This window comes from Megalopta genalis, chromosome 8 (assembly GCF_051020955.1).
Source record: "Megalopta genalis isolate 19385.01 chromosome 8, iyMegGena1_principal, whole genome shotgun sequence".
Lineage (NCBI taxonomy): Eukaryota > Metazoa > Arthropoda > Insecta > Hymenoptera > Halictidae > Megalopta > Megalopta genalis.
In genome coordinates this window covers 16,840,642-17,678,710 of record NC_135020.1, presented here as the reverse complement: position 1 = coordinate 17,678,710, position 838,069 = coordinate 16,840,642, and the positions used below count along the sequence as shown (strand labels likewise).

Below are 838,069 nucleotides of genomic sequence, written 5' to 3'. Positions count from 1 at the left end.
ACTCAATTTTTAGATAGACGATGACTGAAATGCCTTTTTTTTTAATTTTGCTATTACTTGGGATGACGAAAAGAAATAAAAGATTCTTGTTTTTCACCTTTTTTGTCTGAGCCTATAACAAAAATTAAAAAAATTCCTTCCGCAGATCTCGGTACCTTGTATGTGTGCTGAAGATTTGATCGAAATCGATTAACCCAGAGTCGAGCTACATACGTTGAAAGATTTAAAAAATTGTAGATTTCTTCCAGTTTTTGGTCAAAATCGTGATAAAACTGCGAGTTTTACCATCTTAAATTTGTTGTAACTCATAACAACGTGAACCGATTTTAATAAAATTTGCAACATGCATATAAGTTACCGGGATCTACGAGAAGCGTTTTTTAAATTTCCGTTGTAGGCTCAGATAAAAAAATTAAAGAAGAGAGTTTTCTTGTCATCCCAAGTGATAGCAAAATTTTAAAAAAGTATTTTGGACATCGTCTGATAGATTCATAACCTCTATCATCTAAAAAAAATTCAAGTCGCTTAGTCCGCTTTTAAAGAAGTTACTGTGTTTTAGAAGGTGTACGAACACTTTTCTGAAATTTCATATTCTTTTTGCTTGAAGAACAGCTTGAAGCACTTCCAATAGTGGAACAATACGTTGACAATGTTCAAGGTACCAATGTCATACATTTTAATTCACATATTTCACGCTCGTTTGATTGAATATGTTTTAACGAATAGCCTTACTGATAAGTCCTCTAGCGGGACCCAGTCGAAAATCCTCCCTTTCTCTTCCTCCATATTCCACGATCACTTTCATTTCACATGTAGCAATGCTACGACGACAACGTAACTCCCACAGACTAAAAACGGTTAACAAGTGAGGCCTTATAATTGAATGTGTTTTAACGAATAACCTTAATGATGAATTCTCTAGCGGGACCCAGTCGAAACGCCTTCCTTTCTCTTCCTCCATATTCCACGATCACTTTTATTCCACATATAACAATGCTACGACGTCAATGTAACTCCCACAGACTAAAAGCGGTTAACAAGTGATGCCTTATAATTGAATGTGTTTTAACGAATAACCTTAATGATGAGTCCTCTAGCGGGACCCGGTCGAAACGCCTCCCTTTCTTTTCTTTCATATTCCACGATCACTTTCATTCCACATATAGCAATGCTACGACAACATAACTCCCACAGACGAAAAGCGGTTAACAAGTGTTGCCTTATAAGAATTACAAGATAGAATTTATTTAAATTTTTCCCAATTTTTATAACAGTGTGTGCCCGAACAAAGAAATATAATCAACGCTTCCTGTAATGGATGCAGCATCATGGTCACATCACCGATCATATCACCAGCGAAGGTAGGTTTAGTATTAAACGTACCAAATATTTTTCGAAAAGTCTGAAGACAACACCGACATTACACCGCGTATAGATTAGGTTCCCCTCGTCCCATTGATCCGTGACATAACCTAAATAGCGAATCGACGCAGGCGTAATTTTCAAGGAGCCGTCATCATGAATTCCCGGTAGAAAAATATCGGTAAACCGGTTTCGAATCACGAAACGCCGCACGATATAAAATCGTCGGAACCGTTATATCTGCAGAAAGAACGTAGTCAGCCGACGAACTGAAGGAATTCCCGGCGGCACTTGAAATCATCGCGTTAATTCCGATGTGTCTGGAAGTGGCTGAGCCAGGCTCCCGATATGCGTGTTGCGTACGAGCCAACGAAAAAGATGTTCCGCCGTATGTATGGAACACGTATACATATACATATACATATACATATACATAGAGAAGGAAGCCGCGGCGCGAACAGTGTTGATGGTTCGGTATTGTTGGTGAATGGCGTCGGTAAGCGTGCAAGTGGTAGGAAGCGGCGAGACAGAGGGTCCTTCTCGTTTGAGCACTGTGGTGCTTGTGTCAGCGTTGCACCCCACCCACACCTGTCTCACTACCCCGCCTCCCTCTAGCCGAATAACCACTACAATTCATTGTTTAAGCGGAGACAATAAAGTGAACGCCAGTCGACATATGCCGGTGCTCCCAATACGTGCTCCACTGACTTTTATTGGGTTTTATTATCTTCAAGTTGTACTTATTAGCTGGAGGAACATGCTCGGTGGCTTACCTTTCGATCGATCGCAAAAATCGATTCGTACAATCGGAATAAACACGCGGTTCTGGATAGAAATCTAGCTTTCCACTTTAGCTGGGAACTTTTGAATTACTCTAGCGGGATTCGGAGTTGGATTCACTATTGGGGAAAGAATAAATGTGCAAGTCCATTGCGAAGTATCAAAATGTAAAATCGCTTTATGAAATCTCGAATAATCTAAGAAAAGCATTTAGTCGTAAATATATATATATATATATATATTTTTGTCATAAATATGACAAAAGTGTATAATAGGTCGAAGGCAAAACATGGTAAGTATTCAAAGAGTTTAAAAATTCTATTGCATCATGCTTAACCCATCAAAATTATTAAAAAAGAAATAGATTATCTAGCCCCTGTGTCTTGCAATTATCTTAGACAATTTTTATTTCGTATAAACATTCGTAGTCTAATTGTAAACATCGGAAGATCGTAGAAGCTTATGCAATTGTCTATAAGTGGAATAAAATAGAATGTTACTTTATGGATAGAAAATGAATAGGGAAATAACAAAGGGAATAGAGAATAGGAAAGAACAAACCATAAATAAAAGCATCAATACAGAGTGCCCCAAAAATGTCTCACAATTCAGCGAGACATTTTTCCTCAGGTCATTTGAAGTAACTTTTCCCTTAGCGAAAATGCAAACCGCGGGTTTGTTTACGAATTATTAACGAAAAACAGTGACCAATGAGAGTCGAGACGGCCGAGCCAATAAGCGGAACTGTGCTTCGTGCGCTCGTTGGTTCAGCCGTCTCGCGCCAGCTGAGCTCGCCTCTTATTGGTCAGTGTTTTTCGTTGATAACTCGTAAACGAAACTGCGGATTGCATTTTCGCTAAGGAAAAAGTTGCTTCAAATGACCTCAAGAACCCCCCTTTTCCGAATTACGAGGCATTTTTTGAGACACCCTGTATATAGCACGAAATTGGGATTTGTTAAAAATGACGTATATCTTACAAACTTTAACTCTTCAATCTACCCTGTGTTCGTTAACGACCAATAGAAAGAAGTTTGTACTTGTGAAAGAACAATTCATTATTGCTTATACTAAATCACGAATTTTTCGAAGAAAAGAATTTAGAAAATATTGTTCCTCTCCTAGGTTCGACCTATTTTGAAATAGCACGAAGTCCCTCGGATGATAAATGTTATCAGAGACCAAGAGAAGGGTTTTGTTTGCCGGGTAGCAAGTTTTAGAGGTTCAAGAAACTCCATTTCTACTGTGGCTAACTTTCCAATCGATGTTTGCTTTGATAGGTGACCGATGCTCTCTTTCCACCGAACTTGCTTTATCGACGACTTTCGAAAAACGGGTGAAATGTTTCCGACATGAAACAAATTCATGGAAACAGTAAATAACAATAACAATTAATCTATAGAATACATCAGAATTACATCATTAATTTATAGAATACATCATTTCTTTTTTTCATCTTTCATATCTATATTTGTGCGGATCGTAAAACGATTAGAATCGTTCGCATAAATTGACGAATTTAAATAAAGTAATCAGTCGACTACAGATTTTACATAATTGAAAAAATTGAAGGGTATGCATTACCTTCGACGTTCCAAAATTATTAATACTAAACCCACCTTGCCGATCGAAATTATTTTAATATCAATTCCTATCCAATTCAAATGCACGCTGTAATAGTTTTATTTATTATTAATTTTCTATTTTTGGCAAAAGGTCTGACTATGTTCAGTCTTATTACTCTTACAAAAAGTTATAAGTTAAAGTAATAAGTCTTATATAACTCTTATACAGTTGTTACTCTTATAATATTTGTATTTATTATTAATTTTCTATATTTTTGGCAAAAGAGGTCTGAATAAGTTCAGTCTTACTACTCTTATAAAGTTATAAGTTAAACTTATAAGTCTTACATAACTCTTACAAAGTTGTTACTCTTATAATATTTGTATTTATTATTAATTTTCTATTTTTGGCAAAAGGTCTGAATAAGTTCAGTCTTATTACTCTTATAAAGTTATAAGTTAAAGTTATAAGTCTTACATAACTCTTACAAAGTTGTTACTCTTATAAACACACGTTGGTCACTTTTAAAGCTCGACAGATTTAGCGTTGAAGAGAGAAATACCGAAATTACGAAAAATTGTTATCTCGCGTAACGATCAGCAGTCTGATGACCGTCAACCGACAAACAATCGTCGCATTACAGGGTGACCCAACAAGAAACGAGGAATTATCTGGTAGCCACGTCCTGCTCCCTAAAGGTACGGTCCGCAGAGTTTCTTCTAGGTCGTCTGTTATCACGACTCCTCCTCAAAGTCTATGGGAGGTATATATCCGTAGCCGAGGGTCATAGTGCATGGAAACAGCCGGTGTCAGGCGAACGCGATTTAAACCCCTGAAAATACTGCTTAGAGCTCGGGGCAGTTCCAATTAATCCGGCACGTTGTACGCGATATTAGTTGGATGTTGACAGTGGGCTCGATAAAATCTCTCGACAGCTTCAAGCTAGTCCACTTATTATTCATTACACTTTCAGGTACGGCCAGTTTCACCGGCTAGAACCTGGTCCATCCATACAGCGAGCGCTGTTTGAGCTAGAAAACCCAGTCGCTCAATGTGCGTGCGTAATTCGTACGCGTATGCAGATGCAGATTTTCTTCACCTCTTCCGACAAATGAATCCTACGGAGTCAGAAACTTCTCTTAACCTTTTAGGCACGACGCGCCACTATAGTGGCTTGCTCTAGTAGCTCACTCGCTCATCGTTCGAATCAAATAATCGTCTTCATATGCATTGTTTCACACTTCTTTTGTCTTCACATCGATTTACAACAGTCTACAGAGTGTCCCAAAAATGTCTCGCAATCCGGAAATGGCGGGTTCCTCAGGCCGTTTGAAGCAACTTTTTCCTTTACAAAAATGTTCTCCGAGGCACCGTTAACGAGTTATTAACGAAAAACAGTGACCAATAAGAATCGTGTACGGCTGACGCGAGGCGGCCCAGCCAACCAGCGCACGAAGCCCAGTTCCGCTCATTGGCTCGATCGCCTCGCGCCAGCCGAGCACGCCTCTCATTGGTCACTGTTTTTCGTTAATAACTCGTTTTAACGGTGCCTCGGAGAAAATTTTTGTAAAGGAAAAAGTTGCTTCAAATGGCCTGAGGAACCCGCCACTTTCGGATTGCGAGACATTTTTGGGACACCCTGTATATACAGACAGAATATACAGTATCAAACTCTGCCGTCCAGAGAAATAGCTTCGCGCAGAATTCGGCCGTACCTAAAAGGTTAACACATTGACAGCCGGCCCCGCGAAAACGCGGGTTTTTGAGTCTGTCGCTTGAGCGCCGGCCCCGCAAAAACGCGGATTTCTGAGTCTGTAATAAATATATGTAATAATCCACCATGAAATGAGAAACTGTATTTTTTTTTATAATTATAAATAAAAAGTTTCGATTTCGTTTAAATATTTAATTACCGTTAATTTGTATATGAAGAATATGCAAATAAAATGTACTATTTTACGAAAATATATTCAGTGATCAGAAACAAGCGAATAAGAGACCGGCGTTCGGGGTTTAAGTGGCCGATACGTTGCCGGCGCTCAAGGCTTTAAATGTCTCTTAGGTCGCCGGCTGTCAATGTGTTAAAAGACACAGCTACGTAATGATTTTGCAAACGCTGCAAAAACAATTTTGCAAAAACGGTTTTGCAAACAGTCCAAATTCTCTATGCGAACGATTCTAATGTTTTAACATCGGATTGCGATTAATGCAGAGATAACAGGTTTTGGGAACTATTCTATTTATTACTAAATAGTGACGCACACGAAATACAATTAGAAAGAACAGTAAAGCAGTATACAATAATTCTCGTAACTGTACGCCGAAGTCGTAAACCGTATTCGTAAGCCATCTTCATTATAATATAATTCCGTATCGTGTTATCCGTATCGTAAACCGTAATCGTGATCGTAGCCGCGTTCGTAAATCGTAATCGTAATCGTGTTCGTGGACGTGATCGTAAATAGCGTGCCCTGCGAGCGCATCCTTTTACTGGTGCGCTGGTCAACCTTTACGAGTCCTCCTTCGAATTTGGCCGTTTCGTTCGACCAGCGCCTAACGCCCGCTGATCGTCCTAGCAACGTCGCAATGTTTAGATCGCGACGCTCACGTATGCGCGCACACGTATGCGCGTGAGGTTAACGCACGGGTGTCGGCGAGCGCCGTTCGGTGTTGTCTTTCGGACGTCGCTTCGAAATCGTAACGTGTTCGCGGATGCTTCGGCGTTAACACGTTCGGTGTCGAGCTTTTTTCAGTCTACTTTTCACATTGGCCATTTATTATTTTACTAAAACTTGATATATTATATGTAATTATTAACCCCTTAATGCACAGTTTTTTTGAAAAAGGCCGGCCAAAAAAGATCGATTTCTTTTCATGTAAAAAGACACAATTTAGAACGTTGTCTTGGCAAGAAAATTACAAAAATACAAAAAGAATCAAAATTTTTATTGCAATTTTGGATTTTACTATTATTATTATTATTGTTATTATTATTGTTATTATTATTATTGTTATTATTATTATTGTTATTATTATTATTATTATTATATTTTATTTTACATTATATTTTAGTAAAATATATATTGAAAAATGAGCGAATCAGAATCTGAACATGAATACGCTGTCGGAAAGCGGCTCACAAGGAAGAGATAAGTCGTAAGTGATAAGTAGAAAAAGGATATATTTTATACTTGAATAAGTAAGTGTTATAGCTTACAATCCCATGTAAATGATAAATATCGATAAAACGATTGTTTTTTTTTGCTTTCACATTGTTATTTTCAATTCTCGATTGCATTCGAGTGTGAAAAATTATAGCAACATAAAGTACAATGCCGCTCGAATTATCTCGAGTGTGCACAGTTTGGCCAGTTTAGCGCGCTCGAGTTAACTCGAGCGTGCACGTTAAGGGGTTAATTGGCGTATACATGACAATGAAAGAAACCTATTATGATCCATTCTTGTAGCGGAAATTAATTCTTCTCTGACATAACCTTAAATTTGTTACAAACTATTTTTTCAGCGCATTAAATAAACATGTAAGTATGTACCATCGATGGTACACGTGGCACGGAACGTGTTAACCTTCGTCTCCTACAATGATATTTACTTTTATCGTACAATTTTATTGTCTTTTCCTCCAGTTTCGTATGTAAGAATCCGCGAATCTTAGGATTTTTGTCATTATACAGGGTAGCTGCCTACGTGTGTGTCTTTCAGTATAATTTTGTAAGTAATATTTTCAGAGAATACATTTTTTTCTTTAGAACGTGAACGTCGAATCAAAGGAATTTTGGAAAATCGACTCTTCCAGCTCTTCAACAGGTAATTTACCATTTACGACATGACTGTCACGTATGATTTAACGATCATAGTTATCGTTCACGTTTCACGGATCGCTAGCAAAGACCCGATTGAAGTTGATCGACTCGGGTGCGACAAAAAATTTTATCGCAGACGATCAATCGATGGAATTGCGACTTTTGATTGAGCACGAACTTCGTTGACACTAACTAAAATCATCGTATTATCTCTGTGAATACTTTAAAAAGCGAATTGTCACGAAACCGGACGACGATGCTTGCAAGTTTCTTCGTCGTAGAAAAGCTTTAGGACCTTCAAGAATTTTTTTGCATCACATAAACGTAGGAGAGTTACCCGAATATTTCCACATCCTCAAAATGTTATCTTTGCCCTTAACCCCTTAATGCACAATTTAAAAAAAAAACCGACCAGAAAAAATCAATTTTTTTTATCTAAGAAAATACATATTTGGACCTTAATTTCAATAAATATGTAAAAAAATGCAAAAATTACTAAAAATTCAATAAAAATAGTGGATAAATAATTATAGTGAATATTGAATCACATTGCAGATCGCATTTTGTACCCATCGTACTGTTTTTCAATTAATATAGGTAACATAACATAAGTTGCGACGCCGACCGTATATATACGGGTCTGCACATTTTGGCCGGTTTTGCACGCCCGTGTTAATACGTTTCTGCGCGTTAAGGGGTTAAGTCATGTTATTTGCCAGAGGTATATTTTCTTTATGATTAAAATCACTTATGCAAAATAGAATATGAGATTGAATATTTTGAAAGAATGTTCAATTTCAAGTAATAGTTAGAGTAATTTTAGGCTATGCATGTTATAAGAATATATTTTTACACGGTTCTTAATTCTTGATTTTCTAATCTTAGAAAATCCAGCATAGAAAATCAATACAGTTAAAGAACTGATAATCTTGCGAACAAATGGCTACAGATAACTGTATTTCTAATTTTACACTTTGAATAACTGCGTCTACCGGCAGTGCAACGCGGAAAGATCGAACGTTTCGTGATATGGAAGTCGATGGATGTTTACCAAAGAAACTGAATTGAATTTATTTCAAGTGCAGATGCCAGGATAAGAGAAAGAAATGCTCGATAACTAGGCGCGACAGAGAGAAAGATAAAACGTTACGAGGATTCTACGACCGAAGTAGTCGTATAATTGTACTCATCTCTTATAAAATGCACTGGCACATGGTCTCGTTTCCATTTGGCGTCATGGACCAAATGGCTCTCCAACGACGAATCGATTTCGCCAGAGTCAAAATTTATGTTCACCACAGAAGTATCGGAATCACGTCCACTCTCGTGTGCTTTACAACCTCTGTCGTTCGTTGGAATGAAATTCTCGATCGTTAGTCGTACATTAAAGAACCCCGAAGTAATCTACTTGCCACGATTCGAGAAAAATCGTCGCTTTAAATGCGATTTTTTTTTATAAAATCCGTTTTTATTTCAAATGATGCAAGAAACGTTGTTTACAACGTTTATTCGATGTGACAGAGTCGAAGATATTTTTTATCGAAATTGTCCTAACCTTAAAACTGTATTATAAAGTCCCTGGGCTTAGAGTAGCTGTATACCGTTGAAGAAAATACACTAAATCAGAGTATGTACCCTTAAAAGGATCCTGAAATCACGTATAAAATAGCTGAAATAGTAATAGGCACTGAAAACAATCATGTGAAACAATTTTATATGGATGAATTTGCTCTCAATCATAGAACATTTTTATAATTTGTATATATATAATATATATAATAATAATAATAAAAAAATATAATAATAATATAATAATATCCCTAATAATAAATAATATTTATTATTTAGGGATATTAGATATATATGTATATCCTTTATATCACGATGCATACGAAATGTATAAAAAGTCATTCCCTTAAATTAAATCTGTACGGATGTTTTCTACTTGTATCCTTTGTCTTAGCTCGCAGCGGCTGGTGACAATGCAAGTTTCCAGCTTGTAAAATCGCAAAAAGTGAATCGATATTTTTACGCTTCCCCTACTGTACTTAATATTTATTTATTCAAATATCCGACACGCTTCACGTCGACATCGATGTCGAATGTCCGTGTTACCATTTCAACCGTGCCGACGGATTTTTTAGTATTTTTCCCCGAAATTTTCGCCTATAGACTCGTCACCGTTTTTTCGTTGGTCAACGATTGACTCGTCGAAGCGGATGAATAAATTTACATTAATCTACATTAATGCAATACACTCGAGTTCGAGACAGCTCAGTGGATGTGATGTGACGACATATTGCTTGATTGCTTGCAGAACTAAAATGCATGTTCGCGCACCCTGTCTTTTAAGAACATTTTATTTATCGATCGAAGAACTATTTACGTATTGAAATAGTACTGTAGGAAAAAAGAAATCAAATTCCTACAACTCTTTCGTGTCCACGTATTCTTATAACATGCATAGTCTAAAATTATCCTAACTATTACTTGAAGTTGAACATTCTTTCAAAATTTTGCATAAGTGATTTTAACCATAAAGAAAATATACCTCCGGCAAATAACATGACTTAAGGGCAAAGATAACATTTTGAGGATGTAGAAATATTCGGGTAACTCTCCTACGTTTATGTGATGCAAAAAAATGTATTTCTTACTGCGAATATACAGAACAAAATGATTCTTACCGCTTTCCCTCAATGATAATTCTAGCAAAGATCATCTGCTCCTGAAAATATAAAAATTAAACCTAGTGGCAAAATGCTCAAACCGATAAACAAATTACCAACAGCTGATACTTGTTAGAACCACCAGATGGCACTACATGCCATGCTTTTTTTGTCTCAGAGTCTGCATTGCCGACTCTGTAAAAAATACTGTGGTGCAATAGAATTGTAAACGAAATTATAGATTGAGAAGATAACAGTGTAAAAAGAGCAGAAAAAGCTCTTGGCACTTTAAATGAAGCAATCCTGAAACCTGAACCTGATACAATAGGAGACTCTACCTCCATGGAACGGTCAACTAGTGAACTACCCTAACTGCAGCAGAGAAAAATGTGTATCTGAGGTGACTAAATTTATAGCGTTGTCAGCTTTTAACAGTACATTGTTGCCGCGTTATATCCCTACGAAAACTATCGATGCCGGTAAAATACCGATATTTTTCGGTAGTTATTCTACTACCTTTAACAGATCGTCGGGCGAACGCCGATTATAGTCAGCACCCGTACACACAGGTCGTCTCGCGACCGCCGACTATAGTCGGTACCCGTAACGAAAGGGTTAAAGGAACCGAGTGCTGCGAATACCTGTATGAAGTCACCGCATTGGCGTTATACCGGTATAATATCGATATAATAAAGTGGAAAAAAGAATCACAAATTAAAAGGTACGGAAAACATGGTTCTAGAAATATACATAGACGAATTCAATTACGTTTCAATTTTAATACTGATTCTGATTCAATCTCTGGAGTTTATATTCTTCTCAACAACACTGGTATTATACCAGTAAAATATATATATATTATATATATTTTATATTATATATATATATTATTATATAATATAAAAATAATATTATGTAAGTTATATAATAATGTATGTTATATATATTATATATATTATATAATATATATAACATACAACAATACATATTCTCGTTTTTTGTAGCCGTGCCCGTAATCATAGTCGTAATTGTAGGCGTAAACATAATCGTATGAATGCTCGTCGCGATCAGCTTCGCGCCCTGCGCCATGGAATCGTATCGATGCGCTAGCCGAACGTTACGAGTCTCCTTTCGAATTTGGCCGCTTCGCTCGACCAGCATCAAAACACGCGCCGATCGCCCTAGCAACGTCACGATGTTTACATCGCGGCGCTCACGTACGCGCGCACGCGTACGTCACAGTCCGCAGGCATCGATGTTCTGCTAGCCGCGGAGCACGTGTAAAATTCTAGGTTCAGCAGATGAATCACCGAAGAAAAGAAGAGAGGTTATGCATGCCGATGAGATCAACCTGTTGTCGTTACCACTTTGTCACTGTACTCGTTTGTAGAGAAATATTAGTTACAGCAATAATGGAAGGATACACCCACTTGGCTAAAAATATGGTTTTGACATGTCATAAATCTCATTTATAATTCATTTATGTTATCGTGTTGCTGTGCAATTGGGATGCGGTGTACATTGCACGACGGTACGGCCTTAGCTTTTGTATCGAGCATGTTAGAAAGATACAGCATTCGTTATCCGTATTCGTGATGAGCAATGGTATACCGCAGGAGAATCATAATCGCTGGGGGTTTGGAAGGTTTTTAGATTTTCATCGGGGGGGGGGGGGTACCATCGTACGAAGCTCGGAAAAAGATATTAACGTGCACGCTCGAGTTAACTCGAGCGCGCTAAACTGGCCAAACTGTGCACACTCGAGATAATTCGAGCGGCATTGTACTTTATGTTGCTATAATTTTTCACACTCGAATGCAGTCGAGAATTGAAAATAACAATGTGAAAGCAAAAAAGAAACAATCGTTTTATCGATATTTATCATTTACATGGGATTGTAAGCTATAACACTTACTTATTCAAGTATAAAATATATCCTTTTTCTACTTATCACTTACGACTTATCTCTTCCTTGTGAGCCGCTTTCCGACAGCGTATTCATATTCAGATTCTGATTCGCTCATTTTTCAATATATATTTTACTAAAATATAATGTAAAATAAAATAAAATATAATAATAATAATAATAATAATAATAACAACAACAATAATAATAATAATAATAATAACAATAATAATAATAATAGTAAAATCCAAAATTGCAATAAAAATTTTGATTCTTTTTGTATTTTTTTAATTTTCTTGCCAAGACAACGTTCTAAATTGTGTTTTTTTACATGAAAAGAAATCGATCTTTTTTGGCCGGCCTTTTTCAAAAAAACTGTGCATTAAGGGGTTAATAATGTAGCCGTTGCCTTTTTTTTACCGACTGCCCCAAGTTTCTATAAAAACGAGCCGCGAGGCTCGAAGAATCGCGACTTAGTATTCTCAGATCTGCGAGTTTCAGTTCCGACTTCCGAACATTTCTAGGAAAAATTACTGTATGTACTTAAATATACGCGCCGTACACGCTTATTGCCTGGAAATAATATTCAGTACTCGTAGCAGAAATGAAATATACAAGATATTTGCTTTATTTATAAGGCATACAGAATTATAGCAGAACTTAAAAATAACTATAAAAATAAACGAAAAGTTCTTATAAAATATCGCAATACTAATGTATAGATGAACATTAGGTTTACAAATTATTATTTATTAGCTGGAGGAGTATCGGAAGATTACCCCTCGTTAAACTAATTATTGCATTGCACAAAAATGTCGCAAATATATCTGTTTCAGTCTTGCTCCCCAAAAGCCTTTAACAAAATCGGAGAGCTCGCATCGTAATTTAAAAATTTTTAAGCTTAATTCTAAATCTTAGACGTGGGGGTGTCGACAGGAATGACGAAGCCTGTATATATAGGAATCGAGGCGGGTCGGTTGCTAGCGGGAAGAGGAGCCATCTGCTGGCGGGTCTGGAGGTAGCCGCCACAATTGGTAATGCAGATCGCTGACTCGTCTGTAGGAGTCCGGCATATTTCTAACGTGTGCTGTTTGTGTTTATAAGGACATGGGAGAGAATGTGTTGTCGGTCAATTGGCACAGCTTAATTGGTTAAAGCAATTGCCCGACAAGCGAAAGATCCAGGTTCGAATCCTGGTCTTCGTAATTGTCATGACTGTGTCACCACACCTCTACACACCCTTTGATCGGTGGTCCCGCAGGGGCTCGCTCTCAATTATGAGCCCATTGAGAAGTGAGTTCGGGATGTAGCGTCCCCGAGGTACCCGAATCGCTGTATACAATCAATCGAGTATTATTGCGTTAGCTTCTACTTGTTCACATCTCGTTCTTGACTCCAACACAGTCCTGTTGCTGTGGCAGTCCTGCATTGAACAACAACGTGGCGACACTAACGTATATATGGGCCCCCTCCTTCTTGTGGGAAGATCTCTTCTCCTTAGCTGTTTTCAACATGTAAGACGGTCTAGCGGGATGATAAGGAAGGAAGTGACCACCAAAAATCCAAAAGTGGGAGGAGGAGGTGTGTAACTTTGAATCAAGATTTCTCATGGGAAAGCGTTAAACATCGAGAACGAGCGAGACCATCCTGGTTCAATGGCAATGTCGCTTTGAAAGAATCAGAGCCCCCTTCTGCACTTGAAAGCCGAAAGTCGAGGATGATGCCGAGCTAAATAGAAGAAGAGTATTATAAGATTGTAACAAATGCATTTGTATGATTTGTAAATAAAGTGTAAGGATTTACATATTTTGTTTGTTTCACTTTTTTCCCGATCATAAATTATGTCATTATGCTGCATTCATTGATAATTAATTTATAGGAATGTAATTGTGTTTTTTATACTTTTTCTACATTAGTTCACGACTTCGTTGCTTCGTCGTTGAAAAAGTAAAGCAATGATGGATGATGTGGAAATATATTGATACGAGCACATCGCCCTAATTAGCTATAAATAATTACTACAGTACGCGCCTGTGGTCCGCCGAGCCGAAGATGTTCATATTAATGTAGCCGCTGCCTTTAATTTACCGACTGCCCCAAGTTTCTGTAAAAACGAGCCGCGAGGCTCGAAGAATCGCGACTTAGTATTCTCAGATGTGCGAGTTTCAGTTCCGACTTTCGAACATTTCTGGGAAAAATTACTATATGTACTTAAATATACGCGCCGTACACGCTTATTGCCTGGAAATAATATTCAGTACTCGTAGTAGAAATGAAATATACAAGATATTTGCTTCTTGCTAACGTGCCTATTTTTCGTGAACTATCGGTAATGCAGATCGCTACGGGAAATGGTACGGTGGCTCTAGAGACCTCCAAAGCTGAGACAGAAAATCCCAGAAGATGCAATGTCTGTACGAATCCCAGGTCTGTGTTAGAACTACCAGATGGCACTACTGCGTATTTCCAGATCGATTCTGTCAAGTTGAAATTGAAACTGTTTTGCCAGTCAGACATTTCCATTGAATCAGAATCAGAATGGCAGAAATCGAGTGGCCGTGGCAATACAGTTTCCCTCCGTTTTTTACGTAAGTATTAAGTGTATTAAGTGTACATATTTTCAACAAAAACCTTAACTCAAATTATTATATTTGATATTAAAGTGAATGAAACATATTTACGTAAAAACTCAGAACACAAACGTGTTTATGACAGTTTGAGGTTAAGCATTATTACACTCATTGATATATTTCTCGTTTAAGTTAATTTTTAAGAAAATATATCACGTGTAAAATATTTTCCTCGTCGAATTTTTCACTCCTTACATAAGAAAATGTAAAAATTATTTCATTCTAACTCGTTTATCTAATATCATATTCAAAAGTATCTAGTAATTGTTTATAATCGGCTATTATCTATTGTTATATATTGTACCACATTTTAACTTTTTAGTCTCCAACCACATTCAGATACTAGAGCTAAACAAATAGCAGCATGGAAGGGATTAATATTAGAATATTACCGTGTGACAAAGCAGTCCACTATAGATATTCGAGAAATACATTCGAGTCCATTGTTCAATAATGCTGCAATTAATCGTATCCTTCGTATAAAAGCAGTTCATACATAAAATTGTAAGGTTTTCATATTTTGTGTGCGAAAACAACTCGTAAATAAGATTGTAAATTATTTTTCCTCAAAACGTGTGTCAGGAAAATTACCTTCCGAAGTTATATCATTAGTGTTAGAAGAATTAGCAAAGTCTGGAAATGCCAGTCCATTAGATAAAAATAAACAAAGATGGCTGGTTTATTGGCATACTTTAGAAGAATGGGGCGAGATGATTTATAATTGGGCACAAGATAAAGGATTCTCCGGATCTGTGTGTACTTTGTTTGAATTAACACAAGGAGAAGATACAGCGGATCAAGGTAAGCGTTTCTTTAAAAAATTGTTTTCTTGTCAGAAAAACCAGAACTACATCATCGATTATATATTTTCAGAATTTCATGGGCTGGATACGGAAGTATTAATTAGAGCACTCAAGACTTTAGAAACAAACAAAAAAGCCGAATTAATTTTATTTGATGATAATCAAGGTGTAAAATTCTTCTGAATAGATAACCGCATAGAAATAATTGTTTATAAAATCTAAATATAAATCTGAAGAAATTAATAAGTGATAACCTCATAATGAATTCATAAATTTGAGTATATCCAAAGTTTAATCACAAAATTAATTTAAAAAAGTACATATTTAAGTATGTTTACAAGCTATTATTTCGTAGGACTTATTATTAATAAAATCTGTATAATAAATACTATATATGTACATAAATGAAGTATGTAGAAACAGTGTTGAAAATAATTTTTTATACTTGCTGTACTCAATAAATATGTGGAATGTTTTAACATTACAAGTTATATTGTATTCTGATCTCACATATGAGAACATAAGAATAACTGTCATAAATATCATAACAATAGCAAACAAAAACAATGTATTTAATACATTCATGAGAAGTCGAATTTATGCTTTATCATATTTCTTTAAAATTCTAAGTAAGTATCCTGCTAATAACATCTGGCAATTATATAAGTGTATATATAGATTACTTTGTAAAATAAGATTTGCACCCAGGATGAGTATACATTAGTACAAATAATTGACTATAAAGTATACAAAAAAGATATAAACACAGTAAAATTGTGTTTACGTAATATCATGGCAAAATTTTAATAAAAGGAAAGGTTGAGACAATTTATGCCTCAACTTTCCTTACTCTCGCTAATTCAATTGTTTCTTCTGGTAGAGTGACATTCGCTTCAAGTTCTTTTTTGCTCATATGTTCGACAACATAAGCTCCGAGCGCGTCGCATACAACGTTTATTGTTGTCCGGAAACGGTCCCTGTAAACGAATATTTACAATTGTTATAAAAATTTAACTGAACATTTTCCAGCATAGAAAATGAAAAGAGGAAAGCAATGTACTAACAAGAGCCAATCGACCGCAATAATGAGTGTTACATCTTCTGCAGGCAGACCTACAGTGTCCAAAACCATAACCATCGTAACAAGACCAGCTTGTGGAATACCAGCAGCTCCTATACTCGCCGCGGTAGCAGTTATACTGAAAAAATATATTACGATCTTATAATGACCACGTCTATGTTATCTTGTTCAATTCAGTTTTTAGTTTCTTGATTTACCTGATACCAATTACATTTCCCATAGACAATGAAACATTTCTAACTTGAGCTATAAATATGGCAGCCACAGCTTCGTATAATGCAGTTCCGTCCATATTAATAGTAGCACCAATCGGTACAACGAATCTTGTGATTCTAGGGTCTACACCAATGTTATCTAAACACTGTATTGTTACTGGGAGGGTAGCAGTGCTGTAATCGCAAATGTGCTTTCATCATTTCAAGTGTAGATGAATATAACACTACATAGTTTACATATATGTTATAAACAGTTCACCTAGACGAAGTACCAAACGCAGTAGCCAAAACTTGGCCCATTTTCGCGAGCAGCCTGAATGGCAATTCTCTGGTACAAATGAAGAATATGATGGAAAGAGTACCGCAACCATGAATAATCAAGCCTAATAATACTGTGACGAAGTATAAACCTAATTGTCCGACAATGGCACCGATATCTTCAATTTCTAAGAGTTTTGAGGTAACAAGGAAGAGAACACCGATCGGGGAGATCCTACAAACAAAGACAGTGTTAGAACATACTTTACATAGACATGAAATGATGGACATACATATTGTAGAACTTTATACCATATAACCCATTTAGTAATCAGCATAGATGCTTCGGCTAGAGTATCAAAGAAAGTTAACAGAGGCTTGCCGGCCTCTCCCATTTTGCTAATGGCTATACCGAACACAATTCCAAAAACTACCAAGCCCAGAGTATTTGTACCATCCCCATAGCTGGAGGATATTTCCCAATCTTGTAAAGTGGTAGCTGCGCAAAAAATCATGACGTCACGGAATCGTGTTGTGCAGGTACCGGAATCAGGTGTTTTCAATCTCTACTTACTATTTGTTTCATTCTCTGGCCTGATTAAGATTGTTCGGTACTGTAACGAAACAATAGTGAATTGAAATACAGGGAAACTGTCGCTCGAGTTAGATCAATACGAAATAGTCATAATTGGCAAATATCCGAGAGGTAAATCATTGAAAGGTGTTGAATACGTACTTGGGCAATGCAGGCCTGTACAAGATTGGGGGGAAACACATTTCTGTAAAACGAAAGGACAATCACGAAATCGTACTAATGATATTCATTATATATAAGTTTCTATTAGACTATACCTGACTAGATCTAGCAGAGTATCAACGGTAGTAACATTCCTAGGTGGTTTTACAGATTCATTTGTAGTTAAAGTGTGCGAGCTGAGCTCGCCAGGTTTAATAATTAACACGAGTATTATTCCAAGGACTACGGCGGATATGGTTGTCGATGCATAATAATAAATCGATCGCACACCTATCCTCCCTGCAAAATGAAACAAGATCATAATCTCGAGCCATTTTCCTCTCTAATAGAAATCCATTTAGAAACGGGACGCTTCGTTGTACATAACGTAACAACTTCGTGTACACGCAGAGTGATCAAGATTTATAGGTAATTAACAGATTCCTTATCACAAGAGAAAATGTCGTGATTCTTCAGCTCTCGGACGAGAGGTGGTGAAGAAGAACTTGGTCAATATTCGCTCTAAATGTAGAACATGATTGATTCGAAATAATCATCGAGTTATTGGTAACAACTAAAGTTAATATTTATCTGTATAAGACACTTTAAAGTTTCTATTAGCGAATTCTTTCACGGGAAGCTATCGAATCACGCTGGAAAATTTGAATAATCCACGTTCTTCGTGATTTTCGCGTAAACAAGTTTCCAGGCTCCCACAATCTGCAGTAATCAAATATTATGAACCACCGACTTCTGATAAACATTATTTAAAAATAAAATTCTAATGCAATCGAGACAAATGATGTAATCTCGTGCTCATCGAGCAATAATCTCGACCGTTATATTGGGACTGCAGGTGTGAAAAATGTATCTTTAGTCTCGCACATATTTAGAGTTATCAAACGATCCGGATTAGTCCGAAGCTATCTCGAAAATCTTTGCATGAATTGAAAGCAGTCATTCGATGAAAATGAGAAGTAAAAAATTGGCTTCCTCAACAGTCCGAAACGGTTTAGAAATCTGATGTTGCAATTACCCGATAGACCGAGATCTAATCCTCCAATAGCGCTGACAATGCTAGCGACAATCAACGGTAGTATGAGAGCCTTCAGCATTCTAAGAAAAATGTCTCCCGGAAACTGGATGTACATAATCTCGCGTTTTGTCCACGGCTCGTCCCTGGAGTTTCTCAAAATGAAGCCGAGAACAACACCGCCCAAAACGCCGGCCACCGTCAGCATCGTTAGCATGTTCTCTGACATACACTTCTTGAATTTTTTTGGGTGCGCCATGTCGTCACCGTCTTTTATCCTAGAACCAGAATCGTAACTACTGTTAATCGCAAAAATAAATATCCCACTACGCGATGCTTATAATTAACGACGCACCTAAGCGTCCGAAACGAACGTGTTTCCGTTCGTTGTTTCCCAAATTGATTGCCATATTTGATAAAAGCAATAATCAATCTACAACTTTTTAAATATTTATGAAGGCGCCTATTTTTCGCCGTTATTACGAAAGAACCGACAATAATTACGTTTACCTTTGTATAGCGATACTTGTTACTGTTATTTTACCTGCAACAATTTACAATTAATTCCGACTTCCTCCAACGCTCGCGTAAAAGTGTTCCGGACCCGAATATAAGAACACGATTGGGAAATATATAATATAAAACAAGTTAGAAGTAGGTCAACAGGGTCTGCCATTTTCGATAGTGGGGAGAAGAAGACTTTTGTGGCCAACTGTACATCGCTGTTGTCTCTGTGGACGAGGAACCGACGAATATTGTAATTCGCAGAAATGCATTGCGTAAATTTTTCTACCGATATGATAACGAAATATGGCCTCGGGCCAGATTCTGTAGCTGCGAACCGTCCAACGGAGCATGCCACGATTACTTGTTTATCTTTTTATGTCGAGCTTTTTATGGGACACGCGACATTCGTATGATCGCCGACGATTAAAACATTTCTGTATACACGTTGTACTAAAAGGTCGTGATAAGACAGACAAGTAAGTGTACGGATAAGGCGAACAGACATTAACCCCTTAACGTGCACGCTCGAGTTAACTCGAGCGCGCTAAACAGGCCAAACTGTGCACACTCGAGATAATTCGAGCGGCGTTGTATTTTATGCTGCTATAATTTTTCACACTCGAATATAATCGAGAATTGAAAATAAGAATGTGAAAGCAAAGAAAAAAAATCGTTTTATTGATATTTATCATTAACATGGGCTATAACACTTATTTATTCAAGAATAAAATATAGCCTTTTTCCATGGAACAAGAGCGCAGTATATCAAAATTCCACCACATCGATGTTTCACCAACACCAAAAAAAGAATCGCCCACAAGATGTTGCGCTGTGTGTCGTGCTAAAAGAGATAGCAAAGGAAAAAATGAGAAGAAAAGAGAGTCGTTACATGTGTAATAGTTGCAATGTTGGGCTATGTGCTGCACCTTTTTTTCGAAATATATCACACAAAAGAAAATTTTGATCAACTTTATAAATACTAGTATTGTTATTATTTATGTTTTAAAAGTATAAATAAATATTTTTACTGATAATAATGTTTATTTTTTCTGAAATGGGAATTCGAAAAGAAAGATAAAAGAAGTCGATGTGCGTGTAATATTACAATATTCGACTATTTTCTGCAATGTTATCAAAATCCAAAATTGCAATAAAAATTTTGATTATTTTTGTATTTTTGTAATTTTCTTGCCCAGACAACGTTCTAAATTGTGTTTTTTTTACATTAAAAAAAATTGATTTCTTTTTGGCCGGCCTTTTTAAAAAAAACTGCATTAAGGAGGTAAAAGCCGAGGCGAGCACAACATTGCCGCCGGTCGAGATTCGCGGACAATCGGCGTAGGTAAAGACTAATTGCACCGACCATAGCGGTCAGCGGCCTGGGCACCCGATTATGCTAATTGTCTTTCTGTATGGACCGTCGACTGTTGCACGGGACGCGCAATCGATGCGTCTGTCCCGCTTGTATCCCTCAATGAAAAAGTCTGTTCGACTCCTCAAACACTGTTTCCAAGCATACCACGCGTGATGGAATCCAATTACGCGTCGATTTTTTTCGCCGTTCTTGGAATATCTTCGCCGACAATTGAAAATATTATTTCCACGTAGTTTTAAGCCACGTCCTTGGCCGTAAGCCATGCAAAGTGCATATTCTCTCGTTAGAATGTGCGAGTCCGTGCAGTTATCCAACATAATTGCAAAAGCGCAAAGGAAAAACAATTCTGCAGGCCCCGTTGCGGTGCAGGTTCTATTGGTCCCGCATACTAATTGTCAGTGTCAGCATGTAGAATATAATTTAGTAGGTCTGCCGGGAAGGTTCTGTCCGTTTAAGAAACGAAAGGAAATATAATAGATTTTTCATAAATTTAGTAATATTTATTGTACAATATAACTTCCGTCGTTACTAATGACCTCTTGCCAGCGTGATGGCAATTTGTGAGCAACATTTTTCAAAAATATATGTCTCACACGAATACGTGCATATCTATTGAAATTTGCAATGACATTATCGGACGGAAATTTCAGGTATATATACAAATATAAATAATATATAAATAAAATATATAAAATAAATATATATAAATAATATATAAAATATATAATATAATAATATATATATAATATATAAAATAAATAACATATAAAATAATATAACATAAATATAAATATAATATTAGGTATAAATGTATAAGGAACAATCACGGTGAAATAAGTGTGCGGCACGATTCTTTGTTCGAAATTATCTATCTGGATTCTACGGTTTAGTTTATCTATATATGTGTTATATTTCGTTGTTCTGAGAATGGAAAAATTTGAACAGCCTCTAGCGAAGCGGCAAGCTACAGATCGTAAGGTGACACGCTGTTGCTTTTCGCGAAGGTAAACAAAACGCCGGCGAACTGTTTGATCGGAATTATACGCTGCAAGCCTGGCCCGGTTTCCTAAATCGAGCAGCGTCCGTTATTAGAAACACCGTGTAACAATGGGTCACTGTGATACTCGATCCTTACAGATCTCGAGAAAATTCTAACATTGTTCGATCGCACAACAAACGTTTTATACATATAATTACACAATCCGTGTATCGAGTGTATAGATTACACTCGAGCTGAAGACAGAGCTTAAATTCTGGACGTTTTGACCGACAAAATGACGTAAAGATGGGAGAGCGGCCGTATAATCTTATGTACAATAAAGGTCAAAAGTTGTCGGGGAATAAAAATACGGATCATAAAGAGATCTCTATTTTCCGTATCATTGACGATACAAGCGCACGGACATTAGTAATAACTGCACCGCGGAACGCTAAGCTGACTCATTGGTTTACATAGATTAGTATTCATCAAGGATAAAAATGTGTGCATCTCCGATCTTTTCTGAATTAAAAGCGAAACAATGACTGAACGGCTACCAGTAATCGCTGCGTGTACCTCGAGGACTGATAATCGTGTCCTTTAAACGGAAACTACCGAAGAAGGGTACACGTGAAGAGGATCGGATGTACCGATGATTAATTACCGGAACAAATTGGTTAATAAAAAATAGTGAATGAACAGAGGTTTTTCTTCTATGTGCCACAGACATACGCACTCACACGCGTGTGTATATCTAGAAGCAACTGGTATCAACCGGTTCGAACTGTTCTGGAAATCTGCCTTTAGCGTTCCATCAGTCAACCAAATCGTGTGCCGCAGAAAAATCCGTCATTGTATTTTGCGTTTAGGTGCCCGTCGATATCCTTGCTCTTCCAACGGTATCCAAAAGACCAATAGCCCGCGCGGGAACGTGGGTAACGTCCGTGGAAACGACAACAACAACAATACGATTCACGAAATGGCTAACGGGAAACACGATACTTACGGACGAGATCGAAATCGACCTTCGCTTTAGCGGGTTATTAGAGCGCGATTGGTTGATTCACCTACATATACCGTACGCCTCACCGGGAGGGTAAACGAAAGTGGGGCCAAATGGCAACGAAACACACGTGCCATTCTTGTTTGAATCGTCGAGATCGAGAGCAAAAGGCAAAAGTAGCTCTCCGGCGCGCGCGCGCGCTCCTCTTACTAGACGCGCGATCATCCTAAACTTATGCGAAAATTCGAGGAGCTTGACAGAACAAACTTAAAAAAATGTCTATAGTGGTATTTACTGGCATAAATGCGTGCAATTTCGTCGCTACTTTCTTTCTCCAATACTAAAGTTTAACTTTATCATATTCACAATCGCAAATATTCGCTTAACGTTTCATAGTATGCTCGTTACATAATAAATAATAACGATCGATTGTTATCGAGCAATAAATCGTTGTTTATCTGGTCAGTACATTCGGTTTCGAAGAATCGTGAGATCACTAAGTTTTATTGAAATGTTTCCACGAAGTATTTTGAATATCAATTGTAGTGCCATTATATACTAACGTTTCCGAACTTGTAAACATTTTGAATTAGAATTTTAACGTCACCGGTCGGAAGGAACGTTGGATTACGTCACAGTGTACCATTTCAGTATGGTAGCGAGAGTGTGTCCGATAGTATTTCACATTTGAAAAAAAGGAAACCGGAAGTTATAATTGCTTCTAACGAACTGCGTAACTATTTTTATTACATCAATGAAGAAACGACACGAGTTGTCTCTTTTTTTACGTTTAGGGACGTTGTAAGCCTCGGGGTAAATCATGCTGTCAGACAATTTCGGAGAAAAAAGGCCGGCTAGACATACATAGTTGGTGCGCGAATGGTTTGAATAGCTGTAGTGCACGTGTACCATCGTACAGAAACACAATATAGACGCGATTCATTAAACCGTTTATTCCTTCGCGACAGTAACAGATACACCCCACAATACACAATAAGAAAACTTAATGACCGTTCCCACTTAAAACTCTCAATTATCGCGAACCACGAGCGTGCAACAGACGATATCTTGTTTCTGGATTTCCCTTACTATTGTCTCGGCACGATGATAAACTTCTTCTTGAAAAGTCTAACATTGTACTAAACGGCTATTACTAGATGATTCTTGACAAATAAATAACAAATGATATGTTCATTATATAAATCATCGAATCTCTCCCTCAGATTATTTTCGCTCGACTCGGTCGGTAAAATCGCAGGCTTGCTATGTATATGTTTAAAGAAAAGAGAAGAAAAGAAAGGAAGAGTTTGTGTTAGCTTACCCACTGCGGTTCGAATATTATCACGATCCCGTGGCGATGGCAGAATCAACAAGTTTCGATCGTGTTGCACTGTCTGCGCGTTGAATTGTCCTCTCTAACCAGGAGTACAAGGCACCTTTCGTTCGCGTTTTAGAGAGCGCGAAAAGTCGTTCTTCCCGCGGACGCAGTCGTGGTACTGTCGGCGCGCTCCGCTCTCGTGGAGTGCCGGCTTGCCCATGAGAACGGAGCCCTTCGTCGCGTGGATGCAGCATGTGTGCGTCAGAGATCATGTATCTGCTCCTCCCCACCTCCCAACCTCGAACATTCGCCACTATTCCAACTTATCTGTTCACGCGTTCTCCATTCCTTTGCCCCCTTTCACCGAACTCCCGGGTACACGTCTTCCCCCATTTATCGTCTTTCTCGACATGTATTTACCTTTGCACATATACATACATGTACCCGGGGCACAGCCACGACGTGTACGCGTGCCCCTGCTACTGGCGGTCGCGCCAACATGTTATAAACCGAGACTTGAATGAACGGCTAACACCGTGTACGGCAGCGCCAATCAATTCCGAACATTATGAAACGCCAGAAGAAACTGTTCACAATAAGAAAACTGCTGCGATAAACAGTTCGTTAAACTTCAATTAAATCAGTATCATTTCAACAGGAGCAGGTAATACTATTTGAAATGGTCAACCACCACTGGACAATACGTATTAATATAATATAAAGCGTTATAGAATTTAATGAACAGTAGGGCTTGAACTAGTTAAAATGTGTCTCAATGGACGAATGTTTCTGTGACGGTACCCTTGGATGTTTGATATTATACTTAATATGGAAATTAATTTTTTTGCGGTTTCGAAAGAATTTCGCTGATTACTTATTTCCTTATTAAAAGACGCTGCTAACGAAATTATGTAATACAAGTGAAACGAACTGTGTGTACGCAATACACGTCGGTCCATCAACGAGGATTTAATTAATGTATAGTTTACAAAAATTGGTGTGAGAAATACTTGACCGCTAGGGACAATGTTTGTATAATTGGATTGAGGTCAGTCACGTGGCTATTTTAATTATTCTGTTTCCCCCGGTCCTGCCCCTTCTCCCTCGCATATTTGGCTAAATTTGTTTCACTCTTTTTGCTGTGCGTGAATGGATTGAAGGAGCTGACGAATGCCTGACGGTGTCATACCGTTACGCGTATATGCTACGCTATTATGCTTCAAAACACAGAACGGTACTTTTTTAAAATAAAAGCCAAACCTAATACGTCTCTGAAATGATAAAGGATAAAAGTAAGAACTGTTACTTACAAACGTTTATTGAAAAATTGACAATACTTATAGTTTAGTTTTATAAAAGTAAATCGAAGTCAAGTAATACTAAACTATAGCAGTTGAAAAAAAAACATAGAGAGCTAGGTCTGAATGTAATTACGCTCAAAGAAAATTCGATGGACGATGTAATCCTGATTAAAGTAACACATTATATGGCAAGGTACACAAAATAAATGCTCAATTTCATTCTTAACTAGTAGTAATGGAATCTCAAATCAATGTCCACATTGTTCACGAATTTAAAACTTAAAAGTCTTACAAATGTTTCAATACATCATTCTTATTCAACATAAAGAATGATTATTCATGTGGAAAACCTTAAAGTATAACTTAACAGTAAATAAAAAAATTAGCACATACGTGCAAGGCACTGCAATCACAAGATCAGGATGTCCCTGACTCAATAAATTCTGAACAGAACTGTTAATTCTGCTGCAGAATTATGATTCTCTGAGAAAGAATGAACTAGAATGTTTCCAACTTCTGTTACACTGAATGAAAATACCAAGTTGTTGTGGTAATTCCAAAATTAAGAACTATGTAACCTGCGATTAATAACTAAAACACCCTATAGACATATTTACAGAATACTTTGTTTTTAAGAATGACTTAGGAGTAATGAAAATAGAAGGCTATATCAATGTTGTACCGAAGAATTTTAAAAAAACCATACTTGTTATTGTATCTTTTAAATTTAGAAGATTCACCAAATTCAAATGGATGTAGTAGCTGTTTTAGTAATTCGATACCAATTAAATTTTCAAAGTTGATGCAATAGTTTGCCATGATAGTTAAGCTTTTCTATGAATATTAACAATGATCTGAAATATTATTTACAAATTGGTATAGGTATGGCAAACTTAATTCTCTGGTGTCGGTACCGGTGTCGTTATTTTTCTCTTAAAGAGCAAAATGTGTGGCTCTGGAACAAACAAGAAACTCAATTAAGATTTGTTATTACTAAGGAATTGCTTAGATTAGTCAACTTGGTTTGGTAAATAATTTTTACCTGGTTTATGAATCATATAATGTACCCATCCTTGGCTCTGTTGGACACCGATGGCTCTCCATTCTTGTTCTGAGAGTAGATGGGTACTTGGCACAAACTTCACCAACTCTTTTGGCAAAACTACATGCCTGTGGAAATATTTTTTTATTAATAAATGAATATATTTCGAAATTCTATATTATTACTATGTATATTTCCAGATTGTAATAATATAGAAACAATTCACATCAATAAACATAATTAAAGGAACTATTTATGCATGTAAAAAAGATATCTAAAATTTGATTTGAATCTAATAAGTATCCTATGTTAATTTTATTTTTAAAAAAACACTACGTAGAGCTGAAATAAATTGAAACCACTTAATATTATCCCCTCTTTGTAGTAAATTCTTTGTTGCGTAGCTATTATCAGGATGCTGGACGTACGTCACGTACCACTAATTTATTCTCAGAAAACGTACCCGAAAAACGAACAAAGGAATGATTGTCAAACCAGGCGAAATAATGCCGCGATTACATTTCCGTTCAACGAAAACTCTTTACAGAAGTTGTAAAACACGACATTACAGCAATCATAGATGACATACATATATATCTGCAGGAACCATAGAAAATGGCACTGACCAAATGGCAATTGACCAAAATCACAACCTAAATCCAATCACACACGCTACCGTTATTTCAACTAACCTATACTCGTATTTATCGTCGTAATATTTATCCGAATAATGGATCTTGTTTGACATTGTTGCTCAGTGACGGTATTCTTCTAGATTTTGAACACTGATTATATATTCACCGAACACGACGAAAAATCGTCTGCGAATTTTCGAAAACCTTCGCCTCGACTTCGTATACCACACGATTTGAAAGTTTAACGGATGTAGTGTCAAGGAGAGTGGTGGGAGAGCACATACTCCGTATTCGTTGACAGTCTATACAATGCAATGCATTGGTCTAAAAAAATTGAAAAAAAATACTGAAATAAATAAAAATACAAATTAGAATAGCAAAAAAATTTTTATGTATTTATTATTCCTTTGTATAAGTATTAAAATAGTGTACATATATTTAATGGATTGCACATTGTATACAGTAATGCTTCACCATAGTATAGTATGTATCACGGTAAGACATGACTGTAGTGCCTCAGCAAAGTAAGCCAAGGTGGGGGCAACCGCCTTAGAATTATGAAGGTAGGCAGAGGAACTGCTTCTTTTCTGATTGGTTGACGCTCCACAGCTAAACAGTGCTGCCCTCAGTTCTAGGAAAAGAGAGGAAGTGGTGAGTAAACAAAAGAGCACGATATCAGCACAACCACAAGCGAAACAAGCCACACTGACGCCCGATGTAGCTTGTCTCACTTTAGCTGTTTATGGTCTCACTCTTTTCGCGCATTCGTATGCCTGGTGCTCCAGCTGAAACACGTGGCGCAATATTCGACTTGTACTTTTCACCCCATAGGATTCTCGACAACATAGTCCAGCGTATTTGCGAACATCTTAAAAAAACGATCATTTCTTTAATTATTAAAATTTTCGAAAACCCGTAAACTACACGATTTTGTTAATTCAACTATTCCAGTATTTGTCAACTGCAACTGATAGCACTCAATGCTTTAGTCTACGAGAAGGAGTTATGAAAGCAACGATTAATTTCACAATTTTATGCGTTTTTTACTTTTAAAAATTTGAAAAACAAAACTGAAACTTGCATTTATATTTTCTTAGAAATTATTCGTTGCTTTCGAAAATCCTATCCGTTGAGTAGAGCATTGATTGCTGCCCGTCACACTTGACAATACCCAACATACTGGGATAGCTGAATTAACAAAATTTTATAGATTCATATACTAGAAAGTATTATTTAAAATGTAGCTTGCGGGTTTTCGAAAATTTTAATAATTGTAGAAACGGTCACCGTTTCAAGACGTTTGCAAATATATTGGACTGTGTGGTCAAGAATCCTACGGGACGAAAACTATAAGTCGAATATCACGCCAAGTGTTTCGGATAAAGCACCGAGCAAACAGATGCACGAATAGAGTGACATCGCAAGCATGGTGAAGTAAGACAAACTATAGTGATCATCGGTGTGACTTGTTTCGCTTGGATTGTCTGATGTCGCGTTCTCTTGTTTTCTCGTCACTTCCTCTCTTTATTTGAAACTGTGGGGGCAGCCCTACTTACTTGTGAAGCATCAACCAATCAGAGACAAGCAGTACCTCCACCCTTCAGTTCAATAGTCCGAGCGCTACTCCACAGTTTAGTCGTCGCTGGCCACTGATCGCTTCTTAAGAGGTTAAACGTCACAATAACAAAGAGAGTGTAGAATATTTTGCAAAAATAAATAGTGTTGTGTTTCTGCAAAAGAAAGAATGGTGAAGTACTTTCACAAGAGAGATTACGAGAGATTCAGAAAAGAAGACAGAAATTCGCCAGAGATACTACCATGCTCTTAGAGAAACATCAAAAGCAAAATCAGAAGTAAGTTGAAGACAGAAAGCGTCAGAAAGAACTAATGAAGGCTACAGAAACACCGGAGGAAAAAAGGTTGAGGCGTTTAAAGAAGGAAGAGGCCAAGGAACGCAAGCGTAAAGAAAGGATGGGTTGGGATAATGACTATTTACATTACACAAATACAGATAATCCCTTTGGCGATGAGAACTTGCTCTCCACATTCGTGTGGTCGAAGAAGCTTGAGAAAGAAGGTCTGCTAGGTGTTAGCAGAGAAGAATTAGAGATTAGGGATAGACGTAAACAAGAAGAGAATAAGAGGGAGTTGGAGAAAGTTAAGAAAAGATGAAAAGAAAGAGAATTAGAAAGACAACAAAGAGAAGAAGAGATGACTATGTTTCAGAGAGCAAAGCAGACTGCTCAAGTAGAACAATGGGCAAGGTAAGAGGACCAGTTTCATTTAGAGCAAGCTAGATTGAGATCTCGAGTTCATATATAGGATGTTTGTACTAAACCAACTGACCTTCTCGCAAAATATATTAATGAGAACCTTACACTTACTTGCGTGATTTGCATGTAAAAGATTTAGAAGATTTAATCGAAGATATCAAAGTTTATAAGGAATTGGAACTTGATAAGAGTATAAATTACTGGAATGATACTATAGTAATTGTTGAAAATGAGTTACACAAGTTGAGGAGGCTAGAAAGATCAGAATATGAAGTTGGTAAGTATTTATATTATGTCTACATAGAGAATGTTTGGTTAGATATTTCTATAATGATGTTAATTTTCTTTCATTTTTAACTGTTGGTAGGAGAGAAGGAATACATGAATTCGTAGCTAAAGATGTAGCTGCCATTTCCAAAGGAAAGACTGCATTACAGTTGAAAGCATTGTAATTACAAATAGAAGCAAATATCATAGAGAAGTCTGAAGGTGTAGACATTGGATATTGGGAGAGTCTACCATTCCAACTGAAAGGTAATTTACAAATCGATTATTAACATTTAATTTAAGCTGCATTTAAGCTGCTTTTCTCTGATTAGTTGATGCTTCACAGGTAAGCAGTGCTGCAGTTTTAAACAAAGAGAGGTAGTGGCGAGTAAACAAGAAAACACGACATCGGCACAAGCGCAAGCGAAACAATTCACACCGAAGACCACTGTAGTTTGTCTCACTTTACCATGCTTGTGATCTCACTTTATTCGTGCATCCGTTTGCTCGGTGCTTCATCCGAAACACTTCGACTTATAGTTTTTGTCCCGTAGGATTCTTGACCACACAGTCTAGCATATTTGCAAACGTCTTGAAACGGTGACCATTTCTAGAATTATTAAAATTTTCGAAAATCCGCAAGCTACATTTTAAATAATACTTTCTAGTTTATGAATCTATAAAATTTTGTTAATTCAGCATCCCAGTATGTTCTTGTCAACTGTGGCGGGCAGCAATCAATGCTCTACTTAACCAGAAGAATTTTCGAAAGCAACGAATAATTTCATAACTTTATACGATTTTTGCTTTTAAAAATTTGAAAAACAAGGCTGATACTTGCATTCATATTCTCTTAGAAAGACCACATATTTAATTTAGTAATTACCTACAAAAATTCTCAAACTCAGAAATTTAGAGAAATAGAGTTAAGAATTATTGAAGATTGGAACAATTTACCGGTAAAAAAGATTAAAAAACTAAATGAAACAATTTCAAAACATTTAGTAGAAACTAGGAATATAAGGAAATGGCTGTGTTGTTTATGACAACTTCCGCCAGGAAGAGGCCTAGCATCGGGCTCTGATAAAAAGAGTTTCCACAGATATCGTTAATACTTTTATTGCTGGTCTAGATACTGTCTTCCCTGGAACAGTTATTTCATAGAATACAAATTAAAAAACTGCACATTAGACGTATGTTTATTCTATGAAAAAAATTATTTCGATCACTATATGCCAATTGAACTGGTCTTCAATGTCTTCGTATAAATAAAACTATGTATTTCGAACTAGTTCGAGATAATGAAGAATCATTATTCGAATAAAATATTCGACGGAAAAGAGTTCATTCGGACAATTATATTAGTGAAATATTTATTTGAAACAATTTATATAATTTCGATCTAATTTCGAAATCATGAACTGAATTCTTCAAACCAAACCACTGTGCGCCAGGAGTACGGATGCGCGAGTAGAGATCGCAAGCATGGCAAGCTGTAACATTTCTTGCTAGTGGATTTGTCCAAAAAGATGGATCCCCAGTAATTAAACAGAGAGTAATTAAATGTGTCGAAGTTGTATTTTTCGGAAATATTAATACTTTCAAATTATATTTCTGAAGATAATTTAACTCGAGTATGTGCGTGTATGTATAATAAAAGGTGACGTCTACTGGTATGAAGCAAGTATTTTAGATTCATTACGAGCGTTTCATTTCCTTCGTTCCTACACTCTAATTGTTACATTAAGTCCAAGGTAATTTATTTTTCACATTGTAGTGTGAAACGTATTATCATACTGAAGAGCAACATTGTAAATAATCTCTAATTAAACCTATTTAATTAAGTTAAGAAATGTATTGCAAAACTCGAAAACACAACAGTAGTTGTGTACATGTAACAAACATGTAGTAAGTTAGAATTTTGGTTTAGAAATGTTGACAATGGTATTTTCTAATATAATTTTAAATGCAGAAGTTAATAATACAAAACCTGTGATATATTATCACTTATACATATCGGCATCGAGAAAATATGCGCAAGAAGTTAGAAATTTTAATTGCTGAGCAAGGAGTTTCGAGAACAGAGAACGAACCTGTGGAAGAAACTTATAGATCATCTGAAGACGAGGGTGTGATCTCGGCAACAGTAACAAATGAAGAAGATCAATCAGAGTGTGTACTCCTTTGTATAGATTTTTGCTAGAAATTATTTTGAAACCTTCGACTTATATTTCTGTTTTATGTGTTTTCAGCGAGGAGCAACAAACTGTTAATGCAGCTGACGATCTTCTGTCAGAATTATGCTGCGAATATGAATCTAGAGGATATTTACCAAAGTATGTGCCATATTCTCAACTTGATCCCGGAACACTAGTCTCGTTGGAAGAAGATGAGAATCAGCGATTGGAATATGCGGGAAATCAAGTGCTCAGCACTGGACGAAAGGTTCAGAATGTAATGACTACTGAGGAACATGCGATGCACAGAGAGGCATGGAGGAATATGGGATCCGCAAGGCTTAGTTCAGTGTCGAATCGTCTTTGGAAGCACAGATTTATTTGTGATCCGATAAATATCCACTCGAAAAGCCGAGATACTTCAATCGAGTATATACCAGCTTCGAATGGAACAAATACAGTCAAATGCATTACAATATGGACAATCCACCCTCAAAGATTGTTCAAGGTTACAAATTCAATATATTTTACCCTGATCTGATATACAAAAACACAGCTCATGAATATTTCCTGGTAAGATCATCTGTCTGATTAATTTCAAAATTTCTTTTTTAAATTCTAATTTTAATTTTATGCCGTCACTTGTAGACACTCTGTGCTGATAACAAGGACTTTGCAATCTTGAAGTTCCATGCTGGATCGTCGTACGAAGACGTAGCGTTCAAAATCGTGAACCGCGAATGGGAGTATTCGTATAAACGAGGATTCAGGTGTCAGTTTCACGACAATATTTTTCAGTTATGGTTTCAGTTTAAACGATACCGATACCGCCAATAATACTTCGGTATCATGTACAGTATACATATATTTTTGCGAATATGTTTTCTAGATATAGAATAGATTTAATTTTGATAACGATCGTTTCAAGCTGGATCTTCGCTATTTTCGAGGAGGCCTTTGAATAAAATTGTCCAATCGCATATACGCGAATTTACAATAATTTACTTTCCATGTAAAACGTACCCCATGTGTTGCAACAATTGAAATTATGCAACAGTAGCAATCGTTGTTCCACTTTACCGCCTGCATCGTGTAGAAATAAACTTGATAAGTTTAAAACAGTGCATGTAGAATGTAGAATGTCTGATGAAACATTTATCTTCTAGTGAAAGAAGCAATGAATCAAATCGCTAAAATACGATAAAATTGTATATATGATGATGTTTTAAAATGTAATTAAGACTTGTCGCATTATGTGTGACATAGTTTTTATAAATGCTTTCACTAACATTTCTTATTTCAAACAATTCTGCGTGTAGATTGAAAAGAAGTATTCGAAGGAACGCGTTCATGAAAATTAACCAGATCCTGGATTCTAAAAAGAAAATCTTATTTCTTTTATAAATTATGAATAATTTAACGCCTGTATTTTCTACTCGGCTACCAATGAATTATGCATTCTTGTCGCGTTCGATGGAAGTAAAATTATGTCAAATTCGAAATAATTAAATATTTTGTATTATCTATAAATTCTGAAATAACTCTTCAATTGAAACAAAATTGTTCAAATATTGGCCCGGAATGCCGCAGCGATTCGCGATAATACCCTCATTCAAAATATCAAACGGCTGTGGCACAAGAGCGTGCACGATTTCCGCGTGATGACGGGAGCATACACAAACGTTACTCGATACAGCTGTTTAATAGTGGTCGTTGGATCGATTTTCGTGGCCACCTGTATTCTTCACACAGTCGACCACAATGAGAAAGGTAAAAGCTATATGTAGCCAATGGCAAGGTAAACCGAAGCTCAGTGCACCGGGTGTTTCGCTGACAAAGGCCGTACGCGTTCAAAATCGCGTTTCTTCCTCGAGCATCGCGCACAATTTAAATCATCACGATGATGTTCACCGATTGAAAACGCCGGTACGGACTTTATTCGAAATAACTCGTGCGAACTGGTCGGAAGAGAAGCGTATTCCTCACTTTTGTGACAAATGTATGCAATATTTCAATCGTATAGTGTACTTTAAAGACAAACACGTCTTATTGTTCTGCCGAAGATTCGCAGTTTCATCTGCGGACAGTTTCCCTTTCGGTATCTGTTCAGAACTGTGCGAAACGCTTCGATGTCCTGACCGTACATTAAAAACGATTAATTTCTTTTTGAACTCTTCGCGTAAAAAAAAATGATGCGAGTTAACGATTGAAAATGAATTAGAAAATAGTTTGATCGACACGATGAACAATTCAAGGGGCGCTAAATTCAGTGGGCTGTCAGCGAGGATGAACGGTTCGAGTGCAAATGTAAAATCCGGTTGTTTATCGCGGTAATCACAAATATTCGAGAATCCGAGAGGATCGCCAACACAAAGATCGATCGAAAAAAACGATGTAATCTAAGTGCGCCTGGTTAAAATCCAATCCTTCACTTTTCGTATCGTTCGTTGTACCATAGATCCGGCATTCGCGGCGATCTATTATGAAATCGTAAGTAAAGCGAAGCCTCGTTTGAAACGTGGAGCGAGCAACGTGAAATCTGCGGTCGGAAATTATTCTGCAAATTCGAAGTGACAAAATTTTCCGATCACGGCGGCTATCATGAAGTGGAAGAAAGGTTCGACAGAGTTCTTGCCGGAGAAGACGTTTTTAGTGATCAAAGACGATCTGCAAATCGTAGAGAGTAAGTAAAACAACCGATCGTTTCACTAAATCCATCGAGAGATTAGGAGCAACTGATAGGGAAAGAGAATTAATTTCATTAACCTTCGGAGATCTCGTTCAAACTTATAATTATCGTATCCGCTTTTGCATTCCTTAAGTTGGGTGTTTGAGATACTCTTCTTGGCAATAAAAGAAGGTAGGGAGGGAAACGCTACTGCTTTTTTTATTTAAAATTTTCATCATCATCCGAGATATGTTTTGCTTTTGCTACGTGTTCTCGAACCAATTTATGCCGAGCGCTGATCAATACCGTGATCGAAGCTAAGTTAGCCAGGTCGAAAGTCCAATCGTACCTTTTTCGGAGGGCAAATGAAAACTGGCGGACACGGTTTAGAAAAAGAGAAGCAACGGGGAAAATCGCAAACACCGGACACGGGCACCTGGCCGCCGAAAGTCAAGCGCGGTGCGCCTCTCTACGGGGATGTGGAGCGTCCGAAGACCGCGAACCTGGAGAAACCGAGTATCCTGGATCCGAAACTGGTCAACAAGCTCGACATGTCATTGCTGAGCAAGGAACTGCTCAGCGATTCCATGACGCGGTTCCGGCACACGAAAGCAATTAGTGGGGGAGTGTCGTCAAGGTGTCGGGGAGACGTCACCTTCGGCGGACTGCAGCAACAACAACATAGGCCACCGTCGAACGGTGTAGCGGCGACGTGGAGCAACGGTCTCGCAATCGACTCGACGCGTCTCAAGCGGCGGAGCTTCGAGCAGATCCTTGACTTGAGACTAGGCTTGGCGGAAGTGTCCGTGGAGTCACCGAGGATGCAGAAACAGGCAAGGATCACCGGCCAGGATGTCGCTACCATCAAGAAGGGCATCGACAACAGGAAACTGGACGACAACAACAACAGGTTCGTGGTGTCCTAAGCACTCTTACCCTTTAACGGGTAACTCTGAAACATCCTTGTTGACTTTTTCTTCCTGATCTTTAACCCGAGAAAGATAACCTACGTCGCAGAGGCGCCTGCGAAATAAACATATTGCTATCTAATTTTTCATAGAGGTCTAGTGATTTAAGTTTAAAATTACTTAAAATATAAAAAAATATAATATAAATGCATTTTATTTTTACAATAATGCCAAACCTTTAAAATGACTAGATTACCTTAAATAAATATCCATTGTTAGTATAAAATTGACGCCTTAGAAAAGCATGCGCCTCTGAAGCGTATGGTTATCTTTTACGTACGTTGTCATATGGTTATCTTTCTAGGGTTAACAAGGCAAATACTTTTACGATCCTTAAATCCTTTTGTACTAATCTTCCTAGAAAATATTTTCGAACCTTTTTCTTCGCGATCGATGTCGATGATCCCCTCATCAGACATGCCTAAAAGAAGCCTCGTTTTTTAATTCACTTGTTGATCAGAAACGGGATGAGCAGCCAGAAGATCTCCTCCCTCTCCATGTTGAAGAAGAGAAGTTCAAGGCCGACGATACAAAACGATTTGGAAGTGTTCATGTCCACCTCGATGAAGGGCGCGCCGGAACCGTGCAGGAGCTGCGGGAAACCGGACCAACCGGAACGTTTCCACAGCCATCCTAAGGGCACGACGTTGAAGCTGAAGGACAGCCCTACGAACTCGAAGACGAAGACGACGCTGCCGAAGACCGTTCAGAAACCGGTCGCCTTGAATTTTCGCAGCGACAGAAACAAGAACAAAGTCGAGGAAGTTGTTCAGCAGACGAAGCAGAAATCGGAGAGTCCTCGGGAACAACCCGCCCTCGGCAGACCATATTCTGCGCCCACGAAGAAAGGTCCCAGGACGATCACTTGTTACATCTGCGGACGCGAGTTTGGCACCGCCAGCTTCCCTATTCACGAACCCAGGTGTATGCAGGCAAGTCGAGCGACTGTTTAATTATCCCGAAGCTATAAAAATGCTAATTTTCTCACTTCGAGAATTTACGACGATTTAATACGAGGCACGATTACCATGTCGGGATTGATTTCTCGCGGAAACGTTTGACCAGCCACGTACGCCGGGTTACGAGAATTCACTGTTTCGATTAAATGAATAACGAGGATACCGAATAATTTAATGGCTACTATCTTCTTCGTGCTGTAAATCAAACACGAAAAGAAAAAGGGTCAGCGGGACGAAAACAATGGTTCGCGCACGGCAAATCTAATTTTACGCTGAACTTGAACGTCATTATTCATACGACTGATAATATCGGTCATGATGCATGAATATTATTGAATTCTCTTGTCTGGAAGCATGTAACGCATCAAGGTTCTTTGTGGAATCGATGCGAGTGTATACGCCTCGTGTACGTAGTTCCGTATCAGAAATGTTTCTGTGTGTGTACATGTATACGCGCATACACGTGAGTCGACACTTCGCAGCTGCTATCTATAGTTGAGCATTATCATAGGTGATCAATGCTATGTAATTTTACAGATGAGGCGTAGTTCGTATACGCTTGGTTCGATATACGACCTCACCTCCCGCATTTGTATGACATTGGTGGTACGTTTCGATCGTGATTATTATGTTATTTCATCTAGCATTCGCTCCCTACGTACCCTTCCTGTATCGACGAGGGCGTACAGCAGAAAGAATTACTGTTCCAGCGAAAACATTTCGATTACCTGAAGTGAATTTTTTGGAAACATCTTGCATTCTGACCACGGCATACGATATCATGATTCTTCTAAATTATTGAAAAATTGCAAACACAGATGTTATCGACGATTATAAAATATTAGGTTGGGAACTATGAAACGGACGTTTTTGTTTAGTCTGTGTTCATTGTAACGTGCGCTCGATATTTTTATTTATAAATGTTAAAGGTATTCTTCTTACTCATTTCGTAAAATTCTTTTCGTGTTTGTATCCCATTTTTATTTTATTTTTCTCCGAAACCAGATGGAAAGAAAACGCGATTTACATCATTCTCTCTCTCTCTCTCTCTCTCTCTCTCTCTCTCTCTCTCTCAACGCCCGCGTTTCATAATTCCCAACCTAATAGGTTTCGATGTTACCTGTCCGAGCATCGATGTCTCCAAGCGAGGTCCTCGACAAGCGACCCTTCGTATTCTTTCTGGTCTCTTTTTCTTCCAATTTATGATCGATGGCTCTCTCGTTCCCGCAGAAATGGGAACGCGAAAATAATTCCTTACCTGCGAGCCAAAAACGACCGACACCTAGAAGGCCCGATGTCGCGATCGATGATTCGGAGTGGAACACAGCAGCATGGGAAAAGAGCCAGGTACATACATTGCACTCTCAATGTCTCCGAAATCAATGAGACCAAAAAAGCCGAGCATGCTTTACGATTTTTCTTGAATATTTTAATCGAATAATTGGATTCGCGTCCGCGTCCTATTTCCATAATCGTCTGTACAGTCGAATGTGTTTCGATCGCGATGGAGTGAGTCACTCCAATAAGTCCATCGGAGACGACGAGGAACTGTTCATGATTGGCGATGATGTAACTTAATTGCTGAACGTCACGGGTGAATTCGATTACGAACAATGCATAATGGCCCGGAGCGTATGCATATTTATAAAGACCTTAGCAAACTGGTCCTATTAAAATAGCGATAAACTCTTGTCATTTACTAATTATTGCTACCTTTTTTATCGGATTATCGATTCGACGTTGTTCGTTTCCCAGCAGGCTACGAAATCGGAGAATTATACGGCGGTTTTACTACGAGATCAGGATTGCTCGAGCATAAACTTCGTTTTAATTAGAAAAGAAATGTGCGCGAACGCGGCGCGAGTCGTTAAAGCTCACCCTTACGCCGTTTGCATAAGCGGGAATACAAATTGGAATAATAAGTAGAAGCTTATGAGGTTTCTAGTTCCGCGGGGCGCGAGAGGGGGAGAGTGTGTCACGCACTATAATCCTCCAGCCCTATCGTGTTCAAGGTGCTGCCCCACATTTATCGCATACACATGCCTTCATAAGAGTGACGCTATGTTTGATCTAAAAACTGAGAGCCGCATTGCGACTCATTAAGTTCGACTTTAAAGACGAACTTGCTATCCGACTTGCAGGTTTCATTCAGCAGGTTATTCATCTTCTCCTGCCGGGGTGGAGCCAGAATATAGACGCTATTGATTTAACACCAGAACTGCCGAGCAATCGAAATGACTGGCCCGTAAATCCTTATAAAATCCATCGTGGTTGTTCGCGTTCGCGAGAGTTTCGCGCGAATAAATCACCTTATTCCGCCATTTTCGACACGGGAGATTAAGAATTTTACGATCTGTTATTCTTTTCTTCGATGTTTGAACATCGTTTGAAAGGACGCGTAAAAACGATGTACAACTTAAAGATAAGTAGAGTGAAATCTCCCTAATTGACGCTCAGATTGTGCACAAAAATGAACAATTTGGAAAGAGGTGATACGATTGTTCGTGTATAGTTACTGCTTTCGACAACTATAAAAACGAGCCACAAGACTCTTCCCAAATTGTTCATTTTTCTGTACAAGCTGAGGGCAATTAGGGAGAATTTATCTTTCAATACAAATTTCAGAGATTATATCCTGACTTTCTCTGTGCAACTAAATGAATAGAACGTTCTCATTGTATTCTAAAATTCATTACACACAAAAGAATCATAACTGACATTATTAGATACAAAAAAATTTTAGACCAAAAGAAAATCGTGCAACAAATCAGACATGCTCGTTATTTTCTGTGCACACAGTAAACAATCTTGTAAACACATTTTCTTCAGAAGATAAAATAAAACATCTGTCTGATTACACTGTCCGACACGATTTTCGATTTCTTATAGCCACTATGAAATTCTTGTAGAGCTTCACTCCCCGATCAAGGATCCGAAAACCGAATTGCTCCTCAACCGAATCATCCTCAGTGTTCGAAAAAAACGTGCTTTTGTAAAAACTCAAAATTTTCGACAAAAATGAGGTATTGCATGAAAAGTACAAACGTTATAAAGTTCTAATCACATTGAAGTACTAAAAAAAATTCAAAGTGGCGAGCCAATTCAAAACGAGCCACAAGACTCGAATAACCGTATCTCCTCTTTCCAAATTCTCCATTTTTGTGTAGAATCTGAGCGTCTATCAGGGAGAATTTTTAGTGTAAGTTCGTAGCGCGGTAAACTCTCCCTAATTGACCCTCAGCTTGTACATGCAAATGGACAATTTGGGGAGAGATGTTAACAATTATAAAAACGAACCGCAAGGCTCGAACAATCATCCCCTCTTTACCCAAATTGTCCATTTTTGTTTCCAAACTAAGGATCAATTAGGACTTAGAATTTACTGCGCTTAGTTCCAACGACAATTATTATAACCTTCCAGGCACAATTGCTGCCATGCCCGAAATGCGCAAGAACGTTCCTTCCGGAACGGCTACCAGTGCACACGAAAAGCTGCAAAGCGTCGCCCAAGGTATAGTTAAAACGGGAAAGAAACCGACAGAAAAACGATGAAAACTAATTTTGAATCTGCAGAATCCGGACACCGAGAAATCGGAAATTTCGCTGTTGGAGAAACCTGTTAACACGTTGCGTCCGGGACCGCCGACGGTCGCTTGCCAGAATTGCGGCCGAAACTTTGGCACGAAGAGTATAAAGATCCACGAGCCTCAATGCATCGAACGATCCCGTCTGGAGAACGTGAAACAATTAACCCAACCGCGAAGAAAGGATTCGCAGGCCAATACGAAGTTAGAGACCGTCAGCATGCAAGAGCTGTCGATCAGCCCTGTGGGGGTGAGTCGTCTTAGAAAAAACGCTTATATTCTCCAGTTTGCCTGAGAAATTGTCCCGATCGAATGTCCACTAAATAAATCTTTGTAGACCGAACTGTTTGTGCCAATCGAAGGATGAATTTTGTGCGACCATTTGATACTGTCAATAAAAATTTGCTGTTTGCGTCTTTCCGTGTTTTTGTCATTGCGGGGGGGTAAACAGCGGAAGACGATTGGTTCTAGGAACAACAGAAGAGGACGGTCACCTGCTACATATGTGGCAGAGACTTTGGATCGAGCAGCTTGGTTATCCATGAGCCGCAATGCTTGAGAAAGTGGCACGCGGAGAACGAAAAACTACCGCCTGATCGAAGGAGGAAAGAGCCGCAGAGACCGGAAGTGATCTATGCTCGTAAGTTTCGATGACCTTTGTCAGTTGGAGAACCTTTACCATATATTTACAGTCTACATTCTGTTCGATAGCTCATCTAAAATTTGGATAATTCTGAAAAATAAAATAAAAAATAAAATAATAAACTTATCTCAGCGGCGTACGTAAAAAGAAAAGCGTTCATTGTGCACTTAAGAATGGAGTAGATGAAGATAGTTAATCTCAGCGGAACGATTTAATTGACGTTAGAGTTGAACAACCCCGATGATCGATTCCCCGGAATAACTTTTGTTTGACACAGTTTTGGCTTGGAAACGCTAAATGCGATGCTCAGTTTTACGTTTCCTGCCTTTTCACATCTGAGCCGTAACAAATGAGTTAAACATTGGTCGCGTGGCACCGCGGTCAACCAGTGAACTTAAGGTCACCGTGATTATATCGACCAGGGGGTGGCGGTGCTGCAAACCGGAAGCGGCGGAGCCGTGCTTTATCAAGTACCTAAAACAGCCTTTAATGCATTTTATGGCAGGCTAGGGAACCCAAATGGCGATAAATGTGTACGATAACTCGATAGGGGATGTTTATTCAAATTTAGATTTCTTGAGACTGATTTATAAAAATTGGTATAAAAATGGATCTTTCTCATTTTTAAGCTTGTACTTGGGCAACGTAGACAAAGTTTTGTCAATGTTCATATGTGTGTTATACATTGTAGAAAAATGAATTTAGGCAAAAGTATACTATATTAAACGTTTGGTATGTGCGCAGGTGATCCGGAAACCGGAAATACGGTGGTGGACGTGACGGCAATGGCCGAGGCTAGTTGGAAATCACACTTAAACCAATTGATCCCCTGCAAGCATTGCGCAAGGACATTTAATCCTGATCGCGTAAGCGTCCACGAACGCAGCTGCAAAGGAAATCGCTAAAGTTACACTGCTTCAGAAATAATTCTAGCCGATTTGAAGAAAGAATTAATTTGAGACTCTGTTGATCCATGGATTGGGAATTCTTGAATTACTTTACATTGTAAGACGATTTTTTCTTCAAATCGATGGTAGGAGAATCACGTTTTAATTTTTTAACGTTACTTATATGTCGCGGGAAGAAAGAAAATATTGTATACTTCTCGTGTCGAGTATCTCGATACTCTGTTGAATACATTAATGACAGGCGCGATCTTCTACTTATAGTAAGCAATGTAAATAAATCTCTCATTATATGATTTTTTTTGTATCTTACTATAAAAACGCATTGCACAGGCGCATGTATATTGAAAAGTTACAGTCGTAATCGGTAACACTTTCTGCTTTTAAGAAAGCGAATAATTTCGTCTATTTTCTTTTTTACCAACTTTTTGATAATATTTGTATTATGTAGTTATGTAATCGTTTCATAGTCTAGTGCCTAGTTTGTAATAAATAGCTGCAACGTCCATTGCACGGGCAGAAGTGTCCTGAATATTGAGTGTTATGCAAGAAAACGCACTATTTTCATAGTGAGATGTAATTATTGCGATGAAACATAAATGATTCCTACTCTAGTTCTATGAATGAAAAATCGAAGTGAGTCTCTAATTCGTGAGTTCTAACTATAAAGTGTGTTTTTAATTGATATAGGTTTAAGAAAGAGGATGTCGTTTATTACTCAACGCAATATGCATAACGTATCGTTTGTACACGCGTTTGCCTATAACAGTAGATATAAACATGCGATTACTAAGCGTAATATTTTGTATGAGTTCATTGTTTACTATCAGAAAATAAGACATTAATATGTAGCGATAAATGTATCAGTGTCCGAAGCGATTCTTTCGTAACCATTTCCATTTTATCTTCTTCTCTTCCACCACCACCACCCTGATCTCCTTTCGAGTTAGTACATATATTCGATTGCTTTCGTTATGTTGTATCTATGAACTCGTCGATCACAATTGATGACAGGTTATAATAATAAGAGATAAGTCCTTTTCAATTTCAGTATTTTTCATCGATATCATTTGGATTGCAGAATCGAATGCAACAGTTGCCGCGATCTATGCAACTTTAAGTACATTCCTGATCGTACATCCCCGTGCATAAGAAATTTAACGGATTGCGTTTAAAATCGCAATGTCGCGTGTAAAATGCGTGCGCATATTCAGCCACGTGGTAGGGATCATGAAATTCCAATTGGTCCTGTGCACGTCACGACATACGCACGACAAGCGGCTCCCTCTGCCGTGCACGAAACGTTCGTTCGTCCCTTTCACGAAACTCGTGTTCTTTCCCAGGGAGTCCGCCATTGTTGGTGCACGTATATTTCTGACCAGGCCAACGGAAATCGGACAACATCCAAAATGGTACGTATGATCGTCGAAAAGCATTACGAACGCGTTGATCTGTACGGTATCTGGAGTGCAGAGCTGCGAATATTTTTGAAGTACCAGTGTCACCCGGGTTCGGGAAAATTGAAAACTGGCGGATTACTTGGGATTGCGCAACTCTTTTCGAGGACGAATTTCGAGGCTCGCGACGGATTTGCCGGAGCAAAGATCTCTGACCGCTCTGTGGATATTCCGCCGGGACAATCCTGAGAATTTTCCGTACGGATGGCTCAGAATTGTCGATACTCGATGTACAAATATGTTTCGTCCCCCGTTCAGGAGGCAACGTGTCATGGAGCTTTGTCGAGCTCTTGATGCGAGTCAGCATGCTTGTGAATCTTTGTGAAAAACTTTCTCGCCGATTCTTCGTGCATTGGAAACTTCACGGAGATCATCCAGCGATTTATTGTCGTATGGAAAAACACGTCGAAATTCTCTCGCACGATGTATATAGAAACCGAAGAAATCATAAAGCTTGTAGGCTTTAAGGAATTGGTCTAAGACGGACGCTGTGGGGAGAAATATGTCCACATGGGAAGCTGTTATTTCCTTTCGTTCTAAATTCTAATGTATACGCGTCCATAATATATATCAAGATTTGCGAAGCTTTATTTTCAATATGGTCAGTATCAAAATTATAAAATCTTTTTTTTTCAATTTAAACATTTTAAACTTCAGAACAATTTCGAAAGAAACAACTATTTTAATATTAAAGTTTAGACTTCGTGAATATCTTGATAGTATTGTGTGTATGATCAACTATATCTTCCATAATATTTACTGTACGATTTTATGAATATATTGTATATATTTAACAAAATGCTTTCTATTTTAGGTGAACTTCACGGTGGACGAGATACGTGCCATGATGGACAAAAAGAAGAACATCCGAAATATGTCTGTCATAGCGCACGTTGATCATGGAAAGTCAACTTTGACTGACTCCCTTGTGTCTAAGGCTGGTATTATCGCCGGTGCCAAAGCTGGAGAGACTCGATTCACAGATACGCGCAAGGATGAACAGGAACGTTGTATCACAATTAAATCCACGTAAGTTTCTTATAGGTATTTGCAAGCAGTCATTTTTCTATAACTAATAGTTAACCTATTTTTACAGCGCCATTTCTATGTATTTCGCCCTTGAGGAGAAAGATTTAGTTTTTATTGAAAACCCTGACCAAAGAGACAAGGAAGAGAAGGGTTTCTTGATCAACTTGATCGATTCCCCTGGACACGTAGATTTCTCCAGTGAAGTAACGGCTGCTCTCCGAGTAACTGATGGAGCCCTCGTGGTTGTCGATTGTGTATCTGGTAAGCATTTTATAGCTAATCTTTTTGCATTCCATGAAATTCCTTCCAGCACAAAAAGTGTTACTCTGTAGTGCATTAGCTGGTTTATCTGACTAATACACATGGACAGTGTTGATCGTGTATCAATGGAAGAAGATTAAAAGCAAATGTGTTTAAACGCTGTTGGTGGACCTCTATCTTTATGTCTTTTACCAACATGCTACAACACAATTACTACAACAAAACATTTTTCATATATCTGTATCGTTATACTTAATTTAATATTGATGTTAATGTTAATGTTGATGTTTTTAAGGTGTCTGTGTACAAACTGAGACTGTACTTCGCCAAGCCATAGCCGAGCGTATTAAGCCTGTACTGTTCATGAACAAGATGGACAGAGCTTTGTTGGAACTTCAGCTTGACAGTGAAGATCTTTATCAAACTTTCCAACGTATTGTTGAAAACGTTAACGTAATTATTGCCACATACTCTGACGATGATGGTCCCATGGGTGAAGTTCGAGTAAGTGAAGCATTTTTTTTCACTTTATGTTAAAACTTTTATTATAATATTGCTGTTTGTTGTAAATAGGTAGATCCTAGCAGAGGATCTGTTGGCTTCGGTTCTGGTCTTCACGGGTGGGCGTTCACGTTGAAACAATTCTCTGAAATGTACGCCGAGAAATTCAAAATTGACGTAGTGAAACTCATGAGAAGATTGTGGGGAGAATCGTTCTTTAACCCCAAAGCAAAGAAGTGGAGTAAACAAAGAGAATCTGATAACAAGAGATCATTTTGCATGTATGTTTTAGATCCAATTTACAAGGTAAGTACATGGTAAAAGTAGTTATTAACTTGTCTGTCAATCTTATACTATGTTTAAATTAATACTATTCTAATTTTAATGAACAGGTATTTGATAGCATTATGAACTACAAAAAGGAAGAAGCAGATACTCTGTTACAAAAATTAGGAATTGTTTTGAAACCCGAAGACAAAGACAAGGACGGTAAAGCTCTTTTGAAGGTAAGAGTTGTTAATCCGGTAATTACTATATCACTCGAATAGAAAAATATATAATGATGATTGTTCTAAATTTTCTGACACCTCTTCAGAATCTTATTGTTGAGTATATGAACAAGTACTGATAATGCATAGAAAAGAGATAATTATGTTATTTGTAATATAACGCATATATATTAATTTTTATTTAAATTTTAGGTTGTCATGAGAACATGGTTGCCAGCTGGAGAAGCTTTACTTCAGATGATTGCTATCCATTTGCCATCTCCTGTCACTGCTCAAAAGTACCGTATGGAAATGTTATATGAAGGTCCACTTGATGATGACGCTGCCATCGGTATCAAGGTATATTTCTTTTTTATCATTTTTTTTATTTCATCCACTATCAACCTTCTCACATATGATGATCTTACCACAGACCTGTACTGATATAATTGAGAGACACCAATATCTATCTGATTGCCATTTTTAACTAGATTAATTACTTACCATTGTTTATGAAATTTGTATTATATTATTTTTTTTTTTTTAGAACTGTGATCCAAATGGTCCACTCATGATGTACGTCTCAAAAATGGTACCGACTTCCGATAAGGGTCGTTTCTATGCCTTTGGTCGTGTATTCTCTGGAAAAGTTTGCACTGGTATGAAAGCACGTATCATGGGGCCCAACTTCCAACCAGGCAAAAAAGAAGATTTGTATGAAAAGGCTATTCAGCGTACAATTTTGATGATGGGTCGTTATGTGGAAGCGATTGAAGATGTGCCTTCTGGTAAGTAAAATTGTAAAGCAACATAGTACCAAATCACAAAATTTTGTAGTAGTTAACATGATGATTGTTCTCACAGACCTGTACTGAAACTTCTTGAGAGACAATAGAACGGCCAACTGACTTTGAAAATTAAGAACACAAAGGTGTTTACATTTTCTATACATAATGCTAACAATCTCTTACTTTCTCTAGGTAATATATGTGGTCTTGTTGGTGTTGATCAGTTCTTGGTAAAGACTGGTACCATTACCACGTTCAAAGAAGCACACAACATGAAAGTCATGAAGTTCTCGGTCTCACCTGTCGTGCGTGTTGCTGTTGAACCTAAGAATCCGGCTGATTTACCCAAGTTGGCTGAAGGTACGTCTACAAGATGTTTTCTTCAAAATGTGGATATCAAAATTTTGTGACAAAATGATGAAACTACACATCGAGCATTGGGTTATGAGAATTCGTGATTTTATGTAAAATCTGAAAATATAAATTTGTAGTTTTACTTACTGAATTATCTGAATATCGTTGAATAGTAAGGCATTTGTTTGTTCAGGTCTTAAACGTTTGGCGAAATCTGATCCTATGGTACAATGTATCATCGAGGAATCTGGGGAGTACATCATTGCCGGTGCTGGTGAACTTCATCTTGAAATCTGTTTGAAAGATTTGGAGGAGGATCACGCTTGCATACCCATCAAGAAATCGGACCCCGTTGTCTCTTACAGAGAAACCATTTCGGAACAATCAAATCAGATGTGTCTTTCAAAATCGCCCAACAAGCATAATCGTCTGTTCATGATGGCATGTCCCATGCCTGACGGACTTGCTGAAGATATCGATAATGTACGTTCCATTTACGTGAGGATCTAACATTAATGTATTTCTTCATTTACTTATTGTTTATAATTATTATAGGGTGAAGTGAACCCAAGAGACGATTTCAAAGTACGTGCCCGTTACTTGAGCGAGAAGTATGATTACGACGTAACTGAAGCTAGGAAGATCTGGTGCTTTGGACCTGATGGAACCGGACCCAATATCATCATTGATTGTTCGAAGGGAGTGCAGTACCTTAATGAAATTAAGGATTCCGTTGTTGCTGGATTCCAATGGGCCACGAAAGAAGTATATATTGTATTAAAGTAAATAAACCTTATGTCTTTTAAAATATTATGCTAATTAAAAATATTTGTTGTATTACAGGGTGTTCTTTCGGAAGAGAATTTGAGAGGTGTACGCTTCAATATTCACGATGTAACATTACACGCTGATGCTATTCACAGAGGTGGTGGTCAAATTATACCTACCACAAGACGTTGCCTTTACGCTTGTCTCCTCACTGCCTCTCCTCGTCTTATGGAGCCTGTTTACTTGTGTGAAATTCAGGTAAATTCTACTTTCTCATTAGACAATTTCATATAGAATAGTCTAATAATCTTGCTTATTATTTAATTGAAATGATCATTTTAGTGTCCAGAGGTTGCTGTTGGTGGTATTTACGGTGTGCTCAATCGCAGAAGAGGACACGTATTCGAAGAACAACAGGTTGCTGGTACACCCATGTTTGTAGTTAAGGCATATCTTCCAGTAAACGAGTCCTTTGGCTTTACTGCCGATTTGCGTTCTAATACCGGAGGACAAGCTTTCCCACAGTGTGTATTTGATCATTGGCAAATCTTACCTGGAAACCCAATGGAACTTAGCACCAGACCGTATCAAGTCGTGCAGGTAAATATTATTTTGAATAAATACTTTACAACCACGTTCATAACTGGTGGTAATAGTTGACATAAATACATTACCATTTTTAAACTCGTGGAAAAGAAATTGTTTTTTAGTTTCGGTAGACCAGTAGTACGTCCTGGCTTGCCTGAATAGGGAAACATACAAAAACACTTTTCTTCTCAATATTTATTTTTGATCACTAATTCAAAACAATTTTTTTCTCGCAGGAAACACGTAAGAGGAAGGGATTGAAAGAAGGTCTCCCAGACTTGAACGCATACCTTGACAAATTGTAACCATAGATTCGCGCACCATATTTAAATATCTATTTAAATATTGTAATTCAATTAATATCGCTCGAGCCGTATACAACTGCATCGGTTTATTATGAACTTTGTTTTGCGCAAAGAACCGTGAAGAAAACACACGATTATAAATATGGAAAAGGAAGATAATAAATTGTAATTATAATGAAAACTACGTATGCTAGCGCAGGGAGGAATATTTTGTACATTTATTTAACTAAGCATTGCCACGCTATTAACATCTAAGTGGCTTTATGTTTTTAGCATATCAGCATCAGATGAAGACTTAATTGTTACTTTTATTATGGCAATATTTTTTGCCAATTTCTTACATGAACGCAAAAAATAATGAGAAATTGCGATTTTTACATTGCTTTTTAACTGAAAGTAGTCTTATATTTTTATTAATGTTCTCACTCCATGGACGAATTTCAAAGTTACTGATAACAGTAAAGAAAATCACAGCAATGTACTCATATTGGAAAAAACATCAAGAAATTAAAGATGAATTTGAGAAACAGAACATCTTTATTGAATTATTTTCTTAGAAACACCCAGTAATTACTAGAATAATTTATAGTAAAAGATTGAAGTTTCATTCAAATCATAGAATTACATAATGTGTATAAATATGCATACAAGTTTGCGTATATAACATCATAATTAAATAATTAAGCACGTTCTATGTACCAAATTTATTTGCGAATATATTTCGTTTTCTTAATTTCATGGAGCTTTTGTACACATTACAAGACATAATTAAAATACACTTTGATTTATGATTAGTCATTTAGTAAATACGTCGTTGAAACAGTTAGGTTCTTGATTTAAACAATACATATCAAAATTGTTAGAATTATAGATCTAAGAAATTAGTCTTGGTATATTTATTTAAAGATCTTATAAATTAAAGAAGTTTTATTTACAAAAAACGCACGACAATGATAAATTGCGTCTAAAATTTACACAGGATCGATTGCATTCTTGTATATTCCAGCCAGTGATTGAGCTGCTAAAAGTATAATGTCCCGTTTAGCAACACCGCTAATGACATGATGCCATTCGTTCTGAGAAACCTTAAAATATATGTTTGTTACGAAAAAGGAGCCAGGTTAACTTTATATCTTCTTGCAAGACTATAAAACAAACCTGTAGATCATTTGCTATCAAACTATCAATAGTAACTGCTAATCCAGACCATTCCGGAGGATAATCTGCGGGTGTGGCTTCTTGTGCCATTGTTACCATTTCAGTTGGCACTGGCGTCATTTGCGTGAACGTATGAAATTTGAGTTTACGCTTAGGATCATCGAGCAATACCACTCCTAAATCGAACCATTTATCTTCACCAACTTCTAGTAAAAAGTTTTCCACGGCAACTATCGGTATGTCATTTGGAATGGACGGAATATTTCGCGCGGAATTAATCTTTGTTTCCGCTCCTTTTACACCGGCTACAAAACCAACTGGTTGTGCGGCAATGTTTGAACTTTCAACTGCAACACCTCTACAACATGACCAATCATTTTATCAACGACATCATGATTTGAACTTGTAATCAATATTTTTTGTTTACTACTCACGTAACTGTTGCTTTTCCAAACACTGTCTGAAAAGCTTGACGTACAGGACTTATCTTCACGTCTTTCTCAGAAGCAACTATGATCTCTACATCACCACCAGAATCTGAAATGTATATTTTTAACAGGGCCTGCATATATGAATGTACATTGACTAACATATTGCACAATCACTAAAAAATTGTTTGCATTCATACGCAGATAGTGCAGAATGTATGATCACTTCCTCGAACTTTTCTCTTCAAAGCAATAATGATATTTCTAATGGCACACTTCGATCCAGAAATATTTCACATATACTGTCATTTGTGTCACAAGATTATATCATTATTGCTACATTTCATAGCAAATTACAAAATTGATTTGCTTCCACTTCTGCACACAAACTTATTTTTTATACATGAAACTGTATCGTACACAAGACACATACTTCGAGTCAGTTTATAAATTAAACACAGATACAATATTTATTATATAAAAATCTTCAACTTTCTGTATCTTAATTGACAGGTCAGATATAGTGCAGTACAGTTCACTGAATTAAGTTTGGCTAGTAGTTTGTCCAAAAATAACTCTGCGCATATATACATCCCATCAGTTATGATGCAATAACATAATTATGTAGACACTGACACACATTCAAAGTAGGATCTCGCATGCAAAGTGTTAGTATTATCAACAAATTTATGCACAGTGTAAATTTGAAAGTTTTTTTACTTGCATGACAGGATTAGTTGCATTCTTACTTACAAATGAACTCACGCATCTGAGGGTCCAATGTTGTGATCATAGTGTTGACGCTGTTTTTTGCTTTCTCTGCAACTTTGCTTAAAACATTGCTATTCACTACAGTTTCCTTAACCCAGGAGAATAGACCACCACCAATCATTCCTAAATCTTGTATCGGGCTCTCTGCTTGCGGTGCATTTTGCACATTTTGCTGAGGCTGAGTTACAATAGGAATTGTAGTTACTTGTTGAGTTTCCTGCTGTAAAGTCTTAGTCGGAGCATTTAAAATTGATTTAGAAGATTCTTGTTTATTCTGCGCAAGAGGATTTTCTGATAATGCTGTTGCAGAATTTGAAACGAAGCTTGGCAAAGCACTAGGTGGTGGTACAGTTGATAATAAATTTCCTGCAGACGTTGATAAGCTTATTGGCATCAGCAAAGATGTAGATGATGATAAGCTGCTAAAGGAATCTGAAAATAATGGTACTTGTCATCTATAAGAATTAAGTAAGCAAATGTTCATAATGACAAATTTTTATACTTTCAACGAATTAATATTTTTCTACTCTCACAGAATAGTCGATAGTGAGCAATGAATTATTTATTGTATTACATTGCATTTCCTGATCTATGTAATCTAATGCAAATTAATTGCGACATCTTGTATATATCACGAAATATGTTTCCGAATTCTTTTTTTGTTACTTTCTTTACATCCTGTATATTTTCCAACATTATACTTTTTCTGTTATATTCGTCAATTTTTTGATATCATACATAAAATTACAAGAAATTATTTAAGTAAACGCAAGCATTTTATATGAGGAAGTAATATTTGACAGATACGCAAGTGTTTATGTTTTGCCTTCTGCCTTACCTGTCTTCACGGTTTCTCCAGATGTAGAAGAATCATCCGTCTTCCTCTCAACAAATTCGAATGTGGATTCCCCATTGGAATCGTCGGTCATTGCTGGCTAACTTATCGAAATTTTGCACGCAAGAAATCCAAAATCTATATGGTAAATTTTCTATATGCAAGTGTGTGAATGCAAACGACTCTAAGTACTTTTGACATATAGTATTACGTGCTACAGTGAGCTAACTTCGTGACGTATAGCATTGTCTGAAGATAGGAAATAATGACACGTAAAACTGTTACATATTTTATGTTATTTATGTACACTGTTATCTTTTAAGTTCTTTCCCTGTTGGTAAAGAGTAAATAATATTATGTAAAATAAAATTGTACAATAGCAATATCAAAACCATTGTATATTTTTATACTAATGTCTAGTTTGCAATCTACTTTATATGTAACAATCGAGCCTTGTAATTTAGTAATACAGTATGTATGTACATAAAAGGGGGAAATAAAGAAATAAGGTTGCTTTTATTTAATGCGTAATGTATTTATAAAATGAAGATCCATTTATGTGATTCACATCGTTCGTTCGACTTCAAATATAGCATATAGATACGCAACTCCATTTGTACGTGTGAAAACATCTGATGACGTGGGTTAGGCTTACATTAAAAATATGTAATGCGTTTTTCTTCATTTTGAGTAATTCGCATTGATGTAGTGGAAGAGAAACACCAAACAAAATAATGTTGCGCCGAGGAGATTGCAGAAAACAGCCAGTTGCACGTCTGTGATCATCTAAAACGTTATAGGAATAACCTAACGGTTTATATCATTCACGATAAAACAGAAAACTTATGAATAAATATACAGTTAAAAGTACCTTCGAAATAAACAAATAAATAATATCAAATTATTACCTTTACAGACAATTGCACAATACACTATGTAGTTGAAATTCTCAAAAGAATTACGTGTCTGACACGTTCAACAAGGTAGCCGGGAAACAATCTGTCACGAATCCCTTCACTATTTGAAGAAACTTCTAGAAACTTTATTTATTCCTGTTAAATAAAATTCATTAAATAATCAATATTTTAAAGCTATAGTAGATTGAAAATGTTCTTGAAATATATTATTTATAAAGAATATTGTATATTAAGTCTAAGAATATTAAGTCGTGATTACACATTTTAGTAAAAATGAAATGTAACTAAAATTGTAGAAATTCATGATTTAAGGAATGAAGAAATGATTAATTATATTTTATTTCGAAATAAATATTTTATGTACTTTCAAAAACAAAGAATGCTTTTGAGAATTATTTGCGAAAAAAATGTAGGCCTACATAATGTGTAATACATATAAATTACACATGTATATATGTATATATATTATGTAGTGTATACGCAATTTTATTATTCATCAAAATTATAATATTAACCAATCATATTGTACAACAGACAGAAGCCTCTTTACCCCTATGAGTACATATCGAAATCGACAACAGTTCACTTTTCAAATCTACGCATATGTACGGTAATGGGTCCTATTCCTGCACATCTTCAGGCCGCAGCTTGTTCCGTTAGCGAGGGTCAATATTGAAATTTTCTTTGTTTTGATTGGCTGACGATTCATTACTGAGACAGGATCCACTGTGGATTCGATGCGCAGTAAAATAGTGGCGATATGCGCGTCAGCTTAGGGAGTAAAAAAAGCGTATAGGAGTAGTTCCCATTACTGTACAATGATATACAAGTTCTTATGTGTGTGTGAGTTCTTACTGGTTCTTACAAGGTTTTCCCTCCATTTCTAAATGTATACAAATTCTGTGCAAGTAGTACATAAAGTAAGTGTTTCTAACCGGTGATATTTGTACGTTGCATTATATAAACAGATTTTTTCAACACCCTAACCTCCGTAAATATACATAATGTGTAAAAATTTTTCAGCGTCATCAACAAATTAACCTCTGTTCTGGTATAACCGATCGACTTCTGTTGTTAACCTCTGCAGAGATCTGAAAGTGCTAGTGCTAGTGACGGACGTCTTTCTTTTGTATAGTACAATTTAAATAAACTAAGAATGTTCGAAGCACATAGCATTAACGCGGAGCACAAGGACTTGATTCATGATATTGCTTACGATTTTTATGGGCAACGAATGGCAACGTGCTCCAGTGATCAATTCGTGAAAGTAAGTAGTTTATAGTTAATGCATGTACGTTTTTATGTAGATTCGTACTAAATTTGTATGTATCATATTATGTAGATTCGTTGTTGTAGTCATGTGTGAAGATTGTCGAATTTACGTAGGTATGGGATGAAGATGAACATGGAAATTGGCACCTGACTGCGTCCTGGAAAGCGCACAGTGGATCTGTGTGGAAAATTACTTGGGCACATCCAGAGTTTGGTCAAGTACTTGCAACATGTTCTTTCGACAGGACTGCTGCTGTGTGGGAAGAAATAGGTATAGTCTTATTGGATCGTAAACACTTTATGGAGTATTAATAAAATGGCAACAAAGACATTATAATTTATTTTATTGATCTTTATGTTTCAACAGTTATTTTCGATGTTGTTGGACAGTTGTGTTTTCAGCGCATTGATTTATTATGTTGTAATTATTTATTTTCAAACTATGTGGGTTTTTAACAGTTGGGGAAGGATCAGGCCCAGGAGAACGTGGCATGAGACATTGGGTCAGGAGGACAAATTTAGTGGATTCCAGAAAGTCAGTTACAGATGTGAAATTTGCACCTAAAACCCTCGGCCTTTTATTAGCTACTTGCAGCGAAGATGGAGTAATTAGAATATACGAAGCTCCTGACGTAATGAACCTGAGTCAGTGGACACTCCAGCATGATATTAGCTGCAAGCTTCAATGTAGTTGTCTCTCATGGAATCCATCTTTATCAAGGTAAAAAATTGGTGAAGTCTCATTGAAATTATATTCTGTGATTATCTGGACCCTTATTAATTGATATGCATATTAGGTTACACCCTCCAATGATAGCAGTTGGAAGTGATGATTCGAATCCATCGTCTGGAGGGAAAGTGTTTATATATGAATATTCTGAGAGTAGTAGAAGATGGGCAAAAACAGAAACATTAACCATAGTTGATCCTGTTCACGATATCGCGTTTGCTCCGAATTTAGGTAGAAGTTTTCATACGTTAGCTATTGCTACGAAAGATGTACGAATAATTACGTTGAAGCCGTTAATGTAAGTACGAATAAATACCGAACAACAAGTATTAAACGTATGGGAGTCTATAAGAAATCTATTATTTATATAGGGAGAGTGTACAAAGTGGAGCACCACGCTTTGAAATCACTACAGCAGCACAATTTTTTGATCACGATTTTACTGTATGGCGTGTATGTTGGAATATTATGGGAACTATTTTGGCAAGTTCAGGGGACGATGGTTGCGTCCGATTATGGAAGGATAATTATATTAATAACTGGAAATGTGTAGCTGTTTTGAAAGGTGATGGCACTTCTGCTCAAAGTGCTGAGACTCCTACAGCAGCAACGCCACCAAATCACTCGGCTGGAACGCAACAAACACCTTCAACAACAAGGTACTACAAATTGGGTTCCATCAGTCATCCAAACCAAGTGCCTTGGCATTAAAGATAATGATTTGTTTTTTTACGACAACTAATGGCTTCATGCTCTTTATTATTTCATACAACTGTACATTCTTTGTATGAAAACTATTGAATTTATATTTATGTAATAAATATAGTGATTGTTCTTATTTTATAACAAATTTATGTTTCTATTTCTAATAGCACTAAGCCGATTTATATTTATTATCAGTTTGTAGCAATGCACTCTTCCATTGACTTATATTTTTTCGTTAAGTAATATAGGTATCAATTGTATATATCACTTTGTAATTCATTTTTTTAATAATTTGGATGAAGCAACATACGCACCGTTAATTCATTTTTATCTTGAGAAGCATTAGATACTTTCAAAAAGGAATGTTTTCAAATGATTAATTAAAAGTGCATAATATTTTGTATGATTGAGTGAAAAATATATTTTTGCATAACATTCATTTGTAATATATTTTTAATTAATAAATACAGTATTTATATTGTATTTCACCCTTCTATTTTTCCTATCTCTAAATACATATATTAGTTGACAAGTAGATCGTTTGTGATTAGATGTAATTGCTTATTTAATTAATTGTCATTTAACTTTCAGAGCAGTAACTGTAGCGACAGTCACTGCAGAAAAGCCTACAGTTACAGTAATGTGCATCAATAAATGGCAAGCGCCTATCACAAAGGGTCGATTCAGTAAATCCGTTTGGTTAGGAAATCCCAGTGAAGCAACTCCACCACCACCCCCAATATTAGAGTGCCCAAAGACGAAAAAATAACTATAATTCATTAATTGAGTTTTTAACCTTGATAATTATGCTTGGTAAATCTACAAATGTAAAATACCTTTTTATGCATTTATTAGTATTATTTCTTTTAATGTACTTACCATGTGTACGTAATGTATAGTAATAGTTGGAACATCAGTCATTATAATTATACATTTAAGGAACTATAAGCACAGTATTATTATCTTGTATATATTTATATTAAGTTTAAGTTAATATTAATTTGCTGGTCACATTTTATACATTTTGTTTTAACCTGTATTGTATTTCAAATAAAATACAATTGCAATCCAAGTTTAAGCGACGAATATTTTCATTTTCAAATTATATTCCGGAAATGAGTCACATCAAACGTTTGGTGCACTACAAGTTGAAAATTTAAAAATTATACGATGAACTTACATAACATTTAGTATATATGCACCGAGTCCTTTTTTTCTTGAATAATATCAGGATATTGTTATAATAAAATATTTTTATATTTAAAAATAGTAGTCTGTAACTATCTATATGAGTAACGTAGTACATGTATGGACTTCCGGGTGCTCCTACGAAACTACAGACGATTCTAATGTGCGGGTATTTTACAATAGTTAAAAAATTAAATGTTAATGATATACTGTGCGCGCTTGAATAAAATTTGTGTTTTCGAATAGTTTGTTAGTCATGAAACGAGTATTCGAGCCAACGAGGAAGACTTTGCTTGATGTAGTAAGAACAAATCTCCGTGCGGCTAACAAGGTCAGAATAATTCTTATATAAAAAATATATAATATAATTCAGAATTTTAATTTATTTCTATAGAATGAGCGATTGGATATTTTGCGATTAATTAAATTCGATTATGTACTCTTTCCTATCAAAGTAACCGCAAGGGTTCTTGTCTCGTGCGCATCATTCTCTGCGCATTCTGTTCAGTTACACTAAAGCGCGTTGATTTCAAAATGCTTAGTTTCGTACTCCTTAATATTAGTTCATAAAATAAGGTATACTTTGGACAATTAGGTTATCAGGAAATTTTGTACCTTTTAGAGTTCATACATAACCCGTGTTCTTTATATTGGCAAATATAATGGCGCGTATGAAAATTTGATAACGGTAACTATGAAACGAATTAACAAGTGAATCATTAAAAAATTCAGAGAATCTAAATTTTTGCAGAAAATGGATTCTGTTATAAAGTATTTGAAGGATGATGTTCGGGATGTTCTTATAAGTGGAATGTTTCTTGTATATCCTAAGCATTACATTCATTTGCTTGAGGTATTATTCTAAAATTAGGATATTTATAATAGTATTGTTCACGACATAAAACATAACTAATAAATTCTATAGGCACCGGAAGACATTATATATAAACATTTGAAAGCTTTCTATGAAAAATACACGGAGGATTGTAATCTGGGGAGATCAGTTTTCCTTCCATTCTATCATCACATACATCAAGTAAACTTTTCGATAAGAATTACTATAAAAAGGTATATATAAATCATAAGATGTTTAGAGATTCTTCACAGATTGGTTTTACATATATACGACCCCGCCTACATTACTAGAAAGCCTGGGATCATATGAATTATCAGAAATTAAAACACATGTGACCAATTGTTTAACAAAAATCTACGTATTGAGTTATAAAATATCGAATAAGATGCGTGATCAAGTAAGTTGTGCTACAATTGCGACATATATCATATTAAACATTTATATTACCTAACAATGGCAATAGCAATTTATACATATAAAGGGGGGATGGAAATAGGTGTAAGGTTTGATCAAATGGTGGGGGTAACTGTACAGCTACCTTGAGTGATTTAAATTAGCAAAAAAGCATTATTAATAAAAATTCTTTCTTCAAAAGTCAATTTCAATGGCGGATGTCGCTCGAAATGTGTGCAACAAAGATGCAAGAGACCTTCCAGAGAATACAGTGGTCGAATATTTGATAAACACAATTAGTCCAGTACTTCTGAGCGTCGAAGAATATTTGAAGACATACTCGTCAGTGCCATTTATTAATCTGTATCAAGGTAACAGTCGTTGAAAAGAGAATAATAGGGCCAGGAATGGTTAGCAGTTCGTTGAATAAAAACGATTATTTATTTTAGAGTATTTACAATATCAAAAAAACGTCTCCTTTTATGGGGTACATGAAATTTGTGTCAGATATTGCTAAACTAATTACATATACAAATTTCATTCAAACGGTTCTTGTTTCTGTTTCATGTCTTTTCCCTTTTCATTCGTAAAAGCAGCTGGTCAGACTCGTTTGTTAAGATGTACAGGCTATACATGTACACAGTAAGATGTACGGCAGTAAGATGCACGGCAGTAAGATGTACGGTGCTTCCATGTCTTAATCTAAAAGAGTTTTCTTCTTTTCTTATCCTTGGCTACTCTAAGATACATTAGTAACGAAGCGAATGGTGTGCAAATGTTGATCGGTAGAGAAAACGTTGTGGTCGTCCTAGTGATTGATAGAATTGGTCAATTACAATCGGATTAAAGGAGAGGCATCGCTTTATCTAACGCATCTGCACATATTTTGGGATGTCTCAAGTGCACGTGCACTTACGTTCTCTAAATGTGCATTCAACGCAAAATTTGTCAGCCACACGTGCACTTAACTTTCATACTTTTCCGGTGCACGTGCGCTCAACCTTCATGCTTCTCTAGTACAATTTTACAAATCTTAAATATACTTATTACAAATACACATACATTCAAGTACATGTGTACTTAAGTAGATTTGTACCGAACTTTCATACATTTCAAGTACAAATGTACTAAATCGAATTGTAAGTACAAATGCACTCAAATTTGTTTTTTTTTTCAAGTGCACGTGTATTCAAGTTTACCACCTAGGTGCATATGTACTCAACTTTGATACTTCCTCAGTACGTGTATACTTTTGATGTTTCTATTTGAACTGATTGTGAGATATTATATAAGTGCATGTGTAGTCAAGCTTCTCTACGCGGTATAAATTAAAGGATGTAAATCGGATAACTGATCTATCCCACAAAACCTGTTATCAATCGGAAAAGCAGCACCGATAGAAGTGGCTATCCGTTCATGAAGACCACAACACGTTTCCTCGTGCCGACCAAATGATTCCGCACTAAGAAGAGTAGCTTCACACAAGATCAAGGAACGCCTTTACAGTCACAGTGAACGGGTTCTTAAACGATGACGACTACGTTTCAGATAGCATCTGGCCGCCACCCCACGATTTCATGTTCAGTGGCGCGTCCGCGAGACACGATCGTCCAAGTATCGAAGTCACTTCGAGCAAGCAGCACATTCTCCCCGATCCGCACCACTAGAAGAAACAAAGAGCCGTCGCTAGCTGCTCGCTTGGGAGACAGAATTTCCGGATCGTTATTCCTCAAAAACATCAATTTACCGATCAAGCAACGGTTGCGAATGTAGACTGCGTTTAGATATTTCACATGCACCAGATCTGTCTGGAATAAATGAAAAGTGATTTGTTGGCAGTACGCATTTGAAACTTATTATTAGTCTTCGCTCAACTCATATTCATGGCGATGCGTGACGGACAAGATGCAAGGAACTCGTAAAATCTTGCTTAGCGACGATAAAGAAGCTTTGGAAATTCACAATGTTGAGGCTGGATCTACGTTTTTGCTTGGAGACTTCAATCTTAACACTTTACCTAGAACTTGTTAGTTCATGAAACTGTGAACTATCCATTGGTACTCTTCGTATGGCTTCTTCTATGAGTTCTTCTATGGCTACAACCTTCCTGCATACTTATTTCTATTACTGTGTTGCAAGATAAATGCAAATATGAAGTTCTTCGAACACATTCTTTCGAACATATTCAAGTTGTAGCATTGAACTATATTGTAAATACAGTAAATTCTCCTTAATTAACGTCCAGCTTGGAAACAAAATGGACAATTTGGGAAGAGGAGGTACAACTATTTCAGCCTTGCGGTTTATTTTTATAGTTGTTGACTAATGACTAGTACTCGTTGAATAATCGTATCTCCTCTTCCCAAACTGTCTATTGTTGTGTACAAGCTGAGCGTCAATTAGGGAGAATTTACTGTATTGTAGTAAATTTTTATGAAATCTTCAGAAAGATCCTAGTGTGATATTTCGTAGTCTGAGGAAATGGGGTATTATCTCCAATCTTCAATTTTTGAAAGACTATATAATGTGGATAAAGTGTTAACAACGAAGCTCAGAGAATCTTGATACGAGTTAACAAGTAGTACCCCATATCAAACACGTATTCCAGTACAAATACTTCTTCCACGGTCACCAGCAAGCAAAACTAGTTCGCCTCGTCTCGTCCATCAACTGTCTCCCCTGTACAATGTATTTCCCTCTTAACGATTCGTCTATTTCTATTCTGTCCTCGCATGATGCAACCAACAGTTCTTGAAAGAACGAAAAAGCGATAAGCGAGGGAGAAAGAACCCTCCTTTGTCTCCATCCGTGAAGGAACAACGAGGGCAAAGACGAACCATAGTACTCTTACGTTAACGTCGTACGATTCAGGGAATACAGCGAGACGTTATCAAGTAATAGGACCCTATTTTGCATCGGTTGCCAGTTCGTTTGTCCTTTGCCAGAAGACAAAAGAGACACCGTTGGATGCGGTCGTAGGATCGTTCAGATGAAAATAGAACGCTAACAACAGCGAAAACCCGAGTCGTTAACAAATGAATAGCTGCTTCCGAGCGTCTCGCTGTGTCTGTCGAGCCGGGAGACAGAGGAAACACTGTACTCCCAAGATTCTCAGCTTTCCGTCGGCCATCCGCGAACGCTAATACAAGAGGAAATACAGGCGTTTCTTGAACAATTACTCGGAAGTTCTCAGCACACCTGGCTACGTACCGACATCAATTCCATCAATGGCAATTAATAGATAACGATCCAGGCAGCTCCGGCGCTGGATCGTCACGCGTGTACACGGTTCCACCCGTCGCCGTGGATAGAAACTTAACGACTAGCGATCGCGATAGAACACATTGATCTAGAGGACTCGAAAGAACGATTAACTTTTTCGGTTATATTACAGGAAGCGGCTCGCGAGAAAACCGACACTTTTTTTTTCTGCTACGATCCACACGTGTTACACACCGAAGTTATCTATCTAAGTAGCCAGATCCTTGTCCGCGCTTTTCTTTCTTCTTCTTCTTCTTCTTCTTCTTCTCCTTCTCCTTCCTCTTTTTTTTTTTGGTTGTTTTCGTTTAAGACCTTTTCCCCCGTTAAATACACAAGATCCGATCGCGCACGGGATATCGGAGACGTTCGCAGAAAACGCAGAAGCTCTGAGAAAGTTTGATTAGGAGAGCTGTACACGCGCTGTTTCCGTCGCTTCGCGCGAGTCTTCTCCGCGAGCTTTCAGTCGCGAGCAGACTGCGGATATTTATGCAAATTCACATTCCCGCACCGAAACCATGCGGTTCCCTGAAATCGAACGAAAATTTGTTTCGCCTGCCTGCTGGAGGTTTCCCTGAATTGAGAGTAAATAGAACGCATTCGGGTTGTTCTTTTTTTTTTATCATGACGTTTATTTTATCCTGTTCAACAAAGTCGAGTTTATTATAAATGCATAAAATCCGCATTCTAGTACGATTCTGTCGTGAGATCAGAGGATACGACGACCGTTTGTGTGCTGGACGACATTGAGCCGGAAAAGTCCGGAACGAAACATAGTCACACTCGTACGATCCTCGGAGATAGTTGCACAAATCAGGATGATGATCCACCCGCTTTTTGCTTCACACTTTAAATCAACGAGAAATACATCTTACAACACCCATAAAAAGAAATCAAGCTTCTCAGTATTTAGGAAAAGAAAATAGGCGAATTGTCACCTTGAGGAACGTACGAGGGTTAAAGAATTGTTCAAGAATATGCAAGAACAAATTTTGATTCGAGATTGTAGTTGCAGAGCATCGAGCTCGTTTCAATTCGACAGAAAATTCTGCTTCCGTTCTATGCTCTCGGTAACAGCGTCCGGTTTTGTTCGGGAATCAGAGTGCAAACTTGCCGAAGTATTTGATCGAAAAATGCGATTTGGAGTATAATCAACAGCATTTCTAATTGCTACTGAAGTTTCGAAGTTTTCCGGCTCGCGTCGTCCTGGAAAGGCGGTCTAATTCGTCGGTCTCCGAGCGAAGTTTACGCCGGCGACGCTCTCCAAGCTTCCGACAAAGGGATATCGCAATGATCGGACCACGAGAAAGCTCTAAATCATTTCTGAGAGCAGGACGACTATTTTTCCGTCCTCCCACTTCCTTCGTGCCCGGTTACTTGGAAGGAGAATCGTTACTTTATACATTATACAGATACTTAATCTTACAATAAAATCCAGAATACTGCATACTGACGAAAGTAATGGGGATCTCTCTCTCTCTCTCTCTCGCATTCTCTTCTTCTTCCTTTTACTTTGAAATTCTGTTCAGCACATCGAGTTCTTTCGTTTCGCGTCTCTTCACCTCGCTTTATTTTGTCTTATCCGTTGATTTTTTAATGTTCAACGATGGGGAAAGCTGTACGATATGTCTCTGTGTCTCTTCCCACCCCCACCCTGTGATTCACATATATGTACGTGTTCCGGCATGCACACACTCGCAAACGAAATTCTTGTTCCCATTTGACTCTATATACTCTTTTTGTTTCTTTGTTTAAACTTTTATCTCTCTGGTAAATATTTCTCTTTTTGATTTTCGTTTCGCAGAGGGCCGTCCACCTCCTCCTTCTCAGTGTACGTTATTCTGGCTGCTCGATCGATCGATCTCGTCCGTATCTCTCGCGCATATACACATACATTTGGGCCTTAGCTCGCCTCTTTCGTTATTTATACTTACATCGACTAGACGAATTGTACAGTGTACCGATAGTAAAAGTTGGAATTTAAACCGTCTCTCTCTCTCTCTCTCTCTCTCTCTCTCTCTCTCTCTCTCTCTCTCTCTCTCTCTTAACCCGCCCCCGTCGGCCTCGTCGTCCTCGTTTAAACGCTACCGATTTTTTTGTATAAAATATCATCCGTATTCAAGAGTAGTATGTACAGCAGCACGCGCGTACACCCGTGCACATGTATGTATAAGTTGTTCATTATATTGTAATTACTCGCTTCTCTTTCCTCTATTAGCACACACACATACGCAGGTTCGCGACGCACGGGATCTACAACGGTTCTCCTTTGTTCTCTATATCGCGTTCCGGTATGTTCTTTTACTCGTCTCCTTTTGCTCTTCGGTTCGGTATTGTTGTTCTTTTCGTTCGTCTTGTTATCTTACATTTGCAAACTCGAGGGTCGTCCGTTCAATATAAAAAGGGCACTTGATTGAACAAAGAAACGGAAACGCGAACACTGTCGCCGAGTAAGTAAATCAGCTCGTCCGTGAACGATGATTCCTCCTCGGGCTCGCTGGATACGCTTCGGAGGCTTTCGAGTTTCAATTATATACCGGGTGGCTAAGGAAATCGTGGTACGGAACAACAATTTCTCCCCGAAATACACGAGCGTTCGATTACATTGTTTACATTCAATGTGATCGCCCTGGCAACCATCGGTAATCGCGGCTTAATCATTTGCATCCGAACGAATCATTTGCTTCGAACGGCGAACGAACTTCGATATTCCCGCAAGAATATTGAGTAATCATTTATACGATGAACGTACTAATTTGTTCAAAGGAACTTTCGTTGCTCGGAGCCTGCAAAGAAGTGTCTAAAATTCCCGAGAAGAACGGAATTGTCTCCGACACATAAATTCGACCAGAATGTTTGGAAACAAAGGATTGAGATAGCCCCGAGTGCGAAAGGATGGCCGATCCGAAGCAGTCGTCCTAAATCCGAGAAATCAATGCAATCTACATCGTGTGCGCTTTTGTTTGTCAGCTGCCCGTACCAGGATTCCCCAGCCAGCAGGACAGGATCGCGATCAAGACCATCCCAACCAAGTCTGCAAGCAACGAAGGGGCAACAAGAACTTCTCTCCAGAGCGCTTCGACGTTCGCGAAGAACTTGATTCTTCGCGTCGGGCGATGCTTGTTTCGATCGGCACCGGGACCGGTGCTCGAAGCAGAAGGGAGCATGATCTCCAGCAGCATCGCGGGACAATTGGAGCGAAAGTTACCGATGGATTACACCTCACTGGTTTGCAGCCGGGAAAATCGTCACACGGAGCTCTCTCGCTTCGCCATCACGATCGGCGTGCTGATCTTCCCGTCCTTCTGCGACTGAATGCAACACTGGCCCGGGATCCTCGCCTCGACGTCCTTGGCGAGTATGCTGCCGCTCGGACAGGTCCTGCCAACGACACCCAGCCCGCTGTACAGCATCGGCGGGCTCATTGTCATCGACATCGATTGAACACTTTGGCTCGGCCAGTGTTGCCTCGGCAGAGTGCAAACACCGGTCTCGTAGACGTCCCCCACTATTGGCTGGAACTAAAGTTCACGTACCGATAACGATTAAGGATTCGCCGGGCTTCGATTGGGCTCGAGGATCGATTCATCTGCTCGGGACTGATTGGAAGCGAAGGTTGAACCCTTTAGAGCGAGGCTCTACGGGTTTTCTGGACGAGATATTTAGGAGCTGTTTGGGATGCCGCCAGACGATCTCTATTATCGATCGGGATTGAATTCTCCGTACGAATGACGATTGCGAATTTAGAGGGTTTAGATCAGCTCCGAGGACCCGCTGGTTTGTTCAGGAACGATTCAACGTTTTAGGGGCCTGCTTTACGAGCTTTCTAGGCAAGATATGCAGTGTTAACCCTTTGCACTCGCGAGTGGCGACTTCGAGGCGTCCTTAAAAATTGTTACGTCGCGTCTCAAAATAATTTTCTTAGTTAAATTTGTTTACATTTAAAGAGCCGTTGGAAGCGTAACTGTTGCACGGGTCACAATGTTCAATTTCATATGCATGAAATGCACTAGGTCGTACAAAATGGAAAAATCGTGGGTCGGAAAAGCTATTTTAAATTTTTTGTTAATTCGACTTCGAGTGCAAAGGGTTAATTGAGATTTTACTGGAGTTAGATAAGGCATGGGTCACTGAATTTTTGAGAAACATTTTATAGATCATCTAGAATGCGGATAATTCGTAGAAAGTTGATGGTAGGCGACTATCGGATGTTCTATGGGTTAGTTTGAAAGTTCTTCTACTTGGCAAATAGTTAATTTACCGATGGTTATCTAATAATTATGAAATATACAGGATGTTCCTGAGGTCATTTGAAGTATCTTTTTCCTTAGCGAAAATGTAATCCGCGGCTTCGTTTACGAGTTATTAACGAAAAACATTGACCAATGAGAGGCGAGCTCGGCTGAGACGGCCGCGTGACGGCCGAGCCAACGAGCGCACGAAGCCCAGTTCCGCTCATTGGCTCGGCCGTCTCGCCTCTCATTGGTAAATGTTTTTCGTCAGTAACTCGTAAACAACGCCTTGGATTGCATTTTCGCTAAGGAAAAAGTTACTTCAAATGACCTCAGGAACCCTCCATTTCTGGATTATGAGACATTTTTGGGACACCCTATTTAAGCTAAAGGTTTGCTAGTGACATTTTCAAATGCAATGAATAAGCTTCCGGTGGATGAAGCGTTATATTATATATTATATAATATAGCACATAAGGAGTAATGTACTTTGTAAAATAATTTTTAGGGACTCCGAGGCCAATAAATAACACGATGATCCACCACGTGTCAACTGGCGGGTATCGGAGGGATTTAGGATTAGTGAAACGATCCATAAATTAAATAGGGACGAAACTTTGAATATAACCTTTTGGAGCAATGTCCTGGCCGGTAGCTTGGATACGGGCATAGGAAGGGATAGATAGCAATTAGCGCAAATTGCACTCACGCTTTTATGTTTCGTCGCCAGATTCGAGAACTCGTGGAGCGGCATGCCGTTGCGAATGGTGCAATAGCCGGCGTAACTGCCGTGACCGCTGACGGAAGTGACCGTCGAGTGTTCCAACAAACTTCTCGATGGCGATGTCTCGATCGTTGAGATCAGGCGCCGCTTCCTCAAGTACTCGGACGGCTCGTCGCCTACGCGAAAACATTGGGAATTAGCGTCGGTCATTTAATTATTCGTTTTTAGCACAGCAAAAGTTTTGTACTCCTGAGAATTATTTCAACTCGCGATGTCGCGATCACAAACATCTCCATAAATGTGGTCTTTTCAAAGATATTCGTGAATTTCTTCTTAAAAAAAGTTGATGCCTCGATTTCATCTACTAAGGACTCTCGAGAAGTCTACAAGTCGCGTTAATTTCTAATTGATCTGGTGGTTTACGCAGTTTAGTATTTTTCAAGGGGAAACTCGAGTATCGACGCTACATAAACATTTCTGAAAATTTAGAATTTGTTGTTATACAATTGGAAAGAATTTTGTTTCCCGCGCTGTTGTCCATATTTTCGTATCAATCTTTTGTTATAATTAGTTTATTAATATAATTAATTAGGTTGTGGCAAAATTGGGGAAACACAATTGAAAATGGTATAAAGTATTTGTAATCTATTAACCCTTTACACTCGAGTGGCGACTCCGAGGCACCATTGAATAACTATTACGTCACGTTTCAAAATAATTTGATAAATCAACTTTGTTGATATTTAAAGAACTGTCTCGAAAGCATAACTCTTGCATGAGTCGCAAAATTCAATTTCGTATGTTCAAAATGCACCGTGGGAATACCGTGTATTAGAAAAACTATTTTAAATTTTGCGTTAATTTGACTTCCAGTGCAAACGGTTAAAATGATTAGAGAAATAATAAACTTGTAATATAGTCACTATTTCTTGCAATCGATGCAGACAATTTTTAATTTTCATAAAACTCCGCCCTCTAGTTATAATCGATATCTGTCGAAAGCGTAGAAATAATATTCGACAAAATGCGCGGTTTAAACGATAACTATTTCCATTCGAGAAGCACCTGGGAATCGCTCGAATCGCATGGAAAGCTTTAATTATTCCGCATAATAGAGGTTCTCGGTTTGGCAAGCACAAAAGGCTGCTTCCAAGCCGGGCAAGATTCAATGAATTAGGAATCAACGAACCGGTGATTTGCTGAGGTATGATGTCAGGGTTTTTCTCGTCGTTTTCGCTTATGTCGCCGCTGCTCTCGAACTTCCTGAAGGGACTGCTCGGATGTTTTTCGTCGGAAAGTAGACTGCTTGCCTCGCGGAACCTCAGCTCCCGCTGGATCGGCATCGTTTTCGTTTGTTTACCGTGGTCCTCCATCTGCGACTTGCTCTGCTCGTCGACCTGGGTGTGCTGAATTCTGAGCACGACCATCACGATCACGGCGACGATGATCAGCGCGGTCACCACGCCGATCGTCACGCTCAGCATCGGCATCAACCTGAAATTCTGTCTCGGTCTCTCTGGAATCAGAAAGACAGGCGTTTCACCCTCGGAAATGCAATCGCAGTCTTCGAGAATCCATGATAAGCGGATTACATTTATTTTGTGATTTATAACTTTCTTCAATACCAAACCTATCGAGCCCGTCAAAATGATCGACTTTACATTTTTACATGGTAACATAAATATATTGATAATAAATAAATTTCGTAATCCAAGCATATACAGGGTGTCCCATAATTATGGTACTTCCGGGAAAGTAGAGATTTTTGAGATTATTCGAAGCAACTTTTTCCTTTACAAAAATTTTCTCCGCGGCATTGTTCACGAGTTATTAACGAAAAACACTGACCAATGAGAGGCGAGCTCGGCTGGCGCGAGACGGCCCAGCCAACGAGCGCACGAAGCCCAGTTCCGCTCATTGGTCACCTAACGCCAGGCGAACTCGCCTCTCATTAGTCATTGTCTTTTTTTATTAATAACTCGTAAACAAAGCTGCGAATTGCATTTTCGCTAAGGAAAAAGTTACTTCAAATCACCTTAGGAACCCCTTATTTCTCGGAAATACCATAATTTTGGGACACCCTGTACGTTATAATGAAAATGACGAAAGCTCTAAACGAATACATCCTTGTCACTTTTATAAAGTAACACGCGTTAGTTACATTTAGAGTTCGCTAGGTTTGGCGTTACTCGAATTTAGGGTTTAATTGAATTAAAATTACGAATTAAACAATAATACATAGTAGGTAATAAGAGGTTGAAAACAAAACATGTGAAATTTTCAAACAGAATGATATTATTGTTGGATTTCCTATGTACAGTTACTCTCATAAGTAACAAAGTACAGATCAACTTAATATGTGTCATTTGCAAATAATAATTTTCACTTCTTCAAAGTTCTGGGCTGTAACTCGAAGAAATGTATTTCAATTATATTGTATTTCAATTGAATTCTATTCGAATTACATTGTATTTTAATCTCTCTCTCACTGTAATTCAATTATACTCGAGATAAAAATGATTGCTAATTTAATTAGGTTTATATCACGTAACTGAATTACAATGTAATTAAATTACGTAAATGAATTGCAATGTAATTAAATTACGTAAGTGAATTGCAATGTAATTGAACGATAATGTAATTAAATTATGTAAATGAATTACAATGTAATTCAATTAGCACGACTCTGAGGCGAGTCTACCGACGTTATGCATAGAAAGGTGCATGCGGTAGCAGCAGTGTTTACGGAACTCAAGTAATGGGAGAAAAAGAGGGACTGACGGCGCGCGGGAGCATGTGGCAAAAGTTGGCCAGTTCTGATATAGACGATGAAATGTTTGCGTAGTTACCGTCACTCGCAATTAACGCAGAAAATGAAAATTTCGCCCGAAGATCCTTCGGCGATTAGTCCAGCAATTAGCGCGGGGGATTCGCAGTTCCAACTCACCCGACTCGGACGTTAATTGTTTTTCGGGCAGCCTGAGGGTGCCTGCTTGCACGACCATCGCCTCGCTGCGCCCTTTAACATTGTAGGAGTAGATGCAGGCCTGGTAGAGCGCACCTGGATCGAGGTTGCTCACGCTGAAGCTCGGAACGCGGTTCGTCAGGTTCGCCTTCAAGTCCTGGCTGTTGCTCTCCCTCACCTCCATGAGGAAGGACTGCGGCAGACCGCCGTTGAACCCCGGCGCGCACCTCACCGAGAACGAGTTCGTCGATGTGTTCGAGGTGGTGCAATTGTGCACCATATCCGGTCGACCTGGTAATGCAGCCGTTTAAAATGCAGCTCGCGTGCGCGCCGTTATCGTTGCGCTTGTATGCGCGACGTATCGCGACGACAATAAGCGGGAACGATCGCGACGAGGACTTATCTCCGGCTTCGAGCCGCTTCGTTAACCTCCGTGCGCAATTTATTCGAGAGCCATTCGGGAATTCGGTGGAACAGGCCGAGACGGCCAGGAAATTCGGTTGAACCGGGCGATTCGATTGTTCGTACGGTACACACAGCTTCTTTAGGGCCGTTCCGTGCCAAATCGATCGTCTCTAGCCGATTCAGGCACGGGAATTTAGATCGAAGTGAATCACGATTTTAAACCGACTTTATCGCGGCCGCATTTCCCAGAAATGGGAGACGGGAGTCATTTCTCTCGCGTTCGAAAATCATTTTCACGCAAGAATACCTGGAAGCTTGGACAGAAACGAATAAAATCGAAATTAACAGAAACGAACGTTCATATATAACATTTATAATTAACAAAAAACCATTTCCCGAAAATTAGAATGGAAAATCTGGAAATACAAGCAGATACCGTTGAATATCTTAGATTTCATTTTGATAGCAAACTGAGCCGGATGGAACGTATGCAGAAAAAAAGAAAACAAATAAAAATCATTATATATATACAGGGTGTACCAAAATTATGGTATTTCCGGGAAATGAGGGGTTCCTGGGGTCATTTGTAGCAACTGGCGTAAGACAGCCGAGCCAATCAGCGGATCTGGGCTTCGACCGCTCGTTGGCTCGGCCGCCTTGCGACAATCGAGCTCGCCTCTCATTGGTCACTGTTTTTCGTTAATAACTCGTGAACGAAGCCTCATAGAATATTGTCGCTAAGGGAAAAGTTGCTACAAATGATCTCAGGAACCCCTTATTTCCCGGAAGTACCATAATTTTGGGACATCCTGTATATATATTAGATAGTAAATACAGTAATTCCTCCCTAATTCGCTCTCAAATTACGCACAAAAGCGGGAAATTTGGAGATACGATTATTCGAGCTTTGCGTCTCGTTTTTATAGTCGTCGACAATCGGTAATTATGAAAACGTATAGTACGTATCGAAAACGAGATCGTATCTCCTCTTCCAAAATTGTCCATTTTTGTGCGCAATCTGAGCGCGAATTACGGAGGAATCACTGTAGATCGAATTTCAAAAGAGTTATGGTTAGAACGAAACGGTGGCGTTAAGAAAACTATGGAAATTCTTTCAGTCGAAGAAGAAACGGCAAGGTAAACTAAATCACACCAGGATAGAATAAACAACCACGTAAACCCCGCAGACCAACAATTCCAACGAATTTTCTATCAATTTTCGTGCTATCGTATTTAACGTACCGAATTTGGAACAGCCATGCATAAAGCAAGCAGCTTGTAAAAAGTACTCGGTACCAAACATCTTGACTATTTAATTGTTTTTTCGTTCGAACTGGATCGCCGTTGAGCACGACGATTTACGTTCCGAGTAAAAAATTGAACGCCGCTGTTAAGCCCATTTAATTCTCAAAAGAGGAACGTCCGAATTTTCAGAATCCAGCGCAGGAGAACGCTTCGCAAACGGTAGAAGCCGCGGAGCGTTGTTAATGGTACGATCAAGTTGAATAAGTTATTCATGGTTGTCGATAGACCAGAAATAGGAAGTTCGAATTGTCGGACTCGCGATGAAAATTGTGGGTTCGACAGAGTCGGTGAAACGGGAGAGCGTGCACGGTCGAGTATTTCGAATATTTACGAGGGCAGACCGGATCGGTTTAGACTTTAATGGGACGCATGCTCAAAGCTTTCGAAACGGTGTCGAAGTGGAAGAGGTCAGAAAGAATTTATAACGGTTTCGCGAAATTTATGGGCGGCACGGGGGCTATCAATAAGGCAGTGACAAATTCGAGGAAACTTGGACGCGGTCCGACAGCCGATATCGATCGCATTCCGGCCGCGTCCCCGTCGCCTTCGAATCCATTAAAAATCTTCGATGCCTCGCGCGGAAAATTCCCGGCGACCGTGAATATCTACTTTACTCTAATGATTCACTCGCGATAATCTTGGTGAAGCTACCGTACATGAACGCGCGGAACACCATTTAAAAGTTAAGAGAAGAGGAAATATATAAAGGGTCGACCCATTTTAGCTGGCCCGTTAACTTAATAAAATGCTTCATATCACTAAATGGAGCGAAGTTACGAATACGTATAACGCGCTGCAGCCGAGGGTAATTGAAAATAAAAGAGGATAGTTCGCGCGCCGACCTCGTGGCGAAATATAATTACATGTAATATATTGGATTAAAGACTCGAAGCAATTTAAGTTCTTCGGCTCGATGGAGTCGCGTTTTTCTTTCGTAAACACTTCTGTGTGTCGCATTCAGATCACGGGACATTCGTTTAACAAAGTCACGGCGTAGCAAGATTAATTTGATGTTTTTATCCAAATTATTTTATAATAATTATTATTTTTATTCTAAATACTGGAATTTCAGTTATTCAGTTTGTAATTGTTCAGCTGCGAGGATTAACACATTTACACTTTAATGGCATATGTGTGCAAACATATGTGTGATGCACTCGAGTGGCGACTCTAAGGCGCCATTAAAAATTGTTACATCTCGTTTCAAAATAATGTCAACATTATCAAAACTGTTTATATTTGAAAATACTGTGCAAAGTGTAAACAAAACATTCAATTTCAAATGTATAAAATACACTAGGTTATATAAAATGGAAATACTATATGTGAGAAAAACTATTTTGGATTCCGAGTTAAAGTGGCGTCGAGCGCAAAGGGTTAATAATTATGTAGGCGATTGCTTTAATAATTGTCACATAAAGGGAAAATATTAAATTTGTTGTATTAAACGTGTGGTTATTGTTGTTTTTTTGTTTTACGTGTATGTTCGCACATGTTGAATTATTTCATGAATTTACATAAATATTGCTGGCCCCTGGCGACCCTTGACAGCGTAGATATGCGGCTATTAACACGTTCCGTGCCGAGCTTTTTTTACTCGAATCTTCACACTTTGATATTTTACTAAAACTTGATGTATTACGTGCAATTATTAATTCTCGTACACACAACAACGTAACAAAAACTTATCAACGCCCATTCTTGCGGTGGAAATTGATTCTTCGGTTCTAAATTTCTTGTAAACAATTTGTTCAGTTCACTAAGTAAACATGCAAGCGTGTACCATCGATGGTACACGTGGCACGGAACGTGTTAAAGTGTTAAGCGCGGAGCCGATTTTGCTAGGGGTTTTCCTTCGAGGCGACAGACCGGCATTATTTTTTAATCTTGATACTGCCGGTCCCATGCGCCGATGCCGTCCAAACGATAGGTTCGCTGTCAGTCCCTAGGAACTGATGCTGCCCTAAAAAAGTACACTGTCAGTCCAAGAGGACTGACACTGCCAAACGGAAAGTCCACTATCAGCCCGAGGGGGCTGACGTGTTAAGGGATCACGAAAGTCGAGAAAATTGATAAATTGTGCAAACATTTTATCAAAGAATTTAGACTAAACGTACCAAGCGGGTTAAAATGATCGATTTCACATTTTCTGTTTAACAGTTGCTGTAAAGACTTTTTCATAGAAAGTGATTGGATACAGTTTTCAATTCAAGCATACGTTTCAATAAAAATGGTGGAACATCTAAATAAATACTGTCTTTGAATTCTTACAAAAGAGCATCCACTTTTGGCACTACCAGCCGATCAAAATGACCGGTCTTACATTGTTCACTTTTCAAATTGTTGACGTTACGAAGACCCTCCAGAAACGATTGAATCAATTCCGTTATTCAAGCTTACATTAATTGTAATGAGAAATTTCTATTGAGAAATAGCGAACGGTTTAAATAAATTCAGTCTTGTCATTTTTTACAAAGCAACGCACTTTGGTCATTTTTAGTGTTCGGCAGGTTTGGCGTAGAATCAATAATTACGAAAGTAATTGATGACAAGATGATCGGACAAGTATCATCGACAAGTCAGTAGAAAAGTGTGCGAACGATCCGGCAACGGTGATCGAATATCTCTCGAAAATTCAAAGATACCAGTTTTCGGTTGGACGTATTGAAAGTTCTAGGCTTCAAGCGAGAGTAAAATCGAATCAATTCCAATAGTCTTTTTCGTCAAAGTCCTTGCTTCCGCATCGACGGCGATATGCAACCCTTTCAAATCGACTGATTTATGCGAGCAATCGTCGAGCACTTAAGTGCAAACGATGACTCTTCGGATTTCGCGACGGTATTCCCTGCGGCCGGGTTCTGCCGGCGATCGTAGCGATTCGATCGTTCCGATAGATCATCGAGGACGGCCGTCAGAAAAAAAGGGCCGTCCTCGCGCCGTGCCAGCGGCGCGGCGCACACGAGCACACCACGCGTCGTAACGAACTTCCATTTTAATCTCCGAACTCCTCGATTCCGCGCGGCGGGATTGTCGCTTTTGAGAAGTCAGCGTAGCGCGAACAACTCTGGATTAACGTGCCGCGGGAATTTTTTTGTAATTACGCCGAAACGCGGAGCTTTCATTTTTGCGTGTCCCCCCCTAACGTTTCCCATCCGTCTGATCCGGACCAGCAATTTTTTTACTCGGCTATCGTGCCCCTTGCGTGAGAGACACCGCGCCCGAGGAAAAAAAAAAAGAGAACTCCGCGTGTTTTCGCGACCATCGCGTATCGCGCGAACTTTCCCCGTAATAAATGGCGAAAGCTTTTTCGCGGTTCAATGGAAAATTGCCGGGAGAGAGTCGCGGCGCAAGCTAGAAGCCACCGGGGTTATTTATTATCTCGGCAGAATGGGACGGTGACTGGCCGGACAGGTAGAACAAAGACGTGACAGGTTAGAAAGTAGAACAGGACAGCATCTGACCGGACAAGTAGCTCGGGACGACGGCCAGCCGGACGAGGAGGATTGAGAAGTCCACCGGCCAGACAAGTGGAACGGAACCGTTACTGGTCAGGCGTACGGCGCGAGACTTATGGGTCTTGACAAGTAGAATGGTCGTGTCGCTGTTCAGACGAGAGAGTAACAAGTTAATACCACTAAACTCTACCGGCGGAAAAATCTTGACCCTTTCCCCTCGCCTCTTTCCCCGTGTTCTTCGAACTGCGAAGACTGCTGAACGAATTAGCAACACTTTCGTCCACGTTTTTTCGAAAACACGCTTACCATTCGTTTGCATCCAATTGCAATTGTTCGATTGAGCGATTCAGGTACTATTGAACCTTTCTGTTCGATGTTACGTGCAATGTCATTGGAAGATTACACTGTCCGACACGATTTTTGGGTTCTTATAGCCACTATGAAATTCTTGTAGAGCTTCACTCCCTGAACAAGAATTCGAAAACCGAATTGCTCCATCACCCTCAGTTTTTTAAATAAACGAACTTTTGTATAAACCCAAAATTTTCGACAAAAATGAGGCATCGCATGCGACTATATTCGGGAAACTCTCCTCTATCTTTTGACACCAATTAGAACTTTCTAACGTTTGTACTTTTCGTGCAATACCTCATTTTTGTCGAAAATTTAGGGTTTTTACAAAAGTTCGTTTATTTAAAAAATTGAAGGTGATGGAGCCGTTCGGTTTTCGGATTCTTGTTCAGGGAGTGAAGCTCTCCAAGAATTTCATAGTGGCTATAGGAACCCAGAAAAAAAGTTTGATTTTGTCGGACAGTGTTATCGATACAGTAATGTCTCCCTAATTGACGCTCAGATCGTCCACAAAAATGGACAATTTGGGAAGAGGAGCCTTGCGAATTCGAGCCTTGCGACTTGTTCTTATAGTTACCGATTGTCAACGATTATAAAAACATGGTGCAAAGCCGGAATAATCGTATCTCCTGTTCCCAAATTGTCCATTTTTCTGCACAATCTAAGCGTCAATTAGGGAGACATTACTGTATCCTGTTATGCGATTGTAAAATTATTCAAAAAATAATGCGAACAACTGTTCACTGTTTTTACGAAATTTTACAAGAACATATTTCTACGAATACATACTCTCGACAACTTTATGGAAACGCGGTTCTAGTGTCAAAGAAACAGGTGGGAAAATAGCTGTGCTAAATCATTAATATAGTGTTCTTATTAATCCCTTGACATACCATTTTCTTCGCAGTTACTGCGATTAGAAATTTTTCAATCGCAAGAATTTCTTAGAAGGGAAAGAAAATTGATGTTTGTTGTGCGGCTAAATTTACTTGAGTGTTTAAATAATTGTTGACAAGAGATTAGAATTTTATTTCAATTTTATTCCAAGGACAGAAAAGCATCCTATATTAAATAAGTTATTACTAGAAATTTTCACGACGAGTATGACGCGTGATGAAGATTTCTAGTAATATATTTATTATGAATGTTATTCAGACATGAAATATTAGTTTAACTCTTTTGTAATGTAAAATTCCTACTGACATTCAGTTCGTCCAATATATAATGGTACAGTGAAATGGGATTTTAAAACTTAAAAATTAGTGTCATCCATGGGTGACCAACGGGACACAACGTGTTAAGACGGTATAAAATTCTACTTTCATGTCGGCGATATTTAAATCATTCAACTGAACGTAGGCACGCAATAAATACAATTTTCTGGTTCTTTTAAGAAATTGTTACGATCGAAAAATTTCTAATCGTTGTAACTGTGAAGACAATTTTACGATAAGGGGTTAAGCACCATCGTGCACTTTTAATTTCATGATGCTGTAGTTGATGTTCACCTAAACTTAGCTGGAATTACTTAAAAAAACATTGATTCTTTTACACCCAAATTGAACGAACATAAAAGGATATGTAGCGGTCATTGGTACATAGCACAGCCGTCGATGGCCGTACAGATTTTTTATGACACGAGCAACAGTAAAGCTATTTTTTTTTAGAAAACCGATCCAACGTGTACTAATAGTATTAAAGAGAAAGCATGTTTCCCGTTCTTTAGAATCTTTCGTTTTCGGTCTCAATAGCAACTCCTAGTATCATAAATCCAGGATTTCCAAAGGACCCGCGGACAGGGGCCCAACGGCCCATAGCTGGCTCGCAGCCGATCCGCGACCGGCCGCATCGCGCGTGGAGCAGGCCTGGAGGAAATTGCGTCACCGCGGTAATAAATTCGCAGTCGCGGCCGAAAAGTCGTAGAAAAGGACGCGACCCGATTGGTCAGCACGCTGCTTAGTGCTGGCCAATTAGAGGAAATTGTGACGTAGGAAGAACGCCCCCGGTTTACCAGCGAGCAGAGGCAAAAAGATGTAAACACACTCTTGCTGTCGATCTGATCGGGCGAAGACCGTCCGCTGAGTAAATAAAGTTCCGTGTACAGATCAAAAGCTCGAATTCATTTCGCGAACTCTCGCGTACTCTAAGCCCTCAACAAATGTATCTCCCTTTTGATAAGATAAAAAGGAGAAAATTTGACGATGGTATTAAAAACGAATTGCATTGTTCCCAAGCGTCGTGGAATTTTGTCGACGATCTAAACTGTCGTTTGCATTCGCCTCGAGTGTTACGTTATTAAATTCTTTCTGATAAAAGTTGTTGTATCTTCAGCTTGCGATGCAAGACAGGCGTCTAAACCGAAACAGGGATTTGTTGTTGTAACGAAACAATAACTAACCACGTTACAAAGCGCGACCGTACATTCGCGACTAAACAGATTCCGTTCGGAAAGAGCGTTATCCGCCAACTGGGGCACAATTTGTTAAACAATTTCGGTTCCTCTGTTATGCTTTGTTGTCTTTTTTTTATCTGCTGGTACGTCAGCAAATCGCTCGGTTATTGATCGAGGGCCGATGGTGTATCGAGCTCGAACACAGGCGGGGTTTCACGGTCGACGGGAATTTGCATGATCGAATTACCACATAAAGATACCTCACCGGCCGGTATGATGTGATAGACGCAGGGCACTTGTTGATGTCCAATTCGATTGGTCGCCCAGCAGAGCAACGTGCCGTAATCCAATTCGGTCATGGGTGTGTATGAGACGATCGAGGATGTGCCAGCCCGGGCGATATGGTCGGCGCCCACGTTGATACTCTCCGCGGAATTGTTGAAGGTCCAACGGAATTGAACCTCCGGCGGGTTCGCGTCCACTTGGCAGGATATGTTTGCCTTTTCTTGTTTCGCCACGCCGAGGACTTCCGTTTGATTCCGTTTGCACGTGGGTGCGACTGGAATTATCATTTAAATCGGCCGCCGGGTTATTTTGATCGTTCGTGCCCCCTCCTCTCACCCCTCCCGTCCTTCAAGTTCTGCTTGAATCGCGCTGTTCATCGAATTATAACTTTCTAGACGGCTTCTAACTCTTCGCAAATCATTTCCACGGATAATAAATCATTATTAATCGATTTGTGTCTTGTAACAGTCACGAATGACGAAGATTCCGATCACTAAATACGGATGGTACAGTAATGTCTCTCTAATTGACTCTCCGATTGTCCACAGAAATAGACAATTTGGGAAGAGGAGATACGATTATTCGAGCGTTGCGGTTTTTGTTTTTATAGTTACGAATTGTTAACAATTATAAAAACGAGCCGCAAGGCTCAAATAATCGTATCTCCTCTTCCCAAATTGTCCATTTTTGTGCACAATCTGAGCGTCAGTAAGGGAGACATTACTGTACTTGTTTCTTTCGAATAATAATGAGAATTTTGTTGTTGTTGATATTTGGCTATTCGAGCAAGTATACGCGTACAACGAGTATACACTTTCTTTATCTGATAGGAAATTATTAATGACAGATTAATATGATGATTAGACTACGGATTTTATACATTTTTGTGAAACATTGCAGAGTCGTAAACGAAACTGCGGAGACATTGGACGAATTTGAAGATATTTTTAACACGTTGAGCGCCGCGTCGGTCACATATGGGTGACACAAAATTTTTGACCAATTTTGAACATTCATTTTCATTGTAATATATTCAGAACAAACTGAATTTGACTAGGATATTTCGGATACGAAAGAGTTCCAATGTCATCCATCGTGATATATTTTAACTTTCTAGTTCTCGTTTAATTAACTAAATTGCTTTGACTTTGAGAGAATTTTAGCGGTAGATTGTTGGCGCTGGACGTGTTAAAATTATTAAAAGCGCGAAGACATTTTCATCTGGCTTACATTATTCCTTACGACCAACCTAGACGATTTATATTTTGCATAAACATCCGCGGTCTTATGATGATTCATAAATGTTTTCTCCTTCAATACTAGTACGTATTTAAGAATTCTTTATACAGGGTGGGCCCGAGTTCGTAGTACAACCGAGCAGAGGTTAAATTGGAGATTCTAGATTCTGCGTGAAAAAATAAGAACAAAAATTTGGTACAACATTTGGTGTAACACATATGGTGTATAACATTTCGGTATAACAAATCGACTTTAAAGTTTGTTCATTTTTGTCAAGGATTTAGATGTCCTCTATTCTTCTACCGCAGTTATACTGTATTCCGCTCGCGCTGCTTAGTCTACACGCCCGTAATCCCCACTTTTCCATGACCTCACGAAACCCACTTCGATTGGTAAATGAGAAGATCCACGAGCTAATCGACGTGAGGAACAAGGGGGATCGGTCGCTTGCTCTGTCTAATCACGTCTCTTGTTCAGCGCGTAGCCAATAATAAATAAAAGTCTGTAATCAAAACAAATTGGAAAAGGCTAGGTGGAGCTGGCGACCGATTCCCCTTGCTCTTTGCCCCTTGTGTCATTTAGTTTATGCGTAGTGTTTCATTTTCTCGTTTCCCGATACAGTAATGTCTCTCTAATTGACGCTCATACTGTCCACAAAAATGGACAATTTAGGAAGAGGAGATACGATTATTCGATCCTTGCGGTTCATTTTTATAGTTACGAATTGTCAACAACTACACAAAAAAAACGAACTACAAGGCTCGAATAATCATATTTCCTCTTCCCAAATTGTCCATTTTTCTGGACAATCTGAGCGTCGATTAGGGAGACATTACTGTATTGCCTTCAGGTTCTTAACGTTTTATGTTCACGACTATGTTAGATATCCATAAAATTCCGATATTCGAATGATACATTGCAAGCCTGCGAACATGAGAGTACATAATACTGCACGAGCAGAACATGGTGCAGCACGTTTGCTGCATAATGCAACGAAAAGTTAATTAGGATGCTAATTGCTAATTAGCAATTACAAATAATCGTGTGTCCATCAGAAGACTCTGAAGTTAACGCTTTAGGGAATTAGTCAATGCTCTTGCATCTTGTATTTATTGCGTCTGTTTTATTTTCTCTCGATTGTTTTACGCCTCCTGACTCTCGTCGCGGGTCTCGCTCGCCCTGTGGTCGCGTAAATAATACGGTAATGTCTCCAGAAATGATGCTCAGATTCTGCACAAAAATGGGCAATTTGGGAAGAGAAGGTACGATTATTCTTCGAGCCTTGTAGCTCGTTTTTTATAGTTGTTGAGAGTTCGTAACAATAAAAACGAACCGCAAGCCTCGAATAATCGTAGCTCCTCTTCCCAAATTGCCCATTTTTTGTGGACAATTTGAGCGTCAATTAGAGAGACATTATTGTACGCACGCACACATCCACAGAAAGCACAGGACACGCGTCTGACGTACTTCTAGTCGAAAATGGTGACCACGGTTTGGGGTTAATAGGAAGGGAACATTTCTGTCAATAAAAAGAAAACGCGTTTATCATACTTCTGCGAAGCCGTTAATAATTGAGAGCGTTAATATTGTATGGCGGGTTGATGGGAATCGGTTCTACGCTTTTCTCAGCGGACTTCTTCAGAGCAACGGACAGTACATAGTACGCAACAATTAATGTTTGTAAACACTATCTTGATCGGAGGCAACTGCGGTAGAAGAATAGACGACAACTAAATCCTTTACAAAGACGAACAAACTTCAAAGTCGACTTTCTCGAAAACGGAGGCCGGATAAAAAAGTGTTATACCAAATTTGTTTCTTATTTTTTCACGTGAAATCATCCCCTGCTCGGTTGTACTATGCATTCCGACCCACCCTGTATATAAGTCATTTTTTAGACTTATTACGGCAAAACGCTACATTGTGAGCACATAAAACATACTTAACCCTTTGCATTCAAGCAGCGACTCGGAGGCGACGCTAAAAATTGTTACACTATTTCCAAAAGAATTTGCACGTTATTAAAATTTTGATACATTGTCAAATAATAGAAGTAATAACTTACAGTATAAGTAAATATATATAACTTATACAATAGTATAACTAATATAATAACAGTTAATAGTATAACTTATACTATTTTTATTGAAATTCTTTTTCATATTTATCAAATAAAAACAATCATACCAAATGGAAATACTGTAAGCTGAAAGAAACGTTTTCATTCTCGCGTTAAAATAGTCTTGAGTGCAAAGTCAATCGATTCGAAGTTTCTTTTTGTTGACGATATAGAAACTTCGGCATTTTTCGTACTGTTTTCATAATATAACAGATATATTATAGGAGGAAAGCGCGTATCGCGATTAACAATCTCATCTTGCATGTTAAATTATTAATATGAAAATTGAGTAGGTACAATGCACAAATGTAGTGCATACATGATTTAATGCTGATTAAACCGAGAGGGATGAAGGGAAGCTAACAATATAGGAGAAATAATCTAATTGTTCGCATACGTGCCGAACAGCGTATGTTTCGTGTGCTCGGGCAAACAAACAGTCTGGCTTCGCCAGAGAACGAACGCTTTCATCTAGTAATTCCGGGGAACCGATTAGCCCTTGTTACCACGTGTGCTTTATGTAATCATGGAATTAGGCGGCGCGAGCATTTAATTATTTCAATGAAGTCACTCACACATCACGTTCAAGTAGAACGGCGAACTTTCGCCGTTTCCTTCGGTGTTGTGCCCGATGCAGGTGTAGTTGCCGGCGCTTTTGCGGTCGACAACCTGCAGCGCCAGGCTCTGATTGCTAATAATGATACCCTGCGCGATGTTGTGATGAAGAGGCTCGCCCTGGAACAGAGCGCAACGAACGTCAGCTTCCAACTTTCGGCGATTTCAACCTGACAACCAGACAGCGGATTTTATGCATTTATGACGAATATGCGTGGGCGAAACACAAAGGCCCGTGGAAAGATTACAAGACTTTACGGATGCTGTTGCACCATTATTTTCCACCCATTAAACTATTAAGGAAGAAAGCGAACTTTTATTTTATTATTTTCCGTCTATTACACCTATTAAGAAGGAGAACAAACTCTTACCTTACTTTAGTTCGTTGCAAAAACTTTTACTTTACTTTAGTTCGTTGCAATCGAGGTAGCAACATTTTTATTTTGCATCAAATGTTCTATGACGATCATGATAATTCGATAATCCTGATTTACTTAAATCTTACATCACAGAATGAAGCACAGGCGCTTCCAACACAACTTTATATATTAATATATTTTATAAAATATATAACTATATTTTATAACCTTGACATATCAAGGTCATATCAAGGTTTTGTCAAGGTCATGTCAAGGTTACGTCAAGGTCAACATATAAAATTTTTAAGCAAGGCGTGCAGTGAAGATTAACGAAGTACGTAAATGATATTTTAATTTAAATGATTCCGTGTCCGAACACAGTTCAACGAATGATTCGCAAAGCTAATTTAATGAATAATAACCGTGCTAAAGGACATAAGGGATATGTTTGTTAAAAATATCACTGTTACGTAGTAAAAAAGATCTGGAAAGTTCTCGCTTCGTGATTTGTTTAATACTTCGAACGCGGCTCGAGTCCGTCCCGACCATCTATCAAAGCTTCGTACTGCGGGCTCTCGAACTTCGCGCCGTCACCTCTCATTGGTCAGTGGTTTCCGTTAATAACTCGTAAACAAAGCCGCAGATCGCATTTTCGCAAAGGAAAAAGTTACTTCAAATGACCTCAGCTACCCCTCATTTTCGGCTGTTAAAATAATTGTGGAACACCCTGTATATTATCAGTACATTCTACACTTTCTTTCTTTTGCTGTGTTAACACTAAATTCACCTTGTCGGTCATTTTGACCGACTTCACATTTTTGATTTCGAAATTGTCGACATTATAAAGACTCTTTTACAGGAAACGATCAAATAAATTTCTCGATTCGAACATACGTTGTAATAAAAGTTGCGAAATGTCTAAATTGATCCAGTCATGTCATTCTCATAGAACAGCACACGCCAATCATTTGTAGTGCTCGGTAGGTTTAGTATTAACGAACAGAAAAATTGCTCGAGATCTTCACTTTCTGCGTCTACCATAAGTTGATTTGCATTAGAGGCATAAAGGAACGCGCCGAAACCACGTCGTCTCTTATATTATAGAACATGGTAGAAAATTTCGGGTATTGGCACAAGAGTTAAACGAATGTTGGCGATATGTTAAGCTTCCTCTATCTATCTGGCGCGGAAGGCAGTCGAGTTTCCGTGTTCCGGCGGCCCACGGCAGATACGTGTGGCCCGCGTGTACACGTGTACGTAACACTTCCGTTCGTGGTCGGATGGTACAGCAAGATAAAAGAGACTCTGGCCACGCGATCGAACTTATTACGAAACTTTGAATACCTTGTTCGCCCGAACTTTGTTTCCCTTTTTATACTAATAGACTGCCGGTTCACGGCGCGGACTCTTTCGAGCCGCGCGCGAACGCGCCTGTCTGCCTCGTAACCGGCGAACTTTCTCGGTACCTAGCGCGGCTCGGGAATGGGCCATTTTCGAAACTTTCTGATCCTCGGAAAATAGGCTTTTCTTAAATTGCGGCCGATATGCGAGGACACGGTTGCCCGTAAAGCCTCGACGGCCCGTCGGACACCACCGACCAAATAGAGCAGCAATGAACGACACACTGTCTGAATGATATGCGTTTTCTCTGAATGTTGCACTCAGACCTGGTCAAATTTTATTTGATATGAAAGTAAGAGATAACTATTTCAATTCATTTCGTTTGGTTGTTTTCGATACCGTTACTTGAATATAAAAATAACATCGATCCATTTGAAACGATAATAATTTCATGCAATGAATTGTTTCGTTATTTTTCTTTTATTTCAAATACGACAAAAGAAATGATGTTCGAAATAATATGCGAGAAAATGATTTTTTATTTTAAGGAACCTTTATATCGATTTACTCTCTCTTCGTAATGATATAGTCCTTGAAATAACATGCATTATTTAACCCTTAGCGCTCCGAAGGCTCCGTTACGGAGCCAAATGTTTTTAGCATACGTTATCGTAGGCGTTAGCAATTGTTATTTGTAGTTAAAACGTGCTAAGTCTGTACCATTACGATTAAACCATTTTTTGACCTTTTCTATGGTCAGCAACATGGAGAAAAATAAATATTATGATGAGAATTTAGAGCTGAGTGATACCGAAGACGTATTTGATTTTGAAGAGTTAAAAGACATTGTGGACGACAATGTTGGTTATGATTCTGACACTTCAAGTAGTAGTAGCGAAATTATACTACCAAAGAGACGAAGAATCAGAATTATTGAAAGTGAAAGCAAAGATTCGTTACAAGACTTAGATGAATGGCGTGATGTTACGGAAGAATTACATATTCCAGATAGAATACCTTTCAGCGTATTGCCACAGGTCATTGGACCACTAGTTCCTACAAACGTTGAACAGCCGATGCAATATTTTAAATTATTTTTCACGGACGAACTGGTAAATGAAATTATAAAGGAAACCAACAATTACGCAGAAAATGTTCTAACCTTGAAAGAAATATCTAGTAACTCTATTTGGCAATGTGAATATTGTGACACTTGTCCAAGTAAACCCAGAATGCACATGGGAGATTGTTACCAAAGATATCACACCATGGTGAATTACAAAATTTAAAATTTATCTTTTATTTACAATAGGAAAATGTGTATTTATAAAATAAATAAAATATCAAATGCATTCACAAGGACGTGTAATCTTTTCCGCTCAAAATAAGACAAGGGCCATAAAAAGGTCCCACCATTGGGGAAACCCTCTCAGGCCCCAACAAGGGTCAAGGCAGACACCCCCCTCCAAGGGGTGATTCGTGCCTTGACCAATAATAAACAATCTACCTCCATCCACGGGTGCTCTTCCACGACTTTCCAGCGTTGGAAGAGCATTCTTCCACCAGCGCTCGCAGAGAGTACAACACAAAAAATAAAGTTCTCTAAGACTACTAGAGACCCTTCCACGTCATTAATTTGCCGTAGAAAGCGCGAATCGAGCGTACAATAGTTCGGTCGCGCTTGTACGTTAGGCGACTAACCGAACGTACGGACAAAACAAAGGGTTAATATGCATTTAAAGAAAGTTCATTTTTGAGAGATCTTAGCCGGATTCGTCTAATTTTGTCGCAGGAGAAAATAGATGGAAGTGTGAAATAAGGATGTTAGTACAGTCTAGGTTCAGAGCTAATTATTAGATCACCGTATAATTTCCGAGAAGAATTTCACAATTATCTCAAATAACTATTTCAAATAATTATATGATAATATTTCAAATACTGTGATCTCAAAATTCTGCTCAAAATTCTCTTCGTCGGAATCAAAATTCTGCGAATTATGTTAGATCGAACGGTCTCAGGACGAGTAGAATCGTGATACAGGATTGTTGTAGGTCAGATGATAATGGTCGTGAACCGTTCAAAGCGGATTACGATTGTTATTGGCAAGTCGGGGTCTACTGGGATCATTTGTCACCGGTGAAAGTAGAATCCGCTTAAATGTTGGGATAACAATGTAGTATAGATATCATGTTTACAGACGAATGGCTGCGTTTATGGATTGCTCTAGAGTGTCACTGTTTCTGGTTCAGTTATGTGTGCAAAAGATAACATCTCATTGTCGTCTTCCTGACAATTATTTCACACTTTGAATGTACACCGTTCGCAGTTGAGGATTTGGCTTCAAGGAAATCTTTCAATAGCAATAACAATTCTAACTGTGAACCGAGATGCTTCTTTCGAGGGCATTGTTTAACTCTTTCGCCACTATCGGGGCTCATTTAGTCCATAAGTGAACGTATTCGGTGATAAAAAAGTTAAAAAAGAATTACCAAGCTTCTTTCTGATATATTAGCTGTCTGATTAGTCAGGGTTTTTCGTTAATAACTCGTTAACACTCTAACGGTTCTTTTTAACAAAAATATAACTTAGTATGCTTCGGTTCATTTATCATCTTACTTATCAATTTTTTTCAACGTAATTTTTGGTGCACCTTCTGGACATGTTAGTTTGTCTAGAAACTAAATATATGATAATTTAGTTTAACTGTGAGCAACCAGATACTCAAATAATAACATTTATAATAATAGTAACAATAATAATAATAATAATAATAATAATGTTTATTCATTTAACGGGATGATTAGTCTACAAACTAAATATATGAAAATTTAGCTTAACTGTGAGAAACCAGATTGTCAAATAATAATATTCAGAATAATAGTAACAATAATAATAATAATAATAATAATAATAATAATAATAATAATAATAATAATAATAATAATAATAATAATAATAATGTTTATTCGTTTAACGGGATGGTCCCTTCGTTATACAATACAAAAATACAGTAACAATCGGAGTACGAACGAAGAAAAAAAGATAGAAGAAGAGAAATGAATCCGAATCCCGGCGTTCGAGTATTAACGAAATCGTAACCAACAATTTCATTGCGGCAAAATTCGTGCGTAACGGGAGTTCTGAGACACCCTGTATGAAAATAAAGTGTAAAACCGGTTGTTTACCAAGTGCCGCCATTCCACCTTGTACACGGGCGGCTCAGCCTGGATCAGACAGTCGAAGTAGACGTCGGCGCCCTCTTGTATCGCGTTCGGGTTCAGATTCGCTCCCAGCTGTATCCTTGTCTCGGGCGTGTCTGCGAATTGAACACGTCAATAAGTCGCAGCCTAGCGTAATAATCGTGACGGACCGCACGGCCAGCCGGCACCACCGGGGTCTCGAGTGTGTCTTTAATACGCTTACAGTGTATCTCGAGGTCCCAGCCGTCATCTATCGGCTCGGTTCCCATGATTGAGTTTTCAGCCCGGCACGACAAGTGTCTGCCAGCATCTGCCCTGGTCGCCTTGAAAGACAGGGTGCTGGTGGTCGTGTTCCCGTCGCTCGAAGTCTGTAACAATATTATGATAACTTCCTTCCGCTGTTCTTTATCAACCGACCTTTCTCTCCCGTCATTTTTTACCTCGCAAACTCCCCTCGACGTTTATGAATCAACGAGGGATTTACCGATCAGTCTGAGAAATTCCAGTACAGTAATGCCTCCCTAACTGACGCTCGGATTGTGCAGAAAAATGGACAATTTGGGATGTGGAGATACGATTGTTCGAGCCTCGCAGCTCGTTTTTTTTTATAGTTGTCGACAATTCGTAACTATAAAAATGAACCGCAAGGCTCGAACAATCGTATCTCCTCCTCCTAAATTAGCCATTTTTGTGAACAATCTATGCGTCAATTAGAGAGACATTACTGTAATCAGACGCCGAGCAGCCGTATTTCTCTGGAAAATGTTCGCACAAACGCGTACGCGTCCTTTTTAACTGTTTGGGGCACGGTAAAAATGTTTCATCTTTTTGACGGAATTTTTCCACGGTAATGCATGATGGGACATTTTTAGATCCACCTCGAAATATTGTAATAACTGTAAGCGCATTCATGAACCCATGTGGCACAGTGAGATTATTTGAGTTGCACCCTATAACAACAAATTGATTTGCATTATTATTATTATTTATGTTTTTATATTATGTGATTTCTTTGTTAATAAAAATCTGTTCTGAAATCCTGTGCCTCTAAGAGAGCTAAACTGCGGATTTCGATGCAAAATAAAAACTGTCTGCGTTAATTGCAAGATACAAGAGCTACGTAAACATATGTTTCTCTTTTCGTCAGTATTAGGTCTACCGGAAAGTTCTGTCCGATAGTGTCACTTCAAGTTTCAATCCATATGCACATGTTGATTTCAGACATATATGACTATCTCTCTTTATCATTGCATTTACACACATATACTCTCCTAAATAAACTGAAACATAGATGTCTCGTGTCATTATTAAGTGAGAAGCGATCGTGAAAACATGGATACCGATGATAATGCCAGACCACATGCTGCTTTGGCGACTCGTCAGAAAATCGCAGAGCTAGGCTGGGAAATTCTGTCGCATCCACCATACTCCCCAGACCTAGCACCCTCCGATTATCACTTGTTTCTCTCTTTGCAAAACTTTTTACAGGAAAAAAGATTCCAAACTGAAGCTGATGTCAATCAAGCACTAGTTGAGTTCTTCGCCTCTAAAAATAAATCATTTTTAAAAATGGCATTTACAAGTTGCCATCACGCTGGCAAGAAGTCATAAGTAACGATGGAAAGTATATTCTACAATAAATATTATTAAATGTATGAAAATTGTGTTATATTTCAATTCGAAAACGGACAGAACTTACCGGTAGACCTAATATTATTATAATTCTTCAAATGCTACTACTGTTTTGTATTTGATCTACTAATTCTGGTCTTGAATGGATAAAATCCGCAATCTAGTGATGAAAAACTCACTTCGAAGTTCTAACTTTTGCATTCGATTGGCGACTCTGCGGCACCGCTAAAAATTCTTATATCATATCCCAAAATAATATTCTTACATTTTTAAATATTTTTATATTTAGAAAACTGTCGAAAGTGTAACTGTTGTATGAATCACATCTCAATTTCATATGCATAAAATGCGCTAAGTCATATAAAATGGAAACGCCGTAGATCGGAACAACCATTTTCGGTTTTCAATTAAAATGGCTTCGAGTGCAAAGAATTAACATAAGTACGTTATCAACAGATTATGCTAAGAATCTCGTGTTTCACAATAATATGAAACAGTACTTTCCAATCATTCATACCAGCTACTCGTTTTTGTCATAAATGCGCAAAGTCCGCAATTTAGTTACGATTTTGCTATCGTCTTGATATTTTAATGAAGCTGAGGAAGAAAGTCTAGTCACCGGCCTTGCGTTATTATCTCGAGTCGATGTGCAAGCTTGATAGAAATATCTCTACTAAATTTTTTCTAGCGAGAAACATGAGGCGTTCTCCGCAAATTACCTTAGGCCAGGCCTGATCATTATTGATCAGGTCCGCAGGATGACCGTGATGGATACCGGTTCTTCGGGGATTCTATGATTTAATTATTTTCGCGCCTTCTCGGCGAGACAAAGGCCGAAGAGGAGGAAGAGTATCTCGTGATTTATCGGCCGGGGAGCCAACGAAACTTCCTCACCACTGTTTCCCATTATCCCGACGATAATATAGCAATATGTTATCGTTAACCCGCGTGTATCGAAGCTACCCGCGCGCTTCCACGGGTCTCCGGCTGGAATTACCGGGGGCTTCGTTAAAGTCTTCGCCCTTTTTCCTCGGCCGGCGGCCGTCTGAATTACGCGTTATCCACGGCGAACAAAATGGTAATTCCATCGTCTGACACTCACCTTCCGCACGGCACATCTTGTGAATTAGAAATTTTAATTCCCTCGTTGAAATTCCTTTCGCGTTACCGTGTTACTTAATCAAGATATAAATATTTGAGCCGCGGAGAGATTGAGCGGCAGCGTACGCCGCGGCGAACACGCGGGCAGTTAAACCGGCCAGAAAGGAAACATAGAAAATATTGTTCCGAAGTCGATGCTTCTCATTCCGTAAGACTTTGCTGTGCCGCTTATATAAGAAAGTTAAACAAAAGAGGATGAGGCGTAAGAAGAAATACGGCGGGGAACTCCTATAATCTATAGGAGAACGTCGGAGGAAACGAGATCGTTCTTCTTCCTTCTCTTCCCTCTTCTTCTTCTCCTTCTTCTTCTTCTTCTTCTTCTCATCCTTTCTTGTAATCTTCCTCCCAGTTTGGAAAGTTTCGTTTCGCCCATCCCGTCCGCCTAACACGCTCGCAACAAGCATCCTTCTCGGTGAATACTTCCTGTTTGAATTGATAGACGTTTCCGGCCGATCTTTTGGGGACGATATTGCTGATGAAAGTTTTTCAAAGGAACTGCGATATACGTGCAGAACGAGACCGACATGCGCGTTCCCGGAAATGTCTGCGTAGCGTGACGCAACAATTTTTCGGCTGTTGGGATGTTAGACAGGGGGAAATTATACACCTTGCGATTTATGCGCTAATCTGTAATTAACCTCGTAGGTACGATGCGTCACTGTAAAAGGTGTTCCATAATTATGTTAACAGCCGGAAAGGGGTGATTCCCGAAGTCATTTGAAGTAATTTTTTCCTTAGCGAAAATGCAATCCGCGGCTTCGTTTACGAGTTATTAATGAAAAACAGTGGCCAATGAGAGGCGTGCTCGCCTAGCGCTAGGCAGCCGAGCCAATCAGCGGAACTGGGCTCCGCGCTCGTTGGCTGGTCAGCCTCGCGCCAGTCGAGCCAAGCGACCAATACGAGGCGAGCTCGCCTAGCGCTAGGTGGCCGAGTCAATCTGCAGAACTGGGCTCCGTGCGCTCGTTGGCTGAGCTGCCTCGCGCTAGGCGTGCTCGCCTTTCATTGGTCGGTGTTTTTCGTTAATAACTCGTAAACAAAACCGCGGATTGCATTTTTGCTCTAAGGAAAAAGTTGCTTCAAATAACTTCCCTCATTTCTCGGAAGAACCATAATTGTGGGAGATCCTGTATAGTTTTTGTTTTTGATACGCCAGTGTCACACATTGCAATGCTGTATTGTTTACGCGTAATTCGCGTCAAACTCTGCCGTACAGAGTAACAGTCCACGCAAAATTCAGCCGTGCCTAAGAGTTTAATATCAGTCCAGCGCTTATGTAAGGACGTTTTCTTGCGACTGGTTTGTCGTTTGAGGTTGAACAACTTCTCATTCCGGAGCAATTTGAACAAAAGTCTCGTTTTTAAATATTTTATGTAAGGGAATTTAACCATGAATGGGGCACTTTTATTTGGGACAAGATAACAAGAAGGCTAAACGACCTATCTAAGTTTAGTTTAAAACATTCGAAAGATCAGTTATTTTACTACAAAAATGCATAGTGTCAATGTGGTTCCTTCTACGTTTAATTGTTGTACTAATAATGGTAAAAGTGATATTGGTGTTAATCTGATAAGCATTGTTTTTTTATTCATTGTAAGCACATATAAAAGTGAATGCTAATCTTATATTACATAAATCTTGATATCTTTGGGTCAACATCAGACTTTATTACTTTATGACAAAAAATATTCCTTCCGATAAACAGAAACTGAACAAAATTAACAAAAGTTCCTTAAATCCTTAATTTAAATATTAACGACACAATAAGCAAAGAAATGTTTAAGGCACCCTTTCGCCGCATGTTTTATTTACCCATTTCGTACCTATAATATTCTGCGTGTCCCGTTCGCAAACTTGGCAACAAGATTGCAAATTTAACTTGTTTGATCACTATGATAAAAAATTCTATCCGATGCTATATGTCGATGCTATTCTTGAAGAAATATCTGATCGAATACAATAAACGAAAACTCAATAAAAAATACTAGTACTTCATACAACTTAACGGGAAAAAAAGGAAAAATATTATTTTCAAGCATACAAAAATGAATTGTCTAATATAGTTAGATATTAATTGGTAGCGGTTTCAAATTTCGTGTGATTGGATATGTGTAGGAGCCGAGGGTTAACGACACGAGAATCCGCGAGCACGTTAGGATTTGTAGACGATCTGCGAAATCATTACATCTGTTCGGTGCTCGTGGACTCTCGTGCGTTAATCCCACGCGATGAACGTGTGCGTGCGTGCATGAACGCCGCGATGTTTAGGTCGCGACAGCAGCACGGTCGGCGAGCGTCAGGCGCTGCTTTCGACAGAAGGTTCGTAACGTTCGACCAGCGCACCGATAAAAGGAAGCGCCCGCGGAGAACGCGGCATAACGCGACGAACGCGGCAAACGTCGACGCACAAATTAGGGTCACGCTCACGAATACGATTACGATCACGATTACGGTTTACGATACGTTTTACGATACGGTTGACGATGCGGAATTAGAATTAGTCGCAGAACGAACGACTTACTAATAAGGTTTACGATTTCGATTTACGACTACGGAACTAATTGTGTACGAATTTACTGTCTCTTTGTATTGTATATTGTGTTCCTCACTCTTTGGCAAATTAATAGAATAATTCTAATAATATAAAAAAATATAATATAAATATAAATTCTAATAATATATATATATATATATATATATATATATATATATATATATATATAAATAACTCTAATTGCATAATATAATTACAAAATTAGTATAATTTTATTATAGTTAGATTCACAATTTTTGATATAACGTTAGTGTGTGTGTCCCACTCACGGTAATTCTTCTCTACTTGAATTGCGAGAAATATTTGAAAAATGTTGAAACTCTTTGGCCTCAGTTCGTTAACACTTACATTTCCTAAAAATAGTCTCTACGAAGGGTGCGTGTATTTAACCGCTTGCGTACCACGCGAGCCACTTTTGCGCTCTTCAGATTTTGTGTCGAGAAAAGCCGGGGCATTTGGCCGAAACAGACGACTTACGGCCCACCCGAAATTTATCGAAACGTGCTCAGTCGTTCAGACGCGTGTATACGTCGCGCGTCGCATCGCTGTCAGTAATCCAATTTGTATTTTGTTGTTACCTATTCTAAATGAATAGTATATATATTTTCATTCGTAACGTTTTATTTTATGTTTTACGGCTTTTTTCGACACATAATCGAAGGAGCGCTATTGCGCTCTTCGGCTGTTTTCGACACATAATCGAAGGAGCGCTATTGCGCTCTTCGGCTGTTTTCGACACATAATCGAAGGAGCGCTATTGCGCTCTTCGGCGCTTTTCGATCCTGTTTTTTCAGAACCATCTGGTACGCAAACGGTTAATGAAGTACCGTAACCATGGAAGCTGATACGGAAACAATGTCTTGATCAAAATCAGTGTTTTTGTAAAGGTTTTTTCGTCAGCAACCAGTCGAACGTATGAAAAATCTTTGAGAATTTCGGTCTTGGAATCTTTCTCTGATAAAATATTTGGTTCCATAGAGTATTTCTTCGCATAATTCTATTAACTATGTCGTCGAAAAAGTATACTAAATGTAGAAGTCGTACAGTGACCCACAGAAGTGTTCGTACACCTTTCAAAACGCAATGACTATTTTAAAACTGAACTAAATGACTTGAATTATTTTTTAGAGGATAGAGGGATTAGTCTTCTAGACGATGACTGAAATGCTTCTTTTATCAAATTTTGCTATTATTTGGAATGAAGAAAAAAAAATTAAGATCTCTCGTTTTTTAACTTTTTTATCCGAGCCCACAACGAAAATTTAAAAAACCGTCTTTCGTAGATCTCGGTAACTCATCTGCATGTTGAAAATTTTATCGAAATCGCATTATTAAAGGTCGCAAAAATCGCAGTTTTTCGCGATTTCATCAAAAAACCGTAAGAAATGTTTTTTAAATCCTTCAACGCCTGTAGCTCGAGTCTGGATTAAGCGATTTCGATGAAATGTTCAGCACGCATATAAGTTACCGAGATCTACAAAAAGCATTTTTTAAATTTTCATTACAGGCTCAGATAAAGAAGTTGAGATACCAAGGTTATTAATTTTTTCACTTCATTCCAAATAATAGCAAAATTAAACGAAACCATTTCGGTCATCGTCTAGTAGACTAATCTCTCTATCCCCTAAAAAGGAATTCAAATCATTTAGTTCAGTTTTAAAATAGTCATTGCGTTTTAAAATGTGTACGAACACTTTCGTGAACCATTCTAGTCCATTGTTACGACCAAAGCAATTGAACTTCCGAAGTTTCAGGTCAGCACATTAGACTATCTGGACGAGATTATTATAATTTTCCAGGCACAAAGATGTTCCGGTACCTTAGCGCCACCGTGTACACGAGAATGACCGCGCCGAGGCACGAAAGTTCGACCGGCGAAGGGCACTTAGTTCCTTTACGGAGAACGCTTAATCACTCTCGAATTGGCCGCGAAATGCCTTCGATACGTTTTTCCGTTCCGCGGGACGTCCGTCCGTGGCTAATTAATTGGCGACGCGTCGTCCCCGAAGCCGCGGGCCAATTTAGCTTAATTACGCGGCCGTAACGAGAGCATACACTCGACCGCGGAGTATAGGCGCGGCGTTATCACGTTACTGGCTTACTGCGATTTAAATTATTCGCCGTCTAATGGCGCTTTCAGCGCGGCTTAAGCCCGCGGCGCGACGGCCCGGGCCCAGATAACGATATCCCGGCACGGTATCGCGCACGCAGGGGAGAGAATGCGACACGGGATCCCACGCGTAAGCATCTATCCCAGGGCACCTTCGAGGGACTGCGCCGAGATTACAAATTGCGCTGAATGCACGCGCCGACGATGCTAAATCGAATCTCATTGGTGCGCTCTCACGGCCATTCCTCTACCGTGTTCCACCTGGCCAAACCGGGCCAGCGATACCTGTGCACCACCGCAATACACCTTCCGTTCTTGTTTTCTTAACACGTCGAATGCCACGCCGGTTTTACAGAAATTGCCCGTGACGCCACGATGAATTTTATTTTATACATATAATGATACATATAATGTTGAAATATTATCTGCAATAGATAAGTTACAGTGTATAACCATGTTTGACATGTTGATTGCGACGAGGGCCACTGTTTGAATTGACAATGGTAATAATACAAAATTTTAGATATTGACATTTGTTTTAAATTATATATATTTCTACCAATTTGGGCGTGCCGGTCACCGGTGTATCCCATAGCCATGCTTGCCATATAACCATGTTTGATATGTTAATTGCGACGAGGGTCACTATTTGAATTGACAATGGTAATACTAAAAAATTTTAGATATTGACATTTGTTTTAAATTATATATATATATATATATATATATATATATATATATATATATATATATATATATATATATATATATAATATTTCTACCAATTTGGGCGCGCCGGTCACCGATGGATCCCATAACGTCACCGCCAAGTTAAGTGCCGGTCACCGGTGACCCTCGTGGCATTCAACGTGTTAACCGTTTGAGTCCCAGCGATTATTCAGAAAACACGGTCGAAAAATGTCGAACAGCGTGATAGCGCTTGTCTTAACCTTTTAGGTACGGCTGAATTCTGCGCGAGGCTATCTCTCTGGACGGCAGAGTCTGATGTGTACTGTACAGAGTCTGATACTGTATATACAGGATGTCCCAAAAATGTCTCGCAATCCGGAAATGGCGGGTTCTTCGGATCATTTGAAGCAACTTCTTCTTTTACAAAAATGTTCTCCGAGGCACCGTTAACGAGTTATTAACGAAAAACAATGACCAATAAGAATCGAGAACAGCTGACGCGAGGCGGCCCAGCTAACCAGCGCATGAAGCCCAGTTCCGCTCATTGGCTCGATCGCCTAAAAGGTTAATTGATTGCGAAGAGAACCAAGCGGCGCGATAGCGCTCGCCGAGATTGACAAACAAAACAAAAAGAAAAAAGATGAAGAAAAGCAGCTATGGGATGTACGTGCGTCAGTAAAGTTTGATCGCGATTCAAGATCTAAACAGCGCGATCGCGCTGCTTGGGAATCAAACGGTTAAGGGTTGCAGCGGCTTCTTGGAAATTGCTCGCCCGATTGACCGTTTCCTATTATCAGATTGCATATCTTTATGTGCTCGACCGACCATCGAATTTGCAAAATGAAAACAAAGCGGTCGCAATACCTGTTCAAATAACCGATGTATCAAACTGCTTATGTTGCAATCATTGAAATTATACTCGGCAGCAAAATTAAAACATTACTAATTATTGACTTTTGTAATTGTATTGAAAAAGTGTTGACCTTTATAAAGTATTGACCTTTGTACTAATTATTGATCTAATTGTCAACCTTTGTACAGCTGTAACTTCGTTAAAAGCTATCATAAAATCGTGACTGTTTTTAAAAATTAAGATGAATTTAACCGTGGTTCCATATTCTAATTTTTATTATCATGCATTCTTGCGACTATTGTATCCTAAATCCGAGGACATGTTCGCGATATAAAAAAAATGGTTAAAAAACAGTTTAACGTTCTTGTTCATCATTAGGTAGATGTGTACAGGGCAAATGAAGGTCAACTTTGTATGTTTATTTATCGATTCAGTTCATCGTTCTGAACAAAAAAAAATATTTATTTTATAATAGTCAGAAAGTTATCAGTTTACGAGATATTTGAGTTTAAATATTGCAAAGTGGTAGTCGTATGGATATTGATTGCTACAGGATGACACTGGCTCTCACGAATGTTCTTTTATACGGTATTGCAATATTCACACTTAACTGTCTCGTAAACTAATAATTTTTTGCCATATGTGGTTTGATATTTTTTTTGTGATAAAAGTGTATTCAAAATTATATGATTTCATTTAAAAAAACAAACTTGACCTGTATTTGCTCTATACGCGTCCACTTGCGGACAAATTAATGGTGTCATCGTGTTGCTCTCTCGGAACCGTTTCATTTTTGTGGGAAACATTTTTTATACAGTGGACGATTAATGAGTTATCTTCATATATAGATTAAAATCGAACAGCTTGTGTAAAAATAGATTTCGACGGACTTCTCGGATAAACTACGAACAGTGTTCACATTTCGAAGAAGTGTTCACCGTGGAATATTCTACATAGAAAAATTCCAGTCTACTCGCGACTTCTGATCAGAGTGCGATCTCTCAAACGCATAAGTTAACCAGTTAGCTGTGTTTGACGAGTATACTCGTTATGGAGAAATGGCAATATTTTGTGACATGACGAGTATACTCGTCGTGCGTAAGAAGTAGTGACCATTGGCCATTTAAATTGTAATTTTAAGGAAAACAAAAACATATTCTCAAATTTCAAGATGTTCAGAATATTTTCAGGCCAATCCTGCACGAAGTTGTTTACATTGTTATAAAAATAAAATTAGAAAAGAATCACGGTATTGGTGTTCGACGTGCAAAGTGCCATTATATATTGTTCTTTGCTTTGCTAAATACCACTCTTTCTACAGCAGCAATTTGAATTTTTAACTTTTATAAGTATTTGATTATCCCTGGGTTTTTCGTTTATTATGTATATGGTATATGTTAACGTCAAGCGAATAAGTAAATATTAGTAATAAAATTGTTAATTTTATCAAATAAAACCGTCTTTTTGATCCAATATTTTAACAGCGACACTTACATTGTGTTCGACGAGTATACTCGTCGTCGCTCGATTCTCGCGACACATATAGGTGCGCGCTCTGAAATGGAGGCGACACAGCTAACTGGTTAATTAATGAAACTGAAATTGAAGAATTAAAGTTTCATCGTAGATGATGGTGTTTTAACTCTTCCGCAGTCTAAACATCCTAGTAAGATTCAGCTTGTTGGAATATATCATAATAAAAATGAATTTGGACGTGCCAACTTCTGTTTCCACAATTGTCTATTTACGGTGCAAGTGATGTTTCATTTCTTCAAATGATTTTATTTATTATTTGTATACTGGCGCGGAGAATTGAAAAAGTTGTAATTTTACGTAGTTTCTCGCGTGATTCGTATTTAATTTACTGCGCATCCCGAAAGGTATTCGAGGACGTGAGATTTTATGCACATACTCGTCATAAACTTGTAGCGATACTAAAATTTTTATACGCATAAGTCCAAAAGCACGACTTGCGTGAAAATATAATGATCGCGTACATTCACACTAGGAAATGTATAGACCACTATTTGGCTTTTCACATTGCTCACATTACTCCAAAACGCTCTGAAATGGAGGCGCCACAGCTAACTGGTTAACGCACCGCGGGAATTATTCTACGGAGGGGAGTCCGGCCGGATAGCATTTAGTAAAAATATGAGTTCGTTTTATTGCGGGACTCGATCATAGGACATTTCGCAGATTCGAGGGGAGAGTTTGCGACTTTGATTTACACTCGGTAGTTTTACTTACGGTCTCCTTGGAGCCGACCAAACGCTGTTTGTCCCTCCACCAGGTCACATTGGCCGGCGGCATGGAACCGGAAGTCGTGCACACCAGCTCGTACTTCATGCCCGCTGACAGCGGTTGGTTCGCTCCGATTATCTTGACGTCGAGCGGGCTGACTGCAAGAACGTTCGTTCACGTGGTATCAGTGTCACGTCGAAACGAAAATGTATGAACGGAAATTGCCGCTTCGAATGACCGACTAAAACGATGACGAAGGAGTTATGATAATTAATGCGCGACTAGAAATGATGACGGAGCTTTCACGTTGTGAACAACGTGGTGAAACGACTACGCAACTATGACCGATGGCCAGGTTAAGATCGAACACAAGAAAACGGTCGTGCTAACCGAAATACAGAGAGGATTGTGATGAAACTTTGATGAAGACTGTGTGTTCGATAGATTTTCAAATCGCAAATAACGAAAGCTAGTCAACAATAGTTCAAATAAAAGTTGCATCGTATTTTTAGTATTATTAAGTATTTATTATTGATTATTTATTAATTATTATTAGTTATTTTAAAAAAATAACTTTTAAAAAAGAATTGTTATCACAGTTTTATTTATACGGGCTGTTCCAAAATTATGGTATTTCCAGGAAATAAGAGATTCCTGAGGTCATTCGAAGTAACTTTTTCCTTAGCGAAAATGCAATCCGTGGCTTTGTTCACGAGTTATTACCAGAAAACACTGACTAATGGGAGGTGAGCACGGCTGGCGCTAGGCGGCTAAGCCAATGAGCGGAACTGGACTTCGACCGCTCGCACGCCTCGCGCCAGCTGATCTCGCTTCCCATTGGTCACTGTTTTTCGTTAATAACACGGTAACGATACCTCGGAGAAAATTTTTCTAAAGGAAAAAGTTAGTTTTGGGACATCCTGTGCAACTTTTACTTGAACTATTTCTGGATGTCACGTAGCGTTTGAAATTTATCAGCACTTTTTAAGCAATGTCTAACACTTTGACTGTCACGCGACAACCTCAAAAAATGTCATAATTCCAAAGTATTTTATTTGCTGAAGTGAAAATTGTAAAGTAAAGTTGTATGATATTCAATTCCTTCTTCAACATTCTTATAATTTACGAATCTGAGTAAAATTAAGAAATTATAATGGATCAGCGTAAAAATTAATTTTCAAATCTGAGTAAAATTAGGAAATTGTAATGGATCAGCGTAAAAATTAATTTTCAAATCTGAGTAAATAATGCCGTCGCGCCCACATATTGGTGACGCGACGGTCAAAGTTTTAAACACTTGTGCAGTTTCATGAAAATCGGTGTTCACCGGGGTTCTCTCGTAATTTATGCGAATAGATCGAGAGAGCTGGATATTTTCATCGCAATTCCATTAATATTCTATTCAACGATTAGTTGAATATTATATAATTATTATAATTATTCATTTGAACGATTCAACTTGGATTATGGAAAGCATATGTCAGATATTTCTTTATACCGGATTTCGCAAACAGATTTAGTCAAAGGAGAATTTGCATAAAGGTTCTCCGTAAACAATCAAACCGTAGGTAAGAGCGTAGGGACCATAGATAGAAACGCGGACACGAACAGCTTGCAGTCGGATCGGTAGAATAGGTCGATGTGTTATCGGACGGTAAAGGGACGCTGGATAAGTAGATTAGGATGGCTCGCAGACAGACGAGTGGAAGCAGGAGACTGTAGTCGGACAAGTAGAATAGATAGGTGGATAGCCAAACAAGTGGAATAGGCCAGATAAGTAGAATTGGACGATCGTGGTCAGATAAGAGATAGTTTTGTTCCTGAGAATAGAAGCGCATTCGTGCCAGATATTGGACAGTTTATTATCGAAATAAAAAACTGCAAATAACATAAGAGAAATAAAGAACGTATTGTGCGCCGATGTAAGGATCTTAATTGTATCGTCGAGTGAATGCATTCTTAAACAATGGACGAGACGAATTCGTCATACATTGTTGGAACTGTCATTATTCACCGTGCCCTCTCTTCTTCGTTATTTTCTTTAACTGCAGCAGTATTTCTTCTTGCATCAGATGTGCAATTAGAATTAATTAACAATCTCCAAAAATTCATTTTTGTCACCATTACTTGCGGAAGAAACAAAATAAGGTTTCTATTTTATCGATCACGTACATGTTAGACTTCTTACTTCACCGATTATGTTCGTATTGTGTTTATTACGTTGGCTTGTTTTACGTTAAACATTCTATCTTGTCGTGGAAAATTTGACTAACAATTTAAAAATGGTCAATGTAACCCAACAGACTCGTTTGATTCGATTGATTCAAGTATTATTAATATCATTAATATTATAAAAAATATTATAATACTATAATATTATAATATTAATATAAGATATATTATTAAGAGATGTATTATAATATTAAGATAATAGATTATATTTATTATATGTAGATATAATATTATAGATTATAATATTAATATAATAGATTATATTTATTATATGTAGATATAATATTATAGATTATAATATTAATATTATTAAATATTATAATATTAATATTATTAAATGTTATAATACTATAATATTATAATATTATAATATTGATAATATTAATATAGTATTATAATATTATAATATTGATAATATTAATCTAGTATTATAATATTATTAATATTATAATATTAATATTATTAAATATTTACTACGAAATCATAAATAATCACCAACAATGTTATGTCGTCTGCTACTTGTTCGCAGATCGTCCTGTTCTTCAAGCACGTAGCTCGTCTCACGAGATATCATCTCGGACGAAATTACTTAGAAAGTGTGCGAAAAATTCGTGCGATCAGTCAACCGGTTTCCCCCGCAACGAAACAGAAAACACGCGGCGTTTTCATGCCAATATTTGTCTCGCGCTGCCGACCGAGCCGGCAGCACCTCGGCGAGTCGTTGAAAGGGTCTTAGACGAGGCGCGCTTTTGCATTTCACAGGGTGGGTTCCGGGGAAATTTCGTTTCTGCGAGGTGCTCGATCATAGACGGACGTCGAGGCGACTGGATCAAAGAGCCTCCGATTTGCGAGCATAAATCGCGAGGGTGGCGGGCGCTGTCTCAAAATAAATGTGGTCGAGAAGAGGGGCGTGTTCTTCCGTCGTTGCACGCGGCGTGAAATTCTCGACGTTTGTCCTCCGTTGTTTAAACAACGAACTTCTTCGTAACGCAAGTTGCGTCTATAAGATCACATGGAACACGATATTTCAAATGGGTTAACAAAAATTGCTATTTCTCTTAATTGATGCGTCTTTTAATCGATGCGTCTTTTAATTGTTACTTCTTTGTATTGTTACTGTTCTTTAGAACTTGCAATTGCGCTCTTTTCTGGACATCCTAAGAAGACAAACACAGTGACTCGTATTATTTTTTGGCGATGTTACCGGGACTAGTTTACTATTTGTTTTAATCGATGCGTCTTTTAATTGTTACTTCTTTGAATTGTTATTGTTCGTTAAAACTTCCAACTGCGCTCTTTTCTGGACATTCTAAGAAGACAAATACAGTTACTCGTACAATTTACGGCGATGTTAGGGGGACTAGTTTACTGTACAATGATTAAAATATCTTCCTTCTTTTAAATTTTACTATTACTTGAAATGACGAAAACGTAAAAATATAGTTCCGCAACTTTTTTATTCGAGGCTATAACAAAAATTTAAAAATGCGTTTTGTAGATCTTTAATTGTTTGTAGCTCATAACAGCGTTAACTGATTTCGAGAAAATTCTCTGTGTGCATATAAGACACCGAGATCTACAAAATGCATTGTTTAAGTTTTCATTAAAAAAAGTTAAAAACGCGAGATTCTTATTTTTGTTAATTCCTACCAACTACAATATTTAAACAAAATTCTTTGGACTACTTAGTAAACTAGTCTAACATCTTAAAAAGATGCAAATCATTTAGTCCATTAAAAAAGATTATTGCGATTTAAAAGGCGTTTGATTAATTAAAAAAGTAATTTGTTTAATGGTTAACGATTACAACTCGTTACTTATTATAACTATAATCTATAATAATTTCTAATAACTAACGAGTTATAAGTCTATGAAAATATCAAACATTTCTGAGTCAGTCGTTTTTTTCCGAAGGGATTTGTAAGGAGTTTGACAGGGATCGCGGGACTCTAAAAGCGGCTACATTTGTAGCAACAAGACGGTTAAACGTGGAGTTTTCGAGACGTTTCTGCGGCGAAGGGTCGAGCGCCGCCGACGCGACGCAGCAACAGCGGACGAGCAATTTTCTGAATAATTCGATTCGGTGGGGCGAGCTCTGAGGGCCTGGCGTGGGGATGATGTATCGCTTTATAACAAAGAGAATTTATCAATGTCAATTTGTCTCGCGCGCGCGCGCGCGCCGGCGACTACACGGGCCACCGACGTCGCAGCTATCGCTCGGCCGAGCGTCGCTCGAGAAAAGAAGTACTAGGAAAGGAAACGGCCTGGACGAGGCCGAGACGCTTAATTTTCGTCCGGCGACGTTATCGTTCAGTTACACGGAGACGTAACGGGGCGAGGATTAATTATGAAAATTCTTTCATTTGCCTCGGTAGGGCCACGGCCCGTTTATTGTTCGCCGGCCGCGAGCCGGAACGCGTGGCAGAAGGAATTAAATCGTCTCGGTCTGCACGTGACTCGGACGGTTTTTCACCGGCCCTCGCCCTTTGTAATGCAACGCAATTACAGCGGATAAGAAGTTAGGGGAGGCACCGCGCGCATTGTTGCTTTGCGATCGCGTTGTTACGGCGAGACGACTCGGCAGGCGGCAGGGATTTATGAGTGACACGGTGCAATAAAATCCCTTATTTTCTTGTAAAACGATCGCCGTGGAACGAGCGCCGCGATTCGAGACAAATTGCAGAAAGAGGAATGGCCATTCCTCGTGCAATAAACGCGACGAATTAAATCGGAGAAATAAGAACTGGTCAAGTAGAATGAGCAAACGTGGTGGAGATCGTAGCAGGATTAGGCGGACAGTACGAGCTATAGGTTCGCCGAGCATGGAGCATAAATCACCGTCCGACGCGACAAGTAGCACAGATTAGATTCGGCCAGGCAACCAGCCTGCCTCGACGTCGGTTCGAACAAGTGGTACGAGCGTGTACGATCCGAAAAGTGTTAAACGTACGCATAAGTTCAACGAATTGTATAAATCGGTGCTTGGTCAAGCAGGCTGAACAAGTTCGCGTGCGCGATTATGTTATTTTATATATTTGTAGTATCGTAATTTAGTGGGCACGTTTAGGACGAGGAGGAGTGTTAGGCTTAGGAGACCGTAGTTTTAAGACTTTGTATTAAAAGAGAAACGTTCGCGAAGGCCGGGTCAGATGAAAAAAACCCTTGGCGACGGAGAGCCGGCGGATGCGATTGTCACGTTTTTAGGAAAGGCAGGCATTGTGTCGAAGGAGCGTGTTTGGAGTGGACAGAGAGTGTTCGAGAGTGTCGTCGAGTGAGGAGCGTTGCAAGTTGTAGAATTAAGTGAAGTAGTTGTAATCCTAGTTGTAGGTACGGTACTCGATATTTCCTGTCTTCTAATCGTCTAATCGTCCTTTCCTAATCGATACAGATTCAATATTGTTTAAATATTGGACAATTTCTACATATTATTATTTGTTTATATATTTTTGTTTGTTTATATATTATTATTGTTATTATATATTATTATTTGTTTAGTTATGGACGTAGTGTATGTTGGTTTTTGTCAAAGTACAATAAGTACAGTGGCTCGCAAGAGTGTTCGTACACCTTTTAAAACGCAATAACTTTTACAAGACTGAACTAAATGACTTGAATTTTTTTTTTAAATGATAGAGGGGTTAGTCTACTAGACAATGGCTAAAAAGCTTTTCTTTTAATTTTGTTACTGTTTGGAATAAAAAGAAAAAATTAAAAACCCTTGTTTTCTAACTTTTTTATCCGAGCCTACAACAAAAATTTCAAAAATGTCTTTCGTAGATCTCGGTAACTTATATCGATTAACCCCGAGTCGAGCTACAGGCTTCGAAGGATTTCAAAAACTGCAGACTTCTTACAGTTTTTGGTTGAAATCATGATGAAACTGCGATTTTTGCCATCTTTAATTTGTTGTAACTTACAACAACGTCAATAAGTTACCGAGAGGCATTTTTTAAATTTCCATTATTGGCTCGGATAAAAGAAGTTAAAAAATAAGAGATTTTTAGTTGTTTGTTATTCTAACTAATAGCAAAATTTAAAAAAGAATCATTTCAGCCATCATCTAGTAGACTAGTCTCTCTATCATTTAAAAAAATTCAAGTTATTTTTAGTTCAGTTTTAAAATAGTTATTGCGTTTTAAAATTGCGTTTCCTTTATTATTGTTTTCTTTATTAAAAAGTACCATTTTTAATAAATAACGAGTTCATGTTTCTCACAGTTATGCATGTTTGTATTAAATGACATGTAAATACTTATTTATGTTAGAACTTAACAGAATGAAGCAACATACTATCAAACAAATTTGTGTAGCCGACACGTGGTCAGACAAAAACTGTAGTCAGAACTAGTATGAACCAACGGTATACGTTGTAGTATAGTCGGAGAAGTAACAGAGAACGATGGAAATAGATAAGAGAAACAAGCGTGGACATGACTGAATAAATGACATAAATTGACGATCAATCGGTCAAGTAGCGTAAGTTGACGCGTAATCGGACAAATGACAGGGAATGTGACAAAACAATCCAAACTCCAAACAAGTTTACGAAAGATCAAGATAGTAAAATAGATAAATGACCAATTGAATGAGCGATGCATGCCAACGTGTAATCAGACAAATGACACAGCATACGGCAAGGCAATCGAAACAGGTTCACGAACGATCAAGATAGTGAAATAGATCAACGACCAATAGAAAGAGTAAATATGACAAGACGATAGAGACAAGTTCACGAATTATGAAGGCATTAGCATTGATCAACGACCAATTGATCAAGAAGTCGCATATTAACGCATATTGTATCAACGCACGGCAGAAAACGCAGCCCGACAAATGGCAGAAAACATGACAATCGTAACGATTTATTTATTTCGTTTAAGTTGCTTACCAGCGTCTATTAGTTCGCAAATATATTTTATTATCGTAAATTATTAAAATTAGTTCGTAAATACGTTTTCGACCACTGTACCTTTTATGGCAAACAGAACCGTATATCATCATGTCTTCATTTGTTCCGGCCGAATCGCGGACCGCGGGTCAACGCACGTTCGACTTTCGATGTACGCCGTCTCGCCGAATTCGTTTTTGTCGAATAAACGGCGAGGCGGCAAGACAATAACACGATCGACGCGCGTTGCCCCGACCGTCAAACGCTCGCCTCGGCCGAAATGTATACGCGGTGTTTTTGCCTTAGGAGGCAATGACTGGCCTTCGACGCCTGACGATGCTTCTCCTTGAACATCGGCCAGGTGTCTATATACTACTGTGATCAAAAAGTAAGGTGAATTTGTTTATAAAATGTAAATTCTTTATTTATTCTTCCAAATCAATTTCATCCCCTTCAAAGTAATCCCCGTCCGATAAAACGCACTGTTTCCGACGCTTTTTCCAGTCCTCGAAACAGTCGGAATAGTCTTTTTCCGGTATAGCCTTCAAGACCTTCTTCGATTCGGTTTTTATCTCCTCAATCGTGTCAAAACGGCGTCCCCGCATTGGCTTTTTGAGTTTGCTGAATAACCAGAAGTCGCACGGAGCCAAATCAGGCGAATACGGTGGTTGCGGAACGATATGAGTCGAGTTTTTGGCAAAAAAGTCGCGAAGAACCAATGCAGTATGACATGGCACCAATCGAGACTTGACGCGTTTGAGACACAAAACATCCTTCAAAATGGTTTGGGCTGAACCAAATGATATTCCAACACTATCAGCGAGGTCTCTTATTGTCAATCGACGATTTTCAAGCACCAAATCTTCGATTTTTTGGACGTGGCCCTCGTCGGTAGACGTTGATGGTCGTCCAGAGCGCGGTTCGTCTTCAACGCGTTCTCGGCCCGCTTTGAACTCGTTGTACCACTTATAAACGTTTTTTTGTGCCACAGTTTGATCACCAAAGGCCTTCTGCAACATTTTCAACGTGTCCGCACAAGAATATTCGTTCCGCAAACAAAATTTGATGCAAGTTCTTTGCTCAACAAAATCACCCATTGTAAAAATCGAAAAATTCACTTTTGGTCGTTTACTAAAACACGTGTAACTCGGAGATAATTAAACCTTTTAACAAACAGACGCTTGGAAATTGTTATAGACAGTCCTACCAACCCAGGAAAAAAACAATTGCCTGCCTTCCTAATGTCCGGGAGTTTTAAATGACAATTTCACCTTACTTTTTGATCACAGTAGTATACTGCCGCAAATTTGATAACGGCCGATTTTGGTAGACAACGTTATTGCATATAGACTAGTATTATTCTGCGCCCTTGCGCCCATACGAAGCCGTGCTTCACTTTGCAACAAATTCGTAGCCGTGCTACACTTGATACGTCGAACGGAGCCGTGCTCCAAGAATTGTAAACCGAGGACTGTGGAGTCCAAACCAATAAATCGTGTCGTCTCCTCACGACTTCCGGCGGTTAGTTTGTGCCGTGCGCAACATCATTGATATGAATACTTATTACCAAGCATTTGATATTTTCTCCCTGCTTAACTGTTTAATTTAATTTAATTTAATTTAACTTTAATTTTTCGTTGTGCTGTAACTACTTGCAAACGACTCTGTAACGCTCGCTCCAAAGCGTTCTCTCGTATATTAACACGTTCCGTGCCGAGCTTTTTTTACTCGAATCTTCACACTTTGATATTTTACTAAAACTTGATGTATTACGTGCAATTATTAATTCTCGTACACATAACAACGTAACAAAAACTTATCAACGCCCATTCTTGCGGTGGAAATTGATTCTTCGGTTCTAAATTTCTTGTAAACAATTTGTTCAGTTCACTAAGTAAACATGCAAGCGTGTACCATCGATGGTACACGTGGCACGGAACGTGTTAAATAAATAAATAGAAATAAATTAAAGATCACGAACGATCAAGATATGATAATAAAGCCGGCCAAACGGGCAAGTAGTACACGCGAAGACGCGGCCGGACCACAAAAATGCACATTCGGTAAAGCCATCGATAGAAGTGAACGACGAGCGAGACCACTCTGGTCAACAATTTCTTTGGAAGCCCGGGGAACGCGGCGCTGATTCTTTGCAACGAGGAATCGAGAAAGTCGATTTCGTTGATTCTGGTCGCGGTGACAGGGGCCCCAGCGAGCAACATTGAAAAACCATTTTCCCGGCCGCTTCGACGACCGTCCCGGTGTAACCTCGTTGCAGAAGTTACAGTAACTCGGTTGCCGGAAACTTCTTGCTGCAATCTCGCGGTCGCGGCGGCAAGAAAGCCCGAAATCGCGGTGCGAATTCAGCGGGAAAGTTAACGCGGTGAGTTACCGGGCCGACAGGCTGCGACGGGAACCGACTCCGAAAGCGGACAAAGGGGAACGGACGACGCGAACGCGCGGTTTTCTGCGTGCACGCGCCGCGTAACTCGCCGACGAACCGCGTTCACAAAAGGAAAAGTTACAGGCGGAACGTCGCGAGCCGACCGCGATACTGTCCAGCAGAGACGGAGCAAATTTTCGCGACCACGTCGGCGATACCGGCCTTTATGGTCGAACAATGCGCGCGTCTCGATTTTGCCCCGCTGACGGACGTCTCCGAAAATGGAGCGTCTCCGAGCGGACGGACATTATCGTGTACACGATTTAAACAGCTCGAGCGGACCGCGGATTTTTGTGCAGCGTCGGCGTTTTCTGACGCTATCGCGGAAAACAAGGGACGAATGGAGATTCGTTTCTTCTTTCTGAATTTTCACGTGGCGAATGCGTAACAGTGCACCGAAGATCGAAGCTTTCACCTTTTATCTGATTTTTTGGTAATTATTGTCACGAGAGAATGGAACACGATTTATTAATGTTTAGGTTAAACAAAAAAGAACTTTTTTGTATTTCTTTTTGTAGCTTTGAAATCCGATGCTCGTGGAAGTCTTATGTTTTATTGGCAAAATACCGAATCGAGAGTGCTCTTTTAATACTCTTTCCATATGAAATTTGTTTGAAAAATAAAACAACTCTTCCAACGACCGAATACATTCGAAGTGCGTGACGATTAATGGGTCGCTGTTAACAATCTGGTAGGGTGGTCAGTCCAATGAATGAACATTTCTCGTATTGTATGAGAGAGAGAGAGAGAGAGAGAGAACTGAACGGTTTTCATGCTTTTTTTACATTAGCAGTTCTATTATTTACCTATAGGTGTCTTGTAAATGCCATTTCGTCTTTGTTTATAATTAGTTTCACATTTTATTTGTTTCATTTGTACAATATCATTCGCTGGTTTGTTTATTACAAGTTCTTGTTCATTCATTGATCGTTTCACGTATTTTTGCATAAAATCTTACGGTACACTTGTAAAAAAAGCTGTAATTATCAAACAATGTTCACGAGTGTATGAACTTGTTAGGAAAACAATTCGCTTACGAGAATATCGTTCAGAGGATTAAATAACGATCTGTGGATGATCATTTTAGTAATAATGCAGCTTAAGTCTTCATTCATTTTACATTAACCCATTAACTGCCAAATTTTTTTCTTAATTTTTGACGGGAAAAATTATGTACGCGCACAACAAGTTGAGCAATAATATAAGTATATTCGAATTATATTTTGTTGTTAAAATATTTTATATTTTTTAAAAAGTCCCAAATGGAGAAAGAAAGAAAGAATAAAATATGAGAGAGAGAGAGAGAGAGAGAGAGAGAGAGAGAGAGAGAGAGAGAGAGAGAGAGAGAGAGAGAGAGAGAGATAAAGGAAAGAAAAAGCTTTCTTTTATTGTGTATGAAAAACAAAAGACTGAATAATTAATACATGGTTACTATAACCTCTAAATTACATATTTATATATGGTATTTGATTATATTGTAAAAACCAAACCAAAAATATCACGCTCCAAGTATGATAATTTCGTTGTGTTCGACTTGCAGATAATTTCCAAATTTGTTCACTTGTTGAAAAGAAACGAAACGTAAAACACACATCGTCTGTTACAATATAATATTGCAGATATTGCTGTAATATTGACCGTTATGTATAAAGTGTCATTAAACTGTCAAACGCAGACAGTTTAAACTGACATATTCCTCGCGCGTACGTAAAATTCCAAAATCCCCAAAACGGGGATCGCGGAAGTTAATGGGTTAAAGGAAAACGGTTGTTTGTACGGTTTCCGTCGCCGTTCCGAAAACGTTTTCGTGAACGCGCACGCGGTTCGATAATGAAATTCTGTAAGGCGGCCGTGTAAAATAACTCGGGACGCGATCGCTTTTAAAAGAGTCGTAGAGGCGGCTCCGAACCACCTAGCATCTCCGGCTCCGTCAATATTGGCTTTCCCCGTGATTACGTAATAAAGTAAACATCGTTTCACCCCCTTTGGGTTATCGACCGACCGAATTAGCTCGATGCAAGTCATGTAAATTAATCCTGGCCACAACTCAGCGGGGACGTTGGCCAGAGTGGGCCACCGGTGGCGACGGAATGGAATATCTGAAATAGTGGGTCCGCCGGAAACTTCCGTCCGTCTCCTGATTACCACGGTGTACTCGGAAAAAAACTGATACATATTGTTACGAATTACTACACTTCTCCCGCGTCGCGGCATTTTATTTACAATAGAGAACACGAACTATAATACAACTAAATTAAATTATGTTAGAGATCTTTGAATTAGATGGTGTTGATCGCTCGACGGTCCGATCCCGACTCCTCGATTGTCCGTTGATCAAACACCTCCGTGGCAACCCCTCTCTTCTATTTGTCTTTATGGAGTTGCTCACAACAGGGCAGTTTCACATTACAGCGACTTGATTTGGACAAGTCGCCGTAACAATATTTATCGGCCGTATGATTTTATCTCGCTGCAAGCTGCGCCGTATGAACCAGCGAACTCTGACGTTTCTGCCGAGTTGCTGCGTATTATCCTCTCGATGAAGGATTTGACTGAAGACAACGTTCAGGCGAGTAGCACCGATTTGTATGGTTGGGCATGCCAGAAATTTTGGTGGATGAGACATGTAACTTTTCTCAATTACGGTTCTGGGGTAAGTGCTGAGGGCAAGTCTAGCATAGTTCTCTTATCAGAAGGCGCTGCTGTCTTCCTCACTTCGTAGCCGGATCCTTCTGGAAAACTATCCTTATTCTTTAACCCTTAGCGCTCCGAAGGCTCCGCTGCGGAGCCAAATGTTGTTAGCATACGTTATCGTCGACGTTAGCAATTGTTATTGTTTCGTTATTTTTCTTTTATTTCAAATACGACAAAAGAAATGATGTTCGAAATAATATGCAAGAAAATGATTTTTTATTTGTGAAGAAATCTTTATATCGATTTACTCTCTCTTCGTAATGATATAGTCCTTGAAATAATATGCATTATTTAACCCTTAGCGCTCCGAAGGCTCCGCTGCGGAGCCAAATGTTGTTAGCATACGTTATCGTCGACGTTAGCAATTGTTATCTGTGGTTGAAACGTGCTAAGTCTATGTACCATTATGATTAAACCAGTTTTTGACCTTTTCTATGGTTAGCAACATGGAGAAAAATAAATATTATGATGAGAATTTAGAGCCGAGTGATACCGAAGACGTATTTGATTTTGAAGAGTTAAAAGACATTGTGGACGACAATGTTGGTTATGATTCTGACACTTCAAGTACTAGTAGCGAAATTATACTACCAAAGAGACGAAGAATGAGAATTATTGAAAGTGAAAGCGAAGATTCGTTACAAGACTTAGACGAATGGCGTGATGTTACGGAAGAATTACATATTCCAGATAGAATACCTTTCAGCGTATTGCCACAGGTCATTGGACCACAAGTTCCTACAAACGTTGAACAGCCGATGCAATATTTTAAATTATTTTTCACGGACGAACTGGTAAATGAAATTATAAAGGAAGCCAACAATTACGCAGAAAATGTTCTAACCTTGAAAGAAATATCTAGTAACTCTATTTGGCAATGTGAATATTGTGACACTTGTCCAAGTAAACCCAGAATGCACATGGCAGATTGTTACCAAAGATATCGCACCATGGTGAATTACAAAATTAAAAATTTATCTTTTATTTACAATAAGAAAATGTATATTTGTGAAATAAGTAAAATCAAATGCATTCACAAGGACGTGTAATCTTTTCCGCTCAAAATAAAACTTCCTTTATCTCAGTCGCTCCGCTCCAAAAATGTGCCGGAGTTGCTGGTAGGCAGTACTCGAGAAACGCGCGGAGCGCTAAGGGTTAAGATAGAGGATAAAGATCTCATAATTTTTTAAACATGTGCCAACGAATGCGCTCCATCGGATATCGGCACAACTTCGAGTCGAAAGTCATCGTCCGAGCTTTGTCCGTCGACGGAATCACGCATCAAAGAGGTCACGCTGAACCGCTATGAATCAACCGAAAGCAGAGTAGCCTGATCAGGCTATCTGTCTTCAATATCTCCCAAAAACAAACTGACGCCAACGGACAAGTAGAAAAAGTTCATATAATCTCGAGGATCTGCAATTGCATTGATCAATGGCGATGAAAAGGGTAACACGCCAATCTACCTTTCATCGAATAATGATAACAGCGGGGCATTCGGCGCGCAATTGGACCATAATCGAACTCCCATTCGGTGCGACCATTTTACGAGTCAGTCGTGAAGCTAGTCGTTAACTATGTAGTCGGTTTGACTGACAATACCGATGCACGCGACTCCAATCCAATCCCGACGATGAGTAATTGAGCAGCTACTTTAATAGCCGCGCATCGATTTCCCCTAAGGAAAGTATTCTTAGAACGGGGCTTCGTACGTTCCGGGATTCATTGTTATCGAGGCTTCTATTTCCTGCCGGTGACGGTAAACTAATTTGATTTCATCGACTCGAGGAAGTTTATTTGAACTTGGACCACCTTCTATGAGCTGACTCGATCCGCAAACACGGGGCCGGAAGGAAAAAGAGGAAGATTCACCAGCTGCATTCGCGGGAATGGGGGAGCCCCGAACTCGGTGGATACGCCATTACCCTTAATAGCCTTCAGAGCCGCATGGAGATCGATATATCCCGTTCCAAACGGAAAATGACTGAGACACTCCCGAAGCTCTCGGCCATCGAGAGGCCACGGAACTTTTGGATCGCGATCGTTCGAGCAAGACCATCGCCGGCCAGGATATCGCTCGTGATTCCTGACGCGATAAACGTCCAACTCCGGCCTTTAATCCTGCGCATTATGGCTTTTTTCGATGCCCATCTAATCTACTTTATTAATGAGATCCCGGACGTGGAAGGCGGTGCGCAGTTGCTATCGAATTTATACCTTTGTGTGGGACGCGTTTGCAAAATAATTTTAAAGGCGGTTGAGATTTGTATCAGGGGGATCGATTTCATTCGTTGCGGATTTTGATACGAAACTCTGTGCAAAGATTCATCTTTTTTCTCAATGATTTTAATACAAAGATTTTGATACAAAACTCTGTGAATCGATTGCAAGCTACAAGAGAAGACGTTGAGAAAAGATTCATCTCTTTTCTCAACGATTTTAATACATCAGGTTTCTGTCACTAATGTATTAACAGAAGTGAAATCATCTTTCTTAACAATTGGTAATCTAAGGATATTAAAACGTGCACACAATTCGCAAGATTTTCAGCGAATTTTGTGATCGAAACACTAATCCGGTACACTGAAAACAATTGAAATAATGTTCACTATGACTGCATCTTGTGACTACAACGTATTAATCGAAGGATATAAACTCCTTGCTGTATCATTTTCTTCATAGTTACAGTGGTTAGAAGTTTTTCGATTTTAATGATTTCTAAGAAGAGAAATGATAATTTATATTTATCGACTGTCTATATTTACTTAAATGTTTAAACACCGATGACAAGAAATCAGAGATTTATTCAGACTAAAAAGAACGGAATAGCGCTTATACTTAACAGGTTATTATTAGAAATCTTCATCACGTGTCAAGCTCGTCAAAGTATGGCAAGGGGTTAACAGTCACACAATTCCCAAGGTCCCAATAAAGTTTGTGACCGAAACACCATTTCTACGTACTAAAAACAATTTGAAACGTAGCCGTACCCGAATTCCATGGGGTACAACGGCGTCATTGCTCCTTGACGTCACCGTTCTTGGCGTCGCCGTTTCTGGCGTTATTCCTGGCGTCAAACTGTCCAGCTACCTCTATCTTTTCATTTAAATTGGTTGGTGTCGCTAGATCGTCGAAAATGCTCTGATAATTTTATCCGTAGGGCCAAGTGTCCCAGTGTTTTATACATTTTAGTGGAGTGGTTTTTTATCTGCACTGGCATTTATCGTCACCCATCACAATAGTAACATATAATATAGAATCTCGTCGTTCGTCACAGTAATAGTACCATTTACAGGGGATATCCCAAAATTATGGTACCTTCGGTAAATGAGGGGTTATGTATATTCCTGACGTCATTCGTAGCAACTTTTTCCTTTACAAAAATTTTCTCCGAGCCATCGTTAACGAGCTATTAACGAAAAACAGTGACCAATGAGAGGCAAGCTCGACTAGCGCGGCTAGTCAACGAGCGCACGAAGCTCAGTTCCGCTGATTGGCTCGGCTGCCTCGCGCCAACTGATGTCGCCTCCCATTGGTCACTGTTTTTCGTTAATAACTCGTAAACAAAGCCGCGAATTGCATTTTCGCTAAGGAAAAAGTTGCTTCAAATAACCTCAGGAACCCCTCATTTCCCGGAAGTACCATCATTTTGGGACACCTTCTAGAATCACGTCAACCGCTCCAATAGTAACACAGTTCCGTCTTACATAGTAAAGATAGATATTTATTTAAAATCACTGGTTCAATCATTTTTGGTACATTCGACGCCTGCTCTGAATGTTAGGTACAGCCGAAGTTGCAGATCCTCGTGCGAATGTTTACCAGCGGAATTATGCGTACACGTTACGGAAACGTTCTCCACGAATGTGGCTTGTAATTACAAGCGTGGGTCCTAACGAACCGTGAGATTCGGAGGTCCGCCTTAAGGGACGAGGCTGCTGACATTTACGAAAGGCTAGACAGAAAGGATCGGTCGCGACGGACGGGCCGGGATCATGGTTTCCGAGGCCTACAATGGATCCTATGGGACACACCGTGCAAGCACTTCGACTTAAGTGGTAGCCGCGAGTCGTGTCGTGGACGGGCAACTCTCTTTCGGAGACACGGGGAAATTGGATGAAAGCCGTCGCGGGGCTACGATGGCTACCGGAGTGGCCGAGGGAGGAGAGGAGGAATGGAAACGACGTTTTTCCAAGGACGTATTCGGCCCCTTCGCGCGTTACGCGAGATTGCGCTGTAACGGGGCCACTTATTCTGTGCTTCTGGAGAAATCGACCTGGTCGGAGAGCCTCGGATGCGCTCGAAGGCGTCTCTACCAGCCAGAAATCGTGCGAGACCAGTCTGAGAGGCAGCAGATTAGATCCGGTGACGTATTAGACCGTTTAGCGCGGCCTCGTTTATGGATTTGTCGAGCCGAGGAGTTCCAAATTTTTTAATTTCTGCTGGAGTTGGGTAACATTTTGCTCGGATGACGGATGGGAGATAAGAATCAACGGATACAATTTTATTCGACATGGTCGAATAAATATCCAATCGAAACAAATTTATCTGGGTCACAATTTATCGGAATAAGATTTTAGACGAATAAAAACTCATCTCTGAATAAGAAGTTGTTTGTTATTCGAACAAAGATTCATCTGAATAAGAAGTTGTTTGTTATTCGAACAAAAATTCATCTGAATAAGAAGTTGTTTGTTATTCGAACAAAAATTCATCTGAATAAGAAGTTATTTGTTATTCGAATAAGAATTCATTTGTACAGAAATTAATTCGGAATATAATCAACTCGAATAAAAATAGAATATAGAATATAGAATATAGAATATAGAATATAGAATATAGAATATAGAATATAGAATGTAGAATGTAGAATGTAGAATATAAAATATAAAATATAAAATATAAAATATAGAATATAGAATATAGAATATAGAATACAGAATATAGAATATAGAATATAGAATTGTTACAATGAACTCTTTTTCCAATTATCGCATCGAAAAGTTTGATACTCTTTAGTAGATTGATCATTGATGCATAACTGAATAATCTTTCTTCGGGAATAATCTTTCTTCTATGCTTGAAAAATAATAACTTTACGATCTCTATTCGAATAAAAGATAAAGAATCATTCGAACGAATAGATAGAATAATTTATAATAATTGTCACGAATAATGGATAATTGTTATTCGAATAAAAGATTCAACCGAAACGAATTCATTCGAATAATGATTTTAGACAAATATTTATTAAGCGAACAATAAGTACAAATTTCCTTTTTCTTCCAAGAGACGATTGTGACTGCGAAGTCAATGGTATCGCACGGGTTTAAAGAAGAGATATCAATGAAAATTTGTTTGCTATCGCTTATTAACACAAGATGAAAAGCAGATGTTCCGAGATAAATTTGGAGACGAGCGGTTCGTCGGAAAGTATGCAATCAAGTGCGGGAATTACTGTAATGTATGGACAAATACCGACGGGAAACTGGAGCAACGGGACGTGTGCTGATTCAACAGTTCAACGTCCTAATTAATTGGTGAAAGTTTGATCTCGCAGACGGAAACGGTTCGCCCGCGACTCCCGTCGATTTCATGGCGTCGATCCCGAGCTTTTATAAAACGTCCGCGGTGATTTTCGATCTTCGGAGCCGACGCACCGGTTTCTGATAAACAAGCGCCGGAATTTCCATCGCGCATCCGGGTCACCGGTTAATCCGTGATCCTGGAAACAGGATTTATCACGTACATTATGCAAACATTAGCAGAGAGGATCCGTGGGGAAAAAATTCGCCACTCTTCGGGGGATCTGTTGTTGCCGGGAAACTGGATTTGCTCCATCGTCGGCGAAGTCTGTATTGCGTTGTCGGGGATCAACCGATGTTCCACTTTTTCGTGAAGTTTCCTTACGAGAATCCTTTGATCTCGCCGGGGATACGTTCGATAATATATCGGTACACATGTGCAAGCTTAGACGCCGAAGAAGGAGCCGAACGAAATTGATGTAACCTTTCCGTAATCCTCGGCTCTTCAATTTTTATCTTCTTCGTTGACTGGATACATTCGTCGCAAACTACTTTAGTCCTCACTCTGATTCTCCTCTCTTTTATCTTCTTTTTCGTTCTATGATTATTTTACTGCTTTACACTGTTTTATTGCTCGTTCTCTCTCTCTCTCTTTCTCTCTCTCTTTCTCTTGACATGTTCACTTTCACAATAACGTGACAATCGAAGACACAAGTTTCGATGTTGCTAGCAGAGTAAATTCTGCCTAATTGACGCTCAGATTGTACACAAAAATGGACAATTTGGGAAGAGGAGATACGATTATTCGAGCCTTGCGGCTCGTTTTTTCAATTAGGGAGAATTTACAGATGACGATATAAATTATCAGCAACTTAAAGATGTTCGAAAGCATTATTCGCAATAAAGACTGAATTATGAAAATATCGTCACCTCGAATGTTCAGGTTCCAATCAGCAAACCAAGGCAAAACAATCTTCAACAAATATTTCTTCAAGGAATGAACATTAACCCTTTGACATACAAATAAAGCTGAATTTGATGCGTCCGAAAAACGCTATTTGACTTGGCTCAACTGAACAGTTATGTGCAAGCTGAGAAAGAGAGCGTTTCGTTTCGATATTTGGATTACTGATTTGTGGATGCGACGTTGTTATCGATACTGTCGAGAAGGTGGGAGAGCGGAGCATCTTGAACATTATAAACAAATCAGAATCGAGGCACGAGTGTCCGTCGAAAACAGCTCTCGACGTGTTAGACTCGTCAACAGACCAGTCCAAAGTGACGCATGAAATGACTGTAGAGCCAAACTCGTCATTGTATGCCAAGGGTTTAAAGGGTTATCTTTTGTTCTTCGAACTTCAAATCTTTCATTCTTAACCGTTTGAGTCCCAAGCAGCGCGATCGCGCTGTTTAGATCTTGCGTCGCGATCAAACTTTAGCGATGCACGTACATCGCATAGCTGCTTTTTTTCATTTTTTTCTTTTTGTTTTGTTTGTCAATGTTGACGAGCGCTATCGCGCCGCTTGGTTCTATTCGCAATCAATTAAGACAAGCGCTATTACGCTGTTCGCCACTTTTCGACCGTGTTTTCTGAATAATCTCTGGGACTCAAACGATTAAGCAAATCGATATGACCGTAACAGAAATCATTGAAGAAAAAGTTCTTTCTTTTTCGCAGTGAGAAATTTCTCATCTCTCTCTCATTTCTCTCCCTCAAATTAACAAATGAAACTGTCGGGAGGCTCCTTAAAATAAAAGGATCGTTTTTGTACTGTGACTGATATTACAAGTGAAATAAATTTTAACAATGATAGAGAAATCAATGCTGGAACATTTAGAAGACACAGTTGCGATATTTTCAATTGAGAGCACAGGGACACGCAAGAAGTCAACATCAATTATCAGAAATCGAAAAATGAGACTCGCGTTTGCGAAGGCTCGTATAAACATTGGACAAGTCAGGACTAGCAAAAAATATTATTCTAGGGCGAATCGAAGTTCAATCGTATTTCTTCTGGCGTGTTGCGATACGTGCAACGCCGTTCTGGGAAAGATTCTCACCCACGGCGCATTCGATCAATCCCTTTCTTCCTTTCTCTTCGTTTTAATCCTTCTCCCTCGCGTGGCGAATCTGAGACGCTACTAAAAATCGCTATATCACGTTTCCAAATAATTTTTACATTGTAAAACTTGTTTCTACTTCGAAAGCTATTAAAACTACAAGTGGTTTATGATCCGGAAGTATGCTCCACAAAAATGTTCGTACACCTTTTAAAGCGCGATAACTTTTTTAAAACTGGACTAAGTGACTTGAATTTTTTTTAGGTGATAGAGGGGCTAGTCTACTAGTCGATAGCTACAAAGTTTTTTTTAAATTTTGCTATTAGTTAGAATAATAAAAAAAATAAAAATCTCTCGTTTTTTTTCATTTTTTTTATCCGAGCCAATAATGGAAATTAAAAATATGCCTCTCGGTAACTTATTGACGTTGTCGTGAGTTACGACAAATTAAAGATGGCAAAAATCGCAGTTTTATCACGATTTCGACCAAAAACTGTGAGAAATCTGCAGTTTTTAAAATCCTTCAAAGCTTATAGCTCGACACGGGGTTAACCGATTTCGATCAAATTTTCAACACGCATATAAATTACCGAGATCTACGAAAGGCATTTTTAAAATTTTTGTTATAGGCTCGGATAAAAAAGTTAAAGAACGAGGGTTTTTAATTTTTTCTCTTCATTCCGAGTAGTAACGAAATCAAAAGAAAAGCTTCTTAGCCATCGATAAAAAAAAATTCAAGTCATTTAGTTGAGTTTTAGAAGGTGTAATACGTTTTAGAAGGCATACGAACACTCTTGTGGGCCACTATACGTATTTGGAAACTGAGCAAAATGAAATTAAAAGTTTTACTTTTTTATTTTATAATATTTTAAACTTTATTTTATAATATTGTACAATTCAATGCAGCGGGTCAAACATGAATAAAAAGCAGCTGAGAAGCACTTGTAGCGAACAAACATAAGCGTCACCGTAAAATCAATTTTACATCGATTTCAGTTAATATTAAATATTTCTTGGTGATTGTAGTTATTATATGACCGTATAAGATGAAATTTTGAATCAAATTTGCACTAGAGGATTGTACTAACAACATAACTCACGCTTTTACAACATTGTGCAAGTGTCCAAATGCTTGTGCACGATAGTGTACGTAATACTCAATACATGATATAAAATAGGGATATCGTAGGTCAGGAAGAGCGTCTTAGATTTAAAGTTGATCGCTATCATCCCGAGAATTTTATAAAACTCTGATTTAAGCTTAGCAATATTATATATTATATATAATATATATATATATATATATATTATATATATTAAATTATTATGTTATATATATATAAAGTTATTATTGTTATATATATTAAGCTTTTGTAATATTGTGCAAGTGTCCAATTACTTGTGCACGATAGTGTACGTAATACTCAATACATGATATAAAATAGGGATATCGTAGGTCAAGAAGAGCGTCTTAGATTTAAAGTTGATCGCTATCATTCCGAGAATTTTATAAAACTCTGATTTAAGCTTAGCAATATTATATATTATATATATTAAGTTATTATGTTATATATATTAAGCTTTCGCAATATTGTGCAAGTGTCCAATTACTTGTGCACGATAGTGTACGTACTACTCAATACACGATATAAAACAGGGATATCGCAGGTCAGGAAGAGCGTCTTAGATTTAAAGTTAATCGCTATCATCCCGAGAATTTTATAAAATGCCGACATAAACTTTGGAGCATTACTGCCGGTTCGAGTGATAAGTTTTCAAATATCTACGAGCGCAATGGCCCAATCTTTTGGATCTGCGCGAAGATCCACTAATAAGGTTGTCAGAGAACTAATATAAAACGTTTCACCAGCGCGAGAAGCATGACTCGGCCATTAAGTATTCTTTTACTGTCGAGACTCGCATAGAAAGCGTTTCAGCGTAGCGGCGGGTTTTTATTCACGACGTTTATGTTATCCACGGTATTTCACCGGGAACAGACATTTGACGGCCGCGAAATCGATTCCTGTTTATACGCGAGCGAGTCCCGGACGCGAAGTAATGTTTCCTTTATTCGCGGACGGGGAGGATGATTCACGGCGTCCTTTGGAACGTGACGCGCCGCGGCGGCTGAATAGACGCGTCGCGTAGTGTCGCGTCGCACCGGCACGCTGCCCTAAATTTTCCTGCGGGAGCGGAAAAGCGAGAGCGAAGCAAACCTGTGGACGCGGTGCGCCGCCCCGAAAAGAAACTCCGCCGCCGCCGGCGACAGGGAGTCTAGGATCGCCGCTAAAGTCTGCGCGTCCATGCAGGGATTTTCGCGAGAAACCGGACGAAAATACCCTGAGCCGCCTCCGGCTACGTGGCACACCTATCGACGAACCTTTTCACCCTCGCGCGCCTCCATCGAAGGTGCTCGAGTGTTTAAGAAACGAAGGGTCCGGAGATCTTGCCGCTTTTTTCGTGAATAGGATCCCGAGCGGGCGTGAAAGCGCGGGTTCAAGCGTTCGTGCGGGGATGTTTATTTATTTATAGTATTTGGCTAGGTTCACGAGTGCCTCGGACTAGCCCGGGCTCGTTCACGCGACGGAGAAACGAAGGCCGAAGAATTTCTATCGGGTTTTCTCCTCGAGGTGGAAATATTTTTCTCGTGCTTCTATATGCAAATGAAGATGTTTCTTTGTTTACGACACGTGAAGATGTTTGTTCGGTTAGCGCCAATGATCTCGAACAGTCTTTACGTTCAATCTTTTGGTTGGAAATTTTTTAGTTTACGATTACCGAGATTTTAAAGATACATTCGCGAGGAAGTTATTCAATGAATGTGTTAAATGGGTTCAAATATTGCAACAAAAATCGTTTGTCGTCTATCGAGCATTCGTTAAAGCTATTCAGACTTGGTATCATCGATGCAGTAATTTCTGATAAAGCCGGGAAAAAGAAGATCGCAGAGAGGAGATTCTTGTAGGTGGCATCGTTAGAGACGTCGGAAAAGTTTCTAATGGAACAGTTCTATTAATTTTGTATTAGAACTAGCGAAGGTACTTTGAAGCTAAACCAATATCACAAAAATGAAGGAGTATCTTTACTTTGGTACGATTTAAAACCTCGAAATACAAATATCTTCGTTTTAATCGTTCAGTTGTCGATCAACCAGTTAGCAATTTGTTTGAAAAGTATGCAAGTGTTTAGGGCTGTATTAAACGATATTAAAAGAAACGATTGTGGTAAAAAGACAGAAGAGATAACTGGTCGAATTTTATGGACAAAAGATAGACACTGTGGATCCGAAATGGATTTCCAACGCGGACAAGATCCCCGAAAAATCGTTTGTCGTCTATCGAGCATTCGTTAAAGCTATTCAGACTTGGTATCATCGATGCAGTAATTTCTGATAAAGCCGGGAAAAAGAAGATCGCAGAGAGGAGATTCTTGTAGGTGGCATCGTTAGAGACGTCGGAAAAGTTTCTAATGGAACAGTTCTATTAATTTTGTATTAGAAATAGCGAAGGGGTACTTTGAAGCTAAACCAATATCACAAAAATGAAGGAGTATCTTTACTTTGGTACGATTTAAAACCTCGAAATACAAATATCTTCGTTTTAATCGTTCAGTTGTCGATCAACCAGTTAGCAATCTGTTTGAAAAGTATGAAAGTGTTTATAGGACTGTATTAAATGATATTAAAAGAAATGATCGTGGTAAAAAGGCAGAAGAGATAACTGGTCGAATTTTATGGACAAAAGATAGACACCGTGGATCCGAAATGGATTTCCAACGCGGTCAAGATCCCCGAAAAATCGTTTGTCGTCTATCAAGCATTCGTTAAAGCTATTCAGACTTGATGGCATCGTTAGAGACGTTATACAAAGATTGTTATACATCCGAATAAATATATCATTGTTGCTAGTATAAAATAATATAAAATAGTGGCTTTCAGTATTCCGTCAACTTAGCGTCAAGAACTATAGGTTAATCATTTGACCCTTCTTTGGTGCGTATGTAGAATCTTTAATCAGTTAACTCCGTTTGATGAGCATGCTTGTTATAATATAAAGGGTGTCATATAATTATGTTAAGAGCCGGAAAGAGGTGATTCTTGAGGTCAATTGAAGCAACTTTCTCCTTAGCGAAAATGCAATCCACGGCTTTGTTTACGAGTTATTAACGAAAAACAGTGGCCAATGAGAAGCGAGATCAGCTCACGCGAGACGGCCGAGCCAATAAGCGGTACTGAGCTTCGTGCGCTCGTTGGCTCAGCCACAGTGACGTCAGCCGAGTTCTCCTCTCATTGGTCGCTGTTTTTCGTTAATAACTCGTAAACGAAGCCGCGGATTGCATTTTCACTAAGGAAGAAGTTACTTGAAATTACCTCAGGAATCTCCTCTTTCCGGGTGTTAACATAATTATGAGACACCCTGTATAACATTGCCATTTCTTCATGTCATTCTTCAATATATACTTCGATATTTTTTATTAAATTAATTATAAAATTATAAAAGTGTTCTACTTAAACATAATATGAAGAATATCAACCACATACACAGTATAATAATATTAACTTGCTGTTCAATATTCGATAGAGAATAGCGGTGATTTCAAATCGACACGAACGAAATAAGGTGATTACGTGACCAGCCGCGAGCACGCAAAAACTTTGCGCGACACACAGTTTTTGTGTACGTCGTCGAGCTCGGCTGTCGAGTTCGACGCGGTAATTCGGGTCAACGCGTAAGCGGGCTAGCGTCGGTTGTTTACAATCCGCGACGCTGCGAACGCAGGGATCATCGGTTCTTTATGTCATAATTTAACACGTTAAGCGCCACGCCGGTCCCTAGGGACCGGCGCTAGACTTTCCGTTCAGGCCACGCCGGTCCCTGCGGACCGGCGACAGATTTTTCGTTCTTCTATCGCGGCGCGTGTGTCGGTCCTTGCGTATTTGTGAGACTGAACATTTAAATTATGCGATATCGGTTTTTGTTTGGCCAATGCTTCAAGGAATAGAATAGAATACTTAAAAACATTAATGTAATTTATTAAAATTTAATTTAATTTATTTTAATTTATTATTCTCTGATGAACTTTCATCGCTCGACGAGCGCAATACACGACGATGACGAATTGTAGGCACTAAAATTTGTTCACTTGACGTATCACTTGATGACATCCTGATTTTTGGGTCAACAAAATTTTGAATTTCTAGTCAAGAAGAAGTACGAGAAAACTTGGAAACTGAACGAAACTGGGCTACGATATGTATGCAACTGAGGATTTCTTACGCGTTCGAGCGTCATTAGGCCTCGCTTTTCAGTTTTTTATCTTCTACCAAGGAGAAGGGACTATAAGGATATAAACAAAGTATATACATAGTATTTATTACGATCAGAAAATTACAGGCTCTCGAGTATAGTTTATCTGCAAGTGGAAAGATAAACATACGAAGACAAGCTCCGGTCCTCAACCCGGGTTACGTTACCCGTTATCTGTTTATACTCTGGCTCGCCTAGCGGCGCGCTGCCCGGCAGGGCCCGCCTGACGGCTTACTGTGGCTTGAACGGAAAGGCGCAAAAATTCGGCGTGGCGCTTAACGTGTTAAAGCTGTTACCCAATTTTCTTGTATCCTCAGCAGTGACGGACGTCCGGGCATTGCCCTGACGGACGCACCGTATCTCCCTGGCCTTTGTCTTGTCAAAAATCTCCAGCGATTGTCGTCCACAGGCGCAGGCACCGATTCTGTATTCCGATTCGCGCTTTGAGATATCGAATAGATTCATCTTTTGTCCATAAAATTCAACAAGTTATTTCTTCTGCCTTTTTACCACAATCGTTTCCTTTAATATCGTTTAATACAGCCCTAAACACTTGCATACTTTTCAAACAGATTGCTAACTGGTTGGTCGACAACTGAACGATTAAAACGAAGATATTTGTATTTCGAGTTTTTAAATCGTACCAATGTAAAGATACTCCTACATTTTTGTGTGATATTGGTTCAGCTTCAAAGTACCTTCGCTAGTTCTGACACAAAATTAATAGAACTGTTCCATTAGAAACTTTTCCGACGTCTCTAACGATGCCACCTGCAAGAATCTCCTCTCTGCGATCTTCTTTTTTCCCGGCTTTATCAGAAATTACTGGATCGATGTTACCTAGCTGAATAGCTTTAACGAATGCTCGATAGACGACAAACGATTTTTCGGGGATCTTGTCCGCGTTGGAAATCCATTTCGGATCCACGGTGTGCCGCCATCGACGCTGCATGGGTGGAGCGATTCGGGGACTGCATCCGAAAGGATCGAGTCCGGGATGGATACCCGGCGAGATCGGAGGAAATGAGGATCCAGTCTGTTTCCGAAGATCCTTCGTGGTCTCGTTACTTTTGCATCAGCGGATCCACCGCTGACACGTGGCTCCGGCAAAATTCTACTCAACTTAAATGAAAGTTATATGAACCTGGACTGCTCCCGCGGAAGCTGTCTCGTTCCTCCTCCTCCCAGGAGGAGGATGAAGCCTGCTTCTCGTTACACGGTGCCACTGATTTCTGAGAATCCTTTGGTTCCCTCGCGCTCGGTTATCGATTCGGCGAAAGTGTCGTTTGACCGACTGCGCTCTGATTTTTGCTTGGGAAACGGGCTTCGTTTGCTCCGGAAAATAATCTTCGAAAAATTACTACATATATCTTCGACCCTCTCGGCGTTGATTAAAATGAAACAGTATAGTAGAAGAAATATCTACTTTTTATATTATTTTTATGATTTTATATCATATTCGTAATATACATGCATGTAAATGCAATTCAGATTATATCAGTTGTTCATACATATTCATATTATAATATTATATAATATTATATAATATATTATTTATATTATTATATTATATATTATATTATATATTTTATATAATATAATTTATATTATTATATTATATATTATATTATATATTATATTATATATTATATTATATATTATATTATATATTATATATTATTATTATATATTATATAATATAATATAATATTATATTTATATTATATTAATTTCATATTATATTATTGTAGATCAAATTTGTAAATACTAGAAATCGAACAATGCGGCTCTCGCCTGTATCACGTATGATCTACACTTTAAAAGTGAATAGAAGAAGAAAATCTTCTCATAGGAAATTTCAGGAAGGTTTCAGGAAATCTTCTCATAGAATTCGGAATTAGAGTAATAAGACACAAATCTTTTATGAAAAGATTATCGTGAAAAGATCATCCTAGCAGAATTATTAATTCTGCTCGTTCGTTCAGTGAACACCTTTAGTGAACGAACATTTCCTGTATTATACAGGGTGTCTCAAAATTATGGTACTACCGGGAAATGAGGGATTCCTGAGGTTAGTTGAAGCAACTTTTTCCTTAGCGAAAATGCAATTCGTGGGTTTGTTCACGAGTTATTAAAGGAAAACAGTGACCAATCACAGGTGAGATCAATTGGCGCGAGGTGGAACTGGGTTTCGGCCGCTGGATGGCTCGCTGGTTTGCTTATAATTTGCTTCACGTTTCATTTGTTAATTATCGTTGATCGTAACGACGTCCAAATTGTAAGAAAAATAGTGAAATTCTAAAAATAGCAACGTTTTTAATAAACCTGCTTCAACTCACTCGAACATGAACCCTTTGAATATCGATGAGAAAAGCGAGAACAATTTACAATTTTGATGTTTTATCTGACACTTTTATGCGAATAATAACGCAATAAACATTTTCGATTTGTGAAGTGGTGGTTATGTAAGTTTTAACCCATTGCACTCGAGATGACTTTAATTCCAAAACGAAGACATTTCTTTAGAATTGTTTTTATTTGACACGTATGAAATTGAACGCACATGCTTACAGAACACTTCTCTATTATTTGACAATTTATCGAATACAGACGAATTTAATAATGTGAAAATTCTTTTGAAAATAGCGTAGCAGTTTTTAGCGTCGCCTCAGAGTCGCCACTCGAGTGCATAGTAAATAATATTAGATGTATGTATTATTAACCCTTTGCACTCGAGTGGCGACTCTGAGGCGCCACTAAAAATTGGTATACTATTTTTCAAAATCATTCTAAGAGTATCAGAGTCGTTTATATTTTAAAAAAGGTATTAAAATTCCATTGTACTTGCCAATAGACTCAATTTCATACGCATAAATCGCAGTAAATTATATAAAATAGAAATACTATAGATCAGAAATCATGTTTTGGATTTAGAATTTAAACAGCTTCGACTGCAAAGGGTTAATAGATGTATGTAGTAGTTAAGGATTAAGGCCACGGTGCGTAGCATAATAATCACACCGTCCATAACATTCTTTTGCTAAATTGCTAGAAAATTTTGCACGGAGCTTTATCAGTTCACTGGCAGAAAAACATCCTGCGCGAACGCAAGGATAGAATTTTCATCAGCGAACACGATAGCGCGACGCCAGCAAATTTGTATCGTGTCGATCGTATCGTATCAGCGGCGCTAAGAAGCTAGTTTCGAAAAAAATTAGATCAACGTGCACGCGGCACGCAGACAAAGAATCCTCCCGGCTCGCGGAGGCTGGCGACGAGTCGGATCGCGAAGCAATTGTCTCGTCGTCGCTTCGAGGCCGGGCACGACGGTTGGGAGACAGCGAATCCAGCGAAATTAGCATACTCCGGGGCTCCCGGGAAGCCTGGAATCATTAATTCGTCGCCTCGAGGCGCGAGGATAACCCGGACGGTGCCGGTGTCGCGATCCCGAACACAAGGCTGCAACGTTGTCGCCGAGGAACGGCGACGATCGGGAACGTTGAAAGGAACCGGGAATATCCCGCGAGATTCGACGGATTGAATTGCAAAGCGAATGAAAACCAAACTCTGTGGATAAGGAGCCGCCGATGGCTGGGATACGCGGCGCGGCAACCCTACTTCGATCGTGTTCAAGCCGCCATTCTTTACGATTTCTTCTGCTTTTTCTAGTCCTATCTGCTTCCTGCCTCGCAACTTGCATCCTCGCGAATTTTCTCGCGAACCCCGCGTCCGCTAATTAGTCCTCTACCGCGTCACGAAATTTATTTATTCAAGACACGGTGAGCCACGAAAGTATATTATTAATAATTATAATTGATATAGTAATATATATATATATATATATATATATATATATATATATATATTACTATATCAATTATAATTATTAATAATATATATATATTATAATAGATAGTTTTTTAATAGAAGTTTAAATCGTAATAGATTTTAGTATATAGAAATTTGAACAGAAATTTTAAATTATAATAGATTTTTAATAGAGGTTCAAGTAGAAAATTTTAATTATAATAGATTATTTATAGAAGATTTTATAGAAATTTTTAATTATAATCTAGATTGCAGCGGACTTTGAATAGAAACTTTAAATTGTGATAGATGTTTAATAGAAATTTAGATTATAATGATCTTTTAGTAGAAACTTTAAATTACAATGGATTTTTAGTAGAAAAAGTTGTACTTATTATTTGATGTAGGTAATTTGAAATTGATTATAATAGATTTTTGTATCATCACAATCAATTGCAAGTTTTGAAAATAATTTCGTAGCCATTGTCTAGTAAACTGAATCCTTTAACATCTCAAAAATTTTAGATTGCTTGGCCCACAATTGTAAAGAATTTATTCTGTCTTAAAAGACGTTCGAACACTTACGTGGCTCACTTTACATGGAAACATGCATTACCTGTTCCTCCTGCATTCTTTATTATGTTTCACATGTAAATATTTCAATCTCAAGTGGTTCGCATACAACAGTATTTTCTCTACGAGTCAATAAATATTTGACCGAGCACCATGAACTCCGTCATGACGTAAAATATACAATGCAACGAGATATTCTTGTTTTTTCTAGCTAGTTCCATTATTTATTTATTTTCTTGTTCCTAACTAAATTTGGTGTTTGCAGTAATTCGATCGAGCGCAAGAGATTAATATCACTAATAACATGCTATTATTATTATTATTATTATCATTATTATTAGTATTTCTATTATTATTATTATTATATTATTAGTATTATTATTATTATTATTATTTCTATTATTAGTATTATTATCTACGAATTAATTGAACAAATATTCTTGAAATGTGTATAAATGCGAATAAGTAAATCGGAGATCATAATATTTGATTGTGCGATGATCAAAACGAATCTATCGCGAATTCATGCGACAAAAAGGAAAGTAGCTAGCAAAAGACTTTGAAATGCATTCCCGTCGTTCCTTCTCGAAGAATTAAACTTGGAGATTCAGAAGTGGTTGCGAATCGACTTCGTTCTATGCGGAAAGACAGAGGACTTCTGGAATCTTATGTAATGTTTCTTCAAAGAGATTGTCATTTTTTCTCCGGAGTCGCAATCAAACGGGAACTGTAACTACTGTCAACTATATCCTCTTACGCGCGACAGAAAGAAATTTCGCGAAAAGGAGAAACTCAAAAAATTCACTGATATTGACCGTCTAGAAAATGAATTCAACCCCGGCGGCACAGTAGCGATCTTAAATGGACTGGTCCTTTCGCACAGCTGAGGAAGTTTCATTTCGCAGTTCTTTCTCCCTGCTTCGATACAATGAGCATTCTCTGCGAAACCGTTTCTCAGAAAAGAATGATCACGCGAAAGTTGGATCTGAGGGCTCAGAGGAGTTTCCAAGTCAACTTAATAGTCACAGTTTCAACTTCGGAGGCAGCTAGATGATCCCGCTTACGAGTTCTTATTCCGTATGCCCGGTGAAAGGAACGTTCTGCGATAAAGAAGGAACGTTCATCATTTTTGATCACCGAAAGATTCAATCTGGAATCTCGCAAGAACACCCATACCGAGATAATGGACACCGTTAGCAATGGGACGAAATGCTTTTGTTCCATTACGGGAAGAAGCTGGCAGCGTTACGGCTGAAACATATTATCCTGTCGTTCTCGGTCCGGTCTCGGTTCGATGAAATATTCTTTCACTGACATGGATCACTGTGTTCACATTGGCCCGGCTCCGCTTCGAATCTGAAGAATATTCTACTTATTTTATCTTATTATATATTTCCGCGTAATTAAAATATTAATTCTATTGCACGATTCATTTACGCATAAACTAAAATTAAAAAGCAGAAGCGTACAATAAACTCTTCGGCGTGTAGACTGTGGAGCCAGTTTATGATGCGAGTGACAGTTGCATACGCTGCTTTTAGGAAAACCATTTTTAGCAAATACAGTTTCGTATCGAAGATAAGGCGGGTTTCTTTTCTTCAGAATCTTTCGTTTCCGATTTGTTGTGCCTGCTTTATCTTCGTTTAAAATAGCTGCGATAACTAATTTTTCAATCGAAGTATTGAACGATTATACAGGCTTGCCAGTGACTGGTGATATAACCGGAAGAGGGGAAAAAAGAAGAAGAAGAAAAAGAAGAAGAACAACGTTTTTTCATTTAGGATTGCGTTTTCGAGAAAACTAAGTTGGAAGATGCGTCCAGTTCGCGTGACTTGTAGCATGGACGAGAATAAGAATTGTTATGTTAGAGTCAAACACGTCACCTGATTCTTATTCAATACAGTAGAGGGTCCCTTATTCGAACATTTATTTTTACAATATTTTGGTATCCAAACGTTCTATTATCTAATTATTAGGTACATTATTACCTAGTAGAGAACTTGAATGAAATTTTTAGATAATAGAATGTATTGGTATTAGGATATTACAAAAATAAATTTCCCGATCAGAGGGGCACTACTTAGTATTACAGTAATTTCTCTCTAATTCGCGCTCAGATTGCGCACAAAAATGGACAATTCGCGAAGAGGGAATACGATTATTCAAACTTCGTGGCTCGTTTTTATGTTTACCAATTGTCAACAATTATAAAAACGAGAGTCTCGTATCTCCTCTTCCCAAATTGTCCATTTTTGTGCGCAATCCGAGCGCGAATTAGGGAGAAATCACTTGTCAGCTTAATCTTGTCAGCCTAAATTTTCTTGAATTTTATTTAATTCATAGTATAGAGTTTGTAATAATGAATTGAATAAGCTAAAAGAAAGTTCGGTGAATCAATTTTATAATGTTGTTCTCGGGAAAGCCTAAAATATAGCAAATCTCGCACCACGATCCGTTTTAAACCGAGTCTTGCAACGATAAACGAGTCCTGAAAACCTCCAAATTTTCGAGAAATTATGCATTATACATATTATTACATAATACTGTGGCGGACCAGACATAAAAAGACACGTCCTTCAAAAGCGGGGTGTACATATGCCTTTTTCGGGTTTTCCCGACGCAAGGCGTACACACCGCAATAAAACAATAAAAACGTTGGGACACAGCTTCGGACCATAGGTCCCGGATCACCCCGGTCGGAAAATCTTCGGGAAAGGCCTTCGCCCTTCCCAAGGACTTTCCCTTACCAATAAATACGAGGACCTCTCGACCGAGAGAAGTCAGTTAGCAAGTTTTCCTCCGACTCTCAACGTGTCCATATTTCTGTATCATCCGTCACTCGTTTACCTTTACCTTCTACACACTGTACCTCATCGCCTTTTGTTACAAGTTATATTAAAGTTCTCGTTATATAAAAACCAAAAAACTCTCTCGGATTATTTTATATAAACCGTCGCAGTAACCCCTGCGACAAAATACTTTTGAGGATCCTGGAATTTTCGGCAATCCATCCCGGCAAAAATTCCCGTTCCGACTCGATCGGTATTTTCAGGATCTCGAGAAACCTTACTGAACGCACACGCAGCGACATCGTTGCACTTCGAGGCCCGCGAAAGAGGCCGGAGATAGACCGAAACATTCGCGGATCGTCTAAAAATGGAAGCCGCCGGAAGGGAGGCTGGTTTAAATCAACTCAATATTCGCCGTGTTGAGCCTCGGCGGCGAATAAGTTCGAGCTTCCAGTTATTTCGTCGCGTTTCATCAAAGAGAACGGCGCCGTCGGATGAACCGCTCTAAAAGACGTACCAAAATGGAATAAGAGCGATCATACGACGGGGAGGGCCGCCCCGTTTCCCCGACTGAATTTCATTATGCGAGCGAAATTGGATCCCACCGATCAATTACCCGGCTGAGGAGAGCCGAGACGTTCGCGTTCGTTCTTCTCTCTTGCGTGCGATTCGAGCATTCCGCTTCGGAATGGCACTCACGGCCGATTAGAGTTCCCCGTCGTTCCCCGTTCTCCCCCTATCCGCGAAAATCTTGCTGCCGATTCGTCGTCGCCGATCGCGAGCTGAAAAGCAGCAGCGCGTTTTTCCTGGGTCCGCGCGCGCGAGCCGGACCGACGCGGCGCGACGGTGTTTCAAGGCACGTTTCTAGCCGGGCAACGGACCGAGAGGAAAATGAAACGCTCTCGTGCGCGAAAAATTTGTAGAGCCACTTCGAGCTGTAGCGGGGCCCCGGCCCGGAGTCACGCGCGAATTTCGCAGCCTCCATTTCGCTCGCTTTCCTCGCCGTTTCGCCCCGGTCACTGTTTATTTACCTTGATTCGTCGCCGTGTAATTGGATCCCTGAAACGATCCTGAGACCTCGGAGAATTTCCTTCGGTAAATTGTGCTACAGTTTATCTTTAGGGAAGTTTGTGGGATTTCTTGGTGTACATCGAAACTATTCCTCCGCATTTCTGGGCATTATTATCATTAACCTATGTTGTAGCCGGAGCTGGGCATTATTCGAATTATTTCGAATAAATGTTTATCCAAGGCAATTGCCCGAACGAATTCTTTTTAATCGAATATTTTATTCGTACAAGAATTATTCTGTTATTCGTCGTAAATTGTTCTTTTTATATAATATTATTTATATAATATTATTATATTTAAATTAAATATTATTTATATTTAAATTTAATATTATTATATTATTTATATATATTAAAATATATATGTATATATATATATATATATATATTATATATTAATTTATATAATATTATAATTGTTCTAATTATTCGGATAATTCTTTATTCGAATAAATTATGCGAACAGTGATTGCAAGATTAATCGAAAACCAATGCGAATAACTGTTGACTGTTTTTCTGTAATTTTACAAGAATATGTTTATACGAATACGTACACTTGACTCCTGACAACTTCGTAGAAATGCGGTTCTAATGTCAAAGAAATCGGTGAGAAAATAGCTGTGCTAAATCATTATAGAATGCTCTTATTAACCCCTTGACATACCATTTTCTTCGCAGTTACTGCGATTAGAGAATTTTCGATTGTAATAATTTCTTAGAAGGGAACGAAATGAGACAAGAGATTAGGATTTTCTTCCAATTTTAAAAGACAGAATATAATATCTATACTCAATAAGTTATTACTAGAAATTTTTATGACGAATCGGACTCTTCAAACTATGGCAAGGGTCGTTTATAATTTTATTCGTTAATCTTCCTGAACATATTTCTTAAGAATATACTTATCTTCCTAGACACGTTCATTCTTTTGCAAAGTTTAATATAACTTGAGACAGTTCTTCTTAAATGTCAGCAACCAGATAATAAAAGATACTTATATACTGGGTCGAAATGGACCCGAGCCCCGCCTTACGAGTATTAAGATTGTAGTAATTATTCATCAAGGCTGCATCAGGCTGCATGGGAATAAAAACCCTATTCAATGAGTGGCTCTGGAATAAAGTTTTTAGGAATGATCAACACGCGCGTAGTTTGAACGACAAATAGCTTTGTACGATTTTAACGAAAGTTCGTTGATGAACATTTTAATAAAAGCTCCAGGTTTCCCTTCGGATCAGTATCGCTTGCATACAAACGATCCGTTTCATTTTCCATCGCGCAAAAATTAATCGCAGTCCCACTACGTTAACATTGTGCCAAGTTCTTGATTTTAGATGACCTCTCCGATGGTTATCATGCGAGCCATCGGATAGGAAGTTCTTTAACTAGTCTGCTTCCTCAGTGAATAATTACTAGAGGCTTGATGACGATAACGCATAAAAATTCATGAATTTAGTTCAACCGCGTATACATAAATCTGCGAAGTTTCATGAAGATACCTTATCCGGTTAAACCAAAGGTAATCATAGAATAAGCGTACCTCGTTAACTTTGAATTAAACGAAAAAAAAATTTGCTGTCATCAACTAAATGGACCTATATGCACAGCCAATACATTCAACCTTGTCATTTTTATAAAGCCACACAGATAGTCACTTTTAGAGCACGGTAGGTTTTGCGTTAATACTGGATTCACGAAGCACTAAAAGCAGCTGTTTTATATTAGTTTATAAAGCTAACAATTACAGGTTTATTCTGATCTTTAACGAGTGTTATTGTAGTATTTTCCGCAAGTAACACATATATTGACTCAACAATTTCTGTTTTTACCGCGTTTTCGCGATACTTTGTTCGCGTGTATGCGTGTTGAGAATGAAACGCACTGAAGCCTCGTGTAGAAATCCGTGTGGAGAGAAAGACTGACTCGATTATTTTGTATAATTTGTAATTATCTGATAATTTAACGCTAGATTTACGGAGCAATAAAAGCAGCGGTTTTATATTAGTATTATAAAACGAATAAATTTATAAAACAAACACACGTTCATTTCGATTCTTAACGAGTGTTATTGCAATATTTGCTGCGAGTAATAGATACATTGACTTAACGTAAATGTATCTTTACGATATGAATAATCGTAAATTAAGAAATTAGCGACCCGCCATTTTGACGGGTTCCGTAAATCTAGTATTAAACCTGGTGTTTTTAGTAAAGCGGACGTTATTTGTCAAATACGATAACTTATATCCAATTTCGAGTTTTATATAGAACAGACTTACATGAAATGAAAAAAGTAAGATTAAATAACGTAATTCAGTTTTTCGAAGAATTTTTACAGTTGTTCATTCTGTGGTCACATTCATTAAAAAATAAACCAATGAAATAGCCAACGTTCGTGGCTCTTGTTAAGTGTATATTTTAACAGCGACTATATTTGAACTGAATGACTCTTGTACGAATACTGAGCTTCGTATATTCATAATAAGGTCATAAATCAGAACACAGCGTTTCTATGCAGATTTGCATTCATTCTAACAGCAAATGAGCTGTCCATTGTGAGTAAAATATGAAAGTACGAAAATATACTGACAGAACTAGATCGCGGACCTTCGCGGGACGTAAAACTGATCTACGTCAATTTCACGGAACAGGAGTGAAACAGAAATTGTCTTCTTCGTTCGATATTAACAATATATTAACGCTAGCAATTTTTAACAAAATTTTAAGAATTTTACCAAACTAGCCAAATCGGCTGATTTTTTCTTTTTCAGTGACTGAGATCATAAATGTATCTTTACAGTCCGAATAATTGTAAATTAAAAAATTAGTGATCCGCCATTTTGACGGTTTCCGTAAACCTTACGTTGAACCAACTATCGGTCGGAAATCTTATTGACGCGTCGCACTACGATTTCTTTCACAGCTGCGTTGATCAGCGCTTTTTTGTCACTAATAAATCACGCGAGAAATCGAATGATAATCAGAAGAAATACAAATTCTATACATCGCATGTCAACATTTGCTTTAACACTAAACCTACCGGAACGTTAAATGTAACAAACGCGTATTGCTTTTTAAGAATGACAAGACCGAATTTATTTAGATCTTCCCCCATTTTGATTATAATATAATGAATATAATTATATTATATTATATTATATTATATTATATTATATTATATTATATTATATTATATTATATTATATTATATTATATTATATTATATTATATTATATTATATTATATTATATTATATATATAAGAATCTATACAGCTATTTTCTACGAAAGAGTCTTTGCAATCGCAGCGATTTTGAAATGAAAAACGCGAAATCGGTCATTTTGACCTCCAACGGCGGGCTTAGCGTTAACGTTTGAACGTCGACGACAGAAGAGCAGCATTGCACAAGATTTATTTTTAGTACACGATGTCCGAAATCTTCGTACTCTGAGCCTGACACGTTGTTATATAGCCCGGGGGATTAATTAGTAAATTCTAGTGACCGCTAGCGCCGGTGCACAGCGCGACGATAAACCGTTTCAAGGTCAAATTCAGAGGAACACCCTTAAACGTCACCCTCGGCAGACCTAATCCACGGGATTGTTAATTAAGGAGTCGCCGGGCTCGCGGCGGTGGCTATTAGAGTCTCTCGTAACTCTAATGAAAATAATTCGTTTGAAAATTGCGGCGGAAGCGGAGGCCGGCGGGAAAATTTCCGGCAGGTTTCGCGCGTCTGCGAGGACTGCACGGAACAAATGGCCGGCGTGCAGCGACAGGGGCGCGTGTAGACGCGCGTGGGCGGGCACGGGGGCTCCTGTAAACCGCGATAAATGGCCGTACTTATGTATAGTTTAAGCGCGAATCTATTACGAGTAACCGGACCGGTATAACTGAAAACAAAGGGTCGCATAATTTCTCGGCTGCTGGATATCCAGTCGCGGCCCGGCCGTACACTCCATTTACTGTATCGCGCGCGGCTTCGGATACCGTGATACACGTCGCGGATTAAATGCAGTTTTAATCCCGCGCCTTTCGCCGCCACCGCTATTGTCTTCGAATAACGAACGCGGCCGGCGATATTGCTTTCGTTTCTCATCGGAACGAATGCTACGAAACTATGCTACGAAACTGTGCAGCAAGAAAGAACACCGGGCACGTTGCATTGTGTCGCGGCGAGGCGTCGAAACCGTGGCAATTCATTCGCTCCCATAAATTTCGACGGACTACTTTCTGGATTATTGGTTTCGACGTATAAATTGGACTTTGAATTGTCCGAACAGGAAGTTATTATTAGACCATGGACTTTTAATTGAAGAGAGCCTGCGCGGTTCGAAAGGTTTAACAGAATTTCACGCGGCTTCATTTTAGTTTTTAATTTCACCGAAGTTATCGGAAGGGATATCCTTCTTTTCATTCGAACTGTTTCAAAATTTCGCCCCGTTAACGTGTCGTTTTCCAAACATTCCTTCGCAGTTATTACACGTCCGGGAGTATTTAGAATTTCGGGCTTCGATTCGCGGAAAGCCGATTCAGGTTTTTCATGCATTAAACACATCTGTGTCACAAAGAGAAATTTTTAGCGACGATTTGAAGGTAATGCGGGTGCGTGGAATATCGGTTCGAAGAGATGAATGTTGAATTAATCTCCAATCACGGATTGGAAGGAATATCCTCTTTTTTTTCAACAGAAATTTTAATACCGGTTCACCTGGATGCGTGGTGACGATTTTTTGTTTCTATCATCGCTGAATCGGTTAAATATTTTATGGCATAAATAATGGCTCTGATTGCGATAAGCAGGAAGGCGTTTATACGAATTTATATACAAAGAACGTTCGATTTTACGCGTTAGTTGCTTTTACGCTAGATTTACGAAACACAGAGAACAGCTGTTTTATTTTAATTTATAAAAGTATTATAATAATAAGATATTTATTCTGATTCTATATTATTATTATTATTCTATTGCAACATTTGCCGTAAGTAACATATATATTGAATAAATAAATCATATATGTATCTTCACGATATGAACAACCGTAAATTAAAAAATTAGCGACCCGTCATTTCGACGAGTTCCGTAAATCTTCCGTGAAGTAAATAACCAAGAGATAATCAAAGCCGATGAGATTCTACGAAATTTGTAATTTTATTCCTTACCGTTTAGCACGCGTCCAGATTATCGCTTCTCGTAGAACTAGATAATTAGGTCTGCTTTATGAAGTTTATGCACAAACTATGCATGGCTAACTCTCATCAACTACACCTCGAATGAGCTACTAACTACATCGATTTTCTGCTACGTAATTGTAAATTACGAAGCGTTTTAATGACCAAAGATAGTACGAAGTGGTTCCTTCGCGAAATTCGTACGCGATGAAGACCGTATGCTACATTAGTTACACACGTTACAAGGTAACTTTAAACTCAATTTGCTCTGTACTTCGTATTTGTAATGCAATAGTCCCACACGCGAGGCCCATTCAATTTCATGTTAACTCTGCAGCGAAATCGGACCAATAGCGACCGCGAAGAATAGCAAGGAGAATAGAATTTCGATGTTACACAATAGAACAATAGGAACGCGATAGCTCAACAAACCGTTGCCCTTGCATACGAGCATATCATTCTTTCAGACATATACTACGGTACGAACTACATTTAAAGATAATTAACACTAGATTTACGGAACCCGTGAAAATGACACCAATTTTTTAATTTACGATCATTCATATCGTAAAGATACATTTATGAGTTATTTATTCAATTTATATGTTACTCACGGCAAATGATACAATAATACTTGTTAAAAATCAGACTAAACGTCTTACTGTTACTTTTATAAATTAATATAAAACAGCTGTTTTTTGTGCTCCGTAAATCTAGCGTTCAAGATGTTGGATCTCGCACCAAGAAAAACAGCATTCTCGGGATACATTACTTTTCTACTTCCAGTTCGAGAAGTCTGCCGCTGAGAATAGTCGTCTACTACTGGAGACTTGCGGATTAAGCATTAAAAACACGTTAAAAACACTTCGATGGGACGTTTTGCCCCATCGACCGTATTTATCGTGCATTGTTCGCTCAGATTATCATTCGTTTCGATCGATGCGGCACGGTCTTTCTTGAGCAGCTCTTCAATTCTTACGAGGGTGCCCAAAAGTGGGTCGATACCTAAATCACCTCGAAGGAAGCCAAATTTTTCTATCGTGGAATCTATTTATTATCTGAATAGTGGGAAAGGGTTGTAGTCTCAGTAGTACAATATTTTGAACAAAATATGCTGTGCCGTTCTTTTGAAATAACTGAGTTTTCAACGAACATGATCGTTGTTGATTCGGTTTCGTCGCGATTGGTCGTCGATGAAATAATTAACACTAGATTTACAGAACCCGTGAAAATGACGGGTGACAAATTTTTTAATTTACGATTATTCGTATCGTAAAGGTACATTTATGAGTTATTTATTCAATTTATATGTTACTTACGGCAAATGTTACAATAACACTTGTTCAAAATCAGAATAAACGTCTTATTGTTACTTTTATAAACTAATATAAAACAGCTGTTTTTCGTGCTCCGTAAATCTAATGTTAATATCCGCGAATGATTTCACAACTTGTTTTTAGATAACTACAGTAAATTCTCCTTAATTGACGCTCAGCTTGTACATACAGATGGACAATTTGGGAAGAGGAAATACGATTGGTCGAATCTTGCGGCTCGTTTTTATAGTTACCGATTGTCGACAACTGCAAAAACGAGCCAAAAGACTCGAACAGTCGTGCTTCCTCTTTCCAAATTTCCCATTTTTGTTTCCGATCTGAGCGTTAATTAGCGAGAATTTACTGTATCTTAATTAAGAGTACCATCTTAATTAAATAACCAAAACCGAACAAATAGCCCCCAAAAACGCGCCCAACTCTGCGCAATAGCCCGCCCAAAAACCGAGATCGACCCAACTAAATTACACGACAGTCGACAGAACGCCTCTCAACCACCAAACAAAATGTTCATTTAAATCAACTCGCCTCCGTAGCAATTCACCCCATCGCTCCACATCCTCTGACGCCGACTACGCGCATAGACCATCAGAATGCCTGTCGCATTACCCGGAATTGCGCTTTTAGGTGGCTCGAAACCCTCGGGCAGCCGCGATCTCTCGACGCGAGGCCGGTCGCGTTTCTAAATAAAGAATTGCTCACCTCAAGGGGTTGCGGCGTCGGCGTCGGCGACGGCGGCGAGACGAGGCGAGGGGCGGGTGAAATTAATTCAGCGCCGGTGTGTCTTTAGAGGCTGTAGCGAAGAATTTCCGAGGACCGTTGAAACGTTCAAAGGGATCTGTTTCGTGCGGCGCCGTTCGTTCGGAGGGAAAGGGACGGCGAGGGAAGAAAAAAGGAAAAAGGGTCTCGTGCGCGAGTCTGTCTCATCGGACCGCGCAGCACGCGTGGCTCGTTACGCTGTGTAAAAAAAAGTGTAGGAGGAAAAAAGGGAGAGAGCGAGAGAGGAAGAGAGAGAAAGAGAGAGCGCAAGGTGGGTGCATCGAAGTGGGGGTAGGGAGAGAACAAAATAAGCCATCGCGTCTCTTTATGCGCGTTTCTATGGTCGTGAACACAAAAGCTGCAGCCGTTGGAAGCGGGGTTTTTCGCGATCCGTATTCAGGCCAACCTTGCCACTCTCTGAGTTAATAATACGTTTCCGGTGTTCCTCGCCGGGGTGAAAGTATCGTTGCACGTCGTTGCTCCCGCGCGGAATATACTCTTCTCCGTAAAAGAGCCCCGGCGCGGCGTTCTCTCAATGCCGCTCGATGCCTTCTTATTTCGGCCCGGCCATTCGGTCAGATGGATTTCCTGTTGATACGCCGCCTCCCCATGGAAATACGCGATACACGCCCGCCCACGTCGATCTACGCGCGGGAACTTTGAGCTTGCGCTCCATTCTTCGGAACGAGCGACGATTCCCGAAACGGCGCGGTGTCGTACGGAAGATGCTCGCGTTTGCGGGGTTTTCGTCTTTCATTGTTGGATTCCTTCGCTGGTAGGTATTTGCAATCGCGGTTTGAACCGTTAACCAGCGGAATCGGCAGGAATTGAAGCGAATATTAGAATGATTCGTTCTCGACGAATTGTGATAATTTTCTTTCGATCCGTCTTAGACGGTGGCTGTTATAACGGTGGCGGATTTTCACTTGTTTCACGATGCTTTTGGCGAGTAGAAGTGTTTAATGTTGCATAAGTTTCTTTTTAAAATTGAAGATTTTAAATAATACTGAAAATTTGACCGGTTTCACAATTTTTATTTTGAGATAAAACGTGAAGACCCTTTTGAAAGGGCTTAACCCCTTCGGCATACAAATGAAACGGAATTTGATGCGTCCGAAAAATACTGTTTAACCGTTTGAGTCCCAAGCAGCGCGATCCTTAAAATTAAAAAAAAAGCGCGAAACTTTAGTGACGCACGTACATCGCATTGCTGCTCTTTCTTCATTTTTTTTTCTTTTTGTTTTGTTTGTCAATCTTGACGAGTCAAAGTCTACAGTGGCACGTGAAATGAATGACGACCCCAACTGGTTATAGCGTGTCAAGGGGTTAATGAAAACGACGTAAATTCAGTCTTGTTATTATTATAGAACAATGGATGTCAGTCACTTTTAGAACTCGGTAAATATAGTGTTAATTAGCTGAGCTTGTAGCAACCGAGAAAGCTGACTGGGTCACGGTGATTTTGTGGTATTTTTGTCGACGATTGCCTGCAAAACGATTGTCTCTTTTTAATTAATGTATAATAGCTTTGATCGGTTCAATGACCGTACTCAATTGTTTGAATAATAGTCGTGTTCGGTATTATGCGAACTTGATACAACGGTAATTATAGAAGCGTTTGTCAAGCATGTAAATCTGCCATGATTAATATTCAATATTTGCACAACACATTATAATATCAATTGATTTTAATTAAACCGTAAAAGGTACGCTTTCGCGCAATCAAACGGTTATTTCGCTTTGTTGCAAATGCCACGCGACGTGAATTATGAATTCACGGTCCCAGCGAAAAATTCGAAGCCTGTTATGGCTTTAAATCAAACAAACAATCGCTGAAAATACTTGATGGACCATCGAAAATGTTATTTCGTTGGCACAACGCGACGATACTTTGTTCAAATTGAAAGTATAAATTTACGATCGCGGCCCATTTATTTTATAGAATAATAATATAAGGGAGCAATGAAAAGCCAAATAGTGGTCTATACATTTCCTAGTGTGAATGTACGCGATCATTATATTTTCACGCAAGTCGTGCTTTTGGACTTATGCGTATAAAAATTTTAGTATCGCTACAAGTTTATGACGAGTATGTGCATAAAATCTCACGTCCTCGAATACCTTTCGGGATGCGCAGTAAATTAAATACGAATCACGCGAGAAACTACGTAAAATTACAACTTTTTCAATTCTCCGCGACAGTATACAAATAATAAATAAAATCATTTGAAGAAATGAAACATCACTTGCACCGAAAATAGACAATTGTGGAAACAGAAGTTGGCACGTCCAAATTCATTTTTATTATGATATATTCCAACAAGCTGAATCTTACTAGGATGTTTAGACTGTGGAAGAGTTAAAACACCATCATCTACGATGAAACTTTAATTGTTCAATTTCAGTTTCATTAATTAACCAGTTAGCTGTGTCGCCTCCATTTCAGAGCGCGCACCTATATGTGTCGCGAGAATCGAGCGACGACGAGTATACTCGTCGAACGCAATGTAAGTGTCGCTGTTAAAATATTGGATCAAAAAGACGGTTTTATTTGATAAAATTAACAATTTTATTACTAATATTTACTTATTCGCTTAACGTTAACATATACCATACACATAATAAACGAAAAACCCAGGGATAATCAAATACTTATAAAAGTTAAAAATTCAAATTGCTGCTGTAGAGAGAGTGGTATTTAGCAAAGCAAGGAACAATATATAATGGCACTTTGCACGTCGAACACCAATACCGTGATTCTTTTCTAATTTTATTTTTATAACAATGTAAACAACTTCGTGCAGGATTGGCCTCGAAATATTCTGAACATCTTGAAATTTGAGAATATGTTTTTGTTTTCCTTAAAATTACAATTTAAATGGCCAATGGCCAATCGCTACTTCTTACGCACGACGAGTATACTCGCCATGTCACAAAATATTGCTATTTCTCCATGACTCGCCAAACAAGGCTAACTGGTTAAATTACTTTGATCACGTGGCAATTTTTGTGACCGATTCTCGGCACTTAACGCGTTGTTATAAATAAGAATGACAATTTGAATAGAATTTACATTTCGCGAAGTATGAGGTAAGCAATTTCTCAATTACCCGGCAGCACGACCACGTTTTCCAATTAATTCGAACGGGAAAACTTGCATCGTGTGTCAAAGAAACCGTGGTTTCCGCCGCAGCCAGCGCGCTAATTCAAAGAAAACGTACCCGCTAACGTATTCAAAAGTTTGCGCAGCAAGGTTTGCCGTCGCAGCGGCACGCGACGTGTTTTCTCATTTTTTGCCGAAGCCAGCAGCAGCGGCAGCATGTTCGCCACAAAAGCAGCGCGGTAGAAAATTCGCGGAATTGTTCTCCTTCGAGTATCACCGCGGCGAGCCCGATTGTTCCATCGGCTGGCCGCGACCTGATCCGTGAAAAATACCAATTACCAGATGGTGAACGAAATTTACGATTCTCGTGTCACTGCCGGTTCTTTCCTTTCGCGGCGAACGGGGGGTCTGCCGATAGGAATCGTTGTAATTGAGAACGGCCGACCGTATTCCGATCCCTCCCCACTTTCCCCCCGCGATACGCATAATTACTCGATAATTCAGCGTTATCAGGAATAATTAGCTATTAACTCGCGTCGCGTGTTGCTGCGGTATTTACCCTGCAATTCCAGGGTCGCTTGTTCGAGCGGCTCCGCGCGCGCGCGCTTATGAATTATAAAAGTGTTCTCGGTTTCGTGCGAGAGCCATCTAAGGCGATCAACGATTACTCTATCGTTGCAGACTGTCGATTTCATCGTTGTGCACACAATCGCGCGGAAGACCTGGATCACTTATTCATGAAGCTGTTTCACTTCCTCATAGAAAACGGTCGCGATGCTCGTTCACAGAACGCAACGCGTTTTACGTGTCTGACGTTATGAAATTCCAGTGTTTTAGTTGTGTTTGCCGAATTACAGTAATGTCTCCCTAATTGACGCTCAGATTCTGAGCGTGGAAATGGACAATGGAATCGACAATTTGGGAAGAGGTGGTACGATTATTCCAGCCTTGCAACTCGTTTTTATAATTCTTGACAATCGATAACCATGTAAAACGAGCCACAAGGCTCGAACAATCGTATCTTCTCTTCCAAAATTGTCCATTTTCGTGGACAATCTGCAGGGAATTTTTATTTATGCAGGGAAAATATTTAACAATGCTGTTCGATTGTTTTCAACTGTTTGAAAATGTAAAGAGTGGAAACAAATTTTTATTTAACTCCTGTTTGCTGCAATCGAGCCAAAACACTTTTATTTTCCCTAAAGATCCGCAGTCTACGGTAATGTCTCCTTAATTGACGCTCAGATCGTACAAAAAAATGGATAATTTGGGAAGAGGAGATACGATTATTCGAGTTTTGCAACTCGTTTTTATAATTTTTGATAATCGATAATCCTGAAAAACGCGCCACAAGGCTCGAACAATCGTATCTTCTCTTCCAAAATTGTCCACTTTTGTGGACAATCTGAGCGTCAATTAGAGAGACATTCGTACTGTCTTTAGGTAGCTTCTGCGAAACTGGTTTCGGTGTCGAGGAACAATTGAGAAGGTTGTTGCAGAAACTAATTGGTGTGGCTTTTTGTATTAACTTGGTTTGCAGTTTCCGTGTTAAAAAGTAAACACAAAATTTGCACGGCCTATTATCGAACCCCGTCGCTAATGACAAGATGTCGATGCGACGTTAAACTGTCAATTAAGGAGAATTTACTGTAATAAGTTAATACAAGTAAATTATGCCTCGAACAAGCCAAAGGCCTACTTATTGGTCACCTCGCAGTAACCGGTTCTACTACTCTATTTTGTTGACGTTCTTTCAGATTTTATTCATTGCTGAATGTTTCGTGGAAGAATTAAACAATTTTTATAATCTAGACTTACATAAAATAGTACGCTATGTAGTGTAAAATGTGGGTAAACTTTATTCGATAACTAATGTCGCGATATGAGATTATGTCGATTGCATCATAGAACGAGATTTGATAGCGAATCTACCAAGCTAGTCAAAATGACCGGTTTTCAATGATTTATTTTTAAATTATTGGATTATATGGAGCTCTCTTTCGTAGGAAACGATTGAACAAATTTCTTAACGCAAGCACACACTACAATAAAAATGGCAAAAGATATAAATAAATTCAATCTTGTTGTTCTTGTAAAACGCTACATGTCAGTCACTTTTAGAGCTCGGTAGGGTTAATGTTAACGTATCACCTACTCCACAAGATTAAAGCAACAATTTTATATATTAAATATTCAGTGGAAGAAAAGGTGTGTTAAGTGATAAAGAATCTTTATTAGATGCTATGTTCTCGATGCACGCTTACAGACTGAAAGCGAGTTATGGACCGAGAGTATCATTTGTTTTAGACAAAACGCGCGAGCAATGTGGTCACCGCTTCTCCTACCATAATCTTTACGATGGTAATATCCGCTTAATTTTGTGGATATTGATATGACTGTGTCTCAATCCTCGCCGCATCACGTCCGGGTTTTTTTTCGGTCAGTCATTTGTTGAAAAAAACACAGGGTTTACGTGTAGGTAAAGTAATGTAGTTTTTTCCGGATATGAAAGGGAAAAGGATCAAAGCGTGCCAGTAAAATACTAAACAAATGAGGCAGATGTCGGCAGAGTGTTTGGGCTGCTTCGAGTGACCTGAGCTTATTGCTTAGGTTGCCGTAGTCCTGCGTAGCTGAAAAATAGGTTGTGAGCGTGTGTATGCGTGTGTGTGTGTGTGTGTGTGTGTGTGTGTGTGTGTGTGTGTGTGTGTGTGTGTGTGTGTGAGAATTCTAAGAGATAATGAAAGAAAGATAAAAAGGAAGCAACGAAGGAAAAGATTGTTGTGTTGCGTTGTGAAGTCATTGTCGTTATTGTTGTCGTTATCGAAGTCGTAGTCGTGTCGTAGTCGTTGTTGTTGTTGTTATTCGTTAGAAGTTATTGCGTTATGTGGACTGGTTGTTATTTTTGTTAATAAACTGTTATTGTCACTGTTATTATTATTTAAGTTGAGTATTTCATTTTATCACGGGCCTTATAGGATTTCTTCAAATAGTCCTTACAGTGATAATGATAGTAATAACAACAGAGCGATGATAACAGCAAGAAAATTTTAGTTCAGAATGTTTGCATACGTAAGGACCCAATCACGGGGCTTCGCGTGACCGCGTCCGACCGTCGTTACTGCGAGGATTAAGCACGGCTCGAATTGGATTACGCGAGATTTGAATATTAGTGTACGATGAAGAATCGTTCGTGCCTCAACATTAGGGACTAATGATAACAAAGGCTGATCACAGCGTGTACCTCCTCGCGAGAGAAATGTCTCCGTAACGACGTTCGCGGTCCAATAATTGGCCAATAATTGGATAAAAAACTATCAAGAGTTACTATTAGTTTTACGGTGTAAAAAATAATCGAAGAGGCATAGATGATAAACATTCGAGCATAGACACAATTCGTCCCGTAATTGTCCGGAGCGTTCGCAAACGAACCGTTTTAATTAGTTCTACGAAAATAGATGGCGAAACTATAGAAATAATTTCAGCCGCGAGCCAATTGGCGAACGAAGTGAAGCAGCAAAAGCGCGAGCGCAATTAATTATTTTTCCGTGGGCGGGCACGTGTTTCGCGAACACGATGACGTAAATGCACGAAACGAGCTGACAATAACGCGCGGTACCAGCGACGTTATGATAATCCAACGACCTAACGAACGTCGGCACGTTCCTACGAGGGTTGGCTTCCTCCTCCTCCTCCTCCTTCTCCGCGTCGTCTTCTTATCAGCGCCCGAAGAATTTGATTTTTTTGCCCGTTAGGCGGGATAAATTTTGGCTTATCTCGAACGGGGCACGTGGCCGGGGTCGATCTAACGGCGGGGCTCGGTTCTCACGAGGACACACGGTCAAGATTAAGCCCCCACCGGTAAAAGTTTTTATGAGTGAATGCGATAAACTAGCCCACGCGAAGACGCTTAAGCGGCTCGTTCAAATGAATGGTCAGCTTTTTTACTATGGAATTTTAGTGTGGCTCACGGCCGTTATCCGCGCCGTAAGATAATTCCAGGATGGATAGCCCTTTTGGATAGTAAAAGGAACCGGTATATGTACGCCGTTCGCTTTATTAACCCGGTCGAGAGGACTCCTCCTTCTCTCCTCCTCATCCTTCTCTTTCTCTTCCGCCTGCCTAGAAGTTGCTCGTTCAGTTCCCGATCCTACGGCGTAAGCCATCTTTACGATGCGTGGGAATTATCACTCGCAGGAAATTCTCGGATCTGAAGGGAGCTGATTCCCGTGTCGAAGCTGTTGCTGCTTCCACATTTTTACCTTCCGACGACAGTAGAACTTCTTACACACTCTAAGGTCCCACCTTTCTTCAGTTCTGTACTCTGGGCAATGATCGTAAAATAGTCTTTTCGATATCTCGATACTTTAGGGGGCTGTGATTATGTTCAATGCGAACGCTAGTACCGGTCGAACTTTGATTTTGTATCTAAAGAAGCCTTCTAGAATAATTATTGCACAAGGGGACGCGTTAGTAATGTTTCTGAATTTATATTATCTTACTTTTCTGTCGTAGATCGAGAACGTCTTAAATCGTGTCTTAAAAATTCTCGAGTCCAAAGTTTTTATACAGAAACAATTGGACTGCGGATTTCTGTACAATGTCCCAGCTTCTTGGCGCAATTTAAGGAAACAAGAGCTACACGGAAGAGATCACGTTTCTTCTTGAAAATGTTACCAACTTAAAAATGAAACGACACACATTCGAGCTGTCTGACAAATGTATCAAGGTCTACGATACTGAACGTTTGAATACATACATTGAACACGTCGTGGGACATCCGACAATAAAGATTCACTAGTTATCTCTCCCACCGTGTTTCCAGTAACGCGAGAAAACAGATACAGTTACCAGTTAGACGTCTTACAGTTGGACGTCCGTTATCTATACAACGATCAAAGTATGAAACGATTTTCATAATTTTTAATATTATTATCGAGAATGAATTATTTTATTCGTCGTTCTTAAAAATTATTGTTTTAAGTTTTTTTAAAAATATTAATTATTCGACATACGATCTTCGACACAACTAACTTCTGTTCTTTATACACAAAGATTCCTCAAATGACTTTATTCCTTGCTAATTCAATAAACACTACCAGCTGTATACAAAAGTCGCTCGATGATCCGAACGAGCAAGCAGGGAAACAGCCAACAGCAGACTCGGTCATTGATAAGCCTCCGAGTGACGTAGTAACGTAAACAATCCAGCTTGGTCGGCCTACGGTTAAGATCGCCATGTTCAATTTTGCACTCTAATTCTACAATTCCAACCAAATATCGGAAAAACATTAACTTTCGCAAAACATGAGGTCAAAAGTTAGCATCTTATCATTGAACGTCTGTTATCTAACATCAATCGAAGTGTGAAACAATTTTCATAATTTCTTAATATTATTATCAAGAATGAATTATTTCGTTCGTTCTTCTTAAAAATTATTGTTTTACGTTTTCTAAGAATATTAATTATTCGACATACGATCTTCGACACAACAAACTTCTCTTCTTTGTACACAAAGCTGCCTCTTACATTAATTTAGAGAGTTTATATAATATATTTTATTTTATTTTAATATATCATATTTTATTTTATTTTAATATTTTAAGAATACTAATTATTCGACATATGATCTTCGACACAACAAACTTCTTTTCTTTGTACACAAAGCTTCCTCTTACATTAATTTAGAGAGTTTATATAATATATTTTATTTTAATATCTTAAGAATATTAATTATTCGACATATGCTCTTCGACACAACAAACTTCTCTTCTTTATACATTGACTCCTTTTATTACATTGATTTAGACATGGAACCAATGCAAGTACAAAAAAGAAATGGAACACGCTCCAATGAGCTTCACTTATGTCCACGAAAAAAGAATCAAGAGCTTCTGCTAAACACCAAGCGTCACAATGTAATTAACAAGGGTTTCCATTCGTCGGCACAAAGACAATAAATCTCGGCATCGAGTCCTCTCTAGGAAACGAAGAATCCGACGAGCGTTTCGCGCTCGTCGAGGACTCGTTAGATCAGTCGAGCACCAAGAGGACACACCGCGACCGACGTTAGCTGTTCAGGGATAACGCGTGCGTCAGCGACGCGTCCCGAAACTGGTCTACCGTTGCTGACGCGGCAGCGAAATTCCACGGCACAGAATCGAAAGCCCGAAGCCTGAAAATATTACCGGGGAACTTTGTTCAACCGATACTGCACGGCTCATCGAATTTTCGATGGGCTCGGCCGACTTCCGAACAAAATGGCTCTCGGCTCCTCGCAGCAGCCTCTTTGGCCCCCGCGAAGAGGAGTGAAGCATCGCCGATCAAGTTTCCTCGTAAACCGGCCACTATGTTGCGCCGTCGCCCATCCGTAACAGGATATCGCTTTTTTCTCATTAGCAATTCCAGGAAAATATTCTCGTTAAATTTGATCGGCCCGGTTTTATGCGTCCACGGGCCGAGCGAGGCCCGCGCCGCGATCGCAGACCTTTAATGCGTATTACGATGTCGTAATCGGATGATATCGATCCTCGCGCGATGGACCCTCTTCGAATTATTCGTCCTCGTTTCCGAATCCTCTGTGGGCTCGAGCATGCCTCATCTTTCCATTAATATATCAACGAATCTCTCAGCCTTTGAGAAATTGCTGAAATACTTTCTAGAATTTCAGTTCTTCGTGTCGTATCACTGTGCCTTTCGTCTCGATTCAATTTGGTTCATCTGAACCCTTCGCATCTAATTTCTCTATTACTATAAATACTATTACTATTAAATTCTCTATTAATTTAACCCTTTGCACTCTCGAGGCCAAATTAACGCAAAATTTTATATAGTTCTTCCGACCCACTGCATTTCCATTTTATATAACCGAACGCGTTTTATACGTATGAAACTGAATTTTGTGAAAGTTGCGACAGTTATCCTTTCAACGGTTCTTCAAATATGAACGAATTTGATTAATAAAATTATTTCGAAACGTGACATTACAATTTTTAATGGCGCTCTGAGGTCGCCATTCGAGTGGAAAGAGTTATACAGCAGGATTTATTGTAAAAATCGATGACGGGTTAGTCTAGCCTCTGCCGTTACAGCACCGTTCTGAAATTTATTATTCGTTCGAATAACCGTGATTCGTCTGTATTAGGTACTAATCATAATTGCATTGACGGCCATTGTGCAAAATAAAAATCCTCTACCTCAATCGTAATAAACAAGCGCCCAATAGAAATTTATTTTAACTCTTAACATTTCGAATAAGCTGAAAATACTGTGACAATATTTTGTTAAATTTTTTCCATGCATTTACTGTTTTTTTATCCCACCTAGTCTTTTTTACTATAAACAGTGAGCATTTAATTTCATATTGCAGCATTTAATGACATATTACTGTTTGCAAAACGTAGGGTAGTGGAGCCGGTTACTGTGGGATGACCGATTGCCGTGCCTTTGATTTGTTCTCGGGCATAGTTAATTTCATATCGATGCAAAAATAACCAAAATAAAAGGATGAAACAATATAATATGCCTTAATATATGTATAGTATAATATAATATAAAAGTATATATATATATATATACAGGGTGTCCCGAAATTATGGTACTTCCGGGAAATTAGAGATTACTGAGATAATTCGGAGCAACTCTTTCCTTTACAAAAATTTTCTTCGAGACATCATTAACGAGTTATTAACGAAAAACAGTGACCAATAAGGAGCGAGCTCGGCTGGCGCGAAGCCGCCTAGTCAACGAGCGCGTGAAGCCCGGTTCTGTTCATTGGCTCGGTTGCCTAGGCGAGATCGTCCCTCATTGGTCATTGTTTTTCGTGAATAACTCGTGAACAATGCCTCGGGGAAAATTTTTGTGAAGGAAAAAGTTACTTCAAATCACCTCAGGAACTCCTCATTTCCTGGAATTACCATAATTTTGGGGCATTATTCTTTTACATTATATTATATAATATTATATTATATTATATTATATAATATTATATTATATTATATTATATTATATTATATTATATTATATTATATTATATTATATTATATTATATTATATTATATTATATTATATTATATAATATTATATTATATTATATATAATATAATAATATATGTATGATATATGTATATAATATAATATAATAATATAAAGTTAATTATGCCTGAAAACAAACCAAAGACACAGCGGTCGGTCACCCCACAGTAACCGGCTCTACCACTCCGTTAATCTATGACAAGAGACGTTTAAAAGGAAGGGAATGGGAAACTAAATATCTCCTTAATCTTTTTCGGTCTGAAGCGACTAATGGCCGATGGTTCGACCTGGCTAAACAGCCGCTCGATGAAGAAAAATTGCCTCCGAGATATTCGAGCTTGTGGTTTCCCTCGCTTTTTGCATGGTATTTGATTCGCTCCGGAAGCGAAATCCGGGAACAGCCGGCTGGGGCGTACGTTTTTCAGTTCGCAGCGGCCAGCGTAAATCTCGACAGCGCCGTAAATGCCAGCTCGCAGCCGTCCCGGAAGTTGGCCGTGACTCGAAAGATGTCAAGCACTCTCTCCGCGCGCAATGTCCACTGGTGACACCTGTCCCTACTCGACGCACTGGGGCCTGGTCAGCTCATCTCGAGTGGCTTCCTGACGGAATTCTAAATAATTTACCTGCGCGTAATTCCCAGAAGTGGCGGGAGGGAGGACAACCAGGACAGAGGGCGGCTGTATTGTCACGAAGCGACTTAATACGACCGGATGTCCCTGTACCCCGTTGGGAGATCGTTCGCGGCGTTTCCAGCAGCGTCGCGACGCCCGGCCAGCCGGCCGTTCCTTGCCGTTCCTTTTTCTTATTTTTTTTACGAATCTTCCGTTCGTATCCATCAGCCCTCCTCGGGGAGGGCATGTTGGCAGAATAATAACCTTGCCCGGAATTGGTCTCCGCTCCCCAATTTCTGTTTGCTACAGTGACGAACGCGCGCGGCCGCCCCTACTCCTACGCAGACTTCTGCCGCCGACTTTATTCGCTTTGGGAAATGTATGTTTGCTCCTCCTTTATGGACAATAGATGTATACATCAATTTCGGTTTGATACGGTGATAGATCGGCTGCTGTATTCGATAACTTTCTCTGCTCCGTTTCCCTCCCGCCCCGGCACGCAACCAGGGGTCGAAGGTTGCTTTTACGAGCGGAAGTGGATTGGTTGACTGATAACGCGGTTATGCTTCTAGGATGGAGCAGACGCATGGGTTACTCCGAGGTGCCATTAAAAATTGTGGCGTCATGCCACGAAATAATTTTATCAGTCAAATTTGTTTATATTCGAAGAGCTGTTGAAAGTGCAAGCTGTTGCACGGGTCGCAATATTCCATTGAAAAAATGGCGAAACCGTGGGTCGGAAGAATCGTTTTGAATTTTTCGTTAATTCGGCTTCGAGCGCGAAGGGTTAATTTACGATTGTTCAGATCGTAAAGATATATTTGTGAGTTGTTGAGTCGATGTATGCGTTACTCGCGGATAATATTACGATGACAGTTGTTAAAAATCAGAACGAACGTGTGATTGTTAGTTTTATAAACTAATATAAAACGGCTGATTTTAGTGCTCCGTAAATCTAGTGTTAAACAAACTTATCAACGGACAGGAAAACATTTGCTCGAAGACGATTTTTAGACACGCCTGCGAACCAATTGTAGAATGCGACAACCGTCACCCGGATTCATCGACGACCAACCGCGACGAAACCGAATCGACAACGATCGTGTTCGTTGAAAACTCAGTTATTTCAAAAGAACGGCACAGCATATTTTGTTCAAAATATTGTACTGTTGAGACTACAACCCTTTCCCACTATTCAGATAATAAATAGATTCCACGGTAGAAAAATTTGGGTTTCTTCGAGGCGATTTAGGCATCGACACATTTTTGGAAACCCTCGTAAGAATTGAAAGGCTGTTCAAGAAAGACCGCGCCGCATCGATCGAAACGAATGATAATCTGAGCGAACAATGCACGATAAATACGGTCGATGGGGCAAAACGTCCCATCGAAGTGTTTTTAACGTGTTTTTAATGCTTAATCCGCAAGTCTCCAGTAGTAGACGACAATTCTCAGCGGCAGACTTCTCGAATTGGAAGTAGAAAAGTAATGTATCCCGAGAATGCTGTTTTTCTTGGTGCGAGATCCAACATCTTGAACGCTAGATTTACGGAGCACAAAAAACAGCTGTTTTATATTAATTTATAAAAGTAACAATAAGACGTTTAGTCTGATTTTTAACAAGTATTATTGTATCATTTGCTGTGAGTAACATATAAATTGAATAAATAACTCATAAATGTATCTTTACGATATGAATGATCGTAAATGAAAAAATTAGTGTCATTTTCATGGGTTCCGTAAATCTAGTGTTAATTATCTTTAAATGTAGTTCGTACCGTAGTGTATGTCTGAAAGAATGATATGCTCGTATGCAAGGGCTATTGCGTTCCTATTGTTGTATTGTGTAACATCGAAATTCTATTCTCCTTGCTATTCTTCGCGGTCGCTATTGGTCCGATTTCGCTGCAGAGTTAACATGAAATTGAATGGGCCTCGCGTGTGGGACTATTGCATTACAAATACGACGTACAGAGCAAGTTGAGTTTAAAGTTACCTACCCTTTTTTTGCGCCAGGATCAAACGTCATAGGGCAGTGGAACCGGTTACAGTGGGTTGACCAATTGTTGTACCTTTGGTTTGCTGTTGGGCATAATTAACTTTATATTTATCGGATAAGATTATATTTATCGAATATTGAACCTTGTTACTCTTTTATTTTGTTCATTTTTAATAAAAACATTAATGTGTCTTAGTCGATAAATATAAAGTTAATTAGGCTTGGAAATAAACTAAGCTCACAGTAATTGGCTATCCTGAAGTAACTGGCTTCATTACCCTATACGCAAATTATTAGATCGTTAAAGTTTCAACTATATTCTTACTTGGTACAGAGTTAAAGCTTGTTTCAGCATCGGAGACTCTGGCGATTCTAGGAGATCGAACATTTTTCTAACGAGACTTCTCAAAGTATCTCATAAGTTGCTTATTGTCTTTGATCAGTATCTTCTTTGTCCTCTCGAGCATCAAGCCTCGAAGACATTTCATCCCGGACCTCGAAGACCATTTTCCTCCTTGAACGACCCAATCCAACAGACGTACGAATACAAAGCAGTTACGAAAATCTGACGAGGATCAAAGATTGCCACTTCAACGTTCCCAATTTGCCAGCATTGTTCTCAAGCTCCCCGGTAGTTCAGGGTGGAAGATTCTGCGAGAGCGTTTACGATCTCCCAGGAGAAACAGCGTCGCCCTGGGACCGGGCTGGATTCGCGTTTCCAGGCCGGCACGGCCTAAAAGATTACCTGTCCCGTTTCCATCATCCGAAAACTCGGGAATTGCGCGCGATACGTTGAAATTTCGGTCGTACATTCTCTTATCGGCGATACGAAAGCTGCCGGGACGATCGGAGACAACGTTCCTCGCGTCGCGTCATCCGAGAGACGCCGAAACAGTCCGTTGGAAACGGCGACGCGCGGCGCGGTTGCCAATCGGCGAACTTTGCTTAAGAAATTCGCGAAGCGAAACGGGGCTATCGGTCGGAAACTCCGTTGTTCCGGCAAGTTGTGCAACAATCTCGCGCGAAAGGCAAGAACAACAGGGACCAATATCTCGCAGTCGGCCGGCGTCGGGGATTGACCATGTCCCCGCGGACGACGTTCGACTATCGGCGGAACTACCGAGACCCAGGCCATTCCGACTAAGTACAATAATTGCTACTATTGTTGTGACCATTACGGTGCCGACGAATGGTTCTTGCTATTAGTTAACGGTCGCTCGGAAAGTTCGTCCTCCGGCAAATTTGCTGACTAGTCGACGACGATCCGCTTTGAGATACGCGGGCTCCGGCAAAGATTAATCTGGGAATATTGAAAAGGCTCCCGCCATTGTTGCAGGACGCCGTTCCGCCGAACTTTCGGCTGTGTACAAAGATGCTGCTTAGCCTGCCGGCTCGAATGGAGAACCGAATGTGGACCGAGTGGAAAACTAGGTTCCACGACTGATTCTGCTTGGCGAAGTTATCTTGTTATTGTTACGACAATACCAGCTTCAGCTGACTTAAATAGTCTTATGAAAAGGGTCGAACTTCGACTCCCGACGAGCTGTAAGACCCTCGGGTATATCTCCTTTTGTTCCCATAAAGTGGATGATATCTGGATTTAAGTTATTGCTATATTGGAGCCTTTTTAAGATTTCATTGAAGAACAGCCAGTTGTGAAGAATTTGATAAGGTTACATCTATGTAGTATATTTTGTATTATACAGAGTGTCCTATAATTATGTTGATACTCGGAAAGAGGTGATTCCTGAGGTCATTTGAAGTAACTTTTTCCTTAGCGAAAATGCAATCCGCGGCTTTGTTCACGAGTTATTAACGAAAAACAGTGTCCAATGAGAAGCGAGATCAGCTCGCGCGAGACGGCCGAGTCAATTAACAGAACTGGTCTTCGTGCGCTCATTGGCTCCGCTGCAATGCGCCGAGCTCGTCTCTCATTGGTCACTGTTTTTCGTTAATAACTCGTGTAGAAAGCCGCGGATTGCATTTTTGCTAAGGAAAAAGTTACTTCAAATGACTCGAGGAATCGCGCTATAAACATAATAAACACAATTCTGGGACACCCTGTAGATTTGAAGCTTCCCCTTTCCAATAAACCTTCGATGCTAGACCGGCAATTTCTTTTCACCGTTTTATTCACTTTCGATTGAAGTTTGTGCTACCAGCGGTACTGAACTTCGTGCGCTCGTTGGTTCAGCCGCCTCGGGACAGCCGAGCTTGCCTCTCATTGGTTAGTGTTTTTCGTTAATAACTCGTAAACGAAGCCGCGAATTGCATTTTCGCTAAGGAAAAAGTTACTTCAAATGACCTCAGGAATTCCCCATTTCCGAATTGCGAGACATTTTTGGGACAACCTGTGGATTAATTCTTTTTTATTATAAAAATATAAAGCATTAGATAGTATCGGGTCCATAATTATAGGTTTATTTGACACTAAACCTGCCAAGCAACAGCAGTAACTAGTGTGCATTCCCTTATAAAAGCGAGAAGATCGAATTTATCTGGGTTTTGTAAAGTTTTTATTATTATAAAACTTGCTCTACTAAAGTAATTTATTCGAGCAATTTCCAAAAGTTTCTAAAGTTTGTAAAATTGTAAAATCAGAAATCGGTTATTTTGATCGTGATAAGTTAACGCTCGCACGCGGCGGGGCTTGGGTTCATTTGGACCCAACGTATAAATATTGTTATTTCACTATCTAGTCTCTGACATTTAATAAAAATTTTCTCATGTTTTATTAAAATCTCTTGAAACATGGACGTGTCTAGAAAAAGTACATGAAAGAATATGTGAGAAAGTATACTCGGTTATATTTTTGTCAAAAAGGTCCGCTGTCGAGAGTTAATAACGACATCTCTAAGAGAGAACGAAAATTTTACTAAACGTTTCTGCTGACGAACTAAAGCGTGAAAAGATTGATTTCCGCGCAACGAGCTACAACTAAATTAGTCAATCAAATATATCCCAGGTGTCGTCCACTGGACATCTAACTTCGATATACAGTAAATTCGCCCTAAATTGACTCTCGGATAGTGCATAAAAATGGACCGTATCCTCAAAAAAAAAACTGTATCTCATTTTAGAAATTCGCAGTTATTCTCAAGAATACTGTATTCCAACGAACTTACAAGCTATCGATGTGACAAAAATAATTCATGCTCGAGTTCTAAAAATGCAAATCGTTATCGGTAGAAACGGAACGTTTCCCGTGGCACATTTCCTTAAATAATTCGATGAATCGATCACCATCTCCTGGAATTAGCCGCCATAAACGTGTGCTCGAGGTTGAAATTCCCGAAGGTAATTTCCAATCGTGAACGACCTGCCCATAATTCCCGGACAGAGGGACATCGGCAGCGCAGCGGCTGGGCCGAGCATAAAGATTTCGATCACGATCATATTTCTAATCCCTATCATCGGCCCAGCCACCGTGAAACCACCATAACAAGAAATAATAAGTGTACACGTCAAACCGGAATCGAGATGAACGATAAGATCTCGTGAATAGAGGATCCCGAGGATTCCCCCAGGAGTTTACCTTTGTCCGCCCACGAGAGCGACGCTATTTTCCAGTCGCGATGCGAGAAAGTCATGTGGGTACAAGCCGGTCACGTGGTTAGCTATTAAATGGCAAGTAACGACATGTCGATGCACTCTTTCCGTTTCACCCTTTTTCTCTTCCTCTTTCTTTTCTCTTCCTCTCTATTTCTCTGTCTTTCCTGTCTCTCAATCTCTTTATTTTCTCTCTCTCTCTTTTTCTGTCATTCCTCTTTCTCTTTCTTGTCTTCCTCTTTCTTTTATCCCTTTCTATTTCTTTTCTCTCTCTCTGTTTTTTTCTTTTTTTTTCTCTTTCTCTTTCTTTTCTCTCTCTCTTTTTCTTTCTTTTCTTTTTCCCTTTCTCTTTGTGGTCTTCCTCTCTTTTTTTCTCTCTCTCTCTCTCTCTCTCTGTTTTTCTTTCTTTTCTCTTTCTCTCTCTCTTTCTTCTCTCTCTTTTTCTTTCTTTTCTCTTTCTTTCTCTTTCTTGTCTTTCTCTCTCTCTCTTCTCTCTCTTTCTTTTCTCTCTCTCTCTGTTTCTTTCTTTTCTTTTTCTCTTTCTCTTTCCTGTCTCTCTTTCTCTTTCTTCTCTCTCTCTTTTTCTTTCTTTTCTTTTTCTCTTTCTCTTTCTTGTCTTTCTCTCTCTCTTTTTCTTTCTTTTCTCTTTCTTTTCTCTCTCTCTTTTCCTCTTTCTTTTTTTCTCTTCCTCTCTTTCTCTTTTTTTCTCTCTCTTTTTCTTTTTTCTCTACTCTCTCTTTTCTCTCTTTCTCTTTCACTCTCTGTCTATCTCTCTCTCTGTTTTTGTCACACTCTCACTCTTTCGTTCGCTCGTAGAAAGAAATACGATAATGATTTAAAATATTGCCGGGCAACGTTTTTGTACCTGGAAATGGCCATTTTTTCCACTCGGCTTGGAAACAATGCGCGAACTTATATACCGTTTATAACTCCATATACTTGGAGCTGATGGTTTAGGGTCGCGATATTGCCTGATGGGGGATATCATGCTCGATGATGAGATTCGAGGGGTTGATACTGTTACATGCGTATTTTTGGACCGGTTAGGGGACGATCCTGGCGACTCGTGGAGAGGGTACTATCATGATGCTCCCTCATTTTTAGATTTAAGTTCCTGGTGATATAATAGTGGGGGATGTTTGACCCTGCAGCTTTTATTAGAATACTTCCGGCGACTTTTCCTGGCGGAATTAATTATAGCTCGGTTTTATTTACGCCTGTTTTCTTCGCCCTCGCGTATGTCAATTTCGACAAATTTCAATATTTGTACCAAATATGTAATAAATGTAATTTTACTTTGCAGTACCGTGATACTTAATACAAGATAATCAATAGACTGCGCATCTTTGTGCAAAGTAAATACTGTCTGCATTGTTTGCAAGATTTATCGGAACTTTATCGAAAGCCTATTAATAGGCTTTTTTCATGGCTGAACCGTGTCCATAAGAATCTCGATAATTTTCTTTGAAATAGTAATTGCAAAAGAATTTGTTCCATGATATTAATCTAAATAATTTCATGGGTTATGGATGGGATTATTATAATTTTTGAAGAATGTTTAAAAAAATTTTTGACTGTTGGCCGTCGATTTTAAAAGCATTGTTATGCAACTGCCGGTACATGAAGTGTTAACAATATATTTCACATAATAAAATATGGAGTCCACGGATGATTATTATTAATAGCACAATAAATTCTGTCCAATTATCCCTCAGCTTTTAAACTATTGGGTTGGCAACTAATTGCCGATTTCAGTTATAGATGTCTCTCACTCCCATTTTTATGATATCCGTAAGTGTTATATTATAAAATTATTATTATTATTATTATTATTATTATTATTATGTTATTTTTTATTATCCGTGAATGTTAGCAACTGGACAAATTGAATGCAGCGGTCAAGGAAAAGTGAGCAGAATTGGTCGATCGTAAAGGTGTCATTTTCCAGCAGGACAATGCCAGGCCGCACACGTCTTTGTCCACTCGGCAAAAATTGATGGATATTGGTTGGGAATTGATGTTACACCCACCACATAGCTCTGATCTCGCGCCATCAGATTACCACTTATTTCGATCCCTGGACAACTCCCTTCGTGGTAAAACTTTTAACGATGATGACGCTGTAAAATCTCACTTAACTCAGTTTTCGGCCGAAAAGGATCAGACTTTCTACGAGCGTGGAATTTTCAAGTTGTCAGAGAGATGGCAAAAGGTCATCGAACAAAATGGAAAATACATTACAGATTAAACTTCGTTCCAAGTAAAAAAAAATTTTTTATTTCATTGAACAAATCGGCAATTACTTAGTTGCCAACCCAATAAAATGGACAATTTAGGAAGAGGAGATAAAGTAACCTTGCACCTCGCTTTTATAGTTGTGGCGCGTTTCATCGAAGCGAATTGAACATTTACGCCAAGAATAGATTCGCCGATAATCTAACGCGACGAACTAAGTTGTATGAAAAGAAACAAACATTTGCCGGGTTGAGTGCGACTGGTATACAGATCGAATCGAGATACGGGCATCGATACGATAAATTCTCCGGCCAGCATTCGAACTGCGGCTCGCATCTACGTCTTCTCGGCAGCATTCCGCTATTGACAAGCCATCACCGCTAGATGTTTATCGGGATAATAGAAAAGCCAATGGTCATTTCTCTAGCCGGCGTTCCGAGGTCGGAACAAAATATCCTGCGGACGGACAGAGATGAAGTTTCCACTCGCTAGGCAACGAAGTTTACCTACATCGACTTTGATTCCAATCCCGGCCGTTAAACAATGGAAAAATCCGATTGATATTCGAAACAAACAGCTTCCGCGTGTCTGCTCGAATTTTATTTAACTTTACTCTCCCGATTTACGTTCGATCCGGTGTCTTTCAATTCTCGTGGGAATCTGCAGAGTGCATCACGAAGTTAACGATTTTTTTGCTTAAATACAGTAAACTTTGGGCAGCTTCGTACTTTCGCAATTATTTTCACATATTCTTTGAAAGTAAAGCTTTCCACAATAGCGTGAGTACTTCATTTACACGAAAGTATTCGAACGCTTACGTTTCTAACGTTCAATTAATAAAATATATGTGTTGAACTGAAGCATTTGATATAATACGACACATATAACAAGGGATGGGTCTTAAGACTGCGTAGGCAAAGTTAGAAAATAATTCGACAATATATAGCGCTTTTACGGTACATTTATTGTAAACACGTACCAGAAATGGCTCATAAAAGTATTCGAACTCTGACAATTAAGAATTCCCGAAGATCGCAGAATGTAAACAAACATTGCTCAGTTCACTAGCGGTTAGTCCAAGGGAATCAGTGTTCAAAATTTCTGTCGCAATTTTCATTATTAACACGTTCCGTGCCGAGCTTTTTTTACTCGAATCTTCACACTTTGATATTTTACTAAAACTTGATGTATTACGTGCAATTATTAATTCTCGTACACATAACAACGTAACAAAAACTTATCAACGCCCATTCTTGCGGTGGAAATTGATTCTTCGGTTCTAAATTTCTTGTAAACAATTTGTTCAGTTCACTAAGTAAACATGCAAGCGTGTACCATCGATGGTACACGTGGCACGGAATGTGTTAATTAGTATGAGTGCAGCGTACCGCGCGAAGACCGCTGTAGACCGCAACTACGGACGGAGAAATGGAGGGCACGGTGGTGTTGTGACAGAACGAAAAGTCGCGGGCAACAGTTTTCCGTGTACTTACCATGCATGTCGACGCGAACGTCCGCGGCGAGCGGGTCCTGCATGTTGTTGTTGATTGCTTTGCAGGTGAGCACGGCGCGGACGTCGTCCCGACCTAAATTTTTGATAACGAGCTCGCTGCGCCTGACGCCGTCCCGCAAGGTCACGGTTTTGTCGGTGACCAGCGTGTCGTTGCGGTGCCAGGACACCATCGGGGCCGGCTTACCTGTGAAAACGCATCAATCGCGCCGCTGATTCGAGAGCACCGTGAGACCGCCGCGTTCGTTCGCGGGAAAACAAGAACACTCCGTACCGTCGAACGGGAACAAATACAGTAATGTCTCTCTAATTGACGCGCAGATTGTCCCCAAAACTGGACAATTTGGCAAGAGGAGATACGATTATTCGAGCCTTGCGGTTTATTTTTATAGTTATAAATTGTCCACAATTATAAAAACGAGCCTCAAGGCTATATTAGGCTCTAATAATCGTATCTCCTGTTCCCAAATTGTCCATTTTTGTGGACAATCTGAGCGTCAGTAAGGGAGACATTACTGTAAAACGACAGTGGAGAGAAAGAAAGTCGGAAACTCTTCTTTCTGGTCGACGCTCGAAACCCGAGCGGATACTCCGCGCGCCCTTTTTTCCCTCTTTCTTCGGCTTTTTGTTTTATCAAAATTCTTTTTTTCCATTTCCGTTTTTTCCGTCCGCCGACCGCGCGCGCTCCGCTCGCGGGAAAACAAGAACACTCCGGGCCGTAGAACGGGAACAAATACAGTAATGTCTCTCTAATTGACGCGCAGATTGTCCCCAAAACTGGACAATTTGGCAAGAGGAGATACGATTATTCGAGCCTTGCGGTTTATTTTTATAGTTATAAATTGTCCACAATTATAAAAACGAGCCTCAAGGCTATATTAGGCTCTAATAATCGTATCTCCTGTTCCCAAATTGTCCATTTTTATGGACAATCTGAGCGTCAGTAAGGGAGACATTACTGTAAAACGACAGTGGAGAGAAAGAAAGTCGGAAATTCTTCTTTCTGGTCGACGCTCGAAACCCGAGCGGATAGTCCGCGAGTCCTTTTTTCCCTCTTTCTTCGGCTTTTTGTTTTATCAAAATTCTTTTTTTCCATTTCCGTTTTTTTCCGTCCGCCGACCGCGCGCGCTCCGCTCGCGGGAAAACAAGAACACTCCGGGCCGTAGAACGGGAACAAATACAGTAATGTCTCTCTAATTGACGAGCAGATTGTCCCCAAAACTGGACAATTTGGCAAGAGGAGATACGATTATTCGAGCCTTTTGGCTCGTTTTTATAGTTATAGATTGTCAACAATTATAAAAACGAGCCGCAAGGCACGGATAGTCGTATCTCCTGTTCCCAAATTGTCCATTTTTGTGGACAATCTGAGCATCAGTAAGGGAGACATTACTGTAAAACGACAGTGGAAAGAAAGAAAGTCGGAAACTCTTCTTTCTAGTCGACGCTCGAAACCCGAGCGGATAGTCCGCGCGTCCTTTTTTCCCTCTTACTTCGGCTTTTTGTTTTATCAAAATTCTTTTTTTCCATTTCCGTTTTTTTCCGTCCGCCGACCGCGCGCGCTCCGCTCGCGGGAAAACAAGAACACTCCGTACCGTCGAACGGGTACAAATACAGTAATGTCTCTCTAATTGACGCGCAGATCGTCCCCAAAACTGAACAATTTGGCAAGAGGAGATACGATTATTCGAGCCTTGCGGTTTATTTTTATAGTTATAGATTGTCAACAATTATAAAAACGAGCCGCAAGGCTATATTAGGCTCTAATAATCGTATCTCCTGTTCCCAAATTGTCCATTTTTGTGGACAATCTGAGCATCAGTAAGGGAGACATTACTGTAAAACGACAGTGGAAAGAAAGGAAGTCGGAAACTCTTCTTTCTGGTCGACGCTCGAAACCCGAGCGGATACTCCGCGCGCCCTTTTTTCCCTCTTTCTTCGGCTTTTTGTTTTATCAAAATTCTTTTCTTTTCCACTTCCGTTTTTTCCCGTCCGCCGACCGCGCGCGCCGCTCACTCATTAAATTCTCTTTTAGCGCGCGAACGTGGAACATTAATTCTTTCGATTTTTCAGCGATCCCCTGACCCGCTTTCCGCCACGCGAATTCATCCGCCCGGATGAATAATATTGCCGGGATTGATGGAATATGTAAGTATTCCCGTGACAGGGAAATTTCGAACGGACCGGGAGGCTCGCTTACAATGGGGGGATTTTACGCGCGCCCCGTGGGCTCTGATGAAATAGAAACCGGATATGTGGCGACGTGATGGCCGGATAAAGTAATACTTAATCACTCTATTGCTCGGCGAAGGAGCACCGATATTTCACGGGTTTTTTTCGGGGCGATCGTTAACGAACCGTATCCCACCGGTCGGTTAACGATGTTTCTCGTGTTATCAGTGAATTTGGCCAGTGAGTTTCCATCCGTTAGATTATACTTCATCGAATTTCGCGGTGCTCGTACCTTTTTTGCGAATTTCTGTTTTTACCGCGTTTTCGTGCGTACTTTGTTCGCGTGTATGCGTTTTGAGTATGAAGCGCACTGAAGCTTCGTGTAGAAATCCGTGTGGAGAGAAAGACTGACTCGATTATTTTGTATAATTTGTAATTATCTGATAATTTAACGCTAGATTTACGGAGCAATAAAAGCAGCGGTTTTATATTAGTACTATAAAGCTAATAAATTTATAAAACGAATAAATTTATAAAACAAACACACGTTTATTTCGATTCTTAACGAGTGTTACTGCAATATTTGCTGCGAGTAATGGATACATTGACTCAACGTAAATGTATCTTTACAATCTGAATAATCGTTAATTTAAGAAATTAGCGACCCGCCATTTTGACGGGTTCCGTAAACCTAGTGTTTAGTAAAGCGGACGTGTTATTTGTCCAATACAACAACTTATATTTCATTTCGAGTCTTATGTAGAACAGTCTTCTATGAAATGAAAGAAGCAAGATTAAATAAAGTACTTCAGTTTCGAAGAATTTTGATGGTTGTGCATCCTGTGTGTGGCCGAAATTATTCATTAAAAAATAAACCAATGAAATAGCCAACATTCCTGGCTCTTGTTAAGTGTATATTTTAACACAGTAACGATGCATTACTGAATGACTCTTGTACGAATACCGAGCTTCGTACATACATAATAACGTCATAAATCAGAACACAGCGTTCCTATGCAGCTTCGCTTTCATTCCTAACAGCAAATGAGCTATCCATTGCGAGTGAAGTATGAGAGCATGAAAATACACTGACAGAACCAGATCGCGGGCCTTCACGGAAGTAAAAATGATCTGCGTAAATTTCACGAGACAGGAGTGAAATAGAAATTTAAATAAAAATTAATTATCAAGCTAGCCAAATGGACTGATCTTTTCTTTTTCAGTTACTGAAATCATAAAAATGTTTCGCCGAGGAACTTTTCGTTGAACTTCTTTAACTCGATTAGCGCCGATCAAAAGAGCTGTGCATATTGGAGCGAGAAATGCCAAAACCCTGGCTGATTTAGTTCGGCAAAGTTCTAAAAGAGATTATGAAAATTTTATGAAACCTGATAATTAGAGAATTTAAATGGAAATATAAATTAAGAAGTAAAACTTAAATTTATTAAAAACATTAAGAGGATAATATTTCTTCAGGCGTAGCCAACAACGATATATGGTTGTTCGGCATATAGTAAAAATCGCATGAAGTTTTGAATAAATCATATCTTGTATTTTTTACGAAACAATGCAGATTAGTTGTGTTTACGGTTCTTTCGAAGTGAATGCTTCCAACGTTTAAATAAATAAATTAGTAAAATATAAATAAGTAATAATAAATAATAAATAAATAAATTAGTAAATTAATAAATACATTTTAATAATAAATCCTATCTTGTATTTTTTACGAAACAATGCAGATTAGTTGTGTTTACGGCTCTTTCGAAGTAAATGCTCTTCCAACGTTTTAATAAATGAATTAGTAAAATATAAATAAATAATAATAAATAATAAATAAATAAATTAGTAAATAAATTTTAATAATAAATCCTATCTTGTATTTTTTACGAAACAATGCAGATTAGTTGTGTTTACGGCTCTTTCGAAGTAAATGCTCTTCCAACGTTTTAATAAATGAATTAGTAAAATATAAATAAATAATAATAAATAATAAATAAATAAATTAGTAAGTAAATTTTAATAAATAAATTTTAATAATAAATCCTATCTTGTGTTTACGGTTCTTTCGAGTTCAATGCTTCCAACGTTTTATTTGTGCCACAACTGCACCAAATCCGTAACCAACGACAATAAGAAGAATATTATCCGCGACGCGAGTGCCGATCGAAATCGAAAAGTGGTCGAGCAGCGAGGCTAGCAATTAGAGCGATGGCTTCCACTGTAAGCGAGTCATCGACGGTCCAGGGAAGCTCGACTGGTTTTTGGAATTGCTTCGGGGCAACGGGTGTTGCCGGAAGTGCTCCGGAACAGACCACGGAAACGCGAGCAATTGTAACGTCGCATGGATACTCACCGCCGTACACGTCGCAGTATAGCCGCAGAGTGTCGCCCTCCTTGTACGGGCCGACCACCTTGTCCCGTACGATCCCGGAGTCATCGACGATCACGTCATCGACGATCACGATTTTGTGCGGCGGAACTGGAACAAGGAAGAAACGACGTGATTACCGGCCCAAGAATCACTCGTAAACTGGCCCGGCGTGCCTGTTCCCGTCGCGTTTACGAGCTCTCGCGCGTCCACCGATTTTCTTTCAACAATATCTGTTAGGCCACGCCGTACGGCCCTCGAATCATCCTGCACGTTTTACGCGCTGCTTAAGCGCCTGTTAAACCTCCCGCCGCGTTGCTACTTGTTTCGACGACGGTTTTCATGGCCGTGCTATTTTGTTCCGCTAAATGTAACACATCACTCGATAAGTCTCCGGTCTAGCTAAGAACAACAAATTTTTGTTTAGAAATTCGACTTTATTCGTCAACATACTCTTCTTCAAGAGCGATACACTCGTTCCAACGCTCCTCTAACTTTTCGACGCCTTTTTTGTAGAACGATTTGTCTTTGTTCTCAAAATAGGCCTCCGTTTCGGCGATCGCTTCAGCATTCGAGCCAAATTTCTTTCCCTGGAGCATCTTTTTAATGTCTGCAAAAAGCCAGTAGCCGCTGGGGACTAGATCTGGAGAGTACGGTGGGTGGGGAAGCAATTCGAAGCGCAATTCGTTCAATTTAACCATCGCTTAACCGCGCTCCGAAGCGTCGACACGTTGTTGTTTTTGATCCGGCGTAAGCGAACGCGGCACCCACTTCGAAAGCAATTTACGCATGCTCAAATTGTTGTGTAAAATTGTAAACACGCTATCTTCTGATATCTTTAACCCTTTCGATTCTACGAGCCACTATAGTGGCCCTCCATAAGATGCCATCGAGGTACTAAGGGCCACTATAGTGGCCTTCCATAAGATGCCATCGAGGTACTAAGGGCCACTATAGTGGCCTTCCATAAGATGCCACCCAGGTACTACAGGCCACTATCGTTTGTAGCGAATAAAGTCAGTGCTTACTGCAGAAAGCTAATTCACCTTATTTTTCTCTCAACAACGGATAAATAGATATGCCTTATTTTTTTCAATTTTGTTTAACTTCATTTGGATTAACCCTTTTGCTACGGGCGGGTTCTCCGCTGCGGTACCCCCGCAACGATCGGCGTCTTGTAGCGTGCAGCGATGTCGCAGCGCGCCGTCCAGCAGAAGTACCGCGGCGGAAAATCCGCCCGTAGCGAAAGGGTTAAGGAGTCAGCTATCTCACGCAATTTCACTATACGGTCTTTCGAAACTATTTTGTGTACTTTTTTTATGTTTTTCGGAACAACTGCCGATTTTGGGCGATCAGAGTGTTCAGCATCATCGGTGTTTGTACGACCGCGTTTAATTTTAGCATGCCAGTCGATAATAGTTGATTTCCCTGGTGCAGAGTCTTCGTAACGCTTATTAAGCCACTGTTCGGCTTCAACGGTATTTTTCCCCATCAAAAAACAATGTTTAATCGATACACGAAATTCTTTTCTAACCATCGTTTTGAAAATTACAAAACTGGGGTCACTAAAACCACTGCAACCTGTAAACTAATCATCAAAATGTCATGAAATTTTGACATGTGTCGTTTGAAGAATGCTACTATCTAGAAATCATATAGGTTTGTCAACAGTGTTGCCATATATGTGTCAGACCGGAGACTTATCGAGTGACGTGTTACTCGTAAAAAGTCTGCTCCAATTTTTATATAGTTGTTAAGATCATTCATGTCGCGGCGCTTTCGAGCATCGAAGATTCGATTACGAAGGGCAACGTAATAAATATATAGAGAATATGAGAATTTATCAGATTCTGAAAAATGTCGTGGTTTTTATATTGCTGAGCGAAACTATGTAAATCGAGCAAATATTTGAAAATCGCAGAATGAAAATCATAATGACAAAGCGTGCTTGGCTGCGTACAAAAGTTTACGATTTTTGTTCCACGTCCAATGTCGAAATCGATCTTTTAATCAATCTGCAAAACTAGTGCACAATGTAGGCACTTTTTCTCGAATATCGGAGAACTCGGAACACATTCGAATTCTAAATTGAAGTTTGGAATTTCGAATACTTTTAGCTACATTCACAAGCAAATGGAAGTTCTGCAACGAGAATTAACATAACAGTAAAGTTCAATTAGAAACTCGTTTGCTAACTCCGAATGTCCTCGCTGTCATCCAATCCTCATTAACATTCTCTGTAACATGAACGCGTACGCTAATCACTCTAACAACGTATAAAACGCAGATTCTACTGTACATATAACACTGGTCACAAGTTTTTACAATTGAAAACATGAATTTATTTATTTATTTATTTATTAACGGGCGCGAGTGCTTGGGACAAGAAGAATCATAAGGGCACATGTGAGAGACCTCGTAATGACGCAAGATACATAATAAGGTTAATTCGAAAATGTGCAAATAAAATAGAAAAATTACATAAATCCTTGAAATTATTAGAGGTGTTTAAGAGCTACCGATGATACATTTGAAACAAACTGGGCAAGAGATTATTAAAAACTTTACAACATTGAAATATTATTAAATATGCCGAGCGTAAAATAAGTTTCTTAAAAAATCTCCGGTTTCCGAGCCTTAATTTCAGCGACGCAGTCTTCGCAACTGGCTTCTTTAAACCAAATCGAACTCGGTGCTCGTTTCATGAACCTTCGAGGCACCGTACCAATTATCAATATTACAGTCCGCGCAATCGATATGATATCGACAAGCATTTAGCAGCAGTCGAGTCCCTGGCAGATGGGTTTCAAGCCGCTATCGGCGATCCATCATTCGAAGTTCTCGGCTGATTAAGCGGCTGGTTGCCACATGTGGCCACGGCTCGATCCCCGCGATCGTCTCCCGGCTAATTACTTCGAGTGGTATTCTTATCGGAGGAGAGAAAAAAAATAGAAGGGAGAAGAAGAGGCGAGGAAGGAATCTGGAATACGGCTGTCTGAATACCTTTTCAGGGGCTCCATTGAAAACGGCGCGATTGCGAGTGAGAGAGAGAGAGAGAGAGAGAGAGAGAGAGAGAGAGAGAGAGAGCACAGTGGTCCTAAGAGTCCGGGCCCGTGTGTCCCCGTCAAGACGGAAGCCGTCGACGATAACGCGAAATTGGTATTGGAAGATCGTGGCTCGGATACCGCGACAGCATTAAATTGGAATCTGAAATCGATACGCTCGGCTCGTCGGCTCGGGCCGCGAGCCGAGCTTCTGCATAGGAAACGATCGGACGACGGTGTCTGCGGGACTGTAATTGAAGAATTACCGACGCCGGCCGACGCTTTCCTTCGACCGGCGTCGCGACGCTTCCGCCGCGGAGACGTCGCGGACACACACGGCCCGGCGCGCCGAGAGCCGGACAAATGGCGCCCGGACAGCCGCCATTTGTCGGTATTAGCCGTCCCAGTATTTCCGGTATCACGGTCCCTCGTGTAATACATTGTGACAGCTGTGACTGCCATTATACCCTTGCTACTTGTTACCCGGTCGGATTTCTTTAAGCACTTATCTCGCGGCTTTCGCTTCGTTTCTCTTTTCCGCTCTTCCATTTCTTTTTTCTCCCAACGTCGTCGTGGTTTCTTTCGGGATCAGCCAGAGAAAAGAGAATTTTATTTCTATTCTTTGCGGTTCGAGAGCCCCGGATGTTCCGGAGGAACTTTTCCCGTTGTATTGCTCGCGCTGGAGAGTATTAATGCGTTCGCTGTCGCGCCACCACTCTGAGGAATGTCGCGAAATCTGGTCTTTCTTTAATCCCTTGTTCTACGACTTCTTTCGCGATTACGATTGTTAGGAGTTCCTTGGGGAAAGTAAAATTTGATTTCCATTCGGAAGGAATAAGTTGATCTTTCTCGTATCTGATCGATTCTGGCAGACTTTGATCTTCGTTGGAGGTTTTAAAATTGTTTCCGGTAATATTTGGAAATGTTTTAAGATTGTTCGATGTAATATTTGAGATTGTTTTGAAATTGTTCGAAGTAATGTTTCGAAATTTTTTGAAATTTTCGAAATGTTTTGAAATGTTCGAAATGTTCGAAGTTATAATATATTTGAAATTGTGTTGAAATTGTTTGAAGCAATATGACAATTTTTAGTGCTTTAGCGAAGCATTATGGTAATTTTTAAGTGCTTTAGTGAAGCATTATGGCAATTTTTAGTGCTTTAGCGAAGCATTATGGCAATTTTTAGTGCTTTAGTGAAGCATTATGGCAAAGGATCGATTAAGTTTAGGGGATTTCGAACAATAATTATTAGAGTATTTCAAAGTAGTTATCATGGGAACGTTGTATGCTCAGCGTAGCGAAATGTTTCCCTCATAATATTCGTAGATTAAACGTTACTTCAATGCTGTGTTTAATAAACACATCCCGTTGCTTTGATACCGGACGCGAATTGAATCCTTAATATCTATATCTAAGTTTCGACTTTAGAGCGCGCGATGTTACGCCCTCGGGGAGAATGTTTAGGGGCTACTGGAAATAGTAATATAAGCGATCCGGCGAGTTTTCCCCCTAAATTACACGGACGTTTCTACAGAAATTATTAGAACACTTCTGAAATTCGAAATATGTACATCTCGCGAAAGCTGTACTTTCTTCGAACCAACATTTCCTTACATCCGAATCAAGACTAAATTGTGTCCGCGTCGACTTTGAATCGAATCAATCTTTGGATCAAATCGATTGTGAAAAATACCAAGATTAGGCGTTTAAGTTTGAATTAGACTGCGATGGATCCAATTGAGATGAGATTTCAATTATGTCAATATATGATATTTCTAAGAAAGAGAATGAAACCAGAATTAACGAACGAAGTACTCACTGTCTCTTTTGTAGTTTATCATGAAAGTGGCCGAAGGCAGACAAATTTACGCGTACGAATCCTGTGCATTTGTTGTTCGACGGACATGCATCATCATTAAATGTATGGAACTAATTCATTTTGCTGATACTAATTACGGTACTATTATCGCTTGACGTTTATTACCGTTTTATACCACCGGCCTGAACAACCTGCCGCTTAACACGTTCCGTGCCGAGCTTTTTTTACTCGAATCTTCACACTTTGATATTTTACTAAAACTTGATGTATTACGTGCAATTATTAATTCTCGTACACATAACAACGTAACAAAAACTTATCAACGCTCATTCTTGCGGTGGAAATTGATTCTTCGATTCTAAATTTCTTGTAAACAATTTGTTCAGTTCACTAAGTAAACATGCAAGCGTGTACCATCGATGGTACACGTGGCACGGAACGTGTTAAATGGCAAAAGTGTATAGACAATATGGATGCATACTTTGACGATAATTCCTTATATTTGTAAGTTATCGACCAACTTTTCTTTCTTTTCTGCGAATTTCATCCTTGACAACCCGATATAAACATGATAGATAAAATAGCTGCTTCAAAGATCTTCTATTTAGCTGTAACATTCTATTAATCAGAATATGTTGTCTCGTTAGAAAAAAAACGTCGTCTTGAAACATTGAAATATATGATCTCGAGATAAAACTCTTATGTATTACAATAATTATATCATTTTAATTATTATACCATTAACCCTTTCGCTACGGGTGGATTTTCCGCCGCGGTACTTCTGCTGGACGGCGCGCTGCGACATCGCTGCACGCTACAAGACGCCGATCGTTGCGGGGGTACCGCAGCGGAGAACCCGCCCGTAGCAAAAGGGTTAATCCAAATAAAGTTGAACAAAATTGAAAAAAATAAGGCATATCTATTTATCCGTTGTTGAGAGAAAAATAAGGTGAATTAGCTTTCTGCAGTAAGCACTGACTTTATTCGCTACAAACGATCGAACTTATGGAGGGCCACTATAGTGGCCCTTAGTACCTCGATGGCATCTTATGGAGGGCCACTATAGTGGCTCGTAGTATCGAAAGGGTTAAAAACAATAGAAATATGTCTGGCTATAATGTTAAGTGATTCACATAGCATCAGCGCAGCGTTTTCAACAACAATAACAACAACAACAACAACAAAACAGAACGGCGAAATATTAAGCCAATGTCAAATAATAAGCTGTTAATGTTGACAATATTATTAACTACAAATTTCATCCTTGCCAAACTTAATACATAGCCAAAATTCGATGTCGACGTCCTTAAATCCACATTAGCCGCAAATTAAATCTGAATTAAACCTCGATCAGGCTTGACTTGCATCTATATTACATCAAATTTAGCCTTGGATCGAATCGATCGAAAACAAAATCAGACTGTGTCCAAGTTTGTTTAGAACAATGCGAAGCTTGAATTAGACCGAGAAGTGGATCAAGCTTAGATGAGATTTGAATTCGAACTAACCAGAATTCGATGTTGCCGTGTTTATGTTCAGATTAGCTGCAAATTGCGTCTGAATTAAGTGTACATTACGCTCGATTTAAGTCCTGATCGAAACTCGATAGTTGAAGCCCGGCGTGCAGAAACACGTTGCTAATTTAATGCTCCCTTTATTTACAGAGTAGATGTTCCAATTTGCACGGCGAGATGGGAAGCAGCGATTACAACGCTGCAGAACTGTCGAAGAAATAGGTAAGTTTCTTTCGCCAACCGATTGCTTATGCTTCGCGATGCCGCGCAAGCATTAGGAGGATCGATTAGCCGTCCCGTGTAGCTTAGACTATTTGAACTGTATCAGCGGTGTTCCACCTGCAATCCTGTGTTACCCAGCAAGTCAATATTTGATTGTTTGAGTTTGGCCGAAGAGTAGATGGCCTTAGATGCCATCGATATCCCCGTGTTCGATGCACGCTCCGAATTTACATAATACCGCGGCGATGATCCCGCTACCTTGTCTTTCGCGTTTGCGTTTCATTCGACTAACTTCATTAGGAAATCGTAATACTAATTGGAGATCCGTCGATGCCTTCCCTCCCCTCCCCTCCCCTCCCAAGCGATCAACAAAATTGGCCGATCGACGCCGAGGATTCCACTCGACCTACTTCAGAGTCGAAGACAAGATAGAAGATCTCCTAATTAGGATCTCTCTTGAAACGAGGATAAAAAGAGCGATCAGTGAACATTGATATTGAGAAATAATCGTTGTAATTGGAGTCGTCGAGGATCTCGTTACATCCGTTTCTTTCGCGCAATATCAATTAGCAGTCGTTCGGCGGGCAGATGATTGTTCTCGTTTACCATCGCCGAGTTTCCCATACTGAGTGTACACTCGGTATTTCACACCCTAGTAATTTATTTCTGTTCCCAATTAATTCACGTCCGCTGCTCGGGCTACAAGCTGAACTTCCGGCCGAATTTAAATACTATTAGGTCCGTATTAGCAGCGGCTCCGCCCGAAATTAATCAGCTACGTAACTTATTTAACCGGCCCGGGCAAGTTTGCACGAAATTAGAGCGTTCGTTTGAACCAGACACACGCCGAATTACTTTCCAAGATGCTAGACCACCAGTTTTATCGACGGATCGCCGTGCCCGTTGCTCTTCGACTTTCGTCGCCGATTAATCCATTAAATTCGTCGAACAAACCCGATCTATCTCGAACGACGGAAATCGTTCTCGTCTTATTCCTATCGGAAACAATTGGGGCAAACGGCGGGAAAGTGGGCAAAAAGCTTATTAGTATTCGTATTTCGTATATATTTGATGCGATTTTTATGACACTCGATCATAAAATGATCTCGGGAGGGCATAACACTCGAGGATCGCTCGGAAGGGGTGACAGGACATCGACGGATCTCCAATTAGTATTACGATTTCCTAATGAAGTTAGTCGAATGAAGCGCAAACGCGAAAGGCAAGGTAGCGAGATCACACGATTTTTTATGCCACTCTTAGGTTTTCGAGATTGCTCAATTTGAATATGTTATCATAGACGCAACATTCGAAGTGGACAATCAGAATTTTGACCTCATATTTTGCGATGGTACGAAATTTGGCGAACCACTTTGATACTGATTGCTGCGTATGATCTCCAATTAGTATTACGATTTCCTAATGAAGTTAATCGAATGAAGCGCAAACGCGAAAGGCAAGGTAGCGAGATCACACGATTTTTTGTGGCACTTTTAGGTTCTCGAGATTGCTCAATTTGAATATGTTATCATAGACGCAACATTCGCGAAGTGGACAATCAGATACCACAGCGTAAGCATTAATTTTGACCTCATATTTTGCGATGGTACGAAATTTGGCGAACCACTTTGATACTGATTGCTGCGTATGATCTCCAATTAGTATTACGATTTCCTAATGAAGTTAATCGAATGAAGCGCAGACGCGAAAGGCAAGGTAGCGAGATCACACGATTTTTTGTGGCACTTTTAGGTTTTTGAGATTGCTCAATTTGAATATGTTATCATAAACGCAACATATTCAAAATGGAAAATCAGATACCACAGCGTAAGCATTAATTTTACGCTCATGTTTTGCGATGGTTAATGTTTTCCCGATATTTGGTTGGAATTGTATGATTAGAGTGTCAAATTTAACACGGCGATCTTAACCGTAGGCCGACCAAGCTGGATTGTTTACGTTACTACGTCACTCGGAGGCTTATCAATGACCGAGTCTGCTGTTGGCTGTTCACCTGCTTGCTCGTTCGGATAATCGAGTAACTTCTGTACACAGCGGATAGCGTTTACTGAATGAACAAGGAATAAAGTCATTTGAGGAAGCTTTGTGCATAACGAACTTTTTGGGAAAAGGTGTCTCTGTGCGGCGATCCTAAATAATTCCACGACGGGCGCTGATTGGTCATCGTTGCCTCTCGATCTGAGAATCGTGTCGAATTTGCCCCGCGTGAATCACGAACCACACCGATGTCCGTTTCATAAGTGTTAGGTGTACACGTTGCGGTAACAATACCGCGCGAAAAATCCTCTCGCCGCGGGCAGGACGTTTATAACTGCCAACTCGAATTTCTTACACCTTCGGCATCAGTTGCGCCGGAAATCGATATTCGTTTACGGTTTCCGCTCGTGCGCTCCCATTCAACTGACGCGCATTCTCTCTCTCTCTCTCTCTCTCTCCTACTTTCTCTTTGTGTGCGTGTGTGTACGAATTTTCAAAGAGCCGCGGCTCGTTCTGGATTTTTGCCGATGCCGCATCGATGAATACCGCGATCCAATTCGCTTCTGGCTTCGATGTTTCGAGTTTCGATCCCGAACGCGTCCCACTTTTCCCTCGCCTTTGCAGCATATTTCCCGTCGCTTTCTTGCGAACACCGCCCACGCCGCACACGGCCGTCCATTCGTTTATTTAACTCCGCGGAAACGCGTTCGTTAATTCCGCTCGAGGAAGATCCATTGCCGCGAGAGATGTAACCGCGTTCACGTAACGGACCCTGTTAACCGTGTCTCCCGGCTGACTCTGTATATATATATACCTGTATATATATAACCGTAGATCGTGTAGATCACGATATATATATATATATATATATATATATATATATATATATATATATCGTGATCTACACGATCTACGGTTCACTGCATGATTCACTTCGTTCGCTCTTACTTCGAATCCTCCGTTTCGGTCTCCGTGAAACGGGAAATGAATTTCTGTCGCCGTCGCCGTCGCAATCCGTTAGACGAATCTGATGCGAATCCTGCAGTCGATCGTGCGCTATCGTAGTATGTATTAGGTGTGGAAACTTATTCGTGATCTTTGCCTCGTGAATTTTGAAGAAACTGCAGCGTTTCCTATGCACTTGCTTCCAGATCTCACTCCATGAATTTCAGTTTGCTTCTATCTTATTCAATCTTCGCATTTTTTTTTGTACTATATGTTGCTTTGTGACACGTGCTTAAACGTGTTGGATTATTCCCTAATTTCGGTGTTGTTATTAACAGAGTGCGGGTCTTTGTGCTGTCGCGACTCATGCAAAATTTTGAAGCACGAGCAACTGCGGTCACTCACTTTAATATCTCGACGGTACATTACTTTTGAAATTTATTATATATATTTATTATAATTATTATTATTATATATTATAATAATTATTATTATTATTATTATATAATTATTATTATAATTTATTATATATTTTCCTGAATTATTCAAATATTCATGCACCCGCTTTTTGTTAACAGAAACATATATATCTATATTGTTGTTATACAATTGCATTATTTTATTGTGTAACAAATATTGAACGAAACGATGTCTAGTTTTCATCACATGGAATATCCAAGAAAATATTGAATTCAAACATGTAGAAAATGTATCGTTTTGCTTAATATTTATTACGAAATAAAACAATGCGATTACGTAACGACTATTTACGTTTCTATTGTCGAATTAATATCTTAATAATTCAGAAAAATATGAGCCATTAAACTCAGAAGCATTGTAGTGTACGAATTTTAATTAAAGTGGTGTTAATTGTATGTGTCGAAGAAAGTCAGTAATATTTTTTTTTAAATTCATTTTCGCCACAAGGAACCTTTGGGTCAATAAAAGACAGTTTTGTTTGAAAGAAGACTTCTTCGAAGTTTCTCAGTCATTTTCTAGCCTTTATATACTGTTCCACGCAATCACCAAATCTTGTTTGTATCGATACATATTGCTTTTGACATCGATTTGTAGATACAGTAAAGAAAGGTAGCGGCCAGCATGCCGGTGTACATTTATATGAATATATAAAATAAAACGATAACTTAACTTTTTCACTTCTAATTTTTTGCCACGATTCTAAGGCAATTCGAAGGCCACATGACACGATTCGGAGGCAATTCGGAGGCCACATGCCACGATTAGAAGGCAATTCAAAGGCCACTAAAAGTTTCTTTATTTTTCGTAGCCAAGGTCACATGAAGGTCATGGTATTATAGGTTATTAGATTCGTCTTGATCTTAGCTATCATGATATAATGATAGAAACATGTAATCCCATTTAAAAAAACATCGATGACCTTGAAATCTCAAAAAATACGACCTTTACAAAAAAATGATTTCCACCACAACATGTGACCCTTCGAACCAAACAGTTTGTTCCTCAAGCATTTCCGCGTATCATTAACGGTAATGGAGATATCGCTTTGTAACAGAGTTACTGAGACACCTTGTATAAAAACGAGCCGCAAGGTTCGAATAATCGTATCTCCTCTTCCCAAATTGTTCATTTTTGTGCGCAGTCTGAGTGCGAATTAGGGAGAAATTACTGTACCTACCACGTACCTTGTAGCTCGCGGTTTTTCTTATCTGACTCACACTCAAACAGACCACTTTGTGTCGTCTTCCGGGAATTCGCGTCGCGTGCCGCATCACACGCTTGACCGACTCCGTCGACCCTTAGCATCGACGTAGCAATAAATTACGTAGGCGTAGGACTAGCACAGGGAAATTCACGGCAACGCGAATTTTGGCATTTCCGGGAGAAATTACTGTATTGCGCTGGATACATTGTAACGTGTAGCTATATATCGATGCGTAGCAACACGTTCCGGTGTATCGATAGTCTTTGTCGCATAAGTAGCTAATTCCCTCTAAAGAGGCTAATTGTACACCGAAATATTAATCGTCGTTCAATTACAACGCGCACCGGCTAGCTATCGAAGAAAACGGAGTCGTTTGCTCGACGCGGAACTTCGTGCAACAGCCGATTCAATTTCACGTTTTACACGCACTGTAAACGGTTTATTATGCTCATGTGCTCCATGCCCTTAGTATAGTTCGAACGTACAAACGTGACTTGTTTCCCGCGATCAAATATGTGAATCTCTGTGTTTATCGGAGCACGCGAAAATCCCGAGGATTCTGAATCTCTATTCGATCTCATGGAACAGTCGGTTTACCTGCTGCTTCCGGCGGAAATTAATGAACTGTGCATTCCTTTGGATTTGTTGTTTTCGAGACTGACCGCAGGCTCGAATCGTTTAACGAAGCGTGAGATTTCATAGAATTTGCAGGACGGTGTTCTTCGAAAGGTAGAGAATTGAATAACGTTCGTAGAATGAAATTTTATTCGTAGAATAAGTAAAGTGCAGGGGTTTCATAGAATTTGTGGGATGAAAGAGCGCCCTCGGCTATATTTCGCGTTCCCTATTGTTTTCTTAATACTCTCGTTCTCGTTACGGGAGAACACGCATTGTGTGGTTGCACGAAAATTTAATAAGAGAAGTGTGTTGAGCGTGCATCGTGATACTACCCGACGGGATTCTTATTAAAAAATGTAATGACTATACCACTATATCACCGAAGAAACGAAATTTAACCAGAATTTCATTTTATCTCTGATTTGCTAATAAGCATCGACGGAGGCACATTTCCTTTGTTTTCCTCTCTCTCTCTCTCTCTCTCTCTCTCACTCTAGAAAGGTATAGGTCGGCACGAATTTACGCAATCTGGTTATTAGATTTACTCTTCGGCGAGTAGACCTCATATAGGATCTCTCTGTTGGTTATCAGCGTGGAAGATGGTGTATCGTGCAGCAGCACTCCGGGTTCCATTTTATCCGGAACAGGTATGAATGTAATCTACAAAGTGACCCAGATATTCGTGAATCTAATTCGGACCTGGATGTTCCGGCAGATCCATCGTCCTGGCTAATTCCTGCTGACATAGAGCTAACCGAGCACGTGGTACGCTCAAATTGGCATGTTTACTGCCATCAATCTAGTCGTTGCCATCAACCGCTGTTCTAACAATTATTCTAAAAACTCCGTCTTCGCGCTACTCGAATCGTATACCGAACAGTTCTCGTGGATATTCTTCCTTCGTTCGTGCTCGACGTGTCCTCGATTTTACTTAATAGTCGAAACAATGAATATTGATCCTTTAACGCAGACTTAATATCGAATTTTGCAGCTATACAACTTACTCTTTGCTGATTTACATTAAATTCGTGAATAATGTCACACTTATATGATATCTACAAACAATCGTAGTATTTCTGAGTTGTTCTAAATAGTTTGTAAACCACATTATGGGAACATTATCGAAGTATTTAACCCATAGACTACCATCGGCGCCTATAGACGCCCTGAATATTCGCTTCCAATGTACCGATGGCGCTTATAGGCGTCCAGCAAATTTGAGCAAATTTTTGTCGCCTATGAGCGACTGGCAAATTTTATCAGAAATTATTATTATTTGTGTCGGATCAACCATTCGTTACGGCTGATCGTTTTAGCGACTCTATTGATACATTCTGTCGCTCTTTTTGTACATTTAAAAGCTCGGTCTTACTTGCTTTGTGTCGTCTATAAAATTAATTTATCGAATTCCGATAACAGCGATTTATTTCGTAACTTTAGGCATTGCATTTCTATATTCTGACTCATTCTAGCGCAGTGAGTTTTATTTATTACCATTTGTAACTTTGCTCTTCCTTGCTGTGCGACAATTATTGCTTACTATTCTTACCTTGTAACGCAAAGGAGTCGTCCCGCGTTCGGTCATTGAAAATAAAAATAAATAAAATTATTAACGAACGTATGTGACACGGTTCAGTGTCTCGACCACATCAACGAGCTATCGTGTGCTGCGTGCACAGAACATATGTGTCAAAATCTGTCGTAGCCAAAGGGTTAATGTCGTAGCTCGACTGCGGATTTTATGCATTCATAGCAAAATTGGATAGTTGCGATTGAAAATGGTTGAAAGATTCAAAGAATTTAAAAATGTCAATGTGTTATTTTTAATCTACTAAAGTGATGATAGAATGACTAAACTCGCTATTTAGTTTCTATATTTAGCAATTATGATGCAGACAATTCTTATTTTGCATAAAAATTCCCAGATGAATCACCAGAATACAGAATCCTAGAACGACTCTAACGGATACAGGCAAGAGATTCCTCTGCAGCAAACAAACGAATCGAGTTGTGCAATGCAATCGCATCGGAACAAAGAATTCCCGCTATCTAAATCGAAAAGCGTATGATTTTTCTATATTTAGCAATTATGATGCAGACAATTCTTATTTTGCATAAAAATTCGCAGCGCGGTGCTAAAAGACACAATTAGGTATTGATGTTCGTAAAATATCTTGATCGTGGTCACTGAACTAAAACGAATGAAGACAGCAAACACGCCTTCAAACGTTCCCAGATGAATCACCAGAATACAGAGAATCCTAAAGTGACTCTAACGGATACAGACAAGAGATTCCCCTGTAGCAAACAAACGAATCGAGTTGTGCAATGCAATCGCATCGAAACAAAGAATTGCCGCTAGCTAAATCGAAAAGCGTATGATTTCTCACGCGGACGTTCCGAGAGTAGTCTCGTATTCGATCGATATCAGAAAACACTTAACGTCGACAGGTGTAAAGCTGAAAGCGGAGAATCTGAACGCGAATTCTCTCCGCGATACACGTGGAAACCGCGGCAAACGAACATCGACAGGGAATTTTCTCGGTAAAACGGCTCTAAGACAGCACAGCTGACTCAGACGAGCTCCGAGGGCTGTCTCGTTCCCCGTTAGCCGTCGTTTCCCCATCACCTCGGCGATATCTCATTAGAATAATTGCTTCGGCAGCTCGCGGTTCCTCCGTTTCCCGGTCGAGCGGGATCACGTATCGCTTTCCACCGCAACCTTCCGACCGAGTTCGCCGTTTAGCTCGCGGCGCTCGTTCGCGGAGGAAAAATCGCATAGCGGGAATACCTTGGCGGATGCGGCACAGCAATATTTGCCCGTGTACAGCGTATACACGTCCGGTACACAGGGGGCTTTGGCCGAATACGTGCCGGCGCCGCGATGCATGCGCATACTGTCGGAAACACACCGGATATAATCCGAGAACCGGTTACCGGCGAACAAAACGACCGACGCAATCGCGAGCTAGCTCGGCTTCTTCATCGATTGTCCATCCTCTCCGGCATCTCGATCTCGACTCGATTGCACCGGTTTCCACGTTATTTTCGTCTCGGTCTCGTCGGCGCAGACTTTTATTTACGCAGATTTGTAACGGCGATTTTCTGGAAATGCGTGGAGCGCAATTTGTTGACAGGGTTTTTTCGTACAGCGGCTCACAAATGTGTTTATACAACTTTTGAAACGCGATAACTTTCTCAAAATTGAACTGAATGACTTTAATTTTTTTTGTAAATGATAGAGGGACTGGTCTATTAGACGATGATTGAAAAGCTTTTCTTCTTGAATTTTGCCGTTACTTGAAATGAAAGGAAAGGATTAATAACCCTCGTTTTTTAAGTTTTTTATCTGAGACTGTAACGAAAATTTTAAAAATGCTTTTAGAAGCTGTAGATTTCTTACGCTTTTTGGTCAAAATCCTGATAGAACTGTGATTTTTGCGATCTTTAATTTGTTGTAACTCGTAACAACGTGAACGTTGAAAATTTTTTAAAAATTTTTTAAAAATTTAAAAAATGTCTTTCGTACTAAATTTTATCAAAATTTTCAACCTGCATATAAATTACCGAGATCTACGAAAGACATTTTTTAAATTTTCACTTGGCTTGGATAAAAAAATGAAAAACAAGAGATTTTTATTTTTTTGTCATTCCAAGTAATAGCAAAATTAGAAAGAAAAACATTTCAATCATCGTCCAGTAGACTAATCCTTCTGTTATCTAAAAAAGTTCAAATCATTTAGTTCAGTTTTAAAATAGTCATTGCGTTTTAAAACGTGTACAAACACTTTTCTGGTCCACTGTATATTGCCTATGGTATTAACACTGTACCTATAATGTCGAGTAGAATGAACATTTTTTGATTTTATTTTATTTATAATTTAGCATTGCAATATAAACGCTGAACAGTCTAAGCAAATTTAATCCCGTCATTTTCATAAAGCAACACATGTTAGTCGCTTTTAGAGCTCGCTAGGTTTACTGTTAAGATGTGTCCATTCGTCAGTGTAATGCTTTGGATTATTTAGACCGATGCATTTTATTTATAACATGTGTCGATCTTTTAAATGTAAGAAAAATTAACTTGGATCAATAGCATTTCTATTTTCTTTTTGCGATGAAAATGAGAGTTTCCATAAAGTTTCGCAGTCTTCTCGTAATGATCAGAACGATTTGCTAACGAATTGTATAATCAAAGATGGTTAGCTTTTATGGAAATAAAAATCAATATATAAATCCAAGAAAACGAAGTGATGCGGTTAATAAGCTATTGCTCGATGATATTCCACTCAAAATCAGAAGACAACTATTTATATAAGAAACGCTGTCGGGAGTATAAGAATAAAATAGTATCTATACCATAGATTTCGTGTCAAAGAGCTTGAGATTTATTGAGAAGTATTACAATGACGCAGAGCAGTAGCATAAGTAGAATTGGTCTCCTATCCTCAAGAAGACGGAATCTCAGAATGGAACAAACAATACGGACGACAATTATTTCTCGCACGTTACCATAGTGCTCCCTCGCTAAACGCGTGCACGGTTGCAAATAAAAAGTGCATTAGTCGAAGAGCAAAGTATCCACAAATCACGTCGCCACCGGTGTAGCTCGTGTTCCGCATTTGCATAGCTTTTATCGGACCGATAAACCAATAAAGATAAAATATTATCCAATCCGTAGCGACGCATAGTACTCGTAAAAGCGAAAGGAAGCTGTTTAATAAATGCGGGTCCATCAATTACCATAAATGCCGGTAATATTTCGAGTATCCGGAGATCGGCCGGTTGACGCGCTCTTTCATCCCAAATCCGAGCGATCGATAGTTTTTCGTACGTTTTACCAAATACACGAACGTGCTCGGAATTCTTCCGTGCTCCGAGCAAAAAAGCACACGCGCCTGGATTGCGAGATCAATGGCGATATCGATGCGCCGCGCGTTTTATGAATAAATTAATCTCGGCCGCGGTGCGTCGTTCGTCGTGTTGCGGATTATTGATAAAATACAAATTCACTCATTCTCCCTCTCTCTTTTACCCGAGCTCTCTCTCTCTCTCTCTCTCTCTCTCTCTCTCTCTCTCCCGAGTCCAGAAAATCTGCGGCATAAAATCTGCGCCGGGGTTTGCGTTGCGGCATTACTCGCTCGTAAATACTGTCAATAAATTGGCGCAGATCGAGCACTTTATCGGCCTAATTGAGCCGCTTTAATGCACGTCAGAACTGAGAACACGGAGATGTTAACGGGCCGGCTAATCCTCCGCGAAATAATGGGTATTCGACGGAGAAGGCGAACAGCTAATCAACGAGCAACTGTAAGTAATTAAACCGCGCGAGTCTCGGGACTAATTCATTTCGCGGTTCGCGCCGACCTGGGCCGGGAATCTTTGGAAATTGTTCGTCGGATAACGCACATAATCGAAATTCGTTACGTCAAAGGATGCATCCGGGTAGCTTTTCATACTTTGAAGATACACTCGGTCTATTCGCATCCGCGAATTTTGGGTCAGCGAAAAATAAAAGCTTTTCGCCCATTCAGGGACGAGGTATCGCGCGAACAGAATTTTGGCGAATTTCGTTCAACTCGATATCTTTTCGTTTTATTAATTCATTGTAGTCGGAAGTATGTATTAGCATTTATTCTGGCATCTTTATTTTTAATTTTCTTGAAATGTTGTTTAGATAGAGATGCGTCGAATTTCAATATTTACTTTCACGATGCGCACCGGCACGATGAAATACTATACAGCTTTCAAAACGGAATAACTTTTTTGAAATTGGACCAAACTATTTCTAAATTTCTTCAAACATTGCAACAGCGTGGAATGATAGAAGGGAGATTGTTCAACTTTTTAAACAATTGCATTGTTCGAATTTTCGTTGCACTGAATTTTTGTTAAAGACGATTATCTTTATAATATTTCTCTGTCATTTCATCCAATAGCTATTTTCGCAGAAAATTTTTATACGCCAAAAAATCCGTTTTGCACAATTTGAAAAAAGTTATTCCGTTCTGAATGGTGGCCACACCAGGGAATATTTGTCGACGACTGTACGCGTATGCGTGCAGCGATATTTCTAATTGACCCGAATGATGCTAAAAGGGAAAACATTTTATGTATAAATATTGTACTCTAAAATATCCGCACTGCATGGTTTTACATTTTTCGGAGTTTCCACGTTTGTCGGATCGAATCCGAAGCTTTGGTAACACGTTCGACTCGATATCGGCGGTTTAATCGGTTTCGGAAAACGAAGAGAAGGTATTCGAAGAATTCCGTAGGTAAGCGAAGATTCTTCCGGGATCTGCTTCGTCGTTATTTTCAGTTAACCCGACCGATTGTCAATTAAAACCGTGCCTGTCTTCGGCGCAGCCACGATTCCCTTCCGTTGGAGTACATTCTCTCCAACCGGCGGTAAGGAGAGGGAGGAAGCACTCGACGGAATTTACACCATCGCGTTGAATTAACTTCACCCCGCCGCGAAGCCCAAAGAGCGCCGAGTTCCCGCACCGACGTCCCATTTCACTGAGAATTCGTTCACACCCTATTTCCCTTTCACGGCAGAAGAATCCACGACGTCTCGTCCGACGTCTCGTCCGACGTCTGAGCCAACAAGAACGACAAACCCCGCGACGAGGTCTTGCCCCCTCTATCAAGACCCTTCCGGATCGCTCCTATTTTTAAAGCCAAGATAAGAGTCGCCCCGGAGAAGTGTCTCAAACATCTCGAATCTCTCCCTCATGCTTCATCGCAGCTCGAAAATTCCCGACATTCTCCCTTCTTCAAACGTATCAAACCTATTCTCCCTGTATGCACTTATTCTACAGAAAATACCGCATACATTCCTCGGATCGAAGATTCATCCATCTTCCGTTCTCTGATACTCTAAAGCAATTGATTTCTTTCTGTTCGATCGAATACTGTTCCGCCCTTCTACGGAATTTTCGTGCTGCGTTCGCCCAACTTTCTCCGGGACGAATTACCTTTTTCTTCAACTCCTGAAAAACAATTTTATTTACGGGGAATTTCCTTCGGTTCGGCGACACAAATTATAGTCCTTCAACGAACGACGTGCGATCGACAAAAAGTCACGTTCGTTAGGCTATCAGTTCGTAGAGCCATAGCCGTCTCTGTCAGAATTTTCTAAGTTTATGATTCTTTCGAGCCGTTTTTCTTTCCGGCAATAAAGTCATTTCTGCACTTTCGAGTACTGCACTTTCCTCGTTTATAACAGAGTCGCCAGCACCGCTTCTGTCACCCGTCAGGGGTTTCTTGCTACCTTCACTAGACTAGTCTACTAGTCAGTCAGTCTTCTCTCCTGTTATTCGGTGTCATTCAGTCTTCTCTCCTGTCATTCGGATCAGTTGACTCCAATCCTCTCAGACAATCTCGTCTTCAGTAGACTCCAGCTCACGCTAGTCTGCTACTCACTCAACTCTTCAACCTAAGTAGACTCCAGCTCACGCTAGTCTGCTACTCACTCAACTCTTCAACTTAAGTAGACTCCAGCTCACGCTAGTCTACTATTCAGTTAGTCAGTCAACTCAGTTTCAATCAACTTCAGTCGACTCAAGCTCACGCTACTCTACTACTCACTCAACTCTCCAGTCCTCAGTAGACTCCAGCTCACGCTAGTCTACTATTCAATTAGTCAGCCAACTCAGCTTCAGTCAACTTTCAGTAGACTTCAGCTCACGCTACTCTACTATTCAGTTAGTCAGTCAACTCAGCTTCAATCAATTTCAGTAGACTTCAGCTCACGCTAGTTTACTACTCATTCACTCATTCAGTCAACTTCAGTAGACTCCAGCTCACGCTATTCTACTACTCAGATAGTCTTTCAACCTTAGACCATCGAATTGAATGCTTTATAGTGCTTCAATTCATTCTTCAAAGTTAAGACTCGCTAAAACAGTTGTTTATCTTTAATTTATTTCTTGCATTTGGATAGCAGATGATCGGTTGATATGACTTCATTACAGTAAATGCATATTAGTGGACCGGTTTTTTTTAAAAGGTATTCGTGTGTGAGTCTACAGTGTTCTGTCCTAAGTCTTGACTTGTGTTGTGTTATACTCTATATTAATTGTAAATAAAATGCCACGCTGCGAGAAAAACAGAGAGGTTCGCAACAATATTTTTTTTTTTTAATTCGTAGAAGTCGGTAACTTGTATACGCACTGAAAAAATAGTATCAATGGCACTTATTTACATACACAAAATTGTTTTGACAGATGCTCCGCGGGACTTTAGGACGTTAAATAATAATAAATAGTAATATAATAATATAATAATAATTAAATAGTATTAATTAAATAGTAATATTTGATAATTAAATAATAATAATTAAATAGTAATATTTTTACGGAACGTTCTGCAAGATCTGTGACGGATCCCCGTTAAACATTTCTGCTTTACGATTTCAAACTTAATGTTCATTACTGTCGTACTAAATACTGACTTGTTCTACTTAATGGCCCGAGCACGATCCTATTCTACTTATCTAACACGCCCGAGTTCCTGCTTGGTTAGAGTCCGTTCTATTTCGCTTGCTCTCAGCTTGGCACTGCCGCACTTAATTAGCTAGACACTCTACGATTATATTTGTTTCACCGGTCTCGACGCGGTTGCCATGTTTAATTACTGTGCCATTCTACTTGCCCAAACAGCGATCTCTAGATTGAATCGCGACGAAGACAATTTGATCAAGTAATGCCGTGGAACGGTTTGACGTTCAACGACTTTGCCGCCACAAATTGTGGGCGGGAATTTGCGGGGAATTTTCTTCGGCTTGGCGACACAAATTATAGTTCTTCAACGAACGTGAAATTGACAAAAGTTCACGTTCGTTAGGCTTTCAATTTCGTAGAGCCACGGCCTTCTTCATTGCAGTTTCTAAGTTTAAGATTTTTTCGAGCCGTCTCCTTTCCGGCAATGAAGTCATTTCTGCACTTTCGAGTACGGCACGCCTCATCGGCAGCATTTTCTTCATTTATAACAAGGTTGTCAGCACGCACCGCTTCGGTCACCCGTCCGGGGTTTTTTGCTACCTTCACTAGACTAGTCTACTAGTCATTCAGTCTTCTCTCCTGTCATTCGGGTCAGTTGTCTCCAATCCTCTCAGACAATCTCGTCTTCAGTAGACTCCAGCTCACGCTAGTCTGCTACTCACTCAACTCTTCAACTTAAGTAGACTCCAGCTCACGCTAGTATCCTACTCACACAACTCTTCAGTTCTCAGTAGACTCCAGCTCACGCTAGTCTACTATTCAGTTAGTCAGTCAACTCAGTTTCAATCAACTTCAGTCGACTCAAGCTCACGCTACTCTACTACTCACTCAACTCTCCAGTCCTCAGTAGACTCCAGCTCACGCTAGTCTACTATTCAATTAGTCAGTCAACTCAGCTTCAATCGACTTCAGTAGACTCCAGCTCACGCTAGTCTATTATTCAATTAGTCAGTCAACTCAGCTTCAATCGACTTCAGTAGACTCCAGCTCACGCTAGTCTGCTACTCACTCAACTCTTCAACTTAAGTAGATTCCAGCTCACGCTAGTATCCTACTCACACAACTCTTCAGTTCTCAGTAGACTCCAGCTCACGCTAGTCTACTATTCAATTAGTCAGTCAACTCAGCTTCAATCGACTTCAGTAGATTCCAGCTCACGCTACTCTACTACTCACTGAACTCTCCAGTCCTCAGTAGACTCCAGCTCACGCTAGTCTTATACTCACTAAACTCTCCAGTCTTCAGTAGACTCCAGCTCACGCTAGTCTACTATTCAGTTAGTCAGTCAACTTAGGTTCAGTCAACTTCAGTAGACTCCAGCTCACGCGAGTCTACTACACACTCACTCATTCAGTCAACTTCAGTAGACTTCAGCTCACGCTACTCTACTACTCAGATAGTCTTTCAACCTTAGACCGTCGAATTGAGTGCTTTGTAGTGCTTCACTTCATTCTTCGAAGTTTAGACTCGCCAGAACAGCTGTCTATCTTTAATTAGACGAACAGCGATACTTATCAATTCCGTCGCTCAGCGTAATCGGCCTTACAATCCGAGAGATTTTGTAATCGCGGAATTTTAGCATCGAGTGTACACGCTGTGCACCCTATCGCATGCGAATTAAAAAGTCAAATTCCTGCGCTAACATGTTGAACGAATGAAATTTTATAATATTTGCGAAGGATACGGATAACGGATGTGGTAAACAAACGGATGTTTCTCTTGAAGCACTAATTAACGATTTAGTCAACAGTTCGTTAGGCCGCCACGCGGAATTTCAGGATCAACTCGGGAAACAAGTTCAGCCAATATTTGCGGGTGCAGAGACGAACATCGGCCGTTCTCCGGTCAATGAGCTCGAACAATTATTTGGAGACAATTTTCTGCCTCTTCGGGCGAAAAGGAAGCTTCGATTTCAAACAATTCACGATCAGGCTGGAGCGGATCCCGCTGGTTGTTTCCGGCATTGTTTATAGAACCGATGCGATCCAATGCGGTCCAATCCATTTTCCGGAGATGAAAGACTCGAGGTCGGATGATTCGGTTCATTTTTCTTTCCCAGATGATTCTTCTGAATTCTTTTATTCTTCTGTTGCCCTTCTGTGTTTTTCCGTCGGTAAATTCGCTCGGACAGCAAAAAATATACCCGGCAGTCGCGAGCGTTCCTTCTTCAGCGCCACGATAAGATTGTCCTGGCGTGTCGGGAGACCCACTTTTCGATGCCTGGCTCGGTCGGGATAAGGGAACGGGACGCAGGATTATCATCCGTGAAAGGAATACGGGCCGGATTCGCGTGTAATAGAATTCCCGTGGCAAAAGGGAAATGGTCGCGTTCGCCCGAAGGCCGGGCAAAGCTCGCCGCCCTGCTGCTTCTTTTTCAGAGGCCGCATTCGATATACTTTTATTGAGATTAAATGGGAAAATGTTGATGCGCCGGATCGTCTGCGAATTAACTCTCTTTCTGTCCGGTGTCCCGCAGCACCCCGTTGCTTCGCTTCCCGGAAAACCGTTCGAGCCACACGATTCCTGCAACCAGCGGTCTGGAAATCTGTGTTTCGTGGCCGAAGTCGAAACTGTTTTACGTCCGCCTTTTTTTCACCCGCGATTTACGCTCCGCGATGAAATTCGGTTACTTCCGCGACTCGCTCCGACGAGGTGCAATCATTCCGCGAAGAAAAGAAAGCTCGAACACTGAAGTCGAGAAGTATACTATACTTGGGCTAACTATTCTCTGTCCTATTTTACGTTTAATCGAACTGAACTGTGAAATAGAAATTTTATGGTTCAAGGCCGTTTGAACGTCATGCTATTGTATATGTATGGATGAATGCACAGCAAAGACAACTATGATGTGACGACAAGAAAGTTATGGGCTTATGGCAACTTTTAAGATCGAAAAGTAAGTGTCAGGTCGGCTTACAAATTTTACAGTTCAAAGCTGTTTGAAGATCGTGCTATTTTATATATGCATAAATGAGTGCACAGCGAGGATAACTATGACATGACAACAAGAAAGTAACTAATATAGGAAAACTTTTAAGGTCGGAAAGTAAGTTCCGGGTTAACTCACGAGTTTTATACAGGGTGTTCAAATATTATTGTACAAGCAGGAAATGAGAGGTTGCTGAGGTAATTTGAAGTAACTTTTTCCTTAGCGAAAATGTAATCCGCGGCTTCGTTTACGAGTTATTAACGAAAAACTGTGACCAATGAGAGATCTTGTACGGCTGACGCTCCGCCCTCGTAACCACTGCCGCTGCGTCAGACGGCCGGCGCGACGCGGCATTGGCCGAACGAGCAGAGCGCTGGCTGCGCTCGCTCTCCGATTGGTCAACAAAGTCAGAGCGAGTTTCCGTGCAGTGACGGTACTTCGGCGGATGGAGCTGCCGTAGCGAAAGGGTTAAGTACTTAAATACTGATGACAAGAAATCAGAATTTTATTCAGACTGAAGAGAACGGAATAGCAATCGTATTTAACAGGTTATTATTAGAAATCTCTAGTCACGTGTCAGACTCGTCAAAGTATGGCAAGGGGTTAAAAGAACGGAATAACATTCATGTTTAACAGTTTATTAGTATAAATCTCCGTGACGAGTCAGACTCGTGAAAGTACGACAACGGGTTAAAATTATTCATCTAAGAATCGTTGATGCTTCTATCTATGTAGCTCCGGACGTAATATTTGCCAGGAGCATCCAGAGATTTCACCGGTTTTTCATAAAATCCGTGGCGTTTCCGCGGTGTTTCTCATTTTCCTTCCGTGTCGGGAATCACGTTTTCGACTTAGCGGAAGCACACGATCGCGTTTACAAGTCCGTAGAACGAAATGGCGTGCGAGTGTTTCCCGGGGAATTTTCTTCCGGCAACCAAGATGTCGGCCCCGCCCCGTTCTCTCCTCCGAGGCAGAGCATAAATGCTTGTTGCTGATGCTTATTTATTATCGTCAATGTTGCCCGTCGCGATTACTTCCGAGAGAGATTACAAAGCGCCGCTCCGCAGCGTTCTTTCACCTCCCGGCGCTTCTATTATTATACTACGCGACGTCGCCGCCTGCCAAGAAAAGCAGACGGATAATAAATGTTATATTTTCTCCGCGCTTTCCTCGCCGTCTCTCGATTGTTCCCGTTGACCGAGTCAACGATTGATCGGACAATAAAACGCCAAATTTTGCTCGAACGATTTTATACGGAATTCTGCGCAACAGATTTCGAAAATTTTCGTTCAAGAGCACGGATATTTTTGACAAACTTCCGTTAGAGAGATTTCACCCTTAGGCGCAGTTATCCGAATTTTTAACAACTACTCAATAAAATATATTGTTTATAAAATGAATATGATATTCATTTCAATGAATATAAAATGAATATAATATGTATTTTCATGAATATAAAATGAATATAATATTGATTTTTACGCAGAAATTAAATATAATATTTATTTCTACGCAGAAATTAAATAAAATATTTATTTATACGCAGAAATTAAATATAATATTGGTTTGTACGCAGAAATTAAATACAATATTCATTTTTACGCAGAAATTAAATATAATATTCATTTCTACGCAGAAATAAAATAAAATATTCATTTATACGCAGAAATTAAATATAATATTGGTTTTTACGCAGAAATTAAATACAATATTCATTTTTACGCAGAAATTAAATATAATATTCATTTCTACGCAGAAATTAAATAAAATATTAATTTATACGCAGAAATTAAATATAATATTGGTTTTTACGCAGAAATTAAATACAATATTCATTTTTACGCAGAAATTAAATATAATGTTCATTTTTACGCAGAAATGAAATATAACATGTATTATATGTATGTAGTTAAATATAACATGTATTATGTGTATGTGGTTAAATATGATATGTATTATACGCATGTAACTATATGTAACACGTATAATACGTATGTAATAAAATGTAACAAGTATTACATGCATGTAATTAAATATAAATATAACTCGAAGTAATTGCTTCTACATAGGTCCACTTATGGCAAAAACAATGAACAATAATAGCTACAGTGGAATCCGTCGGACTCTTTGTCCGCAGTTAAGGGATAAATTAATATAAACAAGAGGAACAATGCTAACTTTTCTTTCTCTCGGTAGATTTCATATAGAATTTCGTGTACATTTTAATTGATTTAGTTCGAGGGAATATTTGTTTGAAAGAATGGACCGCGCACGGGCTTTGTTATCGCATGAAACTGACGCCCTCCGAAGATTGCATTAAAACCGAGGATAATATAAAAACTAAGGAAACGGTGTCGTCAGATATGCGCGATCTTCGAATGATAATCATGACAATCGGGCTCCGATTGTTTCATGAATAATTGACACAGTGGGACAATTGAATGTGAAGGCACGTCGCACGAACGTGGGCCGGACGTAATGCACGACCATTCATATTTCATTCGTATTAATCACGATGTTACTTCTAGTATCATTGTGCTGTCGCCATTGTGCTCGCTCTTCCGTTTCGTTTTTATTGTATACTCGATGCACAAAGGCCGCGTAATTTTTAAGTTTTCTTTTTCCCCTCGAAAGTTTCGCACAAAAACCTTTGGTCCGTGTTTCGGTTTAAATTATCCGGAGGAACATCATTATCGCTCGTTTGCAATAGAACTATGCACGTTCGCAGCCAAAAAAGCGTGGCCGCTGTATTTCAATTTTTCACCGTGGATATTGGCCACGGAACGGAAAACTATATTCAGTGAAGTTACAAGTACGATCGTTACGAAAACTTTGTACGTGTAATCCGGTGGTCAGGAAATCGAAAAATTAAATCAGTCGACCATCAACTAAGGAAGCAAATCTGAAATCCGTTTTAGTACAATTCGCATTTTACCTTATGACTTTATTATCCTTCGAAAGTCTGTTAATGCTATATTTACACTATGCCGTCCGGTGGCACCACGCTGGTGCCATGCAAAAACTATCTGTTGTATGCCGTTGGCACCACTTTGGTGCCATTTCAAAAAACTGAAATAACATTTGAACTATATTTCTTGGGTGTTAAAAGGCAGCAAACCAACTATAGCATTGTGCTTATTTAACTAACAATTAAGTACGAAAATTCTTGGAGGACATATCTTAATTTTAGGAATTTATATTACCGGCATCTTCGAAATTTTTTTTTAAATCTAAAATTTCCGAGCTATTATGCCGGCGTCGAACAAAAGAATCATATCTAAGATCCGCGGACGGCATAGTGTTGAAAGGAATTTACATAATCTTATTCCGTGCGATAACTCGAACAAAATCATTAGATCATGTTACAATAGAACGAACGTTTCCTGTATTATTATGCAGGGTGTCCCAAAATTACGGCACGACCGGGAAATGAGGGATTCCTGAGGTTATTTGAAGTAATTTTTTCCTTGGCGGAAATTCAATCCGCGGCTTCGTTTACGAGTTATTAGCGAAAAGCAGTGACCGATCAGAGGTGAGATCAGTTAACGCGAGGTGGCCGAACCAATCAGCGGAACTGGACGTCCACCGCTCGTTGACTCGGCCGCCTCGCGCCAGCCGAGCTCGTCTCTCATTGGTCACTGTTTTTCGTTAATAACTCGTAAACAAAGCCGCAGATTGCATTTTCGCAGAGGAAAAAGTTACTTATTGGGTTGGCAACTAAGTAATTGCCGATTTCTGTTATAGATGTCTCTCACTCCCATTTTTATGATATCCGTAAATGTTATATTATAAAATTATTATTATTATTATTGTTGTAGAATGAAGGGATACTCAAAAGCACTTTATTTAGAGTTACAAATTCTACTCCAGAACATTCGCGTATCCAGTAAAATAAGTGATGGTGATATATTGCAAAACTACAGAGATACAGAAATCTGGTGTTGGTGAAATCCCGAGGTGACAACCTCACGGTTCGGTGTCTACTTTTGAACTGTCGTCTGGGCCCACCTGGGCCTCTGTAGGCAACGGCTCACCCTCGCAAGGGGCCATAAAACTGTTAGGTGGGTCATCGTTGAAATTCCAACAATTATTATTATTATTATGTTATTTTTTATTATCCGTGAATGTTAGCAACTGGACAAATTGAATGCAGCGGTCAAGGAAAAGCGACCAGAATTGGTCGATCGTAAAGGTGTCATTTTCCAGCAGGACAATGCTAGGCCGCACACGTCTTTGTCCACTCGGCAAAAATTGATGGATATTGATTGGGAATCGATGTTACACCCACTATATAGCCCTGATCTCGCGCCATCGGATTACCACTTATTTCGATCCCTGGACAACTCCCATCGTGGTAAAACTTTTAACGACGATGACGCTGTAAAATCTCACTTAACTCAGTTTTCGGCCGAAAAGGATCAGACTTTCTACGAGCGTGGAATTTTCAAGTTGTCAGAGAGATGGCAAAAGGTCATATCGAACAAAACGGAAAATACATTACAGATTAAACTTCGTTCCAAGTAAAAAAAATTTTTTATTTCATTGAACAAATCGGCAATTACTTAGTTGCCAGCCCTGTAGTCGGCACCCGTACACACAGGTCGTCTCGCGGCCGCCGACTACAGTCTATAGGTGCCGACTATAACCGTATCGAAAGGGCTAACAGTAGATTTCCATTTGAATTTTACACGACGACTGTTCGAGTCACCGTCAAGGAATATAGGTTCGCGTTCGAAGCCCGCCGCAGATAACGCCGCGAGTGTCTCACTTATCCGGGACTAGGTGTGGAGGGGGCGGCTGGTAGAAGCTAACAAAGCAACCCGGCTTAATATTTGACGGGGAACACGGCGGGCGTCGTGTGCACGTCGTATCGCGGGCTGCGGATATGCAAATCGGGCACGGTGTTGCGTAATAGAACGCCGAGTTTGAGCGATAAGTCTCATAACCAATCAGCCGGATTAGATTAATCCCTCCTTCCGTGTCGTTTAAGTAAATCCAACAGCGCCGACGAATTGGATTTCGCAGCGTGGCCCCCGATTGGCCATCCCCCCCCCCCCCACGGATCAGCCGCGAGAAGTTGATTCTCGCAGCCTGGAGCGAAATCGTTCGAGCGTCGGCTCTCCCTGTGTTTGTATAATTCGATCCGCCTTCGAATGAATCCTAATCGATTCGATGACTCCGGCCGTTTTCGAGGATCCGTCGAACGGTTTCCGGGACTTTTAATTTCCCTCGTCTCTATGTGCCCGCTTCTATGCGAGCCCCGGGTATTCGGGGACAGCGGATCCTATCGGAAAGATTCATTGGCAGCTCTTTGAAAGCGCGCCGGTTTTGATGTTCTACCGACGCGACGTCCGGATAGAAGTCGCTTCTCGGAATCGGGTTGAAAAATTGCCGGCTTTAATCGCGAGTTGTCCTCGCTTTTAAGAGAGCTCCTCCGGTTTATAGGATCCGGGGCATAGTTGATTTTAACGGGAAAACTAAGATTTTCGGTTTTTACAATCCCATAAAATCGCGCAGAGACAGGTCACGTTCAAGAATTTATTGCGGCGGGGGTCGGATAGATTTAGAGCTAGGAAAGTTTCGCAGTGTGCCGGGGCACGGTTCGATGTCATAGATAAATGTGGGTTAGGATCATAGTGGCGTAAATCACATTTTCGAATATTTTGACTTATGTCGTAACCATTGCAGGAGTAAAGATTAGTATGTAACCGTTTATTGTAGTTTGTTTAGACGTAAAATAAATAAAAATCATAAGAAAAATACATAACAATGTGTAGTTTTTCTTGGATTTTATGGAAAATATTACTCTAAATAATTACTCTAAAAAGGTAACACTCTATAATAGTTTATAATAAATAATAATATATAATAATAATACTAATATATAAGACTCTATAAAGGTAACATAAATTATGGTTAGATTTATTATACAATGTCTTTTATTTATTGGTTTATTTTATGGAACATATTTTTCTCAATGGTTAAATTAAAAAATTACTCTAAAAAGGTAACACCCTGTAATAGTTTATAATAAATAATAATATATAATAATAATACTAATATATAAGACTCTATAAAGGTAACATAAATTATGGTTAGATTTATTATACAATGTCTTTTATTTATTGGTTTATTTTATGGAACATATTTTTCTCAATGGTTAAATTAAAAAATTACTCTAAAAAGGTAACACCCTGTAATAGTTTATAATAAATAATAATATATAATAATAATACTAATATATAAGACTCTATAAAGGTAACATAAATTATGGTTAGGCTTATTATGCAATGCCTTTTATTTATTGGTTTATTATAACAAAATGTTAATTAAAGTAATACAAAATTATGAAATAAAATTACTATACATTACTTTGGTTTTAAAGCAAAGAGTATAGTACATATATTATACGTCCTATTTTCTGTGCGACGTTCAACAGAATTTCCACATCTTTTTATTTTTTCCGCTTTTTGCATGTCGTGTGCTGGCAAATTGCGTTTTAGACCAAAAATAACCAATAATTAAGTACGACAATCGATACGACAATTTTAAAACGGGGGAAAAATGATTCCCTTAGTCGTAAAGGGGTTAAAATGTAATCCATACGCGACAAAAAAAAAATGTTGAGAAGGCACTTGAAATAAACTATAAAGTTACTATAAATGGTAATAATAAATGATTAATTATGATTACAAATGATATAATAAATGTTCCTCACAACGAGAAAAATATGACTTACGTCACTACGATGGTATCTCGCAAAAATGTTGATAATGCTGTTGGTAATGATGTTCTATAGCGTTTGCTATAGACACCGTTGATCGAGATATCGGCGAAACGAAACTACGAAATGTTTGCTTCGAAGCGCGCGAGAGGAGCAGTATTTGAGAGATGTCTAATTTGTTAATGAGTTCGTTGGGAGTTTCATTCGCAGTCGTCGCCCCGAATTTATCGCCAACTCCTAAGCGAGGACATTACGCGCAGCTAATGTCGCAAGTGTTGATTACGTTCCATTAGTTTCGCTCCAAAATGGAAACGCCCGGCGATCTCAAATTTCGCTTCGACATCCCGATAATAATCCGCGCCGACAATCTAAATTGAATCAAATATCGATAAAATATGTAATACTAAAATAGCCGGGACGTTCGGGTCGCGCGGGGTGCCGTGATATTTAATCTGTCCGAGTGCAATCCGATTTCCAAATGGAACGCATTAAACGGGAACATGACGACCGCGGTTCAAAAATCACTATATCGGGCTTCTTCACTAAATATTCAACCGTCCGCGAGTGCTGGCGGATAAATGATCGCGATGTATCATTAGCCGCGCGAGTTTAACGCGACTGTTTCGAATATTTAAAATTTCACGGATCTACGTAATTGATTATATTTGGCTAATTTATCGAGACTTACGAAAGCGAGACAATATAGCAGCATGATCGAATCGAAGGAAACTGTTTGCTGTAACTGAAACGATTTGTACGAAGAACGAATTTATACCAAAATACGTTTAAAATGAAACGGAAACGATTGACAAATGTAAGACAAGTTAAATGAGATATATCAAAATTTTAATTTCATATTTTGAATTGCGTTTCCTCAGAATAAATAGTAATTTTCATTTACAGTCTTATACTTTTGTCCAAGCAATATTAGTTCATTTTTACATTTCTTTCTCATAGTATGATATACGATGGTCCACAAAAGTTGTCGAGTCTTGTTCATACGAAAGCGAGACAATATAGCAGCATGATCGAGTCGAAGGAAACTGTTTGCTGTAACTGAAACGATTTGTACGAAGAACGAATTTATACCAAAATACGTTTAAAATGAAACGGAAACGATTGACAAATGTAAGACAAGTTAAATGAGATATATCAAAATTTTAATTTCAGATTTTAAATTGCGTTTCCGCAGAATAAATAGTAATTTTCATTTACAGTCTTATACTTTTGTCCAAGCAATGTTAGTTTATTTTTTAATTTTTTTTCTCATAGTATGATATATAATACAATGGTCCACAAAAGGGTTCGTACATCTTTTAACCCTTTGCACTCGAGTGGTGACACCGAGGCGCCATTAAAAATTGTTACGTCACGATTCAAAATCATTTTACTAATCAAGTTTGTTTATATTTGAAGAAATGTTGAAAGCGCAACTGTTTCGCACGAGCCACAAAATTCAATTTCGTATGTTCAAAATGCATTATATTACATAAAATGGGAATACCGTGGGTCAGAAGAACTATTTAAAATTTTACGTTAATTTGGTCACAAGTGCAATAGGTTAAGACGCAATAACTATCTTAAAACTAAACTGAATGACTTGAATTCTTTTCAGATGATAGTGGGACTGGTCTACTAGACGATGACTGAAATACTATTTTCTTTAATTTTGCTGTTACTTGGAATGACAAAAAAAAAATAAAAATACCCTTGTTTTTTTAATTTGTTTATCTGAGCCCATAACGAAAATTTAAAAAATGTCTTTCGTAGATCTCGGTAACTTATATGCATGTTGAAAATTTTATCGAAATCCATTCACGTTGTTACGAGTTACAACAAAGTAAAGATCGTAAAAATCGCAGTTTTTTATCATGATTTTCACCAAAAACTAATAAATCTGCAGTATTTAAAATCCTTCAGTGCCTGTTGCTCGAGTCTGGGTTAACCGATTTCGATACGTGATATGACAATTTTTTAATGTCGGCTTAGAGTCGCCACTCGGCTGCAAAGGGTTAAATATAAACGATTACGAAAAATGTATGTCGAGTGTCTTATTCTTTCGTCCAGCACCGTAGTCATGGAATTCGCAAACGTGTTCGATGTAGGATCAATTTCTGCGATATTGTTGACTCGACGAGCGACCGACTCGGTTGTTTTAACCGAGAATCGTCGTCGAAGAAATCTGAACGAGTTGCGCGAGCCACCCACCGCTGAAATTAGGACGATGAAGGAATCTTATTTGTCGAGGCTCCTTTAAAAATTGTTTGCCCGAAGTTAGGGAAGTTTCGAGTAGTTTCCATATATAGCTCGGGCCAGCATCGAGACGACTCTGTACCCGGCGAAAACGCTTCGAACTTTAAGGAAAATTGCTTTTTCTTCGTCCGAAGGGCCCCGCTCTGCGGAGATTGACTGAAAGTTGTTTACAGTTTATCGCTTGCCCAAGAGGCCGGGACGAGGATGAACGTATCAGATGGGTCGAAGCAGGAAGTGCGACTTCCTTAATATCCCTCGATAATAGACCGACGCACTGCCACGGCAAAATGTTTATTATAAATTGCAGACTCTGCCCGTCCAGTTTTATCAATTAATCATCGAACTTGTCGGGAGAATTTCATACAAATCCCGCCCGAAGCTGAGACTATATTGTGGTTAGAATTATATATATAATATAATATAATATAATATTATAATATATAATTATATTAAATTAATAATTATAATATAATATAATTATATTTTAATTATATATGGTTATACTAAACTTATGGTTAGAATTTTGATTCGCATTATAAAATATCGATTTTTCGGAAACCAAATAATAAATTTATAATTTTACTGTACTCGTAGACAATGTTTTAACTAGAGTAAACTTTTCCAAATTGTTCCTCAGCTTGTAAACAAAAATGGACAATTTGGGAAGAGGAGATACGATTATAGCTTTTCTATAGTCGCCAATTGTCAACAATTATAAAAATACGCGAGGCTCGAATAATCGTATCTTCTCTCACCAAATTGTCCATTATTGTGTACAAACTGAGGGAGACAGTTTGGGAGAATATACTGTATATGTGTATTGTCTTTAGAAATATTAAATTAGGTATTCACGGTATTCGTGAGGAACTTGGTTAAAAAATAGGTGAAAATAATCGTGAAAGTACAAAGCTGCCCAAAATGTTTTCTACTATAATCATTCTTCGATTATTTATTATAATATAATCCATAGAAATTCTGAAAATAAATAATCGAAGAATAATATACTCTATAGAAATTCTAATAATAAATAATCAAAGAATAATATAGTCTATAGAAATTCTAATAATGAATAATCAAAGAATAATTATAGTAGGAAACATTTTTGGCAGTCTCGTACTTTCACAATTATTTTCGCAGATCTTTTTAAATAGCCAAGTTTCTTATGGATTTAATAGTAGAACAGAATATATAACCTTATTTAATAGTAGAATACTTTATTAATGTATTTATTGTATAGGATATATAATTATTATACTCCACTTGTAGATTCTTAAAGGATCGTGGTGTTTTCGGGAGTCAAGTTGTCCGAACATTTTTCATAAACAATTTCTAAAATAATTAAGAGATTAATCTGCGAATATTTGCGCGAGATACAAATTGTCGGTATTAACACTATGCCGTCCGCAGATCTTAGATACGATTCTTTTGTTCGACGCCGGCATAATAGCTTGGAAATTTTAGATTTAAAAAAACATTTCGGAGATGGCTGTAATATAAATTTTTAAAATTAAGATATGTCATCCAAGAATTTTCGTACTTAATTCTTAGTTAAATAAGCACAATGCTATAGTTGGTTTGCTGCCTTTTAACACCCAAGAAATATAGTTCAAATGTTATTTCAGTTTTTTAAAATGGCACCAAAGTGGTATCACCAGCGTGGTGCCACCGGACGACATAGTGTTAATTGTAATAAACACAGATTGAATAAAATTTCCTTCGAATAAAATTTTCCTTTCAATAGTTTTAATGTGTTAACGACAACGTAACAATTAACATAACGCATTTAGTCCAATCAGTCTAATAAGAATGCGCTTATGATGCCAAGTAATTCCGTCATCAACTATCGAGATAAACTCGACAAATTTAACCCGAGAAAGATAACCTACGTCGCAGAGGCGCCTGCGAAATAAACAACTGACTGCACCGTGGATGACGCAAAGACTGGAAGCACCCACTTTGCCAAGGCATGTGCGAAGCAACATTGAAAATATTCTTCCAAAATCTGCTGTACAGGCTTCCACAGATGATGAAGAAGAACCCTCAGCCAAAAAAAGGCGTTATTGCAGTCTTTGCACGTCTAAAAAGAAAAGAATGTCAAAGATGACCTGTGCCAAATGCAAAAAGACAGTTTGCGGTGAACACAAGAAAGACGTTTGTCATGACTGTCTCTAAAGAAATTTTTTATAATATTATAGTTTTTTTTACACTGATTATATTATAGTCTACTAGTTTGTAAGGATAAAACACTATTTTTTGTGATATTTTACGGGATTTGTTCCCATAAACCGAAGACTGTTGATTTTTGTTAATTTTTCATAGAGGTCTAGTGATTTAAGTTTAAAATTACTTAAAATATAAAAAAATATAATATAAATGCATTTTATTTTTACAATAATGCCAAACCTTTAAAATGACTAGATTAACTTAAATGAATATCCATTGTTAGTATAAAATTGACGCCTTAGAAAAGCATGCGCCTCTGAAGCGTATGGTTATCTTTTACGTACGTTGTCATATGGTTATCTTTCTAGGGTTAAAGGTTCGAGCGAAGTAACCGCGGTTCAATATTCGCCGTCGCCACAGGGCCGGCACATAGTTCGAATTTTCGACGATAATGCCGTTGTCAGAGCGTTCAGAATGTCCGGGAATGCGTACAGATCCTATTCGAAGTTCACGTAAGACCAGTCAATAAGAGTAAAGTCCTGTGACAAAGGGGGCACGATAGGATTGGAGGTTAAAGGTGTCTTTGCACGAACCGCGCACAAAGGCGTTTACCTATTTCTGCGGTGTACGTGTGTTTCTGACGGGGTCTTAATACTCATGGCCTTATTGCAACAAAGCAGCATTGTTGTCTGCACGACAGGTTTCTCCGAGGCATCTTTTATATATTCCCACGGAGGAGATGCTTCTCGCGTTCGAACTTACCTACTCATTTTTGCGTATCTCGCGTTCCGTGCATGCATCGCGACGCCGACCGAAGCAGGCATTCAAATTTTAGAGATATTTTTCCAAAAAAACTCTGTGCACAGAAAAATGGAATCCGATGTCCGTCGGCCGGCATTTCCGTAGACCCTGGGAATTTTGATATTCAATCTACTTGTGCAGCCATTTCACGGCTTGTTTCGTACACGAGGAAGAAAATAGCAGCGCTGCTGGCTTGTCTGTGCACGGTCCGCGTAGGAAATGTTCGTACATATTTTAAAACGAAATAACTCTTTCACGATTGGGCCGAGCGATCTCAATTTTTAGTAGGATACTGGAGGAATTAATATACGCTGAACAATGGCTAAAAAAACTGTTTCCACGAATTGCTATCTGTTGGGAGAATCAAGAAATTAAAAAATTATGTTTTTTTCCTTTTTTTATACGAACGAAATTTTTATAAGAACGAAAATTTAAAAAATGCATTTTGTAGATCCCATTGAAAATTTCATTGAATTCGTTTGACGCCAGAGTTGGATATATTTTATTCGAATAACGAGTATAATTTTGTTCGAAATATTATTCGGACATCGATTAGTCAACGATAACTCACGATTATAAATTTCAACAATTTTTTGATAATATCACAGTACGTTGAAATGAGAATTACATTCCTTTCCACATCGCTTTTTAACACTAAATTCACCGAGCCGGTCAAAATGGCCGGCATTCATACGTTTTGTTTCATTGTTCTTGTAATTGTAAAGACTCTTTGATCAAAAATCGAATGAATTTTTTAATCCGGACGCCATTTATAAAAGCGGCACGAGATCGAAATGAATATTTTCGCCATAAAGCAATTCGCGTTTGTTATAGGATTTCACGGGTTCATTGTTAAGAATTCAAAGAAAATTCGTAATTTCGAAAACATTAATTGGTTCGCAATGATTCCGAAATATTCGAATTTTCATAGCTCCGAAACTCGATCTAGTTTCTAAAAATTATTTTACCGGCAAGTCTTTGAAGTAAACATTGAAATAAGTTGAAGAAAGAGAATTCATTTCTTTCACCTTTAAATGAGAAGTCCCTTCTGAAATGCTTCGATAACTCTTTTTCTTTCCATAATGAACTCAAACGGTCCTAAAGTTTCTGCGAGTGTAGCACTTTTTTGCAGACGATGTCAAAGCTTCCTATCGCAGAAGACGGCGGCCCTGCGAGGGCCGATCGATCGAGGCCCGCGATATTAGAAGCGGAATTCACTGCACAACTGTTTGTTTTACTGCGTGTTCCCAGCGCGCAATAACCGTGAAGTGCGAATTTGATGCCGTATCGGCGCTGTAAAATGTTATCTGTTTACAATGCGGTCGTTCCTTCCCTGCACGGGCGCTTCGACGAGAGACGTTCCCGCACGACAATCTGCGCGGTCCCGTAAAAATCCTGGGAAATGTCTGAATCCAGGTTTTTCTTTGTTTTCCTTCGTAGGGTAGCGGAGCCACAGTTACCGAGGGCAGCCAATTCCGTATCCTTCGTTTATTTTAAAGCACAACTAGTTTTATATTTATCAAATGAGACACGTCAAATCCTTTTCTTGAAATTCAATCATTTATTTATGTATTTGTTGAAATTAATAATATATATATTATTATATGTTAATATATATTAATAATATATTATATTGTGAAATATAAAAGACGAAGTTTCTTAAAATACTGCAAAAATGATTTCACCTTTTCGTACTGAATTTTTTTTACTGAAATTTTTTTAAAATACTCAACGAATGAAGTACAATATTCAATGAAATATATAATTCTAGGTTAAATATCACGATGTTAACTGTATTGGTATTAATATTACGGGAAAACGAAACAGTGATTAATTATTCGAATTTCTGTTTTCAGTTTCAATTTCAGTAGTTTATTTACCTGCACAGTAAATGAACCTATTTTTCGCACGTTGCGTTAGTTACTGTGCCGTTTACCACGAAATAGGCCTACATAACCTCAAATTTCGAATCATCTCTGTCATAGCTTTAAAGAGAAAACGTGTATATATGAAATTTTATTACATCAATCATTTCTAATTGATCGTTTAAATGACTTGTTATTATTTTATTACATTTTTAAATAGAAAATAAAATTGGCTGAAGTCAGTTAAATATTAAATTTCTATCGTGCACAGTTACATTAGTACTCAGGGACGAAGCACAGTAATCGAAGCACAGTAACTGATATTTGCAGATTATAGGCACACAGTAACTGGCTCCAGAACTTTATTCTCGTTTCCCTAATATTTAAGCATTTGATATTTATTTCATGGGAAAACCGATAAAGGAAACTTCGGAATTTACCTTCAAGTTCTTAGGAAATGTCAATAAAATTGCTAAAGTTGTTTTTGCTAGCGAAAACTTCGGAAGTCTGCCAATAGGGCACAGTAACCGGCTCTCCTATTTACCTGTATACAGTAAATCACCGAATACAGTAAATTCTTCCTAATTGCCTTTCAGCTTGTAATCAAAAATGGACAATTAGGGAAGAGGAGATAATAACTTTGTACCCCGGTTTTATAGTTGTTGACAATCGGCAACTATAAAAAACGAGCCTCGTGGCTCGAATAATCGCATCTCCTTTTCCCAAACTGTCCATTTTCGTTTACGAACTGAAGGACAATTGGGAAGAATTTACTGTATTCGGTGATTTACTGTACGCAGCTAAATAGGAGAGCCCAGTCACTGTGCCATGTTGGCGGAGTTTTCGCTACCAAAAACAACTTTAGCAATTTCATTGACATTTCCTAAGAACTTGAAGGTTAAATTTCGAAGTTTCCTTTATCGGTTTTTCTCATGAAATAGATATCAAATCTTGAAGTATCAGGGAAATAAGAATAAAATTCTGGAGCCAGTTACCGTGTGCCTATAATCTGCAAATATCAGTTACTGTGCTTCGATTACTGTGGTAGCACCATTTTCGAGCGAGATCTTCGAAACGCGCGTCGAAGTTTCAGAAATTTTGTATCGTTCCTTTGGGAATTTGTCGCAGGGGTTACTGCGACGGTTTATATAAAATAATCCGAGAGAGTTCTTTTTGGTTTTTATATAACGAGAACTTTAATATAACTTGTAACAAAAGGCGATGAGGTACAGTGTGTAGAAGGTAAAGGTAAACGAGTGACGGATGAGACAGAAATATGAACACGTTGAGAGTCGGAGGAAAACTTGCTAACTGACTTCTCCCGGTCGAGAGGTCCTCGTATTTATTGGTAAGGGAAAGTCCTTGGGAAGGGCGAAGGCCTTTCCCGAAGATTTTCCGACCGGGGTGATCCGGGACCTATGGTCCGAAGCTGTGCCCCAACGTTTTTATTGTTTTATTGCGGTGTGTACGCCTTGCGTCGGGAAAACCCGAAAAAGGCATATGCACACCCCGCTTTTGAAGGACGTGTCTTTTTATGTCCGGTCCGCCACAGGAACATTAAAAATTTGCAGTTCGGAATCGGGTGGACGTGCGTGGAAGACGCGTGGGGAGTGGGGGGAAGCGGTAACCAGTTTTCCCACTCCGCAAACATTTCATCAGTGCCACCATGTTCGAAATATTAAACGAACGGTGCTTACGTTCCGCGCCGGCTGAAAAGCGTGGCGTTTCTATTTTGTTCCGTTTTGCTTACGTTTGTTGTTTTCTAGAAAAAACGAACGATAAATACGCGGCGCGTGATAGCTCGTTGGCAGGAGGAACAGATCGATACGCGGTTAGGTAAGGGAAATGGGTCACGCTTTGGTCAGACAAGGGTGTATAATCCCGGTACATGGTCAGACAAGTGGAATAACTTGCTGTATGGTCAGATAAGTGGAATAACCTCCGTACACGGTCAAAATAAGTAGTATGAACCTGGTATATAGCCAGGCATGTAACGTGACCTCGGTACATGGCCGGGAAAAGTAGCGGGATTCTGAAATATGTTCACGGCAGCGAAATAACGCTGGCGCATAGTCAGACAGTAGTAGCTGGCACACCGATATTATAAGCGTTTACGTTGCACGAGGAAGTGGTATAGACCGATATGCAATCTAACGATCGATGCATCCTTGTACTTTGATCGCACGTTACCGGTGGAACCTGTAGATTGACTCGTCATTATCGCGCACGAGGAACGTTTCGCATGATTCTGCGGTATCGCAGTGTAGACCGCGCGTTTTCGAAACACTGGTTTCGAGAGAGTTATGCTTCCGGATGATAGCACGTATTTTGCACTTCGAATTACAATGATACGCGTATAAATTATGTTTTCGAAGTGTTGTATAAAGATGTATAAAATAAATTGGGTATTATTCTTTTCTTTTTTAATTCGAAGCATCTTAAATTATGTCGAATGGACTTGGGCTCCTTCAAATTTTATAACGAATCTGGTTGTTAATTTTGAAAGTGGCCTAACTCCATTCTTTGTAAGGAAACGCATATTATTCGCTTAATAATTGACATTATTATTTTAATAGGAACTATAAATTTCACTCCTTTAGATACACTGAAGCAGTATGACTCATTAGTATCCTGTACGTATATTTTTAATCGCATTGAAACGCAAACCCTTAAATATCTCAATTTAAGTATAAATGGATTTAGGCCACCTTCAAAATAAACGGCTCATTTCACTTGTGAGATTGTACGGACTCGTAAAATAATAAGGCGTTTACAAAAAGATATTTACTAATTCTTCTTCACTATGTGAACTAAAAGGTCTTGTCGTTTTGTTCTTCCCCATGGGTGAAATACATAATATATTATTAATATAATTAATATATTTAATATATTTAATATTAAATTAATTAAAATTAAAATTAATATAATTAATATATTTAATATATTTAATATTAAATTAATTAAAATTAAAATTAATATAATTAATATATTTAATATTAAATTTTAAGTTTTATATTTAACTGTAAGTATGTATATTGCGTAAATTTTTTTTAACTGCGTTAATTAAACGTACTGATTATTCAACTAAAGCAAAATTACCTTCATCACTGCCTTCGGACATTATCAATAATAAATATCTCAATTTAAGTATAAATGGACTTAGGCCACTTTCAAAATAAACGACTCGTATAAACATTCGACCGAAGCGCTGAATATTAATCGTACAATTGCGTTGTTCCGTTATTATTGGATGTGCGGATTTTTATGCACAATAAGAGCTGAGCAATTTATTTATATACAGCGAATTATTCACGAGTTGAATAGAATAGAAGAGTACTTTTCAAATTTCTAAATGATTTCACTGTTTCGAAACTCTGATCTACTCGATGCATTAGATCCGTGGTCTAATTATTATACATAACTGCGGACTGTTTACTGTTTCCCGAATTACTGGCTTGTTAGTCTGATCCATTTCGTCGTTATCATCTATGAAACCATATTATGGGCCCACAATAGTGCATTGATGTTTATGCTCGCGTAACTTTGAGGGCATTCATAACATGTGAAGGACAACATACATTCGATTGTTTGATAATTCGATGATTCAATCTGTATTATGCTATATTCAGCAGTGCCTAGAGTGCTGCTGCACAATTGATCTCTAAACAGCATCGTTTCGAAGGTAATTCTGCTGTTAGTCACTTCATGATCGGATTTTATGCTTTTATGACAGAAATCAGTAAGTGTGATTCGAAACGGCAAACAGATTAGGAGAATTCGAGAGTATCGATACATTATTGCAAGCTTTTATTAAAATCGTATTTTGTATTTTATATTTTGCAGAAAAATTCACGGTCTAGACAACGGTGATCTTGACATTTTTTTCGAAAATCAATTTGTTTTTAACTTTAAACAATTGCAATTTCTTGTCGGTTAAATACTAATTAACTTTGATATGAAACATTTTTTTGTCAGACCATTGGAAGGGGCTGAAAAATCGTGGGAACTAATTTGTGACTCACACACACACACACACACACACACACACACACACACACACACTGTATATTACAATCATTTAGATTATACAATATTTACGTCCATATGTAGACATCCACACAGATACCCCCCCCCATATCTACCTGAGCGTATAAACGTGCGCACACATACTTAATTCTACAATATATCAAAATTTGCCATCGCGTTACAATTTGTTGAAACTACCAATAATTTTGAAGAACTTGTATGAATATGGTAGATCTTCGTACACACTCTTTTTACTAGAAGTGCAGATAAAATTATAACTATATTATATAAAATTATATTTATTTTTTATATTTAAGCAATTATATTTAAAAATTATATAAAATTATAACTGTCAAAATACAATCTGTATAAATGAATAGAAAATATATAAATATAAAAAGATATATAAATGTAATATGAAAATATATAAAATAAAAGAAAAGGAGTCTCGTATAAATTAATTCTGTCCTTTAACCGTTTCTGTAAGTTGTAAATTATACGACAGTATCCTCAATTTCTTCTAATTCTACGATCTTTAACAGTAGACTTACAGAACCCGTTAAAATGACGGGTCACGAACTTTTTAATTTACGTCTATTCAGATTGTAAAGATACATTTACGAGTTATTTATTGAATATATGCGTTACCTACGGCAAATATGCCCTGTAAATCTAGTGTAAATTGCTTTGTTTACAAATAAAATCGATCGATCGATTTTAGACCGCCGGTCGATCACCTCGTCGTGCAGCTTTCGCGGCCTTAAAACCTTGATTAATAGCAAAAAGAGGGAGATGTCGAGAATGCTCATTTTTCTGAACTTGATATTCCATTTTAGTGATTTGAAGATTAACACAAATTAACTCTAACAAAAAGAAAAAACAGATTCCGGTAGAACAAAAACATCCTCTTTCGAATGATTTCAAACATTATGCCAAAAACATTTAATGACATGCGGAATGTTAAAATTTAAAAAAAACGGCGTCAATTTAATTGCCAACCCAATAGATAAACTAATAGTACAATAAAGTCTCTCTAACTGACGCTCAGATTGTGCACAGAAATGGACAATTTGGGAAAAGAAGATACGATTATTCGAGCCTTGCAGCTCATTTTTATAGTTGTTGACAATTCGTAACTATAAAAATGAACTGCAAGGATCGAACAATCGTATCTCCTTTTCCCAAATCGTCCATTTTTTTGGATAATCCGAGCGTCAATTAGAGAGACATTACTATAGAAGCTCGAAAATTGGTTTTTAATATAAACGAATTCGAAATCGAGTTCCAGCGAACTCTACCTTAGGTCTTCTTGTTCTCCGTTCTTTCTGCTAAATAAATCGCACGAGTTAGATGGCCGCGGCATTCTTAATTTCAGTTCACGAAATACAGTAATGTCTCTCCAATTGACGCTCAGATTGTCCACAGAAATGGTCTATTTGGGAAGAGGAGATTCGATCATTCGAGCCATGCGGCTCGTTTTGTTATAGTTGTTGACAATTCGTAACTATAAAAATGAACCGCAAGGCTCGAATAATCGTGTCTCCTCTTCCCAAATTGCCCAGTTTTGTGGACAATCTGAGCGTCGATTAGAGAGACATTACTGTACCGTTACCTTTTTTTCTACGATATTTAATCCCTTTCCTTAGAGTATGCCGGTGTCGATTGCACATAAACCGACAGTTTACTATTACCTTTTCTCTATCGCAGCTACCGCGTATCTTGTCTACTACTGTGATCAAAAAGTAAGGTGAATTTGTTTATAAAATGTAAATTCTTTATTTATTCTTCCAAATCAATTTCATCCCCTTCAAAGTAATCCCCGTCCGATAAAACGCACTGTTTCCGACGCTTTTTCCAGTCCTCGAAACAGTCGGAATAGTCTTTTTCCGGTATAGCCTTCAAGACCTTCTTCGATTCGGTTTTGATCTCCTCAATCGTGTCAAAACGGCGTCCCCGCATCGGTTTTTTGAGTTTGCTGAATAACCAGAAGTCGCATGGAGCCAAATCAGGCGAATACGGTGGTTGCGGAACGATATGAGTCGAGTTTTTGGCAAAAAAGTCGCGAAGAACCAATGCAGTATGACATGGCACCAATCGAGACTTGACGCGTTTGAGACACAAAACATCCTTCAAAATGGTTTGGGCTGAACCAAATGATATTCCAACACTATCAGCGAGGTCTCTTATTGTCAATCGACGATTTTCAAGCACCAAATCTTCGATTTTTTGGACGTGGCCCTCGTCGGTAGACGTTGATGGTCGTCCAGAGCGCGGTTCGTCTTCAACGCGTTCTCGGCCCGCTTTGAACTCGTTGTACCACTTATAAACGTTTTTTTGTGCCATAGTTTGATCACCAAAGGCCTTCCGCAACATTTTCAACGTGTCCGCACAAGAATATTCGTTCCGCAAACAAAATTTGATGCAAGTTCTTTGCTCAACAAAATCACCCATTGTAAAAATCGAAAAATTCACTTTTGGTCGTTTACTAAAACACGTGTAACTCGGAGATAATTAAACCTTTTAACAAACAGACGCTTGGCAATTGTTATAGACAGTCCTACCAACCTAGGAAAAAAACAATTGCCTGCCTTCCTAATGTCCGGGAGTTTTAAATGACAATTTCACCTTACTTTTTAATCACAGTAGTATATCTTTGGGATCCGATCCGACTCGGATATCGAGTTCCCAACATTTTCGGGTCCTCGCGTAGCATTAACTGGCATTGTCGCAAAAGTACCAACAGCAGCGATACCTCCATGATTCGCTGTACGTCTCGAATGCATTCCCGGGATAGTTCGTGACTCTGCGCGTTTCGCAGCACCGAGCCTCGAGGAGCCTCGAGGAGATCCGCGAAGGCGTGAAACGAGTGGCACCGTCCAATTTGCGAGCGGCAACGCGGCAAGAGTTCCCTGTTTGCGGTCGGCCGTGGCGGACGGCCCGTGTCGGGTCTTTGCCGGTTCCGCGACCGGCCAATAGGACGCCGGCCTGGATTCTTGTGTCTCTCGGTGGCTTTGTAGCCGGTCGCTAGAAGTCGGCCACGGTAGGAACTCATCAAGAGACAGGCCGCGCGCCGAGTTTTCCGCCGCGAGTTTTGATAGATTCTACGGCCCCGTGCGAGCTCGTAAGCAACCGGAAACTGGGAATCCCGCGGCAGCCCGGAAATAGTCCGTCCCGCCGGCAGCGAATCGATGCCCTTAACCGCCAACGGGCTTTGACCTGCTCCAATTCCGTGACAGTTACACCGCGTTCCCGAACTTCGGAACGCTTCGAGATCCTCTTGTTAATCCGGCGAAGGCACGTCGTTAAATCTTCTGCCGGAGCTGGAGTTTCTTAACCCTTCGCCACGATGCCACGATGGGAAACGATATTTTCCTTAACCCTTTGCACCCGAGAGGTGACTCCGAGGCAGCGTTGAACGTTGTTGTATCACGTTCCAAAATCATTTTTACATTGTATTGTTTATATTTCAAAAGCTGTTAACCCTTTGCGGTCGATGCCGCAACAGTGGCGGCGTTCGCAAGTCGTCGTAAAAGTCGGTGCCGCCGGTCTGGCGGCAAGATGTATGTAATTAAAAAGGACTCTATGTATCGTAAAATTTCTGTTCAAAATTTACATTTATTTTCATCGATGCATACATGATGCATAAAATAACAAGCCAATGGAAGAACGAAAGGCCACTAATACACTTAAATTTTGTGAAATGTTTAGTCGATGAGTTAGTAGGAAATTTTCTGCACCAAACATCATCTACGGCGCAACCTTCGACATCGTTCGTAGACGTTAGATTAAGTAATCAGCTTCGTGTAATTCGTTCTGGAACCAAAAAAGACTGTGCAGTATGTTCCGACAGGAAAACTCCAGGAAAAAGACGAGGAACACAGTACGTACTGTGATACTTGTACTCGGAAGCCAGGACTTTGTATCGGTGATCGTATTGCAAAATACCACACTTTCGAAAATTACAGAAATTAAGAATTTATGTTTTTATGTATTATAAGTACTATTAAAGACAACGAATCAGTTTCAACGGACTCTGTGCTTTTTAATAGCCATATATTTGTTTTAAATCATTAAGAGAGAAATAACGCCGAAAAGCGTTACTCCCATCAAAATGTTATTACAAAAATGTTCTACGAGGCATCGTTAACGCGAATTATTAACGAAAAACGCTAACCAATGAGAGGCGAGCTCGCTTGGCGCTAGACGGCCGAGCCAATAAGCGGAATTGGGCTTCTCGCGCTCGTTGGCTTGGCCGCCGCGCGGCTGTCGAGCTCGCCTCTCATTGGCCAGTGTTTTTCGTTAATAACTCGTTAACGATGCCTCGGGGAAAATCTTCGTAAAGGAGAAAGTTGCTTCGAATCACCTCAGGAATATCTAATTTCCCGGGAATACCATAATTTTGGGACACCCTGTATATTGCAATTAATGCAGACAATATCCATTCTCGCGATCAGACGAGACAAATACTGAGATTATAAAATGAAATAAAAATAAGATACATATATCCTAAAAATAAAGTAAAAGATGAATATTTTAAAAATAAAATAACAATTTTCTTAATCAATTATTGGAAGCGAAAGTTAAATGAAAATGTATTTCTGTTTGTTAAAACAATTTCAATAAAAATCAAGAAGAAATTACGAATATCCTTAAATTCTTCTAATCTAAGAACATTCTTAAATTCTCGTAATGTCTTCATTTTATGATATCTTACTTGTAGTCAATTTTAGATCACAATCGAAACTGTTCATTTCTATGTACTAAAATCTTCATTCCAATTCGATGTTTCTAAAATGGGGAAGGATGGCAACATTTCGGATAGTGCAATCATTTTGGGAAGATCTGTATCGGTGACGACAAGCCCAGGGGAACGCACGGCAGTCCTCCGGTGGCAAATATAAGAGGTATCACCACTCTAACAGCAACAGACGAGTCCCGGCGCGTGAAAGTTTCCTGGAACTCTGACGATGGGCTCACGTTAGCGACGCTGTTGCACTCGGCGAACTTGTTTGTGCAAGTCTCTCGGCCACGGAGCCGTCTACGCTTTCGATTCCTGCTTCTCCCTCCCTCTCTCTCTCTCTCTCTCTCTCTCGCCCCCGCCCTCTCCCTTTCTACCGATATCTGTATTAAAGCATGGAGCTGTTACGGCCGTAGGATAACTTCGGAACAATCTTAAAAGTGGCGTTCGACCGGCGTCGCGGTCCCGCTGCGACCGAAAATCAGCTGGGAAGTTGCCGCGACAGAATCCAAATGAACTTCCGCGACGGAACAAACTCTCTTACCAGAGCCGGCTTAAGTCTTTCACGATCCATTGAAATCGGGAAAAGCGACTGGAACGATTGCCTATTTTCGTCTTAACGATCCAGTGTACTTTCCCCCGTGGATTACGAACACAGTCGCACATTCTGATCGAGCAGCTTTGTATTTTAATGCTGGTTACCGTCTCACTGCTAACTTTGTCTTCAGTACTCGCTTCAAGACGCTTTAATTCTCCTTTCTCTGGTCCGAACAATATCTGTTATCCGCTGGCAAAAGGTATTCGAACACCTTTTAAATCGCTATAGCTTTTTCTAAAACTGGACTAAACGAATTGAATATTTTTTTTCAAATGTTAGAGGGTTCGTACAATGATTGAAATACTTTTTCGAAATTTTGCTTTCGCTTGGAATAACAAAAAGCAGGATAAAAGGTACTCACGTTTTTGAACTTTTTTATCTGAATCCGGAACGGAAATTTTAAAAATGCGTTTTGTAGATATGCGTATCGAATGATTTATACGCGTATTGAAAATTTCATCGAAATCGGTTAACGTTGTTGGTAATTACAAAGGATTAAAAATCGTGAAAGTGACAATTTTTTATGGATTTCATCTACAAGCTGGTAATTTTTGCATCTTTCAGTGGCTGTAGGTTCACTATGCGTGAATCCATTTCAATGAAATTTTCAGTACGCATAGCAATTGCCGAGATCTATGAAATGAATTCTTAAAATTTTCGTTCCAGTTTCTGATAGAAAAGTTAAAAAATGTATTTTTTTATTTCTGTCGTCACTCCAAGTAGTAGCAAAATTAAAAATAAATTATTTTAGTCATTGTACAGTCCCTGTAAAATTTGAAAAATATTCGTGTCATTTAGTCGAGGTATAAAAAGGTTTTATTTCGTTTTAAAAGTTTGCAAAAATTGTTATTCCGAAAGTACGTTTCGTACTCTACTGATGCGAACATTGGGAATGTAAAGAATTTAAATTGGTTTTCAATTCAAATATGGTTTCGTTCTAAATTGTCTTTTGGGGAATCATTATAATGAATCATCAATCGAAAATCATATCGAACCAATAGCTGCAAAATTCGAATTAGTTTTGATGTTTCAAAATTGATTATAAGACTTGTAAATGATTTCTTTCGAATATCTATAATAATTCATTATTATAGATATTATATAGATATTAATTAAAAATAAGGATTGTCTTCGTTAATTGCAAGAAATATAAACTAACTAGCGAGTTCATTCATTCTTCAATAACATCAATAAGTTGAAAATAACACATCGACATTTTTCAATTTTCTAAATGTGTTTACTCGATGAAATGGCAGTTATTTAATTTTGCCATAAGTGTAATACGATAAGTGGAACTGATTCAATTAAATTTCTTTTAAACCCGTTTTTATATCGTGCCCCAATTTTAAAGCAAACAAAATCTCGCCGACAATACCGCTTTTAATAATAAAATAGCCTTCGCATTTTCGATCGGAAGCTAAAATCGTGCTGGGAAGCTAGTTTCTGTCGGAATATTTTGTAGCGGCATCATAGAACGGAGGCAGTAAATAATATACATTTCAGTAGCTTACGAGCAAATCCGCGGTAACATTTTTCCTTTGTCGAAATTTTTCCATTTCAAACCGTTCCGTACCTGTCGGATTGTCCGAGAGACTTTGCTGTACCAAACTGTGAAAGGATTTCCGGAAACCTTTGTCCGGAAGCTACCTTCGTTTCACTGTTACGAACTTTCTTTCGGGTTCTTCTTCGAGGGACCCGCCTGTGAGGGACACTCGTTACACGGCATTAGCAGGCATTAAAAACGAAAAACACAGCACGCGGACGAACTAACGTAAAGGCTCGGCCCGTCCGACAATAGTTCGCAATTACGCTGACTGGATTTCTATCGTGACCGACGGTAACTCGTTAACGAAGAAGATTTGACACGCGCCACCATAACGACTTCAACTTCTTATTTCGCTAATTGCGACTTCAAGAAGAACTCTCTCTCTCTCTCTCTCTCTCTCTCTCTCACTCGCTCTCTCTGCCTGTCTCTTGCCCATTTCAATTATTCCAGACATTTCATCCATCGATTAAATTCTACTTTATCAATCAACCAACACGCTTTTATCATTCACGAACAATTCTGCAGAATTACTTGAGACTCAAAGAGCAGAGTCAGAAGTTTTAGTCGGATGACGGATAAGTAGTGAATGAGGATTAACGAATTCAATTATTTTCGACATTGTCGAATAAATATCCGATCGAATAAAAATGTGTCTAGATATAATAATTCATCCGAATAAGATTTTATTCGAATAAAGATTCATCATCTATTTGTTATTTGAATAAGAATTCATTTGGACAGGAATCAATTCGGGCAATAATCGATTTGAATGAAAATTATGGAATGTAGTACTAGAAATCTCCATCATGAGTCATACGATAAGGGGTTAATGAGCGACAATAGATCGTTATTGTTGGTCGCGGCAGCACAGAATTCAATATCTGAAATGATCATAGGATGAAGGATATTGTAAGATCTTTTTATTCAGAACTGCACGAGTTTCGAGATCCAGAATCTTTTAATTATAATGTAACCCCTTCACAACGCGAAGGGAAACATTTTTCCCTATTTAAAAATTGGTGATTGTCGTATTTATTGGATTCGTTATTTTTGGTACAAAACGCAATTTACCAGCGCACAACATGTAAAAAAACGAAAGAAATGAAAAGATGTGCAAATTGTGCTAAACGCCGCATAGAAAATAGGATGCATAATGCATGTACTATGTGCAATGTTTATCTGTGCTTCACAACCAAAAGAAATTGCTTCGTAGAATATCATAATCAGCACACCATTTTGTATGGTAATTTTATTTCATAATTTTGTATTACTTTACTCAACATTTTGTTATCATAAACCAATAAATAAAAGACATTGCATAATAAGCCGAACCATAATTTGTGTTACCTTCATAGTCCATTGGAAAAAATATTTTCCATAAAATCCAAAAAAAAACTACTCATTGTTATGATTTTTTTTATTTTTATTTATTTTACGTCTGAACGAACTAAAATAAACAGTTACATACCAATATTTACTCTTAGCAACCTTATGGTCCTGTAAGGGTTAATGTTCCTCCGACATTAGTGCATGACAGTGACTACAGTAATGTCTCCATAATTGACGCCCGGATTGTCCACAAAAATGGAGAATTTGGGAAGAGGAGGTGCGATTATTCGAGCCCTGCGGTTTGTTTTTATAGTTACGAATTGTCGACAACTATAAAAACGAGTTGCAAGGCTCGAATAATCGTATCACCTCTCCCCAAATTGCCCAATTTCTTTGGACAATCTGAGCGTCAATTAGAGAGACATTACTGTAGATGGGCGTCCTATCCGAGTTCAGTAATGTCTCTCTAATTGACGCTCGGGTTGTCCACAAAAATGGAGAATTTGGGAAGAGGAGGTACGATTATTCGAGCCCTGCGGTTTGTTTTTATAGTTACGAATTGTCGACAACTACAAAAACGAGTTGCAAGGCTCGAATAATCGTATCACCTCTCCTCAAATTGCCCAATTTTTTTGGACAATCTGAGCGTCAATTAGAGAGACATTACTGTAGATGGGCGTCCTATCCGAGTTCAGTAATGTCTCTCTAATTGACGCTCGGGTTGTCCACAAAAATGGAGAATTTGGGAAGAAGAGGTACGATTATTCGAGCCCTGCGGTTTGTTTTTATAGTTACGAATTGTCGACAACTATAAAAACGAGTTGCAAGGCTCGAATAATCGTATCACCTCTCCCCAAATTGCCCAATTTCTTTGGACAATCTAATTGACGCTCAGGTTGTCCACAAAAATGGACAATTCGGGAAGAGGAGATACGATTATTTCGAGCCTCGCGGCTCGTTTCTACAGTTGTTGACAATTCGTAACTATAAAAATGAACGTCAATTAGAGAGACATTACTGTATTTCGAAGCCAACGATAGAAGTCAGCCCATAAAACGTGCTCAAGTTACATAACGTACGGTTTGAATTACGAACGCTCAGGAGGGGCTGAGCAGGAGACCAGTTACGAGTAAAATGAAGAGCGATAGCGAACACGGGTAACAATAAATAATAAACTTCGTACTAAATACTGGCAAACTCGGCCACATTGTTGACCACTTACAGTAGGGGGGCGAAGCGACAATTATTTGTCATTGCTTTATCGCGTCGTTCCGCGGTAGTTTTCCTCGGGTCCAAGCGTTTCTCCGAGCGCTCCGGCGGAACAGGTGTTTAATTGTACACCGTTCTCGTCTCGCGAAACGACGTCCCTCCATTCTCTTTCGCTCGCTCTCGTCCCGGTAACCTCAGACACCATTCTCCCACCGCGTTTTTATCGTTTGAATGCCCGGCCCGGAACAAAGCGGCGAACACGCGGCTGAATAAGCATCTTCTTTCCGCGTTACGAGGCTTTTGTCCCCTTCGTTGCTCGCAGCCGTCGTCGTCGACGACGACGACGACGACGACGACGACGGGCCCGGCAAAAAGCGCGTGTAATTGCGACGGGCGCGCACGCAAGAACCGTTCCCGCGATCGAAATTCCGGCTGTCCCGGCGATAAGTCGGCCGGAAACGTTTCAGTTATTGCATTCCGGCCAACGAAATAAATCGTCGACGAGGCGAAACCCCTGGGTAATTAACTGTGTCCGTCCTACGCGACCCACATCCTCGCGATTGTTTACCGACTAACACCTGCCCGGCAAAAACTCGATTACGCTCGCGGCCGTGCTCGTTTCTGCCTTCACGCTCGCCGTACGAAAAACCCGATATACAATGTATATTAATGATCCCGGTGAAATGTTTATTCCCGATTCGGTATAATCTTCGTGGAATTAATGTTAAAATCGACAACATCGCGGAACACGGAGGGAGAGGACGATACCGTCCATGATTTCCGTTTGCAATGCATGGTTTTCTGGCACGTTTATTGGAAACGCGATATCACGAATTTTCGCGCGGTTTTACGATTGTCTCTGTTCTTTTGACCCCTTGCCGTGTCATTTTCTTCTTCATAGTTACAATGATTAGAAGTCTTCTAATTTCTAAGAGGGAGAAAGATAATTTATATTTATTGTGTGTGACTACGTTTACTTAAATGTTTTTAAATACTGATGGCGAGAAATCAGAATTTTATTCAGACTCGGAAGAGAATGGAATAGCATTCATATTTAACGGATTGTTATTAGAAATCTCTATCAAATGTCAAAGTATGGCAAGGGGTTAATATGAATAGTAACTGATCTGTGTTGTTGGATCTTTCGTTATATTTATTATAGCGATGTTTGCCGGCAGTTTTTGACACTATCTGTAGAAATCATACGGTGTATATAAAAGAATTAAAAGAATTATTATTAATATTTCAGTGAAATTTTGGAAAATGATATAAAACAAATTTGTTTTTTTATGTATAAATTTTTAATTTTTCTTTTGCTCTCTGAAGTTGAAGAAATATTAAATCCACAAAAAAGTTGAAGCGAATTACTGAATACACGAAGTTATTATCCTCTTTTTTATTAGATGAAGTAAATTATTTTCGAATCTTTAATTTTATAAATAATTAATATTTCTTCAGCGAACGATACTGTTCGAAACATGTTCCAGTATGAAGGGGAATGTTGCGTTTAATTTATTTGGAATTAAAGGAACAAGAATCAATTATTTTCTGTAACATACAAATGACGAATTTTCGTCAAAATTATAATTTTTGATGACACGCGAACGAGTTACGAAATTGTATTATAAACCAGCTAACTTAATGTCGCAAATCCGCGTGCCGCATCTAGCGAAAGATATTCCGTGAAATCGTGCTGTACACGCGAAAATTGAAGAAAACACGCGGAATTACTTTAGTAAGTTTCTCTGCACGTTCTAAAGTCCCGCAAGGCACTTGCGAATGACGCTGTGTAATTAAATTTATAATACTTGTTACTCTTGCGCAAACACGCATTCGTACAACATGAATTCGCCGCGGTACGATGAAAGAATTAGGGAAACCGCTGGTACAACGGCGCTCTTTCGCCGCAAATGGTAGAAACTTCAAGCATCTCGGAAAAATGAGAAAGTGAACAGATATAGCTGGCCCTTCCAAGAAAAGCCGGGAGGAGGAACAAAGATGCTCAGAGAAGATCAGAGAGGCTCGGAGAAGTTCAGAAGTTGGGTATTTTATGTCGAAAGAGACAGAACAGAACGAATGATTTTTACGTTAACACTTTAATGGCAGCACGTTTACGCAGTGAAGCGTTGCCAAGGGCCGACAATATTTTTGAAGGATCAATTCAAAAAATCATTATGTAAATTCATGAATTCATTCAACATGCGCGAATATGCATATAAAACAAAAACAACAACGACGACAACAATAACAACACATTTAACACAATAAATTTAATGTTTTTCCTTCGCGTGATAATTATTAAAGCAATCGCCTACATGCGAATTTTATTCGCATTGCGAATACGACAATCCTTTCGTACACCCTTTTCTATTATTGATATATTAACTAATCGATGTTTTATTCCTCCGGCTAATCTTTCAACTGGATCGGAACGAACGACGCGAGATGTAGCAGGATCACCATCATTCGTTTTAATCCACGCACTCGCTAATTTAAGTAAAAAATCGTGGTAATATTTAATTTCCGAATGGGATCGGTATTCAAACGTTTATCTTTACGAAACGAGTTAAATATGGCACAATTTATTAAACAGAAAGGAAGTTTCTTTGTCCATTTTTTTGTTTTTCCAACAATCTTCGGCGGTAGCATCACACACATGTTGTGTGAGCGACCATTAAAGTGTTAATATAAATCCTTTATCGGGTGCTGAGGTACGGATCTTTCTGACAATTATGAAGATACGGTGCAGATTTTTTTTAAATATGATAAGATAATTTTCTTCGACTCTATTTAATTAATTTTTACAATTTCCTGCTGCAATTGATGGGATTTACAGATTTCTTGCAACACCGTGTTGCAACACTAACTTATTCACGTTGTTCGGAACAAATAAAATGATCTGTGGGACAGATTATTTCTTTAGTATCCGTGAAAATTGTTACAAAATGACACAAAAGATGAAAATGCGGTTTGAATCACGCTGTTGGAACAAGTTTTCAAAATTACATTTAACACTAGATTTATGGTACCCGTCAAAATGACGGGTCACTAATCAATTCACTAATTAATTTACGATTATTCATATCGCAAAGATACATTTTTGAGTTACTTATTCAATTTATATGTTACGTACGATAAATAACATCAGCATTTGTTAAAAATCAGAATAAATGTCTTATCGTTACTTTTATAAACTAATATAAAACAGCTGTCTTTGGGCTCCGTAAATCTAGTATTAAAGAAGCTAGTAGCTCTACTTTATAACTTGTTCCATATAATTGATTAACCGAGACATTTTCTACAAATTCCACACAATTTCTAAGCGAATACGTTAGACTAAGGAACTATGCTCTTTTCAAAATTACATTTATCACGAGATTTACGAAACCCGTCAAAATGACGGGTCACTAATCTTTTAATTTACGATTATTTATGTCGCAAAGATGCATTTATGAGTTACTTATTCAATTTATATGTTACTCACGGCAAATGTTATAATAGCACTTGTTAAAACTCAGAATAAACGTCTTATCGTTACTTTTATAAACTAATATAAAACAGCTGTTTTTTTGTGCTCCGTAAATCTAGTATTAAAAAAGCCAGTAACTCTATAACTTGTTCCATAAAATTGATTAGCCGAGACATTTTCTACAAAAGTCACACACAATTTCTAAGCGAACATACTGGATTAAGGAACTTAGAACAACCGAACCATACGAAAGACGACGAAACCGAATCCGCGCGGCGGATCAAACACGCTGAAACAAACAGAGTAACATCGGTCGGGATCCTTTCTAAATTCGCGTAAACGGCGCGCCGAATCGACAAAAATCATTCGGTCTCGTCTTCCGTTTACCTCGGAAATGGTTTACGATCGGGAGAATTCGGGGCATAAGCGAGCCGGAAAGTTCGGAACGGCGCCGTATCAAGCATCAGATCTCACTGAGGGCGTCGTCTCCGACGTGACACTTTTATTGGAGGTTCTTTTACGAGACAGCGGAGCTACGATCCGAAATTTCACCGAACCAATCCGATCGGCTCGCCATCGTTCGGGATTGATTTCTTCTGGCTGGAGACAGACGCTCCTCTCGTCTTCGACGCCGCACCTCTCGGCTCCGCTCCTCTCGGCGCAGTTCCGCGCCGGAAGCGTACGTGCACGCAGCCAGTAATCGAAATCCCGGGTTTCCCGCGGCAATCTCGGCGAGTTCTCGCTTTCCGGGAGAGCGACGAGCGGAGAGGATGGGATCGAAAGGGCCAGCCTTCGTTCATCGTTGTCGATCCCGAAATCCCGGAGTCGATCGACAGAACGCCGTGCGGCGGTGCGGCTCGAGCTCGCGATTGCGAGATACGGGACTCGTGCCGGGGTAAAATAGAAAATACTATTAAAAGTTCGTGGAAAACGTTGTGCGCGCGCGATCGAACGCCAAGGAAAATCCAGATCAATTACCTTTCCAAAGAACAATTCGGTTTTAAGGGAGCCTGTCGGGAAGTTCGGCGAGAACCGAGCAGAGATACCGGTTCGAATCGAGGGGGCCACGAGAGAACTTTCCGTCGAGCAAATGGAACCTGTACGCTCGCTGGCGGCTGCGAGCTGATATTTTATCTGCCCGATTATAATACGTATAATGCGCCGGCCGATCGACCCGCCATGGGGAATTGCTAATCGAACGGAAAACGGCAACGGAAAGATGCACTGAGCCACCACGAAATCGTTCCTCGAAGGATTCAGAGACTTTTATCGAAATGTAAAATAATAATAAGTAGAATAATAATATTTATTTACGGGCGAAAGACTGTAAGCTTGGTACGATTGCGAGGGTTTTGTGACGAGGAGATGAGTGTTCTCGTCGATGACCGGCTTGTTTAGGTTAAGACGAAACGCGTTCGGGAGTCGCCGGATTTTTTGTTTATGTTATTGGTTGAGATGCGTTCGACCGAATTGGCAAGGAGTCACTATCGAACTCGCGTTGAGATCGCCGGTTTATGTTTCTCTTTGATCGTTGCTCGTTATATACAGGGGGTCCCGAAAACGTCTTGTAATCTGGAAATGAGGGGTAGCTGAGGTCATTTCAAGTAACTTTTTCCTTAGCGAAAATGCAACCCAAGGCTTCGTTTACGAGTTATTGAGGAAAAACGCTGACCAATTGGAGAGCAAGCGCGGCCAGCGCTCCGCCCCTGCGGCCAATGCCGCGTCGCGTCGGCTATCTAACCATGCAGCGGCAGTGGTTACGAGGGCGGGGCGTCAGCCGTACACGATCTCTCATTGGTCACACTTTTTCGTTAATAACTCGTTAACGATGCCTCGGAGACAAATTTTGTAAAGGATAAAGGTACTTCAAATAACCTCAGGAACCCCTAATTTCCCGGAACCTGTCCCATAATTTTGGGACACCCTGGATATTAAAGTTAAATGTGTCTGAAACTTGTGACCTTCAATTTACAGTAAATAAAAGAAGTATACAAAAATAGAAAAAGTATGCAAAATAACATAGTGCTACGAGATATTTACATCGTAATACTTAAATGATTCTAAATATGTTTTATCTCAAGGTGCAATATGGGTAATCAAAATTGAATCTGTTACAGTATTGGTTTACATTACAAATGATTTTATTTATGCAGTTATTATGTTCGTATAAAGTCCGGTATACTATACCAACACACTATGTTGGTATTTTTCTATTAAAATATAGTATTATGTCGGTGTATGTTTCTATATTATAAAATATAATTTTAATAGAAATTATTTTTTTATATTTGAAGTTAGTAAGGCTTTTAAACATATCACTTCAAATCTATCATCTGATTAATGTCTGTCACGTCGCCAGAAGCAAAACCAGAAAAATAACGATATTTATTTCGGTCCCGGTGTTGCAACGATTTCGGCGCAGATACATTTAGTTATTGCGATGATATTTCGGAATTCATCCATTTCGGTGTTGTATCGGTTTCGGTACAACCTTATTAGTATAATGCTGGTATCAAAATCATACCGGATTTAAATCCCTGGAAGGATCGATTGACCGCTCGGGCGGGTGGAGATAACCGACAATGTAATTTTTCCTCTAATTGTCATATTTATTGAGTGGTCCGTTCGCCGATTCTGGACGTATTTGATGTTCGAATTATTTGATTTGCGAGGGAAATATCCATAAACGTTTCGTTGCTGCGTTTAAATCATTTATCCGACCACGGGCTATATTATTCTACTGCGAACGTGTGCGCAGTGTGCAAGGATTCTAGCTGCGAAGTTAGCAATTATTTTGTTCGCGAAGTTAACAGCTAGAAGTTTAAAGTACTCCGCAACTTATCTGATCAGTGGCTGCCTCATTCCACTTGCTGTTTACAAGTAAATGGAAGCTCGCCAGCTGTTTGTTTGGCCAATAATAATTTTATTATTTTCTGATCGTTTGTGATACACAGATGTTTCATTTCACTGTTTCACCACTTACGCTATAATATCGCGTCAGACCCGTCACGAAAATTTGGAATACGATGTACTAAATATGGATTTTCACTTCTTTCACGTGGAAATAATATGCGAACCTTCGATATCAATATTTAAACATCGAAACAAAGGTTCGCGTACTATAAGTATAAATTATCTATCTCGGGTAGGAATTTGTTAGCGCCAAAAGGTATTAACACGTTCCGTGCCACGTGTACCATCGATGGTACACGCTTGCATGTTTACTTAGTGAACTGAACAAATTGTTTACAAGAAATTTAGAACCGAAGAATCAATTTCCACCGCAAGAATGGGCGTTGATAAGTTTTTGTTACGTTGTTATGTGTACGAGAATTAATAATTGCACGTAATACATCAAGTTTTAGTAAAATATCAAAGTGTGAAGATTCGAGTAAAAAAAGCTCGGCACGGAACGTGTTAAATAAACGTAGTTGTCAAAGAAATCGTAGATAAAGGGTCAAAGAAGCAGCGAGTAAGTTAACATGTCCCGTGTCAAGCCGTTTTTGCTCGACTTGTCGTTCAGGTTTTTTGATGTTTTGTCTAAAGATTGATATATTATCACATAATATTTCATTACATCATGGATCCATAAGTAGTTAGCTTGTTTAGAGCATCGTGTACCATTTATGGTACACGTGGCGTTGCGATCAGTTCGATTGTAAAAGTAAGTCAGTTCGAAACTTTCCGATTAGTAAAAAGAACCTGCCATAATCGAGTTTGTTAAAGGGAAATAAAATATTTAACAAAAGAGAGAGGGAGTAGATAGATATCAGGCGATAACATCTTTTATTTTTCATTTGTTTCTGTTGGAAAACTAAGACAGTTAGAAAACGTTGCACCTCTTGCTATACAAAAAGATTGTAAAAAATTGTAAAAATTGTAAAATGTAAGTGTAATTGTAAAAAAAATGTAAAAAAATTCGGAACTGAAGTAGCAAGGAAAGAAGCCACAACAGTAACGACGTTTTGCAGCGATTGCCCGAAAAAGCCATTTTTTTGCATCTCTTGTTTTAACAAAGTCAACTATTACATGTAATAATTAATATATATTATTATTATAATATATATATATATATATATATATATATATATATATATATATATATATAATTAATAATTACATGTTGACTTATGTGTTTTGTTTTATACCGCATTCTTCACAATGCCGCATTATTTCGGTGGAAATATATTTTACAGAATTAAATTTGTCATAAAATACATGTTTCCAGCGCATTAAATAAGTATGTCTGCGTGTACCATCGATGGTACACGTGGCCCGAAGATCAAGTTTAACGTGTACCACCGGTGGTACACGTGGCACGGAACGTGTTAACCGCGCGTCTAATCTTTCACCGCTGCTTTCCGCTCGATGCAACAAAGTTCTGGCACACGAAAGTTAAAAAATGGCTTCTCAGAATCGAAATTAATCGTGGCACGCAGCGAAATGAATTTTCAAGGTGTTAAGCTGCGCGTCGCGGTTAATAGCTATTACATTCTACGGTCTAGATCCTTTATTACCGCCACGTGTCAAAATAAATCGTTATCTACTTGCGGTCAGCGTTAAAGGTCTCAATTACTCACTGTCCGTGGTATTACCGGACGAGTTACAAAGCAATGGCAGTCATTATTGTAATTTAAACTTGGTGTAATTAAATTCTGGCCGGCGTGAACGTTCAAGCGTTCACGAGATACGAGAAGCAGTCTCTCTGCCCAATGAAACCCACGGCTGGAATTAATGAAATACCTATCGGAACAGAACAGTATTTTCATACATAATTTCCACGATTCTACGCATTGTTCTTCGAGAGGCGGAAAAACCGTCGGAGAACGGACGGGGGCAGCGATGCGGAGTTGCGCCGCTGAAGCTGAGATCCGAGGAAGCGCATTTATTCTACTAATTATCGCGGTGGGAAAGCAGATTACTCTGCTTTGTACCTTTTGTCCCGTTTTAATATTATTATCACTCTTCTCCGCGCATCGATCCTCGCAACGCTCTACACACGCCCTCGATTCCAGCTTGATAAGCTGGAAATTAATTTACAGCAATTTGTATAATAACAAGTAATAATTGAGCGCGTCGACTTACTTCTGTACGGGTTTCCATTAAATTCTCGATGCGAGAGAAAATAAAGGATTTCCGGATCATTTTGTGTGTACCGTCGGATCTTTTCGACGATTCGTGTAATAGAATCTTTGATTCAGTAATTCCCTTTGCTTTTAACTTAACCATTGTTACTATTTTCTTCTATTCAACCATTCCGTTTTAATATTGACTTCGTTCGCAATATCCTTCCCGTCTCCGCAACATTTCCAGTAGAGCGTAGACGTTCTCGAGATCATATCGTGGACAGTTTTCGATCGATCAGACGATCAAGACTTGTTACGATATCAGGGCAGGGTCTTAGCTGACAGGAGAAACGTATCTGTGTCGTTTGAGGCTCTTATCGTCTTCAACGCTAACGCCCCGTCTTTATCTTCGTTCTAAAACAATTGAGCCGGGAGTTTACTGCGTTCGAGCAGGCTGCCGGGATTAAGCGAGATTAGCATCTCCGACGGTGCTTGTTTTTCGCAAAACAATAACTACGGTGTCCACTGTCTTCCGCTCGAAACGCTGGCCCTTTGCGAATGCAAACGAAGTATCAACGGAAGCGTGCACTGTCGCGAAAGTCTGCGCGATCGTTCGTAACAACGATACTTAATCCTTTGCATTCGAGTGGTGATTCTGAGGCATCGCTAAAATTTGTTATATCACGTTCTGAGATAATTTTTACATTAACAAAGTTTAGATTTGAAAAAATTGTTAGAAGTGTAACCGTTATGTAAGTCGCAAGACTCAATTTCGCATGCACAAAATGCACTCTGTCATGTAAAATGGAAATACTATATGTCAGAAAAGTTATTTTAGAGAGAGAGAGAGAGAGAGAGATTTACAGTTACATTCAGAAAACAAAATTCGCATGAGTCAAAATCGTTCTACTTTTTACAGTAATTTTTTCTCTAACTCGCGCTCAGATTGCGCAGAAAAATGGACAATTTGGGAAGAGCAGATGCGATTACTCGAGCCTCGCGGCTCGTTCATGTTGCCGATTATTAACAACTATAAAAATAAATAAAAATAAATAATGATATAAATGATAAAATAATATAATATATATAATATATATTTAGTATATTTAATTTATATTGATATTAATACATTTTATTCCATAATAATATATAATAATATATCATATATTATAATATATATAATATAATAATAATAAAAATAATAATAATAATATATATTTAAGTAGAATAATATAATAAAATAAAATATAAAGAAGAGACGCAAGGCTCGAACAATCGTGTCTCGTCTTCTTCTTTAATTTGTTAATAAATTTCTTTGTTTCAAATTTTTTAAATTTAAAATAAGATTTCAATGCAATATGGATCTACTTTATTTTCTGAAATGCTCTTTTCTGTGCCCCAAAGAGTTAAGCTATCCCGGCCGACCGACGACGCATTCTCTTCTAGCCCTCATAAAATCAAAGGCGTCAGAATTGAATAAAATAACTTCGAATCGTGAATTAAGAGCGACTACGAAGTGAAACAATAATTCCGAAATCAGACGCAGTTGAAATGAAGGTAATTCGACTTCCAACAAATTCTGATTAATTGTGAGAATTGCGATTAATTCTGTCTCCCGAAGGAATTAGAAAAATCCATACACGATTTTAGTGCGAGAGAACGGTAAAATGGGAATCCAATTTCCGCGCCGTCGAGATCAGTGAATCGGTTCGCGAGAGACTGTATTAATATAATTTCGCATAAATCCGCACCGGGTTCGCGTAACCCGGGACCATCGACGAACGCACACTCAGCAGAGAATTCTCAAGCGCCTCTTCTATCGCGAACAGAGAGCCAATCGGAGCGTGCAAAACGTAGTCCAAGGCTCGAGTCGCGTTCCGTTCGAGGAGCAACTGAGAGAAAGAGGAAAGACCGTCGAGCCGAAGATCGTAACGGACACTTTGGCAAATTTCCTTAGCTCTCGGAGCGAGCGTTCGGTCCGGCAGTTTCTTTGAGGTTCCTCGATTCGACATTTCGACCGCCGTTACCACCGTAATGGCACAATTTATTCCGAGTTCCGGCGTGGAGGAGGCGGACGGACGACGACGACGACGACGACGGTCGCGTTCGAGAAGAAGGAAAGGGCCGGCGAGAAAGGTGTGGGAGAGAGACTGGGAAATAAAAGGAAAACACCGGAGTGTTGTCTGGGATGCGGCGAAAGGGCTCCCCGGCCAGGAAAAGTTGCGGGTCTCGCGACGATTGCGACCCTTTGGCCCCGAAGTAGAATTCAATATCGCCCCGGCGCGGCCGGCCGACTTGAAAGACCAAACCAGCCATCGCGGCTAACGACAGCGTCCAGGCCTGGAAAAACCGCGAAAGTGGAACGGAGGGACCCGGAGGGGCGCAGAGGAAGCAGGGCGAGGAAGAAGTTTGGCCCCTTGTGTAAGGCGGCGTTCGTCTTGAATTCAATAAAAGCTTGAAACGTATTTAGCCCGACTCGAGCTAAATACATCGCCGCCTCCGAGTTCCGCTTCGCTTTTCACTCGACGAATAAATTTCGGGGTCGACGGCTCTACGAGTCCCAGCGGGCTGAATTCGTCGTCGCGGCGGCGGCGACGACGATGAAATTCGTGCGAACAGAAAGAACGGGTCAGGATGTCGTTCGTCGGGTACGTGCTACCGTGATGAATAACGAGAAATTACGGAATCGTTAACACAGCAGGGGAAGAAATATACGCGGACACCTTTTAAAACGGTATATAACATTCGGAAGATTTTATTTTGCTATTAATTGAAATGTCACGAAAGATAAAAAATCTCAAGTTTCTTAACTTTCTTTATCTGAGCCTATTGTTGCGTTTGGTAAAAACAGAGCGGGGAACAAATATACGCGGACACCTTTTAAAACGGCATATAACATTCGGAACATTTTATTTTGCTATTACTTGAAATGTCACGAAAGATAAAAAATCTCAAGTTTCTTAACTTTCTTTATCTGAGCCTATTGTTGCGTTTGGTAAAAACAGAGCGGGGAACAAATATATGCAGACACCTTTTAAAACGGCATATAACATTCGGAACATTTTATTTTGCTATTACTTGAAATGTCACGAAAGATAAAAAATCTCAAGTTTCTTAACTTTTTTTATCTGAGCCTATTGTTGCGTTTGGTAAAAACAGAGCGGGGAACAAATATATGCGGACACCTTTTAAAACGGTATAACATTTGGGACATTTTATTTTGGTATTAATTGAAATGTCACGAAAGATAAAAAATCTCAAGTTTCTTAACTTTTTTTATCTGAGCCTATTGTTGCGTTTGGTAAAAACAGAGCGGGGAACAAATATATGCGGAGACCTTTTAAAACGGTATAACATTTGGAACATTTTATTTTGGTATTAATTGAAATGTCACGAAAGATAAAAAAAATGTCAAGTTTCTTAACTTTTTTATCTGAGTCTATAATTGCGTTTGGTGAATTTCGGTAACTTATGTATATCTATTAAATTATGTCGGTATTAACACTAGATTTACGGAGCACAAAAAACAGCTGGTTTATATTAGTTTATAAAAGTAAGGATAAGACGTTTATTCTGATTTTTAACAAGTGTTATCGTAACATTTGTTGTGAGTAACATATAAATTGAATAAATAATTCATAAATGTATCTTTACGATACGAATAATCGTAAATTAAAAAATTAGCGATTCGTCATTTTGACGGGTTCCGTAAATCTAGTGTTGACAAATGTATCTTGACCGATGTGATATCTTTTGAAACAGACAAAGGAACACAGAATAAACTGGGACGATTAACAAAAACGGGCAGAATTATTTTGATCGTAGAAAAGAGCGGACATTTCAAAAGTTAAAACTAAAGATTATTGTATGTTCAGCATAAATAATAAGTAACTTATTTATTATTCGAAATATACGGGCCGTCTCGGAAATATATGTCAATACTTGAAAAACTGAATCTACACACCAACATAAGTAAAAAATATTCTATGGACAAATGTCCTACGTATCTCACTTCTAGAGTTATAAATTACTAAAGTTGGCAAGGCCATACAGTAATTTTCCCCTAATTCGCACATCTCAGATTGCGCACAAAAATGGACAATTTGAGAAGAGGAGGTACATCGGTTCACGTTGTTATGATGTATAAATTACAATAAATTAAAGATCGCAAAAATCGCAGCTTCGACACGGTTTTTTCACAATTTTTTTCTTTTCATTCCAAGTAATAGCAAAATTAAGAAAAAGCTTTTCTGCCATCGTCTAGTAGACTAGTCCCTTTAGGGTCGATTCACATCTACATGCCAGGCTCGGGCCGTGCTCCAAGGCCGACCAAGGCCGAATCATTCTTACATTTGATTCACATTTGGAGTGTTCACACTATGCTAGTTCACACTAGCACATAGACGTGTATCGACCCTTATCATTTAAAAAAATTCAAGTCATTTAGTTCAGTTTAGAAAAAGTTATTGCGTTGTGAAAGGTGTACGAACACTTTTCTGGTCTACTGTATATTGCCTATGGTATTAACACTGTGCCTACAATGCCAATTAGAATGAACATTTTTTGATTTTATTTTATTTACAATTTTGCATTGCCATATAAATGCTAAACAGTCCGAGCAAATTTAGTCTCGTCATTTTCATAAAGCAACACAAGTTAGTCGCTGTTAGAACTCGGTAGGTTTAGTGTTAAGATGTGTCTATTCGTCAGTGTAATGCTTTGGATTATTTAGACCGATGCATTTCATTTATGATATGTGCAGATCTTTTAAATGTAAGAGAAATTAACTTGGACCAATAACATCTTTATTTAAATAACACTTTTGCAGGCCACTGTATTATTCTAGTATAGGAATTTTACGGATATCTGACGCCTACGTAAACGTACAACGATAAAAACCATAAGATAATATCGGGAAACGAAGAAATGAAACACTACGCATAAATTAAATGACTCAAGGGGCAAGGGATAGGGGGAATCTCGGTCGCCCACTCCATATAGCCTCTTCCAATTTGTTTTGATTCCAAACTTTTATTTATTACTGGCTAATATCTATTACGCGCTTACGAGCAAGAGATGAATGGAAGAGCGTACGAACGAAGTGAATCAGTGCATGGTTCGGGCATCATCGGCCGGAGGCGAACTGTTTCCAGTAACGCGAGCGAAAAGGCACCACACGAGCAGAATACGAGAAATATTAGGGAGTGGGGAGTGGTGGGAGGTTCGATCCGTGCTACGTGTCGCGACGCGCGGGACACCCCCCACTACCTGCCGCGCGGTGTCTCGCTGCGTAATCCAGTGCGTCTTTCTGGCTTTGTATTAGCAACTTTAACATTTAACTTTAACATTAATTATCTCAAGAACTATAAGCCGTCTGCCCCTAAAACCGGGTATCATTAGATTCAGAATTACAAGCTCTACACTTTTAGTTTGTCTTCACTGTGGCTATTAGGGGGACCGGAAAGTTATGTCGTTTGTTTACATTAAATTCAAACAGATAAATATGCGCAGAAACGACATTACTTCCCGGTCCCCCTAATACGTGATCGCGACGTGCGGGACACCCCCCACTACCTACCGCGCGGTGCCTCGCTGCGTAATCCAGTGCATTTTTCTGACCTTGTATTAGCAACTTTAACATGAATTATCTCAAGAACTATAAGCCGTCTGCCTCCAAAACCGGGTATTATTGGATTCAGCTTTACAAGCTCTATCATTGTACCAAATTTCATCAAAAAGTGAACGTGAACCCTTGGGACCTTCCCTTTTATAAATTACTTGCTGAACAAGTGGGCGATCGATCCCCCTTGCTCCTCGTGTCGATTAGTGTGTGGGTCTTCTCGTTTGCTGATAGAAGTGGGGACTACGGGCGCGCAGATCAGGCGGCGCGAACGAAATACCCCCCTTGCCTCTCTCCGCCGAAATGACTCACTTCTTCCGAGTACCGGATAGTAAAGCTTATAGTTGCGTGCTTTGAAATATATGACGGACGCTTCTAAACATTTTCTTATTTCATTTAAAACTTGAAAAGTAAGGTAAATAAGACACTTGTCCGTAGGACATTTTTTACTTATTTTAGCGTGCGGATTCAGCTTCTCAAATATTGATATGTATGTCTGTGACATCCCGTGTACTGTAAAATAGAATGCAATCGGTAATTACTATCGATTATATATCTATAGTGTGTCTGCATTGAATTATAGTTCTGTCATACAGGTAAAGGATTACATCACAATTTAATGTGAACATATTTTATTTCTGTTTTTTGTATTCACTCTTAATAGATAATGCCTATGCGGATAATGGTGGTCACCTTGAAGAATTTTTAACCCTTTGCACTCGAAGCTATTTTAATTATATTTTAAACATATTTTCTGATCTACAGTGTTCCTATTTTTATATGATTTATTGCGATTTATGCATATGAAAGCCTATTGGCACGTGCAAAACTTGCAATTTTAAGAGTCTTTTAGATACAAACGAGTCTGATACTATTACAATTATTTTGAGAAATAGTATAGCAATTTTTAGTGGCGCCTCAGAGTCGTCACTCGAGTGCAAAGGGTTAATAAGAGAGAACAGAAAGCAAATATAGAAGAACCGGGAGAAAGACGAGAAAAGAAAATTAAAAACCAGTGTTTAAAAAGAAGATAAAACTAGGTTAAACGACCAAAAGATCTATTCATAATATCGACGATGATGTCCACCTGCGATCAACTTCGACGAGACAATGAAATGTGTTATAGATGCATCTCGTGCGGTTTATGGAATCATGTGTAAATAATTTTGTGTATAGTTTATTGCCTAAAGTTAATGAAACTATTATAATTAATTAAATAATTACATTAAAATAAAATTAAAACAAAAATAAATTAAATTTGAATAAATTTAAATATTAGTAAAATAATTAATTAAATAATTAATGAACTAAATATATTATATTATCTCATATTTTGATTGTATTGCAATTCTTGCAAAGGTCCAGGCTGTTCGTGCAAAAACTTGCGTGTAGGGTTTCTAAGAAGAAGGAATTCTTAATCAAACAAAAAATTAAAGTTTCAGCTCTATTAAGCTTCTTTCACTAAATTTTGACTATTCTTAGTTCTCCAGCATTTCACGAGCAATCAAGAAAATGACTATACTTAGTAATCCGGACGGATACGTCTAAATTCTTTCGCGTCCTCCCTAACTCATTCGTGCCGCAAACGCAAAAACTCCGCGGTCCAGTCCCGATCAACTTCAGAACTTTAAAAAGAGTCCAGTCCGTCCAGTTAAACCGTATCTATTCTCGAGTCCGGTACCGTTGAACTCAACAGGCGTGTATCTTCTTTCGCGTCGAAATTTAGGGGACGGCGATAAATCGTGATCTCGAGGAAAACAGGTCCGGAGGTTTTCGCCGTGAGTCGTGCCGGTGGTTGATTGAACAGCGTCGCCGAGCACAGTAATCAAGCACACCCTCGACCGTACACACACGTTCGGTCGTCCCCCTCTTCCGATCAATTGTACGGGTTTACCCAGAGCATCCAATAAACCGGCGGGGTCCGTCCGGGCCTGCGAGGAGGGGGAATCGTGTGGCTGGGCGATCTTCGGCCGGATTTACACAGTCGCGCGAGCATACGGTGTCGTGTCCTGTTGTTTCCCCGCGCCCATCGAACTGCCACGGAAGAAGACGAAGAAGGATACGCGCTGTTGCGTCAATATTGGCCGTTGCGAACGGGCCCGGGTATTCCCGGCAGAAATCCCGCCGGCGGGAAAGCTGAACGCGGAAAATTTTCCGCGCTACGTTCGGCTCCGGTAGACTTTAATATACCGAGGGAAATTTACATTTCCAGTGGAAATCAACAGCTCGAAAGGATGTCCCTCTGGGTATTTTCAGTAGGTAGCGTACGCTGCGCTACACATGCGCATGCTACGTAACGTAAAAGCCGGCTATTTTTGTTGGCCGCCGGCTCCGTTTTGCCTCGAGGATATTTCTCGAACGGCGGACGTACCAATGGCGCGTGAAACCCGCCGTTTAATCGAATGCACGCTACCGTGGAAATCCGGGGTTCGTAAGGATGTCCTGCGGTCACTCGAATCCTTCCCAGATTTCTCGCCGGCTCGTTTCGAGGAGTTGCTTCGTCGCGTGACGAGCTAATGAGAATGCCCGGTCTGTTGATTATTGTCGGCTACCTGTACTGCGATTCCAATTCCACACTCGCTCCGCAGACCTTTTTCGAAGCTTTTTTTTCTTCTGTTCAGCATTCTTTCCTCGCGAGATCTTCGCATTCCAGAAATCATTTGATCAAATTCATAACCCGAGACATCGCTGAAAATTGTTGCGTCGCGTTCCAAAATAATGTTTGCATCGTCAAATTTGTTTATATTTGGAAAACTGTCGAAATGTATAACTGCATATAAAATGCGCTAAGTCATATTAAATTATGAATATTGTAGGGAAAGCTATTTTGGAGTTGAATTTAGCCGATTAGCTGTTGCAATTTCTTTGAAGTGTTTAATATACTGCAATCTTACTGTGTGTGTATGTTCGAGTTTCTTCGTGTTCTTTTTTGTAATTTATTTATTTAATGCAGCATCTGCTTAATAGCAATTAGCGACCATTAAGTGGAATAACACCACACAAGACCACAAGACCACAATCTTGTGGTTTTGCATTACATTTTATATTATTTTCTTAATCTAGACTTTTTGTGTTACTATATAATTTCGTTAAATAACTTGGTTTCTCCTAAGTGTGACTTAACTTTTGCTGTTTGTTTGTAGTTGTCCAAACATTCTTTGATGGTATTGGACATTTTTACCTTTTCTTTCTGATATTGTTGTACACTGGATATTCAATTAAGATTCGTGTCTTTTTTATATACAATACTTTCATGAAATATATAATTTAATAAAGAATATCAAAGGAGGATATATACTTTGATATTCTTTATTAAATTATATATTTCATGAAAGTATTGTACATAAAAAAAACACGAATCCTAATTGAATCTCCAGTGTACAACAATATTAGAAAAAAAGGAGGGGATATATACTTTGATATTCTTTATTATACTTTGGCGAGTATACTCGTCATGAATAAGTGGCAACATTTCATGTTATGACAAGTGTTCTAGTTAAAAACAGCTGACCTATTATAAGATGACTTCGAGTATAACGTGTTAATACCTTGACTCTCGCGTCACTTGTACGCAGGTGACGAAATTGTTGGCTCAGATTTGTCGATTCATTTTCACAATAATTAATTACATCGCTGCAATTTTAATAGGATCCGCAAAAGGTGGAAATATTGGAAATGTAATTGATGCAATGCAACTTAACTTTTCAATTTTAGTTTCATCGCGAATAAAATAGGCGCTTCAATTTACTGAACCTTTGAGGATTAAATTTGATGAAAGGTTGTTGATTTTTTCCCGCTGATATAATTTCTGGAGCAAATTTGAGATCTGCGAAATGCCAGAAAAAAAGCACTCGGTTACATTTTATGCGGTTCATGCTCTTTGGTAGTGTGGGAATGTCCGATTCTGTTGCAACATGTAACGGCATCTTTTTCATGGCACAGAGAAGTGATTAAAAAAGATCCTGATCCTACGGTAGCATGCCCAAGAGATGAAGGTACTACAGAAAGAAATTTTCAAATGCAGGAGCTCAATTACGAATACATGGGGAATCTAGAACGTATGGGAAAGCACAAAAGAAGGTTATAGACATTGTACACCGTGAAACAAAAAAAATACAGGATAGACAGAGGGAAAATGTAAATACGGAGATGTGCAAAAGAATAGAACAAACATTGCATAGGATTAAGTGGAGAATAAAGGAAAGCAAACAAGAGAGAAAGACAGAAATATAGATACACAGCCGGCGCATAAATAAAACAGAGCACCAAAAACTACAATATAAAATTGCAACAATATCTAGATATTGTTTCGTTTTTCTTTTCTAGAAACGAAAGAACGATACGATGGAAATATCGACGATATTGAATATCATGCTTCGGCGCCAGTTCTAATAGAAAAGAGATAAAAAGAAATCACTTATACAAAATTCATACGCGATCAGTAAATTGTATCAAAAATTATTATTATTATTATTATTACTATTAACGAACGTATGTATTATGGTTCAGTGTTTCGACCACTTCAATGTAAATCTGCAAAATGCACGCGCGTCGTTCAGAGAATAAGTCGTCGAAGTCGATGACATTGTTATTGTGGGAAATGTTCGAGTCGATATTCGACGCTTAACGTGTTAACAACAGTTGTCACGCGACTTATGATATGCCGGGTGCCTAATAGAGTGTGATATTCCCAAAGAGCGCTGATTCAATTTCCCTGAAGGAGAAAAAAGACGCGGAAGCTCTAACTCGGTCTGATGAAATTCTTCAACGCAATAGAAGTCGACGCATGAGCTCTACATATATATACATACACACACACACGCATATACCTATTTATATATCACGTCACACCTACATGGGCACAACAATGCTTGACGGAAGTGCCGTCACGGAACGTCGCCGAATTTCACCGGGTCATGTCTCATTCCCCCTCCGGTTAAAAAAGGAAGAAGAGAAGAAAAAAAAGGAGTATCCTTTTCCCAGTGTTCATTTCGGCGTGTGGATCCACAGCGAAAGATAAATGGCGTCTCCATCGGACAGCGGCCTGACCCGCCTTTCTTCTCCAACGAATTTCACCGTCACGCCGGCAAATAAAGACTTTCGCTCACTTGAGACGTTGTCCATTTTTCTCGGCACCGAAATGTTCGCTCTCTCCTTTCTCTCTTTTACGTGGCGATTCTAGAATTAGAAACATGCACTACGAAACATCCTAGCAATTATAGAACTCTGACTCGTGGAGAGAAGTAAACGTGGATATGAACAATGATTTTTAGAAAACGGGACGTTATTTCATGAACTGCAGTGTTATAAAGACTTTATAACAGACTTTATAGAAGAATTTATAAAACATATCTATTATTATAGAATACTTTTGTAACAATCGAGCGTAAAGTTATATAAGGTGTCCCAATATTATTGTGGAAGCGAGAAATGAGGGGTTCCTGAAGTCATTTGAAGCAACTTTTTCCTTAGCGAAAATGCAATCTGCGGCACCGTTTACGAGTTATTAATGAAGAACGATGACCAATGAGAAGCGAGAAGCAACCGGCGCGAGGCGGCCGAGCCAACCAGCGGAACTGTGCTTCGGCCGCTCGTTGACTCGGCCGCTCTGACTGATCAGCCAACGAGCGCGAAGCCCAGTTCCGCTTATTGGCTCGGCCGCCTCGCGCCAGCCGAGCTTGCCTCTCATTGGTCACTGTTTTTCGTTAATAACTCGTAAACGAAGCCGCGGATTGCATTTTCGCTAAGGAAAAAGTTACTTCAAATAACCTCAGGAACCCCTCATTCCCTGCTTGAACAATAATTTCGGGCACCCTGTATTTAATCGTCCGCTAGTTCAGCCCGCGACAGTCACGTGTTTATACATAAACATACAACTTAAGTATTGCATGTATCTACGAATAATTTTGTCATTTTTATATATAAGAAAGCTCATTTACTATTTTAATCTACTTCTTTTACATCAGAATAACGTAACTAAAATGAAAAAAATCTGGCAAGCATTTTTTGACAAATTGTCGGGGCTGACAAGGGATCAAAATGTCGGACCACGATGGAAGATCCATGGAAAGAATCGTCGCAGGTTATGGAAACAGTTGTCAAAACTGGAACAGCATAATTTCCACTGACATTCATCGATTTGTCAGTGGTGAACTACATCGTCGTTACACTGCAGATATTTACAGAAAACTCAAGTTTGTTGTCAATATCAATGAGAAGTACAGAGTGGAACCTCGATTATCCGCGTTAACTAAACTGACACGAATGTACGGATAATAGAGTACTTATATAGTTATAATGTCAGATTTCATTGTTGTTAATTTGTCCAGTAAATCGATTTGCATACGAGTTACTTTAGCTGATCACATGCGAAACGTATTTGGATCATAGAAAGTTCCGTTATCGGAGAAAAGGATAATCGATGCTCCGCTGCAGTTTGGAAGTTGCAAGCAGATTTCGGAGAAGACACCGAGCGGAAACGTCGTGGTCACTTTTGTTGGGACTGGAGAAACAACGATTGCGTCGAAACATTGATCTCGCGAATGATCGCAAGTTTCGCAGCAGAAAAGCTGCGGGAGCAATTAATCGAACGAACCCAAGCAATATTCGAACGAGTCCGATCTGAACTATCGCAGGCAACAAGACAGTTTATTAATGCAAGTGACATGTTTCGAAACAACAGGGTCAGGCGGGAAACTGTAGGAACGCATCGGAAAGTAGTCCAATCTGGGGAGGACAGCCGAACCCGCGGGATCATCGATGTTTGTAGCACAAGTGGAAACAGCGAGTCATGCTCAGACACAGCTGTTCCTCTCCTTGACATCTGGAGTCAGGGCTCGGTTCGGCTACACGATAAACTCCGTCGGAGACAATAGCAGCGGCGGATAACGATCGGGAAACCAAAAAAGAGGAGGTCTCTGCTAAACGATTGCAATCGCTTCCCCTCCCGATCGAATAAAACTGACAATTCACAGCGACAAATGGCGTCTTGTAGCGAAGTTCCGAGCTCCCGCGGACGGCGAGTTCCACGGGAATCTTAACTTGGAGTTTTTACGGGCGGCGCTCGAGAGAGAAACTGCGAAGAAATAACTTCGGTTCGACCGGCGGAACCGAGCGGAACTGAGAAATCTATTAAAGCGAAATCTGATCGTCTTCTCGAGGAGCATCGGTCCTCGCAGAAGCACGTTCTTCTCTACCTCCTCCTCTCGTTTTTCCCTCGCGCGCTCTCTCACTCTCTCTCTCTCTCTCTCTCTCGCTCTTTCCCCCCTCCCTCTCTCTCTCTTCCTTTTTATGCTCCTGATTTTACGTTTGCTCGTGACTCGGTGTTTTACGCTGATCACTTAGCGAAAATAGATTTCGTTAAACGGAAGCGCGAGACTCGGAGGCAGGAAGAACTCCGGCGTCGTCCTGTTCGTCGTCGAGAGGTTACATCGAAACGACTATTGGAGCGATTCCGATATCCACCGTATTCCCAACAGAAATCAGAGCCTGAACGTTCCGCGATATTCGGTCCCGGCGCGAGTTATGAAAAATTCGTGGAACGCATTCTCGCCGCCGTTCGCTCTCGCCGGGGTGTAATACGCTCTCGAAAATGAGTCTCGAGACAACATTCCCTCTCCCGCGGCGGAATTTTTTTTTCCGGCTGGCTCTGATTGAGAAACTGCTTCTTCCCGGAGAATCCGGGAAAATTTTGTTCCGATATTTTACGAGCTGCGAACGTGGTCTGCTTCCGTGATGATTCTAGATATTCCTTGATATTCTATCGTATTCCTGGACGTTTTACCTGCCGCGATGCCGACTTCTTCGCTTCTGGACCCCGTGATTGCTGCAACATTTTCTCCGGTTGCCGGTTAATCGCTCGTGACCCATGAACCGTTTTAAAATAACAATTACAGTAATGTCTCTCTAACTGACGCTCAGATTATCCACAAGAATAAACAATTTTGGAAGAGGAGATACGATTGTTTGTGCCTTCTGGCTCGTTTGTTATGGTTATCGATTGTCAACAACTATAACAACGAGCTGCGAGACTCGAATAATCGTGTCTCCTCTTCCCAAATTGTCCACTTTTGTGCATAATCTGAGCGTCAATTAGGGAGACTCGACAGAAACTAATTCCGTATTAAAACGGAACAGCTTGTTCAACCCTCCGCTATCGTACTAGGTTAAAATGTACCACATATTATGTCTTTTTAGGAAAGTGAAATTAACTATTAATTCAATATACGGTAATTTCTTCCAGAAATGTTCGGAGGTCGGAATCGAAACCGGCAGATCTGAGAATACTAAGTCGCGATTCTTCGAGTCTCGCGGCTCGTTTTTATAGAAACACGGGGCAGTCGGCAAAAAACGGCAGCGGCCAGCATGCCGGTGTACATTTATGTGAATATATAAAATAAAACGATGATTTAACTTTTTTATTTCTAATTTTTTGACGCTATTCGAAGGCAATTCGGAGGCCACGTGGCACGATTCGAAGGCAATTTGAAGGCCACGCGACACGATTCTAAGACAATTCGGAGGTCGCGTGACACGATTCGAGGACAATTTGAAGGCCACATGACACAATTCGAAGGCAATTCGGAGGTCACATGCCACAATTCGAAGGCAATTCGGAGACCACGTGCCACGGTTCGAAGTCATTTCGGAGGCCACGTGCCACGATTCGAAGGCAATTTCAAGGCCACATGACACGATTCTAAGGCAATTCGGAGGTCGCGTGACACGATTCGAGAGCAATTTGAAAGCCACATGACACAATTCGGAGGCCACATGCCACGATTCGAAGGCAAATCGGAGTCCACGTGCCATAATTCGAAGGCAATTCGGAGGCCACGTGCCACGGTTCGAAGGCAATTCAGAGGCCACGTGCCAGGATTTGACAGTCACGTACCTAGTACAGTAATCTCTCCCTAATTCGCGCTCAGATTACTTATAAAAACGGACAATTTTGGAAGAGGAGATACAATTATTCGAGCCTTGGGCTCGTTTTTATAGTTCTTGACAATCGGTAACTACAAAAAAATGAGCCGGAAGGCTCGAAGTATCGTATCTCCTCTTCCCAAATTATCCACTTTTGTCCATAATCTGAGCGTCAATTAGGGAGACATTACTGTACCGCTTAAATTGATTCGAACGCAATTACCTTTTCTCCGATTTGTTTTTCTCTTTATAAACTTTAAAGAGTTGCGCCTTGCTCGAAGACTTGCTCCTTTAGTTGTTCTACTATTTCGATCTACTTATTTTTATGTTTGAAGAGTAAAATAAATAACGAGCATAAGTCAGCGGATCAACAAAGGCAACAATACCAACGAGGATTGATTTAAACGCAATTACTCGTTTCTGTCCGACGATGAAAACAGTTGGACCGAGGGGTGCCCGAGCCTATCTACATTCTTTTGATGTTCCCGTATATCCATCACCGTATTTGACTTTCATCCGCCATTCTGCTCTCTTCTGGCCCTAACCCATGCATACGATTCATACAAAATTTTTGCCTGGGTTAATCAAAATTCATGCCGAGCCCGCAGATTCGCATTTCATACGTCATCGTGCTCGTAAAGAACGCCTTTGACACGCGCTGCGCGCAATATTTCAATTTTCTTAGCTTAATGAGACACCTTGTGTACGCAAGCCCTACGCGTCGTTAGAGTTTTATAATTTGTTAAACGTCCGTGTTCCAGAGTATAGTAACATATTTAAATTGTGGCATCACCGCAGAAAATATTCTAGCATCTTGATCCGCAAGAATTGTATTTACTTTTTTATTTTATTTATAGAATTTGTATTTACTTGTATTTATTTACTTTTACCACACGAGGCATATTTTTTTAGATATCTCGAGAACTAGGGAACGTAAAACAGTGAATTTTTTCAAACAAACGTGTCTCTCGACAAATTTCGTAGCTTCAAAATATTTCCGAATTCTTATCGATTGTTTATCCATTTTTATGTAAACTCGTATGCGCAATCTACGGACCAAAATATGGGATACGTGTTTTTGGGAATTTTTGTTGTTGTAACTCTTTGCACTCGAGTGGCGACTTCGAAGCGCCATTAAAAATTGTTATGTCGCGTCTCGAAATAATTTTATTAATCAAATTTGTTTACGCTTAAAGAGTTGTCGAAAACGTGACTGTTGCACGGATCGCAGTATTCAATTTCATATGCAGAAAATGCACTGGATCGTATAAAATGGGAAAACTATTTTAAATTTTGCGTTAATTCGGCTTCGAGTGCAAAGGGTTAACGATATCATTTACGGTCACAATATTATTTCGCCGATTAACACGTTCCGTGCCACGTGTACCATCGATGGTACACGCTTGCATGTTTACTTAGTGAACTGAACAAATTGTTTACAAGAAATTTAGAACCGAAGAATCAATTTCCACCGCAAGAATGGGCGTTGATAAGTTTTTGTTACGTTGTTATGTGTACGAGAATTAATAATTGCACGTAATACATCAAGTTTTAGTAAAATATCAAAGTGTGAAGATTCGAGTAAAAGAAACTCGGCACGGAACGTGTTAACGTAATCACACGTTATTAACGGAGAGAACTATGTATTCGAACTATGTTTTATAACCGATACCGCAACTAACGTATTATACTCAAATCTCGTTAAAACCGGCGTGTTACACTTGGAAACGGTGTCAAAGTCGGCAAAGTTAATTCAGCATCTCAGCTACCATTGTTGGACAACGTGCACGTACATAGTCGGTCTTGAAGACGGTTGTTGGAACCACGAAGACAAAGCTTTGACTTGCACAATGAAGAAGGATGTTTCGATTAGTACAGTAAATTCTCCCTCGAATATACCAAATTTCGGGTTGCTGTGAACTTCTCTGTGCTTGCCCTAAGCCTATGTGATTTATTGCCACGTCGCGATGCTAAGGTTCGACGGAGTCGGTCATGCGTGTCATGCGGCACGCGACGCAGCTGCTCGAATTCCCGGAAGACGACAAAAATGATCTGTTTGGGTATGAGTTCGGTAAGAAAAACTGCGAAGCCACAAGGTACGTGATAAGTGGTAGGTACGTGACCGTCGAATCGTGACAAGTGGCCATCGAATTGCCTTCGAATCGTGGCAAAAAATTAGGAATAAGAAAGTTAAATCGTCGTTTTTATTCTAGCCCTTAGCAGATGAGAGGCGACTCTCGGTCGTCACGGCGTTTCGCGCGGCAGTACGAGTGGCGAGTGAGAGGCGACAATCGGTGTTTATGTTAGATTTCGTTATCTCCAACCAAGGGGTACGCACTCTAGATTCTTCAAAAGGTGCCTTAGCTGTTGTTATTCTTTCATACGAAGTGTGAAAAGACACATTAGGTCAGAGATAAGATAAATATTAATTAATAAAAGGTTTTTCTAAGAGAGGAGAGTTATAAGATTTTCAGCCTTACGACAGAAACATTGAGAAGACCGGACCTCCTAGTATTGACAAGAATCCGTAATAGTAAATTGACCCATTTCGATGAGGATGCATCTGCTGCTTGGAAATTTCGGTCACGATTCACGATGTCGATGCGCTGACCTCGCACGATGTTAAGTAGATAGCATTACGATTAAAACATTTTTTACCCGTTTTTATACTTAGCAACATAAAATGAATAAAATCAAACGCTTTCACAAGGACGCGTAATCTTTTCCGCTCGAAATAAGACTTTCTTTATCTCAGGCGCTTTGCTCCAAAAATGTGCCGGAGCGTGGAGCGCTGAGGGTTAACACGTTCCGTGCCGAGCTTTTTTTACTCGAATCTTCACACTTTGATATTTTACTAAAACTTGATGTATTACGTGCAATTATTAATTCTCGTACACATAACAACGTAACAAAAACTTATCAACGCCCATTCTTGCGGTGGAAATTGATTCTTCGGTTCTAAATTTCTTGTAAACAATTTGTTCAGTTCACTAAGTAAACATGCAAGCGTGTACCATCGATGGTACACGTGGCACGGAACGTGTTAACGTATATCAGCAGGCTGGCTGCTGCCATTTTTTTGCCGACTACCTCAAGTTTTTTCGTCTCCGTCTCTCACGGATTTGTAGTTTTTGTCCCGTGTTTTGGAATGTCCTGTACAGGGATCAGCAGAGTCTAGTCACGAACGCATTTGGTGTACGTACGAACGTGATCGTTGCAGGCAGAGGCATCCGCATATCCAGCGAGAACGGCGACGATCCTGTCCGCGGCGTTTGAACTTGGACAAACGGCCGATCACAAAGGGACGCGCGGAACACAGAGCCGGCCGCATAGGAGCCGAGTTTCAGAAGTGTTTCGCGGAACTTCGATCCCAGGGGTGTACAAAGCGGCCGGCCGGCTTAAGCTCGCGACAAAGGTCAGGAACAACGAACGGAATCTTGCAGGAAATTAATTTAGCATCATCGCGTAATTAGTTCACCGGCTGCGGCGGGTATATAGCCGCGTTTACGACGCGGCAAATCGACCAACTTCCAGCGCCTCACACTTCCGCGTTCCCCTGCTGGATGCGAGATTTTATCAGGCAGGTTATACGCATATTTCATAATCAGATTCCACGGAATGTGATCTCATCTCGCCCCGATTTTTAATTACAATGTGCGGGGCTAGAAAAATTTTCTTTTCGTTAAAGTTAGAATATTATTTATATCGAATAGTTTCTGTTCGCCGATGGTTAAAAATGTTTGTTCTCCTTCCGTCTTTGCATAATTATTTACGAGTAGACCGTGAATTTTTATGCAATATTAAACTTGTCTACATTCATTGCAAAACACAGGGGAGGCATTTGTTTCTTTTCGTAATTATTTTGAGGAGTTCAAAGTAGTACAATAATATTTTGAAATTGTATAAATATTTTTGCTGGTTGGCGTTCGTTGTACTCATTTTTGTTATAAATGCATAATATCCGCGGTTCATTTATGACAATACATAAAGAAAACATTGTTTAGGTTTTGTCGAACTTTCCCGGATTGTTGCGTTGTGCGACGCTTTTGTTGTATATAAAAGTGTGCAGTTCTAGTTTATTACTTTTATTTCAAACAGTATTTATAACTGATCATGCCGATTGTTATTACATTGTTTATGATCGTATTCAACATAACTGATAATATGTTTTTATCATTATTTTATCCAACGTGACTTACTAAACATTTGAAAAAAGCCGGAAGAATAAAGAATTTAACCATAATTAATTGCAACACTTGAAATTCAGACAGTCATATTAAATTTTGCATTTTCTAATTATATAAATCTAATTATTATTAAATCTAATTATACAAATATCGGAAAATTATTGACTTTACCAAAAATAAAGTTGAAAGTAACGCTTATGTCAGTCGGTGTCTGATTTTGCATTTCGATAACATACTCATACTCGTCAACCTCAAAAACATGAGTCCCGATTTTCATAAGAATTGTATCATGTTACGAATTGTGGCTAACTGTTCCGAACAAGGTACACTGTGATTAACAAGCAAATCATTTGTAAAAATTCAATCATAGTGTTCACGATAACGACTAACAAATACAATATTATTCGGATGACGGATAAGAGATAAAGACTAACGAATAAATTTGTATTCGGCACACTATCGAATAAATATTCAATCAACTAAAAATTTATTCGACACGATCAAATAAATATTCAATCGCACATAAATGTATCTAAACAAAAATTTATCCGAATAAAATGTTGTTCGAATGAATTCGTTCGAATCAAAAATTATTCTAATAAACGTAGATAGACTAATTTCGATAGAATAATTTCAATCGAACGATCTATTCGATTAATCATATAATAATCGTACCGAAAGGAATTCATTCGGTTAATCGTATCACATAAATATTTATTCGGAACAAACCGAATAACGTTAACACTGTCGCCAACATCAAAGCCGCGTGAAACGAAAGGAACTGCTGACACAAGCTCGCATTTTATTCCCTAAGTACACAGCCTAGCTTAGAAGCAAGCCTCTGGTTGAACATCTGGGACCTCGGAACCAATTTATTTAGCAAAAAACCGGATGACGAGCTCGCAAAGAGAAGCTTCCGGCGTTCGAGCCTTTTATCTCAGGATTGGAGGAATGTTCGCTGTAAAAGAGACAGCGGCGTAGGATCAGCGGCCCTCTTGTCCGCTGGAGGAACGAAGAAGGTACCAAGGGTAGGTGCAAAGCGCTAGTAAAAGTTTCACGGCCGGTTCCCGAGCGCAGCACCGATATCCTGCCGGGTTTCTGACGAGGCTCTGGCTCGGGCTTCGCTTCGATGTCGCTCTACTCCGCTTAACGTTTCCCGCGCGACGCCGCGCCGCGCCGCGCCGAGGACATTACGAGAAAGACGAGGAGGAAACGGAAGTAACGACGCCGCCTCCTGAAGAACCGGCGCGTTTGCCGTTCGGGACAGGAGAAATAAAAGCCGGTGCGCCCGCGTCGGAGAAAGGAACGAACTCGGTGGGCGGTCGGGTCGAACGAATAAATAAAACCGGGGGACGGGAAGGAGCAGCTGTTAAAAGAAAATGGCTGCGGAAAACCGCTATCAAGCGGTGCACGGGACCGAAGCCGAGGGAGGAAAAAAAAACTGCGCCAGACAAACAGGGAGCGAAGAGGCACTGGGGCAAGAGGTGGGCGCGGGAGGGAGAGAAATATTAGTAACACCGGGTGCGTCGGGTATTAAACGGACCCGACTCGCGACGTCGTCTTGCAGGTTAAACATGGTTCGCCGGAGTATTTGCGAGGATGTTAGCTTGTTTAACTCGTTCACTGGCCCGTCATCCATGCGCGAGTGACCGAATTAGTATATTAGTATAATAGTATGTGTGTGTGTGTTAGCATATTAGCATATTAGCATATTAGCATATTAGCATATTAGCATGTTAGCATATTAGCATGTTAGCATATTAGCATATTAGCATATTAGTACATTAGTATATTAGTATATATTAGTATATTAGTATATTAGTATATATTAGTATATATATTAGTATATTACTATATATTAGTATATTAGTATATTAGTATATTATTATATTAGTATATATATATTAGTATATATATATATATTAGTATATTAGTATATTATTATATTAGTATATTACTATATATTAGTATATTAGTATATTATTATATTAGTATATTAGTATATATTCATATCAGTAATATTGTTCAGAAAGCAAATACGTTAGCGAGGTATGAAAATAGCACCAGCCATTAAAATGTGAAAAAGCCGCTGTCTCAAGCAAAAGGCCAGAAAAACCACCATTAAGCGATGCACGAAAAAGCAGGGAGGAAAAAGAGAAACTGCTGGACGCATACATCACGGAAGAAGAAGGCAGAAACAAAAACAAACACAGTAGAAGAACTTAGCAATATAAAATGTCTCGTACCCTCTCTAAACATTGTTTCAAATACTAACATTAAGTCTGATAATCGACTATAGGAGCAACGACGTTCCCGATGGAGAAACGTAGGTAACTGAAACAATCGTTTTTGCAGGTTTAATCATCGGGGTACGATCACTGGCTAACCGGGTCTTTCGCGACCCCGCCGATATTTCGCTAACACAGGCCCGCGCGAAGTACGCGATATGGTACAGTATTAACCCTTTGCGCTCGAAGCTATTTCATCTGTAAATGTAAAATAATATTTCTGATTCATAGCATTTTCATTTTATACGACAAAATGTATTTTACGCATACAAAGTTGAGTTTCGTAACTCGCGCAACAGTTACACTTTCAACAATTTTTTAAAATCTGAACTTTGTTAATATAAAAATTACCTCAGAACGTGACGTAACAAATTTTAGCGGTGCCTCGCGAGTCACCACCGCGCGAGCGCAAAGGGTTAAGTCGCTGATACGAAGATCTCTAGAGACCCCGTTACGCGGGGGTAAATTATGGAAGCTGAGAAATCAAACAGACCTTTCCGGCAGACCAAACAGAATTGAAACTCAGCAAGCGCTTCTGCGCCGGGAAAACTCTTAAAAGCCCGAAATGGGCAGCAGTCGCGGCGAAATGGCCAGAAAAAACCGCTGGCAGGTGGCGCACACGGGAACAACCTGGAAAAGGACGGCGGCGAATGGACGAGTCAAGGAAAACGAAGAAGAACGCGGTGAACTGTGGGGGGACAGAGGCGAAGGCGGACCAGTGAAAAATGAGGGAAAAAGGCAGGGGGGGGGGAAAGGATAGACAGAGAAAGGTTTGAGCAAACAGGTCAAAACAATTCCAAAGAGGAGCCGACGCGGAGGGAAAGGTTAAACGAGGGAAGACCGAGAACGGAGGGCGGCCTGAGCGCGTTATAATGAAACGGCGAGCGGGCGCGAGCTCGAGGAAAAAAAAATCTAATTAACAATCCCGTTCAAGAGTTATGGAGATGATGCCGGCGGAGGCAGCGTGCAGGCTCCGGCAGCACGTCGCCGCTTTTCCCTTGTTCGTGCCCGGAGGAATTTTTCCCGCGGGATAATTAGCCGACCTTCCCCCCTCTCTCACCTCCGCACCTGCACCCCTTTCTTCTTCCGCAGCCTTGGCCGAACATTTGCCGCGATCATCCTCCGCCCTGGCCTCCCCTCGCCTCGTAGTCACTCGTGTTGGTAAACCTTTTCCAGATGAACGCCAATTAACGTGCCTCTCCCGGTTCCACCGCCTCGGCCCGGCCCGGCCCGGCTCGGCCCGGCTTGGCCCGTCCTGGCCCGCGCGTCGGAAATTGCCAGTTACGCGTCCGCACCTGCTCTCTCTCTCTCTCTCTCTCTCTCTCTCTCTCTCTCTCTCACTTTCCGGTTTCCACGAGGCTCGCAGGCGGTCTCCTTTCCGCCGTCGCGGCGACGACGACGTCGACGACGTGTCGCTTCCAACGCACGTACGCCGACCGACCGGAAGCCGCAATACCGGCGTTTCCGGTGCACGCCGACGCCCGGATTTTTCGACGACCGACGACCGACGGTCAATGAGGCGTGGCCGCCGCAATTTCCGGGCCACCCTGCGCCGGAAAACGGGCACGTAAGTGGTAATAATTAGATTTCCAGACGGCACATACCGCATCGGCCGTCACGGACCATGAAGGGCGCACACGCTCGCGAAGTGCTACATTCAGCTACGAAAGTGTTCGCACATCTTTTAACGATTTCGCTGCCATGCATAGAGAATTCACACAATTAGAGTGTTTCATTTAATTGGATCGATATCGAAGACTAAAGGTGTATGACATCGATTACTTTTTCAACGTTCTTATGTTTCGCGAGTCTTGTTAGGTTTGAAAATCGGAATAGATCAGCGTCGAAATTAAGTTTCAAATCTGTTGTGTCCTGGACGGATCAACACCGGGCAATCTGTCAGGTCATTCGAAGGTCTGCGGGGCCTAATCTACGGTCCCAGGAAAAGGTGCCTGACTGACCAATAAAATAAACCCACCCGCTATAACTACCTTTTTATACCGTTTACTTTACCGGTTAATACCGGTAAGGTGGTCTCCAACTGCCTTCCGTCGGCTTGCCCTTGTGGCGGCTACCTCCAGACCTGCCAGCAGAGGGCTCCTCTTCCCGCTAGTAGCCGATCCGTTCCGATCCCTATATATACACCGAGACTTCGTCTTACCCTTACGTCTAAGGCAAGGGCCCGCTAGAATAGCCTTACTGATGAGTTCTCTAGCGGGCCCCGGACGAAACGTCTCCCCTTTCCTTTTCCACGACATTAGAACAGCCGCCAAACCCTTTTCTCAAGGCTCTAGAGCAACGTCTTCGGAAGTGAGGGCAGGTTGGGGGTGAAACCAATCAGGCTTAAAAAATGGGCCGAACAAAACTGACTCCACCCCGAGCAGGTCAATCTGCGGAACGAAACTTAACGATACATCGCAGTCTTTTGGTAACTCTAACGAGAGACGTGTCAAGTAATCTCACACAATTGTAAACCTGGACGTTCTGTAAATAAACTGCGATGTTTTACATTACGACACAGTTTGAGCTTTTTTTTACAAATCAACTCCACCGCCATTAAGTTGTCGTTGGAGGCGCAGCATCTGGAAGAGCAACTTTCAATCTGCGCACCGTGCGATATATTCGTACGGCCCTAACAAAATCCGAGTTAATAATTCCGTAATAAAACGGAACAACTTGTTCAACCCTCCGCTATCATACTAAGTCAAAATGTACCATATCTTGTCTTTTCTCGAGAAAGTGAAATTAACTATTAGTTCAATATACGGTCATTTCTCCCAGTAATGTTCGGAGATCGGAATCGAAACCGGCAGATCTGAGAATACTAAGTCGCGATTCTTCGTGTCTCGCGGCTCGTTTTTATAGAAACTCGGGGCAGTCGGCAGGAAAAGGCAGCGGCCAGCATGCTGGTGTACATTTATATGAATATATAAAATAAAACGATGATTTAACTTTTTTATTTCTAATTTTTTGACACTATTCGAAGGCAATTCGGAGGCCACGTGGCACGATTCGAAGGCAATTTGAAGGCCACGTGACACGATTCTAAGGCAATTCGGAGGTCGCGTGACACGATTCGAGAGCAATTTGAAAGCCACATGACACAATTCGGAGGCCACATGCCACGATTCGAAGGCAAATCGGAGTCCACGTGCCATAATTCGAAGGCAATTCGGAGGCCACGTGGCACGATTCGAAGGCAATTTGAAGGCCACGCGACACGATTCTAAGACAATTCGGAGGTCGCGTGACACGATTCGAGGACAATTTGAAGGCCACATGACACAATTCGAAGGCAATTCGGAGGTCACATGCCACAATTCGAAGGCAATTCGGAGACCACGTGCCACGGTTCGAAGGCATTTCGGAGGCCACGTGCCACGATTCGAAGGCAATTCAGAGGCCACGTGCCAGGATTCGACTGTCACGTACCTAGTACAGTAATCTCTCCCTAATTCGCGCTCAGATTGCTTACAAAAATGGACAATTTTGGAAGAGTAGATACAATTATTCGAGCCTTGCGGCTCGTTTTTATAATCCTTGACAATCCTTGACAAACTATAAAAAAATGAGCCAGAAGGCTCGAATAATCGTATTTCCTCTTCCCAAATTGTCCACTTTTGTCCATAATCTGAGCGTCAATTAGGGATACATTACTGTATAGCGAAAGTAGCTCATAAGCTTCCGTGTGTGCAAATAAACTCTTCGATACAGCCAAGAACGGTGAAATGATTCGATCCTGTGCGAGAATAGTTACCTTTAGAAGCGAGAGACTTTAAGGGGTTGTTGACGTTCGGCGTAGCTCGAGAAGGTATTTTGACGAGGGTACCTAAAGGATTATACGCTTGCCGTGTTTTATTTCACGCGCGAAAGCGGATTCGAAAGTTTGACGAAGTTTCGGCCAATTTTTCATTCTACTTCCGACCTAGCGAAACTTTTAATGAAAGAACCGAGTCGCCGTTTAATTTCCTTCCTTTTTCGATCGGATCTCTATTATAATTGCGCTCAGCGGTTTGTAATTGTCCGGACGTTAACGAAGTATACAAGTAAACGGAATGGCAAATCGCTTGAGTGGTGAAGATTTTAAGAAGGATGCTTTCAGAATAATAATATGACATATTTTGCATGTATACTTTTTATACTTTTCACGTGCACATTTGACTGGAAAAAATTAACAGCGACGTGCTTGCTGCTTTTAAGTTGAAATTCCGGCAGTGAAAGATATTTTTGTACGAACAATTTTCATCATAAATGGAATATTTTTAGCTATCTCTGACTAGAAACTGTTTCATACACACAGCTGAAGTAATGAATCACTTGCATAGTTTAACACTAAATCTATCTAGCATTAAAACCGATCAACATGTATTGCTTTATATTGTAGAAACACGCAAGGTTTAATTTATTGAAATATTTTGCCACTTCATTATAACGTATATTTGAATGAAGACGTTCATTCAATCATTTTCTATGCTAAGTCCTTTATAGTTTTAATAATTTCTGACAAGAAACTGTGGAAAAGATCATTTTGTAGGTAGGTTTAATACCATCAATTTTTCTTCAAGACTTCAATGATCAGAACGTTTTCAATTATAGTTATTAGACTGCGGATTCTATGTATTTATGGCAAAATTGAATAGCTTGGAAAATTGGAAAATCTTAGAAAAGTTTAGTGAAGAAACTAAAAACGTTAATGTATTCATTTCGTCTTACTACAATTATTTTACGAATGAATTATGTTGCATAAAGATCCACAATTTAGTTCGTTTTAATCCTTACAGGACCATAAGCATGCTAAGAGTAAATATTAGTATGTAACTGTTTATTTTAGTGTGTTTAGACGTAAAATAAATAAAAATCGTGAGAAAAATATATAACAACGTGTAGCTTTTTTGGAATTTTATGGAGAATATCTTCCTCAATGGACTATAAAGGTAATTCAAATTATGGTTAGGATTATTACGCAATGTATTTTATTTATTAGTTTATTATAGCAAAATGTTAACTAAACTACAACAAAATTATGAAATAAAATTACTACACAAAATTATGTGCTAATTACGATATTTTGCGAAGCAATTTCTTTTGGTTGTGAAGCAAAGATGAACATTACACATAGTACATATATATTATGCGTCCTATTTTCTACGCGGTGTTTAGCACAATTTGCGCATCTTTTCATTTTTTCCGCTTTTTGCATATCGCGTGCTGGCAAATAGCGTTTTGAACCAAAAATAACCAATAATTAAATACGACAATCACCAATTTTAAAATGGGCAAAAATCAAAAATCTCCCTTAGTCGTGAAGGGACAAAGCAAAGAAAATATTTATCGTGTGTGCCAACGTTTACTTCATAGCTTAAATATCGATAAAAAGTGATCAAAATTCTATTCCGATCTAAAATAACTGCGAGACATTCGCTTGGAATCTCCGTGACGAGTCGGGCTCGTCGTTAGACGCCGCGGTGTTAATGAATAGAGTCTGTGAAGCTTTGGCCCGAGAGGATTCGCAGAACGTCGCAGAACGTCGCAGAACGTCGCAGAACGTCGCAGAACGTCGCAGAACAGATCAGGAGATAAGAAATTTTTAATTTCGACGCTCGCATTGAGGCGCATCCGTAATTCACCGTGATCCGGGAGTGTCTCTGCAGAGACGATCCAATATTAAGATTCCCATTTGTAGAATAAGTTCGATAAGCGAGTCACGTAAATAATAAATGCATCCGGGAACATAGTAGCGTCGGGGAACCTCGCAGCTTCTCCACGTGGGCCGGGATTCCCGTATCAAAGGCCGGGAAACCGGTTCGTTTCCAGGAATTTTCATCTCGTAGCCGCGTCTCGCGTCTCCTTTAGCTGGTTTCCCGATTTGTGCTTTGACTTCCGCTCGCCGTGTCGCAAACGGTTCGAGTCGAAGAGCATTACAAGTCAATACGTAGGATCGTGTGTGACGTAATTTACGATCGGCGTCCCCTGAACCATATTTCAAGGGGAATCCGAGCATGAGGAATGCACCGGATGATGCCGGCGCGGCGCGGCGCGGCGTTGGAAGGAGGACGATCGCTGGAACGTTTCGCTCGTTGCGCAACACCAGCGACAACTATATCTTCCGGGCCCTGCGTATATTTAGTTCGTTCCGCCGAATTGTCCATAAAAGTTTCGAGCGGCATAACCGGCACAATAAAAGAACTTTTATCCGGAATTTGCCGGGCCTCGAAAGTGCTGCTCGCATATTGGTCGCGCGTTCCCTAAGCCGGGAATAATGCTGTCGCTCAAATATAAAATATGGCTTCAGTCGGAAAAACTCGTTGCAGAACTTTCCTCTCGCTGACTGACTACGCTGAATGAAAAGATTACCGTGCGCACGCTATTCGGCGTCGGGAAATTCGGTACGGGGAGCGTTTGCTTTTTGCGGAATCGGAAAATCCTTCTCATCTCTCGTAAATTCTCCACGATCCGCAGCAAATTCTCCCTAATTCGCGCTCAGATTGCGCACGAAAATGGACAATTTGGGGAAAGTGGATACGATTATTCGAGCTTTTCGGCTCCATTTTTTTTTAGTTGTCAACAGCTATAAAAACGAGCCCGAATAATCGTATCTCCTCTTCCCAAGTTGTGCAGTTTCGTTTCCAAGCTGAGAGACAATTGGGGAGAATTTACTGCACTTGGGAAGCATTTTTCAGACGATATTTTTCTGACCAATGCTCGACTTATTATACTAGATAATCGACAGATCAGGTTCTATTGTAAGAAGTGTCTTCATTCATGGCCTCGCGGCTAACAAAATAGATTTCATTTATAATCGCTTACATAAATAGAATCTTTATGCATAGTAAAAATGATTTGTATTTATTGCTAGCAGCAGCAGCAGCAGCAGCAACAACGAAATAGATATTTCATTCGCCTTTTAACAATTTGAACAAACTGACACTTTTAGTTTGTCTACCGATTTTAACTGCTTTCATAATTACTGTCATGAATGCATAAAATCCGTAGTATAATTCTGAATCCATGTTATCCCTTTGCCCTATAATATCGTGTCAGACACGTTATGAATATTCAGAACATGATCCACTAAACATGAATGTTGTTCACGTCTTTCAAATCGGAATAAAATTCCACCTTCTGTTGTCAATATTTCAACACATCGAAGTAAAGGTTGGCATATAAATATGTTACTTATAACTTATTAGAATAATGTAAGTTACTTATAATTTATTAGAATAATATAAGTTACTTATAATTTATTAAAGTGATATGAGAGCTATTTATAATTTATTAGAATAATATAAGTTACTTATAATTTATTTAAGTATAGTGTATTATTATATATTATATTATATTATATTATTATTATTTATATAAGTATAGTGTAATATGAGTTATTTATAATTTATTAGAATAATATAAGTTACTTATAATTTATTTAAGTATAGTATATTATTATATATTATATTATATTATATTATTATTATTTATATAAGTATAGTAATATGAGTTATTTATAATTTATTAGAATAATATCAGTTAATTATAATTGATTAGGATATAATATAAGCTAATTATAAGTTATTAGAATGATGTGAAAATATCATAATTTATTAGAACGATAGAACCGTAGTGCAAGAACTAATGTATTAATTTAACCAATCATTCGTTACAACAAACTAGAACTTCGTATTGTTTCTTCCTTACGCAAAAAAGCAGAAGATAAACCATGTTTTGTCACCCGTTTTACAATCTTTGCTAACAATATTCCCCGAGCTTCTACAGCGTACCTTTTTTCGTTTGCACAAGGGACGATACACTTTCGGCGTGATATTCGATAATTCATGATTCTGCCGGACAAATACCTTTCCGTAGTCGTCGCTCGGATCGATGCGATTAAGTTAACGTTCACGGTTATTTATCGCGCGAGCTGTCGCGATCATTAAAGCACAAACACGCATTACCGCGTCGACGCATTAACCTGCGAATATCGTTAATACCCGGGGATCGTTTCAACTAATAATTTCGGGGGAGGGGGGGGGGGTGATTTAAAGCGTCGCCACCGTTAAAAATTGTAGCGGCCGATCCCCGCTGCTTATCGCGTATCACGTTTGCTTACTCGCGCGCGCACCCCCCCCCCCTCAACCTCCGCGCGGTCAGATTAAAAACTTTTCGCATCAAAAATGTTCCCGGCGCGAGCGCGCGCGCGAGCTGGCCCAACGAGAGCCCGTTTTAATGATCGCCGAAAAAACGGAAGCACCGTTTGCCATTCATCGCTGTAAGCGTGAACTGGTTCCATTGAAATCGTTCGTTTTCATACACACGATTTTCGAACAAAAAAGTTTCCTTTTCCGCTCGGAATATTCCCGCGTCACATTGTAAGCAATCATGTAGCGCGCTGGTTTTCAATTGAAGCACCGTTAAAAAGAATAGCGTATTCGTTACATGCAGTCGGACACGCCCGTCGCTCGTGGTAAACGGCGAGTCACGTGACTGTCAATAAATACCATTGTTTCGACGCCTGAACGACGATCGTTGTTGCGATCGTGTTTCCCGGAATTTTGGGAATGCTCGAAAAAAAAGCGAAAGCTTGCGGGTGAAAATTATTGCAAGACCAATAGTCGCCGGCCAATTCTGCGAAATCGATACAAGTGGAAATAGAAGTGTGCACGGGGCGCGAAAATATCGACGGAAATTCGGTTCCAGTTTTTATTATGAATCCGACACTGCGCTGTGTGTCTTCGTCTATTCGAACGTGTATCCAGCTTTTAAGAATCTTCTTAAAATGATACAGGAGCTAGATGCGTTCAGATATGATAATTATGGTCGTTGTGATACAAACCTAACTTGGCCAGACTGTAATGGCTCGTTATTAGACCGCGGATTTTATGCATTTGTGACAGAAGAGGGTTAGAAATGCGAAATTATGAAGACATTAGAAGACTTTAAAGATATCGTTACATTATTGTTAATGCACTGAAATCGTTTAAAGGAGAAATACATTTTTATTCAATCCCTGTTTCTTACGATCAATGCAGAAAGATTTGATTTTTATTACAAATCCGCGGTCTCCCGTTACTATCTAAACGATATTACATTGTAGACGAAGCCTTGAATAAATTACAATTATGCTAGTCAGATTGTGGAATAGAACGAACTATTGGAATATTTCAATAGTACTATAGCAGAAATACCATAGCAGTACTGTAGCAGAAGTATTATAGCACCATGTTTAGTCCAGAGTTGGGCAAAATTTCATTTGGATGACGGATACGATATGAGGATTATATAATAATATAATATAAGATAATATAATAATATAAGATAATATAATAATATTAATAATAATATAATAATAATATAATAATATAATTGTATATAATATATAAGAATAAAATTTTATTCGACATTATCGAATAAATATCTATCTAAACGATATTACATTGTAGACGAAGCCTTGGATAAATTACAATTATGCTAGTCAGATTGTAGAATAGATCGAACATTGGAATATTCCAATAGTACTATAGCAGAAGTATTATAGCACCATGTTTAGTCCAGAGTTGGGCAAAATTTCATTTCGATGACGGATACGATATGAGGATTATATAATAATATAATATAAGATAATATAATAATATTAATAATAATATAATAATAATATCATAATATAATTGTATATAATATATAAGAATAAAATTTTATTCGACATTATCGAATAAATATCTATCTAAACGATATTACATTGTAGACGAAGCCTTGGATAAATTACAATTATGCTAGCCAGATTGTAGAATAGATCGAACATTGGAATATTCCAATAGTACTATAGCAGAAGTATTATAGCACCATGTTTAGTCCAGAGTTGGGCAAAATTTCATTTCGATGAAGGATTCGATATGAAGATTAACGAATAAAATTTTATTCGACACTATCGAATCGAATAAAAAATTTCACTAGATACCAATTCATCTGAATGAGATTTGATTCGAACAAAAATTCATTTGAATAAGGAGGCACTTGTTATTCGAATAAGAATTTATTTCTACATGCATTAATTCGGAAAATAATCGACTAGAATAAAAAATAAATGGTCAACAATTATTGGCATTATTATTTGAATGATTCATGCGAATAATTTTACAATATGTATACGAATAATTTATTCGAATAATTGTGCAATCTCTATTCGAATAATTTATTCGAATAATATTATACAATCCCTATTAGAATAATATTATAATCCCTATTAGAATAATCTATTCGAATAATGTTATAATACCTATCAGAATAATCTATTCGAATAATATTATAATTTCTATTAGAATATTCTATTCGAATGACATTGCAATCCCTATTCGATTAAATTACTCGAATAAAAAATGAAGAATTATTCGGACAAATAGATAGAACAATTTGTTAACGATAACGAATCATTGTAAATCGAATAAAATAATCGACTAGAAATACTTCGTTCGAATAACATTTTCAGAGAAACATTTATCCGAAAGAATTCGAATGAATACCCGACTCTGGTTTAGTGAAAAGTAAATCGTTTCCAGATACAGATTTTAGTAAAAATCATAGATTATCCAAAGCCTTTCATTCCGTTTTACCTTAACCTCGGTATTTTAACCAATCCTGTGCACGTTAGACGAGAAGTCACCCGAGAAATATGCACGAAAGTTGCACAGACATAAAACCGTTTTTATGATCCAGCTCTCGCGTATGCAATAAACGTCCGCGGCACTACGACACAGCCGGGGTTACAGGCTCCGCAATAATACCGGCCCATTGAAAAGCCAATTTTTTAAAGGAGTCCGCAATTTGATCGTTGACCGCAGCGTATCCCTAATAGTGACAAATCTGCGCCCAGGCAGTGGCACATATTGCCCGGCGCGTTTCACCCATTTCGGATGGACAGCGGAGGGCGCGCCCGGCTCGTCCAGCACGTAAACACGTAATTTATTTCGACAACGGGACGGCTTCCCGGCCGACGGTATCAAAGGTAGCGCAGCTTATTCCCCAACATAATTTCCGCGACATGCCGTTTTTCACCGTCGCGATATTACAGGCGGCGCGGCGCGGCTGGGCTCGCCGGCTCCGGGAATTCGTGGAGTAATTTCCCGAGGAGCCGAGCGTCGAAAAATCGCGCACGTCGCACGCAACTATTGCCGGGGCCCGGCCTTTGTGAATTCCGGTCGGATAAATTGTGCCGGCGAGTAGGATAGCCGTTAAAAACTTGAACCGCGCGGCGATCCGGCGGCCAGATAAAGCGCATGCAGCCCCGCGAGACCGAGCGGGTACGCGCGGCTACGTCGGCATTGTCCGCCGCTTTCCAGCTGGCATAGTTCTCATCTTGATATATTTTCTCATTCTGTGGCATCGCGCGGCGCTCGGAAACTGGCCGAACACGCCGAGGGCGGCTAGGGAACCGGCCCGATAGCGGTCCCCGTCTGTTCCTGCACGAATATTTCACCTGGCTCGCGTAAACATTCCTGGCTCCGAGGCGGAGCTCTTCAAAGACGAAAAAAAACAAACAAACAAACAAAGGAAAACCGAGCGTTTTTTCGAGCCGGGCTTCCGCGGGTCCGTTCCGCGCCGTTGCACGATAAACGCTTTATCGACTCGCTCGCCGGATCGGGCGGCAGAAGGCGCGCCGAACCTCGCGATTTCCAGGGGACCGCTGACTGTTTCGTGCTCTGCTACGCAGTTTCCGTGCTCCTTCTATCTGAGTTTCTTCGAAACGATTGCGAATTACGTAAAAAGAGTACCTGGAATTGACGAATGAAACGGAAACTAGGGTAGTGGAGCCGGTCACTGTGCGATCACCAATTGCTGCGCCTTTGGTCTGTTTTTCGGAATAATTAATTTCATATTTATCGAATAAGACGTGTTAATGTTTTTTATTCTTTTATTTTGTTTATTTTTGAACGAAACATTTAATACGGTTTATTCGATGAATACAGGGTGTTCCAAGCATCGGTGGTATAATCGAGATTCTACAGGAAAAAACGTTGTACGTTTTACTAGTAACGTATGTTACTTGCGGCAAATGTTACGATAACGCTTATTAAAAATCAGAATAAATGTCTTACTGTTACTTTAACACTTTATCGACCGCTAGCCTATTTATCGGCTTTTCGATTGCCAATGTTTATCGATCGCTAGCCTATTAATCGGCTTTTCGATTGCCAATGCTTATCGACCGATAGCCTATTAATCGACTTTTAGCTATCGACGGTTTTCGCTTCTTTACTGTTTTGTTAGTAGCTGACCTCCCCATATCCTTATGAATTATAATTATAATAATTATATTATTATTTATTATTATTTTTAAAGGAATAAGCACAACACAATGAATAGCGAAAATTTAGCCGGTACTGGGAGCAAATGCGCGCGCGACTAAGCCAGTCCTTACTGAGTGGCAGCCTCAACCACGACCGGACGATAAAGTGTTAATAAACTAACATAAAACAGCTGTCTTTTTTTGTGCTCCGTAAATCAAGTGTTAAATCTCAGAAGGTTTGGTGTTAATTAATGTTAATGGACTGTATTTAAGATTTATCAACTGGTTGTGTGAAAGTCATTGTTTAGTACAGCACGATTACCTATAACGCAAATTCATATAGCGGGTAACATATTAACCGCGTTATACGAGAATTTACTGTTTTTAATATCGCGTGCTTATGCGGATCATCTACACCGACGGGATCCGTTTATTGTCTAGGCAACTCTGTCGTATGTCTCTCTCTCTCTCTCTCTCTCTCTCTCTCTCTCTCTCTCTCTCCCGGCAACGTTACTTTCGGAGGAACGTTTGAATGCATGCCGCGAAAACGGCAGACGCGTTTGACGGCGACTGACAGTCCCGAGCGAGCCGTGCAGCGAACGGGCGGATTTTGCCGAACTTCTCTCTAGAGGTTTCTTGGCCGAGTACGGAAATCAGGACGCGACCGACGGATTCGGTTCAATTTGTTTTCGAACACAATATTTGGCTCGGGAAATATTCTGCTTGTCTGGCTGCGGACTGACTTATTCTACTCGGGCTTCGTTTCTTCTGTTTGCCAGCCCCCCCTCCCCCGCCCCGAATTCTCCCATGGCTCTGTTTGCGACGGAACACTTCCCGGGAGTGCAGTTCGTTTTATACGGTGACCTTTGTTTGACCAATAAATGATTCGTTCTGCTGATTCTCGAATTGATACAAATTTTCGAACGAAAATATTTGTGCGCTCGGTACCTTTATTCGCGGCGATGGTTATTTCTGCTCTTAGAGTACCGTCCGCGCAGGCTATAAGTAGTTGTCCGATCAAAAATCGTCCATTTACTGGGACAGTATTATTTTTATGGTAAGCAAGTACCGAGTTCTCGTACACATGGATTTGTTTCTGGAGCATCTCTTTTATGATATTACGGTGCAGTTTATTTCGTGAGAAAGCATCGTTTCTCTGACTAAAGGTTGATCTATTCTATTTATTTCTTACTCGAGGTAATAAAGTAAATTCTCCCTAATTGACGCTTAGCTTGGAAACATAAATGGACAATTTGGGAAGAGGAGATACGATTAATCGAGCCATGCGCTTCGTTTTCATAATTATTTATAATCGGCGCCTATAAAAATAAGCGATGTCCATTTCTGTTTACAAGCTGTTTATAATTAGGGAGACTTTATTGTAACTAGACTGCGGATTTTATTCGTTTATGACAGAAGCGAACGGGTGGAATGCAAAACAGTAAATGCAGAGGATAAATATAACAATGCAGTTTGATTATTTTCAAATGTTTATACGTAATATGTAATTAATAATGTTTATGATAACGTGTTTATATTAACTATATATTAATTATGTTTATATTAACGTTTATATGTAATTAAAAATGTTATACGTGAATATAAATTTTTATATATATTTATATTCCATCTATATATTTATATTCTGCACGAAGATCCGCAGTATAATAATAATTTAAATTCTTTTTACAAAATACGAGGATTTCTGTGTTTGGTACTTTTATATATAACAAATACTTTCTCTGCCTGTCAAGCAGGTACGGTTTATGTGTCATTAAATCATTATTCTGTCCAAAGACGAATAATTTAATTTTCAGCGGAACATCTTCTCGACAATACAGCGCAGTTTTTGTCGATCAAGAAACCATTCGTCCAATCCTAGTTTGTCTTATTATATTTACAATATTTTTATCTGTACATACTACTGTGATCAAAAAGTAAGGTGAAATTGTCATTTAAAACTTCCGGGCATTAGGAAGGCAGGTAATTTCTTTTTCCTAGGTTGGTAGGACTGTCTGTAACATTTGCCAAGTGTCTGTTTGTCAAAAGGTTTAATTATCTCCGAGTTACACGTGTTTTTGTAAACAACCAAAAGTGAATTTTTCGATTTTTACAATGGGTGATTTTGTTGAGCAAAGAACTTGCATCAAATTTTGTTTGCGGAACGAATATTCTTGTGCGGACACGTTGAAAATGTTACGGAAGGCTTTTGGTGGTCAAACTATGGCACAAAAAAACGTTTATAAGTGGTACAACAAGTTCAAAGCGGGCCGAGAACGCGTTGAAGACGAACCGCGCTCTGGACGACCATCAACGTCTACCGACGAGGGCCACGTCCAAAAAAATCGAAGATTTGGTGCTTGAAAATCGTCGACTGACAATGAGAGACCTCGCTGATAGTGTTGGAATATCATTTGGCTCAGTCCAAACCATTTTGAAGGATGATTTGTGTCTCAAACGCGTCAAGTCTCGATTGGTGCCATGTCATACTGCATTGGTTCTTCGCGACTTTTTTGCCAAAAACTCGACTCATATCGTTCCGCAACCACCGTATTCGCCTGATTTGGCTCCGTGCGACTTCTGGTTATTCAGCAAACTCAAAAGGCCGATGCGGGGACGCCGTTTTGACACGATTGAGGAGATAAAAACCGAATCGAAGAAGGTCTTGAAGGCTATACCGGAAAAAGACTATTCCGACTGTTTCGAGGACTGGAAAAAGCGTCGGAAACAGTGCGTTTTATCGGACGGGGATTACTTTGAAGGGGATGAAATTGATTTGGAAGAATAAATAAAGAATTTACATTTTATAAACAAATTCACCTTACTTTTTGATCACAGTAGTATCTAAACGTTTAACAGTCTGATCAGAAAGTTTCATTTATTTTGTCGAGTTATTCAATCTCGCAAAGGAAGATTTACAAAAAGAAAAGAACGCGTCAAATATCTCTAGAATATTTTATTACAATACTTTCATCGTATAGGAGAGACTCTTGTTGCAGAGTAAATTGCACACCAGTTTCGGGTTCCCGTTTCAATTAAAATTCTATTACGGCGCTCGCGAAACGTATGAATCTGATTGTCGGTTTGACTCACCTATCACCGTTAAATTGACTTTGGAGTTGCGTGTCTGCCCGATCTGGAAATCGACACGACACCTGTAGATGCCGGCGTCCTCCTCCCTTATGTCGTCGACGCCGAGCTCCGCCGGCGTTCTGTCCGGCATGAAATACGCTCGGTTCGAGAACACCGACTCGTTCGACCATTTTACTGGCTTGCCGGAGTCCTGATTCCTTGCGTCAACACTGGAAGAAATGCCAACGGAACAGTCGAGCAACATAGAAAATAAGCGACTAGCAATTTCGTATTAAAATTCGCACACTAATCCCTCGATTTGTTTCACAGCTGCGTCGATTAGCTTCGTTCTTAATAATTCGCCTAATTGTACGAGACACTTTTTGTTCCTTGTACGTCTTTGTTTGCTCTTATTTCGAGATTTTGATCAGAAAAGAATCAAATTCTGTTTCGATTTAGAAGAAATATGAATTATGTACGAGTCTCGAATTATGTTTAGCTCGTTACAGTGCAAGGGATTAATGTGAGAGGAATTGAGAATCGTGTACAGTAGCTCACAAAACTGTTTGCACACCTTTTAAAACTGAATTTTAATATAATATTTATATATTTATATTTATAATATTTATATAATATTTTAAAACTGAATTAAATGACTTGAATTTTTTTTTAGTTGATAGAGGGAATAGTTTAATAGATGATGACCGAAATGCTTTTTTTTTACTTTTTCCGTTGCTAATAACAATCTATCGTTTTTTAACTTTTTTATCTTAGCCTATAATGAAAATTTAAAAAATGTCTTTCGTAGATCCCGGTAACTTATATACACGTTGAAAATTTTATCGGAATCGGTTCACGTTGTTACGAGTTACAATAAATTAAAGATCGCAAAAATCGCAGCTTTAACACGGTTCCGATCAAAAACTGTAAAAAATCTGTAATTTTTAAAATCCTTCGGCGCTTGTAAAAATCTACAAAAAGACTTTTTATAAAAAGGCCTCGAAACATACAAAAGACATTTATTAAATTTTCGTTGTAGGCTCAAATAAAAAAAGTTAAAAACGAGGGCTTTCAATTTTTTCTTTTCATTTCAAGTAATTATTTCGCAAAATTAAAAAGAGAGCTTTTAGCCATCGTCTAAAAGACTGTCATCTAAAAAACACTTGAGTCATTTGGTTCAGTTCTGAAAAAATTACGTTTTAAAATAAGTACGAACACTTTTGTGGGACACGCTGTACTTCGAAAATCTATAGAAATAATCGCTTCTCTGAAAAATGCAATAATTTTCTTTCTCTTTTTAATAATATTATGTTTACTTCCAATAGGTCGTATCAGTTTTTAATTAAATAACGATGTTACAAGCAGCCGTGCGTCGCGGAACGAAGAATTTCATAACAGCGGCAGGGCGCGTAATTCGCAGTCTCCGCGGCGGACAGTTCGAGCGAGCTGAAATTAAAAAGAGCCGGGGACGAGTCAGTGAATCATCGGAGAATGCCGGCCGTTGAACCGCGCCGAGCGGAATAAATTCTTGCGGGGTTGGAAGTCAAGCTGACCGACGCGACGGAACCGGCCACCAATCTTGCGTCCCCGTCGACGCCCTGTTTGCGGCCCTGTCCTGGACCGATGGAGAAACGAGCGGATACAGGGCTCGGCCGCGGGCTACCTGTGTACGCGCCCACCGTCCGCAAATTGATTTGTATCTCACCTGTAAACCGACGTGGCGAGATCCTCGCGATACCACAGCACAAGAAGCACCGAGTCCCCTTTATGGGTGGTTGATATGTTGCAGGGAAGATTCGTGGGATGACCGACCAGCGCCACGATGTGCGATATAGGGACTGGAACAGAGTAACACATGGAGACGTGAGATTACATCGGCTGGATCGTGTCACGCCATTACAGCCGGCTACAGTTTAATCTCTTATTGATGCTCACGCGACGCCGAGCTCGAGCCGCGTTCTCGGCCAGCATCGCGCATACTTTCTCCGTCCCGTTTCTGTACACCGAATTGCCCGGATTTATGGTGTTACCTTCGTAATCCTAATGGATCGAACAATTTCTCCCGTATTTTCACCGACGCGTTTGCTCAGAGAGATAAGTCAAAGTCGGCTTTTAACGTTTCCGGAGAAATAAACGATCTTGTGTACACAGATTTACTTCAATCCCTTGCGAATGAACTCTGGTGTTCGGGTATTTTTCTTTTGGCAATGATTAACAACTTTCGCTATTTAGGCATCGCGCAAATTTGGCCGATTTTGCTCATTTTTTCAGATCGCTTTGGAATTTTGTTCAGTGGTGACAGATAAAGAGATCAGTTTAGAAAAATACAGCAACGTTCTGGAACTTTTATTTGAATCGAGCGAAATATTTTTTTATCCAAGCTAGAGGAATGAGATAGGTACATAAATTTTTTAATTTGCGTTTCATATCAGCGACGAGTATAACAGAACGTTATGCAGTGTCTTTAGTTCGACAACGAATAAACTATTGCATATACTATTCTGAAACGTAACACGTTTATCTGCTCATGTATATTCAGAATATGTAATAATTTTTATGATCAAATAGATTTCGTCAGAGTAAAGTCACAGCACTGTGAGAAGTAAAATATCGTGCTAAAATACTATTATATATGATTAATATTGATGCTAATCATGTAAAATGAAGCTGATCTGTTACGTGTTTATGGACCACGGTATAAAAAAGAGAGATGGGTCGATTACGGTTATCCTATCGAGAAATTTCTATGACACTAAGAGTTTATTCCACGAGTTCCCGCGGGAGGTGTTAGTAAAACACCGGTATTCGCCGATACAATATTATTTTATATTATATTTGTGTAAGTGTAGTGCTACGACTACTACATGGTGTCTCAAAATTATTGTACGAGCGGGAAATGAGGGGTTCCTGAGGACATTTGAAGCAACTTTCTCCTTAACGAAAATGCAATCCGCGGCTCCGTTTACGAGTTATTAACGAAAAATAGTGACCAATAGGAGGCGAGTTCAGCTGGCGCGAGGCGGACGACCCAATGAGCGGAACTGTGCTTCGGCCGCCCATTAGCTCGGCCGCTCGTTGGCTCGACCGCCTCGCGGTTTTTCGTTAATAACTCGTAAACGAAGCCGCGGATTGCATTTTCGCTAAGGAAAAAGTTACTTCAAATGACCTCAGGAACCCCACGTTTCTCACTTGTACAATAATTTTGAGACAACAATTTTGTATATCAGTGTTACTGTAATGGACACCGCACGCACAATAGAATTCTCATCGATAATACGAAAGTTTTACTAGAACGCCTAGCGGTCTCTATCAGAAGTTTACCTTTACACTCTTAATTAATTAATTAATTAATTCCAGAAAATGGAATACAGAAAATTGATCTAGAGTTGAAAAGTCTTTTCCGGTTTCCTGAGAAAATCACCGAAAACCGAAATAGCCATCGACTTACAGCTCCAGTAAGCCTCGTCCAAAGTCAAGGTTATCTCAAGGTTAAATGTAAGCCTGACAATAAAATTTAACCTTATTTTTGGGAATCGTACGAACTTTCACAAGCGGTTCAAATAATTCTGTGCGTCGCTCGACGAAGATCCGAGATCTAAGAAGCCACTTAGTCGGATCCAGCGTTTCCGGAAAAGGGAATCTCGGACGAAGCGTTTCGTCGTTCCCGGTCTGATTTATTCCGATAACCGGGCTGGAAATGAGGACGACGCGTATACTAGATGCCGCGAGAGATGTAACGATCTTACCGGGGACGGTCGGCACTTAATCAGAAAATTGGTTCGAGGCGAGCGACGACGCTCGGAGTCTGAGCGCGTTCGGAAGCATTCACGTAACGAACAACACGCGAACGTCCATTCGGCCTAGCGACGGCCAACAATAAGCTTTTGTTCCCGGCCGGCCCCCGTCCTTACGTCGCTCGGGCGCACAATATCCATTTATTCCGAAGATAATAACGGCGAACAGAAGAAGGATGTTTTCGGCGTTGCGGATGCAACGAGCATTGTCCGCAACGATTCCCCCTTCCTTCGGCTCGTTCGACTTTAACCCTGGAACGGTCGCATCTAGGTCACCCGAGGACAACTCGAAGCCCGTTTTCTGGCGGCGAAACAAAACCCGGAACGAACCTTCCCGACTCTTTTACCTGAAATATTGCGCTACTACGCCGATTATCTGAACTAATAAGCTGGGAACTATTTCCCGATCTATTGGATTGGTCAAGAAGTTCGTTCGATTTTTTTTATACTCGTTTCTTATATTACTTGATATTCCACCTAATTGATAAATCTAATTCTAACATCTCAATTTTGGAAAAGTTATTCTGTTTTAAAATGTGTCACATATACAGGGTGTCGTGTAATCGGTGGTACAATCGGGGGATATGGGCTGATTCTACGTGAAAAAATAAGTCGAGGAGAAAGAATAACATTTTCTCGTTGAAGGCTTTGTTAGTATGACGTGGAGTAGCATCGGTCTGTTATGGTCAGACGCGCCACTTGATTCCTATTCCATAGTATTATTTTTCTCAACCTACTTTTTTCTCGAAAACGGAACCTCGAATGCGAACAAATTTATTCTATATTTTCGACTTATTTTTCCACATAGAATCAGCGTGTATCCGAGTGGACCACGTGGCACCCTGTATTTGTCCACACGACTGTGTTCAAATAAAAATGAATTTCAAACCTTACGCGACACTCGACGTGTCAAATGTTGTTCCGAAACGAGTTCCAAAGATTCATCTACTTTGGTGTTATCACGTCATAAATGTAAATGTAACGTAACCATATATTCGTCGCATTTGTTCACAATCCTGATTCACTGTCAGATAATCAAATTTTCGAGTACGAAGTTCCTTATTGCAATAGGGACCAATTTAATCAGTAGACTGTTATGCATTTTTGACAAAAATGAGTAGATTAGAAACAAAATTGTAAAGATATAAGACGAATTTGAGGATATTCGTAAATATAAAAAATATTATAATATAATCGGTTAAAAGTTAATATAATATAGTCATATTATAACATATAATCTATATATGAGCCGTTTATTTGGAAAATGGCATAAGTCACTTTGTTTTTAAGTCGATATATTTAAGGGTTTGCGTTTTAACACGTTTCAAAATATGGATGCTAACTTTCGAGAAGATTTACTTGTATTTGTTATCTCAGCATACTGATATTTTTCTCAGTATAAATAATTTCGTATAAACATTAAAAACTCACCACTTTTCATTACGGTAAAGTGACTTATGCCACTTTCAAAATAAACGGCTCATATTATCCAATCCGATAATCTCACAATCAACGTAGACAATTTTCATTTTGCACGAAAATCCGCAGTTTATTAATTAGTATTTCAGTTATGAGTAAACGATGTAGAAAAACAGTTGACGTACACAGGTTTCGATAATGCGTAGGTCTACTGTAAGCTGTACAACGATATTTCTGTTGAACGGATTCGCTCTTTTTAGATCTCCCGTGGAACGTAATCTCTCTATGATAGATCCGCTATTGATCCGTCGATGGGCGCAGTTCTATGAATTTTTGATACGACGGCTGTCACACGCGTGACGCTCTATAAATACCCGTCGTCGTTTAAGAACGACGTGGGAACGAAAAATTCAGCGCGGATGATGGAAGGGATTAGCAATCGATTTTTATAAAAGCGTGATATATGCAGTCACTTCGCGAGAGTGTCGCCTATCTCAGAAAACTTTCCCCGACGTGTTATCAGTTTCAGTAGCCGATGAAAAATTCAGTACTCTCTCGAAAGCTTCGAACGGAGTTTCCTATAAAACTGGCATTTTTTAAAAAGGAATCTTGGAATTAGGTGCCCACTGTGACAACAAAAATGCATTATTACATTCTAATACGTTAATTATGCGCATTAAATTCTCAATACGAAACTGATATAGAGTGAATTAATATTCGCGGAGCGATTCGCTGTCTAAATGTCACATCAATCATGTAAGTTTACACTTATGGTTACCTTCGATAACGTACTCTCTCCACACCATCTGTCCGGCCAACAATTGTTCCACGTTATCATCCCTATTTCATTTACCTCTCTATTCCTGTCTACTCACAGGTCCATGTCGAATTAATTTGAGGTTTATTCGCAACCATCCGGCTAATTCTCCGGGTATTTGACTTAATTTTAGTTAACGAAATAGTAGCTTGAAAATTGGTTTTTAATATATACAAATTCGAAATCGAGTTCCAGCGAACTCTACCTTAGGTCTGCTTGTTCTCTATTCTTTCTGCTAAATAAATCGCACGAGTTGGATGGCCGTGGAATTCTTAATTTCAGTTCACGAAATACAGTAATGTCTCTCTAATTGACGCTCAGATTGTCCACAGAAATGGTCTATTTGGGAAGAGAGGATACGATTATTCGCTCCTTGCGGCTCCTTTTGTTATAGTTTGTGGCGGACCAGACATAAAAAGACACGTCCTTCAAAGGCGGGGTGTACATATGCCTTTTTCGGGGTTTCCCGACGCAAGGCGTACACCCCGCAATAAAACAATAAAAACGTTGGGACACAGCTTCGGACCATAGGTCCCGGATCACCCCGGTCGGAAAATCTTCGGGAAAGGCCTTCGCCCTTCCCAAGGACTTTCCCTTACCAATAAATACGAGGACTTCTCGACCGAGAGAAGTCAGTTAGCAAGTTTTCCTCCGACTCTCAACGTGTTCATATTTCTGTCTCATCCGTCACTCGTTTACCTTTACCTTCTACACACTGTACCTCATCGCCTTTTGTTACAAGTTATATTAAAGTTCTCGTTATATAAAAACCAAAAAAACTCTCGGATTATTTTATATAAACCGTCGCAGTAACCCCTGCGACAAAAGTTGTTGACAATTCGTAACTATAATAACGAACCGCAAGGCTCGAATAATCGAATCTCCTCTTCTCAAATTGTCCATTTTTACGGACAATCTGAGCGTCAATTAGAGAGACATTACTGTAGAGCTTGAAAATTGGTTTAATATAAACGAATTCGAAATCGAGGTCCAGCGAACTCTTCCTTAGGTCTGCCTGCTCCCCATTCTTTCTGCTAAATAAATCGCACGAGTTGGATGGCCGTGGAATTCTTAATTTCAGTTCACGAAATACAGTAATGTCTCTCTAATTGACGCTCAGATTGTCCACAGAAATGGTCTATTTGGGAAGAGAGGATACGATTATTCGCTCCTTGCGGCTCCTTTTGTTATAGTTGTTGACAATTCGTAACTATGATAACGAACCGCAAGGCTCGAATAATCGAATCTCCTCTTCTCACATTGTCCATTTTTACGGACAATCTGAGCGTCAATTAGAGAGACATTACTGTAGAGCTCGAAAATTGGTTTAATATAAACGAATTCGAAATCGAGGTCCAGCGAACTCTTCCTTAGGTCTGCCTGCTCCCCATTCTTTCTGCTAAATAAATCGCACGAGTTAGATGGCCGTGGAATTGGGTCAGTGTCAGTACCCTCTGTACGGGCCAAATGCTTTTCTATCCCCGCTCCAACATCTCGAAAGGAACCAATCTACCTCGACAAACAGCGGTGCGGTTCTGCACGGTTTCCTCGCGGCGCGTTAATCACCGTTCCCGACCGTTTCGACCCGATAAAATCGGACAAACGGGTCCGGCGGCCCAGCAGCCACTCTCTTCCTGCTGATATTATCGATTCGAGGCCGGCAGGGTTCACGGTGCCGCGCGACAGCCGTTTATGTACACGTTTCCCGCGATGTGACAAACAGCGTGACACCGGCCACGGTGTAGCTCCGTACACGGGCATAATTCATGGACGTCGTTGATACGTCGCGGGGACGTCAAGTCGGATTTTCGTGCCGTCCCGACGCGGCCGGGCAAACCGGAGGGTCGAAAGGAGTTGGGAACTTGGAATCGCGGAGGCGTCGCGCCCTTCCAGGCGTGGAACAGGACCCTGGAGAATAAGACTCTTAGCCCTTTTTAACTTTCTTCGGGAACTTGAGCGGAGATAAAGGTGTAAGCGATCGTAACTTCAACCCTTTGCGCTGGAACGACCAGTCTGATCCGCGATGATGATTTCATACATGGTCTGCTAAATGGGAATGTTATTCATTCGTTTTTAAATTGAAACTGAATTTGATTTTTCTGTTAGCAAAATCCAGCGATGAATGTCAATTCAAATATGCGACAAACAAAAGTTGTCTCGATTTATCAGAGACAGAGAGCGAGAGAGAGAGAGAGAGAGAGAGAGAGAGAGAGAGAGATAGATAGATAGAGAGAGAGAGAGAGAGAGAGAGAGAGAGAGAGAGAAGGCATGACTAAAAGATGTTCGTATCACATTCCAAAATAATTCTTACATGAAAAAAATTTAGATTTGAAAAATTGTTAAAAGTATAACTGTTGTATAAGTCACAAGACTCAATTTCACGCGCATAAAATACGCTCTGTCATGTAAAATAGAGACAGCGTAGGTCAGAAAAATGATGTTAGATTTACAGTTAAAATGGCTTCAAGTGCAAAGGGTTCATTTCCGAAAAATGACCACACACGCGCGCACAGTCGTACAACTATCCAGCTAAAATTTCGCATGCATATTTACACCTATTCGAAACAATAGCACAAGTTTCTCTAAAACGTTACGTTAAAAATCGTCGGAGTTATTAACAACTGGACAGACACACTGATTTCATCGGTCCTAGTTATTCGTGTTGCCGCGACGAATTTATCTTATTTCTGAACCAAAGAATAGAAGATATGTTCGAGGCAGTCGTATTAGATTGGCCACGGTGTGCATTTCGCTGATACGAAATGGAGTATAATGTGCACGGTACCCGCAGCACCGACAATGCATTGCAGACCGTCCAGCGCAGCGGCAAGACACGGCAATTTGATTTCCTTTCGGCGGTTTCTTTTTTAATTAATTTAACCGGGACCGACGGGAAAGCCGAGTGTCCATCGGAGCGCGAAGAGTGGTTCCACGAAATGGCAACACGCGAGTACAAGTTCCAACAGCTCTTGGGGGATTGTGCGCGCCGGTTGCAATCCGATCGTTTGCACGGGCCGGCCGCGGGTGGAATTATTTTGCAACACACACCGGCCCGGGGAGTTTCATGGTCGCGGTTTCCAGGGGTTGCGATTCATTCGATGCGCCGGGAATTATTTGACGAATACCGAAAGGGCATTTGATATTCCGCAGCTACTTTAATGAAGTTGTTACCCACGTGGAAGCTGGCGATGCCGGTACTCGTAAACTCCGTGATTCGATAACGTCCCGGATATTATTAATTATCGCGTCGGGGTCCATTCCGACCGGCAACAAATTAGGGCCCGTTTATTAATTCGACGTTTAGATCGGCGCTGCCTGCGAATAGCAAAATTTAGTTATATGGGTAATTAGTTGCTTGGTATTAGTGTCTACTGTTCTAATTTGGCTGTTTTTCGTTTAATTTTGTTGTCTGTAGTACTCGGTCTGATTTTATAGCTTGTACCACTTTGCCCGATTGCGAAAGCATATACCTTTTCTTGCTTGATTTTGTTGCCAATACTTACTCGGTCTGACTTTATAGTCTATGCTACATTGTCGGATTTTTAATGAATTTGCTTTCTTCGTCGTTCCTGTATTCTACAATATTTTGTCCGATTTTTAGGACTAATACAATTTTGTCAGATTTTTAAACCATATACGTCCTTGTCTAGTTTACAAAATGTACACCTTTTTCTCCGATTTTGAAATCATATACTTCTGTGTTTGATTTTTAAAGTATATACTTTTGTGTTCGATTTTTAAAACATATACTTTGTTTTTGATTTTTAAATCATATACTTTTGTGTTCGATTTTTAAAACATATATTTTGTGTTCGATTTTTAAAACATATACTCTCTTCTTTGATTTTTAAATTATATACTTTTGTGCTTGATTTTTAAAGCATATACTTTTGTGCTTGATTTTTAAAGCATATACTTTTGTGCTTGATTTTTGAAGCATATACTTTTGAGTTTGATTTTTAAAGTATATATCTTTTTCTTTGACATTTCAGCCTATACTACTCTCTCTGATTTTTATAACCTATACTATTTTCTCTCCTTTTTTTTATCCATACTTTTTCACTTAACTATAGTACACTATAGTACTTATCTGATCACAATTTTCTTCTTAAAAGACCACAAGTCTTACAATTGGTCATTCTGCTTGTCTCGCCACTCTAACCATCCTATTCTACTTTCTTACATGCTCGTAGATGTATTACATTTATGGAAACAACGCCGCAGATTTCCTCCATTAATGATAAAAATAATAACGCAAACAGACGTAACGCGCTAAAATACAAATGTTAAGAAAGGTATTATTTTCGATGTATTTAAACTATGGATTAAGAAGTAAAATATTATGAATACATTTACATCGACTTTCGTGGCCGAAAGAATCGTCGACCGTTGAATATGCATGAGGCTCATCGAACCGTGTTAAACTCGCACCATGGAGCCGTCGCGTCCGCGTCGGCGAGATTCGAAAGGAGACTTCCGGCACCCAACTTTAATTTAAGAAGCGATTAATTCGCATTCCGGACCCTTCAGCTAAAGTGCATTCCGTCGAAGCGAATTAACGTTTACCTTGAATTAAAGTCCGCTGCTGCGAAGTTTATTTAACGACAAGGGAAAAAAGGGAATGGGACCTGGAGGCGGATGGGCGGGGAGGGGGGGAAGGGCTGGTGAAAAGAGGTGGAAACGATGCGGACGAAACAGGAGACGGCGTTTAACCGGAAAAGTGAAATCGCGGCGGGAACGGCGCACTTGGAATTAATTGAAGCACGTAATTTCGTAATTGCGCACGCCTCTTACAGTCGCCCAGCGAAATTATTGTGCTCCAAGGGTTTTTCGATGAGGCCAGGCCATTCGATGAGCTTCATTGGTGCCTGTTAAATAATTATTACTCTGCCACCGAACCTATATTTTGTCAGCTTTCGTTCCGAGAAAATAAGACAATTGAAACATCCGTTTATTCATTTCTTTTCGAACCTGTTCTTCAAAACTGACTAATCAAATTCTCTGTACGTCAAAATTCAGCTTGATATAAACAAACAGTAGCGAACTCTTGCGTTCACGATTTAAAGTGGGACCAAGTCCAATGCGGAAGTCGGAATATAAATGAAATATTCCGCTACTACGCCAATTATCTGAACTAATAAGCTGGGAACTATTTCCCGATCTATTGGATTGGTCAAGAAGTTCGTCCGATTTTTTTTATATTCGTTTCTTATATTCCTTGATATTCCACCTAATTGCTAAATCTAATTCTAACATCTCAATTTTGGAGAAGTTATTCTGTTCGAAAAAGTGTCACATATACAAGGTGTCGTGTAATCGGTGGTACAATCGGGGGATATGGGCTGATTCTACGTGAAAAAATAAGTCGAGGAGAAAGAATAACATTTTCTCGTTGAAGGCTTTGTTAGTATGACGTGGAGTAGAATCGGTCTGTTATGGTCAGACGCGCCACTTGATTCCTATTCCATAGTATTATTTTTCTCAACCTACTTTTTTCTCGAAAACGGAACCTCGAATGCGAACAAATTTATTCTATATTTTCGACTTATTTTTCCACATAGAATCAGCGTGTATCCGAGTGGACCACGTGACACCCTGTATTTGTCCACACGATTGTGTTCAAAGAAAAATGAATTTCAAACCTTAAATATGTTGTTATTCGTCGTATTAGTTCACATTCCTGATTCACTGTCAGAGAATCAAATTTTCGAGTACGAAGTTCCTTATTGCAATAGGGACCAATTTAATCAGTAGACTGTTTTGTTTTTTTGAGAAAAATGAGTAGGTTAGAAACAAAATTGTAAAGATATATATATAAGAAGAATTTGAGAATATTCGTAAATATAAAAAATATTATAATATAGTCGGTTAAAAGTTAATATAATATAGTCATATTATATCATATAATCTATATATCATCTAATCCGATAATCTCATAATCAACGTCATTGTTATCTGTTAAATAATTATTACTCTGCCACGGAACCTATATTCAGTTAGCTTTCATTTCGAGAAAATAAAGCAATTGAAACATCCGTTTATTCATTTCTTTCGAACCAGTTCTTCAGACGTTGCTTTCGAAGCTTTAATCCTTAGCGCTCCACGCGTTTCTCGAGTACTACCTACCAGCTTACTCCGGCACATTTTTGGAGCAAAGCGCCCGAGATAAAGGAAGTCTTATTTTGAGCGGGAAAGATTACGCGTCCTTGTGAAAGCGTTTGATGTTATTCATTTTATATTGCTAAGTATAAAAATGGGCAAAAAATGTTTTAATCGTAATGGTACACACGCTAAGCACGTTTTCACTACAAATAACAATTGCCAACGTCGACAAAAACATAGCACTTTCAATGTCAATAAAGACATTGGGCTTCGTAGCGGAGCCTTCGGATTTACGGAACAAATGACGGATGTCTGCATAGCGGAGCCAACGGAGCGCTAAGGGTTAAATAATTCTCTGTACGTCCAAATTTAACCTTGATATAAACAAACAGTAGCGAACTCTTGCGTCCACGATTTAACCCTTAAATGCATAGAGTCCCAAAAATGAATCAATAACTTTTTGCGCGGATACCCAACAACAGTTTTGATATCGATACATTTGGCTGAATGGCAGTGATTCCTTTGTCCATTGACTTATCAAAAATTAACTAAAATAATGACATTTGACTTCAATATTTGTATCTTTCTGACGTTATACCAATTGGCGCGCATTTTTGATAGCGGGTTCATTTACGTACTTTTGGAAGTGGATTATTTAGAAATATTTTAGTGTATTCGTTAAACAAACAATATTTTCTAAAGGTAAGGCTCTTATTTATTAATTTGCTAGTACTTTTGTCTATATTCCGTAACTATCATGTGTATGGAGGGCTTATTTCGTGTTGATGCAAAAATGGGACAACATGCACTAATGGTAATAATTACGACATGTATTTAGTACTATGCTTCCTTTATTGGTTTGTTGGTTTTGTTTTGGTGTGGTATGCATGTGGTTTATAATTTTGTTATAGATATGTCATACTAACTAAAGAATTTTTATGTCTATTTTGCATAGTGTACCAAAAATGAATCATTAATATTTTTCAATAAAAACCCTATAAGATATGACTTATAATTTTTTTAAATATTTTTCCCGATTTCCACTCATTTGAAAAATTATAACCCTATTTTTTAAATAAAATTCATTAATTCATGCATTTAAGGGTTAAAATGGGACCAAGTCCAACGCGGCAGTCGGAATATATATAAATGGAACAAAGGTTAACAATAATACGAAACGCCAACATCTCCGGAATTCCCGGGAGAATCGCTCACGCGAGGAGGACGCGATACGAAGAAGGACAATGGACCACGCGAGCACAGTATCTAAAATGTTCATAACCGTTGTTGAACGTCACCGTGAATACCTCGGAACAAGTTCGAATATCAATAAAGCAACGACGCGACGGTCCGCGATCATATTTCATCCGTGACAGGAAGAACGAATTCGAATGGCGGAGGGGGAGGGGGGGCGGTTGGCCCGCCCGTTTTCACCTTTTACACCCTTGTACATCCCCATTCATTTTTCTACTTTGAAATCCGGCAAAAATCGCGCTGGTGATAGACGTCGTTTCGATAATGCCGTCTGCCGGCGTTCGGAGAGGATTCGCGGGCGCGAGAGCGGGGCGCGGGCAGAGCCTCTTTCCCGATATTCTCGATATGACACATCGCTGTGAAACGGGCCCCTCTGAATACGCGAGAATGCCGAGGCAGCGGTGCACCATCATCTGAAAATCGAAGGTGGAGAGGTCGGCGGGGCCGCGCCAATTTCCGTGGCGAATGTTTCGAATTTCCTTCTGCCGGCAGAATTGCGCCGGAACACCTGTATTCACGGGAAACAGGTAAGACCCGACGCGATCGACGCCGGGATCGTTTAGCTTCGCGAGGAGAAATTCCTCCCCGGAGCATCCCGGTGAACGGAAATATGTGTTCTTCTATACCTGATTGGATTTCATGGCCGAGCTGTTCCGTACGGATTCTTCTGAGATTTTATTGTGCTCGAAAATTAGCGCTGGAAGCTGATGCGCGGTGAATTAAACCCTCGAAAGCAACGTCAATTATTGGTTCGTGCTGCTTGGAGATTTTCTCGTCTAACGAGCTGGTTTCAGTGTTTTCGTTGCTTCAGAGACTGTATATTTATATAATTGGAATAGTAATTGTACTCCTCTTTTGCTCTACTCCTTGTTGGTTTACATTTTCATGCATACCCTTTTGGCGTTCTTTTTTCTAACTTTCTCGGTGTTTGTTTTCTACTCATGCTCCTATCCGGTCCAGAAAATGAAACTTTCCAACGTATTCGGAAAACTCTGCATCATTATTTCATAGTCCTGCTACGTTCCAAAATAGAATATTATAAAAATGAACGGTCTTTATATTCCTGATTGCAGATGTAGCTCGCGTTTCCGAGGATTGTCGACGTGTACTAGTTAATGATATTAAATTCACGTTGATCTGTTGGAAATTGATAGAATGGTAACCGATTGGCGTACACTATTAATGATAATTTTGAAAGTGGCCTAACTCCATTCTTCGTAAGAAAACGCATATTATTTACTTAATAATTGCCATTATTTTAATAGGAACTGTAAATTTAATTTCTTTAAATACACTTAAGCAGTACGACTCATTAGTATACTGTACGTATATTTTTAATCGCATCGAAACGCAAACCCTTAAATATCTCAATTTAAGTATAAACGGACTTAGGCCACTTGCAAAATAAACGGCTCATTTAATCCTTTACGAAGCGTAGCTCCTATTGTCGTGTATTATTGATTTACACTACTACGGTGCAAATTCAGTTGCATACATTCAGATATTTGTAATAAAATTTTAATATGGGTGTACACTATTCTCTCCGCAGCTGTATTCTGGCACCAATGCAAGCAAAACAAAAGATCACGACTTTTCTAATTTTTGATTTGTTTTTGTGAAACTTGTACCATCGTATCCGTCTCGTTTTATAGTTATACGGCGCGCAGGGTATTCGTACATTTTTTGATAATTAGACCAGGATAACTTTTTTACAATTAGATCACGCAATCTAAATTTTTGGGCGGGATTATACCGGGATTAGTTCATTAGACAATGGTTAGAAAATTGTTTTCAAAAATTGCAATTGGTCAGCCCGATGGTGGAATTAAAAAATGATGTTTTTTTCAACTTTTTCATGTAAGCCCATAATGGAAAATTAAAAAAATGCATTTTATAGATCTCGGTAATTGCATCTCGGTAGTTTGTATACAGGGTGTCCCAAAATTATGGTATTTCCGGGAAATGAAGAGTTTCTGAGGTGATTTGAAGTAGCTTTTTCCTTTAGACAAATTTTTTCCGAGGCATCGTTTACGAGTTATCGACGAAAAACAGTGACCAATACTTCCGAGAAATTAGAGATTACTGAGGTCATTCGAAGCAACCTTTTCCTTTACAAAAATTTTCTCCGCGGCATCGTTAACGAGTTATTAACGAAAAACACTGACCAATGAGAAGCGAGCTCGGCTGGCGCTAGGCGGCCAAGCCAATGACCGACACCGGGCTTCGTGCGCTTTGTGCGTCAATTAGGGAGACTTTACTGTATCGACGTTGGCACTTTTCGCAAGTGTTGCGAACGACGAATAGCATAATAATAAAAACAATCTTGACGACTATAAAAACGAGCCGCAAGACTCGAATAATCGTATCTGTTCTTCTCAAATTGTCAATTTCTGTGCACAATCTGTGCGTCAATTAGGGAGACTTTACTGTATTGATATATATCGTTTAATTTAGAAGACTCAGCTCGCGCTATTCCTCTTTCTTTTACAATCGCACTTCCGTACGTCTGAAATACCGGAAAACGTGATATCTCTACCATAACTGTCACACAGCCGACCCGAAATTGGGACACTTGCGGAATGAGCACCGCATTCGGTGATAAAATGGCCACTCGCAGCAGCAGAGTTGTCGCGATCATGCAACACCGAGCTACCATTACTTGTTAAAACCGCGAGTCAGAACTGCAGGGCTTATGCAGGCAGTGTATGCAATTTTCATAATTACCTGGTTTTATAATTGGTGGCTTAAATGTAGACTCGCAGCGTTGAATTAATTATCGAGGGGCATTTAGGCTGACTATGTGTGCTCTGGCATCCCTCGGTGTCCTCGCGCCACAATTTCGATATCGTAAATGTTGTGTGTCCCGCAGTGATCCGCTCTATTTGATGTAGCAGTGTACGCGCAGTCAAGAGATAAACATTGAACTAATTAATTTAGCTGTTGCGAGGATAGATTTGGTTGACACGTTATGGATTCGTGCCTGCCGCGCAGCAATATTGCAACAAACACCTAATTAATGGTCACGGATGCGAAATGATCTATTCGGCCGGCGCGGTTCAGCGACAGAGTCGCCGCTCAAATCTTTGCTCAGCACGAAATCGTGGGCGCGCGACTCGCAAACATCGATCTGTGCTACTTAATTTTACTATTAGCTAGTCGAAACCTGGCCGCGTCGGCGATTATTGTCTCGCGCGCTTCAATTTTCATAACGCAAACGGCCCGCCATCTAATTAACCTTCAACCACTTAATCTCGGTCATACACACCTGCAGGTGCCACGCCATTAATTATTGAGTCGTGCTACTTACCCGTTCGGGGGTTCGATCGCTAATTGCATACCGAAGCGAGTTGCCGATCATCGCGTCGCCAGCCTTAAAATCGTCTCTGTAATTACCAGGCTCGATTCGGCCGGTCCCGTCACCGCGATACTATCGCCGGGCTGAACGTGGATTCGAACTGCTTAATTCGCGGATTGCTGGACGTCTCGGCTGACTAGAGCCAGTCTACGTCGCTTAACTCTTTGGGGCACGATGGGATTAAAAGTGTCGCATCTTTTTGGTGCACGGTTTTTAACCCTTAGCGCTCCGAATGCTCCGATACGGAGACATTTGTCATTTGTTCCGTAATTCCGAAGGCTCCGCTGTGGAGCCAAATGTTTTTAGCATCCGTTATCGTCGACGTTAGCAATTGTTATCTGTAGTTAAAACGTGCTAAGTCTGTACCATTATGATTAACACGTTAAGCGCCACGCCGGTCCCTAGGGACCGGCGCTAGACTTTCCATTCAGGCCACGCCGGTCCCTGCGGACCGGCGACAGATTTTTCGTTCTTCTATCGCGGCGCGTGTGTCGGTCCTTGCGTATTTGTGAGACTGAACATTTAAATTATGCGATATCGGTTTTTGTTTGGTCAATGCTTCAAGGAATAGAATAGAATACTTAAAAACATTAATGTAATTTATTAAAATTTAATTTAATTTATTTTAATTTATTATTCTCTGATGAACTTTCATCGCTCGACGAGCGCAATACACGACGATGACGAATTGTAGGCACTAAAATTTGTTCACTTGACGTATCACTTGATGACATCCTGATTTTTGGGTCAACAAAATTTTGAATTTCTAGTCAAGAAGAAGTACGAGAAAACTTGGAAACTGAACGAAACTGGGCTACGATATGTATGCAACTGAGGATTTCTTACGCGTCCGAGCGTCATTAGGCCTCGCTTTTCAGTTTTTTATCTTCTACCAAGGAGAAGGGACTATAAGGATATAAACAAAGTATATACATAGTATTTATTACGATCAGAAAATAACAGGCTCTCGAGTACAGTTTATCTGCAAGTGGAAAGATAAACATACGAAGACAAGCTCCGGTACTCAACCCGGGTTACGTTACCCGTTATCTGTTTATACTCTGGCTCGCCTATCGGCGTGCTGCCCGATAGGGCCCGCCTGACGGCTAACTGTGGCTTCAACGGAAAGGCGCAAAAATTCGGCGTGGCGCTTAACGTGTTAAACCATTTTTTGACCTTTTCTATGGTTAGCAACATGGAGAAAAATAAATATTATGACGAGAATTTAGAGCCGAGAGTGATAACGAAGACGTATTTGATTTTGAAGAGTTAAAAGACATTGTGGAAGACGATGTTGGTTATGATTCTAAGACTTCGAGTAGTAGTAGCGAAATTATACTACCAAAGAGACGAAGAATGAGAATTATTGAAAGCGAAAGCGAGGATTCGTTACAAGACTTAGATGAATGGCGTGATGTTACGGAAGAATTACATATTCCAGATAGAATACTGTTCCGGCCGAATCGTGGACCGCGGGTCAACGCATGTTCGACTTTCGATGTACGCCGTCTCGCCGTTTTTGTCGAATAAACGGCGAGGCGGCAAGACAATAACACGATCGACGCGCGTTGGCCCGACCGTCAAACGCTCGCCTCGGCCTAATTGTATACGTGCGGTGTTTTTGCCTTAGGAGGCAATGACCGGCCTTCGACACCTGACGATGCGTCTTCTTGAGCATCGGCCAGGTGTCTATATATACTGCCGCAAATGTGATAACGGGGATTCTCCGAGATATCGTGAACAGTCAAGTTTAATTTAGCGCCCCTTGCGCCTATACGAAGCCGTGCTTCAATTTCATAGTTCTTTCGAAGCCGTGCTTCAAATCATACGTCGAACGGAGCCGTGCTCCAAAGATTGTAAACCAAAGGACTGTGGAGTCCGAATCAATAAATCGCGTGTCGTCTGCTCACGAATTCCGGCGCTTTAATTTTGTGCCGTGCGCAACAAATACCTTTTTGCGTATTGCCACAGGTCATTGGACCACAAGTTCCTACAAACGTTGAACAGCCGATACAATATTTTAAATTATTTTTCACGGACGAATTGTTAAATGAAATTATAAAGGAAACCAACAGTTACACAGAAAATGTTCTAAACTTGGAAGAAATATCTAGTAACTCTATTTGGCAAAGTGAATACTGTGACACTTGTCTAACTAAACCCAGAATGCACATGGCAGATTGTTACCAAAGATATCACACCATGGTGAATTATAAAATTTAAAATTTATCTTTTATTTACAATAAGAAAATGTATATTTATAAAATAAATCAAATCAAATGCATTCACAAGGACGTGTAATCTTTTCCGCTCAAAATAGAACTTCCTTTATCTCAGGCGCTCCGCTCCAAAAATGTGCCGGAATTGCTGGTAGGCAGTACTCGAGAAACGCGCGGAGCGCTAAGGGTTAAAGCATATACCTTTTTCTTTAACATTTCAGCCTATACTACTTCCTCTGATTTTTATAACCTATATTATTTTCTCTTCTTTTTTCCATCCATACTTTTTCGCTTAACGTTTACAGTACACTACAGTACTTGTCTGATCACAATTTTCTTCTTAAAAGACCACAAGTCTTACAATTGGTCATTCTGCTTGTCTCACCACTAACCATCCTATTCTACTTTCTTATATGCTCGTAAATGTATTGCATTTATGGAAATAATGCTGCAGATCTTGTCCATTAATAATAAAAATAATAACGCAAACAGACGTATCTTTCAGACGTCGCATCTCTTTGGTGCACAGTAATACATGGTGGGACATTTTTAGATCCATCTCGAAATATTGCAACTGCTGCATGCGCATTTATGAAGCAATGTCACACGGTAGGGCTATTTGAATCCTATCCTATAACTAGAAATTGAATTGAATTATTATTTTTTTTAATGTTTTTATATTATGTGATTCCTTTGTTAATAAAAATATGCCAAGTTTATCTAATTTAAAATGCGGCAATTATAAAAACGAGCCGCGAGGCTCGAATAATCGTATCTCGTAATTCCCAAATTTTGTTTCCAAGCTGAAGGACATTTGGCGAGAATTTACTTTTTATTTCTGGTAAACCACATATCGTACATCATAGACGAAAGATTTTCAGCTGTATCGAGTCATCATTTACGCCACAGAAACGCAAGCGGTTGAAAACGAAAGATTATTCTTTGGCTGTAGGATGCAGGTATAAATCTAAAGAAAGTTTCCTCGTAAAAATCACTTCTGCTGAAAGGGGTTCTCCAAGACCGTTCCCGCTAAAGAGTTTCCTCTGCTTAATCCTTTTCCACCGAATAAACACGCGGATATATCGCCGGCCGAGGAAGATCCGAGAAATAATTCCGCGATGAATAACCGCCCGAAGAAAAGCAATTTATCTTTATCATTATTAATGCTCGCGGAAAGAATCACGGCAGCGCGTCTAATTGTTGTCACGCCGAGTCGGTCGACGTTCCGCGATTTAATTGGTCGGCTGGAAATTAATGCCGCAACTCAAAGTCCCGCGGATACGTGTCGCCTCAAAGCGCAAATATTATAATTAAATTACTTCGCGCGAGCATGTATCGATACCTGATCCGATGTGCACGCGTGCCATGTAAGCACGATCGCGTGCACGGTCCGCACAATATCAAGCCGGCATATTATTATTCGACTAGCATTTCACAATACCTGGCCCGGCCCCGTTGAATTTCGGGACCTCCGATGGCGAATGATTTAATTACATGATCGTCTCGCTGGCGGCGAGGTCTCATCCTCTCTCTCTCTTTCTCTCTCTCTTGCTCGCACCGATAAACGATCGTCCAACAATTGCCTCGTTAATATCTCGTATTCTGCTTGCTCCGCGTGTTTCCGCGTGATTTAGATCGCTGTTGCCGCGCGGAGACGATTAATTCGGGAAACGACAGCGGACGGAATCGCGCGCGAAGTAATTTCAGGGCGTATTTTTTCCACGCGGCTGCTACTAATTCGCGGCAGCGCCGACAACTTGATACGATCGGGACTAAACGAGAGGGAGAAAAAGAGAGAGAGAGAGAAGGAGAAAGCGTTGAAGAGAAAACAGTTCTCACGTATCTCGGATAGACACCGAGATTGCGATCTTGAATTTCGTTCAGCAGGCTAGCAGGCACTTAGGACTTTAAAAACTTGTTGATCTCGGCTCGAGTCGTACAACTTTCCGTGGATTTTGTACTTCCGCGTGCCGGGCTAACTCTCGAGAGCTTATGGAACCGGTTTGTCGTGAACGTTGTTGCGTTCCACCGTGTGCACGTCGTTTAATGCATTCCACGAGGATTTTTCGAGCTACCGAATCGAGGCTTTTAATAACTCCGTGCCCCTTTGTTCGTCGAGAATGTTTGCACCGGGGGACTATATGGAACGTGTCACTCGCAAAGTTCGCGAATTTATTTCCGACTAGTTCAAGAATTTGTCGGGCGTTTCCAAGCGGAAATGTTAATTTAATGCAGAGTTTAGAGAATGATGGAAATGCTGTTCTCCGCAGCTGAAAAATATAATGGGAACATAAAGGCTTCGAAAATGTGAAATAATGTTGTTCACGGAACCGAACAACGAAATTCCTGAGTAAATTAGCTCGCTAGTTTGTAACTGGTTTAGCTTCAAATTAAAAACGGTCAAAGGGTTATCCCTCTGTCCGTCGCCCCGACGTCGTACTGAGTAATCAGATTTTGGCTTTGCTTGACGAAGATCGATTGCAGTCATGTCCGAAAACAAAATTGCTCTGTGTCACTTCGAAGTCGCATACTGGCATATCAATATTTTTCTAATTTCCTTCTTATTACGATAATTTAATAAGTAACAGTACTAATAATAATGATTATTTGTTATTTAGAATATTTAACCTTGATATGTTAGCTCGATTTCGTTTTTTTAAAAATACAGCATTGATCTCTATAAAAAATTGAACGAGATGGTAAACGTAGCTTGGACAAGTAAACACAGATAAGAGAAATATCACTAACACATTTCTACCATGTACGGTAATCGGTCCGTCGTTATCTCGTATTTCTCTTATAAATGTTTAACAAAGCATTTTCGAGCCTATGTTTACGTGACACTTTCTCCATATTTTCGCTGATATAGTTTATATATAATATATATGTACACATTACTCAATAAGTCTCCGGTCCAGCTAAGAAAAACAAATTATTTTTTAGAAATTATTGGTCAACATGCTTTTCTTTAAGAGTGATACATTCATTCCAATGCTCCTCTGACTTTTCGATGCCTTTCTTGTAGAACGATTTGTCTTTGTTCTCAAAATAGGCATCCGTTTCGGCAATCTTTTCAGCATTTGTGCCAAATTTCTTTCCCTGGGGCATCTTTTTAACGTCTGCAAAAATCCAGTATTCGCTGGGGGCTGATTTGGAGAGTACGGTGGGTGGGGAAGCAATTCGAAGCGTAATTCGTTCAATTTAACCATCGCTTAACCGCGCTCCGAATCGTCGACACGTTGTTGTTTTTGATCCGGTGCGAGCGAACGCGGCACCTACTTCGAAAGCAATTTACACATGCTCGAATTGTTGTGTAAAATTGTAAACACGCTATCTTCTGATATCTTCAAGGGGTCAGCTATCTCACGCAATTTCACTATACGGTCTTTCAAAACTATTTTGTGGACTTTTTTTGTGTTTTTCGGAACAACTGCCGATTTTGGGCGACCAGAGCGTTCAGCAACATCGGTGTTTGTACCATCGCGTTTAATTTTAGCATACCAGTCGATAATAGTTGATTTCCCTGGTGCAGAGTCTTCGTAACGCTTATTAAGCCACTGTTCGGCTTCAACGGTATTTTTCCCCATCAAAAAACAATGTATAATCGATACACGAAATTCTTTTCTAACCATTGTTTTGAAAATTACAAAACTGGTGTCACTAAAACCACTGCAACCTGTAAACTAATCATCAAAATGTCATGAAATTTTGGCATGTATCGTTTGAAGAATGTTACTATCCAGAAATCATATAGGTTTGTCAACAGTATTGCCATATGTGTGTCAGACCGGAGACATATTGAGTGACGTGTTAAATTATATTTTCGATGTCGTTCGACCAAAAAACCTAGGGACCCCTGCATATTTCATTCGGAAAAGTGTTTTACGTCCACGCGGTACGGTCAACGTTAATTCTCGTCGCCGCGCTCTTACGTCGCGCACGGAAGTGAAATCCTGGACAAAATTCTGAAGCGCATTCGCGTCTACAGATTACCATTTGCACGTTTCCGGTACAACAAATATTTTGCACAGGACCACGTAGAGCGGGCTGTCCGCAGAAAATCGCGCGACAGAAAGGAGTCCTGAAATCGCGTGACAAATAAAATCGCCCGAATATCCGCAGTCCATTTGCCAGATTGCCTTCGAAGTTCCAGTTTCGGTTCTATGACGCGCGAAGATTCTATGCATCGAGCGTTAAACGTTCCGAATGGGCCTTTTATTTCGAGTTCCAGAGGAACGGGACAGTCGCCCGCGCCTTCTGTTTTCCGATGAAGCTCCGATCGCGGGCAAATTGCCGCGGCGAATCGGATTCGCGAGTCTCTGAACTGCATCGGCGAACGGGACACTGTGCGGAGCAGAGCCGAGCGGAGCCGAGCGAAGCGGAGCCGCGTCGCGGAAAACCAGCGGATATGAGCAATAACCGTGCATTTCCATGTGCTGGAAGGCTTTACCAGCATTTTAAATCCGATTGCCCGTATCGTGGCCATGTCAGGAAGGAAATACCCGGAAGCGCAAATATCATTCGAAGAGGATCAGATTCCGCGTACCGCGCGCCTGAGTCGACGTCCGATACACAGCAGCTTATTCTGCTACACTGTTTTTTTTTTATCCGTACTCGCGCGGATACGCCGGGCTCAGCCAGGGGATAAGCCGAGATGATAAGCTTTCCATTCCCGTTGAACCACGATAATTTTACACAATTTTATTGGCTTCTCGCGCTGCGATGGAAAAATGGGTCGGGATGCAGCGGTAAATTTCGGTCCCCTGGACCGACCACCGTTTCGATACCCTGCGAGTGCCGATCCGTTTGTTACGTCGCCTTTAATCCGCGAAAACAGTCGCATCGGAGATCCTACGACAATGTTTTATCCTTCTATACTTTGCACTGCGAACAGACAAAATTTCTTTCGTTTATGTCACGATTTGGAAAGTCGCGAAACGCTTTTTAATATTCCAGAAGAAGAATATTGAGGCTTTTTAACACTTGGACTGCGGGGATCGGATTCATTTAAACTCTGAGTGTAAGTATAGTTGTTCCACCGTCTAGTTTCCGGTTAATTAACTTAGACTTTTACATACTTCATTCACCGTTTGGCTGGTTGATTTAACAGATTTTTACACATAATATGCATGGAGCTTATGGTTGTCCAACCGCAACCTATACCATGGTCGGTGCTCCTGTATTTTTCAGATTAACGTTAAAATAGTCGAAACTATGAATCGTGTTATGCACGTACGTTAATAATAATAATAATAATAATAATAATAATAATAATAATAATAATAATAATAATAATAATGGTAATAGTAATAATAATTTCTAATAAAGTTTGCTTAAATTTTCTGAGCACCGATATGCAGCAACAGTGATCGAGGGGTTTAACCCTTTGGAGTCTGATTTATTTTTCGTTAAATTGCGACTGCAGATATAGGTCTGCAGTCAAGTTTTACGTACATGTGTAGGTGTTAATAACATATTATTATTAGTGTAGATTATCCCATTTAGACGCTAAGGGCTGGGACATGTACGTTCCATTGGTTGCATGTAAACAAATGTGTGCGTGTATTGTGGAAAAACGGGGTTCATTTCAGCCAAATAGGCGTACAAAATACAGTAATGTCTCTCTAATTGACGCCCAGATTGTCCACAAAAATGGACAATTTTGGAAGAGGAGATACGATTGTTCGAGCCTTGTGGCTCGTTTTTTATGGTTATCGATTGTCAACAACTATAAAAACGAGCTGCAAGGCTCGAACAATCGTATCTTCTGTTCCCAAATTTTCCATTTTTCTGCACAATTTGAACGTCAATTAAGGAAACACGAGTGCGACACTTATGTCCTGATAAACTCCAAAGGGTTAAGATCTATAGAGAACTTAACGTATTTAGCAGAAGCGCCAAGAAAATATGTTGAAAAAGTTCGCAAATCAAATTAGAAATGTTCCGAAATTTGCTCAGTTACACCGTTACGAAAAATGTCAAATATTCAGTGGAAGAAACGGTGTGTTAGGTGCTAAAGAATCTTTACTATGTGCTATGTTCTCGATGCACGCTTACAGATTAAGAGAGAGCGACGGGCAGAGAGTATCATTTATTTTTTGACAATACACGCGAGCAACGGTCCCCCCTTCTCCCACCATAATCTTCGCGATGGTAATGATCGATAGATTGCGACGTCGCTATACATCGGATTCTTAACAAAAAAGCGCCCGCCGTACGAACGTTAAAGGAAATACGACTCGCGATGCGAGCGGAAAGACGCGAAACGTTCTGCAGTATCAAAAAAGAACGAAAGACAAAGAATATTCTTGAAACAATGCCGGACTCTCGAATAATTCCCGTAAAAGAGGAGTTATCAATTTATGAACTCGCTACAAGTAACAGTAGCCGTTGGCAAAATTACGCCAGTTCTAAGAGAAGAAAATTCGTTAAAATGTGATATCCATCAAAGTTTCCGCGCTCTTTATCTCTATAATGACCGCTGGAATTGCACTCGAATTCACCGCGACACGACCCAGTAATTGAATATAATCTACAATGCCTGGAAGCTCGTTTCGTTCCTTTCCAGGAGGCAAGCAGTTCAATTAAGAATATAATTATTTTTCCTCTTTCACAAATGAAGGCTTCTCCGGAGGACACGCAATTATCGCGAAGAATGGCCCCGGCATTGCGGCCGGGCACGTCGAACGTGATGCGCCTCGTTTAATTCGACGTCGAGCCGCTGTTTAGCTCAATAATTGAAACGTCGAATATGATCGCGGCGGCCGGCTCCGCCGGGTTATTATTTCGGTAATTGACCGAGCGGAAGTTCGAATTGTCCGGCGAATCTCCGGCCTGCTCGTCGACCAGCACTTTCGTCTTCCTTCCTAGCCGCTACGGAGGAATGGCACTCCCGCGCGCGGCTCATTTTTCTCGAATGAAACTAATTTTGCGGGATAGCCGATGCTCTCGAACGCGTTCACGCCGAACGATTTTTCCGAGTCCGGAAACTTCTCCCGTTTCTTCGGCATTTTTCCTGGCGCCTCTTCTTTTCGTCCCCGCTCTCCCTCCTTTCTATTCCCGGCATCCAGATAGATCACGGAAGATTCTATACCCGCCGGTGATATCTTTCGCGTTCCTTCTCTCTTATATTCCTTCGATCAACGAAAGGATTTCGGTGCGGGCGTAAATCCCTTTTCCGCACGCACGCCGCGATATTCAGTGGTATAGGTCGGTGTTTACACGGCCAACATCCGGATCCCTGGTGAAATTTTTGCGATGAAACGCGTAAACGTTGATCTGCGCCACTTGATCTCGCATCCGCGGTCGAAGCTTTGCGATCGTCCGGTAAATATTAGTTTGTACTACTCGAGCTCGATCTTTGCATACAGCGACGAATCTCTACGCATACAGTATAAATGGACGGTTCATTGAAAATGAGTTGCACAGTGCGAACACATCTTTATGACAAAATATTTCGATAAATCAATATGGTCGATTTCTTCTTAAATAAACAATGGATGACCGCACTCGTATTGACCACGAATTGACTAAGCGAAGTGAAAAGAATTATAAACGAAATGAAAATTCAGAAATTATATAAAATAGTTGAATATTAACCCTTAGCACTCGAAAGACTTTTTTTTATATATAAGTACTAACCAGCAACTCGAAGCAAATTTTGCCAAAATTGTGATTCTGCTGTACAAAGTTGAATTAAAATAAAAATCATTGCGCTGCTATGAACATTTTGTAGGAATTGATTAATCAAAGATGTTGTGGGTTTATTTATAGCATTTTACATGATTACCTTAAAAGATATAATTTAGTGTCGCCGTATCGGCGACATCCGATTGCAAAGGGTTAATATTCATTTGTTCTCTATGATGCTTCGCATTATTAGTGACATCGTTATTTTTTCTTTTTTACGGATAATTTGCAAAAGCTGTATTTAGTAGCTTAATTTTAAAGCGAACGGATTTACGCTGGGCTGACAAACAGTGGTTTGTACTGGTCGATCTCAAAGTTTTATGTCGACTCGTTACGGTGGTCGTATAAATAATGGTTCGTACTACTTAATCTTAGAGTTTTATGTCGAATCGTTACGGCGGTCGTACCAAGTATCGGTTTGTACTACTTAATCCTAAATGTTTACGATGCATCCTTACAGTGATTGCATTAATACTAATTTTTATTGTTAAATTCACACAAATACGCATGAAATCCTTACGATGATTGTACAGATATTGGTCTGCTTCACTTAAACACAAAATTTCGTATCAAATATCGCTGTTTGTACTACTCAATCTTAGAGTTTTATGTCGAATCGTTACAGTGGTCGTATCAAGTATCAGTTTGTACTACTTAATCTTAAACGTTTACGATGCATCCTTACAGTGATTGCCTTAATACTAATTGTTATTGTTAAATTCACACGGACACGTATGAAATCCTTAACGATGATTGTGCAGATATTGGTCTGCTCCACTTAAACACAAAATTTCGTATCAAATATCGATTTGTACTACTCAATCTTCAGATTCGAGATGAATTTTTGTTCCTGCCATTAAAGAGAATGTACGACGAAGGAAACACGGATTTTTCACGAATCAAATCTGATGCATTGTACGTAAAAACTTGAATTTTCTTCGTGCAAAACTTCTGAGAAGGAATAGTACTTTAAGGAATGGTATTAATGCCTGGGAGGAGACAATGGAATTATTATTCCCTCGCATGACTACGTCTCTCTGATGCACGATTATTCACCAAGCGAACTAGAATTCGCACAACTTAATTGCGTTTTTATACGCACAGTTCTACCGCGTACGACTAATTACAAACACTGCGCTATCGTGCCTTCTTTATGCGACCGCAAACGCAGCCATTAATTGCATATCAACGCTCGTTGCTTAATCTTCCCATTGTAGACATTAAATCGTTCCCGTAATAGTTGGCTTGTACTACTTGGCCCACGACACTCGAGCCGGCGATCGTATCGGCCGACTAAATATAGACCTGTACTACTTAATCCGCGTATCGAGGAGCGCTAGGGTTGGTTGCAACTTCTCCAATGCCGCTTAACTTTCACTGCTCCCCCTTTATCCGCTAAAAATATCAATACTTGACAACCTATCACTTTTCCACGTCCGCACGAATCAATATGATTAATAGGTTACGTGGACTGGCATCTAGTGCCAGATTTTATCACACGTTCGTCATTAAGCTGTTGCAGTAATCGAGGACTTAAAATGACCCGGTTGAAATCAAAATAAAAGATCTACGATTGCTAAAATGGCGAAGAAAACTTTTCAGCAAATTCACGTGTTCGTATTATAATAAAAATCGACTAGAGCTCGAATATTCGCGAGCTCGCGTGTTTTGCAAAACATTTTCAGAACTTTGCGCGAACTCCTTTTTCGGGAACGCCGACGAGACGCCGATTGAACGCGATCCTGCAGATATTTTTCACGAGCTTCCTGGAACGGTACACACGGCTTCAAATCACCTACTTTTCATTTCGTCCGTCGATCTAGTTTCGCAGCGCGAGCCCGCGCAGCGTAACACCGGCAACAGTGATCCGAAGTAGAAAATATTTTACATTTGCTCGCGGAAGACTGGCGTGACCATTAAAAAAACTCGGCAATTTCGTATTCCCTTTGATCGGGGTGTCCAGTTACGAGACGAAAATCGGTGTCGCCCATTTTTTGATAACACCGAGGCCCGAACGCGTTCAATCTCGGCGCACAAAAGCCGGTCTCGTCAAAACAATATTTCAACGGGACGCGCGCGCGTCCGCCGAGCTCTTATTTCACGCGTTCTGAACTTTTCTATCTGCGAGCCGACATTTTTTTGCGTTTTGTTTTGGTTTTTTTCCCCTTTTTCCGTATTCTCCGCCGCGCGCGCGCGCGCCCATTTCCTCCCCGGCATTGCAGCATACCTATATCCGTTCCCGAATTTATTCGTAGCAGCAGAGCGACGCGCTGCTTTTAAAATATGCGCCGCGGGAACATGCTCTTAGCGAACATTTGATAGCCGAGCCGGGACGAGTCCGTTCTTCGCCAATTGTTTCGCGCGAATCGTCGAGAGCTCTCGCCTTGTGTCGCGAAACACGCGATCGGGTATTTCGCCGGGGACTCTCGCGAACTTGTTAAGCGATTGTTAACGACCGCGCGTATACCGAACACGTTTGCCATGGTTTTAATCCCGACTCTCCTCTCGAGCAAACTATTTTATCCTGCGAATAAGTGATACCTCTTTGTTAGGTCGTTTAAGGGACGAAACGAAACGTACGTACTCGTCGGTGCATCGATAATTTACGTTCGTTGCTGCACGATATCTTCTTCTTTTCGGTGGATTTTTATTGGAAAGGTTTACTCTTCGCTTGGACGCTTTATTGTAAAAGAATTTCAGATCAAGCGAGAAGTAATTCTTATATTTAGACTTCGGATGTTTGTGCAAATGCGTGTTCTTTTATAGAAAATAAGTAGACCGAAATGGGACCTGGACAGAAATTTATGTCACGATCACGCGATTCCAAAAATATATTTTATATTTTGCATATTTTGCATGTTCCGTATATTTTGCATATTTATGTTTAAAAACATGCATATCTTGTTCGCCGTGCACGTGCATATATCATGCTGGTTTGAATCATCTATCTTGTTGAATTGATTTAGGGCATTAGTCAGATCGCAGCGTGGTCGGATTCAGTTAATAATAGTTCAGTTTTATTATTGAAGCGACAAGGTTAAATTTATGCGTGCACGTTTCGGTATTATTATTTATGAAAAGCCAGATCGAAGACGATCCCGATTTCGTCGTCAAGGAAAATAATGAAGAAAGTATTTATTGTCGAACACGCAATGAAAGTGTAAAGACCAATCAAACGTCACAATCGCGACTAATTGTGATTTTCGATTGGTCTTTATACTTTCATTGCATGTTTAGCAATAAATACTTCCCTCATTATTGGCGCATGTGCCGCAGCACTGCTCGAGTAAGTATATAGTAAATATGAATCGATAAGATCGTGTGATGTAAACAAACGCCACCGAATAACGCCATCAAATTTAGAAAAAATGCTTGTGATATACTGTAATTCGATGCAATAACACATTAGAATTTAATATTTACTGACTGAATATTATACCAGAATAAAATATTTCACATCAGAATAACTGTAAAACATTTCTTGAGTGGAATAACTTAACGCCATCAAATTTAGAAAAAAATGCTTGTGATATACCGTAATTCGATGGATAACACATCAGAATATAATATTTACTTACCGAATGTTATGTCAGAATAAAATATTTTACATCAGAATAACTGTAAAACATTTCTTGAGCGGAATAACTTAACTTAATATTAAGCTTAACACTTAATATTGTATATATTTAATATCACGCATATTTTCGTATTTTCGTGCATATTTCGCATAGTTTCATGCATATTTTACATATTTTCATGCATATTTTTCATATTTTCGTACATATTTAGCATATTTTGCGAGCATACATGTCACACGCATTTTGCATATTCATCCTGCTTACGTATCCGCAGTACGCACATAATTATTGTTACGAAATAATAGCTCCTGATGTCATTGGTCAGGTTCATAGTCTCATCGTACAATTTTTATTGCACCGTCGTCTATCCGATAGTGCATTTTCTTTTTCCTTTGGAAGTGACTTTATTAGAAACGGAGATGAAATGTAAAAGAATTGAAATGGAAGTAAAAAAAAGTGGTCGGAAAAAGGTAGAAATTTAACGTGTACAAAGGCGAGGTTCAGTCCAAAAGGATTGCTTTAACCTTTCACGTCCCAGAGGCGTTTCGACGGACCACTTTTATACCAAAATTGTTACTGAAAAGTTCGCGCGTTTCGAAAATAGTAGAAACTGCGGGCTGAAATATAGTGAACCTATTCGTTATTTGAACAGTTTATACGGCTGAAACAGACTCGAGGCACAAGAGATTCCATCGAACGGAACGATAATGCCCAATTAGAATATAGACGGTAAATTTTCAGTAAAATTGCATTATTTGACGGACATAATTATTTTCCGAATCCGGTGCCGAGACTCTTAATCTCCATTACGGATTATTGAAATTATAATTATTATTTAATCCCGTTGACACGGCAATCGTATCTCCGTTTCCATGCCGTGCCCCATCAACGCTAGATGCACAATGCAACATTCGGTTATAATATAATATTGGCGGAGTCGCTGAAAGGGCCGCGAAACACAAAGCACACAATTATCTCGCTACGAAACGCGTGATATTATTCTTCTATGTGTCGTAGGGAGGGAAATCCTGTCACAGTCTGCATTATAGTCGAGTCGAACGCGATGATAAAGCGCGCGTCATCGCACGAACCCCGACCAGCCCGCGTATCAAACAATCAAAATTGTAAAGCATGCTCGGGCACGGCGAGAAACGAAACAATTTTCCTAACAGATTTCCTGTTTTTCGAATTACAGTAAATTCTCCCCGATTGTCCTTCGACTTGTAAACAAAAGTGGACAATTCGCGAAGAGGAGGCACGATTGTTCGAGGCTTGCGCCTCGTTTTCATAGTTGTTGACGATCGGCAACTTTAAAAACGAGCCGTAAGGCTTGGATAACCGCATCTCCTCTTTACAAATTGTTCATTTTTGTTTACAAGCTGAAGGACAATTGCGGAGAATTTAATGTATTTCGCCAGGGATTTTTTCATTACGATCTTTAATTTTTATCAGTTCGTAAAAGTTCCAGAACATTTTTATAAGCTACATTGGAATCTATGATATTATGTGGCAAATTGCAACAAATTTCTCATATATTACAAGTTGCAATCACAGAACGGATACAAAGGAATTCTTGACGTTGAAACATTTGGTTTGACAGAAATTAATAGAATATAAATATAAAAGTTTTCCCATAACAGGAGCAGATATTTCACTAATTGAAGTTCTCAAACATTATAACAAGTGCCATTATTCAGTGAATAGCATTGTAACAATATTTTATCTTCTACAAATTAGTAGATAAAATAGAAAACTGTAAAGAATTAGAAAAAACGTTAAAAGAAATATATTTTCAATTGTGTCTTCTTTTCCTTAAAATTGCTTTAGCATGTTCTTGTTCTGCGGAAAATTCATAATTATTATCGTTTATTCTAATAATTATTAGGATTATTATTAAAATAGAAAACTGTGAAGAATTAGAATTGATTTAGCATATTCCTGTTATGCAGAAAATTCATAATTGTTGTTGTTAATTCTAACAATTATTATCATATATTATTATTGTTATTATTATTATTATTATTATTATTATTCATTATTGTATTCATCGAATAGTATCCAGTATCTTCGACGACGATGCAAAACTTTTCTAATAGTCAACGAAATATCGATTACAGAGAAATATGTATTTTTACGTTAAGCACCATTCGAACTACAACTTCCCTTCGTCTGTTCGCACAATGCACATTTTTGGATAAAGTTCTATGGTCGATGTTTCGAACAGAACCTATCGATACTTCCGTAACTTTTTCAATGCGCGCGCGCCCTCGATTGGGAAATTAATGGGAACATAGCGTCGGAATACCGCGGACAAGTCTAGCATGAAATATAAATTCCGTATCGCCGAAACGCCAGGTTCCCGTCGGATGAATCGGAGCGTCTTCACACCGGAATTATTCCGGTCACAATGAATCGCATGGCGAATTGCGAGAATCCCCCTTTTGAACTTCGTTGCATCGTACGAGCCCCGGGAACAAAGGGACATTTCTGCACAAAGGAGCCAGCAGAGAGCCCGGACCGTCTCCCCTCCTCTCTCTCTCTCTCTCTCTCTCTCTCCCTCTCCCTCTCTCCCTCCCTCTCTCTCTTTGTTTCTGTCTCTCCACCTCTCTTTCCATCTGCCCCCCTCTATATCCCTTTTCTTTGGGGCTCGGTGACTTTGGGGTGGAAAAACATTTACCCCCGAGCCGCTGAATCGACGAGAACATCCGACCGGTCGAAGAACCGATTAACGCGCCCTCAGACGATTTCGTGATCAACGTGGAGAAACAACGATACGGTTAAATCACGATTATTACACCTAAACTAACACAGTGAAATGAAACTCTATTATATTATATTATCCGAACCATTTCAGAGCTCGTTAGACTAACGTTTAAAATTGTTAACGGGCGCAAAGCATACCCGAGCTTTCCATAAACTCGTAGAAACGATGCAATTTAAAAAAATATATGCGGCGCGAGTATTTAGAATTGTCCTATGTTTCTCCTTTACGGCTAGGAAATTCTTGCTCTTAATTGGTAATTTAACCCCTTGCAATAATTTGACGAGTCTGACACGTGATCGAGATTTCTAGTAATAACCTGTTAAATATTCCGTTTTTTATAGCTATTCCATTATCTTTAGTCTGGATAAAATTCTGATTTCTTGTCATCAGTATTTAAGCACTTAAGTAAACGTGGACACACAATAAACATAAATTTTTCTTTTCTTCTAAGAAATTGTTGAATTCGGAAAAATCTTGTATGAAATCGGAAATCTTCTAATGATTGTAACTAAGAAGAAAATAGTACGGCAAGGAGTTAATACTTGGAATATACAGGGTGTTCAAAAAATGTCTCGCAATTCGGAAATGGGAGATTCCTGAGGTAATTCGAAGTAACTTTTTCCTTAGCGAAAATGCAATCCGCGGCTTTGTTTATGAGTTATTAATGAAAAACACTGACCAATAAGAGGCGAGCTCCGCTGCCACGAGACGGCTGTGAAGACGAGCGCGCGGAACTTATTCGCTGGGCCATCTTGCGCGAGCTGATCTCGTTTCTCATTAATCACCGTTTTTTCGTTAATAACTCGTAAACGAAGCCGCGGATTTCATTCTCGCTGAGTTACTTCAAAAAGTTAAAAAGTTGCTTCAAATGACCTCAGGAATCCTTCATTTCCCGGAAAACACCCTGTATACGTATAAGGATCAGTAATTTTGCTGAATGTAATAAAAATTTCTGTCGATTGCTGTAATAGATTCGAGATTATTTACCATGTTATTTACTATCGCTCTCTGCTACTTTCGACATTTTTGGGACACCCTGTAGAATGTCTTATATTTGCAGTTCACGACATTAGGAATAAATTCCAGCGAATTTACAATTATCGGAATAATGCTCTGCAGTCCTCAATTATCAACGCGATAATGAAATAAGAATTCTCTACTCAAAATATAACACTACAGGTCGAATTGAATATAAAGGGTATCAAAAAATTATTGTATTTCCGGGAGCTGAAGGGTTCATGAGATCATTTGACGTAACTTTTTCCTTAGCGAAAACGCGATCCGCGGCTTCGTTTAGGAATTATTAACGAAAATTAGTGACCAATGAGAGGCGGGAGCAGCTGGCGCATGGCGGCCGAGCCAATGAACGGAACTGGGCTTCGTGCGCTCGGCCGCTTCGTGCTGGCCGAGCTCGCTTCTCATTGGTCATTGTTTTTCGTTAATAACTCGTTAACGATGCCTCGGAGAATGTTTTTGCAAAGGAGAAAATTACTTCAAATAATCTTAGGAATCCCACATTTCCCGGAAATACCATAATTTTGGGACACTCTGCGTATTTTCCGATAAAAAAATAAACAAGAGGTAAATAAATATTGGAAAATACATAGGACGTAAATTATAATAAAAGTCGCCAAGTCGTCGCGAAGTTGAGAAACCCATCAGCAGTACAAAGTGAACGTTTCCTACACTCAATTATAAACAATTACGAATTACGTCGAGTGGCTTATTCGTTAGCCCAACACTGTTTCGCAAGAAATCGTTACGACGAGCCCGACTTGGTGTTATAACGCAAGAGGTTTAAATATATCGGATCATCGACGCGGCATTAGTTCAGCAAAAATGCACGCGCGTTTAATTGTTTACGGCGCGCGTTGGCAGTTTAATTAAGATCCGTCCAATTTATTCGCTCGGCGCCGCGCCGGGAACGGCGGCGTCAATTTATCCCGGGTTTTTGTTAATATCTAAGGCGTCGCGATCCCCATGCATCATTGCAGCCGGTGTTTTGCTCCCGATATCTCATTTCGAGGCGGGCAGACACGGACGCGAGCGACGCGTTTTACGAGGCGCGACGAGGGTTCCGCGCGACCGGATATAAAATCTAATTTACGCCTGCGTGTTTTGCGCGGGGCGGCGACGGCGGCGGCGCTGGAAACGATACCGTCGTAATCCGGGATTACGACGGCGATTCTCGGGCAAAGGGTTAAGGAGCCATCGAGGACGAAGGGATCGGAGCGCCTCTTGGTCCGAGGGCCAAGGATCGCGTTCCGAAAACGAGCGTCGGGATAAATTGAGCCGGCGATGATTGGAAGACGAGCAGTTACATCGGCGTCGGATAAAACGGCCCCGGGCCGAATCCAATTTTCCAGTTTGCCGTGCTTCGACAACCGGTTCGCGGAATTTCACGCGGAAGCGTCCCCCGTTCACGGCGGAGAGAAACAAACACCGAGGAAAATAAAAATCGTTTACGGCGTATCACGGCGCTCGTCGCCGCGGCGCGGCGTTTAGATTCCTCATCGGCGGCAACGAACTCCTTGGAGCCGGTGGCTCGTGCGTTCGCGACGGAATCTCTCGTGAAAGAGATTCGAGTGGCCGAACTGCGGACTTTTCCCGTTTTTGTTGCGAGTTTACCCGAATGTTTCACCGTTATACGGGATATAAAATTCTATTTTACCTCTGTTTTTTCTCGGCTTCGACGATGACGATGTCGACTCCCTGAGTTTATAGCGTGATTCCGTTGCGAGAGTGCAGAGGAGATGCATAACGAAAATATATTAGTGCAAATACATCTGTCGAATAGGTTGAAAGTGTCTGAAATTTTATGCAGGTATTTTGAGATTTTCAATTTTCTCGAAATTCACGCGATCATCAAAATTGCTGGTACAAGTTGACAGAAGGAGCGACGTACTGCAAAGATCAAAAATTTCATGGCAACTTTTCAATTATTTTGGAGAAATATTGTTAATAGAATTTTCGAACGGATCAGTTGCAGAGGCCGGTAAAACGCTTTGTCAAACATTTTTGTTTCAGAATCAAATAAAATAGTTGGAAAAGTACCATATTTTCCTTTTTCTTCGTCATTAGAATCAGTTGAAATTTCTGCAATCGTTTTTTTTTATGCATTGTCTAGTAGACTGGTACTTCTGATGTCTAAAAATAGAATTCAAGTCATTTTTGCTTCAATTTGAACAAATTTATTGAGTTTTAGAAGCGTACGAATACATTCTTCTCGGAGCCACTGCACATTGTACGTAGTTAGGTCAATTAGCACTTAACCCTTTAGTCCTTCACCCTTTGCAGTCGAAGCTGTTTTAATTCGAAATGCAAAACATGTTTTCTGATCTACAGTAATTCGATTTTATATGATTTAGTACGATTTATTCGTATGAAATTGAACATATTGACAACTGCAATACTTGCAATTTTAATAGTTTTTAAAAATATAAACGAATCTGATACTCTTACAATTATTTAGAAAAGTAGTACAGCAATTTTTAGTGGCGCCTCAGAGTCGCCATTCGAGTGAAAAGGGTTAATAATTTAACCTATATAACAGAACGAGACAATTTTTGTTTCTTTTATTCTTCTTCGGTGTTTAATATCACATCGACCGCTTGGTAATTAACGACTCTTTAGACTAAAATTAAGAAACGAGGGCTTCTCATTCTTTTGTCATTCCGAGTAATAGCAAAATTTCAAACAAATAAGTATTTCAGCCATTGTCCGGTAGACTAGCCATTTTGCCATCTAAATAAAAATTCAAGTCCTTCAGCCCAGTTTTAACGCTAACTTTTAACGCTTTTTAGCTACCTTTACAGAGAACTAAGAGCAGCTGTTTTACGTCATTTGATAAAAGTACAGTAATCTCTCCCTAATTCGCGCTCACGTTTCGTGCCACGATTCGAAGGCAATTAGGAGGCCACATTTCACGATTCGAAGGCAATTCGGAGGCCAAATGACACGATTCGAAGGCAAGTCGGAGACCAAATGACACGATTCGAAGGCAATTTGGAGGCCACATTTCACGATTCGAAGGCAATTCGGAGGGCACATGCCAGGATTTGACAGTCACGTATCTAGTACAGTAATTTCTCCCTAATTCACGCTCAGATTCACGAGCCACTCGAATAATCGTATCTCCTCTTCCCAATCTGTCCATTTCTGTGCGCAATCAGAGCGCGAATTAGGGAGAAATTACTGTAACGAGAAGACATTTACTCCGACTCTCGACGAGCATAATTATAATATTTGCCGCAAGTAATACACACATCGAAGAAATAACTCATAAATATATCTGTACGATCTGAACAATCAAATATCAAAAGATCGGCGACCCGTCTTTTTGACAAGTTCCATGAACCGAGCGACAAGAAATGTTATTCGCGCACCGACACTGCGACCGTTGTTCGGTCTACGGGGGTTGTAAATTCCCGATTCTAATTTGACAATGTGGTTCGCGATGCTCTGTGCCCACTTAAAGTAACAGAGCTGGTAATGAAAGGTATTGACTGTTGCACTTTTTAACAGAAATAACGATTTTAATTTAGAAGACTAGATATAGTACATGGAGTGTTTTCGGTCTGTGTGGTGTCGAATGATTGTTGAAGACTATCTGCGCCTCGCGATGTACCGGCCTTTTTATTGAGGAAGCTTCTTTGTGAAGCTCCCCCTTCCCGGATAGAGACGTGCACTGATTGGTTTTTGCCGAAAGTTATGTTTGTCCAATCAGTGCCCTTTTAAATTTTAGCAACTCCCCGAGAGCGACTGGTCTCGGAGAGGACGTGATTGTTTTATGACACGGTCGAAGGGTTTCCGCCGCCTTCGACGACACAACCGAAATTCCTCCAGGTCAACTCACGGTAGCCTCGAGTACCGTGTTACGCACTCGGCTCGAGATGACCCTTCGGAAATCCTAGGTTTACGACACGTTATAGTTGGTGGAATAGCCGAAAATTAGTTTTGGAGGCCGGATGGTCGCCAGACGTAAAAAAGGTCTTTATTCTATTGTCGAATCCGTGTCGCAAACCTGGTCGACGAAAACTCGACGGAATTTGTTCTTCCGTGCCGGAGCAAATGTGCGGCGCAGATGTGCTGTGGAGTGTCTGATTGCTTGTTTTATGGGTTGAAAAATGCGGATAGTTGTATTGGCATGAAACGTTCTACGAGAACGGAACAAGAAAGTTATCGAATTTTAAAAGCTCCCCGAATACGCATTTGTCCGATACTGTTTACGTACGAAATCTTCGTCGCGAGTCTGCAGCAGTGCAAGAGCGGTCGAGCCGTTTCCAAGTCGCGCGAGCAGAATATAATTTGTGGCCGGGCAGCAACGTCGCGGAGCGGCGTTGTTCGCGTTCGATCCATCGCGGACCGGGGAACAATATCCTGGGAAATCCGTGGCCGTAGGATCCTCGCGGCCCCCATCCCCCCGCGGGATAAAAACACGGCGCGCGCGACAACGAGAAAGTCGCCGAGGCTCGCATATTTACACGAGGAACTTGTTAATGCGACAGCGGCGATGGCCGGCCGGCGCGAACGGGGCTTAACGGGAACAACGGAACTCGAATGGAACAGGAAGCAGCCGTTTCCATGGACACGGCCGTATTGGCTTAGGATCGGCTTTTCTCAGGCTGCATTTTCATAGCACGCCGTATGCTTTGTCACGGCCGGATGCGATTCGCCGCGCCGCGCGAGAGCACGGCCGCGTTTCGAACGCGGCCGCGGCCCGATACGCTGTGAACTTCTGACTAATTACGAAACGGATCCCGCGTTCATCCGAGCTCGTCACGCTCGCCGCGCCCGTCTCGCGTAATGATTCCGTTTCGCGGACTTGTTATCGTTTACTTTCCGGATGCGAGGGGAACGCGAGTCGCTGCGAGGATTTCGGGGGATCGTTCGCTTTCGGAATCTGTTGCCGGAATGTTTCGCGAGCTGCGGCTCGGTTAGAATTGTTTCGCCGCTGTTAACACGTTAAGCGCCACGCCGGTCCCTAGGGACCGGCGCTAGACTTTCCATTCAGGCCACGCCGGTCCCTGCGGACCGGCGACAGATTTTTCGTTCTTCTATCGAGGCGCGTGTGTCAGTCCTTGCGTATTTGTAAGACTGAACATTTAAATTATGCGATATCGGTTTTTGTTTGGTCAATGCTTCAAGGAATAGAATAGAATACTTAAAAACATTAATGTAATTTATTAAAATTTAATTTAATTTATTTTAATTTATTATTCTCTGATGAACTTTCATCGCTCGACGAGCGCAATACACGACGATGACGAATTGTAGGCACTAAAATTTGTTCACTTGACGTATCACTTGATGACATCCTGATTTTTGGGTCAACAAAATTTTGAATTTCTAGTCAAGAAGAAGTACGAGAAAACTTGGAAACTGAACGAAACTGGGCTACGATATGTATGCAACTGAGGATTTCTTACGCGTTCGAGCGTCATTAGGCCTCGCTTTTCAGTTTTTTATCTTCTACCAAGGAGAAGGGACTATAAGGATATAAACAAAGTATATACATAGTATTTATTACGATCAGAAAATGACAGGCTCTCGAGTATAGTTTATCTGCAAGTGGAAAGATAAACATACGAAGACAAGCTCCGGTCCTCAACCCGGGTTACGTTACCCGTTATCTGTTTATACTCTGGCTCGCCTAGCGGCGCGCTGCCCGGCAGGGCCCGCCTGACGGCTTACTGTGGCTTGAACGGAAAGCGCAAAAATTCGGCGTGGCGCTTAACGTGTTAATCGCGCACCGACACTGCGACCGTTGTTCGGTCTACGGGGGTTGTAAATTCCCGATTCTAATTTGACAATGTGGTTCGCGATGCTCTGTGCCCACTTAAAGTAACAGAGCTGGTAATGAAGGGTATTGACTGTTGCACTTTTTAACAGAAATAACGATTTTAATTTAGAAGACTAGATATAGTACATGGAGTGTTTTCGGTCTGTGTAGTGTCGAATGATTGTTGAAGACTATATTTTTCTGCGTTTTACTGTACGCGCCCCGACTGGTCGCGTTATTTTATATCGGTCACCCCCGTTTGAGATCCCTGAAGGAACCTCCACCTCCACGCCGGGACGCACTGATTGGTTTTTCTCGAAGATTGCGATTTTCCAATCAGTGTCCTCTAAGCTTTTCGTCACCACCCTCTCGTATCGTCCTACACGAGCCTTGTCTAGGAGAGGGGGGTGTTGCGTAGTTGCGTGGTCGGGAGGTCCCCTGGGGCCTGAGATATCGTCCCCGCGACGGTTGGGACTAAACTTTCTCAAGACCAGTTAAATTCTCAAATTTACGACGGGGTTGTTTTTTCGGGCCTTTCGTGCCTACGACGCGTCGCGGTCATTAACACGTTAAGCGCCACGCCGAATTTTTGCGCGGTCCACGATTCGGCCGGAACAGTATTCTATCTGGAATATGTAATTCTTCCGTAACATCACGCCATTCATCTAAGTCTTGTAACGAATCCTCGCTTTCGCTTTCAATAATTCTCATTCTTCGTCTCTTTGGTAGTATAATTTCGCTACTACTACTCGAAGTCTTAGAATCATAACCAACATTGTCGTCCACAATGTCTTTTAACTCTTCAAAATCAAATACGTCTTCGGTATTACTCTCAGCTCTAAATTCTCGTCATAATATTTATTTTTCTCCATGTTACTAACCATAGAAAAGGTCAAAAAATGGTTTAACACGTTAAGCGCCACGCCGAATTTTTGCGCCTTTCCGTTCAAGCCACAGTAAGCCGTCAGGCGGGCCCTACCGGGCAGCGCGCCGATAGGCGAGCCAGAGTATAAACAGATAACGGGTAACGTAACCCGGGTTGAGGACCGGAGCTTGTCTTCGTATGTTTATCTTTCCACTTGCAGATAAACTGTACTCGAGAGCCTGTCATTTTCTGATCGTAATAAATACTATGTATATACTTTGTTTATATCCTTATAGTCCCTTCTCCTTGGTAGAAGATAAAAAAGCAATCAATGAATGCTACGAGGCGTATAAATAAGTATTCTATTCTATTCCTTGAAGCATTGACCAAACAAAAACCGATATCGCATAATTTAAATGTTCAGTCTCACAAATACGCAAAGACCGACACACGCGCCGCGATAGAAGAACGAAAAATCTGTCGCCGGTCCGCAGGGACCGGCGTGGCCTGAATGGAGAGTCTAGCGCCGGTCCCTAGGGACCGGCGTGGCGCTTAACGTGTTAAAGAGACGGAAGACCCTGCACCGATGTTCTGCAGATGGAAAAAAGGTTTCCGTCTCTTTATGATCCTCGCTGGTCCACGCCATAAACTTTCGCGAAAGCGGCCTACGGGAGGTCCTACAGAACGGAACAGCCGCGATGATCCATTGTGCCGGTTATTCCGGCGAACGCGCAGTCGACTGGATATTTGAAAATCATCGAGCCGTATTGTCTGGTGTTCGAACAATGACTTGCTCGAACATGCTCGATTTAATTGGGCGGAATCTCATTTCTTGGCCTTGGAACCGTGGATCTCTTAGCGCCTTCCCAGAGAAAACAAGGGGGATTGTGTTTCACTTTTGGATCGCAGGGCGATAGGGTCCGTTTTCACGCGAAGTATAAATATTGTTATTTGATTATCCGCTTTCTTTTCGTCCGATCCCTTCGCGTACGAATAAAACGGAATTTGATGCGTCCGAGAAATGTTCCGAATATAAAATAGAGACTTGTTGCACGGATGTTTTGTTGCATTTTAAATTAAACAAAATCGGTATATTTTTATCGACAATGGAATCGCATAATATAAAGACATGAAAAAATTATAATGTAATGATAATTCAATTTGTTGTTATAGTTATAAATAAAGTCGCACCGCGCCACGTGGGTTTACGAACGCGCACGCAGCTATTACAATAATTCGACATTTTTAATCCCATCATGCCCCAAAGAGTTAACTGAAACTTTCGAGACTATCTGTCATCTGTCTACCTCGATTAGGGATAACAAGATGAATGAAATAAATATTTGCTACAATTTCATAAACAAAAGTGCGCCGGATAAAGGAATTTACAAATAAATTTATAAATGCTCACAAATATTACATTACATTTTCTAATATATTCTCTAATTTACGTATTATATTTATATGTTTGTTTATCTTATTTTACTTGAATCTTGCAAATCATTTCTGTAATTATGGAGCAAAATGGTTTGATCTCTTTCTTCATCGAACTTGTCCATTTCCGTGTCTCAGTTTGTCTCTTTGATCTAATTAAAACTGTTTCGAAATTTGTATAGTTAAGAATTGACAGCTAATTCTGTTTCTATCGTGAACAGAAAACTATACTGAGAACTGACCACGTATTGTTGCAACGCCCGTTATTTGAAAGTCAGAGAACCAGCCTCGTACGGCTTTGCGGACGTTTTTAATCTCACCATGTTCCAAAGAGTTAATTTGACTCGACTGAACAATTATATGCAAGCTGAGAAAGAGAATGTTTTATTTTGAGATTTGGATTACTGATTTGTGGATGCAACTTTGTTATTTATTGGTACTGTCGAGAAGGTGGGAGGGTGGGGCAGCTTGAGCATTGTAAACAAACCGGAATCGACGCACGAGTGAAGCAACCGAGTACAATAAATTCTCCCTAATTGTGACGCACAGCTTGGAAACAAAAATGGACAATTTATGAAGAGAAGATACGATTGTTCGAATCTTGCTGCGCGTTTTTATAGTTACCGATTGTCAACAATTATAACAGCGAACAGCAATACTCAACAAATCCTCTTTCCAATTTGTCCATTTTTGTTCCTAAACTGAGCGTCAATTAGGGAGAATTTACTGTCATCTAATAATACAATAATGTCTCTCTAATTGACGCTGGGATTTCCACAAAATTGGACAATTTGGGAAGAGGAGATACGATTGTTCGAGCCTTCCGACTCATTTTTATAGTTACCGATTTTGAACAATTATAAAAGCTAGATGCAGCGCTCGGACAATCGTATTTCCTCTTCCCAAATTGTCCATTTTTGTGCACAATCTGAGAGTCAGTTAGGGAGAATTTACTGTAATCTAATAATACAATAATGTCTCTCTAATTGACGCTGGGATTTCCACAAAATTGGACAATTTGGGAAGAGAACACACGATTATTCGAGCCTTCCGACTCATTTTTATAGTTACCGATTGTGAACAATTATAAAAGCTAGATGCAGCGCTCGGACAATCGTATCTCCTCTTCCCAAATTGTCCATTTTTGTTCCTAAACTGAGCGTCAATTAGGGAGAATTTACTGTAATCTAATAATATAATAATGTCTCTCTAATTGACGCTGGGATTGTCCACAAAATTGGACAATTTGGGAAGAGAACACACGATTATTCGAGCCTTCCGACTCATTTTTATAGTTACCGATTTTGAACAATTATAAAAGCTAGATGCAGCGCTCGGACAATCGTATCTCCTCTTCCCAAATTGTCCATTTTTGTGCACAATCTGAGCGTCAGTTAGGGAGACATTATTGTACACTGCACGGCGTACGCCGAAAACAGCTCTTGACGAGTTAGACTCATCACTGTACGTCAACGGGTTAAATTAAATTTTCGTTGATAGCGTAATAATAACAAGTGTGCAACGCTGATAGCTAGATTTGAGAAAATGTTGTTTCCTTAATGTTTTTCATAGGCAACAAATTCGATTCTTAATTTATGTTCCCGTTTGAATTTTCTAGTTATCAGATATTTTTCGCTCGGGTCCGCACTGAAAAGATTAGGGCCTGTAGAAAAACCATAACGCGTCTAGGAGGAGCACCTTGAAAAATATGTCGAAAGAAGTTGATAAATACAATCATAAACGATTCAAACCATAATCTTTTACACTTTCATTAAAAATATTCGCTGTTCGGGTATTAATCGAAAACTCTGCACAGCATCATGATACGCACAAATTTTTCTAGAAATCATTCTTAGAGGAATTGTCACTGTTCAAACCGAAATGATCGACTTCATCGGAAAGGAAAGAAATTTTCCAAAATCGAAAGCACTTGACCCTAAGGCAAGACAAAGTTCTTAATCGTTTATTTCGCGCGTTTCCGAAACGCGTTTTTTAAGTCGAACGGCGGAGGCAGAATTTCTCGCGGGTTTATTAAAAAAGAAAAATCTGCATGACAAACGGGGGACCAGCTCCACGAGGGATTTATCTCTTCACAGTCTGTGGGGCGGCATTTTAAAAATCAGTGTACAAAACATCCTCAATTTTCCCGGCCGTTTGTATCGAATCGCCCTCGGCTTCCACGGCGTCGATCGCCATCGCCGCGTATCGGTTTCCAAGGCACGTTGAAAAAGAACGATGGTAAATTTAAATAACAATGTAACGAAATATCGATGAGACGTGCCGTCCAAGGGGCTCAATGCTCGATTATCCGCCGGAATTTCAATGTCGCCTTCGGGGCTTCGAATGGAACACAGGGCCGGCTCGTTTGGAAAGTGGCGGGCGCCGTTACCGCCATTAATTCGAATCTGGCGAACAGCGGGGGGAAAAGGATGAACGGGGTGAACGGGGTGAACGGGGGTGGACCAGGTCGACCGGCGAAATAACCATTTAATCCGTGAGAAACGAGCGCTTTGAATATCGCGAGCGTAACAAGCGCGGCCGTCTCGAACGCGGAAAAAACCTCGAGATCCGGGCGGGCTCGCTTTAATTATGAAAATTACATGCTCGAATAAAATAACGCCGGGGAATAGGCGAAACAAAAAGCAAGCCCGTTGTCTCGCTGCCTTCCCATGAGAGAGAGGGAGAGAGGGAGAGGGAGAGGGAGAGAGAGAGAGAGAGAGAGAGAGAGAGACTCGTGCGGCCGCATATGTTCCGCCGGTTTTATCAACCGGAACACGCGCGATTCGCATGCTTAATTGTGTACACGGGCTGCACGCCGCTTTATAAATATTCCGGTGACCGAATTCTACTCGCGCGAAACTACAATTTTCCTCCGCCGGCAACGGTTTGGCGGAAGATAAATTAGCGGATTTCAAGATGCCCGATTTTATCGCGATGCCATGACTGAAATTGTTTTCTCCGTTCACTCGATGTTTCGTGACCACTTAACCCCTTGCCGTACTTTGACGAGTTCAACTCGTCGTCGAAATTTCTAGTAATTACTTATTGAGTGCAGATGTTATTCTGTCCTTTAAAATTGGAATAAAATATTAATCCCATGTCATCAGTTATGTAAGCGTTCATGTAAATTTAATCACACAATTAGCATCGATTATCTTTCTCTTCTAAGAAATTGTTGCATTCGAAAAATTTCTAATCGCGGTGATAGTTAGAATGCAATTTTGTAATATTTAGATCGGTCTTGTAAATTGTGAACGTGCAATTCACCTTGAACTGTTTAACTTTTGCCTGGACGTGTTTCTTAACTAGTTAACAATATATTCCCTTCGCGATACGAACAAAATCGGAATCGTTTTTTAACCTTTTTGGGGCCGAGAAAAAGTATTGTGCTTATGCGAGAAATAACCGGACTAATTTGACGAATTTTCTAAGGTTTGAAAATAAGCTCATAAAAACCAAAGTAAGAATGACATTTACGAAATTCAAAACGAAGCATATTACGAAATAAAGGGAAAATAAAGTAATGCTAATTGTATCTAAATATATGTCGAAAATTATACGAATAACATAAATATAGAACAGTATGAAAACGAGAAAAATTAACTCTCTTTTTACATATAAACAGTATTTGCACGTAAGAAAAATCATGGTTTGACCATAACTTTATGTAGCTCGCCTAGTATGAAGTATAGATATTGCATTTTCAATCACTTGTAACAAAATAACCGATATCGGATCACAAAAGTAAAGGATAATGCCATGATGCACGGCAAGCGTAAGAAGGAACTGTTACAAAACAAATAAATTGGTGTAGCTAATATAACGTTAGTGAAAAAAATGTTAGTTCTATTAGAAATATTTATATTTCGTGTTATCTAGCTATTGAAAATATGCAATATTTATTTATTATTACTCGTACAAATGATTTATTTAGCATTGATTCTTACTAATGCATACACTAATGCCATCGTTGGCACTTTTTGCAAGTCTTGCGAGCGACGATATGTCGTTGTTTGACATTAAAAGGGTTAATAATGTAATCGGATGTACTACGAGACTACTTTTTATGGGAAAATTTTTCGTAAAATGTGGACAAACGTGTATTTCTTGCAAGCACGAAGGAGATATTTTTCAGCTAGTAAACAACATATTCTTTTGACAATACGAACGAAATTGAAATTAGTGTTTAATGATAAAATTGTAGGTAATATGAGTAATATTGTACGTATGTGTACGTAATCTTTATGGGAAGATTTTTGTAAAATCCAGGCAAAGGTGCAAACTCGCAGGAAATATTTCACAGCTGATAAACAACATGTTTTCCGCGCGATGGGAATCGATTGAAACAGCGTGAGCATATTTGCTTACGCGTACTATAATAAACATCGTGAAGGTTTATAACGATGATGCGACACATTTCTCGTTTCTCGCGCAAAGCAAACTTCCGTTTTTCTATTGAAAAATCTCCGAACTACGTTTCTATTCACAAAGGAAATAATCGATTTAAACAGCGTGAGCATAATTGCTTACGCGCACTATAATAAACATCATGAAGGATTATATCGATGATGCGACACATTTCTCGTTTCGAAGATTCTATATCATAGCAATTTTTCTCGCATAGCAAACTTCCTTTCTCTTATTTTAAAATCTCCAAACTGCATTTCTATTCGCAAAAAAAGGAATGATTGAAACAGCGTGAGCATAATTGCTTACGCGTACTATAATAAACATCGAGAAGGATTATATTGTTGATGCGACACATTTCTCGTTTCGAAGGTTCTGTATCATAGCAATCTTTCTCGCATAGCAAACTTACTTTTTTCTATTTAAAAATCTCCAAACTGCATTTCTATTCGCAAAAAAAGGAATGATTGAAACAGCGTGAGCATATTTGCTTACGCGCACTATAATAAACATCATGAAGGATTATATCGATGATGCGACACATTTCTTGTTTCGAAGATTCTATATCATAGCAATTTTTCTCGTATAGCAAACTTCCTTTTTCTTATTTTAAAATCTCCAAACTACGTTTCTATTCGCAAAAAAAATAATGATTGAAACAGCGTGAGCATAATTGCTTACGCGTACTATAATAAACATCATGAAGGATTATATCGATGATGCGATACATTTCTTGTTTCGAAGATTCTATATCATAGCAATCTTTCTCGCATAGCAAACTTCCTTTTTTCTATTTAAAAATCTCCAAACTACGTTTCTATTCGCCAAAAAGAGAATGATTGAAACAGCGTGAGGATATTTGCTTACGCGTACTATAATAAACATCATGAAGGATTATATCGTTGAAGCGACACATTTCTCGTTTCGAAGGTTCTGTATCATAGCAATTTTTCTCGCATAGCAAACTTCCTTTTCCTTATTTAAAAATCTCCAAACTGCATTTCTATGCACAAAAGAAAAAAGAGCACCATCGTAACGAAAGTCGCGGCAGTTTAGGAATCCGTGTCTGCTGATATCTCCGGTGGTCCCGGTTCCCGATGGTAATGACCACATTCTACGACCGTGGCTCGCGAAAAGACGAACGATTGATTGCTCGTAATAGGCACTTTGTGCCTCCTAGACAGCGTATTTATGGCTCCGCTCGGCCATAAAAGTGCTCGCGATTCGAGTCACCGTGAAATTATGAACTCTGTAAATTTTACAAGTGGCCCGTTCTTATTCTTCGAAGACTAAAAAATGGTCGTTCGTTTCTGGTTCGCGAGGATGTTACACGGAAGCGTCACAGAACTTTCTCCTCCGGTCGTTTCGGTTTAGAAAAGTAAATTCAAATACGTCGTTATCTGAGAGACCATGGGTGTGCGTGCGTGTGTGGGGGGGGGGGGAGGGGGGGTCCAGAAAATAAGTCGAAATCAATGGAAACTCGCACAAAAGAGGCTGATTTACCGAGAATATAAAATCATCGAGCTTTACTTTAACTTCACGCAATATTGGCTCAGACTAAATTCAAACTTGAAATGTTCATACAGAGCGTTATCTTGGTTCTATAGACTTTCACACTTGCTGTACATCTTCCACTAGCCTCTGCACAACCTTCGGACTTTCTCGTTCGCGTTAATAAAACGTTGGAGAACTTCCGTCTACTACGAGATTCAGATATCGTTCACACTGTCTGGTGAACTATAATTTTCTTGAATACGCTGAAATTCTCTGCCACTGTCGACGATACATGAGAACCGTGAACATTAACACTTTACAGGACCAGACAAAATAACGGGATTCAATTTTTTTAAATTACTATTACTAACCTAGTAACTGCTAAATATATTTCTTTTAATTTTTGACGTGTAATGTGTAACAATATAATTACATTCAAGTTATTAATTAATTTTGTAATAATAATTATACTAATTATATTAGTAATTATCAATCATTATTAACAATTTTCAAAATATTTTATATTTTTTAAAAAGTCCCAAATGGGGATTTTGGCAGGTTCCATGAACAAAAAGAAGAAAATTTATTTTTTTTTACTGCATGAAAAACAAAGGACTGAGTAAGTAACACATAGTTACTATAGCCTCTAAATTACATATTTATGTATGGTATTTAATTATAAAATATGTTTCAAATATGATAATTTTGTTGTGTTCAACTCACAGATAATTTCCAAATTTGTTCACTTGTTGAAAAGAAACGAAACACAAAATGCACACTGTCTGCTATAAACAATATTGACTGATATGTATAAAATTACATTAAACTGTCAAATGCACCTGATATATTCTTCGCGCCAAATGGTGTGCGTGAAATTCCAAAATCGCAAAATCGTGGCAGTTAATGAGTTAAAATCGTAAAGCTACATTTATAAGGAACTTATTCAGTAAATTTATTGGTTTTACAATGAAAAATAGAACAGCTGATTTCAGCGTTCCGTAAATCTTAAGAACTTATAATGAGAACATAATAACTCATAATAACTCATTCATGAGAACTTGAAGATCATTTTAGAACATCGTTATTAAAAACAAAATAGGACGCGAGGTAGTAAATCTAATTTCTGGAAAATCAGCAATTTGGAAATTCAGCTTCCTTGCTATCATGTACAGTGACACTGTAATAATTACAAAACAAAATACGGTAATTTCTCCCCTCAGATTTGAGAAGAGAACGGGTTTTTATAGTCACCTATTGTCAACAACTATGAAAACGAGACGCGAGGCTCGAATAATCGTATCCCTTCTTCCCAAATTGTCCATTTTTATGCTCAATTTCAACGCGAATTAGGGAGAAATTACAGTAACTCGAGAAGTCCTGCATCTTAAAATACACTATTACTGTCGCATCGATCACTTCTAATCTAAAAATTCTAGAAATCGGCGATCTGTAATTTGTAAATCTCCCTTTCGAACAATTCAGAAGCTACCGTACATCCTCCACGTCGTTAGACGAATACACAAGAACAAAAGAGAATCTCATCACCGCGAATTCTGCAGTTTGAATGCTGTTCCAGGTGTCAATGATGTGATCTCGGTTTCAAAAGTTCGAGAAACCACGAACCGACACTCGCAAGCTCCGCAAGTTCCGAGACCCGCGAGGGACAGGCGATCACGACAGTGTGCGATCGATTAGTCGAATCCGTGCAAGGCAGCGGCGCGAGATCGTCGCTGAACCCGCAACAGCAACGGCGCCGTTGATTAACTCGTTCCGGGATCCGTGATGTCAAAGGGTTAATGAACGTCAGCGACGAAGACCCACTGCATGACACTCGAGCCGGTGGTGACGTTCCCGCGTCAGGAGTCTAGCATCGAGCCTCTTACTCGAGCATGACTTATCGCCGTCGAATGGTTCATTGTCAACGAACGCATTCGCTACGGCTGAACGAGCCGATACGACGTGTTGGTTCATGCCAGCCGGCGATCCGGAGATACTGTTATTGAGATCGATATCGACGACATCGCCGAGATATCGGTAAGTACAATTTAGCTCGTGGATCGTTCGTGGGAAGCGTAACACGCGTGCCTTCGATTTATGTCTGTTTCATAGCGAACGGGAGATATCGTTTGTGTCGAACGGAACGAGTCCGATGACAATGAAATTGTGGGGAAAAAACGTGAACAACGTACCTTTCTTATCTTTTCTCCTTGTTGTTCTTACCGATTGTAATTTTCACAAATATATTTTGACTGGCCGCGCGCGGCTAATGAACTAATTAGCCTGAAGTAAAAAATAGTTTAATCATTTAATTTTAAAGAAGTTGTATTTAAACCGTGTGATCTCACTTTTGCACGTCATTGTATCTACAATATACACATATGTAACGTATCAGATGGTTAAATTATATATAGATTATATAAATATAATTGTATAAATAAAAAGTTATATTATATAAATTATAAATAAATAAATAAATAAATATATATATATATATATTTATATAAATTTTTCTTTTGTTTTATGTATTAGGGTCTGAAATTGAATAAATGAGCGTTTGTTATGTTTACGTTCATCTGTTTATGTTTACATGCGAGGTCTTGGTGTTACGTATCGCCGAATTATTTCAAATATTGTGGCCATGGTAATTTTTTGTCCTCCAATATCATTTGACGATCATCATGTAACAGATCGTTGGTTTTATCTCGACGTATAAATTATTAATTAATAAATTGATACATAGTAATTTTAACTATGAATTAAAAATTACCTAGTTACATTTAAAAATATAACGACGACCTTGTTTTCTTTTATAGAAAATCAATTTCTTTTTAAATTTAAATAATTGCAATTTCTTGTCGGTTAAATACTGATTAACTTTGATAGGAAACATTTTTTTGTGAGACTATCGATAGAGGCTAAAAAATTGTGGGGACTGATTTGTGACCCACCCTGTATTTATCTCCAGCATATCTCTGTATACATAGATCTAGAGTCTGCATAATTTCGAGTGATGGAGTAATTCGCTATGAGACATTTAAAATCCTAATTTTTCGTTAAAAATTTGTGCTACATGTATGCACAAATTTTCGGGTTACCTTCAAATCGCCAACAATTATTTCACCGGCAATGTTTTCATCGACGCGATTTCAGAGCGACACCGCATTTCACCGACATTGTTTACATACCGACACGTTGAAATCGCCGATAAATATTGACTTGGGCTCTCGTTTCACCGACGAATGTTATCGTCGACACACATTTCGTGTATAAGAAATGCAGAAATAACAGAGACAATCTGTTAGGTGTGCGAAAAATGTGGTAAAAGTGGAAACAGTTGTGTATGCAGTGGAAGAGGAAGTACAGTATTTGTAAATGGAAAACGCATTATTCGTTCTCATGTGACCCTACAAAACATAATCATGTACCAGAAGCAGCACGTTCTCAAATTATTACAATTTGTAATAAAATAAATAAGCTGGTTGTAGCTACCGACGAGAGACCACGGATGATTGCCAGAAATGCGATTGTAGAGGCAGAGAAAATTATTCGACCACGAATTCCGAGTAATTAGGAATCTACATTTGCATATGTAATTTATAGCATGTAGAGTTTATGTTGAAATTCACTGTACTTATATAATGTAGTGATTCATAATATTGTGATAATATTAAATATTATCATTAATACTTAATGTTTATTTCAATTATTACAAACTATATTACTATATTATTATTATATATTTATTAATTTATATAATATTAATATTAATATTAATTTGTGACAATATTTTAATATTATTATTATTAATATTATATAAGTTAATAAATATATAATAATAATATAGTAATATAGTTTATAATAATTAAAATAAACATTAAGTATTAATGATAATATTCAATATTATCACAATATTATATAATAATATTATTATTAATATTAAATAATTGATATTAATATTATAATATTAATAATAATAATATTATAATATCATCACAAATTAATATCAATATTAATATTATATAAATTTTATATAATATAATGATGTGATAATATTTACAGGTAATATAATTACCTTGCGATTTCAAGGTAACGCCAAACTTTCACGACCGATTATCCAATACAATGTTCACAGTATTTGAATTCAATCATTTCCTGATTATCATATTCACTCGCGAAGCCTTTAACGTCTTCGTTATCAAGAATCTCCAGAGTCTCCGTCTTCTCCTCTCCCTTCTAATCATTGTAGTCATCTCCATTACCAATTTTCTAACCGATCTATGAAATTGCTTCCCCCGAAACAATTCCGGAAAATGAGTACCGCATAAAGATCCGCAGTCTAGTTACCGGTCTCCTATCAGCAGCAACATCTCTAATTGGCCGATCACACGCGACGCTGCCCCGCGTCTCTGATCGGGTAAAAATATCTTGGCAAACTATCGGGCCCGGTCGATTCAATATTGACGCAGGCCCCCTCCCACTCCCCCTGTAATTCCCTTTTGACTGGCTGCCCCAGCGACTCGTGAGAGTCGCGAACGGCGAGAAGGGGGAACGGGAGGAACACAAGACGAGTCGCAGGGACGCGATCGGCCCCGCAATTCCATTTGCGGAATTTGCCAAGCCGGTCTTAGCCAGATTCGCAGCCGGCCGAGCGCCGGCGCTCCGGATAAAGGACCAAGACGTTCTGGCATTCCCATGGCAACCCGTCGCTCATCCAGAAACACCGCGGCCAACTTTGATCCCGCCGGCACCGGGCGTGTTCCACTACAATGGCCATCGTACCATTCCCGACGCAAAGACCGTCCACTCGATTACATTATCCGGGAAACGCGGACTCGCGACTACCACGACAAAGACGGTCCACGGTGTCCGCGGTGTTACGCAGTCTTTTCACTCCCGGACGACTTCCACCGAGACAATGCCGCGCGGTTCATCGGCGGTTTAGCGATGGCTTACCTCGGTCTGGAACCCCTCGCGCCGGATGTTAAGAGCAAGAGATCCGGGATTCGCTGAACAGTAACCGGCGTCGAATTACAATCTCGAAGAGGTTGTTGCGTCCGCATGGCTGGGGAGATTGTCTCCGTTCTCGTGAACGCGGTGTAACAATTCTGTGGCACGGCCAGCTCTCCTTCTTATCCTCTTTTTGAATGCTTAATTTTCGTCGGAGAGAACGAGGCGGAATCGTGAAACTTTGGTTAGCTTCGGTGACACGGCGAGACCGTCGGTAGTAATAGAGAGCGACAATAGCATGGTAAATAATCTTGAATCTAATACTGCGATAGAAATTTTTCGTATATTCGGAGAAATTACTGATACGTATATGCGTATATAGGGTGTCCCGAAATGATGTTATTTCCAGGAAACGAGAGGTTTGTGAGGACGTATGGAGCAACTTTTTCCTTAGCAAAAATGCAATCCGTGGCTTCGTTTACGAGATATTAACGGAAAACGGTGACCAATGAAAGACGAGTTCAGCTGGCCGCTCATTGACTCGGCCGCTCGTTGGCTCGGCCGCTCGTTGGCTCGGCCACTCGTTGGCTCCGCGACTCATTGGCTCGGCCGCTTCGCGCCAGCTGAACTCGTCTCTCATTGGTCACCGTATTTCGTTAATAACTCGTAAACGAAGCCGCGGATTGTATTTCCGCTAAGGAAAAAGTTACTTCAAACATCCTCAGGAATCCCTAATTTCCCTGAAGTACCATCATTTTGGGACACCTTGTACTAACCAAAATGGCTTCTCGATATCTAAAAGTAACATTTTCCTCGAGGTTTAACGTCGTGATTACTAGGCTGCGGATCTTCATAGCAAATAAAAATTCTATTCAGCAATTGCACGAAACGAGAGTTAAAAAAAAATGTATTCGATCCCCTGTAATAGTTTTAATCGATCGAAAATAACGTGACAATATTCTCAAATTCTTCCAATATTTTTGCATTTCTCTTGTCAATTTTTGCAATGAAGATTTTGAGCAGAATCTACCATATGTGAACATTGTTCATCAATTCGAGATCGAAATTAGATTTAATTTGTTTGTTGTAATTTAACCTGCTATGCCGGACAGAGTAACCGGTCGCCCGAATATTATTTTCAAACTGTAAAAATTATGGAATCTCTCTAATGAAAATGGCGACAAGTCTAAATAAATTCATGATCTACATTTTCTAATGGATTACGTTTGCAGTAACAATTTTCTAAAGAAGCGATCTTATATTACAGCGAATGAGCAAAAAGAAAGCAACGGATACGTCAATTCAACTACAAAAATTTACCTATAGAGTCGGAAGCGATTCGGGTCGAGATAGACCCAGCCTCATTGGCCGACGCTTGGCAAAGCATTTCAGAAACGAATCTATGCAATGGCAAATTGATTCCTAGATTCAAAGAAATCCCCTGACGGATAAGAAGACGTTACGTAAAGCGTGAGAAATTTAATGCCCCCATAGTTTTCGAAGACAGATTTCATAAACAAAGGAAGCGTGTGGTATATGGAAAGTCGATCATATCCGCAGCTTTAGCGACAGTATGCGCTAAAATATTTCGCCCCGGGTTTTCCGGCGTCGTTATTCACCCTTACGACAGGCGCTCAGTTGCGCCAAGCCAAGCTTGCGCTGCTGCTCGCATTCCTCATATTTTGAGTAATATGTATGGGCAGCGACGTCGCGCAGCTACGCATTCCAAGGTGTCGCCCGGAGCTGGCTGGAGCGACTGCGCTAAACGTCGATGCTTGGACTGCGAACGACAGCCTGCTGCTTTTAGAGGGCCCTGTCGACCGAGCTGCCGTGATTTCTGCCGTGTGATCGATGAACTCTTTCACTCGACGTGTTTTAGAACGGATGAAATGTAGACACGAATTACTCGGCAATTCCAGCGACTTTTGGGTTTTCGAATATATTTTATTCTTTTCTTCGGATATTGTGGCTATTGATCGAGACAGAACCGTTCTGTAGTCGATTCTGACAGATTGTGACAGAACTGTAGTGTAGTCGTATCTGATCCACTGCGTAAAAATTGCAATAATTATTTTAAAAATAAACTAAATGATTCGAATTTCTTTTAGATGATAGGGGAACAAGGATGACCGAAATGATTTTTTTGTAAATTTTGCTATTACTTGGAATGACGAAAAACTGACAAAATTTTCGTTTTCTAACTTTTTTTGTCTGAGCCTGTAACGATAATTTAAGAAATGTCATTCGTAGATCTTGGTAACTTATATGTATATTGAAAATTTTATCGAAATCGTTTCACGTTGTTACGAATTACAACAAATTGAATATCGCAAAAATCGCAGTTTTATCACGATTTTGACCAAAAACACTGTAAGAAATCTGCAGTTTTTAAAATCCTTCAATGCCTGTAGCTCGACTTTGGGTTAACCGATGTCGATGAAATTTTCAACGCGCGTACCGAAATCTACGAGAGCCATTTTTCGAAATTTTCGTTATAGGCTCGGGTGAAAAAGTTTGAAAACGAGGATTTTTAATTTTTTCTTTTCATTCCAGGTAATAGCAAAATTAAAAAGAAGAGCTTCTTAGCCATCGTCTAGTGAACTAGTTCATCCATAGTTCATTTCATCCACTAGTTCATTCATCCACTGAGAAAAATTCAAGTCGTTTAGTTCAGTTTTGAAAAATTTATCGTATTTTAAAAGGTGTACGAACAAACGACAAAAATCTGAAGGTAATATCGGAAAACGAGAAAATGAAACACTATGCATAAACTAAATGACGCAAGGGACGATAGACAAGGGGAATCGATCGCCCGCTCCACCTGGTCTCTGCCAACTTTTTCGGATTCCAGACTTTTGATTATTATTGCCTAAGTTACACGCTGATTACACGTGATTAGGTGGAGCGGGTGATCCATCCCCTTATTCCTCGCGTCGATTAGCTCGTTGGTCTTCTCGTTTACCAATAGAAGTGGGTTTCGAGAGGTCATAGAACCCCTCTTGCCCCTCTGCCGAAACGACGGACTTCTTCTGAGCAAGGGACAATAGTTCGTTCGGATACTTATCTTAGATAAATATTTATTCATTTTTTTCAACAATCGTAATAATGCCCAACTCTCCTTTCAGTTATCAAAATTAGTAAAGCGTCACGCACACCATTTCACATTTACTTCGAAGTTTTCGCAATCGTTATCGAACGCAGCAAAGTTCAGAAGAACGTGCAAGTTCAACCTAAATGACACGAACGATCTACACAGCCAGCAAACGCTTAAAACATTCGATGCATTGAACAATTTAGTCAGCGATAAATGGAACCAGCTGCGCAATATACACTAAATTCTCCCTAATTAAGAGTCGGATTGTACGCAAAAATGGACCACCTGGAAAGAGGTGATACGATTATTCGAGCCTTATGGCTCGTTTTTTGTAGTTACCGACTGTCAACAGTAATTTAACATTTAAAACATTCAATGGATTGAACAATTTAGTCAGCGATAAATGGAACCAGCTGCGCAATATACACTAAATTCTCCCTAATTAAGACTCGGATTGTACGTAAAAATGGACAACCTGGGAAGAGGTGGTACGATTATTCGAGCCTTATGGCTCGTTTTTTGTAGTTACCGACTGTCAACAGTAATTTAACATTTAAAACATTCAATGGATTGAACAATTTAGTCAGCGATAAATGGAACCAGCTGCGCAATATACACTAAATTCTCCCTAATTAAGACTCGGATTGTACGTAAAAATGGACAACCTGGGAAGAGGTGGTACGATTATTCGAGCCTTGCGGCTCGTTTTTGTAGATGCCGACTGTCAACAGCTATAAAAAAAGAGTCGAATAATCGTACTTTTTCTTCCCAAATTGTCAATTTTTGTACGCGATCTTAGTAGCGTCGGTCAGGGAGAATTTGCTGTGTATTGTATAAAATTTCATACGGTTTCAACGAAATGTCAAGGAGCCGTCGCAAACTCGAGCGTGTCGATTAATTAACATTTTTCAAGACGGTTCGAACTTCTCTCGAAACTCATTCATCCCGGGGCCGATAGACGACGACTCGGATTATCCGGTAATCGAGCTCGGCCGCGTATTTTCAAGCGGAAAAAGATGCCGGCAATAATCCCCACGTTTCCGTTCCGGTCCCGGTCGAGGCAGACGACGAAACTTCGCCCGAAACGAGCATCAAGAACGGGCGCGGCCATTGTATTGAAATTGGAACCATCCAGATAATCCGAACTAACGCCGACTCGCCCGACTCGTCGAAAGTTTTTCGCTCGTTACAATGATCGCCTTTCTGTTCATATCCCGCCGAGGACGAAATTCTCCAAGCAAGATCGCAAATCCGCTTCGGATCCGAGGATCCTCTGTCAGTGAAGTTGAGAACGATTTGACGAAGAAACTCCTCCGAACTTCCACGGCCGCGGGAAACTGTATAATTCCCTTCGAATGGTCTCGGGTTCCCCGTTTAATCCCCGCTATAAATAAATATTTCTTTCTCCGGTTCGGTTAAAATACTACAGCCTCGATTCGTCCCTGGTGTTAATTTGACACTATTTTCAAGTTTCAGTGTATATTATTCTGCTGTTTCTCGGAAGATTGATCTCGGATTTTATCATCTTTACCTTTTTGTTATTATCAATGAAAAAGAAAAACATATCGTCGAGATGTGACAATGTTTGTTTTACGAAAAGGGTTTTAATTTGTGAGTTTGATTCGCACGGATTTCACGAGCAGGAGAAGACGCTTCGTTTCATCTTTGATCGAGAAAATATCCTGGAATAAAAGTGAATGAAAACTTGTACGATGAGCAACAGTAGTAAAGGACGAATTGCTATACATCTTAGTTTGTCAACAACGGTAAAGGACAGAGCGAAATAACTGAAAAAGCAGTTCGCCCGGTATATCGCTTCATTTTATGTACAAATGTGAATAGAATATTGTTTATATATGGATTTTTTATTTTCAATAAAATATTTAGTGAAATAAATTGTTCGCCTCTTATACTGATTTTTTCACGTTAGTGTCAATTGGACACATGAGAGACGCATTAAGGTGGAGAAATGAGGCCCTAATTAGGGTCAATATACTTCGAGTCGCGACCTCAAAAATCAACGTAATTTATTTAATTAGAATTTAATTTAAAAAACGAGCATTCTTTGGAACTTCTTGCACTTTCGTATACTTCAAGCAAATGTGTTGCATCCAAGATATTAACGCAAAAATTAATTATAAATACATATGAATAGAAATTACGTTTATCACTTCATAGTTAGATCTTAGTTTTTTTCGTAGTTTGCAGTCCATTGTTTCCTTTTTGTTTGTGGCTTTTTAATACGATATTCCTTGAAATTTTTGGTTTCCTAATGAACAGTAAAGACTCTCTTGTTTGAAAGTTAATGTTTATAATAATGTCGTGATACCAGAACATTATATTATCTAAAAATTTCATTCAAGTTCTGTAATAGGCAATAATGTACCTAAATAATACAATTACATAATAATAATAATAATAATAATAATAGTATACTAATATACTATACTAGTGCACTATACTATAGTACAGTATTATTTTACATATAGTATAGATATTAATAATAAAATTAGGTAATAGATCGTTCGAATGCCAAAATATTGTATAAATAAATCTTCGGACAAGAAAGTCTCTACTCTACATACATTTTCCAGTTCGAATCTATTAGTCACATTAGGAACCGAATTTCTCGTGAATTTTCATGAAGTTTTATCGCGAATATCCTATCATCAAGAATGGTTTTGTGTATAGATCGTAACTGGGTATAGCTCATCTTCCATCACTTCAAAAGCATTTGAAGTTCGAACTCCTTCAATGGACGTACAAGTAAAACTCCCCTTCAAATTCTCTCCCGCAAATTGACAATCGGCGATGATTTGTGTGTAAAATAGGGGTAAACTCTCGTAAAAGGGGAGAACATTCTTCAATGAAATTAATTGAAATCTGAATTCCACTGAATTTGGGGTGCAGAATTTCTCTCATTAATTCTCTCTCATAAATTTGCTCACCAGTGTGCGGAGAAGAGAGCAATCTTCACTGAAGAGCGTCTCAAACACAAACTTGAAACGGGGAAAGAACGCTCAAAAATGTCCATAATGTAATTATGAAAAATCGACTACTTCTCTCGTACTATTTAACAATTATTCAAGCGGACTTTATACATTTGTGAGAAAATTTAGTGTGTGAAATGCGAAACAGTGTATCAGAGGAATAATAAAAACACTAGAACCATCGAGTCCTAACCATACTAATATACAGGGTGTTCCAAAATTATGATACTTCCGAGAAATGGAAGGTTCCTGAGATCATTTGAAGCAACTTTTTCCTTAACGAAAATGCAATCCGCGGCTTTGTTTACGAGTTATTAACGAAAAACGCTAACCAGTGACAGGCGAGCTCGGGTGACAGGCGAGCTCCGCTAATGAGCGGAACTGTGCTTCGGCCGCCCGTTGGCTCGGCCGCTCATTGATTCGGCCGCCTCGCGCCAGCTGAATTCACCTCCCATTGGTCACTGTTTTTCATTAATAACTCGTAAACGAAGCCGCGGATTGCATTTTCGCTAAGGAAAAAGTTGCTTCAAATGACCTCAGGAACCGCTCTTTTCCCGGAAGTACGATAATTTTGGGACACTTTGTATGTTGTACTGATATATATTAATGCATATTGTCTTATAACAATGACAAGATTTTATTTCTTTCAACTTCCTACGATTTTTATCATAACATATGCTTGGATGAAGAAGTCCGTATACAAATTTCTGACAAAAACATTTCTATAGTGTTAGAAATTGTAAAAGTATGAAGAATGAAGAAGTTGTTCTAGCGCGAAGAATTAAATAGGACCTCGATCATCGAAACGTCTTCTATTTGAATTCACTGCTATCCAAACACAGTCCACGTGTGAATATAATAGTATTTATTATGCATATCAAAATTTAATCTAGCACCGTAACCGACTGTTGTAATTTTCTGTTAAGAGGAACAATTTTGCACACAGCTTCTGCTCTTTGCAATTGATGTACACAAATCGTATTTTGGTATTCACAATTTAACCTGCATTCCTAATAAAACGAATGTGTATTATAATATGTATAAATATATGTAGCATGCTAATCGTAGAATAAAGCATTTTAAATTCATTTCAACGAAACGTTAATAATATCCAACTTTGACAGCAATCCTTTAAAACTGAAGGTACCGTGCCGGTAGCAAAATAACCGGTCTCCCGTTTATTATATTCAAATTGTTGCAATTGCTATCCTAAGATACAGAACTCTTATCTTAAAGAACGATGAAATTAATTCCTATGTTCAAGCAATGAGAAAAGCTTATATAAGTAATATAAGTAATGAAAACGACGAACAAGTCTAAATAAACTCAGTCTTGCTGTTCTGATAAAGTACCACGTGTTAGCCACTTTTCAAGCTTCGTAGATTTAGTATCAACATTGTCTGAAGCAAACGTAGCTGGACTTACTACTCCGTTAAATTCGGCGTACGAATTCGCGAAATATGAGGGGGGGGGGCAACAACATCAGAAAATTTGTACTCCACGGTTCAGTTCCAAGGAACTTCGACACAACTGAACCTTGAAGCGCCTCTTTCTCGCGAACGTCATCCGACACACCGTAGCAGAAGAAGAGTCGGTCGTGCCATCGTGCATCGTACAACAAATCAAAAGTGTCTCGATCACGACCGCCGGCATGATAGAAGCAGTAGTAGTCCATTCGTCGAGCAATCGAACATTTTCGATCAAGCAGAACGTAGCCCCGAGGGGTAAAGAAACTAAGTGGAGCAGATCAAAGTTCCCGGAACCCGGTCCGATCTCGAAACGGTCCCAATCTCCTTTGGCGTCGTGATCGGGTGTTCGCCGGCGCGTTTTCCATCGTTCGAGTCCGGTTCAAAGTTGAAGACAGTGTTGGCTCTCCGGCCGAACAAGCGACGAATCGATCCCGAAATCCGACGAGAGTGGGGCTCGGGGGATGAACCGGAAATAAATTAAACGCGGTGGCCGGTCCGGTGGACCAGCTGGCTCGTCCTCTGACAAAACGAAGCGGACTGGCCAGTGCATCCGGGGCTTTCGGCTCGTCCCGATCGATCAACGCGACGACGTGCAGCTGGCCACCAGAGAGCCTACACACTCTCCTCTCTTTCCCTCTCTCTCTCTCTCTCTTTCTCTCTTTCTCTCTTGTTCTGGTATTTCTCTTCGTACCTGTGCGTACGCTACCAATATGTCCGCTTTTCGCGCGTTGTCTGCGACTCGTAATCTACGCTAACTGCCGGCGAGAGCAGCTCGTTTCGAAGCTTCGAAGAGCCCAGCGCGAACGGAAGTTGAACAATTCGCGAGTACCACGAGCCGCGCGCAAGTCCTCCAACAAAAGATTTCGAGTTGCAACGCTACCCAAGTCCGGTTACCCTTCACCTTTTCAGCCCGCCGCTGTAACTAGAACGACGCGGAGGAAGTTTGCGCGCTTATGGCGCCTACGAACTTGGAAAGCGTGTAGCGGAACGGTGCTTTTAACTCTTGCTGTGGGTTTGACGATCTTATGGCAACCTTAGCGAGAGACTTTGTAAAGCATAGACCTTTCTGGTAATTTTACGGGAAAGGAGTCATCGTTCTGGACAACTCTCTGTCCCGTACACGTGTCCGTCCCTGATGAGAAGACTCGAATATCTCAGAGTATTACCGACTGATCTTTACGGAATAATCGACCATTGCAGTTCAGCACAGATCAAACGCAGTACCTAATTAGAGATATAATCTAGGTTTATCCGAAGTTTTTGCAAATATCTAGGAGACTAAAGCCAAGAGACGGTAACACGAGTAGAGGAAAGCTTTTAGAACGATCATCTTGACGAGGTGTTCCAAGGTCGTCACCATCGGCGAAGTATCCACTTTTTCTGTATAACTACAGTAATGTCTCTCTAATTGACACTCAGATTGTCCACAAAAATGGACAATTTAGGAAGAGGAGATACGATTATTCAATCTTTGCGGTTCATTTTTATAGTTACGAATTATCAACAAAACCAACTACAAGGCGCTAATAATCGTATCTCCTTTTCCCAAATTGTCCATTTTTGTGTAGAATTTGAGCGTCGGTTTGGCAGACATTATTGTATACCTAGTATACCTCAGTTGGGGTACATTGGTTCGGTCATTTTTCTCGTTCCATGACGAGTTTGAAGTAGCGGAGCCAATTACTGTGCCCTGTTAGTAGCTTTTAGCAGTTTTCGCTGCTAAACACGATTTCAGCAATTTAAATGACGATTCTTAAGAACAGTATGCGTTTTTGATAGACAGCAATAGTTACGTCTGGTATTATGGTTCGTGTAACTCGGATAGTTTGACTAGGTTCGATCAAAATTGTACGATTGTTCGAGCCTTGTGGCTCGTTTTTTATAGTTATCGATTGTCAACAGCTATAAAAACGAGTTGCAAGGCGCCAATAATCGTATCTCCTCTTTCTAAATTGTCCATTTTTGTGGACAATCGGAGCGTCAATTAGAGAGACATTACTCTGTACCACGTTTCTTAATTCAGCTATCCTTAACTAAATTTTCTCGCTGTGTATTGAAGTTCTCATGCTTTATCGCGAGTATTCAGTTATTCGATGGGACTTTTAATCGCGTGTCCCGTTTGCTTTAATGCGTTTTTAATGCATTTGAAACGTTCCAGCGATAACGCATTTTTCCGGTCGCACAATGGACAAAAGCACAAAAGCAGCTGAAATTCAAAATGTCACGACAAAGGAATGTGGACTTTAATACCGTAGGGTATGCTTGAAGTACCTTCTATGGAATTAACGTCGATCCTCTTAGCGGCCCTAATCGCTTCAACTGGGGAAATTAGGATATAGATGGAGAGTTCGCGGCTCTGGATAAAAATGGACGCGATATGTTGATGCGCGCATAGACGCGGGATCGTGATCGCGTGAGTTGGATTTCAAATATTCGAAACGGGAAAATAAGAGTTTGAACTTTTCGCGGACGCTTGTTCATTTTCCGGCTGAAATTGGACTGGTACTGCGAAAACGTTGTTAGAGGAGAGCGAAGTTGAACGAATGCGCGAGCACAGTCGCTGCAAATATTTGAAATTGATGGGGTCTCTAGCGGCGTTGAATGGAAAAATAGTGAACTAGCATGGTTATAAACTCTGATATATAATAAACTAAAGATATTTTAATATATCAGATATAGACAGAGAAAGGAAAAATGTACAATAAAATGATGAAATGTGATGATGCATCGTGAAGCTCGAGAAAAAGACGATCAAGCGATCGATGTTTGACTATAAAGCTGTAGCGATGATTGCAAGCGCAATAGAAAACAGCGGAATCAGACTGCAAGTGCAGAAAGGTTATAAGAGTAACTAAAAAGAACTCGCTACAGTAAATTCTCTCCAATAGTCATTCAACGTGTAAACAGAAATGCACAATTTGCGAAGAGGAGACACGAATATTCGAGCCTCGCGACTCGTTTTTATAGTCGCCGATTGCCAACAACTATGAGAACGAGCCTCGATCGCGTTATACGGGCCTATTTATATTGTCATGGCCCATCGGTAGGAGAGGTAAAGGGGTGTGGAATTTGAAAATTGGAAGGACCAAGCAGCGCTGAACGTTTGTTACAGTGCATAAGGTCAATGCCCCAACGAGCAGCGCTGCATAGAAAACAATGGAAAAAAGGTAACGGATTTGATATTGGAAGGTTATTATACTTCGTAGGATGGGCCAGTCGACAAATACACAACGACGATACAAACAGAAGACCGTTAAATGTATAAGTCGCGCGACGTCGCGTTGGAGTTTTTATACACAGACCCAGGTGATACCCGTAAAAACGGAACGATCGATTGGCGATCTAAAATTGCCCCATTTGATTAGGTCATTAGGTATGAAATGTCCGATTTTGAGACTGAAAGTTTCGTTTATTATACTACTGTGATCAAAAAGTAAGGTGAAATTGTCATTTAAAACTCCCGGACATTAGGAAGGCAGGCAATTGTTTTTTTCCTAGGTTGGTAGGACTGTCTATAACAATTGCCAAGCGTCTGTTTGTTAAAAGGTTTAATTATCTCCGAGTTACACGTGTTTTTGTAAACAACCAAAAGTGAATTTTTCGATTTTTACAATGGGTGATTTTGTTGAGCAAAGAACTTGCATCAAATTTTGTTTGCGGAACGAATATTCTTGTGCGACACGTTGAAAATGTTGCGGAAGGCCTTTGGTGATCAAACTATGGCACAAAAAAACGTTTATAAGTGGTACAACGAGTTCAAAGCGGGCCGAGAACGCGTTGAAGACGAACCGCGCTCTGGACAACCATCAACGTCTACCAACGAGAGCCACGTCCAAAAAATCGAAGATTTGGTGCTTGAAAATCGTCGATTGACAATAAGAGACCTCGCTGATAGTGTTGGAATATCATTTGGTTCAGCCCAAACCATTTTGAAGGATGTTTTGTGTCTCAAACGCGTCAAGTCTCGATTGGTGCCATGTCATACTGCATTGGTTCTTCGCGACTTTTTTGCCAAAAACTCGACTCATATCGTTCCGCAACCACCGTATTCGCCTGATTTGGCTCCGTGCGACTTCTGGTTATTCAGCAAACTCAAAAAGCCAATGCGGGGACGTCGTTTTGACACGATTGAGGAGATAAAAACCGAATCGAAAAAGGTCTTGAAGGCTATACCGGAAAAAGACTATTCCGACTGTTTCGAGGACTGGAAAAAGCGTCGGAAACAGTGCGTTTTATCGGACGGGGATTACTTTGAAGGGGATGAAATTGATTTGGAAGAATAAATAAAGAATTTACATTTTATAAACAAATTCACCTTACTTTTTGATCACAGTAGTATCTCGGGCCTTGCTCCCAGGTCGCCCGCTTGGTTCATTTTGGATATCAAGATCTTCAGATCGGAATTTTTCAAACCATCGACGTACTGCACGTTCATTAGCCGCATCTGTTAACATTTCGACTTGTCTGCGCTGCATTAGTTCCACGACAGAACCCATATTCGAAAATAACGCGAATTTTTGACTTATCCATGGCTTACAATATTTAACCCTTAGCGGTCGACGACTTTTTCGATCGAGTCAGGTAGCAGGACGAGGCGATCTTTGCAAATATGTCGAGTGTCTTATATGGTACAATAAAATGATCTTACATATAAATATTATCTTACAAAAACGTTATATTTCGTTAGTTTATCTATATTCACACTTTTATGAATATAACTTCACAAAAATTATAATTTGTAGTTTCGTTCGGTGTGATAGTTTATAAAACATTGACCAAGATGCATTCTTGGTTTATCTGGACGTGTATCACAGAAATAGATCGTCTCATGTCTTCCCCCTGGTTTGTTTCGACTGGAACAAACTTTGCAATCTTTCTTTGTGCCAGTGCACATGACACGCGGTTTCCCATTTAGACGAATTTCGTGCAGAGTTGGACGTCGAACTTGAAGATCTATCTCGTGGTTGACGAAAATCTCCTCGCAATTTGTTGATCAAAATTTTGCGAAACTTCAAATGTCGTTTCTCTGCCTTTTTACATGTTTGTGGAGAATGTACGAATTCATTAAACAAATTTCCAGTCCCCGGAAAAATAATTTGCGCCACCGCTTCAGGGACTTTCTCATGAAACAGTACGTTGAACAATGTTGGCGATAACGAAATCTAACATAAATACCGACTGTCGCCTCTCACTCGCCTCTCGTCTGCTAAGGGTTAATCCTCAGATGACAATACGATAGACTATTGAAAACAAAAGAACGCGTCTGAAAGCCAGATGGCGTGTCCCTTCTCATTGCAAAAAAAAAACACAACAAAGGACGGTCGAAGTGAAATATCGGAAACATCGGATATCAAACTCGATGCTTTAGGTAATCGGACATTTCATACTTAACATTGATAGAAATATATGTAATTTAAAACAAATGTCAATATCTAAAATTTGGTATTATTACCATCGTCAATTCAAACAGTGACCCCTGTCGCAATTAACATGTCAAACATGCTAACTTATCTATTGCAGATAATATTTCAACATTATATGTATCACATAAAAGAAAATTCATCGTGGCGCCACGGAGAATTTCTGTAAAACCGGCGTGGCATTCAACGCGTTAATGGCCTAATTTTAGACAGAAAGAAATAGTATTTCTAAATAATAATCCGATTTCCTGGGAAACCGCTACAAGAGACGTTGTTACAGTTTCTTTTCTCTGACATGTGTACGTTAAGTTTTGCGTTTTGTTTCGTACACTCGACGGCGTTACTCGCTGCTTGCTTTCACGTATTCGATGTCTGCCGCAAAAGAGATTCGATCTTTCCGCCGTGAAAGTAGCAAGCCCAAGGTAACAGTCATCCAATGCCACGAAAACAATTCGAACATGAACTCCTCTACTTCTGGCATGCCAAGTAGCTCCGACAACTGGCTGACAAGCCATCGGAATTCTACTTGCACATTACTCGGGCATCCGTGCCGTGGCAGTTGATCTTTTGACGTTAAAAGCACCGGAAAGAATAAAACTGCGCCGATGATCGCAAAGGAATCCGGCTACGTTGAAATTTTCCCGTGAAATTACTCGCTGCCCGAACCAGCCGAGCTCGTAGAATCAACGAGGTATTACGCTAAAGGCGCGGTACTTCGCCGTAATGAAATAATCGCACGTTCCATTATGGAGAAAGGAGCCGATCCGATCGACAAATAACGGCGCTTTTCCAAAATCCGCCGGGAGATCCTCCGTGAAATAACAACACTCGACGCGGGACGATATGTTCGGTCTGTCCAAGAAATACAATTCGACCCTTAATCTTCGCAATAATATTTTCCAAGTTCGATTTTCCGGTGACTCGTCTCTCATTTAAATCGTTGAAAATATTAACTCTATCCTCATGATTATGCTACCTTCACAATGAAGAATTCTTGTATTATAACATATCTGTATCAATAGAACGATTTATCGAATTTCTTTCTGTTTTAAATGCTATATTTTCTTTAAAGCGTTACTTATTTGGCGTGCAACTTATTGCACTAGCTTATTGCATTAACGTATTAAGATGCAACTTTATGGGCATTCAAAGAGTTTGCTATTGGGCGGCGGAGCCGGTTACTGTGGTGTGTGCCCAATTGCCACGTCTTCGATTCGTTTTCAAGAACAATTAACGTTATATTCGCCGAATAAGACATATTAAATTTCTTTTTTTATTTCGTTTATTTCTTAATTGAAAAATTCAATATCTTTTCTTCGATAAATATAAAGTTAATCGTATCCGAAAACGGACCAAAAGCCCATCAATTGGTATCTAGCGCTATCCTAGAACTTGTCAGGAATTTTAAAGGCTTTTCTATCGGGTTTTGGAGCCGGTTACTGTGGCGTGTCCAATTCCCGCGCCTTCTATTCGTTTTCAAGAACAATTAACGTTACATTTGTTGAGTATGACATATTAAATTTCTTCTTTTATTTCGTTTATTTTTTAATTAAAAAATTCAATATCTTTTCTTCGATAAATATAAAGTTAATCGTATCCGAAAACGGACCAAAAGCGCATCAATTGCTATCTAGCGCTACCCTAGAACTTGTCAGGAATTTTAAAGGCTTTTCTATCGGGTTTTGGAGCCGGTTACTGTGGCGTGTCCAATTCCCGCGCCTTCTATTCGTTTTCAAGAACAATTAACGTTACATTTGTCGAGTATGACATATTAAATTTCTTCTTTTATTTCGTTTACTTTTTAATTAAAAAATTCAACATCTCTTATTCGATAAATATAAAGTTAATCGTATCCGAAAACGGACCAAAAGCCCATCAATTGGTATCTAGCGCTACCCTAGAACTTGCTGGGCATTTTAAAGAGTTTGCTATGGAATTTGTTGGCCATTTAAATTACGAGCAGAAAGTTTTAGCCGGCTCCGTCCAACAGGAAGCATCTCGCAGAACGCGCAAACGTAGAAAAATTCGCTCCCCGAATCCATTAGCCAAATTACCTTTATGCCGGCCTTTCTTCCGCGTCTCCAACAATTTACGAAATATTTCATTCGGAGATATTTCCCCGGTTTAATTCACGTTCCGCGATAACCGTTCGTGTTCCATGCATTATTCAAAAACGAAAAAGGGCGCTACAAGGGTGCCGATACGACGGGGGCCGCCCACACGCGTGCCCGAAATTCTTGAATTCCACGTTTGGTACATTGAACCTGGTACACGACTACAGGCTATCGGTACCATCAATTTCCGAAACGGATCACTTTTTCGAGCAATACTGTCGGCAATTGGTCCGTTATCTGCACGTAACAACCTAACCCGCCGCCGATTAGACAAACGAGCGCAATATAGCCCGGTACATCGACAAATCGCAGCTTTTCCGGGACGGGAACCCGTAGCCGGGCTCGGTGCCGTTCCGTGCGCCATTTCTGCGCTCCGTTATCGCGCGCGGATCTCCGTGGCAAAATTCAGCCGTTCTCGAGGGAATTGCCCGTGCGAATTTTAGACCCACAAATTCCCGCCGTTGCGTGCGAAACGGCCCATCGTCCACGCGGCCGGTCTCGCGAGCGCCATTTTTGTGCGCAAATATTACCCCGCAGTGCTGCGGTGAGACGAACTTGATCTTTATTAGTGCACGTAGACTTTCGTTGATGTCGTAGCGCAATGAGTTCGAAGTTACGGCTCTGGTAGCCTCGTGGTGACAACAAATTTTGACTAAAATTTTCATCTTCGAACGATTTCGTTTTGAACGAATCTTAACGCATATTCGTCCGGTAAAATTTCTGCAATCACTATTTTAACGCATTTAGGGTTACGTGAATCATAATTTAGTCTGCCAGGTGGATCGAATTTTGGTGTACGCTTTGTTGGTTTTAATGAGAATTAAAGGAACAAGAATCAATTATTTTCTGTGATATACAAATGACGAATTTTTTGACGATTTTGGCTACTGGCGATTGTTTGCGAAATGACGAATTTTCGTCACGCGGACGAATATGTGTTAAGAAGCGAATATGTGCTTTACAAAAATGTATTATTAACACTAGGCTTGCGAGGCCGGTCAAAATGACGAGTCATTATAATAATGACTTATTTTTTTAATTTACAATTATTCGGATTGTGATAAATTATGTATCCAATATATGTGTTACTTGCGGCAGATATTACCATAACACTCGTTAAAAATCAGAATGTGTTATTGTTACTTTTATCAACAATGTTATTCTGTATTGAGCAGCGTGTGCAGTGCAATTATGTATGTATGCAGAAATTATGTATTTTCGTGTATCATAATATTTTAAAGCTAGTGAAAGAGCAGAACATTTGGAGGTCAATCATTAAACACGATAGAAACTGTCCTTTTTTCCTGCCTCACCGAAGCTATGTGTTCCGAAACAGCACAAGTTCACCAATCATTATTGTGAGAAAAACGACCTTCTTTTGGTTTTGTTTATTTACAAATCTTTTTCTATATTTTAAATTATTCTATATTTGTATTATTATTGTTCTTATCATTCTATCTTATTTCTATTGTATTCGATAAATTCGAATAAGCAGAAAACAATTCTGTTAATGACTCATACAGCATTAAAAAGTGCGCGTGTGCAGTTTTTGAATTCGTCGTTTCAATTGGTCAATTATGAATAGAAGTCAGTCCATTAGGACTTAAATTTCACTACAAGGACCAATAGTCCTGATTTAAGGTACAGTAAAAAAACAGCAGAAATATTATTCTAGAATATTGCAACTATATCCAAGAAACCAGTCACGAAAATATTCGGACACTTTTTAAACACGAAATCAATTTTAAAATATTGTATCGAATGACATGAATTTTCTTGAAATGTTACAGAGGGTCCAGTTTACTAAACAATCGCCAACAAAATTTTTGCGAAGACTAAAGTTGGTTCAAATGGAAAAAAAATATAAAAGAACTCATATGTTTCAATTTTTCCATTCAAATGTTGCTGTTTGTAGATATCGGTAGCTCGTATGCATGCTGGAAATTTCATCGAAACCGTTGTTACGTTGCTATAAACAATTCAGGATTGCGAAAACAGCAGCTTTTCATTATTTCGGTAGACTTGTTCCAATATTTCCGCGACCGACTGTAGATGTCATTCGTTATTTAGAACTTCTTCTCTGAACTCATAGTTCTTTAATTTGCACACCACGGAAACGCCACACGCTTCTCGTCCCGTTGAAATATGTTTCGGAAAGTTTGCTGGTTCTAGATGCACATTGCACGATCTGAATTTGCCGCCGGTATGTTTCGAATCCGCAACAAAGCCGGCGAGAAAGTTCGCGTGGCGAATCTTTTAACGAGTTCGCGGGGCTCCGCATTCTTCCGGGGATTCTAATTAAAATCTACGCCGGTTTTTAATTTGTCCTCGCAACGTCGCCGCGCTGCCTGCGTCTCTCTCCTCTCTCTCTCTCTCTCTCCCTCTCTCACACTCTTTCTCCCTCCCTCCTTCCCTCTCTCTCCCTCTCTCTCACTCTCTCTCACTCTCTCCCTCTCTCACACTCTTTCTCCCTCCCTCCTTCCCTCTCTCCCCCTCTCTCTCACTCTCTCTCACTCTCTCTCCCTCTCTCACACTCTTTCTCCCTCCCTCCTTCCCTCTCTCTCCCTCTCTCTCACTCTCTCTCCCTCCCTCCCTCTCTCTCTCCCTCTCTCTCACTCTCTCTCCCTCCCTCTCTCTCTCTCCCTCTCTCTCTCTCCCTCTCTCTCATTCTCTCTCCCTCTCTCTCCCTGTCTCTCCCTCCCCCCTCTCTCTCTCTCTCTCTCACTTCCTCTCTCGCTGCGATTCGTCTGGGGAACAAACTTCCGAGCAATTAAAGAAATTCCCAAATATATTCGAGAAGTTCGCCGGGAACGTAACGGATGCGAAACGACTCGTAAAAGAAATATCCGGCGTTATGAAGAGGATCGGAGCGAGCGAACGCCAGTTCTGCGCCAGTTTCGGGACGGAAATTGGGAATTAGCGACGGCGGGGGCCGAATCCGCGACCGAGCTCGTCCTCGTCGGCTTGTGTCCTCGACACGTCTGTTCCGCTATTAGTGGAGCAGGACCTAATTGTTTCCGTGTGGCTATTACGAGCAAACCAATTAAGAAACGTCCCCATAAACGTCCGTAGCGCCGCGGACACCTAATAACGCTGATCCCCGGGCGCCATCGAAACGAGCTTTTGGTTGAACACTATATACAAATCAAAGTTTTATTTTTTATCTGTTATCTTACTTTAACTGAAGCTTGAGTATACTCGTCGTGAAACAAAATGTTGCCATTTCTTCATTACGAGCATGCTCGTGAAAAACAGCTGATTGGTTAAGAAGATACACTTTGATATTTTTGATTAAATTATATATTTGATGAAAGCGTTGCGTTTAAACGAAATATATGAAGGAAACCAAATATACAGGGTGTTTCCTTAACTTTTGCCCACATTGTTCTGCGCACTTCTGTTATCCTGACAAAAACATGTTTCCAAGGAATGTTTATCTGTTCCCTGTTTACTATACGACGAAACATTTAATTTTTAAAAATTGTTATCTTTTCAATAAAAAAATCGGGGTCACCTTAAATTTTTCAAACGGCATTGCATATTTTTTACTTCACATTACTGTAGCACGTGTTAAGGCGAATCCAACGACATGCTATAGCATGATCTTTGGACGATGAAAATTTGATTTGAATGATCTTTGGATAATGAAAATTTCATTATTTCTGTTTCGTAATAACAATAGTGCCGCTCTGACTTCAATAGTAATATTCCATTGATTATCCCAAATAAGATGAAAAATTTGCACGGAAAATTAATCGACAAATACAGTGTTAAATCGTGGCGACATTTTAACCATATATTGCAAATAGGAATCACACAAAAAAAGACCAGAAAAATATTCATGTTATTCGTACGTGAATGTTTGCGGACCTACTTCAATAGCTATGAAATTCGGCAGAAAACCGAATTTTCGAACGTGTCGTTATTCAATATCTGTTAATTGCTCGTGCGCGCAATTGCTTTGTACATTTGTTGTCAACGATCTATTTCCACGTATTTTGCCGCGTTATGTTCGAATATCGAAACCACGTTTGATCGAATCGTTGTTCCAACGAAGTTGTTTACAGCTCGCCGAATTCGTTCCTACGAAAATACTTCGAGAATACTATAAATTCTAACTGTGAAAATTCAAGAGAGATCTTCGAAGGAGCTAGCTTACAAAGAGAAAGAAATTTCCGCCATGTAAACTGTAGATTCAGGCCGTTGATTCTACTTTATTCGACCAGCTCCATTCATGTGGAACGCCTATGTATTTTGCCGAAAACACGTTATCGTTTCTCTGTAATAGCAACGAGTCCCATTGAAACCGATGTTACCGCATGAACGGAGCATATTAAGTAGTAACAAGTTTCCACGCCGAACAAAAGTTGCATTCCCGAATCTGAAATTCACGGATTCGCAGTTTGCATCGCCGTCGCGCGAATTTCTACGGTTTCGAGCGGGAAGAAGTTTACGGCCGGCTCCCCGAGGCATGTTTTCCCGTTAAAATGGCGTCGCCGCCCACGCGCCGTGGGCACAGATCGTTAACCTTTTAGGCACGACGCGCTACTATAGTGGCCTTCGCGGATGTCATCTCTCTGGACGACGCGCCACTATAGTGGCTTGCTCTAGTAGTTCACTCGCTCATCGTTTGAACCAAATAATCGTCTTCATATGCATTGTTTCACACTTCTTTTGTCTTCACATCGATTTACAACAGTCTACAGGGTGCCACAAAAATGTCTCGCAATCCGGAAATGGCGGGTTCCTCGGATCATTTGAAGCAACTTCTTCCTTTACAAAAATGTTCTCCGAGGCACCGTTAACGAGTTATTAACGAAAAACAGTGACCAATAAGAATCGAGTACGGCTGACGCGAAGCGGCCCAGCCAACCAGCGCACGGAGCCCAGTTCCACTCATTGGCTCGATCGCCTCGCGCCAGTGATTGGTCACTGTTTTTCGTTAATAACTCGTTAACGGTGCCTCGGAGAAAATTTTTCTAAAGGAAAAAGTTGCTTCAAATGGCCTGAGGAATCCGTCACTTTCGGATTGCGAGACATTTTTGGGACACCCTGTATATACAGTATCAGAGTCTGTACAGTACACATCAGAATCTGCCGTCCAGAGAAATAGCCTAGCGCAGAATTTAGCCGTACCTAAAAGGTTAATATACGTAAAATGTCGAGTGAAGTCTGCCTGAGCCGGACGGGATTAGCGAATCAACGCAAAGCGTGGAAATGACGGTTCGATCGCGGCTTTTTGGAGGCATCGACTCCGATGTCTTCGATTTCCCACCCCCCGCGCAGCATATACGGGCTGTCTCGACCAACTGGAACACCTTACGGTTTTTCTACTAGTAGAATTCGCAGAAATCAGTTCATTCAGCATCAATCAGCAAATTTTCCAACACTAAATACAGTAGATTCTCTTCAATTGCAGCTCAGCTTGTAAACAAAAAGTGACAATTTGGAAAGAGGAGATGCCACTATTCGAGCCTCGCGGCTCGTTTTCAGTGTTGTTGACAATCGGCGGCTACAAAAACGAGCCGCGAGGCTCGAATGGTCGTATCTCCTCTTCTCAAATTGTCTGTTTTTGTTTACTAGCTCTTTACTTGTTTACTAGCTGTGCTATAAATTCGAGAGAATTTACTGTACTCGGCAAAAATACACTATATACGAAATTTCTGTAATAAAAATTTTGGATCTATCAATTATATGCAACTCATAGATTGCAGATCTTCGTACAAAATACAAATTTTCTGCATGTGTTGAAAGTATACAAAATCACTGAAAGCACTGTATATATCGATGATGTAGAATTCTGTTTTAGTCTTACTGCTTCAAACTGTTTCAGAAGACTACAGTTGCCAATTTGCACCCAAGACATATAACCTCGAGTAATGAAATTTACGAATTTCTTCTGAGATTATTTTTTAAAACAAAAGTTCCCATTTAAACATAGTCGTGACAGGGCCTGTTATCGACTAGTTTTCAAAATTCCATTTTATTCCAACGTATTCAAATAAACCGAATTTTACTAGGACGTTAAAAAAGCAACAGAGGTAAAATTCCATATACGATAATAAATTTTAACTTCCTAGTTTCATTAACCGTTCGATAGCTGACCAAAATGTGCAAAATTCCAACCCTCTAACTTGTCTGTGAGGGTAGTTACAGAGTAAAATAGATTGCGCGCTTTTCCGCCCATTACCCCGCTTCGATGACTTTCTAAAATTTTGAAAAAAATACGACTTATTTTGACCATCAAGCCGCATATTATAGAATTTTCTCAGATTTTTCGGTTGCAAGCTGTAGTTATGAGAAAATGGAAAACAAACAAAAAATCGGAAAATTGAAGATTTCTCGAAAACAAAAATATGAGTTTTTTTATATATTAATTCCCTGATAAGGTACTATCATAAGCAGGGCGCTCAATTTTTCTCAGATTTTTCATGCTGCATCATCGTCAAAAAAGAGTGAAAACCGAATTTGTCGTCGGTTTTGCTGTGAAGAAGAAAGAAATTTCAAACGTTATTTCATTGAAACAAGCAATTTTTTAAGCCATTTGTTTTCTAATCGAGGTTTCTTCATTTATTAGCGAAATGTTAGGTTGTGTCAGTGAGCTGTCGATAACTGTATTAATTTTTAATTATGAGTCACAGTAGCGTGAATTTACTTTCGGTATTATTTTTACAGGTCGCTCGGGGTGTCGCGCACCCCACGTGACTTTTATGTAATTTTAACTAGCGCGCCCGGTCCAGGGTTAATTAGTTTAATTTTGTAGAATTTTTGAGGGACGATGTTTCTGCACTGAACGTGTAAACAAGCTTTCTGAAGTGCTCGGAACGTTTATCGATGTTTGGAGATCGTTCACAGCGTGTAGAATGAAGTCGTTGTCTACTCTGGAGAGTTGAGAATTAGCGCGCGAATGTTTTTAGTTGTCTCTCTGTTTACCAAATTTTGCGAGAACACCCAGCTCGGTGTTTACCGGTGTAAATGTCTGGTGATTCATGGACGGCAGTGTATATACAGTTGACCCTGCCGATAAATCCGTTCTTCTTGTCGTGTTTGTTCAGGAGGAAACACCGGCGTAGCTGGGCTGTGAACTCCTTTCTCTGCGGGCCTCGAGCATCCGATGGACACGAATCCTCGAATATTTCGAATCGTCGTCCCTCTATATTCTATCCGGTCTGAAATGTTTGTGCACACCATTCTGGGGTCTCATCGATTCGACACTGCACGTTGCCACACGGATGTTTAGACTGCTGTCCGATGCTAATCAAATGCGACACGGCGACAATTGCACCGCGAATCTTGCTTGAAAATGTTATGCAAGTACTCTGTTTGGCCTCGTTAAAATCGAGCTTTGAATAAAATAGAGTGTTCTCGAATTTCATTTTTAAATTAATATAATGCAGCGATGATTCCATTAACGCTTAACTGGCACAATCTATTTGGCCTGGTCAAAATCGAGCTCTGCATAAAATAGAGTGTTTCTGAACTTCATTTTTAAATTAATGTAACGCAGCGATGATTCGAGTAACACTTAACTGGTACAATGATTCTCACAAAAATAACGTCAAATAAAATGATGAAGAAAATGGTTTAATCTAGTTCTAGATAAATGTACATTTTTTAGTTCTAAATATAAAATAGTTCCATAAATAGTTCTATAAATCTAAAATATGGTTCTAGATAAAATCCATTGTATTTGATTTGTAACTGTACTATGAAATAATAGAAGCATGGAAAATTAAACTTTTGCTACAAAATAAAGTAGAAATTGAATGTTGAGATCACTCATGAACCATACATGGTGCATAATAATTTAGGGTTACACTTTAAATGAGATGAGAAATTTTTCTAAACTGAATCAAATCTTCTTTTGCTTCCGTGTACATAGTACATTATTATTATAATATATATTATATAATATTAGTATATTATATTAGTATATTACATAATATACTATTAATATACTATTATATATATTATAATAATAATGTACTGTATAGTATAATAATATTAGTATAATAGTATATTATATAATATTATTATACTAATATTATATAATATATACTATAATATACTATACTATTATGTAGTATAGTATATAAATATATTATAATATAGTTCACAGTAAAAATAAATATAAATGTATATATAAATAAATTGTTGATTCGAATGTCTGAAAAATCCAGACGCTTGTTTAATATCTCATTGCGAATCTTAACATAAACGTCCGCGAAAAGGTCGATAAAATCGAAGCAGCCCAGGCTTCAGACTTTGCCACGTCGTTACAGCCCCAGCCATTTAACGTCAGCGTTCATTTGTCGGCGACGAGTGGCAGCGTCGACTTAACGATCGATCAAAGTTACATCAGGGTTGCTTGACTGGAATCTTGACCGAGAAATTTCACTTTGTTGAGCGGCCCTGTGTACGTGTTACCCCGCTGACAGGGTCGAATCAAAGGGTCTTAATTCGGACGTCGCGTCGATCCGAATCCTGAGAACAATTCGGTCTATCCTTTTGTCGAATTGATTGGCATTAGCGTCGCAACATGATCAATTACGTGCTGATATCTCGACGCATGAAATTATAAACTCCTCTCCTCCGCAATTTACCGGTATACAAATAATAGCACGCGAGGGAGCGTGCTTCGAACGAGATTTTTCCAATTCCAATTCCCAATATGTATACATGCCATAATTGCATAAAGATCCGCAATCCAGTTGCATAATATGTTTTCAATATTATCGATTCTACACTAAATTGTTATTGTTATTGCAGCGTTCTCGATGCAAATTCTGGCAATGAATGCATTAATCCACCAGTGCAAACAACAATACCATTAACTCAGCAATGTAATTAGCTATTGCTATGACAAATTCGTCATTAGTAAACACAAACATCGGGGCACGCGATCGCTGGAAGCAATTATCAAACAGCTTCGTAAAGCGAAGTATGATATAAGTTTAACATTTTATCCATAAGAAGACTATTAATAAGATTTTCAATTATTGTGCGATACTAAGTGCCCCACCTTAAAATTATTTTTTATACGATAATCACAAACGAAATTATTAGATTATATTACTGGCTGTGACTTGTCGGTACACGACGAAAATTGCTATTCCGATCTAATAATTCAATCTAAAGCTTTTATCTGTGACTTATAGATTTATACAAATTATAACGTCGTTCACAATTAATAAAACGATCCATAGAGCATACAATGTGTTCAATACTTACGAAAAGTGTTGCAAATTGATGAAATGGAAACAGATGATTGTTATTTTATAAGAATGACGATTCTGAATCTGCTTGGACGTTCCGTCAGTTTTACTATAATGTATGATCGAATTAGAAAACCCATTCGATAATCTCCGTACAATTTCAACAATTTTAAAAGGAAAATACACGAAGCCGATTTTTTCAACCGGTACGGTAGATTCAAAGTTAAATATGTCATGTGTTCCGTGCCGACGATGCAGAGAACTCCAATGTTGCACAAAGCAAACTTCAAAAGTTGTTGTCAAAACAACAACTTTCCGGACACAGAATGGACACCCATTTTTACCAGGAATTCCTATAACGCAACAAACATTCTTCGATCCCGTTCTCGTAAAATATGATTTTCCATACAACGCGCTCTATAATAAAATGGAACGAAGACATTAGAATGTGTTACAGCGTGGTTAGCTCTTCGTTTTCACACCTTTTATTTGATTATAAATCGCGTTGTACGGGAGATCGTGTTTTATGAAAACGGAGATCGCAGAATTTTTGACGCGTTATAGAAATTCGTGGTAAAAATGGGAGCAAATTGTATGCTCCGAAATTCTTATTATTACTGTACAACAACCTTCGAAGTTTGTTTTACGATTTGTGGACGATTCGAACAGTAATTTACGATCAACACTGCAAGGGTGTTTCTCGGTTTCGTTTAACTAACTATGACCACGAAACGAATCTGTTATATTACTCCTTCATATACGTTTTACTTATTACGCTTTCAATAAGTTTTGCAATTTGTCCAGCGATGACGTTTGGCAAATTTAATCGTCACTATAGCCGTTTACAGCAACGTTATATCATAGGTGATCGAGTTAGGAACGTTGCATTTACAGTAATATCTCCCTAATTGACGTTCAGATTCTGCACAAAAATGGACAATTTGGAAAAAGGAGATACGATTATTCGAGCCTTGCAGCTCTTTTCATAGCTGTTGACAATCGATAACCATAAAAAACGAGCCACAAGGCTCGAACAATCGTATCTCCTCTTCCAAAATTATCCATTTTTGCGAACAATCTGAGCGTCAATTACATTGACAGAGACATTATTGTACAGTAAATTCTCTCTAATTGACGCTCAGCTTGGAAACAAAAATGGACAATTTGAGAAGAGAAGATACGATCATTCGAGTCTTGCGACACGTTTTTATAATGGTCGACAATCGGTAACTATAAAAATGAGCCGCGAGGATCGAATAATCGTATCTCCCCTTCCCAAATTGTCCATTTTTATTTCCAAACTGAGAGTCAATTAAGGAGATTTACTATATATGGAACAATAAGTTTCGTTCCTACACAATAGAAATATTATTTGGCTTTCCACGCGATAAAACATTATTTGAATTAACGTTATCGTGTCACAAGATATGGTCTACCGTATTGCGTTCGTCCAGAAACTCGTCAACAAATCGCGAGAAAGATCTTAACCCTAGAAAGATAACCATATGACAACGTACGTAAAAGATAACCATACGCTTCAGAGGCGCATGCTTTTCTAAGGCGTCAATTTTATACTGACAATGGATATTTATTTAAGTTAATCTAGTCATTTTAAAGGTTTGGCATTATTGTAAAAATAAAATGCATTTATATTATATTTTTTTATATTTTAAGTAATTTTAAACTTAAATCACTAGACCTCTATGAAAAATTAACAAAAATCAACAGTCTTCGCAGGCGCCTCTGCGACGTAGGTTATCTTTCTCGGGTTAAAAGATCTTGACCAAGATCACGTCACACATCAAACGAAGATCGCAAACATTCGAAAGAACTATGCACCGATCCGTGAAATCACCTTCGTCGGAGACCGTCCGGCGATCTATAGGTGTTCGAAAAGTTCCTTTGTCCCAACAATGGCAACTGGTCACAAGTCGCGTGACTTACAATGCGTCCGACGCACACTCGGACCGTCGCAACGCGTCGTCGATACGACGACGTCGTCGCCGACAGCGCGACGTTACGTTGAACGCGCGTGGAACTGCGACTGCGAATGCGACTGCGACTGCGACTGCAACTGCAACTGCGATCTACGGAGCCTCGCGTAATTCACGTGGACGTTAAACTCTCTCGGTTTGGCCCGGGTTGCGTCGGCGGCGTGTAACGTTTGAACAACAGCGAGCGAAACGGTCGTGATGCAAAATGATTCGCTAGTTAGGGTAACGCGGGCCAAAGCCAAGGATATCCGTAATATTTGAACGGGTCGACGGCGATGGCGGCGATCTCGTTACCGCGAGATTACTGCCAATATTACGAATGTCCACATTACCGTAACGCTCTCATGGCTCGCTCTCTCTGATTCGGTCTTACTAATTGTTACGCGTGACGCAATTCTACGCGCTCTGCTCTGCATGCAGTTGCCAGCTTGCGGTAGAATCCTGGGAGATTACCGTAAACCCTGGACAGTTATCTCCCCCCCTTTCTCCGACCCCTCCGCTGGCACACCTTGTTTCAACACCGATCATTCGATGCAATTATACACGGCCATTTTCAATTCGTCCGTTCCCCATTTACCTCCCCCCCTCACCCCCGTCTCCCGCTATCGTCTAATCATTCTTCGTTTTACTCGGTCTCTCTCCGCCGGTATTAGAATACTTTTTTCTTTCCTCGATTGCCAATCTCCTCTTTTTGCTCGACACCGAACTTTATTTTCAGTTGCTTCGCTTTTTTCCGCCGCGATCCCCTACTTGTTCTCAAACCTCTCTTTTCTGCCAGAGTTGGTACACATAATTTTCTCGGTTATTCACATATTTTCCTCCGTTTTTCTCTTCATTTTCCTCGCCCAGTCGTGCTTTCTTTTTGCTTAATTTTTCCCGTCTCGCTGTTATAATAGCGAGCTCCACGAGACGAGGATGGAAATACGGAACAATAATAACAACGAGATGACAGTGATCGGATGTAGAATGAAACAATCGGTGCTAATATAAGAATTGGATGGTAAATAATGCGATAATATTAACGATAATAATAACAATACCAAGGATACGATCAAGAGATAAGGATGATTGCGAACAATAGTGATGGTAGAGCATTTAAATGAAGTAAAAGAATTACAAAAGTTAAATTATGGCATAAGATTTCCATAAGTGACTCATCTAAGTAAAATAAGATGCAAGTATTAGAAAAAAAATCTGTGTTGAACACTCTCCAAAAAAAAAGAACAATAAATGATATTTTGTGTAGGGGGCCCATATTACTGATCCGTATTGAAGACTGGAACGAATTAAAGAGATTTAGAGAAGTCGAAGTGTATTTATATCCGAAAAAAGCTTGGAATTGCGGTGAACAAGACCGAGAAAAGTTTCTAATGGGTCCTTATTTTGTCGGTTGCACTGTTTCAATTTTTTCCTAGAGGTTTTCACGGCACGCTGCAATTATGCATTAATTTATTATTTTCTTTGTGTTCCCGTTTTTCTTCATACTTTCACTTCACTCGAGTTTTGTTCCCATTTGTATTTTTCCCTCCGAGCTTTCTCTTTTCTGAATCGACATTTTCCTTTTGGCTGCAGCGACACTTTTTCTACCTGTATTACGCAACTTTTTTTCTTCCTTTAGATGCGATGATCTCCTCCTGCTTCTTCCTTATTTTCCCAGTTTTCTTCCATCTTCGTTAAAACAACGCTACCTTCTTTTTGATCTTCCTAAGAGATCTTATCTTGTTTCCAGTTCTCCGGGAAATTCGTTGCTTTCTTTTTCTTCCATTTCTGCGAAGACCATATGAAATCTGGGACGAACCGTTGCCTGCTACAGAAGGATTGTCCTGAATAAATCATCCACCGTTTCTCCGGCGACCAATGTCCTAATACAATTTCTCAACACGAGAAGGGGCGTTTGATATTTTCAGGGAATTGCACCAAATATTTTTTACAAACCGCATATACATTCGGGAACGTCTTTCCTGGAAGATATATCAGCTTGGCAACTCTTGTAAATATAGAGATATTCTTAGAAGAACCTGAGCGAAACCAACGAAACCACCAGGATTCGAACAACCCTGGTTTTCTCGACGGTCGGCACAACCCCTCTATCCTCTGCTCTACAAACTTCCTCTTTTCATCTCTGCTTCCGTCAAAGGTTATCGGGAGGTTAACTATAATGTACCGTTTTTCTTGTTTCAAGGTTGCAATCGATGCAACAATTTGGCTATCGTTCTTTACAATTGATGCGTATTGGATTATTTTCTCTCTTTTGAATACTCAGAAGTTTTTCCTTCTAGCATATAAGTTACAAAAACGAATCGACGACGAGAGTCTCGCCAGAGTACCATTAGATAAACAATGATTTCATATGTATATAGAACAGAGTGCTCTTTGTCTTTAGGTGACGTTTTTGGTTTCGTCTTTGTGAATAGTCTTCAGTCTCCTGGAGCAATCAGGAGAGTAAAGACGGTCCTTCCTCGTACATCAAATTAATAAACTAAAAGGGATAAGTTTAATTCACTGCGTTTTACTTTTATTTATCTACCCATTTCCAATAATGCGCATAACTTTTCATCTAATTACGAACCAATCTCGATTAATGTACAGATATGTAACATATAATTGAAAATGTAAATTGTACACCACCCTGTATACAATTCCAAAATATCTCAATTAGCAGAAACAATTAATAACGTTCTTCCTGGATGTGTTGTCCCTTGCTCAGAAGAAGTTCGTCTTTTTGCCACAGGGGCAAGGGGAATGTTCCACTCGTTCAGTCTGACTTGCACGCCCGTAGTCCCCACTCTTTTATGACTTGCCGAAACTCACTTTTATTGGTAAACAAGAAGACCAACAAGCTAATCGACGTGAAGAACAAGGGGGTTCGGTCGCCCATTTGTTTAGCGTGTTTATATTTATAAGGGAATATCCCAAGGGTTCACGTTCACTTTTCCAACGGACAATACATAGTTCGCAAGAAAATGGAGCCTCGGATAAAAAAATGTTATACCAAATTTTCTCCTTATTTTTTCACGTTGAATCAACCCCTGTTAGTACTACGAATTCCGACCCACTCTGTATAGGTTCCATAGTTTTCTAGGTATAGCTTCTAGGTATTTTTTCAACAACAAAAAAAAAGAAAGAAGTGACATGCCATGTCCTGCTCGTGAGATTCAAGTGTGTCATCTTTACGTTATACGTTTTTTCTTTGACAATTGTAGATACACACGCGTCATGTTAACGAAATAAAAATTAACAAAGTCTGAGATGAACTTTCCTAAAAATATCATGATAATTTTGAAACGCGAATATTGCGAAACTCGGAAACAGTGTCAAATTAACGCCAGGGATACGACATGCCATAACGATGCACCTAATTCGAGGATTTCCCTGTAGGTGACGCGGTTCTATCGCAAAAGTCTGCCACCTCTAAACCCAAGATTAGGCTAATGAGACTGAAAGCGCCACGGCTGCGGTCGATCGCGACTTTCAGCGGTTCGAGCACTATAGTCCACGGTATTTGCCACCGGTTCTCCGCAGAACGACACCTACAAACTGTCGGTCACTGCGCCCGTTCACGTGGGAAATTCAATCGTTTCGTTCTTACCGGGACGAGAGAAAGCTCGTTTCGGCTCATTCGCCGGCTCGGCGGTGGGGATCTGGAAACAGAGCTGCCTCGAAGTATCACGTCAATCGACTACCTGTGGCTACCTAGTTCTTCAAGGTTGCCCTTCGCTACGTGCGGAGGTTGTCGAACCTTCGATGCTTCGTTGCGGTTTCTGTATGCGGGACCCCGTGGCCTTTTCGCCTTTGAACGCCCTGTTTTTCGATTTAGACGGCTGTTTTTGTTTTTGATTCGCTTAGAGGAGAAACACTCTTGTTTCCTATTGACGTGGTTAGTTTCATTCGCTCTTAGTTGTTCCATGAAACGAGTTAGAGTAATCTGTCCAATGAATGAACACTCGATGAACACCTGTTGTTCCGTCACGTAGAACCTCCCGCAGACCTCTCTCGTGAAGGGTTTATGGCACGGACAAGCGTGGGTCATCTGAGGAGACGGAGACCTTTTTTGGCAGCTGCCGAACATCCGGGCAGTGTCTCCGTCTTTTCTAATGATCGCGACGTGTCGTAAATCCAAAAGACCCGAAAAAACCTCCCTCAATAACACTTGAGATTTTTGAACGCGTCTTGGGAAAGTTAGTCCCAACCGTCGCGGGGATGACATCTCAAGGCCCAGAGGACCTCCCCAACCACGCAATTACATGTCGCACCCCTTTTCAAGACAAGGCCCGTGCAGGACGGTACGAGAGGGTGGTGACGAAACGTTCGGAGGACGCTGATTGGGAAATCGTAATTTTCGGGAAAACCAATCAGTGCATCCAGGCATGGAGGTGGAGGTTCCTTCAAGAATCTCAAGTGGGGAAAAGGGTATAAAAAACGCGAGCAGTCGAGTGGTTCAGTGGTTCAGTAGTTTTTTAGCAGTATTATTATTCTTACAGTCGCCTTCAAAAACATATATTCTCGATCCGGAGTCTCACTCGTGCGTCAAACAGTCTCAATCGTTCGGAGACTCACTCGTCGCAACCGGAGACTCATTCGACTCGGGAACTTAATCGCTCATTCATTCGAAATCGGTCAATCGGACCGATAACCATACAAAACCGACGCGTCTTCAAACAAGTGAAGCCCGGGCCTTACAACCCCGGTAGGGTTGACGTTCGACCCCCGCGCGTCAAAAAGGCGTCGTAAAAGCACGGCGCTACACCTGTGACTGATCATTTCCCGTTTTATACGAAAGCATTCGATTGTATTGGGTTGTTCGGAAAGTAATTTCGTTTTTCAAAAAACTTTTGTTGTGTACAGGTGTTAAAAAAAAAACACTTCATTCAGTATTTTGTCAATGAGCATAAGATTTCAAAGCTACTAGAATGATCGTCGAAACATTGTAGAATAATACATTATTAAATGATATTTACTCTAAACATTAAAAAGTCGTCTTTCACTTCCTCGTGAAAGAACGAAATTACTTTCCGAACAACCCAATAGTTTGTTTCATTAACTCTTTGCACTCGAATGGCGACTCGAAGGCACCACTAAAAATTGTTGTACTATTTTTCTAATTAATTGTAATAGCATCAGATTCGTTTATGTGCAAAAAAAACTGTTAAATCGTATAAAAACTGTTAAATCATATAAATGGAAATACTGTACATCAGAAAATATGTTTTGGATTTCGAATTGAAATAGCTTCGACTGCAAAGGGTTAACAACGTCCCGTGCGTTCAAGCTAAGTATTATTACGTGAAATCTATAATTTGTATTTTAACCGTACCATTTTCTTCCTCGTTGCAATGACTAGAAGTTTTTCGATTGTAATAATTTTTAAGGAGATAAAAGACAATGTTTATTTATTGTGTATGCCTGCATTTAGTTGAATGCTTAAATATCGATGACAAGAGGACAGAATTTTACTTCGATTTAAAAGAACGGAATAATATTCATACTGAACAGATTGTTAAACAAAGCCGCGGATGAAATTTTCGCTAAGGAACAACTTACTTCAAATGATCTCAGGAATCCCCTATTTTCGGATTAACATTTTCGGGACACCCTGTATACATATACGGGACGAGAACGTTGAAGCGCGAGACACAATTTAACGTATTATTATACGTCACAGCGATTTGTACAAACATAAAGCGTTTGTCATTTTTAATTATACATTTAATTTAACTTTTACCCTTTTATTCGTACATATCTATTACAAAAATACCTATGAACCTGGATATTCAATTCAATTTTCCACATACGATTTCGTCAAAAGCACGCGAATCTACGAATCTTCATACACAGCAAGATAACGCGTTGCAACCATAAATCGTGTACTGTTTTATGGGACACCCGTAAGATCTTCGTCAGCCATTACAACAACTGACGAAACTACAGTAATGTCTCTCTAATTGACGCTCAAATTGTCCACAAAACTGGACGATTTGGGAAGAGGAGATACGATTGTTCGAGCCTTGTGGCTCGTTTTTTATGGTTATCGATTGTCAACAACTATAAAAACGAGCTGCAAGGCTCGAGTAATCGTATCTCCTCTTCCCAAATTGTTCATTTTTGTGGACAATCTGAGCGTCAATTAACCCTAGAAAGATAACCATATGACAACGTACGTAAAAGATAACCATACGCTTCAGAGGCGCATGCTTTTCTAAGGCGTCAATTTTATACTAACAATGGATATTTATTTAAGTTAATCTAGTCATTTTAAAGGTTTGGCATTATTGTAAAAATAAAATGCATTTATATTATATTTTTTTATATTTTAAGTAATTTTAAACTTAAATCACTAGACCTCTATGAAAAATTAACAAAAATCAACAGTCTTCGCAGGCGCCTCTGCGACGTAGGTTATCTTTCTCGGGTTAAGGAGACATTACTGTACTATTAGTTGTTTTGCACACGTCTGTTAATTGTTTGCGAACGAATGCAATGCACTTCGATAAGTGACGCATGTTTTCGAAAACACTGAACGAAACTGGCATCCGGCACAGAGGACTGCTCACGTTTAGTTTATTTTCTCGTAGCACCGCCACGGAATTTCGTCAATCAACTCAACGAAGCCCAACGATCCGAATAATACTACAATTTGCATTCCCGATGGTGCCTTATTTCATTATTCAAAGTATCCGCTGACGTTCGATTCCCCTTAGCGCATTTGTACATGTGTCCCGCAGATGTTTCGCCCATCGAGACTACCCAATGACAGACGCGGAGAGCTGTCGATGTGTTCTCTCCTGAATCATCGACGGAACGAGACGTAGAAAGTTAGCACTGACTGAGAAACGCGAGGCAGCAATATCTATTATTAAATTCCTTCGGTCCATCCATTCTCTAGATTATAGAGAGTGCGCCAAAGGATTCTGACGGTTTTTAATATAAGATTACTATGTGTCGAGATATTTACTTTCAAACACAAGTAATCGGCAATACATTACATACTATTCTATTTATGAAAGATATTTTGCTTAAACGGTATCTATCGCTGCGAACACACTGTTCCAAGCGGTTTCGGAGGAAAATTAATTAACATCATCCTTTCTTAGTTCGAATGTGTTTGTTACACTTCGATTAACTGGACGTGATAATATCTTTCTTGTGCGATCTGATGAATAAATTCTTGGCTACATGATTTGTTAGAATTGTTGATTAAATCGTTACTATTATCTTGACCATCTGATCTTATTTTGAGTATTATTTTCGCATCGTTGCACCATTTGCTAATCCAATCCGCATTTGCACCAATCCGCGAGCCACGCTAAAATAAAATTTTTAAGAAAAGGGCTCTCTGAAACTTTCAGTGAATACGTTAAGTGGCGAAAATCAATTCTAAGAAAAAGTTCCACAAAATCTAATCAATGAAATTGGCACGAGAACGTTAAAATTGATCGTAGTGGATGGTATTTGTGCTCTTTTGCATTCTAAATATCTTAGTGAAATTCAATTTGTTCGGTTATTATATTACAATAATAGTAACGTTTGAAAACTAGTTAACAATTAGTGTCACCTGTATATAGACCGTCGCGACACTAAACGCGATAAAGAAAGAAGATCGTATTAAAGAAACGACGCTTCGCTTCTGTAAGTTAATTTGTTCGAAAGTAGAATAATATGACGATTCACAGTCTAATGTTAATGCAAAATTACTAGTTTGGACAATTTGGGAAGAGGAGATACGATTATTCGAGCCTTGCGGTTTAATACGTTTTATTCGATGAATACAGGGTATCCAAAGCATCAGTGGTATAATCGAGATTCTACGCGAAAAACAAATCGAAAATAAGGAATAACAGTTTTTCATTTAAGATCTCGTTGTCGAGAAAATCGATTTTGAATATTTAACGAGTACGCGTACAAGTATCTATGGCTTAGAATTGTTGGATGGATGGATCTCGATAGAAGCCTCTAGATCTCTAGAGATCTCTAGATTTCCCTAATTTACCCCCAGCTTGGAAATAAAAATTAACAGTTTGGTAGGTAATAATTAATCAACAAATTTAATACGGTAAATACTTATATATTGCGGTTCGTTTTTATAGTTGTTGACAATCGGTAACTATGAAAACGAGCCGCAAGACTCGACTAATCGTATCTCCTTTTCCCAAATTGTCCATTTTCGTGCGCAATCTGAGCGCGAATTAGGGGGAAATTACTGTACATGCAGTAACGCAAAAATCCACGGTGTAGTATCGTTTGCGCAGAACGATCTTCGATCACGTTCTTCTTATTTCCATCGCAATTCTGTCGGTCCTCCGAGCGTGAAACTGAAAAGTTCGACTATACGAGGGTGTCGTTCGATTCGATTTCAATACATTCGGATCTGTCAGGGGTTAGGGAAGAGAACCGGAGGTCAACCGCCGTGACGCGACGCCGAGCGTCACTTTGACGCGACCAACAGGTGCCGCGACAACAGGATTTTTTCCTTCGCTCGATTTTTATCGCGTAATTTTGAGAATGTTCACGACATCGGATGTTTCTTTACGCCACCATTTACTTTTCACCAACAGGATCTCTCGAAGACGTAAAAACAATGCGTTTTCTTAAGATCCCATTTTTTGGGGAAACACGCAACAAGCCCTTTCACTGTAAAGTTTTTTAGCTTCGACATTATGCACACTTTCCTTTTGTTATGCAATTTTTATTGTCCATGAATTTTCTATTATACACAGTGATACTGTAAATTAACTGATCGAAACTAATTTGTAGAGTAAAATCGAAAAATAGCAAGGTCGCTAATTACCTAGCCGCGAGATGCTATACTAAATCAGGAAACAAATGAAAGACAAATTTTTGTAGAATATTAACCCTTTCTGCTCGAAGCCAAATTAACGTAAAATTTAAAATAGCTTTTCTGATCCACGGTATTTCCATTTTATATAATCTAGTGCATTTTATACATGTTAAATTAAATTTTATGACTCGTACGACAGTTACGCTTTGAACAGTTCTTTAAATATAGACAAATTTGATTAATAAAATTCTTTTGAAATGTGACATAACAATTTTTAATGGGGTCGCCACTCGAGTGCAAAGGGTTAAAAGGGATGACGATCGTAATATTAGGAATTAATGGTTACGTGCGCACATTAGAATTAAATAATATTTCAAATAATAAATATTATAAATAATATTTAGTAAGTGTGTTATTTGAAATAATATTTCAAATAACAAATATTATAATAAATAGTAAGTGATAAATAAAATAGTAAGTAAATAATATTTCAAATAATAAATATTATAACAGATAGTAATTGTTATTTGAAATAATATTTCAAATAATAAATATTATAAATAATATTTAGTAAGTGTGTTATTTGAAATAACATTTGAAATAACATTTCAAATAACAAATATTATAATAAATAGTAAGTGAAAAATAAAATAGTAAGTAAACAATATTTCAAATAATAAATATTATTTATAATATCTATTATAAATAAATAACGCATTATTTCATTTTATAATTGTTTCTTACCTTACAAGTAGTAAGATTATTGTTTTTCCTAGGATGAGTTTCTAAACAGAAAGAAAAAACAACGGAACGCCCTTAATAGATTAAAGCTATGATCGATTTCCCCCGATGAAATAGCCCCAACCCTTCCGGAAGGGTAGTGTTCAGCCGTGAAAGCCTCTTAAAATTTCATTGCGCACACTTTTCCGCGTGCCGCGGTATTCACGCTCGTTCGTTCGCCTTCCAGTGGTCTCTTTTGTTCCATTTTCCCATCCGGCGGGGAACGGCTCGCATTCGCCGGGATTACGTACCGCGAAACTGCCCCTTATACGACTCCGCCGGCGGGGATGGCGTTCATGGTGTGTTACGGCCGCCTCCTTAGCGATGGTGGAACTGTTCGGTAATCCGGTTACAAAACCGTAGCTCGATCTTCGCGGATAAATGGATTTGCAAGGAAATTAAGTGCGCGTCGGTTTTGCTTGGACTGTTCCGCGTTGTTCCGAAGTTCCGCCGATTTTGAGACCGGCGGGAACGGCTGATAAAACGCGTTGTTAGTAATCTTCAAGGATGGACGGGGTTCTTTGCCGGTCGCGAAACGATGGCACGGGACAGAGAACTTCGAAAAGTTTCTTGCTAATTTCTCGCTGAAGAGTTATCGAATCATTCTAGATTTGTGACACCGTTTGGTCATTCGAATATGTCGAATAGTTGAAATAAGTATTTTTATGTTTATCCATTTGGCAGGAAAGTGTCTGTTTAGTGATACTCAAATATAGGATGCCCCATTAATTATGTTAACACCCGAAAAGAGATAATTGATTGAATTCGAAATTGAATTCGACGTACTTTGACTTGATTTTTGGTCATATTTTCTAAAATACTTAATCGACAACAAAACTTTTTACCAATATAGTACTTAAAGATATCAAATTATGTCCCTAGATCTGTGTACAGGGTATCCCATAATTATGTCAACACCCGGAAAAGGATGATTCCTGAGGTCATTTGAAGTAACTTTTTTCTTAGCGAAAATGCAATCCGCGGCTTCGTTTACGAGTTATTAACGAAAAACGCTGACCAATGAGAGGCAAGCTCAGCTGGCGCGAAGCGGCCGAGCCGACGAGCGGCTGAAGCACAGTTCCGGCCGCCACGAGCCAGCTGATCTCGCCTATCATTGGTCACGCGTACAGAAAACGACGCGGATATACACATTTGGAGCAGAATACAATGGAAATATGTAGCCAAGACAAATTAAGAAAACAAGGCGGCGTCTATTATCTTTATTTGATTTATTGATATCATCTTTATATCGTTCAGAAATGCTCGAAAATGTTCCTTGCTTTATTATACGTAATTACGTAAACATAAATCTTCCATTCGTCACTTTCAGGTCATAGTCTTCCTATTCGTCAGTTTTTAATAACATTCATGAACCGTTTCCTCTCAAATAAAACCATACGTTTTATATAAATATAGAAAAACGATCGAATCTGAAACTTCGTGATCCAAAATACATGGAATACAATTTTCTTCGACTGCAAGGAACAAGATCTGCTTGCGAAAGTATATCCGGATTTCGAGAATATAAAATATTTCACCTGAAAAACGTCGCGTCGGTGAAACGTGTAACGTTCTTATAAGAAAAAATTTCAAAGGGGGCATAAATCCCTTATAATCGCGGGCGTCGGGTTAAAATTCAGTTCCTATGCAAGCAAGTCCCACCTGTAACAGTATCGGCCCTCTAATTTGCATGTTCTCGTTCTTTCATGTTCCCGGCGAGCGTCCGTGGTTTTACACGTGATCGAAAATCGATACCGTGCCGCGATTGTCCCGCAATTTGGTATCGCAGCACGGAAAGTATGCATAATTGCTACTTCCGATCGCGGTGCACGCGAACCTCTTTCGCCGCATTATATTTCAATTAATGCCGTTTCTTCGGAGTGTCTCTTTTCCATCGCTAATCGATCGTTCTTGCGCCACTCGGACTGCAATTAATACAATTTGTCGGTAGAGACGAGACGTAAATCGGTAACGACCACTTTAAAAAGCTGACTTTTCAATTACCAACTGTCCGGAGCATTGCAATTATGTCGCGAGAAATCTCCGATTGAGATGCGGTCAATGAATCGTATCCTCGTTTGAAAAAACCGGCGAATGTTCTTCGGTGTTAACGAGCTTCGACCGTCTGGCCGCGTCGGCTGATTAACGCTAAACGCGCGAAACATTAAAAATGACTGGTTTTTATCATCTTGCAAAAGTTGTAAGATTGCAATTATTTAGACTTTGTGCAAACTTCGTTATATAGATTTATTATTAAAATAGTCAAAGAATGGGTATTGTATAATGTTCCACACGTGGTGCCACATCCACCGCAAAGTCCTGATTTAAACCCCATTGAATATTTATGGGATGAAGTAGAAAGACGATTAAGAAATGACGAACGAAATTAAGATTATTACTTCGAAAGAAGTGTTAAATATAAAATAAAATATATATAATATATTATTATAATATATTATATATATTATTATAATATATTATTATAATATATTATATATATTATTATAATATATTATTATAATATATTATATATATTTTTATATTTTATATTATATTTATTATTTTATTTATTATATTATTTTAATATATTATATTAAATATAAAATAAAATATGGCAATCAATAGATGCAAATGTTATTTCTAAGTTGGCCCACTCAATGGAAAACAGACTTAGGGCATTAATCGTTCAATTTAAATAACTATTAATCGTTTCGTTCAAATACTTTTGTGAGTCATTCCTGGTACGTGTTTACAATAAATGTACTGTAAAAACGCTATGTATTGTTGAACTATTTTCTAATTTTGCTTACGCAGTCTTAAGACCCATCCCTTGTTATATGTGTCATATTACATCAAATGCTTCAGTTTAACACATATATTTTATCAATTGAATGTTAGGAACGCGTAAGCGTTCGAATACTTTCGCGTATGAGTGTATGCTTGAATAAAGAAATTTAGGCAATCGTTATCCATAAAAGTGTCATTGTGATTTCAGTAAAGCTAAAATAGAAAATTGGAAATCGGTCGCTTTATCGATGATGATTCAATGATAAAAGGAGTCGATGGCTCGGAGATATGAACAGAGGCACGCATGCGAATCATTTAGCATTTCTGTGATATATTCGGTGTACTTGATTCCTTTCATAAGACAACTTCCATGCATATTGAACTAGAAACTAATATGCTCGTCTAATCCCGATGCATTATTGACTCAACTATTCCCCAACTATCCCCTAAACTATCATAAACTGGGCCGAGGCTGAGATTGCCTGAAGGAAATTACAAGAAATTACATTAATGTTTACCAATAAGTAGATTATCGTGTCAAAGAAAAGCGTCGCTGCCTTTCGAATAAAACTACGAAGCAAGAAACCTCCATTAAAGAAACCTCCATTAAAGGAACCTCCCTCGAGTGAAGTAAAAAGGGATTGTCTTATGCCTCGCATACTCATCCCGAATAATACTTGCCGACGAACTTTTACTTGAGCATTATGAAAAAGATAAGAGACACTTTTACACTGAATTAAGTTTCTACTTCTACTAAAAAAGTTGGTGCAAGATGTGCTGTCGTTCGATTTCTCGACAGACGCATACATTTTGATAATGAATCTGTTAATCGTACGTTTTATAATTGATGCAATAATAACCTGTTACGTATGTACGTTATGTTCCTTTAAGTCGAATTAGAATTCTGTTCTATCGCCATCAATATTTAATCCTTGAGCACGCGTAATATTTGTATTCATAACACCGACGTTATTGCTGCTTTGTCAATCCGGGAAATAAATAAAGTATACAATCGGGTATATAATAAATATTATATTATATTTTACTGTGTGCGAATAATTATTTCTAGAAATCTACCGTACGAAGCCACTTACATAAGTGTAAACAGCAGAAGTATTTTAGGGTTAAGCGTTCAAAAAAATTTAGGCACGCGGTGAATAGAAATTTCGTTTCTCTTTTAAAAAATTATTACAATCGACAACATTCTGATCATTATAATCGCGAAGAAAATGGTACGGCAAGGAGTATTGTTATTGAATATTCGCAACGTTTGGAAGTGTTTTTCTTTCTACAATTATTATAGCAGATATAGAAAGAGAAATGTATAATTCTTTGATTCATTTCTCCTCTGTCAAATTACACCCAATTCTGTCTTAACACGACATTCTTGTACACAGTTTTGATTCAACACGTTCTAGAAAAATAAATTCCATTTCATCTTTACACGATTTCATTCGATTTCAGCACGGTTGAAAACGTTATTCGATTTAAATTTTTTCGTACGAATCCTTTCATTCTACCTCTTGTTTTTGTAGAGATTCAAAGGTTATTTTTCTACACGATTTTTTCTGCAACGTGTCCGGCGTGTAAAAAGAGAATTGCGTGTACAACCGGTCATCTTTTGTCAGGAATGCACAAAATCCGCAGCTTAGTTACGAACGGCAGACGTTTCCGCTAGTTCACCGAAATTCTATTTGCCGACTGTAGAACGAAAATCAACAAAAACCGGGGCAGCAGAAAATTCGAAAAATGATTCCGTTTGCCGAAAAATCCTAACGACGGACGATCGGTCTGCATGATCAAATACTTTGGAGCAGAGGCAGCCCGTTGAACAAGCCCCGCGGGCGGAGCGAAGCGCGGAAAACTAACATTGACACGAATTGCCGGCGACGCGAATAGCCAGAAATGATTCATAGCTGGGACAGCATGTCGAACCTAATCCGGAGCATTCGAAAACTGCACGCAGAGCCTGTAGAATCTCCGATTGTCGGGGGCGACGCGGCGCTCTCAATTTCGCGGAAAATTCTTGCCGCGACGAGAGGAGGCGAGGGTGGCTGGAAGCCCCGGTGCATACGCGGGGGCGTATTTTCTCGTGGTCGACGGGATCCCTCGAATTGTCTCGTCGTGGGACAACATACCAGCTACGTAGAGCACGGATGCCGTCGAATGCTCTGTAATAGAACAGTATGTATTCGACACGTGATCGTAAGTGTACAGCCGCTGCAGCGGCCACGAAATATCAGGGCGGGGGTGGTCGGTTGATCGATATTCCCGGGTACAGTCAGCTCGGCAAGCATACCGCGTCCATCGTCGTTCTCGAGAGCTCGCTACACAGCCTCTCTCTTTCTCTCATTTTCTCTCTCCCTCTCTCTCCTCTTATTCTCTCTCTCTTTCTATTCTTCTCACCCTTTTTCTCTCATTCTCTCTCTCTTTCTCTCATTCTCTCTCTTTCTCTTATTCTCTCCTTCTTTCTCTCACTATCTCTCTCTTTCTTTCATTTTCTCTCTTTCTCTCTCTTATTCTTCCTCTCTTCCTCTCATTTTCTTTATCTTATTATTTCTCTCTTTCTCTCACTATCTCTCTCTTTCTCTCATTTTCTCTCTTTCTTTCCCTTATCCTTTCTCTCTTTCTCTCACTATCTCTCTCTCTTTCTCTCATTCTCTCTTTCTCTCTCACTCTCTCTCTCTTTCTCTTATTTTCTTTGTTTGTCTCATTCTCTCTCTCTTTCTTGCTCTAACGCTGTCTCTCTTTCTCTTATTCTCTCTCTCTTTCTGTTATTCCCTCTCTCTTTCCCTTATTCTCTTTCTATTTCTCTTATTTTCTCTTATTTCCTCTATTTTTCTCTTATTCTCTCTTTTTTTTCTCTTTCTCTCATTTTCTCTCTCTTTCTGTTTCTCTTTCTTTTTCTTCTTCTCTTTCTCTCTCTCTCTCTCTCTCTCTCTCTCTCTCTCTCTCGTCGATCCCGTTCGTCCTCAGTCAATTCCCGAATAATCCGTTCCGAACGACGTGTCGAACCTGACAAAAACTGTTGGCCGAATCTACATCGACCCGAATTACCTTCGTCGGATCATCGGGAATTACGATCCGGAGACGTGTTTTAACGTAATGGAATCATCCGCGGGATAATGGCTTCTCTCCAGCCGTGAATCCTTTCGGTGCTTAACTACCGAGAGATCAACTGAGTGCGGACGATTATACTTCCGACGATCTCTGATTGGACCATTCGATCGCGTAACGGGGACGCTTGGCTTTTGAGGTCTTGATAGTTTCCCGATGAGCACACCGTGTCTTCGGGTATCCTTTCTTTTGCTATCTCGATGTCGCTGGCGAAAACACTGCGAATGTTTCTGCGACGGGGCCTCGTCTTTCAAATAGAAATATCGATATGCTCTATGACGATTGTGCGCGACGAGTGTGATCTTTCCTAGCGCACGGATATCAAAATCTTTTTTTGTTATTCTGTTTATTAAGTATTTTTGGTTTGTATTAGTCTCTGTGCGAGTAGTGTAGAATCGATGAGAGCGGTGATGTAGAATTTTTATAGACAAACAAGTTACAGTAAACCTTTGCTTGTTTTAACACAGTTTATTGAAACAAAATTTTACGCAGTGCCCGATATAGTCGACGTTCGCTGAACTTCTATTATGTCGTCGAGAGTTACTCCGATTATGCGAACGCTTAGATATTGCGATCCGAGAAATAAATTAGATAATTGCTTAAACCTATTTATCTGAACGCGAATCTCGGTTATTTGAACCTTTCTCAGTTGTATGAATTGGTTGTCTTCCGCCGAGTTTATATAAATGGAGTTCCATAGTAATTCAATAATTTTATTCAATATTATAATTCAAGTCTGTGATAACATAATTCCAGCTGAAAAAGAAATACAGACAAAATAAACTTACACGAAGGAACAAGATGATTTAACAATGAATAAATTTTGTTTAGTTAGGGAATAAATTTCTCTATTGTTACACCTGCGTTACTAATAAAATTATGAACACAATTCTGTGTGTGTAATTCTTTTTATTTCGATATCGAAATCATTGTCTCGAGCTTTTTAGTTTCGTAAATATTCTTTAAAAGCTGCCATTGCGGTTTTTCGAAGATCATCTACGAAACTAAGAATTTATTTGATGTTCTGTGGTTCCGTTACGCGTATCAATTTTTACGTCATGAAGAACTTCGGTTATAAAAACAGTAAATATAATAAACAGTTATAATGTAAATGTAACAAGCAGTTGTCCAGAGTGATTGCTAGATTTAAATATTATTAGCTCGCACAATAATTTCTGTTGGAATCTGTTGATCGATCTAAATGGAACAATTCAACTGTGAAACCTGTCCACCAAACATTTGCATTATCGAAGATTCGTAAATGAAAATCTCGTAATCACTGGACCAATTTGCAGCTCAAAAGCCGAATATTGGAATTCCTTTTAACCGTGTACAAAACTGAAGCGCATCATCCAAAATTACTGTGCACTTCTCGTTGACGGAAAACAATAGTAGTACCGTAAATAAAAATCTCGTAATCACCGTCCAATTTACAGCTACACAAGCCGAATATTGAAATTCCTTTTTGCATAAAGATAAGAATCGCCTTGTCCCCTCTGAATAATGCATACGTGCATTCTCGTAATGCACGAGAAATGCATTACCGTGCATTTCTCGTGTCTAAAAGCACGCTGAAAGAACACGTCGATTGGCAACTGCAGCGCGGTGGCAATTAGCGTGCGAGAGGACGTCAAAATGTAGCAGACGGACGCGAATCGAACGGTTCGTTACGTTTCTTTGTAAGATGGCGTCGAGGATCGGCGGATCCGCTATAAAACTCACGAGCACACGCTACAAAATTTTGTTACCGGCCCCGACACTCCCGGTATTCCCGCTCGTGCCGTTTCGTTAAACGCCGGGGAAAGGTCGAGTGGCCCGCGAAGGGCCGTGGTGTGCATCCCCTGTTTCCGCACATGCAGAAAAAACCGGTCGATCGCGTGTGGGCGGCCGTTGTTCCTGTGTGGGCCACGAGTGCCACCGGGTTTGAGAGGCAGTCACGAAGAGGAACGAGCCAGCCAGCAGTCCTGCCGTTGCTGCTGACTAGCGGATGCATACTCCCTCCTACATATGCTCGATTCCGAGGTCAAGATGCCACCCTCGACACGATACGGTGGCTGAAGCCCGTCGAGTCACTCCATTCCCCTAACCGGCGAACATCGAGGGTGTAATAACTGGCGCGCGCTTCCGGTCGCGGAAGTGGCCAATTTTCGTACGCCGCTGTCGTCCTCGTCATCGTCCTCGTCATCGTCATCGTCTAGATACCCAATTTTTTTTTGCGCGCAACGCCGTGCTTATGCGGACGAGTATGAAGTGGCGGTGTCCTTAGGAATCGAGGACTTGGCCGGAATCCGTGGCACTTTTTTATTTAGACGACTCGGAACAAGGAAATCTCCCTCGGTGTATCTAGTATACCTCAGTTTGGGTACAATTGGTTCAGTAATTTTTCTCGTTTTGCGACGACTGTAAGGTAGAGGAGCCAATTACATGTCTCCCTTACTGACGATTCAGACTTTCCACAGAAATGGACATTTTGGGAAGAAGAGCCTTACGAATTCGAACCTTGTGACTCGTTTTCATAGTTACCGATTGTCAAAGATTATAAAAACATGGTGCAAAGCCGGAATAATCGTATCTCCTGTTCTCAAATTGTCCATTTTTCTGCACAATATAAGCTTCAGTTAGGGAGACATTACTATACAGTACATCATTACTGTAATGATGTACTCTATAGTAATGTCTCCCTTACTGACGCTCAGATTGTCCACAGAAACGGACAATTTGGGAAGAAGAGACACGATTATTCGAGCCTTGCAGCTCGTTTTTATAATCGTTGACAATTCGTGACTATATAAACAAACCGCAAAGCATAATCGAATAATCGAATAATCGCATCTCCTCTCCCCAAATTGTCCATTTTTGTGTAAAATCTGAGCGTCGATTAGAAAGACATTACTGTACTGTGCCCTGTTAGCAGCCTTTAGAAGTTTTCACTGCTAAACACGATTTTAGCAATTTAAATGACGATTCTTAAGGACAGTAACTGGGTCCACTACTCTATGGTTGTGCATTTTTGATAGACAACGATAGTTACGTCTGGTCTTGAGGTTCGTGTAACTCGGATAGCTTGACTAGGTTCGACCTAAATTGAACTCTTAGCCAATTATTTAAGGAACGTAGCTGAATCAGACTGAAATCATAGTTGACGACGAAATGATACAGTTGATTGCATTGAAAGTATATTTCATCGTCAAGGTACATCGAAATTGGACTAACATGATATTTAGACAGTGGGGTCTCGATCTATTTCACCTGATCTACAACAATCGTTATTTAAGTATCTAGTTTCTAACGATTGAGCGTTGACTAAAATAAAAGAGTATAATAGAAGAAATATCTACTATTTCCATATTATTTTTGCAACTTTATATTTAATTCGTGTTATGCAAATAGCACTCAGATTGCATTAATTGTACCTATATTATGTCCATGTTCTATATATTATTAGATGATTATATGTACATTCTGTGTAAAATTATAAATACCACAAATTAAATAATGTATGCTCTAAACCAGAGCTGTTTAACAGCGTGCGCGTACTGGGTAGCGATTTTCGGCTCAGGGCAAACACCGATCGGCAGGCTTTAGGCTACCTAAAAACAGTGACAGAGATCGACTATAATCGGGATACAAGATGTCCCAAAATTATTGTACAAGCGAGAACAGAGGGGTTCCTGAGGTGATTTAGAGATTTAACGAAAAACAGTGACCAATGAGAGGAGAGATCAGCTGACGCGAGGCGGCCGAGCCAATGAGCGGAACTAGGCTTCGACCGCTCGTTGGCTCTGCCGCATCGTGTCAGCTGATCTCGCCTCTCATTGGTCACTGTTTTTCGTTAATTACTCGTTAACGATGCTTCGGAGAAAATTTTTGTAAAGGAAAAAGTTACTTCAAATGACCTCAGGAACCCCTCATTTCCCGCTTCTACAATAATTTTGGGACCCTGTATAACGGCAATGCGTGCGAGTGAGAGAGAAAGGATGGCATGAAAACACATAAACGTGACATTGCATTTGCCTAAACATTGGAAGGATTAATGTGCATATTTGCATGCTTCACAGTAAAGTTTGTACAAATTTCTTTTTATCGTGGCCAGAAAGAACCAGCTCGGGAACTACGTCAACAAAAATTACCGAATAAATGAATGAGCTCGCCGAGCTATTGAATGATGCAACTGAAACCGCAGAAGATAAATAGGCAGTTGTGTAGGCAGATAAGTCGGCAAGTTTTGCGGCGAAGACTTTCGAGGGTTGAACAGTGACAAATGAGTTTCCCCGCGGTTTATTTACTCCAACAATGTTCGGAACGACCGGCGAAGTTATTCTTCGCAGCCAGTCAATAGTTCCATCGGCATCGGTGGCAGGAGGATCGAGCGACGCGTATATCGAAGTGTCGGGACCGCGTGGGTGCTATCAGGGCCGTCTTTAACGGAAAAACCTTATCGGGTTCTTGCGGGGTTCTGCCGGTGCTCTCCGGTTTTCGCCGCCGCGAGCGATTGCCCTGAAAAGTTCCTGTATGGGCGTCGAGAGTTGCCGCAACTTCATTTCTCCGTCTTCGGTTTCTTGCCATCGCGCGGTTCTGTCCCCGGCTGCTGCGCAAAAGTTGCCCGCCACGGGTCCGCGGCGACATTTTGTCCCCCGCGAAACCGAGTTAGGGCGGTGTACTTTTAATGAAATAAAAGAGAACTTTCGAGCCGTCCCGCGGAATCAACTTTTAATGCCCGCGAGATGTTTGCCATCGTATCCGATTTTTCATATCGGTGCCTGGGAGGAGGCCTGCTGGATATACTCGCCGGAAGTGATCTAATAATGCGCTGTTGATGTTTACCAAGTCTTCAGCGTCTCGACTGAATCTATCATCTCAACTAAATCTAAATTCTATAGGTTCTTCTCGTACTATAATCTAATTGAAGTATTTTAACTCAAAATCTAATTTATTTTTTTGAACATTGGACAGTTTATATTTCATGAACCCCTTCGTTCCAGCCTTTAATTAAGAGACAAATGATTATGCTACCTTTGTACAGTCAAAATACTGCAGCTATTTAATTATTATTGAGCACAGGGCCGACTTAAAATTTTATTCAAAAAGATATGTTTTTGTTTAAACAGGTAAATATAATTAATTTGCCGAATTCCTTAATATTACTTTTAAATTTTACTATAATATAAAAATTAAATTTACTAATTTAACCGTTATAATAATAAATTAATTATTAAAATATCTTCTTTTATAAAAAAATATATTCAATTTAAAATTATTAATTTATAATTATAAATTATTAAATTTTTCTGAAAGTTAATCAAATTCTAAGACAAACTATGTAATAATACATTAAATTAAATTATGTATATATATTAAATTTAAAGTTTATTCCTTACATTTTTTATATTAAATTTTTATTAAATAATTAATTATATAAAATAATTTAATATATGAATTAAATTAATTTCTAAAAAAACTAGATATAAATAAAATCGAATTGCATTTCACATGCAATTTAATATTTATACTGTTTGGAATTCGTTGCTTCGAATTTGATGCTACGTTACTACGCGGATTAATGGATCGAATATTGTTGAAATCAAAATATATTTAAAAATCGCTCTGAGATTTTGGGTAAAAAAGTGTAAAAAAATAAACTTTCTGCTTTCGCATCTCTGGATTAAATTTTTCCGATGTCACCTGTTTTTTTGTTACTAAAACAGTGAAATATAATCAAAAGAGTGGGAGAAACTATAGCTGCTCTTTCTTTTCCAGATTTCACGAATTCAAACGACCCTACGGAGGTTAACAAACTTTTTATAAAGATGCGTTTCAATGTGATCTTATAGAGGCAAGTTCGCCCTTCGCAGTGACCTCTCAAACACGCATCTGCGATCTTCTTTCAGAATTCTATCGTATTTTAAATAGTAAGTGTGTCATTGCTATTGGAGTCGTTTGAAAGTCTTTGAAGCAAATATGCGATTTCTGTTTCTCATTCTGATTTGTAAAAAGTGGGCATTAAAAACATTAATTAAACAGTTTTTACCTTTGGAAATGAACACGTTGGGTTAGCGGTCTAACTAACTATGTGAGACTAAAATAGATTCGAAAGAGTAATCGTCACTGAAGACACTTGTTTAATAACTGCACTGTTTCCAGAGGGTAAGCTTGCTGGAGGCTTCCGCTGTGTTTGGAGAGAACGCACGACAGTGGAAAAATTGTACAACAGCAACGGTTGCGAGATAATAGATACTGGCATTTTGTTTTCTCTTCCCCTTTGAGTGTTACAAAGGGCCGAAAAGTTCTTTTTTTACATGTGCTTTATTTTTGGCGTCGGAATGGAACACCAGGTTCACAACAAAGTTGATGCATTCTTTCTCATTCGGCGAACCGTTCAACTTCCTGCTCGACTGTGAATCAAGGCTTGATTTTCAACTTTACTTTATGCCGTAGTCAGATTATCGTTAACGAAGACTGCGAAACCTACATAATTAAATTCCAACTTCGAATGAAACTTTACGGTGACGCTCTGATTTTCATACGCGATCTCCATTCGGCGTAAATATTTACAATATTTCTCCCATGAAAAAGCTTTCTGCCAATCAATGGCAAAGCAGAAAGACGAAAACGTGTTTATCAAATATTAAATGTAGGTTTCGAGTGCCCCTTTTCATGAAAGAGCTGCAGCATTTTCGAATATTAAATGCAGTTTTCGAGTTTCTTTATCGAAATAGCCGTAGCACTTTCTAATATTAAATGCAGTTTTCGAGTCTCTTTTAATAGAAGAGCTGTAACATTTTCGAATATTAAATGCAGTTTACGAGTCTCTTTTGACAAAAAAGCCGTAGCATTTTCCAATATTAAATGGAGCTTTCGAGTCTCTTTTAATGAAAAGGCTGTAGCATTTCCAAATGTTAAGCGCCGTTTTCGAGTCCCTTTCAAACAGTGAGCCTCCCTTCGAATGTTAATCATTCTCATTCGAGTGACGACTCTAAAACGCCATTAAAAATTGTTGTATCACATTCCGAGATAATTTTAACCTTATCAAATTTGTTTACATTTAAGAAACTGTTGAAGTGTAACTGTTGCACGAGTCGCGAAATTCAATTTCGTTAGGTTATATAAAATGGAAATACCGTGGATCCGAGAAACAAACTACAGTAATGAAAATGAAAATGAAAATTAATATGATTACAATATACAAAACAGACGCGAACTAAATATCCTAGTTTAGCATAACATTATATAGTTGATGTGTAGATTGATTAAAGTCATCAATGAAGAAGTCAATGTCGTTAGTAGAAGTGTTAGCCAAATTAAGAATCCTATTCAAAAGATTAGCATAAAGTGTGGAGGAAGCGAGAGACATATTCCTTGATTTCAACACTTTGCCCGCAAAACTGTTTGCAGAACGAGCGTAGTATGTTGTAAAAACTAAACTTGATTATAGACAAGAGAATATGTTCTTGCTCATAAAGTAGTATGCGAATTAATTGAGTATTATATTACGACTACTAAATATTACTTATATTATTATTACTAAAATTATTATAATTGAAATTAATAATAGTAAGAGTAATAGTAATATAATTTTAGTAATAATAATAATTTTATAATAATTTAGTTTTAATAATTTAATTTTAATAATTTTTATAATTATAATAATCAAGATATCAAGATAATCAAGATATACAGGGTGTCCCAAAAATGTCTCGCAATTCGAAAGTAGGGGATTCCTGAGGTCATTTGAAGCAACTTTTTCCTTGGCGAAAATGCAATCCGCGGCTTCGTTTACGAGTTATTAACGAAAAACATTGACCAATCAGAGGCGAAATCATTTGGCTCGAGACGGCCGAGCCAATGAGCGGAACTGGGCTCCGTGCACTCGTTGGTTGGGCCGCCTCGCGTCAGCCGTGCTCGATTCTTATTGGTCACTGTTTTTCGTTAATAACTCGTTAACAGTGCCTCGAAGAAAATTTTTGTAAAGGAAGTAGTTGCTTCAAGTAACCTGAGGAACTCGTCCTGCATCAATCAAGATACATGGATACTAATATAGTAATTTCTCCCTAATTCGCGCTCAGATTGCGCACGAAAATGGACAATCTGGGATCCCTGCGTCTCATTTTTATAGTTACAGTAATGTCTCTCTAATTGTCCACAAAAATGAACAATTTAGGAAGAGGAGATACGATTATTCGATCCTTGCGGTTCATTTTTCTAGTCACGAATTGTCAACAACTATGAAAACAAACTGCAAGGCTCGAATAATCGTATCTCCTCTTCCCAAATTGTCCATTTTTGTGAACAATCTGAGCGCCAGTTAGGGAGACATTACTGTATTGACAATAATAATCGTATCTCCTCTTCCCAAACTGTCCATTTTTGTGCGCAATCTGAGCGCAAATTAGAGGGAAATCACTGTATTTTGGATAAAACCGCTCCGACCGCAAAGGATGAAGCTCTTTTCGCGACAGAGCTGTAGTATTTTCGAATATCGTTTTCGGGTCTTTTTCATCGAAAAAAGCCGCAAATTCGATGGAATAAAATGTCCGCAGAAATTAGCAGCGGATTATGTCGTGGAAGGTGCAGTAACGATCGGTAGCTGGAACATTATGCAAAGACGCGCAGAAAACAGCTGCGGTTAATCCGCAGCTCGCGAAGCTCCGTGATGCATGGCACGTAAGATGGCTGCGCGTCGCTACCGGAAGATATTTCTGTACAAGGATGAGCACGGTGCATGCTGGGAGACCTCTGCAGCTATATCTAATCCGCTTTCGTACGAAAACAGGGATTTTATCATAGGTAAACGCTCGCGTATCCCTCGGTTATACTAACTGCGTCGCATGTTGCGCGTTTCGAGTCAATTAGGTCAGCCCCGTAGGTTTCGTACAAAGTTTGAGATTCGATTCGCAACGCCCCTATGAAAAAAGTACGAGCTCGTTCCCCGGCGAATCATCGATCACAGGCCGCTGCGCCCGACAGAATTCGAAATTCCAAACGGTGTTTTCGATCCTTCTTTCCTCCCCGGACAACGCGATTCGAAAAGAGTGTTAAGATCCGCGTATACCTCGGTGTCGGCGGGATCATAATTTTTCCTACGACGACATCGCCAGAGATCGGTAATGCCGCGGGCTTGATAAACCGAGCCTTTAAAAAAGCCACAAAAACGAACGGCTCCCGGGTGAAACTAGCTCTACGCCGTGGGGCACGACAATAAACTCGCTCCCGGGGAGAATAAAGTTCCCGAAACTTTCATATATCTTTCCAAAGCGTCAGCAGCATCTGCGCTGTCGGTCAAATAGTTTTTACCGAAAATATTCCGACGAATGTCGCCCTGAAACGAGGCACTTCCGCGGCCCGATCCTCCCGCGCCGGAAGCTGTCAGGATCGGGGCCGGAGCAGGTGATCCAGATCGGCCGAAAAATTCCGTACCCTCTAATTGAAAACGCTGCCTGCACGGCTCTGCCTCCGCATTGTTTGCCAAAGAGGAATTTCCGTCTCCGTTGAATCCGTTTCTCTTCGACATCCAATCTTTCCAAATGGAACCGAATTCTGACGACACTGCGAAAGTATTCTTATTGTTCGTCCATTAACTAGACAGCGGATTTTATACATTTCTGTGAGAAGATTTTTAAAATACCGTCACGTTATTTTCGACTTGATGAATTTTATTGACATAGAAAATATTATATTATTACGTATTCGTTGTATTCAAATACATAAATATTTTATAAAAATAAAATAAAATTGTTTTGTCGTTCCAAGTAATAGCAAAATTTTTAAAAAAAATCATTTTAGTCTAGTCGTCTAGTAGACTAGTCCCACTATCATCTAAAAAAAAATTCGAGTCATTTAATGTAATTTTAGAAAAGTTATACCGTTTTATACGGTGTCCGCATATATTTGTTCCCGACTGTAGACGGAGTATAAAATTGACCGAAGAACACTGGTGCCGAAAATATGAGCTCGAAGATAAGCTCGCGTCGAATACAGTCGAGACGAGCAAATAGCGTCTGTTGAAAGACGATGTTCGCGGAGACATTCAGCCTGAAATGTCGTGGAAAAGATGAAAATCTGCGGAAAGTATCGATCACGAGGCATCAGCCGTCCTTGCGGACTAAGATAACGAGCCTGGCCGTCGAACCGCGCCGTGTATTGGGCGCACGAGAGGGTTTAACCTTTTAGGCACGACGCGCTACTATAGTGGCTTCCGCGGATGTCATTTCTCTGAACGACGCGCCACTATAGTGGCTTCCGCGGATGTCATCTCTCTGAACGACGCGCCACTATAGTGGCTTCCGCGGATGCCATATCTCTGAACGACGCGCCACTATAGTGGCTTCCGCGGATGCCATCTCTCTGAACGACGCGCCACTATAGTGGCTTCCGCGGATGCCATCTCTCTGAACGACGCGCCACTATAGTGGCTTCCGCGGATGCCATCTCTCTGAACGACGCGCCACTATAGTGGCTTCCGCGGATGCCATCTCCCTGAACGACGCGCCACTATAATGGCTTCCGCGGATGTCATCTCTCTGAACGACGCGCCACTATAGTGGCTTGCTCTAGTAGCTCACTCGCTCATCGTTTGAACCAAATAATCGTTTTCATATGCATTGTTTCACACTTCTTTTGTCTTCACATCGATTCACAATATACAAACTTATCTTAACAATATAACTGTTAACAATATAACTGTATCTTAACAATATACAGACGGAATATACAGACACTCTGTACAGTACATATCAGACTCTGCCGTCCAGAGAAATAGCCTCGCGCAGAATTCAGCCGTACCTAAAAGGTTAATTGCATAAATTCGCGGCGGTGATAATTGCGCGGCTGTAATATCGAAGCGGCCGCTCGGCGATTCGCCGCGCGGAAAGTATGGCAACCGTGTGATCTAAATCGCGTCATTAGCAGCTACAAATGGCTCGTTCGTCCTGGTTCGAGGACGCCGGCCCTGATCCAAGGGCGCTGATCCCTCGCGCGTAATTGGCCGCGGCTAGGTTGGGACACGTGCCGCCTTCTGAATCGAATATTTCCGGGCCGGAGGAACTGTGGCGGACGGAAGAATAAGCGAATTACACGGTCGGAATGTGTCGGTTTGGGAAAGGGTTTGTGCTCCTCGATCGCGACGGCTGCCGGCAAAAGTTATAGGGAAAGTTTCCCCATCGACCACCGGATTTATACCAGGCCATAAATCCCGAAATATATCCGCACCAATATGGAGACCACGTCCGGGGGAGTATCGTCGCCCCACGGACAAGAATCCGGCGACTTAATGTCGTGTTCGAGTTCCCTGAAACCGTTCGTGATTCAACGCGGAATTAACGCTGACCGAGTCTGATGCGCTCGGTTCGCAGCCATCGAGAAGTCTAGAAATCCATTGTCCTCGGCGGAATTGACATCATCGGAGAAACGGAATATTGTCGGACGTGCTGGCTGAAATTTGACTTTTTATTAGGTATCAGGGATCGCCGTGTCTGGTGTCTGCGTTCGGGATATCTAATTCAATATAATTTATTTAACATCGACGCACGCACCGGCCAAATGCATTTTCAATTTTTCGACAAGAAATTCAACTTAACAGTAATAGTAATTATATTGATAATAATAATAATAATAATAATAATAATAATAATAATAGGATAATAATAGAAATGAGAATGAAAATTAATATCATTACAATATACGAAACAAATATGAATTAAACATCCTAGCTTATTATAACTTTATATATATATATATATATATATATATATATATATATATATATATAGTTATATTTTAGATTGATTAAAATCATCAATGAAGAATTTTGAAATATATCAGTATATATATCATCAATGAAGAATTTTGAAATATATCAATATCAATATATATAGATTAATATTGATATGTTTAAAAATTTATATATATATATATATATATATATATATATATATATATATATACTATATATATGTTACATTATAATAATTATAAATATATATTATTAATTATAATAATAAAATATTATATTATAATTATATATATACAAAATTCACATACTCAAAATATATATTGATATTGATATATTTCAAAATTCAGTAGGTGTAACAAAATGTGGAGGAGAAGCGAATGAAATTTGAGAGAACCACTTGAGAATGTGCCAGTATGTAAAGAACCCGCAATAGCAATTTTATTGTTTCGTCGCCCTTCGCTAGCAGTTTTACGGTCTCGCCGTTGTGCAGAGAACGTTGCAGTAATAGAAGGGTTAAAAGTAGGACGACCAGTCACGCCAAGAGCCGAGGACGCGTATAGTTAGAGAGCTGTGCACGTGAAGACAGTGAAAGGGGTCTGCTCGAGTAGGCTAGCAGAAGTACTGTACGGAAATGACAAGTAGGCTAGGCAGTCCCGATCTAATTGGTATTTAACAGCGTCTTCAACCCTTTACGGTTGAATAATCCAGCGAGGGAATCTGTTTGTATCAAAGAACGTGGTAGCGAGCGAGGGAAATTGATTAATACCGACGGATTGTCTCGTCTAAAATTCATCTGTTCGCAGTTCTCGGTTTTCTCCCTTTTACTGTCCCGCTGAAAAAGTTCTCGCAGTAGCAACAGCTGGGAAGAGCCGGTGCCATGAACGGTTTATTGATTTTCTAAAAATCGCGCAAGTATTTCCAAGGATTTTCCGAGGCAGTAGAAGGACGCTCGGCTCTTTTCGGTTTTATTTCGAAGTTAAACGGAACGCGAGAGATGTAATTTTTTTGCGGCTCTTAACATCCAGACTTCGCCAAGTTTGCGATAACATCTCGCCCGGGATGGCCACTCTCGGTGGAACTCGAATTTCCAGCAGAATTTCGCCACGAGGCTCGCGCGATAAGCCGGCGCGCACGCGAGCAGGCGAGCGAGCACTCGCGTGAGCAACGCGTCCCGCAGGATTCTATAGAAAGCTCGACAACCGCTCAAAAATTCTCGGCACTCCGCGATATCCTTCGAAAGGATTTTCAATTCGACACCGCTATTCAATCGAACCGTCCGCCCCGGGTTACATAAACACCGCTTCCTACGTTTTTCCAATCGAAAAAATTCGGGCCGCGCGACCGAAGCGACTGTATTTCTAAAGGAGGAGGACGACGCGCGCTTTGAAACGTCTCCCCTTTGCTTCCCGCGACCTCCATTCGCTGAGTGCATTGCTCCTCAGTGGGCTCTGCGGGGAATTTTGTAAATTTGCCGCGGCGAGGTTTCGTCAACTGTTACCCGAGCGACCGTTTCCGAATCTTGGAGCGGACGGTGCCGCGGCGGATCGTTTCGAGGACGGCAAACACCCTCCGAGAACGAACCGAAAAACCCATCGAGAGCCCCGGCGAATCCTTTTCAAGATTAATAGCAGGCTTCGGGGACTGTCCGGGACTCCTCGAGGATCAAAAGGGATCTCGTTGGATCACTCAGGATCCCCGAGTTTTAACGAGCAATCTGTTTAGAACCACTTGCGATATTTCTGACAGCTATGCCGAGGACGCCTCGACTCTTTGAAGCTTGGGAATATCTGTGCCGGGGTTAAACAGAGTATTCGGGATTCAGCAATCGCCTCTTTGGACCGGTTAGATTTCAGAGGGCATGATCGCTTCAAGACGAAATCAGTTCTAAAGAATTTACAATATCTCCGACAGTTGCCGCGAGGGCATTTTGAATCTTCGAAACATGATACTAGGACAATGCAGGATGTATCAGCTACCTCTTAAGATGATTGTATGGAATATGAAAGTTTCAATCAGTAATTTGTTAAAGAAACATTCGCACAAAATTTCTAGCGCGCATTTCTAAGGCAATTGGCAACTTCGAAGTTTGAGAATCGTCTACTGAGGCAAACGCATCAGTAATCTCAGCAGCCACTTTTCAGGACTAGAAGTGGACTTCTCTGTGCCGGGGTTAACCACGATATTCGAGATTCAGCAATCGCCTCTTTGGACCGGTTAGATTTCAGAGGGCATGATCGCTTCAAGACGAAATCATAAAGAATTTACAATATCTCCGACAGTTGCCGCGACGGCACTTTGAATCTTCGAAACATGAAACTACTAGGACAATTCAGGATGTATCAGCTACCTCTCAAAATTATTGCATGGAATATGAAAGTTTCAATCGGTAATTTGTTAAAGAAACATTCGCACAAAATTTCTCGCGCGCATTTCTAAGGCAATTGGCAACTTCGAAGTTTGAGAATCGTCTGCTGATACAAATGCTTCAGTAATCTCAGCAGCCACTTCTCAGGACTAGTCTAAAAAACGTCATTCCGAAGACACTGATCTTCGAAGCTGGAGATTTATTTGTCGAGACTAAGAGGACGATTATATTAGGGTGTCCCATAAGTTCTTTCCTTTTCTCTGATGCGAAATGATTACACGATATTTTGTCGTTTAAGACTGATTTATTGAGTTATATATGAACCGTTCTGCTCTATTACCTTCTTCCATCTTTCAGGAGGCCTCATTATGCTGTCTTTGAGGCTTATTTGCAAAATATTGATCAGGGTGCGTTTTTATTTCGCTTACGAATTTCAATCGTTTTTCACGGCGAGAATTTTGTAACGAGAAGAACAAGTAATAATCGGACGGAACAATGTCCGGGGAGTACGGAGGATGAGGTAGAACGTCCCAATCAAACTGCAATAATTTTTGTCTTACGACCAACGCAACATGCGGTTTTCCGTTGTCTTGATGAAAAACGACGCCGCGCCGGTTCGCCAATTCCGGCGAGCGGCGCAGAAACAATTTTATAAGGAACTTTGTCACCAACGAAACGTACTCTGAAAGAGCTCTGGGACGACTGAAACCGATACCCTAAACAGCCAAGAGATAAGCCTGCGTGTTTGTATAAACACAGCCAGTTAGAGTCATTCATAGCGCGGCGCGGAAAGAACTTATGGGACACCCTAACAGGTACATCAGTTAGCCCCTTAGGACTATTTAGACGCCCCGGGACTTGACCAAAGTTTTCCAGGCCCTTTGGAATCCTCTAGACCAGCTAATCACGCGTTGGATCTATCCGAAACCATCGACGATTTGAAGCTGTGTTCCCAGTTTGGCAGAAGTGAGTATTTTGTTTCTGGGCCGGGTCGGTGAATCGGAGTTGGTTTCCGGAACCATTGAGAACTTCCGAAGATCAAAGGGCCAAAGTATCAAAGAGCACTGACCAAAAATGGTCGAAGGAGTTAGGATGGCGAAAGGTAGAGCAAGAGCTCGAAGTAGCTAAACGCGACCAGTCGCTAAAGGTGGCTGAACGTAGTCGAGGAAATCTCTCGAGAAGTGCTAGCTACAGTCCAAGGACTCCCTGGGGGAGACTGCAGATAGTCTGTGCAGCACTTTTGCTACGCGAAAGCGTGCATACGCAAGGAGACATGAATTAGTAACCGGGAAAAATATTCAACGACCTCGGGGCACAGCGGCTGGTGGGTGTTTGGGGGTGGATTATTCTTCCGGAGACCGGTTCTGCTGAAGAAGAACCGAGTGGATGGGGCTAAGCAAGTTAAAACGGAGTATTTTTGCCATATCGAGCGATTATTGCCTAGTTCTTGGAGAACGCTATTGAGAGTATGGGGATGAGCTTTTTCGGTTACATTGCAAGTATGTGTATGCATACAGAGTGTCCCAAAATTATGGTATTTCCGGGAAATGATGGATTCCCGAGGTGATTCGAAGCAACTTTTTCCTTTAGAAAAATTTTCTCCGAGGCATTGTTAACGAATTATTGACGAAAAACACTGACCAATGAGGGGCGAACTCGCTTGGCGCTAGGAGGCCGAGGCAATAAAGTGGAACTAGACTTCGCGCGCTCGTTGGCTTGGCCGCCGCGCGCCTGCCGAGCTCGCCTCTCATTGGTCAGTGTTTTTCGTTAATAATTCGTTAACGATGCCTCGGAGAACATTTTTGCAAAGGAAAAAGTTGCTTCGAATGACTTCAGGACTCTCTAATTTCCCGAGAGTATCATAATTTTGGGACACCATATATTGGGTTGGCAAGAAGGTAATTTCGGTTTGCACTAATAGATAGCGTTATGTTTGCATTGTCATTCTTTTGTTAAGGTTATAATTTTGTTGTCTTCTGCTTTGTGGTAGTTGATACGTTTGGGTTACTATAGAATCAAATTCCATGCAGTTTTGTTTACAACTGATAGTTTGCTGTCATTTTTAACACGGAGTGCGAAAATTAAAATTTTCGATACATTTCACTTTTTTATTTTCATAAAGACAAGAAAGCGGCCGAGGCTCATAAAGTGATAAGGCGTCGATTGCTTAACAGGGCGCACGTGTCAGAATTGGTTCAAAAAATTTCGTTCTGAAGATTTTTCACTTAAAGATGGCCAACGTTCTGGTCGTCAATTTAATCTAAAAGTGACTTTTTTCTCGTCTGTAAAATCGACTTTACCTAGTCAGATAAATATCATAAATAAAATAATAAAACAAATACTGTTATACAGCACTTGTTCAAGCCCTTAACGAATCGAATGAGTTCCATTTCTCATATAAATCAGTCAATCAATTTTCGAGTTAACTATCAATGCAGATGCAAAAAACGATGTTTCAAGAAAAATGCGTTTTGAGATAACAACTTTTGCAGCATCGTACCGCACTGATATATAACTCCGTTATTTTAATAGATACGACCTTAAAAATTTGTGAATACATTCCTGAAAGGTTGTAGTTTTGATCTATGAGGAAAAGAAAAATCGATATTTCTCACCCTTGGTATATAGAATCTGTCTAAAACTCGGATGCAGGTTATCGTGGAGGGTGTTCGTTGCTATCCCATCAATTTTCTCCCGGGAGAGAGCCCACCTTTTTACGCTTCCTAAAACTTTCAACCCGGCAAGTTGTCTCGGCCCTCCCCGCATACAATATTCATGTCCCCCGGTCGACGCGAATCAATTAACTCGCGCGAACGAGACAGTGTGGAAGCCGAGGAGAAAGTTCTTAGCGCCTTTAATCAACCGAGAGAAGACGGGGAAGAGAGAGAGAGAAAGAGAGAGAGAGAGAGAAGGAGACCAGACCACGGAAGCGAGAGAGAGAGAGAGAGAGGGAGAGGGAAAGAGAGGGAGAGGAGAGCACAGGAAGGAAGAGAGAGAGAGGGGGAGAGAAGGAGAAGGAGAGCAGAGCACAGGAAGGAAGAGGAGAGGAGGAGAGGGAGAACAGAGCACAGGAAGGAAGAGAGAGAGAGAAGGAGAGGGAGAGCAGAGCACAGGATGGAAGAGAGAGAGAGAGAGAGAGAAGGAGAGGGAGGGTGTGAGATCTCCTTCGAAAACTTGGACTCGCAGCGCCGGCATCCGAGGCCCGTTTCGGCTAGCTTTACGCCGAGCGTTTTCGATTGCGTAACTTTATATACCAGGCAGAATGCCGGGGTATTACTTGCGAAGTTGAATCGGTCTTCCTCGGTCTCGTCTTTGCGTAATCCCCGTCTTTGAATCGCTATCTGCGTCGGTCTTCCGGGGAGTTCCGGGGTTGCGGAACTTCAACGGACCCCCCCGGAAACCAGAATCGATTCCCACCGAGTATCGATTCGCGATAAATACCGGTCCGGCTGAGCAACGCGGCGAGACAGGTTTATAAAGCGAACCAGTCCTCCATTGATCACGCCGGAATGGAATTGTTTCATTATGAGCTCCGTTTTGGGAATTGTCCAACGTTGTCCGCGGATGATACTGAAAGTAGGAAATCGATGCTTGCGCGGACATTTTTTGTAATGCATAGCGTAATAAACTACTTAACGGCAGTCTCGTGAAATTAGATCGATTGTTGCTGATGTTTAGAAATAATTGCGACGGTTTTAGACTCTTACAGAGACCGTTAATATGTAGGTTACGTAATTAATAAGCATTGCGTTGATTTGACTAATAAGCATTGATTAATAAGCATTGCACCAGTGCCTGGTGCGTGCATTTTCTTCATACATTTCTGTTTTATTCGTTCATATTTTAGTTTGAAATTTGTATTTCTGAATTGTGCACACTAATGACGCGTACCAATTAGCCTGAGAAATTTGATGCATTTATGACAAAAATGGGTAGCTGCAATTTGAAACAGAAGAAAGATTACAAGAATTTAGGAGTATCGAAACAATTACTTTCGACATACTAAGTTTACTAAAGGAGTTTGTTGCAGCAGACGCAGATGATTTTTATTTTGCATAAAGTTCCGCGATCTGCAAATAATACATTAATGGGTTAGAATCATAATGGTGTAAGTCTATTTTCGAAGATAAGTCTATTTTCAAGTCAAAACGTTGAAAAGACAAGTGAAATCAATTATAAAGTTACTATTAAATTACTATTAACAATAAAATTGGTAAACGATACACATATTATTAAAAAAATAACGTTCACTAACATATGACACTGTAGTCGCGTTATTTTCACTTTCCATCCTGCAAAGCACATTCATTGTTCATTAACATGTTTCCTGTTTTAATGAAACGACAGTAATTTCTCCCAGAAATGCCAAATTTCGGGTTACTGTGAATTTTCCTGTGCTAGTCTTACGCCCATATAATTTATTGCTACGTCGATGCTACTGGTTGACGAGTCGGTCAAGCGTGTGATGTGGTACGCGACGCGAATTCTCGAAAGACAACACAAAATGGTTCTGAGCCAGGTAAGAAAAACCAGGGTACTACAAAGTACGTCGTAGGTACTAGATACTTGACCGTCGAATCATAACATGTGTCTTCGAATTTGCCTTCGAATCGTGGCAAAGAATTAGAAATAAAAAAAGTTAAGTCATAGTTGTTGCGTCCAGAGACAAGGGCCATAAAAAGGTCCCACCATTGGGGAAACCCTCTCAGGCCCCAACAAGGGTCAAGGCAGACACCCCCCTCACCCCAAGGGGTGATTCGTGCCTTGACCAATAATAAACAATCTACCTCCATCCACGGGTGCTCTTCCACGCCTTTCCAGCGTTGGAAGAGCATTCTTCCACCAGCGCTCGCAGAGAGTACAACACAAAAAATAAAGTTCTCTAAGACTACTAGAGACCCTTCCACGTCATTAATTTGCCGTAGGAAGCGCGAATCGAGCGTACAATAGTTCGGTCGCGCATGTACGTTAGGCGACTAACCGAACGTACGGACAAAACAATAGTTTTTATTTTATGTATTCATATAAATGTACACCGGCGTGCTGGCAGCTGCCTTTTTTGTCGACTGCCTCGAGTTTCTATAAAAACGAGCCGCGAGACCCGAAGAATTGCGACTTAGTATTCTCAGACCTGCCAATTTCCATCCATCAAATCTGTCTGTGCGTTTTCGTTTATGTGTTTCACTTGATTACCTTAAAAAAATAATAATTCAGTGTTGTCGTATCGTCGATGCCGAGCGCAAAGCATTAACACGTTCCGTGCCACGTGTACCATCGATGGTACACGCTTGCATGTTTACTTAGTGAACTGAACAAATTGTTTACAAGAAATTTAGAACCGAAGAATCAATTTCCACCGCAAGAATGGGCGTTGATAAGTTTTTGTTACGTTGTTATGTGTACGAGAATTAATAATTGCACGTAATACATCAAGTTTTAGTAAAATATCAAAGTGTGAAGATTCGAGTAAAAAAAGCTCGGCACGGAACGTGTTAAATGAAGACGACATTAAAATCTCGTACGTAACCCGTTTCTTCGAAAATAAACTCACCGAATGCGTTGTTATTGACCTAAAAACTGCCAATTCTCAGTATTCGCGACGCGTACGAGCACCTCGCGGTAGATTCTGTAAATCCTACGTCTTGCGAGTACGATTTGAACCGATGGTTCGATCGAATCCCCGCAGCTAAAAACGCGGCTGGGAAAATTGTGGCGTGCCTGCAAAACCTCTTACGTCTCCAATACGCAAACCCGTTCATTCGCGTCGAAATTAACGCGTAGCGACCCAAGAGTCTAGCAGAATACAACTTTTCCATCGAGAAGTTTATAGCGAGGCCACAGCGAGTTCTACGGCGTTCCGCTTCCACGCGAGATTTAATGGTTTCCTTCTAATTCTCCCGTCCGCGCTTTTCCCGCGTGCGAAAACGTGGACGGAAAAAAGAGAGAAGGGAGAGGAAAAAGAAAAATACTCTATCGTTCGCGGCACGCAACTCCGCGATTCCGGCGCGATGCGTGGAATTGCCGGGATCCCCTTCGAAAATGAATAGCGCGCAGCGCGTTCTGTTTAGGGGCGCGTTTGTGCTCGGCAAAAGTGCCGCAAGATTTTAATGGGGTAGGGCCATTAAATAGGGGCATTACCGAGCTGTCTTTGTCGTGGCGGAATAAATGAAAACGTTCGCGGGCCGCGCGCGGGGTCTTACCTCTGGAAAATAATCGTTTGTTTATGCGACGGACGGGAACGCCGCGCCGCTGGAAGCCGAGCGAATTTTAACTGGTTTAGAAGAGACGACCCCTTGCGCGGAATATTTTTGCAAAAGATTGGACACGGGAACACTGTAAATTAAATTGCGCCCACATTTCTCGGGGTCCCACATTATTCTCCGCGCGCCACGGACTTTATGCCGAGCCACGCGAAACGGGTCAGTCGAATAAAATATTCTGCTGGAAGCTTTCTACGATATTTGACAGTCTGTCCGAGGGGAGTGACAGCGGCTTTTCAAACTGTTCGCCGTTAATATAACGTCCTGAGAGATTTATATTCCGACGTCTTCGTTCTTCTATCTCGGTCGCGACGCTACTTGTCTAAATACTCTAGAGATGGAAGGTTTTGGAAACTGTTCTATTTATTGCTAAACAATGTCAAGATGTTTTTTTAGATCGCGCCGCTCAAGTATGCACGCACACGTGTGTCGTGTGACGTTCACGCGCGGGAGTCCGCGAGCACCGATCGGTGTTGTGATTTCGGAGGTCGCTCCGAAATCGTAACATGTTCGCGGATGCTCCGGTCGTTAATCTTCGGTCATTTTTACAACAACAAGAGAGTAACTTATGATGAATGGCGGAGGATCAGTGAATCAAGTAAACAGTTTACAAAATTTATAATCCAGTGTCGCGTTTGAAATCTAGCGACACTGGATGTAAATATGCCAATCTTATCACTGTGTGGTTTATAAATGTACGCGTGCCCTGTGAAATAACAATGTGCGAAAATATTGGAGAAAATTGCCAAAGGCACAGTAAAGTTTTATGCAATATTTTCATTTGGAGAGCCCTCGAATTTTTGGACAATTATGTCCATTGGATTCGTCCAGAAAAGTGTGAAATCGGTGTAAGATTCTGATGGCTTGTAAGACAAAGAAGGCAATATTTTCTGATTTCGAGTAACATAAACATTTTCTATACCGATATAGAACATTTGGATTATATGTATATAGGGAGTTAAATCAGGTGAAGCAACTTTCATCGGAGTCTGACAAAAAGTAAACTCGAGTGGAAGATCGCAGATTGTCAACACGCTCTCGGAAGAATCATCGTCGCGCCGTTCCAGCCGAGCAAAGAGATTGCGACGCGATTGTCAGTAGCGATCGAGACTAGTCATCCCGTAAGAACAATCGAATGAACCGCCGCGCCGGACTTTATAATACTCTATTAACTGTTCGCGGCGACACTCGATCTTCGTCGATAAAGTCGACAGAGTTCGTGATTAAATGGGCCGGCAGAGTAAAAAGGGAACAATAAACGTTCCCGACGCTGCGGTGAACTGCTGCTCTCTTTCTTTCTCTCTCTCTCTTTCTCTCTTTCGCTCTCTCTCAATTTCACTCTTTCTTTCTCACTCTTTCCCTTTCTCGCTCTCTCCTTCTCTCTCTCCCTTTCTCTCTCTTTTTTTCTCTCTCTTTCACTTTCACTCTCTCTCTCTTTCTCTTTCTCTCTTCCTCTCTCTCTTTCTGTCTCTCACTATCTCTATCTATCTTTCTCTCTCTCTTTCTGCCTCTCTCTCTCTCTCTATCTTTCTCTTTTTTCTCCTCTTTCTCTCTTTTTTCTCTTTCTTTCTCTCGCTCTTTCTCTCTCTCTTTTTCTCTCCCGTTCTCTCTCTCGTTCTCTCTCTCCCGTTCTCTCTCTCGTTCTCTCTCTCTTTCTCTCTCTCGTTCTCTCTCTCCTGTTCTCTCTCCCGTTCTCTCTCTCGTTCTCTCTCTCCCGTTCTCTCTCTCGTTCTCTCTCTCCTGTTCTCTCTCCCGTTCTCTCTCTCGTTCTCTCTCTCCCGTTCTCTCTCTCGTTCTCTCTCTCTTTCTCTCTCTCGTTCTCTCTCTCCCGTTCTCTCTCTCGTTCTCTCTCTCTTTCTCTCTCTCGTTCTCTCTCTCGTTCTCTCTCTTTCTCTCTCTCTCTCTCTCGTTCTCTCTCTCGTTCTCTCTCTTTCTCTCTCTCTCTCTCTCTCTCTCTCTCGTTCTTTCTATCTCTCTTTCTCTCTCTTTCTTTCTGTCACTATTTCTTGCTGTCCCATAAAAGAAGAAGGGAGCCCAACGTTTGAATATAACTCGATGTTAAAGCAATTATCATTCCCCTGAACTAGACAGTTTCCATTAGAAACGTTGAAGCTGCTTTCCGCCAGCGAAAAATCGCTCGATCGCTGCCGATCGTGGTAAAAAGCGGCACGAAAGTGGACGCGAGAGTAAATTCTTCTCGAGTTTCATTTTAGCGTTTCTTCAATCTCGAGGGTACATGGATCAGTTCAAACTGCATCCTCGGGTCTTCCATACCCTTTTTTTTTATAAGTCGAGTCTAATTATTTTATACTGTACTCGACAGATTAAATATTGTAAGTGCACGAAGACCTCTAAGCACCACAATTTCTTCATAAGACGTAGCACGCGCCTGCTTGCTTTATACTACGCTAACAAGTTTAGATGTTCCAAATGCACGAATATCTTTCAAATAGATTAGAATGATAGCCTGGCTTCAGACTCGTTAATTTTCTACGATAATAATATAATCGTACAACGATAATGCACTAAATTGTGACTTCGTAATTCATAGGATAAATAATCATGAATAGCGAGCAGCTAATGGGATGAAAAGAGAAGAGTGACAAGAAGTAAACGCAAACACAGATTTAGAACTAGAAAACGGCGAAACAATAGTGCCTGTTCCGAAAGCAAAAATCGTGAAGATCGCGTCGGACAGTTATAAAGAAATGCAAAACAGGCTATAGATACCAGAAAGAGATGAAACAACGGAGTAATAAAATGACAAGAACCGTTAGAAGCTTCTCCGAAAAATCCAGAACCCGATAAAGCAATTATGAATTGAGCACGTTCGAAACGAGAGGTAATTTGGTTCGGCCGAGGAGCGATAAGTGCCGTCGAGATCGTTCGTAGAATAGCTCGTTGGCGGAGGAGAAAAAAGCGAACGTAAAGGAACAGAAAGAAAACGTCGAATCCGTTCAAGACGACCCGCCGAAGGGTATACGGCAGGTCGGTAATTTCCTCGCGAGTTCGGAGCCTAATAACTGGAACAACGTCGAGAGTACTGGCCGGTCGGGATCGATTTTGCGCCGGCCGAAGTTTTCGACCTTGTCTGGCCCGCGGTTGCACCCGAAGCCAGGGCGAAACCTCCGAGCAAGAATTATTTTTGTTTGCACGATGAATCTCGGCTTACCCGGCCGAAGCGAAAAGCTCCGACGGGTTGCCCCACCGGCGGCGGGTCTCTCGCTCCGGGCCGCGTCGAGTAGCATCGACGAGCACTCCCTGCGAATTGGAGAACGTTCCACGGGAAAAGCGTTAAGGAGCTTTCTTTGTGGCCGGATTATTCTTGCGAAAATTGCCCGGCGGCGAGGAGCACCCCCGGGGAAACAATTTATCGTCCCTCCTTTAACGAGTCTTCTAATATTTGCTCGTCTACAAAGTGCCATCGAGACCCGACCGTGTAACGGGACGTCGTGATTCCGTCTAATCGTTGAAGGACGCTGCTCTCGTTAGAACCATTCCGACGATTATCGGAATGATCGGCGCACCCGTTTACTTTTTGCTTCGCGATCTTCGAACAAATTTCTGCTGTCAAAAGCTCTGCTAACTTTTGCCCCGTTCTGCAACTGGCTACAGTTTATTTTAGAATCATTCGTCAGTTGCACTGTGGACACGCTCCAAGGCGCTCGGGATTTTAACCCTTTCAGTGCCAACGACGATATATCGTTGCGTATTCGATGGCGCCTAATTATTCGGGATACATTAGTGTATGCGTTAGTAAGCATCAATGCTAAATAAACTGTTTGTGCAAGTAATAATAAATAAATATTACACATTTTCAATAACCAGATAACACGAAATATAAATATTTATAATAATAATAAAATAATTATTCAGTAATGTTATATCAGCTACTCCAATTCCTTATGACGCTTGCCGTGCATCATGGCATTATCCTTTAGTTTTGTGATCCGATGTCAGTTATTTCGTTGCAAGTGATTGAAAGTGCAATATCTATACTTTATAATAGGTGATCTACATAAACCTATGATCAAACGATGATTATTCATACGTGCAAAAAGAAAAAGTTTCTAAAAAAGCAATTGATTTTTCCCTTTTTCATATTGTTTCATATTTATGTTATTCGCACGATTTTCAACAAATATTTAAATAAAATTGGCATTTCTTTATTCTCTCTTTATTTCGTAATATGCTTCTTGTTGAATTTTGCGAATATCATTCTTGCTTTCTTATGAGCTTATTCCCAAATCTTAGCAAATTCGTCAAATTGGTCCGGTATTATTCGCATAGGTACGATACTTTTGTTCGGCACCAAAAGGGTTAAACCTTTGCACTCGAGTGGTGAGTCTGAGACTACACTGAAATTATTGTATTACGTTCTCATATCATTTTTATATCATCGAAGTTTAGAATATAAATATTATTAAAGCATAACTGTTCTATAAATCAGGAGACTCAATTTCGTATGCATAAAATGCACTTTGTCATATAAAATGGAATTACTGTAAGCCGAAAGAATTATTTTCGATTTACCGTTGAAATAGCTTCGAGAGCAAAGGATTCAATGTCTGCTACCTGTCTGAACGCTCCAAAATGCTCTTGCTTCATTCGAATCGACGTGCAGTGCGTCCCACGAACTCTGTCCAGTTAAATATCTTGGTTATTTCAAACAGTGCGAGGAAATGTTACTCACAGAAGTTATAGGATTTAAGAAAGTACATAACATAACATGAGGTCAACCTTGTTTTTTTTTTAATGGATGTCCAACTTTTATGTTCGTTTTAGATAGGGGCGTATTCTGGGTATAAAAGTACAAAGGTGCATTCGTTCTGAAACTTACGATTTCTGAGATATGTGACTTTTTCCATGAAGCTATTCACTTTCGAAATGTCGGCCGTCTGCAGCGATGCGACGTTATAGTCTTTGAACTGTTGCGTCCCTTACACGTTTTATTGTTGGAATATCTCGGAAATGGTAAGTTTCAGGACAGATGCGGGGCACTGTATTTGAATTCGTATAGCGTTCTCTGGTTGAAATACTAGGTGAAACAATTAGGTGGGTCAATTATTTATTAAGAATCGGCAAAAATTTATTAAGAATCGGATAAAAAACATCATTTTAACGACAATTCTTATAGTTTATTTTTTTGTAATTTTCTTCCTTTGGCTAGAACACACAAATCTCGTTCTATTAAAGAAATTGTTAACGACGAAAAAGTGCTAATCAACCATAATACAGGGTACCACAAAAATGTCTCGCAATCCGGAAATGGCGGGTTCCTCGGATCATTTGAAGCAGCTTCTTCGTTTACAAAATTTTTCTCCGAGGCACCGTTAACGAGTTATTAACGAATAACAGTGACCAATAAGAATCGAGTACGGCTGACGCGAGACGGCCCAGCCAACCAGCGCACGAAGCCCAGTTCCGCTGATTGGCTCGGTCGCCTCGCGCCAGCTGAGCACGCCTCTCATTGGTCACTGTTTTTCGTTAATAACTCGTCAATGGTGCCTCGGAGAATATTTTTGTAATGAAAAAAGTTGCTTCGAATGACCTGAGGAACCCACCACTTTCGGATTGAGAGACACTTTTGGGACACCCTGTATATAGGCCTAATATATAGCCATATAACATAGGCCTCTCGTACTGAAAAGGCAAATACATGCATTGTACAGAATGAACTTACTGAAAAATTTTCTGTACAACGAAAAATCATGAACAATAAAAAAGATTGCTAACGAATCACTTGGCACTCGAGTAAGCCGCGACTGCGTTATACGTTAGAACAGATTTCAGAGGCGAGTCCTGGCGCAGTTTGTTACTCGCATAAACAGGGAGTGAAGTTCTGGCCGAATTTCTGGCTAGGCCGAACGCGAAAGTAAACCTGGCTGCCGTCCATTGTCTCTGGTGACAACGTGTACGCGGCGCACAACTGCGGGCGATAATGGCCGTGCGGGGGCCAAAGCGCGACGCGTGCCTCATGGGATCAAGTAGAAAATTACGGGTACACCTGAGCCGTCGCGTACCGACCACGAATCCGGGAATTAAGGGGGAACGATAGCACAGGAAAATGAGGGACGTTAAAACAATTGTCGATTGTTCTTGATCGAGAATGAAACCGCGTTTTCGTGAAAAAATTGATCGTTTGCTCGATCCATTGAAAAATCATTCACAAATTAATAATTTCAATTAATTTGGAAATAATACATAGAGAGAGAGAGAGAGAGAGAGAGAGAGAGAGATGTCCTTGCATTCTTCTAATATATTCATTGTTTTGAATTTCACTTATAAAAACATTTTTTTTTTGGATCTGTATGATTCGAAGCAACAGGAACTAAATTATTTCGGTAAGTAATAAAGCCGTTTACAAGCTTTTCCGCGTTCTCGTTATACTATTTATTGTTTGCAGTGATTAGTGCGTGCATGATTTTATCGTTTATTTATACTCAATTTTCAGGTTTTATTTACCCCTATTGTTTGCGCGACGTATATTCCTGTACTCTTGGTTCGTTCAATTTCGTTTCGTTTAGACTGTCATGAATAAATAACATTGTTTGCCTCGTCGTTGTTCGATATAGAAAAATAATAAACCCAGTCGGTATCGAAGAAATGCGAGACAATGGTGCTGGATATTGTATCATAATATCAACAAGGATGTAAATTGGTTTATAATTGCGTTCGCTGTGGGATAGTTCGTTTCTGATTACTATTATTGTCTAATTATTGTTTAATTACTCTTTACCGTAGTTTATACGCATATTTTTCGTTGGCAAATCAAATTCATAGATTGCAACGGAACATTTAACAAAATTGACTCGACAATGTCGAAATTCCGCAATTGAAGCCAGATCCGATCCAAAAATAAGAAATAGGTTCAATTAGAGACGTTGTTACTTTTATCTTTCAAAAAGTTACCATTTGCACCCTAAAACTTGAACACAGAGGCAGGATTTGTTCGCGTTCGCAATTTTCACAAAAACAGAAATCCGTTTGAATGTCGCAATTATTATTATTATTTTTTTTCATATTGCACAGCTAACACGCGCGCAAAGCCGGCCGCCTCTTTCAGGCTTAATGAACAGAATCAACTCGTGAAATTACCGCGCCGTGGATAATTATTTTTAAAAAACGAGTGTCCGTTTCGCGGCGTCGCGCTTATTCTGAGACAGCACGCGAGTTGCGAAACTCTGTCGCGGGAAACAAAAGAACCGCAAATTGTTCACCGAACTCGATAAAAGGCGGCCTCAAACAAGATCACAAGATCCGTCGCACGAGTAATTGAGAAAGGGTAAACTTTCGCGCTCGTTGAAAGACACATGTTTGCCGGTCTGCAGAGGCCGATGCCACGGCCCGGGAGTGGCAGAGGGGCAGGGAGGATGAGCTCTTTCAAAAATTAGATTCAGCGCAACTGGAAAATACGTGCACGTAATTAGATTAGAGTTCATCGGTGTGTCCGGCTAGAAAAAGTCACCCCTCAGGGCTCCTCTCGTTTCCAACCGGCAGTTAATTGATTTTTTATCCCGAAGCGGGTTTTCCACTGGCGGTCTACGCTATCTTTCTACTCTTTTTCTCATTTCCCCCTCCCTCCCTCTCTCTCTCTCTCCCACTCTCTCCCTCCCTCTGTCTCTCTGTTTCTCTTTCACTGCAGATCTCGTGCTGCTAGTTCAGATTCTGGTCATCGTGTTACCACTTGCAAGCGAACCGCGTAGACGACCTTCCAGGTTCGTGAGGAGCTTCGGAAGGAACCGTTAAGTCGCTAATGATCGTGATCGCAACGAATCGGAAGATTGAGCTCGCAGCCGGGAACGGAAAATTAAAATTATTTGAATTTTGTTCTTCGACGACCATTGTGATTTAGACTTCACTTTCGCATTTAGTTAAATCTTTGGGACAATGATGTTCACCATGATTCCTACGATTTTAAACAAATATTTCTTGCAAAAAAGGATATTGATGAAGAGGAAGAAATGTTCCAGTCACTTTGATTTTCTACTCACTTCTACGCGCTGAAGAGCAAATATACTCAACAATTTGAAGCAAGGAGGAAATAATTTTATTAATCATTCTATTAGATTATATTTATTAATAATGATTAATAATCATTAATTATTAATATTAATAAAAATGATTAATAATTATATTATTTAATAATTTTTATTAGAGAATATTGTAAATCGGAAACAGGTAACATTTCTTTCTCAAGCTACGTTTCTTAATTTTCGTTTCAGGTGTAGATAAAAAAGGTAAAAAATGTGAGTGTCGTACTTTATTTGTCATTTCAAACCAATTGTAAATGCAAAGGAATTTTTTAGGCATTGTCGAGTAAGCTAGTCCTTTCAACAACTCTAAAAAAATTACAGTGACTTCGTTGCATCTGTAAAAAAAGTATTCAGGTTTCACTTCGAACACTTTCTTAAATCACTGTACGTCAGTACAATTTTCATGATAATAGAATGAGTAGATTTTACATGACTGTAAATACTCTAAATACATTTAGAGAGAATCGTTTGTACCAATTTCATACTTTATCTGCCGAATTAAAATTGAAAAATAAAGTTACACGACATCATTCACTTCTTTAAAATTCTTACGTTTTGCAGATTCAAATTAAAAAGATAGTAGATAGTAGATAGTAGATAGTAGATTAACATGAGAATCGACATTATGATTATTAACACTAGTATTACGGAACCCGTCAAATGTTTTACGGTCACTAATTATATAATTTATGATTATTCAGATTGTAAAGCTACACTTATGAGTTGTTTATTCGATATATGTATGTGGCAAACATTGAATAAATCGATCAATATATATGGCCAATATTGCGACAAATATTACAACACTCGTTCAAAATCGGAATAAATGTCTTCCTGTTACTTTTACAAACTATCATGAATCGGCTGCTCTTAGCGCTCCGTAAAAATCCATTGTCAAAGAATCGATAAAAAAAAAACATGTAAAAATCGTATTCATCGGTACCAGCACCGCGTTTTCCATTTTTTGATCGCGCGTCGAATCGCGGATATCCAAAAAACATAGGTGCACCATTATTCGGTGGAAAATGTAGCAACATTAAAACCGCTCCGTGCTCTGCAGCATCCGTTTTCGTTTAAAAGAGTCCGCGCGCAAACAAGCAAATAAAATGTGTAAATAGAAGAGACAGCAGATTGCATTGAACGCGGAAATGATTTCACTGCTGGAAACAGCGGCGCGAAGCGACAGATCGCGAGATTCCTGATGAGATTCCCTGTTTGACTTGGACCCGGCGACCCGCCGACGTAAGAAAGAATAGGAAAGTGGTTCTTCTCGGAGGACGGGAAACGGATCAGCAGCCGACATCGAGCGTTTTATTTAGTCGCGCGCGCGCTCGCGCCGTTTGATGAAATATTGAGCCCCACTGCTATTTCGCTCTTTGAATATTCCTCATCTTTCACTCGACCGATGTTCATGCATTTTCAATTAGTTCATTCACTCACCGTGCCGCTTCGGCTGCTCTTTGAACCCGCCGCGCCGCGCCGCGATGCTATACGTTATTCCGATTCCGTGCAATTTCCCATTGAAAAATGATAGGGAACGCCGGACTGCTGGCACGTACGAATTCATTATAAATTACTTTACTCGGTATTACGGAATGTTCGGGACGGTGGCCGTTGAGCCCGCGAAAATCTAGACGACCTGCATATTTTATAATGCACAGATACCGGGATTAATGGGGAAAATAAAACTGATCCGACGAAAATTGTCAGTTAATTAAGGAAACGGATTACATCGTGCCGAGGATCGGCGAAGGGAGCAGAAACTCTCGTTCCCGCTCGAACATGACTCCGTTATGGACAGTTTTCGGTTGAAATTTAACGGTGAAGCTGGTTACCGCGCAGTTGAATTAATTACAAATTAATGCCGCGGTGTTACGGAATGACAAGAACGATGATTGCGAAGCCTGTAAAAATTGCCGAAATTTCAATAATACTTCGTAAACTAATCGCGTTTCAAAGGTAGACCAATTAGGAAGTAAAAGTGACATGACGGACATTGTCAGATACTCTGAACGGAGTGGATTAAACTGTACAGTAGAGAGGTGAAACGTGGTAGAAGCAAGTAGAATAGAAAGCGATGGTTCTACATGCTAATTTGATCCTGTGGATCTTTAAATTAAAAATAATCCGAAAGCTGTCGCTGCACAATTGCATTAATTATAAATGATTTGCTACTTGCTGGGATTGTAAAAACCAAAGCGATTTCGATTATATTTTATAATACAAGAGTGCGTGATTTGAAGTAATTTTTTCCTTAGCGAAAATGCAATCCGCGTCTTTGTTCAGGAGTTAGTAACGAAAAACAGTGACCAATGAGAAACGAGCTCGCCTAGCGCTAGGCGGTCGAGCCAATCAGCGGAATTGGGCTTCGATCATTCGTTGGCTCGGCCGCCTTGCGCCAGCTGAGCTCGCTTCTCATTGGTCACCGTTTTTCGTTAATAACTCATAAACAAAGCTACAGATTGCATTTTCGCTAAGAAAGAAGTTACTTGAAATCATCTCAGGAATTACCGCTTTCCGGATGTTAACGTAATTATGAAATACCCTGTATATTTAGAAATACAATAATTTCTCCCTAATTCGCGCTCAGATTGCGCACAATTCGGAGGCCACATGCCACGATTCGAAGGCAATTCAGAGGCCACATGCCGCGATTTGAAGGCAATTGAGAGGCCACATGCTACGATTCGAAGACAATTCGGAGGCTACATACCACGATTCGAAGGCAATTCGGAGGCTACATGCTACGATTCGATGGCAATTCGGAGGTCGCGTGACACGATTCGAAGGCAATTCAGAGGCCACGTGCCTAGGAGTCGACAGTCACGTATCTAGCACAGTAATTTCTCCCTAATCCGCATTCAGATTACACATAAAAATGGACAATTAAGGAAGAGAAGATACGATTATTCGAGCCTTGCGTTTTTATAGTTACCGATTGTCAACAACTATAAAAACAAGGCTCAAGGCTCGAATAATTCTATTTCCCTTCCCAAATTGCTCATTTTTAATCTGAGCGCGAATTAGGGAGAAATTACTGTAACTGTTTTAAGGAAAAGAAAAGATTCGCGCGTCTTCTAAAACGCAATAGAATATAATAGAATATTTATTATATGCTCGATTACATATTTTATTTATTTATCCAAATGACGAAGCAGCAGTATAAAGCAAATATTACGGGTTGGATGAAAATCTATGCCGCGGAAGTCCTCGAGAATTAATTAAAGACGCAGAGGGACTAATAAGGAAATCGAAATGATGTGACAGAAATTATCAGATACTGAATGTGCCGATTCGCAAATTGTGCAGCAGGTTGGATAAAAAAGAAGGAAGCAAAGTTACTTCTGCAATATTGCGAAATTTCAAGAATGTTATTTAGTAAGGCTGTACAGATAAAAAAGCGATTTTAATAATATTTAATAATAAAGAAATACTTTAAAAATACGCGCACCAATAAGGAAATAGGAATGACGTGACGAAAATTGTCACGTAGCCACCGGGGCAGATTAAATCGAGCAGCAGATCGGCAAAGGGGGCAGAAACGGCGACGTCTACACCGATTCCGGCGGAGCAGAGAATCGCCGTTAAATTTTAGACGGTAGCCGATAGTCTACGCGCATTGGTTACGGAGAAAGCGAACGGGAATTGAAAAAAAAAGAGGACACCGATGGTATTGGCGCAGGGGTTAGCGGTGCTCGTACGCTTCGGTATCGAAGTTCGAGCTTTTATGTGTCTCGCAGGCACAGTTGGACAATGACGCTCTGATATTGCTTGTACCTAGAAAGCACACTTACGTTGTAAAAGGTTAAGGGAATAAAAGGAAACGCCGTTTGAGTGGAAGTTTTGAGTGTTCCGAGGGTCCCGGAGACAAAGTGTTTTCTTTCGGAAGAGTTTCTTCGGTATTGCGGCTGCCTCCACTTGGTCACTGGTCCGCTCAAGTTGTTGTCTACTTAGATTATCGCTGGACCGCGGGTACTCGTGCGTTTATTGCTCGTAAACACGTTTCGAAAACGGGGAGGTATCGAATTCAGCGAGACCTTGGACATTGATACGGTAAGCGTCCTATTTCTACTTAGCGTTAAACCTACACATTTTTCGTTTTCAAGTTGCTGAAGTTGCAGATACACTCTTTCATACCACATATATTGATCGTTTTATTCAATATTTGCCACACACATATATCGAATGAACAACTTATAAATGTAGCTTTACAATCTGAATAATCATAAATTATATAATTAGTGACGGTGAAACATTTGACGGGTTCCGTAATCCTATTGTTAATACTCACAATTTCGATTCTCACGCTAATCTGTTATATCTTTTGAATTTGAATCTGCAAAACGTAAGAATTTTAAAGAAGTAAATGATGTCGTGCAACTGTATTTTTCAATTTTAATTCGGCAGGTTCAGTATGAAATTGGCACAAACGATTCTCTAAATGTATTTAGAGTATTTATATTCATCTAAAATCTACTCGTTCAATTACCATCACGGAAATTGTACTGACGTACAATGATTTAAGAAAGTGTTCGAAGTGAAACCTGAATACTTTTTTTACAGATGCAACGAAGTCACTGTAATTTTTTTAGAGTTGTTGAAAGGACTAGCTTACTGGACAATGCCTAAAAAATTCCTTTTCAATTACAATTGGTTTGAAATGATAAATGAGGTACGACACACACATTTCTTACCTTTTTTATCTGCACCAGAAGTTGCAGATACTCTTTCATAGAGAATGAGTGACTAAATCTCTTAATTCTTAAAGCGTATATTATAACAGAAAAAGCGAAAGGTCTAAGTAAATACAGTCGTTTTGTCTTTGTAAAGCAGCACGGGTTAGAGATACTCTTAGGACCCGGTAAATTTAGTGTTAAAATTGCCAATGATTTCTCGAAATGACCATATTTTGTCGCGGATATGAACTTCGAAGTTAAACGAAATGTCCGTCATGCTTTAATCTTCCGTTTACTTTGTGAGGTCATTGTTCACATGTGAAACCTGTTTGAGTTACAGTGGTGATGAGTTATAGTGGTTCCACTGTATTCCTCGTTTATATGTACATATACACATAAAGTTTCTTCACGCAATTTAACAGCATAAATGACTTTCATTCGAATGAAATGACAAACTGCAACGGATTAAAGCAATAGAAGTGATATGGCGTCGGTTGAAGAACACCTAAATGATCGTGGAACGTCGAAACTATAATCTGAACAAGCCTTTTCCTTCATGCACGACATTTGTCCGTTCCTAAGTAACATTTTCCCATAAGTTCGGCCAGTACGCAGAGAGAAGGTGATCGCGGTCTACAAGCAACAGACAAAACACTCGATTTCCACGTTAATTAAGAAAGTTTAATTTAGCAGAAAGGTTCGGTCAGGTGCTCGGTATTCGACGTTCCATCGAGAGGCAAAATGTCCAAAAACATATGGCCAGGTCCGTGCCGATTCTACAATCAATACACTCTAAACCCACCCTTTCAATTTCACCAAACGAGTCCATAAACTCTCACCCATTCACTCGCCCACTCTCCATCGCCACCCCCGCCGCATACGCCCTCGCAAAATCATTCAGTCACACCTCTAACCACACTGCCTGCCCCCGCCTCCCCACGCCATTCAAACAAACAGCACCCCGCGTTCGTTCCCTCGGATCACCTTCGCGCAAACACTCGCTCCCATCCCGCGCAACCGGGACCCTGCAACCACCCCCTCCTCCTACTCGTTTCAACCCCTCGAAATCGTTCATCCCCTCGCGTGCTCGTCATTACACGGCCGTCGGTTTCGTGTCCAGCATGAAACGAGCAGCGGTTCGTACCGCGGATCTCCATCATCCCGTGAAAAAGTTTCTGGGGTGAGAAAACGCGGAGGTGTGCAGGGGGTGAGGACGGAGGTGGAGCGACCCAGAAGCGGACACGTGATCAGAGAACGCGCTCGGGGCGGGAGGGGGTGTTCAATCATCGTTGGTACGCGACGCTAGTAATTTCGAGGAGGGTCTCCTCTCTCTTCCTCTTTCTCTCTTTCTCTCTCATTCGCTGGACGAACGATTTTTCACCCCATGGACCCCATGGTATTGAAATCCAAAGGGTGGATCTTTTGGATCTCTTTACTACGGTTGATTCGAGACACGTGCGTACGTTCGACATTTTTTTAATCCGTCGAACGATTGTTTTGAAAGTATCGAAGTTTAATGTTCACGATTTCAGAAAGCGAATTCTCCTGATACAATTTTTAAAATTAACAATAAAGGATAGGGTAAAATGAGGTATTTTTTGTTAAAATATTTACTAATAGACTTCTTGTAACTTATTGTAACTTATTATTTGCAAAAATCACAAATATCCAGTATTGGTCCAAATTGAACCACACTGTTCAATCCACCCACACTGTTGCTCTGTACTGTGTTCTGATCTATTGTTTCCGTTAACAGAAGTGCATTGTTACAGTTCGCACACAAGCGAAACGGAAAATGGTAGCCTTTCTTTGTGTTTGTTCATGTTGAAAGAATTTGCCTCGTATCTTCGTTGTACTTCTTTTTTAAATCAAAGTTGTAGGGATCCCCTGTTAATAATTATCTTTTTCGGATTCGGTTCATTAATAATTATCTTTTACGGATCATCAACGCTTTGGAAATTATTGTTATTTTTGTCTGCCAAAGTGCGCATGAAATATCTATTTTGTCGAATCTGTAACTGTTTTCAATCTGACACGTTAAGCATCGAAAATCAAACCGAAAAATTCGCACGATATCAAAGTCATTTAATTAATGAAATCGAAACTAAATAGTTAAAATTTACCATAGCAACAATTAGTTTAACCAAAAACTTTCGCATCCTAAAAATTCTACTAACATTCAGCCTACTTGATTGTATCGCGATAAAAACGAATTTCAGAACCTAGTAAAAAGTCTGAAACAATCCTCTGCTACCTAATTATATTTTCAATACCAGAGCGAACAAGATTGCTCTCACCGATCAGTCTATTAATCGGTGTCGGACGCAGCCCACGTGACATCATAATTTAGGTCCGACCATCGGACGTCCCGTGGAAGTTAATTACTATTAAATAAATGATTCGAGCGTAAAGTGGAGATTCCACTTAAGGGTTAATTCCGACGGTTCTCGGGACCGCGCGAGGCCAGCAATTCCGAGGAGAGTCTCTCCTCTGCCGGACGAGCGATTTTTCATCCCCTGACCCCCCCAAGCCCCGGGCTGCGGACGTGATTCGAGGGGTTCCGAGCGGTCCCACGCTCGTCCACGAAACAAAATATCTCGACGGCTCCAGCTCGTACGGCTATCGCTGGAAACAGAGGCCAAGGGTGACCGTGGCTTGCCGAGGGGGTGGTCGATCGATAGGTGGGGCGCATGGCCGCAGAGAACCACCCCCGCGCCACACGGATCCGAAAACTTTTGCACCGTGAACATCGCAGCTCGTGTTTTCACTAGGACTGTCTTAAAGTGCAGTCCGGAGACAGGACCCCTCAGTTTTCCTACTTCATCCCCCTCGCTGTCTGCGACCTAGGTCTACGGGTTGGTTCCCAGGAATCCAGTCGCCCTTGCCTGAACGATGATCTTTCCGGATACTCGGTTTTAATTGAACATTGATTGCAGCCTGGCCTTCCGAGACCAGGTCTTCGACCCCCTTAGTGACCATTATTGATCATTAGCTATGGTTAGCAGTCTTAGGGGCGAGTCTGTGATGCACCGAGGCTATTCAGTCCCTGGACTATGGTCAGTCGCTCTGGTAGGATCTAACTGGAGAATATTTTGAACGTGCACTCGCGTGTTGATTAGCCTTCCGTCTCGATTAGCCTTTCGTGGATAGCGGGTGATTTTAAACTGTTCAGGCAAATTTTTTTTATTATTTTTCCTGCTGTACATTCAGATTCTCGTTAGCGTGATTAATATACTTTTAGACTGAGGAATTTCGTGCAATTTGTACTGTATCAGAGCCTTTCGGAATTATTTAAATATTATTCAATGGAGTTTAACGATATAATGGAATTTAAACTTCCACGATCTACATGGTATTGCATAAATTTGCATGATCATTAATATTTCCATATTGAATTCCATTCTGAAAATTTGTATCGAGGAGATATGTGTCTGATCATGACTGGCATTTTCTACCGTATTGCTAATTAGGGTGCACGTATGTGCCGTATTATACTTCGTTCAGCGTTACAGGTTATTTACCGGATGATTTAAAAATTGCCGATGTTGAATAACATTTTAAAATCTTGTGTCTATAGAAAGAACCGTAACTGACCACGATAAACACTTATTGTGCCGCTGTTTAGAGTGCACGAAACTGCTGCATTAAAATTCGTTCGGGATTATTGCCAGTTTATTATAAGAATTTAACATTATTTCCAACATCAAAACGATTTTAAAAACTTGCGTTTATGAAATGATCAGTGCCTGACCTCGGCAGACTCTTTCTACAGTACTTTCCACATTATTATAAAATACTTTACTATAGCTATTTCATTATAAGATATTATTATTGTACGTGCACATTAAATTCCTTGTTAAAGATTTGTTTCCAGGAGAAGATCCGTGTCTGACTACAACTTGCAGTTTCTACTGCGTTTATATGCTGTATTAAAATTCGTCCGGAATTATAGCTAGTTTATTACAAGATTTTAATATTTCCACATGAAATTCCATTTAACCCCTTCGCGACCAAAGGAAACATTTTTCCCGATTTTAAAATTGGTGATTGTTGTATTTAATTATTGGTTATTTTTGGCACAAAACGCAATTTGCCAGCACACAACACGCAAAAAGCGGGAAAAATGAAAAGATGTGCAAATTGTGTTAAACGACAAAAAATAGAACGCATAATATATATGTTTCATCTGCAATGTTCATGTTTGCTTCACAACCAAAAAAAATTGTTTCGTAGAATATCATAATTAGCATATAATTTTATATAGTAATTTTATGTCGTAATTTTGTATTATTTTAGTTAACACATTTTGTTATAATAAACCAATAAATAGAAGACATTGCACAATAAACCTAACCATAATTTTAACTTTACACTTTATAGTCCATTGGGAAAAATATTTTCCATAAAATTCCAAAAAATCTGTACATTGTTATGTATTTTCCTTATGATTATTATTTATTTTGCATCTGTACAAACTGAAATAAATAAATACTAATATCTACTCTTAGCAAACTTATGGTCCTGTAAGGGTTAAAAACTATGTGTCTATAAAAGCATCCATGTCTCTGATCACAACGTGAACTTTCTACAGCAACAAGCGAATATTAAATCTTCTCATTCACTTTACAACACGAACCAAGGAAAAAGTTCGATTTAATTTCGTCGGCAAGCGCAATTTGTAAGCGACAATGCGTCGAACTTTTTCAAAGGTGAACGCCCATAACCGCGCGCTCGAACTTAACCAGAAGTCATGAATAGTGCTTGTTAGACGTCACCGGGAACACACGGATTTAAGCCGGTTGCTAAAATTTCGGGCCGCTGCTGCGCAGGTATCTTGGAAACTATCCCGACTTCCGGGAAAGTTTAAATAGGGTGCGACCGCCCATTCTGCCCTCGGCTCCCGAACATATTAACCGGCGAATGGTAAGCCCGAATGTTTGGCTCGGTCCGAAGAAACTGTTACCGCGTTCGCGGTCGCAAAGTGTTTTCATTGTCGACTACCCTTAAGTAGCGCAGGTCAATAATTGCGACGAGGATTTAATCGAACATTCTTGCCTCGCCGAAACCGGGACCGAAACTTTGGTTTCACGGACTTAGCGAACAGAGTCGAGCAGCTTACGCTACACTCCGCTATTAATTACAATCAGCTTAGTTGCCACTTACGATCGCGTTACAACAGGGCTCCTCGATCTTTATCGTTCCGGGAAAATGATTGCGCATACTCGAAGACGATCCTCGTGCGGAGATAAATTTTTGGACGCGATAAGCATTGCATATCATCCCCGAAAATTCTCATCAAATTCATTTAATTAACGAAATCCTAGTTACATTCGGCTTGTCCAAATATATCACGATAAAAATGAATTTGAAAACTTCAATCCTTACTTCGTACGCTGAAGTCATAACATTGTCTTTCTGTTTCATTCTGCAATCAAATTTTATTACAGAATGTTATACACTAGTTATTATGCTAATTATTATGTTATACACTAACAGAAAATAAAGTACAATGGATTGATGGTATATAATTAGATTGACGCATAATTAGCACTTTCTATTTCGGTCTATCACGATCCATTGCACCAGATAAGGCTTAAATCACTTTCTTTGTTGTTCGAGATCTGATTGCAAATTAAACTTTCCTTTATTTATTAATCAGTCTGTGCGAATTAATTTGATTGTTTTACTAAGCGGTCTGCTTTAACATTTCGATACAGAATGTTCACGAGTGAATGAGTGATTTATATTTCTATAGGTGGTAACGTAAATAAGTTCAATTATCTGTTGATTTATTTGTTAACAAGGTACAGAAGCGAATCCAATTATTCATACGATCACCATTATTATTCGTAATTGGTCTACGAACATTCTGCATTTGCGATAAGATGAAACGGTGAAATTTAAAACAGTAGAAATATGAAATTATGAGAATAATTAAAATGATTATAGAAAGAAAAATCTATTCAGCTCGTTCTCTCGTTGCGAATCGCGCAAAAAATTTGCACTAACAACCGAGCGAATTTAGTTACGTCGCCTAATCGATTTGCGAGGTGTTTTCAGCGGACCAGCCGCGCGCCGGTATAGAATTCGGAAAGCAAAATCAGCGGTTTTATTTTAATTAAACGTTCGAAGTTTTCGCACGACTCGGCCGGGCAGCGCCGCGACGGTGTCATCATCTGCTTCATTAAATTTTTACAGCATTCCTGGTTCATTAATGGAGAAGCTTGTTTCGCGCGTTCGCCCGGCAGCCGGTGCCGCGGACGTTAGCTTTAATGTGTTAAAAATGTTAATTAAAAGCCCGGCACGCCTTGAAAACTGTGGGTAAGCAGCACGTAGCCGGAAAGTATTTCCCCGTCGTAAGCTGGATCGCCGAACAGCGAACATTACCGGTCGTGAAATATCTTCTCCCGGTACATCGAAGAATCCGAGCGTCGATAAATCACCGGTTTCTTTGGTTATTGGAACGTCCCCCGAAACCCTTTATGGATCTTTTCCCCGGGGAATGTTCGGGGAGCAACGTTGCCTCCTTAACGTCCCGTGTGCCGCGACTTTCGCGTGACCCACGATCGAATAATGGCCTGGGAGGATCCTATTAAACGATAAATTAAAAGTCGCTCGGAAGATGACACGGTGCTCTACAAATTCGACCGTGAATTATGAATCGGGATAACCGGGAAAAACAACCAAGTTCTTCCCAAAATATTTACACCTACCTTCCACGATCTTCTGCTATTTTCTCTTCCATTATTCTTGCGATACTTGTCAGATAGATATACACGAGTCCCGAAAGTGCCATACTTTCGGGAAATAAGGGATTCCTGAGGTCATTCGATGTAACTTTTTCCTTTACAAAAATTTTCTCCGAGGCATCGTTCACGAGTTATTAACGATAAGACACTGTCCAATGAGACACGAGCTCGGCTGGCGCAAGGCGGCCAAGCCAATTAGCGGAACTGAGCTTCGTTCGTTCGTTGGCTCGGCCGCCTAGCGCTCCAGCCGAGCTCGCCTCTCATTGGTCACAGTTTTTCGTTAATAACTCGTTAACCAAGCCGCAAATTGCAATTACGCTGAGGAGAAAGTTACTTCGAATGATCTCGGAAACCCCTCATTTCCTGGATGTACCATAATTTTGAGACACCCTGTAGAATACGATTTTTGGTTCCTTAAATTTTTTCTATGCTTCGATTTTTATGCTTTGCCATTTTTATAGTTAGTCAAATTAATATAATCTCCGTTCTTTCTACAATTTGTTAAATTACTTTTCTTCCGGGTATGTTGTTTTTACAGTTTGTTAAATTATCTGATCTCCAGATACGTTCTCTGCTACACTTAGTCAATTTATTTCATCTTCAAATAAGTTGTTTTTACAGTTTGTCAAATTATTGACTCTCCGCGTGCGTTCTTTCTACAGTTCGTGGAAACCATATACGTTCTCTCTACAGTTTGTTAAATTATTTAACTTACGAATAAGTTGTTTTTACAGTTTGTTAAGTTATCTAACCTCCAGATACCTTCTTTCTACGGGTTGTCTGATTAAATAACCTTCGGATAGGTTGTTTTTACAGTTTGTTAAATTGTCTGAATTTCAAATACGTTCGTTCGACATTTAAACAAATTCTTTTGTCTCTTCAGCTGGAATATTTCGTCATGTTAATGATAAGGCTATAGAATCATTAACAATGGTGGTTGTGACAGCAAACTTTGGTAGAAATAATTTTTTAACTGGACAAAAATAAATTTGTTCTAAAATTGTTCATTATACGTATGAAGTAAATTGTCAGAAGCGTGAGCGAAATAAAAATGTCTTTTTTCTTTGTATCAAATCTGACACTTGGAAAATGTGCTCTGCGCTGGAAAATCAAGAGTTGAATAGTGTCCGATGGATAGTTCGAGTATGAGCAGTAATGGGGTTTAGCAGATATATTTTTGTCGAAAATGGAACAGCTTCGATGACTGCCATAGTGTGTTTAGAATGAAACATCAGCTCGCGAAAATCGCGACACTTCTCCGTAAAAACCGGACGTTGCTCACCGACCCGGGAAAAATCGTAACGCGTGGGAGAGTCCTGCTGGTCCGGAACGTTGCCCCAAAATCCCTGACAAATTCATTCGCCCTTCGCCATTCGGCTTTTGTCTGTTCGATCGGATAATTTTTACAAGCCGTGACCAACAATGAAAAGTAAGTTCGCTGGTAAATCTTCGCCTCCACTTATTCCAAAATATCGAAGTTCTATGGCAAAAATAAACGTGGTTTAGGATTCTTAATCGAGCATAAGTTATTAACAGACACGAAAAGAGGATACAAGCAATACAATAAATTCTCCCAAATTTTCCTTCAGCTTGTAAACAAAAGTTGACAATTTCAGAAGAGAAGATACGATTATTCGAGCCTCGCGACTCATTTTTTTAGTTGTCGATTGTCAATAATTGTAAAAACGAGGTGCAAAGATCGAACAATGGTATCTTCTCTTCCCAAATTGTCCATTTTCGTTTGCTGAATTTACTGTAAAATTTCAATTTATTCTGGTAATTTCAGTAATTATGAAATTCACTAAAATTTTCCATTGGTTAAATCTAACAAATACCTGTTGTACAAATATTGGAAATCATATGAATATTTATGTGTGCATAAATTATAATAGATCAAAAGCGACCGGTTTTATTAGCCATTCGATTTGCTAACTTTAGTCGTATCCGTTGGTAATCGAAAAGATTTCGTCGAAAATGCCGTTTAAATTGACATTGCTAAAATCCACAAATTTCGTGCTTTTATTGAACGCTTTAAATATAAAATGTGCCTCGAAACACGATATGCACATAATGCGCGTAAATTTATTGTGTCTACCTCGATGAGATTATTGAAATAGTATTTTCTCTAAATACGGTTTCCCTTTTTGTGAATTTATACTAGATTAACACAGTGAAAAGAAAATCTTGCGAAGCGTTCAGGATCTTTAATAAATAGTTCAAATCCTCCGCTGTCACACTAGGTCAAACTGTCCCATTATTTTCGATAGACATTGTTATGAGAAAAATGAAATTAACACGTTCGCGCGCGTCAGTGCTATAACATTCATTTTCATTGTGATGCAAAATTCCATGGACGCTGTAACATTCAAATTTATTAGCTACATTATTTTATGAAATCGTTATGTATTTTAATGTAAATTAGTATTTTCCTTTTATCTTGTCTCGTTTCCCTGTTTCATAAAAAGATATAACTATTAAAATGTGATATTCCAAGCACTCGGACAAAATTGACAAATTGACTAATCGTAATTTGTTAATTGCGATTAATTTAAGAATAAATCAGCTATTTTCATTGTGATGCAAAATTCCATGGACGCTGTAACATTCAAATTTATTAGCTACATTATTTTATGAAATCGTTATGTATTTTAATGTAAATTAGTATTTTCCTTTTATCTTGTCTCGTTTCCGTGTTTCATAAAAAGATATAACTATTAAAATGTGATATTCTAAGCACTCGGACAAAATTGACAAATTGACTAATCGTAATTTGTTTATTGCGATTAATTGAAGAATAAATCAGCTATTTTCATTGTGATGCAAAATTCCATGGACGCTGTAACATTCAAATTTATAAGCTACATTATTTGATGAAATCGTTATGTATTTTAACGTAAATTAGTATTTTCCTTTTATCTTGTTTCGCGTTTCCCTGTTTCATAAAAATATATAACTATTAATATGTGATATTCTAAGCACTCGGACAAAATTGACAAATTGACTAATCGTAATTTGTTTATTGCGATTCATTTAAGAATAAATCAGCTATTTTCATTGTGATGCAAAATTCCATGGACGCTGTAACATTCAAATTTATAAGCTACATTATTTGATGAAATCGTTATGTATTTTAACGTAAATTAGTATTTTCCTTTTATCTTGTCTCGTTTCCCTGTTTCATAAAAAGATGTAACTATTAAAATGTGATATTCCAAGCACTCGGACAAAATTGACAAATCGACTAATCCAAATTTCTTTATTACGACTAATTTAAGAATAAATCAGCTATCCATGTTTGCAGCTCGTTCAAACTTTTACCGTCCGCGAGCGTTGTTATCAACTAATTCAATGTACATCGAAGTGAGATATCGAGTTCTGATAAAGGGCATGAACGACCAGAAACAACGGCAACGGGACATCGTCGCACCGATTTTTCAACCTCTCCCTTCGTTGCGCATGAAAAATTCGCCATTTGCTCGGCATTCGGGGAGCATCGCGCCGAGACTACAATATTAAAAAGCCCCTGCAACGGATTCGCCGATATCAAATACAGAGCAGCGGCCATAAATTCTTCAAACGGTCGCACCCGTGAAGCGGCGCGCATATAAGAAAAATTACACAAAAGGCTCGGCTATCCCACGGCCAGAGCGTCGTGTATCCCGAACATATCGCCGTCTGCGAGAAGAAAATTCCATTATTTTTCTTTCCGATGCTCTTTGCGACAACGTCGCCATCCTGGATATCTGTCTTTCTTCGGCCGTGCGCGATCGCATTTACCGACGACCTCCAGCTCCCCTATCGCCCTCCCTCCCCCCTCCAGCAGTTCTTTGTTTGCATATACATGTACGAAATAGCTGCGCATCCGAACGTCAGTTTTTGCCAGGGGAATCCGGCTCCTTTGAGCGCTCGGTGAACGCTTCCTCTGTCCTTCGTAGCACCGGTCTCTTTGATTTCACCGGGACAGGGATTGATTGCCCTACCTCCCACCTCTGACTCGCGAGCCTTGACTCTTCCTGTTCTTTGTTTTCCTGTTTTCCGCCAGTTCGCGTTTCCTCTCTCCACGGCGATCTGTCTCGTCTACCGGTGCCTCCCTCCGGTGCCGATTCGATTCCAGCCTACGAATTCGCGGATTTACCGATGTTTTCGGCAAGAATCGACTGATTTTAAATAACGAAAGAGTGAACGTAAAAAATATGTATTGATCAGCCCTTTAAGTGCTCAAGAGGTTTCTTGTATACTGGCCCACAAATTTGTTTTTTCGTACACCTTTTAAGATAATAACTTTTTCAAAGCTGAACTAAATGGCTTGATTTTATTTTAGATGATAGAAGGACTAGTCTGCTAGACGGTCGCTGAAAAGCTTTCTTTTTCATTTTGCCACGACTTGGAATGAAAAGAAAGGAAGATTGAACAACCCTCGTTTTTTAACTTTTTCATCTGAAATGTCACATGAAATGAATGACGAGCACAACTCGTCATTGTATGCGAACGGGTTGAATTGTTTTATTCAGTGTGATTGAGATTGAAGGATAAGTTGTACGATATCGATTACTTCATCAACATTCTCACCAAAATAGGAAGCTGTAATAAATTAGCGTGAACATTAATTTACAAATCTGAACAAATAATTCTGTTACAATCGATTCCAATTAGCGGATGAATTGAGACCCGAGTGGGCGAGTAGAAACTTAATTACGTATGTAGATTAATTAAACATCTGAGTGGACACCCCTAGTAATTAAAATTGTTGATTGAATACATATGTGCCGAAGTTCGACAAATGCGAGAGAAATTACTGTATCTGGTGAAACGAGTCACGATCTGAGTGGCTGAACAGAAATGTAAGGAGACGAGTAAGGTCCTGAATAAACGAGTACGGTCCTGAATCAGTAAGGGCAGAATTCACTGGATGAATCGAGATATGATTAATTGATTAGGTATTACAGTAGTGAAATAAAGACAGAAGTAAACGAGTAGAGATATGAAAGACTGATAGTAGCGTAGGATTTGATGGGCAAATGAGTGCGCGTATGCGTGTGAATGCGTGAATGCTAGAAAATTCTACGAGCGAGAGAACATGAGCGAGAGAATACGAGCGAAAGAACATGAGCAAGAGAATGTGAGTGAGAGAGCGTCAATGAGAGAGCATGAGCGAGAGAATGTGAGTGAGAGAGCGTCAGTGAGAGAGCATGAGCGAGAGAGCGTGAATGAGAGAGCGTGAGTGAGAGAGAGTGTGAGTGAGAGAGCGTGAGTGAGAGAGAGCGTGTATGAAAAAGCATGGGTAAGAGAAAGCGTGAATGAAAAAGCATGGGTGAGAGAGCGTGAGTGAGAAAGCATGAGCGAGAGAGCGCAAATGAGAGAGCGCAAATGAGAGAGCGTGAGTGAGAGAGCGCGAATGAGAAAGCGCGAATGAGAGAGCATAAGCAAGAGAGTACGAACGAGAGAAAGACAGATAGAGCGTGCAAGACACAAGTGAGGCGAACGATCGCAGTATGGATGCCTGCGAGAATGAGAGTGCAGTCGAATTGTGGAAGTATAACAGAACATACGAACTTCCTTTTCTGAATAAACATCTTCTTTCAGTTTCTTCTGTTATATCGAAGAATCTGTTATTTTGTCCGATCTTCATCCCACAGTAGACTGTATATTTATACGCTTGAGACAAAAATAGATGTGTGTCAAGTAGACAATAGTGAACACTTCGGAAGAAGAAATCAATCTCTTGTGCAACGCCAGTTTCTTACAATTCATGCAGGCAATTTTTATTTCGCATAAAAATCCGCAGTCAGCAATTAGCAATTATCAGCAATTTTAGTAGATAAATCAAGCGATGAGTAAACTTGAGTAGAAACTTGACTGAACGAGTACATTACTCCTGTAGATGTGTGATTATACATTGAAGTAGAAGCACGGAGAATTGAGTTAAAAAATGAACACATTCGTTCTAACATTTTAAGTTGAGTTTTCAAGGTTGTTGTCAATTTTTTTAACGCGACTTATAGAATTCAAGGTCATCGAAAAGTTGTGATATATAATACATGGATGACTTCGTCTTTTTTTGTGAGCTACAATATTGTATTAACAAGAATGAACCGCCCCATTTAAGCAATCGTCGATGACCTTCGAAACTCGACTTAAAATAACCTTGGGAAAAGAATGATATGCTATCTTGGGTCAGGCAGATTCTATGGCTGGAAATAAGACGAAAATTAAGAACAACGAATCTGAAAAAATTGAATACAAATATCAATCGAGTTCAAGCGTACTTAATTAATAACCGATCATTATAGACCGCTAATACGATCGTTCGCAAGCAGGATACGATCGAAGAATACATTAAACGCGCAGAATACTAAAATAATCAGTGTATTTTTCACTGAATTTAGACTGTAGTTTTCGTTTGAATTCGACTGATATTTAAATTTGATTTCCTCGAAAACCTCTCACGTAATTTCGTTATTCTTGATTCTCGTCTTATTTCCAGCCATAGAATTTAACCTGACTCAATTTGCACCATGAATTATGAAACACCCTGTGTCAGAGGAGATGCATAACGTTCTACATAAACGAGCAAAGATTCGAGTGAATAAATATGAATTTGAATGAGCAAATGGATGCCAGAATTCTACTCTCGAGTAGAGATTCGATCGCAGAAGCCCGAGTAGACGATGAAAGACCCAGAAAGATGATTTCTCGATTAATCGTTCCCATAAACGTTCTACATAAACGAGCAAAGATTCGAGTAAATAAATATGAATTTGAATGAGCAAATGGATGCCAGAATTCTACTCTCGAGTAGAGATTCGATCGCAGAAGCTCGAGTAGACGATGAAAGACCCAGAAAGATGATTTCTCGATTAATCGTTCCCATAAACGTTCTACATAAACGAGCAAAGATTCGAGTAAATAAATATGAATCTGAATGTGCAAATGGATGCCAGAATTCTACTCTCGAGTAGAGATTCGATCGCAGAAGCCCGAGTAGACGATGAAAGACCCAGAAAGATGATTTCTCGATTAATCGTTCTCGAACGTCGCCGTCGCCGCGACCGTAATACTCGACGGTCTTCCTCCGGCAGGAACCGAACGCGAAAGATAAAAGTTGGGAGCGGAAGGAAGGTGGGCTCCCGTCCGGCGATTCCGAGAGATAAAAGTCGCGGGGGGCCGAAGATGGCGGAACCGTTCTCTGGCACAGTGTTCGCAAACCGGTTCCTTCTGTTCGAGAGTTCGAAACAATCTTTCCGGGACCGGTGGCTCTCCGAGCCAGCTTCTTCTCCGAGCCCGCGAGAAGAGGGATGGATATACGTGACCGCCATCCCTTTTCCTGCCATCTGACGCTTCAATTTCAGGGCAATTCACGGCAGCCGAGTGGCAATTCGCAGGCAGCGCATCGACCGCCGACACGAAACGAGATTTCTATCTGTCGGAATGAGCTAATGCACCGGCGAGTCTGCTGCTCCTGTGCTACCGGCATCCTCGTCACCCCTGACCCCCGCACCCGTCCCCGTCCCGGAATCGTCTTCGTTTCGGCCTTCGGTTCTTCAACGTTCCCGAAATATTCCTTATCCTGCCAATATAAACCGCGGATCCTCATACAAATCACGGCTTTCATTGGTGATTCGGTGAACTCGTTGATTGAAAGATTCTTCAACGCGGGAATAAAATGAAATTGAAACTCCTTGTTTCCAGTCGATGGAACCCGTCAGCTTTCTCTCGCAATTGCTGAAATCGTGAAGTTACTTCGTTCGAAAGTTATTGGATAAATCCAGCACGATCTTCGCGAACGACTGTAGGCGGGCTCTAGGTTCTCGTATCTTCATCAGCTATTTGACAGACGCGAAAGTAGGAAATGAAGTACGTTCGCCATTTTCACTGTTTTTCGGTGTTTCAAAAATTTGTAAATTCTGTAAACGCGCGGAGGAGTTTAATAGAGAGGAAATCTATTAAACGATGCTGTTTGAATATCATTCTGATCATGATTCGACTGGATCCACTGCAAAATGGAAAGCAAGAATCGAGAGTAGCAATTCGACTCTGGCCTACAATTACGCAAAAACGATTAAATTTACTATTATTAACTATCCGACATTATTTTAACCAGAATTGGGCATCATTCGGAATTTTCTGAGTAATAGTAAAAATATTCATCTAAGATAGTTATCTGAATAAATTTTTTTAGTCGGACGTTTTGTTTGAAAATTTATAATCCGTCAGAAATTATTCTATGTATTTATTCGATTAATTATTTATTCGAGTAATTCTTTATTTGAGTAATTCTTTATTCGAATGAGATTCATTATTCGAATAATACGAAAATATTTTTATTCCAATAATTCTTTATTCTAATAATTAGAAAAATTGTTTATTCGAATAATTCAAAAAATTCTCTATCATTTTTATTCAAATCAATTATTTTCCGTATGAATTCCTGCACGAATAAATTCTCATTCGAATGATAGTATCGCATAAAATTTTATTCGTTAGTCCTTATCGTTTATCCGTGATCCGAATAAAATTTTTCCTAATTCTGATTTGAACACGGTATTTTCGATTTTCAACTAGTAATACTAACATTAGTAAGAAAAAATAGAGATCGGGGAAAGTGTTACAACCCTTCTGTGCATTTGGTCGAATGTAACACAATATTCCTTTTAAAATTAAACTATTTATTAAACTGAATTACAAGAAAAAATGATACAAGTTGCATACAATGAAAACAAATATAGATCTTCGTAATTACAATTTATTCTTACTATTCTTCTATTTCTTCCCAATTTTCCTTCGTATCCTGTTCCTGCTGTATGCTTCTCTTTCCTGTTTCTCATTTAAATTTAAAAATATCAACTCAAAGATTACTAGAATGTAAAAAGGCTTTACTTGCACGTGAAATAAGTGATTACAATTGTAGGCCTTCAAAACAAAGTTACTATAATACTATAATACAGGAAAAACGTTTTGAATAATGCATGTATTAATTGCATATCTATATGATTGAAATAACAATGTATATATTGGAACAGCAGCTATGCATTATTTATCCAATATTTGCAATATTGGATTCGAAATTATTTACAGCGTGATTTTCTGTTGGCCGATGTAATAATATCACGTAATTGAATAATCAATTTGCGTTACTGTATAAACGATGCAGAATACCGTTTCTTTTAAATTATTATTTCGTTATTGTTTAATGAAACGAACATGATGACGTTCGTTATTTACTTAACAATTTCATTGTTCTATTGTGTCAAATACATTCAATTGTACTGCACCGTCGACCCCTTTATTTTCATCATCAATTACTGCGATAAATTAGTTCCAGTATCGAGAAGTTGGTTCGTTAGAATATTCGGTCGAAAAATGTTCAGAAAACAAAGTTCAAATAACCGGAGATAATAATATTAATTTACGAAAGATACGAATAAAGAGTAGCAAATTGCGAAAATGTTCCAGTTCGCAATTGCATCGGAAACGAGCGAACGGTTCCAAACTTTCGGTCAACATGTTTCAGGACACAAGACAACACGTTGTTGTTCCGACGGCGCGTTAATGCGCACACAATTAACATCGGCGAATCGTTATCAGAATTTCAGCTAGATTCAATGGGTATCAGTGCGCAGCTATCAGAATTCAAAACATCGGGAGAGAGAGAGAGAGAGAGAGAGAAATAGAGAGAGAGAGAGAGAGGCACGGGCGAAACAATTCACCGAGAGCGCTCCCGCGCGCTTCCCACACTTGTCTCCGAATTTTGTTTCCCGTCGGTTGATTTTAATTGCGTAAGCCGCGAACGCAAATAGAAACGAAGTTCCACCGAGCGAGCGGTTCGAACTTCCTCTAAACAACGCGGGGACCGTAACAAGTAAGCACACGTCACGCTCGTGTCAGGTGTTGAAGCGAATAAGTTTCCGCGGCTGAATGTTCCAGCTACTCGAAGCGAACATTTTCGACGATGATCGCGGAGCGTAACTTCGCCCAACTTCTCCACACCGTTATTTATTCTTCCGGCAAACAAACGACCCCGCATTTACAGAACTCTCGAATTTCGGTACGTGTTCCACGATTTAGTCTGGCGAGAAAACTTCGGAAATGCTGTGCCCGTCCTCCTTCGAATACTCGAAACAAGAGGACAAAGGCACCGATGTTTCGATTATACAACGACGTAAAGAAGAACAGCGCGATATAATAATAGAATTAAGATGTAGATTTTAGGATGGGATTAAACATTATATTTGAGCCGTTTATTTTGAAAGAGCCTAAGTCCATTTATGTCAACTGTTTCCGGTTATCCGTGGTTACATGTACAACTTAAAGTTACTTAAGCAGTATGGACTCATTAGTATTCTCTACGTATATTTTTAATTGCATTGAAACACAAACCCTTAGATATCTCAATTTAAGTATAAATGGAATAAATAAATGGAATTTCAAAGTAAACGGCTCATTTCACTTGTGAGATTGTACGGACTCGTAAAGTAACTGTTTCGCAGGCGTTTACAAAAAGATATTAGGCGATATTATTATATAATATTATTATTATATTATTATATTATTAATTATATAATATTATTATTATATTATTATATTATTAATTATATAATATTATTATTATATTATTATATTATATAATATTATTATTATATTATTATATTATATAATATTATCGCCTAATATAATAAATAATATGATATATAAAAAGATAGTATTTCGTGGCATAAACCAAGACCAACTTAAAAGTTTCGTTCCTTCTTTAATAATTTTAATAGGTCGAAAGCAGCGTATCAACGTTATTAATTGTTTTTAATCTTCTTACCCTTTCAAATTAGAAATAATCACGTTTGCGATGAATGCATAAAATTTGTAGTCTAACAAACAAACAAATTTTCCGTAGTTTGAGAAAACGATCCACTCGAAATATTAATTTACCGGAACCTGTGTTCTACCGTGTAGGCATTTGTGCGCATCTTTATACGCGGATTTATGCCTCCATTGACGTATTTACCCGGGTCATATTTCTCTTTCAGAACGCCCTCGCATACAGGATCGAGTTTTAATGAATCCGCGTGAAGAACCTTTTCCGTGAAATAGCGGGCCACGTCTTTTATCTCCGTCTTTCATGTCTTCCACTTCACCCCTTTTCCATCTTGTACTTTCACATGAAAGAACACATGCACTCGTTAATCAAATGAATAAACAAATAAATAAATAAACGTAAAAGCAGCGGGAGAACGCCGCCGCCGCCGCCGCCGTCGCGGCGCTGCGCTGCAGCTCCGTTTCGAATTCCGGACCTACATTTTCCTCAGTTTCTCTTAATTCCGTGCCGCAGATGGTAACAGGTAGAGAAAAATCAATATTTCCCCGGTCCAGCCGACTCGAAGGGGATCCGATGGTATACCTTGATTGCACTAAGATGACGTCGAGTAAAACTTATTATTTGCTGGAGAAGCATCGTGCACCGATAACTGCGCCAGTTTCGCTTTGAAGGATGAAACTGAACGACAAGTGAAAAAGATGCCTCTTGTAAGTCTCTTAGACCATTCGATCGGCTCGATATGATGAAGCAATTATTAAATTGCATCATGGTTTCCAGCTGGAAATCGGATTCATGTGATACGCTCGTTTATCGTTCGCTTTCCCTTTGAACGAATTTCGAACTGCGTTTCGACAATAATGTCTCATTTACATTATGTAAATAAAGTATCCGAAATTTCTCACTCTAAAGACCCGCGGTGCATGCGTCGGAACAATGTTTCGCGTATCACAGGAATTAAAGTGGACCGCGCCGTATAAACATATATGAAACATTATTTATTGAAACTGGTATAAACAGAGCTGCATAATTAAAACACAGAAAAGTAATTAACACGAGGTACGCGCGCCAATGTATTGTAACGAACGTAGCAGCAATTTACTGAATAATTAATAAATCCGTAATTGCATCAAGTGTGGAGGTGGACTTCACTGATTCGGTTCTAACGTTTTACAAGGAGAACCGCGGGAGTTTGTAATCGCGTTTTGAAAGAGAATATTAAAATTTAAGGCTAGAGCTCCTTCGGTACAGTAATTTCTTCCAAGAAATGTTCGGAGGTCGGAATTGAAACCGGCAATTCTGAGAATAATAAGTCGCGAATCTTCGAATCTCGCGGCTTGTTTTTATAGAAACTCGAGGCAGGTCGGCAAGAAAAGGCAGCGGCTAGCATGTCTGTGTAAATTAATATAAGTACATAGTAATGCTAAAATATAATCGAACATTCAAATTTAATCGGAGGCCACATGCCACGATTTAAAGGCAATTCGGAGGCCACATGCCGCGATTTAAAGGCAATTGAGAGGCCACACGCCGCGATTCGAAGGCAATTGAGAGGCCACGTGCCACGATTCGAAGACAATTCGGAGGTCACATGCCACGATTTAAAGGCAATTTGGAGGCCACATGCCGCGATTCGAAGGCAATTGAGAGGCCACTTGCCACGATTCGAAGACAATTGAAAGGCCACGATTCGAAGGCAATTGAAAGGCCACGATTCGACGGTCACGTACCTAGTGCAGTAATTTCTCCCTAATTTGTGCTCAGATTGCGCACAAAAATGAACAATTTGGGAATAGGAGACACGATTACTCGAGTCTCGCAGCTCGTTTTTATAGTTACCGATTGTCAACAACTATAAAAGGGGACACACACCCTTTTACCTGACTCACACCCAAACAGACCATTTCGTGTTGTTTTCCGGGAATTTCTTAGCATCGACGTAGCAATAAATTATATAAGCGTACTAGCTCAGGGGAAATTCACAGCACCGAAAAATTCGGTATTTCCGGGAGAAATTATTATATTTGAAAAATGTTTCGAAGTCTCGGTGAAAGCGTTGGCCTACGTGCATCGCCTCGGTCGGGATGTATTTTGAACGTGATGAAATCAATTTCGGCGCGTAAATAAGTGGTTCGTATTTTATTTACAAATTCCGGACAGCTTTTTACATAATGTAGAATTTCTTCCGCGCGAACTCAGGGTTCGATGAGTCGCAAAAAACAACGGATCGATCTCTGCACCCTTCCAGCCGTGATGATTTAAGGAAGACGAGGGGTTTTCGCGCCTTCTGCCCCCTCAGGCCTGCTTGGATCGTTGCCAGAGTCGAAAAAACCTTAGCTCCGGGCCCGTGCACGTTTTTCATCGATGTATACGCTACCGTTCCGCGATATATCAGCCGTGGAAAAAAGGAAGTCGCTGATCAAACGTGCGCGAAGGCCGCCGAATCGAACACTGCCGATGATGTTCTCGGATTTTCGCGACGGTTCCGAATAACTCAAGCATTTTCTAAAATACTCTGGTTTGGAGAGAATATCAGAATATCTTCGTTCTTTCCAACAATTCAATTGCTGCAAAAAAAATGCAAAAGAAAATTGTTTCTGGAAAAAGCACCTAAGTGAAAATACGTTTCTTGCGTTATGAAGTTTTGGAAGTTACTGATGTCATGACGTAATTCTTAACACTCTATACGATAGAGTGTTGATATCTCGATAGAGATATTTATACGATAAATGCAATAAATATCTGAGTAGGGGAAATAATAATCAGAAGAAGAGAAAAAGAGAGGAAAAGGCATATGTGTTATTCAATTACTGTCTATATATATATAAAATTTACAAAGACAGTAATTGAATAACACATATGCCTTTTCCTCTCCTTATATATATATATATATAACTATAAAATTAACACGCTCTTAAAAATTATATATTTATATATAAAGTCACACACACACACATATAATTAACAAGACGAATGCTTTGCAAATCTATTCACTTCGGAGGGAATTAATTACTCGGTCAGACTCTGTTGTCTGACCACAAGATGACCTATATCACTGGGCTGATCGGTTCTCGAGTTGTACTACTTATCGCACACAGTGCAGGGGCTACTGAAGCAGCTAATCATTGACCTGCGTAATCAGGCTGACTAAATAGAGAGTTATTCCACTGGTAGAGCCAATAATTGACCTGAGCTACCTTACCTCGTTGAAGGGGTGCGGGAGCACATTGTTGCTAGAGTGGGAAGCCAATAGAATTGTCTACAATGCTCTGCGTCCTTTGTCCATGTAAAGTACTGTAACAATTTCCTGTCCACTGAAATTCTTGGCAACTTCGCGGAAATGAACGTATAATTGCATTGTCTGAGTACAGAGCGACCAATATCCAATGTCTGACTAGTTAAAAAGTATGATAAAATAATAGGAAAATAGATGACTCGTTGGGAAGTTCGATCGTATTTAAATCGATGAATAATTTTGTTATCTGATCATTGAATATCGACTACATCACTTTTCTGTCTAGTTAAAGTATTGATAACACAATCTGAAAACAGGCGAATCGTTTGCACAAAGAGAATTCACATTTAAATAGACTAATCATTTCGTTCCCTGACTATCGAACGATCCATTTCACTTATATAACTAATTTAAACCTTCGCGACGCAATAAAAAAGCGTGAAAATCATTTGCTGCATGTTTTACTTTCGAACTCGCGAGTGCAGTAATTTCTCTATGATTCGCGTTCACGTTTCGTGCCACGATTCTAAGGCAATTCGGAGGTCGCGTGACACGATTCGAAGGCAATTGAGAGGTCATATGCTACGATTCGAAGGCAATTCGGAGGCCACATGCTACGATTCGAAGGCAATTTGAAGGCCATGTGCCACGATTAGAAGTCAATTCGGAGGTCGCGTGACACGATTCGAAAGCAATTGAGAGGTCATATGCTACAATTCGAAGGCAATTCGGAGGCCACACGACACGATTCGAAGGCAATTATGAGACCACATGACACGATTCGAAGACAATTTTGAGGCCGCATGCTACGATTCGAGGACAATTCGGAGGCCACATGCTACGATTCTAAGGCAATTCGGAGGTCGCGTGACACGATTCGAAGGTAATTCGGAGGCCACATGCCACGATTTGAAGTCAATTCGGAATCCACGTGCCACGATTCGAAGGCAATTGAGAGGCCACATGCCACGATTAGAAGTCAATTCGGAATCCACGTGCCACGATTCGAAGGCAATTGAGAGGTCACATGCCACGATTAGAACGCAATTCGGAGGCCACGTGCAACGATTCGAAGACAATTCGGAGGCCACATGCCACGATTCGAAGGCAAATCGGAGTCCACGTGCCATAATTCGAAGACAATTCGGAGTCCACTTGCTACGATACGAAGGCAATTGAGAGGCCACTTGCCAGGATTCGACAGTCGCGTACTTAGCACAGTAATTTCTCCCTAACCCGCATTCAGATTGTACATAAAAATGGACAATTAGGGAAGAGGAGCTACGATTATTCGAGCCTCGCAGCTCGTTTTTATAATTACCGATTGTCAACAACTATAAAAAGTAGACGCATGACTCGAACAATCGTATCTCCTCTCCCCAAACTGCTCATTTTCGTGCTCAATCTGAGCGCGAATTAGGTAGAAATTACTATAATTGTCTGAATCACGATCTAAGTCACTGGTTCCTCCGATCGAAAGATTACTAAAACAATAGGGAAATGGTAGAATTCTTTCCGAGGTCGTTTACCTTGAAGCGCATGATGAACTTTACTTGTCCCAGCTTCGAAAGACGTATATCACTGGCCAGCCCTGTACCACTTGTCACCCACAGCGCAGTTATACACCGTCGAAGCAGTTAATGACTGAGCGGCGCTACCGGTCTGACTGAATGGAGATTCATTCTACTGGGCCGAATAGTAATCGACCCGAACTACTTGTCCAACCAAATGGAAACATACCGCCGCTGTAACGACAGATCCGCTTAGGGTCGTACGTCACGAAACTGCAGGTGCAAAATCGTATCGCGGGATAATACAATTTTCGGTATCATTCGGAAGCCGAGAGTTATCTGAACGACACGGATTAATTCCGGCCGGGAACGTCGTAGCTTCTGGTTCTGGTAACTTTACTGTATTTGATGGCGGACGATTTTTCACGTACCCGTGTATTTGTTCTCTCCGTTCCCTCTTTCTCTCTCTCTCTCTCTCTCTCTCTCTCTCTCTCTCTTTCTCTATTTCTCTTTTTTTTCTGTTAGGCGAACCAGGAACCGGGGCGATCACGCTCGCGGCGCATGTAAAAATTACTCTTGTTTTTATAAATCAGTCGAGCGTGTCGCGTTCGGTGGATAGCCCGGCAACAAAAAAGAACACCGAAACCGGGGAAAAAATAGGAAGGGAAACGAGCGCACGCACCGGCGCGGCGCGGCCGCTCGGATCGCCGAGCATCGGTATTACCACGCTTTCGAGAGGATTTCAGCGGGAATGTGGGCCAGAGGAAACCGGCTCGCGATTTATACAGCCATCGAAACCACCCTTCCGCCGTCTTGGAGAACCGAGCCGAGGAAGGGCTTGTTGCGATCTGGTTAATAAAAACGGAGGAGCGAGCTCTCGCGACGCTGAATCCTCCGGAGCGACGGCGATCATATCGATGAAAACGCTGCGAGCCGAGAAGTATCGAGGCGTATACGTTTTTCGATAACCGCAGGAAGTCCGAAGACGAAGACGCTGCTCCGTCCAGCAGATTTTATTATTGCGTCAACGAGCGTTCGAACAATTACTTTCCGAGCACTTGTTTACGGTTATCGAGGAGCAAAAGAAAGCTTCATTAAAGCATCATAGTGTTACAATGGATCTCTAGTTCAGTTTGAGCCAGTCTCGAAAGCGAAAAAACAATATTCCTGTTGTAAACAATCTGTCTTGTACGAACGAAATTAAACCGATAATTCTTCCGATGTTCATTAGAAGAATTAATTAAAACATCGTCTCGTCGTAAATGTTCGTTTTTCAAAAGATGTCGCTAAACTTTAATATTGCCGCTTGCATTTCCATCTTCCCGCGATAATACTGCAATCATAAATTAATTATTAACATAAAATTTCTCCACCGGATGCCTATTTATAGTAAATATTCATAACAAAACAAGCTCGCTTACTTTTGTCAATTAATAAGTTCGAAAGAACTTGTTGCATAAGATGAATCTGAAATAACTCGATGATTTATGGATCGGTTTAATCTAGTTTTTGGAATATTTTTTTTAAGCTATTCGTAATTGAAACACTTAATTGAAATCTTCGAGTTTGAAGAAAACTATTGGGAAACTTCTTCTAGACAAAGCATTCAATATTCCTCTGTTGTGGCTTAAATTGCTTCAGTTGCATTTTGCATTCTTATTGATCCAACAACAAAGAAAATAATTGTTATTAATTTAGATAGAAGCCTTATTATTTCTGACAGCCTATCGTGGAATACAATGAGTTAATTACACGAGTTACGGTGATATTTTCAAAAACGAAACACGCTTATATCAGTCACAGAACCAACACATTTACAATCAATAATGTTGATTAATTTTCGCATCTAACAGTTCGAGTGTCGCGCTAAACATATCCGATCGTTTGTTCAATTATTATTAACATTATTGGTATTGTTAGGGTCGTACAATGGGCGCCGCCAGCCTCGAATCAATGAAACAAAGCTCGCGCGCGCGTTACCGATACGATAAACGTACAACTGCCTCGAGATCGGCCGACGATCAATATTTATAGTTTCTCTGTGGAATGGAAGGCGAACAGGAGCGTAACTGAATCAGTCGGTTTTATTTGCGAGCGCGCAGAACCTACGACCGAAACAAACTCCGTGGAGTTTTTCGACCTGGAAACGGAATTCCGTGTGCGATCGCGATTCGCGAAACCGCCGCCGCGCCGTTTCCACACGCAATTCCCGTTTATCGAGTGGCACGGCACACCGGGAACCGGGGCTTCGTGTGTCGGCTGCTGGCCGGCTTAAACAGGCCGACGTCCATGACAGTGCGCGATCCGTCATCCGCGACGAGTGATTAATTGCCCCGGCCCGAGGCCCCAAGTGGCCCGCGGCGAACACTTTTACTCGCGGGAACTGCTCTTTCGAACCGTAATGCAATTAAAGGAGTACCGACCTCTCGGCGGAGTACAAATTTTCTGGATTTCTTCCGGTGAACGTCGGCCACAATTGTTTTCGTCTCTCCTTTTTCTGTTAATCCTTCGCAATCGGAGCTATTTTAACTTCTGAATACTAATTAATACTACTTATATATAATATACTAGTATATTATATATACTATTTATATATATATATATATATATATATATATATATATATATATAAATATATATATATGATTTGTTTTAAAAAATTATAAAAATTAACTATTGTTTTAAAAAAACTATATATATATATATATATAAATAATATATTTACCAACAATAGTTCAAATAGTTCATATATATATAGTATATATAATATACTAGTATACTACTAATATACTGATAGTATATATAATATACTAGTATATTATATATAAGTAGTATTAATTAGTATTCAGAAGTTAAAATAGCTCCGATTGCGATATATATATATATATATATATGAACTATTTGAACTATTGTTTTAAAAAAACCATTAGATATTCATATGGTATATAGGATACATTGTACTGAGTAAAAAAGCTTTAGTAAACATAGGTCGAGAGGACAACCGTTTCTGAGATATAAACATTTTTTTGAGACATTTTTTAACACCCTGTATATATATTAAAAGTGTGTATACGTGTTAAAAACTGTTAAAAATGTAATAGATATTTATTATTAATAATATATCTACTATTTCAAATTTATGACCGACAGTGAAACACGGCGGTAGGAGTGTAATAGTGTGGGGTTATACTTATAGTGGGATCTCGTCTGTAAGTGTAGATGAACTAGTTTTTATCGATGGTATTATGGAGAAAATGAAGTATTTGGACATTTTTAAAAAAAGATTTAATTACAAATGCTGTAAATATGGTGTTGCGCACGGCACAAAATTAAACCGCCGGAAGTCGTGAGGAGACGACACGATTTATTGATTCGGACTCCACAGTCCTTTGGTTTACAATCTTTGGAGCACGGCTCCGTTCGACGTATGATTTGAAGCACGGCTTCGAAAGAACTATAAAATTGAAGCACGGCTTCGTATGGGCGCAAGGGGCGCTAAATTAAACTTGACTGTTCACGATATCTCGGAGAATCCCCGTTATCACATTTGTGGCAGTATATATAGACACCTGGCCGATGCTCAAGGAGACGCATCGTCAGGTGTCGAAGGCCGGTCATTGCCTCCTAAGGCAAAAAAAACGCACGTATACAATTAGGCCGAGGCGAGCGTTTGACGGTCGGGCCAACGCACGTCGATCGTGTTATTGTCTTGCCGCCTCGCCGTTTATTCGACAAAAACGGCGAGACGGCGTACATCGAAAGTCGAACGTGCGTTGACCCGCGGTCCGCGATTCGGCCGGAACATATGGGTATAGGTACAGTTTTAAGTTTTATCAGGACAGTGATCCTAGACACAAGGCCAGAATTGTACAGGAATATTTATTAAACAATTGTCCAAAACTGCTGCATTCTCCTCCTCAATCGTCTGATTGAAATCCGATTGAAAATTTATGGGATCAATTGGACCGCAAAATTCGTACAACACCTACAAAGACAACAACAAAGATAAAACAACGTTTGTTAGACGAATGAAAACGGATTTCGCCGGATTATTTAAATAAAGTCATCTGTAACATGCGCCTAAGCGATTACCTGAGGTAATAAAACAAAAGGGTCAACCGACAAAATATTAATATTATGATAACATGATTAAAAAGATTATCATTTTATATAAAATTAATGTAATTCAATAATACTATCGTAAACAATAAAAAGGAGCAATAATTCTTGTAACAATGTCCGAATATTAATGCGAGTCACTGTATACTGCGTTAAAGGAAAGCCTTTAGAATATTATACCACATTAAACTTAAAAGAAACTAGTGTCTTTTCCAGTAGCAGCCGGCTGAAACAAATGAATTTGCGAAATCGTATCGACTAAGAAAATTTGGTTGCGCATAAAGGTTGGACCAGTTCCAAGGAATACCGAGGAACTTTGCTAAAGGGTGACACTAAATGAGCCCAGAGGGATGACTTCGGCAATTTCGAGATGGTCGCCGTAAACGATCGCAATTAACCAATTGGAATCGCCAGAAATGCATCTGGCGCGATGGCAACGCGTGTGTCCCATAAACAAACCAGGCGTCCGGAACGCAGCCAGCTATTTAGTCAAGTGGCACTCAACGGCGTTGCACCCCTTGCAGCAGAAGACATTGTTGCACCCTTGTCTCCCACGCGTCTTGACTCCCGCCTTCTATCATCTCCCTCTCTCTCTCTCTCTCTCTCTCTCTCTCTCGCTCGCTTACTCGCTCACGCTCTCTCCCTCTATCTGTCCTTCGCTCCTCGGCTTCTCTAATTGCAAGGCCTCGAACGCCGAGGCGTCCCGGTGACAAAGCTGTCGCGGCAATTATCTCGGAAACGCGTAGCAATTACTTCGACCGACAAACTCGTCGAGTTTCGGGACCGGAATCGAACGCGGCCGTTCGGCTTCTGGAAATCCGAGATCCCGGGCTCGCTTAATCACCGCTCGCCAGAAAACCAACGAAATTGTCCAGCCAGCAAGTTCGTAAATAATAGCCGGGACTTGACGCTTCGCCCTGCTTCCCGTTCCGGAAGTTGTTTCAGCGGGCCGCGCCGCGACTTGTCGCGGTCGATGATCGAACGATAATTCGTCGCTCGGAAGTGCGGCACGCGATGCGGGAATTATTCGTGTTTTAACGTTTGCATTCTGGTCGTGCAGCTGCGCACACGTCCACTGTGTGATTCATATAAGCTGTAGCGTTGGTATTAATATATACTGATTCATTCACATTAGAATGAAGCGCGAACACATTGACAGATGCCGTAAATTCTCCCTAATTGACGCTCAGATTGCGCACAAAAATGGATATATACTGATTCATTCACATTAGAATGAAGCGCGAACACATTGACAAATACCGTAAATTCTCCCTAATTGACGCTCGGATTGTGCCCGAAAATGGACAATTTCGGAAGAGAAGATACGATTATTATAATTGTTATACATGCAGGGTATTCACCGTAACGGTCGCCACGATTTTCGAGGCATTTAGGCCAATCTGACGGAAAAATGTTTCGAATAAAAGTTATTCGGTACTTTGATGGGAATAAAGTGCATTAACAAAAATTGCGAAACAATTTTTCATTCAATAAAAAATTAAGGTCACCTTGACTTTTTTAAATAGCACTATGTATTTTTAACTCTATATTGTTATAGCTGATGAAAAAATGAATTCATTGATCTACCATACAGTGACATTTAGATGACCTTGAGCTCAGAAATTAGCAATAACTAAGAAACTAAGTTCCCTGCGCGTTAACGAGACGTAAACGTAACTCATAGTGAATGATACTTTCGAACTGAATGTAAACAGTTGCAACGTAAACACTCTTAACTTTGATTTGATCTTTTGCTGACATAGTATTATTTTGAACATTTATCGAAGTCCGGATTAATTTGACCGTTTCCTGTTAAAATATTGTAGCATTGTTATATTGGATAGAATTTTTATTTTTATTTTCTGTTTATAACAATATTATTATATTGTATATACAGGCTGTCCCAAAATTATGGTATTTCCGGGAAATGAGGGGTTGCTGGGATTATTTGTAGCAACTTTTTCCTTAGGGAAAATGTTCTACGAGGCTTTGTTTACGAGTTATTGACGTGAAACACTGACCAATCAAAGACGAGCTCAATCGGCGCAAGACAGCCGAGCCAATCAGCGGATCTAGGCTTCGACCGCTCGTTGGCTCGGCCAATCGAGCTCGCCTCTCATTGGTCACTGTTTTTCGTTAATAACTCGTGAACGAAGCCTCGTAGAACATTTTCGCTAAGGAAAAAGTTGCTTCAAATGATCTCAGCAATCCCTCATTTCCCGGGAATACCATAATCTTGGGACACCCTGTATATTATTGTAAACAATATAATAATATTGTATATATATATATATATATATATATATATATATATATATATATATTGTGTACATATATTGTAGTTGTTGGCAATCACCGACTATAAAAACATATCTCCACATATTTGACTAATGATATACATCGGCCGCATGTTTATCTGACGATTAATTTCGTCATATAAAGTCAAATCTCCTCCTCCCAAATTGTCCATTTTTGTGTACAATATGAGTGTCAGTTAGGAAGAATTTACTGTATTTCGTAAAAATTTCGAGACCTAATAATTCGGGAGGAATTTGCGCGGTGATAATTTCAGAAGTGAAAAAGAGTAACTGTGGCCGAACAAGTAGAAGGGCTGCATCTTTATTCAAACAAGCGAAGCAAGTTCGTTTTTAGTTGACCTAGCAGAATGGGTACATCTGTAGCCATTTAAGTAGAGAAGATCGTTTTTTACGGTACTACTGAAAGGAATGCATTTTGATCAGACAAGTGGAGCAAGAGATCGTTTTTAGTTGGCCTGGTAGAATAGATACGTTTTCAGCCCGACGAGTGGAGAAGATCGTTCTTAATGATACCAGTGGAAGAGGTGCATCCTTAGTCAGGCCACTGGAACATGTTCGTTTTTAGTTGGGCAAGTAGATTGAGCATGCATTTGATCGGACAAGAAGAGGAGAGCGTTTTCCCATCGCGCTAGTAGAACGAATTAATCTTACTCGGACAAGTAGAACAAGTTTGTTTTCCTGATGCTATTTTTCATGCTATTTATAGTCAGAATAATGAAACAAGCGTCTCTAATCAGACTAGTGAACCAGGTGTGTTTCTGGTCGTGCTAGTAAAACCGTTGAATTTCTAGCGGTGGGAATGGAAGCAAGAAATGTTTAATGAGCTGAGCAGAAGATTACCTTTAGTACACCGATATTGAAAGATTCATTCTCAGTCAGTTAAGTAAAATAGTCTTCACGCGATAAAAAGCAGGGAAGTAATTTTTACTTAATCTAGTAGAAGAGGTTAATGGTTAAGGGGGGGAGGCAGGTAGAATGTTCATTTTTAATCGGCCAAGTGGAAGACGATTATCTTTAATCTGACTAATATAGGGTGCTCATAGTCAAATAAGTAGAAGAGGTTCATTTTTGGGCTGTCGAGTGGAAGAAATTAATCGTCAGATAAACAAGTGGCCGATGTATATCATTAGTCAAATATGTGGAAGGAGCAAATGGACTAGAATGATTCGCAGTCGAGTAAGTAGAAGAGCCACAGATTATCTGTGAGAAAAGGAAAAAAATATATTCTAAAATACAGAAGAAGACGGAAAGCGATAAGTGTTTGCTCGAGGAAATTAGGGTAGTGGGGCCGATTACTGTGGGGTGACCAGTTTTTGCGTCTTCGGTTTGTTTTCGAGCGTAATTGACTTTATGTTTATCAAATGCGACGTAATTAATATTACCATTGATCATTTATATTCTTTTATTTTAATTAGTTTTTAATGTAATTAACTTTATATTCATCGAATAAGTCATAGTAAATATTTGTATTCTTTTATTTTAATTAGTTTTTAATATAACTATAACTTTATGTTTATCGAATGAGACATAGTAAATATTTGAATTCTTTTATTTTAATTAGTTTTTAATATAACTATAACTTTATGTTTATCGAATGAGACATATTCAATTTTTGTATTCTTTTATTTTAATTAGCTTTCAATATAATTAACTTCATATTTATCGAATAAGACATATTGAACTTTTTTTATTCAAAACTAAACAAAGTAAAAGAAAGAAATCTTATTATATAAATATAGAGATCATTACACTCGGAAACAAATGGAAAGCACAGCTATTGTTTAGTAACCGAATCCACTGACATAGTGCTATTTTGCTAAAAACAAGTGGTATAAACGTGGCTTTGACTTCATAACTAGATTAGGACTCCACCGGGGGCGTCGGTAGGACCAATCAGTAATTGACCGCAGAAGTGCACTACGATTCCTTTGACAATCAGGTAGAATTGGTTGGTCATTGGTCGAACTATCAATGCCCCTGTACATGTAAGTAGAACAGATCAACCGATGGTCAGACAAGCAAATCCGTGGTTACCTGGGTCCAATCAAATGAAATGGCTTTCGATCTTTCGATCAATCTAGTACTGCATACATGCGAACGATGACCTGAACAAACTGCAGACGATTATATACGGGATGTCCAGAAAGGTTGGGACCAAACTTATAGCAGGAATTACAAAGGTCAGATAGATGGAAAAAGATCATTTAAGCTCATCTCTAAAAATGCTTTATCGGAAAGATATAATCATTCAAAGATATTTATGATTTATCGTGGGAGTTGCAAGAAATTTTCGAAAATTTCTCCCATTGCAAAAATACAGACTTCACTACAGTAATGTCTCTCTAATTGACGCTCAGATTGTCCACAAAAATGGACAATTCTAGAAAAGGAGATACGATTGTTCGAGCCTTGTGGCTCGTTTTTTATAGTTATCGATTATCAACAACTATAAAAACGAGTTGCAAGGCTCGAATAATCGTATCTTCTCTTCCCCAATTGTCCATTTTTGTGCACAATCTGAGCGTCAGTAAGGGAGACATTACTGTAATTTGTAGAATTGATAGTTATCGAACTCTTTAAATTATTGCACCTGTATTGGAAACGATAATAATCGTAATTATAACAACAATAATAATAATAGTAATAATAATAATAATAGTAATAATAATAATAATAATAATAGTAGTAGTAATAATAATAATAATAGTAGTAGTAGTAGTAGTAATAATAATAATAGTAGTAATAATAATAATAGTAGTAGTAATAATAATAATAGTAATAATAATAATAATAATAATATTGGAAACAATATAAATTAAAAATAATTGCGTTTTGTGTACATTCCTAAAATCGACCTTCTGCTTCTATCGTATATTTATAAACCGACGATTATGTAAACTTTGAACGCTTATATCTTTTCGATAAAGCATTTTCGAACACAAGTTTATACCAACATGTTTCATCTATTTGACCTCGGCAACGCACGGTATAAGTTTGATCCCAGCCATTCCGGAGACCCGGTGTAGCTTCGGACATTCTGGAAACAATTGTAAATCACATTGTACATGCGCAAGAGAACGCTAGATGATGCGTCAGATATTGCGGTAGATGTAAACTAGCGGAAACGCGGCGCACCATCGACCGCTAAAAATACTTTATCGGGTATCGGTGAACAAGGGTAAGACGAAAAGATTTAGGAACGATTCGATAACTCGCTGTTTACAAGGTATCCGAGTCCCGTACAGGATTGAAACGCCACGATAGGATTTAAAACATCCACGGTCTCTGCACCGCGGGCCGAGACCTTTCTCTCAAAATTCGATACTATCGTCGTTCGGGTTCACTCGTAAGTCGTCCCTCTTGTTACGTCGAAGCGATAGATGGAGGTCGCACCGTAGCCACCTTAGTGCACCCATAAATATAAACCTCCAGTCGAATGGCAGGATTTACGCTGAAGCTGCTGTATCGGGTCCGGGGACGCCGAGGACGGACTTAGAAAGCACACGTGTAGAATCTTCGTAAAACTTGCACGCTTTCTTCCTGTCGACGGTGCAAAAGCTTCTACCAAAAATCCGACGTTACTGCTGCCATTGAGACCTCTAAAATTAATGGGACGTACGCCTCCTGCGTCAAATCGTGGAGACTTCGGTTCCAAGCATCGTTTAAAGATCTAAAGTGTAAACTTAACCGTTTGCCCTATGATTTACGTTTCAATAGCATGTGACGGAAACGACTACTGGGTCGGTCACGCGTCCAGCGTTTTCATGATTGCAAGAAACGTCTGAACTTGTGCCAATCGCACACTCTTATGTAAATACATGTCTAAGGTACAACTGGTTCAATTTTGTAAGGTGTTTGATTAACACGTTCCGTGCCACGTGTACCATCCATGGTACACGCTTGCATGTTTACTTAGTGAACTGAACAAATTGTTTACAAGAAATTTAGAACCGAAGAATCAATTTCCACCGCAAGAATGGGCGTTGATAAGTTTTTGTTACGTTGTTGTGTGTACGAGAATTAATAATTGCACGTAATACATCAAGTTTTAGTAAAATATCAAAGTGTGAAGATTCGAGTAAAAAAAGCTCGGCACGGAATGTGTTAATAATAAGAACGAGTCATTAGTGAACAGGAGAGGCTTATTGTATATAAGTTCTGATAGTTTTATAATTTTATTAGTAATTTTATTAGTAATAAGTCTTAATTCCAATTTACAATAGTTTACAGTAAATTTATAGTCTCCAGTCGTATGGTATCTTTCGAAGCATTTTGGTATAACAAGGTTATATAAATTACTTACTATTTCGGGTCCGAAAAATTAGTAAATGTTCTTCAGACGATCTAAAATAAAGGTGAACAGCGTTTTTCTTAAAAATATCACTGTTACGTAGTAAACAAAAATCCGGAAAGTTCTCGCTTCGTGATTTGTTCAATACTTCGTACGCGGCTCGAGTCCGTCCCGACCATCTGTCAAAGCCTCGTGCTGCGGGCTCTCGAACTTCGCGTCGTCACCTCTCATTGGTCAGTATTTTCCGTTAATAACTCGTAAACAAAGCCGCAGATCGCATTTTCGCAAAGGAAAAAGTTACTTCAAATGACCTCAGCTACCCCTCATTTTCGGCTGTTAAAATAATTGTGGAACATCCTGTATAATGGACTTCACATCTTTTGCATTCCCACGTTGTTTTGCTACGTTTTTTATGTCTCGTACAAACTTTACAGAGACTTGATGACTCTGGTTTCGATAGTGTTGGGTCAATATACTTGGGAGAATGACTCCAATGTTTCGCGTGCAGTCTCTGTGGTAAATCACCGGTCGCTAATCGTCCTCGTCTTTTATAGTCTGATAATAATAGATTTTTTGGTAATGATTATTCTTCAATAGCGAGAAAACAAAAAAATGCAAAACACATATTCCCTATTCTAACACAAGCCTAACTCGTATTGTTTACTCACACATGGTAATCATTTTTAGCCCAATTATCGAACCACGTGTATCACACGTATTAATCAATTCTGCCCCGAATATCTGACCACGTGTCAATCATTTCTGCCCCGAATATCTGACCACGTGTCTCACACGTAATAACCATCTCCAGTCTGATTATTTAACCACGTGTCTCACACGTGATAACCATTTCTAGCCCGATTATCCGACCACGTGTCTCACACGTGGTAATCATTTCTGCCCCGAATATCTGAACACGTGTTGTATTAATCATTTCTGGCCCAATTATCTGATCACGCGTCTCGCACGTGGTAATCATTTTTACCCCAATTATCTGACCACGTGTCTCGCACGTGGTTGTAGGGCAAAGGATTTATAGTTGTAGACTCTCAGAAGCAGAATTTTGAAAATTAAAAATTAAAAATATTTATTCCATACAGCATTAACATATTGATCGTCGTGGAGTCTTTTTATCTAGACTTCTAGAATAGTTACATCAAAAGTAAAATTTCAAAACATTCAAACTAATTATATAGAATTGTGATCAAAATTCACACATTACTGTTACAATACAAATAGCCTTTATGCTCCCACTAATTAGAGCTTCCAGAATCGCGACTCCAAAGGACCGAAAGCTGGGATTAAAACTACGAAGACGAAAAAAAAAAATCAACACGTTACCAACGAAAACCAAACAAATTAGAGTCTTTTTTCGGGAGAAGTCAGATTCCAGGATTCAAATCAGCACAGACGTCCTTAAGCTAAACTCCGGTACTTGGGCTAACTTTGAAGCCAGAGCCAGGTCGACCACCGGCTAGCGGGAGGCAAAGGGATGAAACTGGCAACTGGCGCGGCGAATTCCTGCAACATCGGCTTGAAATAACAGCGCAAGGACCCGGCGAGCCGTTCCAGCGAAATAACAGGTGAAAGTAAGCGAGGCGCGTTACGATTACAGGGAGGGAAGTTGCTTGGAGAGGACGGGCCTGTCCCGGGGGTTGGAAGAAACGGAAACGAACGGGTGGACGGGTAAAAAATAGAAGTCGACGTGTTCTCCACGGGGCCAGTTGAAACAAAGACGGAGTTCGGCAAGTTCGCAACGGGTCCCTGGAACTCGCCGGAAGCTACCATCGTGATAATCGTTGTTGCTGCATGAAAGGTCTCGCCGTTCGTAGACGCTGGCCACGCACGTAAGCGAAACTTGTTCTTTCGTTTCTGGAAGGAATCGAGAGTCGGGAAGTATGGTTGTTTAGCATTCGCATTGGATTTCTACAGAATTTCTTGCTTTCTTAAGCCAGCGTTTTACGATTTATTTTGCAAATACAGTGGTTAGAAATTTTAGGAAGTATCTATCGCGTGTCTTTTCTTCGACGGTTAACCCTTTGCACTCGAGTGGTGACCCCGAGACACCGCTAAAAATCTGATATCACGTTCTAAAATAATTTGAATATCATCAAAGCTTAAATTGACAAAGTTGTTAATAGTGTAACCGTTGCACGAATCACAGGATTCGATTTCATGTGCGTACAATGCACTTTGTCATATAAAATGAAAATACTGTAAGTCAGACAAATTATTTTAGTTTTTCAATTAAAATGGCTTCGAGTGCAAAGAGTTAATACATTCGGTAATACTATTGTTCGTTTAGTTTTCAAAATTTATTTTTATTGAAATATATTCGAGCAAACTGAATTTTACTAGGATGTTCAAAATGCGCAAGTGAATGATAATATGCACTACGATCAATTTTAACTTTCTAGGTCCAGTTTAATCAGTTAAATTACATTAATTTTGTGGGAATTATAGGGACATTTTACAATAAAAGAAATTAATCACATGCATATTCAAAATCTTGGTCACTCGATTTTACAAGACGAGTGGTTAGGTGATTTATTTTACAGCTGCAGTGATTAGAATTTCTAAGCAAATACATCGTGTGTAATTTGTTTATGATTAAACATCGAGAATAAAAGAATATAATTTAATATTAAAAGATATTCAATGAAATTACTGGCATACACGTTCAAAATGTCACTCGAAATTAAGGCGAGCGGTCAAGTAATGCTAGTTAATTAAAAAATGTGCGTAGAGCTGCACTGAAAAATTTCAACATACGTTCCAGTCGTAAAGAATGTAACCTTTTTTTTATTAAGCTTCGGCTACGAATGGGAGGCTTTATTAACATTTTAAATAAGAGATGGTTTAGCATAAATGCGACGGTATTTTAAAGCGCAGAACCGTGGTATCTTCATAATATGAGAAGTTGGAAAACGTTTTCGATAAACAATGTTAACAGGGATCGTAGTAATCGAGGCTCTCTCGCGACGAGTACAATCTACATCGAGGCATTATTCGGATCAGGAAAGGAACTTGCTTTGCTTTATTCGAGCTCGCTGAACTCGTTTCAGTTTTTCCCCCTCGTTCGCTATGTAATTTCAGAACCTCGAAGAGAAGTTTTCTCGTGACTGTGTAGTGCCGGAACTTCGCTAAATAGATGGATAAAGTTTGTCATTAAACCTGCAGCTAATTTTATACAATTTTATAATTTATACAAATTATTGGGTACTTTGTCGCGAGCTGCTTTTGTACAAACTTATAGTTATAATATAATATAGTATATATAGTTATAATACAATATAATATAATATAATAATATATATAATATAATATAATAATATAATATATATATAATATAATATATATAATATAATATAATAATATAATATAATATATATAATATAATATAATAATATAATATAATATATATAATATAATATAATAATATAATATATATGATATAATATAATAATATAATATATATGATATAATATAATAATATAATATAATAGAATAAAAAAAATGGTAATTAAATCGGTCGACGATTTTGTGCGCACACAATGGGAACGTGATTGAAAGAGTACGCGACTTTTTGACTCGATTTCTGTTTTTCCTTTTTCTTCTTTTCTTTTAAATAACGCAGAACATTTTTATATCGCTCAAAGATCCAGCGATATTCGACCCTTTGTCACGCCGTGGTTAACGAGCTGCTCTTTACAGATTCTACGATCACTCGACGCCGAAGCACGCCATCGAAAATTATGGCAGCACGGGAACTATGGAAACGGGCCCCATTGTTCTACGATTTTCGAATAAAGATGAATTATTGACGTCGGGCTGGTACAAGACCCTTAGGTTCCCCAGCTGCGAGAATATTCCACGAACGGTTAAATTAATTACTCCCGGTTCGTTCGAGCTTGTTGAAAAACGCATTAATATTACGCGATCGCCGCGCGACTGTATCTCAGATACGCATGCATATGCAACGCGGTGAACTGTGATTCTTCAAGCGCGGTATTTCGCGTCGAGTGGCCGGCAACGGTGGAGACTGTGTTACCGGCTCATTGTGAACGCCCATAAGGTATTCGACTACGCCGAATCAAAAGCAGAATATTAGCTTGCCGGGAAATAAATGGCCGTTTTAACAGCGCCAGGCTTCCACGTGTTCCCGTCACGACGGTTGTTGTCTTCGAAATTTTGCTATTCAAACAGGGTCGTTTCTCACTTCTTGAAATATATTTTAGACGGGACAGTAAATGCGTCGACTATAAATCTTTTGGCTTCTTTGGATTTGGGAGCTGCGATGTTTAATTTCGATGATGTTTGCGGACATTTTAATAAATATTCTTTTGCATAGACTTCTAGGATTAGTCGACGAGAAAATGTATTCAAGTATAAATTAATATAAGTATAGGTTAACCGTGGGACGACCATTATATTATAATAAATAATATAATAACAATAATATATAATAATATTGTTAATATTATTATATATACTAATATATAAAAATAATAAATATAATATATATATATATATATATATATATATATATATATATATATATATATATATATATTAAATAATAGTATATTAAAATATATATGTATTTATTATATTTATTATTTTAATATATTAATATATATAATAATATTAACAATATCATTATATATTATTGTTATTATATTATTTATTATTATATATATTATTATTTATATAATATTACATATATTAAAATAATATATAATATAATAATAATAATATTATTAATAATAATATATATATATACAGGGTGGACAACGCAACTTGTACACCTCTTATAACTTCCAAAATAAACGTCGCACAACAAAATTTTGTATACAAAAGATGCATGGTTTAAAGGGGCACATTATGTAGTGCATTTATTTTTTCCATAGATGGAGGCGTTTCGGAGATCTGAACGTCAACTTTGTTTTTTTAAATAGATTACTACATCTTTTACATCAGAATATGAAAGAACATCGAATTCTGAGTAAAAAAGTATGGACCTTTATTAGCCCTAAATCTAATATCTAACGAGTAATTCTACTTTATTTCTTAAAAATTGTCTTCACATATTATCAAGTTGAAGATTCAACCTCATCACAGATTTCCGCAGGTCAGCGAAAAGTGAATAAAACGTTCGAAAAATAAAGTTCAATACTTTTTTCACTCAGACTTCGATATTCTTCCATATTTTGATGTAGAAAGACGCCGACAATCCCGTCGATGTTATTTATGCCGAAAAATAGAAATTACGCTTAACTAAACTACGTAGTCGTTACAGGGTTAATGCGAGTGTTAATGTTGATCCGAGAATGGGATAAACAGTTTCGTGACAGGCAGGAAAAGATGTGCAAACATTAAATGCGACGTTGATCGATACATGAAAATTCTGTGTTCATAATGGCATGTCAAAAACAAGATCGCTGATCGGCCATTTATTTGCCAGCGAGCCGATATTGGATCATTGGTAATTGAAACCCGGGAAGAAGCGATCGATCGATGACAACTGATCCGCGAATGCGAATTAATCGAGTTGCCCGTGTTCTGGGGCACAGTTTAATCTTCGGCGGCCGTTCGGCAGGGAAATTGCCTCGTTAAAATTGCAACTTTCCACTCTCGTTCCGGCCAAATGGATTCCCCACTCCTGCGACGCAGCTCCCCAAGAAGCTCGCAGAGGGCCCGCATGTTGGCACTGCGATTTCTTCTTCCATTGGCCATCGTTCCGCTCTTCAGGAACTCCGGAACCTTTCGAAACTTCCGAGCATTGTGCGCGTGGCCCAGGACGAATCCTAACTGTAATCGCGCCGCGGTAATAGTTTCCCATCCCTCGGACGCGGAGACCCTCTTGGAAAATTAATTCGAGGCTTGATCGTTCGCCTCGCGCTACACCGCGATGATTAATCTCCGGGATTTACGAGTTCAAGACCGGCGACTTAGTGCACTGCGAGTATGTTAACCGCTACGTTAATTTGCCGATTTTTACGACCAGCTGAACCGAGATCTTGGAAAATGAAATTAGCTTTCGGAGTCTTACGACTTTTCTTCGTACCCTGTGCATATTTTCAGAATAGATTTTAAAACTGTCCGACTCCAGGGAAACCGTCGTGATAGTTCTGGTTAAACGTTAGAATTGCTACTAACGGACTTCTGACGAGTGAAGTGTCAAAATCGTAGATGTAACTAGAAAAATACGCTCGTGGTAATTAGTAATTAATTTATTAAGAAAACTATATATACTATATGTTCGTACATCTTTTAAAACGCACACACACACACACACACACACACACACACACACACACAATAGCTATTTCAAAACTGAACCAAATAACTTGGATTTTGTTTTAGAAGGTAGAGGGACTAGTCTACTAGACAATGGCTAAGAAGCTTTTTCTTTAATTTTGCTAGCAGTTGCAATGAAAAGAAATAATTAAAATTCCATGTTTTTTAACTTTTTTATCTGAGCCTATGACGAAAATTCAAAAAGCGCCTCTCGTAGGTCAGGATAGCTTATATGCGTGCTGAAAATTTTAAGAACAGATTTTGAAAACTGCAGATTCCTTACAGTGGTTAGTGAAAATCGTGATAAAACTGCGATTTTTGCGATCTTTAATTTGTTGTAACTCGTGATAACGTGAACCGATTTCGATACAATTTTCAACATGCATACAAGTCGTCAAGATCTACGAAAGACATTTTTTAAATTTTCGTTACGGGCTCAGATAAGCAAGTTAAAAGACGAGGATTGTTTTATTTTCATTTTTTTGTCATTTCAAATAATAGCAAAATTAAAGGAAATATTATAGTATTTCAGTCATCGTCTAGTAGATTAGTCCCTCCACCGTCTAAAAAATATTCAAGTCATTTAGATCACATTTAAAATAGTTATTGCGTTTTTAAAGGTCTACGAACACTTCTGTGGGTAAGTATACTCTATTAGTATACTTCTATACTACTACACAGGGAGAATAATCTATCGTTTGAACCTCAAACATGTTATTTTTAATGAAACATCAAATGACTTAAGAGCAAATGTAGAAACTAAACGAACGTGACAATAGCAACTGATAATTAATTGATTGAGAAAACTATATACTACTGTGATCAAAAAGTAAGGTGAATTTGTTTATAAAATGTAAATTCTTTGTTTATTCTTCCAAATCAATTTCATCCCCTTCAAAGTAATCCCCGTCCGATAAAACGCACTGTTTCCGACGCTTTTTCCAATCCTCGAAACAGTCGGAATAGTCTTTTTCCAGTATAGCCTTCAAGACCTTCTTCGATTCGGTTTTTATCTCCTCAATCGTGTCAAAACGGCGTCCCCGCATTGGCTTTTTGAGTTTGCTGAATAACCAGAAGTCGCACGGAGCCAAATCAGGCGAATACGGTGGTTGCGGAACGATATGAGTCGAGTTTTTGGCAAAAAAGTCGCGAAGAACCAATGCAGTGTGACATGGCACCAATCGAGACTTGACGCGTTTGAGACACAAATCATCCTTCAAAATGGTTTGGACTGAGCCAAATGATATTCCAACACTATCAGCGAGGTCTCTCATTGTCAGTCGACGATTTTCAAGCACCAAATCTTCGATTTTTTTGGACGTGGCCCTCGTCGGTAGACGTTGATGGTCGTCCAGAGCGCGGTTCGTCTTCAACGCGTTCTCAGCCCGCTTTGAACTTGTTGTACCACTTATAAACGTTTTTTTGTGCCATAGTTTGATCACCAAAGGCCTTCCGTAACATTTTCAACGTGTCCGCACAAGAATATTCGTTCTGCAAACAAAATTTGATGCAAGTTCTTTGCTCAACAAAATCACCCATTGTAAAAATCGAAAAATTCACTTTTGGTTGTTTACAAAAACACGTGTAACTCGGAGATAATTAAACCTTTTGACAAACAGACACTTGGCAAATGTTACAGACAGTCCTACCAACCTAGGAAAAAAAATTACCTGCCTTCCTAATGCCCGGAAGTTTTAAATGACAATTTCACCTTACTTTTTGATCACAGTAGTACGGAAGCAGATAAATATTTAACGATTACTATCTTACGATTAGCTATCTATCTGTACGAGTTGAAAAATGTATCACTGTTAATTGACCGGATGCAACATAGAAACAATTAGGCGGGAAAAATTAATTCTCTATACGATATTCAGATCACACTGATCCGATTATTTATAACAATCCACAGCCGAGCGATTCGAGCTTCTTTCGCAGTCCATGAATTTTAAACAGTCTTCATATTCTCGCGGGAAATATAATTATAATATAATGAATACTGATAGAACGAGCGCACTGTGTGTGGGTACTAAGTCTCATTAAAGCCGAAAGTTCCATCAAAACTCCCTCTTACGGGTCCTCTCTCCGGAGTATTCGACCACGTTTTTCAGATTTGAATCAAAGTTCGCTCGCGGCGCACGGGAGACCGCCAAACTTTCATCGCGGTTTCTTTCACCCGTTCCCGAGCACATTACTCGCGCGAATCCAGTTATCTCCCCGGAAGACACTTTTGATTCAGCGATATGAACGCGGGAATATCACGGGGAAAGGAAGAGAATTCGAGGATTCCACCGGGGACTCGAATCTGGTTCCGTTTCATCAGCGTCGAGAGCGCTCGCTGCGACAGCTTGCGCCGCCATTTTTCCGATTCTCTGTACAGAACGAAGCACGAGATGTGGACCATCGTGCCTCCGCCGAGTTTCTGGCTTCGTCAAATCGTGGAACAGTGTTTACCGTTTGATAATTAACTGTTCAAATGCCGCAGTCTCCTATAGAGCTCGACAAGATTCCCGATACGCGTAAAATTCATCAATACGCGAGCAGACGTTGAAAACAGAAATGGCGTAAGTCAAACAAATTCATTTGTGGATCGTGGTGGATGAATTTGAAATTCTGCGAAATGCAATAACATATATGAAATTGTTACAGCACTTTCGTGTAAGCCACTTTTACATAAGCTTCAATTTAAAATAATAACAAAAAAATCAAATACAATATTATGTTAAATACGCGATGTAATGATATTAAATCAAGCTAGCAAAAAATTGACTAACGCCTCTTTTGTTTTACGATTGTAGCAAATGTTTTACAACTTCAAGACGTAACATTTGTTTAACACAATTATATTAGAAGGATTTGAACAATAGTTTTGATTTTTGTATTTTTTGTATTATTCTAATAGGCATCAAAATCATTTTCTAACATTTTCTAATCTCCTGGAAAAAATTATTTAAGCGAATCAAAGTACAGGTTCTATCCAGCAAAACGAGTCTAGAGACAGAGTTGGACAGAAAGTAATCCGATCAATAATTAACGAAAGCAAATGTAACAGTTGGTCATGATTAATGCAGTCATCATTAATCATGCAATGATTTTTTTTAAATTATGATTGACTGAACAATTTGGTATTATGGTAGTTAATAATTGTTCTGAATAGTTTTTGGGAAATCTGCATGTATTTCATGTAATTTTTTTCATGTAATTCTGCATGTAATTCATGAATTAATGAGCCGACCGCGATTGTAAATTGCTGATTAACACTAGATTTACGGAGCACAAAAAAACAGCTGTTTTATATCAGTTTATAAAAGTAATGAGTAAATAAGTAAGTCTGATTTTTAACAAGTGTTATCGTAACATTCGTCGTAAGTAACATATAAATTGAAGAAATAACTCATAAATGTATCTTGACGATACGAATAATCGTAAATGAAATCATTAGTGACCCGCCATTTTGACGGGCTCCTTAAATCTAGCGTTAATGATCACAAATTACCGAATGTAATCATAATTACTGGTTTATTCAAGTAACGATTAATTGATAAATGATTATAATAACCATGAACATTAATCGTAATTAATTCTGAAAGTAATCACAGAATAATCGATTTCTGTCCAATTCTGCCTAGAGATAGATCATCGCTCGCCTCTTTCTCCGTAACGTTCCAAGACAAACCGCATCGTCTCGCGGCGTCAGGTTCACTATTTCCCCCATTTCAATTTACAATTACTCGCTCGCTCCTCGATTATGCGTTAAAAACGGTCCGACATGTCGCGATAAATATTATCGCAGTTATATCCTTCCCTGTCACGGTCCATTTTCCAGGCAGAATGAACTCGCGCGACGCAGAATGTGCGCGAACTTCGAAAAATCTGAAGTGGAAAGCCATTCCGTCGGGCAATTCGGCATCGCGGGGCGGAAATTTTTGGCGGGCTGAAGTGGCTCGATGGACCGTGGCAGCGATTTTTATAGTTTCCAGAACGCGTCTTCGTCGCCGTCGTTGCCGTCGGGGCCGTTTTATAACGGCGCAGTTCCGAAAGTTGACGTTCCCCCTCGGCGAACTTCGGGGACCGGCATAGTTCGCGAAGTATTTCAGAAGTGTGTCTGCCGACTCGGCCCTGGGTCCGCGAAATATCCGGATTAAAGTGTCCGCGATGCATTAAGCTGCCGGGACGTAGACTGTTTGCGCCCGCCGCGATAGATTTACCGACCCGCGCGCGGAAAACTTCCGCTCCGCTGCAAACAGATTTAAATAATACGGATACCGTCCGTTGTCCGAATTTCGTTTGAGCCCGGCGCGGGACCGCGAAAATATGGGAGCACGTCGGAAACCGTGGCGCGAGGAGGTATCGTTCCGCTAATTTAATCCCGGCGAACAGTTTCCCGAACGTATCGCAACGGCGCGCGATGAATTACGTTTACCTAGCGCCGTCGGAAAATTTAACAATCCTCCTCGGCGACTTCGCCGCTCGCCGTGAGTAATTAGAGTTCGCGAGCTCGCGAGAACGTCCGAGCACGCGTTTTAAGGTTTCTTCCCGGAAAAGGTGGAACGAGAACGAAACATCAGGAAGTTAAGAAAGGGAAACTTCGCGGAAGATGACGCGAACGCCGTGGAAAATACAGAAAGTGGAAAAGAAAGCCAAAGGAACTCATTCTCAGGCAGCTGCGGAACTTCTGTAACTGTGGCCCGCTGCACATCAGGAATAGTTTCTGTGCGGCAATCGGCCAGTTGGAAACTTCGGTTTGCGTCTGTTAGCGAAATTATTAGCGTTCTTTCAAACGGAATTTCGAATGAAACCGGATCGAAAGTGAATTATGAATTTAACGGTAATGGCCTGGTTAGTCCGCTGTGTAATTAGAGTGGAGGACGTTCACGAGGATTAACTTCGAACCAATTTAAACATTTAATAATGTGCGCGTCCATTTCTTTCAAGCCTCCGCTCTCTGATCTTCGATTCTGCGGCATTGCGCTTCTGAAGGATCAGACAGCCATAAATTCGTTCTTCGTTCTCCCCTTCGAAATGTTTTCCCATCCATTTACGGAAGCTGGGTCGTGAGTCAAGATTTGACACCGAGAAACTGAAGTTTCTTATAAACTGCGGCCGACTTTCCTTGGAACCGTCAGTCACAAGAATTTTTCAACGGCCACTATAAATTAGTTCACAGGAAAACTCTGCAGACGACACTATTATGCAGTCTATTGCACCTGGTAGAAAAGCTGATATGGTCAATGTAGCATGATCCAAACGGAAGTTTGCAGGAAGAGCTACAGTAAATTCTCTCCTATTGTTCCTCAGTTTGTAAACAAAAGTGAACGATTTGGGAAGGGGAGATGCAATTATCCGAGCCTCGCGGCACAGTTGCACGCGAATTATCGAAATGAAAGTGAAGTAACAATAATTGTACCGTGAAATCTATTTGTCTCTACACTTTTTTTACATTTATAATTCTTCTACGATTCGCCTCAACTCCAATACAAAATCTGGAACTTCGTTTTTTCGAAATATAATGTAATTAAGGTAAATGTTTCCATAACATTGTTATTAATCTGCTATACATGTGAAGTTTACCTAATATGTTAATTTACTTGTATTATTCAGCCAATTGCACGATTTAAAAGTGCTTCTAAAAGGTCTTGTTTAAGACACTTTAAGAAAGTGTTTAAAATATTATACAGTAAATTCTCTCCAATTGTCCCTCGGCTTATAAACAAAAGTGGACAATTTGGGAAGAGGAGACACGATTATTCGAGCCTCGCGGCTTGTTTTTATGGTTGCCGATTGTCACAACTATAATATACAGGGTGTCTCAAAATCATGGTTTTTCCGGGAAATGAGGGATTCCTCAGATCATTTGAAGTAACTTTTTCCTTAGCGAAAATGCAATCCGCGGCTTCGTTTACGAGTTATTAATGAAAAACAGTGACCAATGAGAGGCGAGATCGGCTGGCGCGTGGAGGCCCAGTCAACGAGGCTCGACCGTCTCGCGCCAATCGAGCTCGCCTCTCATTGGTCACCGTTTTTCGTTAATAACTCGTGAACGAAGCCTCGTAGAGTATTTTCGCTAAGGAAAAAGTTGCTTCAAATTACCTCAGGAATTCCTCATTTCGCGGAAATACCATAATTTTGGGTCATTCGGCATATTCATATATATTAATCTTTTTAATGAAATTAAAACATAAATGCATCTAATGATTGTTCTTAGTACATTTTTTAACGTACATTGCGCGACAAGTCAATGTTAAAAAGTAACGTCAAGATAGATGTCTGGAGAAGAAGTCACTTTTGCGAATTTTTTCTGAATTACCCCAATATCTGTCTTTAAATTGAACACCATATGTAACCCCTTGCACTCGGGTAGTGACTCTGAGGCACCCAAAAAATTTATTATGTCTCGTCCTAAGGTGACTTTTATATCAACAAAGCTTAGATTTAAAACATTCTTGAAATCGTAACCGTCGTGCAAGTCGCAAAACTCAACATGGTATGCATAAAATACGTTCAGTCATATAAAATGAAAATATTGTGACTCAGAAAGATGATTTTAGATTTACAGTTAAGACAGAGCTTCGAGTGCAAAGGGTTAAAAGTACATGTATTGTATTCTAATCATTGTTTCGCTGCAAAATCTTTATAAAAATACCTGCGACACAGTTTTCCCTTTACACAAATTAACTTTCTAAAATAATCTACAAGAAAATTTTATCAGTATATAATTTTATCTACGACACGAATTGGATGAAGGAAACGATCGAACTTTCCGAAGGTGAATGAAAATAGGATTTTTCATTGCACAGAATTCTCCCTTCTGTTTTAAGCTTCTGCGGCAAAACAATTAGTAGAAACTGAGCAATATATGCACGTTCAAGTAAAATACACGATGCTAGAAAGGTTCGAGTAATATTCTCAGAAAAAAAACTCGTGAAAGTCGCTGTCAGGTGGTTGTTAAACCTGGCACAATCTTTGAACATCTGTCAGTCACGAGAATCAGCGCGGCCGTAAATTAGCGTAACGCGGTCACAGCAACGATTGCGTTTCAACTTCCGGTCACGGTTTCTTGCGACCCACCGGGAGCGCACGCTTTCATGTCCTTTTTTCGCGAGTTCTTTCGCGTTCCCGGCCACCAGCGAGTCCTCATTTTTCATCCCGCCTTTCTTCGTCCTCGCGCTTTTCCGCCCGGAAACGAATTCCTCGCTGACGGGAAACCACGGCCAGATGAGATTTCAGCGGGCTCCGGGGCTGAGCATTAAGGGCCAAGTAATGCGGCGGCGTTTTATTGCGACCATGGGTTTCGAACTTTCGCGCCGTCTTCGCGAAATTGCGGCGGTGGAACGCGCGGAACTTCAGCGTTCCTGCGAGCGTCCTTTTGATTTGCGCCTCTGAATTGCTTTCGGCCGTGAGTGTATGACGAAAAGGTCATGCTGGGATCAAACTTCGCATGTGTTTCTATCGGAGAGTTTGCCGAACAGTAATCTGAATAGTGATCAATGATTATCGCTCGTTAATTATTACGAATCATTATAAATTCGCTGTTGCCCAATTGCTTTTCGTGCAATTATTATAAATTATTTATAATAACCGACGAGTTATAATCATTAAACGGATTGCTTTTTGCCCAACTTTGATTTCAACGTCTTATTCAACAATTTCTGTTGATAAACCTTAAATTTCAGATGAAAAATTCAGTTTTATGAAATGCGAAATGTTTGATTTTCCGACAATTTTGATTCGATGATGGTCTTGATTTTGTAGCAATCTTGGCTTGTTGACAATCTTTTTGCTTGTATTTTTAGAAGATGCACTTTTGTAAACAAGTCACGATTTTGTCGGCTCAACGTGTAAACCAAACACAGGTAAGTATTTTCTTAGAGATTCTCGCGCAACTGTTTTCGGAAGACAAACAATGAATGATACATTTATTTATATGCTTCATAGATTCGAAAGAAATGGACCAGTTTAATTTTCTTCTAAAGCATTTTCTTCTAAAATACTTCTGCAATATTCTCCTTTGTCCTGCAGTAAAATTTCTATTGCACGTGTGTTTGAAACAAATAAATGAAACAGCTTGATTTTCGTTATTAGTATTACCATTCTGTCACTTTTAACCATATAAACAATATAATCGTTTAACGAAGAAAGCGTTTAATTGTCTTCACCATTCTCTGGACATCTCTCTGATTTAATCCCGCGAACAATATACTCATTTTTTAATAAAAAAACCCGTAAAAGCCTCAGTTAGTATCGATCCGATGTGGAAGTTCTTGTTACGTCCTGCGACCGGACACCCAATATTAACGGAAGTGCCAAACGCGCGGGAATCCATTTGATTCATCGCAATCATTGTTGATTCAAGTTGAAACGAACAGTATATGAACAACGTTAAACGCGAAATAGTAGTTTATTCAAATGTAAAAATTTGTTTAAATCAACATTTAAATGAATGAATTAAGACACATCAACATTTAAGTTATTCAACATTTCAATACGGTGGAATAATTATTTAGAACTCGTTGTTAATAACTAAGACGTCAATGTTTAAATTCAAGACTATTGAACAAATTGTATAGTATTGAAATGTGTTTGAACCCATTACTACGGCCAGGGACAGGTTAACACGTTCCGTGCCGAGCTTTTTTTACTCGAATCTTCACACTTTGATATTTGACTAAAACTTGATGTATTACGTGCAATTATTAATTCTCGTACACATAACAACGTAACAAAAACTTATCAACGCCCATTCTTGCGGTGGAAATTGATTCTTCGGTTCTAAATTTCTTGTAAACAATTTGTTCAGTTCACTAAGTAAACATGCAAGCGTGTACCATCGATGGTACACGTGGCACGGAACGTGTTAATTAAACATTTGGACCGATTAAAATTTCAATGCGATGAAAAACAGACAAGGGAACAAATAATGTTCGCAAGGTGACGAGACTTGTTGATATACCCGCCGTGCACATTCAGTGCGTCAGACAGAAAAGGCGATACTCGAAGGAAACACGAAGATTTACACTTCAATGTGTCTGACAAAGACACACGTACATCGAGGAGACAGCATATCTATCGGCCAACGCGTCCAAGTGAAGTAGATATGTACATTAAAACGAAAATTACTTTATTTAACAAAACCGGACGCAAATTATCAATACCGTTGTTAGTAAGAGTAAAGTAAAATTTACTTCATCTTATTCAAAAGAGACATTGCTTAATTATTACTTACTTTCATTGTATTACTTACTTTCAGAATTGCGCACTTGCATGTGCACTCGTTATTATTAACCCTTTCGATACTACGAGCCACTATAGTGGCCCTCCATAAGATGCCACCGAGCTACTACGAGCCACTATAGTGGCCCTCCATAAGATGCCATCGAGGTACTAAGGGCCACTATAGTGGCCCTCCATAAGTTCGATCGTTTGTAGCGAATAAAGTCAGTGCTTACTGCAGAAAGCTAATTCACCTTATTTTTCTCTCAACAACGGATAAATAGATATGCCTTATTTTTTTCAATTTTGTTCAACTTTATTTGGATTAACCCTTTTGCTACGGGCGGGTTCTCCGCTGCGGTACCCCCGCAACGATCGGCGTCTTGTAGCGTGCAGCGATGTCGCAGCGCGCCGTCCAGCAGAAGTACCGCGGCGGAAAATCCGCCCGTAGCGAAAGGGTTAAAACAGTTACAGTAATTTCTCCCTAATTCGCGCTCAGATTAAAAATGAGCAATTTGGGAAGGGAAATAGAATTATTCGAGCCTTGAGCCTCGTTTTTATAGTTGTTGACAATCGGTAACTATAAAAACGCAAGGCTCGAATAATCGTATCTTCTCTTCCTTAATTGTCCATTTTTATGTGTAATCTGAATGCGGATTAGGGAGAAATTACTGTACTAGATACGTGACTGTCGACTCCTAGGCACGTGGCCTCTGAATTGCCTTCGAATCGTGTCACGTGGACTCCGAATTGTCGCAGCGCGCCGTCCAGCAGAAGTACCGCGGCTGAAAATCCGCCCGTAGCGAAAGAGTTAATATTGGTTTAATTAAGAAAATGTCATAATCAATAATTAATATTGTATTAAATAAGCTTGAAAATGGGACGGCGTCGTATAATGATAAGTCGAATTAGTTATAGCCAATTCAGAGGTCGCGAGAGCGTCGGATTTTGCACTCTGTTCGTCGAAACGGATAAACTAACGTTCCATTTGGAACAAAGATCCAGAGCGAAGGATCCGAAAGATTGAGAGCACATAATTCCCACGGAGCCAACGCGCGAAATTCTTCCGACTCGTGGCCCCCGGAATGTTTAAATACGCATTAATTTGGCGAATAAAAGAGGAGGGCGAGCGTTTAACCCAATTGAGACTACATTTATGGACGCTAAACTGGTCCCGGGCAGCTCCGAATGCAGGCAGCAAATGCTCGTAACAGGAAGTTCCAAATTGTCACGGTCGGAAATGACCAAAAAGTTCCGGTTAACGCGTGTACCCCGAAAATCCCGAGAATCGGGAACATCTGATCCAGCCTGCGGCCACGGCCAAAACCGCCGGGAATCCCCGGGTGCAACGGTTTTTCGGTTCGCGAGGGATTCGATGTAGGCCAATGGCGTGTCGTCGTAAAAATCACTGCTCGTGAGAGCTAACAGCCGGAGGTCCGAACGGAAAGAAGGTCATCAGGAGTTTCCAGGTTTTCGAGAGAGAGATTCCCTACGGTTTGTTCCGCGGGAATCTCTCCCCACGATCAACACGGCACCGCACCCCTATCTCCGAGTTCTCCCAACTCCGCGACTCGATTATTAGTAAATGATGAGGCAGGAAGAAATATGCGCGGCTCGCGACCCTACGCTCGTTTCTGTTCCAATGTTTAATTGTGATTATGCAGCGTGAATTCTGGTGGCTCGTAAATCTTACCGCGACACTACAGGGTGTCCAAAAAATGTCTCGCAATACGGAAATGTGTATACGAGTTATTAACGAAAAACACTGACCAATGAGAGGCGAGGGCGCGAAGAAGAAGTCACGAAGCGTGAACTTTCCGGACCTTTTTACTACGTGAAAGTGACATTTTTCAGAAAAACGCTGTTCATCTTTACTATTTTTACTCTGAAGAATGTTTACTAATTTTTCGGACCCGAAATAATATGTAGTTTAATCGAGATGTTCAACTTATAAAGTAGCAAGATGTAGAAATCGTGGCAAACAAGAACGTTCAACTAAACGTAACGATACTGTGCGCACGACTGTTGCTGTTTGTACGCTCAGGAACCGATGGTGTAGCGGCTTTGGGTATCCGTACACAGAATGCACCGAAGCAACACAGATTGACGCGTCTTTGGAAGAAAATTTCTTTGACAAAAATATATAGAGGAAATTTCTTTCGTCGGCTATCCGCTTTGATACTTCGCGGCCGAGGCTGTTTTAATTGCAGAATTTGTGCATTTCGTTTGGCCGAGAACAGTTTCATCACATCCGACTAAGCTCTGTATGCAAAATCAGAATTTCCCGCCTTGGTTTCCAGTAAACTGGAATTAACCCTTTGATCTATAATACTTTGATATGCCCGACTCGTGATGGAACAGTGTTGTGTACGAATGTTACTGCACTCTTTCAAGAATCGGAATGAAATTCTGTTCCCTTGTCATCGATATCGAAGCATTTAAGTAACCGTTGTAACACAGTAAATATTATAAATTTTCATTTTCTTGTATGAAATTGTTACGATCGAATGGCAAGGAATAAAGCAGGAATTGATTTGATCGACCCAGTTTTGTTACAAATGCATATAATCCACGATCTACGATGCACCGTTCCCATTTAACCAGTTAGCTGTGTTTGACGAGTATACTCGTCATGGAGAAATGGCAATATTTTGTGACATGACGAGTATACTCGTCCTGCGTAAGAAGTAGTGACCATTGGCTATTTAAATTGTAATTTTAAGGAAAACAAAAACATTTTCTCAAATTTCAAGATGTTCAAAATATTTTGAGGCCAATCCTGCACGAAGTTGTTTACATTGTTATAAAAATAAAATTAGAAAAGAATCACGGTATTGGTGTTCCACGTGCAAAGTGCCATTATATATTGTTTCTTGCTTTGCTAAATACAGTAATGTCTCCCTTACTGACGCTCAGATTGTCCACTGAATTGGATAATTTGGGAAGAGGAGATACGATTATTCGAGCCTTACGGCTCGTTTTTATAATTGTGGACAATTTATAACTATACAAATAAACCGCAACGCTCGAATAATCGTATCTCCTCTTCCCAAATTATCCATTTTTGTGCGCAATCTGGGCGTCAATTAGAGAGACATTACTGTACCACTCTCTCTACAGCAGCAATTTGAATTTTTAACTTTTATAAGTATTTGATTATCCCTGGGTTTTTTGTTTATTATGTATATGGTACATGTTAACGTCAAGCGAATAAGTAAATATTAGTAATAAAATTGTTAATTTTTTTTTGACCCAATATTTTAACAGCGACACTTACATTGTGTTCGACGAGTATACTCGTCGTCGCTTGATTCTCGCGACACATATAGGTGCGCGCACTGAAATGGAGGCGCCACGGCTAACCGGTTAATGCGCACTGAAATCTGTAATCATTTAATGAAATACAAATTTAACAATGTACAAATCCAGAGTCGCGATTCGAATGCGTTCAAGCGCGAAACTAATTCCGACCGAACGAATGTTCTTTCCCGTAAAGTTATAATAACATGAAATTCGCTAGGTCATTTATCTGCAACGCTGTTCGGTTAGTTTCCATTGTGAAATGTCTCCATCCACGACACTGAGGACTACGTCCGGCTGTTTTGTCGATATGAATGATGGCCGATGAGGAAAAGAAAAGAGAAAAGAAATCGTGTGAAATATTTTTCTAGAGATCGCTTTCTGTCGGAGCTGCATCATTATCGGCGAACGTCGGTCGGGCACGTTGCATTGTTCGATGCACTAAAGAACAATGTCCACTAGAGCCCAGATGGTTCGGCGGCCGACTGCACAATCGATACTCGTCGGGGCGACTGTTGACAAATTTCGATGACTGAGACGAGATAATTGTTGTCATACGTTACTCTGACACGTCGTAAATCGATCCGCGGGTCTCTCGAATCCAGCGTCGCAAAGTTTCCGTGATCGACTCGACCAGGCCGATATCGTGATCAGGGTTATAAATTTGTATCGGGCGGCAGGATCGTGCGATTAATCTCGTAATAATTAGACCGTAAGGATGGGATCGAGCTCGATACGTACGCATTAAGGGCAGCCTGAAAATAATTGCGATTTGAAGTGGCACCTACTCGCTCTCGTAATAAAATCGGCATTATAATCACCGCGGACTTTTATGCAACAAAACAATCTGTCGGCATCGATCGCAAGAAATCGAGGCGAAATAACGAGTTAGTTCTTTCCTTAGGCATTTGAATAGATTAAAAATAATACGTTGCAATTCTTGTAATTTTTTTCTAACGCCGGGTGCGTTTTAACGAACCGAATGCCGTGTCGCGTCAATCACATATGTGCGACACTAATTTCGCTAGGATACTTAGGATGCGAAAGAGTTAAAATATCATTCACTATGATGAAGTTTCACTTTCTAGTTTCAGTTTCGTCAATTAAATTACTTTTCTCTGCGACATTTTATGGCTCACGTTTGCGGCACTTAGCGTGCTAAATTGCTCGATTTCGCCATAAATGCATAAAATCGGCGGTCTAACGAGAACTCGTACGCTTGATGTCGAATATTTTCTTATTTACGATGCAGGAAAATGTATCAACGGAACTCTGCATATATCAGGAAAATATCAATGGAAATATGAATGCGCAGCGGCCATTGATACTGTAATGTCTCCCTAACTGACGCTTAGATTGTGCAGAAAAATGGACAATGTGGGAACAGGAGATACGATTATTCCGACTTTGCACCATGTTTTTGTAATCGTTGACAATCGGTAACTATAAAAACAAGTCGCAAGGCTCCTCTTCCCAAATTGTCCATTTTTGTGCGTCAATTAGGGAGACATTACTGTACATGGCACCGTATACATGATGTTACATTGATGACCGTATGCAGTAATGTCTCTCTTAACCCGAGAAAGATAACCTACGTCGCAGAGGCGTCTGCGAAGACTGTTGATTTTTGTTAATTTTTCATAGAGGTCTAGTGATTTAAGTTTAAAATTACTTAAAATATAAAAAAATATAATATAAATGCATTTTATTTTTACAATAATGCCAAACCTTTAAAATGACTAGATTAACTTCAATAAATATCCATTGTTAGTATAAAATTGACGCCTTAGAAAAGCATGCGCCTCTGAAGCGTATGGTTATCTTTTACGTACGTTGTCATATGGTTATCTTTCTAGGGTTAATTGACGCTCAGATTGTCCACGGAAATGGATAATTTGGGAAAAGGAGATACGATTATTCAAGCCTTGAGATTTGTTTTTATATTTACGAATTGTCAACAATTATAAATAAAGAATTAAAAAGAATCTCCTCTTCCCAAATAGTCCATTTTCGTGCACAATCTGAGCGTCAGTTAGGGAGACATTACTGTAGATCCTCAACGAACAGTTTATGACACGAGCAACAGTAAAGCTATTTCTGAGAAAACCGTTCCAACGCGTACTAATAGTATTAGGGGGGCCGGAAAGTAATGTCGTTTCTGCGCATATTTATCTGTTTGAATTTAATGTAAACAAACGACATAACTTTCCGGTCTCCCTAATATTAAAGAGAAAGCGTCTTTCCAGTTCTTTAGAATCTTTCGTTTTCGGTCTCAATAGCAAATGCTGGTATCGTAAACCCGGGATTTCTAAAGGGCCCGCGGACAGAGGCCCAACGGCCAACAGCTGGATCGCAGCCGATCCGCGACCGGTCGCATCGCGCGTCGAGCAGGCCTGAAGGAAATTGCGTCACCGCGGTAATAAATTCGCAGTCGCGGCCGAAAAGTCGTAGAAAAGGACGCGACCCGATTGGTCAGCACGCTGCTCAGTGCTGGCCAATTAGAGAAAATTGTGACGTAGGAAGAACGCCCCCGGTTTACCAGCGAGCAGAGGCAAAAAGATGTAAACACACTCTTGCTGTCGACCTGATCGGGCGAAGACCGTCCGCTGAGTAAATAAAGTTCCGTGTACAGATCAAAAGCTCGAATTCATTTCGCGAACTCGCGTACTCTAAGCCCGCAACAAATGTATCTCCCTTTTGATAAGATAAAAAGGAGAAAATTTGACGATGGTATTAACAACGAATTGCATCGTTCCCAAGCGTCGTGGAATTTTGTCGACGATCTAAACTGTCGTTTGCATTCGCCTCGAGTGTTACGTTATTAAATTCTTTCTAATAAAAGTTGTTGTATCTTCAGCTTGCGATGCAAGACAGGCGTCTAAACCGAAACAGGGATTAGATGCACCGTTTCGCCCCCTTGGGAAAGTTTAATTGGCCGAGCCTGGCCGTTGTCCTGACTCCCGGATAAAGCATAAGTTTCTCTTCGTGGCGGCGGCCGCGGCTCGAAAATTCAGGGAAGTTCGATTATAAATCTCGGAACGACGCGCCGGATAAATCATACGGCCTGTTCGACTTTAGGGTGGCGCGTGGGCGTCGTCGCTACGGAAATCCAGAAGATTGGGGGAGAACTTCGGTCGACTGAACCGAGTTGGATTGCTTCTGGATTGGGTCGTGGTTTGGCCAGGTCATGGTTACGCGAAATTTGATCCTAGGACAGTCGTACAGCGTCTGGATTCACTGGGCTTGATCTTGAGGTCGGCGCTGTTGTTTGCGCGCCGAGGTCGAAAGTAACATTGTAAATAATTGAAAATTTGCTACGAGTGTGGTTTGCAAACTTTTTAATACATCATGTGAAACTGCCGCTTCAACGTATACATGGTTATTTTTAAATTGCCTATCGTTTTATTTCAGAGAAATAAAAAAAAAGTAGGCAAAACGAAATGGCGTACAAAATATTTGATGCGGTCATGGTTCAATTTTTAACCCGTTGGCTATTTCAACTACAAAATGAAAGCACTTGTTTCAAGCTACAGTATTTCCATTCGGCATTGTTGTATTCATTGAATGTACTGGAAATTTAACCTGTTTGCTTACAGAAGACATCTATTTTTTAACAATTTATTGAGTGCAAACTTTAATAATGTGTAAATTCTTTTAAAAATTGCTGCACCGTTTTCAAAAGAATTTTCATATTATTGAATTTGTCTGCATTCGATAAATTGTCGGATAATAAAAGCAAACGCGTTCAGTTTCATATGTACCAAATGAAAACAATCATATCGAATGGAAATCCTGCAGGTTGAAACAATTTAGAATTAATCATTTCAGAATTAAAATAGCCTCGAGTGCAAAGGGTTAATAAATGTTATTCAGCAATATTAAATTAAATATAGAGATATGCATGTGTGGTTGCAATTATTCCATCTTTTGTTGCCACTTGGTTTAATAAATAGCTTAATTTAAATAAATAAATGTAGTAACACTTTGCCCGATCTCTATCTTTTGTTAATAACTTAAACATTACTTGTTGCAAATCGAAAACACCATGGTCGAGTAACGTCTGACAACTAGATAACATTTTGTTGTACAACTTTTCGCTGTAAATCAAATAGTTTTTGTGTAATCGTAGACCAAATTCAAATTGTTACCTTCGATATCAGTCTCCCCTATTTTGCAGTAGGTTCCCACGAACCATAATCACCATAATCATTTAAAAAACCATTTTCGCAGGGAAAAACATGATCCGCTTACCACTAATATGTAGATCCTTATGAAATAAAAATTCCAAGTTTTTGGAATACCAGAGAACGGTCCAAATGACGAACAAACTTTCTTCCTTAATTTCGTTTCTGTGAAACGATTCTCTGAAGATCAGAATCAGCATAAAGACCCGCAAGCCGCAGATGATAAATCAAGCTACACGTCTTATCAATTTAGCAAACATGTCTGGCTATAGACTGACCTGTTCTAATTGTCTTGGTGAAGATCTAACCACGCGGCTGTTTGTAAACGGGTTAATTCCACTTGTCTGACCACAGGCTGTTTCATACTACTTGCTTGTCGATAAATTGATCCCTACTAGTTATCTGGCCACATACAGTCATGCACAAAGTGGTTCCCTATTTGTCTCACAGTATATGTTATCCTATATCATTGGCCTCACCTCGAACTGTCTTAGGCTACTTGACCGGTCACGTGGTTACTCATACTACGTCTAATTGTAGGACCGTCTAATACCACTGGCTTTGATTAGATATTGCTATATGCTATTTCATTGGCTGGTTATTGGCCGGATAATAGCATGCGGCACTTAAATGACTAGATTAGGTGTTAACTACTGGACTTATATTAATTTACATTAATTTATATTAACTTATATTAACTTCTGAAGTTATATTACTGATTACTTATATTACACTACCGACTGTCTTTATTTATTTACATGGAAGACTGTCAAGCTGCAAATGTTGGCTAAACTACTGAACACACACATTTCTGCTAAACAACAATTTCCCGCGTCTCTTACAAAATAATAATAATAATAAGAATAGGAATAAGAATATATAAAATAAATATGCAGAATAAATAAATAATAAAGATAATAAATAAGAAGAAGAAGAATATATAAAATAAATATATAGAATAAATAAATAATAATAAGAAGAAGAATATATAAAATAAATATATAGAATAAATAAATAATAAGAAGAAGAAGAATATATAAAATAAATATATAGAATAAATAAATAAGAAGAAGAAGAAGAATATATAAAATAAATATACAGAATAAATAAATAATAATAAGAAGAAGAATATATAAAATAAATATATAGAATAAATAAAATTTCGTCCATCGTTTCAAATTGAAGCTACTCATTTTTGTTAACGATTATTGTTACACTGCACTATTTATATAAATTTCTCTTTTGCATTATAACGAAGTATCGTGTATAAATATTTATTTTCCGTACACATCAAACCTGTCTAATTCGTACAAATTTTGTAAAAATAGAAGATGGTGTACCATAGACGTGGGCGTCGTGGAAATCAGCCTAAACAGCCGCGCGACTAACGGGCGGCAGGAAATTTCTGGAACGAAAACAGCAGGGTAACGCGACGGCCGACAATGGGTACGTTTGATTCAGTTAATGAATGCTCGTCGAACTGGCCGGATTATCGTGTGCCCATCGGCGTGAAATATGATCGCGTAACTCGGCGCGATCGCGACACTGACAACGCGCGCGCCACGTGCATACACGCGCACAGATTGCGCCGGGCCGTACAAACACCCGCGTACGGTTAACGTTTCAAGAGTTGGACAATCGTTCGAAATGAACAATGGACAACCGGTGTGGCGAGCGAACGATTGCCGGTGAACGCTTCCTCTATTTTAAATATCGCGTCGCGACCGGAGAACATTTCCTGATTGTCCGCCGGACAATCGAGGGCCGGCTGATTGGGATCGATGTTATCGGAAATACCACTCGGACCGAACTTCCGACAGGAATTGCTTACAACAATTTAGCTCCGTGCCGCGTGCAGATAATAATCCAAAGGTAAATTGTAATCGCATGCGCCGGGAACGCTTCCTTTTAATCCTCGTTCGAGGCCGGCGTACGTGTAATTCCACTTTTGATAATTGGTCCGACTATCGGCGACGATGAATGTCGTGATTTGTGTCGTTTGAGAGAATTTAGTAATTTGAAGGGTAAAGAATAAAGAACAGAAATCGCAGTGGATAATTTCTTCGTTCGGAGTCGTTTCAAATTTTTGATAGTGATCATAGTTTCATCAGCGTTGATTTCTGTGCAGCATTTACAGATGCAAGAGGTCTCTTACAACGCAAACAAATTGTCCAGGTTAATTAGAAGAAACAAAATTACGAAACTAAGAAGAAATTAAGAAAAAAGGTGACTCGCTGTTTTTAATAATTTTAGTAAGTCGAAAACAGTGTCATGGCATAAATTCTTCGAATGTCTCCAGAATGTTGCATTTCATCGATCAATTTTTGGTGTAAATGGCATAAAATGCATGAAACACTGAAATAATGTTTGAAATATGATGAAGTTATTCTAACTTCTGTATACTTAAGAGCATCTTGTTTTTACATAGATAGTAGCATAACGGTTTATAGTTATTATTATTAAACGGCGTATCATTTTATATTAGGTCATTAAGTATGAAATGTCCGATTACCTAAAGCATCAAGTTTTATTATATTTTATTTATTTATTAAATGTATATTATTTTATTTATTATTTATCAAGTTATTTAGATTAATTATATTAGTTCTTGCCCGAGATATAATAAACCAAACTTTCAGTCTCGAATCGGACATTTCATAATTAATGGCCTAATTGGTGGTACAAGCAAAACTAATTCACAAATTTTCCAGCTTGAACAGGTACGCGCGTCAGCAGTTTCCGTTTGCTGTCCGAAGCGTAACGCAACCGCCCACGCTCGGAAACGCCCGAGGAAAAAATTTGCATCGATCTAATCTCGATAATAATCAACTGTGGAAGGCGCGGACGTAATCTCTCGTTAAAGTTACCCGGCAATTTACCGCTAATGAATGGTAATTTATGGAACGGAGACGATGCGCGATATTTCAGTCCTCTCGATGAGCTGCAACGAGGAATGATGCATCGCGACCTCGATCATTCTACCAAATTTCTTGCTAACGACACGATCGCCGACAATCTCAGACCTTCTTCCTCTTGTGTCAATCAACCCTTCTCTTAGCAATACAGCGTAATATATTTTTATTGCTAGTGTATCCCAAATAGATTACGATTTTATTAAAACAATATTTGAATCTGAATGTGCAGTATAACTTTATTGAAACAATATTCAAATTTGTACTACTAATATACTACTAATATACACAGTACTACTTCGCTAAAACAATATTTGATTCTATATACAGAGTGTTCGGCGTAACGATCGCACCGATTTTTTAGACATTTACGCTAATCGAAAGAAATAATCTTCGGAATAAAAGTTGATTTGGAGGCGAACAAATTGCAATGATAAACATTTCGAAAAATCTTTTATTCGATGAAAAACAAAGGTCACACACTTGAACTTCCTTAAATGGCACTGTATACTTTCGATGGTATAGCGTTATAGCTGTCAGCTGTATAGAAGTCAACGACTTACTATTCGATTATTATATATTACATTCCTATTCGAAATATCATTGACTCTTGAGTTACGTACACGTTTCAATATAACGCGTGAGAAAATTATTTTCTCATTTACTACGAATTTCTAGGCTAAAGGTCATTCGAAGGTCATTGTGTAGTAAATCGTTGAATTCGTTTCTTCGTCAGCTATAACACTATACCATCGAAAATACACAGTGACATTTAAGAAAGTCAAGTTGACCTTCGTTTTTCATCTAATAAAAAATTTTTCGAAATTGTTATTATTGAAGTTTATCATTCTCAAAGAACAAATTGACTTTTATTCCAAACATTTCTTTGTCGGATTAGCGTAAATGCCTAAAAAATCGGTGCGAACATTATGCTGAACACCCTGCATACAGTATCGCCTTATTAAAACAATGTTCGAATTTGTATGTAGAGTATCGTTTTATATAAATAATATTCCAATTCGTATAAACAGTTCGTATAAACAATTTCATCAACACAATATATTTATCTAACTACATTATTGTTCCGTCTAACTAAAATTATAATAAAATTGCATTATAAAAGATATTAAAAATAAATATATTGTGTTGATATATATATTACATATTCTTAGTTATTTATTTTTAATATCTTTTATAATGCAATTTTATTATAATTTTAATTAGAGGGAACAATAATGTATCAATAATATATAACAATAATATATTGTGTTGATATATATATATTAAATTTATTATTATATAACTTATTATTGTTATATATATATATATATATATATATATATATATATATATATATATATATATATTAAAAGATATTATTATGTAATATATATAATATAATATATGTAATATATGTAATATATATATTCTGAAATAAAATGAATACTTGCACATTCTAAATGTATCAGATATTCTGTAAGATTTATTCAAATTTGTATTACGGTCAAATTGAAATCAAGTAAAAAGTCTATAAAACCATCAGGAATCAATTTCTCGCAGCCCGATGCAATTTTTACTGTATCATACGATCGAAGCGACGAATCGATTCCTTCTTTCTCTCTTCGTTCGTGATTTTGAAATAAAAGTAGTGAAATAAAAATAGTAGTGAAATAAAAAGAACCGGATCTCGCCCGACCGTTCCAGTATTCTTGACAAGCACTGCCGCAGATCATAATAGTTTCTGGTAACGATCCGTTGAACACCGGTCGGTTCCGGTTCAGTAAAGAACGGTGCCCCCTAATCAACCCGAACAGCCTACAATTTTTCACTCGTCGCCGAAAGGCGGCAGCGTTGCCAGTCTTCCCGGACACGCGATGCGACCACTCTAAGCTCGTTAGCTTTCCGCGCGGCACGGCGCCGTAAGAAGCGTTCCATTTGCTCCCAGCCGCGTTAAAGGGTCGTCGGAAGCCGACGAAACCCTCGACAGCCGTCGAAATCCGACGATCCTACATCCGTGCTTCGAACTGTTAACGAGATTCCCTGGCTCCCGACTCTCCGGGATACAGCCGTTGTCTACTTTCTTCTTACCGTGAAAATCGCGAGGCTTCCTTCACCGCAAAAGTACGTGTTAACACATATTTTAAGCGAGCCTCGAAACTATCGCCGACCGGTAGAGGTTAAGCTGGCTTAACCTTCGCCAAGTTTCCTCATATTTGACCTCTTATTTCAACAAATCGCAATTTTTTTTCTTTAGACTATGCAGTCATATCCTAGCAAATTATTGTCTCTGTCATATCTAAAAAGAAAACGAAAAAAGAAAATACAAGTCATAACGTCCAGTTTGGAAAAGAGTTATTGTTTTAGACGGTGTCCGAATATTAATGCGACTCACTGTATAATTTCCTGCGACATAATTCGTTGGATTGTGTCGAGTCGTTTCTTGCATTAACAATGGAGGCAAGTGGGAGAATTGTAAATTTTCATCTTTCCGTATCACTGCATTCTAAAGTGTAGAATCTAAAGGGACATAATTTTGTCTGTTATATTATATTATTATATAAAGATAGTCTTGTGTAATGGCATAATTGTTAAATATGTCATGATTATTTCTACAAAAATGGTGACTTCTATATAACAATTTATACGAATACTGGAACACTTCAAAAATTAATTTTGTTTGTTAATCGAATATGGTTCGAAATTTCTGTCAAAAAATGTACACGGGGTGTTTCAAAATTATGGTATTACCGAGAAATGAGGGGTTCCTGAGATCATTTGAAGTAACTTTTTCCTTAGCGAAAATGCAATCCGCGGCTTCGTTTGCGAGTTATCAACGAAAAACAGTGACCAATGAGAGGCGAGATCAGCTGGCTGGCGCGAGGCGGCCCAGCCAACGAGGCCGCGAATCCCAGTTCCGCTGATTGGCTCGGCCGCCTACTGCTAGGCGAGCTCGCCTCTCATTGGTCACAGTATTTCGTTAATAACTCGTAAACAAAGCCGCGGATTGCAATTCCGCTGAGGAAAAAATTACTTCAAATGACCTCAGGAACCCCTCGGTTCTCGTAATAATTTTGAGACACCCTGTATAACACGAAAGCAGTGAATATTAAACTCTAAATATAATTGAACGGTAAGTTCACAATTTTTAAAAGAATTGATATGAATGAAGAGCTGAAAATCATGATCTATACTTCAATTGAATTTAAAAACATAATTTAGTCTGCGACTTCAAATTACACCGATTTATATTAGGCTTCTGTTATCATAAGCGAAGAAAGTAAAGCGTGGGAGATAAAAGCGTCGAACTGTGCGAAAATACAATTTTGTTTCGGATGGATATTTGAGAGGATTGATGAAAGAAAGATAAATGGAAGGGTTCTCAGGCATTCATTCTGCTACATATAGCAATCCCCTGTGAAATTGCCGCGCTGATCGATTTTATCGAGCCTTAGAAATTTGTCGCCCGGTTCGCGAAACCTCCGTCCGACCCAGAATTTCGAATACCGTTGAAACTTTCACAATAGGATTCCGCGAATTGTATCTTCTGTTTTCGCGAGGATGGTGGTGCGTTTCGGGTTGTTCGCGTGGCTCGTAGTTGGTCTGAATCAACCGCTCCTGCGAATTCTACTGCGAATCTGATCGATTCTGCTTCAATACAATCCATTCTCTGCCGTCTACAACCACGCGAACAAGTTAAAAACAGTTTACTATCACTTCAGAGCAAATCACGCGTGTTTCTGGCCTCGGTCGTGTAACTATTCGGGACTAGTTGAATACTTAAAATTCAGCGTTTGCGTATAACATTGGCACAAATCGGAGAACAACTGCCGATTCATACTAAATTTCTGATAAATATACGGGCGAGAAGTTTATTTAGTTTATTTTAGTTTATTTTAGTTTATTAGTATATAAGTTTATTTTATTATTCAGTTGTTTTAATTACGTTTTTGTATAAAATAATTGTGCTCAATTAAAGCAAAGTCTACCTTGATTGTTTAAAGAACTGTGAAATAATTGTTGTTGGAGTAATAACAGTTGATGTAATAATAATAATTGTAATTGCTGTAATAATAATTTTTTAGGACATACCAGCTATAGTCGCAACTGTAATTAAAAAGGAATATTAATTATTCATTCTGTAGGGTGATAATGATAATGAGGCAATTGTTAAATAAATATATGCTAGTACACGCAGGAAATAATAATGACCTACAAAGGGCTGCGATATACATACAACACCATATTCGCTTTGCTTTGCGAAATGCCATATTCCATTTGTTTTGCGAAATTATTCACTGCGGGGAATTATCTTATATGCGCCACTTGTTTGTTGAAACAATATATCAAAAATAAAATTTCTTTGTCCATTTTTCCATTAACACTAGAATTACCGATCTGAAAACACAATTAATGTATATTATTTGATAACAATGATAAAACTGGAATTATTTCAACTTCCTACCATTTATATTGTAACTTATTGATTTATATATATATATATATATTCATTGATTTACTCGTATACAGGGTGCGGTATGTAACTGTCGTCACGATTTTTCAAGCACTTTCGACAGTCTAAAAGAAAAATGTTTCAAACAAAAGTCAATCAGTATTTAGTCGGCTATGTAGGAAAATACAATAAATTTCAAAAGTTATTGTTTTTCGACTAAAAGTCAAGGTCACCTTGATTTTTTTAAATTGTACCCTGCATTTTTGACTTCGTAGTTCCATTGCTGATGAAATAACGAATTCAACGACCTGCTATAATATGACCTTTAGATGACCTTGACTTAATCAATTTAGGGTGGAATAACAAACGTGTTGTAATGTCGAAAGCTATTTTATTTCAATCAATTTACAATTTATTGTTCCACACAAACTTGGTGAAGTCGAGGTTATCTGGAAGTTACAGTTTAGTAAGTTGTTGAATTCATTATTTCATCAGCAATAACACTAGGTAGTCAAATATACAGGGCGCCATTTAAAAAAGTCACAGTGATCCTGACTTTTTTAATCGAGAAACAATAGTTTCTGAAATTTGTTGTAGTTCAATATCTAGCCGACTAAATACTGATTAACTCTTATTCGAAACATTTTTCCGTGAGATTGTCGAAAGTGCTTGGAAAATCGTGTAGATGTGCCACACCCTGTATACGAGCACGCATCCATTTTAACAACAACAAAAACAAAAGCATAACTTGTCGAAGTTAGAGAGAGATAATCGAAAACATACGCTGAATAAGAGAATCATTGTATCAAGTAAACAATTTACAAAGTCTTGTTTTAAATCTGGAAACATTGAATGCAACTGTGTCAATCTGGTCCTTTAAAGAAATTTTTCTAAAAATTTCTCCCAGAAACATTATCATTGTTGCGTCCAGAGACAAGGGCCATAAAAAGGTCCCACCATTGGGGAAACCCTCTCAGGCCCCAACAAGGGTCAAGGCAGACACCCCCTTCCAAGGGGTGATTCGTGCCTTGACCAATAATAAACAATCTACCTCCATCCACGGGTGCTCTTCCACGCCTTTCCAGCGTTGGAAGAGCATTCTTCCACCAGCGCTCGCAGAGAGTACAACACAAAAAATAAAGTTCTCTAAAACTACTAGAGACCCTTCCACGTCATTAATTTGCCGTAGGAAGCGCGAATCGAGCGTACAATAGTTCGGTCGCGCATGTACGTTAGGCGACTAACCGAACGTACGGACAAAACAATCATAATGTGAGTAATTGCGAACGAAAAAATCGGAAAAATCAGAAATTAGTTTTTCCGACTGTGGTCTTGTAGTTCTAGTGTTATAATTAAAATACACTTGCACGTGTTCCGTTGAAAGTGCAATAGGCTAAAGATCCGGTTCCGATTATTTGTGCGTTCCATGAACACTGGGTGCGTCGGTTAGTGCGCGACACACGGAGAATGGTTGACGTTCGCGATCCGTGACGTCGATTTACTAGGCCGGTTCCGTCGGGTCGTCGTGCCGGTTCGCTGCTCCATTTTTCGTCCGGCCCGACGGGAAGAGATTAAATGGACTTCCTGTTTGCTGGCCGCGAGTAATCCGTGTCTTGTTTCTGATCTTCCGCGCGCCACCGCCGCCGGCTACGCCGCGGTTTTTTTGACCCAGTTTTTCATACTAATTGCTTTCGAGGATTAGTTTCGTTGCACCGCCGCGCCGGCAAAAAGACTGTTGCACGGCGGAGGGTCGCGGCAAGATCGAGTGCCCGCTGCTTGTTCATTCGAGAGTTTTCGCGAGCTTTTTGCACGCCGGCTCGAAACTTTTTCCGCGGGGAATTTGAATTTTCCCCGTAGCAAGGGCGCGTCCCCTCGACGAACTTCGACCAGACGGTTTTTCGACGGGGAAGAAAGCTTTCTCCGGCGTAACTTCCATGGATATATTATCGCGTGCTACTCGCTGCGGCGAACCAGATGGTTCGTCTGAATTTTCGAGCTTGATATGCGAGGGACAGTCGCGTGTGTTCAGGCATCAATCATGTGTAACGGGATTTTAATGATTATTCGCGCGTGGCAGACTTTTTTGCGAGGTATCTGACGCTCCGGTTTTTTTTCGTGACGCAGTATTCATTCTTGACAGTTACGGAAACAAAGCTGCCACTTAAAAATATTTCTCTGTCTTGAATATTTTTTTCCTAATATTCATGCTCAGACCAGGCTAAATATTTGAAAAATTTTTAATGGAAATAGTTAACGAAATACTCTTGTTTGTATGCAATAATATTTCAAGATTTATTTGACGTCATAGAGGTAAGTACATGTCGTGTGAAGAGAACTATTAATTGAAATAGTATTTTCTTAAGATCTCTACTGAAAATATTTTTATTTGAAATAATATCTCGTGTGCCTAAATTTCTATGAATTAATTTTACATTCCATTTTCTACAATTAATACGTATGAGAGAGAACGAAATCTATAGAACAAGTGCATATTCTTTTGAAACCTAATATTTCTAAGCAACGAATGTAATTGGAACATTCGGCATCTATTTGCTTTTAACCCTTTGCAGTCGAGTGGTGACGCCGAGGCGCCACTAAAATTATCATATCACATTCTACGATAATTTTTGTATTATCGAAGTGCAGATTTTAAACGTAACTGAAAGTGTAACTGTTGCGTGAATCACGAGATTCAATTTTGTAAGCGTAATACGCACTTTGTCGTGTAAAATGGAAGTACTATAATTCAAGAAAATTATTTTAGATTTACAGTTAAAATGGCTTCGAGTGCAAAGGGATAACAATATACATATATCTGAAATGCAAATACGAATGTCAAGACTTACTCGCAGTTGTTTGGTCTGTAAAATTTCATAATGAAAGGAATTTCAAATAAAGGAAACAATTATTTCAACGAAGTATTTCAGACTCACGTTGTAAAATATATATTTTCAATACTTATTGTATATTTGTAAAATCGATTAAGTGTTTCAACTAGCATTTCATTTAATACAGAAATAAATTGTTATATATCAAACGAAGCATATGCAACACAGTTGAGAGAAATAGTATTTGAAAATATTTGCATTTCTTAATTGAAACATTATCATTGAAACATTTTTGCCAGGTCTGTTTATTTAACTATTCTAATTTCAAATCCCCTGCTATTAGTCAAAACCAGAACGAATTTTCGTGGCGAGCTGTACAAAAGCTTGTATGCGCTTGTAACAACAGTTGCAAAGGGATAACAATATACATATATCTCGAATGCAAATACGAATGTCAAAACTTACTAGCAGTTGTTTGGTCTGTAAAATTTCATAATGAAAGGAATTTCAAATAAAGGAAACAATTATTTCAACGAAGTATTTCAGACTCACGTTGTAAAATATATATTTTCAATACTTATTGTATATTTGTAAAATCGATTAAGTGTTTCAACTAGCATTTCATTTAATACAGAAATAAATTGTTATATCGAACGAAGCATATGCAACACAGTTGAGAGAAATAGTATTTGAAAATATTTGCATTTCTTAATTGAAGCATTATCATTAAAACATTTTTCCCAGGTCTGTTTATTTAACTATTCTAATTTCAAATCCCCTGCTATTAGCCAAAACCAAAACTTGTACGTGCTTATAACAATATTTGCACAAAAGATACCCGAACCATTTTTACCGCACACTCCAATTTCATCGAGCGTGCTTTATTCATAGCCTCATATCTTAAACAACAGCGCCATACTGGAGCGCATCAATACAAAAACAGCGAATTCGAAAGTCCCTGAGACAGTAAACGGACGGACGTTATTCGTGATATTTTGTATGCTTCCGGAATCTAAAATTCGGGATTTTATTTCCAACCAGATGAGATCAGAATCCAGCTCTAACTCAATATTGTTCGCAACATTCTATTTAATTCCATTCGCTCTAAATTGGCCCATAAAAATAAATAAATACTCACGCAGGAGGCGCAGCTCTAGGGGCGACACTTAATTTTTCCAGTTTTTGTTGTTGCGGAAACGAATGCTAAAAACGAGCGCACGTCGTTGGAATTTTAATTAAAATTTTCGTGACCTGGTACGCAGCGATCGTTCGACGACCGGTACCGAGCACGAAATAAACCACGGGAACGCTTTATAATATATAGAAATGATGCGCGGCAGAATAGAGCGTCGAAAAAGCTTGATTTCCATTGTTTCTGCTTGGACGAGAAAAATAAAAGATGACAATAGAACAATGAGACGAATCGAGTTTCACACAGAAGTATATTTGCAGCGAAATCACCGTACACATTCGTCGCGTTAATTTAATTTCATTGAATTCTCTCGCGACGAACGAGAAGTCAAGATCGTCGAGGAATCCGTGACGGGACGTGATTTTATGAATAAATAGTTCCCTTTGAAATTGAAAGAAACTAGGCCGCCCACCGAAAAATCGTATTAATCGAATTCACTGAGACAAACAAGCCGGGCACAGCGCGCCACTCATTTCACCGGAGGTTTATTGCGACAGAAAGCCAATTCATAAGCTCGCGGGGGGAGTTGTGTACTGTAAATTGCGCGAACAAACGAAAAACTCGCAAAACAAACTGACTCCTGCCACCCATCGCCTCTTCCTCGTTCTCTCCGTTTCTCCCCCTCCTCTCCCACTCTTTCTCTCTCTCTCTTTCGCTAGCGCTATACGACCGGTCTTTGAACTCGCGACGAACGAGTTAATTGTGCAAACAAGCGCGAACTAAATACTGACAAATATAACCGAGTTATTCGGCGAACAGTGGCAGAGAACTCGCAGAGGCGAATAATCGTGACGGTACGGCCCGCTGCCGGTTCCGCGAAATTCGAGGCAACGTGACTAGAGAAATCGACGTTACAGTGTTCCAGTACTGCGTTCGTGATGCATCGGAAGCTGCTATTTTAACGAAGATGATCTGACCCTAACGACAACGCTAAATAACTTTCCTTACAATTATTTTATTTACTTATTTATTAATTAATTTATTTATTTATTCGTTACGCGGACGAAAAACGGGGTTGTATCAAATCATCGACAATGTATTAATTTACACCATTTGACCGACATCGATTTCGCCGACAACATTAATCGACATGGTGAAATCATCGACAATATTTTCATCGACATTAACTTAATGTTTACCTGTCAATCGTGCCGAATGGCTATGATTGACAGGTATAGTAATTTCTCCCTAATTTACACTCAGACTTGCGGTTCGTCTTTATAGTTACCGATTTGTTGACAACTGTAAAAACGAAACGCAAGGCTCGAATAATCGTATCTCCTCTTCCCAAATCCTTCATTTTTGCGCGCGATCTGAATGCGAATTGCGGAGAAATTATTGCAAACATATGTGAAATCAATGTCGATAAAACGAGAGTCGATGTAAACATTTCCGGCGAAATCACTGTCGGTCAAATGGTGAGGATTAAGGTATTATCGGTGAAATGATTGTGGGCGATTTGATACAATACCCACAAAAATCCATTAGGATACAATATACAGGGTGTCCCATAATTATGTTAATATCCGGAAAGGAGTGATTCCTGAGGCGATTTGAAGTAACTTTTTCCTTAGCGAAAATGCAATCCGCAGCTTTGTTTACGAGTTATTTACGAAAAACAGTGACCAATGAGAAGCGAGATCAGCTGGTGCGGCTGAGCCAACGAGCCAGCAAAGCTCAGGTCCGCCGATTGGCTCGGCCGCCTCGCGCTAGCCGTGCTCGCCTCTCATTGGTCACTGTTTTTAGTTAGTAACTCGTAAACGAAGCCGCGGATTGCATTTTCGCTTGGATAAAAGTTACTTCAAATAACCTCAGGAATCACCTCTATTGTGTTAACATAGTTATGGGACACCCTGTAGAACGATATCTGTTCAGTTGCGATAGAGAACAAAATTTCCAGAGAAAGAAAAACACGTAATAGAACTACGAAATACGCATCGAACCGGATAAAATACAAAGTTTTAGCGATATAGATTGTAGACTCAGTTTCTAAAGGAAGATATTTCAGTTCCGGAAAGTTCCAGTTTTTGTGAGTAGCTATCGGCAGGGCTGCAAATTCTGCTTACTGGGTCAGCATAGAAAAGTCGGGAAGTAGTATGTCGAATTGGAAACTTGGAAAATTTCACAAATGTCTCGATGGAGCAAGGAAGTTGATACAAGACAGCACTTGCTGACTGTGTGTGTGAGTATTAATAATTTCACAGGGAAAAAACTATACAGTCGCACGGACGAACAGACAGCTGTAAAACCGGATTAGCGTTCGAAAAATGTACGCTGTGTTCGATTCTTTTAATTTTGCGAAAGAGTTGGTATATTTTCATTCAGCTTCACGTTCTTATACCTAAGAAACTTTTCATTTTGTGTATAGAATCGTAGTCTGGTTACAACAAAATGAAATTGCAAGAATATTTTGAATGTAGACTTTCTTATACAAGTTTTCAAGACCAGCTAATTCTGTACATTTATTTCATGTTTTAATGTGGCTGAGTCGGTTTGTGGTACATCGTGATTTCACAGTTTCAGGTAAAGTAAACAATAAAATGGTTTCAGTTCCTAGCAGAATATATAACGTCCTTGAAAAGTGTTGATTTGTGTGGAAACTGTACAGTTCTGAATATTTAGTTCCATTTTCCACGGAAAAATAGATCGTAAAAATGTCTTCAGTATTTCTGATGGAAGTGAATAGATAAAACTCAAACAGTGCAAACATTTGAGAAATTTCACAACATTTCTGCATTATTTTCATCCATTTAAACTATTCAACAGAGAAATAAAATTCCTATTTTGCATAAGAATCTGAAGTACAGTCAAACATCAGAGATCCAAAAAATAGAACTTGAACACAGTGTTCATAGCATTTAACAGTGATACAACGGGGCTTGGGTCCATTCGGACCCGGAGTATAACTATTTTTAATTGATTGACTAATTTCTATTGTTATTTACGTTATGTATTATTGTTAGATAATTTTCGCTAACGTTGACAGAGAAACGAACGTGTTTAGAAGAAGTACCTTAACAATATCTTGTAAAAAATATTCATAAATAATATTTAATTTAATTTTTAAAAAGTTTTAAAAATCAAATTTAATTGAATTAAATTTAACAAAAATTTTTAAATCAAATTAAATTAAATTAAGTTAAATTAAATATTAAATATGATCGCAAGCCTACTCAGATATATTTGTGATAAAGAGATCCGCAGTTCGAGTGTTAATAGTAAAGTCAACCTAAAACCATTAATCAACGTACCCGACAAATTAGTCAATTATCACGAGGCAGATCTATCGATTAGACCAAAGGAAATTCCTCAATGGAACAGAAGAAAAATGAATCTCAACCGCTTGTGTCAACCTCAAGAGACGAAACAAGCAAGCTTTTCCAATCGGCGCGCAACTCGTCCTGTGCTTGCAAGCACAGTGCATAAAATTCACGGTCGAGCTGCAACGATTTCATTATACAATAACGATGCGAAACTGGAGAAGAACATTCTAATGGTCGCCGACAAAGTGAGTGGTTCGTCTGGTTATAATCGAGAGCGCGAAATCGCGAGAGGCGAAAAAAGGAAGGAGAGAAAAAGAGAGAGAGAGAGAGAGAACGCGCGCCGGGCCGCGCGCATTAAAGTCCTCTGTCCTGTTGCTCCGCGGGCGAACGATTTTGTTAAATTACTGGAGCGGGCTTTTACATAATGGAGGAGCTTCAAATGAATTACCGCCATCTTTCAGGGTGCTCGCGGGTCCCGCGGCGAACGAGGACGACTGACGAAATCGTTTCCATCCCCTCGTAAACGCAGCGCGTTGAAATTTCCCGCGGTGAACGCGTGGCTGGATGCTCCACTTCCGTCGGATCGATTTGCGTAATAAAAGATACTCCGCCGGCGATTTATTATCCGTCCACCCTCGCTTCTTGCCGCGGCGCGCACTCATATCGCTCGCTCCCTCGTGCCTCGCCATTAGGCTTCTTTTTTCATTCGCTGCCGCGGCGACTAAGAGTGTTCCGTGTTCGACGGAAATTCCAATTTATTGTGCCTCATCCGCTCGTTAGTCCTGTTTACTCAGGATCCAGATGTAAACACGGGCACAAATGAGATGTCTCCAGTTTTATTCGACGGTTTACGGAATGTTTCTCAGCGCAACGCACAGTGATGCCAGCAATGGAAACAAAATAAAGAAGTCAATTTTTTTTTTCTTTTTACGACATAATCGTAATCCAGAGCCTTTATTCGTACGTAAACAATTAAAAAAAAAGAGACAGACGAAAATATAACCCTCGCACACAGGAAACACAAATATTTTTTTTCTTTTTATGACATAATCGTAATCTAGAGTCTTTATTCGCACGCGAACAATTAACAAAAAAACAGGCAAAAATGTTATCCTCACATCCATGAAATATAAATATTTTTTGGCTTTCTATGATATAATCGTAATGCAGAGTTTTTATTTATTCGTAAACAATTAAAAAAACAAACAAACAAACAAGTAACACCAGGTCAACACCCAGTATAGACAACGATCTACTTTGTTTCCTCAAGCATTTGCCTGTTGTGTCGCAGTGTTCAATCGACGGTACTAAAAACACTTGTTATTTTTATTGCGAAATGTTTTAATTACTTATCGCATATTCAGTTTTATTGTCTCGAAGTTACACACCCATCGAGGACGTACTATATACTTTTGATTATCTTCAACCTAACTTTTCCCGGAAATGGTAAAACATCTCATAAGATCTCAACTTTACATTAAAATCAATTTTATTTGCTCGGATTTGATGGAAATAAACATATTAATCAAAATCGCCGTTAAGTTCAGTGTTCGCTCCAATAGAGCACTTAGGAACAAAATTAATAACTCCTAAACTAATTCAATGTCGATCGAGGACCGCGAATACTTTCTCAAAGAAAATAACGAAGATCTATTATAATAATATATTATATAATATATAATATATAATATAATAAATTATAATAATAATAATAATAATAATAATAATAATATATAATAGATCTTCGTTATTTTCTTTGAGAAAGTATTCGCAGTATTATATTTAATATAAGTCTATATTATATATATATATATCTGTCCTGTTACACATCGATGGATGTGTAACTTCGAGACAATAAAACTGTGAATATACGATAAGTAATTAAACCATTTCACAATAAATATATATATATATATATATATATATATATATATATATATATAATATTATTATCGAAGAGAACCGGAATAATCTTAACCTTTTATTAGATAAAAAGGAATATCAGTGAGCCGTTCGAACGAATGCTAATTTTTCAGCGAACAATCAATTGTGTCGTTCGTTCGAGTGACATGAACAGACATCGACGAATCGAGGTCGCGGATGCAGGAAACTCTATCGATCATGAGCAACGATAAACGAAACTTCAATTAGTAGAAATTGGACGGGTTAATCGTCGGTTCATAGGATTTATTTTTCCGACGGTTGATAAATGAATTCCGCCAGCGATGCTGCAAATTGCGACCACGTTTTACCTGCTCTGCGGCGATTCGAGGTGACAGCGACAGGGGAAGAGACCATGACGACCGACGGCGGAGGTGGGGGGGGGGAGGAGGGCTGAAATTATTGAATCCGCGAACGAAATATGAGACGCCAAAATTCTGCAGACTGCACCGTAAACCAAGTAATTAGTTCTGATTGAATCGTAGCGGATACGTACGCGGCCCGGTCAGAACCGGATTTTCGTTATGCATTTACGATGCGCTGGAACGCGGTGACTAATTGCCATTTACGCGGAACTGTAAAATTCGATTGCGCGGTCTGTTTGTTAAGTCGCGCTAAATTGGGGCTGAACGTTAACGGTCCCGTTATTATTCCCGCCGCGGTGCCGATTACGCTGAACAGCACGGTATTCAGGGACCGACCCCTACAGAAGACGGCGACAGCCGATTCGAGATCGTCTCGCGTAATTTCCAGTGATTTCGTCGAATATCGCTGCAGGAAACTTCTGGACAAAATTTTGTAGATTCCGATCCGAATGGATCTAGGCGTAGCGAAACGATCGTATCCCGAGAATGGATCTTCGTGAAAGCCAATTTAGCACAAAATCGGACCATTGTTTCTAATTACAGCAAATTCTCCGTAATTGGCGCTCGGCTTGGAAACAAACATGGACAATTTGGGAAATAATGATCGTAATAATCGTACCTAATACGCAATACGTAATAATCGTATCTTTTCCCAAATTGTCCATTTTTATTGCCAAACTGAGCATCAATTAGGGAGAATTTAATGTAGACAAAAATTGAGAACGGGAGACAGGATTATTCGAGCTCTTAACTGTTGTTGACAATCGGTAACTATAAAAACGGGCCGAATAATCGTAAATTTTACTTTCCACGTTTTATGGTTCTTAAGAAGTGAAAGTTTTGATTCACGATAATTACTTATTAATTTAAAAATACTTAGGCGATTCTACTAGTACTGGAAAACAAACAGTTTAAGCAACTTACATACAGGGTGGTCTAGTAAGAATCACCGTTTGAATACCTCTGTTATTTTTGGAGGCGCGAAAAAACTTTATTAACAGAAGTATTTCGGTAGATAAAATTTTAAAAAATCTCATAAATTTATCATTTCTCTACACGCATGAGTCAATAACTTTCTATAGCAAATGTCGGACTGCTTCAAGTAACATATAAAAGAATATATGATTCTATTTAAGAAAGCGAATATGACTCTCAAATGTACCAAACTTCTCTATCTGCAAAAGAATTATTATCATTATATTATGGACCTCTCCATACTGAGACACTCAAGTGTTAATTCAAAATGGCAATATTAGACAAGTCTGGTAAAAAAGATAAGAATATTTACAAGAATGTTAACATAAGAATTATGAGTATTATTAATTAACATATGAATTCAGAACATTTATAAGAAAAATTTATATTTAGCATAAAGATCCGCATCCTATTAATGTAAATTTTTGTCTAACAACGATGAGATGAGATTTACTTATAATTATAACTTATACTTATTATTATTATAATTATTATTATATATTATATTATATTATATTATATTATATTATATTATATTATATTATATTATATTATATTATATTATATTATATTATATTATATTATATTATATTATATTATATTATATTATATTATATTATTATTATTATAACTTATACTTATAATATAAGAATATTCTTATAATTTCGTTGAGCAAAAATTGAAAATTCGTGAAAGCAAAAATCAGGAACCGGCCTTTTCGTTTCGGTGATCCTAGTGTTAACGAACGCAACAAATGCACTCGACCTTCTACAAAACGAGGTTCCAGGGTTTACAATTTCTGCCACGCCAACGTGCGCGCTTTGATACGTATGGAAAGCTTCCGGCTGCCAACGAATCAGGACCTGACGAGGATATTTTTCTCGGGGACGCCGTTGTTGTTTTCGCGGAGCCGGTTACACAGGCGTGCTCTAATTTCCCCGGCGAAAGAAGCAAGTAAACGAGCCACGGATTGCTTGCGGTTTGTTTTCTTGGAGCTCGAGTGACGCAATTTCTCGGCTTCCGCGAAGCTGTGCTTTTATTCCCGTTTTCTCCCTCTTCTCTCTCTCTCTCTCTCTCACTTTTTCTCCGTCAGCATTGAATTTGAAAAAATGTGCGTGCGCGATGAAAGCGTCATCATTCAGGCAATCTCATGTTAAATTCGCCGTCGGATTATACTATCCTTCTAATGAATCGTGCAGTCGACAGGTGTTATTAATCTGAAAAACTATAGGTCGATGGAAAAAAGGTGGTCCTCTGAAAACAAAGATTGATAAAAAATTTTTTAGCGTAGGGAATTTGAGAGTCAAGTATTTGGTATGTTGCGAATTTCCGTTACGGTTGAATGTCGTTTGATCTGTTAATTTACAGTGCAAACGTGTGCGATGGAAATCATTGCAGAGAATCGAAGGTGAAAAATTAAAGTGTCACAAATCCTCAGAGTTGTCAGAAAAATATCAGGTCAGATGAACTATTTATTACAGTTAACGATACAAAGCAATGTTCTATCTTCGAATCTGCGTATTTTCCATCACCTTGTATCCACAATTTGTCCCAACTTAAACGAATTCGAGTTTCCGCATGATTTTTGAAGAAACAAAATATGTTAACCCTTTGCACTCGAAGCAAAAATTAACGCAAAATTTAATACAGTTTTTCTGACCCACTGTATTTCCATTTTATTTCACCTAATGCATTGTACGTATGAAATTGAATTTTGTGATTGATGAAACAGTTATCCTTTCAACAGTTCTTCAAATATGAACAAATTTGATGAATAAAGTTATTTTGAAAAGTGACGTAACAATTTTTAATGGCGCCTTGAAGTTGCCATTAGAGTGAAAAGGGTTAACATGCTTTCCATGGTTTTTATTAATAATTTTTGTTAAATATTCAGTGGAGTGAAAGATATGTTAAGTGACAAAGAATCTGTACAGTAATATCTCTCTAATTGACGCCCAGATCGACCACAAAAATGGACAATTTGGGAAGAGGAGATACGATTATTCGAGCCTTACGGTTTATTTTACGTTTTATTTTTTATAAATTGTCCACAATTATAAAATAAGAGCCGCAAGGCTCCAATAATCGTATCTCCTCTTCCCAAATTATTCATTTTAGTGGACAATCTGGACGTCAGTAACGGAGACATTATGTGTTATGTTCTCAATGTACGCTTATAGACTGAGAGCGAGTCACAGACGGAGAGCTACCATAATCTTTACGATGGTAATAATCGATAGATTGCGACGTTGCTATACATTGGATTCTTAACAATTTCTATTTGTTGATTTTGAAGCAGCCTGTAGTTGTTCAAACGGATATCCCCAGTTGCAGTTCCATTAGCAAATTGCCTAGATGAATTTAATCCAAAGAATTACGATGGTACAAATTTGTGGACCACGTTTGAACGAGCCTGTAGCGCAGCGTAGAGATACTCCGGACAAATATTATTTTCCCCGAGGAGATTAGTGTATTTTATCGAGGACGACGTCGTTGTTCTGGAACCGCAAACAGCATAGTAAATTTCCTTTAATTCCATGTGAATTCGGAGTAACACTTGAGCTTGCAGCCCGACACAAAGCTGCGGAACAGTGGCGGCAAGCTTTACGCGATCCCGTAAACTTCTATTGACCCGTGTCTCTAGTCATCACGTGAAAATCGTCGGGTTTTACGGCGGCAAGGTCTGCGACAACGCGTTGATTAGACGAGACTGCGGCGTACACAAATGTTTTCATTCGTCGAGCAGCTATTTTTCGAACGGGCGGCGTGCGGCGAAACTTTCCCAGGACAAAAGAAACAAGCGAACGTGTTTCGATCGCGAAACGATCCATCAAAATCGCACGATTGTGCGAAACAATGAAAACGAAAAGCGCCGGCGAGCAAGCGCGATGAGAAAATAAGCGGGATCGCGAAAATCAGCGAAATAAAATTAATCCGGAAAATAGAGCCGGTGGAAATGTTTTCCCGCGGGATCGGCGTTCTATGCGCGATCGTGAAACCACAATTAGCAACGATTGTCGAAACGCGATTCCCGACAAAACGCTCATCGGGCCGAATTCGTCACCGTCGACTGTTTGCCGGTTCGTTTCGACGATGAAAATTCGACGGACGCGTTTTTCCAGCGATTCCAGGTCGTTACCGCCGCGTTTTCCACCGGTGCCGAGCGTCGCCGTCGATAAAAATTAACGGCGTACGACGCTTAATCAGCGAACGAAATCAGCTGAATGTAAAACGAAGTAATCAGCGGCGATTGAAGTGGGCCGGCCCGGCCGTGCCCGAGTCGGCCCGGTCCGGCCCGGCCCGGACCGTTCACGCGAAATCCAATAACCGACGTGTATCCGGTATCATAAATTTCCATTAGACTGTTTGCCCGGTTATTTTCTGCGCGAGGCGCCGCGCGTTACGCTTCCGGACAACGCCGAAATTATTTATACGCCGGAGGAGCGCAAGATTGCGCCATTGCTATCGACGAATTTCCGATTTAGGAGCGGTCGGATGGATTTACAGAGAGAATCAGGTTATCAAAATGTTGGCTCGAGTATGAGAACTCGTCGCATTCTTGCGGAGAATTGACGAGACGCTTTGTTCGATTTATCGTTTGCACCCGAAGATATTTTACCTGGAAAGCCAGAATAATTTTTCTGACTTACGGTACGTCTACATTTTGTATGATTTACAAGGGAACCTAAATGATAATAACAACGTGAGCTGTCTGAAAATAGTTTAAATAAAAGCGGTATCCTAATTCTGAGTCCATAAAAGAGTGCGAAAATATTTGTACAAAGTGTACTGTTCATTTGATTGTAAATTTAACACGCTGGTCATTTCGACGGGTTTCACATTTTTCATTTTAAGATTATTGTCATTGTAAAGGACATCATTCGTCATTCATTGGAAGTGATCGAATGAGTTTCTTAATACAAGCATATATTAGAAAATCAATGGGGAAAACGCTAAATAAATTCAGCATTGTAATTCTTATACAGGGTGTTCCGAAAATGTCTCGCAATCCGGAAATGGGAGGTTCCCGAGGCCATTTGAAGCAACTTTTTCCTTTGCGAAAATTTTCTCCGAGGCTTCGTTTACGAATTATTAACGAAAAACGCTGACCAATAAGTGGCGAGCTCGGCTGGCGCGCGGCGGCCCAGCCAACGAGTGCGCGGAGCCCAGTTCCGCTCATTGGCTCGGCCGCCTCGCGCCAAATGATCTCGCCTCTGATTGGTCACTGTTTTTCGTTAATAACTCGTAAACGAAGCCGCGGATTGCATTTTCGTTAAGGAAAAAGTTGCTTCAAATGACCTCAGGAATCCCATACTTTCAGATTGCGAGACACTTTTGGGACACCCTGTAGAACAACCCACGTCGGTCACTTTTATTTCTCAGTATATTTTTGTTAAGCTCAGCCATCTTTTACTTATTTACTAGATTATTATGATATGTAAAATTTGATCAACCGTAAAATCCACAAATCAAATTGCACAGATAATACACATTCGTGCATACGTCACAACTAAACAGGATACTTTCATACGAATTTCTATTTCTCAACGATCAGTTCACAGAAACCAAAGGAGCAATTAAATTTGCGAACTAAAAGATTCCTAAAGATACAAGGAAAACGCTAACTTCTATATTCTAAAACGTAGGATTTCTGATTTTCGTAAAAGATTCGCACAACAAGAGTAACTTCTGTGATTGCACGAATCGTAATCACGGTCTTGCGAGAAATAACCTAATAAGTTCATTCAGGTATGCGCATATTTAATATTAGCGTTCCACGCCTGTCCGGAGCATGTGCACACACTTAACCCAGACCCAATTATAAATTCTTCTTTCGCAGTCACGAAAATCGTAAACGAGAGTATTACGGAAAGTTATTAATCACGTTAATTTATTAATGCGTGTACGCACTCCAGTCCAATCATGATTTCTTGTTCCAGAAATATGAAAATGGTACACATGGTTTCATGGAAAATTATTGGATGTATTCGCATATTCATGCGCGCATTAAACAAAACCTGCGGAAAATACCAGCAACACCGTTATTGTAATTTCGCGAAAAATGTTTAGCCAAAATTGCAACTCGATTCGGTATTGTTGTGAAAATTGATTTTACAGGTTTTTTTCCCAACAAATCCTGTTTTCCTATCCAATTTTATATCGTGCATTTTCGAAGATTCTTAAGCGCGCAAATTTACTTTCGAAAGAACCGAAATTCTTCTCGTTGCACCGATCAAAGGAAATGTTTCGCGATTAATGAGAATTTCGAAACCAACGGGCGAATAGAAAATGATCGCGAGATCTGCGAAATAGATTGTCAGATGCTTAAAAACCTTGCCGGGTGCTCGTAGCTTCAAAACGGTAGCGTGTTCTATATTTTTCCGTTTCGCGAGAAACATCTTCGTTAATGATACTAGGACGCCTTTTCCCGCGGCTCATCTCCAAGTCTCTCATCCCGTGTTCTGAATTTTTTTAACCACTTTCGCCAGCCACGTTCCCCTGTACAATCAGTTTGGTACACCGTAGAAGTCTTCTGGATCAGCACGCCGGCCCTTTCACCATTTTCCGGGGAGTTTTTAATACAAATTCTCTGTCGGGAACGAAGTCCATGTACCGACTGATTAATTCCGAGTTCTTCTAATCACCCTCGACGCATGTAACCAATAAAAACCCGATGAAACGTAGCGGTCGTCACGAGTTAAAAGTGGAGACCGCAAAAACTTTTCAGAATACCTACAATGTCAAAAGTTTTCGGTCGTATATACTTTTCACTTCACACCGCGGCGACAACGTCTATGTAATTTTTTACCAAACTCGCGGAAAGTTTTACTCGGACACACTGCTGTCTTTTGCTGAACGTGAATTCTACATTAACATTAGAATATAATCAAAAGTATGAAATTTTTGGCCTTCCTCGTCCCTAATGACGAAAAGAAAATTTTAGAACATTGCAAGGTACAATTTGATTTCTTTGAAACTTCGCCACGTATAATTTCATTTACAGTTTGTTCGCCACGCTTGTAAATAAATATTGGAAATGTTCACGTGTGGACGAGGAAACAATTTATTTATCAAAGCTCGTTTGCGCGACGACAGTTTAGAGAGGCGAGTTCTGTCGATGTAGCACGGTTTATATTTTTATTTGAAATCAAATTTACACAGAGCAGTCGCAGTTCGTTCGGCTGTGCAAATTATGGTTGAACGCTAGCTACCGTCATTTATTTGCCGGTTAAACAAACGAAGCGGGAACGGGGAGGCGGCAGAAGGGGGCGGAACATTGCAACGTTTCGGCGGTTGGGCAGGATTCGTCGTTACTGGTCGACGAAGCTTCTTCCGCTTCTTCCGAGGAGTCCACGTCGCTCAAGGAGACTTCGGTATATATTTTATGTAGGATCTTATAAAGACGACCGTGCGTCGCGACGTCGGCGACTTTTAACCCCGGGATTCATAAATATTCGTTTACGAGCCGTTCCTTCGTCGCCGCTTCCGCGGCCGAGTTACATTTTACGCATTTATAACACCGCAAAGAGGTCCGCAAAAATTCTATTTGCAGTGCGACCGGATAGGCCAATAGAAATTTTCGGTTTACGGCCAGGCATTACCGAAAACTGGAAACTCTACTCAGCTCCGGACGATGCTCTTGAGTATAGAGTCGCTGCGAATGCAGCCAGTTACTTCTTCACCCTTGCGGACCGTTCGGGAAATCGAAAGCTTTCCCCACGATCTCATTGTAATCTGAAAAATATGTCAGAAAGTTTTCCTGCTTCTAGTATTAAATTAATTTATATATTTCTAGGCAGTCGGTTTTATGCAGTTCTGGTAAACACGAGCAGGCAACGTGTGAAACAGCAACATGATTATCGGAATTTAAAAGTGATTATAGATTATTCTGGACTGGCTGAAAAATTATTAAAGGAGAGAAGAATTTTTGGGCAAACTAGTCAATTCGTAGATTTCTTTAAACCGAGCGGGCACAAACAGTGAAACGATTATATCAATTTCAAAATCATTTTCAATAATATAGTATATAACAATATATAGTATAATAGTATAACATACATATAATAGTAAACTAATATCATAATATATAATCGTATATTATAATTATAATATATATAATTATAATTATATTTATATTTTATATTATATTATTATATATATAATTATAATATATAATCGTATAATATATACTGTAATAATACAATAATAATAATATAGTATATAATAAAGATCATTTTCAACTTTCTAAAACTATTAAAAAAAGAAAGCACTTTTATCCGACTATAATATAGTATAATATATAATAGTAAAATAATATCATAATATATAATCGTATAATAGTATATAATAATATATAGTATAATAATACAATAATAGTAATATAGTATATAATAGAGATCATTTTCAACTTTCTAAAGCTATTAAAAAAAGAAAGCTCTTTTATCCGACTATAATGTAGTATAATATATAATAGTATAATAATATCATAATATATAATCGTATAATAGTATATAATAATATATAGTATAATAATACAATAATAATAATATAGTATATAATAAAGATCATTTTCAACTTTTTCTAAAAGTACTAAAAAAAGAAAGCACTTTTATCCGACTCCTGTCGGCTGCAATTGATGCAATGTTTATCTTACTAAATCTAAGAAATGATAACTGAACTAGATTTTCTACGTGCATAGTAATTTAATTGACAAATTTTTCACCGTCAACCATACTAGCGTTCAAGACAAATGAAGAAATGGCATCGTCGAATTTCCAGCGAGGCAAGAAAGACGGGCGAATTAAAACACTATACGACGGTGGCAGGCATGGTTGAAGATGCTGAAGTTATGAAAGTGAACAGAATAAGGTCCGACCGCAGCAAATGGAGCAGAACAGAAACTGGTCGGTCAGGTAAGAACGTACGATGCGCCGTACAAGTAGAGATAGGATCATGTTCAGACAATTCAGTAGAGTAGGTCAGTACGTCCACAGACACTGCCGAGCACAATTCTGACTAAGTTACAGGAAAAGAGAATCGCGCTGTGCTAAAGACAGGCAACAACGGACCGCGCTCCAGTAAGTGGAATACATCTGTCTCTGGTTAGACAGGATACATTTTCCTTAAAACTTGTCTAACTGATACAGCCTCGAGGCACAAACTCATAGTTTTCCTATATAGCACAGAGAATCTGATATATGTACTCGATTTAAACCTTCGCCGTAGAAACTTCAACGAACCGCAAAATAAACATACTAAAAATCAAATATAGACATTATTATAATACGTTCCCCGATAATGAAGCCGCGCGAGAACATTTTTAATCGACTAATGAAATCCGAACTACCTCTGCTATCATGAAGTTGCGCATTATGAATGTACTACTGTGATCAAAAAGTAAGGTGAATTTGTTTATAAAATGTAAATTCTTTATTTATTCTTCCAAATCAATTTCATCCCCTTCAAAGTAATCCCCGTCCGATAAAACGCACTGTTTCCGACGCTTTTTCCAGTTCTCGAAACAGTCGGAATAGTCTTTTTCCGGTATAGCCTTCAAGACCTTCTTCGATTCGGTTTTTATCTCCTCAATCGTGTCAAAACGGCGTCCCCGCATCGGCCTTTTGAGTTTGCTGAATAACCAGAAGTCGCACGGAGCCAAATCAGGCGAATACGGTGGTTGCGGAACGATATGAGTCGAGTTTTTGGCAAAAAAGTCGCGAAGAACCAATGCAGTATGACATGGCACCAATCGAGACTTGACGCGTTTGAGACACAAATCATCCTTCAAAATGGTTTGGACTGAGCCAAATGATATTCCAACACTATCAGCGAGGTCTCTCATTGTCAGTCGACGATTTTCAAGCACCAAATCTTCGATTTTTTTGGACGTGGCCCTCGTCGGTAGACGTTGATGGTCGTCCAGAGCGCGGTTCGTCTTCAACGCGTTCTCGGCCCGCTTTGAACTCGTTGTACCACTTATAAACGTTTTTTTGTGCCATAGTTTGATCACCAAAGGCCTTCCGTAACATTTTCAACGTGTCCGCACAAGAATATTCGTTCCGCAAACAAAATTTGATGCAAGTTCTTTGCTCAACAAAATCACCCATTGTAAAAATCGAAAAATTCACTTTTGGTCGTTTACTAAAACACGTGTAACTCGGAGATAATTAAACCTTTTAACAAACAGACGCTTGGCAATTGTTATAGACAGTCCTACCAACCTAGGAAAAAAACAATTGCCTGCCTTCCTAATGTCCGGGAGTTTTAAATGACAATTTCACCTTACTTTTTGATCACAGTAGTATACCGGTGAATATTACTCGTGCGGATGAAAGCGAAATGAATTCGAAACCGGCATGATATCTACATGGAAACTTTATCGAAACCATTACTCTGCCGTGAATTTATAATGATTCGTTGTCGACAACAACGAAATAAATACAATCGCTTTTGGGTTCGTTCGCGGGTGAAATTGGTTCGTTTCGCAGGGCCGTAATAAACGAGCTCGCGCGGAAAATCATAACTGTTAACTTCCACGGGCGAAAGGAAAAAGGTTTACAGGAGCAGCGTGGCAGCCGCGCGTAATTTCCGCGGGCGTTTCGAGAATCGGCTGGCCGGCTTTATGGAACCGATCGTTACGTCGGAGTCGGCCGCGCGACCGCGATTAGGGCAACGATACTGTCGTTCTTGCGCGCGGCCGACATGCATGCTCGAAGTCGAAAGTTGCCGGGAACACGGTCGCCGCCTTCGGATACCGGCGATGTTTCCAACTTCGATTATGCCCCGCCATTCGTTACCCTATACTGATTTAGCTAATCAGGAATTCCACTAGGAAAGTTGCCGTGGCTGCGTCGTGTAACACGCCTCGATATTTCCGTTACGGAACCGCCGCGCTCGCAATGTTCATTACGCCCACGGGCCGCTAGTTCGCTCATAAATTACGCTTCTCGAAAACTCTACTTTCGATTTAATACGTCCCGAACGATACCGGGAATTTCAATTTCCAGCACGGAGCTCGGGGCACGGCCTGTTGTTTTTCCGGCCGTCTGCTCTAGAAAGGATTTATTGCGTGAGAAATCATCCTCGCCAGTTTCAAGGTCGATCGAACTCTTCCTGTACACGAGTCGCGAGGCGAATTCTTCCACGTGGATTTGTTTTCGCGTAAAACGCGTAAACAGAGTCTGCGTGTGGAAAAGAAATTACAAAATATTGGAAGTGAAAAGGCTAGAGTAGGCTTTGTAAATATTAACCCTTTGCACTCGAACCAATTTTATCTGTGACAAACAAGTGAATGAATGAAAAACAAGCATAATTTTTCTGACTTGTATTATTTTCATTTTACACGGCAAAGTGTATTTTATGCGTACGAAATTGAGTCTTGCGATTCGTGCAACAGCTACACTTTCAGTAATGTTTAAAATCTAGGCTTTGATAATATAAGAATTGTCTTAGGACGTGATATAACAATTTTAGTGGTGCCTCAGAGTCAACACTCGAGCGCAAAGGATTAATTTCATATAGTTTCCGAAAATGGCATTATGACATTTCGGAAAACAAAAGTGAATTTCATTCACCAGCGATGCTGTAATTTAAAACGATCAGCCCATTCATTTTAATTGGCGGAAACTTGTCATGTTGGTTCAGCGTTAATTGCTGTGCCTGAACGCAGCTCTTATCTCTGTTTTTCATTATCATATCGAAACAATTAAAGGACGGAACAGCTGCGACTTAGCCTGAGCATTTCTACTTTTTAGTCTTAACCCCTTGACATATCATTTTCTTCGCAGTTACTGCGATTCGAAATTGTTTGATCGCAATAATTTCTTAGAAGGAAGAGAAAATCGTGCGCCTTATTGTGCGCCAAAATTTACTCGAATGCTTAAATATTGATGACGGGAGATTAGAAATTTATTGCACCTTTAAAAGACAGAATAACATTTTATACTCAATAAGTTATTACTAGAAATGCTCGTGACGAGTCGGACTCGTCGGCAAAGGGTTATGCTCGAACGTGCTGCGGTAAACATTGGCAAATTTTACCACGCTTGTTACGACAATGCGAATTGTGCCGGAACGCAGCAGGATCATTTTTATGGAAATAAGTGACGGAAGCCGGCAGAGGATAATGAGTTTAACCTCGATAAACCTTCGATCGTTTAGAGCTCGCTAGATCCTTCGTCAGGACATCTCGATCGTACCAGATTCTAATCCTTGTCCGACGAAACGTGCAGACCTCGTCGACGAAGTTTACGTCGTTGGTGCTCGAATCGAGAAAAGTCGACGAGGCCATTAAAATTTTATGCGATGCCTTCACGACGCTTTGGACCACGATTCAACGAATTTTACTGGCTTCTTCGGGGTGAGACTGATTGTGGATCATAATAACGGCTCGGTGAACTCGTTCGGAGATGATCTTTACGATCCGCGTCGCGGAAAAACAAACAAAAACGGTGAAGCAGCAATACGGGAAGGATATAGTCGCTTGCTTTTTTTTCGTAATTATTACCTGTTGCGTATTTTATCGAATACGGTATATAGCTTCCGTTATTCAGAATTCATCCATCGGCGTAGGATGTGTCATTTTCTTCGGCTTCGGTTCCTCCAAAGTGATCGATAAATGCGGGCACCGAGGTATCCGCAATCTATTCGAACGTCGATGGATACGGGCGAACGTCATTTTTGTTATGGATGCCGGGTATAGTGTATCTTAAAACAATCATAAAATTTCATATTCTCGAGTTTAACGGTCGTGATAAAATTGAAAGCACTCCCGGCGCGTTCGAGTGCTATAAAACGGTTTGAGGTAGGACGGTGAAGAATTCTGGCCGGCGAAAAGCGCCGGACGAGTCCCCGACGCAGCGTTGACCAATGATTTCCTCCGAAACCGCAACACATCTGCCGCCTTCGTTTAATTTGATTAAACGGAACGGGTCGTTCGAGACCTAACGAATTTGATTCGGTTGAATCGAGTCATTGTCTCGTGTCCAGAACGTTTCATTTGGTTAAATAGAACGCCGTTCGGTCTGCTACGAATTTTATTTAGTTGAGTAGAGCACGTCGTTCAATGTCGCAACGAATTTTATTTAGTTAAGCAGAACTCATCGTTCGATGTGCTAATAAATTTTATTTAATTAAGTGCAACTCGTTGAACACATCGATTCGGTATGCAACCAATTTGAGTTACTTAAGAAGATCGTTCGGTGTGTAACAAACTTTATTTAGTTGCTTCCGACACGTCGTTTATAATGTACAACAAATCTTTCTAATTTGAGATTCTAAGACTTGAAATACTCGAACAGTAGAACCTGCCACGCCTAAATCAATTAACTGTTTCATTATCCGAAGTTTTTCTGCGATAAATTACCATTTGGTATTCTTCTACGTTATTAAGTGTACATATTTCAGCAAGCTTCCTCATACAGCTGGCTGGGAATGCGACTTAACGTAAGTTCTTAATGAAATAAAGCTTCTTAAATAAAGCTATTAATGAAGCAAGCAATATTGTCCATCCATTCTAGCAGCGATGCTTCGCAATGCAGTAAATTCTCCCTAATTGATGCTCAGATTTTACACAAAACTGGACAATTTGGCTCGTTTTTATAGTTATCAATTAGAGACCGTTGATCCCTTCGACCAGTAAATCATATCGCCGGAACAAGAAGATTGAACAATAATTTTTCATTAAAACTGTTCAAACATTCATTCGACGCTTTATCCACCGGCAGTTTACTATAATTGTTCTCTTAACATCGGAGATCAACAAAATGTAGTTCCTTCATTCATTTCAATTATATCCATTTTTGTGTACAATCTGAGCATCGGTTAGAGAGAATTTACTGTAATGCTACATTTGTAGTGCATGACTCTTGCGACCATCGATCTCCTCGTCCAGTAAATCATATCGCCGGAACACGAACGTTGAACAATAATTTTTCATTAAAACTGTTCAAATATTCACTCGTTGCTTTATCCACCGGCAGTTTACTATAATTGTTCTCTTAACATCGGAGATCAACAAAATGTAGTTCCTTCGTTCGTTTCAATCATAATTCAGCACATTGTTTGAAACAATGTCATGTAGCAACTTCTTCTAAAATTTAATAAAAAGTTTTATCGAGCTTCTTTTACATAGAGCACAGTCATTGCATAGCTTGTCGGATAGAATTCCGGTAAGTAAAGTGTTAAAATGTCGTGGAGTATCACCGTTAGAATAGATAGAGAAGATCACTTCCGCGGCGCTATGTAGGTCGGAGACATTCGGAATTTCAAATAACAGAAGACGGAACTGTATGAAACGTTACACCGCAATTCCGGGGTGCGTGGATCGATAATGGCGAATGTTAAAAATGGACGATCCAGCGGAACTGGAGCCCGTATTTCCGCAGTCCAATCTTTCCCGTTACTCGGGCGAGAGCGATGGTTCGACGTTTACCGATTTAATCAAAATACCGAGCAATAATTCTCGTCCCCTCTTCTGCGGCAGGACCCCGAGAAAACGAAGACGCGTTTTCACAGGCGCGAGCGAAAATGCACGAATGGATCTCGTAAAGTCCCGCGAGCGACTGGTTCATCTGTCCCGCGGCACAAATACGGCGAAACGCTGTACGCGGATAAGATACGCTTAATGAATTAATAAAACTCCGATGAGTGTCGTCGGACGAATTGCAGCCGACTGGTTGGTTCCTTATGGTGTCGGCCGATATCACCGCGGCCATTACGTCGAATGTTATCGGCAGCCATTTGAAATTCAGATTAAATTAAACCAACCAGTGAGAAAGAGAGAAAGAGAGAGAGGGAAAGAGAGAGAGAGAGAGAGAAAGATGAAATGAAATTTCGACGACGGAAAACTTATAAAACCAATACGGCCCAACGAGCGAACGGCAAAATTACTCGCTCGAAACGTCCGCGTCTGTTAAACCTGACGTATTAAAAAAGGTCCATTTACACCGAGTCGATGATTGCAGAGCAATTTGAATTGGAGCGGACGGAACTTTGGTCCGATCACATACGGTATTATTCTACTTATTTCATCGAGAGCCCCGTTTATTCGCCGCGTTCCTACATGTCGATGGCTTTCTAACTAATTTCAAAGGTTTCTTGTCTGTTGCAGCTTCCGAAGCTTTGTTTACAACTCGTTCGGCTGTGTGTAAAATTGTTTATTGTTTTCTACTTTAGCATTCAGCGTTTACTGGTAAATGTCTTGAGATTAACCCTTTGCACTCGATTGGTGACTCTGAGGTGACACTAAAATTGTTACATCGCGTTCCAAGATAATTTTTATATTAACGAAGTTTAGGTTTAAAAAATTGTTAAAAGTTGTACGAGCCACCGCAAGACTCAATTTCACATGCATAAAATGCACTTTGTCATATCAGATAGTAACACTATAAGTCAGAAGAATTAGTTTTTATTTATAGTTAAAACGGCTTCGAGTGCAAAGGGTTGAAAATTCAACGTTAAATGATAGCTGGGGTCTTCAGAGATTCTTTATCAATCGAATCGTCTTGGTGAATTTTCTGACACGTTTCGATGCAACTAGTTTCTGCTCCGGGCGATCTGGAATTGTCCTAATTAGTTGTATTCAAGCTCAGATTGCTCTAGATTGCTCTTATTGCATCAACAAGCTTCTCTTTAGCATTTCTTCTGCTTCTTAACCACTCGCAGTGCGACTTCTATCAAAGCCAAATTGATCGTTTGTCATTATTGATTCTCCAGCTGCGGGTTATAATATAAAAAGAAACTAAATTAATTGAAGTATTTTAAATTTTATAAATTTGTGGCGTCGCATCCCTCTACCTGAGCGCGGCCGCTAGCAATAAAACAAGTACCGTTCCTAATCCTCAAAATTCCCTAAAAATCACGCACCCCTAATAAAACAATTCTCCTCACATCTGGACACCTCGACCCGCACGGGACTTTCCCAAATTTCTCCTTTCCTACGAAAGTCCATCTATTCCTTTCTTCTCTTCCAGTATAAAAGAGACAAACGCGCAACTCAAAAAGCTCAGTCTGCCCTAAGTTGCTAGTCCTACGACACCACGCTAGTCGCGCCCGCGCTCATCGATAGCAATTCAATAAACTGTATTAACAGTAACCTTAAACACGCTCTCCGATTCGCTTACCTTCCCTTCAGTGCTAAAAATTTCCAAAATTTTGTTATTTCTTTCCTTCTTTCTATTTTTACCTTCTTTTTAATCTAATCCTCGGGACGCATCTCCATAACAAATCAAACCAGCCTGCGATTTCATTCCGGAAAAACAAATATTTGCGCGCGGTTAGATTTTTTATATTCATATTCATATTTGTTGGATAAACTGACTTCGAAGTTTAAATATTGATCATAGAATGGAAGAATTTTATTTCGATTTGAAAGACGAGAATAACATGCGTATTTGGTAGATCATGTTCCAAATCTCCATAACGGAACTGACACGGTACGGTAGTGCAACAGGTTAATTGCCTTCAAGAAGGAAAAAGAAGCATACATTGCTACATAAATTTAAGTCTTATCACTCGAAGAATTTTATAGAACGCTGGAACGCTGGCTTAAAGCTTGGCAGCATTACTGCCGGTTGCGGCGATAAGGGTTAAGTACTTATTTTACCGCAACGTGTGTATGCTGACAAGTATCTTGAAATCTACAATTCAACGTTAAAAGACAGTTGTTGTCTTCAACAACCAAATTTTCTATAGGGTGTATTGTACAGGGTGTAAAAAAAATTATCTCGCGGCTGTCATAGACGTGTTCTACAGCTTTAGACCGATAGAGGTCTGTTAAAAAAGCTTATCGCACAAGTGACCTTGACCATATTTTTCAAGGCCGAGAGGAACAAACTTGTAAAAGGAACCATATATGCCAAAGCAATCGTTTCGGTATAATTTAATGTGTGATATGTATGATTTATAGTAATTTATACAGGGTGAGGCACATAAATGTCTCTAGGATTCTTTCCATTTTTTTTGCAATTTCGACAATATAACAAAAAAATGTTTCGAACGAAAGTTGATCAGTATTTAGTCGACTACATATTAAAAAATATGAAATTTCAAAAACTATTTTCTTTCTATTATAAAAGTCGAGGTTTAACCTCGACTGCTTTAAATGGCACACTGTATTTTTGACTTTGTAGGGTTATTGCTGATGAAAAAATGAATTCAACGACCTGCTACACTATAACCTTCAGATGACTTTAACTTTTAGTGGATAAACAATATATTTTGAAATTATTATTATTTATATTTTTCAATATGGAGCCGACTAAATACTAATTAACTTTCGTTTGAAACAAAATGTTACAAATGGAATTCAATCGGCAAATGTTCAACATTAAATTATAACGAAACAGTTGCTTTGGCGTATATGATTCTTTTTACAAGTGTGCTCCTCTCGGCGAGTAGAATAGGATGCAATCGTAACAAAAATTGACCAAGAATTATATGATCAAGGTCACTCTTACGGAAAGCTTTTTTAACAGATCTCCGTCGATCTAAAGGTGTAGAATACGTATACGATAGCCGTGACAATACCTTTTTTAACACCCTGTACGAAGTACAAAGCTCGCGTTACATTGTTTCTGTATACCGTTCTAAATCACGTCTGACCGAGACTGTGCACATTTCACTTCGCCGAGGTTGAACAGATTTCGGAAAACATCAAATTAAGTACCAAACAACCGTGATCATTACATCTCGAATCATCGAAGCCAATATTCTACGAAACATTATCAATCCATGTCCGACTAATTACACATCCCCCACCCTTAGCCTCGGCAAAACTGATTTCTCCTGAATGCGCTGTTCTAATCACCATCTCGGTAATACGCCACTTCATTATCTTTTTACGCCATCCGGATAGGCGTCTATTCTTCTCGTCAGACCGGTCGTATTTCACTTGTCCGATTAAGAACACTCATATTTCCCTTGTCCGCCTAATGACCGAGCGGATCGCGTTTTCTATATGAACAACACGCGCAGACACATAACCGAAACCCGGCCCACCCTATTTCCAGCACTCTCCGCCGTAAGAGAGGGTCCGGAACCTCGTGTGAAGCTCATTAGCGAACAGCTATCCGGTTCCTTCGCGGTCAAATTAGCAAAGAAGCAGCTCTTTTGTTGGGGTGGTAGGGGGGGGGGGAGGCGTGTAACCGGCCCGCATCTCTCGCTCGTTCCTCGGCGAAAATGTTTGATGTAGTCGGCTCGGTGAGATGAAAGTTTGATCTTGAAAGCGGCTCGGCTCCGCTCTGCTCTGCTCTGCTCTGCTCTGCTCCGCTCGGCTCGGCGCCGCTCGACGCGTCACGCAATCCCGAGCAGACAAAGTCCCGTGGTGGTTAATGCGCCGCGTCATCGTGTGCATGCGCCGCGACGCGTCCCGTCTCGCTGCGCTCCGGGCTCCCGAGGGTGCATCGGCTGCTCCCGCCACGGTTCCCAGAGACACCCGGACCCAGAGCACTGGGAAACTTGGACTGGAATCGACGCCGCGGCAACCACTTTGCCGTTTGTTCGGGCTGGCACCTCCGCGACCCGGCCAAACGAACCGAAACTTAGGACTCCGCGGCGCGCCGTGCCGCCTACCGTGCTAAAGAATCGAGAAAATGGTGCTCTGTATTGAAGTAGGGGTCACCGGGGCATAGCGAGCCTTCCGACAAAGAGACCTTCGTTGAACATTTCTTTGTAAAAGTAAAATATATGTGATACGAAATACTAAATTAACTTATCGGCGCAATAATAATAATTTAATAAATAAATATTTGTGTATATGTTATTTAATAAATAAGTATTATTATTATAATTTTTTTGTTGGCGAAAAACATTCATTTATTAAAGAAATCCTACATTTTAATCAACAAAATAATTTTCATCATTTTTTAACACCTTCTGCCAGCGTATAGGCAGTTATTCGATTTCTTTTTTAAAAAAGTCCTTCGATTTTGCATTGAAAAACTTTTCCAAGTGCGTTTTCATTTCTTCAACTTTGTTTGAAGTTTTTACCTCTTAATGTACGCTCTAACGATCTGAAAAAGTGGTAATCCGACGGCGCGAGATCTGGTGAATAAGGTTTTATTTAATAAATAGAAAAATGTTACGAAATATCAGCACCACCGATCGATTATTTTCTAGAAATTGGAATTTGGATAAATAAGTTGTGCGAAATTTGATTAGAAACCTCAAAAAATATTAGGTTGGTGCGTATGAAATGTCGGATTCTCTTTACATGCGGACGTTTGTCTCCCTGTTTTCGTTATACTTTTGTCTTTGACATAACCTCATTCATAGTCGTATTGTCCATTGCCAGAGACTCATTTCAGCAAAATAGGTTTTCTCGAAGGTCTTCCCTTTTGTTATTTCTTTTAAGTTTATTGCCGATATGAATTCTGCCGACATTCGCGTCATTTTCTTATATGAGTACAAACTTGGTAATAGTGCTGCAAAAGCTGCACGCAACATAAACCAAGCGTTTGGGGAGAATACGGTTAACGATCGGAAAGTGCAGCGTTGGTTCGAAAAATTTCGGACTGGCGATTTTTCACTGCAAAATGAGCCGCGCGGAAGACCCAAAACGTCTGTGAAGAATGATGACCTGAAGGCTCTAGTGGAAGCGGATCCAGCCCTATCCACGAGGGAACTTGCTATCAGGATGAAAGTTGACCATACAACGATATTGAGACACCTTTCTGAGATTGGCAAGGTTAAGAAGATGGACAAGTGGGTACCACACGCACTGACAGAGCGAAATAAGCTGGATCGGTTAAACGTATGCTCATCATTGCTAACCCGATTTCACCGAGAGCCATTTTTCGATCGGATCATTACGTGTGACGAAAAATGGGTTCTTTATGACAATAGAAAGAGGTGTGCTCGGTGGCTTGACAAGGATGAGGTTTGTGCCCATACTCCAAGGCTATCGCTTCATCCACGGAAGATTTTGTTCACAGTTTGGTGGAACGCGGCTGGGGTAATCCATTATTCGTTCCTTCGACCTGGGGAGACAATTACGGCCGAAAAGTACTGCCAGTACATTGATGAGATGCACGATAAGTTAAAAATTGTACGCCCATCGCTTGTGAATCGGCATGGCCCGCTACTGCTCCATGACAACGCTCGGCCGCATACATCGCACAAAACAATTGCGAAACTGAACGAACTGGAATATGAAGTTTTGCAGCATCCACCATATTCACCGGATCTCTCGCCGACCGATTTTCATTTTTTCAAGCATTTAGAGCTGTTTTTAAGGGGCAAACACTATGAAAATGAAGACAGTCTAAAAAACTCGATATCAGAGTTTATTAATTCTAAAGACCAAAATTTTTTTAAGACAGGCATCTACGCTTTAAAATCTCGTTGGGAGAAGTGTATTGAAGCGAATGGAGCATACTTTGATTGAATAAACAGCTTTTGAAGAAAGATATGCAGTTTTATACAATCACTTAAGAATCCGACATTTCATACGCACCAACCTAATATAATTAAATATATCTACCTAAGTGTTTCGAAGTGTTCTCCTACTAACTGATTAGCGTGTTAAACAGTTCAATATAATTAATTGAGATGCTTAATTCTAAATTTAGTATTCTGTTATTGTTCCAGGCTCTCGTTGGCACATAGTGAGATCGTTTTACCTCGTGTGTGGCACAAAGAGAGCTAATTATTTCGCTTGTTCGTATGCTGTTTTAAAACTAGTTTTCGGTTATTTTCAAATGTGATGCTTTGGAATTATATAAAGAAGATGTTCAAATATAATCTAAATTCTTTAAAATTCTTTCATTGTGAATGTAGCACACAAAACACATTATTGTATTAAATGTAACTCTAAACATAATTCCCTGCTATACATATCAAAATTATTTTGACTAAACATTCTGTCCACAAAATATTCTTTATTTTGGACAATATCTATAACTACTTATACTCGATCATATTCTTAATTACCATTTTGAACAACATACTTCTACTACATAATCAATTCAACTTTATTAAGTAATCGAGAAAATAACCATTTATGTCATAATTATAATACTTACAAACATGGTTGAGAATTACGATCGTCGTATTAAATCTTATATCCTAATTATATAGTTACAGCTAAATACCAGAAAATCATTAATATTCACAAAAACTATGTTAAAAGCAACGTTTATGTCGGTAAGGTCTGATTTTCCATTTTGAAATTTGCATTTTTGACAACACATTTAAATTCGGCAACCTCGAAAGCATAAAAATGCTGCGTTTCATGAACACCGTATGAAGTTACGAAAATTGTGGCCAACTTTTTTGGGGGAAGGTACCACTGTGCGACGTAACCCCTCGCCGCGGCCTGTCTCCCTTTGACCCGGTCTGACTCATTCCGACGAAGGCGAGCAGGCTCGTCGAACCCCGCTTGAAAGATAGCCCCAGCCACCCCCGCGCGGTCTGCAACTTTGATGAACTTCTCCGCGCCACCCGCCGAGCCGGCACTTTTGATCGCAAGCACCCACGAGACCCGCGGGACCTTTTTGTGGACGGTCCAGAAAGCCCGGGAACCCTCCCTGCCGAACAGGGGAACTGTATTAAGCTGCTCAAGCCGAGTGGCGTTTGCGAGCGACGCCTTGTCTCCCTTCGCCAACTTATTGTCCTCGGCCATCATTCTCCGCGCTGCTGTAATTAAATCTGAGAACGGGGAAGCGTGCTTGCCGGTTGTTTTTTTTCTCGGGACTTTTGAATGATACGAGGCTGCGCAAAAACATTCCAGCACAAACAAATATTGGCCGACTTTGATCGATGATGACACCGCGAAAAATCATCGTAGGATGATCACTTTTTTTCTAATTAAAGCTTGGAACCTGTACTATAAAATAATGTTTCTAGATTTTAAGGCTGATGCACCCTTAAGATGATAATAATGGTTTTAATAATTTGAAAAATTAATCATTTTTAAAATCATCCTAGGGTGATTATTTTTTTTCAAATTAAAGCTTGGAACCTGTACTATAAAATAATGTTTCTAGATTTTAAGGCTGATGCACCCTTAAGATGACAATAATGGTTTTAATAATTTGAAAAATTAATCATTTTTAAAATCATCCTAGGGTGATTATTTTTTTTCAAATTAAAGTTTGGAACCTGTACTATAAAATAATGTTTCTAGATTTTAAGGCTGATGCACCCTTAAGATGATAATAATGGTTTTAATAATTTGAAAAATTAATCATTTTTAAAATCATCGTAGGCTAATCATTTTTTTTCAAATTAAGGCTTGGAACCTGTACTATAAGATAATGTTTCTAGATTGTAAGACTGATGCACCCTTAAGATGTTAATAATAGTTTGAATAATTCGAAAAATCAATAATTTTTAAAATCATCGTAGGATGATCATTTCTTTTTTTCAAATTACAGCATGGAACCTGTACTATAATATAATGTTTCTAGATTTTAAGACTGATACAACCTTAAGATGTTAATAATGGTTTTAATAATTTGAAAAATTAATCATTTTTAAAATCATCGTAGGATGATCATTTTTTTTTCAAATTAAAGCTTGGAACCTGTACTATAAAATAATGTTTCTAGATTGTAAGGCTGATGCACCCTTAAGATGTTAATAATGGTTTTAGTAATTTGAACGTAGTAGAATAAAGGGAGATTAAATATTTGAAAACGTTTGGAGTTGTTCTAGTGCTGGTGACACCTGTGCATTCAAAACGAAAGCGCTTGTGAAAGCTGCGAAACAGTTGTAAAAGCAATCACGGAAAAAATGTTGGAGTCGTTGGAATTTCTGAATTATTTTTAATAAAAACCCACTTCAGAGTTTCCCACTCCATTTTTAAATATAAAGTAATCGTTGAAAATATTAATTGACAGTTTTGATAGTAGAGGCATTGTTCTTTGAAACGAGAACAGCTGTACCAGCATATCATCCTTTCTTCACGAAATTACAACAGCTCGAAAATCACTGATTTCTCATTGATCATTGATTTCTCTTAACAATAAATAATATCTTCGATTTGGTTTACTATTGAATCAGATAATCGCAAGAGTGGCCATCCAATCTTTTTTCAGAACGAAAAATAGAAAATCGTAAGCACGGAAACATAATTTGTTACTCTATCTCTATATTTCGTGTTCCATAAATGTAAATGTAAACTGATCGCTTATCGAATAACATTTTCTCCACAAAAGATCAAAGAAACTTTTCAATTTATTTACTCCGTGCTGCAAGACGATGTAACAGCCGAACAAGCATGATCATTTATAACTCGTGTGTATGTGTGTGTAGTTCTTTGAGACGCTGCGTTCCCGGAATTATGGAAATGGTGGATTAAAGGCAAACAAATTTTCCAGCGGAGAAGTACGCCCGTACAGCTAATAAAAGGATTAATAATAATTTACATATTGACATGGAACGAATGCAATTTGCCGCGTTACCGGCGACAAATAAAGTGGCCAGGTCCTCGCGCTCGGAAAACAGGAATACAGAAATACGATTAACATGGCAGAATGAAATAATTGAGAAGTTTATCGGTGAACGTGTGGCTCGTTAATTAATTATGGTTCGTTGCATCGAATGCAATCGGTTGTGGCGGCTTGTGAAGTATCCGTAAGTTGCCTTTGCTTTAATGTTAATTACACGTGGCGCGCAACGAATAATGCTTTAAACTTTAAAAACGATGCATTAACCAGCACCGGCGACGCAAGAGCAGCCGGTTGGAAATACGGTCGAAAAAGTAATGCTAAATTGAGCGCTATACGTCTAGTCCAGGTATAGTAATGTCTCTCTAATCGACGCTCGGATTGTCCACAAAAGTGGAGACTTTTGAAAAAGGAAATATGATTATTCGATCCTTGCGGTTCATTTTTATAGTCACGAATTGTCAACAACTACAAAAACGTGCTACAAGGCTCGAATAATCGTATCCTCTCTTCCCAAATTGTCCATTTTTGTGCGCAATCTGAGCGTCAGTTAGGGAGACATTACTCTGTATACTGTTCAATGGTATACCGTTCAACGATGAATTACGCTGGATTGACCGCTGAAAGGTGTTCATTCTACTTGTCTGACTAATGGACGTCGTATTCTACTTCGGGAGTCGTTCATTAATCTGTAGCACACAATTGGACATTTAATTTGCCCGACAATGGGTGAATCGCGCATCCGACTTGTCTGATCACTGAAGTCATTACCAATGCTACTCGCACGGATGGATACTGACCCCGTTCTACTTATCTGATGCCGATGGTAATTTTATTCTGCTGCTCCGACTGATCGGAGATCTTATTTCCCTTTCTCGTTTGATTAAAAATCCTATTCCCCTCTCCTATCCGGCTAAATATCTTATTCCGTTTTTGGCGTACGCGAGACGTACTGGGTGTCCTATAAATATGGAAGCAGGAAGAGCTTGCATAATAACGCGAGCGGATGAGCGGACAAATAAACCCATCGTTATCAATTCCAGACGGGGCTTGCATTAAATTGTAATTTAACTGGAAACTTTTAGAAATAAAGGTTATTTAATCCTTCGCACTCGAGTGGTGAGTCTGAGGCATCACGAAAATTGTTATACCACGTTCTAAGATTATTTTTATATCATCGAAGCTTAGATTTTAAACGCTATTAAAAGCGTAACTGTTGTGTGAATCGCGAGACTCCATTTCGTATGCATAAAATGCATTTTGTCGTATAAAATGGAAATACTGCAAGTCAGAAAAATTATATTAAATTTACAGTTAAAAAATTTGCTTCGAGCGCAAAGGGCTTTAATAATCATTTAATTTCTGAATTATCTCTTTCTTTTTGTTTTAAATTAACTTTCACGTTAACACTTTGATTCAGTTACAAAAGTTGAATTTCGACAGTTATTTTGTGTTCGATTGATAAAAATTCTGAAAATTTTCTGACTATTTAATCCTGTATATTTTTTATTTAAAGTGTTTTATTTCTTTTGTTCGGAGAAAAGTAAATGTTTTCTGTTTACGCATACGAATACATGGAATCGAAGTTTCAGTGGATTTATCATAAATGTTTCTTTGAAACAGAAATAGAAAGTTAGGAATTAAACTGTTACATCGGGACCGATTGTAAATTTTAGCAGCTTTATTCAACCTCGGATTCTAGATTAAAAACATTTCAAATGCGAATAGATGAAGATAAATTCACGTCACTCTGAAATGTGCAACAAGACATTTCTGTCCAAAAACCGACTGATAGTTTAATCTGTTATCTTACAGAAACAAATTCAATAAATTCCTTACGGTAAACCACAGCGAGGGTATATCATTTATTTCCGTGAATTTGCATGTTTTCTTCATTTCAAGAATATGCAAATGCCATAAATCCACCGTGGTTCCGAGTGCCGGTAGCAGGCCGTATTCGCGGCACGATCTTCTTGGCCAGCAGAAAGTCCATATTCGATTGTGTCGCAGCGAGGCACAGTCACTCCAGGATTCGTGTCATCATCAGCGACACTCATTACCCTCATTGTCCGACTAAGAATACAATCTTGTCCCAGTTGTCTGACCAAGGGCAGTCCATATTCCGCTTGTCTTTTCAGACACCTACTCTCGTTTCACTTGTCCGGCCAGGGACCGTGGCTGTTCCACTTGCCCGGCGCAGCGAGCCTCGTTCCACTTACTTAATTAAACAAATTCTTTCTCCTCTAACTTTTCGCAACATATTGTTGCCGTTCGAGGCGTATATACGACTATCTCTTGCTCTCGTGGCTCGAGTAGCAGCTCGCAAAGTTCTCGTTTTCACGAGCCATATCTCGGCTAACAGAAACAGAGAGGGAGGGAGAGAGAGAGGGAGAGAGAGAGAGGTAGTGAGCGGGAGAGAGAGAGAGAGAGAGAGAGAGAGAGAGAGAGTGGTAGTGAGCGGGAGGGAGGGAGAGAGAGAGAGAAGCAATGAAAGAGTGAGAGGCGAGAGAGTTCTCGAGTTGTACGCCCGTTAAATCGAAGCCAATTTCGTGATTCCTCCGACACGGAACGAGCCAATCAACATTACTTGCTGGCAAGTTAAGCTCGTAGAGGGATCGCATCAGATTCACAGACATATTTGGAGAGGGTCCGCGCGCGCGTTAACGCGAACGTATCCGAAAGACGTAACAGAGAAAGTGCGGTGCACAAGGTGTGCTAAGTAAATCCACCGACTGGAATATCTTCGTTGCTTCCGATGCTACGGTGATATTCCTGGAAAGAAACACGTTTGTTCGCTTCTTATTCACTCTTACGGGGAAGGAGGTACGCTTTCAGTAGCCCAATTGCGTTTTACCAAAAATTGCATTGCTTAGAAAAACACATCGAACCACAAGCTTGAAGGAACTAAAGATTTTGTTCCAGTTAGAAGCACTGACGTCTTCTTCAGCGATGTTCTTCATGGTGAAACTGAATCATTTTTTCCAGCAATATTATATACATTTAAATATTTATTACAGTTTATTATTATTATTTACATATTATTACATTTCAATATATACCATTTGCTACTGTTTTTCGGTGTCTAAAAAGTGATCATTGAAAAACAGTTATTAACCCTTTGCACTCGAATGGCGACCCCAAGGGGTCATTAGAAATTCGTACGTCGCGTTTTATAATAATTTTATTAATCAAATTTACTTATATTTAAAGAACTGTTAGAGGCGTAACTATTGCACGAGTCGAAAAATTCAATTTAATATGTATAAAATGCACAAGGTTATATAAAATGGAAATACCATGGGTCAGAGAAGCTATTTTAAATGTTTCGTTAATTTTGCTTCGAGTGCAAAGGGTTAATATAGGAAGCGATTCAGAACTCTTTCGATTCTAAGAATTTGTTAGAAGAAAACGAGAATTTATATTAATCGTGGACCTAGACTCATTTGAATATTTGCATATCGATGACAAGAGAACAGAATTATATTCCCACTTAAAAGAACGGAATAACATTCGTACTCGGCAGGTTATTGCTATGAATCTTCATCATGTGTCAGACGCGTCAAAGTGTCGCGACGGATTAAGGTCTCATAAATTAACAATTTTATAACAAGTTTTAGCTGGACGAAGTAAATTTTGGAAAAGAGTTCTCGTATGACTCTTTAAAGCTAGCATATTTTGCTTAGGTCTTTCCGCGTCGTTAAAAACAAGAGAAACATTTTGTATTCCGATTTAAGATAACCCACCCAGTACGTCTCGGTTCAGAGGAACTCCGCGCTGAAATTGCCTTAGCACGCGCATTTAGCTTCGTCTAGAAGTTCCAGTTCCCAGATATGTATTACCAACTAAGACGAGTTAACCAAGATGAACTACCTGGCAGCATTCATGCTGCTTTCGTCCGCGAAAAAGTGAAAGTAACGACGATTAATATACTGCGAAAACATTATTACGTTAACGTCAACTTATTATAATAATCAAGGAATAACTTTCTATTTAACTTCTATTTCTCGCGACTCTGGTGCAGAGATTATTATTTTAAACGAAGATTTACTGTCGCAGCTTCATTTATGTACCGCAAATACTGCAAATGAAAAGGACACTATTATGCACTAGGGTACTATTAATATAGGGCACTATTGAAGACGATAAAGTACTATTGAAGAAGATAATGTGCTACCGGACAAGATAAGGTACTATAAAGCATGACGAGGCAATTAAGTTAATTAATATTTCAAATGCATATTTTATATTTTTATATTTAACGTCTATCAAAATTTCTACTTCTATTAGCAATCTATTAAGATTTAAATTACTAATAAAAAAATCTACTAAAATTAAAACTTCTATAAAACTCTGTAATAATTTAGAATTTCTAATTCAATGAAATAAATCTACCCGACGTTAAAGAAACAGTTAACGTCGCTTTAAAAAGAAGCTGCTTCGACGATTAATTTGACCGCTCGACGTACAAATATTTCCAACCACGTCAAAATAAATCAATGCTTAAACTTCGTTTCACTTGCTTGTCAAAAGAAAATTGACGTCATTCGATTCCCTCGTGGAGAAAGCTCTTGCGCGTGCATCGAAAATGAAAAATGGATTCAGCTTTTATAAAGTATAATCTTTATATAGCATATAAATACTTTCCGTTTTTAATATAGCAGTGCTTATTTTTTATTAAGTATTAGTTTTAGAATACTAAGTATTCTAAATAATACTTAGTATAATACTAAGTATTAAGTATCAAAATAATAGTAAGTGTTCTAAATAGTACTTAGTATTCTGAAAGTATTCTTAATATTTTAAAAGTATTCTAAAAGTATTCTTAGTATTCTAAGTATATATTCTAAATAATACTTAGTATTCTTAGTATTCTAAGTATTCTAAATAATACTTAGTATTCTTAGTATTCTTAGTATTCTAAAAGTATTCTTAGTATTCTAGATAATACTTAGTATTCTAAAAGTATTCTTAGTACATTCTAAGTATTCTAAATAATACTTAGTATTCTAAGTAATCTAAAACTAATATTAAATAAAAAATAAGCCCTTATAAAGTTTATATATATATAAAATATATTAATAAATATCTATAAAATATATAATATATTATATATTTTTTATTTACAATAAATAAATAAATATTTAAAATATTTAAATTGCAGTAAATAAATTTCCTGACCTGAAAAGCGTCTGCATGCTTTAACATAATTAAAGTGCACCACGAAATGACGAAATGACATGTCGAACCTGTAATTTTGGTTGCTCGCGGATAACCACCGAACGGATGGAGAAAGGGCCACGAACTAATTTTTTTCCAGGTAATGGCGCAAGGGTATTGGTCACGGTGCACGGCAGAAATTCGAGGATTTTTTCGAACACGATGCCCGTCCAGTGTTTTCACCGGGGAGCCGGCTTTCGTGCTACGTAATTCACAATATAACGCGGAGTTGTTTCGCCCGGCTTTTCCGCCGCGAATGGAACGCAACCGAGCGAGTACAAGATGCAGCAAAATCCCGTGCAAAAAGCCAAAGCGCGGAGTCCTACCGGTGCGGCGTGGCAATAATTTCTCCCTGTTTTCTATCCCGCTTCCACTTTTTTCACCCGGTGTTTCCTTTTTCTACACGCGGCGCCGCCGCCGCCGCTGCCGCCGCTGGCCAACAACGTTAGGCAAACATAATTCACGCGGCCCCCGGCGAACGATGAATCAATGGATCAACGAAGTTCCGCGTTTCCCGAGTTTTTTCTGCTGCCCGCGCAAAACAACCGCGCTGATTTCAATTAACATCGCGCATCCGCCGTTGCTATTATCATTTATGATTCTCCGGGGCTTCTCCGCATTCCTATGGCCTCGCGCCGCGAAATTGTTCGTTGCCGGAATCTCGGGGTCTCGCGGACTATAGACGCTACCGCTAATTAGGCTAATTGGTTATTAGCGGCAAGAAAATATTCGGCTTCGACGAACTATCGACGAATTATCCGTTCGCGTGATAAAAGAGAAAATTGCTCCGATTGTTCCGCCGCGTTTCGAATGCGATTGGTTTTTACTCGCGGAAACACGTTTGCGAAATGGAGATTCTGAAATCGTCCGAATCGATTTTATTCGGGCTTTGAGTGCTCCGGATTACTCGTGTTTTATCTAGGATCTCCTTCTCTGTGGTATCGCTTCATGTTCTTAACCGTTTGAGTCCCAAGCAGCGCGATCGCGCTGTTCAGATCTTGCGCCGCGATCAAACTTTAGCGACGCACGTACATCGCGTAGCTGCTTTCTTGCATCTTTTTTTCTGTTTGTTTTGTTTGTCAATCTTGACGAGCGCTATCGCACCGCTTGGTTCTCTTCGCAATCAATTAAGACAAGCGCTATCACGCTGTTCGGCACTTTTCGACCGTGTTTTCTGAATTACCCTCTGGGTCTCAAACGGTTAATTGTAATATTTATTTTACCGGCATTCTAGTGGCAACTGCTTCGAGATTTCCTTATTCAACGTTAAACGGCAAGTGTAGCTTGGCTTTTTAGAGATTCTTTGTCAGCTGAAACGGTTTCGCTGGAAACGTTTGCGAAATGAATGTCTGCAATTGTCCGTATCGATTTTATTCGAACTCGGTCTGGATTACTCTTAGTTTATCTAAGAGCTTCTCGTTAGCATTTCTTTATTTACTGAATCGTGTTCGAGGAGAAAAAGAAGCATACACTGCTTCCTACATTTACATATTCGTTTTAACCTTTTAGGTACGGCTGAATTCTGCGCGAGGCTATTCCTCTGGACGGCAGAGTCTGATGTGTACTGTACAGAGTCTGATACTGTATATACAGGGTGTACCAAAAATGTCTCGCAATCCGAAAGTGGCGGGTTCCTCAGGTCATTTGAAGCAACTTCTTCCTTTACAAAAATTTTCTCCGAGGCACCGTTAACGAGTTATTGACGAAAAACAGTGACCAATGAGAGGCGAGCTCAGCTGGCGCGAGCCGGCCGAGCCAACGGCGCCAGCGGTCGAGGCGATCGAATCCCAGCTCCGCTGGCGCGAGGCGGGCCGAACCAACGGCGCCAGCGGTCGAGACGGTCGAATCCCAGCTCCGCTGGCGCGAGGCGACCGAGCCTATGAGCGGAACTGGGCTTCGCGCGCTGGTTGGCTGGGCCGCCTCGCGTCAGCCGTTTTTCGTTAATAACTCGTTAACGGTGCCTCGGAGAAAATTTTTGTAAAGGAAGAAATTGCTTCAAATGATCCGAGGAACCCGCCATTACCGGATTGCGAGACATTTTTAGGACACCCTGTAGACTGTTGTAAATCGACGTGAAGACAAAAGAAGTGTGAAACAATACATATGAAGACGATTATTTGATTCAAACGATGAGCGAGTGAGCTACTAGAGTAAGTCACTATAGTGGCGTGTCGTTCTAAAAGATGATATCCGCGGAAGCCACTATAGTGGCGCTTCGTGCCTAAAAGATTAATACTTCGTGGTTATACTTTCTGCCGCGTTGCTGTTTCATAATCGTTCCAAGTAGAAGCTCTCTAGAAATAGAAAACTCTCTGTTGGAGTTCGCGCATTTTAGAAAAACAATTCTCGACGATAGTCTGAGAGAGCAGTCAAAGGATCATTAGGATCCTTCAGGCGCCAGCGAAAAAACGCTAATTAGAATTTGACGAGCATCCCGCGGCGGCGTTAATTCGATTCGCAGTACGTTCTCAGATTGCGAGAAATCTTTTCTTCCTCTGTTTATCAACTCCCAACTAGTGCCATTTACAAATAAACATTGTGGCGATTTCAATTAGTATTAAAGAATGCGAGAAACAGCACGAAATTGCAATAGATCTTTTTTCTTTCCCGGAAAACAATTTATCTATCGAATTACAGTAATGTCTCCCTAACTGACGCTCAGATTGTGCACAAAAATGGACAATTTGGGAAGAGGAGACACGATTTTTCGTGTCTCGAGGCGCATTTATATAGTTACCGATTGTCAACAATTATAAAAGCGAAGTGCAGGGCTCAAATAATCGCATCTCCTCTTCCCAAATTGTCCGTTTCGATGGACAATCTGAGCGTCAATTAGAGAGACATTACTGTATTGTAGAATTTCTGTAATGCTTCCTAATTACGTTTCACGCAAATACTCGATCGTATGGCAAAATTTCAGTGTCCACGGAACCCGTAGATTAATGGCAAAGTGAAAGTGAACCGACGATTGTGGAGCACGCGTGCCATTAATTTCGTTAAGTTGGTCATTGTAAATTTATAAATTCTCTGCAGTCCATCGATAACGATTAAAGTGTTGTATTTAGTTAATTCCGGTCAGCAATCACTTTCCACAGACGTTAATTGTTGCTGACCTACAAAATCGTAATTGGGATAATTACAATGGATCGAAATCAACAATTATACAGAGTACCATATCAAATTAACAGCTGCATTTCAAGCGTCATTATTAACACATCATCAGCCTATCAAACCGTGATACGCGTTAACGCCAGCTGAAAGACCGTTTTGACAACTGATTAACTACAAAATGCCGCAGTTTTGATTCGAAAAAATTTAACATGACAAGATATTCAAGCGTATAATTAAACCCGATCGTATCTCTATGAATAATCCATATTCCGTACTACTTGTTACCGATGAATTTGTTTAGTAATTCGCATTCATTTCGTTTTACACCATTCGATGTCAATTTCATTACCGAGATATTTCCGATGCCGTTTAAGTGAACAATTGATAATTATGCATTTAGTATTTGTATAATTAATAATTACGCACCTTTGATTAAGATACTCGTTACAAAATACAATACTCGTTACAGAAAGACAAATTTCTAAGGAAGTTCCATTTCTCTCACAAACCAGGCATGATTTTTTAATCCCTTGACATACAAATAAAACGGTGTTTGATGCGTTAGAAAAATACTATTTAATATTTGGCTCAACTGAACAGTTATGTGCAAGCTGAGAAAGAGAATGTTTTATTTTAAGATTTGGATTGCTGACTTGTGGATGCAACTTTGTTGTTGCTACTGTCGAGAAGGTAGGAGAGTGGGGCATTTTCAACATTGTAAACAAACCAGAATCGACGCACGAGTGACGCAACTGAGTAATCTAATAACATACTGCACGGCGTCCGCCGAAAACAGCTCTTGACGAGTTAGACTCGTCAAAGTTTATAGTGTCACATGAAATTAATTACGACCCCAACTCGTCATTGTATGTCAAGGGGTTAATTAAATTCGTTTAAAGAAGCCACAAAAACTGATAGGTTTTCATTGATTATATTTTCTCTGTACTACACATACTTATTATATTTATTATGTATCATATTTATTATATTTATTATGTATTATATTTATTATATTTATTATGTACTATACTTATTATATTTATTATGTATTATACTTATTAAATTTATTATGTACTATACTTATTATATTTATTATTTTATTATGTTTACTATGTTATTTATTACGTGTACTACACTATTTCTTTCAGGATACCTTATTATACATATATATTCTCATTTTTATTTTTATTCTACTCCTGTGACGGCTACACAAAATTTCTTTTCCTTTTTTCACCTCTTTTCTATAATAGAGGGTTTCTTGCCCGTATACATGAAACTGTAAGAAGTCTTCGAGTCAACAGAAGCAATGATAGAAAACGAAATTGTTCTTATAAAATAATTTATAAAGATACAAATCTGCATGAATATCCATAGCGTACATTATGCATACCCTTTATTCTATGTCAAAGGGTTAATATCCTTTCCAGTAGCTAGATCATTAACCTGAATTATCGATATTGTAATTATCCAACGCAGGCCACTAGCTTCTAATAATTAGCTTTATTCTCATGGTTTCCGTCTGCTACAAAGACTTCGGTATAATGTTTTCGAAGAAATCTGCAATAATCCTGGAATAATGTGATGAATAGCGTAAACAAAACTCTCGCGGAAACTGTCGCCTCGACCGATCGATGGACGCCAGGAACACAAGGTTGCATTAAAAAATGCGCCTTCCATTCGACGGCTGCATAGAGAGATGCGTCCGCCGATTTCCAAACTTACTGACCCGGGAATCGCGTCCTAAGCGACCGACTCGGTTTAAGACGTGCCGTAAAGCGTGCAATGAGAACGGGAACAAGGGTCGGGGGTAGAGGCAGCTTTATCACGCGATAAGGGCAAGCGACGAGGGTTCACGAAAAGGGCCAAAGCGTGGCCCCAGTTTACGAGAATCGGTTTACTGGCCGTTCGATCCGCGGGTCGATGGAAAGCGTGAAAACATCGGAATGCTTCGTCGGAATACTTCGCTACTGGGTACACGTGGCACTTCCGTAATCATTGGAGAACTTCGAGAACCGATTCCGACGGGATTTTAGATCGACGGCGACCGGAATCGGTCGGAGAGTTTGCTGCCGTTTTAATGGCTCATACCGGCGCTCAGTGGTCGTAATTGGAAAATCGGGTACCATTCGCACACCGGGACAAAGAGATAACGCACATTAACACTTTAATGGCCGCGTGTCTACGCGGTGAAACGTCGCCGGAGGCCGGCAATATTTTTGAAGAATTAATTGAAAAAAACTTTATGCGAATTCACGAAATAATTCAATATATGCGAACGTACACGTAAAACAACAACAACAACAATAACAAAGATAACAACACATTTAATGCAGCAAATTTAATATTTTTCCTTTGTAAAATAATTATTAAAGCAATCGCCTACACACGTAACGGTATATAGCAAGTTTTACATATATAAAATATGAAGGTTTTTTAATTTTATTCGCATAGCAAACACGACAATCCCTTCGTGCGCCCTTTTTTATTACTGATATTTTAACTAATCGATGTTTTATTCCTCCGGCTAATATTTCAACCGGGTCGGAACGAACGACGCGAGATGTAGCAGGATCATCGTCATTAGTTTTAATCCACGCATCTGTAAGTAAAAAATCGTGATAATTTCATTTACGAATTAATTTAATGTTTCCTTAACTTTTTCTTTTGTCCGAGCCTATAACGAAAATTGAAAGCATGCGTTTTGTAAGTCTCGTTAACTTGGGTACGTGCTGAAAATTTCATTATCACAAGCATGATCATAAGAAAAATCAAATTTAACTTTATGAACATATTTGATTGAAAGGAAATTACATTTTTGCCAAGATCTATTGAGAGAATATTATTAGTTAGTTACAAACGGTATGTTCTATTTAATATTGCGTTATACATACCGGCGATCGTTCTTCCGAGTAAAGATTTATATAACTTTTTAATAGCACAATCTGCGAATCCTTGGAGCTTGAAAAATACCCTTTAACATTTACAAAAAATCTTACGAATTTTCTATATTTCGGTTAGCACTACGTTCCTAATCTATTCAATGCGGTAATTATTAATGAATCTACAGCAACGATTCCTCGTCAGGAAATTTCCGTGTCAGGAAATAAAAACCGAATGAAAATATTGAATGAAATCATAACAATTTTTCGATGAAGGAAAGCAGTTTCGTTTTGAGAAAAACGATCATTCTTACAATGGCCGAATTTAATATTCGTTCTCTGTCAAACTTTTTATTAAATTTCATTAATATAATATTTTATGACCGAGGATCCGTTTAATAGATATTTTGGCCAAACCGTGGCGGCTGAATTTACGCAGTAAATCTGCGAACAGCAAGTTCTATTTTATCGGTAAGCTTCTTCCAGCTGTTCCGCTATCACGAGAGCGCGGACTTTTCGCGGGCGTGATAGCTGCGGAAACACAATAGAATGGTGCATTAATAGGACTCAGCGCAAACTTGACTGCGCTCTATGGACGATTAAGTTATTCACGGCGACGTTGAGCTCGGTCACGTTTTACGGAATTGTTGTGTTCAGAAAACGGAACAATGCAGCCGGTAGAGGGGCTTACGAGTAAATGACGCGGTAATGGAGGCGTATTATAAACCGCGGGGAAATGTTATTTTATTAGGTTCGAACGAATATAGGTTATTACTTGTTCTGGAGGTAAACGCGTGTTAACAAAGAAACATCGTTTTCTAACAATAAACCTGCTGCCGCCGGTGATTCTAATCCGACGCTTCACCTTAACCGAAACCAGGTTAGCCAAGGAAGATTACTGTAACCCCTCAACCCCGTACTAACCGCGAGAAAACGGTTTTAAATCCTAGAAAGGACGGGTCAACCCACGTGTTAACGCAAGTCGCGCACGATCCGTGTCTTGCGCGTCAGCGTGTTTCGACCCTAACCGGTGCATAACAAAAGCAAATCGAAAAATAATTCAACGATATTTTGTCTCTTTCGCTCTCTACGTCTCGCGATCATTATAATTTCAATAATATAATATACAATATATTTTCAATATATTATTAATCAATATATAATATATTTCAATATATTATTATATATCATTATTATATCATTATATATATATAATGATTATATATATAATTATATATATATATATATAATGATATAATAATGATATATAATAATATATTGACTGCGAAATATATATATATATATATATATATAATGATATAATAATGATATATAATAATATATTGACTGCGAAATATATATATATATATATATTTATATATAAATATTATATATCAGTATATAATATATTTCAATAATATAATATATTTTCAACACAAGTAACGCGAGTTCGGTGATTTTGACTGGCTCCGCTGGTTTAGCGTTGACGTTTTGACGGCCGCGGCAAATATCTCGAAAGTTTCGTAAAATTAAAGTATTTTGTTCGGTGAAATATGAAAATTGTACAGCTAATTTATGTAGCATACGTTACTTTTCCAACATTCTTAGACCTTGCGAACCTTAATAAAATTAAGAAATTATAATTGTCTGGCGAAGAAATTAATTTTCGAAAATTAAATTTTATATAACTCTGTTACCCACATGTGGGTGTCGCGGCGGTCAAAGTATTAACCCTTTCCACTCGAATGACGACTCCAAGGCGCCATTAAAAATTGTTATGTCACGGTTTAGAATAATTTTATTAATTCGATTTGTTCATATTTGGAAGAACTGCTGAAAGAATGACTGTTGCATTTGTCACAAAACTCAATTTCATACGTATAAAATGCATTAGGTTATATAAAATGGAAATGCAGTGGGTAAAAAAAAACTACATTAAATTTTTCGTTGATTTGGCTTCGGGTGCAAGGAGTTAATAGTGTAATTATAATACACTCTTTTAATAGCGCAATTATGATACACCTCGTTAATAATATAAATAGAAATCACATGTACGTGACTCCGGCCGCCAAAGTGTTAAGAAAGATCGTCTGCTATCTGGTTCCGTTTTTGGTGGAAACAGATTTCGCAATCAATTACAGCTGTTCTTTACACATTTTTTGAAAAATATATCTGGATGAAATCTGATGACTCGAACATCTTAGCGGACATTTTACATCGTGTTCTAACTCTCAATCGATCGTGTACCGTCCACAAAATTGTTTAACTTTACAAATTCGTCCCTCGCTGTTGCTAAATAAACTTTACGATCCTTCTACACAAAGCTACAAAATATCAATTATTGCATAAAAATACAAGACCCTCGATCACGAAGGAGAAACGACAGAACAAGATATTTTCGAACGATTGCGATTAAAAATGAAACTACCTTAACCCTAGAAAGATAACCATATGACAACGTACGTAAAAGATAACCATACGCTTCAGAGGCGCATGCTTTTCTAAGGCGTCAATTTTATACTAACAATGGATATTTATTTAAGTTAATCTAGTCATTTTAAAGGTTTGGCATTATTGTAAAAATAAAATGCATTTATATTATATTTTTTTATATTTTATCACTTAACACACCTTCTCTTCCACTGAATATTTAATAATATGTTCTGTATTATCAATTATATTCAAACATTCGTAGCTGTATATCATACAGGGTGTTAAAACAAACATTCAATATTTCTATGGTATATAGGACACATTTCACCGAATAAAAAAGTCTTGGTAACCATACGTCGTTAAGTCAACCGTTTCTGAGATGTGAACGGTTTTGTAAACATTTTTATAAACATGATCGTTACTAACTAATTACTTACTAAGTAATGTTGATGTAACTGGGTAACGCTATTAACCCCTTGACATACAATGACGAGTTGGGATCGTCATTCATTTCATGTGCCTTGAAATGTCACTTTGACGAGCCTAACTCGTCAAGAGCTATTTTCGACGGACATCGTGCAGTGTATTATTAGATTACTCGGTTGCTTCACTCGTGCGTCGATTCCGGTTTGTTTACAATGTTCAAGATGCCCCACCCTACCACCTTCTCGACAGTACCGACAACAAAGTTGCGTCCACAAATCAGTAATCCAAATTTCAAAATAAAACATTCTCTTTCTCAGCTTGCACATAACTGTTCAGTCGTGTCAAATTGACAACGTACGTAAAAGATAACCATACGCTTCAGAGGCGCATGCTTTTCTAAGGCGTCAATTTTATACTAACAATAGATATTTATTTAAGTTAATCTAGTCATTTTAAAGGTTTGGCATTATTGTAAAAATAAAATGCATTTATATTATATTTTTTTATATTTTAAGTAATTTTAAACTTAAATCACTAGACCTCTATGAAAAATTAACAAAAATCAACAGTCTTCGCAGGCGCCTCTGCGACGTAGGTTACCTTTCTCGGGTTAAGAAACGTCGCAAATCGGTATGCATAATAAATTAGTGATTAGACCGAGCCGCGGAGGGTGAGAATATCGGATCAAGTGTCCCTTTACAGCAAAGGAAGATAAAGTAATTTCCATACGAAAGGTTCGAGACACCCTCGCAGACATCCGAAAAAGCATTCGAAAACTGTCGACACAGGTGCAGGCGGTGTATCCTCGCGACACGACGCCCAAACACAAGCCACCCACGCCTCGTCGAAGTGCAAAGGAGCCTGGAGAGGGTGTAAGGTATTGTATCGCCTTGAATTCTGTCGCTTTTGCGCGTTCACCCTCGAGCGGTGACACATAGGGCGCGGAACACGGGGGTCGAAGGGACGAAAAGCAAAAGGCGGAGCCGAAAAATGCCCGGCAGCCGGACGGGTACAAAGAAGGCGACGGATGGGAAACGAAAAGAGAGGAGGAGAGCGTGCGACTCGCGTAGAGGAGAGATCTATTCAGGGGGAGCGAGGGCGCGCGCGCGCTCACGCCCGCGTGCGGCATCAAGCCACGCGATGCACGAAACGGAAACCGAGTTGGCATCCGGAGATTAATTACCGAGTTTCAAGGGGATGGATCCGGAGCGCAGCCGGGAACGCTGTAACACCTCGTTAAGGCTCGCCGCGGCTTTGCGTCCCGCACGATACTCGTCCGGGAGTGGCCTCAAAGTGCGCCCAGGAACGAACGAATCCGGCAAACTCGTCGGATTAGGGGTCTGAACGTGTCATGCACTCGGCGCGGGACACTCGACAACCCGGGACCACTGACGGCGGCGACGGCGACTGCGAAGAGACGCTCGCGAACCTGTCTGGCCTAACGACGCGCCATAGGCTCGCAACTTCGACGATGAATTTTCCGAATCTACATTCCCAGTCTATGAAAATTTCACGACCGTGTTGCTGCAGACGCGATTTGCTGCAATGCATTTGCAAGGCAAAAATGTTCACCGGCGATCACGAGACGCAAGATTTAAGTGGAAAGTGATCTCTTCATCTTTTTCATAGGTCGAAGACGCGATTATATTATTTCGCGTTTATCGCATGCTGGTTTCTGTCGCGACTATATTTTCACACATTCTTTTATCGCGGATTTCCGATCAGACCGCATTTCCACATTCTTCTTGTATTCGCGTGCTCTTCGCTACAATCTCCAGTCCGGTCACCGCTGGATTTTCATTTGTCGAGCTATGTGCGGTCTACCGTGTACACCGACGAAATATCGAGCATCGAACATCGAACAGTTGCAAGAAAGAATTATCATAGCGCTTGAGACACTAAAATTGCAAAACAACCCTTTAAACCCTTCGCGACCAAAGGAAACATTTTTCCCGATTTTAAAATTGGTGATTGTTGTATTTAATTATCGGTTATTTTTGGTACGAAACGCAAAATTTGCTAGCACACAACATGCAAAAAGCGGGAAAAATGAGAAGATGGGCAAATTGCGCTAAACGCCGCATAGAATATAGGCTATGCTTCACAACGAAAAGAAATTGCTTCGCAGAATATCATAATTAGCACATCATTTTGTATAGTAATTTTATTTCATAATTTTGTATTAATTCAGTTAACATTTTGTCATTATAAACCAATAAATAGAAGCCTAATAATAATTTTTTTTTCTTTATTCATTTATTATTTTCTTATTTATTTTTTATTATTTAAAACCAATAATAATAGCCTAATCATAATTTGTGTTACCTTTACAGTCCATTGGGAAAAATATTTTCATACAAATTCCAAAAAAAACTACACATTGTTCTATATTTTTCTTATAATTTTAATTTATTTTACGTCCAAACAAACTAAAATAAACAGTTACATGCTAATATTTACCCTTAGCAACATTATGGTCCTGTAAGGGTTAAGAAACATAAGTAGCAATTTAATTAGAAGAGCATAATCATGTAAGAGACATCGTGGACATGATTCTCATCAGTATTTCCGTTAAGCAAATGTATCAAAAATTAGATAAAATTTATACCGACCTCTTTAAAAACGAAGTCCTGAATGAACAAAATTCATTCGACATTTTCGACTCATCTTTTGACGTAGAATCCGTTTATACCAGCAGTTACACGACACACGCTATAACGTGATTACGATCTTCTTGCAACGACCAACGTTCCAAGAATAAAACAGGACACGCCGCGATTAAAATCACTCCCTCAAATCGAATGCAACCAGTCTCTCGGATTGAACTCATTAAGCATCTCTTGGAGCCCACGATTAGGAAGATCCCGGCGATCGGTTTACCGTGAGGAGCATCTGCTCGCGCTTCTTGTCGAATCCATGACCGAAAAAAATCTGCGCTAGAAAAGGAGTGAAAGACCGGCAGCGGGTGAACGAGGCCACGGGGACGTGGGCGAGAAAGAAGGTCGTCGACGGCGGGGCAGCAGGATGCGCGAGGGAAGCGCTTCGTTGCAATTTCGGGCAGCGTGAGGAAGCAGCGTCGCATCGAGTCGACTCGAGTCGCGTTGAGCCGCGTTGAGCCGCGTTGAGCGGCGTCGAGTCGAGTCGAGTCGAGCCGAGTCGAGCCGAGTCGCGACGAGTCGCGACGAGTCGCAACGAGTCGCGTCGCGTCGGAATTCGAATATCTCGACGCTTCAGCGGGAAGCTATTCCCTCGAGCGACTAAAGCGGGACCCGGCCTGTACGTGCCGCGCAGGAGCCTATACAGAAGGGGCTGAAACTTTTGTTTTCGCGGCGGCAGTGCAGCTGGGGTCGTGCACACAATGCACGGACATGCTCTTCGCTCTTCTGCCCCACCCCATCGCTCGTTCCCTCTGCTTTTCTTTTACGCCCGCCATTTTTACGCCGCGTATACCGAGCGATCGAACTTTATACTCTTCTGCTCGGCAACCATCGGCTGATCATTCCTGTTCCCTTTTCCTCGCCCTCTGTCCTACTCCTCCTCCTCCTCCTTCTCCTCCTCCTGCTCCTCCTCCTCCTCCCTCGATCTCTCGGTTTCGCGATTGAAGGAGGTTCTAGCTCGCCCTCCCTCATCTCCATTTCTTTATTGGAGAGCCGGCGCTCACCTTGGATTTGGAAGCTCGGTTACAAGGTTGCCTCGAAGAAATCGACCCGGGTTCGCATAATGTTTAGGCTTGGATATACGGTCGTCTCGAAAAACAACGATCGGAATTTCTCGAGGACACGAATGCAATTACGGTGGCCCACAAAAGTGTTAAAACCTATTAAACCTATTAAAACGCAGTAATTTGTTCAAAATCGGACTAAATGACTTGAATATTTGTAGACGATTCTAGGCAACGTTTAAAATGCTTTGTATTAATTTTGCTATTACTTGCAATGACGGAAAGAAGAAATAACCACTATCGTTTTTTAGCTTTTTATTTGCATTTTTAAAGATGTACGAACACTTTTGTGAATCACTGTATATCGCAGGATGGATAAATGAATCTGTGAAGTTTCGGCACGTGATGTGGATCGATGAGCTGTCTGGAATAACTACACTGCGGATCTTTATGCTATTAGAGCTTATGCAACTTTCTGAAGCACGAGGCAATTTCAATGATAGTATAAATGAAGAATATTTTTATCCTGGTTTTATTACGGGAAATCTTACGCTCCATGAAACAAGTAAAGTCTTCTTCATTTTTATTAATATATAAATTTACTCGTGCTTTAAAACTTGAAAGATATGGAAGGGATATTAGTATGCTTACTATTCAGGGTATTCCAAAATTATGGTATATCCGGGAAATGAGGGATTCCTGAGGTAATTTGAAGTAACATTTTCCGTAGCGAAAATGCAATCCGCAGCTTCGTTCGCGAGTTATTAACGAAAAACAGTGACCAATGAGAGACCAGCTCGGCAGGCGCAAGGCGGCCGAGCCAACGAGTGGACGAAGCCGGGTTCCGCTCATTGGCTCGGCCGGCTCGCGTTAGCTGATTCGCCACTCCATTGGTCACTGTTTTTCGTTAATAACTCGTAAACAAAACGACAGATTGCATTTGCGCTAAGGAAAAAGTTGCTTCAAATCACCTCAGGAATCCCTCATTTCCTGCAAGTACCATAATTTTTGGACACCCTGTATAAGTCTCACTCGTGATGAATGTATTCCGAATCATTATAATGGTTCGAATTCCGAATGAAAGGAACTGTCACCCTACGTATTTAAAAAAGGGTGGTCCCATTTAAAAGGAATGAAGATGACCTTGACATCGCTAAAGAAGCTAACATAGAAATAAATATTTTTATGGTATCGTACAAGACCCATTGAACCATTCAACTTTGTCCTCGAGACAACGAACATATAATATAATAACATATAATTTAAAAGCAACGAACATATTTCAGATGCAAACATTAAATAACTTACTTTTATACCAAAATTAAACGTCAATTTCAATTTGAAACTCTTATGTAAACTATGTACGAGGTGTGAGAAGGTATCTGACCTTGTATTCTGTGTGAAATAAGTTGTTCCGATTCTGTTTGACTTTTACGACCGGCGTGGCTTTACGACTTTGACTAGTGGCGGCAGTCAACTCGTGCATAAAAATAGTAATTCGCCCAAAGATCCGCAGTCTATCCACTTCGCTCTAAAAAGGCACAAAAACAAGCGCACGGAACAATGCAAACACTGAACAATTTCCTGTTCCAGAAGATCAAAAGCGAGTTCAGCCACGGCTTGTAGCTGAAACGAAAGCTTTCGTTGGGGCTTCAAAAATTCATGGAATCCTCTGGAGCTTAGAGAAACTCGATCCAATCGCAGCAGCGACGTTTATCTTGTCCGAAGCAGCGGATTCAGAGCGAAGCCGTGACCGGTCAATTTCGCGTCTTCCCGAAGCAATTAAATCTGGAGGCGGACGTGCGGAGTGCCGAAGAAATAAGATCCGGTTGCGTGCGAGTTTCCCTCATAGGAAATTAATTTTCCCGCGTCGGAGGAATTCTTTCGTCCGCCGGGGAAACGGAGTCGGCGGTAGCGCAAGCCGGAGCTCATAACACGCCGCAAACGTGACATAATGGAACTGGTATCTGGCTCTCCGGACGGGCCGAGACCCGGGACCACCCCTCGCGAAGCTTATTTCCTGACGCTTATGATCTATCTGGCATCGTACACGCGTTCCCCGCGCCTCGAAACGTCCAGACGTCGCCGGGCAAGTAAACGTCACGTCGGAACTTTATATCGACATTTTATTTTCCGCTGAACGGCCGACGACCCGGCCTGGAAACCGATCTCCAAAGGAAACCGATAGTGCGGTCGAGTCGATGGGTTTCGAGGGCTTTGGTCTCGACGCTCGACGAATTTTCGGGACGCGATCCCGCGGCATACGTGAGCGGACAGCTGTTGAAAAATTCCTGGCCGCATTTATCCCGCGGATCGACGCCTGCACGTTCCGAAACGATTTCTGTGTCCGATCCGCAGACCGATCTCCTATCGCGATGCCACGTCGTGTTCTCCATCGACATTCGTTCAACGACGAAACACTCTCCATTAGATTACGGGAATTCGTGCGCACCCTAATAATAATTAGTTAGTAATTACCACCTTGATTTCTATCACGCATTGGTAGTCATTTCGAGAAATCTTTGCTTGGAACTTGAATGATTTTGAGAGCTGCGTGATTTGATCTTGTCGTATTTTCTGTCGTTGGAGAAGGTACGAAGGATAACCTTGATTTTCTCAAGGGAACGCTGCATTCTTTAAGATCAGATTTGGCAAACCAATCGGAACAATTGGGATCACGAATTCTTCTTTCACGATTGTAGAACATTTTTTAAATTACAATTAAAATTTGTCAAATTCGATTTAGAACATTTTTCTAGAGAAACCTTTTCTTTTATTATAGTTGAACTCGTACGAAGTACAATTCTAGAACATTTTTTAAATCCAAATTCAATCTGGAACATTTTGCTAGATAAGCTTTTTTTATTTTGATAGAACTCGTACGAAGTACAATTCCAGAACATTTTTTTAGATGAACTTTCTTTTTTATTATAATAGAATTCGTAGGAAATACAATACTAGAGCATTTCTTGAATTTAAATTCAAATTTTTCAAATTCAACCTAGAACATTTTTCTAGATAAACTTTTTTTTTATTATAATAAAACTCGTACGAGGTACAATTCTAGAACATTTTTTAAATTCAAATTCAACCTGGAACATTTTGCTAGGTAAACTTTTTTTTATTATGGTAGAATTCGACCTGGAACATTTTTGAAGTACAATTCTAGAACATTTCTTAAATTGGAAAACAAATTACTCAAATTCAACCTAGAACATTTTTCTAGATAAATTTTCTTTTTTATTATAATAAAACTCGTACGAAGTTTGTACTCCAATCCAATCTTGCCATTGTTATAAAATAATATACATTACTCGCGTTTATATAGATTAGTTGCGCTAATATACGTCAATGCCATGATCGATGCAGTTCGTCATTTTCTACAAAAATGCTACCAAGACACTACCACGAAAAATCGTTAGTTACAGAGGTGCTTTAATCTGAATATTGATATGCAATCACAACACTTCTGGATAATATTGATACACGAAGCAATAATTAGTCAAAGAGTAATGGTTTTTTTATCAATATTTAAATTAATTTACCTCTTATTGTATAACTTATTGCCTCGAACATCTGCAATGCTAACGTGTATTGCATTAATCGATGATGTTCAACAGACTTGAGTCGCGCAAAGATTAAATTATTTAGCGGTTCATAATACGATTGTCGAAAATCGAAACAAAATTAGATTCTTCTGTCATCAAAATCTCGGAATGAAAGCGAGAGTGACACACGAGAAACAAAAATTGCACAAACGAATGCAATTCAACCTTAGCTGTGAAGAAAGATCGTATTACATTTCCCCCCGCTTCCATTGCAAAATACAATTTCTCGAAACCTATTGTGATAAATGAAACAAACAACAGTAAATTCTCCTTTATCGACGCTCAGATTGCGCACAAAAACGAACAATTTGAGAACAATCGTATTTCCTCTTCCCAAATCGTCCATTCTTGTGTACAATCTGAGCGTCAAATTAACCCGAGAAAGATAACCTACGTCGCAGAGGCGCCTGCGAAGACTGTTGATTTTTGTTAATTTTTCATAGAGGTCTAGTGATTTAAGTTTAAAATTACTTAAAATATAAAAAAATATAATATAATTGCATTTTATTTTTACAATAATGCCAAACCTTTAAAATGACTAGATTAACTTAAATAAATATCCATTGTTAATATAAAATTGACGCCTTAGAAAAGCATGCGCCTCTGAAGCGTATGGTTATCTTTTACGTACGTTGTCATATGGTTATCTTTCTAGGGTTAAGGAGCATTTACTGTACACCTAATTAATGCGACCATCGCATCGCAAGTGCATAAATCGTTGCCTGAAAATCTTACGTGCAACTAATTCGCGCGAAGAACGCGCCGATCATAGTCGAGCGTTTTGTCACGAAGCGACGGCGCATTCATTTAGCCAACTGGGTGATTATTTCGCGCTGTAGCGGAGATATATTTTACGACAGGAGGCCAGTACATAAATCGTCGCGAGTACATAGTTCTCCGAACAGCAGCAGATTTCACGGCCGGATTCACGGGGGCGCATCGTTCGAACTTTTGACGGAACCATGGCGCGGCGTGACCCTCCGCCCGGCAAAACAACAACTCACGGAGGAAGCGTATAGATCAAGCCGGCGAACGGCCGAGTTTTTCGGAGACACGCCGCATAAATCTCTCGGAGGCCACGACGTGACGAGCGAGCCTTTTTTGTCCTCGCAGAGTCCGGAGCAGCGGCCCGCGCGCGAGAGCGCCGAGCGAAACGGAGCGCGACCGAACGAACGGTGTGACCCGGACCGGCAGAAGTCGTTCGCCAGGTGTCGATCCGTGAATTACGAGGCGAGCTCTGTGTCCTGTGAATCTGGAGGGACCGGTCTCCGAACCGTGGAAAAGTCGGGAACCACTGGTTTTTAAGCGTAATCGAATTCCTGTGTACAAACTTTGGCCACGGAGATTTAACGACCGAGACTGTTTAGTTCCTTTTCTTCTTTCAATTGTGCATTCGCTTGTGTGCGATGAAACAATTCGTCGGTGGGAGCTAAAATATTTGTACAATACTACAAATATTTTTATATATGAACTGCTCGTAAGGCGATCAGTGTAGATCATTAATAGACCGCGGTGTTTGATGCAAAATAAAAATTGTCTTAATCAATTGCAAGGAATTGGTAGAGAAAGTAACAATTTTTATTTTTCCTTTAATCATTTTAATAGGCTAAAAATAATACTTCGGTGTTTTAAACGGCTTTTAATTTTTACGCTATTTGTAACTTAATTTTACGCTAATTGTAACTACCCAATTTTCCCATAAATGCATAAAATCTGCAGTCTAGTCATTAACCTTAATATTTAGATAAATGAGAATTTTGTAAATTACCTGTAAAAAATAACAATGCAATTAATAATGCAAAGTTTATTATAAGGTAACGTACAAACAAACTTAATCGAAAGGGGCACAAAAGAAAAATGTTGTGGTTTTTTTTTTAGAAAAATCCATTTCTTCTAAACCATTTTGTTTTTTTGGTGGTCGATATATATTGATATACAGGGTGTTCCAAAATTATGGTATTTCCGGGATATGAGGGATTCCTGAGTTAATTTCAAGTAATTTTTTCCTCAGCAAAAATGCAATCCGCGGCTTTAGAACTGAATCATTAATTTCCATCACAAGAATGGGTCATAAGAAGTTTGTTGCATTGTTATATATACGATAATTAATAATTACAAATAATATATCAAGTTTTAGTGAAATATCAAATGGCCAGTGTGAAGAATCGAAATTGTTATCTCACGTCTCAAAATAATTTTATTAACCAAATTTATTTATATTTAAGGAGCTGTTGAAAGCGTAACTGTTGCACGGATCGCAATATTCAATTTCGTATGCGTGAAATGCACTAAGTCATGTAAAATGGAAAAACCGTGGATCGGAAAAACTATTTTCAATTTTGCGTTAATTCAGCTTCGAGTGCAAAGGGTTAAAAATGACTAAGAATGTATCTGGTATCGACGTTGTGCGCCGAATTTCGTGTAAACAAAGAAGAGAAACGTTTGAACTTGATCCGTGGGACAGCGCTTCGAAAGTAGTTGTCAATACGGAAACGGTATCGGAGATCAACGCGACCCATGAATCAGTAGCGTCGTTAATCCACGTGTCGATCTGTCATTGGTCGGCGCATTATCACGTTTGGACGCCGGTAACTACCCTTCCGGTATAACGAATGATTCGGGCACGGGCCAATAATCGTCCCTGACAATGGAAACCGGTTGAAAGATAGAAGAACTAGAGCAGTCGATCTACCAAACTACATTTGCCACGTTCCTTTTCAAAACCTATCACCATTGCGGCAAGGTAAACATTCCGTTGAAGATGCATAAAATATTGCAATCTATCTTGTGCTCGCAAGTCGAAACGAACTAATAATTTTCGTTAAATAAATACTCATCGTTTCACCGACGCACATATCGTATTTTTAAATTGTAAGCTGTTTCATCGCTGCATAGAACTGCGATGTCCGAGCTGTATCATGTTATTAAAATATTTTTCCAACATTTCACCGCCGGCGATCATCCGTGTCTGCCGGTTGGTATCTGATACATTCTTTATTTATTTGCTGGGAACCGGAATATCAGAGACGTCCAAATAAAAATTAATCATAGTCGGAAAAATGCTGCAGATAAACTTTATTGGTATTGTATGGCATTGTATCGTGGTATCTGTCCACGTTTACTTTATTCCCAAACAATAATATTCACGCCGGGATTGCTGGCCAGACGATCTGTATTTGTGTTTGATCAACTTTTACACTCCGCTGTAAAACGTAAGTGGATTGATTTAGTAGAGGGTGGTAGACAGTTGCGCGCGAATTATCGAAATGAAAGCGAAATGAAAACAATCGTACTGTGAAATCTATTTATCTCTCTACTTTAGTTACATTTATAATTATTCTACGAGTCGTTTTTCAATTCCAATACAAAATCTGAAACTTCATTTTTTCGAAATGTAATGTAATTAAGGTAAATGTTTCAATAATTGACGGTAAACGTAAATATTGTTATTAATCCGCTATACACGTGAAATTTACCTAATATGTTAATTTACTTGTATTATTCAGCGCTTCAGTGTTTCCAAAAAGTCTTATTTAAGACACTTTAAGAAAATGTTTAAAATATTATACAGTAAATTCTCTCCAATTGTCCTTCAGCTTGTAAACAGAAGTGGACAATTTGGGAAGAGGAGACACGATTATTCGAGCCTCGCGACTCGTTTTTATAGTCGCCGATTATTAACAACTGTGCATCTCTATTTACATGTTGAGTGTCGATTGGAGAAAATTTACTATACTTGCGTGTTCCGCACAAGAAATCACAGAAAAAAGGTTTTCAACCCCGTACACGTAGCTAATAATTGGACAGAGGAGGATATTACATACCAATAATATACATATAAGCATGCACATTTTTATGTAAAACGTAATCTGAATGTTAATTTTCAGTTATTCAGCCTGTTACAAGCACTATCAAGATTTCATAACTTATCGGTGCGTATAAAAAAACTCGGTATTATAATAATTATTTGCCTAACAAGTGTACGATCTCTCCACAAAATGTACTTATATTTTAGTATTTTATTCTATGTACTTATATTTTCCACAATTCGAAGTTTTCGCAGCACATTTGCTTCAAACAAATGCAACAGCTTCCTCGACCAAATATGTAAATCGCAATAGCCTGCCACAGAACGAGGGTGTGCCGAAAGCACCGAGAATAGAATTTTAAGAGGGGAAAAAGCCCGCAGAGCATTCACGATTTCGCCAGATCGCGAAAACACCGTTCACGATGGCGGCGCGCATCGCGCGAATTTCCTCGAAAAGCAGCCGGAAGCTTGCGCGAAACGGGGAGCAGACATTCGATTAAGTATTATTGCACTAATCGCTTGATATTCGAGTAAAATGTCGGGCCCAGAAGCGGCAATTACTTTTGCATACGGCCATTAATTGGCCAGGTAGCCGGTATCTTGGACCGACACACACCAGCGTCCACCATTTGCATGCATTTCGGTTACCGCGTAATTCGAATCGGCCCGAACGCGTTGCCCTGATGAGACAATAAAAATGCGTTTCATTAAGGGAAACCGCTTAATTGCCGCGCCGCCCGGACTTAAGTGTATCGGCTCGCTCTGATTTCGGGCTATTTATGCGCCGGGATTACCCGAATACTTAAGCGACTCTCTTTTCGGCGATGCTGGAAGACGGTGTTCGAGTTTTTTTTTTCTCGGAACGATCGCCGATCGGAGGATCGTTCGACGAGACGAAAAAACGAAAAACGGCTCGCGAGGGATTATGGGGGTGAGGTATTAAGGGCTGCGCGTATTTTCTGCGCTTCATTTCGGTGAACGCTTTAAGCCCGCTTAAATTGTAAAATAATATTTTTTATCGGGGCCATCTGGGTGCTTAGAAGGGGTGCTTAACTTGTAAAGTCGCAGGTGTTGCACGGTTTTATTTGAAATTCTCGGACAAACTGCAGGGATGATCGTGATTACGTTAACAAGCTCGTGGAAAACGCGATCTTGCGGTGAAATTTCATACCGCAAGGAGCGGTATTTAAGCTTCTTTTCCTTATCCGGTATTTATTTGTACCTATTATTTACACAATATTAACAAATGGGAAAGAGATTTCTGGAAAGAGATTTTATTGCAAATCTATGGCGCAGTTGAAGACTTACAATACTTTTCGAAATATTTGAATTCTCTGTAAATGATTCGTTCAATTAAACGACTTTCCATTTTCAATTTAGCCGACTTCTCGAAGCTTCGGTCTGATAATTTTCTTCGCTGGTTTAATCATTTCCTCATTAAAACTGAAATTAGAATAGAACAGAAATCAGTGTGAAAACATTTTAGTGTTGCGAAGGGCACGATTGTGGAAAATTACCCTGGAAATCAATCGATTATATATGGTTTAAGAGTTAAGAGTTAAATTAGGTCAAGAGTGAATTTTAGTTCCAGTCTTCTTACTATATCGTTTCTGTTTAAATAGCGATGGAATCGCGCGGATTTGTCGAGATTGAAGGGACAAGTCGCACGAGTCGTGAAAAATGTAAATACAAGATGCTATCGACAGGCTGGCCCGACCTGGCGAGATCAACAAAGCCAGGAAGATTGAGAGAAGAAAATAAGGTAAAGGTGTTTCTTGCTACTGACATTTATCAACGAATGTGCATTTCATTCAACGAAACGTATTCTTCGAGATTTAAATCTTGCGGAGAAAGAATATTAATGTTGCAGTAATAATAATAATAACCTTGACATGTTTTTCTTTTTATTTAAACAGAGTGTAAGCAGCGGTTCGGGTTTTCTGCGCGGAGAGGATTTTTTCAGGCAGAAAATTAGAGCTTCGGGCGCTGTTGAATATTCATACATATAAACCGGCCGTAAGTTAATAAATTCCCTTTGTTTTCTATAAACAATATTCAGTTCGCGGACAATGAATTAAGATGCGCGTGGGGGGGGGGGCGTGGTTGATTAAGGCTTGCCAATCTTATTATCCCAATAATTACGTCGCGCAAGGTAGAAGCATTTTAAAATGGCGACTTTATGACGGCCTCGTTTGCAAACATATTTTAATTGCAAGGTTGCCGGCATGCAGGCCCGGCAGCTGCACGACGAAGCAATGGATCCCGGATCAAAGTGCGGTGCACAAACGGAACATAATTAAACGAGGAGATTTCATTTTCGAGAAAAACGTCGGTCCTCAAAGGGTTGCTAAGTGGCGTTGCAAGCTTAATGCCGGAAAACTGTTGGAAAATTGATCGAGGTAAGATACGCAACCGTGTCGGCCTTTGTACCGAACCCCCTTCATTTTGCATTAAGGATGCGAAGGCTTTGTGACTGCTGTTTTCAAGCATGCCGCGTGCTGACTGTTCGCGAAATATTGTCACACAGAATCTTGCTCGGTTAATTACTTCGTTCATTAGCAGTCGCGCCGTCCTTTTTATTTATGTCCCGAACTTCGTTACCTTAATTTTTCGAACAAGCGTTCCCGCTGTTATCCTATAGAATTCGTTAGCGCAGGAATATACTTTCGGGACAGTATCACGGATAAACATCGCTCTCTCCTATTTTATTGTGAAAGCTTTTCGACAACTGTCTGGAAATGCAATCTCTTTGTCGTTCTGCTCGCTCGTATAACCTTTGTCTTTGATATTCCTTTAAATTCCTAAACTCAAACGATTCGACCGTATTATGCGTTAAATCTTTTAACCAAGCCACTTACTTCGGCACACGGGAAATTAATTAATTCGAGGAAATAACTCTGCATTAAATCGCAGAACTCCGTGCAAACTTAAATATTAGATTAAATGGAGAATTTTTGTTCTGAAATTTAATTTTCGTTGTTAGCAGATTTCATTCACGAAAGATAAAGCAAACGATTCGTTGGATTTCGATCGATACAGTTGCATACATTGTTCAGTTACAAATGTGTAACAAAATAAAATCGATAGAAAATTTTACTTTCTTTAACAATGCAATAAATGAAACTCTTTCAATTTCAATGAACATGATTGTCCGTCACGTTTGCACTTTGAATGTTCAAAGATTCTCAATATAATGATCAAACATTAACAGATTGTAGATCTTGGTGTAAAATAAAAATTGTACAAGTGTATAATAAATCGTATAATTGTATAAGAAACAGAAGTTAAACTGAAATGTATGTCATCTTTCAATCGTTTCTGTAGATCGACGACAACATAATAATACCTGAAATTCATCTAGTTCGTTTTCGCTATAATGATCAAAAACATTAACAGATTGTAGATCTTCGTGTAAAATACAAATTATATAAGTGTATAATAAATCGTATAATTGTATAAGAAACAGAAGTTAAACTGAAACGTATGTCATCTTTCAATAATTTCAGTAGATCGACGACAACATAATAATACCTGAAATTCATCTAGTTCGTTTTCATTGAAAATCCGCGGTCCAATAATCGCTATCACGTTAGCCAAACCAGCAGCGAGGATTCAGTTGGATAACTCTGCCGGCTCTTCGGGAAGTTCTTGGATGTCTCCCCGAAGACGAAGAAAACGTCGCGAACATCCGCGGCTATGCGTTGACCCTAGCTGTTAGTTAGCACGTATTTCACTGCACGTATTAGGGGTTAATACGGGATTATGGTTATGGCATGAAAACGATAGAGTCGGAGAGAGAGAGAGAGAGAGAGAGAGAGAGAGAGAGCAGGGTGTACGAGGAAGGACGAGGTAAAATGAGGAAGAACGAGCACGTAACAACTTCATTAAAAGACATAGCACCGGCGCGAAACGGTAGCTCTATCCTGGCCCGGGGGCAACAACCCAAATAGCGTCGAAAGTAACGTGGACCGGTCGAACGATCTATCGAATCCCGGCCATATTTACGCTCACGCGAGCCGGTGTTGCGTGTACATTACCGGTCGTATAACTAATGTCAGCATTGCGGTGATAATTAATTCATCGATCGGCAGGGCGCGCGATTATTTGCACGACCAATTGACACCGGCGTTCGAATAATTTAAATATGCCGGGACAGGCAACGCCAGACGATTAATTAAGTTAGAATAATAGAGGGACGCTTGCTCTCGTTGTCTAATTATCAGCCGACCGATCTCGGCGGCGATACCGAACTTTCGGTCGCCGCTTTTTCGGGATCAGATAGAACAACGTTTCTCTGATTCTAGCGCACGGTGCAACAAATTTGGGGCATTCGAAATGGAAAAAACTTGTCGCTCGTTTCACATTCTGCACAATTAATTTGAATTTTGTTTTTAGAAACGTGGCAACTTTTTCGCGATAATTACGAAATAATGGGAACAATGGAAGAATTGCTTCTTACGTCGTTGTTATGCCTACGTTTAAAGTAAAAAGCGATGCAAGTTGTGTTGAACAAATGATTGTACTTCTTGATCGTGTTCTTAACACTAGATATACTGCGTGACTGACATGGACTACTTCGTAACGATGACAAAACTGAATTTATTTGGACTTCTCACAATTTTGATTTTGATGTATGCTTGCATGAAAAGAAATTTCTTCGAGCATTCTCTATGAAAGAGACTATTCAATTGCTGCACATAAAACGTCGAGTTTTTATTATGTATAAATGATTCCCTGATTACGTCTAACACTGACGTAATCATTTTTAGAGTTTTACCGCGTGTTGTCAGTGTTATATTTTTTCATGAATATTTATTCATTTTCCTTTCTTCCAAAACGATTTTTTCAAAATTCTGTATCCTTGCCATTTATTTTCAGTTTCGTATGAGTACGAATTTTGCGAATTTTCGCGCAATTTGTTTATAAGCCGATTTTATTCATTCAAAAGATCAGAACAACATATTATATATATATATATATATATATATTTACGTATTATATATTATATATATTTACGTATTATAAACTTGCCGGAAAAAGTGTATCGAAGCGAATAGGCCTTGCTTTGTAATTAAATGAACATCTTTCAAAAAGAAGATACGAAATTTGTACTATTCTTTTAAAAATTCGACGGTTTATATACACAGGCCAATATTAACCGTTTGCACTCGTGTAGCGACTCTGAGGCGCCGCTAAAAATTGGTATACTATTTTTCAAAATCATTTTAAAAGCATCAGACTCGTTTATATTTTTAAAAAACTATTAAAATTGCATTGTACTTGTCAATAGGCTCAATTTCATATGCATAAATCGCAATAAATTATATAAAATAGAAATACTGTAGATCAGAAATCATGTTTTGGATTTCGAATTCAAATAACTTCGACTGCAAAGAGTTAATAGCAGAATAAAATAGCAGAATAAAATAGCAGAGGAAAATTTTGAGATCATATTTCCTCGGACTCTTCTAATTAGGATTGTATACTTGTAATGTGACAATTTAATCATTAAAAAAATGTACCAATGCGCTAAACTAATTTATTGTCTCTGTTCCCGATGGACACACCAACGGAGACACGTCAGTTTATTTGCACGAGTATTTTTTCCTAGCCGAAATGCCTGTTTGTTCCATTTTGCGGCGGACCAATTAGGAGAGTTTCCAGATTTCCCAGGGTTTCGCCGGTCAATGCGACGCCATTTCGCGGAGAATAATTAGCCAGGTCAAATAATTGCGAGCGACTGTTTGCAACGACTACGTACAGCATGTCGTTTGCGTTTCAGGATTAGTGTTAAGCCCCTTTGAATTCATAGATTATTTATTAATATGCGTCTGCCCAATGAATGAACCGGCAACCAGACGGATCTTAGTTAATGAACGAGCGTACTTTGCGCACGCGATAATTGATAGCCATAAATACTGGAAAAGACCTTCTCCGGTTTGCAGGGCCGATGAGACGAGCGAATACGATTGACATTCTGGGAGCCAGTGTGATTTTAGTTGAATAAACTGACGGAGAATTTCAAAGGTAATTTCTTGATCGCGATGCTACATTGGTACCATTATTGGATAATTATTCTTGAAAGGAGAATTAATAATGCGTTTGATTGTCCGGAATGTTCGCTTCGTTCTTGATTAATTAACGCTAAACGTACCGAGCTCTAAAAGTAAACTATGTTGCTTTATGACAATGAGTGCCTTTCGCCATTTTCATTATAATGCATGTTTCGATTAAGAAATTTCTTCAAGCAACTTCAATATAATTAATTAATTTAAAATCGATTCAGCAACTTTAAAATTTTAAAAACGTGAATCCTATTATTTTAGCAAGCGTCTCGGTAGATGTAGTATTAAAACTGCTACAGTTTTAATTTATCTCTGAGCAGATAGATAATAGTGGTTATACTAGTTATACTGATAATAACAGTTAATACCGTGACGTATAGTGGAAAGAAACATTTTTGTTAAATTACAATTTAATCTTTATAATGGAATCTTAGATTGCTGACGAAACATTAAAACTGCTCGATAAAACTGCTAGTTTGTGGGCCACTAGAGAAACCGCGAACACTTTAATTTACTTAATAATTTCTGATGATGAGAACAAGAGATATAAAATCAGTGATTTAAAGAGCTGGGCAGTTCCACTGTTAATACAAAATTTCTTCCTCGTGGAGAATCGAGATTGGAAGCCTGCCAACCTCGCGTGCACTCGACTCACTTAAATTTCAATGTTGTACCGTAAGTCTTGATTACTATTTTATTACTCTGCCTTTAATGAAACTGGAAAGCTCACTATAGAACGTGTTTTTGTATACCTTCGTGGAAAAGTTTCGTCAAAAACGAACCGTAAACTAAATTGATTAAAACTTTGCGTCGGTGTCCCACGTTCCTCTAAATAATAGACTATTATCTATTATGAGCATTTTGTTAATTAGAAATCGGAATATTCACAAATTAACAGTCTCGGCGAGAGAGAGAGAAATTTCTAATTAGCTCCAATATTTAAATGATATTTCTGTTGTTAGAGATCAGGGGTGCTACTCTCAAACAAAATAAATGAATATTTCCTTAAATAAAGAGCAAAAACTGGTTACATTGATTCATTATCACGGACTTCTACTGTTACCGTAATTGTTTAATTTATTTGATCACTTCGCACTCGAAGCCATTTTACCTTCATGTTCAGAATATTTTTTTTGACCTACAGTATTTCAACTTTATATGACATATAGCTCATACTATAGTTACGCTTTTAACCGTGTTTGAAACGTAAACAATGTAAAAATCAAGTCTCTTTCAAGTCTCTCAACTCTTTAACACTTTGATCACCATGTCAGCAACCACAAAAACTATCATACAATTAAAGTACATTATCTCACCAAATTAAAATTGTAAGGTTAAAATCCACAGGGTGTAGATCAGACGAAAAAGTTAAAAAACAAGAGTTTTTATTTTCTTTTTCGTCATTCCAAGTAATAGCAAAATTCAAGAAAATCATTTTGGTCATCGTCTAGTAGACTAGTCCCGCTACCATCTAGAAGAAATTAAAATCACTTGGACCAGTTTTAAAAAAGTTATTGCGTTCTCTAAAAGGTGTATGAACACTTTTGTGGGCCACTGTACATATATAGATCCCTCAAACTCTACGGTCTTCGCGAAGACCTCGTCTTCCCATACACGTAGAAGAAACGCATCGGAAATCACGAGCAAAACAACATCGCACCCGGTGCAGATTGCTCGCGGCTGCTCCCTAAACAAGCACGCATCCTCGTCGACACGGTGCTGGCCCGTCAAAGTGTACCGAGGCCACGTGTCAGCGAACAAAACGTTCCGCGTCCGGAAAGGTCTCTTGGTCACTCGGCGTCGCGGTGTCAGTCCCTGGTGAACACTAATTAGCTAAGCTAAATAACTGGCGTGGCCCCTGCGCGCGGAATCTTCGGCGCAGCCGGGTCCCGCGTTATTTGCATACAGTCTCATTAGGCGGCGGCAGTCAGAGGGATAATTTGAATATTGCGCGTTACTCGTGCTGATGAGACGTAATTCGAGCGGCGGCGGCTTTCCTAGCGGAACAATTCCTGCTGTTTCGGGGGTTGCTGGGGGTAGAAGGTGGCTGGAGGGGGGTTACAGAAGGATGTAGGGGTGCAGCGGCCCGGGAACGGCTCCGAGAATCTTGATGAGGTGTTTCCACTGACAGACGGATATCGCCAGGACCCTGCTTCCTCTCTCTCCCACTCTCTCTCTCTCTCTTTCTCTCTCTTTCTCTATCTCTCTCTCTCTCTCTCTCTTTCTCTCTCTTTCTCTATCTCTCTCCCCCGCTCTTTCTCTCTCTTTCTCCCCCCCTCTGTGCGAATATCACCGTCAAAACTTCCGATCTCGCACGCATCATTTACTCGTCTCATTAAACCCTTCGCACTGATGGGCTTCCTGCATCGTTTCCGCGCCCTGCGCAGACGAAGCCGACTCCAGGAAGATGCTGAGGCATGTAGGATGCGTTTGCCGCATTCCTCGCAAGTGATACTCTCGGCGAATCTAGTCGCCGTTTTAGGCAGAGTCGATGACTTGGTAATTAATCCGGGATGATAAGGGCTCGGGATGCTGGGAATTTCAGGTGTCTGTCTCTGTCCTAGCGAATGCTACTTCGGCGGCTGATTGAAGATGTCGGCGGGAGGGCTTGTTGGTTCGAGCAAATTGAGAATCTCGAGCTGTTTGAGCAATTTGTTTCCGATGGTGACTCGTGTTTAGGAAATGTTTAATCAAACTATCTATCTGTCGTTGCTGGAGAAATTTAATTTGTTATTTGTTCTTCTCCACTTGCACTGCGATTTCTTTCTTTTACAGCTACGTTAATCTGCACTTTTTCGTCCGAAAAATCATTTCATTGACAGAACGACTTTGGCAACGGATGAATCAAATTTTGTTCCTAGTTAGAAGAAACTAATGATATTCATATTCAGCACATTTCGTATCAAGTCTTCATCTCGCGTCTGACACGTTATAGCACAAAGGGTTAATCATTTTCCTGTTAGAACGAGACAATTTTTCTATCTTGTATGTCACAACTTGCTTTCATTTCTAGACTTTCATAACAGAAGCTTCAGCTTTTGTTTCAGTTTAGAAGAATGGAATTACATTTAACCCCTTACCGTACCATTTTCTTCATAATTTCGATAATTAGAAGTTTTTCGTAATGTAATAATTCCTAAGAAGAAAAAAGACAATTCATATTTATCGTGTATCTATATTTACTGAAATGTTGAAATATCGATGACAAGAAATCAGAATTTTATTCAGACTAAAAAGAACGGAATAGCATTCATACTTAGATTATTACTTGATTACAGATTACTACTTGAAATCTGCAGCACGTGTCAGACTCGTCAAAGTATGGCAACGGGTCTCTGACACGTTGTTACAATGCAAATGATAGAAAGTACTGGAAAAGTCAACTGGTTTTGACCTGTGTTTTAGGGAACATTCATTATCTTCCATGTATAATTCACGATCAAAATTATAGCTTATACAGAACAATTAGTAGATAGTACAATTTTATGGATATTTTACGCCTACGTTAATATCCAATGTTAAGAACTTGAAGGTAAAAATTGGGAAACGAGAATATTAAACACTACGCATAAACTAAATGACGCAAGGGGCAAGAGGAATCGATCGCCCCTGGCCTCTTCCAGTTTTCAGACTTTTGATTATTATTGGCTGAGTTACACGCTCGGCAAGAGACGTGATTGGATGGAGCGGGCACCCGATCTCCCAATAGAAGTGGATTTCAGGAGGTCACAGAAAAAAGTGGTGGCTATGAACGTGCAGATGGAGGCGGAGCGAGCGGAATATCTCCCTTGTCCGTCTGAGCATCGGACAGTAATTAGACAGTTCGTAGAAATTGATGTTTGTAAACATTATCGCGGGCGGAGACAAACGCGGTAGAAAATTAGACAACTAAATCCTTTGCAAAGATGAATAAACTTTAAAGTCGATTTTCTCGAAAACGGAGCCCCGGATAAAAAAATGTTATGTCAAATTTGTTTCTTATTTTTTCCATGTAGAATCACCATCTGCTCGGTTGTACAGTAATGTCTCCCTAATTGGCGCTCAGATTGTCCACAAAAATGGACAATTTGGGAAGAGGAGTCTTGCGAATTCGAGCGTTGCAACTCGTTTTTATAGTTACCGAATTTCAACAGTTATAAAAACGAGCTGCAAGGCTCGAACAATCGTATCACCTCTTCCCAAATTGCCCATTTTTGTGGACGATCTGAGCGTCAGTTAGGGAGACATTACTGTATATTCTACAGAGACCTCTACAGTAATGTCTCTCTAATTGATGCTCAGATTGTCCACAAAAATGGACAATTTGGGAAGAGGAGTCTTGCGAATTCGAGCGTTGCAACTCGTTTTTATAGTTACCGATTTTCAACAGTTATAAAAACGAGCTGCAAGGCTCGAACAATCGTATCACCTCTTCCCAAATTTCCCATTTTTGTGGACGATCTGAGCGTCAGTTAGGGAGACATTACTGTACTGCGAATTCCGGCCTACTCTGTATAGACACTTTTCAACGTTAAAATTATAGCTAACTTATGCACTAAAATTGTGTGAGGCAACTATGCAAAGCATCCCAGACTACTACAGACAAAGACAGTATCCGTGAACACAATACAATCAAAACCGAACGAAAACAAATTTATACTACTTAATGGGAGTACAACAAAATCCTATGCGGACTTTCGAATTCGTTAGGCACGTACATACGTCCATTGCTGAAAGATATTCTTCCCCAAAAAAGGTAGTTGAATTAAGGTCGCACGGCCTCTCGGATTTATTCTGATTATTTCAGGCGTTTAATTAGCTTTTGGGCAACCGGAAGCGCTTAATTTAAATGTTCCGAGCAGTTTGAGCGGTTTTGTTCGAAAGTCGCCCGAAAATATGCGGGGTTCCAGGCGAAAATCTGAACCGCGCCCGTTTGTTTCGCTGCCGTCCGATTCAAGGGAGCAAGTTAAAAGGGAATTATTCTCGGCGGAGCGTTTCGAGAATCCATTTAGAATATTATACACGCCTAGAACTCGGCAACTTTGTTTACACTTCAGACACTGCCTCTGGCAGACAGACCCGGGGCAATTATTCTCCTCCCGGCAGCCGAGGCCTGGGGCGAAACCGGCTCCGCGAATCAAAGTCCTCGTTTTTCAAATCGTTTCGAGACAGCTGCATCCTTCGCCTCCAACTTTCTTTTCAGACAGCTCATTATACCGCTGTACATTTATCATGGGTTCACGGTGTCGAGTCTATTTGCGACCGACTCGTCGCGGGGGCGCTTCAACTTCAATTAAACCGCGTATTCGAAGACTCTTCCCTTTGGAGTACCATTCAAACGCTTCTTGACAGTCATTGTTGACGCTGCTGCTTCTGCTGCTGCTGCTACTGGTGCGCCCTTATTTTTGGTCTCTTCGTTTCCGCGAAATTGAAACCATCGACAATGGTTCGTTCTTCGCGAAGCCACCGAAGAATAAGTATTCGTGCTCTACGTATAATTAGACCGTGGATTTTATGCATTTACGACGAACATCATAACGTCAAATACGAATACTTGTGAAGGCAGAAGAATTTAACGTCGACGATTCTTATTTTGCATAAAAATCCACAGTCTACTTACAAAGATTCTACAAACCATATGTTGAAAATCGTTATTTCCATGACGAAGTTCGAAATAAAGTGCGAGTCAACAGCCAACAATAATTGAATGAAAATTCGTATTTTACACGACAGAGGACAATAGAATGGACATAAAATAGTATTCTTAAATTTGTATGAAGCTTTTACTGTTTCACATTTTACAGACTCGATTCTGTTACAAATATATAAAATCCAGCATCCATTTATGACATACAATATAAAAATTGCATCTCGCAAGACAAGGCTATTTTATTGGAATATCCATTCTATAAAATATTATAAAATATTATATATAATATTTTATATTAATATAAAATTATAATAAATAAAATTCTAAATATTCTAAATATATTTGGAATATTTAGAATATTATAATATAATATAATATAATATAATATAATATAATATAATATAATATAATATAATATAATATAATATAATATAATATAATATAATATATATAATATATTATAAAATTCTAAAATTCTAGTTCCATTATATTATATTATAAAATTCTAAATAATATTCCCTATAGTAAGCCGTCATTATTATCAATTCGACAAGAAAAGATATTTTGCATAAAATTATCGCAGACTCGAGCTGCCTTGCCGAAGATGTCAATGTTTTTTTCTTCGGTTCGCTGCTTTCATCTTTTCATCACCGACTACGGAATAATATTATATAAATATGCATCTTATTTTATTGAACAAAATTGCATCGCATCCTACACTATAGTGTTTAATATATTCTTACGCATCGTTACACCATTACCGTTGGTCCAGATAAAAGACAACATGCCCGTTAATGAATAAATAATAATAAGATCAAGGTCGAATCCACAATAATTAATATATAATTAATTATAATAGTACAATAATTAATATTAATTAATGTATAATTTCGCAGGCTGCTCGCGCGCGTCTCGCCTTCTCCAGATTTTCTAGTAGTTCGAGGCGCGACATTGTTTCTGCGGGAAGCGGATATTAGCAACAGCTTTTCCCGAAGTTCTGCTCCCGACTCTTGATTCTTCGGTTCCGGTCTTCGTGGATCGTTTGCGAAACCGGGCGCCAGTTCCCGCCGAGTTTTGTTCGAATGAATTGCGGTCGTTCGGACATCCTAACTATTGCATGGAATGGAGGGGCTGACGAGTTCGAGAGTAAACCGCGATACTGCGGCGATATCTCGGTTACTGCGTCAGCGGATCGGTGTTCATATTACAGGTACGACTGGGAAAATCCCGGCACACTCTGCATACGTAATAATATACGTTTATTATTGGCGTCCGCGTTATTTGTTCCAGGCTGCGAAATTGTTGTTCACGAAGCGATAACGCGAGCCACTGCTTTAGAACGGACAGTATGGCCGCGACCGAACACCATGCCCGTGGAATTTCACTTTTATATAAAGCCACGGAGTGCTCGAACCTCGTAAACTCGATCACCACTCGATACTGCTGTTTATATGGATGCACCGACGCTGCATCGCAATGGCGCCCGGTACTGCATTTGTGCACGGCTAGTTAATCCTGAGATCGTGACTCTCAAAAGGCAGAATTTCCTGCACGCGTCCGACGTATGCTTCGGACGCATTTACATTCATGTAACAAATGCAAATAATGCTTTTGTTTTCCTGTAAGCGATTTCCAAATGTCGCGGCCTCTGCGATCCACGTAGCTCGGAAATCGAGGATCGTGTCTCGACGCATTGCGATCAGTTTCAACGTTTACGTATAAAAATGTCTAAAAAATTACCGTAAATTCTGCCTAATTTTCCTTCAGCTTGTAAACAAATACGGACGATTTGGGAAGAGGAGATTATTCGAGCCTCGCGGCTCATTTTATAGTTTCCGATTGTCAACAATTATAAACTTATTGTGAACTAAATTATACAGTTTTGATTACAAGCTCAAGGAAAATTAGGGAGAATTTACTGCATCGCCAATAAGAATTGATATAAAATTTATCTGCTCTTTACTAAATCTAACAACTGCCAGTATGTCATCTCACTATTCGGTCAATGTTTTCTTATTAATATTATTTTTACCGATATTTTGTATCGTACAATTTACCGAATTAATGTCGCGATGACTATAGCAAACGTCGAGAAGGGAGTAGACAGGAAACATAAGACATAGGAAATAATTTTTATTACAAATTATTAAAAGATGTTCTTTAACCTCTCTGATAAAAATAGTGTTAAATAGAAGTGATTAAAAGGTGTCTTTTGTGTGACACGTTCGATAAAAAAATAGTGTTAAAATGTGATAAAAATACTGTTGAATTTCAACAAATAGGTTGAATACAAGAATCAATTTAGCAAATAGTTTTTTATTTACCAGCCGATATGATTTAACCGTGAAGGAATGTGATTTTGTATTTTGTCTTTTCTAATCGTTATTGTTTTTATCGAGTCGAATCGTGTCAGTTAACGCAGACATCACATAAAGGGAGAACATATTTTATACTTTCTTCAATTAAATAAAAGTTCTAGCTGAAAGTTCAAACAGTGGAAAACATTAAAGTTATTTCCATAACTAAATACAATTCAATAGCTATAATAACCCTCTTCATCCAGCTTTTTGTATACACCTTTAATATTCTTTCTTCTTTCATTCGACAAAATGCCGAATACAACTTCTTCATCGCGTTCTTCTTTTAACAATAGCGAAAGAGCAAGTAAATATCGATCCGTGACTTGCTTCACAGAGCACGCTAGCGAACGGGTTAATTCAGACAGCATTTTTCATAAGCATTTCGAACGCGTTCGATAAAGTCCCTGAAACTCGCAGTTCCACATTTTCGCTTCACCGGCGCCATGCATCGCGAAATAATGAAAGCAGCAGCCATGTGTATCCTAACATTTGCATGAACCTCGCGAACGCGCTACAGAATTGCACAAATTGAAACATTAAAACTGCAGCATATCGTTACATCCGAATTTGCACATTTAATTCCAGATTTGGACCTCCCGAACACGGTTTCACGGTTTTTGTCTCGTGAAATGCTTAGCAGCCGAACCCCGGCCGGATAATAAAAATATAATTTACACACGGGAGGAGCTTAAACGAAACGCGCGCAGAGTTTACCGACCAAACAAGCTTTGTACGCGACGCGGCGGTTCGGACGAAAAATTGAACAATTTTAACCGAAAGTCCCGGATGGATTTTAATCGGGAGCTGATTAAAATTTTATCGCCGCTTTCGCGACCGGCTGAATATTTAAACTTTCATTGCCGCGGGCAAATGCGATCGGCAGCCGGATAACGAGTGGCGTGAATCAACAGGGGGTAATTTATAGAGCGCCGGCAGAGGACCGCAACCTTCCTCGCGATTTCGATACAAAGAACAGAAATAAATTCCACCACCCTTTCGTAATACCCGTACGAGTTATTTCGTTTGATGGTGCTTCGCCGCGAATTACCGCGCGCGATATTGCCTCGATTGGTAACGAACATCCGCGAACTCCCGCGAATTAATACAGGCGCGTGAATCCGCGGTCCGGTTACTGAAACTTGTCGAATTAATTGTAACTATCCCGACAGAAACGTTAAAGGATTCTACTGTTCCGGAAAACTGGAAGTTTCTTCATTTTATCGGACTTTCGGGAACTTGAACCGTTACCGTTCCCTTTTTAAGAAGTCCGGATAAAGAAGGGCGCCTTAAATTACCGTTACAACATTGTTACACGGTTTTACAATCTTTCGAACAAATAGAACTGCTGATAACTGTGGTACTTACTGAATTCACAGTTCTTGTTTCATTTTATTGAAAATTTCGTCTCGAAACTGATTATGTGTTTCCCATGTTCTAGCATTTCATGCTTTCTTCGAAGCGTTGCTTACCACGTACTTCACGAATGCGTTCGTTATTATATTATAGTTACATTATTATTAGTATATTATTATTATAGTTATGTATTTACTATTATAGTATTATAGTTATATTATAGTATATTATAGTTTCGTTACTATAATAATATATTAAATTATAGTTAGTAAATTATAGTTGAGAGGTCCTTGTATTCTGTCTCGTAATACGGAAATGGGGAGTTCCTGGGGTCATTCGACGCAACTTTCTCCTTAGCGAAAATGCCATCCGCGGCTTTGTTTACGTGTTATTAACGAAAAACAGTGACCAATGAGAAGCGAGCTCGGCGGGCGCAAGGCGGCCGAGCCAACGAGCGATCGAAGCCCATTTCCGCTCATTGGATCGGCCGCCTAGCGCCAGCCGATCTCGACTCTGTTTTTCGTCACTGTTTTTCGTCAATAACTCGTAAACAAAGCCGTGGATTGCGTTCGCGCCTTGCGGGCGCATTCTTTTGTTTGTGCGCTGGACAAACGTTACGAATCTGTTTTCGAATTTGGCCGTCTCGCTCGACCAGTGTCAAACGCCCGCCGATCGTCCTAGCAACGTCGAAATCGTAACGTGTTCGCGGATGCTCCGATCGTTAACCTTCGGCTCCTACGCAACCATTTTTTCAAAAGTTACAAGAGAGTTACTTACGATGAATGGTGGAGGATCAGTGAATCAAATAAACAGTTTATAATGTCTCGTTTCAAATCTAGCGAGACTGGATCTAAATATGCCAATCTTATCACTATTGTCGCTTATAAGTGTACGCGCGTGCCCTGTAACATAATAATCCGCAAAAATATTGGAGAAGATTTTTGAAGGCACAATAAAATTCTGTGCAATATTATTTTGACAGCCGTCGAATTTTTCAACAATCGTGTCCGTTGAATTCGTACAGAGAAATCGATGTAAAATTCTAACGGCTTATGAGACAAAGAAGGTAACTGTTTTATCCACCGTGCAAAAGAGTTTTATGATAACAGCGGATTTAATCCATTTACGGAAGCAATCGTTCGATCCGTATTTTCGAATTGAATTCCTGACAAAATAATATGTATTATCAGTTTCTGGTATAATAACAAATTAAACACCGTCGAGCTTTCTGTTTTTGGAACAGAAATTAATTTGCGCGAACAGCTGGAGTGAGAGTTTGATTAATCTACGGCGAAGGTTTATGCTGCATTCGCCTCTCTGAATGCGCGGAACGAACGCATCACTCGCTGCTTGCAGGTAAATAACGCGACACGAGAACACCGCTGAACGAGATCGTTCAGAAATGATTAAAATATACAGCGCGACCATCGTAATTCATCGAACAACGTTCAAAGAGCTCCTTAATATGTTTCATTTGCAACCGGATCGAAAGCAGCGCATTCGATTCAACGACTCTCGCGGAATCGACTCCGCGAAAGAAGAACAAGCCCGGTGAAAAACGTGTTTAAAATTCCGCTGGTCGACCCGGAACCGCGAGAAAATGTTCAAAGAAACCCGGCTTTCTTATTATTCGGGCGAAATTCAAGAAACACAGAGAAATCTTCTGAAACATCGTTCCTGGAGGGATGTTAAATTAATGGAAACGTTAATGCAGCATGGGGCCCATTGAACCGATCCTTTATTAAAATATTTCCATACCGCGGTCGGCCGGGAGTCCTTCCGAGAGTCTGCGTAATAAAGTTAGCCGAACAATGGCAACGCTGGCCAACCGTCCACAAACGAATCCCGAGCTCGGAGAGAAAGAGAGAGAGAGAGAGAGAGAGAGAGAGAGAGAGAGAGGAAGAGAGAAAGAGAAAGAGAGAAAGAGAGAAAGAGAGAGAGAGAGAGAGAGAGGAAGAGAGAAAGAGAGAAAGAGAGAGAGAGAGAGGAAGAGAGAAAGAGAGAAAGAGAGAGAGAGAGAGCCCTTTGCTGCGCAAAGGGGCGGAAGGACAGCCGCTTCTTTCGCAGCTCGAAAATTACTGCATTAGTTCCTATCGTTCGAGACAATGCCTGGTGGTAGGTTTACGAGCACGGCCCGGGTGCGGGGTCTTTCCACGGTTCGCTATTTAAAATCCTACTCGTTCGACCGTCGATGTGAGCCGCAAAATTTATTTCGCGGAACCACCGCCCGAAGGTTAACAGGGGCCGCAAATGGAAGACAAAGGACCGAACGAAAATTGGAAAAAAAGGGAGCGTCGAAGAGGAAATCTCGTCGGCCGTTTGAAATCTGGATGCGCCAATGAAATTCGAGACATCTCGGAGCATTTTAATTACCATTCCGCATAGGAACGATCGTTTATGTTTCTGTAAAAATTCTGCCTTAGAAATGTAATTACGCGCGCTGCAGATTTTTCTACATTTGTGTCGCATATCTTAAGAAATGCGAGGAAATGCCGAATAAAATTGATTAATACTACAGTCAAATGTAAATCAATTTGTGACGTGTCCATTGCCATCTTTCCCATAAATTCAAAATGACGAGACGAAGATGTTGTCTTACTTCGATTTTTATGAAACGAGGATTCATAAAAAGTCGCGAAGATGAAATGCAAAATCGTGACAAGGGTTAAATGAGACACTCTGTACATAGGAATGACGCGAATCCGATTCCAAGTCTCGGATGATTAATAAAAGAATCAAGCTACCGTGAAGTCGGGACGACAGAAAAGAGAGATTGCATGCAAGAGGAAACAGCCAGAGATGAGATGAGAAATAGAGTTTGAGAAAGGGATGAAAGTGGAAAGAATCAAGAGGAAGACTTGTTGATAGAGGAAAATTAAAGGCAAGTCGAAGAGAAAACCATTGGACATTGTAAAGGGGTGGTCTTGAGGGGTAAGAAAATTTTTCCAATTCAAGTAAGGCGCCGAGTACGCAAATTACGAACCTACCGTGATTCTGAGATTAATTAAAAGACAATTGAAACCTTGGGAATAAGCAGAATTGCTTTAGATTTAATTTCAGCACGTTGGTTAACTTTCTTACCCCTTTTTCCTGAAAGAAAAGGTAGATTTAAGCAAACACCGCGGACAATTGATTTGTCACGAAAATCACTATAAAGACATTTTCGAAATCCTCTTCCACCATATTCTTTTTCTTTCATCATTATCTTCCACCATTCTCTTTTTCTTTTATTATTATATTTACTATTACAATCAATTCTGAAGTAGAATTTTCAGTAATTCTGGAAGCGTGAGATTATGACACGGGGTACATTTTATGGCGAAGATGCGCTCAGATAAAGATACGAGATACATACTTCTATTATTCGAATATATTGTTTAAGTCTATTGTATCATCACATCATCGTCATATCGTCGATCACTGCATCGCGAATAGCAGAATTGAATAATCTGAAATCGCCCAAAATATTATAAATGAAAAGCAATATTTTAACGAAGTATTCGATACTATTTGAAAACAATATCTTGCGCAGCTTCAGCGATTTCCCGGATAGCACACAACGTCTTCGAGACGTCCATTTTAGTTCCGAACGTCTCGCGATTTACCCTCAGCGTCTCTTCGACATCTAAAGGCGTCTTTTATATTAACAAATCATTGAAAAACCACAAAGCTCTTCCCGTTGGAAATTATTGAATATATTTCTTTACTCGCGCACGCACTATTATAAAAATTGCGAAGAATTTCGATAAATTTACTCTGATAATTTTTACAAGGCGACACGTGCCAGTCCCCGGTTTTTTAGACCCCGGTACGATTAGCGTTGAACGATGAACTCCCAACGAAAAGACGGACGAGTGCAGCTCGCGCGTTCTCCTGCTGGCAAAGCAGGAAGTAGCTAAACAAAGGGGCGGATCGGAAGATCACGGAATAATTGGAAGCTTCCCGGTTCTGCAAACACGTGTCGGTTTCGCGGCGAGCGAGCTGTCAGGCGGCTCGCGGGTCCTCGTGGCTGGAAAATTTTGGTGTAGGTGGAGCTTAACAATTACACGATCTGTTACGCAATTTCTCTCCGGGGATCGAGTATTCGCCGGACCGGGAAATCCATTGGCAAGCCGCTCGTTAATCAATTCTACGCGCCGATTGCGAGGCATTCGCGGCTTCGGTATAAAACGCGGAGTGTTCGGAGGAGCGCAGAGAGGCGGCCGGTTTTCACCGGAACAATTACGCGCCGGCGTTTGCGCGTGCTCGCGGTATATGAAACGCGGATTACTGCGAACTTGGCGGGAGCAGCGGCCGCGCCGCGGGATTTTTCTGCACCTCCGATTTTTAACGGCGATTCCATCGTCCGAGAGGATTCGCGGAAAAGGCCATCGCCCTTTGAGTGCTCGTTAAAATCATCGAAATACATATACATCCGTCATAGCATTTATCATAGCTTTCGAAGCGGTGAACCGAACGCGGATTTCTGCAAATTCGACGGCCACACAATTTTCTGCGCCTCGAATTTTTATTCACGATTTCTTCGTCTGAGTCGATGAGAGTGAAGAGGCTCGTCGAGATGAGCTGAGAGTAAAATCGTCGCTGTGAATCGTTGCGTTACGTCGATGGTTGTGATTTTTTTTGTTTTTGTTTAGCTCTATCGTAACCACAGATCAATGGCCTACTTCGTTTTATGTTGATTATTATTATTATTATTATTATTACTATTATTGTTATTATTAATCGCTCGAACGTTCTAAACAGAATTTGTAAAAATTCCATCGCCTTTTGCGTGATTATTTACTCTCTTGGCTCACAAGCAGTTTAACTTTGAAATCACATACAGTTACTCACAAAATTGAGCGTACACCTTTTAAAACTCAATAATTTCCTAAAACAGGAATAAATGACTCGAATTCTTTTTTAAATGATAGAGGATCTAGTCTAAAATGCCTTTTCTTCAATTTGCTATCACTTGGGATGACAAAAGGAAATACAAATCTGTCGTTCTTTAACTTTTTTATCTGAGCCTAGAACGGAAATTCAAAAAAATGCCTCTCGTCGATCTCGGTAACTGTTGTCGTTGTTATGAGTTACCACAAATTAAAGATGGCAAACGTCGCAGTTTTGTCACGATTTTGACCAAAAACTGGAAGAAAATCTAAAAGAAATTCAAGTCACTTAGTCCAGTTTTAAAAACGTTATTGCATTTTAAAAGATAGGCATTTTAAAATTTTGAGAGTACCTGTACATGCCTATTTATCCAATTTATATATGTATATATAGCTAATTTCAGTGTTAGTCAAATCTTCAGTCTATAATTCTAAAATAAGAAAACGATCGTTTTGACCGCGGTAGATTTAGTATTAAATGTTTCCTTCGCAGAAAAGATTCAATCGCTTCAAATGCGTTAATTCGTTGCTAATTTATATATTCAAAAGTGGATATTTCCTGATTTCGAGTTACTCGTATAAAGAATTGTACGAGAAGTCATAATGTGCAAAGCGGTGGATACAACGGAAATGTTTCCTCGCCGAAATCAATTTAAGCCAACCGCAATAATGCACGCAGTGTTCAGCGATAGGTTGTCGTCGTTCCAGCAAATGAGTATCGTTAAGAAACCGCCGTATCCGACACTACCAACGATTCGCATCTTCATTTAAAACGTTTCAGCGAAAACAACGCTCGCAGTTTCCGTCGAAATATAAACTCGACACTCCCTCGCGCACAGACTCGCAGTGTTGTGCTCATGCAAATCCGTTGTTTCCGGCATCAGATTCTCTGCGGGCAACGATCGCGGATCATCCACATCAAAATCTCCGGTGTTTGACGTCTACATTAAAAACTGTTTTCCGTAACAAATACAATGGAAATTACATGAAATTGTGGAAAATTTGGACGTTGATTTCGTCATTGAGGCCATTCGAAGTAACTTCTTCCTTAGCGAAAATATTGGGTTGGCAACTAAGTAATTGCCGATTTGTTCAATGAAATAAAAATTTCTTTTTACTTGGAACGAAGTTTAATCTGTAATGCATTTTCCATTTTGTTCGATGACCTTTTGCCATCTCTCTGACAACTTGAAAATTCCACGCTCGTAGAAAGTCTGATCCTTTTCGGCCGAAAACTGAGTTAAGTGAGATTTTACAGCGTCATCGTCGTTAAAAGTTTTACCACGAAGGGAGTTGTCCAGGGATCGAAATAAGTGGTAATGCGATGGCGCGAGATCAGAGCTATATGGTGGGTGTAACATCAATTCCCAACCAATATCCATCAATTTTTGCCGAGTGGACAAAGACGTGTGCGGCCTAGCATTGTCCTGCTGGAAAATGACGCCTTTACGATTGACCAATTCTGGTCGCTTTTCCTTGACCGCTGCATTCAATTTGTCCAGTTGCTAATATTCGCGGATAATAAAAAATAACATAATAATAATAATAATAATAATAATAATAATTTTATAGTATAACATTTACGGATATCATACAAATGGGAGTGAGAGACATCTATAACTGAAATCGGCAATTACTTAGTTGCCAACCCAATACAATCCGCGGCTTTGTTTATATATACGAGTTAATAAAGAAAAACAGTGACCAATGAGAGACGAGACTAACTGGTGCGAGACGGCCCAGCCAACGAACGGACGAAGCCCGGTTCTGCTCATTGGTTTGGCCGCCTAGCGCCAGCTGAGTGCTCACCCCTCATTGGTCAGTGTTTTCCGTTAATAACTCGTTAACGATGCCTCGGAGAAAATTTTTGTAAAGGAAAAAGTTGCTTCGAATGACCTCAGTAATCTCTAACTTCCCGGAAGTACCATAATTAAGCTCGTTGGTCCAGCCGCCTCGCGCCAGCCAAGATCGCCTCCCATTGGTCAGTGTTTTCCGTTAATACCTCGTAAACAAAGCAACGAATTGCATTTTCGTTAAGGAAAAAGTTACTTCAAATGATCCCAGGAACCTCCCACTTCCAGATTGCGAGACATTTTTGGGTCACCCTGTAATTCACTGAACCTCGACGTAACCTACAATCGACCTACAGTTGGTCTTCAATACAAAAATACAAATATAATCAAATACAATCTTATCAAAAATATAATAAAAAAATAAAATATAAATACCAAATACAATCTTCATTGGTCAATTGGCTGAATTGCTCTTCAACTAATTACCAATTAAGGAAAGGGCACAGATGACCTCGGAAATGGGTCCTAGAACCCACCGATCGGTGTTTTTCCCTGTGCTGAAAATCGCTGCTCGCACAGGCAAGCTGTTGAACAGCTTTGCTCTAACGTCTGAAAAAGTTCAAGTCACTATGTCGAATTTTTAAAAAATTGTTCCGTTTCGAATGATATTGGAATACTTCCGAAGCGACTGCGGATAGCAAATTCTCAGTATGATCGGTCGAAAGAAAGAGAGAACGAGTTAGGGAACTGCTTAGCAGATGAATTATAAGAGTCGTAAACGGTTGGCGCGATCCGATAAATCATCCGAGCTGGAGCCCGTTGTTCGAGGTTTTACCACATCGATTAACCGGATCGTTTCAATATTCAAGCCGGCCCGGGCGACGACGGCCCGGTAAAAATCTCCTTAGAATTCGCGCAAGCTTTGGCCGAGCGATAAAAGCGGGTCCTGTCATTATAAATTTTCACGCGACAGCTTCTCGCCGGCTATTAACTGGCTGCTTTTAGGGCGACAGCTTCTACCCGGCCGCTATTAACCGCCACGTCCTTTTACTTCATTCCAAGCTACCCTCTAATTTCGCTGGGTCACGTAGTTACAATTCCGAGGCCCGTCCTCGGAGCTAACGACAGCGGCCGTTCTCCCCGCCTCGCCCTCCGCCGTCCCCCGCCACCCTCGAAGGTCATCGTCTCTAAGGGCTATCGCCGTTGTAAACCACCCCACTCCAGCCACCACCCGCGCCAAGAATCAACTTTCACTCCGTTTATTTCCGTTTCATCCCCCCCCCCCCTTCGCATCCGCCCCTGTTTGCGGCGTCCTCGTCTCGAGTCTCGAGTTTTTATTTGTATTTCTGGAACTCCGTAGACGTCGCTGATGACGTTTTCATCCCCAGTTTCTACTCACGCTCTGTAGCACGTCTACTTTTGATCGATCCTCTTCACAGTTCTATCTTTCTGTTGCCTATTTTTAGCACAGTACTCGCACACTTCTCACTTCTCATCGGGCTACAATTCTCATTTGCTTCGTTTATTTGGTCCATCTTGTATACTACGTTCCGATCAATTCTGCTGACCTAATTTTTCTCTGCGCCACAGTCTTCATCTCTTTCTTAAATACATCTGCGAACGTACATTCACTTTCGTTTCTTTATTATTATACCATTTATTCTTAATAAAATTATCATACTTTCTTTTTAGGAAGCTCACTTTTCTCATTTATTTATTTCAGCTTTTATACTTGGTTCTGATGAATTTTGCTGATCCAGTTTCTCGCTGCACCAAAGTTGTGCACCGTACGTTTTCATCCCTTTTTTCAATACGTTTGTTAGCGTACGTCCAGTCTTTTTATCCTCTTATTTTCCTTTTATTTGTTCTTAATAATATCATCTTACTTTTTTCTCCTTCCCTTTTCTCTTGCAATGCTTACTTGTTTTGTTCACTTTTTTTTTCTTGTAGATCTATTTTTGATTTATTTTGTTGTACTAATTTTTCTTTGCATCACATGTTTCACTCTCCTCTTCAATAAATCCGACCATGTACACTTATTTTTGTTTCATCCAGTCTTAATCCCTTGACATACCACTTTCTTCGCAGTTACTGCGATTAGAAATTTTTCGATTGCAATCACAGTAATGTCTCCCTAACTGGCGCTCAGATTGTGCACAAAAATGGACAATTTGGGAGGAGGGGATACGATTGTCCGAGCGCTGCACCTAGTTTTATAATTGTTGACAAACGGTAACTACAGAAATAAGTCTCAAGGCTCGAATAATCGCATCTCCTCTTCCCAAATTGTCCAATTTTGTGGACAATCCGAGCGTCAATTAGAGAGAAAGTACCGTATTTCTTAGAAGAGAAAGACAATATTATTGTGTAAGCTTATCGTGTGCCTAAATTTAATAAATAAAAATTAATAATCGCATCTCCTCTTCCCAAATTGTCCAATTTTGTGGACAATCCGAGCGTCAATTAGAGAGAAAGTACCGTATTTCTTAGAAGAGAAAGACAATATTATTGTGTAAGCTTATCGTGTGCCTAAATTTACTTGACTGCTTAAATAGTGATGACAAGGGATTAGAATTTTATTTCAATTTTAAAGGAGAAAATAACAGCTATGGTCAAGAAGTTATTGCAAGAAATGTTCACGTCGGGTCGGACTCGTAAAAAAACGGCAAGGTGTTAATAAAATTTCAGCGCACCCTTCTTATTTTCCTCTTTCCTCCATTGTTCACGTTTCTTGTTCATTTGTTCCGTCTTTTATACCCATGTGTTTATAAATTCTCCTTTATTCTGCTTTCTCCGTGCCACAAATTTCCATCCCGTCTTCATCCCTCGACATAAATCCCCTTTAGTTCTCGTTTAGCTTTTTCTTTTCCGTTTGCCACGGTTTCCCTTCTTCAAATATCCTTAAGTTGCGCAATTCTTGATTGTACATACTACATTCCGTTTCGTATGCTTCGCGTACAAAGGGTGCTGCCACTCTCCATTTGTTCGTAAACTCTTCCTGCATTCCATTTACGTTTAGCAGTCTAGAATTATCAAAAGAAAAACAGTGTAAACAGAATAAGCAAGGTTGCGAAGAGAAATTCTTGTCCTCGACCGCCTCTTAATACTATTTCATTCTGTATTCTCTGAAGGGGAATTATCATTCCCGGTCTGACTCTGAATTCTTGATAAATCCTGCTTACGTCAATCCCCGTTTCGCAGTATCCTTGATATTTGGTCAGTTTATGAAAGTGGGTCTTTATCCGCTTATCAAAACGTCTGCAATTTATGCGACTGCACGCACGTGCCTCGCAGCAATTATATCTGCATTTCTTGCACGAGTGCACTTGCTCTTACCTTTCCTTTCTTTCTTCGACAGTTGGCAAATATTAAAGATAATACGAGGAAAAACAGAAGAAGATATAAGAGGGTTTCCAGCTCTGATTTGTACACCAATTCCTGATACGTTTCCGTTTCTTACCGGCCCGGCACTTCATCTTTGCTGTCTGTACGTTGCTTTGTCTCACTCCGACGGCGATTCTACTTCGTCTGGCTCGTGCTCTACCTTTTTCTATCATCTCCTCATATTTTCTTTCTACTCTACTTCCCGTTTCACCCGGCAAGGAGCCCGCGCACGTTTCCGCCTCCCTCTATTGTTTCCTTTCCCTCCTATCTTGTCTCGCCTCTAACCTAGTCCGCCATCTTTCTTGACAACCATTTTTCGTCCTTTATTGCCGCGGCCACTTTTTACCCTTACTCCCCCCATCCCCCTCTTCGGGCCTTTTCGTAAACTTTCTTGCGCCGCCCTCCTTCGGCACAAGTCGGCATCCATTTTCATTTCCCTTCTACTCCAAACCTTCCACTTTTTCCCCTCTGTCTTATTCAGAGTGCCGCCGCTAACTTCGCTGAGTGAAATATACAGGATGTACCGGAGGTCCGGGCCACGGGAAAATAAAATTCACGAGTACATCTATCTGGACGCCGAGGCTGACATGCGATCGCTGACGAAAGCCGACGCGCGGCTGCCTTTTGAACGCTATTAGGAGCGTTTCGAATATTCCGGCAGTATTCCTCTCCGTTGAAAATACCGGCGCCACGTTATACAATAGTAATGTTTATTTTGTAATCACGCTTCCAACGCTGTACCCGTTCATCATATCACACGGTAAGTTTTTGGATCACAAAATTGCACGTGTTCGTCAATACGTTTGAAGCATGAAAACAGGGAGCAGATGACAGAATCAGAGATTTTTTTGTCAGATGACAAAAACTATTGGATTGACACTAAGTTCCGACAAATATTAGTATTTTAGCGGGATTTGTAATACCGTTTCAGTCTTTATCAATTTGAATTTCAATTCCAGTCCCAGTTTCAATTTCAATCCTAGTTCCAATTTCAATTCCAGCTCCAATTTCAATTTCAATTTCAGTCCCAGTTTCAATTTCAATCCTAGTTCCAATTTTAATTTCAATTGCAATTTCAATTTACAATTTACAATTTACAATTTACAATTTTCGATTTTCGATTCTCAATTCTCAATTTTCAATTTTCAATTTTCAATTCTCAATTTTCAATTTTCAATTCTCAATGTTCAATTTTCAATTTTCAATGCTCAATATTCAATTTTCAATGTTCAATGTTCAACGTTCAATTTTCAATTTAAAAATTTCAATTTTCAATTTTCAATTTCAATTTCATTTTCAATTTCAATCCTAGTTCCAATTCCAATTTCAATTTCAATTTCAAATTCAACTTCAATTTCAATTTCAATTGCAATTTCAATTTACAATTTTCGATTTTCGATTTTCGATTCTCAATTCCCAATTTTCAATTCTCAATTTTCAATTTTCAATTCTCAATGTTCAATTTTCAATTTTCAATGCTCAATATTCAATTTTCAATATTCATTGTTCAATGTTCAATTTTCAATTTAAAAATTTCAATTTTCAATTTTCAATTTCAATTTCATTTTCAATTTCAATCCTAGTTCCAATTCCAATTTCAATTTCAATTTCAAATTCAACTTCAATTTCAATTTCAAATTCAATTTCAATTGTAATATCAATTTAAATTTTAAATTGAATTTCAATTTCAATTTCAGTTTTAACTTCAATTTCCAGGATTCAATTCCAATTCCAATATCAATCTAAATTTTAAATTGAATTTCAATCTCAATTTCAGTTTTAACTTCAATTTCCAGGATTCAATTCCAATTCCAATATCAATTTAAATTTTAAATTGAATTTCAATTTCAATTACAGTTTTAACTTCAATTTCCAGGGATTCAATACCGTTTATTTTGTGGTATCGACATCATACTGATATTAGCTAAACCGTTATTAGTATTGGAGCCGAAGGTTAACGATTCCAGAGCGATCTGCGCAATAACAACACCGAACGGTGCTTGCAGCCTCTCACGAGTAACCCCACACGACGTACGTGTGCATGCGTACGTGAGCGTCGCGACATAAACATCACGACGTTGCTAGGGCGATCGGTGGGCGTTAGACGCTGGTCGAGCGAGACAGCCAAATTCGAAGGAAGACTCGTAACATTTGACCAGCGCACAAATAAAAGAATGCGCTCGCAGGGCGCGAGACAGAACGCGATAAACGTCAACGCGTAATTTACGAATACACTCACGAATACGGAATGTTGAAAAGTTGCCAACCCAATAGAAGCAAACAAAAGAAACAATATAGAAACAGAAAGAGATAGGTAGACGTCGCAAATGTTATACATTTAATAGAACTTACAGCGTGTACCGGTTTAGGTACACATGCTGTTGCAATGACACTTCATCAAATGCAGCTTGGCGGCGAACGTGTTAACCCCTTAATGCTCCGTAGCTCTGCTACGGAGACATCCATTATTTGTCGAACAAATGAGCGGAGCGTTAAGTGCTAATTATTCTAACAAACTAAATTCAAATTTCATCCATCTTGTGTGCTCTTTCTTTTAACAAGAAATACTCCATGAATCCTTTTCGAACGTCTTCTGAGCTTATTCTTCTAATTGACTGTACTATTCATAGAAAAATGCTTTTTGCATTTGTAAAGTGCACTGTAACTATAATAATTCAATATTGTATTTCTCGAAGTGCGCCGTCTTGGGTAAAGCTTATTATACAGGGTGTCCCGAAAATGTCTCACGATCCGAAAATGGTGGGTTCCTTAGGTCATTTGACCAATGAGAGGCGAGATCAGCTGGCACGCGCGAGACGGCCGAGCCAATGAACGGAACTGAGCTTTGTGCGCTCGCCGTCTCGCGTCAGCCGAGCTTCCCTCTTATTGGTCATCGTTTTTCGTTAATAACGCCTAAACAAAGCCGCGATTTGCATTTTCGCTAAGGAAAAAGTTACTTCAAATGACCTCAGGAATCCCCCATTTCCGGATAGCGAGACATTTTTGGGACAGCCCGTAGAACACAAAGACCCCTCAATTATAATTTACGTACCAGGAAAAGAAGTGTCACAGAAATAAAAAGGAAAAATATGTGACAAATAGGATAGTGAAAGCGATTACCGCGCTCAAAAATAGAATAAAAAGATTTAATGTCTTATTCTATAAATATACAGTTAATTATGCCCGAGAAGAAACGAAAGGCACAGTAACTGGTCACCCGACAGCAATCAACTCCACTATATCTTATATTCTGAAAAAAAGAACACTACTAGGATATTAACCCTTTGGGCACTCGAGTGGTGACTCTGAGGCACCACTAAAATTGTTATATCACGTTCCAAGATAATTTCTATATGAACAAAGTTCACATTTAAAACATTGTTAGAAGTGTAATTGTTGTACGAGTCACCACAAGACACAATTTCATATGCATAAAACGCACTTTGTCATATAAAATGGAAATACTGTAAGTCAGAAAAATTATTTTAGGTTTACGATTAAAATAGCTTCGAGTGCAAAGGGTTGAAGCTTCTATTGCAACGGAAAAATTTTGACAACGAAGACTTAGAGAATCGAGGTTGCGTCTTCAAACCGTTTCGAGGATCGTCAGAAAAAATTTATATCATCGAGAAGATGTCGAAAACGTGATTCATCCCTCGGTCGGACTATTTCTGGAAGCGTACGAGCCGCAACGGGGTCGAAACTCGGCCGAACAATTCTATTGGTATTGCGAACCAACAATCCCATCGAGCGTTCACCCTCGAAGCGATATATTCCATTGAAAATGCAGGGTCGAACGAGCGGAGTCGGCGTACGATTCTGGTTGATACAAAAGTGCGAACGAGCAGCCACGCTCGCGCAGCGACAGCAAACAGCGCAGCGAGCTTTTTGCGCGGCCGCGCCATTAATTCGTTCATTTGGCTCTGGGACGAGAGCGCGCGCGCGCGCTGTCGGCGCTTCCATCGGCGAAACGCCCGGGCAAAACGTGACCGACCGATGTTTTCGCGAAAATACGTTAAACGCTTGTTATCCGTCCCCCCTCGTTGACGATCGGGTGACACTGGATTCCGTCCGCAGCCAGTATTCAGAGGATATTGACGCGTTTCCGGCGAGCGGTTTACTTCGCCCGACCACGCCGCGCTGTCCGGCATGGAACCCGCCTCGGTTTCGATGCACCGGACATAATTCTTAACGAGCGGATTTTTCCACGAACCGATCCAACGCCCTGTCAACGACAGCTTTCGGTTAGGCTACACTTGCACGCACGAACGTGCCCGCGCGCTGCCAATTTATGAATTTATTTTTTGGCTGAACCGATCTCTCCGCCGCAGTTTCGGGAGGACTCTCGATGCTGGTTGGAGCGGACACTTTTTTTAACTGGTCGAATGACACGGCAGTCACCGGTGATCAGCGAAATCGAGATCATTGGTTCGGGTAAGTTTCTATTGGAAATGGGTAGATAAATAAAAGTAAAACGCAGTGAATTAAACTTATCCCTTTTAGTTTATTAATTTGATGTACGAGGAAGGACCGTCTTTACTCTCCTGATTGCTCCAGGAGACTGAAGACTATTCACAAAGACGAAACCAAAAACGTCACCTAAAGACAAAGAGCACTCTGTTCTATATACATATGAAATCATTGTTTATCTAATGGTACTCTGGCGAGACTCTCGGCGTCGATTCGTTTTTGTAACTTATATGCTAGAAGGAAAAACTTCTGAGTATTCAAAAGAGAGAAAATAATCCAATAGTTTCGATACTTTTAAACGTTTCAATATCGTCATTGTTGCCGAAATGCGGCGATGACTAGACTGCAGATTCTAATACAATGTAAACTGTATCTGCGTTAACACGTTCCGTGCCACGTGTACCATCGATGGTACACGCTTGCATGTTTACTTAGTGAACTGAACAAATTGTTTACAAGAAATTTAGAACCGAAGAATCAATTTCCACCGCAAGAATGGGCGTTGATAAGTTTTTGTTACGTTGTTACGTGTACGAGAATTAATAATTGCACGTAATACATCAAGTTTTAGTAAAATATCAAAGTGTGAAGATTCGAGTAAAAAAAGCTCGGCACGGAACGTGTTAATTGCAGAATGTCGGAGCTACGTGGACGTGTTTTTCTTTCTTCAATTATTCGGTTGAATTGAAGATAACGGAGCAGCATTCTGAAATCGGTAAGATAAACGCACGTGATCGCTAGATTGCAGATTCGATGTATTTATGAGAAAAATGAACAGAAGAGTAACGTTTTCGATTAGCGGATGTTTCTTACGAAACATCAAAATACATTAAATACATTAAAGATAGAAACCGATCTGGCTCACACCGATCTGAACTCAAATCATGTAAGATATTAAAAGTCGAACAGACTTAATAATTACACTTCTGCATTTAATTTTATTCTTAATTCAACATCGAGGTCACAAACATTTTTATTGATAAGATCTCTGCAAAAATATTATGCTGTTATCCCTAAGGTAATTTATCGATTTATTTTTAATAAACAATCATTTTATATACATTAAATTATGATTTTATCTTTTTAAAGTTATTTTAATTTACAATACAATTTTCATTTTGAATAATGGTCCGCGGTCTACTGATTACACACCTTAAATCGTCTGTGAATTAAATAATGGTCCGAATACTTTACTTGCGTCTACAAATAATAACAAAAAATATTCAAGTCGTTTGGTTGAATTTTCAAAAAAGTTATTCCGTTTTAGAATGGGCGCGTAGACTTTTTCCGCTGAGTGTATATTGCTTGCTTTAATTTGAAAAACATTCCGGAAGAATATGATACAGAAATTGTAAATGGAATTTTGACTAAAATCGCACGGTCTAGTTACGAATATACTTTAAATCTCGATATAATTTACGAGAATATATAAGGAAGAACGCAAGCTTGCAAAGAAAGCGATTGAAGCTACAATTAAATATACAAAATTCCCAACGTTTGGAACATTATTAAGTCAATGCACAGAAGAACATCGTGAAAAATAGCGAATGAAAGGGAGCGAAACTGAGCATTAATGAGAGTGACTGTCCAAGGATTATTTAAGGTCTCTTTCAGGGCGGGTCAAGTCGCAAAGACGCAATTTCCTTAAAAACAGCGAGCCATAAAGAATGGAAAGGAAGCAGCGGGTCGGTTCGCTAATATCAGATGACAGGCTGAGGTAAAGGTGAAGGGCCGATACCGACCGACTCAGCGATAAAAGCAGCCCGAAACATTTTACGAGCACTAAAAAGTTGATTTACGAGCCAACAAAAAGTAAATGGTCCAGGAATGGTCAGTTTCCGGGTACGCGTCTGCGAAATAATGTTTTTCAATTTGCGCTGCCGATCGCTGGACATGTCCCTCGGTTCAATCGACCAGACAGAGATCAATTGTGCTATAAAGCTTATATTTATGTCTTTGTTTATACCTCTATTCATTGGCCTTTACGATTTTTCGTCCTTTCGATTTCTGTTTCAATTGTAACATTTTAATTACAATTTCGAATCTGCTTCTTCGATTCTTACGACTGGATCGCGGATCTTCGTGCAAATTCTCGTTTTCAAAAACGAAGAAAAGCGTTTCCTTTGGAAGCTGAAAGATTATTCGTCTTCAAAGTAAACCAAAAAATACCGATAGTCCTTGTTATCCCGTTTGCATCAGCGCGCGATCATTGTCAACTATCATCAATACATATCTTTGCTTGTACAGTAATGTCTCCCTAACTGACGCTAAGATTGTCCACAAAAATGGACAACTTGGGAAGAGGAGATCCGATTATTCGAGCCTTGCAGCTCGTTTTTTATAGTTGTCGACAATTCGTAACTATAAAAAGGAACCGCAAGGCTCGAATAATCGTATCTCCTCTCCCGGAATTGTCCATTTTTGTGGACAAACTGAGCGTCAATTAGAGAGACATTACTCTATTTTGAAGATCTGCGCTTGTCCTAGAAACTTAAAATCCGCAGCCCTTTTACGACCAGCCTCGACTTGTAAACTGTTCGAAAGATTCGCAAACAGTTCGAAAGAGATTTTCGCGAAATACGCGGGAAAATCTGCGATTCGGCGATGGGTTAACGTTGATTAGATCCGGCGAAGCGGGACGCTTCGCTTTGAATTTCGCGCAGGTTTTCGAATCGACCGGCTTTAAAAAATAGCCGGCCGTCGGAATAATGGCGTTAACCATGTATTTGCAGTATTTTAGCCGGCATTCATGCGTTTCAATGGGGATCGAAGTTGAAGCACGAAAGTTCTGGCGAACCCGTGACAAACCGCAGGCCGGTCCATGATCGACATTTCGGCGAACCATCAAAAGGCATCGCACGTCCGTGTTACACAGCGTGTAAAGGGTTCCAACGGGGGCCCGGGTGTGTATGTAGAGTGGCTCCAGGCAAATAATGGCGAGGCTCGGAGTAGATTGAATGCAAAACAGTGGAAGCCCGAAGTGATCTCTCCCGTCCGCAATTCGAATTCGACAGTTCGCGGCGATGTTCGATTTGACGAACAGTTCGACGTTCCCCGATAAAGAACAAACTATGGATTCGATACCCGATACGCGTCATCGCTATCGTATTACTCTTGTTTATCGAATCTTATTGGGCCGTCCGAGTTACGGCGGCGAGACCGTTAATTGTCTTTGGCGCTATTCAACGCCCGCAGAGATCCACGATACGTGCATTCGTTGCATTCTTATTCGCGCAAATTTCCCGCAATATTAAGCGTATTTGAATTTATGAACCTTCGCGTAGAAAGATCTTGCGGTATTCTGGCTGGGCTCGTTTCAAAGAATGATGTCGCTGCTATTCGTTCGAAACGTCACGGAATATCTACCGGCGGCGATATTATTATTTTCGAAAGTCTACAACTAGCAGTTCAAAAATGCTTAACACGTTCCGTGCCGAGCTTTTTTTACTCGAATCTTCACACTTTGATATTTTACTAAAACTTGATGTATTACGTGCAATTATTAATTCTCGTACACATAACAACGTAACAAAAACTTATCAACGCCCATTCTTGCGGTGGAAATTGATTCTTCGGTTCTAAATTTCTTGTAAACAATTTGTTCAGTTCACTAAGTAAACATGCAAGCGTGTACCATGGATGGTACACGTGGCACGGAACGTGTTAATAAATGGTTCGGTGGCGCTAGCTTTTTCAATCGCGTATCAACAAGTCGTATCCAGTAACATAATCTAGTAATTTCGTTTATGGTAATAATATTTCGTTTCTAATAATTTTGTTATCATGTCAAAAATGATTATGTATAGCACAATAATTGAAAATTCTGTTAACACTTCGACTGCCGCGTAACCCGTACGCGGTACAGTAATGTCTCCCTAACTGACGCACAGATTCTGCACAAAGATGGACAATTTCGGAAGGGGAGATACGATTATTCGAGCCTCGCGGTTTGTTTTTATAGTTACGAATTGTCAACAACTATAAAAAAAAACGAGCTGCAAGGTTCGAACAATTGTATCTTCTCTTCCCAAATTGTCCATTTTCGTGGACAATCTGAGCGTCGATTAGAGAAACATTACTGTACGTAACGAAATTATTGACAATTTCATTTCTACGATAATCCATTAAAATTTCTTAATTTTATTAAGATTCGCAACAAGTAAGAATGTTGAAACAGTAATCGATATCATATAACTTAGCTTTGCAAGTTTGATATGAAATTTTGAGATATTTACGGCGCGGCCGTCAATGTATTAATATGCTTCATATAGGATCCATATTTTCAAAGATTATTTTTTCTGTATTGAAACGTAGCTGTAGCAAGAAACCAAAACTGCTTCCTTTCAATATTTTGCAAGTTCAAACGAGACTCTGTAGGATTTTAACATTTTATTTCATTTTACCTTCAAGCTTTCAAGCATTCCCGCGAAGGGAATGGCCTCCAATTTGCAATGACCTATCGACATTTCATCCGCGACTTTTTTCATGCTACATATTCAATTAAGTTATGGTAAAGCATGTTTCGCTTACCAAAAGCGCGGCGAACCGGACGAAGGAAACTAGAATAAAGAGACGCCGACCCGCGAGAAATCGAGTTCGTATTCGGCAGTTCGTTAGCGAGTCTCCGCAGGATTAGATACATACGTCGCGTCGTGCTATAGCAACTAATTTAACAGGGAACGCGGTGCTGCTAGAGGCAGCAGAACGAATGCAGTTCCGAAAACCACGCTTTAATTCTTTCGTGTTTTCATTGGCCCTGCGAGTTTATTCGTCCCGTGCACGACCGCACACGGTACTCGTGGCTTCGAAATTCAGACATTACTTATTCTTCTCTAAAATTAATTCAACTTTCGTTTCAGCAGTCTTTCTACACACTGATAAATAATATAGATATCAATTGTTCCGTTTAAAGTTGCCATCTCCACTTCTCTTTCAATTTTAACGATATTTTCTAATTGAAATCATGTATTTAAGCCCAACATCTGAGTTTTTACAATTAGGCTCCATATACAGAAAATTAAGAATGGAACTAATATAATAAATGATATAATAAAATTGATAAATATATATATAATAATATAACAAATAATATAATAATATATATATATATATATATAAAATTATTTAAGTTCTTAATTTGGTTAATTGCTGGTGGAAATTTAGATATGCATCCAAACTGCGTAATATATATAATTATATATATAATTGGCAGTTTGGATGCATATCTAGTATACCAATTTTCACCAGCAATTAACCAAATTAAGAACTCAACGACACCGTAAATAATAATTTTATATCCACTTATTTCGAGTAACCTTGTCAGCCAACTGTTCAATCAACTATCCGTGTAGCTTTCATTTTGAATTTTGTGGGCACTTCTGAACCGTGACTTTCTCTGCGAAAAATATTCCTTGTCCACGAAATAGCTATTCGCGCGCGCGAACAGTATTCGCCCGGTATCCGTAGTAAAAAGCTGAGAATCGGCCGCGAAATTGAACATCAGCCGACCAGGTTTCACGACCTCTGGCACGGTGCATAGCGCATTTCGCATTTCCATTATCGAAAAATTACTATCCGTGTTTGTCGGGGTAAAAATAGGTCCGCGGATCGATTTTATTCGCAATTAATCGACCGGACGCTCCATTATTCCATCGAATGTTAATTAGCGTTCGCCGAGGCGTAGTTTTCTCGCGCGTTCCACCGCGCTCACGCGGGATAAATCGTAATTCCGGCCATCCCGGCGCGCACGAAGAATGATTGCGAATTATCGAAAACACGACGCTCGCGAGCCCTCCAAACGAAATTAGTTTCCAGTTTTAATTTCGCAGGTAGCCGTATAGGGGAGGGTCTCTCTGGCCGTGTTTCGGTATAGGATTTGTTCGGAATGCCGGCCGTCACCTTTCATCGATTAATTCCCAACCATCGGCAACCGGCGCGCCGGCGATCACTGTCGGTTAATATTCCATCGGAATACAGTCAATCTGGTCTTTATGGCCGCGCGATTCCCGTTTAGCGTTCTCCATGAATAAACCACCCTCCCGCCGACTGTCCCCTGTTCACTCCGCCGATAGCGTTAATCGTGTAAAATAGGAAACCGTTTCCACGCGTGTACCACATTTCCGGTAGATCGATCCTGTCAGCTAGAAATAATGAAGGAAGTTCCCGCATGAATGCATACATTGTCGCTCAGAAGTTTCGAGCACCCTTCATTTTACGTAAACAAACGCGGAACCTAGCGCTCGCGTGGCCCAGCTTCGTCGCGTAAGCCGCGTATTAACGCTTTGGCCGATCGTACATTTTGTTGCAAAATTTAACAGCCACCCTCATTTTCTCAATACATATTCGTTCGCGGTCAGGCCACCGCTGTAACATTTACTCGTCGTTACAGCTTTAATCAATGCTCCGTTGGTTCGTCTAGAACGCGCATTCGTTTATGTACTTGGTTTTGATGTTCCGTGTTTAGAGGGGTTTTTAAAGCCGGTGCTAATTAATCTCTGAACGGGGACGATGTTCTCTCGAAACGTTCTTCTATGCAAATAGCGATAATACGCTTTGCTTGGGCAATTTTCATTTTCGGGCATAAACTACAAGAAAAACAGAAACGCTGCGGTCGTAAAACACGTCCATTTGGCTCAGCTACGCATAGCACTCATTTTACATGGATTACCTGGCATGTTCGGATAAAACAGTTCTCCGTGATAAAATAATAACTACGAGATCGTAATGATCAAATAAAATGGAATAGAGCACGAAATAACATTCTGAAATTGTAGCTCGGTTTCTAACTTAAAAGCATTGCATTTCGTTCGTACCTATGAATATCTAATGGACTTAACTCAGTGTTTTCCGATCTGCCGTTAACTCGTGTTTACATTTGCATTTGCCGTTTACTAGCGAAATATAATTATTCCTGGGGAAAATAGCCGGCCAACAATGTGGTAAAAGATCCGCAAATACTTTGACTTTACGGTTACACGATATTAACGATATTAACTATTACATTGTTATGTAATATATTAACATGTTGACTAGCAATTTGACTGAAACAATTTTAGGAAATCGTTCCAATTATTAATTTGCTATGAATTTTCATTTGACTTTATCTAGTCGTGAAGTCTAGTCATGTAGTGTTCTTTCAATATTTGCTCATGGAAAATAATCTCAAGAAAGATTAAAATTTCTTGAAATAAGAAAAATATCTTCCCATCAAAAATTACTATTTCATCAAGTACTGGTGACAGACAATATACGAGAAATATGCTAATACGTGACCCGCATGCAATACATTAACAGCAAACGTACCACCACAGATCAAACAAACGGTTTCACGTTTTCTTTGTTCCATAATTATTGAAACTATAAAACTAGATTCACTGGAAATTGTTGTATACATTTCTTTATTCGGGTACATACTATTATATTGGTGAACCATTTGCCAGTCACTGTTAAACCTTGTTTAGTATTAATTACATATTTACACGATTAAACTAACAATGTATGTGTTGAATTAGTAGTCTTGCACCATATATACCAAATTTACAATAATAGCTGTACTAGGTTTTAAATTATGTACAATTTCTATCGGCTTGTACAGTCTTCAATAAAAAAAAAAAAAATACAGGGTGTCCCAAAATGTCTCGTAATCCAAAAGTGAGGGCATCCTGAAGTCATTTGAAGCAATTTTTTCCTTAGCGAAAATGCAATCCACGGCTTTGTTTACGAGTTATTAACGAAAAACAGTGACCAACGAGAAGCGAGCTCGACTGGCGCGAGGCGGCTCGGACAACGAGCGTACGAAACCCAGTTCCGCTCATTGGCTCGGCCGCTTCGCGCTGCTCGCTACCGAACTCGCCAAGCTCGCCACTTGTTGGTCAGTATTTTTCGTTAATAACTCGTAAACAAAGCCGCGGATTGCATTTTCGCTAAGAAAAAAGATGATCTCAAGAATCCCCCATTTTTGGATTGCGAGACATTTTTGGGACACCTTGTATATAGTCACGTTGTGACTATAAATCTAAATGTCACGTTAAATCTTGCTGACAATCCACAAAGATCCATAGATCATTGATATTAAAGATGAAACATTAGGATCGTCGTGCAAATTCACAATTTGTTGTTTTCCATTCCGGTCTTCCTATTTGACACAAAAAGAACAAGGAAACAGTACAACAGAGAACCTCTCATCTGGAGGTTGATTATTGTAATATCCGAATATCCAAATATTATTTTCATGATACCGAAACATTCTATTACCTAAAAAATTTCATTCCAGTTATCTACTAGGCGGCAGTGTATCTAAATAATACAATGATTCGATAACAGAACGTTTAGATACCAGAATATTGTAAAAATAAATGTTCTGACAAGGGTACAGTAAATTTTTTCTAATTGACGCTCAAATTGTACACAAAGATGGACAATTTGGAAAGAGAGGGATGCGATTATTCGAACTTTGCGAATCGTTTTTGTGATTGTTGACAGTCGGTAACTATAAAAATGAGCCGGAAGGCTCGAATAATCGTATCTACTCTTCCCAAATTGTCCATTTTTGTGTAGAATCTGAGCGTCGCTTAGGGAGAATTTACTGTATCTCTACTATACATTGTCCTCTTCCGACAAAAGTGAACTTTCGAGTAGAGAAAATTCGGTAAAAATGTATCATAAAAAATTAAAATGTATCATTAAAAATGATCATATCTACTCTTCCCAAATTGTCCATTTTTGTGTAAAATCTGAGCGTCACTTAGGGAGAATTTACTGTATCTCTACTATACATTGTCCTCTTCCGACAAAAGTAAACTTTCGAGTAGAGAAAATTCGGTAAAAATGTATCATAAAAAATTAAAATGTATCATTAAAAATGATCATATCTACTCTTCCCAAATTGTCCATTTTTGTGTAGAATCTGAGCGTCGCTTAGGGAGAATTTACTGTATCTCTACTGTGCATTAGTCTCTTCCGACAAAAGTGAACTTTCGAGTAGAGAAAATTCGGTAAAAATGTATCATAAAAAATTAAAATGTATCATTAAAAATGATCATATCTACTCTTCCCAAATTGTCCATTTTTGTGTAGAATCTGACCGTCGCTTAGGGAGAATTTACTGTATCTCTACTGTGCATTAGTCTCTTCCGACAAAAGTGAACTTTCGAGTAGAGAAAATTCAGTAATAATGTATCGTTCCCGCAGAATCTAATTCATCGAGTGCACACAGAATGCACATGGTCCGCATGAAACAGAGCGACGCGCTCCCGTTATTAGTCTCCCGCTGACAATCGAAACTCTGCCGGCCGCTACCGCGTCGCGATTAATTACCGAAGTAAGAGCATCGCGCCAAGTTCTTCCTAAGTTCGACAATTTACGGCGTCGGGCTGGTTGGAAGCGTGCACTCGGTTGGTTCACCGCATCCTTAGGCTCGATTCACGAGGCACCGGGCCCTCGGCGAGACACAATCAGGCCGTTTTCCGAATGTTATTCAATTTGGTTCCCGGGCGTGAACCAAACGCATGCAACGGCGGAACAGCGACGGCGCATGCATTTGTACAACGGTGAATAATATTCGAGCATACCGACGACGAGCCAGTGGAAATCGAGATTCGCGCGCAAACGATCGAGCTTCCGGTTGCTGTGCGGCAAACGTAAACGCAAACAGCCCCGACGATGCGCCAAGTTTCGGCTCCGTTTCCCTACGCCCTCCGAATCAACGGTTATGCTCGACTTTAATCTCGACCGACGGTCCAATCGACCGGTTCCAGCCGCGAAACGAAACATCCACCGCGGCTGATCAAGCCGAGCACTTAGGAACAGTACCTCTTTCGTTGTTTGCTTGTTCGAAGTTGCGAAGTTTCTTAGCACCTTGACCAGTACCATGCCACCCATTGAAAATTAGCTCGTGCGTTAGTATATTACACCTTCCTAATTTTGAAGATGCAATTGATGCCATTCTTGATTCTAATTTGATTAAAAGAAATATTCTAATTCTCTAATTAATCTAATAATGTAATAATGTAATAATGTAATAATATAATAATATAATAATATAATAATATAATAATATGATAATATGATAATATGATAATATGATAATATAATAATATAATAATATAATAATGTAATAATATAATAATGTAATAATGTAATAATATAATAATATAATAATATAATAATATAATAATATAATAATATAATAATAATAATTAATCTAATAATCTAATTCTCTAATTCACCAAGTGGTTGGCGTGGCAGTCAAAGTGTTCAGCAAAGGTTAATTCTGAAGTAGAATCGAGAACGACAGAGTTGGAAATATTTGAGTGCAAGCAAGTGCTATGATAATGTGTGAATTATTTTCACATCACCCAAATCAGCTGGCAAACAATCTAATCAATACTGGAAGCAATACAAGAAGACTGAAGAGAACCAAGCCCCATGAATTAATGACAGACTAAAAATATCGAAAGGAAAAGGTGTCTCCCTTCCACCTGCTTTAACACATGGATCAAAATTACTGATAGACCCATAAGAGACTGGTAGTTATAAAAAATAAATAAAAAATAATTATTTTCACTTGTAGTAGACTAAGGGTGTCAAGATACAAATTGACTCAGTAACGACTATCAGGATACGGTAAATTCTCTCCAATTGTCATTCAGCTTAGATATGAAAATGGACAACATGGGAAGAGGGGATAACATTATTCGAGTCCTGCGGCTCGTTTTTATAGTTCTTGATAATCGGCAGCCGTAAAGCTCGAATAATCGTATCCCCTCTTCCCAAGTTGTCTATTTTTGTTTCGAAGCTGAGGGACAACTGGGGAGAATTTAGTGCATATAATTAACAAAGATTTAACCGAGGGACATAAGTGTACTTTCCGTCTCGTGGCAGTAGTTGTGTAAGTTTCGATGTGCGATTTAGTGATTTTATTGTGAGATAATGCGAAGAGTATACATGTTTCGACAACAAACGATGAGCAACTTCAGGCTAGACGGAATATAGAAAAGATAAGTAGATTGAACTTAAACTGCATCGTAAGTTCATTAAGATCGTTATGAACTACTTAGAGCAGCCCCTTGTATTATAATATCGAGTCAGACGCCTGCCGGAGATTTTAAACTGAACTTAATGAATATGAATGGTGCTCGTTTCACGGGGTTTACAGTGAAGTGTTATTTTACAATGAACGTATAATGAACACCTAATTCTTTACAGTTCCGAGGAATTCATGAATATAAAGGGCGCTGTGTCAGCGAAGACGTTAACATTGTCCTCGATAATCTTTTACGGAAATACGAAGTTGGGCAAACAAGACAAAATCACCGAATGCATAATTTTTTAACAAATACTTTTATAATGGACGATAACGTAATAGTAAGATCGCTATGCGAACAATGTTTAGTAATGTGTACAAGTGGCCCTTAAAAATTCGAAGATGCTGTCAACGCATGAAGATCTACAGTTCGTTAAATTAAAATAATATTAAAATGATATAGTATGACATACGTATGAATCCTCAATTTCTTTCTACGACTAAACGTTATATAAAAGAAAAATATTATTCGAGACCGCGGATTTTACGCATTTCTAACAAGAATGAGTAGGCGAAATTGAAAACAATAACAATATTAAAAGAAATTAAGAACGTCGATATTATAGAGATACTTACTTACTTGTAGAGATATAACTTTGCTTCGCATGTTTAATTTAATTGATTCAAATACTTTAATTCTATGCAATTTTGAGATGCTCCGGCGCGGCCGTCGATGTGTTAATATTAAAATTAAACGTGATATCGAATAGAACGATGCGTTTTTCGACGCCGTCGACATCTCGAGATGAACACTTTATTCGTCGACGCGACCCCTCTCACGTATAAATCACACGTCGCATCCGGAGGGTCGCGACCCCGGTCGAAAAGGGTTGCAGACCCTCCGACGCGACGTATTCGCACGGAAACGAACGAGCTCCATTAACGCAGCCGCAAATATCCGTAATCGAATGAACGCTGATCGAGTACACGACGAGACTCGCGCGCGCGCGAACACGCCGCGCCGCACCGGGACGACGCGACGATCTTATCCGACGGTGCATAAAAATCGCAATTGCCGTCGCACTCGTTCCAGCGGACACCGAGTTATCTTTCACCGGACGCTGGGGAAAAGGATTCTCGGGCGTTGATATTTCCCGCGCGGAATAAAATTACGCGATCGCGGTGTCGCGGAGGACGCTTGTCTCGCGTTGCATCCGCTTTCCAAGCCCGCGCTGATGGATTCGTTAATCTCCCGCCCGTTTTCGTCGTTTCACCTTCGAATCTTCGCGGTGTCAATCGATGCGGGGATTTCGACGAATTGATCGTCGATAGAAGCTTCCTTTGGACGATCGAACTCGAATTTCTTTAAGCTTCTCGTCGCATATTTCACTTGCGAGGTCCTTAGAACGCTGCATGATTACAATGAGCGAAAGATGCAAGACTCCTCTGGCTTTGTGTAAGAAAATCTGCCTGTGTTCGTCTCAAAGGAGAAAGACTTTATTTTCATGCAACTTGATTCGCGAAACCCTTTGTGCGCAAATATTTTCATCTATGTCATTCCGGAATTGTAAATCAATTTTTAAGACCGATCCTAATCGGCTCTGAAAGTGGCTAACGCGTGTTGTTTTATATGAATGACAAGATTGAGTTTGTTTAGATGTTTTGTCAATTGTATTATAATATTGGCTTGAACGAAGGAATTTATTTAGACCATTTGCCATTTGCATTGGAATTGGACGTCGGATTTTGTGCATTTATGATGAACTCGAATGAGTCCAATACGAAACTGTAAGAAAATTAAAACATTTAAAGATGTTCTTTAGCATTATTTTTAGCTTGCTACATTTAAGAGAGAAGAAATATTTAAATTTTCATGTTTCTTGCAATTAACGTAGGCAATTTTTATTTTGGACGAAGATCCGCAGTCCGATTATAACGTAGGCTTGAATGAACGAATTTATTTAAATCTCTCGTCATTTTTATCCTAGCGTAAGCTTGAACAAAAGAATTTTTTCAATCGTTTCTTAAGAAAACCCTTCATAATTTCGACAAACTGAACATGAAAGCTAGAAGACCGAGCATTTTGGTTCAGTCATGGTAAATTTAGTATGAAACGTGTTTTCATTCGATCGTCGAAAGAAAGTTGACGTCATTCGACTCCCTCGTTGCAGAAGCTCTTGCGCATGCACGGAAAATGAAGCATAATTTCGCGTGCAATGATTTTACAAATTTGACAACTTCGATATCCTTTATTATTGCAAAATATAGTACGAAACTAGAAAAAGACGTCGCTGCCTTTCTGTCGCAATTGTAAACATTCGAACGATTCTACGGAGTCGGAGCAACTTTTGTACATGTTCACATCGAGATGATCGGGTAAAGGGAAGCATCCCCTTTACGATGACCCGTCGCAAGTTCTACCACGACTTTATGTAGGACCAGGAAAACCATAGCCAGGAATTCGGGAGGTCGAATAACGGTTCGATCGGTAGCGCGAGCCTGAACACTCGAGAATCTTGTCGTCGTCTGCGGCGAGACCGTATCTAGTGCCAATTAACACTTTAACACGGTTTATAAACCATCCGGCATCGGTCAGATAAAGTTTCGCGGCGCGCTTAAGGGTGGAACTTCCGCGGAACGAGAACCCCCGGCGTTAATTACTTTCGTCACCCTTCGTTACTGGCTGCCTCTCGTCGTCTCGCAATAAAACGACCAAGCGAACGAACATCGACGTAACAACTCGTTAGTCGTTCGCTAGCAAACGGAGATTCAATTTTAAAATTCCCTCGCTTTTTTTCCTTGCTCCTCGAACTTCTGTTATCACCGAGGACCGCCAAGATCGGAGAGAGAAAGAGTTAGAGAGTGAGAGAGAGAAGGTGAGAGGGAGGACGGGAGGGTGAGAGGGAAGGAGTGAAGCGAGAGGGAGAGAGAGTGAGAGAGAAGGAGAGGGAGAGAGTGAGAGGGAAGGAGTGAAGCGAGTGGGAGAGAGAGAGGGAGGAAGAGTGGGAGAGAGAGAGAGAGAGAGAGAGAGAGAGAGAGAGTGCGAGTGAGTGGGAGAGTGGTGAGAGGGGGAGTTGTCGATGCGAAACCGATGCGTAACAACCGATAGATACATTTCGTTATCGTTCCGCGTCGGCGTGTATTAGCGATCGTAAAACAAAGTCGCGGTAGAAATTTAATTAGCTTGTAATAGCTGCGCGCATCGTAACACTTCACTGCGCATTTTTATCGCCGGGACAAGCGGGTTAATTTAATAAACGAACGTCCCGTTCCCGCGGGGAATTAATAATCCGGAAAATGCGGAACGCAGCGCTCGAGTAGGGATTATATTAATTAGCCGCAATTAAAATACGGCCCGCGGACCTAGACGTTTGCCCGACGACGACCAGCTCCCCGTGAAATCGAGTTTTATACGCTCCACGGACGGATTCCGATTCGATCCCCTGTCTATCTCGACTGTTCCGGTGATTCGACACAGTTGTTCGGATGTTGCAAATCGTCTGCCCGCGTTGTTTCGAATCGTTCGCCTGGAATTTATGAGCCGCGTTTATAAGCAGCACGTCCCAGCGGCGAATTCGGCAAATTTTCATCGAATCGTTTGAGGGAACGGCGAAATTCTAACGGAAAGTCAGAGTTTTCGCACCCGATATTTCTAGTTTCTCGATTTCAAGCTAGTAACGCGATGCAACCGTATGTAGATCTTTATACGAAACACAAATTTTTAGTGTCAATGTAGGAGCTATGCCAAGATTTATTTATTTCTTCTGCTATCTTTAACCGTTGCAAGACGGTAGTTGCGTCATTTTTGACCCGGAGCGTTTAAATCGTTCATTCGATTACTCACTTTTCGACAATTAAATAAAATAAATCGCTGTTGCATTAGGATCGACAAAAAGGCTGATAAGTCTACAAAAAATATCTTAAAAGATATATTATGAAAAATTACTGATTAATGTTCAGAATTATTATAGACATCCTAGGGTTAATCGATTGCAGATAACACGATATATTGTTTAACACATTTATAACCGAATTTCAACCTCAACGATGTCCACAAAGTCGTTTAATTTATGAAATCGAAACTAGACAGTTAAAATTTACCATAGAAAATTTTAGTTCAATTCTTATGTACTCTAAAAATTTGCATCTACATTTATAATCGAATTTCAACCCCAACTATGCCCACAAAGTCATTTAATGTATGAAATCGAAACTAGACAGTTAAAATTTACCAGAGAAAATTTTAGTTCGATTCTTACGTATTCTAAAAATTCGCATATTGCAATGAAAACAGCATATTACAATAAATATCCTTCCGTGTTTACTGTTTCGTATTTCGCCTATTCATTCCTGTCTTAAATGGATTCAATATTTTCGAGTGCAACGAATTATGCATCTTCTCCGTCGATCGCTAAAGGTAGCCACGAAGTTTAACCCTTAGGGGACCAAAAGTGTTTATTTCCAGTTTTCACACTGCCAAGTCCAGACTGTTTAACAGATGAAGAGAAATATTGTACTGAAAATTTTTGTATCAAATATAGAGAAGAGATATTCATTTTTTAAATAAAACTTCGTTGATATATTTTCATCGAAACAGTCGTGCCTATTCTTCCAATGTTTCCTGCCAGATTTTACGGTTTTATTGATTTCTGTCGCATGTATGGCGGCATTGGATCGTTAAGGGTTAACACACACACACACACACATCCATACAATCAGTAGTACAGTAATGTCTCTCCAATTGACGCCCAGACTGACCACAAAAATGGACAATTTGGGAAGAGGAGATACGATTATTCGAGCCTTGCGGTTTATTGTTATAGTTATAAATTGCTCACAATTATAAAAACGAACCGCATGGCTCGAATAATCGTATCTCCTCTTCCCAAATTATCCATTTTAGTGGAGAATCTGAGCGTCAGTATGGGAGACATTACACTAATTCTGCTCAGAAAAATCCATGAGCATCGCGTTATATTTTCGATCTAGGATCAATGAAACTATTCCAACCAATTTCCCATAGTCTTTACAAGTATATACAATAACGATCACAATAAACACTTGATACCATTTACACCGCAAACACGTCATCGACGCGGTCCGTTCATTAAAATCGACGAGAAGGTCTACAACGATCCTCCCATCAGCGTTAACGTAATGAACAGACTGCTGAAAAAAAGATCCCGAAGAAACGCGTGCTTGAAACAGCAACGCCCCCGCTTATTCAACGTTTAACACGTTGAATGAGACAAAAACCTGGCGAAACTTGGCAACGTTTGTCGCGGCTGCCGCATTGAAAATTATAATACAATCGCGCGCACAGACCGGCCGGCGAAAGTAATGAGGGGCCCCCGTTTGAATGGGAACACTTTAAGATCCGCGCGCGCGGCAAGGAAGTCGCGGCATTCAGCGCCGAGCCGAGTGCACCGGCGACACAATTTCGATTAAAAAATTAGAAATTGTGCTGTGTAGTTTTAACGAGGTCCGGCCGTAAAGCGATAAAATATACAGAGGGTGTCTCGCGAGCGTGCGCGAGACTCTTCTGTGATTTATTCGCGCGGTAACTCGCCGGGCGGTCGCTCGCCGAGTCCATCAGATTGTTATAGTGTGCAGACGGAGCCCAGCTTTGTCCATCGTGCAAGTGAACAGTTGCGGTTCACTGTTCACACGTGCACGGTAAAGCAATGACGGTCTCTGGTGCAGGCCACGTCCGCGGCAACTACCGAAACGAGACGGTCGAGAGAGGTTAACGTCGTGCCGCATGCATATTCATACGTCATCTGGATAATCATTAGTTCATATTATTGGTCAGGATTTTATAGCGGCTCCCGGAGAATGGCTGCCGCGTGACTGTCGCGTCGATAATTGACTTACAATCTCGCCGACAATCCGTTCCCGCAAACCGTTGGTTAACGGTCGATGGATGATTTATGTTATGTTCACTTTCGCGCGGCTGCTAGTCGACTGGGAAAACCGTCGAAGTACAAATGGAAAATCGTAATTATTTACGAAACGGTAATGGCTCCCAGTTTCGACGATCTTTAGTAGTTGCGTGCACGTTGGGATTTGTTTCTCTGCAGGGTCTACCAAAATTATGATTCTTTCGGGAAGTGGGGGGTCCCTGAGGTTATTTGAAGTAACTTTTTTCCTTAGCGCAAATGCAATCCGCGGCTTTGTTTACGAGTTATTAACGAAAAACAGTGACCAATGAGGCGCGAGCACTCAGCTAGCGCTAGGCGGCCGAGCCAACGAGCGGACGAAGTCCGGTTCAGCTCATTGGCTCGGCCGCCTTGCGCCAGACGAGCTCGCCTCTCATTGGTCACTGTTTTTCGTTAATAACTCGTGAACGATACCTCGGAGAACATTTTTGTAAAGGAAAAAGTTGCTTCGAATGAGCTCAGGTATCTCTAATTTCTCGGAAGTACCATAATTGTGGGGCACCCTGAATATATTAGTAGGTAGTAGAGGAGCCGGTTATTGTGATATGATCAATAGCTGTTCCTTTGGTTTGTTCTCGGTCACGGTTAACTATATATTTATCGAGTAAGATGTATTAAATTTCTTTAATTAAAAAATAAACAAATTTAAAAAATAAAAAATATTAATATGTTTTATTCGATAAATATAAAGTTAATTATCCAACGAAAATAAATCAAAGGTAAACCAGAGTAACCAGCTCCACTACCCTCTTATAGCGTTATTTTTCGATTGTACCCACAAAACCCTTACAGAAACCAAAATACGAAACTGTCGGTATGACGTCATGCCGTTTTACAATAAGAGTGCCAATATATTTATCAGCAATTTTTCTGGTTTCACTATTTCGTTATAATTGCTAAAGTATTTTTAAGCCAATAGGATTTAGAGCCAGGATTATTTTATTATCGATGCTATGTTAACAAGTGTCAAAACTGATGTGCAGTACCGCAATTGCTATGATATCGAAATCAAAATAAATTACCAGAATGTTTGTGGACTACGTTCGCGAGTGGAAAAGAATACAATTATCTTATACGTACGATGTTGCTGATTGGTACCTTCGTGGCCTAATATACTAAAATATATTTTTATATTAGGGTATTATATTCTGCCAGTATTTCTATAGTCAAGATTAACCCCTTGACATACAGATGACACGGAATTCGATGCGTCCGAAAAATACTATTTAATTTGGCTCAACAGTTATTTACAAGCTGAGAAAGAGAATGTTTTATTTTGAAATTTTGGTTACTGATTTATGAATGCAACTTTGTACTATCGAGAAGGTGGGAGGATGGGGCCTCTTGGACATTGTAAACAAATTAGAATCGACGCACAAGTGACGCAACTGAGTAATCTAATAATACACTGCATGGCGTCCGCCGAAAACAGCTCTCAACCAGTTAGACTTGTCAAAGTCTATAGTGGCACATAAAATGAATGGCGACCCCAACTCGTCATTGTGTGTCAAGGGGTTAATAAAAGGCTCATAAACGTATTACTTTAAATTTGTTATCTGATTAATATCTATTATATCACTAAAAGGAAGACCGAAGAAAGTACCGATATTTATTTCGGTTTCGGCCATACCATCGGCCATACCATCGGCCATATCATCGGTTTCAGCACAGCCTTATTATTCCAAATAATAATAGCAATATTATTGCAATAGCGGTATTAAAATCTCCAAAAGTTTGAAGCCCTGGTTTACGTCCTAGTTTACGCCGTTGCAGTCGCATTTTTGTTGCAAGCGCGTCGAAAGCGCAGTTTAGTCGTCGCCGTGACCATGAAACGATTGACCTTGATAAGTAAAGTACCTTAAACGAGAAGCAAGAAAAGCAAAGGCCTCTGTTACATTCATTTTGTCGCGAGTACTATTAACACTTCCGACGGTAAAGAATCCGTTTGAAAGTCGAAGCAACAAAGCCAAAGGGTGCTTTTTGCTGTATTCGTTTCGTCGTGAATATTATTAGCTCCACCGACGACAAAAAAATGGCCTCAAAGCGGGCATGAAAAAGCGAGTTCCATTATAGCCACTTTGCAGGGCGCGTTATTAATTCTCTCGACGATGAAAAATCAGCGGAGGAGAATCGTCTAGTGCGAGTAAAAAAGTCAAGATAATATCCGTTTCAACCGATCTGAATTCATCGCATTCTCGTGGCGTTATTTCGATGAAACAATTACTTCACGCTTTTTTTCACGAAACGAACATCTCGATATCTTTATGCTCAACCGTCTGAAAATAGTAATTTATCTCCAAAATTTGCGAGCAAATAAGATTACCGCTGCGAAAAGAACTTTCGGCACAACTTGACAGAATTTTCCGCAAACACTGTAAGCGATTCCGCTTTGATTGCATGAACTTCTCGCATTAAAACGCGATCTCGTTTCTCTATCAAAAGAACCTACACTGTAATTCTCCGTCGTAAAGTCTCAACATTCGACTCAACGAACGCTGTTTTCTCGCGCCGTAAAACGAAGATCTGTCCGATAGCTGAACGAAGCAGTCCGGCTCGAGTTCAATTAAGCAGTCGGCCGGAGGCTTGAAAGATTTATTCAGGTTTTCACGGGTCAGGGAAATACGGGCGATAGTGAGGGACCCGGCGACTATGAAAGTTGCGTTTGCAGGACGCTGTGAAAAGCATCGGAACAGCCCGGAGAAGGCTTTCGCGCGTTTTCTAACGAGCTGGAAGCAGCGGGGCTGGGTTTTCGCGACCCTCGACGTGCGTGTTGATGCTTTCCACGGGGCTCGAAGATGCCTTTGCGAGAAAACTGTCCACGGGAAGAAACGAGCGCGCCAGGACCGCAGCAGTAATTAATTTTAATTAGAAATAACACGTGGCAGCACGGCCGCGTTTCCGTACCCGGCTGGTTTCATTTTTCGAGGCATCGAGGAACGGTCTGCAGAACGCTACCACTTTTTCGGATCCGGCTGTCCATTAAATCAAACTCGACAATGAAAATATGTTATAAAAATCCAGCTGGTAACAATAACTTCTAGATGTTCCGTTATAAGTAACGTTAAATTGTAAGTGTAAGAATGCGGATTCTCCGCATTTATGCTAAAAGTGATTAACCGAAGAACCAATAAATGAAGACATTGGAAGAATTTAAGTATGTTCACACATTCTTCTTAATTTATTCACATTATTGTAAAAGGACGTATTTATTTAATTAACTTCTGCTTCTTGTAATCGAGTAAGAAAATTTTTATTTTGCATTAGGATTCGCAGTCTAGTTGTAAGGTTGAAAACAGTTATGATATCGGTTTCGGTTCTTATAATTGTTACAACACGGTTTGAATAACTTCTTTAAAATTTGGACAGAATGGCATAGAAAATAAGAAATTTACGTCTTTTAACTTTACTTTTACATATTGGGCTTTTTTACTTAGCGAGCAGCATTTATCATAGTTAAATTGATTAGTTCTTTGTATATTAATGGATTAGTCGCGTAGAAGTAAATAAGTAAACGAGTAAACGAGTAGAAACGAGTAGAAACGAGTAGAAACGAGTAGAAACGAGTAGAAACGAGTAAATAACTGTCTTAGTCCTAACCGATATAAATTATAACAATTTAAAACGGTTATTTTTAGAACCCATTCAATCCCTTATAACTTATAATTCTTACTAGATTACCGAAAGCTGACAGAACTGCCGAAGTCGTAAGTCGTTTTAGGCTCTGAGACTTTTTTCGGAGTACATTCAAGTCTTTCGAAACTGTTACGAGGTTTCTGGGCTTCTTAACGCACCATTCGCGACTCTTGAACTCCCCGAAGTGTCCTCACCTCTACGACTCTAGAAGTATTCAGATTCCCTGGTACGCTTTAACGTCTTTAAGCGATCCCGTCGATCCCAGAAGTCGTAGAGTTTGACTATACAGATTATGCCAATCAGTCCTCGGAGCTCTTAATTTCAACCAGAAGTTCTCGAGAAGTCTTACACCGAGAAAAACTGTGTCCAAACTCTCCGAAATGCGAGCAACTCGACGTTTTCATCGCGTTTAGCGCCGCTTGATCGAGAGCAATGCCCTATCACAATCACGAGATGCTAACAATTGCCAACGCATGCACCCGTTGCACGTACCTTCCTCGATCAAGTCCGTGGATTTATTGGCGTTTTATGACAGCCGTGCGGCTGCATCGGATACAAGAAACTTCTCCGTTTACGACGTCACGTTCGAGAACCATTTATGCCGGAGCCGAACAGGTCGCCGATCCTTTTAATGGAAAACGTTGCGGCTACGATGGCGAGCCTCGTTTTTCACAACGAGACAGGGAGACGACCGAGCAATCTACGTCCCCCGCGGGACAAACTACATCTTCAAGTATCTAGCACCTGGATGCGTTTCGAGGAGGGAGGACCAGATGGAAGACAACGTCGCGTGTGTCTCTTCCCGCGACGCGGATGATTATGTCGTTTGAGACGGAGCTAGTTTCCGTTTCCAGAATGTGAAACGAATCACCAGCGACGGGAAACCGCTATATATTTCCTCGACGCACCGATGCTAGGATGAAACACTCCGCGTATTAGCAGCGAGAGCTCCGAATGAGTCCTTTCAATGTCACGGCATGTTTCATCGGTAATGTCGATTGCTGGCAAATTGAAATCAAATTATGCCAATTCGGCGCGTCGTTCTGAGATTATTGCGAGAAAATCATTATATCAAAAATATCTTTTTGTTCTTTTGTTTAGTATGATATACAGTGGCCTACAAAAGTGTTCGTACACATTTCAAAACGCAATAACTTTTTCAAAACTGGATTAAGTGACTTAAATTTTTTTTAAATGATAGAGGGACTGGTATTCCAGACATTGACCAAAATGTATTTTTTTAAATTTGCTGTTACTTGGAATATCAAAAAAAAATAAATAAAAAGGCTGTCGTTTTTTAACTTTTTTATCTAAGCTTATAACAAAAATTTGGAAAATGCCTCTCGTAGATCTCGGTAACGTATGCGGTAACGTATTACTGAAAACTGCAGATTTCTTCTAGTTTTTGGCCAAAATCGTGATAAAACTGCGATTCTTTCCATTTTTAATTTGTTATAACTCATAACAACGTCAACCGATTTCGATAAAATTTTCAACATGCATATAAATTACCCAGATCTACGAGAGGCATTTTCTAAATTTTCGATATAGGCTCGGATAAAAAAGTTAAAAAACGCGAGTTTTTGATCTTTTTGTCATTCCAAGTAATAGCAAGATTTAAAGAAAAGCATTTTGGTCATCGTCTAGTGGATCAGTCCTGCTATCATCTAAAAAAAAAATCAAATCACTTAGTTATGTTTTAAAAAAATTATCGCGTTTTAAAAGGTGTACAAATACTTTTGTGGGCCACTGTAGGTAGTGCTTACCATAATGTTTCTTTGTGGTGCAGTGTGTTCACAAGTACAGTAATGTCCCTCTAACTGACGCTCAGATCGTGCAGAAAAATAGACAATTCGAGAAGAGGAGATACGATTGTTCGAGCCTTGCAGCTCGTGTTTATAATTGTTAACAATTCGTAACTATAAAAACGAACTACAAGGCTCGAATAATCGTATCTCCTTTCCCAAAAATTGTCCATTTTTGTGAACAATCTGAGCGTCAATTAGAGAGACATTACTGTACCGCCTTGCGCCAGCCGAGCTCGCCTCTCATTGGCCGCTGTTTTTCGTTAAGAACTCGTAAACGAAGCCGAGGATTGCATTTTCGCTAAGGAAATTGTTGCTTCAAATGATCTTAGGAACCCCGAATTTCCCGGAAATACTATAATTTTGGAACACCCTGCATATGAAATCTTCCGCACGAGTCTAATATAGTCCAAGAGGTTAACATCAATATTTCAGACGCCCCTGAATATAGAGTCTCCCGTAGACTCAATGAAATACTTTCCGTGGCAACGACCTCGCATCCGTGAAAAAAGTATGTATTTTGTAGATCTGCGTATGCAGAATCGGCGCGCCCTTATATGCAGGCAGCCCGCATCGAAAGGATAATTTCGTGGCACACGTGTCCACCGAAATCGCAATTTCCAGCATGAAGCTCGACGAAGCCCGATCGCATTTTCGTGTCCACTCAACGCCCGAGGATTTAAACGCGATACGCGGCGTCGCGTTGTTCGCGTGCTCGTATGAATACGAATTACTCGCCGTGAAAGTGGCGAATCGTGAGGCGAAGCGGGCGGCAAAAAGCCTGAAAAAGAAGGCACCCCGGCGACCGGCTAAATGCGGGACCGCGAAATAAAAACCGAAACGAAGGATAGACAAAGCGCGGCAGAATAGTGGAATCGTGCTCGCAACAGAGGAATTTCGCGGACGGAAAGAATCAGCGTATCGAATCTTCCACGCATCCGTCGTTTCGAACGCGGTTAGGTAAAACGTTTCCCACCAGTTGAGGCTTGATAACGGTGAATAAATTTCACACTGAATGTGTATAACAATAACTAGCGAGTCCGAAACGTAACTGGCGCTTATTACTTCATAACGATGACAAGGTTGAATTTATTTGGACCTCCAAAAAATTTGAAACCGTTCGAGTCGATATCGTCTCGATAAGTTTAGTGTTATAACTTAGGCGACTGTGGGTGATATTTATGGTCCAAGTTTGATACAATATTAATACACCTTTGCACTCGAGTGGTGACTCTAAGGCACCACTAAAATTTGTTACATCACGTTTTAAGATAATTTTTATATCAACAGAGTTTAGATTTAAAAAATTGTTAGGAGTGTAATTGTTGCGTGACTCCCGAGAGTCAATTTCATATGCATAAAATGCATTTTGCCATATCAAATAAGTAACATAAGTTAGAAAAATGTTTTTATATTTACAGTTAAAATAGCTTCGAGTGCAAAGGGTTAACTATTAAGATGATGCTAGATGAATGATACGTACTAATTGAATGATGATGAAAGAATGACATGTATCTACTGATAAAATGATGAGAAAAAATGAGTCTAGCTGGCTGAGTAAAATGCTACGATGCATATTTTAAAATCTGGAAGTGCGGGTTCGATGGTGGAGGTGGAGAGAAAGAAAGAGAAATTTTAGGAGGAAATTTTGGGTAGGCGCGATGGATAGTGATTTGAGACGATGAACAATGTAGAGAAGTGGACAACATAAAAACTGTTGTAAAAACTACGACGACTGCGAGAATGCGAGGAACGAATGTTTGTTTTGATTACGTTTAGACTTTAGACCAGAGCTGTTCAACAGCTTGCCCGCACCGGGCGGCGATTTTCAGCACAAGGCAAACACCGATCGACGGGCTCTAGCGCGAGTGCTATGGTGCCCCTTCCTTAGCTCCTCGTGGGACTCCCCACCAGTAACACGTTATTTCATTGAAGACGGTGACAGAGATCGACTGTAGGTTACGTCGAGATTGAGTGAAATAGAACAAGCACCGTACGAACGTTATATGTATAACGGCAATGCGTGCGAGTGGGAGAGGAAGAATAACATGAAAACGTAAACACTTCGCTCTTTCTTTTCTCATGTCCCCACTCCACTAATACGCTTGCCCGTAGCTCTACCTTTAGCCCGTGGCTTTGCCCATGCCCGCCGCGAGGCCTGTTGAACGGCTCTCTCTCTCTCTCTCTCTCTCTCTCTCTCTCTCTCTCTCTGCTGTAAATATTCGATGCTTCAATGAATTTATCACTAAAATTTAAACTTTTATCTTTTCCACACATATTTCGCCATACAGGTGACATTATACGTTTTACCGTTGCGCTTGTGTCGTCATATACATAGTCACCATCCTACATTTTATTATTGCACATGTATTTACAGTAGTATTTCATTCCAGGCACCCTTGTTACAATGTTTTCTTTTAGAGAGAGGGAGAGGGGGAGAGAGAGAGAGAGAGAGAGAGCTTCTGCTTAAATATGCGTGTATATATAAAATAAAATAAGTAAATAAAAGATAAAAGATTTTTCCTAATAACGAATGCAAAGGGCTAACAAGAAGAGGTCTCGAGAGTTGACGCACATATTTTCATGACGTTTGGTACAGTGATAGAGCTTGTAAAGTCGAATCCAATGATACCCGGTTTTAGGGATAGATGGCTTATAGTTTTTGAGATAATTAATGTTAAAGTTGTTAATGAAAGGCTAGATAGATGGGCTGGATTACAGCGCGAGGGTTCGGGCAAGCCGGATCATACTCCCCACTCCCTAATATTTCTAGTATTGCGCTAGTGTGGTACTCTTCCGCTCGCGTTACTAGAAACGATTCGGCTCCTACCGATGATGCCCGAACCGTGCACCGATTCACACAGCGCGTACGCTTCCTCATTCGATCGGAGGCGAACCGTTCTGCGTAAGGATGTCGGTTTTGAACGGGAGTTGTATACACACGTGTGTGTACATGTATGTAATATATCCGTGTATTAACTCGAGTACTTGTTAATACCCGGGTGCATAAGTGCATGTGGAATTAATATATCTATGTTTTAATTTGTTCAAAAAGTATGGCAATAAGAGTATCTTAATTTCGCTCAGACAGATAAAAAAATGAATGCTGTTATTTGCAAAGACAGAAAAGCAAATATGAATGAAGAAATAAATGAAAAAAGAGATTATAAGTTATTTTCAGTTCTTTTTAGAAATACACATATATAAATATTTAAATATATATATATATATATATATAACAGATACAGAGAACAGATATATAACAGATATAGAGAACAGATATATAACAGATATATATAAACAGATTATTAATTGATTAAAAATATTTCTAACTATATATATAATATCTTTAATCAATTAATAATCTGTTTTTATATAAAAATCTGAAGTGTTCGCTTTCTGAACGAATTAAAACACAGATACATTAATTAGACGTGTACCGATATACGTATAATATTAATAAGTACATGGGTTAATACACGAATACATTAATTACACCTGTACACGTGTGTATGCAATATCCGTTCAAAAACGGCATGCCTACGCGGAACGGTCCGCCTCCGATCGAATGAGGAAGCGTACGCACGGTGCGAATCGGTGCACGGTTCGGGCAACATCGGCGCCGACCGAATGAGGAAGCGTACGCACGGTGCGAATTGGTGTACGGTTCCGGCATCATCGGCGCCGACCGAATGAGGAAGCGTACGCACGGCGGGAATCGGTGCACGGTTCGGGCATCATCGGTCGGAGCCGAATCGTTCCCAGTAGCGCGATCGAAAGAGTACCACACCACCACGCTACTACAAATATTACGGAGTGGGGAGAGAGGTGGGAGGTTCGATCCGGCCTACCCGAGCCCTCGCGCCGTAATGCAACGCGTCATTCTGGCCTTTTATTAACAACTTTGGCATTCATTATCTCAAAAACTATAAGTTGCGTGCCCCTAAAATCGGATATCATTGGATTCAGTTTTTCAAGCTCTATCGCTGTACTAAAGGACCTCTCCTTGACTGTATTATCGTATTCTATGAAGAACGTTATAGCAACTGTTTTCGATACACTGCGTTCAAAGAAGTAAAAGCGAAAACGTGGAAGGGTGGCACTGTGATTTGAGAAGGAGAAAATGTGATTTAACCTTTTAGGCACTGCGCGCCACTATAGTGGCTTCCGCGGACGTCATCTCTCTGAACGACGCACCACTATAGTGGCTTTCGCGGATGTCATCTCTCTGAACGACGCGCCACTATAGTGGCTTGCTCTAGTAGCTCACTCGCTCATCGTTTGAACCAAATAATCGTCTTCATATGCATTGTTTCACACTTCTTTTGTCTTCACATCGATTTACAATATACAGACTTATCTTAACAATATAACTGTTAACAATATAACTGTTAACAATATAACTGTTAACAATATAACTGTTAACAATATAACTGTTAACAATATAACTGTTAACAATATAACTGTTAACAATATAACTGTATCTTAGCAATATACAGACAGAATATACAGACACTCCGTCCAGAGAAATAGCCTCGCGCAGAATTCAGCCGGACCTAAAAGGTTAAGAAGGAGAAAATGGCGTGGAGTAATTGTCGCGACCCAGTTACCGTCGTCCCGAAGAAATCAATCAACCCGGCTTCCGGTGTTACGCAATTATTACGCGATAGCTCGTTGACCACCTTATAACGCAACGATATTGCTGCTGCCGCGTTTGTTCGTGCAAACTGGCACAAAGCGGCGTTTATGAAAGACGTACCGGCGAACGAGATTGCGTATTCCGTGCTCACGTGGCGACGAACCCTGTCGCCCGTGTTATTAACAACCGGGCAACGCGATGATAGGGTCGGCCCGGCCGTAGTTAAGGGCTGCGACGACCTTAACGGAGCATACTCATCTTTAGGGGCAGCCATTCGGCGAACCCCGCGCTAATGTGCATATCGTAACCTCGGCGAAACAATTGAGTTGCTGGGAATCATGCGACACCCGGATATATTACCAGCAATTCATTTTACACCGAGCCCTGGTGCTATTTACTCGTCTGGGAAATTTGCTTTGTTCGGCAACGTTTGTCAAGACAACGCAGTCGTCTTTTGGGGTTAAAGTCTGCCCACTGTGATTGACGCTTCGACCGCCGGATCTAAACTGCCTCACAAAAGTCTACAATTTCAAAATATTACAGTTATTTGGACGCGACGAATCTTAGACATCGAGGACACTGAACTCGGATTTGGACACCCTTGGAGACCAGGCCGGTACGTACATTCGTCGAAGAATAGAGCACATTGATGCCTGGACGTTAACCAAAACATTCTGCTGTCACGATTTCTCGCGGTGTCATATAGTTTTTATAACAATTTCTATGTATTTCACCGCGCTTCCAAACGACACTCGCCATCTACACAAATTCTCTCCGTTTTTCCTTTCGCCATAATCTAAATCCGCCCTCTAAATCACACCCCTGGAATTTAGGATAGACTTCGCGACATCTTACACAGCAATTCTTCTTTCTCATTCTTCATTCGACTTTGAAACAGTATACTACATTCTTCTTTCATCTCGCAAGCAGTGGAGGTCAATTCTTCTACCATCCTCCGAACAATGCACACCACATTCATTCTTCTTTCTTCTTCATTTTCACAATAGTACATATATTTACAGTCGCCTAGGTTCAAATATACAATTTTTTATTGTTAATATTACACTCAGGGTTAAGTCATCTATTCACCAACATCGAAACTCAATCACCAGGTGACATTTTAATTAATCGCACCCGAAGTGCACCCATCATCGATCCTTTCTGTACACGGAAAGGTAAAATTGATCGAAGTAATTATTTCTTTAATCCTGTTGCATGCTCGATTATTTTACAAAATAATTTAATAATTTAATATTAACGAAGTGTATAACAAAATGATTTAATAATTATTTTAGTTTCGAAACCTGGACAAGGAATAGTGGCAATCAGAGGAAGAGACGCGAACAGAATTAAAAATGGACTTGCGAGGTCGAAAGATTTCTAGATCACATGTTCCTTGATCAATAAGGCACTGGAACATTTAGATCTTGTTGTTCAAAAGTTGCTGGATCTACCGACATTGAAAGCATAGGATCGTGAAAGTAGACGCAGAAACGAAGATGTATTCTACCTTGCTTCTAATTAACTGAAAAGCACATACCAAACTCGCAGTTTCTGTCTCTAATTGTTGCGTTACTCTCTCCGCAAGCTGGTAGGAGCGCCACGAGTGCAGTATAGTCTCTCATTCCCGTTCTTTGTAAAAGTAGTATCAACAAACGTATAAACGTATAATAATAACAACGGGTAATATCTTTTCCAATAGGGATGTTACAACAAATTTTCTCACACGGAATTTGACTGTTATTAAGAGACGAATGCAATGCAGAAAGTAGATTTTTCTTCAAGATCATTTTTCCTGAGTTTTCAAGGTTGTCGATGTTGATCTATGTATAAGTTCATGTATTTTCTATTACACCCTGTGTAATTACCAGGCTGCACATTTTATGCATCCGTGAAAAAATTGATAGTCAATTTTTCAAGGTCAAATATAAAATTGTAAGGTCCTTAGAAAAATTTGAGGATATCGTTGCATTATTTTGGACTTATTAAAATTATTAAAAGAAAAAAGACATTTTCATCTAACTTGTGTTTCTTGGAATGAACTTGAACAATTTTTGTTTGTACAGAGATCACTGTACTGACATTACCTTCTCGATTTTCTAACTCGATATTGTCCCCAGCCGCGGAAGCGACGGATTACAGCGACGTATTACATCCTCTGCTCTTAATTTCGTTGGTCGCTTCAAGCGGCCGGAACGTTACGAACTGGCCCCTCATAACTAAGTATTACAGGGCGCAACGTCGCTAATGGACACGATACTCTATATAAGAAGGAACGTCGACGAAACGGCACGAAGATACTTCAGTCACCCCGTTCTAATCCCGTTCTCCGGTCCTGCAGTGTTTCGCGAACGACCTCATTAACGTTAGAGGTTCATTAACGTAAATCATAGAATAAACAGTCGTTACGGAAGCTTTGGACCAATTGTATCCGAGTCGTTCATTGTCACTAGCCTCCGCGACGTTTGCATTAATTTTACGGCCCTTCTTGTGCTGTTCCGTTCCTTCTCCCCCGCACTGGGAACCGAAGCTCGCACCCTCTATCGCCCGCTACTACCACTGACCTGTATCACTCGCGCTGCTGGTCTCTCCCACCCTCGGAATTCATTAGGGAAAGAACGGCCGACTGAATTTGTTCACGCGAGATACACCTGTTCCTTTCTCCAGCTACTACGTCATGTGTATATTAGAATTTTTCAGTTCTAATTTTCGGTTCTTTGTGTGCTTTTATGCCGAACATTAACCCTTTGCACTCGAGTGGTGACTCTGAGACACCATTGAAAATTGTTGAATCATGTTATAAAATAATTTTTACGTTATCATGTTTGTTTATATTTAACACGTTCCGTGCCACGTGTACCATCGATGGTACACGCTTGCATGTTTACTTAGTGAACTGAACAAGTTGTTTACAAGAAATTTAGAACCGAAGAATCAATTTCCACCGCAAGAATGGGCGTTGATAAGTTTTTGTTACGTTGTTATGTGTACGAGAATTAATAATTGCACGCAATACATCAAGTTTTAGTAAAATATCAAAGTGTGAAGATTCGAGTAAAAAAAGCTCGGCACGGAACGTGTTAAGGGTTACCCTGAAACAGTAACCTGAAAGTAACTGTTACCGTTCTGTAAGTTACAAATCTCGACGTATAAACTGCACTAAGTCATATAAAATAGAGACAGTGTAGGTCTGAAAAAGCCATCTTGGATTTAGAGTTAAAATGACCTCGAGTGCAAAGGGTTAATCATCACAATTCGTATCTCACACCGTACATATTTGTGCGAATATAAGACTGGATTCAACGGCTTCGTACAGTCACAAAAGAAGATAAAATTTTCACTTATATTTAAGATTCTATTGGATTTTAAATGAAACGAGAAGAATCGTAAAACGTATCATACTTTCAAATAAATAGCTTTTTTTTAAGTAGCTGTTTTAAAAAATCGTAAGTACCCTGGAGGTACAAAAACTGCATTGTGATAATCATTTCTGTTACAGAATTTATCGTTCTCCATTTTTGGTCGATATAAAGGGTGTCCCATAAATGTCTTACAATCTGGAAATGGGAAGTTACCGAGGTGATTTGAAGTAACTTTTTCTTTAGCGAACATACAATCCGCAGCTTCGTTTGCGAGTTATCAACGAAAAACACTGACCAATAGGAGGCGAGCTCGACTGGCGCGAGGCAACTGGACCAGTGAGCGCACACAGTCCAGTTCCGCTCATTGGCTCGGCCGCCTCGCGCAAGCTGATCTCGCTTCTCATTGGTCACCGTTTTTCGTTAATAACTCGTAAACGAAGCCGTGGATTGCATTCTCGCTAAGAAAACAAGTTACTTGAAATAACCTCAAGAATCCCTATTTCCTGATTGCGAGACATTTTTTAGACATCCAGTACTGTAGCTCTTCGGGCAAGCGCAACTTTTATGCAACAATTTCGTGTCACCGGAATAACAGAGAAACTTTTGTCAATGGCTCCAGTAAACTCCAATTAAAAAGCTCTTAAAAATGTAACACACTTTGATAAAATCGCACGTGTTGCAAAGTTTCAGAAACGACGCAGCGCACGACTGATAAGCAGCCCGCGTATATTTATTGTCTAAACGGGAACAATCGGGCGTTCTGTTTTCTCAAGAATTCCGCGGAGTCACGAAAGAAAAGTCTAATTTATTAAATCACGCGCCCGTGCGTGCTATAAACGCCGACGAAATCAGGCCTGGAGCACGAATAGCAGGTTTTTCAACAGCGTGTAATCCCGTTGATTGTGTGCCTAAACAAACTGTGGATGCCGACATTACCGGGCATCTCGCGTCCCAATCTGTCATCCGTGTTGTTCCATCAACGGCGCCGAGTCGAACGGCTCGCGATAGGATTCCGGAAACCGATAAGCCGAGTCTGAACGAATGAATCCCCGGATCGATTCGGGGCCTTTCAATCTTGGCAACGATAAGCGGCGACCGAGCGCGAGCGGGTCGTTAGAAATGTCGCGTGAAAATTATTTCAGTCGTGGAATTAAAGGTTCGCTCGTAAAGGTTGGCGCGTGCGTGGCTTCTGGCCGCTTCGTAATCGAACCAGAGGTAATTTAAGTTGTTACGATGTTTCTAAGTCCCGGGCGGCCCGGAACTTTATTACCGATGACAAGTTTCTGATAGACGGATCAAGCTTCGTGCGCGCGTCGTGAATCGAAATTATTCCACCCTCGCGGAAACGCTGCGAGCTTTTCACGCGACACGATCGCTTGGCAAGATCGAACATTGGAAGTACAGGCGAACGAAATTTCTGGGACGAACACCTCGCTTTTGCTTCTCTCGTTTCAGCGAGGAACACTTTCCGCGCGCACAACGGAAATCAATCTTTCGTTTCCCTTCCAATTTTATTGAAATATTTCTGTGGATTAAACGTTTACGGATATTTCGAATTGGATCGGTTTTAATCCAACTTCTGATGTGTGCATTTATATCTCGAGGATTGTATGCTGGGTGAGTCATTTAACTCTTTCACCTCGATCCTCCTTGCAAACTACATGTTGAACGGAAAAATGTTTCGAACAAAAGTTGTTTTGCATAAAAAGTAGGCAACGCGACAATAATTGATTTTTCGAAAGTCTATTAAATACGGAACAGAAAATGATGAGGTTGCACGGACTCAGAAATTAATGTCTACGGAGATATTCTGTAGTTGATTTTAATTCCAACAGTTTCATATTATATTTTGTAAGGTGACCATCATATTTTGCTTCCCTTTATATCGAACAACTTTTGTTGATAACATTTTTTTATGCAACAAAGTGTTGAAGAGTTTACAAAAAAGATTCAAATAACCGAGCCTGTATACTCAGCAAATGCACTGGTTTACAGAAGGGATTTTAGTTCCTGAATGGTGGCATTGCAGCTGAAATGTTTTAATACAAAGTTCGTTCACGCTTCTAGCATTATTCGATAATGACAACTTCTTTTTTTGAACTGCAATGTACGATTTGATGAAAAATCCATTTAAACGGCAAATGAACAGACACTCGATAAAATCGATAAATACGAAACGGCGTACGAAACAGCATCCGTCCGACACCTATATGTGTATAATACAATGTAATCCGGAAAATGTTCGTCCATTAGTTCTCGGGGGCAGCCGAGAAAAATGAGAAAAATTATAAAAATACATATACTTACTGCGGAGTGCGGCGCAGCTGCGGATCGCGGTCGCCGACAACGCCGGTTTTATCGTATTGTGTCGCATGTTCCGCCCGTCTTTCGGTTCGGCCCGGCAAGCGGATGAAAAGGTGAAGCTTGTAATATTCGCTGAAAGCCTGATGAGCGGCTAGATGGATGATATTCGAGAGGAACGGCTGGCATAACCGGCTCGGCGGCGAGAAAGCCGGGGGAGAGACACGTACCGCGGGGAGATAGATAGCCGGATAGATGAGGGAAGAAAGAAAACCGCTCGTTTTGTGTCTATTCATTCGTCTGCTCGGTCATTCGCCATTTTTGCCCGGTTTCGCGACGAGCGGCGGCGTCGACGCGACGTTGTCTGCCGTTGCGTCCCTTTTCTCCGCACACGAGGCCCCGAGAGCCGCGATATTGGTCGACTATAATTGCGAAATAGGCGGCGGCGACGTCAATAATAATCGGGGACATCCTAGCAGCGGCGCGCCGCTCGGGATAAAAATACCAGCGAGCCCCGGTGTCTGTGCGGAGGCATTATCCGCCTCGTGAATAACCCCGAATGGCACTTTATCTTATTGGTGCCGCTCGCAACCCGTATTTCTTCCGATTTTTATTGCACCGCGGCGGGGGAGGGGAGGGTGCGGTGTCGTTCCGTAGAACGGTCGGACGTTAAACGGTCGATCCGAATTAATGGCGATGCTCTTCGGGGCTAAAACGTGGCCCGGATAAGTCAAACTGGAACAAACCGTAGAACAATGAGATCTGTTCGCGAGCGCGCGCGCGCGCATCTGCACGGCCTCCGGAATTTCCTGGAGGGAGTACAAACGTAAAATACCACCGACAAGTTCGTTTGCGATACGAACACGGCATAGTAGCCGCGGACTCGCGCGATTCTGTCCAATTTTCGACCTTGAATAATTCAGATCGATTTGAACCATAATTCGCAAGAATTAAAACTGTTAGCCCAATTGAAAGCAAACCACGGTACGTCATACGAGAAACTATTAGAAATAATAGTACTGCACTTATATCGACCGCAGAATGGCTGAATAAAATTTTAAAAATTGTTAAAAAGAGCAAATAAAAATAAAAACAATTAACCAGTTAGAGCTGTGTCGAACGAGTATACTCGTCATGGAGAAGTGCCAGTATTTTGCGTCATGACGAGTATACTCGTCGTGCGTAAAAAGTAGTGACCATTGGCTATTTAAATTGTAATTTTAGTGGAAACAAAAACATATTCTCAAATTTCAAGATGTTTAGAATATTTTGAGGCCAGGCCAGAATAAAACAATCAAATAAAAAATATGAATAATTATATGAATAATTCACGATATTGCACGATAGTGCAAAGTGCCATTACGTATCGTAATTTTTATCTTTTATAAGTATTTGATTTTTCCTGTGTTTTTCGTATATTACGTATGTAGTATATGTTAACGTTAAGTGAATAAGTAAACGTTAGTAATAAAATTGTTAATTTTATAAAATAAAACCGTCTTTTTGATCCAATATTTTAACAGCGACCCTTACTCTGTGTTCGACGAGTATACTCGTCGTCGCTTGATTCTCGCGACACGTATAGGCGCGCGCTCTGAAAAGGGGGTGCCACAGCTAACCGGTTAAATAAAATAATTAAATATTAACCCTTTCGCTCCGAACGACGGATATATCCGTCATCCATATGAACACTCGCGGAGACGAACGCCGGATATATCCGATATGCTGGTAAAATCGCGACCTAATTTTTGGACTGCACCGCCTCTTGTTACTATTGCGTAAATCTTTTGACGAAACAAACAAACGACAGTCCGAAATAAACGACACACCATTCAAGTTATATTTGTTCTACCTGCATTTCCCATTATTATTGTGTTACATGTCATAAAGGGATAGAAAATCGAAAGTACTAACTTTAGGACTAATTATTATGTATTATGTTTTGTGTATTATGAATATTATGTTTTATTTTATTACTGTATATTATATATTATTTCTTCACTTTTTCCATTGTTAATGAAACTTTTTTTACCTATTAAATAACTTTATACCTTATGCAGAAATTATAACTATACTGTTTTAAAGAAAAATCCCTTTTCTTCCCAAGTACACTATCCACGCGCAATGTGCACAATTTCGGCGGGTGGTTCCGTTCAGGAGGGGCGCTACGGCGGACTGAACCGCCGTAGCGAAAGGGTTAACATCAATTTGTTTTACTTAATCGGAATAAAAACTGTGCTCCGCGTTATTAGAGACATTGTTGTTATCTCGCGTGTAATTCGCAAAATCCTTGTTTACGTCGATCTTAATGTTAATGGACTTAGAGTGCATTACTGCTTACTGCTTACAAGTGCTACGCTTTTGTGAGCCGCCCATAAAAGTGTACGAAGTCTCAAGAAAATCGGTGACTCCATGGCGTCGCACTATCCTTGCCAGCGTAAAAATGACCTAAATACAGAACCGAAGCAGGAAACAGCAGCCCGAAAGCACTTTGATACCGCGCGCGCGCGCGCGCGCCTCGGTATAAGCATTTTATTGGATCAGAGGGGCGAATGGAAGGTAAATATTTGTCGGGATAACGGCGTGTAAAATTGTTTTTTTCGGGCGACGGTCGGTGCGCGGTCGGCGATGAAAGGCGGGAAGATGGGCTGGGCGGCCGAAGCGCGGGTCGCGGAAACCAAAAGGGATAATCGAAACGGGTATAGTCGGGTACAATTATCCCGCAATTGCCGGTTTCGCTGGTGGCCCGTTGAAAAAACCACAAATTCTCTTTGTCTCGTCGGCGCAATCTCGTCGCGCGTCACGTGGAAAGCCGGATGGGATTCCTGGCGAGTGACGAAACGCGCGCGTCCCGCGTCAACGCGGATTAATGCAAATAGCGAGAGAGTAAGAGGGAGAGAGAGAGAGAGAGAGAGAGAGAGAGAGAGAGCTTGCTTCCCGCTTCCAGCTCCCGTTCGATTAAGATCTCGCCGACACCGCCGGCATAGAGATGCGCCGGATTTCGGGGAAACTTCGGACCCCGTGCAACTTGTATGATTGATCATTCCAGTTAAATCTAGAGTACTACCGCACGCTAATTACCCCCGAGCATGTCCCGGCCGGAATTATTCGATCGTTTAAGCGTTCGACGGTGATTACCTATCGCCAGCGTGGATTCCCTCTTGCCCGGGCTCATCTAACGCCGGGTCTTGTCGTCGAAAATTACCGATCAACCTCGAAACCTATGTGCGAGATTCTCGAGATTTTCGGATCAAACGTCGGCGAGATTGTCTCTGCTTTATTCGACAACCGAGAAACGCTAGCCCTCGGTTATTGATCGCGAAAACGAGGATCTGTTTGCAGATTCTCATTTCCGGAGATTATTTCGCGAACGTGAGATTGGAAGAGAAATTTCTGTGTTTTCCCACTTTTACAACAGTGAAATAATGTTTATTAATATACAGATAGTATTATATTCTATTATTCTATTATATTATATTCTAGTTTTACAGAAAGTTGTAGTATCGAATCATATTAATGTTTAACCATCAACTACTACACCTATTAAAGCTTACGTAACCACTATTAGCGGTCTCACAGATTACTCGGCTATTAATGGAATGGAAGAGAAATTTCTGTATTCCCACTTTTACAACAGTGAAATAATGTTTATTAATATACAGATAGTATTATATTCTATTATTCTATTCTATTATATTCTAGTTTTATAGAAAGTTGTAGTATATCGAATCATTAATATTTAACCATCAACTACTACACCTATTAAAGCTTACGTGACCACTGTTAGCGGTCTCACAGATTATTCGGCTATCAATGGAATGGAAGAGAAATTTCTGTATTCCCACTTTTACAACAGTGAAATAATGTTTATTAATATACAGATAGTATTATATTCTATTATTCTATTCTATTATATTCTAGTTTTATAGAAAGTTGTAGTATATCGAATCATTAATATTTAACCATCAACTACTACACCTATTAAAGCTTACGTGACCACTATTAGCGGTCTCACAGATTATTCGGCTATCAATGGAATGGAAGAGAAATTTCTGTATTCCCACTTTTACAACAGTGAAATAATTTTTATTAATATACAGATAGTATTATATTCTATTATTCTATTATATTATATTCTAGTTTTATAGAAAGTTGTAGTATATCGAATCATTAATATTTAACCATCAACTACTACACCTATTAAAGCTTACGTGACCACTATTAGCGGTCTCACAGATTACTCGGCTATCAAGCTATTTAAGCACCGATGCGTTAAAGCGTCAAGCATCGACCGATATTATATACGTGTAATGTCGTCTAGATTACTGCGATTTTGATGGCAGTGTTATTTTATTCATCGAACTCTCCTGTAGACGAATATCCCTGCACTAAAATTTGATAAAACGACCAGTCCAGCATGATTATTATTTTATGTGTATTTTATGAATCGTAAAATCTGACGAGTTAATTCACAGGTAAATTGTAGATTATTGCAGACGGCATTAAAATCAAATATACACAGGTAAGCGGTCTCAGGCCTTAAAACCTTGATCAAAAGTAAACAGAAGGAGATGCCGAAAATGCTCATTTCTACGCAACTCGACATTCCATTTCGATGATCTGAAAATTAACATAAATTAACTGGAACAAAAAAACAAAACATAAATTCCGGTAGAAAAAGAAGTCCTCTTTAAAAACATTTAATCACGCGCGGAATGTTAAAATTGTAAAAAACGACGAGAGCTTAGTTGCCAACCCAATAATAATGTATTGACAGTCCAATATAGGTAAACAGAAAAATGGTGGCCAATGCTCTATGTTTTTCTAAAATAGTAAAATATACTTATATTTAATGAAATGCTAGTGAAAAAAGTCCGTGAGCACAATGACAAATTCGAGAACTCAGAAATGCGAAAGAACGCCGTCGACCAAATTATTTCTAACGAAGCCACCGCGCACAGCCCAAACGGAACAAACGCGGTAATAGAAAATCGTCGATTAAGGCGATCGTCTCGCCGTGGAAATGCTAAAGTAAATGATAAGGTCTCGTGACGTAGGGCAGGTTCGCGGCGGCCTTATTATCGCGAGTTTCAGAAACGCGATAATGGAACACCATGGGCAACCAAGAAGAGCTATTTTATCTGGAAACTTTTGCGGCTGAATTTCACGAAGTCGTAACGTGGTGGCACGGAACAACCCCGCCACCGATAAGGACGAATCAATTTTATCAAAACTTCGGTATCAAGTTCTCAGACTGTCTGATAATTCGCGACTAATTACATTCCACGGTGCTGGGAACGGGGACCGAGAGCCTGGCCGCCGCCCTCCGGCTGCGAAACGTTTTTCCCGCCATCGTGTCCTTAATCCCGCGACTGTTTATCTCTGTCAGCGTTGCCCCCGTTTAATTGGGGGCCGCCGGATATTCCTGGAAAACAGTCTGCAACGTTGCGTCTTTTCTCCCCTAATACAACGACCCCGAAACTCTCCGGATTGTCGCGAATTTTTAGCGATAAGAACCGGCCACCATTTTTTCCCCGGTTACGCCGGGATTTTGTCTGGGCTTCCGGTTGTGTTCATAATCCTCGAGCCTGGATCTCGCGCGTTAATTATTAACACTCTGAGCTACGAACATTCGTCATCGTTCTATTACTGCACAGTTTTATTTTCGTTGCTGTCTGCTATATTTATCGTTACCTTTTTCTGTACATTTTTAATCCAGTGTCCATGAAATTCTTCATCATTTTATTACTGCACAGTTTTATCTTCTTTGGTGTCTTCTATTTATTGTTCACTTCCTTCTAGGTTTTACTCTTTGCAGATTATTATTTGTATACTACTATATATATAGTATATAGGATTTTATGCATTTACAACCAAAATAAGCCGATCAAATGCAAAATTATTTGTAAAATTAAAAAATACTGCTGCATTATCTTCAAGTGGTTAATATGATTATGACACGAAATAAATACCTACGCAGCTCCGACATCTCGAAGCTCGTGCACACAATCGTTATTTCGCAAAGGATCCGCTGTCTAATTATTGCAGATTTTTATACAAGATAAGAATGAGCAGACCATATTCGAAACAGTACAAGCAATTGAGGAATTTGAAGGTATTAATGTATCGTCTTTAACTCACTGAAATGATTAAAAACGAGTTTTTATTCTGCACAAAAATCCACAGTCCACGAATGATTTATGCGGACATCTATTAATTTTATATTTATATTTTTCAATGTTTAATAGTTGTTAACTGTTGGAGATCGTAGAAAATATTTTGGAAATCTATTTTGCAAGATATATACGTATTTACACTTTTTTGCATTGACTAAAATTATTAAATAAAGAAGAACACTTCTTATTTTGCTCCAGTTTGTTGAAATTGATGAAAAATATGTTTATGCTCATTGCATACCTTCAGTGACTGCCATTAATATTCTATTAATATTCTGCTATTAATATTCTCCATAACTTTTTTAACTGGAATAAACGATTTGAATTTTTGTAGATGATAGACGGACTAATATACTGAATAATGACTACTTTTTGTTGCAATTTTGCTATTACTTGAAATGACAAAACAAAATAAAAGACTCGTTTTTTAACTTTTTTATATGAGCCTATAACGAAAATTTAAAAAATGCGTTTTGGGGATCTCGGCAGGTTATATGCATGTTGAAAATTTCATCGAAATCGGTTAATGCAAAGTCGAGTTACAAGCGTTACAAAATTATCAAAATTGCAAATCTCTGACACTTATCAGTCAAAAGTGTGAAAAATCGAGAGAAAACAGCGATTTCTGCGATCCTTAATTGTTTACAGCTCATACTAAGATCAACCGATTTCAGTGCAATTTTTTAACATGCACACAACGTACCGAGATCTACAAAATAAATTTTTTAAATTTTCGTTACAGGCTCAGGTAAAAAAGTTAAGAAAACGAGAGTTATTTATTTTCTTTTATCATTTTAAGCAACAGCCAAACTGTAAAAGCAGTATTCTAGTTACGGTCTAGTAGACTAAATTCTCTATCATTTAAAAAAGAAAAGTTCAAGTCGTTTAGACCAGTTCTGAAGAAGTAATTGCGTTTCGAAAAGTGTCGAAATATTAACAAGAGTCACTGAACATCGTAGCAGCGCTCGTGTTTACATTTCGATTGTTTCGTAGGTCCTTCTTCCATTTCCATTTCATTCACCGAGAGGCAGAAGTTGACAACAGCATAAGACCGCAAAAGAACTTGAAAATGGCACGTCAAGGTCCCCCGATTCGCTATCCCGAACTTCAAAGGCTTCGACAAAAGTTTCGCCAGCGTAAGAATACTCTGCGCTACCATGGTTCCGAACTCCGACTCGGTCAACAGCCGAGGGATCGACCAGGTTTCTCACGCCGCTGTACTTCCTCGCGTGTTCCCAGCTCCGCCAGGGTGGGTGGACATTGTTTCCCGAAGTGGCGTGTTTCACGGCGCAAAGGGTTTCTTTCTTGAATTTCAACTGCTGGCCTCTGTTCGTCAAAATTCTCCGCGCACTAGAACCGTCAAAAATCTCCGAACTATTTAAAGTAATATAGTTGAACTATTTAACTATTCTCCAAACGAAACACTGGAACCGCTAGAAATTTGCAGAGAAAATTCTTGACGATTTTTAGAACCGTCAAGGATCTTCAAACTATTTAAAGTAATAAATAAACTATTTAACGATTCTCCAAACGAAACACTGGAACCGCTAGAAATTTGCAGAGAGAATTTTTAGACGTGTTCATCGTTGACCATGACCAGTAACAGTTTTTCAAAAATTAGGATCATTAGAAAATTTCGAAGAATTTTTTAAAATGTGTTCACTGTTCACCATGACTAGCAATAGTTTCTCAAAAACTAATAGAATCATGAAAGATCTTCAAATTTTCTTTTTTCAACAAATTCTCGTCTATGACCTTGATCAGTCACGATTCTTTAAAAACTGCGTAAGCCCAGAAATCTTCGAAGAACTTTCCTACGTGTTGTCATCGTAGACCGTGGCCAGTAACAGTTCTTCAAAAACTGTTCAGATCCCGAAACTGCCGAAGAACTTTTCTACGTGTTATCATGTTTTGACCATAACCAGTAACAGTTCTTTAGAAAATAAGTCCGAGTCGAGTGAACTTTAAAGTTGCTTTCAAACACATCGTCCTGAATCGGAGTTTACTTCGTGGGAAATACTTCGAGGAATGTGAACACGCTTTTTAACAATTTCTAGAACACGATATTCCAAGGTGAATCGCAAAACGACAATTCGGTATAATTTTTTAGTGCTGTTAGACCAATTTCTCGATGACGAGAAATATACAATGTAACTAAGCTTCTTCATTGACATAAAAGAAGAATCAACACAATTTGACAACTACAGTAATGTTTCCCTAACTGATGCTCAAGTTGTGCACGAAAATTGACAATTTGGGAAGAGGAGATACGATTATTCGAGCCTTGCAGCTCATTTTTATAGTTGTTGACAATTCGTAACTATAAAAATGAACCGCAAGGATCGAATAATCGTATCTCCTCTTCCGAAATTGCCCATTGTGGACAATCTGAGCGTCAATTAAAGAGACATATTACTGTAATTCGCAGATAAATATTGATAAAAGTTTTTGTGAAAATGAATACAGATCGCAGAGCTCAAAGATCCGCACTTTATAAACGAATTCGAAAACGGCAAAATATTGAGTTAACTGCAGATGTTTCTGCGAAATCAAAGTGTTCTGCACGGATCGCGTACAACAGGAGTTATCCAAAGTTAGATAAAAATTTCCTTCTTCTACTAACTGCTCTAAAATATAAAAACTCCCATAACCAAGATATCAGATTCTTCTGACGTCGTAGGTACTTTGTGTTTCGCTTTCGCATTTTCACCATAAATGCATAAAATCCACAGTCAATTAACAACCGTAAGAGAGTGATCGATTAGATGTAAAACATTCTCTTCGATAATTCTCTAACTTATTAAGCAGCCAATCGACTACTGAAATTCCCACAAAGTCAGAGCAATTAAATTAATTAAACCGAAACCAAAAAGTTAAAATTTATCATAGTGGACGACACTGGAACTCTTTCACATCCAAAACACCCTAGTCAAATTCACTTTGTTCGAATATATTACAAGGAAAATGGCTTTTCAAAATTGGCAAAAAATTAGTGTCACCCATAAGTGACCGACGAGGCGTGTTAAAGAGACTTAACCGTGTGAGTCTCAAACAGCGCGATCGCGCTGTTGAGATTTTATGTCGCGAAAACCCAGCACATTTCGAACATTGTGGACAACTGACGGTGCGTTACCGATTGTCGAAGCGCGGTCAGATTTACTGAAGCAAGTACATCATGCAGCTCCTTTTAATGTAAATAGTACATTTTACAATAGGTAGAATAATACTATAATAATGCAATAATACATTACAAAATAAACATTTTTAATTCATTATTATTGCGCCGCTTGGTATTTCTCGACATAAAATAAAACAAGCGCTATCGCGTTGCTTGGGTCTTTTCGTACTCATTTAACCCGAGAAAGATAACCTACGTCGCAGAGGCGCCTGCGAAGACTGTTGATTTTTGTTAATTTTTCATAGAGGTCTAGTGATTTAAGTTTAAAATTACTTAAAATATAAAAAAATATAATATAAATGCATTTTATTTTTACAATAATGCCAAACCTTTAAAATGACTAGATTAACTTAAATAAATATCCATTGTTAGTATAAAATTGACGCCTTAGAAAAGCATGCGCCTCTGAAGCGTATGGTTATCTTTTACGTACGTTGTCATATGGTTATCTTTCTAGGGTTAATATATGAGCCGTTTATTTTGAAAGTGACATAAGTCACTTTTTCAAAAAAATCGAGTCAATGGTAACACTGATTACAATTGAACGGTATCTTTTCATTTAAAAAAAAAAAAAGAAAGTGACTTATGCCACTTTCAAAATAAACGGCTCATATATACGTTCCGGGCTGTTCGTGCGAAAATTTTCGCGTGTAGCCGTCATATTTTCAGGTTGTCGCATCACTTTACAAAAATGGATATAACTTATAAAATATCGGACAATTAAATTAAATTATAAGATACGTTGTTTCACTCGAAATACATTTTATTTAGATTCAATGACGCGAGTAAATTTTATGAGCGGATTTTTTGAATTTCAATTTGCATTTTACGAGCAATCAAGGTAATGACTATTATCAGTCATCCGAACATCGGTAATGTGTTAAGATTTGGCGACGTTTCTGACCGCAGAACAAAATCAGATCGTTATGTTCCTTTAACGCTACGTTTACGGAAATGACTGGTCACTAAATTTTTAATTTACCATTGTTTATATCGTAAAGATACATTTGTCAGTTATGTATTTATTGTACGTGTTACATTTGCGACAAATGTTACAATAACACTCGTTAAAAATCAGAACGGAGAACGAAGTACAGTAATGTCTCCCTAACTGACGCTCAGATTGTCCACAAAAGTGGACAATTTGGGAAGAGAAGATACGATTATTCGAACCTTGCGTCCCGTTTTTCATAGTTGTTAAGAATTCGTTACTATAAAAACGAGCCGGAAGGCTCGAATAATAATCCTCTTCCAAAATTGTCCATTTATGTGGACAATCTGAGAGACATTACTGTAATCGATACATTTTTCATTGGTACATCATATCCTGAAGTAACACTTACCGAGGATCGAAGAAATATAATAAATGAACGAACCTTCATATTTGAGGAACCATAGAACGTTCCAACACTAAGAGACGTCAGTATTACAATATAATGTGATGTAACAAAAGATGTCATAAAATATCACGAAATAATAATATCACATGTATAATATCGCAAAATTCGTGTAAACAAATTAAATGAAAAAAGAAAAAAGTGAAACGTTAAAATAGAAATTGAGGATTAGGAAAATATAAAAAAATAAAATTGATGTTTTCGTTGACATGCTACAAAACTTTATCCTATGTTCTGAAGGTACCCATGAGTATGCATCTATGTATACAGGGTGTCCCAAAATTATGGTACTTCCGGGAAATGAAGGCTTCCCGAGATCATTTGAAATAACTTTTTCCTCAGCGAAAATGCAATCCGCGGCGTCGTTTACGCGCAGGAAGCCCAGCTCCGCTCATTGGATCGGCCGCCTCGCACCAACTAATCTCGCCGTTCATTGGTCACTGTTTTTCGTTAATAACTCGTAAACAAAGCGGCAGATTGTGCATTTTCGCTTAGGATAAAGTTACTTCAAATCTCCTCAGGAACCCCTCGTTTCTCAGAAATACCATAATTTTGGGACACCCTGTATACTACGTTTCTTAACTGTTGTTCGTAAGTTACTTTTTCTATAAACATCTTTTGTTTATCAAGCAAATTGGAAATTGTTCCAACAAATTGGAACGTTTACGAAGGAAAGTAGACGATTCGATTAAACGAAACGATTAAATATGTTTAACCAGCATCATGTTCGGTAGAATAATACGCTGACCGAGTTACCGTAAAGTGCCGAAGGGTTGATAATCAAGGCAGGACACGGTCAGATGGCCTAAAGAGTAGCCATGCAAAATTCAACGCAGACCGGTCAAAGGCTTTCGGAGTTAATACAGAATGTACAGGCAGACATTCTATTTCGCGTGTACCTACACACGTGCGTCCCCGGTTTCAGATTCTATCTCTTTGAGTAACTAATAACGCCCAAATGCTTGATACACTTGAATCTGGAACCGCTAAACAGCGCCGGCGACCGTACAAACGCCCTAAATAAGCTCTAGGCAAACTCGCACAATTCTAAGTCAGTTTCATCAGTCTTAATATCTCCTCCGCAACTCGTCCAACTAGTCTCACGTCCGTTTATTTTGCTGCAAGGGCGTACAATCAACTCCATACACCGTAGAGCACGAACGTTAGAATATCTGCTCGTAGCACCGCGGCTTGGTGAATCGCCATCATCAATTGTAATACTGTCGTCTGTATTATGATTTGTAGCATGTCAACGAAAATATCAATTTTATTTTTTTATATTTTCCTAATCCTCAATTTCTATTTTAACGTTTCACTTTTTTCTTTTTTCATTTAATTTGTTTACACGAATTTTGCGATATTATACATGTGATATTATTATTTCGTGATATTTTATGACATCTTTTGTTACATCACATTATATTGTAATACTGACGTCTCTTAGTGTTGGAACGTTCTATGGTTCCTCAAATATGAAGGTTCGTTCATTTATTATATTTCTTCGATCCTCGGTAAGTGTTACTTCAGGATATGATGTACCAATGAAAAATGTATCGATTACAGTAATGTCTCTCAGATTGTCCACATAAATGGACAATTTTGGAAGAGGATTATTATTCGAGCCTTCCGGCTCGTTTTTATAGTAACGAATTCTTAACAACTATGAAAAACGGGACGCAAGGTTCGAATAATCGTATCTTCTCTTCCCAAATTGTCCACTTTTGTGGACAATCTGAGCGTCAGTTAGGGAGACATTACTGTACTTCGTTCTCCGTTCTGATTTTTAACGAGTGTTATTGTAACATTTGTCGCAAATGTAACACGTACAATAAATACATAACTGACAAATGTATCTTTACGATATAAACAATGGTAAATTAAAAATTTAGTGACCAGTCATTTCCGTAAACGTAGCGTTAAAGGAACATAACGATCTGATTTTGTTCTGCGGTCAGAAACGTCGCCAAATCTTAACACATTACCGATGTTCGGATGACTGATAATAGTCATTACCTTGATTGCTCGTAAAATGCAAATTGAAATTCAAAAAATCCGCTCATAAAATTTACTCGCGTCATTGAATCTAAATAAAATGTATTTCGAGTGAAACAACGTATCTTATAATTTAATTTAATTGTCCGATATTTTATAAGTTATATCCATTTTTGTAAAGTGATGCGACAACCTGAAAATATGACGGCTACACGCGAAAATTTTCGCACGAACAGCCCGGAACGTATATATGAGCCGTTTATTTTGAAAGTGGCATAAGTCACTTTCTTTTTTTTTTTTTAAATGAAAAGATACCGTTCAATTGTAATCAGTGTTACCATTGACTCGATTTTTTTGAAAAAGTGACTTATGTCACTTTCAAAATAAACGGCTCATATATTAACCCTAGAAAGATAACCATATGACAACGTACGTAAAAGATAACCATACGCTTCAGAGGCGCATGCTTTTCTAAGGCGTCAATTTTATACTAACAATGGATATTTATTTAAGTTAATCTAGTCATTTTAAAGGTTTGGCATTATCGTAAAAATAAAATGCATTTATATTATATTTTTTTATATTTTAAGTAATTTTAAACTTAAATCACTAGACCTCTATGAAAAATTAACAAAAATCAACAGTCTTCGCAGGCGCCTCTGCGACGTAGGTTATCTTTCTCGGGTTAAAGACATTGAATATGGAACACGGGGACGTGCTACAAAAACGAGGTCCCATAATAGACACACGCTCGCACTTTACTATTTTACTAGTATTATTTTTTCTATTCGTATTAAACAAATATTTCAAAGTACGTTACGTTATCTGGACACGTCGATCTATCGAACATAATATACATATATGTATAAGTATTCGACAACAACAACGCTTTTCAGTCGCAACGGTGATAACCTCATAACCCCTGGAAAGCGTTCCATAATAGGTACATTTACCTTGCACATCGCGTCGGGCGCACGCTGAGATCAACGTTTAACGCGCTCCGAGCCGCGACAGAAAAATAGTAAACTGCCATCGAATCGAATCTCCGCAAAAGCGTTCCATCGGAGCGAAAGCGGAAATAGAGCGGAACCGTTGCGAACGCGGCTCGATTTTCAGACCGCGATCGCGTCAGCCGGTTTCCATTGGCATGGGCGACGAAACAAGTCCATCGAAGCCGTGGGTCGCGATTACTTCCAGCCGGTTTGCCGATGGTTCAACGGGACGCTTCGCGTCCACTCGCGGGACAGGGCGAATTAATTCGACGCGACGCAGTTCGGCTCGGCTCGGCTCGGCTCGGCTCGGCTCGGCTCGACTCGGCTCGTCTAGGCGCGACGACAAAGCCTCGCGGGCAGGGCGAATTAATTCGACGCGACGCAGCTCGGCTCGGCTCGACTCGACTCGGCTCGGCTAGGCTCGGCTCGTCTAGGCGCGACGGCAAAGCCTCGCGGGAAACCGGCAACCTGTAGATATGCGGCTTCTCTGTCGCGGAAAACCGCGGCGCGAGCCTTTGTAATCCCGGCACGTTCGCGAGACGCAGCTGCGCATCCGCGGCACCTGGACAAAGACGAGCTGCTTCAGTTCTCGTAGGAGGCTGAGAAGAGACGACCCGCGGAGAGCGGCCGAGGAGAGGACCAGAAGACCGCGAGGTCGCCAGGCACGTGTTGCTACACCGCGGTAAATCGTGTCCCGCATTCCCGCAGGTCGTCCAGGTCGTTCCCGGTTCCGGTAGAACGGCTCGGTTAGGGAAACGATCGAGATCCGGCCAGGGGGCAGCTAATCGAATCCTAGCGACGCGGGGTTTCACGGCCAGTTCCAAAAGTTATCGAGGACGCCGCGCCGCATGTCCACGCCGAACTAATCCTAACTGTCTATGGTAAATACTCCCGAATTGGGATATTCTTCCGAAAGGCCCCTCTGGCCGATCGGTACCAGCTTTTGAAGGAAGGGAGGGTGGAGTGTATGGACGCTAAATATGAAATTTTAACTTCGGGTTTTTACTAGTTTTTGAGATATTAACGAAAAATTATTTATTAAACGTATCCTAACCCAAATTTTATCTAGACATAACCTAACTATTATAAATGTAATCGTTAAAGTAATTTAATGCACTAACTATTCGGGTAATATACTAATATATAATAATTATATAATATAATTAATAAAAAAATAAAGATAAATATGTAATAAATTACATAATAAATTATATAGTAATAATAATTATACAATAATATATAATATACTAACTATTCAGGTAATAAAAAGTTATAATAAAAGAAGGCAAAACATGTAGAACCAAATAAAACTGGTATAACTTAAAAAACATTGTTAATCAAACTAGTCTCACGCAGTAATTAAACAGTTTTTACTTTTTTTATTTCTAATTTTTATGAATTGTAAGGGGCGAAACGGAGCAAGGAGGGGCGCTTGAGAGTGGGAGTGGGAGTCACTCCCACTGCGCCTATAACTATCTCTCCGTGCTCTGCTATTACCGCACCAACACTTGCATATCATAGCTGGAGAGAACGGAGAACCTACGTTCATAATGTCATATCGGCGGCGCGACCAGCTGGCTCTAGTAAATTCTCTATCTTCCGAACGCATCGATTGCCGAAGTTAAAATTCATATATATAGAGTCTACTCTCAATCCTCCCTTAGACCCCCGAATTGACGCTCAGATTGTACACAAAACTGGACAATTTTGGGAAGAGGAGATACGATTATTCGAACCTTGCGGCTCGTGTTTATAGTTACCGATTACCAACGACTATAGAAACGAACCGCAAGGCTCGAATAATTGTATCTCCTCTTCTCAAATTGTCCATTTTTGCGTACAATCTGAAATTTCGGGAAAAATCTGGTCTAAAACTGAATAACTTTTTCAGCCCTTAACCTTTTAGGCACGACGCGACACTATAGTGGCTTCCGCGGATATCATCTTTTAGAACGACACGCCACTATAGTGGCTTTCGCGGATGTCATCTTTCAGAACGACACGCCACTATAGTGGCTTTCGCGGATGTCATCTCTCTGGACGACGCGCCACTATAGTGGCATGCTCTAGTAGCTCACTCGCTCATCGTTTGAACCAAATAATCGTCTTCATGTGCATTGTTTCACACTTCTTTTGTCTTCACATCGATTTACAACAGTCTACAGGGTGCCACAAAAATGTCCCGCAATCCGGAAATGGCGAGTTCCTCGGATCATTTGAAGCAACTTCTACCTTTACAAAAATTTTCTCCGAGGCACCGTTGACGAGTTATTAACGAAAAACAGTGACCAATAAGAATCGATTACGGCTGACGCGAGGCGGCCCAGCCAACCAGCGCGCGAAGCCCAGTTCCGCTTATTGGCTCGGCCGCCTCGCGCCAGCTGAGCTGGGATTCGACCGCTCGACCGCTGGCGCCGTTGACTCGGCCGACTTACATCAGCTGAGCTGAGATTCGACCGCTCGACCGCTGGCGCCGTTGGCTCGGCCACCTCGCGGCAGCTGATCTCGCCTCTCATTTGTCACTGTTTTTCGTGAATAACTCGTTAACGGTGCCTATCTTTAACAATACTTTAAATTGATAATAAAACCACAATTTAGTGGGCGAAATTATTGAACACATCACTGAACATATTCGCGCTACGATTCCACGGCGGTGATTTTTTGTTACAATAAACTTGTACGAGTATGATGAAGTAGTCGTGATAGTTAGCCTAACGACTTCAAGAGAGTTTTCCAATATGAACAGCTGCTCGTTAATTGAACGTAAAAATTAATATGGACAATTGGTTACATTCGCTTTTAGGTTTAAAACATACTGTTCTTGTTAATTGCTGGAATCGTTGGAATTGTCAAAGTTTCCATTCCCAGTATTCCGACCATTGTGTCAATACGAAACGTATCCAGTGCACGCAGAGAAATCAGAGGAAGTGTCGAGACGATGGGGATTCTCGAACAGAACGAGTCCGTGTCACCGAAGAATTCAGCGTTTCCCATCGGTGATAAAAATTTAACACGAGCTCTTCCGTGACTGGAGGCGGGAGAACTTGCGAAAACTTAGAATCGATTCCGCGAAACAAGCGTAAAAACGGCACTCCCCGAGTCCTCCGTGATCGTCGATATTTTTCATAAACAACGCCGTTATGAATATTTCCCTGGTTTATTCGTCGCGGTCGGTTTTCCGCGTCACGTACAGTCGGCAAAAGGCGTCTTAATAAATTTTCATGCGACGAGGTAACCGACCGTTCCCCGTGACATCTGTTAATTAATATCGCGATGAATATTCAGTATAATTGAGACCCGCCATCGTCGGGCGGCCGTGTTTGTCTCTCTCGCGCGGCTTCTTTTCATCTTCGCGGCCCGTTTGCACGTATCGCGGACAGCGACAAAGAATATTCGTCGGTGATTATGCGAAGCGCGGGAGGCGAGCTCTCTCGCGAGGCTTTGTTCCTCGCTACATTTTAATTAAAGGGCGGCGAACACGTCTCCGGCAACGAATCGATGAATACCGAACGCTTTGATAAAACCTGTGGCGTTCGATCGAAATGTTTGCCGCGGACAAAAGTGTTTCTGCGCGCGGCGCATTCACGCGAGGAGACGCGTTATGAGGAAGCCATCGGGAACAAGCTCCGGGCCGGATAATAAGCGGTTACGTTCCATAGACGATTTTCATCACAGTAATTAACTGGGCAAAGGTTTCATCAATGCGGGCCACGGGTACGTGATATTAATGAGCTTTCAATTCGCGGATCTCGATATCGAGGTACAGCACACCGCAAAACTCTTTGGCTGTCCGCGTTGTCTTTTTCTCACTTTCGACACTTTCCTGCGAAGCGGATTATATTCAGTTTCAAGAGTGAGTAACGAATGAAAATAAAAATTTGCAGAAATATCTGCAGCCTGCGTACAACATTCCGTAGTACAATGATGTTAATAGATGTGAGAAGTTGTGCATAATCTGCGGACATTTATGCAAACTTTTATTCTCTAAATACCTAAGAAAGGCATTTCTTGCATCTAATAGAACAGTTTTCGTCTTAATTGTAAAACAATAATACGAATACTATTTATTAATATAAACGTTTCCTTGCATTTTATAAATTTACATATTTCATAAATGCATAATGATCTGCAGTCTATATCTAGTCTAGTTGTAGGTATAAGTTGAACAAAAGATTCTATTTCTTTCCACATAACTTTATAACTTCTAAATACCTAAGAAAGGCATTTCTTGCATCTAATAGAACAGTTTTCGTCTTAATTGTAAAACAATAATACGAATACTATTTATTAATATAAACGTTTCCTTGCATTTTATAAATTTACATATTCCATAAATGCATAGTGATCTACAATCTATATTCAGTCTAGTTGTAGGTATAAATTGAACAAAAGATTCTATTTCTTTCCACATAACTTTATAACTTCTAAATACCTAAGAAAGGCATTTCTTGCATCTAATAGAACAGTTTTCGTCTTAATTGTAAAACAATAATACGAATAGTATTTATTAATATAAACGTTTCCTTGCATTTTATAAATTTATATATTCCATAAATGCATAGTGATCTACAATCTATATTCAGTCTAGTTGTAGGTATAAGTTGAACAAAAGATTCTATTTCTTTCCACATAACTTTATAACTTCTAAATACCTAAGAAAGGCATTTCTTGCATCTAATAGAACAGTTTTCGTCTTAATTGTAAAACAACAATACGAATACTATTTATTAATATAAACGTTTCCTTGCATTTTATAAATTTACATATTTCATAAATGCATAATGATCTGCAGTCTATATTCAGTCTAGTTGTAGGTATAAATTGAACAAAAGATTCTATTTCTTTCCACATAACTTTATAACTTCTAAATACCTAAGAAAGGCATTTCTTGCATCTAATAGAACACTTTTCGTCTTAATTGTAAAACAATAATACGAATACTATTTGTTAATATAAACGTTTCCATGCATTTTATAAATTTACATATTTCATAAATGCATAATGATCTGCAGTCTATATTCAGTCTAGTTGTAGGTATAAATTGAACAAAAGATTCTATTTCTTTCCACATAACTTTATAACTTCCAAATACCTAAGAAAGGCATTTCTTGCATCTAATAGAACACTTTTCGTCTTAATTATAAAACAATAATACGAATAGTATTTATTAATATAAACGTTTCCTTGCATTTTTTAAATTTACATATTTCATAAATGCATAATGATCTGCAGTCTATATTCAGTCTAGTTGTAGGTATAAGTTGAACAAAAGATTCTATTTGTTTCCACATAATTTTATAACGATTTCGTTCGTGATATCGAAAACAGTTTGTCTGCATTCCTTGGACCACGATTTGCTTCTAACATACGTGTGTTCTCTTTACTGCACTTTTCAATAAGCATCGAAGAACGCGTGTTTTTCACGTATACATTATTGGAACTGTGATATAGTATATAATTACAGTATATTGCAATAAGTATGCATTATTTCTGTGCCGCTGATTTAGTTGGATTGCAAGTTACACATAGCGAACTAAGACTTTTGCGTATTACTGTATTTGGAACTCCGAAACGTAACACTCGGCGTGGAATATCCGTGAGAATATAACGTCGATAAACTTTTAATTGGTGTCACTTGGATTCGTGTATTCTGATGCGGTACACGAGATGAGACTAAGCATTCGTGCCGACTCTCAGTTCTCGTCTCATATTTTGCGTATCTTGAGTCTTTAATCTCAAGTTTTACTTGTTTCGAACAACTATTACGAAGTTTCACAAATGTTGATATCAGTTTCCATCTGTTTTGAGTTTGCGTTACGAGAAACTATTACATTCCATGGAACCCGATTTATAATTGCATTTTACCATAATACACGACGTCGCACCAAATCGTCACATAAGATTGCACTTTCCGGAAATATATATTCATATGCGAACGAAATGGCGGAGAATAATATTTACGGACGAAACGAAGTTTTACTTAGACGGTCTGAGCTATTATTTTCACAATGTGCGGAAAGAGGGACAGTTTTTGAGTCGTCGGCAAATAAGAGCTGATGGTGTGATGATTTAGTGCCGTATCGGGCACTACGATAAGTGAACATCGAATTTATAACAAGAAAAACGTATAGAAGAATGTAATTTGAAATGATTAAGGTACGAATCGAAACACTGATTGTAATGTCGAATAAATCAAAATCACGTTAATTTCAATGGGTTGCCTTTTTGGCGCGGAGTGTGTCGAACTTTGCTCATCGTGAGTTATCGGTATCGCTTTGTACTTAATTTGAGCTCCGAGTGTCAAGACTCAGTTATCAGATTCACACTTGAGTTATTAGTGTCATGATTCATACTTGAGCTATCAGTGCCAAGGTTCATACTTGAGTTATCAGTGACAAGATTCATATTTGAGTTAGCAGTGACAAGATTCATACTTGAGTTATTAGTGTCAAGGTTCATACTTGAGTTATCAATGTCCAGATTCATATTTGAGTTATCAGTATCCAGGTTCATATTTGAGTTATCAGTGTCAAAGTTCATACTTGAGTTATCAGTGTTAAGATTCATACTTGAGTTATCAGTGTTAATATTCATATTTGAGTTATCAGTGTCAAGATTCGTACTTGAGTTATCAGTGTCAAGGTTCATACTTGAGTTATCAGTGTCAAGATTCGTACTTGAGCTATCAGTGTCAAGGTTCATACTTGAGTTATCAGTGTCAAGATTCGTACTTGAGTTATCAGAGTCAAGGTTCATACTTGAGTTATCAGTTTTAAGATTCATACTTGAGTTATCAGTGTTAATATTCATATTTGAGTTATCAGTGTCAAGATTCGTACTTGAGTTACCAGTGTCAAGGTTCATACTTGAGTTATCAGTGTCAAGATTCGTACTTGAGTTATCAGTGTCAAAGTTCATACTTGAGTTATCAGTGTTAAGATTCATACTTGAGTTATCAGTGTTAATATTCATATTTGAGTTATCAGTGTCAAGATTCGTACTTGAGTTACCAGTGTCAAGGTTCATACTTGAGTTATCAGTGTCAAGGTTCATACTTGAATTATCAGTGTCAAGGTGTATACTTCAGTAATCAATGTCAACTTACAGAATGCGACAAAGATGAAGTTTCGTCACGAGAGCTCAGTATTAAATTACAAACATCGTAAGAATATCGCGTTTCGCGAACTTCAAACAGTAGAAAGTTTCGCGTGTCACACGTCGCCGGTATCAGATATCATAGATTCTGACAGGTGTCTGATGACACTCGCCAAACTTGAGTCATCGATATCAGATGTCAAGCTGTTCAATTAGTCGATTTTTACCAACGGTGTCGCCTTTCTTGAATCTTGAGCCTCGAGGATTGAATCTCAAGTGTCACGAAGCCCAGGGGCAGTTTTCCCAGTTCAGGGAAACCGGCATTGGATTTCTCAAATTAAACTGGCAGCCGCAACGAAAAACTGTTCATGTTCCAATGGAATTTCTTTCCAACACCCGCAGACTATATAATCCGTAATCTAGTTACGGGCACATGACAAACGATCGCTCGGCTAAAAGTGATTCTAACGACGCGATTAAATGGAAAAAGAGTAGGTTGTAAAAAATTTATTAGCGATGTCGCGTGTTCAAACTGTATGAACCTCTTAGGCGCCTAGACCATGACATTTATGAGCTGCTGCTCGCCTGTGTCACCTTCACGAAACGACTCGGGCTATCGAAAATGCAATAAACTTACTTTTAAACTTTCTTTATTGCGTCGTTGTACCTCGTGTGTTCGTTGGTGGAGAATTTATTAATTTGATGTCTTAGATCTGTGCGTCCTCGTCATTTTGAATCCCCTCCCACTAAAACTCCTCAATGATCTCGACGACCTGCGCCTTTCCAGAATAATACTAAACTAAAGTTTCGATATAGTTTAATATTGTATTATGTTGCATAAACTTTTTTATATTGCTTCGTTGTTCCTCGTGTTTTCGTTGGTGGAGAATTTATTAATTTGATGTCTTAGATCTGTGTGTCCTCATCATTTTGGATCCCCTCCCCCTACAATTCTTCAATGATCTCGATGACCTCCTCCTTTCCAAAAAATAATACTAAACTGAAATAATAACTTAGAATAATATTAATACTTAATACTGTTGTATTATGTTGCATAGTATTTAAATAGACTTATCATTTTGCACAGTATACATGCACTAATTTGCATTTATTGTCTCGTCTCGTTGGCTAAAGTTACAATGTTACCAACTTTTGTTCACGTAACGAGTGAATTACATCAATCATTTATTCGTGACGATCATTTTATAATTTCCTCTCAAAATATGCAAAATCACACGTAAGGGAAACATAGGTTTCTATACCGCGAGATTATTTGATCTCTTTACGATTGCGTCATAATTTCGCGTTACTTGTTTCAAGCGCAAAGTTATGAAACAATCCGTCAATTTTTGCAACTTCGTAGCATTATTTTTTAAGAATTTTGAATTGACGAATTTAACCGATCGCGATAAAAAGAGATCCGAAACCAGTAATTTGTCATTTGGCCAGCGAAGGTAAATTGTTGATGTCCCGCAATTCCGATTGCCGGCGTGTTGTTTTTAACGATTCCTGCGAAACAGTCGGTTGGTAAATATTTGAAGGATCCGCGATGTTTCTCGTTTCCGGTCGAAGAAAACCCGGCAGGAATTTCCACGTGGAAAACCACGGCTTGGTGAAAAACCGGGACGAGGCTGAAGGATCCCCGCGCAGAAAATAAACAAGCCAGCCGCGGGAATTATAGAATAAAACGACAAGTGCCGCGGTTATTTTCAAAGCGACCCACTTTCGCCCTTATAATTTCATTACATCATCGTGAGCGACGCGTATTAAATTTATAAAACAACCGCGCGAGGGTGAAAAAAAAAGAAGAGGAAGAAGGGCACGGCGTTGTTCCTAAACGGTGATTTAATAACGCACTATTTTACAAGCGAGCCCCGGAGCTCCGCTGTCAGATTAATTGCTTCTGCTTGCCACCGGCTGATATTTGCGTGCGAAACTAATTGCTCGAATAATTGAATGGTTAATGAAATTAAATGTAACGAATACGTCGGGCGGACATTCGATAATGAGACACTTGTTGAGGGCACCCGACTGTTTTTGGGGGAAAGAACTTAAGAATGTGCTTTTCAGTCGTCTTTTTCAGCGACTGGATGGACCACTATTACATGAAAAATCAATTTGTCCGAAAACTCTTCGTTCTATTAACAGATTCTTCATGAATAGTTTATTTTTGGGGCAGCTTTTGGAGAATCTATTGCCAGCTAGGGATTTTTTAAGAGTTCGCTGGAAAAAGTTACTGCAAGTTCAATAATATACAGAGTATGGAGAAAATTCTGTCCTTTTATTAAACGCTCTTTTTTCTACTGCAAATGTTCAAATTTATTTTATTTCTCGAATTCTTTATGATTTATCACATCTCTGATAATACTATTCGTGTACGTTTCTATCTTCTTTCAGCTTAAAAATGGAAAAGCATAAAGAGCATAAAGAGCGGGTTGCAATTATTGAATTGCACAAGGAAGCCATGAAGAACACCGACATTGTTTTCACTGCCGGATACGGAAAACGGGAGGTAGAAAGGACGGTAGAAGAGGAAGGATTAAAATGATTATTATTGTAGGTAGAGGATCTCCCATGAATCATGCAAGTCGACGAATCAATTAAAACTAGCTTTACAAAATGCAACGAACGAAATTATAATAACCGAGCGTGCGGCAATCATGAATAATTTTCGAAAAGGACTTCGAAAATGTATGGAACCAAAAGGGGCAAATTTTGAACACAATGTTAAATTTATTGTTCGGTATTGTGAATAATACGTTCGTTAAATTGGTAAAGTATGTATAATATTAAATCGAAGTGCCCTCATTTCCAAAGCAGCTAAATATAAATACAGGATGTCCCATAATTATGTTAGCACCCGGAAGGGGGTGATTGATTGAATTCACAAAATTGAATTCGAAATACTTTGACTTGATTTTTGGTCATATTTTCTAAAAAACTTAATCGACCTTTTTCCCAATATAGTACTTTACTTAAAGATATCAAATTCTGTCCCTATACAGGGTGTCCCAAAAATGTCTCGCATTACGGAAATGTGGGGTAGCTGAGGCCATTCTAAGTAACTTTTTCTTTAGCGAGAATGAAATCCGTGGCTTTGTTTACAAGTTATTAACGAAAAACAGTGACCAATGAGAGGCGAGCTCAGTTGGCGCGAGGCGGCCGAGTCAACGAGTGGTCGAAGCTCGGGTCCGCTGATTGGCTCAGCCGCCTAACGCTAGGCGAGCTCGCCTCTCATTGGTCACTGTTTCTCGTTAATAACTTGTAAACAAAGCCGCGGATTTCATTTTCGCTAAGGAAAAAGTTGCTTCAAATCATTTGAGGAATCCCCCATTTCCAGGTGTTAACATAATTATGGGACATCCTGTAATACAGATATAGGGACAGAATTTTCTCTGTACCCTGTAAATATCTTTCAGTAAAGTACTATTTTGAGAAAAAGGTTCATTAAGTTTTTTTCAGAAAAAATAGCCGAAAATCATCTGTCGTCAAAGTATTTCGAGTTTAATTTCGAGGGATTACACGACGAACGTACAAAGACCGACTGAAACGTCCGACAAAATCAGTGTTGAAATAAATTCTGCAAGAGTGTATGCTGCGTGGAAAGTGGCCCGTAGCAACTAAATTTCCTAGCAACAATTCCGTCACATTTCCAAGGGATTGCGAGGCGTCCCGCATTTTCAGTTAAATAGAACGCTCCACACGTGACGAAGATTATTCTGTTTCGCGGAAACTAATTTCAGTGGCCATCCCGGCCGCCCATGAATCAGGAGAATAATATTCTCGCTTCTCCGGTTGAGAACGTAGAATTCAAAGCGAACCGTGACGTAACACGTCCAGAAGGCATCGCGGTGTAGAACGCGGAAATCATTTCTGCGGCGGGAAACGCAGCCAGCAATTAAAACTTTCCCCGATGTCAGATTTACTGGCAACAACGGATCGCATCTTTTGGGTCGGTTCGAGCAGCACAGTGTGCTCGCTGCAGCTTCGATACATTTAGCATGATTGGACCGAATAACAGCACCTGGAGCACCTCGAGTCCCTCGTATCTCGGTTTCGCGAAATAAAAAGGGAAGCCACCCTATGATTTACACCATATTGCCAGGATCGTTTCGCCTCATAAATACCTCAGCCGCCCATTCGAAACATATAAATGTACGTATGTAAATTTTCCACTTCGTTTCATGCAGACAGTTTTTCCTTCTACATTTCCATGCTTGTAATAATATTTGACTCGTAGCAAGGCGTGCTTTCGGAGGAATTGAGGAAGTATTCTAGTGTAAGCCTTTGGAAAAATCGATTCTTTTCTACATTTTCTTGTAGAATATAGTCTCGAAAATACATCGACGAAATAGTTCACCCGAATACATGAAATTAACAAAGTTAATTCATAATATGAATATCCGTAATATGAACGATCAGTGCTCGTATAGAAAACTTTAAATGTGTTTTAGTATTTAATTATACAAATATTTAAGTATTTAAATAGTATTATTTAGTATTTAAGTATTTAAATAGTATTATTTAGTATTTAAGTATTTAAATAGTATTATTTAGTATTATTAAATAATTAGCGTCGAATATCATTGGAAAATGGATGGAAACGTTTCTTAAATCCCTATTGCTACGAAATGACGTATGAAAGTGAGAATTTGTATAAAGATGAGCCGTCTCTCTCTCTCTCTCTCTCTCTCTCCACTCGTCGTATTTAAAGTCTTTAATCTTCATATTGAGGAATGACGAATATATTGCATACACATTGTAAACAATTTTTTAAAAACAACTGTTCGTCCAGGAATAGAATAGTCCGAACAAATGCATCTGTTTCATAACAAATCAAAAGACAAGAGATTAAAAAGATGAAGTTCAAGAATATATGGTCTAACTAGGAATTGTCCCCGATTTCTGTGCTATTAAATCGTTTGCCAGGTAACATAGACGTTTTATGAGAAAACAGATGAAAATAAATGGCGCACAAAATATTCGATTTGGATAGAATTACATTTTTAACAGTAAATGTTTTTAGTAAATTTAACATTAAGTTAGAAGGGGTAGAAAAGAGTTAACACGTTCCGTGCCACGTGTACCACCGATGGTACATGCATACATGTTTAGTTAACGCGCTAAAAAAATAGTTTATAGCAAATTTAGAACTAAAGAAATAATTTCCACCGCACGAATGGATCATAATAAGTTCGTTTCATTGTTATAAATTCAATAATCAATAATTACGTACAACATATCGAGTTTTGGTAAAATATCAAATCAAACAGCTCGGCACGAATCGTGTTAATTGTAACGTCGTTTCGCCGAGAGAATAACGAGATAAAGATAAAAATCGGCAGGTTTCGGGTACCGGCAGCAGATCGGAAACAGTCTGCGGAAAGTTTCGCGGCAAACCGTGCATACGGATCGCGGAAACGGGCACGCGGCTCGAGACGGTCGCGAAACTTGGAAAGTTCGCGAAACGTTGCGGCTCGACGTGACCGGTCCCGATTCCCGATATTCAAATCGCGGCCAGGTGGGATCGATAAGCGTGCGCCCGCGGCCGAAAGGGGGCTAAGGGGTGCAGCACCGGTTTCACCGGAAATAACGAGTCTGCGTCGCGATTGTTAGTGGCACTTACGAGGGGCCGAGATGGCCGCGCGTAATTGCTCGAGATGCTCGGCCATGCGAGCCGAGCGATGGCGCCGGTCGAATGGGGCTACCGACGCCGGCTGGCGGAAAAAATACCGGGGACAACGCGTGCCAGCAAGCTTTTGTCCGATCCGTGCAAAACTGGCATCGACATCGAGGAAACATTTGCTCGGCGGCGGCCCTTTCGACTGCGTCGACCGTCCCGACGACCGTTCCGTTCCGTTCCGTTCCGTTCCGTTCCGTTCCGTCCCGTCCCGTCGCGTCGATCGTCGCGCCGACCGCAACTCCGACGGTGTTTGCGCGTGAATACGCGACCGTTCCGCTGCGTGAAAAACGAGCCTGCTCGTATTGATGTTTCGTCTGGCCAGACACGCGTGAAAACCGGAGGGGCCGTGCGAAACAAGCTGCCAGGCCATCATCGGCACGATCGATCCCGCAAGACGCAATAAGGTTGAAGTACCTATTATGGAACGCTTTTCAGGGCTTATAAGATTGTCATCGATTCAATTACAACTGAAAAGTGAATATTTCTGCTGTTGTTCTAGACGGATCGACGAACGTTTCTGGGTGACGTAAATGTTGATTTAATACGAATAAAAAATAATACGAGTAAAATAGTAAAGCACGAGTCGAGGGTCGAGAAGTACAGTAATGTCTCCCTTACTGACGTTCAGATTGTCCATTAAAATGGATAATTTGGGAAGAGGAGATACGATTATTCGAGCCATTGCGGCTCGTTTTTATAATTGTGGACTATTTATAACTATACAAATAAACCGCAAGGCTCGAATAATCGTATCTGCTCTTCCCACATTGTCCATTTTTGTGGTCAATCTGAGCGTTAATTAGAGAGATATTACTGTACCACCGTTGGAGATTATGGGAGAAGCAACGCTTGATGATATACATGTTTGCTCAAAAGGCTGTTTGGAGTGCGTCTTGTTTGCATTTTAGTATTGCGATAAGCTGAACAATATTGATACGCTGTAAATCTTTCTCCAAATTTGATTCTGCATTTTTATTGCATTTATCTCTTCAGTCGAGCACCAATCTTCGGCAACAAAGTTTAAGCAAAAGATTCTAGTATGATACTCAAACTATTGCTGCATTCTTGACCGTTTGCACTCGAGTAGCGACTTCGAGGCGAGGTGAAAAATTACTATAATATTTTCAAAAGAATTTTCGCATTATTAAATTTGTCTGTATGCAATGAATTGTCGAATAATAGTATCAAATAAAAACAATCGTACCAAATGGAAATACCGAAGGTTGAAACAAATGTCTTCATTTTGGAGTTAAGATAGTCTCGACTGCAAAGGATTAATATGTATCCATGACACAATCGTTCAATTAAGTAAGTACACTCATTCAAGTAAGATTCGACGATCTCCGTATGAGAGAGAGAGAGAGAGAGAGAGAGAGAAGAGTTATCAGGTAACGATCATTGAAAACAGGATGTATCATTGGAGAAGCTTTCTGTTTTAACAACCTATTAAACTCGGAGCCATTTGAACTCGAAATCCAAAATAGTCTTTCGACCGATAGTACTTCCATTTTGTATGAATTTAGTGCGTTTTATTTGAATTTAGGGCCGAAATTGAATTTAGGACCGCGTGCAAAACAGTTACGACTTAAATAGTTTCTTAGACAGAAAGAAATTCGATGATGTAAATATTATTTCGAATAGCGATACAACAATTTTTAATATTTATTAAACAGAATGTTTATAATAAAATATTTATTATGAAGAGTTTTTAGGTAACGATTATCGAAAACAGGACGTATCGTTAGAGAAGCTTTATGTTTTAACAACCTATCACTATTTACTTACTATTTTCAAAAGAATTTTCACAGTATTTAATATTCGATAACTTGTCAGATAATTGAAGTCTTCTATAAGCATACACGCACCGAATAAAAACAAGCATACCAAACGGAAAAATACTGTGTGTCGAAACGAAGCTCTTCGTATTGGAATTAAAATAGTCTCAAAGGGTTAATAATTTCAATAAATTGAAAAAAAAACGCGTCGACACTCTTGCAATTAGATTTATGAAAATTCTTCGACCGTTTCACGTATAAGCCGCTAGTAAACGCATAGAATCCGCAGTCCAGTAACCCAACGGAGAAGACTTTCCCAAGTCGGAATCTTGCTCGAATCGGAACACGGAATACTAAATAAATAGTGACAACGGGAACTTGCCGGCGAATGTAGCACGCGCGCGAAACCAGGCCGAATGGTACCGTGGAGAAGCTAGCCGGAGAGTTACGATGAAAACTTCTATATCCAAAGTTTCTGTTTAATTAAGTCCACGAAAATCGTGTTTAGAGCACGCGGGTCCCCGGTATTCCCATAATTCATCGCGTGAAAGCCGCGCGTACGTGTTCCCTTTAATTCGCGCGTCCCCGCGAGAAACAATGCCGGGGAACTTCCGACTTCGCGGAATTGTAAGAAACACCGAGCGAGACAGCCGCCGAGGGGTCGCTAAAAATTAATTGCTCGCGTTGATTCGATGCAACGCCGTCCTGCCTCATTCGCGGTGCGAGATACTTTCGTGTTGTTCACCGGCAACGCGCTGATGTCAGGTCCGTTGTTCTGTCTTCGTCGGCCTTCCAGTTTTATTTTTTTGTTACTGCAGATTCTCGTTCACGGACATGTTCTGGCCACTCTTTATTAACCCTTGGACGATCCTCCAGGGTTGCCGCGACTCCGCAAAATTTTTTAATTTTGCTGCCAACGCGTGGAACTAAATACTAAAATACCGAGGATTTCCTTACGCTCCTAACTCTCATGCCGCACCGTATAAGGAAATAAAAAAATGTTGCGTTGGGTTTTCGTTTGTTTTTTTATATTTAGAAAATAATCTAATCTATTATATTAATAATCTTATCTATTATATATAATTAATAATCTTATCTATTATTATTATCGATTACTAATAATCTTAATAATCTTATTATAATAAAATATCTTAACGATTAAGATTTTATTTTGGATCGCCGCAACCTCACACAATGGAGTTTATGCTGAAAGATAGAATAAGGTTGTTCTAGAGGGTTGTTTCTAATTATGAAATGAAAGAAATATTTTTAATATCTTCGATATGTTCTGTTTCAATTTAATGTTTAGCTTATGCAAGCTCTTATTGTACATATACTCTTCTGTTTTCTCTTTCTCTCTCACGCACACATACGTACTTCGTAAACACCGCATTCGACATGCATTAATTTATTTTGAAATTCTACATCGGTCGCGATGCATATTGCACTGGCTGGTAAGCAGTATAACCTGAAGAATAACGTGCAGAATTTTTTGTGCATTGTTTCGTCATTCATTTCGTGGTATTTAATCAATCTACTAGTACAAGATATGCTAGTTAATATTGAAATGGAAGAAAAAAGACAGATTCAACCAACGAGGTCTTTTCGAAAATAAATAACGAGAGAAGAGCCAAAAATTAATTTGCTCATCGAATAATAATAATAATAGTAATAATAATAATAATAATAATAATAATAATAATATCGCAGATTTCGAAATATTCGAAATGTAGATTGTAAATTATGATTGCGAACGACGAATTGTTTGCGTGTTTATTTATTTCGGAATAACAATAAAATCAATTAAGTCATTTCTGAAACACGTGTCAGAAATAATTTGAATTTCTCGCGGCAATGACGGTCCGAACACAGAGCATCAATAACGATACGATCCGCGCGGGTTGTCGGACCCCAAAATATTTCATTGAAATAATTTTGTGGTCGATCGTCGCCAGAATTTCTCCATCCGCGAATTATATCGCCTGCTTGTGTTTAAACAAATACAGTAGTCGAGAACGGTTGTTTGCCGGCGAGTTTTCGGGATATTGAAATTCCACGCGTAATTGTTCGAGAGGTACTTTCGTTGCGTATGAAGCGGAACACCCATTTTTCCAACCAGTATTTCGAAATATTTCCGACGCGGGATCGGCTCGTTGCCATTCGCGGAATAAGTGTCTCTCTGTTCCGGGATTTTTGTCTCGTTCGTCCATGAAATGGTTGTCCCGATCAAATAAACCCCGAAATCGTGGTTCGTATTCGATTCCCGAGTCACGCGGCAAATTCGTGCGCAAAGTATATAGCAAACAATCCGTGGTTCCATCAGCCACGTAAAAACGGCCACGGTTGCGGCGCTGCAACGCGATACGATGCAGCGCGATACAATGTGAGGCGATGTGATGCGATGCGATGCGATACGATGCGATGCGATGCGATGCGATGCGATGCGATACGATGCGATGCGATGCGATGCGATCCGATGCGATGCGATTCGATGTGATGCAATCCAATGCGATGCTATGGGATGCGATGTGATCCGATGCGATGCGATGCGATGCAATGCGATCTGATGCCATGCGATGCGATGCGATGCGATGCGATGCGATGCGATGCGATGCGATCCGATGCGATGCGATTCGATGTGATGCAATCCAATGCGATGCTATGGGATGGGATGTGATCCGATGCGATGCGATGCGATGCAATGCGATCTGATGCCATGCGATCCGATGCGATGCGATGCGATGCGATGCAATGCGATGCGATCCAATGTGATGCAATCCGATGCAATGCGATGCGATTCGATGAGATATGATCCGTTGTGATGCAATGCGAACCGTTGTGATACAATGCGATTCGTGGCGATCGGATGCAATGCGACGCGATGCGATGCGACGCGACGCGATCCAATGTGTGTTTTCGCGCGAGCGTGATCGCGCCCACGTCGATACCTGGACGCAATTTAAAAAATGTGTAATTGGAAAACCGAACGGGATGCATGCAAACGACGCGTAATACCGTTTTAATTAATACCCGGCCGACCGGTATTACAATCCTCGCGTGTGCCTGCGTGTGCGTGCGCGCGAAGAGCTTTCCATGGATCCGTATAAATGTGCTTTTTATTCATCTCTAGCAACTAGTGGATCCGGTTTATGAATATTCATCATTTTTCTAAAAACAATTACAGCCGATGTCTGCGCGCTCGTAAATTTTCATTAAACGGTTTCTGGATCAGAGACGACGGCAGAGGGGATGATGGCGTGCGCGCGCGCGCACACACGCTCGACGAATCCGGTTACATTCGTTTCTATCCGGTTTTCGGTCACGTGATTTCACTCGCTCTCATTCCGAGTTGTAAACCGAGCACGTCCAATTGCTTAGGCGGCAACCACCCGCCGCCGCTTCAAAATACCATCCGCTGCGCCGTCGCGCCGCTCCCGTTTCGACCCGCCGCGCCGCCACTGACAACAACTTCCGCGAAACACTTGCCAGCGAGATTCACTCAACGCTGGACATCGAGTTTCACCGTGTAAAAGAGATCTTGCCGGCCGCGAGAGTCCGCCGAGATTTTGACCTCGTTCCCCGGAGCTTCCCCATCGTCGGTTTTTGCTTCGTGTAATGTATGCTAATGTCGCGTCCCTCCGTATAAATTAACTAATTTTTTTACCGGCCGACACATTCTGTCCGCGGAAAATTAAGGAAATTTTTACCGTACTTCGAATTACGCTGCTGCTGCTGCTGCCTCGGGTTTAATTAATAACCTGTTTAACAGCGCAACATTCCGTGTGGCAAGCAGTTTGGCCAATTTTATCGAGGCTCTCAGTTTTCTACAGTTTCTCCGGGGTTTTCCGGTTGCGTGCAGTTTCTAACATACCGTTTGAGGAACTTTCGGAAAGAGTTTCAGGGAGTGCGAAGTTGCTACTGCATCTTTTAACGCGTTAAATGCCGAAAATTAACCCTGAATGTTCTCAAGAGATCGAAGTAATTGAATGAATGGAATTCGAATTAGAATGTTAATATTTGTCATCGAGATTTAAACGTTTGTAGGGTGCAACTACAAGATTTCACATCTTTATGCAGATTTCCCGAATATTTACGATGGTTATTGTTTAGAATGAACGGGCTTCGCGAGCTTCCGGCAAAGCGGAACTGGGCTTCGTGCGTCCATTGGCTCGCTGCCTCGCTTTAACTGATCTCTCCGCTCATTGGTCACTGTTTTTCGTCAATAACACGTAAACAAAGACGCGGATTGCATTTTAGCTAAGGAAAAAGTTACTTCGAATGACCTCAGGAACCCTATATTTTTGGATTGCGAGACATTTTTGGGTTATCCTGTATATTGGTAGGGTAGTGGAGCCGGTTATTGTGGGGTGATCAATTGCTGTTTCTTTGGTTTATTTTCGGTCACTTAATTACTAAACTTATATATATATATATATTAATAAAACTAAGTTATATTTATTAAATTAATATATTAATAAAAATAAAGTTATATATAAATATAAAGTTTAGTAATGAAGTATTATTCGTTAAGTTAGTATTATTCGATAATTATAAAGTTATATATATATATATATATATATATATATATATATATATATATATATATATATATATATATATATAACTTTATAATTATCGAATAAGACGTACTAAATTTTTGTATTCAAAGATACACAAAATAAAAGAATAAAAAATATGAACGTCTTATTCGATAAATATAACGTTAATTATCCAACGAAAATAAACCAGAGTAACCAGAGCTCCGCTAGCCTATTATAGCGTCATTTTTCGATTGTGCCTACGAAACCCTTATATGTATGTATATACAGAAATACGAAACTACCGGTATGACGTCATACCCTTTTACGATAAAAATACCGGTATACTTATCGGCAATTTTTCTGGTTTCACTATTTCGTTATAATTTCGAAAGTATTTTCAAGCCAGTAGGATTTAGAGCCAGTATAATTTTATTATCGATGTTATGTTAACAAGTATCAAAACTGATGTGTAGTACCGCAATTGCTATGATTTCGAAGTCAGAGTGAATTACCAGAATGTTTGAGGACTACGTTTGCGAGTGGAAAAGAATACAATTATCTCATACGTACAATGTCGCTGATTGGCATCTTCGTGGCCTAATATACTAAAATATATTTTTATATTAAGGTATAATATTCTGTCAGTATGTCTATATTCAAGATTAACCCTTTGACATACAAATAAAACGGAATTTGATGCGTCCGAAAAATACTATTTAATTTGGCTCAACCGAACAGTTATTTGCAAGCTGAGGAAGAGAATGTTTTATTTTGAAATTTTTTGTTTACTGATTTGTGGATGCAGCTTTGTACTGTCGAGAAGGTGGGAGGGTGGGGCATCTTGAACATTGTAAACAAACCAGAATCGACGCACGAGTAAAGCAACTGAGTAATCTAGTAATATACTGCATGGTGTGCAGTATAGTAGTACTAGTAATATATAATACTACAGCTCTTGTCAAGGGGTAATCTCAGTTTATGCCATACCTATCTCAATGAGGCTGACTCGTGATAGAGATTTCTAATAATAATCTATTAAGTATCAATATTATTTCGCTCTTTTAAGTCAGAATAAAATGTTGATCCCTCGTCATCAATATATTCTAATAAATGTGGACACGCGACAATTATACAGAGCGTCAACCTAACGTTTGCACCCTAAATATCGTTGTTGTTTTTATCGTTTCGTTGTCCCCAAAAATATGTACTCTTATCGCAACATAAACGTATCCTCGGTAAGCCTTTCAATCGAACGATAAGCGACTTCGGAGCGGAGTTTCGTATTTTTCATTTAGCGACATAACCGCGGAAAGTGGGCGCGCTAATTACTGCGAATCAGAAGGGATTTCCCTTCCGACACGAGAAGTTACGCGGCGCTTTTCGTAACGATAATAATATACGATTATTTAAATTTGCTTCGCAACGAACATAATCGCCACTTTATCAGCTTACAAAGTTCGAGCCGTTCCGAACTTTCGGATGGGTGTTGTAATTATTCATAGCGGGCAATTAGAAATTCTAAGCCATTAAAGATTAACTGTTCCGCAATCGCGTTTCATTATGTTCGCCGATACGATCAGTTTCCGCCTGCGAATCGCGCGGCGGAACCTGATCTTCGACCGTTGTTTTCGGGATCCCAGCCTAACCCAGACCTTTGCAGTTCGGTATTATGTAGCGTCACCGCGATAATCATGCCGTGATGCAAGTTAGCGCGCGCTGCACGCTACGTCCAGCATAATGCGATCGATTAGGCGGGTCCTGACGACGCGACGCGGCCTGCGACGTCCGGGTTCGCAGACGCGTAATACATTATGTTAAAAAAGTGCCCAGAACTTGTAATCATATTTATTCATTAAAACTTATTTTGCCGTTGTCAAAACAGCATCCGAAAAATATCCTAAGCAATCTTAAATATTAGTATGTAACTGTTTATAAAATATATAATATAATATATAATATAATAACAAATAATATAATAATAAATATATAATATAATATAAAATAAATAAAAATCATAAGAAAAAATGCGTACCAATGTGTGGTTCTTTTGGAATTTTATGGAAAATATTTTTCCCAATAGACTATAAAATGTAAAATTAAAATTATGGTTAGGTTTTTATTGTGCAATGTCTTCTATTTATTGCTTTATTACAACAAAATGTTAACTAAAATAATAGAAAATTATGAGATAAAATTACTATACAAAATTATGTGCTAATTACGATATTCTGCGAAGCAGTTTCTTTTGGTTGTGAAGCAAAGATAAACATTATACATAGTACATCAATTATGCGTTCTACTTTCTATGCGGCGTTTAGCACAATTTGCACATCTTCAATAATTAAATACGGCAATCACCAATTCTGAAATGGGGAAAAATGTTTCCCTTAGTCGTGAAGGGGTTAATTTGTTAACGACCTTGATACAGTTTTTGCGGGTTTCTCCGTTTTTCAAGCGATATTCCGTTTTTCAAGCTACTTGTTAGTACTCGTAAATCCTATAAATTCTTATTCATTGTAACCTATGATGCGTTTCGCTAACATAGAGCTGATCCATTGAATCCATCGCAGAACATGCTCGAGGTCGGCCGAACATAAACAGCTGCTGTAAACACAATGGTCGACGAATCGCGATCGAACTCCCAGCTGAGTACAATGATACATGCAGCAAAAATTGTTTCGATACAAGCACCGCGGTACTTCGGAATAAGAAATTCCGGGTACATTTTATTACACGATGTAAACTCGAAACGAGAAGATGAAATGATCGCGAGCAGGTTCGGCAAACGCGTCGCACTCTGTTAAATATGAAAAATAACGAGGCTGGATCGTCGTCGCTTCGCCCGATCTTCCCCCATGATCAAAGTTCGTTAATTAATGCCGGCGACACACTTCGGAACTTTCTTTTCCCTTCGAAAATCCAGATTAACGGAGATTCCGGCGGCAATCACTTCGTTAACTTCGGTAATTAATTAACAACTGTTTCGTTGATCGGCGATCCGCCGACACGAAGCTTCCACGTCGGTCCGCCATCTCGCGTTGACCTCGATTTTTCCGCGCGCTGCGGAATATCGAATCGCACCGGAAGTTCGGGCCAATTTTTATGCAAAGGGGGCATTATATTTTGACTTAGGCGGGTCATGCAATCTCCTACTTTTAGAGGCGAACTTCCAAGATTCGGATCGAACAAGACCTTATATTTTCTGGATAGGAAAGGTGGTGCAGAAATTGCTGGAAGTGTTATTAATATTTTCGGACATCGGTTTATTCGTAGCATTTATGAAAAATTTGATCCACCGTGATTTTTGTGCGATCGTTAATACGAGTACTGAGTGCAGTTTGTCGAATTTGAACAGTAATTCGTATGATAGAAATATGATATAAAGTCAAAGAGTCTTTAGAGAAGTAGAAAAAGCATATAAAGTTAAAATATAATACGAAAATATTGAAAAGGTTTAAAATTGTCATTTTATTATACAGTTTCGCTCGACAAAATTCGCTATTGACACTAGATTTACGGAACCCGTCAAAATGACGGGTCACCGATTCTTTAATTTACAATTATTCATATCGAAAAGATACATTTATGAGAGTTGTTTATTCAATTTATACATGTTACTTACGGCAAACGTTACAATAACACTTGTTAAAAATCAGAATAAATGTCTTATTGTTACTTTTACAAACTAATATAAAACTTATAAAAATTATACTTATAAACTCATATAAAACAGCTGTTTTTTGTGCTCCGTGAATCTAGTGTTAAGCGTAAGATGATCCGCAATCAAACATGTTCAGCAAACATGAACTTGTTCTCAATTCTTATTCACGGAATATTAACGTAGCAGTACAAATATAGAATTATCCTTTGTAATTTACTTACAAAAATAGTACTCAATGGACTAAAAAGAATTACTTCTGTGAAACGACCGACAATGTATCATCCTGCATGTATTTTTAAAATACTGCACCTGAGAGAACAATGTAAATACAGAAAATGCATGTTTTAAAATTCATGCCTACCTTTTTCCACCTTCAACGTTGAATTTATTCCATAAAGAGCGTTATATTCTGCAGAATTGTTAGGTCCACAAAAAATTTCGTGACCCGTTTCATATCGTTAAATTAAGCTATGCAAGACTCAACCGGTCATCCTATATAAAACATTATCCGACTGCTCGCAACTAAATTGCAAATTTCATGCATTTATGACAAAATGAAGCACGTGCAATTTGAAATGACAAGGAGATTGAATAATATTCCGAATGCCATCGTATTACTTCCAGTCACCGAAAATCATTAAAGTAGGTAATCGCTTTCCATTTCTTGCCATTGGCGCGGGCAATTTTTACTGTACACGAAGATCCGCAGTCTAATCGTACTGGATTGCGAATTTGATGCATTTATGACAAATATGGATGATACAAATAGATGACAAATATAGATGAATCTCAAGACAGTGACATTATCAGAAGAATTTCACAGTACAATTATACGCATTAAAATTATTGAAGGCTGGAATAAATGTTTATGCAGTTCCTCTGTTTCCTACAACTGATACAAAAAATGTTTATTTTCCATAAAAATTCGCCCTCTACATATCGGTTGTTATCGCATATAATACCGTACCGAAAAAGGCGATAAGATTCGCCCAACGATCCGCGTACTCTGCGGATTCAAAAACCGTGAACTTGCAGTGTAAACTGTTTTATTCTGTTGGTTCAGTTGATCGACGCTAGTTAACGGGCGAACGGCTGCAGCGGGTCGCATCGGCGCGTCGGGACGCGCCGCCTGCGAGGAGGCACCGTGCCGAATTTTCGCCAGAAAAACCAGCAAAAACACGACGAAAAGTGGAAAAAGGGTGGCCGATAGTTTCTTGCACGGCCGGCCGAATTTTTGCGTCGCCGGCCGAATGGAGAACGAAAATCCTGCGGCTTTCCGGCTTTTCATTCAATATTCCGTTCCGGCCGCGCGTTCGAACGCTAATCTACCTCGGTTACCGGGTCCCCAATTTTCGTCAGGCCGGGCGTTACTCGCGAGCCTTGTACACGATCGATCTATTCCGCTTTATAATTTTCATGAAATAAACGCGCCGGCACTCCGAAAGTGTATTTCGTGTTTGTTCTCGCGCGAACGGAAATAGAAATGGGGAGCGACAGAGGCCGCGGCAGAGACAAAGGGAAGGATAGAGCGAGACAGGGTTTGACAGAGGGTGGATAGCAAGGGTGCGAAAGAGACAGAGCGGAGGGCAAAGAGCGAGATAGATGGAGTAACGCGCATCGAAACTCGTTCCGGCGTATCGGAGCGCGGCTCGTAAACTCGCCTCGCAATTTGCAGATTAAAAGCGACGATGTACACCGGTGTCGCGATACACGGGGCCGCGTTAAACTCGAAAAATTGACGACACCGTTCTCGAAGCGTGGCCCCGTACCCCTCGTAAAATCGTGTTTTATAAGGGGAACGGGGCGGCCCTCTGTTTATTACCGCTCCTCCGCGGGTCCTCCGCGCGCGCCGATCGATTCCGCGCGCCGCTACGAGGAACCGACAACACGCGCGACTGCTCTCACTGCCGACGATAAACACGCTGTTTTACGAGCGAAACTGTCAATTTGTCCGCAGACGCACCGTTAACTAATTCTATGCCGTCTGCACGATAAGCTGCCGACGCTCCAGCGCGTACTTTAACGTCCTTCTCCGTTCATTTACAAGCGAACTCGATATTGGGCACCTTATTTTGATCGGGAAACCACGGGGTACTTTCACGGTAATTTACATCGCGCCAGAGCAATGCGTGCTTATTTTGCCGACCAAAAATGTAGGATAGAAGGGAATGTACGTAAACATTTATTTTTATAAATCTTCACTATCAAAGGTGCGAATCAGCGACGGACTTGTGATTTTCTTCTTACGAAAGTGAAAAGTCGCATTCGCGGAATATGTGCTAATATTTTCGTCGACAAATATCGGAGAGATCTATAGATATGTAGATATATGTATAGATAAATAGATACATAGATATAAAGGGTGCCCTAAAATTATGGTATTTCTGGGAAATATGGGATTCCTGAGATCATTTCAAGTAACTTTTTTCTTTACAAAAGTGTTCTCCGAGGCATCGTTAACGAGTTATTAACGAAAAACGTTGACCAATGAGAAGCGAGCTCGGCTAGCGCGAGGCGGCGCAGCCAACGAGAGCGCGAAGCCCAGTTCCGTTCATTGGCTCGGCCGCCACGCGCCAGCTGATCTTGCCTTTGATTGGTCACTGTTTTTCGTTAATAACTCGCAAACGAAGCCGCGGATCGCATTTTCGCTAAGAAAAAAGTTGCTTCAAATGACCTCATGAATCCCTCAGTTTCCGGAAATATAATAATTTTGAGACACCCTATATAGATATACAGACATTTATATTTATGAGGCTTTACTATCGAAGGTATAAATCGGTGATCGACTTGGGATTATTTCCTTATAAAAATGTAAAGCGTTTCTGCTTAAGATTCTTAGGGTAATTTAAGTCGTATTCAAAGAATATGTGCTAATTTTTCCATTGAAAAATACCTAGCGGCAATAGATTTATATATAAACATTCGCCCTTCCATGACTCTACACTGTACAAAGTCCGCTTACAATTTTCCCATATAAAAGGAGCGAATATAGGGGCCGTAATTAAACTTTCCACAATTTCAATACTTTATGGAAACGTCTGTCAAAGAAAATAAGTTCGAGATCGACATCGGCAATTTAAAAAGCCGGAAACCGCGGCACAAACATCTACAATCACCTTGCGCAAACTGGCCAGAGCCAGGGAGAAATGTTCAGCGACAAACAACCGCGGCAACATTATTCCTATCGAGTTTAAACGCTGTGGTTACGTAACGAAAAATCTTGTAAACGGTATTTTAAAGGACGCCCATCTTAGACCACGGGCTGAGATCCGTTCAAAGAGTTCACAAGGGTTGCGAAACTGCTAAATTTGCTTCCTTTGAAGCCTCGGGCCTCTAAACCCAAGTGGCCAAGCGCTGAAAAGTCTCGAGTGCCTTAAGGAAGAATGAACTTTCTTTCCCGAGGACTGGCTAAATTCCTCGTCGACTTTATCGGACTTCGCGATTTCTCGCTGGAAAATGGACGATCGGGAGGCTCCGTGTACGCCTTCTATCGTGCGATCAGGCTGCTCACGCGCGTTCGCCGGCCGCGATTAAAAACCGGGCCTATGCTAGAACCGTGCGTTCGTGATTGTCTCGAACGAGTGCCACTCGCTGTAACCGTTGAACGTGACTTTTACTTAAGCAACGACGGCAGCCTCTCGTTCCGATGCCGAGGCAAGCTGACGAGCAAGCGCATCCGAGAGTGTCTTAGACACTGTCTTCCAGCCCACTTACCCCTTCCGTCGATCCAGGGCTCGTCATTTGCCTCGTAATCCACCGGACCCGAGAACGTGATTGTTCTTTTACGAAGAAATTCTTCGGCTGGCAGTAGCCTTTAGAAAAGGCTACCGGTCTCTGGCTCCTCTGCGGCGGACTTTGATCACTCGGAACGACGGATGGACTTTTACATGAGTGGTTTCAATAATTAACGATGCAGCAATGCGAGTGCAAAGAACGTCTGGCTTTCAAGGATTAATAGCGTCGAACGACTAGTGTGATTTTACAAAGATAATTACACGCCGCGTTTTGGCGAGATTACTGCGATTTTCAACTTGATCGATGCAATTTTTTTCTAGAGGGTGTTTCAAAATTATGGCACCTCCAGGAAATGAGAGATTGCTGAGATAATTTGAAGTAACTTTTTCCTTAGCGCTAATGCAATCCGCCTTTTTGTTTACGAGTTATTAACGAAAAACAGTGATCAATGAGAAGCGAGATTCGCTGCGCGACCGAGCCAATGAACGGAACTGGGCCTCTCATTGGCCAGTGTTTTTCGTTAATAACTCGTTAACGATACCTCGGAGAAAATTTTTGCAAAGGAAAAACTTGCTTCGAATAAGCTCAGGAATCCCTCATTTCCCGGAAGTATCATAATTTTAGGGCATCCTGTATAGTACTTTTCAGTGTCATCTGATGCAGCTTGCTGCTAATACAGTAAATTTCCCTAATTGACCCTCAGGTTGTACAGAAAAATGGACAATTTGGGAAGAGTTATCGATTGCCAACTATAAAAACAAGCCGCAAGGCTCGAATAATCGTACCTCCTCTCTCCAAATTGTCCATTTCCAAGCTGGGGGTCAATTAGGAAGAATTTACTGTACTATTCTTCCACGAAAAGACGACGCGGCATGTTTACGTCACCACTTCTGCTGCAGTTCGTCGGCACTAAAGAGTGACGAAGGTTAACGATAGGTAGTAGCGAGACCGACTAAGACGGAATAATGGTAGCAGAAGTGGGGATGTAAACACGCTATTCCTTCTCTTGATGGAAGAAGCAGTTTAACCTTTATTGTACACACTGTTTAAAGAGTATACAGGGAGCGTATACAAGGGGTGTACCTCGAGATGTGTACACAAGGAGTGTTTCAAATGGATGCGATGTCTCAACTATTTATTATTTTGTGACCAAAAAATGACTAAATATTCCTTACATATTCTAAAGTAATGGTGAATATCGTTTTTCTTAAAATTATAATTATAAACGATTCCATTACAAAATTTCGTTGGAGTGTTGTGCACCCCAAATGCAACAATTTAAGGAAAACTTTCACGAGTGCCATGAAGCGGTGAAAGTCGATAATTGAGCCGTTTATTTTGAAAGTGGCTTAAGTCACTTTGTTTTTAAGTCGATATATTTAAGGGTTTGCGTTTTAACACGTTTAAAAATATGGATGCTAACTTTCGAGAAGATTTACTTGTATTTGTTATCTCAAGATACTGATATTTTTCTCAGTATAAATAATTTCGTATAAACATTAAAAAATCACCACTTTTCATTACGGTAAAGTGACTTGTGCCACTTTCAAAATAAACGGCTCAATTATTTCATTACACAGGGTGTTCCAAAATTATGGTACTTCCGGGAAATGAGGGGTTCTTAACCCCTTGCCATACTTTGACGAGTTCGATTCGTCATGAAAATTTCTAGTAATAATTTATCGAGTATAGCTGTTATTCTGTCCTTTAAAATTGCAATAAATTTCTAATCTCTTGTTATCAATGTTTAAGCATTCAAGTGAATTTAGGCATACAATAAGCAGCAATTTTCTTTCGCTTCTAAGAAATTATTGCAATCGAAAAATTTCTAATCGCAGTAACTGCGAAGAAAATGGTATGTCAAGGGGTTAAGGTCATTTGAAGTAACTTTTTCCTTAGCGAAAATGCAATTCACGACTTTGTTTACGAGTTATTAACGGAAAACAGTGACCAATGAGAGGCGAGCTCGGCTGACGTCACTCCGGCCAAGCCAACGAGCGGTCGAAGCCCAGTTCTGCTGATTGGCTTGGCCGCTCCGCGCTAGCTGATCTCACCTCTCATTGGTCACTGTTTTTCGTTAATAACTCGTAAACAAAGCAGCAGATTGCATTCTCGCTTAAAAAATGTTACTTCGAATAACCTCAGGAACCTCTCATTTCCTGGAGGTACCATAATTTTGGGACACCCTGTATAAATCGTTCGCCTTCCTAAGGTAGGACCACAATATCAGACAGATTGTAATATTTCAACCTCTAATTACCTGCCATCCTTCGCAACTATAGTCGACAATGTGTATTACCAAGGCAGTTTATCCAAAAGAGATGTTTTAAAGCAACGTTCGAAAAATTTCTTCGAGTCAAGAGTACGAATCATAAAAATAAATGAATCGCTGTCTCTGGTATTTCCGCAACATTATGGTACCCGCATGAAATCCAATGGTTGGATTTATCTCGTGCAATTTTCTCAGGCAGGTCAAAAGGGTGGCATCCCTTTAATCTCTTGTAAATGAAACAGAATTGTTTGGTAGCTGTTGAGGGCCAAATTAATTCGCCGAACACAAGCGAGAACCTCCTCTCGATTCATCGGGGCAGTCTACCGTGTTCCCAGACACGCATTAAAATTAACCAGACAACCGAAGAATTAATCGCGGGTCGGCGTCGGCGCTGGGCGCTGGCGTTGGCGTTGGCGTTGGCGTCGGCGTCGGTGTCGGCGTCGGCCTCGCGGAAGCACGTCCGCGCGAGTAATTATTTCGCGGGGGTGGATGGGTTGCAGACAACGGAAGCGGGCACGCGAGAACGGAATTCCAAAAGGGATGAAAAATTAATTATATAGGCAACGGCGTCGACGCGAAGGCGGCGAACCGGCTTAAATTCTGCATGGGTCCTCGGCGGGACAGCTCGCTTTAGCCCGGCCGGAAACGCGGCCCGAGCCGGACCACGGTTTAAAACTGATGATGGATTTCCAGAACGTTCGAAACAGCGCCCCTAAAAATTTGCCGATTTTTGTAGGGTAGACGCAAGGCGAAAGAGAATAAAATTTGACTTTGACTTTGGTAGCCCTTGTTGACCTTTAATTTATGATGTCAAGGATATCCTCAAGTGGTTCTACATTTTTCTTGTTGTTTGTTTGAACGTTATTGCCAAGCGAAAGATACTGATACTTTCGTTTAAAAATTGACTTTTATTAAAAAGATAATATAGCTGACAAAGAGGAGGGTTAACGCTGACTTTATGACGAGATTTGGTACAGTGATAGAGCTTGTAAAGCTGAATCCAATGATACCCGGTTTTAGGGGCAGACGGCTTATAGTTTTTGAGATAATTAGTGTTGAAGTTGTTAACTTTGACAGTAATTATCTTTACAAGCTCTATCACTGTACCAAATCTCGTCAAAAAGTGAGCGTCAACCCTGGGGACCTCTCCTTGTGAGTATGTATGTATATGTATATGTAGATGCCCTTTTGGCAAAACTATAAATGAGTATACATAGAATCGTTCATAATTTCATTTATCAATCTTGTTCAACAGATTTTTTAAGGTACTTTTTCTAGACACGTTATTTTTTCTATAGAATGAAGCATGTGAAAGTAAATTAATCGTCAGTAATTAGATAGTCAAATAACAACAACTATACTCTGGATCACAAGATTAAAACAAGAGGTGCAATTAACACGTTCCGTGCCACGTGTACCATCGATGGTACACGCTTGCATGTTTACTTAGTGAACTGAACAAATTGTTTACAAGAAATTTAGAGACGAAGAATCAATTTCCACCGCAAGAATGGGCGTTGATAAGTTTTTGTTACGTTGTTATGTGTACGAGAATTAATAAGTGCACGTAATACATCAAGTTTTAGTAAAATATCAAAGTGTGAAGATTCGAGTAAAAAAAGCTCGGCACGGAACGTGTTAATAATTATTATTTTCTTTCGTTATACCGTTTTCGAGATCCATACTACTTCGACGGAAGCAATTTCAAGGTTACATTGTTCTGAAATTCTTCATCAAACAATTCTTCGATAGAATACTTAGTACTTCAGTATTTCGATAGAAAAGTACTTACTCAGTACTTACAGTACTTCGATAGAACTTCACAGATCTCAATTTCGGAAACGCTCGTACTTTATCAGTTGGAAAGATCAAATCGCATCCCTTAAACGCTTCTACTTTAAACAACGTACATCCACAGAAGTGTTTAAGGATCACAAAAATATTTGATTTCTGGTATTTATGCTTTATCAGTTGCAAAAATCAAAATCTTTCCCCGCGTCCCTTAAATACTTCTAATTTAAACAATGTTACGTCGATAAAAGGGATTAATAGAGGCACGAAAGAAATGTGATCTTTGTAACTGATAAAGTATGAACGTTGCATACAAGTGGCGGTTTTCGGTCGTTCGATGCGGAAGGGATAGGACAACGAGTTTCACGAGCCACATCCTGGAGACGGCGCGATAGATGGTCGTTTAATGCACGCGCCTAATTATCTTCCGGCTATCGAATAGGGTTGCGTGTCTATGATGCCTGTACTTACCCGGCCCCGGCCGTTGTGTTTCATGAGTTTCGCCAAATTGACGGCCATCGAGCCGTATGTATTTGGATAACGAAGCAGCGTTGCTGTTGTTGGATACCTTGTGCGTCACCGAGCACTTGGGTCGCTGATTACGGTTAGATAATGTGACTTATTTAGCCAGCTGGCAACGGGAACGATGATCTGTATTCTGCACGCAACACGTGTAATATTAATGTATTTGCCGCGATCAGGAAAACCTTATGCATACGGTTATTATAGTAACGTATTTTTATGCATGTTTAGCATTCGCGAATCGCCAAACCGCAAGAAATCTCGTCATTACCTATTTACAGTCGCCGCGGAGAATATGTTGACACTATGACATCGCAAAAATTCCCTCGTCAGGAATTTCCCTGCAGAGTTTCGCGCCAGTTTTCTGGCGTTTTCTGCCGTTTGCATAAAATTCCGCGATTTCCATGCGACACCGAGGACCAAGTGACTTGAATCTTTTTGAAATGCTGGACTGACTAATTAATTCACTCGAGAGTGCACCAAAAAGATGTTGCAAAAATTGCAATTGTGGTTGCGCGCCTCCCGTAAAACAGACGGCGACAACGAGCTGAAAGTAGTATAAAGTATATTTCTTCGCGAAGATCAAATGCGTTTAAACGTTGATAAACAAAGTTGGAACTCTCGGCACTATAAATAAAACGTTAAGACGCGTGGCATATTTTGTTTCAGAATTTCTTCTCTTAGGAAATATTTTCTTGGGAACCGTTTTCTCGTGATCTTCGTTTTCGGCGCGGCGCGGGCGGACTTTCGGGGAGAACCGATTGTTTTTCCTCTCTATTGGGCGCGCCAGCGAGATACGGATTCCTGACGCGAAATATCGAGGAGCCTGGAGCTTGCGAGTTATTCAAGTAAACACGGCACGAAGTTCGTACCTGGTTGCTGTAAGCTTACGATCATTAACTCTAGTTTGTATTTGGAAAGTGGTGACCCTCTTTCGTAAAATAACAGGCCGCAGTTTCGAACAAGCCAGGTGGCTAAGTAAATAAAATTTCTTCATTACTTGTAGCAGAATTCAACGTCTAACAAGCAATAATTTCGACTCGTTATTGCAAATATGTAGGATAATTATTATATTACCCCGGTGTAAAAGCTTTTCAGCATGATAGCGCGAGCATCGCTTATAAACTCTAACGAGCCATTACCAAGTTAGTTCTAAAACACAATTACTCAAGAGCAGAATTTCGCGAACGACGAAACGTGTATCCTGTCTCTCTGGGTGTGCAAAAAATCGCAGGCGTATATCGCGTATATCGTAGTCGGAACGATTTCCACGAAACCGTTCGGATTTATGGACATTTAAATGTGGACGTCAATCATGATATACGAGGCAATGTTTGGAAACTTCTATCGTTAATCCACGATCAATTCTCGAGCAGCAGATAGACCGAGCTATTTCGATGTTCAATGATATGGACGTGAAAGACAAGACGAATTCGACATCCCTGTAACATTTCGTTTCGAACGAATGGATTCATTTGTGTCACTCCTGTAGAAACGTCGCGAAATTTTGTTCATCCCTCTCAATCTACCATAGATATAAAATAATGTATACAGTAAATATATAAATTGCAAAAATGAAGAGAAAAATGTTGCAATAGCTCAATATTCCGCCACAATTTTTTAGCCTACACTTTTATCTTGCAGCGTTTGCAAACGCTTTCTACGGATATTTGTATTATTATAATGTATTCGCGCGTTAGTTTTTTCCTCATCATGTTTCTTCCGAATAATTTTTTACATTGTTCAAAATGTGACATGCGTCCGTCACATTGGATTCGTCATTTAATTTTTTTTTTTAAATTATAAACACAGTAACATTTACAATAGTAAACATCCCGATACCAATTTGTATAGAAATCAAACAACTTTTTCAAGTATTTGATTAAAAAAAAAAATTTTCAATAGAATACAACTCGTCTTTTGGCATCGCTAAGGGCCCTCGCGATAAAATGAAATAACCACGAAACGCACAGTAGATCGAGCCACGAGAAAGATAGCCCAATGTTTCTACAGCAATGAATTCCGAATCCGGAATTTCGTCCGCGGATTCGGGAACTTTCGCCGAGTAAATTTGTCCGTTATTGGCGCGTTAAAACAATCTTTGAGATCTCCCGGAGGTGCTTTCTCCGGTGGGTTATCGGAATCCGGGAACTCGGGGAAACTCGCTTAAAAGAAATTTCAACCGCGACAGGGTTAATCGGTCGATGTGACTCGACTAACGGCGTTAGGGGATTCGGAAGCGGGAGAGGTGTCTCGGAGCAACGGCGGCAGACACAAAGAAGCCTTCGGGTAATAGCCGGGCCGAAAGTGAGAATTTCGTGATCGCCTGGCCCCCGATCCGTACCCCCCTCGGGCATAGCCGCTCGGCCGAAATAACTGGATCAAAGCGGAGAAGTTCGACCTTTCGACGGGAAGACCGAGAAGCTTCGGGAGGAAAAGCTATCCGAGGCGTTCGCTCTTTGTTCGATAGACCTCCACCCCCCCCCCTCCCGACCCCTGGATCCACGATAATCCGAGAACTTTCGCAAATATATTGTTCCAAACAATCGCCGTGCCACTTGTTCGAGTCCTTTTCGTTACCATTCAAGTGTACAATGCTGAGTTTAGAACTGTGCGCCCGGCCACGGCTATAGTTGGCGCCTCCATTTTACACTGACGCCAAGCCGCACCGCGCCGCGCCGGGAGAATGAAGTTAACGAGTCCGATCAAGTACTTGCTGATTTAGGAATTTCGTCGCTGCACAATAGCCGGGGGAAATGCTTCTTCGATTGCGTGATCGAAAATGTTGGATAATTTTGCAGCCCTCAATTTTTCAATGAAATCGTTTTTAACTGTATTTAATCTTTGAATTATGATTTCTTTCAAAGGTTGACGCCGATTAACACGTCTCTGTTGCTAACAATCTGTTAGTCGAGAAAGAAAACGTATGTATATCGTATGCCAATGTTTACTTTAATGTTTAAATATTGATAATTGCATTTCGTTTTGTAACGTCCAGATTTAGCAGATAAAGTAGTAGAAGCTACTGATTTATATTGGAGTGGGCCGAAAGTTGTTAACCCTAGAAAGATAACCATATGACAACGTACGTAAAAGATAACCATACGCTTCAGAGGCGCATGCTTTTCTAAGGCGTCAATTTTATACTAACAATGGATATTTATTTAAGTTAATCTAGTCATTTTAAAGGTTTGGCATTATTGTAAAAATAAAATGCATTTATATTATATTTTTTTATATTTTAAGTAATTTTAAACTTAAATCACTAGACCTCTATGAAAAATTAACAAAAATCAACAGTCTTCGCAGGCGCCTCTGCGACGTAGGTTATCTTTCTCGGGTTAAGGAAGATTTAGAGAGCTCCAGTATATGTTAACTGTAGGTACTGTGTAAAAATGTACAATGCTGAATTTCGGCAAAATTTATCCGCTTCTCGATTTTATACCGACGTCGTAAAGATTAATTTATCAAGTCGGATTGTCTACTCGCTGATTAAGAAATTTGTTTATTGCAAAATAGATGGGAGACATTTTGCAAGATTCTATTCATGGAAATGAGATAGGGTTTTCTCCTTTATATAATATTTTAAAGGGTGGAAAATGAAGAAAAATTGAAGATTATTTAGAAATCGGTGCAACTGCTACAAATAAAGATATATATATATCTTTTGCAGTGGAAGCCACATTTTAACTAGAGATTCGAATTAGTTTCTCTAACCTATAGCATTTCCATTTTATATAACCTAGTGCATTTTATACATATGAAATTGAATTTTGTGACGAATGCGACTACACATTTTACAGCTTTTCTAATACAAACAAATTTGATAATGTTAGAATAACTTTGAAACATAATAATAACAATTTTTAATGGCGCCTTAGGGTCGCCATTTGAGTGCAAAGGGTTAATAATAAATAAATATGTATATAGTTATTATAGTAAATAGTTATATAGTTACAGTTTACTATAATAACTATAATAACTTTTATATAAAATATATACTTTTTAATAATCATGGATACATTGTACAGAAGAAAGACAATTGAGACAATTCACGAAACTCGAAGGACACAGATGACGGTGTTTTATGCTCGCCGTAATGATCTTACGAAGGAAGTTACACATTTGACTGAAACTTCCGAAACCGATGTTCCACTTTCGAGCAAGAGTTGGCCAAGAAATTTTAATCAAGCGTTCTTCGTTAAGGAAATTTACGATGATACAAATAACCTTAATTAGGAAAGTGGTTCGATAACTAGACTCGGATGGTAGCCAGCGGTGTTATGGAGCGTAGCTTTAAAAATTAGGTGAATCGGAAAACATTGTTCCGCTGTGCGCCGTAGTAGCATTAATAGACAAACACTTTCATGGAAGTAAAGCCACGTTTGGAAACAGGTGCATATTTAACAATGTTAGCATGGCAACATTGGAAATTGCATGAAACATGAATGATCCGGAATCGTGGTCGAAAAAGTTTCCTCCTGCTTCGAAAGGTTCTAAGCCGGGCGAATAAACAATTTTGATTTATGTATTAGACTTTGGTATATTACCAAAAAACGTCACTCAAATGATTCGTGAATATACAATTTCTTCATCTTTTTTTCGATAACATATGAAAATCGTGCTACGTCTCCATTCTATCAACACTGTTTTCGGCTGACCATCGTTTTCAAAATAAAGATTCCAAATATTAGAACTTCGAACTTGTTTATAATTAAACTGCAGATCTTTGTGTAAAATTGAAATGTCCTGTGTTCATTGCAAGATATGAAAATTACATAGAATCTTCTCCCTTCCTTCGATAATTTAAATAAACTGAATTCCTGTAATTCTTTCAACCTTCACATTATTTTGCGAAGAAACAGATTCTAGTTTCACAGTTTCAGTGAATTATACTTTCATCGCATTTTTGACATTTTTTTTATTGAAATCATTATTTTCTCAAGAATAAACTACGGCTGTCGACGCGTCACAGATCTTTCTCCCAAAAAATCAGATAACAAGCAGCCCCTTTGAACAAAAACTACGGTCAAGTATCAAGGTCTCCCGTTAAAGAATCGACGATGTGAACGCAGCTTAAGGCTCTCACGGTATAATATATGCCAAGCCTAACGCACGGCGGCGCAGCAACAAACAGAATCCCTGAACTCGCGTGTCGTATTCTCTTTCTGCATATAAAATGACGTTTGGCATCGAATGGCGATTGTCCGCCAGAGTCCAGAGACCTAGGTTCCAGATTGAACTTCCTCAATGCCGCGTCGATAGTCGATTAATAATTGAGCGAACGTCTGAGACCGATGCAGTCCAGCTGCGCTTACCGTTATAGTCTTTTTTTCACGGAATACGGTGGGCTGTCGTTAGGCTGAACTGAAATCAAACGAAATAAACGAGGCTACGTACGCAGAGACGACCGCCTTAAACGCATCCCCCTGTACGGTTCTCCAAAACTGATCCCTGTACGGTTCTCTAAACGTATCTCTATGTGGCACTGTAAACTGATCCCTGCACGATTCCCTAATCGGTTCCCTAAACAGTCCTCTAAACGGTTCCCTCGGGATCCGATGTCGGAAACCGAGGAAACACCGAGAACTCACGGCTGGTAAATAACGCGGTCGATCGGCAATATCGCGTACAAATGCTTGTTACTCGATAAATTAAAATCCCCAACGGGCAGACGTTATGCTCGTTGATTTTACCATCAGCGTGGTGAACAAGTCTTTCGAATCATGCTCCACGGTAACCGAATAATCGATACGAGCCTCCGCTAACGAACGCATCGGGGCACGCATTAAAAGAGTTTCTTCGAGGCGTGCATTTTTCATAGAGCCCAGATGGGTTTATGAGTTTTTATGACGGGAATGCGAAATGGGAAGCTGGTGGCTGTAACAGATGTGTTCGCCGAATATACTACGTTCACGGTCGTACGTTTTTCGGTAAAATTCAAGCTTAGCAGCATCAGAGTTTTAGCACATTTTACACTTTTAAGTTGTATACGTTTGTAATCCTGAATACACTCGGCGATGTCTCTTGCATATTTCATAAAAACCGGTGCATTTGTTTTCTATCGTATTTGTTCCCGCTGCTAGAATTCGTTAAAATCTCGAACATTCGCTAGTTACTTGTATTCGCACAAGAGAATTCTAGCGTGTCTTAAAACGTCAGTATTCTTCTTTGTTTAATAAATATTAAAAATTGTTGTCTCGCTATTCGAAATAATATTTACATCATCGAATTTCTTTCTGTCTAAGAAGCTATTTAAGTCGTAACTGTTTTGCACGCGGTCCTAAATTCAATTTCGGCCTTAAATTCAAATAAAACGCACTAAATTCATACAAAATGGAAGTACTATCGGTCGAAAGACTATTTTGGATTTCGAGTTCAAATGGCTCCGAGTTTAATAGGTTGTTAAAACAGAAAGCTTCTCCAATGATACGTCCTGTTTTCGATGATCGTTACCTGAAAACTCTTCTCTCATACGGAGATCGTTGAATCTTACTTGAATGAGTGTACTTACTTAATTGAACGAGTGTGTCATGGATACATATTAATCCTTTGCAGTCGAGACTATCTTAACTCCAAAATGAAGACATTTGTTTCAACCTACGGTATTTCCATTTGGTACGATTGTTTTTATTTGATACTATTATTCGACAATTCGTCGAATACAGACAAATTTAATAATACGAAAATTCTTTTGAAAATAATGTAGCAATTTTTCGCGTCGCCTCGGAGTCGGCATACGAGAGCAAACGGTCAAGAATGCAGCAATAGTTTGAGTATCATACTAGGATCTTTTGCTTAAACTTGGTTGCCGAAGATTGGTGCTCGACTGAAGAGATAAATGCAATAAAAATGCAGAATCAAATTTAGAGAAAGATTTACAGCGTATCAATTTTGTTCAGCTTATCGCAATACTGAAATGCAAATAAGACGCATTCCGAACAGCCTTTTAAGCAAACATGTATACCACGAAGCGTTGCTTTTTCCACAATCTCGAGCGGGTAGTACTGCTCGACGATTCTGCAGCTGCAGCAACGCGAAACAAAATTCCGAATGCGGTATGTTCGCCGGAAATGTCAGGAATGCCGATTTTCTTGTGTCGCGGGATACTTTCGGGATGCCGGCCCGATATTCTCGGGTTCTCGCACAGGGTTGGCGGTTACGCTTCCATGCCACATCTGTAGGCGCACTATGGTGGCACGTGTTCAAAGACGAATCCGGCGGTTAGAGCGCGCGACTGCTTTGCGGTGTCTCGTGTCTACAATGCCTGAAGACGATCCTGTCGACGACGATCTGTCCGCCGCCGGTTACAAACTAACTATCAGAAGCTCACGGGAACTGCGGTTTATAATACAGTTTACGATACCGATCGGTGTGGGTGTAGACGCTTTGCCACACGGCCTGTAGCCGTTCACAGGCTCTGCCGCTCGAGCTAGCGACGCTGTCATTAATTCGTGATCGATGCTAATTGATTCCGAGTTTCGATCTTATTCCTCGATGCAAGCACGAACTATTAAGGACCGCGAACGAGGGCTCTAGGCGCGCTCTGGGCCGCTGTATAGTCGGCCCCTGTAATGAAAGCCCTCTCTTCCAGGTCGCTACGTATTATGTACTTCTGCTGGTTTTACATTGAGTCAGAATGTAGGTCGTGGATTGTAATTAAGGCGTACATTTTTATGCGGAATTTCATTCCTCCAACAATTTCGTATCCCGGCTTTCATTAATGTGGAAAGACAGCAGTTTAGTTGAAACGTAACACTCGATTCGAACGTGCAATAAAATTTAACTAAATGTTATTAAACGATAGCGAGTGTTTTCAAATCTTGAGAATGTGAGAAATCGACCGTTGGACAAATGTTTGATGTATTTTATTTAGTAACATCTAAAAACAGCTAGAAATGCTGACAATCGACTGGACCATTGGCAGTGTAATTAACAACTGTCTTTTTAGACGAATTAAAGATTGTTTGCATCAATTGTACGAAACAAAGGCTGTATAAAGATCTAGCTTTTCTATTAAAACAGTTTCTTAGAATTATTATAAACAATTAGAAATTATTATGAACAATTAAAACAATTAGAAAAGTGATTGATCAAGATTCTGAAATCCTTTGGTGTCTTCATAGTTCTATATACCACTGACTTACTACACGTAAAATTAATAGACTTGTAAAAAATAGAAATTGTTTGCATCAATTATACGAAACAAGAGGTAAAAAATGATGGAAGAGTTTCAATAAATTTCGGGTAAGAGTTTCAATAAATTGAGAATAGCGTAACAAGATTCACAAACACTTTTGATGTGTTCAATGCTCCGTTATTCGCTTACCCAATTTTATCATAAACGCACAAAATCAGCCGTTTAGTAATAAACCTTTTTATCCTTCTATCTATATAAATTCTTCATATTACATTTGACTAAATTTGTACGGTCGCTCTTTAGCGTTCTATTAATGCTAAACGCAGCGAGATCTAAAAGCGACTAGTGGTGTCGCCCTCAACCCCTGATAAAGAAGTACAGGATGTCCCAAAAATGTATCGCAATACGGAAATGTGGTGTAGCTGAGGTAATTCCGAGTAACTTTTTCCTCAGCGAAAGTGCAATCTGCGGCTTCGTTTACGAGTTATTAACGAAAAACACTGACCAATGCGAGGCAAAGGCGCTGCCGTGTGACTCAAATAATAATTATGAAACAAGAAATCTGAGGCCAGCAGTGATAGGCTTAGCGTTAAAGTCTCGACGCCTTATACCTTTCTAAAACATTTTACGAGCCGGTTGCTGGACCAAATCAAGCCAGCGTTATCACGAGTTTCCCCGCAACGTCTTTCCCGCAGCAAATATTTTCCGCAGTGGCTGTAACCAGCAGCAGGTGCGACGCGGTTTTCGGCCGCGTTAAAAGGAAGATTAACGCCGGCGACGGGGCGCCAGTAAAGTCGAAGTTTTAGCACGGAATGGCTGGGAACGTGACTGCGGGACCCAGCGAGGCGTACACGCCGCAGGGATATTAAGATGTGATCAACAAGCTGCGCTGGGACACGCAGACGACCCCCGGACCACCCCTCTCACTCTTTCTCTCTCTCTCTCTCGTTCCGCATCCCCAACGTTCTCCCCTTTTTTCCGGCAGCCCGGGCTGTCCAGTGCATTACTTTCAACTTATTAGCTGCCGGATGAAATTGCATACAACGGAATCTTCTACCGACCCGACGGCTTTCTATATTATCCCCGCAGAGACTCTCGGCCGCTCGTTTGCCTTGCTATATTGCACCAATCTCTAGCCGTATTCTGCTCGGACTACGATTCGAGAGCTTGTCGTACACTATTGCCAGAGGACTGGTTATGTTCACGCAAATTCGAGACGTTTGTTCACGTTCGTGCACGGTTCAATAAGCCAACGGACATCGGTCAATTGGACAAATGGACAATTTGGGAATAGGAGATACGATTGTTCGAGCCTTGCGGATTGTTTTTATAGTTATCGATCGTCGTATTTATTATTATATTATTCGTCGTTCGCAACACTTGCGAAAAGTGCCAACATCGATACGGTAAAGTCTCCCTAATTGACGCTCAGATCGTGCACAGAAGTGGACAATTTGGGAAGAGGAGATACGATTAATTCGAGCCTTGCGTTTCGTTTCGATAGTTGTTAGCAATCGGTAACTATAAAAACTATCCTCAATGCTCGAATAATAGTATCTCCTCTTCCCAAATATTTATAATTATTTATAATTACTGTATCGTGCACCGTTTTTGCTTCAGTTCGGTGCAATTTAGGCAGAACTTTTTTATTTTGTCCAGAGTTTAGTTCCTTTGTAATCTGAAATGCATTATCACTCTTCAGTGTCTGTGAAATTCTTGATCTCGTCTAGAATCAACTTTTACGAGCATTCTTTCATCTTCTGGGTTCAAATGATCGCTTATAGAGATAAGGCAAAAATAAAATTAATTTTCGAAACGACCAGTACCCTTCGTTATTTTGAGAATATTTTATATCATTTTTTATGCGATAATTTTTCTCCGGTAATTCGTTTGATTTTATTTCTCTTGACTCTATACGATCGCAAATTATTTAGACATGTCGCAAGCAATATTTTATACCACTGTTTTGGCTGATGATTTTTCTCGGTTAATTCGATCGATTCAATTCTTCTCGGCTCTATTCAATTGCAAATCATTTAGAAACGTTACAAGTAATGCAGATGATTGTGGCTCGTGAGTCGCTTGAACGCTAACAAGAAATTGTTACCAGCAATATCATTCTCTGAACGGATTTAATAAAATTAGAAGTAAAGTTAGCGACATCTATGTAAAAGCGTGTAAAATTCGCAGCGTTACAAATGCCAGAGAAATTATGCTAAATTTCGCCCAAGTTTTCTACTTCGGACTGTTTAAATGGCACTCACAGCTGGGTGATCAAATATTTAAAGAACAAAGACAGTTTCTAGACACCATTTGTATAATAAACATTTCCAGGGGAATTTAATGAACGTTGTCCAAATTGCTAAAGCGTCCCGGTCTCAGGGACTCCGCCCGGCTCGTGGAAATTCGCGCTTTAATGATTCCACGGTGACTTAGGAAGTTAAGCTTAATACACCGCTAATGAAACATTTAAAATGCTAATTTTCAATGCCGCGACGCGCCTGTTTAAGCCTTACACGCGCAGCTCAGTCGCCGCTCTTCGCTCCAATTTGAATAAATAACTACCGACACTTTCCATTCGATTATGCCGTTTATGTCTGTCATTTATCCTGTTTAATAGAGAACTCGGAATCGCTACGATCGATCGACTTTTAGCCTTTTATTCTTTGCCGCGCAACGTCTGCCTGTTTTAAAGACAGGATCGCATGACGAATTATCGAACTAGCTATTATATTAACTCTGTGCACTCGAAACCATTTTAACTGTAAATCTAAAATAATTTTTCTGACCTACGCTGTCTCTATTTTATATGACAGAGCGCATTTTACGCGTGTGAAATTGAGTCTTGTGATTCACAGTTATGCTTTTAACAATTTTTCAAATTTTAATTTTCTTGATGGAAGAATTATTTTGGAATGTGATATAAACATTTTTTAGTGGTACCTCGGAGTCACCACTCGAGCGCAAAGGGTTAATAATTATGTAGGTGATTGCTTTAATAATTATCACATAAAGGAAAAATATTAAATTTGTTATATTAAAACCCTTTGTAGTCGAAGCTATTTTACTTCGAAATCCAAAAGATGCTTTCCGGTCTGCAATATTTTTATTTTACATGATTCAGTGCAGTTTATGCATCTGAAATTGTGCCTATTGGCAAGTACAATAATCGCAATTTTAACAGTTCTTTTTAAATACAACAAATCTGATACTGTTACAATTATTGAATGAAAGATGGTATAACAATTTTTAGTGGCACCTCAGGCTCGCCGCTCGAGTGCAAAGGGTTAACGTTCTCAACTTAATTTCGTTCAAAGTTGATCATTCGATTAAAACACATTTACTGCAAACAGTTGTTGGATACATACTGCGAACAAATATATGTGGACACCATTTAAAACGGAATAACTTTTTTAAAATTTCGACCAGACGGGGTGAATTTTTTTGAAGTATTTTTATGTTACAAGGACTAGCTTGCTGGACAACTTGTACATAAACATTTGCAGAAATAGCAGAAAATGCAAACAGTGCAAACGATCGCAATTTTTTCAAAAATTTTTGTATCTATTGTCTGGCAAACTAGCCCTTCTACCATTAAAAAAAAAAATTGGTTTGATCCAGTTTTCGAGAAGTTATTCCGTTTTGCAAGGTATCCGTGTCTGTTCACATTCGCGACTATACATATTTCTAGAAAACGTAAGTTCTACGAAGAAACTACCGGTATTATAAATCATTTACATGCATTCTACTAGCATGACATAATAGCACGACAAATGTGTTCCATTTGGACTGGTAAAAATGCTTTCCCGTTACACGCGTCACTCGAGGCAACAGAAGCAATTAGACTCGTATCATACTTAATTAGCCGTGGCCCAATTTATAGGACGGAATTATTCTCATCGCAGCGAGGGTTAATTTCTGCGAACACGCACGTGTCGCGACGTGTCAGAAATTTTGCAGGTATCATGAATGCGTAAAGATCCCTCGGTCCGCTTATTAGCGACCGTAAATTTCTGCGTTGGCTAACGATTCGCGAAACGAGAGCGGCACGGGAATCGCGATAGTTCGCGTGCTCCTCGTCAGAAACTTGACCACGCCGGGCTCCTGATTGCGACTGCATTCGACGCTGACCTTAGCCTCTGGCCGCGAGCCACCCCCGTATGCAAATTGGCCGGCTACGCTTACCAATAAAACTGTCCGGCTTGCTCGAACTTAATTATCACCGGAAGTTATGTAACGGATTGCGCCGAGGCCAGCCGGGTCGGAGACAAACGGCCGCGCTCGCGGAACGGGAATTAGCAAGGGTAAATAACGATACCGGCAAAAGGGAAGGACTGGGAATTAGGTGGAGACCCCATCCCCTAGACCGGGAAGGTTTAATTGATCGAGGTGCCGTCGGATTAACGATGTTTACTTATTGATTCGTTCGCGACGCACCGTCTGCTGCTACGGAACGACGGAGATAATCGCGCGAATTCTCTCCCTTAACCCTAGAAAGATAACCATATGACAACGTACGTAAAAGATAACCATACGCTTCAGAGGCGCATGCTTTTCTAAGGCGTCAATTTTATACTGACAATGGATATTTATTTAAGTTAATCTAGTCATTTTAAAGGTTTGGCATTATTGTAAAAATAAAATGCATTTATATTATATATTTTTATATTTTAAGTAATTTTAAACTTAAATCACTAGACCTCTATGAAAAATTAACAAAAATCAACAGTCTTCGCAGGCGCCTCTGCGACGTAGGTTATCTTTCTCGGGTTAAGGAGGAAGTTTCTTCTTCTCGACAAAAAATATCCGCTTTCTTTTTACGGAATCTCTTGTAATGCAACTCTTTAGAAAAAGCCTCTGCGATTTCTTAAGCGATATCGGATAACAGATTTATACTTTTAATCTTGGTAGGTATTAAAATTCCTGAATATATTTGGAAATGTTTCCGACAGATGTTTGTTTTCAAATTACTTTCAAAATTTCTGCTGGAAAATTCGTTATAAAATCTGGAATATTTATTCATTATCTCGAGAGACGTTAAACAATTTTTCAATCTACTTGCACGATGTATGTTGGATAAAATTCTGCTTTGGAAGATCGGTTGCCAACCGAAGGGTCAAATGCAACACAAATGCAAGATCAAATTTCGAAATGGGTGATCTATTCGCATCGATTCTGTCAGGTTGTCAAGAAAACCAAAATGCATGCCGTTTTCGTTTTATGGCATGGCTGTTCGAAATCTTGAAGTAGATTTCGTAGTACAGTAATTTCTCTCTAATTCGCGCTGAGATTGCGCACAAAAATTGACAATTTGGGAAGAGAAGACACGATTATTCGAATCTCGCGTCTCGTTTTTATAGTTTTTGATAATCGATAACTATAAAAACGAGCCGCGATAATCGTATCTCCTTTTCCTTAGTAACATAAAAAAGTATGAGAAAGAGATAAGGCTTCCTAATAACGGAGATCCACTGAATGCCCACGTGTTTCCTGCCAGGTTAAGTTCGTATATATCATATATCATCATCTCTCTCTCTATATATGTCACTCTTTACTGCACATCCATAAGAATCCCACGTGGGTACTTTTGTTCAGCGATGTCAGGCAACGAGATAGCTCCGTGACGTCAAAGGTGTTCATATCACGTGATCAGCAGTATGGAGCGCTGATTTGGCATCAACGATGGTAGACCTACTTCAGTGACGTCACGGATCTATCCCTGTACCTGGCATCACTGCTTTTGTTTCAGAAGTTCGCGCGCGCACTTCCGGTAGCGCGCGTCTACCGTTATAAGCGGCGTCGCGACGATCCGATTGGACCGTACTTCCAAGAACGTCGAGGAACCAACGAGTCCTCCGCAGCAAGGGCAAAAGTAACGGAAGCATCGTTCCGAAATCCAAGCCGTTATCGCGAGCTCCGCATTATTCCATGAGACGCGTCGCGAGTTCTCCCGCGAGCGATGTTTAGCAGCGAGCTAAAAGACAGCGGAAAGGGACGCCGGGCTCTCGCAGCACAATTTTCGCGTGCACCGTGAGAGAGTCTGGCAATTACGGCTTTTGCTGCCGGTTCCTGAAAGTAGTTCTCGACGCGAGTCGCGGCTCCCTGTGCAGGAAGGTCGCGCGCCGTCGAAAACGTCGAGGCAACCGAGCTAGTTGTCCTGCCGTTTGCATTGCACTCGTCTCCCCACTTACCCGAAACGTTTACAGGTTAAAGGCGATGTCGTTAGGCCGTTAAACGTCAGCCGGGCCTCGGATCCTTGAGAAAAGCGCGGTGCACGTGGCCGTATGGGGGAAGGCGGAGGTCGGGGGGTGGGGGTAACGAGAGGGTAGACAAGTCGCGGGAATTACGATCGCGTCTGGCTTTTAACCCAGCGCTCTCTTGCCGGCTGGTTCCCTTTGCAACGACCGAACGAAATACGACGCTGTAAATTCGAGCTTTACGGTCGTCCCGGGCCAATCGCGCCCGTCCGTGGAATATAATTTCGCGTATCGGAGGCAGACAGAATTTCGGGAGAGCCGGGACCCCGGCTTTACGAGGGCACGGAACCTCCGAAGCTGTTCCACGACGAAATATCGATCCGGGCTTCCTCCTGAACTGCTTTGAGCCGCTACGCCTCTTGCCTAACTGATCGATTTCACTTTTCGCGTTTTACGGCCTCGCGTCGCCTCGCGTCGCGCCGCGTCGCATGAACGCTCCTATTCGCGACCACTTTTCCGTTATCGACCAATCCGCTGTGTTCGTGACACGGAAAAGCATGAACGCTCGCGGCGGGCGTGCTTCTGCTTTTCGTTTAACTATCGCCCGGTGTGTTTAGCAACCTGGTAATTAATGCAATAACGTCTGCTGTTCGGGTCTTGTATACAAGGTTATGTCAAGTAGCTGGGCCAAATTGTAGCTCTGCGCTTCGGGTGAATTTAGGTTATAGGTTGTACAGGATAATTTTACACTATTTAACAAGCTCTGTTTCCGCGGCCGTGACGGTCGAATTGATTCAACGATTTTCCAGTAATTATTTTATCGAGATTATGGCTTGGATTATTTCTTAAATGAATATGATATTAATCCTTTTTCTTAAAAGTTTTATTTTTACGTTTATTTGAGAGAAGGTATATGAACGAAATGACTGAGCGACCAAATTCAACTAAGAGACCGGCGATTTTTTTTTACATATATATTATATGTGTATTGAGGTGGGGAGGCCCGTGCCTGCCAGAAGTTACCGGCTTACCGGGCAATCAAGGTGAATGTTGTTAACAACTTGAAGTGGGTATCTGTAAATGATGACATAGCAAAGAAAATTTGCAAAAAACTTTGATAATAAATATTGATAATTAGGAAGGGTAGAGAAGGAAGGAGTAAGGATTCAAGGAAGAAAGGGTGGGAAATCAACTAAGAGACCGGCGACTGAAAATCGCCTCCTTATATACCCTTTTTGGTGTGGTCTTCTCCACCAATCAAAGACGGCCATTCGTCGCGTTTTACATTGTATACGCGATACTGGGATCGCTAACAGTCAGATCACGATGTGCTCCAACGACACCGGCGATGATGTATCCCGGTATCTATAATATTCAGTTTATATCATCATCGGAAACGGGGCGGAAATGTAAACTGATATTTTCGAATCTCAGTCCTAAGTAAACTATAGATTTATTTTTGTGTCGGAGGCTAAAGTTTCTTTTCCAACATATTTCGACCATCTATCGCTATAGTACGATTTTATCCACAAGTGCGTTGGTGCACTTGTAAAATGCAATATGCACTTTTTCTCAAATAGAAATGCATATTCCTTTGCGAGTAGATCGACTCTCTAAAACCATTCTCGGTAAAAAAAAGTATTAGGGTGCAATACCGAAAAAATGTATATTCCCCGAGATATTTCATACATAATTTTTCCTATGTCGAATCTTCACGAGACGCGACGTGACGATACATTTTTATTTGTCATTGTTATTACTGTTCACCAAGTAAAATGTTTCATGAAATGTTAATGTTTGTAGCATTGTACCATTAATATATTTTTACTGAGAATGTTCTAGGGAATTGCGATCTAATTGCAGTTCTATTGACAAAAATATGAGAAATATGAAATATATGAAAAATTATACGGTTCTATCGAGAAAATGAAAAGTACAGTTGCACTTTGCAAGTACACCGATGCACTCGTGAATAATATCGTTCTATAGAATAACAGAGCTTGTTAAAGAATGTTCAATTTTCCTCTTCAACTTTTTTCGGAATTCATTCTGGAACGAAATTCAGCTCGACCCAGTTACTAGACTCGCTCTGTGTAGGACACGTTTTTTTTTTCGAAAAATACTAACCGATACTACTTCGTCGACTAGTCCTCTTCAAAGGACAAGTTGTTCGCCTTTTAACAGACTCCTCTCACTTTCGAATTCAACGAATAATTGTTCCACTTTATGAAGTATGTGCCACACTTCGTACACTATTATTATGCTTCGTCTGTACACTACTGCCATCAGTCTGCAATATTGGAATTATAACTTCTTCCTAACTAGCGGCATGTGTATGTGGATGTTTGAGCTACATCGGTGATACATTAAAAATTAACTACGCCAATTAAGGCTCACGACGCCGACTATGTACAACTTTTCTACGTCAGGATTTGTTTTCGTCGCTATAAGCCGTTCAACATGCCTCGCAAGGACGAAGCCACGAACTACGGTGCAAAGCTACGGGCAAGCGTCTTAGCGGAGTGGGGACGCGAGAAAAAAAAGCGAAGTGTTTACATTTTCGTGCAATCCCTTCTCTCTCATCCGCAGGCATTGCCGTTATATGCCGATCGCCCGATGCTCATTCTACAGGGAGTCCCAAAAATGTCTCGCAATCCGGAAATGGCGGGTTTCTCGGATCATTTGAAGTAACTTCTTCCTTTACAAAAATGTTCTCCGAGGCACCGTTAACGAGTTATTAACGAAAAACAGTGACCAATAAGAATCGAGTACGGCTGACGCGAGGCGGCCCAGCCAACCAGCGCACGAAGTCCAGTTCCGCTCATTGGCTCGGTCGCCTCGCGCCAGCTCGCTTCTCATTGGTCACTGTTTTTCGTTAATAACTCGTTAACGGTGCCTCGGAGAACATTTTTGTAAAAGAAGAAGTTGCTTCAAATGACCTGAGGAACCCGCCACTTTCTCTGTCACTGTCTTCAGCCAATAGCGTATAGTTAACTGGTGGGGAGTCCCACGAGGAACTAAGGAAGGGACACTGTTGCTATCGAGAGCTGGAACTAGAGCCTGTCCATCAGTGTGTGTGTTTGCCCACGAAAACATGTGGGCAAAATTGAAAAACTAAAGAGGAACTTCGACGTGTGATAAAATTGTCGTGGAAAGAAATTTCGTCTAGAGATTGTGAAAACTTAGCAAGGTCAATGCCTCAACGTATTAAAACTGTTATATGAGCATGTGGTAATGTGACAAAATATTAATAACTTCTTTCCAACATTTGTACTGACTGGAAAATTTTTTTTCCACGTAACATCGTGTTTTCTCTGCGGTGTTTTTTTTATAATACATTCAATATTGTGTTATGTTGTACTTATTTACTTTATGTATATCCTACGTTCCTACGTTCTCCGTTCGTCTTACCTGGATATAAGAATATTTTATAACGCCAAAATGCGAATATTCTTTGCAAATTGTGTATTAGTGTATATGATCGGAAACTCTTTTTGCCAGGCGTTGTAGTTGATCAGCTCTGCTATAAGAGAAAATGTTTCATTCAATAGACGAAGCAAATGCCGGTAACAAGAATATTGATTAATAAGATCGTGTCCGAACGTTTGTACGAAATTACGACCATGTCATTTACAACTCTTGAATTTGTTTTTATCTAGCAAAATGAATTTGTAAGAGTTAGAAATGACTCCTTCTCTCATTTGTAAGAATTAAAAGCGACTCACTCTCATTAATCAATCAATCTACATATCTCTGTATCACCCATACAATAATTTTTTGTTTAAATCAGTTGTTTTTAATAATTGGGTAATTAATTATTATGCTAGTCTATTATAATTGTTATCATGCAACGTAACTTTTCAATTTATATTGATTAAAGATGTGTTTTTGTTTCATGAGGTTGTTGAGGTTAAATAATGATTTCTTTTTCAAATCAGTTGTTTTTAATAATTGGGAAATTAATTGTTACGCTAGTCTATTATAATTGTTATATATATATATATATATGTTAATAATTTCTTTTTCAAATCAGTTGTTTTTAATAATTGGGAAATTAATTGTTACGCTAGTCTATTATAATTGTTATATATATATGTTAATAATTTCTTTTTCAAATCAGTTGTTTTTAATAATTGGGAAATTAATTGTTACGCTAGTCTATTATAATTGTTATCGTGCAACGTAACTTTTCAATTCATATTGATTAAAGATGTGTTTTAGTTTCATGAGGTTGTTGAAGTTATTGTTGCGCCGGTCAAAGTGTCGAGCTGTTCTGACAGGAGTAAAAAACATAATGTTTCGAATGTGAGCGTGTTTACCCTGATATCTGCTACGTTCACGTCGGTGCGCCGGTTTGAAGAACGCGTTCAAGGTCACCGAGGTAGTTCAAGATCGACGATTGGCTGGAGTCTCGACGACTCCTTTGCCGGACGCAGAGTGGTCGAATATCGTGTCGGGACGGTGATTCTGAAACGCGCGGCAGGGGGATGGAGAAGACGCGAAACGAAATAAAAAGCGGTTGAACGATCGCGCCTTTGAGTCAAAGCGACTCGCGAGGAGTGAACGTGTATATAGGCGGAGCTCACACCGGCGCGCACACACCGTTCTCGTTTACATTTCGCTCGACAACACTTAACAGGTGGTGTCGGCGCAGCTGGAAGCTGATTCCCTCCTCTGTAGTTCAAACACCGAAGACAAACTCGAAGAAGACACTTTATCGCGAGCGGCGAGTTTTAAACGGCCGTTACGGCCGGACGTGCCATATTCGATGCAAATTTATTCGCACGCGTGTCACCGTTCGTCGGGCGCGTTTATTAACCCTTCCTCGGCGGCCTCGTTTCGACCCTACGGGCTATCGAAATTTCCTACGAGCCGGTTTAAGCCTCGTTAAATGTTTGTTTTAGGTTCAATAGATGCAGCAGACTTAATCATGTCTACCATAAAATCGGGATATTCTTCCAAAAGGCCCCCTCTGGCCGATCAGTACCAGCTTTTGAGGGAAGGATGGGGGATGGGGTGTATGGACGCCAAATATGAAATTTAAACTTCGGCTTTTTATTAGTTTTTGAGATATTAACCAAAAATTATTTATTAAAGGTATCCTAATCCAAATTTAACCTAGACATAACCTAACTGTTATAAATGTTATCGTTAAAGTAATTTAATACAAAATACTAGAAACTATTTAGGTAATAAAAAGTTATAATAAAAGAAGGTAAAACATGTAGAACGAAATAAAACTGGTAGAACTTAAAAAACATTGTTAATCAAACTAGTCTCACGTAGTAATTAAACAGTTTTTACTGTTTTTATTTCTAATTTTTATGAATTGTAAGGGGCGAAACGGGGCAAGGAGGGGTGCTTGAGAGTGGGAGTGGGAGTCACTCCCTCTGCGCCTATAACTACCTCTCAGTGCTCTGCTGCTGCCTCACCAACACTTGCATACCGTAGCTGGAGAGAACGGAGAACCTACGTTCATATCGTTATATCGACGGTGTTTTGTCCGTACGTTCGGTTAGTCGCCTAACGTACATGCGCGACCGAACTATTGTACGCTCGATTCGCGCTTCCTACGGCAAATTAATGACGTGGAAGGGTCTCTAGTAGTCTTAGAGAACTTTATTTTTTGTGTTGTACTCTCTGCGAGCGCTGGTGGAAGAATGCTCTTCCAACGCTGGAAAGTCGTGGAAGAGCACCCGTGGATGGAGGTAGATTGTTTATTATTGGTCAAGGCACGAATCACCCCTTGGAGGGGGGTGTCTGCCTTGACCCTTGTTGGGGCCTGAGAGGGTTTCCCCAATGGTGGGACCTTTTTATGGCCCTTGTCTCTGGACGCAACAGACGGCGCGACCCGCTGGCCCTAGTAAATTCTCTATCTTCCGAACGCATCGATTGCCGAAGTTAAAACTTCATATATAGAGTCTGCTCCCAATCCTCCCTTAGACCTCCAAATTTCATGTCGATCGGCAACAAGGACTATTCGGAAAGTAAATTCTCTCTAATTGACGCACAGATTGTGCACGAAAATGGACAATTTGGGAACAGGATACACGATTTTTCGAGTCTCGAGGCACATTTTTATAGTTGCCGATTGCGAACAATTATAAAAACGAGGTGCAAGGCTCGAATAATCGTGTCTCCTGTTCCCAAATTGTCCTTTTCTGTGCACAATCTGAGCGTCAATTAGAGAGACATTAGCATATACATTATAGGGAGACATTACTTGTACCTTAAAATCGTCCGAAGAATTCATCCTGCGAGAATTAACGTCGACATTGCTCGTGTCCAATAAAAAATGGGAACGAGATCGTGAACCCAAGTTGGTTCGAGCTCGAAATCGGTCGAGCAATTCCACGCGATTATTTCAAAATGTAACCGGAAGTTCGTGACAGGGCGAATTAAGCTTACTGTTCTCGCAAACACGTCCGGCTAATTCCGAGGTTTGCAACCCCGGTCTTTCTTTCTCTGGTAAATCAAACGACTTTTTAATGACGCTTTCGTCGCGAATTAGCGTTTTTTGGGACTTTTAACAAACCACTCGTGGAATTGCGAAGCTTTGTTTGTCGGCTTAAATTACGAAACATTTATGCGGACCTTCCTTCCTCGTTTTTATCGCGCCGGGCCTCCGCTGGAGGTCCTCTTCAGGATCTACTTTCGATAACTTTTTTGAATGCGTTGATTACAGAACTTGGTGCTAGGCATTTAACGACTAGTTCGAAAGTAGGTGCAATTTTGTTTTGTAAACACAGACTCGTATTTTCTTAGGCAGATTGCGGAAGTGTCCTTATAGAAACTTCGATTGACTTTACTACCGTGCGCATTCAAGTAAACTTCTCAGTTCAACTCCCCGCACTTGAAGCCATTTAACAAATTTCGTAGGTTTTATTAAGCGTTCAATCATCGATCGTGTGACGTATTTAAATCTTGCCTACAGTGGCTCGCAAGAGTGTGTTCGTACATCTTTTAAAACGTAATAACTTTTTTGAAACTTGAATTTTCTACTAAACGATGACAAAATACTTTTCTTAAATTTTGTTATTACTTGAAAGTTTTTAACTTTTTTACCTGAGCATATAACGAAAATTTAAAAAATGCCTCTCGTAACAAATTAAATATGACAAACATTGCGGTTTTATCACGATTTTGACCAAAAACTGGAAGAAATTTGCAGTTGTTTTAAATCTTTCAACGCCTGTAGCTCGACTCTGGGTCAACCGATTTCGATCAAATTTTCGGCACGCATTTTAAAAATTTTTGTTGTTGGCTCAGATGAGAAAGTTAAAAAACGAGAGTTTCTTATTTTTCCCAAATATTATTTTTCCCTTAGTAACAGCATAATTTAAAAAAGGCATTTTAGACGTCGTCTAGTAGACCAGTCCCTCTATCATAAAAAAAAGAAATTCAAGTCGTTTAGTTGAGTTTTAAGAAAGTTATTACGTTTTAGAAGGTGTACGAACGCTTTTATGGGCCAAAAATGTTAGAATTGTGTTCAAGGATGAGTATAATAGAGAGAAAGCTCAATTACGATAATATTCCAATTTGATTTGTGTACATAACAAAAGATTATGATACGTTGTTTATATCTCTCATTTATTACATCTTTGATATATAATCTCGTTTTTTCCAGAGAAATATTTCTAGAACTTCAAAAAATCGTCCGCAAAGGGTTATCTTTTTGCACTCGAATGGCGCCTCTGAGGCGCCACTAAAATCGTTACATCGCGTTCCAAGATAACTTTTGTATTAACAATGTCTAGATTTAGAAAATTGTTAAAAACGCATCTGTTACACGAGTCACCACAAGATTCAATTTCATACGCATAAAATGCACTTTGTCGTATAAAATAAAAATACTATAAGTCAGCAAAATTATTTTAGATTTGCAGTTAAAATGGCTTCGAGCGCAAAGGGTTAAACTCTGAATCCAAAATAGTATTTCTGTTATACGGTGTGTGCGTTACAATTTACAATACTGCGATTTGGCGCACTTTATACATATCTGTCTTGCGACTCGTACGACAATGTTGTGCACATAAACAAATTTGAGAATGCGAAAATGCTTTTAGAACGCGATATAACAATTTTTATTGGTGCCTCGGAGTCGTCGCTCGAGTGAAAAATGGTCGAATGTCGTAGTACGTATTGCAGTGTATCGCCGTGGAACAAGGAAATTTAGGGTACATGCAGCGAAGCGGCGGAGCACAACTGTTTTTCCTAGGCTCGCACGGTAATGATGATTACACGGACGACAAATATTCCGAATCTCGCCGGAAAGGCGACACATTGTCCTTAATGATGTTTCCGGGTAGCAACTTCCGACCACGGCGCTGCTCGCGTAACTTTGCAATTGCATGAATTCAGTTACAGAACTCGTGGCGCTCGAACGAAACAATTTTGCAGTGAATACAGGAGCTACACTAATTCCTGTTGGCCGCAGACAAGCGTGTTTGTCAATCATGCCCTCTGCTGGCTTCCCGGTTCCCTTTTTCGGTGTGAATAGCGCAGCGCGCGCCACGCCGCCCATATTTCTAGCCGGTTATATTAATTTCGTTCGCTTCTGCACGGTCTCCGTAATTCTATTTCACTTTTGCAGCAGGTATCGACAGCGAGTCGTGTGCAGACGCACTGCCAGCGCGGATAGCTGTCGCGAAACTCTTGGGCTGGTTAGACACTCTCTCTCTCTCTGTTGCGATCCGTAATATGAGCGATGTCTCTCTAATTGACGCCCAGATTGTCCACAAAAATGGAAAATTTGGGAACAGGAGATACGATTATTCGAGCCTTGCGGTTCATTTTTATAGCCGCGAATTGTCAACGACTATGAAAAAGAGCCGCAAGGCTTCAACAATCGCATTTCTTCTTCCCAAATTGTCTATTTTTGTTTCCAAGTTGAGCGACAATTGGAGAGAATTTACTGTAATGACAAGGGCCTATTTGAATATCGTTGTGGGCCATCGGATAGGAAAGGAAAAGGAGTGGAATTCTTGAATATTGGGAGGACTAAGCAGCACTGAACTTTCGTTACAGTGCACGAGGACAGTGCTCTAACGTACAGCGCTGCATGGGAAACAACGGAAGATAGGTAACGGATTCGATATTGGGATTATTGAAAGGATGGCCCAGGCGACGTATACATCGCGACGATACAAACAGAAGATTGTTTATTGCGTTCAGTACGGGTCATTCACCTCGGCCGGCATCAAGGCTCGAAGTTCGGCTTTGCGTATAAAAACTAACGTCGCGTTAGAGTTCTTATACACCGGCCCAGGTGATACAGTAATGTCACCCTAATTGACGCCCAGATTGTCCACAAAAATGGAAAATTTAGGATGAGGAGATACGATTGTTCGAGCCTTGCGGTTCATTTTTATAGCCGCGAATTGTCAACGACTATAAAAACGAGCTGCAAGGCTCGAACAATCGTATCTCCTCTTCCCAAATTGTCCACTTTTGTGCGCAATCTGAGCGTCAATTAAAGAGACATTACTATATAGCAATGATAGCGATCGATCACTTTTGACCGGTACCATTTGTTTCCTGCATTCTACGTCGGTGTTACGTGTCACGGATGCGTGACCGAAATCTGATTTAGTTGACATTACGGACGGTTCTATATGCGTTACATTTACCGGGACATCGTATGTCGGAATATTGTTGCGCCATTCTGCAGTCACAATATGTTATAGTTACGCGAAAATTAATTTGTACTTTGTGCTTTGAAATCGGGATGCAGTCTATTACGATTGGAACGCGAGATGGGTTCGACGCGACTTATTTCACAAACATTTACGGACGCACTGCATTTATATAATTTACGGAATTTTTAGTAGGTATAAACAGCTCGTCTGAGCCAATATGTTATGCGGCCTGATGTATAAAAATACACGTTATCAATAGCATGCTTATTCTTGGGTCAGGTTGTATCTAAATAAGGCGAGATATTGTATATAAATAAAACAACGTTCGTCTGTTATACACAGTACGTTTTTTACTTTAATTTTTCTGTCAGATAACTTCAACATTTCCACACGATTTAAAAATATTTCGAAACTTACAATCTAACATGCCACACTTAAATTCCGTACAAATTCGAGGTGATTAGTAGCAGCCGCACGCTAAAGTGCGTTAAAATCCCGAGATGAGAATCTCTAGAGAAAGAAATTCAAGCACTCCTCGCTAATTGATGCTGCATCACGGCCGAGGGAAAAGAAAGAACGAAGAATGGGTCTCGAGAATTTCTTTAAACCTGTGTCGCACGGACAGGAGAACACCGCAGCAAATGAGCATTCATGGTGGAGAAGCCTCGTGGATCATTTCATATTGTTCCTAACAAATATTGCTTTCGATCATAAATCATAAATCATGAATCTCTGAGAAAATTGTGAGCAATATTGTTCTGCTTGCAAAATAATTTAAAAATTGTTTAAAAAAGGATCGATAGCTATAGATTGCCAATTTGGATTATTGAGCAGCGACCAATATTTTCCAAACAGAAAAATAATTCCTAAATGAGATAAAAATCTGCACGATCGCAAAATTCCACTGTAAGTGTTGACCCCTTGCTCTGTGTAATATTGTATCAGATTCGTTGTAGCGTTATGAGAATTTGGACCACGATTTACTAAATATGTAGTATGTTATTCATATCTTTTACATCGAAATCCTACCTCCCTATCATCAGCGTTTAAACATTTATGTAAATGTTACCATACAATAAACATAAATTATCCGTCTTGCGTAAGACTTTATTAGCACAAAACAAATGTTAATCAACGTAGCTGTGAAATAATGAAACCGTATTCTAAGGATGGTCGAATTGTGGATTTATAGAGTGTAAGAAGCGTATTAACATTAAGAAATTTGAGAAGAAAAGTGATGCACTGAACCATGAGTGGTTAAATTATATCCGAAAGGTCTTCAAATCGTCTACAAATAGATGATATATTTGTAGAATATATAAAAAAATAATAATAATAAAAATATACAAATAAATATATTTGTAGAATCATCTACAAATATAATTTCAATATACAGGATGTCCCGTAATTATGTTAACACCTGGAAAAGGGTAATTCCTGAGGCCATTTGAAGTAATTATTTCCTTAGCGAAAATGCAATCCGCGGCTTTGTTTACGAGTTATTAACGAAAAGCACTGATCAGTGAGAGGCGGTCGAAGCCTAGATCTGCTGATTGGCTCGGCCGCCTAGTGCTAGACGAGCCTCGCCTCTCATTGGTCACTGTTTTTCGTTAATAACGCGTAAATAAAGCCGCGGATTGCAGTTTCGCTAAGGAAAAAGTTACTTCAAATGACCTCAGAAATCACCCGTTTCCGGATGTTGACCTAATTATGGGACACTCTGTATATATACTATAATTTCAATAAGAATACAAAAGAAAACGAAACGATTTATATTATTAACACATTGACGGCCGGAGTCACGTGTACGTGATTGCGCGAAAATTTGAACGATAAAAATCGATGCAGTGCAGGTTTTCAAAAAATGTATCATAATTTATATGATTAACAAAGTGTATCACAATTGCACTATTAACACATCGACTGCCGCGTCACCCATACGTGGGTGTCAAAATTATTCTAAATCAAACATTTTGCAGTAAATTATTCAATCAATGTCATATGTGCAATTGTAATTTCATTCAATGAAATACTTCGATTTTATGAAAGTTTCAAGATTTCCGTTGTTAATAACACGAACATACAAATTTGTTCACTTCTGACTAACCCAGTACCGAAATTCGCAGACAGTTAATTTCATCAGGATTGGTAAAATGTTGAAATGTTAATGAACTAATCGATGTCGTACAGCTTAACTCCCGTAGTTCTCAGCTTGATTAAATAAATGACTCGAACTCCGTGATATTTCCAGGTTGTCGGCGCGGCAGTCGAAATTAATATGAAAATTGCGCAAGAGTCTGAGTTAAATTGAATTTCATTATTTTCACAAGACGGACTAGCGTACTGGTCGTTTCCAGCGCTCGCGATACGGTTGGCGTTAGAGGAGTTTTTCCCAGGTAAAATGCGTGTCCGTCGCGGAGCGTGCAAAGCCGTGCAAATCACGCGGCAACTTGGCGATTGCGCGGAAATCCAGTTAGAGGAGCTCGCCGTGAGGCGGAAGTGCTGTCGTCTGTTCCGGGCTAATTCGGTTTCCATCGAAAATAGGCGGTCCGGCCGGGTTGCTCGTTAGCTAAACGCGTCGAAACGACGACGCGACGCCTCGGCCGGCCGCGCGGCCGGCTGCTAACTTCGGCAACGGCTCGAGAATACTCGAGCGGCATTAAAGGCTCCGACGAGAGGAGAGGGACTCGTCGCGGGGAAACCGTACGGCGACGTGTTTTTCTAATTACGCCGGGAATTGCGCGAGCGTCGAGTGTCCCGCGCCCTTTGTCGAGGATACCGTATTAGACCGGCGCTGCTCGGCCCCGGACGAAGTTCATTGTTAATGTGACGAGTGTTTTGGTGCTCGTGCCGCCGCCGAGCCGGTTGGATCATTTTCTACCGGGCTCGAGTGCGGCGTGAAACGCCGGTTGCGGCGACAGAATTCTCGTTTTGTGAGGTACAACGGCGTATATGTATAGTCCTGCTCTAACAAGTGAGCGACCCTCTAGCGGGTCGCTGCACGGATGATAGGCGGTTCTGTGCGGAATTAGTTGAATCGCTTGAATCAATTATTATTGTTATGTATCGACGAATATGTACAGTGGAAGAAGTCAGAGAACGCCATTTATAAAAGCGTTGGATCATTTAAATTCGACCAAACTTCACCCGTCCCTTGATTTTTACGCGACTTTCTTTCTTTACACGGTAAATTGTAACACTATTTACGCGCGGTATTTTCGAACGTGCCAGTATAGACATTGATCCAAACATTTAGCGAGCCTTCGAGTTTCAACAAAATTTAATGAAATGTTGCAGCAGATATCAGCAAGTCTACGAAAACTTAGTGAAAGAAAATATAATTGATATTAACGATGAAAATGACAAGATTACAGTAGCGATAGTGACTCTGAATAAACTTTTGTTTTCTGGAATGGAATAATTACTTTTTTGTTATGCATATACATGCATACATATATATATATATATATATATATATATATATATATATATATATACATAAGATAAAAAAAATATACAAAATATATATATATACATAAGATAAAAAATAATAAAATAAAAATAAAATAAATAATATATATATATCATAAAATTAGATTATATTTATGGATTTACTTATATCTTCTTATATTACGCAAATTTCATAGCTAGAATTTAATAAAAGATTTTGTTTCGGTAGAAAAGAAATTAATTCATAACGTTCATATTTGACAAATTATCTACGACATTTTCATCTCGAGTTCGATTCGCTATTATACGTGAAAACGGTTACGTTTGTAGTGGCACACTGCCGATTCCTTTCGAATATTAAATATCATTATTTATCGAAATAGTAATTTTATAAAACGCATTTTCTATCTGAAGCAATTTTCTGAAGCCATAATGTTGAATTTCGTTCGACCCACATTTTCCGTGTGTAAGGAATTTTTTGGGGAAAGATATCGAAGTATTTTTTATTGCGGACATATTTTTTTACGAGAAGGATGCTTTTACAACGAAAAATGTTTCTTTTTCATTTCACAACACGTAGTTTCGTATTCGGGCTACAAGCTTGCGGAATCCGCGAAGCGTTTCGATGACTAGTTGGTCAGGCATCGATTGAACCGTCTTTGTTACGGTCAAAAGGATACCGCGGATCGTTGAAACGATATGCAAACTGGTCATCGGGGTTGCGCTTATTTTCATCGGACCGTTCAGGGATGGTTCGTCAATTTTACGTTGACCGGTTTTCCAGAACGAAGAGAACGGTTCGAGAGCGATCGGGTATCGATTCATCGACCTTTTTCCCCGGCGCGTACGATAGTTTTAACCTGCCGCGAAAGAACTATGCGAGGTATGGTATCTCTCTGGTCTCTGTGTTGTCTAAACGTTGCTGAAATAATGTCAATTGTCCAGTCCTGGATCAACGACGAGTACGTACTATTTTAAACTTATAGAATTTTAGAGATTAAATTGTAGAACCTGAGCTTAAATAACTTTAACCCTTAGCGCTCCGAAGGCTCCACTACGGAGCCAAATGTTTTTGCATACGTTATCGTCGGCGTTAGCAATTGTTATCTGTAGTTGAAACGTGCTAAGTCTGTACCATTACGATTATACCATTTGTTGACCTTTTCTATGGTTAGCAACATGGAGAAAAATAAATATTACGATGAGAATTTAGAGCCGAGCGATACCGAAGACGTATTCGATTTTGAAGAGTTAAAAGACATTGTGGAAGACGATGTTGGTTATGATTCTGACACTTCGAGTAGTAGTAGCGAAATTATACTACCAAAGAGACGAAGAATGAGAATTATTTTGAAAGTGAAAGCGAAGATTCGTTACAAGACTTAGACGAATGGCGCGATGTTACGGAAGAATTACATATTCCAGATAGAATACCTTTCAGCGTATTGCCACAGGTCATTGGACCACAAGTTACTACAAACATTGAACAGCCGATACAATATTCTAAATTATTTTTCACGGACGAATGGGTAAATGAAATTATAAAGGAAACCAACAATTACGCAGAAAATGTTCTAACCTTGAAAGAAATATCTAGCAACTCTATTTGGCAAAGTGAATACTATGACACTTGTCCAAGTAAACCCAGAATGCACGTGGGAGATTGTTACCAAAAATATCACACCACGGTGAGTTACAGAATTTAAAATTTATCTTTTATTTACAATAGGAAAATGTATATTTATAAAATAAATCAAATCAAATGCATTCGCAAGGACGTGTAATCTTTTCCGCTCAAAATAAGACTTTCTTTATCTCAGGCGCTCCGCTCCAAAAATGTGCCGGAGTTGCTGGTAGGCAGTACTCGAGAAACGCGCGGAGCACTAAGGGTTAAATTACTTTAAAGATATGAACGGATCGAATACAAATAAATCCGACTTCCTTTTCCGCAAATTAATGTGTAAGAACGGGGTTCGTCAATTGTTAAACGGAACTATCGCGAGATCGCGTTTCATGCAAGCATCGCTTTGCTTAACTAGTCGATTGAAACTTCTGAAACGCGTCTTTCATCGAGGTTTCTCGTGTACCGTTGACTAGAACCATTGAATGTCGTCTTCCACCGCAATGTCATCACGAATACTTGACTAAAACTCCCGAAACCAGACACTCGGCGCACACTCTCGCGATAATGGCTGACCGAAACTCTGGAAAATCTTTCCCGGCTACAATCGCTTCCAATATTATTGATTAAATGTACTCTGAATTGTTATACGTCGCTGTGTCTTCCGAATAGCTCGACTAAAACTCCCCGGGAACATTTCCGCGCATCACGAATCGTTGCAACTTCAAATTGTAATCGCCGATCCCCGAACACAGACACCATAAAATTGTAGTTTCAGACTGAAGCCCGCGAAATTCACGAACTTCCGGTATGTCGGTGCTGCGATACGTTTAATCGAGTTCGACAAGCGTCGATATTGATGCTGTAATGTATCCCGTCTTCTTCGTTTATTCACTCGCATGTATAACTTTTTTTTTATTCGTCTGTGTTTTATTTCAACTTTCCGTGAAGTTAATCTCAATACGAAATCGATCTCTGAGGATACTGTGAAGTGTAATATCTTAGTGAAATTTGCTGCGCTTAGTGAAATCAGAGCTGAGCATTATACTCTAATCGTTTCGAATAAATAATTATCCAAGATAATTGTACGAATAAACTCCTTTTACTCGAATATTTTATTCGAATAATTCATTATTTTTCATAAGTTATTCTGTCTATTTATTTGAATAATTCTTTATTCAAATGATCCTCTATTCGAATAATTTTGTATTCAAATAATTCGAAACATCCTTTATTCGTATAATTCGAAAAAAATAGAAGAAATAAATCGATAAACTATGTAAAAATAGTTTAATTCCAACATTTTTATTTCAATCAATTATTTTCCATACGAATTATCCTGCACGAATAAATTCTTATTCGAATAAAATTTTATTCGGATAAACTTTTATTCTATTGAATATTTTTTCGACGGTGTCGAATAAAATTTTATTCGAATACATTTTTATCTGGATAGTATAGAATAAAATTTTATTCGCTAGTCCTTATCTTTTATCCGTCGTTCGAATAAAATTTTGCCCAACTCTGGCTGAAATTAGTAAAACTGTACCAGTATATCGTATATTATTCAAATAATTTCAGTAGATTCGTAAGATTTATTCGCGCTCCAATAATTTGTCAAGATACATCTTTTAAAGGCCCTTTTTCATAGCACCATACATCTTTTAAAGATACCTGAAATATCTGGAACAAAGATAACAGTGAAAAATAAGAGTAACATAGTTCTGGACGCATGGAATTAATGCGCGTACCTTTATATTCGTGTAAAAGTATGCACAACGACCATTCATTATAAAGAAGCTCGCGTGACCGCAGTCTAATTGCCGACAAGGATAAAAATTAATTCGTATAATTAATTTACTTAATGCGCGCCAAAAAAGGCGCATGCTGAGAAAAGTATGCGACCAACGCATCGGCGAAAGAATGAATTTTTGAGTATGCACTTCCAACTACTTATTTGATTCATTAAAATGTTACGAAGTCTGTGAATACATAACTGTGTAACTGTGATGCAGATTCGCATAATAATATGTGATATTATTAATTATAGATGTTATACATTACATAATAATATAATAGTCGCATTGTTTCTATTTTTTTAATAAAGACAACGATAATAAAGTTTGTCGATGAAGCAAGAGAGGATACAAATTAATTTTATTTACTGGAATGGAAAAAAGATATAATAATATATAATATAATAAAAATATCTAACTATAAGCTAATAATATAATAAAAATATCCAATCAGAATTGAACAATTAGTAATTGTCTCTTTCAACTGACGATCGACGATTAATCTCATCAGTCGATTAATTCGATCCTCGAGTTTCTGACAATTAATGCTTTTAATCGTTTTCATCGATCATTTAATCAGACTAAAAATTTAAATCGATTAACGGCCAACACTGCTACAAGCTGCGAATCAGTTTTACCGACAGATTAAAGAACACTGAAAATTTCAATGTAAAGTAAATTCGCCCTAATTGACGTTCAGCTTGGAAGCAAAAATGGACAATTTGAGAAAAGGAGATACGATTATTCGAGCCTTGCGGCTCGTTTTTATAGTTACCGAATAATCGTACCTCGTCTTCCCAAATTGTCCATTAAATTTCTGTACAAGTTAAGCGTCGATTAGAGAGGATTTACTGTATTCAACTTATTTTAAAATTCTACAAACGTAACGCAGTCTCTCTCTCTCTCTCTCTCTCTCTCTCTCGCATCGTTCATTAAATTCACCAAACACCCTAAAGAAAAAAAAAATACCACGAGCCACCAATTAAATGCAATCGTTGAAGAGTCAAGAAAATTTCAGCTCGCAGAAGGATCCGCGATCCAGCAATCGCTACAGGAAATCTCGGGCTGCCGCGTTATCAAACAAATTACACGAATTGCAGGGAAAGTTGGTCGGTCGGACGCGTCAAAGCAACACGAGACGTCGTCGTCGGATAAAAAGGACACCGGCGACGTCCCGAGGTCCGGGTCCCTCGTAAATTTCCGCTCGTCTAAGGTTCCCGAACGTCGCGCCGAGAGGACACTCGAGGATAACGCGACTCCTGCGTCGCGGTTTCCTTCGGGGCAGACGTAACTGGATAGCGGCGTCGACCGAGCAAGGACCCTCCTCTTCGTCCTCGCAGCGGGTTCAAGTGCGCTCGTAGGGTATGAAGATCGCCGAGATTAGCGGCGATGGCGTGCCATTACGTTTTCGTACGCGGCGTCGTCGTCGTCGTCGTCGTCGTCGTCGTCGTCGTCGGCGTGCCAACGGTAATACCGGGATTACCGAGCGGCCATGTTGCCGCCGGAAACGTCGGATACGCCGGATAACGGCACCGGGTAATCGAGATCTAATGAAAAAACTTGGGCGAACGACGTGTCGCCGCGAATCGTATCGCATAGTTCGGCAGCGGCCGCGAGTTATGACTCTAATATCGGAAGAATCCGATCTCGTTTAAGGCCGCCGCCGAGACAAAGAATCGATTCCCCGGGAAACTTTCGAACCGGGACAATCGACACGGTGCTTGGAAACGGCCGTTCGACCGCGGGACAGTCGAAACTTCGGCCATTTTTGTCGTATAAAGTGCTCCAGTTGGATCTGGACAGCTAAATATCTTCATCGTTTGTCTTCGGCTGTACGATCTATTCGCGGGACAATTTTAATGGCTTCACGGAAAAACAAGATCGTTTAGTTTTTGGATTTTCAAGATCGACGATATTTTTGTTATAAGAAGGGTATCGAAAATTGGGCCATTAACCCCTTGACGTACCATTTTCTTCGCGGTTGCTGCGACCAGAAATTTTTCGATCGCAATAATTTCTTAGAAGGGAGAGAAAATCGATGCTTATCGTGTGCCTAAATTTACTCGATAAATTAAGTTCCAATTTTAAAGGACAGAATAACATCTGTACTCGATAAGTTGTTACTAGAAATTTTCATGACGGGTCGGACTCGTCAATGTACGGCAAAGAGTTAAATAAAACACCGTGGAATACTTTTCAGTATACAGTAATGTCTCTCTAATCGACGCTCAGATTATCCACAAAAATGGACAATTTGGGAAGAGGAGATACGATTATTCGAGCCTTATAGTTACGAATTGTCAATGGTTATGAAAACGAGGTACAAGGTTCGAATAATCGTATCTCATCTTCCCAAATTGTCCATTTTTGTAAGCAATCTAAGCGTCAGTTAGGGAGACATTACTGTAATTCTATGGCTGCGAGGAACAATGCCGGAAGTCACGTGTTTTCGCTTCCGAAATATAGTTAGTTCCGAGTTATAGTATTGTAGTTCTGATCACTAATGCTTCGTATTAGTAGTATTTTAAATTGCATAATTTCGTTGCTTCTGTGAAATTTGTTTTCACGATGTTTTCATTTCTGATAAATACGTAAATCCTATATGCTTCAGTTCAGTTAATGCATTGACTTATATTTTGTTGAAACTGTGACTTGCTGCGTTTTCCTTGTATCCACAACAGAATTATGACCTTACTTTAAAGAACGAATAAGATACGGCTTTAGTGTATCACTGAAAGATACACCAAAGTGACGAGGCAAAGTGTGCCTCGTCATGTATCGACAGACCCTAATCGATCTTATTATAAACAGCTGAGATAAAGATCCAATCGACAAGATTGAACTCACGTTTTTTGTCTCTTTCTAACTCGAATTGATTGCAATCTTTGAAAAAATCTTCCTGCATTATTAACTAAACTAGTTCCTTTAACAGTACAAAAACATTCAAATCATTCAGTGGAATTTGAAAAAGAAATTATTCCGTATTCGAACATCTTCGTGTGCGACGGTATTTAGAAAATGTAAATTTTTGTTCATGTATTTTTTTTTACGTATTTGTTTACGTATTTCAAGATCTTCACCTTTAAATGATGACAATTCGATGACCCCTCAGATGACAATTTGAAAATGAACGATGTTATTAGAACGTCAGAATAATACGCGAATTTACTACTTATGTTATTATATCTATGAAAATATTGGCCTAGGCTTCTTTTACAAAGTCATCTAAATGCATTTGAACATTTGCTAGAAGATGCAGTATAAAACAATATACTATCATTTCTCCCTAATTCGCACTCAGATTGCGCACAGAAATGAACAATTTGGGGAGAAGAGTACGATTATTCGAGCCTTGCGGCTCGTTTTTATAATTGTTGACAATTTGGAACTATGAAAACAAACCGCAAGGCTTGAATAATCGTATCTCCTCTTTCCAAATTGTCCATTTTTGTGCGCAACCTGAGCGCGAATTAGGGAGAATTTACTGTACAGTAATGTCTCCCTAACTGACGCTGAAATTATTTAGAAAAATGGACAATTTGGGAAGAGGAGATACGATTATTTGAGCCTTGCGGCTCGTTTTCACAATTGTTGACAATTCGGAACTATAAAAACAAACCGCAAGGCTCGAATAATCGTCTCTCCTCTTCCCAAATTGTCCACTTTTGTGCGCAATCTGAGCGCGAATTAGGGAGAAATTACTGATACACCCTTCCCATGTTAAGAATACCAATGACATTAGAACCGAAGGAACATGTGGTGACGCAAAATTAATTTTCTTATTTTGATACATGTTATCAAGTTCTGATCCGATTAATCCAGCTTTTCTTTTAGTCATTAAATCTACTTTTAACGATCCGTAAAGTTTTCAAATAAGGTAGAAACTTTCGCAAGCAGATCACCGTTTTAAAAGCTGCTTTCAATCGCAAATACTCGATAACGCCAACTACCGTCGACGATGCTGGAAACAACGGGAATTAAATCGTCGGGAGACAGTAACGGTCGCCATGCTGGCGGTGTTGTGGTACCTTTATTTTTATCCTTCCTCCGCCCCGAGTTCTCGTTGCTTTGCTCTGTGTTTTCCACGCACTCTTTAATCCGCGGCAAATTATACTTTCGTTAGATTTAATAACGGCGCTTAGTCGCTAATCCCCGCTCTTGCACGCAACATTATCTTGATTATTTTCATTCCACTTCGTTCACTAACAAGTTGCGTTTCCCTTTTCCACTGACTTTCCATCCGTTTCGCTGTGCTGAAGCTCTTTGAGGAATTCAAACACGATGTTGGCCTTTATGTACTTTATTTATTTCGGCTCGCTATCTGTGCAAATCGGTACACTCGTAATTACAACGTGTCGCTCGTTAATCGCCTGTTAAATATTAACGGTTGGTACAATCGCTGACGAATATTAATGGGTGGAATGCACGATTTATCGATAATTAATTCGATTTTTATTTTTATGTCTGTTTCACACGCGCATTCCACTTATCGCGTTTTAATGAACTTGTTGCGTTGGCGTTTAGAGATATTCTCCATTTTCAAATCCACCGCAATAAAATCCTATAAATTAACCTGTTATCGCACTTCGACCCGAAGTGCGACACGAAGTCTGGCTCGTTAAGGGAACAACTTGTAATAATCTGTTAAGTGTGAATGTTAATCCGATCTTTTAAAAGTCGGAATAAAATTCTGTTCTCTTGTCATCAATATTTAAAAGTGCGGAATCGTTGAATTTACAATAAGGGAGACTAAATATCACCCCCTTTTAAGATTATAAATGTTTAATGAACGAACTACCATTCGTAAAACACACAAATAGCAATATAACAAAGCAATAATACACGTGAAACTACAGTCAGACCTGTTTTTACGCGGGCTTTTTATGCGATTTTTTGTGCGATTTTTTATGCGGTATATGAATACAGTCAAACTTGTCTTTGTGCGGAAAAACCGTAGAAAAAACTGTTGAAAAACCGTCGAAAAAACCGCACAAAAGAAGTCGTGTCTAGAAGACCGCATAAAAAATATCTTCTTCGTCTATGTATTTTTCACACATTTTCTCAATGCATTCTTTCACATCTATTGAATAATATTTAATCTAAATCTACAATAAAGCTATATCTCTCTCTCTCTCACACACTGTTTTATTCCCATTTACAGTAGCCCCCGATATTTTCCCAAATAATCTTACATAACAATCAATTTTCTTTTTCTTCCAAAAAATTATCGCTTGGAAAAACACTAATTAGCGCAACTGTGAAGAAAAGTCGACAGATACTAATCGCATGTAATTTATTTTTTCAAGCCAGACAAAGTGAAAAGAGTTGAAACTAGACTAATCCTCTATGGCTGGGCATAACTTCGAAGCTATCTATTTATCACGTTTTTATCATAATTTAATTTCTATAGCCTCGATGTTGTAAAAATATCTTTTTATGCTGTTTTCTCTTCAAAATCGAGGAGTTTATGCATCACGATTTCCAACTTTTACTTCATGTCAAATCGGAGAAAATGCAATCCCATTCTTGTTAACTCGATATTAATTTGTAGACTAATTAACATCGACGATTTCGAGTAAGAAGATTAATTAAATTAATTTAAATTGTTTAAAAATAAATTAAAAATTAATTAAAAGACAATGACGAGGATTAACGAGGGTGAACATGTGACACGAAGCATCGTCGTACAAGAAAATTACGATCGTCGCCAGGAAGTCGAAGGCTCCGGCAAGAACGTATTAATTATGGAGACGCGAAGTTAAGATTCGATGAATGCCAAATCGAGTGAACGTAGGCGCGCGCGAAACCAGCAAATTAGCGTTAATGGAGTGTCGCCGTGATCGAGGCGTCGCGACGCGTCGCGCCGGTCAAAGCACGGCTGAATAATTAAAATGACCATCGAGCTGATCGGGGTCGGAGGAATTTTGCGGGCCGCGGAGCGCACGAATCCCGGTCTCGCGCAACGAACTTCTTGACTCGGGTCCGTAATCATTTTTAATTAAGCCGTCGTCGAAAGATTTCGAGACCGCGGCGTCGGCGTTAACGACGCGCGGCCGGTTCAACTGCGCCAGATCAATTATGTCGGGGCTCCGCCGTAGATTATATTGTTTCGCGGCAACATTAATTAACCCCGAAACGATGAGAAACATTTACGGTTGAACAGTTATTGATGACGGTCAGAGTTGCGCTTTGAGACCCGGTTTTTAGAGGCGCTGTTTGCAATGAACGTCTCGGGAATAATGGTCTTGGGAACTACGGCTGACTTGTGACGGCCGATGCTACTTACGGCTTCCTTGATGCGGCTTTTTACTACTGGCTTAATGCGGCTAGTAGTATAGCGCCGCGGGAGCCGGGCATTATTGGCGATGCTCGAAACGATATTTCGTGGGCTACGGCGGGCTAAGTTAGTTTAACCGAGTCGGCGGTACGTGCTCGCTATTCGGCAACTGATATCAACTTTTCTTCACTTATGGAACTTATACTCGCCTACTCCTAATCTCCCTGCTAAGTATTATAAATTCCGTCGGATACGGTGCTTCGCTGTTCCTGCCGGTACTTTAATAATTACTGTTTATTCGATCCTGTTCAAGATCCCTCGGCACAGTCTCATTTTCATAAATTATTCCACGCGAACAAGGGAAAAATGTTGTTCGTCTTAGTAATAAAGAACGAACACTATTCACTTTCAATTTATGAAAACAACAGGTATAATTAATCGTTTAAATTGCATCAAAATGTTTCTAGCTACGATTAATAACAATGGTAAAAATCGAGATGGTAATTTCAACAGAGACGTCTAAAAGTACCGTGCTCTGTTTCAAATTATAGTTAAATTTTTTTTCTCAGAACAATTTGTTTATTCTAAGAATAGAAAAGAAATATTATTTATTTGTATCGGCGTATCAATGTTTTTGATGCGGATCAATGAAACGACAGATATAATTAACCATTTAAGTTCCCATCCAAATGTTCCTCGCTGCGACTAATGATAATGATGTAAAATGATAAAATGATAAAATGATATAAATATCAAGGCGGCAATTACAGGTCGGACATGTAAAATTTATATCGTGCTCTGCTCTAAATTACAGTTTAATCAGGGATCTTTAAGTATTCGTACGTTCAAAAGCTCTCCATTAATGTGTAAAATATACATGTAACAACGGTTAATGTAAATCTCGCGTATAACCGCTTTATTTTTCATTTATTTTCTATTCCTTCCTTTATTACTTTTCATTAGAGGATAAAACTGGGAAATAATATCAGCTTTCAAAACCTTTTGCAACATTTCTATCAAATTTCCGGCGGTATTGTGCGCGTTAACTCGGTCGAATTCTACCGAATATTTATGAATATTTAACACATGCACCGTTCCGTGACCCATGCAGCGAAATAAAACGTATTCCCACGCTCATGTATTTTGCAACAAACAAATTGCGTGGAACAAAAATGGTCAGGTTTCGAAGCAGCTCATTCATCCCCATTTTCGTACTACATACTTCGCTTAAACGGTACATTTCCAGTTACAAAGAAAACCTTTATACTTTTAATTGCTTTTTAATACTACGTTCGCACTTGAATCTAATTATCACCAGGCTTCGCAAACTATAATATCAACGAACTGTGATAACAACGAAAAAATTCTCTGCGGCGCACTGAACTTCGAAGTATCGTTTCCACGCGTGTGAACGCGTTCCTCATGCAGCGTGCGAGAAAATTTATGCGACGAGAAAACTCGCATGTACCGTGTGGCGATAAAAACCGCACGACCGTCTAACCGAGCAAATATGAAAAAACTGGTGATCTGTCGAATGATTGAACATCTCGCAGTGAATAAACTTTTCCCGTATTATACAAAAAAGAGTAATAAGTTTATTATACGATTTTCATATTAAAATTTATACACCAGTTCTATTCAACACTTACAAATGTATTGGAGACGCTTGTCGTTTCATTAATAATTTGTTCGAAATTTCATTTGTTTAATTAGTTGTCTCAACGATATCCCGTACGTTCAAGCTAAGTATTTCAAGTAGAAGAAATCTATAATTTGTTTTTAAAGGTGCGATCAATGAAACTGTGACAAATATTTAAATATTAATGTTCGTTCGTTGCTAATATTTGCTTATTTCACTAAATTCCTTATTCGAACATTTATTTAATTATTGTATTAACATAGCTTGATAATTATAGCTTATAGTAACGTAATAATTATAGCTTAATATAATGTAATAATTACTGCCGTAAATGCTATTCGCCGTTCGTCTCCATCTCCGGATACGTAATCAAATTATATTTCATGCGTACTTCTTTCCCCCTCGAGTTTTTATATTTATTTTATTCTTTTTAGTCTGAAGATTTTCTATTTTATTCGTCCTTGTGTGACTGCTACAGTCTTGGACAAAAAGATGGCACATATGTGCTATCTTTAATTTCTCGAAAACTGCTTGAAATTTCTCAAATGTAAATTATAGTACTTAACCCTTTGCACTCGAAGCCATATTAACTGTAAATTTAAATTAACCTTTCCGATTTATGGTATTTCCATTTCAATGACAAAGTGCATTTTATGCATATGAAATTGAGTCTTGTGACTCGTACAACAGTTAGACTTTTAACAATTCTTTGTTATTATAAAAATTATCTTTGAACGTGGTGTAACAATTTTCGCGGTGCCTCGAAGTCACCCCTCGAGTGTGCAAAGGGTTAATAATTACTACTTTCTCTCACTGTAACAAAGGGTTTATATTCCGTGGATAAATAAGCTACGTAACTTTTGAAAGAAATGTGTCGTTTATCGGTCGCCGAGAGCTGGCCGAATCTTAAACGATCGAGCAGTGAGAGTGTGTTAAGGTTCGGGCTTGAGCGGGCTTGATATTCGGTAAGGCGACGATTCCGTCGTTACATGCTAAATATTTATCGGCGGCGCGTCGGCGCAGTTAAAGAGTGAACCGGTCGTCGTCGCCGAGCGTGGAAAATAAAATTCTCGAGCGAGCGACGCGGCACGGCTCGTCCCGTCCCGTCTCGACGTCGCGAGCAGTAAAAGATCTCGAAGCTTCCACTCGCGCAGACGATATTGTTATTCAGCAAGACGAAATATTCGCGAGACGAGCCCCCGATACTATCGAGAACAACATAAACTGCATCCACTGCGCCCGAAACCGGGGGCCAGCACGTACGCTGACGCGACGTAAAACTCGCCGGGTAATACGAGAATCATATTGGGTCGCGGAAATATGCCCGATCCGTAATAAAAAGGGACCAGCACACATCCAAGCGTTCCTTAACCGTCGTAAATATCGATTCGGAGCGCGGCCGGAGATACAGTTTCGCGTCGAATCGACGTCTCCCGCGGAATTCCTTTCGAAAGCCCTCGTTCCAGCGGAATTATTTATTTATTGCTAGTGCGTGGGGAATTGATTCTGCGATCGGATCAGAGGCTCGAAAGTTTCGTATCGAAATTTCCTTCTAACAAGGAAACCTTCGAATAAGCGTTCGTTGGACCTACATAAAAATATAAATTCAAATAAATTCAATATTCGTTCAATATTTTAAGTCGAATATAAATTCACATATAAATTCTCCCTAATTGTCGCTCAGATTGTACGCGAAAAAGGACAATTCGGGAAGAGGAGATACGAACCTTGCGACTCGTTTTTATAATTGTTAAGAATCGGTGACTATAAAAACGAGTTGCAGAGCTATAAAAAAGAGCCGCAAGGTTCTAATAATCGTATCACCTGTTCCCAAATTGTCCACTTTTGGGCACAATCTGAGCATCAATTGGGAAGAATTTACTGTATTGTGCACTGGTCTGCTTCAGTTTGATGCAATTTAGGCAGAACATTTTTATTTTGTCTACCTTTGTCTATCTTTGTTACTCTCTTCAGTGTTTGTGAAATTCTAGGTCTTATCTAGAATCAATTTTTACGAGCATTTTTTCATCCTTCGAGTTCAAATGGTCGCTTATAGATTTAATTTCTCTTCCACGCAACTTTAAACAATTCATTAATAATATACGTTAAGGTAATTATTAAAAAATTCATGCAATCCTCCGCCAACTCATCAAGTTTGCAATGTTTCAACGTAAATTTACTTGTATTCGCTAATTTAGAAATATACAATATTCACTGAAAGAACTGGCGCTAATTAGCAGTAATTGGCAGTCCGATTTAGGGTTAAACTGTTGAACGGTATTCTGAATTGGCCTATTTCAACTGAGCCGATTAACCTTAATCTCTGCTCGCGATCTCTGCGCAGGTCCAACACATTCAGATTTGACTTCTTCGGAAGTAACATAAAGGCAAACAATACGAATTGTAGAATCCTTCTCCGACACACACCCACGTCATCTCAAGTTGTGTTAACTTAATTTCTGTTAGCAGAGCCTTAACATGTGAAGACTCCATATTATCATAGGACTCCATATTATTATAAGACTCCATATTATTATAGGCTCGTCCGTTAGTTTTGATCTAAGTTTTAGTTTTAGTTCTAGCTTTAGTCGCTAGTCGTAACATATTTTTTTTTTAGCCACCAGTATATGATTTAGTTCTAAGTTTAAGCTTTAGGCTAGTTTTAGTCCTACTCTTAACGTTTATGGCCATTACATAAATTCTTGTGTATAAATGAGTTAGCATGCAGCCTGTATAATAATAACGACTTCTAAGAAAAAATTTCGCTATATCGAAATACTGATTCCCTTATAAGAAGGAGAAGAATTCGTTCTCCAATTATTTTGAACGGGAAAGTAATTTGTAAAAAATAGAAAACTAAGTTCTAAGTTTAAGCTTTAGGCTAGTTTCAACGTTCTACTCTTAACGTTTATAGTCATTGCATAAATTCTTACGTATAAATGGGTTTGCATGCAGCCCGTATAATAATAACGACTTCTAAGAAAAGATTTCGCTATATCAAAATACTGATTCCCTTATAAGAAGGAAAAGAATTGGTTCTCCAATTTTGTCGAACGAGGAAGTAATTTGTAAAAAATATAAAACTAGAAAGAAAAATTTGTATAAAACCTCTTCCAGAATTTTAAACAATATCTTTACTTCAATCGACAATGCTGAAATTCAACCGGATGGTAAGCCGTCGTATTTTATAGCGCATTCTTTTTTAGTCTCAACCAGTTTCCAAGGCAATTGCCCAGTAATGTTCAGCATCCTCGGTTGTGTAACATTTTTGCGCGAACCCTTTACGATCAGAGTTTCATCAAAATTGGTAGACATCACCGAGGCATCCCCAACGAGCTTCCACCGTGAAGTTAAGAGGTAGCTGGATGAGCGGTTTCCTGGTAAATAGAACTCGCAGGATCAATTGCCTCTGTAATCTCTCAGCTGGATGATTTACTCGATTATTCGTTGCGGGATCGTGTACTATATGCGCGTCGTTTGCCGGGGCTACTGACGACGTCGAAGAGAGGTGGGTTAGTCGGCGAAAGTGTCAGAATTAAAGCGAATTTCATACATTCAGCGATGGAACTCGATCTTCTCCATGATATTGTTGCGAATCACTCCGTCCTTCTCGCGTCGCCGCATTTTATTTATAATAAAGAATATAAGCTATAATACAACTCGATTCAATTATGTTACAGATCTTTGAATTTGAAATGTTGATCGCTCGAAGGGGTCCGGTCTCGACTCTTCGATTGTCCGTTGATACCACTCTTCCGTGACAACCCCTATCTTCCATTATTTTTTAAGGAGTTGCTCACAACAGGGCAGTTTCACATTACAGCGACTTGATTTGGCCAAGTCGCCGTAACAATATAAATGATTTCCCCGCTTGCGTCACAGAACGATTGAAATTCTACGTTTCTTTGAAAGTATCTTAACCCTTTGCGATCGGCAAATTTCTCCGATGTATCAGCTAGTCGGAGCAAATTTAGCTTTTCGGTGTTATTTCTCCCTTTGCGATTTAAAGCAAATATATGGATGTTAAAAAACACAGAATTCGTTGAAACTGATTCGTTGTCTTTAATAGTACTTATAATACATAAAAACATAACTTTTTAATTTCTGTAATTTTCCAAAGTGTGGTATTTTGCAAAACAATCACCGATACGGAGTCCTGGCTTCCGAGTACAGGTATCAGAGTACGTACGTGTTTCTCGTCTTTTTCCTGGAGTTTTCCTGTCGGAACATACCGCACGGTCTTTTTTGGTTCCTGAACGAACTACACGAAGCTGATTATTTAATCTAACGTCTACGAACGATGTCGAAGGTTGCGCCGTAGATGATGTTTGATGCTGGAAATTTCCTACTAACTCATCGACTAAACATTTCACAAAATTTAAGTGTGTTTAGTGGCCTTTCGTTCTTCCGTTGGCTTGTTATTTTATGCATTATGTATGCATCGATGAAAATGAATTTAAATTTTGAACAGAAATTTTACGATATATAGAGTCCTTTTTAATTACATACATCTTGCCGCCAAAATGGCGGCATCGACTTTTACGACGACTTGCGAATACCGTCACTGTGGCGGTATCGACCGCAAAGGGTTGTTAAAGAGCTGAATTTTTATTTCTCTGGCATCTAAAACTTCACGGACACATCAAGATCATAGACAAAGGTTTACATCAAAGTTTAATGTCGAGATATTTTTCTTTCTTGTATTGATTTTACGTCGCATCGACATCGAGGTCATTAGCGACGATTTAGTGTTGGGACTTCAGATTTGTTGGTACATTTTTCTTTAGAATTTATTAAGAAAGTTTATCGTGGCTTTTATGTATTCTTCTGACGTTAGGGCTGTGTCGGGCCTAATACCGTGTCTTCGTCCGATTGATTCGGTTTCTTTACAGTCGTATAAGATGTGCTCAGTTGTTAGTGGCATAGGTTGCAGTTTGGAGGGTCGGATTTCTTGACTCGAGGTATTCGTGTGTAATTTTGGTGTATCCAGATCTTAGTCGAGCTAATATTGTCTTTTCTTTTCTGTTAATATAGCGATGCGACATTTGTTGGTGAAATTGTTGCATTATATTATGTATTTTTGTTCTTTTTGTAGTTGTCCATACGTTGTTCCATTCTTCTTTTATGGTTTTCCTTAAGTGGTTCATGTGGTCTAGGTATGGTATTGGGGTAACTGGTTCAGTTAGTGGAAGCGAGGAGGCTTCTTTTGCTGCAGCGTCTGCTCTTTCGATGGCTGCGATGGCTTGATGCGAAGGGGTAATGGCGAGATATTCTTCAGTTTCGTAGCAAACAATTTGCTCAAATAGAATAGTTAACCTTACATAGAAGTCTGAACGCTTAATTCGCCTTAGAACAGCTGCACATAAATAATTATAATTGCATTCGTTCTACATTCACTGTGCCGGTACGTCGTTACGCAATGTTACATTGTTTCCCTTAGCCTAAAGAAAATCTCATCGATAACCTTGGTATCAGAAAATACTGCGTTCGTTTCAATTTAATTCCGACCAGTAACAACGTTCAGTACATCTCACACTGCTTGCACCGATGAATATCGGTGCATCAGACATCGTTAAGTCTGAACACTTAATTCCTTAATTCGCCTTAGAACGGCTGCACATAAATAATTAGAACTGCATTCGTTCTACTTTCACTGTGCTGGTACATCGTTACGCAGCGTTACATTGTTTTCCTTAGCCTAAAGAAAATCTCATCGATAACCTTGGTATCAGAAAAGACTGCATTCGTTTCAATTCAGTTCCGACCAGTAACATCGTTCAGTACATTTCACGCTGCTTGCACCGATGAATATCGGTGCATCAGACATCGTTAAGTCTGAACACTTAATTCCTTAATTCGCCTTAGAACGGCTGCACATAAATAATTAGAACTGCATTCGTTCCACTTTCACTGTGCTGGTACATCGTTACGCAGCGTTACATTATTTCCCTTAGCCTAAAGAAAATCTCATCGATAACCTTGGTATCAGAAAAGACTGCATTCGTTTCAATTCAGTTCCGACCAGTAACATCGTTCAGTACATTTCACGCTGCTTGCACCGATGAATATCGGTGCATCAGACATCGTTAAGTCTGAACACTTAATTCCTTAATTCGCCTTAGAACGGCTGCACATAAATAATTAGAACTGCATTCGTTCCACTTTCACTGTGCTGGTACATCGTTACGCAGCGTTACATTATTTCCCTTAGCCTAAAGAAAATCTCATCGATAACCTTGGTATCAGAAAAGACTGCATTTGTTTCAATTCAATTCCGACCAGTAACGTCGTTCAGTACATCTCACACTGCTTGCACCGATGAATATCGGTGCATCAGACATCGTTAAGTCTGAACACTTAATTCCTTAATTCGCCTTAGAACGGCTGCACATAAATAATTAGAACTGCATTCGTTCTACTTTCACTGTGCTGGTACATCGTTACGCAGCGTTACATTGTTTTCCTTAGCCTAAAGAAAATCTCATCGATAACCTTGGTATCAGAAAAGACTGCATTCGTTTCAATTCAGTTCCGACCAGTAACATCGTTCAGTACATTTCACACTGCTTGCACCGAAGAATATCTCGGCGATATTATTTATTCGTTGTTTAACTGGAAACACGTTGACGAGAACACGGTCTTCAGAGTGGACCAAAGTGACCCATCGTGCTTCCGAGGAAGTTAACGACGGAACCGGTTTCCTGCCGCGTTGGAAGGAGTTCGCGGTGCGTAGATATGGGTCGAGTGACTGTTCGTGGGTGGAAGAGTGGCTTCCACCCGGTCTCGGTGACGCCAAAACACAATACCCGATAGAGGGTTTCCCGAAGTACGACGCCGCGTTGTCAGCGGAAGGTGCATTAAACGCGACGATCCTCGACGTCGATGAGCTGCTCGTCGAGCGTTTCTCGTGACGATACTCCATACTCTGTCTCCCCATTTCGTGCACAAACGTTGCGAAATACGGAACAGTTGGTGGTACACGAAGTTTGTGGGATAAAGGAGCGTAGAATAAGACGGTACGCGACAAGCTCGCGCATTTTTCCAGCAACGTGGACAAAAGGTTCAGCGATCTCTTTGACGAGCGAACATTCGCGACCACGGGACGAAAATTTCGTTCCGACGATTAATAATCCGTTTACTCTGGTAATTGTCGAGTCCGTGCCGGAACCGGTGTATAACTTCGTTGTTTCGCGTCCCGACCGGCCGGCTTTTAAGCCGCGCTCTAGGAGGTCCCGTGTCTAGATGATGGCATTTTCTCGAGCAGTGCTCCTAGGAAACGGCTAGGCCCGGCCGAACGAAGTTACCCCGCCGTCCGACGTTTCTTTCCATTCCTTTTATCGGCGGAACCGAATCGGGGTTAAATTATCGGGCAATCTGCTCGCGCCGCCGTGAGAGAAACCGATTGGTTTCTCCTCTGGAAACATCTAAATCGATGGATTTTGACTCCCGGATTCCCGCTCTCTCGTCGCGATCTTAATCTCGCCGGGATATCGACGTTGCAACTGCGACGGGAACGACTTCCCTTGAAAATTAAATTTCTGTTCCTGTTTTTCAAATACCCTTATCCTTGCTCGGATCGGTGGGATCTTTTCTCCTTTCGCCGAAACTGGCACAATAGCACTGCATTCGAAATTTTTGGCAATGCCCGATGCAGTGAACTTCTGCTGAACTCCTGTTGTCTGAGCCGCTGTCGAGGGAGGCTCCAATTATGTGAACACCTATTGTTATCATCCGAGACACGATAATGATAATTTTTGGGTAAATTCGTTTATTCGAACGCGAACTCCGATTTTTCATTTCCTTTAGCCGCTATGAAATTCTTGTAATGTTTCCGAAACAAGAATCCGAAATCCGAATTGCTCCATCACCTTCAGTTTAAAAAAAACGAGCTTTTTTAGAAGCAAATTTTTCAAAATTTTCGACAAAAATGAGGTATGAAAAGTAGAAAGTAGGAGAAAGTAGAAAGTTAAAAAGTTCTAATCGGTCTCAAAAAATAGAGGAGAGTTTTCCGAATATAACGGCAGACAATTTATTAATTGTTTTGGTACTAGATAACTATAAATTAATGTCGAAGTTTAGAGAAGTGTCGATGTGCGTAGTTGCGTCGCAATATTTTTGTATTTTTACGAAAAATTCGTTGTCCAGCATGGAAACTCTATCCGGGATCGGTTAACCCTTTGCAGTCGGAATTTTAACCCTTTAACTCGGAAATCCAAAATATATAACCATGTGCATTTTATACACATGAAACTGAATTTTGTGACTCGTGCAGCAATTACACGTTTAACTAGTTTCTCCAAATATAAACAAATTTGATAACATTGAAATTATTTTGAAACTCGATACAGCAATTTTTAATGACGCTTTAGAGTCGCCATTCGAGCGCAAAGGGTTAAAATAGCGTTAAAGTAGTAGAAGAATTGAACGAATTCTAAAATTTCGATGCATTATTTTCAATCTACAAGATTAGTTTAGACGGAAAGAATTCTCTATTTAGTTTCTCTTTCTTGCAAATGATGCAAACAATTTTTACTTTGCATCAAGATGCGCAGTCCAGTTGTTATTTATGTACGCAACCATACGAATGCAGTGTAAGCATGCAATCTCTACCGAGATTATAGATAGTCAATAAAAGAAACGACCGAGTTGAAACGTTTCACTGCGTCCAAGCTGCATTGTAAGTGATTAAAAACAGAACAGCCGAAGGAAGCTATTGTAGAATTTAACGTAACGTTTTTCTCCTAACGTGAGTTAAAAAGATGTAAACACAAAATGAATTGTGCAACACAAAACGAACTACCCAACGCAACATTAATTACGCGGCACAAAATTAATTACGTAACGAAACATTAATAACGTAACACGGCATTAATTACCTAGCAGAAAATTAATTATGTAATACGAATGAACAAAAAGACACGTCGAATAATTTGAAAACGAAAGATACGACAATTTGGCACGGCTGACAGTATCGCGAACTTCAGCAATTAAAACCATACGAAGACCATAATTTATTCCTCCCTCTTTTTCACCGTCTCGCTCTTTCGGCCCTGTTACACACCGCGCCACGCTCTGCGAAGTCTCTAGAAATTCTAATCCTCGCTACAGATTGAAACATCCACTCCAAACGCAAGCCCGAAACGCGGGAATGAATCTTCGGGGTATTAGCTGCACAATGAATCCCTAACGAGCACCATAAAATTGCTGGATCGAAGAGTTGCGCGAAGACCGGAGGGGTTCGAGACATCGGCGAGGCTAATTCCGCGCATCCCTCGGCTTGGACTTCCGCCAGGCCCTCGGCGTGGCAGGGCGTTAAATTAAGAATGGTAATAATGTTGCCGCGCTAATAATTTAGGGGCCGAGCTTTTACATCCGCCGGTGGTTAACGGCGCTTTTAGTTGCCGGCGCGCGTCCCTTACGTGTGCTCGGCCGCGCCGGGGAAAAAAGCCCGGGGTTTTATGAAAATTGCCGGCGAAGTACGAATGCTTAAATATTGAAGCGTGCATTCAAGGAGCGGCACGGGCTCGTGCGGCTCGCCCAATGGAACGTACGGTTCGCGATCTATCGCCCGGCCTGAAACTCTCCGGAGCATCGACTGGCTCGGATGTACTTTATCGGCGCAACGGGGAAACTCGAAACGAACGCGGCGGCAATTTAAGTGGCTCTGCGTCGAGGAGGATCCGGCGAATCGGTGCTATCGCGAGAACTTAACCCTTTCGGTGCCGGGCAAAAGTATCGAGTAATACCGGACCAATTTCACGAGTTTGCTAAGGTTGCGGAATAAGCTCGTAAAAGCCCATAGAAAGCTCATAAAAGCCGAAGTAAGAATGATAATTACAAAATTCGAGAAAAAGCATATTACGAAATAAAGGGGGAGTAAATTAATGCCATAATGTATTCAAATATTTGTCGAAAATCATACGAATAACGTAACTATGAGACAATATGAAAAAGAGAAAAATCAATTCTCATCTTAGAAACAGTATTTGCACGTAAGAAAAATCATCGTTTGATCATAGAATTTATGCGGATCACCTAGTATGAAGTATAGATATTGCACTTTCAATCGCTTGTAACAAAATAACTAACGTCGGATCACAAAACTAAAGGATAATGCCATGATGCACGGCAAGCGTCAGAAGGATCTCCTATAAAACAAACGAATTAGAGTAGCTAATATAATGTTACTGAAAAACAATTTTAGTGTTATTCTGAATATTTTTATTTCGTGCTATCTGGCTACTGAAAAAATGTGTAATATTTACTTATTATTATCCGCACGAATAATTTATTTGGCATTGATGCTTACTAACGCATACGCTAATGCATTCTGAATACAGTAATGTCTCCCTAATTGACGCTGAGATTGCGCATAAAAATGGACAATTTGAGAAGAGAAAATACGATCATTCGAGTGTTGCGATTCGTTTTTATAGTTATTGACTATAAATCTTAGCTATAAAAACGAGGTGTATGGACCGAATAATCGTATCTCCTCTTCTCAAACTGTCTACTTTTTTGTACAATCTGAGCACGAATTAAGGAGAATTTACTGTACAGTAATGTCTCCCTAACTGACGCTCAGATTGCTTCCAAAAATGGACAATTTGGGAACAGGAGATACGATTATTCGAGTGTTGCGATTCGTTTTTATACTTGTTGACAATCGGTAACTATAAAAACGAGATGCAAGGCTCGAATAATCGTACAATCTGAGCGCGAATTAAGGAGAAATTACTGTAAAGTAATGTCTCCCTAACTGACGCTCAGATTGCTTAAAAAATTGGAGAATTTGGGAATAGCAGAAACGATTATTCGAGCCTTGCGGCTCGTTTTTATAATTCTCGACAATTCGTAACTATAAAAACAAACCGCAAGGCTCGAATAATCGTTTCTCATCTTCGGCAAATTGTCCATTTTTGTGGACAATCTGAGCGTCAATTAGCGAGACATTAACTATAGTTAGGCGGCATCGAATACGCAACGATATATCGTCGCTGGCGCTTTTCGCAGGTGTTGCGAACAACTATGTATCATCGTTCGGCACTAAAAGGGTTAATATCGTAAGGGCCGCGTAGTATTGTGGATCACGGCGAATGCCACTCGAGGCCAGTGTAACCAACCCCCGACCGTGTGCGCACAGAGTCCGATGAGCGACGACGTTTGCTCGCGCAACCAAATTTCTTCCCTCACTCCGCGGTTTCCGGCTATAAAGTCGTCCGTGACGAAAAATGCGGCTGCTGCGAGGATTCTGGCCCGCCGGTAATCATTTACGCGAGCGGAAAGCTTTTACGACGCTCATCATTTTGCAGGATAATATTCCGTTCCCTGGAATTGACTTTACCGGGAGGCGCGACGCGTGATAGCACTTTCAGCTTGGGGAATTAGCGAGTCGAAAAGCGGCCGATGCTTTCGGACAGATTCTCGGCTTTTCTTTAAATCCTTGTCGTACCATTATATTTATTGTTGCAATGGTACAAACTTTCTGGACTGTAACAATTGTTTGGAAGAAGAAGAAAGTTTATATTCGCCGTGTGCTTACATTTATTTTCGTTTAAACGATCGGCTCCTTATTTTACAGTTCTACGAACTTCGGAGACTATTTTATGGAACGCGCATGAATCAATTCGATTATTGGAGCAATTATTGTAACGGAAACTGTACGAGGTCTGAATAAATTCGATTTTTTTCACTTTCATGCGGCGAAGCGCACCGGTCGTTATTATTTGTTGATAAACCAATCAAATTCATATAATGATATAATTATATGATATAATGATAATAATATATGATACAATTGATAAACCAAAATAATTCACTGTTAAATATTATATTAACACGTTGAATGCCCAGCGTGAATCGGTAGAGTTTCTCCCGGTGCCACGAAGAAAAAAAAAATTTACAAAACACTATAACGTATTGTCCCGAGTGTCCAGAGTCACCCCAATTAGTTTACAACTAATTCCATCGTAACTAGTAAAACGTTATGATATTTTAAATACAAATTTAAATATAAGTATAATTTGTTAATATAAAACTGTGAAAACATAGCCTTCACCCAGATATGGGTGACGTGATGTTCGACGTGTTAATGACGAAGAAATACAATTGTATTCCTACTTAAAGGAACGGAATAACGTCGATACTTAATCCATTTGCATCGCTACTGTATATAGACGCTTAATTTGTCTGGTGTGGAACAATTTGACTGATACAAACTTTGTTTGTCACGAAAGAAAAGAAGTGACACAATTTATCGGCATGATAATTATAACGTAGCTTTAGAAGCTTAAAACTTTTGATAACGTAGTCCCAATTACTTTTACCCCTAACTAAATAAATAAATAAATATGTATATATATATATATATATATATATATATATATATATTAAATATTTATATTTATATTATCTTTATTAATTCTTCCTTGAGGTGTAAATCGGTTAACCGGTTATTACTAGAAATGTCCATCACGAGTCAGACTCATTAAGGTACGGCAATGGATTGGACTTTGTCTGGTAGAATTCGTAGACGTTCGATGAAAACGAGAAAGTTTGATGAAGTTTGATCCACGAGGCCTGTTTCGATAAATTCGTGAAAGTCTGATGCACTCGAATTACTGTGTGAGGAATAATTCATTATCCAATTGGAAATGTATGACTTGGAATCGCCTCAAGTACCAGCGTATTGTAGCGAAGCTAATCTTCGCGAATGAGGTTACTGTTTGGCATGCAAATCTAGAAACTCTGTTGTGTTATATTATAGCCATACAATGTACAATGTAGGAGTACATAGACCGGCTGTTGATTCGATGACCGTCGTATTCTTTGAAATTGGATTTCCTTAAGGAAAGCACTAAATGAAGGATATATTAAATAATGGGCGATTATCACGGTATAGTAACATTTTATATATTGGGGACCTACCAGTTGAATTTTCAATTACTGCTGTACTAAGAGAAATCGACGTCTATGCTAAGAGGAATCTACATTTATACTAAGAAAAAGCAGCATCTATACTAAAAAAAAGAATCATTTCCTACAGAGAGGACGATCACAAATTAAATTATTAGATAATTAAGGAGAATTTACTGTAAAGTAATGTCTCCCTAACTGACGCTCAGATTGCTTACAAAAATGGACAATTTAGGAAGAGGAGAAACGATTAATCGAGCCTTGCGGCTCGTTTTTATAGTTGTCGACAATTCGTAACTATAAAAATAAACCGCAAGGCTCGAATTCGCAAGGCTCCTCTTCCCAAATTGTCCATTTTTGTGGACAATCTAAGCGATATTACAGGACGATTATAAGTGAAATTATTAGATAATATTACCGAGAACAACTTGTTGGCACAAGCCAGAAATAGTTAGTGCCACTAAACAATCTAATAACAAGATTATAGACTTTCGAAAATTATAGAATCATCGTCGATAGATAATGTAGAGATAGTATGTTTTGGAAATTATTCTATTTATTACTAGATAGTGACGCACACAAAATACAATACAAGAAAACGATAAAGCAGTATACAATAATTCTTGTAATCGTACGCCAAAGTCGTAAACCGTATTCGTAAGCCATGTTTATTATAATACAGGATGTCCCAAAATTATGGTATTTCTGGGAAATACTGAGATCATTTGAAGTAATCTTTTTCGCCAGCGAAATTGCAATCCGCGGCTTTGTTTACGAGTTATTAACGAAATACAGTGACCAATGAGAAAGACCGAGCTTCTGATCGATCAGTTTTTATTCATAACTCGTGAACGATGCCTCAGAGAAAATTTTAGTACAGGAAAAAGTTAGTTCGAATGATCTCAGGATTCCCTCATTTCCCGGAACTACCATAATCTTGGGATACTCTGTATAATGCCGTATTGTTATCCGTATCGTAAACCGTAATCGTGATTGTGACCGTAGCCGTGTTCATAAATCGTAATTTTATTCGTGAGCGTGATCGTAAATTGCATGTCGACGTTCGTCGCGTTCTGTCTCGTTTCCTGCGAGCGCTTTCTTTTATTGGTGCGCTGGACGAACGTTACGAGTCTCCTTTCGAATTTGGCCGTCTCGCTCGACCAGCGTCTAACGCCCGCTGATCGCGATGTTTATGCGCGACGCTCACGTACGCACGCACACGTACGTCGCGTGGGATTAACGTACTGGAGTCTGTGAGCAGCGTTCGGTGTTGTGATTTCGGAGATCGCTTCGAAATCGTTAACCTTCGGCACCAACACTAATGACGGTTTAGCTAATATCAGTATGATATCGATACCTCAAGATATGAACCTTCGGAAATTGAAATCGAAATTTAAGTTGAAATTGAAATTGAAATTTGAAACTTGAAATTCGAAGTGGGAAGTGGGAAGTGGGAAGTGGGAAGTGGGAAGTTGTAAGTTGTAAGTTGTAAGTTGTAAGCTGTAAGTTGTAAGTTGTAAGTTGTAAGTTGCAAATTGTAAGTTGTAAGTTGTAAGTTGTAAGTTGTACGTTGTACGTTGCAAGTTGCAAGTTGCAAATTGCAAATTGTAAGTTGTAAGTTGTAAGTTGTAAGTTGTAAGTTGTAAGTTGTACGTTGCAAGTTGTAAGTTGCAAGTTGTAAGTTGTAAGTTGTAAGTTGTAAGTTGCAAGTTGCAAGTTGCAAATTGTAAGTTGTAAGTTGTAAGTTGGGAATGAAATTGAAATTTACTGGAACGTTATTACAAATACCGGTAAAATACTGATACTTTTCGTTAGTTATTCTACTATCTATAAAGAAAACGAATGCTGCAAATACCGATATGAAGTCACCGCATTGACGTTATACCGTTATAGTCCTATTTCGGAATAATACCGGTATAATTCCGGTAAAATACCCATATATTAGAATGGAAAAGAGAATCACAAATCAAAAGGTACGGAAGACATGGTTCTAGGAATATAGAAGAATCCAATTACGTTTCAATTTTAATACTGATTCTGATTCAATCTCAGGAGTTTACATTCTTTTCAGCAAAACTGGTATTATACCGGTATCTATTTCGGTATTTTTACCGGTATAGATGTCAAATACCGGTAAAATATGTATGAAAAAACCGGTATTAAAACCGCTTTCGTTAATGTAGAGATAGCAAGTTTTGGAAACTATTCTATTCATTACTAAACAGTGACGTAATCTTGTGAATGCTCCTCGCGTTCTGTCTCGTGCCCTGCGAGCGCATCCTTCTATCGGTGCACTGAACGAACGTTACGAGTCTCCTTTCGAATTTGGCCGTCTCGCTCGTCCAGCGTCTAATGTCCACCCTCGCAACGTCGCGATGTTTACGTCGCGATGTTTATGTCGCGATGCTCACGTACGCACGCACACGTACGTCGCGCGGGATTAACTCACTTGAGTCCGCGAGCCCCGATCGGTGTTGTGATTTCGGAAGTTGCTCCGAAATCGAAACGTGTTCGCGGATGCTCGGGTCGTTAACCTTTGGCTCCTACAATAACGTACTAACGTAAGAAAGATTCTTCAGTTAAACAGTTTGCCCGTATATATATATATATATATATATATATATATATATATAAGAGTTGAATTATAGACTCTTATATATACTTATATATAGAGTTATATATACTTATATATACTTATATAAGAGTCTTATATATACTTATATATATATAAGAGTTGAATTAAATGAACGGCGGAGTTATTTGATATATATATATATCAAATAACTCCGCCGTTCATTTAATTCAACTCTTTGGAGAGTAATCGAAGAAACGCGAAAGGAAGTTATAATTAGATCCATAATGTGTTCCCAAAGAATGGTACGCCGGCTCCGCGAAATCGCGTGACGAGTCACGTGTGTGGAAGTTCAAAGCTAATTAATCGACGTCGCTGATCAAACTACCACCAAGCGTAACATCGTTCGTTTCCTGGCTGGCGAAACGCCTGAAAGAACTGAAATTACCGTGGTCAGCGACGCGCGCGATCGAACATGTTCATCGCGGTCTTGTTCGTGTTTCAATTCATTATCGTCTGTAGTCGGGCGCGTTCTCTCGTTCTTGCAAACAATTCGTGACATTATGTAAATAGGTAATTTCGTTAAAGATATACACTTGGTCTTGACACTGAAAGGAAAGTGATCTTTCGGAATTTCTTTCTCAGAAACTGTAAGATTTATTCAATAAATCTTTTCGTGCTGCTACAAATGTTAATTTATATAGAGTATCCCGTAATTTTTTATCCAAAAATGTTCACTAATTACAAAAGTAATGGAGATTCTGTTATAATTCGTCGCAACTTTGTAATCGATAAATATTTTTAAATAAAAAATGATGAATCACTCTTTGAAAGATTCCATTTCGAATATGAAAACAATTTTTGAACAAGGTCTTACAGTTTTTGTGACAAATACCCAAGAATTATGTTTTTCAGTGTCTTGATTGAGCATGATTAATTAAGGTTTCTGGAGGAAGATTTAATACGCGAGAATTTATGTATTTTTTTAGGAATAGTTGGCGAGACCAGGGAAAATTTCGAAGCTCGGTAGGCCAGAGATTGAGAAATCGAACCGAACGCGATCATTATTTGGGGCGGTCGCGAAATTCCTTCGCGCAACGATGGAAAATCTTCCAGCCCGTAAGTTTCACGGTCTACCGGGGTTTACACAATCCCCCGAGCGACGTTAATTGCGGAAGATTTTGCAAATGGAGCACGGGGAATTACCCCAGTAATGCGTTCGAAAATGTACCGCTCCTCCTTCGCGAATTTCACCCGGCATTAACGTCATTTATGCTGAAATTCTCCTAAGAACGTTGACTTAGCGCGCGCACATTACGACGTTCCAGAAGAAACCCGGCAAAAAATTGCTGCCTTCGAAACATATTATCGCGTTCGCCTGTTTCAAGGCTGAACGCTTCTTATAAAACCAGTTTACACCTTGCTGGTAAACGGAGCCATTACGCCGCAAAATATTGTGGCTATGAAACAAAGGTTTCGACGAAAATTATCTTGTACGAAAGAAATTTTCTTCCAGCTACCTTACTGAATGTTCTCGTTTCGCTGATAAATAACTGGTCGATACTACTGCAGGTCTTTAATGGCTGAATATTGCTATAGACCAGAAGCGTGCCTTCTAATGATTCGGAATAGTTGAAAGAAGCCTGAAAATTAACATTTATTTAACCATTTCAGTTGACTAAAATGAGAAAGTAGAATGTAAGAAATATCTTTTCGTATTATATGAATGCCATTGAAATCATATTATATTATAAATATATTATAATTATATTATATATTATATTATAATATATCATAATTCATAACCCATAATTATGGTACTTCCGGGAAATGAGAGGTTCCCGAGATTATTTGAAATAACTTTTTCCTTAGCGAAAATGCAATCCGCGGCTTTGTTTACGAGTTATTAACGAAAAATACCGACCAATGAGCGGCGAGCTCGGTTGGCGCGAGGCGGCCGAGTCAATGAGCGCAACCTGGCTTCGTGCAAGCCGAGCTCGGCTGTCATTGGTCAATATTTTTCTTTAATAACTCGTTAACGATGCCTCGGAGAAAATTTTTGTAAAGGAAAAAGTTGCTCCGAATAACCTCAGGAATCTCTAATTTCCCGGAAGTACCATGATTTTGGGACAACCTGTATAAAAATTTTCATAAATGTCACACAAATTAAACATTGAAAGAATAATCTTAGAACTGGTCGTTAGATCATATTACCCAAGATAACTTCTGGATTTACAAAATTCTACAGAATCAGGTGAACTGTTAACAGTGAAAAACTGCTTCGGTAAAGGTGCCGATACCCATTCAATTATAATAAGCATTCGAAGAATGTTGCCACCTCTATTCGAGGCGAGCCCGGCAACCGAAATTCTGCAACACCGTTCGCGTAACGAGATTAACCGGGTAGCCATCCTACGATTTGGCACATGCAGTTCACTCGGGAATTTTACGACGATGTAAATCGGTCGGTAATGGGCGCGCGAGTCGTGAAACGCGCTTCGTCGGTCCGCCCGCATCCTCGAACCGCCGCGGACGCGAGATAAAATCAGTCGATGTGTTTTTTCCGGCGGAAAATCGCCTTTCGAAATTATGCAAACGTTGTCAGTCATCGCGGAACGCGAACGATTTGCGGTGGAATCCCTACTTTCTGCGCGGGATGCGCGCGAACGGCTCGAGGATCCAACCGCTCGGCGAATTACCCCGCAATATGGCGTTCAGTTGGGGACTCGGTTCGTTGTAAAATCCTGTCGACGCAATGCAAATCGGATTTCGCCGTTCAGCCGGGCGACAGGTTTCGACGCTTTCGAGCCGCGAAAGTGAATAAACGTCGCGGCGGATCCGGCGATTTCAATGCGGGGAATCCGGCGATCATTGGCGAATGCGATTCATTAAAGTATAAACAGAAATTCTTCGGCGACGTCTACACCGCCGCGACTGCTGAATTCTGCCTTTCAATTTATGTAGAACAGAAATCTTTGCTGGCGACGCTGTATCGCGGTGTCTACAGAGAGCCGCAAGTAGAAATGGTGCGCAATGATCAGCCAAGCTGGATAAACCTGCCCTATTTAACTACATGATTCAGTAATCTTGTCAAATATTTTACAGAGTACTAAAAACGTACAAGGCGATAGTTAGTAATGTTTGATTCTATTTTGGAAAAGGTGTAAATACTTTCTCTCAGAGCTATTTTGATATTTCTAAAAATATATACAAGCACAAATGCTTTTTCTTCATTTCAAATTTAGTCTACCCCTTATTCTTGAACATCTGACGCAGCGTGAGAAGATTATTGCATTAACCTTTAAGTGCAGTAATTATTACAAATTTACATACCGCCAAGTCCAAACTATTTTTCGTGCGAAGAGAAATTATGTGCTAAAGATTTTTATGTCGAATATAGAAAAATAATATTTATTTTTTAACAAAAACTCATTGATATGTTGTCATCGAAATCATCGTGCTGTATCCAGCCAGGTATTACGATTTTATTGATTTTTGCTGCGTATATGGTGGCATTGGACCGTTAAGGGTTAAATATGATACAGGAATATCGAATGTCTGAGTATGACATGCTGTTTCTACTTACTGCATATATATATCATTCGGTGATACTATACCGTTCATACCTGTGTAGGAAATACTTGTGCGTGAAAATAGAATGACTCTTACTTGAGCAACAGAAATCAAAAGCCCTCTAATACAAAAATAATTGTCCAATAAATTATTCTCAATGTCTCGTGTCTCATTAATGTTCCATTTAAACTAATCAGAATAAAAGTGTCGAACACATGGCCGATCTTCATCATTTGGAACAATTGGTAGACATAATGAGTCTAAAAAGTTCAAATTTTTCTGCAAACGTGTAAATAAATACTAAAATATTGAGATTATCCATTATTACATAATCTACGTATAATATATAGGTAATAATTAGACTGCGGATTTTACGCATTTGTGATAAATATGAGTATGTGAAATTCCAAGCAGCGAAGATGCTAAAAGGAGTTAAGGACATTCTTAGATTCTCCATTATTTGCATAAATCATCTAAAGAAAAAGTAGATTTCTATTCGAGAATCCTGTTTCTTACACTTGGCTTAGACAATTTTTATTTTGCATAAATATACGCAGTTTACTATAATAATAACAGTAATAATATATACATAGTTAATCTCTTAGATGTGATCGACATGTATACACGTAATAAAAAAATAGCAATTTTACATCTCACAACAAAAATACCTCTCCTACGATTAAGGCTGAAATGCTTGTGAAACATAATCATAAAGTTCGCACATTTTAGAATAATTTTAAAACAACTTGCCGAAAGAGACTGGTAGTATGATCGATAAAAACATGTACAAAATTGATCTTAAAAACAGATTGACGCAGCTAAGTAGTTAATATATTTCACTATTTATTTCCACGTTTATGTATAAATTACATCGCAATTCCACAATGTTATTTGCGGCGAAATATAGAAGGGGATCGAGCTAGGATTAAATTACAACCAATTGTTATTATTATATTATATTATATTATTATATTGTTATTATTATATTATTATTCCAATTCCACCAATTATTATTCCAGAAAATTCGCAATCTAGTAATGAATTAGTCTATCTTATTTTATTATATTGTTATTATTATATTATTCTTCCAGAAAATCCGCAATCTAATAATGAATTAGTCTCTCTTATTTTATTATATTGTTATTATTATATTATTATCCCAATTCCACCAATTATTATTCCAGAAAATCCGCAATCTAGTAATGAATTAGTCTCTTTTATTTTATTATATTGTTATTATTATATTATTCTTCCAGAAAATCCGTAATCTAGTAATGAATTAGTCTCTCTTATTTTATTATATTGTTATTATTATATTATTATTCCAGAAAATCCGCAATCGAATAATGAATTAGTCTCTCTTATTTTATTATATTGTTATTATTATATTATTATCCCAATTCCACCAATTATTATTCCAGAAAATCCGCAATCTAGTAATGAATTAGTCTATCTTATTTTATTATATTGTTATTATTATATTATTCTTCCAGAAAATCCGCAATCTAGTAATTAATTAGTCTCTCTTATTCTATTATATTGTTATTATTATATTATTATTCCAATTCCACCAATTATTATTCCAGAAAATTCGCAATCTAGTAATGAACTCGTCTCTCTTATTCTATTATATTGTTATTATTATATTATTATCCCAATTCCACCAATTATTATTCCAGAAAATCCGCAATCTAGTAATGAATTAGTCTCGCATCGTAGATATTTGAGGACAGAACAATTTCATAGAAAATCCGTGGACCAGCGCACCAATTAAATTCTTCGAGTGTGGCTCGCCGTTCCGCAAAATTTTCCGGTAACAGTTTAATCGATCGATCACCGTAGGAAAACCCCGAAAACTGTTCCGAAGACGTGCGGGTACCTACGCCACAGATTAATCCGACCACATTTTCGACCCGACATTCGGCTTCAACGTCCCAGATAGCGGACTCAGCATGCAGGGCTTGGGAGGGAGGGGGACGAGCGATCACGGAACCGCATACGGAATTGGCCCAATTAGTCGTGCCGCAGAACCGAAGAAGGGACAATGAGGTCCGTTTAAGTCGAGAAAACCATTCGCTCGTTTCTGTGGAAGAACGGGCGGGTGAGGGCGACAGGGGGTGAAACGGCGAGGGGAGAGGAAGCGGCTCGACGACGAACGCGTCGATACGTGAGATATTTAATAACGAGCCGGCCGAATGGCCATCTCGAACATCCGATGGCGACGGTTGCCCGTTGGATACACGTAATCGGGTTATCAGAAGCATGGCCAAAGGAATTTCCAAAACGATGGACATCTGTGTTACGCGAATCGCCGGAATAATACTCCGCGGTCCACGTATTATAGCGATCGGCTAGGAAACGCGTAACGCGGTTGCTCGCCCCGGAATCCTTGTTACTCTAATGATGCGATAATAAGATTATCAGGGACGATTATGCACGCCACGGATCCGCGTGCCCAAGCGAAACGGAAACGGCGGACCCTCCGACGCGGAGCACCGAAGTCTTCGATGTCTGCGATATGAAAGTTCCACGACGCTGATGGGGAATTTATGGAGTCGCCGTCGGAATCTTCGCGCACGAAAGCGACCGGTAATGCTCGAGATCTCCTCGCTCGGACTCACCCTTCGCGAGACATCGAATTTCGAAACTGCGCGTCTTCGTATCACTTTCACAGCGTCGTTTGAAACGGGGATCTTTGAGTTTGCTCTGCATTTTTTGGGCTCAGCTGACTTCCGCGCGGATCACGTTGATTATGCATTTGTGCATTTATGATAAAATCGAGTGGCTGTAATACAGACTTGTAAAGAGTTCGGAAGAATTTAATTACATCGTTACACTGCTTGCAACTTATTAAAGTAATTAAGAGAGACTGTTCATTTCTATTTAATTTCTGTTCTTTACAATCGCCTTGGAAAATTTGTGGATTTTATGAATTTGTGGCAGAAGCGAGTAGCAGGTACATTTAACAATTTATAAGTATTATTGTATCAGTTAGTAATTATAGTAATTAATTCTTTAAAATTCTTGTGAAAAGAAATAAACGCGTACGTAGTTTCTGTATCTTGCAATTAATGAAGATAACTTTTATTTCGCATCAAGATCTGCAGTTTAGCGATGATAAGAAAACGACATTGCTGCAATTTTCTGTATCGGTCTTAAAATTGTTTGAAGTTTTTTGTGTTTTGCATTTTATTCGCTGTCGTCCCAAGTGCGTTAAATCTGCACTCTAGCTGTATCTAGGTCGAGCAAGTCTCAGAAATCTGAGCATTTTGAAATCTTCTTACGTCGAACTGCTCGACGATAGATCTTAATAAACAGTGCAATTCTTTTCTGTCTACGATGGGGACAGAGTTACAGCCCGACCTAGTTACTGTGTATTCTGTATATATTTTAAACTTCTTTGATAACGTGCATATAACGTGTATGTAACGATATATACAATGTGATAGTTGATGTTGAAGTCCGTCAAATATAAAACGTAAAGATTATTAAATATGCAATATGAAACTGATAAAATTGACAAAATGTAGCATAAAATTGATGACATGAACGAAAGACACAAGCTTGATAAAATATAAAATGCGTATAAAACGTAGAAAATCGCGCTTCATTTTGAATAGTTTCGAAGAAGAAACTAATCAAATAATGTGTGGAAAAAGTGCAAGAAATGCAATCTGCAATTTGTAACAAATACCAGGAATCAACAAATCCGTCGAAACAAGAAGAATTTCATTCGTCTCCGTTCGACAGCCGTTAAAAATCAAATTTATTGTTTCGCAGCTGTTTGAATCCGTGTTTCAACAGGCTATCAACTAATCTCGAAAAATTCACATACATCCAAACTGATTAAGGAAACACGAGTGTATATGAGCGAGTTAGAATCGTGATTGTGTGAGTAACATTTTCAAAAATTTTAACGTATGTCTTAAAATGTGATTCACACATGTTAAAAAGCCAAATTATGTTAACAATAAAGTTGTTAATTTGATAGAGGGACCAGTCTAGTAGACGATGACTGAAATGCTTTTTTTTAAAATTTTGCTATTACTTGGAATGACAAAAAAATAAAAATCTCTCGTTTTATTTAACATTTTCATCTGAGCCTATAACGAAAATTAAAAAAATGCTTTTTGTTGAAATGTTGAAAATTTTATCGGTTCACGTTGTTACAAGTTACAACAAATTAAAGCTCGCAAAAATCGCAGTTTCATCGCGATTTTGACCGAAAGCTGGAAGAAATCTGCAGTTTCTAAAATCCTTCAATGTCTGTAGCTCTACTCTGGGTTAACCGATTTCGAACAAATTTTCAGCACGCCTATAAGTTACCGAGATCTACAAAAGGCTACAAATTCTTTAAATTTTCGTTATAGGGCCAGATAAAAAAGTTAAAAAACGAGGGTTTTCAACTTTTTCTTTTCATTCCAAGTAACAGTAAAATGAAAAAAAAGCTTCATAGCCATCGTCTACTGGACTAATCCCTCCATCGTCTAAAAAAAAAATGCAAGTCATTTAATTCTGAAAAAGTTATTGCGTTTTAAAGGTGCACGAACACTGTACGGTCACTGTACGTCCATAGATATACAGTATGTTACATCTGTTTACACGAGAATGCGTTCGTATAACGAGGAATTCGGACATCGGACGATCGAGGCTCGACTGTAATTCCATTAGCAAAACGGAGAGACAGTGGTGCATGCGCCAGTGTAAGAATAAAAGGGGATGAAAGCGGAAAGGGCGAGCGAGTCGAGCAACTGGTCGGACTCGCGACCCTGACCGACTGACTGAGAAGGGTGCAACCCTCTCGACGCCGCGCGGAGAGGCCCGAATCCGAAGTCAAACAACGAACGGGGCAATCTTCGGCAGACGAATTTGCAGTGCGATTAGCAGAAGGACGCGGGTTCGAGCGTAATCTCGGCTTAAAACACCGCCGGGTAACGGCAGATAGGGGCGCGGGGGCGAGCGGCAGCACGCGACAGATTGGAATCTGTTTGTCGACAGGATGAACCGTCCGGCAGTTGTGCAGACTGACGTGATCTGTCTGTGCGATGAGTTGCGAGAACCCCGGCCCGATGATGAACGTGTAAACGCCGCGGCAACAGCGGCGGCGAGACCCGTCACAACTTTTTGACTTATGGTAGCCGGGGCCCGGGCTCGAGGGCTGTTGTCCCTGCCTGATGAAAGGGGTAACCGCCCCTGAATAAACACTGGCCGCGCTATTATACTCGCGTCACGTATTTAGACGTGTAAGGGGCGCGTTGACGCTGGAAGAATTTGGAGAAGAGATTGACGACAGGGGATGTTTACTCGGAGGGTGGCCGAGTGAATCAATTTCGTGATAAATTTCACCGGTCCGAGGAATCTCCCCTCTGACAATTCTGGTGTCAACGATCTTAACCAGTTAGCTGTGGCGCCTCTATTTCAGAGCGCGCACCTGTACGTGTCGCGAGAATCGAGCGACGACGAGTATACTCGTCGAACGCAATGTAAGTGTCGCTGTTAAAATATTGGATCAAAAAGACGGTTTTATTTGGTAAAATTAACAATTTTATTACTAATATTTACTTATTCGCTTGACGTTAGCATATACCATGTACATAATAAACGAAAAACCCAGGGATAATCAAATACTTATAAAAGTTAAAAATTCAAATTGCTGCTGTAGAGAGAGTGGTATTTAGCAAAGCAAGGAACAATATATAATGGCACTTCGCACGTCGAACACCAATACCGTGATTCTTTTCTAATATTATTTTTGTTTTATTATAAATATTCTGAACATCTTGAAATTTGAGAATATGTTTTTGTTTTCCTTAAAATTACAATTTGAATAGCCAATGGTCACTACTTCTTACGCACGACGAGTATACTCGTCATGTCACAAGATATTGTCATTTCTCCATGACGAGTGTACTCGTCGAACACAGCTAACTGGTTAAGGGAGTGTTAAGGACGTGTTCGACGTCGGAACTGCGAAACTTGTAATAATTATTCTACATCTAATTATTCTCTTATTCTACGTCTAGTTAAGTTTGACGTTTCTTGACGTGTTTGTAGTGTTAGTCGCGACTAGACCGCGGATCTTTATGTTAAATTACGATTGTCTGCATCAAGTGCAAGACGTTTAAGACTAGGGCAATCTTATTTCTCTCTTAAATAGTTTTAGTAAGTTGTAATTAACATGCAGCGAGAAGAGATTAGTAGAGGGAAGGGATTTTCGGGACTCAAGGACCCAACTCAAGGACTCAAGCGACGAAGTCCCGATGCTGGGCCTTGTCACAGGCGACGACATTTTCCGAGATTCTTATATGAGAGGCAATTCTCCCTTCGTTTTCAAGGGTAACGAATTTCCCTCTCCTTCTTTTTAGCAATTCGGAAACTCGTCAACTGGGATAACCGTACATCCTTAAGCGAGTCGAATCGGGTTCTTTAGAAAGCGTTGGACAGTCGAACGACACATAGCAAACGTATCGCCGCGATATTTTCTTTCGATAGGAATTATTATCGTTGTTGTTTCGTTATTGCTATTTTCCTACGTTGCCGTTGCTATCGTTTTCTCGTTGTTGTTATATCGTTGATTAGTTCATTGTTCTTGTAGTTTTGCAAACATATCTATTATTTGTTATACCATACACGAGTGCTGTTTATTATTTATTGCACACGTTAACATCTCTACAAGCACATCAACATTTTTAGCTTCTCTTGTCTTTTTTCACTGTTGCTATTGTTTTCTCATTGTTGTTATATCGTTTATTAGTTCATTGTTCTTGTAGTTTTGCAAACATATCTATTATTTGTTATACCATACACGAGTGCTGTTTATTATTTATTGCACACGTTAACATCTCTACAAGCACATCAACATTTTTAGCTTCTCTTGTCTTTTTTCACTGTTGCTATTGTTTTCTCATTGTTGTTATATCGTTTATTAGTTCATTGTTCTTGTAGTTTTGCAAACATATCTATTATTTGTTATACCATACACGCGCGCTGTTTATTATTTATTACACACGCTAGCATCTCTACAAGCACTTGTCTCTTGTCTTTTTTCACTATTCCATGTTTCACCTATACATTTTTCCCATAAATGTATAAACTTCGTGGTCTAGTCATGGCACAATATTTAGAAGATTCAATGTATTGTTGGCTCTTTCTAGAACAAAGGACACACCAGTAAATCTAAAGTGAATCCACTATTAACTCCTTGGCCTGTAACATCCCGTCGAATTCGTTATGAATATTTGGAACACGATTCATTAAATATGGATGTTACTCGTATCTTTTTAATCGAAAGTTCTACCCTTTTATCATCAATATTTAACACTTCGAGTGCCATGTCAAGATAATTGCTCATATTTGAAAATTAATTTGCACGCTGCTCTATTGCATCTCCCAAATTTTATTAGAATCCGCGCGAAACATAAGAATATTGAGTTAAAATTTGAATTTGAATAATTTTCATTTAAATAAATTCTTCATACTTCAATTTTTTGCGAAATTGTCGAGGTAGTTGACGCAGCAGTGAAGGTGTTAAACATTGAAGCCGAGGCTGGTATATAATAAATATAAATTATCTATCTATGCCATCTGAAATGTACTGCAACATACTCGACACATTTAGATTAACCGCGTCAAAGTCAATTCTTAAAGAACTCTAACAGGCCACAAATTTAAATTAAAAGATTAATAGAAGCAACGAAAGCGACGAAAATTAAAAATGCAATAACTACGTTACGACAAATGTCGATTATTTATTTTCAGTGTCACGGTCTCCGTCTCGTGCAGATTTGACGCCGGTTGTAAATTCTGAAACTATTTCGAAACGAATGTCGACGCTGAGTGAAATGTGTAAATAAATTGTTGCGAAATAATTGAGCGATGTGGATGGAGAGGTAATTCGAGAGGCGATAGGAACGGATATTTCCCGGCTATTTTCTGTACTCGAGTTTGATGCGAACTGTAAACGTTGTAAGTGTCGCACGGATTCTACATAAAGAGTAGCAATTTCTCGGTCTAATTGAAGCGCCGCTGGCAACTGCACGTGCAGCGCAGTTGATTTCACACGAGCTGCACCGCGAGAAAAATGCGGATCCGTACATATTCAGCGACGCCTGCAGCTCTCTTGTGTCTCTTGTTTCGAATGTAGAAGTCACATGCAGTTTTAACACGGTCGCTGGCCAGAGAACATTGTTCGAGGAGCTCGAAACAAAGCCGTCGAACTGTAAGCGGGTTATATCGGGAAACGTATGTATTCATATGCATGTACTCATTCATACCGTACCAAACATTTCATTTAACCGTACTAAACATTTTCGTTTCAAACATTCGAACGTCCCGATTTTAAGCGTCACCCGAGGAATATTTAAATAGCGACGAGAATCATATTCACGTTAGAAATCGGTGAAACCTGCGCTTCTGAAAATATGGTTTAGGAATTATTGATGTTGATATTTTATATAATTCACAGTTAATAATAATTTAATTAATAATCTTATATAATTTAATTGTAATCAACGAAGCTCGTAAACTGAGGATCCAATATTCTCTTCACTTGCGCCTGATATATGGTTGACTCGCACTACTGAAAATATCTCTTGCGAATCGTCAGGCTTGCTATTGGCTTAAACTACTGAAAATTGTTCGGTAAAAATATACACTATTTAAATAGCGACGAGAATCATTTTCAGGTTAGAAATCGGTGAAACCTGTGCTTCTGAAAATATGATTCAGGAATTATTGATATTGTTGATATTTTATATAATTCAATTAATAATAATAACTTAATTAATCATTTTATATAATTTAACTGTAATTAACGAAGCTCCTAAAATGAGAATCCAATATTCTGTTCACATGCGCCTGATATACGGTTGGCTCGCACTACTAAAAATATCCCTTGTGAATCGTCAAGCTTGTTATTGACTTGAACTACTGAAAATTGTTCGGTAAATTTGCAGTTTAGTGACTTTGCCCTAACTGCGGTTATTTTTCATCGGACTTTCTTTAAAACATTTTATTTCATCGTTAAAAAGAAATATAAAAATTATTATTAAATATTAGGGAATATTAAAATATTAAAATTAAATTTTGAAAGTCGTCCGGTGAAATATAAGCGCCTTTTTGGGGCAAAGTCATTAAACTGCACATTTACCAACTGTTCTGCACAAAAATGTTTTATGAATTCAGAACATACGAATTTTATGGGACAGTGTGAAAGAGAATTATTATGTAGGATGCGAAAAGTTTGTACGTCAGTTAGGGAGCGAGAAAGAGAGAGGGAGAGAGAGAGAGAGAGAGAGAGGGAGAGAGAGAGATGCGGTGCTATTGAGACGCGACATGTGTATGAAGCCAAGTATGAAGCAGCGGCGAGCGGCCGGTCCGAGTAACCAAGTGGCGTTTTTTAAGGCACGTGTGCGACTGGGCTGTTTGCAGATTTGGCGAGGCGGGAAGTCAAAACGGGGTCACTTGCGATCGAATCTGCGTCGTGATATCATCGAGAGTTTGAAGATAAAGCACGCAGTAACTTCTCCCTAATTGACGCTCGGATTGTACACAAAAATGGACAATTTGGGAAGAGGAGATACGATTATTCGAGCCTTGCGGCTCGTTTTTATAGTTGTTGACAATCGATAACTATAAAACAATCGTATCTCCTCTTTTCAAATTGTCTATTTTTGTGTGCAATCTCAGCACCAATCAGCGAGAATTTTTTTTTTTTTACTGTGTTGCATTTCATCGAAGTATCTTTCTATTTTCTCGACGTGAACCAAAAATTCAAATTCCACAATTATAAGTAACTTTAATAAATACCATCGAGATAAAACAGTATAAAACATCAAAATCGGTATCTCTATTGTTGCTTTTACGCGCTAACAGTCGATTATAAATAGGAACACATATTTTCTGATAAGTAATACAAAATGAATATGTTTCGCTTCAGATATAATCAAATCTTTATCATGTTCGTAGTTGCAGAAAATTGCTAGATTATTCTACCACCGAGGAAAAATTCTGCCAACTTTTAACAAATGAGATAACTAGATAAATTTATATGTTAAATCTCTTACTCGACACCTATATACGGACAACATTTCGCAATGGTAATTAAGAATACCGAAAACTTCGTCGCCTCGTACAATTATCTTCTACCGACCGAGGCTGATCTTGAGATCAGAATCCTTATAATTGTGTGACTAGTTCCACTAATGTTCAAAGTGGGAAGAAACATTCTCTCATCGTGTTCGCTGTAAGTCACTCCAAACAGATCCTCGATCTAATCCCACGGAGTCCCTACCTGTTTCGAACGCAAAGCACGCATGTTTGTTCGAAAAGAGACCAACATCGAGAAACTGCCGCCCCATTCCTTCAGCTTTATCACTGAAGTACACAAGAAAAATGTAATTCGCAGCCGAGGAACGTTCCCAGCTGGCAATTTCACGCGTCGCTATTTTTTGTCCCCGGGTGTGGACCATTAAATCTTCAACAGAAACAACCGTTCTTCCTGTTTCCATCGTCTCGTTCGAATCCGTGGGAGACGTGCTCCGCGCGACGAATCGAAGCGTTCTATCGGCAACAGCGCTTTTTATATAAAACGATGATCGCGTCCTGTACAGGAGCATTTTTCTCGAAGCACGCGAGACATCGTTCGATTCTGCTCACATCGGATGAGACCACGAGGACGCAACATTTTCCTAATACAGTAATTTCTCCCGAATTCGCGCCGAGATTGCGCACAAAAATGGACAATTTGGGAAGAGAAGATACGATTATTCGAATCTCGCGTCTCGTTTTTATAGTTTTTGACAACCGATAACTATAAAAACGAGCCGCGATAATCGTATCTCCTCGAACAATTGTATCTCCTTTTCCCAAATTGTCCATTTTTTTGTGCGCAATCTCGGCGCGAATTAGAGAAAAATTATCGTATTACTTTCGTTTCAATTTCTCTGATCGTATTTCAATAATCGCACTGTGCATTTCCATAACTTCGTGTACTGAACAGCATCAATATTTTCTATTAATTATGAAAACTATCGAATCTCCTAATCGTATCTCCTCTTCTCAAATTGGCCATCTTTGTGCGCAATCTGAGCGCGAATTAGAGAAAAATTATTATATTACTTTCGTTTCAATTGCTCTGATCGTATTTCAATAATCGCACCGTGCATTTCCATAACTTGGTGTATTGAATAGCGCCAATATTTTCTTTTCATTACGAAAACTAGCAGCCTGTAAAACGATCGAGATCTATTAAGAGATCCCCAAGAATAATAAGTTAGTAGGTGCAAACATTAATTTAACATAAGATCTTTGTTACTTTAGAATCATTAACACGTCTAATTAAAAATTACCAGTCTAATAAATATTTTCATCTGTATGTGCCATTGACGAACTCCAAATCAATGTTTAAACTTATTTTCTTTTCATTGTCGGGAGAAAATTAATGCCATATGCACGCATAGAAAATGAAACATAGTTTCAAATTTAGTCAAGTTTATATCTTTGTTAATTTAATATGCCGTTAATACTTTGCGCATCAGCAGTTTTATAATTTTATTATTTTCTACCATTGAAGATTCCTTAAAAAATTCTTTTAAAGCGACAGCAATTCTATCCACAATAAAACAAATTATTTGTATCCACATAATGTGTAACAACTTCTTCTGAAATTGTTATTTAAAAGAAAATTGTCGAGCTTCGTTCACGCGTAGCTCAACGATTGAGAAATCCTGTGAATAAGCTTCCGGTAAGAAAGGATTATCGGGTTAATGTACTCCTGCTTTTATGGTTTTTATACAAGATTCCTAGCGAAGTATAAACGCATCCCTTCAAGGTCATCCTTTTTACGATAACACACATCCAATGAGAGCAGAAATTATTCGTTCGTGAAATAACGTCATGCGAATATCTTCGCTTCACTGCACCTCCCCTAAATGGCTTATTCAATTCAAGTCTGTCGATAGCCATCAAGTCTATACGTTGAAAGTCCTAGCGTCGTTCTTTGTTCCCGAACGAACGAATACAGCGTATTTTCAGGCGGCGTGCGCAGCCCCGTAACGCAAACTAATTGAATCGGTATCCGCGGCAATTTTGGGGAAACTAGCAACAGCCAGCGGGACTTTATTCGCGCCACCCTGTATACTCGAAGGAACAAGCTGAATACCAACTAGGCGAAGCCAATCGTCCGGCTCCTGACCTGTTCCGGGATAAAAGCTCGCGAGGAACGGGTTGCACGGCTTAACATGGACCCGGTGGCGCCGAGCGCCCCGTGTCAAAGGCGGAAACTTACCTTTGAGCGGAAACGTAAACCGCGCGTGCAACTGCGTCCGCATGAATATGTAACAAGCGACGGGAAGTCCCGCTCGGGACGACCGATGATTTCGGGCCAATTAAAGTAGCGGCCGCTGATCGATTCGCGGGATCTTAATTAACCGTCATCGGGACCCGCTCGAGCCTCCAACGATAACCCGAGCGACGAGCGATAATAGCATGTTTGTCATGGTGAAACATATATAAGTGAACGAAAGATTAACACCTTGGGCGCCTCGTCGGTCACATATGGGTGACACTAATTTTTGACCAATTTTGAAAATTCATTTTCACTGTAATGTATTCGAACAAACTGAATTTGACTAGGGTGTTTTGGATGCGAAAGAGTTCCAACGTCATTCATTGTGATAAATATGGGCGACATATGAGTGACAAATATAGGTTATAAATGGGTGACACTAATTTTTGACCAATTTTGAACATTCATTTTCGCTATAATGTATTCAAACAAATCTAATTTGATTAGGATGTTTCGGATGTGAAAGAGTTCCAACGTCATCCATTGTGATAAATTTCAACTTTCTAGTCTCGGTTTAATTCATTAAATTGCGTTGACTTTGAGGGAATTTTAGTGGTTAATTGTCGGCGCTGAACGTGTTAAATTTTGCGAAAGAGCTCGTCCCAGAGTATTAAGAATATTTCTTTGGAGCATTAGGTTGTAGGTTTTAATTACTTGTTTACTATTAATGGAGTTTGATGACGTTTGTCTTTAAGAGGCCGAAGCAATTGAACCATGAACTGGTAGAGTAAATTCTCCCCAATTGACACTCAGATTGTACACAAAAATGGACAATTTGGGAAGAGGAGGTACGATTATTTTTATAGTTACCGATCGTCAACAAATAATAAAAATGGGCTGTAGGGCTCAAACAATCGTATCTCCTGTTCCCAGATTGTTCATTTTTTGTGTACAATCTGAGCGTCAATTAAGGAGAATTTAGTGTACTTCGTTCGATTCAAAGTACTTTTCACTAGGATGTTTTTAAAGATTTTGTAAATGTCTACGAAGACGCTACTATTGTTTAGGACTACATAATTAAAATTATAGGAAACAAATAAAAACCATCTCGTTTGCAATACTCTTCTAAAGTAGTTGCATTTCTTAATAGACAAGAAATGTTTCTATAACACAGGGTCTCGTAAAATATAATCAATGATCTTTATTTGAGAAAATGATGTTCGTAGAAATATTTCTTAGATCCTTAATGAAGATCGTAAACAATATTAGTCTATATTTCATAAACGCATTCGACCAATTATGTTTTCTTTGCTCCAACAATATTTTTTGATTCTGTCATTTTCTTTGATTCAGTCTTGCTTGCTTCAGTCTTGAATGAATTTCAACTACTCTAACACAGACTACAACGAGTCACATGCAAGATGACTTGAAAAATAAAACACCGTGTATCATTTCGATGCACTCATTTAAAATGAGAAAACATCACACGGCAATGCCAAGTGGCCAGTAATTAACGTATACACGCCCCACGTAAGTACGCTTCGTTGATCTAAGGTAATCTCGATAATATTTCACCTGATAAGCTTCATAGCTTCGGTGCTAATTTCACTAAAACCATAAACTAGGAGCAATATTCTCTTAGGATATTCGTCTAAAACCCGCGCGTTAAGCGTTCACCCTGCGGAACATATCCTGTCCTCACTTCCAAAAATTTGCGTACACGTAACTTGATTCAGCTGTATTTGCATACATCATTTTACAATTTATATTTATGTTTTATGGAGTACCGGCAGTGTAGTAATTGGAACATTGTAAATACAACGTGATTCAGTACGAAGTTCCATTTGTAATTCACAAACTAAAGCAAAAATGAATTTCGTTCTTGAACAATTTTAACATTGCAACCTGTACAATGTTGACTTTAATTGTATTTCATATTCCGTCTCATTTCATGCGTTCACGTTCGACATCGGATACGATGCATAAACATCCGCAATCTGAATATCAAATTTTCCGTCGACGCATCCGGCATTGCGCCACGCAGATGTACAAAGAATTTTTCTTGGATCTGCGATGAGGATCTTTGTCTCTTGGAGCATGGGACTAAGGATCGATTCGATTCGATTCGAAGGACCATGATGCTGTCAAGAACTTTTTCTAGGATCTGTGACAAGGATCTTCGCTTCGAGCAAAATGGTAAGGATCCATGTGATTCGGCTAACGTGTCTCCCTAATTGATGCTGAGATTCTGCACAAAAGTGGACAATTTCGGAAGAGGAGATACGATTATTCGAGTGTTGCGATTCGTTTTCATAGTTGTTGACAATCGGTATCTCGTCTTCTCGAACTGTCTACTTTTTTGTACAATCTGAGCGTCAATTAGGGCGAAATTACTGTACAGTAAATTCCCTCTAATTGACGCTCAGAAAAATGGACAATTTGGGAAGAGGGGATACGATTATTCGAGTGTTGCGATTCGTTTTTATAGTTGTTGACAATCGGTATCTCGTCTTCTCGAACTGTCTACTTTTTTGTACAATCTGAGCGTCAATTAGGGCGAAATTACTGTACAGTAAATTCCCTCTAATTGACGCTCAGAAAAATGGACAATTTTGGAAGAGGGGATACGATTATTCGAGTGTTGCGATTCGTTTTTATAGTTGTTGACAATCGGTATCTCGTCTTCTCGAACTGTCTACTTTTTTGTACAATCTGAGCGTCAATTAGGGCGAAATTACTGTACAGTAAATTCCCTCTAATTGACGCTCAGAAAAATGGACAATTTGGGAAGAGGGGATACGATTATTCGAGCCTTGCGGCCCATACGATTATTCGTTTTTATAGCTGTTGACAATCGATAACTATAATAACGAGCCGCAAGGCTCGAATAATCGTGTCTCCTCTTCCGAAATTCTCCATAAGCCTCGATCAGCGAGACTTTATTATATTTCCCATCTTCAATTTCCAGTTCACGGTGGCAGGACATTTCGAAATCTTCTGTACAACGATGCCACGGTAATATTAAACAAGGGCTCGTTCTTAATGTTGTTTCTGGTACTTCATAATTTGCTACAATAAATCAAATCTGTGTTGATCAAATAAGTACTTTTTCAATCGTTCCTCCAAAGCATTAGTAACTTTTAAATTCGTCAAACTAGATTCTGCAACCTTCAAAATTTTCCCAATTTTAGTCTCCGATATTCTGCGATGATCTGCTGCCAACATGGCGTCTGACAGCTACGAGGGTTTCCCGCCTATTGTAATACTTGTTATATCAGCGTTTAAGCACATTCAGTGCGAGACTGTTGATTCGCGAGATCCTACACGTTATCTCGCCCAGATCCAAAAATATGCAAACTCCAAGCGTCTAGATTCGGACAGACGCTTATAGTCGCCGATTGTTAACAACTATTAAAACGAACTGCGATGCTCGAATACAGTAATGTGTCCCTAACTGACGCTCAGATTGCTTCCAAAAATGGACAATTTGGGGAGAGAAGATACGATTATTCGAGCTTTGCAGCTCGTTTTTATAGTAGTTGACAATTCGTAACTATGAAAATGAACCGCAAGGCTCGAATAATCGTATCTTCTCATCCTAAATTGTCCATTTTTATGGACAAGATAATAATGCCCTGGACCAAGATAATAAGAATGTACATATTAAGAGCGAAGTATCAACGAAGTACGCGGGTCCGAATTCTTCAGGGCAGTCGTATAAAGCTTCCAAGACGTATCGTAACGAACGATCATTATACAGTAACGCGATTCAGGTTGCATCTGACGGACGACCTATCGCAGGTTCGACCGCGGAAGTCGCGTCGACTTCGTCGCGAGAGTTAACGCGGGATTGTTAGAAATTCAGTTGCCAATTTGCCTCGTGGACCGAGGAGTAGCCCGATCGTGTGTCAAAGCGTCGCGAGCAAAAGTTTGTTGCGCGGAGGAGCGCGTGGCCGAACGAGTGTCAAAGTTCGTGGTCGCGTTTCGGGATCGCAGCAATCGCAACCTACGGCCAACCGGGGAAACTATTCCTACGGGGGCGCGTTCTCTCTTTTCGCGGAGCAAGTCTCGGGCGAGACGACCAGGCAAATGAGATGCCACGCGAAAAACGAATAGATTATCGGGGGGTAGCCGGCGGAATATCAACTATGAAGCAACAATCGAGATGTCGTCGACGCCGGGACGCCGTCGACGGAAACGGACTATCGAGCGTCAGGACTTCGAAAAGCGGCGAGATCGCTGCCAGATAGCGACGACACTTTTCGCCGGCTCGCCTTCCGGTGACCCTGAGCTGATCCGCTCCCGGAAAAGCTGTCCGGGAGATAGATGCTTCTCGACTAATGATTGGGAAAGTTCCATGACGACGTGATTCGCCATGGGAATGGTTGCGCGGAGTTTCCGATGGCTAGACTGCAAATACATCTGCGAATTCGATTTCAAAACAAGCACCGTATTAAATTTAATTCGGTCACGAAGTTGGGCTAGTGTTTTAATGGTTTTGTGAGCTGAGGATGCACGAGGAGGAATCTGCATCGCAGTGACAGACAGGAGGCTGATTAACTCCGAACCTACCGTGCCAGTTTTATGAAAGGACGTTACGAAGACTCGTTCGGGAAAAACGATTGATTAGATAATAAAAATGGTGAAACGTCTAAATATATTTAACGCTAGACTTGCGGAGCATAAAAAACAGCTGTTTTATATTAGCTTTTAAAAGTAACAATAAGACACTTATTCTGACACTTGTTCTGTTAACAAGTGTTGTTGTAACATTAGCCATAAGTAACATATACATTGAATAAATAACTCTAATATAAATACTAATAAATGTTTAGATACTGATAGATGTATCTTTGCGATATGGATAATCGTGAATTAAAAAATTAGTGACCCGCCATTTTGACAGGTTTCGTAAATCTAGTGTCAATGTCGTCATTCTCATAGAGCAACACGCGTTAGTCATTTCAGAGCTCGGTAGGTTTAGTGTCTCAGTCCTTTTGAAACGATTTTATGAAAAACAGTAACACTTTATCCGAAAAGTTCTTTGGTTTATAAAATGATTTCATGCTTCAGTTATCGGGAAAATATTTTCAGAAGTCACTTTTATCGGCTGGTTGACAGAACCTAACGCTTTATTTTAGGAGTTGTTGATTCGTGTTTCTAGACTTCTAAATTGTTTACTGCGTTAGTATTTAACAGTCCTTTGATTACGTTATTTTGTAGGGCAAATGTCTATAATTGAAAGGAAAAGTAAAGTAGAAGCGCAGTCGATTATCGCCAATGCCATCTCAAAACGTTTTATAGTTAACTAGAGAGTAATCGATCTCTAAGGAGGTCAACATCACCTCAGCATAAGAAACCTAAATTCCTATTCGATAGAAAACGATTTTGCTATACACACATTCATAGGTAAAGAAACCTACGATCGAATCACAATTTTAAAAAAATGTCTGTTTACAGAAAGAATAGAGAACTATGAAACACTGATTTCGTTCTCATAATCGCATCGGTGTATAATGTACGCAAACCTAAATTCTTGTTCAATAGAGAAAAATGTTGCGTATACTCGTTTCGAGATGAAACAAAGCTAAGAAAGCGAGCGTCGTATAACACTCGAATTCATTGTTAAACTTCTAATTAAACATGTTTCTTAATATCTCAGCTAGATACCATTACCTCTAAAAGAGGTGACAGACATACATGGAACGTTGTCAAATCACAATTAAGCCTACCCTGTAATTAATACTAGAACTGCCGAGCAATCAAAGCGACTCGACATTAATGTCCTGTACAAATTGCAAAAATCTATGGATATGCAAATAAACGGGAATCGAAATTATTTTCTTCGATTATTAGAAATGAAAAATTAATTTCTGCACTAATATATTCAGTGTATCAAATTTGTTTAGGCTCTGCTAAATACAAGAAGATTCAGTTAATTTCAATTTTGATTTCATTTTGCTCTAATGAACTCCTGCAATTTATCATATGCCCTCATTTATTTGTTTATTCCATAAAGTAGCGACATCCATCTCTGGCAAGATTCTTTAAAAAAAACTTTCGCAACTAGTCTGAGAGGACATTCGAAATCATTGAATAAAATGAATCACCATGCCAGGATAATCAAGGTAATAAAGAATGCACCGAAAGCAGTGAAAACAAACCGAGGCACTGTAAAATCGAGTCCTCTCTTTCATTTTGAACGCGGCAGTTCTAGATTCCGGAAAAGAATCCGAACAATCCCCGTGAGATCAGGTTCGTGTTCCGACATCCGAGAACCTGACGTCGAACGAGGACCGATCGAAAATGAAAAAAATCGTACTCACTGTCTTTCACGCAGAATGCGCCGATAATCCAGAGTGGGAAGAGTGGCACGATGAACACGTTCCAGTGCCTAGCGTTCGCATTGCACCGTAGACTCCTCCCGACGTGCAGCCTAAGGTAAATCATGATCGTTCCACGTGAACCCTCCGCGGCTCGATCATAGCAACCGATCGCCAAGCATCATCAGCATCGTGATCCCGCCGGATCTCGCTGTCGACCAGCGACCTGTACACCGTGTTTCTCGTTCACGGGCACCTGGTTCCGCAAGCCTCGTCCCGCGTGCCCGTAGCACACGTCTCGCGCATCATCGCTTCGCGACGCGTCGCGAGCCTCGACGATCGAGCAACTTCTCGCGGGATCCTCGCGATCGTGCTGACGGAGCAGAGATCCACGTTCGAACGGGAGCCAGCCGGCGACTCGATGGATCACCACGGAAACGGAACCGACGACGATCCGGGACGCAGTCGGATTACCACGGTGTACACGCACTATCAATCACTGCGGAATCATTCGATGACTCGCACGGATCCCGATCACTTCAACAGCAACAACGAGGACGCGAGCAACAGCATCCCTCGGCCGGATCGCACGCGACCGCACGCTCTCCTCGTTTCATCCTGCGAACCCGAGAACAACCGAACCGTACCGATATCATCCAAATATCTAGCATCTACAAGAATCCTGCGGCCTGCTAATTCAGGAGGACCGAGGACACCGATCCCACAGGATACGGCACACTTTCCCTGGTACCATTCCCTCTCGCTCGACCCTCGCCGAGCGAGTTTTCTCGCTCTGCCGAACTTTCGAAAACTTTCCCACTGGAACTATCGTTCGTTCCTGGTTACGCGTTCGACGCGGTGTTCCTCCTTGGATCGCTCTTGGTTATCCAGTGGACGCCGATTTCACCGAACAGAAAACCGCGGAAGCCGACGTATCGCGCGCGCCACTCGCACTCGAGCGAGATTTCGCTCGCCCCCGTACACTGTAGCACCGAGCCGCGCGGTGCACACACGGTGAGCTATCGCGGACGACGTTAGTGTCGCCACTGTCGAGCCTGCTGCCACCACCACTCCGTTTGCCACCACCAGGGTTGGAACCCCCCACCGATCCTCCGTTTGCATCCCCCACCGAGTGGCGCGCGGCGACGGACACCGGTGTGTGACACCGTCGCGACGCAGACCGACACGCGCCGGCCCCTGCAGCCGGCAGGAAGGTCGACGCCGACGTCGACGGCCACGTCGTGGTGGCTCGTCGTCGTCGTCGTCGTCGTCGTCGTCGGCGGCGTCGTCCTCGTCCTCATCGTCGTCGTTGTCGTTGTCCTCGAGTCGTGGTGCTTCGTCGATCGAAAAGAGGCCCTGTTGTACGCGCCCGCGCACACGCTTTACCTCGCATGCGTATCGAACTATTCACATCACGCTCTCTCACCCTCGCGAGCTTTTTCCCTCTAGCCAATACACTCCACTGGCCGATTTTTCCTGGCCGATTTTTTAACAATTAACTCTCTGCCGAGACGACTCCGAGCGAGTCGTCTCGCGAAGGTAAACCGGGTCTGTGTCGAGTTCCGCTAGAATTTTCTTAGATAAGTTGCAAGCTTCGATGACGTACTTGGCTGCTCTATTTAACGCTACTGATTTCAGATGGTGTATTCGAAAGTTGTTTAAATTGCAAGGACTATTTCATTGGTCGCGATCGAATAGATTTCTTGAACCGAGCATACGCTGTCGTAAGAATTGTATTCTTTTTATTCTTCTGCAACATTTGTATGACTGATAATCTTTCATTTTCTCTATTTCCTGTACTATATATGTTTTTTATGTCTATATATATATAGCCATAGAGAGAGAGAGAGAGAGAGAGAGAGAGAGAGAGAGAGAGAGAGGGAGAGAGCAGACATAAAAAACATATATAGTACAGGAAATAGAGTAAGAGAGAGAGAGAGAGAGAAAGAGCTTGAGAGATATATTGTATATATATATATATATATGCAATAATGTCTCCCTAATTGACGCTCAGATTGAGAACGGAAATGAATAATTTGGGAACATTTATTTTTACAATATTTTGATATGCAAACGTTTTATTATCTAATATCATTAGGTATTATATAGTAGAGAACTTGAATGAAATTTTTAGATAATAGAATGTTTTGGTATTAGGACGTTACAAAAATAAATCTTCTGATCAGAGGAGCCCTACTCAGTATTATAGTAATTTCTTCCTAATTCGCGCTCAGATTGAGCACGAAAATGGACAATTTGGGAAGAGGAAATACGATTATTCGAGATTTGCAGCTCGTTTTTTATGGTTATCGATCGTCAACAACTATAAAAAACGAGCCACAAGGCTCGAACAATCGTGTCTCCTCTTCCAAAATTGTCCATTTTTGTGGACAATCTGAACGTCAATTAAGGAGATATTACTGTATTACGCTATACCTTACTTTTTCTTCATACCTTCTACGTTGTTTCATTGCATACATTTTTTATTTATTGTACTCGTGTGATGGCAATACAAAATCTCTTTTTATACTTCTTTTCGTTTTCACCCGTCCATTATTATTATTATTATTATTATTATTATTCCTATTATTATCATTATCATCATTATTCAAATTGTAAGAACTTCTAATAATTTCGATCTTGTCGCGAAGTTACAAGCGTCGGTCATGTTTGGGTGACGATAGTTTCGTGGCAACTGTCACGTGTCGGTGACACCTGGGTGACAGAAACTTTTTATCACACCAGAAGCTCAGAATTTGATCCATTAACCTTGCATTATGACAACGCGTCAGACGCGTGACACAAATTTCAGACATAATCTACAAGATATGTTATAAATATATTAATCTACTAAAATATTATTCGTGTGTATTAATTTCGATTATTCCGTTATCAAAGTCTCGTTCGAAAAACTGATTCTGTATTGTGTCCATTGAGCTGGAACAGAATTCTGCGGCTATGAAGAACATCGCCGCGAGACACAATTTATGAAAATTTAATTTAATGCATTAATTGTACTGTAGCATGCAGGATTCGTGTATTTATCTGACAAAAAGACATCGTAAAAGTAAATCTTATAGACTCGAAAAAATTATGCAATTGAGCGGCGATATCTTGGAAGTTAAAACGTGCGACTTGCGACGTTCTTCCTTGCAACGGCAGAATTAACCGTGCGATATCAAGGAGGACCAAAAGCGCAGGCTAAACAAGAAGGAATTACGTGGTATCTCGACGCTATTAATTCGTATACCTTCCAGCACATAAGCGAATCGGCTGGCGAGCAGCAAAACCAATTTGTCCCGGCTCAGAACCGGAAGCGGTCGCTCTGCCTACCACCGTTTCCGCCCGGTTCCTCCGCAATGATCCAGCGGCGCGGCTACGGGTCGCATTCGGATCGGTCCGCGTCGCAATGTCGGGAATTAACATAAATTCCCACTCTCGTCCGTCTCCATTCGCCTTCTTTCGCCTGATAGAGAGTCCTGAGACCTCACGGGTGCACCGAGAAAACGGGAAGAGGATCGTTGCCTGCGAAGCGACCTTTTCTAGTAAAAATTTTAAATTTTATTGGACGTTTCTGAAACTCGCCGATCAATGGTTTCTTTCAAATAATTGGAAAAGTTCGTGTAAAATTAATACTTTCCTCGATTTACGATCGATAGAAGTTGTGCGTTTTGTTTGCACGAAAGGGCGTATTCTACGCATAGAATTGTTCGTCTCCGAAATGGCGCCGTCTCAAGGATCACCGAACGGGTTCAGAAGCTAGCGAGCAACGTTAACATTTACTTCGAATGGACGGAGAATGGCAACAGTCCTTGGACTTTTACCCTCCACAGACGGCTTTGCCAGAAGCTCTCGTACACAAAGCATGCTTGCGCTCGGGAAAAGGAAAAATTCCAGGGGCCCGCGTTTATGCGAACTTTCTTCTTCAAGGTGAGTCGACCGCCATCCCCTAAGGATCATCTCATTTATTTCTGGTGCGTTGCGTGGGCTAGAGACGGGCAAACGCTATCTTCAAATATAGCGGAACGAATAAAGAATTCAAAGTGTACCAGTCAGCGGAAGCAAATGAAATAGACAATCCCCCTTTACAATTTTATATCAATTCGAAAGAACGGTGCGTTGCGCGTTAACACGTTCCGTGCCGAGCTTTTTTTACTCGAATCTTCACACTTTGATATTTTACTAAAACTTGATGTATTACGTGCAATTATTAATTCTGGTACACATAACAACGTAACAAAAACTTATCAACGCCCATTCTTGCGGTGGAAATTGATTCTTCGGTTCTAAATTTCTTGTAAACAATTTGTTCAGTTCACTAAGTAAACATGCAAGCGTGTACCATCGATGGTACACGTGGCACGGAACGTGTTAAATAGTCACTTTATACAGTGAAGAATGTACATTGTTGATTTACATTGTTAAAGTTGATCCATCGTCGCAAATCAGGACAGAAAGAACAGCATGTTCTGCGATACATGGCCTTTCGAAATAGTGTGAAATGTACAGTGGCCCACAAAAGTGTTCGTACACCTTCTGAAACGTAATAACTTTTTTAAAACTTGACTAAACGATTTGAATTTTTTTTAGGTGATAGAGGGGCCAGTCTATTAGACGATGACTGAAATGCCTTTTGTAAATTTTGTTATTACTTGGGATGACAAAAAAAGATAAGAAGCTCTCGTTTCTTTTAACTTTTTTATCGGAGCCTGTAACAAAAATTGAAAGAACGCTTTTCATAGATCTTGGTCACTTTTAGATTTGTGCTGAGAATTTGTTCGAAAAGATTTCAAAAACTGCTGATTTCTTCTAGTTTTCGTTAAAAAAACATTCATAAAAAAACATTCAAAACATTAAAAAAATAAAACATAAAAAAAGTTTTTGCCATCATTGATTTGTTGTAACTCGTAACAACGTCAGCCGATTCCGATAAAATTTTACCGAGATCCACGAGAGGGGCATTCTTTAAATTTCCGTTATAAGCTCGGATAAAAAAGTTAAAAAAGTTTTTTATTTCTTTTTATCATTCCAAGTAATATCAAAATTTAAAAAAAAACATTTTTGTCATCGTTCGCTATCGTCTAAAAAGAATTCAAATCTCGTAATTCTGTTTTTAAAAAGTTATTGCGAAGTTATTACGAACACCTTTGTGGTCCACTGTACCCTGTAGATTGACTTTGTTGGAATTGAAGCTGTGTCGCAAATCGATACAAAAAATCGGTACGAATTTGCAGTACGATCGAGTACATAATAAAATAACTAAATAGAAAATCATAAAAATATAGAATCCATCTTTTACTTTGCAACGCAGCTTCGCTAACAGCTTCGCAAATGAAATTCTTCGCTTAAAAAATCCTCATCGTCTGCGCTTTAAAGATAATTTATTAAATGATTATCGCTCCGTTTCACAAACGACGTTGTCCGAATTTCCAAAAATCAAGGAGCGAGGAGCTTGACATTCGATCCAGGGTGGCGTTTCCAAAAAGAATATCGCATCCTCGTGTCTCAGCCTGTCGGCAGGGTTAATCTTGTTTGTTCCGTTGTTTGACAGGGCAGGAGCATTCGAACGTTGTCAATCTTCGAAGAGTGTACATACTCAAGAGGAAGATTTTTTCGTATATAAATTGCCACACCCCTATTCGTCTCCGTGCTTCCTGATCCCCGCCTCCGCGTCCGTCCCATTTTTCTGTTTTCTCTGACCGTTTTCTGTTCTTTCACCCCCCGTAACGAAACTCATTCGGACTCGTGTCTGCCCGAGTCTCTCGGTGAAACGGGTTCGTCCCGTGTAAGAATGCGAGCCACTAGAGAGACAAAGATATCGACAAAGGGAGAAAAAGAACTCGCGAGAGAAAGCAGAAGCAGTCAGAAGGGAAGACGGAATTCCTATTAATTCCAAATAAAGCGACATTTTCCCCGGTGACGTTTGAATAGGGACGTGAATCGAACCGGTCAATTATACCGGAGAATCGAATGCAAATTCTCCGTCGTGTTCCTCCTTGGCCTTCGTCCCGTCGCCTTCCGCCTCTCTTTTTCCTCGACCTTTCCTAATCCTTGGGGTGTCGGTTTCCACCCGCACTTGTTTCCATTTCCTCGTGCCGTCCATTTCTCCGCTACCTCTGCCACCCTTCTCCCACGATGACAGGAGGGAAGCCGAGTCTTTGCGCAACGGCGTCGATCGCGGAAAACTCACGTAGCCGATGAAGACGTCGAGCAGATGTGGAAACGACGAAGCTCCAACATTTCTATTAACGTCGAACAACCGGCGACCGTCGTTGTAGAACAGGTCGCGCTGTTCAATTAAAAAAGAGAAACAAATTCGCTCTGTTCTCCCTCTGATCTTGCGGCTCTTTAAGACCGTTCTTTTCATCCCGCCAGCCAGCCCGCACACTATGTCCGCCCATCTGCCCGATTTCTCTAACGCTCCTCCTCGGCACGTTAATCTTGTTTCCCCCACACCCTCCCTCGCTCCCGGGTTCCTCTATTCCTCCCCTCTTTTTTTTCTATAAATTAGTTTGCTTAATCCATTCGCTTTGCTTCGGCTCGTTTCCGTGGCTGCGTGTTCCCAACCCCGCGCAACAAACTTTTCCTCGACGGCAACCCGTCTTTTTATCTACCCTTCTTCCATCCGTTTTTATCGTCGCGAAAGTTTGCCGGCGAAAAAAAGTACCAGCCAAGACAAAGAATGCCGCGGGAAGTTTGATGAACCACAAAGTTTCGATTCTAAATAGACTTAATTAGCGCAGAATCCTGGCCGAGTCTGCCGCTCCTTTCCTTCGCTTATGCTGTTTATCGTTTGCAACGAAGTTCCGGTTTCTTTGAACAATTTGATTTCGTGTAGCTACGTCGCGAAGCGTCGAATTCGATGTAACATTTGGATCGTTTTCGAAGGAAGTATGCAAGCTTTTATTGTTCTTTTTTTTCCTTTTTTCTATTGGCGAAGGAGTAGGCCGAAATTCAAGGTGGTCGTTAGTAGGAACGATATCGATGGCAGGGAAAGCAAAGGTGCAATTACGGAGGCGGAAGCGGAACATTGGAGGACGGGGAAGTAAAAATAGGAAAAAATTGGTACGTTTCATTCACGGTAATTGGACGCCATTGCTTGTAACTGCGCGCGGGCACCGATGCAAATGCGGCCATTGTCAAAATTAAAGCAGATCCTTTTCCTTCCGGCCGCCGCCACGTCGTTGAATCTCGGAACGAGTGCAATCTTGCGAATTTCTCAAAGTTCCGCTTAAAATAAACATCGATTGGTTCGCTTACTGTTAGGGCTTAACGAAGCTTACCGTGCCACGGCTCTCTCTCTCTCGAATGTTCCGCCGGAATACGAAGTTTTATTAAGCAAACAGAAAATTCGCAACAGTAAAAACGGGGACGGTCGTTTATTTAACGACTGCCGGATTCCTCGGAACTCTCTATCCGTGTGATTAAACGATACTTTCGAATCCGTGGTCCAAGGAAACTCAAAACGTTTCGTAAATATTTGCTTCGTGCCGCGAACATATTTATACTTTTCTTGCTCCGAAAACACACAAAGCGGCCGAAAGAAAATAGTTCAAATAATCGAGATCAAAGCCTAGAAAAAGCATTCGAGTGGAAAAATTAGTGATCAGCAGTCGTTCCGTGTTTTACACAATGATAAAACGTGAATCGGACGGCGTACCAATTTTTGACATCTCTGCTGTACGAGTTTCGCAATGGAAGTACAGCATCAATTGCCGCAAACAATATTTATGCCGCTTACCGAGGACATGTTTCATCGCTCGTACGTGCACAAAATGGCTGGCTTGATTTCATAAAGGAAATTTCGATTGCGAAGATCAACCACGTTTTCGACGTTCAATTGATTTAGACGAGGACACAATTCGTAATCTAGTGGGGATGGTGCTACGTGAAATTTATCGGTTCGAGAGATATCAGAAACTTTGAACGCCCCAAAATGATCAGCCCATAGTTATTTAACAATAGGTTCAGCATTGGCTTCGAAGCAACTGTTTTATATTGTTACGTAAAAATAACACGCAAATATTTGTACAGACTTTTTACAATTTTTATTCAGCGTCCAAATCTTTAATACGATTAAATCGATGAAAGGCAATAATCGACGAGTTTTCATCGATCGAATTGATCGTTTGATGAAATTAATCGTCAATTGTCGATTAAAAGAAACAATTAATAATTGTTGGTTTTTTAATGGAATTCGTAAGATGTTTCGATGTAATTAATTACGATTGACGAGTGACAGTAATATTTCGTTCATTGGGATCAACGATTAAAGCGAATGTAATCGCTAATTGCGATTAACGATTAACAGTAATAATTAAATCGTTAGTCGTCGATTGATTTTCTGCCTAATTATGCTTTTCTTACGATATATGTTCAATGAAACAAAATTGAATAAAATCCTATCCCCATACAAATGTATCCTTGCAATTTTAACCCTTTGCACTCGAGGGACGACACCGAGACGCCATTAAAAATTGTTATGTCACGTCTCGAAATAATGTTATTAATCAAATTTCTTTATATTTAAAGAGCTGTTGAAAGCGTAACTGTTGCATGGGTCGCAATATTCAATTTCATATGCATAAAATGCATTAGGTCATATAAAAAGGGAAAACCGTGGGTCGAGAAAACTATTTTAAATTTTGCATTAATTCGGCTTCGAGGACAAATGGTTAATAATTGCTAATTAAATTTGGAACGTTTCAAAACAATGCGATCCGTAAACGTAGCGTCAAAGGAAACGGGAACGGTAAACGGCACGAACTCCTGGGACGACATAATCTGTAAAAGCAAATTGTCAGGATTTCAATCCACAAAAGTTACAAAGAAGAAAGAGGCTACATAATTTCTCTCAGAACCAACCGATTCTACGCGAACAGTTCTCGCGCGGTGTTCGACGACAACTTCTCCGGAAGGAATGCTCGAGCAGAGAATTTCGAGAGTACAGAATCATCTGAAAAAAAACCTCGGGAACAGGGTCAGACAACTCACACGTGGGTACGAACTTTTTTCATTACGTTTGTTCGTTCACGCTATGAAACGTCCTGTAGACGCGGAAGAATTTCATTCGATGTTATCGATCCGCGTTTTTTTCAACCAAGAATCGTCTGCATCTAGCACCGCGGTCGTTACACAGAGTCCTGTGTATAGAAAATTACCCCTGGCATTCCATAAATACCGCGTGGGTGTATTTGACTAAGAGGAAGTTCGCTGGAAAGGGAGACGGGGGGAGAGAGAAGCAAGCCTACGGAGCCGCGGAATTCATGTTCAAATGCAACGTCCTCATTAACGCATTCATCCGTTGATACCGGCATCGTCATCGGGACTATGATTACCATCGCGTTTCGTTTTCATCGATGACTTTTCGATGCGCGCCCTCCTTCAGTCCCCAACGGGAACGCTCGTCTCGTCGCGCAGTGGTCCAGACGCACCAAATATTCGAGCATCGTTCAGAAATCCATCTGCTACCTGCTCTTCGATTACCTGTACAGTCATATGGGCCGATACGCTTCCTATCTGGTCCCACAAAAATTTCTCATTTCGAGAACGAGGCGGAGATTGCAAGTCTCTGTATGAAAAATCTGTTTAGAACGGATAATGTGGCGAAGTTTATCAATCAATCCAATTGGGGTGTTTATGCCCGTGGCTCGGATGCTTCTGTCTGTCTCGATGAACGTACGGTAACGATATTCATCTGGTATACAGATGTCGCTTTGGACTAACGCTTATTTGCGAGTGCTGCAATGAACTTTTATTTTCTCCCAAGTTTTGCTGGTTGGTTCAAACAATACGTGGTTACGAAGCAATACGTGTTAGTTACTTTTACGCTCGGTAGGTTTAGTGTTAAAGTCGCTTAGCCGTTATATTTTTGTTTGTATTTGATGAAGTTGTTGACTTTGATTCTACTTCTAAGATAACATACAAATAAACGTAATCGAAAGGGACACAACTGAAAAACGTCAATGGTTTCTTTTTTCTTTTAGAAAAATCCATTCTCTCTAAACAATTTTGTTTAGTCACTCGTTGGCCGATATAAGTGCTGATATCTATTTCTTATTTACAAAGAAATCGTCTGTACTGATTTATCGACAGAATGATCTATGATAAAGATGTGGTTTGCACCGCGTAACTCATTTTCAAAGGAAAGTGGAGTTACACTGATTGACATCTGAACCGTTCACATATTGTATAAAATACTGCATAGTTTTTTAAGAAATACTATTTCATTCTGTACTTGTGTACATAATCGATGGGATTTGAATTCGACTGCATTGTCTTATCTAGAAACATGCAATTAACCCCTTGACATACAAATAAAGCGGAATTTTGTGCATCCGTAAAATACTATTTAACACGTTCCGTGCCACGTGTACCATCGATGGTACACGCTTGCATGTTTACTTAGTGAACTGAACAAATTGTTTACAAGAAATTTAGAACCGAAGAATCAATTTCCACCGCAGGAATGGGCGTTGATAAGTTTTTGTTACGTTGTTATGTGTACGAGAATTAATAATTGCACGTAATACATCAAGTTTTAGTAAAATATCAAAGTGTGAAGATTCGAGTAAAAAAAGCTCGGCACGGAACGTGTTAATTTGGTTCGACTGAACAGTTATGTGCAAGCTGATAAAGAGAATGTTTTATTTTGAAATTTGGAATATTGATCTGTGGATGCAACTTCGCCGTTGGTACTGTCGAGAAGATGAGGAGGGGGAGGAGGCATCTTGAACATTGTAAACAAACCGGAATCGACGCACGAGCGAAGCAACCGAGTAATCTAATAACATACTGCACGGCGTCCGCCGAAAACAGATCTTGACGAGTTAGACTCGTCGAAGTCTAACTATGTCTACTAAGTCTACTATGAAATGAATGACGACCACAACTCGCCATTGTACGTCAAGAGGTTATATATATATATATATTTTGCATCGTGGTACGTTTTTAGAATTTATTCGCATAAGAATGGAATTACGTACGTTTGAAAAGTTGAAATCACCGTGTTGCAGAAGTGATATTAACCTTTTAGGTACGGCTGAATTCTGCACGAGGCTATTTCTCTGGATGGCAGAGTCTGATATGTACTGTACAGAGTCTGATACTGTATATTCTGTCTGTATATACAGGATGTCCCAAAAATGTCTCGCAATCCGAAAGTGGCGGGTTACTCAGGCCATTTGAAACAACTTTTTCCTTTACAAAAATTTTCTCCGAGGCACCGTTAACGAGTTATTAACGAAAAACAGTGAGAACAGAGATCAGCTGCCACGAGGTGGCCGAGCCAACGGCGCCAGCGGTCGAGCGGTCGAATCCCAGCTCAGCTGGCGCGAGGCGGCCGAGCCAATGAGCGGAATTGGGCTTCGCGCGCTGGTTGGCTGGGCCGCCTCGCGTCAGCCGTACTCGATTCTTATTGGTCACTGTTTTTCGTTAATAACTCGTTAACGGTGCCTCGGAGAACATTTTTGTAAAGGAAGAAGTTGCTTCAAATGATCCGAGGAACCCGCCATTTCCGGATTGCGAGACATTTTTGGGACACCCTGTAGACTGTTGTAAATCGATGTGAAGACAAAAGAAATGTGAAACAATACATATGAAGACGATTATTTGATTCAAACGATGAGCGAGTGAGCTACTAGAGCAAGCCACTATAGTGGCGCATCGTCCAGAGAGATGACATCCGCGAAAGCCACTATAGTGGCGTGTCGTTCTGAAAGATGACATCCGCGAAAGCCACTATAGTGGCGCGTCGTGCCTAAAAGATTAACCCTTTGCACTCGACTGGTAACTCTGAGGCACCGTTAACAAAGTTTAGATTTGAAAAAATGTTAAATTTTGCGTGCACAAAATGCACTTTGTCATGTAAAATGGAAATGCTGAAAGTCAGAAAAATTATCTTAGATTTACAGTTAAAGTAGCTTCGAGTGCAAAGGGTTAATGCAACAACCATTGCGTCTATATGTTGATTTATTACGAATACTCTTAATTTTCTCTGATCTTGTCACTGTTTCTCGTAAGAGTGGATCTATGACTGATTAGAAGATATATCCAGGAAAATAAGTCGTCGAAAGTGAAATTACTGCTACGGTTATCGTTGTTTGAACAATGATCACAAATGCATCGTTCAATATATTCATATTTAAAAGATAAGGACAACTACAAAAAAGTACGCTCAGTTTCGGAATGAGCTGTTCATTTTCTTCCGATTTCGCGTTTTTCCGGTTCGCGTTTATTCGCGAAGCGAGAGAAGACGCGACGGCGCGACGCTTCACCGACTAAGGCGGAACGTGCGCCAGCATAATGGGAATACGGGACGGTCGGGTTTTTTCGAAAATTGAAGAAGGATGCGAGTATCGAGAAACGATGAAGCGAAGCCCCGGAGCAACAAAAATACGGAGAAGAATCGGGGAAGACGGAACACAGTGAATCAGCGCGACGATAAACGCCGCGGGACGTGACCGGAAACGCGAAGGGCCGGCCGCCGACGCCCCGGAAAGCGAGCGATAATCGACATTAACACAAATTTCGAAGCTCTTCTGCTAGCTCGGAATGATGTATCGTTATCCTTAGAGTTCCGCTTTTAAGCTTCTACCCTTACTCAAATAGCCGAACACCTATTTCTTCTTGGAGAATATTCAATGCATGGCTGATCGATATTTGAACTTTTATAACTTTCGTAATACAGGAACGTATACCAATAAATCTCGACTTATTTTAAAGCTTGAAGCATCCACTTTCGAAATTTATCATTCATTTTTTTATTTTCTAACACGATTCCACATGATACAGCAGCTGGAAATCTGCAGACAGGTTTGCTCTAAATAGAAAAGTCTTCTTATACAAATAGAAAAGTCTTCGAAAACATTGAACAATTCTTTTCAACAATGATTCCGCCATAGATTTGGAGGACGAAGCTTCCTCTTTGCAACGACCTGTCAAAGCTTGATGTGCGATATTTTTAAATCGATTTACAGAACAGAGACGAAGAACAAGCTCGATGGTAGAAAGCCCTCCTCTGCCTTGATTACTGTAGGCACCATTCATTCTAAACTCCAGGAAGTAGTTTAAAAAAAAATTGTAGAGCAAAGTTCAAGCGATCGTTGTAGTATGGAAGTTTCAATCTCCAAATCTCTGTTAGGATCAGTCATGATAAAAATTGTCCACTCTATTTCGAAAACGTTTCAAACTGCAAGATTTTTAAGGAAACCTGTCTCCAGTTTCTCGCCCGCTAAATTGTGAAGAAACGCGTGACAAGGAAATGAACGATTAGCAAACATTTAAAGCTTCAAGTTTAAAATTATGCTGAAATTTTCCACGAAATGCTAACTGTTTAATCAAGAACAATTTGTGTACGGCGATTTCCTGGAGCCGTTGTTATATCGAGCCACCTTAAATTGAAATCCTCCGTTCGAATCGGAGAACTGTCCCGGCGTCGCCGTTCGGAATTAAATCATCTCGAAACAGACGGAGTTCCAGCCGTGCGAGGCAAATCATTTTCCCGTACGGAATTGGTATTCAATCTCGATTAGCCAGAACCGGACAGAGAAAAGCCTCGCGTTTTCCACAATTTTCCAAGGGATAACCAGAAATAGTTCCGGTTCGCTGTCCTGGCCCAGAAAACTGCGGACGGAACACCGACCGCGTCCTTACCTCTGCACACGTACAGAGACATACACACACACACGTTACGACACGAACACACACAGACGAAGCTTTCCTGTGTACGCGACAACTAAGACCAATTTCGTTCTTTGGATCATCCTGAGCCATCCACAGAGCGCGCCAGAGCGGTGAAATCGTCATTTTTCCGCGACGACAGATAGAGCCCGAGAAAGAGAGACAAAGCGAGAGAGAGAGAGAGAGAGAGAGAGTTAAGTATTTCACTCACGTTCCACCGGAATCGTTTTTTTCTCGAACGATTATGCGCGTTCACTAGCGCACACTTGGAATGTAATTCCTATTTTGGAGACCCGGGCTTGTCGGAGTTTCGGACACCAGAGCTTTTGCATTCTATTTCAGCTTGCGTAATCTCCGGTTTTTCCGTGCAATTTTTTTCGCTAATTTGTCGTTGGGTCTTCGGATTTTAACTTATGATTCGTACGAATAAAAAGACTTCCTTTGAAAAGGCTAGCTTTTTTGTTGAATTTTTCTCTGGTTTTATATATTTGGTGCTGTACTTCAAATTTTGTTCAAATTTAGATTCAGATGAAAAATCTTGTGATAGAAAAAATATTTTAATTCACGATTCTAATGATATTATTATAAAGAATAATAACATTTTTTGTTAGCTTTTTTTAACGAAATCTAGCTTTCTTTTACATTTTTATTTGGTTTCATATGTGTGTACTTGATGCGATGTGTCAATTTTCTTAAATAGTTAGATCAATTTTTATAAAAAGTGTTCGCGGTACACTTTCGATGGTATCGAAGAAAGAGTAACATGTCTATTAGGAACAAACGACGCGAAGAAACTGAAAGAATAATATCCGAGTTAACTTGTGTTATTATCCACAAATATTTCACACGATGGGTTAATTAAGTAATCTGCATCAACCAGAACATTTCGTATATCTTGAGAGTATAAATAACTGTAAATTGTTCTCCGAAAAGAAATATTCAGCATGATCGTCACTAAACTGCAAATTTTATGCATTTATGCGAAAAATGAATACAGTATAAATTCCCCCTAATTAACGCTCAGATTCTACACAAAAATGGAGGTACAATTATTCCAGCTTACGGCTCGTTTTTATAGTTGATAACAATGGGTAACAATAAAAACGAGCCGCAAGGCTCGAATAATCGTATCTCCTCTTCCTAAATTGTCCATTTTTGTGCTCAATCTGAGCATCAATTAGGGAGGATTTACTATACTACCTAAATCAATAGATAGATCAAAAGAACACAGAAACCTGAACGTATTAGTTTCAGTTCTTTAACATTCTACAGTTAAACAACACTACAGTTTTTTAACATTCTAACATAATATTTCTATTTGACTTCTATTCGTGCAATTGATGCAACCAATTTTAATTTTGCATAAAGATCCGCAGTGTGGTCGTCATTAGATTACGAACGAATTATAAATCATTTTAACCAGAGTTAAACAACTCGAAAGTTTGAATAGTGGTACCCGTTCGAATAAAAGAGATCCCAGTATAGTTTTATTTACCCGGGTCTAGCAGACAGCCATTAATCCCGTCGACGTTGAAATAATAGCGAAATGTAAATGCGGGAATACCGGAAATGAAGCGGGTCCCCCCTTCTTTATTTTCCTTTTTTTGACCCGACCCGACCCGCTTTTTCCCACCCCCGCAAAGCACTGTTTGTATGCATGAGTTACGGCTTAAGTTTCGCGGGGGAATGCATGTTAGTGGAATGGAAGCGAGGGGAACAAAGATGCCGGCGAGACAAATGTTTAAAACATAACACGGCCGGCCGGATATCACTGACGGAAAAGTAAATTTTCGTGTTTCGCGATGCCACTCGCGGAACAGAATTACCGGATCGTCTGAAATTACGATCGCCAATCTTCTCGAATATTAAGCAGCCTTTACTATTTATCTTAACAAGTTACTTATTCGACGTCTCGTTTTCTCACGAATCACAGCATCAGTATCGCGCTTTATCCGGGTTTTAATATCTTCCATTTAAAACGTCTTCTTGTACAAGAAATAGTTGACAAGTTAATTCTTCTTGACACGAGCTTCACTAATGTGAAATAAAAAGTATGCAATGCCGTTTAAAAGAATTAAGGTGGCCCCGATTCTTTATTGAGAAAAATAACAATTGTTTAAAAATTAAATGCTTTGTCGTATAGTAAACAGGAAACCGATAAACATTTGTTCGAAACATTATTTTGTCGGACTAACAGAAGTGCACGAGAAAATGTGGGCGAAAGTTTAAGGAAACACCCTGTATATAATACGAATATAATATAAAGTCATAAAAATAGTATGAGAAGTAGTCTCTATTTGTTCTGTCATACTTTATTACTTTAGTTAACATTGAAAAGTTAAAAAACTGTATACCAAGTTAGTTCAGATTATTAAACACCGTGCGATATTACAAGCAAAATATGCGAAATTCTTTGTATTTATCGATCACTTGCTATATCGAATTCCTTCGTCACCAAGTCCTTTTACCTTTCCGCGTGATCGCGTTTGTTGGCATGAGGAATTTTTTTCATCATAAAATTTCTAGTTACGATGAAACGCGAGATGAAAGGGCTACGAAACGCGGAGTTCGGTAGCAACGGACGCGCACAAAACGATTCGTATAAAAATTCGAAAAAGGATCGTCGAGAATGATCGAACAAAAACACATGTCATGTTTAACCATCTCTACTGCCCCGCCCCCCCCCCGACCGGAGGGGGGAAGGTATTGTCTCTTTTTTTATTTTTCGTAACGCTTTTACGCGTGCCGACATTCGACCGATCGCAAATTCAAAACTCACGCGAGCCACCGCTCTCTTCTCTCTCCCGCCGACGTCGAACCGTATCCGGTGTATTTCCTTTTTCCGAGTGGACTTTTTCCGTTCGATGCTACGGCTTGCCGTGCGGAATTTATGGCGGCCGTTATCAAGGTCAGACCGATGGGTCGAGAATCAAGAATCGGTGATTCACGAGCAGTGATAGAAATTGAATGGATAAGAGTATCGAGTTATTAACCGGACCAAACGGTTTCCACCGATCTCTGCAGGGAAGAGCGACGACGTTGTTTAACCCTTCGCAGTCGGATGTCGCCGATACGGCGACACAATATGTGGCATCGACCTTTAATTATTATTTTTCTTCGTAACTTAACGACATTTAAAATGAATAGTAACGAATATTTTTACGAATCAACGGATATTGTAAGATGCATAAAGACGAACACAAAATCTTTTACTCATCGCTTTCCAAAAAATTTCCCAGCAGCGTAATCATTTTTCTTTCAATTCGACTCTGCATAACGAAATCGCAATTTTTGCAAATTCTGTTCCGAGTGCGAAGGGTTAAACTTCACGCTTATGCGTTCGATCAAAATGGCGGAAGGTGCATGAGAATAATGGTGAGCTTTGCTAATGGATCGTGTCCTGGCCAAATATTCAAATTGGAGTATAATAATGAATTAATAATTTGTATGTTGGTGTATATTTGAACATAAGAACGTTTCAATAGTATTTATTATGAATGAAATGGCCCAAACCATGCCCAACTGACGACAGGGTGTCCCAAAATTATCTCGCAATACGGAAACGGGGGGATTCCTGAGGCTATTTGAAATAACTTTTTCCTTGGCGAAAATGCAATCCGCGGTACTGTTTACGAGTTATTAACAAAAAATACTGACTAATGAGAGATCGCGTGCGGCTGGCGCGAGACGAAGGAGCGGAACTGGGCTTCGTGCGCTCGTTGACTGGGCCTCCGCGCGCCAGCCGCGCTCGCCTCTCATTGGTCAGTGTCTTTCGTTAATAACTCGTAAACGAAGCCGCGGATTGCATTTTCGCTAAGGAAAAGGTTACTTCGAATGACCTTAGGAACCCTTCATTTCCGGATTGCGAGACATTTTTGGGACACCCTGTATTTTATATCGATATTTAATATGACGATATAATGAATTTCCCTGTGCCAATGCTACGCCTACGTAATTTATAGCTACGTCGATGCTAAGGTTCGACGGAGTCGGTCAAGCGTGTGATCTGGCACGTGTCGCGAATTCCCGGAAGACAACAAAAAATGATCTGTTTACATGTGAGTCAGGTAAGAAAAACCGCGGAGCTACAAGGTACGTGACCAATCTCCGTCGCATCGTGGCACGTGATCTCTGAATTGCCTTCGAATCGTTGCAAAAAATTAGAAATAAAAAAGTTAAGTCATCGTTTTTATTCTAGCATTATTATGTATTCATACTAACACTTTGACTGCCGCGTCAGTCGGCAATGAATGAATGCGGGTGACGAAATTATTTAAAATTTAATTTCTATGCTAATTCATAAAAATGTCTTAACACGTTCCGTGCCGAGCTTTTTTTAGTCGAATCTTCACACTTTGATATTTTACTAAAACTTGATGTATTACGTGCAATTATTAATTCTCGTACACATAACAACGTAACAAAAACTTATCAACGCCCATTCTTGCGGTGGAAATTGATTCTTCGGTTCTAAATTTCTTGTAAACAATTTGTTCAGTTCACTAAGTAAACATGCAAGCGTGTACCATCGATGGTACACGTGGCACGGAACGTGTTAATTTCATTAAAATTCGCGAAAGGTAATAATGTTGAAATAGTAATCGATGTCACATAACATTGCTTGAGATGTTTCCGGCGCGGCCGTCGATGTGTCAACGTACGCCGACATGTTGACCGTTGCTTTTTTTGCCGACTGTCCCGAGTTTCTATAAAAACGTGCCGCGAGGCTCGAAAAATCGTATTTGAGTGTCTGGCGATTACGGTTTTGAATTCCGTGCTCCGGGCGTTCTAGCGAGAGTTTACTGTATATACAATATAATATGATGTAATATGAAATTCCGCGAACGTTTCGCGTAATATTTCCAGCGTAATTACGTGTCTGTCTCGTCGTTATTGTGTGTACTAGCGTGAACTATTCACACGTTTGACGCGACGTTAAATTCTAATGAATCGCGCACGGACCGTTCGTAATGCGAGTTTAGTGCGCTCGCTAGCCACAGTGTAAAACGTGTCGAGCTCGTGATTATTCATGCTAACATTAATCGAAGCTAATTTGCAAGAAGATTATTAGCTATGAAACTTTGGCACAACGTAACCCTGATACTACGTCTGCGAAATCTGGTGGGTTCATCTTAATTGGAAAATTGTTCTCATCGAAGCTAATATTGTATTGTTTCGGTGGAGGTTCGGTTAAGTGCGTGCCGTGTAGGGTATATAAACACTGGATGAATCGAATTTTAGTAAGTTTATTTAATGAAAGAGATACGCGCGCGCGTTGACAGATTTTTACAAACTGCTTCCATAATTTTTAGGAATAAAGTTTTAATACAGTTTAACAGTTTTAATGAAGTGGGAATGATATATTGACACTTTTCTGTTTTTTAATCGTTCTTGTGTTTCGAACTGCAACTATTTCTTTTTTTTTTGTCATAAATACATAACGTTTATTTATGTAGCTATCTTCAATTATTTGTTGGTTATTATATAAATGTTGCTGTTCTACTGAAATTTAAACTGGAATATCAAGGTCCACATCTTCTCTGATGGCTGAATATTGGCAACAAAGAGATATAGAATCTGATTTCAATTTAAAAGCGGCAAATAATGTACATTATTATCCCTTTAATGACTAAGGACATTTATGGATTAACTATTTAATATTAATTTCTCTTTTCATTTGTCACTTTTAAAATCGTCACCCGTGTCTCGTGAAAGAATTAACAGATCGTATTCGAAATTGTCATCACAATTTTGACTGAATATCATTCCTGGGATTATAGATGGTATTAAAAGTGTGACGCAATGCGGCATGCTAAAGCCGCATTTTTGATCCAATATATAAATGTTTGCTATCATTTCTTTATTTTAAGCACGTTAGTAAAAAATATGTTATTATTGCACAATATTTACTGTATACAAATATTTATAAAAATTATTTGATATAAATGTAGGAAAATAAAGGAACGTAAAAAATATAAAGTAATTATACACATATTCCGGGAAAGTGTCACCTCAGATTTTCACCTAAAATTATCTCGGCTTATTTATAATAATACGAGAAAATGGGAAAGGAAAAAAATGTTTACTCAGAGTGGCAATAATCTCGAGAAAAAGGTCTCTTGTCTCATAATATTTACTCCTCTGAATCGAAAAAAAAAACATACTATCGATGAAACTATTTCAGATGAAAATCTGAAATAACTCGTCTTGTGCATAACAAATATACATCACTTATTATTCTTCATTACGGACACGTCATTACGGTCAAAATTACCCCCCGCCCCCCCAGCAACGATAGACCAAATTACCAATAAATAAAGAACTAACTAACTAGAGTCCAGCTCGCACGTGAAAGCAGAAAATACCTAAAGAATTAATTTCCCGATGGGTTTGTGCGGATGATAAATATGGATCGCCTACACGATCCACAAATCGCGGGGATAAATTTGCCGGTCGAACGAAAATAGTGGGTCTAATTTAATAATGCGCCTGCCGGGGTTACACGTGGAAAATGGCGACGGGGATGACCGAGTGCTCGGTTATATATAATTTCGATACAAAACGACCGCTCGGATTACGGGCTCGGCCCCCGGTGCAAAGTGATTTTATGTTGAATCCTGGAACGGCGAAATGGAACACGAGCCGGGATGTTTACATTCTGTTATAAAACAAGGGGACAAAGTTTGGGGCGTTTCGGACATCGTCGGCTCGTTGGAATAATACCGTTCAGGATCGAGTTTCATGAATTTGCGAAACGGAACAATTTAATGTTTAGACGGCATCAATAAATTTATTCAAATTTGTCCGAAGTTAATCCTCGATGCCGTTCAGCAAACACTTTAATCAACATTCATCCATAATCCTACGAAAGTCCAATTATTTAACGATGTGCTTCAAATTTCAAAGATTCTTCAAATTTCTATACCAGATTCATTAAAAATCATTCCAATATTATTTTACATTTCCAATTTAGATTCTACACAAATTTTCAAAAGATTTTGCATTTAATACTTGGACAGCGAGGTCCATTTTACCAGGTCACCCAGTGTTTAAAAATTACTATTTAAATATTAAGTTTCTGACAATTAATTTACGTTTCCACATGTTTTATCGAGGTCTACATACATACATACATACATACAGAAAACCGAACGTATCTAGAACAAGTACCTTAAAAAATATGTTGCAAACATTAAATAAATAAAATTATAAATGGTCCCCGATTGTACATTCCGTTATGTTTTTGTCAGAAACGTCCACCGTTCCAGTTTTAATATACTGGAAATTCGCGAACAAATAAACTGAAAATTTCAACAGAGAATACAGTGTTTAATAATTTTTTTTCCATATTGTTCTGTCGTAATTGTTGCTGCAAGAAACTGCAGCTGGAAAAAAGCATGCACGCCGAGTGCATGAATGTATCAAAAGATTTTATGGAACATTTCCAGGTTATCGAAAGCATTGTTTCGCATGTAGTACGATCCTTACAGCGCGGAATCATACAAATTGAAACGTACGATCCGCTCTTTGATAGAAACACCAAACAAATCTTTCCGAAAATAATGTCCGCCGTTAAAATACAACATCGGCGATATTTCGGTGAACGTTTTAACTCTGCTGTTTTGTACATTATTATTGTACGCATGTAATATTCGGATTTATTTGTGCTGATATACAGAGTATTTCAAAAATGTCTCGTAATCCGGAAATGGGGGGTTCTTGAGGTGATTTCAAGTAACTTTTGCCTTAGCGAAAATGCAATCCGTGGCTTTGTTTACGAGTTATTAACGAAAAATACTGACCAATGAGAGGAGAGCTCGGCTGGCGCGGGGCGACCTGGCCAACGAGCGCACGAAGCCCAGTTCCGCTGATTGGTTCGACCGTCTAGCGCTAGGCGAGCTCGTTTCTCATTGGTCACTGTTTTTCGCTAATAACTCGTAAACAAAGCCGCGGATTGTATTTTCGCTAAGGAAAATGTTACTTCAAATAACCTCAGGAGCCCTTCACTTCTGGATTGCGAGACATTTTTGGGACACTCTGTATATATAATATCTTATGCTACAGGCGATCAAATGATACACAGGGTGGACCGGAATTCGTAGTATAACCGAGTAGAGGGTGACCCTACGTGAAAAAATAAGGGAAAAAATTTGGTCGACTTTCATGGAAATAGAGTCCCGGATAAAAAAATGTTATTCACTCGGTTATACTATGAATTCAGGCCTACCATTTATAAACAGTTTTTAATTACTTCATTTTAATATGCAAAATCAATATGAAGCTCATTTGATTCCTTTATTTGATACTATCAGTAAATTATTATTAGTAAATTTCGAGTTCCTTCCGATCGTGCCGTATGTTGCCTTGATAGTATGTATGCTGTAATAATTGTTCCAAAATAATTAATAATAATAATTAATAATAATAAAAATAATTATTCCGTAATTATTCCAAAAAATAACCGTCTTTTTATTAATTCATTAGTATTCCACTGATGATCTATCGATGTCCAAAGAACAAGCGCATTATACGCAAAAATAGATCAAGCATATTATAGAAAATAATAACTTGTTTGTTTTACACTTGCAAATATCTCGGTTCACAATGACCCGAACAGTAAATTAGTAGCAACTGTAAAAAATGAAAGAAATTAGAATTTAGAAAAGTTTTACTTTTAATGTGATTATTAAGTGATGCAGAACGAAGTCATTCATACATAAAATAAATCATTCTGCAAATGACAAAATTGTGAGCGAATCGAATTTATTTCCGGTCAAATAGACCCGAACAGAACAGCAGGGTTAACATAGAGTAGTTGGAAATACGGTCGATCGGATAGCACGGGATCGGGAATGATTCGAACGCGAAAGTGAAACAGGGGAATTGGACCGCGAATATTTTTGTTAATAACGCTGGGGCCGTATCGCGAATATGAAAACCGACGTTAATGCATTCCAATTTACGGTCTGAATACGTCGTGGAAGCCGGTAATTCCGCCTTGCGGGGGAGTTAATCGCGGGGAAGCACGTGTCCCTGCGGAAACCGCCTCGGATCTGTCAAGAATTCCGCGGCGGAGGCGAGAATCTCCTCGAGGAATGCCGTGAATACAACAGCGACCTAGCCTAATGACCGCCATTCACCACAGCAGCCTCTCCTCCAACTTTTTCATCGAATCAGCCGGTCCGAAAGCGCATAGCGCGCGGCCCGAATGTTATTCGAGTCTCGGAATCATTGGAAGTCTCGATGGTTTTCGAGTGCTTCTCCGAGGACCCTCGAGCTCCAGCCGGCTCCTCGGACACGAAACACGCGAATTTTATATCTACTTTCACCACCCCCGTTCCCCGCGAACTGAATCATCCGTCTCGAAATTCGACGCGCTGATTTACTTCGCTCGCTGACGAACCAAGGGGCGCGTATGAACCGCGACTCCGCTTTGTGCAATTTATCAAAGGTCGCGTGTCTCGCGAATTTCGGAGGCTGTGCACAATTGCTACCTTTTCCCAAAAAGTTAGCCAGAATTCAGAATTTCGTACGATTTTTATGAAATTGTACACTCCTACGTCTTTGACATTGCTGAATTTAAATATGTTATGACAAAAATACGAAATTCTTCTATTCTTCTTAACTTACTTTTCGGTGAATATATTGATATTCATGAATCAGTGCATTTTTCGATATTTCATTATAATTATATACATAAAATATTAAACTGAATATGACGATCTTTATTTCAACATCTTTAACATTGTTTATCTAGATTGTTGGAGATTGACTTTATATCACGAATCTTGTTAGAGCGGATCTTGCGATGATCATCATAAAACTTTTCCGTTATCATTACAACTAAATTTACGTTAAAATATTGCAAATTTGATGAGTTAATAAAGGACTGCATGAATTTTTGGATATTATAATATTATATAATAATAATATTATATAATAATAATATTATTATATTATAATATTACCTTTTTAAAGTAGTGCGATAATCAAGAGTTAAGAGGGGAGGCTCACGATTTTATTCGAAAGTATTTCGCGCCGCTTACATGAAAGTTCACCTTTATAACATATTTTAACGGTAACATATTTTACAAGTGGTTTTTTGAAGTATAAACTATAGCTTCACACATTAAACATGTTACCATCGTGAATGCTCTGACATATGTAGGTACAGTGTGGCAGCTTTTATTACTATAAATCAACTTTTCAGGGAAAGGTGCCACTGTGCGACGAGGCTGCTTTTATCGAGAATTTGCATGGTTTTTGTTATAATTTAGACTCGTGAGCCGAATGAAAGGAGCGCGTTTCGTCAGAAAAATGGTTGGACTATGAACCACGTTGGAGAAAAGAATCGCACAAAAGTCTGCCTTCTTTTATTTTCAAATGCGAAGTAAGTCTGCTTTTGCAGCCCTGAAAATGTACTCCTGTTAAAGATTGCTCTTTGCTCTAGAATACAGTTGAAAACCAAAAATACTACTCTTCTTTTCAAATGTCACGAATTCAAACGACCGTGCAGAGTGGAACAGTTTTATGAGGAATTTCCTTCGCAAAGACCTCCAAAACGTTCAGTCAATTCTTAATCAGTTTGGCGAATGCATTTGCAGTTTTAACTTTCATAAATTCGCGCAGTTTTACGAAGGAGAATTGCAACAACAGATACATTATCGTAACAAAGAAAACGTAATTATAAGCAGTCTACAGTGAATTCTTGTGAAACACGTCCATCAGCGGGCGATTAATTTGCACCAGAGGGCAACTCGAGATTATGCTTTGCCCGCGGTGCGTTTATGTTCTTGTATCGCGAAGAAAGGAAATTACTCAGTGTTTAGTTGATACAATGCCATCAGAAACGTGTGTAGCCGAGCAGCTCATTACCCCCTGAAACGTGACAAACAGCCGGGCGAGAGGTAATTGCCCCCGGTTATGAATCATTGCTCTAATCGCGTTCGCTGGCAACGATTTCGATTAGCGCACGCGACCCCGGCTTAATAACGAATTCTTAAATGCGTGAAAAAATATGGCGCGGCGCCGCCGGTCTAGCTACAAGATTCTTTCTGAAACGTAATAATTAATTCGCCGAAATAGTTTCGCTGACGAGGCGTTAATCGCGCCCCCGGCCCGCTGCCCAGAAAACTTAACGCGGTGCTCCTGTGAATTATTGTACTATAAATCTCGGCAATAAGTTGTTACTCGGGAAAGCGCTTTATCCTTTTCCGCGACCGTTTAAAAACGCTGCCGCATGAACATAGAGATAATGGCGAGAAGAGTTATTAGAGACGAGCGTTCCGGGCAATTGATGGATAGACGAATCACTTATTTATTTGATCTATTTCGCTTGGTTCGTTTGAGTATTCTAATTAATTTTGGTCAGAAACATCTTTGAATAATTCAATTCTTTTATTTATTTTATTCGTTTCATTTGATATATGCATTTGGACAGTTTCATTTCAATTCTACTTGATTCATTCTATTAAAGATATAAGGGATTGCTTTAAAGTTGATGCTTCAAATTTGTAACCGTTAATAATTTACTTACAAGGGAAGGTCCCCAAGGTTGCCGCTCACTTTCTGATGAGATTTGGTACAGTGATAGAGCTCATAAAGCTGAATCCAATGATATTCGGTTTCGAGGGCAGACAGCTTATAGTTTCTGAGATAATTACTGTTAAAGTTGTTAATAAAATGCCATAAAGATGCACTGGATTACGCAGCGAGGTACCGCACCGCAGAAAATGACTGGAAGGGGGGAGAGGGTCCGCCGCACGTCGCGATCAGGTAGCCCGGTATCCTTTCGCTCGCGTTACTGGGAACGGTTCGGCTCCGACCGATGACGCCCGAACGTCACCGATTCGCAACATGCGTACACTTCCTCATTCGGTCGGAGCCGAACTGTTCCGCGTAGGCATGTCGTTTTTGAACGGCATGTCGTTTGCGTACTCACATGTACACGTGTAGTTAATATATCCGTGTCCTAACCCGTATACTTATTAATGCATAGGTACACATCTAATTAATGTTTTAATTCATTCAGAAAGTGAACACTTTCGTGTTTTTTTGTATAATTAAAAATATTTCCAAATACATAATTCGCACAATCGTTTCATTTGATTTATTTCCTCATCCATATTTACTCTTTTGTCTCAGCAAACAATAGCATTCATTTTTGTCACGTGTCTGCCCGAAATGAAGAAACTCTTATTGCCATACTTTCTGAACGAATTAAAACATGGGTTCATTAATTACACGTATATCTGTGTACCCGTGTATTAATAAGTACACGGGTTAATACACGGTTACATTAACTTCACGTCTACACGTGTCTATGCAGTAACCGTTCAAATACGACATGCCTACGCGGTAAGGTTCGGCTCCGACCGAATGAGGGAGCATACGCACGATGTGAATCGGTGCACGGCTCGGGCGTCATCGGTCGGAGCCGAACCGTTCCCAGTACCACGAGCGAAAGAGTACCGCAGCAGCACAATACTCGAAATATTAGGGAGTAAGGAAAGCTGGGAAATTCGCGACGTGCGGAGCACCCCCCACTCCCTGCCACGCTGTGTCGCGCTGCGTAATCCAGTGCGTCTTTCTAGCCTTGTATTTTCAACTTTGACATTAATTATCTTCAAAACTATAAACCGTTTGCCCTCAAAATCGGGTATTAATGGATTCAGCATTACAAACTCTATCATTATGCCAAATCTCATTAAAAAGTGAATGTCAACCCTGGACACCTTCCCTTGTTAGAGTATTTCTTTCACGATTTATGTCTTCTTATGAAGACCAAGACCACCATTGTGACAAACATTAATTTTGTTCTGATATCTATTAGTTAAAATGTCTCAGTTTCTATTTCTCATAGAAATAATAATGGAACATGTTAAACACGAAAAGACACGATAAACACGTTAAATATGAAATTCAAGATAAATAGTTGAACATGAACAGCTAAACGTGAACAATTAAATACGAACAATTAAGTATGAACAGTTAAACACGGCCAACACAGACAAATGTGTACAGTTGAACATCTATAGTTAAACGCGAACATAACAGCACCTAAAATAAAAATTTTTCAATTGGTCTTTTTGATGCAACAAAAGAAGATTTCGTTGTCGCCAATAGAGAATGCGATTCTGAAGATTCTACGGACATAATATTGGAGGTAAACGTTCTTCGCAATTTTCGGAAAGCTTCGGGCATGAAATTGTTATTCGCACGGGTACCCGAGAATTACTTATAAGCAACTGAATGCTACGTTAACCGTAGAATCGAGAGTTATATAGAGCACGGCAGCGTGTGCGAGCGAGCGATGTTCCCCGCCTAAACGATAATAACACGGGCTACAATGTGCAGCCGTCAATGAGACTCACGGAATCTCGTTAGTCTGTGTTTTCAGGCAGCCGGTCTGCAACCGCGCCGCGCCTGGCATCATGCATAACAATCTAGTCGCCATTTCGCAAACTTACTCCGACTGGCATTCATGAAAACTTTCGAAGGAACGCTGCTTTAACAAAAACATCTCGCACAGTGAATACTCAGGTGAATATTCCCTGTCAATTCATGAGTCGAATATTCGGCGCTGTGTATTCTACCGTTATTATTATTATTATGCGGCCCAGAATTGTGCACTCGGCGTAACCAATACAAATTTTTCTTGCTTGAGCTAATGGTAATCAAACATTTATAGGAAAAGGCTAAAATCATTCGTTTATGTTCTATAATCTATATCAATCTACCGAATTTAATGCACGAGATTATTACGCACACAGATGCAATTTTGATTTATGCATTTTTGCATTTATCAAAGCTTCCATTTATTTTCGTTTATATTTTGTACTGCGGATTACGTGCATTTACATTGCATTATTTTCAACTCGGTAAAATGATTAAAAAATGAAGTAAATTTTCACGTAGCTCCTGTAGCTTGCAATTAGTCCAAACAGTCTTCATTTCACATTTTTATGCGCATTTTTATACGCACTTTACTAATGACTATACCGTGGACATTCACGTAACATACAAATTCACTTCATTTAGTTACAAGAAACAGTAATCAGGTACCAATTTTTTTTCGTCATTAATTGAAGTTACTTGAAAGTATAATAATGTCGACATTCCAAACCGATCTTAATTCTCTTCACGGTCATGGTATTTAATATTTTGACGACCGGAGTCACGTACACGTGACTTCGCGATAACAGTTGTTCAAAAAATATACACGGTGTCCCAAAAATGTCTCGCAATCCGTAAATGGGAGATTCCTGAGGTCATTTGAAGCAACTTTTTCGTTTGCGAAAATTTTCTCCGAGGCTTCGTTTACGAGTTATTAACAAAAAAACACTGACCAATAAGAGGCGAGCTCGGCTGGCGCACGGCGGCCCAGCCAACGAGTGCACGGAGCCCTGTTCCGCTCATTGGCTCGGCCGTCTCGCGCCAAATGATCTCGTCTCTGATTGGTCACTGTTTTTCGTTAATAACTCGTAAACGAAGCCGCGGATTGCATTTTCGCTAAGGAAAAAGTTGCTTCAAATGACCTCCGGAATCCCCTACTTTCGGATTGCGAGAAGTTTTTGGGACACCCTGTATAATTGAGCCGTTTATTTTGAAAGTGGCATAAGTTACTTTACACCGTAATGAAAAGTGGTGATTTTTTAATGTTTATACGAAATTATTTATACTGAGAAAAATATCAGTATCCTGAGATAACAAATACAAGTAAATCTTCTCGAAAGTTAGCATCCATATTTTGAAACGTGTTAAAACGCAAACCCTTAAATATATCGACTTAAAAACAAACTGACTTATGCCACTTTCAAAATAAACGGCTCAATTCTTGTTAGATACAGCACTCCTTAATCGTGCGTGTGTGTGTGCGCCTGTGTCGCGTGCGTGCCGCGTGGTGCGTGCCGTGTATGTACGTGCCATATGTCTGCGCGCCGTGTGTGAGATTCGGGTGTCGTCGCGACCTCGATCGCGTCGATTCGGATGAGTGGATTGGCCCCGCAGGGCCGGGCGGTGTAAAACCCCCCACCGTGGGCGCCGTAACGAGCGAAACGCGAGCAGCGAGCAACAGCAATTAGGCAAATCAGTCGATTTCAAGAGAGTCTCCAGTTTAGATGTGATTTTTCGGTCAGTAAGTTCAGCGCGTCACGCTTCAGTACTTCAACATTCCGCCCTCGGTTTTCGCTACTTTGTCTCAAGGCCTTCGTCTCATATCTAGAACTGCTAGCTCTCGAACTAGCAGCTTTATCCTACCGAGTAGAGATGAGAAACGTATTCTTCGATTGACAAATACGTTTCGTAACCAATGCAGTTCTATCGCTCGGCGTTTATCGTCACGAGAAAAACTTCATAAACGGTATTGTGCTCGCGCGAGTAATTCTTTTGAGGGTATTTTCGAGTCTAGGCCAGTGCCCTAATATCGAGAATTACTTGACTTTCGACTTCTTGGATACGATCTGTAAAAAAGGTTTTTCCGGCAGATTAATCGCACGAAGTCACTGTCAGTCGCATTCTCGCCTTGAGCCAACGAAATCCCGAGCGGATTTTATCCTAATTCGCGGTTAATCTCCACGGCAGGATTAGCCGATTTCCATTTCTCTTGATTTCGCTCCGCTCGCTCGAGTGCGTAGCGTTGCGTGCGATTCTCGTGTATCTACGCACACTGAATCTCGGTTCTCGCTCTGACGCGTATTTCCGTGAGTTCTCTGTCTCGTTCTAACGAACGCCCGGACGCGTGGTTTCTCCCTCTCTCTCGGTCCGGCATTCACGCGCCGTACGTTTATCTTTGTCGCGCTCCGTTCGCGTTCGAATACTACGTGACGGCTAGCTTGGTTCGGCAAACGCGTACGTCACGTACGCCTGTCCTTGTCGCGCTCCGTCTACTTCTCGCACTCTCTACGCGTCTGATTTTGTGCGTCCTCGCGTCGTAGAAGCGTTCTAAGCGGTTTCTCCATCCGCGTCCGGTTTCTACACAAATCTATTGTATATAACCTTCCATGCGATAATTTTAACCCTCTATGGGCCGAATTTTTTTCTTAAATATAAAAAAATTTATGCAACGGAAAATCTATTATTATAAACCTATGTATGCTAATTAAAAATATATGTAACAGTTTAAACAACTTTATTATAATTAATTCGATTTGTAACTTTGAAGTAACAACGGCTTATAATGTTTCCACTTCTGTGCATAAATGCTTAAGCGTGAAATTCCGTAAAACAGTTTGAATTTGGCGTTAAACATAGATGTACGTTGCATTTGGAACTGGTTGCCAAATAGTTTTTTGTGGCCTTGAATTTTCCTCATCCGATGATAATTCGGTACTAAATTCATCGTCACTCTGTCAATAATATTTATGCATCGTCTGGTAAATGCTACTGGACGATCTTCATCGGACTCAGAATCTAATAAAGAATCTTCGGATCTATTACCGCTGATGTGTCTAATTCTAATTCCTCTTTTATTTTTATACGATTTTGTATCCATATTTTGGGTATTTGATATAAATATAAATTTGAAAATAGGAGAAAGCACAACTATTATCCTAAATACACTCGAATCTACCACAATATCCCAATGTAACCTGAAAGTTACAAAACTGTATCATATACAAATAGTAACAAAATGATTATTGAAAAGCAAATAAATAAATTGTTATTGATATACGAACTCAGAGCTATTATATACGCTTTTTTTTATTCAGTAAACACCGACAAGAGCACAAATAATCCCAATTGCACAAGATGGTCCCTTTGGTTTCTATCTACAGACAACTTGCAAGGTATTAATTTTGACATTTCAGGTTGATGGTGAAGCCAACCGTCATCAATATTGTTATCGGTTTTTTCAGAAGCATTATATAATTAAGACGTATACATCATCTTGTGAAAAAAACTAAAACTATTTGGTAAAATGTGGATATATTAGCTTGTGACTTGAAAGTTACATGGGCCCATAGAGGGTTAAGTAGTTGCCGTACGCGTTCTACCTGCGCTAATTGTCTTAACCATTGTATACTTCACATCGTTGTACATATCATATTCTCTATCCAAGTCCAGCGACTACTTGACGTATTGTTTGTTTTACAAATAAACTCTCGGACAACTTGTTCAATTTGTTCAACAGAATATCTTCGCGGCTTAATTAGTAGCGTTGATACACCCTGTTGTTTGGGCAACAACACTTGCTCCCTAACAATTATATTATCAACAAAATTTATCCTATTTATGACATTAATAAATTATATCATAATTGCACTATTAACACGTTGAATGCTACGGGGGCCACCGGCGACCGACGCGCCCAAATTGATAGAAATATATATATATATATAATTTAAAACAAATGTCAATATCTAAAATTCTGTATTATTGCCATCGTCAATTCAAACAGTGACCCCTGTCGCAATTAACATGTCAAATATGGTTATACACTGTAACTTATCTATTGCAGATAATATTTCAACATTATATGTATCACATAACAGAAAATTCATCGTGGCGCCACGGACAATTTCTGTAAAACCGGCGTGGCATTTAACGTGTTAAAGAAGTGTATCACAATTACGCTATTAACGATTTGACCGCAGCGTCGACCATATATGGTTAACATAGTTATCCAAAAATTAAGTTTCAAGAATTAATTTTTACGCTAATCCGTTGGAATTTCTTAATGTTATTCAGACTAGCAAAGGAGATAAGAATGTCGATAAAGTATTCGACGCCATATAACTTCGCTCTGCAATTTTAATTTAATTGATTAAAATGCTTTAATTTAACGAAACTTTTGATGTTTCCGGCGGGGCCGTCAAAATGTTAAGACGATGAAATTAGACGAGATATAGCCCATAGAGAAATATCTTTTAAAGCGTATTAGCCTTGAATGCTCGCGACAAGGTTAGGATTCTTTTGTTCATTTTTCATGCCGCCAAGATGAATTCGTCTCGGCGCGGCGGCGACCCAGTAGCGAGGCAATACTGTACCCCAGCGAACTCGGTCGGGGCCTCCCGCTTTCAATTCCGGCAAGGCCACGGCAGCGATGGAGAACGAGAACGATTTCTCCCCCCCCCCCCGGTCGCGAAACTATTTAATATCTCTCGGCGGGCAATCGCTTCGCGAGATTTCAAGGATAGGCGACATTTTCGAAATAACTGGCGCCCCTCCCACTGCTTCGTCTCAGCCGTCCGAACGGCCGAGATGGGTGTCCGGCTATTTATGCGTATGTATTATGCAGACTTCCATCATGTTGCCACGACGCGACGCACCGGCTAATCTTTACTACCTACGCACCCAGCCCCGCGATAAACAACGATTTTAACGGCTTAAATATTCATCGCGGGTCAACGCGTCTCTCTACGTGTAATATGTAATTCATGAAACTTGAAAAATTCATACCGTGCCAACGGAGGTGGGATCAGGTTATGTCTAGGCGACGATACCACAATTCGCGCGTTGCAATTGCGCACGATGCAGCCCGGAATGTTGCACCAGCACCGGAACGAGATTCCGAAAATCCGCTTTTCCCGCTTGTTCGCGGAATTGCTGATGCGACGAAAAATTGCGGATTCTTCTAAATATAACCTTTATGCGATCTTCGGATGTACATAGTTGCACGAACTGCTGAGAATAACTAACGGCACCTGGAACAGTTATGGTTAACTAATTAGGCGTGGCCGCGTCGCGAAGTTCAATCGTTTTGGGACATTACGACGTCGACAAAAACGTAAAGTAAAACATTCTGTTCTCCTCTATTTCATGGTTGATACGTTTGCTGCCAGCATCACTAAGGTATATAGTTATATTTATATTAATCGTATTAAATACATCGTATCCTTTTATAGAATATGATAAAAATGTCGTCGAAGGGAACCTATAAATTCTTTAAATATCATGTTACGTGTTGCAGTTTTAAATAATTATATTTACAAAATGAATTTGATGTGCTTTACGTGAAATACAAAATCGTGATCGTGACACATGTGTGACGCTGGGTAGCGAACGTGTTAAAAATAACCGTGATACAAAATATACCGAGTATACATAACCTCGTCACAAACGATCTTGCCGTGACAGTTTATCCATTTTTATTTCACGCTTTCATCGAGGGGGCCAAACTAATAGTGGCGTCAGTTACCTTTTCGTTATTGTGAGATGAAAGGAGATTATTGTTTACTAACACGTGTATTGTTTACTGACCAAATTTATTGTATAAAAAGGAAAAGAAAAAGAAGAAAGATTTGTAAAAAGAAAAAGTAAAATAAATTATAAAGGTACTATAAATGATCTAAACCCAAAATTATTTTAACAATAAATTTGATCAGTAAGCAATATTAGACTAAATTGTCGAAAATGTGTCGCTATTATTCTAACTCACTCGATTATAAATAATTGTTCACTAATCATGCTGCATTCGAAAGAAACACATTCGGACGACATAACGTTTTGCAATTTCTAAAAATGACCAAATTTCCATTCTGTTGAACGTTTCAAAGTTTAAAGAATTCGTACAAGATTTCTCACTGGAACGAATTCAATAAAATTTGTATTCTCTGTCCGCAACACTGAACTTTCTCTTAAGCTTCTCCAATTACCATTTCTTTCATGACAGAAACGGTCGCTAATGATTCAATTGTTAATGCTATCCCTTGGAAATAAATTGAATATTTAATACCATTTCTTTGAATAACGTTATCGCCGACGTTATAGATAAATTGCTCGAGAAATCGTTCGATTAAATTTACGTTTCCGCTGGATCTGAAATTCTTGGATTCTGTCGGAATCTTCTCGGCAATTTTTCACGATCGTCCTATCCGTCCTGGATCAGCGTGATCGGGGCGTTACAGGTGCTCACAATACGCCCCATAATTCCCCTGGTAACGGGACCCCGAGACGTTTCTTTGATTCCATGATCGATCGCGCGTGGTCGCGCGTAACACGCCTCACCTTTGAATTTCAAACGCGCATTACGCCTTGATCCCGATGTCACGTTCCTTTCCCTGTGTTCCGACGCCCCGGAAATCGGCGTCGGGACGCACCACGCGCGAGACAGAATCCATTCTCTCCGTACGCCGAAATGGTCTCACGAGCCACGCGCGAACAGAGACTTTAACGAGTCCTTTGACTTTCAAATCGACCCGAGAAGTAAAAAGATGGTGTGAACGCCGAGGCGTTCTCGCGACGCTCGTTCCTGGAATATCGAAGATATTTGCACCAATGAGTGTGAACGGGTGCATAGACCACTGTGGGAAGCCCTGGAATGTCCGACTGGGTATCGTCTTCTCGATAAAGGAGGTGATCGCAGTTTTAGTTTAGTTGATCCATTGTCATCCTGTCTGTTACAATCTACAGCGGCGGACGAAAGATTGAGACGGAAAGAAAGAAGGAAATAAATTGGTAAAGTTTACTGTAATTGCTAATCTTCTTCTGAACGTTGCGTTCAGGGCTCGGATGAAATTCATTCAGAGCTTGATACTCGAGGAAACACAGGAGACACTAATCAAAGACAATAAGCAATTTATAGAATACTTTTGGAAGCCTGGAAGATACAGTAATGTCTCTCTAACTGACGCTCAGATTGTCCACAAAAATGGACAATTTGGGAAGAGGAGATACGATTATTCGAGCCTTGCAGCAAAGTTTTTAAAGTTGTTGACAATTCGTAACTATAAAAGTGAACCGCAAGAGTCGAATAATCGTATCTCCTCTTCCCGAATTGTCCACTTTTGTGGACAATCTGAGCGTCAATTAGAGAGACGTTACTGTGCTGACAAGCATCAATTGTAGCCACTCAAAAGTTGCAGTAACAGACGAAATGTTTTAGATTTAGTCAGCGAGACATGCATCTGTGGATTTCAAGAAGAAACAAACTAAATAAATAAGTAACAATTATACAATATACGCAGAACTGAAATTAAAATCCCTGGTCCTGAAAAGAACGCTGTTGAATAGTTATTAAAAACTTCTGACAATAGCACAACTTCGATCGTACATAAAATAAGTCATTCCAGTAACGTAGTATTGTATAGTCTTTTGGTATAAGGCGATAATTGGAAATTATTTATTTATCGGTAGATAAAGTATAGTGAGTCGCGAAAGTATTCGAACGCCTTTTAAAATGGGATAATTTTATAATTGGGCTGAGCGATTTAAATGTTTGTATGTTGTTAGAGCGATTAGTTTACTAGGCAAAAAATGATTGAAACATTGTTAAAAAAAATCGCGACTGATTGGGATGATAAAAAAAAATTAAAAAATAATATTTTCTGAATATTTTTATCCGAGTCTATAACGAAAGTATAATAAACGCGTTTTGTAGATCTCGGTGATCTTCATAGACCTACGTTACTGAGTTCTGCTGTCAACAATCGGTCTTCCATCGTAACATAAAACGTTGATTGTTTTCTTCCGTCGCGCGGTTCTATTTTTAAAAAAAAGTTCTATTAGACGAGGCTGCACACATTCAATGTTTATTTCACACGCAGTGACTCGAGAAACCAATTTATGCTTGATTAAACGTCAAAGAAACTGGTTCAATATTTATACAATCGTTTAGTTACGTAACTAAATATCGAGCAGATCCTCCGATACACGGGGTGGGGGGAGGGAGCAACATTTCCAATTGATATTATCTTACTTTCGAAACGGTTCTTTGAAACGCTAATTGCTAACGAACGTGCCCGCTGTTCACTTATTTCTCTTGCACCATTTAATTCCAGAAAAACCCCGACAAAATAGGGTTAACATTTCAATTTGCTTTGCTCGTACCACCATTCGCGTTCGGTTAAAATGTTTTCTCTTTTTTTTTTAAAATAAAAAGATAGGCAGTTACAGACAGTTAAAAATCGAATTTATGCCGTTTCAGTCAGCGGCGCTCGCTTATTTATTCGGTTATAAAATTCTCTTTGGGCTGAAGCCTGTTACGGGGGCTTAAAGTTTCAATTTATGTTACTTCACCGAGTAGTCGGTGGGTGTTTCCAGTTGCTTGCACTCGGAAGGGAAAAGATATTCGCGCTTGTAAGGTCGTCAGGAATTCTTAACTCGCGTCAGGGACGCGTGCCGGACCCGAGTTCCGAAACTTTTACGCCGGTGAGAAACGACACCGGCGAAGGACAATGGTTTTTGCGAGCTCGCGTGCCACGGTGATTGTAATTTTTTTCTGGTTCAGCTTGAATTAGTGGGTGGGTCCGCATTGTCGGCCGACCTGGCGTGCCAGCCCGCGAGCGAAAGTAACTCGGGCTGTTTTATTAAATAGAATGAGCACTCCAGTTTGCATTTTATACGAACCCGGCCGGACCGCTTCCAGACTATTGCTGAACTAACTGCCCATTGTCCCGCTGGAGGCACGTAACTGCGCGCGTCGCACCGATCAGATTAAATCGCGCTGCCGTGCTCGCCTAACTTTTTGGGGCGCCGTCAACTCGCCTGTCTCCGCGTTTTCTGCGGTATCGTTTCTACGTTCGCTGTAACGCCCGATCAAAGCGGCATTGGGCGATCAGAAAATCATTATATCTCTATCGTTTGTACATTTTTTTCAACGTTTCAGCTCATGAATCTGCGGCTGTAAGAAAAAACGCCGCGTGTCACAATTTTATCAAATTCAAGTTCATTCATTAACAGCTTTATAATGATGCATTTACAGATTTATACCATAAAAACGTGGACCAACTGGGCGAACTAGAAAATAAAGAAACAATGAACTTTAAGCGTGACTTTACAACCACGGGAAAAAGTGAAACTGTAGAAATTATGTCTTTTGAATTTATTTCTGCTTTTCAATTATTAAACTCCTAGAAAAATGTAATTCTATTTAATTACCTTAAATGTTTGACGAACGGAATCTCTTAGAACTATATCGAACACGACTAATATATTTTGCTTTATAGAAATGATAGAATTGATCGAGGAACTTTTTATTATTGTATGTACTATGATAGATAAGTTGACTCAAACATTTCTCATTAAAAAACATTCCGACGGTTTCAATAGTTGTTGAAGGAAATATTATAAGCAAGAAATGTTATCTCTATTGTTAAGTAATTACAGTGTTAATTCGGTAGAATGCGATTTATTCTTGGTAACGAGTAAACCACATATTTCACGCCTTTATGAAAAAAAATGATTGAAAGTGGAAACATTTGATTCGAATTGAAAAAATGTCGCCTATTCTTGTTGATTTTCCAGTTATTAGTAAGTAAAGCGTTGCAACTCTGTAAAGAAAGGAGCGCAAAGTTCGACTCAACAAATTAATGGACCGAAACGAATGAAAAATTGTTACAGACGTGTTCGCATTGCATGCATACTGCAACGGTGCACTCAAGCGTTCACGGAGTGGTGTTCAGCATTTATGCGATCATTGCGCCGTCGTTTCGTTTGATCGCGAAATGTTCTTGGAGGGAAACATTTATGCGGCAAACGGGTTCGTTTCTTAGTAACGTCCTTCTAACGGAATGTCGCAGTCGCTTTGTGCAGCTAAATCAATTAGGCAGACGTTGTTAAACAATTAACTACCGCGACGGAATAGAGAGAGACTCTGCGCTGGCAATTATTTCCCGGACACTGTCTCCTAAACAAGCATTCTTACATCGCTGTTTTAAAAGAGTCGTGGGAAAATTGTCTATCATGCTGTGCAACCGTGAAAACTGCAACTTTATTTCTCTACAATGAAAACACTGCTAATTTTTGTCTAACATTCGATAATAAAGATCGTCGTAAAATTGTTGTCTTTATTTGGCCGAAGTAGCGTAGAAAACTTACAATATTTCTTTGTATGCCTTATACAATGTAGAATTTAAGTAGAATAGGATGATAAACAATACACGCTAATACTCACAAATCTTATTGGAACATAAGATATCATTTATCATTCATATTTATATTTAAATAAACAGTTATATATATATATATATATATATATATATATATAACTGTTTATTTAAATATAAATATGAATGATAAATGATATAGATACTTCGATACACCGCAAGGCTCATTTATTCTCTCTGACACGATTACCCTAAACAACCGACAACTCCGAACACACTTTATAATTTATAATATAGATAATATATATCGTTTAGTAAATAGGGCACTCACATAATATTCACCTTCATACCATACATTACGCAGCGACATCCTATAGACAAAAGACTCCTTCTCGTTAAATTCATCTCGCTCACCCACCAACACACTCACATTGAAAACGTATATACAATATTTTATTGTATATCTCATACACCGTAGAAGAAGTACAATATTTCATTGAATGTCTTATATATTACAAAATAAATACAATATTTCATTGTACGTCTTATATATTGCAGAAGAAGAAGAAGCACAATATTTCATTGTATGTTTTATACAGCGTAGAAAACGGACAATATTTCATTGCATGCCGTATATTCGCGTGTGCCATACATGCATAGAGCCTCTAGAGAACATCTCTGCCGAGAAATTTCGTTTCACCGTATCGTTTCAAATAAAAATAAGCCACGTGGCTGCAGCGAGAAACGAGGATTATACACAATCGCAACGAACATGTAAAAACCGGGCTTCCGCGGGCATATTAAAACAGGGAACGGTTAAGGACGACACCGTGGTCCGCGCGAACCTTTTAAAATCTCCAAGCGAAAGATAAAACGTCTGCGGACCAGATATAATTGCGAGACCCGATAGTGTACACCCGAGCTCGCCCGTCCCGTCATCGATTCGCTCCGAGAGAATAAGCACGGCCGTAGAATCGAGTTTTAAGGGCCGGCATTAATTACCTTTTGTCCGGGCGGAATGATTAAATGCGAATTGTATGGAATTCATCGGTGGAACTGGGTCAGCGGAGCGCGACGATACCGCTCGGAGACAACAAAACGTGTAACAGTTGTTGTATCGTAGCCCGTACTTATTCACCGTCTCCACGGGCATGAAAGAGCGTCCTCCGGGCCGCTCTGTCCTAAACCAGTCGAAAGTTCGCTCCATTTCAACGGCGGAATGTTATTGGCCCTCTGCCCAATTACAAGGGATCGTGCCGCTGGACACGGCAGCCCAGAAACTTTTCCGAGTTAAACACGCTCCGGACCTCTCTCCCCCCCACCCCTACCAAACCGCCGCGATACCGACCGGCTTTATCGAGTGCGGACGCCATCTTCCAGTGCGCTAATCGTATTATCCCGTCGATCGCCGAGCCGCGGATCTGCCGCGAAACGCATCGATTGCATACTGCATGTTAACCCTTTCGATACTACGGGCCACTATAGCGGCCTTCCATAAGATGCCACCGAGGTACTACGGGCCACTAAAGTGGCCCTCCATAAAATGCGACTGAGGTACTACGGGTCACTATAGTGGCCCTCCATAAGTTCGATCGTTTGTAGCGAATAAAGTCAGTGCTTACTGCAGAAAGATAATTCACCTTATTTTTCTCTCAACAAGGGATAAATAGATATGCCTTTATTTTTTCTTTCAATTTTGTTTAACTTTATTTGGATTAACCCTTTTGCTACGGGCGGTTTCTCCGCTGCGGTACCCCCGCAACGATCGACGTCTTGTAGCGTGCAGCGATGTCGCAGCGCGCCGTTCAGCAGAAGTATCGCGGCGGAAAATCCGCCCGTAGCGAAAGGGTTAAATTGCAAGGGGCAGGCGAAACGTGAATTTTTTAGATTTTTCTACTCGGTTCGATCTTCGCACCGTGATATCGTGCGACGTTCGTTGCGAACATGGACATTAGCAATTCCTTTGAAAACGAAATGAAATTCTATTCCTTTGCAACTAATAAAAAAAAATTCTTCCTGGAAAGCTCGTAGCTCGGAATTGAGAACGGTAAATGACAGACACTCGGACACGATTCTTCGAGTCCCGCGGCTGGTTTTTATAGAAACTCAGGGCAGTTGGCAGAACAATGCAGCGGTTAGCATATCAGCTTACATTAATACGAAGACATAGGAATGCTGGAATAAAAACGATAACTTAACCTTTTTATTTCTAGTTTTCTTTTGCCACGAAGATTAGTCACGTACCTCGTAGCTCCGTGGTTTTTCTTACCCGACTCACGCCCAAAACAGACCATTTTTTGTTGGCTTCTGGGAATCGCGTCGCGTGCCGCATCACACGCTCGACCGATTCGTCGAACCTTAGCATCGACGTAGCAATAAATCACATAGTCGTAGGACCAGCACAGGGAAATTCGCAGCAACCCAAAATTTGGCATTTGGCATAGGAACTACTGTATATAGCTTGGAAACCGATTAGTGTCATTCCATTAACCTTACGATTGAGATAAATAAGGATTTTGCAAATTAACTGTAAAAAAATAACAATAATAATAAAATAACAATAAGAGATCCTACGATAAGTTTGCATGAAAAATCTCGTTTTCAAAGAAAAGTGGTTTCACACTGATTTCTGAACCGTACATATGATCTTTCTATTAAACGTTTGCGTACAACTAATTGTAGGTACAAATTTTCGTTTCCTCTCGGAATCAACGCAGAGTTTTAAAGTCAAGTGAGAAGTTCGAACCAACATCCGTTATCTCAGTAAGTTAGAAATAATATATCGATCGATGTCGTATTGACATTTATGACTCGTTCCAATCATAAGGTCTTCTTTTCATAAGTAATATGATAAAAATACGAATCACGTTACCTGTGCAAACTACAACATTTATTTGACTGAAAATAACATGAATCGCCATAACAATAATAACATTTCGTTAGTATGTTTCGACATCTGTCGGCATTAACTGATACGTATTATTAACATTAACATATTATTACATATTATTAATATGGTCTATGCGATACCATTTCAAATGGACAAAGGAACATAGAGTAACAAAGGATGATTAGCAAAAGGTACAGCAGAATTGATTCTGTTGTAGAGAAGAGCAGGCGTTTCGTGATTTAAAAATAATCGATATTGTATGCCGAGTTTAAAGAATAAATAATGAATTATTTAATCGGAATTATCAATCCGAAATATACACACAATCTTGCATTAAAACTGAACTAAATAACGTAATCGAATAATGAAGATTCGCAGTTCGCCACGCAAATGTTCATGTACAGAGATGAATTCATTCAGGTCAAATGCATTGATTTTATAACAACGATGTTGTTATACCCCTGATTAAAACAACCTCCGTATTAAATTGAATTGTTTCCGATCATTGCGTCCAAAGTAAAAACATCGGTTTGAGAAACAAGATATCTGATACATAAAAAGCATTATTTATGAACAACAGGGCTGAAATAATGTGTTATTTCCACGATGAAATCTATAGATTCAACGTTGGAAAGACCATTGAATTTTCGTTCGAACGTGAATAGAGATGTTCGTCAGTGTAAACGTTGCTCGATATTGGAAGTTAAGGAACGAAGCACTCAGCCGGCACTAATTCAATGTTTTCGAAATTGTTTGCGCGCGAGCATCAAAGAACACCTTTCGGTACGTGCCAGAGGCCGGTCACTGTTCGCCGGCTCCTCTGTTTCCACGGGGACAAAGCGCGATTAATAACAATGATTGGCCGTAGTCGAATTACGGAGTTCACCTGGCGCGGGCATTCCCATGGTAAATAGCGAATCGCGACCGTGTGTTTGTCAATCGTGGTGAAAATTGACCCACTTCCTGCCCGCGCAATTATCCGTGTCTCCGTTACTTTGTGCGAGGCCCCGCTGATCGTAATAAAACGCTTCATTATAGCCGGAAGTAATGAACGGAGTCAACTGTTGTATAACATTAATAATTCATACACGAATATGCAGCTTTACAATAGTCGTAATAATAATCGTCGCGTCGCGTCGCGCTGTAGGTGGCACAATTTACACCGAACGGCTATTATTTCGTAACGATATCAACGAGACTGTGACGTATTAAAAATTCCTATGGCTCCTCGTTACGGCACCAAATTTGCGATTCAAATCTGTTTGGTGGGAAACACTTTCGCAATTATTTAGAAACGTCGGTTAAATGCATAACAGAGTTGGTTAATTGCGCGAGTTTTTAACCCGGCAGTACACGCGTGGGGGTTCAGTGGATTTCCACCATTGGGAAGCCTTATCTGCTTCTCTCTTATTTATATACATATTATATTAATTATATTATACTAATTTTGATAAAGAGACAATATATATATACTTACTATATTACATATATATATGTAACATAGTAAGTGTAGCGCTTGCGCGTCAAGCGCGCGCGTGTGTGTGTGTGTTGCGAGTGCGTGTGCTGTATGCTGTGCGAAGCACGCGATTAAGAATAAACAAATGAGTGCAACGTCTCGGGCGCTGAATAAAGAAGGAAGAAGGGTGGGAGTAGTCAGCGTCCAGCCTCGAAGCATTATATATACAACATCGAACTTTGTACTAGAATATACAGTAATTTCTGTCTATATAATTGACGCTCAGCTTGGAAACAAAAATGGACAATTTGGGAACAGGAGATACGATTATTTGAGTCTTATAGCTCGTTTCTATAGTTGTTCAGAGAATCGGTGACTTCTCCATCTCTATTTACACTTTGAGTGACAATTGGAGAGAATTTACTGTATTTCTGTATGTAAAGAAATACTATAAATTCTCTCCAATTGTCACTATTGTTATATTATATATTTATTATATATAATTATATAATAATTAATTATTATATATATTATATATATGTATATTACATACATTATAAATATTATATACATTATCAATGAATATCACATCTCACTGGAGGCCCATGAGTGTCCCAAGTGGGCACTTTTGTTTCGAAAGATCACGCGTATACTGCCAGGTTAATTAGGTTACATGCATATAGGCATCGCAAGATCCCATTGTAATATTTCGTAATCTGAGGGAACAGAGACGAACATTTAAGGATCGAATATTCAATGATCTTGCTCCATTGGCATCAAAGTTGATTGCCTTATTTTGACGTTTGAGTATGTACATGTCCGAGTGTCAGAAACGTCACACGCCAACCCAGATATTGTTCGAGACCAGTGAAAATAAGCACAGATCGCGTACAATCGGCGTGGCTCTTACTCTGACAAGATTCCCGCGAACAGAATCGTCGAAGCAGCTTCGACCGCAAGAACCCTAATTCCCTAAGCGACGCGAAAGCATTCTCGGAGGGTTGGCAAATTTCTCGGCGGTTCGGTCGGGCGACTCGCAAAGCGGGGCGGTACACGCTGATAAATAGGAGAAGAAGCTGGAAGAAGATGGACGGGGTGCGGACGAGATATCCGCGAGACGATGCCCGGCGCGACGTTCCTGAAATGAGCTTTTTACCACGGCCGGATAGCGAGTCTGGAAAGGGTCAGAGAGGAGGGGGCAGTGCGAACGGGACGGGTCGGGCTGGCTCGGGCCGGGTCCGACGAGGAAACGAGCGCGAGAAACTTCTCGATGGAGGACGGAAGCTCGAAGGAGAAGCGGACGAAGGAAAATATTAGTAGTCGCGACGTTGGCTGCGAACCCGGCATCCGCCGTCCACCCTCTTCCATCCCCGCGCCGTTTTTCCCGCAGCCGGGTAGCCTACTCATATTTCCTTCGTTTTCACCTACATCTTGACCTCCCTCGCGTTGCCTTCTCCAATGGCCAACCGTTGTCCCTGACTTTTTCTTATTTCCCTCCTCCATTCTCCACGCTCTCATTTCTCCCCCCCCCTCCGCGCGCCGCCCCTCGTTCACCTCCTCACCCCATCAGGCGCGTTATTCCATTCTTCCTAGCTGTGTTTTGTCTACCCGGTCATTTGCGCCTGTTCTGTTCTTTTCTTCTCCTGCTTCTTCTTCTCCTTCGTTTTTTTCTTCAGCCTCCCGACGACGTCCTTTTTCTTTTTCCCCTCCATCCGACGCCATTCCTTTCTGCGCTCGACTTCTCGTTCCGCGCTCCCACACTTCTAACCCTCTCGTTCCAATCCACGCCTCGACGACCCCCGTATCCAGGATCCCGCAAGCTCACCTTCGACCCCTCGCAACCCCGCGATCACGATCCAGCGACTCGCGGAACGGTTATTAACACTAGACGGCCGTTCAACGTTTCCACGGCAATTCCGCGAATAAAGCGCCGCACCAAACCCGTTCCCGACGTTTCCGACCCCTCTCCTCTTCTTCATCGGGCTTTATTATTCATTGCCGAGGGGAACGGTAAATGTTTTATTGCTGGCACCACCAGCCGCGTTTTTTGACGGCACCTCGCGACTGGTAGCTTTGATTTCGGCCCGCGGGTGCTCGCTGCACCGGTGGTTCGATTTTGCGATCGTTGTCGTCCGACTACTTTGTTCGATTCGACCAGCGTTTCAATCGCCAGAAACTGTTTCTGGCGGGAGCACTTCGCGAAGAAAGTTTGCGTAATTACGGGGGACCTCCTGCTTTAACTTCTAGCGCAGATTTATCAATCTACAGTTACGTTCGGAAACGTATGAAAAGGTTCCACGAAGTTTGTTGAAAAATGTATTTCTTAGAAAATTATAAAGTTTATTCCATCCTTGAAACAGCTAAAGCAATTGCACAGAGTAACATTATTAATGAATTCAGTGTTGACATCGCCAAGCATTAATTACTCGATTGCTCGTTTCCGTACTTTTGGATGCTTCAAAGTCGTATCTTAACACTTTATCGTCCGGTCGTGGTTGAGGCTGCCACTCAGTAAGGACTGGCTTAGTCGCGCGCGCATTTGCTCCCAGTACCGGCTAAATTTTCGCTATTCATTGTGTTGTGCTTATTCCTTTAAAAATAATAATAAATAATTATTATTATTATTATTATAATTCATAAGGATATGGGGAGGTCAGCATACAGGAGGTCAGCTACTAACAAAACAGTAAAGAAGCGAAAACCGTCGATAGCTAAAAGTCGATTAATAGGCTATCGGTCGATAAGCATTGGCAATCGAAAAGCCGATTAATAGGCTAGCGATCGATAAACATTGGCAATCGAAAAGCCGATAAATAGGCTAGCGGTCGATAAAGTGTTAAATCTGATTACTGAAAATATAGTCACAGTTAAAGAAGCGTACATATTTAAGTACGTTTGACATGTTTCATACGACCTTCAAGTAGCATAAGCTTATCGCGTGAAGGCGCACGTTCAAGCTACTCGTACAAATCATTTTTACAATTTACACGTTCTGCAAATTTTCCGGCCAGTTTCCGCCGAAGACGTTAAACTACCTTTTTTAAAAGTGTAACTGCGCGAGCCTACGTTCCGACTGGGTATCAATAGTAACATCGTTTTTTGTCGCTGTAGCGAACAGTCCATCGATCGGCAAGCAATTAATTAAATCCTCTCGCAGTGTCGCGCGTCTCGGCGTGCTTCGGAACAAAACGAACGGTTTCATTTACAAAATGGGTGCCTCCGGGAAATGTTTTTCCCGCGGGAGAAGGTGCTGCGACAGTGGGAGTCGCGAGCGATCGCGGGCCCCGGTTTCAATAAGCAATCTGGGCGGGAAAAACCAGCGAAAGACGGGGCTGGACAACCCGGTAATTAGATGTTACGCTCGACGTCGCCGCGATAATTAGCGCGAATTGTTTTCCTCCTCGCGGCAATTATCGGAGTTCGTCTGTCGTTTCTTCGTCAGGACGTCGTTGGACGGTGTCTCGCCGGGCAAGAAATAAGGGTTGCTCTGTAGAGAAGGAGGAGGAGGATTGCAGGCCGTGTATAACGCGGACGAAGATAATTGTGGCGGTGGTGGAAGCGTTGGAAAAGTTTGCCTCGTTTTGTGGAAGTAATTACACTTCTGCGACGCCGGTAAGCTGGCCTCGCTTTGACGAAGTCGCCAGCCGAGTCTGAATTACTGGCTCTTCGCTCCCTTTGTCGCATACTTTTTTCGGAAGTCGGAGAACATGGCGCACGCGCGCGCGCGCGCTGAAAATATGTCTGGTCGGGTATTAGTAATGACGGCGCGGCTTGTTTGTGCAGATTCATGTTTTCGTACTCCGCCCTGTGGAAATGAGCATCGAAACGAATCTCGCTCTTTGCCGCGCGAGTTAACGTAACAGTTGAATTCTGTGATATCTCCCTTCGTATACTAAACTTTTGGTTCTAGGACTTCGTAGTTTCGGCGCGTATTTTTATGCTTTGGAGGCGCGGAGTTGGGCAAAAATTAATCTGATTAATGATTAACGATTATAGCCTCTTAGTTATTATAACTAGTTTATAATAATTCAGCTCGCTACTTATCATAAACTATTTATAATATAAAATTATTTATAATGACTACTGAGTTCAATTATTATAAATTATTTGTAATATAAAATTATTTATCATATCCAACGAGTGAAATTATTATAAATTAGTTGTAATAACTAACGGGTTATAATTAGTTTATGAATTAATTTACAAGTGTATATATCCAGGAAAGTAGAAAAGAAATTTTGAAAAAGGAACTGAAACTGATTGTTCTGATATTAACATAAGAGATATTCCTTTTTTAAAGCGATTATAGGTCGAAATTACTCGTTTCTGATATTTTTTAATAGTTGTTGAGATCATAAATATGTTTTTAGGAGAAATTTTCTGCCAAACCTTCTTATTCGAGTGTATATTGTAATAGTAATTGTACAAAGTTTGAATAAATCCAATTTTCACATCGTTATAGAACAAGGTTATTTTAGCACAAATACTTTCGTGCTTTTTCTTTATGCAAATTTTTTATACGATATATGAACAAAATTTCCATCAAAATCCTGACATGTATAAAAAAGGTGTGTAATAAAAAGTAAAAACCCTGAAGATTATTTTGTCGTATGGTTATTTAGATGTCCAAATATATTTCATCATCTCATTACACACTGCATCAGTCAATTACATTACACATCTACATTAGCCACTTTTATTGCATACACATACAAACTCAAAACGATTGCGAGGTAATTTCTTTAAGTGACGAAACCAGTTCGATCCAGTTGAACCAGTTCGTCGTAAGAAAATACAAGTTCTTGTCTACGAGGACTAATGACTACAAGCAATGCTACATAAACAATTAAAAAAAAATCAATAAAATAGTTCACATTATAAAACATTCAAATACATATATGTACAATTTGTATATTCTTAGAAAAAGTTTGTGCTTATAAATAAAATATTTAACAATGTGAATTAATTTTGTATATTGTTTGGGAAAGCAATTTCTAGCCGCATCGTGAGGTTTTCAGTTATTTCGCATGTGAGACTATTTTTATGCTATCTCTATGTACGGCATGAACCAATATTTTTTAGTTGGGACAACTATTTTTTACAATTTCTCCTGACGCTTTAAACTGTTTTTTATGCGTTTTTCTATACGATCCGTATACACCGCACAAAAACAGGTTTGAGTGTACAATGTAAAATATTATACAAGTAATACAATTTTTTAAAACTATACAAGTAATAAATTTTTAGAACCGTTGAGTGGCCTCAAAAATGTGCTTCAGAATATTTCAGATGAATTATTTAGCCAATTAAAAGGTGCTGTTAGACAAATGAAAGTTTAGCAAATAATAAATTCTTGACAGAGAAATGATCATATTTTTTGTTTACATTTACTCTTGTTTTCGAATTTCATTTAAAGAATATTCAGAACAGTCTTAATGCACCATAAAACAGCTGCATATTAAGTAAAACCAGCTGAAATTAAACCATTTTTACCGAATATTAATCAAAGGTTAATTAAATCGATCACCAGCTGGATTTCCAGCGGATTTCAAGAGGGCGAAAAAATATTGAGAGAGAGAGAGAGAGAGATAGAGATTTCCGAACGTTTTACAATAGCGTGACGTTCACCGTCATTTCTGATCATTTTCTAAAACAGTGGAGTACACTCGCGTCGCTGATTTGCATGTAAATTACGATTCGCGCGAGCGTCCTCCGACGTCACCGGGCTGCTGCGGAAGGATCGCATAATTTCCCTGGGAACGAAAGCTGCCATGCCGGCGTGCATCGGTCGATCGACTTCTGCCATTTTCCATTTATTTTTTTTTTGTGTCGGCACAGTACGTCCGGGGGTAGCTTCGAAAGTCGCCGATGCTGTTATTTAAGTTTCAAATTGCCTGGCCGTACTCTCGTGCAACTTACACGTTTAATTCCACCGGGTTACCAATCGACGCGACGCATTATACTCCCTGGGGACTTGAGGGTGAAAGAGTAGGGTAGCTGCATAAGCCGTACTCGAGTATCCTGAAGCGACGATAAAAGCGGGGAGAGCTTTCTTCCTGTTCTGACGAAATAATATTGGTCCGAAGTCTTGCTTGTCCTCTATTTTTCCTTCCTTTTGACGATCCGTGTGTGTGTGTGTGATTCTTCGTCCCATCCATTTTTCCACTTATGTATCCATTTTTCTAATACATCTGGCGAGAGATTTTTATATTTAGTAGTACATGTTTGATCAATTCGTTTCTTCTCGTCTGTTTAAAATGACATTTTAATTAGACGCGTTCCGGTAGACTGATTCGAAACACGGAGACTTGAAAATTAATATTTTTACTTCGACTCAATTCTTAATATCGTACAAAGTAAGGTGTTTCATTGAAATAAAATAAAATAAATAAATGAAAATTATTCGTATCGTTTACAGGATACGGGATCTACACAGACATTTATTTTCGTCGCACAAACATAGCACAACAGTATCATTAAATTCTTTAAATGTTTTCAATTTGATTTAGTCATTTTTTCATTCTGTATGACAATTTCTATTACACGTTTTATAGAAACTAGTTTAACCATTCGATAACATTTCGCAGGAGGGATCATTTTTTCTTTTCTCCTGTTAGTACCTATTTGCTCATCAGATTTGTATTCTACCTTTTAGTATTGCAGTTTTTTTAAACTACTGCCACCGGCTACGAGCGGCACCCATCGTCCACAAGTCTCGGGTTTTAATTATTCAGTCGTGCTATCGTACTTTCTATCCAGATCCCGTTCGTAATGCGACTGATAAGAGCGATCTTGACAGTGATCGGGTACACTCTTTGCCTTCTCGGAAGCAATAAAAGCGAGTGACGTAAGCCTGACAGTGGCTCGTCAGTCGACACGGTTCATCAGCTTCCGTTCCTTTCGTTGTCCGCCCGGTCGAAGCCAATAAAAGCAAACGACTGGTAATCCAACGAAGGGACAGCGTATAGTGATTGCATATCCGATCGCGGTAGTTCGATTGGATCAAGAACTTAATTCGCCAGATGAGCCAATGCGGCAATCGATATTGTTATGTCGGAAATGCGATACCTTGGCGGGTCAGGTTCGGAAATATGATCCTTTTCCCGTGCAACAATAACGGGGGGACGAAAGGGAGGGCGGGATCAATAATTAATCACGGCGAAAGGTTGACACAAACGAAGTGATTATCCGGCGGGTTCGTGTTTCTTCCAATCTTCGGCCGGTCTAAGCTTTACAATTCCGAGTCTTAATTACCGAACGAATCATTTTTCCACTGAACGAGGCAATTAGCCAATCGTCTCCAAGGTTCATCCAGCGGCCCGATCCGCGCCACCGTTCCCGCGATTGCAATGAAAACGATGCAAATCGAGTTATGAGACTCGTTAGGAGAACCCGGGATCGTTTTCGCTAATTTCCGCGTTCCTTACGAGATGCAAAACTTCACTCTTTGCACTCGAGTGGCGATTCCGAGTTTGCACTCGGAATGTTTAACGGTGCATAATACAACTGGTACATCCGTTAACAATGCTCACGATGACATCCAACAACTATAGAGTTAACGTGAAACTGGCGGTTTTTAATTTTTTTCGACCATGTTCGCCCTCATCGAGAAATCTGTATAAATACGCATTAATAGTCATGATATGACACTGCTACCATACAGACATAAATGTGGTAACTTGATAACTTCGATAAAAAATAAGAGTTTGCACTTTCGTATTTTTTAGTGGCCTATAGAATGGTATAAAGAAAAATCAATTTGGTTAGGCAGCACATTCGACCTTCTTATCCGACTATGTACATATATCCTTTGTAGGGAATTCCGCTGAAAATAGATGGGGATTTTCGAAAAGAGTCTCTCTCCCAGCATGAAACTGTGCTCGCGAACAGATTCTGGGGTGCTACCGCCTGCACTCTCCGCCAGATGGATTCGCCTTTCCCGCAAATAGCCGATTCGTCTCAGTTTGCATATACAGGGTATTCCATAATTATGTTAACACCTGTAACGGGGCGATTCCTGATGTAATTTGAAGTAACCTTTTCCTTAGCGAAAATGCAATCCGCGACTTTGTTTTCGAGTTATTAACAAAAAACACTGGCCAATTAATGGCGAGCTCGTCTATCGCTAGGCGGCCGAGCCAATCAGCGAGCCAATCAGCGGAACTGGGCGTCGACCGCTCGTTGGTTCGGCCGCCTTGCGCCGACCAAGCTCGCCTCTGATTGGCCAGTGTTTTTCACTTTACACATAGCTATAAAATAACGTCAACATAATCCCTACAAGATAATCTAATACAATTAAATTTAATATACACATAATATAATTCGCCAGGAAAATTGTGACAGACACCGTGCAACACTATTTTTGTATCAGAAATTTTGTCCGCAACTATGTTTACACGCTGCAAACGCTGTGGAAGTGCGATCGAATTCTATGAAAGGATGCAGTCAGTCAAATGGGTCAAAAATACTCTTCGATTCAATTAAAACCATCGATCGAGCACATGATATCTTGCAAACAGAAAAATCGAATTAGCAGGTTTTGCTCTATTTCTCCCATTCATTCGCCAAAGTGCTGAAAGAAAACGTGCGGCATATTGCAGCTATCGGTACACGCATTACAGAATTTTCGCGAATTTTCCGCAACCGGGATTTCCAATCAGAAAATCAAAAAGAACTGCCCGACAAGTGTCTTGCTATCTGTAGTGTGCTAAAACTATTTCAGAATGTTTGCGTGCCATTACAACTTTCATTGCCAACACTCTGCCGGTAAAATATTTGTACTCTCTGCCATCGAACTATCGATACCGTTCCTCTTATTCAGCCGTATTTACAACATTCTTTACCTTCACACTCGAACGATGGATCTTTTTGCAAAAACAAAGCCGAGTGCGGTTAAGATGATTTATAATTCTATTTACCAATTTTTGACAACATATTTTTTCAGGTACTCCTTCTAAGCACCTTTTTATAGACCTTAATGGAATACGTGAGAATCTAAATTAATTCATCGAAACTAGATAGTCAAATGACCATATTTATGCTCGGGATCCAAACGGACCCCGTCATCAGACTATTAACAAGATTCGATCGTTGCAAACAGAATCTGTGTTGTTCTTTGATTTATTTCTGCTTGTAAAAATCACGTGACTGTTCGTTAATCTACGACGAAGTTCGCAGCGAAGCACCGTGGTTCAAAAATACGCAAAAATTCGCGAAATTTGAAAAGTGAAAATGCATAGAAAAATGTCATTTTGGCAATGTTTTTTTGGAGTTTTACAACATTCTGCGACGGCCTCGATTTGCGAATGCTTCTGGCACTCGCAGGTTCACCATCGCCGGCGTGACTATAAAGAAATAAACTCCGCGGGCTACCGGGAAGAGAAATTTCGTCTCGGCGGGTTTCCGCGTTCATTCAATTAAGCCGTTCCGCAAATGAATTACGCTTTCGTCCCAGCAATTTATGGCGTGCGGCCGAGTCGTGAGCCTGACGGAAATGATTATAAGGCGTCCACGAGAGAACGGGAGAGAGAAAGAACTTTGAGGAAGCACGTGCCCGGCCACTTTCTCCTTTTTTTTCGCGATCCACGGTGGGCCAAGCAGCGAATCTAAGTGGAAAATATGCAAAACTGATGGTTTTCCATTATTCAATTTTCTCCTCGTTTGTGTTTTGAACACAAACCACCGCCATACGTCGACTGTCTATAAAAATCGCACGTAATTTTTTTAATCTAGGTTGGATTAGGATTCAATTTAGGATTAGGATTAGGATCCAATTTAGGATTTCTTCAATGTAGGAATAAAAAAAACAAAATTTGTTGTAATTTCTTTTATAATTTTCTTGCACCTCACAGATCCTAATATTGTTTTGTTTGCTCAAAAGATTCTAATAAAAATTCATGTTTAATTCTTATAGAAAAACTATATCAAGTGTGTTAAAATATTGGCGGTTGCTTGGTGCAGGCTATGCCAAATTGTTACATAAAATATCATTTATATACAAAAATGGTTTAAGTACAACGTTATGTAAACAATAATCTGCAGAATTTTCCCGGATTGGGCAAAATTTTATTCGGATTACGGATAAGAGATTTAGACTAAAGAATAAGATTTTATTCGACACTGACGAATGATGATTTATCTAGATAAAGATTTATACTAATACGATTTTATTCGAGTGAGAATTCATTCGAACTAGATTTTATTAGAATAAGAATTCATTCTAATAAAAATTCATTCGATTAAGATTTTATAAATAAAGGACTGTTTCAATAAATGGATAGAATAATTCATGGCGAATAAGGAATAATCGTTATTCGAACAAAACATTCTTTTGAAAAGAATTCATTCAAATAATGATCCTACTGTTAGATAAATATTTATTCGAAGCAATTCGAATAATGCTCAACTCTGGAGCGTTCCTGCTTGTGGAAAAGTGACAATTCTTGTATCTTTTTGAGAAGTTTGTGGAGAAATGCTTCCCGAGGAAAGAAATCGTTTTCTGAGCAATGAATTCAATCACATTTTGCAACAAACGTGCGATGTATAAAAATCGTGGAGCATCGTGGCGGGACCAGCGGCATTGTTTAGCAATTGTACAATCGTGACGCAACGTCTCCGCGTGATCGGATCAAGAGAGCTGAACTTTTAAATCCCTCGCACTCTCCGCGATAAAAGGGTCGCGCGTGTGCCGCTTTTCCCTTTTGTTTCGAAGCGAATCAACCAAAACTTTCACGTGCTTCCTTTTCTTTTTGGGAGACGCGAGTTCGAAGATTTCGACTGCTTTTAGCATCACCTGTTGGTGTACCGTAAATATACCATGGAACTTTTCACTTTGACGTGCTGCCGTGGTGGAGAAATATGTTTTAGCAATCGAGGTATGCGTTTAGATACAAATTTGCGCTTTTCAATTTTCGAAATGGTCGTGAGCAGAGTTGGGCATCATCCGAATTGTTGCGAATATAAATATTTATCTAAGATAATTATCCAAATGAATTCCTTTCAGTCGAATATTTTATTCCAATAATTCATTCGTCATTAATTATTCTATATATTTATTCCAATATAATTCCTTATTCGAATGATTCTTTGCTCGAATAATTCGAAAAGGTAATATGGAAGAAATAAATCGATAAATTAAATGGTAAGAGACACTTTATATTCTATTATTTGTATTTCCATATGAATTCCTGTACAAGTAAATCCTTATTGGAATACAATTTTATTCGGATAAATTTTTATTCGATCGAATACTTGTTCGATAGTGTCGAATAAAACTTCATTCGGTAATCTTTACCGCCATTATCCGCCATCTGAACAAAATTTTGCCTAATTTTGTCCACGTTACAAAATAGTCTTGACATCATGAAATTTGTTTATACATTTAGAAAACTGTTAACCCTTTGCACTCGTGTGGTGACTCTGAGGCACCACTAAAATTTGTTATATCACCTTTTAAGATAATTTTGTTATATTAACAAAGTTTAGATTTCAAAAGTTATTAAGAGTGTAACTGTTGCGCGAGTCCCAAGAGCCAATTTCATATGCATGAAATGCATTTTGTCATATAAAATATAAATATTATAAGTTAGAAGAATGATTTTATATTTATAGTTAAAATAGCTTCGAGTGCAAAGGGTTAAAAGTGCAAGTATTATTGTACGCGCCAATAGGTTTAATTTCATATGTATAATTTACAATAAATCATAAACATATTTGATGATTTCATTGTGCAGTTTCGTTTGATCAGTTTTCTATCTTCTAATCACATTTTTATTAAAGAATAGTCATGAATAGAATAGTCACATTATTTTATGAACTACTGTCAATACCGACAACATCGAATTTTTTCAGAATTTTATTACAAAGTTTAATTACGGATCGGAATTCGTATCATGTGATATCTTACGTCTACGTTAACGTATAACGTTAAGAATCTGAAGGTAACATCGGGAAACGAGAAAATGAAACGCTACGCATAAACTAAATGATGCAAGGAGCAAGGGGCAAGGGGAATCGGCCACCCGATCCACCTAGTTTATTTCAATTTTCAGAGTTTTGATTATTAGTGGCCAAGTTACGCGCCGAGCAAGGGGCGTGATTGGATGGAGCGGGCGACCGATCCCTCTCGCGTCGATTAGTTTGTGGGTCTTCTTGTTTACCAGTAGAAGTCCATCACTGTCAATGTTTGCAAACACTATCTCGGATGAAGAGAACTGCGGCACAAGAGTAGGCGACAAAAACGAACAAACGTTAAAGACGATTTTCTCGAGAACTGAGCCCGGACAAAAGAATGTCATACCAAGTTAGCTTTTTATTTTTCACGTAGCATCGCCTCTGCTCGATTGTACTACGAATTCTGGCCCACCCTGTATATCGAGTTCACTTCCTTTAGAAGCATCGTTATGATCGAAATAATTATATAATGAAAAAAATCTGTAACATCGAAAATAAATAGAAATAAAGAATATCGTTGGGAAAAATTCGTTCACTAACCACCAATGTAAAGTAGATTTTTAGATCTAGAACTATTAAAGCGTCGCTGGGATATTAAACGTTTATGCTATCGCCAAGAGGTGCTCGTTTCTCGGGAAATGTTTCTGCAAAGTGTGCTCCACAGTACTCCCATTTCTTCGATTTAATTTGTACATTAAAAACGACTTCAGACATCCTCGGAAAGAGGAGTCTCCTTGGACAGGATAACTTGTAATAGTTCGTTTAATTCAGAATTAGCGTGAAGGATGGAGGTTATAAAAGGAAAAGTATTAAAAACACTTCTGCTGAACCGTCAATCGCGATGCTGTCTTTTTAAAATATATCCTATGGCAATTACAGTAATTTCTCCAGGAAATGCCGAATTTCGGCTTGCTGTGAATTTCAAAATTATGATATTTGCAGGAAATGAGGGGTCCCTGTGGTCATTTGAAGTGACTTTTTCCTAAAAAAAAAAATTACAATCCGCGGTTTTGTATACGAGTTATTAACGAAAAACAGTGACCAATGGGAAGCGAGATCAGTTGGCACGAGACGACCGAGCCAATGAGCGGAACTGGGCTTCGACGGCTCCTTGGCCGCCTCGCGCTAGTCGAGCTCGTCCCTCATTGGTCAGTGTTTTTCGTGAATAACACGTGAGCGATGTCTCGGAGAAAACTTTTTAAAAGAAGAAAGTTGTTTCGAATGAGCTCAGGAATCTCTCTCATTTCCTGGAAGTGCCATAATTGTAGGACACCCTGTATATAATTTATTGCTACGTCGATACTAAGCTTGATCGACGGAAAGCGACGCGAATTCCCGGAAAACAATACAAAATGGTCTATTTGGTTGTTAATTAGGTAAGAAAAACCGCGGAATTGCAAGGTACGTGACCGTCGAATCGTTGCACGTGATCTCCGAATAGCCTTTGAATAGTGACAAAAAATTAGAAATAAAACAGTTGAGTCATCGTTTTTATTCTAGCATTACTATGTATTCATATTAATGTATACCAGCACGCTGGCCGCTGGCTTTTTTTGCCGACTGCCTCGAGTTTCTATAAAAACGAGCCGCGAAGCTCGACGAATCGTGACTTAGTATTTTCAGATCTGCCGGTTTCAATTCCGATCTCCGAACATTTCTGGGAGAAATTACTATAGTTTATTTATTATTTATTATTATTTACTGTACGCGACACATTTATTAGTCTAGTACATTATCAGTCAATGTATTAGAAAAAAAATTAATTTTGAAATCTGAACAAGTGATTCTGGATCTAGGATCTTTTTAAGGTACTACGTTTTTTCCGCAGAGAAGGTTCCTTATCTTCACCATAAGGATCTTTCTGTCAATGGAAAAAGTTTTGTTCTAATTTAACCTTTGTAAAATTGAGAATGAAGATGAAAATTTACAGAAAGATCCGCAATCTGTTCATCACTAGACACTGGATTGCGTGCATTCATGACAAAAATTCTTAATTGTACTTTTTAAGACAAGAAAGAATAAAATATAATTGATCAGTATCGATACATTGCCTGCAACCTACTATAATTATTAACCGTTCAACCGCGGGCAACGTGGAATTCGCGTTCCAAGTATTTTGTAAGCGGGCTAAATATATATTTGTTTCGTTTTACGTTTCTTTCACTACTTCTTGTTAAATACAATAATCACATTTTCTAAAAATGTGACACGACTTTGATCGGAATCCTTACTTCTTAAAATTGTTTGTTTCCCTTTTATCCTTTTTAATTCAATTCTTAGGCCGCATTTGCGTAACAAATAAAGCTCGCTCGTGATTAGAGAGTTAAATAAGAAAGAATGTTTCTAAGTACAGTAAATTCTCCCTAATTGATGCTCAGATTGTACACAAGAATGGACAATTTGAGAAGAGGAGATACGATTATTCGAGTCTTGCAGCTCGTATTTATAGTCACCGATTGTCAACAATTCTAAAAACGAGCCACAAGGCTCGAATAATCATGTCTCCTCTTCCTTTAGAGAAACTTGACTGTAACTCTTGATTCTCGCAACAAATGTAGGCAATTTTTATTTCTCATTGCCATCCGCAGTCTAATAAGCATCACTGTGCCGACATTCGTCCCGAAGCGGTTAAGAAAGTCAAAATATTTCTGTAGACTACGCGTAATATCAATTTTGACATGCACTTTGTCGTGCGCAGCAGACTGGGAGCCTGTTTACACGTACTGGCGAGGTCACCGTGATTTCAGCAAGCCGCGTAGAGTCACGACAGCGTGTCGGAGCGGGACAGAGGGTTTTGGGTAGAATGGTTGAAAAAGGATCGGCCCGACGGGCGGCAAATGCGAAATCGATGGCCGTCGTTATCAGGCGACACGATCCGCGAATATTCGATTGAAAGCCCGGCACAAAAGGGCGAGCGTGCTTGCTCGCGAGTCTCGGAATACCGGCGGGGACACGCGTGCACTCGCGCGCCCACGGAAAATCTGTGTTATCACGCTCCGTTGCCTGCCTCCCGCCTCGATCGAGAAGTCGAGTCCCGAGTCTCGAAGGGAATCGATACTCCCTCGCGACGATAAGACTTATCCAGTGACATATTCGTTAACGGTTACCGGGTGTCCGAAAGCGAACGCGATACGTCACGGTTGCACAGTGGTACCTTTTCTCAAAACGTTGACCGCGATTCATGAGTTCATTCGATTTTTAGAGAAATCGGTTTTCTTATGGTTTTGGAGTTGCTGAGTTTGAACATGTCGATTATATAATCATGTAATAATTATGGAACGTCATGTAAATTCGGCAACTTCGAAGCCATGAGAATACTGTTCTTAGAATTGTACTTAGAATATAATTGGAATTAGAACTAATTCTAATATAATAATAAGAACTATTCTAAAATATAAAATTTAATATGACGATTGTAATTTCAGCATCTTTAACCCTTAGCGGACGACGACTTTTCCGGCCGAGTCAGGTAGCAGGACGAAGATAACGAAATCTAACATAAACACCGATTGTCGCCTTTCACTCGCCATTCGTCCTGCCGCGCGAAACGCCGTGGCGACCGAGAGTCGCCTCTCGTCCGCTAAGGGTGGATTTTTCTCTTCTGTTATATCATAATGTGATTACGATTTAGTATATTTAAGAGGAGGGTTATTTTATATTTTCATTTAAAAACGTTACATGCGAATTCTTGATAACAAAATATGAGCTTCTTCGAGCTCTCAGAATAACTTTTATTCGTTAGACTATGAATGAAATGGTTATCGCTTTCGAATAATTTTTGTTAGAAATTCCCAGCTGTTGAACTTCGATTTGAAAACTAAACCTACTGTGCCGATCAAAATAACCATTTTCATATTTACTATTTTTCGATTTGTTGAACTATAAAGATTCTTTCTTTAGAAACGATTTAATATATCCCTTCACTCCAGGTTATATTATAAGAAAAATGCCAGGAAATCTCTAGATATATATACATTTAATTTTGTCGTTCGTACAAAGCAACACAAATTCGCCACTTTTAGAATTGGGTATGGTTGGTGTTAAACAGACTATTAGCGATCTGCTGGTAAATACAGAATGTCCAAAAAATGTTTCGCAATCCAGAAATGGGAGTTCCTGAGGAGATTTGAAATAACTTTTTCCTTAGCGAAAATATAATCCGTGGCTCTGTTTACGTGTTATTAATGAAAAACAGTGACCAATGAGAGGCGCGAGACAGCTGAACCAATGAGAGCGGAACTGGGCTTCGCGCGCTCGCTGGCTGGGCCGCCTCGCGCCAGCCGAGCTCGCCTCTCATTGGTCAGCGTTTTTCGTTAATAACTCGTAAACGAAGCCGCGGATTGCATTTTCGCTGAGGAACAAATTATTTCAAATCACTTCCGGAACCCTCCATTTCCGGATTACGAGACATTTTTTTGGACACTCTCTCTCTTCTTCTCGCTCTGATTCATTCTTTAAATTAAAATAGCGGATATATAGAAAAATATTAAAAACTACCTAATTTAACCCTTTAACGCTGGTACCCGTATATGTCACAGGCACACTAACTTGATTAAACTCAGAACTACAGTGGCTCGCGAAAGTGTTCCCGTACACCTTTTAAAACGAAAATTAAGAAAATTAAGAAAAAGCATTTCAGTCATTGTCTAGTGGATTAGTCCCACTAGAATTTAAAAAAATTCCAGCTATGTATTCAGTTCGGTTATTAAAGAGAACACTTTAACGCGCGTGAACTTGTGTATATTTGCCAGCACGAGAAAATTGAATGACACGAATTTTCTTGTCCCTAATCGTGAGAAAATAAGTCGAAGAATTGTTCACAATTCCGGGACAACGTTGATAGATGAAAATTATTGCGCGCGAAGAAAGTTAATAAGCTAATATTTCCCATAAGAACAGCGTAAAAAGGCGAAGGCAAAAATTCGTGTAACAGTTTTTCCCAACGGAAGCTACACCACGGTAATATATTACGAAAGAGCTTTAATAAGAACGTCGCTTAGCTCCCTGTCAGGGAACCGACGACAGAAAATAACCGACCAGAAAATGAACGAAAAAAAAGTCGACGATCGTATAAAATTGACAGGGCGTACCTGTTGATCCTTCCGAAGGATGCGCCGCGGCAAATATTCAGTCCTCGGCTGCATCGCGTCAGGACGGGATCGGATCTCGTCATTAAAGAGGCATTCCGGGGAACATTTTGGGTGGATCGGCCGCATGAATTCTTCACCGATATGACCGCCCTCGTCGCGGCATACTTGTTGCATTTTGTATCGGTGCGCGCGGATAGAGAATCTGGGCGCGGGTTAACATCCATAACTTATGAGGCCGGAATGTAATATGCATATCGCGGGGAATGGTCGGTCTTGTACCCTTCGTTCCGGTACACGCGTTCCCTTTTTACCATTTTGGTCCTCCGACAGCACCGCACCGAATGCCGCGTTTGCGCTGCAAATTCTACAGCATGCGGTCGAAGCAATGCGGAATCGTGACACATGGTTCTTTGGTTACTGGTAAATTATTCGCGTCATAGGATTTGCTGATGATTGCATTTTGTTTGAGGAACGATCTTTCGCTGTAAATACGAGTTTCAATTTAATCTTGCTTACATGTAGCTTGTGCTCGCGGGGAAGTGTTTCAATTTCTATCAAGCAGCTTGCGAGATTTCCTTGCTTGATTCGACTCGTTTCATAATTGCTGTTGTGCATTTTTTTGTGCATATTTAAGAAACTGCATCAAGACTCTGAACGATTTCTAGATATCTAATAGATAACATAACAATGAAGCAAACAGAAATGGAAAAAGTTTCGTATGAACGCGATAGAGCTTACAAAAGTCAAGAATTACACACAGAAATAACAAAAAGCGGATATGAATCTTTTTCTTAATCAGCATATATTGTAATTGTTTTCATCAACTTTCCTAACGTATAGCATAATTAAAAGTACAAATATATGTATAATCAACAAATATAGATCCTATTAAATTCAAAGTATATGTTACAGCGAAGCATATAATACGTTGTTTATATTGCAATATTGTATTATTTAATGCAGAATACAAATGTAAAAGATAATAGTAAACGAAAATAAAATAAAAAGGATAACAAAAATAATGATTAAAAGATTAAAAGATTATAAAAAACAAAAATAATACTTTCGTTGACATAAAATAAATCTTCATCCTATGTTAAGATGGTTTTCTAGAAGCAAGAATATGCATCTGTGTAACATGTATCGTAACTATTGTCGGCGAGGCTGCATATCGATGTCACACAAATTATCGTTTATTACAAGATCTAGAAAGATGCCTTAATCGCCTGACAACGATCATGGCGACGATTATCGTCCGAAATAAATTTGTAAAACTTCTGTTAGCACCTTGCACCAGAGCCAGGTTGATCAGCACTTCTTCGTTCTCAATCATTTCTCTGATAACTCCAGTCACTTTTTCTATCGTCGTTCGTCCGCGCTATCCTTTCAATCCTAAATTTTGGTAACAGAGTAATCCGATTTTCTTTCGGTTCGATAGGAACGCGTCGTTACAGCGCAAGAGATTAATACACGATTCGGCCTAAAAATTTGTGGAACTAAAGCGAGGTCCGTAAAGTACCGTAGTTAAACCGAGCCGTGAATCAAAAGTATCCTCTAAAAAATTGGAACGGTAAATCCTCGATCGCCGGGGAGTATCTCAGAATTCTTAGCACCATTCCTGACAAATTGTTCATCAAGCTGAACGATCCCTTTCAGTATCCAGCCGTCGTTATCGCTTGAAAGCCGACGATTAAGCGGGCAAGCCTTTCTTCTCGGCTCCCCACTGTTCCCGGGACGTTAAATTAATTAATCAGCGAATTATACCATTAACGAGTTTATCTAATCGGTGGACCGCGCCAGCCTGCTGAACTCATTTCCATCTGTTCGAGTTGAAACTGCGCGCTGGATAATCTCTCGGCCGAGCGAGGGGCGCGAGAAGGGCGCGAGAAGGGCGGCTCGATGTGGCGGCGGGGCGAGCGGAGGTCCGCGAACAATTTTGCCATCGAAGATTCTTCGAAAAAGAATTCCCTCGTTTTCCTTTCGCGTCTCGCTGGGAAATTGTTATGAGGTAATTTTACGAGCCTTTACGCTTTATCCCCACCTCGGAAACCTTTCGCACGGTCCGCGTGCATGCGACGGCAGTTAACTTCGCCTTTAAATTACACCGGGAACCGTGCTTTGATGCATCGTCTTCGGTATTTCTTTGATGGTCGGAGTCGGAGCCGAGGAAACCGATCGATTTTTCTTCTCGGAGACGAGAGCGAGGAACGGTTATACTGAAATGGTAATTGTTATGCAAATGCAGACGTCTCTGCATCGAGATTCGTGCGTTGTTTCATTCTTTAGTTGCGGCACAGTCGCTTGATTCCGTCGACGTTACTCTCTTCCGTATTTTGTACGAATCATTCGATTCCCGGTTTATTTATCCCGCGCCTGTATGGCGAATTATACCGTGCTTTCTGCTCTGTTTTAGTTACTCCATAAAATTCCAATTTGCCCGCTGAAACAAGGAAAGCTTTTAATCAACATTTAAAAATCGAAGATTATATAAATGGGAACGGCGAGACCGTAAAATGACATGAAACGCGCAAGTAACGAGCATGTATTTTCAACGCAGAAATTCGAGACTGACGCTGTAATTCAATGCCGTTTATTTTTACGGGGAATCGACGAAGGTTAATTAGAAGCTTAAATGAAACAGATACTGTTCCACGTTGCACAATGGGGTATTTGACCTTAAAAAGTTGGCCGGGAAGTCTTGTGCAAAATATCAAGTTTCTGCTTTTATTTGATGCACTCATGCGACGTTAATGCTTCGTTAAAAGTAAAGAGTTCTCGCGATATTGTTCATTCATGATTTGTATACATCGCGAAAAAATCATGCCAACTCTTTTCTTTACAAAGTATTTCTAGTTGAGCACTTTAGTTTCCGTTAAATATTATGTTCTACATTATCTTTTCAATGATTTTACGGGTTTAAGTTTATTATACAAAATGAATTAGCCGTCAATTCGTGTGCCAACGAGAAACTGTTGACGTTTTTAATTAGATTATATTTGCATGAGACAAATAGAGACATTGCAGTCAATTCAGAACGAGATCATTTAAATCAGATAAAACAACACAAACAAACATATAAAACATATATCAATATTTATTCATTTATATATAAATATTTTATCCCGTGTATTTTTTTGTGCAAATTTAGTAAATAATGGCATTGTTAGGACTTTCGTTCTAATACAAACTAATACAAACTAATTTCGATCAAATTTTGAGTCCAACTACTCAACTAGTACGTCGTACAAAATTATCCGAATCACATATAATCAGAATTTGGCCGTTCACCCTTTACACTCGAAGCCATTTAACTCTTTGTCGTACTCTGACGAATCCGACTGGCGACGGGGACTTCCAGTAATAACCTGCTGAATATGATTGTTTACCGTTCTTTGAATTCGGAAAAAAATTCTGTTCTTTTGCCATCAATATTTGAGCGTTCAAGCAACAGTAGACACACAGTAAATATAAAATTTGCTTCATTTCCAAGAAATGATTAGAATCGAAGAAGTTGTAATCAATGCATCCGTGATGAAAATGGTACGGCAAGGGGTTAAACTCCAAATTCAAAATAGTTTTCTTGACCTAGAATATTTCCATTATATGCATGACATAATTAACGTATTTAATGAAAGTAAGTCTTTCGACTCGTGCAGCAGTTTTCCCAAGTTTTTTCAGCAGTTTTCTCAAATATGAAGAAATTTGATAATGCGAATATTATTACGAAACCGTAATGCGATCATTTTAAATGGTGCCTCAGAGCCACTACTTCGGTCCAAAGGGTTAACAGAGAACTTCCATCAAACAATGTTCACCTTTGCTGTCCGCCGCGGTTTTTTCTCGGTTCGTGGAATTTTCTGGAGTCGGAAGCGATCACGGGGCGGGGGTAGGGGGGCAGGGAGCCGGTTTATGGATAAAAGAGTCGGGACGCGAGCGCGTATCCGCTGCGCCGAAACAAAGCCTCGTTTCCACGACTATCCTTTCCGCTCGTCCCCCGACCGTGTGCACATCCTCCCCCGCGCAAATTGAGTTTCCCGGTTGACGATGCGATCGATTAACGTTGCAAATCGGCGGAGGAAAAGCGAGCGCCGCGCGCGGCGACCGATTGTTCGCGCGTGCTAACTTCGTTTGCGGCGCAGATTCACACAGGAGAATAATTTCGTGGAACAGTTACGGCGGTGTGTAATCATGTTACACCGCGTAATCGCGTTACAATTCCGCGGCCTCCGATCAAGTTTCCCCGTGGCCCGCGACAGTTCCGCGATAGCCAAACTCCGAATCACTTTCTCGGGGGAACTCTTCGATATCAGAGGCAAGATAACGGGTTCTCGAGTGCTGCTTATTCGTGGGTCCGAGAGCTTGTTATCTTCTGTGCTTGAGGCTGGACTTCACACGTGCAGCTTCTTCTTTCTTCGCATCTTTTTCTTAGAACACAGCTGGAATGCGTGCCACCTTCTGCATTCTTAGGTGAGCTTTAGAGGTTCTATATCTTATACACTTTATAGATCATGTACTTTATACACACACACATTATAAACTATATATTTTATATACTTTGTAAATTTTAAACTATATAGATTATGTACTTTGTACAAGGTGTCCCAAAAATGTCTCGCAATCCGGAAATGGGGAATTCCTAAGATGATTTGAAGTATCTTTTTCCTTAGCGAAAATGCAACCCGCGGCATTGTTTACGAGTTATTAACCGAAAACACTGATCAATGAGAGATCACTGCCGCTGCGTCAGACGGCCGACGCGACGCGGTATTGGTCCCATGGGCGGAGCGCCGGCAGCACTCGCTCTCCGATTAGTTCACGTTTTTCCTTAATAACTCGTAAACAAAGCCGCGGATTACATTTCCGCTAAGGAAAAAGTTACTTCAAATGACCTGAGGAACCTGCCATTTCCGGATTTTTGGGACGCCCTGTTGATATTAAACTATATAGATTTTATATTTTATACATTATTAACTATATAGATTATATACTGTGTAGATTATAAACTAGATTATATTAAATTTATTAGCATCCTTGATACGAACACTTAAGGATTTATATCTTATACTCGTATAAATTTCAAACGTATAAATAGAATTATTGCACCATGTTAGTTGATTCTACCATCTAGTTATCTCTAAAACTCTGTTTCGGTCGTTCGATATTTTTGTCCTTAGATTTGCGGAGCACAAGAAATAACTGTTTTATATTAATTTATAAAAGTAACGACAAGAAATTTATTCTGATTTTCAACAAGTGTTATTGTAACATTTGCCATAAGCAACGTATGAATTGAATAAATAACTCATAAATGTATCTATATGATATGAATATTCGTAAATTAAAAAATTAGCGACCCATCATTCTGTCGGGTTCCGTAAATCTAGTGTTAATTATCTTCCTCGCTTAAAGAGTGTAGAATTGAGTACACTTGATATCAATTGTATAATGAATATTGAATAAACTTTTAATTCATTTTCTTTTTACTAAATTTTACAAAATATTTAGAACACTAATTCCGCGTTGTCCGCGGCTGGCGGGTTACATTTATAATGTATCAATATTCATCAATTCTATTGATCCTTCTACTGTTTCAACAACAGCAGGCAATATTGGCAAAGCTTCACAGCAGTTAGAGGACAGCCTTTATTAAACCTTTAAGCGACTCTTATTACAAGAACAAGTTGTAATATTTCTGAATAAGTTATCTAAGTAATCTTTCACACAAACACATCCGAATAAGTCGAATAACCAGACCGCGGATATTCATGCATACACGGCATATGCAAATTTATACAATACTAGTAACCCTTTAATTCACCAAACATGAAAAATATCCCTAGCTCAGGTTTGTTACAACGAATCTTCTAATCAGAGAGACCCTAAAATCGTGGAAATACGAAACTGCTCAAAAATCCGCGGTCTACGAATAATAACGAAATAGGAAAGCTGAAACAAGAGTCGCATGAATTCTCATGGCGTGAAAATTTCTAGATAGCTGGTCGCAGCGAAACGGCCCGCAATTCTCTTCAATATCTCCGCTCGAATTGGAATCTACGTATAGATCCCACTTTCCTTAAGTCTAGATCATCTTCAGATCTAGTGGCGCTCCTTGGAAATCACGCGATACAATCGACCATTTGTTTTCTATAGCTGTATCGGGCTCCCCGGCGAGTCGTTCGGAGCGTGTCGTTATGAGGGAAAATTGTAAGAGCAGCTCCCTGTTCCGATAGTCGATTCGCTTGACACCGTTATCCCGCGCTTTATTCCCACGGAAATGGCATTTGAATAAGGCGAGAGCTCCCTGGTTGGGAAACATCAAAGTTAACTGCCAGCATTCTAGCGAGTATGTACGACGTGCAGCGCCGCCGCGTTCCACGAACGCGAGCAAATCACCGTCGCCCGGTACTCGTATAAAATCATTCTTCCGGCTTGCACCGGCGCGTTTTAATTGCTGCTGACGCGGTTAACCGGCAAATCGGGCGCGCCGGTTAATCGGTGTTCACTCAGCCGTCGATTTATCCGAGTAACACGTTTTTGACCATCGAATTAATGGCTGAAAGTGCTTCGGTTCCGCGCCGCTGTCCATTAAAACCGGACAATATATATCGCAGTTACAATCATTCGCGGAATCCCCGACTGGAAAACACAAACTACTTGGCCAAATGGATACGGGAGCGTCCTGTCGAATGCGGTCGCGATCATTTGCGATGGAGGGATCACCTTGTTGGCTCTTTGTTCGGCATCCCGTACTCCAACGACTGTCGATGTTCGACGCGCTTTTATTTTCAATCCGCGTTTCAAGGTTCCGCCAAGCTTATTTACAGAAACTAGATTTTTCGTCATTCGTACAAATTTTGAAGGTACAAGAAAACATGCACAGCGACTAACATCCGGACATCTTTTAGAACAGATTAACTTTTTACAAATTGATATAAATGATTTGAATTTTTTGCTGCTGTTGGAGGGGCTATTTTACTGTACAATGATTAAAATATTTTGTTTATTAAGTGGCTATTATTAGGAGTGTTAAAAAATAAAAAGCTCAGGGTTTTATCTTTTTTATCTGAGCCTATGGCGAACATTTAAGAAATGTTTTACTATTTTCTTTTCATTAGAACCAACTGAAATTTAAAAAAAATTGTAGGCGTTGCCTATTAAACTATTCTCTGACATGTGAAACAAGTACAAGTGATTTCATTCACTTTTTTCAAATTGATATAAATGATTTGAATTTTTTGCTGCTGTTGGAGGGGCTATTTTACTGTACAATAATTAAAATATTTTTTTATTAAGTGGCTATTATTAGGAGTGATAAAAAATAAAAAGCTCAGGTTTTTATCTTTTTTATCTGAGCCTATGACGAACATTTAAAAAATGTTTTATTATTTTCTTTTCATTAGAACCAACTGGAATTAAAAAAAGAATTGTAGGCGTTGCCTACTAAACTATTCTCTGACATGTCAAACAAATACAAGTGATTTTCATTCACTTTTAAAAAAGTTATTCTGTTTTAAATGTGTACATTTATGTAGCATTATGTAGCATTGCTTTTGTTTTATTTCGATTCCAAGGATTCTATTAGTCAATGAACGAAAGTCTCGCTAAAATCTGCTGTCTGGTGAATTAATCCAATCGAAGCATGTTCGATCGTACGCGAGTTCGTCTATGCAATTATTGAAACCACTCAGCTCCTGGGTATTAATATAAATACACGTTTATTTTAGATATTTAACATTTGTAAGTATACATGAATAAGGTTCGGATTCGTTTGACCTAAAACAGGAACAATAGCAACGATAAGACTGAGTATAGAACGGAATGCGCACTCATAGACGCAAGTGCTTCTACGAAGTTTGCATGATAAGAGATAGTAGAATAAAGGAGGATGTAATTTTTAGACTGTGCACGTTCATGCAAACTCACATTTCGCAAGTGAACCTTAAAGAAGTTGAGTGAGGAAGAATTTTATTCCCCGTAATAATAACTTCTGCAGATATAACATATAAAGAAGAACCTAAAACTGCATTTAATACCATTGAACTTTACATTTTATCACCATTTAAAAACTTTTCGGGCTGGCGAATTACCAGAAATGTCATTCCAGTAATCTTGGTGTCACTTATCTTTAGCTTTCCAGCTAACCGATTGAACGTCCCATCTTTTTCTCTCCTATTGTTGTCAACTCTCACTCATGAACCATTTGATAAATTCTCCGGATCGTAATTAATTGTAATTTTAAAAGGAGGAATCGATCATTTAACAGTTCCTTATAGGAGGAATGGATCATTTAACAGTTTGATTGCCTGACTGGAAGATGAATTTTGATTGCAAGGCAATCTAAGTTGAGGGTGACATTAATTTGTTCATAATTTCCAAAATACATTTGCACCCTGATATATCCCAACAAATTGAATTTTACTAGGATGTCTAGAATGCAAAATAGTTATAATACCATCCACTATTAATCAAATTCCGTAGATTCTGCGGAAATTTTTGGGGTTGATTTTCGGCACTTAAAGTGTTTTGATCAACAACGTGCAAGAGAATTGTAAAAACAATCGCGACGATAAATCGTGTTGATAATACGTCTTGACAATACGTCTCGATTCTATGCGACTTTTAGAGGCGCTGGTGTGGCAGTCAACTTATTAATTGAACTATAGGTTACACGTATCGAAACGGTGATTCTATTGTTGTAGTCACTTGTGTCTCCGGTCCGTGATGCGTCGAAGGGCAAAACCGAGAAACACTCGGCGCGAACTCGCACGCGGACGAAAATCCGTCCGGACTTATTCTTTATGGAGCGAATCCTCTTGAGCAGCTCGTTGAAGTTCGCTGCTTGAAAGTTCGGTTCGAGAACTGGACTCTGTGTAGGGCACTCAATTCAATGGCCCGCATCCTTCACGGCCGCGTGTTCGGCTGCTTGTCACGTCCGCGCTCTTGTCCACTATTTTCCCCATCCTTCTCCTTTTCTTGCACAACTGCCTACGAATAACCATACTATTATTAGGTTGCATATAGGTAGTCCGATCCAAATTAAATTTTTCCTACGAGACGATGTAACATCACTTTTTCGTATCAACTATACAAATGATAGGATATTTGGCGTGACCCACTTGCTAATTAATGTAATTGAAAATGATTTCAATGATAAGACGAACGTAATTATTGTCATTGAAAATTATTTCAATTACAATAATTACGTTCGTTTTCTAACAAAACGATCCTAATTGTCCAAGAACTGAAAATGTGGTTTTGAAGTACTATAACAATACAAGAATTAGTTAGATAACAGATGAAATTCGCGATATGGCCTTCTTTGGATCTGCTAGAATGAATTATTTTATGCAGTACATATACTATGTAGAAGTATACACATATAGTATAGTATGCACACTATACTATGTAGAAATAAGTATGATACTTCATATTTATCGATTACTTATATGAACTATCATACTTATTTCTACAACAGTCAGAAAGTTATATAAATTGGTCGTCCATGGTTTACCGATAAAAACGAAGTGTAAATCAATAATGACGTTATGTCCTTACTTGACAGAAATGACACGTGCATTTACGTTGATGCACAAGGAAAGTTTCATTTCGTTACCTATCGATAAAGCAAGTTTCCAAGTGATAAAGACTTTTGTCCCATTTTTAGAAGGGATCGACCACTTACGCACTGTATCAAGGCTGTTACGAATTTTTCCGTGTTGACGGTGAGAAAACTAGAGCAAAAGAGAGAGAGAGAGAGAGAGAGAGAGAGAGAGAAAGAGAGAGAGAGAGAGAGAGACAGAGAGAGGAAGAGAGAGAGAAAGAGAGAGACAGAGAGAGAGAGAGAGAGAGAGAGGAAGAGAGAGAGAAAGAGAGAGAGAAAGAAAGAGAAAAAAGAGAGAAAAAGAGAGAAAGAGGAGAAAAAAGAGAAAGATAGAGATAGATAGAGAGAGAGAGAGAGGCAGAAAGAGAGAGAGGAAGAGAGAGAGAGAGAGAGAGAGAAAGAAAGAGAAAAAGAGAGAAAGAGGAGAAAAAAGAGAAAGATAGAGAGAGAGAGAGAGAGAGAGAGAGAGAGGCAGAAAGAGAGAGAGGAAGAGAGAGAGAGAGAAAGAGAGAGAAAGAGAGAGAGAGAGAGAGAGAGAGAGGAAGAGAGAGAGAGAGAGAGAGAGAGAGAGTGGCTTTTAAACAAAGAGAAACGTCAATCGTGACGCGGCCAGCTCAATTCGATCAAAAAAGAAATTCCGTGGCGCTGGTAAAATCGATTTGATACGGTCGAGGGTTGTCCGTCCGGCTCGAAAGGGAAACAAAAGGGAAGCCCTGTTTCTTTGTACACACTCGGCGCGGTTCATTCGGCGGGGCCGCGATAAATTCTTATTCCCACGCAGCCGCGGAAGTAAATTTTCGTCGGGATTCCGTGGAAGAAGTGAATCTCGGACAACGGCTTTAAAACGCAGCTTTCCTACGTGATACGACTTCCCGCGACTTTTCTTCGCCTCGTGCTCCCCCTCCGCCGCCACGTCGTCGCCCCTCGGCGAAAGGGGGGACAGAATTATTCGCGCGGCATGCATCCGCAAGTCCCTCCGCCGGCTGCGCTATATTTAAAACGGGATTTAAGTGTTGCGCGCGGCAATTTCTCCCCCGGTTAATACTGTCATTTGCGTGAAATTATTAAGAAAGGAAAATGTAGTCCTTTTATCGCCCGGCTCCGTGTCCCGAATGCGGAATGCGCGCGCTGAAAGACCCGTTGATCGCGTGTTTTTTCAACAATCCACGATCCCCTTCCCCTTCGAGCTTTCGCGGCGATCGCGTCGCTGGAATAATAATTACGCTGTCCGACACCGATTTCGCGTTTCGATGGGAGGCGATTCGGAATTTTGCGCGTTGGTAGTCGTGAATGCCGTTCGAACGGGATTCTTGTATTTAACTATTCTACGTACTCTCGCGAATAAAACGATACAAATTTGTCTGTATATAACACTGCGAACATTCGTGCAACTGTTTGGAAACGTCCCACCGTTCATTCGAAAACTTCCAATCGAAGTATCTCGAAAACTATGCATTTGCGGAAAAAGTCGTTGAACATAAAAATTACTCGATTTCAAGGGAGAGATGTAATTGTTTTATTTATTTTATCGTTGTTGTTACTGTGATCATTCTGTAAAGCAGAATGTTACTCGTCCGAAGACAATAGAAGGCATAGAACAGACATAGATTCGTAACAATAAACCGTAAGAGACAAGTGAAATAAATCATACAGTTACTATGGAGTAGTTTAACTCTGAATTATCTTAACCAGCTAGCTGTGGCGCCTCCTTTCCAAGCGACGACGAGTATACTCGTCGAACACAGAGTAAGAGTCGCTAAAATATTGGATCGAACAGACGGTTTTAATCTTATTACTAATATTTATTTATTACTAATATTTACTTATTCATTTAACACTAACATGTACTACATACATAATAAACGGAAAACGCAGGAAAAATCAAATACTTATGAAAGTTAAAAATTCAAATTGCTGCTGTAGGATGGTATTCAGCAAAGCAAAGAACGATACATAATGGCACTTCGCACGTCGAACAGCAATCTCGTGAATTATTCATATAATTATTCATATTTTTTATTTGTTTGCTTATTCTGGCCTGGCCTCAAAATATTCTAAACATCTTGAAATCGGTGAATATGTTTCTATTTTCTCTAAAATTACAATTTATATAGCCAATGACCACTACTTTTTACGCGCGACGAGTGTACTCGTCGCGACACGAAATACTGACACTTCTCAATGACGAGTATATACTCGTCAAACACAGCTAACTGGTTAATAACAAATTTGGTCCGTGAACAATGCACGCGTTTGCAAACGAAACAATGATTATTGCACATAAATATTAGTAGTCTAATTATGTTACAGAAGATCGTCGTCCCGATGCGACAATTACGTAATAACGTATAATAATTGGCGGAATTACGTATGGGAATGCATCTGGAACGATATAAACAGAGACATTTCAGTTGAAAACGTCGAGTGACACGCGCGATATTTCGACGATCGTTGGGTTCAAGAATTTCCACGTGGTCTCCAGTCGAGGGTTAATCCCCGTCTGCCGTGCTGTGAAGCTCGCGGCTGCTCTCGTTGAGTTTTTTGATTGTTGTATTTCCCTTTATTTTCCCGTTTCAGGTAACGCGAATGCTTTACTCTCCCCCCAGCCATACGTGGAATTATGTGTGCACGTAGCCGGCGGCATTTTGCGCGGTGCACACTCGCGAGGGCCGCGTTTTGCGAACGAGCACTCTTCTCGCCTTCAGACGCACCCTCGAACGCTTTGCTCCGCTCCGCTCCGCTCTGCTCGGCTCGGCTCTGCTCGGCTTGGTCCCGCCCTCCCGTTTCTCGGCCGCGTACGGTTTGCTTGTCGAAACGTCCTTAAGCGTCGGTGTCGGCCATTAAGATCTAACGACATCGTTGCACCAACGAGTGGCTACGCGGCCCTCGCCGCGCGAGACTTCGACCTTTCTACAACCCTCCGCTGGCGCGCCATCCCTCCGTTTTCCACGGTTTCGTGTTTCCAGCAGGACCGCGAGTTGGGGTGGCATTCGTAACCCGTGTGTGCCGCCGCATTGTTTCGTTAACGAGATTATGATCGACGATATTGTAACCCCGATGAGTTCGACTCGCGATGCCGAAGGATCGGCGTCGGCTTGTAGGGCTGTCATCGACCCGATCTCCGTTCGCGCTAACTAATTTCATGGTAATTCGAAGGAAAAATTGAATTTCGCTGTACGGAGGTTCTTCTATTGTTGCTGGAGGACCGTGCGGGTGCGATCGCGTGGAGAAATTAGGTCAACGATTGATGGGGTTTGATCTTTGCCGATGAATGTTATTAATGCTCTCATTATTTTGAAGGCGAAAGCGATGGGTTTTGCATGGATTTGAATGATTCCAAGGGCGTCCGATGATTGATCCGGGAAAGCTGCTAAATCCGGGAAACCAACTAAATCCGTGAAAACAGCTAAATCCGTAAAAACAGCTAAATCCAGGAAAACAGCTGTCAGATCAGCTGTCAGAGTAATGTTTGTTTCAGAAATTGTGGTCTGATCATTGTGAACGTATATTGCTAAGTAAATTCTCCCTAATTGACGCTCAGATTGTACACAAAAATGGATAATTTAGGGAAGAGGAGATACGATTATTCGAGCTCTGCGGCCCGTTTTTATAGTTGTTGGCAATCGGTAACTATAAAAACGAATCGCGAGGTGCGAATAATTCGTATTTCCTCTTTCCAAATTGTCCATTTTTGTTTCCAAACTGAGCATCGATTAGGGAGAATTTACTATATTGTGGGGACTTTTACGATGCAGTTGATATTCATTCTTCTGCCAGTTTATTTTTTTGAATGACAACAAATAGGTTGAATATAAAAATCAATCTACCAAATAGTTTCTTTTATTTACCACCTGATATGATTTAATCGCGAAGGCTTGTGATTTTATATTTTTTCTTTTCTAATTGTTATTGTTTTTAGTTGAATCGTGTCAGTTAACGCGGACATTTGATAGAGAGAGAGAGAGAGAGAGAGAGAGAGAGAGAGAGAGAGAGAGAGAGAGAGAACATATTTTATACCTTCTTTAATTAAATAAAGGTTCTAATTGAAAGTTTAAATAGTGAAAAGTATTAAAGTTATTTCTATATCTAAATATAATTCAATAATTTTATTGCAAGAATGAGAAATTATTAATTAGCTGATTGAATTGGATTTGTTTTTATTGGTTCGCTGTTTTTTACAGGCATAAACGTCATAACAAAATATTACCGTTTCTTCATGACGAGTACACTAGTTCAAAACAGTTATTTAGCTAAAAAGGATATCGGACGTTCCGATATTCTTTATTAAATTATACTGAAATTATATTTTATAAGAATGTTGTACCTAAACGAAATATGAAGAGAATGAAACATATACAATATAATGACAGTAAGTTGCACACTTTTTAAAGAGATTGCAACTGTTAACTGGTTAAGGATCCTTCGTAGTCCGATGTATTTCTCGAGTTGTACTACTTTTAATGTTTTAATGGTACGGTTACTTTGGCGATGCAACCGATATTGATTTTTGCTCAAACTTCTTCAACAACGATTACGGACAAATGAAATTACGAAAACTGATTTTCTGGGTTGCCTGCAGAGAAATTGCTATCAGCAACTTTCTAGTGGCTGCAAAAATTCTTGTAAAATTTTTCTACCGCGAGTGCGCGACATGAACTTTACTAGTTTTGCTTCATACTAACAGCTTCTGCCCGTCTGAGCTTTGTTGCAAACTATAAAACGGAAATAAACCGTGAAAGAGAGAACCAAAGAGTCTTGTGTTTACATAAGATCATTGAGAATGGATCTACAGCTACTTTGAAGTCGTGGAATCCAGGGAAACCGGAAACTAATGAAGTTTCTTGAGGTGGTTACGTAGAATTTGATTCGAAAAGGGACCGCAGCGAGTCGGACGGCGTGAGACAAACGTGGAAGTTTAGAATTACAGGTTGTATTCAGAACGTAGGGAGAGGTGTAATGGGCGGATTGACGTTCCAGGTCCATTACAGTGGCCCGTAATGTCGTTAGCAGGCGTTTATGGGAACAATTGTGGAATTCCAGTCGATCATTGTTGCGTGATGTCCAACGCAGCTAACTGCATTACAAATATTAAACGGTTAAATCACAGCCCCCTTTCAAGTAACTACGTCGAATCACATATTTGAAAAATTTCACTTTCCTGACAACGGAGACGACAAAAAATGAATAGTAGAATAAATTCTCCCTAATAGACCCTCAGCTTGTGGAAATAAAAATGGTGACTCGAATAATCGTGTCTCCTCTTCCCAAATGGTCCATTTTCTTGTACAAGCCGAGAGTCAATTAGGGAGAATTTACTGTACTATCAAAATTATGATCGAAGATTTTTAACCATCATCTAATTATTTGGACCGGTTTCGATTTTTTGTTTTAAAGTTACTGAAATTACAAAGACTCTTAGATACAAGATTATCGAATAAATATGTTAATACCGGCTCGCATTATAATAAAGATGGCAAAAGATTTCAATAAATACAGTTTTGTCAATTCTATGGAGCAATACGCGTGTGGGGGGGTTAAAGTTACTGAAACTACAAAGGACTCTTAGATACAAGATTATTGAATAAATATGTTAATACCGGCTCGCATTATAATAAAGATGGCAAAAGATTTCAATAAATACAGTTTTGTCAATTCTATGGAGCAATACACGTGTGGGGGGGTAAAGTTACTGAAATTACAAAAGACTCTTAGACACAAGATAATTGAGTCAAATATTTTAATACCAGCCCGCACATTATAATAAAGATGGCAAAAGATTTAAATAAATACAGTTTCGTTAATTCTATGGAGCAATACACGTATGTGGTTCGGTGGGTTTAGTGTTAACAAGAGAACTACCTATATGGTAGACAAATGTGCTATATTATTTTCAATTTTTCCATTCGCAATATTTGAAATTGAGAACACACCTGCTGAATAAAAATCGAACATTTTGTTGAAATTGCTATTTTTGCTGAAAGTTCGAGGGCGCTGAACGAAGTTGCTCGGTACTAGCAGCGCTAAATAAGAAACTAGGTTGTCGAGGGTACCCCTATTACACACCGGGCCGCCGTTTTGGCGACCGTTCGTTGCAATTTCGGGATTCCATTCTTCGACGATGTGCAGGCAGCGCTCAACAAACATAGACGTGCACTGTTGCGGCAATTTGTTTAAGCTCCGAGCAGCCGGCCTGCGCTACGTTACATGGTAAACGCCGCGAAACGATATCGTAAAGTTGCTGTTTAAAGAGGATGCATATTGCACGCGGGGGAACGCGGCAGTTCGTTTCCTTCCGCATCGTTCGGGAGCGACGATAACTGCCGATGCAAATTTTTAACTGGCGTGTCGCTCGCTCAGCGCCGACACCCGACATTTTTAGGAGTTTTCGATGTTCTTCACTCAACGATCGCGTGTTCTTTAAAACGCTTTTCGCTCCGCGCTACAGTTATTTTTACCCGCCGCGGTACATACAGGGTGTTCGACTACGTGCGACAAATATTTTACCACGCTGTACGCTGTTCCGTGCATCACGTATGACTCGCAGCTACGATCGGTATCGAACAGAGTTCCGCGGTGTTCAGGAAATTGGAACATTTATATTTTCAGGATGAAATCGAACTACGGTGGACGTTCAATTCCGAAGAAAGCCCTGTGGCACAATGTGTGCGGACCGTACACGTTAAATTTCTGTATTTAAGCAAGAAAAATTTCGATCGTCACCAGGTTTACCGAGCACTAACATCGGCTGTGTTTTATCGCCTCATAAAAATAGCAAGCCAATATTCGTTCAGATTTTTAGTCATTTTTTTATCAGACGTCGAATGAAACAAATTTGTATTCAATAAATTCTATATAAATGTATCTCTAAAATTTCAATAATCGTATCATTGCGGGCACCCCGATTATATCCCGCTGTGGCCTTGAACCTAACAAACTTTGGCTCGACGGCTTTTCAAGAAAATACAACTTTTTATTTATGTATTATGTCTGATAACGATTGATGTGCGCTCATAAAATGTGTAAAACGGTGTTTGAAATTCGTGATACACATATATGATACAACGTAATTTTACTGTAACGTTCGTCATAAACCTTAAGAAACACTGGATAGATGAACCTCAAAGTAAAAAAAAGTAAGGCACTTCGTGATACGATTTCATGATTTATTTGGAAAAAAAGTGTTTAATCACTGGAAAACCCTTGAAGTACAATTTAAGTGTTTAGAGAAATATAAAACGAATCAAAGAAACTTCTTTATTTATTTAGCAAACCTTCCAAGAGGCTAGATTAAGGGCTGAGTAACCGGCACATCTTTCCTAGCGTTAAAAGCAAAGCTCTGCTTTCGGCTGAACGATTCAAAAATTTCAGGATCTTTCGGTTCGCTCGCTTCTCGACGAGATCTACAGATCTCGTAGACAATAGCACCCGGAAGTATACAATGTTCCATGAACGAATTAAAAGCTCCTATTCATTACTTACAGACTAATTATCTCTTTCGAAACAGTTAGCCGCCGATTGCTCCGCGTTCCCCATTTCTTCGAGATCCGCTCCCCGCTGTCCATTGTTTAACCATTATTCCGCTCGATTCTGCGGCGGAGCTCTTATAAACGACTACTTCATCGTCCTGGGTTTGTTAAACACTATTGTTTCATCCCTGCGCAATCCTCCAATTAGTCCTTTGAGACTGATCATTCAATGCTCGTTCGCCTATTCTACTCGCGGCGACTCATTGTGCGCGGGTTCCACGGCTAGGCCCGGATCTAATTTACATTCCCCAAAGATCGGGAAGGTATAAACAAAGTAAGAAAAAAGACACGGGTGTGGCGAAAGGGAGAGAAGAATGACGCGAGACATCCCACTTGGCCCGCCTCTTTCATCCGCTTCGGTTCCGGCTATCCCTCGATTGTCCCCTCCTTTCGGCGTCTCTTCACCGCATCGCGAACTACCCTCGGCCTTTCCTCGTACACCCCGCGCCTGTCCCTCCGCCGCTAACGGTGCGTTTGTCCACCGGGTCTGTCTCTCTTCATCTGAAGCCGCTATTTCGTCGGAGCGGTGAACGAGGACGCTCGAAACCGCTTTGGGAAACGATTCAAAGAAGCGGACGCGTTTGACGCGATGAAAAGTTTCGCACCAACTACCCCGCGACCCCTGGTGGTGCCATCTCATTCTCCTCTCTCTCTCACTCTCTCTCTCTCTCTCTTTGTTTCGCTCTCTGTCTCTGTAGACCACGGTGTACAGTGGCGATCGGAGCTGGCGGAGAACAGCGAAATCAAAGGGCCGAGAGCTGCGCGGCAGCAATTTCAATTCTTCGGGGTAATTTCTCTCCATTCAGGCGTCGACGCCTACGACGCCCCTCTGCGGATGCTCGTTCTGTCTCCGTTTATGCCCGATCCCAGCCCGACCGACGAGCAACCCCGGTTCCATGTCCCCGCCCTCCCACGCCCGCCCGTAATCCCACTAAATTGGAATTTTATTAAGCTCTGCCTTTTCCTTCCTCCGTCGCGCGTCGCTTCGCGTCGTCCCGTCCGCGTGAACCGCCTCCCTCCCACCCCTCTCTCTCTCTCTCTTTCTGTCATCCTCTCTCTCTTTTCCTCTCTCTTTCCCTCTCTCTTTCCCTCTCCGTATCTCTCTTTCTCTCTCTTTCCTTCTATTGCTCTCTCCCTCTCTCTCTTTCCCCCTCTCCTCCTCTCACTATTTCTCTCGCTCTATTTTTCTCTTGATTTCGGTTAGAGGCAGCGCCAGAGGATTTTTTCACGATCCCCGGTTTTCGACGAGCCACAGTTGTCGGTGACCTCGATCTACGGGCCAAAGGATCACTGCCGAGAGCGGCCCGGCGAAATCGGATTGGTAACTTGCAGGGAAACTCGGATAGTCCGGGAAGAAAATCGACCGAGCCAGACCACCGAGTATTGGCTTTGACGCGATTTTTCGGCTTTTGGAAATAATGAGGTTGGATTTGTCCTCGGAGAATGAAGGCTTGCGAGAATTAAACGTGATACAAGTAAATTCTCCCTAATTTTTCTTCAACTTGTAAACGAACGTGGACAATTTGGGAAGGGTATGCCTTTTCGAGCCTTGCGGCTCGATTTTTATGGTTGCCGATTGTCAACAGTTGTAAAACTCAGGTGAAAGGTACGCGAACAATCGTATCTTCTCTTCCGAAATTGTACATTTTCGTTTATAAGCTGAGAGACAATCGGGGAGAATTTACTGTATTTAGAAACGGAAGCCGTGAAATGTGACTTACGACCTGTATAATCACGAGACAAACATACGAACAGCACGGGAGACCTAAACGAGAGCCTTTCACGAATAAATGATGACATATTGGCGACACGAGACGATACGACACTATTTCCACCAGCAGTTTCACACTCCTACAATTAATACGTTCGTTACGAGCGTCACTAGCGTGCGTAGATATATTTATTGTATTTGCCGCATTAAATACGTCGTATCCTCTCATAAAATATTGTTACGGCGACTTGTCCAAATCAAGTCGCTGTAATGTGAAACTGTCCTGTTGTGAGCAACTCCTTAAAAAATAATAGAAGATAGGGGTTGCCACGGAAGAGTGTTACCAACAGACAATCGAAGAGTCGAGATCGGACCTTCGAACGATCAACGTTTCAAATTGTAATATAATTGAATTGGGTTGTATTATAGTTTCTATTCTTTATTGTAAATATATATAAAATGCCGCGACGCGAGAGAAACGGAGTGATTCGCAACAATATGATAAAAATGTCGTAAAGAGAAGCTACGAATTCGCTAAATATCATGCTACGTGTTACAGTTTTAAATAATTATATTGGTAAAATTAATTTCACGTTGTTAATGTAAAATACAAAATCGTGGTCGTCGCGTAGCGAACTTGTTGAATAACACGATTTCGGATACGCCCACAAACCAATATGAAAATTCTGTAACTATCACTTAACTTCATACAGAACCAAACACGAGACATCCGAACTAAGGATGGACACAACGCAACAAAAATCGACAAAACACGAAGAATAACGAAACCGCAAACATCGCAATCGAACGCAAAACTGAACTACATTTGTTAAGTTTATGAAGTTGTAGTGCTGTCGAATGTTCTAATTAATTGGTAGGCGTGTTTGAAATCGCTTTAGCTGAAGGCGTGGATAACTGTCAGTGGAAGGGAAGGGTCTTCCTTTATGCATATTTGAATCGTGATTGTGGCGGTGATAAAAGGTTTCAGAGCCTCAACAGTGAATTTTTCGTATAAGATAAAGTTATATGCACGAAAGTCAAATGTAAGATGCTCCATGAAATATGTATGTAGTGAGTGAAGTGTGTGCGCGTGAAGAATGTGTGAGCGGAGAGCGAGGTATGTGTGTGTGTTGCGAGTGCGTGTGCTGTGTGCTGAGCGAAACGGGGCAGCGGCTCGAAAGTATGTACATATCGATTAAGAAGAAACAAATGAGTGCAGAGCCTCGGGGGAGAGAATAAAGAAGGAAGAAGGGCGAGTGTAGTGTCAGCGTCCAGTCTCGAAACATATTATTTTCATTTCATATTTCTCTAATAAACAAATCTTTTACGTCCCTTAACGCGATTATTTATTATTAAATCAGCTTTGCGAATCATTCGTTGAATTCTGTTCGGACGTGGAATTATTTGAATTAAAATATCATTTACGAACTTTGTTAATCTTCACTGTACACCTTGCATAAAAATTTCATATGGTACACACGAGGTGTCGTGCACACCAGAAAATTAAAACGGCTGTCACGGTTAAACTACATATTATTTCGGGTCCGAAAAATTAGTTAATATTCTTCAGACGTTCTAAAGTAAAGGTGAACAGCGTTTTTCTTAAAAATATCACTGTTACGTAGTGAAAAAAAAATCCGGAAAGTTCACGCTTCGTGACTTGTTCAATACTTCGAACGCGGCTCGAGTCCGATCCGACCTTCTGTCAAAGTCTCGTGCTGCGGGCTCTCGAACTTCGTGCCCTCGCCTCTCATTGGTCAGTGTTTTTCGTTAATAACTCGTAAACAAAGCCGCGGATTGCATTTTCGCCAAGGAAAAAGTTACTTAGAATGATCTCAGCTACCCCACATTTCCGTAATGCGAGACATTTTTGGGGCACCCTGTACATACATCGAACTTTGTACTACAGGGTGTCCTAAAATTATGGTACTTCCGGGAAATGAGGGTTTGCCGAGGTTATTTGAAGTAAGATTTTCCTTAGCGCAAATGCAATCCGCTGCTTCGTTTTCGAGTTATTAACGAAAAACGGTGATCAATGAGAGCCGACTCGACTGGCACAAGGCGGCCCAGCCAATGAGCGCACGAAGCCCAGTTTCGCTCATTGGCTCGACCGTCTCGCGCTAGCCGATCTCGCCGCGTATTGGTCACTTTTGTTTTGCTAATAACTTATAAATAAAGTCATGGATTGCATTTGCGCTAAGGAAAAAGTTACTTCAAATAATCTCAGGAACCCCTCATTTCCCGGAAGTATAATTTTGAGACACTCTGCAGAATACATTTCTTTCTTGAAAATATTAAATCGTGTGATTCTTTAATCGAAATATCTGTTCGAAAGACTCGCGATAGGGAGAATCCCCGATTTATCTAAAGCAGATATTTTTGTCTAATTGCGACCGTCGGTACACGCGTCGCAAAAATTACTATTTTCGTTACGACATCGCCCATAGACTTCCATAGAGTCGTAATACTTGGTGCGCAGAAATTGCAGCGTGTTACCGCGGGGTCTCGCAGGAAAGCATTTCTTTGTAGCAACATTGGTCCAATAACTGCAACAAAGCCAGTCCCATTCCGCCGTTAATCCGGTTCCTCGAGTAATCCAGCTGTATCATTGCGCAACCGACCGAACGTTCCCGCGTGCAGTAACCTTCCGCGGATGACGATAAATCGGAGTTTGAAATTAGAGCACGCGAATGTACTGCCACTGAAAGATTAAACGGTACTCCGGCCGATGAATATTTGAATATTTCAAGCGGCCGAGTGGCGAGGTGTGACTTTATTTAACGGGGAAGTTCCTGTCGACTTTGCTAAGAGCACGAAAAAAGGAAGTGAATGGGCGCGATTGAAAGATTCATAAGGCGCGCCGCGACCGACCGTCGGGGACAAGAAAAATCCGGGGACAATTTTCTTCGGGTTTTCTCCGGTTGTAATTTTCAGAACCAACTGTCCCGATTCTACCGAACTAACCGCACCGCGCGCTTTGTCGCCGACGATCCATATTCTACTTGTCCGCCCACCGGCCATACATACTTTACCGTCCAACACTCTCTGCCACTTCATTCTACTTGCCTGGTAATTGCTTCAGCCCGGTCTGCTGCTCGGACAGGCCCGATGGCTCAATTAACTCGTCCACTCGATTCTATTTTACTTGTCCGACCACCCAGGCTTTTTACACGGACTGTTCGTCGACTTATGATGTTCATTTTGCTTGTCTGACCATCGACAGATTCACTTACGCATTTCACGAGAACCACGGTGCAGTTCTTTAAACGATGATGGATCCGATTCCATTCGTTCGACGACGAAGAGATTTCGGAACGTTTGTATGATGTCTATTAACCCCGTGACATGCAAATAAAACGGAATTTAATGAGACAAATAAAAATACTATTTAATTTGGATCGACTGAACAGTTATGTGCAAGCTGGGAAGAGATTGTTTTATTTTGAAATTTGCATTTCTGATTATATATATAATAAAATAATAATATATTGTATATAAAATTTGTATATAAAATAATAATATAAAAAATATATATATATATAATAAAAAAATAATATAAAAAAAATAAATCTACTGATTTATGGATGCTATAATAATATACTGTATATATATATATATATATATATATATATATATTATTATAGCATCCATAAATCAGTAGATACATAGGGTGTCTATATAAAGGGTGTCCCAAAATTATGGCACTTCCGGGAAGTGTGGGATTTCTGAGGTTATTTGAAGTAACTTTTTCCTCAGCGAAAGTGCAATGCGCGGCTTCGGTTACGAGCTATTAACGAAAAACAGCGGCCAATGAGAGGCGAATTTGGCTGACACGAGGCGACCGAGCTAATGAGCGGAACTGGGCTCAGCCATCTTGCGCCAGCCGCGCTCGCCTCTCATTGGTCAATGTTTTTCATCAATAACTCGTTAACGATGCCTCGGAGAAAATTTTTGCAAAGGAAAAAGTTATTTCAAATGACTTCAGGAATCCCTCATTTCCCGGAAGTACCATAATTTTGGGACACCCTATATACTGTATATAATATAATATACATATATTACGGCGTCCGCCGAAAACAGTTCTTGACGAGTTAGTCTCGTCAGAGTTTACAATGGCAAATGAAATGAATGAACGAACTCGTCATTGTATGTCTGGGGTTAAGCTGTATTTTAACTCTTTGAAGGCGTTCAATATTCCGCTTGTCTAACGATTAGTAATCTCTGTTTTACTTGTTAGGTTACTTGCAAGCTCTAATCTACTTCTCTGAAAACCAAAGATTGCTATCCCACTTGTTTCATGAGGGGCAGTTTCCGTTCTGTTGGATTTAGTATAGCTGCAATTAATAAGACCTTCCTTTACGTCACCGAACATTCTCTCATTTTGAGGGAAATGTTTATTAAAACACAGATGCAGTTTTCTAGATTAATTTCATTTCTGAATATTTGCGTCTGCTTAAAATCCGAAAAAAAACGTTTGAAGACAAATTGCATAATACATACTTTATGTTATGTAAAATAAGTAAATGCGCAGTGACTCATGAACGGGAGCGTAACTCGAACAACAACAAATCGATAATTAACAATCACCTATTCTCTTCTTCTCGCGCCGCATTCTTGCATAAAGAATCTCACACACTCTGCTTGTCTGATAATTAATCCTTCGCGCTCGAAGCCATTTTAACCGTAAATCTAAATTAACTTCGCTGACTTATAGTATCTCCGTTTTATATGACAAAATCCATTTCATGCATGTGAAATCGAGTCTTGTGACTCGTACGACAGTTAGACTTTTAACAATTTTTTTTATATCTAAGCTTTAATAATGTAGAAATTATCTTGGAGCGTGACGTAACAGTTTTAGCGGTGCGCCAGAGTCACCACCCGAGTGCAAAGGGTTAAACCTGTCTCGCGTCCGAACATAGCCGGACCACAGCTACTTTACCTTGACGATCACCAATCCTTGTTCAACTAGTCGCAGGATGAACAATATCTGTTCTACTTGTCTATACCACTGCTCCACGTGTTTGCCCGCAGAAAACTGTAACCCAATTTTCCCGATCATTAAACAGGATCTTTATGCAAAATAGAAATTTTCTGCATGAATTTGCAAGAATCACGGGAGAAAGGAAAATTTATTCTGACTCCTCAATAAATTCAGAATAATAATGTTTGACCGAGAACTGTGCCAACTAATCTGTAAATTCACGGATTCGCGAGAGCGAAGCTACGAGATGGCAGGTGAGTTTCTTGGAAATTTCTTGGACAGATAATTTTCCGAAATATTTTCCGTGGTTTCTTCGTTGCCGACGCCGTTACCGCAGTATTGGAAAGTAACATTCCGGCTCGGCCGCGAAGCTCAATTAATAATTCCCGGGCTGTTCGATAATTAAATCCGGCGATCGGCACGGCCCGGAATTGTTCATAATTCACCGTACTCCGTTAACCGAGTTTTACCGGGACAACATTCATCAAGTGCATTCTCTATTTTCGCACGGCGCGGCGTAGCTCAGTGGCCGCCCCGGATCGGCCCCGTCGGTGGCCCGGCGGTGGCCCGGGGACACACAGGACTCCCAGACCGAAAATCCATTATTCGTTGCGCCGAGACAAAAGGCCTCGAAACGTACGGATAGAAACGGCTCGCTGCTCGGCTCTCTCTCCCCATTACGGTCGTCGAGACTCCGTACTTTCAGCCGGGGTTATTTAATGAAGAGGATAATCGTCCCTTTGCGCGACGTAATGTAGTCGCCAGGAAGTCTTAATCGTATTAAAGGTCAGACGGGTAATGTAATTACTACTGGCTCCACGAAGTTCTGCAAGTTCAAGGCCAGAAATCGAATAACTCGGATTATTTCAACTCGAGGTAAATCCAATTAAAGCCTCCGTCTTCGGTGCTGTTTGTAAACAATCATGGAGGAGACTCTCGACTCTCGCATGTCCGTCCAAAAGTAGTGTAGAAATTGTCCAATATTTAAACAATATAGAATCTGTATCGACTAGGAAAGGACAGGACTAAACGTGATGAAGACGGGAAATATCGCGTACCGTACCTATATATATATATAATTAAGTGAAGTAGTTGTAATCCTAGTTGTATATATATATGAAGTAGTTGTAATCCTAGATATATATATATATATATATATATATATAGGATTACAACTACTTCACTTAATTCTACAACTTGCAACGCGCCTCACTCGACGACTCTCGAACGCTCTCTGTCTACTCCAAACACGCTCCTTCGACACCATGCCTGCCTTTTCTAAAAACGTGACAATCGCATCCGCCGGCTCTCCGTCGCCAAGGGTTGTTTTCACCTGACCCGGCCTTCGCCAACGTTTCTCTTTTAATACAAAGTCTTAAAACTACGGTCTCCTAAGCCTAACACTCCTCCTCGTCCTAAACGTACCCACTAAATTACGATACTACAGTAGTATAAAAAAAGAAGCTCAGGATCGTAACTCACACCTATTCTCGCTTCACGCTCGACACCAACGAATTACGTCCGATTTATAACGTCGAGTTTTGAACAATCGCGATTTTGCGACAATGAATGGACGAATTTCCACCCTGAGGGTTGATTGGAGTTAATTGTGTAACTTCGTGTATGCAGCGTGTTACAGAGTATGATCGATAGCAAAAAACAAAAGTCAAGTAAGCCCTTAATCGTGTTTCAACCATTTTAACGAATTGAATATGATATATCGATTATCCTCGATTCGAGGAACTGATTTTTGTCATAAAAGCGTAAAATCCGCAGAATTTAGTGATAGAATTTCATGAAATGCTAGAATGTACAGTCGGTGAGAAAAGTATTCGTACGCCTTTCGAAACGGAATAACTTTTTTATAATTGGAACGAGCGATCTAAATTTTGTCGGTACGATGGAAGAGTTAGTTCACTGGACAATGGCTGAAAAATTGTTTTCAAAAATTGCAATTAATTCGGACGATAAAAATATTAAAAAATTATGTTTTCTCTACTCTTTTGTCCGAACCTATAGCGGAAACGTGAAAATATGTACCGAAAATTTCATTGAAATCTGTCGATATTGTTATGATCTGTTAACATTTAATGTTCGCGAAAACATCAGTTTCCCACAAATTTCAATCGAAAACAGGCAATTTTCACATTTTTCAGTAGTTGCAGTTCGACTACGCGTCGACCGATTTCAATGAAATTTTCAGCACGTATATAATTCGATGTTTTCGTTCCAGGCTCGAATAGAAATGTCGAACGAAAACGTTTTTAAAATTTTTCATCGTCCGCGAACCAATTGCAAGTCCTACAAACAATGTTTAACCTATCGTTTAATATACACATGTCGCTCTAACGTTCCGAAATAATTCAGATCGCTTGGCCGAATTATACAAAAATTATTCCGTTTTAAAAGCTGTACGAACACCTTTCACGCCGGCCGTACGCGCAATTAAATTATTCCAATTAAGAAAACACTGTCGCGCGTTTCGTGAAAGGGCAACGTTAAACAGCGGCGCATCGCAGACTTTTAATTGGGATTGAAATTGAATCATTCCGGGCTAACCAGAAAAACTGTTCGGTTCCTACCCTCGTTCGGCGGCGCGAGGGTTGGAACACAATCTCGAAAGTACCGAAGGGATAATGTTCATCCCTCGGTCATGTATACCCGTGTAATCCACCCTCGGCTCGAACAACTACCCGGTTCCCTTTCACGCGTCGAGCTCCTCGACAGCACAGCATCTTCCCAGAGCTGACACGGGGGTACGGTGACAGCGCAGGGTATGGGGAAAGGATGGTTCCCTAAACACGTCGTTTGTATGCGCCACGGCTGCATAAGAAATTCGAGCGAGTGTTTGTCTTCGATGTTAGCGGGCGAGGGCGGTTGGGGAGAGCGGGAGCGGGGCTGGATGCAACTGAACGCAACGGCGCAGAAAAGATCGATCCCATCGACGAGGAAAAGGATGACCCGTAGACAGCACCGACTCGTTTGTATGGGGCCGGAGGTCGAAGATTAATGAACCTTCGATCTTCGACGGGAATCGCGATTGGACCGGCGATGCGCGTTTCGATGCATAGATTGCTGGCTATCTAATTAAGGGAATTATGCCAATTGTGCGGGATGGGCGTGCATTTTGGTGTTACGATAATAACCGGTAATGGATAGACTCTGCAAATCTTCGGTTATAGTAAATCATCAATTATGATTCGATTATAATGATTTTATCATTTTTGAAAGTCTACAATTTACAGTTGAAAACTTTTTGATGAATTGTTGGATTGCAATTGCAATAATCATTTCATTTGGGATTGTCGCATGAAGAAAGAATTTTACGATTTCACTTGGTATAACATAATAATTGAGAATCCTATTGATAGGCTTCCGTAGGATGGAGTGTAAAATATAAATTTATTTTGCCCGCGAAGAATTTATTTCAGCAAATAAGGAAAATAATGCGAGATCCTTCGTTTCTTTTATTAATTATTATTAATTATACTGTCCGAATTATTTGCAATAATTAAAGACCTTACGGTTTTGGAAATTATTTTTGATTAATCCTTGAACACCTCATTGTTTAATGTGTGATATTTATGATATATTCGATTTGCCACGATCTCTATACAATTTATAATATGAATATTATGCAAGTACAAGTAATATGATTTGAATGGCATTCTTATGACACGAATATAAAATATCATACTTATATAATATTTAATGTAGTATTTATATAATATAATATATTTACTATAATATAATATTCTCATTTTATTCAGCACTGAGAAAGTTACAATTATTCGGTACTAACCGGGATTGTCAAAGGTTAGTATTAGGTCTGTCAAAAGTAGAATTCTAGTGTTAATAAAAAGTACTTCCTAACGATGAAATTTCATCTATTACTCATATTCGAATCGCGTGTACCTGATCACGGATAAATAGCACGCTGTGAAAGGAATATTATTGTCGTGGGTCGAGTTATAATACAATTTAAATGGCACTCTTATGACACGAAATAATATAATACTTATATAATATTTATAATGTAATATTTATATAATATAATAATTATTATTATATAATATTTACTATATTATAATATTCTCATTTTATTCAGCACTGAAAAAGTTACAATTATTCATTACTAACCAAGATTGTCAAAGGTTAGTATTAGGTTTATCAAAAGTAGAATTCTGATGTTAATAAAAAGTACTTCCTAACGATGAAATTACATCTATTACTCATATCCGAATCGCGTGTACCTGACCACGGATAAATAGCACGCTGTGAAAGGAATATTATTGTCGTGGATCGAGTTATAATACAATTTAAATGGTACTCTTATGACACGAAATAATATAATACTTATATAATATTTATATAATATAATAATTATTATTATATAATATTTACTATATTATAATATTCTCATTTTATTCAGCACTGAAAAAGTTACAATTATTCATTACTAACCAAGATTGTCAAAGGTTAGTATTAGGTTTATCAAAAGTAGAATTCTGATGTTAATAAAAAGTACTTCCTAACGATGAAATTACATGTATTACTCATATCCGAATCGCGTGTACCTGACCACGGATAAATAGCACGCTGTGAAAGGAATATTATTGTCGTGGGTCGAGTTGTACGGGGACGAAAATTTGTCCTAGCGTTCGTTGCGCGTAGATAGTAAAGCATTAATATACAAGCGGTTATATGTATAAATGGTTCGGTTTCAGCTTGCGGCGGTGGTCGCAGTCCACAAGGGCTAATATCTAACAAGAGCAATAATTCTATCGTGATATACCATCTTGGAATAATCCAAAATTCGAAATAGCTATTATGAAACGGATTCGTGGACTTTCGACGATTAATACGTTGACTGCCATTCTGGATATGTGTGAGCGGCGCTATTTCTTGATCAGGTTTTAAAATTAAACGTAACTGCGATATTCAGTAATGTCTTCCTAACTGACGCTCAAATTGTACACAGAAATGAACAATTTAGGAAGAGGAGATGTGATTGTTCGAGCCTTGTGGCTCGTTTTTGATGTTAAACGAGATGTATGGCTCGAGTAATCGTATCTCCTCTTCTCAAACTGTCTACTTTTTTGTACAATCTGAGCGTCAATTAGGGAGAATTTATTGTAAAGTAAGTAGTCTCCCTAACTGACGCTCAGATTGCTTACAAAAATGGGCAATTTGGAAAGAGGAGAAACGATTATTCGAGCCTTCCAGCTCATTTTCATAATTGTTGACAATTCGTAACTACAAAAATGAACCGGATCGATCCGAAGGATCGAATAATCGTATTTCCTCTTTCTAAATTGTCCATTTTTGTGGACAATCTAAGCGTCAATTAGAGAGACGCTACTGTATTCGAATTCTATCCACGTGTGTACGCGATACAACAGTTTCTTTCTACAGAGCTCGGATAGAATTGACAAGACATGAATGTTGCAAGGATTTTTATAGCTCCGGGCACGGTCAGATACTCTGCCGGTAAGAATTCCCTTTGACGGTGGCGCGATATAAAACAAACATTTCCGAACGCGATTTGTCCGAATGAAAAACGAGGGGCGAAAGAGAAATGAAATTCGGTGGAACCGAGATCGCGGAAGAGATCTATCGCGATTAAAAATAAATTGATCAATCCCGGGCATAAATATCGCATGTATTTATAACCCGAAAGGGTTTCATTTTTCATATGCTGACAAACGCGCGCTTGTTATCAGAATTCCGGATTTACGATCGGCTTCTAGCTACGCGACAAACAACGCGGCTCTTTGCAAACGGTACGGGAAAGGATCGGAGCTAGTTCGAAATTGTTCCGGTCTTCGCTGTACGGCGTGGTCATTATAACAATTTGCTCCGTAAGCCGGGATTTCGTTAAAAATTTAATTGGCCTGTGTTTTCACGCGAGTCCCAATCCGTTTTTTTCCTCCGACGTTGCGCGGCGACGAGGCTGGTAACGAACGGGAGATTGCGACTCGCGTCATTGGTGGATTTTTATTTAAAACAAAAAAAACAAAAAAGAACGCCCGTGTACGATATATGCGGAGTACGCACGTGGTCGGACAACGCGCGCCTATTCACCGTGAAATCGGTCTTTATTTGGCCAGGCCAGTCTTAAAGCTCTATCGCGCTAAAGCCTTCGTATTAGGCGTTCAATGGCCGCGCGTTTTCCGGCCGGAAATTCCGCCATTGAAATCCGGCGGGAGCGAAATATGGCTCCGCTCCGCTGTACCAATTAAATGCTCTATCGGCCGGATCGACGCCGCTTTTTTTACTCGGCTCGGCTCGTGTGAGTAGCGATGGGTATTTGATTCCTTCCCCGGTAAACTCTGAAGAAGTTATATTCCTGGCCGAACGCTCGAAACTCTTGCTAAATTCTCGAGGATCATTTACGTTCGAATGTCTGCTTCGTCAATCTTCTTATTAACCCAATTCCTGATTTTTCGTGGCTACATCGATTAACCCGCGACAATCGTATTCGTATTTCTTTAACACGGTCATGAACACATTTTCTAAAATATACTCCTACCTTTGAAAAACATAATTTCATATTTTTTATTTACTCATATTCTATTTATTCCATATATTTTATACATTTTTACGTTTTATGTGTTCTTATATGTTTCAAATATTTTTATATATGTCACTGTTTTATGCAGCTACTATCATCAGACCTCCTCAATTCTTCAAAGGAGGTTCCGTTGTTGAGAAAAGTATATATAATATAAGTTTGATACACTTTTGCAACATTTTCAAATGAAATAAAATTTTGTATTATCGTCCTGAACTTCTAGAATTATTACAAATGTAAAATTCAACGAAACACTACAGCAGGGTTAACATAATAAATAATGGAAATATAAATAAATATCTAATGAAGCTAATTGTTGATACTGAATTAAAAAAAATTGATCATTTAATTTAACATCACTAATTATTAATAGTAACTTAATTAATATTAACAACACTTTTTAAAACGAAGTCGATTCTAATGTCATCTTTATGAAAACAACTTTAAACAATTCTTTAAAATAAATCCGGCAATGATTAAAATATCGTGAAAAGTATCACTGCTCGACTAGAATACAATTATACGTTCCGCAAAGTCAAACAACTTTTGTAAAAATCGACACTTGCCTTTCGCAAGCATACAATGGCTAAAGAACAATAAGACAGTGCCCTAAAAAATCCAACTAGCCAGGATTATTCAATGTCCGACCGAAACGTTTCTAAAACTACTTGCGCGCTGCGACTCGAAGCGTATCGAAGCCATCGCTAGATCTCGCGAACAATTATCGATTTCAGGGAAAAATGGAAGCCTCTTTGGTTGGTTCGCGGCTCATTAAAAGCGGCTGATTGCTTCGGTAGAAATACCCGAAAATTTCGAGCCACCGTTCGCATTTTCAATTCCCTTTTTCTTCTTTTTCCTTTTTTTTCGAAACCTTAAGCCCTTCATATTAGCACGGTCGAAAATCCACGGCGCCGTCGGCTTCCTCGCCCGAGATTTCCCGATCGATTTCGGGTCGCCACGACACATCTGATACCGGGCCTGTGATTAATAACGCGGGACACTTCGATCGGGCGAAAATCGGAATTTAACTAGCGACTATTAATGCCGGTCGCGGGCGAGCGTGAAAATCTAGTGACTGGAAACGGGAACGCAAAATAAAATTGTAAATATGTCACGAACAATCTCGCGAAAATATTTATTAATCGTAACTCGGGGCCTGCCATTGTTCGCAGCCTTTCACGGGCCGATATTCTTTGTTGTTTTTTTTTTCGAAACAGATTTCCGTTTATTCACACCCCGGCACGTTTCGCAGGCACATTTTATTTATTTGTTTATTTAGCCTCGGGATTATACCCGTTAGCCGCGTAACATTTTCGCAAAATATTTTGTAACTGGAAGACACTCGCAGCGGCAATCCGCTCAGCGAATGGATATATTTTCGTCGGCCCGTTGTTGTTGTTGTTATTGTTGCGCCATTGACTTCCGTTCGTTACCGAAGACGGGAACAAGTTTTTCGCCGGCTAACAGGCGATTACTTCCTGCACGAAGAGTCTCGCGGTCGTTAAAACTGACTGGGCGCACGGTTAACGAACTCTTTATTGCACGAACGCAAAAACGACCGGGCAATAGCTACACACCCGCGGAATTCACTTAAACCGCTTCGTAAAATCGCTTAAACTTAATAAAGTGTCGACTCCTTTGTCGGAAGTTCCAGCGTCGGAGCATAGTTATTCGAAAACGCGGAACTTTCGCTGAAATTGATACCGTGTCGAGATACCCCGGACACGATATCGAGCAATAAAACATTTTATGAGAAACTCGAATGTAGAACGAAATAAAACACCGGGACACTGCCTGTGTCGTTGTAATCTAATACCAGATTTTGATTGGCAGCACTTTTCCAGGTGATCAATCTTCGGCCAAGAACGAGTTTCCTGGACAAACGAGCTGCGAGCGACTGTGGCAGCTTAATATTTTTTATTTTCGTGCCACTACAATGACTAATTTCAAAATGTATTCGCTGCCGGAAAGGTACGATGTTCCTTGTTTATTTGGGTAACTATTGGGTTGGCAACTAAGTAATTGCCGACTTGTTCAATGAAATAAAAAATTTTTTTTTACTTGGAACGAAGTTTAATCTGTGATGAATTTTCCATTTTGTTCCATGACCTTTTGCCATCTCTTTGACAACTTGAAAATTCCACGCTCGTAGAAAGTCTGATCCTTTTCGGCCAAAAACTGAGTTAAGTGAGATTTTACAGCGTCATCGTCGTTAAAAGTTTTACCACGAAGGGAGTTGTCCAGGGATCGAAATAATTGGTAATCCGATGGCGCGAGATCAGGGCTATGTGGTGGGTGTAACATCAATTCCCAACGTGTGCGGCCTGGTGGAAAATGACACCTTTACGATTGACCAATTCTGCTCGCTTTTCCTTGACCCCTGCATTCAATTTGTCCAGTTGCTAACATTCACGGATAATAAAAAATAACATAATAATAATAATAATAATTTTATAATATAACATTTACGGATATCATAAAACTGGGAGTAAGAGACATCTATAACTGAAATCGGCAATTACTTAGTTGCCAACCCAATAGATTTATTTTGCTAGCCTGACCAGGTTAGTTCTGTTCATTTGGTTGCAACGAAAGATATTCGACTGGCTGACTGAACGTTCACTTGTTTCACTTACATGATCATGTACTGACTTATTTAAGTATGGAAGACTGGGTAATTTGTCTTGAAGTGGCTCACTGGTTTATTTCATTTATTTGACAGGAGAAAGGTGATTCTTTTATATGTTGTCTAACCAAGTATTGTCCTTGACTAAAATCACAGAAGAGCATATACAGTAATGTCTCTCTAATTGACGCTCAGATTCTGCACAAAAATGGACAATTTCGGAAGAGGAGATACGATTATTCGAGGCTTGAGGTTTGTTTTTACAGTTACGAATTATCAACGACTATAAAGTCGAGCTGCAAAACTCGAATAATCGTATCTTCTCTTCCCAAATTGTTCATCTTTGTGCACAATCTGAGCGTCAATTAGGGAGACATTACTGTACATCGTTTTGTACATATTGTTTTCAAGGAAATTCTGTAACTTCATTTAATTTCTTTGACATTATATCGTCTCAGACAACTTTTCTGATTCTTTGTATTACTCTTGGCAGAGAATATGCAATCTAAAGTCGTGAACATAATCTGTGAAACAAAATTATTTGACTGCTCATTGGAAAAAACGAGAAAGATTACATAATTTAGAAAGACATAGTAAAAAGTATAAATTGATACATGCTCCGATCCCTTTACCAAATAATATATAATTACAACATTTGAATAGCTCGATAAAACTTCAAAAAGCTCTTTGTGTTTCGAACAACGAACACACCGATAGAAATTTCCGAATAAAAATTCCCCTGTAGAAAACATACATTTGGATGATACAGTGGCCAGTTTTGTCGCTGCATTTCTTTTTATTCCCAGTAAATATTTTGCAATACTTTTTTATTTATAAAGCAGTGCCAGTATCAGGTTTGCGCAAGGCAGACGTGAAATTTAAAATCCGTGTTGCGAGTGGAGTCTTGGATTTCAACTTTTGTCTACTCGAACAGGATGCGGTCCCGCCAAAGTCAAACACTTCGATCAGTGCTCCGTCTCGGCCCAGTTTCTCCAGTCACTATATATAGCAAACTCGTTAGTAGGATTACCTGGCAGATCCTATCTTAAACGCGGGGGAATTCGGTGTTAGAACGGAGCTTCTGTTCATAGGTATTACCAGGCCCGAACTTAATGGACTAGTGATTGATGGAAAATTCTCGAGCAGTGTATCCGTCACAAACGAGATGTCGCGTCAGGAATGGAAATTCCTTGTCAATCGTGTCCTGGACACTTGCAAAGTCATCGGAACCGGTAACAATCTCGGGTCTCGTGTTCCATTGTCAGCGACGAGCGAAACACTCTCTTTAAGGGCTGAAACACGCTATCGCGACGGTCCCCGTCCGGTCCTGTATACATTGACGCGCATGCATCATGCCGCTCGTAGTCCGATCAAATGTAGTATGCATCATTGAAGCAAATGAGAGACAGAGAAATTACAGATTGGATCGAATTAGCAGTCGTGGATATCCTTATAGAGGAAGTTAAAAATCATAATAAATATAGTATGTAGTATATATGCAGTATGTATGTATGTATTGTCAAACAAATGAGTGACAGAGAAATTGCAGCTTCGACCGAATTAGCAGTCATGGATATCCTTCTAGATGAAGTTCAAAATCATAATAAATATAGTATGTAGTATGTATTTAGTATGTATGATTAAAACAAATGAGAGTGACAGAGAAATTGCAGCTTCGATCGAATTAGCAGTCATGGACATTCTTCTAGATGAAGTCCAATATCATAATAAATATAGTATGTAGTATGTATTTAGTATGTATGATTGAAACGAATGTGTGACAGAGAAATTACAGCTTCATTCGAATTAGCAGTCATGGATACTCTTCTAGATGAAGTTAAAAATCGTAATAAATGTATTATGAATGACTGAAACAAATGAGTGACAGAAATTGCAGCTTCGATCGAATTAGCAGTCATGTATATTCTTCTAAATGAATTTAAGAATCATAATAATTTTACCGATGAAAAGAAACAATGCCTTATCCAAAATACTAAATTGTATGCACTTGAAAACGATTTTTTCCAAAACAGTTTCAAAAACATGCGGGACTGTCGCTCGAATCATAAAACTACTTTATTATGTAATTTAAGACGTATTTTTTAAATGAACATCGCGCAATAATAATAATAACTGTGTACATGGTATAATGTAATAAAAAGTACAAGAACAATTGTACATTGCAGAGACTTTCTGTGCATTGTGATGTTATCTGTAAAAATGATCGTCGATCGAACGAAAGACTCTGCCCAATGACCACATTGTATCAGTTCGTTATCGCTTCGGTATTACAATAATGTCTCTCTAATTGACGCTCTGTCCACAAAAATGGGCAATTTTGGAAGAGGAGATACGATTGTTCGGGCCTTGTGGCTCGTGTTCTATGTTTATCGATTGTCAACAACTATAAAAACGAGCTGCAAGGCACGAGCAGTATCGTATCACCTCTTCCAAAATTGTCAATTTTTGTGGACAGAGCGTCGATTAGAGAGACATTACCGTATTTACGTTCACGGAATGGGATCAGCACGTTCGATGCAAACACTATGATACGAATCAATGGAAGAATATTTGACTTTGCGTGTACGTCCTAAACCGAGACGATCGCGCGGGCAAGTTGTCGACGAAGTTACCTCGACACCGATAACGACTCTCCTTGATCTTACAGTCGGTTTCCAGTGGCAACGTAAACTCGAGGCCAATCGAATCGGACTCGAACTATCCGGCAATCATCGAACGAGCAACCCTGATTATCGATTCGCGCTTCCATCGAAACACTTTCACGCCGCAGTTTTTACACCTCAATTTCGCCGCACACTTAGGAGCATTTCGTCGGCCGGCTGAAAGCAACAACAAGCCATTGAATCTGCTCGTAAAAACCGTGCCCCATTGTAGAATAAAGTTCGATCGATCAGCGTTTCGTTTGTTTAAAGTTCACCGCGCAATGAACACAGCTGCGAGCATCGAGTGTGAGGTTTTAATTGAACTGGCCGTCGATCGATGCTTGTTTCGTGTGAATTTGACGGTTTGCAAGATTCTCGCCGGAATAAAAGTAACCTGAATTGATTGACGTCACTCGGCGCACTGTATAGTATAGCGCGGCGGATCGACGGCCATGTAGAACCCCATCGCCGCGAATTCATCCGATATATCGAGAGACGTGTGAAACCGCTTCGCGAACGAATATTGGAGTTCTCCTTTCTTCTAATCCATATTCCAATGAGCATAATCGATCCATTGTCGATAGAGTATGTAGGACGCTAGGTTCTCGCCTCAGAAACCGCAGAGAATTCAAACAACCCTGTACAATCTTCTAGGGTAATGGTGCCAGTTGCTGTGCCTTTCGATTTGTTTTCGAACATTTTCGATTTGCCTTCGATTTGCTTTCGCAGAGCACAATTTTTATTATAAAGTGACACACGAACGAACGAAACCAGAAGAAGAGAAAAAACAATTCCCTTCGCACATTTTCGTGTAGACTTTCCATGATCAATATAAGTGCCGCTGTCTATTATTTATTTATATTGGCTTTGGGGAATAAGTTCGTAGCATTTTTATCAAAGACGATTTTCTTTTTCGTTTTCGTTAAGCTCGTGAGGCACCCAGGCTCCCAATTTTTCGGCAAATCCCATTGAACGAAGATGATCGAGAATCGTTTTATGATCGCAGTTCATTTTTTCGGCCAATTCACGACTTGTTCGGTGACCGTTCTCCTTCAAAAGTGCTTTGAGACGCTCTTCGATGAATTCGGAAGGTCTTCCGCCGCGGGGCGTGTCGTCGACGTCAAAATCGTCATTTTTGAACTTCGCAAACCATTTCCGTGCTGTAGACTCGCCTACGACACCTTCTCCGTATACGTTGCAAATGTCCCGGGCTGCTTCAGCAGCTTCTTGGCCTCGATGAAAAGCGAAGAACAGAAGGTGTCGAAAATGTTGCTTTTTACCTCCTGGATATTCCATTTCTAAGCCTCGAAAGTAATAAAAAATTGAATTACTCAAAAAGACGATTACCACAGTTTTGCAGAGCAGAAAGAGCTCTATCGAATGAATATTATACACTTTGTCGAACAGCAAGAAATCGTTGTAAAATAAAAGAAAATATAAAAACGCTACGAACTTATTCCCCAAGCTAATAAATAAATCGACCATATTGGCAGATCGAATGATTCTATGACAACGATGTGTTTGCACTCTGTTAGTCATTTTCGAAGAAAAACTGGACTCGCACTTACTGGCTTGTGAATCGTCCATGTAAAAGGCTGTGCGGCCGTTAAGCGGTAAATAAATAAATAAATTAATAACCGTCGTTGGAAAAAAATGGGGAAATAAACGGTCGGTAGCGTGCCGCGGTATAAATATGAAGTTTCTCAGGTGATAAACAGCGGGTTATCGGATCCGCGGTCGGATCGATCGGCCGACAGGAAGTCGCGGAATTACGATTCGCCAAGTTGACGGGCAATAAATCGTTAAGTAAATTATATGTCTCCGGGGGCAATGGATATTAGATTATAGGATCGCGGCACCGCCAGATAAGAGATAACGAATGGTGGAATTATACGGTCGGAGAGGAAATCCTGCTTATCATTTTTAAATAAATTACACGAGAGATCGTAGTAATGGGCCGCGACATGGGATCTATCCCGGGCCGAAGTTAATCGCGACACGGCCGAGTCGTTCGCCGGAGTCGCAACTGCGAGTCTCGGACGCGACTACAGTTGGTAAACAGCGAACGGTACTATAAATCGACGTCGCGGCAATAATTACGACTACTAGCTCGTGCCGGGAACAACAATTATTTTCGGAGCGGCAGCTGCCTGGCTCGCCGCGCCAATAATTTATCCTCTGTTAATACGCTGCTGTTTAACACACGTTTTCGCTCTGCTAAACTCGTGCCGCGAAGACCCATTATTTGCTAATCCGATTTATTCATAATCTTCACATTTTATGGACGGACCGAACTACATTTACAAGAGCCTCTCTACTCTTAATATTCGCAATAATCGCTGGTGTTCACCGAACAATCCACGAACATTTCGTGGAAGTCGGCTTTTTGCGGCGATTGTGTTTATCAACGTCTCGGAAGAGGAAATACGACGGTGTTGATCCGATTTATTCATAATTTTTTTATTTTACTTACAGGCGAAGTGTTGTTTACAAGAGACGGGACGCTTAATATTCACAACAATCGATGGTGTTCTGAAACAAAAATACCCGCGTGGGGTGCTCACGGGATCCCGGTAAGAAGTGACATTTACTGATAATGATATATGAGTGAATATTAAATATAAATAAATATAATATAAATTTATATATACGCACCCCGGGTGGGTATTTTTATACATATTTATATTTATATATATATAATATAATAATAAAATATAATAGTATAATATAATTAATATAATATAAATATAATATATAATATTTATATTATATTAATTATATTGTACTATTATGTAATATGATTATATATATATACAACAATTATGTATATTATACATTATAATTAATATAATATAAATACATATATTATATATTATTATGTTTATATTATATTAATTACATTATACTATTATATTGTACTTTTTATAGAGAAGCATAAATTATAAAAAGTACAATATAATACTATAACATAATTAATATAATATTATTATGAGAAGGGAGGGGGAGGGGAGATAAGACTTCCTAATGGTGTGAGTCTTCCGGACAGCCACGTGTGTACTGCCGAGTTAATAAACTTATCAGGTTAAGCGTTGCTTTAATTCACATGTCCATCCAAACGAAAGCCTTCTGCTCCGTCTGACGAATGACTGACACAATCTACTTGTGCGAAAAAACGATTGTTTACGTTTCTCGTCCGATCTAAATCATCGTCGATCTACTTGCCAGTTACAACTTTGTTCGAATTTCCATGCTTGACCACGTGGCAATAAATTTCTTGACGCCTCGCCAAAGGCCGGCTTAATCTTTTTATCTGTCCAAATGGCACTTTAAACTTTTCGTCAGACTAAAAGAAGTTTCGCGCCCCTAACCAAAGGCTGTTCTATAGTCCACGTATCAGGTTAGAAAGGTTTCTGACCTACTTGTCTGGCCATAAGTCGTCCTAATCCACTTCTCCGAAGTCACACGTCGTTCCAATCCACTCGTCCGACTATGGTAGTTCCATTTTACGTTTTCAGGATAGAAGCATCGAAGTATCGCATCGCGGGACGCACTCGCAATCTGTAAAACACTGATGAAAAATATACGAGTAGCCGGACTTCGAAAGCCGACGGATTTGTGGCTTCCTCCGATACGGTTTTAATACTTTGATACCGCGTCCTTAAATCGTAAAAAGTAAGAAATCCATCAAAGCGGAAAGGAGACTCCCTAATAGCGTCGATAATTCGAAATGGAAAAGTAAAGAGGGGCATGAAACGCGGTCGATGCTCGGGTCCCCCGTCCGGATGCTCGTGGCCAGTGAAAAATTCAGGACTTAATCCGGATTCGGATTTATATCCGTTTGAGGGATGGCCATACGGTCGCCGACATCTCGGGAGTTAGCCTCGATTCCCAGAGAATTTTCAACGTTATCATTTTCGAGAGAAGATCGAAGCGTTACGGTGATCTCCATCCGGCATCGATACGAAAAATGCGAAGCACGTCGCAATTTCGTTCGTTGATTCGTTTCCTCTGTTTCCGGAATTAAGGGCGATGCCTTTTTTTCTCCCCCCCGGATAGATCATGCTGTCGCGAGAGCATGCGCTTGTTTAAAAGCTTGGAACATCCGGCGAACGATAAACAATGTCGATGTACTGAACATTAGATCCTTCGCGCAGTGTATTTAGAAACAAGCGACAATTCTGCGTCAAAAATCATCGAAGATTTGTGCGATCGGTAATAGGCACCTGCTTTATAAAGTTATATTATATTATATTGTATTATATTATATTATATTATATTATATTATATTATATTATATTATATTATATTATATTATATTATATTATATTATATATTATATTATTTATATATATATATATATAAATAATATTATATATATATATATATATATATATATATATATATATCTATATATATATCTATATATATATATATATATATATATATATATATATATATATATAGAGAGAGAGAGAGAGAGAGAGAGAGAGAGATAATATTATATATATTATTTATATTGTATTAATTATATTATACTATTATATTGTACTTCTTATAGAGAGAGATAAATTATAAAAAGTACAATATAATACTATAATATAATTAATATAATATAAATATGAGAAGGAGGAGGGGAGATAAGACTTCCTAATTGGTGCGAGTTTACGGAGATCGCAATTGAAACCGGCAGATCTGAGAATAATAAGTCGCGATTCTTCGAGCCTCGCGGCTCGTTTGTACAAAAACTCGGGGCAATCGGCAAAAAAAAGGCAGCGACCGGCACGCCGGTGTACATTAATATGAATACGCAGTAATGTTTGAATAAAAACGATGGCTTAAGCTCCGGTCACGTAGCTAGTACTTATCACGTACTTTATAGCTCCGCGGTTTTTCTTGCTTGACTCACACCCAAACAAACCCACTTGTGTTGTCTTCCGGGAATTCGCGACGCGTGCCGCATCACATGCTTGACCGACTCCGTCGATCCTTAGCATCGACGCAGCAATAAATTGTACAGACGTAGAATTAGCACGTGGAAATGCACAGCAACCCAAAAATTGACATTTCCGGTAGAAATTACTGTACATTCCTGAACAAGTGTGATCAGTATACCGCGGATCTTTATGCGAAGTCGTCATTTTCGAGAAATAGAAGCCAAATAGAAATTTCTGTCCTCCTTCGATAATTTTAATAAGTTGAAAGGAATGTATCAACATTCTCGGATTCTTTAAGTTCTTCTCCTTTGCCCGTTCGTTTTTTTTTTTATAAATGCATAAAATCCGCAGTGATCAGCAGTCGTTATTAACGCTAGATTTACGGAATCCGTAAAAATCAAGGGTCACTAATTTTTTAATTTACGATTATTCATATCGTAGAGATTCATTTATGAGTTATTTATTCAATTTATATGTTACTCGCGGCAAATGTTACAATAATACTTGTTCAGAATCAAAATAAATGTCTTGTTGTTAATTAAACTAATATAATATGTAAATATATAACTATATAACTAATATAATATATAATATATAACTAATATAACTAATATAATATATAATGTATAACTAATATAACTAATATAATATATAATACATATAACTAATATAACTAATATAATATATAATACATAACTAATATAACTAATATAATATATAATATATAAACTAATATAAAACAGCTGTTTTTTTGTGCTCCGTAAATCTAGTGTTAACACGTTCCATGCCGAGCTGTGGTTACTCGACTCGTCACTCTGTCCATGTGATATTTTGACTAAAACTTGATATATTACACGTAATTATTAATTATCGTGTATATAACAATGCAACAAACATATTATGACTCATTCTTGTGGTGTAGATTAATTTTTCCATCCTAAATTTGTTATAAACTATTTTTTCAGCGCATTTAATAAACATGTAATAGAAATGTTAATGTTAATAAACATGTAAAACAAAGAATAAACGACGATTATTTGAAATGCTCCTGAGGCAAAGTTTAGCTAAAGAATGTAACAATTTAAAATGATCTAAAAACGATCATCTGGATTTCCTCTGTTAATTAATTATTGATAACAGGGAAATAGTATTTCATTTCAGAACAGAACAATTGAAACACGTTCACATTCCTCCTGAAATTTTCAGTAGGTGTCCTACACGGTTTCCAGCGTAGTACGAAGCGAAGTTCCAATAATTTCCGCGAGGTGCACGGAACTGGCGAAGATATTGTATTTTCAAGAACCACTTCCCGAAGTTGCCGCGTGGAAAAGATAAACAATAACCGGGGAATATTTTCGGAAACCGAGCGGAAAACTGGAGGCAACGGTCCGCAGTGAATTATACGCGGATTTAACGCGTGCCAAACACTCCAGGTCTCATTACAATATATTACTAGTCTAAATGCAGCTGCCGCGGCAGGCCGGCGTCCGCGTCGCGTCACATAAATAATATGTACCGCATGGATTTCCGAAACCATGAATATGAAACACGCGCACGCGGCGGCGGCGGCGGCGGCGACGGCGGCGGCGCCTGCGCCCGGAAAATGTGCTTCCGTTTTCTCCGGGACGCCGTTTTTTTAAATTAAATGGACGTACGCTGTTCATTCGCTATTCTGCCGCGATATAAACAGATGTATCGTAAGAAGAACGAGTTGCCAAGTGTATATTACGTTTCTGGCAGTCAAACCGTTATCTACGACACGCTGAAAATTCCGCGGACCTGTCTACGCAACGACGAAAATACGCGACAATAATGTTTTACCTCGAAATCACCAGAGATTTCGGTACGAAAACGTTTTAGAACGACGTCCACAGTTTTCTTTTATTTTAATTAACCCCTTAACGCACAGTTTAAAAAAAAACCGGTCAAACAATCAATTTTTTTAAATGTAAAAGAACACAATTTAGAACATTGTTAGAACAACAGAAGAAGATATAGCCGTTGATTGGAAGTAGATAAGCAATATCCAATCAAATCTACATCATCAAAAGGTTTCCATTTGTTACCGCCACTGATTCAACTTTTCAATGTCTCAACATAACCTTGACATACTACACTTTGATCTTAGCCGTCAGGCCGAGAAGCGATAACATAACCTTGACATAACCTTGACATAACCGTCCCTTGACATAACCTTGACATAACCGTCCCTTGACATAACCTTGACATAACCGTCCCTTGACATAACCTTGACATAACCGTCCCATGACATAACAATCCCATGTAAATGATTAATATCGATAAAACGATTTTTTTGCTTCGCTTTCACATTGTTATCTTCAATTCTCGATTATATTCGAGTGTGAAAAATTATAGCAGCATAAAATACAACGCCGCTCGAATTATCTCGAGTGTGCACAGTTTGGCCTGTTTATCGCGCTCGAATTAACTCGAGCGTACAAGTTAAGGGGTTAAATAGTTTTTCGAACTCTATAGCACTTCTTGCAACATTTAAATTATGTATCGGTGTGTTTTATGCAAGCACGAATTTGCTCGTAATTGAAATATACCGGGTGTACCGCGTGACTGTCGTCACGATTTTTCGAGCACTTCCGACAGTCTGATAAAAAATTGTTTTGGACAAATGTTAATCAGTCTTTGGTCGGCTACGGACTGCGATATAAAAAATTCCAGAAAAAATATTTCATTCAAAAAGAACCAAGGTCGCCTTGATTTTGTTAAATTGCTTGGCATATTTTTTACTTCGTATTATCGTGGCTCGTGTCAACAGGAATTTTATGCCATGGGGAATTTTATGACATAACTTTGACGTCGAAGAAATGAAATCAATGAATTGATGTGTTTTCGTTGAAAATTGTTTCAGTTAACATTATAGCAATGCGAGGTGTAAAATATCTAAGGCAGAATATCGCTTCATCGATATAATTTTCTTTTTTTCTTTTTTTAGTTACCGTTTCAGCTACCGAGCCTTCTCTAATTTCCGTGTGTCAATTTCAGAGTGCCAAACGGAACAATGATTCCGACCTCATATAGAAATACAGTAATGTCTCCCTTACTGACGCTCAGATTGTCCACTAAAAATGGACAATTTGGGAAGAGAAGATACGATTAGTCGAGAATCTTGCGGCTCGTTTTTATGTTTATAAATCGTTAACAATTATAAGAACGAGCTACAAGGCTCGGATAATCGTATCTCCTCTTTCCAAATTGTCGATCTTTTTTGGACTGAAAAATCGTCAGTAAGGGAGACATTACTGTAATCTCAATATTCAAAGAACAAAAACAAGTCGGTGACATTATTCGATCAGATTCAAGAACGAATTGTTCGCGCTGTCGTGTTCGGCGCATCTGGTCAGGCTCAGCGAAATGCAAGGAGCGATTTCTTCCGTTAACGTTTCACGGAGGATTTCGCTCTATTCACTAATCGAAGATTGAACCGACAAATATCACGGACTCGACAGCGACGAGCGCGAATAAAAATCAGCGCGCCGAGGACTCAGTGAAGATCAATGGAATATATGCTTCGTGTCGAAGCTAATAAAAATTTTAATAAGGGAAGTGGATCTCCGACTTCGTTCCAGGTCAGCGATTTATTCGATAAAAATATCGATGCGCCCGATGGCTGCAGCCCAGGCTGGAAGACAGATGGTAATGCACGGTAGGAAGTGTGAAACAGGACGCGCGGCACCTTCCTCGACAACGGTTCAAATTTCCAGCGCGACATTACGGCTGGAAAGCGCCAATCTGCTCGTTGCCGGGGCCATTAGATTAAACGAGGACGCGTCGCAAGCTGGCGAGCATGGGTCGCGATACTTTTCGGCGTGCTCGCGGCGCGGCCCGGCGCGGTTTTAAGTAAGATTAATAAGTGACGTTCGTTAGGAATAAATTACAACGGGGTTAGAACAGCCGAGTGTACGGTCGCCCGTTAGAAACGATGCTCGATGGCCACCCATTAATCTCGTTAAATGAGAAAAACGTGTCCCAAGGAGGGAAACAGATTACACGGATCCCCGTAACTTCCGTTTGCGGCCGTTAACCTCTTAGACACGACGCGCCACTATAGTGGCTTTCGCGGATGTCATCTCTCTGGACGACGCGTCACTATAGTGGCTTGCTCTAGTAGCTCACTCGCTCATCGTTTGAATCAAATAATCGTCTTCATATTGCACTGTTTCACACTTCTTTTGTCTTCTCATCGATTTACAACAGTCTACAGGGTGTCCCAAAAATGTCTCGCAATCCAGAAATGGCGGGTTCCTCGGATCATTTGAAGCAACTTCTCCCTTTACAAAAATGTGCTCCGAGGCACCGTTAACGAGTTATTAACGGAAAACAGTGACCAATAAGAATCGAGTACGGCTGACGCGAGGCGGCCCAGCCAACCAGCGCACGAAGCCCAGTTCCGCTCATTGGCTCGATCGCCTTGCGCCAGCTGAGCTCGCCTCTCATTGATCACTGTTTTTCGTTAATAACTCGTTAACGGTGTCTCGGAGAAAATTTTTGTAAAGGAAAAAGTTGCTTCTAATGGCCTGAGCAACCCGCCACTTTCGGATTGCGAGACATTTTTGGGACACCCTGTATATACTGTATCAGACTCTGTACAGTACACATCAGACTCAGCCGTCCAGAGAAATAGCCTCGCGCAGAATTCAGCCGTACCTAAAAGGTTAATGAGGACGCAACGAGACACGCACAGAGACCGAACGGCGAAAGGATCTGATTACGCTTACGTGACACGTCTGCGTTTTTGGCACAGCAAGCCTTTCCACGTGATCCATAGTTTTTCCTTTCGTCGTCGCCCAAGAACGTTCGAGCGGACCGGAAATTTAATTTTCACGATGAAATGGAAATTGAATCGGCCGCGAGCCGGGACCGGTTTCACGGTGATTTGAAAGGGTTAGGAATGTCGGCGAAGGCTTAGCGTGCTCGCTGCCTGCGCGCCCTAGACTCCGCTCGCCGAAGAACAATGACTTTTTCTAAGGCGGCTTTAAAGACTTTCGAAAACTGTACATTCCGGCGGAACGCGAAATACTGGCTTTCGGCGAAATTGCACTACTTGCTGTTAGAAAACTTTCACGTACGGTTTAACTACTCTTGAATCGATCGTTAAACGTTCGGTAAAGATAGACGATATCTTATCTCGATTTCGAAGAAGTGGATAAAATTAGGTTCGTACGAAAATAATCGACGAAGTATCACCATTTGCGTGTTACGTGCGATATTCTCGATGATCTTTAGAATTTTATTATACGTAAAAACAGGGAATCTACAAGAGAAATATATTAGAAGGACATTAGGATTGGATTTTAACGGGTCGGCATATATTTTATTAGGAGAGACAGAAACTTAAAGCAGTTTTACTATGACTGCATTAACCTTACGAAATCTCACTGGTCAATAGTCCCATAATCACGTCAACAGTTCGAAAGGGATGATTCCTAAGGTCATTTGAAGTAACTTTTTCCTCAGCGAGATTGAAATCCGCTGCTTCGTTTACTAGTTATTAACGAAAAACGGTGACCAATGAGAGACAAGCTCGACTGGCGCAAGGCGGCACAGCCAATGAGTGCACGAAGCCCAACTCCGCTGATTGGCTGGGCCGTCTCGTGCTAGCCGATCTCGCTCTGCATTGGTCACTTTCTTTTTTTGCTAATAATTCGTAAACAAAGCCGTGGATTACATTTTCGCTGAGGAAAAAGTTACTTGAAATCACCTCAGGAATCATCCCATTCCGAGTTTTAACATAATTACCCTGCACAGCGTTTTAGGGTAATTTACTAGCTAATATGTGTTAATAATAGAATCTTCAATAACTGTAAGAGAAATCTAATCAACCTTCTTTTTACGTAATAATCCTAGACACAATATTATTAGATTTTAATTATTATAATATTACATTATTATATTAGATTAGATTATATAGATTATTATAATATTATATTAGATTTCTAATTATTATAATTATTAGACAATTATTACAGACGACCTGTTGGTACATGATGGAGATATTAAGTATCGCTAAACAATTTATTTACTAAACATATTATTTTTCATACTTGATAAACCATATGACTTGTTAGAACAGTGATAGGAAATCTTTATCGCGAGTCTGTCTCGTTATTTTCCACCCCTTTGTTTCATCATTATAACTTCAAAGGTTCATTCTTCTTCTACTTCTTGTCTGATCAAACACCCCGTTATATTCTACTTGCTCAACAAAAAGACTCTGCGAAATGAAAACGAAACACTCGATTCCTGTGATTGAAATCTTATCCAAGCTCATTCCTGAAAGCGTATCCAGAGCGCAACTCGAGCCGATGGGCCTCGCTGTCGAATAAGTTAAAATCTCGCTTCTATCGATCGATGATGGCGCGCGGCACGTATTATACTTCGCATAGAATTTAACAGGGTAGCTGGTCGAGTTCCCGTCGAATTCCTTCTCTCGGGCAATTTTCTTTTCCCGCCGCCGCGGCCACCCTCAGAAAACGATCCCGCAGCATCGTAACTTTTCACGATCTCGTCACGATCGCTCGATCACAACCGTGCCCTCGGTGGCTCGGTGATAAATGGAGGATCGCTGTAAACCGATCAGCAGCCGATATAATCCGTATGAAGCGGCGCGCAGCAGCGGGCAACTGTTTCAAATATTCGGCTTCGGTGGCGCGACGAGGTGCAAATGGGATTTTTCGGCCCCTATAGAGCGTCGTTTGATCGCGGTGTAATTGCACTCGGAAATTACCGGGGATCCGTGTGTATACACTCTGGTGCGCCAGTCGTCTGGAAAATGAGAATCCCTCTGATCCCGACCGTCGACGGACATTATCATACAGAATTTTAAATGGCCGCGATTCCAGTTCAAGCCCCGGCAACTTTTAACCCGCCGCCGCGCCGGTTTCCATGCTGCCGGTTTTCTTCCGCAATTTATGAAGTGCGCAAACCGCTGTTCATTATTCTTTTTTCGTCACGATGAAACATTGCTTAGACCGACAGGATTCCCACCGATCTACGTCGTTGGCGAAACAATGCGACGTGTTTTTAATGGGCCGGTCATTTGGGCCGTACCGACTGTCGCTTAGAGTTGCTGCGAATTTACGCGCAATGTGCTAATCGCCTACGCTAATTGCAGGAAACGGTAAAACATGATTCGTTGACGCGGTAAGCATAATTTGCTGAAACTATTTTCGAGCATCGTTGATCGTAATTTTAGCGATATTATTGCAAACGTTTTGTCTCCATTTATTTACTGTATTTATTAAACGCGCGATTCGACGAGGTTACTTGGAAGAATGTTGGGGATTTAATTGTTTAATGTTTTTAATGCAGTTAGCTACGTTGGGTATCGCGCGGCAACATGCGACTTTGTGAAACATGCAACTGTAGATTTCGGAACAAAACAATCTAAATGAATAAGTAGTTTAAATAATAACTAAAAAAAAAAAGAATTAAATAATCAATAAATAAGAAGTACTGGTTTAGCGTCGCAGCTACGGCTAGGTAATTAGCGACGTTCCTATTTTTAGATCGTACTCTATAAATTAGTTTCCTTCAGGTAATTTAAGGTGTGCTCTACGTGGTCCTCGGATGTTAAATCTGTCTCTCCCTTAATTCCGTATTTCGTTCTCTGGATATACGATCTTCCGCATTCGTACAGCAGAATGTCTAATCGTGGTTCTCTTATCTATCTAGCTATTTTATTTATTTATTAATTAACGGATGTGAGCCCTTGGTTCACGAAGAATCTTAATTCTAAATATGAGAGACCTTACGATGACGCAAAATATATAATAAGGTCACGTCTGGAACGTACAAATAGAATAGAAAGATGAAGTAAATCTTTAAAATAATTACCGTAGATGAAGATACGATTTATGAGGTTAAATCTATGATTGTCGGAGACTCTAGTGGTGTTGAAAGGATGAATAGTGGACTGTGCGGTAAAAAACGCTGGTGTAATAAAACTATACATTTTAACCTTTTGCACTCTAAGCCATTTTAACTCGAAGTCTAAAATAGTTTCTCTGACCTACATAGTACTTCCATTTGATATAATTTACTTCATTTTATGCATACGACATTGAATTTTATGACTCAAGCAACAATTACTGTTCGCACAGTTTCTTAAATATAAACAAATTCGATGATGTTAAAAAGTATTTTCAAACGTAATCTAACAATTTTTGATGGCGCCTCGGAATCGCCACTCGAGTGCAAGAGGTGAACCTATAAGATTGGTACAGAGGAGGTTAATGTACGATAGAATGAGAGAGAGAGAGAGAGAGAGAGAGAGAGAGATGAAATGCGATGATGCGTCGTGAAGCTCACGAATGCTACGATCGAGCGATCGATTTATTTTATTTATTTTCCGAGCGCAATAGATTCAAGCGAAGGTAGACTGCGAGCGCAGTATACCGACACTGGACTGCAAGCGCAGAGAATTACAAGCGTAACTATGCATCAGTAACTGATAATTACAGTAAATTCTCTCCAATTGTCGCTCAACTTGTTAACAAAAATGGACAATTTGGAAAGAGAAGATACGACTATCCAAGCCTTGCGGCTCGTTATTGTGCCGCAAGGCTTGAACAATCGCATTTCTTCTTCCCAAATTGTCTATTTTTGTTTCCAAGTTGAGCGACAATTGGAGAGAATTTACTGTAATGACAAGGGCCTATTTGTATATCGTTAGGAATCCTATATCGGATAGGAAAGGAAAAGGAGTGGAATTCTTGAACATTGGAAGGACTAAGCAGCGCTGAACGTTCGTTAACAGTGCACGAGGGCAATGCTCTAACGAACAGCGTTGCATGGGAAACAACGGAAAATAGGTAACGGATTTTATATTGGGATTATTGAAAGGGTGGCTCAGGCGAGACGAATACATCGCGACGATACAAACAGAAGATTGTTTATTGTGTTCAGTACGGGTCATTCACCTCGGCCGGCGTCGAGCTGGAAGTTCGACTTTGCGTATAAAAACTAACGTCGTGTTAGAGTTCTTATACACCGGCCCAGGTGATACAGTAATGTCACTCTAATGGACGCCCAGATTGTCCACAAAAATGGAAAATTTGGGAAGAGGAGATAAGATTATTCGAGCCTTGCGCTTCATTTTTATAGCCACAAATTGTCAACGACTATAAAAACGAGCTGCAAGGCTCGAACAATCGTATCATCTCTTTCCAAATTGTCCATTTTTGTGCGCAATCTGAGCGTCGATTAGGGAGACATTACTGTGCTAGAAAAGACGAGTTGATTGATTGGTAATCTAAAATTTATTGATTTGATTTTAGACAATGACCGTCCAAAAACCGATGATACATTTAATGCAAAGCTCGATAAAATAGCGGAGCATGGAATCATTTCATTTATTGCATAGAACGCAGTTGGGGGGGGGGGCTTTTGCCTTCTTTAGTACATATTCCTGTGTCCTGTTCGAAACAATTAACCTTCTAATTTTATCCTTTCCGGTCAGATCGGTGTTCGGAAACAATTGTACGATATCTAAAACAACGATTTAAGAATCCCAGCGTCGAAGTGGCTCCATTTCCAGGTGACGAACCAGATCGACCGGATTTTTCGGAAAGAGGAAACGATCTGAATTTCCACGGAATATCAAGGGTCCCGAAGAAAATGTCATTCATGGTCGTCGATGGCTGTGAAGGATGGGAAATTCGTGGAAATAGAGTGACACCTTCTGTTCGACAGTCCCCCTAGAAGATCAAGGACCGAATCAGCCGGGGGAACAAGATGTCTGGCGGCGATAACAGCGGCTCTATCACGGGCAGGAACGAGCATAGGTAATCGGGTCACAGTCTGGCGGCGTCCTGGGCCACGTTTCGGCAGCCGGGACGGGTACTTCTTCCATGGACGACGGATTATCGCCGTTTGATCCGTTTACATCGGCGCTCCATTATCGCCCGGACCGATTCCACTTCGTCGTTAGAGCGGACAATGGTAGCCGGACGATGGATATGCAGTCCGTGGTGACCGGAGGAATCGATAGACCCACGAAACGGCCGAGGGTGCCGAAGAGGGATCGCTGGAACTGATCTCAATGGGTGGTCTAAGTGTTCGTCGGCCGAAGAACCGTGTCCACGTTTTCCGATCGAAACGTGTCCCAGTTTCCCCGTTAACGCCTGGCCACGATTTTTATCCTAGTTTTCGAATTAATGTGTCCATTTCGGAGTGGTCCGACAGGAAACTGGCTTCGAGATACCGGTGCACTTTGGCGGTCCGAAGACGTCGAGACCCTTGTACGATTGCTGGACGCTGAGTCGTCGAGAAATTTTTCATTTTAATACGTTCAAATCCGATTCGAAACGTTCTGTTCATTAGGATACATTAAAATTCGCGATTGAACCAATTACATGATAGAACGTGCATGGAAAAGTAATTAGTTTCCATATGTTCGAACGGTTTTCTAATACTTGTTCAAAAATCGATGACTTACGGTTAAGAATTTCTTTAGAAAACTGTTCAGAAACTATATCAATCTCATCTTGAATTCATCATTACATATTATTTAGGTTTATACATACAATCTAATAAGTTCGTTCGAGTTTTTTCTTTCGAAGAGTACGCTGGTTGTCGAAGTTGTACGATGGCATCCTATGATTAATCTCGAGGCATGGTACGAAGTGTTTTGCATGAGTTATAAATTATAGAACCCTAATCGAGCTTATTTGTATTCCTTACCTGTGGTAAATTTTCATGAGCATTTCTTGGTTCGCTCTACAGTTGCTGCGGATTAGGGCTTTAATAATGTCTATAATTTGCCAATATGATTCTTTTAGACAGAAACAAAATGGTAAATAAAAAGCATAAAACCGTACAAGTAATACAAGAATCCCCAACAGACACATAATTCTCACCTGGCTTCCTTCCACGACGGCATCTCCGTACGCAGATCACCTCAAATCAATTCACAAAATAGAGTAACATAAATGAGACGAGATATGGAACTCAACGTGACATAATACAGGACTTATCAACAAGTACCAACCCGGAACGTCATCAGGAAAGACAGGATAATTCTAACGAGACTCAGAATCGGACACTCAAGGATCACTGCAGAGACGAAAATATGAAATCTATCGAGAAACATCTCTGACCTCTGAAAACCATATCAAGATTGAACTATTACCATGAACTACTACCACGTCACACCTTGAACTATCCGAGGGAGACCCAACTGTACCAAAAAGTGTAATATACACAATTACGCGGACATTGAGCCGGAAGGAAAAAGAAGTTCGTTTGTGAAATTGTTATTTAAAAGAAAATTATCGAGCTTCTCTCAAAGACAGTTCAATCATTGAAAAGCCTATTAATAAGAACGTTCGAAGGCTTACTTTATTGCAGAGAGCCGGTAATTCGATAATCGCGTCTTTATTACAAGAATCAAGACGTTTAGGAATTTTACTCTGACCTAAGTAATTCGTTCGCTGAACGGTAATCTTAACGAACGCTCAGCCGAAGTTTTATGAAGCTTAATCCGGAGTTCAACCTGACCCATTCTGCGGTCATTTGTTAGATCGTATCACCGTACGCGGCCGACTGGATTCTTGGCTCGGTCATTAAAGAGGCTACTGTTTTCTTGAATCTTGCTTACGTTACCAATCAAAATAAAAAAAAAAGAAGAAGTAAATTGCGTGCGATGGCCTTCGGATTCTATTATCTTTCTATTTTAATCGCTGGATCTGCCGGCTACTTTATAATCGCGCGAAGTTTCACAGCTTCTTATGGATGCAACAGACGAAGAAAAAACAGAGTCGGAGGAAGTTGAAGACCAATTTTCCCGGACGATAACTTCGTTCGATCCTCAATCCGCCTCCGAAGTTCGTGATTCAATGAAGTTGCCTAATTCTTTCGAAGTGAATTGGAAGTAACGAAATAAGTGTCTCGTACGGCAAACCGTTAGCTGTTTTCGACGAGTATTTATCTTGAGGAAATAGCAACATTTTGTGTAATATACTCGTAATATACTCGTAATTATACTTGTCAAAAACAGCTGACTGGTTGAAGATTGTCCTAATATACTTGTCTAATTGTGAACGTAAGTTTGTTGTAGTTCCCTGTCGGATCGAAAGCAGTTTGAGAATCCATTTACCAAATAATCGCCAAGTAAATGGTACCTATTCCAATTATCGTGCCTAATCAGAAGATATCATTCCGTAATGTTTGATCAATGGATGTTTCAATACGCTTGCCTCAAAGAAGGATGAATTAATTCCCTGTCTAATAAAAAAGTACAATAATTTCTCCCTAATTCGCGCTCAGATTGCGCACAAGAATGGACAATTTTGGAAGAGGAGATATGATTGTACAAGTCCTCGATTTTATAGTTGTCGATAATCGATGATAATAACCTTGAAAAATAACCTTGACAATCTGTTACAATAAAAACGAGCCGCGAGTCTCGAACAATCGCATCTCCTGTTCCCAAATTGTCCATTTTTGTGCGCAATCTGAGCGCGAATTAGGGAGGAATTACTGTAGTCTCAATACATATATTGAGACATATATGTTACACAATAGCTATATTATACATATAGCTACACTTATATAAGTTATATAGTTATATATAATTATACAGCTATACAGGGTGGCCCAAAAATGTCTCGCAATCCGAAAGTGGCGGGTTCCTCAGGTCATTTGAAGCAACTTTTTTCTTTACAAAAATTTTCTCCGAGGCACCATTAACGAGTTATTAACAAAAAAACAGTGACCAATAAGAGGCGAGCTCAGCGACCGAACCAATGAGCGGAACTGGGCTTCGCGTCAGCCGTACTCGATTCTTATTGGTCACTGTTTTTCGTTAATAACTCGTTAACGGTGCCTCGGAGAAAATTTTTGTAAAGGAAGAAGTTGCTTCGAATGATCTGAGGAACCCGCCATTTCCGAATTGCGAGACATTTTTGGGATACCCTGTATACACTTATATTAGTTATATAGCTACGATTATATTACACATATAGCTACACTATATTGGCATATAGCCATTTAAATTAATGTTTCGATTTCAATTTCCCTGGATATAGCACTCGTACTGTCCGATCAGTGACTGTCTTAATCTCCTTGACTTTCTTCCCTGAAAAGGACCCAATATATTGAGTGTTTCGTGACTGACCACAATACATGTGTCCAATGCTAAGTGAATGTTCGTTGTAGTTCCCTGCCTAATTAAAAGCAACTTCAACCCATTTGTCAAATAAAACAGTACCTATTCTAATAATCAATATTCTAAGATGTCGCATTATTTAATGTCCGATCAATGCATGTTTTAACCGCCTTGTCTGAAGGAAGGTTCGTATCATTTCCCAGTCTGATCAGAGAGAGTTTCAATCTACCTGTCAAGTAAATCAATGCCCCAACTTTTCTACCCAAGAGCAAACCGCGTTAGAATTTCTTATTGTCCAGCTAAACGCTATCTGGATCCACTCACGGGTCAAAGCGACACTCTTTTCGCCCATCCAAAAGAAATTCCATCATCTCCAATGAATGCATCAGTGACAAACAAACAGAGCAGAGGAAATGGAAGACCAAGTTTCAATTTCTCGGCCGACAACTTCGGTCCGATCTTCAATTTCTCTCGAACTTGGTTCGATGAAGTTCTCTAACACTTCTGGAACGAGCAAGGAGTAACAAATGTCTCGCGCGACGAACGTTTCGTCGCAGCTTCTTGAATACTATTAATCTGTATCGCCGGGTAAAGCGGATCATTCGCAAACGACGTGCGGTAAAATCGATACAGAAGCGACGAGCAACTTAAACAGGTTTCTCTAATTCGCGAACGTAGTTCGAGAAGAGGGAATCAGGTGTCTCATCGCCACGGTTTCGTCCCACAATCGTCGCCCGCGCACCCTCCTGCGGCCGTGATTATCGACATTGTGGCTAAACGAAATAAATTGAACGCTCGCCCACCCCCCTCCCCGGCTCACCCATTTATCCGCGATCCTTTCATTCCCTTTTCGCAAATGGAAAAATTATTCTCATCGGGCCGCTGTTTCGTTCGCTCATAAATCATCGGCTCCCTTCATCTCCTTGCAAAACTTCTTTCGAGTTCGTTTGTATCGCTCTCAATTATAGAAGATGAACGGACGGTTCGGGAAAAAGGGACTGGGAAAATGAGGGCGAAGACGTTGAATTCGAGAGAGAAGTGTGTACAGCGTTCTAACTTGAGTTTGTAGTTTTTTTTTTAGCGGGAACACATCGACGAAAAGAATTTAAGAGGACGATGAATTTGTCCGAACAATTAGTCATTTAATTTTTAATGCTTCCGCTTCAGCAGTGGAAGAAATTTGGTGCAGGAACCGTTTATCAAAAGAGACTAATTTAAAAATTACGTAAAAATTTCACGGATGTTCGTAACTTTTAATTTCTCTCTGATATTTCTATAGAATGTCAGTGAAGGTATTTTACCATTTCTCTTGTATAAAATTAGATACGAGCAGAAATACATTTTTAATAAATGGAAACGTTTTGAAGAAAATTGCGAAAATTATAGTTATTCTCAGCTTTTCACCAGCAATCGGTCATTTCATTTGAAATATTTCTATTTTACCAGTAAAAGGAACTTCGTGTAAGAATATTAACAAAACTGTGATATTTGTAAACTAGTATTTTATTATTATTTTTTTATTTTATTATTACACTAATATTTTGTTATTTATCAAAAGACGCTAGTTCTGTCAATTTTCTTGTTTCACGGGTGGACACAACTAGGTAAGAAATTCGCAGAAATACATTTCGAAGGAAATTACACGAAATTGTTCTTATTCTGAGCACACTTCTCACGAACATTCATCACATAAATATGAATTAAGGTCGTGGGTAGGATAATATCAGATTAAAAATGAATGATGAGGATGCTTAAGACGATATAGAAGCTATTGGAAGGGAGAAAACGAATACAAAGAGCGAGAGTCGGGGAAGACTGGAACGGAAATGGGAAAAATAAGGAGGCGCGAAGGGAGACGGGAAGAGAGATCGTTGGGCGGCGGGGGCAGGGGAAAAATTGACTTCGAATGCGAAAGGAAAGTAGTTTTCCGAAAGATCGGGTGGTACGTTCTCTCGCGGATACCTGCAGCAACCGAAAGTTGCTCGGAGCAGAGCTCGAGATATTGTGCTCCCCAACTTCACCGTAAACTCGTTACCTGGTGCTTTCATAATTTTCTTGGCCGGCGCTTATCTTCGCTTCCGGCGCGAGACCGGCCGAGCGTTTCGCGCATTTTAAGCGTGCTTTAAGGCGTGCTGCACCGGCCGGAGCCGGCTCGACACGTCTCAGACGCTCGGAAGCGATTTCCACGCGCTTGCGTCCGCGGGAACAGCTTCTCTCTGCATTTGCATCGCGTGTCAATGCGGTCGCCCATGGGAATTGTTGCCTGCCTCCTGTTCCGCGAAGGGAGGAGGGTTCTCGCGAAAGCGAGGGGGGCGTTCTAATGAAAAATTCATTGGAACTTGCGCGCGGAAGGGATCCTCCGAAAGGGCCTCGCGAACACGCGACATTAATTTCGATAATGAAACCCATTCTCGGATTAATTACTTATTTAATGCGCCGGTTTTCATTCAACGCTCCCGCCTCGGAGCACTCCAATTTTCGAATGTGTCGGTTTTACTGTTAATTGGAGCGGATTTGAGGGGAATCTGATAATGATGGGGAGAGTTCGCGTGAGGTAATGACGCTGAACGGGTGTTAAACTGATTTCAGGAGTTATGTCGAAAAATCGGAGAGCGACTGTCATGATTTCGATAACCGTGTCATAATTATAATTATGGCGATGATCGATCTTTATTGCTAGAAAATGGGCCTTTTGAAGAGATTACGCGCAAAGCTTTGCAAATTGTGCAGACCGCTGCTCTAATAATTCGATACTGAGACATTCGAAATAAAACGTGATTTCGAGATATTCTACTATTTCATACTAAATAGTATTACCAGGATGATGCAATACTAACATGTCTTCAAATGTATAAGGCAGAAGCGTTAATCACCATGTATCTGGAGAAATATATTGAGATATTAAAATATATCATAATATTAAATTATCATATAATATATCATTTAATATATCATTATATTATATCTATATTATATATAATCAAAAAGAATCTGTGTATATTTTAATATAATGATATATTAAATGATATATTATATAATTTAATATTATGATATATTTTAATATCTAAATATTATATATATTCATAATGATTAATAATAATATTATTAATAATATTATATAAATATATGTATATTCATAATTATATTTATTTTGTTATATCTTTTTCAGAATACATTAGTAGAAAATTTAGTGAAAGTAAGATTTCATCATTTTCGAAACCCAAATTATTATTGAGAAAATAAAACTTTAAATGCTGTTTTCGTTAAACTTTATTATTCGGACATATCTCAGTATTGAATTAGGGCAGCGATACGTGGATGAACAAAAGATTCGAAGACAATAATTCACACGTTATTACTTGACATTTTCATCAAACTGTGTTTCATTCAGAATTTAATTTAATTTTAAACTACATTGTCAACTCTTCAAAACTACGTTTGCATATACTTAAAAATTTCTACGTCCTGGTATCTCTTGTTTTCACGTGATATAACTTCAATGTTCTATTTAACAACATTTTTAGAGCAACGTTGAATACATGAAGGATGAAAATGGAACCACTGAAAGTACATCGCAGCGTTGTCGATTTGCCAAATTATTATATTCCTCTCACGTTAAATTTAATCATATTTATTCTACAACTGTGCAATGGCACGATACATTGATTACATAATAGCGTAAATCGATTATTCAATTAGAAGATATTATTCCTTAGCTAACAAATGTTGAATCGGTAGAATGTTGCAATGAAACCATTTGATTAATTATTATATTTGTTTCACACACACTGTTTAGTAAGAGCTTTCGCGCAATGTTGGATACGTGAATTCGTAATATTATCGATTTGACAAATTACTATTCTTTCTCGGCGTTACATTCGGTCCAATTTTTTGTGCATGGTTCGACAAATGAAAGACGAAAATGAAACCAACCATTGGAACAACACCGTAATACCATCGATTTGGCGAATTTTCCGAAACAGAAGAATGCTTTTATAAGCCATGTTTGCAACTTCGACGTAATCCGAATGAAATACGGAAGGATCAGAGTATAAATCGTTCAATCTTCCGACAGGAAAGAAGAGGGGAAAAGACTAGCAAGGTGCCCAGCAGCAGATTGTACCGTCAACAACCGATGTTGACTCTGTCTTAAACCGATGTTCCGCGACAAGTTCGCTCGAACTAATCTTGTGCGACGGAATTAGTTCGCGAGTGTACTTAATTCATCCCGACGAATATTAACAAGGGAGCTGCACCGAGGCGATTGATACATGAGCTCGCCTTGTTTGCCGACGACGGAGATGATAAAACAGGATCGGGAGAGCAAGAAACGGGTAGCTGCAAGACCGTGTTGCATTTCTCGCGCAATAACGCTACATTGCAGAACTTTGGACGGAATAAAAATCATCTCCGTTGATTGCAAAATACAAATAGAATATAATAGAATATTCTTTCGGGTTTCAAGCATCGGCTGGTTCGATCGATGGATTGTCATAAATATCATTCGCTTTTCCGTTTAGAACTTACTTTTACTGAGTGATTGCTTCTTTCCGAATCGCATCGACAGTTACATTTCTCGTTAACATCTAACGCTACATTGCAGAACTACGGAATAAAAATCATCTTCGTTGATTGCAAAATATAAATAAAATATAATAGAATATTCTTTCCGGTCTCAAGCATCGGTTCGATCGATGGATTGTCATAAATATCATTCGCTTTTCCGTTTAGAACTTACTTTTACTGAGTGATTACTTCTTTCCGAATCGCATCGACAGTTACATTTCTCGTTAACATCTAACGCTACTTTGCAGAACTACGGAATAAAAATCATCTTCGTTGATTGCAAAATATAAATAGAATATAATAGAATATTCCTTCCGGTCTCAAGCATCGGTTCGATCGATGGATTGTCATAAATATCATTCGCTTGTCCGTTTAGAATTTACTTTTATAGAGTTATTACTTCTTCCCGAATCGCATCGACAGTTACATTTCTCGCTAACATCTAACGCTACATTGCAGAACTACGGAATAAAAATCATCTTCGTTGATTGCAAAATATAAATAAAATATAATAAAATATTCTTTCCGGTCTCAAGCATCGGTTCGATCGATGGATTGTCATAAATATCATTCGCTCTTCCGTTTAGAACTTACTTTTACGGAGTTATTGCTTTTTTCCGAATCGACAGTTACACGATACATTCCGTAATTCAGTTTTTTTTCTTTCGATTATAATTCTTGTCGTCGTAATCCATTTTCTTTTACACTGTTATCACCGATAACTTGATCGTTCAATTTTTGAAACAGTCGTTCCGCACGTTTCGTTGAACCCTTACGGGAAAAATTCGAGTAACGCAATTGTCCTCTACACCGGTAATTTAAAAAAAAAAATTGTATTTTCAAATTTGTCGCATGATTGGATTCTCGACGTTCAATCGCGCGCATCAAGAAACGTTTTCCCAGGGCTCGCGGTCCAAAAACATTGAAACAAAAACAAAAAAGGTTCGAACCCCCAAGGGTTGTTTTCACGCCTTCGATATTGCAGAAAAAATACCTGTAAAAATGTTCCCCGAGAACTCTACGTCACGTTACCTTCATCAAAATCGACGCGCGCGAGTCGGATAGGTTCCCAGGTGGGTGCGACAAAAATTTATCAAGCGTTACAATTTCCATGGTTTCGAGTAGACCGGTGTCTCGTCGGGAAGACGAGTTGGATCGCCCGGAACGTACCGGAATAATTCCGCAGAACCGCGAAGCGGAGTTCCATTCCCGGCGAAATCGTCTAACGGGCAAATTATCATAATTCGAGGAGACAAAGCTGTCAGACTCGTCAGGCAGCGCTCGATCCTTTCAATTTCGCTCTACAAAGGGCGAATTTCATTAAGATTTTCCACGCGCGGCTACACCGAGCGATTCGACTTTTGAAAACGAGGGGCGGGCGAGCGCGGCGGTGTCTGTATCGCATCCTATTTTTTATCGGCAGGCGGGAAAAAATCGTTGGGATCAAATCGAGTCCAGTGGCGCTTTTGTGAACCGGCCGTAGCAGAGACGACAATGGCGTGTGCGCCTGGGTCCGCGCGGAAAACAGGATATCCTGATGCGATAACACTGAAGATGCTGCGCGTCGCGTCACACGTTATTGGATTTTGCTTCGCGACGACTCGCTCGTCGGCGAACGGCCGCGGAATCCTTTTGTGCGCGCTCGATCGGCCCAAATTGTTCGGGATTGATTCGTTGCCAGATACGGGACCGAGGGCGGCTCGAGCTTTGTAGCCGCGCGTAAATTCGCTCGGTTCCCGCTTCATCTTCACTCGACCTCGAAGAACACAGCGACGCTCGGCCAAATGTACCGCGGGAAATTCAACGGCCACGCATTTCCGACAATTGCTATTACGTTGTCGAGAAACTTTAATCGCTGATGAACCTTGATTATGTTGCATTTAGATTACTGCTGCATTTTAGCTTTTCTCAGGTCAAATTGTTTATAGAAACAATCGTAGCACAGCGATACATTCATCTATGTTATCCGAAAACTGTTTTTTCAATGGAACGTTGATATCATTTACTTTTTTTACACGGTGTCCCAAAAATGTCTCGCAAAATATCCATTTTGATCGATACTTGTGCGTTCAGCATCTTCCTCATTAAACATAAGTTAATGAATATTTCGGTTAGTATTGGATTTTGGACCATATTGTCTTACATTTTGTATCGCATCAATTTTACAATTTCCAGCATGATTTTAAGACATTAGTATCAGGAATTATCATATTGATATTCAATATTAATATTAATATTCAAATCAACCCGTAGAGTCTTGGTTCAGGAACTTTAGTAGCACTAATAAAAAAAAGCTTTAATCCACTATTGTATTTAATAGTTCCGTTTAATTATATCGCGCGCGCGTATCAGATACTATTTTCGTCACTAATGTCTCATAATTTAGTCCAAATGGTATTCTATAATTTTCTACTTATATCGAAAATAACTTATACCATAATTCATTTCTGAAGATGTCGAAAACTATTTGTAGACCGCGGATTTTATACAGTTTTAATAAAAATGACTAGGTGGAAATATCAAGGAATGAAGCCATTAAATGAATTTAACTCGTGAAGTGCCTAAAATAGAACCCAAAAGTTCACACAAAATCGAATCATATAATTTAATGAATAAAATTGAAACCAGAAAGTATAAATTTTTCATAGTGGATGATATCTCAATTCTTTTGCACTATAATAGTCCTAGTATAATTCAGTGTGTTCGAATATATTACAACAGAAATGAATTTTGAAAATCACTCGAGGAAATGTATTAAGAATATTCATACATCCTCCTCGATTTATTGAAGTCGTCGAACGACCAAATACATTATTATGTAACTTTTGTTCCTAAAAATTGCTTTAACAAATTTTAATCTCGCATATAGATCCGCAGCCTATCAGCTCTTGTTTCCTATGAAAGAAATCCGATGATTTCTATGATGTCTTAGAATTTCGTCTGTTAGCATCGTATATTTCTGTAAAATACAGTAATGTCTCTCTAATTGATGCTCGGACTGCCCACAAAAATGGACAATTTTAGAAGCGGAGATACGATTAATTTGAATCTTGCGCCTTGTTTTTATAATTACCGGTTCTCAACAACTATAAAAACGAGGCGCAGGACTCGAATAACCGTATCTCCTCTCCCAAAGTTGTACATTTTCGCGCGCAATCCGAGCGTCAATTAGGGAGACATTATTGCAAGTGAGCAGCGTAAAATCGCGGCATAGCACGAACGAATCGAAATTTCCGGACTCGTTGTTGCTCGTGGTTCGCGTTGTTGGTTCTGGAATGACTTACCAAACACTTGGAGAATCGTGCAGAGGGCCTTAGGAGGCATCCGACGGACAGGATCACGAGGACGTCCGCGAAGATCGCTGTGAAGCAGAGCCCGGCGATGTACGCCGTAATCCACATCAGATCCAGCGTTATCGCGTCCAGGCAGCCCGGCCACCGCGCGATCTTCTTCTCCCCGCTGTTATCGTCTTCGCCGGGGCTAAGTACAAAGGGAACATTCGACCGAGCGTGGGAGCACCACGTCCCGACCGTTTTCTTCCCCTACCTTCACCTCTTCCACTTCACGGGACGCCGAAGGGAGCCAGTGGCGTAGCCAGACGAGCCGGAAGAGAACGTACACACCGTTTCCCCGAGATACTCTATCGAGCACTTATGTCATTCCGCGTGATTCTCGTCTCGGTACACCCTTGAAGACTCTTTCTCGGTGACTTTGCTCTCGATCGTCCTTAGACCGCGGATACTCGAGCGTTTCTACAACTTCGCGCGCTAATTTGGAATCGGGAATGTTGCAGGATTCTGTTGCACTTCTTAACGAGATAGTTTTGCGCGTGACATGCAACTTTCGAGACTTCGTAACCCTTTGCACTACCATCTGCTGTTCCACAGCTACGTTGATTATGCACTTCTTCGTTATTGACGATCTTTTTAATGGAATTCTCTCATTCTGTCGAGTCAAATTGCGTCTACTTAGTTTTCTCATGAGCGAAATATTTTATAAAAAAATATACAAAAATATGTAAAATGTGTCGATGATATACAAAATTATATAAAGATGTTATTTCTTCCATTGCAGTTAGTTCTAAGGTAGGCACATTATTTTGGACACGGATTTATGGCAAGAAAATATATTCTAGTTTCAGCTTTTATATAATGTATCAAGGATACTGTAAGTTATTCACACAATTTTAGATAGTAATTTGTAAAAAGAAAACATTGTAGAATGTTGACTACTTCATTAGATTAATGAGTTACTTCCAAATTGCGTATACGAAAAAAAGTCCAGCTACTGTCTCATCAAAATGAAACAGAATAAGACTCTACTTTCCGTACTCATTCGTAAAACATAAATGCAACGTTCTATTTTCACGATTTGAATCCTAAAGAACAGTGCCCACTAAATGGCATAATTCTTTCGCGAAGGTCTTTATACTGTCGGAAACATCGCGAAAGCGTGTTCAGGTTCAAGTCTTCTCTTCGAAGTACAGCAAATTCTTCTTAATCGACGCTCAGATTGTGCACGAAAGTGAACAATTTCGGGATAGGAGATACGATTATTCGTGCCTTGCGACTCGTTTTTATAGCCGTTGACAATCGATAACAGTGAGAACAAGCCGAGAGGCTCAAATAATCGTGTCTTGTCTTCCGAAATTATCAATTTTTGTGTAAAATCTGAGCGTCAATTAGGGAGAATTTACTGTACTCCGATACAAATGCATAGAATCCGCAGTCTAAGTGCAACGACTAATTTTATTTTCGACAGTGTGGCAATAGTGTAAGCAGTTACGTTCCTCTCCGCCTGCACGCGAAAGGTAAACATTACGAATGGTACCTAGTCATTGTACAAGTTCGCCGCGTAGAGACCTGTTTGAGTTTCGCGTCACGTGAAACTTGACGCGGAAATTCGACTTGATCTGGAATTGCTTGGTCGTGGATTTTGTATAGTAACAATGCATCCGCGCGTGCAGCCGATCTGGCAAAAGAGTTTTCAGATTCGATATCGATCGGAACGATGCACGCGCGTTCGAACCCGACTCCTCTATTCCTGATTCCGTTCTATCTTTCGTCCCTTACCTCGTTTCTCTTCATGCTCGCGGATAAGTATTGAAAAGCGAAATCAATTTGAATGCAAAATATGGTATTATACCTTGTCGTGCTGGTGAAGTGCGTATATTGTATAACAATAGTAGGATCCATTTTATGGCGTTTCAGTCACACATCGAATTCAAAGTATGGTTTTACTCTCTCCCTCTCCCTCTCCCTCTTTCTCCCTCTCTCTCTCTCTCTCTCTCACCCTCCCTCTCTCTCACTCTCTCCCTCTCTCCCTCTCTCTCCCTCTCTCCCTCTCTCTCCCTCTCTCTCTCCCTCTCTCTCTCTCTTACTTCCTCACCTCGCTCACTCACTCTCTCCTCAATAATTCGGTATGCAGAGTTGCAAGCGAATATATTTTCACGAAATAAAATATGGAAGCGTTCAACATACAGTTGACATAAAGAATAGATTCAAATAACAGATTTGTCTTATATTTTTATCCGAGTGCATTTTCATAATAAAATACACCTCGTGTCATAGTTTCGCGCAACAACGATTACTGAAAATTCTACTTCAGAATTGGCAGTAATGTCATACAAATATAATAAAAATAAAGTGTAATTACCTCAATCTATGGCAAATCATATGCAAAACAATTTACTGTACAATTCAACAAAAATGGGTCCAAAAGTCTGTGTGAAAATGTTTTGAAAGAAAAGATCGTTTCTTTTACAAAAATAACGGGAACACGACTTTTTCGAGGTTCTACTGTACCCGCTCCAATTCTTCTCGACAAAATGCAATCCGCAGCTTTGCTAACGCGAGTTATTAACGAAAAACTCTGATCAATGAGAGACGAGCTCACCTGGCGCAAGGCGGCCGAGCCAACGAGCGGTCGAAGCTCAGTTCGTACTCGTCTCTCATTGGTCAGTGTCTTTCGTTAATAACTCGTTAGCAAAGCTGCGGATTGCATTTTCGCTAAGGAAACTTAGTTCAAATGACCTCAGGAATCGCCTCTTTCCGGGTGTTAACATAATTACGGAACACCCTGTATATACGAAAGCGAACTTGCTTGCTCAGTAGTGGCGGAAGTTTTCGAACGCGATGAAGGAGAAAGCGAACTATTATGAGAGGCTGCTGTACCAGAATAAAAATTGCTTCAGCTAACTGTTATCTCAGTTAGACAAGAACAATTGATAAACTTCGTGAAGCTATAGTTTCAGGAACGGTAATAATTTATCCCTATTCCGAGCTTGTTACCAAATACTCCGACCACAGTCAACTGATAATTTATAAATTTAATAATATTTACTATAGTTTCCCTTATATCTTGATCAGTGATTAGCACTTCTTCGTCGTTAATAATTTCCCTAATAGACCGATACAGTTTTTATGTCTACCGCTTCTTCGTTTACTTTCATTCGTAGATTTTGGTAATAGAAGAATCGATTCGATTTAGAAGAAACGAGTGACATTCATATTCAGTAAATTATGTATGAATTCTTAATACATAATTCGTTCTCATAATGCAAGTGTTTGATACATTGAGTGCCGAATAACAATCCTAAAAATTCATTTTTAAAATAATAATTAAAATAAAGAATTAGAAGAATAAAAAGAAACTAAATTAAAAGAATCAAGAATTTAAAAAAAATATATAATATATATATATATATATATATATATATATATATATATATATATTTTTTTTTTAAATTCTTGATTCTTTTAATTTAGTTTCTTTTATATATATTCTTTTATATATATATATATATATATATATATATATATATATATATATATATAAAGTTACTTCAAATGACCTCAGAAATCACCTCTTTCCGGGTGTTAACATAATTGTGGGGCACCCTGTATATGTACAAATTTTTTTCGAACAAACTGAATGCTACTATGATTTTTAGAATGCGAAATAGTTCAACTAATTTAAATAGTTATAATAGTTATAAATAGTTATAATTTACTATGGTAAATTATAACTATCTCGTTTCGGTTTCATTAATTATATTGATCAATTTCATGCCAAACTGCATTTGATGAGGTATAATTACTTAAAATGGTAGGTAAGCGTGTAATATATTTGTGAAATTTGTATATATATCACTTAACTGTAATATCACTGTAGCATCACTTTACTGTAATATTACAGTAAAAGTGAATTTCCAAACCTAGTTAGAACTTAGTGTCATCCATAAGCGATTAGCACGGCACTCAATGTAGTAACACTAGATTTATGGAACCCGTCAAAATGACGGGTTGCTAATTTTTTCATTCACGATTGCTCAGATTGTAAAGATACATTTATAAGTTATTTATTCGATCTATGTGTTACTTGCGGCAAATATTACAATAACACTTGTTAAAAATCGTATAAATCGAATAAACGTCTTAACGTTGCTTCTATAAATTATTATAATATGATACAGCTGCTTTGAAAGACTCGAACCGCGAGCGTCCATTTGTAACTTTCAATAACTCGAACGAAGTAATTGGTTGATAATAGGAGCCGGGTCGCTAGCGGGGCTGTTTACCCTAACCAGAATCGGAGTATCAAGGATCATTTATCATTCGCGTGGGAGTAGCTCGATAATGGAGGGGAGAGGAATATTCTGCATGGAAATCTGATACCAGCCGAAAACAGGAACAAAACGAAACGCAACGAAAATGCCCGGGCTACGCCGCTGTGAGCACGGGTTGCGAAGGGAAAGAGGGAAAGTGGTGAATGCGAAGCGGCGCTGGCGTGGCTCCTCTTCGATGCAGCCCTCCCTCGGTGCCACACTAATGAGACGCAAAAGCTTTTGCGCCTAAAGGGGTGACGATGCTGTGGCGTCGATTAATGAATGTCGCCTGTTTCGTGCTTCGTGTCCCCCCGCCGTTATCAACGCGATAACGGCCCCGTACGAGCGACGACCCTCTCTATTCCGTTTCGCTCTTCCCAGACGCACCTGCTTATTTTTTCGCCTCCTCCCCTGCCCCTTACGCAGCCCCTTCAGTCCCTTATTTTTTGCTCGACAAAAAGGAACGGGCGAAGATTAAGCCTGAAGACTGTAATTATGCCTCGAGTGTCGGAGAAAAAATATACTAGCTCCTGACAAGCGGAACTGCGATGATTTTGTTGCTATTGCTTCGCGATGGAGTCTCTAATCTTGATAATTATGAGAAAATGAGACGCTCAGGGTGTACAGGTCTAGGTAACGAGATTTTTACGGCGGACGAATTAAACGAAACTCTGTATTTTTGTCATCGAGATAGTCGAATATTGAATCTGTCAAGCTTGTCGAAATGGCCGGACTCGCAATTTTGATTTACAAATTGTTGAAATTATGAGGACTCTCTCCTCAGAAACGATCGAGTAAATCTCTTTATTCGAACTTACATTATAATAGAAATGGCAAAAAGCTTAATTAAGTTGATTACTTTTAAGCCTAGAATTTTCTCGGGTTGCCAGCGATGCCATAGAATTTTTCATTTGTCTACAAACTAGCTGATCAGCTACAATCCTTGGAAAAAAGTTACCGATCATATATATTTATACAAAATATACAAAGAATATTCGAATTTTAGAATTATAAAATATTTTTTATGCGGGTAAGACGAATGGAGAACGTAGGTGAGATCTAAATAAAGTAAATAAATACAAGATAAATACAAATAATTTTTCATTTACTATAAAAAGAGACCGCAGAGAAAGCAAAATGTTATGTGGAGAAAAGTTTCCGATCAGTACAAATGTTGAAAAAGAGTTTTCGATCATGGTTCAAGTAACTAGCTTTATGTATGCCTCAAGCGGAATAAGCAAGTGTAAACACAACTCGTGCCTGTGAAAATGTAAACAAACGCTTTTACCGCTGAGGCATCTGAAATACAGAAACATTTCAGTCAGTGGATAAGTAACACGGACGTGTGCAATATGTCATCGTGTAAGTTGTATTCAAACGATTTATCCCTAGAAAGATAACCATATGACAACGTACGTAAAAGATAACCATACGCTTCAGAGGCGCATGCTTTTCTAAGGCGTCAATTTTATACTAACAATGGATATTTATTTAAGTTAATCTAGTCATTTTAAAGGTTTGGCATTATTGTAAAAATAAAATGCATTTATATTATATTTTTTTATATTTTAAGTAATTTTAAACTTAAATCACTAGACCTCTATGAAAAATTAACAAAAATCAACAGTCTTCGCAGGCGCCTCTGCGACGTAGGTTATCTTTCTCGGGTTAAAGTGATGAGTAATCGAACTTCTCGAGCAAGATAATAGTGAAAGAAAAGTCGCAGAAATTATTGAATATAGTCAGAATACGATAAGTAATAATAATATAATAATATAGTAATCTTGACATAACCGTCAGAAAAGTGGTCGTCCTCGTGCAACAAGTAGAGAAGACGTTAGAAAATTGCGTGCAATTGTTAAAAATATGAAGCGAGCAACATTGAGCAACATCAAAACAAATAAATGAACACTTGACCTCGAGCGTCTGTGACCATATTGTTAGAAATCGATTAAATGAAAAGGGCTTCACATGTCGGAAGGCAAAAGCAAATCCTTTACTCACAAAGGAACACAAGATGAAAGGCTTAAAGTGGTGTAAGGAACATGCGAGTTGGACTGTAAAGACAAAGTAATATTTAGTGACGAGTCTCGTGTTTGTCTTGGAGCAAGGGATGACGAAGGAATATTTATTTGGCGGAGATTTAGCGAAAAATTTAATGAAGATTGCATGAATTATAAACAAAAATATCAGCAATATAACATATTATCTGCAATAATAATAATATATATATATATATATTAAACTTAATGATTAAAATATTATTGATTATTTACAAAATATAATACAACATATATTCGATATTATATGTATATATATATAATTTTAATCATGATTAATAAAATGATTAATAAAGTCGATATTACATATAATATCAAATATATGTTGTATTATATTTTGTAAATAATCAATAATATTTTAATCGTTCAGATTTTATTTTGAGCCATCCGCAGTCCCACAACGTTACTTATGTCGAAAACTTGTGAAAAATAGAAGGGGATTATTTTAGGGTTATACCTGCAGTACACTGTTCCTTCAGAGAAAAATATTTGAAAAAGCCCTTTGGTGATTAAAGAACAAGTATTGGTCCCTTTTAAACAGCAACATTATTAATTTACATTAGCAACATTAAAAAGTCAGCGCAATACATCTCCCCGATTTGATCTTCGTTCTAAATATTAGTTGAGAATAATTTCTGACATTTAATTTAAATTTTCAAATGCTTCATTGAGTTCTATAGAAAAGCTGACGTGTCTCGAAGGCGCACGTAATCATTTACGGCTTGTCGTTTACCGTAGGTAAAGAAAATTTATATTGATTGCATGTCAACCTTTGTTGTAAAATTTAAATATTCACGATAGAGGATTACAATTTTATTTCGGTATAGTGCATAGCATCTATATTTTCTAGATTATGATCGGAAACTTCGTAACGAGTCTGGCACGTTGCTATAGCGCAAGGGTTTGCACGCACGAGGTCAATGAGAGCCGCGTTAATATTTTGAAATAATAAAAGAAACTCTCATTAAAAGTTTTCGTCGTACTTGTCTCGCTTAATTTAACAAAGTCGCACTTTACTGAACAAAGAGCCGCATTTGCCGTTGTTATAATGCAAGGAGTGCACGCGTTGCAGGAAACTGGGATCAGTTACGAATCTATTTTCTTCTTCGGTAACGAACTTCTATTTTAAACTAACTATTAAAGTACTGACGGTGGATGAAGTGTCAAGAAACGCCACACACGCAATTATCACGCGAGGCGGTAGGAGAAACTAAAATGCAGAAAATTTAACAAAGGCGATAAGAGACCTCAGGGTGCTATTGCAGAGTCGAAAACGTTTCACAAGGTCCCAGGGACAGTTCGCTCGCGTCGTAGAGATTTTATTCCACGAACGTCGCTTGGAAGTCGGGCGACGCGTTTTTTGCGGTTCGTTTTGATTTGCATTCGAAGCGGCCCGAAACGTTTCCGTATCCAAGACGTGTGTCCCGGCCGTCCCTTGTCTTCGCCATCTTAATTGCCGGCATTGTTCGCGGCATTCGCCGTCTAGGCGTCTTCCCGCAGCGTCTACTCGGCAAACGCTGCGGAAGCAAAGCGTTGGAAGGGAACCAGCGGGAAGGGAGAAGGAACACGGAGGAATCTTCTCTTGTTTTGTTTCAGCCCTCGTCTCCGCTCTTTTTCTCTTTCCCCGCTGGCTGTCCTCTCCATTCATCCGTCTCCTCACTCGCGGGCGCAGTTGAACGCGCTGCACTTTTTTTTATTGGCAGCCGCGCCGGTTTACCTTTTTCGGGAATCCCGGAATTCTGTCGGTCCGGGCTCATTCTGCGTCGAGTGCACGCGGCTGTGAATGCACCGCGAGGCTTCACGCCCCCGCAATCGCTGCAACCGCTGCGCTATCGCAACGTAACTGGATTCATTGCTGGCTGTGCGCTGAAACAGCAACGCCGCTCCTGCCGCGACTGTGGGAACTTCAAGCAGAAAGTTCGAATGGATGTTAACCCGTCCGAAGATGAATTTCTTGCGGGCGATTTCTGGTTACGGTCGCAGAACGGTTATGCAAATCGGTAGTTTTCTGTTAGGAACGTTTGGCAGAGTTTTATTCCTTGTGCCCGGCGCTTTATCGCGTTCATTTCGAAGTTTGTCGGAACATGAACTTTTACAGTCGTAGTTTGTAGAGTTTAACCGCGTAGACGTAGAAATAAAATCGGGGATGGAAATGATTATGAAAACGGTGAATTGAACAATGCATTGGTGCTTGAAATAGCTCACAGTACGTTTATAATGTCACGTGCGATGTACATCTTGCCACACACACACATACACACACACACGAGTAGAAGGAAATTAAAAGAAAATTAAATTATCTCTCTCACGCTTTTAATCCTTTCACTGTTTTATATTTCACCTACTCGCGTTATAATTAACCCTTTGCAGTCGAAGCTATTTTAATTCGAAATCCAAGAGATGCTTTCTGATCTCCAGTATTTTTATTTTACACGATTCAGTGCAGTTTATGCATCTGAAATTGTTGCCTACTGGCAAGTACAATAATTGCAATTTTAACAGTTTTTTAAATGCGACAAATCTGGTACTGTTACAATTATTGAATGAAAAATGGTATAACAATTTTTAGCGGCGCCTCAGACTCGCCGCTCGAGTGCAAAGGGTTAAATAATCGTTCTGAAGAAACGTCTTCGCAATCCATTGGAAAGCAAATTCTTTTTTGTGGAATATAGGAATACTAGAAATAACGTTGAAAATAACAATATTTCTACTATTCTTAAGTTTATTCATATGTTTTAAATGTTATCCTGTTCCACTTTATGGCCTCCTTATCTATTAAAATCTAGCGTGACCATGCGACAAGTCTTTAAATTTGCACAGTTTAGTTTCCAAACACCACTACAGTAAATTCTCCCTAATTCGCGCTGAAGTGCGCTCAGATTGTGCACAGAAATGGACAATTTGGGAAGAGGAGATACGATTATTCGTTTTCACAGTTACCGATCGTCAACAACTATAAAAACGAGACGCCAAGGCTCGAGTAATCGTATCTAATCGTATCTAATTAATAACGTTTTTCACATGCAGTATGCTAAGAGTGTCAGGATATACTAAAGGAAACTGTGCAACAACTCACTCAGGACATATATTTAACAACGATTCAACTAAGGGTCATTGCAAATATCTGATTTGTATATTTCCAAAAAGCATGTCACAAAATATTTTGTCGAAATAAATAATCAACGAGTGAAAAGCGCATTTTGTTATTACTTCAAGCGTGATAATATAAAACTTCTCACTGCGAAGAAAGAAGGTCCGCAAGGTCGTGAAACGAGTCGACTAAAAGTTAATTCCCCGGTTAAAAGGTTAAGAATTGAAAGAATTTCCGTGCTCAGTGTTATCCGTAAGGAATGATTAATCAACGGAGCTTTTCCTTCCGTCCGAGTGGGAAATATACGTAGTTGTTTTCGCAAGTGCTCAGTCAAAAGCGACGAAACGAATGTCTACCGTACAGCCAAGGGTAAACTTCGAAGGATCCGGTAAGTTCGAAAATGGGCGTGGTTGGGGAAGTGTAATGTTGACGTTTGAAAGTTGAACGAGGATCATTTTTCGCCAAGGGCCGAAACGTTCTCGTTTTAACAACTTTCGCGGCCCGACCTCCGATAAACATCGCCTCCATCTTCCTTATCGTCGGCCATCTCGGCCACACACGTCGACCTTCCTTTTTCACCCCCCAGCGATTGCACTTTCGATACCATTTAAGAGGACGTATCTCTCTACCCGCCTAATCTCGTTTGGGGGATCAACCGGTATAAACGAAGCTTTCGCTAGTTTTTCTCTAATTGCCTCCGCTCCTCGAAACGAGATGCTCTTTTCGAAGACCGGGCGTTCCTCGAATCTCGCAGTACTCACTTAACTCGGACTATATTCGAATCGGCTCTTTTACACGATATTTTTTTTTTGCGCTGTACAGCACAATGGTGCTGAATAAAAAAAAAAGGAAAAAAAATGAACGGACGCGTATTCCGATCAGAATCACGGATAAATAAATCCATCATCGGGCAACGGATGTTTACGCAAATATAAATTCCGATTGACGAATTTGCGAAGAAGGGAACCGAACGGGGATTTATTTATTTTGCAAGGTGTTTACTGTGAAAAAATATGAAGCTGGTTACACGTGTTCACGTTTTTTAGTTCAGTACGTTCTATTATGAATTAATCCCGGCCGCTGGGCTGTGTATTTTTGTATCGCTTACTTTTCCCCATCAAAAATATTTTCGTGATAAATGTTCCGGATTGCCTAATGCGCATTTACTGAAATTGTTACCAAAACAAAAAGTATGTCGTCAAAATTCTACCGGGTTTATTAAAAAGTACTACAATTTTTCCGATCCATTATCTCGTTGAGCACACTAATTTTTAAATAGCTTTGAAAATTCATTTTTACTGCAATATATTCGAACGAACTGAATGTTACTACAATTTCTAAAATGCAAAAGAATTAAGCTAATGGTTGCTGTGGTAAATTTTTTAACAATCTAATTTCGGTTTCATTACTTAACTCTTTGAACTCGAAACTATTTTATCTCTGAATCCAAAATAGTTTTGCGAAATAATATCTGCTCTATATGATTTAGCGCATTTAATGCATATAAAATTCAGTCTTGCGACTCATACAATAGTTAACTTTAACAGATTTTTAAATGAAAATTAAGTTGTCCGTATAAAAATTATTTTAGAACATTGTACAGCAATTTGTAGTACTGGCTGTAAAGGGTTCAATGACTTTGACATAGTTTTCGGTACTCGTTAACACTAATCCTACCGAGCAGGAGTGAATTCATTCAGACTTTCCGATATTTTCAGTTCAACTTGACGCTTCAATTAAAAAATTTATTTAACCATTTTCTACGAACGAAGCTTCATAATACAGACAATTTTAGAAGAAAAAATTTGAGACCAACCATACTGACCAGCACAGTCAGATATCCAAATTACCGATCTCCATGCATCTTCCCATTCCCGCTACATTAACGAAGCAACAAAGTAAGCATAATCCAATGAAATACACTTTCAGAAGCCGAACAGAATTCCCTATCACACCTAACACAAACCAGCTAACAGATCGTAGATCCCAATACGGCCGAAATTCATTTGAAAATCTCGTTGGAGCATCATCGATGCCACCTGTCGGTTTCCCCGGTGCATCGAAGAGAATAATTCAAAAGAACCGTAGCCCGCCTCAGTGAAATCAGCCGTGAGCATTTCACCGGGGTCAAAGAATTCAATTAAATACCGCGAGGGATCCTTCGGGGTCGAAGCCGTATCGCTTAGCCCCCGCGAACGAAAACACGCCGGCACTTCATCGAGCGATATTTTCCCTGGGCCGATCTTGCCTTGCTTACGCCAACCCTCTCCCTCCACCCTCCTGCCCCAGCCCACTTTTACGAGCCGCTTGTTCTCCGCTCTTTCAGGCGTGAAGCGTTTCCGTTATCGGCGTGCTGCTTTTCCATGTACTCGCCACGTTAATCGCCCTATTGTTCGCCGCGTCGGACGTCCTGGTCGTCGTCGGTTGTCGTCGTCTTCGGTAAGCCTCCTACGAATGTACGTGCCTAAGCCACGTCTCCACCCTTACACGAACGCTACGCTTCTCTCTCACTCTCTCTTTCGCATTCTCTCAGTCACTGTTCTTCTCTCTCCCTCTCTGTCTCATTCTCGGTCGCTCTCATTCTCTCTCTCTCTATCTCTGTTTCTCATCTTCACGTACTCTCTCTCTTTCTCTCTCTCTCACTCTCTGTTTCTCATCTTCACTTACTCTCATACTTTCTATATCTCTCTTTCTCTTCCTCTCTCTCTCTCTCTCTCTCTCACTCTCTGTTTCTCATCTTTACATACTCTCGTACTTTCACTTTCTCTCTCTCTCTCTCTGTTTCTCATCTTCACTTGCTCTCATACTTTCTCTCTCTCTGTTTCTCATCTTCACTTGCTCTCATACTTTCTCTCTCTCTCTCTCTCTCTCTCTCTCTCTCTCTGTTTCTCATCTTCACTTGCTCTCATACTTTCTCTCTCTCTCTCTCTCTCTCTCTCTCTCTCTCTGTTTCTCATCTTCACTTGCTCTCATACTTTCTCTCTCTCTCTCTCTCTCTCTCTCTCTGTTTCTCATCTTCACTTGCTCTCATACTTTCTCTCTCTCTCTCTCTCTCTCTCCCTCTCTCTGTTTCTCATTTTCACTTACTATCACACTCTTTCACTCTCTCTCTCTCTCTCTCTCTCTCTCTCTCTCTCTCTCTCTCCCTCTTTTTCTCTCAGACTCCTGGTCTGTTACCATCTCTATCTCTCTCGCTTTCTTACTCTCCCTATCTCGATCTCACTCTCATTCACCCACTCTCCGTCTCTCTGATCCTCACTCTCTCCCTCTCTCACTCTCTAACTGTCTCCTGCCACCTTCATCTCACTCGCGCGCGCGCGCGTCGGGAGAACAATACAGGGTTGTGGAGCGGCAGGGTGCGAGAGGGCCGATAGACACGGGTGTCGTCGTGTATCGGGGACAACTGGCCCTCCCAACGTCCTACTCCTCTTCTCCCCGGCCTCCTCAAGGTGCCTCCTACCCTGTATTCATCCCCCCGGTATGTGTGACACGCGAGTGGACCACCTGGAAGGAGCTTAAAGGGGAATTACCAGCGGGTGGACTGGGTGGGAACGCGGAATGGCAGTGAACTAGATTCACCCGGGAACGAGGCACGCTGACCCCGATCCGATTGATATTTATATTGCGCGTGTCGGGGATGACGGGGATGCTACAGTGACACGTGTTTCCGGGAATGAGACGGAAGAATAGAACGAAGCAGGCTGAGCGAGGAAAATGAACGCGCCGGCGATAATGCTGCTGCGAGGCTGCCTGTTCTCTGCGAGGGTCAGTCGTTAGGTGTATTGCTACCTACTTGAAACATTTGTTTTGAGAACGTATTGTAATTTAACCCTAGAAAGATAACCATATGACAACGTACGTAAAAGATAACCATACGCTTCAGAGGCGCATGCTTTTCTAAGGCGTCAATTTTATACTAACAATGGATATTTATTTAAGTTAATCTAGTCATTTTAAAGGTTTGGCATTATTGTAAAAATAAAATGCATTTATATTATATTTTTTTATATTTTAAGTAATTTTAAACTTAAATCACTAGACCTCTATGAAAAATTAACAAAAATCAACAGTCTTCGCAGGCGCCTCTGCGACGTAGGTTATCTCTCTCTCTTTCTCGGGTTAAAGTAGTAGTTGGACAATTTTAGAAGACTGTTCTGAAATTGCAGCATGTGATTTGAGGACGTTTGAGAAGTTACAAGTTCTCGATTTGCGGATTCGTTATTCGAAGATGAAATGAAGTTTGCGGATTTGTGTGAGATTTATAGATTACGAATCGGTCAACTGTTTCAGTAATGTCTCCCTAATTGACGCTCAGATTGTGCCAAAAGATGGACAATTTGGGAATAGGAGATACGATTATTTGAGCTTTGCAGCTCGTTTCTATAGTCGTTTCGACAGTTTGTAACTATAAAAATAAACCCCGAGCCTCGAATAATCGTATCTGCTCTTCCGAAATTGTCCATTTTTGTGCAGAATTTGAGCGTCAATTAGAGAGACATTACTGTACCGAGACAAAGTTACGGTGTTTTATTAGAATGTTCTGATCGCGTCTTAGAGAGTGATGTCTTTGTTGATCTCTTGTTTCTGGTGTCGACGCAGATGTTTCGCATTTTACGTACGAATCTGAGGTTCGGTTAGTACCACTATACCTTTATTGCATTATATAATATCGTACAATTATAATACGACAATATTCTATATTTATAATATTGTATAGTAATATTCGATAATTATAATATTGTATATTAATGCGTTGTTGCAATATTGTCTAACAATGCATTATTGTAATAACACACATTTAAATATTCAATATTAATGTTCATATATTCTCGTAAACGGACATACTACAAATTCTCAAAACAATTTTGTTCGAATGACTGAGAGGCTTTCAAAATTTTGAATGTGCCTGGAAATCAGTGTGTTTGTAATACTAACACATTGATGTTCAATATTTATCTTGGAGTGTACATAGTATATATGTATACAGTATATACATATACTATACTAATATATACTACATATACGCGTGTGTGTGTGTGTGTGTGTGTGTGTGTGTGTGTGTGTGTGTGTGTGTGTGTGTGTGTGTGTGTGTGTGTGTGTGTGTGTGTGTGTGAGTACGATTCTCTGTGTCGGAAACGACCATGTGACACATGTTTCTTGGGATAAAGCGGAAGAATAGGGAATGGAATCTGATACGATTCATGAGAGATGTTCCGCGAGGGAAATAAATGAGAAGGGATTAGACAGCAGGGGTGACTTTTTCTCAATTTCGTCGAGTGAAAATCGTACGTGATATTTTGAGCGATTGTATGTATGTACGCGTTCTATCGGACTGTCCCATAAATTCTTCCCAATTTTTATTGCGATCCGCATAAACGTCCGAGGGACTGATGTTTATAGTACAATGAATGTTTATGTCGCACGTGTCGGAGATGTTCTTCTGACACGAGTTTCCGGGGTTGAGACGGAAAAATGGGGAATGAAAATTGACGCGATCCGGCGAAGATTTGTTGCGCAGGGGAAATGGATGTGGAGGGATTGAACTCACGTTGGGGTGAGTTCCCTAGATTCGGAATTGGATAAGCACTTTTTGTAAGCCGTCGGTATTGCTGTGACTTTTGTCCGAAATAAATAAAATATAACTTTTAGTACCGAAATAAATAAAATATAAAATCACGAAGACATCAGAATAATTTCGTTGAAATTATTAAACGAAAAACTGCACTTTTATATCGTTTCTGTCTGTTGTAATTGGCTTAAAGAATTTCTAATTTCCATAAAAATCTGCACAATTAAATTATAGTTTTGAATTCTCATTACAATACAATTCTCATGCAGCGTCGAATCTTCTTCGGACACGACAGGTGCTGCGATACTTAAGTTTACGAGTATATATCTGTGTTTGTCATCTGTATTGGACATATCAAGAACGCCGGGAACGTTCTCTTGACAGGTGTGCTGGGGCATTAAGCGAAATAACGAGGTAGGCACACTATGACGATTAGGAGGAGACACGTCGCGACAGGAAAACGAGCTGGAAAAACGTGATCGCCAGAAGTGAGTCTGGTTAATTCTTTCGTATAGCAATCGAACATGCTGCTTCGTACGCGATTGTCCAGTAAATATAACGGCGAAACGTGATGAAGATGTATTTATTTTTCTCGGTGCGACGGCTTCGAAATAAATAAAGCAGCAATTTCAATTCACAATTTCCACGTTCGTTCTATAAAACAGAATTTATGAATTAAAGCAAAAATTACAGAAGCTTTCATTTCGCTCGGGGCTTAACGAACCCCTAAAATCTATTTATTAATTTACCGTACAATTGACGTACAAAGAGTATTGCGGATGCATTGTTAACGGTTTCAACGGAACCGTTATTTAAAAAAAAAACGGCGAAGTCACGGCCGAATTATTAATCATTTTTTCGCGCTATCGTGTATCGATTGGCAGTGCGTGGATGTAAAAATGCTCGGGAGGGCCGGTCGAATGAAAAAGATCTGCGAGAATGATCGTGACAGTTTTTCGCGACGCCGAAATTAATGTTCGTCGGCGAACGTGACATCAGATAACAGCGTGAAAAATTCACCGAATCCCGCTGCTCGCGATTAAACCTTTATAGTGGTCTAATTAATTCGTCGCCGATCGGAAGAAATTACGGCTGCCGCCACGGTTCAATCGCAGGTGTCGCGATTAAAACAACGCAAACAGCGTCGATCGTTTTCGCTTATTCGCGTATTATTCTTACGGTCGCGCGTGTTGATTTCATAAATAAATTATTCGCGTCCAGTTTGCGTGGAAATCCGGACGGGCCGGTATACATATTTCGGTTTGCGAGGCGTCATAAAATATAACCGGCGGACCGTTTTGTTATTACGTTTTTATCGAGGGACGGAGGGCGTAAATTTGTTATAACGCGTGCCGGGCACGGTTTGCTTTCTTTTATTTGAGGAGCGCACGCATAGGCGCGGAAACGCAATAGCTATTTTGCCGCGGATGAATAAACAAAAAGCAACAACAACAACCGTTTTTGCTCGATGACAGTGGCCTTTAAAAATGCACGGACGAATCGGCCGGCACGGTTTAATCCGTGTTTGCTTCAATTTTCCGTTCATAAGGAGCGATGTAACTTTTTCATTGGATCGTTCGATGCGACCGTTCAATCATCGAAAATATAGAATAATAAACACCGGCGCGAAGCATGCGCGCGAATCGTCACAATATGCGCGCGGATAAATTCCGCGAAAAATGTGGGGAATAACACGTCCGCTGGCACAAATGTCGCAGAATTTGATCGCGACGGAAGAATTGTTGATTCGACGGCGTTTAATTACTTGGATAGAAGCGTAACGCGGACACCTAAAATTGAACAGTGGACATCTAAAATTTGCGTCTTTCCATCGAAATAATCTGTTACGTTGCCAGAGGAAATATTGTACGTTGCGGCAAAAAAGAAAAAAAAACGGTGGTGAACAAGCGGTTAGTTATTTTAATTACAAGTTGAATAACCAGTGTAGAAATTGGAAGGCAAATATCAGACGAGTGGTGTAATTAAATTGGGGATCCTCGTGCATTTGCGGCTCTTGCGGGTTTAAAAAAAACAGTGGAGGTTTCGCTGGGTCTTCACAATATTTCTATTGCGGAAAATAAAATTTTATCGAGAGCACGCTGTTTCGGGCAGGAAAGTATTCTCTTTATTGCGAATCCGTATTAATTGCTGCATTTAGAAATAAATTTTGAAATTCATAGAAATTATGAAATAAATTACATTATACATGGTGTCCTAAAATTATGGTATTTCCGGGAAGTGAGGGATTCCTGAGATCATTTTGAGTAATTTTTTCCTTAGCGAAAATGCAATCCGAGACTTCGTTTATGAGTTATTAACGAAAAACAGTGACCAATGAGAGGCGAGCTCTATCGGCGCGAGGCGGTCCAGCCAGCAAGTGATCGAAGCCCAGTTCCGCTGATTGGCTCGGCCGCCTAGCGCTGGGCGAGCACGTATCGCATTGGTCAGTGTTTTTCGTTAATAACTCGTAAACAAAGCCGCGGATTGCATTTTCGCTAAGGAAAAAGTTACTTGAAATGATCTCAGGAACCCCTCATTTCCCGGAAATAACGTAATCATGAGACATCCTGTATACAAAATCAAATAAGCGTATTCGAAAAAAAGTGCGTTTTACTCCAGGAACTTTCGTATTTCATCTTATGAACTTCGAGGGGTGTTTTCAATACGAAAAGACACGTATCTCAAAGTTATTGGTCCTTTATAACATATCTAAAAATCAACGAAATCGGAGGCCGGCACCTCGAAACTCTTTTCGAATGAACGAAACATCGTGCTAACGAGTCGATTGTAAAAATTCCTCGTCAACGACGGCACGCCATTAATTATTTCGACGTCGTTTCGCAACGTTTCCGATGCCATCGGAAATTGACAAAAAAAGAAAGAATGCGCCGAAAGAGAGGGTTTAGAAATTTTTGACAGAGATAGTTCTATCGGGAGATCGTTTGCTTAATAATTGAAAGAACGTCGCCGCCAGATCGTGCCTGGGAAATATCGGAACGAGAAATATGAGCGTTCTTTACCGCGTTTCCGGATTTACTGAGAAATCGGATTTTCCGGCGACGACGACGATGGTGCCGGCGACGCTAACAGGAAATTCACGTAAAAATCATCGTCGAGCGTTTTCTACAGGGGATCAAAATGCCTCTCCCCTTCCCCCGATTCCATTTACGCTTGCCACGGTCAGCTTGAAAAAAAAGGAAGATAACAACAAGAAACAATGTAATTCCAAAGAAATAAGTAGCTTTCGCGCTGCATCGAGCACGCTCTACATTATCAAGTTAAATTAAATTTATTTACAGCAGGGAAAGGTTTAATGTTGCGGATTATGTTGTCATGAGCGCGAGATGGGAAAATTAGTTGCGCAACGTGGATAATACAGCGTGACAGCATAAAATATTGTCTAACGCGGCAGAGAAATATTAAAAAAAAGACCGCTTTCATGATACATTAGCTGCATTATTTCTTTTAATATAAATTATTCTATTCACTCGCGGAGTCTTTGAAATCAACGAATTATTTGGATTTACTGCAATTAAATACTTATCATTAGAACCACGGACATTTTCCTTTTATTTGTCGCGTTCTAACAATTAACTCAGACTTTTATGCACACTGTTCCGACTGACAAGAATTCCTGTTTCCTCTACTCGTTCATGCACCAAGCCTCTGCATGACACATTATCTATTGGCGATGATCTCATAATTTCTGAAAGTCTGTAATAGACAGTTAAAAACGTCTCAATAAGTTCTTTAATTTTATTAGGTATTTCAATTATACAGCAACAAGTCAACCCTAGTAATATAATCTAATAATTTCGTTTGTGATTCCCATGTAGAAAAAGATAGTTTAAATTTCTCTTATTGTTATTATAGCACAACAATTGAAGATTCTATTAATAGGTTTCCGGTAGATGAAGCGTTAAAGTATACTAGCTACTAGTAATTTACTTTAAAATAAAAATGTTTTATAACAGAACAAGGAAACCAAAAATATTTCTTAGGGTTTTTGTATCTAAAATACAAAACGAAAGAATTTGTGACTAGTTTCAGTTAAAAAATTTTTATTATTTAAGAATTTTTCTATTCGAGGATTTGGTGAAATAAAATATTATCTATCGTTTTTGAATGTTTAATCATCGATGCGTTAAGTTCTGCCGCAGTAAAATACAGGGTGGGCCGGAATTCGTAGTACAACCGAAGAGAGGGTGATTTTAATGAAAAAATAAGAAACAAATTTGGTATAATATCTTTTTATCCGGGCTCTGTTTTCGAGAAAAAATCGTCATTAAAGTTTGTTCGTTTCTGTAAAGGATTTAGTTTATTTAGTATATTAACATTAAACCTACCAAGCAGTAATGCTAACTGGCATGTACTGCTTCACAAAAGTGAGAAGACCGAATTTATTCGGAATTTGTAAAGTTTTTATTATAAGACTTGCTCCAATAATATAACTTATTCAAGCGTTTTCCACGAAAGAGTCTCGGAATTTTTCAGAATTGCAAAATAAGAAAGCGGTCACTTTGACCGCGGTAGGTTTAGTGTTAAAGTGTATTATTTAGTATACTATTTAGTATATATATATATATATATATATATATATATATATATATCGATAGTATATATATCGATCCTATAATTTTCTATAATTTTCCTATAATCCTATAATTTTCTTAGCGGACTCTCTCTCTCTCTCTATATATATATATATATTTAGTCTATTTCTGTGCCGCAGTTGCCTCCATCCGAGATAGTATACCTAATCAGTGACACTGATGGAAACATTCTGTTTATTGTCTTAAAATTATAATATCGATTCCCACTAATCCATTCGTGTTAACGACCTCGCAGAAGTAGGGTAAACGCGTTTCCTTTATTGGCAGATTATTGGTCTTCCTATTAGCCCCTAGGGCATGCAATACGGAATTTCCACGAAACGAGGGACTCGAGTCCGGCCGATTAAAAACAAACAACGCCTCCTGACTCCCGTCACATCTCGCTCCCCCGTGGTCGCTGTAGTCTCTAGGAGCACAGCAGACGCGTGCGCCTGTAGCGTGTGTATGTGTGTGGATTATTTACGCGACCACGAACGAGCGGACGCGTGACGGGAATCAGGAGGCGTAGAACAATTGAAACAAATACCCAAATATACTGAACAAATAGAAAATGCAAGAACATTGACTTATCCTCTTCCGATGATCACATGACTATTTGTAATTATTAGATACTAATTAGCATATTGGTTAACATGCTTTACTGTACACATATTTTTTATATTTATGTTGTATCATACGATTCTTTTAAACGGTTATGTAGTATGATGCAATTACATAATTCATTTATTATAAATGTTTGATACTACAACCAATTGAAACTAATTGAAAACTAATTGAAAGCCATCATGTTCTGCTCGTGCAGTATTAGTCTCATGTTCGTAGGCTTGCAATTCGAGTATAGGAATTTTGCTGATATTTTACGCCTAGGTTAACGTTCAACACGTTGAGAACCTGAAGGTAATACAGTAAATTCTCTCTGATACCTAGAATGTATACAAAAATGGACAATTTTGGATGAGGAGATACGATTATTATAGCGTATTAGTATATATAGTTACCGATTGTCAAGAACAATAAAAACGATTTTCCATTTTTGTGCACAATCTGTGCGTCAATTAGGGAGAATTTACCGTATCGGGAAACGAGAAAATGAAACAAAATAGTAATATAATGCAATAATAACAATAATAATAATAATAATAACAATAATAATATAAACTAAATGACGCGCAAGGGGCAAGGAACAGGAAGAATCGGTGTCCGCACCATCTAGCCACTTCCAATTTCTTTTGATTCCAGTTTTTTGTTTATCATTGGCTAATTTACGCGCTGAACAAGAAATGTAATTAGGCGAAGAGGGGCGACCGATCCCCCTTGCTCCTTGCGTCGATTAACTCATAGGTCTTCTCGTTTGCCAATGGAAGTGAGTTTCTGAAGATTATAGAAAAATTGGGACTACGGGCGAGCAGGTTAGGCAGAGCGAACGGAATCCCCCCCTTGCCCCTCTGTCGATGCGACGGACTTCTCCTGAGCAGCGGACAGTGCATAGTTAGCAACAGTTAATGTTTTTAAACACTATCTCGGGCGGAGGCATTGCGACAAAAGAATACATGAGATCGTGTAAACCTTTCACAAAGATTTGATAAAAGAACGGATAAGAAAATGATGTATCAAATTTGCTTTTTATTTTTTTCAAGTAGAAAAAATAACTCTCTGCTCGGTTGTACTACGAATTTCCGGCCCACCCTGTACACTTCCATCCAAAATACACCGACAAGCTCCTGCAGAGCGAAATGATCCCGCAATCCGCAGAATCAACATAATCATCCTCTCCACGATTATTAAATCGTGTAATCGCGAAGACGGTAGCGTTCGCGTGCAGGGCTTCATTAACCGGATTCTTTGGCGTTGCCCGCGGCGTTAATCTCCGCGTGCGATTCACTTTCGCCTTCCGTGATGCAGCTATGCGAATCAGTTCGCGGTCTACCATTCGTGTTCGCGGCCGGCCGATAGCTTTCGCGTCCATTAGCGTCGTTCCCGCGATAATTCCCGTTAAACGCGATCGTTCCGGTCAATCATACAGGATCGTCGACCTCAAAGGGAACAATCGAGCGAAAAAAATGACCGAGGAGGGGGGGGGGCGGTGGCATCGGTAACACACACGAAAAAGAAGAAAAAGCGACGGACGAGCGAGAAACAACGTTCGCGAGTTGTCTATCGGAGTTTCAACCGTGACGATCGTCAAACGAACCGTTCCCCCTCTCCCGTGCCCCGACAAAAAAGAGTGAAAAGAGGTGAAAAAAGGTAGACGAGAAGCGGGGACACTAGATTCCCCCCTCCGGCACGAGCTACTCGACGGTGCACGTGCTCGCAGAGGGTCCTCGCGATGAATCCGCGTCGCTGTGCCGCTCCTCCATTTCGTGCTTTGCTATGAATCGTCGATCTGTCTGCTTGGAATTCGCAATTAATAATTTTCTATGAGCAGTTAATACTGCCACTTATTTCCGAGACCCAGCAAGGTCGGTCAAATTGTTTAAAACCTGTGGCAATCGCGAACCACACATATATAGGCAACGCGCGCGGCAGACCTAAAAGCAGAACCTTCATGAATAACTCACGTTGTCGACGACCCAGGACAATAAGATGCTCCTATTCAGTTAGCTAAAGAAATTTCAATCACGCTTAGAAAATAATTAGAACATTCGACAACCATCGCTTAATTTCACGCATGACCGTCGCGGCAGAAACGAATTGGCGACAAATATGACAGAACAAAAATCGACGGAACACCATACAAGAATCTGTATCTCATTTATTATGTTAGCGACAGCCTATTCTTGAGGGAAATCGAAAGCAGATAGTCTGACGCTACGGTAAATTCTCCCTAATTGACGCTCAGATTGTGCACAAAAATAGATAATTTAAGAAGAGGAGACACGATAATCCGAGCTTTGCAGCTCGTTTTCATAGTTGTTGACAATCGGTAACTATGAAAACGAGTCGCAAGGCTCGAATAATCGTGTCTCCTCTTTCCAAATCGCCCATTTTTGTGTGCAATCTGAGCGTCAATTGAGCCGTTTATTTTGAAACTGGCATAAGTCACTTTGTTTTTAAGTCGATATATTCAAGGGTTTGCGTTTTAACACGTTTCAAAATATGGATGCTAACTTTCGAGAAGATTTACTTGTATGTGTTATCTCAGGATACTGATATTTTTCTTAGTATAAATAATTTCGTATAAACATTAAAAAATCACCACTTTTCGTTACGGTAAAGTGATTTATGCCACTTTCAAAATAAACAGCTGAATTAGGGAGAATTTACTGGATTCCATTTTCAGTCAATTAATTATATGATCTGGTAAAGGGTAGAGTAATGGAACAGGTTACTGTAATTCTTGCCGAAATTAATCTGTTGTTTACAACCCTGTTTCCTTAGGACATAATGAAAACGTTGACTTTATTCTCGACAGACTTCCAGTGTAATTTTTGAAGACACTTGCGACTTCTACAGGCTCTCGTAATCTTTGGCTCCCGTAATACTTCTAACGACTGAATTCTTACTGGATCGTTGAGAATCTTCTGTAGACTCCGAGGAACTTCAGAGAAAATGAAAAAGTTCCTAAAGTTCCTTGGACCCGTGACGGACCAGGATTCTACTACAGAATTCTTAGAGAATTTCTTCAGGAGGTTCTTCAGGATCGTTGTGATGTCTCGATGGGCTTAAGTAGATTATGTTGTATACTGGAAGATCACCCCTAAATTTTCTAGACGCTTATAGGCCGTCAAAGTTGTCCACGGATTCTCATAAAACATTCATGGCCGCTATAGGATGCTGCGTATATTTCAGATAATATTCGGGACCTTGAAAGTGTCCTGGAAAATGAACCGAAATACTTGGTGGACGTTGCTAGATCCTAACGAAACCCAGAAGACTTCGCAGTCTTTAGCGATTACACTCTGAGAAGGTCATAAGACTTTCTGGGGCTATGAGAGTAGAGTAGATCCTAGCAAATTTCTCGAGCCTCTTCGTAGCCTTCAGCGATTATGAAATTTCTTTGTAAAGAATAAAGAAAATTTAAAAATGTCGTCGACGGATTCTGGTACATCCTAGCAGATATTACGGGGCTTTTTATAGACACCGTCGATTATACAATTTCTACAGAGGCCATAAGGATTTCTGGGAGTCGGACGAGACTCCCCTGAGCGCCGTAAAATGTCTGCCAGGACTCCGATACTACCGAATACCTCGGCAGGATCTCAGAAGCGCGCCGAGGACTGCGAAGGAGCCTCAGCCGTCTTCCTCAGGATCCCCGGGTACTTTACGGATCCTTTAGACGCTCTGAATGATCTATGGAATTCATGAACAAGCTAAGAGGATCTCCGAAGACCTTGAAAAGCCACCGCCGACTACGCGTTTCAGCGACACCCTTTACATTCCAACCTAATCCTCGTTCCATCACACTATTCAACGCGCCATCATCCCGTTCACGATTTCCTCGGCGAGCGTTCCCGGGTAAACTCGCGTTCAGGTGTAAACTATTTTTATCCGGCGTGTTCAAAGGGACGACTGTGAAAGACCGCAGGAGGGTTGTCCGGCGGACAAGCGAGGCTGAAAACGGTCTGAAAGCGTGGCGCATCGATCCCGTTCGCCGTTTAATGTGTCACGCAACTTCGCCACTGCGTGCGACGCTGGGAGAACACAAACAAACGGAGAGACACACAGACAGAGGCTGCCGCGCGACCGCGATTCGCGGCCTCTTCGATTTCTTATCGGTTCTCAACGTTTCTCGAACCGTGCCAGCGCGTTTCCAGCTTTTAACGAGCTCTGTCCTTCTTTGTTCTAACCGGGAACAAAGGACTCGGAAAATTGTTAGAAAGTACCCGGAATTTGTCATTACGAAGTTCCGTGGCACATGTATCGAAACAATATTTTGTATGCAAGTAGGTACACTAAATACTTTCTAATCGACGCTCAGTTTGGAAATAAATATGGACAATTTGGGAAGAGGAGGTTCAATTATTCCTGCCTCGTTTTTGTAGTTGTTGGCAATCGGTAACTATAAAACCGAGCCGCAAGGCTTAAATAATTTTTGTCCATTCATTTCAGTCCATTTTTGCGAACAAGCTGAACGTCAATTAGGGAGAATTTACTGTTCCGTCTGAACTCAGTTGGGACTCTGAGTTCGATCGCGATCCATCTACCAGTTTTAGTATCTACTCATGTTGCTTACAATGGCCCGCAAAAGTGTACGTACTCGTTTTGACCTAGTTCACTAGACGATGACTAAAAGCTTTCTTTTCAAACTTTAATATTACTTGGAATGAAAAGAAAAAATTAAAAACCCTCGATTTTTAAGTTTTTTATCTGAGCCTAAACGAAAATTTAAAAAAATACCTTTCGTAGATCTCGGAAACTTGTATGCATGCTGAAAATTTGATTGAAATTGATCAATCCAGAGTCGAGCTTTAGGATTTTTAAAACTACAGATTTCTTACAGTTTTTCGTCGAAATCCTGATAAAACTACGATTTTTGCGATATTTAATTTGTTGTAACTCATAACAACGTGAACTGATTTCGATCAAATTTTCAGCATGCATAGAAGTTACTGAGAGTTACATACGACTTACTTACATATTACTTACTTTTTATAAATTTTGGTTATAGGCTCAGATATTAAAGATAAAAAACGAGAGATTTTTATCTTCTTGTCATTCCAAGTAATAGCAAAATTTAAAAAAAAATCATTTCAGTCATCGTCTAGTAGACCCGCCCCTCAATTATTTAAAAAAAATTTGAGTCATTTAGTTCAGTTTTAAAATAGTTATTGCGTTTTGAAAGGTGTACGAACACTTTTGTGGGCCACTGCAGAATTCGAAAATGAATTTCAAGTGGATCTGAACGATCTACCGAAAACCATTAACAAATTGACTGCTATGGTGGTCCCCCGTGTTCAGAGCTTGTCTTCTTAACGGGGCCTACTTATTATTTAATTCAATTTTAATCAAAAGATCAAAAAAATTTTAAACAACGTAGACGAATAGAGAACATTGTGCACTGTATATTTTGTTACGATTTTCACAGAAGGCGAACACAAAAGTTATTAAAGTATGACAGTATTCAGTTGGTCGAGAATTATCGTGACAGCAAACTCTTTCGTGCTAAGTAATATTTAACTCCTTTGGCTGGTTGCATTTCCTCAGAATAGTTACAAACAACTCGAACGTAATTATTCATGAAGCAGTGATAAATGAAATGAAATATCTGAATGTTCATTGACTGAATTTCAGTGTTAACTGTACTCGAAATACAAGAAATTTTATTTACGCTACTTGGTCATACTATGGGAAGCAACAACATTTAGAGCAGCAACTTTGTTCCAAGATGCATTTATACAATATTAATTCAAGGTGACGTAACTCGAAAAGAATTGTAATAATACTCATGGTAAAATGCAGTTCTTTTATACAAAGAATCTAAGCAAAGCCGTATTTAAACTCTGAAGCAGATAGGAGAAGACTAAAAAGAGATTAGAAAAAGTAGCCT

General features: G+C 39.6%; 11 protein-coding genes, 3 long non-coding RNA genes and 1 pseudogene across 25 annotated transcripts; 10 read left to right on the top strand and 5 right to left on the bottom strand.

Moving 5' to 3' along the window:
* Positions 1–14,542: 14,542 nt before the first annotated feature.
* Vps25 (vacuolar protein sorting 25) lies at positions 14,543–16,022 on the top strand. Its single transcript, XM_033483096.2, has 4 exons — positions 14,543–14,690; positions 15,055–15,200; positions 15,315–15,533; positions 15,606–16,022. Exons 1-4 carry the CDS (start codon positions 14,641–14,643, stop codon positions 15,716–15,718), a joined length of 528 nt encoding a protein of 175 aa, XP_033338987.1. The 5' UTR covers positions 14,543–14,640; the 3' UTR covers positions 15,719–16,022.
* On the bottom strand, positions 15,809–24,280 carry Eaat1 (Excitatory amino acid transporter 1). The gene is made up of 10 exons (XM_076523972.1): positions 24,044–24,280; positions 18,862–19,136; positions 17,942–18,125; positions 17,826–17,868; positions 17,664–17,703; positions 17,402–17,588; positions 17,091–17,324; positions 16,814–17,005; positions 16,600–16,734; positions 15,809–16,512 (listed from the first exon to the last, which is right to left on the bottom strand). The coding sequence occupies exons 2-10, from the start codon at positions 19,115–19,117 to the stop codon at positions 16,365–16,367; spliced, it is 1,419 nt and encodes a 472-aa protein (XP_076380087.1). The 5' UTR covers positions 19,118–19,136; positions 24,044–24,280; the 3' UTR covers positions 15,809–16,364.
* A 1,060-nt stretch (positions 24,281–25,340) lies between these two features.
* Positions 25,341–27,269, bottom strand: Cks30A (Cyclin-dependent kinase subunit 30A). The gene is made up of 3 exons (XM_033483103.2): positions 27,076–27,269; positions 26,384–26,511; positions 25,341–26,296 (listed from the first exon to the last, which is right to left on the bottom strand). The coding sequence occupies exons 1-3, from the start codon at positions 27,129–27,131 to the stop codon at positions 26,235–26,237; spliced, it is 246 nt and encodes an 81-aa protein (XP_033338994.1). The 5' UTR covers positions 27,132–27,269; the 3' UTR covers positions 25,341–26,234.
* A 1,636-nt stretch (positions 27,270–28,905) lies between these two features.
* LOC143258747 (splicing factor Cactin-like) lies at positions 28,906–29,546 on the top strand. The gene is made up of 2 exons (XM_076524282.1): positions 28,906–29,282; positions 29,425–29,546. Exon 1 carries the CDS (start codon positions 28,906–28,908, stop codon positions 29,188–29,190), a length of 285 nt encoding a protein of 94 aa, XP_076380397.1. The 3' UTR covers positions 29,191–29,282; positions 29,425–29,546.
* A 140-nt stretch (positions 29,547–29,686) lies between these two features.
* On the top strand, positions 29,687–32,713 carry LOC143258742 (splicing factor Cactin-like; annotated as a pseudogene). Its single transcript, XR_013034005.1, has 4 exons — positions 29,687–29,825; positions 31,531–31,730; positions 31,811–32,308; positions 32,384–32,713. The product of XR_013034005.1 is annotated as a splicing factor Cactin-like (transcript).
* Positions 32,714–33,519: 806 nt separating this feature from the next.
* LOC117227657 (uncharacterized) lies at positions 33,520–42,321 on the top strand. 3 transcript variants are annotated; one of them, XM_076524280.1, is made up of 9 exons: positions 33,520–33,661; positions 34,194–34,418; positions 34,764–35,313; positions 35,832–36,303; positions 37,561–37,677; positions 39,752–39,841; positions 39,904–40,164; positions 40,386–40,554; positions 41,302–42,321. In XM_076524280.1, the coding sequence occupies exons 2-9, from the start codon at positions 34,337–34,339 to the stop codon at positions 41,460–41,462; spliced, it is 1,902 nt and encodes a 633-aa protein (XP_076380395.1). In that variant the 5' UTR covers positions 33,520–33,661; positions 34,194–34,336; the 3' UTR covers positions 41,463–42,321. The 3 variants fall into 3 exon arrangements, with proteins under 3 accessions (XP_076380395.1, XP_076380396.1, XP_076380394.1); XM_076524281.1 differs by having other exon boundaries at positions 33,568–34,418; positions 34,794–35,313; XM_076524279.1 differs by having other exon boundaries at positions 33,568–34,418.
* Positions 42,322–42,643: 322 nt separating this feature from the next.
* Positions 42,644–48,533, top strand: eEF2 (eukaryotic translation elongation factor 2). 2 transcript variants are annotated; one of them, XM_033483099.2, is made up of 14 exons: positions 42,644–42,874; positions 43,734–43,948; positions 44,016–44,209; positions 44,505–44,713; positions 44,783–45,016; positions 45,103–45,216; positions 45,412–45,558; positions 45,746–45,986; positions 46,179–46,346; positions 46,534–46,823; positions 46,896–47,105; positions 47,184–47,366; positions 47,451–47,708; positions 47,933–48,533. In XM_033483099.2, the coding sequence occupies exons 1-14, from the start codon at positions 42,659–42,661 to the stop codon at positions 47,999–48,001; spliced, it is 2,748 nt and encodes a 915-aa protein (XP_033338990.1). In that variant the 5' UTR covers positions 42,644–42,658; the 3' UTR covers positions 48,002–48,533. The 2 variants fall into 2 exon arrangements, with proteins under 2 accessions (XP_033338990.1, XP_076380393.1); XM_076524278.1 differs by lacking the exon at positions 42,644–42,874 and adding an exon at positions 43,503–43,520.
* A 157-nt stretch (positions 48,534–48,690) lies between these two features.
* LOC117227661 (protein PRRC1) lies at positions 48,691–51,433 on the bottom strand. 2 transcript variants are annotated; one of them, XM_033483101.2, is made up of 5 exons: positions 51,197–51,433; positions 50,341–50,790; positions 49,594–49,696; positions 49,160–49,517; positions 48,691–49,086 (listed from the first exon to the last, which is right to left on the bottom strand). In XM_033483101.2, the coding sequence occupies exons 1-5, from the start codon at positions 51,285–51,287 to the stop codon at positions 48,973–48,975; spliced, it is 1,116 nt and encodes a 371-aa protein (XP_033338992.1). In that variant the 5' UTR covers positions 51,288–51,433; the 3' UTR covers positions 48,691–48,972. The 2 variants fall into 2 exon arrangements, with proteins under 2 accessions (XP_033338992.1, XP_033338993.1); XM_033483102.2 differs by having other exon boundaries at positions 50,353–50,790.
* Positions 51,434–51,707: 274 nt separating this feature from the next.
* On the bottom strand, positions 51,708–51,979 carry LOC117227663 (dolichyl-diphosphooligosaccharide--protein glycosyltransferase subunit 4). Its single transcript, XM_033483104.2, has one exon. The coding sequence runs from the start codon at positions 51,977–51,979 to the stop codon at positions 51,875–51,877; it is 105 nt and encodes a 34-aa protein (XP_033338995.1). The 3' UTR covers positions 51,708–51,874.
* Positions 51,980–52,890: 911 nt separating this feature from the next.
* Nup44A (nuclear pore complex protein Nup44A) lies at positions 52,891–55,889 on the top strand. 5 transcript variants are annotated; one of them, XM_033483073.2, is made up of 7 exons: positions 52,891–53,030; positions 53,134–53,377; positions 53,497–53,653; positions 53,842–54,103; positions 54,180–54,410; positions 54,484–54,771; positions 55,409–55,889. In XM_033483073.2, exons 2-7 carry the CDS (start codon positions 53,267–53,269, stop codon positions 55,584–55,586), a joined length of 1,227 nt encoding a protein of 408 aa, XP_033338964.1. In that variant the 5' UTR covers positions 52,891–53,030; positions 53,134–53,266; the 3' UTR covers positions 55,587–55,889. The 5 variants fall into 5 exon arrangements, with proteins under 5 accessions (XP_033338964.1, XP_076380186.1, XP_033338967.1 ...); XM_076524071.1 differs by having other exon boundaries at positions 53,467–53,653; XM_033483076.2 differs by having other exon boundaries at positions 53,453–53,653.
* A 245-nt stretch (positions 55,890–56,134) lies between these two features.
* LOC143259980 (uncharacterized) lies at positions 56,135–308,762 on the top strand. Of its 2 annotated transcripts, none has more exons than XR_013034045.1 (3): positions 56,135–56,336; positions 169,497–169,568; positions 307,948–308,762. It is a non-coding gene; the product is annotated as an uncharacterized LOC143259980 (long non-coding RNA). The 2 variants fall into 2 exon arrangements; XR_013034046.1 differs by lacking the exon at positions 307,948–308,762 and adding an exon at positions 171,505–171,669.
* On the top strand, positions 56,548–59,095 carry LOC117227650 (uncharacterized). Of its 2 annotated transcripts, none has more exons than XM_033483088.2 (6): positions 56,548–56,693; positions 56,757–56,858; positions 56,931–57,041; positions 57,100–57,258; positions 57,457–57,625; positions 58,803–59,095. In XM_033483088.2, exons 2-6 carry the CDS (start codon positions 56,760–56,762, stop codon positions 58,919–58,921), a joined length of 657 nt encoding a protein of 218 aa, XP_033338979.2. In that variant the 5' UTR covers positions 56,548–56,693; positions 56,757–56,759; the 3' UTR covers positions 58,922–59,095. The 2 variants fall into 2 exon arrangements, with proteins under 2 accessions (XP_033338979.2, XP_033338978.2); XM_033483087.2 differs by having other exon boundaries at positions 56,738–56,858.
* On the bottom strand, positions 57,677–692,523 carry LOC117227649 (neural cell adhesion molecule 2). Its single transcript, XM_033483085.2, has 14 exons — positions 691,488–692,523; positions 260,105–260,237; positions 258,421–258,629; positions 162,955–163,080; positions 158,413–158,616; positions 96,747–96,898; positions 85,723–85,867; positions 85,485–85,615; positions 80,560–80,719; positions 76,607–76,900; positions 68,416–68,724; positions 66,658–66,984; positions 65,454–65,644; positions 57,677–64,033 (listed from the first exon to the last, which is right to left on the bottom strand). Exons 1-14 carry the CDS (start codon positions 691,609–691,611, stop codon positions 63,761–63,763), a joined length of 2,778 nt encoding a protein of 925 aa, XP_033338976.1. The 5' UTR covers positions 691,612–692,523; the 3' UTR covers positions 57,677–63,760.
* LOC143259933 (uncharacterized) lies at positions 313,889–316,308 on the top strand. The gene is made up of 2 exons (XR_013033984.1): positions 313,889–314,049; positions 314,444–316,308. It is a non-coding gene; the product is annotated as an uncharacterized LOC143259933 (long non-coding RNA).
* LOC117227651 (uncharacterized) lies at positions 507,819–510,915 on the top strand. Its single transcript, XR_004492119.2, has 3 exons — positions 507,819–509,382; positions 509,537–509,636; positions 509,837–510,915. It is a non-coding gene; the product is annotated as an uncharacterized LOC117227651 (long non-coding RNA).
* Positions 692,524–838,069: the final 145,546 nt, after the last annotated feature.

What these genes read in the sequence shown, in the direction of transcription:
- LOC117227650 (XM_033483088.2), top strand. Translation starts at nt 56,760, where the DNA reads ATGGATTCTGTTATAAAGTATTTGAAGGATGATGTTCGGGATGTTCTT. An exon ending in ATTACATTCATTTGCTTGAG is followed by an intron (nt 56,859 to 56,930) that starts GTATTATTCTAA and finishes TAAATTCTATAG; the next exon opens with GCACCGGAAGACATTATATA. An exon ending in CGAATAAGATGCGTGATCAA is followed by an intron (nt 57,259 to 57,456) that starts GTAAGTTGTGCT and finishes TTTCTTCAAAAG; the next exon opens with TCAATTTCAATGGCGGATGT.
- Nup44A (XM_033483073.2), top strand. Translation starts at nt 53,267, where the DNA reads ATGTTCGAAGCACATAGCATTAACGCGGAGCACAAGGACTTGATTCAT. An exon ending in TGGAATCCATCTTTATCAAG is followed by an intron (nt 54,104 to 54,179) that starts GTAAAAAATTGG and finishes TATGCATATTAG; the next exon opens with GTTACACCCTCCAATGATAG. An exon ending in CAAACACCTTCAACAACAAG is followed by an intron (nt 54,772 to 55,408) that starts GTACTACAAATT and finishes TTTAACTTTCAG; the next exon opens with AGCAGTAACTGTAGCGACAG.
- Cks30A (XM_033483103.2), bottom strand. Translation starts at nt 27,131, where the DNA reads ATGTCAAACAAGATCCATTATTCGGATAAATATTACGACGATAAATAC. An exon ending in GACGATAAATACGAGTATAG is followed by an intron (nt 26,512 to 27,075) that starts GTTAGTTGAAAT and finishes ATATTTCCACAG; the next exon opens with GCATGTAGTTTTGCCAAAAG. An exon ending in TTATATGATTCATAAACCAG is followed by an intron (nt 26,297 to 26,383) that starts GTAAAAATTATT and finishes TGTTTGTTCCAG; the next exon opens with AGCCACACATTTTGCTCTTT.
- Eaat1 (XM_076523972.1), bottom strand. Translation starts at nt 19,117, where the DNA reads ATGGCGCACCCAAAAAAATTCAAGAAGTGTATGTCAGAGAACATGCTA. An exon ending in ACTCTGCTAGATCTAGTCAG is followed by an intron (nt 17,869 to 17,941) that starts GTATAGTCTAAT and finishes TTCGTTTTACAG; the next exon opens with AAATGTGTTTCCCCCCAATC. An exon ending in GGAAATGTAATTGGTATCAG is followed by an intron (nt 16,735 to 16,813) that starts GTAAATCAAGAA and finishes ATATTTTTTCAG; the next exon opens with TATAACTGCTACCGCGGCGA.
- eEF2 (XM_033483099.2), top strand. Translation starts at nt 42,659, where the DNA reads ATGCGTGCGCATATTCAGCCACGTGGTAGGGATCATGAAATTCCAATT. An exon ending in ACGGTAAAGCTCTTTTGAAG is followed by an intron (nt 45,217 to 45,411) that starts GTAAGAGTTGTT and finishes TTTAAATTTTAG; the next exon opens with GTTGTCATGAGAACATGGTT. An exon ending in TTGCTGAAGATATCGATAAT is followed by an intron (nt 46,824 to 46,895) that starts GTACGTTCCATT and finishes TAATTATTATAG; the next exon opens with GGTGAAGTGAACCCAAGAGA.
- LOC117227663 (XM_033483104.2), bottom strand. Translation starts at nt 51,979, where the DNA reads ATGATCACAGACGTGCAACTGGCTGTTTTCTGCAATCTCCTCGGCGCA.
- LOC117227661 (XM_033483101.2), bottom strand. Translation starts at nt 51,287, where the DNA reads ATGACCGACGATTCCAATGGGGAATCCACATTCGAATTTGTTGAGAGG. An exon ending in TGGAGAAACCGTGAAGACAG is followed by an intron (nt 50,791 to 51,196) that starts GTAAGGCAGAAG and finishes CATTATTTTCAG; the next exon opens with ATTCCTTTAGCAGCTTATCA. An exon ending in TCAGATGCGTGAGTTCATTT is followed by an intron (nt 49,697 to 50,340) that starts GTAAGTAAGAAT and finishes TATACATTTCAG; the next exon opens with ATTCTGGTGGTGATGTAGAG.
- LOC143258747 (XM_076524282.1), top strand. Translation starts at nt 28,906, where the DNA reads ATGAAGGCTACAGAAACACCGGAGGAAAAAAGGTTGAGGCGTTTAAAG.
- LOC117227657 (XM_076524280.1), top strand. Translation starts at nt 34,337, where the DNA reads ATGAAGTGGAAGAAAGGTTCGACAGAGTTCTTGCCGGAGAAGACGTTT. An exon ending in ACGAACCCAGGTGTATGCAG is followed by an intron (nt 36,304 to 37,560) that starts GCAAGTCGAGCG and finishes TCGTTCCCGCAG; the next exon opens with AAATGGGAACGCGAAAATAA. An exon ending in TGTCGATCAGCCCTGTGGGG is followed by an intron (nt 40,165 to 40,385) that starts GTGAGTCGTCTT and finishes GATTGGTTCTAG; the next exon opens with GAACAACAGAAGAGGACGGT.
- Vps25 (XM_033483096.2), top strand. Translation starts at nt 14,641, where the DNA reads ATGGCAGAAATCGAGTGGCCGTGGCAATACAGTTTCCCTCCGTTTTTT. An exon ending in CAATAATGCTGCAATTAATC is followed by an intron (nt 15,201 to 15,314) that starts GTATCCTTCGTA and finishes AACGTGTGTCAG; the next exon opens with GAAAATTACCTTCCGAAGTT. An exon ending in AGAAGATACAGCGGATCAAG is followed by an intron (nt 15,534 to 15,605) that starts GTAAGCGTTTCT and finishes ATATATTTTCAG; the next exon opens with AATTTCATGGGCTGGATACG.
- LOC117227649 (XM_033483085.2), bottom strand. Translation starts at nt 691,611, where the DNA reads ATGATTTACCTTAGGCTGCACGTCGGGAGGAGTCTACGGTGCAATGCG. An exon ending in CTCGCCACGTCGGTTTACAG is followed by an intron (nt 258,630 to 260,104) that starts GTGAGATACAAA and finishes CATTTCTTCCAG; the next exon opens with TGTTGACGCAAGGAATCAGG. An exon ending in TGGCGACGAAACATAAAAGC is followed by an intron (nt 64,034 to 65,453) that starts GTGAGTGCAATT and finishes CGTGAACTTTAG; the next exon opens with TTCCAGCCAATAGTGGGGGA.